Here is an 862,984-nt window from a genome sequence, read left to right on the forward strand (position 1 = left end):
AAAGGGGGACACAGAGGGCTCCTGCCCTGAAAAAGTGTATGTCCCCACCTAGGAGAATTTGATGAGGCATTTTATAGCAATAGTTCAGGGGTGGGGTTGCTGACAAGATTAGGGTGTGTACAGGGCCTGCACTCCCTTCATCTCATCTCAGGTGGTCGGTCTCCTAATCTTTTTTTGTGTGTGTGTGGTTCGCGGGCCTCTCACTGCTGTAGCCTCTCCCGCTGTGGAGCACAGGCTCCGGACGCGCAGGCTCAGCAGCCATGGCTCACGGGCCCAGCCGCTCCGTGGCATGTGGGATCTTCCTGGACCCGGGGCACGAACCCGTGTCCCCTGCATCGGCAGGCGGACTCTCAACCACTGCGCCACCACGGAAGCCCCAGTCTCCTAATCTTGATGAGCTTCTCTGGTCCCTTTAATCCGGCTTCAAGTGGTTTGTAGGCTGCTCCTCCCTTGTTTAGCAACTGTTCGAATCAGCCCTCCGGAACTCGGGGAAGGTCATGGAGGCTGGAGTCTTGCCTACAAGAAACGGGGAACAAAAAGGCCTCCGTGCCAGGAGCCCCACAGGGCCCCGCTCGGTTTCACTATTTGCTTTTATTGAGGGCTGACACCAGAAGTGGTCACTCAGACTGTGGTCATGCAGCTCTTGCACCAGCTCTTATGAAGACATTGTTCAACAGATCATCCCATATCTGTCCTATGAAAAACCACACCATAAACTTAGCTGAGAGTTTGGTGTCAGGGACTAGTGTGTCTTTTGAAGGACTGAAATGTGTATGGCAAAAGTAGATGTTTACTAGATTATATTGATGAATAAACGAGTAGGAGTACTCCAGGTTCAGGGTGAGGGAAGCAAGAGCATGGCTTGTTTTTAAAATCAGATACTGTATGAAGCATTGTGTACTCTGTTTTGCCTTGGTTGTTGGGAAGCTTAGCTCTAAATTAATGCTTGATGCAATAACTATTTTATCCGAGGCTCCAGTCTCAATTATTGGCCCCCTTCCCAGAGGCTTTATTTATTTTTAGCATTCTATTGTACATGTGTTTTTGTTAGCAATGGTTTTAGATTATCATAAGATATAGAAAAAAATGAGGCAAGAGGTATGGATTAGGACACACTGTGGTTCAAGTGGCTGATCCTTGGGCAAGTCACTGATGTGCTCTGTGTCTTAGTTGCCTTACCTGTTATTATGGGGAATGTTGAGAGGATTACATGAGGCAATGCTTAGGAATTGCCCAGCAGAGTGCCTGGGACATGGATGGTAAGTATCTGATAAGTGTTAATGGTACACAACAACAACAATAAAAATTAAGCAGTACAAATATTTGTTGAAAAAAATGTTGGTTACCAAATGGGTTGACAATCGATATTCAAAGTTTGAGAGAAGGCTTTATGGGAAGATAAGCCAAGAAGCCTGAGATTGTCATTACCTCAACTCTTTCAGGGAAACTTTCACAAAAAATTAGACTAGAGATTCCATAATATAAAATGAAATGCATCATGCTTTAACTCCAACATTTAATAGCCATTTTATACTCTTTGGCCTTCTCTTCACTCCAAACCAATCCTCTTGCCATAATACAATTCATTTCTTATTTATTGCCATTTCACTGTTTTTCCTAAATTGATAATACTCTGTGATATACCTTATTAAACATTCTTTTTGTAATCTTAAAAAAAATTAGGCAGTATAATACAAATGATAAATACCTTAAATAAACACTTTGTGTGCATAGTCTGATAAAACCATTTTGATCACTTTAGTTTATTATCCCATTGCTCCTAATAAAAGTGATTTACAGGGCTTCCCTGGTGGCACAGTGGCTGAGAGTCCGCCTGCCGATGCAGGGGACACGGGTTCGTGCCCCGGGTCCAGGAAGATCCCACATGCCACGGAGCGGCTGGGCCCGTGAGCCGTGGCCGCTGAGCCTGCGCGTCTGGAGCCTGTGCTCTGCAACGGGAGAGGCCACAACAGTGAGAGACCCGCGTACCGAAAAAAAAAAAAAAAGTGCTTTACATGTTAACTTATGCAAACATATGTTTCTGATGTTCATTGATGGAAATGTTTTCTTCCTTACAACAATCCTCTGAAGTGAGACTATCATTCTCTCTATTCTTCAGATGAGACAATTGAAGCACAGAGAAGTCAACTTATTTGCCCAAGGTCATAAAAATAGTGAGTGGTAGAGCTGATTCACCTTCAAGCCCTCCAACACCAGAGTGGTTTAACTGTGGTGCACCCTGCTTCCAGCTAGTATTTATTGAGCACTCACTATGTGCCAGGCTCCGTGAGAAGGACATTACCTGCAGCATCTTATTTAATCCTTCCGACAACCACATGAGGTAGACCCGTTGGAAGTTGCCATTTGAAAAAATAATCCATTGGCTCTAACATAAAGATCTGCAAATGAATAGAACGGTTAAGATTTATACAATACTTCTTCTCTGACCATGGAAACTCTTCATTAATAGAATTCATGGTTGAGGAATACAAGATCTTATGTGAAAAGGGACCAAAGTAATGAACAAGGCCACAAAAGCCCTTATACATATTCATCTTTTCTAAAATTAAACCATTAGAGACTCTACACTCAATAGACCAGCTGTGGCATTTCCCATCCTCAGTCACTAACAACCCAGATGCCTGTTGTATCTCCTCACAACCCAGTTGTGGGAAAAACATGGCAGCTGCAACAAGACTCGCAACGATCTGTACTTCAAGTTCACTCGGTGTGAAATTTTTGGCAATGTGGAATAATATACAAATGTATATGTGAGGCCTAGAATTTCTCTGAAGGGCAAACTTGCATCCACAGAGCAATTGCTACATCAGTGGTGTTGCGGGGTCTCCTTCCATGAGCTGATGAGTGAAGCACTTGGCAACATTGATATCTGTCTCCTGGGGTGAAAAAGTTGCAAGGAAGAAAACCAGGAAACGTTCCCTCTGCTCTGGGATCACTTTTCAGGTCTAGGATCTGTGACACGAATCCAGCTGATCCTAAATGCTCAAGACAAACTATTTTGCTCATATCCATAGACCACAAAAAAAGAAGAGTCGACTTCTTTAAGTATAGGCTACTTGAAATATTTTCAAGACAGCCTCAGGGTTTTGAGCTACTAATCAAAGACGTGAATGATTGAAGCCTTAATGAAGCAGCTCAGTTGCTGGTAAAGCCAGGCATTTCAGTGTGTTATTACTGTTGCCATTTGGGTTCTTCAGGCAGCAGGCTCCAAGACAGAACGTAGTGTGCGGATGTGTATTGAGAGATGACCCCCTGTTGTCTTCCAAAGTAATCAAAGCAATCAAATAACTGTGTTTTAAGTCACTTTGGAATCGTTTTTACATGGTTATGCCTTCCACTCTACACGATTAGGTTCAAGAACATTACTTGGTTTTGTTTTCTCTAAATTTAGCAAAGTGGAGAAGATATTTGCTTACATATATAAAAATTTTGGAAGGGTAAACCATAAAAAAGGGGTTAACTGTGGGGAAAGGATGAAATAGCATGGAGGGGAGGAGGATAGAGGCAATATTTTTATAGATTTGACTTTAGAAACATGTTCATGTTTTATGTAATTATAAAAAATCATATTAAATAAAAAGTAATCCTTAAAACTCAAAAAAATATAACTTTTGAAGGCTGCTTCTATCACTTCAGAACTGGGAAGCCCTCAGCAAGTTACTTATTAAGGCTTGACTGACTCATCTCTAAAACTGGAATAATTATAGTGACTCACTGGGTTAATATGAAGACTAAATAAGGCACATTAAACATACTTAACACAGTGCCTAGCATGAAGCAAGTGTCCAAAGTATATTAGCTATTATTTGTAACCCTAAAAGTTGGATCAGAATAATTTGGAATCAAGTATCTGTTTTATGTGAAAATTCTCCCCGAGATCCTTCTTAATATTGAGATCCTCCAAGATATTTAATATTTCACTTACAAAAATATAGTTTTTCAGAAATGGGTCTACTACACCCTTGAGAAGGGGAGTGGTGGTCTTTACCAGCACAGCACAGAGAATCTGCTGAGAGCTGGAACTCAGAGGCAGTGTTAATGCCACCTTACAGCAGTGAAGGAGAGGCAGTGTTCCCCGCACACCAAGGAGGTCCCTGCCTCCTTGAGCAGAAAGAAGCTTCTAGAATTCAACAGGAGATGAGCTGGTGGGGAAATTGAGACGTGCTGGGCCATGGCCTTTTGTGAGAGGAAAGGCTTTTCCAGCCAGTCTTCCTTCTAACATGTCCCTTCTCCATTATGCACATACATATATGAGCATCACTCCTTTGTGAGTCTGAGGGGGTCAGCACGTGGTTGGCAGGGATGTTCCTGAGAGCCGTTCCTACATCAGGATGTCTAGCAATAACTAAACTATACGCCAAAGTGAATTTGAGCCATGGAAATATGTCCCATTAAATCCAGACTAAATGAGTTTAGACCCAACTCATTCTTTCTTTACCTGGACCCTAAAATTGTTCTCAGACATCCCAAAACCACCAGCATAGGGGAGAGTGGTATGAAGGCGGGGGTACCATGGAAAGAGACAAGAGGCTTAACCAGCTGCAGTTAAAATATTGCGCTTTTGCAAATTTGTAAGAAATGTATGACCATATAAGCACATTGTTAGGGGTCCTCCCAAGGCAGTCGTAGGAACTCTGTGACCAGGGACCTTGTAGCGGGACCTTGTAGTGTGGGCTTTGTCAGAGTCACAGTAAATCTGCCTCTGCTTATCAGGAAAGCTCAGTTTTCAGTTTCTGGGAAATCTTTTTATAGAACACAGCCTCATTTCTCAATTATTAGCCTGTGGGTTGAGGTATTTCCGTGGCCAGTTTTCTAAAAATGGAGAGACCTGCATTTAAAAGCTAGAAACTACATGCGGTGGCCGATGCGGGTAAGGAAGCGGCAGCACCGGCTGCTTCCAGACTAGCTCTGAGGGTGCAACAGCCATGGCAGGGGGCCAGATCTGAGCAGGGAGGGAGCACCTTAGGGAATAGATGTGCCCCACACACAGGGGGGGGACCGCTAATGACCGCAGCTGTTAGCAAGGTATGATGGCAGGGGGGAAGCTACTGAAAGCCTCTCTTTCCCACCCACCCATCTCCTTAGGGCGCCCACCGTCACCCCTCCACCGGGGAGCTATAATTACACTGGACAGGTTGAGCGGGAGAATTCTGGATGTGTTCCCATTATGGCCTTATTGATATCTCTGTTATCAGGCCTCAGGCCCCAGCCAGGAGAAGCACCTGGTGTAATTCTATTTATCACTAAATCCTTAATATCCCCTCGGAGTGTCAGGACTCATCATTCCAAAGACGGCACGAATGAAGAATATTATTGCAAATCACTCATCTCAGACCTGGGCCCAGACTTTGTTTTGCATTTTTATAAATGGCTAAAAGTTTAGCTTAGGTTGGATCAGTTAAAGTCATAGCATTTTAAATTTCACCTAAGGTTAAAGGTAGCAGCTTTCAAAACTCTTGATTTCAGAATATCAGGAAGTGACTAAATGAATTAATTGGAAATTATTATGGGAATCAATGAAGCTTTCAGAACTGCCCTTGTGAGTTCTATAACAAACTCCTTTTTGTTTGAATTTCAAAAAATGTCACCCAGAACATGGCTGGAAGTTCCTTAGATGCATATCTCTGTAATGAACAGGTTTGAAAACGTGCCCTGCTTCTACAGCAGACTTTATTGCTTCTCAAGATGGAAAGCATTTTAGCTTACAAAAAACAACCACCACCATTTCCCTCTTTAATTCCTATCTCTCTGACAGAAACACACTTGAAAGAGTCAGTTGGGTGGACTCTTAATGGCTTCCTGTGGTTGTAGCTCTATTGTGGGACAGAGAGGACATTCAGAAAGAAAAAGATTGCATCTGTATTTTCATAAGGAAGGAATGTAATGCAATCTGCACATAGGTGAGACTTTGTGAGGTACGTGTTGTTGCAGGAATGGATCACATAATAACTACATTTACAAGATTGTTTGTATAAGAGTTGTTTTCCCTACGAGACTGTGAACTTCACGTGGGCAAAGCTAATTTTTTTTTAGTTTACCTCTATGTCCTTAGACTCTAGCACAAAGTGGATGCCAAAAATATATACTAAATAAGCACTATCAAGGTACCAAAGAGTGGTTTAAAAAAAAGAACTAGGGCTCACATTTTTAAAAAGGCATTGATTTTTAGGGAAGAGAATTCACCAGTTTTTGATAACGTGTCATTTTGTAATAATTTCAAACCTACAGAAAAGTTTCAAAAGTTATACAAAGAACTCCTGGGTACTCTTCAACCAAATTCCCCAAATTTTAACATTTGCCACACTTAATTTTAAATATAAATGTGATAGTAAGCTGCAGACATGCTGCCCCTTTACCTCTAAATAATTCAGTGTGTAATTCCTAAGACAAGGACATTCTTTTATATAACTACTATACAATTGTCAAAATCAGGAGATTAACAGTGAGACAATATTATTTTCTAACCTATAGACATTATTCAACATTTTCTCATTATTTTAATCATATTCTATACAGTAATAGAAAAATAATTTTTAAGGATCCAATCCAGGATTACACATTGCATTTTTATATCTTTAATCTCTTTCAATCTGGAGCAGTTACTCAGTCTTTCTTACTCTTTCATGACCTTAATGTTTTTGAAGCATATTGGCCAATTATTTTGTAGGATGTCCTTCAATTCAGGTTTATCTGATGTTCCCACAGGATTAGATTCAGATTTTGCATCTTCGACAGCATCCCCATATAAGCGATGCTGTGTCTCTTGCAGTGCATCATATCAAGAGACACAGATGTGAGTTTGTTCCATTACTGGTGATGCTAACGTCAATCACGTAATATGTAAGGTGGTGTTGGTCAGGTTTCTCCTCTGTAAAGTTACTATTTTCCCCTTTGCAATTCCCCCTTTGTAGTTAATAAGTATTCTGTGGGGAGATACTTTGGGGCCATGTAAGTATCCCCAAAATTTCACCTGCCAGTTTTAGCATCCAATGATAATTCCTGCTTGAATTAGTTATAAATATACTTGCCAAATAGTGATAGTCTAACTCCATCATTCATTCTGCATTTGTTGGTTGGCATTCTCCTATTAGAAAACCGTTCTCATTCTCCTCTATTTATCTATTGATGCATTTATTTATATTAGCGTGGGCTTAAATTATTGCTTTAGTCGTTGGGGTGATAATATGTTAATATCATTATTTATTTGGTGTGCATATTCTCTCAGATTAGGCTCCCATGTTCTCTTGACGTGTTCCATTATTTTTGAGCATTATCTTTCTCTGTAAGATAACAAGAGGTTTCAGGCTCAACCTGGACCTTCTCTTCCCAGCCCTGGAATCATTCATTCTCTCAGGAGACCTGGTTCCATTAAGTGGAAAATGGTCCCAAATTTACTTTTAAAATAAAGCAAAAACAAAACAGAGAATACACAATTACTCAATAAATACAATCAATATTTAAAACATACTCTGATCTATGCCATTGCCAGTTAAACAAAAGACACAAAGTTAGACTCAAGACAGTGTAGTATGGAGTTAATTAATGGTGCTAATTTTTTTAAAATATTAGAAGTGATCAACTTAGTTCCTTTCTCTCACAATTAAAAATAAAAAGCTCTCCATATATTAAAGCATTAATCATGAAAAGAAAGCAGAATCATTAGAAGAAAATTTAGAAAAATAGCTTTAGAATGCAGAAGTAGTGCAAGATTTCCTAAACAAGCAGAAAGTACATACAAGTTCATAATCATTACATCTTTTTGGTAGACTCTCCCTTATATTACTGATCCTCTTACCACTATTAAATTCTTCATCTCAAAGTCTACCTTTTCTGATATCAATATTTGTATACCAGCTTGTTTTTGATTAGTATATTTGCAGTATGTCCTCTTCCGTCCCTTTATGTTCAGCCATTTTCTATCATTTTGTTGAGCCATTACTCCTGCAAGCAACATACAGCTGGATTTTGTTTTTAAAATTCAACCTGAAATTTTGTCCTTTAATAAAATTCATTTACAATTACTGTATTATTCTCCTGATATACTTGGACTTATTTCTAATATTTCATTTGGTTTTTCTGTTAACCACACTTTTTCTTTTTTTCTTTTCTCGACTTCTTAAATTGGTCATTTGTGTCTTTCTAGGAATCTGACTAATCCATCTACTTTGTTTAATTAATTGGCATAAAGTTATTAATAATATCTTATTATAATCCTTTTAATTTTTGTAGGGTCTATAATTTCATTCCTGATTTTAGTAATGTGTGTCTTTTGTATCTTTTTCATCGTCAGTATAGCCAAAAGTTTATCAATTTTATTGATCCTAGCAAAGAATTGACTTTTAGTTTCATTCATTTTTCCTATTGTCTTTCAGCTTTTAATTTTATTAATTTATCCTCTGATCTGTATTATTTCCTTCCTTCTACTTACTTTTGGGTTGATTTGCTTTGATTATTGATTTTTTGGTCTTTTGTAGTAAATATTAAAGGTATAAATCTCCCTCTAAGTCCTGTTTTAGCAGCATTCTAATCATTAGGATAGATTGTGATTTTGTTTTTATTCGATTCAGGTATTTAAAAGTTTTTCCCTTGTGATTTCTTCTTTGACCCAGGGTTATTTGGAAATGCCTTGTTTAATTTCCTAATGTTTGGGAGTTTTTTAGATTTTTTTCTGTTGTTGATTTGGTCAGAAAGCATACTTTTTATGATTTAGATTCTTTTAAATTTATTGAAATTTTAAAATGGCCTGGCATATAGTCAGTCTATGGTGAAAAATGTTCTGTGTACACTTGGAAAGAATGTATATTCTGCAGGTGTTAGGCAGAGTCTTCCATACATGTGTCAGCTCAAGTTCGTTGCTAGCATTATTCAAATTTTCTATATTCTTACTGATTTTCTGTGTAATTGTTGTATTAATTACTGACAGAAGAGTATTGAAATCTCCAACTACAATTTTTTGTATTGTCTATCTCTCTTTTCAGTTCTTTCAGTTTTTGCTTTATATACTTTGGGGTTCTCTTGTTAAGTACATAAACATTTATAATTATAATTTATATTATTTATTATGATTATATAAATTTATATTTATAATTATATCTTCCTGATGTAGTGACTCTTTTATTTTATTTTTTTTTGTGCTTTATTTGTGTTTATTTTTATACATTACCTCACATAGAGCTTGACAGATAACAGACACTCAGTAATGCTCACTGGACAGAATTTATGAAAAAAAATCGTCAGATAATATAATCACAGTGTATAACCTCATTAACTGATTTTAGCAAACTTTACTACATATGTTTAATACAAGGGATGGAAGGACATCGGTTAATATGCCAAGAATATGATATACTATCTCACTTAATTTTACAGTAGAAACATTTTACAAACGAAAAGATAACAAAAGTAAATTTTAGAAAAACCCTCAGGAAGTATATTTAGATTTTGTAAGGTCATACTGCTGGGGTATAGCTAGAATTTTGACTCTTTTATCATTAGGGTATATCCCTCTTTGTCTCTATATCTCGTCTGAAGTGTATTTTCTTGGATATTAATATAGCTATTTAATATTTGCATAGTATACATTTCTCCATCCTTTTACTTTCACTGAATTCATTGAATTTATAGTGTGTCTGGTAGACAGTATATGGTTGGGATTTCTTTTTATAAAATTCATTCTAATTATCTCTGCTTTCTGATGGAAGTGTTTAATTCATTCACATTTTCTACCTTTTATTGATATGGTTGGATTTACTTTTGCCATTTTTCTTTTTGTTTGTATTTGTCATTTTTCTGTCATTTCTCTTTCCCTCATTAAATACCTTCTTCTGTGTTAAGCAAATATTTTTTATTTTTTTATTTTTAAAAAAATTGTGTGTGTGAGTGTATTATAAGATGCATTTTCAACTTATCACAATCTATTTTACATTAATTCTGACTTACTTCTGGCACAAAATGCAACTTTGTTCCAGTAAAACTTCATGTTTTCTGCCTTCCTATGTGCTTATCTTGTTACATATATCATATCTATATAAGCCCAGCAATACAGGGTTATAAATATTGCTTTAAACCAGCATACAATTGAATTTGTGTTACAGTCTGATGTTATTCCCTTTCAGAATGGAGGACTTTCTCTTGTATTTCTTTTAGGGCAGGTCTCCTAGCAATGAATCATCTCAGTTTTTGTTTATGAGGAAGTGTCTTCATTTCACCTTCATCTTTGAAGTATAGTTTTGCTGGATATAGAAGCTTTAAGGATGGTTTTCCTGGAAGTTGAATTCATCACTGATAGCTTTTGTATGTCATTCCACTGCTTTCTGGCCTCTGTTGTTCCTCATGAGAAGTCAGCCATTGATTGCATTTTTATTTCCTCATTATACCTTTGTCTTTCCTCAATTTAACTACAGAATGTCTAGATGTGGTCCTTTTTGTAGTTGTTCTGTTTGGGGTTGATTGAACTTCTTGGATCTGTACGTTAATACTTTTTAACAGATTTGCAAAATCTCTGGCTACTATTTCTTCAAATAATTTGCTACTTCTTCTCCTTTCTTCTCTCCTTCTTGGAATAATTCACATTGTCCTACAGGTTTCTGATGCTCTGTTTATTCTTCTTCAATCTTTTTTCTCTCTATTCTTTAGAATGGATACTTTTATTTGCTCTATCTCCATGTTTACTAGTTCTTTCTTCTTTCCTCTTAAATCATTATTGAGCTGATCTAGTGAATTTTTCATTTCAGTTTCTCTATTTTTCAACCCTAGAATTTCCATTTGATTCCTTTTCATAGTTTCAATTCCTCTATTGAGATTCCCTATTTGTTGACTCAGTGTCAGTATACTTTCCCTTAATTATTTGAATATATTTATAATAGCTGCTTTGAAGTTTTCTCTGCTAAATCCAACATTTTGGCCCATTCAGAGACAATTTGTATTGGTTGCTTTATTCCCTGAGCACGGATCACACTTTCCTATATTTTATAGGTCTAGTAACTTTTGGTTAACAATTGGACATTTTAGATAATATTTTGCAATGACTCAATTCTGTTTTATTTTTCTGAGTCTTTATCTTTTTCGTAAATTGTCTGCACGTGTACTGTGGAATCTCTCTCTTCCATAGTGTGGAGACACTGATGTGTCTGTTCAAATTATTATTCTACTTTTAATTTTTTCAACCTGGCCTCCTGGGGTCAGCCCATGTCTAGGTAGCTCAGTGATTGGCGAATGATTTGCACAGAAGTTGTTCTCGAACACCTCAGGCCTGTAAAGCTTCCAGCCTCTGCCTGTTGATCTGTGGGTGAACTGGAGAATCCATTTAAAATTGCAACCAATTCCAAGCCTCCCCTAGCTTTCACTTTTTACCAGGCTCTCTGAAGTCTCTCCTAGGCATGTGTGTTTCCTCTATCAGCCAGGTGTGTGTGTGAAGAGTTTAGCTCCGGCCTTTTGTGGCTCTCTCATTTTCAGAATCTCTTTGTTAAATTTATGTCTGGTCCACTCCTCACTCCAGCTGGGACAACAACCTTAGACTAGCAAAGTTTTCTCCTTCTATTCCCCTACAGCACCCCACTGTTAGCTGGCAAAACTGTGAGATTTTGTCCCCTACTTCATCCCAAGTAGAGTGCCTTCCACAACCTCACCCTGCTTTGGCAGCAAAGCTGCTCTTCACTGCTAGCCATAGACTGGTAAAGCTACAGTTTTGCCTAATGAGTTGGGGATGAGGCAAGAAACAGGGCAGCAGCAGCCCCAGGCAAGAAAGCCAAAAACTCTTGCTCTAAAAATTTTTCAAAAATAAATGTTTCTCAATTTGTTGTCTACCTTTGGTTTACTTCCACTGCCCCAAAATTGTTATTTTTGACAATTTCATCCAGTTATGTATTTATTTTTTGCAGAGGGAAATTGTCAATCTTTTCACACTATCATTATATGAAATCTCGATTGAACTGGTGGTATTTTTCTCCCTTTTAAAATCTGGTTTCAAAGCTATAGATTCTATTTTTTATCCTTTCAGAATTTACCTTTTCATATTTAACATTTATATATAACTGTATCTGTTTTATAAGGTCTAAAGTTTTTCTACTTCTCCTTGTATTTCTTTCTTGAACAAAATAAAGATCTTAGATTGTTTTAGCTGCTTTTTCTTATTGCTGTTGTTGTCTTGAATTTTAGTTCTATATCTCCATAACAAAATTTTGTCGTTTTAAAAGTCAATAATTATTTAAATTTACTAGAATCTTTTACTGCTTTGTTTCTTATATTTCTTCCTGTGATGATATTGGGATTATTCAAAATTTGGTTACTGAGCTGGTAGATACCTCAGACCAGGACCAGTTAGCATGAATTTTTCTTTAAACCATTTATTACAAGCTCTGGTAGTGGGTTTCAGCTTCTTTTAGCCTCTTCCTGTGGGTCAAATAAAATTACTTACTTGATTCACACAATGTGCTGGCTCCTGTCCATACCACTGGTGGGGGTGTGGGGTGTTAATTGCTTCACTTGACTTTGAGGGAAAGCGTCAAACTTCCAGTCATCTCTACCAGTTTCTCATCCAGAAAATTTACACTCTGCCTCCACTTATTATTCCATTATCATTTATCTGTTCCATTTAATGTCCATGGAAATGCTTTTGGTATTGTTTTGTTATTGATGGTAGCTGTATCTTTATAAATGAAATATACATATATGGATATATATATATAACAACATAATATATATAATATATAACTTTAATATATAATATATATATAACTTTATCTGTCATTGCTTCATTTGAAGCAGAGGAAGGTTTAAGGAATGAAATTACAGCACCCTAATCCTAATCAGTGCCAGGCTTCCTTGCCCTATCCCTTGCCCCAGCCGAGTTTGGCAGTTTGGAGAAGGAGCTGGGTGAAGAGCTCTGTGAATGAAGTAGGGATGATAATGATGATGTGGATGATGGCAAAGATGTTGGTTTTCCTAGACCTGGAAGAGAGGACTTTATCAAGAATATTACTTGACCTTCCAATGGCTCAGCTCTGGGAGACTGTGTTTTAGGTAATGTGTTAGATAAAACTGTGACACGTATTGAAAATGGGTCTGTTCTTATCTCAGTTTCAGCTGGGGCACCAAGATTATAGATGTCATATTAACAAAGTAAGGAGTCAGAACACCATGAAGAATTTTTAAAGAAGGTCTCAGAAAATTGGTTTAGCACACATCTAAGCTCAGCACACATCTCTAGCCTATAAAATAGGTTGGAGTGCCAAGAAAAGTATAGTAAGAGATAAGAGGAGAGTTTTATTTTCTTGAATTTGTCTAGTGTTGTGCACTAGAATATGAGCTCCATGAAAGCAGGAATTTTTATCTATTTTCTTACTGTTAGGGATGGATGAATGTGGAAATATTTAGAGAAAACTGTCGTGTTATGAGTTTCTGAGGGAAAGAATGAGAATTACCTCACCTCAAATGTAGGGGAAAAGTGCCTCAACAGGGCCACAAAGAAAGGTGAACTAGTGTCCTGAGAAGTTTAAAAGGGGAGAGCCTAGCTAGTGGCTCTTTAGAAGCTGGAGTAACAGGAGGGGTTGTGTTGGGATGGCTTTGCACCCTTGGAGTTCATTCGCTGGGAAAAAGATGATTAATCGTTTTCCTTGGATCACATGCAGATTGGACATGTGAGAATGAGAGCTGGAGTGGTGTCATCTCAGATGATGTGCAAGAGGCTTGGAGGAAAGAGGGGACCCAACACAGAGGTGAACCTCAAGACTTTCAGGGGCTAAGAAAGGAATTGTGGGTGACTACCCAAAGTTTTCCTTGCACCTGCAGGAAAACACAGTAAGAAGTACACTTTTTGGTCTTGTTTTGCATAATATTTGATTTTTTCCTAACTTTTTGAAATGTTTAGATACCTAAAACTATTATTTTAGAATTTATTATTTTCTCCTAAAATAAAAGTAGTTTATTTAAAACATATATATGTTTTAAGATATATTGTTGACTTTAAAAGGACAGATTAGAAGACTTACTTTCTCAAGCCACAACTACATAGTCCGTGTCTAAAGAGTTTAAAAAAAAAAAAAAGTGAGCTCTCTGACTCATGGAAGGGAGGAATCTACTCCAAAGACGCTGGCAAAATTGTAGATAAGAAATAAAAATATGGCAAATGCTATCTTTTCTTAAGCTTTATAAATGTTAATTATTACCTTAGTGTCTTTTATGCATCAGAGCATTTTCTAATAACATATGGTGACCACTAAACTACAGCATCATACTGGGGCTAGTATACAGAGTATAAAGAAAAATGAATTGAATATTTTAAACATACATATCATGAGCTCTTTAAAATCCAATAATTGCATGTCACAGCTTTTCAAACTAGAAATGAAAAAGCTACTGAAGCACCTTACAAGGTAAGTTACCATATTGCACTGGCTGGAAAAGTACATGCAATAGTAGAGGAACAAATAAAATCTTGTATAGTTGACATTGCTGAATGCCTGTTGGATGAAAAGTCAGTGAAAAGAACCACAGAACTGCCACCTTTCAATGATTCAGTTAGAGTAAAAATTTAGCTGCAGACAAAAAAAAAGTTCTCTGTAGAACTGAACTTTTGTCTTAAAACGAACAAACCTACAAATGTGCCTAGACTTGGAGTTTTGCTTGTATTCGTTCAAGATTAGCACCAACTAATCATCAACGATCTTCCTTTATGTGAATGCAGTTAACACAAGTAGTTCTGATATTTTCAAAGTGTTAACATTTTTTAATTTCTTGGTTTATCCTGTAACAACTGTGCTGACATTTGTCCTGATGGTGTAAAAGCAATGGTGGGTAAAATTGCTGGTGTCAAAGCAATAGTGCCAAATTATACTAGTAGTCATTAGCATCTTCACCATCAAGCACTTGCAGGGAAAAAAAAATAGTTTTGCTGAAGAACATTTTTAATGAAGCAGTGAAAGTTATTAATTTTATAAAATTTCATCCCTTGAGTATACATGTTTTTAATATTGAATGGGAAGTACATATAAAGCACTTCTGCTGCATACCAAAGTATGATAGCTGTCTTGAGGAAAAGCACTTGTTCAATTTGAAATGAGAGCTGAACCTGCTGCTTTATTCATGGAACACCAGTTGAAAGAATGACTGGCAGACCAACTCTGGTTATTCAGACTTGGGTACATAATTGGCAGACATTTTGAAAAAAATGAACAAAGTGAGCCTGTTTGACAGGAGATACTTGTGAGCTATTTCTTGACAGTGATAACATTCAAGCTTTGCTACAAAACTTAGAATTTTGGAAAACTTCTGCCTCCATGAGCTTGGCATCTTCCCAATACTTAAAGACTTCTGATGAGATCAATGGTAATACTAACATATGTGAATATGTCAACATTTAGAAGATCTGCATAACTCTGTGAACCAATACTTTCCAAAGGACCAATGCATGGTGTTACACAATTATACATGGGTAAAATATCCATTTAAAGTACAAGATAAATCCATACATTTTAATGTAACAGAGTATGAAAAGATTGATGTGGTTTCAAAATTCACACTGCAACCACCCTTTAAGAAATGATCACTTGTCAAGTTTTGTGTAGTATCAAAGAAGAATATCCTCAATTATCTGAAAAAGCTATTAAAATACTACTCCCTTTTCCAGCTACTTATCTGTATCTGTGTGAGGCCAGGATTTTCATGATATACTTTAATCAAAATTATATATTATAACAATTTGAATGCAGAAGCATATATGAGAATCCAGTCTTCTGTCTTCTCTTTAACGAAACATGAAAAAGATTTTACAAATATGTAAAACAGTGCTTCTAAAATTTTTTAGGCTTGGAAAATATAGTTATTTTCCATAAAATATTTATGTTAATGTATAATGGATTTATTGTTATTTATTTATTTTTTTAACATCTTTATTGGGGTATAATTGCTTTACAATGGTGTGTTAGTTTCTGCTTTATAACAAAGTGAATCAGTTATACATATACATATGTTCCCATATCTCTTCCCTCTTGCGTCTCCCTCCCTCCCACCCTCCCTATCCCACCCCTCCAGGCAGTCACAAAGCACCGAGCTGATCTCCCTGTGCTATGCGGCTGCTTCCCACTAGCTATCTACCTTACGTTTGGCAGTGTATATATGTCCATGCCTCTCTCTCGCTTTGTCACAGCTCAAAATTAATAAAGTGTTTTAAATGTCCCAGTTTTTAATTTTAATATATATGAGTAGATATAACCTATATATAAACAATAGCTCTTTAGGGTCCTCAATTTTCAAGAGTTTAAAGGAGTCATGAGACCAAAATATTTTGAGAACAACTAGATTTGAGTAAGGAGGGCAGAAGAGTTCTGGAGGTTTGAAGAGACAAGAAGAGGTGTGAGATAATTCTGGTTATTTACCAGAGTGGGAAAGTGACTGGGGCTGGCAATGTAGTACCATTGTCCACTAAAGGCCCACTCAGGGTTACTGATCACAAATTTAAAGTGAGGCCAGTCAGTGTGGTGGTGTGGCTTTCTGTGGCTACATTCAAGTGCATAGTGCCATCTTAGAGCAGGTGAAGGCTTGGATTTACCATAGATTGACTTTGTCAGGCTGGTGACAAAAGGGAAGACTAGGGTAAGGGGGTTTTGTATGCATGAAAGGATGATTACGGTGATGTACTGTAGAATCTAATCTGGTTCAAAGAACAAAAGGCATGAGGGAGGTGAAACATAGTGAAAACTGGGAGGAATAATGAATTGTAGGCTCTGATAAGATGGCAGAATTGTTGGAGTTGGAGTTCTAGGTGGAGTAAGCTTGAAGGACAGGAGGTGGTGGCCCAAGAGTGGGATGCTTACAATTTAGATCACAGAGGGGATGCAGTTACCGTTTTTTAGGTCTAGTGTATGACAGATGGGAGTGGGTGGCTGAGGTAGAGTGGAGGACAAGGTCACATGAGGAGAGGAGGGCAAGGTTCCGGAGAACCATATCCACTCAGGGCTGGTGTCAGCTGGTAGGAAAAGTATGTCCATTTCAATTGTTAAAATGTTGAAATTCTTTTATACCAGTTGGTTAATGACCACTGCCTACGTCCCCTGCTGTTCTCCCATTGCCTTGGCCACACTGGCCCGTGGCCCCTGCCCCTGGACCCAGGACCTCCCCACAGAATTAAAGGATAATATTTGGCCCAGGCTGAGACCCTTCAGGGGAACAACTTTGCGTCTGATTGGTGTCCACCTATGTTTTACCTGAATACCACCACTGTCCCCATGAATATTGAAGTCACCAAGAATTGAGGCAGGCTGCTGTTGGAGAGAATGACAATGAACATGGGCTACAATCTTCAAGGAGTAAAGACCAGTGACCTGGGGGTCTAAAGATACTTGCCTGCAGTAAGAATCAGTGCTATTGTCTGAGGCTATGAGTTTCAATGCTAGGGATTATCAGAGAGGAGGATGGAACAAAGGTCTGGAACTGAAATGAAAGAGGAAGTAGACAGACACTTGCTGGCTTGTGGGCCCAGTGATAGGAGGAGGCAGGGCTGCAGAAGAAGCAGGGTCCTCGGGTTCAAAAAGGTGAAGGGTTTTCATGGATATTCAATTAAATAAAGTTGTAAGTTTAAAACATAGCTTTTTCTTAAGTTGTAGAGCTCAATGTACCAATCTAGCTAATTATTCGATGAATCTAGTAATTTTGTATAAAAATAACATCACTTTCACTTGTCCTTTAATTAATATTCAGTTAAGTTTAACAGATATTTCCTTAAACTGTCATAGTTAATTAAATTCCCTTAAACTTTTAAAATTAGAAGCCCAAATTTAACATATTTGATTCTCTCAAGCAAGATGCCCAATAAGGCTGAGTTACTGATAAGATAAACAAAAACTTCTTTAGCACAGAAACTCTAGTTAGAAATTTAAGATGCCTGAAAAGACCTAAAAACATTTCAATCTTTCAGATAGTCAAATACAGTTTACAAAATTAAACAAAGCTTCATGCATTTTAAAAGTAAAATGAGACTTGATAATAATTAAATATTTCAAATTAAAGTATTCAATTAACATGTCAAATTTTCCTAAAAGTTTCATATACCATAAATAACCATTACCCACAGTTTTTCATGATGTTTATAAAACTTATTCTTAAACATCACATGAAAGTATTAATACTGTGGGTTTAATTTACTTTATCATCTCTGTACTTGATTATAACTTTCCTGAGTAGCAAATTTCCTTTGCCAATGGCCGGGAACAGGTATACCATCTCAGGCCAACTGAGGGATTGGCCTGAGACTGGGGTCACAGATTCAAGTTCAAAGTCAGAGGTTCTGGCCTGCAACTTGGACAGTACTTCTGGCCTGCTGCTACTCACGTTCATCTCCCTAACCCTGCCTTAAGGTGATGGGAATTTAATTAAATCCCCAAATTTTCTTATGACTTGATTATGAGTTAGAAGTCATTCCACTCAGTCAAATTTTAGAAACTTTACTATAACTTCTTCCTGCTCTTCATGCATTTTATTTCCTTACCTGTCTCTCTGATCTCATTTTTATAATCATTTTATTGACATCCCTCCTTTGTGCCCCACTTGAATCCTGTATGATGTAGCATAGCACCTGAATTGTTTAAATTTATTCACTTGACTAAAATGTATTGAACCTCTCCTATGTTTCAGGCTCCATTCTGGGCCTTGGAAATACAGTAGGAGACCAAACAGAAACAAACAAACAACCCTGCCCTCATATAACTTCCTTTCTCGTGAGACCATCACCGTCTCGCTGTCTTGAGCTACCATGTTGAGTCAAGGACTGCCTACGTCATTGGAAGCCCCGACTGGCTTAGGGCCAGCACATGACATTAGTGCAGTAATAGCTAACTTGTGTCTCTCGTGTAGTCCTTGCAACAGCCCAATGTCGTGAAGTGGTAATTTTATAGATAAGAAAGCAGGCACACTGACGTTCAGTCACTTGCCTACACCCCATAATAGTAAGTCACAGGGTCTGGATTCTAAGACAGTCAGTTTTCTGGCTCGTATTTAACTGCCTCCTAGAGTAGTGTGAAGTACATGTTTGAAACAAAAAATAACGGGAAATTCTTGTGGCCCTAAGCTGGTTACCTTGGTAGGTGTTGACGAACCATCTGTTCTTCCCCTGCCTCGCCCTACCTCATGTCTTTCTTCTTCTCTGCTTGACTGGAGTGTCTGCAATTGTTTTATTGATATAATATCCTTAATTTAAACCAACTGTACACTAAGTGTCTGGAGCCAGATTCTATCAGGAAACTTGACCTACATTTGCAAGTGGAGAAAATGGGATTAGAGCAAACCAAAAGGGAAAAACTATGTGGTGTCTTTGATTCATATCCTCCTACCCTTTCCGTGGCTGATCATGTATAGACCAGAGGCAACAGATGTCCTAATGACAGAAAATCCCCCAATACCAGTGGCTTAGACAGTGAGATAGTTGCAATAATGACCTCCAACAAATCACTCTCCACTGTAACTATGGCTTTGAGTGACCTGAGTACACCAATGGGACAGTAGCATATGTGACACAAGCAGAGACTTGAAAAGCACTTGTACATTGAGACTTGTCTTCTCTTTTTTTTTGGAACCCTGAGACTGCCATGTGAAGATGCTTAGGCTAACCTACTGTAGGATAAACCAAATGGAGCAAAGATGAGCCATCCCAACTGAGACCCCCTAGACCAACCAGACATGTAAACCTGGCTTAGACCATCCAGCTCCAGTTTCCCAGCTGACCCATAGAATCAGGAGCTACATTAGGTAACTGTTGTCTTAAGCCACTAAATTTGAAGTAGTTTGTTATGCAGCGAGAGGTAACAGATACATACAATGCAGGAACTTGTTTTCTTTCTGTTATAAATGAAAGATATGAAGCCCAGGGGTGGCATAGCACTCCACTGTGTCAAGGACTAAAGCTTCTTCCATTTTCAGTCCAAGGCTTGCACATGATGATCCAAGATGATTGCCCAAGCTCCAGCTGGTGCAGCATAATTTCTACCAAGGAGGAAGCAGGGTAGGGGGAGTGGTGGAAGAGAAGTATGCTCCTTCTCTTTGCAAACACTGCCCAGAAGTTACACATAGCATTTATTCTTACATCTCATTGACCAGAACTTAGTCACTTTGCGGGAGCCAGATGCTAGAGAGATTAGAAGTGTAGTCTTATTTCTGGGACCTATTAGCTCAGCTAAAAATCTGAGTTTTAAAAAAAATTTTTTTTTTTTATGGTACGCGGGCCTCTCACTGTTGTGGCCTCTCCCGTTGCAGAGCACAGGCTCCGGACGCTCAGGCTCAGCGGCCATGGCTCACGGGCCCAGCCACTCCGCGGCATGTGGGATCTTCCCGGACCGGGGCACGAACGCGTATCCCCTGCATCGGCAGGCGAACTCTCAACCACTGCACCACCAGGGAAGCCCTAAATCTGAGGTTTTTTGGTTTTTTTTTTATAGTGTTTATTTATTTTTACTTGTTGACAGTTTGCTTTATTTATTTATGGCTGTGTTGAGTCTTCGTTTCCGTGCGAGGGCTTTCTCTAGTTGTGGCAAGTGGGGGCCCCTCTTCATCGCGGTGCGTGGGCCTCTCACTATTGCGGCCTCTCTTGTTGCGGAGCACAGGCTCCTGACGCGCAGGCTCAGTAATTGTGGCTCACGGGCCCAGTTGCTCCGCGGCATGTGGGATCTTCCCAGACCAGGGCTCGAACCCGTGTGCCCTGCCTTGGCAGGCAGATTCTCAACCACTGCGCCACCAGGGAAGCCCCTGAGTTTTTTTTATTGGAGAAGAAGGGAAACAAAATTTGGGGGGAAATGAACAGCTTCTGCGTAACCTCACCGTGCTGTGGACTACCGCAGCCCTCATCTTTGAATCTCCCGCACTTAACAGGTATTCAGTAACATGCAGAATGTGCTGAGGGAACGAAGGGCGGTCTACTCCCCAGACCACTGAAGGGGCACTCACAAGTGTAGGAATTGCACTCCACCTCCAGGAGATGGTTGGCATCACCCTACTATGAGTGATAAGAATAAAGAGGCTTCAGAATGTAGCAAGAAAGTCATGATACCTGAAGTCAGAAATCCTGTCTCTGTTATTTCATGGGTGACTCTGGGCACAGGGCTTAACCTTAAGTATCCTTGTCTTTAAAGTGAAAATAGGGAGCTCCCTGGTTGCCTAGTGGTTAGGATTCCGGGCTTTCACTGCCATGGCCCGGATTCAATCCCTGGTCGGGGAACTGAGATACTGCAAGCATCAAAGTGTGGCCAAAAAAAAAAAAAAAAAGAGTGAAAATAAAAATTTCTACCTTAGTGGAAACTTATTGCTTAATGGGTGCAGAGTTTTTATTTGGCGTGATGCAAAGTTTTGGAAATAGATAGTGATGATGATTGCACAACACTGTGAATGGAATTACTGCCCCTGAAATGCACACTTTAAAGTGGTTCCGAAAATTTCCTACCTTGCAAGCTTACCATATTTCTGTGTGTGCCTCATGTGAGTTCATGGAAGAACATGACAAGGGAAACTATTAGAGGGGAAAATTAAAAACCAATCGCAAAAGGGTGGTATGGAATGGAGCAAGGGGTTGAATGGCAGTGGTTGGAAGACAGTAATTACATTTTCCAGGAATCTTTGAGTCTTGTAACCAGAACTCTCTGTGGTCTCCTGGCAACATGTGGACTGCATAGAGAAATGCCTGACATGCAGAATTAGTGATGCAGTGGTTCTCTGGTGGCCTTCTGTGCAGAATTGATAGTGCGTATGTTTGCAAACTCTCAAAAACTTTATAAATTGAGCTTAGTGAGACAGAGTTCACTACTACGGTCAGAACTGGTCATTTAACTTCAATTCAACCAACACTAAAGGAGCACCTATGTGCAGTCATTATGGCTATTGATAAATATTAGGGCTCTTTTCTCAGAACATGAGGTCAAATTTTATTTCCCCACTGCCTTAGCTTTGGCAAATGAAAGAAGAGAAGAAGTAATGTGTGTCATGTTGGGCAAAAGTATTCCCCTTCCCTTTTCCTGCCTCAGTGATTGCAGAAGAACAGAACAAGATGAAGCCTCCATCACCTGTGTCTATGAGTGATTACAATGAACCATACTAGCTGCCCTGCACTAGACATGTAGCGTGAGGGAGGAATACTCTTTTTTGTTATGCCACTGAGATTTGGCATTATTTGTTACTGCAGCAGTACCTAGCCTAATTTGACCAATGCTATGTGTCTCTCCCTGGGCTAAGTGAGGATTTTAACACAGAGCTTAAACTCTAGAGCTAGGGAGCCAGTTTCAGTCCCAGTTGGTACTTTCTCACTGTGTGACCTTGAACAAATCAGTGACTCCTCTGTGCCTATTTCCCACATTTAGAAAACGGGGATAATAATGGAAACCACCTTATATGGTTTTTATGGGGATTATATTACGTGAGCTACATAGTAAGTCCTCAAAAAGGCTGGATGATGATGATGTTGATCTCATTTAATTCTCAAAAGAACTCTGTGTAAGGTCTGTTGCATCAAGCCATTGAGATGTCAGCACTGCTACTGCAGCATAACCTGGCCCTAGACACACAAGTAATAAGAGAAAGTTTTGAGATTAGAATCCAGCCTTGACCCATCAACCCACCTTTGGGGGCACACTTCTATGTCCCTGGAAGCCGTCCAGCTCTGCTGTGCAGTCTCTTCTCATTCTGTCCTCATCTGTTCTCTAGAGGACTTATTCACTTACTCAACTTCCCCAGGGACTAAATCCATGTAAAAGATCCCCTTGGGGCAGAGACTCAGAGCTACAGCCAGTCCTAGTCCTTCAGAGACTATCCTGCACTCCTGCCTAAAAGGCAGACGAAGAATCAAACCCTAAGACATAGGATCCATTTGATTCCCTTCTGCACCAGACTCATCTCTTACTCTTCCAAAGCCAAATGATTTATTTACACCACTGAAAAAAATAATAAAAGTAATTGGTGAGCAAGGTAAAAATATCCCAAAGGGTATAAAGAGGTGTCTCTCTCCCACCCTTCTCTCTAGACTCCCAGTTCCCCTCCCCAGAGGCAACCTTGGTGACCAGCTTCCTCAAAGTGGTTTTACAGTGGTTCCTTGTTTCTTTCTCTGGCTACCCCATCATGGGGAATGCACTTCTGAGGCTAACCTCCTTCCTGCCCTATAGCTGCGCCCACTGTTCTCTCCCACCAGCAATGCCCTCCTTCTGGCCCCCTAATCCTGCATATCCTGATGTCTGTTCAAGCCACCTTCTCCAGGAAGAAATTTTTTTAGCAATTCCAGCTGTTATCTCTTCTTCCTGACATTACTATTTCTGTCACTTATTTGAACATTTTTTTGTATCTAGTTTATCAGATGCTAGTTTCTAATTGCTTGGTGTGGGTCACCCTCACTTCCTCAATCAGCCTGAAGGTTGATTTCCGTCCACATGGCTTCCACTACTACCTACATCCTGATGACTCTCATACCCACTATCCTGAGCATCAGACATGTTTGCAGCTGAAGTTGGGCATCTTCCCAGTTGTCCCCTGGGAATGTCCAAACCATCTTTTTGCCCTTAACTTACTCTGCTTTCCACATCTCCTCTCTCATCAACATCTATTTAGTCATCCAAACTTGAAACTTCAGTCACCTAAACTCCCAGCCCACCCCTGTAGCCCCCCTCCAGGAAGATAATGTGTATGGGAGGGTGGGAGAAAGTGCATCACAAGTCCTGTCAATTGTATATCAAAAACGGCTCTCAAATCAATCCCTTTCTCTACACTTCCACTATCTCTGCCTTCTTGTTTCATCTCATACTGTAAACAGGTATCTTTTTGTCACAGTATATTTAGTGCCGCTTTTTCTGTATTTTTGTGCTTTTTTTGGTGATTCTACTGTTTAAAATGGCCCCCAAAGTGCTGTCTAGTTTCCTAAGTGCAAGAAGGCTGTCATGTGCCTTACAGAGAAAATCCCTGTGTTAGATAAGCTCCATTCACGTTGATAGAGTACTGTTGGCCATGAGTGCAATGTTAATGAATCAACAATATATATTAAATAAGATGTCTTTAAACAGAAATATACATAAACAAGGTTGATCCATTGATGAAAATATTGTGACCAGAGGCTAGCAGGAACCTAACCCTTTATTTCTACTAGGAGCAATGATTCCATATTCAGTAATTCAATGTTCATGGTGACTTTATACAACATAACTACTACAAATAATGTGAATCAACTACATTATTTGTTTGTTATCAGGCTCACAACAAGAATGAAAACTCAGTGAGGGCAGAAACTTTGCCTACGATGGAATAATGCATGGCACATAGTAATTTCTCAATAAACATTTGTTGAATTAATTAATGAATGAGTTAGGAGACACCTTGTCCAGATTTTAGATGATGGGAAAAATTGCATCTTTTTTTTTGTTGTTGTTATCCTGAGATACCAAATTTTTATTTATTTATTTTATAAATTTATTTATTTTATTTATTTATTTTTGTCTGCACTGGGTCTTCGTTGCTGTGCCCGGGCTTTCTCTAGTTGCGGTGAGCAGGGGCTGCTCTTCATTGTGGTGCACAGGCTTCTCATTGCAGTGGCTTCTCTTGTTGTGGAGCACGGGCTCTAGGTGCATGGGCTTCAGTAGTTGTGGCACGTGGGCTCAGTAGTTGTGGCTCGCAGGCTCCAGCATGCAGACTCAGCAGTTGTGGCATGTGGGCTTAGTTGCTCTGCGGCATGTGGGATCTTCCCAGACCAGGGCCTGAACCCGTGTCCCCTGCAATGGTAGGCAGACTCCCAACCACTGCGCCACCAGGGAAGCCTTATTTTTATTTTTTTAAATTAATTTTTATTGGAGTATAGTTGCTTTACAGTGTTGTGTTTGCATCCTTATTTTCATTATTCTCAAAATGAAATTGAACAGTTCCTTCAGTCGAATATAGGCAACAAATCATGGGAGAAATAGCAGTATCTGTGATGGTCACAATAGAAATCACTGGTATTTTCAAATCACAGTACAGTTGTGTAGATAACTTGAAATATAGTTTTACACTCATCAATACATCGAATTAGAGTAGGTATTTTGCTTACAAGGAGATATCATTATTTTTTTAAATTGAGGTACAGTTGATGTATAATTTATATAATTTTCAGGTGTACAACATAGTGATTCACAATTTTTAAAGGCTATATTCCACTTACAATATTATAAAATATTGTATATATTCTCTGTGTTGTACTATATATCCTTGTAGTATATTTATTTTATACACAGTAGTTTGTACCTCTTAATCTCCTACCTCTATCCTGCCCCTCCCCTCTTCCCTCTCTCCACTGGTATCTACTAGGTTGTTCTCTATATCTGAAAGTCTGTCTCTTTTTTGTTATATTCACTAGTTTCTTTTAATTTTTAGATTCCACGTATAAATGATATTATACAGTATTTGTCTTTCTCTGTTTGACTTATTTCACTTACTATTAGACCCTTCAAGTCCATCCATATAGTTGCAAATGGCAAATTTTCATGGCTGAGTAGTATTCCAGTGTGTGTGTGTGTGTGTGTGTGTGTGTGTGTGTGTGTGTATTACATTTTCTTTATCCATTCATCTATTGATGAACACTTAGGTTGATTCCATACCTTGGAAATTGTAAATAGTGCTGCTACAATCATTGCGGTGTATGTATCTTTTTGAATTAATGCTTTTATTTTTTTCTGATAAATACCCAGGAGTGAAATTGCTGAGTCACATGGTAGTTCTATTTTTAGTTTTTTGAGAAAATTCCATAGTGTTTGCCTTAGTGGCTGTACCAATTTACATTCCCACCTACAGTGTACAAAGTGTTCTCTTTTCTCCACATCCTCACCTTTGTTATTTGTGATATTTTTGATATAGCCATTCTGACAGGTGATATCTCATTGTGGTTTTAATTTGCATTTCTCTGATGATTGGTGATCTTTTCGTGTGCCTGTTGTCTTCTTTGGAAAAATGTCTATTCAGGTCTCCTGCCCATTTTTTATTTGGGTTGTTTTTGTTGAGTTGCATGAGCTATTTATATATTTTGGATATAATGCTTATCAGTCATATCATTTGCAAATGTTTTCTCTCATTCAGTAGGTTGTCTTTTTGTTTTGTTGAAAACAAATTTTGTTTTGTTGATGGTTTCCTTTGCTGTGCAAAAGATTTTAAGTTTAATTAGGCCCCATTTGTTTATTTTTGCATTTGTTTCCTTTGCTTTAGGAGACAGATCCAAAAAAATAATTGCTATGATTTATGTAAAAGAATCTTCCACCTATATTTTTTCTAGGAGTTTTCCAGTCTTATATTTAGGTCTTTAATCCATTTTGAGTTTATTTTTGTATATAGTGTTAGAGAATGTTCAAATTGCATTCTTTTACCTGTAGCTGTCTAATTTTCCCAGCACTGCTTATCAAAGAGACTGTCTTTTCTCCATTGTATATTTTTGCCTCTTTTGTTGTAGATTAATTGACCATAAGTTTATGGCTTTATTTCTGGTATTTCTATCCTGTTCCGCTGATCTATGTGTCTGTTTTTGTACTAGTACCATAGTGTTTTGGTTACTGTAGCTTTGTAGTATAGCCTGAAATCAGAGCACATGATTCCTCCAGCTCTGTTCTTCTTTCTCAAGATTGCTTTGGCTATTCGGGGTCTTTAGTGTTTCCATACAAATTTTAGAATTATTTGTTCTAGTTCTGTGAAAAATGCCCTTGGTATTTTGATAGGGATTTTATTGAATCTGTAGACTGTCTTGGGTAGTATGGTCATTTTAACAATATTAATTCTTCCAACCCATGAGCCTGGTGTATCTTTCCATCTGTTTGTGGTGTTGTCTTCAATGTCTTAAAGCTTTCTGAGTACAGGTCTTTTACCTCCTTAGGTAGGTTTATTCCTAGGTATTTTATTCTTTTTGCTGTAATTGTAAATGGGATTGTTTCCTTAATTTCTCTTTTTGATAGTTCATTGTTAGTGTACAGAAATGCAACAGATTTCTGTATATTAATTTTGCATCCTGCATCTTTACCAAATTCAGTAATGAGCTCTAGTAGTTTTTTGATGGTGTCTTTAGGATTTTCTATGTATAGTATCATATCACCTGCAAACAGTAACAGTTTTATTTCTTCCTTTCTAATTTAGATTCCTTTTTATTTCTTTTCCTTGTCTGATTGCTGTGGCTAGGACTTCCAATGTTATATTAAATAAAAGTGGTGAGAGTGGACATCCTTGTCTTGTTCCTGATCTTAGAGGAAATGCTTTCAACTTTTCACTGTTGAGTATGATGTTAGCTTTGCCCTTGTCATATCTGACCATTTTTATGTTGAGATGTGTTCCCTCCATGCCTACTTTCTGGAGAGTTTTTGATGGATGTTGAATTTTGTCAAAAGCTTTTTCTGAATCTATTGAGATAATCATATGGTTTTTATTCTTTAATTTGTTAATGTGGTGTATCACATTGAATGACTCGCAGATATTGAAAAATTCTTGCATCTCTGTCATAAAGCCCCTTGATCATCATGTCTGATCCTTTTGATGTATTGTCAGATTCAGTTTGCTAATATTTTGTTGAGTACTTTTGCATCTATGCATATCAGTGATATTGGGCCTGTAATTTTGTGTGTGTGTGTGATATCTTTTTCTGGTTTCGTTATCAGGGTAATGCTGGCCTCATAGAATGAGTTCAGAAGTGTTTCTCTGCAATTTCTTGGAATAGTTTGAGAAGGAGAGGTGTTAACTCTTCTTTAAATGTTTGGTAGAATTCACTTGTGAAGCCACATGGTCCTGGACCTTTGTTTGTTGGGAGCTTTTTAATTACAAATTCAATCTCATTACTGGTAATTGGTCTGTTCATATTTTTTATTTCTTCCTAGGTTAGTATTGGGAGATTGTATGTTTCTAGGAATTTGTCCATTTCTCCTCGGTTGTCAATTTTATTGGCACATAGTTGTTCATAGTAGTCTCTTATTATCATTTGTATTTCTGTGGTGTTGGTTGTAACATCTTTTTCATTTCTGATTTTATTGATTTAGTCTCTCTCTCTTTCTCTTGATGAGTCTGGGTAAAGGTTTATCAATTTTGTTCATCTTGTCAAAGAACCAACTGTTAGGTTCATTGATCTTTTCTATTGTTTTTAAGTCTCTATTTCATTTATTTCTGCTCTTATCTTTATGATTTCTTTCCTTCTACTAACTTTGGGTTTCGTTCTTCTTTTTCTAGTTCCTTTATGTGTAAGTTTAGGTTGTTTATTTTAGATTTTTTTTTGTTTCCTGAGAGAGGCTTGTATCACTATAAACTTCCCTCCTAGAACAGCTTTTGCTGCATCCCATAGATTTTGGATTGCTGTGTTTTTATTTTCATTTGTCTCCAGGTAGGTTTTTTTTGTTTTTGTTTTTTGTGTTTTTTTTTGTGGTATACGGGCCTCTCACTGTTGTGGCGTCTCCCATTGCAGAGCACAGGCTCCGGACGCGCAGGCCCAGCGGCCATGGCTCATGGGCCCAGCCGCTCTGTGGCATGTGGGATCCTCCCGGACCAGGGCACGAACCCGTGTCCCCTGCATTGGCAGGCGGACTCTCAACCACTGTGCCACCAGGGAGGCCCTCCATGTAGTTTTTGATTCCCACTTTGATTTCTTCAGTGATCCATTGGTTATTTAGCAGCATGTTGTTTAGCCTCCACGTGGAGGCTCCATGCTACTAAGCAATCAAATACAAACAGATATCATTATTTTAATGTGTTGACAAACACTTGTGCAACATGCATTTTAATAATTGTATTTGAGAATAATTGATTTTCTTTGAAATCCTGTGGTTTTTTATTTTCTGCATTTAAAATATCGAACATTAAAACATTCTGAGAAGAGATCCATAGGCCTCCCTAGACTATCAACTAGGGCCATGGCCAAAAAGAGTTTAAGAACCTTGGTCTAGCTTCAGGTCAAGACCACATTCAGGTAAGAAGTTCAGGGTCATGAAGCTACTTAGACAGTAGAACTGGTGTCCTCACCCAAATCTGCCTGCAGTTACAGAGGGGCCTCTTCATTCTAATGGCATCTCCACAAAGACACTCCTCTGCATCCCTCAGACATCTGGAGGAACACTGACAGAAAACTTCCAATGGATTCCATAAAGCATATCAAGCGATGACCACATGCAGAGACTTCAAGCAGGTGCTGGAGGGCACTGCTTTCCAAGTGTGGCCTGCAAACTGTTACTGGCTAAAGATGAGAAAAATATAGAAATTGAGAGTAAAAGTTTAGAAACCTTTATAGCAATTTGAATCTAACAATACAATAACTAAGGTCCATATTTTATATATCTGTTTTTTAAAATTTCATTTTATTTTACAAAATCACCCACCTGCAATAGATTGGATATTTACAGAAACAAAAACTAAACAAAAAAATGCTGGTCTTTCCTCCATGCAGTTTGAAAATCACCATTGTGGGGAGATACAGTGAAGAGACATGGATACGACTGGGCAAATCCTCTGAAGAACATGAATAAAATGCTGGACACAGAATCACATCAGACCAGCAGAACTAGGGAAGGCAGAAGGTACCCACTAGCTACATGTGGTCGCTGAGCCCTTGAAATATGGCTACTAGGGCTGAGGAACTGAATTTTAAATTTTATTTAACTTTAATTAATTAATTAATTAATTAATTTAAAATTCTTAAAAAGGCAAAGTTTATTTCTGCTAATTAATTTAAATTTAAATAGCCACATATGATTATTGGCTACCATATTGGACAATGCAGTGACTTTTACTACAACAAAAACAGAGAAGGAAAATATAGATGTCAAGAAATGTTCAGACAGGCTGTCATGGCATATACTGTTAATGAGAGTAGTCAGAATAGAGCTAAGATGGAAATGAGTCCTTCTGCTTTTAACCCAGAAATGTATGCTTTAACCTACTCGTGTCCAGTGGGCCTCTTGGAAAGAGACCTGGGAGCCAAGGAGCTTAGGGTTCTCAGCTGATTCTGATGGATTACCTTAGACAGGTCACTGCCAGGGGATGGACAGAACTAATGTCCACTGAGCATTAGCCAAGCATCAGGCATGGGATGTTAAACTTCTTTACAGATTACCACGTTTGCAAACCTGTGAAGCACCGTTTTTATTCCTATGTTACAGATGAGGAAAAGGAAGATTAGAGAGGTAAGCAGTTTGCACCTCTGAGAATCCGTTTCCTCCCCAAGGAGATAGGACTAGTAGTTCTCATGCTGTCTGTGCTCCAAAAAAGGTGAAGAGGATCAGGTGAAGATTAAGAGGATCCTGAAATGTTGACAAGGCAACGGTGCTGAGTGTGCTCAGGGGAGGGAGATGATATTTTCTTTCTTTTTTTGGCCACGCTGCATGGCATGTGGCATCTTACTTCCCCAACCAGGGATCAGACCTGTGCCCCGTGCAGTGGAAGTGCAGAATCTTAACCTCTGGACCACTGAGGAAGTCCCAAGGTGATATTTTCTGAGGATACAAACCGGGCACAGTGTTCTGAGATGGTTCTGCCCTCTCTATTGGAAATACTTTCAATTTTCCATTTAAGAAATGCCTGAAGCCAGGCCCATTTCAATCATGTAAAAACCAATATCAGCCTTTCCAATTCTAGTCAACATTAAAAATGCAAATGTTTGCTATTTAAATATAGCCTTTGGCCACCAGTGTTCAGGACATAAGGTAAACCACAGCAGGCTGGCTGCCATCTCCCACTGAGGGTTCGTCAGGAAGAAAGCAGAGAAGGCGCTGGAAAGTCCATGTCATACCAGGCTGATGGAACCACTTTCAGCCTCATGAACGTCTGGGTCCTCAGAGGTTGTCCAGTTTCAGTCACTGAATCAGACATCCATTCACTGGGGGCTGGGATGCTCTTGGTTTCTTTGTCCTTGTCTTCCCAGTACCTAGTCCGATGCTTGCTTCATAGTAAGAGCTCAAGGGATATTTGCTGACTAGATGAATTAATTCACTTATCATCTTTTTTTTGGATATCCTATCATGGCCCAGGCATTGTACTAGGCCTATAAAATGATACAGAACCAAGCCATTTGGGGAAACCAATCTCAAGTAATTTACCATCTAAGGATGGTAAGATATGCAAATAAATAATAAGATAGTATCAAATTAACCTTACCATAAGTATTAATTCTGGAGGTCTGTCAAAAACAGGTGTTTGAAAGTGTGCCAGATGAAGAATGCTTGTGTGGTTGGACATGAGGATTCTGGGTGGTCTGGGAGACAGAGTAGCTGGGCAGTGAGATCAGCAATGGGGGAGTCCTGGAGGAGCTGCCAAGAACGATTCCTGGGCTGGGCTCCTGTCCTTGGTGGTCTCCTCCACTCAGACTGTATGCTCCCTGAGGGGAGGACTGTAGCTTATTCAGTTCTGCACCCCAATACTTCACATGTGGCCTGACACATAGTAGGAAACAACGTATGCTGAATAAATGAATGAATGAATAAATGAATGTTAGGAACCCATAAGGAATCACAAGAAGAAGCATTTATTGAGAGTTTAGTATGTATCAAACATTTTATATATATATATATATATGTATATATACACACACACACACACACATACACATATATACACACACATATATCATTGACAAAGCCTATGAACAATTCCCAAGAAATAAAAATAGAATCTGGGTAATAAAGGCTAACTTCTTTTCCTTTTCCTTTGTGATTAGTCTAGTTTCACCTGCTCATAGGGTATCGTGTGCAGAGACAGGCCTTACACCCAGCACCTCAGTTCCTAGTACAAAATGACTGCCCCAGCACTTCAGCTCGGCAGGCTGTGTGCAGAAGTGCTGCCCACAACACCACAATTCAGAGATGCTGCACCCAGCACTTCAGTCTGGAGCCACAAGCGGCACAGCTATGCCTGATCCATGAGAACTCCGCCCTCCTCCCTGCTGACAAGAACCCCATAAAGCAGCCCCATTGACAACCTGTTGGGGAGAGCATGTACTCTAAAGTATGAGACCACACCTCTCTATTCTTTGATCAAAGAATAAAACTTTCCTTTGCTTCTGAACCAAACTCAGTCTTGTTCTAATGGCTTGAAAAACACTGGGTGGAGGACCCTTGTTGGGGTCCAACTTGAAAGGGTCAATCACAAATTTTGGAAACCATGAAGGGACAGATCATGGCCTTTTTGCCTGCACCTATCCACTAGGCTCCAGGCTAGTCCCAGCTCCAGCAGGAGGATGGCGGAGGCTTTGGGAGGTTCAGGTGAGGATGACTGACTCTGGTATTTAAGTTCACTCTGGGGTAGAACAATGGCAGCCTTCAGGCGAATTCAGAGCAACTCTGCCCAACAACCTGATACTCAGGTGTGGTGCACACACAACATAGCCCCCAGAATAATCTCGACCGCACCCCCTTGAGCGGATCATACTGCAACATCTTTGGGAATTGGAGACTGAAACTCACTCAAGCTTGCCCATTGTCTCTGGCTGGTCTACCCACAGTGCCCAGTGGAGGTGGGGGGATGGAGGGGACAGTGGGGTCTTGTGGGTGGGGAGAGGCATGGAAGTCTTGCCCACTGTCTCACCAGTAGTGCTGTCCTCTTGGCCCTCTACAAGGCAGTAATGGCCACACCAGGGCTTTTTGCCCTCCTTGCCAGCCACATTCTCCATAATCACTTTTAGTTTGGTAAAGGAAAGTGGCCAGCCCTGTGAGCCAAGAGGAGAGACCAGGAAAAGGCCCAGGTAATGAGGACCACGTGACAAAACAGGATGAGGACGCTCCATCAGAGTTCAGGAAAAGGCACCAGGAGGCCCGAGTGGGAAAGGCTCCAAAGGTGGGTTATGTGACTGGTGACCTGACCTCTTTGTCAGTGCTCTTTTCTCTGAAGTGGGCTGGGGAGCCTTGTGAGCCACTCATAAGACCAGGAACCCCATTATCAGGAAACCCTGTGAGCTGCTGACAATAATAGGAAACACCCACCACCCCGTCTGTCCTCCCGCTCTGCTTCTGAGGGGAGCATTGTGTAATTCTTCATTGACTAAGCGTTCACGGGCTCTCCTCCCTGTAACAGCACAGAGTATCAGCTGCTCCAGAGATCTGGTGATACTCTGTGGGAATCCCTCATACTTTCACTTTCACCTGGCAGGAAGTCCAAAAACTCTTCCTTTTCAGCCAGACGGTGGAAGGAGACAGCCCCTACCTCAGACAGCTGTGCCAGTGCCTGATGGACCAAGTTGATCAGGAGCTAGTATGGCTAAGTTACTGTGACGTGGAGGCAGCCCCTGTACCCTCCTGTGGGGTAACCTGACGAGGAGGGACTAACTGTCTCAAGCACGGGCTGTTACAAATTCAAGGGGGACCCCCAGCTCTACCAGAGTTCTTGCCATTTGATGCCTCTTAATGGCGCTGGTTCCAAATTTCTCAAACCAGAAATCAAATCTGTGACATTTGTGTGCTTACAAATTCCTCCAACAGCCCCTTTGGTAGTTGGAAGCAAATCCAAAACAGAACATCTAAGGTATGGGGAAACCAAAGGTCCACCCTACCAAAGGATAGCCTGTTAGGGTGCATCTTACAGAACTGGAAGATTTGGGGGTATCACCCCCGACCCCCAAAACATTTAATCTCCCTATATAATACAGTCTGGCCCCAATACCAGCTAGGAGACAGGAATCACTGGTCTGTCGATGGGTCTCTACATTACAACACCACTCTACAGTTGGACCTGCTCTGCCAGCGACAAAAGGAAAGGGATGAAATTCCCTATGTCCAGTTTTTTATGGTCTTATATCCAAATAAAGGCCTTCACAAGGGATGTGGGCTCTCCCCCATTGAGGTAATACTAGTCCTTCACCCTCCCTCTGAGGACCTTCTTGATCTCCTCCTCCCCTCTTCCTACTGCTCTCTCCCTACCCCCTTCCTTCATATGTCCCAATTTGGGCCAAAGGCCCGAGGAGCCCCCTGCATACCAGCCCCCCTTCCCGGAACCCAGTCCAGCAACTACAGGAAGTGGATCTAATTATTAGCCAGGGTCCAACAACCCACCAGGAAAAGTACTCCCTTTGCGGCAGGAGGGCTCATCCAGGTATATGACCCATTTACCACTTCTGATCTGTATAACTGGAAAAGTCATAGTACGAGGCTGAGGGAAGATCCAGAGGGGTTCCTGAATATGATTAGGGGAATCTTTCAGACCTAAGACCCCACCTGGACTGACAGCCATAGCCTCCTCAATGTATTCCTAATGGCAGAAAAGGCCATGGTCTTTTCAAAAGCATGAGATGAAGCAGACAAAGAACGGAAACAGTGCTGGTCATGCTATTTTCAAACTGAGAAATCAAGTGGTGCCCCATAATGAACCCAGCTGGGACCCCTGAGACAATGGAGAATGGGGTAGGAGACAGAGGCTGATCCACTATAAAAATATGATCCTAAAGGGAATCCAGGCAGCAGGAAAGAAACCTGTCAATTGGAATAAGATAAAGGAAATCAGTCAGGAGCCAATGGAAAACCCTTCAGCGTTCCTAGAGCACCTCAGGGAATGTCTCTGAATCTATACTACCACTGACCCTGAGTCACTGGAAGGAAATGCAATCCTGAGGTTGTATTGAATTTCCCAAAGTGCCCCCGATAGTAGGCATAAACTTCAGAAACTGAAAATAGAACCAGATATCCTTTCCTCTTACCTGATCATGGTTGCCTACTGAGTAATAACTGAGATATAGAGGAGGAAAAGTCAGAGGATAAAAAGACCTGGAGGCAAGCCCACTTACTGGCTGTCATGCTCCAATGTCAACCAGTTGGCACCGGAATCTGGACCAACTGCCCACAGAGACTCTTGACTCCGTTGGGTGACCTCCCGGCCCCCATCGAGGGATAACAAGCCAAGGAAACTAGAACCCAATCAGTGCACCATATGTAAACAAGAGGGACCCTGGAAGAGAGAATGCCCTCACCGCCCTGAAGGGGGACGGAAAAGGCAGATCCCGACCACTACCCTTGAAGGCAGATGGTCCAAAGAGACGAAGAATAATGAGGCCAGAGGGCTCCAAAGCTGGCACTTCAATTGACTCCTGAAGGGCCCCGGGTGACATTGGACATAGGGGAAAAGCCTGCCAAATTCTTAGTTGATACTGGTGCCACTTACTCGATTCTGAAAGCCAGATAAGACAAACTCAGTCACAAGAGTTGTAAAATTATGGGGGTATCAGGGAAGTTCCAAGAACGGGCATTCATAAAGCCATTAGAATGTAAATTGGATGAACACATACTCACCCATTCTTTCCTGTATGTCCCTGAATGCCCTATACTTCTGTAGGAAAAGATATATTAAATAAATTGGGGGCTACTATCCACCTAATGGGAGACAAACTGGAGACTGGCATTCCCTTAGACAGGGGCCACAAGATGATAATGTTTATGGCTGAGGACAAACCTCCCTGACCAGAGCAAGTTGACCTCCCTGGAGTAAATCCCCAGGTCTGGGCCCAGGGATGGGTAGGACAAGCTGTAGGAACCAGTCCCATTATAGTCTATCTAAAACCCAGACATACATGGCCCAATAGAAAATAGTACCCTCTCTGTTGGGAGGCCTTCTTGGGCATTGCCCCTGTTACACAGGGCCTTATTAGACCATGCAGATCAGCCTGTAATACCCCCATTCTCTCCACAAAGAAACCCAATGGGGAATACCAGATGGTAGAGGATCTTGGGGCAGTCAGTCAGTGAAGGCACTGAGGATATACATCCAGTACTCCCTAAATCCCTACACTCTGCTGGCCACATTGCCATCCACCAGGACCTCTTATTCTGTATTAGATTTAAAAGATGGCTTCTTCTGTATTCCATTAGCCCCAGAGTCTAAATAAATATTTGCTTTTGAGTGGCAGGACCCAAAGACAACAAAAAACAGCAATACTGTTAGAGAATCCTGCCCCAAGGTTTCAAAAATTCCCCCACCATCTTTGGGGAAACTTTAGCTAAAGACCTAAAAGATCTGCATCTGGAGTCGGGAATCCTCCTCCAGTACCCAGACAACATTCTGATCGCCAGTCCTACTAAGGAGGCCTCTGACAAAAATACTGTAACCATTCTGAACCACCTAGTTGATAAAGGATATAAGTTATCCAAGAAAAAGTCTCAAATATCACAAACCAGGGTGACTTACCTCGTCTTCATTCTCACAGAAGGTCAGAGAATCCCACCCCAGGAAAAGAAAGAAGCCATTTGCAGCCTTGTCCCTCCTAAAACTGGAAGACAGCTTAGGGGTTTCCTGGTGATGGCTGGGTTTTGCTGCACCTAGATCCCTAACTCTGATCTAATAGATAGGCCTCTATATGAAAAGTGGAAAGGAAAGGATGATGATCTTTTTGAATGGAATTCAGAATGTGAAGGGACCTTTCAAGAATTTAAAAAGCAATTGCTTCAGGCCCCTGTCCTGGTCCTCCCAGATTTAGTTAAACCCTCTGACCTTTACATTCAAGAGAGAAGGGGAATCGCCCTTAGGGTATTAGCTAAGAAACTGGGGCCCCTGACTCAGGTGGTTGCTTATTTCTCTAAATAATTAAATTAACCAGTAAAGGATGGCCTCCTTGCCTATGGGTGGTAGCAGCTACAACCTTCCTTTAATTGAAAAGTAACATTTGGCCAGCCAATCACTATATGGACTCCACACCAGGTTCAGGCTTTAGTAAGTTCTAAGAGAACAGAATGGCTAAACCCTCTAAGGTCTATTCAAGTTCAGGCTGTGCTTTTAGACAACCCAGTGGCTACCATAAAATCCTGTCACACACTAAATCCTGCCACCCTGCTACCTACAGAAACGGGGCCCCTGGTGCTTGGGTGTATAAAAACCATAGACATAATCTATTCCAGTTGCCCCGACCTAGGAAGTGAGCCTCTGCCAAAGGCAAAAGAGAATTGTTCACAGAAGGAAGCAGTTTTATGAGAGAGGGAAAGAGCCCGACAGGGTATGCAGTGACTTCCCAGACCTAAGTCATAGAGGCACAAAGCCTGCCCCCAGGGATTTCAGCCCAAAAGGAAGAGCTGATTGCCCTCACCTGAGCCTTAGAGCTCGGGGCAGGGAAGATCCCAAATGTTTACACAAATTCCCGGTATGCATATGCCATCTTACACACACACACACACACACACACACACACACACACTGGGATATTTGGAAGGAAAGAGGTCTGCTTACTGCAGAGAACAAACAGGTGAAACATGGCTTAAGAATACTGAAGCTCTTAGAAGCTGTACAGCTTCCAAAAAAGGTGGTAGTGATTCATGGTTGGGGGTCACCAAAAGGGGGATGCAGAGGTAATAAAGGGAAACAAGGTGGATGCAACTGCCTAAAGAGGAGCCCTAGAACCCAATAACTTGGCAGCTAGCCCTCATACAGCAAAGGCCAGATCCATCTAATTATTCCCCAATCTACACTAAGGAAGAATTAGACAAAGCCTGAAAATGAGGCTTCAATAGAGATCTAGGAGGCCACGGGGTGCTAGTTAATGAACATGGGCAATACTTCTTTCCCCAAACTGTAGCTTGTCAAGTCATCAAGGAGGCTCATCAAGGAACTCACTACAGGAGGGAAGCCCTGTATAAAAGGACTCCCCAGAGAACCCTAGATAAGGCCCATTCAGACTAGAAGGACATATCCTGGAGAAGATTGGCAGATTGCTTTCAGTGGCATACTGAGAGTACTGGGCAATTTCAGGTTATCTCCTGGTGCTAGTAGACACATTTTCTGAGTGAATAGAAGCATTCCCCACTAGAACTGAAATGGCAGCTGAGAGAAATAATCTTGAGGTTTGACCTCCCAGGATCCTTACAAAGCGATAATGGTCCAGCATATGTGCTTCACGTTATGAAGGGAATAACGAGTGCCCTGGGCATAAAATGGACCTTGCACTCAGCTGGAGACCCCAATCATCAGGGAAAGTATAAAGATCCAATCAGACTTCAAATGGACCTTAGCCAAGCTATGTCAGGAAACTCAAGAAAATCCAATTGTTTCCATTGCCTTGCTCCCCATGTGGTTAGCCCCAAAGGATGAGTTAAAGTTAAGTACATTTGAACTCAGGTGTGGTAGATCCATTCCCCAAGCCCGAGAGAAAGGATACCTTAACCCTCTGGAAATGGAACAACTCAGTATGCCCTTCAGGTAAGAGAAACCATGAAAGCTCTCACGGAATATGGTAACCAGGTGCTGCCTGCACCCACTTACCCAGCCCTCCACCCCCTCCAACCAGGAGACTGGCTGAACCTAAAACCTGGAAAGCCTGCAGCCCGAGGGATCAGGTCACTCCTAAGAGCAACGGGCCCCACTTGGTGGCCCTAATCACCCATCCTGCCCTGAAGTTGCAGGGGATCAATCTGTGGACACATCACACTCAAGTGAAGAGGACCCCCAAGCCCCAGCCTCTGGAGAGACAACCTGGGACAAAGGGTCCCCTTGACTACTCGTGTGAGCCTCTCTCTTACCTGCAGTTTATCTTCCAGAATACAACCAAAAGTGTGCCTGGGTCTATTCAGGCCCTGGCAGTGATCCTCGATATCAGGACACACTTCTACCTACAGGCAAAACACCGTCATTTTGAAGGAAAAATTTGACATGTGACCATTATTCTCTTGCTAATATTTGGGCCATGTAAAAACTGTCTGGTGTCCTTTGTCTCCAAAGGGTTAGACAAATGGTGGTCACTCAGGGATACGAAGAGCTAGGGCTATGTCCTGGTGACAATCAAACATAACTAAAGGCAGCTGGGGAGAAGTTCTGCTCCTCTACCTGGGGTTATGACGACACCCAAATCAGCAGGAAGCAGTTGCAAAAGACAGACCCTCGCCCCTCAGTTCCCCTCAAGAATGAGGAGCAGGACAAACAAGAGAAGAGGGATTTGTCAACAGCAAAGCCCATTAACAATTCTCAGGAAATAAAGATAGAATCTGGATGATAAAATTAAGTCTGACCTTTTTCTTTTCCTTTGTGCTTGGTCTAGTGTCACTTGCTCATAGGGTGCCACAGGCAGAGGCCTTGCTCTGGCACTTCAGACCAGGGTTCCTAGAGCAAGATGGTTGCACCTGACACCTCAATTCAAGATGGCGGTGGCGGACTGTGTGCAGAGATGCTGTGTTAGGCGCCGTGATCTGGCACGTGAGCAGGATGGCTCCGCCTACCCCATGAGAGCTCTGCCCCCTCCCCATGGGAGATCCCTATAAAGCAGCCCTGCTCACAGCCTGTCCGGAAGAGTGTGTGCTCTAGAGTGTGAGCTCATACCTCTCCTTCTTTGATCAGAGAACAAAGCCTTCCTTTGCTTCTGAACTGAACTCTTGTTCTATTGGGGTGAGCAACACCGGGCAGAAGGACCCTTGTTGGAGATCAACTCAAAAGGGTTGGTAACGTATCTTTTAATTAATTATTAACAGTCAGGGTGCAGCCAGGAGACAGAAACCACATCAGTTACTTGGAAAGAATGAATTCAATATAAAGGATTATTAACTAGGAATAACATTGTTAACTAGATAACTGAAAGGGTAAATTGAGAACTATAAGGTGTAATGGAGACAGTGACTGCAGAAAGCAGCTATCACCCTAGGTATGAGGGAGTGCAGGGGGAAAAGTTAGAATTATTAAAATTAGAGGCTCAGTGGAAGGAAGCTGTGAGCTGAAATTCAGACCACTGAGGACGGAGCACTGCTGGGCTGGTGCTGATGTCTCTGATTGGATGTGATGAAGCTAATTCTGTGTTGAAAAACTGCAAAATGGCTTCAGCTACTGCTGTGCGGAGGCCTTGCTGCTGCCAGGGTAAAAAAGCATGGCCAGGGTGATGGTCATAGCCACCAAACAAACTCCTCTCCATCCTTCAAGACCCAGTTCAGATATCACTTCCCCTTAGAAGCCTTCCTGATCTCTTTCTTCAGATAGGAAACCCACAGGAAGCAGACAGTAAGGAGCAAGTCCTGTCTTCCCTCACCAGCCCTCTCTAGCACCCCTAACGTCAGAATTTAAGTAGAAGTCAGCTGGCCAGGCAAAACCACAATTTGCAGTGACTCAAATGACAAAAGTGACAAAGAAGAGTACAGAAGAGTTTTGGAGCTGAGACACCATGGTGTCATAACTGGTACAGGAGTCTGCCCATCAATGCTGTGATGCAGGAACTGCTATTACTCCCATTATACAGATGAGGAACCGACGGTCTAGAGAAGTCAAGGGCACTTGCCTAATAAGTTGATGTGGCAGTGCCCTGATTTGAAGCCAGGTCCATCTGTTCTACTGGCAATACTATACCAAGTTTCCTTCACACTCTTATGTGAAGAAAATGTGAGAAAACAGAACAGTTTTGAAGTCCCAGTGTTGTTGAGTGGGCAGCTGGGGGATGAGGTGGGGTGGGGGTTCAGGCAAGAGCAGGGAAGCAGGTGTGAGGCAGTCCTGACAAATGTCTCCCAAGGAGCTACTTTAATGTCTCACTTTTAAGAAAGTTGAGATCTTTATTCTTTGATCAAAACTTAGCCACCCAACAAACTCCTTTCCATCCTTCAAGACCCGTCTCAGATGTCACCTCCTCTGAGAAGCCTTCCTAATCTCTACAAAGCCAGCCATGCCCCCCAAGGTGCTCCTGTAGGACTTGATGCAGACACCTAGGTGGAGTTTACATGTCTATATGCCACTAGATTGTGGGCTCCTGAGGGCAGGCCCAGGTCCATATAGGCTCTGCCTGGCTCATGGTGGGCACCCAAAGTCTAGTGATACTAATAAAGGCTTTTTTCTTCCAGAAGCTTGTTTCTGTGGGAGCACTGGCAACTTCAGGACCATATTTTTGACTCATTTTCTGCCTTTCAGTAGTTCTCGGTCTAGTGGTGAAGAAATGTTGAAAAAACACTGAAAAACAAAATCCCCCAAGTTTAACTCTTCACCTCCCACCTTTTTCAACCTATTCTTCTCACTTCAGTAGGATGCAATTGTAACCTTCTGAAGCCCCTGCTAAAACCTTCCGAAGGCTTCCATTGCTCTTAGGATGAAGACTAACTCCTCAACGTTGTTGCTTAATCCCCTGACCTCTGTCCTGCACCCCTCAACAGCCTTGCACTTCACCACTCCCCTTCTTCCTCCTTCCCCTCCACCCTCCCAGTTCCTGAACCTCTTCACTTTCCCAAACCCACCAAGCTCTTTGCATCCTGTTCTTTGCAGTGGGGATTCCTCTACCCAGAACCGTCTCCTCTGGCTCCCTTTTTTTTTTTTTTTTTAAGAGAACTGGTTTTAATTTAGAAGAGTGTCTTCAACTATCCACTAATATATATATATATATATATTTATTTATTTATTTTATTTTTTTTTACAAAGTAACTTTCTCTACCTTATTTCTTTTTTTTTACATCTTTATTGGAGTATAATTGCTTTACAATGGTGTGTTAGTTTCTGCTTTATAACAAAGTGAATCAGTTATACATATACATATGTCCCCATATCTCTTCCCTTTTGCATCTCCCTCCCACCCTCCCTATCCCACCCCTCTAGGTGGTCAGAAAGCACCGAGCTGATCTCCCTGTGCTATGCGGCTGCTTCCCACTAGGTATCTATTTCACATTTGGTGCTGTATATATGTCCACGTCACTCTCTCACTTTGTCACAGCTTACCCTTCCCCCTCCCCATATCCTCAAGTCCCTTCTCTAGTAGGTCTGAGTCTCTCTGACTTATCTTTTATGTCTGGGATGCTGAGTCACTTCCTCCAAGAGGTTATTGGCAGGGTAACCTGATGCTCCTGGGGCAAACTGTTCCTGACCACACCCCTCACCTACCGAATTGCAATGGCCTTCACTTACTCAGGAGGGCAGCTCCCTGCACGAGGCAGGTGCTCTGTAAAATCAATTTGAATGAATGAATTAAAAACTTAAAAGCAACAAAAAACTAACAGCAGTCTCACCAAGCTGTTTTGGAAGTCACAGCTGCCTAAGGCATGGTGAAATAACTTTACCATCTAGGGACCTTGTGAAAAGGGGTGCTCTGGAATGGGGTAGGGGGCTCTGACTGGGAGTCAGAAGATAGGGTTGGAGCCTTGGTGATCTGGACCACAGTTGTGGCTATGTTAGTGTCTTCATCTGTAGAATAAGTATTGTAGGGGAGGAAAAAGCCTTTTCCTCTTCTCCTAGGTTCTGCAGCTGGGGCCTGGAAACTGAAGAAAGACAGATTAACAAGAAAAAAAAAAAAAGCACAGTTTATGAATGAGTGCAGCATGCATACATGTGGGAGAAATGCAGTAATGAGTGCCTCAAATGGGCTTATATAGCAGCTTAATGAAAAACAATAAATTTGTAGAGCAGTGATAAGACAAAGGAAAGAGTGGGTAGGAAAATACATGGGAAACTAATAGAAGATAAGGATTATTTTAGTAAGATGTGTTATGGAGAGTCCTCGTGGTGCCACCTCTGTGCTGATAAGAGTATAGAATTGTCTCCCACAATTAAGAGTCTAAGGGTTGTCCTCCTGTGTCCTCATCTTCCTAGTACAGGAGAAGGAGACACCTCTGCAAATGGAAATTTATGTTCTGCTTTTAGGCAAATGGGGGTGAGGGTGGAGAGCTTTTTTTTTGTCTACTGTGTCTCAATTGTCTTCAGCTCAAAATAATCCTTCTGCCAAAGTGGCATATTTTGAGGTGGCATATTTTCTATCCCCTACAGTCTAAAAATGCCTGTCCTTCCTGACATACAGGGCTGTGATGTGATAGCACATATGGAAACTGTGCAAACTGTAAAGTACTGTATGGATATCATGCATAAATAGTCCCATGATCATTATCTCCAGGAAACTGTCCAGGCTGCCGGCTTGCCAGCTTTGTTCACTGCCGTCCAAACCCAGACCTTAAGCTTTCCATCTCCTTCTCCCTAAGGGCCAGGCCAGTCTTTTTACAGAGAAGACGCATCAAAGGCCCAACGGAGGATTTTTATAGTTCAATGTTGCACAAACTTCCTTCTTGAGAGATAAGGAGTCTGGAGAAAAGGTGGGAAGCTAATCTAAACTTCCTGCTCTCCAGCCCCTCCCCCTACCATGCCTGACTCCTTTAAGATGAAGCCTATAGGCTGCTCCTGACTTTTGTTTATATCATTCATGATCCCCCTGCCCACGGTTTTCCTTTGTGGGACTTTCCTACTGCTCTCTGTGGAAGCAAGAGAGACACATCTAATAAAAATGACCCAATGCATCCCCATAACCCCAGGTCCCCAGAGCCATAAATCAAAGGATAGAGCTCTTTGAACATTATCCAGCTGCAGGAATGGGACATTCCAAAGAAGAACTAAAATCACCCTGAAACTGACTCCTTAACAAGGCAAAGACATCATGAAATAAATATTAATGCACCCACTATATGTCAGGTATTTAACATGTTTTGTAACACTCAAACTTTACATCAACTATCCCCATTTTATAGATGAATAAATTGTGTTCAGAAAGCTTTTAGTTAGATGGATGGACGGATAGATAGACAGATAAATGGTTGGGCGGATGGATGGAGAGGCTTCTTGCCACAGACAAGAGAAAGTACTTGTATCTTCCCCAAAAGACAGAGCTGCCAAGTCACATTTGGTTTCATATCAAAGCTCATCACAGGAAAAGGCTACGCGTGTCACTAGACCAGTGCAAGACAAGGCCATGTGATGGCAAAGCTGTTCCCTGAACCTAAGATTATAGGGAGGATCTTTCAATTTTTAGTTGCAGCTTTGGAGTCAGAAGAATCTGAGTAGTGGCTCCACCATTTACTTCCTGTGTGACCACGGACAAGTTACTGAACACCTCTGTGCTCAGTTTCTTCATTTGTAAACTGGAGGACTACCCAGCCTAATAGTGCTGTGAGGCTTACATTATATTGCTCGAATAGAGATATTTGTTAAATATTTTAAACAAATACTTGTGTTAAATATAAGTCAGTTTTCTCCTCTCTGTCATGTAGGCAACGTGAAAACCATTGCAGAGATGAGCTGAGAGTGGTTAGAAACTCCCCTGTGGGAGGAAGACTCCAGATACAGCTGAGTCGCTCCAGAGCATGGCGAGCTGTATGCCTCTGGGATTGAGAAAAGACTCGTTTCTGTTCAGGTAGCCAAAAAGAAAATGAGTTTCCCCTTGTCACGAGGAAATTGAAGGTGATTCTGACTCTGAGTGACCTCTGAACTATGGCTTAATTTCAGTGGCATCTGAGAAACTCAGGTCCAGGCTTCCCAGGGCTCTGTTCTTTCAACTGAGAGAGGAACAGGTAGAGAGAAGCGGAGACGGGGACAGAAAGGGATAAGGACTGAAGACCTAAAGCAGCTAGGAGGCTCATTTTCTTTTCCTGACTTACCCTAAAGAAGGGTATAGAAGGAAAATATATTCCTTACATTGTGTCAGGATGGGAGTGTGTGTGTGTGTGTGTGTGTGTGTGATTGTGAGGATGGGTGTATGTGGAGAGGGGAGTCTGGGAGGGAAGTGGGTGTGGCTGCATGTGAGAGGCTGTATGTGTGCTTGTGGGGAGTGTAGAAGGTGGGTGTGGATGTGTGGGAGGCGTGTGGGGAGAAGATTGAGTATAGGGGTGTGCAGATGTGGGTAGGTATATGGGGATGGGGGAGAGCGTGGGAAGGAGAGTGGGCCTGAGTCATCACACTGAGGGGATAAGCCTCAGCAGATGCATAAAATCACACAGGTCTGAGCGTTGTTAACAAGATCTTCTTCCCTGGACATTTGTAAATAAGTTTATTTTCCAATCATTCACTCATTTATTTTCCCATTGTCAACACTGACGTACAGGGAGAAAAAGAAAAATATTGAAATCCCTGAAGGACTTACAGTCTTGGAGAAGGCAAGACACAGATGAGTTTAGCAACAATAGTGAACCCAATGCCAAGTGCCAGGCACTGTTCTGAGCACTTTGTGTGTACCATCTGGTTGCCTGCTCACAATGACCCTACATGATATGTCCTATAGTGACTTCCGTCTCACAGAGGCTTGTTGTAACCGGTCCAAGGTCACACAGCTTGTGAGTGGGGCTGGAATTCTCATGCATGCAGCCTGGCTCCTGAAAATGTGCTCTTAAGTGTCACATCAAGTCTATACCATCTGTTCCCAGCTGACCTACAGGGCTAGGCTACGTCCCTTGTAAAGGACTGGCTGCCAGGGAGCAATCACCCCCTGAGAGGCTTGGTGCTCTAGCATGTGTGAATGCTTAACCCGTTGCCCTAGGTCCACTGCTGTCTGGGCCCAGTCACTTGCCCCATTCCTCTCCCTACATCTCTTATCCTTTTCTACTTCTCACCCCAAGATTAGGCAGAGAGAGGTATAGAGAGGAGACCAGTGTGAATTTAAGGGCTCATCTGCCCTCTGCCCATCAACATACCCAGCAGATCTGGTATATTTTTCACCCCAAAATCCTCCATCCTGCTGATCCTGGGAGGCTATGCCCATTACAGCCACCTCGATTCTAAGCCACCTCCACCATCAGGGTTAGACTCTGGGGTAGGTCTGGCCCAAGTCTACTAGCCTGAGAGACAAGGAATTTCCTGGGGAATAACTCAACCCCAGGGAACCAAATGGAGGCCGATGCAGAGTAAGGCCTGCTGTTTCTCCTCAACTTTGCCCCAGCCTGTCAGCCACCGCCCCTGCCCCTCCCCCCATGCCCTTGTGCCTGGGTCCTGGGGAAAGAGGCTGGCGAGGACAAACTGGAAGAGCAGATTCATTCAAGCCCCCCCAAGCCATCGGAGGTCAGAGCATGGTGATGCCCCTTAATAACAGGTGACAAAAACAGGATGAAGAACTCCTCCTGGGGGTGTTCTTTAAATCACCGCAGGGCTTAGGTGTGCTGAGGGGATCAGCAGAGGCTGGGGGACACAGTGACAGCTGCAAAAACGCCAATGCCAGAGGTGGCAGGGCCAGCGGTGTGTGTAGCAAGAGGACAGCATGCAGATGTCATCTGGCAACAGACTGGGCCCATTGCTCACACAGGAGTCACTATCTGGGAGCTCTCAGAGACAGAGACATTTTGGTAGGGGGAGCAGCTTGAAAGGGAACGGGGTCACACACTAGTGAACGCTGGAGTGAGAGTATGCTTACTGTATGTTATCATTTCTGGCAGTTAAAAGCCCTCATTTATAAATGCTCCAAAAGCCTGTGTTCCTGCCTGAGGGCAGGTGGAGGTTTTAGCAGTGCAGTACAAATGTTGGCCATCATCTCTTCTAAAAGGAACAATTCGTGCTCGCTTCAGCAGCACATAGACTAAAATTGGAATGATACAGGGAAGATTAGCACAGCCCTTTGCAAGGGTGACATGCAAATTCGTGAAGCGTTCCATATTTTTATATATGTATATGTATAGCTGATTCACTTTGTTATACAACAGAAACTAACACACCATTGTAAAGCAATTATACTCCAATAAAGATGTTAAAATAAAATAAAATAAAAAAGGAACACTTCAACAGAGAGCCCCAGCTGAAAGAGCCGAGGGACATTCCTCAGCTGTGTTTGTCCCACCCCTGGTGTCCAGTACAGCCGGGAGGTCATCTGAGCCAACTCAGGCCAGCCAGCGACCTACGACCTATGGTCTAGCCCCAAAACGGAGCCAGGCCGATCATATTCCCACTTCAGGAATCTGAACCAAGAATGCTGAGATGTGCAGGCAGTTAGCAGAGGGGCTGGGGGCCACGGGAATGCGTTGGAAGGTCCCACCCGGCGGAGTTGGAGCTGCCGTGGGAGGGGGAGAGGCCAGGAGGAGGCAGGCAGAGACCTGGGTAGGAGAAGGTGTGCAGCGAGAAGTGAGGCTCTAGAGAAGACGGCGAGAAAGGCAGCGACAGAGGTGGACACCACGACCCACAGAACCCCCAGGGCCCCTCAGTCGCAGCTCCAGCCCTGACTCCCTTTCTCCTGAGGGGCTCCCTGTTCCATGGAACCAGGAATCCCGAGTATCTGATGGCCAGGGTGACCTCCCTGCAGGATGCTGGGGGCATCTGGGTTGAAGGAGACCTGATGTTCAGTCCACAGTGGCTTTGCAGATTACAGCCAGGACATTGAAGGATGGTGTGAGCAAGGAGCAGAGTGGACGTGATGATCAGCTGCCTCCCGACCACATCAGAGGTGAAGCAAGAGGAAGTTGACTTTGAAAGCCTTCACACAGCTACATTGTGCCTCAGGCAGGCAGGGAAAACGGTGCACTGGTTATTTCCAGGGATCCGGCAGCTAGAGTGCCTCAAATCCCAGCTGCTTTTTCTAACTGTGAGAACCTGGTCGTAAATGTACTCTTCTAAGTCTCAGTTTCCACATCTGTAAAATGGGCATCGAACAGAACCTCCTCCCTCAGGTTGTTGGGGGTCTCACGGGGTTTGCCTGGAAAGCAACATGCTTGGTCTGTCCTTTAGATGCTATAATTATGTGCGTAAACTCCTCCATGAATGGCAAGAGGTAGATTAGAGGCTGAGGACTCTTTTTGCCTGAAGAATTTTCTGCCTGCAGTGACCAGCGTGGGCTTGTCCAATGACAGGAGCACACCCCTTCTCTTTGTCCCCCTTCAGGGCCTCTGTGGGGAAAGAGGCTTTCAGAGTCACTCTGGCCGCAGACAGGCCTTACTTAGCCAGGCTTATTAATAGGAGCCGTGTCCATTTCTGTCTTAAAATAGCCATAGAAAGTTACTTAATATGAGCTTCCAGGTGGGTGGTCAAATTGCTTTTATTGTCTTCCTCTCAGGGGAGTTCAAGAACAGCCATCTGCCAGGCATAGGGGCCTCCTGGCTCCAATGAGAGGGGCCTGCCCAAGGGAGGGGCACTGGACTTGGAGGGCAAGAACCTTGGCCTAGAACAAGGCCCCACCACCTGCATAGCTCAGGCTCTAAATACTAAAGTTCTAAATACTTTAAGAGGGTCTCTGCCTAGAACAAGGGCCTTGTAACAAAAAGTCCCTTCCGCGACCTCAAATTCCACACCCCGCCACCTGCACCATTACTTGCCCTCCTTGAATTTCTTACTCATCCCACTTCCAAACCCTATTTAGCCATTACACCCTCAGGAGCCCTCCATCCACTGTGGACACGCACTCCCTTTAACCCCGGATCCTCGTTAGAAGGCTCTCATCATCTTTTGTTTTAACAGAAGTCTTCACTCTCTATGTAGCCCTTCAGGAGAAAGTTGCTCACCCTCTCAGGCCCATATCCTACACCTCTGAAGTAGAAGTGGTGGCTGGATTTTCCTGGCTTCCCTCTGTCACTTCCACAACCATTGCTTGTCCAGACTCACAGCTTTCTTTGAGCCTCATGCCATCCAACATCTCTCCTCCCCAATACTGAAAACTGTCCAATGCTCATTCACTGAATCATTCATGGCCTGGCTCTCAGTATTCCTCTCCTGCTCAAGTCCTGTGTCACCCTAAGAGATTTCAGTGCCCAGGCAGACAACTGACTGGACTGTTACTTCCTTGATCTCTAACTCCAAGGGACCTCACCTCTACTCTGCTTCAGCCACCCTCCCAGACCCCACCCTTGATCTTGTCGTGACCCAGGACTGTGTCATCTGGACTCTAGTAACCTCCTTCATGGTTGCATTCTCCCACTCTTTTGGCTATCTCAAGCCTTCATACCCATGATACCTGCACTCTGACCTCCAAGAGACCCCAGCTCTTTGTTCCTTCCATTTCTTCCAGTCTATCAGTCCCCCCAGCTGGAAGTCCAGACTTGGTAGGTGATCATGTGAACTGCACTCACACCAGTACCACCAGTTTCCTTGCATGCTATCCTGCTATGTCTTCCTGCCCCAACAAATTCCAGTTATTTTCTTCCAGCCTCCGTGGAGACCGTTCAAGTCCTGCTCTTCAACCTGTGCCTGGGGCTTCCCCTGCTGATTCCTCTGTTACAACCTCTCCTCTCTGCTTCAACACTCTCACTCCTCCAATATTTTCCTCTTGCCCTATACATCTGTCCAGTCTATTGCATCTGACAAGAACTCTCCTAAGTCCCTTTCTATCAACCTCCAATTTGAGCTCCCCCTGCGATAATCTATTCACGTGTCCCCTCTTTCTCTTACACATTCCCCAGCTCACTGCACTCTGGCTTCTGTCCTAACCATTCCATGGAAACTGCTTTCCCTAAAGTCATTGTTCTAGGTACTATTACTGTGTAATAAAGTACAAATTACCCCAAAATGTAGTGGCATAAAACAACCATTTTATTATGCTTGTGCATTCTGAGGGTCTGGAAGTCAGATCGGTCACAAAGTATCGCTTGTCTCTGCTCCATGATGATGACCAGAGAGACCTAGACACACCTCTCTATGTGGTTTGGCTTCCTCACAGCATGGTGGCCTCAGGGTAGTCTGGCTTCTTACATGGCATGCCCTAGCGTTCCAGGAAATGAGGTGGAAGAAGCATTGTTTTTTATGATTCAGAAATTGTGACTTTTATAGCCTCAGAAGTCCCATAGCACCACTTCCACCATGATCACTAATCAAAGTGGTCACAAGCCCTCCCAGAATCAAAGGGAGATAGTATAGACCCCATCTCTCAGTGGGACAGAGGCAAGGTCACATTGTAGAAGAGTATATGGGATGGGAAATATTGTTACGGTCATCTCTGAACGATACAATCTGCAACAGTCTTCAATGATCTTCCAATGACCAATTCCAAAGGATGTTAATATCTTGATCGCTACTGTATTTGCTATTGCTGATCATTCCCTGCTTTGTGAAACTGTCTACATCCATCCATCTGGGTTACCACAGTCTTCCTATTCTAGACAGACCTCTGTCTGTATCTTCCCCTTCATGAGAATGTTCCCTAAGTGTCTATTCTCAGCCCATAGCTTATCTCATTCTTTGGCTTCTCTCCCATGGCTTCGGTTACCATCTACATGCCATTAACTCCCAAATCTATCCCACACAGACCTTTTAAGCATTGGACTATATACCCATCAGCCTGGTTGATGTGTTCATAAATACCTCAATTTCAGCATCTCCAAAGTTGAACTCACCATCTTCCACTTTAAACCGTCTCCTCCTCTGGTATTCTTTCTCTCTCTTAGGAATACCCAGTTGTCCAAACTTTGACTCTTCTTTTTCCCTCACTTTCACATCAATTACTTACCAAGTCTTGCTCTTTTTGTCTCTTAAATCATTCTACAAATTTTGTTATCATTTTACAGATGAAAAGATTGAGAATCAGAGAGGTTGTTATTTCCCAAGGTTAAACAGCTAGCATCTATTTCGTCTTTCATGTGTTAATCAAACACGTATTGGGTACAACTAAGCTCTAGGAAGTGGAATAAAAAAAAGTTATGACATGGTCCCTGGTCATTTTCATGGAAGAGGTTGGCAAGTAAGCAGTAGATTACTATAATGTGTGATAAATGCTGTGATTCTGGGAAGCATTGGGTACAACAGGGGCAGTGAGTCCAACTGGGGCTGGGAGAAGTGAAGGTGGGGGCTGTATTAGTCATCTATTGCTGTGTAACAAATTATACCAAACTTTAGCTGCTTAAAACAGCAAACATGTATTAGATCACCATTTCTGTGGGTCAGAAATCTGGGTACTGCTTAGTTGGTACCTCTGGCTCAAGGTCTCACAAGGCTGCAGTCAAGGTGTCATCTGGGACTGCAGTCATCTCAATGCTTGACTTGGGGAGGATTCATTCTGAATCAATACCCCACTCACCTGGCTGTTGGCAGGCCTCAGGTCCTCACTGGCTGTTGGCCAAACGCATCAGTTTCTTGCTATGTGGGCCTCTCCCTAGGACTACTCACAACAAGGCACCTGACTTCCTTGAGCAAGGGTTCTGAGAGAAAAAGAGTGAGAACAAGGCAAGAGGAGAGGGAGCCCAAGATGGAAGCCATGGTCTTTTTGTAACCTAGTCTTATAAGCGATATCCCATCACTTATGTCATATTCTATTTCTTAGAAGTGAATCACTGGGTGTAGCCCACACTCAAAGGAAGGGATTGCACAGGGCATGAAGACCAGGATGAGGCACTCGCTGGGGAACATCTCAGAGATGGTCTATCATAAGGGTCAGGGATACCTGAACTAGACTCAGAAGGAGTTAGATAGGTGAAGAGCTATGTAAGACCATTCTAGGCAGAGAATGCTATATGTGAAATAACTTGGAAGTGAGGGAGGGAGAGCTCCTGGAGTTGGAGGAATTACATGTTCAGGAAGGTTGGAGTGGAGGCTGCCATCCATATGGAGATTAGAATGCAAGCTGACGTTGAGATCAGTTTGATGACCAATTCTGTCATCCAATGGATCACCTGTGCCTCCCAACTTAGTGTCAAATCCTTGCTTAATATGCTATCGTCCCCTCTATGATTTAACCAAGTTTTAAATAGTTAATCAACATTGAATATTTCACATACACAACAAAGCTTCATTATATAAAAAGATAAAGAAATTGAACTTGAAATCTCTTTTTTCTTTACAAAACCTCAAAGATGCTCAGAATGATATTCCAGTAGAACACATTAATAAATCATTACAAAGGTGAAAAGCATGACTAGTATTTCCAGTTATCAGTGGGTAAAGATGACTTGACACTCTGGAATGTACTTAATTTTTAAATAAAATTTTACATTGAAGTATAACACACAGAAAAGCCCACAAAGTACAATTCAATGAATTTTCACAAAGTAAATATCACCCAGATTGAAAAAAATATATATATATCACCCTCCCCTCCAAATCTCCATTGTGCTACCTCATAGTCGCTCACTCCTTTCCAAAGATATCCACTACCCTGATTTCTCTCATCAGAGCAGTTTTTCCTGTGTTTGAACTTTATTAAATGGAATAATATATTCTGTACTCTGTTCTTGGTGCTCATTATTCATTTTTGTGAAATTCAGTCATGTTGTTTAAATGTAGCAGGGACTGGTTCATCCTCACTGCTGTATAGTATTACACTGCAGTGCTAAAACACTGTTTATTTCTCCATTCTGCACTGGATATAAATTTAGACTGTTTCTAGTTTGGGGAAATTAAGAATAGTAGTGTTATAACCATTCATGATTATGCCCCATGTTGTACATATGTACACATTTTTATTTGGTCTATGTCTAGGAGTGGACTTACTGGGTCATTAGTAGATTCAGACAGTTTTCCAAGGTGGTTTTTACCAACTTACACTCCAGGAGCAATGTTTATGTGTTCCATTTGCTCTATATCTTTGCCAACACTTTGTATTATTGATATTAACGTTTTTACCATAAGTTATTCTGAAGTGTGTACAGTGAGACCTTATTGAGGAATAATTTACATTTCTCTAATAACTAGTGATATTGAGCATTTTTTCATATGGTTGACCTTTGAATGTCTTCTATCATGAAGTGTTTGCTTAAACTTTTGCTCATTTCTCTATTGGATTTTTTTTCGTATTGCTTTGCAGACATTCTTTATATATTGTACTAATTTCCTTGGAGAGCCATAACAAAGTACCGTCAACTGGGTGGCTTAAACAACAGAAATGTATTGTCTCACAATTCTGGAGGCTAGAAGTCTGAGATCAAGGTGTTGGCAGAGTTGGCTCCTGCTGAGGGCTAGGAGAAAAAGTCTGTTTCACAATTTTCTCCTAGCTTCTGGTGGTTTGCTGGCCACCTTTGTTATTCCTTGGCTTGAACATCTCTGATTTCATCTTCACATGGTATTCTCCCACTGTACATGTCTCCATATCCAAATTTCCCCTTTTATAAGGACACCAGTCATATTGGAGTAGGGACTCACCCTACTCCAATATGACTTCATCTTAACTAATTACATCTGCAATGACCCTATTTCCAAACAAAGTCACATTCTAGGGTGCTAGGGGTTAAGACTTCAACATATGAATTTGAGGGAGAGGGACACAATTCAACTGATAACGTTTTTTGAACATTAGTCTCCTAGTCTGTGGTTTGCTGTCACTCTCTCAATAGTATTGCAGTAGATTAAAGGTGACTATAAATTCTTTTTCACTCTCCCATTGAGAACTGGTGTTTTTACTCCCTCCCTCTGAATCTAGGCTTGCCCTGTGACTGCTTAATCAATAAGACATGTTGAAAGCAATGCTGTATCAGTTCTGGTCCTGGCTTTTGAGAGCTTGGGCAGCTTCTACTTCTTCCCTCTCTGGAAGACTTGCTCTTGAGACACCAGTCTGTGAGAAGTCCGAGCCATATGCAGAGGCCGTGTGGAGGTACTCCTAAGTCAGCAGCCCTAGCAGAGCCCCCAATCAATAACCACCATTTATTAACCAGTCATGTAAAAGAGCCATCTTGGACGTTCCATCTCAGATGAGCTTTAGATGACTCAACCCCAACCAGCATCTGCCCAGCTAAGTCAGCCAACCCTCACCTTCATAAGAGGGAATAAAATGATTGCGATTTGTGTCAATAAGTTTTTTTTTTTTTGGCTGCACCATGAGGCATGCGGGATCTTAGTTCCCCCACCAGGGATGGAACTCGTGCCCCCTGCAGTGGAAACGTGGAGTCCTAACCACTGGACCGCCAGGGAATTCCCATTGTGTCAATAAGTTTTGATGAACAAAAGTTCTTAATTTTAATGTATTCCAAGTTTATCAATACTTTTCTTTAGGTTTAGTGCCTTGTTTAAGACCTATTGGCCTCCTTCTAGGACACAAGTCTTTTCTATGTTATATCTTGGAAGCTTATTGATTATCTTTCACACTTTAATCTACATTAGCTAAATGATTTTTGTGTATGATATAATGTAGTGGGGACATATTCCTTTTGAATTTAATGATAATAGTAACTTTTTTGAATTTAAAATTAAGCGTGGTATAAAACACCAACATAGTAGTAATTTAACCTCACAAGTAAGCAAGAGAAAACTTGACATCTCCATAATTATTTTACCCATCTGCTAACCTATCACTCCCCAAATAGGTCTGAAGACAATGGAGAATTAGTTACTTATTCATTCATAAAACATTTATTGAGAGATTTACATTTATGTGTGCCAGATTCTGAACTAGATGCTGAAAATAGGGCTCTCTTCATGTAATTACAATCTTGTGGGAGAATGGGCAATAACACGTAATTTAGATTATGCTGAGTGTTACGAGAAAAGCAGAGATGCTACTGGAGACCAGGAACTCCTAAGTTAGTCCAGGGGGAGGTTGGGGTACATCAGAGAGATTCCTCACAGAAGTGATGCTTGAGACTCATGGGATGAATATTAATTATCTAGACAAAGAATTGGAGGGATGAAAAGTCCAGGCAGAAGAAAACACAGCATGTGCAGAGAACTCCATGTAGGGAATAACCCAGCATGTTAGAGATACTAAAGGAGTCTCACGTGGCTAGAGAAGTGAGGGTGAGGTGGACACAAAATGAAGCTGGAGAGGTAGGAAGGGGCTAGACTTGTAAGCCTTCTTAAAGGAATCCAGGTTTTATCCCAGGAGCAATGGGATGCCTTTCAGAGGGTTTAAGCAGGGGAGGGGCATGATCACATTTGTGTTTTTTGAAGATCACTAAGGCTGCCTTGTAATACAAGGTAGATTTTAGGCTGCAGGCCTGCAAGGTAACTATTACTCCACAGACCTGCAAACCTTGTAAGAGTCCAGCTGCGAGGCCGAAGAAAGAGCCTGGAGACAACGACAGAGACATTAAGTATATATTGGATAGTGAATCTTACAAGTCCAAAGCGAAGTCCTGGAGTGACACCTCACCATGTACAGCAGACAGTGGCAGGACTTAGCAGCAGTCTTCTAGAGGGGAGAGGGTAGAATCTACCAGTTATAGGGGGTATTGACGTCAGGTTGGCTCATCAATTACCAGAGAAACCAGCAGCTGGGGCGGAGGTCAAGTGCCATAGGCCGTTACTGATTAAGCCCTATGATTAAGAGGATTGAATAGTTGTGTGAGTAGGGTGTAGGTGAAGCAGGGACTGGACAGCAGGGGGATGTACAGAGAACAAGACAACAGCCATCTTTAGGGCCCCGACCATACAGTAGAACATGAGCAGTGTCTGACACAGGCTTCAAAATGCCACGGTGGTCCCAAGGATGGAGAAATCCCATTGTTGGGGCAACAGGAAGGCCTTTATGGAGAAGGTACTGTTGCATGGCAGAATTATTTGGACATGAGAAGACAGAGCGTGTGTGTGTGTGTGTGCGTGTTGGGAGGCAGAGGGGAAAGAGTCCAGGTATAGGCAGTGGCCTGTGCTCAGTCATAAGCTAGGTAAGTGTGGGACATATTTGGAGAATGGTTAAGTGTCCAGTCTGGCTGGAGGATAATGGGGGATAAACCTGGAGGGATAGGTAGCAGATATGAAGGGCCCCAGAAGGCGTACATGGATACCTTATGCACAGCCATTCCTCATAACGTGTGGATTCTGTGTTTGCAAATTCACTTACTTTGCTAAAATTTATCTGTAACCCCAAGTCAATACTTGCAGCAAGTTTGTAGTCATTTGTGGATATGTGCAAAATTTTTACCAAAATTTTGAGTCAACTTGTGTGCACCTTCCCAGCTGAGGTTGCAAGGTGACCCTCTGCTTTCGTATTTCAGCCTCTTGCTGTAAACAAACGTCCTTTTTGTGGTCTATTTGGTGGCACTCTTTTGCATTTTCACACTTTTTGCAGGTGATTTCACTGTTTAAGGCAGCCCCAAAGCATACTGCTGAAGTGCTACCAGAGTTCCTAAGCACAAGAAGGCTGTTTTTTGGAGAAAATACGTGTGTTGGATAACCTTTGTTCAGGTGTGAGTTATGGCACAGTTGGCCATTAGTTCAATGTTAATGAATCAATGATACATATTAAAAATATAATGTGTGTGTATATATATATATATATATATATATATATATACTTTTCTTTAAACAAAAACATAAAACAAAGCTATGTATTGATCAGTTGATGAAAATGTGCCAAAAGGCTTATGGGAACCTAATCCTGTATTTTCCCTGGGAGCAATGGTTCAATATTAGCAATTTCAGTGTTTGCTGCCACTTTGTAAAACTTCCTGGAATAATGAGCATTGACTGTACCTATGCACACATTTGCCCCCTGGGAGCCAGTTATTAAACACTACCAACACACCATTGACTGGTGCGTCCTTCCTTGAAGCAGGATCTGAGTAACCCATCTCCACATTGGCTGTAATTTCTAGGCCCCCAGTTAGAGAAGATTCAGTCTTTGGAGTCACCAAGACCTGTGTTTGAACCCACCTCCCCAGTTTACTAGCTGTGTGCCCACAGGCAAGTGACACTGTGCCTCCCCATCCTTGAAAGGAGAATAAGAGCCATTTCACAGTTTGTATTGTCCCAATGAGATCACGTATGTAAGATCCTCAACCCAGTGCCTGGCACATACATGGCAGACGGTGAATACCTGTTAATCCTCCTACACTCTACCCCAAATTCCAGGAAAAGGTGGAGGCAAGGAGGCACTGTGTTCTCTGTCTGCTGCTCAGTTCCTTGATTATGCAGCTCCAGGCTCCAGAAGTGTGATGCAGTCATTCTAAATTGGATTATCAGACTCACTCTGTCTGAAAGGCCCAGGCTGAGTCTTGCAGTGGAGATGCCCAAACCTGAGATTCTAGAAGACCTGCTGTCTGCAAAGGGTTCTCTCTTCTCAGGACCGCCCAAGGGTCCACTTTCCAGTCTAATTCTTGTTGCTTTCCTGTCATGACAGGAAAAATAGGCAATGCTCTAGCCCATGTCTCAGAGTCCATGGATTCTGGTTTTGTGAGGGGCTAGGGGGTGGGTGTAGTTGCTTAGTTTGTTTTTCATCCTGTTTCTCAATACACTAATCTGGGATTCAGAAGCCCCAGCTGCCCCAATTCAGACCTTGTTTTCTCTGACTCAGCTTTACCCTCAAGACACAGCTTCACCTCTGAGTCATCAGGCTGAGCTTTCGAGGACAGCAGTCCGGCACTCCCACTCCACCCTCCCAGGAAAGGTGCTCTGTCTCCACACCCCAGTGCCAGCCCCATGCCTAACTTGGCTCACAATGCCTAGAAACCAAGAAACAAAATCTTAATGAGATCAGAGGATGCAGAGAGAAAAGGCTTCAGGATCAGGAATCAGAATGCCTAGCTTTCAGTTCCAGCTCTAGCAATTACCTTGTGCAACCTTGAGCTAGTGAGGGAAACCTCCTGAACAGGGGTGTCCCCTTCCATAAAATGGAAATAGTAATCCATGCTGGGCCATCCTGTAGGGGCAATGGGAGGCCCAAATGAAATAGTGTGAAGTACCCAAAACTCAAGGGCACAAACCCCTGCTCCATGGGCTGGATCTGTTCCATAAACTAATTTCATTTTGCTTGAACAATATTGACTTATATATCAAGTGCTTAGCATTTTAAAAATGAGCTGTCAACAAATTGGGAAACTTCACTTAGAGATCTGGATTTACAGCTTCTCTTGAAAACTGGGTCGATCTGGTCATATTAACTTGTTGCCCTGAATGGCGAAAATTGGCGAGAGCTGGGTAGCAGCAGCCCCTTCACTTGGGCAGGAGCCTGGAGCTGCCCTCAAGTGCACCACAGTCCCCACCGCTCCCTATTATTCCCAATACTGAGGCCAAAACTCTGCGCCATTTATTGTGGCTCTAGGGCCATTGATTTGCTTCTAGTGGTGCCCTAGAGGAAGTAACTCATTATAACAACCATGTTTCCATCAAAATGGGAAAAAGAAAGTCTCAGAAGTGTCCCTTGCCCCCAATTATCTCCCCTCTTCACAGTTTCAGTGTTAAAAATGAAATCCCTTTGGTTAGGTTTTTCCTGGCACCAATGGACCCTCTGAAAGGTGCGCATAGTGGGTCAGAGCTGGGGTCTGGAGTCCTGCAGGTTCCATACATTCTACCCCTCCCATGCCTGTGTGTCCCCATCCGTAAAATGGGGCGGTACCAGCTCTTTGCTCCTAAGTTTATTGTGCACGGTATGGCACGCAGTGAGCAGGTCATTCAAGGTTAGTGATTGAAATGCAAATATTGTGAACTGATAAAAGGCGTCGTGGGAGATGAAAGTGTGAAGTGACTTAGTGGGGCTAAAGCAATGGTGGGAAGCAAAAAAGCAAAAGGAAAAGGAAATGACTTAGGAGAGAGGAAAAGGTCGCTTACATCCGTCCCTACCCTGCATCCACCTCCGCAATGAAAAAATCCCCGGGGCGATGTACATCCCCTCACTGCACTCGGACTCCGTTACCCAGACTGGGTTCTAGTCCTGGCTTGGGCAAATCATTACCTTGTGTGATGTCTTCCCATCCGTAAGAGGATAGAAATGCCTCAACAGTTAGTTACTGTTGTAGTAAGGATGAACTAAAGTAAATGCATATGAAGGCACTTTGGATTTCTGAAAAGCGCTCTACACAGGTTAGGAGTTTGCTTTCTTCAAAAAGTTTTTCCTCCAAACTCCATCCAAAAGCTTTTTGAGTTTATCAAGTCTAAGACCCTCCCCTCGGTTTCGCAATGCCGCCCCTTCCTACACACCAAAGCCCGCGCCGCGTCAGGAGTCTTTTTTTCCCCTGGCGAAGGCGGGGACTCGGGTGGTGTTGGCAGCCGGCGACGCCGGGCGCAGCTTCGGCCGCCCGCGCCTGGCCAGTCCCGCAGCGGCAGCGGTGGGTGTGCCCCGCTGGGTGTGCGCCCCGGGCTCAGGCCGAGCCCGCCGGCGAGAGGGCGCCCGAGGCGGTGCGCGCCCCGGACGACGAGGGTGCGCCAGCCTGGTGGAGCGCGCCCGGGACGGGGACTGTGCTCCCGGAGGCTGCGTGCGCCCTGAAGTCCGAGGCACAGCCGGCGCCCCCCGCCGGCCTCCCGCGGCTCGCCGAGGTAAGGCGCTCCGCCACCCTGGCCCTGCCCGCACCGGCCCGGCGCGACCCGGGTCTTGGCCCCGGCGCTCGGCCCCTTTCCTCTGCCTCCGCCACCCGCCTCGCCCCCTCCCCGCGCCGCATCCCCGGCTCCCCTAAAGCAGAGGCTGCGGCAGCCTGGGCCGACTTGGCGCCCCCTGCCCCCCACCGGGGTCCGAGCCCGCGCGGGGAGGGGGCTGCCCAAGGGCGGGCGCCACTCGCCTTCCGCCCCACCCGCTCCCCGCGCCCTAGTGCCGGGGACTGAGGATATTGGGGAGCGGGGAGGCCGCGTTGTCCTTGCGGCTCGGATGGTGCAGCCCCCGCCCAGCGCCTCCGAGCCCAGAGCCTCCTAGCCCGGCGCTGCGGTCCGGGATGCAGCTTGCGGGACTGGGGCACCCTTCCGCCGGCTCCCAGGACTACCAGGAATCGAGCTCCTAGACTCCCTTCTTCCGCAAAAGCCGTCCCCCGATTCCTACTCGGGTACCCCTCGGCCCCTGGCTGAACTTTCCAGCGCTCCTGTTGGACCACGGCCTTGGGTGGAGGCAAGGGGGCCTCTGGGGGGCCGGATGTGCTGGCCGCCGCCCCCGTCGAGGGCGCTTTTGCTGAGCATGCATGCCACTGGTGAGATTCCCTCCCTGTCATCTCTCCCTTAAGGTCAAACTTTTGACCCCAAGTACTTTGTCCCTGCAGAGTGGCCAGTTACTTAGCATGGGATTTGGAAAGTCGAGCCCCATGGCCCCTACACCAGGTCTGCATTTGCACTTGCCCTGAGCATCTGCCAGGACTGCAGGAACCAGTGGTTTTGGTTCCCAGGCGCCCTAGGGTTTGGGCTTGGAGGGCCGGGAGGAGGTGTTTTCCAGGAGGAGATGGAGGCTCTTCCTCCTTTCTGAGGATGACCCCGTGAAGCCTGGGCAAAGTCCTATTGAACAAGTAGGGTCAGGGGAGGACCAGATGCAGCCGGTGACCCGGTTGAGGCTTGGGGAGAAAGCATCCTGAACACGATTCCCAAGGACTTGCCTGGGTAAACGAAATGTGGGTTCCCTTAGAGCCTTTCAAAACAGGATACAGGAGAACACAGAGCTACATTTGGAATAAAGGCAGAGTTCACTCTGATATTGCCTTTTCAAGTCCAACCCTCCTGCCCCTGTCCAAACCTCCTCCTCACTGGACCGTAATGTGAGTTGAGTTATGGGGAATGTTAATGGGCAGTGAGAATGGGGAATGGCTCAGGGTCCACACCAGACTTTCATTCAATCAACAAATACTTGCTCTGCGCCAGGCACCAGGCGAGGGAGTGGGATACAGATATGAACAAAACTGGCACTGTCTGGCCTCATGGAGCTTGCAGTCTAGTGGCCAAGACTGACTTGAATCAACTCACTCAAATAAATATAGAATTACAAACAGTGCTGAACTGCTTGAAAGGAAAGGATAAGGCGCTATGAGAATCTGTGATACATACAGTAGTCGCTTAGTCGGAAGGCTGATAAGAAGTAACTAGTTCAATAGGGCAGAAAGAGTCTTCTTGGCAGAAGGAACGGCATGTGAGAGGGCCCTGAGGCAAGTAGCAGAGTCCTTTGGAGGGACTGAAAGACTGTTTACCTAGTGATGACCAAATGGGGGCCCAAATGGGCATGTGCCTTACTTCTGCATCCCATCACCTGGGCCAATCAGTACCTTCCTTTCTCATCCATAATCACAGGCAGTTGGAGTCCCCCTGGCCGGGAGAGAAGAAGGAGAGACTAACATGCCAGTGCGGGACTCACCCGCCCCATGCACACACTTACTACTGGCACCTTTGCAGACAGCCCATGCCCACTCAGGGCGCCAAGAGGCAGCAGTCCTTTCCTCCAGTTGTTCCCTGTTGCCCACTGTGTTCATGACTGACCAAGGCTTCTGCCAGAAATCAGAAAGATTCATGCTGGGCGTGGTGGTTCACCCTAGGCTTTTAAAACTAGAATGAACTCATTGCCTACAACGGAATATTTTTTAGGGTGGCTGGCATGGCATTTCCTAATCTGGGCCCTGCTTGCCTTTCCAGCCTCATTTCTGGCTTCTTCCCCCCGCTGCCCCCAGTGAGCATCTCCTATGTTCTACTCACAATTGCCCTTCAGGAAGTTCCTGGAACGCTTGCTGCCTTTGCACATGCTGCCCTTTCTCTAAAATACACTTCCTCCTTGTTCACCCAGTGAATGCGCACTCAGCTTTCAACATCAACATTTAACGTAAGGTTCCCCCACGACCCCGAAGGCCTTTCCTGACCAGAGAGTCAAATGCTCCCTCTTCTTTGTTTCCGAAGCTCCCCTGACAGGCTTCTATCACGGCGAGCATAAAATGCACCTGAGCTTCGTCAAGGCAGGACTCTCCTATCATGTACCTAACACAGAGAAGGACATAGAAGGTGCTCAGTAAATGCTTACTAGACTAGAAAACCATCTAGTCTAGTATTTTTTAACTTTTTTATGGAGGGGGGAGTGTTACGTATATCTTTGAGATTCTGATGAAAATTATGGATACTCTCTTCCAAATGCATATAACCTAAAATATTTTGCATACAATGCCACATGATTCACAGCCCTCCTCTTCCCCCATTGACCCCACTTTCCAGAACTTTGGACTTTAATTTTATAGGAAACAGAGGCCCAGTGAGGTGCAATAACTGCCCAATAACCCCTGCAACACACAGACACACCCTCACCCCACCCCAGCTCCTGACTCTCAGGCCAGGGCTCCTTCCATCTCTCTCTGCTTCTCCTAGTCAAACAGCCTCTTTCTGTCCCTCGCACTTTGTGAAGGCTGCTGCTCGTGGCTGGAAGATGGATATCTTGGTTTTGCTTCAGTTCAGTAGCAGCCTAAGGTGTGACAGGGAGACAAATTTTGTTATGGGCAGAGTTGACAATTAGGAAGACAGATGGGCCATCTCCCAGGCCTGTTCACTGCCCCTTGCCTGCAATGTTATTACATCTGTTTTAGCTGGAGGAGGGTCACGTGTGCTTCACAGTTGTCTTGTGGGCCCTGGATTGAGGCATGTGGGCTAGGTTTGGAAACGCTCTGGATGGGACCCTTGTGGTCAGGGGCCTAGCTCTCGGTCTTGTCAAAGTCTTCCTCCCCGTAGAACAGGCTATGGGAAGGCATGGAGAGAATGGGGTTCTCGCTCGCTGCTCCTGGAGCTCTTGTGTGCCTGCCTCCAGCTTTCTGCAACGAGACGCGTGCTTCAGGCAGCTGGGCCCACGCAGTGCCCAGCTTATCTGCAGATCAGGATCTTCAGTGATACAGTAATTCACTCATTCATCAAAACTGCATCGTGTCTCTTCTTTGTGCCAGGCACTGTGCTGATTCCAGTTTACAAGGAAGGGTCGTGGAGTTTGAGCCAGAGATAGACGGTTTTGCTCTGTGGAGGGTGGGGAAAGAGGTAACCTTTACTTCTAAGTCAACCCATTCCTCGGATGGTGTGCTAGGGAGGACAGTTAGGGCAGCTAAGAATGTGCTCAGTTTTAAAACTCTGATCTCACGCAAGTTATGTCATCTTTGCCGGGGACTAAATTTTCCTAACTGTAAAATGGGTTTGATAGCCATCTTTTCTTGCTTATCTCTGGGCAGCTGTGCGGATACAGTTATCACATTTCACATGGCAGATCCATTCACTTCAGTATGTGAAGCAGGAGCAGTACAATATAATAATAGGGTCCGTGTGTGTCAAACCCTGGCACATTTCATGCGTGCAGTAATCCTAGAGATAGTTACAATCATAATCTCAGATGTACAGATGACAAAAATGAGGCTCAGAGAGGTTAAGTGATTTGCCTGGGGATATGTAACTAATAAATGATAAAACTGGGATTGACAGAGCTCTCTCTGTCTCTGGGGGTCAGACAGCTGGCCACTTGGTGCTATTCTGTAGTAGACTATGTGGGAAGAGGCCCGGGCTTGGAAGCCAGGGCATCACGGGATTGGAGCCTAGATCTACTGCTAACTAGCTGTGTGATTAACAGCTGGACTGCTAACCTCTCTGTGCTTCAGAATGCTAATCTTCCAGACCCAGAGTTTAGACTAAGAGGCTTCTAATAGACCTTTCTGTGAAGTTTCCAGTCTACATGGATAATATTTCAAAGTAGGATTAAAGGAAAGAAGAGGGGCCCTCCCAATAAAAGTAGGCTTGTCGCAGTTTCCCAGATAAAATAAATGTTGCCCTAAGATCTCAAGTAGCTGGTTAATGTGATATGCAGGCAGTTATAGATCGGTGGTGTCTGAAGAAGCTGGCTGAAGTTTCCTTCTCCAAGGGAAAGAAGTCTGTTTTCAAAAGGAAAGCTTCACTGTCTTGTTGGGGCTCTGGGGCCTGGGCCTTGCCCCTCACTTAACTTTCTGGGGACACAGGCATTGTGGAAGAAGACACAAACCCTGATTCCCTCCCCGCTTCCGATTTTTTCTCCAAAGTAAATAAAATTTATTGGCTGGAGATGTTTGTTGCTCTGACATCAAGGGACAGCGGGGAGAGAAATATGGCTTTGGGAAGAATTTGCTCCAGCCTTCGGTGCTGGTTCTCCTCCATCGCCTGGTTTCTGCCCAGAAGCCAGAGATGCTGGCTCTCAGTGAAATCAATTTTGATTTTCATAGCAGGACACCAGACATCGGGGCTGAGTGTTTCCAAGTGCTGTGTTCATCGGCTTGTCCTTACCACCCCACTCCCATCCGCCTTGAAAAATGTAGCCATCCTACAGTTGGGGAAAGGTTTAAAAGACAAGGAACGTCAAGTTGGGTAGCGGCTGAGTAGAGCCTAGTATGATCATGGTCTGCACTTCTTAGGTGCGATACCAAGTGTGTAGCAGGGGGCCATTTCATTAGTAATTGGTTAAGTGTTTTAGGAGATCGTTTTCATGTATCATTTGTATGATTTTTTTTTTTTTTTTCTGGTACGCGGGCCTCTCACTGTTGTGGCCTCTCCCGTTGCGGAGCACAGGCTCCGGACGCACAGGCTCAGCGGCGATGGCTCATGGGCCCAGCCACTCTGCGGCACGTGGGATCTTCCCGGACCAGGGCATGAACCCGTGTCCCCTGCATCGGCAGGCGGACTCTCAACCACTGCGCCACCAGGGAAGCCCCATGTGTATGGTTTTTAAATAAATAAATAATAAAGGCCATCACTCCTGTCTTCCTCAAAGAAGGATTACTAGCCCTGTGGGCCGGAGCAAGTGATTCACGTTGACCGAAGAAGTTCAGGTTCCTCACCTGTACATGCTGTTGGTAATACTGACTCAGGGTTCTTCTGATACAGAAAACAGAGACTCCCTTAAGCCGGCTCTAATGAAGCGAGCGAGGAGCTATAAAATGCAGTATTGATATCTAAGAAGAGGCCTGGAAGGAGGCCAGGCATCCTTGAGGTGGCAGGGAGAGCGTTCTGGGTCCGAGGATATTCCATGGGTGCAAGTGGTCACTGGTCTTCACGTTGAGTACCATTGGCTCAACTCAGCACCTGTGCCCGCGCCCCCCCCTTCCCCGCCACCTCACTGTACTATCACACTCTCCTTTGTCTCTGAGTTCAAGTTCCAGAGAGGATCCTGTTGTCTGAGTTTGGTTCTCTAGAAGCTGAGGTTTTCTCTCCAGGTCAGTCTCTGGTTAGCTTTGGCTAACCAGATAGGAGGGGAGGCCAGAGGAGGGTCATATGTGCAGAACTTGACCTTCTTAGGCAGGAAGGGCTGAGGGTGGAGATTCCTTGAGAAAGAGATGAAAGTGAGCTGAAATTCAGGAATCTGCTCAGTACAGGTGCTTACTGAGTTATGAAGGATCAAACAGAGATTCTTAACTTGGGGGTTAACAGCCCCAGGGGGCTCATAGGTAGAATTCAGAGGAGTCTGTGAACTTGGGTGGGGAAAATAATAACATCTTTATTTAGCATTTTCTTCGATTATGAATGTAGGCAACAAACCACAGTGTATTTGCAGTATCTGTGGCATTGTCACCAGTAGAAATCACAGATATTTTCATATCAAATTTCAGTTACTGCATATATCTGGAACATGATTTATGCCCATCACAGCTTTGAAATTACAGCAGTTATTATACCTGCTGCTAGAGCTTATTATTTAATGCATTAATAAGGAACATATACTACTATATTACACACTCATTTGAAAAAGTAATAATTATATTTCAACGTAATTGGTTTTCTTTGTAGTCAAGCTATGTATTTTATTTTATATATTTTAAAATGTTCTGAGAAAGGGTCCATAGGCTTAATCAGTCTGCTAAAGAGGTCCATGGCACAAAAAGGGTTAAGACCCGCCCCCCCGAAAGTCAGTGAGCTTTAGTTCCCAATTTCCCACCGTCCCTCGCCCTAATCTTTCATATACCCATCTATCTCTGTCCAATTAGTGCAAGACATTCTTGAGCAGTAGTAAATTTCATTTAATAGTTTGGCAAATTTGCAAAAGCACATAATTTGTAGTTTGGGTAGAAGGTTTTAATATATATCGAGAAGTAAATTTACAAGTTACGGGCACACACGGGCAACTGGTTCGGTAACTCCTATCAGCCTGCAAACCCATCAGCTTCTGCGTTGATTGCCAATCACATGCAAACCAGTCCATCGAAACAGCCACAGAATAGGCAGTTATGTTCTTGAGAGGTTAAGGAGCTTGTGTAGATTACGTGATGAATCACTTGATCACATGCAAGCTAGAATCCTAGGAGGGAAGAGAACCACTGGGAAAAATAGCTTTGAAGTGGGTTCTGAAATGGTGGGAATGCAAAGGAGGCTGAACGGAGGAGGGAGGGAGTCAGTGAGGATGTGGGGGAATGGGCCAGATGTTGATTTTGAGGAGGATGCCTGGAGAGATGAGAGTCCCCCCGGAGCAGCATTAGAATAGTGGTTGGTGTTTTGCTATCTTTTATTGAATTCTTACCATGTGCGAGACACTAAGCCAAGCCCTTTAAATATAGCAGTGATATAATCTTTACCGAGTACCCAGTAAGGGATAATTGCTATCATCCCATTGTATTGGTGAGTAAAGTGAGGCTCCAAGAGGTTAAATACTTGCTCTAGGTCACAGAGGTATTAAATGGTGCAGCCAGGGGCTCAGCCCAGACCTGCCTGATCCCAGAACGCTGTGCTCTTAAAAACCACGATAGGCAACCACAGGAGAGTCTGTCTAGAAAAACTATGGCTGCCAATTTGTTTTGGTAAGAAAGTGCTTACTATCCATTCCTGTCTTCCCCATCCTTCTCTCCAGCCTTTCTGCCTGTTCTCACACCTCCTTCCTTCCCCTCTCCACCCTGAATCCACTCACGGGCACACATGCTGCAGGAGTGAGGACAGGATAAAAATTAAGAGCGAAAGCTGTGGGGTCAGGCAGGATGGGGTCCTAACTCCGGCTCTGTCACCTGGCTCTGACCATGCCCATTACCTCCAGAGGTAATGACGCGCCCTTCCTAAATTTGCATGTCCTCTCTCTAGTGCTTTGTTTTGGATAAGTGCCTCCACTCTGCTTACAGAGTCATCGTCCCCATCTTCTTCACACACGGGCTGCTCTGGGAGGGCTTCCCTGAACCCCCCGCAAACCTGTCCCGTGGGCAGCAGGCATCACTCCTCTTAGCGGAGGATTCATGAGCGTTACTTGGGAGGCTGTGCTCTCTTGGATATAAGCTCCCGTCCTTATCCCCCGTGCTTGGTGCAGCATCTGGCGTGGAGTGCTTTTCAGTAGAGCCTTGATAAAAGCCAATGAACAGTGTCCTTTCAGGCCCCCATTGCCCATCCTTGGCACCCATTCTGGGTCCCATCACCTAGAGTTTGTCTCTAGGAAACCTCACTGGTTACCTAGACACGGGCGCCTGCTCCAGTCTCACAGATGAGTATACTGAGGATAGGTGGCAGGTCCTGGTGGCCTGGGAGTACGCAACTGAGCTGGAACGGGAACCCAGGCCTCTTGCACCAGCACACTGCCTGGTCCTGACACTAATGCTGGGAGTGCCTCTTCCACACTGGTAAGCAGGCTGATACTTTTGCATGAGGGGACATATGTGGAGCACCTGGTGCTTCTGCAGTTGCTCGCTTGCTCCACTCTTGTGCCTGCCTTGGGGCTAGCCTTCTGACCCACTCTTCTCTCTCATTCTAACCCCATGCCCTGGGCTTTGCCAGCTGCTGAATGGAGCCCTGTGTTAGCCGGCCCCGTGGGTGGCCACCTTCGGGTGATGCCCGGTGGTGCCAGAGGTTCTTGCCCTAAGAACTCTGCCCACAGGCAGAGCCGAGGCCTGAAATTCCTGGCATTAGAGTCATTTCATTCCTTTGGATTACTTTGTCTTCTCCAGAGAGCTATTGTTAAAATGCAAATATGTTACCCCACACGGTAACCTGTTACCCCAGTACTGTGGCCCCTTGGAAGAGAAGAATGTCTGGGCTTTGGTTAAGTCACACCACCTCCCTGGCCCTCAGTTTCTTATCTGTAAAATGCAGGTAATAAGAGACTGCATTATGGGGTTACCCCGAGGATGAAATGAGATAGTGCACATGAAGCGCTGGACACATAATAAGTTGTCAATAAAATTAGCTTTTTTTTTCTTTTTAAAACTGGAGGATTATTTGGTCAGTTCTCTAGCTGAAGTTCTGGGTCTTCTTAGTTTGTTTAAGTATTTTGCTTTAATGTCGTCTCCTTTTGTTCTAAGATTTTTTTTTTCCTTTCTAATTATAAGATGGTTTTGACCTTCATCTTCTTACTTTTAAAATAGGGTAAAAGATCCTACCTTATTGGTTTATTGAGGATTTACTGAGTCTAAAGTGCTGACTGTGGATGCCAGGCCTGCCCAAGGCTCTCACAGAGAGCCTGCTATTCTGAGTTAACCTGGAGGTGGGGATCGAAAGCCCTTGGGGAGTTGGGGGGAGGTTCTGGGTGGGTCCCAGGGAGGAAATGGGGGACGAGGAGGGAGGAGAAAGGGGAAATGAGGGGAACCCTGCTTCCTCTGCCCCAGCTGCTTGGATGTAGAGTCTGGGTGGGAGGGGACCTGGGAATCCTGCCCCAGCCCCGGGAGAGGTTGGACCCTGTGACCCTTCCCCAGATCGTTTGCCTTCTAGGTGAGTTCTCTGAGGTTCTGAATTCCCTGTAGGCATGGTATCCTTGGCCTTCCTCCCTAGCTTGACTTTGGTCGAGTAGTGGTGAGGAGCCTCTGGGGAAGACTCAGCCCCACCATCATCCATCATAACTGAAGTTATCCTTCCAAAGCAGAGCCTGACTGATGCAGAAAATCACACTCCCTGGAGCTGGAGGCCAGGAACAAAGAGTGGAGGTGAATGCTGGTTCCTGGCACCCCGAAGCCAAGCAGCAACCTGCCATCTGCCTGCCCCACTCTGGGGGTGGGGAAGAAGGGGGTGCAATGGGAGTCTTCCCAATCATTTGCTTTGGGGAGGAGCACAAAAGGGCCAGCGTCATTTTCACCCCAGAAGTGGGGCTTGGAGCCATGCAGTTCATTATACCTCACGTTCGTTGATTGCCTGTGGGCTGTTACCATCCTTTTTTCTCTCTTTCCCTCTTTCCTCCTTCCCTGCATCATTCCTTCCCTCCCTTCCTTCCTGCCATCCAATAAATACTGACTGCTCACTTGCTCTGGGCCAGGTACCAGGCTAGATAAGGAGCTTTCAGTTCAACAGAGACAAGAATCAGATGGCTAATGACAGGATAGTTTGATGAGTGTACTGACAGGTGTCCTTACAGGGTGCTGTGGGAGGGAGACCCATCCTGATTGGTGTGTAGAGAAGGGGAAGACGCTGGTAGGTAAAGCATCTTGAAGGTTGAGTAGGAGTTACCAGATGGAGAAGGAAGGAGTAGGATCCTGGGTAGCGGGAGCAGAAGGAAGTCCAGAAGATGCACAGCTAGAGGATATACAGAAAGCTCAAGAAGATCACTTATTCACTGAGTTTTGGTTATCTCTCCAGTAAAATGAGAATAGGACCAAAGTCATAGCTATCACACACACACATACACACAATCCTTCCTTCCTTTTTTCCAATGTATTTTATTTTTTACCAGAAAGATTTAACCATGTGGAAATAATGGCAATGAGAGGCAGAACGTGCAAAGTGCTGGAGTCAACGGAAATACGATGGCGGGTTATAGCTTTTTGGAGGATGGGCAATACTAATTGAGATTGATATTGAGAATTAGGAATTGTTGGCACAATTTAAGAAGATCCTGGAAAGGTGGGAAAGACTCTGGTAGAGAAGACAGAAAAGGGCATCTTAAAGGGCATCTTAAGGGGCTGGTACAGTGAGCAATGGCAAAGCGAGGTGTGGCTGCATTTGTCAGGGCCAGAGGAGTTGGGAGTGAGGCTGGAAAGGTGGGCTGAGACCACTTTGATGCCTAACTGGTGGGCACACGGGCAACATTTGGTGTGCGTGTGGGTTTATTGGACCTGCGCAGTGTTAAAAAAAAAAAAAGAATTAAGTCGACATTAAAAGATCAGATTTTACATAAATCCACATTCCTGGCTTCTTTTGAAAAAAATCAGGTCTGGCAATACTAGCCTTGAATTAATCCCCACATGGCAACAGCTGGCTGGAAGGTGAGTGGTGCACATTCAGGATGTCACTGTAGCCCACAGTCACAGGTTGCATCTCCCACTGGAGAATTAGCTTGACTTCTCCATTGCTCAAATCACTCTCGAGCCAATACAGTTATGTTCAGAAAGCTCCTAATAAAATGCTAATACATTACAAGGAAGCAGAAAGAAAATTCTAAGCCATTAACATTGCAGTTCCTTTATTAGATTAGGGGATGAATTTTACTACTCCTTGGGTAAATTTTAACTGGGGAGTAGCAGTTAGGGGGAGAAAATGGGATGCTTGATGCATGATGGTTTCAGATGGAAACTCTAAGAAGTGAAGGGTGGGAGTGGACACCTGGAAAGATGAAGATGGCGGAGCCCTGTGGTGAGTCATTATGCCCACTCCTCTCAGCCGTGGCGTCTGCCGTCTGCTGGGGAAGGACACCAAACACCTGTCCTTTTTATTTATTTTATAAATAAAAATATTTATTGCATTGTAAGACATTTGCTACCTATTTTATTGACTTTTAAGCTTAAAAAATTGGACTCTTGGGCTTCCCTGGTGGCGCAGTGGCTGAGAGTCCGCCTGCCGATGCAGGGGACGCGGGTTCGTGCCCTGGTCCGGGAAGATCCCACATGCCGCGGAGCAGCTGGGCCCGTGAGCCATGGCCGCTGAGCCTGCGCGTCCGGAGCCTGTGCTCCGCAATGGGAGAGGCCACAACAGTGAGAGGCCCGCGTACCGAAAAAAAAAAAAAAAAAAAATTGGACTCTTGAAGGACAAGGTGAAATTTGTGTGGTTTTTTTAATTGATAAGGAAAATAATGGTAAGGAGAAAAGTTCTTCTATTTTTTGAATAATTTTTGGAGTGTGTGTGTATGTGTGAGTGGCTGGTCTTTGTAGTTTGAAAGGCTCAATAAACCCGACTGGGAAATTTTAAATTAATTATTTAAAATATTATACCAGTTAGTAGCAAACATTCAGAATAATATAAGAATGTATGAAGGAGTAAACTCCACAAACTGTCAAGAATTGGTGTTTAGGGCATATGGGAGAGTTTGGAGTGTATTGTTCTAGACTTGGCACTATACCTAAATGAGATATAGCTATATCCTTGCATAGACCTAGGTATACGCTCACATATATATCTGGATAGAAATTTTTTAATAAAAATGAGGTTTTGCATACTGTTCCGCTATGTTTTTCTCCTAATCCTCTATCTTGCACATATTACAGGTCATTACATCACCTCTGGGCCTATGTAAGGAGAGTACAATGAAAAAGACTGCTGGATAGAAAGGGCTAGTTTTAAGCCCTCCTTGCTCTCTTCCTAGCCTCAAGTACTCTCCTCTGTAAAATGGGGATAATTCTTCCTTCAAAGGTTAGAATTAGGGTTAAATAGAATGCAAATGTACTCAGCACAGCTTATTGGATATTGAGTGATCAGAGCCCATTATACCATCGAGAAAATGTCTTTCACTCCTTGGATTCTTCATTCTCCACCCTTCATCCCGTTGGGAGAGGAGTGGTGGGGGGTTGGGGGGTGAGGGTGAATCTGGGGCAAATTACAGCTTTTCTCAATGGAGTTTAAAACCCTCTTTTCAGTGCTGAGTATCATTAAAATCTCGAGCAGTTCATTAACAGATGCATTCGGTTTTGTTTAGGACATTTTCTCCGGACCAACGTTTATTTATTCAGCTGCAGGAAAATTCCTGAAGTCAGGTATGTGAGCAGGAAGGTATGTCTGATAGAAAGGCTGTGACCTGTGCCTGCCCTTCGTAGAGGCGTCCTCCTGCCAGTGGGGAAAGTCTGCCCCTCTTAGTACAAAGGGGGATTCATACCTCATCTTTGCAAATGGCATCCCCTCCTGCTAGGACTTTCCCTTTTCCACTTCTCTCCTTCCCCTTCTGGTGCTAGAGTACCATATTCTCTTTCATTTGTGTAACACGTCTTTAACAAAGACCTCTTACTCCAATATCTCATTGAACCCTCCAACAAGTCAATAGATTTAGGTCCGTTATAATATGACAGATGAAGCAGCTGAGGCCCAGAGGAGCTGTGATAGGAGTCAAACTCACAGCAAAACTAGGACAGATCTGGATTTCTTGGCTCGCAAGCCATGCTAGTCGTGCTGTATCATGTTGCCTCCTTTTCTGATTGTTGGCAGGAAGCTCCTGAAAGGGAGGGCTACAGGAGGGCCCCTCGTTCTGGCCAGTGGGGAAGACTGTTTGGAATGCGTGAGGTTGTAGGGCTTAGGGTGCTGGGAGAGACTGGTGAGAGCAGACGAAGGGGACGGGTTTGGAGGTCACCCCAAGGTCAGTGAAGGGGGCAGCCGGGAGCTGGGGAGGTTGAGAATGGCCTGGTGCAGAGCTTGGACACCAAAAGGGAGGCTGGCCTTTGTGGTCACTGGCAGGTTTGTGGGCTTTTCCAACATTTGGTCTCATTTTGAATGTTCGGCCCTTTTTTTTGCCTCAATTAGTAGCATGCTGTAAAATCCTCTCCCATACCCCACAGAGGAACCCTTTCCTAATTCAGGTCACATCTCCCTGGCCCCTCTATTTCCACATCCAACAAATCAAAACTTATCAGTTCTGTTTCCCATTCTCTCAGAGAACAGCTGAGAGAGCTATTCAGATAACCTTATTTGCTTTAATGAGCTGCTGGCAGGATACATTTATCTAGCACACGTGTAATATCACAGTAGCCTTACAGACCAGCTCTTCTCAATAGAAACATAACGCGAGTCGCATTTAAAATGTTCCAGCAGCACATTAAATAAAATAAAAAGGAAACAGGTGACATTAATAATATATTTTTATTTAACCCAATTTATCATTATTTTAAAATTTTAACAAAAAAATTAATGAGATATTTTTCCATTTGTTTTCTCATCGTAAGTCTTCGAAATCCATTGCACATTTTACACTCACAGCACATTTTAATTCAGACTAGCCGCATTTCAAATGCTCAATAGCCACATGTGTTGAATAGTTTGTGGCGATGGTTTTGGCCAGTGTAGTTATGAGGCTTCATTCACTGTTAAACCGAGAAGGCTTATTTGGGGATGGGTAACGGGGTGCTTCTGGGCCCCTTTGTGATCAGGGTGTCTTTGGGCGGGACGGCCCATCAGCAGACCTCGGTTACAGCACATCGTGGCTACTTGCCCTGTCCTCACCTTTGTGCTTGTTGTCATGGGCGACATGATGCTGAAAATATTCCCCTCACCCACTGTGCCACCACCCACACTATTTGTGTCCTCCCTTGCCCTCTCCCGTCTTCCGCCTTGACACCTTTGACTTTTGTAAACCCCAATCCTAGAGTTAACTCTACCGTGCCCTTTCTCTGATCCTGCCTTGGGACTGCTGGATTCATTTTACATCCATGCCCTTTGACCTCAGCTGCTACTTGTCACCCTCACGTTTGTCTCAGTTGTCTCTCATCCCCCTCGCTGACTGTTGCAAACCTCACCTGCTCCCTTGAGCTCTCAAATCCATCCACACGTCCTCGTTCTCAGCACGGGGGCAGTTCCTCCCTTACTGAAAAGGTGGAGGTCATGTGGCTTGAACGCTTTCATCTCCACCTCGCCGTTTCTCTTCATCTGTGCTCTTCTCTCCCTGGCCAGAGCCTTACAAACCTTCCCTTCCCACCTCTGGAAACACTCTGCTTCAAACTGGCCATGAAGCTCTGGCTTCAGATCCTTCAAATCTCAGGTCTGCCTACTGCTAACCTGGGTAAGTTGTTTAAGTGCTCTGTGCCTGGTTTCTTCATTGCAAAATATGACTAATATGACTCATAAGATCGCCTAGTGCCTATGGTGGTGGCGAAGGTGAAATTCAGTTTCGTGGCATGTTTTAACACAGAGCCTGGAGTAAATGTTGACTCTTATGTCCCCTTCTCTTTCTGGTGTCTCAGTCCATCCCTCTCCCCTGGCTTCTCCCCTTGGCCTGCAAACACACTCCCTGTCCTAGCAGTTCACCTTATCCCTCCCTTGAGCGGCTGCCCATCTCTCTCCTGAATTCCACTGAAGTATCGAAGAGTAGCCCCACCTGTTGCCTCTACCCTCTTGTCAACCCCAGGCATCTTCCCCCTGCGCTACTGACACTGTGCTCACTGGTTTTCTCCACTCACCCTCCTTTGGATTTCTGGGCCGCGAGCCACACTGGTTCTTCTTCCCCGCCCCCCACTCCCCGCTGTGACTTTCCCCACACTCCTCTAACGTCGCTGTAGCTTCTCACTGCCCCCCTCACCTCTGCATGACTCTAGATGACTCTAGAATCTACAGTCTCGTCTTCAGGCTTCTCCTCTGCCCCAGGCCCGCCTTTGCTACTGTCTGCTGGGCCACCCTCACAGGATAAACCCCTCTCTGTGGGTGAACCCCTAGGCAGGCACACTCGTGCCCGAGGACACTAACAGTCCAGTCTCCTACTCTCAGATCTCTTCTCGCTCCTGACCTCCCTAACTCGGCTGTGGATCCCGCCACTCTCTAGATACCCAGGCCTGAAACCCTGCAGTTTTTGACACTTCCTTCTCCTGCCAAATCCAGTGCCTAAACTAAAGTACAGTAAGTCCCCTACACACGAACCTTCAAGTTGTGAACTTTCAGAGGTGCAAACACGCCCCTGGATGCCAGCTGTTGTGCTGTACTATACTTTTCAAGGTACTGTACTGTAAGATTAAAAGTGTTTTCTTTTTTGTTTGTTTGTTTGTTTTTTACGTATTATTTTTGTGAAAAGTATTATAAACCGATTACAGTACAGTGCTATACAGCCAATTGTGTTAGTTGGGTACCTAGGCTAACTTTGTTGGACTTAACAAACAAATTGGACTTCTGAACGTGCTCTTGGAATGGAACTTGTTCGTATGTAGGGGACTTACTGTAAGTGTTTAGTAACCAAAGGTTATAATCAATGAATCCCATTGGTTGCCAAGTCCTGCCCTTTTCTTACTTTCTCTCTAGCTCATCACTTTTCGATTCCCACTATAGGCCCTATGGTAAGCATTTGCTATACTTATCCCAATTCATCTGTTCAACCCTGTAAGGAAGAAGTTGTGTTTTTTTCTGGTTTATGTACATGGACACTGGGGCTGGCAGAGTTTAGGGAATTTGCTAAACGTATGCTGGTAAGCGGCAGAGCTGGGATTCGGACTCAAGCCTGCCTTTCTCCAAAGCCCACCCTCCTATTATGCTCTCTTGCCTCTAGCAGTTCCTGTACCAGGCTATGCTCTTTTCAGAATTGAATACGTATTGTGTATGTACATGAACACATCCTTCTGTGCCTGTATTGTTTGCATGTTGGTGTTCTATATACCCTGCTGTTACCCAGGCTCATCGCTGGTTTATTTCAGAGTCTGTGCCTTGACCCTCAGTGTCAGCACTTGAAAGCCTTCACTGAGCCCAGGTCCCCACCGTGAAACGCCAGAGCCTAGAAGTAGGAATGTGAACACATCTTCCAACAGGACATATGTTTCCCTTTCTCGGGTCTCAGGCTCCCCATCTGTAAAATGAGAGAGTTGCACAAGTTAATTGCAAGAGCCTGTCCTGCTCTTAGGCTCCATGAATCTGTTTCATGGTTCTGCTTACCTGGGGCCTACTGTATGCTCAGCACATGATAGATGCTGTGGGCAATGCAGAGAGAGCACAGGAGGCATTGCCCCAGCTGTCAAGGAGCTGACAAAATTATTCCGGAAAACAAGCCAACATTCAGGAAACTACCAGCAGTATAAGACATTATGTAATTATGCCTGCAATCTCAGATTATTGAACCATTTGTGATGGTTCAATAAAGGAGAAGAAAAACTGCTGTTCTTTTAAAAGAAAAAAAAATTACATAAAAGGAGCCGTTAGTGAAAAGCATTGTCTGGCCAGACTTCTCGTCAGATTTGCTACTCTCTCTTCCCTCTCGAAATCAGTCCATAAATACTTACTATCTACTAATGGGCCAGGTCCTAGGGACACACACACTCCCTCATTGCAGCCAGAGCTGTATCCCAAACCCAGCCTTCATCTGGTTCCTCTCCTGCTGAAGAACCTTTGTGGGTTTCCTACTCTCTATAGAATAAAACGAGCTGACTTCCAGCTCCTGCCTTCTCCCTCCTGGGCCCCCCACCCTGCATGCTAGGCCTGGTGCACTGGTCATTCCTCAAGCCCACTGTACCTGTTTTCATCTCTTGGCTAGAGGGCTGCTTTACCCAGCCTGCCTAGTGAACTTCTCTTCATTCTTCAAAGCCCAGCTCAGATACCACACTGTGTTGCTTTCGTGGTCTTCTATCATGCCTTTGCCCACCCCTATGACACCATATGTCCTTGTTTAGGTCTCTACCCCCTGTTTTGAACCATGAGTTCCTTAAAGGGTCTTTATCCCCTGTCTTCATCATCCACGAATCCACAGAACCTAGCCCTGAGCATGAACAATAGTTTCTGATGAATGGCTGATTGAATACCATCCATAGAGGCTGATCTTTGAACAGGAAGCTCCCTTGCTTTCTCTCAAGCTGCTGGGCTGTTTAACTCCATGCCTCATGGCCTGCGAAGGAGACTGGATGGTTGAGAAAGCATCACTGTTTCCTCTTTCCACACAGTAGTGGGGACACACCGCCACAAGAGCCTCACTCTAGCCCTGGAGGGGGACTTTCAAAATCAGCGGCCGCTGACAGCATACCTAGCAGGGGCTGCGCTGAAGGAGGCCTTTGTGTTGGGCTTGGCAGGCAGGGGGCTCTGTGTTCCAGAGCACAAGTGTGTAAGTATGTCGGGCAGGCTCCAGGCTGCACACACCCGCCGAGGGCCTGGGCCCCTAACGGCTCCTGCCCTGGGAAGAAAAGGAGGCATTGTGTGCGCTGGCTGCGCTCCAAGGGAAATATTCCTGTTGTTCTTCTGTTTTGAACTGCTCCCTTTTTAAAGGGGAAAAGTCCAGAAGTGCAAATCTCTCTCCCACTCCAACACATCCTGTCCACCAATTCCAAATCGGTTGCTGCCTTCAAACTATTAATCAATCTGCAAATCCACCCATCCATTCGTGTGACTGCTGTGTCTTCAAGGAGCACTGCTAGGGCTCAGCACTGTGCTGGGCACAAGGGGGACAGCCCTTGTCCCTTTGAGGCTCAGTTCGGGATTGCCGGGTGTCCAAATCCTTGTGGAGCTTGGCCCTGCTCCTTCTCTGGGGCCCGATGTCCCTCTGCAACTCAAGACTCTGCCTTGAGGCCTCTGCCCCTGCCTGTCCTCCACCTCCACGACCTGGCCCTGCATTGTATCACCTCCCAGAGGCACGGGAGGTGTTATCAGGCCACAACCCTACCCCCACCCAGGCCTTGCAGGCAGGTGGGGTCAGAACCATGGCCCAGTCTGGACGGTTAGAAACTTAAGCAGGAAGACCTGATTCAACCCTAGCTCTGCCTTTCACTGTCTTTGTGACTTGCACCAAGTTACTCAAGCTCTCCGGGCTTCGGCTCCCTAATCTGCAAACCAGAACAAATGATACCTGGCCTCACACGCAGAGCCATTGGGAGGAGGCAGTGGCACTGTACTGCCTGGCACCGGCCTCTCCTGCCACGCGGCAGCTCCCCATTAATACTAACCAAACAATGAACAACTACTGAGCACTTACTAGTCTCATCCTTCCCTCAGAAACAACAGCAACCACGGCTTCTGTCTGAGTGTTTTCTACATGCCAAGTTTTGTGTTAAGTTCAGGCATAGCGCCATCAGAACAGCCTCTGAAGCGCTTGGTTCTTTCTTATACCCTTTCATAGCTGGGGAAACTGGCTCCGAGATAGAGTGACGTGGCCAAGGTCACACAGCTTGCAAGCACCGGAATGAGGAATTGTGCCTAAGTCTGTTGGACCCCTTCCCATCCCTTCCCAACCAGACAGATGCCCATCACAGGCCTGGCTTCTTGGTTCTGGGACCTGAAGCATCAGCATCTCCTGATAGCTCATTGGAAATGCAGATTCTCAGGCCCCGCCCCACACCCACTGAATCAGCATCTACATTTTATCAAGATCTTTGGGCGCTGTGTGTGCATAATACAATTTGAGAAGCACTGAACTGAGTTTCTAAAGTGTTTTTAAAAGTAAGTTAGAAAAGGACTTCTCAAACTATAGAGTGCATAAAAATCACCAGGAGGGCTCGTTAAAACACTGATTCCTGCCCCGGAGATTCTGATTTTTGTATCCATTGCTCCTTCCATTCTTATCTATTGCCTTCACGTCATGGGTTCCTCGGTGTAGGTGTAGTGGATGTGAGTAGGATCCAGGCAAACTTCTGGCTCGAGTCTTGGCACAAGGCTGCTCATGGGTTATGTATGCAGAGCCGTTAAGGGAAATCTGGGCTGGACTTGGGGCCTGCACTGAGTCACTGGCAGCAGCATCCCTCTGCTTTGGGGGAAACTGCCCCACTGGCAGGGAGGTACATCTCTCTCCTGAGTTATACGAGGAAGGAGCCATGGATCCCTGCAGCAGCCACACCACCCTCCCTACCCCTTTGAACAACAAAGAAAGGAAATTAATTTGTAACCTAAAAGCCTGAAAAATACATCTTTCTAATGGAAAATTTGACAGAGCGATAGATCTGCAAAGAGCATTTTCTCTAAAATTCACATCTCTGTGACTTGACTGCTGCTATCTGGTTAAATAGCAATTAAACAGCTCAAGCCGCCTTGGAACTTTCAAAGATTATTTGAAAAGTAATTGTGTTGTATTGATTAAATAATTTTAAGTTAATCAGAAAGCCACTGCCTTCCTTAGTCTGTTCCTTTGCAAATAAATTTATCTTATTTATAGTCCTATTGCCTGCCTCCCAAATGTCGTTTATATGTTGATAATCATCCGATATTTAATGAGCACGGCTGGTGATGGAATTTAACGGTAGATTAGTTCCTTTGCTAAATCCCACCTGGTTCCTTCTCTTTCTGTTCTGACTCCACTGGCAACTTCCTTCATAGACAGTTGCAGAACTAGAACCTGAGAGACAGAGAACACTGTAGTTAAGAGGTTGGTCTCTGGAGTGAGACACACCTCAATTTGAATTCCAGTCCTGCAGCTGACTAGCCTGTGCCCTGAGCCTGTCATCTGTGAAGAGGGTATAATAGTACCTACCCAATACGATCATTGTGAAATTAAACGTCATCATTGTACAATACTGGAGAGTGTCTGGCTAACAATGATATCATTATTATAACAATATGAGTAGTCACTGTTATGACGATGCCACCTCAGTTTTCTAATCTGTAAAATGGGTGTGACGGGGAATAAAAGCATAAACACAAGAGTATTCAAAACGAGTATTCAAAACTTCTCTGCCCGTAGAGCCTTCGAGTAATTCCCTTCTAGGAAAATTTCTGGCATAGCTTGCTTGGCTGTTACCCCTCCACTATTATGCCGACTGGGGTCATCCAGTGATGAGAAAGCTCTGGACAAATGGAGCCAATATTGGGATTGTGACGAGGATAGAGAGAGATGGCAGCAGATGAGTGCGTAGATGCCAGAGGTGAGGGAGTGAAGATCCAGGCAGAAGGGATTGCATAAGGGATGTTGGGGATCAGAGCACGCTGCTTCTGGAGCAGTTACTTTGCTGGAAATAGATACTGAGAGTAGCAGAGATAGGAAAGGAAAAATTTAAGACTTTTGCTTTGTGCTAAGAATGCACTTCCTCTTTTGTGTTTTCTCTAGAGACTGCAGTGAAGCTTTGGATTGCCTCCAATTCATTTTTTTCTACTTAAATGCTGTTTCTTTGAACACAACCCTGAGCTGTGGCTGGGCCATAAGGTGGCCATCTTTACCTCGCTTACAGGGAAATCGTGATAGGACCATCCCGGGGCTGAGTGAGGATGGGTGAAGGACTCAGTACAGAACACGTGCTTAATTGCCATTGGCAACTATTTCCATTGCTGTGCATCATACTTTGTCTGTTTCCAGAAGCTGCAAGCAAAGGTCACCATTAGGAGACTGAGCAGTTCTCTGGCTCTCTTTACCAACATCAGGCCATTATCCCACATTTAAACTAGGGACACCAGCCATATTGTTTTCAAAGAAGCCATCAGTTTGGTGCCCTCCAATGCCTACTGCAGACCAGGGCCATCAGCATGAAATTTATAAAGGAAAGCAGGAGTCTAGAAAGCAGAATCTGACCTTGGCCCTGCTGTACGGTATGGGCAACTCATTGAGCTGCAGTTTCCCCATTAGTAAGTGAAGATAAGGTCCAAAGTCCTGTGTTATGTTCCCCCGCTCCCAATTGTAGATAATCAGCAGAACTGATTGAACATTCGCCACCTGCAAGGCCATGGGCTGGTGACCTAAAGGATACCCCAAAGCATGAAAGAGGGGCCTCAACTTGAAAAAAAAAAGCCCTAAAATCTGGCTGGAAGAAAAGATGTGAGCAGGGAAAAGAATCTGAAAAAGAATACACACGCACACACATAACTGCATCATTTTGCTGTACACGTGAAACTAACACAACCTTGTTAATCAACTATACTTAAATTAAAAAATAAAATAAAATATAAAAAAAGAAAGAAAAGATGTGAGCATCTTTATTTTTTTTATTGGAGTTACCTAATGAAAGTCTGCCTGTCCTCTGCTACCAATTCGCAACCACTATGGGGTGATACAAACATGGGATGTCAGTTTTGGAAACGTCTTTTCTTAGTGACTTTACTCACATTAAAACAAAACAAGACAAAACCCAAACCACAATAGTGTATGACCTTCCTTTGTATTGCCATGTGGTCCACTGACAGCGAACCCTATCTCTGAGGGAATTTGAGGTTGATAGAAGTTTCTAGAGACCTTCTTCTCTCACCGCCTCTCTCTGGTTCATCTCTAAAGATGCCCGACCTTCCCTCAGTCGCATGCTGCTGAGGCTGTGTGTTCACCCTCTTGTCTGACCCACATCACACATGCCCGCTCCTCTCTGGACTGTGCTTGCTAGAGGGCCAGGCGGGGCCTTGTGAAATAATAATAGAAAGCTTTCCAACTTGCCTGAAAAATCTGGAAACATCACTGGCTTCACCCAGGTGTCTGGAGATGACTTATCAGGTTCGGTTTGGCTTAACTGACTTCCCTGCGCCAAGAAAAAAATCTTCCTCCCAACCCAGAAGGCAGATGCCACAGCCCACGCAAGCCCTAAAGTGTCTGCACCTGCAGCCGTGTTCCAAAGTCAGCCTGATGCCTGTGAAGGCTTCCGCTGGACTCTGACCAGGACCATGATGCCCAAAGAGGGTGGGTGCAGGGGTGCCCCACGGCAGAGGGTGTGTATGTGCTTACCCTTAAGATGCTTTCACTGAACTGACCCAGGAGGGAGGAGGGGAGGCTGAATTCCTTGGTTTACTCCAAGTTGTGGTTCCCAAGCTCTTTGGACTGTGGCCCAGTTCAGCCAAGCAAAAGACCTTGTGGCCCACCGAGCCCACTGATTCCCACTTTCCAGTGAGAAAGAATTTGGTAATAACAAAGGATAAAGGGGAAGAGAAAAATAATCGAGATGGTCATGCAGCAAATCCTCAGGACACAGCAATCAACAGAAACTCCAAAGAGTAATTCTGCAAGTAATGTAAATTAATGGAATAGAGCAATTAAAAACCAAGGCAACGCTGATGCTGCATCGTAGCAGTCAAGGGTCACAGTTGCAAACAATAGAACCGATTCTAGCAAGCTTACGTAAAAGAGGAATTTATTAGAGGATGTCAGGTCACTCCACCACCCTCCTCAGAATCACTTGCCTGCAGCCCTTCCTTTTCCAGGGCACTTTCTTCCAATCTGAGGTCTGGCCTGGGTGCCTCTGCCTGCTGAGTGCAGGTCCCACGACTGGGTCCTAGCTGTAAAGGAGTCTGGCACTGTAAATTCTGTTTTCAACCTTGAGGAGGTGGAACTCCTAAGGAAGGAAATAACCCAGACATAGGAAGGGTGTTCACATGTTCTGGGTAGCCCAAAATAGCAGGACAAATGTCTTTTGCAGTAATAACAAAGGCTCCCTTCCTGAGAGTTGCGGGAATTCCAGCTCTTCACCTGCCCTAGTTCTGCAGTGTTGTTTACCAGTGGATGGAGGCCACACATTTTTATAGAACAGAGACTTAATATTCTCAGTAAACTCTAATAAACTAATTTTTCTTTATGAATGCCAAGGTTTATTAATTCTCAATAACTCATTACGTTCCTAATTCCTTATAAAAATGAAATCCCATGTATGAAGTTTCCTTTGAGGGTGATGAAAATGTTCTAAAATCTGATTGTGGACTTTTCAATAACTGGTTCTGGGAATAGTCACATGCAAAAGAATGGAGCTGGCCTTTATCTTAAACCAAATGACCTCAAAATGGTTCAAAGTCCTAGACTTAAAAGCTAAAACTGTAAAGTTCTTAGAAGAAAACATTGAAGAAAATTTTTATGACATTGAATTTGGCAACAATTTCATGGATATGATACCAAAGCACAGGCAACAACAACAAAAATAGATAAATTGGACTTCATCAAATAACCTTTGTGCATCAAAGGACACTGTCAAGAAAGCAAAAAGACATACTACAGAATGGGAGAAAATATTTGCAAATCACATATCTAATAATGGGTTAATATCCACAATATATAAAGAACTCTGACAACTCAACAACAGCAAAAACAAACAACCCAATTCAAAAATGGACAAAGAACTGATTTGCAAGGCAGAAATGGAGACACAGATGTTGAAAACAAATGTATAAACACCAAGGGGGGAAAGGGGGGGGGGTGTTGCTGGTGGTGGTGGTGGGATGGATTGGGAGATTGGAACTGACATATAGACACTAATATGTATAAAATAGATAACTAATAAGAACCTGCTGTATAAAAAAATGTGATGGTGATTTTAGGGAAATTATTTTGTCTCCATTTTCTCATGTATGAAATTAAAACTAGGATCATTTAGATGATCTCATTAGATGGATGATGTTTACAGACAAATATCTGATACTTTTTCATCCTAGTAAATAAGAACCAAACAAATTTTTTTAAAACATGGACAAGGAACTTAGACATTTCTCCAAAGAAGGTATACAAATGGTCAATAAGCACGTGAAAAGATGCTCAATAATCATTAGTCATTAGGGAAATACAAAACAAAACCACAATGAGATAATACTACACACCTACTATACTTACTAGGATGTCTATAATGATTTTTTTTAATGAGAAAAAAACAAATGTTGGTGAGGCTATGGAGAAACTGGGATCTTCATGTATTACTGGTGGGAATGTAGAATGGTGCGGCTGTTTTGGAAATAGTTTGGCAGTTCCTCAGAAAGTTAAACATAGGGAACTTCCCTGGTGGTGCAGTGGTTAAGAATCCACCTGCCAACGTGTGGGACAGGGGTTCGAGCCCTGGTCCGGGAAGATCCCACATCCCGCTGAGCAACTAAGCCTGTGCGCCACAACTACTGAGCCTGTGCTCTAGAGCCCGTGAGCCACAACTACTGAGCCCGTGTGCCACAACTACTGAAGCCCATGTGCCTAGAGCCCCTACTTCATAATGAGAGAAGCCACTGCAATGAGAAGCTCACGCACCGCAATGAAGAGTAGCTCCCGCTTGCCGCAGCTAGAGAAAGCCCATGCATAGCAACGAAGACCCAATGCAGCCAAATAAACAAGTAAATAAATTTATATATAAAAAAAAGTTGAACATAAAATTACCATATAACCCAGCAATTTCACTCCTAGATATATATCCAAAATAAATGAAAGCAGGAACTCAAACAGATACTTTCACAGCAATGTTCACAGCAGCATTATTCGCAATGGCCAAAAGATGGAAGCAACCCAAGTGTCGATTGATAGATGAATGAATAAACCAGATGTGATACTTACATATGATGGAATATCACTCAACCATAAAAAGAAATGAAAATTTTGATGTATGCTACAACTTGGATGGACCTTGAAAACATGCTAAGTGAAATAAGCCAGACATAGGAGGACCAATATTGCATAATTCCACTTATAGAAGGTACCTAGAATAGGTAAGTTTATAGAGGCAGAAAGCAGAATAGATGTTACCAGGGCTGGGAGCAAAGGGGAATGGGGAGCTATTGTTTTATAGGTTACAGAGTTATGTTGGAGATGATGAAAACGTTTGGGGTATAGATGGTAGTGATGGTTACACAGCATTGTGAATACCACTGAATTCTACACCTACCAGTGGTTAAAATGGTAAATTTTATGTTATGTATATTTTACCACAATTTAAAAAATCAGGTTGTGGCAATGTTTTGCACAACTCTGAGTATATTACAGCTATTGTATTGTACAATTTGTATGGGTAAATTGTATGGTATGTAGATTATATCTAAATAAGGCTGTTAAAAAAATCCTTTCCAGCTCTGGCAGTCTCTATGATCTATCTATTAATCCATTTATTTATTCATTAATTCAACATATTTTTGTTGCATTTCTACCGTACCAACAGTTAGGAATAAGGTGATAAATAAAATAAATGCAATCCCTAGCCTTTCCTTGCTTAAAAAACTGTGGGTTTTAAGAAGTAATCATAGCTAGCATTTACTGAGTGTTCATTACATACTGAGCATTGGCACAAGCACTTACTGTACCTTATCTCATGCGGTTCTCACAACCGTGTCCTGAGCTGGGCTCTTCTTGAATAAGGAAATTTGCTCAAGGTCACACAGCCAGGATTTGAACCTGGTCTATCTTACCTTGAAATCTGTGCTCTTAATCATTCATCGTTATATGTGGTAGCTGGGTTCCAGCACCTGGAATTGGGGTATTCCCTGGAGACCTGCCCAGAGACCTGTCTGTCAGGCTGGCTGATCTAGTAGCATTACAGGGAGAGTTCAACTTGAGATGAAATGACCTCTAGGAGGGATTGGGTTTGGAAAATAAGGCCTAAGTCCATGGAATCTTGCACAGCCATTTATAGTAATCATTATAAAGCAGGTGTATTTTCTAAATGTTATGTGATTAGAATTTTAAATACAAAATTGAATTCAAAGTTGAATTTATATCATTATGTTACTAGCTAATATATTTATTATTTATTGAACACAGACTGTATACCAGCCTCTGTTCTAAGTTGTTGACATGTATTGTCATCTTATTTAATTCTCCTGACAGATCCATGATGGGTAAGGTGTATTACTATTCATTTTTTACCAGTGAGGCAGCTAAGGCACAGAGAGGTTAAATAATTTGTCCAAGGTTACAGAGTCACTGGCAGAGCTGGGATTCTAGCCCTGGCTTCTTGACTTGGAGTCCAGACTCTCAACCACTCTAGAACGTGCTCTTCAATTATGTTAAAATATGCAAAATAGATGGACATGCCTCTGCTGCGACTTTCTGCGGAGGGTGTGTCCCCTTATCACATTCTTATCAACACTGAGGACCTTTCTTTAAAAAAAATCTGTGTTTTCTAACTTGTAAGAGAGTCTGTGTCATACCATGGTTAAGAGCAGCACGTTACCTGGGTTCGAATCTTGGCACTGATGGTCTCAGTAACTGGGCAACTGCTCTGAGCCTCGGCTTTGTCCCCAGATAATGGACATAACAATACTACTTTATAGGGTCATTGTGGGAATTAAATTGGCTGGTTTTGGAATGGACCTATGGCGCCTGGTGCAGTGTAGGGTAAATAACTAGTATGGCATTTCGATGTTTTCTAGCATCTTTTTTATTATTAATCCATGCAGTTAAACTTTTTTTTTTATATTAACCATTGGTATTTCTTCTTTTCTGAATTGCCTGCTTGTGCCCCTTCATCATTTGTCTATCGGCATCTTTATTTAACAGAGTGTTTGAGTCAAAGACTAAGAGCATTCTGGGAGGGTCTAAGTGAAGGGAGGGATGAGGATTAGAGGTCTTTTCCCCCGTGGGCCTGATGCCTTTCTTTTTCTCCAAGGAGCATTTTTCACTGGTTAGTGCAGGCTCCTCTCTCCCTGCAACTGGCCCTGTTTCGTGCCTGAGAAATTTTCATCTGCCTTAAAGGGTCAATCATTTGAATAGCTCATTCCCACTGGACACCTACACCCACAGATCTCCCATGTGTGGTTTCTTTCTCTGTCCAGTGAAGTTGCATTTGGTCAGAATGGCTATAACCATTCTGCTCTGAGAGGCTGTTTCAGCAGCACGTGTACTTAAGCAGCGCACTGCTCCCCGGCCCTGCGTAATAGCTGACCTCCCTGGGCAAAGTGCAAAAGCCTCAGGGACCGCTTAGATAAAGGGCACATTCTTCAGATAGTTCCACCTCTTCTCCCTCTTGCCTGGCGCCATCTTGCCTGAATTAGGTGGTCCACCTTTTTCCCATCATGGGGCAGAAGGGACCTGGGCCATAAAAGTTGGAGGTTTCTAAATTGCGAAAGGAGTCAAACCTCCCCTCGGCTAAATGATTCCTGCCAAAAAAGTTCTGGTGGATAAGTGTGTTTGGTCCAGGAGAATTTTCTGGGTATATAGGTGGTAACATGAAATTGGCTACTAATATTAAGACATATGCATGAGTGAGTTGTAAGGGTAGAGACATGCCAGTATCCCCGCATGGCAAGGGCCAGAGGCTATGGAGGGGATCGCCCCCAAAGAAGCTCAGACTCCCCTAGAGAAAGTTGTTGGTGTTTCTCATGGAGACCTTCCCTAAATGTGAGGTCACCTTCTGCCTGGACAGCACCAGCATTGAAGCTTACATCCTGGAGTTTGTGTGTCTCCTGCATTCACCTGCATGCCCAGTTCAGGCTGCGTGGTTTAGAGGAAAGGATATTAGACTGGGAGACAGAACATCTGGGTTTGAGTTGAGCCTTTGCCTTTTCTTAGCTTTATACCCTTGGGAACCAACTTTGTTTTTTCATCTGGAAGATGGTGGGTAACATTCTCGGTTCTGCTCACCTCCCTGCTTGACCATGGAGTTAATTGAGAGTACTGGGTAAGTGCAAAGACAGAAAAGACAGAAGAATCTCTCCTCCTATTAGAGACATAGGCAGTCAGCACAGTGCCTGAACCTGCATCTCATGTGGAGCTCAGAGAACTGAAAATGCTACCCATCTTCAGAAAGAGAGCTGAAGAAGGAGGGTTAGAGGTGTGTGTGTGTGTGTGTGTGTGTGTGTGTATCTTCTGTCCTAGCATCTGAGCTAGGCTGATCTATGGCACTGCTAGGGGCTAGTATTTCCTTCCCTCATTCTGCTTGCTGTCTTTTTCAATCTGATGAGAGGCCTGGCACCTGTTGGAAAGGAGAGGTGCTTTCTTGGTACCTAAGGGAGTATCTGGAGAGGTCACTTGTGTTTAGAGTCATCGGTATCGTGGATAAGTTCAGTTTCACAAACTTTACTGAACATCTAGCCTGTGATCCTGGTCAGGGAGACACAGTGCCAGCAATTAGAATTTAGGTGACACCTGCGGCAGTTGAGGGCTGACAGGAGCAGTGTAAGCAGGAAGGCTGGCCACTGCACTTGGAGGGGATGCTGAGTGGAGCTTGGGGGACAGGCGGGAGCTGGCCAGTGTTCCTGGAAGAACGTTGGGTGTTTCAAGAAAGGCTCAGCTCTGCAAGGAAGCCTCTCACCATTTTGTCTTGGATAAGGAAGAATTTATCCTGGGAGAGGAAATGAGAAGGCTTACCTCTATCATATAGATAAAGCAGAGAGGAAAAGTGGGTGGCTAGAAGGTCACGGGACCTGGTGAAATGGAGAGTTCTTTTTCACTCAGCTTCCTGGTGAAATGTCTTATGCTTCTAGCCGTTCTCTAGCCGATTCAGAGGGGATGGTCGATGATCATTTAGAATCTAACAGAAAGACAGTTTGCTCCTCAGTATATTTTAAAATATAACCTCAGAGTTCAAGGTACATTTCTGATTTTTTAAAAAAATTCTGGTGGTTTGGTCTGTGTACTAGTTAAATACTTTTAGCAGTTGAGAAAAGTGAATGTTGGTGTTCCATAGTCTCGTCCATCACATCATCCCATGCCTTTCGGTAAATCTGTTAACCTCCGTCTTGAGCAAGATGCTCCGGAGTCTTCCAAGGAAAATAAGAAATTTGATCCAGTGTAGTGGGAAGAACACAGAATTCTACCCCCTGAAATCTTCATTTTAATCCAGATTCACTCCTGGGTGAGCCAAGGGAATTCGCTGAGTCTGTCTCATTTTCTTCACCTGTACAATGGGGATGCTCAGCCCTGCCTGGCTGCCTTAAGCTGGTGTGAGGCCCTGGATGTGAAGTGTTTCCAAGTGTCCCGGGCTGGATGCAGTCAGCGCTTCAGGGTGACACTCAGCTCTGGCATCAATTTCAGTGTGGGTTAGACAGGAATCTGCCCTCGCCTCTGAGAGCACATCTCGACAGGCAGTGTCTGTAAAGGTCAGAGCTGCTTCGATATGTCTTGCTGATGGGGCTTCATTTCCTAGGACAGCCTCGTTTGGCTAGAGCCACAGAAGGTCAAGGGGATAAGGTCCTCTCATCCTTTTGCTGAGCCTGCATACAGGAGCCCAGATGCTCTCCTGGCCCCGTTTTGATTGCACCCACCCCCTGTATCTCCTTCAGGTCTAGTAGTGCTGCTGGATTTGCAGAGCCTGGAGCCTCTGTGCCTGCACCTCACACCTGCCTCTCTTCCAAAGAGCTGCGGCTGCAGTGGGCTGGCTGAGACACTTCACGGCGCCTGCCTGGGATACTCTGCGACCGTCCTCCTCCACAGCTGCCTTCTCCCCGGCTCCTGCACCCGCCCTTCGGAAGTCACTGGTCTGCTCTGTGGTTAGAAGCCCTGCCTGGAGCTGGATCCTTACAGTAGGTACTTCCTTGCTTTTCTCTTTCTCCCAGAATTGGGTGCGTTTTGGTGCTGGGGCATCAGATTCACATAGCAGCAGGAAGCAGGAGCTGCCAGTCTGGCCCTGGGAACTCACTGGTCATTGTTTCTTCTAGCTCTGCCCCGACAGACTTCCAGTCACTGATTGATCAGGGCAGCGAGCAGTCTGGGGATCGCTCACAGAAGCTTTGCTTGGCCGTGGGACCCAGGAGGCAGCCGGGGGAGGACGTTTCTAAGGCAGAGCCTGGAAGAAGGAGGAGATGCACCACTGGAGGGTTTCAGCTCCTTAGGACGCTGAGTTCTCTTTAGGAGCAAATTTATTAATGAGCCACTCAGCTGCAGGGAAGGAGGGGGAAAAGCATAGTTAATTATGACCACCCCCACACCCCAGATAAGCGCCTAGCTTTGGGGGAGTGTGCAGAGGAAGGCGTGCACCGTTTCAGCATCTTTAGATGCGTCCCTCTGAACTGGGAGCAGCTCTGGGAACTAACTTTCCGACTGAATGATTTGAGCTTTCTTCCTCTTTCTGCAAGATCCAGTATCAGGTTATTGAGCACTGAATTCCTTCCTGACTCCAGTCCCCTCTTCCCGTGAGCGAAAGGGAAGTCAGTATTTGCTTTTCCAGCAAGGTCACGGATCACCTGACCAAATCTTTAACAGCTGGGAAGCCAGTGCTGCTGTGCTGGACTCACGAGCCATCAGCTCGGGTCCAGCAGCAGAACCCCGCTTTCCGGGAGGAGGTGACTCCCCCAGCTCCAGGCTATGGCAGGGGGAGGATGCCAAGGGAAGGTAATGTGGTCCCAGCTTTCCTCCCGACGGTTTTCTCTTCTTCATGAAGCTCCAGATTCAGCTGCTGCAGTGCAGGCAAAAATGACAGACACTTGCAGAAAAATGTGGGAACGGAGTTAATGAGATTGTGTTAATGTGTCATTTATTGAGCATGAGTTATCTCTTTGTTTCCTGGGTTGGTGGGAAGTGAGCTGGCTGGAGAACTCGGTCGATGGAATCCTTTTCAGGAGTGCATCTCACTTCCCCAGTGCCTGGACTTCAGCCCTCTTAATGTTAAGCAGTGCTGTCAGATGCCTTAGCACAGGGGACGTTCCCACTTGGAGGCATGGGGCCCTGGAGTGGGGAAACGGGAAGCTCTCATCATCTGGGGAGATCAGTATGAGGTATAAGTAATTTTTTTCCTCTCTTTCAGAAAGAGCATTTTGTCTTTGCAAGAGGTCTTGCAGGGATTGACAGATGGCTGTTTGGTGTGCTACCTGGCTAAATATTTGACTTTGTAAGGTTGAATTCTCCAAGAATTCTCATGGCAATAAGGCTGTGCTTTGAGCCAAGCTTTCTTTTTAAGGAAATCCAAGGTGCTATTTATTTTGGCATGCAGCCTGTTCTGGGATGAAATATGGCATTTTTATTATTGCAGAATAAAGAGAGGTTTGAAGAGAACAAACGTACAGAACTAGGTTTCAGTTTCAGGGCTAAGTAGAGGAAGGTTTCTTTGTATTTGGATTTGAGGTTAAAAGTGAGATTGAAAATGGCATCATAAAAAGAATAACTGGGGAGAGGGAGAGGGTGGGGGTATATATTGCCGGAGTTGGTCTGGCCCAGGGAAATCCACGCTCCTGGGCATGCACCCTGCTGGAACCGTTTCTAACGTGGCCTGGTAGTTACATATGGGCTAACACTGCTGTCTGCTCAGCAACTGCCTCTTCGGTGGATTTGTGCTGGCAGCCTCAGTCCTCACCTCTTCACTGCCCATTGGCTTTGAGAAGCAGTGTGGAGTGATGGAGTCACACAAACTCTCCTGCCCCTAATTAACTGGGTAACTTTAGATTGGCCACATAGCCTCTTTGTGTCTTTGTTCCTCATTTGGAACTTGAAGATGATCTGCCACATGTTAGGATGTAGCTGGGCAGTGGGTGAGGGTGACATGTGGCCACAGAAATGAGTCCTGTAGGAGTTCTGACCTTTACAAGTTTAATAGGGGAGAAGAACTAGAGAAAGATCCAGCTATGTATACTCAAAACATCTAGAATATGATGAGCTCACGAGAGGGGTTGGGACCTAATGGGACATTCTTGATCCTGGGATAGGCCATAAACAAATGAAAAGTTACATAACACCACCAGGTATTACAATTCTGAACACTGGGGATACAGCTTAACAGAACGAGTCATAAATTGCTTCTAAGTCAAAATTTTAAATGCTCCAGGAGGTTGCAAAATTCCATTTTAAAGGGAAACTGTGTCCAACAAAGCTATTTTTCATATTCTGTCGTATTGCAAACAAAGTAGCATGTGTCAATGTAGCATTTCGTCTTTGATTCCACTCCCCTAAACACATCAAACGTCCACCCACTTGTGTGAAGGACCCCGGGCCAAGGTGGAGAAGGCTGGGGTGCGTGGAGCTGGAAGTGGCATAACTTGGGCATGATAGTCCCCCCTTTCCTGCAGAGCCCTTTACAGTGAAATCTTGCGCGGCCCTCTTCAGAGAGTTGGGGTATCAACTAATTAATTTCTGTAGCCTTGGAAAAATTCATTTCAGAAAAATCCAAGTCTAAGAGAACGATTAGAGGTCTCTATAGAGTTCTTTTTAATGAACTTTGACCCCAAGGGTGCTGCAGAGTTATTTGAAGCTCTATGATCTGATATATGAAGGGCTGAACTGTAACCCTAACCAAGGGCAGTGGGTGTGATTGAACTCCCTGAGGTGATGGTGAGTTCGTGCAGCCAGAGGTCCATCTGCACCCAGGTGGCCGTCTCCTGCTTAGGAAGAGCTTTGTTGCTTGGTGTCCAGCCTCGGAGAAGCAGATCGTACTTTGGTCAGGAGGACTTACTTACAAAAGGAGTGGTTCTCCTTCTGCACGCCCAGAAGATGCATCACATATACTGGGGGGAAAAGCAGAGAAGCATCGGAGTCAGAAACGTTTCCCCTCACAAAGAGAGCTGGGGATCAGTCACAGCACCAGTCTTGTTTACAGGGGTGGAAAAATGTTTACAAATCAGTTCTGTTCCCAGCAGAGGCTTGGAGTCAACTAGACTTGAGAGCAAATCCTGCTCTAATACTTGCTTGTTATATGATTTGGGGCAGGCCTTCAAACTCTCTCAGCCTCAGTCTCCCTACCTGGAAACTGGGGACAATAATAATCCTCTTGGGGTTATGGTGAGGCTTGCGCATGGTAATTCGAGCGTGTCAAGTGCTCCCAGCTCTGCCTGTTATTCAGTAATGTTTTGAGGGGGGCGGAGGAAGGGAGCAGAAGGAGAGGAGAGGCCGTGATGATGGAGGGGCCATGTGTAGGGTTTGCATCCTCACCTTTTTCTTCCCCAGTGTTCACCTTGAAGCTGCCGGGCCTCTCCTGCCTGCCAGCATCTGGGAGGCCCCACCCCTGGCTGCAGACTGCAGACCTGGGGCACTGAGATCGGCAGCTGTGTCCTCTGCCCAGGAACCTTCTCTTTCTTTTCTTTTCTTTTTCCAATTGAGTTATAATTGACATATAACATTGTGTTAGTTTCAGGTTTCCAACGTAATGATTTGATATTTGTATATGTTGTGAAATGACTGCACAACATCCACTGTGTCACATAGTTACAGGTTTCTTCCTTGTGACAAGAACTTTTAAGATCTACTCTCTTAGCAACTTTCAAAAATATAATACAGTATTGTTAACTATAGTCACCAGGCTGTACATTACATCCCCAGGACTTTTTATCTTAAAACGGGCTGTTTGTACCTTTTGATGCCCTTCACCCATTTTGCCCAGCCGTCACCCCCCAACCCCTGCCTCTGACAGCCACTAATCTGTTCTCTGTATCTATGAGTTCTCTTTTGTTTAATAAAGATTTCACATACAGTGTTTGTCTTTGACTTATTTCACTTAGCATAATGCCCTTAGGGTCCGTGCGTGTTATCACAAATGGCAAGATTTCCTTCATTTTTATGACTGAGTAATATTCCATTATGTATATATACTATATGCACCACATCTTCTTTATCCGTTCTTCCGTCAATGGACACTTAGGTTGTTTCAGAACCTCCTCTTTCTAACAAGGGCGACCCACCCTCACCCCTGATTAGAAGCTCCCATGCCCCTCCGCTGTCGGCCTCCTCAGTGGCTGCTTTTAGCCTCCAGGACCATCCACATTCACCCTCCTTCTCCCTAACTTCTTCTCTGCTCCAGCTCCAAACTCAAGTACTTGTTGCCACAAAGGTAAGGGAGGTATTTAGCGTCTGTGATCTTTCTGCAAGGAGTGTCTCTGCCTATAGAAACCCTGCCTGCCCTTCCAGGCTCTGCCACTCCTGCATAGGCAAAGGCCGCTGCATGGAACGTGGTTATGGGGGAACCGAGATAGGAGCAGGGTGCTAGCTTTGGAGGCAGCAGCAACGCTCCCAGAAAGAGGGTACACCACACTTTCTGTCGGGCAGACTTCAGACTTCCTCTTATTTGGCAGGCCTGATATTTCCGAGGCCTCTTCCCTAGTTTGCTTGTTTGTTCCCCATTTTCCATCCCAGGTTGCTGGGGGCCACCCCTTGTCCTTCTCTCACTCCCACGTCCTCCCATCCTTTCCCTCATCCCCGGTACGCTTCTCTGATCTGGAGTGCGTGGTTGAGCACATTGGAATTCCTAAAACGACTCCACTTCCACTGCTGAGGTGTCACAGATGATTTATTATTCTGATGTGTGTGGAGTTAAATCATGAAAACCAATTTCCTGGGTGATTTACTGGACTGGGGGCAGGATCCAGGTTGTTTACCATTTGAAGAAATAGTGCTGGAAAAGGATTGAAACTTTGGGGAGAATTTATGATCAAACCTCAAGGTACCCTAATTCAGAGTCAGGAGAGTATGCTGCTTGCATAGTTACTGACGTCTTCTGGCTCCCAGGTTTGAGCTCCCCCTTGTTCTGCCCCTGGTTAGAAATCACCCCAAACTATTAGGTCCTAGTCAGTCCTTCCAATTAGCTCATCTTTTTCTTGAATCTGATTGGGATGTCACAGATCACTTATAGGTACTCTGATTCCAGCTTTTCCACAAACATGAATTATAATTCTTTTACCATGACGGGAAGTGAGTGGATTTCAGCTCTGGATATTTTGGAAAGGGCACCATGCTGCTTGTCGGAGCCCTGGGTCCAGTTCCTTCACGAATGTGCTGAGAGGCCTTGCACAGAACAATTAAGTTCTAAGCCTTAGTTTTCTCATCTGTCTAGTTGGACCAGAGGCTTCCTTTGGTGTCAACCACTGCTAACATTCCATGAAGACACACCCAAGATTATACTCTAGGAGTGTGTATAGGCTTTTAATTTCCCTCCTTGGAGAGCTACGAGCACATGGGCACCCTGGGAGAAAGGCAAGGAGGGGTGTTACTTTTTTTTTTTTCTTGGTGCTATGTTCCCTCCATACTTATTCTAATTGTAATGAGACTCTCCACTTTTCCATCCTCTTTCTTTCAGAACACTCCAACAAATTATACAGGCTTATCAGAAGAAGAGTGCCCAAGAGACTGGCGGTCAGCATTCTCTAAGATGGAGAAGACAGACGGTAGGCAGGATCCCTTGTATTCCCTGTTCTACAGTGAGCACTTGGGTTGGAAAGCAATTATTACCATAAATCCTGGAAATAGCTCAGGGGAGGCCTACGGGAGACCGTCCCCAAATAGGCGGTGCTGGGAAACCCAAACTGTGTGTTTCAGACTTGAACAAGAGAAGGTAGTAGGGAATGAAAATGAAGGCTTATGTTTATATTGGAGTTGTGTAATTTTTGTAGTGTTTCTCATCCCTTCCAAGCACCAAGAAGGGAGCAGCATGATCTCACTCATTAAGCTCTTTTTAGAGATGAGGAGCTTGAGGTCTAAAAAGGAGGCACACGGGGCTTCCCTGGTGGCGCAGTGGTTGAGAGTCCGCCTGTTGATGCAGGGGACGCGGGTTCGTGCCCCGGTCCGTGAAGATCCCACATGCCGCGGAGCAGCTGGGCCCATGAGCCATGGCTGCTGAGCCTGCACGTCCCGAGCCTATGCTCCACAGCGGGAGAGGCCACAACAGTGAGAGGCCAGCGTACCGCAAAAAAAAAAAAAAAAAAAAAAAAAGAGGCACAATTTGGTAAAAGAGCCTACATTCATACCTGTGTGATTTTCCAAGGCATTTCACTTCTTTGAGCTTCACTTCCCTCCTATATCAGTTAGCTTTGCTGTGTAACAAATCACTCAAAAATGTATTGACTTAAAGATATTTATTATTTCTTAAAAGATTCTGTGGGTTGGCTAAGCCATTATTCTGGGCTGGGCCAGCTTGACTGATCTCTGCTGGACCTGTTCACATGTCTGTGGTCTTTTGGGTGACTTGTCCTGATGGTTTAGAATGGTTACACTCACATGTCTGGTGGTTGACTCCATGTCACCTAGGGCATTGGTGATGATTTGGCCATGTGTCTTTTGTTGCCCAGCAGGCTAGCTGGGGTTTGTTCACATGATGACAGAAGGGTTCCAAGCATAGCAAGGACAGACAAACTCCAATGTGCAAGCAACTTTCAAATCTCTGCATATGTCACATTTGCTGTTGACCAAGTCACAAGGCCAAGCCTAGGGTCAGTGTGGGAGGGAAGTACATAAGGGTGGGTTATAATTGTGGCTATTTTTGCAAACAGTCTGCCACATCTCGTCTATAAGCAGGTATTAATACCTACTTCGCAGGATTGGTAAAGGATTAAATGAGATAATGCATGTAAGGTTGTTGAGTAATAACTATCTAGCCCAACGAATGTCTCGACGAACGTTCCCCTTTCCCTCCCCAGGAAACTTGCCAAACATCATAGACTAGACCCCGATCCCCTGACTTCTAATGAAATGCTTTTTCCAGATTACCAAATGTCAGGAAACAGGAGAGTCTATATGGCCCTTCACTGGTACAGGACTCAAGGACTGGACAGCAGCTCCAGCCCTGCCTTATCTTTCTTTCCAAATGCAATTACCATATATTTCAAAAGTCTGCCTCTCTCCCCAGGGAGCTGCCTTTTCAGCGCTTCCCTGGAAGTGGTCCCACAGAACACCAGCTAATTCCCTTAATGCCCCGGGGGCCTGTCATTCCTGCTTGCCTCATTTGTCCCCGCTCAGCATCCTTGGCACGGCTGCTTTCCACGTGATCACCCACAACTAGCTAAGAAAGGCACCCCTCCCTTCAAGCACACACATCTCACAAAATAAAGGCAGAGGAGGGAAAAGACAGCTTCTACTATCTTGGCCTTTTGAAGAGATTCATTTAATTCCCCTTCTTTCTGGTTGTATTTTTGGCCACTTTCTCTCTAGTTTCTGTTTTTCCCATTTCCTTCAGAAACTGAGTATAGGCTTTTGGACTTTCTTCCTCATTTTAAATGCCTCTGATGGGTTCCCTTACCTGCCCCCCACTTCACTTTTTCCCCCAGGGTAATGACTGTGGCCCCTTTCTTCTTCCCTTGTCTCCTTCTAATCCCTTTTCTCATGCCTACCTGTAAGTCTTAGGCTCATGACTGTGTTTGCAGGTCCCTTCCAAGGGTCTAGTGATCTGGGGTGCTTTCAGACCGAGACTCTGTAGGGAATTCTAGGTAGCTCTGAGCCTCATATATCCTACTTTTTTCTTCTCCCCTGACTTGTTTTTCCCAGTTTCTCCAGAATTATTTTCTTGGACTCTCACTCCCTCTTGATGCTGTAGTCCTAACACAGAGTTAAATATTCAGGAAAGAGCACATTCTCCGTGAATCTCCCCCGCCCCGTTCAGAGCTAGCCTGTCCTCGTCTTTTGGCCCTTTTGTTGAGTACCTATGCCATGTTCTCTACTGCATCGGTGCTGATAATCACAACTCTGCGAGTTAGGTATTCTTATCACCACGTTACAAATGCAGAGACTGAGGCATAGGGAATTTAAATGATTTGCCCAGAATCACAGAGGCAGGAGGTAACAGAGGCAGGATTCAACTCCAGCCAGTTATGTGTTGCTTTGTCAGATCTGAAGTTCATTTTGAGCAGAGACAGTCCTCCTAATTAATTCTCACCCTGGCCCAATGCCTGGAATTCTGAGCTCCTGCATACCTATCACCAGGTAGAATTAAAAGGAGCAGAACTTAATGTGGGCATAGATCTCCCAGCATATCAGATCAAGCTCCCTCATTCAAGGTCCAGCATTCCTCTTGCACTGGGAGAAAGAGAAGGAATGCAGAACGGTGGGTGGCAGGCACAGCGGCACAATGTGTGTGTGTGTGTGTGTGTGTGTGAGAGAGAGAGAGAGAGAGAGAGAGAGAGAGAGAGAGAGAGGAGAGAGACCTCATAGTGTAGCTTAGAAAAGCACCTATTAAACCCATCATCCTGGATAACTGCTCAGTTTCACAGACTTCTTTGATTCACCTCAGTCTCCCTTGTGGAATATTTTCCCTTGGAACCTGCTGTTCCTCATTTGATGCTATTATTGTATTTGTGCTCTGGACCTGCTCTCAGAGGCTGATGGGCAAATCAGTTCATTTCTGCCGAATTGAGGCAATAGGCAGATAAATAATGCAGTCTCTCCTTTGGAGTGTTCTTTGCCTTCTGGGTCATAAATCTGCTCCCTATTTAACTTTAGACAAATACCTCCTCTCTGATTTGGCTTGTTCCTATGATCCAGGAGGCTGCTGAACTGGCCAGTAGGCCTAAGAGTATAGCCAAGTGCAGCTGGGAAACTAACAGAGAACAATTGCTGTCATTGAGACTGCCAGTGTGCCTCTTTGGGAGAAAGCAGGTTTGTAAAAAATCATGTGGGTGAACGGGAACTTATTGGAGTTTTCTGGGTGCTGGAAGAGTGTTTACGCCTTATCTGCCTGGAGTCCAGGTATCTGCACAGAAGCTCTGGAACCCAACTTGGACCAACCCTGTGGATCTGCACCAATGTCCTGTTGTGTTCCCTGCTGAGGCTGTGACTTAACTCACCCACAGGCCCTGCAACTTTACTTAGCACTGAGGCTGGTAGGGTCGATTGTGTCAGTGTTCAAGGGTTCAGCCTTTATGTGTCTACTTGGCTTCTTTAGTTCTTTGGAGATAACTGTACTTCCCTAAGCACAGTTCCTGTGCCCCAAGCATGTAGCACTGGCCAGAAGGATAGATCAGACAGGCAAGTGGGAAGAGCTCAGTCCAAATATGTCATCACTCTTAGGGAAAAAGCAGCCCTATATGTGCCCCAGGTAACGCCATCATTTGCACCTCTTCTTGAACCTGCCCCTTCCTTCCATTCCCTTAGCTTCTTTCACCTTGACCATGTCAGCAATCTCCCAGCTGGTCTTCAGGCCTCTGGTTTGTTCTTCTTCTAATCCTCTGTAAGAATGCTCACTGTGAAATCACATTTGACCAAGTCACTCCCTTGTGTAAAACCCTTTGATGACTCCCACTGCCTAGAGAGTAAAGTCAAAGCTTGTTGGCATGCATACAAGTGGCTCCCTGATCTGGCTCTTGCTGACCTTTCCAATTTTGTCTTTTTCTACTCCTCACCCTTCTCTTCCACACTTTAAGTTCCAACCATATCAACTGTGTTTATAGAGCCCTGAATTACTGTGGATTGTCACACCTTAATGCATTTGCCCATTCTCTGACATATATCTGATCTGTCCTGGCTATCTATTGCTGCATAACAAACCACCCCAAAACTTAGTGGCTTAAAACAATCATGCATTATTAACACAAGTTCAGCTGAGTGGTTCTCATTTGGAGTCCCTCCTGTCATTGAAATAAGATGATGGCTGAGGCTGGAGTCATCTGAAGTTCTTTTATTTATGCCTGGCACCTGGGCTAGGATGTCTGGAACAGCTCAGGCTGGAGAGGCATCTCTCACCGTCTCTTCACATGACCTGTCTCTGGAGCTACTTGGGCTTCCTCACAGTATGGCAGTCTCAGGGAAGTTGGACTCCTTATATGGCATCTGGCTTCCCCCTGAGTGTGCACTCGAAGAGAAGCAGGTAGAACTTAGAGGCTTCTTATGACCTAGTCTTGGCATTCTCTCAGTGTCATTTCTGCCATTTTCTTTCGGTCAAAGCAGTCACAGGCCAGCTGAGATTCAAAAGCATAGAGAAATGGACCCCACCTCTCAATATAAGATTCCCTTGCCTGTCTAGAGAAGGTGGGAATTGAAAATGGCCATCTTGGAGATAAACAGCTACAATGTCTTTCACCCTCTTGTGTTTTCCTGGCAAACTGCTATTTATTCATTTAACACCCAGTTATATGTCGCTCTTATGAAGTCATCCCTCTCCAACCAAGGCAGAATTAGCCTCTAAGTCCAAGAAAGTTTTTCTGAGAAACTAGGAAAATAAGTCAAGAAGGAACACTGATCCTTGAGCGTGTATCTGTTACCATCCTTGTCACACTGCATTGTACCTGTTGGTGTTTCTCCTACTTGACCATACTTTTTTTTTGAGGGCAGAGCTATACCTGATTCATCTCTGTGTCCTTAAGATCTATCTTAGCAACCAACAGAGGTGCTCAATAAATAGTGGTTGAGGTAAGTGAACTCAATTACTGCTATATTGTCATTTTTCCCCCAGGGCCTATTACTCTTGGAGTCAAGCAATCAGTCAGACACAAAGAATTTGAGGATCCCCTCCTATGTACCCAGCAAGTCAGCTTCCATCAGGGGGCTTCAGTTCTCTGTAATCTGGACTTCCACAAAGATAATAACTATAATATTGAGTGTGTATTGAATGTTCATCACGTGCTAGGCATTGTTCTAAGCACTTCATATGAATTAATCAGTCCTCACAATCTCATCTTACCTGTTATTATTGCTATCTTATGGATGATGAGACACAGGGAGGCTAAGTAATTTCCCCAAGGTCACAGAGCTGAAATATAGACCGGGCTCCAGGCTCTGTATTCTTGGCCTCTGTGCTCTCCACTAATGTCCTCTCCTGAACTCAGCATTTTCAGAGCATGTTTGGCAGAATGTCACAGAGCTAATAAAGGGTGTCACATTAGGAACATGAAAACAACAAAGATTATTTAACCTGAGGAAGGCGCTAATTGGAGACAAACCCCTATGGATTCAAATAATCAAAGGACTGACTTGTTCTCAGCAGCCTCTGCTGGAGTCAAGATCAGTGGCGCCTTGGTGTGATGGAGAACTCTCTCATCGTGATATTCTCCTGATACTTTGGGCTGCTCTGAAAAATCGTGAGTCCCACACCTCTTGGAGGAATGTTTGCCAATGTCCCTTTTGACATTGATTGTCCCATTTTCCTCCACCACCTTTTTTTCCAGTTTGTGAAAAAGGTGGTATTTCCTTACCTGGCATGAGTTTTTGAGGGTGAAACTTGTTTGTTAAGCACTACGCAGTTTTCCAGTGGAAAAGAGCATAAGCTGTGCATGACTATGGGTGCCTGTTCTGAGCTTCATGTACCTGGAGGCTCAGCCATCAGAGGAAGCTTAAATAATGCAGGAGGCACGGCTCCTTGATATCTCTGGATTTAGCAAGATTTACTAGGACCTATTTCAATAATGCAAGGTCCTTTTTTAATATTGAGACAATCGTGTATCTCATCCTTTGTAAACGTCCATATTCATAATTACCAATTAGTACCCTGATTTGGCAAATTCCTGGCCACAGTGGTAACTGAAATGCCATACTGCAAATTGGAAACTATTCCCTCTACCTATTTCCTTGGAGACATTGGCTAAGTCCACATTGATTTAATAACAGGATTTCTCAGCCCAGCCAAAAGACGGTGAGCATGTCAGCATAATTCAGAGGCTGGAACATTTAGGAGAACGCTTATGCGAGAGATATTAGGTCTCACCGCCTGTCTTTCTCATTAACATTGTGCTTCTTTTTCACATGTCTTATGTCTCCCAGCCAAAGACCAGTCCTCTCAGGGGGATGAAGAGAAAGACCCTCCAAAGAGCCACCCCTACTCCGTGGAGACCCCATATGGCTTCCATTTAGACCTGGACTTCCTCAAGTATGTGGATGACATCGAGAAGGGAAACACCATCAAAAGGATTCCTATCCACAGACGGGCCAGGCAGGCCAAGTTTAGCACTTTGCCCCGAAACTTCAGCCTTCCCGACAGCGGCGCTCGCCCCCGTGCTGCTCTTTCCCACCCGAACTGGCCCCCAGTGGTGCCAAGTAAGGTGTCGCTCGGGACAGAGGCGCGAGCCCAGCCACTGCCGCTCAGTGATCACCCCCAAGCCGCCGGCGGGAGCGAGGCGAGCTACCACCGGAAGGCCCTGCTGACGGAGACCGCCAGACAGCTGGAGGCTGAGGTCACCTCCGGGAGTGGACGGCCCCAGCTCTTGAGAGCATCCAGCATGCCGGCCACGCTGCTGCAGAACAGGGCCTCAGAGGACCCAAGCCTAAACTCAGGGCCCCCTACTCCGCCCGCCCTCCCCCCACTTCAGGGCGAAGGCGGTGTCTGTGATGGCGCCTTTGGTCCTGCGGAAGGGTTTGCAGGTTTTTCCAACTCCACCCAGCGAGCAGCGGCCCAACTAGAAGTCGGAGAGTCTGGAGACCTGGTGCCAGGAATACCGGAGCTGATCCTGAAGGGGCCTGAGCCTCCAGAGGGTGAAGAAGAAGCTGCAAATCACCTCCCTTTCTCAAGTCCTCCTTTCTCATCACTTGTAGTTCTAGAGGATGCAGAAGACCAACAGGAAAGCAGACAAGCTGAGGTGGCGGTCACGACCCCCGGCTCCCCAACACCAAGCCCCCCACCTCTGCCATCACCCGTCCCTGAGAATGAGCTCCCCCTAGAAGAAATCGAGCTCAACATCATCGAGATCCCACCGCCGCCACCTGTAGAAGTAGACGTGAGAAGCATCGGCATCCGGGTCACGGAGGAAAGCCTGGGCCTTACCTCCGTGGATCCTGGCAGCATCTCCAGCCTGAAGCAGCAGCTCTCGGGCCTTGAGGGCGAGTTGTCTGGAAGAACTGAGGAACTAGCCCAAGTCAGATCTGCCCTCCAGCGGCAGGAGGAGGAAATCAAGGCTAGGGGGCAGAGGATTCGAGAGCTAGAGTGCACTGTAGCTCAACTGACAGAAAAGCTTAGCCACGAGAACACCAAAGATGCTCAGGGCCAGACTGATGCCATGGTCAACACTGACCCTCTGCACGGACTCTTGACCAGGGAGTCGTGTGACAAGAGCATTGGGGTCAACCTTATGGGCAGCACAAGATCTGAAAGCTGGGGGGCCTGGGGAAAGGGGAATGGCGTCCTGTGGAGGCAGGAGAGTCACAAATGGGGGGATCGGAGCCCAGCAGAATTTGTGTCACCATCCCAGCTGTCACTGCCACAGGGATCCAAGATGGTCCTCATCCCCTCTTTACATAGCTGCCTCTCCACTGAGCTCAGGATCGAAGAAGGACGCTCTGACCAGGAGGGAGGCCATCAGGTGGAAGCCGAGGGTCCAGTCAGGGGAGCAAGAGGCTCTCCAAGGAGCAGCGAGAGAAAGGCTCCCCCAGCAGGGAGGAAGGAGGCCGGTTCAGAGCTCCCGGGGAAGGAGCGCCCAGGAAGGCCACCGAGCTCGCCCACCACCGATGCCACTGTCGGGCAGTACGTTAAGAAGATCCAGGAGCTCCTGCAGGAGCAGTGGAGCTGCCTGGAGCATGGGTACCCGGAGCTGGCCCGTGCCATCAAGCAGCCCGCCTCCAAGCTCAGCAGCATCCAGACCCAGCTACAGAGCTCCCTCAACCTGCTGCTGTCCGCCTACTCGGCCCACGCTCCACCCCAGAAGGAGCCCCCGGGCCCCTCTTCCTCCCCGCCGACGGGTAAATACTGGTGCCTGCGATGGGAAACCATTGCTCCTTGACGAGTCAAAGGGGAAAAGGGTTTTAATTGCATGCATATGTTTTTTTAAAAGGTTTAAGCACATCCAGGAACCCGGTGGAATAAAAACTGATCTCTGCGACAGTGGAGGCTTGGAACCTCTGCTCTCGTCCTTGCTCTAACGTTGGGACTGACTGCAGGGCCACCACATACAGCCGTTCACATAGCACAGGGCACAAAATGCCAGAGGGTGAAATGGGAGCTGAAACCCAGCCCACACTTGCCAAGCCTGCAGCACTGTGTGTCTGCCCAGAGAGGTGCCTCTTTCTCATTTGCATTGTCTAGGGTGAAGAAAGGCCCTGGCTGTGGGTGCTTTAAACCTCTGCCTCTCTTAATTGTTTCTTGGGCTCTTGCATTCCTGTGGTCCTGCCCAGTTCTTGCACATTAAGAGGGTTTTTTTGTAGCCTTGTTTTGGAGGATCATTATATTGAGAGCTGAGATATTTGACTGAATTATTTTCTCTCTCTCTCTCTCTCCCTCTGTGTCTGTGTGTGTGTGAGAGAGAGAGAGAGAAGTTGGGCGATACTCACACGTGGAAGTCGACCCTTTGGCGGAGCGGCTCTTCCTCCTATAACAGATCACACACTCTGGAGTTAAGTGGAACCATATTTTGCTTTGCTCAATGGGCAGCAGTGTGTGAGTCTGCTTCCTGCCGCAGCTCACAAATTGGCTGTTTTCTCGTTATTTTGGTGCTAGTTTTAGTCTTACTCATCGTGAATTGCCTCCTGTAACTTTGAGCCCAGCAAAGCCCAGCAAAAGAAGACTCGTGCTCTCGCTCGTGTGTTTTCCGTGGCTACCCCACATCACAAGTGTCATCTGGCTTGTGAGTCAGGAAGGACCGCTGGGGTGCCTTCGAGCAGAAGTGGGTGCTGGACCAGGGGTCGGGAGGCCCAAGTTCTTCTCCTGCTCTGCCATTTCCTGAGCACACCTGAGCCTCAGATTTCCCCAGACTGAGATAGGGACAACAGTGGCACTCACACCACATGGTTCAAGGATGCTCCAATAACTCTACTCTGTAATCCACACGTAGAGGGTTTGTGAACCGGAACAATTTGGCTGGCATTGACCAGAAGGTTGGGGCACCTCAAAGACCCTCAGTATATTTGATTTAAATTATCTAGTTCCCTTTCTGCCCCTTCACACACCTTCAGCCTGTGTGCCCTCAAAGCAAGAGTCCCAGTTCTGCTGCATTCTGGGGCATCCCCAAGATCATGCTAACCTGTGATGTTGTGTCTGCCTAGAGATCTCCCCGTCGACCAGCCTTAAATCCATAATGAAAAAGAAAGACTATGGCTTCCGTGCAGGAGGTAATGGGACCAAAAAGAACCTTCAGTTTGTTGGGGTTAACGGTGGGTAAGCATCGCTCGTGAAGCCCAGCCTACCCTCCACACTACCTCTCCTGCTGTTGTCCCGAGCACTCTCTTTTCCTAGGGGAAGCATCTGGTTTTCATTCTTCTTCAAGGGAATTAATCTCAACGGCCCTTTAAAACTCCCTCTCGGGTTTGCATGTGTTTGGCTTCTTGCCAGCTGTGGTAGTCTGTTGGATCCTGTGCTTTTAATATGTCTTGGCTTTGGTGTTCCCTGGAGCCAGGATTCTGGTGCCTTCTGCTAGTTTGGGGACACATGAGCCCTTTAAGGAAGACGTTTAATCTGAACCGTAACACTGAACCTAGGACAAATTCTTAATCTGTAGAACTTCAGATTTCATCCTTTTAACTTTTTCCTTCCTTTAACTAACTTTCGGCAAACCAGACCAACTTTTTTAGGATGAAGGAAAATGATCAATGTCTATTGACTCAGAACGTGAACCAGACCTTATACAGTGTAGAGAGTAAATCACTGGATTTAGAATATTTTCTAAATCAGTCATTCAGCAAACATTTATTAAGTACTGATGATGTGTTTGGTGGTAGGGATAAAAAAGTCAAATAAATCATTGTCCCTGCCTTTAACTCACAGCTTGGGCATGGGCAGAGATAAGACAAAAGTAAAGGGAGAATGCTGACAGGATGAGATGAACTCTAGTAGAGAAAGAAGTGGAGGATGGTGGGAAAGCCCAAAGCAGGGGCACCAGGCCCAGCCAGGGGTGAGCCCAGGAGGCTGCCCGGAACAGGTCGGAACCCCTGCTAATTTGGGTGAGACCAGAAGGAAGACACTCAATTCAGACAAGGGTGACGTCACTACTGTGGCAGGTTCTGTGAGGGAAATGTCAGAAAGATTGAAATGGGATGTCATAGGAGGGTTGCTGTTCTCACGTCTGCTGACGCCAGACACTGTGGCCAGAGGAGAAACCATTTTTTTTCTGAGCTTTCCCCAGTTTGTGTACAGAAAGCAGAATCAGACTAACCTCAAAGTCTAAAGCAGGTCCCATCTCTCCCCTGCTTAAATACTTGCAAAAGTGCCAGGTTTGTTTTTTGTTTTTTTAATATTTATTTATTTATTTATTGGCTGCGTCGGGTCTTAGTTGCGGCACGGGCTCTTCCTTGCGCTATGCAGGCTCTAGAGCGCCTGGGCTGTGTAGTTGCGGCACACGGGCTCAGTTGCCCCGTGGCACGTGGATTCTTAGTTCCCCAATGAGGGATCGAACTGGCGTCCCCTGGATTGCAAGATGGATTCTTAACCACTGGACCACCAGGGAAGTCCCCAAAAGTGCCAGCTTTGTACCAAAACCTGGAGGTCCATCTCGTGACTACAGCCGGCCTCATCCCCCATCACTGGCTCCGGGCTTTCTTCCCTTAAACATGCTCAGTCAGGCTGATCTTGGGGCCTTTGCATTTGCTGTTTCCTCCACTTAAAGTTCTCTCCCAGATATCCCTCAGTATCTGTCGATCTGGTGCAGTGGTTCTCAACCTTGACTGCACCTTGGAAACCCTGGGGGAGCCTTAAAAATACTGACGCCTGGCTCCCCCTCCTGGAAGACTCCGGTTTAATTAGTCTCGGGTGCAGTACAGGTATTGGGAACTTTAAACACCCTCAGGTGATTCTAACATGCAGCCAACGTTAAAAACTTCTGCTCTAATTAAAGTAGCCCCTCCTCCCATCACGCTATCCCATGGCCCGTTATTAGTTTACTCATTGCTCTTATCATTATCTGAATGTATTGTTTACGTGTTTATTTTCTGCCTTTCCCTACTTAGAGTTTAAGCTCAGTTACAATAGGGACTTTGGTTATAACATTTAGAACAGTGCCTGGCACATAGTAGGTATTCAATAAATGTCTGTTGAATGAACGAATGAACTTCCAGGTGGAGCTTTTTGAAGCAATTCTAAGATAAGAACTGTTTGGTAAACTTAATATGTCCCGTTTTCTTAATCACGAAAACAAAATGTTGTGCCAAGCACAGGAGAGGAAGAAATATCTGGGGTTTGAACAAGACAGAATGTGAGCATACCAGGGAGCAGTCTGGGTTTGCAAATCCAGTGAGCACAAGGCCTTTACATAGGGACCACCATTCAGATAAAGGGCATGAGGGGGTTCAGTAGAAGCTGTGGCCACTGGTATCCCCTGGTCTCTGTGGCAGTGCCAGTAGGCCAAGAACCCGAAATCTTCATCTTAACTGGAGCATCCTCCATTGGAGGTCTCCTGTTGACCATCAGCAGAGGGATCAATACATCTTCCAGAACTTTCCTCTCTGGTCTCTGGTCTGCCACCTCAATAGAGTTGCATATAACTGAACATAAGGATCATTGCTGGGGAGGGAAGGCCAGTCAAGTGGCCCACGCCCTCACTTTTGCTGTTTTAAGCTGTGGTTGAAACAGCAACTGAGAAAGGCAGGTGCTAGGTTCAAGTATCCCAACTGTTCGCGTGTCCCATGGAACCCTGCCAGGAGTGAACACAGATGGTTCCTCCCTTGTCAGCTGAAAGCTGGGATAGAACAGGGCGGCCAAAGGGAGGCTTCACAGTCACCCAGAGATGTGAAGATTTGTTAGGCAATTCAGAGAACTCAGGGTGGGGGACGTTTGCCTAGATCTGGGTCCCTCTCAGGACAGGACATTAGGGGTTCCAGAATCGAAAGCTTTCATGAGAGCCTTGGATACCTGGATCATCTGAATGCATCGACCAATTAGGCCATTGTGGGCTGTTTGTGTGTTTGTTGCAAAGAGCTTAGTTAATTACCCTTTTCCTCAAATGGCCTTGAGCGTTAAAGGTACAGAGCTCTTAAAAGCATGTTCCTCTGACAGTAGGTTTCCTGGGAGTCCCCTTGCCCAGCACTGCAAGTGTAGAGAATGGAGGATGAGGTTAGCAAGCACGGAAGTGTTATTTAAAGCCCACCAAGTTCTCATTAGTGTTGACATGAGCGTCAGGCAGGAAGCACGGAACTAGTGACCTCGTCTCCTTTCCCAGCTATGAGACCACCTCGAGCGAGGAGACCAGCAGTGAGGGCACCTCCCCAGAAGATTTGTCTGACAGCGAGGCCGAGAAGAAATGTGACGGCCCAGAATCTAGGCGGGGCAAGGATGCCCACCTCAGCTACAAGGCGGGGCAGGGCATTCCCGAGGGCACTCGTGACACAGACCAGCAAAGCAGGCCTGGGGAAGAGCTTCCCCATCCCAAGGCTGAGAGGTGAGTCAGATGGGGACAGATGGGGCACTTGATCCTCTGAGAAAGAGCAAGGGCGTTTATTCACCCTTTCATCTGGTCGTTTGTTAATTCATTTATCTATCCATTCACCAGTATTTATTGAGTTTCCAATCTATGCCAGGTACAGTGCATTGGTTAAACTAAACAGATCTAACTTCTGCCTTCATGGGATATACTGTCATAGACAAAGCTCTGCATATGAAGCTAACATGGCCTTAGCACTGAAAATGTGAAGGACTCTACAGGTATTCTCTTGATGTAATCCTTCTAACAATCTGTAAGGTAGAAATTATTATAAGCCCCACTTTACAGATGTGGAAACAGAGGCTTCGAGAAGTTAGTGACGCAGGTAGTAGAGATGGTGTTTCAACGCACGTCTTTTGTGATTCTCCCACCTGTTTTTCTGCCTCTCCCTTTGGCCATACTGACATAACCCTGTTTTTGAAAGTGATGAGAGGTCACATGGCATGATGAAGAGAGTACTGACTTTGGGGTTGGACACGCTTGGATTCAAATCCTACGTCTGCCACGGTGTGTTTTAGCTGCGTTCGCCTCAGTTTCCTCATCTGTAAAATGCGGATAGTAGCAACCCGATAGATTTGATCTGAGGACTGGATGAGAAAAAGTAGGTAAAAAAGTATGCAAAATGCCTCCTGCAGTGCCTGCCACATAGTAGGCTCTTGATAAATGGGAGAAATGAGAATAACAAGTACCATTCATTATCGTTACCGTCATCCCCAGCCTGGTTGCTGAAGGAATGATGAGCAGTGAATGGCAGCTGATCGTCCAGCAGTGCCGCAGGGCTGCTCCGAAATAGCAGCGCTGTAAGGACGCGATGAGAGCGGAGCTTCTCGGTGACCGATGCCATTGACTCCCAACCTAGGCCTCTCAGTGCTGCGTCTGCCCTTATACTAGCCCAGGAGGAGTGCGTATCATTGAGAGCGCACCAGCTTAATCGATTTTCATTTTATTGACTCAATTAGCACTTACTGTATCCTTCATGGAAGAGTAACCGGAAGAAATTTGCTGCTGTGCATTGAGTCCTTTGGATTTGTCAAGTCACTCAGGCAGAAAATGTTGGCTCCAAAGTCGGAAAGATAACTCTCCCTTTCCCAGCATGTCAGGAATGGCATTTGGGCCAGTGGCCCCCAAAATGCTTTGGTGGTCTGCTCCTGCCCCCCGAAAATAGCAGGATCCAAAGGGCAATGCGCTTAACTCACTCTTCAGAAGAGCTCAGAAGCCAAGCCTCCTCGTCAGGAGGCTGTGTTCACCCAGTATTTCTGAGGAATGCCCCTGACCCCGGGAAGTTGCCCAGTTTGGGTGTTTGAGTCGCTGAGAGGTAAAAGATGAGAGTGAAAGTCAAGGTAGGGGACTTTTTTTTTATCAACATGGAGACTGATATATATATATATATACACACACATACATACATATATTTTTTTTCTTTAGATATAAACCCTCAGAGGAATTCCTTAATGCATGCCGGGCATTGAGCCAACATCTGCCAGAAACCGGGACGACCACTGACCAGCTCTTGGTACTGTGATTTTTCATCATCATTTAAAGATTTCTATACTGTTTAAGTTTCACCTGGGTGACTTGGGTGCCGTGCCTGAGGCAGCGGTGTGGGTGTGCACGGGTCCCAGTCCGCTGGCTGTTCTCTCATTTGCCCAAACTCTGCTACCCAAGGTGATGGATTGTGCTGAGAAAGTGGAACCCATGCATGTGCACAGGAACCAGGCCTGCGGCTCAGAGGCATTTACCAAGTGTTATTAGGCGTCCCGACCTGAATGTGTCATAGAACTTTTGTGGCTTAGGCTCCAAATTGCCTTGCAGTTTGAGAGAACCGTGAGTAGAGCGGAAAAGAGCGGGTGGAATGGGAACCGTGGTTCTATTCCCAGGACCGCTAGATAGCGGTGAGATATTGGGTGAGTCAGTTCAACGCTCAGGGCCGTGGTTTCCTCATTAATAAAAGGAAGGTGGTGGACCGCATGTCTCCACTACCCTCAAGCCCTGGCATTTCATTCTGTAGTCTTTACTGTTTTTCTTGAAAGTGCATCTATGGGTCAAGAGACCAAAAGCAAGAAAATACATCTGTTTGTTCCTTAACACCACCATGGACCATGGAGATTTAAACATGTAAGGATTAGTTTCTGCTGGAATCAAGAGGTACTGGCACAGACACATTTTCCCAAGTCGTGAGAGCAACTGATAAGGCCCAACGTGTAACAGCTTGTAAGCATTTTTAAAGCCCATTTTGTTCTCCTTTGCGGAAGAGCCTTAGGAGTAAAAACGATTGATTAGCCCATTTTCATGAGTATTTTATCTTCGCTGATTTGGCAAATAACTTGTTCCCAGATTGTTAAAGAACCAAGACGTGAGGTGGATGTTGATTAAAGCTCCTGCGTCTTATTCTTAAGTGAATTACAGAGCTAAGTTATTTCTTAGATCTTCATTTAAAATCTACCACTATGTTCCTTAACATTAGGAACTTTTTCCAGATTCTCCTGAAGATTCCATGGGTAAAGGAGATATTCTGATATATAAGAAGTGTTTCAGCCACAAAAGTTTCCGCTGTTTCTGCCTAGAAGATCAATCAGAGGACATACAAACCTGACATCACACCCACTTTCGGATCAAAGCACAGGACACCCCCTCTCCACCTTAGAGACAAAGCTGGTTGTGCAAGGACCTCACTCTGTAGAGCATGGGAAGTTAGGGACCCAGCCATTTTTTCACTGCCATTTTATAGACCAGACAGGAAAGATTCAAAAAGGTTATAGGACTTTCAAGGTCGCACAGCTGAGCCAGGACTTATGCCTGGCCCCTAGGGTGTAGTGACTCCTAATTCAGTGCCCTTTCCAGAATGAATATGAAATCATCTCTAATAGTCACAGCCTCATCGTTTCTCCTCCCCTTTAGAAAAATAATCCAGTCAGGTTCCATTTTAAACACTTAGGTCATGTCACATGCAGAGTTGGTGTCATTTGTGTTCATGGTTATAAAGGAGCTGAATACTGCAGATGGCGCGGTCCTGCCATGGGTTGTTACACCATCTTCTCTGAAGGTCCTCGCAAAACTTAAAAGCCAAAAATAATTCAAGCACATCTGTTTGGGTTTTACTTCAAGCATAAATTGGGCATGTTGTTTGTCTTAGCTTTCAGTGTGCATTTTTACCATTAGTAAAATGTTGTGACTTTCCAGCTATGCCTGTTAAAAACATGCACATGCCCTGGTGGAGTCTGGGCTAGGGTCACATAGGCTGGTGTAGACACGTGAAAGAGGGGGTCATGGTTATCCTGTGCATAGGGGGGATGTGATCGAAACGTACAGTAGACTCAAACTGTCCCGGAGTAATGAGCTGTGTTATTGGCTATTGTGTTGCTGTCCCAATCCTCCTGTCTACCTCATACGGGGGACCGATCCCACGGGTTCAAGGTGTGCTGCTGCATGGGGACCCCACTAGCTCTGAGCCCTCTAGGAGTAAATCACATGGAGATTTGGAGGGAGCTGAGGGGATAGAAGTGGAAGCATCCTAAGCGGACCTTTCCTAGTGGAAATTAACACCCCAGCTGGAGCACCCAGGTAGGTAACCTCCTGGAACTGCAATCTGTTGATCTTTCAGAAGCAGAGCTTAAATACCATCAGTCAAGAGTGGTTCCGGGTCTCCAGCCGGAAGTCATCCAGCCCTGCTGTGGTGGCCACCTACCTCCGCGGGGTCCAGCCTCACTCCCCACACTTGCTAAAGCTGCTTGTCAACCTGGCTGATGGCAATGGCAACACAGCTCTTCACTACAGCGTATCCCACTCCAGCTTCTCCATCGTGAGGCTGCTGCTGGAAACAGGTCAGAAATGGCTGCCTCTGTGCAGCCTGGGTCCCTCTGTGACAGGCAGTTCTTGTTCCCACTTCTTTCCAGCGAGGAGATTCTTCACTGTTCTGAGTTCGTCCTGTGTTCTAGGAGCTGGGCTAGACCATTTTTTCCTTTATTATGTCATTTATTCTTCACAACACTCTTGTGATGTAGGTATTATTGTTCTCATGTTACAGTTGAGGAAACTGAGGCTGAGAGAGTTATAAAACTTGCTCAGGTCACAATGCTGGTAAGTGGTAGAGTCACACTTCATATTCAGTTTGTCCAGCTCCAGATCTATACCACACTGCCTCTAGGAAAGGTCACATTTTCCATCTTCATAAGTACTTTGTAACAAGAGTCATGGCCCCATTTGATCAGTTTGACTCAATTTGATTCATTCACCCTTCATCAGATATTTGTGAACTACGTATGAGTTGCATACTGACTACCACCAGAGATGCAAAGGTGAGCTAGGCGTGAGTCCTCTTCTCCCCAGGAGCTTACAGCCTGACAGTCAGGATGGACAGCATGATGGCTCACCAGAGAGAGGTGCAGAATGTGACTTCAGGGCTCAAAAGAAGTGAGATAATACCCTGTTTAGAGAGCAGGAATTGTGCACTGCGGCGTGTAGGTTCTGGCAGACAGAGAAAAGTCCCAGGCCATTGAAGAAGAAAATGTCAGGAAGAAAGAAGATTGTCCACTGGGTCAAATACTGTACTGTAGTGTCCCTGAAGGATGATGCCTGGGGTTGGTTGGCAGATTTGGGAAGGGGTCACTGATGACTTTGGAAACAATTGTTTCAGGGGCCCGTTGGGAGGAAACCAGATTTCAGAAGTGAAAGGAGTGACGTTCATGGGCTAGAGAAGGCAGTGATGTAGCACGATAGCTGGAGGAAGCAGGAGAGGATGGGGAGAGTTATTTTTGAGTGAATGGGGATGGAGGAGACCTGAATATGTCTGTTGGCTGAGAAGAAGAATCCGAGAGAGAGAGAGAGAGAGAGAGAGAGAGAGAGAAAGGGGCAGACAGAGAGAGACAAAGAGAGAGAGAGAGATTAAAGATACAAAGGAGAGAAGAGGCTTGATGGAGCAAGGTACTCGAGGAGCTGGAAAAACCTGGAATCCACAGCAGAGGCAGACGAGGTCAGCATAGGCAAGCTGCTGGGATATTTATTCCTCCGAGATGGAAGCAAAAGGAAGGGAGAGTGGGTGAAGGTCCAGAGGGATTTGAGGAGGAGAGAAGGGAAGTGAGCATTAGGCTCTTAATTGTTGGAAGTCTGGAGGAAGGGAAGACTCTTCCCTCTGGTGGAGAATCATTGCAAATGGCCTTGCTCGTCTTAGGGGCTGGAAAGGGTGGTTAATAGTCAAACAAAGAGCTCTACATCTGCTAAGACCACCTCACAGGGCTTAGAGTGGACTTTCTGCAGAGCGTGTGACAGCACCAAGCGGCCTAGGAGTGCCTGTGTGGACAGGCGGGGGATGGGACCGACTGAAGGTGTGTGGGTCCCAGTCGAATGCCATCAGTGAGCTTAGGAGGGCTGTATGAGGGATATCTAGGAGGTTACCTACAAGAGGTATAAAACCGCAAATGATCTACACGGATTAGGCCCTCTGCTAAGCACCTGGCCCCTGAGATGTCATTTAATCGTCCTAACGATCCTGTTATTAGGACGATTATTCCTGTTTTATAGGTGATGAAAGTGACACTCCGAAAAGTCAACATACTTGCTCTAGATCATGCAATGACTAAGTGTGTTGCTGGGATTTGAAGTCGATACCGTGGCAACCAGGAATTAGAGCGCATGCTAGAACGGTACACCCTTACTTAGGAAGCTGGAGGGGGAGTTTAAACAGGCATCAGGAAGTCTGAAGTTTGGATCCAACAGCTTCCCCCCAACTTGTATCTTGTCCTCCCCCCCCACCCCGCCCGCTTAAATCCCTCCCACGGCTTCCCCTTGCTCTTGGCCTTCAGGAATCCCAGATGGCCTGGGCCTGCCTGCCTTTGCTCTCTCTGCCACCACCATGCACCCTCCTTCCCTCCACTCCAGCCACGTGTGGGCCTCAAACTCACCACGCTCATTCCCTCCTTAGGACATTTGCATTTTCTTTCCATCTGGATCCTTTTCCCTGAAACTATTCTCATAACTGGCTTCTTCTCATCATTCAAGTCACAGCTCAAATGGCACCGCAGAAGGCCTCTTGGTGATCCATCTGAAGTGGCTGCCCCATCTCTCTCTAGCAGTACACCAAGTTTCTTTCTTCAGGTGACCTTTGCTTGTCACTTCTCTCTGAGTCTAACAGAACTCAGTTAACCCGAGGGAGGCTCTTGTCTGTCCCCTTCCTTTCAGTATCCCCAGCACCTAGACCAGTTCCTGGCTCATGGTGGCTGTCGAGTGAAAATATCTGTTAGATGAACGAGTGGACGGATGATTCCTGGGAGCTAGGTTAAATTCCAGTAAACTTTCATTCTCCAAAATTCCATTAAGCAGCCTTGAGGCTCCTTACCTGCATGGAAAGGTGATGTACATAATGACAGCCTGAAGTTCTTTCTGCATCATCAGAGGAAGACGAAGTTACAATTCTAACATTCTTCAGGGGTTCATGGATACCCTAAAAATGGTAGCTCTGTTGAGAAAGGCACATAATTAAAGGAGCATGCCTCTGGGTTGCATCTACTGTGTTCAGTGTTAGGGCCTTTCATTATAGATGGGAATAACACCACCTACTGTTTGACGAGTGCCTTCCCCGCGCAGGCGCAGTGCGATACCACCACGTTGCAGTCCTTGCGGGGATTGCGAAGCAGGTATTTAATGCGTTTTCCAAGTGAGACACCTGAGGCTCAGAGAGGTCAAGTTCTGTGGTCAAGGTCACAGAGCCAGGAGGTAGCTAAGCTAGAATTCTAACCATGATCTGTCACCCTCCCAACCTGGGCTTTTTCCTACTACCCGAAGCTAGGTTCCAGGGACACTGTGAGACCTTAGGCACACCTATTATGTGCACAAAAACTCTAAAGATCCATAAGGCAGCACCTTCATCTCTAAGTAGCTCACAGGCTTGCAGCCTGTTAGAAGTCCTCTGGTTGGGCCAGGCCAGGCTGGAGAACAGACAACCTTTGATTTGTTTGTTATAAATTTCTGCTGATGTTGTCTGAGATCCACTCAATACTCACCAACCCTAAAGTGGTTTGGAAGCTTTCCCCTTTAACATGCTGAAATAGCACAACAGCCGCAAGCATAAAGAATGAAGGGGGCTGGGGAGACGGTCTGAAAGCACCATTCCTTTCCCTCACTGTAGTAGGGGTGTCGAGGAGGGCAGATCTGTCCCACTCCAAACTGGGCTCCCTTCCCAGCCATTTGTGAAGCATCTGGAAAGCACATTACAAACTGTAAAGGGCTGCACAGAAGTGACTCATCATTATTGAGAATAGAGCCATGGGTGCACCTCCACCCCTTTAGTCCGTTGTGATCCGTCCTCTATTTCGCCAGGACGCCTCTGCAGAAGAGGAAGCTGGCCGAGTTGGAGGATGTTCAGTCAAGAGCCTTCTCCTCGCCTCCGGGGAGGTTGGTTTGCTCCCTGGAGCTGCTCAGAAACATGTGCTGTGAAAGCCAGGGGTCCTCAGCCCCTTTTCAGAGCCCCTGGGTAGGAGTTAGTTCTCACTCTACTGAGTTATAGGTCACGTTTCTGAAGAGAGTATAAAGAATCGTAACCTGAGGCTCATTTATGCATCTTAAAAGCAAACATAAAATAGTCACGGGGTAAAAATTTTAAAGTCATTAACGTGGCAACGTAGATATTCCCGTCTTTATCAGAACAGAGTTGTGAGGCGATGCGTGGAGTTATTATTTGGCTTTCATAGCCCAGCTTGTCATGACAGTGGTCAGAGAGGCTTCAGGCGAGGAAATTGCTGATACATGAGCCCAACTGTATCCATTGGCATTCTGGTTCACTATGACACATTTCTGAAAAATTGTTTGGGGTGGAGTGGAGGGAATGTCAAACAAATACTGTTGGGTTTTTTTTCCCTTGCACAGAACTTTTTTTTTTTTTTACATCTTTATTGGAGTATAATTGCTTTACAATGGTGTGTTAGTTTCTGCTTTATAACAAAGTGAATCAGTTATACATATACATATGTTCCCATATCTCTTCCCTCTTGCATCTCCCTCCCTCCCACCCTCCCTATCCCACCCCTCTAGGTGGTCACAAAGCACCGAGCTGATCTCCCTGTGCTATGTGGCTGCTTCCCACTAGTTATCCATTTTACGTTTGGTAGTGTATATATGTCCATGCCTCTCTCTCACTTTGTCACAGCTTACCCTTCCCCCTCCCCATATCCTCAAGTCCATTCTCTAGTAGGTCTGTGTCTTTATTCCTGTCCTACCCCTAGGTTCTTCATGACATTTTTTTTCCTTAAATTCCAAATATATGTGTTAGCATACGGTATTTGTCTTTCTCTTTCTGACTTACTTCACTCTGTATGACAGACTCTAGGTCCATCCACCTCATTACAAATAGCTCAATTTCGTTTCTTTTTATGGCTGAGTAATATTCCATTGTATATATGTGCCACATCTTCTTTATCCATTCATCCGATGATGGGCACTTAGGTTGTTTCCATCTCCGGGCTATTGTAAATAGAGCTGCAATGAACATTTTGGTACATGGCTCTTTTTGAATTATGGTTTTCTCAGGGTACATGCCCAGTAGTGGGATTGCTGGGTCATATGGTATTTCTATTTGTAGTTTTTTAAGGAACCTCCATACTGTTCTCCATAGTGGCTGAACCAATTCACATTCCCACCAGCAGGGCAAGAGTGTTCCCTTTTCTCCACACCCTCTCCAGCATTTATTGTTTCTAGATGTTTTGATGATGGCCATTCTGACCAGTGTGAGATGATATCTCATTGTAGTTTTGATTTGCATTTCTCTAATGATTAATGATGTTGAGCATTCTTTCATGTGTTTGTTGGCAGTCTGTATAACTTCTTTGGAGAAACGTCTATTTAGGTCTTCTGCCCATTTTTGGATTGGGTTGTTCGTTTTTTTGTTATTGAGCTGCATGAGCTGCTTATAAATTTTGGAGATTAATCCTTTGTCAGTTGCTTCATTTGCAAATATTTTCTCCCATTCTGAGGATTGTCTTTTGGTCTTATTTATGGTTTCCTTTGCTGTGCAAAAGCTTTGAAGTTTCATTAGGTCCCATTTGTTTATTTTTGTTTTTATTTCCATTTCTCTAGGAGGTGGGTCAGAAAGGATCTTGCTGTGATTTATGTCATAGAGTGTTCTGCCTGTGTTTTCCTCTAAGAGTTTGATAGTTTCTGGCCTTACATTTAGGTCTTTAATCCATTTTGAGCTTATTTTTGTGTATGGTGTTAGGGAGTGATCTAATCTCATACTTTTACATGTACCTGTCCAGTTTTCCCAGCACCACTTATTGAAGAGGCTGTCCTTTCTCCACCGTACATTCCCGCCTCCTTTATCAAAGATAAGGCCTTGCACAGAACTTATAAGTAACCCTGACATTTTGTCGTAAACCAGATTTGTTACAATGAAGCTCTAAGTCTTCAAGAGCAAGTAGCAAGGATGTAAAGACAAGAATAACCTTCTGGACAATAATAGTAATAACAGCTAACACTTAATGCGTGTTTATTATGTGCTAGGCGCTGTTCTAAGTGCTTTTAATACATTAACTCACTAACTTTCACAGTAACCTTATAGGTCCTGTTATTATCCCCATTTTACAGAAGAAATGCTAAGAAAATCTCAGACTTGCCTTACTGAGATAGTTTTATTATTGTCCCAAAGAGACATGTAGATTTTTTGCATGAGCAACAGTACAGGGAAGATTTGGTTTTCCACACTGTACCACCCTTATGCAGTGGGAGCCTTCAGACAACAGATAACAGGCTGAAGATCTCCTATGTCTCCTTTGGTGGGAAGGGATATGAATGCATATCCCCAGGGTTACAAAGCAGAAATTTCTTTTGAGTTCTCATTTAATACTTCATCTTAAAAATATGCCAGTTTTTCATTCTATTATGAAATGTATATTCTTAATTGCTTTAATATAAAAATTTGTGGAGTGTTTTATTTTCCACTCTGCTTTTCAAGTGAAAATGGTTATTCCCGGAAGATTTCCCATGTTTATCCTGGGGTGTTTTTCATGTCCCCTGGTCCATTGCACAAGCTATCACTAGCCTTTGAAAAGACCTACAACCATAGACAGCTGCTTAAGAGTTACACATAGACATAGAACCAGACCTGAAATACACACCTGTGGGTGACGTGAGGCCATGTGAGTGATGGGCTCTAGCGCCGGATAGACCTGAGTCCTGGTCTCACTTCTCCTTCACTTGGGCAGTTGATATAGCTTCACTGACTTTCAGGGTCCTCATCTGTAAAATAGAAATAATGTTTGTCCTCCACTTTAGGAAATAAAGTCAAGGTCATTGGCCCCCTTGGCCACCTCTGACTCTCCTGTGGACCTTTCTTGCTGGGTATCCTCAGAAAACTTGTAAAGAAAAGTGGCCACTGTTAAAGGCTGCTAAAAAATGTAGAACATAGATTCCACCACTGGGAAAGGATTGCTTTATCCTGTGGCCCTTTAACTAGCTGGCAGCATCCTGTTGAACAGGCTAAAGCCTGGCTTCCAGCCTCTCGGGAGCTGTTCCAGCTTCGGTGTTTCTCTTGCAGGCGTCTGCAACGTGGACCATCAGAACAAAGCTGGCTACACCGCCGTGATGATCACTCCCCTGGCTTCTGCAGAGACCGATGAAGACATGACTGTTGTCTGGAAACTCTTACGAGAAGGAGATGTGAACATCCAAGCTACTCAGGTAGGAGATGTGAACATGATCTCCTCTTTAATGAACACGGGCACCTCCCAGTTTTATTCTGCCACTGGGGTGAGAAACTCTATGCAGATCCATGTAGAGTTTTTAACCCGAGAAGTCTGGGCCCTCCAAATGGCATCTGTCCGAAGACTGGACATTCAGTTTCCTCAGAGCCTCCTGAGACCCAGACAGGCTGGGACAGAGGTCATGAGCTTGTAATCTATGTCTGAAACTGGGCAAATTCCATCTGGGTCTGACTCCTCAAACTGAATGTTCCACAGTTAGCACCTTGAGAAGGCGTTTGCTAGTTGTGCTCTAGAAAGCCCCTGCAGGAGATCCACCTCGATCATAAATTACAAAGCAGTCCAGAGGGTTGGGATGTCTCTGTTCAGCTTCTGGGCCCTTCTACTTGAGAGCACAGAGTAGGCGTGTGGCCCTTAGCCAGTAGACAAAGCTCCATATGGAACAGTGGGCGTTCCTTGAAAGGCCACTTATCCATCTTTGACCAATAGAAGAACAAGCAGAGCGCATTCCACTCTCCATTTCCCCCTAGAGTGATCATCAGTGTAGCCTAACTCTCAAGAAGTGTAAAGGGGGCTTCCCTGGTGGCGCAGTGGTTGAGAGTCTGCCTGCCAATGCAGGGGAAACGGGTTCGTGCCCCGGTCTGGGAGGATCCCACATGCCGTGGAGCGGCTGGGCCCGTGAGCCATGGCCGCCGAGCCCGCGCGTCCGGAGCCTGTGCTCCGCAACGGGAGAGGCCACAACAATGAGAGGCCCGTGTACCGCAAAAAAAAAAAAAGAAGTGTAAAGGGTCTGAGATTTTACTCTACCTTAAAGCTAACATGTGTCATGGATGCTGGCAGATGACCCAGGACTCTTGTGCAAGAGACAAAGGACAGTGTGTTACTCGCAGCAGTAACAGTAGTCAGAGCATTGGTATTTATACCAGTTCCCACTTCGCACAGGGTGGTGTGAGGAGGGCCAGATCCCTGCACACAGAGTGGATTGTGTTACTGGGGAAGAACCCTGAGCTTAGGGAACCTGAATCTTTCATACTGGATAGTAAGCGTGTCTGCCCTCTGTTCTGGAGGGGACACTGTCTCTAAGTTCCAACGCTGTTCATTGTACATTCATCCTTAAAAAGATAGTCTAGAACAAAAGGTCACATATTGCCTGACTCATGAAATATGCAGGAAGCCAAGAGACCCATAGAAAATAGAAAATTGTCTCCCAACCACCTATTTAACTCTGCTCACCACCCCGACCCCAACGTGATTGCTGACAGTAGCCTAACCTGATGGCAAAGTCTCTTTGCACATGTCACATACTAGCAATTCTATTGGTGGCAAGAAACAGACATTTGTAGCTTACTCTCTAGTTTTCAAAGTATCTTCACCCACCTACTCCATAGGACTCAGTAAAGCTGTTTTCATTTTAAATAGTATGTTTTCCATAAACATATCAAATCTTTTTTTTCTAAATTGGTCCTCTTGAAGGGGGAGTGCTCACTAATGATCAAAATCAATGCCCTTCTTATAGAGGAGAAACCAATGCTCTAGGAGAGTAAGGGACCCATCCCAGGTCACCAAGGGAGGGATGGGAATTCATAGTGCAGCTGCACCCTTCAGCACCCTCTGGGGCTTTACGTATGAGGGGAGCTGCAGGTACCAGGTTAAATAGGAGTGAGCTGAGAGGCCAGGAGTCTCCTGGGCTAAACTACTTATTTCTCTCTGTATCTCCAGGGTCAGCGCTGCACCGGGCCATAGCAGTGCTCTGTAAATGGTTGTTGAATTAAATTGTATGGAGCCAGACCAGGAGGGAGGGGGCCCCAAGTCAGGCAGGAGGCAGACAGGAAGACATCTGCATATGTCATCTGGCTTTAATACCACTCAAAGAGAGGGGTCTGGAGGGAAACCTATGGTCTGGTTAGTGCAGTAAACAAGCATTACCTCAGGGCTGAGCATAAGCAAACCAAAGAGCAAACAAGCTTCTCTGGAAAGATCTGTCTGGGTTCCAGAGAAATGGGGAACCAGGACACCTAACGATGCACTCACACGTCCCAGGCGGTGGTCAGACCTCATCTCTAATGCTCATAGATGCAATAATAGCTGAAGTGCACACAGCATCTGTGCCGCGCTCAGGCCTCACACCAGCCCCAGAAGGGAGGTAATGTCGTTAAGCATTCCTGCTTTACCAGATCAGGAAGAGTCACCGAGAGGTTAACTCGTCCAGATCCACGTAAGTACAGAATGCAGCCAAGCCAGGATTTTTCTGATTGCAGCCCCCTTTCTTTTCTCTAAGCCCCAGCCTTCCGGGCAGGGAAGCATAATCCATCAGTGACTGCAGATTGGAGCTTTAATCAGTGAGATCATCAGCCAACATATTTTACGTGTAAGACACTGTGTTCAGAGCCACAGGGGATCTGAGAGGAAAGAAACCAGTCCTTACCTCTTCTCACACCCCTACAAAGCCTGACAGTCAGAGAGACACGCCTGAGCTGCCTGGAACCCAGGAGAGAACCACGAGGGCAAAATATATAATCAAGTCGCATGAGAGGACTATGTATATACAGGAGAACCCAGGAAAAATGATGATCAATTTGTAATCAGAAAAGTTACTGCCACACATTTTTATATTTATACCCTTTATCTCATTTGATTTTCACAAAAGCCCTGTGAGGTATACAGGATGGATCATAATTATATTAATTTTTAAGAAAGAAAGACCAAGGTTCAGGGACACGAAGTGACGTGGCCAGGGTCACGCAGTAGGAAACAGCAGAACCAGAGCTTGGTCTTACTTTCTGACTCTAATCCATTGCCATGTGCATTGATGATTACAGGGTTGTGAAAGATTGTTGTCAATGGCTATGGATTAGAAATGACCACAGGACCATGTAAACAGAGAGCTTCTTGAGAAAAGAGGGTTCTGGGTATCATTCAACTGAAAATATCAGAGGTGTTCAGAGCAGCCCAAGACTTCCTGTAGGAAGTTAGGCTGGGGCGGGGAGTCAGAAGCCACGGTCCTGAAGTATTCAGCCCTTCGTTTATTCCATCATTCAGCACTTATCGGCATGTACTTGGTGCTAGGCACTGGAGAGACAGAGATGAAAAAGACTCAGTTCCTGCCATCAAAGATGTCACAGTCTATGAGAAAGAGACAGGTTGACAGGTTGAAATGCCACGTGGTAAATGCTGTGTTATGAACCCTGTGCCTGGGGTGTTAGTAGAGGGCTTTAGAGAGGATGCAGCATTTGACTCGTGTCTTGGAAGAGGAGTAGACGTTTACCAGGCCAAGGGCGATGTGTCCCTTACCACAGAGATTCAAGTCAACTGTCGTTTTCCAGAGAAGTCTCTCCTGATTACGCCCAGGCTGCGGAGGGGTCCTTCCCATCAGCCCCAGCCTCACCACACCCCTGCTCTCTGTGTGCAGGGAGGCCAGACTGCGCTGATGCTGGGAGTCAGCCACGACCGGGAGGACATGGTCCAAGCGCTACTGAGCTGCCAGGCAGATGTCAACCTGCAGGACCATGATGGATCATCAGCCCTCATGCTGGCCTGTCGCCATGGCAACGTCGACATGGTCCGGCTGCTCCTGGCACACCCGGCCTGTGACAGCAGCCTGACTGACAAGGTGAGACTTATAGGCAATTAACAAGTGGGTGTTCCACTTCCCTTCCTGAAAAGTACCTTGCCAGCCGGCAAAATTCAAGGAACCATATGGCAGTAGGAACAGAATTGACCTCATAAGGCTGTTGTTGGATTTAAATGAGATGACCCATGTAAATGCTGGGAGACTTGGAGCTGAGAAACCCCAAACCCTAGCCTTTCACACCATTCTGAGGGATTGTGCTCAGAGGCCTGGTCTTGTCCCTGAACCACATCTGGTCATGGCAGCATGTGGGCTTTTGAGGCAGCAGCTTGAGTAGGGAGGCTATGCTGTCCATGGGGCTCCCAAAGCCTGGATGAAGGCACCAAGTACAAATTGTGTCCACTCTTGGTCACTCTGTGACCTACCCTACAGAGTGGCCCATTTCATCGAGCCACCCTGCTTGAAGTTGCATCGCCAGATACATGCTTCTTGTAAGGCAATGGCGTTGATGGTGATGGTGGTGATGACGGTGGTGGTCGTGGCGGTGACAGTGATGAGATAACAATAGTAATAAAAGCTAACCTGTGTCATATGCTGGCTTGGCGCCAGGTACTGTACCAAGCGGTTACCACGGACTCTCTAAATCCCGCAACAATCCTATTAGATTGACTCTGTTGCTCATGGGGGAACGGAGGCCCTGAGTGGTTAAGTAACATGCCCAAGATCACACAGCAAGTGGAACCAGCTCCATCAAACTCCTAAGAACACTCACAGGAACTAACTCTTTCCATGCATTACCTCACGAATCCTCTCAGTAATCCAGTGAGGTAGATACTGCCATCCCCATTTTGTATTGATAAGGAAGCAGAGGCCTAGGGCGTTTATATAGCCGTCAGAAGGTCACAAGCTGCTGATTCTTGAAGCAAGAATTCGAGCCCAGGTCTGACTTAATGCTGACACTGTAATTTAACGCTTTAAACAGACTTCTCTGTACTTTCTTAACATCCACACTTCAAAAGGAACAAAGGCCTGAGGGGGGAAAGAGGACCCCCTCCCCGCCCAGGGACAGCCCCTCTTACCAAGCCACATCTGAAAACACCCTGCCACTGTCCCATCACTGATTCAAGCTGCGGGGTCCCTTGTACCGCACCCAGGCAGCAGGCATCCAGGCCCAGTATCTTCAGGTCCCATGACCTCCAGCTCTGCCCAAAGCCATTTCCGTGATCATTAGAGAGCACAGACCCTCTTGAAATGCCTGTGGGAACAGTGGTGGGCTCTGGAAGTAAGAGCCTCCTTTTCCAAATGTGATACAGTCAGATAAAGGCTCTATGTTAATGAGCTCCCTGCAGGGTCACCCTGGGGCAGAAGAAGGAGGTGGCCCCTTAATCTGGAACAGGCCCAGGGCCCTCTTAGGAGTGACCAGTGCAGTTGGCCAGGGGAGGCCTGAGAGGGCAGGCCTGTGGGACGGGGGCGGGAGCTTTGGAAGTCCCTGGTTAGCGGGGGTCATCAGGCAGTGGGACTGAGTCTCCCGCCACAGATTAGAGAGCTCAGTAGCTGTTTTCAGTAGGTGGAGGTAGGGCTCTGTTGAACTTCGGACAGATCAAGTGATTGTTAGAAGCATGGACTTTTTTTTTTTTTTAATTTTATTTTTTTAATCATCTTTATTGGGGTATAATTGCTTTACAATGGTGTGTTAGTTTCTGCTTTATAACAAAGTGAATCAGTTATACATATACATATGTTCCCATATCTCTTCTCTCTTGCATCTAGAAGCATGGACTTTAGAATTAAACACTCATGAGTTTGAAACAGGGTTCTGTGACTGTGTGCCTTTGGGCAGGTCACTTAACCATTCTGAGCCTCTGCATGCTCGTCTGTAAATGAGGATAGTAATAGACCAGACCTAAATACGGTAACATTTGTAAAGCCCCTATTTGACATCTAGGAGATACTCAGTTGATGACAACTGTTATTGTTGGGAATAGGTGAACCATGATAGCAAATACGAAGCAGCCTGGGGGACCTGGGCATTTGCAGGCAGTGTCTGGGGGAGTAGGGAGGATGAAGGTCTGGAGTTAGAGGAGCCATTCAGAGGAGGCTGGAGCCCAAAGGGAGAAGTACTCCCATGTGGGAGTGATTTTGCCCTCTAGGGGAGGTTCAGCAGTGTCTGGAGACATTTTTATCTGTCATAAGTATGTGTGGGGGGTAGTCCTGGCATCTAGTGGGTAGAGGCCAGGGAAGCTGCTAAACATCCTACAAAGTACAGGAACAGAGAAGAATTACAGATTATCTGGCCCAACATGGCAGTAGTGCCTCAGCTGAGAAACCCTGGTATAGGTGAGTGCTGAAATCCAGGTGGGCTGAAATGCTGTCCCAGTGAAGTGCTGGAGGTTGAGGACAGGCTGGTTGCAGTTCGGGGCAGCCTGAGAAGAAGGAACTAGGCAGCTAAACCGGAGATGGCAGCGGAAGCCTGTCTTAGGGGAAGGTGGAGAGCGTTAGGGGATGCCCAGTGAGCACAGGGGTGCCCAAGCGATACAGGTGGCAGGCCCACAGAAGTTTCTAGACCTTGCTCACGGCCCAGTCACCTGCTGCCTGCTGGGGACAGGGTTGACTCAGGAGTCACACCCAAATTTCCCAAAAGTGACTTGGGTGGAAAGTTTCAGTGGGAGATGGGGACTGATGACTGGGTCTTGGCAAGCACCCAGCCCTGTGCCTCCAGCTTTGCATTGAAGGGTGGCGTCCAGCCCTTATCATGATCACCGTCTCGTTTCAACGTTCACTTTCCTATGGAGACTTAGGTGCTCCCTTGGAAAACCGAAAGAGAAATCATGTCCTGAAATTGGTTTCTCCCATCCTACCAACATGTAAAGGTTGCTATAAATGCAGAGCTCCCAGAACAGCCAGCAAGGCGCCTTCCCCACATTTAGAAGGTAATTCGGGAAATTGGTCACCCAGCCTATTGGGACCCCCAGAGTGATGAGAACGAGGAGGTGGTGGTGAGACCTGATCCCTGGCCCCCAAGGCTTACCCTTTGAAGGACTTGTTTGGGCAGTGACTCCAAAGCATGCATCGAAGCGAAAGCTTCTTGAAGGCATAGACTATTCCTTGTTCATCTTTGCCTGATATGTAGTGGCTTCTTGGTGAGTTTTTGTCATATTGAGAGATAACCCCCTACCACACACACACACACACACACACACACACACGCACACCCTCACACACAAGGTGTGTTGGCTGCCTGACCCCTTCGGGCTCTCTGGGCCTGCAGTGCTGCCGAGCAGGGACTTGCCGTGCTTGGCTTCCACCAGAGCCGCGGGCCGAGGGCATGTTCCCAGGGCTCGGGCAGAGGCATCTCAGGGGCACACCCTCCCTAGGTGGTCTCTCTGGCCACACTTTCTGAAATGAATGGGGCCCCCACTTTCCACGTGTGTAGTTGAAGAACCCACAGATGCAGGCTGTCATCTCCAGGTGGGCCCTGTTCAAGGGTGCACATGTCCCCTGGGACTGGCCCTGTGGCTCTTTCCCATCATAACGTTAATCACACTGTCTCCTTGTTTACGTGGAGCGTCAGGGTTGACAAAGTGCAGCAGGGGACAGGCCTAAATAAACCGAGGCCCCTCTGGTGGGGCTTTCACAAGAATCTTCTGTGGAAAATCTTTGCTTTCTTCCAGACTTGGCCAATCTAAGAACATACTCATTAAGATTTAGGTGGCTCAGGTTCTTCATCAACTTGAAATGAATACTCTGTTATCATCCAGCATTCCCTCTTTCAACAGTGCTTATTGACGGCTGACCAGACTACAGGCACCGAGCCAGGGGCTAGGCCAGCAGAACAGGCCAGATCCAGTGTCTGACCTCGTGGAGACTGAGATTTATCAAATAACCCCACAAATACCAACTTACAAAGATGGGTAAAAGGGGGGTACAAGGAATCATGAGGCCTTTTCAGGGCAAGAACTTCATCTGTTTTGTGAAGCCTGTCTGCTGAAATGCCACTTCCTTCCTCTCCCCACCCCCTGCCCTCCCCCCATATACACACACAGGGTGGTCATCCCGTCCCTTGAGCTCACTCTGTTCCTTTGCTGGCTTGTTTGGCCTTTGGCCATACATTATAGTTATTTACATGTGTGTGGAGCCCCGATGGCAGCTGGACTCCATCCTGGAGCACAGAGAAGAGACTGAAGGGTTTTTAGCTGAGCGTGAACACTTCCCACCTGCTTCTTTGGAGTTTCCACATTTTAGAAAGTAATTTCCCCCATCTGCAGTAGAGTGGAGAACACTCTAGCAGGGTCTTGGGTGGCCCCCATGTGTCAAACCCATTCATATTTATACAGCAAAATGTAAAAGTATTGATACTTAAATGAGCTAAGTAAGGACCAGAGATAACCTCACGTTTTGCCTCAAAATGAGTTGCCAAAAAAGTGGTTTTCAGAGCTGTTTAGATGTCAGAATTCTGGGTTCGGGATTGAGCCCTCAGAGCTCAGCGTCCACTGCATCATGGCAGTCCTTCCCCTCATCTCTGGGTAGAGAATGGTTGGTGCTTCCTGCTGAGAGCTGCTCTGTTTGCAGCTTCTTTAGACAGCAGAATGGGAAGCTTCTTGCACAGCAGCCATGCTGAGAAAAGCAGCATGGTATCACACATCAGGAAGTAAAAATGAGTGTGTCCTTCTGGGCTGCAAGCCCACTTCAAAGAATTTGTCCTTAGGAAATAGTTAGGAATGGGAGGATGATTTCTGCACTAAGTTTATCATGGTGAAGACTTGGAAACAACCTAAATCTCCAATAAAAGGAAAATAGTTCAGTAAATAATGGAATATTATACAGCCAGTAAAAAAACCTTTATGTCCTGATGACTATGTAAGAGCAGGGAAAGTCTTAGAGCATATCATGGTGAGTTAAAAATAAAAGTACATTCAGAATTGATATACATTATCATTCCTCTATTTAAAAACCAACAACAGGGCTTCCCTGGTGGCACCGTGGTTGAGAGTCCGCCTGCCGATGCAGGGGACATGGGTTCATGCCCCAGTCCGGGAAGATGCCACATGCCGCGGAGCGGCTGGGCCCGTGAGCCATGGCGGCTGAGCCTGCGCGTCTGGAGCCTGTGCTCCGCAACGGGAGAGGCCACAGCAGTGAGAGGCCCGCGTACCGCAAAAAAAACCAAAAAAAACCAAAAAAACAACAACACATTTGCACAGGAGAAAAGACTGGAGGGAAACTTAGCGAAATCCTAACTCTCATTTAGGTCTGTGTAATGGAATAATGGAAGAGTTGTTTTCATTTCTCTGTTTTCCAATTTTTTAAAAAATGTATTAAAAACCAAGCAACACTTCTTTATTTTCATTGGCACAGATTTCCCAGGAGCGAATGATGTTTCCGTGGAAGGAGGCCCATTTCTCTGATCCTCATGCCATTCGAGTTTCCTCTCTCCTCTGTGAATGCTTGGAATAGACTTCTATGTCCCATGCGTACCCCTTTCTCCCAAATCACCCTTCCTTTCTGCGGTGGGAGGCAAATGGGATAAAAATTTGTTTTTCCTTTTCTTTCTCCCCTGTAGGCTGGCCGAACAGCTTTGTCCATCGTTCTGAAATCGCCCGCCCATGTGGAAATTGCAGGGCTGCTACGGGCCCACGCGAAGCAGGGCAGGTCCCTGGGACCGTAGGGGCTGCAGAAGAGCTGGCAGCAAGGAACAGAAGGGGCCTTCTCTGGACTCCTCCCTCGCCCTCGGAGAGGGCACGGGTCATAGTCAGGGGGCCGCCCCGCAAGAGAAGAAGAAACTATGTCAAATACGCACATACATTCCTCTTGTATAATTCGCTCATTACGATGCTTTGTAGTTTTTGCCTTAGGCCAAGCCCCAAAACTGCGGGCTGCAGAGGGGTGCAAGGTACAAAGTGCATTGGTGTTGGCTAAAAAATCCCGGCTATCTTCAGCCTCGAGTTCCTTGTGACTCTACCCTTTGTAGCACCGTGCAGAGACCAGGCAGGCAGGAGCACAGTAGCAAAGCAATACTTTTCACGTGGAATTTTAAAGTGCGTCATCTTTCTGTTTTTTAATCAATTATATATGAAGATATCCCATTGAATATGCATGTCTAGAGAGGAGGGGGTGGGGAAGGGGTGGGATTTAAGCAGCTTCCCTGGCAGTCATTCTCTGTAGGACCCTAGGAGAATCACCACACAGGCAGGTGAAACTGGACAAACCCCTCTGGGGCCTTTGTTTAATTGGCGTTGACAGAGAAATCTGAAACTCAGATGAGGTAGGAAGAAGCACACTGGCATCAATGCCAGATATACAGTCTTGACCATTTCCGAGTCACCAAGTGGCTCTGCTTTGCTCTAGGAAATCGGAATTAATCAGGAGGTTATCCAATCCAGTGAAGCACACCACATATATGTAGGCAGAGTTCAGTTACATCAGCTCTTCTGAATCTGTGAAAGAAACAAATGAATCAGAGTGAGCATACTTCTTGGGATGGGTTATTATCATCCAGAAGCCACCACTGTTCCTTTGTAGCAGTACCCATGGACTCACGGTAATCCTGGCTCCTTTCCCCTCCACCCTTATGAGCAGACTATGAGCTCTCATGTGGCTCTGAGGTTTCTGAGGCTCCTATCTGCAGAACTTGTCAGCCTGCAGCAGGAATGTGGAAGCTGGGCTGGGCAGGGCCCGCTCTGCACTGACATATCTGTCTACTGGAAAGTTAGTTCTTAAACTTCCACAACCCCAGGGGCCCACATGTGCATGGCTTTATCTATGAATTTGTTCTTTCTTAAAAATCTCTTATGCAAAAAAGTCTCTCTTGTATAAAAAGGAAAGACATCAAAGCTGGGTGAGCCTCACATTGACAGCTCAAAAGCTTGAGTTCTCATTTGACTCAGATATCAATTTGCTTGGTGCCCCTTGGGTGAGTCATGGAACCTCTCTGGGCCCCATTTCATCATCTCTAAAAATGGAGATCGTCATACAACCTTTGTCCTGGGGGAGCTGGGCAAGGAACAGCTGATGGAAGTTTTGGAATCCAATTTGTAATCCATAAAGACTGTCTGCTGAAATGGCACAGCAAACTTCAGTACAACTTTGTGATTCATGAGAGAGGCTCTAAGTCCCAGAGAAGGACAGTGATGTGTGATGGTGTTGCTCAGAGAGAATGCGCAAATAATGATCTAAAATGCTTTAAATGGGTTTATTTTGACCTCACAGCACATTTTAAGAGCAGAGCCCCACATTAATAAATGTTCTAGCCGCGTGCTTCTCAAACTTTGATGTGCATACAAATCACCTGGAGAGCTTGTTGGAACACAGTCAGTCTGCGAGGGAAGGGGGCTGGAGAGTCTACATTTCTAACCAGTTCCCAGGGGATGCTGACGCTGCAGGGCCACACCACACGTGCAGTAGCAAGACTCTGGCCCATCCTGACCATTTATATATTAAAATGCCGCCTCTTGATATTCTGTCTCAAAGTTTCTTTGCATTTCTCTGCTCTCAGCTCTGGTGAATTTGCAATCATTGCAAATTATTTTCTATTATGGCTCTGCAGAGAGCACTAAGGGGGTCCATGTCCTGTGTTGCCAGTTTAGGGTCTATCTCTGCATCTCATGTTAGGGTGGCAAATTTTATTTGGTCATATTTCTTATAATTATCTCATTCGAGTCCAGCTATTAAAAACTGCTTATTGACCAGAGAAGGCAGACTGGTTTTCCTAGAGTTTGAAGCCACTGAGTCATTATCAGAAAGACTTTTCCAGCCTTTCTGAGATTTTAAATGTTTCTTTTCATGTTGAGTTTGGAACGTGAATACATGATCTCATCACTTAACCATTCCATTCCATTGGAATGTCTGAGCCCAGAGCATGGTGAGATGAGCAAGCACAGCCTGCCTCCCTGTCATTGTCACTGCTCTAGAATTCATTCCACAAAAATCTGCTGAAACCGGCCCGGTGCCTGACACTGTTCCCAGCACTGGCTTTTGGAAAGCAGCTGTGGTCCCCTCTAGAAAACCAGTGTCTAAGGTTACCATGATCCCGATCCCAGGCTTTCCAGGACTTTAAGCCAAGGTTCCACTGATTAATACATTTATCAAGTGCCTGACAGCACAGCCTCCAAGCAACATAAGTCAGGCTCACTGGAGACAGGAATTAAGTTCAGGCCTGGGGAGAGACCCACAGATATTTTAGCTTCCCTCACTGCCTGCAAGGGAGCTTGCAATCTGCTTTGGAAGACAGGACACATATGCTAATAGTAAAGAATAAAACCAGACAACATAGTTTATTCCACAAATATTTCTGGAGTACCCACTGTGTGCAGGTGCTGGGCTTGAATTAAAGACATCATAGTGACACGGTTCAGACGGCCACTTCATCTACTTGGGGAAAGAGAATGTGAGAAGGAAGCCTAGAACACTACAGGGGTACCAATAAAGGGCACTAGAGCGGGCCTTAGGAAGTCAAGGGAGGCTTCTAGAGAAAGAGGGGTCTAATTGAAAATGTAAAGATTAGTGGATGTTAGCCAGAAAAGGAAGAGTACTGAGAGGTGAGGAGAAAACAGAGTGTGTCAGGCAGAGAGACCAGTGTTGCCAAGGCTGAAAGATTTGAGAGCTGGCATTTGGGGACCTTCATTCAGTTTGATAGAACTGCCATGTAGAGTTTGAGAGGGACGCTGAGATCAAAGGGTGGATTTGGAAGAGATGAGACTGAAAATACCTGAGGACCAGATCAAAAAGGGCCTGAAATCTGTGATAACTCTTTGTTCTAAAGGCAATGAAAGTCTACTGATTTATGATTGAGAAATTCACTCACCTAACCTTCATTTAACACAGATTTGTCAGATACTTACTCCCTTCCAAGTCCTGTGTTTGGGGATGGGGTCATGCTGGTAGGCAAGTTAGGCACAGAGCACACAGTTTAGCAGGGAAGAAAGACAAATAAGTCCTCTTGGCCCAGAATGATGCACATTGCAACTGGGAAAGTACAAGGTGTGATGGGGACACATAGGTGGGAGCCTCAGTCTAGTTGGAAGGTGGGGAGGGAGTCGAGGAAGGCTTCCCAAGGAATGTTTAAGCTATCTGAAGGAGGACTAGGCAGTAGCCAGGCAAAGAGGAGCTGAGGAAGCATGCATAAAGCCTCAAGACAAGGGAGAACACTGACTTGGAGCATTAGAAGAACTCCAGTGTTCCTGGAATAGAAAAAAGGAAGGATGGCAAGATGAGACCAGAGAGAAATCCACTGTAACAAGACTTGAAGGAAATAGGAATATAGTAAGCGATGCTCAGATTTACATTTCAGAAATAACACTAGAGTTTTGGGGGGCATGAGTGACATTTATTCAACAAACATCTGTGGACTATTCTGGGTCCTAGGCTCCAGAGTTCATGGTTTGGTAGAGGAGACAGGCATAGGCTGACAGCAGCTATGCGATAGGATGAATAATGGAAGTCTGAGTCGTGCTGAAGAGACTGACTTGGCCAGAGGGAGTCAGGGAAGCCTTCAGAGGAGGTGGCTTTTGAGCTAAGCCAGCGGGATGCATAGGAGTTTGCCCAGGCATTCTGGATAGAACAGCAGGTGTAAAGATGTGGAGTGTGAAAGAGCACGGCCTGCTCTTTCAGAGTCATTTCACAATGACTTGGGTTTAGGATGCACAGGGGAATGACTGGAAAGGAGATTTGAGAAGAAGGTTGGTAGACACATCTCACTTGTTGACATGTATGTTGACATTAGGGATTTGAACTTGAGCCTGTAACTTGAGGGAAAATCACAGAGTCCTTGGACACTCTGAAGCTCTCTTTGGGAAAATGCACATATGTGCCAAATATGCATGTAATTTCAGGGATTCAGAAATCTGCAGTTAAAATCTCACTGCTCTGGGCAGTGGGGAGCCACTGAAGAATTTCTAAACCGTGGAGCCACATGATCAGATTTGCACTTTAGAATGATCACAGGGGGAGGGTGGAAAGAGACTGGAGGCAAAAAGATCTGCTAAAAGTCCTCATAAGACACGAGGTATAAAGCTGTAAGTGTCGTTTGTCCTGGTGTCAGTAGGGATAAAGAATAGGGCCCTATGGGAAAGGCATCAGGAGTGGGCATGGGCCAGGATGTGATGACAAACTGGATGGTGGAGAAGGATCTAAAATGAGTGACAGGAAAATGATGGTGTCACTGTCCCTAATATCTGTTCTTCCCATCATCCTTAGTAATAGTATCCCCAACTTTTAGCTGGACACATCACCACCCATAATTGAAACTCCATCTCCCAGCCTCCCTTACTGTTTGACGTGCCCACGTAACTAAATTCTGGCTAATGAGACGTGAGTGAAGTGATGTGTGCAAATTCTGGCTCCTGCATTTAAATGCATTTCTCCCTTCCCACTGGCTGGAATGTGGTAGCGATAAATCTTGATCCATGAAGATGAGGCCAGCTCTCTAGGGATCATAGAATAAGAAGTCAGAAAGAGCTTAGGCCCCCAACACTGTAAAGCCATCGAATCTGCCCGTGGTTGTTTATTTCCCATTTGATATGTGAGCAAGAAATAATTCTTTAGCTTGTTTACACCATTGCACATTTGGGATCTCTGTTGCAGGAGGAGCTGGACAAATGCACTCAGCGTCCCATGACAGTCTCAAGGGTCGAAAGCTGAGGTTATAAGTGCTGGGAGAAAATATTTGCAAATGACGTGACCCAGAAGGGCTCAATTTCCAAAATATACAAATAGCTCATACAACTCAATAACAAAAAACAGAAAACCCAATTGAAAAATGGGCAGAAGACCTAAATAGACTTTTCTCCAAAGAAGACATACAGATGGCCAATACGGACATGTTAAGATGCTCATCATTGCTAATTATTAGAGAAATGCAAATCAAAACTCCAATGAGGTACCACCTCACACTGGTCAGAATGGCCATCATTAAAAAGTCTACGGATAACAAATGCTGGAGAGGGTGTGGAGAAAAGGGAACCCTCCTACACTGTGGGTGGGAATGTAAATTGGTGCAGCCACTGTGGAGAGCAGTATGGAGGTTCCTCAAAAAACTAAAAATAGAGTTACCATATGATCCAGCAATCCCACTCCTGGGCATATATCCAGACAAAACTATAATTCAAAAAGATGCATGCACCCATATGTTCATAGCAGCATTATTTACAATAGGCAAGACATGGAAACAACCTAAATGTACATTGACAGGTGAATGGATAAAGAAGATGTGGTATATACGTATATGTGTGTGTGTGTGTGTGTGTGTGTGTGTATATATATATATATATATATACACACACACACACACAATGGAATACTACTCAGGCATAGAAAAGAATGAAATAATGCCACATGCAGCAACAAGGAGGGACCTAGAGATTATCATACTAAGTGAAGTAAGTCAGAAAGAGAAAGAAAAATACCATATGACATCACTTATATGTGGAATCTAAAACATGACACAAATGAAACTATCTAAGAAACAGAAACAGACACACACACAGAGAACAGATTTGTGGTTGCCAAGGGGGAGGGGTGGGGGAGGGAAGGATTGAGAGTTTGGGATTAGCAGGTGCAAACTATTACATATAGGATGCATAAAAAACAAGATCCTACTGTATAGCCCAAGGAACTACATTCAATATCTTGTGATAAACCATAATGGAAAAGAATATGAAAAAGAATACATATATGTATAACTGAATCACTTTGCTGTACAGCAGAAATTAACACAACATTGTAAAGCAACTGTGCTTCAATAAAATGAAAAAATACAAATAAATAAAGCTGAGGTTAGTGGATTTCAGGGGGAAAAGCTCAGGAAGGCCTTCAGAAGGAGTATCCTCTCAATGGCTAAGTATAATGGATATGTCCTCAAGATACAGGCCCCTGTTCCATGCCCACAGTGAAAACACCCCGCCCACAGTCTTGCAGGTGAGGCCTCGTATCACTATAGCAGATTCCTAAACACAGGCTCTGGGCCACAGGGCAGCCAGACCTTAAGCAAGACAGTGCCTTAAGCACGACTGGCCTGGTGTGGAAATACAGGCAAGACCGCTGAATTATCTGAGAAATTTGAATGAAGAAACATGTAGAGTTTTATCTACGAGTAGAAGGTCATGTTGGGGAGTGAGAAGAGAGAGAAGCTATGAAGTGCAGTGAGGTGTGAGGACAGGTAGAATTTGCACGCACAGAGGTCAAGCCAGGCAACAAGTATGAGCAACAGGGAGCTACGCGTAGAGAAGAGTTGGAGAGCAAAGTCTATCAAGTAGACACCTATGGATTGTCTGCCAGGTCCCCCTGTCCTAGGAACCTCCCCTTCCCAGCCCCATCCAGCATCCACATGACTGTAGCAGGAGCAGCCACGTTCCTACATGAAATCTTGGCCCCTGGCCACTGAAGGATGGACAGTGGAACTGACTGGGCCAATCAGGCCTTCTCCAAGGAATTTTGGAGCTGGGATTTAGGAGAGAGATTCAGTCTCCTTCTGGGTGTCTGGGTTATAACATGTTGATCTCAGAAGCTGCTGGTGGCCAGGGTCAGCCTTGTGCACTGAGGAGAAAAAGTGACTCTTCAGCCAGAAAGACTGAAACAGACTTCCTGGCTTCACCAGAGCAGCGCTTGTTCCTTCCGAAGACCCCAGTAGATAACTACCCTACTTGTTTTCTTTCCCAGTCTCCCCTCGGGGCTGTGTAGCATGGTGGGAGGCTAGCCAGACCATGGTGTCTGGAATTGGCTCTCTCTGGCGCTGAAGCCCAGCTAGACCACTTGGCCACTCAGGCTTCTGATCTGTGAACTGGGGGATAATAGTTCCCCCTCTGTTCTCGTAAGAGGTTAATTAGATTAGGCATCCTTTTAACGCTTGGCCCCAGTGACAGAACTCAATATACAGAAGAGTACTTCCCCTTTCCACTGGCCATTTGATCTTTTCCTCTAGACCTGGCCCCATAAACATAGAAGCTTGCCTTCACTGACTGCTTAGAAATACCCAGGCATCAGTCTTAAGAGTGTTGTATGAAATCATTTACTCTCACAATAACCCTTTGAGGTTGGCATTAATATTATCCTTGCTGAATATATGAAGAAACTGAAGCACAGAGAGGTTAAGTAACTCATCCAAGGCCACACAGCTACTAAATGGCAGATCTGGGATTTCAAGCAGTGGATTTGGTTCTGTGACTCCACTCCACCACCTGCCATATATCTGGAGCTCTCCTTGCTCCCTTGCCAGTGACCCAGGCTGGGGACGAGTGCCCAGCAGCAGTCAGTGGCTGACCTGCAGGTCCTGCTGGGCGGCCCCAAGACAGAGGAGACAAACAGGCAGAGCGTTTGGGACTGGAACAGCTGAGGGGTCAGGACCCCCAGGCACTCAGCATTCCTGGGGAAGAAAGCAGCCTTCTGCGCAGGATACAGATAGTCTGAACTCACATTGCCTCAATTGCCCCCTCAGTAGGGAACTCCCTATGATTCCAAATCAGTTCCTTCACCCCCTGTCCCATCGCAGAGAGGGATGGTCCTGGAACAGAGGAGCCCAGCCGGTGATGGAGGGGGTCCCACCTGCCTTCCTCTCCGCCTCAACTCCACATCCAGACGCAGTGAAGCAAAAAGAGCCACCCTACTGCTGAGTAGGGAGCGGGGGAATATTCTTAAATCCTCATTTGCCTTAGAAGTGACGAAATTTCCACTCTTCTCCCCAGAAGGGAAAGCTATGAGAAGAAACTAGATAACCTCCTCCAGTGTCATTGCAGTCAGATCCAGAGCAGGATGGGAGCAAAGCCCAGGCCCCGTCTGTGCTCTGCCTGCCCACAGAGAGAATGCACACAGGTCTGCTTTCCACCCCTCTGCTGGCTCAGCAGGACAGGCCTGGCCATGCCTCATTAGGGGACTGAGATTCTGATCACCAATTCCAGTGTGTGGGGTTTTCCCCTCATCCAAGCCACTCTTGGATACCAGCTGGGCGTCCTACCTTTCAACTTAATTCTGACGTTATGTACCTGGAAATAGCATCAGATTCCACAAGTTAAGGGCTCAGTCCCACAATACTGCCATGCACTTCAGTTGCCAATCACAAGCTCAGGTTGTCACCTGTGTTTTTGATGGACAGGCTATAGATTAGAAGTTCCCATGACCTCCTCCTTTGGTTCGATTAATTTGCTAGAGCAGCTCCAGAACTCAGAGAAATATTTACTTACTAGATCACAAGTTTATCAACAAAGGACATAACTCAGGAACAGCTAGATGGAAGAGATGCATAGGGTAAGGTGTGGGAAGAGGGGGCAGAGCTTCCTCATCCTCCCAGAGCATGCAACTCTCTGCATTTCCACGTGTTCACCAGCAGGAAAGCTCTCTGAGCCCTGGTCCTTGGGTTTTTATGGAGGCTTCACTACACAGCCATGATGATTAAATCACTGGCCACTGGTGATTGATCTCAATCTCCAGCCCCTCTCGCCTCCTTGGAGGTCAGAGGAGTGAGACTGAAAGTTCCAACCCTTTAATCCCATGGTCGGTTCTTCTGGCAACCAGTCCCCAACCTTAGGTGCTGTCCAAAGTCAGTCCTCAACATAACAAAAGACACCTTTATGGCTCTCATTGCTTAGGAGATTCCAAGGGTTTTAGGAGCTCTGTGCCAGAAATGGGACAAAGTCCAGATATATATTTCTTATTATTAATCACAATATCACAGGGACACTGCAGGGGGCACTGTGGCTCTGCCTGTGACCAGAGTGAACCTGTGATTCTGGGCTCAGGTGTGAGATACTCGCTGTGTACATTTAAGCCACGTCCTTCTTTCCAGCTGTGATCAGCAACAAAGTTGACATCTCTGGTGTCTCATCTCTCAGTGGTTTCCCAGCTTTGGAAATGAGAAAAGTAATGGTATTTATTGTCCCCGAACTCCTTCCCCAAGTCCCCCACACTCCCTGGTCAGCACATTGATCTTGTGGATGAGGCCCAGCCTGGTCTTATTGGTGAAGTGGGGTGGAAAAGAGGGGTTGGGGGATACAGGCAGATGAAGGAATCTTGCCTGAAGGGGGCACTGCCAGACCCAAAGTCTGTCTGAGCCTGCAGTGATGCTAGTCGCTTCAACTGCACAACTCCAGGGGGCGCCATCTCACTGTATTCTAGTGAACATCACCTTCTGCTGTTGTGTTCCAGGAGCTGCCATTCACAGATGGCACAATGGTGCCCCTGATAGGGCTGGAACAGGGTGCCCTGGGTCAGGGTGAGGTAGGACAGGGCCTCATTTAGGGGGAATTTGGGGCATCCAGGTCTCACGGTTCAGAGGTCTGGTCAGGCAGGCAGGTGGACGGACATGCAAGTAAATAAGACCGTACCAAGGGGCAAGGTGTGCACACCAGGAGCCCATCCAGGAATCAGGAGGAGGGAGTCAGTGGTCCAAGGAGGGGCCCAGCCAGGGAGGAAGGAGGGTGACAATTCAGGATGGCACAATTATAAAGCCACCCGAGGGCCACCCCCAATCGACACGATCTAGGCTTAAAAGCACTCACAGCCCAGCAGGGAGCAGACATGGGGCCTGAGGGCTCAGCTCAGCCGGGGCCTCTCTGCCGTCTCCTGGTGGCCCCAGGCACTTCTTGGCCTGTGGCAGCATAACTGCAGTCGCTGCCTCCACCTTCGTGTGGCCGCCTTCTCCCTGTGTGTGTCTTCACATCGTCTTCCTTCTGTGCATGTCTATCTCTGCGTCCAGATATCTTCTTTTAGGACTTCCCTGGTGGCACAGTGGTTAAGAATCCGCCTGCCAATGCAGGGGACATGGGTTCAAGCCCTGGTCCGGGAACATCCCACATGCCACAGAGTTACTAAGCCCATGCGCCACAACTACTGAGCTTGTGCTTTAGAGCCCATGAGCCACAACTACTGAGCCTGTGTGCCACAACTACTGAAGCTCCCGTGCCTAGATCCTGTGCTATAGAACGAGAGAAGCCACTGCAATGAGAAGCCTGCGCACAGCAACGAAGAGTAGCCCCCACTCGCCGCAACTAGGGAAAGCCCAGACCAGCAACAAAGACCCAATGCAGCCAAAAATAAACAAATAAATAAATTTATAAACAAAACACAACAAATTTTTTCTTTCATAAGGATGCCAGTCATGTTGGATTAGGGGCCCCCCTAAGTACCTTATTTTAACTGGATTAGCTCTGTAAAGACTATTTCCAAATAAGGTCACATTCTGAAGTACTAGGGGTTAGGACTTCAATATATCTTTACTGGGGGAAAGGGGGACACGATTCAACACATATCATGTGCTTTTGCTCCTCTCTTCTTAAGATGCTCTTCCCTCTAGCTCTCACCCTTCCTCACAGCTAATGCCTAGCTTTTCTTAAAGTTGCACCCCAGTGTAAACTTCTCTGGGAAGCCTTCTGTGACCTCTGCCCCCAGCACCACTACAGATACCCACACAGCTGGAGGGATGGTGTGCGGCCCTGGTACACTCCACGTCAGTGCCACTCAAAGTGTGGCTAGGAACTTTACAGTAGTTTGACATTTTGCAATCAGTGGGCTTCTATTGTGTTTAATTTCATTTTCCAACTTATTCATTTTTATGGGTGTTGTGGGTTGAATGGTGGTCCTCAAAGAGATGTCCTTGTCCTATTCCCTTGAAACCTATGAATGTGACCTTATTTGGAAAAAGAGTCTTTGCAGATGTAATTAAATTAGGATGGCAAGATGAGACCATCCTGGATTATCCAGGTGAACCCTAAATCCAATGTTGAGTGTCCTTAAAAGAGTCACACAGAGATGGAGGCAGAGATTAAAATGATGCAACCACAAGCCAAGGAGCACCTGGAGCCACAAGAAGCTAGAAGGAGCAAGAACTATCTTCCCCTAAAGCTCCCAAAGGAGTATATCCCTGCCAACATCTTGGTTTCAGACTTCTGGTCTCCAGAACTGCAAGAGAATACATTTCTGTTGATTTAAGCTACTCAATTTGCGCTAATTTGTTGCGGCAGCCAAAGAACCTGAATACAATGGCATTTTACAAATGCATTGATCCACAGTAGATTTGGTAGGAAAAATCGATTCTTAACCACATATTGTTTAAGAAGCACTATTCTGCATAATATCATTGCACACGATACAATGTACTTTATCTGTTTAAATGTCTCTCTCCCGACTAAGCTGTAGACTGAAGGCAGACAGGGTGACTCCATATTTCTTCAGCTTTTAATTCCCATCGCCTAGCTTCTGAACTCACAAATAGTAGACAATAATACATTGAATTTACATGTAGGCCCAGGCAGATCACCTAGGGCCATGTGTGTTGAACATAAGACTAGGGCCTTTGTCCTACTGGACCAGAGTCCCTCTAGCCCATAACCTCTTTGTCTGAAGTCCGAATGGGTTCCAGAACTCGGGGAAGGCTGAGATGACAGATGAAATTGTCGTTGAATGCTGCCTTCCCCCCAAATAGCACCAGGACAACCTGTTGTTAAGACAAGACTGTGTTCATTCTTCTCTCAGTAAGATGGAGTCTTAGTAGTGTCTTGGAGAGGGGAAGGCAAAGTTGGGAGATCTACAAGGTTTTGGAGTCTGGTTTCAGAAGCTCTTTCAATGAGGGGCTTGATTAGGATTGGGTAAGGATCATGAAATAAGAGTTTGAGATTGATGGCCACAGCAAAGGAAGCAGCAAGGCTTCAAAGAATCTTGGGGAGTAAATTGTCAGTTGATGTCTTCTGTTGAAGAGTTAAACAACTGAACGATCATTTCAATAGTTTCTTGGAAACTTCCAGGAATAAACAACAGTTACTTCAACTTTCATCCTCTGGGCAAGAGTTTCCTGAAATAGTCAACTTATGTTGAAGCAGAGAGTGGAATAGGAAAGTCAGGTTAATATAAATAGTTACTTTGTGGGTGTAGATGGTTTCACTTCTCTTGAGTCAGGTGGCCCAACTGACGGACGAGAGCTCAGGGGATGCTCAGACCTGGTGGGCACAGACACATATCAATTGCTTATCAGGATGCTAAAAAATAATCTTGCAATGAGAAACTTCTGTCCCTCATAACCACATAGCAAAAAAACATCATTTGTATGCACGCTCACTGTTCTCTTGGCATTGACTTTTCGTCATTGACCCCAGGGGAAGCCCTTTGGTCTTTCTCCTCCACCTTCCCTCTCCTTCTGGCCCTGGCATAGCCTTGACTCAATCAGGGGGCTAGACTAGGTGCCGAAAATCTGGTTAGGCTCCCCTTTTCTCCCAAAGCCCACCATGGCCAGTGTGAGCACTTGCTGGTAGGCCAGTCACATATGACTGCATGGGTGACCTTTTCCACACCCCTCTGGAAGCAAGAGACCCGCCCAGCAGCTTCCAAAGTGATTATCCTATTGCAGACACCCGGAAAAATGAGCAGGCCTGGTGGGAGTGAATGCTGATACATGTCGGAAAGGTCAAGCAATGCTGGCGAGCACACAGTCTCTGGCTGGGAAAGACAGGCACGGCTGGTCCCAGACAAGAAGATCTAATTTCTAAGCAGGAAGAACATAGCTCCCTGTGACGGAACACCAGGCCTGATTTGCCTAGAAATGTATTGGAAGTGGGAGGTGGGGATGATAACTAACATTTATTGAGGGCCTGCAAGGCGTTTTTTACACATCATTTCATGGGAAAGCTCAGTATATCCTCAGTCTTAGCAAACTGAATAATATTTTCAATACTCTAAGAGGGACCTTTTTTAAAAGAAATTTGTAGCAAATCTTCTCTAAACTGAAGGCTACATCCCCTGTCCTTGTTTGGTCCTCTAGTGGACTTCTCTCTGACAAAAGCCCTTATCTGGAAAAAGCACCAGTTAGCATTTTCCGCTGAATACATGCTACCCAGATAGATAAGGTTAAATTTGACCTCCCGGTCCCAACAACAGAAACCACAATTGTCTAATATTTCGTTTGTTAATTGTGAATAGCATGAAAAGATCTGAAGGGTGAAGAGCCCATTCTCTCCAGAACCTACATCCCATCAGCGCTTCCATTCTGCTCTGTAACACTCACTGGTTTAGTATTAGCAATGAGGGCGCCCTCTAGATCAAGGAGTCTTCACCGAGGTTCGCCCCTCCACCTGCTGGCAGCTTTTTGCCCTCGTGATTCCCTGTAGCTCAGCGTGGCTCTGCCCCTTGGCTCGTATGACTGCTCTCCCTGGTTCTCCTCTCCAGATCCCCATGCCGGGCTCTGCTCTTTAAATCCCTTTACATAAAAATTCATCCGCGACTCTTCCTCTCATCCCCCCTCTCCCTTAGAACACTCAGGACTTCTATGATTACTTCCATGCAAACCACTTCCATCCTGCATGTCTGCCCTGACCCCTTCGAGCTCCATCCATCCCACCTGACTTGAGTTCAGATCGTGCAGGTGTGTCTGTTGTCCTGCCCTGTTCACTGTGTCTGACACCCTGGTCCTGGCTTCTGCCAGAACCCCTTCTGAGCTCATGGCATTCTACCCTAAAAGAGCCCATCAAGGGCTCCCCAGAGCCTATAGAAGTTCTCTAAACTTTAGCCTTGGATTCAAGATCCAGTGTTTTCTGGCTTCCAAACGTCTACCACCACCCTATTTGTCATACCCTCCAGCTAGAAAATACCCCTATTCTTTCCCTACATCTGAGAACTACTTACAATTTTTCCTCAGCTATTACAATCTTTTCATGCCCAATTTCTACATATTCAGATCTCACCTAGGGTTCTTATCTAGTCCTTTGGGTTTAAGGTTCCAAAATATCTTGGAAGGTATATACATCCGAAAAGGCCATCTCTAGTGGGTGTAATATCCTGGAAGGTCGATAGATGGCGCATGTCAGCTACCTCAGAGGAAAATCCAGGTACATTAACTGCCATTACAGAAAAAATACCTGAGGAGTCACCTCAATATCTCAAGAAGTTAGAAAAACAGTAAAGTAAATCCAAAGAAAGTAGAATAAGGAAGCAATAAAGTTAAAATCAGAAAATAATGATTAAGAAAACAAAGAAACGGATTTGTAAGTCTAAAAGCTGGATTACTGAACAATAAGGGTGTCCGTAGCTAGCTTTAAAGAAGAAACAGAAGGAGGAGAAAGCACAAAAAACACAAAATTAGGATAAAGGGAAACTTGCCCTATATACAGAGGAAATATAGATAGGTTTGAGACTATTGTATACTATTATAATTAATATATTTGAAAACCCAAATAAAATTGATGCTCTTTTATAAAAATATATATTAACAAAATCAGACTGGAAAGAGATGGAAAACCTAAAGAAGTTAATAACATGGAAGACATTAAGAAAATTCTTCTCAAAAACTCTAGTCCCAGATCATTTCACATGTGAATTTTTCAAATATTGAACAAACAGATATTTCTGTTGCTGTTTAAACTATTCAAGAGCAGAGACACATAGGAAACAATCTTAATTCATTTTGTAAAAGTGACAAACTGGGCTTCCCTGGTGGCGCAGTGGTTGGGAGTCCGCCTGCCGATGCAGGGGACACGGGTTTGTGCCCCGGTCAGGGAAGGTCCCACATGCCGCGGAGTGGCTGGGCCCGTGAACCATGGACGCTGAGCCTGTGCGTCCAGAGCCTGTGCTGCGCAACGGTAGAGAGGCCACAACAGTGAGAGGCCCGTGTACCGGGGAAAAAAAAAAAAAAAAAAGGAAATTAACGATGGTTCCATATTAGGAAATTTAATAATATAAATTAATTTTAAATAAGTAAAAAGACCAAAACCATTATGAATGAACATTTATGAATATTGAAAATGCATTTAGTAAAATTCCTACACCTATTTCTTATAAACCTCTTAATAAAATGAAAATGTAGAGGTATTTCCTTATCCAAAGGAAAACATTTCTCAAAGCCAGGATGTGTTTAATGCTAAAACACTAGAAGTATTTCTAATAAAGTCAGACACAAGAGGGGACCTGATAGTACCACCATTATTGGATATTATTCTAGAAGTTCCTGCTAATGCAACTGGACTGAATTAAAATGTAATTGCAAAGGACTGATTTAAAGTATGTAATTAATAGAAAGGAGGTTGAAAAACTATCTTTATTTACAGATCATATGACTGTACATCTAAAAAAAAATAGCAAAGCCCAGAAACAGCTTAAATCTGCTACAAAAATAAAAGAGGCGAGTAAAGAGATTATTTACAAAATTAGAAACAAATATTTTACTAAAAATAACTTCTATTAAAATGTTAGGTCAAGGTGGTAGATTGGGCACATTCTAAAACACTCACTTCCTTGCCTAAAACATAGAAATGCTTTACAAAATATTATTTAAAATATTTGAATATTAAAATAGTTTAAGAATACATGTCTCAAAGGCAAGAAAAGGGGATTTCCTAGGTGCTGGATATCTAGAGCAGTAGCTGAGGGTGTACAGCCCTCAAAAGGACCAGGGACAGAGACAGGCTGTAGGAGCTGGGGTTAAAATGCCCACAGGCCTGGCATTTAATAAGGACCTGGAGCTGGAGCCAGGACCAAGCTGCCTATCCATAAACGGGAATCTAAATGTCCTTCCACTCACCCAAGTTCTCAGCAAGAAGATAGAGTTAGTCCTACCAGACTGGAATCATGAAATTGGAATAGTCGGTCTGCACCACATACATGTGGGACTTGCATTTTCAAAGTAGCAAAATCCAAGCCAATCCACTAACATAAAAAATTATCTAGAGTCAGGGAACCCAGAATAGGACCCAAGCAGAGGCAACCAAATGAATTTGTCCCAAATGGAGACCCCCCACAAGCCAAGTCGCATGAGTAGAAATCTCTTGGGCAAGAATTATACATGTGAGGAAGCCCAATGCCATTTAAGTACAATCTACACATTCCTGAAGAAGTAAAGCTACTAGAACAATCTAAAAGAGAAATTAAAATACACTTGAGATGTGTGAATAAACAAAGAATAGCACCATTAAGCATAAATAGGAGGTGACGCTCTACCAGCATGACTCAAGCCAGTAAGGCTTCCAGCCTTAGTCACTTGCTCTGCCAGAATCTGTTCTCTCCGACAATCTCCTAGATGAGATCCCCGTGGACCCACCTCCACGGCCCCAACTGCCCCTGCCCATTTGATGCAATTTCCCCCTTGGGATACCTGCATGTCAAGGTGCCATCATCCACTCCAACAGCATTTCCTAAATATGAATTTCTAATAGAAGGGGTTGTGGAGGGACCTCAATCCATTTCTACCTAGAAGACTGTTGTTTCCTTAGGCCATGTTGGCCCCTCCATCCAGAGCTCAGCAGATGAAGGGATAGCTGGAAGTGGTAGCGGCCCTCATGGAAGCACAGAAAGAGTTCTATTACGCCCTTCCCTCAAGGCTGCCCAGGGCCTTTTCCATGGTGACTTGCTTCCAGATTTGTCTGTTGTTTTAAAATTCCAACTCAACTGCCGTCTTTTACATTTTGTTTATAAATCCAAACATAATTCAGTTTGCAGAATAATTTGCATATATGAGCTTATTTAATTTGGGCACACCTTTCTGCATACCAGGAACTGGGAAGACAAACTTATTTTAATTTTCTAGAAAAATATACAATAGTAAACCTAGTGCCTAAAACCTAAGCGTCTGCCTTGCAAAATCAAGAACAGTGGCGTGGTATAATCTACTGACCTGGGGGAGCCACAGTTCTGCTCCCAGCACTGGCACAAGGATCCAGCTATGAAGGCTGGGCTCAGACCCATTGTGCCCAAGCACTTTCCAATTCCTGGGAACCCACAGCCAGGCAAAGCCCGCCTCACTCCAACTTTACTGAATTGGGGGCTTTCTGCTGGAAAATTGTCTCGTTGAGTTTATTCAAGTTCAGGATGTCCAGCGCCCCCGATGTCATGTGTGTGCTCCTGGGTCAGCTTGACCTTTCCAGCATTCATTAGCGTTCACCCCAGCCAGGCCTGCTGGTTTCCCTGACAAGCAGCAGGTTTGGAAAAGGTCACCAGTGTCCCCGCCTACAACTGCCTCATCGGGCACACAGAGTACACAGATTCTGCTGTGACACTTTACTCTGAGCTAATCTGATTTTAGTTTCTTGCTCTGGCTCCGTGAGATGGAATTAAGCCTAAGCCAGGAGGTGGGGAGAGGGGCAAAGACACAGAAGCTGTGAGGGGACTACACAGTCTCACGAGTCAGGGACAAAGTCATTGCTCAAGAAAACGGAGCACTCCCTGGACCTCCCAGGTGGTCCAGAGGTTAAGACTCTGTATTCCAGTGCAGGAGGCATGGGTTCAATCCCTGGGCAGGGAGCTAAAATCCCACATGCCTCACAGCCCCAAACACATAAAACAGAAGCAATATTGTAACAAATTCAAAAAAAACCTTTAAAAATAGTCCACATCAAAAAAAATTTTTGTTTTAAATTGAGCTCTCCCTAAAACACCTCAGAATTTTGATTTTTTTTTTCTTATGGAATTTGGAGAAATCAGATTGGGAGTGTGGGTGAGAGTACGGACTTTCCATTTTCAGAATCTACATTTTTAAGTGCTTCTCTACGAAACTGATAACTTGTCACTACCAAACCGCACTTGGCTGGCAGGCTTTTGGTTGGGCCAACTGACTCTCACCTGCCATCTCAGTAACTTGCCAGGTTTGAGGCCAATCCTGACCTCAGGCAGCATTAAGAAGCTCCAGCCAAGTATCCTGCTGTCTAAAAGGGACCGTCAATCTTTCACAGCTTGGCAACGTGGCCCTTCCATTACTGATGCCAGGGAAGGGGAAATTTCCCCTTCCACTCTTCCTGGGTTCTTATAGCTGGGCGATTAATAAAATTGACACAAGACAGATTCACAGGAGAAAAAGAAACAAATTTTAATTCATGCGCATGGAAGTCTCACAGAAAAGGGACCTAAGAAGTGGCCAAAGCAGGCAGCTTTCAGACTTTTCAGACAGAGAAACAATAAATTTGTGAGGAATTGACAGGACAAAGAAACAGGCTTTGGGCGCTTAATTAGTGAAGAATCTGAACAGAGTTTGGGCTTGGGATAGTAAATTAAAAGAGGTAACAAGGTGTGTTTATACAAGCTTCTCAGCTACGAATTCCCTATCTCTGATGATAAGGGTGTCCTCTTACCTCCAGATGCAGGGAGTGCACCTTTCCCATGGGAGGTTTATCTCTTGCTTTTCAGGGAGACAGAAAATGGTCAGAGATTCCTTCTTGCATCGGCTGCTTCTCAAGCAACTCCAATTCAGAATAATCAATATGCCCTTGTGGCAGATTTTGGGGTGGCCCACGCTGAGCCCCAACACTAAGTATTTGCTTCCAACCTGGGGCTTAAAGAGAATGAAAGGGCCGTATGGTCTCAGGCCTTCGGCTACAGGTACAGCCTCCTGGAGGGGGCAAAGCTGACTGCTAAGTGGGACATGACAACAAGGAGAATACTTTTGCGGGAGTGGGGACAGCAGATGGATAGGCAGAGGAAAAGAGAACACAGCACATACAGAGAACTGCTGGTCCCGAGAGGTTGTGAGACAGAAAGGGGGCAGGGCACAACCTTCAAAAGAATGACATAGCCGTTGAAGACACAACATAAACTGGTTAGAACCAACTAGGTCTGAGATGGCAGACAAGTCAGCTTCCACTACACCTTGAGCCTCAACATACGCTCACTGTAACACATCACCATGCTAAGTGACACACCCACAGGCACCATGACAGTTCCAAGACCCACCATAAAAGGTCAAAAAGTGGGCGATGGCCCAATTCCTGGAAATCCCTGCCCTTTTCCCCCAAATAACTGGAATACTCCTCCCACTCATTAGCCTATGAAATTACCCACCCCTATAAAAACTGACAACCCCGAACCCTGGCACCTCTTCCCTTCTGAGATGGCCCACACTCTGTCTATGGAGCATGTATCTCCCTGAATAAAACTTCTTTTGCTTTACTATGGCTCATTCTTGAATTTCTTCCTGCGTGAAGCCAAGAACCCAAAATTGGCGGGAATCCCAGGGACTTGCCTGAGACCTGGGATGTGACCATCCTCTCACGTCCTACTTTCTTTCCTGCAACAGTTGGATGGAGAAGTGCAGGGAGAGAAGGGAGAGACCGGGTAATCTCTTTACAATCTATGCTGTCTTAAGTTTTAAACTTCCTTTGGCTGTCTCTTGAGCACATATAATTTTTTAAAATAAAATTTCCCTAATCAGAACATAAATTCTTAGATGGCAGAGCGTTTGACATATATCTTTCTTCCCAGAAGAGCCCTATCCTAGTCTGGAGAGACCTATTGCCAGGCAGCCATGCCCAAATTTGGAATCATCAGAAGGATGAACACACAATGATAAATGTCCTAAAGACCTGTAAGCTTTCTGTCCCTGGTGTACATGGGCTTGGTTTGGAACACAGAGGCTTCTGCTTCTAAGCCTCTGGTAGAGGTGAGAGGGGCTATGGGGCTGGAGGGGGGAGAGCCCCAAACCCCTCACTCTGGGTGACACAGCAAGGATATTGCTTTTGAGAGGGTCATTTCTTATGTCAGAAGTTGCTGTGTTAATTTTTTGAAAATTTGGCAGCAGAATTCAGAATGTTTCAAACAATGTGTTTGGAGAAATCCATGCGGTCTCAGGAACAATTTGATTCTCTGTTTTAATTTGGAGAGGATAAGAACAAAGCTTGCTCTAAGCATCTTCTGGGTCTTTGCCTCACAGTGTCAGAGCTGCTTCTGCCTTGGCCCCCTGGGGGAAGGAAGGATCCCCAGCTGGTCTGAAGAGAGAAATGTCCTGTGAGGGTTGTCTCCACAAAACAGGTAGATTCAAGAGAGCCTGTTCTGCAGAGGGCGGGACCATCTTCGTGCTGTGAGCAATTACTCTATTCCGGAAAAACAACACCATGGATAGGGTTATATTAATGTTTTGAATTTCATTGGCTTTGCAGCTTTATTTGTAATTCAGATGTAAGTCTGTTTCCATTTTATACTTGTATAGGAGCTGTAAGCCCAAGGAGTTTAAATATGCACAAAGCTCGGCATAGGTAAATTTATAACAGGAAATTTTATAAAAAAATTTTTCTTTAAAAGAAGTCAGGCGTGTGAGGCCTTTGGCTTTGAGGAGGTGGGGGCTGCTGATCAGACCTCATGACACGCTGTTGGTTTGGGGGCCTGAGTCTAGGTGGCCACCTGGCCCTACCTTGCATGCCCACGTTACCTCGACCTCACCTTTTCCAAGGCCCAAATATGACAACCATCTCTAGAGGCTGATAGGGAAGTGTGTGCCCATGCAGGTCCCCTCCAAGAGAGGCCTCGATGTGGATCCTGGGGTGGATGGCCCGAGACTCATGGTCTGCTTGTAGCCAGAACCCTGGAGAAGCAGAATCTGGCCCCAAACTCTGGGCTGCCCACACATTGCACCTTTCAAATTCCATTGTGGTTTTTTTTGGTGAAACAGCTGATAATGGCTTAGTTACAAGCAGCCTGATTTTGCGCAGTGATGGATCACAAAGGCTGGGCCCAATCTTCCAGGATCTGGCTGTGAAAGAAAAGCCATTTTCTGCGGAAAGCCATTTCCACTTAGAAATGGACCAGTGCCTCTCCAAAGTTGTCTACATTTTTCCTGGTGTCTTAAGTGTTCTTCTTCATCCCCCATCTGCCCCTCAGCAATATTTTAGTATAAAAGCTCCATAGGTTCAAACTTAGCTCCATCCAAACATCAATCGATCTCTGGTGAGTGAGAAAGAGTCCTGGGCAAATTAATTAATCTTCCGTATGCGGGCCTCCGGGCACAGTTATGGGGCTGGGGGTGGGGCGTGGGGGGCAGGGCCGGCTGCCAAGGAAGCATGCCGGGTCTTCCAGGAGCAGCTCGCACCCAACGCACTGTTACAAGTAATAAGCTAGCTCTTTACCCTCCCACAAGGATACATCAATAATAATCTCGTTTTTGTTCTTTTTGTTTTTGTTTTTCCTGTGACATCCAAGGCCTTTCTCTTTTCAAAAGCAGAGTATCTGTACTTACATTGTTACCAAACCTCCTGAGTAGGCCCTCAATAAAGGTCCTTCTGCCTGGTGTCCCTCCCGCCAATAGAATGGTTCGTTTCAGAAGCAAAGGAAAGTTTTAATCTTCCATCAAAGAACAGAGAGGTGGGAGCTCAAGCTGTAGAGAGCACCCTCTCCCTGAGGCTGTGGGCAGGGCTGCTTTATAGAGATCTGGTTGGGGCAGGGGGAAGAGCTCTCGAGGGGCGGGCGCGGCATCCCTGCACACGGCCCATCATCACCATCTTGATCTGAAGTGTCATGGGCGTCACTTCCACACACGCACATGGCCTGCAGAGCTGAGGTCTCTGTGCAGGTGTTTTGCACCAGGAACTCTGGTCTGAAGTGCTGGGTGCAAGGCCTCTGATCGTGGCCCCCCATGAGCAACTGACATCAGATGAAGCATAGAGAAAAAGCTTAGACCTTATTTTATTACCAGATTCAGTTTTTATTTCCCGGGAATTGTTAATAGGCTTTGTTGGTGACAGCATCATTGATAAGATGAACTCAAAATCTCACTAGCACATAAAACTTACTAGCAATATCTACCCTCCCCAATGTTACATACTAAGACCGCGAGTTTTATATCAGCCTAAACCCTGTTAGGTCAGGTCACACAGTGGCTCAGGGAAAAGCTGGGTAGTTGGATTGAACTCCAGGAAATGAGGGTACTTCACAGTGCATTACCTTGATGCATTCTATTTCTAACTCTATTTCAGTTGAACTTTGTCCTTTTTAAAAAATTATTTATTTATTTTTATAATTTTCAGGACAAAACATCTTATTGAGATATAATGACATATAACTGTATAAGTTTAAGGTGTACATCTGTTTGTCCTCTTAATGTCTAAACTTCTACCTTTGTTTTCTTATTCTCTTTTTACCTCTAACTAAAGGTAAAAATAATTTGTTTGTATTTTAATTTAACTAAAGGTAAAGAGACTTTTTTATGGAGTCTGCTTCCCCTTAAGATTTAACCACCTCCTTCTTCATCCTGCCTGATATCTCACATTTGATCCCTTTTTTTTTTTTTTTTTTTTTTTTGCGGTAGGTGGGCCTCTCACTGCTGCGGACTCTCCCGTTACGGAGCACAGGCTCCGGACGCGCAGGCTCAGCGGCCATGGCTCACGGGCCCAGCCAATCCGTGGCATGTGGGATCTTCCCGGACCGAGGCATGAACCTGTGTCCCCTGCATTGGCAGGCGGACTCCCAACCACTGCGCCACCAAGGAAGCCCTGATCCCATTTAAAAAAAAAAAAAAAAAAACTTACCACCTAAATCTTCGAGCATAGCTTTGATCATAACATCCCCCTGAAATAACCCCTCAAAATCTCCAGTTTCCAGAATGGCTCACCCCTAACTCTGGAGCAAGCGTAAAAATGAAGGCCCACTATCCTACCTATACATCTAAAAATTATAAAGCTAACAAACTACTACAACAAATATGCCTTCATGAAGTCATAGAATGCCGAGTTCAAATTCAGAGTTCTCAGATCCCTCACAGTTCCATATTAGAATCTGGAGACAGGGAGAGGGTCATCTCCGGCCCACAGCCCACCTCTTTCTCTTTCTACCCCCTGCACATTCTTCAATTTGGAGGATTCTCATAATACACAGGCGGACATCCAGACTCATCCACATGTCTCCCCAAGCAGCTCCACTCAAAAAGTCAGCCCTTGACCAACCTTAGGGCCCAGGGATGCTCACACCGGCTGTCTATGCTCCGGAGGTTAGGTGTGTAAGTGATGCTGTAAAGCCCTAGCAGGGGGGTCCAAGCTCCTTGGCCCGGAAATTCTTAGAGCTTGGCTAGACAGTGGGGGGAGGGGCAGACTCTTTATGTGGGCCCTTCGCTCAGCTCCTTGAACTCCTCTTGTGGGTGGGAGGAGGGTCCAAGGGGTGCGTGGCTTTGGAGAGTCCAGAGGGACAAGGATTTAGGTTAGAGGGAATTTAAGGGCAGTGCTGGCCTCCAAGTTTGCTTGTGAACACACTGGTTCCTCTCTATACTTCTTCCTTGGGGAACTGTTTCCCTAGCTCTTGCTCTAAACACAAACTAAAATGAAACACAGGAGAGCAAGGGAACAAACACATAATCAAATAGAACTCTAAAGTGAAGTAGAGAATGAGGGTAAAAGAAAAGAAGTGACTTAAAAGTACATTAAAAATAAGAAAAAGGTAAATATTGGTAAAATAAACAAAATTCAAAAATTAGCACTGGAAACCCCAAGGAGATATGATAAATGATATTTAACATAAGTGATTCAAAGGCTAAAACCAATACAAGAGTTAAAAATACAAAACTAGAAGAGATAAAAGATTTAGTGGGTAGAAAGTTGAGCCCATAGCCCCTCTCTTTAGTCCTGCAGGAGAAATGAGATAAAGAGCACATAAAGTTATAAAAAGAAAAGCACAGTCTACAAGTAGATAAATGGGTGCAGTGCCTGAACATAATACCAAGTGAAATAATGCCAACAGTGTTGTGATCTCAGACTTCCCTGCTGGTGCAGTGGTTAAGAATCCTCCTGCCAACGCAGGGGACATGAGTTTGATCCCTGGTCCAAGAAGACCTCACATGCCACGGAGCAACTAAGCCTGTGTGCCACAACTACTGAAGTCCAGGCACCCTAGAGCCTGTGAGCCGCAACTACTGAACCTGCATGATGCAACTACTGAAGACCACACGCCTCGAGTCCACACACTGTAACAAGAGAAGCAACCGCAATGAGAAGCCTGCACACCGCAATGAAGAGTAGCCCCACTTGCTGCAACTAGAGAAAGCTGGCATGCAGCAACAAAGACCCAACTAGCCCAAAATAAAAGAAAATAAATAAATTTAAAAAAATTTTTTAATTAAAAAATTTAAAAAAGAAGTGTTGTGATTTCAATAGATGTCAACATTGAAAATTACGTTACAAGGTACCACGATTTTCTTATAAAAATGTGTTTTTACTTACAATATTCCCCCCTGAATCCACGGTTTCACATTCCACAGTTAGTTACCCATGGTCACATGGTCAACCACAATCCAAAAACATTAAAGGAAAGATTCCAGAAATTAAACAATTCATAAGTTTTAAATTGCACGCTGTTCTGAGTCGTGATGAAATGTTGCACGTCCTGCTCTGTCATGCCCGGCACATGAAGCATCCCTTTGTCAAGCGTCTCCCATCTGTTAGCCACTTAGAAGCTGTCTAGGTGATCAGATAGCTGGCCACGGTATTGCAGTGCTTGGGTTCAAATGACCCTATTTTATGTAATAATGGCTCCAAATTTAGAGTAGTCTTGCTGGCCATTTGGATATACCAAAGAGAAGCCATGAAGTGTGTCCTTCAAGTGAAAAGGTGAAAGTTCCTGACTTAATAAGGAAAGGAATAAAATCCGTATGATGAAGTTCCTAACATCTACAAAGAACGAATCTTCTATCCGTGTAATTGGAAAGAAGGAAAGAGAAATTTCTGCTAGTTTTTTGTTGCACCTCAAATTACAAAAGTTATAGCCACAGTGGTAAGCGTGTGGTAAGTGTGTGGTAAGTGCTTAGTTAAGACGGAAAGGCACTAAATTTGTACAATAAAATATTTCCAGAGAGAAAAAAACACAATCATATAACTTTTATTACAGTATATTCTTAAAATTGTTCTATTTTATTATTTCTTACTCTTGTTAATCTCTTACTGTGCCTAAATTATAGCTGATCTGAGGGTGGTGTTTTCTATTCTTTGGACAGCTGCACAGGCCCAGTTTTAGGGATAGTGGTCCTAACTAGCCCCAGCTGGCTCAAACTGGGCAGGAATTGACTCCAAGTTCCTGTAAAACAACTGAGCTGCATGAATCTGGGAAGGCAATTTACAAGCAAAGGAGTTTTAACAAGCTGTTCCCTTATATGTTGTTCTGGAAGACAAGTTCAAGAATTCCTATTAGGTATCAGCTTCTGTTAACTCTACAGGGCACAGTTTCACTCTCTACAGTTTCAGGCACCCACTGGGGGTCTTGGAACGTATTGCCCGTGGGTGAGGGGGACTACTGTACACCTTTGTTGGCAGGCAGAGGCCAGAAGCTGGCCCTCTCAGTCAAGGCAATCTAAATCGTTAACAGTTATTGAAGATCATGTGGGTAATATTTAGCAAAAGCCATAACATGACCATGATTTTTGATCCATTCATTCCATTCCCGCTAGACTGTCCTATGGTAGGAGTTCTGTGGTGAAGGGGGTAGGGTTGAACAAAGGACACATGCTTATTGATGGGGAGGAAGAAATTTCCTCTACCCTTCTAGGTGCTTCTGGCTCTTCTAAGAATTAAACTGACATGAGACAGATTAACAGGAGAAAATGAAACAAAAGTTTAATGATATGTATATGTGAGAGAAACCCAGAAAAACAGAATAACTTGCCAAATAGCCAAAATCCTCACCAAAGACAAAAGACGATGTTAGGGGGATTGGATTGGGATTTCAAAGAGGAGAAAAGGCAATTTACATGGAGAAGGAAAAGCAAATATTTGGTAAACAAATGTTTGCTGGGCTCTGTGGAGACAGTGGGACACAGAGAGATTTGACAGACTTTACTAGGTTCCTCCCTGTCTACACACTGATTTCACATTATAGTTTTATCTATGGTGACAACTCCCTTCCTGAAAAAGGTCTTCTATCTACATTCTTTAAGGCAGTCAGGGGGAAAGTCAAAGTGAGACAGGAGGGGGGCAAGGCACAACCTTTAAAAGAATGACATGACCATTGAAGGCACAACATAAACTGGTTAGAACCAACTAGGTCCAAGATGGTGGACATGTCAACTTCCACTAGACCTTGAACGTCAGTATACGCTCATCGTAAGACATCAGCTGCTAAATGACACAACTTAAGGCGCCACGACTATTCCGAGGCCAACCGTAAAAGGCCAAAAAGTGGGTGGTGACCCAATTCCTGTCGATCTCCACCCCTTCTCCAAAATAGTTGGAATAAGCATCCCACTCATTAGCCTATGAAGGTACCCAGCCTGTAAAAACTAACCACCCCACCTTTCGGGGCCTCTCGCCTTCTGAGATGGCCCACACTGTCTGTGGAGTGTGTTTCTCCCAAGGCTGCTCTCACCCTCTGAGACCAACCGCATTCTGCCTATGGAATGTGTATCTCTCTAAATAAACCTGCTTTCACTTTACTATGGCCCGCCCTTGAATTCTTTCCTGCCTGAAGCCGAGGACCCATCCTTGGCAGCCCATCCCAGGGACTTGCCTGAGAGCTGTGGCATGACCGTCTTCTCTTGCCCCACTTTTTCCTGGAACAAAAGGTTCTTCCTGGTCTTTGGGGCCTTAAAAATAATCAGCCTAAATTAATCCTCATGCCCAAAAGACACATATAGGGGTGGTACATTTTGCTCCCCTATACTATCATAAAATTTTCTGTGTTTGTATTTATGCTGATTAGAAGCTTAAAACAATCAAATGTCTAGCGGTAGGGGAAAGATTTAACAAATTATGGTGCATTTATTTGAGGAATTATGCAGCAATTGAAATGATGGTTATAAAGCCTTTTAATGAAAAGATACCATTTATTAAGGGACATATGTAGAAAATAAAATTCACTGTGCTCTAAAATTATACAAGGTATATAAGGCAAATCATTTTTTTAAAAATTAATGTTCTAATAACAGCTGTGACGTTTCAGTGGTAAATTAGGGGTTATTCCCCCTTCCCTTTGTTACCCCTAAAACTGGAGTAACATGTTGCAACTAATAGCACACCACAACTAAGGAGCCAGTGAGCCAGTTTGCCTCTTTGTGGATTTCGAGCAAAAAGACACAACGAAACAGAGATCAGGAGAAGGAAGGATATGTTACTTCCAGCAAATAAGGAGAACATCACGGATCTTTCCCAAAACAGTGTCTCCAGGAAAAACAAAATTCAGGAAGGTTTAAGTAAGGGTACATGCATATTCACGAAGGGGATTGGATAGAGGAGAATTCAGCATAGACTTGGGACAAAGGTTGACAGAGTCCCAGGCTTTAGTTGATTGAAGTCACAAAGGTCAGGAAAGGTCAACATCATCATCCCTTAGGTTCCTATGGATCTAGTGGTTGACCGCTGGAGGGGGGTTAAAATTCCACAACAAAGCTCAGGAAAGTGCTTCAGGCTAATCTTTACCATTGAAACACAACTGGGAGTCTTTACAACTAACTTGTTGTCTTTGCTATTGTTACTTTTCTTGCCTGGTAATAGTATTTTGTTTTGTTCCTTTAAGATCATTGTTACTGAGACCCGTTCAAGGACAAGCATTGTGGCCAGGCTTAAACCACAAAATGGCTTAAGGCCTTAAAATGGCTTCTCTTATGTCAGAAAGATTTACCAGGTTCTTTTCCTCTGGGGACCGCCTACCCTATCTGTTTCCATTTCCTCAGATAAACCTTCTGAGCCTCCTCTATCCCCTTTCTACAGGTTCCCAGAGCACACAGTATTTCCCTTTATATAACTCGCAATTCCTTTTTTAATGCCTGGCTTTCCCACTACGACCATAAACTCTATGAGGTCAAGGAGTGTCTCTTAGAGTAAAGAAGATGTTCAGACCCTTGGTATTCAGTTAGCATCTTCTGTTGTTGCCATGAAAAGAAAGATGGACATGATGGTCTCTAACAGGCTGGCCTGTGCTGCCTGCCTGGGGTGATTTTACCACACAACAAGTTTAAACATCTGCTCACTCCCAAAGAAAAACTAACAATTAAACAGAAAGTCAAAAATGCAGATTTTTATAAGATCTCTAAGCCCCAGCTGTACCGAAGGGACAGGAATTCTCTGCATGGGTCCAGTCCTCTCTTCTCTGGGTTTTTCCAGGCTGGGCTATCTACCTGAAAGCCCTTCTTCCTGTCTTGCCCCAGCTAACTCTTAGGACCCTTTACGGCTTAGTGTGGATATCTTCTTTGACTCCCCAGACTGTGCAGATTTGCGGGGAACAATGAATTTCTGAGAATGGATGCAAACCATTCGATGATGCTCAGACCCACAGGTACCTTCTAACTCTCTTCATAAGCTGCCTGTAAAGACAAGGACACCTTGTGTGTGGGGATTTAGTCCCTAGGGTGTTCATACTCCTTTAAAAATCTGGAGGTTGTTGTGAATGTAAAATGGTACACCTGCTATGTAAAACAGTACCAAGCTTCCTGAAGAAAATTTTTAATACAATTGCTATATCATCCAGCAATCTCACTTTTAGGTAGATATCCTAAAAAAATTCATAGCAGTATCTCTAAGAGATATTTACACAATAATGTTAATTGCAACATTATTCACAATAGCCATGAGATATAAAAAATGCAAATGTCTGTTGACAGAGGATTGAAGGATATGTGATATATACATTCAATGGAATATTATGAGGCCTTGAAAAGGGAAATCCTGTCATATGCTACAGTACGGATGAATTTCAAGGATACTATACTAAGTGAAGTAAGCCAGTTACAAAAGGGTATATACTGACGATGCCACTCATATGAGGGATCTAAAGTAGTCCATTCATAGTGACAGGAAGTACAAAGGTAGAGGGGGAGAGGGAATTAATGGTCATTGAGTTTCAGTTTTGCAAGTTGAAAAGTTCTAGAGATCGATTGGGAAACAGTATGAATATACTTAACACTACCTAACTGTACACTTTAAAACATTTAAGATGGTAAATTTAATGTTATGCAATTTCAACTGCAATTAAAAATAAAATAAAATAACATTTTAAACCCTGGAGGCAATTTGCTAAAATACAAAAAGTGTAAGTTTGAAAAATATATATAGGTACTTCCCTCATGGCACAGAAGTTAAAACTCCATGACCCCAATGCAGGGGGCCCATGTTCAATCCCTGGTCAGGGAACTGGATCCCACATGGATGCTGCAACTAATAGCACACCACAACTAAGGAGCCAGTGAGCCACAACTAAGGAGCTCACCTGCTTGCTGCAAGTAAGACCTGGTGCAACCAAATAAATAAATTTTAAAAAAAGAATATATATTTAGATGACCATTGAGAATTTCACATTATTCATATTACCACCTACTTCTGTAACTGTGAAGAATTAGATAATCTGCACGATTTTTCATTTTGTCATCTATAAAATGGGGTATAATAGCACAGAAGATTTTAGTGATGATAAAGGAGACTATGTGTGTATGAAAAGCACCCTGATGTCTAACACAGAGCAGAGGTTCAGCTGTCATCACTCTTCCCCTCCCTGGTCCTCACCAGGCTGCCCACGTGCTCAGCTGACTCCAAAGAAGAAACAACCCAAATGTTCAATAATGGCAGATTGGTTTCACAAATAATATGACATACAATAGCATTAAAGTCATGCTTTTTATTTTAAAAGCCCAGTAAAAGAGTTTATGGATGGAGAAAGGAATATTCTCCTTTTAACAAATCTACAACAATGGAGGCATTTGTGTTTGTGTGTGTGTGTGTGTGTATATATATATATATATATATATATAGTGTGTGTGTGTGTGTGTGTTTTTTAAGAAGAGCATTGTTGTATTTAAACGAACAACCTTCTAAATCATAAATGTAACCATCAATAAGAGTCTACACATACTTCACTGAGCACAAAAACAGAGAAATTGAGGGACCTGCAGTTTCCCTGAATGGCTCAAGCTTGTGGAAATGGAGAGGAGCTTGGTGGTGGGCGACTTGGACCTGGCAGAGGCAAACCTCCCCCCAAGATGGCACAGCTAGAAGTTATTTGGATGGTTCTTCATTTTCACAATACTAGAACCACTCTGAACAAACTGGCAATACTCAGCAGAATTAAACATAAGCTTACTTTAGGAGCCAACAGAGGGACTCTCACCCAGGTCCCTAAAGGGACAGGGGTGAGAATGGTCATTGGCAGCATTGTTTGTAGTGGTGGGAAGTTGGAGGCAGCTTGGTGTTCATCACTAGAGAAACTGATAAATAAAATATGGTGGGTGCATACAGTGAAATTCATGTTGGAAACAATGAATTCTACGTGCATGACAACCAGCACAGATCTTTTAATAAAGGACGTCGAGTATAAATTGTAGAAAATAAATGAGGTCTAAAGCATAAGTCTATGCACATAAACTAAGGACACAATCATCCACAAACTGATATATTTTAGAAGGAACACATATATCCAAGGACTTACATGGCACACATTAGAGTGGGTGAATACTGGGGGATGTGAAGTACAAGTGAGGACAGAGGATAAAAGGGAAAATGGAGAGGGAACTTGTGTACACTTGATGATAAAGTAGCAGAGGCCAAAGGATACTATCAACTGTTTACTTTTTACAGTAGAGATTCTTACTTCTCCCCCAGCCTTGGAAAAAAACCAACTTAATTACTATCCCGAAGTAAATTCCACAGGACAGGAAGGCTTGAGTTTGTGTGCCTATGTCATTGTAAGCATACCTGCTGCAGGGTGCTACAGGCTTGTCTCTCAATCTGGTCAATGAAAATAAACATGTGAGCAGACTCTTGTGGCTTGACCTCCTCCAATCCTTCACCTCTCATATTTAGGCAGGAATGGGTTATTAGTCTAAGGGACAGCACTAGCTTGGGGGCTGAGGTGGGTTCATGACCAATGTATTAAGTTTCCTAGAGCTGCCATAACAAAGTACCACAAACTAGGTGGCTTAAACCAAAAAGATATTCTCTCACAACTCTGCAAGGTAGAAGTCTGACATCAAGGATCATGATCCGTCCAGAGGATCTAGGGAAGAATCCTTCCTTGTCTCCTGTAGCTTCTGGTGGTTGCCAGGAATACATGATCTTTCTTGGCATGTAGATTCATCACTCCAACCTCTGCCTTGTCTTCACGAGGCCTCCCCGCTGTGTGTGTGCCTATGTCTTCTGTTTTCTTTTCTTATAAAGACACCAGTCATTGGATTAGAGGCCATTTCATACAAGACAAACTACATTACATGGAGGAAAGTGAAATGCACATTACTAAGTGAAAGAAGCTAATCTGAAAAGGCTACATGCTGTATGATTCCAACTATATGACATTATGGAAAAGGCAAAACTGTGGAGACAGTAAAAAGATCAGTCCTTCACAGGAACTGGAGGGAGAGGAATGAATAGGCAGAGTACAGAGGATTTTTAGGACAGTGAAACCATTCTGTATGTTAAAATGGTGGATACATGTCACACATTTGTCAAAACTCTGAATGTACATCATGAAGAGTGAGCCCTAGTGTAATCTATAGACTTTAGGTGATAAGATGTATCATGCAGGGGCTTCCCTGGTGGCGCAGTGGTTGAGAGTCCGCCTGCCGATGCAGGGGACACGGGTTCGTGCCCCGGTCCGGGAAGATCCCACATGCCGCGGAGTGGCTGGGCCCATGAGCCGTGGCCGCTGAGCCTGCGCATCTGGAGCCTGTGCTCCGCAATGGGAGAGGCCACAACAGTGAGAGGCCCAAGTACCAAAAAAAAAAGATGTATCATGCAAGTTCACTGATTGTAACAAATGTGACTCTGGTGTGGGATGATGATGAGGGAAACTGTGCTTGTGTATGTGCTAGGAGTATGTGGGAGTTCTCTGTACTTTTCACTCAATTTGCTGTAAACCTAAGCTGTTCTAAAAAATTAACTTTATTGATTTTTTAAGAATCAGCATAAGACTACTTACTGCAATGCTGAAGCCTAAAAAGTGGAACTTTAGCGACTACAGTGAGTCCCCTACATATGAAGCTTCAAGTTGAGAACTTTCAAAGATATGAACGTGCATTCACATGTCCAGTTCAGGTGTCTGGTGTACATTGTCACGTGCCTGCATCCTCTACAAGTTGTTGCACTTTTGTGTACTTTTCTGTACAGTGCTGTGTAGAGTACAGTAGCACAGTTTCTTTATTTCAAGCTAGATCTGCAAGAGGACTTCATTGAACTCCTTGCTGTTCAACACAAGGGACTTACAAATGAAGCCCTGATGGAACTGGAGGCCCAGAGAAAGGAGGAAGAGAGACAAGAGGAAGAATAAGTAACCGAAGAACCGTAGAGATCCATGACACAAGAAAAGATAAGGGGATTTTCTTTCTTTGAGGAGGCACTGCTAGTTTTTGAGGCACAGGACCCAAACAGAATGGTACACAATGGTTGCAGCAGCCATTCAGAATGCAAGCCAGTGCTACTGTGTCATCCATGATGAGAAAAAACAGAGCTACTCCTCATACATCATGGGATCACTTTTTCAAGCAGGTAGATAGAATCAAATCCAGCAAGGAGGGCTTCCCTGGTGGTGCAGTGGTTGAGAGTCCGCCTGCCGATGCAGGGGACACGGGTTCATGCCCCGGTCCAGGAAGATCCCACATGCCGCCGAGCGGCTGGGCCCGTGAGCCATGGCCGCTGAGCCTGTGCGTCCGGAGCCTGTGCTCCGCAACGGGAGAGGCCACAGCAGTGAGAGGCCCGCATACCGCAAAAAAAAAAAAAAAAAAATCCAGCAAGGAACCAGACCTGTGCCATCAGTGTCAGGCATGAGTGAAATTGTAGCTTGCCCTCCATCTACTATTGCTGATGATCCTTCAGCTCTACCACCTCCGACCTCCTCTCCTTCCCCCAGTCAGTAACGCTTCTTGCCTGTTCACTCGATGCCAGCCCCTGTATGCTAGCTGTTGTACTATACTACTGTACATTTCCAGGTACTGTACTGTAAGATTAAAAATGTTTTCTTTATTTTTTGTTTGTTTGTTTTTTATGTATTATTTGTTTGAAAAGTATTGTAAACCTATTATGGTACAGTACTATATAGCTGATTGTGTTAGTTGGGTACCTAGGCTAACTTGTTTGGACTTACGAACAAATTAGACTTACCAACACACTCTCAGAACAGAACTCGTTCATATGTAGGGGACTTACTGTATTACAAAAAGACTGCAATATAAGACTCATATGAGCAGCTAACACAACATTAATGTCAGGGCAAAGGAAAGATGTATACTTACAATCAAGAAGTTCAAAAATTTCTCATTACATAAAAACTGAACCAGGAAAAATTAAGAGAGCATAAATTAAAAGATAAAGATTTCTATGTTTGGCGTTTGAATACTAAAAGACACAGCTATTTAAATTCTACAATGACTCATCAGCCAAAAATAAGGGAAGTCTGAAAATATTGGAAATCAATCATAATAACTACTTGTGGTAAAAGTGATGAATTGAGGGAAATTTACTGGCTTAAAATATTAGAAAAGTAGAATAGGTGAAAATTGAGTTAAATTGTGAGAGAAACAAACAAACAAAATGGACCCAGAAAGTTGAAAACATTGAAACTCTGGGTGGCATTGACCTAGCTAGAAAAAAAGGTACAAATAAATAACACTATGAACAATAAGGAGATACAACCACAGGTAAACAAAACAGCAATATTATCAAACATTCACAATTAAAATTGAAAATTAAAGACACAACATTTATCTTAGTAGTATCCAGATTCTTCTAGAGAATGGCAAAAAGGGAGTATTTCAATATGCTCCAGGAGGCTAGAAAACTTCAATAACAAACACAAAACAAAATTATTATCCTCAAACTCATAAATATATATAGATGCGAAAACCTTAAAGAAAATAGTAGCAAATCAAATTCAGCAATTATTTAAAAGGATACAACAAGACCAAGTTGGTTTATTCAAGAGTGCCAGGGGATTCACTATGGAAAATAAGGGGGTTGCTCAAAAAATTAACTATAGAATTGTCATATGTTCCAGCAATTCCACTTCTGGGTATATACCCCCAAAGAACTGAAAACAGGGATTAAGTTATTTATTTGTACACCCACGTTCACAGCAGCATCACAGTAGCCAAAAGCTGGAAGCAACTCAAGTGTCCTTCACAGGATGAATGGATAAGCAAAACGTGGTACAAATGTACAAACCATTATTCACCCTTAAAAAGGAAGGAAAATATGACATATGCTGCCACATGGATAAAATCTGAAGGCATTATGCTAAGTGAAATAAGCCAGTCACAAAAGGACCAGTAGTGTGTGAGTCCACTTATATGACATACCTAAAATAGTCAACTTCAAGAGAAAGAAAGTAGAATTGTATTGCCAGGGGCTGGTGGGAGGAGAGGAATAGGGAGATAGTGTTTAATGGGTAGGTTTTCAGTTTGGAAAGATGAAAAACTTGTGAGATGGGTGGTGGTGAGGGTTGCATGACAATGTGAATGTATTTACTGTCTCTGAACTGCACACTTAAAAATAGTTGTGGTAAACTTTGTGTTATGTACATTTTACCACATTAAAAATGCAAGAAGAGTTTAAAAGCAAACAATTTATAAACATAATTAACTACATTACACATAAAAACCCACAGTGGTTATTAAAAAGCCTTAACTTTAGCATTCATTTATGATAAAAATAACTCAAATTATGAGTGACAGGAAGTGAAGAATCAATGTACATGAAAGAGCTGAAGTAAGAGAAAATGTCAAAAAAGAAAGCATAAAAATGACTACGAATAAAAAACTGATCAATATTAGTTACACACATGTTTTATTCCTCTTAGCGCAACAAACTATTTAATAAATAGGGTTGTACCTGAAGCTATCAAGGTGACTATGATGAAGCAACCAAACAAGTCCACAAGACAGGACCTTCAACAGGGCTTCAATACTTTAATGGCTTGGGGAATGAGGTGCTGTTCTAGTTTAGCAGATGGAGAAAATTGTGTGCCCCTTACTTAGATCCTGGCTTCAATAAATCAATTGTAGAAGAGCAGTAAATTTTGAATATGTACAGAGTATTAAATATTAGGGAATATGAAATTTATTAGCTGAGACAATAATATTGTGTTATATAAGAAAACACCCTTCTGTTTTAGGAGAGAGATACTGAAATTTTAAGGGTGAAACAGAATGATGTCTGGGATTTACTTTAAAATATTACAGCAAAAAAATAAAAATAAAAATAGATAAGGCAAATGAGGAAGAAGCTTGTTCATGAATCTGGGTGATGGCTGTGAGAGTTTATTCTTTTGTGTATTTGAAAGTGCTTCTAATATTCAAAAAACTGAAAAGTCATTAAGGAAAACCACTGACCTCTCCCAACCGAAGCACAGCTTGTTACCGAACCAAACTTGTGTTTGCTCACCCAATGCACAGGAAAGTCAGTCTACTGACACAGGGTTGTGGTGAAGGAAAGTTCAGCATTTATTTGCAGGGCACCAAGCAGGGAGAATGGGCAGCTAATGCTTAAAGGACCTGAACTCCCTGACGGCTTTCAGGCAAGCAATTTTAAAGATTAAAATTAAGGGTAAGGGTCTGAAACATGTGATTAGCTCATGGATTCTTCTGATTGGATGGGTGTTAAGGAACAAAGTGATATCTGGCATGCTGGTCATCACTTGTCTGGCTCCAACTTCTCTGAGTCTCCTTGGCTGTGGTCAGCAGGTTTCATCACAGGGTCCTGGTTTCTGTAAAACAACTCAAGGATATGTTGCATCAGATTGTTATTTATATCCCTTGAGGAGGACCTAGGAGTCCTGTGACTCTGTTTTATGGCTGAACTTTTCTTGCTTGGTTGCTTTTCCTTTGTTTCTGCATTTCCTCACTTCTGTAATCATTAACTGCTTGAGTCTGCTCTTTAGAACTCTGGGAAGGCCTCAAAAACTCAAGCTTTTTCTACAAACAAGAAGTGGGGACAAGAGGGGATTATATCCAGGAAGGCCCTGCAGGATCCTGCTCCATTTCAGTTCCCTCTTCTCTTCGATACTCCTCAATCCTGAGGGGAATGTGGCGACGACCGCTCTGGCTACTTCCTGCTGAACAGGGGCGATGTCAATTCTTCAGGATTAGAGGAGAGAAAGTCTTGGACCTTCTTTTCTAAGAATTCTCAAGTTCCAAACGTAGCATCAGTATTTTGCATTATGAAACATTATCTCTCTCTTTGATCACTTTGTCATAGTATCTGGACAAATATGTGAAAATTAATGAACACAGTACAATGAGGATGATGGTCAGATGGAGCCTTGTAACAGTACTCAGAATAGTCCCCCTATTCCAGATCGTTACCACAAAAATAAGTCCTGGTACATGTCCTCTTTACAAACATCCTATAACCAGGTAGTCTTTTCAATTATTGTGTTTACTTGGGTTTCAACTTCTCCAGAGGTATTGACATATGTACAGCATGTGGGATGAGCCACTGCACATAATCTTTGTTTTGCCAATAAGAAATCAAGGGCTATTCTATTATCCAGGACCACTCGAGCCAATGATTTCAAAGATGTTTGTTGGGCTGCAATACTTTTAGCTATGTCCAGCAATTTGCCCAATTGTGGCAGATAGGTTATGAATCATATCTCTATTGACATAAACTCTGGCAATTGGTGTGAGTTTGGCAAAAATACTTTGTCCTATATTGTCCTCCTACCCTGCCAATATCTCTCTTTTAAGACGGGTGTTTGATTTAGAGAGAGAAGTCATGCTCTCCAAGCTATGCACATTAAAAGGGATCCTAAAATATCCCAATAGGCTTGACCCTTCCATTTGCCAGCTGTCTAAGCAGCGATGTGCCCATCCTCGTGTTGGTGAGTCACTCCCTATGCCACAGACAAAGATATATCCTGGAGGGGAGCAAGTTATACCTCCCAGGGTCATGTCATTGATTTTTTCATTTTTGGGGAGTTCAGAGATTATGTTATCAAGCCAGGGGTGAGAGCCACTGCAAGCCTTCCATAGTCCATTTACATGATATCCAACTTGTCTGGCTATCTGGCATAAATTCGTGTCATTTTTAGTCATTACACATTTGTCAAGTGTATATTTCAGGGGATTTGGGGCATCACATTTCTTCAGGAGAAATTTGAGGGACTGCGGGGGACCGGTAGTAATTTTCCTCCAATGGAAATTACTTCAGACAGGTTGAAGCAAGGGATTGGGATATTCTGAGGTCCCTTGGTTATCTGAACTTGGAATGTGAAGCTTGAAGGAGGAAGATTATAGAAGGTTAAGGGGTCTGGCACAGTATCAAAATTAGTTATAGGGACCACTGATGGGATATACTGTTCACGAATAGTTTGTGATTTCAAATGACATATCCAACAATTACTTAAATTCCCACCTCTGAGTATACTCTGAGACAACCTAATGAGAGTATTTTCCTTCCAGGAAGCAGCAGGCACCAGTGGGATGAGACAGTAAAGAAAAGCAAGAGGCATTATTACAGTTGGGGCCAACAGCTCATATGGGCAAATAGCACTGGCCCTAAACTTTGGTACAAACTCTATTATCACAAGAGTTAAATTAAAATAGAGCAAGGATGAAGTATCTCCTATTGTCAATATCACAACAAATTACAGGTTTGATTGACTGCAATATAATCACAGGTAAAATGATTACATGAATCAAGAAGCAAGCAAAGGGATCTAAGCAAATAATAAATCAGAAAAATGCTCCAGCCAATTACAAATGTTATTATGAATGGCCACAAGTCATTCACTACTTATCTAAGATACTTCCTTTAATTTTAACCGAAGCCCTGGTCCAGACTTGCAGGAAGGAGTACTGGCTTTCAGTCAGCATTGTGGTTGTCTTTTCTGAAACTGCCGAGGACCGTGGACTTGTAGTTGGATCAGAAGCCAGCCTCAACCATGTGCAGCAGATCTACGGCTTGACTCCTGTCAATTTAACAGAAGAGCAAGTACTAGCAGAACCTGGTAAGGCCCCACTCACTGTGGCTAGAGTTGGTTCTTTGGGTGTACATTGTTCCACGTTACGAGGAACACCCAGTCTCCAGGTCTAAAACACCAGAGGGGGACATCTGTGGGAAACATCATTTTTTTAGTAACAAATTTAGGAGTAGCATTGAAAACTAACCCCAGTGTTTGCACATATCTTACAGAGTCTACTTCTTTTACCTTTTGGTCAGATGTCTGGCCACCAAACTGCTCAGAATAGAGAAAGGGTCTCCCATAAAATATTTCATAAGGACAGAGCTGGAGTCTACTTCTAGGACCCACTCTGATTCTAAGCAGTGCAACCAGCAACACTCTGTCCCAGGTTTAGTTAGTTTCTTGACAGATTTTAGCTATCATCCTTTTTAAGGTGTGTTTCTTGTTGATCAAGGCCTCCAAGATGCATGCAAATTCCATTTTATTGCACATGCTTCAGCTACCTCTTGAATCACATTAGCAATAAAGGCTCCTCCATTCTCACTCTGAATTGAGCTGGGTAGCCCAAAACTAGGAATTATCTCCTGGAGCAAGACCTTTACAACCTCTGGAGCTTTTTCAATCCAGCAAGGGAATGCTTCTACCCAGACTGTAAAGGTGTCTGCCATCACTAGTACATAGTGAAAGTTTCCTTTAACTTTGGGCATGACTGTAAAGCCTACTTACCAAATTCTCTCAGGCCCTCTCCTCTAGCTTGGACTCCATGCAGAGTGGGGGAGTCCCCAGTCTTGGAATTATTTTTAGCCCAAATCATAATACTCTTTGTATTGTCCTTTGTATATTTGGTCTTTAATATAGTCCTGTATACACTGGATACCCATAATCGGTGCTCAGGTATATTGATCCAATTGCTTCCTCCATTAGATATTCAGGAATTGAAAACACTCCTTGGTCATTTACCATTTGTTCCTAGATGGGTAAGGTCAAATCCACATTTTCGTGACCTTTTGAGGTTCTCAGGTGAGTATATCGGGCTAAATTGAGTCAGGTGTATACTTAGGAACAGAGCTATACCAAAGGTGTTTTGCTCCTGGCTGTCTTGGGCAATGCACCACTGCCACCTCCTTTGGCTTGAGCACTGTGTCTAGCAGTTTCAAAACTTCTTGAGGGCATGTTTGATTTCTTTTATTTCAGAAGTGAGCAATCTCTCTTTCCAAATTGCCCCATGTTCATTCACAACTAAAAAGGCATATTTTGAGTCAGTATAGATGTTAACTTTCTTATCTTCACTGAGATGTAAAGGTCAAGTAAGGGCAATAATTTTAGCCTTTTGGGCCAAGGTACCTGATGACAAAGCTTCTGCTGCTAGGATCTCCTGAAGGGCTACCTCTGAGTAGCTGGTCTTTTAGTGTTGGTGGTCCATGAAGCTACTTCCATCTGTGAACACCTCCAAGTCTGGATCTCCCAAGGGAACATTAACCAAGTCTGAGCAGCTGCTCACTGACCTGCATAAATCATACATGGGCCTGCAAGCATGGGCCACCCAAAGGGGTGGGGAGCAGAGTGGCTGGGTTCAAGGAAGACACAGCCTTTTGAATCACATTAGGATTATCAAGTAAAATGGCCTGATATCCTCCCAGGTGGCCTGATGTGAGCCAATATCCATCCTTTTGTTCCAATGGTGGCAGCACATACTGGGACATATGCACCCTGCTTGGCTGTTCTGGAGTGAAATCCTCTGCGTCTTGCAACAAATCTCGAGGAGCAGCTATGACACTCAAATATGTTGACCATCTCTGGATTATAATGTCCAAAGTCTTTGAGAAATAGGATACTGGGCATTTTGTGTTTCTTAGATTCTGGGTCAATATCTCCAGTCTCACTATTTGTCTTTCATGTTCAAAAAGATCAAACTGCATGTACAAAAAGCTGTGTTTTAAGTTAGTAGCCTCAATCTGACAGTCGAAAGTTTGCACAAGCAGTTTTTGGAGAGGCTTTCTGGAGATTCCTCTTGCCATTGCACTCTTTTGGGTTTAACTAGTTAATCAAGTGTCCAAAACAGAGCAAGTGGCTCCAGTATCAATCAGAAAGTCAATTTGTTAGTTTCCCACAAATGGGTTACCCAGGGCTCCTCTTGGGAAGTGAGAAGGAGCCTGTTTCCCCAAGCAGACTTCCTGCCAGGCCTTCCTCACTCTGTCACTTTCGGTTATCCACAGCATGAACGATGCTTTTTCCTCCTCCTCCAGTTTCTTTTTTGAGCTGGGGAAAATTTCCTTCTTGGCTTACAATAGGCACTGCTGGGGACCCACTTTAACATGTCCCTTTTTGGGGTCTCCTTTCTGGGGGCCACCCTTCACTCTCTTGGTTCCCTGGGATCTTACCCTCTGCTCAGATGTCTTGTTCTCCCTTTCTCCCGTGAGTGTTCCAAAAGGGCCATCTGCTGCTTCATTTAACGGGTCTCTTTTTGGTCTGTATTTCCTCCCGACTGTGAGAAACTGAAAGTAATTTCTACCAAATGAGATATGGGCCGGCCAAAAAGCCCTTCTATCTTCTGCAGCTGGGGCACTCTGAGCCATAAGGTCTGATTAACTAACGTGAAATTCTCTGGATTATCGGCATCCACATCTATATTTTGGCAATATGCCCTATACATTCTCTCCAAAGACTCAGGGGTTCTCCTGTGGCATTTGGCACACTCCTTGCACCTTATGAAACCTCCTGTGTTGGCTCTTCATTTTAGAGCCCTGCTAAGTTGCACTCCCTGCCATGCTCAATTCGAGCTTTATCTCCTAGGTCATTCTCAATCCCTTCCTGGATCTGTGGTGGGAATTGCATTTGCTGCTGGTGCTTGGATGGGTTTGTTAGGGGCAGAAGCATTCATTCTATCTGCCTCTTCTCTAGCCTTTTCTATCACCATCCTCCTCTCTTCCTCAGCCAACAGGAGAGTTAGCAAACTCTGAACATCAGCCCAATTTGGGCTGTGCGTGGCAAAGATGGAGAAGAATAGATTTTCCATCCTGGTAGTGTCTTCCCAATAGGTTGGTATATTATTTTTCCAGTTAAACAAGTCTGAGGTTGAAAAGTGAGAGTGTATCCACACGAAACCTGCTGGCTGATCTTGGGCATTTATTCCTCCAAATGGGAATCTACCTCAGTGGGAAATGCTTTGCCTGGACAATAGTAGTTCCCTGGCCAAAATTGGTTTCCTGTCAGGTAACAATAAGGACACCAGTCTGTTTTCCTCAGCTCCTGCCAGAGCAGGTGGGGTTGAGTTGGCTCCTGTGGGATATAGGACCCTGGTGATTGCTTCCGCATTCTGCCCACCATACAGGGGCAGAGGTGGCGGAACTGTAGGAGCATTTCTTTGTTGAATTAATCCCTCATTTCTTCATTCCGGAGAATCGGGTAAAGCTTTTAATATCTCCTTATTGGAGGAAATTTCTTTGTGTATCATAAGTCTATGCATGTTACATTTTTCTCTGAATAAGTGTCACTTTGATACAATAACATAAAAGGCTATCCATAAGAAACGTCATCCCATTTTCCTCCCCTTTCACAGAATAGTTCTAGTTGAAAGATAGTTTTATAATTTAGAGAGCCATTAGGGGGCTAGTGTTCCCCAGATCCTAAAGAGTAATGAGACCAAGCAGTGTTACAATAGAACCCCATTTTTTTTTTCTTTTCAGAGGTGCATAACTAAAAATTTCCCTATTCTGCTGAATATACCCTCATGGGCTACAAGTTGGAACAGAGCTCTGATTATCCATCTTTAGTTGTTCATAGCTGGTGCTGTCAAATATCAAGGAGGTCAGCCAGTAAACACAAGGCATCGCTCAGTGTTTCAGATTCCTTAGTCCAATGCAGAAAATCCCCAAAATTAATGCCCCACCACAGACAGAGTCAAGTGGCTAAAAGAAAAATTACCCTGGTCACATCACACATGAGCTCTGCTATTTAACAGGGACATCTCAAGCAAGTGCCTTGTTTCCTTCACCATAAAATCTCTGAGGGTCACTGACACCCAGCTGGTGGCAGATGCTCAGGGCTGTCCCTGAGACAAAGGTGCTCAGGAAGCTGTTGGACAGAATCTTACAGCCACCTCCTGTCAGGGGCCAATATGCCACAAGTAAGACACCCACTTGGGACGGTGGTCCCTTCATGGTCACCAAAATTGTTACAAAATCAAACTCAGGTTCACTTGCAACAAAGTCAATCTATTGACACCAGGCTGTGGTGAAGGAAAAGTAAAGTGTTTATTTGCAGGGTGCCAAGCAAGGAATTCAGGTCCTTTGAGCACTAGCTGCCTATTTTTCTTGATTGGTGCCCTGCAAATACATGCTGTACTTTCCTTCACTACAACCCAGTGTCAGTAGATTGACTCCTTTGTGTTAGGTGAGTGAATCCAAGTTCAGTTCAGTAACAAGACTGCTCTATATGGCCTACAAATACTATTAAAGCAAAACACCAGTGAAAACTGAAAATAAGGGCAAAGTTGTATGGATAAATGCTGACAAAATTAAAGCACAAAGAAGGCAGTACTGACCAATAAAGCATAATTCAGGTCAAAAGTATGAAATGAAGCAAAGAAAAATTTTCAGTTATGATAATCCAAAAATATAAATATCTTTGTGCCTCAAACAACATGGTTAAGTTAAACCAAGGAAAGAAGAGACAAAAGGCTCAAATAAAAGTAGAAATTTAAAAGAAAACTGTAAACAATAAAATCAAAAGCCAAGTAAGAATTTTCCTTAAACAGAAAAAAATTACAATGTGCAAAGTTAAGCGTGGAAAAGGACCTAGTGTGAGGATTTTAAAAGATAAATTTGCAAATGTACGGTTATTAAGAAAACTCTAGATTAAATTAATGCTATCCTAGCAAAACTTTAAAATAATCAAATATTGATCCAAAAGTAAAAACAAACATAAAATCTTCATTAGATGAGTACAAAGAAAAATCGATAAAATGTTCAACATTTTTAAAAAGTTTCCATGTCCAGAACTTTCCATTTAATCATATAGAACAGACAATTTTCATTAAAGAGTTCTGAACTGCAAGAAAGGTGAAACAGGGAAGTACTTCACAGAAGAGAGAATAACAAATTCTAAACCACCACAAAAATCATTAATGTTTCTTATATTAAAAGTTCATGTAAAATGATAAACTAAAATTTAAAAAAGAGGGAATTGGAAAGCAATGAATACTAAGCATGAAAAGTTGCCCAAGCCCAGATTTTGTGGTTATAATAGAAAAAATTAGGATCACTTTTATCTATCTGGAGTGGGAATAGTTATAACTTTTCAGGAACTTGGAACACCTATTAAAATCAGAAATAATACATATATTCTCCACTCAAGAATCTACACCAGGTGTAAAATCACCTGGACTTAACAATACACGAACAAAAGCTTTAGCACTGAGCTTTTTGTGACAAAAACTCAGAAAACAATACCCTTTAATAAGAGAAGGATTGAGCCAAAGAAGCCCTATGCCCACTCAGGAGTCAGAGGTACGTGACTATTAGTGACTATATCAGAGACACAATGCACTGGTTAGGGATGTCCTGGATATAGCAGAGGAAAAACAAGCTGCAGAAAATGCAGATAGGACAGTCCCGTTTTTGTAAATAGACACAAAACCACAGAAATGAGAATGGGCAGTAAACAGATAAAAACATGCTCAGTTTTAGCAGTCAAGGGAATGCTAAGAAAACTGGTTCCAGTGTTGGAGAAAGCTGATGATGGTCAGTTCTGGGTCAAATAACCCCCTCTCCACCTTGAGAGGGGCAGCAGGAACTGTTAGACCTTTTGGGTAATTAAAATGTGAAAAGTATACAGTAATGTCAAACGCTGGGTGGTCACAGAGAGCGGGGTGGGAAGATGAACTGTTCTTTCTCTGGAGAAAAGGGAGTCCACAAAACCGCCAGTAAATTCAGAGAAACAAACAAAAAAGCACACTAAGAACAGGCTGCCTATTCTGAAAAGTTAATTCAGTAAAGAGGAAATGCAAGTAGATAATAAATATATGAAGTGATGGCAGTCACAAGGCAAGAAAATGCAAATCAAAACAAGCTGTTTTTCATCCCAGATTAAGAGGAAATTGGTTTAAAGTGGCCTAGCCTTGCAGGAAGGCCAGGTGAGTCCCGGAATTGGAGACTACGAAACAAACCAAAGTTCAATTTATGATTCTCTCCACCTATTGCACACAATCACACATGCATCATAAGTTAGTTAAGCCCTGGCGGGTGGGTCTTATCTATATCAGTGGCTCCTGTTCCAGTGATGTCTCTCCTTGGACCTTACCAAACAGATTCCGTATCCACATTAACACTCCTAAAATGTCACACTTAAACACTCACAGTCTAACATCGACTGTTTAAGAATAATCATCATGGAGGCGCCCATTGGCCACTGTGACTCCATTTTGAACTACTTCACACAGCCTAAAGTCGTACAAGATGAGTAAGAATCACACGATTAAAAGGCACATCAAAACATTTACCACACGCCAACCCTCCCCACCCACAATGCCTTGGGTGCGTGAATTGCTCAGCGTTTCTCACCCTTCCTGATTCCTGCCTCCAAATTTCACCCTCCTGCTGTATTTTGTTAGAGCAAGTTCCTTAGAACATAAAGCCGCACTCATCACCGCACTGATTAAAAGCCCCTGGAGTCCTCCTGTGCCAAACCCCTTTTGATGGCCCCCCAAGCCTGACCTGAAACTTAACAAGTTTGCTCCAGCCTCAGTGTTTAAATCATGTTTTCCACCCTGATTTAGGGATTCTGAACCCAGAGTTCAGGATAGAATTTCAGGGTGTCTAGCATCTTGGGCAGGAAAGAGACCACATTTGTTTTCTTTCCTATCTGAATGGAATTTAGCATGACACAGTTATCAAAACAATAATTTGAGATATAGAATATGTGAGCTTCTTAACCTATTATTTAACAAGATCGAGCAGCAGATCTACCCTATTTTTGAATTTTGACTTAAAGTGTAAAACTGTGTTCCATGATACCTGCAAAACTGTAAAATGAAATGAAAATACCTGTGGTTTCTAGTGTTGACAAAGTCATGGATTCTGCTAATAATATCAGACTACCAAAGCTCCAGGTTAAGGGTCCCCACCCTAGAATCATGCCTCATGTGTTCAGAAGGTCAATTCCCCTGGATCACTCTAAAAATATGTGTGTTCCCACACCCCTCTCCACTTCTCCACTTACCAAGCCACTCAACTACCAAGTCTTAGCTGCTGCTAAAGAAAAAACCACAGGCCCCAAATGGCATCACTTATGCTAACGCCCAGAACTCCCAACCTAGACTTAGTACTCGACTTACTTGCAGTTTCCACCTTCCCCAGAAATGCAATCTTAGCCAACCAGTTTGGAATTTTCTGACTGGCACCAAGGAGGTCATCTGTTATGTGGGTCCTCTCTATAGCCTGACCCCCCAGAGGAAGAAGCAGTTTGCATGATAAAGCTGCCATTGCCTTCCCCTAAAAGATGTTCTGACCTAAAAGTAATATTTTCTTTCTTTTGTTTTTATTAACTTTTATTGGAGTATGGTTGCTTTACAATGTCGTGTTAGCCTCCACTGCACAACAAAATGAATCAGCTATACGCATACAGATATCCCCTCCCTTTTGGACTTCCCACCCATCTAGGTTACCACAGTGCGTCAGGTAGAGTTCCCTGAAAAAGTAATCTTTTCTTTCCCTAATGACTCCCTTGCCCCCGCTTCTTCTTATTAAAAACCTTCCATTTTGTGTAATTGCTAGGAGCACACTTCTAGTTGCTAGAATGGATGCTGCCCAATTCGACTTTCAAATTGGTTGAATTTTCTTTTTTACCACCGCTCACCCACTGAGGGTCCTCGTCCTAGAAGGAGGATGAGTTCTCTGCAGAGCAGGACTTGGTCTCCCGTGCAGCTGCGTTCAGGGTCTAGAAATCAAGCAAAGCCCATGATACAGAATTCAAAATTTAAGGTTTGGTATGTAGAAAAGTATCCCATCTTGTACTCACACACACACACAAAAAGATACTTTTCTAGTTATGTGTTTGCTTATATTTATATGATTATAACAGTAAACATGTTATTCCTTTTGTTGTTTGAAAAAAGAATTCAATCAATTGTTCTAACAATGAAGGAAATGCAGAAATACTCTTAAGAAATACTTTGGAGATAAAGTTCAAGACCTCACATCTAGGGAATGGAGGAGAAGGTCCCCTAAGACCTAAAGCTCTCACTTATACCATTGCTTCCAAAAGACACTGTCAATTTCACCTCCCGACTCTGTTTTGAAAGTTAGTACCTAAGTCCTTCCTCATTTCCTCCTGGTCTTCATTTCCTTCTCATGGCACTACTATTTTAATGTCCCCAGTTTCAGGGTAAGGGATGCCTAGGAAGGTGCCTTTATCGCGGGCCAGTGAGGGACAGAGCAGGTTGTAAAGCTAGGGGGCCCCAGGACAGCGCCCACCCCGTGCCCCACGCTTCTGCCAGCCTTACCTGGAGAGGGGCTCCAGCCTGAGATGCGGCCCTGAGCAAAGTGAGGAAGGAGGCTGGAGGACTGACCCAATCTTTTGCTGGCTCCTCCCTCCCCTTGCAGAGTTTGCAAATTCCTAGGCCCAATCCCTTTTCAATCTGCACCCCTTCGCTGCCTCTCCGAACATCTCATGCAGGCCTGAAGCCACTGCTGACTTCCGATCCAGTAACCTCCTGAGCTCCACCTCCAGCTCCGATTCTCGGGCACCTCCGGCTGAGCGTGTCCTACGCTCACCCCACCGCCAGGACTCCAGGCTCTCGAGGCAATAAAGGCACCACTAATTGCCCTGTTATTCAGACATAACCCCAGGTGTCAACCTTGATTTCTCTCCTTCCTTCAATCCCCACATTTAATCATTCCCAAACCCTTGGATTTGTCCACTTCTTTCTCTCTCCATGGCTCTGTAACCATGCTGGACTCTGTGTGGCCTTCCAGAACAGAACCCTCCCAACTTGTCCTCTGCTTTAGTTCCTCTCTGAAGTACCTAGATAAGAGTATTTGATGCACTTTTTCCGAGCTGTTTTACAGATGCTAAACCCCCACCAAATGGAAGAAGTTAAAGTCCTGATGACAATGAACACATAGTCCCCTGGTCCTTGAGGGCTGATAAAGTGACACTGTCCTGTACCTCAACACCAACCAATCAGAGAATTGTGCACGAGCTGATCATATACCCTGTGACTCCACTCCCTCACCTGCATTTAAAAATGCTTTTCTAAAAAAAAAAAAAAAAAAGCTTTCCTGAAAGCCTTTGGGAGTTCGGGTGCTCTGAGCACTAGCTGCCCTGGACTCCTTGCTTGGCGCCCTGCACTTTGCTTCACCACAACCCGGTGTCAGTGGATTGGCTTTACTGCATGCAGGCGAGTCGACCCAAGTTTGGTCGGTAACAGATCCCAGCGTCTGTCACAGGGCCCAGCAGTAAGGGCAGGCACGCATCATGGCTTGGAGGTAGATGAAACATGGCCGACATTCAATTCGCCAGTCACTCGATTTACTGCACGCAGTTGGCATACAAGACGCCTTAGGCAAAGTAGGGAAATAGAAAAGGGGGTAAGGACCTTTCCAAGGAAAAGCCTGGGCAGGAGACATCTCAGCAGGAGCAGCGGTCTCCAGTCCACAATGGGTCTCCAAACAAGTGGGAGTGGGAAGTGGCCCTCTGCTCTGAGGTGGCCTCTGGCAGCGTCCCTCTGCAACAGCTCTCAGCAGGTGGAGTCAGGTCCTCAGTGAAGCGTCTCATTTTAAGGAATAATATTTACCCTAGGGGAGGGGGCCTTGGCTCATCAGTTGTTTCTTCTGTTCCAGTGACTTACGTCACCCATCAAACTTCTCTTCGTTTATCCCTCTAAGACACCCTCAGTCCTCCAGCAGACTTTTCAAGACAACCAATATGGAAGTTCACACTGAGACCACTGGGACTCCATTTTGAACAATTTTACATATCTTAGCTTAAATCCTTCAAGTGTCACACAAGATGAGTAGGGATCCTAACACAAAAGAAATCATATTATAACATTTATAACTAACATTTGAGAACATTTATGATATTAATGGTACTTAATCTAAGAAGTTCAATTTACATTTTGCTTTACATCTCAATAAGAGAGACAGTCAGATTAACCATGGTCAAAATTATAAGGCCAAAAACTTATAACTGCTTACTGTTCATATATCTACATTCAGTTTTTGTTGTAAAGTTCCTCGGCTGTAGGAAAGAACATATGGTTCACTCCATCGATAGGAATTAGATCTTAATGCTGAGACGGCTTCTTGGTATTTCTTCTGTGATTGTATGAATGGAGTTGAGTGGCGAGGTACTCATCATGTTAATCTAAAAAAGAGCACACAGCCAATTGTTATAGTTATAAAGACAGGTAATGTCTTTATAGTTATAATAGACAGGTAAGGCATCTGCCCAGTATTTTTGAGGCCGAAAGTTTAAGCCTAAGAAGTTTAGCCGGCATTCAGGAATAAAAGCCTACACGAGATATAGTATGATGCCAAATTGGAGGGTTAAAAAAAGAACAGAGCATTTATGAATTGCTCTTCCCAGCAACAGCCATGGTGAAGTTTCTACCATTTTCCCCGTGGCTTTGCACATTCTCAGTGTTGTGTCTGTGCAAGAGGGTGAGAGAGGAAAAACCCGAGGGAAAGACCATGGAGCCACAGACCCCCACCCACATGCTGTGGCTCCCGAAGAGTTTTAAGAGACTTGGTTTCCAGGGTCTCAGCTTCCATGTGTATCTAAAGCTGATCTCCTTGAGAAGGTGGCTGAGGTATGACCTTCCCCTCTCTCTTTCTCAATCTTTCTTTTCTGTCTTTGCAAAATGATTACTAGATTCATTATGGCGGCATTTCTGCCTGGCATAAAAATCTGGTTGAGGGTGCCGGCTTCTAAGTAGAAATCCGTAAGTCCAACCTGGAGGCTTCCATGAGAAATATTGAAAGGGGAGGTACTTCATCTCATCCAGGCAACAAGCCTCTCCATCCAACCATCGATCCATCCACCCACTCATCCATCCATTCCTTTCATCTATCCACCCACCCTTCCCTCCGTCTCTCCCTCCCTCCCTCCGACACACCCTGTCTCTACTGGACTGAGAATCAGAAGTGAGATACATGTCTCCAGGATATACGTTAACACCATTATTTGAACTGAAATGTGAACTCCAATGTTTCCTGATAGAAATTATGATTTGTCTCATGGGACTGGCTTTGCCAGTTAGGTTGTAAGGAGAACACTTTCCATAAACTGGAAGAACTAAATCTGTTTTTGACAAAAAATACACCTAAGGTATGTTCAGAATACAAAAACACTAGAAAATATAACTTTTTTTTTTTTGCGGTACACGGGCCTCTCACTGCTGTGGCCTCTCCCATTGCGGAGCACAGGCTCCGGACGCGCAGGCCCAGCGGGCATGGCTCACGGGCCCAGCCGCTCCGCGGCATGTGAGATCCCCCCTGACCGGGGCACAAACCCATGTCCCCTGCATCGGCAGGCGGACCCTCAACCACTGTGCCACCAGGGATGCCCAAAAATATAACCTTTGAAACTATCAATATTTAAATTTATGATTGAAAAATTTTAGGTGTCAACCTAAAAATGTGTTTTGTGAGGAATATGAGCAAAAAGTCCTAGAAAACCACTGCCCCTTAAGCCCCTACCTGGTCCAGAATGATCCTAGGGAATCACTTTGGAAGTAGAGGATGAGCTTCCCAAGGGGTTTGAGCAAACAGGCTGAGCCTGGCACTGGGCTTCTTGTCTGGCACTGGTTCATCTTTGAGTCTGACCAGCTCTTCAGCCTTGTCTGGACTGTCAGAAATGAAGATTTTGTCTGGTTCCAGCTTGATTATCAAGTTGACACCCCTGGCACCTGCCAGGACACCCTAGACCTGAAAAGGAGAGTCATTTATGGACTTGCAGCACCAGAATGTTGAAGAAACCCAGCTTGGAGCTGGAGTTAAGACTTATTCTTCCTGGGATGCCCTTCCTCACCCTAATTCTACTCACTTTGCTAGGTTAATCAACTCATTTGTCAAACATTTAGTGTGTACATACTATGTGCCAAGCACTGTTCTTTCTAAGTTCTGCTTTGATGACCCTCTGCTTCTCTAAGAGGAAGCCTTGCTTGACGCTCTAGCCTGAATTAGGAACTCTTCTGAGTCCCAGAGTCCTGGGACTTCTGCTCTTAAGGCCCTCATCCCTCCAGATTCAGGCTGTTGGGTTGACACCACCACTTTACCAGCTGTGTGACCTAGAGTAAGTTAGCAAACTCCTCTGTGCTTGCATTTCTAAAATTTATAAAGTGTGCAAAATAGTATCTACCTCATGGTGTTGGGAGAACTTGAGATCATTCAGTTGAAGTGCCTTTCACAATGCTTAGAATTCAGTAATACATGCATATTGCAACAAGTTTGTTAAATATGTGAAAGTGTAAAGAATCAAAGAGACCTCCAACATTTGATGCACAATCTTTCAGATTTTTTTCTAGGATTTATGTACTTACATAAAATATGAACCTCTTACAGCAGTGAACTTTCATTCTTTAGGGATTTTGATGAGATGTGAGTTAAAAATAAAAACAGTTGGGGAAGAATCATGTATTATTCAAGCTTTCCAGCCGAGAAGATGAAATCTCATCAGGCAAGTTTCTTAACCTCTTTGTACCTCCATTTCCTGCAGAACGAGTGCTACCTACCTCATAGATTGTTGATTAAATGGAGTAAAATATGAAAAAATGCTTAGAATAGTGCTATGGTAAGACTCCTATAAAAGTTTGCTCTTAATATTGTTATTATCATTTGTTTAAACTTTTGGCATTTTTTTTTCTCTCAAATAGGTCTTACACATTTTCTTTTTCCTTTTTTTTTTTTCTTCCTTTGGTTAATATTATTCCTGGGTAATAATTATTTTCACCACCAATGTGAATGATATTTTCCCCCCAGTCTATGGCTGGTATGGAGGAAAGCAGTAGCTGATAGCCTATGGCTAGTAGCTCATAGTCTAGCATCTCCTGGGAAAGACAGATCTTGTAAACAGATTAATTTTAACATAACATGTTATTGAAAAGGTAAAGGCAAGCATGGGTTCTAGGAATGACAGAGAAGGCTGTCAGCCACACTTGCAGGGAAGGTCTGGGCAAGGTTTCTTGGAAGCTGTCACAGGGAGCTGGGTGTTGAAAGACAAGGCATTTTGCACCTGTAGTTGGTGCCCCCATCACTACTTCAGTGGAGGTGCCAAGGTGGTGGGCTCTCCCGCTGATGCTGGGACTCAAAGTGGAGGCAAAAGAAGAGAAGAGGCTGGGGAGTCTGTTGCATCCATCTCTACCTGCCCTGGAATTAGAGACCCTCTCCCTTTGCTTTTCACTCCTGTTGTTCCTAAATTCCACAGAGGCCCACCTTAACTTAACCCAACCTGACTTTGCAGCCAAGATAAAACAAGGGGTTGGGTAGAGCTTTCCTTTGGGGTGTAATACTATTCTAGCCCAGAGGACATATCCTAACCTACTCATCCTTCTCTAGAAGACAGTGGTTTCTATGAAGAAAGGATGCCTAATCCCATCCCATAGTAAAGATTCTAGTTTCTCATTTCAGGGTGAGGACACTCTCCCGGATTTACTTAATGAGATCAAGCAATTTCTTTTGAACAAGATTTCATTCTGATGACATGGATCAGGTAAATGGAAAACCTGCACCATCTTCTGGCCATGTGTTTGAGTAGCTTTCTTGAGACATTGTTCTTGTAAAAACATTTTTATTGAAGTATAGTTGATGTACAATATTCTGTAAGTTACAAGCATACAGTATAGTGATTCACAATTTTAAAGGTTATACTCCATTTATAATTCTTTAATATTAAACACAGGTTTTTCTCCTCTTCCCTAGTTGCTAAATCTGAAGTTTTGCCAACGTTAGCATGTATTCAATGAAGACTCACCTGAGCAGTTAGGTGAAAACACAGATTCTGATACCTAAGTGTGCACCTGCCTGCACCAGGATTCTGATGTAAACTGTTCATGGCCCACACTCTTGAGAAACAGTAAAAATAATGGGATGAATGCCAAAATATAAAATGGATAATGGGTTTTTAAAATTATTTTATGATTTAAAAAGAAATCACTTTTTGGGAATTCCCGGGAAATGCAGTGGCTAGGACTCAGCGCTTTCACTGCTGTGGGCCTGGGACTGGTCCCTGGTCGGGGAACTAAGATCCCACAAGCTACAAGGCATGGCCAAAAAAAAAAAGAAACCACGTTTCCATTAAAGTGTAAAAGTTTGGAAAGTACAGAAATATTAGAGATGAAAATTAAAATCATATATAATCCCATGTAAAGCACCATTTTATAATCGACTTTTTGTGCCTTTCAATTTTGTGTCTCCAACAAAAATTTCTTTGAAAATATGGTTTGAACTAGCTGCATCATTTTCGACTGGGTGTCTCTGTGCCATGTCATGTTTAACTGTTCCCACATCGGTTATGGAAGACCTTTAGGCTGTTTACACTATGATAAATCATAGTATGGCATTGGTATGACCATTCATTTACATTAATCTTTGTGTACAACTTTGATTATTTCTTTCGGGTATACTAGGAATGACTGTGGTACAGATTGATTCTTGATAATATTGCCAGCTCATTGTTTCCTGACTTAATATGTTAGGTAGAATGTCCAAAGCATGGATTGCAGAGATGAAAGAAGTCAGTTCCTCTACAAACATAATGGCCTCTAAGTAGAGTCATAAAGCCTCTCCTTCCAAATGGTTTCCGGATTTTGCAACCCAAGAGATATTTCCTCTCCAGGTATATGTTTTACTTCTTTTCTTTGTTTTCCATTTTCCTTTTCCCCAAGCTAAAGAAAATCTTCAATTTCAATGATTTGTTATTCATTATTAGCCTTTTTTTTTTTTTTTTTTTGCGGTGTGCGGGCCTCCCACTGCTGTGGCCTCTCCCGCTGCGGAGAATAGGCTCCGGACGCGCAGGCTCAGCGGCCATGGCTCACGGGCCCAGCCACTCCACGGCATGTGGGATCCTCCCGGACCGGGGCACGAAACCGTGTCCCCTGCATCGGCAGGCGGACTCCCAACCACTGCGCCACCAGGGAAGCCCATTATTAGCCTAATTTTAATGAAGAGATACAATAATAGGAGAGTGTGGTGAGAAAAAGAAATAATACACATTTTCATAATTGAATGTTATGTAATATACCAAGTTAAGTTCAACGTTATTGAGTGTTGACTTGACCAGGCACTGTGTTAAGACCTCATGAGTGTGAAGTAAGCAACGATCTAATTCATGACCTAGAGAGTGACATAGGTATGAAAATAATTACAAAAAGGAGTGATGCATGCACTAATAAAGCAATGCACAAGATACAGTTATAGTAATAATAGTTAATTTTACTATGTGCCAAGCACTGCTGTTTTTATATCTATGTCAATTCATTTAATCATCCTATGTTATGTTAGCCTTTAAAGTAGGTATTATTCTTATCATCATCTTCCCTACTTTACAGATGGGGATACTAAGGCAGAGTAACTTGCCCAAAGTTCGAAGAGCCAGCATTTGAATCTAGGTGATCGTGCTCCAAAGTCCATGCATGTAACCGCTAAACAATAACGTCTATCTGTAATAGCAAGGAGGGAAGGGTTATAACTCTGGAGGATCAAGAACAATTAAAAAAATTAATACTTTCAACCAATGTTAATTGAGCAACTACTACATGTCAAGCAATGTGCAAAGAGCTGGATGGACATACAATGCTGAAAAAGATAGTCATGGTCCCTGTCTTCTTGAAGCTTGTGCCAATATAAAGAAAGACACACAACATAAGAGTTGCGAGGTTCAGTTTTATTCTGGGACCTTACTGAGGACTATAGCCTGAGAAAAGTTCCTCAAATAGCTCTGAGGAACTGCTCCAAAGAGAAAGGGGAAGAGGCCAGTATAAATAAGATTTTGGCTGGGGAACATGTGCAGTCAACCATACGTCTCAACAAAAGGTTACTGCCAGTCATGAGGGACAGCATCTTAGTTAATGATTTTAGTGCTTTTGTATGTTTGGGAAGATGCAAGAGTTCATAAAAATTTTATAAAAATATTAAAATATATATATCTAATTTTCTAAGGGTTTATTTCCAAAGCACAGAGTGCCACATCCTGTTCTTCGTCCTGAATTCCTCTCAGGGTGCACTGTTGGTCAGTGACTGCAGTGGCTAATGATTTGATGATCCTTGTAGAACTGGAGAGTGGGCAACATTCTTTGTTTTACACTTGCAATTTAGAGGGGCAGCCATAGAGTAAACAAACAAAAACACCAATGAATACACAATTGCTTACGTGTCATGAAGGCAAAGCACCAAGTAATAATACAAAAATACTAACACCAGGATGAGCAGGGGGTACTCGGTTATGGTGGTGTCATGAATGACCTCTCTGAGGAAACACAAAGTCTGGGGCTGAAGGAAGAAGAGGAGTTAGGCACAAAAGTGGGAAGAGGGCTTCCCTGGTGGTGCAGTGGTTGGGAGTCTGCCTGCTGGTGCAGGGGACACGGGTTCGAGCCCTGGTCTGGGAAGATCCTGCATGCTACGGGGCAACTGGACCCGTGAGCCATGGCTGCTGAGCCTGCGCGTCCGGAGCCTGTGCTCCGCAACAAGAGAGGCCGCGATAGTGAGAGGCCCTAGCACCGCGATGAAGAGTGGCCCCCGGGCTTCCCTGGTGGCGCAGTGGTTGAGAGTCCGCCTGCCGATGCAGGAGACACAGTTTCGTGTCCCGGTCCGGGAAGACCCCACATGCCGCAGAGCGGCTGGGCCCGTGAGCCATGGCCACTGAGCCTGCGCATCCGGAGCCTGTGCTCCGCAGCGGGAGAGACCACAGCAATGAGAGGCCCGCGTACCGCAAAGAAAAAAAAAAAATCCCTCTTGTATAAAAAGGAAAGACGTCAAAGTTGGGTGAGCCTCACATTGATAGCTCAAAAGCTTGAGTTCTCAATTGTCTCAGATACCAATTTGCTTGTTGCCCCGTGGGTGAGTCATGGAACCTCCCCGGGCTCCAGTTTCATCACCTCTAAAAAAGGAAATCATCATACAACCTACCTCCTGGGGGTGCTGAGCAAGGAACAGTTGATGGAAGTTTTGGAATCCAATTTGTAATCCATAAAGACTGTCTGCTGAAATGGCACAGCAAACTTCAGTACAACTTTGTGATTCATGAGAGAGGCTCTAAGTCCCAGAGAAGGACAGTGATGTGTGATGGTGTTGCTCAGAGAGAATGCGCAAATAATGATCTAAAATGCTTTAAATGGGTTTATTTTGACCTCACAGCACATTTTAAGAGCAGAACCCCACATTAATAAATGTTCTAGCCGCGTGCTTCTCAAACTTTGATGTGCATACAAATCACCTGGAGAGCTTGTTGGAACACAGTCAGTCTGCGAGGGAAGGGGGCTGGAGAGTCTACATTTCTAACCAGTTCCCAGGGGATGCTGACGCTGCAGGGCCACACCACACGTGCAGTAGCAAGACTCTGGCCCATCCTGACCATTTATATATTAAAATGCCGCCTCTTGATATTCTGTCTCAAAGTTTCTTTGCATTTCTCTGCTCTCAGCTCTGGTGAATTTGCAATCATTGCAAATTATTTTCTATTATGGCTCTGCAGAGAGCACTAAGGGGGTCCATGTCCTGTGTTGCCAGTTTAGGGTCTATCTCTGCATCTCATGTTAGGGTGGCAAATTTTATTTGGTCATATTTCTTATAATTATCTCATTCGAGTCCAGCTATTAAAAACTGCTTATTGACCAGAGAAGGCAGACTGGTTTTCCTAGAGTTTGAAGCCACTGAGTCATTATCAGAAAGACTTTTCCAGCCTTTCTGAGATTTTAAATGTTTCTTTTCATGTTGAGTTTGGAACGTGAATACATGATCTCATCACTTAACCATTCCATTCCATTGGAATGTCTGAGCCCAGAGCATGGTGAGATGAGCAAGCACAGCCTGCCTCCCTGTCATTGTCACTGCTCTAGAATTCATTCCACAAAAATCTGCTGAAACCGGCCCGGTGCCTGACACTGTTCCCAGCACTGGCTTTTGGAAAGCAGCTGTGGTCCCCTCTAGAAAACCAGTGTCTAAGGTTACCATGATCCCGATCCCAGGCTTTCCAGGACTTTAAGCCAAGGTTCCACTGATTAATACATTTATCAAGTGTCTGACAGCACAGCCTCCAAGCAACATAAGTCAGGCTCACTGGAGACAGGAATTAAGTTCAGGCCTGGGGAGAGACCCACAGATATTTTAGCTTCCCTCACTGCCTGCATGGGAGTTTGCAATCAGCTTTAGGAAGACAGGACACACTTTCTAACAGTAAAGAATAAGACCAGATAACACAGTTCATTCCACAGATATTTCTGGAGTACCCACTGTGTGCAGGTGCTGGGCTTGAATTAGAAACATCACAGTGACACAGTTCAGACAGCCACTTCATCTACTTGCGGAAACAGAATGGTAAGAAGGAAGCCTAGAATACTACAGGCGTACCAACAAAGTGCACCAGAGATGGTCTTAGGAAGTCAAGGGAGGCTACTAGAGAAAGAGGGGTCTAACTGAAAATGTAAGGGGACTTCTCTGGTGGCCCAGTGGTTAAGAATCCGCCTGCCAATGCAAGGGACATGGTTCGGTCCCTCGTCCGGGAAGATCCCACACGCTGCAGAGCAACTAAGCCTGTGCACCACAACTACTGAGCCTGTGGTCTAGAGCCCACAAGCCACAGCTACTGAAGCCCACGCACCTAGAGCCCGTGCTCCACAACAAGAGAAGCCACCGCAATGAGAAACTTGCGCACTGCAAGTAGGAGTGACCCCCGCTCGCCGCAACTAGAGAAAGCCCGCGCATAGCAACGAAGACCCAACACAGGCAAAAAATAAATAAATAAACTAAATTTATAAACAAAAAAAAGAAAATGTAAAGATTAGTGGATGTTAGCCAGAAAAGGAAGAATACTGAGAGGTGAGGAGAAAACAGAGTGTGTCAGGCAGAGAGAACAGTGTTGCAAAGGCTGAAAGATTTGAGAGCCGGCATTTGGGGGCCTTCATTCAATTAGACAGAACTGGCATGTAGAGTTTGAGAGAGATGCTGTTTGGGTTTGGAAGAGATGAGACTGAAATTATATGGGGACCAGATCATAAAGGGCCCTAAAGCTGTGACAAGTCTTTGCTCTAAAGGCAATGAAAAGCTATTGATTTATGGTTGAAAAATTCATTTAACTAACTTTCATTTAACACAGATTTGTCAGGGACTTACTCCTTTCCAAGTACTGTGTTTGGGGATGGGGACATGCTGGTAGTCAAGTTAGGCACAGAGCACACAGTTTAGCAGGGAAGAAAGACAAACAATTCCTTCTGGTCCAGAATGATGCATGTTGCAACTAGGAAAGTACAAGGTGTGATGGAGACACATAGGTGGGACCCTCAGTCTAGTTGGAAGGTGGGGAGGGAGTCGAGGAAGGCTTCCCAAGGAATGTTTAAGCTATCTGAAGGATGACTAGGCATTAGCCAGGCAAAGAGGAGCTGAGGAAGCATGCATAAAGCCTCAAGACAAGGGAGAACACTGACTTGGAGCATTAGAAGAACTCCAGTGTTCCTGGAATAGAAAAAAGGAAGGATGGCAAGATGAGACCAGAGAGAAATCCACTGTAACAAGACTTGAAGGAAATAGGAATATAGTAAGCGATGCTCAGATTTACATTTCAGAAATAACACTAGAGTTTTGGGGGGCATGAGTGACATTTATTCAACTAACATCTGTGGACTATTCTGGGTCCTAGGCTCCAGAGTTCATGGTTTGGTAGAGGAGACAGACATAGGCTGACAGCAGCTATGCGATAGGATGAATAATGGAAGTCTGAGTCGTGCTGAAGAGACTGACTTGGCCAGAGGGAGTCAGGGAAGCCTTCAGAGGAGGTGGCTTTTGAGCTAAGCCAGCGGGATGCATAGGAGTTTGCCCAGACATTCTAGATAGAACAGCAGGTGTAAAGATGTGGAGTGTGAAAGAGCACGGCCTGTTCTTTCAGAGTCATTTCACGATGACTTGGGTTTAGGATGCACAGGGGAATGACTGGAGAGGAGATTTGAGAAGAAGGTCGGCAGACACATCTCACTTGTTGACATGTATGTTGACATTAGGGATTTGAACTTGAGCCTGTAACTTGAGGGGAAATCACAGAGTCCTTGGACACTCTGAAGCTCTCTTTGGGAAAATGCACATATGTGCCAAATATGCATGTAATTTCAGGGATTCAGAAATCTGCAGTTAAAATCTCACTGCTCTGGGCAGTGGGGAGCCACTGAAGAATTTCTAAACTGTGGAGCCACATGATCAGATTTGCACTTTAAAATGATCACAGGGGGAGGGTGGAAAGAGACTGGAGGCAAAAAGGTGTGCTAAAAGTTCTAATAATACACCAGGTATAAATCTGTAAGGGCCGTTCGTCCTGGTGTCAGTGGGGATAAAGAATAGGGCCTTATGGGAAAGGCATCAGGAGTGGGCATGGGCCAGGATGTGATGACAAACTGGATGGTGGAGAAGGGTCTAAAATGAGTGACAGGAAAATGATGGTGTCGCTTTCCCTAATATCTGTTCTTCCCATCCTCCTTAGTAATAGAATCCCCAACTTTTAGCTGGACACATCACCACCCATAATTGAAACTCCATCTCCCAGCCTCCCTTATAGCTTGATGTGGCCACATAACTAAGTTCTGGCTACTGAGATGTGAGTGAAGCAATGTGTGCAAACTCTGGCTCCTGCATTTAAAGAAGGAAAAAGTGCATTTCTCCCTTCCCACTGGCTGGAATGTGGTAGTGATAAATCTTGATCCATGAAGATGAGGCCAGCTCTCTAGGGATCATAGAATAAGAAGTCAGAAAGAGCTTAGGCCCCCAACACTGTGAAGCCATCAAATCTGCCCCTGACTGTTTATTCCCCATTTGATATGTGAGCAAGAAATAATTCTCTAACTTGTTTACACCATTGCACATTTGGGATCTCTGTTGCAGGAGGAGCTGGACAAATGCACTCAGCGTCCCATGACAGTCTCAAGTGTCTAAAGCTGAGGTTATAAGTGCTGGGAGAAAATATTTGCAAATGACGTGACCCATAAGGGCTTAATTTCCAAAATATACAAATAGCACATACAACTCAATAACAAAAAAGCAAAAATCCCAATTGAAAAATGGGCAGAAGGCCTAAAGGCACATTTCTCCAAAGAAGACATACAGATGGCCAATAGGCACAGGAAAAAATGCTCAGCATCACTAATTATTAGAAAGATGCAAATCAAAACTACAGTGAGGTACCACCTCACACTGGTCAGAATGGCCATCATTAAAAAGTCTACAAATAACAAATGTTGGGCAGGGTGTGGAGAAAACGGAACCCTCCTACACTGTGGTTGGGAATATAAACTGGTGCAGTCACTATGGAGAACAGTATGGAGGTTCCTCAAAAAACTAAAAATAGAGTTCCCATATGATCTAGCAATCCCACTCCTGAGCATATAGCCAGACAAAACTATAATTCGAAAAGATATGTGCACCCCTATGTTCATAGCAGCACTATTTAAAATACCAAGACATGGAACCAAACTAAATGTACATCAACAGATGAATGGCTAAAGAAAATGTGGTATATTTATATATACACACACACACACAATGGACTATTACTCAGCCATAAAAATGAATGAAATAATGTCACATGCAGCAACATGGCTGCCTAGAAATTATATTAAGCCAAGTAAGTCAGAAAGAGGAAGACAAACACTATATGATATCACTCATATGTAGAATCTAAAATATGACACAAATGAAAGTATCTAAGAAACAGAAACACACTCATAGAAAACAGATTTGTGGTTGCCAAGCGGGAGGGGGTGGGGGAGGGAAGAATTGGGAGTTTTGGATTAGTAGGTGCAAACTGTTATATATAGGATGGATAAAAAACAAGGTCCTACTGTATAGCACAGGTAACTATAGATCTGGAGCAGGATGGGAGCAAAGCCCAGGCCCCGTCTGTGCTCTGCCTGCCCACAGAGAGAATGCATGCAGGTCTGCTTTCCATTCCCCTGCTGGCTCAGCAGGACTGGCCTGGCCATGCCTCATTAGGCGATTGAGATTCTGATCACCAAGTCCAGTGTGTGGGGTTTTCCCCTCATCCAAGCCATTCTTGGATACCAGCTGGGCGTCCTACCTTTCAACTTAATTCTGACGTTATGTACCTGGAAATAGCGTCAGATTCCACAAGTTAAGGGCTCAGTCCCACAATACTGCCCTGCACTTCAGTTGCCAATCACAAGCTCAGGTTGTCACCTGTGTTTTTGATGGACAGGCTATAGATTAGAAGTTCCCATGACCTCCTCCTTTGGTTCGATTAATTTGCTAGAGCAGCTCCAGAACTCAGAGAAATATTTACTTACTAGATCACAAGTTTATCAACAAAGGACATAACTCAGGAACAGCTAGATGGAAGAGATGCATAGGGTAAGGTGTGGGAAGAGGGGGCAGAGCTTCCTCATCCTCCCAGAGCATGCAACTCTCTGCATTTCCACGTGTTCACCAGCAGGAAAGCTCTCTGAGCCCTGGTCCTTGGGTTTTTATGGAGGCTTCACTACACAGCCATGATGATTAAATCACTGGCCACTGGTGATTGATCTCAATCTCCAGCCCCTCTCGCCTCCTTGGAGGTCAGAGGAGTGAGACTGAAAGTTCCAACCCTTTAATCCCATGGTCGGTTCTTCTGGCAACCAGTCCCCAACCTTAGGTGCTGTCCAAAGTCAGTCCTCAACATAACAAAAGACACCTTTATGGCTCTCATTGCTTAGGAGATTCCAAGGGTTTTAGGAGCTCTGTGCCAGAAATGGGACAAAGTCCAGATATATATTTCTTATTATTAATCACAATATCACAGGGACACTGCAGGGGGCACTGTGGCTCTGCCTGTGACCAGAGTGAACCTGTGATTCTGGGCTCAGGTGTGAGATACTCGCTGTGTACATTTAAGCCACATCCTTCTTTCCAGCTGTGATCAGCAATAAAGTTGACATCTCTGGTGTCTCATCTCGCAGTGGTTTCCCAGCTTTGGAAATGAGAAAAGTAAAGGTATTTACTGTCCCCGAACTCCTCCCCCAGTCCCCCACACTCCCTGGTCAGCACATTGATCTTGTGGATGAGGCCCAGCCTGGTCTTATTGGTGAAGTGGGGTGGAAAAGGGGGGGGGTGGGGCGGACACAGGCAGACGAAGGGATCTTGCCTGAAGGGGGCACTGCCAGACCCAAAGTCTGTCTGAGCCTGCAGTGATGCTAGTCACTTCACTTGCACAACTCCAGGGGGCGCCATCTCACTGTATTCTCATGAACATCACCTTCTGCAGTTGTGTCCAGGAACTGCCATTCACAGATGGCACAATGGTGCCTGATAGGGCTGGAACAGTGTGCCCTGGGTCAGGGTGAGGTAGGACAGGGCCTCATTTAAGAGGAATTTGGGGCATCCAGGTCTCACGGTTCAGAGGTCTGGTCAGGCAGGCAGGTGGACGGACATGCAAGTAAATAAGACCGTACCAAGGGGCAAGGTGTGCACACCAGGAGCCCATCCAGGAATCAGGAGGAGGGAGTCAGTGGTCCAAGGAGGGGCCCAGCCAGGGAGGAAGGAGGGTGACAATTCAGGATGGCACAATTATAAAGCCACCCGAGGGCCACCCCCAATCGACACGATCTAGGCTTAAAAGCACTCACAGCCCAGCAGGGAGCAGACATGGGGCCTGAGGGCTCAGCTCAGCCGGGGCCTCTCTGCCGTCTCCTGGTGGCCCCAGGCACTTCTTGGCCTGTGGCAGCATAACTGCAGTCGCTGCCTCCACCTTAGTGTGGCCGCTTTCTCCCTGTGTGTGTCTTCACATCGTCTTCCTTCTTGTATAAGGATGCCAGTCACACTGGATTAGGGCCCCCCTAAATACCTTATTTTAACTGGATTACCTCTGTAAAGACTCTGTTTCCAAATAAGATCACATTCTCAAATACTAGGGGTTAGGACTTCAATATATCTTTTGGGGGGGCGGGAGGGAGACACATTTCAACCCATAACACATGCTTTTGTTCCTCTCTTCTTAAGATGCTCTTCCCGCTATCTCTCACCCTTCCTCACAGCTAATGCCTACCTTTCCTTTAAGTTGCAACTCATCGTAACCTCCTCTGGGAAGCATTCTGTGACCTCTGCCCCCAGCCCCACTACAGATACCCACACAGCTAGAGGGATGATGTGAAGCCCTGGTACACTCCACGTCAGTGTCACTCAACCTGTGGCTAGAAACTTTACAGTAATTTGACATTTTGCCATCAAAGGGCTTCTACTGTGTTTGTTTTTAATTTCATTGTCCTACTTATTCATTTTTATGGATGCTGTGGGTTGAATGGTGGTCCTCAAAGAGATGTCCTTCTCCTATTCTCTTGGAACCTGTGAATCTGACCTTATTTGGAAAAAGAGTCTTTGCAGATGTGATTAAATTAGGACGGCAAGAGACTTCCCTGGTGGTCCAGTGATAAAGAATCCACTTCCATTGCAGGGGACGCGGGTTCGATCCCTGGTCGGGGAACTAAGATCCCATATGCCGCGGGACAACTAAGCCCACGAGCCACAACTACTGAGCTCCCTCTAACCCATATCCCTTTTGTCTGAAGTCTGAATGGATTCCAGAACTCGGGGAAGGTTGAGATGACAAATAAGATTTTCATTGAATGCTGCCTTTCCCCCAAATAGCACCAGGACAACCTGTTGTTAAGACAAGACTGAGTTCATTCTTTCTCAGTAAGACGGATTCTTAGTAGTGTCTTGCAGAGGGGAAGGCAAAATTGGGAGACCTACAAGGTTTTGGAGTCTGGTTTCAGAAGCTCTTTCAATGAGGGGCTTGATTAGGATTGGGTAAGGATCATGAATTACGAGTTTGAGATTGATGGCCACTAAGGGAAGCAGCAAGGGTTCAAAGAATCTTGGGGAGTAAATTGTCAGTTGATGTTTTCTGTTGAAGAGCTGAACAATTGAATGATCATTTCAATAGTTTTTTTGGAAACTTCCAGGAGTAAACAATAGTTACTTCAACTTTCATCTTCCGGGGAAGACTTTCCTGAAATAGTCAAGTTACAGTGACGCAGAGACTGGAATAGGAAAGTCATGTGAATGTACACATTCAATGTGTGGGTGGAGATGGTTTAAGTTCTCACAAGTCAGGCAGCCCAACTGAGGGAGGAGAGAGTGGAGGATGCTCAGAGCTGGTGGACCCAGACACCTATCAATTGCTTATCAGGATGCTAAAAAATAATTCTGCAAGGAGAAACTCCTGTCCCTCATAACCACATAACACAGTAATGTCATTTGAATGCACGCTCACTGTTCTCTTGGCATTGACTTTTCGTCATTGACCCCAGGGGAAGCCCTTTGGTCTTTCTCCTCCACCTTCCCTCTCCTTCTGGCCCTGGCATAGCCTTGACTCAATCATGGGGCTAGACTAGGTGCCGAAAATCTGGTTAGGCTCCCCTTTTCTCCCAAAGCCCACCATGGCCAGTGTGAGCACTTGCTGGTAGGCCAGTCACATATGACTGCATGGGTAACCTTTTCCACACCCCTCTGGAAGCAAGAGACCCGCCCAGCAGCTTCCAAAGTGATTATCCTATTGCAGACACCCGGAAAAATGAGCAGGCCTGGTGGGAGTGAATGCTGATGCATGTCGGAAAGGTCAAGCAATGCTGGCGGGCACACAGTCTCTGGCTGGGAAAGACAGGCACGGCTGGCCTCAGACAAGACCTGATCTAACTCCTAAGCTGGAAGAACATAGCTCCCTGTGACGGAACACCAGGCCCGATTTGCCTAGAAACGTATTGGGAGTGGGAGGTGGGGATGATAACTAACATTTATTGAGGGCCTGCAAGGCATTTTTTACACATCATTTCATGGGAAAGCTCAATATATCCTCAATCTTAGCAAATTGAATAATATTTTCAGTACTCTAAGAGAGACCTCTGTTTAAAAGAAATTTGTAGCAAATCTTCTCTAAACTGAAGGCTACATCCCCTGTCCTTGTTTGGTCCTCTAGTGGACTTCTCTCTGACAAAAGCTGTTATCTGAAAAAAGCACCAGTTAATATTTTCCGCTGAATACATGCTACCCAGATAGATAAGGTTAAATTTGACCTCCCGGTCCCAACAACAGAAACCACAATTGTCTAATATTTCCTTTTATTAATTGTGAATAACATGAAAAGATCTGAAGGGTGAAGAGCACATTCACTCCAGAACCTACGTCCCATCAGCGCTTCCATTCTGCTCTGTAACACTCACTGGTTTAGTATTAGCAATGAGGGCGCCCTCTAGATCAAGGAGTCTTCACCGAGGTTCGCCCCTCCTCCACCTGCTGGCAGCTTTTCGCCCTCGTGATTCCCTGTAGCTCAGCGTGGCTCTGCCCCTTGGCTCGTATGACTGCTCTCCCTGGTTCTCCTCTCCAGATCCCCATGCCGGGCTCCGCTCTTCAAATCCCTTTAAAGAAAGATTCATCCGCGACTCTTCCTCTCTTCCCCCCTCTCCCTTAGAACACTCAGGACTTCTATGATTACTTTCATGAAAACCACTTCCATCCTGCATGTCTACCCTGACCCCTTCGAGCTCCATTCATCCCACCTGACTTGAGTTCTGATCATGCAGATGGGCCTGGTATCCTGCCCTGTTCACTGTGTCTGACACCCTGGTCCTGGCATCTGCCAGAACCCCTTCTGAGCTCATGGCATTCTACCCTAAAAGAGCCCATCAAGGGCTCCCCAGAGCCTATAGAAATTCTCTAATTTAGCCTCGTATTCAAGATTCAAGATTCAATGTGGTCTGGCTTCCAAAGGTCTACCCTATCTGTCATACCCTCCAGCTAGACAGCACCTCTATTCTCTCCCTACCTCTGAGAACTTCTTAAAGTGTTTCCTCAGCTATTACAACCTTTTCATGACCAATTTCTACATATTCAGTCCTCACCCAGGGTTCTTATCTAGTCCTTTGGGTTTAAGGCAGGGGCCCCCAATCCCCAGGCTGCGGACCGGTACCGGTTCTCAGCCTGTTAGGAACAAGGCCACACTGCAGGAGGTGAGCGGTGGCCAGTGATCGAAGCTTCATCTGCTGCTCCCCATTGCTCTCATTACTGTCTGAACCAGCCCCCCCGGCCCCCCTCAGCCTCGTTCCCCCAGCTCCCCCTAGGCCCCCCGGCCCTCCCACCCCCCCCAGCCCCCCGGATCGCAAGCCCCCCCAGCACTCCCGGAACCCCCACCCCCAGCCCCCCTCACCCCCAGCCCAGCATTACAACCTAAACCACCTCCTCCCCCTCCACTGAAAAATTGTCTTCCTTGAAACCGGTCCCTGGTGACAAAAAGGTTGGGGACTGCTGGTTTAAGGTACCAAAATCTCTTGGAAAGTACAGAAATCCCAAAAGGCTATCTCCAGTGTGTGCAATATCCTGGAAGGTCAACAGATGACACATATTCACTACTTCAGAGGAAAGCCCAGTTATATTAGCTGCCATTACAGAAAAAAATACATGAGGGGAACTTCCCTGGCGGTCCAGTGGTTAAGACTCCATGCTCCCATTGCATGGGACATGGTTCGATCCCTGGCTGGGGAACTAAGATCCTGCATGCCACATGGTGCGACCAAAAATAAAAAATAAAGAAAAAATACATGAGGACTCACCTATTTCAAGAAGTTAGAAAAGCAGTAAAATAAACCCAAAGAAAGTAGAATAAGGAAGCAGTAAGGTAAAATCAGAAATTAATGATTAAGGAAACAACCAAAAAAATAGATGTGTAACTCTAACAGCTGGATTGCCAAAAAATATGGGTGTCTCTGTAGCTACGTTTAAAGAAGAAACAGAAAGAAGACAAAGCACAAAACCACAAAATTATGATAAAGAGAGACTTGCCCCCATATACAGAGGAAATATAGATAGGTGTAAGACTATCATATACTATTATAATTAGTCTATTTGAAAACACAAATAAAATTGATGCTCCTCTATGAAAATACATATTACCAAAATTGGATTGGAAAGAGATGGAAAACCTAAAGAAGTTAATAACATAGAAGAAATTAAGAAAATTCTTAGAAACTCTAGTCCCAGGTCATTTCACATGTGAATCTTTCAACTATTAAACAAACAGATGTTTCTGATGCTGTTTAAACTATTCAAGAGCACAGAGAAATATAGGTACTATCTTAATACATTTTTAAAAAATTAACAAATCATTAATCTACTAACCTAATGAAAACAAAGCTACAAAATAATTTTACTTGTGAATAGAAATGAAAAAGAAAAAAAAGCCTAAAAATATATAGCTCCACCTATAAATCATATATATCAAATCAAACCAGAAATACATTAAAAGAGTAATACACCAATTCCAAGTGAGGTTCATCTCAGGAATCAAGAAATTAAGCATGGTTGCATGTTAAGAAATTTAATAACATAAATTAATTTTAAATAAGTCAAAAGAGAAAAACCAGAGGAATGCCTTCATAAATGTTGAAAATGCAGGTAATGAAATTCCTACACCCATTTCTTATAAGCCTCTTAATAAAATGAAAATGTAGGGGTATTCCCTTACCTTAAGGAAAACATTTCTCAAAACCAAAGCCAGGATGTGTTTAATGCTAAAACACTAGAAGCATTTCTAATAAACTCAGATACAAGAGGGGGCCTGATAGTACCATCATTATTGGATATTGTTCTAGAAGTTCCTGCCAGTGCAGCTAGACAACGTTGGGATTTAAGTGTGTAATTAATAAAAAAGAGGTTGCAAACTGTCATTATTTAGAGATCATATGATTGTACATAAAAAGAAAAAAAAAAGAGAAACAGCTTAAACCTGCTAGAAAAATAAGAGGTGAGTAAAGACATTATTTACAAATTTAATATTAAAAGGCAATATTTTACTAAAAATAACTTCTATTAAAATTTTAGGTTAAGATGGTAGATTGGGCACATTCTAAAACACTCCCTTCTATGCCTAAAACCTAGAAATGCTAGACAGAATATTATTTAAAATATTTGAATATTAAAATAGTTTAAGATACATGTCTCAAAGGCAAGAAAAGGGGATTCCCTAGGTGTCGGATATATACAGCAGTAGCTGAGGGTGTATAGCTCTCAGAAGGACCAGGGACAGAGAGACAGGCTGTAGGAGCTGGAGTTAAAATGCCCACAGGCCTGGCATTTAATGAGGACTTGGAGCTGGAGCCAGGACCAAGCTGCCCATCCACAAACAGGAATCTGAATGTCCTTCCACTCACCCAAGTTCTCAGCAAGAAAAGAGAGTTAGTCTTCTGAGACTGGAATCATGAAATTGGAAACTTGGGCCTGCGCCATATAAATGTGGGACCTGTATTCTCAAAGTAGCAAAATCGAAGCCAATCCACTAACATAAAAAAAAAAATTATCTAGGGTCAGGCGATCCAGAATAAGACCTGAGCAGGGGCAACCAAATGGAGTTGCCCCAAATGGAGACCCCCACAAGCCAAGTCACATGAGTAGAAATCTCTTGGGCAAGAATTATACATGTGAGGAAGCCCAAGGCCATTTAAGTACAATCTACACACTCCCGAAGAAGTAAAGCTACTAGAACAATCTAAAAGAGAAATTAAAATAAGTACACTTGAGATGTGTGGATAAAGAAAGAATAGCACCGTTAAGCATAAATAGGAGGTGACGCTCTACCAGCATGACTCAAGCCAGTAAGGCTTCCAGCCTTAGTCACTTGCTCTGCCAGAATCTGTTCTCTCCAACAATCTTCTAGACGAGATCCCCGTGGACCCACCTCCACGGCCCCACCTGCCCCTGCCCATTTGATGCAATTTCCCCCTTGGGATACCTGGATGTCAAGGTGCCATCATCCACTCCAACAGCACTTCCTAAATATGAATTTCTAATACAAAGGTTGTAGAAGGGTCTCAATCCATTTCTACCTAGAAGATCCTTGTTTCCTTAAGCCACCCTGCCCCCTCCATCCAGAGTTCAGCAGACGATAGCAGGAAGGGACAACGACCTTAATGCAAACACAGAAAAAGTTCTATTACACCCTTCCCTCAAGGCTGCCCAGGGCCTTTTCCATGGTGAATTGCTTCCGGATTTGTCTGCTGTTGTTTTTAAAATTCCAACTCAACAACCATCCTTTACATTTTGTTTATAAATTCAAACCAATTCAGTATGCAGAATAATTTGCATATATGAGCTTATTTAATTTGGGTACACATTTCTGCATACGAGGAACTGGGAAGACAAACTTATTTTAATTTTCTAGAAAAATATACAATAGTAAGCCTAGTGCCTAAAACCTAACAGTCTGCCTTGCAAAATCAAGAATGGCGTGGTATTATCCACTGACTTGGGGGAGCCACAGTTCTGCTCCCAGCACTGGCACAAGGATCCAGCTATGAAGGCTGGGCTCAGACCCACTGTGCCCAAGCACTTTCCAATTCTTTGGAACCCACAGCCAGGCAAAGCCCGCCTCACTCCAACTTTACTGAATTGGGGGCTTTCTGCTGGAAAATTGTCTCATTGCTTTTATTCAAGCCCAGGATGCCCAGCACCCCCGATGTCATGTGTGTGCTGCTGGGTCAGCTTGACCTTTCCAGCATTCATTAGCGTTCACCCCAGCCAGGCCTGCTGGTTTCCCTGACAAGCAGCAGGTTTGGAAAAGGTCACCAGTGTCCCTGCCTACAACTGCCTCATCGGGCACACAGAGTACACAGATTCTGCTGTGACACTTTACTCTGAGTGAATCTGATTTTAGTTTCTTGCTCTGGCTCCGTGAGATGGAATTAAGGCTAAGCCGCGAGGTGGGGAAAGGGGCAAAGGCACAGAAGCTGTGAGGGGACTACACAGTCTCACGAGTCAGGGACAAAGTCATTGCTCAAGAAAACTGAGCACTCCCCAGGACTTCCCTGGTGGTCCAGGGGTTAAGATTCTGTGTTTCCAATGCAGGGGACACGGGTCAGTCCCTGGTCTGGGGAACTAAGATCCAGAAGCAAAAAGCAAACAAACCAAAAAAAACACAAAAAAACAGTGACATTTTAAAGGACTTCCCAGGCAGTCCAGTGATTAAGACTTTGCCTTCCAATGCAGGGGGTGCGGGTTTGATCCCTGGTCAGGGAGCTAAAATTCCACATGCTTCTTGGCCAAAAAAACAAAAAGCATAACACAGACGCAATATTGTACCAAATTCAATACAAACTTTAAAAATTGTCCTTGTCCCTCAAAAAAATTTTTTAAATTTGAATACTCCCTAAAACACCTAGGACTTTTTGATTTTGTTCTTTTTTCTGGTGGAATTTGGAGAAATCAGGTTGGAAGTGTGGGTGAGAGTACAGACTTTCCATTTTCAGAATCTACATTTTTAAGTGCTTCTCTAGGAAATTGATAGCTATCAGACCCCACTTGGCTGGCAGGCTTTTGGTTGGGCCAACTGACTCTCACCTGCCATCTCAGCAACTTGCCAGGTTGAGGCCAATCCTGACCTCAGGCAGCATTAAGAAGCTCCAGGCAAGTACCCTGCTGTCTATAATGGACCGTCAATCTTTCATGGCTTGCCAACGTGGCCCTTCCATTACTGATGCCAGGGAAGGGGAAATTTCCCCTTCCACTCTTCTTGAGTTCTTATAGCTGGGCAATTAATAAAATTGACACAAGACAGATTCACAGGAGAAAAAGAAACAAATTTTAATTCATGCACATGGAAGTCTCACAGAAAAGGGACCTAAGAAGTGGCCAAAGCAGGCAGCTTTCAGACTTTTCAGACAGAGAAACAATAAATTTGTGAGGAATTGACAGGACAAAGAAACAGGCTTTGGGTGCTTAATTAGTGAAGAATCTGAACAGAGTTTGGGCTTGGGATAGTGAATTAAAAGAGGTAACAAGGTGTGTTTATACAAGCTTCTCAGCTACGAATTCCCTATCTCTGATGATAAGGGTGTCCTCTTACCTCCAGATGCAGGGAGTGCACCTTTCCCATGGGAGGTTTATCTCTTGCTTTTCAGGGAGACAGAAAATGGTCAGAGATTCCTTCTTGCATCGGCTGCTTCTCAAGCAACTCCAATTCAGAATAATCAATATGGCACTGTGGCAGATTTTGGGGTGGCCCACGCTGAGCCCCAACACTAAGTATTTGCTTCCAACCTGGGGCTTAAAGAGAATGAAAGGGCCGTATGGTCTCAGGCCTTCGGCTACAGGTACAGCTTCCTGGAGGGGGCAAAGCTGACTGCTAAGTGGGACATGACAACAAGGAGAATACTTTTGCGGGAGTGGGGACAGCAGATGGATAGGCAGAGGAAAAGAGAACACAGCACATACAGAGAACTGCTGGTCCCGAGAGGTTGTGAGACAGAAAGGGGGCAGGGCACAACCTTTAAAAGAATGACATAGCCATTGAAGACCAACATAAACTGGTTAGAACCAACTAGGTCCAAGATGGCAGACAAGTCAGCTTCCACTACACCTTGAGCCTCAACATACGCTCACTGTAACACATCACCATGCTAAGTGACACACCCACAGGCACCATGACAGTTCCAAGACCCACCATAAAAGGTCAAAAAGTGGGCGATGGCCCAATTCCTGGAAATCCCTGCCCTTTTCCCCCAAATAACTGGAATACTCCTCCCACTCATTAGCCTATGAAATTACCCACCCCTATAAAAACTGACAACCCCGAACCCTGGCACCTCTTCCCTTCTGAGATGGCCCACACTCTGTCTATGGAGCATGTATCTCCCTGAATAAAACTTCTTTTGCTTTACTATGGCTCATTCTTGAATTCTTTCCTGTGTGAAGCCAAGAACCCACAATTGGCGGGCATCCCAGGGACTTGCCTGAGACCTGTGACCATCCTCTCACGCCCGACTTTCGTTCCTGTAACAGCTGGATGGAGAAGTGCAGGGAGGGAATGGAGAGACCTGGTAGTCTCTTTAAGTCTCTGTTGTCTTAATTTTTAAACTTCCTTTGGCTGTCTCTTCAGCACATATAATTTTCTAAATTAAAATTTCCCTAAATAGAGTATAAATTCTTAGATGGCAGAGAGTTTGACATATACCTTTCTTCCCAGAAGAGCCCTATCCTAGTCCGGAGAGACCTATTGCCAGGCAGCCATGCCCAAATTTGGAATCATCAGAAGGATGAACACATAATAATAAATGTCCTAAAGAGCAGTAAGTTTTCTGTCCCTGGTTTACATGGACTCGGCTTAGAACACAGAGGCTTCTGCTCTTAAGTCCCTGGTAGAGAAGAGAGGGGCTATGGGGAGGGAGAGGGGATAGCCCCAAACCCCTCACTCCGGGTGACACAGCAAGGATATTGCTTTTGAGAGGATCACTTCCTGTGTCAGAAGTTGCTGTGTTAATTTTTTGAAAATTTGGCAGCCGAGTTCAGAAATTTTCAAACAATGTGTTTGGAGAAATCCATGTGGTCTCAGGAACAATTTGATTTTCTGTTTTAATTTGGAGAGGATAAGAACAAAGCTTGCTCTAAGCATCTTCTGGGTCTTTGCCTCACAGTGTCAGAGCTGCTTCTGCCTTGGCACCTGTGAGAAAGAAGGGACTCCAGCTGGTCTGAAGAGAGAAATGTCCTGTGAGGGTTGTCTCCACAAAACAGGTAGATTCAAGAGAGCCTGTTCTGCAGAGGGCGGGACCATCTTCGTGCTGTGAGCAATTACTCTATTCCGGAAAAACAACACCATGGATAGGGTTATATTAATGTTTTGAATTTCATTGGCTTTGCAGCTTTATTTGTAATTCAGATGTAAGTCTGTTTCCATTTTATACTTGTATAGGAGCTGTAAGCCCAAGGAGTTTAAATATGCACAAAGCTCGGCATAGGTAACTTTATAACAGGAAATTTTATAAAAATCTTTTTCTTGAAAAGAAGTCAGGCATGTGAGGCCTTTGGCTTTGAGGAGGTGGGGGCTGCTGATCAGACCTCATGACACGCTGTTGGTTTGGGGGCCTGAGTCTAGGTGGCCACCTGGCCCTACCTTGCATGCCCACGTTACCTCGACCTCACCTTTTCCAAGGCCCAAATATGACAACCATCTCTAGAGGCTGATAGGGAAGTGTGTGCCCATGCAGGTCCCCTCTAAGAGAGGCCACGGTGGGGATCCTGGGGTGGATGGCCCAAGACTCATGGTCTCCTTGTAGCCAGAACCCTGGAGAAGCAGAATCTGGCCCCAAACTCTGGGCTGCCCACACATTGCACCTTTCAAATTCCATTGTAGTTTTTTTGGTGAAATAGCTGATAATGGCTTAGTTACAAGCAGCCTGATTTTGAGCAGTGATGGATCACAAAGGCTGGGCCCAACCTTCCAGGATCTGGCTGTGAGAGGAAAAGTATTTTCTCAGGAAAGCCATTTCCACTGAGAAATGGACCAGTTCCTCTCCAAAGATGTCCACATTTTCCCCTCTGTTTTAAATGTTCTTCCTCATCCCCCAACTGCCCCTCAGCAATATTTTAGTATAAAAGCTCCAAAGGTTCAAACTTAGCTCCATCCAACCATCAATCGAAGGCGGGCCTCCGGGCACAGTTATGGGGCTGGGGGTGGAGCGTGGGGGGCGGGGCCGGCTGGCAAGGAAGCATGCCGGGTCTTCCAGGAGCAGCTCGCACCCAACGCACTGTTACAAGTAATAAGCTAGCTCTTTATCCCCCCACAAGGATACACCAATAATAATCTCGGTTTTGTTTTTCTTTTTGTTCTTCCTGTGACATCCAAGGTCTTTCTCTTTTCAAAAGCAGAGTATCTGTACTTACATTGTTACCAAACCTCCTGAGTAGGCCCCCAATTAAGGTCCTTCTGCCTGGTGTCCCTCCCGCCAATAGAATGGTTCGTTTCAGAAGCAAAGGAAAGTTTTAATCTTCCATCAAAGAACAGAGAGGTGGGAGCTCAAGCTGTAGAGAGCACCCTCTCCCTGAGGCTGTGGGCGGGGCTGCTTTATAGAGATCTGGTTGGGGCAGGGGGAAGAGCTCTCGAGGGGCGGGCGCGGCATCCCTGCACACAGCCCATCATCACCATCTTGATCTGAGGTGTCATGGGCGTCACTTCCACACACGCACACGGCCTGCAGAGCTGAGGTCTCTGTGCAGGTGTTTTGCACCAGGAACTCTGGTCTGAAGTGCTGGGTGCAAGGCCTCTGCACGCAGCCCCCCATGAACAAGTGACACCAGATGAAGCATAGAGACAAAGCTTAGACCTTATTTTATTACCAGATTCTATTTTTATTTCCCGGGAATTGTTAATAGGCTTTGTTGGTGACAGCATCATTGATAAGATGAACTCAAAATCTCACTAGCATATAAAACTTACTAGCAATACCTACCCTCCCCAGTGTTACATACTAAGACCTCGATTTTTACAGCAGCCTGAACCCTGTTAGGTCAGGTCACACAGTGGCTCAGGGAAAAGCTTGGTAGTTGGTGGATTGAACTCCAGGAAATGACGGTGCATCACAGCACATTACCTTGATGCATTCCGCTATTTCTAACTCTATTTCAGTTGAACTTTGTCCTTTATAAAAGTTATTTCTTTCTTACCATTTTCAGGACAAAAAAATTTATTGTGATATAATGACATATGTGTCATTATATTTGTATAATGTGTATACAATATATGCCATATACAATGTCATTACATGTATATATTGTGTATAAGTTTGTGTACATCTTTTTGTCCTCTTAATCTCTAAACGTCTACCTTTGTTTTCTTACTCTCTTTTTACCTCTGACTAAAGGTAAAAATAATTGGTTTGTATTTTAATTTAATTAAAGGTAAAAGGACTTTGTATCTTTTTTATGGAGTCTGCTTCCCCTAAGTTTTAATCACCTCCTTCTTCATCCTGCCTGATAAATTCTCATTTGATCCCATATTTTAAAAAATTTACCACCTAAATCTTTGAGCATAGCTTTCATCATGACATTCCCCTGAAATAAGCCCTCAAAAGCTCCCAGGTTCCAGTAAATCAGAATGGCTCATCCCTAACTCTGGAGCAAGAGTAAAAATGGAGGCCCACTATCCTACCTAAACACCTAAAAGTTATAAAGCTAACAAACTACTACAAATGTGCCTTCATGAGGACATAGAATGCCAAGTTCAAATTCAGAGTTCTCAGACGCCTCACAGTTCCATATTAGAATCTGGAGACAGGGAGAGGGTCATCTCTGGCCCACAGCCCATCTCTTTCTCTTCCTACCCCATGTTCATTCTTCAATTTGGAGGATTCTCATAATACACTGGTGGACATCCAGACTCATCCACACATCTCCCCAAGCAGCTCCACTCAAAGAGTCAGCCCTCAGCCAACTTTAGGGCCCAGGGATGCTCACACCGGCTGTCTATGCTCAAGAGGTTAGGTGGGTAAGTGATTCTGGAAAGCCCTAACAGGGGGATCCATGCTGCTTGGCCTGGAAATTCTTGGAGCTTGGCTAGACAGTGGGGGGAGGAGAAGACTCTCTATGTGGGCCTCTCCCTCAGCTCCTTGGACTCCTCCTGTGGGTGGGAGGAGGGTCCAAGGGGTGAGGAGCTTTGGAGAACCCAGTGGGACAGGGATTTAGATTAGGGGGAGTTTTAGGACAGTGGTGGCCTCCAAGTTTGCTTGTGAACACACTGGGTCCTCTCTATACTTCTTTCTTGGGGAACTGTTTCCCTAGCCCTTGCTCTAAACACAAACTGAAATGAAACACAGGAGAGCAAGGGAAAAACCACATAATCAAATAGAACTCTAAAGTGAAGTAGAGAATGAGGGTAAAAGGAAAGAAGTGACTTAAAACTAACTACATTAAGAATAAGAAAAAGGTAAATATTGGTAAAAGAAACAAAATTCAAAAATTAGCACTGGAAACCCCAAGGATATATGATAAAGGATATTTAACATAAGTGATTCAAAGGCTAAAACCAATACAAGAAGTGAAAAACACAAAACTAGAGGGGATAAAAGATTTAGTGGGTAGAAAGATAAGACGACTGCCCCAGCTCTTTAGTCCTACAAGGAGAAATGAGATAAAGAGCACTTAAATTTATAAAAGTAAAAGCACAGTCTACAAGTAAATAAATGGATGCAGTGCCTGAACATAATACCCAGTGAAATAATGCAAACAGAACTGCTGTTATCTCAGTAGATGTCAACATTGAAAGTTATGTTACAAGGCACAACTTTTTTCTTATTAAAATGTGTTTTTAATTACAATAGTCCTCCCCCCCACCCCTTAATCCATGGTTTCTCTTTCCACGGTTTTAGTTACCCATGGTCAACCTCAATCCAAAAAGATTAAATGGAAGTTTCCAGAAATAAACAATTCATAAGTTTTAAATCGCACACTGTTCTGAGTAACGTGATGAAATCTTGTGCGTCCTGCTCTGTCATACTCGGGACATGAATCATCCCTTTGTCCAGTGTATCCTGTCTGTAGCCACTTAGAAGCTGTCTAGGTTATCAGATAGCTGGCTGCAGTATTGCAATGCTTGTGTTCAAGGGACCCTATTTTATGTAATAATGTCCCCCAAATTAGAGTGGTGCTGCTGGCCATTTGGATACGCCAAAGAGAAGTCATAAAGTGCTTTGAAAAGGTGAAAGTTCTTGACTTGATAAGGAAAGGAAAAAAATCCATACGCTGAAGTTCCTAAGATCTACAGTAAGAACGAATCTTTTATCCATGTAATTGTAAAGAAGGAAAGAGAAATTTGTCCTAGTTTGGCTTTTGCACCTCAAATTACAAAAGTTATAGCCACAGTGCATGGTAAGTGCATAGTTAAGATAGTAAAGGCATTAAATTTGTACAATAAAATATTTGGAGAGAGAAAAAAAACACAATCATATAACTTTTATTACAGTATATTGTTATTGTTCTCTTTTATTATTATTTACTGTGCCTAAATTATAAATTAAACTTTATCATATCGAAAAAAACAATGCAGTTGATCCTTGAATAACGTGGGGGTTAGGGGCACCTCCACATAGTCGAAAATCAAAGTATTACTTGTAGTCAAGCCCTCTCTATCTGCAGTTCCTCCGTATCCGCAGCTCCACATCCACAGATTCAATCAACGACGATTGTGCAGTACTGTAGTATTTATTACTGAAAAAAATGTATAGGTGTATAGGTGGATCCGTGCAGCTCAAACCTGTGTTGTTTAAGGGTTAAGTGTATATATAGGGTTTAGTACTGTTGTTACCAAACCAGGTCAATTTACCCACCTTGCAGCAAGCCAAACGCTGAGATGCCGAGGTTTACAGCCAAGAGAGTTATTCACAAGGCAGCCAAGCAAGGAGAAGGTAGAAATAATTCTCAAACGCGCTCCTGAAGGCAAAGGAGTTGGGGTGTTTATGGGATACTCATGATGGTGTTAGGTGAGCGGAAAGGTGGTTGGAGGCAGGAAAAATGCGAGGGAATCAGTGTCCTGTGCAGGTGTCTCTGGGTTACAACTTCGGAATATTCAAAATGGAGGCTCTCAGCTGATCTGAGGGTGGTGTTTTCTATTCTTTGGACAGCTGCACAGGCCCAGTTTTAGGGATAGTGGTCCCAACTAGCCCCAGCTGGCTCAAACTGGGCAGGAATTGACTCCAAGATGCTGTAAAACAACTGAGCTGCATGAATCTGGGAAGGCAATTTACAAGCAAAGGAGTTTTAACAAGCTGTTCCCTTATATGTTGTTCTGGAAGACAAGTTCAAGAATTCCTATTAGGTATCAGCTTCTGTTAACTCTACGGGGCACAGTTTCACTCTCTACAGTTTCAGGCACCCACTGGGGGTCTTGGAACGTATTGCCCGTGGGTGAGGGGGACTACTGTACACCTTTGTTGGCAGGCAGAGGCCAGAAGCTGGCCCTCTCAGTCAAGGCAATCTAAATCGTTAACAGTTATTGAAGATCATGTGGGTAATATTTAGCAAAAGCCATAACATGACCATGATTTTTGATCCATTCATTCCATTCCCGCTAGACTGTCCTATGGTAGGAGTTCTGTGGTGAAGGGGGTAGGGTTGAACAAAGGACACATGCTTATTGATGGGGAGGAAGAAATTTCCTCTACCCTTCTAGGTGCTTCTGGCTCTTCTAAGAGTTAAATTGACATGAGACAGATTAACAGGAGAAAATGAAACAGAAGTTTAACAAACCTATTAGCAGGGCAGGAATAGAGACGCAGACGTAGACAATGGACATGTGGACACAGTGCGGGGAAGGGAGTGTAGGATGAACTGGGAGATTAGGTTTGGCATATATACACTACCATGTGTAAAATAGATAGCTAGTGGGAACCTGCTGTATAGCACAGGGAGCTCAGCTCCGTGCTCTATGGTGACCTAGAAGGGTGGGATGGAGGTGGGGTGGGAGGGAGGTCCAAAAGAGAGGGGATATATGAATACATATAGCCGATTCGCTTCATTGTACAGCAGAAACTAACGCTGTACACTGTACAGCGACATTGTAAAGCAACTATACCCCAATTAAAAAAAAATTTAGTGATATGTATACATGAGAGAAACCCAGAAAAGCTGAGTAACTCACCAAAATGGCCAAAACCATCACATAAAATATCATCTTCAGCTGAAGACAAAAGAGGATGTTGGGGGATTGCATTGGGATTTCAAAGGCGAGGAAGGCAATTGACATGGAGAAGGAAAGCAAATATTTGGCAAACAACTGTTTGCTGGGCCCTTTGGAGACAGTGGGACACAGAGCGAAATTTTAACAGAATTTACTAGGTTCCTCCCTGTCTACACACTTAGTTCACACTATAGTTTTATGTATGGTGACAGCTCCCTTCCTGGAATAGCTCCCCTATCCATTTTTTTTTTTTTTTTTTTTTTTTATCCACGTAACTTGTGGAATCTTAGTTCCCTGACCAGAGATTGAACCTGTGCTCCCTGAAATGGAAGGGCAGAGTCCAAACCACTAGACCGCCAGGGAATTACCCTCTATCTACATTCTTTAAGGCAGTCAGGGGGAAAGTCAAAGTGAGACAGGAAGGGGGCAGGGCAAAACCTTTAAAAGAATGACATAGAGGGCTTCCCTGGTGGTGCAGTGGTTGAGAGTCCGCCTGCCGATGCAGGGGACACAGGTTCGTGCCCCGGTCCAGGAAGATCCCACATGCCGCGGAGCGGCTGGGCCCGTGAGCCATGGCCGCTGATCCTGGGCGTCCGGAGCCTGTGCTCCACAACGGGAGAGGCCACAACAGTGAGCGGCCTGAGTACCGCAAAAAAAAAAAAGAAAAGAAGGACATAGACCTTGAAGACACAGCATAAACTGGTTAGAACCAACTAGGCCCAAGATGGTGGGCAAGTCAACTTCCACTAGACCTTGAGCCTCAGTATACGCTCATTGTAATACATCAGCGGCTAAATGACACACCCACAGGCACCATGACAGTTCCAAGCTGACCAAAAAAGGTCAAAAAGTGGGTGATGACCCAATTCCTGGAACTCTCCGGCCCTTCTCCAAAATAGTTGGACTAATCGTCCCACTCATTAGCCTATGAAGGTACCCAGCCCATAAAAACTAACCACCCCACCTTTCGGGGCCTCTCGCCTTCTGAGATGGTCCACACTCTTCCTGGGGAACAGGTTTCTCACAAGGCTGCTCTCAGTCTGAGACTGACCACATTCTATCTATGTAAAGTGTATCTCTCTAAACAACCTGCTTTCACTTTACTATGTCTTGCTCTTGAATTCTTTCCTGAGCAAAGCCAAGGACCCATCCTTGGCAGCCTGTTCAGGGACTCACCAGAGATCTGGGATGTGACCATCCTCTCTTGCCCCACTTTTTTCTGTAACAAAAGGTTCTCCCTGGTCTTTTGGGCCTTAAAAGTAATCAGCCTAAATTAATCCTCATGCCCAAAAGAGACATTTTGCAGTGGCACAATTTGCTCCCCTACACTATCCATAAATTTTTCTGTCTTTGTATTTATGTTGGTTAGAAACTTAAAACAATCAAATGTCCACAGGTAGGAGAAAGATTTAACACATCACGGTGCATTTATTTGAGGAATTATGCAGCAATTAAAATGATGGTTATAAAGCCTTTTAATGAAAAGATACCATTTTATTTATTTATTTATTATTTATTTTATTTATTTTTATTTATTTGTTTTTGGCTGCGTTGGGTCTTCACTGCTGCATGCAGGCTTTCTCCAGTTGCAACAAGTAGGGCCTACTCTTCGTTGTGGTGCACAGGCTTCTCACTGCGGTGGCTTCTCTTGTTGCGGAGCACGGGCTCTAGGCGTACAGCCTTCAGTAGTTGTGGCACACGGGCTCAGTAGTTGTGGCTCGTGGGCTCCAGAGCACAGGCTCAGTAGTTGTGGCACACGGGATTAATTGCTCTGTGGCATGTGGGATCTTCCCGAACCAGGGCTCAAACCTGTGTCCCCTGCATTGGCAGGCGGATTCTTAACCACTGTACCACCAGGGAAGTCCCAAGATACCATTTATTAAGGGACATATGAAAAAATAAAATTCACTATGCTCTAAAATTATACAAGGTATATAAGGCAAATCATTTTTTAAAAACTTAATGTTCTAATAACAGCTGTGATGTTTCGGTGGTAAATAAGGGGTTATTCCCCCTTCCCTTTGTTACCTCCAAAACTGGGTTTGCCTCTTGGTGGATTTCGAGCAAAAAGACACAACGAAACAGAGGTCAGGAGAAGGAAGGATTTGTTACTTGCAGCAAATAAGGAGAACACCATGGATCTTTCCCAAAGCAGTGTCTCCAGGAAAAGCAAAATTCGGGAAGGTTTAAGCAAGGGTACATGCATATTCACGAAGGGGATTGGACAGAGGAGAATTCAGCATAGACTTGGGGCAAAGGTTGACAGAGTCCCAGGCTTTAGTTGATTGAAGTCACAAAGGTCAGGAAAGGTCAACATCACCATCTCTTAGGTTCCTATGGATCTAGTGGTTGACCGCTGGAGGGGGGTTAAAATTCCACAACAAAGCTCAGGAAAGTGCTTCAGGCTAATCTTTACCATTGAAACACAACTGGGAGTCTTTAAAACTAATCTGTTGTCTTTGCTATTTTTACTTCTCTTGCCTGGTAATAGTAGTTTGTTTTGTTCCCCTAAAATCATTGTTACTGAGACCTGTTTAAGGGCAAGCACTGTGGTCAGGCTTCGATCACAAAATGGCTTAAACCCTAAAATGGCTTCTCATATGTCAGAAAGATTTACCAGGTTCTTTTCCTCTGAGGACCCCCTACCCTATCTGCCTCCATTTCTTCAGATAAACCTTCTGAGACTCCTCTATCCCCTTTCTACAGGTTCCCAGAGCACACAGTATTTCCCTTTATATAACTCGCAATTCCTTTTTTAATGCCTGGCTTTCCCACTACGACCATAAACTCTATGAGGTCAAGGAGTGTCTCTTAGAGTAAAGAAGATGTTCAGACCCTTGGTATTCAGTTAGCATCTTCTGTTGTTGCCATGAAAAGAAAGATGGACATGATGGTCTCTAACAGGCTGGCCTGTGCTGCCTGCCTGGGGTGATTTTACCACACAACAAGTTTAAACATCTGCTCACTCCCAAAGAAAAACTAACAATTAAACAGAAAGTCAAAAATGCAGATTTTTATAAGATCTCTAGGCCGCAGCTGTACCGAAGGGACAGGAATTCTCTGCATGAGTCCAGTCCTCTCTTCTCTGCGTTTTTCCAGGCTGGGCTATCTACCTGAAAGCCCTCCTTCCTGTCTTGCCCCAGCTAACTCTTAGGACCCTTCATGGCTCAGTGTGGATATCACGTCCTTTAAGCCTTCTTTGACTCCCCAGACTGTGCAGATTTGCGGGGAACAATGAATTTCTGAGAATGGATGCAAACCATTCAATGATGCTCAGACCCACAGGTACCTTCTAACTCTCTTCATAAGCTTGTGTGTGGGGATTTAGCCCCTAAGGTGTTCATATTTCTTTAAAACTCTGGAGGTAGTTGGGAATGTAAAATGGTACACCTGCTATATAAAACAGTACCGAGCTTCCGGAAAAAAAATTTTAATACAATTACTATATTAACCAGCAATCCCACCTCTAGGTAGATATCCAAAAAAATTCAAAACAGTATCTCAAAGAGATATTTACACAGTAATGTTCATTGCACATTATTCATAGCTAAGAGATATAAATAACCCAAATGTCCATTGACAGATGGATAAAGAATATGTGGTATATTACCTACTCATTCAGTGGAATATTATGCAGTCTTGAAAAGGGAGCTCCTGTCATATGCTACAATATGGATGAACTTCAAGGATACTTTACGAAGTGAATTAAGCCAGTTACAAAAGGATAAATACTGATGATGTCACTCATATGACATGTTTTTTACTTTACAAGCACAGTAAACAAAATTTATGGATGGGAAATGAATATTTTCCTTTTATCAAATCTACAACAATGGAGGCATTTGTGTGTGTGTGTGTGTGTGTGTGTGTGTATATATATATAGTGTGTGTGTGTATATATATATAGGTACAATAGATACATATATATATATATTTAAGAATAACATTGTTGTATTTAAGCTAACAACCTTCTAGGTCATAAATGTAACCATTACTAAGAGTCTACACATACTTCACTGCACACAAAAACAGAGAAATTGAGGGACCTGCAGTTTTCCTGAATGGCTCAAGCCTGTGGAAATGGAGAGGAGCAGGGCAGTGGGTGACTTGGACCTGGCAGAGGCAAACCTCTCCCCAAGATGGCACAGCTAGAAGTTATTTGGGTGGTTCTTTATTTTCACAATACTAGAACCACTCTGAACAAACTGGCAATACTCAGCAGAATTAAACATAAGCTTACTTTAGGAGCCAACAGAGGGACTCTCACCCAGGTCCCTAAAGGGACAGGGGTGAGAATGGTCATTGGCAGCATTGTTTGTAGTGGTGGGAAGCTGGAGGCAGCTTGGTGTTCATCACTAGAGAAACTGATAAATAAAATATGGTGGGTGCATACAGTGAAATTCAAGTTAGAAACAGTGAATTCTACGTGCATGACAACCTGCAGAGATCTTTTAATAAAGGATGTCAAATATAAATTGTAGAAAATAAATGAGGTCTAAAGCATAATTCTATTTATATAAACTAAGGACATAATCATCCACAAAATAATATATTTTAGAAGGAACACATATATCCAAGGACTTACGTGACGCACATTAGAGTGGGTGAATTCTGAGGATGGGGAGTACAAGTGAGGACAGTGGATAAAAGTGGAGATGGAGAGGGACCTTGTGTAGACTTGATGATAGAGGAGCAGAGACTAAAGGATACTATCAACTGTTTACTTTTTACAGTAGAGATTCTTACCTCTCCCCCAGCCTTGGAAAAAAACCACCTTAATTACTATCCCCAAGTAAATCCCACAGGACAGGGAGGCTTGAGTTTGTGTGGCTATATCAATGTAAGCATCCCTGTTGGAGGACGCTGCAGAAGTGCAGGCTTGTCTCTCAAGCTAGTCACTAAATAAATATGTCAGCAGACTCCTGTGGCTTGACCTCCTCCAATCCTTCACCTCTCATATCTACACAGGAATGGGTTATTAGTCTAGGGGACAGCACTCACTTGGGAGCTGACATGGGTTCATGACTACTATATTAAGTTTCCTAGAGCTGTCATAACAAAGTACCACAAACTAGGTGGCTTAAAACAAAAACACATTCTCTCACAACTCTGCAGGGTAGAAGTCTGACATCAAGGTATAGGCAGGATCATGCTCCCTCCAAAGGATCTATGGAAGAATCTTTCCTTTTCTCCTCTAGCTTCTGATGGTTGCCAGAAATACATGGTCTTTCTTGGCATGTAGATGCATCACTCCAACCTCTGCCTTGTCTTCATATAGCCTTCCCACTGTGTGTGTGCCTATGTCCTCTGTTTTCTTATAAAGACACCAGTCATTCATTAGAGGCCACTTCATCAAAGACAGACTACATTACATCGTGGAAGTGAAATGCACGTTAGTAAGTGAAAGAAGCCAATCTGAAATGGCTACATACTGTATGATTCCAACTATGTGATATTCTGGAAAAGATAAATCTGTGGAGACAGTAAAAAGATCAGTCCTTCACAGGGACTGTGGGGAGAGGAATGAATAGGCAGAGCACAGAAGATTTTTAGGACAGTGAAACCATTCTGTATGGTACAATGGTGGATACATGTCACACATTTGCCAAAACTCAGAATGTACAACATGAAGAGTGAGCACTAGTGTAAACTAGAGACTTTGGGTGATAAGATGTATCATGTAAGTTCACTGTTTGTAACGAACGTGATTCTTGTAGGATGGGCTGTGCTTGTGTAGGGGCTTGGAGTATATGGGAATTCTCTGTACTTTTCACTCAATTTGCTGTAAACCTAAGCTGCTCTAAAAAATTAACTTTATTAATTTTTTAAGAATCAGTATATCTTACCTGCAATGCTGAAGCCTAGAAAATGGAACTTTAGAGACTACAGTGAGCCCCCTACATACGAACCTTCAAGTTGCTAACTTTCAAAGATATGAACGTGTATTCGCATGTCCAATCACGTAAGTTAGTTCACATGTGTTGTGTACATTGTCACGTGCATGCACCCTCTACAAGTGGTTGTGCTTTTGTGTACTTTACTGTACAGTACTGTATAGAGCACAGTAGCACAGTATCTTTATTTCAAGCTAAATCTGCAAGAGGACGACTTCATTGAACTCCTTGCCATGCAACACAAGGACCTTACTAATGAAGACCTGATGGAACTGGAGGCCCAGAGAAAGGACGAAGAGAGACAAGAGGAAGAAGAAGTAACTGAAGAACCAAAGAGATTCATGACAGAAGAAAAGGCAAGGGGATTTTCTTTATTTGAGGAGGCACGGGACCCGAACATAGAATGGTACATGAAGGTTGAAGCAGCCATTCAGAATGCAATCCAGTGCTACTGTGTCATACGTGATGAGAGAAAAAAAGAGCTACTACTCAGACATCATGGGATTGTTTTTTCAAGCAAGCAGATAGAATCAAATCCTGCAAGGAAACAGAACCTGTGCCATCAATGTCAGGCATGAGTGAAATTGCAGCTTGCCCTACACCACTTACTGCTGATGATCCTTCAGCTCTACCATCTCCAACCTCCTATCCTTCCTCCAGTCAGTAACTCTTCTTGCCTGTTTACTCGATGCCAGTCCCTGGATGCCAGCTGTTGTGCTGCACTAGTGTACATTTCCAGGTACTGTACTGTAAGATTAAAAATGTTTTCTTTATTTTTTGTGTTTGTTTTGTATGTATTATTTGTGTGAAAAGTATTATAAACCCATTACAGTACAGTACTATATAGCTGATTGTGTTCGTTGGGTACCTAGGCTAACTTGGTTGGACTTACGAACAAATTGGACTTAACAATGTGCTCTCGGAACAGAACTCGTTTGTATGTAGGGAACTTACTCTATTACAAAAAGATTGTGATTAAAGCAATTATACCCCAATAAAGATGTTAAAAAAAAAGATTGTGATGTAAGACTCATAGGAACAGCTAACACAACATTAATGTCAGGGCAAAGGAAAGATGTATACTTACAATCAAGAAGTTCAAAATTTCTCATTGCATAAAAACTGAACCAGGAAAAATTAAGAGAGCACAAAATTAAAAGATAAAGGTTTCTATGTTTGGTATTTAAATACTAAAAGATACAGTTATATAAATTCTACAATAACTCATCAGCCAAAAATAAGGGAAATTTGAAAATATTGGATATCAATCATAATAATTACTTGTGGTAAAAGTGGTGAAATAAGGGAAATTTATAGACTTAAAATATTAGAAAAGTAGAATAGATGAAAATTGAGTTAAATTGCGAGAGAAACAAACAAACAAAATGGACCCAGAAAGTTGAAAACATTGAAATTCTGGGTGGCATTGACCTAGCTAGAAAAAAAGGTACAAATAAATAACACTATGAACAAAAAGGGGATACAGGCACAGGTAAACAAAACAGGAATATTATCAAACTTTCACAATTAAACTTGAAAATTGAGACACAACTTTTATCTTAGTAGTACCCAGACTCCTCTAGAGAACAGCAAAAAAGGGAATATTTCAATATGCTCCAGAAGGCTAGCTAACTTCAATAACAAACCAGAGGACCATGGAAAACAACTCAGAAATATGTAGAGATGCAAAAATCTTTAAAAAATAATAGCAAATCAAACTCAACAGTTATTTAAAAAGATACACCAAGATTGAGTTGGTTTATTCAAGAGTGCAAAGAGAGTCACTATGGAAAAAAAGGGAGTTCCTAAAAAAATTAACTATAAAATTGTCATATGTTCCAGCAATTCCACTTCTGGGTATATACCCCAAAGAACTAAAACAGGGACTAAGTTATTTATTTGTACACCCATGTTCACAGCAGCATTATTCACATTAGCCAAAAGGTGGAAGCAACCCAAGTGTCCTTCACAGGATGAATGGATAAGCAAAATGTGTTATATACGTACAATGTATTATTCAGCCTTAAAAAGGAAGGAAAATATGACACATGCTGCCACATTGATGAACCTTGAAGACATTATGCTAGTGAAATAAGCCAGTCACAAAAGGACCAGTATTGTGTGAGTCTACTTATATGAGGTACCTAAAATAGTCAACTTCAGAGAGAAAGAAAATAGAATGGTATTACCAGGGGCTGGGAGGAGGAGGGGAATAGGGAGATAGTGTTTAATGGGTAGAGTTTCAGTTTGGAAAGATGGAAAACTTGTGAGATGGGTGGTGGTGATGGTTTCATGAATGGGAATATATTTACTGCCACTGAACTGTATACTTAAAAATAGTTGTGGTATATTTTGTGTTATGTATACTTTACCACATTAAAAAAATGCAAGAAGTTTAAAAGCAAATAATTTATAAACATAATTCACTACATTAACTACATTAAAAACCCGTAGTGGTTATTAAAAAGCCTTAAATTTAGCATTCATTTATGATAAAATAACAATTTATGAGTGACAGGAGGTGAAGAAAAAATGTACACTAAAGATCTTAAGTCGGAGAAAAAGTCAAAAGAGATAGCATAAAAATGACTACTAATAAAAAAGTGATCAGTATTAGTTTTATCCCTCTTAATGGAACAAACTATTTAAAAACAGGAGTTGTACCTGAAGCTGTCCAGGTGACTATGAGGAAGCGACAGGAAAAGTCCACTGGATAGCACTTTCAACAGGGCTCCAATACTTTAATGCCTTGGGGAATAAGGTGTTGTTCTACTTTAGCAGATGGAGAGAATTGTGTGCCCCTTATTTAGATCCTGGATTGAATAAATCAGTTGTTGAAGAGCAAGAAATTTTGAATATGGACTGAGTATTAAATATTAGGGAATATGATATTCCCTAACATTATTAACTGGGATAATAATATTGTGATTATTTGAGAAAACACCCTTATGTTTTAAGAGATAGGTACTGAAGTTTTTAAGGGTGAAATGGCATGATGTCTGGGATTTACTTTAAAATATTTCAGCAAGGGCTTCCCTGGTGGCGCAGTGGTTGAGAGTCCGCCTGCCGATGCAGGGGACACGGGTTCGTGCCCCGGTCCGGGAGGATCCCACATGCCGTGGAGTGGCTGGGCCCGTGAGCCATGGCCACTGAGCCTGCGCATCTGGAGCCTGTGCTCTGCAACGGGAGAGGCCACAACAGTGAGAGTCCCACGTACAGCAAAAAAAAAAAAAAAAAAATACATGAGGTAAATGAGGAAGATGCTTGTTCTTGAATCTGTGTGATGGGTATGAGAGTTTACTCTTTTGTATGCTTGAAAGTGCTCCTAACATTCATAAAAACTGAAAAATCATTAAGAAAAACCACTGAGCTCTCCCAATTGAAACACAGGTTGTTACTGAACCAAACTTTGGTTTGCTCACCTGAGGCACAGCAAAGTCAATCTCCTGACACAGGGTTGTGATGAAGGAAAGTACAGCATTTATTTGCAGGGTGCCAAGCAAGAAGAATGGGCAGCTAATGCTTAAAGAACCTGAACTCCCTGATGGCTTTCAGGCAAGTGTTTTTAAAGACTAAAATTAAGGATAAGTGTCTTAAGCATGTGATTAGTTCATGGATTCTTCTGATTGGTTGGGTGTTAAGCAACAAAGTGATATCTGGCATCTTGATCATCACCCTTCTGGCTCCAACTTTTCTAGGTCTCCTTAGCTGTGGTCATCAGGTTTCATCATGGGGTCTTGGTTTCTGTAAAACAACTCAGAGATATGTTGCATCAGATTGTTATCTATATCCCTTGAGGAGGAACTAGGAGTCCCATGATTCTGTTTTATGGCTGAGCTTTTCTTGCTTGATTGCTTTTCCTTTGTTTCTGCATTTCCTCACTTCTGTAATCATTAACTGCTTGAGTCTGCTCTTTAGAGCTCTGGGAAGGCCTCAAAAACTCAAGCTTTTTCTACGAACAAGAAATGGGGACAAGAGGGGATTATACCCAGGAAGGCCCTGCAGGATCCTGCTCCGTTTCAGTTCCCTCTTCTCTTCGATACTCCTCAATCCTGCGGGGAATGGGGCGATGATCGATCTGGCTACTTCCTGCTGAACAGGGGCGATGTCAATTCTTCAGGATTAGAGGAGAGAAAGTCTTGGACCTTGTTTTCAAAGAATTCTCAAGTCCTAGGCCTAGCATAAGTATTTTGCATTATGAACACATTATCTCTCTCTTTGACCACTTTGCCATAGCATCTGAACAAATATTTGAAAATTAATAAACACATTGAAAAGAGGATGATGATCAAATGGAGCCTTGGAACAGTACTCAAAAGAGTCCCCCTATTCCAGATAGTACCCAGGAAAATAAGTCCTGGTGCATGTCCTCTTTACGTACATCCTGTAACCAGGTAGCCTTTTGAATTATTCTGTTGGCTCGGGTTTCAACTTCTCCAGAGGTATTGACGTATGTACAGCATGTGGTATGAGCCACTGCACATACTCCTCCTTGTTTTGCCAACAAGAAGTCAAGGGCTATTCTATTATCCAGGACCACTCGAGCCAATGAGTTCAAAGATGTTTGTTGGGCTGCAATACTTTTAGCTATGTCCTCAGCAATTTGCCCAATTGTGGCAGATACGTTATGAATCATATCTCTATTGACATAAAGTCTGGCAGATGGTATGGGGCTGCCAAAAATACTTTGTCCTATATTGTCCTCATACCCTTCCAATATCTCTCTTTTAAGATGTGTGTTTGATTTAGAGAGGGAAGTGATGCTCTCCACGCTGTGCAAGGAGAAAGGGATCCTAAAATATCCCAGTAGGCATGACCCTTCAATTTCCCAGCTGTCTAAGCAGCGAAATGCCCATCCTTGCGTTGGTGAGTCACTCCCTGTGCCACAGACAAAGATATATCCTGGAGGGGAGCAAGTTATACCTCCCATGGTAGTGTCATCAATTCTTTCATTTTTGGGGAGTGCAGAGATTATGTTATCAAGCCAGGGGTCAGTGGCACTGCAAGCCTTCCATAGTCCGTTTACATGATATCCAACTTGTCTGGCTTTCTGGCATAAATTCGTGTCATTTTTAGCCCTTACACATTTGTCAAGTGTACAATTCAGGGGATTTTGGTCATCACATTTTTTCAGGAGAAAATCGAGGGAACGTGGGGGACCTGTAGTAACTTGCCCTGCAATGGAAATTACTTCAGACAGGTTGAAGCAAGGTGTTGGGATATTCTGAATTTCCTGAATTAGATGAACTTGGAATGTGATGCCTGAAGGAGGAAGATTATAGTAGGTTATGGGGTCTGGCACAGTATAAAACTCAGTTACAGGGATCACAAATGGGACATAGTTTTCCTTGATGGTTTCAGATTTCAAATGACATATCCAGCAATTACTTAAATTCCCACCTCTGGCTAAACTCTGAGACAACCTAATGAGAGTATTTTCCTCCCAGGAAGCAGCAGATACCAGTGGGATGAGACAGTAAAGAAAAGCAAGAGCCATCACTAGAGTTCGGGCCAACAGCTCGTCTGGGAAAATAGCAGTAACCCTAAACTTTGGTATTAACCCTATTATCACAAGGGTTAAATTAAAATAGAGCAAGCGTTATGTAATATCACAACAAATTACAGGTTTGATTGACTGCAATATAATCACAGGTAAAATGATTAGATGAATCAAGAAACAAGCACAGGGATATAAGTAAATAATAAATCAGAAAAATGCTCCAGCCAATTACAAATGTTATTATGAATGGCCACAATTCATTCACTACTTATCTAAGATACTTTCTTTAATTTTAACCGAAGCCCCAGTCTAGACTTGTAGGAAGGAGCACTGGCTTTCAGTCAGCATTGTGGTTGTCTTTTCTGTAACTGCCGAGGACTGTGGACTTGTAGTTGGGTCAGAAGCCAGCTTCAACCGTATGCAGCAGATCCACGGCTTGACTCCTGTTGATTTAACAGATGAGCAAGTTACTAGCAGAACCTGGTAAGGCCCCACCCACCGTGGCTGGAGTTGGTTCTTTGGGGGTACATCCTTCCACGTTATGAAGAGCACCCAGTCTCCAGGTCTAAAACACTGGAGGCACTTCTGTCTTTCTGGCATTGTTCCCTATTAGTCTTCCCTAGTTCACTCTGGATTCCTTGATCTTTCTCCTGTTCAACAGGCACCTCCTGCTTGAGGACCTTGGCATTGGCCACCTGATCCACTAGAGGCAGATGCCGTTATCCGTGCTCTTCCTTCAGACACCCACTTGGTTGTATGTGCACCTGCTTTAAACGTTCCCTTAAATATTGCTGTCTGAATAAAGCTCACCCAACTACCCTATTTAAAACCACAAACCACTTCCTGCTTCCCAATATTGCTGACTCTGCTGTTTTTTTTCTGTAGCACTTATCACCATGTAGTATGTCATATATTTTACTTATTTGCTCTGTTTATTATTTATTGCCTGTCTTCCATCCATTCCACCAATACAAATTCCAAGAATGCAAGGATTTATATGTACTTGTTTTGCTTACGTATCCCATTTGTAGAATGAATAAATGGATGATATTCCTGGCCAGAAAAATAAATAAATAAATTAATTAATTAATTAATATAAATAAATAAATAAAACACTGGAGGGGGACATCTGTGGGAATCATCATTTTTTTTAGTAGCAAATTTAAGAATAGCATTTAAAACTAACCCCAGTGTTTGCATGTATCTTACAGTGTCTACTTCTTTTACCTTTTGGTCAGATGTCTGGCCACCAAACTGCTCAGAATAGAGGAAGAGTAAATATCCCATACAATATTTCATAAAGACTCAATTGGAGTCTACTTCTAGGACCCATTCTAATTCTAAGCAGTTCAACCAGCAACACTCTATCCGAGGTTAAATTAGTTTCTTGGCAGATTTTAGCTATCATCCTTTTTAAGGTGTGTTTCTTGTCGATCAAGGCCTCCAAGATGCATGCAAATTCCATTATATTCCATATATTTTAGATACCTCCTGAATCACATTATCAATAAAGGCACCTCCATTCTCACTCTGAATTGAGCTGGGTAGCCCAAATCTAGGAATTATCTCCTGGAGCAAGACTTTTACTACCTCTGAAGTTTTTTCACTCTAGCAAAGGAATGCTTGTAGCCAGCCTATAAAGGTGTTCGTCATCACTAGTACATAGTGAAAGTTTCCTTTAACTTTGGGCATGACTGTAAAGTCGACTTGCCAAACTTCTCTCAGGCTCTCCCCTCTAACTTGGACTCCATGCAGGGTGGGGGAGTGCCAGTGCTGGAATTATTTTTAGCACAAATCTTACATTTTCGTAATATTCTTTGAATTGTCCTTTGTGTATTTGGTCTTTAAATGTACTCCTGAATCCACTGGATACCCATAATCGGTGCTCAGGTATATTGATCCAATTATTTTCTCCATTAGATATTCAGGAATTGAAAACACTCTTTGATCATTTACCATTTGATCCTAGAAGGGTAAAATCAAATCCCAATTCTGTGAACTTTCGAAGTTCTCAGGTGAGTATGTCGCGCTAAATTGGGTCAGGTGTATACTTAGGAACAGAACTATAACCAAAGGTGTTTTGGTCCTGGCTGTACTGGGCAATGCACCACTGCCACCTCCTTTGGCTTGAGCACTGTGTCTAGCAGTTTCAAAACTTCTTGAGGGCATGTTTGATTTCTTTTATTTCAGAAGTGAGCAATCTCTCTTTCCAAATTGCCCCATGTTCATTCACAACTAAAAAGGCATATTTTGAGTCTGTATAGATGTTAACTTTCTTATCTTCACTGAGATGAAAAGGTCAAGTAAGGGCAATAATTTTAGCCTTTTGGGCCAAGGTACCTGATGACAAAGCTTCTGCTGCTAGGATCTCCTGAAGGGTTACCTCTGAGTATCTGGTCTTTTAGTGTTGGTGGTCCATGAAGCTACTTCCATCTGTGAACACCTCCAAGTCTGGATCTCGCCAACTTTAACCAAGTCTGAGCAGCTGCTCAATGACCTGCATAAATCATACATGGACCTGCAAGCATGGGCCACCCAAAGGGGTGGGGAGCAGAGTGGCTGGGTTCAAGGAAGACACAGCCTTTTGAATCACATTACGATTATCAAGTAAAATGGCCTGATATCCTCCCAGGTGGCCTGATGTGAGCCAATATCCATCCTTTTGTTCCAATGGTGGCAGCACATACTGGGACATATGCACCCTGCTTGGCTGTTCTGGAGTGAAATCCTCTGTGTCTTGCAACAAATCTCGAGGAGCAGCTATGACACTCAAATATGTTGACCATCTCTGGATTATAATGTCCAAAGTCTTTGAGAAATAGGATACTGGGCATTTTGTGTTTCTCAGATTCTGCGTCAATGCCTCCAGTCTCACTACTTGTTTTTCATGTTTAAAAAGATCTAATGGCTTTTTCAAATCTGGCAAACCCAGAACAGGGGCAGTCAGTAGTTTTTTCTTCATTGTTTGGAAGGTCTTTGACATTCTCCCGTCCCCACTAAGGGCTTATTGTCAGCCCCTTTTAGGGCCTCATACAGTGGCTTACCTATTAACTTAAGTTGGGGATCCAAATGCAGCAGAATCCTGCCATTCCAGGAACCCTCGCAACTGTCTTTGGGTGGTGGGCACCGTCACCCAGGCTACTGTCTGCCGGCAGTCCTGGAGCAAATTCCTCTGGACTTTTGTCAGTTTGAATCCTAGATATTTCACAGATGGTTGGGAAATTTGGGCTTGTTTCCCTGAGACTTTATAGCGTCATTTGGCCAGAGAGTTTAAAGTAGTCCCAGTGTTTTTACCAGAGTTCTTCATCTTGCTAGTTGTGAAGGTATCCACATACGTGAGCAGAGTTCCCTGCTGTAGCTGGAGCTCCATTACGTTTTTAGCTAGCACTTTCGTGAACAACATGGGGTGGGGTGGGGTTTAAAGTCCTTGCAATACTGTCCAGCAGTATTGTTGCTTGCTTTTGTTTTCTAGATTTCCCCATTCAAATGCAAATGACTCTTGGGATTTAGGACTCCCAGGGACACAGGAAGAGGCATCTGTTAAGCCTAGCACAGTGAACCAACAAATGTCTCCGGGTAAGACAATGAGCAGAATGTAGGGATTTGGGACAACAGGGTGAATATCTTCCACTATCTGATTTATGGCTTGTAGGTCCTTAAAGGCAGGATGGGAGCATTATATGGTGACAGGGGGGCAAATAAGCTTGCATTTCAAAAAGGCAATTATAAAAGCCTGGATCACTGTTTTGCTTGCTCCTTTAAGGGGTATTGCCTTAAGCTCAGAGCCTGAGTGTCTGGCTTCAGTTTCACCTTTACTCTACAGCCCTAATGGCTCTCCCTGGCCTACAGTAGCCCATGGTCCCAGGCTTCCCTGCTGCAAGATGTCTTCAGGAATGAATGCTGGTGGTGACTCCTCCATACATTGACAGAAGAGCGCTGCCTGCAAGGCACAGGCTTGTTCCGGTGGTACCTGTATATCCAGTTGTCCAGGTGTGAAAGTCAATTTAGTATTGAATTTACTTAATAAGTCTCACCCCAGCAATGGGACTGGGCACTCTGGCATGTACAGAAAGCTGTGTTTTAAGTTAGTAGCCTCAATCTGACAGTCTAGAGGTTGCACAAGCAGTTTTTGGAGAGGCTTCCTGGAGACTCCTCTCGCCATTGCGCTTTTTTGGGTTAACTAGTTAATCGAGTGTCCAAAGCAGAGCAAGTGGCTCCAGTATCAATCAGAAAGTCAATTTGTTAATTTCCCACAAATGGGTTACCCAGGGCTCCTCTTGGGAAGTGGGAAGGAGCCTGTTTCCCCAAGCAGACTCCCTGCCAGGCCTTCCTCACTCTGTCACTTTCGGTTATCCACAGCATGAACAATGCTTTTTCCTCCTCCAGTTTCTTTTCTGAGCTGGGGAAAATTTCCTTCTTGGCTTACAATAGGCACTGCTGGGGACCCACTTTAACATGTCCCTTTTTGGGGTCTCCTTTCTGGGGGCCACCCTTCACTCTCTTGGTTCCCTGGGATCTTACCCTCTGCTCAGATGTCTTGTTCTCCCTTTCTCCCGTGAGTGTCACCTCCAAAAGGGCCATCTGCCGCTTCATTTAACGGGTCTCTTTTTGGTCTGTATTTCCTCCCGACTGTGAAAAACTGAAAGCAATTTCTACCAAATGAGATATGGGCCGGCCAAAAAGCCCTTCTATCTTCTGCAGCTGGGGCACTCTGAGCCGTAAGGTCTGATTAACGAACGTGAAATTCTCTGGATTATCGGCATCCGCATCTATATTTTGGCAATATGCCCTATACATTCTCTCCAAAGACTCAGGGGTTCTCCTGTGGCGGTTGGCACACTACTTGCACCTTATGAAACCTCCTGTGTTGGCTCTCCCTTTCAGAGCCCTGCTAAGATGCACTCCGTGTAATGCTCATTTTGAGCTTTATCTCCTATGTCATTCTCATCCCTTCCTGGATCTGTGGTGGGAATTGCATTTGCTGTTGGTGCTTGGATGGGTTTGTTAGGGGCAGAAGCATTCATTCTATCTGCCTCTTCTCTAGCCTTTTCTATCACCATCCTCCTCTCTTCCTCAGCCAACAGGGTAACTAGCAAACTCTGAACGTCAGCCCAATTTGGGTTGTGGGTGGCCAAGATGGAGAATAGATTTTCCATCCTGGTAGTGTCTTCCCAATAGGTTGGTATATTATTTTTCCAGTTAAACAGACCTGACGTTGAAAAGGGAGAGTGTATCCACATGAATCCTGCTGGCTGATCTTGGGCATTTATTCCTCCAATAGGAATCTGCCTCAGTGGGAAATGCTTTGCCTGAACAATAGTAGTTCCCTGGCCAAAATTGGTGCCCTGTCAGGTACAAGAAGGACACCAGTCTGTTTTCCTCAGCTCCTGCCAGAGCAGGTGGGGGTGAGTTGGCTACTGTGGAATACAGGAGCCTGGTGGTTACTTCCCCATTCTGCCTACCATACAGGGGTAGCGGTGGCAGAACTCTAGGAGCATTTATTTGTTGAATTAATTCCTTGTCTCTTGATTTCTGAGAATCTGGTAAAGATTTTAATATCACCTTACTGGAAGAAATTCCTTTGTGTATCATAATTCTATGCATGATACATTTTTCTCTGAATAGGCTCACTTTGATACAATAGTATAAAAGCCTCTTCCTAGGAAACATCATCCTATTTTCACATTATATACTATACTCCCCTTTCACAGTATAGTTCTAGTTGAAAGGTAGTGTCATAATTTAGAGAGACTTTGGGGGCCAGTGTTCTCCAGATCCTAAAGAGTACTGAGGCCAAGGAATGTTACTATAGGACACTATTTTTTTTTCTTTTCAGAGGTGCATAACTAAAAATTTCCCAAATCTGCTGAATATACCCTAACAGGCTACAAGATGGAACAGAGCTCTGATTACCCATCTTTAGTTGTTCACAGCTCTTGCTGTCAAATATCAAGGAGTCCAGCAAGCAAACACAAGGCAGCTCTCAAGGTTACAGATTCCTTAGTCCAATACAGAAAATCCCCCAAATCAATGCCCTGCCACAGACAGAGCCCAGCGCCTAAAGAAAAATTACCCTGGTTCCATCACACATGAGCTCTGCTATTTAGCAGAGACATCTCAAGCAAGTGCCTTGTTTCCTTCACCATGAAAGCACTGAGGACCATTGACACCCAGGTGGTGGCAGATGCTAAGGGCTGTCCCTGAGACAAAGGTGCTCAGAAAGCTGTTGGACAGAATCTTAGAGCCACCTCCTGTCAGGGACCAATGTGCCACAGTCAAGACACCCAGCTGGGATTATGGTCCTTTCATGGTCACCGAAATTGTTACATAATTGAACTCAGGTTCGCTTGCAACAAAGTCAATCTATTGACACCAGGCTGTGGTGAAGGAAAAGTACAGTGTTTATTTGCAGGGTGCCAAGCAAGGAATTCAGGTCCTTTGAGCACTAGCTACCTATTCTCCTTGCTTGGTGCCCTGCAAATAAATGCTGTTCTTTCCTTCACCACAACCCAGTGTCAGTAGATTGACTGCTGTGTGTTAGGTGAATGAACCCAAGTTCTGTTCAGTAACAAGACTGCTCTATATGTCCTACAAATACTATTAAAGCAAAACACCAAGGAAAACTGAAAATAAGGGCAAAGTTGTACAGATAAATGCTGACAAAAATAAAGCACAAAGAAGGTAGTACTGACCAATACAGCATAATTCAGGTCAAAAGTATGGAATGAAGCAAAGAAAAAATTTTCAGTTACAGTAATCTCCAAATATAAATATCTTTGTGCTCCAAACAACATGGCTAAGACAAAGAAAAGACAAAAGTTTGCAATAAAAGTAGAAATTTAAAAGAAAGTTGTAAAGAATAAAATCAAAAACCAAGTAAGAATTTTCCTTAAAGAGAAGAAAATTACAATGTGCAAAGTTAAGCATGAAAAAGGACCCAGTGTGAGAATTTTAAAAGATAAATTTGCAAATGTATAGTAATATAGAAAAAAATCTAGATGAAATAAATATCCTAGCAAAACTGTAAAATAATCAAATATTGATCCAAAAAGTAAAAACAAACACAAAGTCCTCGTCAGATGAGTATAAAGAAAAGTCAATAAAATGCTCAACACTTAATAAGAGGTTCCATGTCCAGAACTTTCCATTTAACCATATAGAACAGACAGTTTTCATTAAAGAGTTGTGAACTGCAATAAAAGCTAAAACAGGGAAGTATTTCACAGGAGAGAGAATAACAAATTCTAAATCACCACAAAAATCATTAATGTTTCTTATAGTAAAAGTTTATGTAAATTGATAAACTAAAATTTAAAAAAGAGGGAATTGGAAAGCAATGAATACTAAACCTGAAGAGTTGCCCAAACCCAGAAACTGTCGCTATAATTGAAATAAATAGGATCATTTTACCCATCTGGAGTGGGAATGGTTATAACTTTTCAGGAACTTGGAACACATATTAAAATCAGAAACAATACATATATTCTCCCCTCGAGAATCTACACCAGGAGTAAAACCACCTAGACTTAACAATACACGAACAAAAGCTTTAGCACTGAGCTTTTTGTGACAAAAACTCAGAAATCAATGCCCTTGAATAAGAGAAGGATTGAGCCAAAGAAGCCCTATGCCCACTCAGGAGTCAGAGGTAGGTGACTATTAGTGACTATATCAGAGACACAATGCACTGTTTAAGGATGTCCTGGATATAGCAGAGGAAAAACAAGCTGCAGAAAATGCAGATAGGACAGTCCCGTTTTTGTAAATAGACACAAAACCACAGAAATGAGAATGGGCAGTAAACAGATAAAAACATGCTCAGTTTTAGCAGTCAAGGGAATGCTAACAAAACTGGTTCCAGTGTTGGAGAAAGCTGATGATGGCCAGTTCTGGGCCAAATATCCCCCCTCTCCACCTTGAGAGGGGCAGCAGGAACTGTTAGACCTTTTGGGTAATTAAAATGTGAAAAGTATACAGTAATGTCAAACGCTGGGTGGTCACAGAGAGTGGGGGTGGGAAGATGAACTGTTCTTTCTCTGGAGAAAAGGGAGTCCACAAAACCGCCAGCAAATTCAGAAGAAAAAACCAAAAAAACACATCACACTAAGAACAGGCTGCCTATTCTGAAAAGTTAATTCAGCATAGAGGAAATGCAAGTAGATAATAAACATATGAAGTGATGGCAGTCACAAGCCAAGAAAATCAAAGCAAGCTGTTTTCCACCCCTGATTAAGGGGAAATTGGTTTATGGTGGCCCGGCCTTGCAGGAAGGCCAGGTGAGTACCGGAATTGGAGATTACGAAACACAGCCAAATTCAATTTATGATTTGCTCCATTTGAGGCAGGAGACAGATGGGCCCCCAGGACAAACGGTTGGAGATTCTTTCCCTGTGGACCGATACTCCAAGAGGAGAATAACAGGACAATTGAGAGAGGAGGCCGGGCCCTGCCCAGAGAGAAGATAAGAGACCACATATTTCTCATTCTTGAAGTCAGGAGACCTTCCTGGCTACACATGTGCAGAAAGGCTCCCTGGAGGTCAAAAGGGAGGGGGCTCCACCCCATAGTAAGTGATGCCAAGTCTCCCCATAGGCCTCTTTGGTGAAATCCGTCTTGGCTAAGAGATGTGCACACATACGTGGGAGGATCCTGAGATATACCAAATAGGGACTTTGAACAAGGCAAATCAAAATGATTAGCCAAAGGAAACCCGGAAGAAATCTCCCATATAAGTGATTTAAACTGCCACAAGGGGGCGACTCTCTCTCTCTCTCTCTCTCTCTCTCTCTCTCTCTCTCTCTCTCTCTGTCTCTCTCTCTCTGTCTCTCTCTCTCTCTCTCTCTCTCTCTCTCTCTCTCTCTCTCTCTCTCTCTCTGAGTCCGCCCGTGTCTCTATCCACAGGTACTGTACTCTTTTTCCTCCTAATAAATACTTTACTTGTTTCACTACTTTCCGTCTTTGTGGAAATTCTTTTTCTGCAAAGCCAAAAGGGCCAGGGCCTTGTCACTGACCACTGGTCTAGTGGCTAGGGTTCGGTGCTGTCACCGCTGCGACCAGACCTCAATCTCTGGCAGGGGACTGAAACCCCGTTTCAAGCCACTGCAGGTTGAGGCCACCCAAGATCACATTTATTGCACACAATCACACACGCACCATAAGTTAGTCATGCAAGTAAGACATAAGAGGGATCCGGAAGGAGGCAGCACTCATGAGTGGCGCCCCCAAACAACGGGTCTTAAGACTAGGGTGAGCATGAAGTCACAGAGCCTCCAGCCGCACAGACTCGTCCCCAGACAGGAGCCTTCCAGCTGCCCAGCCCAGTGGTCTCATTTGTAAGGAGCAGCCAGTAGGGAGTACCAGTTAAGCTCTGGGTGGGGCTGAGGGGGTCTTAACTACATCAGTGGCTCCTGTTCCAGTGATGTCTCTCCTTGGGCCTTACCAAACAAATTCCGTATCCACATTAACACTCCTAAAATGTCACACTTAAACACTCACAGTCTAACATCGACTGTTTAAGAATAATCATCATGGAGGCGCCCATTGGCCACTGTGACTCCATTTAGAACTACTTAACACAGCCTAAAGTTGTACAAGATGAGTAGGAGCCACACGATTAAAAGGCACACCAAAACATTTACCACCCGCCAACCCTCCCCACCCGCAATGCCTTGGGTGCGTGAATTGCTCAGCGTTTCTCACCCTTCCTGATTCCTGCCTCCAAATTTCACCCTCCTGCTGTATTTTGTTAGAGCATAAAGCCGCACTCATCACCGCACTGATTAAAAGCCTCTTGTCAAGTACAAATTGGCACTTGAAGGAGTCCAAGGTGGAGAGCTAACATGAGGCACTCTGCTCTGGGAAAAACTGGCAGAACAGATCTTCAGACAGTTGTGTATTTTCAGGAGCTCATTTTATAAGCCCAATTCTTTCATCTCCTCATATGTAGAAAAGCACAAAAATCCTTCATGGTAACGTCTGCTCCTCATGACTAGCAGAAACTTTCTGCAAAAAAATATGTGCTTGATTGCATGTACTCCCCCTTCGCCAAAATCACATATATACTGACCCTTCCCCCCTACCTCTTTGGAGCAGTGTCTCAGAGCTCTCTGAAATGCTGTCTTCTGGGCTGCAGTCCTCATTTTGCCACAAATAAAACTTAACTCGCAACTCTCACGTTGTGCCTTTATTTTAGGTCGACACTCTGGAGTCTTCCTAAATGCGAACCCCCTTTTGATGATCCTGAAGCCTGGCCTGAAACTTGCCAATTTGGTCCAGCCTGGGTGTTTAAACCTTTCTTTCCACCTTAATTTAGGGATTCTGAACCCGGAGTGGATAGAATTTCAGGGTATCTAGGATCTTGGGCAGGAAAGAGACCACATTTGTTTTCATTCATATATGAATGGAATTTAGCATGACACAGTTATCAAAACAATAATTTGAGATATAGAATATGTGAGCTTCTTAATCTATTATTTAACAAGATTGAGTGGCAGATCTAAACTATATTTGAATTTTGACTTAGAGTATAAAACTTTGTTTCATGATACCTGCAAAACTGTAATATGAAAATACCTGTGATTTCTAGTGGTGACAAAGTCATGGATTCTGCTAATAATATCAGACTACCAAAGCTCCAGGTTAAGGGTTCCCACCCTAGAATCATTCCTCATGTGTTCAGAAGGTCAATTCCCCTGATTTCACTGTAAAATATGCGTGTTCCCGCACCCCTCTCCACTTCTCCAGTTACCAAGCCACTCAACTACCAAGTCTTAGCTGCTGCTAAAGAAAAACCACAGGCCCCAAATGGCATCACTTATGCTAACGCCCAGAACTCCCAACCTAGACTTAATACTTGACTTACTTGCAGTTTCCACCTTCCCCAGAAATGTAATCTTAGCCAACCAGTTTGGAATTTTCTGACTGGCACCAAGGAGGTCGTCTGTCATGTGGGCCCTCTCCATAGCCTGACCCCCAGAGGAAGAAGCAGTCTGCATGATAAAACTGACATCCCCTTCTCCTCAAAAGATGATCTGGCCTAAAAATAATCTTTTCTTTCCCTAATGGCTGCCTTGTCCCACCCTTCTTCTTATTTAAAAACCTTCCATTTTGTGTAATCGCTGGGAGCACCCTTCTAGTTGCTAGATGGGATGCTGTCCAATTCAACCTTCAAATTGGTTGAATTTTCTTTTTTACCACCGCTCACCCACTGAGGGTCCTTGTCCTGGAAGGAGGATGAGTTCTCTGCAGAGCAGGACTTGGTCTCCCGTGCAGCTGCGTTCAGGGTCTAGAAATCAAGCAAAGCCCATGATACAGAATTCGAAATTTAAGGTTTAGTATGTAGAAAAGTATCCCATTTTGCACTCACACACACACACACAAAGATACTTCTCTAGCTATGTGTTTGCTTAAATTTATATGATTATAACAGTAAACATGTTATTCCTTTTGTGGTTTAAAAAAGGAGTCCAATCAATTGTTCTAACAACGAAGGAAATGCAGAAAAATTTACTACTTCCAAATCTATCCCCAGTCAGAAATACTCTTAAGAAATACTTTGGACATAAAGTTCAAGACCTCACATCTAGGGAATGGAGGAGAAGGTCCCCTAAGACCTAAAGCTCTCACTTATACCATTGCTTCCAAAAGACACTGTCAATTTCACCTCCCGACTCTGTTTTGAAAGTTAGTACCTAAGTCCTTCCTCATTTCCTCCTGGTCTTCATTTCCTTCTCATGGCACTACTATTTTAATGTCCCCAGTTTCAGGGTAAGGGATGCCTAGGAAGGTGCCTTTATCGCGGGCCAGTGAGGGACAGAGCAGGTTGTAAAGCTAGGGGGCCCCAGGACAGCGCCCACCCCGTGCCCCACGCTTCTGCCAGCCTTACCTGGAGAGGGGCTCCAGCCTGAGATGCAACCCTGAGCAAAGTGAGGAAGGAGGCTGGAGGACTGACCCAATCCTTTGCTGGCTCCTCCCTCCCCTTGCAGAGTTTGCAAATTCCTAGGCCCAATCCCTTTTCAACCTGCACCCCTTCGCTGCCTCTCCGAACATCTCATGCAGGCCTGAAGCCACTGCTGACTTCCGATCCAGTAACCTCCTGAGCTCCACCTCCAGCTCCGATTCTCGGGCACCTCCGGCTGAGCGTGTCCTACGCTCACCCCACCGCCAGGACTCCAGGCTCTCGAGGCAATAAAGGCACCACTAATTGCCCTGTTATTCAGACATAACCCCAGGTGTCAACCTTGATTTCTCTCCTTCCTTCAATCCCCACATTTAATCATTCCCAAACCCTTGGATTTGTCCACTTCTTTCTCTCTCCATGGCTCTGTAACCATGCTGGACTCTGTGTGGCCTTCCAGAACAGAACCCTCCCAACTTGTCCTCTGCTTTAGTTCCTCTCTGAAGTACCTAGATAACAGTATTTGATGCACATTTCCTGAACTGTTTCACAGATGCTAAAACCCACACCAAATGGAAGAAGTGGTCAACTTAAAAAAATGCATAATATGAGAATTGCGAGTTAAGTTTTATTTGGGGCAAAATGAGGGCTGCAGCCCAGGAGACAGCATCTCAGATAGCTCTGAGACATTGCTCAAAGAGGTAGGGAGGAAGGTCAGTATATGTGATTTTGGTGAAGGGCCAGTTCATGCAATCAAGCACATATTTTTGCAGAAGGTTTCTGCTAGTCATGAGGAGCAGATGTCACCATGAAGGATTTTAGTTATTTTCCAAATATGAGGAGATGCAAGAATTGGGCTCATAAAATCAGCTCCTGAGGGCTTCCCTGGTGGCGCAGTGGTTAAAAATCCGCCTGCCAATGCAGGGGACTTGGGTTCTGAGAAGATCCCACATGCCGCGGAGCAACTAAGCCCGGGAGCCAAAACTACTAAGCCTGCGCTCTAGAGCCCGCGAGCCACAACTACTGAGCCCACACGCCTAGAGCCCGTGCTCCGCAACAAGAGAAGCCACTGCAATGAGAAGCCCGCGCACCGCAACGAAGAGTAGCCCCCGCTCACTGCAACTAGAGAAAGCCCACACAGCAACAAGGACCCAACACAGCCAAAAATAAATAAATAAATAAATTTATTAAAAAAAAAATCAGGTCCTGAAAATATCTACCTGAAGACCTGTTCTGCCAGTTCTTTCTCAGAGCACAGAGTGCCTCATGTTAGCGCTCCACATTGAACTCCTTCCAGGGGGGTGTTGAAAATCAGCAGCGGCGGCAGCACGTGATTTAATCGTTGTAGAGGTGGACGGCAAGTGTCAGTTTGTAGTTGATAGGGCCCCCTCATGGTCATAATTTCGACCATGCTTTGGGAGCCATTTCATGACCATTTCGTCCCTCGGTGGTAGCAAGGCTCATTCCAAGGTCTAATGAAGATTTTTCTGATAGCCCACTCAATGTGCTATTACTAGACTAGACCTTGTAAACAATAGTCATAGGTCTCTGGGCCACCTCTCTTATTTACTAGTCTGTTATGATCCAGGAAACAATTCCCTCTTGTTGCATCTTCCCATAGCTAGAGCTACACTACTGCAATCATTGATCTCACACAGAACCATATATTTTTGTCAGTGGCTCAGTCACACATTTGGTAATGCAAGAAACAACAATCTTGTAAAACAGGCAAAATACAAATGACATAGCTAATAACATTAATAGAATTATAAGTAAATATTTAAGCCAAGAGCTTCCTACGCCAAACCAGTTTTTGAAGAGTTCGTCAAGACTAGGGAGTGGGTCCCTTAAGGCAGAAATCTGATTTTTCATATGCTTCATTAAACGTGTTACATTAGAGGATCCATCAGGTATGAAAACACAGCATTCAGTTTGAATTATGGCACAGGTGCCTCCCTGAGATGCTGTAAGGATGTCAAGGGCCATGCAGTCTTGTAGCACTGCTCTTCTCATCACGGAGACCTCAGAATTCAGTAAGCTAATAGCCTGGTAACTATCATTTAAAGGCTGTTGAGTGAATTTTGTTAAGGCTTCAATATGGCCAAATACATTCTCCAATCCTCTTGAAGGCACAAAAATTGTTGTTAAATGGTCATGCCATCATAATACAGATCTCTTGACCCATTGGGCTCGTACCAATGGTAGATTGGCTGGGGTCATCTCTAAATTGTTACGTATATGACCTTGACTCCAAGGGAATCCCAGGGTACATTTTCCTATCCATCCTGGGATAAGCCAAGGCCATAAATTAGCACCACAAATCCATTGAGTTCCATTAGGTGCAACCCAGCGAATCTCTGATCCTCTGACCCAGTCAGTTCCATACTAATCACTGTCTCTTAGGGTAAGAATATGTAGGCCTTGTTCATAAGGCACCCAGCCTAATTCCCTAAGGTTACTAGGCTGATCATCCTTAGTATGATTCATTTGTTCCCAACATAGAGGAGCTTTTAAACTTAAATGACCATAGCCTGGTGTTAACCACATAAATCCATCCCATAACTGTGGGAGGTTTTATTCCTTGGCTGAAATTTGCTTGTTGCTCTGATTGAGCTTGAGTAACTTTCAAGGAGAATTCATATTTATGGCCAGGGTCAGAGCAGGTATTATTAATTGGCCAGGTGAAATTATCCCATCTAGTAACATCAGTAGTGGCCTGAACAGGACTATAAACTTTTTCTTTTAAAATAAATTTCCCAAGGGCCAACCAATCAGAACCTTGAGGGAAGAAATTCACCAAGGTAACCCAGAAGTACTAGACACAGGTACTTGGCTACAAACCCAAGAATTGGATTGATTTTTAAAACTAGCAGAGGATTATGCCCATGATAGAAAAATATTTGATTTATATGCAAAGGTCCAGGAAGTCAAGAAAACATTATAAATGATCATACGGCTCAGGTCCAGGATCTTGGGCTAGCTGTCTACTTCTGATGTCGTCTTCTTCTCGTCCTGGTGTGAGTGTAGTTTTTCCTCTGTTTGAGTGTTGTTTTAAAGTGATTTTGAGGTCAGCCGTCCTCTTTATAGGCCAATCCAGTGCAGGGGCCCTTTGTGAGTGGAAATTAATCCAAGAGTCAATTCCCCTCGGTTTCACTGTGCCTGAGCTAGTTAAAAGTACCTGATAAGGGTCCTTCCATCTAGGTTGGAGATAGTCATTTAAATTATGTCTTTTCCAGTATGCATAATCCCCTGGTTGCAGATCATGGAGCATCTGATCTTCATCCAAAGATAGATTACTGAGATAAGCTTCAGGAACAAACTTACAGTGTCCTTTTAATAATTCAATTAAACTTTACATTAATATAATGTAACAGTAAGGAACTATACAGGAAGTGAGCCTTAGTAAATACAGACCTCCTTTAACAAAACTGGGATTTAACATTCATTGAAACATCTTTTTCTCTCTAAAATTATCCTCATTTCTACCAAATATAACCAAACTAAGACTAATTTGTTTGCAAAATAAATCTGGTCTCAAGAACTTGGCCTTGGCACACCATTGTAAAGCAACTATACTCCAATAAAGATGTAAAAAAACCAAACCAAAACAAAAAAACTTGGCCTGATGATTTATGTGACTATAATTGATCACATAGACTTTTTTGCTTTGCTGAAATTTTTATAAGGAGTCCCAGACTGAACTTTTGAAAGACCTCTCAGGGCTTGGAAAGTCACGACAAGGGCTTATCACAGATGAATATCACAGGTGAATTCCTCCCGTATTTAGGTGAATTCTTCCCTTTTCAAGGTTCCCGAAATACCTTGAGATTTCTGTATCTGTTAGTGAGGTAGCCTTCCTAATTTATCTGATAAAGCTGCTGGGAACCAAAGAGTTTCCAGTCTCCAGAGGGAGCAGATAGAGAGAAAAGATAAACGTTTCAATTCTGCTTACAAAGGTATAATTTACCCAATTACTGTAAGTCATAATTAGTTTGAGGGGAAGATTTCCTTATACCTGGAAAACACAGATTTAAACCAGTAATTTTCCAGATAGACCATAAGAATTATAGCCATATTCAGCAATTCATTCAGTCCTATGTAACTAATCCTTTTTGTTAACAGTTTTATGAAGCCATCAGGTTTCCCATTAGAATTCTTTGATTTCTTACCCAGTTCAGCATTATGGTCTGAAAGTCAGAAATTTGTATTTATCCAAAGGTCCTTTCTATAAATCTTCTTGAAGAGGAAGCATTCTTGCAAAGGCCTCAGAATAAAACCACAACTGTCTATAATAACAAAAGACTTAAGAAGGCACATTTAAAATCTGATTAAATGCAATTAACTGAGAAGCTTGGTTGCTGTTATGACATACAACACTTTAAGATAATAACTAGAATTATGACTGATAACATTTTACCAGGACATATCAGAACTTTAGGAACTCTATATAATTTCTAGGATATCTATATTAGTAACATTTACCATACAATATAACCTAAGAAGATTTATGACTCATTTGACAATAGTTCCCATGTAATTTAACACACCAAATGAACCTAATTAGTTTAATATCTCTCTTTGGGATGTTTCAGAGGCCCCTTGAAGCATCCCAAAGTTAGCTAGAGGTCAAGAGGACTTCATTAGAATTTGATTTAGGAAGTTTTGTCAAAAAAAAAATATATCAAAAGGGTTTAGAACATTCAGTCAGATAGGATCACAGGTCACTGTGAAACAATAGTTATTCACTTAGCCAAAGTAACAGTAAAAGATTTCAAAGGCAAATACAGAACAGGTCACTTAAAAGGTAAAGAAACTTGAAATCTGTTATCAAAGGCATTTCAACATTTTAAGAAATCTTGTCCTCTAGAGAGAAAAAGCCAAATTCAAGTTTTGCACCAGCTTACTTTTAAAATTCACTTACTCAATTAATTTTAAACTTAGTCAATCCTGACCATGCACAAAACTCTTTTCTTGGGTCCACTTTCCATAAACCTTTCATGATGTTCTGTACCATCACTTTATTTTTTTTCCATCCAGAAACAGATAGCTGTGAATCAGACCTATTTCCTTTTCCTTTGATAAACTGCAATTCCATTCCTCATGCGTTCTTTACTGAAAACACACATCCTAGTTTCCTTAAGCAACCATGAACTGTCCTCTATATCAGCACTCTGCAGATTGGTAAACATCAATCCAAATAATAATTTCTTGAAAAATGTGCTTTCTTATAGAAAATACCTCAGTGTGGCTCCAAACATATTTATTAATAGTTCTAAACCTTTTGTTTCTCTGTAAAAGGAAGCCAGTGTTCAGTAATTAATGTTTCAGTATCTTATTTTATCTGGGAATGACCTAACTGTTCAACAAACTTCCATCACTTAACTTAGCACAACTCTAGAATTTCAAGTTACCAAAATCTGGAGAGACTATTTTAGACAGACTTTCCTAAGACAAAATTATTCTTAACAGAGTTTATCTAAAAATCTCTTATCTCATTTACATTTTCTTTCCTTAAAAGTTTCTTCACATCAAGTTACTTTCCTTGCTGACAAATTTGCTACAGATATAACAAGATTTTATTTAACTTATATTAGACCTAAGTGCAATAAAAGTATTACATTTACTGTTGATGACTCTAAAGACATGTCTATGTTAATTAGATCAACAAACTTAAACATTAGTACCAGGTATTAATTTAATACTGAATATTTCCCAGTTCACGTGAAACTGAAACTAATTCCGGCCATTTACCTCCTGCATTTTTTTTTTGAGAATTTATATAAACAATTTCCTTTAGTCCAATTAAGTAGAACTCACAATTTAATTCTGATAATACCATCCAAAGGTAAAAACAAAAATAATGCACACATAAACATATAGACAGACACAATGAAAGATCTCATAACTTCATTTTCTAAACTGTCATGAACCAGATATCACAATATAAAGCTCACTAGTTGTAAATAACAGTTGGAATAAGTTAAAGAATTTTTTCTATCCTTTTTTTTTTCCCCTCATCTCAGGAATTAGAGATGATCTAGAAAAGATAAGTAATCCTTAGAGCTCTGGTCTCAAGGCACAGGGAGAGAAAATCAGGTTCTCCTAGTAGGACTTATTCCCTCAGGGTTAGAATTCTGAAGAAATTTTTTTTAATTTAATCTTATTTATTTATCTTCTCCTTCAAGATAGCTTTCTCTACTGGTTGGGAATTAAACAGGGGTCGGTTAAACTTCAGCTGGCATTGGGTAGTTAATTGGCACAATTGAAGGTTCATAATTTTCGTAGATAGCCCCTTTTCTTTCTTCTTCTTTTTTTTTTTAATTTTTTTTATGGTCTTGAAAAGTTGGTCAGCCAGTGTAACAAGGGTGTTTGTATGTAATGTGGACCAACCTAGATTGTGTCTTTTGACTAGAGTAGCTAAATCCTCATCTAAGCCTTCTAAAAAGGCAGAGTTAAGCAAAGGATCATTTTGGTCATTAAAGAATGACTCAGGTGTCAAGCCAGAATATTGCTTGAAAGATTTTTTCTAACCTTTCATAACAGTCCAGAATTTATTCATCCGATCTTTGCTTGCACTGTTGAATCTCTGTCCAGTGTACGGTTTGTTTGGGAAAAGCTCTGGGATAACTTCGAGTTATTTCTAAGCTAATTCCTTGCATTCAGTGTGAGCCTATGATTCAAAATCCACTAAGGGGTATTTGTTCTATTCTGCTTTCTTTATCCATTCCCTTGCTTTGCTTTCAGAAACTAATAGCTGTATTAATTGACATAGACCTGAAAACTGAGCTTATATCTCCAATGGTTAACTCCATCAGAGATATAAATCCCAATGGATCCTGACTTGGATTGGGAAATTCCTTAGCCACAGCTCTAAATTCTGCTTGGGTCCAAGGTGTGTACATAAACACCAAGGATGCTTCATCTCTCCCTGTAATAGGTTTCTCCTTAAAGGGAACTATAATCACTTCTGATTTTTTATCCTCCTTTGCTGGGGAAAGGGGAGCAGCCAGAAGCAGAAGAGTTGGGAGAGAAGAGATAGCATCTGGGCCAGGCGGTTCAGATAGAAGGGAAAGACAGAGTCAGAGAGCGCTAGCAGCCTTTTTTTCGTTTAGAAGCTCCTAGTAACAATCAAAGTAAGCATTCCAGTCGGCTTTTTCTAACTGTGTGCACAAAAATAGCAATTTTGGAATATCACAAGACCCCAATTTGGCCATTTTAGGTTGAGATCTCCTTTAGTATAATTTCCCCAATTAAGTAGGTATTCGCAAGTATAAACCTGACTGAGGTGTTGGTCAGAGGCTGGTTTTCTGACGTCCCTAATTTCTGTGTTTGAGAGGCTCTATTCCCCATTTTAAAGTTGAATTTTTCAGGGGTAAAATGTACTAGTGAAACTGTGTGGTGGGCCCGTGTGCTGCTAGTGCACGTAACTCCTCTAGGCATCACCCTGGGGTCATTTCAGCCCTCTTACGTGTCTTGGTTTCTCCCTTGGGGGGTCTAAGACCACCGTGGGTGCTTGGATTGCTGAATGGCCAATTCTTATCCACGACCCCCAGTCGAGCAAGTGTTTTAATTAACGCGTGGATTTCCCTATGGGACCACTCACTGCACGGTATGAGGACTCTGCCTTCACCACTCCCGTATATTTCTCAGTCGCCTGAGAAAGCCGTAAGCTGCGGGAGGAGTCTTTTCCCTGTCCTTCGGAGCAAAAGCTCTCATGTAATATCTTCACTTTTATCCCGACAAATTCTATTAAGGCAGCTGAAATGAGGAAAAGCATCAGATCTGCCTCTTACCTAACCACTCAGCGCAGACCACTCAGTCTCCTGCAACTGAGCAAACCCCAGTATCTTTCAGCCAAGCCCTACATGTACATTTTTCCAAACTGGAAAATGAGTGGATTGCATAGACGACTCCTGGGATTCGCAGTGTCTCTCGTGCGCCCCCGCGTGCCCATCTGCGCTTTCGCAGGCTGCCGCCGGCTGAGATGTGCACGGAGTTGGACAAGAGCAAGTTTCGGTGCACTTGGCCCGGAGCCAGGATTTCATTTCCAGCCTCTGCAGGTGAAAGAGAATCAAAGTGCCAGGGAAGCGAGTCTCCTGTCCTCACCAGCGTGCGACAAACCAAACGCCTGGCAAAGCTACCTGGTTAGAATCTTCACATGTCACTAGAAAACGAGTGATCAAGGAAGGGTTTGAAAGGAGTAATTATACTGGCATTTCAACTATGGACATAAATTTTCGAAGCTGTGGGAGAGAAGTCACAGTAGTGTTTCAAGCCCTTGATCCCCTGCTGTGCGCTCTCTAAGCCACATTTAATTAATGCATCTTTGTCGTGTCAGGTGATCACACATAATGGCTTTGTGAAGCCTGCGCTGTGGCTGCAGAACTTTCAGGTAAGGTATTGTCCACTGAGCAGTCAGGACACTTCCGGGAAGGGGATCGGGGAAGGGAAGCTTCTAGCCTCTAAGGAAACAGGGAGCCCCAGCCCCACTCTCTGCCTTGGTCGGAAACAAGCATGTTGTGGCTTTCCCAGTCCTGGAAACCAAACACTTCTGTTTAATTCATGGGTTTGTACTGGTCTATCTGGCCCTGGGATCCACATTCTATTTGGCAGCCAGAAAGGGAGTCTGTCCCAGAGCAGATGGGGAGGTGGCTTGGAAGAGACAATGCGATTTTTCTTGTCCCCCCGCAATCCCCGCCCCCGTTGTGTGACCTTGAGCAGATTTCTAATTTACTTGGTTAGTTTCCACCTTATGTAAACAGTGGGGACAACAATACAGTATCCTGAAGTACTATGACGGTTCACTGGGTTCCCCCCCCCGCAATATTTTATTATGCAAAATTTCAAATATACAGTAGAGTTGAAAAATTTCACAGAGAACATCCACCACCAAGATTGTCGTTAACATTTTACTAAAACGTTTTATCACACAGCTGTCCATGTATCCGTCCATCTATTCACCCATGAATCCATCTTTTCAAAAATGCATTTCAAAGTAAATTGCAGAGAGATTAAAAAAAAATTGTGTCTGGCACAGTGCCTGGATATTTCCATTCAACAAGTATTTGAACACTTATGTTGTGCCAGTACTGTGCTAGGTGCTGGGGATACAAGTCTGAAAGACACTGTTTCTGTCCTCAAGGTGTTCAGAATTTGGCATGAACAGAGACAGGTTAACAGATACCAACTCTCCCATAGTTGACATGATAGGGGAAGCTCAGTGTGAACCCCAAGCAGAGGAGAGAGACTTATCCTGGTCTGTGAGGTCGGGGAAGTCTTTCTGGAGGAAGTGACATTTCAAAGGAGACTTTATGATAGCCTCTACAACTACTGTAATACAGTGTAATGCACACATAAACTAGCTTTACTCTACACCTCAGGGTGGTTAATTAACACTGAAGTTGTACCCATAGTGGAAATCTTATGTCCAAAGATGGAGAATTAGTATTTGAAACACCATATATTTCTGGAATGGCTTCAACAGCAATGGAAAGATGATATACTTCCAGAATGGCTTCAAATATCATCATCTAAAAACTACACTAAAGAGTGCATTCATTACCTAGGGTTAATTTTTAAGTTAATGAAATGAATGTGTACAAGTCTGTGGTTGGTAGGAGGATGGAAGAGGCATCCCCTCTCCCCTTGCTTAAACAGGACCTAGTGATCTAAAGCCCAACACCTTCAGGGAAGCCTTCTAGGTCTGGAACCCTCAGTTCTGCATGTCCCTTCCCACCTCCACCCCCTCCTCAGGAAGGGTTTATCTTGTGGGACAGAAAGTCTGAATGTTGTTGCAATTGCCTGGGACTGAAACTTTTCAAACCAGGTGTTTGTGGGAGGACCTAAAACATTTGTTCTTAACCCTGTCTGCACATTAGAATCCTCTGGGGAGCTTTAAAAAAAAATTCTTGGATCTCACCCTTTCTCCACCCAGTCCCCATTTAATTGGTCTGGGGTGTAGCCCAGGCATTGGGCATTTAAAATATCCCCAGGTGATTTTAATGTACAGCCAAAGTTCGGAACCATTGGCTTAAAAAGAGAAGGCAGCTCACCGAGCTTTCTGGACAGGTGGGGCTGTGTGTTGTGTTGCCCGCTGATGAATGTTTATACAGGGGGCCAACTCACAGACTTGTCTCAGGGTAACATACCCCAGATAGCAAGGCGGTGAGGAGGAGGCCTGTCCTCCTGTCTGCTGGTAACAGCTGGAGGCCGCTGATATTTACCAAAAAGAACTTCGCAATTGTAACGGACCACAGATCAGAAGAAAAAGGGAGGTGAGTGCTCCAGCCTAGTCCGTTCTCTAACTTTAGTGTGTATCAGAGTCAAATGGAGAGTCCATTAAAACACAGGTTGCTGGGCCTCACCCCAGAGATCCTGATTCAGTTGGTCCAGGGCAGAGCACACATTTGCATCTCTCCCAGGCAATGCTATTGATGCCTGTCAGTGGTTAAACCTTGAGCAGCATTGCTCGCTGTGCTAATGAACACTGTGTGCAAAGGCCTAAGGGCGAGAGAGCTTGGCTTATCCTGGGAGGTATTTGGTGTCACTAGTGTTAATACTATTGCTGGACATTTAGATAGAAACTAAATCATGAAGTGCCTCAAAAACATGCTGAGTTTGGACTTTACCCTCACTGCAATGAGAAGCTACCTAATTAGGTATGAATACCTAGGGGGTCCCTGGCGGCAGGGTGGCAGGGGCAAGGCCTCCGCTCTCTGCTCCTGGGCTTCTGGGAAGGTGATAGTGGTGATGGAAATGGCACCACAGCTGTGGACACCAGAGGGGCAGGAGGCAGAAAAGGGTTGAGAACAAGGACGGAGAACACTACCGTGCTTACTGTAAGGCAAGGCAGTCCCTGGAGGAGTTGCAGTTCAGTGTCCCATAATGTCTGTGATAGTTATTGTTATGTACCAACTTTGAGGGTGTTTTTTTGTTGTTGAACAAATATATATATAACATCTTTATTGGAGTATAATTGCTTTACAATGGTGTGTTAGCTTCTGCTGTATAACAAAGTGAATCAGCTATACATATACATATATCCCCATATCCCCTCCCTCTTGCATCTCCCTCCCACCCTCCTCATCCCACCCCTCTAGGTGGTCACAAAGCACCGAGCTGATCTCCCTGTGCCATGCGGCTGCTTCCCACTAGCTATCTATTTTACATTTGGTAGTGTATATATATCAATGCTACTCTCTCACTTCGTCCCAGCTTACCCTTCCCCTTCCCTGTGTCCTCAAGTCCATTCTCTACGTCTGCGTCTTTATTCCTGTCCTGCCCCTAGGTTCTTCAGAACCTTTTTTTGTTTTTTTAGATTCCATATATATCTGTAGCATATGGTATTTGTTTTTCTCTTTCTGACTTACTTCACTCTGTATGACAGACTCTAGGTCCATCCACCTCACTACAAATAGCTCAATTTCTTTTCTTTTTATGGCTGAGTAATATTCCATTGTATATATGTGCCACATCTTTATCCACTCACCTGTTGATGGACACTTAGGTTGCTTCCATATCCTGGCTATTGTAAAGAGTGCTGCAGTGAACGTTGTGGTACATGACTCTTTTTGAATTATGGTTTATTCAGGGTATATGCCCAGTAGTGGGATTGCTGGGTCATATGGTAGTTCTATTTGTAGTTTTTTAAGGAATTTCCATACTGTTCTCCATAGTGGCTGTATCAATTTACATGCCCACAAACAATGCAAGAGGGCTCCCTTTTCTCCAAACCCTCTCCAGTATTTATTTTTTTGTAGATTTTTTGTTGATGGCCATTCTGACTGGTGTGAGATGATATCTCATTGTAGTTTTGATTTGCATGTCTCTAATGATGAGTGATGTTGAGCATCCTTTCCTGTGTTTATTGGTAATCTGTATATCTTCTTTGGAGAAATGTTTATTTAGTTCTTCTGCCCATTTTTGGATTGGGTTGTTTGTTTCTTTGGTATTGAGCCGAATGAGCTGCTTGTATATTTTGGAGATTAATCCTTTGTCAGTTGCTTCATTTGCAAATATTTTCTCCAGTTCTGAGGGTTGTCTTTTTGTCTTGCTTATGGTTTCCTTTGCTGTGCAAAAGCTTTTGTTTCATTAGGTCCCATTTGTTTATTTTTGTTTTTATATCCATTTCTCTAGGAGGTGGGTCAAAAAGGATCTTGCTGTGGTTTATGTCATAGTGTTTTGCCTATGTTTTCCTCTAAGAGTTTAATAGTGTCTGGCCTTACATTTTGGTTTTTAATCCACTTTGGGTTTATTTTTGTGTATGGTGTTAGGGAGTGTTCTAATTTCATTCTTTTACATGTAGCTGTCCAGTTTTCCCAGAACCACTTATTGAAGAGGCTGTCTTTTCTCCATTGTATATTCTTGCCTCCTTTATCAAAGATAAGGTGACTATATGTGCATGGGTTTATCTCTGGGCTTTCTATCCTGAGCCATTGATCTATCTTTCTGTTTTTGTGCCAGTACCATACTGTCTTGATTACTGTAGCTTTGTAGTATAGTCGGAAGTCAGGGAGCCTGATTCCTCCAGCTCCTTTTTTCTTTCTCAAGATGGCTTTGGCTATTTGGGGTCTTTTGTGTTTCCATACAAATTGTGAAATTCTTTGTTCTAGTTCTGTGAAAAATGCCATTGGTAGTTTGCCAGGGATTGCACTGAATCTGTAGATTTCTTTGGGTAGTAGAGTCATTTTCACAATGTTGATTCTTCCAATACAAGAACACGGTATATCATGTTACTATCATCTTTGATTTCTTTCATCAGTGTCTTACAGTTTTCTGCATACAGGTCTTTTGTCTCCTTAGGTAGGTTTATTCCTAGGTATTTTATTCTTTTTGTTGCAGTGGTAAATGGGAGTGTTTCCTTAATTTCTCTTTCAGATTTTTCATCATTAGTGTATAGGAATGCAAGAGATTTCTGTGCATTAATTTTGTATCCTGCTACTCTACCAAATTCATTGATTAGCTCTAGTAGTTTTCTGGTAGCATCTTTAGGATTCTCTATGTATAATATCATGTCATCTGCAAACAGTGACAGTTTGACTTCTTTTCCAATTTGGATTCCTTTTATTTCTTTTCCATCTCTGATATGCTATGGCTAAAACTTCTGAAACTATGTTGAATAATAGTGGTGAGAGTAGGTATCTTTGTCTTGTTCCTGATCTTAGAGGAAATGGTTTCAGTTTTTCACCATTGAGAATGATGTTGGCTGTGGGTTTGTCATATATGACCTTTATTATGTTGATGTAAATTCCCTGTGTGCCTACTTTCTGAAGAGTTTTTATCATAAATGGGTGTTAAATTTTGTCAAAAGCTTTTTCTGCATCTATTGATATTATTATATGGTTTCTATCCTTCAGTTTGTTAATATGGTGTATCACATTGATTGATTTGCATATATTGAAGAATCCTTGCATCCCTGGGATAAACCCCACTTGATCATGCCGTATGATCCTTTTAACGTGCTGTTGGATTCTGTTTGCTAGTATTTTGTTGAGGATTTTTGCATCTATGTTCATTAGTGATATTGGCCTGTAGTTTTCTTTGTGACATCTTTGTCTGGTTTTGGTATCAGAGTGATGGTGGTCTCGTAGAATGAGTTCAGGAGTGTTCCTCCCACTGCTATATTTTGAAAGAGTTTGAGGATAGGTGTTAGCTCTTCTCTAAATGTTTGATAGAATTCACCTGTGAAGCCATCTGGTCCTGGGCTTTTGTTTGTTGGAACATTTTTAATCATAGTTTCAATTTCAGTGCTTGTGATTGGTCTGTTTATATTTTCTATTTCTTCTTGTTCAGTCTCAGAAGGTTGTGCTTTTCTAAGAATTTGTCCATTTCTTCCAGGTTGTCCATTTTATTGGCATAGAGTTGCTTGTAGTAATCTCTCATGATTTTTTTTGTATTTTTGCAGTGCCAGTTGTTACTTCTTCATTTCTAATTTTATTGATTTGAGTCTTCTCCCTTTTTTGCTTGATGATTCTGGCAGGTGGTTTATCAATTTTGTTTATCTTCTCAAAGAGCCAGCTTTTAGTTTTATTGATCTTTGCTATTGCTTCCTTAATTTCTTTTTCATTTATTTCTGATCGGATATTTCTGATTTCTTTCCTTCTGCTAACTTTGGGTTTTTTTTGGTTGTTGTTCTTTTTTCTCTAATTGCTTTAGGTGTAGGGTTAGGTTGTTAATTTGAGATATTTCTTGTTTCTTGAGGTAGGATTGTATTGCTATGAACTTCCCTTTTAAAACTGCTTTTGCTGCATCCCATAGGTTTTGTGTCATCGTGTTTTCATTGTCATTTGTTCTAGCTATTTTTTGATTTCCTCTTTGATTTCTTCAGTGATCTCTTGGTTATTTAGTAGTGTATTGTTTAGCCTCCTTGTGTTTGTATTTTTTACAGTTTTTTCCCTGTAATTGATATCTAGTCTCATAGTGTTGTGGCCAGAAAAGATACTTGATACGATTTCAATTTTCTTAGTTACCAAGGCTTGATTTGTGACCCAAGATATGATCTATCCTGGAGAATGTTCCATGAGCACTTGAGAAGAAAGTGCATTCTGTTGTTTTTGGATGGAATGTCCTATAAACATTAAGTCCGCCTTGTCTAACGTGTCATTTAAAGCTTGTGCTGCCTTATTTATTTTCATTTTGGATGATATGTCCATTGGTGAAAGTGGGGTGTTAACGTTCCCTACTATTATTGTGTTATTGTTGATTTCACCTTTTATGGCTGTTAGCATTTGCCTTATGTATTGAGGTGCTCCTATGGTGGTTACATAAATATTTACCATTGTTATATCTTCTTCTTGGATTGATCCCTTGATCATTATGTAGTGTCTTTCTTATCTCTTGTAATAGTCTTTATTTTAAAGTCTATTTTGTCTGATATGAGAATTGCTACTCCAGCTTTCTTTTGATTTCCATTTGCATGGAATATCTTTTTCCATCCCCTCACTTTCAGTCTGTATGTGTCCCTAGGCCTGAAGTGGGTCTCTTGTAGACAGCATATATATGGGTCTTGTTTTTGTATCCATTCAGCCAGTCTATATCTTTTGGTTGGAGCATTTCATCAATTTACATCTAAGGCAGTTATCGACATTTATGTTCCTGTTACCATTTTCTTAATTGCTTTGGGTTTGTTATTGTAGGTCTTTTCCTTCTCTTGTGTTTCCTGCCTAGAAAAGTTCCTTTAGCCTTTGTTGTAAAGCTGGTTTGGTGGTGGTGAATTCTCTTAATTTTTGCTTGTCTGTAAAGGTTTTAATTTCTCCATCAAATCTGAATGAGATCCTTGCTGGGTAGAGTAATCTTGGTTGTAGGTTGTTCCCTTTCATCACTTTAAATATGTCCTGCCACTCCCTTCTGGCTTGCAGAGTTTTTGCTGAAAGATCAGCTGTTAACCCTATGGGGATTCCCTTGTATGTTATTTGTTGCTTTTCCCTTGCTGCTTTTAATATTGTTTCTTTGTATTTAATTTTTGATAGTTTGATTAATATGTGTCTTGGTGTGTTTCTCCTTTGATTTACCCTGTATGGGACTCTCTGTGCTTCCTGGTCTTGATTGACTATTTCCTTTCCCATGTTAGGGAAATTTTCAACTATAATCCCTTCAAATATTTTCTTAGACCCCTTTTTCTCTTGTTCTTCTGGCACCCCTATAATTCGAATGTTGGTGTGTTTAATGTTGTCCCAGAGGTCTCTAAGACTGCCCTCAATTCTTTTTATTCTTTTTTCTTTATTCTGCTCTGTGGTAGTTATTTCCACTATTTTATCTTCTAGGTCACTTATCTGTTCTTCTGCCTCAGCCATTCTGCTACTGATTCCTTCTAGAGAATTTTAAATTTCACTTATTGTGGTTTTCATTGTTTGCTTGCTCTTTAGTTCTTCTAGGTCCTTGTTAAACGTTTCTTGTATTTTCTCCATTCTATTTCCAAGGTTTTGGATTATCTTTACTATCATTACTCTGAATTCTTTTTCAGGCAGACTGCCTATTTCCTCCTCATTTGTTTGCTCTGGTGGGTTTTTACCTTGCTCATTCATCTGCTGCATATTTCTCTGTCTTCTCATTTTGCTTAACTCACTCTGTTTGGGGTCTCCTTTTTGCAGGCTGCAGGTTTGTAGTTCCTGTTCTGCCCCCAGTGGGTAGGATGGTTCAGTGGCTTGTATAGGCTTTCTGGTGGAGGGGGCTGGTGCCTGTGTTCTGGTGGGTGGAGCTGGATCTTGTCTTTTTGGTGGGCAGGGCTGCATCCGGTGGTATGTTTTGGAGTGTCTGTGAACTTAGTATGATTTTAGGCAGCCTCTCCACTAATGGGTGAGGTTGTGTTCCTGTCTTGCTATTTTCTTGGCATGGGGTGTCCAGCACTGGAGCTTGCTGGCCGTTGGGTGGTGCCGGGTCTTAGCGTTGAGATGGAGATCTCTGGGAGAGCTCTTGCCAATTGATATTACATGGGGCTGGGAGGTCTCTTGTGGTCCAGTGTCATGAACTTGGCTCTCCTACCTCAGAGGCTCAGGCCTGACACCAGGCCAGAGCACCAAGACCCTGCCAACCACACCGCTGCTGGTCTTGGAGAGTCTTTTAGGGAAGGGGGGGGGGCTGCTGCAGCTCACCCTGGGGGCATAGACACCGGCAGCGTCCATTCCTAGGAGCGGATTCTACCGTGAGGAAGGCGGTGCTGCAGGCGCCATAGTGTGAAGACCAACATTTAAATCAGTAGACTTTGAGTCAGCAGATTGTCTTCTGTAACGTGGGTGGGCCTCATCCAATCAGTTGAAGGCCTGAATAGAACAAAAAGACTGGCCTCTCTGAGCAGGAGGAAATTCTCCTGCAGCCTTCAGACCTCATCTGCACCATCAGCTCTCCTGGGTTGTGAGCCTGCCAGCCCACACTGAAGATTTTGGACTTGCCAGCTTCCATAATTGCATAAGCCATTTCCTTACAATAAATCTCTTTCCACACACATCCTATTGGTTCTATTTCTCTGGAGAACCCTGACTAATAAAATGTCAGACAGGAAATTTCTGCTCCTAACCTTTACAAACAGATGAATCCCATCCCTCAGGGTGTGGGGGTCCTTGGAATCTGTTTTCAAACAGCTATCCTGAAGTTCCCAGGAAATAAAATGTTTCTGGAGTGGCTGGTACCCCTCACTCCATCACATTTCTTCTGCTCTCCCAGGAGAGGAAAGCAGGGCACGTGCCCAGTCAAGACATTAGGCAGGAGGGGCAGGTGACACTGCACCTGTCATCAGCTATGGCTGCCTTGAGAAGAATGCCTAAATTGCTATGGGAGTTCCTCCCAGAATGTAGAGCTGTATGGGGAGTTGACAGACTGGGTCTTCTTTGTCAACATCCAAAAGATACGTCTATTTTTCTTGGCCTCCTAGCCTTTATTTTTGTCTTGCAAGTGCCTTGTGTTGTGGAGCTAAGTTAGGGAGGACTGAAATAAGCTTTAAAAATTTGGGGCTAATTTAGAAGCCATGTGTGGGCGCTCTACGACAGTTTGCTAAATTGATGAATTTCCACCGAGATTTACTGAAGACTCTTCTGCCTGCAAATTAGCTGAATGGACTGGATAAGCCACTTACTCCCTCTGCCATGTTTTTCCCACCTGTGAAATGAGAGTGGCATTGTGGCAAGCAGGACAGACTCCAATTCTGAGGCTGTCACAATTTCTAAAATCTGATTTTAGAAGGAGGATCAGAAAAAATATTTGCTCCTATATAGCTTTGCCCAGCACAGGTCCTGATACTTGACAGCAGCATCTCAGGGACTCAAGACCAAAGCAGCTTCTTCCTCCTTAAAGTGACTGGAAATGGAAGCACTGCTCAGAATGGGTGCAGGTTACAGACTCTTACACACACACACACACACACACACACACACACACAGAGAACTCTTCCAAATTTCAGTTTATCTTGGTGTTATGCAGAGAGTGAAATGTTTCTTTTTTCATCTTTACTTAAATATAGAGAATTTGAAGTTTGAGAGTCAAGCTGTCAAAAATTTTACATTTGCAGGAGGCTGACATAAAACTGGAACTATTACCTAAATTTAAAATTGTGTGTTCAAAAAAGTCTCACTATTCTGATTGACTTTAATAGGAAAACAGAAGTATAAATAAAGTATAAAATTGGGAAGAGGAATTGGGGACAAAAAGTTTCAGTTTCTTATAAAGTTTGAAAACCAACACTAAGGAAAGGCAATGTGGCTCCATCTCCCAAGATAAGATGGTGGGAGTCCTCATCCTGAAAAAGTGTGTTCCTGAAGAGGGATATCCTCCCTAGGTCACCTTGGAAGGGGTGGCTGTGGGCAGGGGTGGGAGAAGGAACCCAAGGACTGAGTCAAATGGGCTGTCAATTCCAGAAACTGGGAGAAACCAAGGGGGCTTACTGGGATAGTGCTCCTTTAAGTGCAAAATGCTTACAGAAAATTGAATCATCATATTGTGAGAAATTGATTCTTATTATTACCATCTCAAATCCTTTTGATTAGATCAAGAATAAAGGACTTTTGCTTCTGTCCATGAATTAAGTGCTATGGGAATTGCCTTAGCACCTGCTGTAGTAAACAATGGAAGAGTGGATATAATATATGAAAGAACAGTTTTCAGACATTGGACAACAGGTAGCACAGGATTTTAACGCCCAAAAGAAGGGAAACAAGGGAAGGTCTACAAGTGCCCCGGTTTACTGCCTGGAGGCAGTACCCAGGCTACAACCCAAGGAAGGGGAACCAAATAGACTCCATGAGTTGCACAGAGAGATCAAAGTTCAGGGAGGCCATGGTGGGTGAGCTGTAAGGCAGAGTGCTGGCCAGGAGGGAGCTGCATGGAGTAAGAGCTTAGAGCCCTGCAGCTATAGAGGCCCTTAAGTCTTGGTTGGAATATGAATCTGCACATGCACGAGAGGGAACTCTTCAAGGAAAGAATCACCTGGAGTTCAGACAGGGCTGTGGATGGTTTCCACCTGTCAGGGTGGAAAGACCTCATGATATACACGCATTGGATAGAAATTTCAGAATACCTTAACAGTGGGACAAAATTAGCTCTAAAGGCTGCATTAGATCTGCCCTAGGAAAGCCTGAGAACAAGAGTTGAAAGGATCAAACTGATTATGAGTTAACATAACTGCATGCCAGAACCGTCCGCTACCATTTAAAGGAATACAATGGAATCCATCACCCAACAACGTAAATTTTACAATGCTTGCATCCAATAAAAAATTATCAGACATGCGAAGCCAAAAGATAAGACCCATCCATAATCAGGAAAGAAAATTCAATCAACAGAACACTCTAGGAATAGCAAAGATGGAATACTATAGTAGAAAAGGATCTTAACTACTATAGTCTTAAAATATATTCACGTATATAAAGCAGGGGCAAAGTATAGCCTGTGGGCCAAAGTTGGCTCACTGCCTGTGTGTGTAAATAAAGCTTTATTAGAACACAGCCAGCTTGTTAATTTATGTTTTGCCTACCGCTGCTTGCATGCTACAATGGCAAAGTTGAGTACTTATGACGAAGATTACAAAGGCCTGAAAAGCCTAAAATATGTATTATCTGGTTCTTCACATCAAAAGTTTGTTAACCTCTGATGTAAAGGAAAACATGGCCATGAGGAGGGAAATGGAAGATATTTTAAAAAGACCCAAATAAAACATCTAAAGATGGGACATACAGAATTTGAAAAGTACACTGGATGAAATTAACATGAAGGTGAATGTGACCTAGTCCCTGTTTTCAAAGAAGCGTCTCATCTGGTGGGGGCGGGGGGGGGGGCTGACTTCTTTGACAGTGGATGGGTGTGAAGAAGGGAAGAAAGGGAGTGTGGTTGGGTTAATAAAACAACAGTTTACAATTCCAAATTCCTGGAACGTACCAGGTTAAAACTGCTTGCCGAGGGTTGATGGTAATTGAAGTGCCTTGCCTGGTTCCGGAGGTGGGCAGCAGGCGTATGGAGTTGGTATTACTCCCCATCCAGCTATATCCCAGTGGCATGGCTGACAATGGAAGCCTTGGTTTCAGCTTTTTGATAACACAAACTCTAGTTACACAAGCTCACAGCATTTTAATCAGTTACACACTTTGTTATCTGACTTGGGGCAACAATTCAGAGCTAAGCCACTCTCGGAAATATTTTCTTTTTAAAGGTCATTACTGATTGAAACCACTAATCTCCAGCATGTGTCTAATTTCAGACCATCTCCATAAATGGGATAAGAGGTTTATTGTTAATATTTATTTATGTAGTACTTACTATGATCCAGGCACTAGACTAAGAGTTCTACTTGGATTTTATTCATTATAGTGCTTTGAACTCTCCTGTTCCCCCTTTCTGATTGAAGAAACTAAATAACTTGGACAAGGTCACATGGCTACTACATCAAGATTCAAACTCAGGCAGTGTGATGCCAAGACTCACCTTCTGGACTGCTATACGGCCTCCTTTGAAAAGCGTCTCTTCTAATGCCTGACAACACAGCAGCAATTAATATGAGACAGCTATTAATGGATCCTAGATATTAATAGGATACTAGACTTTGTGAAAAGTTGATTCTTTTTCTATTAGGGAACAAAATAGCTGATGAAAACACAAAACAAGATGCAGAAATTAAACTTTTTCATATATAATAAAACTCCATTTGCTCCTTGGTAACTACATTTATTTAGAATTTTTGGAAATATCTTATACATACAAACTTTCAGCAGTTTTATCTTTCCTGGTTTACTTCCCTCTCATGCTAACTCTAATAAATGGTATCATTACTATACTTAAATGGCCCAAATGATGAGGCTAAAACAATATATGTGGCTATGAGAGAACTACTCCTTTCACAATTTCCCATCTTCATATCCTCTTAGCTTGGTAAGTTCTGATGCAAAAAAAAAAATGTTTTTGGGAAGGCACTTATTTACTAGTCATGCAAGCAGAGACAGAACCAGTTATGAGAAGCAATAGTTATATCAATTTACTGCAGCAAGGAGTATAAAGCACCACAATTCCTTTATCAAGAGACTTGTTGTAGCATGTCCTAAAAAGATAATGTGTAAAGAAACAAAACAATGATATGTTACTTCAAAATGTGTATTTAATGGCCATTCCATCAAAATCAAGCAGAATCACATTTCAAAAGTATATATATATAACATATGTATGTATTTTTTTTTAAGGTGCATTTTCAAGTTTTATTTGGGCTTTATTTCTTCTTGGCTGCTTGAGGTGTTCTTGCAGATACAATTAACAGAGAACGTTCTGAGGCTGATAGGTTCTCATGCATTGAAAAATAATTTCTAACAACACTGCGTATCTCAGGATACATCAGACATTTCAAAAGCCATGTGTAAATTCAGAAAACTTAATACCAGTAATGAAAGACATTTTCAACATGAAATTTAGGCACTCTACACTTTGAAATAGCCATAAAATATTCCAACAAGAGTTAATGCACTTTGTGATTACATCTACTGAAAGATAGTTCTCAATTAAAATCTATACTTATTAAATAACATTTTAAATTGGAGCCCATTACATTTTGATAATTATTGTGAACCATTTGCAGCACTGTGTTTTAGTTAAATAATGCCACACTACTTCTATTACCCATTCTGGTACTCATCTTTTGTGGTGCATTTTTTCACAGAAGAGCCTATAACATTCATTGATAAGCATCACCCCCCCACCCCTTTTCCTGCTAATACCTGAATAAGAAGGCCCCTAACCAACTTTAAAGGTATTCTTTTATTTTTTGCTGTAGTTGCTTTCTTAGCATGAACACTTCAGCAAACGGGAGGCTGCCTGGAGACCAGGAAACAATCTCCAGGGAGCCATCACTGATTCCTAGGCTCAGTCCACTTGTTCAGTCACTCTGTGGCTAAGTGCGCTGCTCCATCTACGTTCCTACACTGTGTGCTGCTCGACGGACAGGCACGGAGCCAAGCGGAGGGATACTCAAATTTGTCACTCCACTTTGCACAATGCCAAGGCCGTCCAGACCTTGGCTGTCTTTAGTAAAAACTTGCTGACCTCTGTAGTGTGGTTCTGGGGCTTCCACCTCCTCGTCTGAAGCCTGAGGTGTGGGAATGATGCCTGCCTACTGAAATGCTGTTAACTCCAGATGAACTTCCCAGACTTGAGCATAACTTAGCATTGTTAGAATTCAGAACATGGATGCTAATTGTTCTTGCTGAGAAGAAGGTGCATTTTCTCAGTAGTATGCACTTACGTAGCTAAGAAAACAATTAGAAAGCCATTCAGAATTTTTAGATTACAGTCTGCAAATTGACTCATCATAATCACCGATGACTAACTTATGAAGATCTACCCAGAGAAATGAATTTGAGGCTTATTTGATGATAAGTCGTACAGAAAAGAGCACGGTAATTTCCCACAGGAGAATCTGGTATTTCATCATGGGCATCACTGCTAAGTTAATTACACTGCTAATGTTTTCTGGTGTATCTGAAGAGACAATTAGCATACGTAAATCATGAGTGAGATGACAAGTTGCTTAACATTTGTTTCTGTTCATCGGATGCGATCTGGTTGCTGCTTAGCCTCCATGAGTCGGGACGGGGAGAGAAGGACATAAGGAATGAGAGGTTGTTAACTTCCATTTCAGCAAATATAATCAGAACCACTTACTACTAGTTGATAAACATTGATGTTAAATGCAAAATGCATAAGACTCAGCTGTTAGAAATTAACCTCACCAAGAGGTGAGAGAATCTGGGAAACATTAGATTGTCAACTTGGGAAATTCACGTGAAACCTAGGCCATCTCTCCCAAGCAGAGAGGTTGAGATGGTAAGAATGAAGGTGGGTTTTAGTTGAGGCTGCTTTTCATCCTCAGAACTTTGTCTTCCTATGGATATTCTACAACCACATCTATCTTGTGATCAGGACCCAAGGCTCAGGACAGCACAGTTAAGACTACAGTTCCTCTCTGGTGTTTTAGAATGGCCACAGCTTCCTCATGTGTCACACCTTCCAGAGTCTCACCATTAACAGCTAAAATCTGATCACCTCGCTTCAATCGGCCGTCATCTGCAGCTGCTCCCTGCAAACAAGAAACATTCCAGTTTAATCTAGGATGATGCAATTAATATTAATATTATGGTGTGCATATTAAAAGAAAAACTTTTAAAACTACCAATTAAAGTTATTTCTAGGTAATATTTTTAAATTAAGAAAACTAAGAAAAATGTAGGATATGTTATTTGAATAATGGTTGAATAGTAATCATAATTATGCATTGTTTACATAACATACTAGTAGAAATGTCCTGACGTTCACATTTCTTTTAATACCAGTAGGACCTTATTTCAATATTCAGTACTGAATGGAATTTGAATGTCATATCATGTCACATTCATGAATATGTAGCATACAAAGGCAGAACTGAATCTGGTATTAGTTTTATCCTCTAAATGGGTGAATTTTATGGTATGTGAACATATCTCAATAAAGCTGTTCTATATACATATATATATAAATATAAAAATACACAGAAGTGGAGCATTTCTAAAATTTTGTAATATATTCAATAGCTTCAACTTTACCTTTGATCCATCTAAATAGGTTTCTAAATGACTACTTTCATTACATATTCAGTCATGCATGGCTCTTCAGAATGGCACAAAGCAAGTGAAACTTGGGCTTTTCTTCCTTCTAAAGCTGAGTATCAAAAACGCCATGATATTACTAGAAATACTTTGGACGAGTAAGGAAATAAAAGACCTAGAAAATGATTCACAGGAAGCTTTCTCCATCTGTTGGAGTAATTGTGAGAACTCCTGGAAAAGTTAGTGCCAAAAGAGTCCTCTAAATGATGTGGAACTACTGGGGAAATTAACCAAGGCCCGTGGGCACCTGGTCGCTGATGGCCTCCTGCAGAAGCCCAGCTAAGAGGCACTAACACTCCAGAGACCTGTGTCCTACAGCATGGAGGTCCTGAGGTGGTGGGTGAATTATCTAGAATTTCAAAGCCGTGAAAAGGATGGAATTCCTGTAAAAAGATGTAATAAAGAATATTCAAAACCAGGACTATACTGGGGGGAAAATACCAAGATTAAATAATTTGCAGCTTTATTCAAAATTTTCTTTGCTTTTAAGAAAGTGTGTTAACTGCACCGAAGGCAGGATTAAACACGTAGTGCTAATGGATAAATCTAACTTGATTTTAATAAATTTTACATGCTGAGATTTAAGGGTTTCAGTTAACCTCAGATACCTGTGTAATTAGTTCTTTAAAGAGCACATTAAGCTCTTCAAGTTTTCATTTTCACTAATGCAAAAAAGGTCGATTTTTCGGCTTTCTAGGATGTGTACACTATTTCAGGTATTGCCGTGCTTACCTGATAATTACACTGACCTGAATCTCCTCTCCTACGTTATTAATGTGGCATCTGTAGACTAAACAAGGGAAGGAAGAAATAAATGGCTCACAGACAGACCTCCATCTAGCTTGGAAACGTGGCCTTACCCACTTGCTGTGTCCTAGTTTGGTCACTTCGCCTTCCCTACGCTGTTATATAGGCTCTATTATCTATCTTTCGCCCTGTTCCAAGGATTAAGTGTACGGCACATGGTATTTACTCAATCATGGCGGTAGTATAATAAAATGAAACGAATGATGATCAAACTCATGTTTTCAGATTTCACAGGCTCCAAAAAACTGCTCCCTCAATTTTCAGGGCTGTCGAAGTCTTTAGGCCAATCACTTGTTGGCTTATGGTAAAATTCGGCTGCTGAAGGGACTAAGATCTAAAGTTGGCTTTGATTCTGAAGTTTCCAACCAAACACCTGAAAGAAAATGGAAGGCCCTGCCGGCCAGTTAATCAGACGGATTAAGCCTCGCAAATCCTACACACCCTAAGTGTCTGTGATGCTTCCTGCTTCTGGAGGGGAAGAAAAGACCTGGATGGGCCACAATAATTTCTTAGTTGAGCAAGAGAACTGTTAAAAGGTGCTTAGGACACCAAAAAGGTCACGTAATAAGCCACACCCTGTGTCCAGCCTGTGGACATCTGAGGTCCAGAAACCTGAATCAGAGATAAACATTTTAAAGAATGTATGTTCAGTGTTTAAAATAAAAAAAGGAAAACATATAGCTGTAGTTCCTAGATCAAAACTCCTACGGGGGGAATCTTTAGCTTAGTGGGGGCTCACTTTGCAGCCATTCCACTGTCATTATCTCCATAGCTGGCTCTTTTAAATGCAAAGTATAACAATCCTCCCAAAGAATCATTATCACAGCTACTTATGGTGTTATCCTAGGAAAAGGAGGGTTTGTAGGTGGTTTATCCACCTTGGGAATTATCAGACTGGGGCAGCACTGTCATCCAGAACGTTTCTGATCTGCCTTTCCTTTCCCTGTTCATCCATCGTCAGGTCAACAGATGTGTGTATGGGAATAACATGCCCCCTTGACAGGCATCCTAGCAAGATGGAAACAGGTGTGTAAATCTGTAGCTGCTTGGGCTTCCCTGGTGGCGCAGTGGTTGAGAGTCCACCTGCCGATGCAGGGGAAACGGGTTCGTGCCCCGGTCCGGGAAGATCCCACATGCCATGGAGCAGCTGGGCCCGTGAGCCATGGCCGCTGAGCCTGCGCGTCTGGAGCCTGTGCTCCGCGACGGGAGAGGCCACAACAGTGGGAAGCCCGCGTACCGCAAAAAAAAAAAAAATCTGTAGCTGCCTAATGTGTTCCAAAAGCAAACGCCAAACAACTTGAGGCTTATGTCAGGTCACGGTTATACCCAATTAACAGGTGATAACTTCTGCATAGGTAAAAGCAAACTTGTATATAGTGTATAGTACGGCCTTCTGGAAAGAGAAAGAATCTGTCTTATTTCTTCTGTGGAAGGCCTTTATTTCTTTAGGAAAATAAAGCACTAGGAGGCAATTGGATCAATTAATAAACAAATGATTGTGATAAAAGCAATGAAGAATAAAGTTGTAGTATCAAAACTAAATACTTTCAGAGATCTTAAAAGTTTATAACAAATTTAAATTCCAACTTGAATAATGAAATTAAAAACTTATCTAAGAGCTATCTAGTGGCAGCAGTAGAAACCTACACTATGACCTGTGTATTAAGTAGGATGAATTGGACTACTTAATTCTTGAAAGATACCGTTATCCACCCTTTTTTTTTTCTTTTTATAAATTTATTTATTTAATTTTTGGCTGCGTTGGGTCTTCGTTGCTGTGCGTGGGCTTTCCTCTAGTTGCGGTGAGCAGGGGCTACTCTTCGTTGTGGTGCACAGGCTTCTCATTGCAGTGGCTTCTCTTGTTGTGGAGCATAGGCTCTAGGTGCACGGGCTTCAGTGGTTGTGGCACGCGGGCTTAGTTGCACTGCAGCATGTGGGATCTTCCCATACCAGGGCTCGAACCCATGTCCCCTGCATTGATTGGCAGGCGGATTCTTAACCACTGCGCTGCCAGGGAAGTCCCCTGTTATCCAGTCTTAGTCTAACTCACTGGGTTAATCCTGCAAGTACTTGGCAGACTATTGGAAGAGAGAAACCACCTTCAGCTAAAGCATCCTGAGGTTGGGCAGCCATTAATGCTGCACTGATCCCAGGCTTGTACAAAGCTTTATGCCATGGCCCTCTGCAATATCTTAAAGTAGAAAGCTAAATCTTTGTTCTCGCAAGAACAATACTTCCAAGGCCAAAGAGCTCTTGCAAAGAGCATGCCATATTCCTTACACTGGTTGTTGAAAGAAGACACTCTTTAAAACCTGTTAGCATCTACTTTTGTAAAAGGGTCTAAAGAATATTACACTTCTTGTGACTCCACTTTTATAAAAGAACACTTCTTGCACTAGTGTGGTGTGGGAATTTCCTGTAAGATGAAAATGAAACAAGCATACATGCACACATTCAGGTATCACCCAAAGTAAAGCAAAGCAAAACACACAAAAAAATCTCACCTAAGTTTTATTTAAAAAAAAAAAAGTACAGTAAAAAGGAAAAAAATACCTTTGCAAATATAGTCTTGACATAAATTGGCAGGTCTCCATGGGGACTTCCATAACCCCCTACAATACTAAACCCCAATCCTTCAGAGCCTTTCTCCAAAGTAATAATCTTAGGTGGAGGTGTTCTGAAAACACAATGCACGCTGTTTAATTCAAGAATAGATATTGAGAGGGAATTTCATTTTAATGGAAGAACACAGATTTGAGAGAGACTTTCATACTGCGAAATGATGATGGTCAGTTTATCAAATCAAACTGCCAGAAAGCAATATAGAAACTTATTTTTGAATTTCCTATATCATGCCAATATTTTTGATGTTTTAGAGGTTTCTCTTTCATAAAACCCACTGTTTTTTAACTGAAAATAAAGTCATGATGCTGAAGTTGTCAAAGCACTCTTTTTTTTGCTTAGTTTTTAACTTTTTAACTTACTGTCTAAAGCTGAATGGAACTGTCTTTACATCTTTGAAGAACATGCATGGAGATGGAGAGGCGGGGTATCACCTGAGCTTGGTGTACACCGCAGCCCACAGGTGGACCTCTGAACAGAACAGGTGACGGCAGCCCTAGAGCTCAGTAATGGCTGCTGTTATTCTGCCTGAATATCCTCGCTGCACCTGATCCCCACTTCCACTGAGTGTGGGAACTCATTCTTCAAAACCCACCTCCAATCTCCAATGCGATGCTTTCCTGACTCCCTTGGAAGCATTCACCCCCACCTTCTCTGTGCTCCCTTTGTTCTTGGTCCAGATTTCCATACAGCACTTGTCATACTGTATCATGATTTCTTAACCATCTTTCTCCTCTACCAGGTTATCAACTCCTTAAGCCTCCGCCCTCTGGGCATTCCCAGCACCAAGCGCTGTGCCTATCACACCCTCAGAATCACGACTACGTAAATGAGAACTGAAATCCAGGAGAGAAGAGAGAAACCAAGGTGAAGCAAAATGGATAAAGACAATTTGTTTCAAATGTATAATTTAGATTTTCAAAGCTTTGTCCAGTGTGGAAGTCATCTCTCTCAGAAACAACATGGGTAAAAATTAAATTACACGTGTGGGCTCAAGGAGTTAAAGCTAAGCTTAACTAACGCCAATTTCTTATTCCCATACGTGGTTGTCCAAATGGTAAAGACCTAAAGGAACTCTGGTACCTGGGCCCTGTCATCTTATCAGCAGGAGGTTCATATGCGTATCGTGGCAGGGCCACTTGTTTTGCGGCAGCATGCACATCCGAGAGGCAGAGCCACCTGATATAAATGCAGCCATTCGTGTACTCAGAGAAATTTGCAAAACGGATATGAGCAACCTTTGAATATGCTGTTCTGTCTGACTAGAATATTCTTCCCTCTCCTCCTCCTCGATTTTGCCTGGCTTATTTTAAGCTTGATTTTCAGCTGCTTCCCACTGATACCAGTTGTTTGCTATGCACTTGCTGGTTGTTTACAGCAGGCATCCATAGTAATTGCTGAATGTCTATACCGTATATATTATTACCTCTTTTAAATGCCACTCCTGGTTTTTCCAATTATTTAAAAACTCAGGTTAAGCATTAGTGCCTCCAAGTACCCTCCCTAGCTGAGTTATGCCTCTCTTCCATGGCTTCACAGGACTTTGTGCTTACTTCTCTCTCTCACTGAACTAAGCTCTCCAACACTTACTAACTCTTTTATAAACATGGATTTATGGGTCTGTTTTTCCAATCCTCTGGCAGTTCTATGAGGACTGGGGCAATGCCTTCACCTACGTTTCTAAGTTTGAGTCCTCAGGACCCAGCACATGTAGTGTCTAGCCTTAGGAAGGCACTCAGTAAATACCTGCTGAAATAATGAAGTATTATCCCCTGTGGCTGAATGGTAATGACGTCATGAATAAGGCTCTACGCCTCACCACTCTGTGGCCTTATAAGCGCTCTCAGTAATAGGCCACTGGCGAGACAGGAACTTGATTCATGTCTCCTCTTTCAAACACAGCCAGCCCTATTTCCGAGGATACTGAAATGGGAACCTAGATGTCCAAGGGCATTGTTTTAGAGCTAGCCCCTGGGGGCCACCAAATCATTAGAGACCTTCATAATTGTACCTATTCACAATTAGAGTCTGTTTTCTCCTGGAGAGGGAGGAATGCAGCTTCACTCCTCCACTGGCAGCATTAGATGGAGTTTACCTCCATTTATCTCACACTTCCAGTTAGTTTTAATTTACTTTCACTTAGAAGACTAGTAAAAAAAAAAAACACGAAAACTCCAAATGTTAACAGTGGTCAGATTATAAGTGATTTTTAAATTCTTTTATCCTAGTAGTTCCCAACCTGCCAGGAGCTGTGGAATCATAGCAAAGGACCCAAGATCACAGGGCATCCCAGTAGTTCCATGGACATGTTAAAGGATGCTAAGTGTATATACTATTCTTCATATAAGGGTCCTGATTTCTTTTTTTTTTTTAAATAAATGGCCATTCTAGCCTGAAAATGTTATACTTTCATGTATTTGTCACATTTTAATAGCAAGTGTTCATTACTTTCATAATGAGGAAAAAGTAAAATGAGCCTAGTTTAATATTCTTTCCTCAAGAAAGACAAACTCAAAGCTGTCATTTAAGTTAATGAACAATCAGGAAAAACTTGGGAATGGCTGTGACCATCAGATTCTTCCAATAAAGGGTTCGGATCAGCCAACAAACATTTATTGAGCACCAGCTAGTGACCAGGCACTGGTAGAGTTGAGACGAATAACTTTGGGCAGCATTTCTCAAAGTGTGGGTCCTCGGCCTATCTGCAGCAACACTGTCCTGGAGAACTCACCCTAGACCACCTACTCAGAATCTCTGAGAATGGGCCAGAGGAATTAGCATATTTAAATATGCTGCTTGAGTTATTCTTATGGACATTCTCGTTTGAGAAACACTACTTGAATGAGCAACTTTAACTGCAGTGACAGGTTTTAGTAAAAAATGCCAGCAAGTATGACGAGAAGATTTAACCTCAGAACAAGATTTTAGCTTAGAAAACTGAGGAAACCTGGTTCCTTGCGTAATGAAGGGCGCATCTGGGCTATAAATCTGAGGATTCTGAGGGGAGAGGGCACAGGCACCAGTTCCAGTGGCCAGGTGCGGTGTGTGCAGGCCCTGTGGTAAGAGTCTGTGAAGAACTCACGTGGTGGAGCAAAGCCTTGTGAGAAGTAGGGCAACCCTGTTGCTTTCTTGGAGATTCCCTAGGAGTCAGAAAGGGTAACGTGTACTCTCCCATTCCTCTCCTTTGGGGAGCACACTCCACAATCTGGAAAAGGTCTCACTGAGCTTTGCCCACACACATAAGAGGCACTCTGCATCTAGAATACTTACTCTGTGTCCTCCGGATGGTGCTTGGCAGCGGGTGAACCAAGGGGGTAGCCCGTAGACATGTTCTCAAGCTGAGTTGCCATGCCACTTATATTGGTATCTGCCACAACCTGGGTGGGGGAGCGGGGGGCAGTCAGAACAAGACAATCCATTATAAGTCAGGGAAGAAGTAGAGAAACCATACTCTATCCAATGGTCAGTTCTCAGTCTTATTTAATATATCTACAGAATTTGACACAATGGATTATTCTTTCTCAAACGATTTTCTTCATTTGGCTTCTATGACACTACACTTTACTAGTTTCCTTTCCACCTTCTGGCCATTTTTTTCATAGCTCCCCAAACTCTATCAGAGTGCCACAGGGCTCACTCCTGGAGCTTCTTATCTTTCCATCTCAACATCCCCTTAGTTATCTCACCTCATACTCCTTTATGAATTTAAATATCATCTATGTAATGATAATTCCCGAATCTGTCTCTCCAGCACCACCTCTTACTTAACTCCAGACCTACACACCCAATCACCAATTTGACATCCCTAATGGGGTGCCCAGCAGGTATCTCAAATCTAACCTGTCCAGCACTGAGCCACTCCGCCACCCCTCCTCTGCTCCCTGGCCTTCCTCATCTCAGGTAATGCAACTTCATTCTTCCAGTCTCAGCAAACACCTTGGTGTCATCCTTGAGGACTCTTCCTTTCACAACCCACTTTCAATCCTCAAAAAATTCAACTGGTCTTTCTATAAAATCATCTCTTTTTCTCTCTCTCTCTCTTTTTTTTTTTCTATTCTTTGGCCGTGCCACGTGGCATGTAGGATCTTAGTTCCCCAACCAGGGATCAAAACCATGCCCCCAGCAGTGGAAGCCAGGTGTCTTAACCACTGGACCTCCAGGGAAGTCTCTATAAAATCATCTCTTGCTTGGAGTTTTACAAAAGCCTCCTTACTCATCTCCCTGCTTCAGCCCCTCCCCCACTCAGTCTATAGCAGCTAGAATGTTCCTGTTAAAATACAGAAGATTATTTCAGTTATCTGCTTAAAACCATCCAAGGGAAATCTGGAGCCCCCTGGATCACATGCTGAAGTTCTTAGATGGTCTATAAGGTCATCTGTAGGTGATCTGTCCAGTTATGTCTCCACTTTCGTCTCCAAACATTCTCCCCTGTGTTCACCCTGCTCCAGCCATGCTGGCCCCTGGCTGTTCCTCTAACATGCCGGAGACATCTCCACCTTGGCGCTTTGTGAGTGCTGTGCATTCTGCCTGGAATGTTCTGCCCGCAGCTCCTTCACTTCCCTCAGGTCTTTACTCTGAAGTCACTGTCCTTGGCCACCCTAACCAAAAGTCCCACACCAGCACCCCAGCCCAACATTTTATATTGCTTACAAAGAAACAACAGGCCCCTAGCACAAAAACAGATGCACAGATCACTGGAACAGAATAAAGAAACCAGAAATAAACCCACACACTTATGGTCAATTAATCTATGACAAAGGAGGCAAAAATATGCAATGGGGAAGAGTCAGTGTCTTCAATAAGTGATGCTGTGAAAACTGGACAAGAACATGTAAAAGAATGAAAGTAGAACATTTTTTTCACACCCCACATACAAAAATAAACTCAGAATGAATTAAAGACCTAAATGCAAGACTGGAAACCATAAAACTCCTAGAGGAAAACATAAGCAGTAAACTCATTGACATAAGTCTTAGCAATATTTTTTTGAATCTGTCTCCTCAGGCAAGGGAAACAAAAAGCAAAAATAAACAAATGGGAAGTAATTAAAAAGTTTTTGCACAGTGAAGGAAACCATCAACAAAATAAAAAAAAACAACCTACTGAATGAGATATCACCTCACACCTGTCAGGCTGGCTATTGTTAAAAAGACCACAAATAATAAACTGGTAAGGATGTGGAGAAAAGGGAACCCTAGTACACTGCTGGCTGGAATGCAAATTGGTGCAGCTGTAATGGAAAACAGTACAGAACAACACAAGTGTCCATCAACAGATGAATGGATAAAGAAGGTGTGGTGGCTATATACAGTGGAATATTACTCAGCCATAAAAAGAAATTTGCCGTTTGCAAGAACATGGATGGAACTGGAGGGAATTATGCTGAGTGGAGTAAGCAGACAGAGAAAAAACAAATACTGTATGTTTTCACTTACATGCGGAATCTAAAAAATAAAGTAAATGAATGGATATAACAAAACAGAAGCAGACTCAAAGATACAGAGAACAAACTAGTGGTTATCAGTGGGGAGAGGGAAGTGGGAAGGGGCAAGATAGGGGAAGGGGATTAAGAAGCACACTCTACTGGGTACAAAATAAATAAAATACAAGGATGTAATGTACAGCACAGGGAATATAGCTAATATTATATAATAACTTTAAATGGAGTATAATCCATAAAATATTGAAGTACTATGTTGTACACCTGAAACTAATATAACATTGTAAATCAACTATACTTTAATTAAAAGATTAATTAAGAAAAAAAAGAAAAGAAACAGGCCCAAAATAGTCATGTATGCTAAGCCCTACTAGGAATTAACACCTAACCTAACTGCAGTTTCAGCCCCTCCTTGGAGTGGAATTTTAAAACAATCAGTCTGGAATTTCCTCATCAACACCAGTGAGGGGATCTGCTTGATAAGACCCCCTGCCTTCCCAGGAAGAGAAGGTGACCTTGCCTGAAATAATCCACTTTTTAACTTCCTTGTCCCACCCTCCGTCTCCCTATAAAAGCCTTCTATATTGTATAGATCCTTGGAGTTCCATTCTACTTGTTAAATGGGATGCTGCCCAATTCATGAATCATTGGATAAAGCCAAATAGATCTTCAAACTCACTCAGCTGCATTTTGTTTAACAACATCTTCCTTCTCCGCTTTATATTTCCTTCTTACTACCATTACTATCTAATTAATTATATATCTTGCCTTATTTATTGTCTTACCACTTCATATTAGAATGTGAGGGCATGAAGTTTGTCTGTTTTATTCAATACTGTATGCCCCTTATGTAGAACATGTCTAGCATATAGTAGGTGTTCAATTAATATTTGGTGAATGAAAGAAAGACTATCTCTTACTTCCTATGATTTGCCTTTTAGAGGGTCCCAAACAAAAGTATAGAACAACCAACATTTAAACATTCGCTTATATTTCTATTCTGCAAAAACATTCCAAAGAATTAAGCAGAAATATGGTATAGCTCTGACAGAATGAAGATCTGAAGTTCAGTTTTTGCCACTTAAATGATACTGTGGCTTGAGTTTCAGTTTCTTCATCTGTTAAAGAGGAATCATAAATAGCTTGCCTTGTCTGCTTATCCTGGAGTTGTCTTCCACCTCCACTAGTTATCAGAGATTCTTTCTCAAGAACTCCTGGTCTTCCCCTGCTTCTGATTAACAGTTCTTCCAGATAAGAGCCCTCAAGTACAGAGTGAAGGGACTTAGCTTGACAACAATGCAAGACCTTGATTTGATTGCAGTTTCAGAATAAGCCAACAGAGGGCATGACTACCTAAATAGTTAAGCTTAGTTGCATCTATTAATAGAGTATTTAGACAAGGAAAGCCACAGGCTGGCCCTGGCCCCAGCCCCGGCTGGATCAGAACACATTTTGGGTGAAGCATCCTATTCTGGGGGAAAACTTTTCTATCTATAAGTTTTAGGATCTTCTGGAAATACTATAATATAAAGAATGAACAAATTGGGGGAATATTTAGGATAAACAACAAAAAAGAAAATGACAGACTCTCCTCTGCACTTACCACCAGTTTCTGTTTTTCTTTCCTCTCCTCCCCAGCAAATGTAGTGGAGGAGTTGTCTTTGCATGTGACCTATGTAATCCTACCTACTCTCAGCCTACATCATTTTCAAAACCCCACTCCATTCCAGTTTCCATCCCTGTTGCCAGACCCAGACTCCCATGACCCACTCTCCGGCTTTTCTCCTGCAGCTTCCATCTCTGCTATTCTACTCACCCCTCGTGGCTCAGTCCTGGCCCACTTCCCACTTGCACACTCAGGGTCTAGGTCACAGCATACACATCCCCACAGCTTTAAATTCCAACAACGTGCAAACAATTCCCAGCTTAGTCTGTTATATCCAATTGCCAGCTCAACATCCGCATTTTAATATCTCAAAGCCTAATTTAACACAACCGAATGCAAATTCCCAATCCAACAACCAAATCCCTTCTACTCATTTTCCCTCTAGGTTTCCTCTTCTTAATAGATGGCACCTCCAGCCGCCTAATTAGAAACCCACTAGGTATTATATTGAAAATACCCGATTGTTGGCTGGTGACTGCCCAGCTGGAAAGGTACTAGAATGCTAACCTAACTGAGGCTTATTCTGAATAATCTACCACCAAATCCTCTGGACTCTACCTCCAATATACTTCTCAAGTTTGTTTCCTTTTCATCTCTCTGGTGACCATCCTAATTCAATCAATCATGATCAAGCTGTCTTTTACCTGGAGTCCCCACTCACCCTCTTCTAATCTCTCTTCCACACAACAGCCAGTTATCTTTTTAAATATAAAATGGATAATGGCCCTCCCCTGCTTAAAATCTTTCAGTGGTCTTTCTTTGTACCTGGAATAAAATTAAGACTCCCTAACTATACACACAAATGTCCTTCCTAGCCTACCCCTCTAATCCCATCTATGTCTTCCACTCCACCCCACATTCCACAGTTCTGCATGGAGTCCCGCCCCCTCCCCTCCACCAAACCAGTTGGTCACTTCCATTATACAAGCCTTCTTTGACTACCCATGTTCAAATTAATTTCCCGTTTTCCTTTCCGTAGCACTCTAAGTATTCCTTACAAATCGTCATGACACGTATTTGTGTGACTGTTAGCTGTCTTTCCCACCCAATCACAGGATTCATGAGGATAAGGACAGCTTCTCAATGTGAAGGTGCCTGGCACACAACTGCTTAATAAGCATTTGTGGAATGAATAAATGAATGAAGCTAAAACCTTCCTAAGGAATAGGGCGTACAGGGTTCAATATTCTGAATTTCCATGGAACAGAGTGAGATTGATAGAGGTTACAAGGAGATTGGTTCTGGGTCTTTTTAAGAAGAAAAAATCTAATAACTAAGGCAGTTACAGAATGGAATGGCTCAACTTGTTAGGACATGAGCCCCCCACAAAGCAAGGACTCAGAGACTCAAAACTCTACCGATTTGGGATATGGTGAGGGGGGATTCCTATACTTGATGGGAATCTGGACATGTACTCTCAGCTGTCCATGAACCAGACCATCTGTTATGGGGCTGAAGAAGAAAGTCAGTAAAATATTACTTTTTCTAAGATACCTTCAAAAGCCAAGACTTGATGGCAGCCTGCTCCTTTCTTTACTGGCTCATTTATTCAACATATAACAGCACCATGATACTGAATATAAACTGAGCACTTCCTCTATGCTAAGCACTCTTCTGAGTCCCTACAGACGTAGGTACCATAATTATTCCCATACTACAGACAGAGGAACCTGGAGCAGAGAGGTTAAGTAACTTTCTCAAGTTCAGCTAAGGAGTGAAGGCTGGATTCAAACCCATGCCATTTTACTCTAGAATCCTGTGCTCTTTTTCTTTCTTCTTTTTTTGGAACCCTGTGCTCTTAATTGAATTCAGTGTGAGGCAAATCGCCTAGTGAGAGGGTACAGACCTGGTCTTGGACCCTCACACCTAGAGATCTGCTTCACCCTGCATATAATGAAGTACAGTCTAGACATGGAGCTGGGAAGAAAGAGGGGCAGAGAGTCAAACAAGCAGCTGCAAGTAGAGGTGATCTTCATGGCTGTGCTTGGCAACAGGTGGGAAAAACTCATCCCTCCCCCCAGTACTACAAGGAGAGGGGTTGGGAGGTAGGAGATATACACCCCATGGATGTTCTAGGAAAAAAACTTTTGAACTTTAATAAACTTTCAGGAGTCCATATAAACTGTAAAACCAAAGCCATAGTTCTATTTGGGTAAAAATTAAATTTATCTAGCTAGAAAATGTAAAAACACTAATATAGCACCACCTTACAGAAAAACTCATATCCCTCTAAAATCTGAAGGCCTCTTGCTCACTCCCAACCCTGAAATAAGATGGGCCTCACAATAACGGACAATATTAAAACCTAGGATCCCTGAGCTCCTGCCCATTTTGTAGGAGTGGAATACAAAGGGCTGGATAGGAAATGTGAAGCATTTTCACGGATAGTTTGGTCTTTTGCAGGGAAGCAAGGAGACAAACCCATCACCCCCAGGATAACTACAGCCCGAAGGCATTTGCATCAACCTTCTTTTTAAAAAAATTATTTCAATATCCCCAATTGTTTAATTTCTAGATGTAGTTTGGTTTGAGGTAGTTCTTTTTACAAATTTCTATAAATTTGTTTTTTATTTTTTTAATTTTATTTTATTTTTTATACAGCAGTCTCTTATTAGTCATCCATTTTATACACATCAGTGTATACATGTCAATCCCAAAGGCCCAATTCAACCCACCACCATCCCCACTCCCCTCGCACTTCCCCCCCTTGGTGTCCATACGTTTGTTCTCTACATCTGTGTCTAAATTTATGCCCTGTAAACTGGTTCATCTGTACCATTTTTCTAGGTTCCACATATATGTGTTAAGATACTATATTTGTTTTGCTCTTTCTGACTTACTTCATTCTGTATGACAGTCTCTACATCCATCCATGTCTCAACAAATGACCCAATTTCGTTCCTTTTTATGGCTGAGTAATATTCCATTGTATATATGTACCACATCTTCTTTATCCATTCATCTGTCGATGGGCATTTAGGTTGCTTCCATGACCTGGCTATTGTAACTAGTGCTGTAATGAACATTGGGGTGCATGTGTCTTCTATTTTGGGGGGGTACGCGGGCCTCTCACTGTTGTGACCTCTCCTGTTGCAGAGCACAGGCTCCGGACGCACAGGCTCAGCAGCCATGGCTCACGGGCCTAGCCGCTCCACGGCACGTGGGATCTTCCCGGACTGGGGCACAAACCTGTGTCCCCTGCGTTGGCAGGCGGACTCTCAACCACTGAGCCACCAGGGAAGCCCGCATGTGTCTTTTTGAATTATGGTTTCCTCTGGGTATATGTGCAGTAGTGGGATGGCTGGGTCATATGGTAGTTCTATTTTCAGTATTTTAAGGAACCTCCACACTGTTCTCCATAGTGGCTGTATCAATTTACATTCCCACCAACAGTGCAAGAGGGTTCCCTTTTCTCCACGCCCTTTCCAGCATTAGTTGTTTGTAGATTTTCTGATGATGCCCATTCTAACTGGTGTGAGGTGATAGCTCATTGTAGCTTTGATTTGCATTTCTCTAATAATTAGTGATGTTGAGCAGCTTTTCATGTGCCTCTTGGCCATCTGTATGTCTTCTTTGGAGAAATGTCTATTTAGGTCTTCTGCCCATTTTTGGATTGGGTTGTTTGTTTTTTTAATATTGAGCTGCATGAGCTGTTTATATATTTGGGAGATTAATCCTTCGTCCATTGATTCATTTGCAAATATTTTCTCCCATTCTGAGGGTTGTCTTTTCATCTTGTTTACGGTTTCCTTTGCTGTGCAAAAGCTCTGAAGTTTCATTAGGTCCCATTTGTTTATTTTTGTTTTTATTTCCATTACTCTAGGAGGTGGATCAAAAAAGATCTTGCTGTGATTTATGTCAAAGAGTTTTCTTCCTATGTTTTCCTCTAAGAGTTTAATAGTGTCTGGCCTTACATTTTGGTTTTTAATCCGTTTTGAGTTTATTTTTGTGTATGGTGTCAGAGAGTGTTCTAATTTCATTCTTTTACATGTAGCTGTACAGTTTTCCCAGCACCACTTATTGAAGAGACTGTCTTTTCTCCACTGTATACCCTTTGTCAAAGATGAGTTGACCATAGGTGCATAGGTTTATCTCTGGGCTTTCTATCTTGTTCCATTGATCTATGTTTCTGTTTTTGTGCCAGTACCATAATGTCTTGATTACTGTAGCTTTGTAGTATAGTCTGAAGTCAGGGAGTCTGACTCCTCCAGCTCCGTTTTTCTCCCTCAAGACTGCTTTGGCTATTCGGGGTCTGTTGTAGTTCCATACAAATTTTAAGATTTTTTTGTTCTAGTTCTGTAAAAAATGCCATTGGTAATTTCACAGGGATTGCACTGAATCTGTAGATTGCTTTGGGTAGTATAGTCATTTTCACAATATTGATTCTTCCAATCCAAGAACATGGTATATCTCTCCATCTGTTGGTATCATCTTTAATTTCTTTCATTAGTGTCTTATAGTTTTCTGCATACAGCTCTTTTGTCTCCCTAGGTAGGTTTATTCCTAGGTATTTTATTCTTTTTGTTGCAGTGGTAAATGGGAGTGTTTCCTTAATTTCTCTTTCAGATTTTTCATCATTAGTGTATAGGAATGCAAGAGATTTCTGTGCATTAATTTTGTATCCTGCAACTTTACCAAATTCATTGATTAGCTCCACTAGTTTTCTGGTAGCATCTTTAGGATTCTCTACGTATAGTATGTCATCTGCAAACAGTGAGAGTTTTATTTCTTTTTTTCCAATGTGTATTCCTTTTATTTCTTTTTCTTCTCTGATTGCCATGGCTAGAACTTCCAAAACTATTTTGAATAACAGGGGTGAGAGTGGACATCCTTGTCTTGTTCCTGATCTAGAGGAAATGGTTTCAGTTTTTCACCATTGAGAATGATGTTTGCTGTGGGTTTGTTGTATATGGCCTTTGTGATGTTGAGGTAGGTTCCCTCTATGCCCACCTTCTGGAGAGTTTTTACCCATAAATGGGTGTTGAATTTTGTCAAAAGCTTTTTCTGCATCTATCGAGATGATCATACAGTTCTTCTTCTTCAATTTGTTAATATGGTGTATCATTGATTGATTTGCGTATATTGAAGAATCCTTGCATCCCTGGGATAAATCCCACTTGATCATGGTGTATGATCCTTTTAATGTGTTGTTGGATTCTGTTTGCTAATATTTTGTTGAGGATTTTTGCATCTATATTCATGAGTGATATTGGTCTGTAATTTTCTTTTTTTGTAGTATCTTTGTCTGGTTTTGGTATCAGGGTGATGATGGCCTCATAGAATGAGTTTGGGAGTGTTCCTTGCTCTGCAATTTTTTGGAAGAGTTTGAGAAAGATGGGTGTTAGCTCTTCTCTAAATGTTTGATAGAATTCACCTGTGAGGCCATCTGGTCCTGGGCTTTTGTTTGTTGGAAGATTTTTAATCACAGTTTCAATTTCATTCTTGTGATTGGTCTGTTCATAGTTTCTATTTTTTCCTGGTTCAGTCTTGGAAGGTTATACCTTTCTAAGAATTTGTCCATTTCTTCCATGTTGTCCATTTTATTGGCATAGAGTTGCTTGTAGTAGTCTCTTAGGATGCTTTGTATTTCTGTGGTGTCTGTTGTAACTTCTCCTTTTTCACTTCTAATTTTATTGATTTGAGTCTTCTCCCTCTTTTTCTTGATGAGTCTGGCTAATGGTTTATCAATTTTATCTTCTCAAAGAACAGCTTTTAGTTTTATTGATCTTTCCTATTGTTTTCTTTGTTTCTATTTATTTCTGCTCTGATCTTTATGATTTCTTTCCTTCTGCTAACTTTGGGTTTTGTTTGTTCTTCTTTCTCTAGTTCCTTTAGGTGTAAGGTTACATTGTTTATTTGAGATTTTTCTTGTTTCCTGAGGTAGGCTTGTATAGCTATAAACTTCCCTCTTAGAACTGCTTTTGCTGCAACCCATAGGTTTTGGATCGTCGTGTTTTCACTGTCATTTGTCTCTAGGTATTTTTTGATTCCCTCTTTGATTTCTTCAGTGATCTCTTGGTTATTTAGTAATGTATTGTTTAGCCTCCATGTGTTTGTGATTTTTTATGATTTCTTCCCTGTAACTGATTTCTAATCTCATAGCATTGTGGTCAGAAAAGATGCTTGATATGATTTCAGTTTTCTTAAATTTACTGAGGCTTGATTTGTGACCCAAGATGTGATCTATCCTGGAGAATGTTCCATGCACACTTGAGAAGAAAATGTAATCTGCTGTTTTTGGATGGAATGTCCTATAAATATCAATTATATCTCTCTGGTCTATTGTGTCATTTAAAGCTTCTGTTTCCTTATTTATTCTTATTGTGGACGATCTGTCCATTGGTGTAACTGAGGTGGTTAAAGTCCCCCACTATTATTGTGTTACTGTCAATTTCCTCTTTTATAGCTGTTAGCAGTTGCCTTATATACTGAGATGCTCCTATGTTGGGTGCATATATATTTATAATTGTTATATCTTCTTCTTGGATTGATCCCTTGATCATTATGTACTAACCTTCCTTGTCCCTTGTAACATTCTTTATTTTAAAGTCTATTTTATCTGATATGAGTATTGCTACTCCAGCTTTCTTTTGATTTCCATTTGCATGGAATATCTTTTTCCATCCCCTCACTTTCAGTCTGTATGTGTCCCTAGGTCTGAAGTGGGTCTCTTGTAGATAGCATGTATATGGGTCTTGTTTTTGTATCCATTCAGCAAGCCTGTGTCTTTTGGTTGGAGCATTTAATCCATTCATGTTTAAGGTAATTATCGATATGTACGTTCCTATGACCATTTTCTTAATTGTTTTGGGTTTGTTTTTGTAGGTCCTTTTCTTCTCTTGTTTTTCCCACTTAGAGAAGTTCCTTTAGCATTTGTTGTAAAGATGGTTTGGTGGTGCTGCATTCTCTTAGCTTTCATTTGTCTGTAAAGCTTTTGATTTCTCCATCGAGTCTGAATAAGATCCGTGCTGGGTAGAGTAATCTTGGTTGTAGGTTCTTCCCTTTCATCACTTTAAGTATATCATGCCGCTCCCTTCTGGCTTGTAGAGTTTCTGCTGAGAAATCAGCTGTTAACCTTATGGGAGTTCCCTTGTATGTTATTTGTCGTTTTTCCCTTGCTGCTTTCGATAATTTTTCTTTGTCTTTAATTTTTGCCAATTTGATTACTATGTGTCTCGGTGTGTTTCTCTTTGGGTTTATCCTGTACGGGACTCACTGTGCTTCCTGGACTTGGGTGGCTATTTCGTTTCCCATGTTAGGGAAGTTTTCGACTACAATCTCTTCAAATATTTTCTTGGGTCCTTTCTCTCTCTCTTCTCCTTCTGGGACCCCTATAATGCGAATGTTGTTGCATTTAATGTTATCCCAGAGGTCTCTTAGGCGGTCTTCATTTCTTTTCATTCTTTTTTCTTTATTCTGTTCCACAGCAGTGAATTCCACCATTCTGTCTTCCAGGTCACTTATCCATTCTGCCTCAATTATTCTTCTATTGATTCCTTCTAGGGTAGTTTTCATTTCAGTTATTGTATTGTTCATCTCTGTTTGTTTGTTCTTTAATTCTTCTAGGTGTTTGTTAAACATTTCTTGCATCTTCTTGATCTTTGCCTCCATTCTTTTTCCAAGGTCCTGGATCATCTTCACTTCATTATTCTGAATTCTTTTTCTGGAAGGTTGCCTATCTCCACTTCATTTAGCTGTTTTTCTGGGGTTTTATCTTGTTCCTTCATCTGGTACATAGCCCTCTGCCTTTTCATCTTGTGTATCTTTCTGTGAATGTAGTTTTTGTTCCACAGGCTGCAGGATTGTAGTTCTTGCTTCTGCTCAAGTGTGCTATTCTTAAAATTCTTTTCTCCGTTAGGGTCTAGTAACTGTATTCTTAACTCCTGGTTCTTTTCTATTAGATTTTTCTAGTATATTTCCTTTTGTGTTCACATGATTAAAAATTAAGTATTACAGTACATGATAAAAAAAATTCAACACTCTCATTCCCTAGATACACACTGAACATTTCTCTTTTCAATTCTAGAGGTGTAAGCTACATAATACACTTTACAAAACTATTTTGAAATTTATCATCTTGATGACATCAACAGACTCCCTATTCCAACAGATGAAAATTTAGCTGGCCAAAATCTTACACTTAACTTTTATATTTTTAAGTTCTACTTCTTTCTTATGTTTCTTTAGATATACTTAAACCTTTGTAGTTTTAATGATTTCCGAAACTCTTATTTCAACTTTAAAGATTTAACTCTCTTATATTTTCCTCTCCATGAACACATCGCAAACTCTCATGCTACTAATATTTCATGCATCACAATGTTTCGTTCTATCACTCTTATTATGACTTGTGTTTATATAAATGTTATTCATACTGAGCCAACTACTATACTAGGATTACATTTCTCTCTCTTTTTTTGGTATAAGTTTATTGTCCTCAAGGTCAATAATGATCTTATTTTGTTTAATTTGTATATACTTATCACTAATTCAGCCCCAAACTTTCCAACTTAATTGGATCTTAAACCTCCAATTCAGTTAAACGTACAAGGTAATCTATCTGTTCCTCTTTTTTTCATTCAGAGGCGTTTCTCTTAGAGCCCTCTTCTCCTGCTCCGATTTGGACAAGTTGTTCTCTCTGCCTGCTGCACAGCTGTCCTGGGACTTCCATGCTCCTTAGCGTTGGATCCACCTGCTTCCCTCTCTCTTACTTTCCTCTTTTGTTGGAGTATATCCTAAAGTAATTTTCTCAGAAATATATTGCTGAAAAAGAGTCAGGTGACATTTGAATCTCTTGTTCTTTTGTAAGTAGCTTATACTTTTCTCTTTGAAAGTTTTAGAATGTAGTATACAGGTATTATTCTTCTTTTATTTATTTTGCTCACTGATTAATGAACCTTAAGTTCAATTTATTTCATTTCTTTTTTAAACTCCTGGTTGTTGGATATTGGACCTCCTGAATTAATCCTGTGTCTTATTTTTTCTCTTCCATTTTCTAAAGAGGGTGCACAAGAGAAGTCCCTGTTTTCTCTATATTATCTTGAACATGACACATCTCTCTCTCCTAACCAGCAGTTGGGCCCTCTTACATCAGGTTTTTTGTGTTTTGGAGGGTGTCCCCAAGGACCTCCAAACTACTTTGTAGACAGACCCTTAGTTAATCTCCCTGACTTCAGACTCTCTTCTCCTGCTCTCCCTAGTTGCTGCTGACTCCAAGTCTTGATCCTCTGTCTTTGTCTCCACTGTTTACATTCACTTATTCAACCAATATCTATGAAGTATAATGTGCCAGGCAGTGGGGATGTCGACCCCAAGAAGCCTCAGATGGCTTTATTTATCCTGTTTCCGGCACTGAAGTCTCCCCGAGTATTGGTAGCCCATTTCCTCTGCCTGCTGGATATCTCCACCTGGATGCCTCAAAATACAATGTTTTCTCCCAACATGCCCTTCCTATATTCCCTGGTTTAGTTAGTGCTGCCTCCATCCACATTCTACATTCTAAAATGTTTGGATCCAGAACAAGCCCCACAAGTTCATTTAGTGACAAAAATCCCTGATGTGCTCTTTTTATCTTCTATATTGTCAAAGAAAGAGGTAAAAACAAAATTTTCTAGAAGAGAGTCTGGGTTACCTGATTTTGTCCAAAAAAGGTTTTGTGGTAGTTCATAGACAAAAGCACTAAACCAGGCAAACTATCAGACTACAGAAGCAAATATAGTTGAGAACAGCTGAAATGACCCCATACCCAAATCAATCCCCACTGACCAATCTATAATTGACAGTAAGAAACCATCAGACTTTAAGGGCAGAAGTATCTACTTCCTTACTATACCTAGCAATAGCAAGTTAAACTATGGGGAGAAGCTTCCAGAAGTTGTCTCCTCCACTCTCTTCCCCTTCTGCACCCTCCAGTCCACTGACCCAGGCCTAATCTTCCCTGTGCCATCAGCACTTGCTGACCGCTTCCCATGTGCACCTACAATAAGTCTTTTCCACATCATCAGACACAACTATCTGACCTTCTCTACTACTCTGACAATGGGCTGGCTCACCTGATAATAAAAATGATTACCTACTGACAACTCAGCTGTGATAATTGTATTGCTGGTACCATTCCATGCACTTTGTTTTAATTAAAGTGAATACGACTATGCAACTGAAAGGCGTCTGTTGCAGGGCATAAGAATTTCCTGAGTTCTGTGTTTAAAGCCTTTGAGAGCACATGTGCTCCATACCCAGAGTTGTGTAGATCACAACTGTCAAAATCCCAAAGGATTCCATTAAGTTTTTAACAGCACCTGTTACAAAATAACACCACCAATGTGATTAACACGAGAACATTCTGAAACCAAAAGTCATTTTCTTAAAATGCAGAAATAGGAAAAATAAGGAATCCCTTCAAAAGTATGTGAATAGTGGCAAATTTGGCTGAATGAAGGGTTAATTCTTCATGGGAGAGCATGAGTTCATTTCCACTTAAAGTACTTTACGTAATGTTACACTTTTACACTGTGTCTTCTCAATTCTTTGTGAAGAAGGTGGAGCTGAACAAATTATATTGGTATATAAAAATGTTAATAATACTAGATTCTGCTAAGGGAAACACTGTTTTTTTCTTGACATAGTTATCATTTGATAACTTCCTGGTAAAATTCTGTATAACTAATGGGCCACAGCTCTGCGATTGAAGAGTTGCACTTGTACGGCCTCTAGGGGTCAGCATAACTCGAAGGAAGAGCAAGGGCTGCAAACAAGAAAAAGCAAGGATTTGCAGGTTCTGAGGATGACGGAGCAGTGGAAGGTGGAACAAGAGGTAACCCCTGAGGATGACAAAGGAAGTCGACTCTACAGCCAGTCCACACAGCGTTCCTGTTTGTGTTCAACAGAAACTTGGGGACCCAGATCACTGAATAACATGTTGCCTACCACATAAACTCCCTTGAAACCACTGTCAGTACTTTACGATTCCCTTCCTATGTACTGAAAGCCATTGACTTTTTCTTAAATGTTTGTTTCCGCACTTTGGACTTAGACATTTGAGATGTGAGAGTTAAGCACCACAAATTGGTCCTCCCTAAAGTTATGGTTTTTCAATTCGAACTGATTATTTAAAGGCTAGAATGATTGGAGGGGCTGGCTTGCCCTCTCTCTGAGATACGAAATGGTGGGTTTTATTCTTTTAACCTATAAACCATTTAATACTATCCCTGCAGAAGTATGGTGATTATAATCATACATTTTGGGGGGAACTCACTAACAAAACTTGCTGCCAGTACGCTGCCTCTCACTCACTACACGATATCAATCTCAGAGATCTTCAAAGTGCTGAAATCGAAGGAGGGGTGACTAACAGCACACCTCGTTTTTACTTCCTGGTATATTTCCCTGTGCCTCTGGACAATACTCTTGGGGACCACAGCTGAAATATGATTGTCTGCCTTAGTCGATGACTACTATGTGGTGAGCATTTAGCAGTGTTGGCAATCATTTATGCTACAGGAGAAAGAGCATTGTTACTTTTCCCTTCCTTTAAAAGGAGTGCACTTGGGCAGTTCAGACACAGTTTTGGGGCGTAAGAAAAGAAATCATTTTCTATTCCTTGCAAACTTTGATTTACAAAAGAACACCAGAAGCTAAAAGCCTTGTTGATTTATCATGTGAAGCAAAGGGTAATTTTTCTCCCCTTGTTATGCTTTCATATAATCATGTTCACTGCCTGTATGGGTGGCATTAAAGAATTTCTGAATACAAATAATAATTTCTTGCTTTCAACCTTCATAATTCACAGCGGCAGGCACCCTGCTGGACGGTGGTGCCTCCTGCCAGTGACGCTCAATCTTTTTTGCACACCACTTATCTGCCTCTCGCAGCTGCGAGTTCCATTGATCACAATACCTGCAGGATAATGCGCCCGTAGGCGTTCTTCAGCAGATTAACCACGTCCGCGTGAGACAGCCCATCCAAAGGTTGCCCATTAATGCTGACAATCCGATCTCCAACCTGGAGGTACAAAAGTGGGAGAAAAATCACTATCATTAAGAAAAATTAAATTTGAGAAGAATGCTTAAAATTCTTTGTAAGTCATATTTCCCATTTGTGGCTATTGTGAAGATTCTGTGTCTCTATTGTGTATGCGTGTTCCAGAAGCATAAGGAATTTTTATGGCTTTCCCCAAATACAGACCAATCAGAGAAACAAGAAAGGGGTCAGATTTGATTATTAAAAGGCCTTTTGTACCTTGGTAATGGTAGTGTTGCATACATCCATTTGCCAGTAATAGTGGGGTGTACAAATTACCTGTTCAATAAAGCTCTACTGAGGAAGCCAAATGTTTTCTGCTTTATTTTTTCTACCTAAGTTAAGATTAAGGAGCGATGGGGGAAAAAAATTCATAAGGATGTTGATTCTTTTTTTTTTTTGTGGTATGCGGGCCTCTCACTGTTGTGGCCTCTCCCACTGCGGAGCACAGGCTCCGGACGCGCAGGTTCAGCAGCCAAGGCTCACGGGCCCAGCCGCTCCGCGGTATGTGGGATCTTCCCGGACCCGGGCACGAACCCATGTCCCCTGCATCGGCAGGTGGACTCTCAACCATTGTGCCACCAGGGAAGCCCATGGATGTTGATTCTTCTGCTGGAAGGAAGAGTCTAAGGTCAAATCTCTCAGGTGAAAATCAATTTTGGGTGGAATGAGGCGCTAAAAATGATATGGGAGGCTTTGCAAATGAGCTGCAATTTCTTCTTTCATTGAGAAGCTTTGACACAAACGATACTATTTTTATATGTTCAGGGACATAATGAATTTCAGGTATAAACTTTCTCCAATGCATTTTGCCCTCAGTGTGGGTCTCTGATAGCTGCTGGAATTCCAGTTTTAAACACAGTGCCCCTGGCTGCCTCGTCCTCTCCCACCCACCACATCACATGCTGAGAGCCCTTCACCATCCCCTTTGTTTACTTTAAGCTTCTGTGTACGTGCGGCCACACCGCTGGCCTGAATCATGGCGATAAATATTGGGATATCTCCTAAGGGACTTCCTTTTCCTCCAGCAATACTGATTCCAAGGGCATCACTGAGCTCCTAAAAAACAAAGGAAAACAAGGCTTATATGTTTAACAAAGAGCCACAACCTGACTGTCCCCAGATAGCTGTTGAATAAAATCCCTCCGTGATACAGGAGGCTACGGTACCACAGGAGTTAAGCATAGCGCCTTTGAAGTCAGAAAGACCAGTGTTTCAGCTCTTAATTAGCTGGAGTACTTAATTAGCTGGGGGTGCTAAAGAAGTTCCTTAAGTCTTAGAGCTTCCATCCCTACGCATAAAGTGGGAAGAAAACCACCTACCTCACAGTGTTGATCTGAGGATTAAATGAGGTGATATAGTGCAGTCCTGGCCCACAGAAAGGGCTCAGTAAAAGGCAACAGGAGGAGTAAAAACAAAAAAAACAAGGAAAAACAACCCTGTGCTACTGCTGAGTTTAGTGGCCAATTTTGATGCAGAACTTGGCAAGTATGTCCTCATATGGTGTTTACAATTAAATTACTGCACATCTCATGCTCTTCTGGGTGTGAACAAACACACTTGGCTCTGAAAGAGCTGCAGGACTATGCTAGAACAAAGGATCTTTGAAGACACCCACTGTAGTGAGTACAGAGTTTGGAGAGAGAAGTAACATGCGATCGAAAATGTTCTCTGAGATTGATATGAGGCCGTTTGTTCACTCCAACCCTGGTGAAGAGACTCTGGCCTTTGTGCAGGTTTCCCCCACATTTATATCCCAGGGTTAACATTTTAAAAATCACTAAAAGAATAAAGGACAAGTTCCAGTTTCAGCACGGTGGCATGTACACTCTATAGCATCTTTCTCCTACTGATGAAAATGAAGACCTCTTGTCAAAATTTAAAGTACAACTACCCAAGACTTCTGAAAAGTAAAGAAACTCAAAGAAATTGTGGTGGAGAGCCAAAACTTGGAGAAACGACAGCAGAGGGTGTATCCCCCAGTAGTTTTCCTGGCAGCTTTGTCCTGAAGACAAGTCCCAGTCAAGGAGCTGTAAAGGTGGGGCAAACTGCTAGAACTTTGATGTTAACTCCCATCTTTCTGGTCAGAGGAACCAGGAAAAGGAGCCCTGATGGCTGGAGAAGGAAGGAAGAAAACTAGAGTAGACAGAGTCAGAGAAGGGGATCCTGTCCCTCTGTGAGTGCATCCACAGAATTCTCAGGTTCAGTCTAAGCCACGCAGATGAGGGACAGACCCACACTCGGGAACTGAACTGAGTTTTGAACTACCACTTACAAAAGGTGACATAACTTTCAGTCTGAGCCTAACTGGGTGGATGCCTGCTAAAACATAAACACCAGCATTCTTCAGAGTCTACACAGCATAACATTCACCAGGGCTGGGAAAAACCCCTAAGTTACTCAACGTGCAAAGAACCAGTAAAATGCGATCAATTTCTTGTTAAGTTTCTTCAAATATGCAGGACAGTTTAAAGCCAAGATGATACCATTGTCTGGTGGGGTTCTCAATTTATGTAGATGTAAACATATGACAACAATGACATAAATGTTAGGGGAGTGGTTGCAGAAAAGGGACCTACAGGGTTGCAAGGCTTCTGCAGTTTTACCTGATCACTTAAAAATATACACAGGTTAGTGTGTTTCAATTTGACCTCGATAAAGTTGGACAAAGGAAAAAGAACAAAATGACAGCTACTTTAATATTCTGTTTTCCAAAGTGTTTGTGTCTAGCTTCTATTTTCTGAATGCATCAATAGTAAAACCCTACATGCAAATGGTAAGATGCGTTTCATTATGAAGTTTCTGCTCGGACCGTATGTGGGAGAACAGGGTGAGTAGGAGCAGGCCTTTTTATAAAAGCCTGTAAAAACAAGCAGCTGAAATGACTAAGGAAACATAAAATGATATGTTATAAATCTTGGAATGAGGAGAAATTTATGGAATAATTTGGCTTTGTTCAAATCCATTGTGATGTTTCCTTAATTTATCCATAATTATGCACATGTTGGTGCATTTAACTTCCCCATACGAGGAACATTTGAGTTACCACGCTGGTGGAAAGATACTGGGAACAAATAAGGCAGATTTAGTCAAAGCTGTAGTTAATAATAATGAATTCCTAGACATTCATGATGAACTAGGTACTATGCTAAGTATACTGTATGCATTACACCTCATTTAATCCACACAACAAGATTTACCTTGTGAGGCAAGTGTTATCACCTCCAATCTACAGATAAGCAAATTGAGGTTAAGTAACTTGACAAAGGTCATAGAGTTAATAAATGGTACAGTGTCTTTAAACACAGCTATAATTGAGTCCAGAGAACTAAGCTGGATATCACTTTACTGAAGTTGATCCATGATTACAACAAGGTCATAATTTTTTTCACTATTGCTTGAATCCCAAATTTAATGGTAAGAATAAGGAAAATAAAACTGCTTGCCAATATTCTGGATATAACACAGGAGTCTGATAAATCACACAGGATTATCAGGAGTCTGAAAATCAGGATTTGACAACTTTATGAAATGATATGCATTTTACACAATCTTCTCAGGAGGGCAATTTGGCATTATATATAAAAGCCTTTAAACAATTGTGGATTTTGACTCAACAATTCATTTCTAAGAATTAATCCTAAAGAAATCACCCATGATATGAGCCAAAAAGAAAACACAAAGACATTTTCTATAGAAGATGGCGAAAGTTGAGAAATATGCTCATCGTTTAATAAGAGGACATTGGTTAAGAAAAATTACAGCACATTCATACAATGGAATACTATGTAACTGACAAAAATCATACCATCTGCTGTCAAAAAATAGTTATTCACATGGCTAGAAGTCCATGCTTTAAAGTAAAAAAGACAAGCTACAAGAGTATGTCTAATGTGATACCATTTTTTGTTTTTTAAAACTTAAACACAGTGCGCAAAATGAAGTGAATGTGGTGCACCAAAAAGTTCACAGTGGTCATGTATGTGCTTTACTATATTTTCCTAAGACTGCTTGTGTTACATAGACCATATATTGCCTTCAGTAACTTAAAAGAACACACTAACAATCCAATATATTGTATTGAGGGAAAGATGTACATATTATGCAACACAAATTAGAAAAAAAGCAAAATAACTGACTTACCCTGATTATCTCAATGGTCCTTAGTCCCACATCTGTGCCTATGAAGAAACAACAAATTAACTTTTTAAAAGTAAGAGACAATATATTTAGGATATAATATTGTCCCATGAAAATGGTATCATTTTCTAGGTCTTTCAGGAGGGAATACTGAGGCAAGCAGGCATTATACCCTTTCTCAAAATTCAAACTGGTGACCATCAATCAGGGGCTATGTCCTCTATTTTAAACAAGTCCCCTCTGTTTGAGATAGATGTGGCCATAATCATTTGGTCTGACAAAAGCTGATGGCCTGTAGCAGCCGCTGCCTGGAATATGGTGATTCAATGGCTTGGAGGGTGAGCCATTTTTGTTTCACTGAACATTTTTCCACCTTAATCAATGATAACCTTACCCAAGGAAAGGCTTAAAAAGATGCCTTCCCCACCCCACCCATGATGGGATATGCACTTCTGACCTTCCTCGAGGGACCTGTAATTAAAAAATTTTCTCTCTGGAAATGGTTTTACTTTATGAAGTACTTTAGATTTCTGCTTTTCTCTTTTTCATGTGTAAAGTTAAAGGCATATTCCAAAAACGAATCTCTATGACTTTCCTTCCTTTAGAACAGGCCTTTCAGAAAGCTTGGGGCTTATGTGGCCATGTTCAAAGATTTAAAAATATTTTTGCTGTACACCTGAAACTAACACAACATTGTAAATCAACTATACTCCAAGAAAAATTTAAAAAAAATTTTTTTTTAAATTAGGTAACAGGATCGTTTTGCTGAGGGTGTGTCTCAAGTAATACCTGAGTTTTTTGGGGAAGGATCCAAAGCTCTTTTTGTGCCGACCAGGTTTTGCAGGCTGGTGATAACAGGAGCAAGGGAAGGATGAAGGCTGCTGTGCTGACTCTGCTGAAAAGCAAACTCAGTGGTCAGTCTTAGAAATTCATATTTATTATTACTATTTTACTTACTGAAGTAACCATAACCATGTAATAGAAAATTCTGTGGAGGCCAGAAAAGAAAACAAAAATTACTCACACTCCCTCTCTTATCACCCAAAACAATCCCATTTAACATTTGCTCCACTGCTTTCTCCGTTGTATGTGCTTTTATATGTGGTTTCAATCATCAAGGTAGAAAACGTGCAGTAATTTAAGCTTTTTGTGCTCCACATGAAATCAGAAATATTTTCCTAGCCTGTTACAGTGTTTACATATGATCAGTTAATGCCACTAAGTGTCATTTGGGACTACAGGCAAAATTTATTTTCTTTTTATCTAAATTACTGATCTATTTTGCTAAAACAAATATAATAAAATCTAGATTTATAGGAACTTCATCAAACAGAAAGAACCCTGAACTGTAAGAAAAAGCAGTAAATATCAGGGGAATATATTAGTTTAGGAATATTAAAATATATTTTCCTCAAAGATTTTCCTAGAGTTGGTAATAATTCAGCTCAATCTGCTATACGTCCATTACTATCATTTTAAAATAAATCTAACGTTTATTTAAATAAATTTAGATAATGTATAGTCATGTTTGGCTAGTGGCTATTCAATGAAAATCATATGCAACGAAAATCATATGCACAGTGAAGGATCTTTCCAATGCAGAAAACAATGATACCACTAATGAATAAAGAATTTTTTCTACCAAATTCTCACGGTTATGCTTTAACTGCCTCAAAATTTTGAGGTAAACCTAAGACCATAATTATTACCTGAAAAATTATAATTTGATCCATTTCCTTAGTATGATGAAAGTTGTTTAATATTTTAACATTCCTTAAATATGAAAAATTTCAAATATACAGAAAAGTTCAATGATACAGTAGACACACCACCTAGATTCCACAATTAATATTTTACTATTTTTTTGTTACATATCTATTCATCACTCAGTTTGCCTTTAAAAGAAATTCATTTCAGAGTAAGTTACAGACATCAGTACACTTCACAGTGGATATACATATATATATATATATATATATATATATATATATATATAAAGGAGTGTTTTTGTATTTTTCCTGAAAGGATATGATTTAAATCAATGGTGCTATAATAGATAACTACTCAGAAATGAGGAAGTATAGCATATTATAACCTTTGCCTAAACAAAATCTCAGAACTTTGTGTTTGTCAAGGCCTTTAGAAATATGAACTTTGCCTGGAAGTACTCCCTCAGTTATCTGAGGAAAAGATTTCTCAAGTGTTTTTACCATTATACATTTTCCTCTGCAGAGTAAAGATACTCTTTCCTAGTTGGTAGGAAGACACTTTTTTTAAAAAGAGGCTTGGTAGCCCCATGGCTAGAAGATCTCTCTTAATGAACTCACTTTCTCTAGGCCAAGTCAACGAGTTAAAATTCTCCTAGACCCTCAAAAGGAGGCATCTGTCTCCCTATCTTATAATTGCCCAGAAGGAAATCTGTGCCCCTAGAGAGTCCTGACTGCTTTAAAAAGGTTTGGAGGGGAAATGTTTGGGAATGGGTTCCTCTTTTTCTCCATCTGGGTCATGGGCTGATATTCAATTCTTGAAGATGGAGGACACTTCCTTTTTACAGCCTGCTACAAGCCTTCTTCCCATTAGCTACATATCAGTACAGACTCTCATATCATCTAGGTCATAATTTTAAGGACAAAGTAAGGATAAAATATATTTTCTGCTTTGCTTAAAATTGAATTAAACTTCTACCCTCTGAAATAAAAATGCTGTGCAAAGAGGTTAAAGAAAAGTATTTGATACTTCGTCCCAGGTTTCTGAAATACGACAGCTCACATTTACATAACAGATAAATGGTCATGGTGGGTTTTTGACCTTTAATAATAGAGCCTCTAAATTTGTTAGTTTTGTATTTAACCTGAGTGTAAACTTTATTCATCACTAAGATGCACATATATATTCCTCAAGGACAGAAATCCAGTTCTACCTACCACCTTACCTGTCAGTCCAAAATTTTCTTAAACACTGGAATTCCTTATACCCCTTTGTGCCTTTGCCTATGCTACACCCTCTGTCTGGGATACCTTTTTTTTTTTTTTTTTTTGTGGTAAGCAGGCCTCTCACTGTTGTGGCCTCTCCCGTTGCGGAGCACAGGCTCCGGACACGCAGCCTCAGCGGCCATGGCTCATGGGCCCAGGTGCTCCGCACATGTGGGATCTTCCCGGACTGGGGCACGGACCTGTGTCCCCTGCATCGGCAGGCGGACTCTCAACCGCTGCACCACCAGGGAAGCCCTGGGATACCTTTTCTCTCTTTTCAATCTATCAAACTCCTTTTGGAGTGAGACCCAATTGAACCCCTTCTGTGTTGCCCTCCCATACTCTCCAGGAAGAAAAATTTCATCTCCAGTGTTTTTCATTCTGCATTCTAACCCCTATGTACAATAGGGCTTCAATGAAATCACTCAAGTTGAATCTCCCATTAAGGAAGAAGCCAAGACAACTATTTTGCATCTCAAGTTCCCACTTTTGATACAAGTCTGGTCAGAGTCCTCACCAACTATTGACCTCTAGAATCCTAATGCACCACTGTCTCTTAGTACACATGATATTTGCTGCCCATTACATAAACCAGAAATGCAAAAAAAAAAAAAAGTTCCAAACTTAACATGATGTTTATTGGGTTTGATTGCTCTGATGATTATCTAAAAGAAGCCAGCTAATCTGTGAACCTATCTGAACAATGTTGTTTTTTCTTCACTCATTTTCTAACACCAATGAGGCAAAAGGGGCAGCTAACTTAATTCCAGAAGCACCTGTGTGCTAACCATAAAATCAGAACATCATCTAAACAAAGGCCTTGGAGTGGCTTTAAGGAAATTAGGAAGGAGACCAAAAGTCATGCTTTTAACCTCAGACAAAGGCCCATCTAATAACCCACAAAAGGGATTGGGGGGTCACATGTAAGTTTCTATAGTTTCATTATGTACCAAATGGGACTTAACATATCCTCTACTGTCTTGATTTTGTCAGCCACTACAGTGAAAAAAAAAATACAGTGAAATATACTTCGTTGAAAAAAAAGTGGCACTTACCTCAGCCTTGCAAATAAACATGAGATGTTTGCTAACCCACAAAATATCACCCACTAAGGCCTCCCTCCCACAGGAGAAACAACCCCCCACTTTGCTCTCCCAGGAATATACCATTAATTGCTCTCAGCATGTGTGAGTGGCTATTCACAAGTTAACTTTATAGCAATATTTAATTGAAAGAATAGAACAATGTTGTGCTAATGAGGGTCAAATTGCCACCAGATGTTACTTCTTTCTTTTTTTTAAATAAACACAGCTGTGTACATGCAATGCCTAGGTAATATAGAACTAACAGTGGGAGAGAAAAGGGGTTCTAAGAAAACATTTGCAGGCAATAAAGGAGAGAAAAATCTAGGGATTAATGAATTCCCACCCCACCTTTCACTTTTTATTTCAAACACATTAAAGTACACCGAACTTGGTGTTGTGAATATGCTGTATATTACACATTGTTTCCAAACAATCATTTATGAAATGGGGAACTTTCTCCCAATTGGGACAGGTGAGCCAGTCTAACGGGAAGCCATCAACAACCTGACTGCTCTGTGATGTCTTCCTCGAGGAGGTCCAGGAACCAGCTCGGAGTCTTCCAATCTCTAGCTGCACAAGCCCCTGTGCACACTTGGGAAGACAAGAAAAGAACAGAGGTGAAAAACAGTAGGATGTGTGTTCTAAATTCTCATGGCAGTGCCTCCACTCATCTCTCTGCAGCCAAGAACTGTAAATGGCTGATGAAGGCTGCAGGTAGAAAGGAAATTCAGTTATCAAAAAAATCACACAAGGTCATAAAAATTTATCAGCTCAATGCTATTCATCTCATGATTTTGCGACTTCTTTAAACACGTTAAAAGGATTACATTTCAATTCACCTCCCTTTCTCTTCCTTTTCCCTTCTGATGCAAGTACTTGCGAGCAGTGAAATGATTAAGAAAAAGTGGTGAAAAGGAGGACAGAAAAATCAAACACAGAGGTAATCTAATACAAGTCCTCTGTTGAGTAATAACTGACAGTTGACTATTTTAGGAAAGCAGGATTTTAAAATAAAATTCATTTATCTTTGCAAAAGCTCCTACAGCTATAGTATTTGTGAAACAGAGTAAGATACACCTGGTTATAGTTGAATGGCAATTTACAAGGATTTTTATTAACCAGTTTCTTTCAAGGGAGGTAGGGTCCATGTGGCAAAGACAATTGGAAGGGAACCTTGAGCCTTAGCCTCCCAGCAACTTCAGTGAGAGACAGTTTGGGTGGCAGGAAAACCCCTCAAGTGAAGCTCTGAGATCTTGGGCACGCCCTTCTACTTTCTCACACTTCACTGTGAGATGAAGGACTTGGTCTTTAACAATCTTTAATGTTCTTTCAAGCAATAAACGCTGGATTTGATGAATTCATGTTAATATAGCCCAAGAGGGAGGAGGATACATTTTGTGACTCCAGGAGAATCTGTCCCATCAAATGCATTTAGAGGACAATTGAGGATACTTGGAATTCTCACAAGTATGAAAAACTAGCTTAAATCCCCAAATAGGGTTCCCTTCAATCCTGTTAGTCAGTATAATAGCTTTCTTTTAGGGCTATTCCTGATTGGTTAATATAATCAGGTATTAGGTCTCTAGTAAACAATTAGAATCAGCATAAAATTCAACACATTTTATAAACAAGCCAGATTAGAACCGTTCCCAGTGGACTTGAGTTATACCAGCCACAGAGAAAGCAGCTAGGGACTCACCTTGAGGATAGTGGCCACTGTTTCCTGGGAGGCACTTCTCATGTCCTCCCCATTCACAGATAAGATCTGGTCTCCCTGAATCAATCTCCCATCAAGGTCTGCGGCTCCACCTTTCACGATGTCAGAAATAAACACTCCACTTCCATTTCTGTGAATATCATAAAGCAGTGTAGTGGCACAACCTAATATTTCTATATTAAATCTGAGACTACTGATATTCTTCCCAAATGATAAACCTCAGAGTGCTTGCCCTTTAAATAGCTTATACCTATTTATGCTGCCTGTAATATTCACTTTCATTGGCCCAAGGGCATAATTTCTGCAAGAGGATAATTTTAGTGAAATAAAATGGAAATACACTTTAAAAAGTAGAATTAAGTACTATTAAAATGTACAGGTTATTTCCTTAGAGATCAGTTCAATTATTATCATATGATCTATTTCTAGTCTCTTTCTCACTCTCCCTCTCTTTCCCTGCCTTCATTACTTTAAGGTTTTAATTATGTTTATTTATTTGATGAACAAATAAATGTCTCAAAATTCAAGAGGTTAAAAAGGGGTGGGGGGGGAAGTTCACCTCTCACCTCTGTTCACCTGTCCACAAGTTTCCCTCTCAGAGGTAACCAATGTTACTCATTTCTTGGGTATCTCCAAGAGATATTCTGTGTATACGTAAGCAAATGCATGTGGGTATAGTACACATGCTTGTAAATGGATATACATGCACATACACTCCTTTTTTCCCTCCAGTTTTGTTTTCTTTAACTTTGCTTTTTTCACTTAATACCTTAGCAACTGGTCTTTATCAGCACTTGGAGCTTCCTTAATGTTTTCTTTCTATGGCTACATACTATTCTATGAATGTTCCTTAATTTCATTTATTAGTAAACTATTGGTGGACATATATCAGTAGGTTATTTCCATTCTTTAGCTACTGCAAACTATGTGCAGTGAATAACATATCTACAAGCATATGGTTGGGATAAATTCCTAGTCGTGGAACTGCTAGGCAAAGAATTGTGAATTTTGCGAGCTTATACATCTTATCTTTTTTTTTTTTTAAAGATGAACTCACTCTAGCTCAGATGGGTTTTTGTTTTTTTATTTTATTTATTTATTATTTTTGGCCGCTTTGGGTCTTCCTTGCTGCGCGTGGGCTTTCTCTAGTTGCGGTGAGCAGGGGCTACTCTTCGTTGCGGTGCATGGGCTTCTCACTGCAGTGGTTTCTCTTGTTGCGGAGCTCGGGTTCTGGGCACACGGGCTTCAGTAGTTGTGGCATGCGGGCTCAGAAGTTGTGGCGCACGGGCCGCAGCATGTGGGATCTTCCTGGACCAGGGCTTGAACCTGTGTTCCCTGCATTAGCAGGCAGATTCTTAACCACTGTACCACCAGGGAAGTCCCTACATCTTATCTTTTATAATGAAATCTTTTGTGCTAAGGAATGTAAATGTTCCTTACAAACTTAATCTAAAATGCTGGTGTTGTATGAAGATTATTTCATCAATCCACTACGAGACAATAAAGGAAAAACCATTACTCTAAATGGAATCTCTCCAGGCATGTGTATGCATCACAGCAAGAAAGGAAACTTCAACATGGGCTCTGTCAGTTGCTCTGTACCCAGATGTCCACTGAGTTTGCTTAGAAATATGAGTCTCAGCTCCTTTGTTTCATAATGCATTTCCAAATTGACGGTTTTATGGTGCTGAAGTAAAAAAGAGATCATGAGAGCACAGTACGTGGTGCAAAAATCAGTGCTCAAAAATGGTAGCTAGTATCTTAGTAACAGCTCGGACTGCTGGAAAAAACCACTAGGCTAGTCATCAGAGGTCTGTGAGGGCACATGACACGATATATGTAAAACCAAATTCAATTCTTCCTAAGAATATGTTTGATGCCATTTAAGGCTATATTGGGGTGTCACATGAAAATCCTGCAGCCCTGTTGGAATAAATACACACTAGATATCTAAAGCCAGTAAACGGTGGAAGCTAGAATTGCAGTTTCAAAATCTTACTTACTTCTCTAATCTGTTAATATTATTCTGGAGTAATTACTGCAATTCCTATCACACGGGTAAGCAGCAAAGATCTCAAAAGAGTAGCCTAGCCACGAGGATCTACCTACATTTTTGCTGCAAGCTATTATTTTGGGGACATCTGTCTTAATAGAAAACTGTAGTCATGAAGAATCTATGTCTGTCGACTATGTCAACTCAGCTAGTCTCAGGAACTACTCAACTAGTTTAAGAGAGTATGAAATTAACATGGTACTCTATGGCAAAGCAATTTTCCTAACCCAACATTGTATATATAAATCTCTTTCTTGATATCAGCTGTTTCTTGGGTACGGTTGCTTTAATTAACCCCTGCAAGCCTCAGATCTAAGTGACTCCAAGTTGAAAGAACCTTAGAAACTCTATTCTTACTCTCCATGGGGATAAAAGTCTGAACAGTCTGGGTCGACTGGGCTTAGAGTTCTATCTTTATATGACACATTTTTGGGCTTGCTCAGAAACATGACCTATCTCGTTCAAGTATTCATAAAAATGTTAATTTTAGAAATCATATCATTAGTTTATACTAAGCTTTATCTTTCAGTGTTTATAGGCTTTAGCCCCTAAAACTCCGAAGGAAGGAGGCCAATCAATCCTGACCTTCACAGCATTTCCTTACCGCTTCCCAACGATGCTCAGGCCCAGGCCTCGGCCAGCCTTCTTCTGCAGATCCACGGGGAAAACCTCCAAGTTCTCCTCATCCCTGTAGTACGCCTCGTCTCTATACACCACCAATCGCACCTTCTGGGGGGTCTGCCTCAGGGCCGTAATGGCTTCTTCGTGGCTGGCGCTCCGCAGGTCAATCCCATTAACCTGGAACGACGGGCATCCAAGATGTGCTGCTGACAGCAAAGGCCTCTCTGTCTGGGGGAGCTCCTTGACCCAACCAGTGAAAAACCTCCAGAAATGTCCAGCCATTCCCAAAGCACACAGGGAGTGACCACTAGCAGTCATAGCTGCTTCAGATACAAAGGCTGTAATCCTTACACACCTCCACCCCAAATAAGCATAGAGGGTGGGTTAGTATGCATGATAATGCAATTTTAGGTGGCTGTGAACTTTACTGTGAACTCAACATGAGACAGCAGGGACTACTTGGCTCATTTAATTGAGGTCAAAGGGGAAATAAACATTAGTATTTGGTCATCATTTCTTGGACTCAGTTTGCTGATTGAATTTGACATCCTCACTCTTAATTGCTAACATCGTGACTACTTCAGAACAGGCCAGAAGGAAATGAGGGACTGGTATTTCTGACAGCGTCAAAGACTCCCTGAAGTCCACTCATCTGAATCTGTATCTGAGTGAGCATAGACAGGACCATGCATTAGACAGCAGACTATACTGGAAGCAGCACTGAGTAAAACCATGGTCCCGTTTCTAGAAAATCATGTGAATTTCGGCAGGTCATGTAAACTCTGTGAGCTTCCATTTCCTTGTCTGTTAAATGGCAAAATCATAGCCAACTTATTTATTTACTTAATAAATGCTTGTGTATTAGCCCTTTATGAGAATTTCCTCATTCAATCTTACACTAACTGTCTGATACTATTACCATTTTACAGATGAGGAAACTGAAGCATGGAGAGGTTAAGTGACTTGACCAAGGTTACAAAGCTAGTACATGGAGGAGCCACAATTTGAACCCAGATTATCTTTCCACCCTTGGTCTCTATACCATGCTGCCTCATTTTATTCTTAGAATGGGTTTTTGGAGCTCCCTGACACAGCAAAAATCAAGTATTGATGTTGGTAACTCAATGACACAAGGGGGAAATTAAGAGGCAGAGTAGCCTAGGCTCAAATGAAGGGAATCATGGGTCACTGCTTCAAGGTCCCAGCTAGGAAAAGAGCCAAACCAAGGGAAGGATGGGCCTAGGCCATGGCCAGGTGGGTGACAGAGTTCTCTCAAGATGTTGGTTTCAGTCTGTGTTTTGGTCCATCCCTGGGTGTCCTGGGCAGGTCAAGCCTACCTCTGGACCTCCATTCCTTCATCTGTACAATGAGGGGCTGGTCTAAGGCTCTTCCAGTTCTAACATTCCAAAGACTCAGGACTCATGCATAAAGAATGGTTACAGAGAAGGGAGAAGAGAAGAATGAGCCCTTCTTGGAGAAGGTGACTTTTGAGCTATTATTTAAAGCTGATGCTATGAGTCAAGAAATTGTTTAAAAGCCTAATTTTCAAGCTGCTCTTTCTTTTCTGATATATCTTGGTGGGTCTGGGAACTCACTTAGATTAACTACACCCAGAATAACAGTGTTTAAGCAGGGGTTTTGGATATAGATGGAATTCGGTTTGAGTGCTGATTTTAACTTACTATGTGAAACCTTACATAGATTACTCAAGGCCAGCTTCAACTCTGTCTTCCACAAATTGGAGATAATAACAATAATCATAGTATCCATGTAGTGTTGTGAAGGTTAAATGAAATAAACCCTGTAGTACATTCGGCACAGGGCTTGGCATACAGTTAAGCTTGACAGAAGTCAGGAATTGATATTTTTAAAAGGAACTGAAGTAACTGCAGTCAGGGCTGTTATTTTCTCAGTGCCAGCATTCACTGTCACTTTAGGTGCACAAATGCACTTCAGGCCCACGAATGCGCTTTCATTGTTTGTGAGGTAAGCCCACAGACAAAGGGGGAAAGAATGTCTCCAGAAAATGTGGCCTGAGCTGATTATTTCCCTGTATTCCAACAGGTGGCACACAAGACCACTTCTGCTACTCAACTGAGAAAAAGTTACCTCCATGATTGAAGGTGAATTCTCTAAGCCTCTAAAATACCCTTTGAAAGGCCCTAACAATTATGCTTTTAATTAAAAGCATTGTCATGAGCTCTAATATTACAAAAGCAATTCACACTAAATGCCAGCATCAAGATGTCTGCTCAAATCAAAGTGATCTGTTCCAAGTTCACAGTTTTCATTCTCTCCTCTGCTTATCAAGAGACACCATTAAATGTACCAATAATTGTAAGAGAAATATTGCTGTGTCGCTAGAATATTGTGCAGTGATGTATTACCTTAAGTGCCTTACATAAGCACCAGATGCATTATTTAGAACATTGATTGTAGAGGGGTAGGAGTGGTAATAGCAGGGTTCCCTATTTGAGAAGGGCCATAGGGAGCCCCAGCTGTCAATGGGAGTATATCATGTCCCTTGGGGAGGACAGGCATTCGGGGAAATGGGTGAAGTGCTGCTTTGGAAGGAAAGAATAACCCAACTAGGGCAGCAGTTCTTACTATTTTACCCCACAGGGAAAACCAGGCATTAGCCCTCTACTCTTTCTTCTCCCACCTGCACAAAAATAGAAGGGGATAATGGGAATAGGTGTAGGGTAGGAGGAGGGTCTGAACCTTAAAAAAGAACCAGAAAGAAGACAGTCCATGTTAATCATAGAATTATAAATCTTACCAGACTAAAAGATTATTTGACTATATCTTTGTAAGCAAAACCTGGCTTGTCCTCATTTAACATGAGGATAGTATAAAACCATGGAAGGCCAGCCTGCACCAGGCAGAGGACTCTCATGAGCAGAAAAGCCATTGTTTGGAAAAAGTACAGTCTCGAAATGTATCACCAAAGCTGGCCTGTCTTCTTCTCGAGGCACCCTGCAGGCCCCAGGCTGACTACACCTCATTATGCATCTGTACACAGCAGCCACAATTGGAACAAGTTCAAATGTGGAATCTAAAGCTGCTTAGAAGGGAAACATGTTCCTTGACCAACCTGAGAGCTACATTTCTTAACTAGACACACAGTATGCTTTTGTGGACAAGATCCTGTCTGGGGCAAGAGAAGAGCCTGTCTGGCTATCTTTAATGAGAAGTGTAGTGTAGACCATCCATCCACACTGGGTAATACAATTCGGCCAGATGCCAAGAAATGGTTTAGTTGACCTTTCAAATTCTCCTTGCAGTTAAAACAAATTTGCTTTCTTCATGCTTATCTGTCCTGAGTGTTCACTTATACATGAATATATTTTATGGAAGACAGCAGCTACAGCTGAGGGTCTATTCAATACAGATAGATAAATTTTTTTCTTTTATTGAGGTATAACTGCTATAAAATAAACACTACATATTTAAAGATTTATACTGTGAATTTATGTGAATTTACACCTGTGCAAACATCGCCATAAACAAGAAATGCACATATTAGATTTAGGTCCACGTGTCCATTACAGAAAAATCTGTGGGCTTACAAATTATGTTAACTATCAAGACATGTATGCATCTGTACTCTTCTGAATACTCAATCTATTCCTCTATAAAGCCAATTATGATAGCACCAGTTAATTAGAAAATCTAGGGAGGAAAAAAACCCCCTCAAAACTCCTGACCACTAAAGAATGGTGTTGTATGGTAAAACAGTCAAGTCCATTCCCAGAGGGGCTACATTTATTTCTTTAACCTCATACACTCGCACCTTAATGAATGCGCTGGGAATATGTCCTAATCCAATGATGAAGCACAGTAAAGGCCTGCAGAGAAACCCTATAACTTGCCCTGAATTTAATTTGCACTCAGCCTGGCCTCTCCTTTAACCCCTTCTTGCCTATGTTTTCTACCTTTAATTATAACTCTGGTTTCATCTTGGGAGGCAGACTTGAACCACCAAAGGGAAAAATAAAATTCTATGATGTCATTCATAATGTGCTACATTAAAGCTGCAAAGCAAAAATGCACATGCCCACCATAAAATGTTAACTATTCAATTAAATTCATCCAATGAAAGAAATAAATGTTGCCTAAAGGTTTCACACCATTGAAAAAGCTCTTTAGTTCCACCTACCAGAATGCCTGGCATTGACTTTCCATTCATCCGTTTCCTAGTTCAGACACTGCCTGCCTTGGCTCTTTTTAAAAGGCTTTAACACCTTTGCTTAAATGAGAGTCCTTTTAAAAGAGGCAAGTTAAGCATTTCAATTTTTAATAAGTACCATATACCACCTAAAGGAAGAAGATTCTACGTTTTCATCAGCTTTGAAACAAAGGTACCATGGCGTGGACCTCCATTTGACATAAATATACTTATTAGGGATAAGAAAATAATACTTAAAGCTGCAATAAAGTCTTCTAAAATATCAGGTGTGCATGTTTATGTGTATGTCTATACATATGTGTTTTTAGAAGGGCATTTAGTAAGGTGGAGAGGCAAAAAGATCAAATTGCAATACTATACAGTTTCGTTTGATTATAGAACCTTTAGTTGTACTTTCCCCTTTAATTAAAGAAAGTTTTCACAGACAGATTTAGGTTGGTAATCTGTCATGATTCTAATGACAGCTATTTGATGTACATCAAAAAAAGAAAAAAGAATAAAGTACATGTTTTGTTACACTGGGAAAGAAATAATAAGGATATAGTTGACTAGAAGACAGTGAATAGGTAAACTGACTGTGGATCAAGGTCACTAAAGGAACCATATTTGCTGGTATAAAATAGAATTCATAATCACATACCTCTAATATCTGGTCACCAGCCCAAAGTCTACCATCTCGGGCTGCTGCCCCTTCTTCATAGACTTCATGTATAACTATAGCATCCTATAAAAAAAAAATCCTTCTTAATTTTTAACAACCATAAATGCTTCCTTAAGCCAGCAACCAAACCATAGGCAGCAACCCATAGTTTGCTATTTGTTAATAAAGCCATATTTTATTTGACCTAAACAAAATACACAGTTTTGGTATATTCAGAGGTATAATCAATTTTTCCTAAGTTTATTATTTCATTCTTTTAGGACTGGTTTTGCCTAATATTTCAAGTTAAACTTCCCCATGTGTTTTACTGTTAACTGTGTACACTGCTGCTGTGTATACACTTGAGGTGAACGATGCCTCATTCTTATTTACATTTTATGGTATATTTTGAAACATGGTTTCACGTATTTATTGGTATTCAAGGATTTGGCATAGAAGTATGGCCTGATGAAGGGGGTTTGTCAGGCCTCATTACTTGGGCAATGAAAGGTAAGAACTTAGGGGAATGAACTGGCCCTGGAGGACAGAGCATGGAGTAGGGGAAAGGGCATTCACAGACCTAAGTGTAAGACACTGTGGTTTCAAATCCTGACTCTGGGGCTTCCCTGGTGGTGTAGTGGTTGAGAGTCCGCCTGCCGATGCAGGGGACACGGGTTCGTGCCCCGGTCCGGGAAGATCCCACATGCCGCGGAGCGGCTGGGCCCGTGAGCTGTGGCCGCTAAGCCTGCGCGTCCGGAGCCTGTGCTCCGCAATGGGAGAGGCCACAACAGTGAGAGGCCCGCATACTGCAAAAAAAGCAAAAACAAAAAACAAAAAAACTGAAGGGCACTGAAATGATGGTGGTAATGGAGATGCTAGGTGTCTTGGCGGGCCACTGGAGAGGAAAAGCACTTTTGAATGGAGACTAGAAACAGAGATCTGTGGGTCCCTGAGAAGTGAGGATTTGAGCCCTGTACTGCCCGGTGCCCTCCCATTCCCTGCCCCTCCAGCCCACACACAGGTTGCAAGACCCTGCAGACAATGGTCAAGGGCTGCGGCCTACATAATGGATCCCACCTTGAAAGAAGTCCTGAGTCCCAAGCATTGGGGCCTGGAAGCGGCAGGACTTCGGATGTGAAGAGATCATGCAGGCCTGGGTAAGCATGGGCTTGGTGATTACCAGGGTGGACTGATGACAATGACTGCAGGGGCCCCACTGTTGGGGAGCTTTGAGACAGAACCAGAACCCTGAGAGCCAATGGACCTCCAAAATGACTGAGGCTGATTCCACCTCAGTCCAGAAGCATGGAGTCTCAGAATTAGAATTAAATTGACTTGAAGTAAATAAATGAAATATTTCTTGCAAAAATATAAGATAGGTAAAGACCTCCAAACCAAACCTACTTTTCAAAAAAAAAGTTTCCTGTACAAATGCTCTAGTAGAGAAACAACCAAAGAAAATCAGAGGTCTTTAACCAGATGACCCATCTGGATTCCAAATATCTTCCCAATAATAAATGCTTTCATTTGATCACCACACAGTTCTGAAAACATTCTTTATTATTATAGCAATTAGAGAGGCAGCTGCAAAGAGCCGGGAAGGGTTCCTTGATCCAGACAATTTACATTTCAGATTCTGTACCAGCAATAGATTTTAGACCATTCTTTGCTTTAACTCTGACTTATGAAATTTCCAGACCCAGGGAGCATTTATACTGCCAAGAGCTTGTTTCTCTGCACTGTTTCAGGGGAATGATTTCAAGGAAATTTGCTGGGTCAGTGGCTTCAGGCGATCCCAGCAACACTGCCAAGATGACACTAAGGGCCATTTTCATGAAGCTAGTTCAGAGAGAAATTAATGCAAGCTCCTGGTTACACCCTCTGTAATGCTGGTTTTCAAAGCTTGGTGGCCAAATGCCCCGTTTTCACTGAATTTGGGAGAGTCAGACTGAACTTATGCTACACATGGCTTTTACAGAGCTGAATTTTCAGCATAAACTCCTTTGATCTTGGAACATTACAAAAGTCAAATGGGAAATTTCTCTTCGTTCATACTCAAAGGGAAGGAAAAGACCCACTGGAGTTTTTAATCAGTAAAAGTAGCCTGAATCCAAAACTCTTAGATACTTTCTGGGTGCTCAATGAACTATCATACATAAAATAAATATACTGTTAATAGGCTCAAATAAATGCTGAATTCACTGCCAATGATCTGTTTTTGGTCCATGAGTCTTTCTAGATGGAAAACTCCATTTCTTTCTTTCCTTTTACTTGACTACAGTTGTGCCTTCTCTTAAAGTCATCAGTGAAAATACAAGAAAATGTGAGGCACTCTGACCTGTCAATAGAAGAAGGTCACATTTCTTACCATGTGCCCTCGTGTGCCCAAAGTGCTCTATGAAACTGTGGTTCTGGACAGTTGCATTAACTGGGGGTGATAGAGGTGTGAGGTAGGGACCAAATTAGAAATGTGGGCTAGTGAATTGGGAAAAAATAGATTTATTTTTCAAAACTTATATAGTTCATAGCATAGAACAGGATAGTAAAATAGACACTGGTTTGGGATATTTTAGGCATCTATTTGACAAGGCTATATCAAAATTTTACTTCTTTCTTGGTTTGAAAAAAATTGCGATTAGATGAAATAGTGGGTCATTGATGAAAGACTGACCTTTACTATTTCAAATAAAAATTTGGAGTTGATTATACACATGATTCTCATCTGCTCATTGTATCCTCCTAATTTTAATGCTCTTGAGCTATTTATTCAAGCAAAGTTGCTTGTTAGGGACTTCCCTGGTGGTCCAGTGATAAAGAATCTGCCTTACAATGCAGGGGACGCTGGTTCGATCCCTGGTCAGGGAACTAAGATCCCACATGCTGCAAGGCAACTAAGCCTGTGTGCCACAACTACTGAGCATACATGCCTCAGCTAGAGCCCACGTGCCAGAAACTACAGAGCCCACACACCCTGGAGCCTGCACACCATAACTAGAGAAGAGAAAACCTGTATGCCACAACTAGAGAGAAACCCCCGCACCACAGTGAAGAGCTCGCGTATGATAACGAAGATCCCGCACGCCTCAGCGAGAATCCCACGTGCTGCAACTAAGACCCGATGCAGCCAAAAATAAATTACATAAAGAAATAAATAATAAATCTTTTTAAAAAATAGCTGCTTGTTGGCACAGTTTTGAGTGCCTTCTCCTCCACCAACTCCCTCCCACATTCATATCTTTGTGTATTTAAATAACACTCGGGCTTCCCTGGTGGCGCAGTGGTTGAGAATCTGCCTGCCAGGATTCGAGCCCTGGTCTGGGAAGATCCCAAATGCCGCGGAGCAACTGGGCCTGTGAGCCACAACTACTGAGCCTGCACGTCTGGAGCCTCAGACTAATAAAAAAGTAATTTCCTCTTGGTAGTTGTGTCGAGAGGCCGCGACAGTGAGAGGCCTGTGCACCGCGATGAAGAGGGGCCCCCACTTGCCGCAACTGGAGAAAGCCCTCGCACAGAAACGAAGACCCAAAACAGCAAGAAAGAAAGAAAGAAAAGAAAAGAAAAGAAAAGAAAAGAAAGAAAGAAAGAAAGAAGCTTTCATTTAAAAAATAAACAAATAAATAACACTCCACCCTGAATAACTCAGTGACTCTGTCTACCAGTACCAATGACTTCTTTTAAAACGCATCTCTTCTAGAAGCAATCTATTAATCATTTCCCTGTGGGTGGGTTGCTGGCTTATGCTGAACAGGGGCTGTAGAGACAAATGATTATGAGCTAGGCTTCTGGAATCAGACTTCTCAATCCAAATCCTGGCCCTGCTACTTCTGGCCATGGGAAGACTGTTAACCTCTCAGCTTCCCCATCTTTATATGGTTCTAACAATATTATCTACACATAAAGCTTCATGTACAATGCCAGCACATAGTAAGGAAGCGATAACATCTCACTTATTTAACATCTCTGTGCCAAAGAGGCCACATACTGCCCATTGGTGCCATTTAGTCCTCATAACAACTAAGCAAGTTCAGTGTTATTAGTCTCATGTACAGTTAGGGAAAAGGTGGTTCAGAAGGGTCAGATTTGACCAGGTCTTTGCAGCTACTAAGTAGAAAAGGTGAAATTCCAGCTTGGGGCTGTTTAACACCAAAGCCTGTGTTCCTATCACTACTGCAAGCTTCTCATCTGCTTTAAATATTTTATTTTGTACTTGTATAAAGACAAGTGCAAAATAAAACTTGGGATTTTCCATATGGCATCAATTCTGTTGAAATACTGTCTCCTCAGCTCCACAGCAAAAAACTCGAGGGCATGAGCCGATCATTTTATAGACAGTGAACAGACAAGTGTTGAAGTAAAAATTGAAGCCTTAGGCTTTAGAGGTGGGGTGATGATCTATGGGTCTCAGCTGCTAGTGTTGGTACCTGATTAGGGGTTTGCACGACACAAAGCATGATGGGGAGGCCCTCTCCCCACCAGATATAAAGTTTTCCTTAATTCCACTTGTTATTCTTATCTCCTTCTTTCCTTCCTTTCACCTTTTCAGTCCTCTTTCTGTGTACCCATATGATTCACTGGATTATTTTTTTCTACAGGAGCAGAAATAGAACAACATTATATACAAGTGATAAATTGATGTTTAAAATAAAAAGTGTTCAATCCAAGAAAACAGATTAATTTCTCCTAATGGCAGACCTGAGACTCATTTATAGATGAACAAGACTGACATATAATAAAAAAGTAATTTCCTCTTGGTAGTTGTGTGACTTTCACTGGGACAACAGGAATTTGAGTAAGATGGTCTGTTTACTTACCGCCTGAGGTAAGACCAATAGTGTCCCCTAGAAACTCTAAATTACTCATTTTACTTGCCAACTCTAGAGCCAGAGAAGAATTTGATCAGTGAGTTGGAGAGTTTCTCAAACAATGGGTTTTCCCTAAGCAGAAGGGTAAGGCAGGATTTCAGAGATGTAGGAAAATCTTCTGCTTAAAAACTTCTCCCTCACCAGTCTATATCTGAAACATGTTTAACTTGAAAAAAATTTCTTTATTCCACAATTAAGGACAAGTAAAAAAAAATAGAGAGCCAGGAAGAAGTAGCTGGCTAGCCAATTCATCATATTGTTTAAGGAACCACTGTCTTAATGTCCGCATTCCTAAAAGAATAAGTATTTATTTATTTTAAGATATAGATAAAATATGCACATGGTATTAGATTCAAAACAGTATACACTGAGAAGTTTCTCTCCAGCACCTGTCCTTCACTCAATTTCCCTAATCAGAAACATACAGTATTAAGTTTCTTGTGTATTTTTACAGAGTTAGTCTATATATCTATATTTGGAAAGTACTAAGGGCACGAAATACTTGAAGGTCGTGCCTTCTTTTATCTGCTACCTACTTTGTTTCATGAAATTCTACTGGAGCCAGGTAAACATCACCTCTTCTATGAAACCTTCTTTGACTCTCTTCCCTGGTAGAGTGGACCAACCTGTCCTGTGGGTCACTACTATATCTTAGCATTATTGAACTCACAGTATCACGATAGCTTGTTCATGGATCTAGCTCCTCTACCACCTCCTGCCCTCAGTGGAACCCTTCCAGACAGGAACTGTTCCCAACTCCTCCTTGTATCCTGGTGCTGAGCAGGATACGTGTTTGCTCATGTATCCTGCTCAATAAATGTTTGCTAAATGATCATCAAGAAATTTGCTGGAGATAGAAAAAGGCATCAAAATGACCCAGAAAGAGGAAGCTGGCAGGGTTAGTATGTCATAATCTTACCGTAATCAAAACAAGTTTCTGATGGTAAAAGTGATATACAACCAAAATACCCATCACACATGGATATTAAATCCATCTGAATTTCCAGAGGATTTACTTTAGCTTGGAGAGCAATTTTTAAAGGCCAAGTATGAGGGATTAATTATCATGGAGCCCCACAAAAATCACAAACACCTCCAGGGGGATTTAAACTCTGAATTGCTGGAAAAGAATTTCACAACACGTGGTAATGTATCCTTAGACAGTGTCAGAGTCATCAGACACTTCAGCCCATCAATCACCATTTTCTTTACTGTTCAAGCTGCCAACAAGTAGATAGAGTAACTCATAAACACACCAATCATTCAGCAAAAGGAAATTTTATTGCTGTCACAATAGGCCTATAACACTTTAAGAAGCCATGTGTTAGAAAAATTAACTAAGGATGCTCCTGTGGACCGAAGGATACCAATAAGCAGTGTGGGTGAATTATTTCCACAGAAAGAGATTTTATAGTTTTCATTTCTAGATATTCAGTGGATTGTTTTAACAAGCATTTTAGGGCAAACCTTTGATAAAGAATTATATAATAGACATTATTATAAAGGACTACGTATATATGGCTTAATTTTACTGCTTGAAGGCACATTTTACTTAATTTGGATTGCTCTGGAATTAAATCCAATTTTTGTCCTACTCATAAAAGCCCCCGCACCCACTCCTAAGCGTCATTTTAACCACATAAAAGTTTCCCATTAAATTTCACATTTAGGTGGAAAACATATTTACTGATGATCCAAAAAGAGTGTTACATCCTGTTTTCCTGCTTTACAGGAAAAAAAAATCCCTCCTAACAAGAAAGACCTATGAGGACTAAAAGAAGAATTTAAAATGTTATATATAAAACGGGCATTTTTTTGTCCCTGTGGAAGAAACTGTGATTCAGATCTGCAGCCTTACAGGATTAATGCTACTTTTAAACGTCATTTAATAAAGCTCCCCTCTATGGCTGTCACTGCTCAGAAATCACACAGACATGTCTTCTATACAGTAGACCACTTTCTCAGCAGGAAAGCCAAATCAATAAGAGGTGATAATACAGTGGGGGTAGTAAAATGTGCAAACCAAAACTACATTCAACTCTACGCTGAAAAACACATGTAGATGTATTAAGTTACTGATTTGTGATGTCTACCGCCATTAGACAGTTTAAAAAGAAAGTGTGGGTTACAACTGCTAAAGTATATCTCACTTTTAGCAAAGTTGAAGGGCTCCAAACTGTATTTATATAAATAAATGGAGTGTCTTAGAATATGCTTTTTTTTCTATCCCAAATCCTTTGTGACCACATCTTTAAAAACCTAGCTTCCCTATTATATTTCAATTAGAATGTGATTTGCACTTTGATGCAAAAAGTGGTTTGAAAAAAAAAAAAAGGCAGTAGGGTGTGGAAGAAGGACCCAGGACTAGGAGTGAGAGGGGTTCAATTTTCTGACAGCTCTGCAGTAGCCAATTCTACAAGGGGTTCTGCATGAACCCCTTTGTTCATGATACTTATCATCACCAGTAAAGCACAGAGCTGAACTGTGTGACTTCGAAAGTCATTCTAGCTCCAAAACTTTAGACCTTGATGAACCCATACCGTGCGCAGAGCAAAGCAGAGAAAGCCTCTGTTTTACACAGACGCTTAGGCCCCGCCTAGGAATAAGACCTCCTTCTATTATTTTTTTTTTAATTTATTTTACTTATTTATCTTTGGCTGCGTTAGGTCTTCGTTCCTGCGTGGGCTTTCTCTAGTTGTGGTGAGCAGGGGCTACTCTTTGTTGCGGTGTGTGGGGTTCTCATTTCAGTGGCTTCTCTCGTTGTGGAGCACGGGCTCTAGGTGAGCGGGATCAGTAGTTGTGGCACATGGGCTCAGTAGTTGTGGCTCGCAGGCACTAGAGCACAGGGTCAGTAGTTGTGGCACACGGGCTTAGTTGCTCCGCAGCATGTGGGATCTTCCCAGACCAGGGCTTGAACCCATGTCCCCTGTATTGGCAGGCGGGTTCCTAACCACCGTGCCACCAGGGAAGCCCAAGACCTCCTTCCAAATGACAGACCAGAAGAATAGCAACTCTCATAGGCTAAGAGAGATCAGAAAGATATGGGGGCTGGGTCGGACGGTATTAGTTATCTTTTGCTGCAAAATGTAGTGGCTTAAAACCATTTGTTTGTTCATAATTCTGTAGGGTGGCACTCTGGGCTGGCCTCAGCAGGGCAGTTCTTGTGTTCTACGTTGTGTCAGTTGGGCTCTCCTATGAGGTTGCAGTTACGTTGGCGGGGGCCTCAGCTGGGATGGCTGGGTCCCTCTCCCTCTCCCTCTAAGTGCTCTCTCCGTATGGTGTATGTCATCCTCCAGGAGAACACTCCCGGCTTGTTCTCAAGGTGGCAGTATGTCAAGAGGACAAGAGCTAAGCTGTAAGGCCTCTCGAAGCCACACAATGCCACTTTCACTACTATTGGTCAAAGCAAGTCAATGGGTCCGCTCAGATTCGAGGAATCTGAAAAAACTGCACAAAATTTATGGTCAATTTTTTTTTTTTTTTTTTGCGGTACACGGGCCTCTCACTGTTGTGGCCTCTCCTGTTGCGGAGCACAGGCTCTGGACGCGCAGGCTCAGCGGCCACGGCTCACAGGCCCAGCCACTCCGCGGCATGTGGGATCCTCCCGGACCGGGGCACGAACCCGTAACCCCTGCATCGGCAGGCGGACTCTCAACCACTGCGCCACCAGGGAAGCCCTATGGTCAATTTTAATCTACTACAGATTTTATCAAGTCAGCCAGAGGAATCTTCCAGCCTGTCAACAATGGAAGGCAGCAACACATGGTGGGAATGGTACTGGCTATGGCCACATAAACCTGTGTTCAGATTTTAGCTCTAACACTTACAGGTTTGTGATATTTCTATCACAACTTATTATTTCTATTAAGTTAACACTGTCGGAACCAGTGTTTCTGTCTCTGTAAAACAGAACTCAGAAATCCTACCTGTTAGAGTTTGAGGATGAAATAAGATTATATATGTAATGTCAAACAAAGTGTCAGCCAGAGATTTTAAATAACTGCTAATGAGGGCTCCCAATACATATATATTTAAGGTTTAAGAGGCACATGTGGCACATAAAGGAAGGAATACATATATGTCAGAGTGATCAAAATTCACAACTCTAAGGATGAATGACACCAGTCTTGGTCCATTTTTTTTTATTTCTAATTTTCCTGTTACAATGCTGATCCTACAATATAACTGATTGCTTCTTTTCAAGAAAGATTATGCAACAAGGACATTTAGGTTATTTTTTCTCAAGTCACGGACAGGTCAGGGCTAAGTCCAATAGACCATCCAGATGCCAACAAGATGTAAACCAGACTACAAGAGTCCTGTTCCCAAATATTTTGATTTTTCTGTTTCAATCAAGTTGAAACATATTGTTTGTGGATTCTGTATTTGCAAATTCCCCTGCTTCCCCAAATCAATGCTCTTGGTGCATTCATGGTAATTTGCAGACATGAGCAGAGTGGTGAAAAATTTGAGTTGCTTGATTCACTTGTTCCTAGCTGAGGTAGAACAAGGCAACATTATGCTTTCTTGTTTCAACTCTCATACTGGAAACAAGCTTCCCTTAAAGGGTCTTCTTAGTGCCACATGTTTCACATTTTTGTGCTGTTATGTGCCTTACCGAGAAATTACATGTGGTAGACAACCTTCATTCGATTATGAGTTATAGAGCTGTTGGCCATTCAATGTTAATGAATCAACAATATGTACTGAATAAAGTACCTTTAATCAGAAACACACATAAAACAAGGTTATATATTTATCATCGGTTAAAAATGTTGTGACCAGAGGTTTGGAGGAGGAATCTAACCCTGTCTTTCCTCTAGAAGCAATGGTTTAGTATTCATTAATTCAGTGTTTGCTGCAACTTTATATAACATAATTACCATGAATAAGAACTGACTGTACTTCCTCTTGTTGCTTTTCCCTGGTGTTACTTGACTACAACAAAACTGGGAAACCTAATGTGAAAGCTGATAAAGGTAGAAATGCAGACATATGCTATCTGTAATAGAGATAGCAGGACTCATGTGGCCAAAGGCAGCTCTTGGCTGTCCTTGGTACACTGAGGCAGTGGGTTGATTAACCCAGGGTGAGAAGAATCAACGCATTTTTCTTATGCTGTGGCATGTGTTATTATGCTTATACTCAATGTGTTTTGTGGATCTATATTTTTTGAACCAATTACAAAGGTAAAATGCAAAGATGATCCAAGACAAGTTGCAAAGTAGCTAATCTTCCCTGCTTTCAGACCAAGAACCTTTTCCCCCTTCTTTGATGCAAGAAGTATTTGGCATACCCTCATCGATTCACAAGAAGCAAAAGGTTAAGAGGTTACTTTCAATATTTCATAAGAACATGCAGGACCCGAGGCAGAATGTAGTCAATAATTATCTTATTTCCTTTGTTCTAAGATGATTTTTTTCTCATTTAACAATTTTATAATTTGGAGTACATTTAATGTACTGCTTTCCCACCATGAATACAATAAGATTATTACTTAAGAAGAAGTATAGTATTTATCAAATTGATGTAGTTTTGCTTGCCAACTTCATAGATTGAGTATATAATTGTTTCTGTTCAGAAAACCTGAAGGGGCTATAGTTATAGGAGGGAAGTCAGCAAGAGTCAAAGGACCTTATCTATCATACTGGGAATCACAGTTTTTAAAATCTGGATTCTCTATGCTGCTCCCTTTTAAACAGAGTTCACAACACAGATTTTCTAAGAATCTCAGAACACAGTCAAGACTCCAATTAATCCCCATAAAACTCTGCTACAAAAGAAACAGAGTCTATATATATCCTAATCTCAATTTATTCATCTATTCTAATATGCTTGGGGTAGGGTATGAAGACTTGCACCTACCAAACACTTCAAAGAGACGGAAAATGGATCACAGTGTTCAGTACCTATAATTTTGGAATACTGAAATATTCTCACGTAATAAACTATAGATAACATAAATAAGCATTAAATCAGCAATAGACATAGAGGCTCTTTTGACATAAAAGTAAAAGTAAGGATTAGGACTTCCCTGGTGGCACAGTGGTTCCGCCTGCCAATGCAGGGGACATGGGTTCAAGTCTTGTCCGAGAAGATCCCACATGTCGTGGAGCAACTAAGCCCGTGCACCACAACTACTGAGCCTGCGCTCTAGAGCCTGTGAGCCACAACTACTGAAGCCCACACGCCTAGAGCCTGTGCTCCTCAACAAAGACAAGCCATCCCAATGAGAAGCCCGTGCACCCCAACGAAGTGTAGCCCCTGCTCGCCGCAACTAGGGAAAGCCCGTGTGCAGCAACAAAGACCCAACGCGGCCAAAAAAAATATATAAATTTTTTTAAAAAGTAAGGATTAAATGATCAGTTACACAGGAAGCAATATCTGTGTGTGTGTGTGTGTGTGTGTGTGTGTGTGTGTGTGTGTGTGTCAAAGTAATGGACTAGATGAGCTATCCTAAAACTCAAACTCAGGGATTGCAAATTCTTGCACACTATCTATATGTAACTAAAATGTGGAACGAAAATCACAGCAATAAAACAGCTAATATAAGAATTGCTCTGAGGGCTTCCCTGGTGGCACAGTGGTTAAGAATCCTCCTGCCAATGCAGGGGACACGGGTTTGAGCCCTGGTCCAGGAAGATCCCACATGCCGCGGAGCAACTAAGCCCGTGCGCCACAACTACTGATCCTGCTCTCTAGAGCCCATGAGCCACAACTACTGAGCCCACGTGCCACAATTACTGAAGCCCGCGTGCCTAGAGCTTGTGTTCCACAACAAGAGAAGCCACCGCAATGAGCGCACCACAACGAAGAGTAGCCCCCGCCTGCCGCAACTAGAGAAAGCCCATGTGCAGTCACGAAGACCCAACGTGGCCAAAAAAAAGAAAAATTGCTCTGAATATATAAAAATGTTTCACATTTTAAGACTTTGAAAAGCTTTCTCTTCAAGCTCAGAAAAGAAACTGTTTTATATTTACTTAAAATGGAGTTCCTCTGCCAAGTCTGATTTAGCAAAAAGTTGATACTTATCAATATGAATATTATTTTTCATACTGAAATATAGGTTTAAGGAAATGGGATAATATTTGCATTATAGTTTATAAGTCCCTATAGTTCCATCTGGTACTTATTTATCTAAATTTTACTCAGCTTGCATAATATTTTTGCTTACAGTCATATCCTTTAAGATCAGAAATGCCCAAATCTGGAAATTCAGAGGTACTATTCGTTAACATTCTTTCAGTGTGATTCATGGACTTTTTGCAAACTCTGCTTTGATTTAAAATAAAACTAAGGTAATAAGATGTTTTGTATAAAAATATATGACTTAAGCAATAACAGTAAAAGGAACTTGGCTTTGGGGGTTTACACACCAAAGCAAACCACGCTCCTCATGAAACAGACTGTGCAAAGTTCATTTGAAGGAGAACAGCAAGATAAAACACTTAATCAAATGTAAAATAGTTTTCTACTCTGCTTACTTTAAAAAATATCTAGTGCTTTAAGTTGCCACAGTCCTACAGTTAAATGCTCAGAAGCTGTAACAGCTAAACAATGGTATGTAGCATGGTGAAGTGTTAAATCAGGTCACTTCAGAACCTGACACATGGTTATAGCTAAAGGGCAGATATTCTTCACGTCAATTTCTAGATGGAAGTACTTCACCACATAGTGTCCAAATGGGAGAGTCCTTCTATCTTGATGCTTCTTGCTAATGGACCTGTCCTAGAGAACTTCTGTTTAATAAGAATGAATTAAACTGGTACTAAATCAGGTGGTGAAAAAGTTACAGGTGTGCAACTTGGAGAGAAATGACAAGATTCTGAATATGACATTCCCAGGCCTTTTTAATACTACGAATATCTAAATTTTACAATCTATCCAGGGAACCCACTGACCTCATTTACAACAGGATGGTACCAAGAATATAAAGATAAAACAATTGCCCTAAGTCTAACTGTATTCCTCTTGCAAAGAGATAAGCTTATCTCCGGACCCAGAAGAATACCAGTATAGGAACTAGGACTTATATTTATGAACTTTCCTTTCCAAAAGTGGTAACAATTAAAAGCTTCCCTAAAACAAAATAACAGAACAATAATTATGCCTTATTCTCTAGTTTAAAAAACTCAGGACTTTGAAGTTTTAAGAGATTTGTGAGATAGGAAGGCAAAGGGGGTGGGAGGAGAATGAATTTTCTTATACTATCGTTTTGAAAAAGAGATTTATAAATGTAAATGTTGCTCCTTGATTAAAAAACAAAGTCTAATAATAATAATATCCTTGCAGAGTGGCTGCCTGCCTTTGTCAAAATATTTCCTGAGATGGGGCACTCACTATCCCCAGGCAGTTCATGCCATCTTTGGTCAGCTGATATTAAGGAAGTTCTTCCTTAAAATAATGTGAAACGTGTTTTTCACTGGGCACCTTGGGAGCACCTGAATTGTTCTCATCCTTCATCCACAAGAAGATAACCTTACATGCTTGCAGAAAGTCATTGTTGTCCTTCCTGGTCTTCCCTTTTCCAGTCTGTTCAATTCTACCTGAGATAACGTGGTTCCAACAATGTTCTTGTCAACCACCTAATTATGCCCAGAAATGAACAGAATACTCTAGCTATAGCTAAAACCGGTCAGAGAAGCACTCCAGACAGATCTAACAGCATGTGCCAAAGCCTTGCATCAGGTGGGAACAAGGCTCATTAAAGGAACTGCAAAAGGCTGGCACGGCTGGAATTCAGAGTGAGCACAACGAGGCTGGTTAGAGTCCTATTTTTAAGTGTGCAAGGCTCTATATGGGGTACCAAAGACACAAAATAAACAGGTCTGTTCTCAAGAAGCTTAGGGTCTGGTGGGCGAGATGGATAACTCCCTTTCCCAGGTGCAGGTTGACGACACAGAGTGGTAGTGCTAGAAAAGGGGTCCCAACAGTGCGGCTTTTGAGTCAGACTGTCTAATTAAACTCCAACCGGACCAACTGCTAGTGCTGTGTCCTTGGAGAAGTTACCTCGCTTACCTGTGTCTCGGTTTCCTCATTTATAAAATGGGGATAATGCTACTACTTCTCCTATAGGATTGTTGTGAAGGTTAAATGAGATGATGTTTATCAATTATGTATTAAGAACAGTAACTGCATCACTTTTTAAAAGTTTGATGCTGAAAAACAAATGGCTAATTATCTAGAAACAGAGTCATGTTTCTCAATATGCAGGAAACATACTAAAGACACACAGATGAAGGGAGCAAAGGATCTACTTTAAGACGAATGTTTAACGATAATTAATAATAACTGAACTCAGTGTAGACAGGCACTGGGAAAAGTCCTTAATATTCTTTATCTTAATTAATCTCCATGCCAACCTTCCAACCTTAAGAGGTAGATTTGGTGGTCATCACCACTGTTTTACAAAGGAAGGAGCAGATTTAACTCAGAAGGGTTAAGTCTCTTGTCCAAGGTCCCACCACAGTTAAAGTTCTGGGATTCTGATACTGCAGAATCAGCATCATTACTCTGCTATGCTGCCTGTTAGGTTTAATAGAAACACTGGCTATAGTCTGGGACCTTTGACAATGGTACTCAGAGAAAGGAAAATGCAGAGTGAGGGTTCTGGAGCAACTCTCCTCATTCTTTCTTCACTTCATTTGCTCAATCCCAAGAACAGTTCAAGTCTGCCAATATGCTTAAATAAAACATTTAAGTTTTTCTTTCTCTTCTCTAGAATTCCCAAGACTGATAATAGAATAACCCCAATAAATGACACTGGAGAGCTATATTTTAGTTCTTCTGAGGACACTGCAAATAAAACTTCTAGTCAGTAAGCAAACATTTCTGAGAAGGGGGCATTGAGGGATTCCAGGACAGGTGTAAGAAATACGATGCAAGCATCATAAGAGGTAAGAGTCCATGGTCTTCCATTTGGCAGAATATGCCAAGTCTTCTGAGCCACAGGATTTCATGCAAATTACCACTCCAAGACCAAAAAGGGGGCGGGAGGGAGACAGGATGAAAAGACGGCTAGATAGATGGATGGAAGGAAATTTTTAAAATATTAATTAATATACGATCTCTTTTATGTAATGTGCCTTATCTGGTTTCCTGGCTGCGTGCCTCCCTCAAATGCAATTGTTGAAATCCTAGTGCCCCTGCTCAAAGGAGGCAGGGTCTTTGAGAGGTGATAAGGTCATGAGGGCAAAGCCCTCATGAATGGGATGAGTTCCCTTATAAAAGAGGCCCCCTGGGCTTCCCTGGTGGCGCAGTGGTTGAGGGTCCGCCTGCCGATGCAGGGGACACGGGTACGTGCCCCGGTCCAGGAGGATCCCACATGCCGCGGAGTGGCTGGGCCCGTGAGCCATGGCCGCTGAGCCTGAGCGTCCGGAGCCTGTGCTGCGCAACAGGAGAGGCCACAACAGTGAGAGGCCCGCGTACCGCAAAAAAAAAAAAAACACACACACACAAAAAAAAATGCAAAAAAGAAAAGAGGCCCCCTTGCAGAGCTCCCTTGCTCCTTTCACCATGGAAGAATACAAGAAACCTGCAACTTAGAAGAGGGCCTTCATCTGACCATGCTGGCACCCTGATCTTGGACTTCCAGCCTCCAGAACTGTGAGAAATAAATTTCTGTTGTTGTAAGCCACTCAGTCTGTGGTATTTTGTTACAGCAGCCTGAACAGACTAAGACACCTGCTTACAAGAAACACATAAAAATTAGCCTGTATTAATTAAATCTAGAAAGTTCATACTACAGATTTACTTTTTTCCACTTTCCAGAGAAATTCCCTATTTTAACAGTCCCTATTAGGATTTTTCATTGGTTGATCCCCTATATAGACCACAAACATTAAAGGCACTAGAATCAACTTAAATGAGTGTGTGAGCTCTTTAAGGGCAGGGTTATTTCATTCAATTTTGTATCCTCAGCAGTAAGCAAAGGGCAGCCTTTGAGCAAACACATGCTTCCTATCAGAGGAGCCACACTTACCAAAAGCAGACCTGGGGACACATCATATGGTTAAAACAACAGAAGAAAAGGTTGTCATTGAGGATTGGGTCCAGGTGTGCTCCTCAACCTTCCCAAGGGGGTCACCCTCAGCATTACCTTGGTATTTTAAGAGGTCTATTTAGACCTCTTAAACCTCTTAGACTGGGTGCAAATACAATGAGATGCTAAGTGAGATCGCCCTCTGTGATCTCAGAAACCACCTGTCTTGGATCCAGAGAAACTATTTATAGCAGATAGAACTGATGTGGTATCAAGACCAAGTCCCAGAGGCTTAATTCCTCTAAAGATGGCAAAAAAAAATCTGTTGGACACACAACAAAGAGGGCACAGAAACCCTAATTGGGTGCGGGGAAGGGGGCGGTGGTTTGGGGCAAATGCTTAAGAAGGATCACCAGCCCTTAGAATGTGCTCTTTCCCAGCACCAGAGCTAAAATAAGGATGCATATCAGGATGCAAATAAGCAAGTGCAAAGGTGCTTCTGTCAGTGGATCTCAACATTGTCCACGATTTCCTTTAATATGCTCTCATCTTTGTTTGCTAACTTCCTGCTGGCTGGATGCACTCCCAGGACCTGATTGGATAAAGTGACCTGGAGTGTCAATTAGGCTATGTGTCCCATATCAGAATTTGGAGCCAGGCGGGGGGGAAAGGAAAAAAGAAAGACCCTCACTGTGGTAAACAATGGTTTTATTTGTTAAAGCACCTTCCACCCACCTCCTATTCAGCCTCACCAAAATATCATGCCTATATATTGTGAGTCTAACTTACAGCTTTTGATGAGGTACCTGAGGTTAGGAAATAAAAGCTGTGTCTCATTTCTCATTTTTAAGTGGTGCTTATCCTTCCAAGGACAATGGGATTTGCAGTCTCAAAAGGCAGAACCATATATTATGAACCTCAAGATGCTCTTAAAGAATATTTTTTGGCTGCCTCATGGTAGCAAGAGAAGCAGAGCACAGTATTTCTCAAACAGCCTCTCATGCAGGATGCAGAAGGTGATGTCAAGCAGTCCCCTCAAGCTGGTGGCCAGCAGCACAAATGTACACAGTATTAAAGACCCAAGAGCAGACAAGGCGCATCTAACCAACCCACACAAAGCAAAAATCAAATCGATAACAACGAAAGGAAAAAAAAAAAATCAGCCAACAAACTCATTCAGCTAGGCCAGACATGCTGATTAAAGTCTTCCAATTCCCTCTGGGAAATCTAATCCTCTCTTATTTTAACCAGTTATTAAGAGACTTATATTTACAACAAATAAATCAGAGGGTGACTTTTTCTTTATGAAAGAATTCACTGAAGAATTTCCTTAAAGCGTAATTTCTCTGGTTCATTTCAAACAGAACTTTATACAAATTCAATTTATTTACTATTCAAGAACATCTCTTTGGGAAAACGAGGCAACAGGCTATGGGAGGCAGACATCTCTAATGTTCAAGGTCAACCAGCAGTCTCTGAAAACTACCCCGATGGCCTTCGTAGAACAATGATATATATGTATATACAGAAAATCTTCTACTGTTTACAAAGTCTCTGATCCTCACCACAACCAAATGAGTTGGGATTATTGGGCTTACTTAGTATATGTGGAAACTGAGGCTTGGAGAAGGTACATGTCTTGTGCAGTTGCTTACCATGTACTAGGCACCAGGCTAAGGTCATCTCTTTGATCCTCTTGGTAACTCTACAAGGTATTACAGTCCCCTTTAATAGATCAGGAAATTGAGAGGTTAAGGAACCTGCCCCAGCTGGGAATGGTAGAGAGGAAGTATGGCTGAGAGCTAAAGGAGAGGGATGGTCAGCCATCAGCTCCCAGATCAGCTGAGGAGAGATCATGGAGGCTGGAGAAGCAAGGGAAGATGTGGGGCGGGGGCTGGAGGAGGTACAGAATCTTGATGGGTGGGTAGGTGGTGCAAGAAGAGAGCAGTGTGAGGGGAGGTGAGAGAGTCTAAGAGGCTGGGATGCATGTGGGTCTGGGTAACACTGGTCTGGTCCTCTACTGGTGGTATATTACCTCCTGGTACAGTAGGAGCTTGCTGGATGGCTGAAGTGATTCTATGAACTGTTCAAAGGCCAGATCACATATAATTAGAAGGCATTATTAAAAACACAATTTGAAAATATAACCTAGACCAAATCACTTGAAGGGAAGCTTCTAAGGAAGAGTTTGCCCCTTTCCTCAATGACAAAGGCTGAACAGAGAGCATTCCAAGCCAGACAGCAAACAAAGTAGAAAAGTTCTGGGACCTTAAGGAGCCAAAGACCCATGAAAGGGCTGGGAGCTAAAACTGGCTGAGCTGGCTGACTCCAGGTGTTACCAGTTCCACCCAACCTGATGAAAACGTCACAGTGCACGCTGGACGCTACACACAGCAGTTCTTGCCTGCACAGGCCAAGGCAGAGTAATTCAGGAAATAAATTATTCTGAACCCTGGAGAAAAGTTTTAACAATACTTTAATTGAGCTGAAGGAAATAAAATCCTTTAATAAATAAACACCAGCCTCTGCGCACATTCAGGTTCAGGTGGCTCACTAGTAGGGTCAAACTAAACATAGGATTCTCTAGATCGGTCCGGATAGCAGGAGAGAGGAGGAACATGACAAGGAAACATGTAGAAGGCAGTAAGACCCTGGTTTCTGCAGCCTATGCTGTTCTTGAGTTGCCTAGTGCCTTAGGGGACTAATATTCATTACAGAAAAATAGAACAGGATTCCCTGCTCCCTCCAACAGTACTAACACAGAAACATATTTCTGTCAAAAATGGAAAGAATTATTTTATTGATACTATACTTGTTTTAACTGTAAATATGGCATATACAGTTTACTTCTTACCAAATAAAATGAGCAAAAGAAATACCAAACTGTTCATTTAAAAGCATATTCATTAGTAAGAGTGGTTGTCTCTAGGAGGCCCTGGTTGGGATCGGGGGTGGGGTTGAAGGGCAAGGCTAGGGCAAAAGGATAGGAGGGAGATTTACCGTTCACTTTATATCCTCTGTGCCAGTTTAGCTTTGAATAATGTGCATGTATTACTTATTCAAGTAATACATGCACATTGATTAATCACATTTTTGTAAATCAAAACCCAGGAACTTTTACATTTTAATGGCACTGTTGATCAGTGACAATCAAAATACTGAATAATCATAGATCCATAATTCAAGTAAAAATTAACGTTCTAGACCAATTAAAAAAAATTACGAGTAGACGTGAACATGGTCAAAATGAAGCCAAGCCGGGCTTCCCTGGTGGCGCAGTGGTTGAGAGTCCGCCTGCCGATGCAGGGGACACGGGTTTGTGCCCCGGTCCGGGAAGATCCCACATGCCACGGAACGGCTGGGCCTGTGAGCCATGGCCGCTGAGCCTGTGCGTCCAGAGCCTGTGCTCCGCAACGGGAGAGGCCACAACAGTGAGAGGCCCGCGTACCGAAATAAATAAATAAATAAATAAAATAAAGCCAAGCCTAAATTTTGGGAGTGGAGTAAGTGATGTACACTTTTATGTAGCAGTCCACTATATAATAATGATGATAATGATCATAATAACAATAGTTCATATACTTACGTACTATGAAAAAGCGAAGTCTTCCACAGAAGTGACCCAAGGCCATAATAAGGCTCAGCATCTAACTCTGGGCCAGTGGATATAGTTCACTTCTAGAAACTTACCAAGGGTGTGTCTTTTCCTCCCACAATGCTGAGACCAAGCCCTGAACGCCCCTTGGATATTTCTATAATCATTTCCTGGCCAGGAACAATGGGACACGTGGCAGGGTCCACTGACATAGGAGCATGGAAACCACCTGAAGAAGGAGAGAACACAAGAATGACTGGCAAGTAGGAGATGCAGCTCTGCTTGCACACTCCACTGCTCGGGGAGTGCAGCGTTTACATGTGTTTATCTTTTCCTCCCAAGCACCATGAAATGAAAAGCTGGGTCACTACTGCCCATTCACCCGGGAATGAAACATGACGGTCCTATGACACTTTTGAGATTATAACAATAGCTACCACCAACCCACACGATCAACCATTTTAGTTATACTTGAAAAATTTTAAATCTTAATATATACCATGAAAACTGGTATGGAAAAATTTAAGTTGATTAAATGATTAAGTACATATAGGTAGATGTTATAATGAGAATAAAGACTGGTATAAATGCTGAGCTACAGTTATAAAATACTAATTAAGAAATAGTGCTTAAGTACTTTCAATTAGGGCATATCATATGAATTAAAATGTATAAAGTATCTAATCAATAAAGTATGGCACAACTGAAAATAACAATCACCTAAAAATGATCCCCAAATATAAATATACATAGTAAAAAAAAAAAGTGTTATAAACACAACACTGTAGAATTAATTGCTGGGTCCATAACTGAAAAGGCTTGTGAAAAGAGTTATTGCTGTTTTACTTTTAAAAATCATTGTTTTAGACTGGGTTTTTCTAAAAACTGGGGGAAAAAAAATATTAACACATATACATCTTCAGTCAAACCTAGCCCACTGAAAAATCCAAACATTCAAAATGTTAGTTTCAAGAGACTCTTATACAAATAATATTTTCTAGAGAACGTCATCTTTTTTGATAACTAGTCTTGATCATCATGAGCACTGATTCTTACACAGTGATATAATTTGGTAAAGGTCTGATAATAAAGGGCCCCATCTGCTGGTCAGCTGCTGCTAATGCACAGGGGCCAAGCTGAGATCCACAGACCTCTGTAAAAGTTGGGGCCAGTACACTATGGCCCGAGGATAAAGAATGGTTTTTATTTCAGAAGGTTGAAAAACAAAAATCCAAGGAAAAATAACATTTCAACACATGTGAAAATTATATGAAATTTAAATTTTAATGTCTATAAATAAAGTTTTACTGGAACACAACCCTGCTACTTCATTTACATCTAGTCTACGGCTGCTAACAGCAGAGTTGAGTAGCTGCAACAGAGAGACCACGTGGCCCGCAAGCCTTATATTTACTCCTTGACTCCTTACAGAAGAAGTTTGCTGACACTTGGTAGAAAACAAAAGTACACAGGCCCTAAATAAGCCTGTGAGGGCTCTGCTCTGACTCAGCGATAATCATTGTCTTCAGGACCAAAGGGCACAAGTTTCGGGGTGGTACAGAAGTGGATGTGAGTTCCCAAGACGGAAATTAATAGTGGGTGCAGCTCAGGATCATTCGTCATCAGAAAAATGCACGTAATCATTATCCAGGAGGCTGTCTGAGGAATTAAAGCAACAATGTGCCTGAGGTGCCCAGCCCAGGGACTGGCACTGTGTGGCTTTCATATAGGTACCGCTCCTGACCACATGGAATTTATTAATCGAATGGCCTCTTGTGTAACAATGACACAACCTCGCAACAATTTAAAAAGGCCATATCAGAAGGCTAGTAAATCGTAAACCTAATTTGACTTGAGATCTTTTGGCAACATATGTATTTCATGCTACGTTGTTCACTAATTTCCAATAAAAACAATGTATGACAGTGTCATAGTTTCATGGATGTTTTAAATAGTTTACACTCCTTATGTAAATCACTAGCTTAGTCTCTTGAGTGAGGAGAGAAAACATAGTAAGAGATACTGGAGAAGGCATTTCTTTCCCTCCTCTGCTTCTGCCTCTGGCTACCCTATAGCCAGTCCTGAGTCAGTCTTGGTATTTATTTCTCTCATAGAATCTGGCCCAAAGCCTGACTCCTACCAAGCCCCCAATCAATGTTTGGTAAGTGGATGGCTGAATGAATACAATTTCCACAGATTAAATTGTGGGATGATTAATTTCTGCTATAGAGGTAAAGATATGGGATATATATTATCAAAACTCAATTGGTCTACATTGGAGTCATCAAACTTTTTTGGTAAGAGGCCACATGGAACTTTACAGGCCATACAGGCTCTGGTGCCGCTACTCAACTCTACCCTTATGGTGTGAAAGCAGCCATAGACAATACCTAAACAAATGAGTATTCCAATAAAATTTTATTTATGGACAATGAAGTCTGAATTTCATATAATTTTCATGAAACATTCTTTTGATTTTTTTCAACCTTTTAAAAATGTGAAAACCATTTTTAGCTTGCAGACCATATAAAAACAGATGGTGGGCCAACTGTGACCCAGGGGTCATAGTTTGCTGACAACATCCATCAAGTATTTTAGTAAAAAATCTAGTGCTTTAGAATAATACCTGCTCATAAATTTTTTATGAGTTAATATTCATGAAAAGATATGTAAAATGCAAATACCATAAAGGTGTCAGGTCTGCTAAATTCATGCAGGGTTATGCTTTACCATTGGTGACTTACATTGCATAAAAGCAAAATGGAAATACTCATTATTCATTTTGAAGGTCTATTTTCAACCATTAGTCAGCATAATTCAATCCAGGAATTCAAAGAGAGAAAGTGATTATCAATTTCTTTAAGCACTGAAAATCAAGTCTTTAAATAGCTTACATCGACATACGCAAGGCTACAATTTGGTTCAATGTGATTTTTAAGAGACGTTACTCATGAACTAAACACAATATTTTGGAGAGACTAGAGAATAATCTGCAAGACTCAGATTCAAGTAGCATTTACTGAGGGCCTTTTTTGTGCTACTACTTTTATATTCAATAAGTAATAGGCAATCCCACTAGTGGAGATGAGAAAAAATGATTTTGGAAGTAAAGTGACCTGCCCAAGTCCCAAAGCCCAGGAAGTAGAGCAGGGATGCCAGCCAGGCTTCCTGACTCTTGGTCCAGTGCTCTCTTCAGGACATCACAATCCCTTCTTTTTCTAAGGTTTGATGAGTGGATTCAATTCTGCTCAGAGAAAGACTCATACCATAGCCTGTGAAGTCTGCATCTGCTGAATGGTATGAAGATGGTGCTAAAGGGATCTCTTGTGAACTGAAGGAGACTTTCGTTGAATATTTTTGCTGTTTCATTTGGCTGCCGGCCTACAAAAGAAAGGAAAATTAGATGAACGTCAGAGAGGAGAAAGGTAAGAGGAGAAGACTTTAAAATTGGTGTATTGTTACCAAAACAATGGTGCACTCCAATAATGCCTCTTGAAAATTTGGAGTTGGAGAGGTGGCATGGGGAAGTTAGGATGATTTTTGTCCCATTCCCCATGCTTCCCTATTTAACTTTATATCTAAAATGCTTCGGTGAAGGATGGATCAAGGAAGGGAAGAAGGATAGAAGCTATCTTTGTGGTTTGTGTATGAAGCTGGGGCCAGGAAGCATTTTTACATGATGAAATCAGTGTGAAGTCTGTATATCTGTGCTGTGCTTAGTGAAAAACATCTGTGCTGCAGATGTTCTCAGCACATGACACTGCCCAACTTTTCTGGACATATTAACAGAGTCAAAGATGCATGAGGTAGGTTAATTGAGCATTAGGGTTAGGAAGAGACAACAAGCCCAGGTACATCATTACACGTCAATTCACCTAAGAGAATGCTTATTCACCTTTGATTCCCAGTGCCTGGAACATAGTAGGGCCTCAATAAATGTTTGATGAATGAATGAATGAATGCAGAGAGAAAAACTGAAGACATGGAAACTCAGAGTAGGAAATAAATCTGTAATTCATTAAAGGTACAGAGACCTTTACTGTGCAAGCTTTGGAAAATTAACTTGTAATTCTGAATTTTTGTTGATAATATCTCTAATGAATATTAGTATTAGAAAACTAAGAAAAACCAAAAGGACTCAATGCTTGCTTAACAGGCAGTTAAGAAATATAGGTAGTGACCTGGCCTGCCTTCTGGATCTGTAGTTAGCCAGGAAACCCATCCCCAGCTGGAAAATACAGATAAAGAAACCAAGACACAAATGTCAAGTGACATCTGAAATCATACAGCTAATTAGAGGAAGAAGTAGGACTAAAAGTCGGCATTTGAAGAATGTTGCAAGTTTAAAGTGTTTATCAAACAGTTGCTAGGTTATGATTCTACTGATGTTCTTTTTTTTTTTCTCTGCAGTTTTTCTATCACCATCATTTAATAATGACCATTCACTTATTTAAAAAGACTTTTTTGAATGTATATTTTCAGTGATTTTAAAAAGAAGAAAGTGAAACAATGACAAACTAGGGGTTACTACGAGAAAACTGAACAATGGAACCACCTAAATATCCAATTACTCTAAAGACCACACTTCCCAGCCTCCTTGAAGCCAGACATGACCACAGACTAGTCTATGATCAATGGAATGTAAACAAACATGAACTGTACAATTTTCAGGTCATTTTCTCAAGGAGAACAATCTTGCCTTTCCCTTCTTTAGACGAAATGTGGATGCAATGGTAATAACTGGAGCAGCAGTCTTAGACCAAAAAAATGGATGCTATAGTTTGAGGATGGTAGAGTAATCAAATAATGGTACAGTAATCAGATAAGAGGTGCTTGGGTCCGTGACACCATGGAGATACCATGTCATCCTCAAACTGATCACAGCCACACCGTTAGGTAAAAGAGAAACTTCTTGCAGCAATTGAACATAATCTTAACTCACAGTACTTATGTCACCTTTCCTTTGTGTAATCTCAAGAAAGAAAATTGATAATAAAGCTAAATGCCAGCTACAGAGCTCTTTTATGAAAAATGGTGTGAATTTTAAAACAGAAAAGCACAAGAGACAGTCATCACTACATCATGACTTTTATTAACAGCAGAGAATGTTTGTTGCTCATCTTTATTTCCCAGTTCATATAGCATCCATTCCATTGTGCATACTAGGTAGGTTTCTAATAGATATGGGTTGAAAAAATAAGGGAGTAGTCCATAGAAACCAAGTGAAACAAACATATGTTTAGAGGCAGACCACTTGTTGGTAGATGTGGTGATGGATGAACGTAGCTCCCACGACTCATCCATTGACATAAAACCAAACTACCAAGTATGAAAGATTAGAAAACTTGGATTTGTGGACTCTAACCTTTAAAAATTATGTAAAAAAATTTTTTTTAATTGGGTCATTTGTAGAGACGTGGATGGATCTAGAGACTATCATACTGAATGAAGTAAGTCAGAAAGAGAAAAACAAATATCATATATTAACGCATATATGTGGAACCTAGAAAAATGGTACAGATGAACCAGTTTGCAGGGCAGAAATTGAGACACAGATGTAGAGAACAAACGTATGGGCACCAAGGGGGGAAAGCGGCAGGGGTTGGGGGTGGTGGTGTGATGAATTGGGCAATTGGGATTGACATGTATACACTGATGTGTATACAATGGATAACTAATAAGAACCTGCTGTATAAAAAAAAACATTAAATAAATATTAAAATAGATAACTAATAAGAACCTGCTGTATAAAAAAGTAAATAAAATTCAAAAAAAATTTTTTTTAAAAAGAAGACAGATTGGATTTGCTGTTGAATGTTACTGTATTTGAACATCAGAGTTGGAGTGGACTTTATAAGTCATCCAGCCTAACTAAACCAGGGGTTCTCAACCCTGTCTTCATAACAGAAACTGCTAGGGAGCCTTTAAAATTTATGAATGCTGGAACCCCCATTCTAGACCAAAGAAATTGGCACTAGGGGTGTGGAGCTCAGTCAAGTGTGTTTTTCTTTTGGGGCGGGTGTTTGTTTTTTTAAGTTGAAACTTACTTTTTAGTTAAATCATGGATTCTTTACACAAGATAAATGGGTTTCTAAGAGATTTATAGAGGGAATTCTAGGAACTATAAAACCGCTGCGGTTGTATCAAAGTTATACTTACCAGTGTTTTTCTGGGGAAAGAGTCTACACTTCATCAGATCTTCATGATAAGAAAAAAAAAATCACTACTCAAAAGAAGACAGACTGAGCTTTCTATTACTAATTAGCTGTGTGATCACAGGCAAGCCACTCAACCTCCTAAATGTCCTCATCTGTAAATTGGTGGTGATACCTCTATACCTTGCAAGGTTGTTGTAGAGACTGAAGATAAAAGTACATAAATAAACCTATCACTATTCCAGGAACAACTTAGGAGTTCAATTAATAATAGTTACTAATGTTTTTATGTCCTTTGATAACATATTAATAAATGATCAGCCAGCTTCTGACTGAAAACCTTCAGGGATGAAAAATTCCATTTCCACAAGGAATCTCATTCCTTTTGTCATAGCTCAAATGGTTGGGAAGTTGTTTATGATGAGCTGACACAGCTTCACTGCAGATGTTGCCCAATGATCTCTGGGTCATTTCTCTTCTGCAGCTATAGAAAAGGGTAATAATCACTTTCTGAAAGGAGAATGACTTAGATATTTAAGTGCTCACTTTTCAGCAGGGAAAAGAAAGGCCAGAGAATGTTTGGATTCACCCCAGTTCTAAAATTCTATGGTTATAAAATTTTAGAGATGTTTGATATATGTCTTGAGATAAGTGGCAGTATGTAAAGTACTAGCACATTAATACTATTTGCAAATATATTACATAAAGTAAAAAAAAAAATATGGTTCTAAATTTTTAAAAATTGCTTACAACTTTCAGTTGAAGGGAATTGTTTTCAGTTGAACCTTATTTTTAAGGTTCTTTCTACACCTACTTGTTTTTATTTAGGTTTTTAGCATATAATTTTGGATACTTTACAAAGGCATTTTCTTTTTTTTTTTTTAACATCTTTATTGGGGTATAATTGCTTTACAATGGTGTGTTAGTTTCTGCTTTATAACAAAGTGAATCAGTCATACATATACATATGTTCCCATATCTCTTCCCTCTTGCATCTCCCTCCCTCCCACCCTCCCTATCTCACCCCTCCAGGCAGTCACAAAGCACCGAGCTGATATTCCTGTGCTATGTGGCTGCTTCCCACTAGCTATCTACCTTACGTTTGGTAGTGTATATATGTCCATGCCTCTCTCTCACTTTGTCACAGCTCACCCTTCCCCCTCCCCATCTCCTCAAGTCCATTCTCTAGGAGGTCTGTGTCTTTATTCCTGTCTTACCCCTAGGTTCTTCATGACATTTTTTCCCCTTAAATTCCATATATATGTGTTAGCATATGGTATTTGTCTTTCTCTTTCTGACTTACTTCACTCTGTATGACAGACTCTAGGTCTATCCACCTCATTACAAACAGCTCAATTTCGTTTCTTTTTATGGCTGAGTAATATTCCATTGTATATATGTGCCACATCTTCTTTATCCATTCATCCGATGATGGGCACTTAGGTTGTTTCCATCTCCGGGCTATTGTAAATAGAGCTGCAATGAACATTTTGGTACATGACTCTTTTTGAATTATGGTTTTCTCAGGGTATATGCCCAGTAGTGGGATTGCTGGGTCATATGGTAGTTCTATTTTTAGATTTTTAAGGAACCTCCATACTGTTCTCCATAGTGGCTGCATCAATTCACATTCCCACAAGCAGTGCAGGAGTGTTCCCTTTTCTCCACACCCTCTCTAGCATTTATTGTTTCTAGATTTTTTGATGATGGCCACTCTGACTGGTGTGAGATGATATCTCATTGTAGTTTTGATTTGCATTTCTCTAATGATTAATGATGTTGAGAATTCGTTCATGTGTCTGTTGCCAGTCTGTATATCTTCTTTGGAGAAATGTCTATTTAGGTCTTCTGCCCATTTTTGGATTGGGTTGTTTGTTTTTTTGTTATTGAGCTGCATGAGCTGCTTGTAAATTTTGGAAATTAATTACAAAGGCATTTTCTTTGGCAATGTTTGAAATATATATTTCCTGTAAGCTCTAGTAATCTATAGTTCCTTAAACATAAAAATAGTTAATATAGATTTTAGCAGCACAAAAAAAAGTTCAATGGCAAAAATAGGACAAAAATTTGACAGATAGAAATTTATAGTTTTTTAAGAAGAAAAACTATATAAGTACAAGGAACACTTGTTATTGCATTTATAATTCTATAAAACTACAAACTCTCCTTAAAATTTTTATTCATGACATTACGTAAGGCATGGGGCTCTCAGAATTTAGGTGCAAGTGTGTTTTCAGAGATGCCTCACTTTTAAACACCTGCTTAGGGTGTTGGTACAGGAAGACATACAAAGGATATTTCCACACATCCTGCACAGGATCGGTGATACAGCTGTGGGTTGACTTCAGGTTGAAAGACATACCTTAACTTCCTGCCAAGTAATAAAGGATCAGAATTCATTGCAACCATCTCCTTTTTTTCTGAAACCCATTTATAACACACACCATCCGAGTAGAGCAAACATAAAGGGTCAGTTACATACGCTGTCAGTTGGACATTCCAGTGCCTTCTGCTGACCTGCCACCACACCTTGACCAACCACTTGGGAGATGTCTTCCTAAAATGTAAAAGATATGGCCAGTTATCAGTATTACAACTGTAGGCTCAACTGTACTCTCCAGATTCAGCAGTCAAGCACCATTTAATGGGGCTTGAAGCTACTACATAAACGACCAACACACCAGGCAGGAGAGTTCTATTCATCCACCTGGACTGACTCTCAGGAATGAACACAGGCTTGTCATTTCCAAATGCTTTTTTGCCCTTTCAGGTCTGTCAGGCTTTAAGCCTATCAGATATCTTTTGATGGTCATTTCAGCCAGAGTTTTTTCTTCTTGAACCCTTTCAGCGTTCAAGTCCTGATATTAGAATTTCTTTCCCCTTAAAATATCCAATTAGAGGCAAAAATGTACTCTCACTAAAGACACTGGGAGATAAAAGTTAGGCTGAACTCCATGGAGAAGTGCAGACTTCAGGCTTAGGAGAGACGCAAACTATCAAAACACATGTGAAACTGATGCACAGTTAAAGGACAGTTAGTTGAAATAAATGATGACAGTGATAAATTGACCAGAACGCTTGTCTGCCTCCCACCATATCCCGTCCTTTTTTACAGGCAATTTACAGGGGAAATTATTATATGATGGTTTACTCTAAGGCATGAACTCATGCATTTTGCTTGGACAAGGCAGGGAACACAGAGAGAGACTGATCTGGATAGGAGAAAGGATGGGTTTACTTGGCCATTGGTAAATGTCTGAGAGACACCCAGGCGGAGGGTCTAGTACACAGTTGGCAGATAGGTAATCTATCTCAAGGTGAGAGGAAAGGTGTGACTTGTATAGTAGAGTGTTAGGAGTTTGTGACCCTAGCTCCTCAACTTAAAAGCTGTGAAATCCTGAGCAGGTTATCTGACCTTTCCAAGCCTGAGTTTCTTCGTATATAAAATGAGAAAAAAATAAGAGCAGTTATACACTAGGGATGTTGAAAGGATTAAATGGAGCAATACATGAAAAGCACTAAGCATGGTACCTGGCAAATAGCAGGTATTTAATAAAGATGCTAATGATGATAGATGAAATCAACCTATGATAAACCTACGTTCCTAACTCTGCTATGGGGTTGGTGAAAACAATTACCTGGACAGGACACTTTCTCCTTTGGGGAGCACTGGTGTACTATTTGACACCACCACTCCCACCCCCACCCTGGTTTCTTTTCTGGGCATATTGATATACTCTTTTTTTTTTTTTTTTTTTTTTTGGCTGCATTGGGTCTTTGCTACTGCACGCGGGCTTTTCTGTAGTTGCAGTGAGCAGGGGCTACTCTTCGTTGCGGTGCGCGGGCTTCAGTAGTTGTGGCGCACGGGCTTAGTTGCTCCGTGGCATGTGGGATCTTCCCGGACCAGGGCTCGAACTCGTGTCCCCTGCATTGGCAGGCAGATTCTTAACCACTGTGCCACCAGGGAAGCCCTGATATACTCTTTCTTCAACAGGCTCCCCTCAGATTTGCAACAATACAATAGATAATGATCAGACTATGCCCAGCCATTCATTATTACTAGATTAGGTTATAATTTCATTTTTGTCTCCTCAATTCCCTATTAGTTTCTAAGCTGAGAGATTTAACCCCACCACGTAATATCCTGAGACTACAGCCTAGGATCCCTGGATGACTGTGAGTACCCCTAGCTGCTTACTTGTAACATTTTTTAGGACCAGAACTATCTCTCATTTAGATTCTCTCTTATTTCCCCCATATGGAAGGAAGATCCTAGAACTCCTCTCCCTCATTCCTAGCTTTTTCTTTTTTTGTTTTTTTAACTTTGCTCCTAAACAGATTATGTGACATAAAAAGAATTTTAAAATTACCTCTTCCCTTAATTCTTCCCTGAGCCCCTGGGTGGTGCCCCTTCACAGCATGACCAATTTATTTTATCACTATTTTTTGTAACATTATATATATTTAAAAATCTTATGTGTTTGTCTCTCATATACTAATATCATTGATTTTGTCTTATTTGTTTCTTAAACATATGGCAGAATAGAATATAAGCTTGATAAAGGGCTAGTGCTAAATGAATCAAAGTTCGGGAACTTAAATCTTAAATACACCTGGATGGATTTCAGAGCCAGCCATGAAAGGAAGGGCACACAGTGAAGGTGACCCTGTGGCCTCTATTTTAAAGGATCACAGCTGAAAACAGAGAAGACAGACATGGGAAAGTCAGTAAATGGTGCTCATGGGAATTTTCAGAATAAGAACTCTAAACTACCTTATAAACGGAAACCACTGGTGTTGTTCCCTCTAGTGTGGATCAAATGGCCTTAGGAAGAGCAAAAAGTGTCTCTATTTGAAAATGATACTGCAGAGGTCTGCAATTCTACCTTTGTTTAAACCCAGATTAACCAGCAATGTGACAGAAGAGCTGACTTCCCCAGCTAAACACTTTAAAACCCAATTTGCATATGACACAGGGTACTACTAATTGTAGAACTTGTCCTCATCATTTGCACTTGTAAATGAAAAGAAAGGGCACTGGAATAGTAGCGAGAAAAATCTGGGTTCAGATTGGTTCCACTACTTACTAGCAGCAATAGTGCTTAGAAACCTTCATTTCTCCCAACAGTGAGAATGCAGTAACCGCTACCTGAATGAAGCGTTGCCATCAAAGTTGAGTTCAACATATGCTTGCTGAGCACCTGCTCTATGCTGTGAGAAAAGACTAATGGAGCCTTGCACTTATGACATGTACATATCTGGTGAGACAGAAACTAGAGAAATAATTATGGAAATATTGAATTACAACTGAATGATATATGTGTGAAGGTATGTGGCAGAGAGCAGGTGCCCAAGAGGCATTAATTTCCTTCCCTTTCTCTTACCTTGTCCTCAAAAATGTGGAAGGATGAAATCAGAGCTCTGAAAAGCATCTGGCCCACCACAATGTCCCATCTCTTATACTGATTACCCTTAAACCTCTGGTCCAAGGGACGGAGCAAGTACATGATGGTGATAAAACAATCGCTAGAACTTACAGAGCATGGTTGCCAGTTACCAAGCCAGGTAGGTTACATTTTTTTTTCCAATTGTCTGGGGATTTTTTAAAAAATTATTTATTTTTATTTATTTATTTTTGGCTGCGTTGGATCTTCATTGCTGCATGCAGGCTTTCTCTAGTTGCAGCGAGCGGGGTCTACTCTTCGTCGCGGTGCGCAGGCTTCTCATTGCAGTGGCTTCTCTTGTTGCGGAGCATGGGCTCTAGACACATGGGCTTCAGTAGTTGTGGCACACGGGCTTAGTTGCTCCGTGGCATGTGAGGCCTTCCCAGACCAGGGCTCAAACCCATATGCCCTGCATTGGCAGGCAGATTCCAAACCACTGCACCACCAGGGAAGCCCAGGTTACATATTTTAGATATCGATGTACACTACAGACCTATGTGTTAGGTACTTCTATCATCATTTTAGAGTTGAAGTAACGGAGGTACAGAGAATCCAAAGTATATGCCAGGGGGCTTCTCTGGTGGCGCAGTGGTTAAGAATCCACCTGCCAATGCAGGGGACATGGGTTTGAGCCCTGGTCCGGGAAGATCCCACATGCCAAGGAGCAACTAAGCCCGTACACCACACTACTGAGCCTGAACTCTAGAGCCCGTGAGCCACAAGTACTGAGCCCATGTGCCACAAGTACTGAGCCTGTGTGCCACAACTACTGAAGCCCATGTGCCTAGAGCTCACGCTCCCAACAAGAGAAGCCACCACAATGAGAAGCCTGCGCACCGCAATGAAGAGTAGCTCCCGCTCGCCTCAACTAGAGAAAGCCCACACGCAGCAACGAAGACCCAACACGGCCAAAAGTAAAAATAAATAAAATAAAATTTAAAAAAAAAACAAAACAAAGTATACGCCAGGCCAGAACTTAACACAGACACATCTTGTTCCAAAGTCCCTGCCCTTAACCGAGGGGTAAACCACAGGGACAGGGAAAGGCTCACTTCCTCCCAACAATTCATACAAGGTTCCCAGGAGTTGGCCTCAACATAAAGATTCCATTTTTAGATTCAACAAGTCGGAACAAGGCATGCATGCTTGCTTATTTCGAGCCTGGGCAGGAAAAACAAAATTCATGGCACTTGCCACTGCAGTGACCTTGGGTGAGTCACTTTCCTTCGTGTTTACAATTAAATTTAGAACTTACTAATCTCTCAGCTATTGCTCCAAGGGAGCTCTTAGTGCCTTCAAAGATGAGGTTCTGGGACATTTTAAGGTGTTGACTTTGCACAGGGGACCTCTAAATAAGAAGACTGAGGAGGGAGTGTGGAAAGATCTTCTCATTTCATGAAACATACTGATATGACACATTCTGTGTGCATTATGTTATAATCCTCAGCACAGCACTATGAGCCCCTGAAAGAAAATGCTTGGTGGGCCAGGCAAATTACTCTGATCAAGAGAAGGAGCTTCAGAGGGCTGGACATAAAAGGCAACACTGGGAATGTTCTTTATAATAGATAATAATGGACTGATATCCAGCTTACAATCACCAAAGCTGGCTGACTTCTGTCCCAAGGCTGGGTACTCAACATGTCTGTCTGTCTGGCCACGGTAACTGGCCCAAGTGTGGACACCCGAACCGCACAAGAACATCCTATAGATTTTCCAAAGTGGACCCGAGGGCACAGAGCCAGCCCCTTTCTGGCAGAGAGGCTTAGGAGCCATGGACAGCCATGCTCATACCATGCTGGGGAAGCCAGTTTGAAGTAGAAGAGAGTCAGACAAATGTACAGAGTCACCTCTGCCAGCACCAGGTCTCTGGTTCCAACTGTCCCTTCCTGCAGTTATGTAAAAAGAACCTGTAGCCTATCAGTGAACTTCCCCTTCTGTCTATAAGAACAAGTTGAGGTTTTATCACTTGCAACCAAGAGACTTCTGATTAAAATGAGGTGGAGCCCAGAAACGATCAGAATAACAAACTCACTGGAGTTGAGTCTGTAAATAGAGATGAAGTGAACTGAGTACAAGACAACAAACTAAAGAAAGCTGCTCAGCCTAAAAGTAGTCAAAGGACAACTTTTGCCTAGATCAGTCCCACCCTAATTCTTTTTTCTTTTTTGCAGTACGCAGGCCTCTCACCGCTGTGGCCTCTCCCGTTGCGGAGCACAGGCTCCAGACGCGCAGGCTCAGCGGCCATGGCTCACGGGCCCAGCCGTTCCGCGGCATATGGGATCTTCCCGGACCGGGGCACGAACCCGCGTCCCCTGCATCGGCAGGCGGACTCTCAACCACTGCGCCACCAGGGAAGCCCCCAGCCTAATTCTTACCCACTCATCACCCACCTGGATCAGGTGAAACCACATTAGCAAAAGCTCTCACAGCATCTTAACTTTCCCTTCAACAGTACTCATCAACACTAAGTCATTTATTTAAAGTCAGATTCAAATCCAGGCTGTGACACTTGTTAGTTGAGTGTCTCTGTGCCTCAGTTTCCTAATCCATAAAATGAGGATAATAACAGGCTTGATCTCATATAAAATATGAATTAATACACTTAGAATGATGCCTTTTGGAGCACATAGTAAATGCAGTGACAGAGTTAGCTGCCATTATTCTCAGCAGTTCTGAAAGCTTTCTGAAGGGAAGACTTATGTGTCATGCTCACTGTGATATGCCCTGTGGCTTGCACAGTGCTGGGGATATAACAGGCCTTCAATATAAACTCACTTATTTTCTGCTTTCTTTGAAAGATAAGATAATCAAGATAGGTTTTAGGTTATATGATCTTAAAATTATGTCAGCCAATAAGCCCTCCCCAGAGAAGTGAAAACTTTACAGATGCGAAGAACATCATAACATTTCTGAGAAGCTCTGGGATTCAGATGATGGGGCACCGAACACAGGTAAGAAAGTATGAGTTCAGGGCTCTGAGCTGTCACAACTAAGAGCTTCTCTGGGCCCATCATGCTTGCTGAATAATTATAAGATTACTTTCTCAATTTAGAAATATCTGGTAAGCAATAGCTTCCTTCTAGGCAAGATGAAGTTCCAAGTTGAATAACAAGTCTCCACAGCAGGCCATTAAATTGGTTGGGAGTGAAGGAAAGCTAGCAGACGTCCAAGATGTGAATTTGTATTAAAAATGTGTACCTATATTTCTGCTTTTTTTGAGTTCATGAGGTTACTTTACTGGCTACACTCACATCTCTATATTATCTTCATTATGATGCAGAGGGGAAGAGAATGGAAGGAAAAGCCAAAAGCTTTTCTCTCGTGACTTTCGTGAAGGAAGTAGACTTGACTGTAGATCTACTGTCTTTTTTTATGACTGGGAAAGGGAAATTTATCATGTAGGCAAATCTCAAGTGATTTTCAGAAATACAAGACATAAAGTACAATGAGCTGTGAAAAATGGCACATATCTCAATGTAATTGAACTCTGCCATTGGCAATTTGCATACTGTCACAAAAGAGAGGCCAGCGCTGACTCAGACACATTCTTCTGTAGGGAACGCCTACACTCCTGCTATAGATGCTATTTTCTTATTGGATCTGAAACAGAAAATAGTATTCACACAGTGGCATCGGCTTCCGTAGCTGAACCAGAAATCCTACAGTTCTTGATGGACAGCAAACTGGGGATAAAAATGGATTTTAAGCACACAGTTCAGGACCTTGCTTTAAAAATAAGCAGGAGGGCTTCCCTGGTGGCGCAGTGATTGAGAGTCCGCCTGCCGATGCAGGGGACACGGGTTCTTGCCCCGGTCCGGGAAGATCCCACGTGCCGCGGAGCGGCTGGGCCCGTGAGCCATGGCCGCTGAGCCTGCGCGTCCGGAGCCTGTGCTCCGCAACGGGAGAGGCCACAGCAGTGAGAGGCCCGCGTACCGAAAAGATAAATAAATAAATAAAAATAAATTTAAAAAAAAATGAGCAGGATATTACACCTGAGAATTCCAGCCTGGATGTAAGACTTAACAAGAAGCCTATAATCATCAGAAACACATTTTAAACTATTTTTTTCCCCAAACTTGGATGCCAGCACTTTAAAAACACTTAGGAATAATTTTTAATCAAGCACAGCAGTCAAAATTGATAAACTGAACCTGTATCAGAAGTCATGTGGTATATTATTCCTTTAAAATTCTACACTGAACTCATTATCTTCTCCCACAGATTTTTTTTTCTCTTTTTTTTTTAAATTAGTGACAATATCAGCCTCCCAGTTATCAGGTTTAAAACCACAGCCAGGGACTTCCCTCGTGGCGCGGTGGTTAAGAATCCGCCTGCCAATGCAAGGGACATGTGTTCGAGCCCTGGTCGGGGAAGATCCCACATGCCGTGGAGCAACTAAGCCCGTGCGCCACAACTACTGAGCCCGCGTGCTGCAACTACTGAAGCCTGCTCACCTAGAGTCCATGCTCCGCAACAAGAGAAGTCACCGCAATGAGAAGCCCTCGCATGACAACAAAGAATAGCCCCCGCTCGCCGCAACTAGAGAAAGCCCGCACGCAGCAACGAAGACCCAACACAGCCAAAAATACATTACTTAATAGATAAATAAATAAAACCACAGCCAGCCTTTATTAATCTCTGTCTTTGCCTGCTTTCATCTAATCATTTCCAAAGTACTCCTGATTCCAGGATCACAACATGAAGCAAAATAGAATTTTCTTAGACTTTGGGATTTCAAAGACCAGAAATTTTTCAAAAGGACTTTGAGGTTATAGAGTTACCTCTTTTTTTGGCCAGGTAATTGAAAGCAAGGGAATATTAGGTTGGAGTATATGAATTTGCTAATTTATGAGTCAAGAAATGGTCAAATATCAGTGATTTAAGAGGGGTCAACCTATTAGAGTCCTCTCCCCACAACTATCACCATATATTACCACCACAGTGTCATGTAGGAAGAGCCATTTTAACACTAAAAAGTTAGGTAGGACACACTCTTAAAGGACAGTCCTTTAAACTGAATAAATTTAGCTTTATGAAGAACTCTCCACATGGTTATTATTTTTCATATTTCCCACTGACCAGTGAGAACCGTCACAGACCCACATGGCTCTAATTAATAACTCTTTAGTATTATCTGGATAAAGAAGAAAGCTTGGACTTTGGTGTCTGACAGTGGTCATGTCCTGGTTTTTCTACTTATAGGTTACAAGCCCTATGACAAATTAGACTTCCTAAACTTCAGCTTCTTTATGGGTTAATACCAAATACCTCTTGGAGAGGCAGTCTGGCACGAGTCAGGCATGTAAGGTTATGAGTCAAATATAAGGTTTTGAATCCTTACTGTGGCACTTACTGCCCCAAGTGCATCAACTTCTGGAATACTCAGGTCCCTCATCTGTCAAATGGAGGGAATAATGCTCCATGATGGGGAGGATGGAGATAATACACTGTGTTCAGTTCCTAACAAATGATAAGTGCTCAATAAATGGTGGATGGTATTATTATTACTATTGTTACTACTACTGTATTTGTTGGGATAAATAAGATAATCTTTTAAAGTGCCTACTACAGGGACAGGTACCTAATAAGTAGTCATTAAATAACAGTTTCAGGCTTCTCTGGTGGCGCAGTGGTTGAGCGTCCGCCTGCCGATGCAGGGGACACGGGTTCGTGCCCCGGTCCGGGAAGATCCCACGTGCTGCGGAGCGGCTAGGCGCATGAGCCATGGCCACTGAGCCTGCGCGTCCGGAGCCTGTGCTCCACAACGGGAGAGGCCACAACAGTGAGAGCACCACATACCGCAAAAAAATAAATAAATAAATAAAATAAAATAAAATAAAATAAATAACAGTTTCCTGTCTTCCAGAGACACCTAAAACTCAGTGGACAAGAAGGAACAAATCATCTTTCCCCACAAATCTTCTTTTCCTCCTGTTTTTTTTGTTCGCTTTTTGTTTTGTTTTGGCCACTCCAAGTGGCTTGCGGGATCTTAGTTCCCTCGCCAGGGACTGAACCCAGGTCTGCAGCAGTGAAAGTGCCAAGTCCTAACCATTGGACCACCGGGGAATTCCCCTCCTCCTCATTCTTTTACCAGTGAATGGCATCAACCAACCAGTCAGCCAGCTGCCCATGATGTAATCCGAGAATCCTTGCCTCACCCCGCTTCTTCTTCAACTTTGACATTCACACAATCATCAAGTCTATCAACTCTAACTCCTGTATTTATTGAAAATCTGCACTCACTGACAGACCCCCTAGTTTAGGCCGCTGTCGACTTTCATCTCATTTCCTCTAGCAGCTTTTTCAACTCCCTGCCTTTAGTTTGGACATCTGCTAGCAGATTCTTCACAGGGAGCTCAATAGGATCTTATCAACAGGCTAATCTCATCATTATAATCCCCCTTTAAAAACCATTCCAAAGGCTTCTGTTGGTATAAAGACCTTTCTCCTGGTCCACAAGGCCCTCCACCACCCAGCTCCTGTCTACTGCTCGGCTTTCACCTTCTGCCAGGCCCACCTGCATGGCCACAGCTAGTAGACCTGGGATGCAGCCTCAGGTACACACAGGTGATGGGGATGATGTAGGTACTCAAGTACTTACAGGTGACGGGGAAGCAGGCATTCTCTAAGCAGGGGTTAGAGAATGGTGGAAAGGTAGGGACTGAAATAAACTATAAGTACATAATTGATGAAAGGGGCAGCTTGGAATGCTGGTCTGTTTTCAGTAGAAAATAGAAACCAGGATTTTTAATGTAAAAATCTCCTGACAACCAGTTTGTAACCTTTGCATTAGACCTAATGTGGTGAACTCCTAGATGAAAGATGTCTTATTTATCTTTACATTCCTAGAGCTTGATACATCACAAGTTCTCGGGAAATGTGTGCTGAATAACGAGAGTTCTAGCACACGTTGATTTTATATAGACAAAATCTGGTGTTAACAATAGCTACAGTTACTGAGCCCTTACTGCATTCCAAGCACTATTAAGAGTTTCACGTGCAAAATCACACTTCATCTTCACAGAAAACAGGAGGGTCTCTTCCTCCCCCATTTTTTGGTGGAGAGATGAAGGCAGACAGGAGAAGTCACTTTCTAGGTCAGAGCTAGTGACGGCAGAGGGGATGTTTATGTCCATTCAGATATCAGAGCCCACGATTTATATCTGACAGCCTTTTTCATCTGAGAAAGCAAGTACTATCAGACCATTTGGAGATACAGGTATTATTTGTAACACTTAACACTGATTTTTCAGTAGGTACATTTGAAAACTTTACGTGGATCAAGTGTATGAAGGGAAAGAGTAAAAAGTGTTCCTAAAATGTTGCTATTCTGGCTGGTGGGGACTCTGAAGTGGTAAAACGCACTGTCAGCTGTCGCGTGAATTTCCATGTCACAGCCCGTTTAAGTTAATGATAGTTAATTCAGAAACAATTCATGCTTCCCCAGGCATCTTGCTACCCTGTAAATTCTAAAATCTCCACAAAGAAACTACAGGTTGAATGCCACCTCGAGCTGACTGGAATACTCTCATTTTTCTATCGTTGCCCTAAGGGTCAGAAATTACATTTCATAATGAAAGACAACAGTAAAGACAAACACGGCAGACCGTGTGAAAAAACCTAAACATTTTGAAAAATTCTGAAAAGTCTAAATGTTCTTGAGGCTGCTGCACACGAAGTAGGTCTGTAATGACAGGGATCACTTGATACACAGACTGCATGCACTGTTGCTAAGCGGTGTCATAGAGTGGGGCTAGAATGCCGGGCACATCTGCTGGGGGCATTTCCTAGCAAGGTTATCTTGGGCTGCTGGCCAAGCCTTGGGATGATCCTCGTTCTCAAGGCCCAGATGGTGTAACAACTGCCATTTTAATAGCTCCAAACCTGCGTTCAGACGAAAGCTTTAAAGCACGTGTCCGGCAGAAGGTTTGCATACTGGGAGCAAGAAAGAAATTCTTTCTTTCAGGTATATTACCTTGCTGTCTATTTCATTATAATTTTTGCAAAGACAAAATATGAGAATATATCCTGCCACCGCCATCTCTTGCAGACTGCCATTGCCTCTGCCACAGTAAACTCCCAGCCAGCCCATCAGTATCCACTCTGGCCCCTGTCCAACCTGATCGCTACATTACAGCTACAGTTTAGAGTCACCTCTGAAAGCCCTCCATGGCTTCCCACTACCCTTAGCATAGAGATCATCTCATCAGCGTGGCCTGGCCCCTGTCAGCCACTCCAGTTTAGTTCCCATCTCACCAGTTCTGGCGACCGTGAACATTCAGAATTTCAGTTCCCCAAACTCCCGGAGGCTCTAAGGTTGCCCAGCTCCCTCCTTTGTTTCTTCTTTGCCCCACTGCCGGGTAGCGCCAGCTTCTTCAGATCTCAGTTCAATTTTCACTGGGATAGCCCTCCCTGATAAGGTCAAACCCCCCTATTCTGTGCTCTCTTAGCACCAAGCGCCTCTAGTTCTTAGCTTTTATCAAAGTTGAGATTTCAAGCTATATGTAACATTACACGATGTCACTCTCCCATGAAGACTGTAAGCAACACAAGAAGCGAGACTATGTCTGTTTACCTTTGGTAGCATCTTCCCAGGAACTAGCACAGAGTGTAGCAACAGGCTGAACACAGGAATTTATAAGGTAAAGTCAAGCTTTAATTGTGATGGACAAAGAAGTGGGGTTTTTTTTACTTGAGTGCAGATTATATTAAACACTTGCAAAAAGATTCCAAAATGTGGAGAGACTACATTAAAAGTTCCTCGCATAGGATCATATTATAGTTCTTTAACAGAATCACAGAATTTCCAGTGTAGAGGTTACCTAGAATTAAATTTCTGATTTGGTTTCAGTTTGTGGATTGTCTATATTCTGTCTTCCCCTCTTCTTCCTCCTGTAATTTTTTAAAACATCTTTACTGAGATATAATTAACATATCATAACATTCATCCATCTAAAGTGTACAATACAATGGTTTTACCATTCAGAATTATACAAGTGTCATCACAATCGAAGTTTAGAGCATTTCATAATCTCTGAAAGAAACCTTGTACCCATTAGGGTCACTTTCTATCCCCCAGCCATAGGCAACCACTAATTTACTTCCTGTCTCTATAGATTTTGGTTCTGTTTTTTTTTTGGGGGGGTAACATCTGACTTTTTATTGATTCAATCAATACATTGGGAATTTAGTAGCAAGTTAATGGCAAGCACTTACAAAATCTGTTTTTCTACTTTTAAAATAAGCTGTCTTAAACAATCTACAGCAACCTAAAATCACAAGAACACATGTGAGTGGCTGAAGCACTTCTGCTGTTATGTCTGTGGCAAGCTTATTAGTAATTTCCTAACAAGTCTTCTAGTGCAAAGTGCACATAATCATTTGGAACCTCCATTAACATATTTGGCTCTCAGTTTCCCCTATGAATAATGGTGCTTAAATGTAAGAATTTGAAGTAAAACTGGGCAAGTGTGCCCATATTAACAGAATTACCGTATGACACAGCAGTTTTACTGCTAGGTATATACCCAAGAGAAATGAAAATACACATCACACAAAAACTTGTAAACAATTGTTTACAGCAGCATTATTAATAATAGCCCTATTAATAGCCCTAATAATAGCCCTAATAATAGCCCTATTAATAGGAGTGAAGCCACGCTGCAGATTTTGATCCTTATAGCATCAGGTATCAGTACTTCTTTATCTTTCATTGCTAAATAATAGTCTACTGTATGGATAGACCATATTTTATTTATTCATTCATCCATTGGTGGACATTTAGGTTGTTTCCATTTGGGGCGTATTATTAATAATGCTTCTGTAAACAATTGTTTACAAGTTCTTGTGTGATGTGTATTTTCACTTCTCTTGGGTATATACCTAGGAGTAAAACTGCTAGGTCATATGGTAATTCTGTTAATATTTTAAGGAACTGCAAACTGTTTTCCAAACTGGCTGTAGCAGCAATGTATGAGAGTTCCAATTTCTCCATATCCTTGTCGGCACTTATATTATCTGTGTATTTGACTATAATCTCCTAGCAGGTATGAAGTGGTACCTCACTGTGGTTTTGATGTGCATTTCTCTAATGGTTAATGAGGTTGACCATCTTTTTATGTGCTTATTGGCCATTTGTATGGAGAAATGCCTGTTCAGATCCCTACCCATCTTTTAATTGAGTTATTTGTCCTTTTATTATTTTGTTGTAAGCTAGTAGCTCTGAAATTATTTTACTGGCTATTAGTATCTATAACAACATGGAGAAGGAGACAGACAAGAACCAAAGAAAACATAAATTGGTTTTACATCAAGGCAGAAAACTATAGAATCAGACAAGGCTAGAGATCCAAAGGTGGTAGCAAGAACAGAGGTTAGATATTTATAAGAACAACACAGGGGCTTCCCTGGTGGCGCAGTGGTTGAGAGTCCGCCTGCCGATGCAGGGGACACGGGTTCGTGCCCCGGTCCGGGAAGATCCCACATGCCGCGGAGCGGCTGGGCCCGTGAGCCATGGCCGCTGAGCCTGCGCGTCCGGAGCCTGTGCTCCGCAACGGGAGAGGCCACAACAGTGAGAGGCCCGCGTACCGGAAAAAAAAAAAAAAAAAAAAGGAACAACACAGTACTATCTCTTCCTTTCCTTCTCTTGCTCCTTCCTCCCCACCTAAATACTGAGCTTCTAAAGACAGCAAGCTGATGTGAACACCTGTCCTTGAACATCTCAAGCCCTTTAGGAAGTGCTAATAGTTTTGCTCATCACTGAATCCCCTGTACACAACATTGTCTGACATGCAAGAGATACTCAATGAATAGCTGTTGTTTGAACAAACAGATCACACGGTGATACTTCTGATATTCCAAGAAAGGCTGTCTATGTGAACTGCACAGTGAAGAGAAGATGGGGTTTAGAGGCAAAGGGAACTGGGTTTGAGTCCCAGCCATAGCACCCACCAGCTGTGAGACCTTAGGAACAGACTTGACATCTCTTAGCCTCAGTACCTTATCAGTAAAGTAGGGCTAAAAACATGTGCATCATTGGGTTAAATAAGATAATCAGTATGAAAATGCCTGGCACAGGTTAGCTTCCTGAAACGTTTTAGTTTCCCTCATTTTATGAAACACCGGTGTGGAGGTCTATATCACTTCATTTACCAATGTGAAAGGTAAATTTCAGTATCTACCTGTTTCTATGTTATAATTTTCTATATTGGAGTTCAAGGTTTAGGGAATGAAAATCACAAAGTTCAGATCCCAGTGTAACTCTCTTGCTGTCCCTTGACTTCAGTTTTGTTCTATACCTGTACCTCTCCGAGAAGCAGTACTGCATAGTGGTTTAGAGTGCAGCCTCTAGCCTCACAGTGCATGGACCTGAATCCTGGCTTCACCAGGTGATTATTTAGGCAACTTAACATTTCAGTATCCCAGTTTCCTCATCTCTTAAATGGAGATGATACTAGTACTAACTTCATACGATTGTTATGTGAATGATGTTAGAATAATGCCTGGCACACAGGCGTTCAATAGATGCTATCTCTTATCAGCAGTTGCATTTTGGGGTCTGAAAAAATTCACTTCAGTTTTCCAAGTTACACGTAATGCTTCACTCAGAACAGCTAATCCTCACCTGGCTGACGCTTAATGCTTTAATCAGCATAACATCATCATCATTAACAACAGCTCCCCCTTACACAGTCATTCCGGGTACTCTGGCATGGTTCTACCTAGTACTTTATAGTTATTAACTCCTTTCTCTCACAATAACCCTTTGTTTCTTTCTCCCATTTTACAGATGCAAAAACTGAGGCACAGAGAGGTTAAGCTGTTTGCCTAAGGTTGTATGGCTAGTAAATGGTGGAACCAGGATTTGAATCTAAGTAGAATGGCTCCAATCTTTGCACTCTTAATAATTTAGCTATACTGCCCCCAAAGAGTGTATTATATTAACACAGATATCCCCAACATGATAAAAACACAGGTTTATACCCAAAAGATTAAAATACTTATTTTAGGGATTCATGCTCTTCTATGTCAAGATACCAGGGAGACAAGGACCCTTCAGGATGAGGTGCAGCTCTTCTAATTTCTAGTTTTGTGGTCTTTCACTAAGCAGCTTAAGATCTCATCTGTAAGTCAGTGATTAAATAACTCCTGCCCTACTTCTTACATAGGGTTATTTTGGGGATAAAATTGAATAAAATCATGAACTAATATCATGTTAGAAAAAATAGATATTAAAATATTTAAGCTAACGAGATAATAGATGAGGCAGTTTTGCAAACTGCGAAGCTCTGTGCAAAACTTTTTTTTAAGTTCCTTTCAAAAGGCTTAAAAAACAGTCTTAACAGGCTCTCACCTAGACTTCTGAAATAGATTCCAGACACTTCCCTGTCTCCAGTCTCTCACAATTGGAATCTATGCTTCACCAACCATCACCTGATCAGTTGTCTAAAAACAAGTCATTCTCCTTTTAAAAAATATTTTAGAGAAATCTAATATCTACTGAAGTTATTATAAACTCCTTGGCTGTGAATCTGGGGACTACTGAGATATGGACGAAAGCCAATCATCACTGGATAGTGGAAATAAGCACTGGAATATATGTAGACTCATGGCTTAGTCTTAGCTCGGAAAACAGGTAATCTTGGAGAAGCACTTTAATAGCCCTTTGGAGTATAGTTTCTCATAGGTAGCACCTTGTATATATGTGTATCCATGTAGTTAAGGAGACATTTATTGAGCACCGAACATAAAAAGATGAATACGTTAATCTATAATTCATAGCATATAGTCCCTTCAGTTCTGTGATTCTACTGCTCAACAACTTTGCACACTGTACATCACCCACACTGTTTGATTCACCTGGTGAACCCCGCAGTAGTCAATCGCCTTCCCATCTTTAAAGGTTCACCTTAAAGGCCAAGAGTCTAAGAAACCATCCCTAATCCCTGAACGAGATGGTTTTCCTTTCACTTTTGAACTCCTGTAACATTTTTTTTCTCTCTCTTTAATACACTTCTGCCTGGTCTGATTTTCCAGGTACAAATTCTGTTATCCTCACTGATGCTTGAGGGTAAGCTGCTTAAGAGCAAGACCTGTGTTTTCCTCCTGGTCTCTCCTGTAGGGGCCAGCAGTGTCTGATGAGATATATGCTCCCACAGGAAGCAAGAAATTCAACCTTTAAAGGGTTAGAGCTTACTGTTTCCAACGGACATAAACTAAGGTAACAGGAGTCAAGGCCCATACAGATCACATGCTGTCCTCTGACGAGGTGCATCCAGCAACCATCGTAGAATGGTGCAGCAATGCAGGGGAGCTGGTGCCAGTCTCACAACAGAAACAAGCAAATGATGACTAGTGATGGGGAACTGTTATTAATACAGTTGACCCTTGAACTACATTGGTTTGAACCATGTGGGTCCACTTACACACGGAGTTTTTTCAATAGTAAATACAATAATACTACACAATCTGCCATCTGAGGTTGGTTGGAGCCGTGGATGTGGAGGAACCCAGAACACAGGGGGCCTTACAAGCTATACATGGATTTTCCACTGTGCAGAAGGTCAGCATCCCTAACCAATGCATTTTTCAAGGGTCAACTGTACTTTATGATGAGACAATAATGAATATGTTAGGTTGAGCCAGATGAAATTTTTACCCTCAAGAACAGCAGTTTCATGATTTAATATAATTTGCTAATTTATGCATTATCTATCTCCCTTCCCCCATCTACCCATGAATGAGTCTCCATGAAGGCACGCATTCTGGTTCATTTTGTTCACTTTTGTATCTCCAGTGCCTGGAACATAGTGGCATTTGGCAAATATTTTCTGAATTAATGCATGAACTTGCTAAGCACCAACTATGTACCTTATACTCTACTACATGTTTATACTTTATTGCCTATTTGTTTCTCATAACATCCTGGTTACTCCCATCCTTCAGATGAATAAACTGAGGCTTGGTGAGGTCTAACTTGCTCAAGTTAGACACACTCTTAAGCAATGCTAGGCCACTTATATTTATATTTATGCTATAAAAGTTGTTCAAATTTGGCTATCTTTCCTCAGTTGACTAGACCATGGATATTCTATTGGAAATGGTGACAAAGAAATTGTAGAATACCACAAAGAGAAGGAGGTGGGGGGGGAGGTGAGAAAGAAAAATACCAGTCAATGGGTTTGGGGAAGCTTTTATTCTTATTAAAATGCAGTATGAAAGAATCTAAAAATTATCCTTAGTCTTTCAGGTCCTCTGCCTGAGGGTAGGGCTCTTCAATTATTTTGGCACTTGGAGCCCCATCACTGGTGTTGCTTTCTTGGGAACAGAGGGTGGATGATGGGTGGCTTTTGCCTGCAGCCTATAAGTGAGCCTCTGTGGGACTACCTGCCTCTCCCAACAAGCAGGGGAGCGTTCTCACTCTTTTTACCATTTCCTCTGTGGATGAAATCAGGGGCCTCTACTTGCAAAGCCCTGTTGCTTTAAAAGATTTTTCCTTAATCTATCTTTGGAGAAACAGTGCCAAAAAGAACCAGTTAGTAGGGTTTTTTAAATTTTTTTTAAAAAATTAATTAATTTATTTATTTTTGGCTGCGTTGGGTCTTCATTGCTGCGCTTGGGCTTTTCTAGTTGCAGCGAGCGGGGGCTACTCTTCGTTGCAGTGTGCGGGCTTCTCATTGCGGTGGCATCCCTTGTTGCGGAGCATGGGCTCTAGGCGTGTGGGCTTCAGCAGTTGCAGCACGTGGGCTCAGTAGTTGTGGCTCGCGGGCTCTAAAGCGCAGGCTCAGTAGTTGTGGCGCACGGGCTTAGTTGCTCCGCGGCATGTGGGATCTTCCCGGACCAGGGCTCGAACCCGCGTCCACTGCATTGGCAGGCAGATTCTTAACCACTGCGCCAACAGGGAAGTCTCAGTAGTATTTTTAAATGAACGAAGGAGCTGGAGTTTGAAATTCGTTGATGTTCCTCATTCCTCTTCAGTGCAAAGATGCAGTTTGTCTTTTGGAAAGGGAACAGTGTAACTCTGGCACGTCTTGTTCAAGAACAATGGTCATAATCTGTTGGTCCCACTATTCTTGATGCCTCACATAGGGTTTGTGTAAGAGCGGACCATTATAATTTCCACTCTTGCTGAAATGTCCTTTTCCTTCAGCCTGAAAGAATCAGTTCATTTTCTAGGATATGGAATCTAAGCCAGCCCTGATATATATAAAAGTTGAAAGAAGATAAATAGATGATTTTTCAAACTCCCTGAAGTAAAATGAACAACTCTGTGCTGTCATAAAATCACAGTGACCCACCTAAGTGATTAATTCTTTGAGACTCATAAGATATTTTGAAACAGAGGGGGAAAAAAAGCCCACATTTCTTTCTAGCACTTGCAGTCTAACCCTGGAAGTTCTAGGCTGCAAAACAGAAAGGTAGATTATGAGCAAAGGCTTGGGAGTCAGACCGAATGAGATCAATCTCCAGGTCTAGAACATACTAGTGAGTGGCCTTTCGCAAGTTAGTTAACATCTCTAAGCAAGCCTTCAGTTTCCGCACACGTAAAAGAAAAATATCGCCACCTACAGCCATGAGGATCAGAAAATGAATGTAGAACACAGGATAGCACGCGGTACCCAGTAAAAGTTCCATAAATATTAAATAACAAGATATGAAACGTTAGGACACATAAGGAGGAAGAGTTCTCTAAAACTGCCTCTCTCCTAACGCTCTAGCCCTTGGGTAAGTTTAAGTATCTTTTATTATGAACACAGGAATCCATTTAACATCTCTTTTCGTGCCTCTAGAACTAATTCAGCACCACCCTAGCCTTAAAGAAACCCAATATTAAACAAGATTTAAAAGAGATTGCTTCTTTAGTCCCAGACAGCACAATTCAAATATGAAGAAAGTAGGAGAATACACTGTTCTTTGGGTCATTTGCTATATGGAATAGCTTCCCCTGTCTCAGAGATCAAGATTCCTAGAGAAGCAAACACAACTGATCCAAAATATATACAGTTCATCCCTAAAAAGAACATTGGATGAAACACCCAGTATTCTCACCAGTTTGGAGCTTTCACTTTTAGGCAATTGTTTGATACAAGCTTCGAGGCTGCTGTCTTCCTCGCTGGTGCCACTCTGATCCTATGAGACATTAAAAAGAAAACGGCAAAGATGTCATTCTTCACTCGCACTGGCTTGAACTGTAGTACAGATACTCAATCAGAGTTGCTTGTTTTATTGTTGTAGTGGATATTGTTTCTTCTTTTCTTCCTTTCCAGTAGGGCTTTTTTTTTTTTTTTTATAATGGTACCTACAATAACCTGTTGCTCAGAGATACACCTTAGAGAAAGCTGATCCCTACTCTCTGCCCCAAGAGAAGGCCTGATTGCCTTAAGGCTAATCTTATTCTTTTTGCCAATGATTTTGTCAGGAATGGGTACGTGATCCAGTTCCGGTCAATGAGACACCAAGAGAGGTTTGCTGGAGACTTCTGGAAAGGTCCTTCGTAGATCTTAAAAGAACCACAAGAAGTCCCCATACCTCCGAAGTTAACAAGAGAGCATGAAGTGCAAATAGCCATGGGCAGCCATCCCACAACCAGAAGGAAAGCAGCCTGTGAATGACAGAGCAAAGGCAGAGATGGAAGAACTGGTTCTCTGATGACAAAATGGGGCCACTGGACCAACCAAACCTGAAGCCCAGCCTTATTCTTAGCAATCTTCTGAGGAGAGCTAATCTACCTACTGTTTTTTTCAGTCAGTCTGAGTTAGCTGCTCTGTTCCCTCCAGCCAAAACTTTCTCAGACGTTTGTTTATCTTCTGCACAAGGTTAAACTGTTTGATGGGAGACTATGTTTATCTTGTTTATTTGTGAAACTCAGGTACCTAGCACCCTGCCTGGCACATGGAAAACACTTGATAAATACTGGCTGAACCAATAAATGCAGTACTTGCTTTCTTGATGACTTTTTTCCTGCAGATTCCTAAAAATATTTATTTAATGTAAATGAGACATCTGGTAATAATAAGCCACATTAAAATTCTAAAACACATTAGGCATCTCCTCAATTGAATTATGATATATTATATATTATAGTTACTTTCTTTGCTTTCTGAGGACACATAGAGGAGAATAAGGATAATAAATGGAGTATTTGCATTGTATTTATATGGATTTTTATTTTAAAACACCACCATCTGGGATTAGTACAAATTCAGGTGGGGTTGTTAGTAGAGAAATGGTTTTGATTTTGAGACATTCAATCTGGTAATTTAAGAAGTGCAAATTAAAGCAAAGATACAGCATTTTTTCACCTATCAAATGGATAAGAGAATAGAAAGAGAACATTCAGTATTAATAACGTTGTAGGGAAACAGGAATTTTTACACACCATTGAAAAATGTAAATTAGCACAATCTTTTCAGAAAAAAGCCCCATACATCATGTAGATATAAATGCAGGGAAAATATGTGCAAGCACATAGAACAAACTTTTTAAGTTGCATACTTCTGGAGAGTAGGACAAGGGATTAGGGAATTTTTGCATTAGTTATTTCTACATTGTTCAATTATAGAAGAATTAGTGTGTACTACTGCATGTTAAAAACAATAAAGGAGAGACATGAGAAATATCTAAAAGGAAAAAAATCCAAGAAAATAAGTAGCATGGGCTTTAGAATTGGTCAAATCTGAACTCAAATCTCAACTTTGACATTAGAACTAGAATTATGAGATTTTCTGCAAATTACTTTCTAAATCTGAGTACAGTTGACCCTAATGTGAGGATTAGGGGCACAGATCCTCCCCACAGTTGAAAATCTGTGTATAATTTATAGTTGGCCCTCTGTATCTGTGGTCCCTTGGCATCCAACCGCAGATTGGGTAGTACTATAGTATTTACTATTGAAAGAAATCTGCATATAGGTGGTTCCATACAGTTTAAACCATGTTTTACAAGGGTCAACTTGTGCTTGTTTTTAAAGTACAGATAAAAATATCAAATTAAAAATACTACCCCATCAGGTTGCCTTGAAGATTAATGCACTAACATGTAAAATGTCTATCAGCACAACACTAGGTACAGTTAATTTTGTTTCTAGCTTTTTGTTGAGACAGGTTCTTTGTCCATGACCTGTTTCATGTAGTCACCATAAAAAGGCTAAATAAGTGTGTACCACTGTGATCTCAATTCAAGGATGATAAAAATGATACATTTAAAATAACGTGTTAAAGAACTCCTAGCCAGTAAGAGGCGGATCCAGGATTCACAGCTAGGTAAGAGTACCATTAAAGGCCATGCTCTTGGTAACTATGCTCCAGGCCCTAAGTAAATGATTCTCTTGTTTCTCTCTTATTTTTTCTTTTCAGTACTCAGTGTTGGTAACTAATCTTATGGAAGACAGGATTCATAATCTTAAAAAAAAAAAATCACTGTCATTAGACCATGGTTTTAACAAAAAGCATTTTAGCATTTGTTAACCAGAAAATTTCAGTAGATACATCCTCCTCTCCATGAATTTTGGGTAATCAAGAAATTACCATATAATATAAACATGCCGAAGTTAAAAAACAAAGCTTGAAAATATATAGATTTTCAGTGTTTTAGACAGTGGGTAAGTTCTAGAGACAGAAAAATTCTGAAGAAACAAATTATACTTTTAAAAATCAGTATATAATAGATGAAAAACCTTTAATGCCTTGATTACTTTGTGTGTCTAGTTCTGTAAGCTGTGGGAAGCCCTGAAGAGACCCTGGGGAGGCTATGCTATCTAACTGGAGGATATAATGGAAACAATGCTTGTAACTGTAGCACTGGATTGTAAAACAAATCCACAGGTGGCTTCTCTAGTAACACTGCAAATGGCCAACTCCTCTGTCCCAGATGAGAGGAGATTTTTCACCAGGATGGTGGTTAGCTGATGCCATTCATCTAATTAAATATATGTCTCCTTGGGGAAAGGAAAGTGATGTTTAAAAAATCAGAGAAGTCTTTACAGTTCTCAGCAAAGTGAGTAAAAGAGATGAGATCTTCTTGGTCTTTATAAAATGAATACAAAAGTGGGAAAGAAAAGAGCTGGTGACGCTTTAACTTAGAAAATTTAAGAAAACATGGGGAAGGCAGTCTAGGTTGCACATGATCTACATATCCTTTAAGATTTGAATAAAAACAAAAAAAGAATACCCTTTACATCTACATCCACAGAATTTATCATACGAAGCCATGTCTCAAATGCCCCTTACTCCATAAATCCTTTGCTTCTTCTTAGCTGGAAGATGTCTCTTCTTCCTCTAAGCTTACCTAACAGTTTACCTGAATTCCTTATGTCACATACATCATCTCATTTGTATCCTAATTATGTATGTACAGAATTGATCTCCCTGATGAGATGGAAAGGTGCCTGACACTGCCATCTGAGCCTCATTCATCTCCTTGGTCTGATTCATTTTTATATTCATCCTAGGTCTGTCTCATTTCAAAGTTGATGCTCTTTTTAACTGTACCTTGAGACCCTTCTAAAGCATTTCTTCTGTTTTTAGTTACTTGTTTAGTCTGAGATAGCTCCATAAGGAGGGTTTAAGGTCAAAATCTAGATGGAGAGAAGAGTCAGGTAAAAAGGAAGTTGGACTTGAAAGAGGTTAGCGATAAAGTATTTACTTTCCTAGGAGAGCCAAGGTTTATAAAAGAGTTTTCATGCTTAAATGAAGCACAGAACAAAAACAATGTGGGTTCTGTTCTGAGAACAGAATGGCTCATATATATAAAATACCCTGCTGACTAGAAGCTTAAAAAACAGGAATCAGTCAGATGGAAAGGGAAAAACAGGTCAGCAGGCATGATTTCCAAAGCACAATTGCATCATGGTGGTTTGAAGACCATCTGGCTGATGGACGGTGGCCCACTGACACCCAAGATGATTCAGCTAATCTGGATGGCTGGGTTCCCTTCCTCTGTTGCTGATCTTCAAACCACCTGTCCAAAGCTGCCAGCTCAGCCAAGGCTGCTCAAAGAGAACGACCTTTCCTCATGAAGACTGTGGTCAGTACATTCCACAGTGAATTATGCTTTACAGGTAATGAAAGGAAAAGGCATGGCTCATGATTGTACATTTAACACAGACTTTACCCCCTTCTCCCCCACAAAAGGACTGATAAGAAATGCTACTCAATCCCTACTGAGAAGTCTCTTCCAAACCCTCTGAAAGTTTTAAACTTCCTCTGCTGGGTTCCTCCAACATCTTCAACATAAAGTGATAATAAATTTTATTTTATTTTTGTACTACTTTATTTTTTTCATACCCAGTATTTGTCTATAGTTTTCTCCAACTAGACAGTGAGAACGTTGACAGTAGGAATTTATGTTTTACTTGAGAGTAGGCTATCAATAAAAGTTAAATTAGTTAAGGATGTTATTGTGGTTTGGAAAAACACTTCTGATCAGATAAACATTCCATAGTGTTGTTCCCTACCCTCTCTCCTCATTTAACATGACAAAAGAGTAAATACAACTGTTTTCCTTTTAAGATTTTACTAAGCAAAATTAATAACAAAAAAACCCCAGCAACTATACCTCTCTGACATAATTGAAAATTCTTTTTCAAAATAAAACTTATGTTGGTTTAAATTTTGTCATCCCCATATGTCGTAAAACCAACACTCTCTTCAAAAAACCACAAAATGGGGCTTCCCTGGTGGCGCAGTGGTTGAGAGTCCGCCTGCCGATGCAGGGGACACGGGTTCGTGCCCCGGTACGGGAAGATCCCACATGCCATGGAGCAGCTGGGCCCGTGAGCCATGGCCACTGAGCCTGCGCATCCGGAGCACACAATGGGAGAGGCCACAGCAGTGAGAGGCCGGCGAAACCAACACCCCCCCCCAAAAAAAAAAAAAAAACCCCACAAAATGATTTATTAGTTTCATTGCCAGCCTAAGTTCACAAATATTTCTTTCTGCAAAGTCATGTTTACTTGATGTGACAAATTAAATTTCTTTCTCCTACTCCCAATTATCAGCATATCTTCAAGGCTATTCAGAATTCCAGAAAGGCAATGCACAAGTAAAGATAAAATGGAAATTATGCTAATAGGAATCCTTGGGTAATCAACCTCTCCATTCTGTATGAGGCCTGCTCCATTTCACTTAGTATTCAAAAAAGCACAACTTCTGAAAAAAGAAAAAAATGAACGTTCTTACTTCTATAAAGATATTCTAAAAGATTCAGCCTGCCTTGTCGAGTAATGGAATAAATATCTTGCCTCCCAAGTATACTTGAGCCCTCATACCTCTCAGGAGATACCATAGCAGTAACTTCCTAATTGGGTTTCCAACTTCAAGACATTTTTGACTTTGCTATTACACTAATCTACGTGAAGTAGAGCCCTGATCACACAATTTCATTATTCAAAATGCCTTCAACAGCTCCAAGTGCCTAATGCGTGACATCCAAACCTTCCGAGATCTAAATTCAAGACTCTCTCATTTGACCTCAATTTATTTTTCCAACCCCATCTTCTATTACTCTCTTTCACATACCCATTATATTCTTCTCCCCATTCCACACCCAGATTTTTCTTACTTCTGTGCTTTTGTTTGTGCTATTCCTACATTCTTATCTAACCATATTCATATTTTAAAATACAATATATCCATCAGAAGTAGCTGTTCTCCTACTAGGAAACTTCTAGTTTCTGTGAACTTCTGTGAACTCCTCCTAAAGCTTTATCTCTTAGGACACCTTGTTTTAGTAACATACATGTCTTATTTCCCCTATAAGACTACAAGCTCTTGAGGGTAAAGACTATGTGCAATTAATCTTTTTATGTTTTGCAAAGCAGGTATTTGGTAAATAATGGCAGAATGAACTGAATCAATAAGAAGTAAGTATGCAACAGTAAAATGAAGCATCAAGGATACAGCAGAAAAGCCATTCACTTATTCCACAAGTATTTATTAAGCAAGTACTATATGCTAAGCACTGAGGACTCAGTGGTCAGGAGGACAGTAAGTCTGGCCCTATAAAAGCATACAATTTAGTGTGGTGTTTACAGTCCTACATTATTAAAACATGGAGATAACGAGGGAAGGAAAAGTGACAGAATCCTAGTTGATAACCCCATTTAGAAATGGGTCCCTCTTTTTCTATAGGCCCAAGTGATATCACATAAAGGACAAAGGGCAATTTTCACTTTTTAAATGAATCATGAGTATTATTTAACTATGAAGAGAGTAAAGGTTATTAAAGGGAACAGTGTAGGATGAAGTTGGTCATAAGAATAGTATCTCACATTTTTGAGCACTTATATTTCAGGCGCTACCCTTATTAATCTGTATACATTATTTTATTCATTTTGAGTCATAGAAAACTTGGAGGAGGCTTCCAAAAAGCAACTGTCCATGGACTTAGTGGTTATGAATTAACAAAGAGGAAGTGGGGAGGCAACCCAAGTGGAAGAAACAATAGGAACAAAGGCATAAGGGGGAAAATCAACAGATGTATGTGGAGCGCACAGCACGTTAATACACTGTAATGCTGAATAACACAACTGCCTCTGGGCATATGCGTATGCTACATAGCCGCTCTAGACCCCAGTCTCTTCTGTAAAGCGGTAATAAAAATACTGTCTCTCAGAGGTATGGATGTAAATAGGACTTGGGACAATGCAGCCAAGATAGTGGACACAGTAGATACTATATTCGATCATCCTTTTCTAAGTTGCTGTCCTGTCAGCAGGAAGACAGCAGAAACCAGCTGGCTGGGTATAAACTAGAGAAAATACACAGTTAATATTAGAAGTCATTCCTGACAGAAAGTAAACAAAAGAAACCAAACAGGACCCCAGAAATGGTCTTCTCAAACTAAATGTTGACACCAACACTACACCTTTACTCACTCTAAAACACAAAAGTGGGATCTCATAGCAGACTTACAATTCGATGCTAGGCTAGTTTTGTTGCTCACTGCACTGAGAAAAAATATGGGCAATGAAAGAAAAGTTCAGTTCCAAGCGGATGCTATTTTGATGGGAACATTCATAACTAAGAGTACTGTAGAAAAAATTATTCTAAAATACTGACCCCCACCCATCCAAAACAAAAAGGATTTATATGAAATTCTATAAACGCAAAAGAATTAGGAATTAAGTACTAACACTTATTGGGTAGCTACCATGTGCCTGGCACAAAATAGCTAGATCTAGATAGATAGATATAGATATCTTCTCCTCTCCCTCTCTCATTTAATCTTAACAACCTTACGAAGTAGGAACTATTGTTATCTCCCTACAGTAGGAACTATTGTTATCTCCCTACAGATAAGTGGGGACAGAAGTTACTGTAACTATCCAAGTTCACATGCCTGGTGTATGGTTGTGCTAGGATTTGAACTGAAGTAGCACCCCTCTGGGGCCCCTCATTTCCACCACTGCTAACTGCCTACTCTGGTCTCAGTTAGAATGAAAATACCCAGTGCCAGCAAAGCTGTGGCTAAATGGCTATCAGTGGGGAGTCAATATCACTACAGTCTTTTCTGATAGTAACTAGTAAATACAGATTAAAATTTTGAACTTGTGTACTTTTTGCCTCAGCAATTGTACATTGGGGAAATCTACGCTATAGAAATAAAAGCACCAGTACCAAATGATTGACATACACATGTGTGCAGGTGCGCACATCACACATGTATGTTTATTTTGGTATTCTTTTACTGGCAAAAAATTGGAAAGTAATCTGAATGTCTGTCAATTGGAAAAAATATATAATACAGCATATTAAATATGACTATTAGATTAAGCAAAATAAAGCACCTTTTCTCTTTTTAATGTATAGAATCTATTCCAGAAGAATGCATAATATGCACCTCAAACTTAACCAGTCTACAATGACCTCTTAATTTCTGCCTAAATGTAAATGGCACCACCATCTACCTAGTTGCTCAAGCCAAAAATCTAGGTCTATCCACGATTCTCTAGTTCCCTTCGGCTCCCACATTTAATCAAGTCTGATTCAACATCCAAAACATCAAGAATCATCAGCTCACTTTTCTTTGCTTCCAACCCCAAAACCTCATCTAACCACAATCAGGTCTTGCCTGGGCTTCTGCCGTCTGGTGTATTACTTTTACCTTCCTTTAGTCCATTCTCCACCTGGTAGACTATATTATCAGGTCACCTCACTCCCCTGTTAAAAACCTTCCAGTGGCTTCTACTGCACACAGACTAAAACCTGAACTTCTTACTCTGACTCACAAAGCTCCTCTCTCCCTCCCACGTCACATTCCCTCCCTCTCTCTTGCATTTTATCCCACTACTCTCCAGGGCTCCCAATATGCGCCCCGAGCTTATTCTTGCTTGAGAGCTATTTTTGTCCTTTCTGCAGAGAAAGCTCTTCCCCCTTATTTTTGCATGTCTGGCTCCTTCTTATCATTTTGATCTTGTTTAAATTTCACCTTGTCCAAGAGGCTTTCCCTATAACCAAGCCACATTCCCTATTTTAATTATCTGTAAGACACTGAACACTATTGATAACTCTCCTAGTTTATTTATGCATTTGCTAGTTAATTTCCTCATTAGAAGGTAAGCCGAACCATGTCAGGGAGACTTATCTGTTTTATTCATGCCTATATCTTTAAATACCCAAAATAGTACCTGGCGCATAATATGCATTCATCGAATACTTATTGAATGGAAAGAATACGTATCATATGATCAAATATTTACTAAAAGAGACGCTATTCAAATAGTTTATTTTTGTTATAGAAGCAAAGGAAAAAGTATAGAAAGATACTAAACAATAAAACTTAACTTCCTTGAGGAGGTACGGAAAGGAAAATAAAATTTTCTAATAACTGCATTGTTTGATTAGTTATAATAAATGCGTATTTTAGGGAATTAAAAATAATTTAATAAGTAAAAAATGAGAAGAGAATGTAATGTTCCTCAGCTGGGAATCCCTCAGCTGATTATTTATATAGCCAGCTACCCATCTATCTATCCAACCATCTCTAGAAGCATATTACTATGTTAGCAATCTTGTTGTACTAGTAATTTCTTCACCAATAGATGAAAATGTTTAAAGACACCAGCAATCATAGTATTAAAGTGTTTTTAAACCATAAAGAAAGGTACGATTCAGTCATTAAAAAAGAGAATTTTCTAATAAATTCTGAAATGCCTAGTTAGGACAAATTGCATATCTAGAATGAACCTTAAGGAACTTTGAGGAAGGCAGTACTCATGTGGTTAAGTTCGAATGTGTTTGTTTAACATTGTTATATTACTTTATAATCAGTGCCTCAAATACTTCCTATTTTAATTAGGGAAATACCCTAGCTAATAAATTCTGAGTTTGGAATACCAGATACTGAAAATCCATGTAATTCATTCACTAAGCTAATTAGGAGTCATCTTACCTCAGTAGAAGATGGGGAACTTGATGGTAATGGAAAAGGAGTAACGGCCATCTGACTGACTGCATCTTCATTTCTGTGGATGTTAAAACAGGCAGAATCAGTACACAGTAAAAGGCAGTATCAGTACACGGTAAACGCTAAGTTCTTGGCTCAAATTAGAATCACTTCCTAAGTTCTCAGTTGAAAATGCACTCACAGCACCACAGAATTAAAAAAAAAAAAGTAAATATACACTGGTTTTGAGCATGCAAAGCCATTAGGTACAAAAACAGATGTATTACTCAAGGGATACTAAGATACAATTATTAGTGACAAAGAGTGATGATGCTAGAAGTTGGCCAACTTCTGCTTAGTAAGTCAGGTGCTGCAGAGGATACTTTTGGAAAGGCATCAACTCTTTCAACACCGAGGAGTATAAATTTTTCATATGGGGTGTGCAACCTCTAGGCCCCATTAATGTCTGGAGCATTTTGTTCTTTGAACTGGAAAGGTTCCCAGCCTCCTCATTTGCCTTCTAAATTTGTTCTGCCAGATGAAGGATGATGGGATGTATATGACAGTCCCCGCATGGGCGGACTGTGTGAGAAGGAGTCTAATTGGAGCAGAGGAGGTGGGAGCTAAAACTTCATTACCAGGAGGACAGGCACAGCACAGCTCCTAGAATACTAGTTCTGGTGATTTGGGCTATTTCCACTATGTTACTAGCAAATGGTAGGTAAGCAGTGGTTCTGTGGGAAATCTATCCTTTACTGTTCATTCGTGACACACAACCAAAATAGTTATCTCAAGATTTATGTGAAGTTTGACTTTAGGTTTCACAATATAAACCAAAGAAGCTTCTTACTGGTGTGCAAAGATTTAAGACTGTTCACAGATCTCTTGTCCGGTGTACATAGGACAGCCACTATCTGACTTAGGAGGGCACTCAAATCTATTTTATCCCATTTTATTTTTTATGTCTCACCAATTGGAAAAAGACCCATCAGTCGATGTCTTTCCTACTTTGAGGCTTTAATCATATCACTGCCTTTACCTGAAATGCCTTTCTTTTTAAAATTTATACCCCACCCATCCTTCTCCTCCAGTGTGAGTTCAATAACCTCAACTACATGAATTATTCCCTTGAGTTCAAAGACTATATATTGATGCCTTCCAAATTCACAGTTAGCCTGGATCTTTTTCTGAGCCTAGGATCTGCATATCCAACTCCCACTTTACATCTCCACTAGATGTCTTAGATGCATCTCAAATAAAATAAAGCTCTTTATCCCGCTCAGTTCCCAGAGGGTTCCACAGTCAACTTCCTCTTCACCTTAGTAAATATCAACAGTATTCACCCAGTTGTTTAACTAGGAACCTAAAAGTCATTCTTGAAACCTCTCACTGCTCAATTGTATACCTAATCCATCAAGAAGTCTTATTGATCCTACCTTCAAAACGTATCTTGAATCTTTGCACCTCTTTCCATCCTATCCTAGTACAAGTGATCATCATTTCTCACCTGAATTAATATATTTAAGAACATCCTATTTGGTCTCCCTACTTACACTCTTCATCCTCTGTTCAACCCATTCTTCACCCAGCAGTTATTATGGTTCTAAAACATAAATCTGATTATATTTCTTTCTCCTGCTTAAAATCCTCCTATGGCTCCTTACTGCACTTAGGATCAAGTTCAAAATTGTTAGGGAGGCTATAAGGCCTTGAGCAATCTGGCCCCAGCTCCCACCTCTGGCCTTTTCTGGTTCTCCCTTCTCTTCCTCACTCTGATCCAACCCAGTTACACAGGCCTCCTCTCCATTTCTCAGCTGAGCCAAGCTCCATCCACCTCATGGCCTTCTCTCATCTTCTCTTCTGCTCTGCATGCTTCATGCCCAAATCTTTTGTCTGAGTTTTTCCTATTTCTCCTTCATAGCTCACCATAAATGTCATCTCCTGAAACAAGCTTTCCAGGACCTCTACTATATGCTCACAGCACCTGTCAATGATCATAAATCCGTTTTCTTTCAAAATGTACCTAACTGATTTGTATGCACACCTGCTTCAAATCTGTCTTCCCCTCAAATGGTAAGCACTCCAAGGACAGAACTCATGTCCTTCCTACTCTCTATTACATCATCTACGGCAAACACATTGCCTGGAAAATAGTCTGTACTTAACATAGTTATTTTTAAAAATGCAATGATCACTCACTTCATTAAAGAGACAGAGGCAGTTTCAGTTCTAGAACTACCATTAAACTAGCTGTGGGATTTGGGGGAAATCACTTCCAAGAGAATCCGTCTCCTGATCTCTTAAGTAATAAGTAGGCTGAACTGTAGGAATTCTAAGTTGATATAAATTCTTGTGGAATAAGGCAGAGTATAAATTAAGAGATGAAGTCTAGGTACCATTTCTTGCTCTAACCTTCTTAAATTCTTAGATTATCTAGCACGCCAGCCAAACCAAAGCAAAGGGAGAAAAACTAAAATCACAAAGTGACACAGAGCATGGAGAACATGTCTGCTTCTTCTGACATTATTATAGATGCCCTGAGCATGCACTATTATGTTAAGAGATGGCTATTGTTCTTCAAGGAGTACAATCCGTTCCTCAGCAATTTGCTCATACACAGAAGAAGTAATCAATTACCCATGGGTAAGTAACAGCATTTTCCCAGTGGTGATTCCCTTTCCCATTCAATCTCCCCCATGGAATAACACAATAGAGCTCAGCTCTAGCTTAGAGCTGAAAGCCAACAGGACATATCTGCTCCAGATTCAGAGCCCGTGGGGCAGAGCGTATTTGGCAGTAATTAAGCAGATGGCTTTTCATATCTCTTTCAAAGGTTACCGGCATTAAAAAACATAGCTACACATAAATTCTTATTGAGAAATTATGATTAGCTGGACCAAGTTATCCCCTCATAATTTAACAATTTTCCCCCAAATTAGTATGACTTTACTGGGCTTTAAAGTCCATATTAATTTTTTAAAAACAGAACAGTACAGAAAACCTCAGTGGAGTGAAGAAAGCTGCTATAAAAATTTACAGTTCATAATCTGTTATAATCCACTAGTGAGTGAGTGTCCACACACCTCGGCATTAAGCAAGTGGAGACCTGACAGGGCAGCAATTTTAAAGAGAAAGAAATGGGAAGAGGGAAACCAAAGGAGAGAAGATAATTACACTTCACACAAACAGTTAACCTGAAAGACTTCTGGGGACCCTCTGACCCCTCAGAGTCCATGATTCTCATAAGGAATGAAATCTGTTTGTTTCATAATTAACCTTTTCTTCCCAGTATAATCAACATAAGTTTCTTAGGTCCTGGTGCCCCACACGGTATACAATCAGGAATTGTAATTGTTTGTTGGTGTTCTTGTAATTCTTTTTAACCGCTGTTGGGAGGGAGAGAGTGGAATTCTACCATGGATAAATGTGAGAAGGTTTCCAGGGTACCTTGGAACACTGTGTAGGTATGTCCTTATCACTGGACTTGCCGTGCTCTATTAAGATTATTTGTGGGCTCCCCTGGTGGCGCAGTGGTTGAGAGTCCGCCTGCCGATGCAGGGGACACGGGTTCGTGCCCCGGTACGGGAAGATCCCACATGCCGCGGAGCGGCTGGGCCCGTGAGCCATGGCCACTGAGCCTGCGCGTCCGGAGCCTGTGCTCCTCAACGGGAGGGGCCACGACAGCGAGAGGCCCGCGTACCGCAAAAAAAAAAAAAAAAAAGATTATTTGTGCTGCTGTTTCTCCCTCTCTAAACACAGAGATGGGATCTTATTTCTTTATATCCCCAGCTTGTAGCAGGATACCTCAGCGAGAGTAGGTGTACTATAAATGTCTGTTGAGTGAAAGGGGTCTTAACAAAGCAGGAAAAAGATATGAAGTAGAACTATCAAGAGTGTGCTCTACGCTTTCCAAGCTACTTCACGAGTTAGAGAAGATGTGCTGCCGCAGTCAGCCAGCTATTGGTATTTTACATTAATGGACATTTCTCGGAGTGTCTGCCCAGCTCGCAGTGATTCCATGGATGGGCTATACTGTGTAACACCGACAGCTGGCCTCAACCTCAGTGGATGTAGGGGGCAGACGCCAGCCACATTTTGAGCCCATCAATTATCTCTCCCAGGGACTCAAAATCTAGAACAGACTCATAGAGATCAAGAGTGTGGTATCTAGACAATACTAATGGAAATGCTCAAGGCTAAACAGGGGCTTCAGAACTCCCTTCTGCTGATGTCTCTGAAGTCGCCCTACTTCCTTCTCTTCAGAGTCTTAGCTGTATGGCTTCTTCTTAAGGGTCCACAAGATATCCCTGTATCCTTACAATACATTCTCCTTTTAATTTAAGCTGGCTAGAGTTTACTTCAATTGGTTGAAACTCAATAATATAGCTCTGATTTCATTTTGAATATATTCATTTGTTTAACAAATATTTATACTATGAATACAAAAATGAATAAAACATGATTCCTGCCTTTGATGATATTAGCAATTAGTGAGGAACACAGCTAGGGTAAACAGACAATTACAATAGTGGAATTTCTATCTATGGACTGTCAATTTAGTTTTTCTCCAAAAGGATGCTAGAACACACCCAATTCAGTTTTTTTGTTTGTAGAATATTTATATTTATGACAAAGACACATTCTGGATCCACATTTCAATTCAATCTTGTTATAAAAATATATTCATATTGGTAAAAATCGTGCAAAACATGTGTTAGGCAGAATTCTAAGAAGGCTCCCAAGATTCCTGCTCCCTGGTTTACAGGTTGTGAGTAGGAAGGATGAATTCCCTTCCATGATTAGGTTAAATTATACAGCATAGCTGACCTTAAGATAAAGGCAGATTACCAGATTGGGCAAGACCTAATCACATGGGCCCTTTAAATCTGGAGATTTCACTTCTTAGAGCCTCATTGTCCTGATCTCTGAAATTAGTAGGTTGACCTACATGAATTTTAAGGAATGCCTGGAGGTCAGAGATAGAAAGTCAGAGATTAGAAGTACCATCTCTGGCTTGAGCATGAAAGGGGCCTCATGGTAAAGAATGTGAATGGCCTCTAAAAGCTAAGAAAAATCTCCATCTAAGAACCAACAAGGAAATAGACTTTAACAAGAATGAGCTTGGAAGTAGATTTTTACCCAAGGCTCCAGGAAAGCGCTCAGCCTGGCCAACATCTTGATTTCTGCCTCATGATATCCTAAGCAGAGAGCCCAGCCCCTCTGTGCCAGACTGCTGACGTACGGAACTGTCAGCTAATACATGGGTGTTGCTCTAAGCCATTAAATTTGCGGTAGCTTGTTACACAGCGAGAGAAAAGTAACACCTAACAAAACTTTTTGATTTGGAAAACACGATCACCAGAAACATAACTTTTGAGTTCTTACCATGTACTGCTGTTTTGATGCTTTTTATGTGTTAACTCATTTAACCTTCATAACAATTCTACGTAGTAGTTATAATTATTTTCTTCATTTTACACAGAGGTTAAGCTACCTGACCAAAGTCACAAAGCTAATAAATAGCAAGCTGAGATTAAAATCCAGCCACCTGGTTTCAAAACCTACTCTTTTAACTATTATATTACAGTGTTTTCCATTTCAATAGCCTGACCCAAAGCCACAAATATCTTCTCTCATATATGCAAGCTAATATCACCAGATCCATCTTGGGGAAAAGTTCTACTAGGTCACAATTTACTCTTTTTTTTTTTTTTTGCGGTACGCGGGCCTCTCACTGTTGTGGCCTCTCCCGTTGTGGAGCACAGGCTCTGGACGCACAGGCTCAGCGGCCATGGCTCACGGGCCCAGCCGCTCCGCGGCATGTGGGATCTTCCCGGACCGGGGCACGAACCCACGTCCCCTGCATCGGCAAGCGGACTCTCAACCACTGCGCCACCAGGGGAGCCCGGTCACAATTTACTCTTAAAGCTATTTCACAATTTTCCTCAGGGTAAAGATGCATGCAGGGTTCTAAGTTTGCGCACCCTGACTCGATCAACTTTTCATAATTAAGTTCGGAGTATCACAGCTACATTACTCATCCCTCAAATAAATATAACGACTGTAAAATGCTTTAAAATACTCATTGTGCTTGATAGTGCAGGTAGGATGGTGAATAATATGATGGAGTGTAATTCCCTCAGTACTCTTCTCTGACAGTGAGTAGGGCTGTTCCTAAATCCTCTGGCTGGTAGTTTTCTTCACCTTTAAAGTTGAGCCAGTTCTCGATTAACTACGTTTCCTTTTCTGCCTTGGTGATCATGGAAACACAGGCTGAGATGGAACCTCTGTTGCCTGGGTACCTAACTGACCATAGGGAGCAGAGAGGCCCCCTTGCTGAGCCCCTGTAGACCTGTAAAATGAGAAAGAAAGAAACACTGTGTCGTTTTAAGCGACTGACATTTGGGCTGTTAGTTAATGTTTGAAGCATTATTGAGTCTATCCTGACTCAAAGATGTTCTAAACAAGTTTATTCTATAATAATTTTTTTCCGAAAAGTCATGCTTGTACCTTAATCAGAATAGCTAAAAACTGGAAACAACCCAAATGTTCACCTTCAGGAGAATGGATCAAAAAATTGTGGTATCTTCATAGATTGGAATATTCCTCAGTAATTAAAGGAACTATTGATATATAGGACAACAAGGATAAAACTCAAAAAAAATATGTAAAATGAAAGAAACCAGACACAGAATGATAGATGTTGCTTGATTCTATTTACACGAAGCTCAAGAATAGTTAAAACTAATCTGTGGTGACAGAAATCAGAAGTGTTGGCTCTGCAGGGAGGGACTGACTGGAAAGGAGCACCAGGAAGCTTTCCGGGTGAAAGAATTTCTTACATTTTTGTTTTGGGTGATGGCTACACAGGTGTATGCTTTGTATTATCAAAACTCAACAAACTGAACACTTAAAATCTATTGCATTGAGTATAAATCATACCCCAGTTTAAAAATGAATTCATGATTATATAATGTGTAAGACATCTATGTGCTCTTCTGGAAAGAAATCCAGTCCTAAGCAGACCTAGGTAAATGTACAATTCCATCTGCAGTTCTACCAGTAAGATGTAAGCAAGATACTACGCACCTTTTAAAAAAATCTTACTTCTTAATCTATAAAATTAGGATAATATCTTCTAACAGAATTGAGAGATAACATAAATGTCATAACACTAAAGCATAGGAACAATAGTTAACAGTTAATGTCTTATGATGTTCAGTCTCAGATGCTTACATTTTCAGGTGCTAAGTCCTCAGTTACTCTTGATTCATTCACCCATCAACTCTTATACCCAAAGAAAGCATTCAGTCTAAAGGTCTCATTCTAAAGATTTCATTCTTTTTTCTCTTTTCTTCTAGTTCAATGTCCCCATCCTAATTCATGCACTTTTCACATCGTCTATACTGTGACAACAGCTTTCTCTGTGTCTCAGTCAATCCAAATCGCTCCCCTCTCAACTGTGAAATCCCCTCTCTGCAACCAAGCCTGCAAATGCACTCTAAATAACCCAACATCATAGAGTTCGCTCTATTGGTGTTAGTTTTGCCTGATGTATAGTTATTTATCTGCATGTCTTAGAAGTTCTTGAATAACTTCTTACTTAACTCCGTGGTCTTATATAGTATCTGAGATACAGTAGGTACTCAATAAATACTTGAATTAAATTTGTTCATGCAGTTTAGACTTAATTTTTTCCTATGTAAATCTACCCAGGTAGCATTAACTAGCTCTTGCTGTACCACTGTCACAACAGTAATCTCTCTCTCTTCTGAATTTCTAAACTACTAACATGGCTTTTCTCAGCAACTTCTATTCTTCAAAGAATACTTCACTGCATTCTTAGAAGCACATACATGTCACATACATGGATATGTTGATAAAGCCCTTTATGTTTATTCCTTACCCATCAAAGTTGTAACTGTAATTAAGTTGTAGTAAGAGATTTCAATAACATGTTATTTAAAGCATCAATCCAGTAATCATTGACTAATTCCTTAGGATTAAATATGAGATTCTCTCTCTAATGTAAACTCTAAAAGAATGCTACAAATTGTGGTTAAAAGAAAGATTAGTGAGATATGAGGAGAACATACTTATCTTCAGGAAAGCACACTGAGCCCATGACAACAGTTTCTGAATGAGGAAAAAAAAAAGACATCTGATGTAATGGGCTGTGTGTAGTGTGTGTGTGTGTGTGTGTGTGTGTGTGTATTTGTAGAATTCCATAACTTTTCATTTATCAGGGTCTGAGATATCTCCAAGGAGCATTTCTCCTTCTTTTAAAAGTGAAAGTGTGTTGCATCCTAAAATTTATACGGAATAGCCAAAACAATCTTGAAAAAGAAGAACAAAGTTGGAGGTATCACGCTTCCTGATTTCACAATGTACTACAATGCTATAGCAATCAAAACAATGTTGTACTAGCTTAAGAACAGACATATAGACCGATGGAATAGAATAGAAAGAAAACCCTGAAGTAAACCCTCAGTGTCGGGTCAAATGATTTCAACAAGGGTGCCAAGACCATTCAATGGGGGAAAGGATGATCTTTTCAACAAATTGTACAGGGAAACCTGGATATCCACATGCAAAAGAATGAAGTTGGATCCTTCCCCTATACCATATACAGAAATTAACTCAAAATAGATCAAAGACCTGAACATAAGAGCTAAAACTATAAAACTGTTAAAGAAAACATAGGGGACAAACTTCATGACATTGGATTTGGCAATGATATCTTGGATTTGACACCAAAAGCCCAAGCAACAACAAATAGATAAATTGGACTATATTAAAATGAAAAACTTCCGTGGATCAAAGGACACAATCAACAGAGTGAAAAGGCAACCTATGGAATGGGAGAGAACTTTTGCAAATCGTATATCTGATAATGAGTTAATATCCAGAATACATAAAGAATTCCTGCCACTCAACAACAAAACAAACAACCTGATTAAAAAACAGGAAAAAGACTTGAAAAGACAACTCTCCAAAGAAGTTATACAAATGGCCAATAAACACATAAAAAATGCTCAATATCACTAATCATCAGAGAAATGCACATCAAAACCACGCTGAGATACCACCTCATACCCAACAGGATAACTACTATCAAAAAAATGGAAAACAGTAAGAGTTGGTGAGGTTGTAGAGAAACTGGAACCCTTGTCCACTGTTGGTAGGAATGTAATATGGTGTAGCTGCTATGGAAACTATAGTGGTTCTTCAAAAAACTGAAAATAGAATTGCCATATAATTCAGCAATTCCACTTCTGGGTATATATGGAAAAGAACTGAGAGTCTCAAACGGACATTTGTACACTCATGTTCATACTAGCATTATTCACAATAGTCAAAAGGTAGAAGCAACCCGAGTGTTTCTCAACAGATGAGTGGATAAACATACAATGGAATATCATTCAGTTTTAAAAAGGAAGGCAATTCTGACACATGCTACAACATGGATGAACCTTGAAAACATTATGGTAAGCGAAATAAGCCAGTAACAAAAGGACAAATACTGTATGAGTCCACTTTTATGAGATACCTAGTGTAGTTAAATTGAGAGAGAGAAAGTAGAAAGATAGTTGCCAGGAGCTTGGGGGTGGGGGCGGAGAGGACAGAATGGGGTATTATTTGTCAATGGGTATAGAGTTGCAGTTCTGCAAGATGTAAAAAGTTTTGGAGATAGATGGTGGTGATGGCTGTACAACAATGTGAATATACTTAATTCTACTTTAACTGTACACTTAAAAATGGTTAATAAGGTAGATTTTATGTTATGCATATTTTACCACAATTAAAAAAATTAACTAAGACCAAACAAAGTACAAGTGTGATGAGAATACATTTGAATTATTTAGAATATCACTTAAAACCATTTTGTCTTCAGGACTGCTCTGGTCTTACCACTTGGAAATTCACTTTCACTAAACCCATAAATCTTATTTTATGTCCACAAAACAGCATTATATCAAAAGTAGAAGTTATGTGCCTGAATTCAACCAGGAGTCCTGAGTACGTTGATTTAATTTTTTGCAACCTGTTCTAAAACGATTATAACTACAATCTAGTGGCTAGCACATTGTTTAGGTGTACACATACAAAAAGCTGAATAAATGAACACATGAACACAACTAAACAGGCCTAGATAATTTTTTCTGACTGTATTATCAATAAGTACAGTGATGTGAGACACTTGAAAATAAACACTACATTTGCTATATTAATTGGAACATGACATTCAATTAACATTCAGCCAGGAAAGCTCCATGTAAATGAACCAGAAGTAACATATAAAACAAAGCAAATCATTATATCTCAGTGGGAGCAAAACTCCTTTCTGAAAAGATTCCAGGAGGTATTTCTAACTATATGAATACACTAAATAGTTTCCAATTTCCAACTGGAAAAACCACCAAAATAGCTAAATATGCAGAATCTGAAATAAATGCCTAGTGAGTGGAATTATGAACTCCATTTTTGGCATTCCTAACAATGTCAATCACTAACTGAGGGCTGCTGGGAGTAACTCAGCATCTAGACCCACATTTTACAAAGGTGGCCCCAGGTAAGTTCTAAATAATGGTTGCCATTTGTACAGAGGAAAAGTTGACTCATAAAATATTTGGCAGTGAAGGTTGGCAGGAGAGTTACTATGGGGAGCTTTAGGACTGGATGGGATAAATGACAGCCTACCAAGTTTCTCATAGAGACTCTTTCTAAAGATAGTACAGTAGATATCCACAGCCATTCTCCTCTTTATTCCAGCTGGCAAAGTCCAAATGTTGTTCAGGTATCCAGCCCTCACCAGAAGGCCATGTGCTAGGAAAGGTGACTCTTCCTGCAGGTATAAATCTGGGAAAAATCTTGCCTGATTTCTCTGAAATCATCGTGGTAATCTCATTTCAAGAGCCAATGGCAATGGAAACCTGTCATACTGGAGATCCTCAGTAGAGACTTGTTCAGAGGACTTCTGCTCTGCTACAGAAGTCTGAAAGATAAAACCTTCTCAGGATCAAGGCTTAGAGCCTACATGTGACAAGCATATGTGCAGAGAGAACTCACTCTGGTTGCTCATGATTTGTTCAGAGAGCTCTACTTTTAGCACCCTTCCCATTCATTAGGATTCTTTGGCAGCAAGCAATAGAAATGAATTTAGGCCACCTTAAGCAAAAGGTAATTTATTAGAGGGATATTGGAATCTCTCAAAACATAGGCAGGCTATATGATCAGACTTGGAACAGACCAGGAACTAAGAGACTTCCAGAGGACAAGGAAGCAGGATGCAGAATGATGTCATAGCAGGAGCCTCTGATCAAGGCCCTGTGGCTCCATGAATAAACACCGTCCATATAAAGTCACTCACATTACTTGCTTCCTGTTCTAAGCCTAAGATATCATACTGCCCAAACTTAGGTTGCATGACCACCCACTGGCCACACCTTGGCAGTGAAAGAGAGATCTATTTCAGCTTCTACAGAGGGAGACAGGTATCTAGATTTACTGGTTTTACTGTTCCATCATACTATATACATTGTGTGCATGGGTGTGTGTGTTTGGGGGAGAGGAGTCTATCAAAGGAAACAGGCATTCTACTGTGTAGTAGAAAGGTGTAAAAATACCGCCAAAAAAAAATAAATCCCATCATCCCTGTGACTATCACAACTAGCTGAGTGCCAAAAGAAGTGAAACAAATATAGTCATGATTCCCACAAGCTGGTATTAAGAAACAGGAGCAGCAAAGAAAAAGTTAGCAATTCTATTCATGCGATAATAACAGTGGTTTTCAAAGATACTTTACAAGTCATACAAGAAAGATGGGCTTGTTTGGTAGCAGCACTTTACCTAATTGACTAAATTCATCAGAATTCACGAATGGCCCTGTAAAATATTTGGTTACTTCAGACTACCTAGCTACAGCCACCCTCAAAAGAGAAACATTTATGGCTACTGCGGATATTCAAAAGAATATGTCATAGGCTGTCAAGATGCTTCCAGAAATGTATGACCCGATGGAATGATAACTGGATAAGGTTACCACAGTCTGTCAAAGGGAGCAATATATAAATTCCAATGTTTTTGACAAAAGATCAAAACACAAAACACTCTAATTTCACCTTGTTCTTGAACCAAAAGTCTTATAAATTCTACTTATGAATTTAAAATCACTATTTAAAATGGATAGTACAGGAAACAAGTATGGAAGAAATAAGCAAGAGTCAGCATTTCAGAGCACCTGAGAGACTTATATGGATCTACCACACGGTCCAACTAAACAAAGAAACAGAAGAGCCTTGAAACTACAGGAGAGTCTCTACTTCCTACAACTGCTAACATGGTTCAGTGCTAATGACAGGCCTCCTCCTCAAAACTTCTTGTCATATATGCCATGGATGATATTTTATTGTGCACTTGAAAAGGGGCCTTACATTCTTTAATGGTCTATGAGAGTGAGAAAGATGCTTGCTTACAGAAATCAAATCAAATGACACACATAGCTGTGTTCATCCAATGATGCTTTCCTAAAGAAGGACTGCTTTTCTTCTAGAAGTAATGTTCAGGTATATTGGGCATAACATCCAATTCTAGAAATCTTTGGGTTTCTATACATACTATGACTTTGCTTACTTATCCTTCTGGTCTGAGGTTAAACGTCTTTCTCTGTGACACCCTCCCACAGGCTTCAAAGACCAGGTTAGGTGTCTCTCTTATATGTTCCTATAGTATCACAGCACTTACACCACTGGATAAGGTACTGGGCTGTTTTACTCTCTGTGTCCTCTCTTAGGGCAGAGGCTGTGTTCTCTGTGTCACTCGCTCCACAACACTAGCACAAGTAGGCACTGTGCAAATACTTGTCAAACAAATGCATGAATGTTTCTTAAGTCAAATTCATACTTGTTCCCACAATCTTTTTTCCCTCCTATTGATCAAAACTAGATGTAAAGAATCAAGAGCACAATAAAGGTCTTAAAAACAGGCTTTCAATTTGTTTATCCAGATGGACTTACTCCGACATTCACATTAATTTCAAATCAACTTCATCTTTTAGGGACATGGCTAGAGGATAACAGGCCACACCATATTTTTAATTACAAAAACAAGACATGTTCAGTGGATACAGTAAGGTGGATCCCATGGCGAGTCCACTTTCACTTGTTAGGGCTTGACAGCTAGCACTAAATCTTTCCAAGGGTTTCAGTTTCATTTGGCCTCCTTTAGCCCCAGCAGTTTTTAACAGTACACATTTTCCACATGTAATTAAGTAATGGAGAGTGAGTTGTTATACATGACATTTAATTTTCGATAGTGGGGGAAGGTATGACAAGAGCTGCAGGCAAGATCATTAATCTTCTTGGATCCCTGCACTGCCAAATACAGCAATTCATTCTTGATCGTATTAATACAGTGTTCCTCCTGTACTGAAATTGGAGCGCTTGTGTAGAGGGGCTCATGTGGAATAGGAAAACTCACAGAATTGAATGTGTGGTACACAGTAAGCCCCCAGATTGTAATATACATCTAGATGATCTAGAGTAGAATAATTTAGTACACCAGAGTCTATATGTGCACTGGGCACAATTACATGATCACAGGATTGTCCAAAATCTAGCAATGTAGGGAGAAAAGGGCAAAAAGTGATTATGTAAGTCATATATACACAGCAGCAACTTGCTAATTTTCCTTGATGACTCACACCCCTTTTGTGAATTATAGATCAATTAGTATATGAATAAAGACAAGTGTTAAAAGAATATAAGGACGTGATCACACAAATGTACATCACTACAGATTAAAGACCCTAGTTAATTAAAATGTTGCCTGCAGCATATTTTAACAGCTTTCTGTGATTACTACTAATTATTCTCCCAAACCTGTGGCCAGTTCCCATTTTTATCTCAATTGTCAATAAATTTGAAAAAGAGTTACTCAGGTATAAAAGCCAAAATTTTCCGTATAATGGAAATGCACAGGGAATCACTAATTTCAACTAAGGAAGGAAATACTGCCAAAGAGAAGCACTAATCAAAGAAATACAATTTATAAAAATCAGTTTTTAAAGTAACATTATATCACACAAAGCAGTTATGCCGTTTTAAGGAAAAGTACAATTGCGTCTGTTGTACTGAGATGATTTAAGTGCTAAATTCCTGAAACTTGGTAACAAATCAATATTTAATTGTTTCAGGATTTGGTTCCAAAATAAGCAAAATTAGAGTTCTTGTAACAATAGCCTGAAAGAGGTAATTTATAGGCAGAGGCTGAAAGATGTATCTAAATGAATAATGAACTAGACAATCAGCCTGAAAAAGCGAGGATGATGTGTTGGATAGCACCTAAAATGCACAGGTTACTACACATGAATAGGACACCAATCTACCATGATACCTTATTGGTGATGTAAAGAGCTGATAAGCAATAAAGTATTTTCTTTTTTGATTTCCTTAAGTGCTTTAAATTCCGACCCTACTTGATATCACTTACCTCAGTAAAATCTATTATAATACATTTTATTGACATGGGGATTAATTGATGTTAATTAGATTTCTCTTTATATAGTCCTCAATTAAAGAGCGTTCTACTCCTTGTTGGAGGATCAGGTCATCATTTAAAAAAGAAGACCACGGAGAAGAAACAGAAGCAGAAGCAGCAGCAGCTCAACAACGACAGACAGGGAAATAAAAGGCATTTTAGGCAGGCTGTGTCCTTGTCTCTTATTCTAACATGTACCAGAAATGGTTGTATATAATGTCCGTACCTATCTCTTCCAGGGCTTAATCATTATGATGTTAATTAAAGCATTCTAAAACTGTGAATGTGCTTCACTCAAAAATTGGTCAAGATTCTGGAATGAGACAAAGTATATATGAGAAGTGGTTCTTCTTTTTACCCCTCCTCTTCCCTTCTCCCTAAATACTTCTTTCCTTCTCTTTTACCTCTGTCCTCCCTCCCTCCCCACCTCCTTCTGCCATCAACATCATCACCAGCACCTTCATCACTATAGCAGCCACCATTGTTGAGTCCATATTGCCAGGCAATTTACATGTATAAATACATTAGACATGTATAAATACATTATAAATATAGAGTTAGCTATATTATCCCCATACCAAAGCTCAGGAAACTGACCAAGCTCACAAAGCTGGGACATCACAGAGTAGGTTTCAAGCCCAGGCAGGGTGAACTGTGGTTTCTTTTTTTAATCACTAAGCCTTAGAGTTCAGTCTTGTTTTAGAAAACAAGGTAAGAGTTCTCAGTCAAATGACTTTAGGTAAGAGTTCTTTGTCAAATGACTAGTTCCTTCCCTATGGACACTGAAGCGTTAATTAATTAATAAAATGCTGGCACACAAATTATTAGATACATATCTATTGAATAAAACAAAAGGTTGTAAGCAGTGCATACATCTCTCTTGATACAATTCAAGCTCATTTCCCTTTAGATAGTCTAAAAGTGGATATGACTAGCTTGTTCAGAATCAAGCCCACATCATTTTTCCCCCTATAAAAGAAGATATAGAAAATCTTCCTAAGTTAGATTATTTGAGAAAGTAGTAGAGAGAGGGACTAAAGTATGAGGAATTTTGTAAAATATGAGTTATATGTCTATATGCATTTTTGAATCCACAAAATAAGTCAAACTAACTTACTATGATTGCTGCCTTTGGAGAATAAATAATCCGGATTGCTCAGTAGGAGCTGAAAGGAAATTTATCCAATAAAGCCTTCTGAATGCCCACTGTGTGCTAGGCACTATAATGTAATGACCATGTAAGAAAGGCTCATAATTAGATGACATATTTTGAATGTAGTTTGATCCTTTTAAATTTCTTAAAATCACTTCCAGTAAATAAGTATTCAGCAGCATCCTCAATCATGCTTACACCATTAATTTCCTGAACAAATTTTTTTCTTGATTCTGATCAAAATTGAAACCACCAGACACTAAATTAATGGGAGTATATTACTATTATTAAAATTCTACTCAGCTTTCTCTTCTGTACTCTAAATAATTTCAGTTCGTTTAACCTTTCTTTCTTGAAGGAGGGGGGTTCTATTTCCCAACTACTTAATTGCATTAAATGATTTCCTTTGGATCCTACTCAATTTTCTTTTGCTCTCTTTAAAACGGGATGACCCGGCATGAGTAATAAAGGCCCCACAAACGCTGAAGAGGTAACAGTAATGTTAATCATTAATAATGTCCCTTGCAGCAGTCGCCACCATGTGCCGAGCACTGATGTGCAGACTCTACTGAGTGCTATCTAACGTCTTCTCATGTGATCCTCACACAGCTTTACACAAAGTTCTAAAGCCTAAATGGCTTCACCTCTTTACTTGTATGCACTTCTCTTGATGGACATCTTAAATTTTTGAGGGGCTGACCTTTCCTCAAGTCTGTTCATGTTTTCATCATCTAACTCTAATTTTGTAACCTCTGGCAACAGCAAGGGCCAAGAAACCCCAGAAAAGAGATTGGTGTCTGACAGAGGACTTCAAGGTGAGTAAGCCAGAGGTGGTCGTCTTAATAAATACATAAAGACAGATGAGAGGAGGAAGGTTTCTCCCCCTAGAAACAAGGGTAAAAACCCCTGGAAATCCAGAAAGTGTTACTGAGCAAGAGAAAAGGGCATCAATGTAGGATTTCTTCAGGAGCAAAGCAGCAACGCCTGTGAGGCTGAAGTGATGGCATGGGAAGGAATATTTCAATCACCTACATTAGTGCCCATATCTGGGAATAAAACTCCCCCTTAATCCCAGCCATCTCCTGGGAGTGGACGGGTCTTACTAACAGGTAACTATAGAGAAGGGGGAGAAAAACAATGATCATCACCATCATAAAGGACCAGCTAACATTTTTTCAAGCCTTTACTCCATGCTGGACACTGTGGTAAGCATTTCTAATTTTTGAAACACCACAATGAGTGAGGTAAGTGCATTATAGCCCCCATTTTACAGATAATAACTGAGGCCCAAAGCAAAAAGAAACAGCATGACAGTTAACATACAGGGTTAGTTACATCCCCAAGAATAATTCAGACTCATCTGTCATTTCAGTCCAATAACAGGGAATCAAGCTTCCTTCCACTGCTGGTGATGGCCACCACCAATGAGGAGTCCCAATTCTGACTCATTTAAGCCAAAAGGGCTCAGTCAGCTAGCAGATGAGGTGTGGGCAAATGTGGAGCCCCAAATGGACCACACGACTCCAGAGAGCAGAGCTCACATCTCCTCCCCTCTGTATTTCTCACCAGCACTCTTAATACGAAGCTTCTAAAATTTTCCTGGGTTCTTTTTTTCCTGCATATTCTTTGATGAAGGCATTAATGATTCAGCAAATTACCAAATGATGGTGACAGTAGGATGAGAAGCTAGAATATTCTATCATATTTATAAAGAGGATAATCAGGAAGAATTTTTTTAAAACGGAAATAAAAGTACAAGCCTCAATTACCACTTCTATCATGTGAAACAAATAACAAGAACACATCACAATCGAAGCGATCTATACTTTTCTTGAAGTGACAGTCACAAGAGGGAAATACATTTTTAGATACAGTGATTTTGTTAAACAGACGAAATATGAAATAGTCTTACACAAATGATAACATCTCAAGAGGAGGTCTTAAGTTTTAGAAAACCAGATGTATCTATCCTACCTGATGAAAACAAGCTTGACCTTTGACGGGGCAGTCTTAATAATGGCAGATGCATTTTGATGACTTCTTCCATACAGGATCTGATTGTTTATCTGTGGGGGAAAAAAGTCAAATGCACTTGTAAAATTGTAATATATATATATTTTGTATGAAAATATATATGTATATATACATGTATACAAGTATATGTGTATGTACTTGGAATTAAAAAATGAAGTTCATTCATTTTTAAGTAGGTAGATGTAGGACTCTTTAATGCTAAAAATCTTAACATTCTTCAGAGTATAGATTCAAACACTAATTCCAAGCAGCTGCTAAAATCTCTTAAATTCTAATCTGAATGCAGTTAATAAAGAACATACAGTTTTTGACCCTTTTGCTAAACTTGACAGCAGCAGTTGAGCTAGATGCAAAAACCTTATGATAGATATTTCATTTCCTACAGCTTTTCCAGACTCCTAAAAAATGCAGAAAACAGACCAAACTGTGGTATTCATCAGAGCTCTGGAGTGTCCATTAAATATGATTCTGTAAACGTGTCAAGGTTATTACATAGCATAAATTTTGTTACTCCAGAGGATGTAAATATTACATCCCCATTTTAAGTCAAATATTAGAGCCATTGCACTGAAACATTTTACTGTACCCAATCAATGAGGCATCCACTCTTATCCAAGGTGTGGTGGGATTTTTAACTTGATTGAATACACCTAAATATGATCTAAACACATTTATATTCTAAATTTTTTCACTCCAGATTTTCCCACTGCTGAAGTATGATGATAGTCATAATCAATCTTTTATTTCATTTCAGCCATTTGATAAGAGCTCACACAGTTTTGGCTTTTTCTCTCTTGTCTCTTCAATAAGTAGTGATCTATGTCATACTGTCCCTTTTTAACTGAGGCCTTGATAATTTCTATTATTTAAGGGATAGTATAGTACACTATATAAGGGATAGTGAAAAGGAATTTATGCTTTATGCAGTTAGCATCTAATTTGTCTGTCCTTGATGTCTCTGAACTTTTGCATTTGAAGATATCTGGAAAAGGTATCATTTTTGTCATAACAGCTATAATGAGAAAGTATTTGGAAATAAACACTTCAAAGGATGGAATGAAAATATAATATTTTTAACTGTCTAAAATGAAGCTCATCCATCACCTCAAAGTGATAAAGCTGGTACTCATATCAAAGGCTATTGCAAAGACTAAACTTGAACCACTGCTTCACTATGCCTCTCATTTTATCAGCTTTTGTTCTTCACCAAGATAATCAATCTCCCAGAAATCCACTGATCTCCACACTGTCATTTCTCTGTGTCTCAGTTTCTTCTTCTTTAAAAGGAATCTAAGCACCTATTTCATAAAACTATTGTGAGAATTAAATAATGTCTTTAACTTTTATTTACAGTAATCTTGATACCCAAATGATTTTTAATTTTTATGTGTTAAAACTGCTCATTTTTCTGTTAAGATTTCTGCCTTTTTAACATGATGTATTTAAAAATGTGCCCACCCTCTGTATGGTACTATGATGACGGATACATGCCATTATACATTTGTCCAAACCTACAGAATGTACAACACCCAGAGTGAGTGCTAATGTAAACTTACGGACTTTGAGTGATTACGATGGGTCAATATAGGTTCATCAGTTGTAACGAATGCACCACTCTGGAAGGGGATGTTGGTAATGAGGGAGGCTGTGCATGTTTGGGGATAGCGGGGTCCATAGGAAATCTCTTTACCTTCCTCTCAATTTTCCTGCTCTAAAAAAAAAATCATTTTTTAAGCACCCACCCTCTAGATAACATATTTTCTCCTAATACTTTTATGGTTTTATTTTTCTTATATTTACATCTTCTTACCTAACTTAGTTATAAGGGAAATAGTTAAAGTCATGTAGTCATTAAGAGTGATGTGAAAAAGCATACTTAATGACATAAGAAATATCAAAAATGTATTAAGTGACAAAGCCTGGCTACAACATAGTATGTCTAGCATGATCACCTTTTTTGCTAACCATAGTTTTCAATCTCTTTAACGGATAATGAACTGCAAATCAGAAAGTTTAAATCACAATTTTAAAATGAGACGATGGGGCTTCCCTGGTGGCGCAGTGGTTGAGAGTCTGCCTGCCAGTGCAGGGGACACGGGTTCGTGCCCCGGCCCGGGAAGATCCCACATGCCGCGGAGCGGCTGGGTCCGTGAGCCATGGCCACTGAGCCTGCGCGTCTGGAGCCTGTGCTCCGCAACGGGAGAGGCCACAGCAGTGAGGGGCCTGCGTACCGCAAAAAAAAAAAAAAAAAAAAAAAAAAAAAATGAGACGATGCATGGACTATGCTTGATCCAACGCCTGGCACTCAGGTGATTATGTGTGAATATCTTCCCCACAGTGCCTGGCCTCTGCTTTAAGAAAGTCCTTCCTAAACCACGACCTATCAAACCTCCTGTCTTTGAATTCTATGGCACTAGGTTTAAAAAAATTCCTCTTATTCCATTTGCACCTCACCCTCATGGTAAAGTCAACCCCTGTCAGGTGGAAAGCATCCATGCAGGCATATAACACTTATTGAACAGAGCTAAACTCCTTGAGGGCAGGAACTGGTGTCCTTTTCTTGGTATTCCCCAGCCTTCATATACAGCTTGCATACAATGGTGCTCAGTGAGGATGCACTGAATCAGAGCCCTGAATGGAAGTAACACTTCCATTAATCAACTGCTGGTATGCTTTCTCTGAGGTGGGCTCCAGCCTTCAAAGTGATTGAAGTTTAAAAAAAAAAAAAAAAAAAAAAAAAGTTTTTTTGATTAGCAAAAGCTTGAACATGTAGAAAATTGAGCTGTTTCATGTTTATGGATATGCCTGTCTTTTAGCTGTGATCCTCCATTTTGATAGAATAGAATCCATGGCAGTATTATTCTAAGAGGAAAAAAAATCATAGCCCAAATGAAGAAAGCAAGTCATTAATTTCAATTTACCTAAGAGTAAAGCTAAAGTTATAAGTCTTTCCTGGTGCTGTTTCTGAATATTCAGAGGCCCTGGCAGTAGAAAGGCGAGGCAGCTTGCTTGCTGGCAATGTTTTTTCCAGTGCCAACAACTGTGGCATTTACTGCTAAGGCAGCTGCTCCCTGCCAATGATCAGGGGCCTCTAGAGAGACTCTGCTACTCAGTGGAAAACTGGGAACAGAACAGGAAACTCAAGACAGAGTGAAACCTTATTTTACTGGATTAAATCTAAAAGGAAAAATGCAGATCTCCGGATAAAAATAATCCAAGACAAAGTCTCTTTTCTGGCTTCAGAAATGACACATTAGCAGCCCTCTGAGTTTCAGGAGAGGAAGATCTCTTCTGTGTTTTCTTAGATCTTATTGTATACAAAACAATTTCACTATTTAAACAAAAGGTATATAGCTTCCAATGACATAAGCAGGTTTTTTATATTTCTTCATTTCTAAGGACACCCATTCCAGAGAAAATTCAGTAAGTAATTAGAAAGAATATGATGCATTTTATGCAAATTAACTTCAGACTGTCACTTTTCCTATTTCTGAGAAGGTGCTGTTTTCTGAGGGCACTATTGTTTAAACAACAGATGGAGGACGTCTTCTAGGTATAGCATAGACAGAAAGAAAGCATTTTGTACCTCCTGGAAATTTTTCAGGTTAATTCTAATTAATAATAACTACCAGCCACTGAGTGTTTTCTCCGTGCCAAACACTCTGCAAAGCTCTTGACGCACAGGATCTCAGTTAAATCTCAGAATAACCAGGTGTTATGTACTTTCACCAGATTATGAAACTGGTACTCCAACACCTTGAGTAATTTGCCCAAGGTGATTTAGCTATTAGTTGAAAACCCTGTTTTCCTAAGGCACACCTAGAGGTATTATCATCCATATGGTGCACATAAAAATCAGCTGATTTCGGGCTTCCCCGGTGGCGCAGTGGTTGAGAGTCTGCCTGCCGATGCAGGGGACACAGGTTCGTGCCCCGGTCCGGGAAGATCCCACATGCCGTGGAGCCACTGGGCCCGTGAGCCATGGCCGCTGAGCCTGCGCGTCCGGAGCCTGTGCTCCGCAACGGGAGAGGCCACAACAGTGAGAGGCCCGCGTATCACACACACACACACAAAAAATCAGCTGATTTCTAAAGTCATCTTTGTAAAGGTGTCTATTAAATAAACTCTGAGCTGAACACCTACCATCTTAGGTCCTGGAATTTTGAGATACACAAGTCAGAATCAAGCATTTTACCACAATGCATAGAGGCAAGACCTGATAGGCTTTTGAAATCCCTAATGCAGTATGCAGTTCTGTAAGACTGCACCTTTCCTTTTGAGCAAACAAGCTACACCCTGAACAATAATATATACTTATTTCACTTTTTCTTCATTATACAAATAGACAAAGATTGACTAACTTTTAAGTTTTTTTCTGACCCAAGCCAAAGGAAAACAGTTAAAATATTTCATCCTTTCAGAATACGTGATCACTCAGATTATCTAGAGATTGGAAAACACATTATTATTTTCCATATACTTCCAATAAACTGAGAAGTAGAGAAACTAGGTGCTTGCCCAAAGTTTCTCCTTTCAAAGGCAACTCAGTGATATACAGAAAAAATAATAAATTATTTAGATATATCCTTATCTTTGATACTATCTAATAATTGCAAGAAGAACTATCCTTAGTCCTGACTTGTTATCCCAACTCCCCTCAAATAGTCTATTTATTATCTTAAAATCTGAGATGTACAACTCTTCCATTAAAGGGTAACCATATATTCTAAGTCTGGGACAGTCCAGTTTATGCATGTTGTTCCCATTATTTATAATGCTCCCTCTCAAAAGTAACCCAGTTTGGGTGATAAATAATATATTTTCCCACGTTCACCCAGCCATGACTATGGGAGGTGTATTTTATGATACTCCATCTTGATTTCCATATTACTAAATGAGAAAGGATGTAGTAGAGACTTTGGGGATTGTTGCTAGCACACAACCACTTCCTTTACCAGGGATGGTCCTTCCAACCTTCCCATCACAAACGCCATCCATAATGGATGACAGCCAAGTTAGTATTGTTTGTCGTGCCACTCAGGCTGAAGCTGAAGGACATATGACACAGACTGGGACCATCAAGATTCTCTCTTTTTTGGGGGTTTAAAGGAGCTTTATATACTTTATATACTTTCTGTATGAAGGAGCTTTTTATACTCTTGATCTACAATTCTGGTTTTCTTATCTGTGTTTGGCTTCCTCTTTTGATTACTGACAAAAAAAGGCCTTTCTGAGATCCTCCACAAGGTCAGTAACTTCTATCTCAGCTCTATGATCTCTGGTCCCGAATGACACTAATATTTTATCATGGGTAAGTTAGCTCATCTTTTCCAAAGTTCTGAATTTCCAACTGAATGAAATGTCATCCAGGAGCAACTTACAGCAGTTCTACATACTGAAGACAATAGCTCCAAATAAGAAACATCTGTATTTGGAAAACTTACATCATATTATAATGGGTTTTCATTTTGATCCATATTTCCCCTCAGGGGTTGGTTTCTGCTACTCAGGGCAGGGGGGGGAACAAAAAACAAAAAACACTGATTTGAGGTAAACCCTCTATATTCAGGTACAGAGATGGAATATTTAACTGCAATATTTTATAGTTTGTAGAAGAAGTAGAATTAGGTTAATCCAGCAATGATTCAGCAAAAGTAAACAGATATAAATCCTTTTGTTATACTACATAAACTTTCACTTTAGAAGTCCTTAATGAGATTTGTTTCAATAAAATTAATTATTCAAAAATATCACGAAGAGGTAGCTTTTCAACTATTCTTAATTTTCCATAGTTAAACTGAACATGAATATAAATTTATGCTGGAGAGCAGATCAATTAAATCTACTCAAAAATGTACCAAATTGGAAGTAAAAGTTAATTAACTTAAGCTTAGATTAGAAATATTAATTATACAAAAATTAAAATTTAGTTCAAGCAACAGATTTGCCTGAGGTTTGAATATGTTAAAATATATTATGCTCAAAAACACACCCTTGGCCCATGCTTTTATTAAACAGGATGATTTATTATGAACAGTAATAAATTATAATTTAAAAATTGAGTTAGAATTCAGGTAACTGAAATTGCTGATGAAATCTGAGAGTCCTCCCTAATTCACTTCTAAATATATTCTAAACTTTACATTTCAAGATATTAGAATCTACAGGTTAACGTTTTTCTTAAATTAACTCTCTCATTGACTACAACACACATGTAGAGAAAAAAGAAACAAATCATAAGTTTTATAACTTGATGGATCTTCTTACACTTTATTTTTTAATCTAAAGATTCCAAGGACTTCCCTGGTGGTGCAGTGGTTAAGAATCCTCCTGCCAATGCAGGGGACGTGGGTTCGAGCCCTGGTCCAGGAAGATCCCACATGCCATGGAAAAACCAAGCCCGTGTGCCACAACTATTGAGCCTGCGGCCCACAACTACTGAGCCCATGTGCCTAGAGCCCGTGCTTCACAACAAGAGAAGCCACCACAATGAGAAGCCACCACAATGAGAAGCCTGGGCACCTCAACAAACAGTAGCCCCCATTCACCGCAACTAGAGAAAGCCCACAAGCAGCAACAAAGACCCAACGCAACCAAAAAAAAAAAAAATTTTAATTACAATTCCACTTCTAAGAATTTATCCTAAAAACATTAAAAATCAAGGTGCAGGCTTCCCTGGTGGCACAGTAGTTGAGAGTCCGCCTGCCAATGCAGGGGACACAGGTTCGTGCCCCGGTCCGGGAAGATCCCACATGTCGTGGAGCGGCTGGGCCCATGAACCATGGCCGCTGAGCCTGTGCGTCCGGGGCCTATGCTCCACAGCGGGAGAGGCCACAACAGTGAGAGGCCAGCGTACCGCAAAAAAAAAAAAAAGAAATAAATCAAGGTGTCAAAACGCCTATCGTGGCTATAACTTATAATGGAAAAAAATAGAAAAAACTATACATTCATCAACAAAAGGTTTATTATAGTTGCCTTAATACAACAATAAATGGAAAACTGTGCTATTAAAAGGTGAAGGAGGGCTTCCCTGGTAGCACAGTGGTTGACAGTCCGCCTGCCGATGCAGGGGACACGGGTTCGTGCCCCGGTCCAGGAGGATCCCACATGCTGTGGAGCGGCTGGGCCCGTGAGCCATGGCCGCTGAGCCTGCGCGTCCAGAGCCTGTGCTCCACAACGGGAGAGGCCACAACAGTGAGAGGCCTGCACACTGCAATGAAGAGTGGCCCCCGCTTGCCACAACTAGAGAAAGCCCTCGAACAGAAACGAAGACCCAACACAGCCAAAAATAAATAAATATAAAAAAAGAAGATGCAAGAAATGTTTCAAAAAGACCTAGAAGAATTAAAGAAGAAACAAACAGAGATGAACAATACAATAACTTAAATGAAAACTACCCTAGAGGAATCAACAGCAGAATAACTGAGGCAGAAGGACGCATAAATGACCTAGAAGACAGAACGGTGGAATTCACTGCTGCGGAACAGAATAAAGAAAAAAGAATGAAAAGAAATGAAGACAGCCTAAGAGAGCTCTCAGACAACGTTAAATGCAACAACATTTGCAATATAGTGGTCGCAGAAGGAGAAGAGTGAGAAAGGACCCAGGTAAACATTGGAAGAGATTATAGTTGAAAACTTCCCTAACATGGGAAAGGAAATAGCCACCCAAGTCCAGGAAGTGCAGAGAGTCCCATACAGGATAAACCCAAGGAGAAACAGGCCAAGACACATAGTAATCAAACTGGCAAAAATTAAAGACAAAGAAAAATTATTGAAAGCAGCAAGGGAAAAATGACAAGTAACATACAAGGGAACTCTCATAAGGTTAACAGCTGATTTCTCAGCAGAAACTCTACAAGCCAGAAGGGAGTGGCATGACATATTTAAAGTGATGAAGGAAAGAACCTACAACCAAGATTACTCTACCCAGCAAAGATCTCATTCAGATTCGATGGAGAAATCAAAAGCTTTACCGACAGGCAAAAGCTAAAAGAATTCAGCACCACCAAACCAGCTCTACAACAAATGCTAAAGGAACTTCTCTAAGTGGGAAACACAAGAGAAGAAAAGGACCTACAAAAACAAACCCAAAACAACTAAGAAAATGGTAACAGGAACATACATATTGATAATTACCTTAAATGTGAATAGATTAAATGCTCCAACCAAAAGACACAGACTCACTGAACGGATACAAAAACAAGACCCATATATATGCTGTCTACAGGAGACCCACTTCAGACCCAGAGACACATGCACACTGAAAGTGAGGGGATGGAAAAAGATATTCCATTCAAATGGAAATCAAAAGAAAGCTGGAGTAGCAATACTCATATCAGATAAAATAGACTTTAAAATAAAGAATGTTACAAGAGACAAGGAAGGACACTACATAATGATCAAGGGATCAATCCAAGAAGAAGATATAACAATTATAAATATAAAAGCACCCAACACAGGAGAACCCCAATACATAAGGCAGCTGCTAACAGCTATAAAAGAGGATATCGACAATAACACAATGATATTGGGGGACTTTAACACCTCACTTACATCAATGGACAGATCATCCAAACAGAAAATTCCTAAGGAAACAGAAGCTTTAAATGACACAATAGACCAGATAGATTTAATTGATATTTATAGGACATTCCATCCAAAAACAGCAGATTACACTTTCTTCTCAAGTGTGCATGAAACATTCTCCAGGATAGATCACATCTTGGGTCACAAATCAAGCCTCAGTAAATTTAAGAAAACTGAAATCATATCAAGCATCTTTTCTGACTGCAACACTATGAGATTAGAAATCAACCACAGGGGAAAAAAAGTAAAAAACACATACACATGGAGGCTAAACAATACATTACTAATAACCAAGAGATCACGGAAGAAATCAAAGAGGAAATCAAAAAATACCTAGAGGCAAATGATAATGAAAATATGGTGATCCAAAACCTATGGGATGCAGCCAAAGCAGTCATAAGAGGGAAGTTTGTAGCTATACAAGCCTACCTCAAGAAACAAGAAAAATCTCAAATAAACAATCTAACCTTACATCTAAAGGAGCTAGAGAAAGAAGAAGAAACAAAAACCTAAGTTAGCAGAAGGAAAGAAATCATAAAGATCAGAGCAGAAAAAAATGAAATAGAAACAAAGAAAACATAGCAAAGATCAATAAAAGTAAAAGCTGGTTCTTTGAGAAGATAAACAAAATTGATAAACCATTAGCCACACTTATCAAGAAAAAGAGGGAGAGGACTCAAATCAATAAAATTATAAATGAAAAAGGAGAAGTTACAAGAGACATTGCAGAAATACAAAGCATCCTAAGACTACTACAAGCAATTCTATGCCAATAAAATAGACAACCTGGAAGAAACGGACAAATTCTTAGAAAGGTATAACCTTCCAAGACTGAACCAGGAAGAAATGGAAAATATGAACAGAAAAATAACAAGTAATGAAATTGAAACTATGATTAAAAATCTTCCAACAAACAAAAGTCCAGGACCAGGTGGCTTCACAGGCGAATTCAATCAAACATTTAGAGAAGAGCTAACACCCATCCTTCTCAAACTCTTCCAAAAAATTGCAGAGGAAGGAACACTCCCAAACTCATTCTACAAGGCCACCATCACCGTGATACCAAAACCAGACAAAGGTACTACAAAAAAAGAAAATTACAGACCAATCTCACTGATGAATATAGATGCAAAAATCCTCAACAAAATACTAGCAAACAGAATCCAACAACACATTAAAAGGATCATACACCATGATCAAGTGGGATTTATCCCAGGGATGTAGGGATTCTTCAATATATGCAAACCAATCAATGTGACACACCATATTAACAAACTGAAGAAGAAAAACCATATGATCATGTCAACAGAGACAGAAAAAGCTTGACAAAATTCAACACCCATTTATGATAAAAACTCTCCAGAAGGTGGGCATAGAGGGAACCTACCTCAACATAATAAAGGCTATATATGACAAACCCACAGTCAACATCATTCTCAATGGTGAAAAACTGAAACCGTTTCCTCTAAGATCAGGAACAAGACAAGGGTGTCCACTCTCACCACTATTATTCAACATAGTTTTGGAAGTCCTAGCCACAACAATCAGAGAAGAAATAAAAGGAATACAAACTGGAAAAGAAGTAGTAAAACTGTCACTGCTTGCAGATGACATGATACTATACACAGAGAATCCTAAAGATGTCACCAGAAAACTACTAGAGCTAATCAATGAATTTGGTAAAGTTTCAGGATACAAAATTAATGCACAGAAATCTCTTGCATTCTTATACACTAATGATGAAAAATCTGAAAGAGAAATTAAGGAAACACTCCCATTTACCTGTGCAACAAAAAGAATAAAATACCTGGGAATAAACCTACCTAAGGAGACAAAAGACCTGTATGCAGAAAACTATAAGACACTGATGAAAGAAATTAAAGATGATACCAACAGATGGAGACATACCATGTTCTTGGGTTGGAAGAAACAATATTGTGAAAATGACTATACTATGCAAAACCATCAATACATTCAATGCAATCCCTATCAAATTACCAATGGCATTTTTTACAGAACTAGAACAAAAAATCTTAAAATTTGTATGGAGACACAAAAGACCCCGAATAGCCAAAGCGGTCTTGAGGGAAAAAAATGGAGCTGGAGGAATCAGACTCCCTGACTTCAGACTATAGTACAAAGCTACAGTAATCAAGACAATATGGTACTGGCACAAAAAAAGAAATATAGATCAATGGAACAGGATAGAAAGCCCAGAGATAAACCCACACAACTACGGTCAACTCATCTATGACAAAGGAGGCAAGGATATACAATTGAGAAAAGACAGTCTCTTCAATAAGTGGTACTGGGAAAACTGGACAGCTACATGTAAAAGAATGAAATTAGAACACTCCCTAACACCATACACAAAAATAAACTCAAAATGGATTAGAGATCTAAATGTAAGACCGGACACTATAAAACTCTTAGAGGAAAACATAGGAAGAACACTCTTTGCCACAAATGACAGCAAGATCTTTTCTGATCCACCTCCTAGAGTAATGGAAATAAAAACAAAAATAAACAAATGGTTCCTAATGAAACTTCAAAGCTTTTGCACAGCAAAGGAAACCATAAACAAGACGAAAAGACAACCCTCAGAATGGGAGAAAATATTTGCGAATGAATCTACAGACAAAGGGATAATCTCCCAAATATACAAACAGCTCATGCAGCTCAATATTAAAAAAACAAACAACCCAATCCAAAAATGGGCAGAAGACCTAAATAGACATTTCTCCAAAGAAGACATACAGATGGCCAAGGAGCACATGAAAAGCTGCTCAACATCACTAATTATCAGAGAAATGCAAATCAAAACTACAATGAGGTATCACCTCACACCAGTTAGAATGGGCATCACCAGAAAATCTACAGACAACAAATACTGGAGAGGGTATGGAGAAAATGGAACCCTCTTGCACTGTTGGTGGGAATGCAAATTGATACAGCCACTATGGAGAACAGTATGCAGGTTCCTTAAAATACTGAAAATAGAACTACAATATGACCCAGCAATCCCACTACTGGGCATATACCCAGAGAAAACCATAATTCAAAAATACACATGCACCCTATTTTCATTGCAGCACTATTTACAATAGCCAGGTCATGGAAGCAACCTAAATGCCCATCGAGAGATGAATGGATAAAGAAGATGTAGTACATATATATAATGGAATATTACTCAGCCATAAAAAGGAATGAAACTGAGTCATTTGTAGAGATGTGGATGGATCTAGAGAGTGTCATAGAGTGAAGTAAGTCAGATAGAGAAAAACAAATATCGTATATTAACGCATATATGTGGAACCTAGAAAAATAGTACAGATGAACCGGTTTGCAGGTCAGAAATTGAGATACAGATGTAGAGAACAAACGTATGGACACCAAGGTGGGGGGAAGTGGTGGTGTGTGTGTGTGTGTGTGTGTGTGTGTGTGTGTGTGTGTGATGAATTGGGAGACTGGGATTGATGTGTGTACACTAATACGTATAAAATGGATAACTAATAAGAACCTGCCGTATAAAAAAATAAATAAAATTAAATTAAAAATAAAAGATATGTAGGTAGGAAACTGCAGCTCTCTTCCTAGGATCCACAGGTATAGCTTTGGGGGGCAGAGTATAGACTAACAGAATAAAGATACCCAGATCCTGCTCAAAGAAGACTTTGTAGAATATTTTCCCTTTCCAAAAATCTTGGGCACCAACCCCCATGAAAAACAATCCTCACTTTCCAAACCTCTGCCTTCAGTTCTGCACATCGGAGAAATGAAGGGAAGAAACAGGCACCAAGGCAGAGATGGAACAGGGAAGATGACTGAAACTCACATGAAAACAAAATTTCACTATAACAAAAAGGTATTTCTGGATAAATTTTCACATTAATTTTTTTCTCAAGAGACAAAATAATATACTTCAACCTCTAATAACTTAATAGTTGTGTAAAAGAGCAGGTTTTAAGAACTAAATTTAATAAACAGTGTTGAAATAAGGTCTTCTGCAACTTCATTTATTTCTTGTGAAATACATTGTTCCCAAAGGAAGACATTAATTTACAAGGCTTAAGCGTGAGAGATTTATTTTCTCTCAAACAAAACGAATTAAACTGAAATACCTTCTGAAGGCAAAGTAAGAGTATGCAGCTCACATCTCTCCAAATTTTATATATTAGGAAAATAGTAAGATATTCCTTTGAATTCTAAACCCTGACACTATTGAAAAATATCAACTTCAAGGAAGTGAGCAGAGAAATATGTTTTTGTGTTGCTCTGATTCTTAGTGTTTCTGTGGAAATAGCCCCAACTGCTATAGGTTGGTTCACTTGACCAAATGAAATAGGGTGTCTGTGGAGTTTCCTATTACATGCAGGGAATAGAAAGGAATAAGTGAATGGAGTCCTAAGTATATAATCTACCTCTGAACAGCTCATTAATATTGCAGAGGAATCATGCTTTCCTAGGAGGTTGAGGCATTACAGCCTACCTCTATTAATGGTATTGTTACTCAAATAAGTAAATAGGATCTCAGGTGAATAGTGACCTGGAATTCCTCTTCTAAGAACATCGATACATACTAGGAGTCAAAACTTCCCCCAGACTAGTAAGATCCAGATTAATAGTTGCTTCTTTCAAACAAATGATCTGATTAGCACTCAACTCCAATTCCTTCTGCTACCAGAATTTTTTTCTCTTGACTTCAAAACATTTTTCTTGCTGTGTCTACAGACAGCCACAAAATCAGTCATCAAAGGACCTTATCAAAGTCCCCAACTCTCCTCCTTCAAGCCACAGTTTTGTTTTTTTTTTAAACACAAATCTCATCAGCGAATCAGTGTTGTAGAGGCAGGATTCCATCATACACATTTTATCGCTTTTGAAGCATACCTCATAAAGAGTCCAGCACTGCCACACTGCTCAGTGTGACAGGTAGGCAAGATAGGTACTCCTGTACTTTTTTAACGAGGACACTGAGACTCACAAGCTCAGTAACTAGTGCAAGGGTTCTAGGTGAGGTAGTGGCAGGGTTCAGAATCCAAACTCAAGTCTTCCGATCCCAAAGCCTCTTTCCAGTGAGGATGCAGCCTTTGGTACGGGTGAAATGTATATTCAACTTGATGCCATGGGACTCCTGCTACTTTACTTAATACTCATCTTAATCACCCATATGCCATCCCCAACCACCTCCCTCCTTGTCCAAAATAATTCCCAGCACCCAAGTCTCATTCCAAACTCTGTACAGTGGTGAAGGCCTAGAAAAATTCAGTTCAAGTGTCAACTTTAAAAACTCTGCCTCACCAGAGTATAGGACTATCTTCTCAGTCACTTCCTTATGTATATGATATATGTGTGAAGAATTTTTTCAATGAAAAAGACTGCACCTGGCAGGTTGGCTAAGGTCTGATTATATTCAATGTTTTGCCAGATTTGGGGGGTGGGAAACACTCTCTCACATACTGGTAGTGGGGTGGAAAATTTGTATAACACTAAAGAAAGATGATTTGATATATTTATGCCACAGGAATTGCACAAAGACATATACACCAGTATGTTATAGTATTATTTGTACTGATATGGAAAATGATACATCATTCATTAAAAAAGGTATGTACAATATGATTCTATTTGTGGTTATTAACTATAAAATCTATATTTGCACAAATGTGTATGACCATGCATGAGACCGGTAGGAAGGATGGTAAACTGACAGTGGTTTCTTCTGGAGGAGTAGTAGAAGAGGGAAGATTATTACTTTTACCTGTACAATTACAATTTTTTATGATTACATGTTACTTTAAAAACATGTCAAAAAGTTAAGTTTCTCAGGCTTCTCTGGTGGCGCAGTGGTTGAGAGTCCGCCTGCCGATGCAGGGGACAGGGGTTTGTGCCCCGGTCCGGGAAGATCCCACATGCCGCGGAGCGGCTGGGCCCGTGAGCCATGGCCGCTGAGCCTGCGTGTCCGGAGCCTGTGCTCCGCAACGGGAGAGGCCACAGCAGTGAGAGGCCCGCGTACCGCAAAAAGAAAAAAAAAAAAGTTAAGTTTCTCTAAGTTAAAAAAGAGAAAAACAATAATAAGAAGCAAAACCTCTACAACAACTCAGTATGTTAGGGAATCCATTAGAGTTTTTTCTATTTTTTAATATTTGCTAACCTAATACTTTTGACTCATAGCCAGAAACAAGGATGGGCAATAAAATTTAGTCAAAATAATTTTAAATTATATTTAAACATTGTGCAAAATTTTGAGCCTTCAGCTCTCCTGCCCTCATTTTTCCAGCCACAGCCCCTATGTCTAGATCAGTCCTTCTTGGCATTTAGAGTAAATGGATGGAGACAGAGACTCAAAATGAAGGGCAGGAAGTACTATGGACCATGTAGGGATCTCTCCTTTGTCCTTTGCAGATTCAAGGACACACTCAATGCTACTTGAATTGGTTGTCGAAATTGCTAGTCCCATCACTGAGTACACCATTTTATTTCATGCAACTGGTACGGAATCTGAACTGAGGAGCAAATGGTTATATTTTCTACAGTGAGGTTACAGAGGTCCCTGGTATTTTGTCAGTGTTCTATAAGAAGAGCAAAAATTCACATCTAGACTCCTGATTATATTTATACCGTATATCAATTAGGTAACTTACAAAAAGCACACCTCGGCCTTCAACATCAGAGATTCTAGTAGGCTGGGGTGAAGGGTTGTTATTTAGGTAAAACTGTCCCATGATTCTGATACACAACCTCAGTTGAGAGCAACTTATATAGTTAAAGAGATTTATTTTGCAAACCTTTTGAGAAGGGATTTACAGCTTTCTGTGTTTTTTTGATTTACAGCTTTTATGTTCCCCAGAATAGAGATAAGAAATACCTTAGGCTAAATTATATGCTGAAATTTGAGAAGCAAAAATTTAGATCCCAGAATCACAAAACATTAAGTTTGAAAGTTTCTCGATGATATTATTGACTCTCCTTCTAGTTAAGTGATGATCAGAGAGATTAAGGGACTTATACAAGAAAGAGAGTTACTTAAAAATATATCTAGTACTAGAAGCCATCTCTCATAAAAAAAAAGTACATTTTCAACAAATAATAACTAATAATATCTGTTTCTCCATTCTGTAATCTTTACCATTGAATTTCAAGCCAATTACCTAAAGTTAAAAAATGTTAAAAGAAAAACTCTCTATATTAAGAAGAGATATCAGATCTAAAGGTGTTTTTTTTCTTTTTAAAAATTTTATTTATTTATTTTTGGCTGAGTTGGGTCTTCATTGCTGCGTGCGGGATTCCTCTAGGTGTGGCAAGCAGGGGCTACTCTTTGTTGCAGTACGCGGGCTTCTCATTGTGGTGGCTTCTCTTGTTGCAGAGCATGGGCTCTAGGCGCACAGGCTTCAGTAGTTGTGGCACGTGGGCTCCATAGTTGTAGCTCGCGGGCTCTAGAGTGCAGGCTCAGTAGTTGTGGCACGTAGGCTTAGTTGCTCCGCGGCATGTGGGATCTTTCCGGACCAGGGCTCAAACCCGTGTCCCCTGCATTGGCAGGCGATTTTTATTTAGGATAATAACAAAAATAATTTCGTAAGCTTATGCTAAAACAGTTTAGCTAGGTCTTAAAAATGCCAAAGTATACTGAATAAAATACATGGGCAAAAGAATGGAATGAGAGAAATGCACATCTGTACTGAGAACTTATTTAAATGGTTCAATGTAGTGGGATCATAGAATGATGAAGTAGTGGCAGAAGCTGGAAAGGTAGGTTAAGATATCTTTTTTTTTTTGTGGTATGCAGGCCTCTCCCGTTGCGGAGCACAGGCTCCGGACACGCAGGCTCAGCGGCCATGGCTCACGGGCCCAGCCGCTCCGCGGCATGTGGGATCCTCCCGGACCTGGGCACGGACCCATGCCCCCTGCATCAGCAGGTGGATTCTCAACCACTGCGCCACCAGGGAAGCCCTAAAGATATCTTTTGAAAGACTTTGAATATTATGGTAAAGAGTTTTGACTATCCCACAAGTGTGTCCTTTTGTGTTATATTTAAATATCATTTTAAAACATGCACAAATAAGTTAAATAGGTGCAGAAAAAGTAATTGACAAAAAAACAATGTCAAATTGTGATTTAAAAAGGAAAAAGAGGAGGAGGGGTTGGGGAAGGAGGAGGGAAAGGAATGAAGGCAGGCAGGAAGGAAAGAAGGAAAAATAAAAGATCATAAAGATTGAAAAGGAAGAAATAAAACTCCCTATACACAGATGGCACGATTGTTTACCTCTAGAAAATGCTAAGATAGCAATAAAAACTACTACAATAAGTTAGTTAAGCATGATTATAGGATACAAGGTCAATATACAGATATATGAAAATCAATTGTATTTCTATATATGTACTAGCAATAAGAGAACTGGAGAATATAAAATACATAAGAATACACTTAACTGAAAATGGAAAGGTTCTACACCAAAAGTTATGCAACACTGCAGATAAGTAATTAAATGGAGAGATATCACATTCATAATTTGGAAGACTCAGTACTGTTAAGATGTCTAGTGCTCCTAAATTAAACTACATATTCAATATAATCTCAATAAAAATTCTAGTTGGCTTTTTTTTTAAATAGAAATTTACAAGTTGGCTCTAAGATTCATATGGAAATTCAAATGACCTAGAGTAGCCAAAATCAATTTTGATGAATAAGAACAAAGTGAAGTATGGACAAAATTATTGAAATAATTCAAAAAGATACATGCACCCCTATGTTCATAGCAGTGCTATTCACAATAGCCAAAACATGGAAACAACCTAAATGTCCATCAACAGATGAATGGATAAAGAAGATGTGGCACATATATATAATGGAATACTACTCAGCCATAAAAAATTACAAAGTAATGCCATTTGCAGCAACATGGATGCAACGAGAGATTATCATACTAAGTAAGTCAGAAACAGAAAGACAAACACCATATGATATCACTTATATGTGGAATCTAAAATATGACATGAGTGAACCTATCTACAAAACAGAAACAGAGTCACAGACATAGAGATCAGACTTGTAGTTGCCAACGGGGGTGGGGGAGGGAGAGGGATGGACTGAGAATTTGGGGTTGGTACATGCAAACTCTTACATTTAGAATAATAAATGGATAAACAACATTCGTCCTACTGTACAGCACAGGGAACTATATCCATTCTCTTGGGATAAACCATAATGGAAAGGAATATTTAAAAAAGAATGTACCTATGTGTAAAACTGAGTCACTCTACTGTAAAGCAGAGATTGGCATAATATTGTAAATCAACTATACTTCAATAAAAATAATTCAATAAATAATTTAAAAGAAAACAACAAAGTCAAGTATGACCTCAAATCTGTCAGAATGGCTATCATCAAAAAGAACACAAATAACAAACGTTGGCAAGGATGCGGAGAAAATGGAACCCTCAAATACTGTTGGTGGGAATGTAAACTGGTGCAGCCACCATGGAAAATCATATGTAGATTTCTCAAAAAACTTAAAATAGAATTACCATATGACCCAGCAATTCCACTCCTGGGTATATACCTGAAAGAAACAAAATACTAATCTGAAAAGATACATACACCCGAATGTTCATAGTAGCACTATTTACAATTGCCAAGATATGGAAGCAACCTAAGTGTCCATCAACAGATGAATGGAAAAGAAGATGTGGTATATATACACAATGGAATACTATTCAACCATAAAAAAAGAAATTTTGCCATTTGCAGCAACATGGATGGACATGGAGGGTATCATGCTAAGTGAAATAAGTCAGAGAGACAAATATGGTATGATATCACTTATACGTGGAATCTAAAGGATACAACAAACTAGTAAATATAACAAAAAAGAAGTGCACTCACAGATATAGAAAACAAACTAGTGGTTACCAGTGGGGAGAAGAAAAGGGGGAAGGGTGATACAGAAATAGGGGATTAAGAGGTACAAACTATTCGGTATAAAATAAGCTACAGGGCTCCCCTGCTGGCACAGTGGTTGAGAATCCGCCTGCCGATGCAGGGGACACGGGTTCGAGCCCCGGTCCAGGAGGATCCCACATGCCGCAGAGCAACTAAGCCTGTGCGCCACAACTAGTGAGCCTGCGCTCTAGAGCTTATGTGCCACAACTACTGAAGCCCACGTGCCTGGAGCCTGTTCTCTGCAACAAGAGAAGCCACTGCAATGAGAAGCCCGAGCACCACAAGGAAGAGTAGTCCCCGCTCGCCTCAACCGGAGAAAGTCCGCGTGCAGCAACGAGGACCCAACACAGCCAAAAATTAAAAATAAAATAAGCTACCAATATATATTACACAGCACAGTGAATATAGCCAGTACTTTATATAATAACTATAGAGTATAACCTTTAAAATTGTGAATCATTATATTGTACACCTGTACTTATGTAATATTTTACAATCGACTATACATAATTTTACATCAACTATAAAAAATTTTTAAAAAGAACAAAGGACTTCGCACAACCTGAATTAGAGACTTGCTATAAAGATACATTTTAATCAAGGCAATGCAGTAATGGCATAAATGATAAACAGATTAATAGAAGAGAACTGAGAGCCTGAAAATAGATGTATAGTTACATGGTATCTCATTCTTGACAAAGGTGCAAAGGAATTCAATGGGAAAGAAAAGTCTTTCACAAATGGTGCCGAAACAAGTGGATATTCAGCTGGGGAAAAAATAAGCCCCACCCCCTATCTCTCACCACATACACAGAGTAACTCAAGATGAATCATAGAACTAAATATAAAAGCTAAAATTATAAAGCCTATATAGGACAATAGTGTTGCAACCTGAAGGATGGCAAAGATTCTTAGCTAAGACAACAACTATAAAAGAAAAAAATGAATAAAGATTTTATCAAAACTAAGAACTTCTATACATTAAAGATACCATTAAGAATATAAGTAGGCAAGCCACAGATTGAAAAAAGATCCATAAACCATATATCTGATAAAGAACTAGTATCCAGAATATATTCCAGAATATATAAAGAACTCCTACATTCAATTCAATTATAAAAAGACAAATAATTAAAAATGAGGAGAAGACTTGAATTGATACTCCACAAAAGTTTCTGGGGAGATGGAAATGATAGGTGTTTGGGTTATACAGGTGTACACAGTTGTCAAAACTGTACAGATAAAATCTGTGCATTTCATTTTATGTAAATTATAACACACATACATATACACACAGGACTATAAAAATAATATTTTCTGAGTAGGGGTGGGTATATGGAGGTACAGGTGATACACAAATGACAGTATTGGTAATTGTTGAGCAATGTGATGGCTAACAAGAGAATTTCATTATGTTATTCTGTTTATTTTGTAGATTAAAAAAAAAAACTCCATAATAAAGCTTTTTTAAAAGGGCAGAAAACATATAAGGGTATACCTCCCCAGTTAACATTTTCCCATACCTTTTGATTTTTAATACTCAAACTTCATAGAATCTACATCTCTCTCAATACAATATTTTTCAATAAATGCTTATAAAGGAAAAATTTATATCTATACTCCCAATACAAAGCAAAAGATTTTAAACAAAACATTGTGAGGGAAAAGGTCAGAGCTGTATCTCAAGTACAGGATCACAGGAAGATATTTTGAGACACAAACTCAGTGTCAACAAGGAGGATGTACAGCTTAGATGCTGGCAGAGCTAACAGAAGCCATGTTACTGCATACAAAGCAACTGTGTGTTAGCATCATATTATTTTGTGATTCTGAAGCAATATTAGACGCTTTACATCTTAACATAATTATGTGTTACCTATATACAATATCTTTACTGTGTCTTAGTTGCATTTTAGGAAACTGATGTGTGGTCTGGGGTTGACATGTAATGCATAATTTTTCCTGACTTAATGAGAAATTGGCATATGCTTACTGCTTTGGGTGGAACACCTGCTTTTCTGGTTGGATTACTGATTTTAGGCCTGTCTCTTAAAAACTATAATTAAAACACACATACAGGACCCATGTTTGTGATGAGTTCAAGCAGGTGTTTGATACTGTTAGTAAGTCAAACTTGGAATAAGAATTTCATTAACACTTTTCTTTCAGGCTTTGTGTTTTAAGATTGCATGGTGACTGTAAGAAATTTCAATTGTGCAAATAAAGGAAAATATAGAAATAAATTATATGATGAGGCTGACATAAGGAAACACTCTTCCATAACCGAAGAGCATGTCTTTCCAGCCTGCATTTCAGTATGACAATGAGTGGGGCTGGAAGGGAGTGGGCAAGAAATTGGAAAAAGGAGAGACCAGAGGCCTGCACAACTATCCCAATACGTCATGTAAGGGTCCGAGGGAAAACTGCATTAAGGAGAGTCTTGAGAGGCACTGCTGAAATCCACTGATTCCTTCCAAATGGCATGTTTCGTCCCCTGCATACATTCCTATGCCTATTTTTTATAATCTTCCACCGTAATTGAGTTCCTTCAAATATCCTCATTTTTACTTTCTCTTTCATGCCACTTTCTCTCCATGATTTTAAGACAACGTGGCTCACTGTAGCGATCCCATACAAAGCTTTTGGGGAGCAATAACGAGGACTGCAATAATAAAAATTAAGTGATTGCCATTCCTCCAAAAGATCAGTAACAAAATAGATTTTTAGCCTAAATATTTCAGCAGCATAAAGATAATGACGTGTGACCGAATAATTCAAAACACTTCCCCCGACAAGCCAAAGACAGAAACAGAAATGGCCAAGAGTAGAGCTCAAAGACTTCACTCCGGGAAACACAGAAAAGAATCAGGCCAAACTATATGAGCAAGGTTTTCCATAATATTTCCTACGGCCTGAAATAAAATCTGAACTCTATAATGGCACTGAAGGGGAAAGCTCTCAACTTGGGCAAGAACAATCTCAAAACAAAAAAAACATTCTTCTTCTTCTTTGGTTCTTAAGAGATGCCTATAACTTCACTGACTGCATTCTTCTTTTAGTGAATCCAAGTGGCATTAAATTTGAAGATAAAAAGACTAACAGGGTATTGCACTGTGAGAAACGATCTCAGATTTTTTTTTTTTTAGTTTTTAATAGAAAATTTATTTGTTTATTTTATCTTTTTTTTTCTTTTGGCCACGCTGCACGGCATGTGGGATCCTAGTTCCCCAGACCAGGGATCGAACCCGCGCCCCCTGCAGTAGAAGCATGGAGTCTTAACCGCTGCACCACCAAGTCCTATCTCAGATATTTTAAACTGGCATTGGATTAACTGCATTAATCTAGATCTACCAAAACTACAAAATGATGAGAAATTCACTGGTTATTGTCTAGAATCATTATCAATCCAGAACTAAACTCAAGAGCATAGCCTTTAGAGCCAGAAAAGCCAGTGTCTACATGTTGATTCTGCCCCTCATGTTTCAGTTTCCTTATCTGTAAAATGGGTATTAAAATAGCACCTACTTTTGTTATAAGAGAGAATGCATGTAAAGAATTTAGCAGTGCCTAGCAAATGGTAAGTGTTCAATGTTAGCTCAATTCCCAATAGAGCTCCCCTACCCCTGATTTCTTTTAATAATCTCATCTTTTTGTAACTCAAATTGAATGTAATGCAATGGATTACTTAGGGAAGATGATTCAGCAAAACGCAGACAGCTATTGGTTATAATGCTGTAATGACCAGGGAGACTGCACTTGGAAGAAAGGAAAAATGTATACACATCAGGGGTCCCAGGACAGTTTTCTGTGTGAGGCTGACCACTCAGCCAGCACCACATTTTTCTTTTGACTTTCAGAGCTGTGAATTAGGCTGGAGACTATTTTGAGAGTCAGAAAATGGGGTGACTTTAGCTTTGTATATAGGAAGGTCATATTCAGGACCTGCTCACGGTTTTTGTCAGGTTTGATCAACTCATTTTTTAGCAGCTTTATTGAGATATAATAGACATACAATAAATCACTTATTTAAAATGTAAAATTTGATATGTTTTGACACCACTGACACAATTAAAAAATTTGGTCAATTTATTTTTGCACTTTTAGCTATTATAAACCTATCTTTGTTAATAAAACATAGGAAAAATAATTTTATTGCAATTTTGAAATCCTTTACTGTTCTTTCTTCTCCTCAAACTAGTGTTTCCACAATGGAATATTTTATTCCATGAGGTCTCTTAGGGAATAATTACTTCATTAAGAAGCGTACTTTATAAAATTACATCCATGTATGGTAATCTAAAAGAACCAATCTAAGATGATAGAAACGTTTGACTGTAAATTAGAATCATATCTATGGATGCCTAAGAGCTGGTGATTTATTCACTACTGTAGTGTACTTCTAAATCGCATCTAAGTCTTCCAAATATAATTCACTGGCAACAAGCAGAAAGTGAAGGCTCAACCTTTGGGACTGGTGTGGTGGTAGGGACCCTCAGACAGGAGTTTTGTCACAAAGCAGCTACAGCTATCTGGGTCAGTCATTTAATTTTTACGGTTTCAGTTTTTTCCTCTTATAAAATAAGTATTACTAGACAAAAAGATCTGAGTTTACCTGTAGTTCGAGGTCTTTATCCCTGGCAAATATGGAAAGTATTCATACTTTTAATTTTTAATGGTTCTTAAATAAACTTATTATACACACGCAAAATTAACAAGATTTAATTTAGACTATGCCGCAGGTAAATGTTATAAAGGGAACGAACTTCCTCCTCTGTCTTGAAGGGTCTGGGAGCCAGACATGCTAGCCCCATCCACTGTGCACTTCTTGTGCCACCACACTGTTCCTTCTTGCTGCCTCTGTCGCCTAACAAGTCACACCAATTCCCCACAGGGCACGATCAGCTCTCTATCCCCACACTTTCACTGTAGGGAAGATTATAAATAAATCCTATATTCATATGAAAGCACCATGCCCAGGCCTGTGTATTTTCTGGGACTAATTGCTGAGGGAAAGCCAATAATCTACTGAAAGTCTCATTCCAGTCTACGTGGTAATTATATGCTAATGCCTTTTGAAATTAATTCAGAACCCCTACACCAGCATCACACTAAAGGGGAAAGAAGCTGAGATTTAATCACATTGTCTTCTGGGAGCTCAATGTAAGATTTCTTTTATACATGAGCCATAAATCGACAGAACTCGCAGACTGCTGTAGCACTGTAATGATGCAGTCCCACAGCAACAAAACTGCTGGTGGGTGTCATGCCAAAAATCAGTCACGGATGGGGCTCGAGTAGAGATGCAGAGCTTCTCACTTCAGAGAAGCTACAGTGTATGTTTGACCATTCTCGTTTCTACTTTCTATAAATTAGCCTCATCTGAGGGTCTAAAAGAAGTTAGATCAACTATAAATAAAAGAAGCTGTGAGCAAAGAAATAACATAATGATAAAAACAAAGCAATTATGAGAAACAACATGAGCAAATGGTGGAGTTGGAAGAATAATGAAGACATGGATAACTTTACGTCATTTGACAAAAATAAATGGAGTGTGAATGGGTAAGCAAATACAGAAGGTCTGCTCTAGCCCAGAAATCTCGTAAGCATAATCTAAAAGCCCATTGTAAATGCCTCCTTCGTGATGCAGTGTCCTTCTGCAATCTAATACACTGCTTATCCAAAGAACGGCTATTGTAACACTGCTTCCAGCTTTCCTGGTACTCATCATTAAATCAATGTCTTATTCTCAGTTCAGAAGCACACTGGATTTGATATTATGCTATATACAAATTCTTCACATATCATAGAGAAATGATTGAAAGTTTTTCTCAGCCCTAAAAAGAAACCAGGAAAATATTTCCCACATGAATTTTTTCCTTTCATCCCTGACCTAGAGCCAGAAGCATATGAGAAGATGACTTATAACTGCATAAGAATTCAGTATGTGCACGGTTCTACTCTCTCAGCTTTTCAAGATGCTGCATGGAGCTATGGAAGAAAAAGAAGGTGGCTTCCCTCTGGAACATACTTTCAGAGACAAATGTATTAATATAAACAAGCTAAAAGGAACCGAAATACACAAATCCACATGAAAATATTATTTTATAAATATTATCATCTGAAATTCATTATGGTATTACCAGGTGCCAGGTACTGTGGCAAAACTTGACATATCTTCTCTCATTAATTCTCATAACACCCTCTGAGGTTGAGGCTATACCACCACTAGACTGTAAGCTCTATGAGAACAGGACCATGGATTTTGTTTACCAATGAAAAAATCACACCGTGTTCACATACTTCCTCCTACACAACAGATGCACAGTAAAGTTCTTGCTGAATAAATGAAAAATGTCCAATTGATAAAGGAGGTAACTGAGGGTTAGAGAAAATAAATAACTAGCCAAAGGTCTGTGATGCTAGAATCTGTGTTCCAACATATTTTATTTTATTTTATTTAAATAAGAGACTCAGTGGAGAGTGCAGGGCGATTAACTTATTACCATATTTAATCTTCTTGTTCTTTTCATCTCTGAATGAAGATGAAGTTACTGAATAGCAACAAAAGACCAAATCCAGAAAGTCAAAGGAAGGAATAGGAGGGCCCTGAAATAGCAAGATGTTAATATTTTTTCAGTCAGGAGAGCTCTTCTAGCCTCTAGCCTAGAAAATAAATACCTAAAGTTTCTGTCTTTAAGGAAGGAAATGTGATCTAATTAACAGTCAACCACGTGCCATGTACTTTAAGCCCCTTCTGAAATGCAACTAATAACTGAAAGAACTGGGATAAGATAAAGTAGGGGGCTTCCCTGGTGGCGCAGTGGTTGAGAGTCCGCCTGCCAATACAGGGAATACGGGTTCGTGCCCCGGTCTGGGAAGATCCCACATGCCGCGGAGCGGCTGGGCCCGTGAGCCATGGCCGCTGAGGCTGCGCGTCAGGAGCCTGTGCTCCGCAATGGGAGAGGCCACAGCAGTGAGAGGCCCGCGCACCGCAAAAAAAAAAAAAAAAAAAAAGATAAAGTAGGTCTTCCTAGTCCAGTGCTTACTGTGGACTTTTCTGTATGGCCTGTAAAACACTCTCAGTGCAGCCACAGCTCATCTGTTACCTCTATCTAATAAAATGTCAGACAGAGAAATAAAATACCAGTTCTCCTGTTGGTCTGGATCACATCGGCCACTCCATCTTGAGTCTTAATAACACAGAGAGAATAGAACTAGAATCTTCATGTTCCAAAGTATAGCTTTTGGAACATTTCCATGTACCACATGAGACAGGAAATATGTGTTTAGGTACATATAATACAACAGAATGATTTAATATACATGATTTCCTAAAGCCTAGGGCATCATAAATCAGGATTCTCGTGGATCTAAACAGATTGGGTTTGGTTGAAGCACCATGGGGAACGCGGTATACTTCAGTGGCTAGAGCATGGTTCTTGGAGCCTGGCAAGCCTGGGTTCTTAGTAACTTATTTCTGTAAGTTACTTATGCAGTTTTCTTATCCACAAAATGGGGATAACAACAGTACATACCATATAGGGCTCTTAAGAATACTGAATACAAATGTGCGAGCACATAGGTAAAATGCTAGGAGTAACTCAGTAAATTAGCTTTTACTTTCATCTTATTACCACCACTATCACTTCAGTTTCGTTTACGAAGAAATCTCTAAACATAAGCCAAAGGAAATGAACGTGAAGCAATGAATTATATTGGTTAATACACACTGTCACCTTTGATTTTTATTTACATAATGATTATGCTAATCAGTGCTACTACCCCATGTGGGTCCCTTTCATGATGCTGTATTACAAAAGAACAAGCAAAGAAAAGTAATTCCAGAAGTGACTTCTTTGTGAAAACAGGTTTTAGATGGGGAGAAACTACTGGGGCTTAGAAGACAGAGGGCGATACTAGTGTCCCCACAGTTGTGTCTGATCAGCTTTAGCTGTAGGTATTATTAGGCAAGTCACACTGTGGATGACTATGAATTCTATTCCGAGTCTGAAGAGGAAACTGTAAAATGAAAAATTAGTAAAGGCCTCATTTTAAGTAAGCAGTCTGACACTCGGTACCTCTGTGATTCAGCTCCCCCAAATGTCCAAGTGTTGGAGCATTTTATCCAAGAGGCCTTAGAGCACACTGGTTAACAAAGAGCTAAGAAGTCAAACGGCCTGACATTGAATCCCAACACCTCATTTATTTTGTGACTTCAGCAGTAAAGCTATGTCTGGTACCAACTACAGACTGCTCTTGTTACGACTGTTGTTATAATTTTTTTTCATTTTTGTTATGCGACAATCTTTTTATGTCTCTTTTCTTCCTCAAGAATGTGAGCTATTTGAATGAAGAGACTGGATGTATTCATCTCTTTATTTGTGTCCAGTCTTAAGAGACGCTCAAAAAACTGTTAGCTGAATGAGGAACAGGAAAACAAATATCAGACTAAGATAAATTCAGAGCAGAAACCCTGACTTTAAGCTTAGAAAATGAGGGAAACCTTATTTAAGGTTTCTGAAAAGGGAACCTTTTCAGACTATTGATGAAATCATCCAGAGCAGTAGCAGAGGATCAGTCATCTTCCGAGCTTCTCTTATCTTTCTCCTATTCCTAAATAAGAAATCTTATTCCTTAACCTGTGGCCTTAACCACATCACCAACTTCACAGATATTAACCAATCCTTGACAACCAGTTCATAGAGTTTTGTCGGCTATAACACCTTCACAAAAAACTAACTGACAACAATAACAAAAAGAAATGTCATACTTACGGTTAATTCAGAAGCTGAAGAGGATTTTGATAAACACTAATAACATTAGATTAACACACAAATTAGTTTTGAACCTTTTGGAATTTATTTTTAAAAACAAGCCCTATTCTTTTAATGTGTTTCCATGAGATTTTACTTAAGGACCCCTAAATTATTTTGTGAGATTAGTTTTTTTGTTTTTGTTTCTTTTGGTTTTGTTTTGGTTTTTGGCCATGCCACACAGCGTGCAGTTCCCTGACCAGGGATCGAACCCGTGCTCCCTGCAGTGGAAGCAGGAAGTCTTAACCACTGGACCGCTAGGGAAGTCCCTGTGAGATTAGTTTTTACTCAAGCAGCAAACAGCAACTGTAAGCAACAATATGATTTTTGTTCTCGCTTGGGAAACTGGCAATAAATAGTTGACGAAAATGTAATTTATAACATTCTTCCTCTTCACTTCATTTTCCTATACAATATCCTCTATACCCCTTCATCTCACCAGAACAGAAATTCAGGATATATGCCCCTAGATGGATGGATATATTAGATACAGAGTATATATAAATATATGGATGGATTTTGCCCTTATGTGATCATTATAATGAAAGTAACTGGACAGATTTTATTAGAAGAATCAAATGAGCCTAACAGGAAAAAACAAAAAGAATATATGCCCCTCACCTCCAACAGTTCATCTCCAATACGCATTCGCCCGTCCGTGGCAGCGGGTCCTTCGGGGTTAATTCCCACCACAAATATGCTCATGCGTGACCTGTCTTTGTTACCAGCAAGGCTGAGTCCAAGTCCATTCTTATCCTTTTCAAGTTCAATAATGTGCAATTCTCCAGGCAGGTCTGCATATCTTTGCCTGATTTTTTCTATTAAAAAAAAAAAGGTAAAAAAAATTTAAATACAGCACTTGAATCTATATTAGCAAGATACTGGCATTTCCCCATCTTTGATGATGCCTCTACAAAGAACTGTCCCTTCTTAAGAGCGAAGTACTTGAGGTCATTCAAAGCCTTATATATAGGTTACAGTTAAAAATTATTTCATCTCCATCTAACAAGGTTGGCTCACCCATAAAACCTTCCCTGATTGTTCAGGTTCACACTGGCCTAGACTTTCTACATATTATTTTCTTACCTAAGAGAGTCAACACAATGTGGTGGAAACCCTAGTCTCCCTGCACTACCCCGCCACCCCCCAACTTCCAAAAAAAGAAAAAGGGAAACAAAGAATATATACTGATCACCAGCTGTGTTAACAAGCAAAGTGTTTGGTCTTGGAGATATCTTGCTGAACAAAACAGACATGGTTCTATTCTTATGGACTTGCAGTCCAGTAGGAAAGAAAATCAACAATTAATTCTAAATAATTACATTTCTTTAAAGTATACAAAGGGTACAAAACAATATTGGGTGTTATGTGAGTAAAAACAAGGGGAATTAAGGATGTTCATTTACTTGTCAGATCTGAATTCAATACACAAATCTACCACTTACTCAATGTCCAATAATTAATACATTATATTACCTCTATGGAATTCCACTTTTTCCTCTTTAAAATGGGTATGATAATACCCACTTCATGGAAGTTGGGTAAATTAAATAAAATACACGTTAAAGAACTTAACGGTTCATGACTTACAGGTATTTTATAATTCTTTTATTTGATCTTCTGTCTCACCTTGCAATCTCCACTTTATGCTCTAAATTACCTATTTCAGGATTTGGCTGGCTATACTTCACTTGTGTCGATTCTGTGCAACGAAACCACACTGGCAGGTCAGCGCTGGGAATGATACTGCTTTAGACATGCCTTGTACCCCACACAGCACCAGCTCAGGCCAGGTGTGCTGCCAGGGCTCAGAGGTTTGCTGACTAATCCATCGTGTGACGTAACCATCTTATCAGCTGAATAACCAAGCAGTAGCTTGTGACTATCCTGAAACTCTCTACGCTCTAACACTTGACTTAAGATCATTGTCCTTAGAGGGAACCTTCCAAGTTGAAAACTTAACTCGAATAATTAGTGTTAAGGGGTAGGGGAAGGAAGACAGCCTAGTCCATTTCATCACTTTACCAGATATAACATTGCCTTATAAGAGTAGATATATTTAAACCCATAAAAGCTATTTTATGCATAAATTTATATTGAAAGAATGATAAATGACTGCTTATTTATTCATTTATTTATTTTTTAATGACTGCTTATTTTATAAAGAGGTTAAATCTGCCGGCTTTACAAGGATTTTGAAGAGAATCTTAAAGAACTTTCACTGATAATGCTTATTATTAATAATAAAGAACACATTTAGCAAAATACAATAAAACAAAGAACTTGCAATGTAATAAAACTGTCCTCTAATTAGAAATAAAATTATTCATATCAACACTGAAGTAAATAAACTCAAAGTATTTTTGTTGGTCAACTACCAAGAACAAGCCACTATGTGGGTACCTTAACAGAGCATACAAAACACATGGTACCCTCAAGATGCTTTTACAGCAAAATAGGGGAAGCAAACAAATACAACAAATATTAAACAACTACAGTTATGTAAATAGAAATTCCAACCACTACAAGTGCTGGTCACTGAATAAATACTAAATGATTAGTGAATTAGGTCAGTGAATAAACATTAAATTAATTGCACTAGAAATAATTGCTTTTAGAGTTCTAAGAATTGATATGGCTAGAAGAGATTTTATGGAAGAAGCAGAATTTGAGAATTTTTTTTCTCTTATTTTTTTAATTAAAGTATAGCTGACATACAATATTATATTAGTTTCAGGTGTACAACAGAGTGATTCAACATTTATATACATTACAAATTGATCATCATAATAAGTCTGGTAACCACCTATCACCACACAAAGTTATTACAATATTATTGACCATATTCCCTATGCTGTACATTGCGTCCCATGACTTACTTATAACTGGAAGTTTGTACCTCTTAATCCCCTTCACCTGTTTTGCCCAACCACCACCCACCTCTGGCAACCACCAGTTTATTCTCTGTATCTATGAGTCTGCTTCTGTTTTATTTAGTTTGTTCATTTGTTTTATTTTTTAGATTTCACATTTATGGGAAATCATACAGTATTTATCTTTCTCTATCTGACTTGGTGTAATACCTTCCAGGTCCACCTGTGTTGTCACAAATGGCAAGATCTTCTTTTTTATGGCTGAGTAGTATTCCACTGTGTATATATATACCACATCTCTTACCCATTCATCTACGGATGGACACTTAGGTTGTTTGGCTATTGTAAATAATGCTTCTATGAACACTGGGGTGTGTATATCTTTTCGAGTAACTGTTTTCATTGTTTACATAAACAAGAAGTGTTTTGAATAAGGTACAGAGTTTGGTTATGTGAAGAAGAGTCCTGGTAGATGTAATGACAAGGGGAAAAGCATCTATGCAGGCGGGTGAGGAAGAGAATGTGAAAGCCCATCTGGCTTTGAACGGAAAATTGTTTGGATTAGTGGGTGGGTGACAAGAAATAAGAGTACAAGGTTAAAAGATTAATTGACAGTTTGTTTACAGAAGTAATATTCCAGGGCTTCCCTGGTGGTGCAGTGGTAAAGAATCCGCCTGCTAACGCAGGGGACACGGGTTCGAGCCCTGGTCCGGGAAGATCTCACATGCCACGGAGCAACTAAGCCTGTGCGCCACAACTACTGAGACTGTGCTCTAGAGCCCGTAAGCCACAACTACTGAGCCCGTGTGCCACACTACTGAAGCCCGCGCACCTAGAGCCCGTGCTCCACAACAAGAAAAGCCACGGCAGTGAGAAACCCGCACAATGAAGAGTAGCCTCCGCTTGCTGCAACTAGAGAAAGTCTGCGTGCAGCAACAAAGACCCAATGCAGCCAAAAATAAATAAAGTAAATAAATAAATTAAAAAAAAAAATTCCAGTTTAGTGACTCTGCAGAGATGCCTTGAGGTACTCTGGGGATGGGGCCTTGAGGGGACACTCGATTTAAGACCTGTTCTCCCAGATTCAACCAGAGCAGTTATACTTTCACCTGTATTGTTTACAGGATTTATAGGGTAAGATGGTTAAGAAATGATACCACAGTTAAGGAAACAAATAGAACAAAATTTTAACGCATCCTTCTCAGAAAATAATAAAGCAGAAAAAGATTAAAAAAAAAGAAACTGAAGACTAACAACATAATAAGCTCAAGGTACTATATGTAAGAGACTGTGACATCTGACAGACAGAAAATACACATTTTGGGGGAGGCACACACAGAACAATTACAGAAACAGACTGTGTATTGGATCATAAAAGAAACTTCAATATGTCTTAAAAAAATCAATATCATACAGGCTGTGCCTTTGGACATAGTGCAATAAAACTATGAAAAACTATAATGACAAAAAATAACTTCAGGGCTTCCCTGGTGGCACAGTGGTTGGGAGTCCGCCTGCTGATGCAGGGGGCATGGTTCCTGCCCCGGTCCGGGAGGATCCCGCGTGCCGCGGAGCGGCTGGACCCGTGAGCCATGGCCGCTGAGCCTGCGCGTCCGGAGCCTGTGCTCCGCGGCGGGAGAGGCCGCGACAGTGAGAGGCCCGCGTGCCGAAAAAATAAAATAAAATAAAATAACTTTAAAGCTCTCTTGTGTTTGACATAAATTAATAGTTAATAATAAATTAATGTTAGTATTAACATAAAGATATTTTCAAAATAGTGCTGAATGAAATGAGGAAAAAACAGCATGGGGTCAACATCATTATGTAATAATATTTATGCAAATTAACATGCTGCACAAAAACCACAACACATATTTTGCAAGTGCACATACAAAATCACAAATATTTAACACATTAGAATGGTTAATTATACTGGGTGTAAACAGACAGGAATACAAGGGAGCAAAGAAAACCAAACAGGGACTCTCAGATGGCCAATGATGGTAACATGTAATGAAGGATTATATTTAGTGCAATCTTCTGCCCCTGGGGACTGAAAAAAAGAATGAGCTGAGAAAGGTTTTAGTGTTAAATTAATATAAAAAGACTTCCAGATTCCAAAATGTGTCTGACTTGTTCAACCTTCAGAGAAAAAAAATAACCTTTATGGCCATTAACTATACATTCAACTGCTTAGACATGTAAATGATTAATGACACGAGGGATCCTCCTTTGGTAAAATGTGGCTCTATCACAAATGATGAACAACTCAAATTGTGCTACAAAAGGTGAATCTCTATCAATGCATTCTTGTGGCTGAATAGAAACAGCAAGGGCTAAAGGGTCAGAATTTGGTTCAAGTCCTAGCTGAGGCACTTAACACCACTGGTTCCTTGGACCAAATACTGAACCTCTACTAACTTATTTGTAAAATAGGGTTGTTACCTTAAAATAGATGTTAACTAAAAATTCCTAGGACATAGGGTCCAAATGTTAGGGGAACAACACAACCATGATTTCATTTTCATCATTTAGTTATATTGAGGTTTTAAGTTAAAATTGGTGACAAAGCTACTTTTTTCTTCTTTAACCTTGTCTATCTTGAGGAAAACTGAGACTTGTGAAAGGAAACAGTGGTTCCCCATGATGGCAGGAAGGAAGCAGGCACACAGTCCTCCAGTGGGAATCAGGAGAGGAAGGGGCTCTAGCATCATTATTCCCCGGATTCTCTTCTTTGAGTTACTTATATTGAGGAGTCCCAAGGACAACTTCTTGAGGAGCAAAGGAACAACAGCACTGTTTCAAGTGACTGTCCCACGGTTCATAGGTCATTGAGGTGGCTTTAAAATTGTGTGCCAGCCAAGTGTGGAATTAAAACCCTTTCCATAGTTTCAGTTAGGGAAGATGAAAAAGTTTTGGAGGTGGATGGTGGTCACAGTTGCACAACAATGCAAATGTACTTAATGCCACTGAACTGTACGCTTAAAAGTAGTTAAGGGGCTTCCCTGGTGGCGCAGTGGTTGAGAGTCCGCCTGCCGATGCAGGGGACACGGGTTTGTGCCCCGGTCCGGGAAGATCCCACATGCTGCGGAGCGGCTGGGCCCGTGAGCCATGGCCGCTGAGCCTGCGCGTCCGGAGCCTGTGCTCCGCAACGGGAGAGGCCACAACAGTGAGAGGCCCGTGTACCGGAAAAAAAAAAAAGTAGTTAAAATGGTGTATTTGTTATGTATATTTTATGACATTTAAAAAAAAAAAAAAACAAGACCCTATCTATAGGCTTAAAAGACCCTTCAAAAAATTGGTTCCCTTATCAACATTCCACCAAGGGACTAAGTTGTAGATTTGTTATCCCGAACTTTTGAAACCTCCAGCCCTATTTTTCTGGCCAATTGTTTTGTTATGACACTGGCATATTCCCATTTTTTCAATTAACAAATATTGATTGAATCCAAATTCATGTCAGGCTTGTGATGTGAAGGGCACACTACTGAATTTGTTTTCAAGGACCTTAAAATCTATCATTGAAGACAAGCATACATATCAATAATTCTAATTCAGAGAGAGAAAAACTATGAGAAAAATACCAGCAGCTGAAGTCACCCATCCATTTCACTGTGTCATCAGGAAAACCAATTAATGTCTGCAAACTACACTGAATATCATAGATATTCTAGCCAACTCTCATTCTACTGGTCATATATAACTTCTCCTGCATAATGCTCAAAACTCATTTTAGCTGACATTTCCAATAATCCTGCATCCAACTTCTTCCAACTTTATTTACCTAAACATTCAGCTTTCCTTGACTTTTAAAATTATCTTTTTTTTTTTTTTTAAATAGGAGAAGGGGGTAAGCTCAACAGAACAGAGCTCAGCAAAGAAGCAAATCCTAGAACAATTAAGAGCTGAGTACCCTTAAATAGTTACGAAGTTTCAGTAATAATTTATTGGGGACCTGCTAAGTTGCAGAAACTGCACTAAAATCGTCCAATAAATTTTCTCCATTTATGCTAAAAAACCACCCTATCAGGTAGAAATTATCATCACTGCATCTAGATGTGGGAAATAAGACTGTGACCTTGCCAAAGGTCACCCAGCTAGAAACTGATATAATAAGGATGCAAACCCAGTTTTGTCTGTCTTCACAGTACTATCTGAAAGTATCTTTTTAGATTTCTGCTTTCTTTCTACTGCCCTATCCTATAATATAAACTTCACAAAGTTCCTTGTACATGTAGCACACTGCTGTCTTCTGCACTTAACAGTGCCTGACATATATTAGGTGGTTAATATATACAATATATGCCTGTTGGAAGCATAGACAGATGATTTCTAAGGTCTTCTTCAATTGCTCTGCCTACATTTCTGCCAATACCCCAAACAATGCTACATAAAAGCCATCTGAGACCTAAAACCATTAGACACATGCAATTTATTTCAAAGACAAGGCATTCTTTCAGTTAAAGGAAGTAGAAAAATGGTTTGTTTCTTCTTTGGATTTGTATTCAAAAGTAACAAAATCCATTAGGACTATGTACACAATATCTTTTAAAAATCAACTCTATTAAACTGAAGAAACTTGAAAAGCAAAGAGACTGATACTTTATCTTTTCTTTCTCTCTCTCTTTTTTTTTTTTTTTTTTGGTGCATCATGAAATAGGAAGAGCAGTAAGACAATAAAAATGCCAGATGCCACATATATACAATGGAATACTACTCAGCCATAAAAAGAAATGAAATTGAGTTATTTGCAGTGAGGTGGATGGACCGAGAGTCTGTCATACAGAGTGAAGTAAGTCAAAAAGAGAAAAACAAATACCGTATGCTAATACATATATGGAATCTAAAAAAAAGAATGGTTCTGAAGAACCTAGGGGCAAGACAGGAATAAAGACGCAGACGTAGAGAATGGACTTGAGGACACGGGGAGGGGGAAGGGTAAGTTGGGATGAAGTGAGAGAGCGGCATTGACAATATATACACTACCAAATGTAAAACAGATGGCTAGTGGGAAGCAGCCGCATAGCACAGGGAGATCAGCTTGGTGCTTTGTGACCACCTAGAGGGGTGGGATAGGGAGGGTGGGAGGGAGACGCAAGAGGGAGGAGATATGGGGATATATGTATAGCTGATTCACTTTGTTATACAGCAGAAACTAACACAGCATTGTAAAGCAATTATACCCCAGTAAAGATGTTAAATAATAATAATATGTGTTAGTAATGAAGACAATTTTGCATTCCAGTTTCAATATGATGTAGAAGCAGAGTGCAGAGGATTTTTAGAACAGCAAAAGTGCTCTGTGTGATACTATAATGATACATACATGTCATTACACATTTTTCCAAACTCTTAGAATATACAACACCAAGAGTGAATGGTAAGGTAAACTACTGACTTTGGGTGAATATGATGTGTCAATGTGGGTTAATCAATCGTGACAAATGTACCACTTTGATGGGAGATTTTTATAACAGTGGAGGCTATGTATGTGTAGGGCAGGGGGTATATGGAAAATTCTGTACCTCCTTTTCAATTATGCTATGAACCTAAACTACTCTAAAAAAATGAAGTCTTAAGAAAATGTTGTGGACAAGTATTTGTAAGTGTAATAAAGAAGATTGTGGTCATGCACACAAAAAATGCCAAATGCTCTGTAACACATATGATCATTAATTTTCAGTTAAATTTGTATTATGATTTTCAGGCCTCAGAATTTGAGTTATCCTACAATGTTGATTCAAACCCATAACTACAAGGGACTTAAAAGATGATAGGTCCAGCTCTTCAGATAAATTAAATGCCATGTTTTCACCATATCATAAAACCAGAGACTTTTAAATCAAGCGAAAGAAACTAAGGTATCGTGTAAAGCTACCTTCTCTTACAGCATGCACCGCCTCCCCAATTTATAAATAAAAATAAGACTGAAGAAACGAATATAATGCTATAATGCTAATTTATAGCTAGAAACTAAGGTCTTCTAGTTTGTAGTTCAATTTTTCTATACCAAATCATGTTAAATTTCCCCAATAACACCTCAAAGAACAAAAATGATTTCCAATTTCTCCCTCAGTAAAAGAAGCTATCTTTAGAATACTCATATTATCATTTATCTCCTTACATGAAAAAAACATTTCCCAGTTCATCATGTCATTGAATCCTTCCCACATCTTTGTAAACACCTCCTTTTGCAGGTGAGTGGACTGACAGTGAGTTAAGGTGATTTGGCCAGTGTTTGGGCCAGGTCTGCTGAACCTAAGAGCTTTGTACTCTCACATCACAGCTATCTCTTAGACTGGTAGAATTTTAAATAATAAGAAGTTCACTTAGGGGAACTCAAACAGTGGTTCCCAGGCTTCGTCTCCTTAGATTACCTGCCAGGCTGGCTACCTAAAAATTACCCTTAGAGCCTATAAAACAGAATCATGACTGGGCTCCACCAGCAGATCCTGAGCCAGTAAGTCTGGGGAAAAATTTAGAAACAGGGTAAAGTTTTCTTTGTAACAAGGTCCTTAGATTATTCTCACGGGCAGCTGGGTCTGTAAATAACAGACTAATCTCCCATGCAATGCAAAAATTTTTTCTACAGCGGACATGACAGTCAACCATAAAGTTCACAGATACCAAATTTAAGGCAGCCTTTAAATATGCCTGACACAAAACTAATCTGATATGGAGATTATATCTGGCTCCATAATCATACCTCAGGATTAAATAAGAGATTTATTTTGACTATACAATAGATTACTTTGAAATCTCAATCTCAGTCTTTCTCCCTCTATCTCCCTTCCTCCTAGGCTGCACCTCTCCTTCTCCAATTTCAGATGTTTTCCGTAACTTCCCTTACCAATTGCTTCTACTCTGTGGGTATAAAAAAAAGGTGATCTAAGATTTCAAAAGGGGAGAAGGAAAACAAAATTAGTGTGTGCGGGGAAAGCAGACCTGAACTCTCATCTTTGGAAAAATCAAGACACCACAAGCAAGTTTGCTCACTCAGCATTTAAGAGAGAAATCATAGCTGAGGTCATCCTGTGCATAGCTGAGTCAGCACAAACTGCTCTACAGCCTCAGACATGTGATCCCACTACAGGGGAAACCCACACTGCCTGGCATTTGCTCTAAGAGCTGCAGGGAGTTGTTTCCATGGCAACCAGTGAGTGAGGAAAAGGATATGTGGGGGGAAAAGGTATAAAGAGAACAATTTTCCTAAAACTTATTAATTTTGATTTCACTAAAAAAAATTGAAGAGGTGGGGTAAAGAGTAAAATAATACTACTATTAAAAATAATAAAATAATATTTGAAGCCAATGAGTTTCTTCTCTAAAATTAAGGGAAAAAAATACAAAGAACCCATACTTTGTTTCCTATACACAAACACCCACCCCCCTCCACACACACACACATCATGTAAGTACTAGCTTTTAGTAACATACCTGTTACTGGTATTTCCTAGGAATATTTGTAACAAACAGCCAACCTTTATATTGACTTTCATTGACTTCCACAGTGTGTTAGTCATGTGGTAGTAGTTCCTATCCCAAATAACCTAGATGCCTTCCATTTCTAAATACAAATCAGAGATTAGGAGATAAGTAACCCACTTCTTTTGGCATCAGGCTTTACTCAAGTACCTCTGAATGAACATCAGACTAGAATAACTAGAGAGAGAGAAGAGTCTTTTGACTCAGCTGAATAGGCACACTTGCTTTAAACATGGATTTTCCAGCCCTGTGACAATGTTATCTGAAGAAAGGAATCCCAATTTGCTCATAATTCTGTATCAAAGCATCAGCATTTTTCCTTGTCCACAAAAGCCAATAAGATTTCTCCAGTATGGTCTCAGGGTGTTTTCATATCATCATAGGATATTGGGTGTTGCTAGGTAACAGAGCCTTTCTCCCAAGAAAGAAACAATTCAAGTCACTGCCCAGTATTTTAATAACAAATGTTCAATGCACCAGAATAATGACCCAATACAATTTTAGAAGCATTTAGTTACCTGGTCTGTTTCCAAACAACACAAAATAATTTAATACAGAGGAAATACTTAAATATGTTTCTTATACATTAAATACAACCTTTCCACTTTTAAATAATCAGGTTATGAGAAGCATCTCTTAATCTAATTTTCTTACACAGTAACCAATTTTCAGTTCTCTGTTAGTACATGCAGATTTAAGAAGTAAAAACATATGGAAAAAAACTCATAACCAATCAGAAGGAACAGCACGTGAACTCTAGCAGGAAGGAGCAAATGTCAAGTGAAACTCCAGACCAAATAAAGAAAATAATGAAAATGTGTCAGCGTAAAGAAACCATATTTGACGTGACAAATAAACAAACTTTCCTCTTAAATATAGATGTTTTTGCCAGTATATAAATTTGATAATATCATGTGGACCTACAGTTAGAAATTAATAATTGAGACACAAAACATGAGAACTACAGTTAAGTATGAAAATAACAGCTAGACATTGTTCTAAGCACTTTACTATAGCTTAACTCATTTAATTTTTATGAAAACCCTGTAATATAGGTATTATTATCCCCAAATTTACAGATGAGAAAACAAAGGCACAGAGAGGATAGGTAACCTGCACAGTAACACAGCTAGTGAGTGGTAAAATAGGGATCTGAAACCAAAGACTTCAGCTCTGGAGTCAATAATCTCAGGTGAGAGTCAGGGCTAGAATTAAACAAAAAATATACAGAACTCGGAAGGAAAACAGAAAAGTTAAGTCATTTCCTTCCTTTCATTCACAAAAATTCAATCCATTTTAGATACAAGAATGGAAAAGGAAAGCAACCATAATTTTAAAGTGACATAATTCAGGCTGTCAATTAGAACAAGAATCATTACAATTATTTCCTTAAGAGACCATAGGGTGAGAAAAAAATACTCAATAGTGAAAATCTAAAATTTTCCCATTAGATGAAACAAAATTCAAATGAATCAATATGCAATGAGCAAATTTTAAACATAAGGCACTGTATTAATATCAATTGAACTTTCTCTATTAGACACTATGTTGATCCCTTTGTGTATTTGGTATTATGAAATATAGTCCTCAAGACATCCATTCTCAGTAAATTGGATAAACAAATTGTGGCATATCCATACAGTGGAACTTTATTCAATAATGAAAACAAACAAGTACTGCTATAGGCAACAACATGTTTGAATATTAGAAACATACTGTTGAGTGAAAGAAACCAAGAAAGAAAAGTGTATACACCACACGATACCATTTTTATCAAATTTAAAAACAGGCAAAGCTAATCTATGGTTTTAGAAGTCAAGACAGTGACAGTGTTGACCTTTGGGGAAGAGAGAAGAAACACTGAATCAAAGGGGGGCATGAGGTGATTCTGGGTGGTAGTAATGTTCTGTTTGGTGGGTGAAAATTCATCAAACTGTGGTACAGTTTTCTGTTTGTATATATTTCAATAAACTTATTTTTTAAAAAGAGACTTAATAAAATAATGTAATGTGAGACTCTTGTTTGAATTCTGATTTGAACAAGCCAACTACATTTTGAGACAATAAAGAAATTTGATTATGGATTATATATCAGATAAAACCAAACAATTATTGGGTTATACTGTGTGTATATGTATTGTATATATACATAATTATACAAATTGTATAATATACATTGCACAATATCATGGTTGTACTTTTAGAGATGTATATGTATGAATGAAATAACAAGTCTGAGAATGGTTTTAAACTATTTCAATAAAGAAAAATAAAAGAAAAATAAATGATAGGTAAAACAAATACTACAGCAAAACCTGGTTAATTACTAAGTCCAGGAGAACAATATATGGGAATTCACTCACTGTTCTCCTTCAGGTTTGCAAATGTTTGAAAATTTTCACAATTACAAGAAAAGCAAAATAAAACCCTCCTAACAATCCTATAAGGTATAATCATCCCACCTTACAGATGATGAAACTGAGGATCATGGAGGTTATGGAACTTGCCCCAACCCGCATTTAGGGATTGGCAGACCTAGAGTTCAGATTCAGGTCTGCCTCACTCCAAATCCCATATGCTTACCCACCACATAAGAAAGATCGAGAAGCATGTTGTGATCACATGTGGTACAGTGGCAGAAGTGAACTCTGAAACCTGCCTCAGTCCTTTTGGAATTCATGATTTAGGGGGAGACCTAGAACACACACAGGCAATCCCCATAGTCTAGCCTTTGGAAGATTAATTTGCAGCAGTACACACAGGACAACTTGAAGAGGAGAGATGAGAAAAGAGGAAGACCAAGAGAAAGACTATAAAAAAAAAAATGGTGGAGAAAAAATTAGAATTCAGCTCGCATGTGGTGGTAGGAAATAATTCGAAAGAAAAAATCAATAAGGCTTATGAACTGTTTGGATATCTGAGGTAAAGGAAGGTTAAGAAGAACAAGGAAACTAAGGTCTGATCCTTGAAGACAAGGAGTGAAGCACAAGGAGGTGACGATTTAGTTTAAATGGGCTGGTTTGTGGTATCAACAACAGAGGATAGCTGAATTCGGCCTGGAGCTCAAGAATGAAGGGGAAGTAAGCCTGGAACTGCTGCTAGATAAGGCAGAGAGGGATGAAACACTTTGAACACTCTTTGAGGATGAATTAGCACTCAACTCTGGGGAGGATGGCTCAGAGGAGAGGAATGGGGGACCCGACCATTTAGGAGGCCATTACTATGCAACCCAAGAGTGACAGGAAATGGATATAAACTGGGTTAAGGTGCCAGCTGGAATAGAAAAGGGAACTTAAGGAATCAGAGAAAGGAGCGACTCCACTCTATTTATTCCTAAAAAAAATATATATTGAATGCCTGCTCTGGGCCAGGCATTAGGCTACCTGCTAAGGATATAAGGGTGAATTAAAAGAGAAAGGAATAAAGATTGAATGAGGTACTATCAAAAGCATAAGAAATTCCAAATATGATTGGGCTGTTTCTTTCCATCACTTAACAGCAGGCAAAGAAAGATCTGACTTCTGTAATCGCTATCTAAACTCTTAAGAAACACATTTAGTTTGGAGAAGGAAACAAACCAGTCCAGGGCATTCATGATCAAGGACACCAAGGATGAGAGACGTCAATTGGAAACAAACAGCAAAACCAGGAATGGAATCCAAAGTCCTCATTAATTAGGCCAGATTCACTATTCTAAGTCCCAGATACTGGGGCAATTAGGCCAGGTTTAAACTGAAGTTGTAGGTGGGCTATCTTTGCCTCTCATTTTCACAAATCTCATCCCAATTCCTTATTTCATGCTATGATAAAACCGACCAGTCTGCTAAATCCCTCCGATAATGAGGGATGTGGGGCAAGACAATCATTCAGGGAGGCAGAGGCAGTTGACAAGTATCTATCTACAAAGGCAAAGTGCAAGCTCACTGACTACCTTTAGGCTTAAAATATAAAATGAAATTAGCTTGCAGGAAAGTTAATCCACCCTAATTAAGGAAGATGGTTACATTTGCACCCATGCTCAAACATATAGGTTCATATCATCAGTCTTTTTTTTTTTAACATCTTTATTAGAGTATAACTGCTTTACAGTGGTGTGTCAGTTTCTGCTTTATAACAAAGTGAATCAGTTATAGATATACATATGTCCCCATATCTCCTCCCTCTTGCGTTTCCCTCCCACCCTCCCTATCCCACCCCTCTAGGTGGTCACAAAGCACGGAGCTGATCTCCCTGTGCCATGCGGCTGCTTTCCACTAGCTATCTATTTTACATTTGGTAGTGTATATATGTCCATGCCACTCTCTCACTTTGTCCCAGCTTACCCTTCCCCCTCCCCATATCCTCAAGTCCATTCTTTAGTAGGTTTGCATCTTTATTCCCGTCTTGCCCCTAGGTTCTTCTGACCATTTTTTTTCTTTCTTTCTTTTTTTTTTTTTAGATTCCATATATATGTGTTAGAATACGGTATTTGTTTTTCTCTTTCTGACTTACTTCACACTGTATGACAGTCTCTAGGTCCATTCACCTCACTACAAATAACTGTTTCGTTCCTTTTTATGGCTGAGTAATATTCCATTGTATATATGTGCCACATCTTCTTTAACCATTCATCTGTTGATGGACACTTAGGTTGCTTCCATGTCCTGGCTATTGTAAACAGTGCTGTGATGAACATTTTGGTACATGACTCTTTTTAAATTATAGTTTTCTCAGGGTATATGCCCAGTAGTGGGATTTCTGGGTCATATGGTAGTTCTATTTTTAGTTTTTTAAGGACCCTCCATACTGTTCTCCATAGTGGCTGTATCACACATCATCAGTCTTGATGGATATGCCCAGTGAGGCCTTTCTGCAACAGCACCATTACACCCAAACCAGTGTTTCCCAAAGTGTGGTCCACAGATCACCCAAGGTAGTTGTGTATAAAATGCAGTTGACTGGGCTCCATGTCACATCTACAAAATCTAAATCTTGTGATACAGCCAAGGAGTCATCACTTTTTTTTTTATAAACATATCTCTATGTAATTCTTAAACACATTAAAGAAAAATGTCTAAAAACCAAGAGAAGTCTCCGACCAAGCTCAAAACGCCTTAATGACCCTTAGAGTTGCTGGAAAACAAGGTATAAAAAGAGTTTGTTACTGACCTCAGATTTTTACTAAGTCTTGAGACAAATCAGTAATGTTTTGATTTTGAAAACAGCACTGAGAAAAGCCAAAAGTAATTTAAAAATAAGTCTACAAACAATAAATTCTGGAGAGGGTGTGGAGAAAAGGGAAACCCTCTTGCTCTGTTGGTGGGAATGTAAATTGATACAGCCACTAGGGAGAATAGTATGGAGGTTCCTTAAAAAACTAAAAACAGAACTACCATATTACCCAGCAATCCCACTACTGGACAGATACCCAGAGAAAAACATAATTCAAAGAGACACATGCACCCCAATGTTCACTGCAGCACTATTTACAATAGCCAGGACAGGGAAGCAACCTAAATGCCCATCAACAGAGGAATGGATAAAGATGTGGTACATATATGCAGTGGAATATTAGCCATAAAAAGGAACGAAATTGGTTCATTTGTAGAGATGTGGATGGACCTAGAGACTGCCATACAGAGTGAAGTAAGTCAGAAAGAGAAAAACAAATATTGTATATTAACGCATATATGTGGAATCTAGAAAAATGGTATAGATGATCTTATTTGCAAAGCAGAAATAGAGACAGAGACATAGAGAACAAACGTATGGATACACGGGGGAAAGAAGGGTGGGATGAATTGGGAGATTGGGATTGACATATATACACTGATACTATGTAAAAAATAGATAACTAATGAGAACCTACTGTATAGCACAGGGAACTCTACTCATTGCTCTGTGGCGACCTAAATGGGAAGGAAATCCAAAAAAGAGGGGATAAATGTATATGTATAGCTGATTCACTTTGCTGTACAGTAAAAACAACACAACATTGTAAAACAACTATACTCCAATAAAAATTAATTTTAAAAAAAGCACTCTTGGGCTTCCCTGGTGGCGCAGTGGTTGAGAGTCCACCTGCCGATGCAGGGGACACGGGTTTGTGCCCCAGTCCGGGAATATCCCACGTGCCACGGAGCAGCTGGGCCCGTGAGCCATGGCTGCTGGGCCTGCGTGCCTGGAGCCTGTGCTCCGCAACGGGAGAGGCCACAACAGTGAGAGGCCCGTGTACCACAAAAAAAAAAAAGCACTCTTTACAATCATTTGTTGTACATTTTAAATATCAAGAGAACAAAGAATATGGTTATTTAATCACTATAAAAGCTCAGAGTTGCAAGTTCATTATGGTTATAGCATAGTAGAACTGTGTTAGAGTTGGGCTGATTTTGCTTCTTGGTCGTTACCTAGTCACGCAATAATGCTCAACAAAAGCTCCACACTGGCAACAGATCACGGTGATCAACAGTGGCACTGATAGCATTAAGGTGTTTAATTATATTTTCTGGAGGGGGGGAAATGGGTTTCCAATAATTAAAGCAAACTGTAGTAGAATGCAGAAAAAGGAATATAACGTAATATTTGCCAAGTTTACCTGGCCCCCTTAGGAATTGATACTTTGGAAGCAAATTTCCCTCTGCTTACCTGCTTAGGAAACCATCTGGTTATGTTTGCCCAGGGCCCTGTACATACATATTAGTTCCAATAACCATCAGAGCAAGGTTCAGGGAAGAAGTGGAATTCTAGCTGAGATTTGACAGTATTTTGTGTAGGTGTCTTCAGTTGTTTATTGTTTGTGCCCTCTGCTATCATAAGGGGAGAAACTACCTGCTTTGTCGAGTTAGAGTTACTGGCCCAGAGGAGGTGCAGCATAAACGTATGAATAAATTATGGAAACACAAACTTACAAATTCTTCATTATCTGAATTAGTCAAGAAACAGGTTATTTAGGTTAATCAAAATTTCTAATAAACACAGAGTTTTATTTTCCCTAAGAATTAAATTGTAGTAAAAGACTCCAAAATTAAGCTGAGAACAACTTTTTTGGGTAATTCATGTTTTAATATTATTAGAAACACTATCTTTTAGGTATATGGAGCCAGAGTCAATCAAAAAAAAAGTACACAAGCTTTAGAAAGATCTTCACATGGTGAAGTCAAAAAAGAAGTACTGTTAGAATTCCACTGATGCCACACTGCATCTGTTGACCTGCAAGTCACTCAACTTCACATTCCCATCTTTAAAAAAAGAACAATCACTTGTCCCACGAATTTGAGAAGATAGAATTTAAGAGTATATATAAAGTGGCTAGCTTAATATAATAGTAGGAATTGTACCTGAGTTTTGTTTCCTAACCAGCTATAACTTTCCTCCCTTAGCTCTTGCAGTTGGAGAGCTGCTTAAAGTACCACACAAACCAGTTTTAATTACATAGCGTTGCTTTCTAAAATTATTAACATTGTCTTTATTTTAAAAATAAACAGGCTAAGAGAGTTTAAGTAACAGGCATAAGGTTGCAAAGTACATTGTATATTTTAATATTTAATTTTTAAATAATGACAAGATAGTATCCCATGACACTTTCAGAGGTTTTATGAGAAAGAAGACTAATTCTATAATTTGTCATAATGATTTATACATAATTAATTTTGCTCATGTAATTTTAAACAATAGCAAAACTTCTGTTTAACAATTTCATCCCAGAGCATGTCAGATGCTGTGATTTTTTTTTTTTTTTTTTTTTTTTTTTTGCGGTACGCGGGCCTCTCGCTGTTGTGGCCTCTCCCGCTGCGGAGCATAGGCTCCGGACGCGCAGGCTCAGCGGCCATGGCTCACGGGCCCAGCCGCTCCGCGGGGGGATGTGGGATCTTCCCAGACCGGGGCACGAACTCGTGTCCCCTGCATCGGCAGGCGGACTCTCAACCACTGCGCCACCAGGGAAGCCCCTTGCTGTGATGTTTTAAACAGGGTTTAGGCAAAGAAACCAGTCACTAGAACGATCTCACTTACTTCTGCGATAGGCTGATAGCATATTCACATTCGTTTCCAAGTCCAAGGGGAGAGGTAACATGGTGTAGTGGAGGGAAAAATCAGACCTGGGGTTAAGAACCTGGACTCTGCTTTCTTTCTCTTTTTTTCCCTTTGGCTGTGCCGCACAGCTTGTGGGATCTTAGTTCCCTGACCAGGGATCGAACCCAGGCCCTTGGCAGCAAAAGCGAGGAGTCCTAACCACTGGACCGCCAGGGAATTCCCAGGACTCTACTTTCTAACCATGAAATCTTGGGCGAATCATTTACCTTTGTCCAGCCTCAGTCTGGTCATGAGTTAAATGAAAATAATCTTGCCTGCCTTAACTGTCTCGCAGTATCTTTAAAATGATCAAATAAAGAGTACTTGTGAAACTACCCTAAAAAAGTGTCATCCTCTAAAATAATGTAAAGAAGTTTTAGCTCTTAAAGTTTTTAGCTTTGAAGCTTTTGTTAATAAAGATTTATTGACAAAAAGGGAACACTGTCCTGATTAAATTCTTACTTCAATGACTACTAAACCAGGTGACTGAAAATTTCATCAGTGTCTTGTAGTTCTGCAGTTTGGACAATGAATACTTTGATGGTGGTATCTTCTGAACAGTTCAAAATTTTCCTGATTAAAAGTTAACTCCTTACTGGGGAGGGTGAGATAAATGTGTAGAGCACAGAGAACTTTTTAGGGAAGTGAAACTATTCTGTATGATACTATAATGATGGATACATGTCATTATACATTTGCCCAAAGCCATAGAATGCATAACTCCAAGAGTGAACCCTAATGTAAATTACAGACTTTGTGTGATAACGACATGTCAATGTAGGTTCATCAATTGTAACAAATGTATCACTCTGGTGGAGGATGTTGATAGTGCAGGAAGTTGTACGTGGAGGGGGGGGAATGGGTCATGCAGGAAGCATATGGTAACTGTTAACTTCCTGCTCAATTATGCTGTGAACCTAAAACTGCTCTGAATAAAAAAGTCTTAAACAAATACATATATAAGTATTTAATCAAAAACTATAAAATTTCTAGAAGAAAACACAAGGGAAAGCTTCATGACTTTGGATTTGTCAATGACTTCTTGGATATAACACCAAAAGCACAGGTAACAAAAACAAAAATAGACAAATGGGACTGCATCAAAATTTAAAACTTTTGTTCATCAAAGGACACAATCAACAATGTGGAAAGGCAAACTATGAAATGAGAGAAAATATTTGCAAATCATAAATCTGATAAGGGATTCATATCCAGAATATATAAAGAACTCCTACAACCCAACAACAAGAAATTAAATAACCCAGTTTAAAAATGGACAAAGGACTTGAATAGACTTTTCTCCAAAGATGATACACAAATGGCCTACGAGCATATGAAAAGATGTTCGACATCACCAATCTCAGAGGACTGAAAATCAAACCTATAATGAAATATCACTTCACACCCATTAGGATGGTTACTATCAAAAACCACAAATAAGAAGTGTCAGCAAGGATGTGAATAAGTTGGAAGCCTGTCCACTGTCGGTGGGACTGTAAAATGGAGCAACCGATATGGAACAGTACGGAACTTCTTCAAAAAATTAAAAATAAAACTACCATATGATCCAGCAATCCCACTCCTGCCAGAAGGATTTAAACTAGAGTACTGAAGAGATATTTGTATATCCATGTTCATAGCAGCACTATTCACAATACTTTTTTACCACAATAAAAAATAAATAAGATAGTCTATTTTTTTTTAAAAGTTAGCCCGTGAAAATTTATTCAAAGTTATGTTGTGATGGAGATCTGCATTTGCCAAAACAACACCTAAGATTTAGGAAGGAAACCACATAAATATTCTGTAGGAAAGCTGCTGATGAAAGGAAGCATGTATTCCACATACCTGAAGACGCCAACAAAAAAATTAAAGTTCTAGGATTTCCCCGGTGTTGCAGTGGTTAAGAATCCGCCTGCCAATGCAGGGGACACAGGTGTGATCCCTGGTCTGGGAAGATCCCACATACCACAGAACAACTAAGCCCATGCGCCACAACTACTGAGCCCGAGCCCTAAAGCCTGCGAGCCACAAGAGAAGCCACTGCAGTAAGAAGCCCGCGTACCGCAAGGAAGAGCAGCCCCTGCTTGCCGCAACTAGAGAAAGCCTGCGCACAGCAATGAAGACCCAACACAGCCATAAGTAAATAAATAAACAAATAAATAAATTTAAAACCAAAAAGATTAAGTTCTAAAAAACTGGTAGCTAAGATGATTATAATAAAAATACAGGAAAGATACCAGAGACTGTCAAAATAAACTGACAACATTTGCCATTCATCTCCTTCCCACAGAGGAATTGATACCTGTTTCTTTCTCTGGTGCTGGTATTTCTGCACCATTTTATACTTTACCCCTTGGGCTTTGATATCTTTTTGGCTCTTTTTCAGGCAGTGAAGATGATAACATGAAAAAGGAACTGTTTCAAGCATTGTAGCCAGTCTGTTCTCATGTGTCTCGTCTTTAGACTGATCACACTCTGAAAGCAGCTGACAGTCAGAACCTGGATGGGATCTTGCACGTCACTGAGCAATTGCTTTCTCACAAGATAAAAGATAAATGAGAGGGGACAGACCTGCGAGTCAGAAACAAGAATAATAGAAAAGCAAAAGCAATCGCACAGGAGGAAAGCAAGCAAGGAAACATCTGCTGAAGACTAATCTAAAATCTCTTAAGAGCAATTCTGAACTCAAATTTATAATAACAAATGCTGCCTTTTGAGGGAGAGTTACCTCCAAATAAATGGTCTTGTTTAATACTTCGATTGTCCTTTCTAGAAATAAGAGGCACTGAAACTTGGGGGGATTAATTGAACTGCCCCAAAACATTAGCTAGCAAAGGGCAGAGTCAATATTTTAACATAAATCACTATCTCTTTTATAAATAATAAACCACCATGTTTCTTTAAAAGGTAATATGAAACTGTATCTAATACTCAACTTTTTTCTAATGTGTAGTCAAGTCAACCCTATAAAGAGCAGGTACTGAATGCTTGTTAAAGTATCTTTCCTTGAACAGGAAGTTCAACTCTTAAGAGATAATTTAAGGTAAAATTAGTAAAACAAAAAATATCAAAAGTTTAGAAAAAAAATTCTAAAAAAATAGACTTTAGGACTAAAAGGAGAGTTCTTAATTTAGTATAGCCAGCTAAAAATAAAATGACCCCTTATATTTTCGATAGCCTTATTAACACAGGGTGGTCCATAACACATGAAAATGCTCAGTAAATACTCCTGTGGAGCTCCATTTTCTGTCATGCTCCCTTGCAGGATGCACCCTAATCATGGCTCCTCTGTCTTTCCATGCCTTAGTGACTTTGCACAATGCTCAGAGAAGCATTCTATGACTCCTCAGGCAGGATTTCCTTTTCTTATTTCCAAGGTAATTTGAGCCTTCCTCTATCAAAGCTCTCCCTCCACTGTGAAAACTGACTGACTTCATCTTCCTCATAGGACTGGGGCTCCTTGAGAACCAGACCTGTGTTTGACTCATTTTTGTACCCAACACCTATCATGGAATCTGACACATAGTAAGCACTCAGTTAAATGATTAATACTTGATTTTCAGCCTCAAAGAACTTAAGGATGAGAGACTGAGTATTTTCTCAGGTTTGTCTTTCCTAGCAATTCACTTTTGCTTAAATCTTGATGGAGTTCTTTGGCCCTAAGAGATTATCATTCAAAAATAAAGACAGGGCTTCCCTGGTGGCACAGTGGTTGCGAGTCCGCCTGCCGATGCAGGGGACATGGGTTCGTGCCCCGGTCCGGGAAGATCCCACATGCCGCGGAGAGGCTGGACCTGTGAGCCATGGCCGCTGAGCCTGCGTGTCCGGAGCTTGTGCTCCGCAATGGAGAGGCCACAACAGTGAGAGGCCCACGTACCGCAAAATAAATAAATAAGTAAGTAAATAAGTAAATAAATAAAGACAATGGGGCACTGGCAGGAGAAAATCCAAGCGACCTGGTACAAAGGCCACCGAAAATGCGCTTTAAACCCTATAAAACAGTTTCCTGGGTGAATTCTCAGGTGAGCGCTCCTGGGGAGCTTGCATCTTCCCGTGTTACTCTCCCAAACACTCCTGGTACAAATCCCTGGTACTCTGACTATGCAAAGCAATGCCTCCTCAGTAAATTGGGCAATAAAACCTCGTGACTAAGAGTGTGGGCTCTGGAATCAGACTGTGCATTCCGATCCTGCTTCTGTCACTTGCAGTTGGGAAACCTTGGGCTGCCTAACCTCCTACTTCTCTCAGTCACCTCATGCATAAAGTGAAAATAATTACGGTAACCACGTGTTTGAGTCGTCTGGGGGACTATGTAAGATAATGCATTTGAAGCATACCACAACACCTGGTCCTGCTTCCCACTTTCACTCCACTTTCTTTACTTTGCAGAATCCCAGAGCGTCCCACATCTGCAATTTTTCCACATGAAAATAAGGCTACTTATAGCCCACAGACTGCTGTGCCCTTTCTACTCCTCAATTTCTGCCCTTGTCACTGGTTTACTCTGCCCCAGGTCAACTGAAATCCTTAACTCCCTGGTCCCCAATTCTATCCCATGAGATAGAAGAATAGAAAAAAAAAGGTTCCATTGACTGACATGCGGGGGGGGGGTGGCGGTGGGGGGTTGCACTCTCAGAACCACTGGGCTCACTTAAATAATTATGTGACTTTTAGCTTAGAGCTATCAAAAACAGTTATGATGAACACAGACGATAATAACGACTAATTATACTCCAATGCAAATAATATTTATTGAGAATGAGTTTTATATTAGGCACTGCAACAGGCTCCTTCATATATGTTTTTTTCATTTAATCCTCAAACTAATATTCAAGGTAGGCATTAGCTGTGTATATTGAAGAAGAATAACCTGAAGTCCAGAAAGTTTAAGTGGCTTGACTGAGACAGCACAACAACTAGAAAGGGATTGAGCTCAAATTTGAATACAGATCTTCTGACTCTATATAAAAAGGTGCTTTTGAGTACACTATATGGGTTTTTTAATTCCAAAGATAAGAGTGAGTTAAATTTATGTATTTTTCTTGATTAGAATCAGTAATATAAAAGTGAACTTTGCTTAGGTCTCCAGTACAAAGTATAAAGGCTGAAAATTATGCTTACTCATTCACTCACTCGAAAAAGTTCTCAGTGATACTTATCACTTGACAAGCGTGGTGCTAGATGCTGATGGACAATGGAGACCCAGCCTGGAAAGTTATCACCTAGTGGAAGAGACAGAATTAATTTAATAATCATAAGACAAACTCAGGTAAAAGGTATAAAGAAAAAGCACCACAGGGCATGTATAGTAAAAGTATCTGTATCTGAACTGGACATCAAGGAGGTCTTCCTTAAGGAAGTAAGGTCTGACTTAAGAGAATGGAGAAAGTATTATTAGCCAGGGGAAAACTGTGTGCAAAGGTTCTGAGGCAAGGAAGAGGATGGCGTTCTGGAGGAACTACCACTACAGGGGGAACCCAGAGGGTAAGGGGCACAGAAAACATCAGGGGGATGTGTAAAGAGATCAGGGCAAGACCATGAGAACCCTTAGACAATTACAATGGGAAGTCACCGAACTGGGGGCAGGGATTGTCAGCCAAACAGGATGAATGACTTATCTATGAAGGTATCCAAATGAACAACCATGTCATAAGTGAAAGTGAAAGCTTTCTTAAAGATTACAATTAAATTAAATATAAAAAACACTATAATGTTAATTTCCAAAGAAGCAGGCAAATGTAGATTTTGCAGCAGACAAAAAACAAACAAAAAACAACAAACAAACAAACGGAAGAAGAAAAAAGGAAAAAAGAATTCACCAGCACAGCACGTTTTAATACTCAGGCATAGATATAAAACCCTGTTTATACATGCAGCCACAGAGTAGAGGTTTTTAAATATTTTAAATTATAAAATTGTTTTCTAATATCCTATTCATTTTTATATGATTCTAAGGATATATAATCAAATGATCAGGTAGTGTATGTAAGTAGGGGGTTTATACATGATTTGCTTTTAGCTCTAACTTACAAACTCCATTAAGAGTAAATGCTACCTTATTTTCTTTTCAAATTACAACTTAGGCAGAATTTAAATACCTTTTCTATATGTCAAAGAAATCTCCTCTGTAAGTTTCAATCAGCCAATATATCACATTTTTATATTACTGGCTATTTTAAGAATAGTCAAGAATACATAAGAAATCATATTGCTTTTTAATATACCTTAATATAAACTATAATAAACAATAATGAAATACATATTACCTTTAGAAATCATTATATTAGAATAAACAACATTCAACTAAAATCATAAACCTTTAGAAATAGCTCCAAGAGATATAAAATGCTATACAGGCCAGGGACTTCCCTAGCAGTGCAGTGGTTAAGACTCCGTGCTTCCAATGCAGGGGGCACGGGTTCAATCCATAGTTGGGGAACTAAGATCTCACAGGCTGTGTGCAGCAGGGCCAAAAAAGAAAAAAATCTACAGCCAATGTGGATGAGGACTAACAGCTGATTATAAAATAAATTATAGAACCACAAAAAAGAAAGCTTTAAAAAACATACTATACAGGCCAAAATTTTCACTCTCTTCTAGTTTGTATAGATAAGTACAAGCAAGCAAATACACACATTTTAAAAAGGGATAAGGTATGCTGCTCTTTATTCTATTCTTAAAGCTCTTGAAGTACTATGTAGAAAGTATATTTGGGTTGCATTCTACAAATATGAAACTGTGCAGAGGAAACATAATATTATACCGTAGACTCTTCCCTACTCTTATTTCCAAAGTTTTAAATCTATAACATACACATAAAATGATGGTTAAGGCCAGAATGGAACAGAAAAGAAGTTATTATAAGGCTGATGGGGCAGAAGAGTGAAGGTGCTGGGCTCTCTCTGAGGTGTCCACAGGCCTAAGGTTTTTAGTCTCTCTTGTGAAACTGGAAGAGGTGCTTTTCATCCTACCTAAGGTTAAATGCTCCACCTCTCCCACACTGCCTGGGCACTGCTCTTAAAGGTTCCTTCTGATGCTCCTCAAGGGTGTTGTGCCAGGCCTTTACACTCTCTCCCTGACCGTCACAGCTGATCTCACAGCTTTGATCACTGACTCACACCGATAACTCCCTTTACACCTTGAACTACTCTAGGCTCTCAGGACAACCCTCAATAAATGCTTGTTGAATAACTGAATGCATGCATCACTTATCTTCTAAGAAGAGTTCTACTTACACTAGCTTATGGCTTTCTCTCCATATTTCCTAGAATATTAAAAAACCCTCACCATTAAAAACTCTGTTAATAAGGTCTGATATCCATTATTCCTTTCTTTTTGAATAACAGAAGCAAATACTTTTAGCTATTTGTCTAGAATAAAAATAACATTTCTCAGCCTCATTTGTAGCTAGTTGTACTAGTAAGCTCTGGATAATGAAATATAAGCTGTAAGTGTAACTTTCTAGAAATTATCATTAAAAGGAAGAAGGTTGCCCTTCCCTTCTCTTTTCTCCTTCCTGGCAGCTGGAATAAGCTCTGACAGCTGAAGTTAGTGTCCCCCAGGCCCTGAAGTGATGCACGGAATGGAGCTCCCACATTGAAGAGCAACAACAGGAAAGGAGCTTGGGTCCAAGACACCAGGCAGTGCCCATTTCCAGATGCAGACCTGTGAGAAAAATAAGCTTCTTTCCTCTAGAATAACTGTTATTTGGGGGGTTTCTTTGCTCACAGTTGGAACTTCATACAGACTAATGTATCTTCTAAGTAGTTCTCTATCTTCTTTCATTGTAAACTATCAAGTTAATTCTCCTTTAACATTATGGTCAGAAGATTTTTTCTCGGCCTTAATAGCTTTAACAGTCCTCTCCTGACTATAAGCACAAGTCTCTCCTCATCCCAAGCCCTGTAGCATCACACCACAAACCTTATCCAATTCCTCTACACATGCAGGTTGATTTACCTTGTATCTATCTGCTTTGTCAACTATAGAATTGTTTTGTACCAGTAACTCAAAACTAAACTCCAGACAGGGTATTTGAAATGAATATTTCAAGAAGAGAAAAATATTAAAAAAAATAGAATATAGTCAATGCCCAAACCCTTTCCATTCACATGCCTTCTGAATAATTTTACATATTCTGATGTTTACCCATTCACTCGTTCAGTTAAGATTTATTGAGAGTGTCCTCTGTCCAAGGCATGGACAAGACATCCTGAATTAAACGTACATCAAGACATGCTATTCTCTTGAAGCTATAAATACAATGAATAACCATATATGAATAACTATAATATCACTGTAGGTTGTGAAAATAAAAGTGAAATAAGAGAAGAACCAATAGAAATAGCTATAGAAGACAACACTTTCAGCAGAGACGATCAGGAAAGGTTTCCCAACAAGAAGAAAAGACAGTAAGTAGGGTTTGAGCTTTGGTGTGAAAGGCTGCTTGCTGTCCAATTAAATAGAGTCTGCTGTATTCATATTTCTTGTATCTTTAGTTTTTCTACCTCTTTTGCTGTCAGGTTGATACTTTTTATTTGTGAATCCTGCAGTCAGCAGGCCTGTCTAAAGTCTCTTTGCCAAGTAGTTTTTGTCTCATTCTATATGAATGCAAAATGTGATAGGTTGTAAGTAAAAATTTTATCTACAAATTGGTAGCTAACAAGATCTTCAAGTCACGGATTCATTTTTGAGTACAGAAAATGAGCTGAGTGCAAATGTACTCATATTCATTTTGGCCTCTGGAAACCACTTCTAATCATTTCTTTCATGGCTTTGTGCTTAGGCTAGGAATGGTCAGGATGCCGGAAAGCTAAGTTTCAGAAACTTTAGTGACAGAAGCATCCATGTTTCATTGTACAATATGTGCACTGCACAAGAGTGCCTAAGATAGTAAGTAGAGGCTGATTTCTGATCCGTGCACCACTCATGGAGTTCCCATCCTGTGAGAGATTGTATACAAAGTATTAAGGGATTCCTTTTTCCTTTGCTCAAAGGCCTTCACCTTGCTAAGTCATCTGCCTGCTTCTAAGCCAGTGTTTTCCCAAAAGGAAGGGCTATTCCCAATTCACACAAAGGCATACAGAGTTCTAGATGTTCCACATGACAGGAAAGAGAACTTTAGTCTTCTTTTCAGGCCAATTTTGAGAGCTTAACCATATCCTTGGACCCTCATTTATCTTTCCATCTTTTTTCATCTGAATGTTTAGGTATTGCTAACAAGATATCAATGCTTCCATCTTTAACTCTGCCCCCTTCAGTGAAGATCCATCCTTTTAAAACCAAAACATCAGAAATCAGTGTCTCCCCCATCTGGAACTGTGAATGAAACCAAGAACACTGAGAAAAATGCTCCATAAAATTACCTTTTCTAGAGTACTAATTGGCATCAAGATTTGGAGAAATTTTTAAAGAATCAAGAGGTATATGAAATGTTCTCCATAAAAATTATACTAAAACAATTTTTTATGATGAGCTTAGATTTATATAATAGGATGGCACAAGGGAAAGGATGATCATAAAAACTACCATGTGCAGGATATCTGCTCCATGCAGGCACGATGCTATGCATTTTATATACATGATGTCACTTAGTCTTATAAACAATCCAATGGGGTAGGTGCTTTTGCCTTCAGTTTATAGTTAAGGAAAGAGTTTCAGAGAGATTAATAATGCGTTGGGACTAAAATTATGATGCTCCAAATCCCAGGCTTTTAACCACTAACTTACGGGTTATATAAAATTATATACGGTCGAAGATATTAGACTTTCATAACAATATACAACTAACATTGATATTGAATAAATAACTTCAAAACATTATTATTTCACAGAACATTAAGCAATTATTACGTGCAAAGGACTATGTTGGGACCCTAATGACAGAAGCACCATTTACCAGAAGAATTAGGGCCATGTTTTAACTGCAAGTTAATTTAAGGTTTGTACAGTTGACTTTTTTTACAGCATGGGAAAAATCTAAATAACTAACTTGGTTGACAAAATTTATGCCATCAAGTACAGAGAGTTAGAAATAGTGAGTATATCACCAATTGTATCTATAAGATAAAAATATAACACAATAAGCATGTAAACAATTTTTTCACAGTAAGAGTGTACCACAGTAAAGTTAACTTTCAACCTTGCACAAAGGAAAAATAATGTACAAATACATATTTTTTATCTGTAGCTAACTTTTTCAGAGTGCTTACTGGTTAAAAATCAGCACATTAAAAACTTTCTATATTTTATGCCATATAATCACCAGGAAAAACATATGGGGTAGGTGTTACCATCCTCATTTATAAAAAAGGAAATCAAAGCGCAAACAATTTTGTAATAAGTAATTTGCTCAAGGCTACACAGGTAGCAAGCTGTAAGGCAGAATTTGAATCCACACCTGATTCAAAGCTTTAACTTCTATGGAGTAAGTTGAAGTTTGGCAAACTTTCTGGAAAGAGCTAGACAGTAAAAATTTTATGCTTTGTGGGCCATATGTCTCTGTTACAACCGATCAACTCTGCTGGGTTTTGTATTTCGAAAGTGCTAGAGACAGTATGTAAATAAATGGGTACGTCTGTGTTCCAATAAAACTTTATTTACAGAAAAATGCAGCAGGCCAAATCTGGCGCAAGGCTATAGTTTGCTGAATCCTGGAATAAATGATTAATTTAAAATTAGCTCACCCTGCACCAAAGCTTTGCTGGTTACAAAATGGAAAAGTTGCTACTTTTTCCTGCTTGACCAGGAAACTATTCTGTTACTTGCCCTGAACACATTACAATGCATAAATCATATTACCGATTTATTCAGAAACCACTGAAGAAGCAAACACGCTGGATTGATCAATTAAAAGAAAAAAAGACTGACAGTAGGAAAATAAACTGGTCCGCTCATTACTCTTGTGCCCATCCTAAGAACTTCTTTATGATTATTGAAAAAATTTTTTCAAGAAAATCCATTGTTCCACTGGGTGAAAATGTCCTTTTCTTATATACTATCATTGCACTATGCGGCCCATAAAAAGAACCTTCTAGTAATACATGTAGATGTTAGAATTATTTCATTTTCTTTAGTGATTCACGGTTCCAGGAGAATGCCCACTTTACAAATTGCATAGATCTGGCCATTCTTTCATGCATATTCATTAGGTTACATGCAAAAATGGCTTTTCTACATCAGTTCAAAAAGCATTTACTGAACATCAACAATGACCTAAGCTTTGGCTATGGAGGAGATTAACACCTAAACACCTAATCTCAACACAGCACTGTAAATGCATTAAGAGCCATATTCATATGGGGCAAGTGATATTATTTAAGCACAAACTGAATGAAATAAGAGCACAGACATATTATGAAGGTTATAGACTCCATAGGAACTGAAGAGTTGGAAGCTAGTTTTTGTAGGTTCTGTGATCTGTGAAAACACAGATTATCTATCTGCCAAAAAAAAGTCTTCTTGAAGAACAATCAAAACAGGAGACTAAACAACTTGCAAAGTATTATATAAATGTGCCTTGGCAATCAATCAAATGCAATGACTGTCATTTGAGGAACCAAAGCATTTAACTTAATTTTGCACTGAAGCAGAGAGCTATTGTCAGAGATTTCACATGGCATGGATGAACAGCCATAACCAATATAATTTTCTTTGTTACTAGACTATCACTATGCACATGTTTTATCCCTGCAGGTATAATCAAAATGTTTCCAAGAAACATCAGATATATTCAAGGAAACACCTAGATGGGAAGCTCATAAACTGTCCATTAAATGTAAATTTATTTTTTTTAACCTTTTAAACCTCATGATATTTTGCTTCATGAAGCTAAAAAATGCTACCCTCTCATTCCCAGCATGCTCTTATATCTGTATTGGCTTTTGAAAGACTTGAGAGAGCAAATATTGAAAACCTGAAACAGGTACAGGCAACACTGAACCAAAACCCAAATGCAATTCAAAACATTTACCAAAATGCTAATACATTCCCATCTCACCTAGGATGAACATGAAAATACTGAACGACTCATAAATTTTTTAAAATTTCATCTGAACATCTGATTAACGTTAGATACTTACCCATTCCCTTCTTGTCAGCATCAGGAGACTTGCTATTTCTTCTCCAAATGTAGAAATTTTTCAGTAATGGAAAAGAAATTTGTTTACGCTGAGAAGCCTGATTCATGCCGTGCTGTGTGTGATGCCATGGTGAGGTATATACCCTGAAGACTAATGGCACGCCTCCATTACTGTATTTTTCCCCAATTCAGCTTCATTTGGTTTGTGACTTTTTCTTTTAAATTGGAACTTTCAACATTAAAATGTGGTTTGCTGAAGAATACAATAAACATTTTTAAGAATTTGGAACTTCTTTTTTATTTATTTTTTTTTTTTCTTCTTTCTTTTTTTTTTTTTCTTTTTTCTTTTTTTTGGAATTCTAATTACATGTCTTTTGCCCAATCACTGAAAAGAATGATAGTAATCAATTTGTCTTTGCCAATGCAATGGATTACTTGAGAAGATCCTCGAAAATATGTAAAATTAAAACTTGTTGGGCTTCCCTGGTGGCGCAGTGGTTTAGAGTCCGCCTGCCGATGCAGGGGACGCGGGTTTGTGCCCCGGTCCGGGAAGATCCCACATGCCGTGGAGCGGCTGGGCCCGTGAGCCATGGCCGCTGAGCCTGCGCGTCCGGAGCCTGTGCTCCGCAACGGGAGAGGCCACAGCAGTGAGAGGCCCGCGTACCACAAAAAAAAACAAAAAACAAAAAACAAAAAACTTGTTAAAAGTACAGGATTTGCACTTCACCTATAAAATGAGACTTCGAAAAAGAAACTCATAAAAGTATATGGATTGAAGAAAATAATATATGTAAAGCATTCAGAACAGTGCCTAGAACTTAAGTATGCAAAAAAAAAGTAAATAAATAAAATGAAATTTTATGTCACCATTCTGAAATGTAGTCTCCATGGGTTAGCTATCACTATAATTCACACTTCAGAAAACAGCAAATTCTTGTGCTTTAAGTTTTAGCACTCTTATTCCTCTAACATCTGATCTTGATTCACCCATTCTGCTTTCCTGCGTGTATCCCCTCTTGGTACAGATCGTCTTTGCCCTCTCCCTCCTACGCACCTGGCTTGGAATATTTCTTCGCCTTTTAGTGGACTCTCAAGTCTGCAGCTGCCACACTCCCGCCAATCCTACCCACTTCTCAAGCTCAGTCTCTTCCTGAGGGCCTTCCAATACATCTGCTTCTGCACCTATCCACATTTTCTTTTTTTAGGAAGATCATAAACTTCTTGAGGGCAGAGATCAGATTAGTGTGTTTCTCCCCATAGGCTTAGGACTGAATTGGGCTCCCAAATTTTTTAATGTTATATCATCATAGTAACTGAGGTTATGTCATACTTCTACCAACCCATGGATAAACCACTCCAAGCCCTCTTTTAAAAAGTTTTACTATGTATAAAATGGGAATAATAAGACTAACTGACTTGGGATATGTTCAGAATATACAAAATGAATCCTTCACACTATGTAAGTATCTTAAGAGTCTTGACATATCGTAAATGTAAAGGAAAAGAGATAAATGTGACATAAAAAAAAACCACACATAACTATCTAAAGAGAATATAATAGAAACCTAAGAGTAATATTTCTTAGCTTCCCTCCCATTATATTCACCAAAACAGAGGCAGTCTCTCAAGGAAATAACTTTAAATACTACTTAATTTTTGACACACTCTCTCTCTCTAATTAAAATTATAATACTTTCTTTGTTCAAACTGGATTAAAAGGATGAGTGTATAACCTAAATTCATATATGCAAACTTGAAATATTTTAAAGCAACATGAAACCACTGATATCAAAGCAGCACAAACCCATTTAAAATAACGTTTCTACGTAAGTACAAAAGAAAAAGTAAATTCTCTACAGACTGAGGCCTCATCCTTTATTTATCATCCTAGGTATAACTTTTTGTAGAACATGTCAAAAGAGACATGAAATAGAAAGATGCTTTTGAAATTAACTGAATGCTGAGCAGTGAAATTAATATCAAGACTATTACAAAGCATTAAAATACTTTGGAGTTAAAAGTGTATACAGAAATAGGAACCTTTAATAAATGCTGAATATATTTATTATGAAAATCAAGAACAGTTAATCCTGGGCAGGAACCCTGGAAAAGTAACACATATAACACAAACATATGTCTATTTATGAGACATATTTATAGTGAATAACATTCTTTAAAAATTGAGTTATATATTTTTTGAATAAAATGCAAAAGACACAGAAATTCCTACTGACTAGATGTACTCTTCGATTTCTGGAAAACCCACTGTGGGGAATCCTGAGGGTTCTACTGGGGTTTATGAAGCCTGGACAGTGGCAACTTCACAATGATGAGATAGAAATTAAGGAAATTATCAGGGATAGCAGGTTACACTGAGAAAACTAAAGCACTCATGTATTTTCAATCTGGAGAAATAAGAGTTTGGGATTAACATATACACACTACTATATATAAAATAGATCATCAACAAGGACCTACTGCATAGCACAGGGAACTCTACTCAATATTCCATAATAACCTAAATGGGAAAAAAATTTGAAAAGGGACAGATATATGTATATGTATAACTGAATCACTTTGCTGTATACCTGAAACTAACACAACATTGTAAATCAACTGTACTCCAATATAAAATAAAAATTTTAAAAAAATAAAATAAAGAAACATCCTAAAACAAAAGGAAAATGAACAAACTGCTCTAGGGACTCTGATGAAAAGCAGGGAGGGTCCACAGATATTCAGGATCATTCCTACAGCTGCCTTGTCAATACAAGTTTGAGAAATAGTATTAAAAAGATGACATTTAGATACTTGAAAGGAATTCCAACTATAGAATGGGAAGAAACACACTATGGACAGTTGTCACTACAAGGAATCTGTGACGCATCCATTTAAGAGCTATAACCTTTCCTCTAAACCAAAATCACAAAATTGGATACTAAATAGCTCAGGACTTCAACACTAAATTATATTTTAGACAAAAGAAAAGTTCTGGCTCAGTTATTCTGACAGCATAGCCAGGAATAAGGCTTGCTAGCTTACATCAGGAATATAGCACGTATCCTGCTGTTGCAGTAGAAATAACCTAATTTGCGTGTGCACTGCTGAAAAGAAAAAGGCTACAATGTGATGTCTAATGTTTTGAGTTTACAACTGCCTCCCTTAGGCGATAAATGCTTAGACAAGAAGACCCCTATTATGTCTAAACAGTCCATATCTTACTTGGATAAAAAAAGGAGCTCTGATGTTAATAAATTAATTTTCAAAAGTCAGGACAAAAGCATACACTAAAGAGAGCATGTTACTGCATGTAATTATATTACCAACCTAGCAATGATTCCAAGAACCATATGCTAAAAAGGAAGTTCCTGATAATACTTCCAAGTGCTAAGCCCCCACCCCTATGAATTTGAATTTGTACGTTTCGATGAATGGGACCTCAATCACAATTAGCAAATAATACTTATTTAAGGTGCTAGCTTACAATTAAGAAAAAGCAGCCTTTTGTTTACTACTGGGATTTCTTAATGATATTTTGCTTTTATCTATAACAAAATGCTGAATGATCAGCTTTTTAAAAATTAATCAGAATAACCTTGTTCTAATGTAAAGCATCCCCTTTGATTATGGTGAAGTCACAAATAACAACAACAATAATAAATGTCCACAAGATCTACTCCTCAGTTACAATTCTGAGAGGATACTGCATGAACACAGTGTTAAGAATTTTGGCACTGAAACTACTAGTATATTCCTGACAGTCTGATAAATTGTTCCACTTTTCAAAAACATTATAGGGACGATTCCAGTTACAACACACATGAAAGGAAATTCTTAAAGGTTTGTTTCTAATATACAATTGCTTTGCACATGCATATGTACCCTCACTCTCTGACTGAAGATAAATGCCTTAGCTTACGGTTGTTCAAACCTTTAAAACAACATTCTGCATCAATACTAAAACGGCTGAAGACTGCATTCCAAAAGAACCCCAGATCACAGAGGCACAGATCTCTTACCTGGGAAACCCCCTTGGACCATTGCTGCACCAGTGTTCCCTTCAGGGTATCTGCATTCCTGATAAACATTCAGTGCTGGAAGCAGCTCAAATCCTCACCACGGACTCTGTGCTCTCTCTTCTGTCGACCTTGGGCCTATTTTCTTTTCCCCCTCAGATTTTATTCTCCTTCAGGGCAAGTTGTCAGTCTATTTCTATCACGAGAAGCAATCAATTAAGCTAATTTCCAGCTACCCCTCAAGCTAACAGTCACATCTGTCAAGCAGGTGAGCTGCCTAGGAAAGTCTGCCGGGAGAAGCAAAATCCCCGGTTTCCAACATCTGACCCTCGGGTGCTTCACGCTGTCGACTGTGGCACTCGGTTACCCTGTTCGCATCAGGATGATAGCTCTATTCCAGAGCAGGAGGCAATATAAACGCAACCATTTACTTTGTGGCCAGCTTCAATTAATATCATTTTAATGACCCGGTTTTCCTGCTGAGAAATAGTTCTTCACATTAGTTGCATCTTTCTAATGCAGATTAAAAGGAAACAGCAGTCGATTTAGCCTTTCTGAAGTGAAGGGAAGAGTCGGTCATCAACTTTCTCCTATTGCTCACAGCACCAAATCATTTTTATAACAAAGAAACTGGTGAACCACATTGAACATGCATATCCCCTAGCGAGATTCATTTGTGTCTCAGTAACATTCTAAACGTGCAGTAAAGATTCTATTTAAGCAGTCAAGTCTTCAAGTTAGCTTTCTGAGGAAAAAAAAAAAATTATGGGGGGAAAAAATAAACCCAGAAGCTTCAGAGAAATCACTAGAGAAATGGTTGAGGTTTCTTCAACTTTACTTAAAATGCTACACTGCATCGCCTGTCCCACCCCAACTCCAGCAGACCTTAATATAATCATATAACCAACCGCAATTGCTTCAGGATTACCTTTCTATCAATCACTACAGTATCTTCTGACCTTTCTTTGTAAAATGTGGAATAAGAAGTCATCTATCTGATCACTGATTAAATAAATGGATGGGTAATATAAGGTCAAGAACACCTGAACATAATTTAAATGGTTTTCAAGAGATCTTAAAACAATACATTTCTTTAATTATAGTTCCCATAAATGCATCCAAATTATTTCAAGGACTGAAGCTTCAGAAGTTTTCAGAATAAAAAATCAACTGAAATAGAAAGCAGTATTCACCAGTCTCCAATTATGGGGCTAGAATAAGAATTCTACTTATTTTACTTGATTATAAAGAGAAGGGTCCAGAAAAGGATAATTAATTACAGGAAATGAGAAAAATAATTTATAGAAAACAGAAAAATTAAATTTTAGCTTTTATGTCTTAATCTTTCCCATCCTACTTTGCAGTGTCAAAAAAAAAAAAGGAGAGAGCAAATACATTCATATATTTAGTAGTAAAATGAACATGGAAAGACCACTAGAAGCCACTAATGAACGCTGATTGCTTATGAAGTGAGTATTCTTAACATTCTTTAAATCCTTGGTAATAACTGCGGTTGACTGTAGTGACATCTATAGGCCAGGTAGAGATCAACTACAGAGCCCACAAGGAAACAAACAAAAAAATTTTTTTAACAGAAAGAATGACTAGTTGCTCAACAAATCTTCATTAATCATGAGTATACTTCATGTTAAAAATTAGCATGGGGACTTCCCCGGTGGCATAGCGGTTAAGAATCTGCCTACCAATGCAGGGGACATGGGTTCGAGCCTTGGTCCAGGAAGATGCCACATGCCTCAGAGCAACTAAGCCCATGCGCCACAACTACTGAGCCCGCGCTCTAGAACCCACGAGCCACAACTACTGAAGCCCACGTGCCTAAAGCCTGTGCTCTGCAACAAGAGAAGCCACCGCAATGAGAAGCCCACACACCACAGCAAAGAGTAGCCCCTGCTCACCACAGCTAGAGAAAGCCCGCGCACAGCAATGAAGACCCAGCACAGCCAAAATAATAATAATAAATAAATAATTTAAAAAATTAGCATGGTGCACATAGGAAGGCACTGAAGGGAGAGCCTAAATGTGGCCCGGAAATAAGACCTAGATTCCAGTACTGACCTCAACAATAACTAATTCTGTGACCCGGGGCAAATTAATTGCTCTGGGTCTTAGGATTCTGGACTGTAAAATTAGTTAGACCAGTTGAACTTGATGGTTCTTAAATGCCATCACCATCAAGGAACCCATTGATTAGGATACTTCTGCTCCCTTCTTTATAGTAATTTGCTATTTGTTTGCCCTCTTTCTTTAACAGAGACCTTTTTATAATTAATAAGTTTTAACTATCCTTTACAGATGTGGTTCTTTAGTGTAAGATGATGCTTAACTTTGAAATAATTTTAACAGCTTTATTTAGTATAATTTACACAACATAAAATTCACTCAAGTACACATTCAATGTTTTTAGTAAACTCATAGAGCTGTGCAACCATCACCACAATCCAGTTTCAGAACATTCTACTAAAAAATTCCTTCAAGCCCAAACACAACTCAAACTCTAGGCAACCACTGGCCTGCTTTCTGTCCTAAAAATTTGTTTATTTTATAGAAATGTAATCATATAGTATGTAGTCTTCTGCATCAGGCTTCCTTTACTTAGGATAATGAGCATGTATCAGTATTTTGCTCCTTTTTATTACTGAAGAGTATATTCCACTGTATCGATATACAACATTTTGTTTATGCATTCACCAGTTGACAGACATTTGGCTATTTGCAGTTCTTGGCTTCTATGAATGATGTTGCTGTGAACATTCATGTAGGAGTCTTTGCGTGGACATAGGTTTTCATTTCTCTTAGGTGTACACCTGGAAGTAGAACTGCTGGGTTCTATGGTAAACTTATGTTCAACTTTTTAAGAAAGTGTCAAACCATTTTCCAAAGTGGCTGTATCAATTTACATTTCCACCAGCTGTGTATGAGGGTTCTGGCTATATGTCTGTTTTTTTTAACTAAAATCCTTCTGGTGGATGTAGTGGCTTAACTTGCATTTCCCTAATAAATTAATGATGTTGAGCACCTTTTCGAGTGCTTATTAGCCATTTATATATCTTCTTTGGTGAAATGTCATTTCAAGTTTTGCCCATTTTAAAAAACTGGGTTGCTTGTTTTCTTATTATTGAGCTGTAAGACAAAATGCTTTTTTTCTTCCAAATAAACATATTTTGTTATACAAAATTCAAGTGGATCAAATAAATAGTAGAAGCTTCTTCTCAAAACTCCCCTCTCGAAGCAGTTTGACCTGCATGCTTCTGGACTTTTTTCGATGAAAAAATACTAGGGATTCTACAAAGTTCAGCTTTGGCCTTAGAATTTGACTGAAATCTGCGATTTGGCTTTGCTTCCAGAAGGCCAAAGATCTGAGAGACACTTGGGTATCATTCAGGCACCTCTGAACCAGTGAAAGATCAATAATCCTGGGGCAACATGGATTAACAATAAAAAACTGTGTATTAATGGCAGTGATTCAAACAAGACTATTCACTAGAATAGAAATGCTAGGTTAGCATTCTTGATGTAAGTTGGAATGAAAAATTTCTTTATATGCTTGACATGTTGAAATTTTATCAGCTTACCAAAGTATAAATGTTTGTTTACTATTACAAGAGTAAAATGCCACAAATAAAGATAACGATAAAAGCTGATTTTTGTATTAAAATTATTGAATTTTTTAAAAGGTTAAGTAGAAAAATATATTGACAGTTATATGAATATTGAGAATTACCTCTACAAAGATTATAACCTTTGTGAATCAACAAATGTTGATTTTGTTGATTTTTAAAATATTTAAACACTATAAAGCATGAGATTAAATTATGTCATAAACTTTGTAGGGTTGTTCAGCAAACTAGCACTCATATTAAACAAAGTAACCTTTAAAAGCTGTATTTTTAGGGACTTACCTGGTGGCGCAGTGGTTAAGAATCTGCCTGCCAATACAGGGGACACGGGTTTGATCCCTGGTCCAGGAAGATCCCACATGCCACGGAACAACTAAGCCCGTGCGCCACAACTACTGAGCCTGCACTCTAGAGCTCAAGAGCCACAACTACTGAGCCCATGTGTGACAACTACTGAAGCCCGTGTGCCTAGAGCCCATGCTCTGCAACAAGAAAAGCCTCCGCAATGAGAAGCTCGCGCACCTCAAGGAAGAGTAGCCCCTGCTCGCCACAACTAGAGAAAGTCCGCATGCAGCAACGAAAGACCCAATGCAGCCAAAAATAAATGAATAAATTTATTAAATAAATAAATAAATAAAAGCTGTATTTTTAGTTTTTAAATTCTATTTGACCATGTATTTTTTTAAAAATTTATTGAAGTATAGTTGACTTACAATATTCTATTAGTTTCAGGTGTACAACATAGTGATTCAATATTCTTATAGATTATACTCTACTTAAAGTTAATAAAAATACTGGCTATATTCCCTGTGCTGTGCAGTATATCCTTGTAACAGCTTATTCATTTTATATCTATTAGTTTGTACCTCTTAATCCCCTATCCTTATCTTTTTCCTCTCCCCACTGGGAACCACTAGCTTATTCTCTATATCTGAGAGTCTGTTTTGTTATACTCATTCATTTTGGACCATGAATTTTTCTCAAAAATTTCTCCTGTGTATTCTTCCCACACTGGGAGGAATGAAATGAAAGTAAAATGCCAACCTTACCACACTGAAATTCCATGGGAAGGAAAAATTACAAAATCAGAAATAAATCCTTCTATGATAATTCCACCTTTGGTCCAGGGAAAATAAAGAATAAGATGACAAAAAGTATCAAAGAAAAATGAAGTACTCCAAAATATCTTTCTCTTCTAATGATCTCCATTGAAAGTGAAAGTATAGCATGTCACAATAGTCAACAGTGATCAAGGAACCGTCAGTAGTAGACAGTGTTAATAAAGTAATGTTCCGACATAATAATGTTAAACTTCAAAAGACTGATTTCTAAAATTAAAAAAATATATAAAAACTTCTGGATAAAATTTTTAATATATATTTATGCCAGAATTTCATTCTGTAATGGCGATATTTGGCAAACACTGAAGAATGTTGTATTGCTATTGATAATAATAAAAGGTAGCAGCTAACATTCTGGAGTACCTCCTATGTATGTGTCACTTCCCATATAAGCATGTTATATACATCATTTCTTCTAGTCTCTCACGAGCACCCAGTGAAAGGAGTACTATTATCATCCCCATCTTACGAATGAGGAAACTAAGGGAAAGATATGCAACTTGTTCCAGGTCAAATGGCTAGGAATGCTTAGAGATTAACTGACTTAAGGCTATAGTATGTATTAATTTCATATAACATGTACTGATCTAATTGCTACTAGTGAAAAATGCAGCAGCAAACTTCTTTGTAGGTATATGTACACACAGACACACATTCACATGGGCAACAAATTCCTTAAGATATATCACTGGAAGTTAGATTATTCAAAGAATATGCACATTTAAATTTTTTATATGTGCCGCCAAATGAGTCTCTAGAAAGAGATAACATGAACTCAAATTCCTACCAACAGTATAAAACAACTCCTTTTTTCTGCAACCTCTCCAACAATGAGCAACAGTAATTTTTAAAATCTTAAGTAATTTGATGGGATAAAAAATCTGATTTTTTATTAATTTTCATATCTCTCATTGTTAGTGAGGCCGAACAGACTTTTTGTACTTGTTGCTCAAATCTATTACACAATGGCTGATATTTGCTTGTGTTTGTATTGTTGTACATGTCTTTCTCCTCTGAATATATATGTATACAAAAATATGGGTGTATATATTTTAATTTTTATATAAGCCAGCTTACTATTTTCTTTTACAGTGTTATTATAAATAATATGGAAACCCTTTCCCTGTACCAAGAGTATATTTTTTAAAATCTTAGACTTTTTATAAGACACCTGGGTCTATTTCAGGATCATTTCAAATGCAAATACTAAACTGATTTAATTACTGTAGTTTTAAAGAATATTTCTAATCTGAAGTGCTACTGGTACTCTGAGCAGGAGAATTCTTTACTGTACAAGATTATCCCATACAATGCAGTGCCCTTGGCACCCCAACTAATAAATAACAGTAGAATATCCCATCCATTTAGACCAGGGGACACTTGGCAATGTGTGAAGGCATTTTTGGTTGTCACAACCGGGGTGGGAGGAAGAGGCTACTAGCGTCTAGTGAGTAGAGATCAAGGATGCTGTTAAACATCCTACAAGGCAAGGGTCGGTCCCCCACAGCAAAGAATTAAAGGTTAAAATGTCAGTAATCAAGGTTGAGAAAAATTGTTTCAGACAGGTCAAAACTCTCCCACTCATTTCTAAAAGCTCCAGATTGAGCTTGAAAAACACCAGTTTAGAATATATTCAGATACTAGGGAAGTATGTGTCCCCTCCTCTCAATACTTTTCTTTTCCAAAATTGCCTAGCATTTCATTTCCAAATCAGTGTTCAATGAAATTCTCATATTTAAAAAAAAATGCCTATACACTCTTAGGATTTAGATTCGAATTACCTTAAATGGGCTTCAGGACTTGCACTAAATAGGCAAAATGATGCCTATTTAAAATTGTGTGGGGGGGGGCGGGGAGGGGTTGTGGGTGACAATGTTTCTGTGTATCTGCATACATATTTCTTGAGGGTAGGTTTATAGCTTTTATCACATTGCCAAACAGTAAATGACTCAAAAGTTATGGGTCATTGCCATGATTTGCATTTCTAATTGTATTATTACTGGGTTTTTAAAAAGTTTCTCTGTTATTTCTATTAGGAAATTTCTATCATATTTCCTAAGTAGATAATACTGATTAGAAGATTTTTTTCATATGTGCAATTAATATATAGCCTGACTTACTCTTGCTAAAAGATTATTTTAGGTTTTGAATTTTTGAGATTGACAACTGTATTATCTGTGAATAATATTGTTTTCCTCTTTCTGGTTTTGTTTTTTTGTTTGTTTTTTGAGCTGGGAAGAAGAGGTGATCTTACTGCACTGCTAGATTCTTGAGGACAGTGGGACTAGCAGGCATCTTTGTCTTCTTCCAAATTTAAATGCAGTTTTGGGGGCATTTTTTGTAAGAGGAAGTGAGGTTTGGGACAGGTTCCCCAGACCACTCCATGGGAACACAGGAAGGTTATTTATGAAGTCTTTTTAAAAAATTAAAATATGTGTTTGTGTATTTTATACATGAATGTAAGGAATTTTTGAATAAATATGGTAAAGAAGAGTGACGTCCAATGAGCAGGGTTTGGGGGTGGCTGATAGTGGTGATGGTTCAACAACTCTAAATATACGACAAGCTACTGAATTGGACACTTTAAGTAGATGTATGGTAATGTGGATTATATCTCAATAAAGTTGCTGCTTTTTAAAAAGCTCTAAACTTACACATAGTGTGACTCTGAGCGATTTGCTAATAAATCACATTTCAGAAGGTCTTAGCTAGTATCCTATCCTTAAAAACAACTGAAATAAAAACAAAAAGAATTAAAGTAAAACACAAAGGTGCAAGGTATCTGTAATCTAATTTTTATTTGCATGGTGTGGTTCATGGGCTAATTTTATTATGCTTCATAACCCAAATATATTTCTTATACCAAATATTATATTATGACGTATAATTGGGGGGAGGGAGGAATCTGAGCAAAATGCCATAAAGATGTATCACTGTCATCATTAAACCAGATCCTTATTGAGGAAAAAAAAAAGGTGGAAAAACAAAATACCTCAGGAGAGTATGCTGTTCTGGAATTAAAGGATAAAAAAAGGGCTTTAAGAGACCGTCCGCATGAGGTTCCATTCACATCTCTGTTACAGCACTAAAAAGCCAGGTGTCAAATAAGTCAATTATATTCTGAATTCCGAGGATTTAATAGACATCAAGAGACATGTCTGGGCTTCCCTGGTGGCGCAGTGCTTGAGAGTCTGCCTGCCGATGCAGGGGACACGGGTTCGTGCCCCGGTCCGGGAAGATCCCACATGTCACGGAGCGGCTGGGCCCGTGAGCCTTGGCCGCTGAGCCTGTGTGTCCGGAGCCTGTGCTCCGCAGCGGGAGAGGCCACAACAGTGAGAGGCCCACATACCGCAAAAAAAAAAAAAGAGACATGTCTATTGTATGATTCTCATTGCTTCACTCTCTTATGTTACAGAAAGTCATTCCAAACCTTCTACTCCCTGCAGTTTAAAACCATAATTGAAAGAGTGAACGCCAACAGGTTAGAATCACCCAAGTGATATAAAAGCATTTAACTTCTGGGATCGAAGGTGAACAAAGCAAGACTTTCTGGAGACTGTGGCAAATCCCCCTGGGGATCGAAACTTTTTGATAAAGTAATGGGTGGCATATTGAGAAAGAGATGTCAAGCTGTTCTGGACAGAATGCTCTGAAACTGCGATGGTACAGTTCAGGAGAAAGGGTACCTCCGAGGCACCAGGAGCACACCCGGGTTTTCAGTGCACCCCCATGTAACTATGTGAGTCACATACCTTCTTTCATTAATTTGCCCCAAATACTGAATTTCTATAATGTGCCAGGCCAAAACAGAGGGTAACTAGCCTCATGGAACTTAGAGATTTGGTGGGGGAGACAGATTAATCTAATAAATATATAAATAATTATATTTTGTTAATACGATGAAAGAAAAATACAGGAATAGGTATTAGAAGAAGGAGTCCGGCAAGGTTTTCCAAATAATGCAACATGAAGCTGAAATCAGCAGAAGAGATATCTCCTTTCAAAGGCTCTTCTGAGAATGCACTTAAAGATCTGGGGAGAATTTATGGAGAATTTAGTAACTACTACCATATAGTTACTAAAATTGTGGTAATAAAAATACAAAGGAGGGCTTCCCTGGTGGCGCAGTGGTTGAGAGTCCGCCTGCCGATGCAGGGGACACGGGTTCGTGCCCCGGTCCGGGAAGATCCCACATGCCGCGGAGCGGCTGGGCCTGTGAGCCATGGCCGCTGAGTCTGCGTGTCCGGAGCCTGTGCTCTGCAATGGGAGAGGCCACAACAGTGAGAGGCCCGTGTACCGCAAAAAAAAAACAAAAAACAAAGGAAACGACAAATATGAGAAGAGATTGGGAAAGAAGATTCATCTACATTTGTTGATCCATTGTAGAAAGAACGATAATAAAGATATGGCATCTTTCCAACAGCCAACTGAAAATTTGGGTCAGGATATCAGAGTGAGTTTAAGGCTAGAAACAAAGATTAGAAAGTCACCATGTGATAGTGAACTGAGTGATCATTTCATGCACTCAATGATCTTAAACCTCTGACAGGGCAATCAAGCTTTAAATTTAGGTATTAAAGACTATACCATAAAGTAAAAAGTTCGGCACCACTGATACCTCCCTTTGACAAATCCTGCAGGTCTGACAATAGTAGTTTGGTCAACAGCTAAGCATTTATGTGGATATTATTTCTTAATTTTTAACTGTTTCATAATTCTTAATTAAAGTTCAAGATATTTTCATTATTAAGATGGTTGTAAGACTTCTCATGGAAATTAGACACTAGAATGTCATATGTTCAACTATGCAAGGTGAGTGATCTATAATATAAATGCCTGTTATGTAACACCCTGTCTATACGGGTATACGTGGGAGACGTTGCATGTTCGGTTCCAGATCACCGCAATAAAGTGAGTCACACCAATTTTTTGGTTTCCCAATGCATATAAAAGTTATGTTTACACTACACCGCAACCTACGAAGTAAGCAATAGCATTATGTCTAAAAAGCAATGTACATACTTTAATTAAAAAAATTTTATGGCTAAAAAATGCTATCATCTGACAATGCAGGGCTGCCGCAAACCAATTAGTAAGAGACACAATCATTTGTGAAGGACAATCAAGCGAATCACAATAAAAGGAGGCATGCCTGCGTTGGCTGTAACACTGAACTCTCACAACAACCTGAACAATAACTCCCTTGGTTATTTTACCAAGTATCCTCTTTCTGTTCTTCCTCAGCAACCCCATGTTGCTAAGTTCAACGGTTACTATTCTGTCTCCAACCTCTCGGAATCATTCCACAGTTGACCACTGAGGTTCACTGACAGAACCTTTCTTGAAACACATTCTCTTAAACTACTTAATTCTACAGTCTCCTCAGAGTGTTCTTATGCTAGGATGCTCTTATGCTAGGCATGTGCTGGGTTCCCTTCTTGCTGCTGTCTATACACACTTCTCTACCTCATCTGCTCCCGTGAATTTAATACCATCCAGATCAGCGGTTTTCAGAAGGTCGGCCCTGAATCAGAAGTATCAGCATCACCTAGAAATGCAAATTACTGGGTGCTCCCAGATGTAAGAACTTAGAAACTGGGGGTAGGGGTCAGCAATTAGTGTTTGAACAAGCTAAACAGGTGCTTCTGAGGTACACTGAAGTTTGAAAACCACAGATTTGTGGTTTTCATACGGCAGGTTGTGACTCATTAGTCGATCAAGAAAAAAAACAAGTTGCAAACAGCATTTTAAAAAGTGAAATAAAATAGTACAGAGGGAATTCCCTGGTGGTCCAGTGGTTAGGACTCAGCGCTTTCAATGCCGTGGGCCCAGGTTCTAATCCCTGGTCAGGGAACTAAGATCCGACAAGCCACGTGGTGCGGCCAAAAAAAAAATAGTATAGAAAAAGAATAAATTTCTTCATATGTTATAAAGGTAAGTTATATTTCATGAAACTTTTGTTTCAATTATATATGCATGTTAGTGTGTGTGTCCGTGTGTACGCGCACATCTATATTCGGTTGTTAAATAAAATATATGTTACTGTGGATCACAGTCTGAAAAAAAATCTGATCGATATGATGACTAAAAAGTCAGCTCTGTTGTTCCTTCTTGTCATTTGGGTCCTACCTTGCTTGGCCTTCCTTACCCATTCCACTTAATGTTGCCTCCTCCAAGGGATTTATTCTCACACTACCTTGCTTTATTTAGTTATTTACAGTACTTATCAATATTTAAACTATCTTATTGTTTATAAGCTTTCTCCCCCTCTAGAATATAAGTTAATGAGAGATCTTGTTCCCGACGCCTAAAACAGTGTCTGCCCACCTAAAATACCCACTCAATAAGTATTTCTTGACCAGATGAACTTTGTAAATGCGTAACTTGCCAAAGCTCACCTAAGTCAGATTAAACTACACTTTAGAATCATGAGTATCTCACGTCGGTGATCTCTCTGATATAATCATCACTTCCTGGTAGGCCTACGGCTTGGATTCCAGCCTTCCACTTCCTAGTCCTGGACCATGGGAAAGTTACGTAATCATACTTTCACCACTGTAAAAAGAAATGCTTAGTTTTGGGACAATAAGAATCTGATAAAACAGTGAACAAATTTGCTTTTAGTTCTGGAAAGATGAGCGGAGTATTCATTTAATAAGAGTTGAGGAGCAAAGAAAAATTCACCAGATCCATATCAGGAGAAATACAGGAAAGCTAGAGGCTTTAGGTTCATCTACATTTTAAATGTGAACCATCTCATAGCTCCATACGGTTCAAACCCTTCTGGAGAAGGTTAACAGAAAATTCAATGGGAAGGGAAAAAATGGGGAGCAAAATGAATGGAAAGTCATATTCACAGCCCAGATTTGCTGGAGAATTTGTGAAATGTCATAGTTAGGAGATGAATTTGATACTAGAAGTCTATACAGTAAGTCCCCTACATATGAACCTTCAAGCTGCCAGCTTTCAAAGATGTGAACATGCATTTGCATGTCCAATCACGTAAGTTAGTTCATGTGTGTTGTGTACATTGTCACGTGTGTGCATCCTCCACAAGTGGTTGTGCTTTTCTGTACTTTACTGAAAGGTACTGTATAGGCTACAGTAGTACAGTATCTGTATTTCAAACTAGATCTGTAAGAGGACGACTTCTTTGAATTCCTTGCTGTGAACCACAAGGAGTTTCCTAATGAAGACCTGATGGAATTGGAAGCCCAGAGAAAGGATGAAGAGAGACAAGAGGAAGAAGTAACCGAAGAACCGAAGAGATTCACGACGCAGGAAATGGCAAGGGGATTTTCTTTATTTGAGGAGGCACTGTTAGTTTTGAGGCACAGGACCCGAACGTAGACTGGTACACGAAGGTTGCAGCAGCCGTTCAGAATGCAATCCAGTGCTACTGTGTCATCTATGACAAGAAAAAAAGAGCTACTACCCAGACATCACTGGATCTTTTTTCAAGAGGTTAGATAGAATTGAATCCAGCAAGGAACCAGAACCTGTGCCGTCAACGTCAGGCCTGAGTGAAATTGCAGCTTGCCCTCTGTCTCCTATCGCTGACGATCCTTCAGCTCTACCATCTCCCACCCTCTTCTCCCTCCTCCAGTCAGTAATTCTTCTTGCCTGTTCACTCGATGCCAGCCCCTGTATGCCGGCTGTTGTGCTGCACTACTGTACTTTTCAGGGTACTGTACTGTAAGATTAAAAATGTTTTCCTTATTTTTTGTGTTTGTTTTTTATGTATTATTTGTGTGAAAAGTATTATAAACCTATTACAGTACGGTACTATATAAGCTGATTGTGTTAGTTGGGTACCTAGGCTAACTTCGCTGGACTTAACGAACAAATTGGACTTAACAAATGTGCTCTGAGAATGGAACTCATTTGTATGTAGGGGACTTACTGTATCAGCTTTCAGTGTAAATCAATGCCCTTCCTGAACCCCTCTAACGCTGTGAATGTGTGCTGTGAACACACATGTACACATGGTCTTGGAACTCTGGGGAACTGCTCTGCTTATCTAATGGTATCAAAGTGATATTCACTAGATAACCCCGAGTCACTTTGTTCCTATTTCTGGAATAGTAATGTTTTAAGTAATGGGAAGAGTAGACGACAGATAGTACCAACTCTGGAGTCAGAGTGCCTGGATTTAAACTCCATGTCCACTATTTATTAGCTGTGTAATTTTTGACATATTCCTTAATTTCTCTGAGCCTGTTTCTTTATTTGTACATTTAGAGACCTCACAAAGTTATTATGTTGATAGAGTTATTAACACATGTGAAGACCTGGCACATGGTAAACCAGAGTGTTTACTAGGTATCACAATCCTTATACTAAGTTCTTTAAATGCTTTTTCCTCTAATGCTCATAGCGGTCCTGTGAGGCAGATTATTATAAGACATCCCCTCTCTTCCATATTGATAGGAAAGTGTGAGCCATGAAGAGGTTAAGAAACTTGTCCATGTATTCACAACTAAGTGGTAGAGCTAGGATTAGAATGTAATCTTAGTCACATGCTTAAACCAGGTTTCCTAACAACCATGCAAATATAGGCATTCTAGTATCCCAGAAATTATGATTAATCAACAAGCTATCTCCACTCTGCTGCAGCTGCCCTAATAACTATATCAAAACAAGGGATTACATTACACAAATGCACACATATATCAATCGTATCCATCACGTGTTGCTCTTCCAAAGAGGTTGAGAACAAAGGCACTGCAGTACCTTTATGAAATTTTGTTTCCATGCCTTTGTATCCTCCCTTCCAGGCTGGTGACCCCACAGAGAAAACAAGGAGCTATGTTTCATTTATCTCACAGAAGACTCACTTAGCACTGTTAGTGAAAAGCAGTTGGTTTTCAACAGAGATTGTTGAACAAATGAAAATGCATGAGAAAGCGTTCTGTAAAATCACAAAGTACAAACCAAGTTTTTATAAAGTCAACTTGTTATATAGTTATATTTATTTTTATATTTCATTTATATATTATATTTAGAAAAATATAAAGTTATAGTCAACTTTATAATACTTGTTGAAGATTCACAATACGCCAGGCTAAAGTCCTTATCGCCTTATTTTAATCTTCATCACAACCCCTTTGAAGTAGGTACCATTATTTTCATAGAAGAGGGCATGCTTAAAGTCACGCACTAGGAAGTACTGGAGCCAGAATTTTAACTCTTTCAATTTCTGTATCAGACTCCTTTTCTATATTATAGAAGGAAAAATATTATTTTAAAATATGTAAATTTCAAAAACCATGAAATTCACCCATTCAAATGTATAATCCTGTACGTTTCAGTATAGTCACAAATTGTGCAACCATCATCACAATCTAATTTTAGAACATTTTCATCACCCCCAAAATAAATTCCATACACAACAGCAATCAGATCTAAACTACATATAATTTACATACATATAAGATATATAAATTCTTTTAAATAAAGCCTTCATTAAATATATGTGTGAGTGTATATTTGATACAACTAATGCAAAAGGACGTCATGAAATGACGTCTAAAGGAAAAATTATGACTTCGTTGGCCCTCTGTAATTTTGCATTGACAATATCACCATCCACTTGAGTAGGGCACGTAATCAAGGCCTAAAATCTACATTCAACTCTTATTATTATGGGTCAAACTCCAATTTCAGGGACTTCTTAGCATTTGTGTAATCATAACCAAATAGTAAGACTAGGAGGGAATGTAGATAAAAGTTTACCACCCAGCTGCCTTTGATACTCACTCTGTTATATTAGTGTCAAAGACAAAAACTTAGGAAAATAAAGTCACAGAAGTTTTGGAGATGTAAACTTTCTTTTTCAGCAAGATATGTTAATGCACATTTTCTAAGAAGCTATACCACTGTATTTGACAATTTACAACAATCGTTAAAGCATAATATAATAAATTCTGCATCCACCCCAAATAATGAAAAGGAACTCACTGTTGGTAAGTGCATATTCTTCTTCAGTTTCATCGCTGTCATCAGATGGAGCTTTATAAGGAGGCGGCAGTTTCATTGGAGGTGGAGCAGTTCCTCGCCTCTGAAGATGCAAAATTTGAGAGAAGCGTTAATTGTCTTTGTATAACCTCTTCCTCAATGACAAACAGGATAAAAAAGATAATCTGTAAATATTTTGACTCTATCCAACTTCCATCACATCACCAGGATTGTAAAATAAATACAATTCATTCTCTTATGTTTATGTTATTATGTAAAAGTGACTCTGTGATGTAATACAGAAAACAAGAATTCAAAGGCACAGCTTTTAAGACTGTTAACCTACCCAGAAGAATGAATTCCTTTCTCCAGTGAGAAAGTCAATTATATGTACTTTCTTTACACTGTTGAGGCTTAGTTTTCTTTATTTCTGACCAAATAACTCAAATGAAAAACATTTCAAAATTAAGTCTAAATGTAAAAACTACCCAATGTGTTAATCCTACAATTATTTAAACTTTTTATTCAATTGTAGAAGGTAAAGATTTCATTCTTTAAAAACTACTTGAAATACCAAGATTTTCTAACCAAAGAGGTATTCATCTACAATTTATAAAGAGTCAACACACATTTTAATGTTTTAAAAAAGAAAGAGAAAGCTTTATGATGAATATTTTTTGTATTTCTGTATAAGTATTCTTTAAATTTACACACCAAATGATACAGCACATCAATATTTGGTTCAAATAGGCTTAATTAAAGTAGACTTTATGATCAGATTACCTTCACAGAATGTTGACATTTTCTTGAACGCTGGGAAAAATAAAACATGCCCAACTACGGAGAGATCCAAGCTGCTGGGAAGAATGGGAGCCGATACACACAAGCACTCCACAAAAGCCAAAATAACCAGATTAAGATTTGTTTTGCTACAGGATTTCAATAAAGTACAATCAATTATGCTTTATAGGACAAAGCCACTAATGGCAGGATACACGTCAGTAAATGGACAATGACTGGTCCATTACAGAAAGCCGGCATGTAATAAATTCCTCCAAAATAAAAAACAATATTTGGGATCCATAAAGAAAAACACACACCCAAATTTATTTAAGATAATGTCTAACCAAAACAGTACTTTGTACATTTATAGAAAATCCAAAAATCAATAAAATGCAAGAGTGATGAAGGAAGAGAAGATGCCAAATACAAAGTACTTGTTAAGCAACAAAAGAATTCAAAAATGTGATCATGGTGTCTCTTTAATTCTTGTTTGAAAAAACTTAAAAGTGAGTTAAATGAAGAATAATAAAGGCAAATGAATTTTCAGCAAACCTTTTCCTCAGACCAGATCATTCTAAGTGAAAGACAATGCTCAGAACAAGGACAGCCAGCTTTTAAAATAGTATTAAGGGGGCTTCCCTGGTGGTGCAGTGGTTGAGAGTCCGCCTGCCGATGCAGGGGACACGGGTTCGTGCCCTGGTCCGGGAAGATCCCACATGCCGCGGAGCGGCTGGGCCCGTGAGCCATGGCCACTGAGCCTGTGCGTCCGGAGCCTGTGCTCCGCAGCGGGAGAGGCCACAGCAGTGAGAGGCCCGCGTATCACCAAAAAAAAAAAAAAAGGACCTTAGAAGGAAATTTATGGTCTGAAATGACTATTTTAGAAAAAAAGAATGGTTAAAACTTAATAAATTCTACAACTATCTAAAGATTATTAGGTGGGGGGAAGGAAATAAACCCAAATAAGACAATATAAAAATGAGAACAAAATTAATTAAGCAGAATAAAGATATAACAGAGAAGACTAACAGCTCAAAGCTTAATTCTTCAAAATGAGGAATTAAATGAAAAATTACTTTCAAGATTAATAAAAAAATAAACTATATTCATAATGAAAAAGAACTACTTTGAAGAGAACACAGATAATACACGTTAAGAGAATAAACAACTTTATACCAACAAATGCAAAAATTAGGTGACATCAATATTCCTAGAAAAGAGTCAGTAATCAAAACTGACTCTAAAAGGAACAGAAAATCTGAATAGCTCAGTAACACAGGCCCTTGATGGCTTCATAAGCTAATCTGACCAAACATGTAAGGCATGGATAATTACTATTTTACACAAACTCTCAGAGAACTGAAAAGAAGAAGTACTCCTACTATTCATTTTAGTAGTCTTCTATAACCAAAACCAGACAGGATAGTATATAAACAGAAAATTCCAGGCCAAACTTGTTCAAAATCACAGATGTAAAAATTCTAAATGAAATAATACTAGCAAACAGGCAAAAAAGATCATGACCAAATTAATTTAAGATTGGTTTAACATTACAGAATCTATTAATATAATTCACCACATTAAGGAATTCAAGGAGAAAAAAAAACCACATACAAATTATTTCAGTGAATGTAGATAATACATTTGATAAAATTCAATGTCAATCCCATTCGTGATAAAAATTCTTAGCAAAATAAGAATGAAAGGGAATACTTCCATAACCAAAGGATAATCTATAAAAACTTACAGCACACATCATATTTAATGGTTAAATATTGAAAGCAATTTCCTAACTACCAGGAGGTAAAACAATAAGAATGTTAGCTCTTATTACCTCCATTAAACACCACAGAGGTCTTAGCAGATATAATAAAACAAGGGATAAAATACTGGAAAGGGAAGAAGAAAACTGCCTTTATCCAAAGTGGTTATTATTATCCATATAGAAAATTCAGAAATGAAAATCTACATAGTACTAGAATTTGGGATTCATATTCTTATTAAAAATTATATATATATATATGTATATGTGAAGTACATACACCAAGACACTAAAAGCATACATCAAGACACTAAAAGCTTCTACATAAAATATTTAATAAGTTTATCTTTAGGTGGTGGGTTTATGAGAGATTTTAACTTTTTTATTTTAGCATTTTGGTTTTCCCAGTGTCCTGAACCAGATTATTTTATAAAAGAATAAGAGAATAATGTTACAAGATGTCAAAAAATATATAAAATTCAATTTCATATCTACATACTAGCAACAGAAAATGCAATTTAAAAATATTTAAAAGCAACACAAAATATAAGGATTTCTAGGAATAAACCAAAGATTTACAATGCCTTTCTGAAGAAAATGATAACAATTAATTGTAAGAAATAAAAGAGGAATTTAATAAATAGAAAGACATACCAGGTTAATGGTTAAGAAGGCTCAATATCATAAAGATGTAAATTCTTTACAATTTATAGATCTGACACAACTCCAATCAAAATTGTCAAAGAGAGTTTTTGGTAGAATTTGACAAGCTAATTATAAAATTAAATGGAAAAGAAAAAGGACACAAATAGGTAATACACTTGTAAAGAAAAAGAAATACGTAAAGGAGATTGCTCTACTAGAAAACAAGATTTATTATTAGACTTTAATAATTTAGGCAGGGCAGCATTTGTGCTGGGATAAACAAATGGAACAAAGAGAACGCTCAGAAACAATCTTCCCCTGATAACCTGAGATATGACAGAGGTTGTGGTGCAAAGGAGGGCCTATTTAAAAGAGTGGGATAATTACTTACCTTTATGGGGAAAAATGAAAATCCATCCTACCTGACACCATACCCTAAGATAAACTTTATATCAACTAATTCTACTAGAATAGAGGTGGGGAAACAGGAGTGGAGGATTAACTCTGATTGACAGTAAGAAACGTTTTCTCAGGAGAGATGACCTTTGACCTGCTCCTTCAAGAATGAAAAGGAAAAGCAATGTGGAAAATGGACTTCCAGGCTGAGGGAGCAGCAAGATCAAAGTCTGAGAAACTTTCTGGGAACAGACAGACAACCAGCCCAGCTGAACAGGAAAGACAGAGAAAGATGATGATGGCTGATTGGTGCGTCATGACATTTTTACACCTATACTCCACTAGGCCTTCATCCAGGCCAGAATCAGTCATGTTCACAGAAGGGAAATATTATAACTACAGTACTTCTATCCTGATACTCATCAAAAAAACACTTATTAATTGCAGCTCAGATATGCAAAAAGAAACCAGAAACATTTTTTAAAAGCTTGCAAGGTTAGGTTACCTTTTCTTTTTTTTCTTGGGTGTCTTGGTCCTCGTTATTAGTGATTTTTTTGGCCTTGTTATGTGCACTAGGAATGACCTACCACCACAATAACAAGGAAGGGGGAAAAGGAAAACATTTAAATGTCACAATCATTACGTGGCTTTAATTTTTTTAAAAAACAATTAAAATCCTACTTAACTCTCTAACTTCACCTAAAAGTAAAGACACGAGAAGTACAATTCAAGGCAAGCAATACTACTTGGGAAATCTAACAAGCTATAAAACCCAAAATGTGCGTGCGTGCGTGTGTGTGTGTGTGTGTGTGTGTGTGTAGCATCAAGGGGCAATAAATTCACAGGCTTGTGTAGATCCAGAAAGTGAAGATGAAGACTAAGAGGGTCACAATACTTACTGTCATCCAAACATCTCATTTTGCGAAATACACTTTTAAGGGTAAGCAAAGTTAATTCCTAGAACGCTGAATGCAACATTTATTTCATAGATCTACCTTATTCATCACTGCACCCCAGTTCAAGTATGATATCTAGCACACTGTGCACATTCAATAAATATTTCACTATCACTGCTAGCATATAAATAAATTATAAAGCTATTTACACTCCTGGATAAGAGGTCAATGAGAGCTATAACCCTGTTGCTCAGAAAAAGCCTAATACATAGTAGTGTTGAATAAATGTTTATAAATGAGTCAAACAGCTCAATTTCATAGAAATAATTTTAATTCTTAATGGTGCCAACATCATAGATTACTTTTTGACTCATTTCTTTTTGTAAAACTATCTATAAAACATCTTAGGAAAATACAAAACTGTTAGTGATTTTTTTAAAAGGATCCTTAAATAGCTAACACAAATAATGTTGGCATGAAATCTGATGACAGACATGCAAATTAAAAGGAAAAATAAATATCCTTTCTCAGAAAATTAAAGGAACTTCCTGCCTAGGGATAATTTAGAAAACAAAACCAAAAAAACACTTCTCTCTAAAGGCAATTTAAGGGGCTTCCCTGGCAGTCCAGTGGTTAAGGCTTCACCTTCCAATGCAGGGGGTGCGGGTTCAATCCCTGGTCAGGGAGCTAAGATCCAACATGCTTCATGGCCAAAAAATCAAAACAAAAAACAGAAGCAATATTGTAACAAATTCAATAAAGACTTTAAATATGGTCCACATCAAAAAAAAATCTTTAAAAAGAATAAAAAATAAAGGCAATTTAAGATTAATTCTTCTTTACTTTTAACTTAGAGTCTAAGGAAATTAATTTTGGAATAAAGTCTCAGGAATGTTTCACTTAAGTAAAAAACAACAGTAGTGATAAAGCAACATGTTTTTGGTGCTTCCTATGTAAATAGACACTGTACTTAATATTTATTTCTCTCTTTATTTATTTTTAATATTTATTTGGCTGAGCCAGGTCTTAGTTGCGGCACACGGGATCTTCTATGCAGCATGCGGGATCAGTTGTGGCATGCGGACTCCTTTAGTTGCAGCAAGACGGATCTAGCTTCCCGACCAGGGATCGAACCTGGGCTCCCTGCACTGGGAGTGTGGAGTCTTAGCCACTGGACCATCAGGGAAGTTCTCTGCTTAATATATACAACAACCTAAGTCAGAGTTCAAAAACTAGTCGGTCTACAGGTATATGTTTCTTGTCCTAAAGAATTTTAAAACAGGAGCTTCCCTTGTGGCGCAGCGGTTAAGAACCCGCCTGCCAATGAAGGGTACACGGGTTCGAGCCCTGGTCCGGGAAGATCCCACATGCTGTGGAGCAACTAAGCCCGTGCACCACAACTACTGAGCCTGCGCTCTAGAGGCCACGAGCCACAACTACTGAGCCCGCGTGCCACAACTACTGAAGCCCACGTGCCTAGAGCCTGTGCTCTGCAACAAGAGAAGCCACTGCAATGAGAAGCCCACGCACGGCAACAAAGAGTAGCCCCCGCTCACAGCAACTAGAGCAAGCCCACGCGCAGCAACGAAGACCCAACGCAGCCATAGATAAATAAATAAATAAATAGAATTTTAAAACAAATACTTTGTCTCTCTAGAAAGTTATAATATCTGCCTACACTGGACCTACTTTCTCCTCTGAAAAAAACAGCTGAAACTGAATGGCAGAAGCTTCCTGATGTTAGCTGCCATTCACAAAGTTTGCAATGTTTACTTTTCAAAGAGCAGAGAAATATCTTTCTATATGCATACCATTAGCAAAATTTGGAAGACAAAAGGCCCACCAAAAAGACTATATCTTTAAGAAAAGTAGGACAGCACATGTTTCTTATGAAAGTAAAAAATATATTTCTATACGACTAATACACAAAATGTACACGTGTCCAAAAAATTTAGGTGCCATTATGAAACAATGACATTAGGGAAATACAAATGGAATACAGGAAAAAATAAAACAACACATGATAATAAATTTAATGAACTGAAGGCATGATGCCAATTTCAAAAGGGTTTGTTTTTTAATATATTAAAAAAAAAACCCTAATGCTACTGTGAAATGTAATTTTAACTGGAAAATGTTACCTTCGCATAAAAACTTTCTATAGAGGTGTACAGTATAAATCATGAATTTTGCTCTCAAATAAGCATTTACCAAGTAAATCTAAGCAGATACACACATTTCTTTCTAGCAAGCTGAAAAAATAGTTGAGAAATTCAGGAGGAAAAGCTTAAAAAAGTAATGTGTTGTTGATCCCCCTAAACCACCTGCTAAAAGCACAAATATAAAAAAATAAAATACAACTCAAAAAAAGGTACAAATATAAACACCACTGCTCAATTCATGGTGTTGATGAGAATTTCCATGTAACCAAGGCATGTTTAAACACAGGACCTTGATGGAAATGACTTATTTGGGGGTTTTGAAGAAAGTCTCAAAGTTTAATGTAAGCTGATCAAAAATAATTAAGAATTTGGCTATATTTTCTATTCCTGTGATGACCAATATAACTTGCAAGAATAAGTAAGCCGAAGAGAGCACCGTTTGGCAAAGATTTGAAACTTGATTCCTTTCATTTCCTTATTCAACTGGAATCACTTTGTTCTTAAAAAAAAAAAAAAGGAACAAATCATGGACATTAATATCATCGCCATCCCTTGGCTAGAATCACAGATAGTTCAATGCTTGATGAACCCAATGCACAATGTAACAGCCTGTGATGCTGCCTGAGGGTTAAGTAACTTGAACATCGGGCGATGCTGAAGACATTTTCCCTTGTTTTGAACAGTTGAAAGAAATTGTACTGTTTATGTCCTCCAAATGAAAATTTCGACCTCAGCTCACCAACGAAGGCTGGATTAAAATCTTGGCCGTTTTGGCTGACTTTATAACCTATTAAAATGCTTTAAATATTTTTTCAGAGGGGCATTTGCAAGTGGCCACATAAATGTATAATCTGATTGGTTCATTCTCGCTCAAAACTATTTCTTTGGAAGTGTCATTTGGCAGGGAATAATCTGGCCAATTTTCCTACAGAATTCAGTTTCCAGAAATAAAAGTGATGGCCTCAATGACTGTCTCAATATTATAAGAGTTAAAAGGTGGATTCCAATAAATCTAGAATTTCAAGTTTTATAAAAATGTGAAGACCTTATTCAGTTTACTTCTCTCAATTAGTCTTGATGGTATAAACGGAGCACTAAGACTAGAAGGGACTGTGCTGCAGTGCAGTGCACCACAGCAGAGCTGCCCAGGTGGGGTGAGGCTGCAACCCACTGTGTGCAGGCAGGCTACAAGCGTGCTGAAATAGCATGTTGATGCCTTCGCCCTTGGGACAGCCAGACATCTGTTTACACAGTTTGCCATACAAATATTATTTTCTGTATTCCCTGACATAAAAAAAGGTTGAAAGGCACTGCATTAGCGAATTGAAAAGCAAATTTTTAAAAAATATGCAGAGTTTTTCTACTGTTCATAAGTGTCTATGTTTTGAACAGCTGTCTTCCATTATAAAATAAAGAAAAATAAACATTACTTCCAGGTACAGGGCTTACGGGGCTGCATATTGCAATATAAAATACACATCCTGCCACTAACATCTGTGTATCAGAGTTCTAATTCCATTCCAAATAAGTAATTTATTATAGAAAAAAAATTCTATGATTAAATACTGCTCTTTGCGAATTCAGAATCTTTAACAGAACATACAACAATGCAACACGTCTGAATTTTTACATGCCTGTAAAAATACCATTTGGTGGTCCCTCTAGAATGTTTTTAACCCTGACCTACTCTGTATTCAAAGTATTTTATAAACAAAGTAACTGGTTCAGAAAGGTTAGGTAACTTGCCTCCAAATTAGCAAAAATGGTAAACAGGCAATCAAGGAATCAAAAATGGGTCTGTTAGACTCCACTGCACACTGGAATAACACAAATTTGACCAGGAAATCAAAATCAGAGGAAAAAAGGGAAAATTGAGGTTAATAACTAAATTTTAATGAAGTTAATGCTTCCTTTACGTAATAGTAGAATAACAGTAAAAATATATTGAAAAATACTTGGAGGCAAAAGCTTGGTCCACAGATATAGAGAATATTTTTTAAGTAGCTTACTCTTGGAGTGGATGACAAGCTCTGAACAACAAACACCACAGGGTTCCCTGCATTCTTAATGGCCTCAACCGCTTCTCTGTGAGAGGCATTCTGCAAATCTACTCCAGACACCTAAAAACACAGAAGCAATTTATTTCAATTAGAAGGGCAGCAGATCTTGTGGATAGGTTAATTCAAAGTTCATGCGTATTATCTAGTTACAAGAAGAGCCAGAATTGAATGAATTATACCAAAGCCAGAAAAAAATAAGATTGACCCAAACAAGCTTTGCTGTTTTAGGAGATCATGTTTAAGGATATTAATGTTTCACCTTCAAGAAAAGTAAATAAGGTAAATATCTTAATAACAATGGCCCTGATTAAATATAATTATCCAAAATAGGTAGCTCAGTCAGTAACAGAACCTTAAAAAGCTTCTGAACTTGTAATGTCACCTCTGCCACTATCACAGTACACAATTCTGAGTGAGGGCAGGGGGTGGGGATCTCTCTGGTCTCACCTTCTCTCAAGTAAACTGAGAAGAATGACATTTTAAGCAAATTGCCCATTATCACAGTTGAGAAGCTGAACATTTCTCAAATTATATCAAAAAAGAAGTATGAAAACACCCATAGGTTCTTTCTAAAAGAGTTCTGTGTTCAACAAATTTGAGTATGTGGAATCTAGAAAAATGGTAGAGATGAACTTATTTGCAAAGCAGAAATCGAGTCACAGATGTAGAGAACAAATTTACAGTTACCAAGGGGGGAAGGGAGGGGGGTTGGATGAATTGGGATATTGGGACTGACATATATACACTACTATGTATAAAATACGTAACTAATGAGAACCTACTGTATAGCACAGGGAACTCTACTCAGTGCTCTGTGGTGATCTAAATGGGAAGGAAATCTAAAAAAGAGTGGATATATGTATACATATAACTGATTCACTTTGCTATACAGCAAGAAACTAACCAACATTGTAAAGCAACTATACTCCAATAAAAATTAATTTAAAAAACTGGGGCAAGTGTAAACATCTCCTTATTATATAAGTCTGGGAGAACATAACTTGTGAACATGCCCATAATCTCAAAGAGCATTCTGTATTTATCAAACATATTTACAAGAACCAATTTTTGAAACTGATAATGTAAGGAAGCCTTGGTAAAAGTTGAGGTGGTTTACAGTCAGTTGACAGCGACAATTTGTGAATATTGTTTTGCCGTAAGGGGATCAAAGAAATAGGAATGTAAGTGAAGAGGGATGTGGGATCAAGTTTGGTTTTTGTTTTTAAGATGGGATAGATTACAGTAATAATGATGCAGTGGAGAGGAAAAATGAAGGGTAGAGAGGAGTGATGACCGTGGAAGCAAATCCTTGGACAGTGAAGAGGGAATGACTTCCACTGTACAAGTTAGACTGGCTCTGGATAGAAGAAACATAAATAGTTCATTTGCTGTGCCAAATACAGTCAGAAAAAAGCTTTGGTATGCAGTGGGAGCAAGGGGAAACTCTCTTTTGACTGCTTCTATTTTCTCAATGAAATAAGAAACAAGGACCTTAAACAGAGATTAAGACTGCAGCAGGAGGTATAGGAGGTTTGAAGTAGTTACCTCTGAAAGTAGAAGAATGGAACAACTCGGGAAATATTACAGGGCTACAGGGCAGAATTAAAGACCCACTTGAGGGGGTGGTCATGAATTTAAAATGAGACCAGACAGCATGGGTGGTTATTTTCTCCAGCCGTGCTAGAGATCTGAAATAAGCAAAAAGTTGCACTTAAGTAGGATGTGATTGGTTCTCCCAGGCAAGTTCAGTGAAAGGAAAGAGGATCAAAGGAGTTGGAAGTATATGCAAGGGAGTGATAGGATGATAAGTCACTGAATCTGAGCAGAATGAGGAAGAAAGTGAGCATGCCAGAAGCCGAGAGACAGAAGCGAGGGTTCTAAGGTAGGAGATACGAGCCCAGTGTGTTAGAGGGGTTTAAAGCCAGGTTGAGTCTACAGTACAGAGAAAGAGGAGAGAGCGGAAAGAGGTGAGGCCAGGGAGGCAGCCGAAGCCACCTGCAAAATCCAAAAGGCCATGGCAAGAACTTTGGCTTTTTATTCTAATAGGTATCAATGAAGATTTTAATGCTCTGTGAAAGCTCTTTTCCCGTATGAGTTGAGGAAGGATACAAATAATAGTAAATGAAAAAAATACAGACAAAAATTAAAGCGACACATAAAAGCTGTCACAACAGTTTGATGAAGCTTCTTTCAAATAACCTGATCCCCAAAATATTCAACAGTAAGAGAAGTAGAAGCTATATGAGAACTACTTCCTCCTCTAGTAATAATCAGTTTTTGTTTCCCTAACAGAGATTTCCACATTGCTAAATGCGAAGCACCGAAGTCGGGAAGGTAGGAAAAAAACAGTATTCTGTCATATTACAACACAAAAATAATCTTAGTTTTTCTCAGCTTTAAAATTATAAGAGTATGTTCATTCACACAGATGAAGACCCATTTCTAAAAATTACATTAAATTCTAACTTCCTAGTTTAAAAAACTCTTCTTTATACGGACCTAAACCTTTCATGCAATTGTTTCAAGACAAAGAGAAATGATTATTAAACTTCACTAACAAAACAAACAAGTAATGCTTTTCATAGAAAAAAGTAAACAAATGACTCATTATGCTTCACAAAATATATATTAGAGTGTAACATTTCAGGGCTGTTGTGAATTTGAAGAAATATAAATTATTAAATATGAGATAAAACAGTGGACTCTTAGTATGTGTATGAGTGATGATGATTAAATGAGAGAATACTTTATATTCAACTGAGCACAGAGAAAGATGAGAAAAAGAAACAAAATTCAAAAAGATTTAAAAAGTAAACAATCCAATTAGAAAACAGGCAAAAACACAAACAAACATTTCACCAAAGAGGGTATTGGATGGCAATCAAGTACATGAAAAGTTCTTTCTCATTAGCCATTAGGGAACCGCAAATTAAAACAACAATGATATCACTATATACCTATCAAGAATGGCTAAAATGAAAAACAGTGACAACACCAAATGTTGATGAGGATGCAGAGAAACTGAATCACTCATACATTGCTGGTGGAAATACAAAATAGTACAGCCATTCTGGAAAATAGTTTGACAGTTTCTTAAAACTAAAAAGGAACTTAACATACAACCCAGCAGTTACACTCTTGGGCATCTATCCCAGAGACACAAAGACTTATTTTCACTCAGGAACTTGTATACAAATGTTTATAGGAGCTTTATTCATAACAGCCAAGAACTGGAAACTACCAAAGTGTCTTTCAATGGGTGAATTGGTTAAACGGTGGTACCTCCATACCATGGAATACTACTCATCCATAAAAAGGGATGAACGAGGAGGCGCCTTCAAGTTGGCAGAGGAGTAAGACGTGGAGATCACCTTCCTCCCCACAAATACATCAAAACTACATCTACATGTGAAACAACCCTTACAGAACACCTACTGAACACTGGCAGAAAACCTCAGACTTCCCTCAGTTTCCCAAAAAGAAACTCCCCAAGTACCTGGGTAGGGCAAAAGAAAAAAGAATAAACAGAAACAAAAGAATAGGGACGGGACCTGCACCAGTGGGAGGGAGCTGTGAAGGAGGAAAAGTTTCCACACACTGGGAAGCTCCTTCACCGGTGGAGATGGGGGCTGGGCAGAGGGGAAGCTTCAGAGCCAAGGAGGAGAGCGCAGGAACAGGGGTGCAGAGGTCAAAGCGGAGAGATTCCCGCACAGAGGATCGGTGCTGACCGGCACTCACCAGCCCGAGAGGCTTGTCTGCTCAGCCGCCGGGGCGGGCGGGGGCTGGGAGCTGAGGCTCGGGCTTCGGAGGTCGGATCCCAGGGAGAGGACTGGGGTTGGCTGAGTGAACACGTCCTGAAGGGGGCTAGTGCGCCACAGCTAGACGGGAGGGAGTCTGGGAAAAAGTCTGGAACTGCCTAAGAGGCAAGAGGCAATTTTTTTCGGGGTGCACAAGGAGACGGGATTCAGAGCACCGCCTAAATGAGCTCCAGAGACGGGCACGAGCTGTGGCTATCAGCGTGGACCCCAGAGATGGGCATGAGACGCTAAGGCTGCTGCTGCAGCCAGCAAGAATCCTGTGTGCAAGCACAGATCACTATCCACACCTCCCCTCCTGGGAGCCTGTGCCACCCACCACTGCCAGGGTCCTGAGATCCAGGGACAACTTCCACGGGAGAACATACGGAGCACCGCAGGCTGTTGCAACATCACATCGGCCTCTGCCACGGCAGGCTCGCCCCGCATTCTGTACCCCTCCGTCCCCCCGACTGAGTGAGCCAGAGTCCTCCAATCAACTGCTACTTTAACCCCATCCTGTCTGGGCGGGGAACAGATGCCCTCAGGCGACCTACATACAGAGGCGGGGTCAAATCCAAAGCTGAACCCCAGGAGCTATGCAAACAAAGAAGGGTAAGGGAAATCTCTCCCAGCAGCCTCAGGAGCAGCAGATTAAATCTCCACAATAAACGTGATGTACCCTTCATCTCTGGAATACCTGAATAGACAACGAATCATCCCAAAATTCAGGCAGTGGACGTTAGGAGCAACTGTAGCCTTAGGGTTTGCTTTCTGCGTCTAATTTGTTTCTGGTTTTACGTTTACCTTGGTTTAGTATTTACAGTTAATTACCAATAGTAGATTTCTTTTATTGATTGGGCTGCTCTCTTCCTTTTTATATATATATATATTTATTTTTCTTTTTCCTTTTTCTCTTTTTGTGAGTGTGTATGTGTATACTTCTTTGTGTGATTTAGTCTGTATAGCTTTGCTTTTCCCATTTGCCTAGGGTTCTGTCTGTACGTGTTTTTGGTTTTTTGTTTTTTTTGTTAGTATAGTGTTTAGCACTTGTTATCATTGGTGGATTTGTTTCTTGGTTTGGTTGCTCTCTCTCTTTCTTTCTTAATTACTTTTAATTTTTTAAATTGTTAATTTTTATTTTAATAACTATATTTTCTTTTCTTTCTTTCTTTTTTTTCTCCCTTTTCTTCTGAGCCATGTGGCTGACAGGGTCTTGGTGCTCTGGCCAGGTGTCAAGCCTGAGCCTCTGAGGTGGGAGAGCCAAGTTGAGGACACTGGTCCACCACAGACCTCCCGGCCCCACATAATATCAAATGGCAAACACGCTCCCAGAGATCTCCATCTCAATGCTAAGACCCAGCTCCACTCAACGACCAGCAAGCTACAGTGCTGGACATCCTATGTCAAACAACTAGCAAGACAGGAACACAACCCCACCCATTAGCAGAGAGGCAGCTAAAATCATACTAAGGTCACAGACACCCCAAAACACACCACCAGACGTGGTCCTGCCCACCAGAAAGACAAGATCCAACCTTATCCACCAGAACACAGGCACAAGTACCCTCCACCAGGAAACCTACACAACCCACTGAACAAACCTTACCCACTGTGAGAACACCAAAAACAACGGGAACTACAAACCTGCAGCCTGTGAAAAGGAGACCCCAAACACAGGAAGTTAAGAAAAATGAGGAGACAGAGAAATACACAGCAGATGAAGGAGCAAGGGGAAAACCCACTGGACCAAACAAATGAAGAGGAAAGAGGCAGTCGACCTGAAAAAGCATTCAAAGTAATCATAGTAAAGATGATCAAAAACCTTGGAAACATAATGGAGAAAATACAAGAAACGTTTACAAAGACCTCGAAGAACTAAAGAGCAAACGAACAATGATGAACAACACAAAAAACGAAATTAAAAATTCTCTGGAAGGAATCAATAGCAGAATAACTGAGGCATAAGAATGGATAAGTGACCTGGAAGATAAAATAGTGAAAATAAATACTGCAGAGCAGAATAAAGAAAAAGAATGAAAAGAATTGAGGACAGTCTCGGAGACGGCTGGGACAACATTAAACTCACCAACATTCGAATTACAGGGCTCCCAGAAGAAGAGGAAAAAAAAGGGACTGAGAAAATATATGAAGAGATTATAGTTGAAAATTACTCTAATATGGGAAAGGAAATACTCAAGTCCAGGAAGCACAGAGAGTCCCATACATAATAAATCCAAGGAGAAACATGCCAAGACACATATTAATCAAACTATCAAAAATTAAATACCAAGAAAAAATATTAAAAGCAGCAAGGGAAAAGCAACAAATAACACACAAGGGAATCCCCATAATGTTAACAGCTGATCTTTCAGCAGAAACTCTCCAAGCCAGAAGGGAGTGGCAGGACATATTTAAAGTCATAAAAGGGAAAAACCTATAACCAAGATCACTTGACCCAGCAAGGATCTCATTCAGACTTGCCAGAGAAATTAAAACATTTACAGAGAAGCAAAAACTACGAGAATCCAGCACCACCAAATGAGCTTTGCAACAAATGCTAAAGGAACTTCTCTAGGCAGGAAACACAAAAGAAGGAAAAGATCTACAATAACAAACCCAAAACAATTAAGAAAATGGTAAAAGTAACATACATATTGATAACTGCCTTAAATGTAAATGGATTAAATACTCCAACCAAAAGACACAGAATGGCTGAATGGATACTAAAAAAGACCCATATATATGCTGTCTACAAGAGACCCACTTCAGACCTAGGGACACATACAGACTGAAAGTGAGGGGATGGAAAAAGATATCCCATGCAAATGAAAATCAAAAGAAAGCTGGAGCAGCAATTCAAATATCAGACAAAATAGACTTTAAAATAAAGACTATTACAACAGACAAAGAAGGACACTACATAATGATCAAGGGATCAATCCAAGAAGAAGGTATAACAATTGTAAATATTTATGCACCCAACATAGGAGCACCTCAATACATAAGGCAAATGCTAACAGCCATAAAAGGGGAAATCAACAGTAACACAGTCATAGTAGGGGACTTTAACACCCCACTTTCACCAACAGACAGATCAACCAAAATGAAAATAAATAAGGAAACACAAGATTTAAATGATACATTAAACAAGAAGGACTTAATTGATATTTACAGGACATTCCATCCAAAAACAACAGAATACACTTTCTTCTCAAGTGCTCATGGAACATTCTTCAGGACAGATCATATCTTGGGTCAAAAATCAAGCCTTGGTAAATTTAAGGAAACTGAAATCGTATCAAGTATCTTTACGGACCACAACGCTATGAGAGTAGATATAATTACAGGAAAAAATCTGTATAAAATACAAACACATAGAGGCTAAACAATACACTACAAAATAACCAAGGGATCATTGAAGAAATCAGAGGAAGTCAAAAAATACCTAGAAACAAATGAAAATGAAAACACAAAGACCCAAAACTTACGGGAAGCAGCAAAAGCAGTTCTAACAGGGAAGTTTACAGCAATACAATCCTACCTCAAGAAACAAGAAACATCTCAAATAAACAACCTAACCTTACACCTAAAGCAATTTGAGAAGGAAGAACAAAAAACCCATAGTTAGCAGAAGGAAAGAAATCATAAAAATCAGATCAGAAATAAATGAAAAAGAAATGAAGGAAACGATAGCAAAGATCAATAAAAGTAAAAGCTGGTTCTTTGAGAAGATAAACAAAATTGAAATACCATTAGCCAGACTCATCAAGAAAAAAAGGGAGAAGACTCGCATCAATAGAATTAGAACTGAAAAAGAAGAAGTAACAACTGACTGCAGAAATACAAAGGATCATGAGCAATTACTACAAGCAACTATATGCTTATTGGACAACCAAGAAGAAATGCACAAATTCTTAGGAAAGCACAACCTTCTGAGACTGGAAGGAAGAAATAGAAAATATGAACAGACCAATCACAAGCACTGAAATTGAAACTGGGATTAAAAATCTTCCAACAAACAAAAGCCCAGGACCAGATGGCTTCACAGGTGAACTCTATCAAACATTTAGAGAAGAACTAACACCTATCCTTCTGAAACTCTTCCAAAATATAACAGAGGAAGGAAAACTCCCAAACTCAACCTACGAGGCCACCATCACCCTGATACCAAAACCAGACAAAGATGTCACAAAACAAGAAAACTATAAGCCAGTATCACTGATGAACATAGATGCAAAAATCCTCAACAGAATACTGGCAAACGGAATCCAACAGCACATTGAAAGGATCATACACCATGATCAAGTGGGGTTTATCCCAGGAATGCAAGGATTCTTCAATATATGAAAATCAATCAATGTGATACACCATATTAACAAATTGAAGGATAAAAACCATATGATCATCTCAATAGATGCAGAAAAAGCTTTTGACAAAATTCAACACCCATTTATGATAAAAACCCTCTAGAAAGTAGGCATAGAGGGAACTTACCTCAACATAATAAAGGCCATATATGTGAAACCTACAGCCAACATCATTCTCAATGGTGAAAAACTGAAACCATTTCCATTAAGATCACGAACAAGACAAGGTTGCCCACTCTCTCCACTGTTATGCAAAATAGATTTGGAAGTTTTAAGCACAGCAATCAGAGAAGAAAAGAAATAAAAGTAATCCAAATTGGAAAAGAAGTAAAACTGTCACTGTTTGCAGATGACATGATACTATACATAGAGAATCCTAAAGACTCTACCAGAAAACTACTAGAGCTAATCAATGAATTTGGTAAAGTAGCAGGATACAAAATTAATGCACAGAAATCTCTCGCATTCCTATACACTAATGATGAAAAATCTTAAAGAGAAACTAAGGAAACACTCCCATTAACTAGTGCAACAGAAAGAATAAAATACTTAGGAATAAATCTACCTAAGGAGACAAAAGACCTGTATGCAGAAAACTATAAGACACTGATGAAAGAAATTAAAGATGATACAGACAGATGGAGAGATATACCATGTTCTTGGATTGGAAACATTGGAAACATTGTGAAAATGCCTATACTACCCAAAGCAATTTACAGTTTCAATGCAATCCCTATCAAACTACCAATGTAATTTTCCCAAACTAGAACAAAAAATTTCACAATTTGTATCGAAACACAAAAGACCCCGAATAGCCAAAGCAATCCTGAGAAAGAAAAATGGAGCTGGAGGAATCAGGCTTCCTGACTTCAGACTACACTACAAAGCTACAGTAATCAAGACAGCATTGTACTGGCACAAAAACAGAAATATAGATCAATGGAACAGGATAGAGAGCCCAGAGAAAAACCCATGCACATATGGTCACTTTATCTTTGATAAAGGAGTCAAGAATATACAATGGAGAAAAGACAGCCTCTTCAATAAGTGGTGCTGGGAAAATTCGACAGTTACATGTAAAAGAATGAAATTAGAACACTCCTTAACACCATATACAAAAATAAACTCAAAATGGATTAAAGACCTAAATCTAAGGCCAGACACTATAAAACTCTTAGAGGAAAACATAGGCAGAACACTCTGACATAAATCACAGCAAGATCCTTTTTGACCCACCTCCTAAAGGAGTGGAAGTAAAAATAAAAGTAAACAAATAGGACCTAATGAAACTTAAAAGCTTTTGCACAGCAAAGGAAACCATAAACAAGACCAAAACACAACCCTCAGAATGAGAGAAAATATTTGCGAATGGAGCCACTGACAAAGGATTAGTCTCCAAAATATACAAGCCGCTCATGCAGCTCAATATCAAATAAACAAACAACCCAATCCAAAAATGGGCAGAAGACCTAAATAGACATTTCTCCAAAGAAGATATAGATTGCAAAGAAACACATGAAAGGATGCTCAACATTACTAATCATTAGAGAAATGCAATTCAAAACTACAATGAGGTGTCACCTCACACTGGTCAGAATGGCCATCATCAAAAAATCTACAAACAATAAATGCTGGAGGGTGTGTGGAGAAAACAGAAACCTCTTGCACTGTTGGTGGGAATGTAAATTGATATAGCCACTATGGAGAACAGTATGGAGGTTCTTTAAAAAACTAAAAATAGGGCTTCCCTGGTGGCGCAGTGGTTAAGAATCCACCTGCAATGCAGGAGACACGGGTTCGAGACCTGTTCTGGGAATATCCCACATGCCGCAGAGCAACTAAGCCCATGTGCCACAACTAATGAGCCTGCAATCTAGAGCCCGTACCCACAACTACTGAGCCCGTGTGCCACAACTACTGAAGCCTGTGTGCCACAGAGTCTGTGCTCTGCAACAAGAGAAGCCACTGCAATGAGACACCTGCGCACTGCAATGAAGAGTAGTCCCCTCTCACTGCAACTAGAGAAAGCCCACGTGCAGCAACAAAGAGCCAACCCAGCCAAAAATAAATAAAATTAATTAATTTAAAAATAAAAAGTATAGGGCTTCCCTGGTGGCGCACTGGTTGAGAGTCCACCTGCCAATGCAGGGGACACAGGTTCGTGCCCCGGTCTGGGAAGATCCCACATGCCGCAGAGCAGCTAGGCCCGTGAGCCACGGTCACTGAGCCGGCGCGCCCGGAGCCTGTGCTCCGCAACGGGAGAGGCCACAACAGTGAGAGGCCCGCGTACCGCAAAAAAAAATTTTTTTTAAATAAATAAAAAATAAAAAGTATAACTACCATATGACCCAGCAATCCCACTACTGGGCATATACCCTGAGCAAACCATACGTCAAAAAGAGTCATGTACCACTATGTTCATTGCAGCACTATTTACAATAGCCAGGACATGGAAGCAACCTAAGTGTCCATCGAGAGATGAATGGATAAAGAAGACGTGGCATATATATACAATGGAATATTACTCAGCCATAAAAAGAATCAAAATTGAGTTACTTGTAGTGAGGTGGATGGACCTAGAGACTGTCATACAGAGTGAAGTAAGTCAGAAAGAGAAAAACAAATACTGTATGCTAACACATATATATGGAATCTAAAAAAACAGACAAACAATGGTTCTGAAGAATTTAGGGGCAGGACAGGAATAAAGACGTGGACATATAGAATGGACTTCAGGACACAAGGAGGGGGAACGGTAAGCTGGGACGAAGTGAGAGAGTGGCATGGACATATATACACTATCAAATGTAAAATAGATAGCTAGTGGAAAGCAGCCGCATGGCACAGGGAGATCAGCTCAGTGCTTTGTGACCACCTAGAGGGGTGGGATAGGGAGGGTGGGAGGGAAACGCAAGAGGGAGGAGATATGGGGACATATGTATATGTATAACTGATTCACTTTGTCATACAGCAGAAACTAACACACCATTGTAAAGCAATTATACTCCAATAAAGATGTTAAAAATAAATAAATTTTTTAAAAGCGATGAACTATTGATAGACACAAGAAATTGAATGAACTTCAATGAAATTACGCTGAGTGAAGAAAACCAATGTCAAAAAGATACAGGGCTTCCCTGGTGGCGCAGTGGTTGAGAGTCCGCCTGCCGATGCAGGGGACGTGGGTTCATGCCCCGGTCCGGGAAGATCCCACATGCCGAGGAGCAGCTGGGCCCGTGAGCCATGGCCGCTGAGCCTGCGTGTCCGGAGCCTGTGCTCCGCAGCGGGAGAGGCCACAACAGTGAGAGGCCCGCGTACCGCAAAAAAAAAAAAAAGATACAAAATGCATAATTCCATTTATGTAACTATTTGTAAAATAACATAAGTATAAATATGGAGAAACAGAATAGTGGTGGCCAGAGGCTAGGGATGGGGGTGGAGGGGATGGGAGAGGAGGGGCTATAAAGGGGTCAGACAAGGGAGTCTTGTGGTGATGATTCAATTGAGTTTCTCGATTGCTATGTGGGTTATGCAAGGCTACACATGTGATAAAACTGTAGAGCTATAATCACACACACACAAATGGTACATGTATAACTCGTGAAATCTTAATAAGGTCTACGAATTGTGCCAATATCAGTATTTTGATTTTGCTATTGAACTACAGTTGTATAAGATGCTAACACTGGGTGAGGCTGAGGGAAGGGTAAGCGGGACTTCCTTGTACATTTGTTTGCAACGTCCTATGAACCTACAACTATTTCAAAATATAAAGAAAAACATATAATTTTAAATATGTCTTTTGTATTTTGTTCTAAGTTCAAATGTATCAGTAATCAAAATAAAAAATAAATGATTCTTATTTATTAGATGAAGATTATCAATTTAGATTTTTAAAAGGCAGTATCCAGTTATTATTTGCTTAAAATACAACTAAAACAAAATCACAAATAAGGGTGAAAAAGAAGGAAAGAAAAAAAAAACAATGTACCATGCAAATGCTAAGTAAAAGAAACCACACCTGCCCCAGAAGCCAGAATAATCCTTTTCAAAAATGTACGCGTTCAGAATTCTCTAATGGCCTCTCATCCGTTCAGAGTAGACAACCTTCTAATCTCTACATGATGTGGCTTCCCATTACCTCTCAGACCTTTTCTCTTTCACCCTCTCTTTTGTTCACTCTACCTATATTAGCAGCGCTGGATTTCTTTCTGTTCCTTCAACACATCCAGGCAAGCTCCCACCTCAGAGCTTTCACACTTCAGTTCACTCTGTCTGGAGCCCTCTTCCTCCATGTGTCCATATTGCTCAGTCTCTCATTTCTTATATTTGTCCCAATATCATCTTCCATAACAAATCTATTCATTGCAACTACTGCCGTCACCACATATCATTCCTTGTCCTCCTCCCTGTTATTTTTCTCCATAGTTACTTATAACAATCTAACATTCTATATATTACTTATTTTGTGCATTGCCTATCTACCCCGCTGTCATATAAACGCCATAAGGGAAGGGATTTTTGGTCATTTGCTTCATTGCCATATCCCTAGTATGTTTAAAATTTTTTTTTAAATTTCACAAACATAAATATAACCTCAAGTTTGTATACACAGAGTAGTTTTATGCAATTCTTTGATTTAATCCTCACAATGATTCTATGGATTTTGAAATCTCATTTCCATTTTATTTGGAAACTGAAAATAAAATAGGTTTCATAATTTGTCCAAGAACAAGGAAAAAACAAACAGGACAATCTAGACTTTAACCCATGATCTCCAGAGCTCTTTTCATTCTTTCAGAGCTAAAACACCACAGCTGATGTTTAGCATCATAAAGCATGAATCACCAAGCAGATTCTGGGATTTAAAATATTCAATATGATGTCATCCAATAAACCTAATGCAAAGAAATGTATCAGATTCAGACCTCTTAGTGCCTTGATGTGCCCTTAAAACTCCACTCTGCAAAGCCAGCCATGTATAAGGGATGGAGTCACCTCTCCCCCAATACAGTCTTCCACTTTCAGGGTCAACTCTGGGAGGACAGCACGGCTATCCCACTGACATATACAATTCAGAGTTTGTTAAAGACTGTGGGAGAAGCATGATGTCCACCATCTGCCTCATTCTGTCAAATTGTGTTTTTTCAGTCAGCTGAGGCTTTTTGCTTTATCATTTTATATGCTATCAGCTCAGCTTTAGAATCTCATTAAATTGTGCAAACATGCAAACTAAAGCATCTGAATAAAATACACCAATTGTACACACATATACCCCAACACATAAAGGAAGGACTTCCGGTTAAATGATCATTTTACTGTCTTACAGTACATTTCAAACAAAAACAAAATTTTAACACTATTTACCTCAAGTATTTTATCTCCAGTTTTAAGAGCATTTGTTTTTCCTGCTGGACTGTCTTCCAAAACTTGTTTGATAAATATACCTTTAAGCTCCTCTCCATTCTTCAGGCGTTTTATAACAGTTTGTCCACCAACAATACTGATACCAAGAGATACATCTGGTTCTCTAAAAATCTCAACACTGTAAAAACAAAAAAACAAAATTCACTCATGAAGAAGGTAATCTATTATACTGTCACTGTGTTTTATGTGTACCATATCCTTGTGACTCATATTCTATATAAATATATTTTCACAAATGTTATAGAAGTTATACCTAGCTCCAAAATTATAAGGTTCTATCAATAATTCATGGCATATGTGAAAGTGTAAATTCTGAAAAAGATTTCCAAAACAACAAATACAACTCTTAATATTGAGAGATTTAGCAAGGACTTAATGTTCTCATCTCCCACCACCATATATTTTCTGTGATGAGTCCCTTTCATCTATATCATAACATTAGCAAAGAATGAATTAAGGAAATAACTAATGGGTGGAAAAAAAAATCAAGAATGTTACATGTATCATTTTGGCAAAAAGCAGAAACCTTCAGAAAAAAATAAACTTGCCACTGACAGGCTCACTGCCCATACTGCTGTTTCCAGTCACCCGTTTTAACCTGTGGTTCTCTACGTGGAGGACAGATTTAATAGTTCCAAAGGCTGGAAAGGTCTTCTCTTCTTCCTACATCCACATCATTGTCATGAAGTATAGAATAAAACTTGCCCCTCAAAATATTATGAATTTTGTTCAAACTGCACAGACATGGCCAATAATTAATTCCAAAAAGTAACTCAGAAAACAGCTCCTAAGAGTTTTTAAGACAAAACTCAAAAGTGCAAGAAAAGAACAATTTGGGTGGCATGGTGGAATTCATAATGCATGAAGATAGAGACAGCAGCTAAAGGAAGACTTTTATAACCTTAATAAAGTGCAGCCCTGGTGACTACCTAAAACCATGAGAGTATCCAAGGGAGCATGGGCCCAACACACTCTGTTAGTGCAAACGAGGCATAAACTTGGACTAACACAAGAGGAGGAGGGTGCTATGTGATAGAAGCCTTAACTATTGTTGTTTGAAAAAAAGAGCTTCTTTACTGCATTCAAGGCAGGCCTACCTGCTTTGCTTAGTGATACAATGAGAAAGTATACTTAATCCATCACAGATGGACATTTGTAAGTTGCTTTCTCTGAAAGAGTACGACAAAGATTTTCCTAATATTGGTTTCGGTCATTTTGCTGGCTAAAAACCTCTAGATAAGACAAAATGAAACTAAAATTTAGGCCAGCGTACGTGTGAACTATGGCAATCATTAGAGAATGACTGAATGACACTATGAAGTTAAAGAAAAGAGCAACTAATTGCATTGTCCTATTGAGAAAGCCAATAATGTCATCAACATACATTCTTGGTGGTCCCCAGTGGCTGAAGTTTGGAGTTTCTTCTCCTTCACCTTCTTCTCTCTCAGGTAATTCACTGAGGAGAAAGAAAGGAAAAAACACACACACATATAACTTACAACACACTTCTTATTATTAAAGGTTCTTGAAAAGTTTTACATTACACAATCTATATGTAGTTAAATTGTTCATAATTTCTAAGCTTTAAAAATATTTACATCAGGGCTTCCCTGGTGGCGCGGTGGTTGGGAGTCCACCTGCCAATGCAGGGGACACAGGTTCGTGCCCCGGTCCGGTAATATCCCCCATGCCGCGGAGCGGCTGGGCCCGTGAGCCATGGCCGCTGAGCCTGCGCATCCGGAGCCTGTGCTCCGCAACGGGAGAGGCCACAGCAGTGAGAGGCCCGTGTACCGCAAAAAAAAAAAAAAAAAAATTTACATCAATAATTAACTATCCATACAAAGATATACTGCTTTAGCATTCAACTTAACAAATATCTACCCAGCACCAGAAAATCATTGATTATAAACACTTTTATTGGTGACACTCTAGATGTTATTTTCTAAAAATCTGTGTTTGAATTTGTATGATTTCACATTTGTTTCTATAACAGCATTTAAATATTATAAAATATATTTTTTAAAATTTGGTGTGATTGACCAGCTAACAATCTAGTATAAACTTACACAAACTGCTGAAATGATTAAACAGTCAGTAAACATGATCGTTCTTTCTAGATTTTTCTGTCTCTCTAACCCTAAATAACTTCCCTGTCATCTGTATTCCATAAATATTTTGTGTAGTTACACAGCACTTTTCAGTTTACAGAGATTTCTTAAACAATGAGATTCTCCCACCTACCACCACCATACTTTCACCCATCAGTTACGTTAATATGGAACTGCCTAGCGGGATACTGTAAAATGCTGAATTACAGAGTAGTTATAAAAGTAATGTTATCTAATAGGGTAGAGACACTACCATCTATTATCTGGAAGAGAAGTCAGGATTTCTAAGCTCCAGTCTAACCTGTACCACAAAATAGGTATGTGCCTTTGGACCACCAAATGAAATGACTTATGTGATACTGTCAGTTGTATTACTCTACACAAAAATGTAGGGACTACCTCTTCCATTTCATTTTCACAAAAACCCTGTGAAGTAAGCACAACAGGTCATATTACTATATTTTCCCTATGAGGCTCAGAGAAGGCTCAGATGTACTACACAATCTCTCCACAGTATCCAAATCTTTCTTTCAGCATGAAGTTTCAATGCTCCATTCTCCTCTGAACTCTCAAATAAGTCCTATAAAAAGCATAAAACTCCAGCTACTTGCCACTCTACAACTTTCTAGGATATAATGGTTTAAGGCTGTGTGAAAAGGAGAAAGTGCAAAAATTTGGACAATCTAAAAATCAGTTAAGGAATTGAGATCATTAGGGATCACTGACATCTCACCCACTGCAGACAGCCCTCTTGCCTTAGCCAGTCTATTTTTTTATGATTAAAAGCATCATAGAATTCAAGGAAAAACAACTTGGCAGATACTTGCCAGTTACTTATCTAATGTCTTCTCTCCCCATATTCCTTACCCAACAACATAACCCCCCTTTATTCCAGGTGGCACTGTGCCCAGCTTTAAAAAAATAAATTTTCTGGACTTCCCTTCAGCTAATGGTAACTGTGTGCCATAGCTCTGATCAGCAACAAGGAAGCAAAAGTCCCCAGATGAGATTTCCAGGAAAACTCACTAAATGGAGGGAGAATCAGCTGACAGGAGCCTTTTACTCTATGCTCTTCCCCTTCTTCTTGCCTAGAAGGCAGAGGTGATTATTGGTGGTTAAGTATCCATCTTAAAATCATGAAGAAACCATGAGGACTAAAGCAATACGTTGACGACAGCAGAGCAGAAAGAAGATGTCTAAGACCCTGACAGGACTTCTTCAGGACTTTTTTACATGAAAAAAACTAAGCCCTAGTTGAGTTAAGCCACACTAAAAGTGTGTGTGGGGAGATGGGGGCAGGGGATTCAGTTTATAAGCAGCTAAATGCCATCGCTAAATGATACACACGATTCCACCAATTTAAGTGAAGTCTTCACTTTATCATATCACATTATTATTCTTGGCACGTATGCATATATGTTCATTGGATAATTGTAATCGTAGCATAAACTTTCATATTTTGATTATCTTATAATAGTAACAAGGATTAAATGAGATATGACTGGCATTTAACTGAGGCTCAACCAATATGTATTTCCTTAACAATTTTTTCACTTGAATTTAAATCAAAATTTTCCCCAAGATTATCATAATCTTCATCATTTCTTATTTAATAGCATCTTAATAGTCCATGGTATTGATGTAATTTGTCTGCTATCCCAAAATATAATGCACTTAGATTATGTCTTGTTTATATGGAATATAGACATTAATGCAAGGAATATCTTCATGCTCTGCTGTATTTTAATATTCTCCTTTAAGTAGATATTAATTGAAGTAAGATTGAAAGCTAAAAACCAAACCAACACTGAAACCTTCCTCCTCTCCATTTTCCATTTTCCTGTACCCTAATTGTGACAGGTGTGATAATATGAAATAAATATTTGGTCCTTGTCCCTGGTTCCTGCCACAGAGCTTCTAAAACCCTTGGAGTTTTCCAAACGACAGGGGTGACAGGAGCATTTTTTGTTATTCATAACAAGCCCCTCTCAACCGTACCTGAGTTGATGTTAATAAGGTGTCTCTAGGTAGGACTACAGACAGTTTCAGGATGGGGGTTGATTGCCAGAGAAGCAGTTGTGTGATTAGAGTTAGAACTTTCAGCCCTACCCCCACCTCTGGGAAGGGGAAAGGGGCTAGAGATGGAGCTCAGTCACCAATGGCCAATGATGTAATCAATCATGCCTGCATAATGGAGCCGCCATAAACCACCCCCCACCCCACCACCCCAGCCCCTCCAAACAACAGGGTTGAGAGAGCCTGCAGGTTGGAGGACACATTAAAGTGCTGGGAGGGTGATGTGACCCAAGAGAGCATGGAAGCTCTTGCATCCCACACACCCCCTTCCCTGGCTTATGCATCTCTTCCACTTGGCTATTCCAGAGTTGCACCCTTTGTAATAAACCAGTAATAGTGAAGCACTTTCCTGAGCTCTGTGAGCCATCCTAGCAAATTATCAAACCTTAGGAAGGTGTTATGGGAACCCTCAATTTATAGCCAGTTGGTCAGAAGTAGAGTTGGCAACCTGGAATTTGTGACTGGCATCTGAAGTTGGGGCAGTCTTACGGGACTGAGTCCTTCACCTGTGGGGACTGCACTAACTCCAGGTAGTTATGTCAGAATTGAAATGAATTTCAGGGTACACAGTGTCCAGAGAATCAGAGAATTAGTTGTTGGGTGGAGGAAAAAACTCATACATTTGGTGTCAACAGTTTGTGAGCAAAAAGAGTTCATGATAGGTATTAAGAAAAATAAAGTAAGTATTTTTATTATGGCACATGTATAATATCATTATAAGAATTAAATTCTTAAATTTAAAATTACCTAAAATAGAATGGAAACCAAGCTTTAACACTAGTATGGGCTATATGCTTTTCTATTAAAAAAATTAAATAAAAAATATCCTAAACTTCTGGCTTTCACATACAATATTAAGCAAAGGGGGAAAAATTTTGTCTAAAATATGGACAATTTTAGCTTTCTTTAAGAAAATGTACGACAAAAGGATTTATTCTGTTAGAAGAGACTTTTTCTAAGCATATTATCCTTTTTCAGGAAATTGATAAACACATATTTTGTTTACATTACTTCATACCTAAAGAAGGATAAAACTTTCAAAATCATAGTGTGATTAGTTTTAGAAATACAGTCACAGGAGACAAGCAACTATACAAAATAATGTAGTCACTTTACACTGATAAATACATATACCTTTCAACCCAAAGTAAAATTTAACTGAGAAAGTAAAATACTTTTACTGCACATATTAAGGTGTAAATTTGCACAAATGTACTTGAATCTTTCACAAGAGAATTCTAACCTCTAATTTTATAATTTGCACTTTGATTAGACATGGTCAATAGCTCAATCAGTTAGAATCTCAAATCTTAAAATAACTGAACTTTTGCATTTAACCAGAGTTTTATAACCACTTTTTCCCTAAAGGAATTAACCATCTAATAGAAACAATGCTTTTTATTTTTAGTTCAGTCCTTTATAACAAATGCCCAAAATTATAATTCATTACAGATTTGGGAGGAAAGATGGAGTGCCCCATTAATGAACAAGTGGATATTAATAGTAAGACTTCATCATAATATACAATGTCTTTGAGAATAAAATTTTCAACATCATACAAAAATCAGATGAATCTAGATGGCCAAGGTGACCTTTCCTTTATTTTTCCACAAATGATAATATTTTATTGTAGAAAAAGCATCCCAAATATAGGATTTCGTAAACACTGGTAGGTGAACAAGTGCAACTTTAAAAGTAAATACAAAGTAAAGAGGCAAAACCTACAAGCATTTTGCCTTTATGAGAAAATGTACTGTTCTCCTGCAGAGGTGATCCCACCCAGAGCACGAATGTGGCTCCATCTCCCATAAAGGCATCAGGTTTGCTTTCTGAACTATGCCCAGTTTAACAATTTCAAAATGATGGCAAGAATATACATTTTTTTCATGTGAAACTTCTATACACTAAACCATATGAGGGTCAAGCAAACTTGGCACCCCAAAATGATGTAAGCAGGAAGGGTTATGGTTGTACCTATCTCAAGATTTCTTTTTCCTCTTAAAATATAGATTCTATATGGCAATTTTCTGTGACACACCACAGGGAATGTGAGCATTTGGAACCAGGCAGAATAGGCAATAGTGTCTTCCAAACTAGTAGGGCTAGTTATACAAATGTTACACTATGACTTTGAAATTACAAAGCAAATTATTACCTGATACCAGCATACATAAAAAATTAGGCATTCTTGTACATGAAAGTTTAAAATGACACAGACATGGTGCTCAGTAAAAGAAGCCATATACAAAAAAGTACCTACTGCATGATAACATTTACATGAGTTCTAGAACAGAAAAAATAATTTACAGTATTAGAAGTCGGGGCAAGGGGGAACTTTCTGGGTGGATGGAAATGTTCAATATCTTGATTGGGGTGTTGGTAACATGAATGTATACATTTATCAAAATTTTAAAAATTGTCCTGTAAAATTGCATTTAAGACATTTGTTAAGAAATAGAAGTTTAGGGCTTCCCTGGTGGCGCAGTGATTGGGAATCTGCCTGCCAATGCAGGGGACATGGGTTCAAGCCCTGGTCCAGGAAGATCCCACATGCCACGGAGCAACTAAGCCTGTGTGCCACAACTGCTGAGCCTGCATTCTGGAGCCCACAAGCTGCAACTACTGAAGCTCTTGAGCCTGGAGCCTGTGCTCCGCTACAAGAGAAGCCACCGCAGGGAGAAGCCTGTGCGCCGCAGTGAAGAGTGGCCCCCGCTCGCCACAACTGGAGAAAGCCCGCGCACAGCAGCGAAGACCCAACGCAGCCAAAAATAAATAAATAAAATAAATAAAAAATTAAAAAAAGAAATAGAAGTTTAAGCCATAAAGGGTAAGTTACTTCCTTAGGTCTCTCCCTTTTCTCTTCTGACCTGTAGAGCCTGGGTTAGCAATCAAATATCTAATTATATTTTCATAGGTATTAATGTAATATTCCTATGTGCCTCTTGTCCTAATTTCTCACATTCATCTTCACCTGCAGTGACTGGCGTCTGCAACAGCATGCAACAGCATGGTTAAAACAGGAAAGTGTCACATACATGAGACCACAAACTCCTTGGAAACTTCCCCTTTTTACTCCCAACTCAAACATTCCAGAGTAGTCCTCTCTCAAATGAACACATTTATTCTCTCCCTTACTCTCAGTCTTCTACCAGTATTCTGAATTTACACATAGTTTTTGGCAGTAGAACTCAAAGGTAAAACTATTAGATACTCACCGTTTACTTAGAAGGCACTAAATGCCAGGCAGTGCTGGGGACTTAAAATATCACATTAACTCACTTAATCCTTTCCCCAGCTATGACGCTCCGCCTCCTATTTCACCTCCCACTATTCAAAACAAAGTATCCAATACCTGAAAGTATTTCTTTTCATTTGCATTGTATTATAACTACAACATGATTTTTTTTTTCAATTTAGAATTTTTTTTTCACCTTTCACCTCAAGTTCATCATCCTACCAGGCTTTAGCCTCTGACACCTTCCTTGTTTTACTTACTGTGACTTGATTCTATTTTATTTCTTTAAAAAAAAAAAAAAAACCCTCTACAATCTCCTTGAGTGTTTTAATAAACTCAGCAACAATGAATACCCTAGATACACCTCAGGGCCCATGATCCTATCACTGTCATCCAGCATCACTGCCAGCCGCCTTTCATTAAACATTTACTATGTTCAAGGCATTATACGAAGCCCTTTATACTCACTCTAACTGAACCTTAGAACTACCTACTTTACGAGTGAGGAAATACAGACACAAGGGAAACCCTCTCAGGCTCACGAAGTCATAAATAAAAAAGAGCATATTTGAACAGCACCAAAATATATCTATACTGCAAATCTCCTATTAGTCTGAGAAATGCCATGCCCCCCACTGATGGGCACACCCATGTCTTCAGGCAGCAGGTGATGACAGAAGTGAGTTAGAAAAAGACTAAAACAAGGTGAATTCTGAAAACTTGATCTCAAGTGACATTATGAAGAAAGAAGGATACTCAGAACAAGATCACTTAGATCCCTTTCAGAGTTATCATGCTCTGTCTACCCATCGTCCTCCCTTCCTAGAGATCCCCAGTTTCAGGGTGCATCTAACCTCTTAACATCAGTCCTGCCTCCAAAGGTAAGGAGAAATTGTCTTGATGCAAAAGCACAGTGCACACTGAACAACTCTGCTGGGTCCTACACAAAAATTAATGCAAAGAAGAAACTGTAAAAGAACATATAGCATTTAGCACTAGATGACACCCTGATGATCTGAAAGACTATCTTCTGAAAAGAATCTATGCATTACTCAGGAAGTCTCCTGAGTAGCAATAAATATTCACCTATGAACCTAACTCCATGGGGCATACCCTGAAAGATTAAAATGGGGAGTATGATTTACAGGAACTCTTCTGAAGCCTGCTGAGATTTAAATATATCCTAAATCTATGACAGCAAGCCAAAAAAACAGCATTCAAATGCAAGACTGATCTCCCAAGACAAAGATTAGGCTGGAGCCCTTAAATGTCTGCGCCAGCACAAGAAAACAGCCTGTCAAAGTACTCACTTCAGGAGTAAAGTGTTATCTGCTCTCTCTGAAGCTGGGAGAATTGAGTAAGACACAACTGATAGAATGTTTCACGTTCTGCAGAAGGAAGGAGGGGGTGGGCTTGGAAATTTGTTTAAATCTTTTCCAATCTACAGTTACAGTTCTATAGCCTGAAAAGCAGCCTCATTTCTGAATTCTTTGGCCAGATTCAATTATTAACACTCAGCACAAGAGAAATTTAAAAAATAAAAGTGTCTCGTTTGAAAAGTAATTTGATCACATAAAAAAGTGGAAACATGTTCCTAACGCCTCCAACACTTCCACTGCCAAGCCTTTCTCTTAAAAAAACAAACCCTAGGGGCTTCCCGGTCTTCCCTGGTGGCGCAGTGGTTGAGAGTCCGCCTGCCGATGCAGGGGACGCGGGTTCGTGCCCCGGTCCGGAAGGATCCCACGTGCCGCAGAGCGGCTGGGCCCGTGGGCCGTGGCCGCTGGGCCTGCGCGTCCGGGGCCTGTGCTGCGCAGCGGGAGAGGCCGCTGCGGTGGGAAGCCCGCATACCACAAAAAAAAAAAACCCCTGGGGCTTCCCTGGTGGCGCAGTGGTTGAGAATCTGCCTGCTAATGCAGGGCACATGGGTTCGAGCCCTGGCCTGGGAAGATCCACATGCCGCGGAGCAACTAGGCCCGTAAGACACTACTACTGAGCCTGCGCGTCTGGAGCCTGTGCTCCGCAACAAGAGAGGCCGCGATAGTGAGAGGCCCGCGCACCGCGATGAAGAGTGGCCCCCACTTGCCACAACTAGAGAAAGGCCTCGCACACAAACGAAGATCCAACACAGCCAAAAATAAGTACCCTTAATTTAAAAAAAAAAAGTATTAAAAAACAAACCCTGGCTGTTTGACACTGCGTTCCGTTCCTCTGGGAGCTGCTTAGATCCCTCGCACGAGGACCCTGGGCCTGTCAGCTCCTCCCCTCTATACCCTGGTCCAGGTCTGCTGAGTGAAAAGCCACCAGATTCCTCCAACTAGTTGGGCCTATGGGTCTTCCCTTTCCACTCAGAGATGAGCTACACAGAAGCCAGACAACTTTTTACTAAGGTTCTATCTAAAACTCTAGGCAAAGGCCACAGGTCACTGAACAGAGAAGGGATATAAGTCTGAGACACTTCATAGAACACAAAATCTTTCTTGGACTAAGGTTTCAATAAAAGCATTAAGATTCTTTTCCCGTATAGGTTATTACAGAACATTGAGTAGAGTTTCCTGAGCTATACAGTAGGTCCCTATTAGTTATCTATTCTATGCATATGTTAATCCCAGTCTCCCAATTTATCACTGCCCCCCACGTTTCCCCTTTGGTAACCATAAGTTTGATTTCAAGATCTGTGAGTCTGTTTCTGTTTTGTAAATAAGTTCATTTGTATCATTTTTGAAATTAGATTCCACAAGTAAGTGATATCCTATGGTATTTGTCTTTCTCTGTCTGACTTACTTCACTTAGGATGATATATATCTATATATGTATAACTGACTCACCTGTTGTACACCTGAAACTAACACAACATTGTAAGTGAACTATACTCCAATAAAAATAAATAAATAAATAAAGCAATAAGGCCAATTAATCCCACCCCTTTCTCATCTCTGTTATGCTTTGCAACACCTCCAACTCCTTCGTTCGCCTCTCCTGTCCTGTACTCACAGTGCTACACGGTTCTGGTGTTTCTTTCAGAGGTGCTTCTGTTCCCATACCCCCCCAAGGCCCCCCCCCCAGCCAAACTACCTGTCACACTCCAAGGAATCTCCTTGAATTATAAAGAAGCCACCCCACATGCTAACTTCTTCCCTCAGTGTTCTCTCAACCTCCTCTGTTCTCTCAACAGCTTCCGCTTCTCTGCCATGGATGCCACACTTGAGTGGGTGACACTCACTCTCTCACTCCCTGCCAAGCTGGGAAAACGGAGTCAATATTTTTCTAAATTCCTTCCCACCACTAGGCCATTACTCTCCTACCCTTGTTTCTAAAGCTAATCTCTACTCTCACACCTCTCCTTTTATGGCCCACTTGACTAGCACCCCACCATTCTGAGTAAATAACCTTTCTCCTAAATGACAGAAAAAAAAAATCAAGGTCATTGGACAAGAACCTCCTTGGATTCCAGTCCTCAAGGTACTAATAGTACTGCATTTGTACCTTCCTTTCATTCCTGGCACCTGTGTCCATGGAGGAGCTGAGCTTCCTCCTATCAAACTATTAGAAGTTAATCTCTCTAGGTGTGCAGTGTCCTCCTCTCCCTCCACCCTCTCCAGGGACTACACTTAATCACCCACTTTCTAGCATCTACATATTCCTTTTCTGGATCTTTCACAATCTATGTGTGTGTGCATGTGTGTGTGTGTATGTGTATATATATATATGTAGATGCATATATAGATGCATATGTAGATGTATATATATATATATCTGCCCCCTTGTCCCAGTTCCACAGTGCCCTTCACTTGTCCAGGTAACATGTGTTCTTTCTGCCTCTTTTCATGATCAGGTTCCTCAAAACACTAGTCTGCTCTTACTTTGTCCAATATCTGACTTGTTCAATTCTCAACTCACTACTCCCTGATTTCCACTCTAATGAAACTGTTCTAAGCTTACCAAGGGCAACCATGTGATCAAGCCCCACAAAAACGCTTCCATTTTATCTACCTTGACCTCTCCGTAGCATGTAACAATAGTCTGCAATGATCCTTTTGTTAAAATGCTCTCTTCCCTTGGTTTCTATATCAACCTCTAGTTCATCAATTTCCTTCTACCTTTTGTTCATTCCACTTCATTATTTTCTTCCTCAGTTCATGCCCTTAATATTGCTGCTTTGCAGGACTCCAATTTTGGCCCTGTTCTTTTATCACTTGAGCCTCCCCTGGATGACTATTCAAATCCAGGAGTTTCACCTACAATTGATCTTGTTCCCAATTATCCATATCAGGATAGACCTCAACACTAGTCCCCAGGGTCATGTATTTAATTAACTCCATTTCACTTTACTGTCCTATGGATACCTGAACCCTCAACATGTCCCAAACAGAACTCATCATTTTCCTCTTCAACCTGTTCATGCTCTTATAATCTTATGCCAAAGAATTAATGGTCCCACTATCCATCTAGTTGCCCCATTCAGACACACAGGTCGTCCTCCTACTCCTTCTCACTCCCAGCATGTTATCAGTCACCAATTCCTACAGCTGCTCTAACTCTTAAGTCCAGTCCCTCCCTAATTTGTCCTCGAGTACTTCTTGCTTGAGTTGTTAAATTCTTAATCAACCTTCCATTCTCTAAGTAAATACTCCCATAACCTATTTTGCAGACAACTGCAAGAATACAAAATTGTATATATATAAAAGAAATTAAATATATGGTACAATTTTAAGTATGTGAAATTCTCACTGTAATTGTTTTGTATGGTGGGTTTTATTCATAATATTTCCTTGCATTTTCCAAATGTTCCACCATAATCATGCCCGGTTGTTTTCGGGTTTTTTTGTTTTTTTTTAAACATCTTTATTGGAGTATAATTGCTTTACAATGTTTTTTTATTTTTTTAATAGAAGCAAAAAGAAAGCTATTTTATAATACGAAAACAAAGAGAAATAATATCATACCATGCATCAGTGGCATGTCTAGAAGACAACATTCCTATGTATGCCGAGGCCTTGGAAACAGCTAGAGCCCTGGGGAGCTGGTATAGAGGCAAGTCTTCTTGCTCCCTTGTTTGAGCCACAGCAGGAAGTTCAACAAGCAAGCCAGGACCTTGAACGTCCTTTGGAATCATCATGCCTAAAGAGTAAACCCAGATGACAGTGAGCACACGATATACTCATTCATTCTTCTTCATTAGTTCAATAAATAGTCATGGGTATCTACTACAGGCAGGCCCCTTCCAGAGAGAAGACTTATTTATACTAAACTAAATAAGTAAAACATTTAATATGTCAGATGGTGACAGTACTATGGTAAAAAACATTCTGCAAGGAAGGGGGATAGGGGTTGCTCAGTGAAAGAGGGTTGCAATTTTAAGCATGGTCTCACTGAAAAGATGTTATTTTAGCAATATGAATCTTTTATCAAAAGAATCCCCCTTATAAGTCAGAAAGAGAAAGACAAATACTATATGATATCACTTATATGTGGAATCTAAAAAATACAACAAACTAGTGAATAAAACAAAAAAGAAACAGACTTACAGATACAGAGAACAATCTAGTGGTTACCAGTGGGGAGAGGGAAGTGGGGAAGGGTAATATAGGGGTAGGGAGAAAAAAAGTTATTATGGGCTTATATGAAATCATGCATGTGAAACGTCTGAAAATCATAAAGCACTGCAGAATTTAAAGAATCTTTCATTCAATTAAGAATCCCCTCTACGATGGTATTCTTACTTTACTAAATTTTCCCTTTATCAACCTAGGCTGTCTCAATTACAGGCATACTGACATTTCATTGATTAAAAAAAAATAATTCCACAGAATAACAAATAACCAAATAAAAACTCTTACATTTTTAAAGGGGCTTTGTTTATAAATTCCAGGATTCTTTTACATTTGTTACCTTATTTAATTCTCACATTAAACTATGAGTTAGAAAAGATAATAGCAACCATATTTTATAGGTGGGGAATTCCAGGTCAAGGAATTTTTGCTAATTAGAATGAACAAATTGGGACTTCCCTGGAGGTCCAATGGTTAAGACTCCGTGCTTCCACTGCAGGGGGCATGGGTCTGATCCCTGGTCAGGGAACTAAGATCCCGCATGCCACGTGGCACAGCCAAAACAAAAAAGAATGTACAAATTTACCTGACACGTCACCTGTGTCATTTTCCCATTTACTGAAAAAAGGAGTAACAAGAGCAGAGCTGTGCATGCAGTCCTACAGCACATGTTTAGAGACCTGCACCCAGACTGGCATAAACCCGTTAATTACTCTTAAGATATACCTCAGTATCCATTATATCTCATCCATTATAAATTCCCAGCCAATCTTTCTTCATCATGTTATACAAATATGATGAAGAGTGAATCAAATGCCTCCCTTAAATCCATACATTTAGTATATTTTTGAGACTTGGCTCATCAGAATATTAGAAATGATCACTAAGAGATATAGACACTCTTCTAAACCTTTTCCTATAAGCATCACCTAAACTTTCCATTTCTTCATATTGAACAAATTTTCTAGTAAACTCACTTCTACTTCTGCTTTTTGTCTTGTCTAGACACACTGGAATCAGGATCTAATCAGCAGAGAATCTGAAGAGGGGGTGAAAGTAACTGTAATGCTCAGGTGGTATTAAAGGAAGTCTCCGGTACCTCAGACATGCTTCACTCCCATCCCCTGGGCCTACATTCCTGCACGGTCAAATCCATACCAGTACCGCACTGCTCTAGCTTTGCCTGTGTCTACCTTCTCCCCCTTGAGAAGGGGCCAGGGATGGGATGGTAATTCTGGCACGAACGGCCTAACACAGGAGTTGAAAGAACAGAGAGCCGGCTCTGTTTGCAGAGCTATTTCCCATCCAGCTATGTAGCTAAAGCAGCCTATTAAATTGCGGCACTGAGTTTCATAGGTTGCTTCAGTTTCTTTAAAACTTTTCATTACCTGCTCCACACAAGGCTGCCCATACCCTTTGCCCACTCCTCCTCCACGGACACCTTGGCAGTGCTCAGGTACACATCTCTCCTCTCTCACCGTGCTTGACACAGGCAGATTTACAGAGCTGTTCATCAAGTGCACCACGGTACCCAGGAGCCCATAAAATAAATCGCATCCTTCGGGGCCTATGCCGTTGTTAGGTAACAGCCACAACAGAAGCACACAGGTTAGGAAAACAGGGAAGTTTACTTATTTACTTTTTTTAATATTTATTTATTTATTTGACTGCATCGGGTCTTAGCTGAGGGATCTTCATTGCGGTATGCACAATCTTTCATTGCGGCACAAGGGTTCCTTTCTAGTTGTGGTGCGCGGGCTCTAGAGCGTGCAGGCTTAGTTGCCTCGCGGCATAGGAGATCTTAGTTCCCCAACCAGGGATCGAACCTGCGTCCCCTGCTTTGGAAAGCGGATTCTTAACCACTGGACCACGAAAGAAGTCCCCAGGGAAGTTTAAAAAAAAGGTTCCTAGACAAATGGAAGTTAAAGCTTATAGGAGAGAAATGGGGGAAATTTCCAAAAGGTTTATACTCAGTGAGGTGCACGAATAGAAAGATAAACAAAATAAAGGCAAGAAGAATGCAAGTAGAGAAGAGAGGGCATTACTGCACAACTTAGCAACTGGAAAAAAAAAAGTAGGGAATCGGTATGCTGTTAAATCACCACCGAGGAGCAGCATATCACCTTCTCATTCAAGAAATATTTCTTGAGCACCCACTATGGTAACATAATCAGGTATAAGCCTTGCCCTCCAGAAGCTTATGGTTATAGACAGACATGCAAATACGCGAGTGTGCCTGACTCTGTTGTGCAATGACAGAAATTCATCCAGGTTCACTGGAGGCCCATTCCAGGCTGGGCCAGTCAAAGACTGGGAAACAGAACTACTTTCTGTCTGAAATCTTCTGAAATCTCTTAACACTAAATGTATTACTGATTTGACATTTATCTTGTATGCTTTACATTATTAATTATGCTAATTTCTAAGTTTAGTTTCACAGCCCGTGAAGAGCATAGGCTCTTTGAGGAAACCTACTTTTAGATTAAGTACAGGGTCAAAAATAGCCCTTTACACATAGGTTCTCAAAAATAATTTTTAATGTAATTGCTCATAAGTAAATCTAAAATTGTCTGTTACTAACAGAGTGGTCAAAGGGCTACAGATTTGAAAGAGGCCTCACAGAACACTTAGCCCAATTCCATCATTTTACAGCTGAAGAAGTAGAAGGGCTTGGAGAAGCGAGCAGCTCGCCTGGTGACACAGCAGGTTAATGGCTTAGTACTGTGGGGCCTGGGACTGAAATTATACTGACTCTGTACCAATAATTTCTTAGTCCGCCCATGGTTAGCACTAACCCAAGTACTCGCACCTGCCACACAGCATTCTGGCAGCTCTCAAAAATTTTTCCAAAAAGCACGTGGTTATGAACACTCTTCTAGTGAGGACAGGCCTAAGGTATACAAGCGTAGCTTAATTCCTAAAGCTATAATCTCCAAAAATAAATTCCCAGGGCCTTGTCAAATATTAGATTAAGGCAGTATGGTGGGTTGAATGATGGCCCAACTAAAATATGTATATCCCTGCCACAGAACCTATAAATGAGAACTTATATGGAAAAAAGGGCTTTGCAGATGTAATTAAATTAAGTATCTTGAAATGAGACCATCCTGGATTATCCAAGTGGGCCCTAAATCCAACAGCAGGGGTCCTTATAAGAGAGAGAAGAAGAGAAGACATGGATAGGAAGAAGGGGAGAGAGCCACGTGAGGACGGAGGCAGAGATTAGAATGATGCAACTGCAAGCCAAAGGATGCTGGAGCCACCTGAAGCTGGACAAGGAAAAGAACAGAGTCTTCCCTAGAGCTCTCAGAAGGAGCACAGAATCTTAATTTAGGACTTCTGGACTCCAGAACAGTGAGAGAATTAACTTCTGCTGTTTTAAGCCACCAAGTTTGTGGCTCTTTGTGACAACAGCCCTAGGAAACTCATATAGGCAGCAGAAGGCAGAGGAAATAACTTTGGAGTCACTTAGATGATACCCAGAGCAGGGCTCAGAGGAAGACTGGATCATCCCATGAGGACAAAATCCCTTTGCCTATCTTTTTCCCAACTCCACTGCCCTTCCTCACAAACACCCTCCCCATATTTCTAGTCTATTCCTTTCAATCCTGACAGTATGAAACAGTAAATGGTTCTCAACCAGGGCAATTTTGTCTCCCAAGGGACATTGGCCAATGTCTGAAGACATTTTGATTTTGATCATGACTGGGAATACCACTGAATCTAGGGTTAGAAGGCAGGGAGGCTGCGAACATCTTACAATGCACAGGTAAGCCCTCTACAACAGAATTATGTGGCCCAAAATAGTGCTTATATGGCTATAAAGTATCAACTGTAATCAAACAGATATGGACCATTAATTCATTTATGAATTCATTTGTGCCATAAATCTCTAAGTATTTAATAGTCAGAGGATACAGAAATGTGGTGAATTAAAAAAAAAAATAGTATACCAGGAGAGTTTTGGTGAAAAATCCCATTTTTCTCCTAGTCACAATCAGTTATACATTATGAAAATTTGAATAGACTCATTTAATCTTAGATATTCAAAATTGACTACCCTAATTTTCTTTTTAAATTAACTATTCATGATGTGTTCTGACCTGCAGGGAACTGGCAACTGTTATCATTTTGTAGGTGCCTTCAACCTTTAACCACATGAAGAAATCCATTCTTTAGATTTTTACCTGACAGAATGTTGAATTCATAAAAAACGCTTACATAACTTTTCTATAGCTATCTCTCTCTCCTAATAGCATATTACCATACAACACAAGAACTGCCCACAGAGAAAGACTTTTCCTATAAGTAGAGTCAAAACAGGTGAAGGACAGCATAAATCCTGAACAATGGCTCTATAAATCCCAATGCTATAAAAGAACTTACCAGGTTCATCTAAGGATCTTAATATTACGACATTAAATATTGCAGTGTTAGATGAGGAAAGATTATTTTTTAAAGTCAAGTTTTCAAAAATGTATAAGAATCAATATGGGAAGAGGCAAGGAGAAGCACTATACTTTTAGGATTCTTTAATGGAAATTAAGTTATTAATGTACCAAAATTGACTGTAATATATGGCTATAAAAATGTTTCATAAATGTTTAAAATATGTCTCTCTTTATTAATATTTAACAACTCCATTCAATGAGCTAACAGTATCACTTAATAGCATCAGAGATTTTAATATATATTACTAGAGACTTATTTCAGATTTGGCATAAGGCAGTAGTTTTAGTTTTAATCCATGAAGCTAATAAAAAGGAAAATGAGGCAGGGAAAATGCAGCTCTCTCAGAAAACAGAATCTGAAAGCTCTAAGTTGAAATATGACTCACGTTATTTTTCCAGATATTTTGAAGCAGGTTAATTAATAAGCAGATTTCAATTCAAAACATTATAATGAATGAAAATGTGACAGTAAAATTCATCATATATACAAATAAAACTGAAAGATTGCAAAATAATGTAATTTGTGTTTATGAGAAACGAAAATCACAAACCTAAATCCAGACTACTTTTCGTTAACGAATTAAGATTTTCCAGATCATCAAATCTGCTTTGTTGACTGTTTCCTTCAGTTGAGGGTATGGAGGACAGGGAATCGATGCCAAAGTTTTCTTTCATCTCAAGAGGAAGAAAACAGAAATGCATTAGTACTTTATGACAAAATGTGGAACACCATAATGTTGTTCAATCCAGATCATAATGATAGCGGAAAACTGGCCCTGCAAACAAGCCTTCTCAAGTAACGGTTTATACTGTGGTAAGCAGTAACAAATGTTAGTAACTTAATATCTGTAAGAGTACAGGCTAGTAAAATCTGTTTTTTCCAAACACTGGATTTTTTACCCAAAAAAAAATTGTTTTATAAACATTAATAAGTAGATTTAAATAAACATTCACCAAGGCAGAGGAATAAAAGATCTATCAAGTTAAGCAAGGTCAACGGTTGATACTCATTATGCTCTGGATCATGCTGGATCACAACTTAAATAGCTTCATTGATGATCTGGACACACCCAGGGAATTTTCATAGCTCTAAGCCTTTGCTATGCCCTCCCTGACACTCTTATCTGCCTAGTGAACAACCTGTTCCCCAAACCTAAAACCTACAGGTAAGCACAGTCAAGAGTTATTACACTTTCCTTGTCTTCCTTTTACACACGTCTTTTATGCTTTTTCAAAGTTACAATCTTCCAGAACAATTTTCATTGATGTATTTTATTATGATATTTAAAAAACATTTATATGCATGAAATTAAATGACAACATTATGGTCACCATAGGCATTTACCTTAACTCATTTAAGGTGAATAACACTATGTTATTCTCTATTGTTGGAAATTTAGGTTGTTCGAAACAAAAATATGAATTATATTTTTTTACAACAGTCCATGTTTTTTCATGGTTATACTGGTCATACTTCAATGATAAGAAAAGGACCTCTCATAAACTGATGTACCAAATACTGCTAGATTTTATCAAATAGATTATGAATATAATTGAGTGTATAACTGTATCAGATACCCAAAGGAGGCTACAGTACAAAGAGTTCAACTCAAATATTAAAAAAGAGGTGAGAAAGGAAATATGACCCTTAGTTGCCTAGAATAAAACAAGAAGAACTTATTAGAGAAAGGAGTCAGGAGGAGATGGCAGCCACTGACTACTTAAAAAGAAGAAATTTTACAACAATTTTTGAACTGTCTGGATTTTTTTTTTTAAGTGAATGGCAATTATGTAACTGAGGAATAAGAATTGATGCCTAAATCTGAGATTTCAATACAGTGGGTATGAAAGGTCAAATCTTTAGAAAAATCAATTCAGTTTTTTTCTAAATAGAGAAAAAAATAAAAACATAAAATTATTCTCAGGTAACTAATCCTCAGGCAAAAAGAATCAGATATTTTAAAAAAGGGCAAAGGACTTAGACATTTCTCCAAAGGATATTTGAAGATTGCCAATAAGCATATGAAAAGCTGCTCAAGGTCACTAATAGAGAAATACAAATCAAAACCACAGTGAGCTACCACTTCACACCTATTTAAAAAACAGAAAACAAGCGTTGGTGAGCATGTGGAGAAATTAGAAAACTTGTACATTGCCGGCAGAAATGAAAATGGTACAGCTTCTATGGAAAACAGTACAATGATTCCTAAAAAAATTAAACAGAATTACCATATGATCTTGCAATTTCACTTCTGGGTGTAGAGCACCCGAAATCTGGTTTTTGAACAAATGTTTGTATACCAGTGTCCACAGCAGCACTGTTCACAATAGCCAAAGATAGAAACAGTCCAGATGTCCATCAGCTGATGAAGGAGTAAACAAAAGGTGGTATATATACCTTCAGTGGAATGTTATTCAGCCTCAAAAAGCGAGAAAATGCTGACACAATATATGTATGAACCTTGAAGACATCATGCTAAGTGAAATAAGCCAGACACAAAAGGATAAATATTGTATGATTCCACTTACATGAGGTGCTTTGAGTAGTCAAATTTTGAGAGACAGAAAGTAGAATTGTGGTTGGTTGCCAGAGGAGGAGGGAAGGTGAGAATGAGAAGTTATTTCTTAGTGTGTACAGAGTTTCAATTTGGGAAGATGAAAAAGTTCTGGAGATGGATGGTGGTAATGGCTGTACAATAATGTGAGTGTATTAATGCCATAGGAACTATAAGCCTAAAAATGCTTAAAAGGTCAACTTTATGTAATGTGTATTTTATCACAATTAAAAATAAAGAACCAGATCTATAAATCTTGATGGCTTCACCCTTCAACTAAAATGGAGTAACAGGGTGGTAGAGAATGATAAACTTATAAGTCGTTGGGTACTATTTCCACTCCACAAATATAGCTATATCTGTAACCCAAAATGGATATTACAATGAAGACAGAAGTGATAATGTTCCTCTACCTTTTTGGAGGGCACCCTCTAAATAGAAGAGCATTGGGAATTACATATTTGTAAGGTATTTCACTGTGTTTTTAAAATCCACCCACTCAGGGCTTATTATATTAGATAATAAAGTATCGTCACTGGATCCACCATAATGAGAGAAAGGCAAATAAAGATCCAAGCCCATCCTGATCATGTGGGTACAACTGTTACAGGGGATCAGAATATTCCACCCAGAAATATGCCACTTTGGCATAAGGATTATTTTGAACTGAAGAAAAAGAGTGAACTCAGAAAAGCTTCCTATCCTCCCCTGATTCTCAATCACCAGAGACAACTCTAGACTCTTCAGCTCAGAGATGGCACTAAGAGAGATGTACATGACAAACCTTACTACAACAATCCTTATCTTCCACCAATTCCCCCCCATATATTTCCCTTCCCACAGTCTGCTGACCCTAAAAGCCCAAATCCCTTTTCCTTTGTCTTGCTACTTCTCTACAAATTCACTGTTCTTTGTTAAGATGCTGTATAAGCCCAAGTTCTAACCCCTCCTTTCAGTGAATCATCACTGAGTTTCTCCTGTGTATATGCATGATGCAGGTGTTAATAAATGGTTTTTCTTTTCTTAATCTGTCTTTTGTCAGTTTAATTTCCAGGGCCTCAGCCAGAGGAACCTAGGAGGGTAGAGGAAAAAGGGTTTTTCCTCCCATACACTGTCATCACTGCTGGGTGTGAGGAAGGGAGGAAAAGAGCTAATGCCCATATATCCGGGCAAAACTCTAATTCAAAAAGATACATGAACCCCTATGTTCACAGCAGCACTATTCACAGTAGCCAAGACATGGAAACAACCTAAATGTCTATCAACAGATGAATGGAGAGAGAAGATGTGGCATATATATACAATGGAATGTTAGTCAGCCATAAAAAAGAATGAAATAATGCCATCTGCAGCAACATGGATGGACCTAGAGATTATCATACTAAGTGAACTAAGTCAGAAAGAGAAAGACAAATACCGTATGGTATCACTTATATGTGGAATCTAAAATATGACACAAATGAACCTATCTATGAAACAGAAACAGAATCACGGACATAGAGAACAGACTCGTGGTTGCCAAAGGGAAGGGGTTTGGGGGAGAGATGGAGTAGAAGGCGGGGGTTAGCAGACATAAGCTTTTATATATAGAATGGGTAAACAACACGGTCCCACTGTATAGCACAGAGAACTAGAGTCAATATCTTATGATGATATTTTATATTCTTTTCCATAATGGAAAAGAATATTAAAAAAATGTGTATATGGGCTTCCCTGGTGGCGCAGTGGTTGAGAGTCCGCCTGCCGATGCGGGGGACACAGGTTCGTGCCCCGGTCCGGGAAGATCCCACATGCTGCGGAGCGGATGGGCCCGTGAGCCATGGCCGCTGAGCCTGCGCGTCCGGAGCCTGTGCTCCGCAACGGGAGAGGCCACAGCAGTGAGAGGCCCGCGTACCGCAAAAAAAAAAATTTATATATATATATATATATATATATATATGTATAGCTGAATCACTTTGCTATACAGCAGTAATTAATACATTGTAAATCAACTACACTTCAGTAAAAATTAAACAAAGACTTAATGCTCAAAGCAAGAACATATAATTATTTAAAGAAAATAAAACACTCTTTAGGTAAGACACATTAGGGCTGAAACAATCTTAATCAATGCCACTTTAGGGAGCCTATACATGTTACCTCACAGAATAAGAAAGCTGGAAAATTTAACAGTTAGTAATTAAGATGCATGTCCTTCAAACTGTGAGCACTGAATGCTGTTTAAACAAGCTTTATAAAGAGCACTTTGATAAACAATAGAGGCAGTGGTTACACTGTGAAAATCATCAATATAAACTTAGAAGAGGGATTTTTTAAAAACCTAATATTGTGCAAATGATGCTTGAAATCAGAATAAAATTTTTTATTTTTTTTTTGCGATATGCGGGCCTCTCACTGTTGTGGCCTCTCCCGTTGCGGAGCTCAGGCTCTGGACACGCAGGCTCAGCGCCCATGGCTCACGGGCCCAGCCGCTCTGCAGCATGTGGGATCTTCCCGGACCGGGGCACGAACCCGTGTCCCCCACATCGGCAGGCGGACTCTCAACCACTGCGCCACCAGGGGAGCCCCAGAATAAAATTTTGACTGACAACATGGATTCAAAAATTACTGTATCTGAAACAACCTAGATGAAAATGAAGATGGTATAGTTGAAGAACAGTGTTGAAAGATCAAAAAGTGATTCTAGTAATAATATAGATTCTGGCATTAATATGCATTGAAATAATTTGAATAAAATTCTATCATTAAATGTGAGAACAGGCAAAAAAACTGATATTTTATAGGTTTTAAAATAGGAATGCTTAACCCAATTTATAAAGTAAATATTATTAATATACATTTGACTATTTCATCTATATCCCTACAAGTTTGTATATTAAAATGGGCCTTGGGCTTCCCTGGTGGCGCAGTGGTTGAGAGTCCGCCTGTCGATGCAGGGGACACGGGGTCGTGCCCCGGTCCAGGGAGATCCCACATGCCGCAGAGCGGCTGGGCCCGTGAGCCATGGCCGCTGAGCCTGTGCGTCCGGAGCCTGTGCTCCGCAACGGGAGAGGCCACAACAGTGAGAGGCCCGCGTACCACAAAAAAAAAAAAAAAAAAAAAGGCCTATATTTTAGGCTGCCTTATATTGGAGTAAATAGAAAAATTTATTTTTATGGAAGAAAACACCATAACAAGGCAGTATTTATGAATATTCAATAATCTGCAATTACTAACTTGCTCCATATAACTGACTATTGTTAGAGGTCAAGCACTTACAGACATAGGAGTGGGACTGGCAGAAGTAGAAAGAACCAATGTCAGTGGCAACATACCAGGTGATTCGATGTCACCTCTTCCTACATTAGTCACATAATCCCAAATATCTGTTCGCTTGTAGACTGCCCAGAGTCCACTACCAGGGGTAATCCTCTGGGGTTCCTTAAATATATAAATACAGCATCTTGCACAGCAGAGGGACCCACAGGCATTTGCAAAAAGGATAAATGTAGGAAGATCTAAGGGAGGCAAGGAAAAAACCCAGCTCTATCTGCCTGTGAGAGAGCAAATGAAGGCTACTTTGCACATCACTGCAGGGAAGTTGCTGACTCAGTGAGGAGGGCACCGTACTGCACCTGAACACACTGCTATGTACTCCATACAAAAACTTTCTTTTCATTTGCTTGGAAGTTAATTTGGGGAAAGAAATAAACAAACAAAAATAAAACATTAAAAATATCCCTAATGAAAGATTCCAACTGGTGGTCAGTTAACTCTAATTTGATTTTTTTAAAAACTTGCTGGTGATTTAATAGCGAGGGCAAACCTATTAAAATATAATGCTTTCCTGCCAAGTTGTCAACAGGTAGTATCACAAATGTAAAGATAATCTTCTAGAGTTCAGTGACTTTCTATTTAGTATCATATATAATACAGAGAACAGTGTGGATAAGCAAGACAGAAACAACAATAAATCTTTAATCAATTTTGCCTTGATTTTCCTTGACAAATACGTTATGTGAGAAATACAGAGTTGTGTCTCCCTGAGAGAATTTTTTTTAAAAAAATCACAAATGGCAAAAGAACTCTTCCTTGAAATCGGTAATTAGGAGAAAAACATCACTAAAAAATCAAGGTAAAAAAATAAAGCCCACCATTAAAGCAAGGCAACTACAGTTTATTGACTCCAGCCAGAAGTTACATAATACAGAAATGATGAGGTTTACTTAAAGCAACACACTGTATGGTACATTTTGGAAAAAATGATTAATGATGAAAAGATCCACTGAATTTTGTTCAGGGGCAGTCAGGGAGGATGTGGAAGATGTGTTCTAATCCCTTACCATCTTTTCAGTGCTATAGCCACACTGCTGCATCTCCTGGGAATACACGCTCATCATGGACCTGGCTTCTTGAGGCTCAGGCAGTTCACAATCCTGGTACCACTGTGTACCAAAGTGAAGCTCCTTCGTGGATGGAACATGAGCAGCCTCTTGAATGTGAGATGAGGGATACAATTCCATGGACTGAAAGTGGTTTTGATAGAGCTCATATTCTTCATCAACAAGCATTTCTCTTTCTTCACCCATTTCCTGCAATCTAGGCGCCATAAATTCAAGCATTTCCCAGGCCTCCTTACTATTGTCTATCTCTTTTTGTTGGGACTGGAAAGCCTTTCCCAAATCTAGAAATGGCTCATCCACAAGCTCTTCTTTAAAATAGGGCTCATCTCTAAATCCCTGTGAATAAAAATTGTAAAAAAAAACTTTAAACTATGTCTGTATTAAAGCTGCACCCTACACATTAACTGGAAAATTAACCCCTGACATAACTGCAATGACGGTATTACATGACAATGCATGGTTAACCTGACAGCTCTCCATTACAAATGAGAAGAAATACAATCTCACTGCCACACAAGCCTCAAGTCTCAACCCTGAAAAGAAACAAACAACAAGAGGCAAAAATCTGCCTTTGGCAAGGTGACTGACTAGTCTGAAAGGTTCACTATACATCAACTGCCTTAAAATTCTCAGTCAGAAATAGGAATTTTGTTAAATTGCTACACTGAATATTTAACTCCTGCATCTCATATAAAAACTAATACATAAACATGGATGCGCTTCATACTATCACTTAAGAAAGCAAAGACTTAAAAGGTCAGGATTTTCAGGTTTATGTAACTAAAAAGAAATTAATGGTTATTTGAATGTTTACAAAACATTCTCTATAAACTGAAGATATGGGGAATATGTCTCAACTACTTTGAGTACGACTCTTTTATAATATACCACTTAATAGAAATTTATTTTCGCATCTGCATTAATAATATAAAACAAAAGGAATGAGTACAGTATGCTCTTCAATTAATTCATACTTCACTAATCAGAAAAGCAAGTACATAAAACTGAAGCTAGATAGTCATGCATGAGCAGAAACTCTGTTGAGTTCCTAGGTAACGCTTGAAGAATATATGGATCTGCTGAGCCTTTGACCTAACTCCAAGGCACCTTAGGGTGCTGGGCACAATGAGGCCCAATTCCCTCTAAGGGATCAACGACATTTCCTATTTTAAGTCCTATTCATTAAGTATCAATAAATGCAAATTCCTGAAATGAATCTACTCCTTCCCATTGCTTCCTCACTTGCAGCTAGACATCATTGCAGTGACACTTTTAAATTAATATACTATACCAAATACTGTAAACTAGTTATTTCAAAAAAAGAAAAAAACTGCATTTAGAAGGCATATTTAAACATGTCACACAGTTATGAAACTGTAACAAAAAATGTTTAAACTAAAAAAATATACTGGACATTATAGGACTACATATCAGCTTTAGACACTGTCAACAAACTATGTAAAGAATATCAAAAGACAGTTGTTATCAAGTAAAGCAAAACCATACTCTAACTGCAAGAAGCAAAATAAACACAATTCATTTTAAGAATAAAAAGGGAAAAGCTTCAAAACATACTTTCTAATATTAAAGCATAAAGTAAGGTTTGACTAAATAACTCTTTTCTTTAGAAAGTATTCAATAAGAAGTTCTGTATAGCTCTTATTCTACAGCATTTTTTTTTAATGCAGGTCTATTTTCAAAAATATGTTCTACCCTCAAAATTTTAAGAGTATATTAGTGATATAAAATGAGGTATGCTTGTTCTTTGAAAATGCCTTATACCTAGGTTATGTCATTTATGGAGGCAATGTGATACAAGAGAGAAAAGATTTCAGTTTAAAAAAAATTAATAGGGACTTCCCTGGTGGTCCAGGGGTTAAGAATCTGCACTTCCACTGCAGGGGACATGGGTTTGGCACCGGTCAGGGATCTAAGATCCAGCGTGTCACGCATTGCAGCCAAAAATAAATAAATAAATAAATAAATATCTGTGATTAAAAAAATTAATAAGGGGGGGATTATTTAATTTGTATCTATTTAGCCAAGAAATGAGAGTGAGAACAAGCTTTTGTCTTCTTTATAATAGCAACTGTTTACTTGGGAAACAAATGTACTAAATACCTTGGGTGCTTCAAGTATTAAAGATGAATTTATATCATGAACTGTTCCTGAAATGTCAGTCTTGTCTTCATTATTGTTTGAATGTAAAATATGATTTTCTTCCTCTTTATCACCTTCCTGAAAATAGAAGCACTTTTAATTTTTAATTATTTTAGCATGACTGAAGAACTGTTTTTGTCAACCATGAAACTTTTTTTTTATTGAGTTCTAATTGACATAAAACATTATATTAGTTTTAAGTGTACAACATAATGATTTGGTAGATGTATATGTTGCAAAATAATCACCACGATAAGTTTAGTTAATAACTCAAATTTCAAATATACAATACAGTGTTGTTAACTATAGTCACCATGCTATACCTTACATCCTTAGGACTCATAACTGGAGATTTGTATCTTTTGACCACCTTCACCTATTTTGCCCACCCCCAGCCCCCAACTCTGGCAACCAAAGAAGTACTTTTGTAATGAAGAAAATATCTTAGTTTCGAACGCTTTTCAGATTAATTCTTATCTTTCCATTAAATGCAAGTACACGATAAAATTTATGTAAATTGTTTTATTAGACCAAATTTTTCTTTAATAACCAAAAAAAGCCATGTTCAGGTCAAAGCTTCTCAAATTTATTATTCTTTTTAGGTATTCCTTAAAGAAAAAAATCACTTTCCCAGGAAGAGACCTTAATATTAAGAAACGCCTAAGTTTATACAGGGTGATACTCAAAAATATTTAACAATGGTACAGGGTAGCCACTCTCCGTCAGAAGAGGGACAATCATCATGGTTCCTACCAGCTCAGCATCAGTCCCAGGTAATAGCACAGCTACAATTTATCAAGTCCTAGCTATATATCAAAATCTATGGTAAACACTTTTACGTGCTTTGTCTCAGCTTAATCTTTACAGCAATTCTATTAGGTCAGGATTTTTATATTTATATGAAAATAACATCAAATAGATATATATCTCACAGGCACAGGTTTTAGCACTTTAAATATATCAATTCATTTAATATATTTATTAATATATTAACACATATTCTAAGAAGTAGGTGCTCTTATTAACCTCATTTTACAGATGAGTAACACAGGCACAGTAATTTGCTCAAAGGTACATAACTAGTCAGTTACACACCCAGAATGTGAGCCCTGGCTGTCTGGCTCTAGAGCCTGTGATCTCGGCTACCATGATTTGTGATCCCAAGCGGGAGCTGGTGAGGTTAAATAACTGGCCCAAGGACACACAGCTTTGCAAATCACAGAACTAAGCAAAATCCCACAGATGTCTGGCTCAAGAACTCCATTGCCAGCTCTGTCCTGTGGGTTCTGAAGATACAATGTACTTTTTAAAGTCAGTTCACTCATTTTTTATCTGTGACATCTGAGGTGAGTTTGTGGAAAAGAGAAAGTTAAGTCACATTTCTGGTTAACATGAAACTATACAGATAATAACTTTCTACATAAGACTATAATGCAAGATTATAGAATACCTATATTATATAGATAGTATATATCTATATGGTACAAGACTTAATAAAAAATAATTCTATTCTCCTGTTACATATTCATAGTCTTTTTGCTCCAACTTGACTTTGGACCTTCTTATTCATACTCTCTCTTCGGTTCTCCTGAGGACTGAGCAAATGCTCAGCAAACATTAAGTGATGAGATAAGTGGCCACCAACTGGACCATGAGAGAGAGAGACAGAGAAATAGACAGACCTCAGAGGATATCCATGCATCACTATTTACAGCTCACAGACAGTTTTGCTAAAAGAACCCAGATGTTAAAGAAGGAATTACTTAGAAATTTTTAGTGGAATCATCACTGAGTCTTGAAAGTGACCTTTTCTCGAATTCCTTCACTGGCCTCCCAACTCCCCAGCATCCCGGCAGCCTTCTACTCACTGAGGGAAGCCTAGGCAAAGGTCCACCTCACAATTACTGCGCTCCAAAATCCTCTCAGAGCAAGGCTCCAAGGTCCCGAGGTTTGTGCAGCTCTACCTCTGCCAGAAATAGCACAGGAATCCACAGCCAGTTGTTACTAAGTTCTGTTCTTTACACTGCCTGAGACTTCCTTCAATTGCTTCAAAGTAAAGTCACACTGCTTAGGTCCTATAGATCATAAATAGTTGGGACTTTCTCTGGTAACCCAAATAATCAGGCAAATAATCTTCAGGGAAAATCTAGACAAAGCTCTTGCCACAATCCAAAATACCAAGATGAGGTCCCATAAAAATATTGTTTCCCCTCCTTAATTTGTCCAAAAATCAAACTGGGTATCTCATGGTATATACTGACTATGGCAACACTCACACCCCAAATACACAATATAAAGTCAAGAACCTGACTTAGCTATGTGCTACATTCCATTTCAAAATGTTTAAAGTATCTGATAGGTGTACTATATAGGCATCTTGATGTATAATATGTGAAGAATAATAAAGTAATATATGAAGGTCACGTGAGGTTCCCCAATGCAAAAATACTATGTGTAATACATGACTCTATCTATGTCTATAAATGAACATATGTAACAATATCTATATAGACAGATCTCTATCTATATACCTATTTATCTATATGAACACTTGTAGTGTGCTAATATATTTCACAGAATAAAAGAATTTTAGAGTTAAGAAAGATCTTATGAATTCTCTAGCCTTTTTTAGTCTTTTCAGAAATGAAAAAGTAGGCTCAGAAAAGTGCTGTACCTATGATCGAATTACTGGTATAGTGCTTCTCAAAGGGCAAAACTTCTGCATCAGAACTACGCCAGTGACTCACTGAAGAGGCAGATTCCTGAACAGCACACGAGAATCACTAAATCAGAATCTCCGAGTAGGACCTGGGAAACTGCATTTTAACCATCTCCAAGGTGATTCTTACGTGTATCACATATCATTGAATTTGAGACCCACTGGGCTAACTTGTAGCAAAGTTAGAAACAGAGCCCAGATTTCTTGAAATCCAGTCCAACACTCTACTACAACCATGCTATCTGTTTCAGACATGCGGCATGAAACTAAACTTGTGACAACAAATTAGAATAGGAACATATAGCGTTGTGGCTAAGAGTACAGGGTATGAAGCCACTCTGCTGAGTTTATATTCCAACTCTCCCCCTTACTAGTTATATTACCTTGCATAAGTTACTCAGCTCTGTGTCTTGACTAACTCAATACATAGTAGGGGTAATAAGAGGATTACCTCCTCTTAAAGTTCCTGTGATGACTAAATTAGTGCATGTAAAGAGCTTAAAATACTGAGTGACATATATAAGCACTCAATAATACTTTAACGCCACTTGAAAATTATCATCAAGTATTTTTTTTACATTGGGGAACCTCAATAGCACCATAACTAATAATACTTCAGTCAGAAAGAGTGATCTAGGGAAGTTGCAGGAAAAAAGAAAAAGAAAAACAAACAGTGATCTGACATAGCACATGAGATTAAACAATAAGATGACTTCAGGATGGCTTGACCATATCAGAGTTTAGATGCTAGGGGTTACAAGGCACATTGATGGTCAGAAAAGCATATTAAAATCTTACTGAGATATGGTTAACTAGATTTTAACTTACCAAGCCATCTCGACATCATGCCCAAATGAAAGTTAAAAGACATAAACATACTTATTTTAATTTATAACATAAGGAATGTAATGAGAACTTAGAAGTCTGTGTTAAAAGTATAAAGATAAAAGTAGTAGCAGTAGGACTAGTAATGTTGGCAGCTAGCACTGATGTAGTAATGTGCTAATAAGCACTTAACAAATATCATCTTTAATCCTCAAAATCCTATGGGGTAGACATTTTTTTTCTGAAAATTAAGTCAAGGACGTTAAGCAACTTGCACAGGCACATGTATAGTAAGCAGCGGAACAGGGATTCGAAGCCAGGTGTATTTGTCTGCAAAATCCATGTTCTTAACTACTGATATTATCAATATCCTATAATGATATAGTATTATTATTTCCTATATTAACAAAATTCGACACTTACCACCAAAGGCTTACAGATGCCAAGGTGTACAATGCCTGGTGGCACAGCTTTCAACACTTCCACAGCTTCAGCAAGTGTGGTGTTGTCCAAACAGTATTCATTGACTGAGACCAGGCGGTCTCCAGGTAATAGTTCTCTGCCTCTTTCTGCCACACCATCTGCCACCAGGGAGCGAATCACAATGACTGATCTTGTGGGATCTAAGGGGTCCTAAGGATCAAGCAAAAAAGAAAGATGAGTCAGTTCCCTAAAAACAAATATATAGCCTTAAGACAAGTATGTGGACAGTTATACCTCAGCGATATTGTGGGTTTGGTTCCAGACAACTACAATAAAGCGAATATCACAATAAAGCGAGTCACGTAAGTTTTTTGGTTTCCCCAGTGCATATAACAGTTATGTTTACACTATACTGTAGTCTACAAAGTGTGCAATAACATTATGTCTAAAAAAACCATGTCATACCTTAATTTAAAAATACCTTATTACTAAAAAATGCTAACCATCACCTAATGACACAGGGTTGCTGCAAACCTTCAATCTGTAAAAAATGCAATATCTGCGAAGTGCAAATAAAGCTAAGTACAGTAGACAAGGGTATGTCTGACTCATGAATCTCATTTGACTATTTACTTTATGTGTCCAGTATTCTGGTAGTATTCTTCCAAAAACAAAATCTATTAAAATATCACTCTAGGGCTTCCCTGGTGGCGCAGTGGTTGAGAGTCCGCCTGCCGATGCAGTGGACACGGGTTCGTGCCCCGGTCCGGGAAGATCCCACATGCCGCGGAGCGGCTGGGCCCGTGAGCCATGGCCGCTGAGCCTGCGCGTCCGGAGCCTGTGCTCTGCAACGGGAGAGGCCACAACAGTGAGGGGCTCGCGTACCAAAAAAAAAAAAAAAATCACTCTATACATCCACACAAATATCAGCTTGTATCAAGATAAAGACATAACCTTAACAACTTCATTGCATGTCTGAGTGCTCAATGCATATAAATTTCTTTTTTAAAGTTTTGATGATCGATATTTTGTTGGACCACATGAGATCTGGGGAGAGTTGGAAAAGAATCTCTGACATCCTTAAGCATAGTCATACTATGGACCAAAGACAAGCCCATCTATTATTGCTCTTGGGCAATAAGTAGGCTCCAAAAGTAGTGTACTATGGGAAATGATACTGCATTCTTAGGCATTTCACCAGTATAAAATCTTCTTGCTAAATCACTTAAGTTCCAAAAAGACATGGAAACCATGGCATATACCACTGCCTTTAAAAAGTATGTTTAAAAATAACATAACCTAAAATTATGAGATGGTATAGGTACCCCTAGGTGAGAATTATTCTAATACAGAGGAACTGAATATCAATTCATGAACAAAATCATTGTGCAAATCCCTCTCATCCACTGGGAGGGCCCCATATTTCTTTTCATTAAGCACGGAAGATAACACTGACACTCTATAAATACATTTGGCTAATAAAAGCCAATTTATAGCCACACTATTATTTTTTATTTTATTCACCAAACACTGATATATAGCACTTACTATGTGTCAGGCTCTGTTCTAAGTGCTTGACAATCATTAATTCAGCTAATCCTTACAACAAATTCCAGGGTGTGGGTAGATTTATTGTCTGTATTTTACAAATGAGGAAGCTGAAGGTCAGAAAGTTAAGGAAACTTGCCAAGATCACCCAGCTGGTGAGTGGCAGAGCCAGGATTCAAACTCAGTCTGGCTCCTAAGCCCTTCTCTTAACCATTGTGCTCTGCACCATAATAATAATCAGAACAAATTGGAAATAAAGAGTTATGAATGGAAAAGAAACATCCATGTGGAAATCTTTTGGTTGAATAGAATCTCTTATTTGTCCTAATGGTGGAGGTATATGATACAATTACTAAACCTCAAACTTCGTAAGGGAGAGAAAAAAAATAAATCTCACCCTTAACATCACTTGCTTGGTTTGTCTATTTTGCTCCTACTGTTTCATTATGTACATACTGTTCCATAAAGGCAAAATGTAGTAGCATGAGATTCTACTACTGTTACTTTCTATTAAACGCTTCCTGAGAAAGTAGAAACTACCACGTTCTGTGTTAGAATGGTAAGACTTTGGAATTAGTTAAGTGAGAATTTGCCAAGTTCCAGGCTATGTCTGTTTGAAGTGGCTGATGGTTCTTTTGAAGGTTTCTGCTGCAGTTTTCTATACCTCTCTGTTGTAGACATCAAAGCTTATTTTCAACACTGCATGGAATCTTAACCAAATATACCATATTTAAATCAACAGAGGCTATAGAGCAAATTCCTTGAAAAATGCCTTCAAACAACTTATTTGACTTTCCTTAACTAAATCTTGCTTTTCCACTACCAAGTCAAGAGATTCTTGGTAAATTTCTCACATGCTCTGTTGTAATAACACCACATACTAATAAAGAGAATTGAAAGTAAAAATAGTCATGGGAACTCACTAATAAAGTACCGTGTTAAACTATAACGACACCAATATTTTCAAGTAGAGGGAGCTATTGCATAGGAAGAGAACAATAAGGGACCCCCCCCCAAAAAAAAGAGTACAGTGGGATATCAGCAGTGATCAGTGCAGTAATATAAAAGAGCTGTCTATTTTGTCACCAGCAACCATGAATCACAACACACTTTTTCATTCTGAAATATGAAACCATTACATTTGAAGCTTGACACACTAATAAATAAGCTGTACAATTATGTCCTTCATTTAGGCTGTCAGGTTCTGATGGAAGGCTTTTTTATTGGGGGGGAAGGGAAACTATAAAACAGCTTATTCCCTTCATGAAATGCACAGAAAGCAGCTAGCATTACTTCATATTAGTAATTACTAAACTTTCTTAGAGAAAACTGCAACAGTGAAATACACCAAAAGCAAATAAATGATTTCACTGGGTGGGTGTGAGCCATCTCTGCAGTTTCATATAACACCTAAGCAAAAAGTACTATTTTTTACCCAAATAAATAGTGAATTGGTTTTCAAAATGCAACCAGTTGAAATGATAATTAGAAACATTTCAAAGAAAGATTACCAGGAAATAATGGAAATAGAAAATAGATTAATAGATTTCCCTTATCATAGAAAAATCATGGTGAGCATTTATTTATACAAAATGCAACCTTCTTTAGACCGCAAACTAGTACCAGGTGTGCCTGCTTACTAAAATTTATTCAGGCTTGGGCTTCCTAGTTATTCTAAACACTAAATCCAATCTACCATCCCTTTTCCTGGAGGAAAGAAGCCAATGGCAGCTTCTTTGTCACTTAAAAAAAGACAAACCACCCACTACTGAAGATACCCCATTATGGATAATCACCACTGCATTTTCCATGATGACTTTTCTGACCAGGTAATCTCTCACGTAGCTAAATGGAGTTGCTTTAATGAGTAACAGTCATTTCCTTTCATGGTCATCACATGTAGTAGCCACCCTATGGAAGAACAGCAGCTGCTACTGCCTACCAGGGCGGCTACTATTCTTGAGGCTTTGCCACATACGACATGCTTAAAAATCAGGCTGCTTCTCATCAGAAAAGTCTGTTTTCTGAAAATGTAGTCTACAATATCATACCCATGTTAAATCCAACAAAATGTTATAAAGATATTTCTCGAGACCTCTACCCAACTTCTAGAACCTATCCAGATTTTTTCAAGTCCCCATCAGTTTTTATCAACTTTTATCATAATTTTAAAACCTCTAATTTTTCTTATTTTGGTAAACAACACTGTAAGGAACATTGTATTCAAGAATCAAGATGTTGTTTTAGACTAAACAGCCAACAGGGGGTACTAAATACCAACCACAGAACACAAGATATATCATCTTTTACTATTCAAGCCATTCTCCTCTTCTGAAAGATGTTTTTTCCTATTTATTCAAAATCCTTATATTCTTACACATGTTCTAACAGTATCCTGTATGTCTGCTTTAACTCAACCATTTATGAAAGTCATTCCCTACAGCTCTTAAAAACTCCTACAATCAATTAGGCACAGCCAACTTTCATCAGAATGCTACGTGGGAAGACAGGAGCTCTAAACCTGAATTCTCCTCGCCACTTAGCTATGAAATCCGAAGAGAACCAATCTAACTGCTCCGTCTCACAGGTGAATAAAGTGCCGGAAGAAAAGCTCATATGAGGATTTTTGAGGTCTCTTGAAGTGATACTAATGTTTGATAGTTATTATAAACACAGGAAGTTTCAATGTTGGGGGAAATCCAAGGTGACAGACTTCTCTCCTCCCATAGTCCCTGAGTGGCACTGCCATACACCCAAGCACTCACTCGCTCTCTCTCACCTTTTCACTGGGTTGCTGGCTAAGGCATGTCAACTGACCTTCTGTCTCTTCTATCTGATCCTTTCTCTCCATTCCTGCTGCACTGCCTTGGTGCAGCTTCTCATTATTTCTCTCCTATGCAACTGCTTCAGTCTTCCCAAAGGTCTACCTGTCTCCAATCTTACCCTCTTCAGTCTATTGTCTACAGAGAGAAAATAATGATTTTTAAAGATAAAAATGGGATTACAATTCCTCCCCTGCATAAAATATTTCAGTGACACTCACTGCCTTCACGATAAAGTGCTCTTTGGCAGAAAAATTCCTTCAGATCTGCAGCTTAGTCTCATCTCCCCTTGCTCTTCCCACATGTACCACTGCTCACCCCCAATCTGCCCCACACATTGTCCCAACAATCCAGAACTACTGAAGTTCAGGACTGTGGAAGGCTTTGGTATGCTTCACGATATTCTACAAACCATTCCATCTGCCAGGAATGTTCTTCCTGCCACACTGCCACTTATCTATATCTTTGCCACCAGAGTCAACTCACATGTTTCCTCCAATGAGAAGCTTTCCCTGACTTCCCGAAGAAGACTCAAGCACTTCCTACTCTGTGGTTTTCTCTAAACCTAAAAAAAGACCTTCCATTATAGCATTTGTCATAATATAGTTTCCTCACTGTCTTTGACCTTTTAGAATAAGTTAGGCCCTCCTGCTAGATGTATACACAGCATGTTGCATTTTTCCTATTACAACTCTTTTGACATTCTACTGAAATTATTTTAACCATCTTCCCTACTAAAACTAAGCTTCATGAGAGCAAGGATATGTTTGCTTATTTGCTACTTTATTTCCAGGGCCAACTACAGTGCCTGCCACAGAGAAGGGACTGAATAATAGCTGAAATATCAAATGACTGAATCTATTTAGGTTCTCTCTCCTTGCTGGACTATAAGTACAGCTATAAGGCAAAGGCTACATCCCGTCATATGTGAATAACAACAACAACTGTTAACACTTACTGAGGTCTTGCCATGCCAGGCATGATCTAAATATCTTACTTCATTGAACCTATTTAATTAATCCTCACACCAACATGAGGTAGGTTCCATTATTATCCCTAATTTCCAGATGAGAAAACTAAGGCAGAGGAAAATTAAATAACTTAACCAAAACACAGTTGATAAGTAGTAGAACCAGAATTTAAACCAGCCAGTTAAGCCCCAGAGTTCATGCTGTTAGCCACTATGTCATGCAGCTTCTTAAGGTGTTTGCTAAATGAATGAATGTTGAAAGAAGGCAAATTGTTAGAATATATATTTATTACCTTGCCAAAGTGTATAAAACTGAGTCCCTAAAGTACCACACTTGGCCACTAGAGGTTTATATGTTGGTACCTAGTTGATGAAAGTTAGAACAGAATGTGCAGCGTGCCTCCATGGACGGCTAAAACACGCATTTGTTTGCCAGATTTTAATTCACACTTAACGTTCTCAAGAATCCATTCCTTTGGTGTCCTTTGGACACCTTCACATGAACATATACAAACATGTGACAATCCTTATTCCCAAATGGATGGAATTCAAACTTCAGAAGTGTCTATAAAATGTTTTATATGAATATTTGTGTACATTCCCACAGATCAAAGAGACCAGGGTTCACATAAACTAAAGCACTGTACAGCGGTGTCACCTGGGGCAGAGAGGTGGTTCAGTTGAAACTGGGCTCTCTCAGAGACAAGGATATCAACCAGAAGATGTAGAGAGCTCTAGTCTTAAAGCTGCTCCAAAACTAAAACTACAAATACAGGTAAGCAACCATGGCAAACTCGGTGGAAAGGCATGAAGCAGAAAATGCTACATAAAGAGGAGACAGAGGAAATGAATATGAAGTGCTCACATTTAATAAATTGGCCAATGCCTCAGTAAAAGGCATTTTTTAAAATAAGAGGAATATGAGACATACACCAAGGACAATTCTGACATTCAACATTTATATGTTTGCAGTATTACTCCAATAAAGGAAAACAAAAATCAAGGTGTTACAAGGACTTGACTACATGGATTCAAAATAAAGGATAACTGGGACTTCCCTGGCGGTCCGGTGGTTAAGACTCCACGCTTCCACTACAGGGGGTGTGGGTTCGATCCCTGGTCAGGGAACTAAGATCCCGCATGCTGCATGGCACAGCCAAAAAATAAAAATAAAGATAAAAAATTTTTTAAACTAAAATTAAAACAAATAAAGACAAACAAAAAATAAAATAAAGGATAACTTTTGGGTTGTTCTTGTTTTAAAAATCTATTCTATCACCCAAACTTTTAAAAATGTTAAATAATGGAATAAGAGGACTTCCCTGGTGGCGCAGTGGTTGAGAATCCACCTGCCAATGCAGGGGACACGGGTTCGATCCCTGGTCCAGGAAGATCCCACATGCCTCGGAGCAACTAAGCCCGTGCACCACAACTACTGAGCCTGCACTCTAGAGTCCACAAGCCACAACTACTGAAGCCCAAGTGCCAAGAGCCCGTGCTCCGCAACAAGAGAAGCCACCACAATGAGAAACCCGTGCACCACAACGAAGAGAAGTCCCTGCCTGCAGCAACTAGAGAAAGCCCACACGCAACAATGAAGACCCAATGCAGCCAAAAAAAATTTTTTAATAAATTAATTAATTAAATTTTTAAAAAGGCTTATTTTCACTTTTAAAAAAAATAATGGAATAAGAATGTAGTGACCACAATAGGATGGCAAAGAGATAGACAATAGTTTATTTCAGATAAAAACTTGGGTACAAATTATTTACCTTTGATAATGTTGACACTTATTGACAAGTGAGTACAATAAAACAAAGTTGGCCTACAGTAAACTCATGAGAGGAAATACGGTTCATTCATACAGCCTTAATTCTATGTCATTAAAGTTCTGTGCTGTTAGACAGCTCACCACACCAAAATACCTGCTCTCCTGTATTGCAGGAGTCCTTCCCCAAAGTGAAATGATTCCAAAGAATGACTAGAAAAACAACTTCAAACAACTGTGAAACAGAAAGCGCTCTACAAATCAGATCTCCTAACCAATGAATTCAATGTTGTGGTGACGTTGTTACAGAACTGGGCTACTGAGCTTCACTCTACAAACAGTTATTCACATTAGTGTGAGGAATTATGTTTCAAAGATAGTTTGAAAGGATCTACATACATTTCTGGATAACATGAGGCAGCTAGCTCATACTATTTGATAAGAGAATTGCTCCAACTTAATAATGGTCAACTGAGAGAAAACTATGAAAGCAGCAAAGAGCCCAATATAACAAAATTTACCATTTTAACCATTTATTTTTGAATTTTATTTTATTTTTTATACAGCAGGTTCTTATTACATTTTAACCATTTTTAAGCGTACAGTTCAGTGGCAAGTACATTCACATTGTTGTACTACCGTCACCACTTTTTTTTTTTTTGGCTGCGCTGCGCAGCTTGCAGGATCTTAGTTCCCTGACCAGGGATTGAACCCAGGCCGCCGCAGAGAAAGCACCAAGTCCTAACTGCTGGACTGCCAGGGAATTCCCCCATTTCACTATTCAACTCCAGAAATTTTTCATCCTCCCATACTGGAACTCTATATCCATTAAGTGAGTCCCCATTTCCCCGCAATGACTATTTTGCTTTCTATCTCTATGAATTTGTTCTAGGTTTGAAGACTATAGTCTTAAATGTGGCAATTACTTTTTGAACTAAAGAGTAGTAAGTTAAAATCTAAATGAATTAACAGCTAAATAGTTTTTAAAATAAGATCCCAAGGAAGTTACTGAAATGGAGAACACAGAAAGAAACCATTAAGTTTAAAAGGGAGACAGCTAGCTATTTCATCATGGAGGTAGGCAGAAGAAGGAATTGAGTACAAAGAAGGGCAAAGCAAATGTTCTTTTACACACACACACACAGAGATGTACACATCTTAAGGAAAAACAATGATCTGCAGAAGGACTGATGCACAGCTGGCATGAATAAAATGTCCACTGTGAACGATGTCAGGCAGAAAACAGGAATCCAAAGATTTTTCTAAAAAGAAGAAAATATACATAAGAGAGACAAGGAAGACAGCCATTCAATCCACTAGTGGTAGGATGGGTGTCGATTAGAAGTCAAGGAACAAGTTTTGAGCCCCCAGCCTGACTGTGTAGTTTCACAAGTTCTTCATTTTTCTGAGTCAGTTTCTTCAATTGTAAAATGAGAAAGTTGGATACATGACAGTTGTGATCTGTTCCCCTAACTCCAAAATTCTGTAACTAAATTTGACAGAATATCTTGAGTCAAATTTGTCATTAATTTCTACCAAAACATTGACAAAACCACTATAAAAAGTAGGGAATGACAGAAGTTAATTCAAAACACAGCATCAGCAATGAAAAAGACTACACTTTGGTCACAAACATGGTATAATTGTAGTTAGTGATGTCTTTTAAGAACTCATAAAAATGCCACTAACTACGCAATATCTAACTTCTGAGTATTCTACCATCAAAACAAAAGATATAACAAAATATATACATGTACTCTTTTTCATAAAAGGAATATTAAAACAACTTTTTTGCCATTTTTAGACAGCAACAAAGACAAGTCAGAGACTATTACTTGAATTTAAATCACTAGAATAGTTCTGGTTTAAGAATGCAGGATGTAATTATTTATACTAAAAGAGCATCTTCTGATTTGACCAACAAGCTAAGCATTTACTTTTAGGAAAGAGAAATAAATGTATTTATAGTGAATGCAAGGCAATAAGTAAATGATTCTAATGAATAATGACTAAGCTATCTTATCAGAATCTAACCCCATTTTTTACTATTTTATAGTATAGCCAAGTTTTACACAAATCATACCAATTACCACAACACCATCATGTTCAAAGTAAGTGCCCACAAAATACTTTCAGTGCACTCAAGATAAATTAAACTGATATGGTTCCTGGCTCCTTGTGTCTCATTACTTCCTTAATACTATTAGACATTAAGAATAGATTTTTCCACACATCATACATAGAACGAAACAGTCTCTGAGTAGCACAGTACGTACAGCACACAAGGCAATTAAAGGTGCAATGGAGGGCTTCCCTGGTGGCACAGTGGTTAAGAATCCACCTGCCAATGCAGGGGACACGGGTTCGAGCCCTGGTCCAGGAAGATCCCACATGCCGTGGAGCAACTAAGCCCACGCCACAACTACTGAGCCTGTGCTTTAGAGCCCACGAGCCACAACTACTGAGCCCGCATGCCACAACTACTGAAGCCTGCACGCCTAGAGCCCGTGCTCCACAACAAGAGAAGCCACTGCAATGAGAAGCCTGCGCACCACAACAGAGTAGCCCCCGCTCGCCGCAACTAGAAAAGCCCATGCGCAGCAATGAAGACCCAACACAGCCAAAAATAAATAAATTTAAATAAATAAAAATTTAAAAGTACAATGGAAAAGAGGTGCACAGAGAAACTTGCTAAAAGATCAAAATATAGTCTAAAATGGAGGAAAAATACATAAGCTTGCACATAATTTTATTCTGTATAATTTCATGCTTTAAAAATCTATTTTAAACATCATAATAACTGGTTCAAGCAGAGGCCCACGACTTTCTCTCATCCCCTTCTAGTCTCCTAGTTGACATTCTCCTTGGATACTAAACATTATCTTTGGATGCTTCATCTCCTGAAAATTTTATGTCATGCTGTAATTGTTTACGTACTTACTGTTCACTCCTGGCCCAGGACTTTCGCTAGCTGTGAGGAAAACAAAACAAAACAAACCACACAACTGTCCTTTATCTCAAAGTCCCATCACCTGGCTGAAATGGCTGGGGTTCCACCAGGCTGATGGTAGTACTACTCAAGGACAAAGTCACACTCTCTATTAAAATTACATTAGTTGAAATGTGAATATACCCAACACGACCAAACTATGCACTTAAAAATTAAGATGGTAAATTTTGTGTTACGTGTATTTTACCCAAAAAAATTGTAAGAAGAAAATGAATTTATAAATAAGAAATATCCCATTATCTTCCAGAAAAAAACTATATTAGTTGAAAGTTATTATGATGATGCAAGGAAAGTATAGACACACAAAACTTTTAAAAGCTTTTTAAATATTAATTTTGGAATTTATTTTAATTTTCCAAAGAAATCACTCTCAACTTAAGCTAAACAGTTACAAATACCAGCTGAGCAACTTCCCTGGTGGAGCAGTGGTTAAGAAACCGCCTGCCAACGCAGGGGACACGGGTTCAAGCACTGGTCCAGGAAGATCCCACAAGCCACGGAGCAACTGAGCCGGTGTGACACAACTACTGAGCCTGTGCTCTAGAGCCCGCGAGCCACAACTACCGAGCCCTTGTGCCACAACTACTGAAGCCTGCGTGCCTAGAACCCATGCTCCACAACAAGAGAAGCCACCGCAATAAGAAGCACGTGCACTGTAATAAAGAGTAGCCCCTGCTCACCGCAACTAGAGAAAGCCTGCGTGCAGCAACCAAGACCCAATGCAGCCAAAAATGAATTAAAAAGAAAAAAAACAGCTGAGTGGTACTGTTCAAGTTGTTTAATCTCTGAGACTCGAGTTTCTCATTGTAAGTGGAAATAACAATAATACAGATTTTGTAAAGTTGTTAAAAGCATTAAATGAGATAAGGCATGATAAGTGCTTGGAAAGCCCATAGTAATGACTCCATAAGTGCTTTTACTCTTATTCTTGCTATTACTCCTTCTGTTTCTGTTACTATGAAGATAATGGAAAAGAATTTGATAGGACATATGTGTTTGAGGAGTTAATTCAACTGAGCATGTGTAATTTAGACCAACAGTGCTATCAATTGCTAAACCATCCCTGATATTACACTTAAGTGTTAACACATGACAATGAAGTGCTGACCTACTCTCCAGATACGTGCCTCTGCACCTGAAGAGAGGCTCAGAGCAGCATGGTGTCCTCAGTTCTCACTCCCCCTTAAAGCCGACACTAAGGGACAGGAGCCATCTCTACACCGGAAACTCCTCTGACAACCACTGCCGTATCAAGGACATAGGACGTGCTTCATTCTTCTGAAAAGATTCTGTGACTTTTTTTTTTTTTTTTTTCAATCCTTGAAAGGGAAAGCAATACTCTGTGATACGTAGCACACAAAACGCAGAACAAAACTTTTCCAGCTTTGAAGCTGCACAGGAAAAAGGCTAAGGAGTCCTGCTGGGAAATATAAGGTAAAATACACATAGTTTCTACTCTCTGGCAGTGGAAAGGCCATCAGGTCTCTAAAGAGCTGTGACTAGGTGGGAGGGGTTAAGGCAAGGGACCATAAGGATTCAGGAAAATATGAAGTAAATTTTTTAGAACTGTAGTAAGTGTTTCTCTCTGGAAAGATAATCAGAAATTTTTATCCTCTTTCACTAGAGCCACAATTATGGAGAATCAGTGTTGTTTCTGGTCTAAAGACTGTACTTTCACTCTACGTGACCACAGACTTAGGAGCCCAGTTCCACTGCTTAACAACTGGATAATCCTGAGCAAATTCCTTAACCTCTTATCAGCAGGTTCCTCATTTATAAAATGAAGATGGTTATAGGACCTACCTCATGAGGGCGTAGAGATAATTAAACCAGTGTGCGTGAGCAGTACACAATTACTAGCTATTATTATCATGGGAAATGGTGGTCATATTTTATAAATGTTAGATCCGAAAATTTCTCAAAGGATTTTTCATTAAAAGGAATAAAATATGAAAGCTTAGATAGATTAATATTAAACAGTTGACAGCTACTAAAGGAAGTCAAGACATAAAATCAGGGCCAAGTTATCAATTCCAGGACACTTCTGTTCCTGGAATGTCCACTACCTGTTTGTGTGCAAGTCATGCCTCAGTTCCCCATCAGGACTCTCTGGGTCTTAAGAAACAATCATCACGAAATCTCTTAGTCTTACTTCTACCACCGCTAAAATCATAATGTATTATAGAGAGTTGTTCCCAAGTCTGTTTCATCTATTATATTTTAACATATGCTTATTTATCCACTGTCTCTCTACTCCCAATTGAATTTAAATTCCATGAGGACACAGGGTCTATTGTCTATTTTGTTTATTGCTATATTCCCAGTGTCTGGAACAGTGCCTGACACAGAAGATGCCCAATATACACTTGTTAAATACACACTGGAAAGGTAGTATATCTTTTCATCTTTAATCCCGCATACTAGCTCATAAGTGAACAATAATTTTTTGGAGGGAAATAATGAATAACAGGTATAGCAAGTCTGTGCTCAGATTCTATTTTTAAAAATCACCATCATCGGGCTTCCCTGGTGGCGCAGTGGTTGGGATGTCCGCCTGCCGATGCAGGGGACACTGGTTCGTGCCCCAGTCCGGGAGGATCCCACATGCCGCGGAGCGGCTGGTCCCGTGAGCCATGGCCGCTGGGCCTGCGCGTCTGGAGCCTGTGCTCCGCAGCGGGAGGGGCCACAACGGTGAGAGGCCCACATACCGCAAAACAAAACAAAACAAACAAAAAAAAATCACCATCATCATCACCATCATCATTTTTCAGTAACTAGTAACACATTATTTTATGCCCAGAAAAGTGTGGGCATTTATATACATCTTTTATTTAGTCTTTATAACTTTATAAGGAAAATATTATTTCTATTTTAGAGATTATTATATAAGAAAGACTAATAGGCTTGTCCAAAGTCCTAGTAGGGTGTCATAGCCAGAAGGCAAATCCTGGTCCTTTCTGACTCTATGTTCAAAGTGCCATATTGGTGAACAAAATATCTGATTAAAATAAAACACAGAGGGAAGAGCTGAAAGCGGAACCTGAGCCCTAGAAAGTCGTGTGTCCAGATCAGGCAGCCAATCTCCTTTCATGCATCGTTAACAAATTAGGCCTTTGGTACCAGAAGGAGGCAACACCACTTCCTGGCGCTCACTGGGGAAAGCAAGGCTCCTCTGGATCACTGTCTGGCTCCAAACGACACCCACAAACAGGTCAGAGCCGTACAAAAAACCACGCCTTAGGAAAACAGGTTCTCAATACCTGTTGGTGGATCTGATTCCATCTTTCTGCCATACTCTAGGAAGGGCTATGACTTTCATTTACTAGCACGGTTCTCAACGCTGACACCAGAATCCAGTGGGAACTTTCAAAACACACCCACACCTAGAGATAGAGGAACACTGGTGATGAAACACCTCTGGAGACTGTTTCCTCTTTAGACCAACTCCTTTTAAAAAAAAACAAAAAACTTATTGTTCTGTTTTTCCTTACATGGGAGACAGATGCATAGCCGGCCTGACATTCACTAACTTCCTGGAATATCTTGAGCATTTCATAGGAGAGACAGAAGTACCGGTATTGCAGTAAACCTGAGCACCTTTATGCCTATATTTTAGCTCTCCATGGTCGTTTCATAAACACTAATATATACTGTTTGGCCATCTCTGGAATACTCACTAAAGGTAATATAACAAATATATCATTTTCAGACTCTCCTCCTCAGCGATGCCTTCTAGTGTGACGCAGAAACAGTCCTTAAGAAACATTTGTGAAAAGGAGAGCTACCCTAGGAGAAAGCACCACCCGGCTGACAAGCATTTGCCGCTTGCCCTCTATTCTCTCTCTCCCCCCATTAGACACAATGGGATTTTTTTGCCAAATTTGTATTCCAGAGGAGCCATGAAATTCTCTCAAAGTTCAACATCAGGCCTGACTTAAGATCTTTGAGGCCTCCTGCTAATATCATCCCCCTGCAGCTGCCTCACTAAGGCGAGCTTTTGATCTGTACTATCTGGATTTCAAGCTGATATACACACAGCCTCTTTGATCTCTTATTAAGTGGCTTCTGGTCTCCTGATGCCTTTAGTCTTGCTGCACTGCGGTGTTTGGAAGTCAGTCATCATCCTACAAACTCCACACACCAGGAGCGGGCCCCCTTCATTCACCCACTTCGCAGGCTTGAAAAGCAATCTTTAAGCCATGAGAGAATTTCCCCAGTAGCCACAATCAATCCACTCCATGAACACACTACTAAGAATTATTTTCCAAATGAAGCAGCTTAAAATGATTTAAAGGATGCAGAACTTTCCCATAGAGGGAAAGGAAGCAAATCCTCTGTGAAAAGAAATCTTCAGCCCAGTTGGCACTGGAGCTTACAGTACTTTGATGTTAATAAAAATAAATGTGGATAGGATTCAGGGATGGGCAAAGATTGGGACTTTATCAGTCCCAAGTTCCATTAAGCAAAAGTGACCTTTAAATGCAGCTGTGTGGTTTGTACAGAATATATTTCCAAGAACACGGATACTGCCATTAGTAGCAGACTGACTACATTTTGCTCAGTGCCAATATCTTAATCATACATGGATGAACTGGAACCAGAGCTCCTTTAAAACAAAAAAGAAGAAGAAAAAGAAGAAGATAAAAACAGCAACAAAAGAAAAAAACCCAAAGAACAGATACTGGTGGCCATGTTATGAGATCCCATGAGCATTAAAGTGGAACTATATAATAACTTACAATATATTACTGTCCTGTAGATCTTAGATTCTGAACCCAACTTAATAATGTTAATAATATAGGTACTACTACATGTTAAAATTATATCAATACCTATCAAATTCTATATCCCAGTTTCTATAAACTAATCAGTTGGCATGAACGTAAAGATACTGGGCTTTCCACAAGTTACTAAAGACTATATAATGACGGTAGCATTCACCCAAAATCTCAAATCTTGTGGCAAAATTAGAGTCCTTAATTTCTTCCATTTTTAAACTCAATCTTCTGATAAAGAAGATTAAAACTGGTGGAAAAAACAGGAATAGATTTTGGGGCACTAATATAGTCTCAATATAAATAGTTTATGCCCTCTCTTAACTATAAAGGTCAATATATTAATTACTGACAATATAAAGTTGAAACAAAGTTGATAGTTGTATACCGCTATCATTTAATCTGTCTATATCATGGAAAACCATTAGCAAAACCATGAATTATGCACTTACTTACACTTTATTTTTCAGGAGAATTATCTAAACAAGGAAATTATATAAGAAGGCATCAATTTTAAATACTCTAAATACATGAGTCTGACAAACATTTATGTGCAAGCAGTTTGGTAAAAATGTACCAAAATTTAAAAGATAAATGCTCTTTTGATGAGCAATTCCTCTTCTAGGAAGTTATCACAAGATTTATTCGCACCTTTTTATAAAAGAGTATGACAAGGATATCCAATACAGCCTCATTTGAAATACCCACCAACTGGGTACAGGAGCTTGGTTAAATAAATTATTGTACAACAACAATAATATACTATGCAGTCATTAAAAAGAACTAGATAGCTCTATAAATACCAAAATGAAAGAACATATAATTGAGGGGAAAAAAGCAATATGCTGAAAGCGTGTATGACATATTCCATTTATGTATTAAAAAATAAACAACCAGCAAACTACCACTTATATAATCGTGTCTGTATAAAATATCTCTGGGAGGATAGACAAGAAAAACAGGAGTTTTTATCTGGGAGATTAAAAATGAGGGATTATGGTCAGAGGTAGATATACTCATCACAGGATACCATTATGTACCTTTGAATTTTTATGCCCTATGTATATATTACTTATTTTTAAAACATTTCTAATGTGCACAGAAAGTCATTCTGTTGCACATATGATAAGAAAAAAGCCAACTCAAACCACACGCATGAAATGTATACACTCCCTTCATATAATGTTTAAAAATCTTTTAAGGAGAATTCCATTTAACAGAGTAGTCAGGCAGAAACTGCACACTAGGTTCTTCTCACAAATACTGAGGCATAACATATCCAAGACTCAGCAATACTGCAATTTTTTATATTCATACTATTTAAGTTTTATAACCCATTTCTTCTAAGAAACATTAATCACTGTTAATTTTTATAGGGAGGAATATTTTCACTATTATTTTTAATCAGCCGTCTTTTGCCTTTGGTCTTTCAAACAGCTTTTTAAAGTGTTACTAAGAGTATTTATATATGAATCACCTCTCAATGGCTGTGCTATTATGCTTTCTATTTTTATCTCTCTCAGTGTCTGAGATAAACCCAAAGCCTTTCAAAAATATCTCCTTTGACAAAAATTGAGTTCAGTCCCCATATCGGGAAGGGAGAGAACTGAGGAATGGGATGTGGGAGGGAGGAGAATTACTGGTTAATAAATTTTACCTGCTAAATCACTGAAATTCAAAAGTATCAAGAATGGCAATATCATGGCTAATGTTCAAAAATTGGATAACGTTAAACATTTCCAGTGAATTATAATCATGAGGGGTTATTCAAAGTTCAACATAAATCAAAACACCAGAAAATATCCACTTGCGATGTTTAACTTAAAAGGTCAAATGAAGGTAAAATCCACATAGTTACAAATTTATTTCAAGCTTTTTGGTAGGAATTAAAAATTACAGACTATCAGACTAGCTAATAATTGCTTCATTACTGAACATTAGCCCACAACAAATTACTTGTACTAATTTAGGACTCAAATTTGTAATTATTTTCATTTAAAGCAATAAACACTAGCTCTTACACAGTGCATATAAGCAAACTATATTAATTTTTAATACTTACTAAACTTTCATATAAGCATTGAAAATGAGATAGTATCTAGCAGCTTGTCTTTAAGATATGAAATGGTTCTGCAAGCTGAAAAAAACAGGAAGATCTGCTGCAATAAATTTATTACAGGGACTCACTGTAATAAAATACCCAAGGAAATACCACTCATAAGTAAAGAAGCAGTATGTGTGGTGGTTAAAAGCCTAGATTCTGGCAGCTAACTGCTTGAGTTCAAACTCTATTTCTGCCATATACTAGCTGTGTGAATTTGGACGAGTTACTTAACCTCTCTGTGCCTCAGGTTCCTCACTTCTAAAATGAGGATAATGATAGCACATATTTCACATGGTTCTTGTGAGGAAAACATCAAGTAATTACAACAGTGCCTAGCAAACAGCAGACACTCACTATATGTTAGCTATTATTATTGGATTTGTATTAATTATTTGGATTAATATTAGGATTAGTATCAATATGAGCATTAGTGATATTCCAAGGAATAAAGACATTACACATAAATAATGGGGAATCAAGACAAAGATAACTAGGGCACAGTATGTAATCATACCTAGAAACTGGCAAAAAACTATACTAATAAAACTTATAACCAAATTTCTGAAGAGTTCTATATTGCTTAGAAACAGAGTACACAATTAAGCCATAATATTCATGCTTTTGACAAACTATGCACATCTCTGTTTTCTATGACATGATCTTATAAGGCATGACGTTACAGTGACCAAGGACTCTTCTAATATGGTATACTTACAGGGCCAGATTTTAACGAGCCATGGCATGAAGCAATGCCTAGGCACAGTTGAGACTAACAAATATCCTACCTCCTTTCAAATCACAGCCAAAAAAGCTACAATCACTTCACCCTAAAATTTAATGAGACTAACAACCTGAATCATATTTACTAAGTCTTCCCTGTTGCTTTCTCCTCTTCCTTTGCCCCAATTTATTTAAAATGCCTTTCATGAAAATGAATTGCCACACATTCCTCTTTGGCCATACGACTGAGCTGTAGAACTGTATATCAGATTCAGCTCTTTCATTGCAGGTACAAAGACCTGCTTATTTTCTCTGCTCAACTACACAATTTCCATCACTGGTGAATCACTGAATCCCCTATCCAGACTGCCATCCCATCGTTCCATGGCCAATTCAAGATCCTTTATGTTCTCACTCATCTCTTCCTAAAGCTTGGCTCAATTTACATAAAAAGCAAATTTCTGGCCAATAATCCACAAATGGGTAATTCACATATGGCTCATCAAGAGTTGGCTGCATTTTAGAACGTAATTTTACAATTAAATTTAGACTTCACTAAACATCTACTAATTAAAAGCATCTACTTATTAATTTTCCTAATCTAGTTAAAAATTGATAGAACACAAACATATTGTAGTATGGCACCATCTTTGAGGACAATATCAAGACTTCTTGTGTTTATTTTCTAAATTAGATTATTACTAATAATACATTTCCATAATAATCTAACATTTCCCACTTCTTTACATGTTAATTTACTTAAACCATAATAATCCTTTGAGCTAAACATTATTATCCCCATTTTATAGATGAAGAAATTGTAAAAGCACCTACAAAATATATATTGTATATAATTTTGTCAGGCTCTTGACAGAGTTCTTATTTTTCTAGAGAAAAACTCAGTAGTGAGAAAAGTGGTTAACTGAAATTAAAATACCAAAGTAAATTTGCAATCTCTTCAATACTGCTAATACAGGTCCTTTATAACCTGGAAACTCTCCCACTATACTAAAATCTTTTCACTGTGGCTAAGATGTTTCTACAGCACTTCTTATACAAACTATTCTAAGCTTGGGGGTGAGCGTGAAGCTCTGCATCAGCCCTATTCAGATGCCTAATAAATTCATACAAGAAGCATCAAATTCAATAATAACCAGGAACGTGGCCTTTCACGGCTTCTGCTAAAACTTCACCTGGCCTTGCAAAAAATATTTCTGAACTTTAGAATTTATTACCTAATTACAACAAGAGGTGGTATAACCAATTAATTAACTTGCCCAAAACCAAATTTTAAATTGTGTTTACGTGTCATCTAAATGTCACGGGGATAACAGTTCTACATACCACTGACAAATGGTGAAAACGTGCTGTGTACAACTATAAGTGTACTTAAGATTGACTTAAGAAAAACATTCAGTTTAAGACTAAATGTTTTTTCTTCCAAGGTTTAGCTGCAGAAATAAATAAGCTGAGCCCTTTAATGTGAATCAAAGTAGCATTTAGAAAATGAAGTTTTTTTCTATCAGTTCTCCAATAAGCACAAAAGCAAGAAGAGTATCTAACACTTCTTTTGCAGCAAAATTACTTCATATAATTTGTGCAGAAATAAACATCAGTATGTGTAATGGTGATTGTGATGAAGATGGGATAGGGGGACATCTAAAATTTTACAAATAAAAATAAGATCCAAAAAAAATCAAAGGTATGTCACAATGCATATATATATTTTTTTTTTTAAGTGTAAAACTCAGAACTGATAAAGGAATTTTTCTCTTAAGCAGAGATTACACTGTTAAAGACTATCAAGTTTTTCTTTCCATCTTTTACTGAACTTTTTGTTTTTCTTTTTAATTTCTGAAGCACTTCTCTAACATGTGCAATATTCAAAATATAAAACTTGCAGATAATGTTTTTTTTAAGAGGGTAAGATCAATCATTATGATATATTTATAAGAATGCAAAAACATATAGATTGATAATGAAAATGTAGCTGAATATCTAAATATCTAAAACCACATCTGAAAAGTGTTTTCTAAACTAAATCCCAGTTATCAACATGTTAACAAAAAAAAACCCACTGAATATGTTCATTTAGTCCCAATTAATTTTGGCTAGCCTAAACTTTATTCAATCATTCTGCAAATGTTTATCAATCACCTACTATGTGCTAGGTAATAGAGCAACACTGGAGAGGGAAAAAAAAGTATCAATACGTGCCATTTGCTTTATATTTATATGCCCTAATAATTAACCAATATATAAACTTCCAGAATCTTACAGTATTAATATTTCTTGAAAAAGATATTTCCCAAAATATGCATTTTTTGGAATCAACAACTCATAATTCAATAATATTCCAAAGAGAACTTCCAATAACGAAGAGGGTTATCTGGCACAGAAATATGCCAGCAAAAATAAAATAGATATAATCTATTTCAGTAATCTTAAAGCACACTGCCAAAATATGGAATTTAATGTTCTTACATAATGCTCAAAGTATTTTTCTTTCAATCTATTCCTGATTGCCTTATTAAAAAAAAATTGATTTTTATATCACTTGGCATTTTATGTGCTTTGATAGAGTACATTTTGCTTTATTAAACCACAGTGTCTTTAGGCAGCACTAATGTATTAAAATATGCATCTTAAAAGTGAAGAGATTTCTTGCCAACAGTTTTAATTCCCCATGATAGTCAGATGGTCTAAAAATACTATAACTGGTAAACTGGTATAACATATAGATGTCTTACTGTGACCTTTCACGTTGCCACCCCCAAACCAAATGCATCAGTAACTTTACCGTAGTTATAATTGGGGTACACATAAATACATAAATATTATATGTTCTATATTAAATATAAATATAAACTTCACCAAGAACATTTCTACTCAGTCACACTCATTGAGATTAATAGGTCAGCAAAACTATAAAAACCTTCACGTTAAGGAAAGGGAGAAGAGAGTGAGAATTGGGAATGACTGCTAATATGTATGGGGTTTCTTTCTGGGGTGATGAAAATGTTCTTAAATTAGACTGTGGTGATGGTTGCACAACTCCAAATATACTAGAAACAACCGAACTGTATGCTTTAAATGAGTGAACTTTATGGTATGTGAAATATATCTCAATAAAGCTGGAGGAAAAAATCCTCCATATAAAAAAATTCATCAAGTTCCAGTCTCTAAAAGCATCCCTGGGTATAAAACTATTCCTTCCCTTATGTCCACTTATTACATCATCTATCATTTTCTTCACTAAGGGAGCTATCAATTGTAATGGTAACAAGGGAAATTATAACACCCCACCTTCGGACAGTAGCATTATACATCAAATAATTCAGTTTTGCCTAAGTCAGTGGATGTCTTAAACAATTACTACTTCGTATAACTTTAATACAAACTAATTGCTCCAAAAAGCTCTGAACAGGTTCTTATACCTGGTAATCCAAAATGCTGAATCCCAAGCCTTTATGATCTTTTACTAGCTCAACAATCTTGACTTCAGGAGACCACAGGGCTAATTCCCCATCATCATCTTCTTCAGGACTGACATCTGTGTTGTGGTCAGCCTGAAATACCAAAGAACATAAATGCTTCAATACACTGTCCTTTCAAGTTTGAAAAGAATTAACGTATCAGGAATCTCATAGCTTCTTCTCAAAATGAGGATACTCTTTGGCATGCATAGTTTTTCTTTTTAATCTTTTTAAAAGGGGCATGCACTGGGGCACATATACTTTAGTATAAAACCTTCATGAAAATTCAAGCACTTAAAAAAACAGGTTGTTCATATAGTTTTTGTTTTTGTTTTTTTACGTTAAAGTGTCTGTTTCATTCAAAGTATTAACACTGACCTCTTATACTAAAATGAGTTCTGTCATCCCAGTAGAAGCATAAAAGGAAAAATATGCAATTTAAGAAGATATGAAAACATCACACAAAATCAAAGCTTTTAAGATATTTAAGTAGCAATACCTGAATTCATAATTACAGTGAGAGACAGAGAGAAAGACACCGACACAGAGGCCAGGACAGGACAGAGAGATACCACTTCTGTTGGCTCCAAGTTTTCAAGAAAAACTTTACTAGAAAAGTAAGGTGAAAAAAAATCCAAGTCTTTGGGAATCATGTAAGTCTAAAAACAGGTAAAAATCAGAGTTGAAATAATGAAAACCTGATCTTGGAGGGAGGAGGTCAACACAACTACTCAGTACACAGATCCTCAGCTGCTTTCCCTGACTCCACACCCGCACATCCCCTATTCCAAGCTCCCTCCTTTCAGGGAAAAGAGTCACTGACACATGGAATTCTAGGAAGCTAAATGACAGACGGTCAATGGGTCGACTACGCAGAAGGAGAATAGCTGCTCCAACCTTCTGCTTTTATACTATTTATAGTATTGGATTATATTCATGTGATTTATCTTCCCCAAATACTCTGAACTTCTATCTGAGGCTCAAGAATTATCTTCTTTTTCTTTGTGGCCCTAACAATTAACAAAATGCCTGGCTTCTAGGCTAGAATGGTGTGGGCTGTCATAGAGTTTACCATGGTTATCCCCTCAACCCGCAACAGTGCACGGCTTATAGTAGGCGCTCCATAAATGTTTGTTCAATACATAATGAATCAATCACCCACCTTTGAGTGGCCTTCCCTTGAAACTCTTTTTAAATAAAGCTATAGACTAAATAATAGTCTTTAAGAAGTCTACTTCTAAAAACTTTGAACGATCTTAGTAAATAAAATGGAAGTAAATAAAATAAAATGATGTACTTCCTATGAATATAATTTTGAGTGACCTGTATAAGAAAACCCATTTAACGGAATCAAAGCTGGCAGATGTGGCAGGCAGAGGGACCCCTCTATTATGGAAGAGTAAGGCACCATAGCTAATACAAAAACATCTTGAAATGAGGGCTGGACCAGATCTCAAACTGTCCCTGCAGGACATGGTGGATTAAATCTAAACATGGGAACGGTTTCCTAGTTCTTGAATTACAGAACTTGAAATTAGTGGGAACGTTCTGGATCAATAAACATCTGTTTATATCAGTCTGATGTGAGGAACTGATAGATTTAAAAAGAAAACACATACTTTCCAATAAAAAGTAAAGTTACAATGGTAATACAATACGATTGATGTTCTACCGAGGCATTTAATACCTTTACTGATTAATAAGCATTAGAATTTTGTCTGAGCTGCTTAACAATATAGGGTCTAAGAACCTAAGATCGTATTGAGATAAATGAAAAAAGAGAGACAGAAAAGAGAGCCAGGATTTTAAGAAACCACATATAATTTTAAAACCCAAGTTTATAGAAATTTCAAGGCATCCAACATATATAAGATATTATACTCCAACCAGAAATATATCACTTTGATACAATCAATTCTGCATAACTCCTGTATTTACAGAATAGAAAGCAATCAACTAATGGGCAGCAAGGGTGACACTGAGCATAATTCAAAGCTGTTGTTTACCCATTGTGGTAAAGTATGACAGATGGGAGCACAGAGTCAGCAAGCGGAGTTGGTGATTTACACACCCTGTAAGATTAGATTAACGGCATTTTTATCAATAGAGGTAAGCTATCACCCACATTTAATTTTAGTAAAGATTGCAAGAATCATAAAAGCGTGGCATTTGAGTCCCTTCCTTGAAACATGTTTACCAAAGATAAGCATTAAAAAAAATTATCAATCAACAATCAATAATTTACTAAGCACTTTGTATATGTGCAGTAAAGAATAAAAACACCAAGAGATACAAAATAATTCTAAGATTTGGCTTCTGCCCACAGGAGCTGACAGTCTTCTTGAAAAAACAAACTTAATACACACTAAAGTATCTGTGACTACAGGACAGTGCTACACTCTTGTATTTTAGGAAATCACAAAAAAGGACAGGTGGACAGGAGGAGTTGAGAACAGCCATAGCTAATTTTTACTGAGCACCGTCCTTATGCAAGGCATTGTGCTAAGAACTTTGCACACATTACTTCATTTCCTTCTCTCACCACAGATGAGGTAAGTACAATAAGTATCTTCATTTTTCAGAGGAAGAAGATCAACAGAAAGTCAAGTTATTTGCTCAATCATTCAAATCATTAAGTGGCAGAGGCAACATTAGGGTCTATGTACCTTGAAAATCAGACCGTAGGTAGGCAAAAGGGAAGCCCCTGTGTATCAAAACTGGTGTTAATGGAATTATAATCTAAAAGAGTCTGGAAAGGGGAAAAGTGACATAAAAGTTACAAAAACATAATTTGGAAAAGCATGTGCTTAAATCTGTTTTCATAATTACAATGCTCTTAAAAAAAAAAAAAAAAAAAAACTACCGGGAGCACAGAAAGTGTTATTTTATTCTCTGACCTTCTGAAGGCTCTTACTGCAATTTTTACTCATTTCAAAATTGGTCATAGATCTTCATGTTTTTAAAGCTCTGAAAAAGGGAAGCCCATTAGATATTCAATACTTACCAACATCTTAAACTTGTTAAGATGAACTGAGTTGAACTGGGAGCCAAAAGTAAGGAGTTCAGGTAATTACTAAAAAAAGGTTTTCTAAAATCGAAGTGCATGCACATTAATGTTACCAACCTTTCAAGTTACCAAAAAAAAGAATAAAGTTTCACGACATTAAAGAACAGTAACAATTTGAAAAGCTATGCATTGTTGCCTTTGAGAGCTACTGTTGTCAAACAAAAGAGGAAGGTTTTTCCCTCCCCCTTCATATCACAATACACTCTCAGGACATCCCTGATGAAGGGGCATGCCTATGGGAACCACAGTGCGAGTATTCATTTAGTACCTCCATTTCAGGAAGAGAGGTTTCAGTGGTCCTTGGTTCATCTACAGAGGCTTCATCATCAAACAACCGTCGACAGCAAACCAAAGTAAAGGGGGGCGGCACTTCTTTAAGAAAGGAGACTGCTTCTCGGCGAGATTTCCCATAGAGCTGCACTCCATTGACCTAGAAAGATAAGGGATAAGTCAGAATTGAGGAGGCCCCAAATGAAAATAAAACAAAAATCTCTTGCTTACGTCAATCTATCAAAGTGAAAACAGGATAATCGTTTTATTTTCCCTGTAAACAAAGGGCCTAAATTTAATCATTTTAGTAGTACAAAAAAACAGAAATCCCTAAAATTTATAAAAATTAAGGCTAAAGTTTAACTGAAATTGGGTGAATAAAGTATAAAATGTGCTCAGAGTACAACTATTACTGGGTATGTGATTTGCCTAATTTTTCACACCTCCCTGCTTTGTCCTTTCTATACTACAATGTTGTATTCTCTCATCTACTCCCCATCTCTCCTTAAACACACTAAATATCAGGGATAGCCTTCTTAAGACCGCTTCCTTTTGCTTTTCATTTTGTAAGCATATCAATAGAGATATTAACACTAATTTTTAAGGCTGTTAAAAACTGCTCAACTTACAATGTGTAGGTAACAAAATCTAGGATACTTGGCTGTCAAAATTTAGCAGCAGTTCACAATTTTCTTTCACATCCCATAAACTCTTAATACCATCCTAGAAAAATCACATCTGTAGAAAAGAAATGCACATAACTTTGCCTCAGATCCATTCTTACGTACTCTGCTGACACAGCCATCAAGTGTAAGAAGTGTGTCAGATTTTCAAATTGTTTTATACAGGGGTCCCACGTGTTTAGAATAACAAAAAGATAATCAACTATTCCTTATTAATGATTAATGCTTATCGCCAAAAGATTATCTAAATTTCATATTATATATAGTGCATAGTAACAATTCTTTGCACCAAAGATGATTTAGAAACATGTCTATTCTAATTTTTTATATATATGACTTTAGCTCAAGGAGCTCTCTCATCTGTCTGCCACTCCCAAAAAGCTGAGGCATAAACACAATCCAGGCAACATATAATCTTTTCACTTCTGACTCCTACCTTCCTGGCAGGGTTCAGCAGCATTATTAGTTTTAAAAGTATTTCCGGTCTGGCCTTAATTTCTGACAGGTGCAATGCTAATGTCCAGATAACTGGCAGGGTTGACTTTCCTGGGAGGAACGTTTCCACTAAATCTGTCAAAATTGCTCAGAGAATAAGAGCACAGTGGGTTTTTGGAAGCATCCCATCAACAGTGGTCTGAGCCCAGTCATTCATCCCTTGGAACCACTCTCACCTGTAACATACCCAGCACTTAGCCATCAGACCAGACAAAATCTGCCTGCCTTTTAATTATTTACAAAGAAATCACCACATAGTAAAGAGGCCCACATGTGTTTCAGGGAGCTAGTCCTAAAAAGTAAACATTGTCTCCCAGGACTTTATGACTGAGGAAGGGGTCCAGCGGATAGCAAGTTCTTCCTGGAAGAACTGCAAGTCAATCTTCACACAAAAATGGGGAGGGAGGTACTTGCCACTGGTCACACCATGTCCATGGTGCCAACCAGTGCCATGAGCACAGAAAGTTCTAAAACCAACCAAATGGGGAGTAACATACTGAAAATAAAGCAAGCGGATAGATACAATCAAAGCAGGAATGCTACTCACGCACAAGTATTTTAGCTTCTGTTTCACATTACTTCAACAAATTTGAAAATCACTTTTCAGGTTTTTATCTTGGTGTACATTTAAATATTTATTTAGCTCATTATTTATTCATTTGAATTGTCTCCAATTATTATAGCAATGCCTGGTAGTCCTCCTCACCACTCTATATGGCTAAAGGGATTGGTCACATTTCCCATTAGCAACTCCTATGTAAGGGGATTTATGGCTGCTGTAAATAGTTGCTCTGGGCTGAGACTTGGCACAATGTTCTAACCCTGAAGCATATTTGTGTTCCTAGTTTTAAGCTCTAAGGAGTACATTTGACAGACAGACAGACAGACAGACACACACACACACACACACACACATACAGTTCAGGAGTTTATTTGGCTAACTTTACAGAGACTTTTTAATTTCTGTATTCAGTTGCTCAGAAGCAGCCAATTTTTTTTAACATCTTTATTGGAATATAATTGCTTTACATTGTTGCGTTAGTTTCTGCTGTATAACAAAGTGAATCAGCTATGCATATACATATATCCCCATATCCCCTCCCTCTTGTGTCTCCCTCCCTCCGTCCCTATGCCACCCCTCTAGGTGGTCACAAAGCACCATGCTGCTCTCCCTGTGCTATGCGGCTGGAAGAAGCCAATTTTTATTTTAGAGTTCACAATATTTTTCTACACTCTTCAAACCTCTTAAGTACTGTCAAGTCTCAATTATTCAGACTTTGTGACTAGAAAACTGATACACATGTATTCATCTGCCAAGTACATAGTACTGGACAAGTACTGTCCCACTACTGCATTCAATCCCCATTCCATCCTATCCTATAAAGGTTGTTTATGTCTTTTCATGGTGGTCATGTTGCCAGTATCTCACAGTGAGATAATGTATAAAGCATTATCTTTACATGGACAATATTCCATTAGATCCTCACAAACATAGAGTGAAGTAGGCATTTATTGATGAAGAAAATGATTCTCAAAAAAAGTGACATGCTAGGATAGGACATACGGTTCAGCTGTGGCAAACTCAGAACCAAAAGCAGCTCTGACTTGCAAACCTGTGCTTCTTTCCCTATCCCAAGTTCTTTCACTAGAAATCTATACTTGTGAATTCAACCAGTCTTCATGCTACCTCATTACATCACATTCTATTACAAGGGAGAAGGCCCATGGAATTCCAATCTCGGCTAAGGCACAAAGGACTCAGTTGATGGCTGAGATCACCTACACTTGCTCTACTCAGATCCAGCCAACATTTCTTTATCACCTACCAGGTACTAGTAGTGAATTATACTTAATGCTACTGAGTTGTAGACTAAAAATGCTTTAAATGATACAGTTTATGTTATTTTTATTTACCACAAAAAAGTAAACTAAACTGGTTTTTACTCATATTTCCATATCTCTCAAATAAATATATCTCATTTCTCAATACCTAATAGCTACATGTTATGGCAATGTTTTCCAAATGGTCTCCAATCTGCAGATTATCATGTGTGACACCACAAAGTTATGTCATATACTCTGCAAATAAGAAGAGAAAGACATGATTCGGCACCAAAAAACCCGTTAAGTGACAGCGTAAATTCTAGGGCATTAATCCACAATAAACATTCCAATATCATTACTTGAACACCTCTAAAAATAAGCCATTTACTACATCTTAAAACAGGACCTGGCCTCCCAGGCTTATGATAAAATTTGCCAATAGTCACAGCATTTTTCTCTCCGACCTCAAAATTCAACTCGGAATTCTCAACATACTCCTCCAGGTGACTGAACACTACTTAAAAAACCCAACAAGAAACCTATTTGCTATTCTTGCCATCCCACTTTAAGCAAATATAAATTTTAGAAAGAAATCTCTACTTCAAGGCCCATGGGATTCTAATCTTGGCTCAAGCAACTAGGTTGACTCTATCAAACCCAACCTAGGACTTCCTGTGGATCTAACACTTGAGAGAACCCTCTTCTACACAGCCTTCTCAAAGTTTAACCATTCCCCGTATCTTTTTTAGAAGCTTAGAAAGTAGTGTGATGTATTGAAAAACCAGTGAAATGGGAGTTAGAAAACATGAACTAAAGTCATCACTCTACCAGCGTATAAAGTTAGGGGAAATCAATGCCTTGTTTTTGTATCTGTAAAATTAAGCGCTGTTGCTTGGTTTGTCTGCTGTGTTAGCTACAGAACTTTCCAATCTAACAAAATCTCTCAAGGCAGTCATGTCACAGCAGAAGTGCTCTAGAATTGCTCTGACTGAAGAGAGGCTGAGAAGCCTGAGTGAGCCCAGTAGAGGCTGCCATCATGGCGGGGAGGGAGTCCCAAGCAGACAATCTGAAAGCTAGTCAGTAACACATAAGCCTGAGGTTACCCAGCTCTAAGCCTTACTAGAAATAACCAACAAAACCTGCAAATAAATGTGACTACATGTTCCAAACAAGGGTCAGGGGTTAGATTCTTAAAAAGAATTTTGAAAAAAAAAAAAATACTAATTATGCTATCAAACTAAAACAGGACATTAGCTTCTTTCTTAGTTAATCATTTAAATAAGCACTCAAAAGGACATCTCAGGAGTCCCAAAAGATGGCGAAAATGAACTGAAAGTACGTTATCTACTTCACTTATCATTACATAAGTTGTTAGTATTTTTCCTCATCTTTATCCTTCCCAGCTTTACAGAAATATAATTGACATATAACATGTAAAAGTTTAAGGTGTACAGTGTGATGATTTGATATATATATTGTGAAATCATTACAACAATGAGGTTAGTTAACACTTCTATCACCTCACATAGTTACCATAGTTTGTGTGTGTGTGTGTCTGTTTATGTGTGTGGTAAGAACACTTAAGATCTACTCTTTCAGCAACTTTCAAGTACACAACACAGTTTTGTTAAGTACAGTCACCAATTATTTTCCAATATAAGTAGCTCACATTACATTGGTATTGATGATGTAACTCTGTGGATTTCTGGTGAGAACACATTCTCCTACAACTTAAAAATTCCTGCCCTGTGTCTTTTTCCCCTCAAAAATTTTACCTCAAGAAGCTCATCTTCTGGCTGTAGGAGGTTCAGTGTATCAAGAGGACCACCTGGAGCAATTGAAGAGATATAATGGTGCCCATCAAAGGAATCCACCTCCATGCCAAGCCTCAGAGTGTGAATGGGCAGCAGCTGCAACAAAACACAGAACAGTAATATAAACACAACAAGGACACATCTGGCTGTTAATCCTCTATCAAGTATTTTTTTTGACACAGAAGCCCCATCCCCTGAATCAGATCACCAAAATCCCAAAAGAGACAATAAGGGGAAAACTAGCCTCAAGTAAAACATGAAGTCATTTGTCATCTTGTTCTCACTCTTGTCCTTTCAGATTCCTTGAGAATGGAGAGACAGACGTACAAAGTCTCCAGTTCTAAGCTCCAAACTTCCTATAGTTCCCAGTATGTATTCTGTGTTTCACTTTTCTGCAGGGCTTCCCATCCCTCAGGACATCTAGCTCCTTTATATTACCTAAGTTCCACTCACACTTCAATACTAAAGCAGTATCACTTCCAGGAAGCCCTTCCTGATATCTGAGCTAACCTGCTTCCATCTGGGGTCCAAGATCACACTGTACACATCTCCATCGCAGCTCACAATACACTGCTTTTAAAATTCCTATTTTCTGGGCTTCCCTGGTGGCGCAGTGGTTGGGAGTCCGCCTGCCGATGCAGGGGACACGGGTTCATGCCCCAGTCCGGGAAGATCCCACATGCCGCGGAGCGGCTGGGCCCGTGAGCCATGGCCGCTGGAGCTGTGCGTCCAGAGCCTGTGCTCCGCCACGGGAGAGGCCACAACAGTGAGAGGCCCGCATACCGCAAAAAAAAAAAAATTCCTATTTTCTTAACTGCCCCCCGACTGCTTGAGGGTATCTTTTCTCTCTATAACCTCAGGCCCTAGAATAGTACCAGGCATCTGAACACGGGCTCATTACATGTTATCTGAACTAATCCATGAAAGGTGGTACCTCTTTCAAGATGTCTTTTTCCATCTCACCAGCTTAAGAGAGAACAATTTCTGATTTGGGGGAGGTATGGGTGTATAATAAGAAAGGCAATCATTATTCTACTCTAGGATTGCTTCTGTTGACTGAGAAGGATTCATATAGGTTCAGATATGAGCCAAGCATTAAGAAATTCCAGCCAATGTCAAGGTAAAAAGATGAGTGTCTTAGTGTTGTTGGCTTTAAAAGTCAAAGGCCTTCACCAAACTCTATTCCCCCGACTTTCAAAATTGGAACTAATGATTTCTCACTGTGGATATATAAACTCAAACATGGTAAATGATACTACAATAGTTTGTTTATCCAAAATACCAGGCCCATCTCTAACTGTATATTTGCTAAGGAGAAAACCCTACACAAGGTGGCAATGCATCCACAACATGGCTCTTTCCGTATTTCCTTTCCTCTGCGATCACTTATCCTGGAGCTTGTCACCTCCCCTTAGTCATCTGCTCTGGGTCCTCGGAGTTCCACAGGCCTTGCTTCAGACACCACCTGGGGCTCATTTCCATCCCACCACAGACAAACAGACAAATGTGAAGGGCAAGGCATCCAGCTGACTAAGGCCTCAATGGCTTAAAACAGGCAGGAGGGGTTCCTGGTCTTGGGCTAATTTTCTGAAAATTAAGTGCTCTTGACCAGCAAGCACTTCAGGATCTACAGCCATCTCTGGCAATAAGATATTCTAGCAATGCGAGGGTAAGACTGCTTTTACTCTTGTTGCCTCTCTGTGATCTCTTTATTTCTCACTGTTGCCACCTCATTCTGTTTAGTCATTGTACCAAATCCTGTATATCAAGCTAGGAGACATTAGAGTCAGTTTCTTTAGCACTAAAAGGTGAGTAAAAACTCTGAGAAATGTTTCTGTAATAACACTTTACCCATCCATCTCTGCCAACTCTCTTCCTTCCTTTGTTTATGAGCAAAACACTACGGCAGGGAGTGGTCCGTGGGTCCACCTGTAGGTCATCCCCAGTGCTGTGCTAAAGTATGCTTGCAAGAGCAGATTTTTCAATTTTCAGGAATTCTGCAAGCCAGTTGTTAATGACAGCCATTATTAAATATGAAATTATAAGATTACAATTAAATAAATAATATTAAAAATAAACGTACTGGGCTTCCCTGGTGGCGCAGTCATTGAGAGTCCACCTGCCGATGCAGAGGACACGGGTTCGTGCCCCGGTCCAGGAAGATCCCACATGCCACGGAGTGGCTGGGCCCGTGAGCCATGGCCGCTGAGCCTGCGCGTCTGGAGCCTGTGCTCCACAACGGGAGAGGCCACAACAGTGAGAAGCCCGCGTACCGCAAAAAATAATAATAATAATAATAAAATAAATGTAGTAAGTACTGAAAATCCATCACTTCCTAATTATTTTGACCACATTTTATCTATGTTCTTGAAGTGACTTTTATCTGTTATACATGTATGGTGGAAACACTCTCTATCTAAGAATTTAGGGAATACCAAAGGGATGAACAGCTGAAAAAGACAGATGAAATGGTTGATTTGTCTAGCGCTAAATGCAGGTAGGTCAGGTAACAATATAGTCCTGCTCCCATGGAGAAACCTGCATCAATGAAGCGCAACTGTGAAGCCTTACCTAACTCAGTGTTCACTGCTGTCATTTTGGTTGCTTGAAATCTGCCGCGGTGGAACTATTTACACCACGGGTATTGGTAAATGCTACAAATTAGGGTTGCCTTTTTTTCTTTTTTTTGAGGGCTAGACATTTCCCAGCATATCACTGATTTACAATCTAGTTTGGACACGATACCCAGCATATATTTATAGAATGTAAACGATGTGCAAGGATTTGAGCTTTGGGCTGGAATTACAGGATGAACAAAAGAAACAGTTTCTACCCTCCGGAACTAACATCTAGGATGGAAGACAGACAATATAAACAAGCAAGAGAGTGAGAAGAGACAAGCAAAACAAGTAAGCCAATAAACAATGCACCAACAAACAAGTGAAAGATAAACCCCAAGTTACCAACTGTGATAAGTTCTATGAAGGAGCTAATCAGGGTCAGGACATCAGACACAACTGTGGAGGCTGTTTGAAAAGTTGGTCAGAGTAGGTTTCACAGAGATGGGGGCACTTAAGGTGAGAACACATATATATGGAATATAAAAGAAAAAAACAGGGTCATGAAGAACCTAGGGGCAAGACGGGAATAAAGACGCAGACCTACAAGAGAATGGACTTAAGAACACGGGGAGGGGGAAGGGTAAGCTGGGACGAAGTGAGAGAGAGGCATGGACATATATACACTACCAAACGTAAAATAGATAGCTAGTGGGAAGCAGCCGCATAGCACAGGGAGATCAGCTCGGTGCTTTGTGACCACCTAGAGGGGTGGGATAGGGAGGGTGGGAGGGAGGGAGACGCAAGAGGGAAGAGATATGGGAACATACGTATAACTGATTCACTTTGTTATAAAGCAGAAACTAACACACCATAGTAAAGCAATTATACTCCAATAGGGCTTCCCTGGTGGCGCAGTGGTTGAGAATCTACCTGCTAATGCAGGGGACATGGATTCGAGCTCTGGTCTGGGAAGATCCCACATGCCGCAGAGCAACTAGGCCCGTGAGCCACAACTACTGAGCCTGCACGTCTGGAGCTTGTGCTCCGCAACAAGAGAGGCCGCCTTACTGAGCGGCCCACGCACCGCAATGAAGAGTGGCCCCCGCTTGCCACAACTAGAGAAAGCCCTCGCACAGAAATGAAGACCCAACACAGCCAAAAATAAATAAGTAAATAAATAAAAAGCCAAGTATTTGAAGCCCTTAAAAAAAATTATACTCCAATAAAGATGTTAAAAAAAAAGATGCAGATGGAAAATAAGCATATGAAAAATAATAATTAAAAAAAATTTTTTAATTAAGGGGGAAAAGTTCATCTCAACTGATATAAAGGTGAACAAAGATAAAAAAAAAAAAAGAATGAGTCAGCCCTACAAAGAGCCTGCTTGGGGACTGCTTGTGGGAGGTTAGTGAAAAAGGTAATTTCAAAATTTTTGGTTTGAGCAACTGAGTAGATGGTGGTAGCAATTTCTGCATCAAAATAAGTGCCCAAATTAAAAGACATTGCTGTACACACAATTTGCTACTTATATAATAGCATGCCCTCATAAAAAAATAAAAGGATTAAGGAGGGAACTGATTCCAGTCTCCCCTGCCAGCCCCTTACTAATCAATCCTGCTCTATTCCCCACATCTATGGAACAGCTGATGTCAGGAAAAGGTTGGAGCACTGAAGAGCAGCAGAGGCTCACCCATGGAATCCCTTGCCCACCAGATACAGGATGCCCTTCTAGGCTATTCCCCCCGATATCTATAAACACCACATGCTCCCTTAAAATGTGCGCCATGAACGGAAAACACGTGCCCCATCTTCAATCACACTGAACAAATAAACCAGAAATGATGTTTACAAAATCTGTCAATCTAAAAGACGCCTACCTAATATTCATTCTGTATCTAAATCTGAGTACAGCTGGGTTTCTGAGACTTCATGTTACATGGCTGCAGGTTTCTCTGTGGGAGCAGGACTGTTTAATTACCTGTCCCAGCTGCATTTTGCAACTAAACAAATCAACCGTTTCATCTGTCTCTTTCGGTTTTCCACCCTTTCGGAATTCTGAGAGCAGAAAGGGCTAAAATGACAGGAGTGGTTGCAACTGGGAGATGATTGATGCCTTCACACACAGAGCACGTTATGCTTTTTGATGCTTATTCAATGTGCTTTGCAAGGGGTCCTATTTAAATCTACAAAGTTAATGAGAAGCGGGATTTTCATGATCCTGATGTGACAAGTAAAGGATACAAGGAAATATATCCAAGGAAAGTGTGACCACTCTGTGATTTACTATCAGCACTAAAATGAAGAAGATCAAATGAGATCAAGAAAGCTAGAGGAGGACTTCTCTGGCAGCGCAGTGGTTAAAAATCTGCCTGCCAATACAGGCGACACAGGTTCGAGCCCTGGTCTGGGGAGATCCCACATGGGTGGAGCAACTAAGCCCGAGCGCCACAACTACTGAATCCCACGCACCTAGAGCTCGTGCTCTGCAACAAGAGAGGCCACTGCAATAAGAAGCACGCACAGCCCAAGGAAGAGTAGCCCCCGTTCGTCACAACTAGAGAAGGCCCACGTGCAGCAACGAAGACTCAACACAGCCAAAATAAATAAATTTATTCATCTATTTTTTTAAAAAAAGAAAGAAAGCTAGAGGCCTTGAACCTATGAGTGGAGAGACCTGTCAGGAAACAAGCTGCAGCTCATTCATTTCACTAGAAGCTCTACCTTTAGGTCCCTCAAACAAGATATCAAAATGCTCAACTAGGAATATAAATGATGTTGCTCCAGGGGCAAAAAAAACTTCCGGAGAGGAATAGCTATGTCAGTGGGATGGGGGAGGATGCTTCTAAAAAATCTGAACAAAAAATAAAACACAACAGAAAGAACCCTATAACTGGTTCTTATAACACACACACACACACACACACACACACATCCTCTCTCTCTTTCAATGGAGATATTAAATAATCATTTATGTTTAAAGATTAGGTACAAAGAGTTACTAAATTTACCACAAAAAAACCCCCAAACTTTTCAAGAATGAGGCTACAACTTTTAAACTAATGGTGAAACACAGGATAATACCCTCAAAAGTTAGGTATGTTCACGCAGAGGTTATGCAAGACAATCAAACAATCTAGTAAAGCTTGATTTATATTAGTTTTTCTCACCCAACTAAAATTTTAATTCTGGGGAATTCCCTGGTGGTCCAGTGGTTAGGACTCCACGCTTTCACTGCTGAGGGCCCAGGTCCAGTTCCTGGTGCGGGAACTAGATCCCACAAGCCTCAAGGCACATCCAAAAAAAATAAAAATAAAATTTTAATTCTGAATCTTTAAAAAACACACATTACGGGCTTCCCTGGTGGCGCAGTGGTTGAGAGTCTGCCTGCCGATGCAGGGGACACTGGTTCGTGCCCCGGTCCAGGAAGATCCCACATGCCGCAGAGCGGCTGGGCCCGTGAGCCATGGCCGCTGAGCCTGCGCATCTGGAGCCTGTGCTCCGCAACGGGAGAGGCCACAACAGTGAGAGGCCTGCGTACCGCAAAAAACTAAAAATAAAAATAAAACACACATTACACACTCCGTTGTACAGAAATATCTTGAAGGATCGCTTCAGCTACCTAACACCAAGGTCAAGCATCAGTTGTCATTTTTTCATTTCGGATATCATTGATGTTACCTGTCTGGCCCATGTGATATTTGAGCTTTTTTTTTTTAACATCTTTATCGGAGTATAATTGCTTTACAATGGTGTGTTAGTTGCTACTGTATAACAAAGTGCATCAGCTATACGTATACATATATCCCCATGTCTCCTCCCTCTTGCGTCTCCCTCCCACCCTCCCTATCCCACCCCTCTAGGTGGTCACAAATCACCCAGCTAAACTCCCTGTGCCATGCGGCTGCTTCCCACTAGCTATCTATTCTACATTTGAGAGTGTATATTATGCCCATGCCACTTTCTCACTTCGTCCCAGCTTACCCTTCCCCCTTCCTGTGTCTTCAAGTCCATTCTCTATGTCTGCATCTTTATCCCTGTCCTACCCCTAGGGTCCTCAGAATCTTTTTTTTTTCTTTTAGATTCCATACATATGTGTTAGCATACGGTATTTGTTCTTCTCTTTCTGACTTGCTTCACTCTGTACAACAGTCTCTAGGTCCATCCAGCTCACTACAAATAATTCAATTTAGTTTCTTTTTATGGCTGAGTAATATTCCATTGTATATATGTGCCACATCCTTTTATCCATTCATCTGTCGATGGACACCTAGGTTGCTTCCATGTTCTGGCTATTGTAAATAGTGCTGCGATGAACATTGCGGTACATGACTCTTTTTGAATCATGGTTTTCTCAGGGTATATGCCCAGTAGTGGGAATGCTGAGTCATATGGTAGCTCTATTTTTAGTTTCTTAAGGAACCTCCATACTGTTCTCCACAGTGACTGTAGCAATTTACATTCCCACCAACGCAAGAGTTGCAAGAGGATTCCCCCACACCCTCTCCAGCATTTACTGTTTGTATATTTCTTGATGATACCCATTCTGACTGGTGTGATACTCCTTCTTTTTTTAAATTTATTTAATTTATTCATTTTTTGCTGCATTGGGTCTTCACTGCTGCACGCAGGCTTTCTCTAGTTGCAGCGAGCGGGGGCTACTCTTCATTGCAGTGCATGGGCTTCTCACTGCTGTGGCTTCTCTCGTTGCAGATCACGGGTTCTAGGTGCACAGGCTTCAGTAGTTGTGGCATGCCGGCTCAGTAGTTGTGGCTCGCAGGCTCTAGAACATAGGCTCAGTAGTTGTGGTGAACGGGCTTAGCTGCTCCGAGGCATGTGGGAACTTCCCAGACCAGGGCTCAAACCTGTTTCCCCTGGATTGGCAGGCAGATTCTTCACAACTGCTCCACCAGGGAAGCTCGAGGTGATGCCTCATTGTAGTTTCGATTTGCATTTCTCTAATGATTAGTGATGTTGAGCATCCTTTCATGTGTTTGTTGACAATCTGTATATCTTCTTTGGAGAAATGTCTATTTAGGTCTTCTACCCATTTTTGGACTGGGTTGTTTGTTTCTTTGATATTGAGCTGCATGAGCTGCTTGTATATTTTAGAGACTAATCCTTTGTCAGTGGCTACGTTTGCAAGTATTTTCTCTCATTCTGAGGGCTGTCTTTTCATCTTGTTTATGGTTTACTTTGCTATGCAAAAGCTTTTAAGTTTCATTAGGTCCCATTTGTTTATTTTTGTTTTTACTTCCACTTCTCTAGGAGGTGGGTCAAAAAGGATCTTACTGTGATTTATGTCATAGAGTGTTCTGCCTATGTTTTCCTCTAAGAGTTTTATAGTGTCTGGCCTTACATTTAGGTCTTTAATCCATTTTGAGTTTGCTTTTGTGTATGGTGTTCTAATTTCATTCTTTTACATGTAGCTGTCCAGTTTTCTCAGCATCACTTATTGAAGAGGCTGTCTTTTCTCCATTGTATATTCTTGCCTCCTTTCTCAAAGATTAGGTAACCATAGGTGCGTGGATTTATCTCTGGGCTTTCTATCCTGTTCCACTGATCTATAATTCTGTTTTTGTGCCAATAGCATACTGTCTTGATTACTGTAGCTTTGTAGTATAGTCTGAAGTCAGGGAGCCTGATTCCTCCAGCTCCACTTTCCTTTCTCAAGATTGCTTTGGCTATTCGGGGTCTTTTGGGTCTGTCTCCATACAAACTGGGCAATTTTTTTTTCTAGTTCTGCGAAAAATGCCATTGGTGGTTTGATAGGGATTGCATTGAATCTGTAGATTGCTTTGGGTAGTATAGTAGTTTTCACAATGTTCATTCTTCCAATCCAAGAACATGGTATATCGCTCCACCTGTTTGTATCATCTTTAATTCTTTCATCAGTGTCATATAGTTTGCTGCATACAGGTCTTTTGTCTCCTTAGATAGGTTTATTCCTAGGTATTTTACTCCATTTGTTGCAATGGTAAATGGGAGTGTTTCCTTAATTTCTTTTTCAGATTTTTCAACGTTAGTGTATAGGAATGCAAGAGATTTCTGTGCATTAATTTTGTATCCTGCTACGTTACCAAATTCATTGTTTAGCTCTAGTAGTTTTCTGGTAGCATCTTTAGGATTCTCTATGTATAGTATCATGTCATCTACAAACAATGACAGTTTTACTTCTTCTTTCCCAGTTTGCATTCCTTTTATTTCTTTTCTCCTCTGATTGCTATGGATAAAACTTCCAAATCTATCTTGCATAACAGTGGTGAGAGTGGGCAACCATGTCTTGTTCCTGATCTTACTGGAAATGGTTTCAGTTTTTCACCATTGAGAATGATGTTGGCTGTGGGTTTCTCATATACGCCCTTTATTATGTTGAGGTAACTCCCCTCTATGTCTACTTTCTGGAGGGTTTTTATCATACATGGGTGTTGAATTTTGTCAAAAGCTTTTTCTGCATCTATTGAGATGATCATATGGTTTTTATCCTTCAATTTGTTAATACGGTGTATCACATTGATTGATTTGCATATATTGAAGAATCCTTGCATTCCTGGGATAAACCCCATTTGATCATGGTGTATGATCCTTTTAATGTGCTGTTGGATTCTGTTTGATAGTATTTTGTTGAGGATTTTTGCATCTATGTTCATCAGTGATACTGGCTTGTCATTTTCTTGTTTTGTGTCATCTTTGTCTGGTTTGGGTATCAGGGTGATGATGGCCTCGTAGGTTGAGTTTGGGAGTGTTCCTCCCTCTGCTATATTTTGGAAGAGTTTGAGAAGGATAGGTGTCAGCTCTTCTCTAAATGTTTGATAGAATTTGCCTGTGAAGCCATCTGGTCCTGGGCTTTTGTTTGTTGGAAGATTTTTAATCACAGTTTCAATTTCAGTGCTTGTGATTGGTCTGTTTATATTTTCTATGTCTTCCTGGTTCAGCCTCAGAAGGTTGTGCTTTCCTAAGAATTTGTCCATTTCTTCCTGGTTGTCCAATAAGCATATAGTTGCTTGTAGTAATGATTCATGATCTTTTGTATTTCTGCAGTGTCACTTGTTACTTCTCCTTTTTCATTTCTAATTCTATTGAGTTGAGTCTTCTCCCTTTTTTTCTTGATGAGTCTGGCTAATGGTTTATCAATTTTGTTTATCTTCTCAAAGAACCAGCTTTTAGTTTTATTGATCTTTGATATCGTTTCCTTCATTTCTTTTTCATTTATTTCTGATCTGATCTTTATGATTTCTTCTGCTAACTTTGGGATTTTTTGTTCTTCCTTCTCAAATTGCTTTAGGTGTAAGGTTAGGTTGTTTATTTGAGATGTTTCTTGTTTCTTGAGGTAGGATTGTATTGCTATAAACTTCCCTCTTAGAACTGCTTTTGCTCCAACCCATAGGTTTTGGGTCATCGTGTTTTCATTGTCATTTGTTTCTAGGTATTTTTTTATTTCCTCTTTGATTTCTTCAGTGATTTCTTGGTTATTAGTGCATTATTTAACTCCATGTGTTTGTATTTTTTTACAGTGTTTTTCCTGTAATTGATATCTAGTCTCACAGCATTGTGGTCGGAAAAGATACTTGATACAATTTCAATTATCTTAAATTTACCGAGGCTTGATTTGTGACCCAAGATATGGTCTATCCTGGATATTGTTCCATGAGCACTTGTGAAGAAAGTGTATTCTGTTGTTTTTGGATGGAATGTCATTTAAATATCAATTAAGTCTGTCTGTTTAATGTGTCATTTAAAGCTTGTGTTTCCTTATTTATTTTCATTTTGGATGATCTGTCCATTGGTGAAAGTGGGGTGTTAAATTCCCCTACTATGATTGTTACTGTCAATTTCCCCTTTTATGGCTTTTAGCATTTGCCTTATGTATTGAGGTACTCCTATGTTGGGTGCATAAATATTTACAATTGTTATACCTTCTTCTTGGATTAACACCTTGATCATTATGTAGTGTCCTTCTTTGTCTCTTGTAATAGTCTTTATTTTAAAGTCTATTTTGTCTGATATGAGAATTGCTACTCCAGCTTTCTTTTGATTTCCATTTGCATGGAATATCTTTTTCCATCCCCTCACTTTCAGTCTGTATGTGTCCCTAGGTCTGAAGTGGGTCTCCTGCAGACAGCATATATACTGGTCTTATTTTTGTATCCATTCAGTCAGTCTATGTCTTTTGGTTGGAGCATTTAATCCATTTACACTTAAGGTAGTTATCAATATCTATGTTCCTATTACCATTTTCTTAATTGTTTTGGGTGTGTTTTTCCTTCTCTTGTGTTTCCTGCCTAGAGAAGTTCCTTTAGCATTTGTTGTAAAGCTGGTTTGGTGGTGCTGAATTCTCTTAGCTTTTGCTTGTCTGTAAAGGTTTTAATTTCTCTGTCGAATCTGAATGAGATCCTTGTCGGGTAGAGTAATCTTGGTTGTAGGTTTTTCCCTTTTATCACTTTAAATATGTCCTGCCACTCCCTTCTGGCTTGCAGAGTTTCTGCTGAAAGATCAGCTGTTAACCTTACGGGGATTCCCTTGTATGTTTTTTTTTGCTTTTCCCTTGCTGCTTTTAATATTTTTTCTTTGTATTTAATTTTTGATAGTTTGATTAATATGTGTCTTGGCGTGTTTCCCCTTGGATTTATCCTGTATGGGACTCTCTGTGCTTCCTGGACTTGATTGACTATTTCCTCTCCCATATCAGAGAAGTTTTCAATTATAATCTCTTCAAATATTTTCTCAGTCCCTTTTTTTTCTCTTCTTCTTCTGGGACTCCTATAGTTCGAATGTGGGTGCTTTTAATGTTGCTGTCCCTGAGTTGTCTAAGACGGTTCTCAATTCTTTTCATTCCTTTTTCTTTATTCTGCTCTGTGGTTGTTATTTCCACTATTTTATCTTCCAGGTCACTTATCCGTTCTTCCCCCTCAGGTATTCTGCTATTGATTCCTTCTAGAGAATTTTTAATTTCATTATTGTGTTGTTCATCATTGTTTGTTTGCTCTTTAGTTCTTCTAGGTTAAACATTTCTTGTATTTTCTCCATTCTATTTCCAAGATTTTAGATCATCTTTACTATGATTACTCTGAATTCTTTTTCAGGTAGACTGCCTATTTCCTCTTCATTTGTTTGGTCTGGTGGGTTTTTACCTTGCTCCTTCATCTGCTGTTTGTTTCTCTGTCTTCTCATTTTGCTTGAGTTACTGTATCTGGGGTCTCCTTTTCACAGGCTGCAGGTTCATAGTTCCTATTGTTTTTGGTGTCTGCTCCCAGTGGGTAAGGTTGGTTCAGTGGGTGTGTAGGCTTCCTGGTGGAGGGGACTGGTGCCTGTGTTCTGGATGAGGCTGGATCTTGTCTTTCTGGTGGGCAGGACCACGGCTGGTGGTGTGTTTTGGAGTGTCTGTGAACTTATTATGATTTTAGGCAGCCTCTCTGCTAATGGGTGGGGTTGTGTTCCTGTCTTGCTAGTTGTTTGGCATAGCGTGTCCAGCACTGTGGCTTGCTGGTCATTGAGAGGAGCTGGGTCTTAGCATTGAGATGGAGATATCTGGGAGAGCTTTCACCATGTGATATTATGTGAGGCTGGGAAGTCTCTGGTGGAGCAATGTCCTGAACTCAGCTCTCCCACCTCAGAGGCTCAGGCCTGACACCTGGCTGGAGCACCAAGATCCTGTCAGCCACACGGCATGGGAGATGTTCACAAATTTTAGGAGTCAACCTGAGAATGAGGAGAAAAGGAATGGAGATAGCTGGGTATGGTAACAACAGTCCTTTAAGAGAAGCTGACGCAAGCCTCTAGCATCATCACAGAAGTATAGCACTGCAAGGATTACTGAAGCAGAGGCACTTTACAAACCTGGTGCATAATCCTCAGGTTTCTCTGAGTACAGCATTTTCATTTTCTCATTCTTCCCATTAAAATTCTATCCTCTTCATTCACAAAGGTGGGCATTATCTCCAACAAATGAAAAATAACAACCTTTGAGATCACTTCAGGTCTCTTGTTTCTACACAGAAGCATCTTCAGGTATTGCTAAGGAAACATCCTGGTATAGTCCTTTTCCATGGGGCTCTGAGACAGTCTTCTTTGTGCGATTCTCAATCTTTGGCAGGTGGCTGATGAAACAGCCTTCAGGCAGAAATCAGAATAAACTACCTTAAGGTTCAAGACATCACACCCCTGCAAAGCCTTTGGGCCAGAAGTCCATTCCCCAACCTGGCCAGGCCTCTGGAGCTAGGCACCGCTTCACTGTGACTCTGAGCAGGGAAGGTAGGGGGACTGGTGTCACACTGAGGAGGTTTGGGGTTTGCTTGATAGGTGACATGAGCCACACTCGTCACAGAGAACTCTGAGACCCCAGGATGTGGGCAGCAACGGCGGCCCTGACTTTCTCTTTCCAGGATTCCCCTGCTGGCTCCCTGAGAGCTCCTTAGGTCCCTACTTGAGCTTCTGACACCTAACCTAACACTTTGCACTTATGACTCTTTCTCTACCTTTGCTCATTGTATTTCCTCCACCTGGAATATCCACTGTTCTTATTTCTCCAGTAAGAGTATATAGTTCATCCTCCCAATAAGCCTCCTTCATCTGTCTTGAGGAAGGAACCCCTCCCTCCTTGAATACAGTTGACCATTTATAATTCAGGGTTAGAGGCACTGACCCTCCACAGTCAAAAATCTGGGTATAACTTATAGTCAGCCCTCCATATCTGAGGTTCCTCCGTATCTGAGGATGGTGTAGTACTGTAGTATTTACTACTGAAAAAAATCTGTGTATAAGTGCACCCATGCAGTCCAAACCCATGTTGTTCAAGGGTCAACTGTACATATAAGGCAGGTTAGCAATACCAGAACAGTAATTCTCAATGAAGCAAGGCAAGGAAGCAATCACAGTTTCCTTTAGAGACCTCACCCCAAACCTACAAAATCAGAATACTAGTCAGGAGGAACAAAATAGGGCATGTGTATTTTGAAAAGGCTCCTCTGATATTTCTGAAAAGCCATCTGCCCTAGTGGATAACCACTGTCACTACAGTTATTTGATTCTGTATCTTATGTTCTCCACCCAAAAGAGAGACCAGAAAAGTATAAAATTATACACTGAAGAATTGGTGACTGTGGTTGGTTGCCACTGGGGAGGAGAACAAAGGGACTGGGGTGGGAGGGAAACTTATTTTTTGCAGTACTTCCTTCTGTAACTTTTAAATTTTGTGTCTTGTCCATGTATTATCTATTCAAAAGGAAAAACATAAAGAATGGCACAGACTTAAGAGTCAGATAACCCTGATTTGCTTCCTAAATTTTGTCACTTACTAGCTGTGTATGATCTTGGGCAAGTCACTTTACCTACCTGACACTCAGTTTTCACATATTAAAAATGGAGAGTTGGAAGTAGCTGCTGACCAATAGGGTTATTGTGGGAAATAAAGGAGAAAATGTCTTTAACGCAAAGCACTGACCCTGGTCGCTGAGTGGGGGCCCAGTACATCCCACTGCCTTCACAATTCTACTTGCTGAAACAGAGTGAGAGGTGAACTCACATCTTAATGCCCTTTGGCTCAGAGAATGTAATTCAGGAAGGAAATAAAGAGAAATTTGTCAGTCTGTCTTGTCAAAACCAGAGAACAGGGCCTGGTCTTTTGTTTCCCACACCACAGATCTTACTAATGCTCACTTCATATTACAGTTGACGGCCAGCAGAAAGGTCACTGGCATGAGCATAATGCTTCTCCCTCATAGTGTCTTGATTATCTTAATAGTAAACACTTGCCAAGAAAGCCACCCCTAAAAGTGCAAGTCTCCCCAGATGCAGGGAAACTTCTTGTGTCATGATTAACAGCTTCCTAGAAGCAGTGCAGCTAATGTTCAAACCACTGTAAATTGCTTTCACCTCTCTCTTTCCATACAACTGCATCCACCTCAAAAGAAAATCTTGTCTATTAACACTGGCTTGTCATATAGGAAGATGCTTCTTGAATCAGCATCTCTTCAAGAGAAGCGGCTATGAGGTGGGAACTGGAGTGACCAACTAAAGACAGTTAAACCCTTAGAAACACCAGCTATAGCTGTGAAACATGATTTTCCTAATCAGAAATCTGTCGGGACAGAGGAAAAACCTACAGCCTTGGGGCTTCCCTGGTGGTGGAGTGGTTAAGACTCCACGCTCCCAATGCTGGGGGCCCGGGTTCGATCCCTGGTCAGGGAACTAGATCCCACGTGCATGCCACAACCAAGGAGCCCAGAAGCTAAGACCTGGCACAACCAAATAGATAAATATTTTAAGGCAAACAAACAAACAAAAACCCTACATCCTTGACCTCAGAGCATGACACTACCCTGCTTAGAACCTTCCACCAGTATTACCTGGCACTGAGAATAAAACCCAGGCTTACCAGCATGGATCTCGAGGCCCTGTAAGCACCTGGTCTTCCTCACCTAACAACATCCTACTCTTCATTTAGTTTGACTGAGACACTCTGAACAAACAACTTCCATTCCTCCCACAGGACAGCTCTTTTCCACTTGTACCTGCCGTTCACCACATTCTTATCCTTCAAGCCTAAACTCGGAAAGGCTTTCCCCAGCTCTCTCTCTAAGGTGCCCCCCAGTTATATTCTCATCACCCTGTTTATGCTTCTTGAATCATCATCACTTCTTACAAGCACTTCTTTGCATCACTTTTTACAGTTTACAACTATCTTCTCAGGTTATTTTTTACTTGTTTATTATCATGCCCTGACCAAAGCCCAGAACCCAGACTCTAGGAGGGCAAGGACCTTTTCTATTTTGCTTCCCACAGTTGGTAGTGCAGTGTCTGGCGTAGAGTAGGAGCTCTGTAAATATTTCAGGAAGGAAAGAAAGCTCTCTAAGCTGCAAGCTGCCTCTGCTACCATCCAGTTGTGTAATTTAAGGTGATTCATTCGACCTATGCAAACTTCAGCATCCTCACGTGTGAAATGGGTTTGGACAGGCCAGTCTTCTTTACATATTGTAGGGAGAAATTAGAAGCTACTGAATTAGGAACTAGACTTCCAATTTTAAGAGGATTTTTTAAAATGATAGTTCATCAAAATAATCAATCTGTGCAGTCCAGTGGTTAGGACTCGGCACTTTCATTGCCATGACCCGGGTTCAATTCCTGGTTGGGGAACTAAGATCCCACAAGCTGCACAGCATGGCTCAAAAAAAAACAACAACAACAACAAAAAATCAATCTGTGGACATTTGTAATTAAGAAATCAATGTACAAAAGAGTAAATATGGGGCTTCCCTGGTGGCGCAGTGGTTGAGAGTCCGCCTGCTGATGCAGGGGACACGGGTTCATGCCCCAGTCCGGGAAGATCCCACATGCCGCAGAGCGGCTGGGCCCGTGAGCCATGGCCGCTGAGCCTGCACGTCCGGAGGCTGTGCTCCGCAACGGGAGAGGCCACAACAGTGAGAGCCCTGCATACCGCAAAAAAAAAAAAAAAAAAAGAGTAAATAAGTGTGATAATTTTACATAGAAAAAGCATACATCCCTTCTCTGACATGTATGTTACACAAAAGAATGGGTATACCAACTACAGATATGTAAACATATATAGGCAACAACTAAATATGAAAAGAGAATAGTGCAATTATGGCTGACTCTTCTAGTGCAAAAAATAAAAAAAAAACTTGCTACAACAAAATTTCAATTAAATGTTTTAAAATAGCTTTTTTTTTTTTAAAGGAGCCTTTAGAAGGTCAGAGACTAAAAGTACTAGAAGTATACAACTGGGAAACAAAACCACCATTTATCAAACGGTTCTTACATGTTGGCATTGAGCTATATTAATTAGGGCATGTATTAAATATATTTATATTTAACCTTCTACAACATAGGTACTATTGTTCCTATTATGTAGAAGAAAAATTAGGCTGCTTATTTCACCTCCTAAAGTATTTCCTCAAATGTTACCTTCTTAAGGAGGCTTTTCCTGGTCAACCTATCTAAAATTGCAAACCCACACTCTCTCCTGAATTCCTTATCCATTTTCCCTGCATGGCACACATCATCTATACTACAGAAATTATGACTTATTTTGTATCTCCCCCTACTAAAATGTAAGTTCTACAGGACAGCGATTTTTTTTTTCCTGTTCTCTTCTGAAACCCCAGCACCCAGTAGAGGACTTGGCACTGAGTAGATATCAATAAATAATTGACGAATGAATGAACAGTTGAATGTACTGGTGAGGTGGTTCTGTAAGTCTGTTTGACTCGAAGACTTTCCACATCATTACACCAGAGTAACTGAGTACAAGTAGACATAATTCATAGAAGCTGATCAGGAAGAAGATAAAGTTAGACTGGTGGCAAGGAACTAGGGATGAAGGTGAAAGAGAACATGTTCTGCCTGGAGAAAGACAATGACATTCTTTAAGATGTACCGTGTGTGGTTATGATCCTTTTTTCTCATTATAGAATCCGATGATACAGGGTCTTACGGCTTTGAACATGTAAGGACAACTAAAGCTGAACTGCACGATGAACTGAGCCTGAGCAAGGGCATGTTTTCCTCCAAGGACGTCTCTGGAGTTCTAATGGGCAAGGAGGCTAAAAGTTCCTCAGGAAACCTCTGAAGAGCTAAGCAAAGACTTCTACAGTCCCAAAGTACTAAGGGAGAATTGGAGTTCAGGTCCCACCAGGGAGAAGGAATTGGTAAACACCGCAGACTCACTGGAATACCTGGAAGGCCATGTGTTAGGAGCAAAGGCAACAAGAGAGTCTGAACCTTACCCGAAAGGTACCTCTGCCTCGCCTCAGAGATGATCGCCCACCTGTACCCCCCCCACACACACACAGAGTATCTCCTTATTAGAAGAAACAGTGACTCTTCTGGATGGAGATGACATCACCTGACGCTTTTCGTAGCTGGCGTACATAATATCGAACATTCAGTCAAATTATGGCATGACGAGATATACAACCAAATAACTATAACGAGAGAAAAACATCAAACCACAGAAACACATCTAAAGTTGATCCACATATTGGAATTAATTATTTTAAGCCCTTATAAGCTATGATTAATATGTTCAAGAAATAGAGAAAAAGATGGCAACTACAGATTTTTTAAAATTGAGAACTCCTCCAAAAGAATTATGATCTAAAAAGGGATAAAATAAATTCTAGAATAGAAAAATATAACAACTAAAATTAAGGACTCAATAGACGGGCAGATTAGGCACAGGAAATTCAGTTAAGTGGAAGACTGGTAAATAGAAAATATCTACTATCTAAGAGTTTAGTGTAAATTAAAGAACAATTTTCAGGAAAAGCATCATTGATTTTTATGAATGACAGTAAAAATATTAACAATATCCTATGTGCTTGCAACTACTCTAGGCCCATTAAATTTAACTCCTATACAACCCACGAGATAGGTACTCATCTATTAATATCTTCCTTTTACAGACAACAAAACTGAAACATAGAGTCTAGATAATTTTACAAGCTAGTTAATGGATAAGCCAGAATCCGAACCCAGGCAGTTTGACGCCAGAGTCCATGTCACCAATCAACTATACTGCAGTAATTAATAACATGTGAAGTTTGATGAGGGATTTATATTTCTTACTCTTATTTTGAATTAAACTCCTCTCAACAAATTTAGATGGAATTAGTAATCAGTGACTAATCTAACCTAAATATGATATTGTAAATAATTTTAAGTACAAGCTGTGCGTGTTCTTTCATATTGCACATCTGAGGAAAGCCTGGTCAGCTGGCCCACACAGCCCAGCAAGGAAATGACTCCAAATGCAGGCTAGCTTACAAGGAAAGAAATACTCTCCACAGCATCGGCTGTGAAAATTCCAACCTAAAAATAACAGCACATGTAACATAAAATTTTAGAAGGAAAATATTCATCACAAATACCCAAAGAAGGAAATGGTAGAACTATCTAAAGAGATGACTTCTTACAAAACCCACACGGGACACAGAAAACTCATTCTGAATACTGCATATGACAGCAGAGTTTAAGCTGGGCTTAGCTCATATACCTCAGGTGGGATTACAGTATAATTTCTGAAACTATTCGGACAAGAAAACCTTTCTTTTCTCATCATTTATTGAGAAAGCCACCTGGAAGGCTTCTCTAAGTTTCAATTACCCTGGACTTTGATTATCCAGAGTGGGGACTATGAAATTAATTTGCAGTGAGAGGTCACTAAAAATGTTAGGAAAACCTGTAAAAGTTACCTTCTGGCATTTTGCCATTAGAAATAAAAATCTCAATACAAAATTTTTTAAGTCCAAGAAGAAGCATTGTCTATCTCAAAAGATAAGCCACTTTTTTGTTCTTAAACATCTGGACTGGGAAGATTTTCTTTTTTAAGTCTATATCATGGTCTTGAATTTTAGGAAACATTTTAAAAGGACTTACAATATCTGAAAAGCTAACACGCTCTGCACAAGGCCGCTCTGCATACTACCTTTAAGGTGAGCAAAGCAGTCACACCAGGGATTTTGGCTTCTGGAAGTGGCCCACGTTCTTCCCAGGCATATCTAACCATCACGTTTCATAACCGTCAGAACCTACTACATTTCCAGAAAACCTCTAAAACTAAATTCTGAAAACTTTAGATCACAGCACTAATCTAGTTTCTTTGACAAGAACTTAGAGAAAGTTCTTCAAACAACAAAAAACTGGCAACAGTTTAAAAAATAGGGACTTCCCTGGTGGCACAGTGGTTAAGGATCCGCCTGCCAATGCAGGGGACACGGGTTGGGGCCCTGGTCCGGGAAGATACCACGTGCTTCAGAGCAACTAAGCCCATGTGCCACAACTACTGAGCCTGCTCTCTAGAGCCCACGAGCTACAACTACTGAGCTCAGGTGCCACAACTACTGAAGCCCGTGTGCCTAGAGCCCATGCTCCACAGCAAGAAAAGCCACCGCAATCAGAAGCATGCGCAGCACAAGGAAGAGTAGCCCCCCGCTCGCTGCAACTAGAGAAGCCCGCGTGCAGCAACAAAGACCCAACACAGCCAAAAATAAATAAATAAATTTATAAAAAATAAAAATAAAAAATAATGCTTACCTTTGAATATTTCTGTAACTCAGCATCGTCTGCAATCTGTGTGTCCAAAGTAGCAATCTAAATTCACAAGAAAAAATATTTCCAATATTTGTAAAAGCATAACTTTATTTCTTCCTAGGCTTTCTGAAAAAATCTGTATAAAACCTATACATTGATAACTCCATCTAAACTCTTTTCCACGTTTCTGAAATCCATAACACATAATGTAAAATTTCAGAGTACATTCGCTTTTTTGTTGTTATTGTTCTCCACAGCAATCTTTTTTCATAAATTATGCAAAAGTTGAACTAGAAGGTGATGGGCAAATACATGTACTATTTTTAAAAATCCATAGCCCCTAAAATTTTAATATAATCCTCCATTGTATTAAAGCCATAAAAAATTTATTCTTTTGACAAAACCAAGAGTATGGTCATTTTTACTTTTAAACCCAGGCCTTGAAACAAAGTTTTCAAGGTCAGAAAAATCAGAGCAGTTTGGAAAAACTGAAGCATCTGACTTTCTACAGAAAGCTCAAACCATTTCCCTAGGAGAAAGAGCTGGCAAGGACACAAACAAAAGACCTGGACTGGTGGAAAGATCGTGGAATACTGAAAGCTTTTAATCCTGGCCTAAAACTATTGTTCTGAGCTTCAATGGTGGACATCCACAGAAGTGAATTCCGTGCAAGCAAATTACTGCACTGATGATTTGCATCTGTAAGTTGTTAATAGAATATGGTGCATCTGGAGGGAGGGGATAAGTTAAACAGTGGTCCAACTAAGGCTTCTAAAAGTACTGCACTTCAGATAAGTAGATTCTGGAAGAAAATAAAGCAAGAAACACTGGAGCACATGCATGAATGTATATACGCATATTTGCATGTATGCATTCATTCATCCGTCTTGCCTGGCTTCTCCTTTTGTCGCCTCGTCCCTCAGAACATGTTACAACTCTTAATGAATAAACTGTCACTTTAAATTTCCAACTTCAAATTCTGTCTCCTCTTTCTAGCCCCTCTGTTATGACCTCACCACATGATAAATAAAATTTGGAAAGGTGGTTATAAAGAGGATAAATTTTTAACCGAAAAGAGATCATCGCAAAACAGACCATTTAAAAATACTGGTACACCAAACTACTTTAAATATCAACCACTCAGGATAGCAGAAAAGGTCACTTGCTAGGTGATAACCTAATGAAAAAACAGCTTTGAAATCTATGAAGTAAAGAAGCAGCAGTTCATGAGGACCGACATGCAAGTGCAAAACAAGTAAGAAGAGGAAGTATGCACTGTTCTGACTCATCTTAATGACACTGGAAAATGTCTAACAATAGATAGTGGCTAGAAGAGAAAAAAAAAATCTCCAACCAGCCAGCAAGTACTAATGACAAACATATGTAAGAAAATGTGAAAGACAAAAGAAATTTAATAGAATACTTTATTACTAACACATTTAGTGAACACTGTAGAGGCTTTTCTAAGTGCAGCTTTCTGTTTTCATGTGGATTCATATGGGGAAATGTAATCAATCCCTTACTCAGTGAATCTAATAACAGGTGAAAGGAAGCCTAATGGACCACTGGCATATAAACTTATACCTGACCTAAATTACTTCCTGTTCTCCCAAATACATTTGATAAGCATTCTTTCATTTTTCTCATAAAACTGTAAGATTCTTTGTGAAACACAGGAGTAATATCCACAGCCCTTTCAGTGTATAATAAAACAAGCAGATCATAAAAGCAATCATAAAAATGCCAGCAATTTTAAGCAGCTGATACAGGTTATAAATTTAAAGGCAAGTCCTTTCTCTCCTAACATTTTTCTGCCTATTGTTGACTTAAATTGTTTCCACATGAACTGAGTGTCTGCTAATTGTAACTGAAACTTATCTGCAGTCCTTAACTGTCCTTGCAGCTTGAAATGAAAAAAAAAAAAAAAAAATCAATTAATTGATCCAGTACGGAAGAAACACAGGAGGAAAAAATAAAGGCCTGGCCAGCTATTCTTTGACTCTCCGATTTCTTTCAATTGTAGCATTCAGAGCTACATTTCATTGACATGAGATGAGACATGAGTGTTTTTCATTAAAAGATTTTAACATACCATTACTTCATAATCAGGGCCCAGTAGGTTTTCCCATCTGGATTTCAGCTCATTTTCTAAAGAGGCTGGGACTCCTTCTGGATTAAAAAAATAAAGAAAGAAAACATTGAAACTACTGTGAGCTAAACACACTAAACTACTAAATTCTTCCATAACAGCACAGCTTCAGTAAGTAAAAGGGAAATAAATAAAAAGGAAAGTGCATTAACTTAGGTCTATTAGGTAAAGTAAATCAGAGGTGACTTGTAAGACTAATGTAGAATGTAAAATTTTACATTTTACTAATGTAAAAATGTAAAATGTAAATTTGGTCTATGACCAAATTATGATGGGGCTTTTGCTGTTAAGGAATATTTTAAGGGGAAGAGGAAATGATGAGTTATAAATGAAATTTGAATTATATAGTTTGTATACAAACATCCTGTGGCTTACAAGTAAAATGCATCTGGCTTTGGTTTATGCTATGTTAGGACAAACAAGGATTTAAGGTGAATGTTAATCACTTCAGAGTAGTACCTTCCACTCACCCATAGGAAAAGTAAAAACTTATCAAAATATCTTTACTATAAACAAGGCATATCAACATGACCCAATCAAACTTTTCACTTGGGCATATATAAAAGCTTTTCTGGTTTAATTCAACCAGTGAGTTGCATGAGCTTTAATATAATAGAAATTTTGTTTTACTTTGGTCTTTTGTGGCTACATGGTTATCATATTTTTTTTTTTTTTCTTTTTGCGGTACGTGGACCTCTCACTGCTGTGGCCTCTCCCATTGCAGAGCACAGGCTCCGGACGCACAGGCTCAGCGGCCATGGCTCACAGGCCCAGCCGCTCCGCCGCACATGGGATCTTCCCGGACCGGGTCACGAACTCGCGTCCCCTGCATCGGCAGGCGGACTCTCAACCACTGCGCCACCAGGGAAGCCCTATCATATCTTTATAACTTTCTTACTTAAGGGTAATATTGCCTTTTTTGCCTGGGTCAGATGATTTTAAAGAGCGCAGACAGATTTTAAGTGTCCTGCCTGTCCGTTTGATCTTAGCCAGAAGTCTGTAGTCTGAATGATGCCTAATAGACAAATATCAAAGTACTAAAACTGTAATTTCAATTTAGATCCACAGTAGCAGCAGAAAATAAACAAACCTCCACCTCTTTTAAGAAAAACTCAATTTTGTCACGAAATTGGACAAGTTGCAAAACACCACAACTGATATAACCATCTGCCTAAAACCAAACATAACTTGCAGTATCAGTTTTTTCAAGCCTTCAGCAGACATCTAATCTCGGATGCATATCATGCTTAATTACAGAATACAAATCATTAAGTAAAACAGGCTAACCTCAAAAATCAGAGACTAAGACTAATGAACACTAAAGGACTTAAAATTACTAGATTTACAAAAGCATATCCATAAAGTAACTATATTAACTGATATGCTAGATTACATTTCGAGGATAACTAACTGAAGATCCTATTAAAAACAAAGTATCATTCAGGTAGGCTCTGCACCTTTGTTCCTACTCTGTTAACATTTCCATAAGAAATTACACTAAAAGTTCTATTAAATTTCTTACAGACAGCAGTTTCCTGTGTGGTAGGCTAATTTGAATAAAATCTGCAATGTATTGGTTGAACTGTAAGCTTAAAAACATGATATTTAAAGATATTTTATACACATATAAAATAATGTCGATATTTCACCTACAATTCTTTGGACTATATTTGTACCTTTCAGTCATACAATGAAATCATAGTCATGAGTTTTAAAGCACAGCACAAAGGCCTAAGTACCAGAGGAAAGAGATTTATTTTAAGCAGCTCAATAAATCCTTGGCTACACACAATGATCACACACAAAAATGAATATTATGATGCTCTGTAACGATTACTCCAATGGCAATGAAGGGGAGCAGAATATGCCACCCCCAAATATTGTCACTTTGGCATGTGGATTATTTTCAGCTGAAGGCAATGAAGACCCTGCAGACTCAGGAGAAACTTTCACCTCTCCCTTAACTACCTAAAAGAATTTAGATAGGGAACCTGTACCAGAAAGACAGTTATTGCCAGAGATAACTTTTTTATTTGAAAGACCTATCTGCATGGCTGGGCAAACTTCTAATTACCAAACATCTGCTCTTCTTATCATCCTGCAAATTACTCTCCTCCCCTTGGAAGGCCCAGGCCCCTATCCCATTCCTTAACTCAGGATAGCACAGAAGCTTCAATTGCCCAACTTGCCCTTGGGGCTCATATTTTTATGGGACTCTTACACATAGGAAATTAGTTTTTCTCCTGTGTTAATCTGTCTTATGTCGATTTAATTATTAGACCAGCCAAAAGAACTAGACGAGAAGAAGGGAAAACAGTTCTGCCCCTACAGCAAAAAGAGAGTTAACTTCGTAACAGATGGAAGAATTTGGTCTCTCTAGCTGAAATTATACATACTCATGAAAAAAAAAAAAAAACGGTAGTGAGGTTGATCCAAAAAGAGCAGCTATTTCTAAAAATATTTCTAACTTTAGAATGTATTTGATTTTCACCTGATAGTTCATTGTACATCTCTCTGGGTTCACATGAATTTAAAGAGCAAAAATTAACTGCAATCTACTTGGGTCAAAAAGAACAAGTTAAATTTCCAAACTATAGGAAATTTTAAAACTTGAATGAGGGGTTTACTCCTTCCTTCAGGCCATTCTTTCCCAAGAGAAGGCAATCAAAGCCAAAAGCCAACGTGGATATGGATGAAGTTTTAGTCCATTTCATCCAACTGGCAAGGCTTCCCTGAGTGCCTTTATACAGGAAACTGTGTGAGACTGTTACTCAACATGCTTACAGAATACAGTCAACTAGAGTAGACAAGGTATCAAAGAACAAAGCACAAGGACAAAGCTGCACATCAATTAAAAAGAAAATTCAACAATAAATATATAGCAACCTGGAAATTTGATAAAATATATAAAAATGTATACATTATTAACATGGTGAAAAGGAAATACTGCTATATGTATACAGAGAGCTGTATATCTATAGCTATATCGATGATAATAATACAAGCTAAAGTATGCAGTAATTACAAATGCCGACAAGATTAAAAGTTATCACACTAATAAAATGTATTCAAAATCAACATAATTGGGCTTCCCTGGTGGTGCAGTGGTTGACAGTCCACCTGCCAATGCAGGGGACACGGGTTCGTGCCCCAGTCCGGGAGGATCCCACATGCCGCGGAGCGGCTGGGCCCGTGAGCCATGGCCACTGAGCCTGCGCGTCCAGAGCCTGTGCTCCGCCACGGGAGAGGCCACAACAGTGAGAGGCCCGTGTACCGCAAAAGAAAAAAAAAAATCAACATAATTAAACAATGATTAAACAACAGTATGCTCGATTCTCAACTGCCACAAGTGTTAAGATGTTGATATTAAGAATATCTTATTTTATATCTCTAAAAATGCCTCTAAAATTCCTCATATTATATTAACTACAAAGAGAGAAAGCTTTGAATCGAATGCTTCGTGCCTACCCAGTTTTTCTAAGGCTTGTAGATTGTCATTTTTTAGATTATCCATTCTTTCTTCAGTTTCCTCATCTTCACCGAAATTAGTTTCCTTTTCCACTGCTCCAGTCAGAAAGAGGGCTGGTGTTTTCGGTGGTTCCACCACAGTTCCTAAAATAAGAATTGTTAATTTGAATCACTATCAGATGAAGGCCACATTTAAGTAAGCTTATTCCACTCTACTGTCCCATTTCACAACCTCCTTATAAACTTTTCGGGTAAGTTACACATATGATTCCTTTAGTTAAAATGCCACTTGTGATAACCACTCAATTCATTAAAAAATACACTTGTAGTAATTATTGAAAAGAATAAGGAACTAGGCAATGGGAAGAGAAAAGCAAGGTAAAGTCAATGACGAAGCAGGAGGAGATGCTTTTCAATATAGCCTTGGGGGGTGGGGGGAAGGAGGAGAACACTGGGGGCCATATGTTCTTGCTGTTGTGGTGGGCAGGGAGCAAGATATGCAGAAGAAGCCGGTTCCGTTGCTCTGGGCAATCCTAGGTTCTAGCATGACATCATCATGAGTTTCACAAACAACTCTACATAAGTAATCTTGTGAATGGGAAGGAAAGGGGAGAGTATTCCCCTGGTTGCAGAGTTTCCTTCCTTAGCTAAATTGAGTTAAGTAAGCGTTCAATCTCCAGCATGCCAGTCACTATGTATATCTTAAACACAAGAAAGGTTGAACAAGAATCATTTTACATTATTTTTAAATAACCACATGTAACTTATAAAGTATTCTTATCAAAAATATTAAACCTGGGCTCCCCTGGTGGCGCAGTGGTTGAGAGTCTGCCTGCTGATGCAGGGGACACGGGTTCGTGCCCCGGTCCGGGAAGATCCCACATGCCGCGGAGCGGCTGGGCCCGTGAGCCGTGGCCGCTGAGCCTGCGCGTCCGGAGCCTGTGCTCCCCAACGGGAGAGGCCACAGCAGTGAGAGGCCCGTGTACGGCAAAAAAAAAAATACTGAACCTGAATTTAAGGCTCTAGCTCCTAGCTCACAAGAAACATAGGGGATAGAGGAACAAGTCAAATGACACCACAAGGAAACAATCAAATTCTGAATGTACCATTCTAGTGACAAATGGCCAAATCCCTTCAAAAAGTCTATGCCATGGAGGCAGGGGCAAGAGATTCTTCTAGATTAAGAAACCAAAGAAGCATAATACAATGCAATAGGCTCAATGCATAAAAATCAATGATCTTGATTTTATGAGGCTTTTGAGGGGAAGAAAGGGAAGTGGAAAAAGGAACTACAAAAGACATTTGGGAACAATTGGGAAAATTTAAGTATGTGTTGGGTATTTGATATTAGGGACTTACTATTAATTTTCTTTGGTGTGATAATGATATCATGACTATTTTTAGAAGCTATAACTGAAGTATGTAGGGCTAAATTGTCACGATATCTACTACTCACTCTTAAATGGTTCAGAAAAAGGTAAAGAAATGATGCAAACATGGCAAAGTGTTAACTCCTGAATCTAAATGGTGGGTTTGTGGGTATCTGTTACATTAGTTTTCAATTTTCCTGTATGTTCAAAAAATTTTATAATAAAAAGTTTAAAAATATAACCAGTTAAAAGTTCCTATGATCTTAACATGACATTTTAAACCACACAGGATTTTTTAGAACATTAATCTCTTGATACACACTAAATGCACTGCCCAGTGCCAGCAAGACAAATGCCAGCCAGAAGCTGCTAATGTAGCTTGGGGAGAAGAGTTACTCACTAAACAGTGTGCAGAGTACAAAGCAATACATGACTGGTTGTACGCTACAAGTAGTATACAAATTGGTACACAAATAATTATATACAAGGTATGCAAATAAGAGTTTAGAGGAGAAAAAGACAGTAAAGATTTTCAATGGCAAAGGAAGGTACTGCACAAGAGCTAGAAGCCATGCAGTTTGTTTCAGTAAAACAAACTTAAATGCTGACTATGAGGAAGGCACACAGAGATGTGTTCAATGGGGCAGGGGACACAGGCATAACCACTCCCCTACATTATAGTGGCCACACACAAAACAGGTGATTACAACACGGTGTGAAAAATGCTACAGTAGAGTGCTCTTCAAAGGGTGCTAGTGAAACACACAGGAAGGACACCCAAACCATGGAAGAAGTGCAGATTTAGAGTCAAAACCTATCCCAATACAAATTTAAAATGTAGGCACGCCCAGAAAAGAATTGCTAATTTGCAGATGACATAGTTCATTTGATACAGCAGACTAAAGCCAAAGGCTCTATCAGAGCTACTAAAAACCATTATAATGGTATAAATATTTATGTACACCTTTAAGGTCAATACAGCATTTGTACATTCTGTACTATTTAGTCAATTTTAAATTTCATACACACAATGCAGTTGACAGGGCATCGATCTTTCAGCAGCAGAATTTCCACTACCACATAAAACTTAAAAAGTTCCAACATAGGGACTTCCCTGGTGGCGAAGTTGTTAAGACTCCGTGCTCCCAATGCAGGGGGCCCGGGTTTGATCCCTGGTTGGGGAACTAGATCCCACATGAATGCCGTGACTAAGAGTTCGCATACCACAACTAAGGAACTGATGAGCCGTAACTAAGGAGCACATGAGCTGCAACTGAGGAGCCCACCTGCCACAACTAAGACCCTGTGCAACCAAATAAATAATGAAAAATAAAATAAAATAAAGTTCCAATGTAAATACAATTTAATATCAGTTGAAAGCAAACATTTCTAGCCTCATTATATCTTCAGAGGAGGGGAAAAAATATGTACTCAACGTTTGACAAATTCTAATGGAATTATTTCTTACCCACTAGTTATATAATTAGTCATTCATTTTATTTTTTTTTTGAACCGTACTTTAATTTATTGGCATTGTCAATCTATGAACAAGACAGGTTTTTTTTCTTTCCATGAAGGGAGATCGTTTTCAACCTGCCATAACACGTGCCCACACATCTTCACCTTGAACATGCAACATTTCAAGCTGTAGTCAGAGTAAATTATTCCTTTTACGCTTTCACAATTTTTATGCTGCTGCCAGAAGTCTTCTTGGCGTTTGCTTTGAATCCTGTCTTCAATGCATCCCTCACTGCTTTTGTACAGATCTGGGAGTATCGGATGTAGCTGAGTCCAGCTTGTCTCCAGTATGCCACCATGATTTCACGAGAGGGGGCACGTCCGGCCACATCACGAGGAGGTCAGGCCTGAGAAGTGTAAGGGGCGGGGCCCCAGACCTGCCAGTCATTCATTTTTTTTTTTAAATAAATTTATTTATTTATTTTTGGCTGTGTTGGGTCCTCGTTGCTGTGCACGGGCTTTCTTTTTAGTTGCAGCGAGCGGGAGCTACTCTTCACCGCGGTGTGCAGGCCTCTCATTAAGGTGGCTTCTCTTGTTGTGGAGCACAGGCTCCAGGTGCGCGGGCCTCAGTAGTTGTGGCACATGGGATCAGTAATCGTGGCTCAAGGGCTCTAGAGTGCAGGCTCAGTAGCTGTAGCACACGGGCCCAGCCGCTCCGTGGCATGTGGGATCTTCCCGGACCAGGGCTCAAACCCATGCCCCCTGCATTGGCAGGTGGATTCCTAACCACTGCGCCATGAGGGAAGCCCCAGTCATTCATTTTAAATTGAATGTGTTCCCATGATTGCCAAATTTTGTTGATCTATCTACATTTATAAGTTGATAATTAAAAATTGTCATGCATACAATTTTGCGTTTGTTCCATAATGAAAATTTACTATTCTTATAATCAAAGTAACAAATATTATTTTATAAATAAAAGTGTCCTTAATAGAAATCCATATTTTATTTTCTCTTGCTATAGTTCACAAAGTAAATCAAGAAATATTAGAATCAAATACATCATTAGATGTAATATGAAACCTGAAGTTTGCAAAATGTCAAAGCATTAGGCAACTGAGAGCCCCTGGAACAAAATGTGGCAAAGCTTTATTATTCAAATATAAGAATTAAATGAAATTTGGAAGGTTTTTGGGAAAATTATTTCCATCTCCATTTAGAGAAGCTCTCAGAGCTTAATGCATGTCAGTGTTCACATTCTAACATTTGGACTGGCACGTTATAACAGGCAAAGGAAACTCTTCAAGGCATAAATGAATTGATTCACTGCTCCACTGCTGCTTTTCACAAGGTGGGCAGTTTTCCCTTCCCAGACTTATAGAACAACTTCCGTAAGTGAGTTGATCTTCCAAACCCAGACAAGGTAGGGGGAGGGACAGAGGACTTAATTACCTCTGTCAGAGGGCCCTTCATGCGGAGAAGCAGATGAGGATGTTTTCCTTCGAACTAGGGTTAGGTGTACCACTTGCCCTGCATTTCTTAACACTTCAACAACATCCTGGTTGGCAAAACCCTGAATATTCACACCATCGACCTAAAACATTAAAAGATACATTAAACAGAAGTTCCAAGTTAGCTACCACTTTTAATTCTGGCAAGGCAGTATAAAGTTAGGCAATTCATTTCATCCCCCAAATAATTTGTATTAGACCTAAGAAAGTATTTGTGAATAAGGATGAAAAATTAGTAGTATAACATGCTGACAAATTTTCTGAGAAACTAGAAAGCAAGCTGAAACTTGTATTCCTAAGTCATACATTTAACTTACAGCCTGAGAAAGGTAGAGGGTCTTAATCTCTGAGGCTATTCAAAATTCAAAGTGCCATAAAAGGTGGTCAGTTGTTATACAGAGCTCTCAAGACGTATTACTAGAAGCCATTATTACTAAAAGTGAAGAGGCCGTCCAATACTTCACCCCTCTACCATATATCATTATGTGATATTTTCCAGAAGACACTGATCTCCTTCCATTAGGTTTTCTAGTATTCTGAAAAAGCACATGCAAGAAAGGTATTTACTAATCTCAGTCAAGTCCAATCACACATTCTTATTAAGTCCATCATGACCAACAGGCCTCCTCGCTCAATCTTCTTCAAGCTAGCCAAACCACTGCTATAGCTTTCCCCCTAATATCTTCTCCAAAATTTTATCACTCATCTCCAAACTGCCAATCACAAGACATTTCCTAAGCCCAATAACGGAAAAGCCAAGGGTCATGAAAGGTGCTTCCTTAGATGGACCTGAAGGACAAACATTCAAATTATACCAACAAACATTTGTTTCTACATAAATCAATAAATTAAATGTGTGTGTATGTGTGTGTATACATGCTTCAAAATTATTATGAAAATAAACTGTAGGGCTTCCCTGCTGGTGCGGTGGTTAAGAATCCACCTGCCAATGCAGGGGACACGGGCTCGAGCCCTGGTCCAGGAAGATCCCACATGCTGCAGAGCAACTAAGCCCATGCACCACAACTACTGAGCCTGCGCTCTAGAGCCTGTGAGCCACAACTACTGAGCCTGCGAGCCACAACTACTGAAGCCTACACGCCTAGAGCCCATGCTCCACAACAAGAGAAGCCACCGCAATGAGAAGCCCACACACCGCAACAAAGAGCAGCCCCCACTCGCCGCAACCAGAGAAAAGCCCGTGCACAGCAACGAAGACCCAATGGAGCCAAAAATAATATAAATAAAATAAATTTATAAAAGAAAAAGAAAATAAACTGCAAAATTTAACTAATTTCTACTAAATGGAGGAAATACCAATTACAATCCGAATTGACAGACGGCAATGACTGCATTCTCAAAAACAAAAAATATCTCAATTTTGTATATACTCAAAATTACTATTAATAGAAAAACTACTTTCACAAAGACATAAATAGTTCTAGTAAATGGCCTATTAATTGCATATAAAACTGATGAATTTAAAGAACACAAAGAGGTGCTTGAAATGTTTTATAAGAGAATGCTAGAGCATCTTTCAAATATATGTGTATGTATACTATAATATACATATGTATACAGTATTTTTTTTTCCTGCCAATATCATTAGTGACTCCTTTCTTCACAGGCAGTTAAAAAAAAAAATTAGAATGGACAAACAACAAGGTCCTGCTGCATGGCACAGGGAACTATATCCAATCTCCTGGGATAAACCATAATGGAAAAGAATACTAAAAAATGAAGGTATATATGTGTAAAACTGAGTCACTTTACTGTATGGCAGAGATTGGCACAATGTTGTAAATCAACTTATATTTCAATTAAAAAAAATTTCTTTTTAATTAAAAAAAATTTAGGACCATGAGAGTCCAAATTAATGAGATTTCACTGCACTAACAAACCTACTTTTTTAAAAACATTATGAGACTATATTAAGCCATTCCCATTGCATATATATTATAATAATGATAACTTTTTCCCCCAACTTGATTCAGTTCTAAAACAGAGGGCAGTTACTTACAGCAACTATTTGGTCATTCACTTGAATTTGACCATTGTGGTATGCAGCGCTGCCAGGTATTATACTTTTCACATAAATCCCTGAAGCTTCTCCTACGGTGCACAAAACATATGGAAAAAGGAAGAAAGCTCTAATTAGGCCTTGATTGCAAAATTCATATCAAGAGGTTAATTAGCTAAAGGGGCTGACTGAAGGCTTGATAAATACTATTCTGAATGCAAGCAGAGAAACTGATGGATTATTTCAAACTGTCACCATAACAAGTGACCCAAATTTGAAATGATTTGATTGATGCCTATTTTTGGAAATAATCAGTAATGGAACTTTGATGAAATGCATTCCAGTATCAGCTGGAATTCAGGAGAGCTCAGGTTAAGTCTTACTCTCTTCTCTTGGTCCATCTCCCTTCTCACTGCTGACTTGCCATAAACCTTCATCATTTCTCAGCAGCACTAAAACAAGAGGGTCCTAACAGGTCTTCCTACATTTAGTTCACTGCTCATGTTAGCTTCTATATATATATATCGTAAAATGTATATAAAAATTACAACTATATAAAAAGTATGCATGCCTATGGGCAAGGGCTGGAAGAAAAGTTAGAAAAAGAAAGACCATAGTTCTGGAAGATTTTATATTTTTATCTCAATTTCAAATGAACTTAAAATATTGTCTGTAGAAGGAATATAAACAACAATGGATTCCTATAGCCTACATGATAAAATGTAAATTTCATAGAATCACATTCAAGGACCTCCATAATTTGCCCCAAACTTCTTGTTTTACTTCATCTTCCAACTACTGCTCCAATAAGACAAAAGTCCAGACACACAAGACTCATGATGTTCCACCAAAACACCAAGTATTTTCTATATACTATCCCTTTTCTCATTTTTTATTCCTGCCGATCTCGACCCTTCTATCTAAATCCTTCTCCTTTTCCATGCTTAGTACAAATGCCTCTTTCTTTGTGAATTCTCCATTTCCCTCTGTCATAATGAGTCTTTCATCTGCTATATGATGATAGTTTGCTTGCATTTCTGATAACACATACGCTTCATTTATCCTCAAACAACTGACAGTTATTTACATGCTTATCTCCCTGAATAGATTTTTCTTATATTCATTTTTCTACTCCCTCCAAAACTAAGCAGAGCAACTGCTCAAAAGTTCCAATGAATGGAATAAAGCGAAAACTATTTTGAAAGACTACATGTTTAAAAAGCATATTGAGTTATAAAATGTTCTAGTGTTTGGATTCAACACTGCTCCCTCAGCCCTTGCTCCAGTCCCAAAAGCTTCTTTTGAGGGTAAAGAAGTAAAATGATTCTTTTCTTATTCAGTAACATAAACATCAAATTTTCTCAGTTATCTATCATTCACTTCATTTTACTCTGCATGTATATCACTAGGTTTACAACTTGAAAACTTAATGTAATAAAGGTTCATAAACCACAAGTTTATGATTTCTCTAACCAGACAGCATATTAAGAGCTACTCAGAACATTTTTTTTTTGCAACATTATTATACAATCCATACTTAGCTCTTTAGAACTCATTTAAATTCTGAACCTAAAAGTGGTGGCACTTAGAAAAATCTAAAGGGAAAACAGTTATTTCATTAGGCTAAAATAGCACAAGGTGGTCTGACATGAATTTCATTCAGGACTTTGAATATATTAGCACTTTTAATCTTTCCACCTGCTGTAAATATGCAAAATAATAACTTTAAAAAAAATTAACTCTGTAACCTTGCAATTTTTAAAAAACTACAACATTTAATAACTTTAACTTTTCATCTTACTAGCAAATATTTGTGAAAAAGATTTATTTTTCCTTACTGTAGTGATCTCTTATCATAATAGAGTAACTCTTACAGTGAAAGTTACCAAAGCTTTGCATGTTCGAGTTCAAGGAGTATTATTCAGAGATACTTGGGCCATGCATTTATTCTTACAATGTATTCCCTTTATATGAAAGAAAAATAATTCTAATTAAAGCATTTGTTTTATCTTCTTTTGATAATTAAACGTAATAGTAATACTTTTTTGACATTCACAATATGAAATATATGCAGTAATCATTTTACTTTATCACATGTAAAATGTCATAATATGCCACAGTCTCAATATTCAAAATATATCTACCTTAGAAACAAGAGGAGGTACAATTCAAATGTTATACACTATGTTGGATAAATTAAATTCTTTTGTTAATGACTACTGAGCCAGCTATAAAACTACTGAGAGAAAACTGTGATTCTCTAATCATTTCTTGTAATTGGTTGCTGTTACAGATTCATGGTTTTATTGTTCAATGTTTAAATTAAAATCTGCAGATATTAATTTTACTCTCTAGGAACCTTAACATCCTTTACAATTATTTCCAAATGTAAAATAGAAATGATTCATTTACCTGTCTGAGCGGTTCCAACATAACCAACAATTCTAATTCCAAGACTTTGTCCATCTTTTTTAATGAGTTCAACATCGTAAGTTTCAAAAAGAGTAGAACTGTCCTGAAAGGAAAAAATAATTTTAATTATATATAACGTTTAGTTATCTAGCTTGTGTACATAGTCAATTTGTGCATGGTTTGTCAAGTATTTTCTGAGCGCCTGTGGTACGCAGAATTTTAAGATTGTCTCTGACTTTTGATCCCTGGTGCCATTCCTGTGTTTATATCATGGAAAAGGGAGATTATCCAGGTAAGCCTAATCTAAGCAGGCACCCTTCAAAAGCAGAGGGTTTTCTCCTATTGATGGCAGAAAGGGAAGTGAAAAAGATTTGAAGCATAAGGACTGGACTTGTGGTTTGAAGAAGGAGGGGTCATGTGAGAAGGAACACAGGGGGACTTAAGGAGCTGAAAGAGGTCCTTAGCTGACAGCCATTAATACAGAGACTTCAGTCCTACGGCTACAAGAAACTATTCTGCCAACAATATGATAGAGCTTGGAAATGGACTGTTCCCAAAGCATCCAGATAAGAGCCCAGCCAGGCCAACACCTTGATTTAGGCTTTGTAAGACTCTAAGAAGAGCCCAACAGAGCTCACCCAGACTTCAGACCTACAGAACTGTGGACCAACAAAGGGTACTGCTTCAAGCCACAACGTTTGTGATCATTTGTTATACAACAAGAGAAAACTAATACAGCCACTTAGAAAAAGCTCAGCGTAAATTTGTATCTGAAAGAATTTAAAGAAAAAGTTAGAAACAAATGGTAAGCCTAACCATTGTAAGCAAAAAATATTGACCTAAAACTGATTATCATTCTTGTCTTCTAATTTGAAATATTTCTGTAAAAGAGTAAGGTGTCTAAAAACATAATACCTTGCTTTCAATTCAAAACATTAATAATAGAAAGTAAATAACTGATTGCATCAAATTCTCACTTATCACACAGCTACACTGGTTCCTCACTACAAAGTAGAAGGCTTCAGCAAACCAGAAGAATGGATGGAAAAGAAAATGGTTCTAACTAGTTTGGAGAAGAAAAGAAAAATGATTCTGATATCTCCGACAGAAAACTTCCACTCACATGGTTCCAAGTAGGGAAAGGCTTTCCAGAAGACACCGAATGGTTCCTCAAATGAATTTGAAAGGTGGCTTCCCACCCCCTTCTCACCATAATCACTTCTCTTTTCTTCTTCCTGGCTTGTCCTTTTAAAAACTATTTCTTTCCTTTTGCCTTATTATCTCTTGATTCAGAGCCTGTGAGATGGATGGAAAGAACTTGGGACTGAGGGATGGGGGGACCAGATTGAGGCAGTCAAAAGGTACAAACTTCCATTTGTACCTTGTATTATAAGATGAATATGTACTAGAGATGTAATATACAACATGATAAATATAATTAGCACTGTATGTTATGTATGAAAGTTAAGAGAATAAATCCTGGGTTCTCATCACGAGAAAAATTTTTTTTCTATTTCTTTAATTGTATATGAGGTGATGGATGTTCACTAAACTTATTTTGATAATCACTTCATGATGTATGTAAATTAAATCACTAGGCTGTACACCTTAAACTTATAAAGTGCTGTATGTCTATTTTATCTTAATAAGACTGAAAGACAAAAACCAAAAAAAGAACTTGGAATGGACCAGAAAGATCTAAATTCAAACCCCAGCTTTGCAAATTACTACCTATATGACCTTTAAAACAAGTTATTTGGACTTCCATTTCCTCATCTATTAAGTGGATGACAAGACCTATCTTGCAGAATTCTTATGAAAAATTCAGATGACTTAGACAATTCCAGGTGCTTGATAATGATTAATGGTAATGATTATTATATAACTGTAATGATTGTTAATAATCAAAATAAAAATTATTATTACTAATGTCTATTCCCTTTGGCCAGTCTGTTCTTATCAGTGATAACACACATACGCTGACCAGTATTTACAGTTTCCCCTCCACTATCTGGATATCTGTTCACCAATCTTATGAAATAGAAATGCAGGTATTATTATTCTCCAATTTACAGATGAGTAGCTGAGGCTCAGGGAAGTTGAATGACTTAACCCTGAGAAATGGCAAAAAAAAGAAAATCAAACTTGTCTAGTGTCTACAAACTGGGCTCTCCTCTGCTTCCCTGTTGAGCACTGAGACACAACTCACACCCATGCAACACTTGGAGTGGAAAACATTTCTAATCCTGCAGTAAATCACACCCAGTAGTGAATTTACTATGAAAGAGTAATTTGTATACTCACAGAACTAGGGCTCCTGTTGGCCACAGCAGGCAGGGCAACAGGTAAGGCTGCAGGGGTAGGAGGGGCTATGGAAATTTCACCAACTGGGTCTCTTGCAACAAGCATCCTGACAGAATTCCCACAGTTCCTCAGCACTTGTGCAACTTGCTCACTGGTCATTCCCTGCACATTTGTGCTACCAATCTTCAAGATGTGATCCCCTGTCTGGAGTCTTCCATCCTTTAATCCAAGGAAAAAAAAAATTATTATGAGAAATCATTGGTCTAACTTCACTAGTTAATAACAATTCATCAGACCTTGAGTCGTGGCAAAATGGCTGATAAAGAAGCCATCTAAAAACGCTGAATAAAATATAATACTTTTAATGAACAGCTGAATTGGCAACAGAGGAAAGGAAGTCCTTGTAAAACAAAAAAGAAGGGGAGGGGGCACAGGAGCAGAGTTCAAAAGGAAAAGAGCAACCAGATTTTTAAAATGGCCATTTGCTTGAGGGTATCACTTCATGCCTAATGGCCTAGAGCCAGGTAAAAATAGCCACATACGTAAGGAAGTGACCTGAAAGCCCTGGGCATTAGGAAAGGAAGAAAGTCAGATCAGAGGCCACCGACAAAAAGTGAAGAACCCTAAGGGCTGACAAGCCCAGTGACACATTTGAGGAACAGCAAGATGTCAGTGTGGCTGGAAGAGAATGAGCAAAGAGGAGAGTAGTCAAGAACCGATGGGAGGGCTTCCCTCGTGGCACAGTGGTTAAGAATCTGCCTGCCAATGCAAGGGACACAGATTCGTGCCCTGTCCCGGGAAGATCCCACATGCCTCGGAGCAACTAAGCCCGTGCATCAAAACTACTAAACTTGAGCTCTAGAGTCTGCGAGCCACAACTACTGAGCCCATGTGCCACAACTACTGAAGCCTGCGCACCTAGAGCCCGTGCTCCGCAACAAGAGAAGCCACGACAATGAGAAGCCCATGCACTGCAATGAAGAGTAGCCCCCACTCACCTCAACTAGAGAAAGCCCGCACACAGCAACAAAGAGCCAACACAGCCAAAAATAAATAAATAAATAAATTTATTTAAAAAAAAAAGAACCGATGGGAGCATTACCAGGGGGTCAGCAGTATAGAGCATCTGCTCTGAGCCAGGGGGAAGGGAAGTCATTGGAGGGTTTTGAGCAGTGGAGTGACATGATCTGACTTATTTTATCAAGATCACTCCAGCCTTTAAGCTGAAAATAGACTAAAGGAGAGAAAACAATAGAAGCAGAGATACCAGTTGGGAGGCTAATGCAATAATATAGAAAGAGACAACAAGAGCCTGGACTAGGTTAGCAGTTGGGGTGTTGAGAAGTGAGATTAGATGTATTTCTAATGAACTGTCAACAGGCTCTGCTGATAGCTTCTACATGGGGTGTGAGGGGAAAATGGAATCAAAACTCTAAGGCTTTAGCCTAAGCAGCTGGAAACATAGAGTTGCTATTGAGATTGAAAAAAAAAAAAAAAAAAGATTACAGAGGAACAGGTGTGTGGGAACAGAAATCAGGAGTTCAGTTTTAGAGATGTCTAGTCTGAGATGCCTATTAGACATTGCAAGTGGACATATCAGATACGCAGCTGGATATACAAGTCTGGAGCTCAGGAGAGAAGTCCAGACTACACATTTAAATTTGGGAGTCATGAGCATATAGAAGGTATTTAACATGCATGACTCTGGATGAGTTTAGAAGAAGGATATGCAATCTTCTGTTTCTTAAGCTGGTGATATATATATATATATATATATGGGTAATCATTATTATTATTATTTAACACGATCAATTTCATAAACTGGATTATAGGTACATTGGTGGTTATTATTTAAAATGTGCACAGACATTATATATACTTTTATATGTTTGTATATTTCACTCATTGTAAAGTTTAAAACATAATACATCAAAAAGTATATCAGGGAGGAGGAAGAAGATGGCGGAAGAGTAAAACGCGGAGATCACCTTCCTCCCCACAGATACACCAGAAATACATCTACACGTGGAACAACTCCTACAGAACACCTACTGAACGCTGGCAGAAGACCTCAGACCTCCCAAAAGGCAAGAAACTCCACACGTACCTGGGTAGGGCAAAAGAAAAAAGAATAAACAGAGACAAAAGAATAGGGACGGGACCTGCACCAGTGGGAGGGAGCTGTGAAGGAGGAAAGGTTTCCACACACTAGAAGCCCCTTCGCAGGCGGAGACTGCAGGTGGCGGAGGGGGGCAGCTTCCGGGCTGTGGATGAGAGCGCAGCAACAGGGGTGCAGAGGGAAAAGCGGAGAGATTCCCTCACAGAGGATCGGTGCCGACCGGCACTCACCAGCCTGAGAGGCTTGTCTGCTCACCGGGCAGGGCGGGCAGGGCTGGGAACTGAGGCTCAGGCTTCTGTCAGAGCGCAGGGAGAGGACTGGGGTTGGCGGACCGGGGTTGGCGGCGTGAACACAGCCTGAAGGGGTTGGTGCACCACGGCTAGCCGGGAGGGAGTCCGGGGAAAAGTCTGGACCTGCCAAAGAGGCAAGAGAATTTTTCTTCCCTCTGCTTCCTGGTGCGCGAGGAGAGGGGATTAAGAGCGCTGCTTAAAGGAACTCCAGAGACGGGCGCGAGCCGCGGCTAAAAGCGCGAACCCCAGAGACGAGCATGAGACGCTAAGTCCGCTGCTGCCGCCACCAAGAAACCTGTGTGCGAGCACAGGTCACTCTCCACACCTCGCTTCCGGGAGACTGTGCAGCCTGCCACCGCCAGGGTCCCGGGATTCAGGGACAACTTCCCCAGGAGAACGCATGGTGCGCCTCAGGCTGGTGCAAAGTCACGCTGACGTCTGCGCCGCAGGCTTACCACACATCCGCACCCCTCCCTACCCCCAGCCTGAGTGAACAAGAGCAACCGAAGCAGTGGCTCCTTTAACCCCATCCTGTCTGAGCGAAGAACAGACGCCCTCCTGTGACCTACACGCAGAGGCGGGGCCAAATCCAAAGCTGGGCCGCGAGAGCTGTGTGAACAAAGAAGAGGAAGGGAAATCCCTCCCAGCAGCCTCAGAAGCAGCAGACTATATCTCCACAATCAACATGATGTACCCTGCATCGGTGGAATACATGAATAGACAACGAATCATCCCAAATTGAGGAGGTGGACCTTGAGAGCAAGATTTATTATTTTTTCCCCTTTTCCTCTTTCTGTGAGTATGTGTATGCTTCTGTGTGAGATTTTGTCTGTATAGCTTTGCTTTCACCATTTGTCCTAGGGTTCTGTCCATCCGTGTTTTGTTTTTTTACTTTAAAAAAAATTTCTTCTTAATAGTTATTTTTTATTTTAATAAATTTATTTTATTTTATCTTACTTTATTTTATTTTATCCTCTTCCTTTCTTTCTACTTTTTCTCCCTTTTATTCTGAGCCGTGTGGATGAAAGGCTCTTGGCGCTGCAGCCAGGAGTCAGTGCTGTACCTCTGAGGTGGGAGACCCAACTTCAGGACACAAGTCCACAACAGACCTCCCAGCTCCATGTAATATCAAACGGAGAAAATCTCCCAGAAATCTCCACCTCGACACCAACACCCAGCTTCACTCAATGACCAGCAAGCTACACTGCTGGACACCCTATGCCAAATAACCAGCAAGACAGGAACATAACCCCACCCATTAGCAGAGAGGCTGCCTAAAATCATAATAAGCCCACAGACACCCCAAAACACACCACCACACGTGGACCTGCCCAACAGAAAGACAAGATCCAGCCTCATCCACCAGAACACAGGCACTAGTCCCCTCCACCAGGAAGCCTACATAACCCACTGAACCAACCTTAGCCACAGGGGACAGACACCAAAAACAACAGGAACTACGAAGCTGCAGCCTGCAAAAAGGAGACCCCAAACACAGTAAGATAAGCAAAATGAGAAGACAGAAAAACACACAGCACATGAAGGAGCAAGATAAAAACCCACCAGACCTAACAAATGAAGAGGAAATAGGCAGTCTACCTGAAAAAGAATTCAGAATAATGATAGTAAAGATGATTCAAAATCTTGGAAATAGAATAGACAAAATGCAAGAAACATTTAACAAGGACCTAGAAGAACTAAAGTTGAAACAAGCAATGATGAACAACACAATAAATGACATTAAAAATACTGTAGAAGGGATAAATAGCATAATAACTGAGGCAGAAGAACGGATAAGTGACCTGGAAGATAAAATAATGGAAATAACTACTGCAGACTGGAATAAAGAAAAAAGAATGCAAAGAACTGAGGACAGTCTCAGAGACCTCTGGGAAAACATTAAACACACAAACATTCGAATTACAGTGGTCCCAAAAGAACAAGAGAAAAAGAAAGGGACTGAGAAAATATGTGAAGAGATTATACTTGAAAACTTCCCTACTATGGAAAAGGAAATAGTTAAGTCCAGGAACCACAGAGAGTCCCATACATGATAAATCCAAAGAGAAACACACCAAGACACATATTAATCAAACTGTCAAAAGTTAAATACAAAGAAAACGTATTAAAAGCAGCAAGGGAAAAACAACAAATAACACACAAGGGAATCCCCATCAGGTTAACAGCTGATCTTTCAGCAGAAACTCTGCAAGCCAGAGGGACTGGCAGGACATATTTAAAGTGATGAAGGAGGAAAAACCTACAACCAAGATTACTCTACACAGCAAGGATCTCATTCAGATTTGATGGAGAAATTAAAACCTTTACAGACAAGCAAAAGCTGAGAGAGTTCAGCACCACCAAACCAGCTTTACAACAAATGGTAAAGGAACTTCTCTAGCCAAGAAACACAAGAGAAGGAAAAGACCTACAATAACAAACCCAAAACAATTAAGAAAATGGGAATAGGAACATACATATCGATAATTACCTTAAATGTAAATGGATTAAATGCTCCCACTAAAAGACACAGACTGGTTGAATGGATACAAAAACAAGACCCATATATATGCTGTCTACAAGAGACCCACTTCAGACCTAGAGACACATACGGACTGAAAGTAAGGGGATGGAAGAAGATATTCCTTGCAAATGAAAATCAGAAGAAAGAAAGATGGAGTAGCAATTCTCAAATCAGACAAAATAGACTTTAAAATAAAGACTATTACAAGAGACAAAGAAGGACACTACATAACGATCAAGGGATCGATCCAAGAAGAAGATATAACAATTGTAAATATTTATGCACCCAACATAGGAGTACCTCAATATATAAGGCAAATACTAACAGCCATAAAAGGGGAAATCAACAGTAACACATTCATAGTAGGGGACATTAACATCCCACTTTCACCAATGGACAGACCATCCAAAATGAACATACATAAGGAAACACAAGCTTTAAATGATACATTAAACAAGATGGACTTAATTGATATTTATAGGACATTCCATCCAAAAACAACAGAATACACATTTTTCTCAAGTGCTCATGGAACATTCTCCAGGATAAATCATATCTTGGGTCACAAATCAAGCCTTGGTAAATTTAAGAAAATTGAAATTGTATCAAATATCTTTTCCGACCACAACGCTATGAGACTAGATGTCAATTACAGGAAAAGATCAGTAAAAAAAATACAAACACATAGAGGCTAAACAATACACTACTTAATAATGAAGTGATCACTGAAGAAATCAAAGAGGAAATCAAAAAATACCTAGAAACAAATGACAATGGAGACACAACGACCCAAAACCTATGGGATGCAGCAAAAGCAGTTCTAACAGGGAAGGTTATAGCAATACATTCCTACCTTAAGAAACAGGAAACATCTCGAATAAACAACCTAACCTTGCACCTAAAGCAATTACAGAAAGAAGAACAAAAAAAAAAAACCCAAAGTTAGCAGAAGGAAAGAAATCATAAAGATCAGATCAGAAAAAAATGGAAAAGATATGAAGGAAACGATAGCAAAGATCAATAAAACAAAAAGCTGGTTCTTTGAGAAGATAAACAACACTGATAAACCATTAGCCAGACTCATAAAGAAAAAAAGGAAGAAGACTCAAATCAATAGAATTAGAAATGAAAAAGGAGAAGTAACAACTGACACTGCAGAAACACAAAAGATCATGAGAGATTACTACAAGCAACTCTATGCCAATAAAATGGACAACCTGGAAGAAATGGACAAATTCTTAGAAATTGCCAAGTCTGGCCAACCTGCCAAGACTGAATCAGGAAGAAATAGAAAATATGAACAGACGAATCACAAATACTGAAATTGAAACTGTGATTAAAAATCTTCCAACAAACAAAAGCCCAGGACAAGATGGCTTCACAGGCACATTCTATTAAACATTTAGAGAAGAGCTAACACTTATCCTTCTCAAACTTCCAAAATATAGCAGAGGGCGGAACACTCCCAAACTCATTCTACGAGGCCACCATTACCCTGATACCAAAACAGACAAGGATGTCACAAAGAAAGAAAACTACAGGCCAATATCACTGATGAACATAGATGCAAAAATCCTCAACAAAATACTAGCAAACAGAATCCAGCAGCACATTAAGAGGATCATACACCATGATCAAGTGGGGTTTATTCCAGGAATGCAAGGATTCTTCAATATACACAAATCAATCAACGTGATACACCATATTAACAAATTGAAGGAGAAAAACCATATGATCATCTCAATAGATGCAGAGAAAGCTTCCAACAAAATTCAGCACCCGTTTATGATAAAAACCCTGCAGAAAGTAGGCATAGAGGGAACTGTCCTCAACATAATAATAAAGGCCATATACGACAAACTCACAGCCAACATCGTCGTCAATGGTGAAAAACTGAAAGCATTTCCACTAAGATCAGGAACAAGACAAGGTTGCCCACTCTCACCACTCTTATTCAACATAGTTTTGGAAGTTTTAGCCACAGCAATCAGAGAAGAAAAGGAAATAAAAGGAATCCAAATTAGAAAAGAAGAAGTAAAGCTGTCACTGTTTGCAGATGACATGATACTATACATAGAGAATCCTAAAGATGCTACCAGAAAACTACTAGAGCTAATCAATGAATTTGGTAAAGTAGCAAGATACAAAATTAATGCACAGAAATCTCTGGCATTCCTAAACGCTAATGATGAAAAATCTGAAAGTGAAATTAAGAAAACACTCCCATTTACCTGTGCAACAAAAAGAATAAAATACCTAGGAATAAACCTACCTAAGGAGACAAAAGGCCTGTATGCAGAAAACTATAAGACACTGATGAAAGAAATTAAAGATGATGCAAATAGATGGAGAGATATACCATGTTCTTGGATTGGAAGAATCAACATTGTGAAAATGACTCTACTACCCAAAGCAATCTACAGATTCAATGCAATCCCTATCAAACTACCACTGGCATTTTTCACAGAACTAGAACAAAAAATTTCACAATTTGTATGGAAACACAAAAGACCCCGAATAGCCAAAGCAAACTTGAGATCGAGAAATGGAGCTGGAGGAATCAGGCTCCCTGACTTCAGACTATACTACAAAGCTACAGTAATCAAGAAAGTATGGTACTGGCACAAAAACAGAAATACAGATAAATGGAACAGGATAGAAAGCCCAGAGATAAACCCACGCACATACGGTCACCTTATCTTTGATAGAGGAGGCAGGAATGTACAGTGGAGAAAGGACAGCATCTTCAAAGTGGTGCTGGGAAAACTGGACAGGTACATGTAAAAGTATGAGGTTAGAACACTCCCTAACACCATACACAACAGTAAGCTCAGAATAGATTAAAGACTTAAATGTAAGGCCAGAAACTATCAAACTGTTATAGGAAAACATAGGCAGAACACTCTATGACATAATTAACAGCAAGGTCCTTTTTGACCCACCTCCTAGAGAAATGGAAATAAAAACAAAAATAAACAAATGAGACCTAATGAAACTTCAAAGCTTTTGCACAGCAAAGGAAACCATAAACAAGACCAAAAGACAACCCTCAGAATGGGAGAAAACATTTGCAAATGAAGAAACTGACAAAGGATTAATCTCCAGAATTTACAAGCAGCTCATGCAGCAGAATAACAAAAAAACAAAAAACCCAATCCAAAAATGGGCAGAAGACCTAAACAGATGTTTCTCCAAAGAAGATATACAATTTGCCAACAAACACATGAAAGAATGCTCAATATCATTAATCATTAGAGAAATGCAAATCAAACTACTATGAGATATCATCTCACACTGGACAGAATGGCCATCATCAAAAAATCTAGAAACAGTAAATGCTGGAGAGGGTGTGGAGAAAAGGGAACCTTCTTGCACTGCTGGTGGGAATGTGAATTGGTACAGCCAATGGAGAACAGTATGGAGGTTCCTTAAAAAACCACAAACAGAACTACCATATGACCCAGCAATCCCACTACTGGGCATATACCCTGAGAAAACCATAATTCAAAAAGAGTCATGTACCAAAATGTTCATTGCAGCTCTATTTACAATAGCCAGGAGATGGAAGCAACCCAAGTGTCCATCATCGGATAAATGGATAAAGAAGATGTGGCACATATATACAATGGAATATTACTCAGCCATAAAAAGAAACGAAATTGAGTTATTTGTAGTGAGGTGGATGGACCCAGAGTCTGTCATACAGAGTGAAGTAAGTCAGAAAGACAAAAACAAATACCATATGCTAACACATATATATGGAATCTAAGAAAAAAAAAAGGTCATGAAGAACCTAGGGGTAAGACAGGAATAAAGACACAGACCTACTAGAGAATGGACTTGAGGATATGGGGAGGGGGAAGGATAAGCTGTGACAAAGTGAGAGAGTGGCATGGACATATATACACTACCAAATGTAAAATAGCTAGTGGGAAGCAGCCGCATAGCACAGGGAGATCAACTTGGTGCTTTGTGACCACCTAGAAGGGTGGGAGGGAGGGAGACGCAAGACGGAAGAGATATGGGAACATATGTATATGTGTAACTGATTCACTTTGTTATAAAGCAGAAACTAACACACCACTGTAAAGCAATTATACTCCAATAAAGATTTAAAAACAACAGAAAGAAATTAAAGGCATATAGATTAGGTAAAAGAAAAAAAAAGTATATCAGGGCTTCCCTGGTGGCGCAGTGGTTGAGAGTCTGCCTGCCAATGCAGGGGACACGGATTCAAGCCCTGGTCTGGGAAGATCCCACATGCCGCGGAGCAACTAGGCCCTTGAGCCACAACTACTGAGCCTGCATGTCTGGAGCTTGTGCTCCGCTACAAGAAAGGCCACAACAGTGAGAGGCCCGCGCACCGCGATGAAGAGTGGCCCCCACTTGCCACAACTAGAGAAAGCCCTCGCAGAGAAACGAAGACCCAACAGAGCCAACAATAAATTAATTATTTAAAAAATAAAAAAAATTTTTTTCAAAGCATATCAGTTCCATTCTACCTTCGTTTGTGAAATTTTTGAATAGTTGATCCACTTCATTTTCACTAAATTTGTTTCATCAGAAAGTCTGAATTCTCTTTACTTATCTTTACTACAATATATTAAAGATTCCAAAACGTAAACAGAACCAGTTATGAAAAATTACACCACCAGAGCACTTTACAGGATGAAAAAATCACTTTTCATATATCATCTCTTTCAGTGAAGAACAGCTGTAAAATGAGAAAACCGAGATTCAAAAAGGTTGACTGAATTGACCAAGATCACAAAGCTAATAAGTGGCAGGGCCAAAGTTCAACCCAAGTTGTCTCACTGAAGACCTGTTCTTATTAATCATTTGTCTTATACTTTGATATCTCCAAAGTAATATCAGTAGATAATAAATATACTGTTTCCTATTCTCCAAGAAATTTCCTATAACTGTCAAAAAGCGTGAAATAAAATGAAGATGAAAATAGATATTTTGCACCTGGGAGAGAAGGACAACCTGAGAATAGAGCCATGACCACTGGGCTAGTACAGTTCTAAGCTTCATACTCCTGGCTCCGGGAGGCACCATCTGTAAGTTCCAGATGGAACTCAGAAGAAAAAAAGTGGAAAGGAAGGAAGGGAGGGAGGGAGGGATGGAAAAGAGCAAAAGAGAGAGGGCCTTAATACTAAAAGTCTATTCCCCATCCTTCCTTTTCTCCAATTTTGCAGAAACCTGTATGAAAGGTGTTAGATCAAAACAGCGAGTAGAAAACTATATGCTTTGTTGTGAATTCTGCAGAAGGCACTAGAAGCTACTGCAAGCAAAGAGGAGCCGTGAAACAGAAATGCAATTCAAGTCAGAAACATTTGGAAAGACTTAGAACAGAAATAGATGCAAGGAAGAAATTACTGTGGAAAAAGGAACAAAGAATTGCTGGATTTCTACTTTAAGCACTGATAATTTGATGTTCTATTTTTTATCAATGCAACAAACTTGAAACAAAGCAAGCAACTACTTAAGAGACAGTCAAGTGTTCATGATGAAAAATAAGCGTAAGATGCCTCTGTGAATAAACCATTCTTGAACAGAATTTTGGCCTGACCACAGAATAAAGAATATGGCGAGTGTTTTCATACTTGTCTTGGACAAAGGACATTTCACTGTAAGTACAGTCACCTCCTAAGCACTATTGTTTTCCTATATTACCTGAACTCGATTTTAAATGTAGATAATTTGCACCTGTCACTGAAAGTCAAACATTTTCTTGTTCCAGATAAACAGGTGCTCTAAGGAATTCGTAAGTGCAAAACAATCATAATTAGATCGATAGGAAAGACACCAAAATGACAGCTATAGCTTTTACAAGTCCAGCAGCCCCAAACATTGCATTTTACTGATACTTTCTGATCAATATTCTCCTTTCACAACCTGTCTACTGTGGAAGGAAACTAAAAGGTATAGAGTCCTTTTTGTTCTTTAATAGAAATCATAAGTCAGTGATAGCCAACAAATAGCTATGTCAAGATTCAAAGTCATAGCATGCTAATCTAACAGTGAAATATAAAAGTTTATTAACCCATAGATTCTTTCAAAAGAGAGAAAAAATTATGCATACAGGAAAAGATAGTATGGAAGGCAAAAAATTAAAATAGCTGATGTAACAGGGTAACACACTGTTACAGTGAAAACACTAACAGTATCATTCATATAGTTTTTTTTTTTAAAGAAAAAATACTTTAATCCAAGTTAGCAGTTATTGGCTCAAAAAACATTTAGTACTCTGCACTTTTAAGTTCTCTGATAGGCTGTTGTAGATGATAATTTCAATTCAAAAGATATTTGAAAACCTAAAGGATTTCAGGCTTGAGCTACAAAAGAAAGAAATCAAATTTGTTTCTCTGAAAATTAAAAAATGGTACCAAATACTTCCACAACTCAGAAAATGAAATTATTACCACTTCTGACTCCAGGACATTTCTACCATTGGTCTTTAATCAAAAGGCAAAAGAGAAAAACAAATACCATATGCTAACACATATATATGGAATCTAAAAAAAAAATAAAAAATAAAAAAATGGTTCTAATGAACCTAGGGGCAGGACAGGAATAAAGACTCAGATGTAGAGAATGGACTTGAGGACATGGGAGGGGGAAGGGTAAGCTGGGACGAAGTGAGAGAGTAGCACTGACATATATACACTACTAGTGTAAAATAGATAGCTAGTGGGAAGCAGTTGCATTGCAGGAGGAGATCAGCTCAGTGCTTTGTGACCACCTAGAGGGGTGGGATAGGGAGGGTGGGAGGAAGATGCAAGAGGGAGGAGATATGGGGATGTATGCCTATAGTATAGCTGATTCACTTTGTTATACAGCAGAAAATAACATTGTAAAGCAATTATACTCCAATAAATATGTTAAATAAACAAATAATAAGAATGCACATTAAAAAAAAAAGAAAAGAAAAAAATAAATAAATGTCAACCTCATGGCAAGTGTCTCAGGTTTGAATCTCCAAAGGAAAATAATCCTAATCCTGTATTTTGACCAAAAATCAGTAGATGGATTACTTAGATCCTTGGCTAGTTTGATTTGGTATTCTTCTATCTTGACTTCTAGTAAGAATATTGCAAGCCTTTTATAAAGATATAATTTATATTACTAGAACCATAAAAAAATGCTCTTTCCCTCAAGGAATTAAAGGTACTAAGTGTAAGTACATCTATCCTATCCTTCTCATATTTCCAGAGCCCTCATCAATGATTTTTAAGGATAAGGAAACTACCAGTTTACAGACACACTCAAAGCAAAATTACTGGGAATAACGAACTGTTCAGTGTCCTCAAGCTGGGCCTTTATTATTCTAGACTAAAAATTCCTCATAGTCCACACCTACTTCTCCAATCCTTGGTTGGTTCCATTCCTTCTTAGTATTAAAGGTTACTAGATAGGTAATAGGACTCATATTACAATTGCCTGATACCAAAAAGTCAATAATTCATGACAACTTTTAAGTAGGTTGTGCTTTAATAATCACCTTTGGGAGACAACGGGGTAACTCAATGTACCTGATTTCCCTAGAATTCCTCCAGACCACATAAAAGAGATTTCTGCAAAACAAAAAAGTTTTACACTGCTCATATCAATTTATTTAAAAACAAACAAACAAAAAACCAAAAACAAAACAAAACAAAACCGCTAACTGCTGAAAAATTCTGAAATTTTTTTCATAGCTGAACAGAATTCTCAGAAGATGTTTCAGGCACTGTGAATTTTGGAGAGTACCTAAGGATTACAGGTAGATAGGTCTTTTAGCTCCCCTTACACGATACCATATAATTTCCCTATTCAGGGAATTGGCCCTGATTACATTTACTGATTGCTCACTATAATTAGGTCTCAATGAACATTTCTAAAAAACCCGTATAAGTCAATATTTTTCCACTTCATTTACTTGACAACAGTAGAGGCAGTAGACAGCAGAATGACAAGGCTTTGGAGTCAGACACACCCAAGTTCAAATGCTGGCACTACTTTGATCAAGCTGTAGGGCCATAGGTCAGTTACTGATCCTACCTAAATCTCAGATCCCTCTTAAGTAAGATAGGGATAGATTCCTCTCTCACTGAGTTGTGAGCACTAAACTCAATACTATATGTTTGGTACTTCCCTGGTGGCACGGGGGTTAAGAATCCACCTGCCAATGCAGGGGACACAGGTTCGATCCCTGGTCCGGGAAGATCCCACAGACCGCGAAGCAACTAAGCCCGTGCGCCACAACTACTGAGCCTGTGCTCTAGAGCCCGCGAGCCACAACTACTGAAGCCTGCGAGCCACAACTACTGAAGCCCACGCACCTAGAGCCCATGCTCCACAAGAGAAGCCACTGCAATGAGAAGCCCACACACTGCAAGGAAGAGTAGCCCCTGCTCGCCGCAACTAGAGAAAGCCCACGTGCAGCAACAAAGACCGAATGCAGTCAAAAAATAAAGTCCATAAATATAATAAATAAATAAATAGCTTAAAAAATACTATATGTAAAAGCTTTAGCCTAGTGCCTTCCTTACAGCAAGTCCTCAAATGCATCCATTTCTGATACTTCTTTAGGCTCAGTTAGGTATTCTTTGCCCCCTCACCTCTACCCCATATTGACTTATCTGTACACAAAAGAAAATACAAGGGGCTATTTTATGAAACCCTTTTAAATAAGAAATACTGACTTGCTTTTCTAACTTTCTGTTATACAATTTCATAGTCTTTAAAGAAAGTAGTATTAGTTAACCCCTTTAGCAGAATGTAGGTATCACTTTATGATCAATCTAAATCACATCTAACTAATGACCTAAGACATCCATATTCCCTTACCATGAAGATTGCCATGGTCAACAGTGAGCATTAACAGTCAAAATATGAGTACATTTTAATGAAAAGCAATATTCCCTTTAATAATTTTAAAGCTATGATCAGGCTACGTGAGCAACAACTCTAGAGATTTAGCAACAAAGCAGAGTTAGCTGAAGAGATTTTATCTGCCATTTGGCTGGGATGAGGGGAAGAGAGAAGTGAATACTGCTCTGTCCCCTATGTTTAGGTCTCATCATATTCCCTACAGGAAAGGACCAATAGCAATGTTGCTGTTAGAGGTGGCAATTCCCTCATAGGCTTGACCAACCCTGGACAGGTGTACACCAGGAAAATGAAAACATCGGGATCAACTTTGTATAAGTAGATTTAAGCAGTAAATCTAACAGATGTAGGCTCAATCCTGACTTTGTCATTTCTTAGTTGCATAGCCTTGGGCAATTTCTTAAGTTTCCATACCTATGATTTGTGAATAAAATTTATGACTGTTCTGAGGATTACACAAGAATAATGTGTATTAGGCAGATGACCATATCTGGCATAAACACTCGCTTCTCCATTATGACTCTGACAGGCACATGCCCCCCATCCTGAAGACCTGCAACAGTGACAATCCCTTCCAGGAAAGGGTGAAAATCAGACATGGGTTTTACCAACAGTGTCACAAAGGGAAACTCTGCACATCATATTCTTCTTGTGAAAATTCATAATGTACATTAATGTACAGTAATCTATTTGATTTTGCTTAACTTGGTGCTTTCCAAATTTATTTGACCCTTTGTTCTTCATAATAACTACTCCACTTTGCATCTTGAAAAATGCTACTATAGCAAATAAGTCTATTAAAATTGCTAAAGGAGGGGGGTTGGGGTGAGAAAAAACGCCAAAATACTCCACAATATCTCATCCCTTTCCAGGTTTCAAAATTTTTCAAAAGAATCCTTAAAGATTATTACCTGTTTTGTGCTGAAGATGTCTTTTGAAGAACCTATAATGAGCATTCTCAACCTTTTTGGTCTCAGAACTCCTTTACATTCTTAAAAATAATTGAGGATGGAGGAATAGGGATTACAAAAGGGCACAGAAAATCTTTGTGGGTCATGAATATGTTCTTGACTGTAGTGATAGATGGTATCATGGTTAAATTTTATGTCACCTTGGCTAAGCTCTGGTGCCCAGTTGTTTGGTCAAACACTAGTTTAGATGTTATTGTGAAGGTATTTTGTCGATGTAATTAATATCTACAATCAGTTGACTTTAAGAATGTTACCCTTGATAACATGGATAGGCTCCATCTAATCAGCTGAAGACTTTATGAGCAAAAACTGAGGTTCCCTGGAAAAGGAATTCTGCCTTAAAACTATAACAGAAACCCTGCCAACTTGCCATACAAATTTCAGAGTCCAGATTTTTTTTTCTTCTTTGCGGTACGCGGGCCTCTCACTGTTGTGGCCTCTCCCGTTGCAGAGCACAGGCTCCGGACGCACAGGCTCAGTGGCCATGGCTCACGGGCCTAGCCGCTCCGCGGCATGTGGGATCTTCCGGACCGGGGCACGAACCCGTGTCCCCTGCATCGGCAGGCGGACTCTCAACCACTGCACCACCAGGGAAGCCCAGAGTCCAGACTTTAATGTCAACTCTTGCCTGAGTTTCCAGCCTGCTGGTCTGCCCTACAGATTTCAGACTCGCCAGCAAACATGTCAAATTGTATACTTCACATATGTGCAATTTATTGTTTGTCAATTATATCTCAAAAATTACTGAGATCTCAGAGTTTTTGTTTATGTAGTTCTCTCTGTTGTTATCTGCTGATATCAACTGAATTGGGAAACAACACTGAGAAACTTTTTAAATATTTAAGATATGTAATATATTAATATATACTTTTTACATATTGATATTTTTTTATTTTAAAAAGTTATGTTTTCTAAAACAAAAAAATTGTGAGAAGAGTTGTATTCTTAAAGAAATTGTTACAAATCTCTTTAATATCTGACTTAAAAGAAGACAGCTGAATTTTCATATCCGCTTCAGCATTCAGTGTATTGCAATATGTTGCTTTGGTTGAAGTATATAAAGAAAATCTGGTCTTAATCAGATATATATTTGGAAAATGGGGGAGTATTTTAATAGCCCTTTCAGTCCATTCTTTGATAACACACCAAAACTTGACAAGTGGTGATTTCTTAAAGATCAGTTGCAATGTGGAATCTGAAACAACATCAATAAACTTTCAGATACTGTTTCATTAAAATCTATTGATCAATCTTGAATTCTGAATGGATTTTTTACCTATATATTATTTTGCCACACTACACATTGATCTTCAGAAAATACTGATTCCTAGATTTATGTAGATTTTCTAAATACTGACATATAACATTATACAATATTAAAAAAATCATATTTATTAATATCACCAACAATCTAATCAGAGAAGTATTTAAATATTGGAAAATTTCAAGCTTATTGTAAAACACAAATTTTTCCAAAATTCTAATTTTTGCTTGAAAGTTCAAATTTTATCATCAGCAACAAATGCTGTCAGTTGTTTTTCCTTGAGGTAACAGGCTCACTTCATTCATTTCAAGGAACTACCAAATAACCAAGTCTGAATAATCATAATTTTTCTGCCAGTTATCCTTTCAAAAATAAAAATGGTATTCTAGATTGGTGGCTGCCAGAGGCAGGGGGGTGGCGGGTGGGCAAAATGGGTGAAGAAGATCAAAAGGTACAAATTTTCAGCTATAAAATAAGTAAATCATAGGGATATAAACCACAGCATGGTGACTGTAGTTAACGGTACTGTACTGTATACCTGAAAGTTGCTAAGAGAGACCTCAAAAGTTCTTATCACAAGAAAAAAAAATTTCTAACTATGAGATAATGGATGTTAACTAGACGCACTGTGGTGATCATTTCATAATATATGGAAATATCAAATCATTATGCTGTAATCCTGAAACTAAAATAATGCATTTCCAAAAAAGTAGATCTCAGAAACTTTCGGGAAAAAAGCAAAAAATTAAAAAATAAATTTAAAGAATTAAAATGCTGTTCCATATTAAAACGTGGCTAGTTTGTCTCACAAATGTTTTCCCTCAAGTAAACCACCATACTTCAGTACATGACACAGGTGCCATACAGTACATCCGATTTTGTCTCATGGTATTAAAAAGACATGCGCTTAAAGGTCATATTTACTTAAATTCGTTTTTACTGCAGTTTCTTAAGTGAGACTGGCATTGTTGCTGTTGCAGTGGCAAGCACATGTGGAGAAGAATGCAATGACTTCTAGTACAGCTGTGTGCCACTGCCCTGTTTCACATGAAAGCACCAGCAGGTTTAGCCTACCACTGCTTGTATGTCATCAGTGCAAACGCCAACATGGTGAAAGGGCTAATACACCTTAGTATTATTATGTAAGTTGTTTTGATCTTGTACACACCCTGCAAAAGACTCAGGGACCCACAGACAAAACTCTGAGAGGCATTATGCTAAATAAATACACTTAGCTGCTGAAAGGATAATAGGAAAATTAATAGCTCCACAATTTGTATAAGGTAGAGCAACCTTTTTTTTTTTTCTTGGCCTGGCCGTGTGGCTTGAGGAATCTTAGTTCCCTGACCAGGGATCGAACCTGTGCTCCCTGCAATGGAAGCACGGAGTCCTAACCCAAGGTGGAGCAATCTTGACTAGAAATAGAGAGCTGAGGAACTTGCCTCAAAGCTGCATGTGCACAGCAAGTTCAGTTTTACTTTATATGTTTTTTAGAAGGGATAAATTTTTACATGTGACTAGACATTAATCAGTAAAATTTACAAATCATTCTGATTATCATGGACAGTCTATATAATATGAACTCATTACTGTAGTAAGTAGCTTCAAATTTCTAAACTACTTTTTAAAAACTCAATGTAGTATTTAACATTTTCTTCAACGTAAAACTAAGCAGCAACAGTTGATAAGTTTTAATATGGCCCAATTTCAGTTTGAAAACTGCTAAATAATGAAGGGTAGTATTTTTATTTATAATGCCAGAAATTTGTAATTCTAGTGAAATTTACCACAAACAATATTGAGATAAAAGTTTGTTATCACTGTACCATCTGATTTTAACATTTAGGACCTTGAAAGATACACTGGGAGAAAATAACATAGATATTCAGAATACGATACCCATTAATGATTCCTTTCAATAAAAAATATTGTCTTTTGATAGAATCAAGATGACTTTCAATCACAGGCCAAAAAAAAAAGAAAACCACCCCCAAAAACATTGATTTAGGAGCTTTTTAAAATAAAGCAGAGTGAGTGTATATTAACAGTTACAGAAAAAAACATTTTTAGCTATGCTTAAATTCTGGTCATGGAAACATATATCCTAGTAACCCATGTTATAAAATTACATTTCAAGCCATACAATTTAAATTGTATAAAACCAAAATTAAATCAAAGAAGGTCAACTTACTCGATCTGCTAATCCTCCAGGAACTATAGTCCTCACAACTACACCACTCGATTTTCCTCCAACTATTCCAAAACCTAATCCAGAGCCATCATTAATGAGCTCAACATCTTCAATATGGCCCCAACTAACCTACAAATTAATAGCAAGTAAGAAGCAAAGTGTTAGCAAAGCATATACATTCATCGCTTACCAATACAGAAATTACTAAGGTAACAGGTAGACAAAAAATTTAATATTCATACAATTAGTCAAGTCAACTTTCTAGAGGCTCAGAGATACGTAAAGATGATCATATGGTCCCTGCCTTTACAGATATTATAATCTGGTAGAAGATAAACTAAAACATAAAAAATTAAAATATAAGACAGAATATTGGACCATAGGACACTGTAGCTCTAAGAGGACAGAAACACACTGTCTCATTCCCCAGTCTATGCCTGATACCTAGCACAGCGCCAAGCACCGAGTAGGAACCAATAAATATGTGTTTATCTGAATTAAAAGAGAATCATAAAATATTATAAAGATGGGAGGAATGTAGAGACAAGAGGTCAAATCCAATGAAAACTTATGGAAAGCTTCAAGGAAAAGGTAGCATTTCAACTGCTCTACAGAGAAAAAAGACATTCAAGCAAAAGGGAACTTTAAGAGCAAAGCTAGGCTCAGATAAGTGGGAATAACTGAAGGTTTTGGAAGAGGGAACGACAGGAGCAAAGCAGTGGTTTAGAAAGATTAATCTAGCAGCAATATGAAGCATGCGATTGTGAGGACATAGAGTGACCAGAATAATTGAAGAGACTCTGATGAAGGAGAGGGAAGGTAGGCCTAACTGAAGATATTAGCAATAGGATTATACAAATCAGACTAAGAGACATAAGCATTTTTCCTCTAATAGCAGGCTCCATCAGCAGTATGCATTAAATTCACATAATGCGCCTGCAGAGCAAAAGTCTCCCCCTCAAGACATTAGGGCATACTTATTACTTAGTTCTTCTATTACACTAAATAGGAAAGTTACTATGCAATGTTAAAATAACCAGAGATATTGGGACTATTTAATAAATTCACACCTGGAACAATACCTAGTATCCAGAAAGCAACAATGTTTGCTAAAAATGCCTAAATTAGGGACAGCAATTAATATTCATAGAGTATTTATTCTGCCCTAGGCACTGTGTTTAGCTCTTCACATGCATTCTCACTTAATCCTCACAACATCTCTGTGAACTAGAAACTGTTATTAGTTCCAAGCAACAGATGAGAAAACTGAGGTATGGAGAAGTCAAGGCATCTGCCCAGTAAGACTCACCTACGAAGTAAGAAGTGGACCTGAACCCACCTTAGCCTGACTCCAGAGCCCTTGTTCTTAACCACTATGCTAAGCAACTTCCCACTTTGTTCATTCTATTTATTATGTAAATTGTGCTATATAAATATTACTGATTACAACAGGGAAAATGTCTATACATTAGTGTTGTGACCTTGTACTGTACTCAGTCTATTTTTTCTTTTGTCCAATGAATGGAAATTAAATAAATCAGCTAGCACTTAGTGTTATAAGAAAATAAGATTTATTAGCTTGCATTTTGAAGATGCAGGCCAAAACCTGTAAAATGTTACAAAGCAAGTTTAAAGACTCCCAAAGGAACATAAACTTTTATTCTTTTAAACTGTTTAGTATACATCCTTACATGAAAAGGAGAAAAACTTCTATAATTGTGCAGTATCCATAATCTAGTCATAAACACCCAATATAATTTTAAAAAATGTTTTTGAAACAAATAACCAAATCTTAATTTAAAAACTCAATAGTAAATCTCTAATAAAAACTCCCAGCTTAATTAAGTGGTTACATCACCAAGGAATTCCTTCCTTCACCAAATTATACCCAATACTACAATTTGCCCTCTATATTAAATAATAATCTTAAACAAGGAGAATCATAGGACATTGAAAAAACAAAACGAAACCCCCCATGAAATATCTTGTTTAACATGCTAATGCTGCATTTGGAGATATAATCATCTTTCTTGAACTACAACAAATAAAACGACATTTTCTAAATATCTTTACACTTCTTAAAATCAAAGGCATAATTCAAAATTAAGTGTTTTTCCCAATTTGCAACTCACTGTTTCAGGCAGACTTGCATCAGTTAGGCTGGTAGAAGTGCTGCTTTTTGTGTGGACTGGTTCCCTGGCCACAACCAGATGCAAAGATCCAGTGGTTTGTTGTAACAATGCAATTGCTTGCTGGTGGGAAATGTTCTGATCCAGTGGTGTGTGATTAATAGCCAGTATTTGGTCATTTTCCTTTAACCTTTGATCCCTTGATGAAATAAGAAAATTTTAAGTGACATAATAGCCTGATTCTTAAAATCTACTATTCAGGTAGTTTATATATTATGGTATTATTTCACTTAGTACATTTATTGAAATATTTAATTGTATAATATAAAAGAGCTCTTCAGACTTTTCATTAAAGCACTTATTAACTAATTAACCAATTAAGTAGTGCATCCCTACACACACACATTTTTTTTTTTAACTTTTTTTTTTTTTTTTTTTGCGTTACGCAGGCCTCTCGCTGTTGTGGCCTCTCCCATTGCGGAGCACAGGCTCCAGACGCGCAGGCTCAGCGGCCATGACTCATGGGCCCAGCCGCTCCGCGGCATGTGGGATCTTCCCAGACCAGGGCACGAACCCGTGTCCCCTGCATCGGCAGGCGGACTCTCAACCACTGTGCCACCAGGGAAGCCCCACACACACATTTTAAAAGCCATATGGCTAGAAAAATAAGCAAAAACAATGTATAGGGCCCCACTGCTAAGGTTTTGCAAGTATGGACATTGTCCTCATTGCGGCACCAAACCTGTACTCCTGAACCCCTTCCAATCTGACTTCTGCATGGACCATACAGGGCTATATGTTCACCAATAACCTCCTCTCTAACAGATTCATCCCATCCCCATTGTCCTTTACTTCTCCAACATTTGTCAACAGAGGCCAAACTCTCCATGAAAATCAATAGAGATTATTTCCAAATCTGTATCTGAGCCCTTCTCTCTGTCCCAATCACAAATTTCCCAACTGCTAACCAATGTAAAAAGGATTTTTTAAAAGAAATTTTTAAAAGAAATTAGCAAAATCTTAAGAAAAAATTACTATTATAGTTAATATTTACTGAGCACTTATTATGAGCTAGGAACTGTGCTAAATGCTTTATAGGCATTATCTCCTTTATTCCTTACAATCACCTTTTAAAGGACTTAGTTAAGGGCTTCCCTGGTGGCACAGTGGTTGAGAGTCCGCCTGCCGATGCAGGGGACACGGGTTCATGCCTCGGTATGGGAAGATCCCACATGCCGCGGAGCAGCTGGGCCCCTGAGCCATGGCCGCTGAGCCTGCACGTCCTCCGCCAAGGGAGAGGCCACAACAGTGAGAGACCCGCGTAACTCCGAAAAAAATAAAGTACTTAGTTAAATTTGACCTGCAAGAAATTAAAGCAAGCTTAGCATCTTATCTAAGTAGTCTGACTCTAAACCATACTCTTTAACTTCTTAAAGTGCATACTAAGAGTAGGATTTACTCTGGTTTGTTGTATTTGACTTCATTATCTCCTATACACCCCTCCTGCTCTTCCTGTTTCTTTATTATCACCACAATTCTTTCTTATCTTTCTTTATCTCTCTTGCACCACCCATCTCCTCCTTTCTATTCCCAATGTCAACCATCCAACTGAGATCCTTATCGAATACCTCAAACCTAACTTGTAAAATTCCTCAAGGTTTATTTTTCTAGGCTCTCTCATGCTAGTATTCCCCAACTCGATAATGATTATCTATAGTTGTTGACCAATAAGGAGAGAGTCAAAGGAAAGTAAACAAATGCTTGTCATGACTATTTTATAAAAGAATATCTTTAACCTTCATTATAAAAAAATCTCCCTGAGAAGGGATTCATCTCAGAACAGTCTAACTCATAAATTTAGAATTATGAAAATTCCATTATAGTGCCCTTATTTTTTCTCAGGTCACAGCAGATTCAGCAAAGTTTATCATGGACCAGAATTTGGTTAACTTCTGACCTCTAGGACACAATGTAAACTTGGTTGGTATTCAAAGGTCTCTACATTTGGCCCCAAAGTACTCTTCCAACTTGGCTTCCTCCCTATATAAACCTCTTTTCCAACTATCCTGATTTACTCTTTCCCTCTCAAACATGTCTGGTATTTCCTGCTTTTGTGTAAATGGTTTTCTCCATCTCTAATGCCCTTCCACTCTGCTCAGCCAAATTCAATCCACCCTCCACATTGCAACTGAGTGTCTCGTCTGTCTCTCTCTCCCTTCATCACTTACCTCATTATCATGGTGCTCTGAGCCACTTGTTTATCACTCACTGAACATCCATTTATACTAAGTATGCTGTCCACAGAGCTAACTATATCCTTCACCATTAGATTTTAAGTTTTCTGAGGACAGGGATTCAGACATTTTAGATTCTCCTTTGGAACTAACAAGTTGGATATTTCAATTTTTTATGCCAAAATTGTGGGTGGCTCTCACAATAGATCATGTTGCATTAAAAATGTTGCTTATATATCTTTTTATGACTATTAGGAAAGGCTTATGTTATATAAGAAAATAAGAATGATATAAAATTGCATATATTCTAAGATGTTGTCTTTATAAAAAGAAAACATTCTAGGGAATTCCCTGGCTGTCTAGTGCTTAGGACTCCGGGCTTTCACTGCTGTGGCCCAGGTTCAGTTCCTGGTTGGGGAATTAAGATCCCACAAGCTGCACGGCACAGCCAAAAAAAAAGAAGAAGAAAAGAAAAGAAAAGAAAACTTTCTAGGGACTTCCCTGGTGGCACAGTGGTTAAGACGCCACGCTCCCAATGCAGGGGCCCCAGGTTCGATCCCTGGCATGGGAACTAGATCCCACATGCATGCCGCAACTAAGAGTTCACATGCCACAACTAAGGAACCCACCTGCCGCGACTAAGACCTGATGCAACCAAATAAACAAACAAACAAAAAAACTTTCTAATGTATTTCCTATAGTTGTCTCAGGGTGGTCAAAGTCCAAGAGCTTTTTTTTGGGGGGTGGGGGGGCAGGGTAATTATATTTCTATATTTTATATTATAGTCATGTATTATTTTCATAATGATTTTCATCATTTTGAAATATATATTTTTAAAATTGCAAATGTTGCTTGTGAACTTTTCCCTAGTCCTAAAGAAACTGCTTTTTTTTTTTTTAAGAAACATTATTTTTTTAAAGGAGGAAAGAGAAAGAGTAGTTGTTTCCTTTGCCAGGCAAAGAGGGAACACAGGAGGCTAGCGCCTTCAAAAACTGTGCCAAGAAACATTTTGTTTTGTTTTGTTTTGTTTTTTTGTTTTTGTGTTACGCGGGCCTCTCACTGTTGTGGCCTCTCCCGTTGCGAAGCACAGGCTCCGGACGCACAGGCTCAGCGGCCATTGCTCACGGGCCCAGCTGCTCCGCGGCATGTGGGATCTTCCCGGACCAGGGCACGAACCCGTCCCCTGCATCGGCAGGCAGACTCTCAACCACTGCGCCACCAGGGAAGCCCAGAAACATTTATTTTTAAATGTGACCACTACAGGACAATATCCGGGAATACCTTCCATTTTCCCATCTCCTACATTGTCCTTTCTCTAACTTCATCACCTAAATTCCTATTCACAGCTTGTTCATTAAGGGAAATTTCTTAATCCCAAATGAATAAGTTACTCTTAGAACTTTTTAACCTTGATATAACTCATTTTGCATAGTCAGACCTTAATTTACTCACACTCAAATTTTCTATTTTCTGGGAATCAATCTATTTTAATCTACCTTTCCCTCTACCCAGTAGACTTCCAGAACATCTAATTTCTTTCCAGTTAGTATCTGCCTAGGAAATATAAACTCAACCCAAAATAAACAAGCTGCAGAGGAGAAGTCTCCTGGAAAATATGATTTTGATGCATTCTAAAGTTGAATAGTATTCATTTTACTGCTACTACTACTTCTAATTTAACTCTCTCATACTATATGTATAATTGAATTCACACTTTCCATTCAAGGGGAAAACAGCTCTTGTCTCTCCATTGCAACATTCAGAAACGATGGATTTCCATGACTTTGAGAGCCAACAGGGGTTAGGCAAGCTCAAAATAACACAGTTCTATGTGGAAAGTCCTCAGAAGAAAGGAAGACCATTTAAGATGATCTGAAAGGTCCTGCATAGCTGGCCCCTTCCTCTCTCCAGCCCCTTCTTATACTGCCTTGCACTAAGCTCCCACACCAGGTAAATACCAGACATACTCCAAAGATGGAGTTTACCAGGGCTACCAGTAAAGCGTCTATTCCTCACCCTGACACCTTCTGCCCTCTGCGGACTCCACTATCACCTCTCAAATTTCCCTTCAAGCACCACTGCCTATGGGAAGCCACCTGAGTCCTTAGCCTTGGTCAAGCATCTTTACATACTCAAATATGAAACTCCTCTTTTTGGAAGTGCTCATCTCAATTTGTACTTACAGAACAATTAGTACAGAGTAACTGAGACATAAGAATGGACCACAAAAAGGTTGAAACATTGAAAATACACTAAAAACTACTGAATTGTACACCTTAAAATGGTGACATTTATGTCATGTGAATTATATCCCAATAATGATTTTTAAGGTAAAAATATTAAAAATTTGGGCCAATCAGTGTTAAATAGGCTTTTTGTCAAGGGACTTCATAGTCTTAAAGAAGCTAATATTAAGTGTCTCTAAGTCCAGGTTTACCCTGGATTGTCTAGGTTTGCCAGAATAGTCCTAGTTTACACCTGCTGTCTTAGTGTCATTATTAATGGCACACCCTCTCACCCCAAAACTGTCCCAACTTGGACAATAAATTATATGATTATCCTAAGTATGTATAACCAATCTCCAAGAACAGGAGTTTCTCAGATATAGTTGACCATTGCTATGGCTCCTCAGAAGAAACTTGAGGAAATGCTACATTAGATGGTAGAGTAATACAAAGTCGTGGAAATCCATTATTTCTGAACTTTCAGTTGGGGAGACTATAACTCTGATCCCCATGAATGGATAATGTGAATTCAAAAATATATTATTAACTGAGAAATTTTTTGTAATAGTTATGCTACTGCTGCTAGTTTTCTAACAGGCAACAGTAATATAATGAATACTGTGCTTTTTAAATGAGTAATAAACTAAAGATCTGAAATCAAATAGAAACAAAATACAAGTCTTGCACACAACCCTTAAAAAAATACAGCCCAGACACAAGTGCAATGGGCTGGGGGTGGGGGTGGGGGGGTGGGGGTGTCACATAGACTTGAGAGGGATTTTCATTGACAATAAGTGAAATAATCAACAGTGTGTTATGACCACCAAAAAAACTGTTGTAATATCAAGTTTAATAAACAATATAGGACTTCCCTGGTGGTGCGGTGATTAATAATCCACCTGCCAGTGCCGGGGACATGGGTTCAAGCCCTGGTCCGGGAAGATTCCACATGCTGCAGAGCAACTAAGCCCGTGCGCCACAACTACTGAGCCTGCACTCTAGAGCCTGCAAGCCACAACTGCTGAGCCCATGCACCACAACTACTGAAACCCGTGGGCCTAGAGCCCAGGCTCCGCAACAAGAGAAGCCACCACAATGAGAAGCCCGTGCACTGCAATGAAAAATAGCCCCCGCTCGCTGCAACTAGAGAAAGCCCGTGCACAGCAATGAAGACCCAACACAGCCAAAAATAAATAAATAAATTTTTTTAAAAGTTTTAATAAATAAACAATATAGTATGCAGAACGTGAATTTCAATATGCCTATCTTATTGATCAGACCATAGCTAAAATATCATGTTCAATTGTGAGAGTATGTGATGGAGTAGAAAGAACACTAGCTTTGCCATTGGACAATCTTGGAATCACATCATGGTTCCAGCATTAATAGCTCTGTGACTATAGGTAAACCACTGAAACTCTGAAACTCAGCATTCTCATCTATAAAATGGACTAATGATACTACTAGCTAGACTGCTGCCACAAGTATATGTGAGAATACCTACAAAAGGCCTAAAAACTGCATAGGAAGAGAAAATGTTAGCTGCTATTGTTAACTGTTTTGTATGACTTGTTTCTTATTCTCTTTATAATAATGTTTTCAGAATTGTCAGAAAAAAATTAGCAAAACACAAAATGAACATCCTTCCTCACCTGCTAGCTATACTCCCTGGCTGCACTTCCTTCACGAAAATGTCGACTTCTCCCAGATTTTGACCTCTGAAGGCCACCACACTGAATCCAAGGCCTCCAGTTGAGGGCCGTTCTATATCTATATATTCAACTTGCCGGCCCTAATGAAGGGGGATTTAAAAAAAATAAAAGTCAGAGAAGTTTACATTTAACCAACACACTTTTTCTGAAGAACTGAAGTTTCTATTTTGTAAATAGCCCCAAAATAACTTCTCCTAAGTCATTTCTAGAAAACCAAATAAACTCAGCATTTCAGTAATAAATTATTTATGGAAATCCTCTCACTTGATTATTTTCAGGAGAACATAAGAGGGCATGGGCAGTGTTCTGCAACCTCAGGGAATTGGAGAGGTATTTTCACACTTCATTCACAGTATGAGATGAATTCCTAGCTGGATGAAAATTCCTGAGAAAAATGTCTTTTCCCACAGTAAATTCTAAATTACTTTGTACACGGAACTTCTCAAATTCTCTTGAAGCAAAATAAATTTTTAAACGAGGAAAATAAATTAGATTTATCAAAAATATACTAGTGTTGATCCCTAAGTCAGAAGAAGATGCATTTTTTAGGGTTCTGTTTTTAATTCTATCATAATAAATTAATATTCCATTTTATTAGGTTAATTCAAAAGATTATGGAAAGGCCACCATTCAAATGGGTTTACCTGTGACAAACAAGTATTTTATTACTTTGGCTAATAATTGCACTTATGACATGAAAACATCATAAATGTTATCAACTAATAAAAGCATCACATAAAAATAATTATTAGTCAAATTAAGGGTATAGAGCAGTAAGATCAAAAAAGGAATTAGGTATAGAACATTATTTAACTATTACACCGTAAACAGATTCTTTTTAACTTTCAAACTCAAGTTTCATTTTTTTGGATACTTGTTAGAAGGTATGGTGAACAAACAGAAAACTAACATCCAAAAATTCAACTGTCTATTATTTAATTTTTAATAGGTATTAAGAATAAAATGGATTACTCTTTCAAATGTTTCCCCAGATTTTCCAAATTATGTTAGTTCTAACTCCCATTAATTCTTTTTTACATAAAATTTAAAATAGTTTCAAAGGAGTTACACCTCTTCTGGTAGACATATTAATTTTCCTCCTATGGGCAAAACCATAAGAATCTTTTTCCTTACAAGTGTACAGATGTGTCAAATTGGAGTCCGTGTCTTGAAAACTCTCCTCACCACACACATGGATACTTTCCTTATGTAATTTTAAACAAATAAATTTCCAACACACATAATAGAAAATAGTATCAATTCCTCCTAACAATATAAAACCACAAGCAAACAAAACACAGACTAACACATTTTAAAGGCAAAAAGAGTGAGTGTAGGTTTCTTTTTTAACCTATAATAGGAGAAATAAAACTAAATATTCCCATGACAAGATATAACTTTACCTGAGCCATCTGTTGCATGATTGAGTTAAAATCTTCATTTCCCAACACTGGGGTCCAAGGAAACAACCCAGATACAGTCAAGTTATTAGAGGACCTATGGGCATTCCCATTAGTAATGGCACCATCCGTGAACACCAATAAACCTTTCCTAGAAAAATCAAAGTTGGCTGAACAATCTGAGGGGAGATGGCTGAGCTGTTGGAGAAAAAAAAGAGAGAGAGAAAATTATCAACAGAAACCTATAGACAAAAAATATTTCTATTTATTAAATATTATTTTTGTTCATCACATGAATAATGGCATGCTAAATACACACGAAAGAAATAAGATACAGATACATGAATCTGTGTTTATAAGGCTATAAATTTTTTATTTAGTATTACACAAAATGTTTAATTTGTTCTCATTTCCTGCCTTCTACGATTACCTCAAGTTAATAGCACGTTCAACAGCTTATTACACTTCAGATACACAGACACATTCAGTCATATAAACATGCATGTAAGACACTGAGCCCTTTTGCATTCATCTATACATTTCCATGTGGAGAGGCACAAAAGATCTGCAGGTGGTATATAACAAAAATAACTCAGTATTTATTAAGTGCTTGCTATAAGCAAAGTACTATACCAAAACTCTTTCTTACGTAATATCTCATTTAATCCTTACAATAGCCCTAGGAGATATTCTTATTTCATTTTGTGAACATGAGAACTGAGGCACACAGGGATTAAGTAACTTGCCCAAGATTAGTAGATGAATTTCAGAGCCACTTAAGCACTAATTAAAAAAAAAATGGGGGGAGAATCCAGTAATTATGGAAAAAGGAAAACAGAAGTTAATTTTTAAAATATCATTGGCTGAAACAAGTGCCAACACAATGGAACAAAGGTAACATCAAGAACAAATGTCAACAGGACTTCATAGAAAAAATCAACACCCGTAGAAACTCTACGAAAACAATGACAGGAAAAAAATCACGGGGATTTTATAATTGAATGAATACGATATGATTACTTATATAACAATTGCAAACTATATAAATATAAAAGATTGTTATTGTGATGAAGAGGCTGGTTAAGTCCACTCTTAGTCCAGTAACAGTGATTGATTTGTAGTAATCTTTCCCAATTTCTATTCCTACCAACAGCATTCATTGCTGTGATGTACTCATTCCATGATCAGAGAATACAGAAATCTAACCTTCAATATGGGGAGTGCTAAAATTCTGGTATAAATTTTGATCTAAAGACAGAAATTCACAGTAAGACATATGTGCAGAATTTAATCCTTAGTTAGTTATACAAAAATCACTTGCTAAATATTTATGGATAGGCATTTTGGTTTATCAGCAAAAAGCATTTTTTTCCAAATTTTAATTTTCACATAACAACTCTGCTACATTATCTTCAATTACATTTAAAATTCTGCCCAAATTTAATCTATAAGATAGCTACTATTCAAGTTCAGCTTCTAGAATAGATGATTTAAAATCAATTTGCCATCCCTGACCCCAAAAGAGAACAACCAAGAGGACAGTTAAAACTCTTAATTTAGGTCACTCTAAGCAGAGGTGCTATGAGTCCTGTAATTTTGAAGAAAATGTTGAGAATTCTCAAAGCATCTGACCTTTACATAAATAAGTACAAAAACCATATTCCAAAGCCAAACAAAAAATTTATTACCAAAATTTTTAAACTATCCATGCCAATGCTACCCACAGGTCACAAGTCCCAATACAGTCTCTTTGATGAATTATGAGTAGACAGGGCTTCCCTGGTGGCGCAGTGGTTGAGAGTCCGCCTGCCGATGCAGGGGACACGGGTTCGTGCCCCGTTCCAGGAAGATCCCACATGCCGCAGAGCGGCAGGGCCCGTGAGCCATGGCCGCTGAGCCTGCGCGTCTGGAGCCTGTGCTCCACAGCGGGAGAGGCCCCAACAGTGAGAGGCCCGCGTACCGCAAATAAAAAAAAAGAGTAGACAGTTTGCACCTATCTCCTTCTATATTTCTTTGCTGGTTTGAATATATCAACATGTAAAACCCTGATGGGTAACTTACTTGCCCCTTCAATTGCTTGATGGACTGTTGAAGAGTGAGTATCTGGTTGAAAAGAGGGCTCTTTAGTGTCTCATAAAACATAGAGAGCTTCTCATTCTGCGAAGTGTCACCCTTCTCCTGCAATTTTATTTTCAAGCGATCAAGAACTTGCAGGACCTGCAATTTATCTTGTTTGAAGAAGGATAATAAGAGTACAAGTTAAATCCCATCTTATATTCCATTTTTGAATAATTAATTTAGTGATAGAAGTATATAACTAGTTTACCTGTAGCAGGATTTTCAGGCATTTTGAATTATTGTCTTCAATCACTTTTAAAGAAACCTAAAGAAAATATTTTAAATTAAAAAAAAAAAGATTTACCATTAGTGTATACAAGTCTATAGCCCTATAGAAAAATTAAAGAAAACCTCAAGAACATTCTCCATCAAAAGACTTCACTCAGGGCTTCCCTGGTGCCATAGTGGTTAAGAATCCGCCTGCCAATACAGGGGACATGGGTTTGAGCCCTGATCCGGGAAGATCCCACATGCCGCAAAGCAACTAAGCCTGTGTGCCACAACTACCAAGCCTACGCTCTAGAGCCTGTGAGCCACAACTACTGAAACCCACGTGCTGCAACTACTGAAGCCCGTGCACCTAGAGCCCGTGCTCTACAAAGAGAAGTCACTGCAATGAGAAGCCCCTGCACCACAACAAAGAGTTGCCTCCACTCACTGCAACCAGAGAAAGCCCGGGCACAGCAACGAGGACCCAACGCAGCCACCCAAAAAAAAAAAAAAAAAAAAAAAAAACTTCATTCAGGAAATTCAGATTAAAAGCCACTACACAGCCACTAAGATGGCTAAAAACCAAAACAACATCTAATACTAGGCGTTGACCAAGATGTGAAGCAACTGGAATTCTGATACACTGCTAGTAGGAATGTAAAATGGCACAAACACTCTGAATAATTGTTTGGCAGTTTTTTGAAAGTTATAACTACACTTACTATATGACCCAGCACTTCCACTCCTACATACTTACCCAAGAGAAATGAAAATATATGCCTGCAAAAGACTTACAAAAGAATGCTCAGGGAATTCACTGGAGGTCCAGTGGTTAGGACTTGGCGCTTTCACTGCCGAGGGCCTGAGTTCAATCTCTGGTCAGGGAACTAAGATCCAGTAAGCCAGAGGGTTTGGCCAAAAAAACAAAAGAAACAAAAAAAACAAAAAAGTGGGCTTCCCTGGTGGCACAGTGGTTGAGAGTCCGTCTGCCGACGCAGGGGACGCGGGTTCGTGCCCCGGTCCGGGAAGATCGCACATGCCGCAGAGCGGCTAGGCCTGTGAGCCATGGCCGCTGAGCCTGCGCTCCGTAACGGGAGAGGCCACAACAGTGAGAGGCCCGCATACCGCAAAAAAAAAAAAAAAAAAAGTTCACAGAATTTTTATTTATAAAAGCCCCAAACTAGAAAAACCCAAATGTCTAATAATAGATGGATAAATCAGTTATGGTATGTAAACATAATAAAATACCCAGAAATAAAAAGGGAAAACATTACTAACACACAGAACATGGGTGAATCTCAAAAACTATGCTGAGGGAAAGAAAACAGACAAAATGGATGTAAGTTGTATGATTCCATTCATATGAAGTTGAATATACAGTTATAGATTAGTTTACCTGGGCAGGGTGGAAAGGAGTTGACTGGGAAGACATTTGAGGGAGATTTTTGGGGTGATGGGAATGTTCTATGTTTTGAAAGGAGTATTGTTTACACAGATGTACACATTTGTACTTCATTGAACTATATATTTTTAATTGTTTTATCGTATGTAAGTTATACTTTAATAAAGTTAATTTTTAGAAAAAAAGACTCTAGACTGGAAAGGAATATACAAATAAGGGATCAAGAAGATATTAGAGAGATTAGGGGAAAAAAACCCTCAAACTAGTCATCTGAGAGAGTCTCCAAAAGGTAATCACCCAATATGGCATTTTCCATGGATTTTTTTTAATTCCAGTGATTTGCTGAAAACTAGCCTAAAATGTAATCAAAACTCAAAAAGCTGCGACTTCCCTGGTGGCGCAGTGGTTAAGAATCCAACTGCCAATGCAGGGGACACAGGTTCAAGCCCTGGTCTGGGAAGATCCCACATGCCACGGAGCAACTAAGCCCGTGCACCACTGCTGAGCCTGCACTTGAGCTAACGTGCCTATAGCCCGTGCTCCGCAACAAGAGAAGCCACTGCAATGAGAAGCCTGCGCACCACCGTGAAGAGTAGCCCCCGCTCACCGCAGCTAAAGCTTGCGTGCAGCAACAAAGACACAACACAGCCAAAAATACATAAATAAATAAATTCATTTAAAAAAAAACTCAAAAAGCTAGCAAACCCTTTGCTGTGTCAAAAATGGCACTTTCACAGTGGTCATTTTCACTAGTGGTACACTGTTATAATAAACCATCTAAGAAATATGAGCACTGTACAGTCAAAATGTACTTACATCATCTCTGGATACAGTTGCTAAACACAATCTTTACCTTCTAATTCAAGGTCATCAAGTAAGAAAGCATATTAAAAACCAGTAAGGAATGCCTTTGGCGTTGATAAAAGGTTCATGTATTCCATCAAAATATTCATGGGATTCCATGAGAACTACCAAAAGAACTGCTGAATAGAGCATCACAGAAACACTTCTGATGTGCTCAGCATCTCAACTGTGAAACCCTTAAAACTACCCATTGACAGGTAACTGTGAATAATGGAAGGGCAGTCACGATGTCCTTTTCTGTAGCAGCACTAGACTAAAAGGACTGACGAGAGCAGTTTTGTGATCATTAATACATCAGCCTCTCTAAATCAAAGAAGGTAAGCTAAAACTATGAGGTGCTATTTTTTATTGTTAGATTGGCATTTTTTTCTAATAATAGACTGTACTCCAGATGTCACAGAAAAACAGGTGGGAATATAAATTTGCACATTCTTTTAGGAGAGCAACTGAGCAATATCTATCAATATATTAAATTTATATTCTCTTCTACCCAGAATATCTCTTCTGAGTGTCTCTCCTAAAGAAGCATTTGCAAAAAGGCACACAGATGTGTGTACAAGCATATTTACTGCATTGTTTTTAATAACAAAACTCCTGGAAAAATTCAACTATCAAACGTAATCAGCCATTAAAATAATAAAGTTGGTCGGAAAGAACTGAAACAGGAATGGGTAGGAAACGGTTAACAGCAAGCCTGTGGCTCAATCCTTCAGCTGGGGATTCCCAGCTTGATACCAGACCTCCATGCAAACAAGCTAAAGGTTTTTAATAGATAACAGAGTCCTCATTTTAAAATGTCAGGAAATACCTGATCTGTCTTAATTGCTTTTGTAAATAATCTGAGAACATATGGATTTATAGAGCTTGGCTGGCTGGAACATGGGAGGTAATCACAAAGACATTTTCTATTTGGGTAACTAATGGAGTACAAACCTTGGGATTCCCCAAACAGAAGAGGCTTCCTTTAAGAAAATGCTTCTGTATATATTGTTCACAACTTGTCTGATAACCCGAAACAAACAAACAAAAATGTGTCCCAGGGTTGAATTTTGCTCCTGTAAACACACTAAAAATCACAGTAAAAGTCTGTTATGAATATGTTTATAAGTGACTTAACGTCAGTCTATATATAAGTAGGTATTTTAAGCATGCTGATATGTCCTATATGAGAAAGTGACATTCTTTGGAAGCTGTGTCTACTGGCTGGGGGCCCCTCCGGCAAGGAATGTTGGTGCCTAGCTCCTGTGTTAGCCTCCTGCCTGTAACATTCAAGTCATGACTAAGGTTGGTGTTGGGTAAGATCTCTCATTTACAGGAGGATGCTTTGGCAATTCAAACCTTTGTGTTAATACAGGGACATTATCTGATATAGACAACCAAACAGGGAAGACAGTAAGTTTCAGGATATATGCATTATTTGCCCCTTTTTGCAAGGAAAAAAATACATATTTGTGTGTGCATACGTTTCTAGATTTAGAAAGATAGTCAATTTAATAATACTGCTAACTTACAGGAAGTAGAAATGGGGATGGGGAAATAAAAAATTAGACTTTTACTTTGTAGATACTAGTGTTTGAATTTTATTTAAAAGGCATGTATTATGTTTATAACTTGAAAGGTAAAAGGGACAAAAAGATAATGGCTAAGATGGCCTAATGAGAGAGCAAGACAGATATACAGCAAGATAATGACAACACAATAGGATAATTATATTGTAAGGCACATACATACAACGGCAAAGGTGTGTACCATGTGCTCAGAGAAATCATAAAAGCAGAGTGACTCCCCTGCCTGGGGAAGTTTGGGAATGCTGGAATGAGAACACAGTAGAGACCTCTCTCGTAAAAGAAAAAGAATGGAGTGTAAAAGCAGAGTGACCATTTGTCCTCATTTGCCTAAAATAGTCTCAGATTACCCAGCATCCTTATTAATAGTGCTCCACTTCACTCTCAAAAGTGTTCTAGTTTGAATGACATATAGGGCTGCCCTAAGTTAGTGCTTCTCAAATTTTAGTGTGCATCAGAATCACCTTGAGGACTTGCTAAAACACAAATTGCAGGGCCCACTCCCAATGTTTCTGATTCTGTACTTCTAAGGTGAACCCTGAGAACCTCACCTCTAACAAAGTTCCCCTGTGATCCTGGTGCAGCTAGTCTAGAGACCACAATTGGAGAACTGCTGCATAAAGGTGTAGAAGTGCACGACTGTCAGTGAAACTAGTAACTAGCTCTAAATGAACTGTTATAAGGTCTCTAAAAGCAACAGAAAGGGCAAAAAAGTAATTTAGACCAGTGTTACTATAAATGTGGACTGTATTGATGCTTGATCCACAAAGAGATAAGTACCAAAACTGGGAATAAGCATTTAGAAATCGTGGAATGCGGCAGTCAAGTAGATCTATTAAATTTAGGAATACAAAACACAACTTACATTGTACTTATTTTTGTAATTTCATTTTTCCAGCAATTCATTTTTCTAATAATTTTATAAAAATGTCAGTCCTTGAAAGACTGAGGGAGGGGAACCATAATCTTTTACCACCGACAGTTTGAGAAACACTGGTTTAGATAGACTATTTTGAGAGGGTTCTTATCAACAACGCTAAGTAGACTGGTCTTTATCCTGTAAGCAGCAGGAAGTAATCAAAGGCTTTTAAGTAGGGAAGTATTGAGTCCAGATTTCTATTTTAAAAAGGTGGGGCTTCCCTGGTGGCACAGTGGTTGAGAATCTGCCTGCAGATGCAGGGGACACGGGTTCGAGCCCTAGTCTGGGAAAATCCCACACGCCGCGGAGCAGCTAGTCCCGTGAGCCACAACTACTGAGCCTGCACGTCTGGAGCCTGTGCTCCGCAACGAGAGGCCACAAACATGAGAGGCCCACGCACAGCGAGGAAGAGTGGCCCCTGCTTGCCGCAACTGGAGAAAGCCCTCGCACAGAAACGAAGACCCAACACAGACAAAAATAAATAAATAATAATTTAAAATGAATATCTGCTTATTAAAAAAAGAAAATGCAAATTGATTAAAAAAATAAAAAGGTGATTCTCGTAACAGGATAGATTAGTGGTCTTCAAACATTTTTAAACACACATTCCTAGCAGTAAAAATGTATGTTGACCACTCACCTTATTTTTTATAACTATAAACATATTAATATATTTATATGTCATATGTGTTTTAAAACATATATAAAATAGAAACATCATGAGAGTAAGGTAAAAACTAAAAAGCAAGATTTTATTGTCATTCTCCTACTCTCCCAGTAGATTGTCCTCCACATTTTGGAAACCATGGTAGTAGATGTCTCTCAGTAAGGGTTAAGGTTAGAAACTGGTTGGCCATCCAACCCTATGACTCATATTTAATAAAAGCTAAACTATGTCCGCAAAGCAGGCCTGGAAAAGTACTACAATTTCACAGCATTGGGTAATATCTAGGGAAGGGCACTAAGGCCTTCAGAGTATATGAGGACAGAAGAAGAAATGCAATTAACTCTATAGCTGAACATCCAGGAAGTAACACGTACACTAAAAGGAACCTATGTTTCACTCATTTTATGGTCATAGGAAATCTTCAACCAAACAATTTTGACCTGTTTGGCCTGGCTAAGAAACTAACAGGTCTTACAGCAAGGAATTTCAAGTTTGTTTAAACATGGTAAAGCTCAGTCTACCTTGTCATAGATAGGCTACCTACAATCAGTCAGAGCCTAGATATTAAAATGCCAGTGTGCCACTGTCCTCATAGTTGCACAGCCTCCAGAGAACCAGTAGTTTTTTGTGTTTAACAGCTTCCACTCCATCATTGATCAAGAGAGTTTGTGCCATGAATTTTTCATGTCTGGTTCACTGTGGTATTTGATTGAAGGAAATTATTATAATATTGTGGCTTTTAAAAAATACCCATGCCCTCAGCCATCACCAATTAATGCAATATTTCAGAAAAGCTGATGCAGAGTTAGAAATTTAATTTAATTCAAATTTCTAGGTGGAGGAAACTTATTGAAAAGATTTATTAACCTCCTCAGTTCAAGAATGTAGGCCAATTAAGGACCCTGAGAAACACACTCTTCAGACTCCCAGTAGCACACAAAAATGTAACTCCCTAAGACATCTTATGTTTCTTTCTTGAACTGAACAAGACACCTTATACCTTGAAAATTTGGTTTAACAAGACATCTTATACTTCTATCTTAAAAAGTTGAGAGAAAAGATTACTGGCAATCTGTTTGGGGAAGTACAGGTAGTCAGCCTGTAACTGCAGGTGTGAATTGGGCAGATCACAATTAGACTACATGTAACTCCTCAAGGGCAATTCCCCAGAGCTCAAGGGAACTAGGGACTCTGAACAATCTAAGTGCTATTAACTGTAGATGAAGTCATGATTTCAGAAGTTATTCAAAAATTGAAGTCCATGACCAACTTTAAATTTCTTTTGCTTCCTTTGGAGTGCAAAGCTCAGATTGTGTTTACTTACCATGGCTTTGTCCTCAAAGCTCAGCATTTATGAGGTACTGATTAAATGGAACACAAACTCACCTTGCCAGAGAGTAAATGGTGGCTCTTCACTCAAACTCCACATAAACACATCTGCTGTCATCCTAATGTATAGTCAAGACAGGTGTCCTGGCCTTGTGACCCTATCAAATGGCAAGGGCTTTTCTAAACCCCTTAGATGTAAAGAATACTATATTTTTGGCTGCTGCCAAAACACTGTACTCCTGGAATTTTGGAAAAAGATATATATAAGTTCCAAAGCCATCCTGATATTTTGGGGCCATGTGCCTAAGCCATAGGCAACTTTTAAGTCCACTTAATGTTGGACATTTAGGACATCAAAGCTGAAAGACACCATGTTAAACTCAGAATCAGAACTGAAAATTGAGTCACTTCATCAGAATAATCCAATTAGCTAAATACTAATTTTTCTCATTGAACTATTCAAAGTTAACCAATGCATATCAGTTTCTGCCTGTAACTTGGCCACTGTGTATGAACAAAGTTAAACTGTTTTATGATATGCTCTTGTTTTCCTGTTGGTGGCAGTTTTCTCCAATGATCAGCAAAAAATACAAATCTGGGCAATTTTCACACTTAGGGATCTCTGATGTGTAGCCAGTCACTCACTGAAAGAACCAGGCATTCATACTCCTCACTAATGATCAGTTTCCACCTCAGATATTCTGTTCAATTCTCCCCACATTGCAGACTGTGTGCCCTTAGCTTCTCTCCAGAAATAGAGTCATGCCACTTTTGGCATGCTTGTGATATTCAAAACAATCCTAACAAATTGCAAAATAGGCCAAACTCTGCTTTGGACACCCTTCCCACTAATGTTCACCATTCTTCCTTCTCTTGGTCTTTTCCCAGAATCCATTTTATCTGTCACTAATTCAAGTAGCTAGTTTTTTGATGTCTACTGTGAGCATTGCAGGATCATTCTGTATAATATCTCATTTATCTTCTTAACAAATGTCTAATCTCCATTTCACAAATACATTAAACTTCTTACAATTTCAAAAAAAACAAAAGCACTTTGAAAATGGTAATGACAGGAAGACAGTGCAACTGAGTGAAATTAATTTCACCTTGGGGGGAGGGACGGCAAACGGTTAAAGACATTTTTAGCAGGTAACTACTTTAAAAATGAGAGTCAGATATTACAAATTTTCAGTAGAGAGGGAATGAATGTTTGTAAACCTGACTGTCAACATCTACTTAACTCATCTTCCTCTTCTACCACACTGCCCTGGAGCTTCAAGTTTCAGAAAATAATACGGAGAGGGACTGCCTTTCTCAAGGCAGAAGCCTTACCCAGCCCCAATTAACAAAGTCACGCCCATCAATTAAAGGCTAAAGCTAAATGAAAACAGGACAGTCCCAGAAAGGCTGCAGACCTGGGCTTCAAAGCTATCTACCAACCAGACACCGTGGGCACAGCATCAAAGCAAAGAACAAGACCAGTTTGGTTTTGTTCTTTTAAGAGTAAGATCAACATTAGAGAATGCGTATTTCACAGAGATTTTACTAACTTCAATCACAAGGCAGCTTCACAAATGCATGCAATCAATATAGACAGAATTCAAATCTGAAATTCTTAAAACACACTATCTTTGTTTACAATATTATTGTTTGGCAGGTTTTTAAACTATATAAATGGTAATTATACTGTATATTTATCCTTCAGCAATTTTTTTTAACTCAACTTTACATTTTTAAGATTTAGTCATGATGACATACACAGCTAATCTCCTGTTGATGAGCATTTCCTATTGGTCACTAACACAAAAACAGGATTAGAACTAAATATCTACTTTGATAACCAACATTTTTCCAGTTGGTTCAATAACCAATTCTCGAAATATGGAAGAATCTATAGCTTACAAGCTGTGAAATCTACTCCTGGGACCAGCTCTGTGTTGTTGCGGTCAATTGTTTAAATCTCCCTATATTTTAGTTACCTCATTTATAAAATAGTTAATAAAAAATATTAAATATTTACAGTTGAAAGGACTAAATAAGATATAAAGCAGCCTGGCACACAGTGAACATTCAATAAATGGTAGCTACTATTATCATTAATAACTCTTTTCAATCAAAATTATTTAAGACATTTGGGGTCTTCAAAAGAGCTAATAATTATTTTAGCAGAGATTTTCCCTTTGTAATCAATAGTGGTTGCTTCTCAAAAGACTGAACAACAAAAAATTTCACCAGTGCAATGAATACAAGGGAGGTGGGAGTGGGGAGGCATAAAGCTGGGAGTTTTAAAACAATTGGTTTATAAATAGAAATGTAAGGGCTTCAGTAAACCAAACCCTCTTAAGGATAAATATACACTGAATCCTAACCCAGTGCTATTCAATAGAAATAAAATGTGAGCCACATATGTAATTTAAAATGTTTCTAGTAGCCACATGAAAAGTAAAAAGAAACAAGTAAAATTAATTTAAATAATATATTTTAATTATCCTTATATAAACTATCATTTCAATATGTAAGTAATATAAAAAAATAACAAGGTATTTAGGTTTTTAAACTAAATCTTCAAAATTTGATGTGTATTTACATTTACAGCACATCTCAATCCCAACTAGCCCTATTTCAAATGCCTAGTCAAAGGGGCAACTGGCTAACCATGTTGACAGTGCAGTTTTAACCTAGGCCTTTTCAGAAAGAGCCCTGTACAGTGTTTTTAGCAAAGACTTCTATTTATCAGCTAATGCAGCCTCTATGCCTTTTATCAAAGTAACTATCAGTATGAGACCATTCCCAAATCTGAGTTCTTCCCAATAAAAACAGCAAAGCTCCTTAGTTTTATCAGAATTAAACATCTCAGTGAACGAACAAAAAGTACGCGAAGAGTGGCTTACAGTTTACAAGACTCATCCTTGAACATTATTTAGTTTTGACTTCCCCAAACTCAGTGAGGTAGATCATTTACAAATGGGAAAACAGAAGCAGAGTCAAGTGACTTGCCAAGAGTTACACAGTAGGTGGACCTAATCCCATGTCTCCAAACTCCACAGGCTACACAGTTGTACAAATGCAAAAAATAAGCAGGCTTTCCATCTTCTCTCTCCATTTGCACCAGAACCTAGAATGAATACTTTGATAAAAGGCATCCAAGTCTACTAAAAAACATCAGAGTACGGGAAAAAAAACAGAGCAATGGTCAAGCGATCCCAAAAATTAAGGTGGAATAGTCCTGTTTCTCAAAATTTTACTCTACTACCAAGGTGAGCAAAATCTTAAGTAAACAAATTAAACCCCACTTTAGTTTCCCCAAACTAATGTATTTTTGTTAAAGTTTAACAAAGCAAGGAAATTCAGACTGCTTGGTTGTTTAGTTTAAGGATAATTATTAAGTGCTTTTAAATAAAAATGTAATTACAAGGATTACTGAATGCTGAGCCTCTGTCTCAATCACAAGGTTCTAAAAGTGAACTCATCATGGGAAAATATACAGGTTTTTCTTTTTAAGAATACTAACTGAAAGGCAAGATACCATAATTTTATTAGTGATTATTTTCAATGGTAGGTGAGTCTGGGTGCGCTTTTAGTTCCTTTTCTGGAAATTCTCTCCAATTTTTCTACAATGAATATGTTAGTTTTATAGTTATAAAAAAAATGAATACATGACTTGAACTTATTAAAGCATCTTTAAACACAAATGAGGGATTAATACAATTTACCTTCAACCTTAAACACAACTATTATTGATATACCAAGCTCACCTTATGTGACCGTTAATAGGACCTCAATTAGCAAAGGGCAAATGTCTTAACTCAGTTTACAAATAATATCTGTAAAGTACCTTCCAGCTCCGTTATTTATTAACTTTCTAATGCTTTTAAATTTTGAACTCTCCTTATAAAGGTTGTTAGGGGCCTAGAAACGTCAAGCTCATTTTAGCTAAAAGCCCCGACCTCACCTTTTTCTGATGCTGCAAAATGAACCAATTTGAGTTTTTACCTCCATTCCTCCCTAGCTTTACTTTTAAAAAGTTATGCGCAAATGAACTTGCAACCAATAAGAGCTTAGACGGCCTAGTAGTATTACCATACTCGGCGTAACAGATTTTTCTTCTAAGTCTCCAGAAGGCTTCTTCGTTCTTTTAAGAAACACTTGTTTATTGCACACCTACCCATGGCCAGACTCTCAATGCAGTTGAGAAGCAGCCTAGGGAAATAAGGTCCTTAAAGGCCACCCTCTCAATCGCGCAAACCAGTAAACAACTAATTCGAATCCAAAGTGATAAGAGCCATCTGGAGATAATGTCAAACTGCCAAGAGAACACTCCAGGGGGAGATTAATTCGACCTGCTAGGGTGTCCCAGGAGGGCTGAGGCGCTTTGGAGGGGGTGGGGGGAAAGGATTTGAAAATGCTTTCCTGAGCTTGACATAAAGCAGGAATCCAGCCATTTCCCCAAAGCCTGGAGCCAGAGCACTCTCTGCCTGGTCGTCCCCATCTATAAAGTGAGGCTAGGCCTGGGAACTCGTCTACGTGACCACCAGGCTCTCAGATGGGGTTGGGGCCAAGTGGCCCCTCAGCTGGGATCTGAGTACCCCCTCCTCCGGGACCCCGAACAGGCCACCACCTGGTCACTCCTTTCACCGTCACCAGTTGGGGAAAGACTCCGCCCAGCTCTGGGGGCGAAGCACAGGCACCCACTTGGGTGCAAAGTTTGATCCCGGCCACCCCTGGTACAGACCCGGGCCGAGATTTGAGTGCCGCCAGGGCCTGCCGAAGAGGGGCAGCTCCGTGGCCCGCGGCCTCCGGCAAGCCCTGCACCGAGGGGCGGGGACCACGGTGGGGTCACCGGGCCCGAAGCAGACGAACGGCACCCCGCACCCTCCGCGGGCCCGGCCGAGCGCCCGGCGGCGTCCTGGGTCTCCCGTGCCCACTCCTCCCGGAGGGCGGGCGGAGAGCGCGCCGGGGCAGCGGCGGAGGCTCTGGACGCGGGGCGAGGAGTCCCCGCTGCGCAGCGCACGCCCGCACTCCCGGCCCCCTGCTTTACCTGGTCCGGCGGCGGCGCCGGTGGGAGCCCGGAGCGGGCGGGCGGACTCGGCGTCAGCCCTCCCTCACCTGGGCGGAAGTGAGAGGCCCAGGAGGACCGCGCCTCACCTGGCAGGCCCTCCCCTCCCCTCCCCCCTACCCTCTCCGCTGGGGCGGGGCGCCGAGGTGGCACGGGAGGGGCGGGCGGGGGAGCCTGGGGCCGCGGGAGGCCGACTCTGGGGGGGGCGGGGGGGGACGCGGGGGCTGTGGGCTTCTCCACTTTCTGCAGGTAAAGTTCTACTGGGCGAGGGAGGGTTAAAGAGGCAGAAAAAGGTGGGATCTGAGGGCCAATTAGGCAGACGAAAAGCCAAGTGGTGGGGAGATCCGGCTGGACAGGTGTAGGATGGCTGGGCTGAGAGGAGACCTGAAATCTTGGAAGTTGAAGGAGGATATTGATAAAAGGATTTCGTCAAATCTGCTTGGTCTCTCTTTGTCCCTTACCTTTCCCGTTCTGTCATCCCTCCTTGTGTCGTCTTCATCCGCTGACCCCACATTAAATTCTAAGTATAACTGGGGGTTATTTTTTGCTCATTTAGTTGAGGAAAGGAAAGAAACCAATCTAGCAGTATTTGCCTGCGATATGCCGGGCGCTAGCTTATATACATTACCTCATTTGCCCTGTGAAAAAAATGATGAAGAAACTGCGCACCTAAGGGTTAAGTAATTTGCCCAAAATTTGGTACCCAGATGGGATCTTCTGACTATAAGTCCAGTGTTGACTTCCCTATATGTTTTAACATTTTTGTTCTTGATATCATAACTTGACTTTGAGAAAGATTGTGTAGAACCTACAACAGCTTTATTAGACTCTAATGTAACTAACTAGGATTTTGATGATAGGCGTTTTATTTTGTCTAATACAGTCCACACATTAACGGTAAACAGAATCAATCTTCAGGTTTGTGTTCATTAAATATAGTATTTGTTAAGCACTGTGACTTTGTAAAATGTTAAACATGAGGGTTACCTGTCCTCAAGGAAGATGGTATGTACAAGACAGGGGCAATGTAAGGACATCTGTTGTAAGATCATGCACTTGACACCTCTTAGTGTTATCGTTAGTTGTTTTTTTGTTTGCTTGTTTTTAAGGAATTATCACTTGTTAGGCCTGGTAAAAGGATACACAGGATACAAAATTTCAGCATGGACTCTACCTCTTAAGAATGAACAAACTATTGAAGGAAATAAACTTACACAACAACTTAAATTACCAAATATGTATAATGAAGCCAGAACTTTCAGAAAATAAAGAGATCTATTACGCTTGCTGAAAGCATCTCTTAGGATTTAAACAGGTCTAACAGGTGTTTGGGATTTGCTTAAGGTAAAATGGAGAAGGAAATGCTTCCTAAATTGGGGTGGGGGAGGGGCAGCATACAGGTGGAGACCAATTATCTGAAAGCATCACCTTGCAAACATAGAGTAAGGTCTCTTCTTACTCTAACATTTGATGATGGTCATGAACATATTCCCCCTTTCTCAAAAAATAATGTGACTTTGGGGAATTCCCTGGTGGTCCAGTGGCGCTTTCACTGCAGTGGCCTAGTTTGATCCCTGGTTGGGGAACTAAGATCCCCCAGGCCAAGTAGCTTGGGTAAAAATAATAACAACAAGAACAATGTGACTTTTAATTGACTGTGAAACAAAGTTCAAACTCCTTTTCTTAGTATCCAAGGCCCTCTAAACTCTCTCCTTGCTGCCTCTTCAACCTACTCTTCCATTTCACTCTCCAAGATCTGATGCTGGCCAAATGGTCTGGTCTACTCTATGCCCTTGGAATGACCACACCATGACTTTTCCGTTGGTTACTCATCCCCTTTTCCATGCTTGGAATGTCCTGTGAGCCCTACCCTTCCCCCAGGGCCTCAATGATCATTCCCAGAAAACATCCATCTCCACCACATTTAATCCCATTTTCTCCATATTTTAGTATGGTTATTTTAATTTCTGCTTTCCTCTGGCTCTTACCTGGAATTTTAAAAAATGTTTAACTTATTCAGTACATTTTTTAAGGCACATACTCTGTGGTAAACATTTTCTGGCACAGAGTTTTTTTGGTTTTTTGTTTTCTCAACCTCTGAGAACCCTCAAGAGTATTTTATTCACAGAATGATGAAGATGAACACAGTTTTTAAGAACACATCTCTGAAGTCAGAAGATCTGAGCTTGAATTCTAATTCCACCATTTCTTAAAATATGCAACTTTGACAAGTTATTTAAACCTTCTAACTCCCATTAGTGAAATTTCAGTGCCAGTACTTACAATACTTCATATGGTACCTTTTAAGGTTAAATGAAGAAATTACATGTATTGCATACACCTGGCACATAGAAAGTACTGAATAAATGAAGCAGCACATAGATGGGCATGAACATGACAGATACTTGTGACAGCAAAGAGAAAGCCAAGAGTAGTCGTAAATAAAGTGAGGCCAGAGCAGATGGTGGAGGACCTGAAAATACTACGGAGAACTTTAGGTTATAAGACTTTATGCTTTATCTCTAAGAAATTAAAGAGCCACTGAAAATTTCTGAATAAGATTTTTATTTTTTGCTTTTTAAAAAACATTTAATGATTGGTGTTTATTTTTAAAAATGCTTGATTTCTTTAGAGCAGTTTTAGGGTCTATATTGAACAGAAGTTACAGGTTTCCTATGTACCCCCTTCTCCCACATATTCATAGCCCCCCTCTTTACCAACAGCCCCCACCAGAGTGGTACATGTCTTACAACTAATGAACCTATATTGACACATAATCACCCAAAGTCCATGGTTTACATTATGGTTCACTCTTGGTGTTGTACATTCTATGGGTTTGGATAAATGTATAATGACATGTATTCACCATTATAGTATCATGCAGAATACTTTCACTGCCCTAAAAACCCTCTGTGCTCTGCCTATGCATCCCCCTGCTGCTGCCCTCCCTCCCCAACTCCTGGCAACCACTTATGTTTTGTTAACTCCATATTTTCATCTTTTCCAGAAGGTCAGATAGTTGGAATCATACAGTATGTAGCTTTTTGAGATTGGCTTTTTAGTAAGATGCATTTAAGCTTCCGCCATGTCTTCTCACGGTTTAAGAGCTCAATTCTTTTAGCACTGAATAATATTCCATTTTCTGGATGTACCACAGATTACTTATCTGTTCACCTACTAGAAGACATCTTATGCTTCCCAGTCTGGTCAATTATGAATAAAGCTGTTATGACCATGTGTGCAGGTTTTATCTGGACAAACATTTTCAACTCCTTTGGGTAAAATACAAGGAGCTTATAGGATTTTGAATAAGATTTTGGATATGATATAGGTTTTATGTTTTCCTAAATGAAAGATTAATCTGGAAGCAGTGTGAAAAATAGATTGACAAAGTTGGGGAGAAGGCCTAGAATCAGAAAGAGGAAGTAAGAAGTTGCTATAGCAAGGTACCTAGAAATGTCATATACCTGAAATAGGGTGAAAATATAGGATTTAAAAAATGAGCACTTAAAAATATCAGTTGCTTAGTGATTAGAAAAAGGGATAAAGAAGAACAAGGAGAAAACTGAAGTGCGAAGATGATTCTAAGCTCTGAAACTGATAAAATGGATGTTGGTGTTGAAACTTAGAAAAGCCAATTTATTCTGTTTTGTTTTTTTGAGAAGTAAGACTCTGATAAAGTCAGTTTTAGATCCTACATTTGACATTCACGATGAAATATACTTGGCATAGAGTAGGCCTTATTAAGTGATGAGTCAATTGAATTGGATGGCAGTTAGACTGGTGCACCAAAGAGAGGACACAGAAATACCTGAGAGACAGCATGGATGTAGAAAAATTCCCAATGTGCAGAAGACTATAATAAAGATTTACCAGGACCTGATACTATGAATTTACCACCAGAGGAAAAAAAATGCCCATCTCAAATAAAAAAGAAATTTGGGGAGAGTAACCATCTTTTATCTCTTAATGATTCTGTTCTAATCATGGAAACAGGGATCAGGTTGCTCAGGACAAAACTATCTATTAATGTAATTAGGTGTATACTAGAATTTTAGGAATGAAAAGATCCAATGTTCAGAGCCTTCGAATCCCAGAGGAAGCTTTGCTTCAGGCTTCACTGGCAAACCTCTTTCTAATGTTTCTACATAGCAATTTCCGTATTGGGCTGTGCTATTCATATCCTTTACTTTCTATAGAATTTCCATAGAATCCTATAGAATTTTTATGAGACAAAGAAACTTTGCATTGAAAACATGCCTAAGATTGAGATTTAACGTTCTTACTAAAATTAGACAATGTAGTATCTTGTTATCAGAGACTATACTTGCAAAGATATAAAGTAATATATTTTACTGAGCCATGAGAAAATAGATTAAGGGGCAGTAAGAAGAGAAAGTGAACCTGAATCACTTCAAGAGTCAAATATTTTGTATTTCTTTACTTTCACGGGAAGACTCTTGTTCTTTTCAGTTTGTACATTGTAGGAGAGAACAAAGATAATCAGTAGAACCATAAAAACAAATTTTGTAGTGCGATTAATCAGCAAAGCACAAGCATTTTCAAATAGTTAATTGTTCAAAATCTATATGAAAAATGACACAAATATCAGCAATATTCCTGCAGTCAGCGGGAAAATACCTAATTTTGTCATAATTTCAATAAACTCAAACTAGAAAGTTGCTTCCTTTCACCTTCTGATTTTCTTTAGATTGTATTTTGAAAATCAAACCAGAACTTTTTGAAAGTGCCAAAATGGTAGTCAAAATGCAAAGTCACTATCTTTTATCACCAGATACTACGTGTAACAGATATTCGAATCCTTATCCCTGGATTTGACCTAATCCTTGGCCCCAACCCCTTTCCTAAATTTCATCTCAGGATGAGGATGAGGGGTGGTGTTGAGCTGTATGTTATACATATTATTGGTAATTTTTAAAACTCAAAGTTAATGGTTAATTTTCTAGGTTGTACATTTTTAGGTGGTCATGCATCCTATGAAGAACCAACTCTATTCCTCCAGTTTGGCCTGGATTTTGAATTATTTTGATGTCAGTGACAAAATATTGTGTTCCAAATACTGTTTGGGGGATAATCTTATCAAAACCCTTGTCCTACTACAGCAACTAATACATGCTTCTATTGTGACAATTACCAAGCAGTATTTTAACAGTTTGTCTTTTCCCCCAGCAAACACAAAGTGTTTAACTACTGGGTTCTTGCCTCTTTATTTTTTGAGGCTGTAGGGTCTCACCTTATGCTGGGTACAAAGTAAATGCTTGATAAATATCTTCATGGAGGGGAAGGAGGGAAAGAGAGAGAAAAGAAAAGGAAGGAAAGGAGGGAGGAAGGAAGGAAAGGAGGGCGGGAGAGGGAGGAAGGGAGGGAGGAAAAAGGGGAAAAAAGGAGAGAAGGTGCAAGTCCAATTAAAATGGGAAGTTTAAAAATTGAACTAGTAAATTTCTTATCACTTAAGTCTTTAAGCATAAATGTTTTAATTTTAAAATAGCATACTAATGCTGCAAAGTTGGTTTAAGAAAAATTTTAAATGTAGTTACAATACTAAGATATTATTGCAAATAGTTTCATGTCTTCTCATTCAAAAACGATACATCTTGTAATACATTATCTCAGGGTTGTCAAAGTGTGGTCTCTGGACCAGCAATATCAGCATCACTTGGCAATTCAGTAGAAAAGAAAATTATCCTGCCCTATCCCAGATCTTCAGAATCAGAACCTGAGGCCCTACCATCTGAGTTTCAACAAATACTCCAGGTGGTACTGATGCTCCCTAAAGTTTGAGAACCACTGCACAGCACAGTTTTTGAAAATTAGTCCTACTGTGGATGAAGAGGCACCACTCAAACTCAAATATTTTTACGTTAGAGAAAAACAACTAAAATTTCACTAAAAAATAGTACACATTTTGTTCCGTATAAAAGATACCCCCATTACTTTAGAATACATAGAAATTTAGAAAGAAGAGATGGAGGAAAAACCCTCCAACCTTTCACTTAGTTTAGTCGTAAAGTCTTTGGTCTCCTCTTGTTTTAGGCCGTTTCCTTCACCTAAATTTTCACTGTTAAAAATAAAGGTGTAAAAATGAATAAATTAAAAAATATATATATAATTTTTTAAAAGAAAAAAATTAGAAGAAAAAAGGTGTAATGCTTATTTTTGTGATACAGTCCTCAAGATCAATTTGTACCAGCCTTCCAAAAAGTTCTTCTCTAAGACAACAAGGAGGCCATCATATCATAGTAAGAGCACAGTTTCTGAAATCGGGCCAACATCAATTCTATTCCAACTCAGTAACTAAGGCCAACATGTTCTTTAGCGTCTTTGAGTCTGGTTCGTTATCTGTAAACCCAAATCCTACCAGACTAACAGAGATAATGTTTATAAAGGGTTTATCGAATTGCCGGGCGCCGCTGGCACTTTTGCTGATGTTAAAGCCACAGCAGGATTAGCTTGCGAGGAAGCCGTGGACGGAGGTCAGCTGATTCTCCAAGAGAGCTGCCTCCTTCTGATTCTCAAAGACCAATCGAAGCTCTCCCAGGTGATTCCGCAGGCCTAGAGGGATGACCTGCCTCTAACGGATGCACGGTCCCTTTAAGAGCCTCACTCCCGACGGCGCCAGACTCCCAGCTTCGCCTAGGCGAAGGCGGAACCGGAAGTTATGGGGGATGCGCCGGTCCCCAGCATGGCGGCTTCTCGGCCCTCCGGGCCGGTTGCTTCTGAGACTGCTGCTGCTCGGCTCCTGGCTGTACTGTGGGTCGTGTCAGTAACCACGGGACCTTGGGGAGCTGCAGCCGGCGGTGGCGAAGAGTCACTTAAGTGCGAGGACCTCAGAGTGGGACAATATCCTCTGTGAGGAGCCCCCCCCATGGGGCGAGGTAGATTCGGGGTCGAGAGTGGGTCGCGGCTCTCAACACGGGCTAAGGTTTTACTGAAAGGAAAGGTGACCTGTGTCCTTTAATGACCGAGGGACCTCAGGCGGTGAAGAGAGATGTGGGGCTGGGACGGACAGAGGCTATCCTGTGTGATTTCCTTGGGATTTTACTGATCGTTGATGCTTCCTCTTGTGATCCCCCTTTCTTTTTTAAAAATTCATTTTTTTAACCGGTGGGTTTATTTGTTCAAACACATTGACACTGAAGTATGTTAGGCCATGTTCTTAAGCATTGGAATTAAGTTAAAAGGTTGATGGACCCTACCCTGGAAATTTGCCGACTTCGGGGAAGACAAGTACAGTAATTAATAACGATATAGCCAATGTATGTTGCCCATTTATTGTTAACTTTACATTTATTACCTTATACTATCTCGACCTACATGAGATCCCAGACTGCAAGGGGGCAAATTCCTGCACCACTTTGTAGCCGTGGACAAATTATTCGAACTGTGTTTTATCATGAGTAAAAATATAGATAACAATGCTACCAACTTAAAGGTCTGTTGTGATAAATTAGTACAGGTAAGTCACTTAGAACAATGCCTGGCACATAGTAGGGGCTATGTGTGTTAGCTGTTTGCTTACTGATGAGAAAACAGGCTGGAGGAGTTAAGTAGATCTGTTCATTGCAGCGGCTCTGATAAGTGGAGGAGGATATGAAATGGGAGTTACATTCAAATTAAAATAGGTAATTTTGTACAAAATTAGACAGTTTCATACAAGTTGTAGAACAGAAAAATTAATAGAAGCCGGAGATATAAAAAAGATTCTATGAGAAGAAATCTTAAAATTAAGAAAATTCGATAGTATTTTTAAGAGTTGAGGAGAGGCCGCCATTATTAAATTTTTACAGAATAGCTCTAATTTGCTGATTACCATTATGCTAGGAGTTTGAGAATCACTGACCTAGTAAGCTGAGTCCCTTTCTTGGCAAAAATGTCGGGGTGATTATTTCTAATAAAATAATTGAGCAGTATGAAGAGTTGTGCTTTTTGAAACTTAGAAGTGCCTGAGCATACAAGATGATGTTAACTGGAAAATGTTTTTCCTCGCATAAAGATGAGATTTCCAATAGTGATTCAAAAACCCTAAAGAGGTGTCAGACTCTGTCTCCAGAGACATCCTGTGAGTACCTTACTTATCTCGTATTAGTGTCAATAAAATTTTTAGGAAACAGAACCCCAACTCCCAAGTGTTGTGAACATCTATGAGAAGATAATTATTACATCCATTTACAAAACCTTAAAATCCTGTTGGGGAGACCATGTAGACCCGCCTAAAACAACCATCTTCCTCGCAGTCTGATGGAAAGCACCCTCGGCTTGGAATCAGGAAATCTGATTTTACTACCTGTCACTCATACCACTTTGGATAAATCACTCAAACCTTGAGCATCAGTTTGCTTCAGTAATGTGGGGATAATAGTATCTACATCACAGGGTTATTTGTGTTACATGAAATTATGTATATGGTAATACTTGGGGCCTGTGAATAATTTCAGTCAGATATCTGGAAACTGATTTTTTTAACTTGAAGTTCTCTTATATAATTTGGTAAAGATTTTTATTTTCTTTTTTTTGTGTGCTTTGTGTTTAAACCCTGACTGATGTTCCATGCATAGCACCCTCTGCTAGAGTTTTTAATACAATTTTCCTGTAATAAGTTAATATTCAGGTATTATTTAGTGACACTAAAAGTATACCTGTGCTTGTTGACTTGGACAAACTAACAGCCTCTTTTCACATGTGAATATAATCATAAGTATATAAGATGACATGTTAAAGACAAGATGATAATGTTTTGTATTGGAATGTAGTTCATATTTCCTTAACTTTTCTACATATATTTGTAAAGATCCAAAAATAAATGATGCTACACAAGAACCAGTTAACTGTACAAACTACACAGCTCATGGTAAGACTTGCAGAAACATGTTTTTTTAAATAATTTTTAAAACATTATTTCATAGATGAATGTGTGATCGCTAACAGTAATTAATAAATGTGTTTTTTCTTGATTTACAACATTATTATTATTCAGTTTTCAGAACAACTTAATATTGGAGAACTGGCTAGGGGTTGTTAATATTTAATTTAAAAAATAACCTTATTCTATTAATTATATAAACTGAGTTTTTTATTTTCATTCATTTTTTTAAAAAACCTTTAGAATAATTTATATAGCTTTCTTGTTGCCCTTTATTTATCAAGTTATGTTTTACAAAGGTGCTTCTTTAGACTTTTAATTACTCAAAGAGAACTTGAAATGAGACTTTTAGTCCAATAAGGTACAGTGAGGCGCTGTATCACCCATATCATGCGCTTGTAAAATATACTTAGGTACATTCTAAGTGTGAAAAGAATACGGTAAAGATTTGAAGTGTGCATCAGTTTTTTCTTAGACGTTTTGGTAATGGATAACACCCTCAACCTAATGATTTGGGGGAGCTTCTGTTATTCCAAAAAATACGTAATGCTAGATAAAAATTAATAAGTTGTTTAGCCTTCTAAAGGGTTATATGTTGGAAAGGAGGCAGATAGATGTAAGTTGGAGCTATTTGGATTTGGCATTCTTATTTGACATGGTACATAATGATGGTCAATACCTAGTATTATTTTGAGAAAAGAACACCTATTGAATATATACTGATTGTTTTATTGTTTAGACAGGAAATAAGGCAATAATTGATGTTTTCTTTATAAATGAAAGCTACTAAACAGACTCATTTTGGAAACCAGATTAAAGGGATTTTTTTAACTGCAAAAAACTTTCAGTTTTTCAAAATTATCTTATAGTCAAATAACTGAGCTCTTGATTATGAATTTGTATATATTTTTAAAAGATCTCCCTTCTCTTTTTTATCCCTTTATATTTTGACACACTGTTAGCCCCATTCTAGTCAGCAGAGATATTTGAAAGTAAATTGTGTTAAACTTTTATAACAGATGTTTTGCTACTATTCTGGAGTAATGAAATTTTATCATATAAACAGTAATAGGTTATATATATGATTTTTATAGTAAATATTGCTCAATATGTGTACATTTATTTAATTTAGTTGTGTTAGACTTAAAGGAACTTTGCACGGAATCCCCTCCTTTTTAAATTGCTTTATAAGTATATTCTGATTTGCCTGTGTTACAGTTCAGTCTTTTATATTGTGCTCTCAGAATACAGAGAATAGTGTTAACACACATAAAGAACAATGAGCTTTCAGATATTCAACCACGTATATGAAATATGTTGGAAATCTGTGAATACTATTGTGACTGAGGTCACTTTAAACTAGGAATCAGGCAGCCAACCATCTCAAAAAAGCCTTTTCTAGTCTGCAGAATTCTTTGTACGTATGAGGATTTTGAAGGAAATTATACAACTAAAAAGAATAGTTTCTGACCAAAAAGAGCTCTGCCCTCCAGTCAGGTGTCTCTTTTGTAAAATAAGTTTGAATCCACTTAAGTAATTATTGCTAAATAAGTTTATAAACAACTACAAAATCAAATGATCAGACTGCTAGGAAGTATAAAAGGACTTGGAGGTGTTATGGTCACTTTGTGACCTGTCAGGTAAGTTATCATAGATGATGTAAGTGGAGAGCTGCAGAAAAATAAAAGGAAAGCTTTCTATGTACAGGAATGGTATGGTTATTCATTTGGAGAGAATAAACCATAAGTGCCTAACAATCTGGAAATACATATAAAATGTTATAAATTAATAAATAAATGACTTTAGATTATTATTATGACTTTAAAAAGAAAATAAAGTTTCTGAGACAAATATGAGTTACAGGGCTTCTGCATGTGGATTATAATTTATGCATGACCCAGAAGTGTTCAGCCAAGATCTGGGATAGGTTCTACCAGCCCAGCCCTCATGAGGCTATGTCTGTCCACAGGATGCTTTTTTTAATTGTCCTTTTTAGAACATGCAAGACTAGTGGAGTGGCTGTGGTGAGTCACTTCTGAGTGCTGATCAGAGAGGACATCAAAATGACCCTTGAAACATGCTTTTTGGTCCTGACGTAGGAATATATTAGAGTTGTGAAAAGTGTGATCTCTCTCGTTTCTCGAGCCAAAATTTTTCTTCTGTCTTTTTGAGTATATGAAGGACTATTGCAGAATCCTCAAACTAAGTTTAATTTTCTTAAACTATACTTTGTAGTAAGGAATGAGTGGGTGGAATGTTTTACAGAGAGGGGAGTTTGGAGGTAGTAAGAATTGGGACCAAAGGCAAAGGAGATTCAACTATGACAATAAACTGTGTGGTCTTAAAATGGTTACCAGTTAGCCCAACCAGTTAACACGCATCTTTATTTATTGAGAAATTATTTGTAATAGTTTAATAATTAAATTTAAATAAGTAAATGGATCAAAACAACTAACAGTGAACATTTGTATTATAAACTATTTATTATTGAGAAATTTATTTATTGAGAAGTTATTATATGGGAGGCTTCTGCTAAATGGTATAGATGATACATAAGACAATCTCTGCCCTCAAGGAGTGTTCTGTCTAGAACATATATATACATAAAGACATACATAAGCAAGTGTTTTTAATTTTCTGAGTAGTGAAATATAAAAGTATTTAAACTCCATTTCCAGAAATTTTGCTCTGGTCCTTTGGCAGAAGGTCTTTTTCATTAAGATGTTATTGAAGTATATATACAGAAAAGTACACTTAAATATAACTCAAATAAACTTTCACAAACTGAGCACACCTGTGAATGCTTCCAGATTAAGAAACAACCTTACCAACATGCTGGGACTCTGCCCCATGCTCTCTTACAGCCACTACCCTGCCTCAATGATAATTATTATCCTAACTTCTAATAGCATAAATTAGTTATGCAAAGGGTGTGTTATTTTTAAACTTTGGAGATAATTTCAAGCTTACAGAAAAATTGCAAGAATAGTACAAAGAACACCCATACACCCTCTCCCAAGATTCACCCATTGTTAAACATTATCCTTCTGGCTTTATCATTGTGCACTCATGCATGCTCTCTGTCTCTCTCTGAATTTGTGTATATATGTTTTGTCCGTAAATATGTTTGTGTGTGTTTTCTAAGAATAGAGATATTCTCCTGACATAACCACAGTTCAGTTGTAAAACTTGAGTAAATTCAGTGTTAATGCACATACTTTACCATCCACGTTCTGATTTTGTCAAATGACCCAAATAAAGCCTTTATAGCATTTTCCCCCAGTACAGGATCCCAAGATCAGGTTTTGCCTTTAGTTTTCCTTAACTTGGAATATTTCCACAGCTTTGTCTTTCATGATACTGACAAGTTTGAAGACTACAGTCCCCTTTATTTTAATAGAATATTCCTCATTTGGGATTGTCTGATATTTCCTTACAACTAGATTTAGGTTCTGCATCCCAGGATGGAAAATTACATAAGTGATGGCGTGTCCTCTGCATCTCACAGCTGAGGGACGTGATATCCATCTGCCTCTCATTGATGATGTTAAGTGTTGATCACTCAGTCTTTTCAATTAAATATTTTTTCCTTTGCAACTAATAAACAGTCTTTGATGAGACTCATTTAGACCATGCAAATATCCTATCCCTCATCAAAAATTTCCCCTAGACTTAGCATCCATGATGATTCTAGCCTGAATCATTTTTTTTGGCTGTGCCGCAAGGCATGCAGGATCTTAGTTCCCTGACCGGGAGTTGAACCATGCCCCCTGCAGTGGAAGCACAGAGTTTTAACCACTGGACTGCCAAGGAAGTCCTCCGAATCATTCTTTACTGTGATAGTTGCAAAATGATGATTTTCCAATTCCAGCACTTCCAGAGGAGAGGTGTCTTTTAACACTAGAAATATGAAGATAGGGTTGGCTCTTACCAACTTTATCTTTTGCTTTCACCCAAATTCTAGATTGACACATTTAATTATCCGGTGATTACACAGTATAACCTGTTACAGAAATCATAAATAAAAGAGCCTGACCCTCTTATATGACAGATCAGATCAGAGTGCAGAGGCATGATGTTAACTGGAGTAGGGTCCCAAACCACCTCCTCTCTAGGTCAGTCCATTTTACTGTGATGAAACTTCATTGATTATTTTATTTCTAGTTTAGCTTTTTCGTATTTAAAAAACGGTGCTGCTTTTTATAATTGAGAAATAACAGTGTACCATGCTTAAATTGATGCCATCTAAATCCTAGACATTAGCCAGAGCCAAACATTTTGCAAGAAAACTGCAAATGGAATAGTTTTCAAGCTTCTGGCATGTTGCTTAATTTTGTCAACTAGTTAACATTTATTGGTAACTGGCTTCCTTAATCTCATCATATTGATTTATTTTTGCTTGTTCCTGATATCAGTGTAAGCATGGCATTATCATGGTGTAATGAAAAGAGTACTGATTAAAAGTGATGAGTTAGTCTAGGACTTGTAGAATATTACCTATTTATGACACTGGTGAGCTCATTTAATTTCTTGGAACCTCAGTTTTTCTGTTTGCAAAAGGAAGAAAAGAAAAAGGAGCATATTACTAGTTCTGCCTACTTAATAGTTTTTTTTAATAAATAAGGCTCGGGCTTCCCTGGTGGCGCAGTGGTTAAGAGTCCGCCTGCCAATGCAGGGGACACGGGTTCAAGTCCTGGTTCGGGAAGATCCCACATGCCGCGGAGCAGCTAAGTCCGTGTGCCACAACTACTGAGCCTGTGCTCTAGAGCCTGCAAGCCACAACTACTAAGCCCACATGCCACAATTACTGAAGCCCGTGCCCACCTAGAGCCCGCTCACCACAACAAAGAGCAGCCCTCGCTCGCCGCAACTAGAGAAAGCCCGCGCACAGCAACGAAGACCCAACGCAGTCGGGAAGGAAGGAAGGACTCCTTTAAAAAAAATAAAGTAAGGGTCAAATGAAATCATTATAAAATATGTAAAAATGATTAAATTCTAGGGTTGTAGGCATCTATTGAATAGATTAATTTCATTTCACAAAATCTATTAAATTTACAGCCACTCACGTGTTATATTCATTCCTCGTGTCAGGTTCATTCTCTTAGTCTTCTCAGTGTTGAAGTTCTCTAATTTCCTAGAGTAAGGAAGTTGAACACTTTCTCTAGCCAAGCATCATGCTTTACATACCATATGCTTTTAATATGTGTATAATAGCATTACAAGGGTCTTATTCCCATTTCACAGATTACAAAACAAGGTTCAGTGAGGTTTTGTAACTTGCCCAAAAGAACATACTAGTTAAGTGACAGAGTTTGGACTTAAGCACAGATTTGTCCCATTCTAAAGTATTGCTTTTTGGAGTTTTCTATCAGTTGAAACAAATCGGATCAGTCTCAATGTTGCTCTTTAATATTTTCTCATGTTATCTCACTATACTGGGAGCGGCAGCTCATCCATCCTCATTAAAGTACATAATTTTCATCCCTTGAAATAATTAGCTCATACTTCTGTCAAACTTCTCCAGAATTATTGTAGCAATGTGGTTTCCCCTTCACTCTGGTACTTCCACTATTTGTATCTTTCCTGAGGTTCTAAGCCTAGATCGTTGGGCATTTTTCTCTCCTTTATCTGTCTCATTAAATACAAAGCAGCTCATATTGAGTACAAATCATTTCTTATATTAGAAATGATACAATAGCATTGAAAACTAAAATTGTCAAAATATAGGAGTTTGAACAATAGTATCCAACCAAAAAATAGCTATGATTTCTTAGTTTTTAATATTTTTATAAAGCATTTTTACAACTCACCTATAAATGTTTGATCTTCCAAATTTTGTACAGGAACCTGTAATCTCAAAAAATAGTACATTTCTGTTAGGCAAGGTATATTGGACAATAACCCCAATGGGTATCATAGTGTTTTGTATTGCAACTATCTCTTTAAGATCTAATTTTAGATAGTCTGCAGGAAGATCTAACAAGGCTATAAGGCAGGAAAGTGACAGCTTCAAACTGAGCAAGTACAAGGTAGTAATACATTTAGAGGAAAATTACCCAAAATTTAGTAATAGAATTCTGTTTTATTGCACAGTTTTCCAATCCAGAACTTACTACTTTGAGGATTTGAAAAAGAATTAAAGGTGTTATTTGAAGAAAAACTTGCGTCTATCTATAGATCTTCCTGCAGGTCACTTCTTTGTGGAGCTGGAGTGGTCTTCACCAAGGCAAAAAACTTTAATTTTTTAAACCAGACATTGCTTTGACTTATTTACATGCCTGATGCCTTAACTGGAGTACATGTACTCCTGGGGGTGGACAAAGCTTTCCAAGAGGTAAACAGATATAGATGAATTAGTTTTCTAGGGCTGTTAGTAATAGTGTTACAAACTGGATGGCCTAAAACAGTAGATGTTTACTGTCTCTGGAGGCTAGAAGTCTGAAATCAAGGTGTTGGCAAGGCCATGTTCCCTCTCAAACTCTGGGTAGAATTTTTTGTTTCCTCTTTCGAGCTGCTAGGGGTGGCCGGCAATCCTTGGCAGTCCTCGGATTGTAACCTAATCAATCCTAGCTTCTCTCTCTCTTTTTTTTTTTTTTTTTTTTTGGCCATGCTGCATAGCTTGTGAGATCTTAGTTCCCGACCAGTGATTGAACCTGGGCCCTCGGCAGTGAAAGCCTCGAGTCCTAACCACTGGACCACTAGGGAATGCCCCACATTAGTCTAATCTCTGCTTCTGTCTTCACATTGCATTCTGCCTGTATGTCTTCACATCATCTTCTCCCTGTGTATGTTCAGTTTTCCCTTTTTTAAGGATACCAGTCTTATTACATTAGGGCCCACCCTAATGACCTCATCCTAACTTCGTTAAATTTGCAAAGACTATTTCTAAGCAAGGTAACATTCTGAGGTACTGAGGGTTAGGACTTCAACATATCTTTTTGGGAGGGTACAATTCAGCCCACAACGTGTCTTTAAAATAATCAATTTCCAGATCCTCAGTTTTTATATGTGTATTTTTTCCTACAGTTGATGTAAAATTTCTGAATTTTAAAGAAGAGCCCTTTCATATTCTTGGTTGGATCATAGTGGCTATCAAAAAGCTGTGGTATTTAGATTCCATTTTAAAGGATGCTATAATATTTCAATACTAAGGGCAGTATTTACAGTATGTTGGAAATAATATTTTTCCCAACAATTTAAACCCATGGTGAAAAATTTTAAAAAGTTATTTTAGGGAGCGTGTGAGCCACATTTTTTGAAGACCACTGATCTACAGCAGTTTTTCAACCTTAGTACTATTAATGTTTGGGACTAGATAATTCTTTATTGTGAGAAGGCTGTCTTGTGCATTGTAAGATGTTTAGGAGCATCCCTGGCCTCTACCCACTAGATGCCAGTAGGAGCTTCCCAGTAGTGACAACCAAAAATGTTTCCAGACATTGCCAGATATCCCCTGGAAAGCAAAATTACTTTCCATCATTCCCTCATCATAGAAATAGAGCATACTGATCTCCTTTCAATTGGTAACATAGAATATATATTACCATTTCAGATGTATGTTAATCTCGGTTTTGAGTTGTCTACTATATAGCTCCAGTCAAAAGCATGACCTAAGATGGCAGATTGAGAGATATAACTTAAGGGACATGATAATAATTCATTCACAAAAGTCAGTAAGTTTTATCCCTATATCAAGGCAGATGGCAAAACAACTACATGTAAATCATGTGTTAACTTTTCCCCCATCTCTGTAGATGTTAACATTATAAGCTCTTGCTTATATCTGGAGTCAGTGTGAGAAATGGCTATGTGGAAAACTTTTCTCTACTGTTCTAATAAAGTTCTAGTTGAGGACCTTCTCTATTACATTCTCTTACCCTTGTGTCATGAACCAAACCAAATTCCCACAGTGGTTTAGAGGTGAATTGGTATGCTTTCTTTCAGTTATATCACAGTAGCTCTGTAAAGCTTTTTGCCTTAACTACCAGGAATCTCTGAGCTACATTGGTGGTCGGTTATACTGTCTTCCCTTAGTTGTTTCCCAGTATAATTATTTCTTCACTCTCCCTCTTCCCTTAATCTTATTACTTTTTTTCTTGTTTAAATGGTTCTCAGTTGTATTGAACCTATCTATGCCTTTTAGCATAAGCACCTCCTTGTGTTGGAAATGTAAATACATTAAATAAATAAAGTTTATGGGACGGTATAGTTTGAACTATCAATAACACACAGAAGGGTGCAAAGTCATTATAGAGTTTTTTTCCTGGCCTCATTCTCTCAGTGTACTACTCTGGCATAAAAAAAGGACAGTGATTTGTTGAAAATCTTAAGATAATTATAGACAGAAAATAAATACCATTTTTCTCTCATAATAAAACTCTGGAGTCTGTGGGGGTTTTTTTGTTTGTTTTAGACTATTAGACCAAGTTCTGTTTTCATTTTCTCAAAAAAAAAAAAACCCACTGTAATTATTGTTGCTAAACATAGAGATAAGCATTTACTGAAACTAGCCTAAAAACATTAGTACCTTTTAGTCGGAAACAATGAAGGAGGAAAAGGCACTAACATTTATTGAATGCCTACTAAATGCTGGCCTTACACTAGGTATTTTGTATCACATTTAATCCCCACAATAGTCTAAGTGCTATTTTTATCTACAAGGAATCCAAGGTTCTGAAACAGGCAATGCACAGATAGGTCATTCTTATTCCAAAGTTCTAGCTCTTTGTTTTTTAAATAAATTTGTTTATTTATTTTTGTCTGCGTCGGGTCTTTGTTGCTGCGCGTGGGCTTTCTCAGTTGCGGTGAGCGGGGGCTACTCTTCGTTGCAATACATGGGCTTCTCATTGCGGTGGCTTCTCTTGTTGCGGGGCATGGACTCTCAGCACACGGGCTACAGTAGTTGTGGCACGCGGGCCCAGCAGCTGTGGCTCGCGGGCTCTAGAGCACAGGCTCAGTAGTTGTGGCGCGTGGGCTTAGTTGCTCTGCGGCATGTGGGATCTTCCCGGACCAGGGATTGAACCCGTGTCCCCTGCATTGGCAGGCGGATTCTTAACCACTGCACCACCAGGGAAGTCCCCAGAGTTCTAGCTCTTTACATGATGTGCCATAAAGACTTCAGGACAGTGCCTGCCTAGCACATAGTAAGCTCTATAAGTGTTACTGCCTCGTATTATCATGTCATTTGGGGTATGAATAAAGATCAAAATTACTAAATACTGAGATAATACACTACATCAAATCCTAGAGGGAATAGAGAAACAAAAAACAAATTCTATACATTTAGAATAAATGAAAGTAATTTATTTAGAATAAAGAGGAATCTTAGTTTATTGTAGCCATCATCTATAAGAACTTTATAAACTGAAAATATAAAATCAGATTATGTTAAATTTAATGAATTACCTAATGAGATACCAACAAAAATTCGAGAAGTATTCTTTATCCTAGAGATGAAGTAAAGGATAGTAATGTGCAATTCTTCCCTTGTTACCTTTGTCAGAGGCAGGAGATTGAACTTGATGGGTCATGCATCTAACTCAGTGTGGCAATTGTTATGCTTTTGTGTTCAGACTACTCTATCATATTATCTGTATCTTTTTTTTGTTTTTATTTTTTTATCTGTATCTTATCTTGTACATGAGTGTGCGTGTGTGTATATATATATATATGTATATAAAATGTAGCTTTTCCTATCTAAATTAAAGTATATCATGTTATATTGGGAGGTGGTTTATTTTAACATTATATTTTCTTGTGTGTATTGCTAGCCTTAGGAAAAAACATAATTGCATACTTTTCCACAAGAAAAAAAATAATGGATTTTTGCTTTTTTCTGCCTTTAGTTCCATGTTTTCCAGCACCTAACATAACTTGTAAGGATTCTGGCGGCAATGAAACACATTTTACTGGAAACGAAATTGGTTTTCTCAAGCCCATATCTTGCCGAAATGTGTAAGTACCTACCTTACTGAAGCTAAATTTTCAGATTACTTGCCTATGTTGTATCTTGACTGAATGGAGTGAAGAGGAAAAGAGTTAATTTGTAAGGAGAATCCTGCACTAATATAATTTATACCTTTTTGCTTTTGTCAGAAAATCTCTATTTTAAGTGTGCATATTGTTATATATATATGCAGTTCACCAACCAAGTAAAGCTCAGTAGTTCACTATGTGGGATAAATAGAATGAATGGCTTCATGCCATGTCAGTTCAGCCAGTTTTTGCTACCAAATGGCTTATGAAAAAATTCTGTTTTCAAAATTTGGGGGCTTTCTCGAGTGCAAATAAGGGATTGTGTACCTATAGTATTAAAAGAATGCTAATTAGTAATCATTTGCATTTTGAAACTTGGTTTCATTATTTGTAATAGGTTTGGATGATAAATGGTAATGTTAAACAGAATTCAAAAGTTAGTTTGGTATATTAAGACAAATGGTTTTATTTTGTTGGGAGTATTCTTTGTTTAAAGGACTTTTAAGTTTGCTATTTATTTTTGCTCCAGTAAAGCTAACAGTTTATTCTTATGTTAATGCTTTGTCCTGAAAACATGATTTAATTTTACCCATTTTTATTAATTGTTGGCATTATATTTTTATCTTTTACTGTATGTTGTTGCATTTTATATGATGGCACCTATTTTGCAGTTATATCAAAAAACAACCACTATTTGACTGTTTCTGCAAGTTCTATTAGAATTCTTAGAAATTACTATTAGAGTCTTTTTTTTTTTTTTGACCCGACTTCACTGAGTTAATGAGGGGCTTTAGATTCTATCTTGCTGTGTAATCCAATCACTTTAAGCTTCTTGGGTTCCAAGATTGCTCACAAGTAAAGTAAAAATTGTTAAAGGGAATTATTTCCAAAGTACTTAGATATGGTTTAGTCAGTTTTTAGATTTATAGATTGATGTTTCCAAATGACAAATAATTTGTTAAGTGTTGGTCCAAGGTTATAATACAACAACTAAGAAAATCATCCATTAAGAACAGCTAACCATTCAGGTTGGACGTTGCAGGTTCATATTACCTATAATGGTCACACCACAGTGATCTGCCACTTAATTTCCAAATGAACTCTGATTTTCCTTTTACTGTCTCTGAGTAGTTAGGCTCAATGCAACTGAGCTGTACTCATCATGTTCACAAGACATTGATTTCAATTGTGATAGGAAATATAACTATCAAGGAAACTAGATACTCCAAGTCTACTGGCCAACTTATTCCCCTCCTGTAGTAAAGTCTGCAGTTCCAAAATAGAATTTGCTTGATGAGCATTGAATCAGAACAAGGGGAGTTAGATTGATGGATAATTTTAATAAGTCACAAAAGTAACATAACGTGTCAGTAAAGACTCACTGACAAATTCTTAATTCATTGAGTGTCCCTTTTCCAGTTTACATATTTTCCTTCTCCTGTAGGCATATCCTTTTATAATATTGATACTTGACTAGAACTCCATCTCAATACTGCAGATATAGCCATTCTATAATGTATTCTTCAGCAACTGAAGTCTAGTAACTATGTCTGATTGGTTACCGACTCACACACCTGTTTATACTGGCCATCTGCATTAGTTGGAGCAGCCTGTTGTAACAAATGTCTTAAGAATTTCAGTGACTTAACACAGTAAAAGTTATTTCTCACTCACATCATAGTCCAATTTGTGTTGCCTTGGGGGTCTGGATGGGGTGAAGGGAGTGGTAGTTGCTCCATGCAGTCATGCGGGCTCTTGTGCTTTCATCTTGTAGCTTTGCTTCCTCTAGTCCTTAGAGTCCTTTCCATTCAGCCAGCAGATGGAAAGTGGAGGAAAAACCCCTGCAGGAATGTTTTATTGGCCAGACATAAAATGATGGCATACATCACTTCTGTCCTCATTCCATTGGCCAAAACTAAGTGATGACTGCACTTAACTGCAAAGTTAGCTACAGTAAACAAAGGCATATCTCAGAGATATCGTGAGTTTGGTTGCAGACCAGTGCAATAAAGCAAGTCACATGAATCATTTGGTTTCCCTGTGTACATAAAAGTTATGTTTATACTATATGTAGTCTATTAAGTGTGCGATAGCATTGTGTCTAAGAAAACCATACCTTAATTTTAAAATAATGCTGTCGGAAAAATGGTGCCGATAGACTTGCTTGATGCAGGGTTGCCACAAACCTTCAACGTGTAAAAAACACAGTTTATCTGTAAAGCACAATAATGCAAAGCACACCAAACAAGGTCTGCCTGTTGTTTCGTTGTATGTACATGAGAAAAAGAGAAATGATTTGGTAAACAATTAGACAAATCTCTTCTACACCACCAGTTTTTAGATTATCCTTTAGGATGATTTATTTATGTAGGTAACTGCTTTTCTGATTTCATTCCCCTTACCAGCCAAGATTTTTGAGAGGCTTGTTTCTATAATATTTATCTTTTATGAATTTTTCAGTCTAATGCAGTATGGCTTTTGGCCATACTGAAATTCGCTAGCCATCTTTGTTGCTATATCAAATGGATATTTATAGTCCATATCTTAATCCTTCTACAGCATTTGGCATTCCCTTTTCTTAAAATACTTTCTTTCCTTAACTTCCAGTATAAAACACACTTCTATTTCTTTTGATTCCTATTCCTTTCCTTCTTCCTTAAATCTTGATATTCCCAAGATTATGTCCTTGGTCCTTTTCTCTGCTTCATTCATCCACCCCTTTGGTTTCTCTCACCATCTTTATATAAAGGTCCTTTCCTTCAAATCATTTCCTCCTTTGTATTAGTGAATGCAGCTGTTCTACCCAGTTTCTTAAGCAGAAACTTTTGGAGTCATTCTCCTATTCTCTCATTCCCCACATTTCTTCTGGCTGCTTCTGCCTTCTTCGTATTTCCTAATTTTGTTTCCTTTTCTCTCCCACTGCTACTATCCAGTAGGTTATAGCTTGAGTTTCTACAAAGTCTCCCAATTTATTTCTCTACTTCTAGTCTGGTGACCCATTGCAATGTAGAAGGGGCACTACTCCCCTCAGTGTAAAATCTGACTTTCTTATAATATTAGATGCATAGACAGAATCTCTGGGTTGTTTACCATCTTCCCTAACTCCCTGAAAATGTCCTGATTGTGAGTCAATGCAAAAAACAGGATCGTAAGCAGGAGACTGACATAATCATATTTGACTTTAAAATGATAACTCCAGCTACCTTTTTATTTCTTTACTCCTCTTTGCAGCAACTCCTTGAAAGAGTTATCTAATACTTCTTTTCTTTAATTTTGTCCAACCTTTTTTTTTAATTGAGTTAACATAGGTTTGTAACATATAAGTTTCATGTGTGCATTATAATTCAACTTCTGTATACACTGCAGGGTGCTTCTCACCACATCTAGTTTCCATCCATCATCATACAATTGATCCCTTTTACCCATTTCACCTACCTCCCACCCCCCTTCACCTCTGTGTCTACCAGTCTGTTCTCAGTTTCTATGTGTTTGTTATTTTTTGTTGTTCATTTACTTTTTTTTTATATTCCACATATGAGTGAAATCATATGGTATTTGTCATATTTGTCTTTCTCCATCTGACTTATTTCACTTAGCACATGGCACTTAGCACGTAGACCTCAAGGTCTATGCATGTTGTCACAAGTAGTAAGATTGTGTCTTTTTTTTTTTTAATGGCTGACTAGTATTCTTGTATATATATACACCATATCTTCTTTATCCACTCGTTCATTGGTGGGCACTTAGGTTGTTTCCATATCTTGGCTATTGTTAATAATGCTGCAGTGAACATTGGGATGCATATATCTTTTTGAATTAGTGTTTTCTTATTCTTTGGATAAATACCCAGAAGTGGAATAGCTGGATCATATGGTAGTTTTCTCCATACTATTTTTCTTTTCTTTTCTTTTTTTAAAATAAATTTATTTATTTATTTTTGGCTGTGTTGGGTAATCATTGCTGCGCGGGCTTTTTCTAGTTGTGGCGAGCAGGGGCTACTCTTCGTTGCGGTGCATGGGCTTCTCATTGCGGTGGCTTCTCTTGTTGTGAAGCACAGGCTCTAAGTGCATGGGCTTCAGTAGTCGTGGCACACGGGCTCAGTAGTTGTGGCTCACGGGCTCAGTAGTTGTGGCTCGCAGGCTCTAGAGTGCAGGCTCAGTAGTTGTGGCACACAGACTTAGTTGCTCCGCAGCATGTGGGATCTTCCCAGACCAGGGCTCAAACCTGTGTCCCCTGCATTGGCAGGCAGATTCTTAACCACTGCACCACCAGGGAAGTCCATCCATACTGTTTTTCATAGTGGCTGCTCTAATTTACATTTCCACCAACAATATATGGGGGTTCCCTTTTCTCCACATCCTCTCCAACATCTTGTCTTTTCTTGTTTTTATGATAATAGCCATTCTAATGTGTGAGGTGATATCTCATTGTGGTTTTAATTTGCATCTCTCTGATGATTGAACATCTTTTCAAGTGCCTGTTGGCCATGTCTTAAATGGAAAAATGTCTGTTTAGATCCTCTGTCCATTTTTTAATCAGGTTGTTTGTTTTGTTTTTATTGAGTTGTATGATAGGAATTGCACTGAATCTGTAAATTGCTTTAGGTAATGTGTATTTTAACAATGTTAATTCTTCCAATCCATGAGCATGGGATATTTTTACATTTCTTTGTGTTTTCTTCAATTTATTTCAATAATGTCTTATAGTTTTTAATATACAGGTCTTTCATCTCCTTGGTTAAACTTATTCCTAGGTATTTAATTATTTTTGTTGCAATTATAAATAGGATTGTTTTCTTAATTTCCTTTTCTGCTAGTTTGTTAGTGTATAGAAACACAACAGATTTTTGTATATTGATTTTTTTACCCTGCTGTTTTACTGTATTTGTTTATTATTTCTAATAGTTTTTGGTGGAGTCTTTAGGGTTTTCTATATATAAAATTATGTCATCCACAAATAGTGACAGTTTTACTTCTTTCTTGCCTTTTATTTCTTTTTCTTGCCTAATTGCTCTGGCTAGGACTTCCAATATTATGTTGAATAAGAGTGATGAGAGTGGGCATCCTTGTCTTGTTCCTGATCTTAAAGGGATAGCTTTCAATTTGTCACTGTTGAATATGATGATAGCTGTGGGTTTGTTACATATGGCCTTTACTATGTAGAGGTACATTCCTTCTGTACTCATTTTATTGAAAGTTTTTATCATAAATGGATTTTGAATCTTGTCAAATGTTTTTCTGAGTCTTTTGAGGTGATCATATGGTTTTTATTCATTTTGTTAATATGGTGTGTCACATTGATTGATTTGTGGATGAATCATCCTTGCATCCCTGCAATAAATCCCATTTGATTATGGCATATAATCCTTTTAATGTATTGTTGTATTTGGTTTACTAATATTTTGTTAGGGATGTTTGCATCTGTGTTCATCAGAGATATTGGGTTGTAATTTTCTCCTCTTGTGGTGTCCTTGTCTGGTTTTGGTAATGCTGGTTTTGCAAAATAAGTTAGGAAGCATCCCCTCCTCTTCAGTTTTTTGAAAGAGGTTGAAAAAGATAGGTATTAAATCTTTGAATGTTTGGTAGAATTCACCAGTGAAGCCATCTGGTCCTGGACTTTTGTTTTAGGGGAGGTTTTTGGTTAATGTTTCATCTCTTTACTAGTGATAGGTCTATTCAGATTTTCTATTTCTTACTGATTCAGCCTTGGAAAGTGGTATGATTCTAAGAATTTATCCATTTCTTCTAAGTTGTCCAATTTACTGGTATACAGCCATTCATAGTAGTCACTTATAACCCTTCATGTTTCTTTGGTATCCATTGTAACTTCTCCTCTTTCATTTCTGATTTTATTTATCTGAGTTGTCTTTTTTTTTTGTTGTGAGTCTAGCTGGAGGTTTGTCAACTTTGTTTATCTTTTCAGAGAACCAGCTCTTAGTTTCATTGATCTTTTCTATTTTCTTTTTAGTCTCTATTTCATTTATTTCCACTCTGATTTTTATGTTTTCCTTCCTTCTACTGACTTTGGGCTTTGTTTTTTCTCCTTTTTCTAGTTACTTTAGGTGTATGGTTACATTATTTGTGGTGTTTCTTGAGGTAGACCTGTATTTCTATAAACTGTCCTCTTAGTACTGATTTTGCAGTGTGTTTCCCTTAGATTTTCAGTATGTCATATTTTCATTTTCATTTCTCTTCAGGTACTTCTAAAATTTCTCCTTTAATTTTTTTCATTGATGCATTAGTTGTTCAGTAGTGTGTTGTTTAGTTTCCACATATTTGTGATTTCTCCAGCTTTCTTCTTATTGATTTCTAGTTTCATACCATTGTGGTCAGAAAAGATGCTTGATATGATTTCAGTTTTCTTAAACTTATTGAGACTTGTTTTGTGTCCCAGCGTATGGTTTATCCTTGAGAACATTCTGTGTGCACTTAAGCATGTGTATTCTGCAGATTTTGAATGGAATATTCTGTATACATACATCTGTTATTAAGTCTCTTTGGTCTAGTGTTTCATTTAAGACCGACTTTTCCGTCTTCTCTTTTTGTCTAGATTTTGATGTACAGGGGGTGTTAAAGTTCTTATTCTGTTGCTGTCAGTTTCTCCCTTTAGGTCTGTTAATAATGCTTTATATATATTTTGGTGCTATTTTGTTAGGTGCATATATATTAATAAATGTTATATCTTCTTGATGGGTTGTACCCTTTATCATTAGTATATAATGTCCATCCTTGCCTCTTATTAACTTTTTTGGTTTGAAGTCTGTTTTGTCTGATATGAGTATGGCTACACCTGCTTTCTTTTGGCTGCCATTTGCTTAGAGTATCATTTTACAGCCCTTTACTTTGCACTTATATTTATCTTTAGAACTGAGATGTGTCTCCTGGAGGCAGCATATAGTTGGGTCTTATTTTTTAATCCATCCAGCCACTCTGTGTCTTTTGATTGGTGAATTCAATCCATTTACATTTATTGTGATTTTTTTTTTTTTTTTTTTGGCCACACCCTGCAGCATGTGTGATCTTAGTTCCCCAACCTGGGATCAAACCCATGCCCCCTGAAGTGGAAACATGGAGTCTTAACCACTGGACCACCAGGAAAGTCCCCATTTAGTGTGATTATTGATATATGAGGACTTGGTATTGACATTTTATCTTTTCTCTTCTGGTTGTTCTATAGTTCCATTGTTTCTTTTTCCTTGCATTTCTGTCTGGTGTTTTAGTTTGGTGGTTTTCTATGATGTTTTTCTTAGTTTTCTCTTTTCTTATGTTTTGTGTCTCTGCACTAGATTTTTGTTTTGTTATCCTGAGATTTGTATAAATGTTTTAAATATAAAATAGTCCTTTTTCTGCTGGTAGTATCTTATCCTAATATGCCTCTACAGGTTTCATCCTTTTCCTCTTCTCCTTTTATGTTTTTGTTGTCACAAGTATGTCTCAACACAAAATGCTGTGAGTTTGTTACCAAATTGACATAGCTGTAGTTATTTTTAGTGCTTTTTTCCCCACCCTTTAACCTTTGCTGTAATTAAGTGTTTAACAACCTATTCTGATATACAGTTGCAATTTTCTGATTCTGTCTATTTATTACCTTACTCAATGTTTTGTGTACTTTTGCCTTTTCATTTCAGGTAGAAGAGCTGCTTTCAACATTTCTTGTTAGGCAGGTCTGGTGGTGATAAACTCCTCAACTTTTGTTTGTCTGGGAATGCCTTTATTTCTCCTTTCTGTCTGAATGATACCTTTGCTGTATAGAGTATTCTTGGCTTACAGTTTTAATCTTTCAATATTCTGAGTTTGTCATTCAACTCTCTTCTGGCCTGTAGAGTTTCTGCTGAGAAATCTGCTGATAGCCTCATGTGGGTACCTTTGTAGGTTATTGTGTTCTTTTTTTTTTTTTTCCTGGCTGCCTGTAAAATTCTTTCTTTGTCATTGACTTTTGACAATTTTAATATGATGTGTCTTGGAGAAGGTCTTCTTGTTTTGAGATAAGTAGGTGTTCTGTTAGCTTCATGGGCTCGTATATCTAGTTCCATTCCCAGATTTCGGAAGTTCTCAGCTATTATTTCCTTAAATAGGCTCTCTGTTCCCTTCTCCCTCTCTTTTCTTTCTGGGATGCACATTGTCCTTATGTTGCCTTTCTAATGGAGCTGGATAGTTCTTGTAGAGTTTCTTCAGTTAAAACAAAAATCTTAGCTCTCTCCTCTTTTACCTGAATCGTTTCTCAATTTCTGTCTTTGAGTTCGCTAATTCTCTCTTCCATGTGTTCTACTGTATTTCCAACACTTTCTAATGCCGTTCTTCATGTTGTTTATTGAGTTCTTCAGCTCCATAACTTCTGTTTGGTTGTTTTTTAGAGTTTCAATCTCTTTGATAAAGTATTCCTTCTGTTCATTAATTTTATTCCTTAGTTCACTGAACCGTCTTTTCTGTTTTCTTACATATAGCTTGTTGAGTTTCTTTCTGATACCTGTTTTGAATTCTCTGTCAGTTAGACCACAGTCTTCTGTGACTTTAGTTTCTGGAGAACTATCATTTTCTTTTTCTGATACTGTGTTACTGTGTTTTTTCATAGTGCTTGGTGAGTTGTTCCTTTGCTGGCGCGTTTGAAGTAGTGAATACCTTTCTTATTTAGGTAAACCTTTATTTACTTTGATTCTAACAGTTCAACAGGTTGGTAATTAGAGTCCTTTCTTTTGTTTTTCAGTAGGTGGCGCTATAGCATAAGTTATAGCTTAGTTTCTCTTACCTGAGTGCTTCTGGCTATATTTGAGAATTGGCACTTTCCACCCTCCATCACCTTTGCCAGAGATGTCATCAGTGCCCTCATCATCACTGCTTGTTCCTCTGGGGTTACTGGTGCCTTGAGATGGCAGGTGCCTCTGTCATTTGTGGGGTTGCCTGGGTTGTGGGCACTGCTGTAGCGGTGAGGGAAGGGGGAATGGGGGGAAGGAGCCAGGTTTGGGTGTGCTGTGGGGGAGAGCAGAGTCACAGGTACCACTATGGCCCTCCCAGTCTTTCTTAAGCCTGTTCTGTTCTGTCTTTTGCCCTCATCGTTACCGGAATTGCTCTTGCTGAGGTCACTAAAGATCTCCTCTTGGTTAAATTTAGTAGTAAATTCTCAGGCATTCTTATGTCATTCATCAGTCACATTTGGCACAGTTGATCACTCTGTTCTTAGTACACTGTCTTCACTTGACTTTCCAAGATACCACACTCTTGGTTTTACTTCTTCCTCACTGTTAGCTCCTTCATGGTTTCTTCTCTGCTTGATATGGAAAGGTTCGTTGTACATTATTGTGACAATAGCTCACAAATGCTCCCCTACAGTCTATCTTCAGCACAGCAGCTAGAGTGATTATTTTAAAATCTAAATCAGATCACACTCCACACCTCTACTTACCTCTGCAGTAGTTTCACATATCTCTCAGAGTAAAAGACAGAGTTTTTACTTGATGATGATATTCAAGGCCTTGCATGATTTGCCTTCTTTGCCCCCTATTATCTCTCTGACCTCGTCTCCTACTATTCTTCCCCTCTCTTACTCCACTCCTGCTGCACTGTCAGGTATGCTGCCTTTGCAACAGCGATATTTTTGGCTGGAACTCTTCCCTCAGAGGTATGGCATGGTTAAGTCACTTACTCTAGATTATAAGCTCTTTAGGCATCAGGGATCTTTGTCTCTGTTGTTCATTAATATATTGCAATAGCCTAAGATAGTGCCTGGCACTCAGTAGCCACCCAAAAAGCATTAATTGAGTGGATGAATGAACCAGTTAACAAATAATAATAATTAACAGTTTTATTTTCTAAAATGTTTACATGTTGGAAATATATGAATGTGACATTCATGTTCCAATTCTGTGCAGAAATGGCTATTCATACAAGGTGGCGGTTGCACTGTCTCTTTTTCTTGGATGGTTGGGAGCAGATCGATTTTACCTTGGATACCCTGCCTTGGGTGAGTATGTTTCATTTAAAAAAAATTCTTGTGAAACTTGTAGGTTAATGTACCTACTCTTATAGATTAAATCTCTGCATACTATTAATAGTTACAAGTTCCATGTAGCTGGAGTTGAAAGGTCAGTGTTCTTGTGTGAGTATAAAGCTAGCAATTAGCTCTGTAGTTAACTTGGATAAGAAATTGACTTTTCTTGTGTTTTCATCTTTATGAAAACACACACTCAAGATAGTGTAGTCACTAATTAGAACAGTAGACTTGAGCTGTCAATACTAGTGCTGGGCACACAGTGGATGTTCAATAAATGTTTTATGCATAAATGCATATCTTTTCCTATCCCTCCAAAAAATGTTTGCCTTCTATCTGAACCTCTGTAAGTGTTGATTTTGGAATAGAAACTACTTCTTTCAGGAGAAGTTGGTGTTGGAACTGCAGCAGCCAGCGTGAGCTGGTGTGGAACCTGGTTATTACCCTTAGCATCCCTCCCCATACCTTCCTCCTAGCTATAATCTTTACATTTACCATAGTTGCTAATGCTTATGAAAACTATTTACATTTGATGATAGCTTTTGTTTAAATAATACTTTCACATGCCTGCCCTTATTTACACCTTAAAACTCTCTGAGTTTATCATCCAGTTTAAATCTTCTTTAACAGGTAGGGAAATTGTCACCAGAGAGGTTAAGGGATTTACTGACTCTGGAGGCCTTGCTTTATACTGTAACATATTTGTTGTTATCATCACTGTTTTATGGATAGCGAAATTGTCATGAGATTAAGAGATTTACCCAAGGACACTCAGCTAGTGACCTGACTTTGAACCCAAATATTCTGGCTCAAGAGATCATGCTTTATTTACCGTAGTACTTTGCTTCTGTATTAGCCCTTCACTGAGCAAATTTAAAGTTTCTGAATGCTCTGCTTTCTAGCTAGCAAAGCTAATCTTATTCTTTCCATGTTGCTACCCACCAGAGATCAAAGAGGAATTTTCATGTGGGGTTGGTGGGAATTATGTTTCTGTTAACCTTAACTGGAACTCAGTGTTATAAGGTCATAAATAGAAGTCATAGTTTAAAATACTATATACCTGAAATTTTTTCAGTTAACAAACATTTATTCAAAATTTACTTGCTGTTAAGTAAGTAATGAAGTTCTCTGGAAATAACGATGGAGATCACAGTTCATACTGGTTAGAAGAAAATAAGTAATAAATGGTAGGCCAATTTGTGCTACAGCACTGTTACAGAACTGTAGTAAAGTGCTATGAGAGCAGAGGAAAAAAGACTGATTTAGTCAGCCTTAGGATGTGAGGGAAAACATGTTGGATGAGGGGACATTTGCACTAGGTTTTTAAGGATGAACAGATTAGAGATTTAGGGCATTACAGAACAGCATGTGCAAAAGCATAGGGTGTGAAAGAACATATGTGCAGTGTTGAGAAAATGGTGGATAATTTAGCCTATGGTGTAGGAAGAAATGTGGCAGAACATGAAAAGTGATTGCAGAGGTAGCCTGTGGTCAGATTATAAAAGGCTTTGAGAAGGAATTTCCTGGTAGTCTAGTGGTTAGGACTCGGCGATTTCAGTGTTGTGGGCCCAGGTTCGATCCCTGGTCAGGGAACTAAGATCCCACAAGCCGTGCAGTGTGGCCAAAAAAAAAAAGGCTTTGAGTGTCTTGTTCTGGAGTTTGGACTTTACCCTTTAAACATCAGAAGGCATAAAAGTTTCTAATCAGAGGAGTGTCATGGTCAGGTTTATATTTCAGGAAGATAATACTGGAGAAATTGTGGGAAATGGCTTAGAACGGAGAAAGACTGGCGGCAGAGGAAGCTAAAAAGAGATGGATGCAGTCTGGCCTGAGGGAAGGAGAAATACTATTTCTTTGAACAGTTTATTCTATGATGATTTTGAATAGTAAATATATTTAAACTATTTGGCTTAATGAGTGACTTTTTAGCTTCCTGTGATGTGTGTCAAATGAGCTGTCATGTCATATGGTCTAAGTTAATTTTTTTGACTTATTGCAGCACATAATAACATGTTGGTTTGTATATTATGATTTTCTTTTCCTACAAAATAAAACTCTAGGTTATAAAGCTCCATATAAAGCTCTGTATAGTGACTCTGGTTCGTGAATGTTAGTTCCCTGCCAGGAACTCCCTTTCTCCAACCACTGCTGCTCCAATCTATTAATTAATTTCAGTCAAAGAGAACCTTTCAGTTTGAGGCTGAGATTCTATAAACTTGCAAATGTAATTTTTACATTTGACTTTATTTCTTAGTGTAAAAATCTTTAAGTAACTTTATTATTACAACAACCTTTGGATGTTCATTAATTCAACAAGTTTTTTGACTGTTGGCTTAAGATACAACTTTCTCAAGATTGTTAAGTCTGTCACTTCTCATTCATCTGCTTCTGAATTTTCTTCCATTCTCTTTATTCTGCTGGGTTTATGGCTTTAAAATCCCTTTACTATCCTTTAATGGGGTCCTGGAGTGAGAGGAGTTAAGAGGACATGTCAATACATTATTTTTAACTGAAAGTTCTTATATCTCTTCAAGCATTCAAATATTTTTATCCCTATCTTACTTACATTTAAGCTATATAAAGGTGAAGGATTTTCATGTTTTATCAATTTAATTTAATCTAATATGTAAAATTACCGTGTTTGTAAACTTAAAACATTTAAATGTTTTTAATTAAGTTTTAATTTTTACTAAGAATCCAAGGTTAAAGAATTTTGGTATTCAATTAAAATGATTACTGCCATTTAAAAAAATTCTTAAATGGAGAATGCAATGTTGACTGGTATGAAAATAGTTACAGGTAGAGTCTAAAACGATTTTTCTTATAATCTTATTTAATCTTTCTTCATGGTAATGAAAAGCAGTGATAGTATATTTATAGATAGCTTTTTTTTTAACATCTTTGTTGGAGTATAATTGCTTTACAATGGTGTGTTACTTTCTGCTGTATAACAAAGTGAATCAGCTATGTGCATACGTATATCCCTATATCCCCTCCCTCTTGTGTCTCCCTTCCACCCTCCCTATCCCACCCCTCTAGGTGGTCACAAAGCACTGAGATGATCTCCGTGTGCTATGCAGCTGCTTCCCACTAGCTATCTGTTTTACATTTCGTAGTGCATATATGTCAGTGCTACTCTCTCACTTTGTGCCAGCTTACCCTTCCCCTTCCCCGTGTCCTCAAGTCCATTCTCTATGTCTGCATCTTTATTCCTGTCCTGACGCTAGGTTCTTCAGAACCATTTTTTTTTTTTTAGATTCCATATATATGTGTTAGCATACGGTATTTGTTTTTCTCTTTCTGACTTAACTCACTCTGTATGGCAGACTCTAGGTCCATCCACCTCACTACAAATAACTCAATTTCTTTTCTTTTTATGCTTGAGTAATTTTCCATTGTATATATGTGCCACATCTTCTTTATCCATTCATCTGTTGATGAACACTTAGGTTGCTTCCATGTCCTGGCTATTGTAAATAGTGCTACAGTGAACATTGTGGCACATGTCTCTTTTTGAATTGTGGTTTTCTCAGGGCATCTGCCCAGTAGTGGGATTGCTGGGTCAATGGTAGTTCTATTTTTAGTTTTTTAAGGAACTTCCATACTGTTCTTCGTAGTGGCTGTATCAATTTACATTCCCACCAACAGCGCAAGAGGGTTCCTTTTTCTCCACAACCTCTCCAGCATTTATTGTTTGTAGATTTTTTGGTGATGGCCATTCTGACCAGTGTGAGGTGATACCTCACTGTAGTTTTGATTTGCATTTCTCTAATGATTAGTGATGTTGAGCATCTTTTCATGTGTTTGTTGGCAATCTGTATATCTTCTTTGGAGAAATGTCTGTTTAGGTCTTCTGCCCATTTTTGGATTGGGTTGTTTGGTTTTTCCATATTCAGCTGCATGAGCTACTTATATATTTTGGAGATTAATCCTTTGTCAGTTACATTGTTTGCAAATATTTTCTCCAATTCTGAGGGTTGTCTTTTCGTCTTGTGTGTGGTTTCCTTTGCTGGGCAAAAGCTTTTAAGTTTCATTAGGCCCATTTGTTTATTTTTGGTTTTATTTCCATTTCTCTAGGGTGTGGGTCAAAAAAGATCTTAATGTGGGCTTCCCTGGTGGCGCAGTGGTTGAGAGTCCGCCTGCCGATACAGGGGACATGGGTTCGTGACCCGGTCCGGGAAGATCCCACATGCCACAGAGCGGCTGGGCCCGTGAGCCATGGCTGCTGAGCCTGTGCGTCCGGAGCCTGTGCTCCGCAACGGGAGAGGCCACAATAGTGAGAGGCCCATGTACCGCAAAAAAAAAAAAAAGGTCTTGCTGTGATTTATGTCATAGAGTGTTCTGCCTATGTTTTCCTCTAAGAGTTTTATAGTGTCTGGCCTTACATTTAGGTCTTTAATCCATTTTGAGTTTATTTTTGTGTATGGTGTAAGGAAGTGTTCTAGTTTCATTCTTTTACATGTAGCTGTCCAGTTTTCCCAGTACTACTTATTGAAGGGGCTGTCTTTTCTCCATTGTATATTCTTGCCTCCTTTATCAAAGATAAGGTGACCATATGTGCGTGGGATTATCTCTGGGTTTCTGTCCTGTTCCATTGATTTCTATTTCTGTTTTTGTGCCAGTACCATACTGTCTTGATTACTGTAGCTTTGTAGTATAGTCTGAAGTCAGGAAGCCTGATTCCTCCAGCTCCATTTTTCTTTCTCAAGATTGCTTTGGCTATTCGGAGTCTTTTGTGTTTCCATACAAATTTTGAAATTTTTTATTCTAGTTCTGTGAAAAATGCCAGTGGTAGTTTGATGGGGAGTGCATTGAATGTGTAGACTGCTTTGAGTAGTATAGTCATTTTCACAATGTTGATTCTTCCAATCCAAGAACATGGTATATCTCGCCATCTGTTTGTATCATCTTTAATCTCTTTCATCAATGTCTTATAGTTTTCTGCATACAGGTCTTTTGTCTCCTTAGGTAGGTTTATTCCCAGGTATTTTATTCTTTTTGTTGCACAGGTAAATGGGAGTGTTTCCTTAATTTCTCTTTCAGATTTTTCATCATTAGTGTATAGGAATGCAACAGATTTCTGTGTATTAATTTTGTATCCTGCTACTTTACCAAATTCATTGATTAGCTCTAGTAGTTTTCTGGTAGCATCTTTAGGATTCTCTATGTATAGTATCATGTCATATGCAAAGTGACAGTTTTACTTCTTTTCCGATTTGGATTCCTTTTATTTCTTTTTCTTCTCTGATTGCTGTGGCTGAAACTTCCAAAATTATGTTGAATAATAGCGGTGAGAGTGGGCAACGTTGTCTTGTTCCTGATCTTAGAAGAAATGCTTTCAGTTTTTCACCATTGAGATTGATGTTGGCTGTGGGTTTGTCATATATGGCCTTTGCTAATGTTGAGGTGGGTTCCCTTTATGCCTTCTTTCTGGAGAGTTTTTATCATAAATGAGTTTTGAATTTTGTCAAAAGCATTTTCTACATCTATTGAGATTATCATATGGTTTTTATCCTCTAATTTGTTAATATGGTTTTATCACATTGATTGGCTTGCGTATATTGAAGAATCCTTGCATTCCTGAGATAAACCCCACTTTATCGTGGTATAGGATCCTTTTAATGTGCTGCTGGATTCTGTTTGCTAGTATTTTGTTGAGGATTTTTGCATCTATGTTCATCAGAGATAGTGGCCTGTAGTTTTCTTTTTTTGTGACATCTTTGTCTGGTTTTGGTATCAGGGTGATGGTGGCCTCGTAGAATGTGTTTGGGAGTGTTCCTCCCTCTGCTATATTTTGGAAGAGTTTGAGAAGGATAGGTGTTAGCTCTTCTCTAAATGTTTGATAGAATTCACCTGTGAAGCTATCTGGTCCTGGGCTTTTATTTGTTGGAAGCTTTTTAATCACAGTTTCAATTTCAGTGCTTGTGACTGGTTTGTTTTTATTTTCTGTTTCTTCCTGGTTCAGTCTCAGAAGGTTGTACTTTTCTAAGAATTTGTCCATTTCTTCCAGATTGTCCATTTTATTGGCATATAGTTGCTTGTAGTAATCTCTCATGGTCCTTTGTGTTTCTGCAGTGTCAGTTGTTACTTCTCCATTTTCATTTCTACTTCCATTGATTTGTCTTCTCCCTTTTTTCTTGATGAGTCTGGCTAATGGTTTATCAATTTTGTTTATCTTCTCAAAGAGCTAACTTTTAGTTTTATTGATCTTTGCTACTGTTTCCTTCATTTCTTTTTCATTTATTTCTGATCTGATCTTTATGATTTCTTTCCTTCTAACTTTGGGGTTTTTTTGTTCTTCTTTCTCTAATTGCTTTAGGTGTAAGGTTATGTTGTTTATTTGAGATGTTTCTTCTTTCTTGAGGTAGGATTGTATTGCTATAGACTTCCCTCTTAGAACTGCTTTTGCCGCATCCCATAGGTTTTGGGTCATTGTGTTTTCATTGTCATTTGTTTCTACGTATTTTTTTATTTCCTCTTTGATTTCTTCAGTGATCTCTTGGTTTTTTAGTAGCATGTTGTTTAGCCTCCATTTGTTTGTATTTCTTATAGTTTTTTTCCTGTAATTGATATCTAGTCTCATAGCACTGTGGTCAGAAAAGATACTTGATACCATTTCAATTATCTTAAATTTACCGAGGCTTGATTTGTGCCCCAAGATATGGTCTATCCTGGAGAATGTTCCATGAGCACTTGAGAAGAAAGTGTATTCTGTTGTTTTTGGATGGAATGTCCTGTAAATATCAATTAAGTCCATCTGTTTAATGTGTCATTTAAAGCTTGTGTTTCCTTATTTATTTTCATTTTGGATGATCTGTCCTTTGGTGAAAATAGGGTGTTAAAGTCCCCTACTATGATTGTTAGTGTCGATTTCCCCTTTTATGGCTGTTAGCATTTGCCTTATGTATTGAGGTGCTCCTGTGTTGGGTGCGTAAATATTTACAATTGTTATATCTTCTTGGATTGACCCCTTGATCATTATGTAGTGTCCTTCTTTGTCTATTGTAATAGTCTTTATTTTGAAGTCTATTTTGTCTGATATGAGACTTGCTACTCCAGCTTTCTTTGATTTCTATTTGCATGGAATATCTTTTTCCATCCCCTCACTTTCAGTCTGTATGTGTCTCTAGGTCTGAAGTGGGTCTCTTGTAGACAGCATATATATGGATCTTGTTTTTGTATCCCTTCAGCAAGCCTATGTCTTTTGGTTGGAGCATTTAATCCATTCACGTTGAAGGTAATTATCGATATGTATGTTCCTATGACCATTTTCTTAATTGTTTTGGGGTTTTTTTGGTAGGTCCTTTTCTTCTCTTGTGTTTCCCACTTAGAGAAGTTCCTTTAGCATTTGTTGTAGAGCTGGTTTGGTGATGCTGAATTCTTTTAGCTTTTGCTTGTCTGTAAAGCCTTTGATTTCTGCATCGAATCTGAATGAGATCCTTGTGGGGTAGAGTAATCTTGGTTGTAGGTTCTTACCTTTCATCACTTTAAGTATATCATGCCACTCCCTTCTGGCTTGTAGAGTTTCTGCTGAGAAATCAGCTCTTAACTGTGTGGGAGCTCCATTGTATGTTATTTGTCATTTTTCCCTTGCTGCTTTCAATAATTTTTCTTTGTCTTTAATTTTTGCCAATTTGATTACTATGTGTCTCGGCGTGTTTCTCCTTGGATTTATCCTGTATGGGATTCACTGCACTTCCTGGACTTGGGTGGCTATTTCCTTTCCCATGTTAGGGAAGTTTTCGACTATAATCTCTTCAAATATTTTCTTGTACCCTTCCTTTTTCTCCTCTTCTTCTGGGACCCATGTAAGTCGAATGTTTTTGCATTTAATGTTGTCCTAGAGGTCTCTGAGACTGTCCTCAATTCCTTTCATTCTTTTTTCTTTATACTTCTCCCTGGCAGTTATTTCCATTATTTTATCTCCCAGCTCACTTATCCATTCTTCTGCCTCAGTTATTCTGTTATTGATTCCTTCTAGAGCATTTTTAATTTCAGTAATTGTGTTGTTCATCATTGTTTGTTTGCTCTTTAGCTCTTCTAGATCCTTGTTAAATGTTTCTTTTATTTTCTCCATTCTGTTTCCAAGATTTTGTCCCATCTTTACTGTCATTACTCTGAATTCTTTTTCAGGTAGGTTGCGTATTTTGTCTTCATTTAGTTGGTCTTGTAGGTTTTTGCCTTGCTTCTTCATCTGTGACATATTTGTTGTCATTTCATACTTTTTTTAATGGGTGGTGCTGTATTCCTGTCTTACTGGTTGCATGGCCTGAGATGTACAGCACTGGAACTTGCTGACAGTTAGAGCCAGGTCTTGTTGCTGAGATGAGGACCTCCGGTAGGGCTCACTCCGATTGATATTCTCTGGTGTCTGAGATTCTCTGTTATTCCAGCAATTTGGACTCAGAGCTCCCACCACAGGAGCTCAGGCCTGACCTCCAGCCTGGGAACCAAGATTCCGCAAGCTTTGTGGCATGGTTAAAAAAATAAATAAATGAAAAAGAAAGAAAAAAAGGAGCAGTATAATATCAAAGAATAAAAAACAAAATAAAATTATAAAGATAAAATATATATTAGCAAAAATAAAACTATAATTGAAACAACAAATTAAAAGCACAACAGAAAAAGAAAGAAAAAAAAAGGGTGGGGTGGGGAAATAAGCCAAAAAGAGAGAACAATAACAAAGGATAAAGGATAAAATAAAATTAGAAAAATAAAAGATTTATTATGAAAAATAAAAATATAAAAGAATCAACAACAGTGAATCAACAAGGTAAAACAGACCCCAGTCCGGTCACTGGGGTTCCTCCAGTCCCCTTAGGTTTCCGTGGTCCCCCACCGGTGCCTGGTAGGTGCCCTAGTTGTGAGGAGGCGCAAATTCCATGTCCTCCTAGTACGCCATCTTGACACCGCCCCTTTATAGATAGCTTTTTAAAATCCTTTTCGATACCATTTATGGTCACTGGAATTTTATAAGAACCAAATAAATAATGCAGATATGATGAAGCTTGCTCTTAAGTAATTTCTTTTTTTTCTTTTTTTTTAACTGAAGTATAGTTGATTTACAGTGTTTCAGGTGTACAGCAACGTGATTCAGTCATATATATATGTATATGTATAAATATATATGTATTTTTTTCTTTTAAAGATTCTTTTCCATTATAGGTTATTACAAGATATTGAATATAGTTCCCTATGCTATACAGTAGGTTTCTTTTTCAGTAATTTCAGTGTTGAATGTGATACTTCGTTATATAAATTTTACTTTAGGATTAAGTAAGGGAAATGTGTTGAGGGTGAGATTAATTTAAATTTGATAAGATCCAAACATTCCTTTAAGAAAAATTTTCTTTCTAGGTATTTCAAATTTCTTTTTAGCCCAGAACTATTACTTTATGTATAGCTTTATTTCCTTTAATTGACTTATTATTCCAATGCTGCTTTAGCTGGAAGCCTTTTTTCACCATGAAGCCTTATTTTTCTAATATTCCATCTTTGTGTTTTTAACCATGTTAACATCTGTGTTTTTTTTTTTTTTTTTGCGGTATGTGGGCCTCTCACTGTTGTGGCCTCTCCCGTTGCGGAGCACAGGCTCCGGACGTGCAGGCTCAGCAGCCATGGCTCATGGGCCTAGCCGCTCCGCGGCATGTGGGAACTTCCCGTACCGGGGCACGAACCCGTGTCCCCTGCATCGGCAGGCGGACTCTCAACCACTGCGCCACCAGGGAAGCCCTGTGATTTTTTTAATATGCAGTAACTGGTATATTATGTTTTGTCCATTGTAGCATTAAAAGATTATGGATTCTCAAAGATAATAGCTCTTTTTGAGCAGTTAATGGGGGAGAGATACTCTTTTCATAGTAGTATTACTTTTAAGTGTAAATGTTTTCTTATTACGAGAATAACAAAATGTTGCATGTTTTTAAGCCCCAAACTTATAAATTTTTGGTTATATTATTCTTGTTTTCTTCTTGAGTTTGGAGTTACTAGTTTGTACTGGCATATTATATCCACAGATTGTAGGACAAATAAAGGTAAAGGGATTTGTAGGTTAAACTCTTCTAAGATTTGAAAGCTCTCCTTTATAGGTATAGATACAAAATGAATAGTGATAACTAATTACCAAATCGTTATAGAATGCTTGGGATTTGGCAAACAGCAACTTCAGTATGAAATAATCATCTGCATTCTCTAAAATAGTTATACAGAAACAAAAGTATTTGCAAGATTCAACCTGCAATAAAACAAAAAGTACCAAAATTTTTTAGAATACCAAAAATGAATCTCTGTTCTTTTTATTTTATACCCAAATAAATTCTTTTATTGAAGTTGTGTACTGTTTTTTGTTCTTTTTATTTTTTTCGGTACGCGGGCCTCCCACTGTTGTGGCCTCTCCCGTGGTGGAGCACAGGCTCTGGACGCGCAGGCTCAGCGGCCACGGCTCATGGGCCCAGCCGCTCCGCGGCACGTGGGATCTTCCTGGACAGGGGCACGAACCCGTGTCCCCTGCATCAGCAGGCGGACTCTCAACCACTGCGCCACCAAGGAAGCCCTGAATTTGTGTACTTTTAAATGTAAAGTTTAAGTTACTGAAGTATAAATAAAGTACACTAAAAACATGAGGTTTATTAATGTCATCTGGCAGCAGAATCTTTTTGGAAAAATATATCTACAATAGTAATGGTTCAAGATAAAAATGGATCCTTCTTGATTGGAAACATTGTTAATTGGAATTTGAAAACAATCTCTAAAATCTAAATATAATATTTCTTTCCACAATAAGATAAGTAAATGGGGTCTGTACAAAGAGACCTAACAAATTTTTACTTGGACAAAAAAGTCAATCTACTTTTGGTAGTTCACTAATACCTCTCCATCTTTTAAAAACTGGTATTGGTGCTCAAAATAATGAAATCTGTAAGAGTAACGGTTTGCATTGTTTTTTGCCGAAAGCTTGGCCTCTGTGCACCGGTGCCAAATTGAATCTCGGAGACAGAGTTTTGGGTGAAGTAGAAAAGAATAGCTTTATTGCTTTGCCAGCCAAAGGGGGACACAGCGGGCTCCTGCAGTCAAAAACTATGTGTCCCAACCCAGGAGGATTTGATGAGGTGTTTTATAGCAGTAGTTCGAGGGTGGGGTTGCTGACAAGATTAGGTTGCGTACAGGGCCTGCACTTCTCTAATCTGGTCTCAGATAATCTTGATGAGCTTCTCTGGTTCCTGGCCTCAGGTAGTTTCTTGGCTGCTCCTCTCTTGATTAGCAACTGTTTGAGTCTGCCCTTTGGAACTCAGAGAAGGTCATGGAGACTGGATCCTCTTCCCTACAAACAAGAAAACGGGGGACAGAAAGACTTCTGTGCCCAGGGGCCCCACAGGGTTCTGCTCGTTTTCAGTTTTAATAAATGCTGTTTAGAATGTATGCTACTTTGTGTTTTTCAAGTTGCTCAGTGTTTGTTTACAAATAAGATAATTTACTATTGATATATTTTATTCCTTCAGTAGCCATATTGACTAGGCACAGAAATGACACAGCCCTGACTTCAAGTTGCTTGTGGAAGGAAGGATATAGGGGAAGTCAGACAAATAAATATGTAATAAATCATACCATAGGATATGTGCTCTGCTGAAAGTTAAGGGCAGGGTGGTAGGGAGCATCTAGGGATGGCATTAAATTCATCCTGGGAGCATTAGAGAAAACTTTCCAGAAGTTTTAAGAAAGACTATTAAGAGTTAGCTAGGGGGCTTCCCTGGTGGCGCAGTGGTTGAGAGTCCGCCTGCCGATGCAGGGGACACGGGTTCGTGCCCCGGTCCGGGAAGATCCCACATACCGCGGAGCGGCTGGGCCCGTGAGCCATGGCCACTGAGCCTGCGCGTCCGGAGCCTGTGCTCCGCAACAGGAGAGGCCGCAGCAGTGAGAGGCCCAAAAAGAGTTAGCTAGATGATTGGGAATAGTGGGGGGCAGCAGAGGAGGCAAGGCAGAAGACAGCATAGCACATATAAATGCAGGTATGAGAGCACAGCCCATTGGAAGAGAACTTCGGGTAGTTTGACTGTAACACAGACAGAAGGAATTTGCAAGAGGTGAGGCTAGGTTAGATGATGCTACTGTAAATGATGTGGGTTTATGCTGTATAAATTTCTCAATTATAATAATAATTGTAATATGGTAGAAATAGTGGTAGCACAAGTAGCGGCTGGGCTAACATTTATCGTATGTTTGCCATGTACCATGTACTATTCTAAGTTTTTACTTTGACTCATTATCTCTTAAAGTGCACATATTTAAAATGTACAGTTTTATAAGTTAGACATGTATACACCTGTGAAACAACCACCATGATCAAGATAATGACCATATCTGTCACTCCCCAAAGTGTCCTCATGCCTATTTGTAATCCCTGCCTCTTGGCCCTCCTTGTCCTGCTTTTTCCCAAGCAAGCACTCACCTGCTTTCCATCATTGATTAGTTTGCAGATTCCTTAAATGCTTAAATATCATCTTGGATCTGTTCTATAGTTTCTGAAAAGCGTTACTCCAGGAGTAGGTAAAATTTACCAAAGTTCCAAATACATGTATCTAACATTTTATCTAATATTTATCTAATTTATCTAATATTTTATCTGAACAGGAACCTTTCGTGTTCAATCTTCTGAAACATCCTTACAGAAGGGGTTTAGCAACTGAATATCTAGACTTTAATTGACTCACATCTTTCTCTGTGTGTTATCATTACTTTGCCAATAAATATACTTCTATATCATTGTTTTAAAATGACTTCATAGTATTTTCTCCTATTGTTAGGTCTATCTTAATTTCTTGAGACAATTTCTCCCTGTTAGATACTTAGATTGTTTCTAATTTTTTCATAGCCTTACAGCAGATATTTATTAAACTCTTACTTTCTGTCACGTACTGTTCCAGGAATTGACTTGAATAAGACAGATAAGAACCCTGCCTTTAAGAGTTTACATGGCATAGGAAGAAAGAGAATGAATGAACAAACCAATGAATGATTTCTGATCAGCACCATGACGGAAATAAATAGGGCAGATGTGATAACAGTGCTGGGGCTGCTACGGGGAGCAGCATGCTGGGTTACAAAGACTTCTCTGAAGAAGAGGTACAGGAAGAACATCACTGGAAGATGGGATGACAAGGGCAAAGGCTCTGACATGGTTACATTTTTTTCATAGAGCAGCAGTTCATTAAAGACAAACTTTTTTTGACCATTCTTAATATTCTTTTTGTAAACAAGTTGAAGGAAGGGAAACTCTGTGGTATTTCCAAAATGCTCTGTGAAGAGGGATACATTTCAGAAATAAAATAAGTGAGTGAATGGATATAGTACATATACTGAGTGAGTGGATAAAGTTCCTTGGGCAACTATAGTAAAATGCAATGAATGAAAAGAATAATTAAAGGAGTTGTTATGTAAGATAGTGGATAAAAAGTTAGGGGTCTTTAGGAGACAGAAAAGCTGAGAAAATTTATCTATTCAACAAATATTGAGCATCTCCCATGTGCCAGGCAATGTTGTAGGTAATAAGGACACAGAATTGAACAAGACATATAAAAGACCCTCCCCTAACAGGGCTTCCATGAGACAAATAGTAAACAATATAAAATATTAGGTAGGTAATAAGTATTTTGAAGAAAACTAAGTGCATAATTTTATATAGTATCTATATTTTAAGTTTTAAAATCATTTCCAACATGTGTTATAGCAGTACTTAAAACATTGTTCTACTGTATATCTAATACTAATAAGGGGTGGTGGGGTGGGTGGAAATCATCTAATTTACCTACATATTTCAGTCTTTTTTATGTATTTCCAAATGTGTGCAAGAGGTGATCTCATCCAGTCTTACAATTTTAGCTGATATATATTTGTAGTTGATGCTTAGAACTACCCTTTCACGAAGAGTCTTGCTTCATACCATTTTTATATCTCAAATGGGATATCTGGAAAGCAGCTCAAGTTTAAATATAGAAGAGAGATTACTCATCCCACCCCCACCCCCAATCTGCCTCTTCTAATTTCATCATTATATTTTTGTGTTATATCATTGTATGTGTCCTAGATTCTATGCTCTATTATCATCTATTTTAGTACCTTAGCTTTAAGGTTGGAACCAAGGACAGGTGTATATAGCTCACAGAGTTGTTGATTTTGACTATTGGGCTAATAAAAAACATAAAATGCTTAGGGAAAAAGTACAGTATAGGATAACTTCAAGATAATTGGGTTACTGATAGAATTTTGCTGTTTAACTACAAGATCAGTGTTTTTTTCTGATTATTTTTTCTGTGCCTTGACTGTCTATTTGAACTTTCTACTGTAAATGCATATTAAAATTTGGATCCATAATGTATTAAGTCTAAATAAATAAATAAGGATTTTAAGACTAAAAGATGTTCTGTAACTCTGGTGTAATGAGATTTAAAGATTTATTTTCTTAGAAGTCTTGTAAGATTACAAAACTTTTCTCTTAAGAAGTTTTGTAAGATTACATTGAGTTTTTATTTCAGTTCTTATTATTTATTTAAGTGAATTAATTTTTTTTGGCTTTTCTATGTAGAGGGCCCTTTAAACTTTTCTCATATTTTTAGGTGAAGATTTGATTTTTTTTTTAATAGTGTTTCTTTATTTTTACTTGTTGACAGTTTGCTTTATTTATTTATTTATTTATTTATTTATTTATTTATGGCTGTGTTGGGCCTTCGTCTCTGTGTGAGGGCTTTCTCTACTTGTGGCAAGCGGGGGCCGCTCTTCATCACGGTGCGCGGGCTTCACACTTTCGCGGCCTCTCTTGTTGCAGAGCATGGGCTCCAGACGCGCAGGCTCAGTAATTGTGGCTCATGGGCCTAGTGCCCTGCAGCGTGTGGGATCTTCCCAGACCAGGGCTCGAACCCGCATCCCCTGCATTGGCAGGCAGATTCTCAACCACTGCGCCACCAGGGAAGCCCAAGATTTGATTTTTTTAAAGTGTTAATTTTATATTGTCGATATAAAGCATTTGTGTTATATATAATGGTTTATTGGGAAATGGAAAAGTTTATTAATATTTATAAGACTTTCCAGGTTGTAAATGACTTTACCTTCTTTTCTAGGTTTGTTAAAGTTTTGCACTGTAGGATTTTGTGGAATTGGGAGCCTAATTGATTTCATTCTTATTTCAATGCAGGTAAGTTAGTTTCAATCTAGAAGATGAACTACTTTTCCATTCAAATTTGTGTTCTGTGATATGTATGTTAGAAAGCAGTTAGGAATGCTTTTTCAATGTTTCTTCAGATGCTAGATCTAAAGGATCACGGCCATGTTTTCAAGTTGCATTTCCCAACCTGTGCCAATTAGCAGTTCTAAAAGACATAAGAGCTTCATTAACAAGGATTCTGTGCTCTAATATGATTTGTAAATGTGAGTTCAGCTGAGTTATAGAGATTTCTTTACTGGAGAACTCAGAATCTTTATAGTTTGTATTATGAATCTCTAAGTGGGATTGAGGTTATATTTCAGGCTTATTGTTTCTTTTCCTGTTACAGCCACATTGTCAATTACTATAATAGGATACTGATGGGAATCTGATATTTACATATGAATATGTGGAGGCAGAAACAAGATTTTTTTTGCACTGGACAGGTACTCTATACTAGCGTTCTCTTGGTTGCAAATTGTAGAAACTGAAATGCAGCTAGCTTAAGCCAAAAAGAGAAAAGGAATTTCTGGGCACTCTGTGGAAAATCTAGGAGAGGGGCTGGTCTCAGGCAAGACCCAACTCATATAATCAAATGATGTGTTCAGGACTCTCCTGCTCTTCATCTCTGCTTCTCTGTGTTAGCCTCGTTTTCTCCTGCTGCAGTGGTTTGTGAAATGCTCTTCTTACGCGTTTAAAAGTGCCACCAGATGTTTTCTATTAAATTATACTGAACTGGTTGTGGTTAACTCATGAGGATTCTTAAAGAGATGAATTTATCACAACAAATGTCACAAAACAGCATTTCAGTAAGCATTTATGGAGCACCTAATGTCTTCAGTAAATGTGTCAGTATGTATTTAGATTATCATCAGTTTTGCTCTTCTTTCTCAGACAGTATTTCCACTCCTCAATTCTGTCTGCTTGATGTTATCCTTATGCTTTAAAAGAAAGTCAAAATCTAGATTTTTGGTAACATACTGTGAGGAGGGGACCATACTGTGAGGAGGAGGCAACATATGGACCAATAAGATATCAGAATTAAACAAGGAAAATATTTGGTTTTAAAGTTGGAATTTTCCTGTCTTTATTCATAAACATATGCCTAACCAAATATCCTGCCTTCTCTGACTGTGGTACAGGCAAGCAGGCATGAAGAGGCTAAGGTACTTGTGCACATATGCTTGGAAATGGGTTTCTCTGAGGATCCAAGGAACTTAATGTATTATTGGGATTCTTTGAGATATACAGAATTCCACATCTTTAAAACCCAACCATTTAGTTAATATTTCACACTACGTTCTTTCTTTGGTGATGTCAGTGCTTTGTAGCTTTATTTATATCAAATTACAGAGCTTATTTGATTCAGCCACTATTTTCTAGTACATGTATACCTAAACTTTTCAGAACTAATAGTTCTTAAAGATCTAGAATTGAGACTATTACATCAACAAATTATTGAGGTAGAATTAGAATGTTTGAATTTCTACAGTATATTTCCCTAAATAAGACATTTTAATAGGGATGGCTACCTTAGACTGCTTTCAGATTAGGGGAAAAATAAATCATTTTTCAAAAGTAGCCAAATAAGACATGTATCCTTATTGTACATGTTGTTTAATATACTTAACATGTGATGTTGACTACATTAATTTTAGAGAATTTTTTTCAGCCAAATAAGTTTTTACAATATCATAAACTATGTTAATATTTTTGTCCTAAATATATTTTTCAATTTCTCATAAACCTTTTACATTCTGTCTATCATCTTTTTGTTTATTCTTTCCTTACTCATTCTCTCCATCCCCAGTTTTTTTTTCTTTTTGCCATTAAATATTATTCCCCAGTGAGTTGCAGTGTTTTTCTTTTGGGCTGTGATCCCAGAAACATATTGTGCATGAACTCAAGACCTATAAAAACATACTTTGCTTCACAGTGTTTATAACAAAAATCCAGGAAAATCCTCTTTAAAAAAATAGGCCTAGTTACTTCTTTTATATATATATATGTGTGTATATATATATATATATATATTTTTTTTTTTTTTTACGGTACACGGGCCTCTCACTGTTGTGGCCTCTCCTGTTGCGGAGCACAGGCTCCGGACGCGCAGGCCCAGCGGCCATGGCTCCCGGGACCAGCCGCTCCACGGCATGTAGGATCTTCCCGGACCGGGGCACGAACCCATGTTCCCTGCATCAGCAGGCGGACTCTCAACCACTGTGCCACCAGGAAAGCCCCTGTAATTTTTTTTCTAAATTTATTTATTTGTTCTTTTTGTTTTGTTTTGTTTTGGCTGCATTGGGTCTTTGTTGCTTCGCCGAGCTTTCTCTAGTTGCGGTGAGCAGGGACTACTCTTCATTGCGGTGCGTGGCTTCTCATCGTCTTGGCTTCACTTGTTGCGGAGCACGGGCTCTAGAGCGCAGGCTCAGTAGTTGTGGCGCACGGGCTTAGTTGCTCCACGGCACGTGGGATCTTCCTGGACTAGGGCTTGAACCCATGTCCCCTGCATTGACAGGCGGATTCTTAACCACTGCTCCACCAGGGAAGCTGTAGTTATTTCATCTTTGAACTGAAACAATATAAAGTGTAACACATATATTACTAAAGTAAGTAAGCTTTAAATGTAGCTATATTTCCTAAAAACACTTTCATGAATTTATCTGTTAGTAAACTTTTGAAGTTTCTTCTGTTTGTTTTTTGTTCTTAAAAAATGTGCAGATGGCACTGTGTGAATGAATGGTATAAAACAATACATAGAATTAATTCTTTTGTGTATTCAACAAAATCTAAACCAGTGATGCATGGATAGCATACAGTTTTTCAATTATAGGCAACCATTGTATATAACTATATATAGTTGCTGTATATATAGTTATTCATAAGGCAGGTCTGAAGATTTTAAAATACTCATTGTTTTGTGCTTATATTTATATATATCATGAAGGATAGATTAGATAATTTGGTCTTTTATCAGAAAAAATATGAGAATATTTGATTTCATTTAAATCTCTTTTCTCACTCATACAATGAATAGTTTTAATTATACCAAAACAACTGATGTGTACTCCACCAACAAAAAGGAAAGAAAATTGATTGTGTTCAGTGGAGACAAGACAGCCACAAATCAGAAACATGAAGATGGGTACAGGGAAAATGGAAATATGCATTGGAATGTAGAAAGTTGTTGAAGGAAGTATGTCAGGGTTGTTCATGACAATTTAAAAAAATTCTGTGCATTGTGGAAGAAATTACTTTTATTTTCATTCCTATTAACATTGCAGACACAACATTGTAAAACAACTATACCCCAATTTAAAAAAAAAATTGCAGAGTAGATTCCTTAAAGAACTAATAACTATATAAGCAGCAAAATACACAAAGCAATGTAATCTCCAAGACATTTTTTTAATTTTATAAATTTATTAAATATCTCATTAGTTTGGCATTTAATATATGTAACTCATTTTAGCCCTGGGTTATATACTGCTTTTGTATTTTTTTTTAACTTTTACACACCAGGTTTGATTTTTCACACATAAATTTCTTGAGAAAAAAAGATTTTTATTAATCTCCTGTAGCACTAATAGTATGCTCAACATAGAGTATGCTCTCAAAATTTTTGCTGATTTAAGCTGAATGCAGTATACCTTGTGAAAAGTGTGGCTTTGTGCCAACTACAGGGAAGATGAGAGGCTGAAAATCATAGTTTAAAAAAAATGATTGCTCTTCTTTAGGGCTTTAAAGTTCTAAATTTCGTGGGTCACTTGAGAGGTAATGAACAAAAATAAAAGTTGGTATGATAAAGTAGAAATAGGTATAAGTTGGGGTCCTTGCCCTAAAGGAACTTAGAATCTTACCCTCCCCAAAGTGGTGTGAGAATAACACCCCACTTATAATCAGAAATATATCCTTTGGAACTGCAAGCTGAAAATAAAAGAAGTTATCTTGATTTTATCTTGTTTAAATTCTTGAATTTTACTAAAAATTTTAAAAGCCTAGGCTTTTCAGTTTAGAGCATAAATAAGGCTCAGGTTAATAGGTTCACTTGTGTGTAAGCCAGTTTGTTTTGTCAAAGACATATCCTATGCCCTTGCTCCGTGAAATACATGCCATTGATCAAAAGTACTAAACATGTAATCACCCTAAATCTATTTCCAGTACTGGAAAAGTTGGTCAAAGTCCTTGATAGTTCACTAGACGTAGGACAGCAATATATAAAAACTAGATATCAAGTCTTTCAAATAGTTCTCTGTATTATTTATTTAACCCTGGTGTGATTTACTGGGGAAATGAACTGGAAAATGGAGGGGAATGATAATTTGGGTAGTCTCTGCTTTGTCACATCATCTCAATTAAGTATCAGTAGATTTCACTTAGTTCACTTACCTGTGGGCAGATTTTTATTTAGTGAATTAAAGGAATGTTCAAAAAACAAAGTAGTTGTGAAACTGAGCCCAGCGCTGTGTTTTCCTGGGGAGATATGATGCTGAATCCTATTCATTTCTTGAGGAATGATGTTTATATCGGTCATTAAGGATTAATACTAACCAGTCTTTAAATCAAATGAAGTCAGGGGATCTGAATGTGTAACTTCTGGCATTGTGTGGGAATTTTGGTGCTTAATTAAAATGTGACAAATTAGATGTTTTTAATGGTTTTATGTTAAAATTAACGACATACAGAAGTCAGCTCTGGACACAAACATGTAATTTGACTTTTAAGAGAATATGAATTTACTTCTTTGGGGAACTGGGGTGGACACAGGTTGCATCATTATCCTCTAATTGGAGGCAGCTGTGTCATTTTACTTTTTACCAAGTCTTCAGGAGGTATGATCTTGCATTCTTTTTAATGTAATATTTGCATTCTTTATATGAAGAAACACATAAGTGGATTAGATAGTGGTACATTGATAGAGTTGCATAAAATGTAAGCTTTTGCCCTTCACTCCTGAATTCATTCATAACGTTTTAAATGTATAAGATATTTGAGTTACTTAAGCAGTCTGACTTCAACAACAAGGCAGCGCCAGTAAATGAGGGATCACATCTGTTGATAAAGTCTAGGTGTTAAAGTAGTTACTGGTAACCATCTTTTTTCCTTTAATTTATTTTTACTAGAGTGATACTTAAATATATACAAACAAAAATACATTTTGCACTAACAAAATCAAAAGTTTATATATTACAAACAAAACTACAACACTGTTAAAGTTCAAATAAGGTAAGCTCTTTTTTGTGTGGTAAAGTATACATACAATACAAAATTTGCCATTTTAACCTTTTTTAAGTATACAGTTCATTGGCATTAATTACATTCAGAATGTTGTGCAACTGTCACCACTACTTCGAAAACTTTTTCATCACCCAAAACAGAAACTCTGTACCAATTAGGCAGTAACTCCCTATTTTGCTCTCCCCCAGTCCCTGGTAACCTCTAATCTACTCTGTCCTGAAGAATTTGCCTACTTTATAGATATTTCATATAGTTGGAATCGTACAATATTTGTCTTTTTATGTCTGGTTTATTTCACTTTGCATAATGTTTTCAAGGTTCATTGATATTGTGGCATGTTGCAGAATTTCATTCCTTTTTATGGCTGAATAATAATGTTCCGTTGTATGTATGTACCACGTTTCTTTTATCCATTCATCTGTTGATGGACGCTTGGGCTGTTGCACGTTTTGGCTATTGTTAATAATGCTGCTATGAATATTTGTGTATAAGTATCTGTTTAAGCCCCTTTTCAATTCTTTGGGGTATGTATCTAGGAGAAGAAAACTTTTACAGAAAGCTAATTGAAGAAAATATTTTCATGACTTTAGATGGGTTAAGTCTTCTTAATCAAGATCTCAAAAACATAAACCATAAAGGAAAAAAAAATCATTGAATTTGATACATTAAAATTAAGAAATTCTTTTCTAAAAAGAATATCATAGACCAAGTTAACAGTTAATAGACTGAGTTAAAGAATACTAGCAACAGGAATTGATATGTGGAATATACAAATCAACAAGAAAATGATAGGGAACTTAATAGTTAAATGAGCACCATAAACTAAAGATGATTCACAAAATCACCCAAATAACTAATGTGTAAATAAAGAGATACTTCTGGGCACTTACCCCAAAATGCTCATACTCCTGTCCACAAGGGGACATTGTACAAATATGTCTCTTATAGCACTGTTTGTGGTAGCAGGAAGTTGGAATTAACCTAGATGTGTACACTAATTGGAGAATGGATGTATCTTCTGTAACACTAGGCAACAATTACAGGCACTTACCTAGATGTACATACAGCTACATGGAAATGTCTTAAAATCTTAGTGTACTGTGAAAATCGTTTGAAATTGAACAAGATCCACAACAGTATCACTTGGATAAATTTAAAATGCATATTTATTCAAAGAACATCACATGTTTTTCAAGAATAAATATATTTCCAAGTCATATACCAAGTTAAGTATATACCCATTATTTGTGTGGTGCCTGTGGGCGGGTGAGTGGGATTATGGAGAATTATAGTGGAGATCAAAGATTAAGAACAGGAAAACAGGAAATTTGATGATCACTGCTTAACATTCCTGACTTTAATGTGTACTTCTAAAGTTTTCTGATTTACTTTTCCTGCTATAGACTTTGCACCTATAGAAAAGCCTACTCCTTTAAGTAAACAGTTCAAGATTTTTTGCATTTAGGCTGCAAATAAAATTTCATGGTGAAAACAACCAGAAATGACAGGAAAGGAGAAATTAAATTTCACCCAATTCCTCCAAACCACCACCAACCATCTTCACAGAACAAGGGTGTGGTAGGACAAAAGATACGTCAAATCCCTGGAACCTGTGAATATTATCTTACTTGGAAAAAGGGTCTTTGCAGATGTGATTAAATTAAGTATCTTGATATGAAGAGATTATTCTAGATTATCTGGATGGGCCCTAAATCCAATGACAAGTATCCTTATAGGAGACAAAAGATTAGACACAAACACCCACACAGAAAACAAGGTGGTGTGAAGACAGAGGCAGAGATTGGGGTGATGTGGCCATAAGCCAAGCAATGCCAAAGGAGCACCTTAGAATGGATTCTCCCCTAGAGTCTCTGTAGGTCATACGGCTGCACTGATAACCTTGATTCTAGACTTCTGGCGTCCAAAACTGTGAGAGTAAATTTCTAGTTTTAATCCACTAAATTTGTGGTAATTTGTTACAGTAGCTGCAGGAAACTAATGTAGACAAATATGAAGTTGTTTTCTTGTGGTTTTAGGGCTTCTCACACAAGAGACGTTGACACCCTTTGTACAAAATAGCTTCCCACAATGTAGTGGCCCTCCTGTTTTCCCTCTTGGAAGACCTGTAGTAACCTCTTGGTCCATTAATTGTTAAGTGGTCTTTCTTTTCCCAATAGATTTCAAAAAATCTGCCCTAGCTTATCAAACAAATACTTCATGCTATAGAATTTGGCTTCAGGCTATTTTGTAGGAGAGAAATAAACACATAATTTTAGGTTTCGTACTCTATTGTCAATGAACAAGTGGATATAGGCATATTTAATTGAGTAAAATATTTCTCAGTATGAGATATTTTTTAAAATTTGTAGTTTTATATTTAACAGTACAGTAATATACTTGGAATAATTTATATATCATATATTAACGCATATATGTGGAACCTAGAAAAATGGTACAGATGAACCGGTTTGCAGGGCAGAAATAGAGACACAGATGTAGAGAACAAACATATGGACACCAATGGGAGAAAGTGGGGGGAGTGGGGGTGGTGGTGTGATGAATTGGGAGACTGGGATTGACATGTATACACTGATGTATATAAAATTGATGACTAATAAGAACCTGCTGTATAAAAAAATAAAATTCAAAAATAAATAAAGTAATTTATAATTGGCACTGTATTATACATAAGTGTATAATATAGATGCTTAAAAACAGGTTTAATTTTTAATTTTGGTGAGGGAATATGGACTTAAATAATTGAAACCTTTACAGCTGATAGTTTTCTTAAAAATTAAGTAGGGAGAGCAGTTTCTTCTTTGCTGGGATAATTGATAGAAAAGGATGTTGACAATACCTTGTAGAGCTGTTTGCATTTAAATGTCAGTCAAACAAGATATAAAATTTTAAAAGTACCATACAGATTCGTTTATTCTATTCCTCAATTTACGGCTAAGAAAAACGGAGATCCAGAGAGGATTAATCCTACAACTAGTTATCGACAGTTTTCTCTTCAAGATTTCCTTTCTGTCTAATGCTTTACCACACTGACTAAATTTGGTTGTCTTTGGAGCAGGTCTTCAAATTGTTTTAGCAGAGAATAGCAACTAGTGCTATGCTTTGGTGATCTGGCAGTGGTGTGTAGGAGGCATTGAAGACAAGTGCATTATCTGGAGTTTTGGCTATGAGTAACAGAAACCTCAATTTAAATTGGCTTTAATAACGTGATAGTTTATTATATTATATACCAAGGATCTGGAGATATGGTAGTTCTAAGATTTGTTAATTTAGAGCTTAAAGACAAAGTGAAAGATCCAAATTCATTATTCCCTCCTTCCCTTCCTTCTCTCCCTCCTTTCTTCCCTTCTTCCTTCCTTCTCTTTGCCATCTTCAGTTCCTTTGGTTAGCACCACTTGCTATGTAGTTACTTTCAGAGGCGGAAAAACATCTCTTTTTCTCTCACACATATCTTCTTAAAAGCAGATAAGCCTCCCATTGAACTTGTCTCATAGATTATTATCTCATTGGTGATTGATTACATGCCCAGGCTGAACCAAACCCGTGGAAAGAGGATGGAATTACCACCATAGAACTAGGTGTTGAGGAGCCAGAATTACATAATTTGAGGGGTAGGAAATGCTGTAATAAGACTGCTAAATTAGATACAAAATTGGATCATGTATTAATAGGTAATTAAACTATAATCTTTGGGGCTATTTTCTCTACAGGACAGGAGAAACAAGACTAAAACGACACTATCATTTTTCTATATGTTAACTGGTAATGTGACAAGATTGTAAATCATCTGGGCCCTAATCAATTTTTAGTTAAATAGTTCTGTTTCCTGAGAGTCAAATGAGCTGCAGGTGGGCTTATTAGAAATGCATGATATTAAAAGGCCACCCAATCTTATATTTTCCTTATTTCCAACTTCTGAATACTTTTTTTTTCAACAGGGATAAGTGAGATTGTCAGAGGAGATGGCATAGGAAGAAAAAAATAATAGGACAAAAGGCCCAGTTCCAATCTGTGCACATATTCCAAATTAGGCAAGTTTTTACCATATGACTTAACTTACTTCTACTGGCTGGGCTTTCCTTTTTCTTTGTTTCCTTAATATGGTCTCAAAACATGTAAATTCCAGTCACCCATTCTTTTCTTTCTTTGCTTAATACTCATAGTAGTTTCGTCTGTGATGTTACCATTAAAAAGGTTTTAATTTATACTTAAATTCATAAATAACATTTATAAATGTCAAGACAAAGCAATTTGATCTTCGGAGGAAATCCCCAAGTACGTGACAGCACCTAGCATGGTATCTAGAACATAAGTGCTTTGTAAGTGTTATTTGAATATTAACATTTATAGTTCACTAGAATAAACTCCCTGTTGGCAGATTGTATCTTATTCACTGTTCTGTGTATAATGCCTAGCACAGTGCATAGACTGTAGGAATTAAGTATTTGTTGAATAGTTTTTAAAACCAAATTTATTTTTAAAGTGAAGAATGCGCTACAGCAGTGTTCTTCAAACTCTGGTTGCATAACCCCTAAAAGAAAATTTTTTTAAATCCCTACCCTCTGCATGTTTTAAGTTGACATTTAAGTTTTGTCATAAGTTTAAATAGTTGCAAAGGATATAATTTCTAGTTTGCAAATATTGACATATTTAAATAAAACTGTTACATCAATTTTAAAATGTATCCAACGGAGTATAAATACCATAGAATTTAAAATATCATTGACTTTAAAAAGACATGAATGAACCCTTCACTATTATAATTTTTACATTGTTTCTTTTTCTCCTTGAGTTTTTATTTCTATTCCCATTCTCCAACAGAATTTTACCCCAATATGTTTCTTTTAATCTTTTTTTTAAAATTTAATTTAATTTATATTTGGCTGTGTTGGGTCTTTGTTGCTGCACGCGGGCTTTCTCTAGTTGCGGCGAGCGGGGGCTACTCTTCGTTGCGGTGCGCGGGCTTCTCATTGTGGTGGCTTCTCTTTTGCGGAGCACAGGCTCTAGGTGCACGGGCTTCAGTAGTTGTGGCATGAGGGCTCAGTAGTTGTGGCTTGCGGGCTTAGTTGCTCCGTGCCATGTGAGATCCTCCTGGACCAGGGCTCGAACCCATGTCCCCTGCATTGGCAGGTGGATTCCTAACCACTGCACCACCAGGGAAGTACCCCCAATATGGGTTTTTTTTCGGTTATTTTTTGGTTCTTCATTGTTCTACTCGGTATATTATACACTTTAAATTTTATTTTTCTTAGTATTGCCTCTACTGAAATTTTCACAAACTCATACAGAATATAAATTTCCTTAAAATCATCTATTTTTATCATTAAAATAACCTCTCTACAATGTCTTGAGATGTTCAGTACCATGAGAGTTGCTCAACCAAGAGCAAAGAATCAAATAACCTCTCTTCTGTTAGAATGCAACATGGCCAGTCAACTGGTTTCCTATGTCAGGTCTTCTTTAGAAAAAAAAAATGATGAATGTTAGCTTATTTTAAATATAATTTCAGAGCATAGTTTTGCTACACATTATTCTATTCAAGTTGAAGAAAGAAGAAACTTTAAATAGAAGTAACTCAGATTTTAAACAATGCACATTCATTACATACAAATTAGAAATATATTTCTTTTTTTTTTTTTTTTTTTTTTTTTTTGCGGTACGCGGGCCTCTCACTGTTGTGGCCTCTCCCGTTGCGGAGCACACGTAGGCTCAGCGGCCATGGCCCACGGGCCCAGCCGCTCCGCGGCATGTGGGATCCTCCCGGACCGGGTCACGAACCTGTGTCCCCTGCATCGGCAGGCGGACTCTCAACCACTGCGCCACCAGGGAAGCCCCTTCTTTTGTTTTTTTTTTAACATCTTTACTGGAGTATAATTGCTTTACAATGGTGTGTTAGTTTCTGCTTTATAACAAAGTGAATCTGTTATACATATACATGTGTCCCCATATCTCTTCCCCCTTGTGTCTCCCTCCCTCCCTACCACCCTCCCTACCACCCTCCTTACCCCCCATATGTTTTTATGCTTGAAACTCTTCTACTGATCATATCATTCATTAAAATATTTAAAAATGTTCTGTGATTTCTGGATTGGGTTGTCATTATAATTACTGATATACAGTTGATCAAAATAGCATAAACATGTTACAAATATTAGCAAATTATTTTTAAGTTAAAAAAAAGTAAAATTTTACTAGGACTGCATCTTTTGAACAAGATGTGACAGAGCATATTTTTGGACTCTTGATTTTAAAAGAGATTTCCTGAAATCCAATATTTTGAATTATCCCCTTCTTTGACACATCAGAGACTTTTATACCTCATGGCAATGTGCCATCAGGGTGTGCCTTATTGTAGGTATGCTTTACTGTTGTCAAGTTGGAGAAGGGACCACAGTGAAAGCAAAGAAGTGGGCAGGGGACCTAGCATGCTGCTTTTAAGCCTAGTGTGGTATCAGGTGGATCAGTTTTACAAAGAGTATTTACTTGAATTAAGGATCTCAAAATGAATTCCCTTGAAACTATCTGGGTCTACATATACCTTAGTAAATCCTTGTGTACCCCTAAGGCTACAGTGTGAAGATTATTATCTTAAAGGATAATAGAGAGATCATGTTAAGTGAATTGTCACAAATGTGATTAAATGGACAAGATTATTGTGATTATCTGTGATTAGCATGGATGAGCTTTTTTTTTTTTTTTTTTTTTTAAATCTCTTCCTTTTCCATTCCGTGTGGTTCTGGTAGGACTGTCAGTCATCCTGTCTCATCTCCCAGAGGGATCCTGGCCGGGCCAATATTAATCCTATTACCCTGGATTCAGTAATTTGTTCTGCAACAGGTGTAAAAACCAAGCAGATCAATGAATGTTCTTCCCTGAAATTGTTATATAAACACTGAGGAAGAAAATTTAACTTTCTTTCTGTTGGGAGCTACTGAGCTGCGAAGATGTGTATCTGGAACTGTTGGCAACCAATTGAGGGTGCCTGTCTGTAGAAGGAAGGCAGGCAGAGCTACACGAAGAGGCAGGGGTGCCAAACCAAGGGCCTTGTGGGGCATGGGGTTTCAGTCGTTGAGGCCCTTAGTTCCTGCAGCTCTCTTGATTCTGTGAGCTTCCCCAGTGTGCTTTTCAGCTACATGAGCCACAATTACTTTTTTTTGCTTGAGTTAGAGTTGTATTTCTGGTGCTACTGAAATAATTGTATTAACACCTAAGAAAAGTAAACTCAAAGTATTTTTAAAGTATCTTTTGTAAAATGGGTAATTTGGAAAATTTTCTCTTCTAGATTGTTGGACCTTCAGATGGAAGTAGTTACATTATAGATTATTATGGAACCAGACTTACAAGACTGAGTATTACCAATGAGACATTTAGAAAAACGCAGTTATATCCATGAATATTGTTTAAAAGAAACAGTAAGTGATATGTATGTGTAATCTTAATTATAGTATATTATCTGTATAAAATTATGATAATTTGAGAACCAGGGGAAATTTAAGAGATCATCTAGTATTGTAAACCTGTCTTTTTGCTTATCAGGAAAGGCAGGTCTCTAATCTTTTTTTATTGTTTTTTAAAATTTTTATTGGAGTATAGTTGCTTTACAATGTTGTGTAAGTTTCTACTGTACAACACAGTGAATCAGCTATACATATACATATATCCCCTCTTTTTTGGATTTCCTTCCCATTTAGGTCACCACAGAGCATTGAGTAGAGTTCCCTGTGCTATACAGTAGGTTCTCATTAGTTATCTATCTTATACATAGTATTACTAGTGTATATATGTCAATCCCAGTCTCACGATTCATCGCACCCCCCCTTCCCCCTTGGTATCCATACGTTTGTTCTCTATGTCTCTGTCTCTATTTTTGCTTTGCAAATAAGATCATCTATACCATTTTTCTAGATTCCACACATATGTGTTAATATACGATATTTGTTTTTCTCTTTCTGACTTGCTTCACTCTGTATGACAGTCTATAGGTCCATCCATGTCTTGCAGGTCTCTAATCTTCTATAAAGCATTTTTGTATATGCTCATTGCTCCTGCAGTTCTCAATTCAGACTGTTTCTTTGCAGTGAATATAGTTAAAGGACAAGGTTCACAAGAAAAAAATAACATCAAAGCAAAAAGATATCCCATAGTTTTATATAATGGTTATGATGAAAGTATGTGTTATAGATGATAAAGCATATCTTTTCTACTGTCCATCCTTCTTAGGGTCAGTATGATCCTTAAACCTCCTTCTCTTCTCTTTTCCTAAATCTGAAAGTTGATAGAGTTTCAACCCTGAACTACTATAAGCACTTATTTTAAGCTGAAGTTTGGCCCTGCCCATGAGAATTATTAATTGGCCTTAGAACTGTCTAGCAGCTTTCAGGGAAGACAGAGAGAAACATAGGCTGAATGTTTTGGCCACAATCCTAATCCTAGGATTTTTAGTTGACTCTATCTCAGAGAGTGCTTCTAGAGTCCAGGAAGGGACTAGGCATTCATTTTCTATGTTTAATGTATAAATAGGATATGAAGTATAATTTTGCCCTTAGGGTAGATTTTTTTCTTTTCTCACAGTAAAATTATGGGATATGCTTTATAGTTATTGCCATGAGAGTTGAATGGTGACAGGCCCTTCCCATTAAGATCTGAGGAACGTATTCAACTCGTTGTCCAAAAAGTTCTTCAGATCTTTTCTTACAAACCATAAGAGTCTCTGTGTTTAAAATTGAAATGAAGCATAGAGATCCATCTGCCTCTTCTTACTAGGGAAGAAATTAAGACCTAAGGAAGTTGAGACTAAGGTACACAGTCAGTACAAAACTGAATCTAGAACCTAGGTCTTCTGTGCACTCCACTGGTTCTCTTCTACCCCCCCCCCCCACTAACTGCTTTGTTTTTTATTAAGTATCTTCATTTTGGAAATTGTCACTGCTACTTTATGAGAAAGGTTGTGTAGTTTTACATAACCTTATTTTCACACTGTAAATTGTTGTTTCTCTTTTTAAAGTATATAGATTGTTTTAAAACTATAATGTATAAAAAATAAGCAAATGTAATTTAAAAAACAATATCTGTAGCCTATTATATAAACATTTAATTAGGATTCCAGACTCAGATTTAAAATTTAAAACTAGAAGGGCCTATTGAGAAGGCATATCTCTGCATTGTCATTCATATAATCTCCTACAATACCTGCAGAAGTGCTCCCAGTGTAAGAAAAAAATATCTTGAATAAATGAAGCATTAATATGTGTATCTATAAAAACCTCATTGGATTCTCTTAAAAGATTGTGTTTTAACATATTTCTTTTTTCTGTTTTAGGATTTGGGCCTCCTTGATTTTAATAGAGAACTCTCAGTGTGTAGATTTCCAGATTTTCCTTTTTCCATCTTCATATACCACTTTACAGATTCTGTTTAATTTTTTGTTGTTGCTGATGTTTTTGTTTTGTTGTCTTAGTTAAAAACATTCTGATATTTATTTAATAGAACTTTGAGATTTATATGATAATAGTCTTTCTTAGGCTACTGTCTCTATGAGATAGATAGCTTATTACTCTGATATTAATGTGTTTTCCAAAGGCAAGTTGCCACTTGTCCTTTTCGCTTCTGAGAAATGAAAGTATGACTTATTCACATTTTTTAGTGCTTTATTATTAAGAAAACTGTCTTAAATGTTGAATGTTTCTGTCTTCTGCATTTTGATCCTTCAAAGCAGTTAATCCATGGTGTGAACAAATACCATCTATATTGCCTGGGGCTGCAGTCTTGTATATGACAACATACCTGTTTTTTGGAGCTTTCAGATCTGTCTTTGCCTTGGTATCCAGGGAGCTAAAGATCATCAGAGAGTCTGAAACCTTGAGGCAACGCAGATACTCTTGGCATTGATTCAGGACTCTGAAGTGTGAACTTTCTCCTTTTTGCTTTGGGAGTGATGCACTAGCTTTTGGTGGACCAGATGCTGACTCATCTAGCTCAGTGCAGTTATATTTGAAGCTGGATGGACAAAGTGGGAACACCAACCAGATGATTAATGTCTTCCATCTGTTAGCACTGCCTGGCAGATGCTGGCACAAGTGTCTTAAGTGATGCACCAGTGTCTGGAGGAAGCAGCACCTGTACGTTAGCACTAGTTTTTCTTGCCGTGTTTTGAAGGGTTTTAAGAAGCTGGAAATACATGAAAATGCTATGTCCCCAAAATACTGTCATACTCCTACTTTAGTAACAGGCTTACCAATTTCAAAATTACTGGGATCTGGGCTTTTCAAAAGTAAAAAAACATAATTTTTCATCACTCATTTCACTCAAAAATATACAGTATAGTACAGTTACCTTCATAGTATGTTAGTCATTCAGTAACAGCTTCTCCAGTTGATGGGAGATTATTAAGTATTGATATAAGAAGTGAATTTGGATTGATTCCTGATATACACCAGGAAGGGTCTCTGATTTGTTCATTAATGAAAATACTGAGTGTCTGTCATTTGGGAGGCACTGTTCTAGATTCTAGGATGCAGCAGTGGACAAAGCACTAACATCTCTGTCCTTAAGGAGCTTATATTTCTTTGGGATCCACTTTTTCACAGTGATATTTTTGGCCTCAGTTAAGCTAGATGCCCATTTTCTAATATTCCCTAGTTCCTTTTGGTTGCTCACAGTGCTTTGAAGTTTACTTACCTAAGCTCAGATTTAAAAGTCTGTAAGTTTCCACAGCTATGTAACTTCAATTACATGAGAAATACCTGCAGTCACATCTTGAAACAAATCTTGCTTCCTATGTAATTGTTACAGTTACCTTGACCAGGTGGGAAGTCTGTTTCCAAGCAGGTGCTTCTCAAAAGTATTTATTCAAATAAGCTGTACTCTGAAAGAGTTTTTGGTAAAATCTAGAAATAAAGTCCCTTCACAGTACACTCTTAAACCTTTAGACTTAATTTTCACTATAATTTCCTAAATTCCTAAAAACGCTTTCATTTTTCCAATTTGTGTAATTCCCTGTTGCCTAATACATGTAATTCTTTTACAGATGGTTTTCCTGTGTCTTTTTATTTATTTATTATGGGAATACGTTTAAAGCATGTGAATACAGTTTTGTTTTGGTTTTGTTTTTTAGTTTCATAGAGCACTATATTATTATGGCTATTTGTTAGTAGTGTGTGTAGGAATTATATGTTAAGGCCTCTGTATGAGATGTTTTATATGATAACCCTGATTTTAGGACAGTGGCCAAAATTGTAAGATGGATTAGCTCAGTCATTCCTGGGATTACTCCTAAACCCTCTAGAGTAAAATGGAAAGGATTCTTTCAGTTCTATAGAAACAGTTAGTGTTCTACAGAAGCATTTATAAATGGTACTACTTTAGCCTGAAAGGATTAATACAATTTCCAGAAGTACCTCTTTACCCAGGAAGATTTCTTACCTCCACTGTATTAAACTAAAGGACCTCTTTAAAATTTCAGAGATTCTGTCATGTCTATGGCCAGCATTTGTTCATGGGACCACTAGGACTCTAAGAAATATTAGTTTGGGGGTATTTTTTGTTTTTGTTTTGTTTTACAAAAACTTTCTGTGTCTTTTTCCCTTATTTTAACCTAGATGCTTAAGGCTTAGTTAAGTATTATTATACTGATAGGCAGCTAGGAAGCTAAAATAGATAGAAACTAGCAAAAGAGAAAGGTTAGTTCTTAAAAAGTGCAAGCCTAAGATGTTGGCTCCTCTTTCTCATTCAAATACCTTAAATGTAGATATTCCCCAGGGTTCTGGCACCTTCCTTCTTCCTTTCTCTCATTAAATCAGCATTCGTTTTGCTTTTTTCTATTTACAAAATTAATACAAGCTTAATGCATAAATTTTGGGGAAACACCAAAAAGTACAAAGAAAAAAAATTTATTCCACAGCTCTAAGATAACATTGTTAATATTTTATTGTATGTCCTAATAGTTTTTCCATGCATGTATTTTCATTTTTCTTCACAAAAGTGATATATTCTCCATACTGTTTTGTAGCCTGCTTCACATTGTAAATGTTTTTCTATTTCAATAATCTTTTACAAAATTATTTTTAATGGCTGCTGAGTATTCCACGTCTGTATCATCATTTATGTAATGATAAATAATGTTATGTGGTATTTAAGTTATTTTAATAAATGAACAATATACATTTCTGATTTTTTTCTCAAGAATCATCATTCTTAGTCAAAAAGTAATCATATATTAAAGTTTTTGCTACATACATACAGTCTTAGTTAACCAGGGTAATAGAGAAAGAATGAAATATAATAGCCCAAACCCAAACAAAACCACAGTCAACTCTTAATTATTCCAGTGCAAACGAACTGCGGATAAAATGCTGCAGGGACCTGCAACTACCCCTTGCTCTGCAGTTAGACCACTGCTTACCATGCCTTTTCCTGCTCCTCACATCCCACAGGCTGGAGAAGAAAAACCAAACTTTGAGAACAGGATAGCTGCTAGAGAAAGGATGCTGGCTGTGGGTATCGGGGAATGATAGCGTATCTGTTAGTTGGCACAGTGTCAAATAGTTTAATTATCTAACTGCCATCTTTTAGATGAGAGGAGGAGTGCTTTAAGGAGTACATCGGAAGGTCATTCATAATGGTATTTATTCTGAGCTGCTGAGAGGGAAAAAGGGAGGTAAATTTGGAAAATAAGAAAAGTTGCTGATTAGAAATGAATAAAAATGCTATACAGCTCTGAGTACCCAATGGAGTCCTAGAATAGTACATTTGTAGTTGAGTTAATCATCATGGTACTCATTCCCATATCTTTTAAAATAGAGCCTAATATCTTAATTCTTAGTAAATGTAGCAATGCTCTTAAATCTAGTCATTGTCTGATGATGAAACATTGGTATTCACTATCTTAGAAAATAGATTTTTTTTTTTTTTTTTTTTTTTTTGAAGTACGCGGGCCTCTCACTGTTGTGGCCTCTCCCGTTGCAGAGCACAGGCTCCGGACGCGCAGGCTCAGCGGCCATGGCTCACGGGCCCAGCTGCTCCGCAGCATGTGGGATCTTCCTGGACCGGGGCACGAACCCGTGTCCCCTGCATCGGCAGGCGGACTCTCAACCACTGCGCCACCAGGGAAGCCCAGAAAATAGATTTTTTAAGAAAAAATATTTATTAAAAAATTAAGGCTTAAAATCTTAAATTTTCAAGATTTGAACTTGTTAAAATTTCCTTTTACTGCTCTTCATGTACACGATGTTAAGCTCTATAGCATCTTCCTAAAGAGTCACTATCATTATCCCCACTTTACAGATAAGTAAATTGAGTCCCACAAAGATTGAGTCACTTGCCCAAAGGTCATAAATAAGTGGTGAAGCTAGGATTTAAACCCAGGTCTATTAACTGCTATACTCCTGCATTGTGATAGTTAGAATCATCTCATTCTTTGAAATATACTGCTAATGATTGTGTACTAGAGATTTTTTTTAGTATGCTGTTTAATGTTTTTTTAGTAAAGATGGAATTATCTGCCTATCCTGAGTCTTTTTACTTAACAAATAGTTTGCTGGTTTAAAAAGAAAAAAAGAATTTATTTATTCAAACTTCTCAACTTTACATCATGTAAATGCCAAAATGTTTTACGAATATTAAAATGAGACTATGATAGAGCAGTGATTATTGTCAGAACCTAAAGACTTTTCTGCTGTTACCTCATCTGACATTTGCAGCACTTTCTAGACCAAAGTCTAATTATGTTTGTGTGACAAGAGGAGAGATGTTAGGTAGGATGATACTGTCATGCTCTGCTTCGTCTTGCTGAGGTCAAATGAAGCTAGAGACACCTGTGCTGTGGGGTGGTGGGATTGCAGGTGATTTTTATTTGATGAGTTTTTCTTTCAGTTTATTTATCTGAACTTTCTAATTTTTCCACAATAAACATGCATGTATTTGACACCATAATAGTATGGGTTAAATTAGAACAAAGAGCCCAAGAAAATTTTATTCTCCCCTGCCCTCCTCTTCAAGATACACTTATCCCGATTTCTGACATGATTCTGACTTTAAAGGATAGATGCATTTGAAAGAAAAAGGCAGATCTAACACATGATATCAAAGGTTTTTCATCCAGGCAGCACAGTTTGATGGGAAAAGCACAGACTTCGGAATCAGATCTGAGTTTGTCTCCTGTCTTCGCCACTTGTTTTGTTACTGTAACAGTTCTGAGCCCTTCTGTCTTCATATAAATGGGGATAATAATATCAGTTAATGTTGAGAGGTTAAGATGATATAGATAATAGTCACCATTTATTAAACATTTTAAAGGAATGGAATGATGGCATTAGGCATTGAGGAGTGCCATCTGGAATTTGCAAGGGGTTCCTCACACCATCTGGGATTTGCAAGGGGTTCCTCACACTGGGGTTGTAGTGTGGTTACACCTTCAGTAAAATTCCAGTAGACTCAAAAATTCCTTTTACAGAAGGAAGGTAGGATGTGTTCTTCGGACATTGTTTACCTACATTTTTCTTATCTCTGTTATCGTTATCTCTCGCTACCCTGTGTAATAAGGGCCCCAAATGTCACTTTTCTCAAGAACGTAGTTTTATTGGTACCTGCAATGCTTTAAGACTCTCCTTACTAAGGGAAGGCTGCAGTGTTGCAGATTTTGTTTTTGTTGCTCTTTAATCTGAAGTTTTCTGGAGATATTTATCTAATAAATTTACAAATGTTGCTATGAAGAAGCTGTTCAATCTACTTTCAGCCTAAATTAAGGTTAATTGCAAGGAATCGCTATGCATACAACAGAATGTTGCTTTTAACCTGTCAATGTTATCAGAATATGCCAAACGTGGAGATTAAAACTTGAAAAATGATTAAGGCTAGAGCTATTTGCACTGCATATGCCAAAGAAAAATGTTGTTTTAGCAGAACACTTTAGAAAGTGTGTAGTGTTTGAACTTTTAATCATGTGAGCTAATTTTATATTTAAGAGGGTACGATTATGAAGGCTCACAGTCCCATCTTTGATTTTCAGATATACCTCAAAATTTGATGACTTATCTGAATGAATTATGAAATTCACTTTTATAGCACAAGAAAGAATGGCATGTCTTCTTTATATGATTTATGATTGAGTGGTCTGCGTGAGACACGACACAAATTGCTTTAAATAAGCGTAGCACGTCTTTAAAAAGGTGTTCAAAAATGAATTTATTGTTTATTAATTCTTAATTATTTATTGACCTACTGTGTACCCCTTCTGCTCTTGCCTTCCTGCCTTCCTACTATATATTCTTCACACAGCAGCCAAATGATAAAAGTAAATCAGAACATGTCACTTTTCTGCCAAATCTCCAGTGGCTTCCTGTTGTGCCTCAAATATGCCAAATTGGTTCCCACCTCAAGATTTTTATGCTGACTCTTCCCTTCGCCTGGAGCGCTCTTTCCCAGTTCTTTGCATGACTTGGTTCCTCACTCTTTCAGGTCTCTGCTCAAGTATTGTCCCTGACCATCCTTTCTAAAATACTACCCCAGCCCTCCACTGGTCACTCTCTGAATCCTGATCCTGCTTCATTCTCTTCACAGCATTTATTGCTACTGGAAATTACGTATGTTTATGTATTCTCCCTTTCCCTCCCCTACTCGAATGTAAGCTTGGTGAGGGCAGGGACTTTATTTCATCTATTACTGTATCCTCAGTGTTTAGAACAGTCCCTGGAACATAAAAGTCGCTTTAAAAAATGTTTTTTGAGTGAATGGGAACACTAGATGGGTTAACAGGAGTATAAATTAACCTGAGATTAAATAACCATCTGCTTTAGGTCATTTACTTTAGGAGTTGTCATGCAAATGTGATTCTAACCCTAACTCTTGTCTCAGGAGGTGGGTGAGGAAATGAGTCTATGCTGATTTATTCATGTCCTCAGTGGTCCCAGTGCTTAGAACAATGCCTGGCACCACATAAGAATTTTATAAACATTGAATTCTTACCTTGGAGTGGGTAATTACTGGAGGTAGTTCTCAAAAAAAGACCAGCCAGGAGATTATTAGAAAGAATAGGAAGGAGTGGGCAGGGGCGGGCTACTCAATCACCTAATATGTGTCATATTATGTGTCATTATGTATCAATATTTTCCTGACCTGATTATCTCAGTTAACCCTCGTAGTCACCCTGTAAGGAATTAGCTTCCCTTACAGTGATAAAGGTCTTTTATGCTATAGGTATAGATTGCCAGCCTCTAAGATGTTAACAGGACGCTTTAGCTAAATAGTGTGCTCCTCTGCAGAACTGGGGCTAGTTTCTGATTCAGCTTTTCACTATCCACCCACCATCCAATTATACCAGTGGCTACATAGGGCAATGCTTTAAGCTCATGGACTTCAGGATCAGATAAATCTGCCACGTATTATGGACAAGCTCTTAGGCTCTTAGTTTCCTTATTCTTAAAATGGAGATATTATCTTCCTCATGATTGTTGTAGGGTATTTCATAGTGTGTGGTGCATAGTATGTATTTAATAAATGACAGGTGATTGTTTAAGATTTTTATATTTCTTATCTCCTGTAGTACTTAAAACACTTCTGTAAGGTTAGTCCTCATTTTATGCATAATGAGACTGAGGGTTAGAGAGATTAAATGGCTTGACTATCCTTACACAGCTAGTAAGCTTGAAACCAAGTCTGTGATTCCTAAGCCCATTGCCCGTTCTAATCACTACACCTTCTACCTCCTTATTAATCCCATGTGAGTGGACAACTGACCATAGATCTATTTCTTTTATAACTGCCCCCCTGGAGCCTTTTTTTTTTTTAACCAAAAAAGAAGAAACAAAATTACAAGGGTCTAATTACTTCATTTTTAAAATATTCTATTGAGGTATACATAGAATGCCCAAATCTTAAGTATAAAACTTGATGAATTTTTACATGTGTATACACCCACTTAACCACCACCCAGTTGAAGATAAAGAATATTCCTAGCCCTCTAGAAGGTTCCCTTTTACTCCTTCCCAGTCAGTATCTACCCCTTACAGGTAACCACGCTTCTATGATTCTGTCACCATAGATTAATTTTGCCTGTTTTTCAACTTCATATGAATGGAGTCATATAGTATGCCCTTTTCTGTGATCGGTTTCTTTTACTTATCATTATTATGGTGTAGTGTTACATTGTATGAATATGCCAAAAATTATTTATCCTACTGTTGTCAGTTTGTTTCCAGTTTGGGGCTATTATAAATAGAGCTGAGATGGACACTCTTACATTCTTACACATGTCTTTTGTTAGAGATATATTTAAAGCAATATGCCCTTACTTCTCTTGTGTATATGTGCAGAAGTGGAATCTTTGGCTTACAGTGTAGGCACGTCTTTAACTTGAGTAGATGCTGTCTAACAGATTTCCAAAGTGGTTGTACCAGTTGACACTCCCATCAGCAAAACATGAGAACTCCAGTTGTTCCATATCCTCTCCAACACTTGATATTGTTGTTCTTTTTTACATTAACTGGCTTCTACTTTTAAAGAAGATGGAATGTAGCTATCAGTGTAGCTTAAAGAGGAAAACAAGACTAACTGGTCTGGAGAATAATTTCAGTTCAGCATAGAAGACCCCTCTTGCCATGAGGTGGCCCATAAAATAGATAGATAGGTTCTCTCTCTTAAGCAGAGGCCAGAGGTCCATTTGTTGCGGTCCATTTAGGGAGGTTCCCTGGCATCAAGAAAGTTTGGTTTATAAGACTTCTGTGGGCCCAACCAAATGTAACACAATTTTTTTTATATTATTTATTTTATTTTTGGTTATGTTGGGTCTTCGTTTCTGTGCGAGGGCTTTCTCTAGTTGTGGCAAGCGGGGGCCACTCTTCATCGCAGTGCGCAGGCCTCTCACTATCGCAGCCTCTCTTGTTGCGGAGCACAGGCTCTAGATGTGCAGGCTCAGTAGCTCACGGGCCTAGTCGCTCCGCGGCATGTGGGATCCTCCCAGACCAGGGCTCGAACCCGTGTCCCCTGCATTGGCAGGCAGACTCCCAACCACTGCACCACCCGCAAAGCCCCAAATGTAACACTATTTTGACTCTGAGCTTGGACTAGTAGAACCTTGAGCTGGAAGAAATGTGTAAGTCAGCCTTCTTCCTTGTTTCATACAAGTTATTGATGCCTAGCCTTGTACTTCCATAATACCCTTCACTGATTATGAAAAGCATTTTTTTCCCTAAAGGAGAGTTCAGACAGAGTTTCCTCTGAGAGGTCAAAATGACCTGTTGGCCTAGCTGACTCCTAGATTAGCCTCCTATGGAAAGATTAGTTTGTGGTTTCCAAAGCGAGTCATTTCATGTTCTGAGTTGCATATATGTGGTGTCATTTGATTTATTTGTTTGTTGTTTTGCTGTTACTCAACTTAAATTCTTATGGACTTTTCCCCACACTGGAATTTTCCATAGAGCCTTTTAGGAATATCTGACAAGCATCCTTTTCAGATTTTCCCCATCTCTGTCCATTCACTTTAAATTTAGGAGTATTAGCCCCTGCTTGCATCTGCCACCTGTAGTAAAACCTGCCATTTGCAGGTCCAACCCCACCCAAACCCTGGGTCAATGCAAACCAGACCTGGAAAGCAGAGTGGCCTCTCCCTAAAAAACAGTGGAATCTGGAAATGTCCACTATTTACATCCCCAGGGAACACTGGTCCTTAGGAAGGATTTAGCCCCAGGAGGGTCTAATGACACATCAGGCTACAGCCTTCTTACTGAGCCTGTATTTGTGAAAGAATCATTCGTCTGCCTGTCTTTTCTGCCTAGAGACTTGGGGAAGGCAGAATACTAGCCCCCCCCCCAAGATGTCCATGTCCTGATCCCCAGAATCTTGCATGACAACAAAGACTTTGCATATGTGATTAAAGTAAGGATCTTTATTTTTTTAATATTTGTTATTTGGTTGTGCCGTGTCTTAGTTGTGGTAGGTGGTCTCCTTAGTTGCGGCTCATGGGCTTCTTAGTTACAGCTCACTGGCTCCTTAGTTGCAGCACACGGACTCCTTAGTTGTGGCATGCAAACTCTTAGTTGTGGCATGCATGTGGGATCTAGTTCCCTGACCAGGGATCAAACCCGGGCCCCCTGCATTGGGAGCATGGAGTCTTAATCACTGTGCCACCCGGGAAGTCCCTAAAGTAAGGATCTTTAGATGGGAAGATTATCTTGGATTATCTGAATGGGCTCAATACAATCACAAGAGTCCTTATAAGGGAAAGAGGGAGGCAGGAAGGCCAAAGATGAGATGACTGAAGCAGAGGTCAGAGAGGAGAGATATTTGAAGACTCTATGCCACTGGCTTTGAAGATGGAGGAAGGGGCCATGAGCCAAGGAATGCAGATGGACTCTAGAAGCTGGAAAAAGAAGGAAAGGGTTTCTACCCTGGGGCCTCCAGAGGAACATGACTCTGCTGATACCTTGGTTTTAGCCTGGTAAGACCGACTGCAGACTAATAACGTCCAGAACTGTAAGATTATAAGTGTGGGTTGCTTTAGGCCACTAAGTTTATGGTAATTTGTTACAGCAGCAATAGGAAACTAATAAGTTGTTATGTTTAAAGTGTCATGGGCTTCCCTGGTGGCACAGTGGTTGAGAGTCCGCCTGCCGATGCAGGGGACACGGGTTCGTGCCCCGGTCTGGGAAGATCTCACGTGCCGCGGAGCAGCTGGGCCCGTGAGCCATGGCTGCTAAGCCTGTGCGTCCGGAGCCTGTGCTCCGCAATGGGAGAGGCCACAACAGTGAGAGGCCTGCGTACCGCAAAAAAAAAAAAAAAAAAAAAAAAAGTGTCTTACTTACAGCCTGCATATTGTTGGATCGTAACTTTTTTCTATTCTGCTAATCGTTGTCTTTTTTTTTTTTTTTAATTTGTTTTTGGCTGTATTGGGTCTTCATTGCCACACACGGGCTTTCTCTAGTTGCGGCAAGCGGGGGCTACTCTTTGTTGCGATACATGGGCTTCTCATTGTAGTGGCTTCTCTTGTTGCAGAGCATGAGCTCTAGGCACGCGGGCTTCAATAGTTGTGGCACATGGGCTCAGTAGTTGTGGCTCAGAGGCTCTAGAGCACAGGCTCAGTAGTTGTGGTGCATGGGCTTAGTTGTTCCGCAGCATGTGAGATCTTCTGGGACCAGGGATCGAACCCGTGTCCCCTGCATTGGCAGGCGGATTCTTAACCACTGCACCACCAGGGAAGTCCCTAATCTTTGTCTTTTAATTGGAGTATTTAGACCATTTGCATTAAAATTAATTATTGATATGTTAGGGCTTACTTCTGCCATTTTATCATTTGTTTTCTGTTTTCTCCCTCTGTTTCTCATTTTGTCTTTTATGCCTCTGAGTATTACCTGAACTTTAAAAAAAATCAATTTTCCTGTATTTTCAATGTTTTTGAATACATCACCCTGCATAATTTTCTTTAGTGGTTGCTATTGACGTTATAATATACATACACACACAATATACACGGACATTTATACATACATATGCATACACACGTATACACATACATATCACATAACATGCACACACACATATAAGACATGCACATACACACATGTACTTGTGTGTGTCCACATACATGCATATGCATATAACACACGCACGTGCACATATGTGTATGCTTATATACATATGTACATTACATATGTGCGTTGTGTGCGTGTATACACACATAATTATACACAGACATGCATATACATATAACATATATGTATAACATACATACATAACTTATCTTGGTCTACTGGTATCAACATTTTACCCCTTTAAGTAAAGTATTGAAAGCTTACTTCCATTTAGGTCCCTTTACTCTTCCCACTTTTAAAATGGTACAACAGCAGTAAGAAACTAAGATAGGCCTCAAACCTCATTTCACAATGGCTACCCGTGTGAGCTTGGGAGTTAAACTGTTCAAATTCTACCTTCTGCACTTAATGTGCTGCTTGACCTTGAGCAAGATTCTTTACCCCTCTGAGCCTCAGTTTCCTCCTATAAATTGAGGATGAAGTAATAATACTAAACTACCCATTAAAACCTTTCTACTTATATATTCTCAGGACTTATATGCAACATTCTCAAAATTGTTCCCATTTTCATTTTTTTAAAAATGTAATAGGCTTTATTTTTTAGAGCAGGTTCACAGCAAAATTGACCAGAAGGTATAGAGAGTTCCCATACACTCCCTGCCACCACACATGCATAGCCTCCCCCATTATCAACATCCCTTACCACAGTGGTATATTTGTTACAATTGATGAACCTACCCTGACACATCATTATCACATAAAGTCCATAGTTTACATTAGGGTTCAGTCTTGGTGTTGTGCATTCTATTAGTTTAGACAAATGTATAATGGCATGTATCCACCATTATGGTATCACATAGAGTATTTTCACAGACCTAAAAATCCACTGTGCTCCACTTATTCATCCCTCCCTCCCCTCTAACCCCTGGAAACCACTGATCTTTTTACTCCCTCCATAGTTTTGCCTTTCCCAGAATGTTATACAATTGGAATCATACAGTATGTAGCCTTTTCATATTGGCTTCTTTCACTTAGTAATATGCATTTAAGGTTCCTCCATGTCTTTTCATTACTTTATAGCTTATTTCTTTTTTAGGGCTGAATAATATTCCATTGCCTGGATATACCACAATTTATTTAACCATTCACCTACTGAAGGATATCGTGGTTGTTTCTAAGTTTTGGCAATTATGAATAAAGCTGCTATAAACATATGTGTGAAGGTTTTTGTGTGGACATATGTTTGCAGCACCTTTAGGTAAACACCAAGGTGCATGATCGCTGGACTTTGTAGTAAGAGTATGTTTAGTTTTGCAAGAAGTTGTTCAGCTGTCTTCCAAAGTGGATGTATCATTTTACATTTTCACCAGTAATGAATAAGAGTTCCTGTTGCTGCACATCCTCACCAGCATTTGGTGTTGTCGGTGTTTTAGATTGTGGCTATTCTAATAGGTGTATAGTTGTATCTTATTGTTTTAATTTGCATTTCCTTGATGAGATATGATAGGGAGCACCTTTTAGTATGGTTATTTGCCATATTTATATCTTATTTGGTGAAGTATCTGTTAAGGTCGTTGGCCCATTTTTTTAATGAGGTTTTATTTTTCTTACTGTTGAGTTTTAAGAGTTCATATTTTAGATAACAGTCCTATATCAGATATGACTTACACAAATATTTTCTCCTAGTGTGTGGCTTGTCTTCTCGTTCTCTTGAAAGTGTCTTTTTTTTTAATTTATTTATTTTTGGCTGCACTGGGTCTTCATTGCTGTGTGTGGGCTTTCTCGAGTTGCAGCGAGCAGGGGCTACTCTCCGTTGTGGTGTGCAGGCTTCTCATTGCAGTGGCTTCTCTTGTTGTGGAGCATGGGTTCTAGGCACGCAGGCTTCAGTAATTTTGGCACTTGGGCTCAGTAGTAGTGGCTCGCGGGCTCTAGAATGCAGGCTTAGTAGTTGTGGCACATGGGCTTAGTTGCTCCATGGCATATGGGATCTTCCCAGACCAGGGCTCGAACCTGTGTCCCCTGCATTGGCAGGCAGATTCTTAACCGCTGCGCCACCAGGGAAGTCCCTTGAAAGTGTCTTTTGCAGAGCAGAAATTTTTAATTTTAATGAAGTCCAGCTTATCATTATTTCCTTCATGGATCATGCCTTTGGTGTTTTATCTTAAAAGTCATCACCAAACTCAAGGTCATCTAGACGTTCTCCTATGTTATCTTCTAGGAGTTTTATTTTGAATTTTACATTTAGCTCTGTGATCTATTTTATGTTAATTTTTGTGAAAGATGTAAGTTCTGTGTCAAGATTCACTTTTTTGCACATGGATATCTAGTCTTTCCAGCACCATTTGTAGAAAATTCATCTTCATTTAAAAAAATTATTTCTCCTGTGTTCCTTATGACAGAAAATAGCAGCACATCTACGAGGAAAGAGACTCGGAAGTTACCTTCGATGCTCTCTCCTCCCTACATCTGATGGATCACCAGATTTTTAAATTCCGCCTCATAAATACTCTGTAAACATTACTTCATCCTTACTGCAACTTTGTTATTTCAGAGCCCTGGACATCTAGGATCTTGTGATGAACTCCTGCCTGGCCTACCTGGTTGAGTCCCACCTTCCTCTCAGTTTACCTTCTCATTCCCATCAGAATGATCTTTTTGAAAAGCAAATCTGATCATCTCTATCTGGCTTAAAACTCCCCAGAAGCTCCCTATTTCATTTACCATAAAACCCAAATTCCTTTTCCTGGCTTCATAGGTTTATCCTGATTGAGTCCCAGCCATCATCGATCCCCTCCCCTCCCCTCTCCCTGCACAGTCAGGACTTGTGAGCTGACCCCTAGAGGTCACAGGAATGTGCCCTGCTCTCCCTTACTCTGAGAAGTCTGCTTACTGCTGTTGGAAACACTGATCGCACACTTCCAAGTATCTCTTACAGGTTCTTGAAGACATGGCTGAGGTCAGAAGTCCCATCAGGTCTCACTAAGCTAAAATGAAAGTATTCACAGGGATGTGTCCTACTGGAGGCTCTAGGGGAGAATCCATTTTCTTGGCTTTTCCAGCTTCTTTTTAAATTGGGTTAGATGCCCCTCTGTTGTCCTTCTGTAGTAACCTGTGCTTCCCACTAGCATGGCACTGATGATTTATGATTATGGTGATCTGTTGTAAAAACAATACTTCTTAAGTTCATTGATCTGAGCCTTATTGTGACACATTACAAACTAATGAAGAAAAGTAATGTAACAGATATCTGTGTGCTCAGCACTGAGATTAAATACATGTTAGTAATTTGCCAAACATGTTTCAGATTTCTCTTTTTTCTTTTATGAAATAAGAAGTTATGATATAACTAAAGCTCCACCCCTCCCAAACCCTTCCTAAAAGTAAATAGTAACCTGAAGTTGGTGTGGAAAAGTCTTTTTACTCTTCTGTTTCCCTGGCTAAATATAAGGCCAGGCAGGGAAGATGTGTGTCGTTTTGCTGTGATCTCTCTATTGTCCTTGCTTAGCCCAAGGATTGTGAATAATGCTCTAATGCTCGTTCCACAGCTGCCTGGATAAAACTAGCCTCAGCTTGATTGCCCTCAACTTGCCAGCTTCCGAAGCAGCTCTTTCCATTTTTCAAGACAGCTCTCTGCCTGTCATTCTCACTTCAATGGAAATTTGCTCCTCAGAGAAAGGCTGAGATTACTGGGGGCAGAAAGAAACAAAGGACAGAGCATGAATTTTGGAATGAAACTTACTGGGTACTTGCCTCTCAGCAATTACTTAATCTCTCTGGATGTTTAATTTCCTCTTTTGTAAAAATGAGGTTAACAATACTCATTTAGCAGAGGTTTTGTTAGGATTAAATACAATAACAAATGTGAATGTTCCCTTTAGGGTGGAATAGGTGTTCAATAAGTGGTACCATTCCCATAAAAATAATTAAGTATTTTATCTTCTTGTTTTTCTTTCTCAGATTTGCCCCCTTGAGGGCTTTCCATTTTCTTTCCCCATTTCCGTGCTCACATGCTTTTTTTCATTCCGTTTCCCCAGACTGGAAGGAAACTCCACGATGTACTGCCTGACATGGCCCAGGTGCCCTACAAGGTACAACTGTATCCAATCCTGAATATTCCAGCTTTCTTGTCCTCTTTACTTTCTTAAATGTAGGTCATAAATCCTTTAGCATCTGTGATATACTCTCTCTAACATGGCATCTGTGTTGGAATCGTCCTTCCTATTCTATCTATAAGTTACTTGAAGGTTGGGGCTATGTCTTATGGTTCTCTATCATTTCCCACACTTCTCAGCATGAGCATGCAAGATGGTATTGTTCTCGGAGGGACAGTAGTCTTGAAGGAGGATCTTATTTCCCTGTCCAGGGATTGAACCTAGCCACCAGTCCACCAGGGGCTAGAAGCTAGAAGCAAAGTTCCCTGATTCTAACCCCCTTTGAAAGCAAGAATGTTTCAAGGAGGCAAAAACTGCAAAAATAGGTTCAAAATGTATTATTAGAGACACAGCACACAGAGAAACGGTTTGTTTATTTAAGTCAGAAGGAGGACAGAAATACACACCCGGAGAGGAGTGGGGTTATCCTGAATGAGGAGCACATTAAGGAGGTGATTTTAAGGAGGTGATTTAAATCACTTACATAGGATAGTCCTTCCAGGTCTTTGTTTACATTTGGCCAATTATCTTGTTTCTTTTTTCACACCTGACTGGTCCTAGGACCCTCCCCAAGATGCGTGCACAACTTTTTGCTAAGTTGGATCCCACTGCAGAGGATCCTGTGGGTGCATGTCCACACTTATTAATGGGATGGGGGGCTCCCTCCTTTTTTGAGCCCCAAGGAGACTTCCTGCGCATGTGCAGACAGGGAAGTCCTCCTTGACCTCAGGAGTGAGCACCTTATCTCTTTACTTCAGCAGAGCTCAGCTTCTGCCACTAGCTTTGTCTTTGGAGTGCCTAGGTGCGAACAAAGCTTAAATTTTACTCCATTTGACAAACACCAGCTGTCCATCCCAGGGGCCCATCTATCTCCTACCTCAGTATGACATGGACTCAGATTGCCTGACTTCAACTCCTTGTTCTGCCACTTGCTAACTATGTGATCTTGATCAAGTAACTTCACATTTTTAGGCCTCCATTTCCTTAGCTGTAAATTGAGTGGAATTTAATACCTACCTTATGATATAGTTCTGAGAATTAATAAGATATGTCTAGAAAGTATCTTGTACTGTGGTTCTCCCTAAGTGCTCAATAAATGCTGGCTGTCATTATGATTATTGTCCATTAAATAGTGCAATGTTATATGTCAATTATATCTCAATTTAAAAAAAGACTGCTGTGGTTTATTAATGTTAATGCTAATATATTAGTTTCCTATTGCCACTGTAACAAAGCATCACGAACTTCTGGCTTAAAACAATGCACATTTACTATCTTATAGTTCTGGAGGTCAGAAGTCCAAACTGGGTCTCACTGGACTAAAATGAAAGTACCTGCATGACTGTGTCCTTCTGGAGGATCTAGGGGAGAATCTGTCTCCTTGCCTTTTCCATCTTCAAGAGTTTGTTCACATTCTTGGCTCATGGCCCTCCATCACTCTGACCTCTGCTTTTGTCGTCCCATCACCTTCTCTGGCTCTGACTTTCCCTTCTCCCTCTTTCCCTTATGAGAACCCTTGTGAGTACCCTGGGCCCCACGCATATAATCCAGGATAATCTCCCCATCCCAAATTCTTAACTTTAAAAATAGATATTTATTTAGTTATTTATTTGGCTGTGCTGGGTCTTAGTTGCGACGGGTGGGATCTTGCTTGCGGCATGCGGGAGCTTCGTTGCAGTCTGCGGGATCTTTAGTTGCAGCATGCAGGCTCTTAGTTGAGGCGTGTGGGATCCAGTTCCCTGACCAGAGATGGAACCTGAGGCCTCCTGCACTGGGAGTGCAAAGTCTTAACCACTGGACCACCAGGGAAGTCCCACAAGATTCTTAACTTAATCATACCTGCAAAGTCCCTTCTGCAGTAAGATAATAAAAAGGTTCTGGGAATTACGATGGAGACATCTTTGGGGGGCATTTATTTTGCCTGCCACACCAATATAGTAAAACTCATTCATTCATTCAGCACGTATGTACTCATCACATACTCTGTGCCAGGCCTTGTTTCAGTCCCTGGGGTTGCAAACAAATAAAAACAATATCTATTCTTCACATGGCTTTTAGTCTAGGGAAACCTTGAAGGCGGTGGCTCTATCTTATGACGGTACTTCCCAAAATGTGGAGAGGAAATGGGAATGTCTCACATTTAACAGTTACCCAAAACTTAGTGCCATTTTGATTGATGGAGAAGCAGAAAATGGATGTAGCATGTTACTTGTTAGGTTATGCATTCCCTAGGCTTGGGTGTGTGAATCCATGTCAATTAAGTTGAGGTAGTCTTGAAATTGCTCTCCTAATGAGAAACCAATGGGAATCAGGCACACAATTTTCAAGTGAGAAAAAGAATGTGGAAGGACAATATTGCATTTTGTTTTCCGCTTAGCACCAAGGCTTTATGTGTACATTGCAAAGATTAGGGATAAAAATTTGCTTTGGACATTGTCTATCCAATAGAGTAAGCTTATTTCATTTACCTTCTCACCCATTGGAATAAACACACTGCTGATCTTGTTTTTGTTTCTTTCACATCTATGCTTTCGATTATTGATTGCCAGGATGACCAGGGACATCATCACATCCTATACACAGAAATAGAAAATGGAGTGGGAAGAATGAGCACAGGGATGGAAAGTACCTGCCAGAATTCTTAGAGATATGGGCCTTGGTTGTAGCCTGGAACCAAGGCAAAGCCAGGAAAACAGAAAAAACCAAAAATAATATTTCCAAGGGTCAAGTCAATCATGTCCTTATTTTGATTCCCTTATCAGAAATGTACAAGAAATATTCCTCTCTAGACCCTATATTTCCTGTCTAATAATTCTACCTGACTCCTTTGAACCCAAGCTTTCCCTCCAGACTTCTTTTCTCTTATGTAGTCTTCTATGGCTACTAAGAAGTGAACTAATCATACCAGGAGGACAGAAGCTAGAAGGGTTTTCCTTCTTTCCAAGTACTTAACAGCATGTTACATGTTTTTGTTGGTTGCGGCCTGGGCTTGTTTGTATTTTGTCTTCTTTAGCTCTGAAAGTACCATAAATGGTGGGAGTGGCCTTCTTAAAATGCAGGAAGTTCACTCTAGCTGCCGTTTTATTTATTCATTATTTTAAAAGGTTAGATATGTGTGAGTTGCTTTGGTTTGTAGAGATCGTACAGCTTATTTTGTGAAGGTTGCACTGACATTCTCTGATTCAACAAATATTTATTGGGTACCTACTGTGTGAAAGACAGGTGCAGTGGGGCAGGAGGTAGGGAAGGGAATTCACATTTACTGAGCTGAGTATGTGCATGCACTGCAACCTTCTACGCTTATTTAATTTGCCTAAGAAGTATAAGTCATTATACTCAAAGGTTTCAGTATGGCAGATAGGTTTCTTCTTCTAGGCCAGCTCCAGTTGTCCATCTACAGCACTGCATAGAGAAGGTTTGTGAGGCTAAGCTCAAGCATGATGAGAAAGCATAGTAAGATCAATTAATAATGTCTGCTGCGAGTGTGAGAGAGGAGAATGGTGACACATATGCCATGTAAACTTTCATTTATTCATTAAACTCTTACTGAATACCAGCCATGTTCTGAGCACCATGAAGGCATATGTGGATGTAAATGCAATACAAAGCAATGTGTGAGTAATGCCAGTGGAGGACCACAAACACATGGAACCAGAGAAATGTAGAGGAAATGCTCTGGATGGTCAAGAAGTCATCAAGGAACAGCTGTTACATGAACTGAGCCTTGTGTGTCAGTCAGGGTTTCATCAGAGAAGCAGAACCACTATGAGTGTTATGGAATAAGGGATTTATTATAGCAATTAGACATTATGTAATTGTGGGAGGATCTGGGGAAGTAAAATCCAGAAAGCGGAGCTGGAGGATCAGAGATAAAGTCACTAACTAATCTTCCTGAAACACTGGCACTGGTAGATAAGTAGGAATTGAAAGAGAAATCTGGGAAGCCAGGATACATCTAGCTGCTGAGATGGGACCACCAAGGGGAACTGATGGAGAAGCCCATGGAGGTGGTTGACTCTGCATCTGGTGGTGGGCTGGTGGTCATCAGGGCCAGCAGTTGGGAAGAAGAGCTGGTCATGGAGCAGGGGAAATAAGACAAATTTGAACCTGCTAGCACCACTGTTTTTGACTCTTGCCGCATCTAATCAAGACTTTAATCTTCTAGAACTCTTGCAAATTCCTCTTTTGGTCAACTCTAACCTGGAAACATACAGGAAAAGAGATCCTGGGAAATGTTGTTCTAGCTTAGCCAAGTTTACACAGTTCAAAATATCACATCTCAAAAAGTGGGACAAATCTGCATAAGAGAAGGAGTGAACATTGCTTGTGGGGAAGGTTTGTGAGCAAAGTTTTGGAGGTAGGAATGAGTAAGTTAGTGTTTAGGAAATCACTAGTAGATCAGCCTGGTTATAGTGAAGGGCTCATGCTAGAAGATAGTAGAAGATGAGGCTAGAAAGAAACATTGGAATCATTAATTAACAAACTCATTAATGTATTCAACCATTATTTATTGAGCACATATTATCTGCCAGGCACTGTACTAGGTGCTAAGACTACAGTGATGAATGAAAGAGTCAGATTTTGGAAGGTTTTGAATGTTAGACTAAAACGCTTGTTCAGTTTTTGACCCATCTCTTGAGAAATAGTAGACTCTTCGAATTGGAACAACTGGTCAGTTGAATTTCTGCCCTTAATTCAACTCAGCCAACACTTTAAGCGCCTTCTCTGGGCAAGCTCCTCGCAGGCACAGTATCATTGTCCTCTCAAACTGTGAAATGTGCCTGCACCTGATGATATTGATCAGAGTAGAAGTGTGAGTCACTTCCTTCCCTGGTAATTTTCTAGAATCATTTGTGCTCACATTTTACTTCATGATGTCCTCATTCCACAGCAAAAATACTTTATTAGGCACTTAAGTAAGACAAAAACCTGCAGATTAAATTGCCTAAAACCACTACATGTTTGTTAAAATAAATGTTATTTCAGAATTCTGTAAAGACGTTGATGCATAATTCACATTAGCTTATCTTGAGTAATCCGCGGGCCGTGGGCTAGTAAAGTGTAGCACAGCTTAGCGTTGTACCTTTTCTTGGCATACAGGATCTCATTTCACCCTCACAGAAGCCCTGAATGGTGGGTGCTTCTATTAGCTCAATTTTGCAGAAAAGGAAAGCAAGACTTAATGAGATTAAGTTCCCTTCCCAGGATAATATAACTAGTAAGGGGCTAAGCTAAGCATCCCCTCCTCTTAACCACTCCACGGTCAGCAAAGGAGCCACCAACTACTCTAGAGTTTGGCAACTGTTGACTTAAAGACTCCTCCGGGTGACTCAGGACGACCACTTTACAGGCTGGAAAGACGGCTAAGAAATATTTCTCATAGTCTTAACAGATACAAGTTGCAGATGAAACATCTACGGAAGGAAATCTGCAAAGAGCAAAGGAGACCTTTGAAGTCTCTGGGCTGCCCTCCAATCACAAGCTGGCATGTGAGCATTTCCTCTAGATTCCAAGATGTAGCCACCTGCAGGTCAAACTCCTCCTTGTGATAGTTGGATAGGTTTGAGCATTGTGTGATGGGTGCTTTGTTTCTTTACAACTAGACCCTATAGTTATTCCTGGATAATGTGGATATGCTGCCATTTCTGCTAAACAGGCAATGTAACGAGGATCTCATTGCATGGCGTGTGTACCCATGTATGAGAAAGAGCTCTGAATCTTTACAGAGTAAGAACAGAACTGAAACCAAGGACAATGTCTGACCCTTGAAGGGTTTGCCATGGAGTCGGTAGCATTTTCTTCTTTTCATTTTTATTTTACCACTTTCTGCCGCCCTGGATCCTTACTGAAGATTTCTGTCAGCTTGATAGACTCTTTGCATTTCTTGATACAAAGCCCATTCTCCTCCCTCTGCTGCATCTAGTAATAGAATCCCACATTACTTTGTAGGTCACCAAGCAGCGTTGCATTTAACACTCGTAACAGCTTACTGAGGCTGACAAGGTTAGTAATACTCTTTCTGTAATACGGAACAGGAAACTGAGGCCAAGAGAGACGAAAAGACTTGCCCAGCTAGTTAATGGCAGAATTAAGACTAGTCCCTACTTTTTCTGCTCTGCCATGTAAATAACATCAGTCTTGGGAAGGAGAGCACCATAGTTATGAGTCAGATATTTTGTTTTTTAATCAAATTTTCACATGCTGACATCCTGTTTTCTTTTGGACCCATTTAAAATTAATTTTTGGATGGTGACATAAGGTTCTGTTGTGATGGAGAGGGGGTGGACAGGAATCCGAAGTACATAGCCCTATGACTAGTGGGCAGCCTTGTTTACAGCACAGACTCTCCAAACCAAATGTGACAAATGGGCAGAATCTCATAAGTATTCCAGCTCTTCACTTCCCTAGTTTGATTATATTGTACTGGATGGCATTTGGAACTCGCTTCAGGGTGCATATAGCTGAATTTTGCAATTTGCTGATACTCAATTAACTGGAGTAGCAACACATTCAGTCTAATGGGGGCCAGACAGAGACTGCATAATTCTTGGGAGCACAAGCTGATTATGCAGTTAAGTGATATGCACTTAAGAGAAGTGTACCACATCTATCTGATCCCATTTCTTCCAGTAGATTCTTCATGGCACTTTCCTCCAGCCTTTCCACTTTTATGGTCAAATGTATTCTAACCTGTATCCACTTGAAATGAGAACCTTACAGTTCATACGGAGATTTGGGATTCATTTCTTTTAAAAATCAACCTTTAAAAATCTTAACTCTTGGATGCAAAAATGGATAAGTATATGAGAAAGGAAAGGGGAGAATCTGAGGCTCAGTATGCGTGGGTGTTAAAGATAGGGGACAAAGCCTGAATTGTACAATTTAGGATGCTTCATTTTTAGTTTCTTTCCTTTTTTTTTTTTTTCTTGGTTAGGAAGTTGTATTTCAAATGCAAACGTGAGATGCATGAAAAGATTTCTTTTTAAAAGCAAAGGTCTTTGCAGTCAGTATTTTTTTTTTTAACTTGAAAATGGATATTATAGAAAGGGGACCCTTTTACGAGAAGCTCCAATTAAATGACAGTTCATTGCGTATAGCCAGTTTTAAGTTACCCTGATGATGATGGATTGTTAATTTAATTTGGCAGGTTTTACTGGTTTACTGTGTGCTCGCTGTATGCCCTGGATTGACCTAACTCCTTTGGGGGACCCCCAGAAGTATAAAATATGGCTGGCTGTCCTCAGCCTCCTGGGAGGTCATGACTCATGCATACAAAGTAATTGAGAAACAATAAAATGATTAGGTGTTCAAAATGGCTGGTAAAGAGACTAAAAGATAAAAGAAATCAGAAAAGGGAGAAAGTGAACTGAGCCGGGGTTTTTCATCACTAGAGGGAGACAGAGAGAGAAGCAAGGGTTAGCGCTTCACATGTATTAGACCAACCAAAACAACTCTGTAAAGGTATACTATTCCCAGTTTACAGATGAAGAAACTGAGGCTCAGGGAGGTTGAGAAACTTGTCCATGATCAACAGGTAGTAGGAAACAGGGTGAGAATTTGGAATCAGTTTTGTCTCCACACTTCCTCCTTGGAGGTATTCAAGCAGAAGGCCATGGCAGACAGGCTGTGGAGGATTCAGACATCTGCTGGGAGAATTAACTGCATGACCAACACTCTGTCTCCCAACCCTGGGGTCCTCTGGTCCGGGAGGATTTCAAGAAGTAGGTAGGTGTTGTGGTCTCAGTTTTGAGGGAACTCCTTCTTATTCCTATAGCAGAAGAGATGCCAGCCTTATAGATACAGCTTTTTCTGAGTTTAAATTTCTGCAAGTTCAGCAAAACCAAATGTGGTGATTGAACAAAGAATAGAGTAATTCAGTGAGACTGGGAGACTGTTGTTATAGGCAAGGAAGAGAGGATGATGAAGATTAATTATCAAATTATCATCAAATCCCCTTTCCCTAAAGGTGAAAGTGCTCATGGCCCAGGAATGGGGAGCCAGGTGTGACTGGGCCCAGCTGGGATCAAATTTGTCCCTGTCTTTTAGGTTTATATCAACAGCACTTTGGGGCTTTCTGCCAGTCGATAATTTACTCTTCACCTGTATTAGCTTCCTCTTGCTGTGTAACAAATTATCATAAGCTTAGTGGCTTGAAAAAACACCATTTGTTATCTCACAGTTTCTGTGGGTTTGGAGTACATGCATGGGTTAGTAGATTCCCTTGCTCAGGATCTCACAAGACTGCAATCAAGATGGCGTCAGGGCTTCATTCTCATCTGGAGGCTGGACCAGGAAAGAATCTACTTCCAAGCTCATTCAGGTTTTCGACAGAATTCGGTTCCTTGCAGCTGTAGGACTCATGGTGGCTTCTTTCTTCAGTGTCAGCTTGCTTTTGGAAAGCACTTTGTAGTTTGCAAATGCTTTTCCATTCTAAAATTAACCACAAATATGCTCTTCTCAGCTAAGGGTTTTATCATTCAAACAGTTGCCCAAACCAAAATCCTGAAGGACACCCTTGATTTCTCAATCCATCAGCAAGTCCTATGGCCTATACCTCCAAAATAAATCCTGAATCCAATAACTAGTTTCCATTTCACTGTTACCATCATTGTCTAAGCCACTGGCATCTCTCACCAAGCCTACTGCAATGCCCTTCTCACTGCCCTTCCTGCTTCCCCTCTAGACTTCCCCAAATCCATTCTCCACTAAGCAGCCAGGATGGTCTGTTAAAGGTGAAAATAAGGTCATGTCACTTCCTTACTCAAAATCTTCCCATGACTTCTCACTATTATTGAAATAAAATCCAAATTCCTATCCTTCCATGATCTGGCCCCTGCTAACTTCTGATTTTATTTCCTACCACTCTTCCTCCTGGTCATGAACTTTTGGCCACACTGACTTCCCCGAGTGAACTCACTGTGCCTGGACCTGCACATGACTGCCTGCTTTTTATTATTCAGGTCTCAGTTCCATGTCATCACTTTACAACGAACATCCCTGACCACATTTTGCAAAATAACAACCACCCCTCAGTCTAAAATCATCCTTCATCTCATTACTCGATTTCCTTTTTCTATACAAAATATCTCCTCCCTTCCTCCCTCCCTCCCACCGTCCCTCCCACCCTTCCTTCCTTCCTTCTTTCCTTCCTTCCTACCTTCCCACCCACCCTCCCTCCCTCTCCTTCCCACCTTCCCACCCACCCTCCCTCCCTCTCCTTCCCTCTACCTTTCTCTCTCCTTACTTACGTATCTGTTTTTTACATAATTATTCCTTTCTCTTCCTTCTAAAATATAAGCTTCATGAGAGACTTTCAGCACTATGCCTGGCACATAATAGATGTTCAGTAAAAATTTTTGGAATAAATGAACCTTGTAATGAGAGCAAGAAAGGGATTATTAATTCCTATTTTAATGAAAAATATTAGGTCACTTGCCCAAAGTGAAAGTATTGTCCAGTGTTTACCCATGAGCTCTCCAAAGGTCAGGACCATGTTTTATACAGTTTTGTATAAATGTATACACAGTCTCTGGCATATAGTCCCTGGGAATAGGACAGAGTAGTGGTTAGTGAGTTTGAGTCCTGACTCTGCCATTTACTGTGTGACCCTGGGCAGGATATTTAACCTCTTTGAGGCATGATTTCCTCATGTGTGAAGTAGAAATAAAAATAGTACATACTTCGTAGGATTATGAAGATCAACTCAGTTAATACAGGCAAAGCTGTTAGCTCGGTGTTTGACACATATTGAGGGCTACACGCTTTCTGCATTTCTTCTTTTACTTTGTCTCCTTTCTCTCTTTGTAAGCATTGAATTAATTTTGAGCTAAATCATTAAACTTTCTACACTTTTCAGACTGTTTCAAATGAGTCATCTTACTTGTTTTCAGTTTCTCTAATCCCAAGCACGGCTTTTTTCTTGACTTCAGACACAAATGTGAGTGGCATTTGCTCCATGCAAAATAGCAATGCCGACCCAACTGAAAAGGTGCTCCCCCTCCTGGCTTTCTGTGAGCTTCATGGTTGAGAGGTGCAGCCCAGATGAAGAGGGAAGGAACTGCCAAGGCTGGATAAGGTTTTGCCTTCAATTGTGAGCAGAAATGTTTCAGGCCTTAGGCGGTTTCCAGGGAGTCCAGCTTCGTGCTGGATCTTCAGACTCCTTCTTATTCTGTCAAAATGGAGAGAATGCTCCTTTCCCTCCTCTCCTTTTATCCTCTTTCCTCTTTCTCTTCTCTCTTTACCCAGTCACTGCCATCTTCCCTCTTCTGCTTCCCCCATCTAGGTCAATACAATACCTCAACCCAAAATCTGTCTGCCTTTGAGTCTATTTACCAAGCCTCCTGCCAGAGATGCAGCAATGAGAAGCAGGGTTGCAGAGCATCAGATGGGAGTCAGGCAGTTCTGTGTGCAAATTCCTGGTTTCGCTGCTTAGTCGCTCTGTGACCTTGGGCAAGTTCTTTAACTTCTTGGTGCCTCTATTTCCTTATTAGTAACATAAGAATAATAGCTACCTCACGGTGTAGTGTGCTTGTGAAGATTTAAGAGATAATCTGTGCACATTAATAAGCACTTAGTAGGTGTCTAAGATATATTAGTTTTATCTCCCATCCCTATGCCCCAACCAAATGGACAGATATTAATTTCAAATCAGTTTCAAATCAGATTTGAAGGGTTTTTGGTTGTCTATTCATTTTTAATGTAAAGTTGATTTATTTTATTGCTAATTTGAAAACAAATGACTTTATATTGGAAAAAAAACACCCCTTACTTACTGCAAAAGTAAGAGTCAGCCTAATGTTCACAGCAACTTTCTTCATAATAGCCAAAGACTAGAAGTAATCAAAATGTTCTTCAATAGGTGAATGGATAAACTGTTGTTATAGCGTAGCCAGACAATGGAATACAATGGAAATCAGCAATTAAAAGGAATGAACTATAAAAAAAAAAAGGAATGAACTATAAATGCACACAGTAAGATGGGTGAATCTCAAAAACATTATGTTGAGTGAAAGAAGACACACACGCAAAAGGGTACATACTGTATGATTCTATTTATATGAAATGTTAGAGAAGACAAATATAATCTGTAATGATAGAAGCAGATGAGTGGCTGTCCGGAGCCAGAGGTGGGAGTGGGGATTGACCGGCACAAAGAAACGTTTTTGGATGATGGAACCTCATCCAAAATGGATTTTGGAGGTGGTTATGAGTGTATTACTTGTCAAAACTCATGGATATGTAAAATTAAAGTGGTTGCATTTTACCTTATGTCAACTCTACCTCAATAAAACTGATTTAGAGAAATAAGAATCGAGAGAAACCAACAATTTGGCTAACTCACACTTGATAAGTACCTGGTAACAGTGATTTTACCTTTCACATCTATCATCTAAGGAAAAAGGAAAAACAAATCCTTTGTTGTACAGATATTCTAGTAAGAGGTATTAGCCACTCCTTGGAATGAGGAGTTTTGGGTGTAGAGTGTTATGCTTTCATGGTTTGGGAAGAACATCTGTTGTCTCCCATCAGCTTTGTTCCTTTGTTCCTAGAGGGTATGGGGTGTGTTGTATTACTTTATAAAGCCTTCTCAAGTTCTGCCCATCTTCTTTCGCTCCCCCGCAACTTTGCCCCTTTCCTTTTCTTCCTTTCTTTGTATTTCTTTGCCTGCCAAGTTCTGTGAGGCTCTGAATCACAGAAAAACAGATCACCTCACATTAGTCTGAAAAGCCAGGTTCAAACAGGAAAAATAAGCAGGAAAATTTCAGGCAATTGTCTCGAGATAATCCAAGACAAAGTTCTGCTTTTTGCCTTGTTCTCATAATAATCTGGGTTTCTTTGCCTGAATAATTAAAGCTAATTCTTCATTACTCTCCTCATCTGTGCCAGTGGAGAAACATGGTGAGTTCATGGGTTTTGGAATTTGTAGATCAGAAAAAATGCTTACAAAATATAGAAACACTTTGGAATTACTTGTGGTAAACATATTTTTAAAAGAAATTATAAAGAAAATTCTCATTGTAAAAGGCCCAGAAATAATCATGTTAACTCTTTGGTGAGTATCTCTCGTTTATTTTCTATATTTTTGTTTCTTATATTTTAACATAAATACATCATGCTTTGCAGCTTGCCTTTTTCAGTTTCTAATATGCTTAGAAATTGTTCATATCTGTACATAGATGAAGTTGAACCATGTGAAATTGCTATTTCTGTAGATCTAAACAGGAAGGAATTGACAGTTTCATGTAGTTAACCTAATACATCTACTCCAGTATTTTAATGTCTACATAGTATTGCATTGTATGGTTGTATCATAATTTTAAAAAATCATTTGCCTATTGATGGACATTTAGGTTGTCTCCATTTTATTTTCCTAATACAAACAGAACTGTAATGAACGTGCACTCACAAGTATAAATGTATATATATACACATGTATCTTTGTGTGTGTATATATATATATGTTTGCAAATAAATGTATATGTCTTTGTGTGTATATATATATGTATCTTTGCAAATAAATGTTTGTATGCATACATACATAAATATCTTTGCATTTATATGTATATCTTTGTATGTGTGTACACACACATAATCTTTTTACATATGTATCAGTATTTCTGTAGAATAGCTTGAATAGATTCCTAGATGTATAGCTATGGTCAAGGGTTTACACATTTCACATTTTGATCATTGTTTCCAAGGTGTCCTCTAAAATGACTTGTAACAATTTATACCCCCCAAGAATGTCCTTTTCCCCTACAGTCTCAATAATCTGATGGGTGAATTGGTTTTTGAAACATTCTGAAATCAGTTATTATTTTTTAACATTTTTATTGGAGTATAATTGCTTAACAATGTTGTGTTAGTTTCTGCTGTATAACAAAGTGAATCAGCTATATGTATACATATATCCCCATATCCCCTCCCTCTTGCATATCTCTCCCACCCGCCCTAACCCACCCCTCTAGGTGGTCACAAAGCACTGAGCTGATCTCCCTGTGCTATGCAGCTGCTTCCCATTAGTTATCTGTTTTACATTTGGTAGTGTATATATGTTAATGCTACTCTCTCACTTTGTCCCAGCTTACCCTTTCCCCTCCCCTTGTCCTCAAGTCCATTCTCTATGTATGCGTCCCTATTCCTGTCCTGCCCCTAGTTTCATCAGAACCTTTTTTTTTTTTTTAAGATTCCATATATTTGTGTTAGCACACGGTATTTGTTTTTCTCTTTCTGACTTACTTCACTCTGTATGACAGACTCTCGGTCCATCCACCTCACTGCAAATAACTCAATTTCATTTCTTTTTATGGCTGAGTAATATTCCATTGTTTATATATGCCATATCTTTATTCATTCATCTGTCAGTGAACATTTAGGTTGTTTCCATGTCCTGGTTATTGTAAATAGTGCTGCGATGAACATTGTGGTACATGACTCTTTTTGAATTATGGTTTTCTCAGGGTATATGCCCAGTAGTGGGATTGCTGGGTCATATGGTAGTTATATTTTTAGTTTTTTAAGGAACCTCCATACTGTTCTCTATAGTGGCTGTATCAATTTACATTCCCACCAACAGTGCAAGAGGGTTCCCTTTTCTCCACACCCTCTCCAGCATTTATTGTTTGTAGATTTTTTGATGATGGCCATTCTGACTGGTGTGAGGTGATACCTCATTGTAGTTTTGATTTGCATTTCCCTAATGATTAGTGATGTTGAGCATCCTTTCGTGTGTTTGTTGGCAATCTGTATATCTTCTTTGGAGAAACGTCTATTTAGGCCTTCTGCCCATTTTTGCATTGGGTTGTTTGTTTTTTTGATACTGAGCTGCTTGTATATTTTGGAGACTAATCCTTTGTCAGTTGCTTTGTTTGCAAATATTTTCTCCCATTCTGAGAGTTGTCTTTTCGTCTTGTTTCTGGTTTCCTTTGCTGTGCAAAAGCTTTGAAGTTTCATTAGGTCCCATTTATTTATTTTTGTTTTTATTTCCATTTCTTTAGGAGGTGGGTCAAAAAAGATCTTGCTGGGGCTTCCCTGGTGACGCAGTGATTGGGGGTCCGTCTGCCGATGCAGGGGACACGGGTTTGTGTCCCAGTCTGGGAGGATCCCACATGCCGTGGAGTGGCTGGGCCCGTGAGCCATGGCCGCTGAGCCTGTGCGTCCGGAGCCTGTGCTCCGCAATGGGAGAGGCCGCAGCAGTGAGAGGCCTGAGTACTGCCAAAAAAAAAAAAAAAATCTTGCTGTGATTTATGTCATAGAGTGTTCTTCCTATGTTTTCCTCTAAGAGTTTTATAGTGTCTGGCCTTACATTTAGGTCTTTAATCCATTTTGAGTTTATTTTTGTGTATGGTGTAAGGGAGTGTTCTAGTTTCATTCTTTTACATGCAGCTGTCCAGTTTTCCCAGCACCACTTATGGAAGGGGCTGTCTTTTCTCCATTGTATATTCTTGCCTCCTTTATCAAAGATAAGGTGACCATATGTGCGTGGGATTATCTCTGGGTTTCTGTCCTGTTCCATTGATTTCTATTTCTGTTTTTGTGCCAGTACCATACTGTCTTGATTACTGTAGCTTTGTAGTATAGTCTGAAGTCAGGAAGCCTGATTCCTCCAGCTCCGTTTTTCTTTCTCAAGATTGCTTTGGCTATTCGGGGTCTTTTGAGTTTCCATACAAATTGTGAAATGTTTTGTTCTAGTTCTGTGAAAAATGCCATTGGTAGTTTGATAGGGATTGCACTGAATCTGTAAATTGCCTTGGGTATTATAGTCATTTTCACAATGTTGATTCTTCCAGTCCAAGAACATGGTATATCTCTCCATCTGTTTGTATCATCTTTAATTTCTTTCATCATTGTCTTATAGTTTTCTGCATACAAGTCTTTTTTCTCCTAGGTAGATTTATTCCTAGGTATTTTATTCTTTTTTTTGCAACGGTAAATGGGAGTGTTTTCTTAATTTCTCTTTCACATTTTTCATCATTAGTGTATAGGAATGCAGGAGATTTCTGTGCGTTAATTTTGTTTCCTGAAACTTTACCAGATTCAGTGGTTAGCTCTAGTAGTTTTCTGGTAGCACCTTTAGGATTCTCTAAGTATAGTATCATGTCATCTGCAAACAGTGACAGCTTTACTTCTTTTCTGATTTGAATTTCTTTTATTTCTTTTTCTTGTCTGACTGCTGTGGCTAAAACTTCCAAAACTGTATTGAATATAGTGGTGAGAGTGGACTACGTTGTTTTGTTCCTGGTTTTAGAGGAAATGTTTTCAGTTTTTCGCCATTGAGAATGATGTTTGCTGTGGCTTTGTCGTATATGGCCTTTATTATGTTGAGGTAATTTCCCTCTATGCCTACTTTCTGGAGGGTTTTTATCATAAATGGGTGTTGAATTTTGTCAAAAGCTTTTTCTGCATCTACTGAGATGATCATATGTTTTTTCTCTTTCAATTTGTTAATATGATGTATCACATTGTTTGATATGCATATATTGAAGAATCCTTGCATTCCTGGGATAAACCCCTCTTGATCATGGTGTATGATTCTTTTAATGTGCTGTTGGATTCTGTTTGCTAGTATTTTGTTGAGGATTTGTGCATCTATGTTCATCAGTGATATTGGCCTCTAGTTTTCTTTTTTTGTGACATCTTTGTCTGGTTTTGGTATCAGGGTGATAGTTGAAATTAGTTATTTTATTCAGTAAAAGATGTAAGAAAGACCTACCTTGTGCCCAGCTCTGTGCTAAACCTTAGAAGTAAATATGTGCATAATTAATATGGTCACTGCCCTCACAGTGTGTATGTACTGACTGGTGAAACGACTAATACACACACACACACACACACACACACACACACACAGTGGCAATGATTTTATTTTCATGATTACCAATCATCTCTAGCAAGATTAAATGAAAATACACCAACTGCCTACGCTGAGGGTCCACTGGAGTCAGAAAGAACAAGTGTCATGCTGGCTCCACCACTTACTATCTACATGACCTGAGTTTCTTCATTTGTAAAATGGAGATAATAATTGTAGTGCCCTACTATTAATAGTAGTATAATAGTAGGGTGGTTGTGAAGATTAAATGTACAATGCAAAGCACAGCGCCCAGCCCTTAGTAAGGACTCTGAGAATGTTAGCTACTGCCATTCGCCTTCATTTCAAGATCACCAGCTTCATGTGCCTATTGCTATGCCTCTTCTAATGTAGCATTAAGTACTGAATAAAAAATATTTCTTACGTGGTATGTCTAGCCCTGGGGAGACAGGGACTATCGCTGCCCTCATTTTGAACATTATACTTCTATTAGTACAACCTGGTTGCTAAGGTTTCTACTCTAAGGTTATTTTATTCTAAGAACTTTAAACATTGCCTGCATCCTCAAACAGAGGGATTGCTCATTGCTATTTTGCAAAACCCCAGTTCTTGATGAAAGAAGGGCCATTTCAATTACCAGTATATTTTAGAAGGAAGATGGTAAGGGACAACACTGTAGATATTTTTAACCAAAAAAGAATGGTGCAAAGTTAAGCTATGGAGACGTTTACCCATAACAGACAAATTTCCTGCATTTATTATTAATGTTTCAGAAAAATACTGTTTTCTTCCAGATATGTAAATTTTGTGTTCACTGTGGTAGCATAAGTAGGTTGGTGGAAAAATGCCTTGTCCAGTATGCATGACCATGAACGTGGTCCATAAACATGCAGCTTCCTCCTCTAATACATTTATTAAATCTGTACCAATTAATTGCCTGTTCGATGTTCAGGAGGCTGCAGCAACTGCTGCTCAACGGAAACTGTGAGAAAAGATCAGAGAAATGTCAACAGTTGACAATCTAACAAGAGGCCATTGTCCCCTCTGGAAACTCATTAAGGGGAAGGACTTGGGTGCATATAAATAGCCTTTGGAAGGAGGCACCTCCTTCAGCTGCTGAGGATACCCTGACGATGTGGACAAGTCTGGATAGATAAGTAGCAGCAAGGACATTGCTAAAATGCCACTCAAAGGCAGTGCTGCAACCATCCAGCACACTCAGACCAAGGTTTTCTGTGTTGGAATTCCATTGACACAATTATTTGTAATCAGTAAGTGGTTCAGAGGCTACCTAGAATAGGCTACCTGTTCTCTCCCCAAGGGTCCTAACCTAATAATGGTCACTGGACTCCTTTGACCATCTGATGAAGTTCTAGTCTCTTTGCCCAGAAAAATAGTCCTACATATATATTCACCTATATAATCTTTGGGGCTTCACAGATGCCCCAGAAGCTCCATGGGCCCTGGATTAAGAAACCCTGCTCTGTGCTTTTTTTTTTTTTTTTTGCGGTACGCGGGCCTCTCACTGTTGTGGCCTCTCCCTTTGCGGAGCACAGGCTCCGGACGTGCAGGCTCAGTGACCATGGCTCACGGGCCCAGCCGCTCCGTGGCATGTGGGATCTTCCCAGACCGGGGCACAAACCTGTGTCCCCTGCATCAGCAGGCGGACTCTCAACCACTGCGCCACCAGGGAAGCCCCCTTTTCTTTTTTTAATCCTTTACTCCCAGCAGTGAACCGGTAGTTTTTCCTTTTCAGGATGGATGTCTACTGATCTCCCCTACATCCCACAGATTCTAACCTTCCTTCAAGCCCAGTTCTTGTTCACACCCTAGTGCTCTGAACTCTTAGGGCACTTGGAGTTGGTAACAACTTAGTACCCAATTATGTCTAGGACATCCTGAGTCTATCACTTACATGGCATTTAGATATTCATCCTTTCAATACATATTTAATGAGTGCCTACTATGTGCCAGGCACTATTCCCAGACAATGATTAAATTGTATTAAAATCAGGATCATATAACACAACTTGCCAACTACCCCACAAGACTGTGCGTCCTCAGCAGCAAGGACCAGATCTCCCACCTTGCCACATGTTTTTCTCTTGCCTTATTCCCACTCATCTGCAAGGGTTCCGTTCAAATGTTCTCTCTCCTGGGCTGGGTTAGGAAATCCTCTTCAGTACTCCTCTGGCACCCTGTGCTCACCACTGTTAGAACTCTTGCTGCATTGTTTTGAAGTCATCTGTTTCCATGTCCGTTTCTCCCACTGTGCTTTTGTCCAGGGCAGGGTCTTACACTCAGAGCCTGGAAATGGTAAAACTCAAAATATTTGTTGAATATCTAAGCTTTCTCTCACCTCCAGGCCTTCAAACATGCTGTTCCCTCTACCTGAAATATTCTTCCTCCTTTATTGTTTGCAAATTCCTATCAGCTTAAACATCACTTTCTCAGGAAAGCTTTTTTTTTTTCTTTTTGATTCCTAGGTGAAATTAGGTCCCCTCACAAAATGCTCCCCCAAAGACTTTGAACATCCATTAATATTGTATTTCACTGTGAGTCCTTGTTTAATATTTATATTCATTGTTAGAATATCAGCTTCATCAGGGCAGGGGCCATGGCTATCTTATTTTCCCCGGTATAGCAAAGGACTAAAACATTGTATGGTCCTTTACTATTCAAAGAGTAGTTCAGGGACAAACAGCACTGGCATTCCCTGGGAGCTTGCTGGAGATGTAGAATCTCAAGCCTTACCCCAGACCTTTGGAATCAGAATCTCCAGGTGATCTCCATACACATTAAGGCTTGAAAAGCAGTGGTCTACTACAAATACATTCAATAAATACCTGCTGAATGAATAACAAGTGTTGAACTGAACAAAATGGAACCGATTCAGCCTTGGTACCCCTGTTGTCTGGCACAGAGCCTGGCTCAAAGAAGGCACTCAGTAAGTGTCTGAGGAACGAATATTTTCTTCTATTCATCCATATTCACTGTGTTTTCTTCAACTAGCTTATAAGCCAAACTTTGGGGGCCAGGGTCCTATTTTGGCCTTTTTTTCCTTTTATTTTAAGTTGTAAAACTTTATTGAGAGATGGTTAGCAGTCAAATTTCCAACACAAGGACAGCATGCTTGGCTTCAGTCTGTCTCTGTTTAAATCTGTGGTTGTCCTTCACCAGCTTCTGGCATTTTAACAGGCTCTAGACTTGGTAGAATCTCCTTCTTGACATCAGGACCACCTCCAGGCTCATCCACAGTCTTCAAGAGAACCAGTTTCTACTGATCAGCTTCCATATCAGCCCTTTGAGCTACAGATGCTCCTTCATCTTCAATGTCATAAGCAGGTATAATATCCTGACTCTCAGTTTGTGGTTCTTCTAGTTGAGGTTGTTTATCACTGGGCTGCTGAGCAACCAGAGGTCTAACTGGCTGGGAAGACTCTCCATCATTTCTTCTTCCTGCAGATTTGGATCTTGTTCTGACATGCCCACTCATATTTCCCAACTTAACTCCCAGGAGTATTGCTATGAGGATCTATTGGCTGAGTTTCATTCAGCAAGGAAGAATCCAAATGGCAGGAACACGATCTGCCCTGCACAGCTGCTGTTGGTCTTTTTTCTTACCTCTGTATCTTCTAAGTCTGCACCATATGCATGGTAAGTACTCAATAAAAACTTGAAGCTAACATGGTACTTCAAGGTTAAGTAATACATCATCCACCAGATTGGATTCAAGGTAGCTGGTTTGAAGGGCGGGGTGTGTGTGAAATGACCAGGGACATTTTCAGTTGTGTGAGACCCTCAAGCCCAGAGAGCTGTGCTTTGAGTCTCATTCGTCATCTCCATATGGAACATCCCATGTAGGGTAACAAAATGGAGAGGCTAGAGCTATTTAGCTCTCTAGGGGCTAGAGAACTTTGCTTTCTGGCTTTCACTCTTTTCTCAGGACACTGTTTGGTTTGAAGAGGCCTAATGATGCTACTTACAAAAGCAAAAACACTGAAACAGATCCTTCTGAGTAGTATGTCTAGTATAATTGCCTCTTCCAGATTTTCTCCAGGGAAAACACATTTGCTTTTTGTCATTTGGTCTTAGTATTAGGACAACTTACAGACTGTGGGCAAAGGCTTTGTGAAAACAGGCATATTGATACATAAGGTTAGGCTTTTTTTTATGAGGTGAAAATAAAATTTGGATTTAAAAATTATATTATTGCGTCTAGTGAATACTCTTGATGTTTCAGGAGAACATTGCACTGAGTTAAACTCAGCAGATACTTCTTGAGCACCTCTTGAGTTTGATGGTGCAGATTCAATCTTTGACCTTCAGGAGTTTTGGTCTAGAGAGGAGATTGTGTCTTGAATTTTTTTTTTAATCTATTTATTAAGCTGTCAAATCTAAGCGATTGTGGCAAGAATTTATGTTTGTTTAACACTGTGGGACTTTAGAAAGAAGAACTGGAACTCTGGAATCCTGGAGCCTTTGACCTTTAAATTGTAGATCACAAACTTTCCAAAATAGTTTAAAGATTATCCTGCGATGGAGAGTCACCGTGAAATGAACGGCCATCAAAGGCCATCAAAGTCTCTCTGACTCTTCCCCTGCCTGCTCTGTGAGAGTTTCCACCATCTCAGTTCCTTCCAGGTAGACCTGGAAGTTTTCAAGGATGTTCTCATATGTACTCTACCTACTGGTCCTTGGCTACTCGGTGGTGGCCACCATTTTGGTCGTATCCTTCTCTAACTTCCTGCTATGAATCTTTTTTCATGACAAAAGTTGATGCCCTGGGTGACCAAAGACACTCTAGTTGCAGGTCACCAAAAGCCCACATAGCCAGCTAGTATATATGGCCATGCCTCTGTCAGCACCTCCACCAATTCTAATGCTGCCACCCACTCTGTCTACGGATATGGTTCACACCTTTCCTCTCCTTCCCTGCCTGTGGCGAAGAGGCTCTAAAACAAAACCAGAGCACACACCTGGATCCAGTTAGCAATCTATTCAGGAGCCAAGTAAACAAGGAATTTCTGAGTCACAGCCTTTCTATCCCCCACTTCATGTCTTCTGCTTGCTACCTCATCAGCCAAGAGATGCCTGACATGAGAAGCTTGATCTTTGCTTCAGACGTTCCCATTTTTGCTCTCATTTACCATCCCCCCCGGAGGTTTACCAATTTACCTCCAAATAAATTAAAGGAATCTATCCTGTAGGTGTGTTTGTAATAAGGCGTATGCCTATGCTCCCCATGCCCCCAAAATTAGCCCAGAGAAACACCCCCTTTCTCCCTACCGTCAGCTCTGTCTGCCAAGAAGAAGCAGATTTCTTGAGGCTGTTTGTCCTAGACCTTCCCATTCCCAGTGGGGCCTGGGCTGGCTTGTTTTATTGTCTGCCTTAGAAAGGACAGTCTGGGTTGGTCAAGAGGTTAAGAATCCCAACCTTGTACCCAGCACACAAAGCAGTTAGGAGCACAGGCTTTGGTAGCCAGATCCTGGCCCTGCCACTTTTTATCCACTCTGACCATCCCCTTATCTGTAAAATGGGGAGATCCTTGTGACAGAGGGCAGCACTAAGTAAGATTGTATATATAGTGTTTGGCTTTGAATCACAATAATCACTCAGTTATTGGTTGCTACTAATAAAAACGAAAAGAGCTAAGTGGTTTCCTTTTAATAGCAAGACATGTGATAGTAGTGTTTTAACATGTCTTCCTGCCTCCGGCTTCTTATTCTCTGCAATCCATTTCCATTCAGCTGCTAGATTCATCCCCCCAGAACATTTTGATCACATTATTCCCCCATGTGAAAATGTTAGATGGCTTCCCATTACTTACAACTGAAGTCTGAAGTCCTCGTCTTTGCACTCAAGGCGCTTTGATCTGGCCCCAACAAAACATTACCTCCTTTTCTCCACTACACCTCTTCACACCTCCTCCACTTCAATTAAAATAACCTCCTTACATACACCCACACCCTGCACACTGTCCTTTTATCCAGAATCCAGATCTCCTCTCTTCTTTGCACTTGGCTCAAGTGCCACCTCCTCCACCAAGCCTTCCCCAGCCCCTAGTAAACCCCATAACTCTTTATGAGCTTTGGGGCACTTATCCTTTGTCACGACACAAGAATCTGCATAAACTTTGTGCCTCAAATTTATACACACATCTCCCATAGCAGGTGATTACTGATGATATCTGCCTGATTCATCTCCATATTCCTGAGCCAAGGTTTCTCAACCTCACTTCTGTTGACATTTTGGGCTACATAATTCTTTGTCGTGGCGGAACGTCACGTGCACTGTAGGCTGTTTAGCAGCATCCCTGGCCTCCACTCACTAGATGCCAATAGCATCCCCCCACCCCTGGTTGTGACAACCAGAGTTGTCTCCAGACATTGCCAGATGTCCCCTGGAGGGCAAACCCTCCCCCCCACAGTTGAGAACCATTGCCTTAGACCAAGCTTGGAGGCCTGAATATGGATGGCTCTGAGTAAATGCTTATGAAAGAAAAGAAGGAGTTTGGCTTAGGTCCTTCTAAATTTAAACAGTAGTGGAACATACAATTAATGATATTATTTCAGTAATTGGAAATAAAAGTATAGAGTTCCCATGAGAACTAAGAACTAGAGATAGAGATTTGAATGGAATCAGCCAATAGGTATCTATTGTGTAACATAACATTTAGGAGTGTGGAGTCAGGTAGGAGTTCGGTTCCAATACTGGCCTCACCACTGTGTCACTGTAGGTGAGTACCTTAATGTTTATGAGCTTCTGTTCTCTCATTCTGTAAAACGGGCATAATAATTGTCACCCTCATGGGGTTGCTATAAGAATAAATTAGATAATGCACTTAAAATGGTTAATAGAGAGCCTGGAATGTAGTAAGCACTTAATAATAGCACAAAAAACTATTATTAATACTGTGATTATTATTGTAATAATGATTCATGTCTAATCCTTTTGGAGGTCATGACAGTATTATTTATTTCCATCTTATAGATGGCTTGTGGTTAGAATCTGGATCTTCTGATCTCCAACTTTCACTACATCATCATTTATCTGACACAATGCAAATGGAGTCTCATTTACAGGAAGAATCTTCACTTTTTTTAAATTTGGAAACTGAGTGCTAACTGCCTACAGCAAAAATTCTTTTTCAATTGGTAAATATTATCTTCGTCTATAACTATCATTGGGAAATTCAATAACTGCTTATTAAGCACTTTGGATAAGTAGATGTGCTAGATATTGGATATAAGACACCTGGTTTGCTAAAACACAGCACCTGCCTGTTTGTAGCTTACAAATCTGCAAGCTCAAAGATTCTGTCCTTTAGGCTTTAAAAAAAAATGGATTCATAAGTTTAGCAACCACTGGGCACCAGCTCCAGGAGCACTTGATTTTTGGAGTAAAGCAGCATGAGTGGCTGCCTTGGCCTCTAGCAGAAGCCGAGACAGAAGCTGAGGGACAGGACAACAGGCAGGTGGGGAAGCCAATTTCCGCCTGAGCGAGCCAATCGGCTAAGCGTATCCGTGCAGGTCAATCCACAGTCCGGCAGAATAATTCTCTTGCCTTAGAAAACAAACACCAGAGAGAAGGTCAGGAAAATTTAGCCCCGAACCAGTTCTATCACCAACAAACTGGTTGACCCAGGGAAAAAAAACCTCTCCAAGCCTCTGTTTACTCATTTCAAATTCAGGGCATCAGATGAAATGAGTGGTACTTAATTAGTGCTACCCATATTGGAGGTAGAACACTGGAATAGTGTAGATGGTGCAGGATTTTTTTTTAAAGCAATTACAGTCATTAACAAAATGCCTGATAACTCATAAATATACCTGGGGTGGGGGTGGGGGGTATACAATTGTTATCACACTAGATCGCTGTTGTTTAACCGAGTGTTTATCCAGTGGGTTAGATTCATTTGTTCATTGAGCAGTTGAGCACACTGGCTATGTCATGGGCCTGGACTGGGAATAGGAACTGCCCTTGTCCTCAAATGGGGCTTACATGTAACCAGTGAAATCAATCATAGGTTACAGGAGGAGGCATGGAGTCTTTTTTCCTCCAAATACGAACCCCTGTGCTGAATCTGATATGCCGCTGTGGACCTGGTGATGGAGATCCCTACCTCCCGACTCCTTACCGCCAGCTCCTTACACCCCTTTCCCACTGGCTGGAAAATTCTCCAGCAGTTGCCCAAGTCGCGGACACCCCTGGTTTCCGTGGCAGCAGAGGGATCTGCTTCGAGTGCTTTCGGCTTCCTGTAGGTGGAGCCAAACCCCCTGACTGAGAGGCTGCGGCCCGCTCCCTCCGCAGCCCCCGGCGGGCACTTCTCAATCCACCTCCTTCCCTCTCTCTCCTCTCTTGTGCGGTCCCTTCCACATCCCCACCAACCGAGTGCGTCGGAGGGGAAATCGTGCCAGACTTTGGAGACGGCTGCCAGGTTTCTCTCAAGTCTTGGCTTAACAAAGGAAAGCAAATTACAAAAATGGAAATTTTCAAACCAGCGTTCAGTGGTATTCAGCTCGACGTTTGGGTAGCGCACAGGCAGAGACCGCATTCGTGCTATTTTGTGATTTAAATGATACCGAAAATACCTCCTTGCTTGGGTTTTCTTCTTCCAAAACGACTTCTTTCCCTCTTCGAATTTCCCTTTCTTCGGAGAGCCGCAGCCCCCTGACCACTCTAGAACTGTTAACATCTGTGGAAATCTTGCCTCTGCTGACTTTTTCCTAAAGAGTTGAACTTTAAAAATGCCTGCGCTTTGCAGCCTGGAGAAATCCAGATAAAGAAGTTTCTAGGCACTTTCCCAGGGACTCCTGCGTTTCGTGTGGGGAACTCCGAGTTCTATGACAGAGCATAAATCGTCTTTCCATTTCATCTCCCTGCGCGGACAGCACCTGAATGTGAAACTTGCCAGAAACACGTGCTACCTTGTTCTCCCCTCAACTTGAATGGTGTGATCTGTCTCATCCTTAAAAAATGGTTTTAAAGTGGCCGCTGAGTTGGGTCTTGAATGATCTTACTTCACGGTGAATTTTTTTTCTTAAAAAAAAAAAAAAAAAAATCCTGATCATATCCTTCTTGCTAATTTTTGTTGTTGCTAGACAGGCCTTGTCCCAAGTGGGTTTGTGAGAAAGGCGCTTCCATTGTTTGTTCCCCCCCAGACTGTACCATTTCTTTCCTTGGAAGCTTTGTCTCCTTCTTACACAGCTGTGTTTGCGGTGCCTGGAGACAGGTGGGGGGAGCAGCCTCCAGGTCCAAGCTGCCAATTCTCTCTCTAAGGACTGTCTGAATAGCTATTAAAATTTAAAGATCACACACAAACACACACACACACATTTTTTTTTGGTGGCGGTCACTCACTACATCTGACTGTTGTGTAGGGACAGCTGTACCAATTAGCCAGACTGAGACTAGAAGTCACAGCCATTCTATTGTCTGTATTCTCCAGTCCACAGAAGCATTACCTTGGGCCATGGCCACATCTTTCTTTCTTTCTTTCTTTTCTTTTTTTTTGGCCACACGGCATGAGGGAATCTTAGTCAGGGATTGAACCCATGCCCCCTTAAGTGGAGGCTCGGATTCCTAACCACCGGACTACCAGGGAAGCCTGACGGTCACATCTTTCTAGGCACTTTCGAGGCTACGCGTCCTGTAGCCTTGGCCCTGTGATGGGACTGATTATGACTGTGGGAGAGAGGACCACTCATCTCAATACATAAACATGGGCAATCTTCAGGCAGTAGTCACAGTAAGAGGTCTTTGTTGGTTGGGGCCCACACAAAAGAGAATTCTCTCCCTGGGTCAAATGAGAGCAGATAAATCGGACTAGACTGGTAGTGTTTTTCAGACTTCGTAATGGAAGGATGACTTTTCCAGACTGGGTCAGACACCCTATGGTTTCACCCTGAGGACTCTAGCTCTGGGTACTCCGTCCTCTTTAGGACCCTCATGCCTTGGCTTGTGCTGTTACCTCCTCTTGGAATTTCTCCCCCATCCACTGCTCTACTTAGCAAACTCTTGTCTTTCAAGACTTCTCAAATGCAACCCTCTGAAGTCTTTCATAGCCATGCCCCTGTGCCAGTCCCCCCGTAGAATTAATCATTCTGTGGTCTGTTTAGTATAATTCTATTGCTTGATCTATGTAACATACTACACTGTATTATGCATATTTTTTATGCCTCTTTCTCCCCTGATAGAATATACTCTTTGCTAAGACAGGGAATACGTCTTATTTACCTCATACCTCTCACACTAAAAATGCTCAGGAGAAAAATCTCGTGAATGAATAAAGACATGGTTTTAAAACATTTTCAAAGGGGAAATTTGTTTCCTTTCAGTTTCTTCTATTTCAACGGCCAGACATCTATGACTGCGTCTGTAGAGCTGAGAGTAAAAATTCTAGGTTTATGTTAAAGTCTGATTTTAATATCTCAGAGACATTCTTCTGCTTATGGTAAGGAAAGTTTGATATGCATGTAGGTGGGAAATTTCTACATCCCCACCATCTGATTAACGCATCTGTTCCTACAAAATCTGTGGTGTCTGTGGTGAGAGCAGAATATCACCACAGATACAGGAGCTTGTAAGAATGATGGAGTTCTATCATTAAATGTAGCCTTATGAGTTATACTAAGTAGTTGTTATTTATTAGACTTTATTCATTAAGTTGCTCAAGCCAGAAACCTGGAAATGTCCTTGAAACCTCCTTCTCCATCACTTCCCACATCCAGTTATCTCCAAGTCATGTCACTTCTCCAAAATATCTCTCAGATTTGTCCACTGTTCTTCATCTCTGCCATTGAGCCATTCCAAGCCACTATCACTTCCCACCTGGACAATTGCCAAGGCCTTCTAGTTAGTCTTTCTGCTTCTTGTCTTGCCTGACTCCCGTCATGTCACTCCCTGGCCAGCCACTTTTCAATGGCTGCACTTAGCATAATCCTTTATATGGCCTGGTGTGGTCTGGCTCCCGCCTATCTTTTGAGCCTCTTTCTCACTGAATATACTAGCCTTCAGGTCCTTGAACTTGCCAGAGTCCTGCCTACTTCAAAGCTTATCCCTGTGCTTACTTCTCCTGGGAATACTCATTCTCTCTCTTGGATCACTCGTCTTTCAGAAATCAATTTCAATGGCACTTTCTTGGAGATGTGCTCCCTGCTTCTCCTCCCCTCTTCCTCTCTCCTGGATACATTAGGTACCCACTATTTGTCCCTCCTGGTGCCTTGTTTTTCCTTCATGTTAAGGATCACAGGTTACAGTGATAAAATTACAGATGTTTTTATTTATTTTATGTTTATCTCCCCATCCACAGTAGATCACATGAAAACAGGGATCGCGTCTCTTTATTCAAAAGAGTTGACCTGTATACCCAGTGCCTGACATATAGTAGGTTGTCAAGAAATGCTCTGGCTAGTGCTGCAACGAGAAATGTAACAAGTCATGTGTAACAGGCCTGTGACATGAAAACAGTTTCATGCAAAAAAATAAATGGTAATCTGTAGTGAGACTCAAAGCTGTTTATGCACACGGAGCAAGCAAGGGGAAGACTTGAGTTATGATATGATATCCCATGGTCTTTCTCCACTGCCATTTGAAAAATAAGAAGAGAACAAGAACAAAAATATTTGTTTTACAGCTCTACCAAGATTCAGCCCTCCCCTTTCTCTCCCCCTTGCATCAAGTACATCCTGTACTTTTGGCAACATGTTGACTGGATATTTAAAAGCTGTGAACTGTTCTGAAAATTTCACATACTGGGTTATGGGCCATGTGTGTTTGATCAAAATTCAATTACTACGCTGTACCATACTTGGAAACCTATCATCCCAAGTTATGAAGTATGACGAAATAGGCGAACCTAATTGGTTCAGTATGGGAACAGTATCAACCAAGCTTGTTATGATAAATAGCTTCCTGTGTTAAAGGTTCTCTAGAGCTTATAAGTATCTTGGCTCACCTCCTTCACTGGAATAGGAATATTGCTCCCAGGGACCCCCTAGATCACTGTCCCTCCAATGCAATGGCAGTTCAGAGTTTTCTTCAACTTACTACCCCTGAAAAAGAAAAAAGCTGTGCAATTTTCCCCTTCTTCATTTAGAATTTGAGCACCTGGGAATTCCTTTAGCTTTCTTTTTTTCCCATAGAAAAACAATTTAAAAAAATTATGAAGCATTCCAAATATAGGAAAATAGAGCAAACTTCAGACAACCTTGTACCCACCACTCAGAATTAACAAATAATCATTTTTTTTTTCCTATTTCCATCAGATTTTTTGTCTTTGTTTTTTTTTTTTTTTTTTTTTTTTTTTTGCGGTACGCGGGCCTCTCACTGTTGTGGCCTCTCCCATTGCGGAGCACAGGCTCCGGACGCGCAGGCTCGGCAGCCATGGCTCACGGGCCCAGCCGCTCCGCGGCATGTGAGATCCTCCCGGACCGGGGCAGGAACCCGTGTCCCCTGCATCGGCAGGCGGACTCTCAACCACTGCGCCACCAGGGAAGCCCCTTCCGTAATTTTTAAATAGAACTTCCAATAAGAAGTGCTCCCTGAGAGCTGTAAACTTTAAAAAATAGAATGTGACTGCATAATTTTTTTTCGCTTAACAAATGTCTGATTTTTTTCAAATCAGCGTCTCCTTCTCCTTCTCTTCCTTCTTCTTTTTTTTGTATTGAATCTTGCCTGATTGAATAGCATGGGAATTGCCAGAATAAATGCTATTATCTATGTACAGTAATTAAGGAAATAGTCCTTGTCATTCTAATCGGGATCAGGCTCTGCCTGCCTGTATTAAACTTAAATGATAAAGAATTGCTGGAGTGTAGTGCAAAATAAAGGGAAGTCAGTTACTAGCATGTGGTTATTCTAGATAAATAGTAGATAAAATGGAGGCATGCATTTTATAGAGAGTGAGGAAGAAGTTAAATAACAAAGATATGTCCACTTTTCTAATTTAATGAAATCATTATTTCAGGAAAAGAAACTCTTTAGTTTCTGTCTTTGGGAAGAGTCAACGTTTCCTTCATAAACTTCAGTGTATTATTTTAAAACATAGCTTCAGCAAATACAGGTCAAACTCTACCATAGAAAACATCAGTTTTAAGACAGCAATTCTCTCAGCAATCACAATAAACATTTTACTGTAATAAAAATAGAATGAAGCTTTGGAAAAGGCCACATTACACAGTTCTGAAACGATTCTGACAGGGAGTAAAGCTTCCCTTACAGAGCCAGTGTGCCAAAGTCTCTTCCTCTGATGTTCTCTATGGCTCTCCTTCCATGTCTCTCTGTGTATTTATCTCCCCTGGCTACTATATATCTCGTGTTTCAAATATAGCACGAAGGGGTCTAAGGGCTCTGGCAAGTCTTGGAACAAGCCTCACCCTGAAGCCATGAAGTATAAGAAACACAGTTTGTTTTCTTTAGAAGAAATTGAAGTGAAGCAGTGGTTCTCTGCCAAGGAAGGTGCCAAGCACCGTATTAACCAGTGTCTGAAAAACTGGTGTGCTCTGTACTTTGCAAGGTCTGGTGCAGGGGTCAGCAAACTGTTCCTGTAAAGGGCCAGATAATAAATACTCTCAGCTTTGCAGGACATATGTTCTCCGTCACAACTACTCAAGCGGTAGCATGAAAGCACCACAGACAACATGTACAAAAATGAGCATGGCTGTACTCCAATAAAACTTTATCTATGGACACTGAAATCTGAATTTTACATACCTTTCATGTGTCATGAAATATTATTCTTCTTTTAGTTTTTTCCAACCCTCTAAAAATGTAAAAATTATTCTGTGTTCATGGGCCATACAATAACAGGTGGCAGGCTGGATTTGGCCCACAGGCTGGTGTTGGTTGGCTTCTGATCTAGTTGAGCATAATTTTTTTTTCACTTAACAAATGTCTGTTTAGCACCTACTTTGGCCAATATACTTTTAAGGCATTTTGATAAATATTAAAGTGTAGAAGACATTCAACAAACATTTAACACATATCTGTCGAGCTCTGTGATGTCCCAGGCACAGTGCTAGGTGCTGGAAATATGATGGAGAGCAACATAGGCACCACCCTGCTCTCATGAGTTTTTGTTGTAATGAAGCATGAAAAGTGCTACAGCAGGGGAATTACAGAGATTGTGATAGCACATGGCAGATATAACCTGACTTTGAGTAGCTTTTGTTTTTTTTAAATGGTATTGGTACTTGATCTTCCCATCTCTAATCTCTCCTTTCTACATCACTAATTATTCTTCTTGAGGTAGAGTATGGTGATGATACCTCCATACTCTTACATACTTACATACTTACATACTGCAGGCAGGAAAGGTAAAACAATACCTAGAACAAATTTCTGTTCCAGTGAGGACAAATTGTTGCCCCCTCCATTATGCAGTGGTCCAATTAATCTGCCGCCAGGTAATTATCTGATCTTTCCAGAGTATGGTATCAGATAGGGGGCTAAGCTTGGGACTCCACTGTTGGAAGAGTGAGCAGTGCCATCCAGATCCAACATGGTGAGAAGTCTTTCTCCGTTATTGGACCCATACATAACAACTGTCTCTGTCACTAGGGCAATTACTTTATTCTTGTACGCATCGAGCAAACTCTGGCATTACTAGGAAAGATGCTGGCTGATATTCACAGATCAGATCATCTTTCTCTACTGTTATTGAGAGCCTTCTCTGCAGTGGGGTGCCCTCTGATGAGCATCCCCATAGAACACAAACAGTCTCACCTTCTGGGGCCATTCTGTGAGGTCTCCCATTCATCCTTGTTTTACCAACCCTCCAATCTTGTTCCACCCAAGTCTATGACCATCTAGCTAAACAATTTAGTACTACCCACAAATTTCTAGAGATCTGTACCCCTTCTTTTTCCTTCCAGGCAAAGGGGCAATGATATGTGCTGCTTGAGTTTCTGCCTGCTGCAAGAATTCTTTCCTCATTGTCCTTAAGTAGGTCACACTGTTTCCACAGTCCACTTTTAACTAGTTCATATTCCTGCAGATGTTTTTGGCTTCTTCAGGTCACTTTTCATAAGCAACGTCCTACAAAGCTATTCGAATGAGTTGAAGAAGAGGTGGCAGTACCACTGGAGTACGTGCGTGGGGAGTGTTGTTGACCCGCCCATGCAGGAGCTTACACTGCCTTTACCACCTGCCTTAGTAAAATCTCGTATTTAACACTTCCTCTTGATTTTGGACTCTTACAATGTATGCCCACTTTTATGGTTTGATGAATTAGACAGTACACAGTTGATAAGGGGCAGCTCAGGTCACATGGTTCTTTGGTGTCTCATGGCCAAGCATTCAGTCTCTACCAGCCAGGAGATGTTTCTCAAAAAGAGACTACGTACTTGTGGAAGAGTAGGTGGCTTTGCCCCAAGCCCTAGGGGCTTGTATTCTGATTCTTCTATTGGCACTATCTGTCTAGTTTCCTCGTCAGCCATACACACTTTGAGCACCATGATTCTGCTACACCATATGTCCAAGCTGCTTGCTTCTCAACCTGGACCAGCTGGAGAATCATAGCTTGCTCTGGGACCTAATCAAAGTTGACAGTCCTTAGGTCTTACTTAGTAAATGTGTCCAGCAGTTTATCCAAATGTGTTATGAGTTTCCTCTAAAGAAGAGACCTTCTAAGCATCTCTATACTGAGGTGACAGAGCCCTGGATTTTTATGAGGTTTGTCTCACACTCTTTCATGCACAGGTGTTTTATCAAAGAGTCTAGGATTACAGCTGCTTCTTATTTACTATGTCTTAAGAATATGATATCATCAATGTGCTGAACTACCGTGTTGTCCAGTGGGATGGTGAGGCAATCAGTGTCCTGTTAACTACATTTTGACAGAGGGTCAGAGTTGCTACAGCCCTGAGGTAAAACAGTACTGGTGAACTGCTTTCCTGACAGATGAATCAAACTCTTTTGATATTCTCTGCTTACTGGTATAGAGAATGAAAAATTTATCCAACTGATAACTGCATACCAAACGCCAGGGTCTGCGCTGATTTGCTCCAGTAAAGAGATCATCTTTGAAAAAGAAATTGCATTTGAAGTGCTGCCAAATGACTAAATTTAAGAGAATCCATTGTCATTCTCCAAAACCCATACATCTTCTGCCATGGCTATAGTGGTGAATTAGACGGGGCTATGTTAAAAATCACCACCCAGCATCTTTCAAATCTTATTTTTGAAATAGTTTATTGAATTACTTTAAGGTGAACATCTTTGTAACCAACACATGACTCAAGAAATAGAACTTGGCCAGTCATCCCAGAAGCATCTACAGCTGCCTCATCCCAATCACAGCCCTCTTCCTCCCTTCAAAAGTAAGGACCATCCTGACTTCTATGTAGTCATCACTTCCTTGAATTCTTATGCTTTTGTCACCTAAGTGTGCATTCTTAAATATTACAGTTTTATCATGCCTATTTGGAAGTTTTGCAATTTATCCCAGCCCGTTGGAACCGTAGAGTTTCCCAAAGTCTGGATTTTTTTTTTTTTATTGTGTCCTCGTGGAGCAATTTAACATGCTTCTTCCCCCTTTGTATTTCCTGCAAATTAGCAGCTGGATCTAGAGGCCTGATTGGACTCAGATTCAATCACTTTGGCAATACTATAGGTGATGTTTTGTTCTTTCATTAGAAGACACAATAATATATATCTTATTTTCACTTTTTTATGATTTCAATTGCAGGTGAAGCTCAAGGCCTATAACTACTTACTTATTGGAGGTTTCAAAATTGTGATATTTTATCATTTTGTTTTCATATTAGCTGGAATAATTTTATAAAGGGACACTTGCCCATGTGTATTAACTGGTTAGCCTATTCATGTAGAATAAGCAAGATACATACTTGATTCTTTCCTTTCATTTATCCAGTTCTCAAGGAAGTATGTTGAGTTCCTTTTCATCCTCAGAAGGTGACTAATAAGTTGATTTTTCATTTACTACTATTATAAATAACTCATGGATTTAAACATATTTGAGGGGCTTCCCTGATGGTGCAGTGGTTCAGAATCCACCTACCAATGCAAGAGACACGGGTTCGAGCCCTGGTCCGGGAAGATATCACATGCTACGGAGCAACTAAGCCCGGGTGCCACAACTACCGAAGCCCGTGCGCCTAGAGCCCGTGCTCCTCAACAAGAGAAGCCACTGCAATGAGAAGCCCGAGCACCACAACAAAGGGTAGCCCCTGCTCGCTACAACTAAAAAGAAGGCCCAAGCGCAGCAATGAAGACCCAATGCAGCCAAAAATAAATAAATTTATTAAAAAAATAAACATAGTTGAGGAGTTCCGATCTATTGCAATTTTTATTGAAACTGAAAATTTCCCATCGGCCAATAGCAGCCTCTTTAAGTTGGCTTCTGAGTCTTTTTGACATGACCCGTGTGGTCTTTGAGAGCTTCCTTGCTATCTGGTATGTTATGATGTTCCAGGCACATCTTGTATATATCCTACCCCAGACCTGGAATCAGTAATTTCTCCCCAAATCACTGGTTTCTTCTCCTTATTCTTCTTCTTCATCTTCACCTTTTCCTTCTCCTTCTCCTTCTCCCTCTTCGTTTTATTCTTTTTTAAATTTGGCCATGCCGTGCAGCTTGCAGGATATTAGTTCCCCCACCAGGGATTGAGCCTGCACCCTTGGCAGTGAAAGCACGGAGTCCTAACCGCTGGACTGCTGGAGAATTCCCCCTGGTTTCTTCTTCTTCTTTTTTTTTTTTTAACATCTTTACTGGAGTATAATTGCTTTACAATGGTGGGTTAGTTTCTGCTTTATAACAAAGTGAATCAGCTATACATATACATATATCCCCATATCTCCTCCCTCTTGCATCTCCCTCCCACCCTCCCTATCCCACCCCTCTAGGTGGTCACAAAGCACAGAGCTGATCTCCCTGTGCTATGTGGCTACTTTCCACTAGCTATCTATTTTACATTTGGTAGTGTATATATGTCCATGCCACTCTCTCACTTCGTCCCAGCTTCCCCTTCCCCTTCCCCGTGTCCTCAAGCCCATTCTCTAGGTCTGAGTCTTTATTCCTGTCCTGCCCCTAGGTTCTTCAGAACTCTTTTTTTTTTTTTTTAGATTCCATATATATGTGTTAGCATACGGTATTTGTTTTTCACTTTCTGACTTACTTCACTCTGTATGACAGACTCTATGTCCATCCACCTCACTACAAATAACTCAATATCGTTTCTTTTTATGGCTGAGTAATATTCCATTGTATATTTTGTGCCACATTTTCTTTATCCATTCATCTGTCCATGGACACATAGGTTGCTTCCATGTCCTGGCTATTGTAAATAGAGCTGCAATGAACATTGTGGTACATGACTATTTTTGAATTATGGTTTTCTCAGGGTATATGCCCAGTAGTGGGATTGCTGGGTCATATGGTAGTTCTATTTTTAGATTTTTAAGGAACCTCCATACTGTTCTCCATTGTGGTTGTATCAATTTACCCAGTCCCACCAACAGTGCAAGAGGGTTCCTTTTTCTCCACACCCTCTCCAGCATTTCTTGTTTGTAGAATTTTTGATGATGGCCATTCTGACTGGTGTGAGGTGATATCTCACTGTAGTTTTGATTTGCATTTCTCTAATTATTAGTCATGTTGAGTAGCCTTTCATGTGTTTGTTGGCAATCTGTATATCTTCTTTGGAGAAATGTCTATTTAGTTCTTCTGCCCATTTTTGGATTGGGTTGTTTGTTTTTTTGATATTGAGCTGCATGAGCTGCTTATAAATTTTGGAAGTTAATCCTTTGTCAGTTGCTTCATTTGTAAATATTTTCTCCCATTCTGAGGGTTGTCTTTTGGTGTTGTTTATGGTTTCCTTCGCTGTGCAAAAGCTTTTCAGTTTCATTAGTCCCATTTGTTTATTTTTGTTTTTATATCCATTTCTCTAGGAGGTGGGTCAAAAAGGATCTTGCTGTGATTTATATCATAGAGTGTTCTGCCTATGTTTTCCTCTAAGAGTTTTATAGTGTCTGGCCTTACATTTAGGTCTTTAAACCATTTTCAGTTTATTTTTTGTGTATGGTGTAAGGGAGTGTTCTAGTTTCATTCTTTTACATGCAGCTGTCCAGTTTTCCCAGCACCACTTATTGAAGTGGCTCTCTTTTCTCCATTGTATATTCTTGCTTCCTTTATCAAAAATAAGGTAACCATATGTGCGTGGGTTTATCTCTGGGCTTTCTAAACTGTTCCATTGATCTATATTTCTGTTTTTGTGCCAGTACTATACTGTCTTGATTACTGTAGCTTTGTAGTATAGTCTGAAGTCAGGGAGCCTGATTCCTCCAGCTCTGTTTTTCTTTCTCAAGATTGCTTTGGCTATTTGGGATCTTTTGTGTTTCCATACAAATTATGAAATGTTTTGTTCTAGTTCTGTGAAAAATGCCATTGGTAGTTTGATAGGGATTGCATTGAATGTGTAGATTGCTTTGGGTAGTACAGTCATTTTCACAATGTTGATTCTTCCATTCCAAGAACATGGTATATCTCTCCATCTATTTGTATCATCTTGAAATGGTAGTTCAAAACCACAGTCAGGGCCATAGGGATTCCCATTATTACTAAGTCAGTCATGGGTTCTAGTTCATTCTAATATTTCCAATTTAAATTCAGGCTATAGGATCTTCCACTTAACCTCCTCTGTATTACATCTGCATCTCCTTCTTCCACACTGGAATCCTGGTTTTCAAAGACATGATAGAATTAGAATATCCCATAATTATTCATCTGCTTTGTCCCACATTACATATACAATAGTCTCAGAATAGCAATAGTAATACTACCACCAGTAATTATTAATACTGAGAATATAACTTAAAAATATTTTATTTTGCATAAACTATTTCCATCTCACCCATTTTTACTATATGTAGCTTGTCAAATTATGCAGGTTTTATATACCATAACCTCTCCCTTTTAAGCCTCATTTAGTCTTATTTATTCAGTTAACTATTTATTTAATACCCACAATTGGTCTTTATGTCAATGATTCCCAAGTCATTTTGGTTGCCTGAAGCTCATTGGCTAAGACAGCACCATCCCATAGAATTTTCCATGACAATGGAAATGTTGTATATTTGCACAATCCAATATTATAGTCACACACAGTTCTTGAGCACTTGAAATGTAGCTAGTTTAAAAGAAGAGTTGAATTTTTACTTTTACTTCATGTAATTCATTCAAATTAAAATTTAAATAGTCACATGTGCCTAGTGGCTACCATATTGTTCAGGGCAGCTCAAGTAGAATTTCTAGGAAGGGCTCATAAAAACAATATTCCTCAAGTTCTTGCATGTTGATAACAGTCTGCACCTTTTATAACTGTAGGTCAGTTTTACTATATATAAAAATCTTTGGCTCACATTTTCTTCCTTTGAGCATTTTAAGTCTGTTTCTCAAGTTTCTTCTGGCATAAAATGTTGCTGTTGAAAAATCTGATGATAATATCATTTTTTCCCTTATAAGTCATATATGCTTTCTGCCGAGATGGTGGAAAGATTTTTTTCCTTAAATTTCAATAATTTTACTAGAATATGTCTTAGTGCTTGTGTAGACACTTCATCATAATCAACCATAGATGGTATGTAATTTCATTAATTGTGAATGCCACTGCATGCCATGGGTTACTTAACATCCTATTTTCTTTCTATTTATTTATTTAATTATTTTTGGCTGCATCAGGTCTTAGTTGTGGCATGCTGGATCCTTTTTTTTTTTTTTACCCCCACCCCCTGCCGCTTTCCCCCCTTGGTGTGTCCATACATTGGTTCTCTACATCTGTGTCTCAATTTCTGCCCTGCAAACCGGTCATCTGTACCATTTTTCTAGGTTCCACATATATGCATTAATATACAATATTTGTTTTTCTCTTTCTGACTTACTTCACTCCGTATGACAGTCTCTAGGTCCCTCCACGTCTCTACAAATGTCCCAATTTCGTTCTTTTTATGGCTGAGTAGTGTTCCATTGTATATATGTATGTACCACATCTTCTTTATCCAGCCGTCTGTCGATGGGCATTTAGGTTGCTTCCATGACCTGGCTATTGTAAATACTGCTGCAGTGAAGATTGTAGTACATGTGTCTTTTTGGATTAGGATTTTCTCTGGGTATATGCCCAGTAGTGGGATTGCTGGGTAGTATGGTAGTTCTATTTTTAGTTTTTTAAGGAACCTCCATACTGTTCTCCATACTGGCTGTATCAATTTACATTCTCACCAACAGTTCAGGAGGGTTCCCTTTTCTCCACACCCTCTCCAGCATTTCTTGTTTGTATATTTTCTGATGATGCCCATTCTAACTGGTGTGAGGTGATACCTCATTGTAGTTTTGATTTTCATTTTTCTAATAATTAGTGATATTGAGCAGCTTTTCATGTGCTTCTTGGCCATCTATATGTCTTCTTTGGAGAACTGTCTATTTAGGTTTTCTGCCCATTTTTTGATTGGTTTTTTTTTTTTTAATATTGAGCTTCATGAGCTGTTTATATATTTTGGAGATCAACCCTATGTCCATTGATTCATTTGCAAATATTTTATCCCATTCTGAGGGTTGTCTTTTCATTTTGTTTATAGTTTCCTTTGCTGTGCAAAAGCTTAAGTTTCATTAGGTTCCATTTGTTTATTTTTGTTTTTATTTCCTTTACTCTAGGAGGTGGATCAAACATGATCTTGCTGTGATTTATGTCAAAGAGTGTTCTTCCTATGTTTTCCTCTAAGAGGTTTTTAGTGTCTGGTCTTACATTTAGGTCTCTAATCCATTTTGAGTTTATTTTTGTGTATGGTGTTAGGGAGTGTTTTAATTTCATTCTTTTACATGTAGCTGTCCAGTTTTCCCAGCACCACTTATTGAAGAGACTGTCTTTTCTCCATTGTATATCCTTGCCTCCTTTGCCATAGACTAGTTGACCATAGGTGTATGGGTTTATCTCTGGGCTTTCTATCTTGTTCCATTGATCTATATTTCTGTTTTTGTGCCAGTACCATATTGTCTTGATTGCTGTAGCTTTGTAGTATAGTCTGAAGTTAGGGAGTCTGATTCCTCCAATTCCACTTTTTTCCCTCAAGACTGCTTTTGCTATTCGGGATCTTTTGTGTCTCCATACAAATTTTAAGACTTTTTGTTCTAGTTCTGTAAAAAAAATGCCATTGGTCATTTGATAGGGATTGCATTGAATCTGTAGATTGCTTCAGGTAGTATATCATTTTCACAATATTAATTCTTCCAACCCAAGAACATGGCATATCTCTCCATGTGTTGGTATCATCTTTAATTTCTTTCATCAGTTCTTATAATATTCTGCATAAAGGTCTTTTGTCTCCCTAGGTAGGTTTATTCCTAGGTATTTTCTTCTTTTTCTTGCAATGGTAAATGGGAGTGTTTCCTTAATTTCTCTTTCAGATTTTTCATCATTATTATATAGGAATACAAGAGATTTCTGTGCATTAATTTTGTATCCTGCAACTTTACCAAATTCATTGATTAGCTCTAGTAGTTTTCTCCTGGCATCTTTAGGATTCTCTATGTATAGCATCATGTCATCTGCAAACAATGACAGTTTTACTTCTTCTTTTCAAAAGTGTATTAATTTTAGTTCATTTTCTTCTCTGATTTCCATGGTTAGTACTTCCAAAACTATGTTGAGTAATAGTGGTAAGAGTGGACATCCTTCTCTTGTTCCTGATCTTAGAGGAAATGCTTTCAGTTTTTCACCATTGAGAATGATGTTTGCTGTGGGTTTGTCGTATATGGCCTTTATTATGTTGACGTAGGTTCCCTCTATGCCCACTTTCTGGAGAGTTTTTATCATAAATTGGTGTTGAATTTTGTCAAAAGCTTTTTCTGCATCTGTTGAGTTGATCATATGGTTTTTCTTCTTCAGTTTTTTAATATGGTGTATCACGTTGTTTGATTTGCGTATATTGAAGAATCCTTGCATCCCTGAGATAAATCCCACTTGATCATCGTGTATGATCCTTTTAATATGTTGTTGGATTCTGTTTGCTAGTATTTAGTTGAGGAGTTTTGCATCTATATTTATCAGTGATATTGGTCTGTAATTTTCTTTTTTTGTAGTATCTTTGTCTGGTTTTGGTATCAGGGTGATGGTGGCCTCATAGAATGAGTTTGGGAGTGTCCCTTGCTCTGCAATTTTTTGGAAGAGTTTGAGAAGGATGGGTGTTAGCTCTTCTCTAAATGTTTGATAGAATTCACCTGTGAAGCCATCTGGTCCTGGACATTTATTTGTTGAAAGATTTTAAATCACAGTTTCAATTTCATTACTTGTTATGTTCATAGTTTCTATTTCTTCCTGGTTCAGTCTTGGAAGGTTATACCTTTCTAAAAATTTGTCCATTTCTTCCAGGTTGTCCATTTTATTGGCATAGAGTTGCTTGTAGTAGTCTCTTAGGTTGCTTTGTATTTCTGCGGTGTCTGTTGTAACTTCTCCTTTTTCATTTCTAATTTTATTGATTTGAGCCCTCTCCCTGTTTTTCTTGAGTCTGGCTAATGGTTTATCAATTTTGTTTATCTTCTCAAAGAACCAGCTTTTAGTTTTATTGATATTTGCTATTGTTTTTTTGTTTCTATTTCATTTATTTCTGCTCTAATCTTTATGATTTCTTTCATTCTGCTAACATTGGGTTTTGTTTTTTCTTCTTTCTCTAGTTCCTTTAGGTTTAAGGTTACATTGTTGATTTGAGATTTTTCTTGTTTCTTGAGGTAGGCTTGTATAGATATAAATTTCCCTCTTAGAACTGCTTTTGCTGCATCCCATAGGTTTTGGCTCATCGTGTTTTCATGGTCCTTTGTCTCTAGGTATTTTTTGATTTCCTCTTTGATTTCTTCAGTGATCTCTTGGTTATTTAGTAACGTATTGTTTAGCCTCCATGTGTTTGTGTTTTTTACATGTTTTTCCCTGTAATTCATTTCTAATCTCATAGCGTTGTGGTCAGAAAAGATGCTTGATATGATTTCAATTTTCTTAAACTTACTGAGGCTTGATTTGTGACCCAAGACGTGATCTATCCTGGAGAATGGTCCGAGCACACTTGAGAAGAAAGTGTAATCTGCTGTTTTAGGATGGAATGTCCTATAAATATCAATTAAATCTATCTGGTCTATTGTGTCATTTAAAGCTTGTGTTTCCTTATTAATTTTCTGTTTGGATGATCTGTCGATTGGTGTATGTGAGGTGTTAGAGTCCCCCACTTTTTTTGTGTTACTGTCAATTTCCCCTTTTATAGCTGTTAGCAGTTGCCTTATGTATTGAGGTGCTCCTACGTTGGGTCCAAATATATTTCTAATTGTTATATCTTCTGCTTGGATTGGTCCCTTGATCATTTTCTAGTGTCTTCCTTGACTCTTGCAACATTCTTTATTTTAAAGTCTATTTTGTCTGATATGAGTATTGCTACTCCAGCTTTCTTTTTTTTTAATTAATTAATTAATTAATTAATTTTGGCTGTGTTGGGTCTTCATTTCTGTGCGTGGGCTTTCCCTAGTTCAGCAAGCAGAGGCCACTCTTCATCGCAGTGCGTGGGACTCTCACTGTCAAGACCTCTCTTGTTGTGGAGCACAAGCTCCAGACACGAAGCCTCAGTAGTTGTGGCTCACGGGCCCAGTTGCTCCACGGCATGTGGGATCTTCCCAGACCAAGGCTCGAACCCGTGTCCCCTGCATTGGCAGGCAGATTCTCAACCACTGCGCCACCAGGGAAGCCCTCCAGCTTTCTTTTGATGTCCGTTTGCATGGAATATCTTTTTCCATCCCCTCACTTTCAGTCTGTATGTGTTCCTAGGTCTGAAGTGGGTCTCTTGTAGACAGAATATATATGGGTCTTGTTTTTGTACCCATTCAGCAACGCTGTGTCTTTTGGCTGGAGCATTTAATCCATTCATGTTTAAGGTAATTATTGATAGGTATGTTCCTATTACCATTTTCTTAATTGTTATGGGTTTTTTTTTTGTAGGTCCTTTTCTTCTCTTGTGTTTCCCACTTAGAGAAGTTCCTTTAGTATTTGTTGTAGAGCTGGTTTGCTGGTGCTGAATTCTCTTAGCTTTTGCTATTCTGTAAAGCTTTTGATTTCTCCGTCGAATCTGAATGAGATCCTTGCCGGGTAGAGTAATATTGTTTGTAGGTTCTTCCCTTTCACCACTTTAAGTATATGATGCCACTGCCTTCTGACTTGTAGGGTTTCTGCTGAGAAATCAGCTGTTAACCTTATGGGAGTTCCCTTGTATGTTATTTGTCATTTTTCTCTTGCTGTTTTCAATAATTTTTCTTTGTCTTTAATTTTTGCCAATTTGATTACTCTGTGTCTTGGCATGTTTCTCCTTGGGTTTATCCTTTATGGGACGGTCTGTGCTTCCTGGACTTGGGTGGCTATTTCCTTTCCCATGTTAGGGAAGTTCTTGACTATAATCTCTTTAAATATTTTCTCAGGTCGTTTCTCTCTCTCTTCTCCTTCTGGGACCCCTATAATGCAAATGTTGTTGTGTTTAATGTTGTCCCAGAGGTCTCTTAGGCTGTCTTTATTTCTTTTCATTCTTTTTTCTTTGTTCTGTTCCACAGCAGTGAATTCCACCGTGTGTCTTCCAGGTCACTTATCCGTTCTTCTGCCTCAGTTATTCTGCTATTGATTCCTTCTGTGTGTTTTTCATTTCAGTTATTGTATTGTTCATCTCTGTTCTGTTTGTTCTTTAATTCTTCCAGGTCTTTGTTAAACATTTCTTGCATCTCATGGATCTTTTCCTCTGTTCTTTTTCCAAGGCCCTGGATCATCTTCACTGTCATTATTCTGAATTCTTTTTCTGGAAGGTTGCCTATCTCCACTTCATTTAGTTGTTTTTCTGGGGTTTTATCTTGTTCCTTCATCTGGTACATAGCCCTCTGCATTTTCATCTTCTCTATCCTTCTGTGAATGTGGTTTTTGTTCCACAGGCTGCAAGATTGTAGTTCTTCTTGCTTCTGCTGTCTGCCCTCTGGTGGATGAGGCTATCTAAGAGGCTTGTGCAAGTTTCCTCTTGTAAGGCTTTTAAGTCTATCAGTTTCACTGTTGCTTTTCTCTGATTTCTCCAACACAGACACCAATAACATACAGATATTATTGCTGTTGTTAGTATTTTACTGGTGTTTTCCCCCCATCCATTTGTATTTTGGGGTTTATCATCTAGTTTTGTTGTAAATATTGATTATATTTGGTCTTATATCAGTTTTTCTGTGGGGATTCAACAAGCTCTGCCACCATCTTCCCAATTCAAATCTTTTTCCCCCCAAATTATCATAAATTGAGTTTATTGGAGAATAACAGAGGAATTGCTGTTTGGGAAATGCAGATTGTAGCAAGCTGCAGGTGAGTCCTTCAAGTCTTTGATTGTGCTATTTATATGTAATTCACCCAGAGATGTGATATCGGTTTTTTTGTTTGGTTGGTTTTTTTTTTTTAATGAGTCAAGAGACAGTGGAAATTGTCATGGTGGAACATGAGGTTATGTGGCATCCTTCTGAAGTTAGATGCTCAAGGAAGGTCAGTGCAGGGTCTCCACTCAAGGCAGAGTCAACTTCATCAAATGGGGAGGAAGGACTGCTTCTTCTGGCAAGTGAGGCTTAGTGGGTATTGGGGGGCTCCAGGAACTCATATTCATCTGATTTTACTCAGATGTTCCCATCTCAGTTTTCAGGAGTACACTCTCTTTTTTTGTTTGTGTTTTTTTTTTGTTTGTGTTTTTTTGGGGGGGGGTCCAACTCTTTCTTAATCAAAGTCTGTCTTGACCATAAAAGACATGGTGAGGCTGTGAATTCAATTTCATTTCAAAACTCACATGATCAGCCTTGACATCTTATTTGGACATGGCAGCCTACTGCCTTTAAGAGATTACATATTGTTTGATGGCAGTTACAATAACTTTCTAATCCTCTAATTTTGCCTAGATTGTAGAATTCAAAGAAATGTAAGGCCTGAGCTTATAGTGCCTTTCTTTAAGCTCTCCAGGGATTCAGAATTGTCCAGCTTGAACCATCATCCTTGTCTGCCCCATTTCTACCATACTAATCCACCAAAAGGCTTGCCTTCAATAGGTACTTAATGTAAGTCCAAAAATGTGATAATTTAAGTAATTCTGCTTGCAACTCTCATGGACTGCCAGTTCCCATTTCTCAGTGGGTAATGAATCATCTCTACCTTCACATCCAACCAAACCAAGATAACCACTCCCAAATTCTTGTTTTTGAGAGTCAGTTATCTATAACCACTTCCAGCTTCACAAACTATACTAGGGCTCAGTATGGGAGACAGAAAGTACCCTAGGTATTTTAAACAAAAAAGGATTTTATATAGGAAACTGGGTGCTTTTAAAACGGTTGGAGATGCTAGAATAGCATGAATCGGGAAACCACCACTGGCACTATTAATTTCAGGGCTCATCATCACAGATGCTATTCAGAGATCAGGTATTTGGGGTTAGGAAGCCACTTCCTCTGTCACCATTGAAACTTTCTTGCCACCCATAAAGGTGATAACCAGACACTGAGTCTGGTCATCATTGCCTCCTGCTTCTTGACACTCAAGTTTTCATTTCATGAACTTGCTTGTTAAAAGAAATAACAACAGAAGAGTGCCTCTGTTCCATATTTGTCTTCCAAAATTTTGGGAATGTATTAATTGGCAGAAGCTTATTTGCATACAGAACCCTAGTTGCAAAAGAGTCTGGGAGATGTAGTTTTTCACTTTCTAAGGTCTCTGAGGGGGTTAGAATGGATACTATTCAGTATGTCAAAAAACTAAAAAAAAAAAAAAATTGGCATATGTTAGTCCGTTTCTGTTGTTTTATGCAAAATTGGAGATAAACTGTAGTGAGGTGAAGAGTTAATGGAAAGGAGGCAATATAAACAGCAAAAATAGCATACTCTTTTAAAGAATTTGTGTATGAAGAGGTGAAAGATGAGATGGTAATTAGTGGGAGAGTTCAGAGGAAAGAGTTTCTATTTAGAAGTAAGAGATTTAAGAAGTGGAATGGGGAGGGGGAGGGAAGAGTAGAGAAGAGACTTGTTGAGGATTTAGAATAGGACAGCAGGGGCAATTGATCTAATAAGGTCTGGAGGAGTTGGGAAGGGAGGGATCAAGGTTATAAGCTTTGGGGTTGGCCCCAAAAAGGGAAGCAGCTTTACTCCACAGAGTCATGCCAGGACCTTGAACACACAAAGATCTAACACATGCAAGAACCCTCCAGGTGTGAGAGATCAGGGAGCTTGATCATAGGCAAACACATGCTTACTTCAGTCATACGAGTATTGCATGTGCATGTAGTTTCAGTTTTTGGAAATGCAGAACTTATTTGGGGTCAAACCATCTTTCGAATATTTTTAACTGCTTGTTCTCAAGATATTTACTTAGGACAGATCAAATCCAACCTGTATCATGTAAAATATGAGCACTGTTCCACAACCACTTTGTTTTCCCTCGTGAATGTGTGTTGCTGCCAGACACTGGATCAACGGATCAGTCAGGACTCCACACTGCTCTGCTCAGGCCTGGCTCTTACACACAGTCCTCCATTCCGTTGGTCAGTGGGTCTCCATCACTTCACTCTCGCCATGGTGAGCGTGGCCCTTTGTAAGCCCGTGAAAAGTAAATTGGTTTTAGTTGGCAAAAATAATACAATATTATAGAAAAATACAATAATAAAACAATGAGGTTATATCCACTGTACAAATGTACAGAAAAATTAGGAGTGGATGGGATAAGAACAGACATTTTGGACTAGGTCATGTAAGAAGACCAAAAGCAGGTGATTAGGGCAGAATGCAGCCTGCTTTCACATTTGTCTTTTGCTAGGACTGCTGGTCTAAAACACCTGGACAAAAAATAAAAATAGGGGCTTCCCTGGTGGCGCGGTGGTTGAGAGTCCGCCTGCCGATGTGGGGGACACGGGTTCGTGCCCCGGTCCGGGAAGATCCCACATGCCTCAGAGCGGCTGGGCCCGTGAGTCATGGCCGCTGAGCTTGCACGTCCGGAGCCTGTGCTCCTCAACGGGAGAGGCCACAACAGTGAGAGGCCCGCGTACCGCAAAAAATAATAATAAATAAATAAATAAAAATAAAACACCTGGACGGGGGCTCTTGTGTGTAAGGAAATTAGGGTGAGTCATTTCTCTCTAGAAGATGTGATCGTGTCTTCCCAGATGGAGCAGAGGTGTGAAGGTTGAACAGAACATTTGAGGGGAGTGGTGATTTTGAGGGAGCTTTCCAAGGGGAAGTAAGAGGATTTCCAGTTTCCCTCTTCCTCTTCTTTGGTTACTCTTGGTGTCAAGAGGTCACTTGGTTAGGTCCTAAACTGTCCCATATAATCTCATCCCCAGCCCCTTGCACATCCATTATCCTACATAAACCCACAATCCAGTTAAGAGCGGTTGTGCAAATGTAGTGCCAGCATGCCCTGAAGACAGGTCCCTGAGCAACCTTTTTCAACCAGCAGTTGCCCTAAGTCCTTCCAATGTAGATAATCTGCAGCTACTATAGTCTGATCACATAGAACATATGCATGTTCTAATGCTTTATCCTGAAAACAAAATTGAAAAACACTTTCCTATAACGTATTAAAAATATTGTCTATGATTCTCCTTTCTCCCTGATATATCCTCCTCAGCCCGAATGCCTTTCACTGACTCTATTTGTCAAGATCTCTTATTCTCTTACCCACCCAAATCTAGGGCCCTTTCTCCCATTTCTGAGATGAATCCTACCTGTGTCCCTTTCTCTCAGGGCTCTGCAAGGTGACTGGCTAGCAAATTTAATTAACTAATGCACGATAAAGTCCCATTGGCTTCATGGATCACTCCTTGAGGATAACATTTGCATTTTAAATGAAGCTTCTTAGATGTCAAGCTCAGCAAGTAGCTTATAGATCATCAGGACAAATGCTCTGACTTTACAAAGGAGGCCATTGAGGCTCCGAGGCCTCACGGGACTTGCCAGAGATCTCAGGGCTAGTAAGGGGCAGAGCAAAAACCGGAACTGCTTTGGGGTCTAGGGCACCTTGCACCCTTACACATAAGCTCTCACAACATAAATAATTAAAGAATTTTCAGGTACTAAGGGAGAAAAATATTTTGAGATGTGTATTTATTTAATATTCAACATACGTTTGCATACAAAGTTATCACTCCTTACCTAGAATTCCTATTCTCACCAGTATTTCTCTCTGTGGTGCTCTTAGCACAGAAAACTACAGTTGTTTCTTACTCGTGTGTCTCCCCAGCTGGACTCTGAGCTCCTAAGGATGGGGACTGGGCTTTATTTATTATTGTATCCCAGCACCCAGGCCAAGGTAGGACAGAGTGGGGATTCGAATGAATGCTGAAAGAATGAATGAACAAATGAATGATTGCCAGGCACAGGAGATAGAGTCTTTTTTTTAAAATAAATTTATTTGTTTTATTTACTTATTTTTGGCTGGGTTGAGTCTTTGTTGCTGCGCGCGGGCTTTCTCTAGTTGTGGTGAGTGCGGGCTACTCTTCGTTGCGGTACCTGGGCTTCTCATTGTGGTGGCTTCTCTTGTTGTGGAGCATGGGCTCTAGGCACTCAGGCTTCAGTAGTTGCGGCACACAGGCTCAGTAGTTGTGGCTCATGGGCTCTAGAGCGCAGGCTCCATAGTTGTGGCGCACAGGCTTAGTTGCTCCGTGGCATGTGGGGTCTTCCCGGACCAGGAATTGAACCCGTGTTCCCTGCATTGGCAGGCAGATTCTCAACCACTGTGCCACCAGGGAAGCCCTAGGAGATAGAGTCTTAAATATCACCCATTTGTGGTTCTGACATGGTTGTTCTATTGGTGAGCATCTTTTCTGAGATTCTTCAAATCACATCAGATACCTTCCTCCTCCATTTCTTCTTAAGGCTTGTTGCTGCCTTGAAATAATTTTTACTTTTGCGTCTTTGACTGTCATACACGGACGTTATTACCTCTCTAGTTTCTTCTACTCCATTAGATTTCCTTTCCTCATATGGTTGTCATCTTCTTTTTGCAAGATTGAGAAATGACATACTTAAAGAATATCAGATTAATCTGTTTTGATTTTTTTTCTCAGCTAGGAATAAAAAAAGAGCCTTTTGAAGAGCCTTCAAATCAACAGTAATTTCAAATTTTCACAACATAAAGAGGCAGAACGCAAAGTGAATTCGACACTTTGAAAAATGCTGTAAGCCTCCCAGTAGACGGATGAACATGCTTCCACTTCATGAATGCTTGTTTCTTAAGTATTCCATAAATATCGATGTCAGGGTTGTTAAGTAATTAATATTAACCTATTGAGAAAGCGTTTCTTTTCTACATGGTTGATTTCCAGTGGGGAGACTACTTAAATATTAAAGACCATGTGAGATGTTTTCTATAATTACAGTTTCTAGCTCTATTTACAAAGGATGTGTCTACATGCAGAGTGAAATAATATATGGTATTAATCCATTTTCATTCCTATACAGAATATGTAGATTTTTTTCAATCTGGCCTTTCTTTGCCCAAGCCTATCTATAGTTTTTTATTACCCTTCACAATCACCCTCATGGACTCTTTCCTTCCTATTTCTACCATGATTTGAAAGGCTACTGTTCCACACTTTCATGCCTCTCTGCTTTCTGGCCTTATCTTCAATCATCTTCGATTATTTCTGTCAGTTCTATTGCTTGTGTTATTTATAGAATATACAACAAAGACCCTCCTTTTGTATCATCAATATGACCCATCCCTAGTTAGTTGAGTGCTTGGATCTCAGGGTTTGGGGGCAATCATATCATATAGATGTTTTGTTACCTGGGGCTTCCTTACCCCTTAACATCTTCCTAAGATTAACCTGAACCACATTCCATGCCTCATGGGAAAGTCTAATGCCCTCCTCAGCATTTGTGCAAATTCTCAGGGACTTTAATTTCTTATAGTCATCTTTGAATCCAGTCACATATTTCTACTCAGTTCTTATTTTCCATTCTGCCTCTTTGTGGCTGGTCATTTGTCTCCTTCACTTTGGTATTGATCACAAAGGAATTTAAATATACTTTCTTCTCCACATACATACATATATATACATATACATGTGTATATATAATACATATACATAGGTGTGTATATATAATACTATGCACAAATGTATATATATATATATATATATATATATGTGTGTGTATACACACACCCATTATTCACCAAAGACCTCTGTATATGTGGCAAACTCAAGTTCACTAAGACAAATGGGAGATAGAACAATATAGATAGATTAAAAGAAAACTTAGACCTGTTCTTAAAAGTTTTTCTGCTAGCCCTCCACCTCCTTGCCCATTATCCCCTGCATTCTCCTGTTCCCCCTTCCTCTCAGGAACAAAAGGTTTTCTCAAATTCTTCCCAACATCTATGCAGAGCAATCTAACCCTCTTCACCCTACTCTAAATCCCCGCAATCCCTGCCTTTTCTTTGTAAATGCAGGAACTCCGTCTAACACTGCATGTAAGAGCCCACACCACTATATTCTTTGATTCTCTGCTGGGGGATGGGTCATGCCTGGTTTTGGCTCTTTCATTTCACTTACTTTTCAGGCAGAAGCCATCAGATGCTTACACATTTTCCTAACCACTCAAAAGCACACGAACAAGGCAGTTCTAATTTTTGCTTTTAGTTTTCTTTAGGTACTTATCTTTTGCTGCAAAAGTGCATCACTATTTGGGGGATTTTAGATTACTGACCTTAAGAAATAATTGAAAGGAAAAATTTCAGAAGCATCCTTGCTGACCTTGCTAAATATTTATATGAGTTAAGTGGATACAAACAGGATTGTTTCTGATGCAAAGAACCTTGAATTGTTTTTAATATATAAAATGCTATGACTTTCACGTGTATGTTGAAAGAGGATTAGATTTGCTATATTTAAAAAAGGGGAGAGAACTTTGAATAGCACATTTACCTTATATGGAGAAAATGCATCAAAATCAAATAAAGTTTGCTCATTAAAAAAACACTGTCTTTTATTCTCTAAAAACCAAAGGAGGGGATTATTCTACTAATGGTTTAGAAGCTCTACTTCCTTTCCTTTAAGGCAGAGCCCTCAGTAGCTACACAGTGGAGGATATACCCAATCGATTCCTACAAGAGAGAAAATCACTCCTCAGACTCCATGACCCACAATCACGAGGCTCAAGCACACTTAAGTCAAGGCTCCTTTTACAAAGTCCAATGTCAGATAGAGGGCTCCTCAATCGTTTTTGTTCAGTGAATTGGACCAGGCGTCATGGCTTTTCTGATAAGAGCTTTCCTAACTTGAGGTCCATTTAGCATGTTAAACTAGGAAAATAAGAATACAAACTGGAGTCTTTCCGAGTGTTTACAGATTAATAGACTTTTTAGGCACTTGCTAACTAGGCAAATACTGTTTAAGGAGAAACCGCATCTCGACACAGATGGTGTGGCCTCTACAACAAGATGCAGGAACTGGGGGTGCTGTTGATGAACAGCAGACACTAAGCAGTTTGGGGGCAGAAGAAATTCACTTTACACAGAGGTAACTCCTAAACCTTCTGCTGTTATTTGTTCATCCATGTAACATGTTTTTATTGAGTCCTATGTGCCAATTACAGTGATTCAGAGGGGACATAAATTCTAAAGATGTATTCATCAGGATTCTTGGTTGCAAGTATCAGAATATAACTCAATTGCCTTAAGCGCAGATGGGAATTTATCAGCTTATATAACTGGGAAATGCAGAATGCACTTGTTTCTCATTTATTAGATTCAGGGGCTGAATTATGTTATTTGGGCTCTAGTTCCATATTCTAACTGTGCATCCCTCTCTAGAGTTAGCTCAACTCCACGGACATGCTCTCTTCATGAAATGGGAAAGATGACTGTTGGTCATCCAAGGCCTGTATCATTATAGTATTCAATCCAAAAGGAAAAGAGAAATCTTGTCTTTCCAGGATTTATATATTAATATCATGGAAAGACTCTGTTCAATCACATGCCTATGCTTACTATCAGTCATTGTCGTCAAGAGGCTATACGGTACCAGGAATTGCCAGCCCTGGATCACATGCCCACGCCTGCAGGCCACTGTGAAGAACAGTCTATGCAGAACCACATGGGATAAAGGCATGGTACTTCCCCAGTGGAAAGAATGGTCCTGGGAAGACAGAACTGATGTCCACAATAAAAGACTTAGTCCCTTCCTCAAGAAACTCTGAGGATGATGATGGAGATGGGCATATAAACAACTGCAATGGTGAGATAAAAGCTAATACACTACAGATAAGCACAGAGTACTATATGAACACAGAGTGGGGACCTACAACTCAAGATTTGCAGAAGTCAGTGACTGTTTCCTGTATAGTACACCTCTTGTTTGAGTCTTGATGGACAAATAAACAGGGTTTATCAGGAGAATGGGGGAGTGCAGAATAGATTTCTTGGCAGTAGAAATAGCACAAACGAAAGCAGGGAGATGACAGAGCATAAGGGCTGTTTGAGGAACTTGAAATAGTTTGAAATGGCTGGAGGGCAGCAGTTCCTAGGGAATTCCAGGAGAAAAGTCTAACAAAGTATACAGGGCTACACTATGAGGGAGCTACAAGACTACAAAGGATCTAAGGTATTTAAAGTAAGAGAGTTATTTGATCAAGCTCGTGTTTTTGTTTTTATAAATTTTCTTTCTTTTTCTTTTTATCTTTGGCTGCTTTGGGTCTTCGTTGCTGCACGCGGACTTTCTGTAGTTGCGACGAGCAGGGACTACTCTTTGTTGTGGTGCGCGGGCTTCTCATTTCAGTGGCTTCTCTTGTTGTGGAGCATGGGCTAAGCATGCAGGCTTCAGTAGTTGTGGCTCACGGGCTTCAGTAGTTGTGGCTCACGGGCTCTAGAGCTCTGTCTCAGTAGTTGCGGTGCACGGGCTTAGCTGCTCTGCGGCATGTGGGATCTTCCCAGACCAGGGATTGAACCCATGTCTCCTGCATTGGCAGGCGGATTCTTAACCACTGGGCCACAAGGGAAGTCCCAAGCTTGTGTCTTTATGGCAGCATGTGGAGCACAGATTAAAAGGCACAGGAACTGAGGGAGAGACCTAATGCAGTAACCTGAGTAAGAATGGTAAACACCTAATTAAGTAATGCAATTTAGGAGATATTATTGATAGGACTTGACAACTGACTGGATATTGTCAGTGAGAGAAAGGGAGGAGTCTGAGATGATTATAAGATTTCTACCTTTGGAAACTCGTTTAGGACGTGCTGTAATTCACCAATATAAACAACCAGAAGTTTTAGGTAAGGTCATGAATTTTGGTTTGGACGGTCATCTTCATGATGCAAACCTGAAGCTAAAGGACTCATGAGAGATATTGCAGAAAACATTTTTGTCTGCAGCAAAGGTGGGGACAGGTGACTTTTCATGAGCCTTATGCCTCACCCCAGTAAAAAGGGCATCTCTAATTTTTTTTTTTTTTCCTGCGGTACGTGGGCCTCTCACTGTTGTGGCCTCTCCGGTTGCGGAGCACAGGCTCCGGACACGCAGGCTCAGCGGCCATGGCTCACGGGCCCAGCCGCTCCGCGGCATGTGGGATCTTCGCGGACCGGGGCGCGAACTCGTGTCCCCCGCATCGGCAGGCGGACTCTCAACCACTGCGCCAACAGGGAAGCCATCTAATTATTTTTAACCACACACTAGTCTCCCCTTCTCCACGGTTTTACTTTCTGCAGTTTCAGTTACCTTTGTCAACCACAGTCCGAAAATATTAAAAGGAAAATTCCAGGAATAAACAATCCATAAGTTTTAGAATTCTGCATTGTTGTGAAATCTCATGCCCTCCCATGCTGTCCCTCCTGGGATTCGGCAACCACCAACATCGTCTGCTCCTGACATCCAAGCATCGACATCATTGTAGCTCGATGATCCAGGATCACCCGTAGCAGACGATCCTATTTCTGACGTATTGTTAGAAGGTCAGTAAAAGCCTAACTCCGCATCACAGTGCCTACATCACTCACCTCACTTCACCTCAGCACAGAGGCCTTTCGTCATCTCACATCATCACAAGGAGGGTGAGTACAGTACAATAAGATATTTTGAGAGTGAGAGAGGCCACACTCACATAACTTTTATTACAATATATGGTTTTAATTGTTCTATTTTATTATTAGCTATTGTTGTTAATCTCTTACTGTGCCTAATTTATAAATTAAATTTATCCTAGGTATGTATGTAAAGGAAAAACAGTAAATATAGGGTTTAGTACTATCTGCGGTTTCAGGCATCCACTGGGGGTATTGGAACATATGTCCCATGGATAGTGGGGCTACTGTATTTACCGTCCTACTATCAGAAGTTCCTGTGACTTTTGTTATTTCTGATACAGCTTTAATGCAGCTTGCTCCTATATCTGCGGACCTCATACAGAGAGGAGAGAATTTCAGACCTTATGCATCATTGATTTAGTCATCATAATTTAGAGAGAGCAGCCTAGTGATATAAAAAGTGGAATGGTGCTTAATCATTTCCTCCACAAATAGGATAAGGACAAGAATGGAATTATCTTTTTTTGGTTTGCCAGGAGGCAATTGGTACAGTCATACTTTTTTTTTTTTAAACATCTTTATTGGAGTATAATTGCTTTACAATGGTGTGTTAGTTTCTGCTTTATAACAAAATGAATCAGCTATACATATACATATATCCCCATATCTCCTCCCTCTTGCGTCTCCCTGCCACCCTCCCTATCCCACCCCTCTAGGTGGTCACAAAGCACTGAGCTTATCTCCCTGTGCTATGCGGCTGCTTCCCACTACCTATCTGTTTTACATTTGGTAGTGTATATATGTCCATGCCACTCTCTCACTTTGTCCCAGCTTACCCTTTCCCCTCCCCATGTCGTCAAGTCCATTCTCTAGGTCTGAGTCTTTAATCCTGTCCTGCCCCTAGGTTCTTCAGAACCTTCTTTTTTTATATTCCATATATATGTGTTAGCATATGGTATTTGTTTTTATCTTTCTGACTTACTTCACGCTATATGACAGACTCTAGGTCCATCCACCTCACTACAAATAACTCAGTGTCGTTTCTTTTATGGCTGAGTAATATTCCATTGTTTATTTTGTGCCACGTCTTCTTTATCCATTCATCTGTTGATGGACACTTAGATTGCTTCCATGTCCTGGCTATTTTAAATAGAGCTGCAGTGAACATTGTGGTGCATGTCTCTTTTTGAATTATGGTTTTCTCAGGGTATATGTCCAGTAGTGGGATTGCTGGGTCGTATGGTAGTTCTATTTTTAGTTTTTTAAGGAACCTCCATACTGTTCTCCATAGTGGCTGTATCAATTTACATTCCCACCAACAGTGAAAGAGTGTTCCCTTTTCTCCACACCCTCTCCAGCATATACTGTTTGTAGATTTTTGATGATGGGCATTCTGACCAGTGTGAGGTGATACCTCATTGTAGTTTGTTTTTTTTTTTTAACATCTTTATTGGAGTATAATTGCTTTACAATGGTGTATTCGTTTCTGCTTTACAACAAAATGAATCAGTTATATATATACATATGTTCCCATATCTCTTCCCTCTTGCGTCTCCTTCCCTCCCACCCTCCCTATGCCACCCCTCCAGGCGGTCAAAAAGCACCGAACTGATCTCCTTCTGCTATGCGGCTGCTTCCCACTAGCTATCTACCTTATGTTTGGTAGTGTATATATGTCCATGCCTCTCTCTCGCTTTGTCACAGCTTACCCATCCCCCTCCCCATATCCTCAAGTCCATTCTCTACTAGGTCTGTGTCTTTATTCCTGTCTTACCCCTAGGTTCTTCATGACATTTTTTTTCTTAAATTCCATATATATGTGTTAGCATACGGTATTTGTCTCTCTCTTTCTGACTTACTTCACTCTGTATGACAGACTCTAGGTCCATCCACCTCATTACAAATAGCTCAATTTCGTTTCTTTTTATGGCTGAGTAATATTCCATTGTATATATGTGCCACATCTTCTTTATCCATTCATCCGATGATGGACACTTAGGTTGTTTCCATCTCTCGGCTATTGTAAATAGAGCTACAATGAACATTTTGGTACATGACTCTTTTTGAATTATGGTTTTCTCAGGGTATATGCCCAGTAGTGGGATTGCTGGGTCATATGGTAGCTCTATTTGTAGGTTTTAAGGAACTTCCATACTGTTCTCCACAGTGGCTGTATCAATTTACATTCCCACCAACAGTGCAAGAGGGTTCCCTTTTCTCCACACCCTCTCCAGCATTTATTGTTTCTAGATTTTTTGATGATGGCCATTCTGACTGGTGTGAGATGATATCTCATTGTAGTTTTGATTTGCATTTCTCTAATGATTAGTGATGTTGAGCATCCTTTCATGTGTTTGTTGGTGAGCTGTATATCTTCTTTGGGGAAATGACTATTTAGGTCTTCTGCCCATTTTGGGATTGGGTTGTTTTTTGATATTGAGCTGCATGATCTGCTTGTATATTTTGTAGATTAATCCTTTCTCAGTTGCTTCATTTGCAAATATTTTCTCCCATTCTGAGGGTTGTCTTTTCGTCTTGTTTATGGTTTCTTTGCTGAGCAAAAGCTTTTAAGTTTCATTAGGTCCCATTTGTTTATTTTTGTTTTTATTTCATTTCTCTAGTATGTGAGTCAAAAGGATCTTGCTGTGATTTATGTCAGAGTATCCTGCCTATGTTTTCCTCTAAGTGTTTTATACTGTCTGGCCTTATATTTAGGTCTTTAATCCATTTTGAGCTTATTTTTGTATACAGTGTTAGCGAGTGTTCTAATTTCATTCTTTTATATGTAGCTGTCCAGTTTTCCCAGCACGACTTATTGAAGAGGCTGTCTTTTCTCCATTGTATATTCTTGCCTCCTTTATCAAAGATAAGGTGACCATATGTGCGTGAGTTTATCTCTGGGCTTTCTATCCTGATCCGTTGATCTAATTTTCTGTTTTTGTGCCAGTACCATATTCTCTTGATTACTATAGCTTTGTAGTATAGTCTGAAGTCAGGGAGCATGATTCCGCCAGCTCCGTTTTTCTTTCTCAAGATTGCTTTGGCTATTTGGGGTCCTTTGTGTTTCCATACAAATTGTGAAATTTTTGTTCTAGTTCTGTGAAAAATGCCATTGATAGTTTGGTAGGGAGTGCATTGAATGAGTAGATTGCTTTGGGCAGTACAGTCATTTTCACAATGTTGATTCTTCCAATACAAGAACATGGTATATCTCTCCATCTGTTTGTATCATCTTTAATTTCTTTCATCAGTGTCTTATAGTTTTCTGCATACAGGTCTTTTGTCTCCTTAGGTAGGTTTATTCCTAGGTATTTTATTCTTTTTGCTGCAGTGGTAAATGGGAGTGTTTCCTTAATTTCTCTTTCAGATTTTTCATCATTAGTGTATAGGAATGCCAGAGATTTCTGTGCATTAATTTTGTATCCTGCTACTTTACCAAATTCATTGATTAGCTCTAGTAGTTTTCTCGTAGCATCTTTAGGATTCTCTATGTATAGTATCATGTCATCTGCAAACAGTGACAGCTTTACTTCTTCTTTTCCAATTTGGATTCCTTTTATTTCTTTTTCATCTTTGATTGCTGTGGCTAAAGCTTCCAAAACTATGTTGAATAAGAGTGGTGAGAGTGGACAACCTTGTCTTGTTCCTGATCTTAGAGGAAATGCTTTCAGTTTTTCACCATTCAGAACGATGTTGGCTGTGGGTTTGTCATATATGGCCTTTATTATGTTGAGGTAAGTTCCCTCTATGCCTATTTCTGGTGGGTTTTTATCATAAATGGGTGTTGAATTTTGTTGAAAGCTTTTTCTGCATCTATTGAGATGATCATATGGTTTTTCTCCTTCAATTTGTTAATATGGTGTATCACATTGATTGATTTGCATATATTGAAGAATCCTTGCCTTCCTGGGATAAACCCCACTTAATCATGGTGTATGATTCTTTTTATGTGCCGTTGGATTCTGTTTGCTAGTATTTTGTTGGGGATTTTTACATCTAAGTTCATCAGTGATATTGGCCTGTAGTTTTCTTTCTTTGTAACATCCTTGTCTGGTTTTGGTATCAGGGTGATGGTGGCCTTGTAGAATGAATTTGGGAGTGTTCCTCCCTCTGCTATATTTTGGAAGAGTTTGAGAAGGATAGGTGTTTACTCTTCTCTAAATGTTTGATAGAATTCACCTGTGAAGCCATCTGGTCCTAAGCTTTTGTTTGTTGGAAGATGTTTAATCACAGTTTCAATTTCAATGCTTGTGACTGGTCTGTTTATATTTTCTATTTCTTCCTAGTTCAGGCTCAGAAGATTGTGCTTTTCTCAGAATTTGTCCATTTCTTCCAGGTTGTCCATTTTATTGGCATAGAGTTGCTTGTAGTAATCTCTCATGATTCTTTGTATTCCTGAAGTGTCAGTTGATACTTCTCCTTTTTCATTTCTAATTCTATTGATTTGAGTCTTCTCCCTTTTTTGCTTGATGATTCTGGCAGGTGGTTTATCAATTTTGTTTATCTTCTCGAAGAACCAGCTTTTAGTTTTATTGATCTGTGCTATTGTTTCCTTCATTTCTTTTTCATTTATTTCTGATCTGATCTTTATGATTTCTTTCCTTCTGCTAACTTTGGGTTGTTTTGGTTCTTCTTTCTCTAATTTCTTTAGGTGAATGGTTATGTTGTTTAATTAAGATGTTTCTTGTTTCTTGAGATAGGATTGTATTGCTATAAACTTCCCTGTTAGAACTGCTTTTGCTGAATCCCACAGGATTTGGGTCATCATGTTTTCATTGTCATTTGTTTCTAGGTATTTTTTGATTTCCTCTTTGATTTCTTCAGTGATCTTTGGTTATTTAGAGTGTATTGTTTAGCCTCCATGTGTTTGTATATTTTGCAGATTTTGTCCTGCAATTGATATCTAGTCTCATAGCATTGTGGTTGGAAAAGATACTTGATGCATTTTCAATTAAATTTACCAAGGCCTGATTTGTGACCCAAAATATGATCAATCCTGGAGAATGTTCAATGAGTACTTAGAAGAAAGTGTATTCTGTTGTTTTTTGATGGAATGTCCTATAAATATCAATTAAGTCCATCTTGTTTAATATATCATTTAAAGTTTGTGTTTCCTATTTGTTTTCATTTTGAGTGATCTGTCCACTGGGTGTTAAAATCCCCTGCTATGATTGTGTTACTGTCGATTTCCCTTTTTATGGCTGTTAGCATTTGCCTTATGTATTGTGGTGCTCCTATGTTGGGTGCATAAATATTTTAAATTGTTATATCTTCTTCTTGGACTGATCCCTTGATCATTATATAGAGTCCTTCTTATCTCTTGTAATAGTCTTTATTTTCAAGTCTATTTTGTCTGATACGAGACTTGCTACTGCAGCTTTCTTTTGATTTCCATTTGCATGGAATATCTTTTTCCATCCTCTCATTTTCAGTCTGTATGTGTCCCTAGGTCCGAAGTGGGTCTCTTGTAGAAAGCATACATATCGGTCTTGTTTTTGTATCCATTTAGCCAATCTGTATCTTTTGGTTGGAGCATTTAATCCATTTATATTTAAGGCTGTTATTGATATGCATGTTCCTATTACCATTTTCTTATTTGTTTTGGGTTTGTTGTTGTAGGTCTTTTCCTTCTCTTGTGTTTCCTGCCTAGAGGAGTTCCTTTAGCATTTGTTGTAGAGCTGGTTTGGTGGTGCTGAATTCTCTTAGCTTATGCTTGTCTATAAGGTTTTTAATTTCTCCATCGAATCTGAGTGAGATCCTTGCTGGGTAGAGTAATCTTGGTTGTTGGTTTTACTCTTTTATTACTTTAAAGATGTCCTGCTACTCCCTTCTGGCTTGCAGAGTTTGTGCTGATTAACCTTATGGGGATTCCCTTGTATGTTATTTGCTGCTTTTCTCTTGCTGCTTTCAATATGTTTTCTTTGTATTTAATTTTTGATAGTTTGATTAATATGTGTCTTGGTATGTTTCTCCTTGGATTTACCTGTATGGGACTCTCTGTGCTTCCTGGACTTGACTATTTCCTTTCCCATATTAGGGAAGTTTTCAACTATAATCTCTTCAAATATTTTCTCGGTCCCTTTTTTTTTTTCTCTTCTTCTTCTGGGAGCCCTATAATTCGAATGTTGGTGCATTTAATGTTGTCCCAGATGTCTTTGAGACTATCCTCAATTCTTTTCATTCTTTTTTCTTTATTCTGCTCTGCAGTAGTTATTTCCACTATTTTATCTTCCAGGTCACTTATACTTTCTTCTGCCTCAGTTATTCTGCTATTGATTCCTTCTAGGGAAATTTTAATTTCATTTATTGTGTTGTTCATCATTGTTTGTTTGCTCTTTAGTTCTTCTAGGTCCTTGTTAAACGTTTCTTGTATTTTCTCCATTCTATTTCCAAGATTTTGGATCATCTTAACTATCATTACTCTGAATTTTTTTTCAGGTAGACTGCCTATTTCTTCTTCATTTGATTGGTCTGGTGGGGTTTTACCTTGCTCCTTCATCTGCTGTGTATTTCTCTGTCTTCTCATTTTGCTTAACTTACTGTGTTTGGGGTCTCCTTTTCACAGGCGCAGGTTCGTAGTTCCCGTTGTGTTTGGTGTCTGCCCCCAGTGGGTAAGGTTGGTTCAGTGTGTTGTGTAGACTTCCTGGTTGGGGGGATTGGTGCCTGTGTTCTGCTGCATAAGCCTGGATCTCGTCTTTCTGGTGGGCAGGACCATGTCTGGTGGTGTTTTTTGGGGTTTCTGTGACCTTATTATGATTTTAGGCAGCCTCTCTGCAAATGGGTGGTGTTGTGTTTCTGTGTTGCTAGTTGTTTGGCATAGGGTGTCCAGCACTGTAGCTTTCTGGTCAGTGATGGAGCTGGGTCTTAGCATTGAGATGGAGATCTCTCTGGGAGAGCTTTCTGGGAGAGCTTTCGCCATTTGATATTACTTGGGCTGGGAGGTCTCTCGTGGAGCAGTGTCCTGAACTCGGCTCTCCCACCTCAGAGGCTCAGGCCTGACACCTGGCTGGAGCACCAAGACCCTGTCAGCCACACGGTTCAGAAGAAAAGGGAGAGAAAGAAAGAAAGAAAGAAAGAAAGAAAGAAAGAAAGAAAGAAAGAAAGAAAGAAAGAAAGAAAGAAAGAAAGAAAGAAAGAAAGAAAGAAAGAAAGAAAGAAAGAAAGAAAGAAAGAAAGAAAGAAAGAAAGAAAGAAAGAAAGAAAGAAAGAGAAGAAAGAGAGAAAGAAAGAAGAAAGAGTTATTAAAATTAAAAATTAAGAAAATATTAAAAATAAAATAAATTAAAAATAAAAAGTAAAGAAAAAAAAAGATGGAAAGAAAAAAGAGAGCAACTAAACCAAAAAACAAATCCACCAATGATAACAAGTGCTAAAAACTATACTAAAATAAAACAAAACAAAAAAACAGACAGAAACAGTCCTAGGACAAATGGTAAAAGCTAAGCTATACAGACAAAATCACACAAAGAAGCATACACATACACACTCACAAAAAGAGAAAAAGGGAAAAAAATATATATATATATAAAGGAAGAGAGCAACCGAATCAATAAACTGTTTATGATAATAAGGTCTAAATACTAAACAAAGATAAACATAAAACCAGAAACAAATTAGATGCAGAAAGCAAACCCCAAGCCTACAGTTGCTCCCAAAGTCCACCGCCTCAATTTTGGGATGACTGGTTGTCTTTTCAGGTATTCCAGAGATGCAGGGTACATCAAGTTGATTGTGGAGATTTAATCCACCGTTCCTGAAGCTCCTGGGAAAAATTTCCCTTTCTTTTCTTTGTTCACACAGGTCCTGGGGTTCAGCTTTTGATTTGATCCTGCTTCTGTGTGTAGGTCGCCTGAGGGCGTCTGTTCTTTGCCCAGAATGAACGGGGTTAAAGGAACAGCTGATTCGGGGTTTCTGCCTCACTCAGGCTGGGGGGAGGGAGGGGTACAGAATGCAGGGCAAGCCTGCGGTGGCAGAGGCCAGTGTGACATTGCACCAGCCTGAGGCATGCCGTGTGTTCTCCTGGGGAAGTTGTCCCTGGATCACGGGACCCTGGCAGTGGCGGGCTGCACAGGCTCCTGGGAGGGGAGGTGTGGATAGTGACCTGTGCTTGCACACAGGCTTCTTGGTGGCTTCAGCAGCAGCCTTAGCATTTCATGCCCATCTCTGGTGTCCATGCTGATAGCCGTGGCTCGCACCCGTCTCTGGAGCTCGTTTAGGTGGTACTCTGAATCTCCTCTCCTCGCACACCCTGAAACAATGGTCTCTTGCCTATTAGGCAGTTTCAGAATTTTTCCTGGACTCCCTCTCGGCTAGCTGTGGTACACTAGCCCCCTTCAGGCTGTGTTCACTCAGCCAACCCTGGTCCTCTACCTGGGATCTGACCTCCGAAGCTGGAGCCTCAGCTCCCAGCCCCTACCCACCCCGATGGGTGAGTAGACAAGCCTCTCAGGCTGGTGAGTGCTGGTCGGCACCGATCCTCTGTGTGGGAATCTCTCTGCTTTGCCCTCTGCACCCCTGTTGCTGCGCTCTCCTCCTTGGCTCTGAAGTTCCCCTCAGCCCACCCCTCATCTCCACCAGTGAAGGGGTTTCCTAGTGTGTGGAGACTTTTCCTCCTTCCCAGCTCCCTCCCAGAGGTGCAGGTCCTGTCCCTATCCTTTTGTCTCTGTTTATTCTTTTTTCTTTTGCCCTACCCATGTACGTGGGGAGTTTCTTGCCTTTTGGGAGGTCTGAGGTCTTCTGCCAGCATTCAGTAGGTGTTCTGTAGGAGTTGTTCCACGTGTAGATGTATTTCTGATGTATTTGTGGGGAGGAAGGTGATCTCCACGTCTTACTCCTATGCCATCTTGAAGGTCTCTCCTATAGTTTTTCTTCATAAGGATCGCCTCAGACACTTCAAAACTTGCAAGATGGAGTCCAAGCTTTCTGACCTGTCTGACCTACAAGGCCATGAACAACCTGGTCCAACCCATCTTTCCAGTCCCATTTCCTACCACTCTCTGATCTAGATACTCAACTCTTATCCAGGTGGTCTAACCTCCAAATGGCACTGTGAAAAAGTGCTTGGCACATATTGGCACTTAAGAACTTATTGAATTTTTGAAAGAAAAATTGGAGGAAGTCAAATATCTCTCCCTCTTTTTGAAATGATTTCATTTTTCTTATTAAATGTTTTCATGGTAAAATTAAAACAAAAATATATAAACAGTAAAGTAAAAGTTTCATATAATTTTATCACCCAGGATTAACCATTGATAACTGTTTGGTGAATTTCTTTCCAAATTTTGTCTATGTATGTAGAAGCATATGTATGCATATACACACACATATGTGCACACATGAATCTCATTATATAAAATGTTGAATTATGTTCTTCTCACTTAACATTTATCCTAAAGTTTCCCCCAATCTTTGAATACTCATGGATAATACTTTTTAATTTTCTGTATAAATATCTATTGAGTATATAGTTTACCTAACATTCTCTTGTAGCTAGATCTGTAGGGTGTTTTTAGTTTTTGTAAATTATGAATATCTTATAATGAACATACTTGGAGGTAAATTTTATCAGCATGTCTGATTATTTCTTTAGATAAATTTTTAGACTAAAATTCTGGATCAAAATATATAGATAGTTAAAAGAATCCTTGATTCACACAGCCAAGTTGTTTCTAGAATAATTTTATCAACTCATGTTCTCATCAAATTATATGAGTACAAACATCATCAACTTGCATGAGAATGATTAATTTTCAGGATATTTAAGCATGTGTCAAGTACTTTTTTGGGGATAACTTTACTAAACATCTAGATAAGTTGGAGAATAGTTTATATTTTAATAATATTTAAACTTCCAATAGACTGTATCTCTCCACATATTCCAGTGTTATTTTTGGTCCTTTAAATTGTCAAAGTTTTCCTCCATAAACAAGTTATGCACATTTCATAAATTTATTCCTAAGTATTTATAATTTCAACTGATATTGAGAATGGGATATTTTTCACATTGTATTTTCTAATTAGCTACCTCTGCTACATAAGAAAACTATAGATTAAAAAATATTTTTAAAGTCTCCTTCCCATCTTGTAAAGGAAAGTTAAAAAGGAGGAGAGGCTTTGACTATCTTTCAAACATGCTGTATAATTTATTCTCCTCTAAATTTTGTTCATATGGTCTGGCTGCCCTAGAAAGCTCTTCTAATGCTTTTCTACCTAGGAAAATCTTAACCATGAGGAAGAGACTGTGGTGGTCTACCTGAACTCCTTTGCACAGAGGATGTAGGTTCTGGGACCACAAGTGGCACCAGCCAGATGTGCTCAGTACCCTTGCCAATGCTATATTCTCACTGTAATCAGGCTCTGTGGCATCTTGGCAACTGCCAGTACCAACCAACAAAGAGGAAGAGAAATGCCTGGTCATACCTCGTACCTGCTGGCTGTACAAGCACCTACATGTACTGGCCTTCTAGTGCACCAGTCTCTCTGTTTAAGCCAAAAGGGTCAGGCCCTCCAGTCACCCATTTTCTCTGGTATGGTCGTGGTGTTTACCTCTTGTTGTTCAGCTCCAAAACCACTCCTCTTTGTTCTGCTCTGTGATGCTGGGGTCAGGGTCTGCAAACTATGCTTCTGAGAAACTTTTGCCAGGTGGCTTCCTATTAGCTGATGGAATGTCAGTGGGGAGAACTGGAGGGACATTGGAAGATGGAAGGAAGTAGAAGAACTTTTTCTATTTCTAGTGTTGGTGTCACTACAGGAAAAACAGCAGCAAAGTATAGCTATGGCTTCAGTTCCCAGCTTCATTTGGCACTCCCCAAACCAGTTGCCTTGTTCCCTCTTAAAAGTACCCGCACCAGCCAGCCACACCCTCCCCGAGTTCTGAGCACCAGCATGTATGTGGGGGCCTCTTCTGACCTCTTCTAGGCCCTCTCTCTTCTCTTTTGTTCCCATAGCCTTTGACTCATAGCTGCTTTCTGTAGTTACAAATATTTGGGTTACCTCTGCTTGCCATTTTTGCCCTCGCAACTTTCCATCATCTTTGTAACCAATTCTCTGTCTTAAGTCCCCTCTCTTTGAAATACCTAGCTTGGTTTCCATTTAGGCTGAGAAGAAACCTGTGGTTACTTTGGTTGAATACAGCCAACCCAGACCTGTCTGCCCAGATACAGTGAAGCCCACACCCAGCCATTAAGATGGTTCTGGCTTCTATCTCATCAAGAAAGTTGCAGGTATCAGGCATAAATGCCACAGAATTTTCTCTTCCCTCCCAACTAAAGTAACTGGAAGAGGGAAACACTCCCCCTTCAGCCCCGCAGCCCCCTGAACACTTCACACTTAATCCTTTGTATCTTGGCTCAAGAATCAGCTTCTCAGAATCAAGATGTTTGAGGGTAGGTAAGCTGGCCCCTCTCACACGGAAACCAACTAGGAATGAGCCAAGGGGTTCTTTTTGGGCTTCATGAATATGTGCTTATGGAGCTGGGTGTGGACTTGTAGCTCTAAGTGTCCATATATTTTTATACTTCTATTATCTCCAAACCTTAAGTAATACACACTTACTGACTTTATTTCCTTTCCTTTTATTCCACACAAATTTGGCTTTCACCACTATCCACTAGACCAGCAGTCCCCAACCATTTTGGCACCAGGGACTGTTACATGGAAGACAATTTTTCCATGAAGGGGGCGGGGGAGAGATGGTTCAGGCGGTAATGCGAGGAATGGGGAGAAATGGGGAGCTGTACATGAAGCTTTGCTCGCCTGCCTGCCACTCACCTCCTGCTGTGTGACAGGCTGCAGACTGGTACCAGTCTGCGGCCCAGGGGTTTGGGACCCCTGCACTAGACTATACATTTTCATGGGTTAAGGGATCATATCTATTTCAACCACCTATTAGCAGTAGGTAACATATGCAATGAATGTTTGTTAAATGACTGATTTGGCTAGAATTCCTATTTCTAAGGTCATTAGTGATATATTATTTACCAGTTTCAGTGGACACCTTCAGACCTTACTATATTTCTCTGCTGGTATTGATGCTTTCATCCCTTGGTTTTCATGGCTCCTGGTTTCCTCCCTCCTCTCTTGCCACTACTTCTCACTTGGCTTGGTAGCCTCCTCATGGAGGTCCCACCATATTTTCATTTAATTCCCCACTCTAGTCCTTGCAGAGACCAGATGGCTCCTAGATGATGACAATAGATTACTCAACTAATTTTTGCCATCCCTCTGGAACGTGATATTTTTTCTGATTTACTCTTTTGGATGGGGTGCGGGTAGGACATTTTCAGAGACCTTAACTTTACCCACTACGGTAGCTTTTATCCTATAGATCAAGGACCCAATATGGGAGTGGCACCAAGTATATCAAATCTAATTATAAATTCAGGGACAGGGGAAGTGACCACTGGTGGGTCATGGACCCAGTGAACTCAGAGTAAACTGGACTTTAGCCAGGATTCCATCTATTACTTGGCACCTATAGTCCCCTACTCTAAGAGAGGCTCCATGATGATGATTCAGATCTCTGATTATTCATACTGTGTCCGATAGTCCTTGAAATGTTTGGGTATTTCCTTTTCCTCAGTGTGTAATTAGGCCCTACATGGCCATTATTCCTTTTGGAGAAGGACCAGGGAAATCATTACCATTTGCTGGGGTGTTACAGGGTTCTTCCTCCTGGAGACCTCGCCTCCTGTTGAATTAGTGAGTCTGGGTCTGAAAATAGATTCAAGTCCAGAAACTAGACAAGATACTGTGCCTTTTTAAAATGAGGGTAACTGCCTTCAGCCCCCTGATCATCTATCCTTAATTTCTTTGGAGGTAAAATCTGATTAAGACACTTTTTGGCTGTCCGTCTCTTTTGCCTTGAGGGATGCCATATTCTATTAAGTATGCTAATAAATCTCTGCAGGTCAAGCCCTCTTGGCCACTGCTCTAACTATGGTCTCATTATAATTGTGTCCACTCGACTTCAAGCAGTTAAGCACCACCACCTAACCTCTACTGCTTTGGGGATCCCATTATGCCCATTGCTATGTGAGTCTATTTCTGAACTGGCCTCTCCCACTGAGAGACTTAGCCTACTGGACAAGGCTCTGGAACATTTCCATGATGCCCAATAGAATGGGAAGTCACTAAAGAGTTTTTAAGCAGTGGGTAATAAGGTCACATCTATGTCTTTGAGGCATTCTGACATTCTCACCAGAACATTCTTTCTGGTCTTGGTAAATCGTGTATCTTCTTGGCCTTCTCATGGAGCACAACCATTTGGTGAGTCTTCTAGCCTTATTAAGTATATCCATTCCAGCATGCCTACTTCTGTGAACCTTTTAAACAACTTTCTCAACCATCTGGAATAGCAATTCTGACATTTTGATCTCAGTTAATGGGGCCCATTGCTTTTTCCAATACTTTTAGGAGCTGTCCTAGAAGTGAGTTTGTATCATCTCTTGGAGTCCTCGTCAGTGTATTATATCTTGTATTTTAGCAGAGTGCTTCCGAATCAGTAAACTCAACCTTATCCAATATTATGTTCCAGTCCCCTTGATCATGCACCCTCAGAATCTAGCTCCACACCTACTCCACAGCTTCTGCTGTACATATCGGTTATGTCTTGTTACGTCTTTGGGGAAGAGTTGCTTCCTTTCTTTATGAGACCTAGTACATCTCCAGCTGCATTGCTGTGACCCAATCCTAGTTATAGGCCTACTGGCAAGAAGGGGAGGTGGGCAAACGTCCTGAGGGGGCACTTATTGTCTTGCAGGGCAGAATTCTCTGTACTGTCTTCAAGCATGGGGGAGTTCTCATTCTTACTAGGGACAGTGGGCCATTTCTCAAGACGGAGAGAGTTCAGATGACTCTAGGAGTTCAAAATTTGAAGGGGCATTCAGTCAGACAATCCCAAGTGTGAGGTTTTAATTTTTTTCCAACCAGGGCCCTAACCCTGCATAACATGTATGCTTTGGTTGGTAATTTAACCTTTTCTAGAATTCAGCCACTTTGACTATGAAGTCCTGGGCCTAAGCCTCATCTTTCTCTGTCCTCCTACTGTAGCAAATGAGAGCCTCATCATATTACCAGGGAGCCCCTCTGGCTTTCACAGTTGGTTTTGCAATTGCTTGTTTATCTCTCATTGCTTTTCATTATCTTTTTCCAGTGTATCAATTACAGTTAGCAAGAAGTATCCAATCCCATTGTCCTAATAATTAGTAATTACCCCATACGTCTCAAATGCCTAATGCATTACACCAGCTAATACCATCCCCTCCTCTGATACATCGTTTCAATTCACAATCCAGGAGCTTGTGAACAACAGGGTCAACACCCACTGCCAGAGTCTGTCTGTCTCCTACCTACCACCAGTGGTGGAGTCCTTCTTGCCAGTCAGCCAGTAAGTGATTCAGCTCCCAAACCCCAAAAATCACCTACTCTTTTGGACCACTCCTGGTGTCAACTGTCACAGGTTGGATTCTCTGGAAGCAGAGAGTGAGATGGAGATTGACATGCAGGATGTTTATTAGGGATCAACACCTGTGGCAGGCAGGTGAGGAAGCAGGATTGGGCAGAGAGAGAAGTCCAACTGTGATGGCAGGCCTGACAAAACCTCAGCCAATTCCACAGGGAGCTCTAGAGTGTGTATGATCTGTTAGTGTTATTCCAGCATGAGACAGAGTAACTCATATATATATATATATATATATATATATACACATACACACACACATACACATAAATATAGAAAGAGATTTATTATGAAGGATCAGCTCATTTCATTATAGAAGCTAAGAAGTCCCATGATCTGCTGTCTGCAAGCTGGAGGTCCAGAAAAGCCAGTGGTGGAGTTCCAGCCAAACCCAAAGGCTGAGAACCAGGGGAGCCAAAGGTGTAAGTCCCAGTCTGAGTCCAAAAGCCCGAGAACCCAGAGCACTGATGTCTGAGGGCAGGAGAAGATGGATGTCCCAGCTCAAGCAGAGGGAAAATTCACCCTTCCTCAACCTTTTTGTTCTATTCAGGCCTTCAAAATATCGGATGATGCCCATCCTCTTTGGTGAGGGCAACCTTTCTTTACTCAGTCTATGGATTCAAATGCTAGTCTCTTCTGAAACACCCTCAGAAACAATGTTTTACCAGCTATCTGGACATCCTTTAGCCCAATCAAGTTGACAAATAAAATTAACCATCATAACATCTATCCTCTCTTTTCTTCCTTTACACCTTTTTCTTCCATGTTCTTCATCATTCGGGTGGAACTATTATTCACCCAGGCATCTGGAAGCCATTATGTTTCTCCTCCTTCACAATTATCATATCACCACACTTTAATAATTTAATATCCCAAATATTTCTCTGATCTATCCCTTCCTTTCCATACCTACTACCTAGACATTGAGCTCAGAACCTCAATGTCTTTCCCCTGGACTATTGCAATAGCCTTCCAATTAGTCACCTGGCTTTCAGTCCCCAATCCATCCTTCACTAAACCTCACTAGAGTGAGGTTTCTGAAATATAAATCTGACCTGATTACTTGAAAACTCTTTAATGACTCCCAATTCATTCATTCACTCAGTAATGGATTCATTCACTCAAAGAATTGCTCAGGTCAAAAACGTTGTAGTCAGAGAAAACTCTTCTCTTTTCCTCACAGGCATCAAGTCCTTGCCAGCTTCAAAATGTGTTCTGAATTCGATCACTTCTCAACACTTCCACTTGGTTACCCTGGTCCAAGTCATCCTTATGCCTCCTGCAGACAAGTGAAATAGGCCTGCATCTGGTCTTTGTGTTTTCTCTATTGTCTCTCTGTCATTTCTCCACAAGGTAGCCAGAATAATTTTTCTAAAATGTAAATCAGATCATGTTCCAACAAAAAATGAAATATGTCAATTTCTGACTCTTATGGTCTGTTAGCAAGGGAGGGAAGAAGAGATAAAGGTCAAGAAAACCCTTATTTGAGTTGGTTCTATCATAGGCTGGCCTCATGCTCTTGGGCCTGACAAATGTTTAAAGCTACCCCTTTCTCCAGTGGATTGTTTTCAAGGGCTTTTCTGGAAGTTCCCATTTGGGCCTTCCAACTGCAACTTCAATGCACATTTTCCTTTGGCTTGATGTTTCTCCTATCTGCAGACCCTGGCTCAAGAGGGGCCATTCTCCATGGACTCACACTTGCTGGAGTCCCTTCTCCCAGGAGGTTCAACTGGACAGATCTTAAAAGGTCTGGAGCTTAGCTCTCTCTTCAGCATTTCCCACATCTGGTCCATGGGAAATACTCATCCCTTGTCTCATCAAATTAAGGGTGTGCAGGACTTTCCCCAGCTCAGCAGCCCTCTCCTGATTCCACCATCAAAGTGGCCAGTCATTCTGTTTCTCAGCTTCTAGATTTCCCAGTGGAAGTCAGCATTCAGGCCATAGTTATATGTGCCAACATGTTGCTCTCTCCATGTGGCCAAGTGGAAGCCCCGTCACTTAGCTAGAAATGAAGGAGGTGGATCCCTCTATCACCAACTCCCCATCTTTCAACAACTCACACACACACCCCTTTCTAAGAAGGTTTAGGAACTCAAAGTATTGTTCAAAGAGTCCTAGAATACACATGCCAGTTAGAAAAGGCAAGGGCTGTCCATTTTAAGGTCACTGGGTATACTTTCTACTTAGTTGTTTCAAGGTTAGGAAGAATCACTTATCCAATTACTGGGGACATGAGACAATGACAGCTCTTTCCTAGAATGGATGAAAAGAAAAGGATGATGCTGAGAAAAGAATTCCAACCCTAATTTAAGAAAGACACTATGAAAATAATGTCAGTACTTCAAATGACATATCAAAGGAGGGGCACTAGGCAATCAGATAGCTTTTTCCTAAGAGTGACCTTATTGGAGTATAATTGCTTTACAATGGTGTGTTAGTTTCTGCTGTATAGCAAAGTGAATCAGCTCTACATATACATATATCCCCATATTTCCTCCCTCTTGCGTCTCCCTCCCACCCTCCCTATCCCACCCCTTTAAGTGGTCACAAAGCACTGAGCTGATCTCCCTGTGCTATGTGGCTGCTTCCCACTATCTATTTTACATTTGGTAGTGCATATATGTCCATGCCACTGTCACTTCGGAGTGACCTTATTTTTAACACAGACCACCAGGAAGAGTGAAATACAAGAACAGAGTTTCCTTTGCCCATGATCACCTCTATCTTAGAACTTCCATACTAACCAGGGAAATTTCTTTGTTGGAAAAGTGTTAGATGGAAGAGAATTAGAGGCTACTCAAGCAGTTGTTGTTTTTATTGTTGTTGTTGTTTCTCTTGTATGACTAAAGAACATTTATCTACTCAACAAACATATTTTGAGCAGCCCCATGTGCTAGGAGCTGAAGAGAGAATAGTAAAGAAGATGCTAAAAAGGGGCTTATAGTCTAGATAGAAAAGCATGCTGATTTTAGTGTTATTTTGCTATTCAAATTAGAAAAATGCTTACAGGAATCTGTAGCATAACCTACAGTATTTTTCAGAGAAATTCGTGTTGAGGAACAGTTATTTTGTATTTTACCACTTAATATGCAGGTTACCAGACATTCTGAATTCAAAAGGCAGTGAAAAATGGAAGAAAATATAGAATAAAATGGATAGGAATCATTACAAACAAATGTTAATTTTAATAATAATGTCATAAATTACAATTGTTATAATAGTTATTTTTACAAATAACATTTATTGAGCACTTGACCAAGTGTCAGACCTTATGCCAAGGACTTTCACGGATTATCTCATTTAATTTTCATAACAAAACATTTAGATAAGTATATTATTATCTCCATTTTATAGATGTGGGATTTGAGGCACGACTAGTAGGTGACAGAGCCAGATTTGAAAAGGGCTGAGTTTTAACCATTTCTTCATGAAATCTGGGAGTGAAAATGTACTACACACATTCCCTCAGTTGTCGATTCTCCACTGGAGTGGGTTTTGGATGGGATCCGTCCTCAGTGGATTATTGCAGATAACCCATGGTTTGTCAGTCACGAGGGAAAGGTTTCTGGTGCTCAACTCTATTTTGTGAATTTTAATGTGTGCATATAATAAGAATTTTCTCCCAAAATGTATTTGTTCCATTAATATTATCACCCTTGCCTGTTTTGTGTTGGAAAATCAGTGACGTCCTGTTGTAAGCTTTCATCTTAATTGTCTTCAATGAAATTGTACTGAAAGAAGGAAGGCATTTGGAAGCAATGAGCTTCAGGGAGTCTTCCAGGCATCTCGGAATATAACAGCCTTCGTGAAGTGTTCTCATTGCCTATGGGATGTGTGGGCCCCAAATTCATGGCCTCCTTCACGAGGGAGCCTTCCCCTTCTCCAGCAGAACTGAGCTCCTCTGTGAGATCACTTCCTTGACCGTCTGTCTCCCACCAGTGCTCCATTAGTGGCTCTGAAGCCCTCTTTCAGAAGCAGAAAGAAGCCCACGGTTCCAAGCTGAGGTGCTGAGGATCCACTGCTATGCCACTCCTTGTGCTATCCACTCCTTGACCACACGGAGTCAAATTTTAGGAATATCTGCTAGAAAAAAAAGAGCAGCCCCTCATGCTGAAAGAAAGTCTCCCAAGTGGGGTCGGTTCTCTGGAAAACAACTGGATATGGTGTTGGTCTTTATTACAGTTTCCACAGACTAAAAAAAAAAGTTGTTTATAAAACAAAAGCCACATCGATTTGATACGGTAACATTTTGAGAATTTTGTTTTTGCACAGCGGAAACCAGGGCTGATGTGCTCATGGTGGAAATGGAGCCTGTTCAGTTACCCCAAAGCACCTCTCCTAAAACACGAATCTGAGTAAGCCAGGCTCGGCCTTGCCAGGAACAGCCGGCATTGTTTGGCTCTTTGGAGAGACAGGCGAGGCCAGCAAAGCCCTCATACCATGCAACACCACGCTCACACACCCAGGCTCTGGCCTGCCCTCCGAGGGACGCCTCCAGGGTCCTCACCTTCCCTCCAGTCCCTGGACCACATGGTGGAGGACACGGTTCTGGCCTGTCCTCTCCAGCGCTAGGACCACCTGGGCAAGAGGAGACTCCTCTCTTGTTTGCAGTTCTGTTCTCAGACAGTGAAAGACGCCAAACGAAACATTCAAGTTTCCTGCTGTTTTGAGCCAGATCATGTGAAAACTAAAGAAAATCTATGTTTGCTGGCTTTGAGAACAGGAGTAACTACTTTTTTAAGCACAAAGGAAGCAACTTACAAGGAGGGCCAGACTCACAGTGAGAAAGTAAAATGTGTAGGAATCCTATTAAAATTGGGGCTTTGGGAGACCTCCTATTGGCTGTGTCTTCATTTTCCATACCACTAGAATAGTTGATTTTCCCTCTTCCTGTCATTCTGTGGTGAAAAATTAAATTCAGTGCTGCAAGCAAAAATTTGGGGGGAAAGATTTCTTATGTTTTGTAGAGTACTGTACTATAGAAACTATTTGGATAGTATATATATATATATATATATATATATATATATATATATATTTCCCTACAAAAATGAAAAGAGATACTTCATTTGTTTGATTCATTCAGTATCATGGTGACTTATGGCTGGACACCAGCAGTCTAGGTTCCTGCTCTCAGGAGTTCACATGTGCTAAGTGGGGGAGATAGACAACAAATTCGTAAACTCTGAAATATATCATGTAATTTCTGACAGTGATAATGCTTTGAGAAAAAATAAAGCAGGGTGAGGAGATAGAAAGTGAATAGGCAAGGTGGTCAGAGAAGGTCTCCAGGAAGAGAAAATAGTTGAACAGAGAGCTGAAGACCTGGAAGGAGTGAGCCATGCACAGTTCTAGAGGAAGGGCATTCCAGGCAAGGCTGGTGGCTCAAGCTGAGTACAGGAGGGAAAATGGTGTTGGATGAGACTGGAAAGGTCAGGGCGTGTTGGTTCCTGTTTGCCATGATAAGGAATATAGACTTTATTCCAAGTGTTATGGGAAGCCTTTGAGAGACTTTGTTTACTATCAGCTTATTCTCTACCCAGTTCCAAAAAGAGAGAGAATTTTATCCGTTCATTCAACAGTTATTTATTGATCACTAAGCATATATCAGACTGGGTCCAGTGCTTTAAAAATTATGACCTCTGTCATCAAATGAGGGGATAAGAAAATAGCATGAACAACCAGAACAAACGTAGAATCAAGAAAGTTGCAAAAGAGAGGGAAAAATATTACTCCTAATAATAATAATGTAAGAAGATAAATTACAAATATTAATGCTGATTAATAAGAATGCTATGCCCTAGGTACTATTCATGTATTTTTTCACATGACTCAATGCCTTATGTATTGTTATTCTTCCTTGTAAACGAGGAAACTGAGGTCAGAAAAACAAAGTAATATCATAGACCAGAAAGCGATTAAGCTGAGAAGCCGGGATTTGAATCCAGGTTTGTCTGATTCTAAAGCATAAAGTTTCTCTCCTCATAGGAAGGAGCTACTGTGACAAGCTACATATTTTGTAACTCAGTATGTATAACTCTGCTGTTTCTAAGAATAAGATACTTCATCTAGCAGACTTGGGTCAGATTGGCTTCAGAGATATATTCCAAAGTTAAATGTACCCACTGTAAAGTGGGGTATTAAAATTCTTAAAAAACAATTCCCAAACACTGCAAGGAGAAGAGCCCAAAACGATTTTTTCCTTCAGAAAACATGTTACCATCTTTAATAATAGTGTTCTATTTGTTTGTTCCTCAGTTTTCTTGTGCCCCCAACTGCATTGTCCCTGGCATAAGTGCAAAAAATCATGTCTGATTGTTCACCATTTTATTTGCAGAGCCTAGCACAGCACCTAAAACACAGTAGGTGCTCAATTAATATTAGTTGAATGAATGAATGAATTAAACTTCATTTTCTTTCTTTCCAGGGCCTGCCTTTACTGCCGTGTACCACTCCAGACAGCATGCAGAGTTGGTGGAGAGTATAACAAACATCAGAGATATTTTGCAATTCATGGCTGACCCATGCTGATCCTTTCTTTAATTAAACCTTCCACTTGTGAATGAATCATTTCTTCCATTAATTAAAACAGGATACACTTATGTCTCTGTAAAGTATGTGTCAAAAGAAAGCATTCCACCTAAAATATATACAGGAGGCGCTGACCACCGCGGAGAGTCATCCATCATAGTCTGCTAAAAAGATCAGCTCTGGAATTAGAACGAGCACAATCATCTCTTATGCCCTCCAAAATACAGGTTGCAGCTTCTCACCCGATCTGTCAGCTCCTGTGCTAATATAGGGAGTAAAGCATAGTGTGAAGCCGTAAGAGGACCGTTTATTTTGTAGGGCAGGGCAGGCGGCCCCAGCGCTCCGGTAATGCCATCATCTCTAATAACTGCTTGGAGCCTGTGCTCTCTGGAGACTTGTCTCTTGATTGTTAGAGCTGGAAGGCAGCGGAATCTCACTGTTGGCGAGGCTCAACAATTGCTCCTGCGGTTCCTCCGAAAGCCAAGAGGATGACTGAGAAATCTGACGGCGCTGTTTAGGTGGACAAAGCAAGTTCGTGTTCCCACTCACCCCCACCGTCTCCTTCTGGAAGAAGTGGGCTGCAGAAATCGATTTGCAGTCTTTAGCTCCAGGAAACAGTGAGCCCATGCAGCCACTGTTCAAAATATTTTGCCTCAGAGGAAACTCTGCACTCTCCAAACTCCAAAGACCTCGATGAAGTACATAACCATGTTTAAAAATCACCACTGGGGATTCTCCAGGCAAGATGAAAAGGAAAGAAGGATAAAGCATTGAGAAACTCAAAGTGCCTCAGGTCCTCTAAAAACAAGTTTTAAATATCCTGCAAGATTTCAAATGCAGCAATTTTTGAGAAAGCGCGACATTGTAAAGCCTGTTCTCTCGGTGAAGTGTCAGGCTCCATAGGAGTAGGAATGATAAACACTCTTCCTGCATATTTAGGAGGCTGTTTCAGAAGACGCCAAGTGATTGCTAAAACAGTCGTGCAATTTAGTGTGTTTTAGTACCACAATTTTCTGTCCAATACTAATTGCTCTTTTATTTTTCCTTCAATTAATCCTGTAAGGCGGGTACAAAAATGTAGGAATGATAAGGACATTTGCCATCATTGGGGCTATTTCCAATGGTGAAAGGAAGGACTGGAAAGGTGAAGTGACTTGTCCAGGGCCAAGGGCAGGTTCATGGCAGAGCCAGGGCTCCCAACTATGTCTCCTCTCTCACAGTCCTGGGCTCTTTCCCCTGTGTTTCTAATGAGGACTGAGTCAAGGGTGATTTATTCCCTCAGCACAGTGCTAGGTACAGTGCCTGTGGATTGATTAATGCATTGATTCCCACAGAATAAGAGATTTGAGATTACTTGACAAATCTCTCAAGTACTCAGGAAAAAAAAAATCAATAGTTTTTCTTTGACTTCAAGTCCAAATTATTTGTAGTATTTCAGAGGTACTTTCCTCCTGCCTTCAATACTTCTCCGATACTCACTGGCTTGTCTCCTGGGTCAAGATATATCAGACTGAAAAGAGGAGGTATATGAGAGATTTAACAATTAGTGGAAATGGACCATAACACTGGAGAATTAATTGTTCACATGGTACAGAGCAGTGATTAAGAACATTGACTCTGGAGTCAAGTTGCCCTGGGTTCAAATGCTAGCTTTGACATTTAGAAGATGTGTAGTCTAAGATCACTGATTGCGGGCTTTTTAAATCCCGGGGCCTCAGTTTTCTCCTCTGTAAAATGGAAATTTTAGTACCTACTTTACAGGCTTGACTCAAGGATAAATTTTAAAATCTGGCTCCCTTTATATGTGTGATTTAATGACATATTCAAACAGTAACATTAGAACAAGAGCTATGAAAAAATTAGACCATTAAACTTGCTTTATATTGATTGAAGCCCTAATACTAGGTCATTTTTGAGAGAAGAGCATCCTTGTGCTATTTGATGTTATTTCCTCTCTCTCGGCCCCCACTCCACACCACCCTAGTTTAAATGCCCAGGTCCCTTGTCTGCATAACTGCAATAGCCTCCTCTCTGCTGCTTGTCTCTTTCTCTTTTTATCTCCAATCTAGTTCTTCTTGAGTAACCATTTAAAGAAACATATTTGGCCATATCATGCTCTAACTGAAAAGCCTTCGGGGATTCCTATGGCTTACACAATAAAGCAGTACAGGCTGGTCCCAACCCCCTACTGTAACTCATTCCTACCAGCATCATCCCCACACCCCACATTCTAACCAAACAGGACTACTCACTGTTCCCTCAACACCCCATGTACTAATACACCTCTGTGGCTTTGCTCATGATGTGCTCTTGGACTGAAACCATCTTTTCCCACTTCATCACCTACTAAATTCCTGGTCATCCACCAAAGCCCAGCTACAATTTCACCTCTTCAATTAAGCCTTTCCTTACTCCACTCCCCTCCTGGCAAAATTAATTACTCCTTGCTCTGTGTGCGATGCCACTTTGTTCTTATCTCACAAATAGCATTTACTGCATTAAATTATATTTTATTGTATATGTGTCTGTCCCCAGCGAAACCCGGATTAGCAGACATTCGAAACCGTTCCCTCCTTCCAAACCCATGACTCTTTTCCCCACTAAGATCAAGTGCTGCCTAGAATTGTTTTTAACTAGTGCTCTGAGCAGCCCCTCCAAATCCCTGAGTTGACACCAGAGTGAAACAGATTTGCAACCTGTAGCTAAAGTATGATGGCCATGAGTACAGGACCATGTCTGTTTATCTCTCTACTTCTAGTACCTAGTGCAATACCTAGTATGTAATAAATGTTTGTTAAGTACGTGAAAGCAAGGAACCACAGCAAGGTACTATTTATTAGGTGTGAACTCTTAGGAACAGTTCTGGGTGCTGAGAGTGTAGCGTCAGACATAGATTGTTAGTACTCGACACCACACTTCATATCCTAGACTCGGGGACATGGAAATGTAAATTCTGTCTGTAAAAGGAGCTCAGATTTGGGAAATTGTTGCAAAGTAATTCAAAACTCTTTTATACACACAGACACGCTTGCTTGGTAGACAATGTACCTTTTTAATATCATATGAACTTATCAGCCATGAGGTAGAACACTTATCTTCTTCATCCTTCTTCACCAAATATTCCAAATAAGTCTTTATATCTAGTTTTATAATGTAAGTTAACAGGAAAGTAAGATTTATTTTATAGAAATTATAATAATTATTATTGTTAATAATAGCAAACATTTACTGGCTCCTCAGTATGTACCAGGCACTGTCTTAGCTGCTTGATATGTATTAGGTCATTTGATCTACACAACAGTGCTATGAGGTTGGTGATTATCTTCATTTTGCAGATGAGAAAACAGAGTCTCAGAGAGGTTAAGTCAATTGCATGACATTTCGCATCTAGTAAATAACAGAAGTGAGATTCAAACCAAGATGTGCCAAATTTCAGAAACCATACCTTAACCATCATGTTCTATCTCATGAGAACCCACACTGCATCTTGTATTAGTCAGCTTTTTTACAATAATGCTGTGTAACAATCATCTCAAAACTCAGTGGCTTAAAACAGCAAGCATTTATTCTCATGCTCAAAGGTCTGCAGATCAACTGTGCTTCAGCTGAGTTAGGCTGAGCTCAGCTGGGAGGGTCTGTGAATTTAGCTTAGATTTGCTCCATATTTTTAATTTTAGACTCCAGACAGTAGTTACCCAGGGTATCCCATGGCAGGTGACCAGTGCACAAGATTGAAGCTAAATTGAGGAAAGCACAATGTTTTTCATGTCCACAAACATTTCAGTGGCCAAAGCAACCCAACATCAATGGGGGAGGAAAGTGAAGGCCCATGATGGAATGTTGAAGGGAGTAAATATTTACTACTAATAATACCAAGTATCACACGGTACCTTTATTTATTTTTTAAAAAGGTCTTGGCTACTTAATCTTTTGCAGTTAGGCAGGTATTTCATTTTTGCCTCTGAGCAATGACACAAAGTTCAAAAGCTGCTGCTGAAGGCTTCAGCCCTTCTAGTGTCTACGTAGTTGTGTGTGAGTACTAAAATGCTGACCTTTGAACTCTTTAGAATGGCACCGTTGTTGGCAGATTGAAAATCCACACTTTTCTTCGCCTGATTCTTTGCCAAGTTCATGAAGGTGTTTATATATTTTTTAAAACCTTCCAATAAATCTTTGATTTCCTCAAGAGCAATGTATTTTCGGAAACCTAGAAGTTCTTGTGAACAGCTCTTATACAGGCTCAGAATAAGGTTACAGAGGTTCAGAGTAGCCTTAGAGGGCACTTAGTTCAACTTTCTCATTTTACAGATGAGGAAACAAATAGTTTCAGTGTCAAACTTCCAATTATTGCATACTGTGAGCTACATTTTTTTTCTCATATAAGGAAAGCAATGAGAAAAATCTCGGGGGCAACCTTTACACATCATGCTGCAACTGTAATTCTGTAGCGGGGACCTCCATTCAGTTTATTTTATGAGAACCCTCATGACTTTGCTCACTATATGACCACGACCAACTTCCCTGATTGCCTATGAAAAACAGAAATCAAGTCTTTCCCTTTCTCTTTATAATCTTGGGGACCTTCTGCTTTGAGAGCCAGCAGAATAAACTGAGAGACACCTGGTCACCTGCCCCAGTGTCCTGAAGACGACAGCTGTTTTCCACAAGGGAGAGAGACAGGGAGGCACCACGCCCAGTTTTCCAGGAAGGGAATTATGACTATCTTTCCAGGCCAAACACTTTCAATATTTAACTAATATTCTCTGCTATTAAACCAGTACATTTAGAAGGGAGAGTATGCTGGGGTGAGGATGGGAGTGAAGATTAGAAAACTCTAAGGTGAAAAGTACAGTTGATTAAATAAGTATTGATGGAATGAATACATGCTATGGGCCAGATCTTGTGCTAGGGAATAGGGTGATGATGTAAACAAGACAGAAAAAGGTCCCGTGTTCAGGATGCTTCCAGTCTAGCTTGGACATGTAACTAAAGTGCTATCAAAGCAAAAGTATAGGGTATCATGGGAGGGTATATTGCAGGATTTAGCTGAGTGTATGTAAGGAGGGGCTGAGACACAGTCAGAGAAGGTGTCCCTGGGTAAATGATGTTTCCCCAATAGTCTTTAGGGGGCTGAGGTCAAGAGCTTTCCAGAAAGAGTATAGAGCACGTGCAAAGGCCTAACAGAACTGAGAAATAGCTAAGGAAGCCACAGCTTAGTCGGGGAGGGGAGACCAATATAAGATTAATATAAGCCCCCCAAGCTGTTGGGTGGGGACTTATAGGACAAGAATAGAGTACAGAACTTTATTCTAAGGCTAAAGAGAAGACATTAAAAGTAATGTAAAGACATTAAAGTAGGGGAATGACATGATAATAGGATTTTCATTTTTAAAAGGAACACTTTGGCTGTAGTGACAAGAACAAATTGGAGATGGGGGGAAAGAGAGAATTGGGGAATGTAAGAAAATTACATGGAGAACAAAATAAGAATCTGGAGCTGATTCCAAATACTCAGCCCAGGTTGGCTCTAGATGATGTAGAGTGAAGAGTTGGGCTGAATGTGTACTCGTGTGTGTACGTGTGCCTGTTTGTAGATCACACAGAGCATGATGAAGATCCTCTCTTCTCCCCAAAGTCACCCACAACTTCTAGATAGCTCAGGAATTGGATCACTTATTTGGTGTTTGAAACTGTCTCCAGAACATGCTGGTGAAAGGACAAGAATGGCTTTAGAGTTAAGGCTGGCAAACTGGACACATATACTTAGCTCCCTTTCTTCCTGAAACCCACTAACACAGAGCAATGAGGATGGAAGAGGCAAAAACAGCAAAACCTGTGAAGGGCTGGTGACTGAGCTAGCAGACAAGGCGGACAAAGCCACCTGCAAAGCCTCTTGTGGGGAGACCCCCAGAGGGACTTGGGGACAGAGAGCATAGGCAGGAACTGGTGCTCCTGGGATTTCTGGAAGTGAGAGTAAAGGTGGGGCTGGAGCAGGAGGGTTGGCAGAAAGGGTGTAGAAGCAGGTAGTTTCCCTTGCCTCCACTCCCACTCTCCCCATGCCATGCAGTCACTTGACTTCCTCAGCAGTAAATGACAGCAGAGATTTATTTCCCAGAGACGGTAAACAGGGGGTTTCTGAACTGGGGATGCAGGGAGAGTCGAGGTATGGGAGATCACTGTGCTGAAAACAGAGGGATTCAAGGAATATTGATGGGCTGACTGAATATTTGGACTCCAGCCTTCTTCCCCCACTCAGCTTCCAGAGCACAGCAGCCAGACATGTATTCTGTAAGAAGGGGATTGAAGAGTCTTCTCTGGACATCTGACCAGTCCAGGAGAAAAGGCCCACATGGAGGGTTCCCTAGGAAACAGCCTAGTCATATAACCCACCCCAGTGCCAAGTTGGGGAAGCTCTGGGAGAGATCTCAAGAAAATGAAATCAATAATTACTAATGTGTTTTTACACAACTGGGGCAGAATTTAGATTTGATTAAGGATAAGGTCATTAAAACCCAAGCAAGGGAAAAAACAAGCCAATTATTCACTCTAGGTGGAAAAAATGTGCAGGAAAGGAAAAATATTTTTGATATCCCACACAAATTAGCTGCCTACAGCATTTACACAGTCATGGTGATAGAAACATTAGATATTGATCTAACTGAGTTACAACATCACTATATTGGTCAGATGGAACACTACGTGTGTGTGTGTGTGTGTGTGTGTGTGTGTGTGTGTGTGTGACCTATAGAGAGCTAAGTCCCCATCTTGTATGTCGGGAAGCCAATAGATAACTTCTATAATTGAAATATCATGTAGCAACATAAATCTGTTATTTGGAAACTTATAGTTAAATATTAACAGAATCAGAAAAGTTGAAAGAGATTGTCTTTGGAGAGTGTGCAATGGAGGTGGGAAGCATTGTATGGCTTGTTAACTCCTATTTTTCATAATAAGCCATATAAAAATAGTTGACTCCTTCATATATGTATAATGTTAATGAAAATAAACATTAAATTTAAAGAGGAAGGCCTCCCTGGTGGCACAGTGGTTAAAAATCTGCCTGCCAATGCAGGGGACATGTGTTTGAGCCCTGGTCCGGGAAGACTCCACACGCCGCAGAGCAACTAAGCCCGTGTGCCACAACTACTGAGCCTGCGCTCTAGAGCCCATGAGCCACAATTACTGAAGCCCATGTGCCTAGAGCCCGTGCTCCGCAACAAGAGAAGCCACCGCAATGAGAAGTCCACGCACCTCAACGAAGAGTGGCCCCTGCTCGCTGCAACTAGAGAAAGCCCGCACACAGCAACGAAGACCCAACACAGCCAAAAATAAAATTAATTAATTAAATTTAAAAAATAAAGAGGAAAAGAAAAAAGTAGTTATGCTAATATATCCCATTATTGGCTTCTTTTTTTTTTTTTGTACTCCCTTCTGGATTTGACCGCAGTACCAAGTACACATAGCTGTTGCTTTACCTTGTGTTATGGGTTAAGCTGGGTCCCCCAAATGATGTAGAAGACCTAACGTAAATTACTTCAGAATGAGCCCTTATTTGGAGATAGGGCCTTTACAGAGGCAACCAAGTTAAAGTAAGTTCATTAGGGTAGGCCCTAATCTAAAATGACTGGTGTTCCTATAAAATGGGGAAACTTGGACACAGAGACAGATGCACACACAGGGAGAATGCCATGTGAAGTTGAAGGTAGAGATCTGGGTGATGTATCTACAAGCCAAGGAACACCAAAGGTTGCCCTCAGAAGCTAGAGAAGAGGCATGGAACAGAGTTTCCCTAACAGCCCTCTGAAGGAGCCAACCCTGCTGACACCTTGATATTGTACTTCTAGCCTCCAGAACTGTGAGACAACACAGCTCTGTTGTCTAAGCCACCCAATCTGTGGTACTTTGTTATGGGAGCCCTAGGAACTAACACACATGGCATGCTATAGCTCAATTCTGTGGACTCAATAAAGGGAGGGACTATGTTTCTGAATCTTCCACTGAAAGGAGGAGAAAAGGAAGGGAGGAAAGAAAAGAGGGAGGAAAGGAAGAAGAGATGGGCCAAAATGTGCCTAGATCAACCTTGACTCCAGCCGGAAAATCTTTCTTTGAGCAAGAGAGGTTATACTTCTGTCTCTAACTCTTTTATAACTGGAATATACATATGTATAATATTTGTAGTTGAAAAATAAATAAATACAAACATACACACATACCAAAGAAAAATGGAAAAGAAAATGTTTCTCCTCAATTCTTCAAAATCTCCAAACGGGAGAATAACTAACTGGTAATGTTGAGATAAATAAAGTACATTGAGGTCAATAAAGGATTAATAGATTGTATTTTAATTTGTTGATTTTTCCTAACAAAGTAAGATAACTGCATTGGGGTAGACTGGGCTCTGCCTTACTTCTCCCTTGGAACTCACAGAGCCAGGGAGACATGGACCCAGGGCCGTTCTTCCTGGGCATACTTGGGAACATTGAGAAAACTTTTCAAAGATTGGCCCTTGATGGATGTAGGTAAGAAGGTAAGAGCTACCACTTCCACCTAGTTGTCCAGCTCCAATACGCGATATGTAAACCACACGCAGCCTCTCTGTGGTTTACAAGGTTCAAACTTGTTAACTAAAATCAATTGAAATAAAAAGGGTCACATTTGCCGTGGTACACAATTTACTTCTCCAGACGGCTTTGGCCTGCACTGCCGGACACACACACACACACGCACACGCACACACACACACACTCAGTAACCCTGGGGGAGAGCAGAGGCAGCTGCAGAAGCCCAAAACCTCCCCAGTCCTAATTAAACCCTCCAAGTTTCCAGGCAACACAGCCAAGGAAAAAATCATTTCCAAGCTGAAGACCCTCAGCCCCCGCCCCAGCAAAGGAAACGGTCGTTTGGTTTAATCAGCCCACGTGCACATTCTCTCTCCACAGGTTGCCAAGACTGGGCCTGTACTTAGCAGAGGTATTTGTGTAATCAAAGCTTCTGGAACTTTCCCTGCCAAGGCTACCAATGTGAATAGGCTCCTGAGGTAAAAATGTTCCCCCTGCTGGGGACGGTGCCCTTGAAGTCTACATCAAAATCAAGCCAGGGTCACAGCTGTTGCGGCACCCCACAGCGGAAAACTTGCAAGAAATCCTAGCCTGCACTACTGCTTTGCCTCAGGTCTAGCGGAAACAGGCCCCAGTTGCAGGGGAGGGAGGGAGGGAGGGAGAGGAGAAAGGGAATATGTTTTCAAAAAGCCAACCCCTCTAAGTAGTACTCGGGGGTGGGAAGACAAAGCCGCCGTGGAACCTTGTCCCTTCACCAAGGCAACCTCACCCCACCACCCTCGCCCCTCCTCCTCTGTGAGCTGGGGGTCCCGCAGGTTGGCCGAGAGCCACTAGGTGGCAACAGATTAACTCTTCAAATGCCAGAGTGGGCTCAGAGAAGTCAGGAGTTGGGTGGAAAACTTTGCACCTGGTCGCTTTTCAGAGGAAAGGAAAAGCAAATGGCTTTTTTCTGTCCTTAAAGACCCTCGGCTTGCAGTGTTGATATCGGAGGAAACCCCGTGAGGGGAAGACTGCTTCCAGGTCACCCATTCTTAGGGTGGCTTGAGACATGGGGAGATACATCGTGTGTGCTCCAGGTTTCACGTCAGTGACAACAGGCTAAAAGACCCTTTGAGAAGCTTATGCTCACGTTCAATCCACTTCAACAAATACTAACTACAGTAAGAAATGTGTGCGTGGCATTTTCCACGGACAGCGCTAGTGGACGAGGCCCCTGCCCTTGGAGTTTGTGGGGATGACAAGCGCTACATGAATGGTGTCTTTTTTTTAACTGAAGTTGATGTACAATATTATATAATTTACAGGTGTACAATATAGTGACTCACAATTTTTAAAGGTTATAGTCCATTTATAGTTATTATAAAAGATTGGCTATGCTCCTTGTATTGTACAATATATCCTTGTAGCTTATTTTATTTTTTAATTTTTATTTTTTAAATAAATTTATTTATTTTTGGCTGCGTTGGGTCTTCGTTGCTGCACACGGACTTTCTCTAGTTGCGGTGACGGGCTTCTCATTGCAGTGGCTTCTCTTGTTATGGAGCACAGGCTCTCGGTGCACGGCCTTCACTAGTTGCAGCATGAGGGCTCAGTAGTTGCAGCTCACGGGCTCTAGAGCGCAGGCTCAGTAGTTGTGGCACACGGGCTTAGTTGCTCTGCGGCATGTGGGATCTTCCCGGACCAGGGCTCGAACCCATGTCCCCTGCGTTGGCAGGCGTATTCTTAACCACTGTGCCACCAGGGAAGCCCTGTAGCTTATTTTATACCTAATAATTTGTACTTCTTAATCCCCTACCCCTATATAGCACCCCCTTTCCCTCTCCCCACTGGTAACCACTAGTTTGCTCTCTATATGTGTGTCTGCTTCTTTTTTTGTTGTATCATGAATAATATAAGATCTTATAGTTAGCCACCTTTGAGGTGTAAAGGAGAGGAGACTCAAATTTTCTATGAGTAAAAAGGAAGACAAGTTCCAGAAAAGAGGCTCATGAAGATCATTTTACATCAAGCTTCTCTGATATGGGAAGGCTTACGTTTCCAGGGTGAGCAAGGCCTAAAATATGGGAGCCACCACAGAGAAACTTTGCCAGCAGAGGCTAAAAATGCTTGCTGTTCAGATGACAAGAAAAACAAATCATTCCCCTGTGTATTCTAGCCTCTGCAAAGCATCCCCCCATTCTGCCTATTAAACTTCTCCCACAAATATAAAAATACTGTGGTGTTGATTGGAGTATAGGGCCGGAAAGGTGAAATTGATTTACTTTAGAAAAGCGAGAGGGAGCTACCAGCCTCAGGAGGAATAAATTCAGAAAGGCGGGACGGAAGCTGGGGGAGAGAAGACAAGTGCTCTTTCGCTGGGTTTAAGAGAGTTTGGAGGGATACTGGGAGAAGGAGGAAAGAATTGGGAGGAGGGAGCCATAAATGTGTGATATATACGACAAGAGAGAGATGGGAAAGGCAATTTTAAGATGTTTTGCTGTGCATTTGGGATTCTCTTTGATATGGTTCAACAGAACTCAGTAAAGATTAAAATTACCTTGCGATTATTTTTATTTCTTGGGCTGGAAGGCCGCCGATGACAGAGCAAGCAACTTTGGTGGCAACACTCCCTTCCCTTCCCGCCTGTCTAGGTGGTGGGACAGTGTCCAGATTGTAAATTCTTTCAGGAAAAGCCATTCCAGGATCTCTGATAGGTTATACAAAACGTAAGTATTTGTTATGCTAATTCTAATATGCAATTTCTCATTCTTGAATAGGCAGCCTCAGAGTTTCACTTTTGCTCTACACATTCACCAAAAAGACAGGAAGCACCACAGTAAGACAACTCTCTGATCATCAAGTGACTTTGGACGATGATGTCACGTGGTTTTCTTTAATCATCACCATACTTATACTGAGTACATGGCAGGACTAATAGGTGTTGGGTGGAATCGGGGCTCAGAATGGCCCACTGCCTCAGTTCTTATTTGGGACAAGAACTGTTGTGTGTTGGAGAATTTTAAATGAGTTTTTCCCGAGGTCCTGATCATACTTTCATTTTTTCTCTCTGCCAGATTCCCTGTATCTCTAACCACTCCTTTACCACCCAACCATGTCTAGTCTGCTAAGCAAATTCCTACCCTAAAAGAAAGCTTTTTGAAATGTCCCGGGCTCTGTGAAACCTGCCCCGAGCACTCACCACACCCTCTGTACATAAGTCACCCCCTGGTACTGCGATATTGCTTTCATATCTACCTTCCTAGCTAGAGTGAAGACATGAATGATCTCTATATCTTCAGTGCCCAGAACAGTGCTCAGCACACAGCTGATGCTTGACAAACATTGGACCAAGACCTGTCCCATATCCTGTCCTTCCATGCTGAGAAAACCCGTCTTTTGAAAAGCCATCATCTTCCAAGCACTTCACCTAGAACTCAAATGGCAGTAGGTGCTAGGGAATTCGACCGATTATTCATCCCTCTAATTATAATGTGTATTTCTCAATCTTCAGTTGGCAGTCCCAGAACAAAGTTTACTCAGATTTACAGAAAGTGGAGGAAAATGCCCCAATAAGTCGACTTTCTGATCATCAGAGCTCTAGGAATATGCTTCTCAAAGCCTTTAGTGATAGAAATTTTTGTGTCTATCCTTCTGTTTCTGACATGAAACTCTTACTCTTTTAAAAAATGTTTACTTTTAAAAAATACAAAAGTATTCCACGCTCATTAAAGAACAATTGCCAAACAGAGAAAAGCAGAAAACAACAAAACAGTTTTCAATCGTCTCACTATGTAAATAGTAAGTCTGTAACATTTTGGAATATGAATTACTCTCTTACTTATGGATTTTAATAAAAACCAGAGGACAGCTTGTGCTGTCTGCTAAAATTAGAGCCAGATTCCACAGAACATACATAGGTGGATTTCATAGTTGGTTCCTGCGTGCACAGGTGAGGCAGCGCCTGCCTATAGGCACACCCTGGTAAGCAGCTCTGGGTAGGGGGAGATGAGTTAATGGAAAGAGTGAATTAGCACGGTTGGGTGCCTTTGCTTGATCTTATGGAGTTTGTCTCTTGCCAACCACTTTTCTGTTCTCTTCAAATCCCCTGGAGTCGTGACAAGCCTCAGGCTTCCGGCTCCCATCTGTGCAATTACTGGTCAGACCTCTCAGGCTGCAGTGATGGACATGAGGTCCTTAGTAAAAATCCGAGGGCCTCACCAACAGCCCCGTGACCTTCACCACTGGTTTCCTTGACTGAACTTGCCTTGAGCTGTCATACTTGAACTCTAGCCTCCATTATGACACTCTTCCTTGGACTCTTAGTGGCAACCTCAGCACCATCTTTTGTTACTGTAATGGGACAAACAACTCCCTAGAATGGAAAGATCATGGCAGCAAGATGACACCTTGTCGAAGTTAATAAAGAGATAGAGGCAGCTTTCAGGCTGAGCAGAGCGGACCATCAGGATGTCCTCATTTGTATGGAACGACCAGCCCCGAGAAAAGTGTACACTGACTTCTCAGCATTGGAATGGATCTTTACATGTGTGTATATATATTTGTTTTATTTAATGTAAAAAGGATTTCTGGGCCCAGAGGAATGAATGGCTGCTGTAACTGAACAAGGCTTACCTAGACTCTGCCAGGCACTGTGCTAATTGCTGAAGACATAAAGACACATACAACAGTCCAGCTAGGGAGAGAACCACGCAGCTGTGTAGAGGGAAAGGATTTTAATATTTATGGAATGCTCTCTCTGTGCTGGCCATTGTGCTGGGTGTTTTGTGAAATTAACACATTTAATCTCCGCAAAGTGTAAATTAGATAGTATTTCCTTTCATTTTATGGAAGGAGAGGAACTGAGGCTCAGGGAGCTATTTACTGCCCTAACTCACACAGCTGGAACTTTTAATAAAAACTCAAAATCGACATCCCAGGCAGTTTGATGGAGCAGAGGGGAGCAGCCTTTCAGCGTGCGTGGGTGGAGATTGGGAGCATGACCTCCGTGCCGTCGGCCTTGTCTTGCTTTCTGCGTCAGCCGGGGCCAGGAGCCACACCATCCCAGGCTTACCTCCTCCTTCCCTGAAGAGGCAAAGGACAGAACGGTGGAATGAACTGGATGTGTAGATTCAGCGGGTCTTGTGTTCCTACCAGTGGTGTGGCCTCAGGTTCGCGTCCTGATTTTTTTTTTTTTTTTTTTTTTTTGCAGTACGCGGGCCTCTCACTGTTGTGGCCTCTCCCGCTGTGGAGCACAGGCTCCAGACGCGCAGGCTCAGCGGCCATGGCTCACGGGCCCAGCCGCTCCGCGGCATGTGGGATCTTCCCGGACCGGGGCACGAACCCGTGTCCCCTGCACCGGCAGGCGGACTCTCAACCACTACGCCATCAGGGAAGCCCACGCGTCTTGATATTTTTGATCTCTGGTTCCTCACTCATATAATGGCACAATGGCAACCTTACAGGGTTAAGATTATGAGTCTTGAGTTATGAAAAGTGGCTCGCACTGCACATGGAGCATTTCAACGCTCAATAATCATTAGCTCTTGTGCTTTCACAGCTTTACCAGCATAGATCTATATGGTCAGTTCCTGTACTATGTCCTAAAATACTCTATTTGTTCTGTGTGTGTTAATCTTTGTCCCCCCAACCCATTCTCCTCCCCTACTAGGTGGCCTTAAATTCTTTGAGGGAAAACATCATGTCACATGTTAACAATTTTCATAGTGTGTGACCCACAGCAAACATGAAAAAACAAAAAACAATACCCAACATTTGATTGATCGAATCTGTCTTGCTGACACCACATTCTGACCACCGGGTGATGGGTTAGTAGCCGATAACTAGAGCCAGCTCATACTGACTGTGAAAGCCATGTTAAACTTTCAGGAAATTTGTGAGCCAGTTGTTAAACTGTGGGTAGCTTAAAATTTGCTGTGGTAGGAGTATTTACACCACAGAAATTGGTTAATCCTATAAAGCAGGGCTTTGCTTCATCCCCGCACCCAAACATACACAGAGAGCCAGAACGTACAAGGTTTCCTGATAGTCTAATTTCTGGTGCCTCATCATTTTCAAGAAACTTCCAGATGATACTTAGCTTGATCTCACCAAAGCAGAAATGTATAGAGTATTTAAAGACTCCCTATACTAATAGGATTTCTGATTTTAGAATTGGAAATTTAAAGATCTCACTTCTTTCGATCACCCTCCAGTGTAGAAGTATCTTCTTTAACATTCCTAATGAATGCCATAGGAACCCAGTCTCTCCCCATGGAGAGCTCCAAAAATTCTTCACAATGGTCTGTTCCTACCTTTCCTGTAACTTCCACTAATTGTTCTGGGATCTGCCTGTATTTTGTAGCAAAGCAGAATGTCCACACTCTCCAAGTGATAGCATTGAGCACAGCTCTCATGTCACAGCCACCATGATTCCTCTTTGTCAGCCTTCATGTAGGGCCTTCATTTTCTCATTGTTAAGACTGTCCACCCCCCACCATTGTAGTTATCCAAGAGCTGAACAAAATATTCTGGATTTAGCCAATTAAGTACAATGAAGTGAGACTACTAATTCCTGTGATATTTTCCCACAAGTATAGTTCACATTTAGTTAAAAAAATTAATTCTTGTCATTAATTAATTATTTTCAAGCCAGGCTACCTTAGTGTTGTATCCACACAATTCATTTCATGAGCTAAGCACTTTACGTTTATGGTGGTTGTATGCCATGTTCCCATTACTGATGCGTTCTCTTTTGAGTATTGATTTTGATAACCATCATATTAATTCAATTAATTTTTAGTTTTGTGACCTCCCCTATAGACCTTCCTATAGGTAAAATTTAAAGACTAAATACAAATATTCAACCAGTTGTGATTTTACCTAATTACTATTATCCAACACAACTGTCTGAAATTTGTCTGCAGGGATGTCATGAGAAGTTTTGTCTAATAGTTTGCTGAAATCAGGCATGTTTATATAATTCCCTAGATTTGTCAGTGCAACCATTTCATCAAAAATGGTAGTGAATTTGATGTGGTATGCCTGGTTTTTAGTGAACTCAGCTGGTTTCTTGTACTCATCTACTTGTTTTCTAATTTGCTTATAAATGTTGTACTTAATAATTGATTCTAGAATTTTGTACTGAGAAAAAGCTTACCAGTCAGTAGTTTCCAATAGCCACCTTTTCCTGTTTGTTGAGATTCAGGATGACATTTTCTTAATACTTCTTTTGACATCTCTCCTGTTCACTTTGATGTCATATGGATTCCAAGTCATGGGACTCTTTTTTTTTTTTTTGCGGTACACGGGCCTCTCACTGTTGTGGCCTCTCCCGTTGCGGAGCACAGGCTCCGGACGCGCAGGCTCAGCGGCCATGGCTCACGGGCCCAGCCGCTCTGCGGCATGTGGGATCTTCCCGGACCGGGGCACGAACCCGTGTCCCCTGCATCGGCAGGCGGACTCTCAACCACTGCGCCACCAGGGAAGCCCCAGTCACGGGACTCTTGCAAGTCCAGAGTCAGATCCTGTTAAATCATTTGTCTGGTCCTTCAGTGCACTGCTGTCTAATAGAAACATGACGCAAAACACACAGATGAACCATTTACGTAATTTAAAAATTTCTAATAGCCACATTAAATAACTAAAAAGAAACAGGTAAAATTAAATTTAACCTTATATCTCCAAATTATTATCATTTCAAAATATAATCTATGTAAAAATTATTGAGATATTTTACATTTTTTATGCTAAGTCTTCCAAATCTAGAGTGTGGTTTATACTTACAGTAAACCTTAATACATATATACCAGCTACATTTCAAGAGCTTAAAAGGCACATGTAGGCACATGAATCGGGCAGGGATAGACTTCTACTCGTTTCAAGTGTCTGGACATTATTGTTATTATTATTCTCATGATGTACTCTTTTTATCTTGCACTTCATTCCCATTTTTGTGATATTTATTCTTTCTTTTTCAGCAAGAAGGGCTCACACACAGTCAAGAAGGCAAGAGCTAAATAGAGGTGGAACAGCCTCACTTTCTCTTTGTCTGTTGATATTAATGAGGGTACCTTTTACAGTTAAATGCCATAAAGAAAGCTCGTTAAGGGCAGTAATATCCCCTAGCACACAATTCTCCCTAGAACCACAAAATGGGTATGTTACAGAGGCCTGGGAGCTAATTCTCTCCAGATGTGCGCAAAGCAAGCCAGACCAAAAGGTGGAAACTGGAATTACTAAACACTTAATAAGGAGCTGATGGAACCAAGGCCCCAGGGTTGGCTTAGCAATAGTGAAACACAGAGACCCTGTTTGTTCAGAGGAACTTCAAAGCCCCCTATAAACTCCCAGGAAAGGTGAGAGGCAAAAACACTACAGAGGATTCTGCAGCATTCTTGCAAAGTCAAACTGGAGACTAACTTGAGATTCTTCCCCTGGTGCTTAAGAAGAAGACTTAGGGGCAGGTCTGGTGAGCAGATGTTTGACTTCTGTTGATGCCCATTCTTACAGTATGTGCATGGAGGATATAGACCTTTCTCTAGTGAGGCCAAAGGGGACAAAACAATTAAACATTTAGTTTAAAAAATAAATCAGAAAGAGCAAATGCCTTCTCTGGACTAAGTATTACTCTATACCCAAACCATAAGATTGCTAATGAGACATAGCAGATCCAAATAAAGTTGGTTATATTTATCTTTGTTTTTTCTTCCTTCCCTCACTTTACTAGTGGGACAAAGAACATGGAGTTTTGGCTAAGATCATAATTTAAAAGTAGGAAAAAAGATCAAATAATCCAGTGTGATATGAGTTGAAAGTCTGATCACTTTGGTCACCAGTTACCTGGCAGGAGAAAGGCTTCTAGGATCCAATCCTGTAGCTGTTTTGTTTTGTTTGTTTGTCTGTTGTTTCCATTGCTAATCGCCGTGACCTGTCAGGTATGTGCTGTTTGCCTTTCATATCTTTCTTTGGGATTCAAAGAAATAATGAAACAATGCCAGCTTAAAAACAAGACAAGAAAAGTGATCAAAAGTGACCCCGATGCCTAAGCAAAATGGTGCCATAGAGGAAGGAAGAGAAAGACCCTCATTAAAATGTTACTAAAAGAGAGAAAAACAGAGACAGTTCTGGTGTTGTTAGAAACTGAGGCAAAATCCCATCTCCTCCTTGGAGAATCAGAACAAAAAGTATCCCCACCCCCTTTTTTTTTCATATGATAGAATTTTGTCCATTGCACTCACAACATAATGATGAGTCAAATGCATAGTCTCTTTGGACTGAGACCTAGGTTGGATTCCCAGCTCAGCCACTTACTAGATGTATAACATTTTCAGTTTCTTAACCTGTCTTGGTTTCAGTTTCCTCATCCATAAACAGGGCAGGAAAATAGGACTTCCTTCTTAGGATTGTTCTGAGGATTAGCAGAGGCAGTGTATGTAAAATTCTGACATTTTATAGCCCATTCCTTGGCACAAGGTGAGCGATAACTAATGATACCCAAGGTGATAGTCTGTTCATTATTTACCATCCCATCTTCCATTCACCTCTCTTCCTGCAGGAATGTGTCCTTCTGGTATTCACAGCCTTTGGTAGATTGCATTATTTTCGGGCAGGTCCTTCTCCTTCTTACCTCCAAAGGGCGGTTCATCAGGGTTGTTCCTTGTGCTAATTCTCTTCATAAAGAAAAGGAGCAGAGTCTCAGCTGAGTCACATACTTGGTGAATTCCTTAACTCTGAGCATTTGCTGAAAGTGTGGCTCTCAGAAATGGTTTTCCGAGATGGACCATTGGCTAAGGAGCTATGTGTCTCCCCGTACCCAGGCTGCCCTCAGTTCCCCTTCCTAGGACTTCTGTGCATATGACCAATCACCATAATAAAGCATTTCATAAAGTCATGATTTGACAAGAAAAAGATAAATGCAAACAGTACACAAACACTGGGAGGAGAAACATCTGGATGTCCACTGCTTGTTTCCTGTTGAGAGAGTTTGGGAACTTGGGGATTTTAACAGTTGGACAGGGCTAATTTTGGAAATGACTTCACATGTCTACAAAAAGGAAAAGCATACATTTATTACACTTTACTCACCAGATGAGGGAAGTTGGTGGTCAACTTCCCAGGCCTCTCTGAGAACAAAGGGGATTGAATTGGAAACGGAGAGAGGATTTTCCTTCCCTTCTCACCCTCTCACTTCTAGTGTACCCCTTCTCCTTGTCATGACTTTGGGTTCCTAGATTTCTAACTTTCCTTCTTATATTCAGTTTCCTCTTAGGTTCCAGAAGTCTTAACTTTGAATTCTGGCTTTACCACTAACAGATCTCTTACTCTAAGCCTCAGTTTCCTCTTTTGAAAATAAAATGAATCATAATCGTAATAGTAATCATAGCAGTAATAAGTACTTACCCTCCAATTTCACGGGATTGTGTAGATCAAGTCCCTTCCTCCTCCTCCCAGTTCCCAAAACATTTGATGTTCTTTCTTGATTCTTTATCTTTTAATAGAGGTTTCCCTTTTCTCTCCCTAGAAAACTGTGACTCACCCTTTTAGACCAAGCCTGAATACCACTGATGCTGTGAGAGATTGTCTCCCTCTCACAGGTATTAAAAATAACATTTCAGAGCACATTTCATAACAAGGGAAATTTTGCAATACATCTTTAAGTAAGAAAAAGGAAGTTATAAAATATATGATCCAAATTTGGTAAAATATTATATTATATATATTTAAATTTGTTTAACAGGATGTTAAATGGGGCTCCTTTTGTCATGGACTTTGGGCTACAGCTGCAAAGCTGAAAGAACCCTCACATTCTAAAATGTAGATGCTAGGTACATATGCAGACGCTGTTAAAAGATAGACCAGATAGCCTTGCAATATCCCACCACCTATATAAGAAAAGGTAAGAAACTCAAATTCAGTTTGCTTAAGTAGGAACTTCTTACTAATGAGTTGTTGGTTGCGTATGAACTGTTGTGTCATCACTCCTCCGTTCCCCATGAGTTACTCACTTCTCAGGTCAGATGAGACTAGCTCTAAGAGAACCACTCCAAGAAACTGGGGATGCCTGCAACAAGAGGAACATGGCTTCTCACTCCTCTCTGGATGCTGGCTGAGTTATAGACAGTCTCAGGCCCATGAAGGTGCTGCCTCCCGAGCAGAGGAGAGTGAGAAAGTTCCTGGGATTTTGACACATGATCCCTTCCCTATAGGTGGAGGCATATGTGAGCCCAGCATGGCTTGTCTGAGCACCCTGAAGGTGTGAGCCAGAGAAGCAGTTGGCAACAGCAGGGTAAGGAGAAAAAGCCACAGAGGAGCAGGGACACCACTATTCAGCATGGGAGGGATGCCTGAGTTTTCCACGGGCCCAGAGGATATTTTGAAGGTAACAGGATTTAAAGTCCCTGGAAGGTCATCCCAGCAGAAAATGGCAGTAAGGTGATTGCAAAAGCTGAGAGTGGAGGAGGGCAAGATATCAGCTGGATTGTGTGTCACTCACATGGATGTCAGGGGCTGCACAGTGTGTAGGTCCTCAGGGTGCCTCCAAGTAATCCACAGGCAACTGGCCAAAGACCAGGGTATGGAAGCCTCTAGAGACAGGCAGGAGTAGCCGAGGGAGACATAAAACATTAACATCAGCACTAGGAAAGGATGTTTCTCTCTCTTCTTCCTCTTCCCCTCTCTTTTGCCCCGAATCTGGAGATCCAGTAGAAGTGAGGAGAATACACCCAGACATACACTTCTCATTCGCCGCTGAAGATTCCTGCCCATGACTCAGGCTTATGTTGAGGGTTGCAAATCAGGGGATGTTGGGAAAAACAGAAATTTTAACTTGGAAGTGAGACTGAAACTTTGGTTTAGGCTCAATGAAACTTGATGTTATAACTGAAAGTGACATTGTCCTTCTGGATCCAGTTTGCTCTCAAGATCCCATGCTTGTTGATGGATGAAGAAAACTTCAGACTTGCCAATGAAAGGTAATGCAGCCTTTCCTCACTTACCCGTACAGCATTGTCTTGGGTTCTCATTGTAACTTAAAGGGAAACGTTCACAAAGTTTAGAACCCTTGATGTCCCACAGATGAAGGAAGAGGATGTCCTCAAATTCCAAGCAGCAGGAATCCACTTAGGTGGTACAAACCTTGACTTCCAAATGGAACAATACATCTCCTAAAGGAAAAGTGATGACATCTACATTATAGATCTGAAGGGGACCTGGGAGAAGCTCCTGCAGATGGCTTGTGCCATTGTTACCGTTTAAAAACTGACTGATCAGTGTCATATCTTCCAGGAACACTGGCCAGAGGGCTGTGCTGAAGTTTGCTGCTGTCACTGGAGCCACTCCTATTGCTGTCCGCTTCACTCCTGGAACCTTCACTAACCAGATCCAGGCAGCCTTCCAGGGGCCGCGTCTTCTGGGGGTTACTGACCCCAGGGCTGACGACCAGCCTCTCACAGAGGTGTTGTACATTAACCCACCTACCACTGCTCCCTGTAACACAGACTCTCCTCTGCGCCCTGTGGACACTGCCATCCTTGCAGCAGCAAGGGAGTTCACTCAGTGGGTCTTAGGTGGTGGATCCTGACCCAGGAAGTTCTGCACATGCGTGGTACCATCCCGTGTGCACACCTTGGGAGGTCACGCCTGATCTCTGCTTCTACAGAGGTGCTGGAGAGACTGAAAAGGAAGAACAGGCCATGCTGAGAAGGCCATGGCCAAGGAGGAGCATCAGGATGAATGGACTGCTGCAGCTCCCAAGTTCACTGTATTCTACCCGCGGTCACAGACGGGTCTGAAGGCGCAGGTGCCTCTGTGCCTGCCCAGAAGTTCCTGCACAAGACAGGAGCCCTCAGCCCCGTCTTACTAGGGATTTAGTAAGAAAAGCCATTTCCAGGGTATGTTATAATTAAAGTCATACTAATTCAGTCCAATCCTTAAACACCTACTCCACCTCACTCTGTACTGTGGGATAATTATATAATTATAACCCTGAGGCATTGCAGGACATGGGAGAAAGAATGAACCCTTCAAGTCTTTATGTTAATTGCATGTTACTGTTGTCTAATTATTTGTCAGGAGAAGGCGATGAAGAGTGATGATAAAAGCATAAAAGTTTTTGCAGCTCCAGGACTCCAGATCCCAGCTCTGCCACTTAGTAACTGCCTGCCACAGTTTCCTCATCTCTGTTGCTAGGAGTTTTTTTGGCATCCTCAAGGGAAGTTTTAGTGCCTAGAAAGATTAACCAGAGGCTTAGTTTTGGTTTTTTTAATTAATTTTTAAAGTTACAAATTGAAAACTCGAATTGTTCTTTAAGCTTTTAAATTCGGCTTCAAATCTTATTAATCCATTTATAAGGCTAGTAAACTTTTTTTTAATTTTATTTATTTATTTAGAATTTTATTTATTTTTTATACAGCAGGTTTCTTTAGTTATCTATTTTAAACATATTGATGTATACATGTCAATCCCAATCTCCCAATTCATCCCACCACCCCCCTCCCCCCACTTTCCTGCCTTTGTGCCCATACGTTCGTTCTCTACATCTGTGTCTCTATTTCTGCCTTGCAAACTGGTACATCTGTACCATTTTTCTAGAGTCCACATATATGCGTTAATATACGATATTTGTTTTTCTCTTTCTGACTTACTTCACTCTGTATGACAGACTCTAGGCCCATCCACGTCTCCACAAATGACCCAATTTAATTCCTTTTTATGGCCGAGTAATATTCCATTGTATCTTCTTTATCCATTCGTCTGTCGATGGGCATTTAGGCTGCTTCCATGACCTGGCTATTGTAAATAGTGCTGCAATGAACATTGGGGTGCATGTGTCTTTTTGAATTATGGTTTTCTCTGGGTATATGCCTAGTAGTGGGATTGCCGGGTCATATGTTAATTCTATTTTTAGTTTTTTAAGGAACCTCCGTACTGTTCTCCAGAGTGACTGTATCAATTTACATTCCCACCAACACTGCAAGAGGGTTCCCTTTTCTCCACACCTTCTCCAGCATTTGCTGTTTGAAGATTTTCTGATGCTGCCCATTCTGACCTGTGTGAGGTGATACCTTATTGTAGTTTTGATCTGCATTTCTGTAATAATTAGTGATGTCGAGCAGCTTTTCATGTGCCTCTTGGCCATCTATATGTCTTCTTTGGAGAAATGTCTATTTAGGTTTTCTGCCCATTTTTGGATAAGGTTGTTTGTTTTTTTTAATATTGAGCTGCATGAGCTGTTTATATATTTTGGAGATTAATCTTTTGTCCGTTGATTCGTATGCAAGCATTTTCTCCCATTCCCAGGGTTGTGTTTTCGTCTTGTTTATAGCTTCCTTTGATGTGTGAAAGCTTTTAAGTTTCATTAGGTCCTATTTGTTTATTTTTGTTTTTATTTCCATTTCTCTAGGAGGTGGGTCAAAAAAGACCTTGCTGTGATTTATGTCAAGGAGTGTTCTTCCTATGTTTTCCTCTAAGAGTTTTATAGTATCCGGTCTTACATTTAGCTCTTTAATCCATTTTGAGTTTAGTTTTGTGTATGGTGTTAGGGAGTGTTTTACTTTCAGTCTTTTACATGCAGCTGTCCAGTTTTCCCAGCACCACTTATTGAAGATGCTGTCTTTTCTCCATTGTATATGCTTGCCTCCGTTGTCATAGATTAGTTGACTATAGGTGCATGGGTTTATCTCTGGGCTTTCTATCCTGTTCCATTGATCTATAGTTCTGTTTTTGTACCACTATCATATTGTCTTGATTACTGTAGCTTTGTAGTATAGTCTGAAGTCAGGGAGCCTGATTCCTCCATCTCCATTTTTCATTCTCAAGATTGCTTTGGCTATTTGGGGTCTTTTGTGTTTCCATAGAAATTGTGAAATTTTTGTTCTACTTCTGTGAAAAATGCCATTGGTAGTTTGATAGGGATTGCATTGAATCTGTAGATTGCTTTGGGTAGTATAGTCATTTTCACAGAATCGATTCTTCCAATCCAAGAACATGGTATACCTCTCCATCTGTTTGTATCATCTTTGATTTCTTTCATCAGTGCCTTATAGTTTTCTGAGTACAGGTCTTTTGTCTCCATAGGTAGATTTATTCCTAGGTATTTTATTCTTTTTGTTGTAATAGTGAATGGGGTTGTTTCCTTAATTTCTCTTTCTGATCTTTTGTTGTTAATATATAGGATGGCAAGAGATTTCTGTGCATTAATTTTGTATCCTGCAACTTTACCAAATTCATTGATTAGCTCTAGTAGTTTTCTGGTGGCATCTTTAGGATTATCTATGTATAGTATCATGTCATCTGCAAGCAGTGACAGTATTACTTCTACTTTTCCAATTTGTTTTCCTTTTATTTCTTTTTCTTCTCTGATTGCCGTGGCTAGGACTTCCAAAACTATGTTGAATAATATTGGCGAGAGTGGACATCCTTATCTTGTTCCTGATCTAAGAGGTAATGCTTTCAGTTTTTCACCATTGAGAATGATGTTTGCTGTGGGTTTGTCATATATGGCCTTTATTATGTTGAGGTAGTTTCCCTCTATGCCCACTTTCTGGAGAGTTTTTCTCATAAATGGGTGTTAACTTTTGTCAGAAGATTTTCTTCATCTATTGAGATGATCATTTGGTTTTTATTCTTCAGTTTGTTAATATGGAATATCACACTGATTGATTTACATATATTGAAGAATCCTTGCATCTCTGGGATAATTCCCACTTGATCATGATGTATGATCCTTTTAATGTGTTGTTGGATTCTGTTTGCTAGTATTTGGTTGAGGGTTTTTGCATCTATATTCATCAGTGACATTGGTCTGTAATTTTTTTTGTATGTGTGATATCTTTTTCTGGTTTTGGTATCAGGGTGATGGTGGCCTTGTAGAATGAGTTTGTGTGTGTTCCTTCCTCTGCAATTTTTTGGAATAGTTTGAGAAGGATGGGTGTTAGCTCTTCTCTAAATGTTTGATAGAATGCACCTGTGAATCCTTCTGGTCCTGGACATTTGTTTGTTGAAAGGTTTTTAACCACAGTTTCAATTTCATTACTTGTGATTGTTCTGTTCATATTTTCTATTTCTTCCTGATTCAGTCTTGGAAGGTTATACCTTTCTAAGAAGTTGTCCATTTCTTCCAGGTTGTCCATTTTATTGGAATAGAGCTGCTTGTAGTGGTCTCTTATGATGCTTTGTATTTCTGTGGTGTCCATTGTAACATCTCCTTTTTCATTTCTAATTTTATTGATGTGAGTCCTCTCCCTCTTTTTCTTGATGAGCCTGGCTAAAGGTTTATCAATTTTGTTTATTGTCTCAAAGAACCAGCTTTTAGTTTTCTTGATCTTTGTTATTGTCTTTGTTCTATTTCATTTATTTCTGCTCTGATCTTTATGATTTCTTTCCTTCTACTAACTTCGAATTTTGTTTGTTCTTGTTTCTGTAGTTCCTTTAGGTGTAAGGTTGGGTTGTTTATTTGAGATTTTTCTTGTTTCTGGAGGTAAGATTGTATTGCTATAAACTTCCCTCTTAGAACTGCTTTTGCTGCATCCCATAGGTTTTGGGTTGTCGTGTTTTTATTGTCATTTGTTTCTAGGTAATTTTTGATTTCCTCTTTGATTTCTTCAGTGATCTCTTGGTTATTTCATAACATAGTGTTTAGCCTCATGTGTTTGTGATTTTTACATTTTTTTCCCTGTAGTTTATTTCTAATCTCGTAATGTTGTGGTCAGAAAAGATGTTTCATATGTTTTCAATTTCCTTAAATTTACCAAGGCTTGATTTGTGACCCAAGATGTGATCTATCCTGGTGAATGTTCCTTGTGCACTTGAGAAGAAAGTGTAATCTGCTGTTTTCAGATGGAATGTCCTATAAATATCCATTAAATCTATCTGGTCTATTGTGTCATTTAAAGCTTGTGTTTCCTGATTAATTTTCTGTCTGGATGATCTGTCCATTGGTGTAGGTGAGGTGTTAAAGTCCCCCACTATTATTGTGTTACTGTCGATTTCCTCTTTAACAGCTCTTAGCATTTGCTTTATGTATTGTGGTGCTCCTATGTTGGATGCATATATATTTATAATTGTTATATCTTCTTCTTGGATTGGTCCCTTCATTGTTATGTAGTATCCTTCCTTGTCTCCTATAACATTCTTTATTTTAACGTCTATTTTATCTGATATGGGTATTGCTACTCCAGCTTTCTTTTGATTTCCATTTGCATGGAGTATCTTTTTCCATCCCTTCACTTTCAGTTTGTATGTGTCCCTAGGTCTGAAGTGGGCCTCTTGTAGACAGCATATGTATGGGTCTTATTTTTATATCCATTCAGCGAGCCTGTGTCTTTTGGCTGAAGCATTTAATCCATTCACATTTAAGGTAATTATCAATATGTATATTCCTATTACCATTTCCTTAATTGTCTTGACTTTGTTTCTGTAGGTCCTTTTCTTCTCTTGTGTTTCCCACTTAGAGAAGGTCCTTTAGCATTTATTGTAGAGCCGGTTTGGTGGTGCTGAATTCTCTTAGCTTTTGCTTATCTGTAAAGCTTTTGACTTCTCCATCAAATCTGAATGAGATCCTTGCTGGGTAGAGTAATCTTGGTTGTAGGCTCTTCTGTTTCATGACTTTAAATATATTGTGCCACTCCCCTCTGGCTTATAGAGTTTCTGCTGAGAAGTCAGCTGTTAACCTTATGGGAGTTCCCTTGTATGTTATTTGTCATTTTTTCCTTGTTGCTTTTAATTTTTATTTATTTATTTTTGCTGTGTTGGGTCTTTGTTTCTGTGTGAGGACTTTCTCTAATTGCGGCGAGTGGGGGCCACTCTTAATCATGGTGCACAGGCCTCTCACTATCGTGGCCTCTCTTGTTGCGGAGCACAGGCTCCAGATGTGCAGGCTCAGTAGTTGTGGCTCATGGGTCCAGTTGCTCCGCGGCATGTGGGATCCTCCCAGACCAGGGCTTGAGCCCGTGTCCCCTGCACTGGCAGGCAGACTCTCAACCACTGCGCCACCAGGGAAGCCCCCTTGTTGCTTTTAATGATTTTTCTTTGTCTTTAATTTTTGTCAATTTGATTACTATATGTCTTTGCATGTTTCTCCTTGGGTTTATTCTGCCTGGGACTCTCTGTGCTTCCTGGACTTGGGTGGCTATTTCCTTTCCCATGTTAGGGAAGTTTTTTTTTTTTTTGCAGTACACGGGCCTCTCACTGTTGTGGCCTCTCCCATTGCAGAGCACAGGCTCCGGATGCGCAGGCTCAGCGGCCATGGCTAATGGGCCCAGCTGCTCCGTGGCATGTGGGATCTTCCTGGACTGGGACACGAACCCATGTCCCCTGCATCGGCAGGCAGACTCTCAACCACTGTGCCACCAGGGAAGCCCTAGGGAAGTTTTTGATGATAATCTCTTTGAATATTTTCTTGGTTCCTTTCTCTCTCTCTCTTCTCCTTCTGGGACCCCTATAATGCAAATGTTGGTGTGTTTAATGTTTTCACAGAGGTCTCTTAGGCTGTGTTCACTTCTTTTCACTCTTTTTTCTTTATTCTGTTCTGTGGCAGTGAATTCCACCATTCTATCTTCCAGTTCACTTATCCTTTCTTCTGCTTAAGTTATTCTGCTATTGATTGCTTCTAGTGTATTTTTCTTTTCAGTTATTTTATTGTTCATCTCTGTTTGTTTGTTCTTTAATTCTTCTGGGTGTTTGTTATTTAATTCTTCTAGATCTTTGTTAAACACTTATTGCATCTTCTCATTCTTTTTCTCCATTCTTTTTCCAACGCCCTGTATCATCTTCACTATCATTATTCTGAATTCTTTTTCTGGAAGGTTGCCTATCTCCACTTCATTTAGTTGTTTTTCTGGGATTTTATCTTGTTTCTTCATCTGGTACATAGCCCTCTGCCTTTTCATTTTTCTATCTTTCTGTGAATCTGGTTTTTGTTCCACAGGCTTCAGGATTGTAGTTCTTTTTGCTTCTGCCCTCTGGTGGATGAGGCTCTCTAAGAGGCTTATGCAAGCTTCCTGATGGGAGGGACTGGTGGTGGGTAGAGCTGAGTGTTGCTCTGGTAGGCAGAGCTCAGTAAAACTTTAATCCATTTGTCTGCTGATGTGTGGGGCTAGGTTCCCTCCCTGTTGGTTGTTTGGCCTGAGGCAACCCAGCACTAGAGCCTACAGGCTCTTTGGTGGGGCTAATGGAGGACTCTGGGAGGGCTCACACCAAGTGGTACTTCCCAGAACTTCTGCTGCCAGTGTCTTTGTCCCTGTGGTGAGCCACAGCCACCCCCTGCCTCTGTAGGAGACCCTCCAACACTAGCAGTTGTGTCTGCTTCAGTCTCCTATGGGGTCACTGCTCCTTCCCCCTGGGTCCTCATGCACACACTACTTTGTGTGTGCCTTCCAAGAGTGCAGTCTCTGTTTCCCCCCAGTCCTGTTGCAGTCCTGCAATCAAATCCCGCTAGCCTTCAAAGTCTGATTCTCTGGGAATTCTTCCTCCCATTGCAGGACCCCAGGTTGGGAAGCCTGATATGGGGCTCAGAACCTTCATTCCAGTGGGTGGACTTCTGTGGTATAATTGTTCTCCAGTTTGTGAGTCACCCAACCAGGCACCCAAACAGTCACCCAACATGTCTTTGGATGTGGGGCATCTTTTTTGGTGAGTTCCAGTGTATTCCTGTCAACGATTGTTCAGCAGTTAGTTGTGATTCTGGTGCTCTCTCAAGAGGGAGTGAGATAAGGCTGGTAAATTTTAACAATAACTTTTGAGGAAGCCTATGACTAGCATTTGACTTTCATTTACAAACTTGGTTAATTAAACGCCTTTAAATATTTTAAAGTGCACTTATAGGTTTAAAGTATTTCATCCCTTTCTTAGGGATTTCAGTTGTCTGACAACAAATAAAATTTCCTTAATTAAAAAAAAACCTTAAGTCTAATAAATTAAGCTTAGAAATGTGGGTAACTGTAGCTCTCAGATATTCTAATACAGTAGGTAAACTTAGTGACTTTAAATGAAAATCACAAGTTTAATCAGGTATTCAATTACATAATGTAAGTTGGATTCACAAGTCTGTCACTTTGTTTGGCCAAAGTCACGTAAACATTAGAAATATGTAAAACTTGCATAGATTCCTCAGCCTTAAAGATTAACATTTAACAATTCTCTATTTGTTTAGACAAATATCATCAAAAGTCACTGAGGTTTCTTTCAACTGAGAGACCTAGAACTTCAGCTACCTAGACTGACTCCTCTCACACCTCACTTAGAAAACCAGTGTATCTCCCCGTGTCATTGCCTTTCTGAATTTGCTTGTTTGTCACCAGACTCCAGAGTTCAGCCAGGATGCTGACTGGATTCCTGTTGACTCTGCTTGGATGTGCTGAACTTTATTCATAGTTGCAGATCAATTTCAAGAAGTGGCTATTTGTGTCGCTCTCATCCCTGCAGTCAATTTATACATATTTCTATGTGTATGCTCTAGGAAGCCTGTAACTCTTACCCAAGTCAGTCTCTTGGTTGGGTTTTGCATTTCTTTGGCAAAACCTTAACATCTGTAAGTACCTTCCCATTTTTTTCCAGGTTCCTAGAGTCACATAACCCTTGTTATTGATATTGAAATTGAATATATGCATTGTGTATTGGATATTGAAATGATAACTGATTGAGTTTCAACCATCTCTTATTGCTTCACTTGTCACAATATGTGAGGTCAGTCTATTAGCAATCTATACATTTGGAATTATAAAACCCACCTTACAAGGTTGTTGTAAATTAGCATTAATTAATGTTAAACACCTACCCCAGTGATGGTACATTGTAGGCATTCAGTCAGCCATGGCCACTACTACTGTTTTCACAATTCATTGATCCTAATGTATTTTATAATAACTAACCCTGCTCATTACCTCAATGGTCAACTTAAATTCCATCGCTAATTATGACACCATTGCACCCTTGCATAAATCCTCAGCTGTCTTGCCCCTTTGTTTCCTCATCAGACTGCTATGGCAAACCACCACCCTGTGTAAACCCATCTCTTTATCTACCCACACAGCTGAAAGTGGCCCGAGAAAACCACACTAACATGTTCATTGGTCTCCCTTGAATTATTGTTTACTCACTTTAATGCTGTCTGGCAGTCACAGTCTATTTTCTGAATCCATTCACTTTCCCACTCTCCTCAACCACCATTTTATACCTTTTCATCTCTCCTTAAATTGCCACCCTTACTCTGAGCTCATGAGCTTGCTTCCAATGTCACTAAGAAAACACAGGCACTCAGATAATAACTTCCACATGCTCCCATCTCCATATGCAACCACCTCTCTGCATCTGTGCCTATTTCTCCCGGATGAACTCCTAGCAAAAGCCATCCCCTCTGTTTGTGCACTAGGTCTCATCTCCTCTTGTCTATGTGGGAACACTGCTCCTGCAATCTCCCCTCTCTCTCTAGCATTATCAATCTTTTCCTCTCTAGTAGATCTTTTCCATTTGCCTACACAATTGCTGTTAGTTCTCCCATCTGTTTCCCAACCTTCTCTTGACTCCATTTCTTGTCCAATAAAGTTCCTTTTTTTAAATTTTTTATTACTCCCTTTTCAAAATTCCTTGAAGGAGTTGTCTCCATTTCTTTTCTTCTATTATCTCTTGAGCATAGTCCAATCAGGCTGTTGGCACATCACTCCAGGCAAACTGTTTTTATCAAGGTTACAAATGACCACTATTTTCTAAATCCCATGCTCAATTCTCCAACCTCATCTCATTTGACCTATCTGTAGAATTTAACATGCTGAACGTCTTTCTTCAATGCACTTTCTTGTTGTTTTTCTTACCCATTAGCAGCTCCTTCTCATCCTGCTTTGCTGTTTCTCCTCATCTCCCTGATCTCTTAGCATTCAGTTAAGAAGCTCAATCCTTAGACCTCTATGCCTTTCTCTCCACTCTTTTCCCCTTGGTGCTATTATCGAGCTTCATAATTTTAAATACTATCTATACACAAGTGGACCCCAGATTTATGTTTCCATCATGGACCTGTCTACTCAACATCTCTACTTGGGAGTCTAAAGAGCATCCCAAACTCAACATTGTCCAAAATTGAGGTCCTGTGCTTTCCCCAACAAACTTACCAGAGTCTTCTCCATTTCAGGAAATAGCAACTCTAGCCTTCCATTTACTTATGGCAAAAATCTTGGAGTCACCCTTGACTCCATTCTTTTTCTTCCAACCTGTATCTGATCCACCAGCAAATTATATCAGCTTTATATAAAAAATATATCCAGAATCCAACCATTTCTCACCACCTCCACAGCTACTACAGTGAGTCAAGCAACTCTCCTCTCTCACCTAGATTTAAAGCAAAAGCCTCCTTACTGTTCTCCCTGCTCCTATCTTACTCCCACTTCAACTTATCCCCAACAACCACGTGGAATGTTTTTAAAAATTTTAAGTCAGATCATGTTATTCCTTTTCTAATGACTGACATTTCACTTACAGAAAAAATTAAAGTCTTTACAATGGTACACAAGACCCGACATGATCTGGAGGTCCATCATTTCTCAGATTGCATTTTCTACTACTGTTTTTCCTCACTCATTTGACTCTAAAATGCTAAGCGTATTCCCACTTTGAGACATTTGCACTATTACCCATGCTGGGAGTGCTCCTCCCTAAATATTCACACTTCTTACTCCCCAACTTCCTTCAGGTCTTTAATCAATTGTCATTGTATCAGATAGGTTGGGCTAGGTTATGCTTCAGTAACAAGCACCCCTGAGCCTCAGCAGCTTAAAACAAGTCATAATGCATGTCCATTTTGGGGTGACTGGGCTCTGCCCCATGTTATCCTCACTCCAGGTCCCAAGATGATGGAACAGCACTTTTGGACCATTGCTGTGGCACAGGGGAAGGAAAAGCATGAAGAATCTTATACTAGCTCTTAAAGCTTATGTGCCAAAATAGCACAAATCACTTCTACTCATATTTTATCAGCCAAAGCAAGTGACTGGGCATCTCTAATTCCAAAGTAGCAAGGAAATATAATCTATCATGTGCCCAGAAGAAGAACCAGAAATATTGATCAACAGGACTATGATATTAATGGTTATCAGTCATCATGTAACTGAGACCTTCCCTGGCCACATATGAAATATGCAATTCTTCCTGACCACCTTCCAATTTCCCTAGTCCCCTTAATTACTTTATTTATCTCTTTAGCATCTATCACTACCTACACATAAGATATATACTACATGTTTATCTTGCTTGTTTTATATCATCCTCCATCAGAATGTAAACTCCAAGGGAAAAGAGAGTTTTGCTGTTTTATTCAATATTGTTTTCCCAGTGCCTAGAATAGTAACTGCATACAGAGGCTTTAAATTAAAAGCCTCTATACATAACAAGAAGGATACAATTAGCGATACATGTAATATATACTTTGATTTTTCAGTTGCTCAGGCTTGGAGTTTGGCTTACACCAGGGTTGGTAATATTCATTTATTCAACAAATTCGAGTATATACTTAACTTATGCAAGGTTCTGTGCATCAAGAAGAACATCCTCATTTTCATACATACCAGATCCATGGGAAGCACTTATTACCTTTCTCATTGTACACTACTTCTGCCAATGGAGGAGAAGGGGCAGCTTGACTTTCATGGAGACAAAAATCATAAGCTTCCTTTTTTCAGCTAAGATCTGGCTGATATCATGCTTTCTTGTTCAGAAATACAAGAAAGTCTCATAAGTGACAAGCATACTTCCTAATTTCTCCTTCCTGACCCATTTGCATTTCATCACATGCGCAGGCCCTCCAGTAAGCAACACTTACTCCAATAATGAAGCTCCCCGCATCTTAATTTGAAAAGCCTTCATCAGCTTGAGTTTAGCCTCTGTGCCTGATGGTCTTCTTTAATGAATCAAATAATGCATTTCTCACTTGTAATTAAATGATACTTTAAAAGGCTCTGTCTTCTTCAAAAGACTCATGTGGAATTCATCTTTGCATGATTACACTCAGCACCTAGGGTAGACACGGGGGTGGGACTATGGATATTCACCAGGTCCTTGAAGGCAAATCATAAAAGAACTTAGTAGAGAAGCTAAAAAAATAAAAAGGTCTTAGTAGAAAATGAAGTTAAGAGGTAAGTATCAAATCCAAGGCTAGTTTGCTTCCCCGCTTAGAGGTATTACTGCCGAGCCCACTAGTCCATTATTGCCACCAAGCTTTAGTTTGTTTGTTTGTTTTTGCAAAGACCACATCCAGTTGTGTAAAATATTTGAGGGAGTAATAAGTGCATTTGCATATGATGTGCATAGAATTACACACCATCTTCAGGAAAATTCAGAGTTAAAATTAGTAATATTTTTCCTTATTGTGCTTTCCTTAGTTTCTGTGCCTCAGTCTTCCTGGCTCTCCACTCCCTATAGGAAAAAAATGCAGTGTTTCCTGGCTGGCACCCAACCTATCACCTGCCATCACCTGCCATCTCTTTTCCTGTTCTTTACATTATCTTAGGCACCAGACCCACAAAACTACTCACTGTTTTCTAACATGGCATGAGAAATTACTATCTGTTGACTGTCCATTAGCCACTTTTTCACTTTCTTCCTTCCTAACAGAGCCATGGTTTTCTTCCTTCTGGCATTTGTTTACTGTATACTATAGTGGCCCTCACAAAGCTCCAGGGTATAAGTTTTTGATTAGTTTAAGCTCACCTGGCAGATCCATCCCCTTGGCAAGTGACTCGTTTAGGCATGGGTACATGATGCAATCCCGGCCAATGAGAAGTACAGGAAAGGGAAACCTGTTAGGGGATTTCTTGGAAAGTTTCCTGAGTCTTAAAAGAGGACACCAAAAAAGACCCTCACCTCTTTTCTGCTTCTAGACATGGCGACAGAAGGAGGTGATGCCTAGAACAGCTTCAGCATCACATAAACATGAAAGCAGGTAACACACGTGAGATGGCAGAGGAGAAAGATGGAAACTGAGATCTTGAAGAGGTCATTGTGTCCCTGGTTTAAGCAATCATAATACAATCATAATTATGACTTAAGTCCTGGGCACTGTTATGAGCAATTTACACATGTTCACTCATTTAATCCACACAACTATCTTATGCAGTGGGTGTTTTAATTGTTTCTATTTTACAGTTGAGCGAACAGAACCAGGGAGGGGTTAATGTGCCAAGGTCACTTTCCTTAGTTATTTGTTTGCTTTTTCAGTCTTTTATTATACAAAATTTAAAGAATATATTAAAATAGAGAACAGCATAATGAATCCCCAGGTACCCATCCATCATCCAGTTTAAACAATTAGCAACTCATGACCAGTCTTGACTCATCTATGCCCCTGTCCACTTTTCCTCTGCCCCACATTATTTTGAAGCAAATCCCAGACCTCATATCATTTCATTCTGGATTACATCATGTGTGACAGAAACTAAAAACTGCTTTTATTGGGTCTTCTGTTACAGCTAAAACTAGTCTCTAACTATTAATAAATTTCTTATCATAAAATTTGAAAATATAGATAAGCTCAAGGCAAAATATAAAAAATCATCTACAATATGATCACCTGGTAATAACAACTAGTAATTTAGTGTACTTCCTTTCAGTACTTTGTATAAGTTTGTTTTGAATGTGAGATTGTATTTTTTCTATTTATTATGACCTGAGCATTTTCCATCCTCATCCCAGCCCCCATGATCTTTGGGTGCTGGGCTCCCTCTATCCTTCCTTCTTCTAGGAACTTGAAAAAGTGTTTCCTTTGCTCTTTGTACAATACCTCCACCATGGTACTTTAACAACATGCTGCAATTGTCTGCTTATCTGTGTTCCTGACTAGTCCAGGGCACGCTGAGCGCAGAGACCATTTATAAGGTGGTTTTTTTTTAAGTCTCTGCTGCCTATATTGTTATCAGACAAAAGTAATTATTGGAAGGATGTTGTTGAACATGGTGGTGCCTGCATTATGCAGTGTCTACTCCATAAGGATCCAGTGGAGAAGCTTTCCTCTCATCCCAGGGGTAAGTAAAACCATGTTGCTTCTGAAAAACAGATGTGCTTTCTTTAGTGGATGCCATGAGCAGTTGCAATATTAGTTTGCGTCTTCATTTTTGCTTTGGTCACTAGATAGCTCAGAGCTGACATTGTGGCTTTCAAAGCACTAGCTGTCTCACTAATTTTATTTTATTTTATTTTCCCTTCACCATGAATTACTTATATGTGAAATAATCACATGATATCATGAAAGGACCATTTTTGACATGTTAATTCATGACTTTTCTTTTCTTCCTTCTTCTCTGAAAGTAGCATGCAAGTTCTGTGCTTTCTTGCTTTACAGGTGATAAAATTATGGTTGACTTCCCTTTCCGGATTCGTTTAGAAAAGCCTAAAATCTTTAAGGAGGATGAGCTAAGTGTCCTGCATGGAGAGAAAGGGCTTTTGAGGGAAACTTGGAAAGAGGAGGATTTCCTCCAGAAGCCAAAGTGATTCTCATAGTCTTTGGATCTGTTGCCTTAGAGAGAGCAGAGGGAAGCAGAGCTCACAAAAGTGGCAAGACGCCAGGTGGGAAGGGTGGCCAGCCCACCTACCCAGTAGGAGTGGGCTTGGATTAGATATTAAGTTTGACATATAGAAAACAAAGGAATACAATACTTTTTATATACCTGACTTTGCAGACTGGGATTCATATTCACTAACTGTACTTGTGAATTTGTGAAAGTCATGCCATATCCTTTGTGGAATGAGATATTGTACAAACAAACAAATAGAGAAGAAAACCAGCATTAGCATGGAAAGAATGTGAGCTTTGGAGGCAGACCTGTCATTACTCTACTTCAGGCTGTTAATTTTTTCCCTTGGATTTCTCTAATCACCTCCCAACTGTTCTAGCAGCACCCAATCTTACCTGCTACAATACCTCCTTCACCCAGCCATCAGAGTTGTCTTTTGCAAATGCAGATCCATTTGGGTCACTCCCCTCCTTAAAGCTCTACATTAGATCCCATTTGTCTTCAGATTACAGTTGGAGTCTACAAGGGCCTTCATCATTTGCTTCTTGCCTACCTTCATAGCCTCATCTTCTAAAAACACCCCCCATTCTGACCCAAACTTGACTCTCATGCAATAGTGTCCTACTTGCTATTCTGCAAATGCACTATCTCCCTCTCTTTCCTGGTTTTTGCACACGCTTTTCTTGTTGCTCATAATGCCTTTGCATTGATGAACCCCTGCTCTTTCAGAACTCTTCCCAGGTGTTGCTGTCAGCCTTCTCCAGCTCTGCCCTCTCCACGTGAGTTAGATGTGTCTCTGCTATGTGTTCCCAGAACATCTTAAGGTTACACCTATGTCACTTACCACAGTGATTTTGAACTGCATGTGTCACAGTAAGAATGTGGAAACTTGTCTACAGTTGGTGTTCCAGTATCTACAGATATGTTTGATGCATGGTAAAATGAGAGCAGGAAGGCATTGCAAGGAGGGGTGTTGGGAGTCTAGAGGAAACGAGGAAGAAGTCTGGTGCCATGGTCCACATTTGGCAACAGAACCTGAAGGCAGTGGTTTGGAGTACAACATGAGGACGTACTCATACATGCCTGAGGCAAAGACTGCTAAACTCTGCCCTGACATCCATTCTCTTTGTTTTCTTTTTTAGTAATTAAAAAACCTCCAAAGTTTCAGGTGGTCACATGGCTACCAGCCAAAGGTTACATTCTCCCAGCCTCCCTTGCAATTAGATATGGTCATGTGACTAAAGTCAGGCCAATAGGATGGAAGTGTAAATGATGTATGGAAACTACCAGTCATCACTTTAAAAACAAAGTTGCGGGCTTCCCTGGTAGTGCAGTGGTTGAGAGTCCGCCTGCTGATGCAGGGGACATGGGTTCGTGGCCCGGTCCGGGAAGATCCCACATGCTGCGGAGCGGCTGGGCCTGTAAGCCATGGTCGCTGAGCCTGTGCGTCCGGAGCCTGTGCTCCGCAACGGAGAGGCCACAACAGTGAGAGGCCCGCGTACCGCAAAAAAAAAAAAAAAAGAAAGAAAAAACAAAGTTACTTAGTCTGACTTCCTCTTTCCCCTTCCTGCAGGCTGAAATGCAGATATAGATGAAGAAACCTGGATTCCTGAGTGACTCTGTGGAGCAGAACAGCCCACCCAGGCTAGAGAGCTCACCTAGCTAAATTCTATTTTATGAGAATGTAACAAACTTCTGCTGTGTTTAGTTAAGGTGACCATATAAGTCTTAAGCTGTCTTCCAGGTATTCCATCCAGAAAAATGTGGGATTTACCAATGAGAAGGGGAACTCAGGGTGGAGGGAGGATTATAAGAAATCATGCCAGGGTGCATCTCCCACAGGAGGCACTGTGCAGTGTGAGGCCCTTGCAGGATCCCATTAAGAACTCCAAGTGTTGAGCCCAATGGGAGACCCAGCATTTAGGCTTCTGCTGTGCCTGGGTGTTGACTGCCAAGGGAAGAAGGATCAAAGAGCACCACTTAAATAGAAGAATTTTGCTTCCCTCTTCCCCACTCTTCTTTAAGGGCCAAAAACACTAGAAAAGAAAGGGAAGAAAGGAAGAAAAGTGAAAGAGAAAAGCACACTCCCGTCCACGGTAGACAACGAGTCTCCTGAGCTGGGAGGAAAATGATTAAGTTGGATATGATTTTGAAGGTTTAAGCTGGATCAATTGTATTATATTGCATTTTTTTAAATATCTGAAAATGAGCATAAAGTTTGTCCTAAAATGTCATTTAGGGAAGACAGAGTGAGATTCAACAGCTCCTTTTAGGGGCAGTCACTGGAACAAATAATATTTTTCATGTTTGTGCTCTACTGAGTTTAGAACATTCAACACACTGGTTATAAAATGGAAAACAAAACAAAACTTGGTAGAATTATGGCTCTAGCCACCCTCCCACCCTGATTTGGCTGTAGGCTTCCTTCTTATGAAAAGAACAGTGTATGAAAAGGGGAAGGAGAGAGGGGTGAAGTGGTCAGAGGGAGAGATGAATCCCTGGGATCTAGACCTAGGAACCCCAGTGGCATTAGAGGCCAAGGGCAAATCAGCATTACCTTGTTGAGGGCATTCAGCAAAACACTGCAGGGCATTAGGGGGTAAATGCTTCTCCATCACTCCTGAAGTTTTCTTCTTTGTGGAATGAACTCAGTGAAAGTCACACTCTCAGCCACTCACTGTCCCCTTTTTCCCTCCCAGGAGAGTTGGAAAAGCTTAAATGATTAGTAAGAAAAAAGTGGCCTAGGCAGCTGAACTCTTCCCTTACTCCTTCTAAGAGTAAGCTGCCCCAAGGGCCATAATTCTAGTCTACCTCTCCATGCCCCAAATGGCATACGCAACTTACCCTCCATGGGGAAAGAATTAGCATTTGGGGCCCTCTCAACCCAACCCCTAGGGCATCAATATGCTTGAGCAGAAAAACAGCACACTCTAGACAACAGAAACAACGGCCAGAAGACAGGGAAGGGAGAGATGACCAGAAAGCAGCTCAGACTGTATGTAAGACATTCCAACCCCATGTTGGAACTCCAGAGAGATGCAAAAGAAAAAAAAAAAAGGTATGAATAAGCCATATTGCAGATGAAGACTGGTAATAGAGCAGATTTAGGGGCAAACATTTAAAGTGACTTAACCCCTGGTTCCATCAGCTATGGTAATGAAGGGGAGATTTGGGCTGCAATAATCAACTAATACTTGAAGACCTCCTGATAGGTAAGTAATACTATTTCAGGTGTTTTATAGAACTTAGGGGATAAGCAGTCTAACACCTAATAAGTTTATAGTCTAATACAATTTACTGAAATGTCAACTTTTCTTCCTGCCACGGAAGGAAACAAACCCACATTTTCCTCAGAGGCTTCCACTCAAATTCTTTCCAGTTTCACCCCTCCTTGTTTTATTGATTCTGCAGGTTGGTGGAGAAGGTGTGAGATTAGATTAGTTTAAAGGAACCAACCAATAAGATCCAACTGACCCACTCAAATCCTATTGAAGGACTAAGATCTTTAGGATGCAGCGTTTTGAAGATGCTCAAATCAAATCAATTAAAAAAACCCAAAACCAGAGATGTAGATATGCTTCACCATTCTTAACTGATTTTTTTTGTTGTTGTTGTTGCAGGATAAAATTCTGAATTCAGCAAAATTCTTGTCCTAAATAAGTGTTTCATAATGATATTCATACAAGTTCTTGTTACAACTCAGCTAACGAGGCCCAGATTGGTTGTGGTTGAGTTATATTTGCCATTTTGTGGGCTACATGTTTGTAAATCAGCCAGATCATTTCCTTATTGGGGTCATTTGGGGGTTTTGGGGTGGTGTAACGAGGTCCCTCCTTTTTACTCCTTTGGTTCTTCATTAGTCATTTTGTGTGCAACAAGCATGAAGAGGCAGATCATGTATATGCTTTGGGAAAATCAGCAGACTTTCAAAGCATGTGCTGTTGTAGATGACTCAAGGTGTTGAAAACCTTTTTTCTTAAACTTGCTGTAGTTCTGAGAGAAGCTCTCAGAAGTCGAAAATGAGGGTAGGTTGGCATGAAGGAAAGACAGCTACTTTTGGTGGCAGGAAGCTCTATGCTCTGCAATTACCTGCTATAACATTAGGTGAGTCCCTTTAGCTGTCTGAGTCTCAGCTTTCCCATCTGCAGAATAGGATAGAAATACTTCAACCATGAGATTAATGCTAGCCTTGGTGGCACTGCTTATGTAAAGACCTAATCCACATTGGGTACTCAAAGATGGTGACACAGTGACTTTGGTATCAGCGACAAATAATAGAAAATCCAGAATGATTTGCTAAATAAAGGCAAGAGGAAATGAGCATTTCAGAAAAATGCAGTTTTGAAAATGTGCTGTTAGTCAAGTAGGGACATCAGGAAGGAATAAATTGAACAAAAGCATAGACTTCACTTTGTGTTGCATACCATAGTGATTTACAAAGACCAAATAGACATGGCCCTTTCCTTGAGGCTCACTCCCCCCTGTTAGAGATCTGAGTGCTAGACATGTGTAAACCTCTGAAACAGTAAGTTAATAGAGGTCAGCCAGTACCAAAATCATTGCCTGCCACATAGTTGATACTCCATAAATATTTGTCAAGTGAATGAATAGAGTCTATCTCTCTCTAACCAAATAATAGATTGTGTGGCTTCAAAACTTTCAGAATAGAGGAGTAAGAAAAACAAATCACTGGTGAAAATGATAAAAGAAGCATTTAAAATCTCTGAAAATTGTCCTAAAGGCATACAGCAAAGAGAGAAAGATTCATTCAAAAAAATCTACTAAATCTTGGTAAGAACAGTGAGAGTCTATGACATCTGAGCCAGAACCCACTCTTTTACCCCTCTCTATGGCTGCTTCATGTTATAGACGCTCTGCTCCAGCCATGTGCAGCCACGAAGACGGGGGCTCCCTCTCCCTCCAACCCCCAGTTTGGAGCTGAAGTTTCCCACACGGAAGGGCAGGCTGCCGTTTCTTATCTTCCGCGGCCCCATGTTTCAGAAGATCTATTCTGGGCAAGCATGGCTAAAAGGATGGAGTTTCCGTTCCTCACCCAGCTCTAATGCATAGGATGGAAGCTCTCCTCCGAGTGCAGAGGCTGAGAATGCTGGAGCCCTATCACCCCCATCCCAACTTGCTTGGAGGGTGGAGGTTCCATGCCAGGAGGGGAAAGCCAAGAAGTTCAGGGGCTACCACCTCATCCAGTGCTCACTCATAGAGCGAGGGTGTCATTTTAATAAAAATAAGTATCTGTCCCCAGCTCTGCTGCAGTGGCATAGGGGTTCTGCTCAGGACAAAGGCGGGTCATAAGGACTGAAGAATGCCACAGCTCTGCCTGAGGGATGGACTTCATTTGGAACAGTGTGGAGCACCCCATACCTAAAGCAGTGGTAAAACCAATGGGGATCTTGGTGGAGAGCAATTAAAAGGAGGCTGGTAGCTCCATTGTACAAGAACAGTGGCAGAGCAGAAGTGTAGTAGAAGCAAGCAGAGAAAGACAGCTAAGAGGAGCGCCTCCTGGGATCACAGTCAATTGTGTAGTCAGGAATGCATTCATGTGCTAGGCTGCACAGTCCAGAAACAATCAGAGTGGGATGTGGGGTGGACTTGAAAGTATCTCTCAAGTTGTACGCAGAGCTATTAACCTAGGGCAGAAGCTGCACTAGCACAAAGGGCTTAAACACAGCCTCTGACCCAGTGGTGACTGAGCAATAAGCTACTCTGACCCAGGGGTTACTCCTAAAAAGCCAGATTTAAAAATAAAAATCACACGTATCCGTGGCCATCTGGAAGCCTGTGTGAATGCCCAAGGCTGTACTGCTCAGAAGGGATAAGAGAGGGAGCCTCCACACTACAGTGCCTCACAGGACATGGGGCAAAAAAAGAAACTCCCTGAAATGTGATAGAAACCTCCAAACTACATACACATTCATTGTTTTTTTTTTTTACATCTTTATTGGAGTATAATTGCTTTACAATGGTGTGTTAGTTTCTGCTTTATAACAAAGTGAAGCAGTTATACATATACATATGTTCTCATATCTCTTCCCTCTTGCATCTCCCTCCCTCCCAACCTCCCTATCCCACCCCTCTAGGTGGTCACAAAGCACCGAGCTGATCTCCCTGTGCTATGCGGCTGCTTCCCACTACCTATCTATTTTACGTTTGGTAGTGTATATATGTCCATGCCACTCTCTCGCTTTGTCACAGCTTACCCTTCTACCTCCCCATATCCTCAAGCCCATTCTCTAGTAGGTCTGCGTCTTTATTCCTATCTTACCCCTAGGTTCTTCATGACAATTTTTTTCTTAAATTCCATATATATGTGTTAGCATACGGTATTTGTCTTTCTCTTTCTGACTTACTTCACTCTGTATGACAGACTCTAGGTCTATCCACTTCATTACAAATAGCTCAATTTCGTTTCTTTTTATGGCTGAGTAATATTCCATTGTATATATGTGCCACATCTTCTTTATCCATTCATCTGTTGATGGACACTTAGGTTGCTTCCATGTCCTGGCTATTGTAAATAGAGCTGCAATGAACATTTTGGTACATGACTCTTTTTGAATTATGGTTTTCTCAGGGTATATGCCCAGTAGTGGGATTGCTGGGTCATATGGTAGTTCTATTTGTAGATTTTTAAGGAACCTCCATACTGTTCTCCATAGTGGCTGTACCAATTCACATTCCCACCAGCAGTGCAAGAGGGTTCCCTTTTCTCCACACCCTCTCCAGCATTTATTGTTTCTAGATGTTTTGATGATGGCCATTCTGACTGGTGTGAGATGATATCTCATTGTAGTTTTCATTTGCATTTCTCTAATGATTAATGATGTTGAGCATTCTTTCATGTGTTTGTTGGCAGTCTGTATATCTTCTTTGGAGAAATGTCTATTTAGGTCTTCTGCCCATTTTTGGATTGGGTTGTTTGTTTTTTTGATATTGAGCTGCATGAGCTGCTTGTAAATTTTGGAGATTAATCCTTTGTCAGTTGCTTCATTTGCAAATATTTTCTCCCATTCTGAGGGTTGTCTTTTGGTCTTGTTTATGGTTTCCTTTGCTGTGCAAAAGCTTTGAAGTTTCATTAGGTCCTATTTGTTTATTTTTGTTTTTATTTCCATTTCCCTAGGAGGTGGGTCAAAAAGGATCTTGCTGTGATTTATGTCATAGAGTGTTCTGCATATGTTTTCCTCTAAGAGTTTGATAGTTTCTGGCTTTACATTTAGGTCTTTAATCCATTTTGAGCTTATTTTTGTGTATGGTGTTAGGGAGTGATCTAATCTCATACTTTTACATGTAGCTGTCCAGTTTTCCCAGCACCACTTATTGAAGAGGCTGTCCTTTCTCCACTGTACATTCCTGCCTCCTTTATCAAAGATAAGGTGATCATATGTGCGTGGGTTTATCTCTGGGCTTTCTATCTTGTTCCATTGATCTATCTTTCTGTTTTTGTGCCAGTAAGGGTAAACATCTACCTACCTACAGGGGTTAAGCACAACCTTTCACCAACAAGTGGTTCATGCCAACCCAGGGGTGACCCCTAGGAAGTCAAGATAAAAGACAGAAACAAATGGAGAAAGGTCTGAGGAGGGGTTTCAGAGGCTGCATATGACAGTAGAATTAGACTTTGTCGAGTTTGTGCAGCCAAGTCATGAAACAAACACACAGGCAAACAACAACAACCAGGTTGGGGGGGGGGTTAATATTGAGTCGCTACAACATATTATCTAAAATGTCTAGTCTTCAATAAAAATTCTGTAACATGCAAAGGAACAGGGCAAAAAACAGGCAATAGAAACTGCCTTTGTATGAGCCCATATGGTAGGCCTAGCTGACAAAGACTCCAAAGCTGCTATTATAAAAACTCTTAGAAGAAAATATAGAGGCAAATCTTCATGGCACTGGGTTAGGCAATAGTTCCTTAAATATGACATGAAAAGCACAAGCAACAAAAGAATAAGTAGATAAATTGCATTACATCAAACTTTAAAAATTTTGGCTGCAAACAACACTCACAAAAGTGAAAAGACAGTGCTCAGAATGGGAGAAAATATTTGCATATCATATATCTGATAAGGGACCTGTATCTAGAAAGTACAAAGAACTCTTTCAACTCAGTAATAAAAAGACAAATAACCCAATCTTAAAATGGACACAGGATTTGACTAGACATTTCTCCAAAGGAGACATTCAGATGGCCAAAAAGCACATGAAAAGATGCTCAATGTCATTAATTATGAAAGAAATGCAAATCAAAACTACAATGATTATGACCTCACACCGGTCAGAATGGCCATCATCAAAACAATCTACAAACAATAAATGCTGGAGAGGTTGTGGAGAAAAGGGAACCCTCCTACACTGTTGGTGGGAATGTCAATTGGTACAAACACTATGGAGAACTGTATCGAGGTTCCTTAAACGAACTAAATATAGAACTACCATATGATCCAGCAATCCCACTTCTGGACATATATCTGGAGAAAACCATAATTTGAAAAGATACATGCACCCCAATGTTCATTGCAGCACTATTTACAATAGCCAAGACAAGGAAGCAACCTAAGTGTTCATCAACAAAGGATTGGATAAAGAAGATGTGGTACATATATACAATGGAATATTACTCAGCCATAAAAAAGAATGAAATAATGCCATTTGCTGTGACATGGATGGACTTAGAGATTGTCATACTGAGCAAAGTAAGTCAGACAGAGAAAGACAAATATATGATACTGCTTATATGTGGAATCTGAAAAATGGTACAAATGAACTTATTTACAAAACAGAAATAGAGTCACAGATGTAGAAAACAAACTTACAGTTACCAGGGGAGAAAGGAGGGGAGGGATAAATTGGGAGGTTAAGATGGATATATACATAGAACTATATATGAAATAGATAACTAATAAGGACCTACTGTATAACACAAAGAGCTCTACTCAATACTCTGTAATGACCTATGTGGGAAAAGAATCTGAAAAAGAGTGGATATATGTATATGTAAAACTGATTCACTTTGCTGTACACCTGAAACTAACACAACATTGCAAATCAACTCCAATAAAAATCATGCTCCAATAAAAATTATTTTTTTAAAAAAAGAGTAATAGATTGTGTGTTACTACATAAATTTCTTCATTGCCCAGGGAAGAAAAATAATAGAGACCAAAGGTAGTACAGAATAACTCAGAGAAGAAATCAGTGCTGAGTTAAGTCTTGCAGATGTATATTTTTATCTGTGTTGAGGAGTCAAGCTATATAAAAGTGAATCTTCATGTAGAGAAGTGTTCCCTCTTAGGATGAAGAGTGATTTTTATCTGATAAGCAATGGACAGCTATAGGATATCTGTATACAAAGGAGTGAGGTGGCTGAATTGTTTTTAGGAATGCTATTCTGGCAAGATGAATTGGAGAGCGAAGCTGGAAGTCAGGGATCAGATAGGAGGCTGCTAAAGGTGATGAAGCCTGAATTAGGCTGCTTGATGTTGGAAAGGAGAGGAAAAGATGGACAGGAGATAAGATGTTAATACCTAGTGAACTATAACGTGAGCCACATGGAAATATATATATATATATATATTTTTTTTTTTTAAATTTCTTCTTGAACATAGACTATCATGGGTTTTGGTAGTTTGGGGTTCCCTGATCTCAAAAAAATCATGAGATTTCCATTGTCAGTCATATGAGAGGCTAGATGGTTTTCCTGATGAAAACAACTAAAACTGCTAGATTAAAAAAATCTTTTAAATCTACTTGAAAGCTTCTAAGGGCTGGTAGAGTTGGAGGAAGTTATACAGCCACATTCTGAGAGGATCCCAGAACTGAAAGTGACACTCAGAGAAAGCTTTTGCCCTGAGGGCATTTGCTGAATATTTTGCCCTTGAGCTTTGTTTTCCCCTGTATGTGTGGCACAGAGAAGAGAAGACAAAGCCCAGGGTCTTCTCTAGGTGGGGATTCTAAGAGAAGATACTTCCCATAAAACTGGACCCTTCAAATTGCCAAACCCTCAGTGTAAGTGTGACCCAGAACTAAACTTTCACACCCTCTGACTCCTGGTGACTGCATGGGGTATTGCCTGGGTTCCGATAGAATAGTGGGGAGAAGTCCCTGAGGGCATTGTGACCATAAGCTAGTTCATGCTTGGGTTCACGTTTGTATTCACATTGTGAGAGATCTAAAAACCTCAAGCTGTGAATTAACTTTAAAGTTGTCCCAGATGGTAGTGTTCCCAGCTCCCTGGTAGAAGGAGACACAAATTCTCTCTGAGGAATGTACTTCTGTCCGAGGTTTCAAGGAATCCCCACAAATAGTATTCCAAGGGAAATGAGCAGTCCAAAGTAAAATCAATACGCACAAAGAAGGCACCAAAACCAAGAACTAGCAGGAACAACTGACAGTAGAGACAGACAAGCAAAGACCTCAGGTATGATATTATCAGACATGGAAAAACCAATCTTCTGTTTAAAAGAATAAAAGATAAACTTTCAAATGTCTATAAGAAAGAGGCAATTGTAAAAATAACTCATTATATTTGGAAAATAATGAAGTAGAACTTCTGGAATTAAAAAATAATTACAACAAAAAAACTCACAGGTTAAACAACAGATCAGACATAGCTGAAGAGAAAATTAGTAATACAAAAAATAGAATTTTTCCAGGATTGGTTCAAGATGGCAGAGTAGAAGGACGTGCGCTCACTCCCTCTTGCGAGAGCACTGGAGTCCAAACTAACTGCTGAACAATCATCAACAGGAAGACACTGGAACTCACCAAAAAACATCCCATATCCAAAGACAAAGGAGAAGCCACAATGAGATGGTAGGAGGGGGGCAATCAAAATAAAATCAAATCCCATAACTGCTGGGTAGGTGATTCACAAACTGGAGACCACTTATACCACAGAAGTCCACCCACTGGAGTGAAGGCTCTGAGCCTCACGTCAAGCTTCCCAACATGGGGGTCCGGTGACAGGAGTAGGAATTCCTAGAGAAGCAGACTTTGAAGTCTACCAGGACTTGATTGCAGGACTTTGACAGGAGTAGGGGAAACAGAGACTCCACTCTTGGAGGGCACACACAAAGTAGTGTGCACATCAGGACCCAGGGGAAAGAGCAGTGACCCCAGAGGAGACTGAACCAGACACAACTGCTAGTGTTGGAGGGTCTCCTGCAGACGCAGGGGGTGGCTGTAGCTCACCATGAGGAAAAGGACACTGGGAGCAGAAATTCTGGGAAGTACTCCATGGCGTGAGCCCTCCCAGAGTCCGCCATTAGCCTCACCATAGAGCCCAGTAGGCTCCAGTGCTGGGTCACCTCAGGCCAAACAACCAACAGGGAGGAAACCTGGCCCCACACGTCAGCAGACAAGTAGATTAAAGTTTTACTGAACACTGCCCACCAGAGCAACACCCAGCTCTACCCACCAACAGTCCCTGCCATCAGGAAGCTAGCACAAGCCTCTTAGAAAGCTTCATCCACCAGAGGGCAGACAGCAGAAGCAAGAACTACAATCCTGAAGCCTGTGGAACAAAACCCACAATCACAGAAAGATAGACAAGATGAAAAGGCAGAGGGCTATGTACCAGAAGAAGGGACAAGATAAAAACCCAGAAAAACAACTAAATGAAGTGGAGATAGGAAACCTTCCAGAAAAAGAATTCAAAATAATGATAGTAAAGATGATCCAGGACCTCAGAAAAAGAATGGAGGCAGAGATTGAGAAGATGCAAGAAATGTTTAACAAAGACCTAGAAGAATTAAAGAACAAACAAACAGAGATGAACAATACAATAACTGAGATGAAAAATACACTAGAAGGAATCAATAGCAGAATAAGTGAGGCAGAAGAATGGATAAGTGACTTGGAAGACAGAATGCTGGAATTTACTGCCATGGAACAGAATAAAGAAAAAACAATGAAAAGAAATGAAGACAAACTAAGAGGCCACTGGGACAACATAAATGCAACAACATTCACATTATAGGGGTCCCAGAAGGAGAAGAGAGAGAGAAAGGACCAGAGAAAATATTTGAAGAGATTATAGTTGAAAACTACACTAACAAGGGAAAGGGAATAGCCACCCAAGTCCAGGGAGTGCAGAGAGTCCTAGGCAGGATAAACCCAAGGAGAAATGCACTGAGACACATAGTAATCAAATTGAAAAAAATTGAAGACAAAGAAAAATTATTGAAAGCAAAAGGGAAAAAAAGACAAATAACATACAAGGGAACTCCCATAAGGTTAACAGCTGATTTCCCAGCAGAAACTCTACAAGCCAGAAGGCAGTGGCATGATATATTTAAAGTGATGAAAGGGAAGAACCTACAACCAAGATTACTTTCCCTGGCAAGGATCTCATTCAGATTCTATGGAGAAATCAAAAGCTTTACAGAATAGCAAAAGCTAAGAGAATTCAGCACCACCAAACCAGCTCTACAACAATGCTAAAGGAACTTCTCTAAGTGGGAAACACAAGAGAAGAAAAGGACCTACAAAAAAACCCCCGTAACGATTAAGAAAATGGTAATAGGGACATACATAATTACCTTAAATGTGAATGAATTAAATGCTCCAACCAAAAGACACAGGCTCGCTGAATGGATACAAAAACAAGACCCATATATATTCTGTCCACAAGAGACCCACTTCAGACCTAGGGACACATACAAACTGAAAGTGAGAGGATGGAAAAAGATATTCCATGCAAATGGAAATCAAAAGAAAGCTGGAGTAGCAATACTCATGTCAAAAAAAATAGATGCTAAAATAAAGAATGTTACAGGAGACAAGGAAGGACACTACATAATGATCAAGGGATCAATCCAAGAAGAAGATAAAACAATTATAAATATATATGCACCCAACATAGGGGCACCTCAATACATAAGGCAGCAGCTAACAGCTATAAAAGAGGAAACTGACAGTAACACAATAATAGTGGGAAACGTTAACACCTCACTTACACCAATCGACAGATCATCCAAACAGAAAATTAATAAGGAAACACAAGCTTTAAATGACACAGTAGACCAGATAGATTTAATTGATAATTATAGGACATTCCATCTCAAAAACAGCAGATTACACTTTCTTCTCAAGTGCACAAGGAATATTCTCCAGAACAGATCACATCTTGTGTCACAAATCAAGCCTCAGTGAATTTAAGAAAATTGAAATCATATCAAGCATCTTTTCTGACTACAGCGGTATGAGATTAGATATCAATTACAGGGGAAAAAATGGAAAAAACACAAACACATGGAGGCTAAACAATATGTTACTAAATAACCAAGAGATCACTGAAGAAATCAAAGTGGACATCAAAAAATACCTAGAGACAAATGACAATGAAAACACAATGATCCAAAACCTATGGGATGCAGCAAAAGCAGTTCTAAGAGGGAAGTTTATAACAATACAAGCCTACCTCAAAAAACAAGAAAAATCTCAAATAAACAATCTAACTTTACAACTAAAAGAACTAGAGAAAAAAGAACAAACAAAACCCAAAGTTAGTAGAAGGAAAGGAATCATAAAGATGAGAGCAGAAATAAATGAAATAGAAACAAAAAAAATAGGAAATATCAATAAAAATAAAAGTTGGTTCTTTGAGAAGATAAACAAAATTGGTAAACCATTAGCCAGACTCACCAAGAAAAAGAGGGAGAGGACTCAAATCAACAAAATTAGAAATGAAAAAGGAGAAGTTACAACAGACACCACAGAAATACAAAGCATCCTAAGAGACTACTACAAGCAACTCTATGCCAATAAAATGTACAACCTGGAAGAAATGGACATATTCTTAGAAAGATATAGCATTCCAGGAGTGAACCAGGAAGAAACAGAAAATATGAACAGATCAATCACAATTAACGAAATCGAAACTGTGATTAAAAATCTTCCAACAAACAAAAGTCCAGGACCAGATGGCTTCAGAGGTGAATTCCATCAAACATTTAGAGAAGAGCTAACACCTATCCTTCTCAAACTCTTCCAAACAACTGCAGAGGAAGGAACACTCCCAAACTCATTCTATGAGGCCACCATCACCCTCATACCAAAACCAGACAAAGATACTTAAAAAAAAGAAAATTACAGACCAATATCACTGATGAATATAGATGCAAAGCTCCTCAACAAAATACTAGCAAACAGAATTCAGCAACACATTAAAAGGGTCATACACCATGATCAAGTGGGATTTAACCCAGGAATGCAAGGATTCTTCAATATACACAAATCAATGAATGAGATACACCATATTAACAAATTGAAGAATAAAGACCAAATGATCATCTCAATAGATGCAGAAAAATTGTTTGACAAAATTCAACACCCACTGAAGATAAAATCTCTCCAGAAAGTGGGCATAGAAGGAATCTACCTCAACATAATAAAGACCATATATGACAAAGCCACAGCAGACATCATTCTTTTCTTTTCTTTTTTTTTTTTTTACATCTTTATTGGAGTATAATTGCTTTGCAATGGTGTGTTAGTTTCTGCTTTATAACAAAGTGAAGCAGTTATACATATACATATGTTCCCATATCGCTTCCCTCTTGCATCTCCCTCCCTCCCAACCTCCCTATCCCACCCCTCTAGGTGGTCACAAAGCACCGAGCTGATCTCCCTGTGCTATGCGGCTGCTTCCCACTACCTATCTATTTTACGTTTGGTAGTGTATATATGTCCATGTCACTCTTTCACTTTGTCACAGCTTACCCTTCCACCTCCCCATATCCTCAAGTCCATTCTCTAGTAGGTCTGTGTCTTTATTCCTGTCTTACCCCTAGGTTCTTCATGACATTTTTTTTCTTAAATTCCATATATATGTGTTAGCATATGGTATTTATTTTTCTCTTTCTGACTTACTTCACTCTGTATGACAGACTCTAGGTCCATCCACCTCATTACAAATAGCTCAATTTCATTTCTTTTTATGGTTGAGTAATATTCCATGTATATATGTGCCACATCTTCTTTATCCATTCATCCGATGATGGACACTTAGGTTGTTTCCATCTCTCGGCTATTGTAAATAGAGCTGCAATGAACATTTTGGTACATGACTCTTTTTGAATTATGGTTTTCTCAGGGTATATGCCCAGTAGTGGGATTGCTGGGTCATATGGTAGTTCTATTTGTAGATTTTTAAGGAACCTCCATACTGTTCTCCATAGTGGCTGTACCAATTCACATTCTCACCAGCAGTGCAAGAGTGTTCACTTTTCTCCACACCCTCTCCAGCATTTATTGTTTCTAGATGTTTTGATGATGGCCATTCTGACTGGTGTGAGATGATATCTCATTGTAGTTTTCATTTGCATTTCTTTAATGATTAATGACGTTGAGCATTCTTTCATGTGTTTGTTGGCAGTCTGTATATCTTCTTTGGAGAAATGTCTATTTAGGTCTTCTGCCCATTTTTGGATTGGGTTGTTTGTTTTTTTGTTATTGAGTTGCATGAGCTGCTTGTAAATTTTGGAGATTAATCCTTTGTCAGTTGCTTCATTTGCAAATATTTTCTCCCATTCTGAGGGTTGTCTTTTGGTCTGATTTATGGTTTCCTTTGCTGTGCAAAAGCTTTTAATTTTCATTAGGTCCCATTTGTTTATTTTTGTTTTTATGTCCATTTCTCTAGGAGGTGGGTCAAAAAGGATCTTGCTGTGATTTATGTCATAGAGTGTTCTGCCTATGTTTTCCTATAACAGTTTGATAGTTTCTGGCCTTACATTTAGATCTTTAATCCATTATGAGCTTATTTTTGTGTATGGTGTTAGAGAGTGATCTAATCTCATACTTTTACATGTAGCTGTCCAGTTTTCCCAGCACCACTTATTGAAGAGGCTGTCCTTTCTCCACTGTACATTCCTGCCTCCTTTATCAAAGATAAGGTGACCATATGTGCGTGGGTTTATCTCTGGTCTTTCTATCTTGTTCCATTGATCTATCTTTCTGTTTTTGTGCCAGTACCATACTGTCTTGATTACTGTAGCTTTGTAGTATAGTCTGAAGTCAGGGAGCCTGATTCCTCCAGCTCCGTTTTTCATTCTCAAGATTGCTTTGGCTATTCAGGGTCTTTTGTGTTTCCATACAAATTGTGAAATTTTTTGTTCTAGTTCTGTGAAAAATGCCAGTGGTAGTTTGATAGGGATTGCATTGAATCTGTAGAATGCTTTGGGTAGTATAGTCATTTTCACAATGTTGATTCTTCCAATCCAAGAACATGGTATATCTTTCCGTCTATTTGTATGATCTTTAATTACTTTCATCAGTGTCTTATAATTTTCTGCATACAGGTCTTTTGTCTCCTTAGGTAGGTTTATTCCTAGATATTTTATTCTTTTTGTTGCAATGGTTAATGGGAGTGTTTTCTTGATTTCACTTTCAGATTTTTCATCATTAGTGTATAGGAATGCCAGAGATATCTGTGCATTAATTTTGTATCCTGCTACTTTACCAAATTCATTGATTAGCTCCAGTAGTTTTCTGGTAGCATCTTTAGGATTCTCTTTGTATAGTATCATGTCATCTGCAAACAGTGACAGCTTTACTTCTTCTTTTCCGATTTGGATTCCTTTTATTTTATTTCCTTTTCTTCTCTGATTGCTGTGGCTAAAACTTCCAAAACTATGTTGAATATGATTGGTGAGAGTGGGCAACCTTGTCTTGTTCCTGATCTTAGTGGAAATGCTTTCACTTTTTTACAATTGAGGACGATGTTGACTGTGGGTTTGTCATGTATGGCCTTTATTATGTTGAGGAAAGTTCCCTCTATGCCTACTTTCTGCAGGGTTTTTATCATAAATTGGTGTTGAATTTTGTCGATAGCTTTCTCTGCATCTATTCTCCTTCAATTTGTTAATATGGTGTATCACGTTGATTGACTTGCATATATTGAAGAATCCTTGCATCCCTGGAATAAACCCCACTTGATCATGGTGCATGATCCTTTTAATGTGCTGTTGGATTCTGTTTGCTAGTATTTTGTTGAGGATTTTTGCATCTATGTTCATCAGTGATATTGGCCTGTAGTTTTCTTTCTTTGTGACATCCTTGTCTGGTTTTGGTATCAAGGTGATGGTGGCCTCGTAGAATGAGTTTGGGAGTGCGCCTCTCTCTGTTATATTTTGGAAGAGTTTGAGAGGGATAGGTGTTAGCTCTTCTCTAAATGTTTGATAGAATTCGCCTGTGAAGCCATCTGGTCCTGGGCTTTTGTTTGTTGGAAGGCTTTTAATCACAGTTTCAATTTCAGTGCGTTTGGTTGGTCTGTTCATATTTTCTATGTCTTCCTGATTCAGAATTGGCAGGTTGTGCATTTCTAAGAATTTGTCCATTTCTTCCAGGCTGTCCATTTTATTGGCATAGAGTTGCTTGTAGTAATCTCTCATGATCTTTTGTATTTCTGCACTGTCAGTTGTTACTTCTCCTTTTTCATTTCTAATTCTATTGATTTGAGTGTTCTCCCTTTTCTTCTTGATGACTCTGGATAATGGTTTATCAATTTTGTTTATCTTCTCAATGAACCAGCTTTTAGTTTTATTGATCTTTGTTATTGTTTCCTTCATTTCTTTTTCATTTATTTCTGATCTGATCTTTATGATTTCTTTCCTTCTGCTAACTTTGTGGTTTTTTTGTTCTTCTTTCTCTAATTGCTTTAGGTGCAAGGTTAGGTTGTTTATTTGAGATGTTTCCTGTTTCTTAAGTTAGGATTGTACTGCTATAAAATTCCCTCTTAGAACTGCTTTTGCTGCATCCCATAGGTTTTGGGTCGTTGTGTCTCCATTGTCATTTGTTTCTAGGTATTTTTTGATTTCCTCTTTGATTTCTTCAGTGATCACTTCATTATTAAGTAGTGTATTGTTTAGCCTCCATGTGTTTGTATTTTTTACAGATCTTTTCCTGTAATTGATATCTAGTCTCATGGCATTGTGGTTGGAAAAGATACTTGATACAATTTCAATTATCTTAAATTTACCAAGGCTTGATTTGTGACCCAAGATATGATCTATCCTGGAGAATATTCCATGAGCATTTGAGAAAAATGTGTATTCTGTTGTTTTTGGATGGAATGTCCTATAAATATCAATTAAGTCCATCTTGTTTAATGTATCATTTAAAGCTTGTGTTTCCTTATTTATTTTCATTTTGGATGATCTCTCCATTGGTGAAAGTGGGGTGTTAAAATCCCCTCCTATGAATGTGTTACTGTCAATTCCCCCTTTTATGGCTGTTAGTATTTGCCTTATACGTTGAGGTCCTCCTATGTTGGGTGCATAAATATTTACAATTGTTATATCTTCTTCTTGGATCGATCCCTTGATCATTATGTAGTGTCCTTCTTTGTCTCTTCTAATAGTCTTTATTTAAAAGTCTATTTTGTCTGATATGAGAATTGCTACTCCAGCTTTCTTTTGGTTTCCATTTGCATGGAATATCTTTTTCCATCCTCTTACTTTCAGTCTGTATGTGTCTCTAGGTCTGAAGTGGGTCTCTTTTAGACAGCATATATACTGGTCTTATTTTTGTATCCATTCAGCCAATCGGTGTCTTTTGGTGGGAGCATTTAGTCCATTTACATTTAAGGTAATTATCGATATGTACGTTCCTATTCCCATTTTCTTAATTGTTTTGGGTTCGTTATTGTAGGTCTTTTCCTTCTCTTGTGTTTCTTGCCTAGAGAAGTTCCTTTAACATTTGTTGTAAAGCTGGTTTGGTGGTGCTGAACTCTCTCAGCTTTTGCTTGTCCGTAACAGTTTTAATTTCTCCATCGAATCTGAATGACATCCTTGCTGGGTAGAGTAATCTTGGTTGCAGGTTTTCCTCCTTCATCACTTTAAATATGTCCTGCCTGTCCCTTCTGGCTTGCAGAGTTTCTGCTGAAAGATCAGCTGTTAACCTTATGGGGATTCCCTTGTGTGTTATTTGTTGTTTTACCCTTGCTGCTTTTAATATGTTTTCTTTGTATTTCATTTTTGACAGTTTGATTAATATGTGTCTTGGCGTATTTCTCCTTGGATTTATCCTGTATGGGACTCTCTGTGCTTCCTGGACTTGATTAACTATTTCCTTTCCCATATTAGGGAAGTTTTCAACTATAATCTCTTCAAATATTTTCTCAGTCCCTTTCTTTTTCTCTTCTTCTTCTGGAACCCCTATAATTCGAATCTTCATGTGTTTAATGTTATCCCAGAGGTCTCTGAGACTGTCCTCAGTTCTTTTCATTCTTTTCTTTTTATTCTGTTCTGCAGTAGTTATTTCCACTATTTTATCTTCCAGGTCACTTATCCGTTCTTCTGCCTCAGTTATTCTGCTATTGATCCCATCTAGAGTATTTTTAATTTCATTTATTGTGTTGTTCATCATTGCCTGTTTCATGTTTAGTTCTTCTAGGTCCTTGTTAAATACTTCTTGCATTTTGTCTATTCTATTTCCAAGATTTTAGATCATCTTTACTATCATTATTCTGCATTCTTTTTCAGGTAGACTGCCTATTTCCTCTTCATCTGTTAGGTCTGGTGAGTTTTTATCTTGCTCCTTCATCTGCTATGTGTTTTTCTGTCTTCTCATTTTGCTTATCTTACTGTGTTTGGGATCTCCTTTTTGCAGGATGCAGGTTCCTAGTTCCCGTTGTTTTTGGTGTCTGTCCCCAGTGGCTAAAGTTGGTTCAGTGGGTTGTGTAGGCTTCCTGGTGGAGGGGACTAGTGCCTGTGTTCTGGTGGATGAGGCTGCATGTTTTCTTTCTGGTGGGCAGGTCCACATCTGGTGGTTTGTTTTGGGGTGTCTGTGGACTTATTATGATTTTAGGCAGCCTCTCTGCTAATGGGTGGGGCTGTTCTCCTGTCTTGCTAGTTGTTTGGCATAGGGTGTCCAGCACTGTAGCTTGCTGGTCATTGAGTGAAGTTGGGTGCTGGTGTTGAGATGGAGATCTCTGGGAGATTTTCGCCGTTTGATATTATGTGGAGCTGGGAGGTCTCTTGTGGACCAGTGTCCTGAAGTTGGCTCTCCCACCTCAGAGACACAGCAGTGACTCCTGGCTGCAGCACCAAGAGCCTTTCATCCACACGGCTCAGAATAAAAGGAGAAAAAGTAGAAAGAAAGAAAGAAAGAAAGAAAGAAAGAAAGAAAGAAAGAAAGAAAGAAAGAAAGGAAAGAAGGGAGGAAAGAAGGAAGGAAAGAAAGAAGGAAGATAAAATAAAATAAAGTTATTAAAATAAAAAATAATTATTAAGAAAATACAAAAAAATAACGGACGGATAGAACCCTAGGACAAATGGTGGAAGCAAAGCTATACAGACAAAATCTCACATAGAAGCATTCACATACACACTCACGAAAAGAGGGAAAGGGGAAAAAATAATAAATCTTGCTCTCAAAGTCCACCTCCTCAATTTGGGATGATTCGTTGTCTATTCAGGTATTCCACAGATGCAGGGTACATCAAGTTGATTGTGGAGCTTTAATCTGCTGCTTCTGAGGCTGCTGGGAGAGATTTCCCTTTCTCTTCTTTGTTCTCACAGCTCCCGGGGCTCAGCTTTGGGTTTGGCCCCGCCTGTGCGTGTAGGTTGCCGGAGGGCATCTGTTTTTCGCTCAGACAGGACAGGGCTAAAGGAGCCGCTGCCTTGGGGGCTCTGGCTCACTCAGGCCTGGGGTAGGGAGGGGTACGGAGTGCGGGGCAAGCCTGCCGCGGCAGAGGCCGGCGTGACATTGCACCAGCCTGAGGCGTGCCGAGCGCTCCTCCAGGGAAGCTGCCCCTGGATCCCGGGACCCTGACAGTGGTGGGCTGCACAGGCTCCTGGGAGGGGAGGTGTGGAGAGTGACCTGTGCTTGCACACAGGCTTCTTGGTGGTGGCAGCAGCAGCCTTAGCATCTCATGCCTGTCTCTGGGGTCCGTGCTGTTCGCCACGGCTTGCGCCCGTCTCTGGAGCTCCTTTAAGCAGCGCTCTTAATCCCCTCTCCTAGCACACCAGGAAGCAAAGAGGGAAGAAAAAGTCTCTTGCCTCTTCAGCAGGTCCAGGCTTTTCCCCGGACTCCCTCCCGGCTAGCCGTGGTGCACCAACCCCTTCAGTCTGGGTTCATGCCGCCAACACGAGTCCTCTCCCTGCGCTCTGACTGAAGCCCGAGCCTCAGCACCCTGCCCTGTCCGCCCCGGCGGGTGAGCAGACAAGCCTCTCAGGCTGGTGAGTGCCGATCGGCACCGATCCTCTGTGCGGGAATCTCTCCGCTTTGCCCTCCGCACCCCTGTTGCTGTGCTCTCCTCCATGGCTCCGAAGCTTTCCCCCTCCTCCACCCGCAGTCTTCGCCCGCGAAGGGGCTTCCTAGTGTGTGGAAACCTTTCCTCCTTCACAGCTCCCTCCCACTGGTGCAGGTCCCATCCCTATCCTTTTGTCTCTGTTTATTCTTTTTTCTTTTGCCCTACCCAGGTACGTGGGGACTTTCTTGCCTTTTGGGAGGCCTGAGGTCTTCTGCCAGCGTTCAGTAGGTGTTCTGTAGGAGTTGTTCCACGTGTAGATGTATTTCTGGTGTATATTTGGGGAGGAAGGTAATCTCCGCGTCTTACTCTTCCACCATCTTCCCCTCGTCTCCAAACATCATTCTTAATGGTGAAAACTGAAAGCATTTCCTCTAAGATCAGGAACAAGACAAGGATGTCCACTCTCACCACATTTATTCAACATAGTTTTGGAAGTCCTAGCCACAGCAATCAGAGAAGAAAAATAAATAAAAGGAATACAAATGGAAAAGAAGAAGTAAAAGTGTCACTGTTTGCAGATGACACGATACTATACATAGAGAATCCTAAAGATGCCACGAGAAAACTACAAGAGCTGATCAATGAATTTGGTAAAGTTGTAGGATACAAAATTAATGCACAGAAATCTCTTGCATTCCTATACACTAATGATGAAAAATCTGAAAGAGAAATCAAGGAAACACTCCCATTTATCACTGAAACAAAAGAACAAAATACCTAGGAGTAAATCTACCTATGGAGACAAAAGACCTGTATGCAGAAAACTATAAGACACTGATGAAAGTAATTAAAGTTGATACAAACAGTTGGGGAGATATACCATGTTCTTGGATTGGAAGAATCAACATTGTGAAAATGACTATACTACCCAAAGCAATCTACAGATTAAATGCAATCCCTATTACATACCAATGGCATTTTTTACAGAACTAGAACAAAATATCTTTAAAAATTTGTATGGAAACACAAAGGACCCCAACTATCCAAAGCAGTCTTGAGGGAAAAAAACAGAGCTGGAGGAATCAGGCTCCCTGACTTCAGACTATACTACAAATCTACAATAATCAAGACAATATGGTACTGGCACAAAAACAGAAATATAGATCAATGGAACAGGATAGAAAGCCCAGGGGTAAACCCACGCACCTATGGTCAACTAATCTATGACAAAGGAGGCAAGCATATACAATGGAGAAAAGACAGTCTCTTCAATAAGTGGTGCTGGGAAAACTGGACAGCTACATGTAAAAGAATGAAATTGGAACACTCTCTAACACCATACACAAAAATAAACTCAAAATGAATTAGAGACCTAAATGTAAGACTGGGCACTATAAAACTCTTAGAGGAAAACATTGGAAGGACACTCCTTGACATAAATCACAGCAAGATCTTTTTTGATCCACCTCCTAGGGTCATGGAAATATAAACAAATGGAACCTAATGAAACTTAAAAGCTTTTGAAAAGCAAAGGAAACTACAAACAAGCCAAAAAGACAACCTTCAGAATGGGAGAAAATATTTGCAAATGAATCAATGGACAAAGGATTAATGTCCAAATATATAAACAGCTCATGCAGTTCAATATTAAAAAAACAAACAACCCAATCAAAAAATGGGCAGAAAACCTAAATAGACATTTCTCCAAAGAAGACATACAGGTGGCTAGGAAGCACATGAAAAGCTGCTCAACATCACTAATCATTAGAGAAATGTAAATCAAAACTGCAATGAGGTATCACCTCACACCAGTTAGAATGGGCATCACTAGAAAATCTACAAACAACAAATACTGGAGAGGGTGTGGAGAAAAGGGAACCCTCTTGCACTGTTGGTGGGAATGTAATTTGATACAGCCACTATGGAGAACAGTATGGAGCTTCCTTAAAAAACTAAAAATAGAACTACCATATGACCCAGCAATCCCATTACTGGGCATGTACCCTGAGAAAACCATAATTCAAAATAAGTCATGTTGCACAATGTTCATTGCAGCACTGTTTACAATAGCCAGGACATGGAAGCAGCCTAAATGCCCATTGACAGATGAATGGATAAAGAAGTTGTGGTACATATATACAATGGAATATTACTCAACCATAAAAAGGAACGAAATTTGGTTATTGGTAGAGGCTTGGATGGATCTAGAGACTGTCATACAGAGTGAAGTAAGTCAGAAAGAGAAAAACAAATATCATATGTTAACACATATATATGGAACCTAGAAAAATGGTACAGATGAACCAGTTTGCAGGGCAGAAATAGAGACACAGATGTAGAGAGCGAACGTATGGACACCAAGGGGGGAATGTGGTGGAGGTGAGGGTGATGGTGGGATGAATTGGGAGATTGGGATTGACATGTATACACTGATGAGTATAAAATGGATGACTAATAAGAACCTGCTGTATAAAAGAATAAATAAAATTCAAAAAAAAATAGGAGTTTTTCCAGAATAACAACCAGAGAGTCATAGAGAAGGAATGTTAGACTGGATTTACTATGTGAGAACTGGGAATTTACCACCTGTAGATCCTCAAGAGGGCCTAGAGGGCACTCCTTTCCCTAAGGTTATATGACATGCAATGGAGAAGGGGGCTCTGGCATCTTTGACAATTTGCAGTTCAGGGTTGACACAGGTGGGTGGGGAAGATTTACGATGGAACTGGGCTGCTGAGTCTCAGTGGAGATGACAGAATTCGAAAATGGACAAGGCCAAGTGCCAGCTCTTAAGGATCAGAGGAAAGGTGCAGTTAAATTTCTATAACAGGCAGCAAGACCAACGTAGTAATCAGGTTCCTTGACTCACAGAGATCTGTGGTGATGGTGCATAGCTCATGCTGTTCCTAGGAGAAAAACAAATGGACAAACGTCAAGGTCTTTCTTGTTTTTTAAAATTTAAATTAAGTAAGTAAATAAATAACATGAGAGTTGATAAGCAGAAGGCTAATGTTAATTGTCACAATGGAAAATCATGTTTCTTCATCCAGTTTTCAATCTCAGTTCATAGGCCTGGAGTCCCTTAATTAGAGAGATAGGATCTGCTTGAGGCAGGACCTACAAAGCCCTTGTAAGCTTATACGATAAATATCCCCCAATCCTTCCCCAAAGTTACATGCATCATTTGCCAGGAAGTGCTGGCATTATGTAGTGGGAGTGGGGACTTCCCTGGTGGTGCGGTTGTTAAGACTCTGCCTGCCAATGCAGGGGACACCGGCTCAACCCCTGGTCCGGGAAGATGCCACATGCTGTGGGACAACTAAGCCCGTGCGCCACAACTACTGAGCCTCCACTCTAGAACCCCCGTGCCACAAATACTGAAGGCTGCGCGCCTAGAGTCCGTGCTCCACAGTAAGAGAAGCCACTGCAATGAGAAGCCTGCACACCACACGGAAGGGTAGCCCCTGCTTGCTGCAACTAGAGAAAGCCCATGAGCAGCAATGAAAACCCAACGCAGCCAAAAATAAAAATAAATAAAGAACTTTATAAAAAAAAGAAGTAGTGGGAGTGGGAGGTGGGGGATAGACAGATTTTTGAGGGCTGTAAGATATGGAGCCTGAGCTGATACTGATACTAGAGTACCCCAGATGTCATCATGGCTCTTTGTATAGAGTGAGACTTATGGAAGCCAGGAGGTAAATGGAGTACTACAAAGGCTGCCTCATTTTGGGTCCAATGCACTGGAGGATCCACCCTTCAGTTATTTATCTGGTCCCTGAGTGTATAATTGAGATAGATGTGCTTAACAGCTGCAGATCCTTCATTGGTTTCATTGGTTCATTTCCACTGGAATATGGAATAAGGCCATACAGCAGGAAGTACCAAGTAGAAGCCCTTTAACTAGCCTCCTCACCTTATGGTATTGCAGAAATTAGTTCTACCTTCAAAGGACTTCATGTTGCAAGGATGATGGTCTCCATCACATCCCTGTTTAACTTACCTGTCTCATCTTTGAAAAAAAAAAAAAAGATGGATCCGGATAGGTGATAATGAATTACTGTAAGTTTAACCAGGTATTAGCCCCAACTGCAGCTTCTTTGCTAAATTTGTATGTTTACTGGAGTAGATCATCACTGTTTCTGCACTTGGTGTATGGTTATTGATCTGGCAAATGTCCTCTTCCAGATTCCCATCAGTAGAAAGATTCCAAAGCAACCGGCCTTCACGTGGCAGCCCTGCAGCACACATGCACATCACCCAAGGGCCATGGTGACTCTCCTGATCTCTCTGTCATAATATTTTCTGCAGGGACATCATTCTAATTGGACCTGGTAAGCGAGTTTCCTAGATGCTCTAGTAAGGCATATGAAGGGCAGAGGGTGAGCATATGGTCTCTAATCACTCTCTCTTTATATATATGTCTGCTTTGTTCTTTTCCATCTTTACAAGTTGGCATCCTCTGCTTCTACATGCACATATAGCCAACTATGGCTACTTCCCAGCATCAGTTACATGTCCTTGTTCAAGTGGCCAGTACAAGCTAATTAGATTCTCTAAGACCCAATTACAAATCCTTGGGAGAGAGAACTAGCTTGGCTGAGTTGTTTGATGGCATGCTGTTGGCCATAGCTGATTGGACCAGGAATTAACAATGACTTATGTTGGACCAGGAAGAGTCTCTGTTCTGGAAATCTGGAACTCAGACTTAGCCCATCCGTTTCTGTTGATCGCTGTTGGTCACTTTGAACGAAGATGTATAACTTAGGACTGTGGGAAGGTGAGGTCATGCGGTAGAAACAGGGCTTTTCAGAAGTCATCTAGAGAACAGGCAAGCAATTATTATCCCAGCCAGAGCAAATACCTCAGCAATTGTTCGTCTACTTAAAATACATTATATTTGTTGTGAGGATTTAAAGTTACATATATAACATAAATGCTGGAACACTCTCACTACAAATTATTTCCTTTAGTTCTCTTGATTTTATTAAGATACCCACAGACTTTGCAGTCAGACAAAATTTGGTTCAAATCCTGACTGCCACAGAATAACTGTTTTGAAGTTTAAATGCTAAAATATGTTTGGAGGTGCCACTATATTTTCTAACACATAGTAGGCACTCATGTGTGTAGCAGGTTGAATCTTAGGCTACAGATTAAGGAAGCAAGAAATATCACACTTCTTTATTTTATTAAGTCAATTTAAATAAAACTCTGAGCTCCCATCCCTTTTATTTTGGAAGGAAATTCAGTCTCAGTCATGAACCTTCCGGTCTGTGGACAAGTTCTTGGAGTTTTCTGTGAGGCCAGAGACCCCTCTGGTCACTGCTGAGATGGCCATTGTTCCCTTCCAGGGGTTCAGGTCCAGGTGCTCTGCTTGGAACAGAGGAAACCCAGGTGAGACGGGGTCACTGCCCCCAACATCCAGGTTCCCAAAAAGCTCCACACAGCAGCTCTTAACCCCCTCTCTGGCCACAGTAAGACAGCTGGGAATTTGCTAATCTTTTATGCCTTTTCCCATCTCTGCACACCCTCTCCTCTTGCCTTCCAAGTCTCTTCCTTCCTCGTCCAGATTGCCCCCTCCCCAAATAATAAGACCAAAGAGTCAAATGCTAACAACAACAGATGCAACTTTTGCTTTTTGCCCTATAAAACTCCAAATATCCACAGCAACACAAAAATTAACATCTCAAGGAAATATCCTATCAGGAATATTAGTTTTCTTTCTGCCTCCCCAACGTAGGAAGAAGAGATTTAACTCCTAGTTAACTGGAATTTTGGACTAACCAATGCCCCATGACACTGTAATGTACCAGGTGACACAATTTTTACCATACAATGGAATGTGTTACACAAGGCATGGCAGGGGCTTTGGTGGTACAAAAAACAGTGCTACCTGGGAAAGCAGCAAACTTTCCAGGGCCTGCTTGTAGCAATCACACAGAGGGATGGAGTGCTAGACATGGAGGGTTGCCACTCAGTGTGTCTGAGGAGGGGTGCTGGATGAGAGGTCCAAGCTCACATGCAGTTGGAGCTAAATATCAGGCCTGAAAGATGAAGTAGGCGAGGCTGCAAAACATTAGGGCAGATGCGAAGAGGACGACTTATTTATTATTTGTGCCAAAGGTTGCGTGGGGCGTATGCATGGCTAAAGCCTGCCAGTAGGCCAGGGACAGTTCAGTGTAGTGGCTCTGAGCACACAGCCTGGGTTCAAAACTCATCTCCACTATTTACTAGCTGTGTGACTTTACACATGTTATTAAATTCCTCTGTGCCTTAGTTTTCTCATCTGTCAAAAATGGTGGCACCTACTTCATAGACTTGACTGCTTAAATGAGAAAATGTACACAAACACGTATTACATTGAGCACGTATGCTCAATATAATAACAGTAATTAACATTTATGGACATACACAATATTCCAGGAGTTACACTCTATGCAAGAAACTCAAGAATTACATACTATTATTATTTCCCCTATTTTATAGAAGAGGAAAAGAGAAGAGAAGTTAAGTAACTTGCCCAAGGCCACATAGCTAGTAAGTGCCTGAGCCAGGAGTCAAATCCAGGCTGTTTGACTGCAGAGTCAGCACCCTTAACCACTATTTTCTGGTGGTTGTTGTTGTTACCGTAATATGGTAGTGACTTCTTACTTAGTGTACAGGCAAACCTAAGGGTTGATGTGGCCTCTAGAGGGCCACATATAAAACGGCACCAGATCCACCCTCCATCCAAGCTCTGTAGTCACAGAAGAGGCCAGTAAGCCTGGCATTCATTGCAAGGCACTCCGCACCAGGTGGGTGTTGACAAATTTTGAGTGATCTCTCTTTGGTCTAAAGGCCATTCTTATTTATTACTGGATTTCCAGTTTCTCCTAATAGGCCCTCCCTTAATTCCTAAGGCCCAACCTTGGGAAGAGTTGCAGGCTTTTCCAAGAGGCCCATGTGGCCGTGCGTTAGCATCTCAGAACGTAGAGGCTCAAGAGTGCATTGTTAAGGGCATGGACTTTGCAGCAGACAACCTGGTTTTGAGCCTGGTTCTGCCATGCTATGTTGTGAGGATTAAGTGAGATCATATAGGTAAAACTCGTAGTAGGTACCCAAAGATGAGAGCTATTACTATTCTTAACAATTCCAGCTTCATCTCCTGCCCATCAAACTTGGTTATTCTAGCATTTTGATTTTCTATTCCAGTGCATTGTGCCCTGTTGTCACCTCTCTGGTCAACCCCTGTGGACTGAAGTTTTATTGGGATTTTGCCCTTGGATGCTGTCCCTGGGGTCTCCCTGGGCTTCACACTCAGTAAGCAGTGGGCCAGTTCCAACCTCCCCATGGCCTCAGACAGTGAGGATGAGCCACGTGTTACCTCCTAGTGGTGGCGGCAGGTCTGGAATGAGACCTGCATGAGGGAAACCCCTTCTTCTCTCCAAGAAGCACTCCCTTGTGACAAGAGAGGGAGCTCCTCCTTGAGGTCCCTGGGCCTGTGATGGCATCAACCATCTCAGTTTGAGGCTTGCATCAACAAAGAATGGGTGGTGGGAATGGAAGCAAATCAGGAGACAGGCCAAAGCAAAACAGGACCAACAGGATGCCCAGCGCTTCTTGGGAACGTCTCTGAGGGCAGTGATCTCTCAGGGCCAGACCACCAGGAACAAAACATAGAGGAAACTGGTGAGCGGCAGGTCTCTGACGTTGTGTCATTCTGTCAGTTCAGATGTGGTGATAAGCTCAGGGAGAAACACCTGGCTTCCCTGTGGGCAGAGGTTGTACCTTAGGAGGGGATGGACAGGCATGGGGATTGACAAGTGGAAGTGGACAGGGATGGAGGGCATTAATTAGGCTGAAAAACAATTCTAATGAGTGTGGCTATTTTTGCTTTTCAGGTAATAGCAGACTAGAAGTAAAAGAAGTAAAAGAAAGAAAAAAAGAGAGAGGAAGGAAGAAAAGAAGGAAGGAAGGAAGGAAGGAAGGAGGAGGGAAAGGGGGAGGAGAGGGAGGGGGAGGGGAGGGAGGGGAAGGAGGGGAGGAGAAGGAGGGAGGGAGGAAGGAAGGAAGGAGAGAGGTGAAGGACAGAGGTAGACACCCTGAAAGTAACACAAATAACATCTTACATCTAAATAGTGAGGAACTTAGAAAAACAAGAGTTCATTCATTCAACAAATATTTTTGAGCACTTATTATGCGCAAGCCTCTACTCTAGGTTTCTAGGAAATATCAGTGAACAAATCAGTTAAAGACCTCTGTCCTCCGGGGCTTCCCTGGTGGAGCAGTAGATAAGAATCTGCCTGCCAATGCAGGGGACACATGTTCGTTCCCTGATCCGGGAAGATCCCACATGCCACGGAGCAACTAAGCCCGTGCACCACAACTATTGAGCCTGCGCTCTAGAGCCCGCGAGCCACAACTGCTGAGCCCATGTGCCTGGAGCCCATGCGCCGCAACAAGAGAAGCCACCACAATGAGAAGCCCGCGTACCACAACGAAGAATAGCCCCCACTCGCCACAACCAGAGAAAGCCCATGCGCAGCAACGAAGACCCAACACAGCCAAAAATAAATAACAAGTTAAAAAAACTTTTTTAACTATATAAAAAAAAAGATCTCTGTCCTCAAAAAGCTTATATTCAAGCAATTTTCTAGTTCCTGCAGAAAATCTATGGGTGCATTTAGAATACTGGCATAAACCTTACAGGTTTTGGTAGTTACTTCAGCCTTGATTATATCATAGCTCATTCACCGAAGTAATAATGATAATAATGAATAACTATTCTGTATATCCCACGTGCCAGGCACTGCACAATTGCTTTCTGTACTTTAGTTTTTTCAGCCCTCACCGAAACCCTAGTATTCTTTCTTTCCTTGAGTCTGCCACTGTGGCCAAGTAGCATGGTGTGCTCTGATTGGTCAGGTCTGCTGTCTCTGACTGCGCACCCTCCCCCTGCTCTTACCTCACTCTCCCCACCTCCTTCGGGCTGAAACATATGTCATCTCGTCGGTCCCATCAGAGGCATATGGATTGGACAGGAAAATGAATGGGTTGAGGATTGGTTCACCAAAGGAATGACACTGGACAAACAAGCATCTACCTACCAAGTTACGTAATAGGCCACTCTAGAAAGGCAATGGCTTTATTTGTTTTTTTTGTTTGTTTGTTTGCTTGCGGTACGCGGGCCTCTCACTGTTGTGGCCTCTCCCGTTGAGGAGCACAGGCTCCGGACGCGCAGGCTCAGCGGCCATGGTTCATGGGCCCAGCCGCTCCGCTGCATGTGGGATCCTCCCGGACCGGGGCACGAACCCGTGTCCCCTGCATTGGCAGGCGGACTCTCAACCACTGCTCCACCAGGGAAGCCCAAGGCAATGGCTTTAGCATTCAAAGTCCAAAATGCAGGAATGGTGTGGCAGGACAAAGCAGAAATAGTACTATTATTAACCCTATTTTAAATGAGAAAGCCAAGGCACAGAGAAAGGATGCAACTTGCTCAGATTCACACACCTAATAAATAGTTTGACTCCACAGCCCATGCCTTAATCTCTGCACTCTTCTGGCAAAGCCACAAAGACAATCTTAGTTATCATAGTTCACGTATTCTAAGAAGCCCATCTTTCCCATTTTAACATGTCTGCAATTTGGATGTGTCATATAATAGATGTGATAAGAATATGTAGTATCAGTTTAATTGGCAGCATTTTCTCTTCCTTAGTGGAACATAAAGTAATAGTGCATCTCCCAAAAATGTCATGTTAGAGTTGATGAAGCACTGTATTCTTTCAACAAATATTGATAATGTTCCCACTCCGTGCCTAACAGCTGTGCTAGGCTCACCGTGCAGTGCAGTAAGAAAGAGCGATTCAGAGAATTAATGATTACCCACAATGCAACGTGAAGTGTGCAGTGAAAGAGTCATGCACAGGAGGGCATGGGATTACAAAAGGGGGCACTAGCCAGGAGGAGGAAGCCTTCCCAGAGGGATGGAATACAAGTGGTTGGGGAAGGAGTTGAGTACAGTGGGGACAAAAGTGGCTCCATCTTGATAGAAGATAAAATATGAGGCAGGGAGTAGTTCAGGATGAGGTTTGGGGTGTTCAGCACCATTTGATATAATGGTATGTGACTCAGCTGGACCATGAATGTCCACGAGCGTCATGAGGTATACACTGCAGACAATGAGGATCCACTTGAAGGACTGTGAGTAGGCCATGGTCAGATTCCACTTTGGAAATTTCTTCTGGGAGCTGGGTGCCTGACGATCTAACCAGGAGGCCGATTCAGGGGCTATGCAGTCATAACAGAAGGGCAGTGTTGAGGGCTTGAACTCCAGGAGTCAGCGTTGGGATGCAGATGAGGAGGTAGTGTTGAAAAAGCGTTTAGAGATAAAACTGGAAAGGCTTGGTGATAGGATTTGGCGGGTGAGGGAGAGAGAAGAGTCAGGGATAATCTCTCAGTTCTGGGCTTGGATACTGGCTGGGTGGTGATGCTACTAATTATGGCTGGGAGTAAAGGAAAAAGAATGGGTTTAGGGAGAAAGAGATGTGTATGATCATGCACGTGTTGAGCGCGAGGGTTCTGTAAGATAAGGAGGTGGCATTTGTGACTAGGTGGAGCGTTCATGTTTGAAGACAGAGTTAGCAGTCAGTAACATTGTGATTTAAAACTGTGGGTTCCAATGAACTTATTTATGAAACAAAAATAGACCCACAGACATAGAAAACAAACTTATGGTTACCAAAGGGGAAGGGGGTATAAATTAGGAGCTTGGGATTAACGTATACACACTACTATATATAAAATAGATAACCAACAAGGACCTACCGTGTAACATAGGGAACTCGACTCAATATTTTGTAATAACCTATAAGGGAAAAGAATCTGAAAAAGAACAGAGATATATATATGTATGACAATCACTTTGCTGTACACCTGAAACTAACACAACATTATAAATCAACTATACTTCGATAAAAAAAGAAACCTGTGAGCTCCTTAGGGGCAGGGACTCTTTTTCTGTTTTCCACCTATTTTTAGTGCCTAGCATGGGAACTGGCACATAATCAGTGTTCAATAAACATTTGTTATCAAGTAAGTATAATAATTATAATAATCTATGTGTTGTCTATGAGAGTGTGTGTGAATGTGGGTCTGTCTGTTAATGTGTGGCTACAGTGCTTTTTACATGTTAGCCACTGTTCTAAGATGTTTACAGGCATTAAGTCTCATTTACTTCTTAAAATAATATATGAGGTATGGACTATTGTTACCCCCACTTTAAAGATTAGGAAACTGAGGCACAGAGAGGCTAACCAACCTGCCCAAGTTTCCAGTGCTAGGAAGTGGTAGAGCTGGAAGTTAAAGCTAGATAGTCTGGCTTCTCTATGCCTTTGGTACGGTGTTTTTGTTTTTGTTTTTAGATAAGATTTCCCTTCTTTTAGCAATTGGTAAAGAGAAAAGTTTCAGCACACAAAATGTTAAGTTCCATTTATTTGGAAATTTTATCTTTTTACTTGGCAAGTGCACATTCATATGACAAGGTTCAGCCTAAACGTCACTATATGAAACTTTCCTTGGCCCCACGACTTTTCCCAGAGTTAAGCTTGCCTTCCTCTGGACCCCTGGTATTCTCAGGATGTAGCTATTAAAGTATTTACCACATTGTGTTGAATCTATTTTATTTTAACTTGAATCCTTCCTGAGGATGGAGACTTCGCATTAAGCCCTTCTATTTTCTCAGATACCTAACATCATGCACGGTACATGGTTAAGTACACAATGGATGTTGCCTAATTGGAGGAATAAATGAATGAATGAAGAATACAAATTGTCCTTCCTTTACTAACATTTGACAAAAAGATGTTACTGTAGACAACACACTTTTCGTCCTCTCTGAGCTTCTTCCAGTAGTGCTGCAAGAACACTCACATAAGGTACATCTTCCTACAAGGAAGAGCCTTGTATTAAGATGTGTTGGCCACAGGTCATTCTGTCAAATCCCCCCCCCAGCAGCAACAGGGCCTAGTGTCTCATTGCCTCCTGATCACAGCAGATTCTGGAGAGAAATCCTGAGGGCACTCTCCTGTGACGCCTGTAGAGGAACATTCCACGTGACTCTGCAAAAGTTGGAGCACAACACGGATACCAGGTTCAGGCTTCCTGCACCCAGGCCGATGTTGGAAATCCCCTGGGAATTCCTTTAATGTTCAGTATTTCAGTTCCTTCTTTTTGACGTAATGGGATCTAGGAATGCTCAGAACATCCCCTTCAACCCCTGTTTTCTAAAGACCTATTTATGTTAGTCCTTGCTATGTATTTATTTAGGAATAAAATCAACATTTGGAATCATCGCAGCACATGGTTAACGTTTGCCATAAGGGGTGCGGTATCCATTTCTCCATCAAGTGGCAAAAGTGCAGCAGCTGTAATATCTCATTACAGGGCTTCACTTTATTTAATAACAAAAAATAGTATTGCTCTACTTAACAAAATTATCCTCATCCCCCCCCACCACCACCCAAAACCTGATCTGTGGTTTCAATGCCTCTTGCCGTAATAGCTTTAGATGGTTTGCATGTGATATCAGTTAGCTCCAGAATCTGCTTTCAATTCAGTTGCTTCAGATTGTACTTTCACTGTGAGCCATTAGTCACCAAATGTTGACAAGCATTTGTAAGGATGCCATCTCTCCCTTTGTTTATATGCAAGTGCAGCAACCAAAATGATTTATTTATGCTTTAATTAAAATTTGTGGATAGACCAGTGATTTTTAGCAGGGACTTTTCTAATTTGTGGGTTCCAGAAAGAAAAACAATCAATAACCTGATACCATTTATGTTTTTATAGTCACCCCAAGCATTTATAATGCAGACCTGCCCCTCACCTGCAGTCTTACTCTGAGGCGAGTGATCCTCGCCACATAAATCTTCCCTAGAGGCCAAGAGGGTCTATATTTCAGAGTCACTTCCCTTCTGTGTCAGCTCTAAGTGAGATGTTACAGGCTTTCCATTCCCATGGCTTTCATGGCAAGGCGCAGGGCTAAAATTAATACTGAAAGTAAATTGATGGACTGTATGTTTTAAAATACCTGACCTGATCTGTAGCCAGTCCTTAGAATTTTAATAATTTAAGACCATTGATTTTGGTTCCTGCATATCACTCTCCACATTGAAAATGTACCCCACAGAGTCTTTGAAAAGAACACACCCCAAAAGCCAAGCTTTTGTGGGAACTTAATATATTCGACTTTGCAGGTGCATAAATCTCCACAAAATTGCACCAAATTAATGTATTTACTGGTGCACACAATTTAATAACTACTTTGTAAAAGTCTGAATAAAGATAGATAAGACAGGTAGATATGGGGAAATAATGAGTAAATTTTCCAGCGTATATTAACAAGGTGAGTTCATTGTCTTCACAAGGCGATAAGCCTAACTGGAAAAGAGTTAATTAATTTTCAAGGTGTTTGGGATGGTTTTAATTGCTATTTTTCAAAGTCTGGGAAAATGAACTGTTTTCACATTTTCCGCCAAACTCAAATTATCCTCTCCTCCGCAGTCAGAGATGGGGATGTGGGGAGAGTGATGACAAGTTCGGTGGGAAGAGAGATGCTCGGTTTTACTCACCATTTTGGCCCCTGAGATAAAGGCAGAAGTAACAAGGAGAAGCTTGTTTTAGCTCAGAAAGTCCTCTTAAGAAGGATACCATCTGAGTTTCTGCAGCTTCCCTTCTTTCAGAATAAGTGTTTTCCAAGGTCCCTACAAACACTCACACTCACATGTTTGACTTTTCCCCTTTCTCTCATCCCCACCCCGTTCTCTAATTTTTGCAATTCAGCTCCAGGAACATTGAAGTCAAGTTTTCCTTGCAGCATGTTGGAAACATCTGGCCATGCTATCAAGGAGACCCCCACCCCTGCTCACCTTTGGAGGACAGAGTTTGTGTCCTTTGCTAGAGGCAGATTTCTTAGTTCCTGAAGATAATAGTTCATTTCGTGGGAACTATCTAATTCATATATACATATACATCATTGTAAGCAGCAGAACCCTGCCTTTGGATGAAATATTACACAGAAATCCATTTTATAAATCAGGTAACTGTGAAACGACTGCTGTAGTTGAAATGGAGGTTTAAAAATAGATGATAAGGGAGAGGAGCCTGTGCTACCACCCACCTTACCTCCCAATGTGGTCCATGGGCATCTCTACAGAACTCCTGAGACTACTTCGTGCAGAAGGGGGAAAAATCACTGAACTAACACTACCTCTGTATCAGTCACAGTATCAATATCTGTTAATGAAAGTGAGCAGCAAATGAAAAAGCCAACCAGACAAATCTTCATATGGCCAGCCTCCTTCATAACAGGGCTCCCCTACTCTCTGGGCCACCTCTCCCTTCTATTTGAGATACACTAAATGTCTTTCAATTCCTGGAGCACAAATAATTCTCTCCACCTTTAGGCCTTTGAACATTTTCTTTACTCTGCTTGGAATACACCGTATCTATCACCTACACATCTTACCATCAACTGCTTACTCCGACTAACTCTTTAACTTAGAGCTCTTGTCCAATATGAAGCCTTTTCTGACTCTCTTATACTAGGCTGAGTATCCTAGGGTATGCTTTCCTCTAATATCAAGTCTTTTCCCAGTCAGCACATCACACTCTGGATTTATAGTCTTGTTTATTTTCTCTCTTGTCCGCAAACATAGATGCAAAATCCCCAAATGAAATACAGCAAAACCAAGATGGGTTCATTCCAGTAAAAATGTTAATAAAACCCTATACTCATTTATGATAACAAATGAAAAAAAACTTAGCATATTAGAAGTAAGAACATCCTCAGCCCATCAAAGTTTTTTTAAAAAAAACCTAAAACAACCTAAAGGAGATATACTTACAGGTGAAATATTAACAGCGTCTTCCTGAAAATCAGAATAAAATGCCTGTTATCAGCAACTTTATTCAACATCATACAGAAAGTCCTACTAAGTGCATTAAAACAAGAGGATAAGAGGATAAGTATTGTGAAGGAAGAAAACTGTCATTATTCACAGACAACCTGATTGTGTCCATAGAAAGTCCAAAAGAATCTAAGATAAAACTAACTAAGAAATTAATTTAGCAGTTCTCTGTATACAAAGTCAATATACAAATATTCATAGCCATTTTATATAGCAGCAACAACAAATCAGAAAGCCATATTTCTAAAAGATAACGTGTATACTATTTATGAACACATATAAAGAAAGAAGTGAAACACCACTATACCATAAAACAAATTTAGAGAAATCAAAGAAGAAAAAAAAATATATAGGGGTATACCACGTTCCTGGATTGAAAGAATCAGTATCATATTTATATGTCAATTCTCTCCAACGTGATCCAGAAATCCAATGCAACCCTATTCAGGATCCCAGAAAGGTGTTTTTGAAAATTGACAGCTGATTCTAAAATTTATACAAAAATGTAAATGACCAAAAATAGTTAAAACAGGGCTTCCCTGGTGGTGCAGTTGTTGAGAGTCTGCCTGCCAATGCAGGGGACACGGGTTCGTGACCCGGTCCGGGAAGATCCCACATGCCGTGGAGCGGCTGGGCCCGTGAGCCATGGTCGCTGAGCCTGCGCGTCCGGAGCCTGTGCTCCGCAACAGGAGAGGCCACAAGAGTGAGAGGCCCACGTACCACAAAAAAAAAAAAAAAAAAATAGTTAAAACAATTTTGCAGAGCAAAATTTGAGCACTTATACTACTATATATCAAAACTTACAATCATTTGTTTAAAGTGCACTTGAAAAGAATGTGTTTTCTGTAATTGTTGATTGTAATGTTCTATATATATCCATTGGATTAACTTTTTCACTCATGTAATTTATTTCTTTTTTATCTTTTTTGATTTTTAAAAATATTTATTTATTTATTTATTTATTTAATTTATTTTTGGCTGCCTTGGGTCTTCATGGCTGCGCGTGGGCTTTCTTTAGTTGTGGCGAGCAGGGGCTACTCTTCCTTGGGGTGCACAGGCTTCTCATTGCGGTGGCTTCTCTTGTTGCAGAGCATGGGCTGTAGGGTGTGCAGGCTTCAGTAGTTGTGGCACATGGGCTCAGTAGTTGTGGCGCACGAGCTTAGTTGCTCCGCCGCATGTGGGACCTTCACGGACCAGAGCTCGAGCCCATGTCCCCTGCATTGGCAGGTGGATTTTTAACCACTGTGCCACCAGGGGAGCCCTATCTTTTTAAATTTTATTTATGGTCTGCCTATTCTATCATTACTCAGACTTGTTAAAATCTCCCACTATGAAAACAGTATGGAGGTTTCTCAAAAAACTAAAAATAAAACTACCTTATACCCAGCAATTCCACTCCTGGATATATATCTTAAAGAAACAAAAACACTAATTTGAAAAGATACATGAACCCCAGTGTTCATAACATTATTTATAACTGCCAAGATATGGAAGCAACCTAAGTGTCCATCAACAGATGAATGGATAAAGAAGATGTGGCATATGTGTGTGTATATATATATATATATATATATATATACATACACACATACGTATATATATCTTTGTATATATGTATAATACTATTCAGCCATAAAAAAGAAGGAAATTTTGCCATTTGAAGCAACATGGATGGACTTGGAGTGTATTATGCTAAGTGAACAAGTCAGACAGAGAAAGACAAATACTGTATGATATCACTTAAATGTGGAATCGAAAAATTCAACAAACTAGTGAATATAACAAACAAGAAACAGATTCACAGATATAGAGAACAAATGAGTGGTTACCAGAGAGAAGGGTGGAGGAAGGGGCAATATTGGGGTAGGGTATTAAGAGGTACAAACTATTATGTATAAAATAAACTTCAAGGATATATTGTACAGCACAGGGAAACATTATGCTAAGTGAAAGAAGCCAGACACAAAAGGCCACGTATTCTATGATTCTTTTTATATAAAGAAATATCCAGAAACGGCAACTCCATAGACAGCAGAAGTTGCCAGGGGCTTGGCAGTGAGGGGACGGGGGAGTGACTGCTAATGCGTCTTTGTTTCTATTGCAGGAGATAAAAATGTTCTAAAATTAGGTAGTGGTGATGGTTGTACAATTCTGTGAATATACCTAAAACCACTGAACTGTACACTTTATAAGAATGAATTTTATGATATGTGAATTATATCTCAATAAATCTTTTATTTAAAAACTGTCCCACTATGATTCTACATTTGTCTATTTCTTCTTTTTTGGTCAAGCTTTCTTTGTATATGCTGAACTTAAGTTATTAGGAACAAAAACTCTGTCTTCATGGCAGAATGACCCTTTTATTATTTTGAAATATCACTCTTCATCTCCAGTAATACTTCTTGCCTTAAAATCTATTTTGTTTGATACATATCTACACCCTGATGTATGATGTATATCTACACCCTATTTATTTATTTAAAATTTTATTTATTTTTATTCAATTTTTAAATTTATTTTTGGCTGTGTTGGGTCTTCATTGCTGCATAGAGACTTTCTCTAGTTGTGGCAAGCAGAGGCTACTCTTCGTTGTAGTGCACGGGCTTCTCATTGCGGTGACTTCTCTTGTTGCGCAGCACGGGCTCTATAGCACAGGCTCAGTAGTTGTGGTGCACAGGCTTCGTTGTTCCGTGGCACGTGGGATCTTCCCTGACCAGGGCTTGAACTCATGTGCCCTGCATTGGCAGATGGACTCTTATCCACTGCGCCACAAGGGAAGCCCTTATGTTTGTTAGCTTTGTGCTGTATTTCTTTTTTCACACTTTCATTTTCAATCCTTCTATATGCTTATATTTACGATGTACCTCTTGTAAGCACCATACAGTATTTTCTTTATTTGCTTTAGTTGGTCTTTTTTTTTTTTTTCGGTACGCGGGCCTCTCACTGTTGTGGCCTCTCCCGTTGCGAAGCACAGACTCCGGACGTGCAGGCTCAGCGGCCATGGCTCACGGGCCCAGCCACTCTGCGGCATGTGGGATCTTCCCGGACCGGGGCACGAACCCATGTCCCCTGCATCGGCAGGCGGGCTCTCAACCACTGTGCCACCAGGGAGGCCCTACTTTGTCTTTTAATTGGGATTTTGTTTGATTTATCCAGTCTTTGTATTTTAGTTAGAAGTTTTAGTCCATTTAAATTTAATAAATTACTAATTTATTTGGGTTGAAATCTACCATCGTCCTATTTGGTCTTGATTCGTTCCACCTCTTGTATGTTCCTTTTTCTCTCCTTTCTTTTCTTCTTCAGGTTAAGATTTTTTAATTGTTTTATTTTCCCCTCTATTATCTTGTTTTTTATACATTCCTTTATTATTATTTTAATGTTTATCCTAGGGATTACAACATGCATACTTGACTTTTTAAATCTAACAGCATAACTGTAATACTGTGATAAAATATATTATATATTATATATTGTTACATATAACATTATTTATAATACGAGAAATGCAAGAAACTTAGAACACCTTCACTCATTTAATACCCTCCCAAATTTGTGCTTTGTTGTCATGTATTTTAACTCTCTGAATGTTTTATACATTGTTTCTCTAAAATTTATCTTTTTTATTCCTTTTCTTTCCTTCCTGCATCTCCATGCTTCTGGGAGGGATCATTCTCCTTCTGCTAAGAGCGTCTTTAGCATTTTCTTTAGTGTGCATCTGCTGTCTAAAAATGTCTTTATTTTGCCTTCATTTCTGAAATACATTTTTGATTCTAGATTACCAATTATAGTTTCTATTCTAATATATTTTATTTTAAAAAGCTGTATGTAACTTATTACATTGATTTAACAAACCACTGCATTGAAGTGGTTTAAAGGTCACCACAAACCATTGCAAACCTGTAAATGGAAAAACTCTGCTACAGAACGTGCCCCCTGACCATCCAGCTATTTCAAGCCATCCTGAGAAGTAAAGTGGTTTCCGTAGTGAAGAATCTCCAACAAGCTTGCCAAAACATTAACCACTTTTACAGAGAAGGCCTTTGGAAGAGTCATTCAGTCTTCAGCTTCCCAGACTCCACAGCTGGATCTGAGCCAACCTTGTGAATTACAAGAAAGTTTCTACCATTATCGGGAACCAGAAATCAGATTGCTCATGCTGCCACTCTAAGGACAGAATCGAAAAGATGCATACTTAGGAAATAACAACTTGTAAAGTCATTGACCAACCTTTACGCTCAGAACTTGAGTAGTACCAGCTAGAGGCAGGCTGAGGCAACCATAAAATTCTAGGATTCCCTCACACTTTAAGCATTTGTTGAGTGTCTACTCTGTGCCAGGCGCTCAGGATAAAAAGATAAGGTATTCATCTCCATAACTGATGGGACACCCATCAAAGCACCTGGGATGACCCTATCAGACATTTTTTTCCTCCCTAAGCACTTTATGTGAAGACTACCCACTTTGCCTCCACACCTCTCCCGTTCTTCCAAAGTCCACCAATAACCCAGGTCACCTTCTGCGTGAACCCATGTGTTTTAGTCACTATAATGCTCTCAGTCAGGTCATAGTCAAGCCTTGGAGTATTGGGAGCCATTCTTCCAATCATTCCCTAAATACTAATTGTGTGTCTATTACATGTCAGGTACAGGAGATGTAGACCCTACAGTTATAGAACCTTGTGGAGTAAGGACGACAAATAACAAATAAACAAGCAGATATGTCAGATAGTGGTAAGGCTATGAGTAAGGGCAACAGGAAAGAAATCAAATATGATGGGGATATCTTAGAGAGTGTGGTCAGTGGAGTCCTCTCCAAGGAGGTGAGATCTGGGCAAAGCTCTCGGTGAAGTGAAAAAATGAGTCATGAAAAAACTTAATGGATAAGCACTTCCTGACAGAGGAATAGCTAATAAAAAATCTCTCAGTTGGAGCATGCTCGGCCCATTCATGGAAGAGCAAAGAGGCCAGCATGGCTGGAGCACAGAGAGCAGGGGAAGAGCTAATAGGGGATGAGGTCAGGCGGGTGATCAGAAGCCAAGCATGGTGTCAGGTGTCAATTCCAGGTCTTTAAGGGGACTTGAGTACATGGATTATTCATTTAATAATTGCAAATAAATGTTTTTATTTTAATATGACTAACATATAGTTTTATTTCTCCAGTTTTTTTTTTTTTTTTTTTTTGCGGTACGCGGGCCTCTCACTGTTGCGACCTCTCCCATTGCGGAGCACAGGCTCCGGACACGCAGGCTCAGCGGCCATGGCTCACGGGCCCAGCCGCTCCGCAGCATGTGGGATCTTCCCAGACCGGGGCACGAACCCGTGTCCCCCGCATCGGCAGGCGGACTCTCAACCACTGCACCACCAGGGAAGCCCTATCCAGTTTTTAAATCATTAGTTTAAAAGTCTGAACATAAATTTAATTCAAACTACAGCCCTAGGAAGAGCATGACTGTGGGGCTGGCTTCCCTTTTAGACCTATCTGTAAAATGAGGATAAATGACATAATATACAAAACAAAAGCATTCAGCGCAGTGCCTGACACTCAGATGACACTCACATTTTTGTTTTGTGTCCTTAGAGCATGAGACAGGGGAAGGGTGGGAGAGAAGCCTCCTTGGGGGAAGCAGGATTAGTTCACACAGAGTAGGTTTCATCCTGTTGGGGAGGTCTCTTTAAAGGGTTTTGGGAAACGGGGTGAGAATGAGATTACTCAGAAAAGGGTGGATTTGGGAGGATGCAGGCTGTGGAGACAGCAGAACCAGTAAGAAGGCGGCTGCAGTAATCAAGGTAAGAGACGTGGAGAGTCTGAACTTGCTCACTGCAGGAAGGGCGGGGGAGGAGGTAGGGGGGAAATGAATTTAAGAGATTCCCACAGCTCCCAAAGCTGTTCATGCATTGGTGCCATTGAGAGAGCATCCTCCTCTGTCTAAATTGCTCTGCTCCTTCTGCCCCTGCTCTCCTCAACCTCATCTTAAGAGTCTTCAGCTCAGGGAAGCCCTCCCTTGCCCCCAGGCTGGCTTTAGACACCCTTCCTTATGTTCCTTCCACAGCTCTCTGACCCTCCTGGAAAAATGCTTTTCTTGTTTCGCTCCCCACCTCTCTTCCTGGGAGAACAGCAAGGACCCCCTTTCCTTTGTACCTTCGGCACCCTTAGGGACGCTCAGTCAATCTTTGTTTTTCACATTCAGCCTGGCACTGTGATTTCCAAACAGAAGTTGGTGAAGCCTGGGAATGCTCCTGTTTTCATTAAGAACCAAGTCACCCCTTATAATTACAAGGTCCCAGATTTTAAGGTCAACCTATGTTCTTTTCATTTCAGAACAGCGTGTGCCCTATAACAAGAATATGTCCCACTGCTCAGACTTCTTATTTCAGGATTAATGTTTCTAAGGAGAAGCTGGCTTTGGTACCCAGTAACCAGGTTACTGTTGTTTGGCCTCCATCCTTGAAAACTTGTAATTTATTGATTCTGATATTTATTTTGTATCCCATCACAAGATGTGCAGATAACAGAGGCAGGCCTCAGATTAAGAATTAAGACTGGAGAATGATCCTAATAATTAAACCAGCTCCTTGGGTAGCACACTGCCCATTTACTCTGGGAGTCTACTGTATATAAATATTCTTTAACAAATTACATCCCTGTCAGGCCAGGACTCCCCAAACAGGAGCGCCTCTCAGGTTGCTCCAAGAAGACAATTACTTACAGCAAAGCCAGTGAGCAGGGAGGAGGCAGTATATCAAACCTGCAACAAAGAAAAATGTGAAGGCCAGCAAAGAGGAGCCCTGTCAGTGGAGCTGGCGTGGCTGTTCCCTTTCATTAGAGATGCAAGGCTCTCTGCTCGAGTTCCGGCATTCTGGGAGCAAGCTGGACTGGGGAAGTGGCAAAAAGAGGATTCTCGCGTGGGAGAGATAGTAGACACAACACCTACAGGTCTTGGAATCGGAAAGATCAGTATTAACACCATTGCTACTGATAATACTAACATCGACAATAGCAATAATAATAGCGAACACTTATGCAAGGCTTACTGTTTGTTAGGCACTGTTCTAAACATTTAACGTGCATTAACTCAAGTAATCCTCACAGCACCCCGATGAGACAGGTACAATTATCACCCTCACTTTACAGAGGGGGAAAATGAGGCATAAAGAGATCAAGGAACTTGCCCAAGGTGACGTCAGTAGTCAGTGGTGGCGGTGGAAATCATACCCAGGCAGCCTGGCTCCAAAGCCAAGTTTCTTACCTACTCTGCTTTATCAGCTCTTCACCTTGGGTGACTCATGTAGAGCAGCGGTCCGCAACATTTTTGCCCCCAGGGACCAGTTTCGTGGAAGACAATGTGTCCACGGACAGCAGTGGGGCGGGTGGGGAATGCTTCAGGCGGTAACGTGAGCGATAGGGAGGGGCAGATGAAGCTTTGCTCGCTGGTCCCCACTCACCTCCTGCTGAGGTGCGGCCAGGTTCCTAACGCACTGCGGACCAGTGGCGGTCTGCAGCCTGGGGGTCGGGGACCCCCAACATAGGGCCCTTGAGTTAAAGTTCTCTCCGTTGTTAACTGGGGATACTGGTACTCACATGGCAGGGTTATTTTGAGAGATTGGATAGTAGGCACTCAATAGTAAACAAGAATTAGAAAATAGTGTAGTGAAAAGAATCCTGGACTGAATATCTTGTAACAGTTTTGGATTGTAAGTAACAGAATCTGACTGACTCGCCTAGGCCAAAATGGAATGTATTGAAGGGATACAGGATATCTTACATTGACCCTCCAGCAAACAGTCTCTTGGAGATTTCTCTACAGTGTTCTCAGTAACAAAACCCGTGAGGGAGTGAGGAAGGAAGGTTCGGGCAGAGGGAGAAGTTAACTGTGATCCCACAGGGATGGCCTTTCAGAATTGTCACAAGGGAGACCCTGCCAGGGAGGGAGCGTAACCTTGGACGAGGTGAAAGAGCAGAGGGCAATTCTTGGGATGCGACTTATCCGTGGCCGTCAGCAAGCCACACTTCCAGTCCTGGGAGGAGATCTGGGCAGTGCACCAAAGCATCCCCTACAGGTGGTAATGTACAGAATTGAAGTAAAACTAACAGCCAGGCTTGAGAAAGGAAGTGGGTAGACTGCACTGGGCAAGCAAGGTAGCAGGAACAAATGGAGAGTCTTTCTGTAGTCACAACGTCACTTTCCTTGTTCCATTCTTTCTTTCTTTCTTTTTTGAATAATTTTACTGGATCTTTTTTTTTTTAATTTCATCGAGGTATAGTTGATTTACAATGTTGTGTTAATTTCTGCTGTACAGCAAAGTGACTCAGTTATACATATATATTCTTTTTCACATTCTTTTCCATTATGGTTTAACACAGGATATTTTTTAAACCATTCTATATTGGAGTATAGTTGATTAACAATGTTGTGATAGTTTCAGGTATACAGCAAAGTGATTCAGTTATACATATACATGTATCTATTCTTTTTCAAATTCTTCTCCCATTTAGGTTGTTACATAATACTGAGCAGAGTTCCCTGTGCTATACAGTAGGTCCTTGTTTATGACAAGATATTGACTATAGTTCCCTGTGCTCTACAGTAGGACCTTGTTGTTTATGCATCCTGTATATAGTAGCTTGCATCTGCTAATCCCAAGATCCCAACTGGTTCCTTTCACTTAATGTTCAAATTCCAGGCAGAGTGCCCAGATGGGTCTACTGGGTTGCATGACACCTGTTGACTAGGATGGATGGAGACTTTGATCAAAAGTTCTATCAGGTTCCTCCCTTCAAGAGATGGGGACTGTTTTTCCACCCCTTGAATCTGTGCTGACTTTGTCACTTGCTTTGACGAATAAGATGCAGTGGAAGTGATGATGTCTCACCAGTTCTGAACCTAACAGGTCTTGAGGACTCCTACTCTCTCATAGAATCCTGCTCAGCTGCCATGTGAATAGGCTTGGACTAGTCTGCTGGAGGGTGACCCTCCATGTGGAGCAGGGATGAGCCATCTCAACTAAAGCCCATATAGGCCCGCTAGTTCCTAGCCGACTTTGCATCCAACTGTGCATGCATGAGTGAGCCCAGTCAAGACCACAGGAGCCCAGCCCCCAATTCTGATCCACAGAACAATGAGCTAAATATGTGGTCATTGCCACTAAGTTTTGGGGTGGTTGGTTACTTAGCAAATGCTAACTGATACATACTTCTAATATACTATGTGTCCGTCAGCCCTTGCCCATGGGAATTACGTGAGCTTTCTTCCAGCTCAGGTTTTGTCATTCAGATTGGCACCTCCCTTCCCGAACATCGGCTTTTCCTTCACTGAAGGCGAGGGGGCAGAAGTGTAGAGGCAGTTAGTCTCAGGCTCCTTTTGCCACATTCAAATCCAAACCAGCAGTTCACTCCTCAAATGGGGCATGTGATCCTAAATGAGCTGGTATGTATGTGTGCATGTGGTTTTTTAGTTAGTTAACTTGTTAGATGACTTTTTTTAGTTTTCCAGGTTTAGTACCAATATTTCAGGTCTTGTAACTTTTATTGAAATCACGTTATGTACCATGCATTTGTTCTATCAGCTGCTCCATGCATATAATTTTAGGATTACCCCCATGTTCCAAAGGCTCAAAGAAGGTATATAACTTTCCCAAGGCCATAGAGCTAGTGGCAGAACCAGAACCAGCACCAAGGGTTTCAAAGTTTAATTTATATATTCTTTGTCCTATTATGCGCAACCAACCAAGCCAGGGGTATCTGCCTGGGCTGTGTGACCACTCCTATAGAAACATGTGCTTTTTGAGTCCACCAGGAAGAATCAACAGATACCTAAAATGAAACAGAATTGATCTTCATCCAAAATTTGGGATATACATTGTTACGTAACAGTAACACCATAACTTGTGTTTAATACTGTGTGTAGTTGATTAGTTTCATTGTTTTTGTGGAGACCTATGCTTTGTATTTTATCATGTCCCCAAATGTTATACATACTGTTTTATTTGGATAATACAGCCCTGAAGGGATACAGACTTCCTGAAGCCTGCTTCTGAATTCAGGGGTAAGACTTAGCTGGCATGAACTAAAAGAGCTGTATTGATTGTCAAACACTGGAATAATTCCATAGTTGGCAGAACACGCTTACCCTGAGCCTTCAGAATACCTACCCACCCCTCCCTGACTCAGCTATCCTGTACCCTCAACTGAGACCTCCCCCACCCCACCTCCCCAAGATCCAGCAAATAAAGGGTGCACATGTGGCCCCGTGCGGCCTCCAGTACCCAGCCCGAGCAATGCTGTGGGGCGCCCACTGCTGGACCTCAACCCCAAGTACTGATATTTCCCTAACATTACTCATGTCCACTCAATAAACTTGGCACCTTAGAAAGACGTCTGATAGGGCTACATTTGAGGATGCAATGGAGATGGCAAAAACTGATGGAATGGAAATTCTGTATTCTGGAACTTTCTCCATCCTTTACCACGACCCTCCAAATCTAACTGACTCATGTCCTATGCACTTAGGGCTCATGCTCTGCTTGCCATGGGGAAAGGACCCATCCCCTGCAGAACACTAGTTTCCTGAAATGTTCCTTTCTGAATAAAAAGGTTCTGTGATCGTCTGAGCTGGTGAATGCCACCTGCTATATCCTCGTTTTGGAGCTTCACATACTACGCAGTAAAGGCTCTGAGAAGACCTGTGATAAAGAAAGCTACTTTGTTTAATCCAGCCTTTCCTAACCACGAAAACCCATTTACCCCCCATTAGACCTATTAAATTTCTACTTTCCCACATGAGAGACTGGGCATGTACAAAAGCCTCAGTGAGGGAGGATGAGGGATGAGGGGAAGGAAGGGAAGATGGAAAATGCCGCTGACTGTGTACTTGTAAACCAGATAGGGTCAGGAGGTAAGGCAGGGAGGTGGAGATAGGAGAGTAGAGAGTGCAGGGGAGCACACCGCTGGCCCTGCTTCTCCATGGCCACCACGCCCTCTGAATCCCGGGCAAGCGCAGAGAAGGGGGTTACAGCAGCTGGGACTCTGCCCAGGATATCTGGAAAACCACTGGGCTGATTCCAGTCTGCTGGTTGAGAGCTGGGTTCTCTTTCCAGCTCGGTAGTTTTCCAGCTGTGTAACTTTGAGCGTGTTATTTAAATTCCCTGGACCTCTCTTTCTTCAGTTCTAAAGATGAAATTAGACAAATGCATGTAAATGATTTCCAACCTGAATGTGCATGGGAGCCACCTGGAGGACTTGTTAAAACACAGAGTGCTGGCTCCCACCCCCAGGGTTTGACTCAGTAGGTCTGGAGTGGGCTTATGAATTCAGGCTTCTGACTAGTTTCCAGGTAAGGCTGCTGTTGCAAAGTGTAGTGGGGACCACACTTTGAGTAGCAATGGATATAAGTTAAAAGTGCTATGTGATTTGTAAAGTATATATTTATTAGTTTAAATAAATGTATCCATTCTGTGTAATTTAAGTTAACTCATCCGTTCTGTGTAAAGTAAGGACGTGTTTGGGATGAGGTTGATCTATTACCACCTTTGTGCTCTTGGGAGCAAATGTTTTTGTGTCTGTGCCAGAGGGGTGATTCCCATGGTAGAAGTCTCAGGAAAGCATCTGGAGGCCCAGCAGCCTCTGTCACATTGCATGGGCAGGCATCTGCTCTGGCTACAGGGTGGTCAGTCCCCCAGACATCTCCCTGAGGGTGCAGAGTCATTTGTCAACTCCAGGGGGGTCACTGACTAGTACATCTCCTTGGTTATTCACTGTATTCTGTAGAACTCTTGACTCTTAAGACACCCTGTGGTAAAATCTTTTCTGTGATTATATCCCCTTGGGTGTGTTCTATTTCCTCTTTAAGCTTCACAGTACTCATTAATGCTTAAAGGCTCTGAGAAGCACTGCAGGAAAGAAGCCTGTTCAACTATGATTGTGTAGTCTAAACCTGCACAGTCCAATACAGTTGCCACTAGCACATGCGGGTATTTACATTTAAATTAATTAATTTTACATAAAATTTAAAATTCAGTTCCTCAGTCCCAACAGCTACAATTCAAGTATTCGATGGCCACGTGTGGCTGGGGTCTACCATATAAACAACGCAGACATAGCATATTTCCTTCGCTGTAGAAAGTTCTATTAGACCCATACACAGGACTTCAAAACCCAGATCCACCCTTTACCAGCTGTGTGAACTTACACGAGTTCCTTAAACTTTTAGTGCCTTAGTTTCCTCATTTATAAAATGGGCCAAATAAATGGTACATACCTTGAAGGGTTGTTGTGAGAATTAAACAAGTTAATATATGTAAAGCACCTAGAACAGTGTCTAGCACATAGCAAGCCCTCAATAAATAGTGCCTATTATAATTTGTTTAACTGATTGTTCTTAAACGGATTTTTACTTGGAACCCATTATCTATGTAATACTATTCACTTCATGGAACACACTGGAAATGTGTATATTATGGAACACACTGGACAACACTGGAGAATATTGTCCTATATTTCAAAGCAGGTTTCAAGAAATCAGGGACGTTCTTTACACTGTAGTTCCGAAGATAGTCACGAGAAATCCCTAGGAGGATGAACAGGGCTGTCTAAGAGCTAGCTGAAACTCATTAGACTGCAAGAAACTGAGCTCACTTGAAACTGACTTCAAATAAAAAAGGCATTTTTGGAAGGATTTATTGGGATCTCTTGGAATTCAAAGCAAAGTTGAACAACTAGGTCTTAGGCTGTGGGAGAACCATGGCAACTCCAGGATTGTAACAGCAGGACTTGAAAGCCTTCTGTTCTAGAGTTCTTCCAATGACTGTTCTTAGTCCAATTCCAGGTTCTGACTTCCAGGCATATTTTCTGTAGAGAGAGAATCTTACAGGCCCAGCTAGGGTCAATCACCAGCTCTGGTCCAGTCAACGATGGCTGAGGAGGCTCAGTCACATGATAGAAATGTGACTCCTTCTATGTGACGGGAAGGAGGGCAGTTCTCAGAGAAAGGATGTCATCAAGCAACTCAGAGAAGTGACTTGCCCAAGGTCTCCCAGCTATCCCTGACACTAAAAGCCCTCACTCTTTCTTGCTAGGCAACACTCCCTACACTTCCACACTTCCAGTGTGGAAGACTCACAACTGGATTTCATCTTGGTCTTCAGGCAGCATAATCCACAATCAACAGGTCTTTTATTGCTTGACAAAATGCTCATCCCCCTTTGGCATATGAAGCAAAGCCACAGAGACCGGAAAGAGCATAAGCAGACCAGAAAGATAATAATAACCTTACACAATGTTTCATGACTTATAGACCTTCAAAGTACGACATACGCATTACCAGAACCTCACACGGACTCGGAAGGGGAGTGGGAGGGGAGTTGTGACTCCCATTCTACAGATGGAGAAGTTGAGGCTCGGAAAGGATAAGTTCATTGGTAGAGAGACCCAAGTGTACTAATGGGTCCCCTCCCCCTCTCAAGGAACATCTCAATGATCCTGTGACGTAGGCATGATGGAAATGATTATCCCCTTTCCTGTTGTGATGGCATTTTTGAGCAGGATAGCCCAACCTCCTTATTTCATAGATGAGAAATAGAAGATTAGAGAGAAGGTGCTCTCCCAGTCACCATCGACCTACTTCTGTTCCTTCTTTGGGAGAAAAAGTTTGCTAGAAGATGTATGTCTAAATCTGTCATGGGCAGTCGGGTAAGTTCACTTGGATATTTATTGGATAACAGCTCTGTGCTGGGCACAGGGGACATAATACCACCTACCCTCTCCTCTCCACTAGTCTCCCCTTGCTCACACCATTAACCTCCGCTGTACCTCAGACAGCACGGGCACAAGTACACAGTAAGGCCTTTGCTTGAGTTCTTCTCTCTGTCTGGAAGGCTTTCCCCACGTATGTGCTGGGCTCACTCCCTCAACTTCTGTATCTCTGCTCAGATTACTTTTTCCCAGTGAGACCTACTCTGAACCTACTCAGACCACCTTATTTCTTATAGCAACCTGGGACCCCTCCCCTTAGCTCTCCTGAACCTCCTATCCTGCCTGACTGTCCAACTGAGCCCTCTTAGCATATCTCCTGTGCTCTATGATGCTAAGAGAGACTGTCCTTTCTGAATCTTTACTTGAATTACTACCCTCTCTCATCTTAACTTAGATAAAAGCCAGTCATGGAGAAAGGGGTGAGCATGTGGCAGCCCCCAAGAAAGGAGGCAGCGGTGGAAAAGAAAATGGAACACCCTGTCGCATACCCTGCTCCCTGAGACTATAGGAAGCCTGGCATATTGGAAGAGCTCCACATGGCCAGAGCATGGAGCACAAAGGACAAAGGGGAAGGGACAGGCTTAGAGTGGGGAGCTCATCAAGTACCTTACCAACCTTGCTAGGAAACTTAGACTCATCCTGAGGAGACCGAGTGTCACTGAAGGGTGTTAGCTGCAGACGGGAATGATTAGATCTGTGCTATGGAGAATATGTTTAGATACAGGAAAGTCTGCAAAATAGGGGCTCAGGGAGACCCATTAGGAGGCTGGTGAGAAATGATGGTGGGTGGCAGTGGATTCATAGAGAAATAGACAGATTCAAGAGCTACAAGACAGATAAAACAGACAAGACTTGGGGCTGATTGGTTGTTGATGGTGAAGGAGTGAACGAATAAGAATGACACTCAGATTTCCATCTTGGGCAACTGATACATGGTGCTGACATCAACAGAGGCAGGGAACACAGAAGGACAAGCATGTGAGCGAGGAATGGGTGATGAGCTATGTTTTAGGACTGAGGGTCAGAGGGACATTCAAATGGAAATGTCCAGGAGGCAACTGGATAGGCTCAAAGTCCCAAGGGATTGGCTTCTCCACACTTTGTCATGGAGGGGCAGGGAAGAATCAGAGGGGTTACAGTGGTTCTCAACTGGGGGAGACATTGCCCCCCACCCCCTGGGAGATGCGACAACGTCTGGAGACATTTTTATTGTGGGGAGGGTCCAGTGGCTCCAGTGGATAAAGGACAGGGATGCTACTAAACCCCTACAACGCACAGGACAGTTTTCCACAATAAGGAATTATCTGGCCCCAAATGTCAGTGGTGCTGAGGTCGAGAAATCCTGGATCAGGAGTAGCTGACACCGTGTTGGAAGCGGCATAGTTGTTACCAAGGGTACAAGCTGGAGTCTGAGAGTCAAGGTTTAAGCCCTGGCCCGTACTCCTCACTAGCCACATGACCATTGGAGTGTTACTTAAACTTCCGGAGCCTCAGTTTCCTCATTTATAAAATGAGCCTGGTAATATCTCAGGCGAAAAGGAGCACAATGCGTAGCTCATGGAGAGCACTTAATTCATAGTAACTATACTGCTTGCAGGCAGGACCAGGATCCATCTACTCAATGAAGAGTTGTTGAGTGCCTGTTATGTGCTGGACATTGTGCCCAGAGCTGGGGTACAATGACGAAAAAGTGCAGTCCTTGCCTTCATGGTTTCGACACTAAACACCACACACACACGCATGCACACACACACACCCATCCCAACATCTATCAGAAAAAACAGTAGCCCCTCCCCGAATCCTTCTCATGGATCCAGTTGGCAAACAGGATTGTCCAAAAGTATCTCCTCATCTCTCCCTGCCAGTCGAGCGTGTTTCTTCAGGAAAGAGAGGATGTTGTTGGTGTTTGAGCCACAGACTTAGCCCAGAGAAGGAAGAAGGGCTTTCCTTCTGTGCTCTCACCTTTGTCCCATCCTCAGAGCTCCCATGAGCGTCCCAAGTTGGCACCCATCTTCTCTCCTGCAGGCTCTGCTGGTTTGGGGGCGCCTGCTCAGTTTTGAGCCTTCATCTGTGAAACTCAAAGGGAAAAGGAGCCTCTGACTTCTCCCTGCTATAGGGAGACAGAGCTTTCCTTCCCACATGTGATCCCATGGCCACAGAGCCCATAAACCCTAGAAGAGCCAGATCTCAGGACCCACTGCAACTTTTAGTGAGAGCAGGAGAAGAGGGGCTAGAAACTGACATTAACTGAGCATCTACTAGCTGGGTGACATCGGGAAAATTACTTAACCTCTCAGAGTCTCAGAGACTTTATCTCAAAAAATGATAATACCTGCCTTCTAAGGTTCTCATAAGATTAAATGGACACCTATGCCAGTGTCTGGAGCATGGAATGTGCTCATTTATTCATTCAACAAATATTTATAGAATTTCTTCTCTGTAACAGGCACTGTTCTAGGCAATGGGGATTAACAGTGAATAAACTGGACTAAAACCTCTCCCCTCATGAAGTTTATTGCTTAAGAATTGTGGCTATTTAATATTATTTGTTAGGCATTATACTACACTTTATCTAACCACCTATCTTTCTATACACATATATGTATATACATGAATATATTTATATCCAGTTAGTTATGATTGTTCCCTTTTATTTATTTTATTAAAAAGTTTATTGAAGTATAATTGATTTACAATGTTGTGTTAGTTTCGGGTGTACAGCAAAGTGATATACATATATTTGTATATATTCTTTTTCAGATTCTTTTCCCTTATAAGTTAATACAAACTACTGAGTAGAGTTCCCTGTGTTACACAGTTGGTTATCTATTTTATATATAGTAGTGTGTATATGATAATCCCAAACTCCTAATTTATCCCTCCCCCATTCTCTTTTATTTAAACAAAGAAATTGAGATTCAGAGGAATAAAGTAAATTGTTCACGTTCACAGAATTGGAAAGCAAGAGACCTAGAACTGAAATCCAGGTGAGTCTGCCTCTAAAAAGTTGCTCTTTCAACTATGCTATAGTCAGAGATGCAATCAGACTCACCAAAACCTCAGAAAATGGCAGCAACCATTTCAGGAGTGCATGTTCCTTTTCCTTTCCATGTCAACAGCTCTTGCTGCATAGAGACCCTGATTTTGAGCACTACGATGAGCACTACAGACCCTACCGTGTAGGCCATAATTAATGGAGATGCCAACTGCCAACTAACCAGAAAAAGTCCAGCATCGTAAATCTGTCCCCTGGCTTCTCACGAGAACTGATGGATGAGGAATTCAGCTTAAATACTTAACAATCAATAATTCAAATACCTATCCAACCATTTGCAGGTTGGCATGTTTATAAATATAAGGGTTACACTTTCTTGCATCTTACATGAAATGTACCTCGGGTTGATTGGAGGGGCTAAAAAAGCCCCGTATTTTATGGGGAAGAATCTGGGGGAGGAGACAGAATTATCCTCTTAGTCTTGGCTCAACTTGAATCTATGAAACTTCCAGCTACTATCATGTACCTTTGTGTCATGCCCTCACCTTGCTGGTAAGCAAATCAACCACAGATAATGTGTTGGAAGGCCCAGTGGTGCAGCTGGAATGAGATGCCAGAGCCTGATCTCCTTTCCATCAGCAGCTCAGGGACGAAACCTAACACACAGCCGACAGGACAATGAATTATTCACTTTGAGCTTCCGCAATCTCTCTGTCACTCGAATGGGTCATCTCTGTGGCTGTAATTCAACCTGCTTCCTCCTTCCCCACTTCCCAACAGACAACCAGGAATGAGGCCCAGCTCTGGGAAGACATTCTAGCCCAGTGGCCGGGGGCTGTGAGCCGTGTGTATCTGGATGCTGGATAGAAGTATTGCTGTTTGAATTTAACTGTTTTGAACGAATAATGCCGAAGTCGGCACTGACAGCAGTGATTTATCTGCACTTCACAATTATTGAATTTAGATGCTGCATCCACTTGGTGATTTATTAAACTGCTCTCCCCTCCGAGGGAGAATCAAAGCACCTCCTTTGGCCCTAATGGATAGACACTTTGTAGGTACTCTGGGAAGCCTTTGCTGTTGAGACTTACTACCTAAATGAGAGCCCTGGCTCATGGTGTCTCTGTACGGAAATAACCTCCATTATTTGCGTTTCCTTCACAGTCGATAGCTTATCCTTTCCAGAGAGGGGCGGGTCTGTTGGCAAACGCCTCTGATGCTGTAGGGGTGGAAGTGTCAGGTCTGAACAATGAGCTGCATCCCCCCACCTGTGTGGGACCTCCCACCGAGGTTCCTCAGGTTGAAGAGAGACCCACAGCTCTGGCCACCGGCTGCCTACATTCCTTGTTCACAGGTTCTACCTCCCCGTGGCTGTCCCTCAAAACAATTCCACTCAGGACCTTCACCATTTTCTCCTTCTCAAAACAATGCAGATTCTGAAACCCACCCGTGGGAATGGAGAGGAGAGAGAGGCCATGAAATGAATCCAGGCCTGGAATGCCCACCGCCCTCATGATTGGGAAGGGCTGTGGCATCTCTGTGCCACCCATCATGGACAATTCCAAGTGGCGGATGGCCTGTTAGTGAAATGAATCCCAGGCAGCAGCATATCTGGTGTGGAATGTTGCCTTTACTCCGGGAAAACAAAACTAGCCGGTGGGGAAGAAAAGGACAGAGCAATGAAAGCCAAGTTCTCCCTTCCAGAGCCACCAGTCATATAGGCGTGTCTTAGATTCAGGTTTCCAGGGCTACAGGGGAATGGATGAGGTAGAGGTCAGTTATATTTGAAAGAAGACAAAGGAAAAGCAAAGCTGATCTAAGACAATGATTCATGAACGTCAGAAAGCATGATACGTACAATTACTGGAAACTTGTATAAAAGACACAGGAATAGTAACGTACATGTGAACAGTTTGTGATCATTGTAACGCATATTCACAATCATTTTTATGGAGTGCGGCAGTCCTGATGAGAAGGAGAATCGGGAAAAGGGCTCCGTTACAGGAGGAGGGAAAGACATAAAACTGAGTTATTAGAATCAAAGTAGGGAATTCTCTGGCGGTCCAGTGGTTAGGAGCCCTCGCTTCCCCTCCTGGGGCCAGGGTTTGATCCCTGGTTGGGGAACTAAGGTCCTGCAAGCCGCACAGCACAGCCAAAAAAAAAGAAACAAAGTAAGTTATGAATACATTTAGGAGAAAGTGGACTCGTCAGGAAGACCTTATGGAGAACATCTGGGGTACCGCAGACCTGTGGTTTCTCTCCCTGACAGAAGGAGTCAGTATGGATCATAAATCTTACGGCGGCATAACCAAGTTTTCCGTCTTTTCTTTTTTACCCATCAGTGTTGATGCCTAGAAGGAGCCTCAGGCAGAATTTCCTTCTCACCTGTGTACCTTGGCTTGGGTTGAGAGCAATTGTAATGGCTGCCCTTATTCTTGTTCAGGAAACTTGGGCCTGCTTGGAACAGAGTGACTGAAGTAGAGCAAGAAGCCAAGCTTTTCATCTGAGGCTCATAATCATTCCGGTAAGTAAATATTATTGGTTCTATCTTTAAAACAAGCCAACAGAGGCAAAGAGTGGTTTGTACCCATCTCAAAGTCACACATTCATATTGTTTTTTTACAGAGCAGAGATTTTAGTCCATGTGTTTCAATCTCTCCCCCGCCCCAGCTCTTTTCCTGTTTTCTACAAAGAAGAGAATCAGGACCTGGGGGGAAGAGAAGGCCACGTAGGTGGGACCTGGGGCTCCTGCCTCTAAATTAACCAGAATATTCTCCTCTCTTTCACACACGATGGTTCCAAATACAATCTTAGAGAAAAGTCCTTGTTCTTCCCAAATACATTTAAAGACCACTATAATAGACAAGCTAATTTTCCTTTTGCTGGCGACTGGATATGAAGACGAAACAAAAAATCTGCATGCTATCTGAAGGCCTGGTTCTTATATATCAGCCATTTTTCACATAAACAATGCCTTTCTCTAACCCAATAGTAACATAAACTGGAACATCAGATTCAAACAGACTACTGAACCTTGTACATAGCAAGGTTTCAGAAATATTGATTAAACTGAATTGAAAGTCTCAAATACATTGGCAGCCGTCATTCATGGGTGAAGCCCCTACTTGCTTTTCTTGGGGTCAGCAAAGGCCAGACACTTCTCTGGAATTCAGTATGAGGCAAGAGGAAGCCAGATGTAGCTTGTTCCTTCTTGAAGGACAGAAACTTTTCAGCATTTTGGCAATTATTATTGAGAAACCACCCAGAGAGAAGGTAGTTTCAAACACAATTAGGATTCTATCTTAAGCAGAAATCAGAAACTGCCCATTTAACGCTAATGTTTGACCTACTGTGAAACAGAAGAGGGAGAAGCTATTACAAATTTGCTAATACCATCAAAACTTATAAAGTGATAAAACGAGGCTACATGAAGAAAAGGCAGTCACCCCAAGCATGAGGCAGGCTAATAGCTGTGAATATATAAAAGAGCAGAGAATTATTCTGAAAACCAGTGAAATAGATCACGCTGTTTTATGGCCACTCTGCACGGTGACCCAAGGACACTGCTGATTCTTGACGGGTTGGAATGATCTCCAAAGCGGGACACACACCCCAGGAAACTAGCACGATGATTGGAACTGCTATTTGCGTTTATTTTCGTTTCATCTATTAAAAGTGACTATTTTTGTGTGATTTTTATAATATCCATGTATTAGTACAGAACTACACAAATAATAATAATAATAATCTTAAATAAACATATAGCTATCTCTACTACCCAAACTCTTGCTATCAGAATGCTAGAGCCAAATCAATTCAGATGAATTTTAGGATAAATTTTTTGTTTTCCAAACTCTTACTACGTGCTGTTGGAAACTTGGTGGCCAAATTGATTTGGATAAACTGGTATTCCTCACTATTCAAATACTGTATTCCAACTTAAGAACTGATATATTTGGATAGTTGAAGGATGGTTCACTCTCCTTGGAGGATACTGAATCATGGAGGTGCCAGGGGTGTTTTGGGTTTTTATTTATTTTTTTATTATATTTTATTTTTTGGCCGTGTCACATGGCATGTGGGATCTTAGTTCCTCAACCAGGTATCAAAGCCACGCGCCCTGCAGTGGAAGCGTGGAGTGTTAACCACCGGACCGCCAGGGAAGACCCTTGTTTTTTAACGAAGATGCACTGTGAATGGAATTTAGGAGACCAGCGCTGCAGGTGGCCACATCGATAGGTCTGACATTGAGTCACAGCCAGGCAGGGCTTGCAAGACCCTGGGTCATCTAATGGCCCCGGACCAACAAAATGCTGCTTTTGTGCTCCCGTCTAGAGCAAAGTTGCATCTTTCTTGAGAATTAAATCCTGATACGTGTATAAGGTGGAAATTTCATGTCCTCAAAATTTCCTTTGAAAATCCCTTAGGAAAATACTATTTTGAAGGTTGACGTACCTTCTCTTAGTAAGTCCATGGTGGTCAGTTTTTTATTCCATTTGGGGGGGAAAAATCACCATTTCATAACTGAACCCTCATGAAGATATTGGGTTGCACTTTGAGGCCATGTGGTACCAGAAATTCATATCTTTAAATATTTGAATCAAACTCAGTGCAGCAACACATTTTATGAGAGGCCATGGGGAAGACAGATCCCCTGAGAAAAAGCCAATTCCAGTGTCCCCTTCTTATGCTCCCCCTGGCCAGACATGTTGAGTGGAATGAGAGTAGATGCCCCCTAGACTACTGAAGCGGAAGTCACGTGAGTGGGGTGATGGCTGCCTAACTCTGCGTATATACTTGAAACAATTGAATTGTATACTTTAAATGGGTGAATTGCATGGTGTGTAACACATCTCAGTAAAGCTGTTATCAAAACAGAAAAAGCAATAAAAAGCATATAGCCCTAGGCACTCGTTTCTAAAAAAATAAATTTCCAAAAGATGAAACCAGTACCATTCCCAGACCCAGGTTCTTCTCCTGGGCCCTACACTTTAGAGATCCCTGTCTCTGGCTCTCCTATAGCTGTGCCCTCCCCACAGACGGAATGTCCATGGGGCTAAGAGAACACACCCACCAAGATTCCTCCCTGCCCCTTATAGGCTATGCTACTGGTACTAAGCGCCCTGGAATTCCTGCCCAAATGGTCCAATCTGCTTTCATGGCTTGTAGAGGCTCTTCACCTGTCCATCTCCCAATGGTGATGGCAGGCTTTGTCACAGGTATACATACTCCTAATTTTGAGAGGGTAAACTAGGGGCTACTGTTTGGGTGGGCATGTAGACAGAGCTTCGACATTCAGGTTGTGCTTTCCAGGCACATGCACAAGACTCCTCACAGCACAGCGCTGAAGTGGAGGTAAGAAAAGAAAAGCGTTAGCCTTGATTCAGGGGCCCTTTCTCTTATTCCTGGACCCTCATATGTTGGAACCTACCAGCCATTATGGAACAAGGATCAAAGTCGGAACAAGGATCAAAGTCAGTATAAGCATCAACCTACCGTACTCTTTCCAATATAAGTACATTTCCTCTTTCTCAGAAATCCCCCAACAGTGATGGCTAATATGTATTAAATGTTAGGCTCTTTTTTCATGCATTTAACATGCATTATCTCACTTATTTCTTAACAATGAGGTGGGTGCTGTTATCACCCCAACTTCCCTAATGAGAACGCTGAAGGCTTGCAAGAGGTTAAGAAAATAGTTGAGTCAGAATTTTGTAACAGGACAATCTGACAAAATCCCACCGAGCCATACTGCCTCCCTAGGAATGCCTGGCTCATAGATAAGAGTGTGTGAGCAAGAAGCAGTCCTTTTTTTTAGCTTCTAACAATTCTGAGAATGATACAAAAGGAAAAAAATATGTATATCTTCCAACAGAATAGTTGACCAAGTTCCTTTCATTTGAACAAGGTCAGATAGTGCAGAACGCGCATGAGTATTGTAATACGAATCACATTTGCAGAAGACATTTTCATTTTTCTCTGCAGTATGAAGCAATGGGTTGCCAGTTACTCCTTCTAAGATTAATCTTTCTGCATCAGAGATATGGAGATTAATAGTTCAGGGCATGATGACTTATGCACACGTGAATATGATTTTCTACATGTTACTAAAAAATTGGTTCACAAAGCATTGCTTCCCTCTGAAATCTCAGTGCCATAATTACTTGAAACTTATTGGTCTGTTCGAGGGTGGTTTTCTCAAGGTTGCAAACAGGATCGCCACATTTACCAGCCCAAACTGGTTTTAGAAGAGCTGACTCAATTCCAGCATGGACACAATTAAAAACAATTTATAATAAATGAATATTTGTGAGCATGTCCCATTATTAGGTGGCACCCCCATTCTACAGATGGGGAAACTGAGTCTCAGAGAAGTTGCATTAATTGTCTAAAGTGGTAGGTAAGGATCAGAAATCAAATCGGTCCCCTGATGGCACTTGGCTTGCTGGAGTCTGGCCTTTCTACAAGTACAAGGGACTGCCATTTTCACAGCTATGTGACTTTTGTATCAACCTAGAGAGTTGTATAAGAATAGGGCCATTTTTGCAGATGCTTCCCCAGCCTCAATTTCTCCATCTTCTCCTGGAAATAGCACCCAGATCTTGGTGCAGAAAGCAGCTCCTTCCTGGGCTGAGCTCCCCTTTCTGGAGGGAATGACTTCCACCTCATTTTCAGAGGGGTCTCTGATTGGCTTAAATAGTTTGGCTCACCTCACTCTGATCCACAAGGATCTTCAGGATGGGCATGGGACCAAGTTTGCCTGGTGAGACGTGAGGAGACAGCCGCTGGGACATCCAGGAAGGAAGTTTCCTTTTCCATCCACAGTAACAACTGGAAGAGACCGGTCTTCCTCCTTTGGGGCATGCAGTGTATGAAGGAGAGGCCTGAAAACACGGCTGTCATTCTTGCTACCACGGGAGAGGCAACCAGGGGAAGCGGGGGAGGGAAGGGGAGCTGACGCAGAGAAGAGGGCAAAGTGGAGGAATAGCAGAGAAATGGAGACAGAGCCATGATAGTGTGACTTTTAGATCATCTCACACCTTGACGTGTCAGTTTTGCTTAATTTTGATTGAGCTGATAGAGTAGGGACTAGCTTCCCTTTGTATATGAGAAACTGAGGCTCAGAGACGTTGAATAATTTCTCAGGTCCCCATAGCTAGAAAGAGCTGTGTCTAGGACTGAAATACATGGTCCTTTACCTCAAGTCTCCAACTTCTTCAGTGTTTTAAAAGATGTTTTCCCCAAACTTGGGTCAAGCTATACTTTTTCCTCTTTACCCGGGAAAAATAAGCAGACACCCACTTCATAGAAGATTTACAGAGAAAAGGCCAGAAGACACTGAAAAGAACAATAAAGCCATTGTAACAGAAAGAGCTGTACCAAAGCCAACAGAACCAACAGAATTGGAAATAGCCAATCTTGGGCATTCAGAACAAGTTCTATTAAAAATGTTGATTGATTTATTAGAAACCAGGGAGGCCATTTTAAGTTTTTATAATTAGTAGGGACCTCAAAATAATCCCAGTAGAGATGCAAGAGGGAAGAGATATGGGAACATATGTATATGTATAACTGATTCACTTTGTTATAAAGCAGAAACTAACACACCATTGTAAAGCAATTATACTCCAATAAAGATGTTAAAAAAAAATAGTCCCATTAAGATGCCAAAATGATGAACCTAGGGGCAGGACAGGAGTAAAGACACAGACGTAGAGAATGGACTTGAGGATACGGGGAGGGGGAAGGGTAAGCTGGGATGAAGTGAGAGAATGGCATGGACATATATACACTAGCAAATGTAAAATAGATAGCTAGTGGGAAGCAGCCGCATAGCACAGGGAGATCAGCTTGGTGCCTTGTGTTCACCTAGAGGGGTGGGATAGGGAGGGTGGGAAGAAGACGCAAGAGGGAGGGGATATGAGGATATATGTGTACGTATAGCTGATTCACTTTGTTATACAGCAGAAACTAACACAATGTTGTAAAGCGATTATACTCCAATAAAGATTTTAAAAATAAAAAGATGCCAGAATCCGTGGAACAAATAAGAAATGTAAAAATAAATTAAAGCATAAAATACTAACTTTAGAAAAGACCTTAGACATCATTTTATCCTACCTCCCACTAAACTAATAGAGAAGTTCCTTTTACTACATTCCTTTTACTACATTCCAGATGGTCATCCTACCTCTGTTTGAATACCTCCATTGATGGAGAGCTCACTATTTCATAAGGCAACCAATCTGGTTTTAATTTACAGTGTGCTCTGATTTAATTAATGAAAAAATGAAAAATACAGATAGGCAAAACCAGTAAGGTTGCAGGATAGTTTATATTCTTTTAAGTTATTTATTGTATTTTAACTTTTTGTTTGTTTGTTTTTGCTTCTCAGCATTTCCTGTTATCTTATCAATCTTCCCTTGATTTGGCAAACAGCTTGTGTGTTCTGTTTTCTGCCTTGGAAGAGGGATGGCCAAGCCGAGAACTAAGGAAAGTTAGGGCATAAGTAAAAGATTTAAGGATTTAGATGTAAAGCCAGACTATCCCACCTTCAGAACAAAACAACATCAACAACAGAAACAAAATTCTCCAGACTGGAGAAGGTAAGAAATTCACAGGAGAAACACAGAGAGCTTAGACAGAGGGGGTGTTGCATCCCACCCTCCACCTTAGGTCAAGCTCAGAGTGAGAGGAGAAAGCAGAAATTCCAGACAGGATTGCAGAAGTCAAGAGCCCTCTCTCCTTCTCTGAGGAGAGTCTGTGAAAGGGGAAAATACCCCAGAGTAGAAACAGCCACGTGGGTTGTCTAGAGAAATAGCTCTGCTATGGTCCCACAGACTTCCCCATAGCACAGCATGGTAAGGGGTGGAGGGAGGTTTCCCAAGCACAGAGAGAGATGCTGCCCAGAGCTCTTGCCAGTGGAAGGAGGAGGATTCCGTGGTGACCTCTGTGGGCTCATGACATAAGACCACATAGAAGTGGCAACATCTCACTGAGCAGATGGAGGTGAATAACGACCAAGGGTCAGGCTCTTTGTACCCCTCTGCCAACGTTATGGGCTATATAACACCCTTGAAAGGAAACACCATCCCGCGATACCGGTCATTTGTCTTTTATTTTTTGGCTTCTCAAAACCAAACCCCCATCTGGGTTTTGGTGAACACTTCCTTAACGGGAAGCGTTCCCTCTCTCTACCACCCCCTCCCCTGCTAGAGTGAGGGCACGTGACCTATGGTCACTAATTGAATGCTTCTACCCAAAAGTTTGACTCTTGAATGAGTGAAGCAAAGACAAAGGGATGATGAGGCCAGCCACAGGATGGCTCTGTTTGTTGTTGTAGCTACATCCTGGCCAGTTTTTCCTGCCGCCTAGCCTTGCTTGGCAGGGCTGACAATTTTCCAAACCCGTGAGCTACCCAATACCTTCCAATGAACTTTGTTATGAAAGTTAGTCAGACTCTGTTTCTGTTCTTGCAGTTTCCCAGTACAGAGATTTACACCGAGGAGTATACAGCAGCAGGTTCTTCAAATCAGAAGGGCTTTAAGGTAGAAATCTGGGATTGATTTTATTGCCTCAGTGGGGAGTTGATGACCGTGATCATCTTTTTAGGATTCAGAGATAGGAACCTGGAAGCCCATGGTTCATGGCAGCAAAACATCTTAATTATCACCTGTGGTCATTTGTACAAAGGGCTCATGAGAAGCAAGGTTTCGAGACCACTGTCCCAGGACAGTATACAAGACAGGAGGAGTTCAAGGACTGCAGGACAGAGTGGCTGCTTCTGCTGGCCGTGGTTAGTTTATTAAAAGAGAAAAAGTTTAAATACCCCAAAGTCTCCATTTAAAACATTTATTAACACGCAGCAACCTACTATGGCAGTGCTATTGATAAATGAATGTCCAACCTCTAAAAGCCACATAGCTGAGAGACTGGAAAACAAATTCAAAATGGGACCTGAGGTTTGTTGAATTACATCATCAAGTTCTCAGCCTTGTCTAGCCTCTCAGGAGACAGTTAAGGCATGGATAGGATAAGACTTGGAATAAGGGTACATGAACAACTCAGAGAACTCACTGACTCTCCCGTGCTAGCCAAAGCAGCCCTTCTCCTTTGACTACTGACTCTTTTTCATTTTTGCTCAAAGATACTAGAACTCCCTTACCCCAAAGAGTTACACTGATGGAAGGACTATTTTTATGAACCACCTTACAGCAACCCTCCCTTGTCCTGAGGATCAGAGCTTGAATACCCACAGAGAAGGTGGGGAGTAAAAAGTCAAACCTGCAAGTAGAAGGCATATAACAAGTAACTGGCCAAACTTTGCTAATTTACACCTTCAAGGATCTGGGGAATATGTGTGGGAATGAATTCTGTAGGCTCTTGACTAAGGACAGAAGAACATAATTTTAGACCAAATTGAAGTCATTGACGTGGATGCACTTAGCAGAGGCTCCAGATTTTGCAGCAAGTTCGAACAGCTGGGAGTAGATACTGTTGTTTGTTCAGTTGGTTGACAGAAATCTGGACTCAATGGTGGCCAACACTAAACAGAGTTGAGATGTCATAAATTCCTTGATATCATGTAAAGGAAAGAATCCAAAGACTTTGAGAGATAGAAATGCTGGAGTGAATTTATCATGTGTAACTTATCCTTTCACTCCCTAACTATGTCTCCCAGGAGAGCACAGAGGACATCCCCTTTGCCAAAGTCTTGAGAAATACCTCAACGAGGGGAACACCAGCGTCTTCGCTGTAGCCACTGCTATCTGGAGGCTGGGGCTACTGATGGGAGCCACAGTTCGCATGGGGTCCCAGGATTCAGTGGGGGTGGAAGGAAGCCAGGGCAGCAGAGGCTGTGTAGTAGCTTTTCCATAGCAGGGGTGGAAGCTGAAGGGAGAATCCTTCCTGTCCCCTCCCTGGGGATATGTGACTTTAATGAAGCCAATGAGATTTGGCTCTGAATCTTTTATCAGACGTTTCTTGTGCAAATATTTTCTCCCAGTCTGTGCCCTGCTTTCTCATTCTTTTGACATTGTCTTTTGCAGAGCAGAAGCTTTTCATTTTAATGAAGTCCAGCTTATCAATTATTTCTTTCATGGATCGTGCTTTTGGTGTTATATCTAAAATGTCATCACCGATGCCAAGGTCATCTAGGTTTTCTCCTACGTTATCTTCTAGAAGTTTTACAGTTTTGCGTTTTACATTTAGGTTTATGATTCACTTTGTGTTAATTTTTGTGAAGTGTGAAAGGTCTGTGTAGAGATTCACTTTTTTTGCCTGTGGATATCCGGCTGTTCCAACACCATTTGCTGAAAAAACAATCTTTGCTCCATTGTATTGCCTTTGCTCCTTTGTCAAAGGTCAGTTGACTACATTTATGTGGGTCTATGTCTAGGCTCTCTTTTCTGTTCCATTGATCTATTTGTTTGTTCTTTCACCAATATCACACTGTCTCGATTACTGTAACTTTATAGGAAGTCTTGAAGTCCAGTGGTATCACTCCTTCAACTTTGTTCTTCTCCTTCAATACTCAGAGCTCAAAATCTCAAGCAAGCAAAACAAAAATGACAGATGGTGAGACTGTATTGGGGGACCTTAGCATAAACACCCAACTACTCAACCCCACTTAATGTGACTTTTGATATTTCACGAAGTTCAATATGATCAAACCCTTATTTAGCCCTCCAATTTCATCTTGCTCTGCTCCCTACCCATCCACTAGGCTTCCACCACATTGACCTTGTTCAAGTTCCTTAAACTTATCTAGATTTCCCTCTCCTCACAGCTTTCACACACAGTGTTTCCTCTGCTTAAAATAATCTTCCAGGGCTTCCCTGGTGGCGCAGTGGTTGAGAGTCCGCCTGCCGATGCAGGGGACACGGACTTGTGTCCCAGTCTGGGAAGGTCCCACATGCCGCGGAGCGGCTGGGCCCGTGAGCCATGGCCGCTGAGCCTGTGCGTCCGGAGCCTGTGCTCCACAACGCGAGAGGCCACAACAGTGAGAGGCCCGCGTACCGAAAAAAAAAAAAGTCTTCCAGCTCTGGCCTGGCTAACCCCACTCATCCTTCAGGTTTCAGGTAAATTAGCCCTTTATTATTAGGTCTTTCCTATATTACACTCTTCTCTTTATTTTCCTCTATAGCTCTTATCAGAATGTTAGTTACATTTTAGTTTGTGTATATTTTCTGTGATGTCTCTCTGTTCATGATCCTCTAGGTTTCATGAGGGGAGGGGTCATTTCTGCTTCGTTCCTTGCTGTGTTTACAGCTAACTTCTGGACAGTGGACCTAACAGAGAGATGCTGCTCAAAAATTATTTGCTAAATGGATGCTGTATGCTGTTCTGATGATTTTTCCTCACTTGTATAATGGGAAGATCTTTTCACGTCAATAAACACCAATCTACAGGGTCATTTGCAATGGCACCATAGTATTCTACAATAAGGATGGTGATGGTGATAATAGCGATCTTCATTTGATTACTACTGTCTGCTAGACCCTGTTGTAAGGGCTGCACATATTTTAACTCCTTTAATCTTCCCCAAACTCTAGGTAGACATTTGTATTATTCCTATTTTACAAATGTGGAAACCGAGGCACAGAATAGTTAAGTAACCTTCCTCAGCATCTCATAGTAGCCTGTGCAGCCTGGATTTGAACCCAAGCATTTTGACTCCAGACCCCCCTGTGCTCTTCATCTTTTTTTTTTTTTTTGTCGCACCGCACAGCACGTGGGGTCTTAGTTTCCTGACCAGGGATAGAAACCGCGCTCCCTGCAGTGGAAGCCCAGAGTCTTAACCACTGGTCCCCTTGTGCTCTTAATCTTGATGGTATATTGCACAGAAAATTCTATTTCATTTTACCAAAGCCTTTATTGTGGTCCATTTAAGTTGTTTCAAACTTTGGGTCATTGAAAATACTGGAATTAATTCCCAGTATCTTTGTACAATTATCCAGTCATATTTGAAAATATTTTGCCAAATTCCCCACCAGACTGAACATTTTTCCATCGGCAGAGTAAGAATGCTCTTGCCCACATCCTTTGATCTTTTTAGAAACTTAATGGGAGAAATACGTCTACCCAGTTCAGCAAATAAAAACACAGGATGACCAGTTAAATTTGAATTTCAGGTAAATAACAAATACATTTTTAGTATAAGTATGTCCCAGGAGATACTTGAGACACATGCTACTTAGTATAAGCATATCCCATGTAACATTTGGGACATACTTACAGTAAAAAATTATTCATTGCTTATCTGAAACTGAAATTTGACTACAAATTCCAGTTTAACTGGGTGACCTGTGGCACCACGTATTTATGAAGCAATAGCTAACTGCTGGATACTTTGACAATAAAAAAGAACATATAGCTCCTGATATCAACTAGTGCACTGTCCAGTGAGGGAGAAACACATAGTTAAATCTAACACAAGGTAGGGAAGACAGTGACAGAGACAGGGGTGTCCACGAGGGACATTTAATACCAGACAGGGGAGGTAGAGAAGTAGTCCTAAGAGACTCTTAAAGGATGAATAGAATTTAGTTGCCCTCAGAGGTGGTGGAGTATTTCAGGCAAACGGGAGTGTACAGTCAAAAGCAAAAAGCAGTCTGGCTACGTCGGTGACCACAAGCAATTGATGTGGCTGTAGACCAAGTGGGAAGTAGGGCATGAGGAGAAATGAGCTTGGGGATTGAGGTAGGAGCTGAATCATGAATGTGGCTCATCATATAAGCCACATTACTGAATAGAACAAGATTTGAAGCAGGACAATGATGGGGACATCCTCTCTGCTGTCCAGATAAGCTGCCATTGTTTTGAAGTCCCATTTCTGGTCCTAGCTCCTCCAGGAACCAGCTGCTACTTGATGGCCTGGGGGCCTCTCCTCGGGGCTTCTCTGGGAACAAACATTGACCACATTGTGTCATAAATGCCTGTTCACTGTCTTCCCCCAAGGGACTTCCTGAGGGTAGGAATCATTTCTTTGGCACTCTGTACTGCAGCTCCAATTACACATTGCTTTTCCTGAATCCTAAATATTTGCACCAGTGGGTACTGCATCCATGATCTCCCACTGGACCATATTCTCTCTGCTTCGAGATTGTACTCGACCTCCAGATGGACTTCCAGGCCCTAACCATACTGTCAGGAGCTTCCTTAGTGCTGAGAGCCCTCAGTTAATCCCAAGGCCTGGAAATGAACTTCCTTTTCCAGATCGTTATCACAGTCCCCCACCCGTCTTCCAGCAGCTGGATGACTTCCGCTTTAGAAAACTTCCAATGAGAATGACTTCTGTCAATGACTTCCTGCAGCAGAGTCTCAGGTAGCAGACAGTGTCCTCTGGTTACCCCAAGGATACGCTCTTTGGGATGTCCCATGGCCACAACTTTGGCTCTCTATTATCCCTTCATCTTCCTTCCAGAGGCTCCTCCTCTCGCAGACCGTGAGGTTTCTCAATTTCTTGGGGGGTACTTTTCTGTCATTCCCATGTGACAGGTATATATTGGTCCATATGCTTGGATGCTGACCTTGTTATGGCCCCCACCCCCAGCAAGGATAACCCTTCTCTAGCTTTGTCCCTCAGCAGATCCAAGCCCTACATGGCCCTTGAGTGGGTCCCACACTCAGTGCCCTGCTTACCTCCTGGATAGCTCTGGCGGTGACATCCTGCCTTGGCTTCTGTGTCTCTCCAAGGTTGTGAGTTTCTATGGTTTAATTACAAGAACTTTGAGTCTGAAAAGCCTGGCTTGGAATCCCAGCCTGGTTGACTTTCATTTTATTATTTAATTTAACCTGCTCAAGAATCCCATGATGACTGTGTTATTATCTTTTGTAGACAGGCAAAAGCATAAGAAAACCAAAAAACCTGTGGGCACAGAAATGTTAAATAATTTTCTCAAGATTACCAATCTAGCGAGTGGGGTACCTGGGATTCAAACTTGGCTTCTGTGATGTCAAAACTCACGTTCTGCCTGTTGCGTGGTCTCCAGGCAAGCACGATGCACGGGCTCAGGGCAAGTCACTTCAGTTTTATGAGTTCCAACTTCCTTCTGTCTAAAACAGAGTTAATAATAGGTTAATAAGAGCCACCTCTCAAGATGGTTGTAGAGATTAAATGGAATTATGTAAATTAGGCACCTAGCCCAGAGCCTGACAACAAATGTGCAAGAAATATTTCCTTCCCGCCTTGCTATGTCCGTCTGGGTAGATTTTCCCATTGTCTTAGCAAGGGGTAGCTCTGAGGAAATAGCAGTTGTGTCAGCCGCGCCAACCTGGGAGGAGCTGCTTTGCAGAAGCGCAGGTGCATGAAAGCTCTTTTCCCCAGTTATCAGGATGAAATGGGCAGAGTCAGAACAGGCGCCCAGGAAACACCTCCTCACAGATCAGGAAGCATCTCATCCAGCAGGATGGTCTGAGACCTCCCCTGGGACCTGCCCCCGGCACCTGGGAAGCCAAGTATCTACCAACCTGTGACATCCCAAAAGAAGGTATCAGCTAACGGGCTCAGTAAGTATTTGGGAGAAATGCTCTCTTGGATAAAGCTACTTTTTGGTGCTCATCTCCCCACCCTATCTGAGCATGTCCATGGCCCTGCTCTGAGTTACGAGGACATAAATTTCCATCACAAATTTATTGCCATCATTTATCAACTCCTGTTGCTCAATGGACAAGTAGTTAATTTTAAAATGAAGTGGGGCTGTTTTCATTAATACCCTTGCACGAACTACCCATCAAAACACTCAGAGACAATTAATACCATGTTGCTGAATACTGAGCAGATAAATATCTCCAGTCTTGGCTTGTCTCTGGGAGATAGAAGACATTAGATTCATCCTCTGTTGTCATAATATTCTCTCATTCTCTTCCTCTCCATAGCATGAGAAACATTTACATCTAAGAATGAGATTAAATAGCCATACCAGCCCATAACATGAATTTAAAGGGCTGTTGGCTCACAACACCTAAGTAATGCCTTCAGGATATAGTGGTAATGACAATAGACCTAAAAAGAAGATGGAACATATCTGAGGACGATGCATCTCCAATACCAAAGCCTTCTGGCCTTGAAGGCTTTCTGGAAGGCAAATGCCTTGCCTCTGATGGGGGCTGAAGTCCCCGCTGGTTAGCAGCCTGAGCAGTGGGTGGAAGTTGGAGCCCACATTCCCACAGGCTCCACCCTGCATAGAAAGAATAGTTTAGATTTTGACAACTCTGGAGCCACATCAAGGCTTCATGGCTTGTGGTCGTTTGTTAGTTTACTAAGGCATGATTTTACACCTCACATTGAGGCTGCTGTCAGAGTGATTTTCTCACTTTGGAGGAAGCCTAGTAATCCTCCCTGCCCCCAGCACCGCATCCAACCGTTTCTGTCCTTAACCATTCACTTGCAGGCCTACTGTGTGCCAAATGCTGTCTTAGGCCCCGGGGACGCAGCACAGGATCTCGACCTTCAGGGAGCATGTTCATATCAGCTTTATTATTTTCTACCTGCCAGCATCATTTACACAACTCTTAAGAGGTAATAAAAAATTCGTTTCTTTGTGGAAAATAGCCCTGAAAAGAAATCCAGGTGGTGCATTAAAAAAAATTTGGGGGGGCTTCCCTGGTGGCGCAGTGGTTGAGAGTCCGCCCGCCGATGCAAGGGTCACGGGTTCGTGCCCCGGTCCGGGAAGATCCCACATGCCGCGGAGCGGCTGGGCCCGTGAGCCATGGCCGCTGAGCCTGCGCGTCCGGAGCCTGTGCTCCGCGACAGGAGAGGCCACAGCAATGAGAGGCCTGCGTGCTGAAAAAAAAATTGTGGTTGTTTCTCCCCCCATCTTGCTTAAATAATACGTTCACTGTGGCAAAAATTAGAAAGTAAGTAGGTAAGAAAAAGAGAATAATGAACCCCCTGAATCCCGCCATCCAGAGATCACCACAGTTAAGCTCCGCCCCCTGCACACATGGGCTCTCGTTTCTTTTTTATATATATATCCATCGCTTTTTTAAAAAAGCATGATCATTCTTTGTGTGATTGCCCCTCATCCCATCTTAATAAACACACTTCTATAACTAATGGCTACATACACTCTCAAGGTTACATTTTTTGTTGTTGTTGGGTTACGCGGGCCTCTCACTGTTGTGGCCTCTCCCGTTGCGGAGCACAGGCTCTGGGCGCGCAGGCTCAGTGGCCATGGCTAACGGGCCCAGCCACTCCGTGGCATGTGGGATCTTCGCGGACTGGGGCACGAACCCGTGTCCTCTGCATCGGCAGGCGGACTCTCAACCACTGTGCCACCAGGGAAGCCCTCAAGGTTACATTTTAAGAGCATACACAAGATTGCTTACCTAGCCCTCCATGTTTGGATACTGAGGTTGTTTTCTGCCCTTTTAAAATGATAAACAACACTGTAGTTTCTTTTGTCTACCCATTAGTATTACTAGACCCTGGTGCACATCCCTAATTATTTCCTGAAGATGAATGCGTTGAAGTGGAATTTCTAGGTCAATTCACATGCACATTTTTGAAGTTCTTGGCATATGTGGCCAAACTGTCCACAAAATGGCTCCAGTTTAAGCTCCCAGACATTTGCTTCCTCTGTCATGTGAAGACTCACCAGCTTCTCACAGTCAGATTATAGAGACACAGATTGCACCTGCTCCACCCTCTTGCTTCCCTCCGTTTACTGGGGCAGGTCCTCCCTCCTCCTGCCCAGGGCTCCCTTTCCCCTGAGCTCTACATCCCAGCCCTCCCCTGGCCTCAGCACTTTTCCTCTACCAACTGTCCTTTCTTCCTCTGTGAGCTCTTTCCACATGAAAAATGTTGTCACTTGCATAGTAAAAGAAAAACATTTCCTTGAACTCTGCTACCACTGAATTGTGCCCACCCACATTCCTATGTTGAAGACTCAACCCTCAGTACCTGATTGCATATGCAGACGAGGCCTTTGAAGAGGTGACTGAGTTAGCACAAGGTCTTTGAGGTGGACCATAAGCCAGTGTGACAGGTGTCCTTCTAAGAAGAGAAAATTTGAATGCACAATGAGATGTGTGTGTGCAGAGGGAAGGCCACACGAGGATCCGGTGAGAAGGCGGCCAGGAGAGAGGTGTCCAAAGAAACCAAACCTGCTGACACCTTGATCTTGGACTTCCAGCCTCCAGAACTATGAGAAAATAAATTTCCGTTGTTTAAGCCCCCCAGTCTGCGGTGTTTGTTAATGGCAGCCAGAGCAAAGCCATGCAACCTCCTTACAGAAAACCTTTTCTACAGCTGTCCTTAAACAAACTTACCCTTCATTCTCTTGCTCTATCTCGCCATACAGCCCATGGCAATCTGGCTTCTGCCCACACTTCAAGAGACAGCTGCCACCAAGGTTACAAACAACCTCCACAGTACCAACCCAGCCCACGCCCTGCCTAGCGTAGACAGGCACTGGGCTGGTGTAGAAGGAGTTGCTGTTGCTGTTGTAATCACTTGAGTAAGAGGTGCAGCTCAGTCTGGCAAATTAGAGAGCAGGGTAATGAATACGCCCATATTAGTTCTCCACGAAATGCATATTGGCATTTTTCAAGACATAGGTGGAAGAGACATACATACACACAATAGACTTACTTGGAAAATAGAATAGCTGTGTCCACTATAGACTCTTTGGAAGATACCTTGATCAATTTCTTCCAGGTCCTTTTTTTTTTCCTTTTCTCTATGCAGAGGTTGTTTGATTGCTATAGTCTGCGACATATTCTTGGTAGGCTTATTTTTATCCATCCTTCTCCCATTTAGGGAACATTATAACTGTGCCTCCTCCAGCTATATTCAGGTTATTTAAAAGGAGGATGTAGCTCACTGATCTTCCTGATTCTCCCTTCAGTTTCAAAGAGTCAGGTTTGGGGCTGTTTCTGGTGGTGCCGTGGCCTCCATAAGGATTAAAAGTAAGTAGGTTAAGAAGCAGCCCCCTGGACTGGGAGCCTAGTGTGTCCCCGCCACCGCCACCCCCAGATGTCCAGGTGTGTGACTGAAGGCTCTTCAGGAGTTGGCAATGATGCCAAATGCCACTGAGAAAGAAGGGTGAGTCAGGCAACAGCTCTTGCAGCAAGCAGCTGGCATGCGCAAGGGCTTTGGTTGCAGTGGGGATGTTTCTGTCATCGGCTGAATGGCTGTTTTCCTCTGGAAGGAGGGACTTTAGGGTATCTTTCACAGATCCAGAGAGACACAGCTCTGGGCATTTGAAAGCAGATTTATGGTCTCAGGCACCAAGACTGCCTGACTTGCTCCAGCAGATGAAGCTCTGATAACAAAAGAGGCAGGAATTTCCATCATACTTTAGGGTGTGGGTTATTCATACCACATCCCCTTGGGCATGCCCTTGGGCACGCAGGGCCAGTGCAGGAGGGTGGGTGGTAGGAGGCGTAGGGATTATCCTAACCAGTCCATTAACAAAACCTCCAGAGAATCAGACCCCAGAAGGAAGAGGCAGTCTGGACCCAGATGGCACCAACCTCCTCTTCTCTGAAGCCCAACATCACTCCTTCCTCTGAGGCTTCCCAGGTGGCTCCTTAGAGGCCCAGCTCTCCCTTTTCCAGCACATCCTGCCCACTTTCCAGGCTCACCTGCTCTTCCATGGTGTCTGGAGCCTGACCAAGTTCCTCCCTTGGCTTCCTGCCATTTGACAGCCAATAGTTCAACAGCTTGTTTGTGCGGTATCTTTTCTGTATCCAGCACTGAGGACCCAGAAATGTTTCCCATCCTGGGTCTAGAGGGAAAGACAGATACATAAAGTGGAAAAATGCCAATATTAATGGGGGGAGAAAAAACACAGAGTGCTGTGGGGTTCAAGGCCACAAAGACAGTCTTTAAACCCAACAAATATGCCAGATTCTCAAATTTCAATCTCTAGCGTACCTTTTTTTATCCTGTGCTTCAAACATTTAACAGCCTACCTCCTTCTTGACATCAATGTCTCACATGCATATATGGCTTAAAATTGAGCTCTTGGACTTCCCTGGTGGCGCAGTGGTTGAGAGTCCGCCTGCCGATGCAGGGGACGCGGGTTCGTGCCCGAGTCCGGTAAGATCCCACATGCCGCAGAGAGGCTAGGCCTGTGAGCCATGGCCGCTGCGCCTGCGCGTCCGGAGCCTGTGCTCCGCAACGGGAGAGGCCACAACAGTGAGAGGCCCGCGTACCACAAAAAAAAAAAAAAAAATTGAGCTCTTAATCTTTCACACACCCTGAACTAGCACCAACACTGGTACTGGCATCGAGGCCCCCGATGCCCACCAGCAGGCTGCCTGAGAGTCATTAGGTGCTGCCACTTTGTTCTCAGTCTCTGCTGTCTTTCTAGAACCTGAGGATTTCTCTTTCTTCCTTGCAAGCTCAGCCATACAATGAACTTTTAAAAATTGCATATTGTCCAGTATCTTTAGCTGTAAGGTAATTTAATTGTAAAATAAGTTGTAATTTCAAGGTAGCCTGGTCTGCCTGAAATGCCTTCATTATGCTAATTTTTTAAATTGTGAAATATAACACAAATACAGTTAAGTGCACAAAATAAAAATCTATAGCTCAATGATTTATCATAAACAAACCTTCTCCTTTATTCTGTTGATATGATGAATTACTTTTATTTTTGAATGCTAAGTTAACCTTGCATTACTGAAATAAAATTAAACCCATTGTGTTATAGGTCCTTTTACTATAAAGCTGGATTCAGTGTTAACATTTTGTTTAGGAATTTTGCATCTATGTTCGTGAATGAGATTGGCCTGTAATTTTTCTTTCCCTTAATATCCTTTTCAAGCTTTGGTATCAAGGTAAAATAGAGGGGTCTCTCTTTTTCTCTTCTCTAAAAGAATTATGAACTATTAACATCATTTCTTCCTTTTAAGTGTTTGGTAGAAGTCACTGTTGGGAGATTTAGGTCCTGGAGTTTTCTTCTTGGTGGGTAGGTTTTAAATTTCTTTCATCTTCATAAGACAGTTTAGATTTTCTATTTTATCTAGTGTCAGGATTTTAAAGAAATTTGTCCAATTACCCATTTGGCCCATACTTTCTAGTTTGTTGGGATAAAACTATTTCACAAACTTCTCTTACTATATTATTTTTAATAATTACCTTATCTATAGCTATGTCCCCCTTTTCATTCCTGACGTTGCTTATTTGTGCATTTAAACTCCTCTTTTATGGGCCATTTTCCTCAGAATATTCACTCTTATTGTTTGTTTCAAAGTACCAATTTATGGCTTTGCTGACCTCTGTTGTATGTTTGCTTCGTCTTTCAATTTTTTTCCTATTTATCTTTCCCTTCTTTCCACTTTCTTTGGGCATAATTTAGTGATCTTTTAAAAAATTATTGGGACTTCCCTGGCAGTCCAGTGGTTAAGACACCATGCTTCTACTTAATGGGGCACAGATTCCATCTCTGGTAAGGGGACAAAGATCCTGCATGCCGTGTGGTGAGGCCAAAAAATAAATACATAAGTAAATAAAATAAAATTAAAAACTAAAAAACAAATAATTCTTGAGTTGGATCCTTAGTGCATTGATTTCATCCTTTTTTATTTGCTAAGATATGCATCCAAAGGTATAAAATGTTATATAAGTATGATTTGGCTAAATCTCTTACATTTTAAGAAGTGCATTTTTATTTACATATAGTAAAATTTACTGTTCTTTGTTGATGAAGTGCCTGTTCAAATCTTTGGCCTATTTCTAGTTGGATTGTTTTATTACTGTTTGAAAGTTCTTTATATATACTGGACACAAGTTCCTTGTTAGACTATATGCTTTGAAAATATTTCCCCCAGTCTGTGGCTTTTCTTTTCTTTCTCTTAACAGTATATTTTGACAAGCAAAAGATTTTAATTTTAAAGAAGACTAATATATTATTTTTTAATGGATTATGCTTTTGCTGTTGTATCTAAGAACTCTTGCAAAATTCAAAATCTATTTTTTTCTAGAGGTTTTATAAATTTACATTATACATTTAGTTTTTTTTTTTTTGCAGTATGCTGGCCTCTCACTGTTGTGGCCTCTCCCGCTGCGGAGCACAGGCTCCAGACGCGCAGGCTCAGCGGCCATGGCTCATGGGCCCAGCCGCTCCGCGGCATGTGGAATCTTCCCGGACCGGGGCACGAACCCGTGTCCCCTGCATCGGCAGGCGGACTCTCAACCACTGCGCCACCAGGGAAGCCCTATACATTTAGTTTTATGCTTCATTCTCAGTTAAATTTTGTACAAAGTGTGAAGTATACATCGAGGTTCTCCCTCCTCCCCCTTTTATTTTGCATGTGGACGTCCAATTTTCTAGCACCATATGTTGAAATAAACTATACTTTCTTCATTGGGTTGCCTTTGCCTTTGTCAAGAATCAGTTCACTACATTCGTGTGAATCTACTTCTGGACTCTGTTCGGGTCCATTGATCTATGTATCTATTCTTTTGCCAATACTGTGCTGTCTTGATTACTGCAGCTTTATAGTAAGTTTTGAAATCAGTGTGAAACCTCCTATTTGGTCCTCCCTCTCTTTCAGAATTGTTTTGCCTATTCTAGTCATTTTGCCTTCCCATAAAACATTTGAAATCAGACTGTTGATATCTACCAAAAAATTGTGCTGGGATTTTTATTGAGGTTGCACTGACTCTACAGATCAATTCGGAGAGAATTGACATTTTAACACTATGAGTCTTCCAAGCCAAGAACGTGGTGAATTCATTTACTTAGGTCTTATCTAATTTCTTTCATCAGTGTTTTATAGTTTTCAGCATACAGATCCTGAACATATTTTATTAGATTTGTACCTAAGTACTTTGGAGGGAATGCTGTTGTAAATGATGCTTTTAAAACTGAATGCCAATTGTTCATTACTATTATATAAAAATATAATTGATTTTTGCATATTAACTATATATTCTGTGACCCTGCTGTTATGGACTAAATGTTTGTGTCCCCCTAAAATTCATATGTTGAAACCCTAATACCCGTTTGGTGATATTTGGGGGTTGTGCCCTCATGATGGGATTAGTGCCTTATGAGAAGAGACACCAGAGAACTTGCTTTCTCTCTCTCTTTCTCCTAAACTCACATAAAAAAGAGGCCATGTGAGTACACAGAGGGAAAGTTGCCAAGAAAAGAGGACTCAGAACAAAATCTACCTTGCTGGCACCTTGATTTTTAACTTCCCAGCCCTCAGAACTGTGAGAAATAATGATATTTTGTTATGGCACCCTGAGCCGGCAAATACACTTGCTAATCTCATTTACTAGCTGTAGGAACTTTTTTTTGTCAATTCTTTGGATTTTCCTCACAGACAATCATACAGCCTGTGAATAAATATAGTTTTATTTCTTCTTTTTAGGGTCAGTAATAGTAACATGTTGAGCCATCCTGGAGCCTGAAACAAAAAGAAAAATCAATAATATTGACCTTGTCTTTATTTGAAGTGTTGATATTTTGTTTATTCTGAATATTTTTGCATTAATTTTTACTAAAAATATTTTCATTAGAATATTATCTTGATTACTGAGTTTTGGGGCACCTTTTTAAAATTTTCTTTTCTTTTTTTATTTTCTTTTTTATTTTTTTGTGGTATGCGAGCCTCTCAATGCTGTGGCCTCTTCCGCTGCGGAGCACAGGCTCCGCCCCCACAGGCTCAGCGGCCATGGCTCACGGGCCCAGCCGCTCCGCGGCACGTGGGATCCTCCCGGACTGGGGCATGAACCCCCGTCCCCTGCATTGGCAGGTGGACCCTCAACTGCTGTGCCACCAGGGAAGCCCTCTTTTTTTTTTTAAAATAAATTTGTGTATTTATTTATTTTTGGCTTGTTGGGTCTTCCTTGCTGCGTGCGGGCTTTCTCTAGTTGCGGCGACTGGGGGTTACTCTTCCTTGCGGTGCGTGGGCTTCTCATTGCAGTGGCTTCTCTTGTTGCAGAGCATGAGCTGTAGGTACGCAGGCATGTGGGCTCAGTAGTCCTGGCTCGCAGGCTGTAGATCGCAGGCTCAGTAGTTGTGGAGCACAGGCTTAGTTGTTCTGCGGCATGTGGGATCTTCTGGGACCAGGACTTGAACCCGTGTCCCCTGCACTAGCAGGCGGATTCTTAACCACTGTGCCACCAGGGAAGTCCTTAAATTTCTTAAAGTTTATTGACCTTATGTTCAAGGAAAAAGTGCATTCAATGTCACAAATCTAGTTTTAACTTTTATTTAGTTGAATGAAATATTCTTTAAATTCTATAGTGCTTTACAATTTTCAAAAGTTTCACACACATGATTTCATATAATCCTATAATAACCCTTTTTATTTTTTCCCCCCATCCCTACATTGCCCCTCCCCTCTTCCCTCTCCCCACTGGTAACCACTAGTTTGTTCTCTATATCGGTGAGTCTGCTTCTTTTTTGTTATATTAACTAGTTTGTTGTGTTATTTAGATTCCACATATACATGATATCATACAGTATTTGCCTTTCTCTGACTTATTTCACTTAGCATAATGCTCTCCAAGTCCATCTATGTTGCTGCAAATGGCAAAATTTCATTCTTTTTTATGGCTGAGTAGTATTCCATTGTATCCATTCCTCTGTTGATGGACACTTACGTTGCTTCTGTACCTTGACAATTATAAGTAATGCTGCTATGTACATTGGGGTGCATGTATCTTTTCAAATTAGTGTTTTTTTTTTGAAATATACTAGGAGTGGAATTGTTGGGTTGTATGGTAATCTTCTTTTTAGTTTTTTTGAGAAACCTCCATACTGTTTTCCACAGTGGCTGCTTCAATTTACATTGCCACCAACAGTGCACAAGGGTTCCTTTTTCTCCACACCCTCACCAACACTTGTTATTTGTGTTCTTTTTGTTGATAGCCATTCTGACAGGTGTGTGGTGATATCTCATTTTGGGTATGATTTGCTTTTCCCTGATGATTAGTGATGTTGAGCATCTTTTCTTTTTTTTGGACACCTTCTTAAATTTTGCACCCTAGCAAGTGCCTGACTTGCCATGTCCAAGCCCTGGCCCTTGGTTCACTCTACCTCAATTGGGAGCCAGAGTTCTGGAGTCCTGTTTGTCAGAAGAGCAGAATAAGGAGATGAGGCAGTACCCATGTCAGGAATCTTATACCTCCACACACCTGGTCTCCAGTCATGACCTTTTCTCCTCACCTTAGCTGATAGGGACTCTGAGCTACAGGGCTTACTAGGAAAGAACAATTGGATGGCTGGTCCTTCCTGCCACCTAAATCATGTGGAACAACATCTCTATCATAATGCCGGCAGTATTTTCATTGGTTTAAACAAAATAACATTGGTAAATGCCTGGCACACAGCTCTCAATTTTGGTAGCAGTTGTTATTATCTTTATTATTTTGGGGGACAATTTACTCAGATATTGTTTGTAGTTTGTCCTTGCTGCTACAGGACAATCAAAACAATTAGATAATTTTTCTTCTCCCATCCCAAGAAGGGAGTCAGCCTCCATGTTCCAGGTCAAGGCTCCCTTGATTCATGGTGACTAACAGCTGTGGAGGGTCTGCAGTTTCCCAGTCATCATTTGGGTGTGTAAAAAAGAAATGTAACTCTGTTTCATTTGTGATTCTTGGCTTCTAAGCTGTTTTTTGGCCAGCAACTCAATCTAGACACTTTTGGGTAAATTCAGGCCAATCGGTGATTTCTGTCAAGTTTAGAACGATTAGGTCCACTTCCAGTTCAAAACCACTTGCAGTTTCTCCCCTCTCTCTCTCTGGAGTTGGCTCCAATGTCAGGGGCACTGAGAGGACCACAGCTGGGCAGCAGTGGGTAAAGGGAGGCATAACGCTCCAGTCTCTCCTGCATCTTGTTCTCATGTTGCCAGAGATGCTACTGTCCCCATGGTCTCCTCTCTTGTCACAGACAATGCCTGGGGGTTGCTCTGTCTAGGGGCACCTTTGGCTGTTGGGAAGTCCCCAGTATGAGTGATTCACATGGAGGATGCCTCTTCCTCTCTCACTCCCGCGGGCCTGCTCGCAGGCATTTCTGTTGTGCATCCCTTGACCTCACCAGGTGGCCTCTTGTGGATGGCACACAGGCCCACACTCCCAATGTCCATGTCTTTGTCAGGGCAACATAGGGTTGTCACTCTCAAATTATGCCCCCCACTTCCCTCAGGACTTTCTTGTACTTATTTCCCGGCCTCCCCTCCCAACCTTTCAAAACAAATGGGGACACCAAATGGGCGAATTCTCAATGCTACTTCTCTTTCTTCTAAAACTCTTTCTACCTTTCCCTTTCTAGAGCTTATATATCATTTTCTCCCTGGACAAGGGAAGAAAATGGTTGATCTCTTCAGAAAATTCATGAATTTGGACAAGGGCAGCTGTACTCCTTGAGTTTTATGTGTAAGAGACCAGGTCTCGGCTTCAGTCATGGGCTCTGTTCAT

The 862,984-nt window shown here is 40.5% G+C and overlaps 5 protein-coding genes, 1 non-coding gene and 3 pseudogenes across 34 annotated transcripts; 4 read left to right on the forward strand and 5 right to left on the reverse strand.

Moving 5' to 3' along the window:
* Nucleotides 1-46,159: 46,159 nt before the first annotated feature.
* Nucleotides 46,160-46,265, forward strand: LOC115801895 (U6 spliceosomal RNA). The gene has a single exon (XR_004022253.1). It is a non-coding gene; the product is annotated as a U6 spliceosomal RNA (small nuclear RNA).
* Nucleotides 46,266-93,276: 47,011 nt separating this feature from the next.
* On the forward strand, nt 93,277-126,292 carry KANK4 (KN motif and ankyrin repeat domains 4). The gene is made up of 9 exons (XM_022581257.3): nt 93,277-93,513; nt 99,809-101,716; nt 103,016-103,127; nt 106,120-106,338; nt 107,806-107,893; nt 109,982-110,201; nt 116,900-117,042; nt 120,472-120,672; nt 126,188-126,292. The coding sequence occupies exons 1-9, from the start codon at nt 93,303-93,305 to the stop codon at nt 126,290-126,292; spliced, it is 3,207 nt and encodes a 1,068-aa protein (XP_022436965.2). The 5' UTR covers nt 93,277-93,302.
* Nucleotides 126,293-162,434: 36,142 nt separating this feature from the next.
* On the reverse strand, nt 162,435-163,748 carry LOC149750742 (endogenous retrovirus group V member 2 Env polyprotein-like; annotated as a pseudogene).
* Nucleotides 163,749-174,346: 10,598 nt separating this feature from the next.
* On the reverse strand, nt 174,347-175,904 carry LOC111171025 (phosphatidylinositol N-acetylglucosaminyltransferase subunit P pseudogene; annotated as a pseudogene).
* A 37,865-nt stretch (nt 175,905-213,769) lies between these two features.
* On the reverse strand, nt 213,770-215,203 carry LOC149750743 (endogenous retrovirus group V member 2 Env polyprotein-like). The gene has a single exon (XM_089921626.1). The coding sequence runs from the start codon at nt 215,191-215,193 to the stop codon at nt 214,009-214,011; it is 1,185 nt and encodes a 394-aa protein (XP_089777752.1). The 5' UTR covers nt 215,194-215,203; the 3' UTR covers nt 213,770-214,008.
* Nucleotides 215,204-248,144: 32,941 nt separating this feature from the next.
* PATJ (PATJ crumbs cell polarity complex component) lies at nt 248,145-601,944 on the reverse strand. 24 transcript variants are annotated; one of them, XM_022575833.2, is made up of 45 exons: nt 601,841-601,944; nt 590,055-590,111; nt 589,790-589,956; nt 587,732-587,926; nt 586,269-586,408; nt 580,160-580,355; nt 578,028-578,156; nt 559,792-560,010; nt 557,488-557,590; nt 555,076-555,167; nt 552,997-553,138; nt 548,717-548,860; nt 545,192-545,268; nt 543,103-543,159; nt 523,457-523,591; nt 518,678-518,839; nt 515,304-515,435; nt 494,150-494,359; nt 490,144-490,260; nt 487,963-488,358; nt 481,637-481,760; nt 476,029-476,203; nt 465,051-465,122; nt 463,607-463,784; nt 450,025-450,135; nt 445,463-445,540; nt 441,378-441,477; nt 392,776-392,972; nt 364,754-364,845; nt 347,095-347,167; nt 337,753-337,833; nt 318,741-318,815; nt 313,370-313,484; nt 310,199-310,332; nt 290,666-290,749; nt 285,820-286,013; nt 283,145-283,292; nt 281,950-282,036; nt 278,178-278,283; nt 277,392-277,429; nt 274,185-274,307; nt 273,126-273,230; nt 257,395-257,501; nt 254,056-254,179; nt 248,145-250,130 (listed from the first exon to the last, which is right to left on the reverse strand). In XM_022575833.2, exons 2-45 carry the CDS (start codon nt 590,074-590,076, stop codon nt 249,984-249,986), a joined length of 5,703 nt encoding a protein of 1,900 aa, XP_022431541.2. In that variant the 5' UTR covers nt 590,077-590,111; nt 601,841-601,944; the 3' UTR covers nt 248,145-249,983. The 24 variants fall into 24 exon arrangements, with proteins under 24 accessions (XP_022431541.2, XP_089777767.1, XP_022431542.2 ...); XM_089921641.1 differs by having other exon boundaries at nt 590,055-593,388; nt 601,841-601,917; XM_022575834.3 differs by lacking the exon at nt 601,841-601,944 and adding an exon at nt 593,256-601,829.
* A 6,576-nt stretch (nt 601,945-608,520) lies between these two features.
* On the forward strand, nt 608,521-757,482 carry TM2D1 (TM2 domain containing 1). Of its 6 annotated transcripts, none has more exons than XM_022575824.3 (7): nt 608,521-608,719; nt 610,654-610,727; nt 620,585-620,693; nt 630,580-630,671; nt 645,809-645,882; nt 675,701-675,754; nt 748,569-757,482. In XM_022575824.3, exons 1-7 carry the CDS (start codon nt 608,538-608,540, stop codon nt 748,626-748,628), a joined length of 645 nt encoding a protein of 214 aa, XP_022431532.1. In that variant the 5' UTR covers nt 608,521-608,537; the 3' UTR covers nt 748,629-757,482. The 6 variants fall into 6 exon arrangements, 5 of the variants coding, with proteins under 5 accessions (XP_022431532.1, XP_022431534.1, XP_022431533.1 ...); XR_016395126.1 differs by lacking the exons at nt 675,701-675,754; nt 748,569-757,482 and adding exons at nt 655,086-655,178; nt 658,430-658,539 and having other exon boundaries at nt 608,522-608,719; XM_022575826.2 differs by lacking the exons at nt 675,701-675,754; nt 748,569-757,482 and adding exons at nt 658,430-658,559; nt 664,072-664,648 and having other exon boundaries at nt 608,522-608,719.
* LOC111175885 (putative G antigen family E member 3) lies at nt 694,591-695,209 on the reverse strand. The gene is given in 1 exon segment (XM_030759847.2): nt 694,591-695,209. A coding segment is annotated over 1 exon segment (342 nt). The 5' UTR covers nt 695,125-695,209; the 3' UTR covers nt 694,591-694,782.
* Nucleotides 757,483-769,272: 11,790 nt separating the features above from the next.
* Nucleotides 769,273-770,076, forward strand: LOC111175889 (small ribosomal subunit protein uS2 pseudogene; annotated as a pseudogene).
* The last annotated feature ends 92,908 nt before the right edge of the window (nt 770,077-862,984 follow it).

The sequence above is a fragment of the Delphinapterus leucas genome, chromosome 1 (genome assembly GCF_059928025.1).
Source record: "Delphinapterus leucas isolate spDelLeu-1000000601 "Yukka" chromosome 1, BTC_Dleu_Yukka2, whole genome shotgun sequence".
In the NCBI taxonomy this organism is placed as follows: Eukaryota; Metazoa; Chordata; class Mammalia; order Artiodactyla; family Monodontidae; genus Delphinapterus; species Delphinapterus leucas.

Coding starts and splice junctions, on each gene's coding strand:
- KANK4 (XM_022581257.3), top strand. CDS start 93,303: ATGGGCACCCTGGGAGAAAGGCAAGGAGGGGTGTTACTTTTTTTTTTT. Junction 93,514..99,808: donor TAAGATGGAGAAGACAGACG/GTAGGCAGGATC, acceptor TATGTCTCCCAG/CCAAAGACCAGTCCTCTCAG. Junction 101,717..103,015: donor CTCTTCCTCCCCGCCGACGG/GTAAATACTGGT, acceptor GTGTCTGCCTAG/AGATCTCCCCGTCGACCAGC.
- PATJ (XM_022575833.2), bottom strand. CDS start 590,076: ATGCCTGAAAATCCTGCTACAG. Junction 445,541..450,024: donor GCTTGTCATCCACTCCAAGA/GTAAGCTACTTA, acceptor TTGTGGTGGTAG/GTCATTCCTAGTGCACATAA. Junction 274,308..277,391: donor GGACCATTGAGATAATCAGG/GTAAGTCAGTTA, acceptor TTTGTTTTTTAG/GAGCTCAGTGATGCCCTTGG.
- TM2D1 (XM_022575824.3), top strand. CDS start 608,538: ATGGGGGATGCGCCGGTCCCCAGCATGGCGGCTTCTCGGCCCTCCGGG. Junction 610,728..620,584: donor TACAAACTACACAGCTCATG/GTAAGACTTGCA, acceptor TTCTGCCTTTAG/TTCCATGTTTTCCAGCACCT. Junction 645,883..675,700: donor TCATTCTTATTTCAATGCAG/GTAAGTTAGTTT, acceptor CCGTTTCCCCAG/ACTGGAAGGAAACTCCACGA.
- LOC149750743 (XM_089921626.1), bottom strand. CDS start 215,193: ATGGCTCTTGCTTTTCTTTACTGTCTCATCCCACTGGTATCTGCTGCT.